Here is a 1,153,433-nt window from a genome sequence, read left to right as displayed (position 1 = left end):
GAAAAGCAAATATCCAATGTATTCAATACTAATGTGAAGCTAGTAGACAATCTAATTCTTGCCCACACTGGAGAAAAACTTATTTCAATCCCAGTTGGGGGGAGGAGGAACGAGGGAGGGAGGATTTGGGGTGCTACCCCTGAATGGGAATGATGTAGGGGTCTGTGGCACACCTTTTGAGTGCAGAACATAACTGCAAGAGGGACTCTACCTAACAAATTCAAATATTGTGATTTAGTTGTTTGTACTCTCATATTAACCTTAAAAAAATTTTTTTTAAAAAGCATATATTTGCTAAGCACTATTTAGGTGCAAAGTAGAGTAAATTTGGACATCAGAAACCTAAACAGAATATTTGAGGGAATAAAGGATGTCATGTCATATCTTTTTAAGTGTTATTTGCAGCAGCTTTAACCAGTTAGAAGAAATTAAGCTAGAAATATATAATACAATAACCTTTACAAACACAGAAGCTAATTATAGTTAAATCAAACAGAAGGTGGAATCTTGTGATGCAAAAAGGAAAAAAATGAAAGCAATGATTAGGATAGTGAGAAGATTTGGGATGGAAAACAAAGTCATCTTTAAATAAGTAGTCCCTCCCTCACAAAAAAGTTGGTAAGTTAATTATTTCTTTAGAAGAAAGCAGGGTATATGAAAAACATATTACCTATAAAGTTCATTATATTCAATGTATGTCCACCCGTTATGATAAGTGACAAATGCTTTATAGAGTTCTGCACCTTTGAGCAAAATGGCAGATTGATAAATTTGAGAGGGTGTGAAGATTAAAAAATAGGTAATGGATTTGCATTGTGTTTTTTAAAGGAGCAGATATAACTGTGATGTAGAGGGGAACTGAATATCATAACCGGTTTGAATGGATTGTCTATGAAGAATTCTGTGAATACATGTAAGAAGTACCCAGAATATGTTCCCAACGCCAAAAAGATGACTTTGAAAGGAGCTCCTGATTTTCTGTTTCCATTTCTCATAGCAAGCCAGCAATGTTTATGAACGGATTTAACCTAGCTAGCGTTAATACATAGGCAATAACTTTTTGTACTATGCCTTCATCCAGCAAAACGTAATTATCTGTTTTGGGATTATCAGGCACAAGAAAGAGTACAGTTTGGGGGTCTTGGCATTTGTTAGTGAGAAAAAAGCTGGGACCTGGGCCAGTTTCCAGCACATTCTTCCTTCCTCTCACTTTCGATATCTGCATGTTGAAAAAAATCCAGCTAAAATAATTATAAAAATGAAAGGAATTCAAAAATGGATGATGGACCCCACCACATTGGCTTGGTTATGGTAGAGGCAAGGAAATTATGGGTGGAAAGTATAGTAACAGCCCTCAGTTATTTTAAAAAATAATCTTTTGTGGGTGGAGCTGCCACCTCCCTACCAACTGCCTCTGTGACTCACTGCCCATTCCCCATCAGCCCTGGGGAGCAGGGGCGGGGGTGGCTGGGTCATAGACCTTATGTAGTATTCAGTTGTTAGCTGAAAAGTTTGGCTAGAAATCTGGCTGGTGGGCAGTGTTTCCTGCAGCAGTAAAATGCTTTATGACATTATCCTGCATTAGGCCCCAAACGAACAGTGCCCAGAGGGTGTCGCCATTATTTTGCAAGTAGTAGAAACTTAATACAAATAAATGCATCATCATCGTCGTCATCCATAACCCCCAGCACCATCACCACCAGCATTCTGGAGATCACAAATCAAGAACTGGTGGCTTTTCTCTAATAAAGACCAAATAAACCATCAGCTTTTCCATAGAGCAGTTTAAATACCTATATTTGTATCTGTTGATACTATTTGCCTCCCATCCTCTTATTGAGAGGATCTTCAATTAATTGTGTAACTAAAAATGTAAGTAAAAAGTGGAACAATATGCAAGTGCCAAACACTATTGTTATTATTTTAAAATGTACATTTGTCGTATTTTTAAAATCTGTTCTATGAATAATTATCACTATCCGTGATTGCATTTTTGAGTGCAATAAACAGCTCAGATTTTGAGGTGCAGAAAGATGAACTATGATTTTTCACGCTTCATATAAAAAGCTAATATTTATTAAAACAGAACTTAAGCATGTGTACTAAATATTGATAAATCAAAATAGGAATTTAGAAAGCTACTTTTAATAAGAGAACCCTTGTTTCTGAAAAGATGAATAAACTTTGTTTTCATTTTCAGGTGTGGCAGCGTGCCTCCCTCACACGTTGAAAATGTTCAATTCTTTTGCTATCATGAAGGATAATTATTTTACGAAGAATAAAACAATCATATTTTAACAAAAATGTTAGGTTAAATTGTTTAGATAGAAGATGATAAGAATTTTTAAAAATTTTCTTTGTAATAACTATTTCAGAATTTCAAGAAGTTGCAAAGAAATGTACACAGAAGTTCCTTGCACCTTCTTCCAGCCTCTCCAATGTTCACCTCATATAGCACAGTATCAAATCTAAGAAATTGCATTTGTACACTGCAGAGTTTGTTCAGATTTCACCACTTATATGTGCCCTTGTGAGTATGGATAGGGGCGTGTGTGTGTGTGTGTGTGTAGCTTTACGCAAATTTATCTTGTACAGCCTTGCATAACCATTGCTCCCACACTCAAGGTGATCAACCATTCTATCACCACAAGATTGTGGTGATAAGGATTTGAATTCTGGATTTTCTGTGGTTTGACACTATGCAAATTCTTTATTTTTTATTTTTTTGACAGTAAGCAAATTCTTACAGAAAAATACATAACATATATGAAAACTGATATAAATGATAGTGACAGGACAAGTGGCATCGCAGCCAGCTCATGGAGCTGGGGGGTGCGGACCAGCTGCCTCCGCCTTGGCAGTGTTCGTGTGGTGGCCGTGAGCAGTGGAACCAGCAGGCTGGAGGGTAGGCCTCATTTCCTGGGCCTGGGAATGAAAGGGATTGTAGCCATTCATTTGCCACCCAGACACGACCCAGACAAGTCCCAGACACATTGTCCCAGACATGACCCAGACACGCTAAATCTAACTACCAAGCCCACTAAATGTAACTACCAAGGGCCCCATGCGACTATCTATACCCCTAGACAAAGAGCCCGGAGAGAAACAGACAGACAGAGAGAGAGAGCTTTTCTCTCCTGACTTGGGTTTTCTCTCTCTGCCAGGAGCTCTGGTGCTTCTATATTCTTTTCTGTAAATAAATTCTGTCTTACCAACTGATCTGTGGTCCACGGATTCATTCTTCAAATCACCAAGACCAAGAACCTACTGAAGAACAAAACTCCGGTATCAGCAGGAAACACCATTTTGTCCATTTTTCCACTTGTGGGTTTCTATTTGTTGAGCTATCACATTGAAATTACCCTAGAAAAAATGAAGGGCATCTTTTTGTGTGCATGGATATAGACGGAATAGCAGTTATGCATGTATAAGCCTACAGCAAGAAAGCTGGATAAAAGTAGCAAAAATGACAAGAATAAAAGCATTATACACGAAGCCAAATTCATGGAAAGGGAAAAATGGAATTATTTATTGGAGGCAAGGGTCATGCTTTGCCTGTTCCCTCTCCCCCAATCTCTTTTGCACTTACAGGGAAACCTATGACATTAAAGAATCCCAAGATTTTCAAATCACTACTTCAGAGCAAACTTATATTATTCTCTTTCCATGGTGTCCCACATTGGAGAAGCCTTCATGTACCCCAAAATCTCAGAGAATTTAGTTAACAGCTCTTTGGGGGGGGGGGCAACAGGATATGTGTGTATGTGTGTGTGTATTAGTGTGTGTATGTGTGTATTAGAGAATAATGCTAATTTTCCACTCTAGCCTCTGTTTCAAAGAGAAGCCTGACATTTTGACTTTTATTTTCCTTGGGAATTTTGTAGAGTCTAGAGCAGGATCCATTTGCAGTCAAAGGCTGTTCTCCTTTTTGGGAGGAACCCATGCTCATTCAGGAGAAGATGTTGCTTGTCCCGAAGGAGCGGGGAGGAGTGAGCACTTCCAAAGGCAGCAGGGGGAGAGGCAGGAGTAGAGGGGATACAGTTCAAGGGTGGGTTTCCTAACAGTGAGGACTTGAACTTCAAATCATGGCAGAGGGAGGTGACAAACCTACAAGGAAGGGATTTCTTGAAGAAGCAAGAAAGATTAAATCTACAACACAGGCATCCAGGACTGGGCAAAAGTAGATGCTTGGCAAGAGAGCAGAGACAGAACTTCAAGAGACATGATATATCTTGTATTTATTACAACCTAGGGAGGTGAAGGGAGTCCCCGTAGAATTTCCTGATGGATGGCTGTTTGGATAATCAAGTTAGTTTAAGAAAAACACAAAACAAATGATCAGTCCTGTACTCTAGAATATACATAGAATGAGATTTCATGTTTGCCTTAAATTTTTACTTGTCTTGCCATCCCCATTTGACTCCATAAGACAGAAGTCTAGTATAAACTTACTTGCCTCTGAATGACCAGCACTATTATGAAAGGGTGCCTTGCATAAAGTAGGGACTCAATACCGATTTGTTGATTGAATATGGAAACGGGGGCCAGCAGCTCCAGTGGCTCACACCTGTAATCCTAGCTCTCTGGGAGGCTGACGCAGGAGGATTGCTTGAACCCACGAATTTGAGGTTGCTGTGAGCTAGACTGATGCCAAGACACTTTAGCCTGGGTGACAGAGTGTATCTCAAAAAAAAAAAAAAAAAAAAGAGAATATGGACACTGAGCCAGAAAGAAAATATCAATTATTTGGAATTTCCCCTTCCTTGAAAGACTAAATTTTTGTGGTTGGGTCAAGCTCTTCATCAAACTCTTGCTTTAGAAAGAAACTTCTGAGACCCCAGAAGTCTCTAGACAGATAAGACTTGGAATTCCATCAAAGTAATGCTCAGATTCAGAAGAAATTCTAGCTTCACATTAACATAATTCTTATATCTTTCCAAATATGGTTCAGCTTGGTTCCACTAAAAGAGTATCTACTGTATACTGTTTCCAAGTGGGGTTGATAATCCACTAAATCATAAGAATATAGTGATGATCCAAATAGGAAAAGTCCTCCTCTCATGGAGGTCACAAGCTAAAGTTCCTGGGCCATCTGTCATTTATCTCCTTGATGATCTTCATGACATACACTTTCAAAAAGAGAAACATTAAATAGCATTTTGGAACAGTGAGAAGTAGATACTTATTAAACAGGGAAAACATGCAGGCTAATAGCTTCAAGTTAGATCTCTGGAATCTGACTGCTTCAGATTTGAATTCTAGTTCTGCCCATTATTATACTTGATGCATGACCAAGAGCAAGTTATTTGACCTGGTGCCTCCATTTCCTTTGCTGCAAATGGGGGTAATAATTGTACCTACAGCATAGGGTTGTTTTGAGGCTGCTTCAGTGAGATAATAAAGGTGACACTTGGAGCAGTGCCTGGCACAGAATAACTGCTCTGTGTTAGCTCCTGTAATTTCCTATGTTTGATATTATTTATATAGTGTAGTAAGTAAAGTTCTGAGAGTAGTTCCTAATTCACAGATAAGTTCCAAATACATATGAGTATGGTTTGTTACATGTTCCATTCACAGGCAGTGTCTGAAATAAAATGAAGGGTATGTTTAAAAACATAGTTTCCATGTGGACAAAGTTAGCTTTATTGTAGGAAATCACTGAAAGGTAATTGTTTTGTATGGTCCTCTAGTTTATTTTTTCCTTTTTTTTTAATTGAAAATTATATTTATTTCAGGTTAATATGAGGGTACAAACAATATTTGATTTTGTTAGGTAGAATCCCACACTCAAAAGGTGAGCCAAACACCCCCACACCATGTCCATTCAGTGAGAGCACCTCAGCCCCCCTCCCCTTTCCTCCTTCCTTGTTGCCCCCCCTTCCAACTTGAATTGAAATGAGTTTTTCACTCTTTTGCATTAGATCATCTACTGGCTTCATATTAGTACTGAATACATTGGATAATTGCTTTTCCATTCGTGTGATACTTTACTACGAAGAATATTTTTCAGCTCCATCTAGGATATTATAAAAGATGTGAAGTCAACATCTGTTCTTATGGCTGAATAGTATTCCATAGTGTGCATATACCACAATTTGTCAATCCATTCCTGAGTTGATGGGCACATCTTGGTGATTGCACATTGAGTTGTGATAAACAATCTAGTGCAAATGTCCTTAAGATAAAATGATTTTTTTTTTCCTTCTGAGTAGATACCTAGTAATGGGATTGCATGGTCCTCTAGTTTAAGTTTAAACATTTCCTTTGTGAATTTATTGCTAAACAAAGTAAGTTCATTTTAGAAACCTTTGCTGTATGAAAGAGGGAAGTGCCACAGAATACTATCATTTAATGGAGAGTTTTGCATAATGGTTGGCGAAGATAACTTTTCCCTAAAAAGTAAGGTTTTAGTATTAAAAACAGGAAGTGAGTTGGTCCATAACTCAAGCAGACACAGACATTGGTCTTTGAAAGGTGTCAGCATGATTCAGTTCCGTTCCGCTCTTCCCTGAAGCAGAAAGCTGTAGGTCCTAGAGCGTACAGCTTGCGTCCTCCCAGAGAGGAACTGAGGCCCTCATGTTCCCATCTTCACACAGGCCTGTCCAGGGCACCCCTCAGGTCTGGCACGTTCTGACCTGCCACACAGAGAAAGAGCCTGACAAAGAAAACAGAGCAAGGGACTTTTGCTAAATCATTACTCCAGGTTTCCTGACATACAGCGTTGTGTCAACTCTCTTGCACTGAAGTTATTCTCTGACAACAATTTATTCTCCTCAAAATTAAACACATAGGAGTATTAAATTCTTTCTTCTGAAAGTACCTCAAAATACATTATTTAAAACTTCCATTTAAATCCACTGACGCTGCTGAAATTGTGTGATGAACATTTAATAATTTTTTTCTCTCTTCCAAACTTTGTTTATCTTATACTTCTGTGATATTTTGGATTTCGGGGATTACTTTTCTTTTTAGATTTTTTTTTTTTGTATGTGTGTGTGTGTGTGCGAGATAGAGTCTCACTCTGTTGCCCAGGCTAGAGTGCCGGGAAGTCAACCTAGCTCACAGCAACCTCAAACTCTTTTGTTCAAGTGATTCTCCTCCCTCAGCCTCCCAAGCAGCTGGGACTACAGTCACCTACTACAACACCCAGCTAATTTTTTTCTGTTTTAGTAGAGATGAGGTCTCCTTCTTGCTCAGGCTGGGCTTGAACTCCCTAGCTCAAGGGATTCTCCCACCTTGGCCTCCCGGAGTGTTAGGATTATAGGTGTGAACCACTGCATCTGGCCTCTTTCTAAATTTTTTAAATTGATAATTATAAGTGCACAATAGCTGTTTCTATTTGTAGGGTAAATGTGTAGTTTTGTTACAGGCATGTTATGACAGATCTTTTCTAAAGAGGTCTAACCACCACTTCATTTGCTGTTAATAATATGAGTGTGCATGTGTATGTTTGTAGGGGTGTGTGTACGTGTGCGTTTGGTGTAGCTCCAATATGTATTGTTTTCTTCACTTTATTTTTGTAACTACAATGTTTTAGTATCACAAAACCCTTTTTATAGAGCAAGGTACTAAGAGTAAGTTTGTGACATCCAGCCAATGTGGTTTCTATTGTCTTATGACTTATTTTTTTTTTGTTTTTGTAGAGACAGAGTCTCACTGTACGGCCCTCGGGTAGAGTGCCGTGGCGTCACACGGCTCACAGCAACCTCCAATTCCTGGGCTTAAGCGATTCTCCTGCCTCAGCCTCCAGAGTAGCTGGGACTACAGGCGCCCGCCACAACGCCCGGCTATTTTTTGGTTGCAGTTTGGCCGGGGCTGAGGTTTGAACCCGCCACCCTCGGCATATGGGGCCGGCGCCCTACTCACTGAGCCACAGGCGCCGCCCTGTTTTATGACTTAACACAGAAAAAGATGCTTTATGAGCAGATCTATAATTCTCATCTATAATTTTTTTCAGGTCACAGATAAAAAAGAAATAAACTTCTTCCTAAAATAAAAGAAATTGTTTGAGGGAGGAGGAGTTTGTTTATTTTTGGAGTACAGAATGAGATAGGAAAGAGGCAGTTCCAAACAAATTAAAGAAAATACTACATATAAAACTTAGGAAATAATACACCTATAGTAATTATTAGAATACCTTTGGCCTTGAGGTATGACTTTGTGGTGGATTCTTACGCCCATTGTGCTGTATGGTCAAGGATACTGTGAGTCAGATAAAGTTATTTGCCTCAAATCACAAAGCTAGAGAGGGTTAGAGATGGAACCCACATCTCTCTGACCTCTAAATTATGTTCTTCACTCTTAATCTTTTTTTTTCCACCGTAGATATAGTAATTCTTTTTCTTTTCAAAGACAAGGTGAGTCTAAACGTCAAACTGCTTTTTGTCTCTCCTGAGTGTGAGATTTAGATACAAATAAAACATGTCTTTAAAAAAATGTGGTAGTCAAGGGAAAGATCACATCAAAAACTTTCATTATTTTCAAAAAGAAAGCTTATAAAGGAAAACTTCATTAGCTGTAGTGCCCGATCACTTTGGACTTTTGTCATGGTAGGAATATTTTCCCCAGAAACTTTCTGAATTTAAGAGAAGTTTATAAATACACTATTGTTAATAGGGATTTTCAAACTATTTTATTTTTTACAGAATATATTTTTTGCAGCTAGAAGAAAAAGCTTTGTAATTCCAGGCATTTTATCTATGAGAAAAATAATGTGTACCATATGGCATGTCTATTGTGGGAAGAAGTTGTATAGGATTTTATCATCCAGAGAACAGCACTTGGTATTAAACTGGGATTCATGTCATGGGATCATGCAGCCCGGAATTCGAAGGGAAGAGCTTGCCAATCTCCTCGAACCCATCAGCATGTGTGAAGCTTGTGCTACCACCTTCTCCAAAGATGGCAAATTCTGGATCTTACCCAAGTGTGGGAGTCCAGACAGGGAGGGATTCAAATGAAGCAAAACTGAATGGTCTCATGACTTCTCAGGCGGGTTCTGGGAAAGATCTGAGAGGATGGTTCTATTCTGGTAAAAGCCTAGAATATATCTGAAGAGTCTGGAATTCCTGGGGCTTCCTTCATTCCAGCTTCCCCAGCTCTGGCTTCCCCCTAGGCTGTTTTAATCTGGTCTCATGGTTTGTCTTGAAACATAATTATCCTTTAAAAGACCAGTGGCAGACTGAAAATAGGTGGGGTGAGATGTCTGAAATAGTACCCTCCAACAGACATTGCAATGATATATGTCCTTCATTGCCTGCCTTGGAGGTCGAAACACTCTCACCTACACACACTGCTTCATGTTATAATTCTTCCCAACAGCAAAAGATCTTTCTTTTAAGATACTGTTTCTGTTTTTAGAGTTCTACATAAAAGTTCAGTTGTAAACTCCTATAGCCAAAAGACATCCTATAGTAAAGGGTATTAAATAGATCTTGGGAAAAAAAAAACAGGAAAAATGATGGAGGAAATAATTGGCTTTTCAAAAGGAGATTTTATCCTTTTTAAAAAAAGAAAGTAAAAGACTCTGGGGGCAATTTACAAATATTACAAATGCAAAGAAAAGTTTCTCCATTCCTTTCTCTCTCTCTGACACATAAATACACAATTTAATAAATTAAAATAGAAAAAAATAGACTGGGAGGCTTGAGTAATTTTCTTTTTTTTTCCCCCAAGGTAATAAGCATTGTGCCTGAGTTATATTCTCATTTAGTCACTGAAATTTGCACCACCACATTTGGTACAAGTCCTTTGTAAACAGGGAGGTCTCAAAGGTACCTCTACACTTAGAAATATCATTTACTCTGTCATATTAATAAGATATTGATGGAGGGCTAATGCAACTGAGAATGACTAAGTAAATATTTGACAGTTTGATAAATAGAATTAAATAACAGTGTGTACCTATTTTTCTTTAAAAAATAAGTAAAGCATAAAATAAGGATTAATAATATTTTGAATTTTAAAATCATTTTATTTGAAACATGGTGAATGGGACCAAACGATGCTATGCTTAAAGAGTGAAAATAGGAGTCCAAAATTAGGGTCAGATGCTGTAACTCTCCCTGAGCCAAACATTTGAATTCCTCGATCAAGTCATTTATAAATCCTATTGATATTTAGGAAGAATACAGAACACTTTAAGGTTAAAACTCAGACTTTGGCCCTTCTGCCTCAAATAAAAAAGAATAATGGAATAGATGGCTTTCTCGTGCTTTCAGAGGATGCTAATATGGAGATAAATACTTCATAGGAAATGAAGATGAATGCGATGTCTGTTGCTGTTCCACTTGGTTTAATGTAAAAATACAACATGGAGAAGTCCATGGCTCTCCTGGGCCTTCTTGTAATTTCAGTCTCAGTGACAGTGTAGGGCTCTATGGTGAATCTTTTAATTCTGGAATGTTGGATGAACTCAGCACAGCTAACTTGGTATAAGAATGAGCTCCCAGGGGCAGAAAGCCACAATTGCTATCCCTGTTTTAAATGACATTGTACAAAGTGAGGCATTATCTTCTCATCATTCACAGTTGAATCATCTCTCAAATAAATCACTTAGAGCAGGGGTCCTCAAACTTTTTAACCAGGGGGCCAGTTCACTGTCCCTCAGACTGTTGGAGGGCCAACTAGAGTTTAAAAAAAAAACAACTACGAACAAATTCCTATGCACATTGCACATATCTTATTTTGAATTAAAAAAACAAAACGGGAACAAATACAATATTTAAAATGAAGAACAACTAAAGTTAAATCAACAAACTTACCAGTATTTCAATGGGAACTATGGGCCTGCTTTTGGCTAATGAGATGGTCAATGTCTGGTTCCATATTTGTCACTGCTAGTCATAACAAGTGATGCAAGTGTGCATCAGTTAGTCCCAAGACTGAGAGGAGGAGGAGGAGAGAGAGACAGAGGAGGGGAGTCAGAGAGTGCCGCTCACATTCCACACATGCGCACTGTAGCAGGACAGGCAGCGGTGGCAAAAACACCCAGAGGGCCTGATTAATGTCCTTGGCCGTCTGCATGTGGCCCGCGGGCCGGCCGTAGTTTGAGGACCCCTGACTTAGAGCATTCTTTAGCTTGGAATCCTGGGCCTCCTAAAACTCTACAAAAACACCTGCAAATGTAAATAGCCATGCTTCTCTGTGAGGGAGAGGGCCTGTAGGCTCCCAAGGCTTGGAAACTTTTACCTATTCCTTACCACAGCTGCCGTGCTTAAGAACCTACTTAGATTTTTTATTTGGCATATTTTGAAGTCAATAACAATGATTTAGGTGGTATTTTATAGTTACGTATAAAGTTAGAACTAAATGGCTTAATATGGTAGCCACAAGCCACCTGTGGATATTAGGCACTTGAAAAATACCGAATGTGAATCAAGTTATGCTGTAAATATACAAAACACATCAATTTCAAAGACATTACAAAAAGAAAGTCAAATATCTCATCGTTAATTTTACATAAATTACATATTGAAATGATGATTTTGGATATGTGAAGTTAAATAAAATATATTTAAAAAATTTCACCTGTCAATACAAGAAATTTAATATTACATATGAGATTTGAATTATATTTCTACTGGCTAGTCTGGCTAGAATGTACAATTCTATACATTATCCAGATAATTAAAAACTACTAGGAGTCACCTCTCTTTAGGGGGAAGGGAACTAAGAATGTGCCTGGCAAATGTTTTATTCATATTGTTTCACTGGATTCCCACCCCGCTTTGTGAGGAAATTAACATTGGCTAAAAGAATTCCTAAGAAAATAGTGAAACTCACGATCATTCCCTCTGACTTTAATTCCTAAACCATGAATGATATTCTATTATTTTAAAAGCTGAAGCTATGTCTTTTAAAAGTTAATCTAAATTAGTATAAAAGTAATAATTAGTAATACATTAGTATATGAGTAATTAGTAATAAAATTAGAATATAAAATAATAGTATTAATGTAATAGTATAATGACTAAAATGATTGAATACACTAAAAATGAAGTATAATGCTTATGTTCCCTAGGCTCAATAGTCAGACACACCTATACTATAATCCAGACTCCATTAGTGACCACCTGTGTGTTCTGGGGAAGTGGCTTAGGCTCTCTAAGTGGAAGTTTCTTAATCTCTAAGGCAGATCAGAGGATAAATTGAGATAAATATGTGCTCAGCTGTGCTTATACACAGGGCCCAGTTACATAGCAAATGGTTAGTTTTAGTTGTTTATTATTGTTATTGTTACTGTCATTGCTGTGAATCAGGCAAGCTGGAGGTTGAGTCTCAATGCTGTGACTTAAAAGGTGAAAAGTTGGGGCATATTTTTACCCTGTGTGAGCCTCTGTTTTCCGTAACTACAAAATGAGGATTATATTATTCATTTTACAGAGTTCCTGAGATTAGTGATCTTAGGACACTTGGCACAGTGATTCATATGGGAAGCAGCCAATATCAGGCAGGTGTAAGTATTTTCTGCCACTACCTGCTTTCCCACACACAGTAACAGTGGGAAAATGCATGGACCCTGGAGCCAAACGTTCTGGGTTCAAGTCCAGGTCCTGCTGGTCTCTAGCCATATGTCCTTCAGCAAAAACTTTTTTTTTAAATTTCAAGTTAATGTGAGGGTACAAACCACTAGGTTATAATGTTTGCATTTGTTAGGTAGAGTCCCACTTGTAGATGTGTCCCACAAAAGAGTATCCTTCAGCAATTTGTTTAGCTTCAGCTTCCTCAGGGATTGCTGGAACTTTTTTTTTTAATCATCAGCACTTTATTGTAAATTCCTCATAGCCAATTGAGTCTTACAGAAGGCTTTTGTTGCATTTTGCTGAACTCTTGTTTCTGCAGCCAATCTAAGGTTGCAGTGGTTGGATGAGTATAGTTCTTTTTTTTTTTTTTAATTGTTAAATCACAGCTGTGTACATTAGTGTAATCAAGGGGTACAATGTGCTGGTTTCATATAAAATCTGAAATATTCTCATCAAACTGTTCAATGTAGCCTTCATGGCATTTTCTTACTTATTGTATGTAGACATTTGTATTCTGCATTTAGTAGGTTTCGCCTGTACCCATTCTAAGATGCACCATAGGTGTGGCCCCACCCAATACCCTCCCTTCTCCCTTCCCCTTCCTTAGCCCTTTCCTCATAGTCTTGTGCTATAGTTGGGTTATAGCCTTCATATGAAAGCCATAAATTAGCTTCATAGCAGGGCTGAGTACATTGTATATTTTTTCTTCCATTCTTGAGATACTTTGCTAAGAAGAATATGTTCTAGCTCCATCCATGTAAACATGAAAGAGGTAAAGTCTCCATCTTTCTTTAAGGCTGCATAGTATTCCATGGTATACATGTACCACAATTTGCTAGTCTATTCATGGGTTGATGGGCACTTGGGCTTTTTCCATGACTTAGCAATTATGAATTGGGCTGCAATAAACATTCTGGTACAGATGTCTTTGTTATATTGTGATTTTTGGTCTTCTGCATATATACCTAGTAAAGGAATTATAGGATTGAGTGCCAGCTCTATTTTTAGATCTCTAAGTATTCTCCAAACATCCTTCCAGAAGGAACATATTAGTGTGCATTCCCACCAGCAGTGTAGAAGTGTGCCCTTTTCTCCACATCCACACCAACATCTCTGGTTTTGGGATTTTGTTATGTGGGCTACTCTTACTGGGGTTGGGTGATATCTCAAAGTAGTTTTGATTTGCATTTCTCTGATGATTAAAGATGATCTTCTTTTTTTCATGTGTTTGTAGATTGTGCATCTGTCTTCTTTAGAGAATTTTCTCTTCAAGTCCTTTGCCCACCCTGAGATGGGATCACTTGTTCTTTTTTTGCTAATATGTTTGAGTTCTCTGTGGATTCTGGTTATTAGACCTTTATCGGAGGTATAAACTGCAAATATTTTCTCCTATTCTGAGGGCTGTCTACTTGCTTTACTTACTATGTTCTTGGCTGTGCAGAAGCTTTATAGTTTGATCAGGTCCCAGTAGTGTATTTTTGATACTACTTCAATTGCCTGGGGAGTCCTCATAAAATATTCACCCAGGCTGATTCCTTCAAGAGTTTTCCCTGCACTTTATTCAAGTATTTTTATAGTTTCATGTCTTAAGTTTAAATCTTTTATCGAGTGAGAGTCTATCTTAGTTAATGGTGAAAGGTGTGGGTCCAGTTTCAGTCTTCTACAGGTTGCCAGCCAGTTTATCCAGCACCATTTGTTAAATAGGGAATCTTTTCCCCACTGAATGTTTTTAATTGGCTTGTCAAAGATCAGATAATGGTAAGTAGCTGGATTCATCTCTTGATTCTCTATTCTGTTCCAGGCATCTACTTCTCTGTTTTTATGCCAGTACCATGCTGTTTTGATCACTATCGATTTATAGTACAGTCTCAGGTCTGGTAGCGTGATTCCTCCTGCTGTGTTTTTATTTTTGAGTAATGTCTTGGCTATTTGAGTTTTTTTTCTGATTCCATATAAAATGAAGTATTATTTTTTCAAGATCTTTAAAATATGACAATGGAGCTTTAATAGGAATTGCATTAAAATTATATATTGCTTTGGGTAGTATAGACATTTTAACAATGTTGATTCTTCCCAGCCATGAGCATGGTATGTTTTTCCATTTGTTAACATCTTCAGCTATTTCTTTTCTTAAAGTTTCATAGTTATCTTTGTAGAGACCTTTCACGTCCTTTGTTAGGTAAACTCCCAAATATTTCATCTTTTTTGGCACTACTGTGAAAGAAATAGAGTCCTCGACTTTTTTTTTCGGCTTGGCTATTGTTGGTATATATAAAGGCTACAGATTTATGGGTGTTGATTTTGTAGCCTGAGACATTGCTGTATTGCTTGATCACTTCTAAAAGTTTTGTAGTAGAATCCCTAGTGTTTATGATCATGTCATCTGCAAAGATTGAAAATTTGTGCTCTTCTGACGCTATGTGGATAACCATGATCGCCTTTTCTTCCCTAATTGCGATGGTTAAAACTTCCATTACAATGTTAAAGAGCAATGGAGACAATGGGCAACCTTGCCTGGTTCCTGATCTAAATGGAAATGATTTAAATTTAACTCCATCCAGTACAATATGGGCTGTGGGTTTGCTGTAGATGGCCTCTATTAGTTTAAGAAATGTCTCTTCTATACCAATTTTCTTAAGTGTTCTGATCATGAAGGGATGCTGGATATTATCAAAAGCTTTTTCTGCATCAATTGAGAGAATCATATGGTTTTTATTTTTTAGTTTGTTTATGTGCTGAATTACATTTATAGATTTACCTATATTAAACCAGCTTTGAGACCCTGGGATAAATCCCACTTGGTCATGGTTTATAATTTTTTTGATATGTTTTTGGATTCTGTTTGTTAGGATCTTATTGAGAATTGTAGCATCAATATTCATTAGTGATATTAGTGTATAATTTTCTTTTCTTGTTGGGTCTTTCCCTGGTTTAGGGATCAAGGTGATTTTTGCTTCATAGAATGTGTTGGGTAGTTTTCCTTCTTTTTCTATATTTTGGAAGAGGTTTAGTAATATAGGTACTAGTTCTTCTTTAAAGGTTTGGTAGAATTCTGACATAAAGCCATCTGGTCCTGGGCTTTTCTTTTTAGGGAGATTTTGTATAGTTGATGCTATTTCAGAACTTGATGCAGGCCTGTTCAACATTTCCACTTCATTTTGCCTAAGTCTTGGTATGTGGCATAATTCCAAGTATTGGTCAATTTCTTTCAGATTTTCATATTTCTGAGAGTAAAGTTTCTTGTAATATTCGTTAAGGAATTTTTGAATTTCTGAGGGGTCTGTTGTTATTTCATCTTTACCATTTCTGATTGATGAAATTAGAGATTTTACTCTTTTTTTCCTGTTTAGGTTGGCCAAAGGTTTATCTATTATATTGATCTTTTCAAAAAACCAACTTTTGGATTTATTGATCTGTTGTATAATTCTTTTGTTTTCAATTTCATTTAATTCTGCTCTAATTTTGGTTATTTCTTTTCTTCTGCTGGGCTTCCTTGTCCAGATGCTTGAGATGTCCCATTAAGTTATTAACTTCCTCTCTTTTCATTTTCTTGAGGAAGGCTTACAGTGCTATAAATTTCCCTCTCAGGACTGCCTTTGCAGAATCCCAGAGGTTCTGATAATTCATATCTTTATTGTTGTTTTGTTCCAAAAATTTGGTGATTTCCTTCTTAATCTTGTCTATAACCCATGTATCCTTCAGCATAAGGTTGTTTAGCTTCCATGTTTTTGTATGGGTATGCAGGTTCCTGTTGTTATTGAGTTCAACTTTTATTCCATGATGGTCTGAGAAGACGCAAATAATAATTTCTATTTTTTTAAATTTGCTGAGGTTAGATTTGTGGCCTAGGATGTGGTTGATTTTGGAGTATGTTCCATGGGCTGATGAGAAGAATCTCTATTCAGTTTTGTTGGGATGAAATGTTCTGTAGGTGTCTGTTAAGTCCAGATGTTGAATGGTTAAGTTTAAATCTAAGATTTCTTTGCTTAGCTTCTTTTTGGAGGATCTATCCAGCACTGCTAAAGGGGTGTTAAAATCTCCAACTACTATGGAATTGGAGGAAATCAAGTTGCTCATGTCTGTTAGAGTTTCTCTTATAAATTGAGGTGCATTCTGGTTGGGTGCGTAAATATTAATAATTGAAATCTCATCATATTGAGTATTACCTTTAACAAATAGGAAGTGTCCATCCTTATCCTTCCTTATTTTGGTTGTTTTAAAGCCTATTGCATGTATGAACAGGATTGCAACACCTGCTTTTTTCTGCTTTCCATTTGCCGGGAGTATGGATGACCATCCCTTCACCTTGAGTCTATATTTGTCTTTTAATGTAAGGTGAGATTCTTGTATGCAGTAGGTATCTGGCTTGAGTTTTTGTATCCAGTCAACCAACCTGTGTCTCTTTAGAGGACAATTTAAACCATTCACATTAATTGAGAAAATTGATAAGCCTTTTGAGAGTCGGGTGGACATTTTTAATCCTTTTGCAACTGTGGAAGTTGGAATTTGATCAAAATTTTCTGGATGGGTTTACTTTCGAGGTGGAGGATCATGCTGGTCTTTATGGAGGATGGGTCTGAGAATATCCTGGAGAGCTGATTTAGTTATGGCAAATTTCTTCAACATGTGAATGTCATTAAAGTATTTAATTTCCCCATCATAAATGAAACTCAGTTTAGCTGGGTACAGGATCCTGATTTGAAAGTTATTTTGTTTTAGGAGATTAAAAGTCGATGACCATCCTCTTCTAGCTTGACAGGTTTCAGCAGAGAGATCTGCAGTTATTCTAATATTGTTGCCCTTGTAGGTAATGGTTTTCTTTCGTCTGGCTGCTTTCAGAATTTTCTCCTTCATATTAACTTTAGTGAAATTGATTATGATGTGTCTGGGGGATGTCTTATTTGGGTTGAGTCACGCTGGAGTTCTGAAACTGTCTGCTATCTGAATTTTAGAATCTCTTGGTATGTCTGGAAAATTCTCTTTCATAATCTCATGGAGAAGAGGCTCTGTGCCTTGTGAAGCCACTTCATCGCTTTCTGGGATCCCTATAAGACGAATATTGATTTTCTTTGAATTATCGCAGAGCTCTCTGAGGGAGTGATCTGTTTTTGCCCTCCATTTCTCTTCCTCTTTGAGAGTTTGGGAGCATTCAAAAGCTTTGTCTTCAATGTCAGAAATCCTTTCTTCTGCTTGCTCCATTCTGTTACTGAGGGATTCTACTGTGTTCCTCAGATCTTTGAGGGCTGCAACTTCTTGTCTTAGTGTGTCAATATCTTTGCTCATTTGGTCTTTGAATTCGTTGAGTTCTTGAGACATCTTTTGGGTTACTGCTTTGAATTCTAATTTGATGTTATTTGCTATTTAGATTCTGAATTAGATTTCTGACATCTCAGCTATTTGTGCATGGGACCTTGTGCTGTGTCTGCCCCATTGATCGTTGGGGGTGTTGATCTACTCTGATTATTCATATTGCCAGAGTTTTTCTGTTGATTTTGCCTCATGATTTTTTTCACCATTTCCTCTGGCCATCCTCAGAGTTGGGGAGGTGTCTTTCCAAGATTAGACCCCAGTGGGATCTATTGTTGCTGGATCCTTCTATGGAGTGACCCTGTGTAGCTCTTCTGGGACTGCCTCTGCCAGGGAGTTCTGGTTGTGGAAGCAGCTCTGGAGTGTCACACTCCTGGATCCAGCAACAGGTTGGTGGGTGGTGCACATGGTTCTGGGGGTGCCTGGCACCCAGTGACTTTTGCACAGAGTTCCCAAGTTTCCAGCAGTCTCTGCCGGGAGAAGGGCTCCATGCAGAGGGAGGGAGGGCTTTGGAGGGCATGCGGCTACCAGAGTCCCTTGCCAGCTGAGTGGACCAGTGTGTAGGCAGGGAGGGTACAGGAGGGAGGATGCGGGGTTGCATGGCTCAAGTAGTTCATAGTCAGGGTGTGCAGAGGCCCAGTGGGTGTGGGTCGCAGGTCACAGCGCAGCTCTTCCGGAGGCACAGGCAGATGCCGATCTTGGGTCGTGGGTCGCAGAGCAGCTCTTCTGGAGGTTTGGGAGGGTGCTTATTGCGGGTCATGGGGTCGTGGTGCAGCTCTTATGGAGGTCCGGTGGGTGCTGATAAGACGAGTATAGTTCTAATGTGAATTTTGGTTGATAGGTGGGGCCTGACTCATCAATGCAGGGTCAGAGTCCATGTTCAGGATTTGGCCTCACATGTTGCTCTGAATGTCTTGAGAGGGCTTTCTTCCTTAGCAATTTTTGCACTGCATTGGAATTTCATAACCTTTATTTTCACTCTGCCTCCTCTGAAGTGTGAAGCACGGTGAACAGGTCCAGTGGGGCACCAAGGATGGCCCTGAGAGGAAACAGTCACTCTGTTTTCCTTGAGGTATTTGGATTCCCAGTGGAAATCTGATCAATCTCTGTTGTAGAGTCAAATCCTGCCCAAATAAGGTCGGATTGCTGGAACTTTTGTGAGAGTTAAATGAATCCGTGTGGAGAGATGGTGCCTGGCACATGATAAGTGCTTAATAAATGCTAATTATTTTAATAGCTCTGTTATTAATTTTTAGTTTTTCATATTTTACTCTTCCTTTCATATTGTCAGTGTTTTCCTTTTGGATTCTTTTCAACATATCCCTTGTACTCACAAATTATTATTTATTCTTATTTATTTTTTATTTTTTTGTTTTTATTAAATCATATTACTTGCAAATTATATGTGAACAAATTGATAACACTTGGAACTAAAATGAGTGTTCTGATTTTGATCAGTGTGTTTATGTGATATGATTGAAGCAATTTACAAAGAGTATGGTCATGAGAAACGTGTGGTTTTCACGTTACCCATCATCTTCAAGTTCAAGCTTCATTCTAGACATAGTCAAGAACTTGAGATTCTGACAACCTTCTTCAAAATCACAGAATTTGTAACTTTTGAATCGAAGTAGCCAAGAAATATCACTGTTGCAGAGTTGGCTAGAAACTTTCAACCAACTCGCAAAGTTGTTCACACAAGTGAACGGTTTATAGCATCCAACAGAATCTTCATCAATGGCTGTGATGGGAGTAATGAATAGGACTGGGCCATATTTGTTTGCCAAGCTTTCATGTCAGGTCTTGTTGAAAACCACTGGTTGAAAGTAAGAAGTGAAAGTGATTAACCAATCAACAAACACTGATGTGCCATTTGGTAGGAAACTTTAAAAATCATTTAATCTTTCACCTCTGGATAAAAGAATTTTTTTTCCATGAAGTTTTCTAGAAAAATTAGAGTTTAGAAGGAGTATGATCATCCCATTTGCATCCCCTTCCTCATTTTGGGTACATTTAAAAATTGTGTTTAACTCGGGTTGGTGAGGATGGGGTAGCTTTCCATATTCTTCTGCATTTAACACCCTGATGTGTTTTGCCTTCATGTCACCAACCTGGACCTACAGTGCTGCTAACCTCCTTGACTGTGGTAGCATAGATCATACATTTTAGTCATCAGATGAGTTTTGTTGTTAACTAAATAGTTGGTAGAACACTACAAAGTCTGGTACAACGTATTTACTTTAAAGCCTAATTTGATAAAATTGTCTTTTAATTCTAAGTGTCATAGTAGGCATTGGAAGCTCTACTGAGTGTCCTAAGACCCCATTCACTAGGCAAAGATAACTTCAATGTAATATATTGTGTTAATGATAATAAGCTTGTCTCATTTTTAGCATATCCTTGGCTTTGTTTCTTTTGTGGAAGTCAAAGGAGACATGTGAAGCACCAGGAAATTTGTTAGTTCATTGAGCCTCTGCCTTCAGACTCTTTTCAGGCTCCCATAATGATTTTGCATGAGTTGGAGGAAATGAATTTTGAAAGTACATCAAAGATTCAAAAGGTAACTAAGCTGCTACTTTTTGTTTAACTAATTGCTTTCACTTCATTCACCTTTGTACTTTGGAGAGGAAAATGAACAAATTTGTTCTGTTTTGAGCAGGGAAAATGCTTAATAGGCATCTAATTAATATTCTTAAATTCAATGGCACTTAAATGGATTCTTTTTCAGTGTGAAGAAAAATTGTGACTCTAAGAACTTGGAAGTTTTGCATGGTAACTTCCAGGTTCCCTTTTCACTCTATTTTGAAATGGGCTGAATAACACTATTATTTGTCCTTTGCACAAAATAATTTTGCAAGTGGATAGTTAAAAAACTTAGTTTCATAAGACTAATGCATTTACACTTAAGACATAAAGCATGCCTGTGTGCTGGACCTAATTGTTAAAGGCACTACTGAAAATTATTTTTGGTCTGTATGAGAAATTTCTCCTTTCTTAAAAAGAAAAAAAAATAAAGAGTAATAACTTCCCCTATGCCTCTAAATCTTTCAAGATGACCTTTGATGTTTTTCTGTGGCTTATGTTGTACAATAGAAATAACTGGACTTAAACATGAATGATTGCCTCGTGTTGTAGGATTGTAACTCAAGAGCAGAAAGGAAGCAACAGTTTACCTCTAGAAACCCTCAGGTGCTGAATTTGACTTCCCTCCTTGCCACATCTGCATTGTGTATCCTTTTTTACCTACCCATCTCCTAGGGATCAGCAAATTTAAATGATTATTCATTGCAGAAGGAATTGCATTTTTTAGAAGCAAAAGTGTTAGAAGTTTTTGAAAAAAAGTAGACATTCAGTTAGCTATGATGCCAGAAAAACAATTTGAAAAAAAATTTAGTCCTTTTAGAGAAGTAGCATCCAATTCTTTAAATAATTAACAAGATCACTTCTTCCTGGGGATAGCTGAGTCTTCTGATTCAAGTGATTAAAAAGTTAATTAAATGTAAGGCTGGGTACAGTGGCTCATGCCTATAATCCTAACACTGTGGGAGGCCGAGGAGGGTGGGTTGCTTGAGCTCACCAGTTTGGGAAAAGCTTGAGCAAGACTGAGACCCTGTCTCCACTAAAAAAGAAAAACTAGCTGTGCATAGTGGCAAATGCTAATAGTCCCAGCTATTCAGGAGGCTGAGGCAAGAGAATTGTTCAAGCCCAAGAGTTTGAGGTTGCTGTGAGCTAGGATGCCTCAGCACTCTACCCAGGGCAGCAGAGTTGATTAAATATAAACACCTTTTTTTAACTTAAAAAAAATTATATTTATTTAATGTTTTTGATATAAGGCTAAAAGTCTTTGCATATGTTACAAACAGTTGAACTTCTAATTTATCTTTTTTACATAAATCACATCCCATACTCATCATGTAGCATCTATAATCTCCCAGGTTTTTAGGTATGTATATTTATTTATTTGAAAAACATAGAGATATGTCTTAATGCTTACTCTAACCAGAATGAGAATAAAAAGTCAAAAGACAACAGAGGTTGGCATGGATGTGGTGAAAAGAAAAGACTAATATACTGTTAGTGGGAATGTAAATTAGTACATCTATGTAAATGAGTGTGTGGATTTCTTGAAATATTAAAAGTATGTCTACTATTTGATCCAGCAATCCCACTACTTGCTGTCTACCCAAAGAACAATAAGTCATTATATCTTAATAAAAGGTACTTGCTCTCATATGATTATTGCACACAACTCACAATAGCAAAGATGAAGAATCAACCTGTGTCCATCAACCAATGAGTGAATAAAGAAAATGTGAGTTCTGACAATTAAATTCACAAACTCACCACCGTGGGCTTATGTTGGCAGCAGAGCCCAAGCAACTTGGTAAGTCTTCATGAGCTTGGTCTGTGAGTATCTCACAGTTGTGTTCATGCTGAGGTGTGGTGGTGTCTTGCTCAGTGGTGTTGGTTATCATGATTGCATGTTTTCGAGGGCTGACATGAGATATTGGAGATTAAATTAGAGTAACAAACAAAGATTTATAAATTTCTTTTTAAACTTGGGAAAAGTGAAAGTGAAATCAGGGACATATTAGCTCACGTTTATGGAGATAATCCCATGCAAATGGCAATGTATAAATAAACATTTTTCTGAGGGGAGAGAAAGTGTCACCGGGAAAGAGAAGTCAGAGTGGCCAGTAACAAGCAGATCTGATGAAAACATTGCAAAAATGTATCAACTTGTACATTAAAATTGTCAGCTGACTGTGAGAAGTGTAGCAGACCAAATAAATATTGATAGAGAAACAGGAAAAAATTTTTTTTTTGAGACAAGAGTCTCATTTATTAACCCTCGGTAGAGCAGCGTGGCGTCACAGCTCACAGCAACCTACAACCCCTGGGCTTAGGCGATTCTCTTGCCTCAGCCTCCCGAGTAGCTGGGACTACAGGTGCCTGCCACAATGCCCAGCTATTTTTTTGTTGCAGTTTGGCTGGGGCTGGGTTTGAACCCACCATCCTCGGTATATGGGGCTGGTGCCCTACCCATTGAGCCATAGGCACCGCCCAAGAGAAACAGGAAAATCTTAATTGAAAATCTTGGCCAACAACTCCTGGCTCTTGCATCATAACAATGCGGCAGCTCACATTTCTCTGAGGGTGAAGCCAGTAAACAAATAATTGTACTGGAATATCCTCACTACTCATTTGATCTGGCCTCCAATGGCTTTTTACCTAAAGCTAAAGGAAATATTGAAAAGAAGACATTTTGATGACATTCAAGACATCAAGAGTAATAATGACAACAGCTCTGATGGCCATTCCAGCAAAACAGTTAAGTTGCTTTGAAGGATGGATTAGGCATTGGCATCAGTGCATAGCTTCCCAAAGGGAACACCTCAAAGGTAACCACAGTGATATTCAGCAATGAGGCATGTAGCATTTTTTCTAGGATGAGTTTGTGAACTTCATTGTCAGATCTCATATACTATTGAACACTACTCAGCCATAAAAAAAGAACGAAATAGTGTCTTTTGCATCAATTTGGATGGAAGTGGAAGTGGAGACTTTATTTCTATGCCTGAAATAAAATCAGTTGCATTTTGGGTGCAAAATGTCCATATTTTGATGGAAAATCTGACCATAAAACCCATTAAATATTTGAGAAAATATTTAACATTTTCTGATAGTTTGTGTGAATAAGCAAACAAAGATGCCAAAAATTACAAGTGCCCACATCTTTGACAACACTTAGTATTTTTTGTCTCCTCATGTCTTCTTATGGAAGTGCTATACCAACATTCATTTAATAAGTTGGAATTTAGCTCCCTTACGCCTTCCTTATTTGCTTTTTATTTTTAATTCTTATATTATTTGCCTTTACAATTCTAACATCATTAACTTTAGTCGTCATCTCTTAATCTTGAAATAACATTTTAGAAAACGATTTACCTATAGATTTATAAAGAAGAAAAAACTAAATGCACATAAATTCATGCAAATGTATCAATGAAAAATAAAGTTTATACTAAAATTCCTATAAATCATAATATCATGTAAAGAGTAGGACACCTGGACAATTGGAGAATTTAGATTGTGCTATGTAGCACAGACAGTCTACAGAAAAATTAGAAGGAAGGGTAGAAGGGAGAAGAAAACACTGCAGCTGTGTAGCTGGGTTCTGTGGCCTGCAGTGACTTCTATTGGGAGGTCTTCATGGGATGTGTAACCACTGAAGACAGAAATTGCAGGGAAGATAAGAGATTGTTTTTCTTTAATAGGGAGGATAATTTTTCAGGAACTATCACCCAGAGAATTTCATCCACATAGATGACCAATTTACATAAACCAGGATAACCCCCCTGTTCTTGATTAACAGTCATGGGCTTTGGGAGATTTTTTGTTTGAATTACAGGAATAATTGTTTTAACTCTCATGCTTGTTTGGCTGGTATGAAATTCAGCCCTCAGGTCTGCTGAACAGAACTTAATCATGACTAAAAACAAATTCTACATCCTGTCTCCTGCTTCCTAGGTATTGACTAATCCCACTTCATGGTGATCCTAGTCACAGTGATTAACCTTTTAGTGAATTCACAAAGCAGCTGCCCCAAATTCACGTAACACTCACCATTTTCAAATTGCCCTTAGTATGTGAGAGTACTGACGGATGTTACTTCTCTATGTGTGTAAGGATGTGACAGAAAGAATCAAACATTATTTAACTCAAGAGAAGAGAAATTTCAGGGAACTTGCACAGACCATCTCAAATATTTCATGACTCTTATGAGAAACATGTTAAAATAGTGCAACCCCAGAGTTTAAAATAAGGAAAGTGTGGGTTTCAGTTTCGTTTATAAGGATGGGCTTCCTAATGCTTAAAGCTGTTTGCTAAGGAAATGCTGTGCTCATGAGAAAGAAGATATCTATCACTGAAGACTCATTGTTTAGGCAGAGAGTAAATAATAGCCTGTTGGATTTTTAAAGTCAGACCTTTTACCATCTGTCTAACTCCAGGGCTCTATGAATCAATATACTGTATTACACTGAATCTGAGATACCATCTATTATAAAAAGGAGCCTGATTTTAGGAAGACTACACATGAAAAACTGAAGGTGTTAAAGCTGATGAAATATGGTTCATATGTTCTTATTTCACGAGGAGAGTTCTTGGGGTCAACACAACTTTGTAGTTTTCATTATTTTCTCTATGTCTCCCCCCAGTACTTCTCCTGGTTTAGTTAGTCCCTGGGTGTGTTTGAGTTTACATGTGTTAGAAATAACCAAAAGAAAAGATATTTTCTATTCATTTTTTTGCAAGAAAGTGATTGACTCTGTAACCTATGGCAAATGGGGTTTAAAAAGAATTTCTTCTGATTAATAGACTTATTAACAAGCTAGCAGAAGCATGTGAGTTTCAGGTCAGAGAGTACCTAGGGCTGGCAGAGGACTGTTGCTATATAATAGTTTACTGAGAGATTATTTAAAGTTCACTTTCCAGAACATTTCATTATAGTTGGATTGATTCATACCAAAATTTTATGTGATTCATACAAAAATTATATATTTACATTTTATATAGAATACATGTATCTATTTTTTAAAAAATAATTTTTGCCTTAATCTTGATTAATTTGAACATTTTTTAATGCCTAGAAACCATGGAAGAAAAAAGTTTGTCATACTTCACATTTGCTTTTAAAAATGTATTAGCATCCACTTTTTGTAACTACAGTGACTCTTTCCCTGTAGAGATAAGTTGCTCTGGAAATGGAATCTATCCCTGATTCCAGAATTGCAAAGCTGTAAATTTCAACATGTTTTTAGCTTTGATGCAGCCATTCTCTGCTAACTTGGTTAGAAATATGATAGATTTGCAACTTAGTTTTCCACTTCTTGGCTATTAGGAACTTTGGAAAGACAAATGAACATCACAAGTGGAAAGGGTCAATTTTCTGCTTGTCTACAATCACGTCCAATTTAGCCTCTTGTACAATGCTCAGACATTTTTGGTACTTGTCAAGTGCAAAAGAGAAATGCAGACATCATCTTCAAACAAGGCTTTAAAAACAGTGCTCTAGGATAAGGGCAATGGGAAGCTCATTTTCAGACCAAACAGCTTTTAAAAAATGACACATGCAATCACTAGTTTTCATTAAATTTTTTTAAGTACATCTAAAAACTCATCAGTTGTGCTGAGTGTTCCCTGATGTGGTGGTATGGTCTTTCATGACACACATCCTCCATGACAGAGTCATTTTTCTCCTAACAGGTTGATACCAGTGAACCAGGAGCTCATGGTTCTGTGAGATGAATGTTTTGGGATGACGTGCCTTGATACATCTGCAAAGGCCTCTCTTAGCTCCTTTTAAGGGATGTTATTATAACTACAGAGAGAGATTTCAAAGTATCCATGTTAACATATGCATCCACGTAACTCACATCTCTTAGTGACTTTTATAGTCATACCCATATGTTCATTTGTAGGCAAGTAAAGGAAAAGGTAAATATTTACTTTAAGCCACAGTATTCTTCTATTCTACTCCTCTAATTGGTATTTAGTTCCCATATCTGTGTTATTTGTGAACTATGCATAATCATTTTGATTTATTTTTGTGATGGAGCGGAATCTGGACTGAATTGTATTTCCATGAGATGTCACTAATAATTTCAAATTCATTAATTTAGACAGGAAGCGAAAAACCACCAAATGGAGCCCGTGCTTTTCTTATTAAAGAGAATTTTGTGTTGCAAACATTTGTTTACAGTCTCATTTTGTTCAATATAGGTGTGTGATTTCTGAACACAGAGTTGTTTAAAAAGGTAGGATGTATACTGAGTCCCTGTCACTTAAAATGGCAGAATTAATATTTATGTAGCACCACACACAGGGGCATGGCTGTGGGATTTTAGAGCTATGTCTTCCATTCCTGCAAACTAGCTAATTCCAAGACCTCTGTTTAATCAGACCAAACCATAGCAACTCAGAGGACGATTTTTCCAAGGAAGGCCACACCAGTTTTTCTATAGCATTTCTCACCCTCTCCCCCTTCCCTTTTAACTCCACTTTCCCTTTTCCTCCTGTGAGGACAGGACAATCTTCAAATGGGAAGGAGAATGCTTGATTTCAGAAAGAAATGAAAATGTGACTGTTGCCATTGCAACAGATCAGCAACCTGACAGCCCTTTTCAATTGGGAGAGATTTTAGGCCTCACTTCCTTTAATGGCGAGTGAGGTCCTTGTTTCAGCTTTTGTTAATTTGTGATGGCCCCAGCTGCCCTCTCTCATCTGATCAAAAACATTCCCAAACACGAGGCCAGTTCAGTCTGGTGAAATAACTGACACAAGACAGAGGGAAGCCTGCCGTTTTTCCTTCTAATGAGCAGAAAACAAGTAAATGAAACAAAATAAGGTGGAGGGGTCAAAGACTGCACAGACGCCGGAGTTCAACTCTGGATCCATCTGGTATCATCCCCGCTGCTGAACTACCCAGAAGTGAAAGACTAAACGGAATAGCCCAGTCCTACCCTGCAGAGAAAAATGAGTTGATGTTAAGAATTATCAACCTCTCTTTCCTTCCACGAACCCTCTTCTGCCCAGCTCCCTTCACAGAGGCCTTTGAAGTCATTAATTGCAGGTGGAGGGGCTAGAATCCCCTGGGGAGCTTTTAAATACCTCGATTCCCAGGCCGCAGTCAGACCAATTAAATTAGACTCCAAGGAATATCACCATTAAAAAAAATAATAACAATTCAGGTAACTCCAGTGTGCAGCCAAGTCTGAGACCCAGTGGGGTTGGTCTGAGCGAGCTGGAGGAGGAGTAAGTGTGGCGTCTGACAAGGCTCTGAAGCTCCACTCTCCCCCAGGATACTCGGGAGACGGTTGTTGGAAGAAGGAAAGGAAGAAAGAACAGGCAGGACAAAGTTGCTGGCTTCCTGTCTTTCTCCGAGTGAACCGCAGTCTCCACCCACCCGCTGTGGGGACCCCAGCTTCTACCCGCTGCTTCAGGGCTGAAGAGGGGGTGAGGTTGGTCTCCAAGCTTGGGGGACCGGGCGGGGCTACCCAGGGGCACCTCACTAGCCCCAGGCGTGGGCCGAGCGCTCCCCAGGGAGGGCGGCTGGGGCTGAGTGAAGAGCAGTTTGGGGGCGCGAAAGGAAGCCGGCTGGGGCGCAGGTGGCGCTCGCAGCCCCAGCCCACAGTTCAGCCAATCGCCGGCGCAAGCGCAGCCTGGCGGCGGCAACGGAGCCGGCGGAGGCAAAGGCGGCGCCAACCAGCAGCAGCGCGCAGGCTGGAGTGAGACCCGCGGCGAGGAGCCAGCCACTGCCGTCGGCGCTGGACTGGTTCCCGGCCGAGCAAGGCGAACTGAGCATGGGGAAGAAGTGGAGGGATGCGGCGGAGATGGAGCGGGGCTGCTCCGAACGCGAGGACAGCGCGGAGAGCCGCAGGCGCAGCCGAAGCGCCAGCCGGGGCAGGTTTGCCGAATCGTGGAAAAGGTTAAGTTCCAAGCAGGGGTCCACCAAGCGCTCGGGACTCCAGGGGCAGCAGGCGCCGGTGAGTGCCCTGGGGAGAGTGCCGGGTCTGTCTTTGGCTCCCTCCCTCGCCCGCCACTCGAGCCCTTTCCATGGTGCTGAACTTGCCTCCGCTGGGGCTGGAGCCAGGGAACTTGTGGAGCCGCGTCTAATGCGAGGAAGTGTTGGGGGCTGCGAGGAGGGGTAGGAAGGAACGTTTTCCCCTCGCTTCAGCGGGGGAGACGCTTCGACGTTTTTGGTGTCTCTGCAAAGCGAAAAGCATGTTCTGTTAGAGAGGCGAGGGGCTCGTGGTCAGATCGCTGGAGTTTCGTAATTCGCGTGTGAGAGGTGGTCGAGCGTGGGGGTTGGGTGCTCCCGAGGGTCTGTCTGTGCAGCGTGCTGGCAGCGGCTCAGCACCCGCGGAATGAGGGCGGAATGGCAAGGGCGGGCCACATTTTCACTCTCTTCACATCGCTCTTTCCATCCCACATCCCCACTGTTTTAATGGGAGCGTTTAATTATTTGCAGGATGTCATTTGCATACGGAGAATAGCAAGAATATCCCAGGTGCTTATACTCCTACTGTTTAACTTACACAGCGTTCAGAAAACAGTTTCCCCACGTGTCAGCTCTTAGATGTCTAATTAGCGCAATGAAAGCACTCCAGTGAAATTAATATAGGCTTCATATGTGTGTAGAGAAGTACAGCTGATAAAAAGAAAATCTTGAGCTGTATTTGCATTTTAGTATTTGAATATATATATATATTTTTTTCATTCTAGAGGGAGAGAAGTCTGTTCTAGAAGAGAGTGGAAAGCCCTCCTGTTGCTCTTGGGGGAGGAGGCTGCCCCACTTCTAACTTCTATCTGGTGTGTGTGTGTGTGTGTACACTTATGTATTACATCCAGAGGGCTTGACAGTAGAAATTGCACAGTGAAGAAAATTAGATGTAATTAAAAGAAAAGATAGTACCTACAAGCATTGTGTGCTGTAGCATGGTGAATGTTACCCTGCTCTGTTTTTGATAAGTCGTCATTGAAGATTAAAATTTAATTCCTAGAAGGATGTTTAAACCTTACTTTAACAGAATGAAATATAAACCCTTAAAATTTTTTGTCTTTATTTGCTTATTTACACGATCACTATCAGGAAATGTTAAATATTTTCTCAAACACTTAATGTGTTTTGTGGGCAGGTTTGCCATCAAAATATGGATATAGTACACCCCAAATGCAACTGACTTTATTTCAGGCATAGAAATATTATTTGTTTAGAAATGTGGACTTGAAAATATTTTTCAGAGGAGGCTATTAATCTGAACATAGGTTGTTCTGGAATAATTATGTGGAAAATATAAATCTGGTTATTATCAATTATGCACACTGAGAATTAGTTTTATTTCCATTTTAATAGTGATTCTAAGTATTATTCTAAGGAACTGCTGCTGCTTTTTTATTCTGTGCAACAGGTGTGTGCAGTCTATATCAGGAGCATATGAAATCTTCTAGAACTATGTGATAAGTTAGAGGAAATAGCTTGCAGGTTTGTTACCTAGAATAAAAAATATGAGAAAGAGCAAAAGAGGATAGATACCATGACAACCAGAGACATCTGGAAAAGTAGCCATGTCCTCCTGTTTACTAAGGGTGATGGTGGTGCTGTATTTATCTGTAGTGATTGTTAATCGAAACATTAGTCATTCAGTTAAAAAACAGTCATGGTAAAAGTTTGTGCTTAGGTGCTTATTCTTACCATGTATGGAAAACTTGATATGGATTTTGTTCTAAAAATCTAATACGTATTCCTACCTTCTATTTTAATTATCAGGTTTTTTGGTAAACAAAGATAATGAGGTTAAATCTTAGAGCTAGGATGGTAGTTTTTAACCACGGTTTGATTCTGTTAGTTGTTAATATACTTTTGACTTCATTTGTGAGACACCAACTTATTTATTCAAGCAGGAGGAAGGGAATAATAATTCTTACAGCAGACATGCTTATAAAAGTTTTTAATCTTCAAGGTAAGAATTTTTCTCTCCCTTAAGGTCAACTGGTGTTATTTTCAAATTTCATTGTATTACTATTTTATATACAAAAATTACAACTTAAACTATAAAGATGATAGCAGTTAATATGATTAATGCTGCTTTTTATTCATCCTTATGAACAAGATGTTCTTTAATATACCTGTGGATCCTCTTCACTGTGTGTTCTACTCAGAAATATTGTGGCAGCTACATTGATGAAATCATATGAGTATTTTGCTCTCTCCTTTGAACACAAAATAGATAAATGTGGAAAAATTGGGTTAATAATAAAACATAGGGGCTTTCTTACATCTTTCTTGTGAGAATGCAAAATAGTTGTTTTATTAATATGGTCTCTATTACTGTCTTCTCTACTTTAGTTAGAGGCTTGAAATCATTTCCAGTTAAAGTTATTCCCGGGGAAGGATACAGTTCATGTTTCTGTCCCCAAGGGGAATGATTGTATTTTTCATTTTTACCAGCACAAAGTGTGTATGCATCATAGTTGATGGAAGATATTTACTTTAGCAGAGAGAGTTCTGTCATATTCTTGGTTACCCAGAAGCACTTTATCCCTGGTTTGAGTGATGGTATTTTTGTGTGTGACATGTAGGGGAGGTCTGTTTGAATCTCTCTTGATGATTAGATTTCCTAGATATGAGGTGGTTTCCTTAGAGGTTGGGTGGCTTCATGACTTTGATGTCAATATTAGAAATTACACAGCGACATTCCTGGCAGTTTCTTTGGTGCTCAGGAAGTGACCAGTCTCCTGATGATTACAGAGCATGGCAGGCCTACAGGAGGGTAGTACAGGACATGTGCCATCCCTACCACCACACTTTGCTACTCGCTACCACTACTTTTGCTAATGCTTAAGCCCAAGAGTTTGAGATTGCTGTGAGCTATGACCCCACAGCACTCTACCAAGGGCAACAGAGTGAGACTCTGTCTCAAACTACCACCACGCTTTAGGGTCTGTTTATGTTCTGGTGCCAGGTAGAAGAGCACCGCCCTGTACAACCGCTGGAGGAGGTGGCTGCTGTTCTTAGTCCTAATAGCGGCATTTAAAAAGCATTAATTTTAAAATAATTAATTTTAGTACACCCCAAATGCAACTGACTGTTCTGCAGTTCTGGGTCACAATAGTGGGTGTGTCTAACACATCAAAGTTTCTTGACTCAAAAAAGATTTTTTTTTCATTTTTGTAATTTAAGAAACACTCTTCCTCCTCTATTGTTAGGCTTCACGGTTTACATGAAAGCTTTATGAATTCATGTTGCTTTGATAGAATCCAGTAATCTGCAATACTCAAATTCTACATGAAATCATAAAATTTAGATATGGTGAAGTAACATTTAATTATATTACCCTTTCTAAATTGTTCCTTTCTAAAATTGGGCCATAGATTGCTTTTTAAATCTAAAAAAATTTTTTTTAACTAAATGTAAAGAAATTTCATATGGATTTTATGAATTTTATTAGTATGAAAAATATTAAAGTTATGTATTGGACTTTAGAGCATCAAACTAAGTTTCTAGATACTCCTGTTTTGAATAATGTCTTGGTTGAATTGGTAAAAAATAGGCATAAAAGTACTTTGAAACTTCTTTGTCTTTATTCTATAGGATCTGGATTTCATATTTCTCCTTGAATTACTGTTCTTGTTTTTCTTATTTGTTTTGATTCTGTCTGCACGGAAAAGCGTGGCAATCTATAGACAGGTGATTCAGCAAGTGCTGTTTAGTGTTACAAATATCAAATACGCACCTCAGCATGTACGTAGTTTAAATTTTATTTTGTTTTTCTTTTTTCCAAGATTTAAATAAAAATTCAGATTGATATGAGGGTACAAATGTTTAGATTATGTTGTTTTCCTTTCTGAGATAAAGTTCACATTGTAGTCAAACTGTCACCCAGGGGGCTGAACACCTTCCCACCATTGTGCACATTAGGCGAGAGCCTGCCAATCACCCTCCCTCTTACCCCCTCCATCTCTCTCCTCTCTCCTCCCCTTCCCCTCACTAGACTATACTTGTGTTTTTCTTTCATGTTGTCATGTAGTTGTTTACATATTAGTTTCATATTAGTATTTGGGACATTGAATACTTTTTTCACCATTCTTGTGATACTTTACTAAGAATGTTATTTTTAATTTTAAAAGGCATTTTCCTTCTCTGGTCCCACAGCTATTTAAAGGTTTGTTTTCAAATAGATGTAGATTTAATTTAACCTCTGAATAAGCTCTGTCAAAGAAGAAGAAAAACAACAATTCTGAAGGAGTGAAATGATGGATTTGTAATTAGGAGTTGTTTTTCAACCTTAGATAGCACGCTGGCTTCCACTAATGCTATAATTGCCCTTATCAGCAGGTGCTAACCGCAGACTACCGCACCTTGTGCAGACAAGTGGACAACTGAGAGTGTATAGAAACGGCAGTGTTGCAAAGTAGGCAAGCCCATTGCAGCCACTTTCCAAAGTTGCTCTTCCCACAGCTGTTTGAGATGCTATGCAACCAGCAGGGATTCCATGAGCAAACCTACCATTCATTTCTGAGGCTGACTTGCCCTGTTTGGGCCTAGGAGGTGATTGCCATTTCTTCCTTCCAAAAGCTGAATTCTTCAGGGTCTTAGAATAAATGGGGAAAAGCTGAGTCAAAGGCAAAACTAAAGTAAAAAGAAACCCAAACCTCATCTGCCAACCGATCGTCCTTTTGAGGATTGCGTGGATGGTAGGTCCCGCGGTGTCTATGGTAGGAAGAGCTGCAGCTAGGTGAAAAGCACTGTCGTTTCCTTTTTCAACGTCTAATATGCTATTGCAATGTCATTAAACCTGTAATAGTTTGTTCTTGTTACACAAAGGGTTCTATTGGTGAAAGCAGAATGAATCCCCTGCAGTGCTAGTCCATTACTGAATAAACCATTTCTGGACAGGTTGAATTTTTTTTTTTTTTTTTTTTTTTTTGTCTACTGCCTTTTATTCACTGTGTTGAAAAAACAAACAACAACAACAAAAACAAACAAACGGGAAAAGTAAACCCAAAACAAAGGAACAATGTTGTATCACTCAAGAATACAGTTAAGTAAACCCAAAACAAAGGAACAATGTTGTATCACTCAAGAATACAGTTGTTACAAAACTGTAATGTTACAAAAATGTTACACCATTTTTTTGAGGAAGAAAAAGCTTTCTTTTGATAATGGTCCATTTTGTTTAAGCATGAAATAATATGTTTTTCTAGCAATCAATATGACAACTAATAAGGTTTTCCTCCATATTGTAGGGAATTACAAAATTTAGTTTCATGTTGAAGGGCCATAACTCTGTTAGGAAATGAGTAATTCAAATAGTTTAGGTTTTGGAGAGTATCTTTTCATGGTGATGGTTGGAAATTTGTTTTCATTATTCCAAAAGATACTAGAACAGTTCTTCCTGTCATTATTTACTGAGATCTTTAAAAACAATTGCATCATTAAAAATAACTTATAAATAGTAGCAACACATTATATTCATTTGGTTAGACCAGCTGCGATGGACTCTGTTTTGTTTTTACTTTTTGTTTCCTTCATTTGCAAAGCCAAAGGAGGGCTACTAGAACAGAAATAGAAGGATTGTAGAAAAGACTTAAACTTACTCATCCAACTTTTGTTGAACACTTAGGAGGTGTTAGGCGTATGGTAAGTGCTGGACAGCTTCCTTAATGGAGCTGGTATTTAACACCAGAGAGAGAGCTGGGAAGCGTCAAGCCTGAGATGCATAGAGTACAGTGGAGCAAAGGTTGAAGTAGCCAGTGCCCCTCTGAGGGTGGTGGTGGGAGGTTTGAATAAAAAACCTCTGAGACATTGTGCCTGATTCTCAAACGATGAAGCAAAGAGTTGTGTGGATTTGGTAATTTGGAAAGAGGGCAAAAATACCCTTCTGAGAGTCATTTCAAATGAGTATGAGGGCAGATGAATGCAGTGAATGGGAGGCAAGGCCAATGAGGAAGAGCAGTGACAACATCCACAAGAACAAGAATGTGTGTAGTACTGACTGTGCACCAGGAACTCTTCTAGGCTCATCACATAGGTTATTGATCTATTTCCTAACTTCCCATTAAAGCATTCCATTGTTTATTATAGCTAGAATGTAAGCTTCATGAAGATAGGGATATTTGTTTTGTTCATTGACTTATCCAAGAGCCTTAAACAATGTCTGGTGCATAGTAAGCTTTCGAATATTTCCTCAATGAATGAATGAATCAATTAGTAAATATATTAACAAAAAATACTTTTAGTATAAGGTGGACTTTAGGTACTTGGCTAAGAAGAGAAAAAGATAGAAGCAGAAGAATTTTTCTTTCTTTTTTTTTTTTTTTTCAAGATGGGAGAGATTGGCTTATTTGCTGGAGGAAGAACTTATGGAAGAAGAAAGCTTTAAATAAGTAGGAAATAGACTAGCAATAAAACTAGTCTATAGTCTTGGGGGAGGTAGAATTTGTTTTATGGGAGAGTCAAAAAACCCATTTTAACCTCATGTTAAATCCTGGCAGAAATTTGACTTCATTGTTACTTCTTTTACAGGCTTTACTCAGCACATAGTCTAAAATGTTGATGAATAAATTCACAAGTTACCATGCAAGCAAATATGTATTATTATGGAAACTCTTGTTAATAATTATGACTGAAACATTATTTTGTATTTCTCTCTAACCTTGCCAAATAAGGAATGTAGGAGATTTCCCAGACTTTGATGAGGAGGGAATAACTACGTTGGTTGTCCTAAAGATAGTTATCTAAATTTAAAGTTAACTTGACAATCTATGAATCCAAGCATTGTATGCCATGGGATTACATATTCACTGAAAACGCCTCCCCAGCATAACAGAATTTTAAGCACAAAATTGTCATACAAAAGGGAACACATTCGTGATAATAACCTTTTTGTCTTTTTTGTAAGTTGTTATTTCCAGGTCTGTCTTGGGAATGGGTTTTATAATGATGAGTTAGGGAGGAAGAGCTCTACTGAGTGCGAGTGTTCCTAAGAGATCCAATCTGAACACAAGTCATCCCTACTTTGGAATTTCTGTGGAAAACCTGATTTATGTTCGAAAATAGTATGATGCCTTTGGAACTGAGAAGATCTAGATGGGAATCCTGGTTCTGCCAATTATTAGCTGTGTAGCCATAGGTGAATAATAATTCTATAACTCTTCTCAATTCTTCTCAACTCTTTTCTTCTCTGATTCTTCTGAGTTAGGACAATTCCTTCTTCCTTTCCTACCGAGTTTAAGATTCATTAAAGTGTTCCTTTTTGTTATACAGAAAAATGTTTATTGTATTTATTTTTATTCAAAATGTACTCTCAAATATACAGATATAATAGAAAATATAAAAAATCTATATTCATAATGAATATTAAATATTAATAATTTTCTGTCTTCAAATCTTTTTAAAATAAAGAAAATGCCTTCGGTACAGTTAAAATACCCCCAACTCATTTTCTTCATTCTCCAAAGATAAGAAATATTCAAAAATTGAGGTTTATTCTTCCTATATAGTTTTAACAAAATACTTCTACCTCATATTTCTGTACTCAAAGTTATGTAAAAGAGTGTGACTCTCTGTGCTTAAAATTTTTACATTTATTGTGTAGTATATATTATTTTGCTATTTGCTTTTTCCATTCAACATTTTGTTTTTTTGAGATATATCAAGGTGTTACACATAGATGTATTATTATCCCAATGTATAATTATGACATATTATTCTAGTATGTATATGTATCTAATTCATTCATTTTATCCCTTTACTGGCAAAAATAATTAATTTTGCTGTTATAAACAATAGTCAGTGAATATCCTTATACTTGTCTCTTTGGTTTTTAACTTGGAAATACTTTTGATAGGATATAAACTTAGGAACTGATACTGGTCTTTGGAAGACATGAGGACTGGCTTTTCCATCCCTGACTGTTTTTGCACAAGGAAAAGGTTAAAATTTTCCAGATCCTAACCTCTGAGCTGAGCCAAAATTTTACAAGGGGTTGGAGGGGAGTGGGTCTGGCCTTCAGATTTAAGACTGTATGAACATTTAAATTAAAAAGACTTGATTTCCAGATTGACTCAGATCATTTGCTCATTTTGTAACTGAGTTGCTTCATCATAAAATGAGGATGGAAATACTTGTCCCCAGGATAAGTTATGCACATTGTGTTGATGTATAGCTAGTTCAGTGTCTGGCCAGAGTTAATCACTAAATGGAAACAGTTACTTAATTATTAATGTTAACTAGAGGTGTTTCAACAAATTTTCCCTTTTTTGTTAGAGAAATTGTCTTTGATCTTCAATTTTCATGAAATTATAATGTTGATTATAACCAAAATGTAAGACTAACTGTATTGGACTGAAATTGAAAGTACTTTTGAAAATAAAATCAGATTTTTATCTTCAAGATGATTATTTTTCACCGCAGATCCTGGTCCTTGAAATATCCATTATTCGATGTTTTTACTGAACATAAAATATTGACATTTTTGGAACTATAATGTGAAATCCATACTTACATTGAAAGATAAGATACTCTTTGCTTATGGTATTTTTGTTACTGCATTCTTTATCTTTTGAAATAGACTATAGTTATAAAATTCTCTTCCTGAAGCTTAAGGCCTTTGGGAAAGAAAGTTTTTAAAAATATTTTTGAATATGTTTGAAATATTCCATAATAAAATTGTAAAAAAATTAATAGAACCCATAGCCCAGCTTCAATTCTGATCAAATTATAACAAATCAATCTTGCTTAATTTCTACGCCTATTTTCCATTTTTTCTTCCCTATTAGATTATTTGCAAGCTGTTATGAAATTTGAACAAATCAATTTCTCCTTAATACCCACAGCTGTTTAGTTAGAATCACATTTCCTTGATTATTTTATAATTCTGGTTTTTTTTTTGTTCCTTGTTTGAATCAGAATCCAACTGTAATTGACACTTTACAGCTGTTCTACTTAGTCTATCATTTCTCTCTTCTGATATCTCTTTTTTCCCTCTTGAAATTTGTCAGAGAAATTTATCCTCTACAGCAGTGGTTCTCAACCTTCCTAATGCCGCAGCCCTTTAGTAAAGTTCCTGTGGGTCGTGATCCACAGGTTGAGAACTGCTGCTCTACAGTATCCCAAATTTTATATTTTGCTGAGTACATTCCTGTAGTGTCACCTTACATGTGCTTCTGCCCATTGTATTTCCTATGAGCTGACAGTTTGACCAGGGGCCTAGATTTAATTTGTTTTTTTGGCAATGATATTTCATAGGTATTTTGGTTGCCTCTCATTTTGGACATTAACTACCACTGAGGATTATTGCATAGAGCAGGGGTCAGGAATTTTTTTGCAAAGTGCTGCATAGTAAATGTTTTAGGCTTTGTGTGCCATAAGATCTTTTACAACCACTCAATTCTTCTGTTACAGCTTGAAAGCAGCCATACACATTATGTAAATAAATAGGCATGGCTATGTTCCAATAAAACATATTTATTTATAAATGCTGAAATTTGAATTTCATATAATTGTATCATGAAATATATTAATTTGATTTTTTTTTTTAGCCATTGGAGAATGTAAAATGTAAAAATTATTTTTAGTTCACAGTCTAAGAAGAGTAGGCGATAAACTGTATCTGACCTTTTCTTGGAGTTTGCTGATCCCTGGCCAAGATCTGTCATTTTTTTTCTGTACAGTGCAAAATAGTGATATTATAATTTTGTTTTTCCTTTTTCATTTATTAGCTGAAATGTTTTTATAGCACAGCACCTCCCTTCAGTAAATGTTTGGTTACCCTGAGTTGTAATTCATACAATAAAGTCAAGATAAATGCTTGAAAGAGACAATTTTTAAAAGTTGAGTGAATAATAATAGGAGCTATATGGCAGCATAGATCTGTTAGTGTACTGTCAAGTGTAGACTTTAATTGAGCCATTGTGTTCAGTTAATGAGCAGAAAATATTTGGCCCATTAATTGTGGAGACCAATTAAAGTGTCATTAAGAAATAGAGTATGTAACAATATATTGCCAAACTACTTTTGTGTTAAAGATTTTTCTTTGATAATTTAAAAAAAGTGTTGGGCATTGTATTAGGTTTCCATTGCCACCATAAGGAATTACCACAAACTTAGTGGCTTAAAGCAACACAGATGTGTTATCAGTATCTTAGTTTTGTATTAGAGAGGTCTGACATGGATTTCACTGTACTGAAAAGCAAGGTGTCAGGGCTGTGTTCCTGTCTGTAGCCTGAAGGGGATAATCTATTTATTTGCCTTTTCCAGCTTCTAGAAGCCACTCACATTCCTTGGCTTATGGTCCTCTCCATTTTCAAAGGCAGCAAAGGCACATCTTGCTAACCATACTTCTATTACATTGCTTTTTCTATTTTCCTTTTCTGTCTTTCTCTTCTACATTTAATGACTCCTCTGATTATTTTGGGCCCATCTGGATAATCTAGAACCACCTCTTTAGGATCAGATGATCAATAACCTTGATTTTATCTGCAACCTTAATTCCCCTTTGCCACGTAAAGTAAAATATTCATAGGTTCTGGGGATTAGGATATGGGTCTTTTGGAGAGGCCATTATTCTCCCTACAACAGACATCAAGAAATTAATGTTTGGTTTGTTAACCCTTTACTAGACAGGTTAGGGAAATGGGGATGAAGGATCCTCTCAACAATATCCTTAAGTCCATGATGAATACTCATGTCTTTGGAATGAGATTCTCCTTGCAGACAGGGGAAAAGAATAGATGAGGTTCATTGCATTCTTTTGTTTTCTGAGTATTGAATTTGTGGAAATGGTTACAGATGTGCAAATCACTTTGCTTCTTGGTACATACTCAATAAATTTGGGTATATGTACATTTTAATGAACAATCTATAAAACAGAGTTAAATGCTACAGGAGAAAGAATGTGAAAAAGACTTCTGAAAAACTTTCTTGCTATAGAGGGGAGGGATGAAACTATAATTTGGCATATAAGGTGATATAAGCATATTAATTAGGAATACAATACAACCTCCATAGTTGACCACTTCCTTAAGTAGGCCTAATTTTTATAGACTGGACATATACTACATCTATGTATCATTACAGTAGGCCTAGCTCCTTTTGTTGACCAGTTTGTTACAATCCCTATGATTGGGTAGTCAACGTAGAGGTTCTACTGTTTATATATTATTATAGGTTATTTATAAGTATACTAAACTTAATTATTAGTTTGCTAAAGAGTTTGATCAGACTGATGAAATGAGTGACAAAACTAATTAGTTGGAGATGAACAAATGATGTAATTTTTAGTTTTTGAGTCATTGAATTGAAGCTGTACACGTAAAATAATGGATATATTTATTTAATATTTTCTATGTAGATATTTCAAATGAATTTCCCCCCAGTGGACAAAAAAAAAGAATAAAGGTTATTTTAGTTTATTATTTTTTAAATTTCAGAATATTCAGGGGTATGCATGTTTTTCATTTACATACTTTGTTTTTGAACAGATTAAGTTATATGTGTGCCTTTTACCCAGATAGTATACACTGTACCCAATAGGCGTGAATGTAACCATCCTCTCCTTCCCCACAGGTTGACTTTTATGGAGATTTACTTCCATATGTGTACTTTAGTGTTGGTTGATTTGTTCCAATTTCATATTGAATATGTGGTTTTTTTTTCTTTCCATTCTTATTTCACGTAGAAGAATGGTTTTTTGTTTCATCCAGGTCATCAGAAAAGCTACTAGATTGGCTTATTTTTAAGGCTGACTAGTACTCCATAGCACGTATATACCAATTTTATTAATCTATTCATGTATTGGTGGGCACTTTGGTTGTTTCTACATCTTTGCAATTATGAATTGTGTTGCTATAAACATTTGAGTGCAGGTGTTCTTAAAATGACCTGTTTTCCTTTATGTATATATACAGCAACAGGATTGCTGGACTTTAAGTTCTTTGAGGTATCTCCATGCAATTTTTCATAGAGGTTGTACTACTTTGCAGTCCCATCAACAGTATATAAGAGTTCCTTTCTCTCCTCATCCACTCCAGCATCTGTTATTTTTGGACTTTTTGATACAAGCCATTATTATTGGAGTTAGGTAATATCTCTTTGTGGTTTTGATTTGCACTTACCTAATTGTTAGAGATGTTACGCATTTTTTTCTGAATTTCTTGGCCATTAGTATATTTTCTCTTAAAAGGTTTCTGTTCATGTCTTTTGCCTCCTTCTTAATGAGTTTTTTTGGTTGTTTCTTGTTGATTTGCTTGAGTTCCTTGTAGATTTTGGTTGTCAGTCCTTTATCAGATGTATAGCATGCAAATATTTTCTCCCATTCTGTGGGCTATTTGTTTTTTAGATTGTTCCTTGGTTTCACAGAAATTTTTTAATTTGATCAGGTCTCATTTATTCATTTTTGTTGTTGCTGTGATTGCTTTTGGGGTCATCTTCATAAATTCTTTTCCTAGGCCAATATTTATAAGGGTTTCTCCAACATTTTCTTCTGGAATTCTTATCATTTTCCATCTTAGGTTTAAGTCTTTTATCCATTGTGAGTTAATTTTTGAGTGGTGAAAGATGCAGATCCTTTTTTAGTCTTTTACATTCTAGTTTTCATTGGCTACTTTTTTTTTTTTTGTTAGAGACAGAATCTCATTTTGTCACCCTTGGTAGAGTGCTGTGGCATCACAGCTCACAGCAACCTCCAGCTCTTGGGCTTAGGCAATTCTCTTGCCTCAGCCTCCCAAGTAGCTGGGACTGCAAGCGTCTGCCACAACGCCCAGCTATTTTTTGTTGCAGTTTGGCTGGGGCTGGGTTTGAACCCGCCACCCTCGGTGTATGGGGCCTGTGCCCTACTCACTGAACCACAGGCACCGCTGCTATTTGGGGTCTTTTCTCATTCCATATGAAGTGCAGAACTATGTTTTCTAGATCTCAAAAAAATGACATTGGTGTTTTAATGGGTATTGCATTGACTCTGTAAATAACTTTAGGTATTATGGGCATTTTAATAATGTTGATTCTACCAATCCATGAGCATGGTATATTTTTTCCATCTGTTTACATCTCTGCTATTTCTTTCCTCAGTGTTTCATAACTCTCCTTACAGAGGTCTTTCACCTCCTTTGTTAAGTATTTTCCTAGGTATTTTATTTCAACAAAATGAAAGTTTTAGTTCTTTGTAAATGTTTTATTGATTTGTTCTTTAACTTACCATTTTTTCTTGTATTTGAGGACATCTAATTTTTCATAAAAGCACTTGATTCCTTCACTCCATAGATAATAGATAATTATAATAAATCATTGTTAATAAAAAAGGAGGATGAATAATTAGCACTCAGTGAGGACATAACAATAGTTGAGTCTTCAAAATGCTAAGGTCAAATAAGATGAGAAATTGAGTTTCTCTTAAAAAATGTGTCTATTTTAAGAAAGTATAGTTTTGAAAAGAAGTATAGGCAATTCTAATTTGAAAACCAAAATACTGGGAATACAACTGAAGAAGCAGTTATTCCAAAGGAAGTAGCATGTCTTTGAACTGATAGTGATCATGCTTTCTAGGCTGGTTTACTGTGATTGCCTAAGCACATCACATTGAGCTTTGAACAGCTAAACTATAAACCTTCAGGGAAGAGTAAGTAGCTTGTTTTCCCTAGAATGTCTGTCACAGAGGTTATCTCTTAGACCATTGAGACTGCTATAACAAAATATCATAGAATGAGTGGTTTATGAACAACTGAAATTTATTTCTTCTCATTCTGGAGGCTGTCATGTCCAAGATCAAGGTATAGGCAGATTCAGCATCTGGTGAGAACCTGCTTTTTATCATAGGCAGCAGTCTTTTTGCTGCATCCTTATGTGGTGGAAGGTGCGGGCTCTCTGGGGTCTCTAATGCACTAATCTCATTCATGAGGGCTCTATTCTTACAACCTAATCGCTTCTCAAAGACCTAACCCCTTAAAAGCATTACCTTGGGGATTAAGTTTCAACATGTGAATTTGAGGGGGACATAAACATTCAAGTGATAGCAAGGTGATGTTCTATATTGAAATTCAGAAAGTTTTCAAGGTGCTCTTTTATTTGAGAGCAGAGAGCAAGGGAAGTGAGGGGCACCCTGGCCTGGAGCTGCTCCATTCTAGTCAAAGTCAGAAAGTCCTTCTGACTATAGTATTTGTAAAAAATATTCCTGGGTTATGTGTTTACAACAGTCATTTGTACATCTGGGGAAAGTTTTGAACTTGAAATCCCAGGAAAAATTAACAATTGTATTCATAGATACACAACTGATATAGACTCTGTGCATGTAGTTGGATATGCAGGCTCAAAAATTCTCCTACTGGTCACTCAGGGCTGCATAGAAGTACCAGTGTAGCATGCCACAAGAGCTAAGGAAAGTTGACATTAGGTTCATAGCATGGCAGAAGAGGCAAGATGAAGGCAAATGACCTGGACCTTGACTCAAGATAGAGACCTTTTCCTTATCCCTGACTAAGGGTTTTACTGTGGTTATAATACTACATTATTAGTATTTCTATCACAACCCATATATACGATTCAGTTTAATGTAATTGGTGAATAAACTCTACTCATTGTATTTTTTTTTGTTGTCTTTATAAAGTTTTTCATAAAAGAAAGCCTTCAATATTTAATTGGGAGGAAGGGATGTAATTGGACCTGAGATTTGTTATCACCAATCCATTGCTCAGATAGGGAATAGATCCATTTCCATTTGTTTTGGCTTCACATAACAAAGTCACCCCTCCCTGTAAAGACACTTCTTGAGCAAACGGATAAAATTGTTTTCCTTTGTTCTGGGTTACCAGAAGCCAAATTGTGGAAAAGAAATATGAGATTTTAAGCATTCAAAAGTGTTAGATACACCAGCATATAAATAAAATTAGTTTTCTGGAAATAATGATTCCAATTACCAGGCCCTAGGACAAAGTAAGAATGATCTGACTTATAGATACAAAAAGAGCTTATTGCTTTAAAGGTTCACTAAGTTATTGAATGTAACTATAGAAGGCAGTGAGTGATAAGAGTAACTAAAACAAGAGCTTAATTCCTGTTATCATGACTGAACACTCCAAATGAACAGACTAGGAAAAGGAACGTAGAAGGAACCAAAGATAAGCAAGGTTAAGTCCTGCTTTTGCCTTTCCCTACATTTTGGGGAGGGGAAATACTTTTTCCCCAATCATATTGTATCTTGTACAACTAGGGCCTTTGGGTCCACTGATGGAGACAGCCCATTGGGCTGGTATGATTAATACAGGACTGTGATCTTATCAGAACAGCCCAGTAGTCTGTCTCCCTCGTGTACATTAGGGCAGTGAGGTAGTTCACAGGATATTATATTACTGCATACTTTGTGAATCATGTACATTGTAATACTTCTAGAAGGCTGGGCATTATTTCTTCATCCTGGGGAGACTATGTGATTGTCAAACACAACCTTATGTGTTCCTAGAGATTAATCTGGTCCCTTGGTTTAGGATCCTCTTCAGGACAAGGACTGTATATTATTCATCAGAAAGTTCCCAAATCTTACTAAGTGCACAGCATGTTATGGAAACTTCGTAGTTGCATAGAGATTAAATGAAAGAACAAAACAAAAATACTCTAGACTTAGGTATTTCATATCCTGGACAGAAAGGGGATGAAGAAAGAGAGGAAAATCGGCATCATCTTAACATTTGTAAATACCAGGAATTCTTAGTTATCTCTTACATAATCTTGTCAACGTCATTCTAATTGGATGCCCAAATTATAGAAGAAATACATATCTGAGAAGTGAAGTCAGTTCTAACCAAAATCAGCTGGGTAATGGCAGAGAGAGAAGTTTTGGTCCATACTCTGTTGACTTGCAAGTTAGATGTAAGATGATGAAAAGAGTAGAAATAAAGTTTATGAAATATTTTCTCTCACAAAAGTGATTTGCTCTCAAAGGTGGCTTGAAGGTCACTATAGATGGTGAGACTAAGTCCAGGCCATACTAAATATTGAAAGCAATGAAACTATTGTCAGCAGTCCTGTAAGAAGTAAGTTTCAGGAAAAAGCTACTGAATGGAAAAGAGAAAAACATGCTAATTTGTTACTGACTCTTCTTCATTCACTACTGTTGGGTGAGAATAGGACAAAATAATTGTGTTTACATGAACTTAAGACTTTATGTCCTTCATCACTTTTAATATGCTGAATCATTTATGTATCCTTTCAAGTTTTAGATAAATCCTGATTATTTCCTTATGTGGTATCAGTCAAAACCAGATCTAGAAAAATTCAGATCTAGATTTAAATTCATCAAATGAAACTTAATGTGGGATCATTGTTAAATAGGTTCTATTTGTGTGTTTGCTACTTTTAAGAAACGCAAAAATTAAGAGAGAAATGGGAGTTTAATTTGAAAAAGTAATTACCTTGATTTGTCTCAAAATTAGAGTGAGGCCAATATGCTATATCTGCAATATCTTTGATTATATCAAATGGGAAATACTGTCCATAAAAATGACTGTCAGCCAAGATAGCATAGTCATAAGAGAAAGATGGATTTGTGTTCTATGCTTTCCATTTACTAAGGCAGGAAATTGCACTATGATCAGGAAAAGAGATGTTCAATAGCCATGGGTGAAGAAAAGTTGATGATTAACTAGAAAATCACTTAATCAAAAGTATCCCTTTCCACATCAATTCTCATTTAATCTCTCTGTATCTTTATAAGAAGTAACATGTCTGCATATTCACAACCACTTGTATTCAGAATCTTATTAGGGCATGCTGACTTTTGCTGCTGTTCTAAGTGGTGACCATGAAATTGGAGCGTTTGCATTGATGTTTCTCAGGTCCCTCAGACTCTGTGGGGATGACAGTGGTGGGAGGGATATAAGAGAAGCAAAACATGCCTGCCCTCTTCTTTATTAAGAGAAAAGGGAGAAAATGAACATTAGCTGTGTGTTTAGCATTTCATTAAGCTTTTTAAAATATTGATAAAGGGTTCATATTTTATATATGTTATTTCATTCAATCTACACAATAACCACTGTTAGAGGCAGATGACATGGTCTGGGTGCTAGGATACTAGAAACTGTATTGCAGATTCAAACTGCAAAGAGCAGATTATACTCAAAAGAGGAGTGACACAGGAATGTTGATAACAGTTACACACAGACTCCATGGACTTCTGAGATTTACATGTACCAAATCATTTACTCCTTATAACAACCTCATTGTACCCATATTACAGGTGTGGAAAGTAAAGCACAAGAGATGTTAAGAAACTTGCCCAATGTTATGGAGTTTAGGCTTAAAAGCAGCCTGCCTACTTCATTGTTCTATAGCAGGCGTCCTCAAACTTTTTAAACAGGGGGCCAATTCACTGTCCCTCAGACCGTTGGAGGGCTGGACTATAGTTTTTTTAAAAAAAAAAAACTACGAACAAATTCCTATGCACACTGCACATATCTTATTTTGAAGTAAAAAACAAAACAAGAACAAATACAATTCACACCGCCGCATGTGGCCCGCGGGCCGTAGTTTGAGGACCCCTGTTCTATAGTCTTAAGAAATGGAGGGAAAAGAATAAAATGCAAAGCCATTCTTCTGTTATTCTTTTATTATTATTTTGCCATCAGTTTTTTGAATTCTGGAACAAAAATTAACAAATGAGCTATCAGGAAAAAATATACTCTTATCCCTCTGAAGAATATAAAAAGAAATTGGGGAGGACTGAGTTAGAGGAGGATTGTGAAGATCTACTTTTAGTCAAAGTATCTTCTCATTCCAGTTTCCTTCTGGTGGCCAATGGACAAAAATTAGCCAGTGAGGCACAGTATTGTGCAAAGATTAGGTTCTCACTCAAAAGTTCTTTAAATCTGTTTTAAAAGGTTCTTTCTTTTAAACTAAGAAGCCAATTCTTGACATCTAGAGCAACTTTTTGACTATAAGGTATCCAGTATGTACTCAAGGGTTAAAAGGAGCCATGAGAGAGTATAAATTTGTTTTTTTTGTGCTCCTGGAATTTTTAAAATTTGGGTATTTTGTGGTTTTCACTAAGCAAGGCTTTTAGGCTAATATCACTTGCAAATTGGCTGCTGAAACATGTCAGGAAAAGGAACAAGTAGTTTTAGATTGCATTGGTCAAGTTTGGTAGAGATTAATCTATGAGATACACAGAGTCTCAAAAAACAATACATATCTGGAAATTCTGAATGAACTCAGTGATAAAATAGTAAACTGTTCATTAAGATGCGTAACTGATTTTAAACAGCAACAGCTATTCCATTAGAAAAGAGTTCCTAAACCTGTCGGCCATCTGAATCACCTGGGGAACTGCCTAAAAATTCAGACTACTGGATAGACCGTATCTGTGGACTTTCAATCTCTGTAGCAGGGCTGAGAAATCTGTAGTTTGAAAAAGTAGCCAGGTGATTCAGATAATAGCCCAAATTAGGTTAACACTATTAACTGTTAATGTATTAAGGTTAATGTCTACTATATTATTGCCCTTTCGCTGTTATTTATAAGAAGCACCTGCAGGGCTTATTACCCCCCCCTTTGCAGTTCCTAAATACACACAGCTGAGGCACCGTCTGAAATTTTTCATTTTTAGTCAGTGCCCAGGTGATGCTCCTGCATCCTATGGTCTGGGCAGGAAACTTTGAAAATCATTGACTTTTAAGATTTTCAGACCTAATAGGAGAGATGACTATTATCACTTTCTTTCTTTGCCAGTTACCTAATAGATTCCATGGTACAGGATAGAATCATTGACCACTGAAGAAGAAATTACGATGAGTAAGGCAACTTGTTACTGCTCTAAGCTTTGATTAATCGATTCAGTTGCTTGTGGTTTCAGTGAGTTTGCTAACCAGAGGCAATGCTCCATTATACAAAGCCTTTTGTTAGGTGACTGCTAACTTTTAAAAATAATCTAGTTTCATGAGATTGGCAAGAGTGGAGATGGGGAGGTAATCTTTTATTGAAGGATGACATCAGATTTAATAGCAGACTTAAAAAGGAGACAAGCAGACATTTCTCAAGACAGAGAAAAAGAAATAGAAAATTACCTCTGGTATTAGGTCTGAAATTTTTTTGGCCTTAACAATTAGGTAAGTGCTTTACAAGTATAAATACAGGGGTAAATCACTCTGTTCTTAGATCCTAAACTCTTCTGAGAACTAAAATGCCAACTAGTAGGAATGAAGTTTAGCAAGCTCTTCATAATGAAATCTATGAAATAGTTACCTTGTTTGTGGGTCCAGTGCAAAATGAAAGTTCAAGGCTGAACATTCAGAAATTATTAAGAGTTTCAAGATGGCAACAGCAAAACATTAAAGCATGGAGCTCTGAGCATTTAAAAAGATCTCATGCCTATGAAGCCAGCCCTGTGTGTGATCAAAAGAGCATCAAAAGGTTTGGAGTTAGAACTAGATTTGAATTCATCCCTGAAACTCTGTATCATCACGAGTGACATACTTTACCTTCTTATTCCTCAGTTTCATGATATGTACAGTTTCGAGAATAATCTTCACCTTGAAAATTTGAGAAAAACATATTACATAATATGCAACAGTCCCAATGGAAATACATGGTATATGGCAGCCAATAAAAAAAATCTCAAACCCTAACTGAAAAGAGTTGATAGGACTGGGAGATATTAATGCTCTATCATTAATAATGGTATTAATACCATTAATACCATATGGTATTAATCCAGTAATATCTCCCCAGTCCTGGTATTACTGGATTAATACCATATTCCGAATATGGTATTACTCTTTCCTTGTATTGATTGCCTATAAGGTACCAGGGCCTTTATCAAAAGCATTTGTTCTGTAAAATTTGGATTCAGTTAAAAGGTTGCACTCAAGGATCCAGAAGGCCCCAGGTTCCCCATCCCATGCTAGGCAGGGTTGGGTGCTGGGCGCTCCACTTGCCTTGTGCAGGTCAGAGTCTAGTGAGAGACACAGCCTGTAAACAAGTAGATGGAGATCTAATTGGGAAATACAAAGTGCAATGGCATAAAATAGTACAAAGCATATGACTTGGAGGAAGGCCCAGGGAAAGCCTCACTGGTGAGGTGACATAGAAGCTGTTACACTCTAAGGTGGAGGAAAACCCCATTATAGGAAGCACGTTCCAGGTGGAGAGAATAGCACATACAAAGCCTTTTAAACAGAAGGATTGTGGTGAGTCTGAGGACCTAGGAGAAGACTAATAGGCTGGACCTGGAGATGTGGTAACCGACCTGGCAAGGACCCCTAAAGGCCCCCAACTGTCTCAGCCTGAGTCCCCACATGTCTCAACACCTCTCCACACCTTTCTTGGGTTAATTCCTCAAACAGATTTCAGAATAGAACAAGGAAGTTCCCCGAGTTCCCAAGAACTCCTAGCAACAGGTAAAACAATGGGAAAGCTTACCCTCATACAACAGGGAAGTTCTCCCAGTTACCCCAACTCCCTAGCCATAGGTAAAACAATGGTGAAAAGCTTATTCAAACTTAGTTTCCCAGGCCAAGTTTGTCCCCATGCCAGCTGAACCCCCTGACTCGCTGTAACTGGTGCCAAACACCCTGACTCACTGTAACCCCTCCCTCGTGCCAACCACCACGAGGTAGCCCCCCTAAGCCAACACTGTAACCCCGCCCCAGCTAACTGCCACGTTTTTGCTTTTGTTTCTACTTGCTTGCATGGCAACAAAAAGGTATAAAAGGCAACCTACTTTTCTCTTCGGGGCCGTTTGCCTTTGGGTGGTGGGGCCCACCTGCGCAGGTGTAATAAATCACCACCTAATTTATACCTGAAGTGGGGTCCACGTCTGTCTTACAGGTGGCAAATAATTACAACAGAGATTGAGGTGAAGAGTGCTAGGAGATGAATTTAGGGAGGAACATAGGAGCAGGTGATGTAGCCCCTTGTCGCTCAAAGGAAAAAATCTGGTTTTTATTCTAAGCATGGCGGGAAAGCATCAAAGGGTTCTGAACAAGAAAATGATGTGAGCTGATGGATATTGCTAAAATCTCTCCAGATGCTTTGTGCGGAGAGTAGGTGGAAGTGAGAGGTTATTATGAACAAAACCTGGTAAGAAATGCTGATGGCCTGGACCAGGGTGGTGGTGGTGGATATTGATAGAAATCGGCTCATTCCATATTGTATTTGGTGGGTGGAAGCAAGTGAATTTGCAGTTAGGATGCAGGTGTGTTTTAAGAGGCAGATGAATCAAGAATGGATCCCATGTTTCTGGCTTCAGCAACTGGGTGGGTGGTGGTAATTATAGAAATTGTAAAGACCTGCGGAGAAATAGACTTTGGAGGAAAATCAAAAGCTCAGTTCTGAGCATGCTGATGTTGATCTAGTGGTATCAAGTTGGTAAGTTGAATATATGTGACTAGAAACCAAAGTGATGTCAGTTAGAGATAATCTGAGTGTTAACGATTTATAGGTAGTATTAAGTCCTAGGAATATTAAATAATGTTAATTAAGATGACAGTAGATAGATAATAAAGGGGGTCCAGGAAGGAACTCTATGGATCTGTTTAGTAGAAGGGCCATCCAAAGAAATAGAAAGAACAACCAGAGACACATGTAGGTAATTAAGTCAAAGAGACCAAGAGTGGAGGAGTTTTAGAAAAGAAGACACAGTTAAGAAGATCAATGCTGCTGATGTAGGTTAAAAAAAAAAAGATGAAGATATTGAAGAGCCCATTGTAGCTGGAAATTTGAATTCTTCTTGAATTTGTCAAGAGCTTCATCGTAAGAATGTGCACAGAAGTATATTGGAGCAGACTGAGAATGAAGGACAGGTGAGGTCACTAGTCACTGATGGGTGAGGTGTCATTGGAATGAGGACTATTTGCATGCTGAAAGGGTTTATACCATCCAGAATGGTGGTAAAGGGTGAGTGGACATCTGTAAAACACAAACTCAGAAAGGCAGAGGGTCCTCCATAAAATAAAACTGTACACAAAGGCAAGGAGACTCAATGAGAATAAGAGGAAGCCAGGAGAGACCCAACATTGTCAATAAGGTTCGTAACTAACTACATCCCGTTCTGATACCATTTACAGTATTTAACCTGTTGTTTGTTCTGTCTTTGGCCTGAGGAGAACGTCTAATGTATCTGCATGGAACTCCTGACACCTGGCAGACTGCCTTGACCGTATTTGTGGTCGGTGTGAGTTTCTTGAAATGTTGAAGTTGAAAAAAGTGGGAGTTTGAACACAGATCTGTTTTAGATAGTTGGTAGAAAAAAATACCATAAAATGATTTGCCAGAAGGTACCAAAGGACAGTTCCTGACAGAAATATGAGCACAAATGCATATCAAACCCTAGGGTTGCTAAATTCTGCAATAAAGCAGTGAAGAAATGGTCTTCACAGAAAACCAGATGTGTGCTGAATTGTCTGGAAGGACTCTTATAACTTCGTAATGTTGAAAATGGGCCTCTTAAGCATTTGAATGATTTGCACTTTGGGTGGAACCAAAAGCTGGCCCTGAAGCCTTGGGAAAAAGTGCTGAGCTAGGCTTAGTAAAATTGGGAGCGGTCAAGGTCTAGAAGCTCAGCCAGCCTGATTTCTATTAGTCCCCTTCATCAACTTGTCCCTGACAAGATAACACCCTCCTGAATTTGTAAGAAAGGCAGATGGAGGAAGTAGTTTAGTTACACGGAGGCTTGATTAACACTTAATAATTTAAATCTCATTAAGAACATACTGCTTCTGTGTGTTATTACATTGGAGACTGAGGCTCAAATTTAGGGAAAAAAACTGTTCTAAATAGGACGGGGTTTATTATATGGACTACTCAAAATGGTTGCCTCTCTACAGTATTAAATCCTGAATTATCCTTTTAGATTTCTTTGAAATACATACGTAGTCTTAAATTTCATAGGTCCAAAATGGTATAATGGATATTGTTTTGTTTTTATTTCTAGAAGAACTTTCTATTCACAGAAGTTCAGTAAATGAGCATAAAATAGTGAGGGAACACAAACTGCTTTCATGATGCTGAGCTTCAGTTTGGGCAGACTTTTTACATTTTAGAGAACAGTGACAGCAAATTATTCTCAGAAAACAAAGGAATGGTTACTGAGAAAACGCCAGCTTTCTTCATCGCTTTGATGGGATGTTTGCTTCTCCTGTAGGCAGGTCACGTGATGCAATGGTCTCAAGGTAGGCGAACCTTGAAAACAAAAATGGCAAAGTTTGGTTGGTTTCTGGAGGGTACAGTTCATTGAAAAACCCACTATTTAATGATTTCCTAGCCTTTAATGAATCTTTTCTGTTTATCTGTTTCTTATGTTTTAGTTTAAAGTTATCTGTCAAAAAAATGAAAATCTGGAAGTAAATTTAATGTTAATGAAAGCAAATTTCTCACAAGAAGAAATGGAGTTTTACTCTAGAATTCTTAATAATCAGCTACATGGGGATGATTGTAGAATACATTTGCCCGTTTACTGGGCTGAGACTTAGAGCAGGTTTTGCTTTGTAGACATTGCATCTTGACATGGTAATGTGAGTGTATGGGCCTTTTAAAGGTCAGCTCTCTTACTGGGTATGTGTGTGAGGAGCTGATAAGGTCAAAGGTTTAGAAATTATTTTTAAATCTCCACTGAGAGAAAAGGTATTGGAGGTATATATAGTTGTCTTGAAGTTTCAGAGACACTGGAAAATATCAAATAATGTGTATGTTTAATCAGCTGACTAACTTTCAAAGGCTGTTTCTAAGAAACCAAGCATGGAGGTAAGACCTGAGTTCAGCCACATATGTCCCATTTGAATTTTAGTGATCCTGGAAAATGTTTTTAGTTTTCGGTAAGTCTTTGAATGTATACTAGTAGAAAGATCCATGAAATTATGTTATCTCTTAAGTATAGAGATAACATAAATTATCTCTATACTTTAAGATATTTAAAGATATCATAATAAGATATAAGATAACTTATTATGATATAGTGATTTGCATGTATATCTCTATACTTAAGAGATAACCTAATAGAGATATAGTGATTTGCAAATTATATTGGGTGAAACCTTAGGTTTTTTTTCTAATATTTTATTTAGTTCTTACAATAAGCAATCTATTACTAGTTACTAATAAGTTACCTATAAAGAATGGTGTTCTTTGTGCTGAGGTGGGAGGTCTTGAAATTTTTATTTTTATTATTTTATTTTATTTTTTGATTTTTTATTATTAAATTATGGTACGATGATAGTAATACATTATAATTAATACATAATAATAACTGGAGTCCAATATGCTGATTTGATATACAATGTGGAATGCTTACATCTAACCATGATCCTCTCAATTGATGCAGAAAAAGCTTTTGATAATATCCAGCACCCTTTCATGATCAGAATGCCCAAGAAAGTAGGCTTAGAAGGGTCATTTCTGAAACTGATAGAGGTCGTCTACAGCAAACCCACAGCCAATGTCATACTGAATGGAGTGAAATTGAAAACATTTCCACTCAGATCTGGAACTAAGAGACAGGATGCTCCCTGTCTCCACTGCTATTCAATGTAGTAATGGAAGTCTTAGCCATTGCAATCAGGCATGAGCAGGCGATCAAGGGTATCCAAATAGGGTCAGAAGAGATCAAACTCACACTCTTTGTGGATGATTTGATCCTGTACCTGGACACCTTAGGTTTTTATAAGATGTCTCTTGGGATTCCTTAGGAAATTAGGAATATGGCCAATGAAATACCCCCCCACCCCCAGTCAAAGGAGGAAACCATTGTCCTAATAACTCATGCAGCTGCTACTGTTTACTGGATCTATATATAACAGTCTAGATAATCCATTTTCCATCAGCATCTAAGATGCTCATTACTTTCTCATATTTTTCTTTAAGTATAATGTCAGAATAGTCCTGTCTTCTCTGTAAACTGGTACTCATGTTACTATATTTCTGTGATATTTGCCACATGGTGGAAGAAAACTCATTTTCCCTCTACTGTTCCAGGTTCTGATCTGAAACCCCTGTAACAAAGGACAGATTAAGAAGAGGAAACCAGAGGCTTATTAACATGTATTATTTCCTATATGCTTGGGGAAAAAACACAGGGAAAGAGCTCTCAAAGAGCTGGTGACAAACAGCATATATGATGGTGGTCCTCTGAGAGTATAATACTGTATTTTTACTGTCCCTTGTCTATGTTTAGATATGTCTAGATACACAGATACTTAGCAATGTGCTACAGTTGCCTACAGTATTCAGTTATGGTAATATACTGTACATTTGTAGCCAAAGAGCAGCAAGCTATGCCCTATAGGGTATGTGGGAAGCAGGCTCTATCATCTGTTTATATAAGTGAACTCTGATGATCAAACAATGACAAAATCACCTAACACTTTTGTCATTCAGCAACATATGACTGCACATGGGAAACGAACGGTAGAGAAAGGCTCGTCAGTACAGTTCTGTGGATTCCTCTGGTGCTGTCTCCAGGCTGAGAAAGGTCATCTCTGGGGACTTTGTCCTGCCAAGTAAAAAAGAGGAGACTCACCTTTGTAATTTTATGTCCTGCTTTTAGGAAAACAGGGGGACTGAAAAGATTTTCTCATATCTGCTTATAAGTTGCCTTCCGTGAAAATTATCCTTCTGCTGAAGTGGTGTATTTTAGGATGCCATAGTCCACCACCTTCCTTCTACGTTACTGTCTTCCGAGTATGCGCTCTATGTATTTTCCCTCAAAATCATCCTGGAAGGAGAAGGGGTTTATATCACACACATTCATTCATGGTCAAGTAGGTGGCACTTAGAGGGAGGAAGTGGTCACCAGAGAAAGTCTACATAACACCCCCAGCCTCAGTGATTTCTCCTGTCGGTCTCTAGTCCTTTCTTGTCCCTTGTAGACCAGATTTTCCATCCACACTGCTCATCTCATTATGTCTCAGATCCCCATTCTTCTTGTGAAGAGTAAGATGACACAACGAGTAGATAACATTTATGAAGTTTTACAATATGGAACCCATGACCATCATTTAAAATATGATGTAGCAGAAAAATTTAAGTGTAGACGTGTAATCAATTGGACTGTGATGGTTGGCTATTAATAACATAATTCATAATTTGATCGGAAAGAATTGTGATGTTGTATTTTATGGAATAAATCTCAGGAGCTTTGATGTTCAGAGTGTGAGAATTATGTCTCAAATACGTATCCAAACCAAGGTAAGAGCATACTTCTTATTCTAACATTTATTACGGAGCAAAAATCATTAGTCTGACATATTATGGGAAGGAGATAAGCCAAATTGAGATGATTTATATCAGACCTTTTTATTATTTTTTTTTCTTTATTGTTGGGGATTCATTGAGGGTACAATAAGCCAGGTTACACTGATTGCAATTGTTAGGTAAAGTCCCTCTTGCAATCATGTCTTGCCCCCAGAAAGTGTGACACACACCAGGGCCCCACCCCCCTCCCTCCATCACTCTTTCTGCTTTTCCTCCCCCCCATAACCTTAATTGTCATTAATTGTCCTCATATCAAAATTGAGTACATAGGATTCATGCTTCTCCATTCTTGTGATGCTTTACTAAGAATAATGTCTTCCACTTCCATCCAGGTTAATACGAAGGATGTAAAGTCTCCATTTATTTTAATGGCTGAATAGTATTCCATGGTATACATATACCACAGCTTGTTAATCCATTCCTGGGTTGGTGGGCATTTAGGCTGTTTCCACATTTTGGCGATTGTAAATTGAGCTGCAATAAACAGTCTAGTACAAGTGTCCTTATGATAAAAGGATTTTTTTCCTTCTGGGTAGATGCCCAGTAATGGGATTGCAGGATCAAATGGGAGGTCTAGCTTGAGTGCTTTGAGGTTTCTCCATACTTCCTTCCAGAAAGGTTGTACTAGTTTGCAGTCCCACCAGCAGTGTAAAAGTGTTCCCTTCTCTCCACATCCACGCCAGCATCTGCAGTTTTGAGATTTTGTAACATGGGCCATTCTTACTGGGGTTAGATGGTATCTCAGGGTGGTTTTGATTTGCATTTCTCTAATATATAGAGATGATGAACATTTTTTCATGTGTTTGTTAGCCATTTGTCTGTCATCTTTAGAGAAAGTTCTATTCATGTCTCTTGCCCATTGATATAAGGGATTGTTGGCTTTTCTCATGTGGATTAATTTGAGTTCTCTATAGATCCTAGTTATCAAGCTTTTGTCTGATTGAAAATATGCAAATATCCTTTCCCATTGTGTAGGTTGTCTCTTTGCTTTGGTTATTGTCTCCTTAGCTGTACAGAAGCTTTTCAGTTTAATGAAGTCCCATTTGTTTATTTTTGTTGCTGTTGCAATTGCCATGGCAGTCTTCTTCATGAAGTCTTTCCCCAGGCCAATATCTTCCAGTGTTTTTCCTATGCTTTCTTTGAGGATTTTTATTGTTTCATGCCTTAAATTTAAGTCCTTTATCCATCTTGAATCAATTTTTGTGAGTGGGGAAAGGTGTGGGTCCAGTTTCAGTCTTTTACATGTAGACATCCAGTTCTCCCAACACCATTTATTGAATAGGGAGTCTTTCCCCCAAGGTATGTTCTTGTTTGGTTTATCGAAGATTAGGTGGTTGTAAGATGTTAGTTTCATTTCTTGGTTTTCAATTCGATTCCAAGTGTCTATGTCTCTATTTTTGTGCCAGTACCATGCTGTCTTGATATCAGACCTTTTTAAATATTCTATTTCAACTTTTTTATTGTGGTAAAATGTGCATAGCATTACATTTACCATTTTGACTATTTTTAAGCATGCAGTTTAGTGGTATTAAATACATTCACATTGTTATATCAGAACTTCTAAAAAATGTATTATGTATCTCTGGTTATAAATTTTTCTTGCAAATGTTTTGATTTTTTTGTTTTTCATTTTGCTATTAAGAAATTTAAAGTAAGATAATGAAAGATTTATGGCTGAAAGAAATTAGCTAACTAGATACCTGAGTGATTTTTCATCTTGCTCAGGAATAAATTATCTCAGAACTCTGTTCCTCGGGCAAAGGGATGCCTATGAATTTGCAAATAAATAAACAAAAATGCCACTAGAAAATGTGTCACCATAGAATTGAATCCATTTCTCAGTCTTGAAAGATCTGAAAAGCCCTTTGATTTCTTGGCCCTTTGGGAGTGAAACATGCTTTTCTATGCCTAAAAAAGAATGTTCAAAATAAACAAATGAATACTATGATAATTATACTGCATTAAATCTTAACAATAAGACTTTTCCTGCTTACTAGTCTTGTAAATTATAGTAGAAGCTATTAAGTAGATGCTAGATTAGGATGAGCAAACCCATAAAAGCTCCAGCGTTCTTCATTTTTATGATAGCATTTTTATTATGCCATCAGGTTGGCATCTTCTGCTATGTGTTTTCATATTTTCCCTTTAAGTTTATGTGAATGTAATGAAACATTAACATTTGCTCGGTGCCTTATGGTTTGCAAAGCACTTACGTGTGTGTGTGTGTATTTATATAGTTAGAACCTTTTAGGAATCCTTTTAAGTTGAGGAGGGGGATAGTCTCAGTTGAGTTTTTTTTTTTTTAATGCTCCTAGTTTTAGTATTGCAAGGGAAATATGAAACAAAAATGGCAAAATATACTTCAGGGCAGGCAATGCTACATAAAAAAATCGTAGTAAATACTTTTTTTTTTCTTTGAGACAAAGTCCCACTCTATTGCTCAGACCTAGAGTGTGGTGGCATAAGCCTAGGTCACAGCAACCTCAAACTCTTGGGTTCAAGTTATCCTCCTGCCTCAGCCTCCCAATTAGCTGGGACTACAGGTGCCTGCCACAATGCCTGGCTAGTAAATACATATTTTTGTCAGAATAGAAAATAATCAATATGAAATAACTAGGAAGAGTTTACAAATGGGGAAAGGAGATAGATTAATCACTTTGATAGAGAATGAAACATCCTCACCTCTACTTCTCACACTAGAAACTATTTTGGCAAATTTTTTCCTCTGATTTATTTATTTTTTAAACATTATCTCAATGCAGTTTATTAAATAGTTTATCCTTTTCTCACTGATTTGCAATGAATATTCTGTCTTAAGAAAATTTTCATTTTGGGGTATGTGTTTGTTCATAGAATCTATTTTCCTTTTTTATTTTTTGGTGACATAAATTGCTTTAATACTAATAATGCTAACGCCATGGTTATGTGTGCCCATCACTCTGGTAATATTCATTGTACCCGTTAGGTAGGTTTTTGCCCCTACCCTCTTTCCTTTCCTCCCTACTTGAATTCTGTTGAATTTTACTTTCCTTTATTCATCTTTGTGCTCATATGTTAGTTTCAGTTTAATAGTGAATACAGGTAGAGTTTTTTTTTTCGATTCTTAGATATTTCACTCTGGATAACAGTCTTCATATTCATTCCAATCGTGGCAGAGGGCACTGAGTTATCCTTCATGACTGAGGAGTATTCCATAGCACGCATACCATGTTTTGTTAATATACTCATGAATTGATAGGCACTTAGGTTGAGTTCACATCTTTGCAATTGTAAATTGTGCTTCAGGTGTCTTTTTGATAGACAGAATTCTTTACTTTTGGATAAATAGCCAGTAGTGGAGTTGCTTGATTGAATGGTAGGTCTACTTTTAGATCTGAGGAATCCCCATATGGTTTTCCATAGAGGTAGTGTTCATTTGCAGTCCCACTCACAGTGTAAGAGCATTTCTTTCTCTCTGCCTCCACACCAGCATCTATTGTGTAGACTTTTTAGTAAAAGCCATTCTAACTGGTATAAGGTGACATATCATTGTGGTTTTAATTTGCATTTCCATGATGATTAGTGACATGACGCAATATTTCATATGCTTGTTGGCTAGTTGTCTATCTACTTTGAAAAGCTTCTGTTCATGTCTTTTGACCACATTTTAATGGAGTTGTTTGTCTTTATCTTGCTAATTTGCTCGAGTTCTTTGTAAATTCTGGTTATTATCCCTTTATTGGATATATAGCTTGCAAATATTTTCTCCCATTCTATAGGTTGTCTCTTTGCTGTGTTGATTATTCCTTGGCTATACAGAAGCTTTTTGACTTAATCAAGTCCATTTATTTTTGTTGTTGCTGTGATTGCCATTGGGGTCTTCTTCATAAATCCTTTGTCTAGAACAGGTTTTCCAATTCTTTTTGTAGAATTATTATGGTTTCATGCTTTACATTTAAGCCTTTTATTAGTCCTGAGTTAATTCTTGAGTGATGACAGACAGGGATCCTGTTTCATTCTTCTGCATCGCAGTTGAGTTTTATAGGTTGATTTTGAGGACATTAGTGGAGATTACTTCCCGTCTGCTCAAGCCCCTTTCTAACGATACACTAATATCCATTCCTGCTGGATGAGTCTGCTAGGGCCGTGGTGAGAGACCCACTGATTCTGGTCATAGAAGCATGAATGAGACTAATGCATAGGCAATTTGGCTCCCTTTTTTGGAATGTGAACAATGGGACTCCTAGAGGTCTAGTTTCATTTCATCTCAACAAGATTGTGTCCAGAAGAGACTGTTTATGATATGCTAGGAACTGCTGAATATTCTTCCTGAATCTAGAGTTGCCTAGGTTCCTTTCATTTGGGTTCTTGAACCTTCTGGAGAGTCTGAGTCCCTGGTATCCTTTCAATACATTCCCTGTGGTTTGAGTTTGCCGGAATCTATTTCTGTTGCTTGCCACTCCCAAATCAGGACAAAGACATTCCTGTTGTATTGTGTAACCTTGACAGTGTGGTAGAAATTGGCACCTGGACTCATGTATTTCAGGGCTCATCATATTCCATCCTGCTAACAATTATCAGTTCTCTAAAAATATATAATTAAATATATATTTAATATTTAATAGACCATTAAAGCTGAATTAATCACTCATCCTTTGAAAAAACAAATTTATAATTACTTTATCTCTTCCTATTCCTTGGCCCCTTTTGAAATGTCCTCACCAAAGAAAAGTTTCTGGTCTTTTTGACAACTTAAAGAACCAAGTTTAAAAACTTGATTTTATCATGTGTTCTGCTAGCAACAGAACATGACAAAGAGGAACGGTTCATGAAGTATAGGCAAATAATTTAAAGAGAATAAACAACTTTTGTGATAAAGTCAGTAGTATTGAAGATGGATATGAAATTTATTTGGCTTTGGGAGTAATCATGTCTCCTCTTATAAGTTATTTTCTTAGAATGCTTTTAGTTTAGAAGTCTATGTGAGATATAAAAGAGCCCAAAATGGTTTGCTCTTTAATATTTCCATTTTATTGGAACTTTACTTATTTTATTCTCAGATATGTTTCCATTAATTCTTTCTGGCTGCATCTTTGCCACTGACTTAGATTAGGGCATTAATATCATAACATTATGAGAGAACAGTTTGGACGACCAGCAGTATTCAGATACTACTGGAACAGACAAGGTGGTATGGTCTAGGTATGTGTTTTCCAACATAATGGGCAGTCAATGCTCTTCAAAAGATTTCAACAGGAATTTCATCAAAGAAAAACAAATGGATATTAAGCACATAAAAATATAATAAGCACATAAAATTAGTTTATCAGGAAAATGGCTAACGTTGCAAAGTTGGGTAGTGCTGGTGTTGGCAAGAATGTAGGACAATTGAAATTCTTATATGTTGTTAGTGAGACTATAAACAGGTTTCAACATTTCAGAATGCTTCAAAAAGCAATTTGACCGTTTTTCATAAAATTAGTCATACACTTAACATATGGCCCTGTGATCCCAGTGAAAATATGTGACCACAGAGACTATTACGTGAATGTTCATAGCAGCTTTATTTGAAACAGCCCTAAACTAGACACAACCTGAATTGTTCATTAATAGATAAATGAATAAACAAATGGTGGTGTATCTATACAACGGAGGACCCAGCAATAGAAAAGAAATGAATTATTGATGCATGCAACTACATGTTTAAATCTAAAAAAATATGCTGAGCAAGATAAACCAGACACAGAAGAGCATGTATTATATGACTGTATTTATATGAAACTCCAGTAAAGATCAGTTTAATCAAGAGTGACAGATAGCAGATTAGTGATTACCGAGGGCTTGGGGATGGGTGTTAGATTGTCTGGGGTGATAGAAATATTCTGATAATTTCACAGGTATTTAATTTTGTTGAAACTATTGAAACATGCATTTAAAATGGGCACATTTTGTTTCAGGTAAGTTATACTTCAATAAAGTTGACAAAAATGTAGGTGGATACTGGATAGTATTTTTTTTTTTTTTTTTTTTGTAGAGACAGAGTCTCACTATACTGCCCTCGGGTAGAGTGCCATGGCGTCACATGGCTCACAGCAACCTCTAACTCTTGGGCTTACGCGATTCTCTTGCCTCAGCCTCCCAAGCAGCTGGGACTACAGGCGCCCGCCACAACGCCCGGCTATTTTTTGTTGCAGTTTGGCTGGGGCTGGGTTTGAACCCGCCACCCTCGGCATATGGGGCCGGCACCCTACTCACTGAGCCACAGGTGCCACCCACTGGATAGTATCTTTAAAAAAACATTCTATAAGCCATATCTTATATATGATTGTAATTAAAATGGAAACAACAAAAGGCATTTAGTAGTTATGTTTGTAAAGAATATAGTGCTTTTGATTTCTCATTTAGTGACAGTGTAGGATAGAGAATTATCTGGGAAACCAAATATATTTTCTAGAAATTATCCAAGAAACCAAATATACTTTCTACTTATCACAAACCATATTTCATTTTAATTATGAAACAAGTAAAACAGCCCACATATCTTCATGCAGCTTGGGTTATTAACTTAGGGATAAATGTTAAAATAACAAAGTCATCTTAGGTGATGAGAAATTGTCAACTATTCCAAACTAATTTATCACATATAAAAATAATCATAATATTCCACTAAGTATTGTACCTGTGTTTTGTAAAATCCATAAGAAAAAACACTATTTTTAACTTTTTTCTGCTCTCGTAAGCACCTTCCCTGTTAAGTCTTTTCCATAGATGTATAACTTTTTTTTTTTAACTTTAAACAAATTTTTATTACACAAAGGATGTCACATAATTGGATATTTCTCTACTTTGTACACAATTATTCTTACTATCCACAGAAAGGCTGCTTCTTAACTTTTCATCTGGTGATGGCAAGCACTCAAATTCTGATTTTAACAGAATAGTAGTAAAAATGCCTCAGTGATTTAAGTTGAAAGCAGTACGCTGGTACATGGCTCTTGCACCCTGTATCAGGAATGTACAAATGTCTTTTTATTCAAAAATACAAAATAAATTATCTGTAGGCATGGACAATGGATGACAGCAGTAAACCATTATATTTGTCAACTGAAACCAGTAACTGATGGTTATAGTGATTTTCTTAAAAATCAGCCAGCCTTTTCTTCACTTTCTTCAACTGACTTCTCTGAAGTTATTGGTGAGGAACACTGCCTTGAGCTTCCTGTCACAGTTCATTAATGGCAAAGCACTATTCTAGGAATCAGAACATGCCACCTCCCATACCACCTCCCATGCCACCCATTGCACCCATTCCAGGGTCCTTCTCTTCTTTAGCAAGTTCTGTGACTACAACTTCTGCTGTAGTTAACAGAGAAGCTACCCCAGCAGCATCCAGTAAAGCAGTTCTTACAACCTTTGTTGGATCAATGATTCCTTTTTCCACCATATTCACAAAATCTCCAATCATAGCATCATAACCAACTTCTGCAGAACTTTGCATTATTTTCTCCACTATCAAAGATCCTTCAACACTTGCATTCTTAGCGATGGTCATTGCAGGAATTTTGAGTGTTCTTTTAATAATTTCTATACCAATTTTTTGATCTTCATTAGCTGGAGTTAATGAGTCCAAGGCTGGAATGCACCAAAGCAGAGCACAACCCCCTCCAAGAACAATGCCTTCTTCAACAGCAGCTCTTGTGGCATTAAGAGCATCTGTAACTCTGTCTTTCTTTTCATTTACTTCAACATCACTTGTTCCACCAACCTTCAGCACAGCTACTCCATCTGAAAGTTTTGCCAGACGTTCATTCAGTTTTTCCTTTTCATATTCACTAGATGTAATCTCCAACTGGCAACAATTTCTTGAATACGTTTTTCAATTTGAGCCTTGTCACCTTTTCCTTTCAAGAGCATGGTATCATCTTTGGTCACAATGACCGCTCCAATTTTTCCTAAGTCATGAGGCTGAACATCTTCAAGATTTAGGGTCAACCCCTCTTCTCCAAACACTGCACCACCAGTAGCAATAGCCATGTCTTTAAGCTGATTCTTTCTATTATCACCAAAACCTGGAGCTTTGACTGCTACAACTTGAAGACCAACTTTTAGCCTATTCAAAACGAGTGTGCTTAGAGCTTCTCCATCAACATCTTCAGCAATTATGACCAAGGGCTTACTGTGAGCATTGGCAATTTCAAGAGCAGGTACAATTGACTGAACACTAGAAATTTTCTTTTCACTTAATAGAACATAGGCATCCTGGAATTCACATTTCTGACCTTTTGATGTGTTAATAAAGTATGGAGAAATATAGCCTCGATCGAATTTCATGTCTTCAATAATTTCTAATTCATCATTCAGTGTTTTTCCATCCTTTACTGTGATGACACCTTTTCTTCCAACCTTTTTCATTGCATCAGAAATGATGCTGCCAATTTCTTTGTCCCCATTTGCAGAAATTGTAGCAACCTGAGCAATTTCTTCAGGAGTTGTCACTTAGACTGCTTCTTCAGTTCAGCAATGACAGCATCAACAGCTAACATCACACCTCTCCTGATTTCCACTGGATTAGCACCTTTGCTAATCTTTTCCAAGCCTTCCTTGGCAATGGACCGTGCCAACACAGTGGCAGTGGTTGTCCCATCCCCAGCCTCTTCATTTGTGTTATTGGCAACATCTTGAACAAGTTTAGCTCCAATATTTTTATATTTATCCTTTAAGTCAATTGACTTTGCAACAGTCACACCATCTTTTGTTACTTTGTGACTTCCCCAACTCTGTTCAATAATCACTGTTCTTCCCTTTGGCCCCATTGTAACAGCTATAGCATCGGCTAAAAGGTCTACACCTTGAAGCATTAAGGCTCGGGAATCTGCACCAAATTTTACATCTTTGGCATAAGCCCGAGTGAGATGGGGAGCCAGTGCCCTGGACACTGGTCTTATCTGGCGAAGAACTGTGGGTAATCGAAGCATTTCTCTGGGGCGGCGGCAGGGCGTGCGCGTGGCGTGGCAGGTTGTCGGTGGCGAGTGAGAGACAGAGTGCCCATAGATGTATAACTTTTAACAGATGCCAAATCTTAACCAGTCTTTTGATTCTGTAAGTAAAATGACTAGATCTACTTTTTTCTTTGTGAAATAAAAGGATATTAAACATTCATTCATTGAGAAGGGCAATTCTCAGCTTCACTGTAATGAAGTATAAAAAAAAATCTTGGAATATTATAACAGGATTATTAAAAATGGTGTTTTCCCAAGCCTCAGGCAATAATAGAAATCAAATGTTTTTCTACCATCATCCATTCTTGTAATGCAATTTCAGAGTCAGGTTTTTGGAAATAATCCTTTCACATTTAAAAATTTTTTCTTAATACTATTTCATTCTTAGTGTTTAAATCTTATGAACATTCTTGTACCATAAATCTAGAGAGGCTATTAGAGATGGCCACCACACTAAGCCTCTCGTAAATATCCCCATCTGGGGACTGGGTATCGATAACTCTCCCATTGAAGCAGCAACAGAAAGTAGGTGAAGCATTTTAAAAAACTGAAATTAATTTTCCACAGTAAGACTATAATGGTCATACATAGCAGTTGAGATATGCCAGTCTATTGGCCATTTTTAAACATGAATAGTTATAAAACTTAACTCGACATGTTTCTTTCTTTGAAAGTATAATTCAGTATCACCCTGAGTACTGCTTGTATTTATGATATTTTACAAAACATTCTCATGAGGTTATTTTTACCAGATCTACATAAATAGAAAAACATGTATTTGAAGAATGATAATTAGGCAATGATACTATAATTAAATCTAATCATGATTATATTTTTTCCTGTGACTAATATAACAAGTAACTGAATAGTTTAAGGTAAGGGAAATTTATTCTCTCGCTGTTCTGGAGGTCAGAAGTCTGAAGCGAGTATCACAGGCTGAAATTAAGGTGTCATAAGGACCACACTCCCGCTGGAACGCCAGGAGAGGATCTGTTTCTCATGTATTCCAGGTCCTGATGGGCTATTAGCATTCTTTAGCTTGTAGTCCCATCACTCCAATCTCTGCCTCCTGGTCTTTGCAGCTACGCTCACCCCTGTACCACCCATGGCACTTGCCTTCTCTTCTGCATGGTTCAAATTTTTTTCTTTTCTGCTTCTCTTTTACAAGAACTTCTGTGGTTATGTTTAGGGCCCACTCAGATAATTCAGGATAATTTCCTATCTCTAGGTCATTAATTGTACCTGTAAAGACCATTTTTTCCCATTAAGATAATGTTTACAGGTGCAAGGGTTTAGAGGACTTCATCTTTTTGTAGGCCATTCTTCAGGTGACTATAATGACTTAAAAAATGAGCCTTGCTATTCCATTTGCATTGCTCTTTTCTGTTGCTTCAAAGCACATATGGGCTTTCCTACGCATTTTGTATTTGAAATATATTTATTTAGACAAAAAGACTGAATATTTATGTTGTATAAGAGTGTTGTCATTCGTAATAATAAAAGTCTTTGGTTTTCTCTGCTTCATGAATTATTATCTTACCTCTTCAGTAAGCTAGTAAAGATTTTGAACACAGGATATCTGTGTTTTCTGCTGTATATTATACACCTGAGGATTTCTGACAGTCCTGTTGTTAACCAGCATATCCATTGCATGTAACATTTTCGACTCAGAAATGTGATCACCATATACGGGCAATCTGACATAATAGGCCTCTTAAAAGTATCTGTTCCACAATGGAATAATGGCATTTCATTTTTTTCCCCAAGTTCACTGCATCTCACATCTATTTTTCCTTTGTCAAAGGAAGTAAAAAAGTAATCAATGAATAAGCTGTTAAGAGAGTGGCAATATCAACTCTGTTTCACAACATCAAATTATGACAACCTATTATTATGATGAATTGATTCTTGTAACAAGGCATTGAGGTGGCAGAAATGAAATCCATCATATTAAAATTTCATTTTCATAGTCTCACTTAGAGGCTGGCTTCTACCCTCAAATGGTACAATCTTTTTTCATCTTCGTAGTATCTTTTTAGCTTTGTGGACTACACAGAGCACGCAGTTTGTAAGAAAGAAAGGTTAGAGCTGCCATATACATTATGGAGAATGGCACTACAATAAGGGCACCACAATGGTATAAATTAAATCTTATTTTAACACAGTTAAAAGATTATGCTTCCTTTTAGCTTTGTGAATATTACAAAGGATTGTGTTGGGAAGCCATTTTCAGATTAATGTCAATAGATGTGGTATGAACCAGTGCAATAAAAAACTTGTTCTGTGTCTGGTCTGTCTTGTGCTGCCATGGCAGAATACCTGAGCCTGTATAATTTAAAGGACAGAAATGAGTTTTTTTATAGTCCTGGAGACTGCTTCCAGGGTGGTATTCTGAAGGCTGAATCTTGTGGAGGGGAAGAACAGCATGTCCTTACATGGAAAAAGTAGAAGAGGGGTGAACCCTTGCCCATAAGCCCCCTTAATAGGGGAATTTATCCATTCATGAGGGTGGAGCACTTGACCTACACTCCTTCCAACATTGTGGCAATGGGGATTAAGTTTTCAACTTATGACTTTTGGGGGACACATTCAGATCATAGCACTTAGTAATCACTACTTATTCATTCATTGAGCAAATATAACGAACTGAAACATTAGGAGCTGTAGTTTCTGGAACTTAACTGTCTGTGTACAAATACATTACCACCACTTACTGAATTTATGACCTTGGGAAAGTGACTTAATTTCTACTATTATCCCAATTGTATAAATGAGAAGAAAACAGACTTTACTAGTTAAAATTATCTGATAATTTTGAAGGTTAAATTAGATGAGGTATATAAAATACTTAGGACTTGTACATACAAAATAGTTAATAAATGTGAGTTATTGATTTTCAAATTCTGAGCTTTTTATAAAACATGAAAACCACATAGAAGTGAATAGCTTGATGAATTTAAGCCACATCCCCCATCCAAATAATTAAGTAGACCCACATTCAACGTGTTGTACATGCTCAACAAAAGATTTTCCTTCAATGTGGTCAATGGAAACCCCCAAACTAGCCCTCTGATCCCCCGTTTCAAGAGTAATCTTTGCTCTACACCTACACCCCTAAACTCCAGACCATTTTTCTGTCTTTCGGTTCAATCTTTAATTCCTGAAGCGACACCATCACTTCCATTTCCTAGGAGGACTCAGTAGCCCCAAAGCAAAGTCTCCTAATCCGAGGGAAACTGCTTGTTAAGGGTCATCAAGGCAGCATCACAGAGGATGTGGAGGTGACGATGGTGGTTGAACAAAACAGACAGCTTTGGGGTGACCAGATTACTCTAAATCTCCGGAGAAGTTTTACTCACACTGCTTTTTCCATAAACAATTTCCATGTTGTCTATTTAATAAAAAGGCTCATCTGTTCTTTTTATGTGTGTACATGTGTGTGGGGTGGTTTTTCCCCCCATAAACTGACATACATGGTTGCTTTTTCTAGGAAGGCAGGTGCTACCTAAATATTGAGATTGGCCAAGTTTATGTAAGTTAACTTCTAGACTTTTTCTTTACCTGGAAGTTTCTCCTTGCCAACACTTACTACTGTCCTCTTACTCGCTGAGGAACATTCTGGTTAACTTCTCTTATGAGGCTGTTTTCTATCGCATTGTCACAGAGACAATGTTGTGTTCCTTTTCTGCATTGCTCTCCATTCATCTTTTTATTCTTTCATTCCGCAAGTAGATATTAAGCACTTCCTATAGTCCATGCATTGTGCAAATCCTCGGTTATACAACGATAAGCAAAACAGAGAGGGTTGGATCTTTTCATAAGGGAACTGTTGCCACCTTTTTCTTGTTTAAAGATAACACTATATTCAATGATGGAAGCCTTTCTCTTTATTTTTCTTGTTTTTGTTCTATTAACTCTGAGTTTCTGCACTTAGATGTGAAGCAATGAAGAATAAGGACATGGATGCTTTTGTAGCCTTTGGCATTCTTTAAACTGTATTTTTATCTTGGCATTAGTTGTCATCTGCCAAATATTAATTACTGCTCTTTGAAAGAGCCCTGGTGAAGGGAATAAAGACAAATAGAGTTGATAATTTTACACACGCTTGGAAAGAGAACCATCCGGAGGAGATGAAATTCATGGAATGACATTCTGTGATAAAGCAATTATAATTAGATCTCACCATGTAAAAAGCAAACAAAAACTGTTTAACAGGACTCTCTGAACCTACGGTGATAAAATTGGTTTAAGCTTACTTTTGTCTTCCCACATTCCTAAATGAAAAGATACACATCCACTTGTACAATATGGAATAAAAGGAAAGAAGAAATTCCTATATAGTTGAAGTTCCGGGATAAGATTTTATTAAGTTGAAGAAGACTAGCAATTATCTAGTAGTGCTAAAAGACCTTTTAGAGTTTGGGGAAAATATGATGTACTATGTAATCTAAACCCAAGGCTTAATGATCATTTGTATCCCTTTCTAACTTTCTAGAGGAAAGATCTTGTTTCTTTTTAACTTTTTTTTTTTTTTTTGTAGAGACAGAGTCTCACTTTATGGCCCTCGGTAGAGTGCCGTGGCATCACACAGCTCACAGCAACCTCCAGCTCCTGGGCTTAAGCGATTCTCTTGCCTCAGCCTCCCAAGTAGCTGGGACTACAGGTGCCCGCCACAACGCCCGGCTATTTTTTTGTTGCAGTTTGGCCGGGGCTGGGTTTGAACCCGCCACCCTCGGCATATGGGGCCGGCGCCCTACTCACTGAGCCACAGGCGCCGCCCTCTTTTTAACTTTTTATGTCCCATTGCATATAGGACAGGACAGTAAGAAAACGTAATATTCTAATAGTTCAGAATAATGTAGTTTTTATATGATGGTAAAATCTACAAAGGCAGTCAGACCCATAATCATTATCATTTTCCAGTGGGCGAATGTTTTAATTGGTGTAAGATAAGAAATATACAATGTGTTGAGAATATGGAGTCAAATGTGGCAGAGTCCGTGACTTTGAGGTACCCTCAGTTTGGGTTTGTGCAAGTAACATGCACGTTAAGTACAGGAAGATGTAGGAAGATGAACATGTAGATGTGGATAAAGTACTGCAGGAGGTGGAGGGGTCAGGGACCAGAGCTTCCTGGGTAAGGTAAAGAGGACCTTAGGAAGCACAGTGGATGTTTGGATTTGGTCTAGTGAGATTTTCTAGGTGTTGAACAAGACAGAGGTGGATCAGGCAGAGAGCATGGCTTGCGCCAAGCCACAGAGGTACAAAAGAAACTGGTTTGCGAAGAAGCAGGAGAAATTGAGACAGAGAAGTTAGAGGAAGGCCAGGTAAGGATGGATCTTTTCCACTGCATGCAGTTCAGGCTTCGTTCTCTATGCAATGGGGAGCTCCTGGAGGACGTAAGCAGGTCAGTGACATTGTCTTAAAATACGTCCAGCTGGTTTTGAGAATAGGCTGGAGGAGTGGAAAAGATGGGAGGCGGTAAAAGCAGTCAGAAGGTGATAGCATGTGTCTAGCCAAGAGATGGCCAGGGGCTGTCTGCTACAGCACAGAGAGCTGAGGAGGAGGAAGGACTGAAGATAGATTGGTAAGACCTTGGTGAGTAATTAAGTTGTAGGAAAAGGAGAGATGAAGGTGAGCAAAAGAAACCATTTGGGATAATTTCAAATCCTGAGAAGATTCCCGTATTATGTTATCCTGTTAAAGTGGAAATGCATCTGGTTAAGGGCAATATTAGCTAAACGTATTTTCTAATGAAAAATCTATTCATGTAACCAGTAATTATTGAATATCTGGTTATTTCTCTTTTGTGTTGGGCATTCATTTCTCTTTAAAACGTCAATAATGATAACTAGTATTATTCAGCTGCTGCTTTGTGTTTGGGACAGTGCCAAGGACTTAGCCACTTTATCATCTTTAATTACCTAGGGATGTGTGTTTTACAGTTGTCATTTCATAGATGAGGATGCCCAGGTTCTGAATAACTAATTCCCTGTATTACAGCTGAACTGGTAAACGTTTTCTTTGGTAGGATGTAAACTGGACATTTCTGGTTCTATAGCCCTGTTGTTTTGACTAGAATACTCTAACTCTGTATATCAGGGTAACTTCATATACCCTGTGTTTTCTGAATTTTTAAAAAAGAAATATTCATAATTGGTCATCAGAAAGCACCAACGTGTTGACATCCTATGAATAAATGACTTTAAATTTGATTACTGCTGACTTAAATTTCCTTATTAAGACACACATGTTCTTTTTCTTTATTATTGTTAAATCATAGCTGTGTACATTAGAGCAATCAAGGGGTACAATGTGCTGGTTTCATATACAGTCTGAAATATTCTCATCAAACTGTTCAACGTAGCCTTCATGGCATTTTCTTAGTTATTGTATGTAGACACTTGTATCCTGCATTTAGTGGGTTTCGCCTGTACCCATTCTAAGATGCACTGTAGGTGTGGCCCCACCCATTACCCTCCCTCCACCCTAACTGACCCCACCTTCCCCTCCCTTGGCCCTTTCCCCATATTCTTGTGCTATAGTTGGGTTATAGCCTTCATATGAAAGCCATAAATTAGCTTCATAGTAGAGCTGAGTACATTGGATACGTTTTCTTCCATTCTTGAGATACTTTGCTAAGAAGATTATGTTCCAGCTCCATCCATGTAAACATGAAAGAGGTAAAGTCTCCATCTTTCTTTAAGGCTGCATAATATTTCATGGTATACATGTACCACAATTTGCTAGTCCATTCATGGGTCAGTGGGCACTTGGGCTTCTTCCATGACTTAGCAATTATGAATTGGGCTGCAATAAACATTCTGGTACAGATGTCTTTGTTATATTGTGATTTTTGGTCTTCTGGGTATATACTTTTAGTAAAGGAATTATAGGATCAAATGGAAGGTCTATTTTTAGATCTCTAAATATTCTACAAACATCCTTCCAGAAGAAACGTATTAGTGTGCATTCCCACCAGCAGTGTAGAAGTGTGCCCTTTTCTCCACATCCACACCAACATCTCTGGTTTTGGGATTTTGTTATGTGGGCTACTCTTACTGGGGTTAGGTGGTATCTCAAAGTAGTTTTGATTTGCATTTCTCTGATGATTAAGGATGATGAGCTTTTTTGATGTGTTTGTAGATAGTGCATCTGTCTTCTTTAGAGAAGTTTCTCTTCAAGTCCTTTGCCCACCCTGAGATGGGATCACTTGTTCTTTTCTTGCTAATACGTTTGAGTTCTCTGTGGATTCTGGTTATTAAACCTTTATCGGAGATATAACCTGCAAATATTTTCTCCCATTCTGAGGGCTGTCTGCTTGCTTTACTTACTATGTTCTTGGCTGTGCAGAAGCTTTTTAGTTTTATCAAGTCCCAGTAATGTATTTTTGATACTGTTTCAATTGCCTGGGGAGTCCACCTCATAAAATATTCACCCAGGCCAATTCCTTCAAGAGTTTTCCCTCCACTTTCTTCAAGTATTTTTATAGTTTCATGTCTTAAGTTTAAATCTTTTATCCAGTGAGAGTCTATCTTAGTTAATGGTGAAAGGTATGGGTCCGGTTTCAGTCTTCTACAGGTTGCCAGCCAGTTCACCCAGCACCATTTGTTAAATGGGGAATCTTTTCCCCACTGAATGTTTTTAAATGGCTTGTCAAAGATCAGATAACGGTAAGTAGCTGGATTCATCTCTTGATTCTCTATTCTGTTCCATGCATCTACTTCTCTGTTTTTGTGCCAGTACCATGCTGTTTTGATCATTTTCGATTTATAGTACAGTCTCAGGTCTGGTAGCATGATTCCTCCTGCTTTGTTTTTATTTCTGAATAATGTTTTGGCTATTCGAGGTGTTTTCTGATTCCATACAAAACAAAGTATTATTTTTTCAAGATCTTTAAAATATGACAATGGAGCTTTAATAGGAATTGCATTAAAATTATATATTGCTTTGGGTAGTATAGACGTTGTAACAATGTTGATTCTTCCCAGACATGACCATGGTATGTTTTTCCATTGGCACACATGTTCTTTATCTTAGAATAGTCTGTGGGATTCCAAACATCCTAGCCCTTTTGATAGCATCTCCTAAAGCAGTGTTTTTCCATTTTTTTTTTACTCTCATGGCACACTGAAACCTATAGTTAAACTTCCATGGCACACTTAAATTATATTGACTCCCCCACTTCCAAAAAAAAAAGTAAAAAAAAATATATACTTACTGTGCTTTGAACATCTTTTGAAAATAGTTTAATTAATGATCTTTAAAACTTTTGGCAGCATACTAGTGTCCTGCTCACATCAGTTGAAAATCACTGTCCTAAAGACTTTGTTGATGGTAACTAAGGCATATTTGCCTTACAAATGGCACAGGGCATGGGAGTCGCACTGCTTGGGTTTGGAAAACTCTATTGTCAGTTATTAACTGTATGACCTCACTTTAATTCTCTATGCAACTGTTGGCTCACTCATTAAATGAAGGTTATAGTTGGGCTTCACAGAATTGTGATGAAGCTTAAATGAGAATGGGAGATGGTTTGCACAATAGTACCCGGTATCTAGCAAATATTCAAAGGTGGTGGTCATTATTTTTTTTAAAACCAGCTAACACTCTTGAGCCACACATTATTTCTAGAAACAACCATTTTCTTCTTTCTTAACTTCGTTCTCTTTCGACATACTTTTCTACCTAGAGAGGACAAACCCTATCTCCAAATCCTTCTTTCTTTAGAACAGAAGTTGACAAACTTTTTCTGCAAAGGGTGAAGGGGTAACCAGTTGGGGCTTTGAGATCCATATGGCATCTGCAACAATTACTCACTGCTGCTATTGTGAGAGGAGAGCAGCTATAGATAGTACTTAAAAGAATCATTATGCTGTATTCCAATGAAACTTTAATTACCAAAACAAATGCCAGGCTGGATTTGGCCTGCAGGCATAGTTTCCAAACCCCCTTTCTTGTTTTATTGATGCTCCCAGTCTGAGTTGGGTGCCCTTGGAGGTGGGCCTTTACCCCTGCATTTGCCTGTAACTGAGCACTCTACACCCAGGAAATTATTTGTGTCTCTCTCTCTGCAAGACTGAGAACTTTGAGAACAGGGATTGCATCTTGTCTTTTTCATCTCCTTATAACTTTTACAAAGGTAGAAAAGGTCCATTAATGTTTCTTGAGTGAATGGATGAATTTCATTAACAGAATGCTGTATACTGGCTCTGCGATTCAATTGCTTTTAAAAAATCTGGCCTACACTGATAAGATTAGTATAAAGTTCAAATTGAGGACAAATCAGCATGGATTGTAGTTAGAAAAGGCATGGCCTCCCTGCCTCACAGATAATGCAAAATAGGCATATACAGCTCCTTTATGTTTGCTTTGAAATAATAATTTTCCCTACCAAACAGTATCATTTCCAGAGACCAGTGAAGTAAAATAATTCAGTATAATCAGTTCTTTTATTTTTCAGAAATGGGATGACTCAGTTAAGGGCAATTTTAAACTCAGTGATGTGGGGAAAACTAATTTGGGAAAGGGATGTTGATTAATTGCAGGCTTTGGGGATACCCGCTAAAAGCCTTTTGAAATGTATAGGAAAAATGCTATAGACCTTTGATATGTCTGTGACAGGTACCTTAGAGTGTCTTCAGCATAGTGGAATAGGCAGGAGGTTGAACATAAGGGTTACCAAAACGTAAAGATTTGATCTGGAGGAGAAATCTGGCAAACCAGATGATGGAAAGTGATAAAATTTAGATACCGCTTTTCCAATTTCAGATTATGTTGCCACTATACTTTTTAACGTTGACTACTAAAGAAGTAACATTTTGTAGCATTAAATTTTCTTAACACATAAAAATGATCAGATGTCTATCATCATTCAGATTTCAAATGATTTTGGCAAAAGGAAGTCCCAAGCGCCAGGCTGTTGTAGACTTGCATGCTGATACTAATTTGTGATGACTGATGACATTTTGTTTGAATGTTCATTTCTTTCGCCATTTCAACCTCCCCGGCTGAAAGTTGGCAGAAACACTTCTGATACATAGATCAGCCGTCACTTCACTAGTTACACCCTGATAATATATGGGATGCCTTTTTAAAACTATCTTTCCCTGGTAACTCATTAGAATGATTAAGGGAGTATTACTAACTTTTGGTTCGTTTTTTGCCTCTGGCTAAAAGTTGTTTAGCTGGATGAATATTTTATAGTGAGAGAATTCCTCAATTATTCAGCTGTCCATGGTCAGATTTGAGCATAGATTTTATTTCGGCATGGATTTAGAAATCTGAGGCTGATGTCCTTTGAAATGGCAAGCAGGTGTTTGGGCCTCTCTATTCTAGTAATCACTATTCAAGCTCAACTCTTTAATACCTCAGACTCAGTGTGTATCTCTCATTCTCTAGTTACCGTCTTAACTGACTACCATATGTACTAATTTTATTAAAATGCTGCTTTCAGATTACCATCATTTGTTCCAGAACATGCAATGCATTTTTGTGGTTTATCTCATCAAGAACAAACTCTTCAACTCCTCCCTTTAGACTTTTGAACTCTATTTCCATCTTGTCTACCCAAGCTTGATTTTTCTCTTCTACCCAATTCAAAGCTCTCTTCTCAGTAGATGAGTTTATTTACTGCCCCGCAGGACTGCCAACCCCATGTTCTTCATCTACATGCCCCTTTTCCAGTCGTCTGCTCTGATGAATCCTGGCCAACGTCTGCCAATCTCCACTTCCCCAATTCCTCTACTTTGCCTTAGGTTACTGTCAGGGGTGTCCAACCTATAGCCCCGGGGGGCTGCATACAGATTATTTGAGTCCTGTTTTGTTTGTCTGTGGTGTCAGATATCATGAAAATCATGCATGGACCTTTTTTCCCCCCTCATCAGTTATCATTAGTGTTTGTGTTTTTATTGTGTGGCCCAAGACAATTCTTCCGATGTGTGGTAGAAAAAAAAAGGTTCCATGCCCCGTGACCCTGATCTGATACTTACCTCATCTTCCTTCAGCCTCACGTGGCTTGCTTCAGTTAAAAGAAGTTATAAGCTCCTTGAAAACAGAGTTTTCTGGACACAGCATTCATTCTTAATAGATATATGCTTGATTTTAATAACAAGAATGTCTTTTTTGATTGGATTTTTATGAAGTTCTTAAAAACTTCTGAAAATGATCAGAATAGGAAGTGGTAAAAGGCATTACCATATACTTAAAGATAGACCCAAACTCTGTTTTCTTTTGGCACAATATTAACCTTTTGGTGGTGAACCGTAGTGAGAGACTCTTCATTTCAGGTATTAGCAATTATTTAAAGAATTACTTTTGAAAAGTTAAAATTTAAAAATTATAAAATATTAAAGAATGATGGTACTTTCTATTAGTTTTCATCACAATAAGAAATACATTGACCAAGATTTCTTTTATCTTTGTGCCAGTTAAGGAGAAAACAGGGTTTCACCAATAAGATAATTAAATAAGAACAAAGGTAACAAAAAAACTCTCTCCAGAGCATCCTAGTAAATGTTAAAGTAAACTTTATAGATAAGGTAAAAATACCTTGATTATGTTTTTATTAGAGCTAAATGCTGAGAATTAGCACCTGAAAGTATAGAACAGTCCCATAAATCATAATGTAGCATCAGAAATGTAGCATCAGAAAATCTCCCAAGATAGAATTATTTTTATTAAGAGCATAATTCTGTAATGGTAGTTGATCTTCATGATAATCACTAATAGGTACTAAGATTCTAAGTGTTTCATTAAATTTGAACAGGACTTTAATGACTATGCAGATCAACTCCTTTATATTTCACATGAGAAAATAGAGGATCAGAGAAGTTAAGTAACTTGACCGAGAGCTCTGAGCCAGAGAACATGAACTTCTGACTTCCAGACCAGAAATTTTTTTATTCTTTATGTCACATCCAAGAAAAAGAATATGTTCAGGAAAAACCCAACAGTAACTACTTCTGGAAAATAAAAGAAAGTATAAGGAGTAAAATAAACATTTATTTTCAATTTACCCAAAGATGAGTATTATTCTCATTTCATAGGTTTCCTTGTCTTCTTTTATTTGAATATAGATGTAACACATTATGTAACTTTAATCACTGTGATTACTTAAAATCTACAGTATTCTATGCGGTTATTTCCACTTGGACTCCATGAAGCAGGGCCTTGGATGGTCACTTTCCACTTGACTCTTAGTGCTTTGAACCTTCTCTGGTGTGTGCAGGCAGCAGCAGGAACAACCAACTGTGAATGGCTCCCTTATATTTCATCTTATGGTTGTACTATCTATTTAAACATTCTTCTAAATTTTGTACCATTAGATTGCTATCAATTGTTATATTTCTCCATATAAATAATGTTGCTATGAAGAATTTTGAATCCGTATGTTTCAGTTCATATTTTATTTTATTGAATGATAGTATTGACTGAGAATGAAGCAAAGAATATGACCAAAATTATTATATTCAAAGATAAATTATAGTATTGTTCATGCTCTTGATAAAATATTTGAGATCTTCTTCTCAGTTTAATAATTTTTTTTTTTTTTTAAGACAGATTCTCATTATGTCGCCCTGGATAGAGTGCTATGGCATCACAGCTCACAGCAATCTCAAACTCTTGGGCTTAAGTGATTCTCTTGCCTCAGCCTCCCTCATAGCTGGGACTACAGGCGTCCGCCACAATGCCCAGCTATTTATTGGTTGTAGTTGCCATTGTTGTTTGGCAGGCTTGGGTTGGATTCGAACTTGCCAGCTCCGTTGTATGTGGCTGGCGCCCTAGCTGCTGAGTTACAGATGCTGAGCCAAATTAAAAAAATTTAAAGTTTGCACTTTCTTATGAAATGAATGTTTTCTACCATTTATAGTTTATATTATCATCAATTGCCAGTTTATAACCTGTGATTTACATTTTAGGAGGACTTTCCTTATATTTATCACTTCATGTTTGCATGGTGATTTATAGATTCAAAATACATGTAGCTCCCTGTTTATTTACTATAACAACTCTGTGGGAGAAATAGGGTAATGTAGCAAACCTATTTCATATCTGAAGAGAAACTTAAAAAATTGTTACTTGCTCATGATAACGGGTTGACAAAGATGTAGCTAGAACCAAAACTGGGCTTTTTACTACTATCTTCACATTATCTTGGCCTAATAAGGCAACATGATTTCTCTCAACACTACCCTGGCCTAAAAAAAAAAAAAGAAAAGAAAAGAAAAGAAAAGAAAAACTTTTCAAAGGAGAGATTCTTGAACTTGTCAGATGAAGGGGAAGCTAAAGCTACACTAGTACCAAGGGCTGCATAATTAAATTGATGTAACGTAGAGCTTTTCATGGAGAAAATTAGGTTTGTCGGCTTTTAGTGCTTCTGCCAGCCTCTGGCACAGGCTAGGGACCCAGTTCATGGTTACCGAGTAAACAGATGGACACTGTCTAACCTGGGTAAAGTTGCTAGGAGAGAGCATGTTATGATCGAAAATCCAAAATTGAGTGAGAGTTTAGCCTGGAAAAGACTCCATTGTCTTTATCAAGCAAGGTTCAGATCTGCATTTGGGAGCAATTTCTGTCAATTTAAAGAATCTCTAATGTAGATTCAATGCGGTTTGAATGTATTCAAAATTCTGGGATATATAATGTAAATTCTCCCTCTTTTTCTCAGCTTTTCTCTTTATGATGTAAAAATGAGAGTTCTGCATAAATGTATTGTAATATTAGACTCACAGGAGTTTAGGCCACTGCATTTCAAATTGTATAATCTCATGTGAAATTTCATTTCAATCTCCTCTGATTTAGGTGGTCAGAGGTTTAATGCCTGAGTTTAAATTCTTTGTCATTTCTTCTGCTTTGGAAACAGTGTATACAAAGAGAGCCTTGTAAGGGGAGAAAAGGCTCTAACTCTTCCCTAATGAACTTTGCATTATTTTATGTTTTAATTCAATAAATACTTTGTTGCTGTGATGCTTTATATCAGGTGTCCTCAAACTGCAGCCCGCAGGCCACATGAAGCGGTATGAATTGTATTTGTTCCCGTTTTGTTTTTTACTTCAAAATAAGATGTGCAGCGTGCATAGGAATTTGTTCATATATATATATTTTTTTAAACTATAGTCCAGCCCTCGAATGGTCTGAGGGACAGTGAATTTGCCCTCTGTTTAAAAAGTTTGAGGATGCCTGCAACAGACCTCAGGGTGTCAAGAATCACAGTTATTAAGATACAGTTCATAAGATTATCTGATTTCGAAAAGGCATTCTATTCTTCAGGGTAAAAATGAAAAGCAAAGATTGAGAAGTGTGATTATACTTAAAAGTCTTTTACAAAAAATTACAATAATATCAGGATTCCCTGTATTCACATTCCTTATAAACAAAATCTATTTTCCCTGGCCAATACCCTCCAGGTCAAGACTATACTGTTCTGGCTATAAAAGAATATAATGGTAGCTACAAAATAATCCTTTATCTAAATGGAGTTGCATTGTATTGTTGGAGGGCCATGGTTTTATTCTGACTAATAACTGGGCTTTTTAAATGTAGAAATATCTTCTTGTACCATATTAATGCAACTAAATTAATTCTCTGTATTAGAAACACATTTTGTTTATTTATAATAAGAGACTTTATTTTTCCTGTTTCACAGATTAGTGTAGATAGATATAAATATAAACATTGATAAAAAAAAGCTTCTGCACGCTTTCCTCAATTATATAAGGCTCAATTTTTCTTTTTAAAAGAGGAATTGTATCCCAAAGATTGGACTTTAATTTTCTAGACTTGATTCTTAGAATCTTCTTTTTCTTCAGTAGATACTTTGTGTGATTGAGCTTTCTCAAGTATAAGAGTGTAATAGGAAGGCTCACATTGAAAGTTGTGTCCTTCTGATTTTTAAATATTCCTTTCAATAGTAGTGAATAATCTATTACTTAACATAGAAGTTTATATGAGTTGTTATTTCTTTACACTTGCATCGAACCAAACTGTGTCATACTCTGGACCCCTCAATATTGTTAAATAAAAATGTACATTGATAATCATTACTGATGCATAATCCTTTACACATCAAGAATATATATATATATTTTCCAAGCCAAACTGTATCCAGCTTTATTAAAGATACTTTTCATAAACAATCATGGTATTTCAGGCAGGACATGGGCAGACGATTGTTAACAGTATACAACAACTTTCAAACTCCCTTCTTCAACATTCTACTAAAAATCAGAAAGCCACTATAAAACCCAATGAAGTCTTCATTTGATGCTCTGAACAGGGAAGTTTAGAGTGAGGGTTGACATTTCACATTTAGCATGTTGTTTAACAACTTTTCACAAGCTGACCCTAACTTTCAGGAAATGAAATGAAAATGGTAGAATTTATCTGAAGATCCAACAATCTACAAATGGAACCTCTGCTCTTTTGAGGGATGCCATCTCAGTGGTATTATTGAAAAAGTCCAGATTCCTTGATATACTGGTAACCAATTATTGGGGGTCAGGTCCCAAGAGGTGACTGGGTTTAAGGGAGTTAAGACTATGCTGAAGACTGAGGGAGAATAGGACATAAAAACAAATTAGTTTTTCCATACCACAAGGCATTTGTGCCAAGGTAGCTGTGTGTCAACATCAGGGAATCCCTCCTCTTGGGAGCCAAGAGGAAGTCTCTCAAAACTAGAGGGAAAAAACATTTTCCCTCCTATCAATCTAGCTTTGGAGACATTCTATTAGTGACATATGCCCCTTCCCCAAAAAACAATGAAGTGTTCTGTGTGCTAACAGCATAGCTTAAAAAAAAAAAAAGTAAAACAAAATTCTGCATTTTTATAAAACTTGATAAAAAATAGTATTTCAAACTGTACAGTCACCAGAAGTACACAGTTATCAAAAACGCACACCCTTCACTTGGCATCTCCAGCACCTGCAGCTTTCTGGGCCTGGTCTGTGTTGGCATCTCCGTTTTCTGCAGGGTCATTCCCCTCCTTGCCAGCGTCAGCTTTTCCCTTCTTCCCTTTGGGTACCTTCTCTCCCTTCTTCGCAGGGGCCTTTTTAGGCTTGGGCTCTGGCTTTGGAGGAGCAGGTTTAGCAGACAACCTTGCGGATCTTCTCTGTGGTTCGTCCTTTGCCTTGGCTTTATCTCCTTTAGCATCCCCTTCAGCCTTTCTCGTGGGCATGGTGGCAACGGCGGCGGGACATAGGCGCTGTACGCAGGGATGCAGCGACGCGCGAGCTTTGGTCGTTCCGGGGTCGTTCTCGCCTCCTCTTTTTCACACTGCTCCCATCAAGAATATTTTTGCACAATGGTTCTGAAAAGCAAACTTTGCCAGCCTGAATATAGAAAATGTGTATCTGCTAAATAACTTGTGATAATTTCTAAATAATCACAGAGCTAAAAATAATTTATAAAATTGTTTCTGTCACCTACCTGCTTGAATCCTTTTGCTAAGCATAGTGGCTTTTTTTGTTTGTTTGTTTGTTTTTTTGTGGGTTTTTTTTGGCCAGGGTTGGGTTTGAACCCACCACCTCTGGCATATGGGACCAGCGCCCTACCCCTTTGAGCCACAGGCGCCGCCTGGCTGTTTTTTATTAGTTGTGAAATTAAGGACAATTTTCCTAAGTTCTTCTTCAAAGTATTCTTCCATTTTTCTTAACCTTTTCTATTTTCATTTTTCTCTTTTAGCTTTTCCTGGTGATTTCTCTGAACATTTCTTTCACTTGATTTTTGTCCCTGCTCCTTACCCTGGTATGTTCCCCCCAAATTCACACCCAACAGAAATTGTCCTCCTGCTTTCAAATTATCAACTTCTTTTTTAATTGATAAAATATTTTTTACATATTTAGGAGGTACATATGAATATTTGTTACACATGCATAGGATGTGTAATAATCAGGTCAGGGTATTGGAGGTGTCTGTCACCTTGAATTTGTCATTTCTGTGTGTGGGGAGCCTTTTGGGTCCTCTATTCTAGCTACTTTGAAATGTATAATACATTGTTGCTAATTATAGTCATGCTATCTGATATCAGATATTGGGGTTTATTTGTTCTATTAACTGTATGTTTATACTCAATAAGCAACCTCTCGTTATTCCTATTCTACCCACTCACCCTTCCCAGGGTCTGGTAACCACTATTCTATTTGCCATCTCAGGGAGGTCAGCTTTTTTGTATCCACATATGAATGGTGACGTGTGGCATCTGTCTTTCCATGCCTAGATTATTTCACTAACATAATGATCTTTATTTATGTCTGTGTTGCTGAAGAAGACATGATTTCATTCTTTTTTTATGGCCAAATGGTGTGTGCATATCACATTTTCTTCATTCATTCATCTATCCATGGAAACATAGTTGATTTCATTTTTGCTCATGTGAATAGTGCTGTGATGAACATGTACAGGCAGGTATCCCTTTGATGCATAGACTTCTTTTCCTTTGAATAAATAACAAGTAGTGGGATTTCTGGATCTTATGGTAATTCTATTTTTAGTTTTTTGAGGAATCTCCATACTGTTTTTCATAGTGGTTATACCAATTCACATTCCCAACAATGTATGGGAATGTGAATTGAGTTCTCTTTTCTGTGCATCCTTGGCAGCATCTGTTATTATTTTTTTAAATAGTGGTGATTCTAACAGGGATAAGATGATATTTCATTGTTGTTTTGATTTGCGTTTCCCTGATGCTTAGTGATGTTAAGCAGTTTTTGTATACTTGGCCATTTGTATGTCTTCTTTTGAGAAATGTTTATTCATGGCCTTCATCCACTTTTAGTGGAATTATTTCTTTTTTGGTTGTCATTTATGTTCCTTTCTGGATATATTCTGGATATCAGTTGCTTTTGGGATGAAGAGTTTGCAAGTATGTTCTCCCATCAATATGTTGTCTCTTCACTCTGTGGATTGTTTCCTTTACTCTGCATTGGGTTTTTGGCTTACTATAGTCCCATTTATCTGTTTTTGTTATAGTGGTCTGTGCTTTTGAGGTATTAGCCATGAAATATTTGTCTAGACTGGTATCTTGAAATATTTTCCTTAAATTATTTTAGTAATTTTATAGTTTCATGTCTTATTTTTGTATACAGGAGGAGATGAGGCCCAATTTAATTTTTTTGCACATAGTTATCTAATTTTCCCAGCACCATTTATTGAAGATGGTGAGTTTCTAAAATTTATTTCAGTAACTCTATCTCTTTCACTTGACCTTTACCTTACCCCTCACAATTGTAGCCCCCCATAAAATTAACTTATTTCCAGACATGGTGAAAATTTACTTGTGTTTTTATTTAATGAGAAGATGCTAAAAGATAAACTTTGTAAAAAAGAAGTTTCACCTACCCCTGGATGAAGATTGCCCAGCACAACACACTTCATGAACCTAATGAGTACTGTTGATCAGGATGGTAAAGAATTAACTAAATGAGTTTTAAGAACTTTGTCAGCTTTTACTAATAGCTAAAAAAAATGAGAAAGGAAAATCGTTAATGATTTGTACTCTTTACTTTGCTGACAGTATTACCTGAATGTAATACTGCTGGTGTCAATTACACTAAATGAAAATGGACTGTTCCATAGGCAACTCAGCATGTGATTAAAAACAAAAAAAGGAAGCTCTTCTCCCTAGAATGCCTAATGTTTTTGTAATATCTGATGTTTTCCTATGTAATCTATTCTGATGCCTTCAGATGGTTCTTAGACATTCCTACATGCTAGTATTCATAATTTTCCCAGAGGATTTGGGAGTCCACAGTTCTGTAGAGGAAGGCAAAGCATTTATATATGAAACAGTTAAATCCTTATGTAAGAACCATATCATTAAGTACCCACTCGGGTACAGAGATGGAAATGCAGACAAGGATAAACTGAAGTGCTGAGGGGGAAGTTTCACTGGGGAGATCGATGTGAACTTGAGCCATGCAGGAAGGAAGGAACGGATGAGGAGTGCTCTGGTAAAGGCCCAGTGATTCGCAGGACAGGAAGTGCTGTTGGCCTTTGGCCAGTACAGGGCCTCCTCATCAGGAGGAGGTGATTGAAGGATGTTTAGCTACCCCTGCCCTGGAGTAATAAATCACAGCAATACCTTCCAGTTGCAGTGGCAATCAAAACACACCAACAGATCTAAAACACTTTCGTGAAAGTTGTACTGTCCTTATTGGGAGCTGCTGCTGGGACATGCCATCCTCCTATAGACGGTCTCAGTTGTGATCTTCCCAAGAATAGTTTATGATGACAAGTAGCAGGAGGGGAAGGTTTACTTACTGCCATAGTAACCTATTTTAGAAGAAGATGTAGGCTTGAGTGATTGTACAGGACTGGTTGGATTTTTTCTCTTGAAATTATTTCTAAATCTGACTTTTTCGGTTAAGCAGGAAAATGTTCTTGTGGGTTAGAGGAAACAAACTTCAATATAGGTAGATCATACTTCATCACGAAGGATGGAATGTATGAGGACAACAAAGGCAACAACAAAATATAACTTGCTCAGATTGATGAGTCTCCAAGAAAATCTGAGAATGGGCCATTTTTGGCTGTCTAAAGACCTTCACATTTAATTTTGGAAGCCTGTAGTCTCTAGGTATCTTTACAAATTATAAAATCATACCAATGCATGCTTATTTAAAAAATTTGGAAGGATAGGGCGGCGCCTGTGGCTCAAAGGGGTAGGGCACCGGCCCCATATGATGGAGGTGGCGGGTTCAAGCCCAGGCCCAGCCAAAAACTGCAAAAAAAAAAAAAAAAAAAATGGAAGGATAGCATACATTTTTGAAAAAGAAACTAAAAATTATCTTACCAACAAGGTATATTTTTTCAAAATATGTTTTCTATAGTTGAAATCGTACAATTTTGTTTCTTGCTTTTTCACTTAAAATTATAAAAATTTTAGTAAACATCAAACTCTATAAACATTTATGATGCATCTGTAGTAGCATATTGTTGCAAATGCCTATTTTAAATTTTGTATTTATCAGTTTTATGAAACTTCTTATGTTAAATAAACCCTGATGAGTAAGCATCATTGATTTTTTTTATTTTTTTAGCAGTGGTTCCTGATCTCTTGCATTTAATATCTTTGAAGGCTTAAGGAAATCAATGGATTTTTTTTTTTTTTAGAAAAAGGCATATATGTACACAAAAATTTCTAGACCTCTTGAAGACTATGGATCCATTAAGGGAATATACATCCTGACTTATGGATTCTTACTTTTACAGTATAAATGTTCTTTCAAATGTGGAAAAAATAAGGGGAAGAATGTATCATAGTGCTGGGATGTCTGTCACTTGGTCTCAGTGGAAGTTAATGATCTGTATGTGCTGTGTGGTGTATTATTGCCAACTGTTCCATACCCTGAGGCCATCTTTAGGGTGTGTTTATTCCAGGCCATTCTACCAGAACCTCTTTATTGGTGGAATTGGCTGTATGGGGTTGGAACGGGCATGAAGAGTCTCTAGGTTATTAAATTGGGCAGAACTTGCAGTCTACATTTCCAGAGTTTAGAGACTAGTTTGTCTGGATGGGTCCACAATTAGAAGTAGCCAAAGATTTCCTTTGGGAATTTCCTACTTTTTTTTCCAGGTGTTTTCATCCCTTTGTTTGGTATTCCATCCTCAAGTTAAACTTTACTAAACTCTCCCCTGAAAGCACCTTTAAATAGCACTTAACAGAAATTCCCTTTTAATTTCTTGCCCCCATCACCATTTCATCTATTTTTTTCCTTTCAACCTAGGCTAGGCACAGTTCTGGAACATGAGAACAGAAATAGGTGTTGTTTTCTCACTACATAATGCATTTCACCTCATAGTATGATTCAAAATCTGTAGAAATCTTTGAAAGAAGTGATTGCTCTCAAACTTCAATTCTATGCATCCCCTTGGCTGGTTTATTGCTACAGAAACCTCAGCAGCTTTAATTGTCAGTCCACTTTTCTCATTCTTTGGCCCAAATCAATCTTTCCTTGCCTTCTACCTTCTAATTCCACTCCCCCCTTCCCCTGCCCCCAACAGTGACTCTGTCATCATTGACATCTTCATCCTACTGGCCTGTGAGAACCATAGTATCCAATCTTCCTAGCAAACAACATTTTTCTTATTTATTTCTTCTTTTTAATTCTCATTGCTCCCTGTCAATAATTTATGACTTAGATTTCTTGTTTCCTTTCTATATTGTTCTATATTCCCACAAAATAACTTTCTAAAACATTACTTTGATCACATTACACATGTACTTTAAAACATTTAATGGTTTCTCCATTTCCTAAAGAAGGAAGTACTTTCAATTGAATAATTATTCAACTAACATAGCTTAAGTGCCACTCTCTATGCTGTGTAGGGTATAAATGTTATCTAGATGTAGTCTCTCAAGAAAGTCCACAGCATAGGGGGAAAACTGAGATGCACAGTTAATGATAGTGTGGTGTATAGAAGGTGCTATTAGTCTGGAGAGACATAAAGTTCTATTGAATCAAGAGAAGAAAGTGGTGGTAATTCCTTCAGGCTAGCGGTATAGAGGCTTGTTAGAAGATACTACTTTAAAGCCAGGTCTCAAAGAATAATTAGCGTATGGATGGGGAGAAATGGGGCAACAGGCTTTGAAAATGAAGGGGATGATCTGAACAAAGACCAACACTGAGCCAACTTACATTTCAGAGCTTCAAGTTGTGTAGTCCAAACTTTGTAGACCTGCCTACAGGGCCTTCCAGACCATGACAGCCATCTTTCTAGAAATATCACTTTCCTACCCACGTTGGCTGAGCTCTCTTGTCGGATGGTGCTTTGTTTCCTTTTCGCCATGCTTTTGCCTTTGCTTTTATGCTAGTGGGTGCTCTTATTTTCACACTAATCAAAGTTCAGAACCATCAGTCTGATGTCCCAATTCACTTCTAAAAACATGTTTTCTTACTATGTACAGAGTTTGCTTTTTAATTAAAATTGAATTCCTGAATGTGGGGTACACACTCTAGTCCCCACAACCTCCTAATTTCTATTGTTGTACTCTTTTAATTGACTTTTCTCTTTTTAGTTCTCATCCATTCCCTTGTTGACACTTAAAATTGAAATCTCTTTCAGCTCCTTCAAATCCTACTACAATTTTCTTTAATGAAGACTGTCCAAGCCACTCTAGAATTGATTTCTAAGTTTGAATTCTTTTCCTTCTCTGATCATTATATAATGCTTTAAAACATCTCTATATTGAGTGATTTAATAGTTGCTTAAATGTTTATTGAACTTTGTCTCTTCAGCAAACTAAAGGAGCTGGAAAGGCTTAGTAACTTTCCCTGCTCACACAAATGCCTTACATTCAGCATGAAAGCAAAAAATATTAAGTTGAACCATGAGAAATTGCTACTTTTTGGGGGAGCAAATGATTATCAGTAATTTCAAGCAGTTTGACGTAATAATCAGATTTTATTTTTAAATTTACAAATGTATGAAACTTCCTGAAATGGATTTTTAAAAATTATACAATTAAAAGTTTATTTATTTGGTGTCCTTTGTGTTAGAATAAACATCCATTAGCACTTGATAGAGCTTGATCATTGAACTTATAAATTAAAATTCAAAAATGCCATTTTAAATGCTAGGACTCTGGAAGGCTAAGGTGGGAGGATTGAGGAGCTCAGGAGTTCAAGCCCAACCTGAGGAAGAATGAGGCACCGTAGACCCCTGAGTGTGTGTGTATGTATGTATGTATGTATGTATGTATACACACACACACATATACATATAGAATGTGGTAGTGTGTGCCTGTAATCCTACTCACTTGGGAGGCTGAGGCAGGAGGATTGTTTGAACCCAGGAGTTTAAGGTTGCTGAGAGCTATGACACCACTGTATTCTAGATAGAGAAATAGAGAAAGAGTCTGTTGAAAACAAAAAAAGTCATTTCAATCTGAGTGTCTGAACAATAAACATTATTATTATTTATTTTTTAGAGACAGTCTCACTTTGTCGCCCTCGGTAGAGTGCTGTGGCATCATAGCTCACAGCAACCTACAGTTCTTGGGCTTAGGCGATTCTCTTGCCTCAGCCTCCTGAGTAGCTGGGACTACAGGCGCCTGCCACAAAGCCTGGCTAATAAACATTATTAACCTATATTTAAAATACAAAAAACTATTTTTTGAGAAAGGTAATAGGAAAATCACTTTATATATTTTACCAATTTTTTTCCAAGAAAGAGGTAGACTGGTAGTTGCTTGATTATTACTGTACAGTCGATTATCTAAACTTTAATTCTAGTTCTAGACAAGTTACTTCATCTTGTTAGCTTCTGTTTTTTGTTGTATAACATGGAAATGATGGTAATAGTGCCCTTCTCAGGTTCTCTGGGAGGATCAAATAAGGTAACACATATGGGAAGTTCAAGGACGGTGCCTTGTATAGACTAGACCCTCATGTTAGTTTCCTTCCCTTTTTTGTTCAGGCAAGGGTGCTCGAAGGAGGAAAGTCAGTGACAAATAATGGCAATTTGTAATCATCGAAACGATGGAGAATGTTTGCTTTTTTTATTCATGTTTTATTCATCTGGATTTGTGGGATAACCGCCTCCAACCTGTGCCTCGGCCCCTTTACTTCCTCAGTCTATTGCTGTTTCCTTCCTTCCAGCTGACGCCAAGTCTTTTCATCTTCGCTTGCGTTATAATTTTCCCCACACTCACTAGGGTCCATCACTCACTACCTTTTACTTCTTTCTCCTTTATCACAATTGCAATGAAAAAGTAGTTGTGTAGTCTTTAATATCTTCACCTTTGCTAGATTTTAAACCCCCAAATAGTGACCATGTTGTTTCATTCACAGTGGTTACTGTAGGACCAACTGTAGTACCTGGCCCATAGGATCACAGAGTTTAATTAGTATTTGCAAAATCAGTGACTGACCTGAAGGTTTAGCTAGTAGATTTTTAAGCAGAGAGTTAGAGTGATGCCCACACAATCAGGATGAAGTAGGAGTCTGTTTGGTGGTCCCCTCAAGGTAATTTTCCAGGTATCAACTAAAAGAGGAACTACTGATTTGAATTAATGAAGCTGGTAGATAAGAGGATCCTATTAGTCAAACCAGGGACATGAACTCTCCATTTAAAATACAGAATATAAAGATTTGAAAGTGATTGATGCTGAATTTGGAGAACTAGAAATACGAGTGTTATTTAGGGTTCTGGAGCCAAGTTCAGTTGTTGACTCAGATGGGGAAAGTCAAAGCTTTAGCTGTTATACTGAGTTATTATTGTTTCCCTTGTTTATGTGAGTAATAAATTTGACATAGCATATTCATTCCTCTGCCTGCCCCCATCCTTTTCTTTCTTCCTTTAAATAAATAGACTCTTAGTAGTTTTGCCTCTTGTTTTCTTCTAGCATGTGTATGCCAGTGAGATTTATCTATGGATGTGAACATGTAGATATCTATCAATGCATAGGTATATGTCTGTCTTATCCATCTATAAATTCCTATATATCTATTTCTCGTGTGTCACATAGGGAGAATGTAGGTGAATGTATGTCTGAAGGTATTATATATGAAGGTATGTATTTCATCAGTGTTTTATCTAAAATATTTTACTAAATTTTCTAGATGGGTTGTTTGAATATCATGTGGGGGTGAGACCCTCTCTTATTTTAATCACATAATTTGTTTTTTTCCCTCTTCTTTGCTCTAAGAAGCTGTTGCTTTGCTATAATTTTTTTTTTTTTTTTTTTTTCAGTTTCTGGCCGGGGCTGGGTTTGAACCCACCACCTCAGGCATGTGGGGCCGGCGCCCTACTCCTTTGAGCCACAGGTGCCACCTATGCTTTGCTATAATTTTTACAGCAGGATCTAGCACTTTTCAAGTGGCCAAACTTGTTCACATTAGTTTAAGTTCCCAGATATCTCATTTTGTTTTCTCTGAAAAACAGACTGTTATCTCTGGGCTCTCGACTGCAAATGTGCATTTGTACATTTTATTGTTAGGGTAACATCTCCTGGGTCACTGAAGGCACATATAGGAAAACTGAAGAAAATTCATTTTTCTTTTTCTCGAGTTCTAAATGAGATTGCTCTGAAACTAAAGCATCCCTTGGCTAGTAGACATAGAGCTATTACAGAATTGAGATGCTAGCAGAACATGTTGGCAGGCCCTAATATACTGTGTCGACTATTCTCAAGGCCCAAATACATGGAGCTGGAGGAGTGTGGATTAATTTTTACTTTAGCACTCATGGCTTGTATTTCTCTGAAGGGGTTTTACATACTGTCCCTGGCTTTACTTTGTGCATCTCCTATTAGGAAGCTGAGATCACACAGCAAAGTCCATGCATGTTCTCTAAGGCTGTATCTCAGAAGTTTGGTGGGGAGGGATTTGTGGCAAATTTTTCTTCTCACTTTTTCAATTTTTATTTTAAGTCTTTTTCATTGCTCAGGCTTAATTTGGCTCTCTCAGATAGAAGTGATTGAATAGCCAAAATGTTTATGTTTCCTTGGAGTTTTTTTTTTTAATTTTTAATTTTCCTACAATTGAGTGTGCCTCTAGGTGTTTCTACATGAAACTATAAACACAAAAACATGAAAAGCCAGCTGGCAGGCAAGGTTCCCCCTCCCCAGCTCATCATATAAGTGGTTGCTCCTCTTTTTCTTGTCTAACTGTGTAGAATGCATCCTGCCAAGATCTTCGGCATAGTGGCACAGACATTCCTGACTAACAAGCCTTTGATTACTGTGATTTCTTTGAAGACAGGAAAAGAACCCTTCGACTTCTTAGAACCAGATCTGTCCAAAGAATATTATTTGGCAACACAAAAGTTATTGGAGAATGTAGATGAATATATATTTTGATCTTGAAATATATTCACAATATATGATTGAGTGGACAAGGGTGTTATAGTTTATGTATGAATCTGGGTGTGCCTGTGTCCGTGCACATAATAGATGAAAATGTATTTTAATGCTAACATCAGTTGTCTCTGGAGATGGTTTTTTGGTTTTGGATGTTACTGTAAAAAAAAAATTGTATAGTAAAAGTAGATAATGATGAAGTAATCTTTGTAAGTGCTCATTATAATTTAGGCATTGTTAACGTCTTATCTGACTTGTTTCACTTCTTAGAATATTTAATATTAATATTAATATTTTCACAAGAAATAAGTAATAGTTAATTAAAGCAAGGAAGAACAGTTATGTGTCAAAAAAGGGCTACCTTTTTCTCCCCTCTCCCTTTCTCAACCATACTAAAAGTAAGGTGTTAGACATCAGAGTAAGTGCCATCTCTGGGAAAAGTAGCATGTAAGTTTCTCAGTATTCCCTGATGCTACTTGGCATACTCTCCATCAGCAAAGGATCCCAAGTTCTTACTATGGAAAGGTTAAATATTTGTATTTGTGTATGCGTCTGTGAGCCAATCACATGGTACATAAGAATCAAACTGATTTTTGTGAAATATTGTTCTTTCTTCAGAAATTTTGTAATACATTCCAGGGTTTTGAATATTTGTGAAAATTATTACAGTAAGGTAGTATCTGGAGCCCTTATCTCTGGCTTAAGCTAAAGACCAAGTATATAATGATTGATCTACTATTATATAATGAAAAATATCTGAGCATTAATTTTCTAGAGATTATCACTAATAACATGAAAATCAATGAAAATTAGTTCTATATGCACACCCCAATATCTAAATGACTGCCAGATGTATCTGTACCTCAGTATTGGAGTTAGGACAAAGCCAATATTTCTAGGCTTAGTCTCATTAATTCTGCTATCTCAGCCCCCCAAGTTGTGTTCCTTTCCCGTATTCTCTGCCTTAGAGACTAGCCTGTCAATTTTATCCCCTTTCCTCCAAAAAACTCAGGAATCTTGGACTCATTCTTAATTTTATTCTTTCCATTGCAACTTCCACAGCCAACCAATCACTATTTCTTGTTGATTTTTTTGCTTAAATATTCTGAATCAGTTAAAAATGCAGGTAACCTGTGAGTGTCATTGTAGTAACTGATTCTTTATTGTGGTTGTTTAATTTGAACGCATGTCATAGTTTGGTTGTAACAATTTTGAGAATATTGAAGAGGCAAATGTGATATTATTCTACCTCTTCACATCCTGGAACATTCTCTGAGATTTCAATGAACTTCTATAATTTGAATTTGTGGTTCCCTCTGTGCTACTCAAAGCTTTTAGAACTTTTCTTTGTCATGTCTTTTATCAAGTGATGAGGTTATTTTCATTCTCAAAGTGGGATGTAACATAACTATGTCTCTATTGAGTTCCCTCAGGAGATTCCACATTTTGTAACTTCTTCGTCACATTTTACTAGAAGGGATAGACTTGGAAGTCTATTACATTAAGCATTTTTTCTCTTTTGTTTGAAAAATTTTTATTAACCAAAGAATTAATGCCTGGGTGACTTGACTTTTTAAAATGAAATTAGAAGTAATCTTTTAATTTACACTTTTGAGAGTGCTTAAATAATTGTAAGGCTCACCTAGGATTCTATTAAAATAAATATTCTTCATATTGTATTCACTGCACAGAATTTGATAACTGAAATATATTGTTACATTTAGGAATAAGGTACCAAGATTTTGTGTTGTTTTTCTTTCTGGCACTGCCTGAAAGATTTAAGTTTGCTAAAGGGTAGCAAAATCATAGCTGAATTTTCAGTGGTCTCTGTGAAAGCTTAAGGGATAGAAAACTAGTGACTGGCAGTTTCCATGGCAACAACGGAATTTTTCAGGCTAGAAAGATGTGTAGGATACACCAACAAATGTGCCAGAAATTGGTCTCCATGACGACAGCAGTGTGAATGGGGAAATGTATGCTCATGAGATTTTATTTTAAAAGGCTATTGGATTATTTTAGAAGAAAAATCCTTGCCAAATCATTATCTTTTCTATTCTTTACTTTTTTTTTTAAAGACATAGTAAAAGTGAGGGATTCCGTCCCAATATTTTTGAGAAAGTAACCTTTTTTTTTAAATACTTGAATTACAAAAGAGGTGGTTGACTCACAAATAACTCCTTTGATACCATTTCTGAAATTATTTTGCGTATTTTTCAAATATATTTACTTTTAAATTTCAGCATTCATTTCTGGGAGCAATACCTCCAAATGTGAAAATAACTCCAGAATTCTTTAAACTTTCTAATGTTTCTGAACATAGGTGCCAGAATGCACAATGCATTAATACCTTGCTCCTGATGTATCAAGACAGGATTTACTACAGCAGTTATGGAATGAAAGAATACTCAAAGCTAATTACTGCTTGAGTTCTTCCTATGGTTCGATTTGTAATAGCTTTTGGTTAATTTTTCTTGTTGGTGTGTTTTGAAAAACTAATTTATCACAAGCCCTAGGGAAATGGACTGTGCCTTTAGTGTTTTGTGTGAATAGCTAAGGACGCATACGCTATATGAAGGATCGACTGATCATAGAAATAAATACTGGCCTTGTGCCCAAGGTTTAAAATACTTTGTGAACACATTTTGTTTTAGTTTTATGGGCAGATGGCTGTGTAATTATTTATTGAGACCTGCTTGGTAAGACTGTGTTAGTGAGGAAAAGAAAAAATTACAAAACCGTAAGCAAGGGTTTAGGAAGAGCAGGAAAGAGCTGGCATGCTCAGGGCTGGTATCAGCTGAGAGCAGTTAGAACTCCTAGACTATATGGGAATAGGGGAAGAAAAGAGGCAGTCACAGCCCCTGAAGGTGTAGCTGTGGAGGATGGCCACATTCTGGGGGCTACCACCTGTAGAGGGACACAGATAGCTAACCTGGAGAAGCCTAGACAAGCAGGAGCTGAGGGGAGAGATGCCCTAATCTTGTCTTTACCGTTTCTGTTTCCTATTGATGTTTCCCATTGTCTGAACCCAAAAGGACCCAGAGGGCAAAGATGCAAATAGATGTAGTCCCTAAGGATTCCGTTACAAGGGCATGGGAACAGAAGGGTGGAAAATGGATCTAGAAGGGCAAGCACAGGTATTCAGCACCACCAGCAATGATACATCTCAAGAGAGAAAGTTAGTGTGATTTAAAAACATCACATACATGTATGTGTACATATACATATATGTGTATCAGTTTAGATTAATAGTGATGTAAATACTGGTGTAAACCGTTAAAGAAATAATTCCTTTTATAGTCTATTTAAAAAAGAAAGAAAAATGGAATGTTATTAATATGGAGGTGTTAATGAAAATCTTTTTAAAATGAGTTCTACTGCTTCATTATTGAATCTCATTAATCCAGCGTCTACCCGCAACATGCAAAATTGTTTTAAGCTCATACAAAGTAACCTAAATAGTAATAGTTTAGTCTTCTTTTCTATATACTAGTATCACAGTCCTGAAAAGGATTACGAATATATTAGGTATTATATAAATGACCAGAGAAAGATGTTTGAACCATTTCTGGGAGTGATAATGCCTGTGCTTACTGAGTAAAGGTGAAGAAGGGAGTATGAAACATTGTTTTGGCCTTTGATAGCTAATCATTTATTTAAGAAAGAAGATTTACAGTCAAGAGACTATAAGATGTTAAGGGCAATACGTGATAACATGTGAAAGAATGCCATTACAGATAGAAAAGTTCTGCCAAACAAGAAGAATAAAAATACCACTCATTTGCAGTTTTATCTGATACTCTTGCTGGGTCTACATGAGGCAAAAAAAATTTTTTTTTGTTTATTGTTAAATCATAGCTGTGTACATTAGTGCACTCAAGGGGTACAATGTGCTGGTTTCATATACAATTTGAAATATTCTCATCAAACTGTTCAATGTAGCCTTACATTTGTATTCTGCATTTAGTAATTTTCACCTATACGCATTCCAAGATCTACCGTAGGTGTGGCCTCACCCATTAACCTCCCTCCACCCTAACCTCCCCCCTCACTTCCCCTTCCTTGGCCCTTTCCCCATAGTCTTCATGGCATTTTCTTAGTTATTGTATGTAGACATTTGTATTCTGCCTTTAGTAAGTTTCGCCTGTACCCATTTTAAGATGCACCATAGATGTGGCCCCACCCATAACCCTCCCTCATCCCTTCTCCTTCCTTAGCCCTTTCCTCATAGTCTTGTGCTATAGTTGGGTCATAGCCTTCATGTGAAAGCTATAATTTAGCTTCATAGTAGGGCTGAGTACATTGGATACTTTTTCTTCCATTCCTGAGATACTTTGCTAAGAAGAATATGTTCCATGTAAACATGAAAGAGGTAAAGTCTCCATCTTTATTTAAGGCTGCATAATATTCCATGGTGTACATATACCACAATTTGCTAGTCCATTTGTGGGTCGATGGGCACTTGGGCTTCTTCCATGACTTAGCAATTATGAATTGGGCTGCAATAAACATTCTGATACAGATGTTTTTGTTATACTGTGATTTTTGGTCTTCTGGGTATATACCTAGTAAAGGAATTATAGGATCGAATGGCAGGTCTATTTTTAGGTCTCTAAGTATTCTCCAAACATCCTTCCAGAAGGAACATATTAGGGTGCATTCCCAGCAGTGTAGAAGAGTACAATTTTCTCCACATCCACACCAACATCTCTGGTTTTGGGATTTTGTTATGTGGGCTACTCTTACTGGGGTTAGGTGATATCTCAAAGTAGTTTTGATTTGCAAAATCTGATGATTAAGGATGATGAGCTTTTTTTCATGTGTTTGTAGATCGTGCATCTGTCTTCTTTAGAGAAGTTTCTCTTTAAGTCCCTTGCCCACCCTGAGATGGGATCACATGTTCTTTTCTTGCTAATATGTTTGAGTTCTCTGTGGATTCTGGTTATTAGACCTTTATTGGAGGTATAACCTGCACATATTTTCTTCCATTCTGAGGCCTGTCTGCTTGTTTTACTTACTATGTTCTTGGCTGTGCAGAATCTTCTTAGTTTGATCAGGTCCCACTAGCGTATTTTTGTTTTTTTTTTAATATTTTTATTTTTTATTAAATTATACCTGTGTACATTGATATGATCATGGGATATCATACACTAGTTTCATAGACCGGTTGACACATTTTCTTTTTTTTTTTTTTGCAGTTTTGGGCTGGGTTTGAACCCACCACCTCTGTATATGGGGCTGGCGCCCTACTCCTTTGAGCCACAGGCACTACCCCGACACATTTTCATCACACTGGTTAACATAGCCTTCCCGGCAATTTTTTAGTTATTGTGCTAAGACATTTAGATTCCACATTTACTAAGTTTCATACACTTGCGGTGCATCTTACATCCCACTAGTGTATTTTTGATACTGCTTCAATTGCCTGGGGAGTCCTCCTCATAAAATATTCACCCAAGAGTGATTCCTTCAAGAGTTTTCCCTGCACTCTCTTCTAGTATTTTTATGGTTTCATGTCTTAAGTTTAAATCCTTTATCCAGTGAGAGTCTATCTTAGTTAATGGTGAAAGGTGTGGGTCCAGTTTTAGTCTTATACAGGTTGCCAGCCAGTTCACCCAGCACCATTTGTTAAATAGGGAATATTTTCCCAATTGAATGTTTTTAATTGGCTTGTCAAAGATCAGATAATGGTAAGTAGCTGGATTCATCTCTTGATTCTCTATTCTGTTCCAGACATCTACTTCTCTGTTTTTGTGCCAGTACCACGCTGTTTTGATCACTAATGATTTATAGTACAGTCTCAGGTCTGGTAGTGTGATTCCTCCTGCTTTGTTTTTATTTCTGAATAATGTTTTGGCTATTTGAGTTTTTTTCTGATACCATATAAAACAAAGTATTATTTTTTCAAGATCTTTAAAATATGACAATGGAGCTTTAATAGGAATTGCATTAAAATTATATATTGCTTTGGGTAGTATAGACATTTTAACAATGTTGATCTTCGCAGCCATGAGCATGGTATGTTTTTCCATCTGTTAACATCTTCAGCTATTTCTTTTCTTAAAGTTTCATAGTTCTCTTTGTAGAGATCTTTCACGTCCTTTGTGAGGTATACTCCCAAATATTTCATCTTCTTTGGTACTACTGTGAAAGAAATAGAGTCCTTGACTCTTTTTTCAGCTTCGTTATTGTTGGTATATATGAAGGCTATAGATTTATTGGTGTTGATTTTGTAGCCTGAGACATTGCTGTATTCCTTGATCACTTCTAAAAGTTTCGTAGTAGAATCCCTAGTGTATGATCATATGATATATCATCTGCGAAGAGTGAAAGTTTGATCTCTTCTGACCCTATGTGGATACCCATGATCGCCTTTTCTTCCCTAATTGCAATGGCTAAAACTTCCATTACAATGTTAAAGAGCAATGTAGACAATGGGCAACCTTGCCTGGTTCCTGATCTAAGTGGAAATGATTTCAATTTAACTCCATCCAGTACAATATGGGCTGTGGGTTTGCTGTAGATGGCCTCTATTAGTTTAAGAAATGTCCCTTCTATACCAATTTTCTTAAGTGTTCTGATCATGAAGGGATGCTGGATATTATCAAAAGCTTTTTCTGCATCAATTGAAAGAATCATAGGGTCTTTATTTTTTAGTTTGTTTATGTACTGAATTACATTTATAGATTTACGTATATTGAACCTGCCTTGAGATCCTGGGATAAATCCCACTTGGTCATGGTGTATAATTTTTTTGATGTGTTGTTGAATTCTGTTTGTTAGGATCTTATTGAGGATTTTAGCATCAATATTCATTAGTGCTATTGGTCTATAGTTTTCTTTTCTTGTTGGGTCTTACCCTGATTTGGGGATCAAGGTGATGTTTGCTTTGTAGAGTGTGTTGGTTGTATTCCTTCTTTTTCTATATTTTGGAAGAGGTTTAGTAATATAGGTATGAGTTCTTCTTTAAAGATTTGGTAGAATTCTGACGTAAAGCCATCTGGTCCTGGGCTGCTTCTTTTTAAGGAGATTTTGTATAGCTGATGCTATTTCAGAGCTTGATATAGACCTGTTCAACATTTCCATTTCATTCTGGCTAAGTTTTGGTAGGTGGTGTACTTCCAAGTATTGGAGGATTTCTTTCAGATTTTCATATTTCTGAGAGTAGAGTTTCTTGTAGTATCTGTTAGGATTTTTTTAATTTCTGAGGGGTCTGTTGTTATTTCTTTTTTTTTTTTTTTTTTTTTTGTGGTTTTTGGCCGGGGCTGGGTTTGAACCCGCCACCTCCGGCATATGGGACCAGCGCCCTACTCCTTGAGCCACAGGTGCTGCCCTCTGTTGTTATTTCATCGTTACCATTTCTAATTGATGAAATTAGCGATTTTACTCTTTTTTTCCTGGTTTGGTGGGCCAAAGGTTTATCTATTTTATTGATCTTTTCAAAAAGCAACTTTTGGATTTATTGATCTGTTATATAATTCTTTTGTTTTCAATTTCATTTAATTCTGCTCTGATTTTGGTTATTTCTTTTCTTCTGCTGGGTTTGGGGTTGTAGTGTTCTTCCTTCTCCAGTTGCTTAAGATGTCCCATGAAGTTATTAACTTACTGTCTTCCCGTTTTCTTGAGGAAGGCTTGCAGTGCTATAAATTTCCCTCTTAGGACTGCCTTTGCAGTATCTCAGAGGTTCTGGTTATTCGTGTCTTGATTGTTGTTTTGTTCAAAAAATTTGGTGATTTCCTTCTTGATCTCGTCTATAACTCATCTATCCTTCAGCATAAGGTTGTTTAGCTTCCATGTTTTTGTATGGGTATGCAGGTTCCTGTTGTTATTGAGTTCAACTTTCATTCCATGATGGTCTGAGAAGATGCAAGGAATAATTTCTATTTTTTTAAATTTGCTGAGGTTAGATTTATGGCCTAGGATGTTGTCAATTTTGGAGTATGTTTCATGGGCTGATGAGAAGAATGTGTATTCAGTTTTGTTGGGATGAAATGTTCTGTTGATGTCTGTTAAGTCCAGATATTGAATGGTTGAGTTTAAATCTAAAATTTCTTTGCTTAGCTTCTTTTTGGAGGATCTATCTAGCACTGCTAAAGGGGTGTTAAAATCTCCAACTACTCCATACTTCCTTCCAAAATACCCAGAAGGAAAAAAATCCTTTTATCATAAGGACACTTGTACTAGATTGTTTATTGCAGCTCAATTTACAATCGCCAAAATGTGGAAACAGCCTAAATGCCCACCAACCCAGGAATGGATTAACAAGCTGTGGTATATGTATACCATGGAATACTATTCAGTCATTAAAAAAAATGGAGACTTTACATCCTTCATATTAACTTGGATGGAAGTGGAAGACATTATTCTTAGTAAAGCATCACAAGAATGGAGAAGCATGAATCCTATGTACTCAATTTTGATATGAGGACAATTAATGACAATTAAGGTTATGGGGGGGAAAGCAGAAAGAGGGACGGAGGGAGGGGGTTGGGGCCTTTGTGTGTGTCACACTTTATGGGGGCAAGACGTGATTGCAAGAGGGACTTTACCTAACAGTTGCAATCAGTGTAACCTGGCTTATTGTACCCTCAATGAATGCCCAACAATTAAAAAAAAAAAAAAAAAACTCCAACTACTATGGAACTGGAGGAAATCAAGTTGGTGGTGTCTGTTAGAGTTTCTCTTATGAATTAAGGTCTGTTCTGGTTGCCTGCATAAATATTAATTGCAATCTCATAATATTGAGTATTACCTTTAACAAATATGAAGTGTCCATCCTTTTCCTTTCTTATTTTGGTTGGTTTAAAGCCTATTGCGTCTGCAAATAGGACTGCAACACTTGCTTTTTTCTGCTTTCCATTTGCCTGGAGTATAGATGACCATCCCTTCACCTTGAATCTATATTTGTCTTTTAATGTAAGATGTGATTTTTGTATGCAGCAGATATCTGGCTTAAATTTTGTATCCAGTCAGCCAAACTGTGCCTCTTTAGAGGACAATTTAAACCATTCACATTAATTGAGAATATTGATAAGCCTTTTGAGAGTGTGGTGAACATTTTTAATCCTTTTGTGACTGTGGAAGTTGGAATTGGATCAAAATTTTCTGGGTGGGTTTATTTTTGTAGTGGAGGATTACACTGGTCTTTGTGGAGGATAGGTCTGAGAATATCCTGGAGAGCTAGTTTACTTATAGCAAATTTCTTCAACATGTGAATGTCACTGAAGTTTTTAATTTCTCTGTCATAAATAAAACTCAGTTTAGCTGGGTACAGGATCCTTGGTTGAAAGTTATTTTGTTTTAGGAAATTGAAAGTCAATGATGACCATCCTCTTCTAGCTTGAAAGGTTTCAGCAGAGAGATCTGCAGTTATTCTAATATTCTTGCCCTTGTAGCTGATGGTTTCTTTTTCATCTGGCTGCTTTCAGAATTTTCTCCTTCATATTAACTTTAGTGAAATTGATTATGATGTGTCTGGGGGATGTCTTATTTGGGTTGAGTCATGCTGGAGTTCTGAAACTGCTATCTGAATTTCAGAATCTCTTGGCATGTCTGGAAAGTTGTCCTTCATAATCTCATGGAGAAGAAACTCTGTGCCTTGTGAAGGTACTTTGTCGCTTTCGGGGATCCCTATAAGATGAATATTAGTTTTCTTTGAATTATCCCAGAGCTCTCTGAGAGAGTGATCTGTTTTTGCCCTCCATTTCTCTTCCTCTTTGAGAGTTTGGGAGCGTTCGAAAGCTTTGTCTTCAATGTCAGAAATCCTTCCTTCTGATTGGTTCATTCTGTTACTGAGAGATTCTACTGTGTTTCTCAGATCTTTGAGGGCTGCAGCTTCTTGTCTCAATGTGTCAAAATCTTTGATGATTTGGTCTTTGAATTCATTGAATGCTTGAGATATCTTGTGGGTTACTGCTTGGAATTCTAATTCAATCTTATTTGCTATCCAGATTCTGAATTCGATTTCTGACATCTCAGGTATTTGTGCATGAGATCTTGTGCTGTATCTGCCCCATTGATCCTTGGGGAAGTTGATCTACTCTAATTATTCAGATTGCCAGAGTTTTTCTGTTGATTTCACTTCATGATTGTTTTTCACCATTGCCTCTGGCCGTCCTCAGAGTTGGGGAGGTGTCTCTCTAAGATTAGACCCCAGCGGGATGACTCTAGTGTTGCTGGATCTTTGTAGGGAGTGACCCTGTGTAGTTCCTCTGTGGCTGCCCCATCCAGGGAGTTCTGGTTGTGGGAGCAGCTCCAGTGTGTGACACAGCCGGATGCATCAACAGGACAGGTGGTGGTGCATATGGTTTTGGTAGTGCCTGGCATCCAGTGACTTTGGCACAGAGAGCCCAAGGCTTCAGCAGTCTCTGGCCAGGAGAAGGGCTCTGGGCAGAGGCAGGGAAGGTACTGGAGGGCACGCAGCTAGCAGAATCCCTGTCCAGAGGAGTGGGCCGGTGTGGAGGCAGGGAGGGTATAGGAGGGAGGATGCAGGGTTATGCAGCTCCTGCAGTTCCTGGTCAGGGCATGCAGAGGCCCTGTGGGCACAGGTCGCGGGTCAGGGGTCACGGTGCAGCTCTTATGGAGGTCCAGGCTACTCCTAGTCCAGGAGTTTGAGGTTGCTATGAGCTGTGACGTCACAGCACTCTACCCAGATCAACAGCCCGAGGCTCCAGTGTGCCAAAACTGGTCTTATTCTGCCCCTGAGGTTTAAGGCTTTAAGGCCTTTAGGCTGCTCAGTCACTAGGTTACTAACTCCTGCCCAATCCTTGTTCTGCGACCCTGAGTGCGGAGCTTCCTGGGGCAGTTCTCTCACAATGGCTCCCTGCGGCCCACAGCCAAACACTATTAGCTTTGTCTGGCTCAGCGGCTAAGTCTGGGGCCCTAGACAATACCCAAAGTTCTCCGCACTCCTGCTCAAGCTCTCCCTAAGGGAGTTCAACTAAGTGCCAAGTCCATAAACACTGAAACAGTTCACAGGTAAGGCCTTTCCGGTTTGCAGTTTCATAGTTCCTTGTACTTATGACTGCCAGTGGGATTAGGTTGATCGAACACATGCAACCACTTGCCAGTTTTCCACTGTTTTTGTCCTGCTCTTTGGGTCCAGAAGTCCCTTGCTGACTCCTTCTAAGGGATGATTATAGGTAGATCCCAACAGCCAGAGATGCCTGGAGTCTTATCTCCCCAGAATCACCATGCCCAGTTGCAGGGAAGCTGTTACTCAGACGCCATCTTGGTCCACCCTCGAGGCAAAATTTTTGTTAGTTCTGTATATAGCCTTATGTTTGTGGACTTAATTTTTTTTTTAATTTGCTTGTTCAATTTTAAACACTACTGTGCTTGGAGTAAGAAGCCTTGAATTCCAATCTTGGCTTTATTGTTTTGCTAATGGTGTGATTTTTGATTTTAATGTTTTAGTTTCTCCATTTTCTTATTTGTAAATTGTGAACTCAGAATGAAATAATGAATGGAAAAGTCTTTCACATGCAGCTGGCATGCAGTGAATCCTGTGGATGTGGTAGAGATTATTTATGTATTTATTTATTTAGCTCTTAGGTTTTGCATGGAGGGTTGGAGAAGTTACCATTTCAAAAGTTTTAAATTTTTCTTTTATGGATGTGTAAACGGAAGTCTTGAGAAACTAAATCAGCTCTATAAGGCCGTACGGCCAATAATGCCAGAAGTGGAATTCAAAACACAGTGTGATACTGAAGCCACATTCTTATCCACTCCTACAATTTCAAATACTTTACTGAATTGTGTTAAATGATGCTCTTGTTGACCCATCCTCCATTCACTCAACCTTGCATATACCATAGTTTTCTGTAGTTGTTCCTTTCTTCCCTCTCTCCCCAGGCTGTCAGCACTCTGAGGAAAGTTCTGAGCAGTGAGGAGGAACTCAAAAACTATAGAATCAGGTGGTGCCTGTGGCTCAAAGGAGTAGGGCGCTAGCCCCATATACCAGAAGTGGTGGGTTCGAACCCGGCCTTAGCCAAAAACTGCAAAAAAAAAAAAAAAAAACCCAAAACAAAAAACTATAGACTCAAGCTATAGAATCACTCACTCCACATTACCAAACCCAAGCACTTCTCTAGGCAGTGGGGGCAAATAAGAAGGACAAGGAGAGAATACTTAAAATTCCCTTGTCCAAGGTTTTGGAAGAGGAGTGAGCCGGTGGGGAGGGGGAGGGGGAGATGAGAGGGTCACAGTGTAAGGCACACCTCTTGGGGCCAGGAAACAATTGTAAGAGGGAGTTTATCTAACAAATGCAACCAACAACTAAATTTCTTGTAAAATATGATAAGGCATATATTAAAATAGAAGAGTACTGTATCATGTAAAGAAGATAGAGTTGCTAGCTTTCCTTCATGGAATTTCTGCAGAAAAAGCTATCAAATGATTAACTCTTTAAGTCCTTTATCTGCATGATTTGAATTAAAGTAGAATCAAAGTAAATATTCGTAAGTTACATCACAAATTGGTAAAATTAGAATTGGGGCACCAAATAACGTTCCAGTAAGTGCTGAATTGAATTAGAATTAGAGATTGATTGGGCTAATGCGTGAGAATGCAAAAGAGTGGACATTTTCATATACTGAGAGTAAGTGGTGTGTGAAAGAAATATACAGTGATTACAGAACAAAAAAGTCCACATTTATATTATTTTATAAATCCATTGAATTTCCAGGAAACAGTAGTGATATTACTATATTATGTATAGTTGGGAGGAAGTTGGTATTACTACATCCTGGGTAGCTTTTTGGAAGTAAGGAAAAACAGAGTAAAGATTTAAAGAATCTTTTGTATCGTGAATTTTTAAAAAGATTTATGCTAATTAAAGTAATTAAATTTCATAATTCTTACAGAGACACACATATATTGTGTATTGTTTAACATAAATAGAAGCACTAATTCAAGCCAATTTAAATATATTTACATTTATATTTTATGATCAAAGTTTTTTACTAAATATTAAAGTCCTTTTGAGCAACAATTCTATGCACCATTTTTATAATACTTGCCGTGATCTTTCTGGCCAAGCTTTGGGTACTGCTGCCCACAGTGAGTGGATGATAAACCTCAAAGACTGACCCCTGTGCTTAAATGAAACCTAGGGTTTTATTTTATAAAGTCTAATTAGAATGGTGAACATAGTTATCTGTCCTTAGCAATTAGTGAAAAATTATACTCTGTAGAACCTAGTTCATCACATGTGTTATCCAACTATGCCATTTCATACATTTTTTTTTTAATTCTTTTCTTTTTTTTTTTTTGTTTTTTGAGACAGAGCCTCAAACTGTTACCCTGGGTAGAGTGCCATGGCATCACAGCTCACCTCCAACTCCTGGGCTCAAGAGATTCTCCTGCCTCAGCCTCCCAAGTAGCTGGGCCTACAGTTGCCTGCCGCAATGCCCGGCTATTTTTAGGTTGCAGCCGTCGTTGTTTGGCGGGCCGGGCTGGATTCTAACCTGCCAGCTCAGGTGTTACGTGGCTGGTGCCTTAGCCACTTGAGCTACAGGTGCAGAGCTGCCATTTCATGCATATGAACAGGACTTAGCAATTATAGTAATTATTTCTTGTAGGAAAATAACTTAGGACAATTTCCAGAAAGAATAATAAATTTATGGAGAATGGAAGAAAAGAATACTCTGGCCAGCAGCTTTTCTTTCTCTTCTGGTTGACATCCTTTGACTTCAATTGTCTTTGCTAGTTAACCATTGTGGGCAGGTGTGATAAAGGAGGTAACTTTCCTTACTGTACAATTACTGCTGGACATCCAACAGGTTAAAACAGTGTCTGAAAGCGTAATGTAAAACAAATGTGCCCATTGCAAGTGATATTGGAGAGAGAATTCAATGTAGATAAAATGCCAATCAATTGACTATGTTGAAGGATTGTGAAGCAGTGAAAATTAATGTAACTTTCATGAACCTAGAAACCATTATTTTATTCCAGAAAAATTAAAGTATCGTTCCAAGCAATGCTCTTCTATATTTTGTATCTGCCTAAGACCTCCTTGCACAAGGCACATTCATTTTGTTATGCATCATAAAGATATAATGAAACATTTGTATTTTCCTAATATTATAAATGTGCCACTTTAGGTGTTTTACTTAACTTAAATTGATATAAGATTAAGTATTATATAATAAGAAAACAGAAATAAGACTGCTATAATGTAATTGTAAATTTCTGTGATACAAAATGGGGACAACGCTGATTTTTGCTTCTTAAAAATTTGAGCTTTTTTAGAGTTTACATCTGCAAATTCACAGTACACGGCAATTCTGATTGTACTCTCACTAGACTTCTAAGAAGGAAGATACAAATAAAAATTATGTCTGTATTTCAGAGATAGTTGAAAACACTATATAATTATTATACATAATATATCTAATATAAAGGCTGTACTTACTTGGTTTTATCCAAACAAATTTAAATTTTAAATAGCAAACGCAATTTACTAAAAAATTTTACTTAAATTTGAAGACATTAATGCAAAAGGGCATTGTTAAAAATATATTTTAATGTTTTGATAGTTTGAATAATGATAACATAGAAACATCTCCAAAGGGTAGCACGAGGAAGCGCCTCAGAGTGAAAAGTCAGGGAAGAAGGAAGTTGAAGTTCTTTGTATCCTCAGAACCTGGTATGGTGTCTGTGACTTATTAGGTATTTTGTAAGTGATTGTTGACTGAATAGCATTTCCATTTTGTCAGAATCAGGAAAATCATAGCAAAGGATTTCAGAGTTTTAGAATGTCTCTAACTATAGCATTATCAGACTACAAACGTTATAGTTGAAGGTGCAACAAACACTTTGCCAAAGAGCTTTCTCAAGTGGTTATACCAATTTACGAAGTGATTGTATCAGCAGTATGTGTAAGTTCCAGTCACTTCACATTCTTGCCAACAGTTGATATTTTCAGTTCTTTTTGATTTAGCATTTGTGTGTATAGTGATAACTTATTGTGATTTAATATGTACCACTTTGATGACTAAATGAAATTACATTTTGATTTGGTTATTAGATTATTAGTAAATCTTCTCTTTTGAAGTACTTGTTTTAAATTTTTTCATTTTTCTATAGGGTGGTTAGGTTTTTTTATCCTTTTTTTTGGCCGGGGCTGGGTTTGAACCTGTCACCTCCAGCATATGGGGCTGGCACCTTACTCCTTTGAGCCCCAGGTGCTGCCTTTTTTTTTTTTTTATTCTTGATCTATGAGTTATTTCATATATTCTGAAAATCAAAGATAATACAGATATCTTCTCCCACACTGTAGTCTGTTTTTTCACTTTTTGCATAGAGTCATTTGATAATCTAAATGTCCATCAATACTCTAATGGATAAATAAATTACACTATATTTATGCAATTGAATACTATATAGTAAACAAAATTACATATGAAACTATGAGAAAAATGGACTACATATGCATGAATAACATAGATGCTTCCCATAAACAATATTGAGCAGAAGAAGCCAGATACAAAATAGTGCATATTATGAGTCTTTGTATATACATTAGTTCACAAACAGGCAAGAAGAATCCCTGGGAAGCTAGTGACATCCTATTTTTGATCTAGGAGCTATTCACATGGCTATTGGTGTGTTCACTTAGTAAAAAGCATTGAGTTATACACTTATTATTTGCATAGTTTTCTGTATATGTGTATATTTATATATAAAAATTTCACATAAAAAGATAGAGACTAACCAAATTTAGAAGAGAATAATATATCAAAGGCAGAAACTCTTGAAGAGAGAATGAGAAGCAGTGGGCAGGGCGATTTATTATAGAACTCTCAGAGTAAGTTGGTTCTAGTCAGGGGCCATATCAGATTTTTGGCTATTGAATACAAGCAATTTAAGGGGACCAATAATGCTATTTCATATTAAGCTTAAACTTGAGATTTGATTTAAAGAAACTTAGGCAAGACCCTCCATATGATTTATTCCTTCTTATAAAATGCTTCAAAGGATGGCTCTCGGATGGCAATTAATATACTATCTGTGAGGTTAAAGAATACTTTCTAAGAGGGCTTTTAAGCCTGTATATTCTAGACTTATTATGATGATCTGTTATCAAAGTATCTTTGGTTTATAGAAATTGTTTAATGAATGGTCATTATGTATAATTATTTTATCCATACGAGGCAGTGTTGCATGATGGAGAGAACAAATGATTTGGCACCTCCAGAAAGGGCTTTGTTCAGTTTTACCATTTACCGATTTGACTTGAAAGAATGCATACATTCTTTCATTTGTAAGCCATTTCTAATTTGTAAACTAAAACAGTTAACACTTTCATGGCACATAGTAACTATGTAATAATTGGTAACTATTATTAGTATCTTAATGAAATATTTTTAGCGTTTCAAATTCCATTTTTCAAGAGAATTTAAAGTTCAGTAACAAAGATGAAAATTGTCATGATTAGCATGACAATAAAAACCATATTCAAATTAAACTTAAATATTGAGCAGAAATCTAAACATATTTTAGTCTCAGTCCATGTTTGCTGTGCCTTTGTGAATAGAAACATTGAATTTCCAATTTTTAAGTTTTCAAGTTTTCTCTGTATGTTATTAAATTACATTAGAGTTGATTGTAAATCATATTACCTATTATTGATGAATAGAACCTAGAAGTATACATTTGACTTGAAAAAAGGAATTAAGATTATAATGATCAAGCTGATGAAGATAACAAAATAACTAGATGTTATTGAACTTTTTACCATGGGCCAGAACTGTTGCATTCATTTCATACGTATTTCTTTATTTAAACCCCCAAACCTGAAGGAGATAAAACATCTAAAAAATTATTCAGTCTCAGCACCTGCAGTACAGTGGTTATGGTGCCAGCCACATACACAGAGGCTGGCAGGTTTGAACCCAGCCCGGGCCAGGCGGGTGCCTGTAGTCCCAGCTACGTGGGAGGCTGAGGCAAGAGAATCTGAGGCCAAGAGTCTCAGGTTACGGTGAGCTTTTATGCCACAGCATTCTACCCAGTGTGACATAGTAAGACTCTGTCTAAAAAAAAAAAAAAAAATTAAAAAATAAAAAATTATTTGTAAATATCATATTATTTTAAAAAAATTTTAATTTTTACAGGCACAGAATTCTTGTATATCTTTATAGTGTACATATGATGTTTTGATATGGGCATACAGTGTGAATTAATTAAATCAGGATCATTGAAGAAGTATCATCTCAGGGATCTAGCATATCTTTGTGTTAGGAACATTCCAATTTCACTCTCTTAGTTATTTTAAAGTATACCCTAACTTGCTGTTGATTCTCGTCACTTTGTTGTTCATTCTATGTAACTATATTTTTATCTCCACTTTATCCTCCCCCACCACTACCCTTTCCAGCCTCTGCTAAATGTCATTCTGTTCTCTGTCTCCATGAGATCAGTTGTTTTTGATATTTAGCTCTTACATTTGAGAACACGTGAGCTTTGTCTTTCTGTGCTTGGCTTACTTCATGTAACATAATGTTCTCCAGTTCTATCCATGTTGTTGCAAATGGCAGGATTTCATTCTTCTTTTGTGGCGCTATAATATTCCATTGTGTATATGTACCACAATTTCTTTATCCATTTATCCACTGATGGACGCGTAGGTTTGTTCTAAATCTTGACTGTTATGAATGCTGCTGCAGTAAACATGGGAGTGCACATATCTTTTTGATACACTAATTTTCCCTCCTTTGGATATATTCCCAGCAGTGGGATTGCTGGATTATATCAGTAGTTCTCTTTTTAGTTTTTGGAGGAACCTCCATATTATTTTCCATAGTGGATACACTAATTTACATTCCCACCAGCAGTGTAGGAGTGCTCCCTCTGCTCTACATACTCACTAGCATTCATTATTTCCTGTCTTCTTAATGAAAGCCATTTTAACTGGGGTGGGATTATATCTCTTTGTAGTTTTGATTTGCATTTCTCTGATCATTAATGATGAGCGTTTTTCATGTATCTGTTGGCCTTCGTATTTCTTCTTTTGAGAAATATCTATTCAGATCCTTTGCCGTTTTTTAATTGGGTTATTTGATTTTTTTTCCTGTTGAGTTGCTGGATGTTCTTATATATTCTAGTATGAATCTCTTACCAGATGGGTAGTTTGCAAATATTTTCTATGATTCTGTGGGTTGTCTCATCACTGTAATTATTTCCTTTGCTGTGCAGGAGCTTTTGAGCTTGACATGATCCTGTTTTTCCAATTTTGCTTTGGTTGCCTGTGCTTTGGGGGTATTACTTAAGAAGTCCTTGCCCAGACCAATGTCCTGAAGTATTTTCTTTTAATAGTATCATGGCTTCAGGTCTTAGGTTTAATGTTTTAATCTGCTTTGATTTTAAATGGTGAGAGAGAAGGGTCTAGGTTTTTTTTTGTTTTTTTTTGCAGCTTTTGGCTGGGATTTGAACCTGCCACCTCCCGCATATGCGGCTGACGCCCTACTCCCTTGAGCCATAGGTGCTGCCCAGAGAAGGGTCTAGTTTTCTTTTTCTGCACATGGGTATCCAATTTTTCCAGCATGGTTTATTGAAGAGACTGTCCTTTCCTCACTGTATGTTTTTGTTTATACTTTGTTGAGTATAAGTTCACTATAGATGTATGGATTTATTTCTGGATTCTCTAGTCTATGTGTCTGTTTTTATGCCAATACCATGTTGTTTTGGTTACTGCTGCTCTGTGGTATAATTTGAAGTCAGGTAATGTGATTCTTCCAGTTTTTTTTTTTCTTTTTTTTTTTTCTTCTTTTTGCTCAGGATGGCTTTGGCTATTGTGGGCCTTTTGTGGTTTCATATAAATTTTAAGGTTGTTTTTTCCATTTCTGTGAAGAACGTCATTGGTATTTTGTTTGAGATTGCATTAGATCTGTCTTAGGATAGTATAGACATTTTAACAATATTGAGTTTTTCAACCTATGAACATGGAATAGCTCTTGGTTTTTTGGGGTCCTCTTCAGTTTCTTTCATCAATATTTTATAGTTTCATTATAGAGATCTTTCACTTTGGTTAAGTTTAATTTAGGTATTTTATTGGTAGGTATTATAAATGGGATTACTTTCTTGTTTTTTTTTTTTAATGTTTTTTCTGTTGGCATATAGAAATACTTCTGACTTTTGCATGTTGATTTTGTATCCAACTTTACTGAATTTGTTTTAACAGTTCTAATAGTTTTTTGTGGCATCTTCAGTAGATGTAAGATCATATTGTCTGCAAAGATAATTTGACTTCTTCCTTTCCAATTTAGATGCCCTTTATTTCTTTTTCTTATTTTATTACTCCAGCTAGAACTACCACTACCATGTTGAATAACAGTGGTAAAAGGGGGCATCCTCTTTTTGTTCCAGATCCTAGAGGAAAGGCTTTCACTTTCCCCATTCAGTATAGTACTAACTGTGGGTCTGTCCTATATGGTGGCTTTTATCATGTTGAGGTAAGTTCCTTCTCTACTCAGTAATTTGAGAGTTTTTATCATGAAGGGAAGTTGAATTTTATCAAATGCTTTTTCAATATTAATTGAAGTGATCATATGGTTTTTTGTCCTTCAGACGTATCACAGTGATTTATTTGTGCACGTTGAACCCCCATCATGAGTCCCACTTGATCATGATGAATAGTCTTTTGAATGTGTTGTTGAATTCAGTTTGCTTGTATTTTAACGAGTATTTTTGCATCTTGTTTATCAGAGATATTGGTCTATAGATTTATTTTTGTTGTTGTTGTGGCCTTTGTGTGGTTTTGGTATCAGGATGATATAAATCTTATACAATGAATTTGGGAGTAGTCCCTCCTTCTCAGTTTTTTGGAATAGTTTAAGTAGAATTAGTATTGGCTCTTCTTTGAATGGCTGGTAGAATTTAGCAGTGAAGCCATGGGGTCTTGAACTTTTCTTCGATGGGAGACATTTTATTACTGCTCATCTTATCACTTAATATTTGTTTATTCATCTATTTAGATTTTGAATTTCTTCCTACTTCAATTTTGGTAGATTTTCTGTGATCAGAAATTTATCCATTTAATCTAGCTTTTCCAATTTATTAACATATAGTTGTTCACAGTGGTGTCTAATGATCCTTTAAAATTTCTGTAGTATCAGTTGAAATGTCCCCTTTTACATCTCTGATTTTGTTTGGGTCTTCTGTCTTAGTTTATCTGGTTAAAGATATGTCAATTTTATTTATCTTGTCAAAAACCAACTTTCATTTCATTGGTTTTTGTATTTTTTTGTTTCAATTTCATTTATTTCTGCTCTGACCTTTATTATTTCTTTTATTCTAATTTGGGTTTGCTCGTTTTTCTAGTACTTTGATATGATTGTTAGGTAGTTTATTTGATATTTTTCTACTTTTTTGATATAGGAATTTTTGCCATAAGCTTTCCTCTTATTATTACTTATGCTGTTTTCCATACATTTTGACATGCTGAGGCAAAATTGCTGTCTGTGTTGGGCTTCTGGTGTTGAGGAAAGAATGATGTGGGAATTCCCTCCTGGCCACCAGCAGCAGGTCACACCTGAAGTCAGCCCAGCCAAAGCCAGTGGTGACTGGTGACTGCTATCTCTGATATTTTTTCAAAGCCCAGAGGCTCTTTAGCTAGCATATGGTGAATCCTGCCAGGATGGGGGCCTTCACTTCAGCATGTTTTCCTCTGGTCCAGGATGAGTCCAAAATTGCTATCCAAGAGCTAAGGCCTGGACTCTGGGGCTTCAGGAATCTGTTTGGGACTTCATTTTACTATGGCTTAGCTGGTACCCAAAATGCAAAACAAAGTCCTCTGAACTCTTCCCTTCCCTTTCCCCAGGTAGAAGAGTCTCCCTTAGCTGTACTGCCTCAGGTTGGGGGAGGTGTGACGCAGGCATTGGCTTGGCCATAACTGCTGGTGTTTCCCTAGGTCACATGCACCATATGTCTACTGGCTTAGAGCCAGCATAGCTGGAGGAATTGGCCAAGAACTGCAGCCTTGGTAGCCCAACTGCCTTACAAATTTAGTTCCGGCCTCAGGCTATTTTTTTTCAGCTGGTAGTGGAACTGGCCTGAACTCAGGTTTCAGGGCAGAGGATTTCTCTCTGGCAAGGCTGGTCTAAATGGTCCCTCCAGGGGCTCTGGTAGAATTCTGCCCTGTGCTGAGCTCCCCTGTGCTAGGGTGGCCCGAAGTTTCAGTGCATAGCCCTACAGTCCCTTAACTCTCTCTCTCCAACTCTGGCAGGAGAACAAGGGAAGGGTGGTGTAGGCAAGACAAGATTCTCTTCTGCCCTCTTCAATGCCTCTTGCCTTGATACAATGTTAAAACCAGGTAGTAGTAAGGCGCCGGCCCCATATACCGAGGGTGGCGGGTTCAAACCCGGCCCCAGCCAAACTGCAACAAAAAAAAAAAAAATAGCCGGGCGTTGCGGCGGGCGCCTGTAGTCCCAGCTGCTTGGGAGGCTGAGGCAGGAGAATCGCTTAAGCCCAGGAGTTGGAGGTTGCTGTGAGCTGTGTGAGGCCACGGCACTCTACCGAGGGCCATAAAGTGAAACTCTGTCTCTACAAAAAAAAAAAAAAAAAAAACCAGGTAGTACAATTGCTCGCCTGAATTTTGGTCCTCCTGAAGGTGCTTGCTTGTGTGGATAGCTGTTCATTGTGGTGCTGGAGCCGAGGGATGATCACTGGAGGTTTCTATTTAGCCATCCATGCCCCCACCCCTTATATTTCTATTATATCCTAGGAAATAAAGGAATTTAAGACATTATTTTAAATGTGCGACAAATAAAGAACTCTTAGAAACTGAGTTATACATCCATTTACTGATAATTATGAAACAATGATAGAGATTTAATATCTTATTCTATTAAGGGGTTCATGTAAATCACTTGCAAGGGGCAAATTGGTTTTTCAACATTGCAAGAGTTGGCCTTAAAACTTTTTTTGGCAGTTTTGGCCAGGGCCGGGTTTGAATCCAATATATGGGGTTAATGCCCTACTTCTTGGAGCCACAGGTGCCACCCTAGCCTTAAAACTTTTAAAGATGTGATATAAGTTGTCTAATTTCTCTTAATCTTAAATGAAAATGATGAAATTTAAAAATCTGGTTTTTGGCCAGGTGAGGTAGCTCACATCTATAATCGTAGCACCTGGGGAGGCCATCTTGGGTGGATTGCTTGAGCTCTGGAGTTCAAGACCAGACTGAGCAAGAGAGAAACCCTGTTTCTACTAAAAATATAAAAAATAGCTGGGCCTTATGGCACATGCCTATTGTCCCATCTTCTCTGGAGTCTGAGGCAGGGGGATTGCTCTAGTTCAAGAGTTTGAGATTGCTGTGAGCTATGATGCCACTCTACCCATGGGCAACAGAGTGAAGCTCTGTCTCAAAAAAAAAAAAAAAAAATGTGTTTTTCCCGGCTTCCTACTAGATTAATTCAGCAAAATTTACAATATCACCCTACTCCTGGCACCACCCCCAATATTAGAAATAATGATCTATTTTCTTGGGGAAAGAGATTGTGGTCTTGTCAGGAAGTATATAGATAATGCAATTTAATTTTGTAACAGAAATGTTTTCTTGCAGTATAATATATAGGTGTACCTTGGTGATGTTGCAGATTCAGTTCCAGACCACTGAAATAAAGTGAGCCACGTGAATTTTTGATTTCTCAGTGCATATAAAGGCTATGTTTACACCATTCTGTAGTTTATAAGCAGTAGGATTATGTTTTAAAAACTAATGTACACCCCTTAATTTAAAAATACTTTATTGTGAGAAAATGCTCACGATCGTCTGAGTCTTTAGCAATCCTTTTGCTATAGGAAGTTCCTGCCTGCGTGTTGATGCCTGCTGACTGATCAGAGTGGTGTTTGCTGAAGTTTGTGGTGCCTGTGGCAATTTAAAAATTAAGACAATAATGTTATTTGGTTCTTCCTAGCGCACAAATTTCTCTGTAGCATGGGAAGATGTTTGATAGCATTTTAATCACAGTAGAACTTTTTTCAAATTTGCAGTCAAACCTCTTAAACTTTGCCACTGCTTTACCTACTAAGTTAATGTAATACTGTAAGTCCTTTGTTTCCGTTCTAACTACATTCATAGCATCTTCACCACTCTTACCTGTAAGAAGCCAACTCCTCATCTATGCAAATTTTATCTTGAGATTGTAGCAATTCAGTCACATTGTCAGGTTCCACTTCTAATTTTACTTCTCTTACTATTTCTAGCACATCTGCTGCTATTTCCTCCACTCTAAAGTCTTGCACCCCTCGAAGATATCCATGAGGGGTGGAATCAACTTCTTCCAAACTCATGCTAATGTTCAAAGTTTTCCCTCTTCCCATGAATCATGAATGTTCTTAATGGCATCTAGAGGGGTGAAGATTTCCAGAAAGTTTTTAATTGACTTCACCAGATCCATCAGAAGAATTACCATCTAGAACAATTATAGCCTTACAAAAATCTATTTCTTAAATAACAAGACTTGAAAATTGAAATTACTCCTCGAACCGTGGCTACAGAATGGATGCTGTGTTACAGGCACGAAAACAACATAAGTCTCCGTTAGAGCTCTTGAGTGACCAGGTGCATTGTTAAGGACCAGTAGTAATCGAAAGGAATCTTTTTTTCTGAGTGGTAGTTCTCAAAAATATGCTTAAAATATTCAGTAAACCATGCTGTGAACAGATGTGCTGTCCTCCCGGCTTTGTTGTTCCACATATAAAGCACAGGCACAGTAGATTCAGCAAAATTTTGAAGGGCCTCAGGATTCTCAGAATAGAATTGGCTTCTACTTGTCTTTGGGTACATCAGTCCTCAATGAAAGTTAGCTTGTCCTTCAAGGCCTTGAAGCATTGTTCTCTCTTCTCTAGCTATGAAAGGCTAGGTGACGTATTCTTTCAATAGAAAGCTGTTTCATCTACATCGAAATCTGTATGTTCAATGTAACCACCTTCCTCAATGATCTTAGCTGAATAACATACTGCAGCTTCTCCATCAGTATTTGCTGCTTCAACTTGCACTTTTATGTTATGTCTGCTAGCTTCAAACTTTTCTTCTGCAGCTTTCTCACCTCTCTCAGCCTTTGTAGAATTGAAGAGAGTTAGGGCCTTGATGTGGATTAGGCTTTGATTTAAGAGAATGTTGTGGCTAGTAGTTTGACCTATTCAGACCACTCAAACTTTGTCCATATCAGCGATAGGGCTGTTTTGCTTTCTTATCCTTCATGCGTTCATGGCTATGGCACTTTTAACTTCTTGTAATAACTTTTCCTTTGCATTCATAACATGGCAAACAGTGTTGTGCAAGAGACCTAGCTTTCAACTTTTCTCAGCTTTCAACATGTCTTCCTAACAAAGCTTAATCATTTCTAGCTTTTGATTTAAGGTGAAAGGTGTGCAACTCTTTCTTTTCACTTGTATGTTTAGAGGGCCTTGTAAAGTTATTAATTGTCTTGATTTTAATATTTTTGTGCCTCAGGGAAAAGGAAGGCCCAAGCAGAGAGACACAGAGGAAGGGAGAGAAATAAGCAAACAGCTAGTAGGTGCAGCAGTTAGAATACACATGACATTTTAAGTTTGCCATATTATAAGGATGTAGTGTATGGTGCACGAAAATAATTGCAATAGTAACATCAAAGATGATTGATCACAGATTACTGTGGTCACTTATAAAAAATGTTTGAAATATTGTCTGAATTACAAAAATGTGATACAGACATGAAGGGAGCATTTGCTGTTGGAAAAATGGCACCAACACTTGCAAGACACAGGGTTGCCACAAACTTCAGTTTGTAAAAATTATAATATTTCTAAAGCACAATAAAGTGAAGGGCAATAAAATGAGGTATATTTGCACATGCAAAGAAGTATACAAATTATAAGAGCAGAAACCGATGAATAGTCACAAAGTAAACACACTTTTGTAACCATAACCCTAATTAAGATATTGAACATCCCCAGGAATTCAGAAACACCTTCTAGCTTCCCTTCCAGTCACTACCACCTAGATAAGCTTTATTAGATTCTATCTCTTCTTTGTTCAATTTCTGTAAGATTTTGTTTTATAGAAATTCTTAAGATGGATAGATAGATTACTGATTTTTAGTTATTCTTTTGTAATATACTATGTATTTAAGACTCTCTTGCTTCTAAGCATGACTTTTTCTATGTCCTACATGTATGTAGACATGTATGTTCTATTTTTAGTAACATTCAATTTGCCTATTTTCTAATTTCCATTGTGATTTCTTCTTTGACCTACGTGGTGTTTATGTGGAAGATTTTTCTATTTCTCATACATTTCATTTTTCACTTAATATTTTTATTTGGTGAAATTAAGTGGATTCACTGGAGTCCATTATTTCTTACAAATTGTCTCATTTATGTATTACTGTTTGCCTACTTGTTCTGTTATAAGTCATAAATATTGTTTTGTTGTGGAATTGTTAAGAATTCAGGAAAAGAACCGTGAATTAAACCCAAAATTATAGAACAGTGGTTCTCAACCTTCCTAATGCCGCAATGTATTTTCATTGTTAAAAAGGGGTCGTAACCCACAGGTTGAGAACTGCTGTTGTAGAAGGAAAAAGATAATGAAAATCAAAATACATGCATGAAATAGAAATATTTAATGGGAGAAATTAACAATGATCTTCATTTATCTGAGAGAATGAATCAAGTTAATTCCTAGTAATGCTGATCGTAGGAAAAATGCTAATCTAATACTAGGAACCAAAAAGGAATAGTGCCCTACACATATAAAGAATAATAAGAGTTTATGAAAACGTTATGCCAATACACTTGACAATATAAACAAAATGAACACATTTTTATAAAACAAAAACAACTCTGTTGCTGTAGGTGGAGTGCCATGGCGTCACAGGTAACAGCAACCTCAGTCTCTCAGGCTCAAGCAGTCCTCTTATATCAGCCTCCCAAGTAGCTGCAAATACTGGAGCTTGCCAGAACACTTGGCTAATTTTTCCCTTTTTAGTGGAGATAGGGGTCTCACTTTTGCCCAGGCTGGTCTCAAACTCTTGAGCTTAAGGGATTCTCCTACCTTGGGCTCCCAGAGTGCTAGGATTATAGGTGTGAGCCACCGTGCTTGGCCTCTATAAGATTTTTTTTTTAGGTTACCATTTAAATAAACTCAATTTTTTATTTTTTTTAAAACGTGATTACTGTTTACTTGTACTATAGTACCAAACTAAACACACCTTTAGAATTTCTGATAAATATGCCTTTTTCCTCTTCTCTCAGCTTGAAATTATTAGTGTAACCCCTTTGGATACAGATTACTGAAGGGATTTATGAATCCAATTTAGAGGCTGTACAGTAGACTGGGTGGCATTTTTGTGAAGAAAGCAGGAAGGGAAGTTTCTGGAAAAACTTAGAAATTCACTGCCAGAATGGAAGGCTTCAGGGAAATATAACACTTGGGTCTGGATTTAACAAGTATGAAGTAGGAGGTGGTTCTGTGCTTCTCTTTCCAAAGCACTTCTTGGATGCGACCAGCAACTGTGACTTTACTCTGTTATGGTGGTTTGCTTTCCTCATGATGAAACAGCTTCAGATAGTGAGCAAGTTGAACTTGTGATATTTAAGCCTCTGTTAGGTTTAAATTTTCTCTCATTTTAAGATCCTAGGAACTAAAGAGTAAGAAAGAACTCTGCCCTAACCACCTTACTTCACTTTTTTAAAGGACTGTGGTTGTTGGTGAACACTCTTTCAGTCTATAAATATGAAATTTAAAACAAAAACTTTAGGTGAGGAATGGTTAGAAATTTGTTATACAGATTATCATTCTCTGGTTACTCCTAGATCATATTAAGTGACAGTTGTAAGTAGGCATTATCAAGATAATCAAGTAACTAGCAAGTAACAAATGATTTTTATGAATGGTACCAAGTAGGAAACTCCAGGACACATGAAAGAACTTACAACATATTGGGAGTTGTAAGTAATTTGTATCTCTAAACTTCATGGGAACCAATCATGGTATAGAGATAATGATAAATGCATTCATGTATTATTTCTGATTCCAAATATTGATCCATTTCCTTCACATTGTCAAATTTCTGGGCATAGAGTTTCTGGTAGTATTCAGAGATGATCTCTTATATCTCTGTGGCATCAGTTATTTCCCCTTTATCATTTCTGATTGAGGTTACTAGAGATTTTACTTTTCTATTTCTAGTTGGTCTGGCCAAAGGTTTATCTATTTGATTTATTTTTTTAAAAAACCAACTCCTTGTTTTATTAATTTTCTGCATGATTCTTTTATTTTCAATTTCATTGATCTCTGATTTAATTTTGGGTATTTCTTTTCTTCTGCTGGGTTTAGGCTTAGATTGTTCTTTTTCCAATTCCATAAGATGGCTTATGAGTTTTTTGATGTGTTCTCTTTCTGTTTTTCAAATGTAGGCATCTAAAGCAATAAATTTTTCTCTCAAAACTGCTTTTGCAGTATCCCACAGGTTTTGGTAGCTTGTGTCTTTATGGTTGTTCAAGGAATTTAATGATTTCCTGTTTTATTTCTTCCTGCACTCATCTGTCATTCAATGAAAGGTTGTTTAATTTCCATGCTTTTGTGTGGGATTGAACATTTTTGTTAGAGTTGAGTTCCACCTTTAGTGCCTTATGGTCTGAGAAGGTATAAGGTAAAATTTCAATTCTTTTGATTCTGTTGATATTTGTTTTGTGTCCCAGGATATGATCAATTTTGGTGAATGTTCCATGGGGTGATGAGAAGAATGTATATTCTTTATCTTTGGGATGGAGTGTTCTATATGCGTCTATTAAGCACAGTTGTTCTAGGGTCTCACTTAAATCTCTTATATCTTTGTTTAATTTCTGTTTAGGGGATCTGTCCAGCTCTGTAAGAGGAGTGTTAAAGTCCCCTGTTATGATGGTATTATCAGATATCATATTGCCCAGACTGAGTAAGGTCTGTTTCAAGAATCTGGGAGCATTTAAATCGGGTACATAAATATTTAGAATTGAGACGTCTTCTTGTTGTATTTTTCCCTTGACCAATATAAAGTGACCATCGTTGTCTTTTTTGACTTCAGTTGCTTCAAATCCACATATATCTGAAAATAAGATTGCAACTCCTCTTTTCTTCTGAATTCCATTTGCATGAAAAATTGTCTTCCAACCTTTAACTCAGAGTTTTAATTTGTCTTTTGAAGCTAGGTGTGTTTCCTGCAGATAGCAAATGGATGGCTTGTGTTTTTTAATCCAGTCAGCCAATCTATGTCTCTTCAGTGGGGAATTCAAGCCATTAACATTTATTGAGATAATTGATAAGTGTGGTAGTGTTCTATTCACCTTACTTTGTGAGAGTCCATTGTTTAGTTTCATCTTTTGTATCATTGTGGAAGTAATTAGGTTCTGTCCTTTAATTTCTGAGGTCTTACTTGGCTATTGATCCATTGTGATGTTAAATGTGTAGAACAGGTTGAAGTATTTCCTGTAGAGCTGGTCTTGTGGCGAATTTCCTCAATGTTTATATATCAGAAAATGATTTGATTTCTCTATTTTAAAGCTTAGCTTAGCAGGATATAGAATCTGGGCTGGAAATTGTTCTGTTTAAGTAGATTAAAGGTAGATGGCCATTGTCTTCCAGCTTAAAAAGTTTCATTAGAGAAGTCTGCAGTCACCCTGATGGATTTGCCCCTGTAGGTCAACTGGCACTTAATCCTGGCAGCTTACAGAATCTTTTCTTTTGTTTTGACTTTGGACAGGTTCATCACAATGTGTCTTGGAGAAGCTCGGTTAGAGTTGAGGTGACCTGGGGTCCGATATCCCTCTAAAAGGAATGTGTCAAAATCTTTGGTGATATTTGGGAAATTTTCATTTATAGTATTCTCTAGTATGGCTTCCATTCGCCTGGGGCATTCTTCTTCCCCTTCTGGGATACCCATAACTCAAATGTTTGAACACTTCATGAAGTCCCATAATTCTGTCAGTGAACATTCTGCTTTCTCTCTCTTCTTTTCTGCCTCTTTAACTATCTGAGTTATCTGAAGAGCTTTGTCCTCTACCTCTGAGATTCTTTCTTCTGCATGGTCTAATCTGTCGTTGATACTTTCTATTACATCTTTAAGTTCCCTAATTGACTGCTTCAGTTCCTTCAGCTCTGCTATATCCTTTCTATATTCTTCATATTGTTCATCTCTTATTTGATTCTGTTTTTGGATTTCCTTTTGGTTATTTTCCACTTTATCAGCAGTGTCCTTCATTTTTTCCATCATTTCCTTCATTGTTTTCATCATGTGTATTCTAAATTCCCTTTCTGTCACTTCTAACATTTCTTTTTAGGTGGAATCCTCTGCAGTAGCCAATTCACAGTCCCTTGGGGGGTTGCTGTGGACTGGTTTTTCATGTTGCCAGGAGTTTTCTGCTGATTCTTTTTCTTGAGTGTTTTCTTTTTTCTGTTTCCTTGCCCTAATTTTCCATTCACTTCCTCTTGCTCTTTAAGTTACCATGTCTCTGAACTAGGGTTTTGATGAGTCCCAGTGTGCCAAAACTGGTCTCACTCTATGCCCCTGAGGGCCAAGTCTGTAAGGCATCTCAGTCTCCGCCTTTAGGCTACTCAGTCACTAGATTACTCACCCAAGGTATCCCACCCAAACCTTGCTCTGTGACCCTAAGGGCAGAGGTTGCCTGAGCAGTCTCCCACAATGGGTCTGCATGGCCCATAACCGAACACTATTAGCTCCGTGCGGCTCAGCGGCTCACTCTGGGGCCCTGGACAATGCTTAAAGTCGTCCGCACTCTTGCCCTTGTTCTCCCAAGGTAGTTCAACTGGGTACCAAGTCCAAAAAAAAAAAAAAAAAAGAAAGAAAAGAAAACAGCTCATAGGTAAGGCCTTTCCAGTTTACAGTCTCATTGCTGCTGTACTTACAGCTGTTGGTGGGATTAGACCAAACCAACACATGCAACCACTTGACAGTTCTCCATTGCTTTTATCCTCCTCAGGGGGTCCAGAAGTCTCTTGCTGACTCCCTGTGTCACCAAAGGGATGTTCTCTTGGCAGATTCCACCAGCCAGAGATGCCTGGAATCTTCTCTTCCCAGCCTCACCATGCCCAGTTGCAAGGAAGCTGTTATTCGACCACCATCTTGCTACTCCCTCATATTATTTCTGAATTACCCTGGAGTGAACATGAGACTCTAACCATAAAGTTCCTGTGCATTTTTTTCTCCTTTTACATTTTTCCTCAGACTTACCTTATGAATTTTAAGGGTCTCTGCACAGAGTAGAACCTTTCCTTTTATTACAAGTCTGTTCATTCATTCAGGGTTTTTTCCAGAGCATCTCTGTGTGCTAACCCTCCTGGTTTTTTCTGGGCAAGTAGGATGGTACAAGGTAAAATTCCTGCTTTCAGGGGACTTTCCATTTACTGGGTGGGATGCTGCTCTGTTTTCTTGGTACCCCCCAAAAAAAATCTGTTGGTGAAACTTTTTTGCCCTTTTAGGCTTTGAGATAAAAGCTTCCCTGCTGTTACTAGGATTCACATGGAAGTTCAGGCCTGGAGGTTAGCCAGCTGCCTGAGAATTTTCCAATCACTCAGTTTGTTAGGAAAAGATTCGTGGTAGCAGTAGCTCCCCTGAAGTAATGGATAAACTCTGCAGCTGTCAAACAAGTACTCAGATGGTCCTAATCAGCTGTTACAATTGTACTCACAATCAGAGAGAATAGCACCGTCGGGAGTCTCATCATATTTTTGCAAAGAAGAATTTATTTTAAGGTCACCATGGCATAGCTAAAATCTTGTTCCCCTTTCTAAACATTCTGGTGCAACTTTGGTACTGAAACTTTTTCAGTGAATCTAATGTGTGTATGTGTGTGTGTGTGTGTGTGTGTGAGAGAGAGAGAGAGAGAGACTGTATAATGAACGTGTGTGTATGTATATTTAACTTAGAAACTTACTAAGATAGCAAGTTGAAAGACCAGCTATTTAGGATATTTGAAGTAGGAGGAGATAACTAATAGGAAGATGGCAAAAAAGCAGTATCAGACTATTCTAAGAGTAATTGAGTATTTGCCCTAGGGCTTGTGCAGACAGTAACTGTATTTCCCAAGAGAGGTGGTAGCTTCCCCCTGGAATTTTTGCCAGTAACTTAGTAACCTGGGGAGATTTCTAATTCCTTATGCTTTTGTTGTCTTTAATTTTCAGGCCACTTTCGCCTTTATCCTCTTATTTCATGATTTTGGTAATCTTGGACCTAAACTAAATATTTTTGGGGGGTGAGAAAACAGGCTTGGAGAGATTGGTTACTAAATTGTGGAACTATAACTAGAGGTCAGGTACCTTAACCCTAAACAAAAGTGAATTAAAAAGGGGGAAAAAAAGCTGTACAAAATATTACATTTACAAATTTGCCTTTTACTGGAGAATTTCAACTTGGTGAACTATGTAATAAATTTCCATTTCCCTATCTATAAAATAGAGATAATAAAATCTTCCTCATCAAGTTCTCTTCAGGATTAATGTCCTTATCCCTTGCATCTGGGACAGAGGCAGATATTGGAAGATGAAGATGGTCAGATGTTATTATGCAAAATACTTCTGTGTACATGGCCTCTTTCTGTTGTTCCTATACATCATTCTCAGAATGTGCTCTTAGCCCAGTGTAGAGCATTGCCACTATCTCTAGATTTTTCAAACCACTGTTTTAAGGAAGAAAATTTAATTCTGAGATTACATTGAATGTTTTTCTCAGAATCGTTTTGTTTTGTTTATCCTCTTAGAATGAGACAGTTCTGAGGGAAGGAAAACTGTACGAAATTCCTTATTAGTTCTATTCATCATATACAAGTTAATGCCTCCGTCTGCCTGACACTCTAAACCAGTCAATTAAGTAGGCTCATTTGCCCTATGAAAATCTTCAATTTGTTTCAATTGGTGGAATCTTGTCTATAAGAAATCCATTTGAATTTATAATGACTATTTAAATTTCTGAGGGTGCAGATTCACTGCTGCCAAATTAGTTTTATTATAAAGTAATCTGCATTGAAATTACTGAATTTATTGTAGGTTGACCTCTTACACAATAAAAAAGCCATATATATATATCTTAAACATCCGGGTAGAAACTCTTCTTCCCATGAGCCCTTGCCCCCCACAAAACAAATTATTAGTAGTGAAACTCTCTCTTGGGAAGATAATATTTTAAGATAGCAACCGAATGTTCCTTAAAATACATAGACAATAACAGCAGCTATACTAGTGCTAAGCAAACTGGTTTGTAGGTGGCTTAGGTGTGGAGACCCATATTTCCTTTTTCTCCCTCCCCCTATACCATCTTAACCATTCATCTTGCTTGGGGGGTGAGACCCTGGCTGTTTGCAGGGCTTCTGAGAACCTAGCATGGCCCCTTCTTCCTCCACCCATGTGTGTCCCAAGCCCCATGCACCTTCCTGTTCCACTTCCCATTGTCAAAGTGTCATTGCTTCATGCTTTCTAACTTCATTTCTTCTGTTTTCCAAGGAAATGGTAATAGCGTAAAGCTGTCCATGGTAAGGTGCATGTGGGTACTCTTTTACAAGTAATAACCCATTTGTGTTAATTACTTAAAAAACTTGGGCTTTAATGATAGAAAAGAAATCAATTCAGATTTTAAAGTTATCACACTTAGTAGTTTTGAGTGTTTACACCATGGTGGGTCCTTGTTATAAATTTCCTATGATGACCAATCTCTGAACAGCTTTTTTTTTTTTTTCGTTAACAACTTTCATCTCATTTCATTGGTTTCCCTTCACGTGGAACCTCAGAAAGGTCTTCCTACCTAACATACCCTCATCTCCATCCCTCCTTATTCCCCCTTTCTATTTAATTTTTGTTTCACATCACTTATCACACTGGCGTAATATCAAATAGGTATCCGTATATTTGCTTATATTGTCACATCCATTAAAATGGCTGCCCCATGAGAGCATGAATTGTCTTGTGTTTGCCACTGTATCTTCTAGTTTTTCTTAAATTTAGAACAATAGGTGCTACATACTTGTTGAATAAGGTAAAGCATTATCTCAATTTCTATAGCTGAAGAAACTGAATGTAAAAGTTAAGTGAGTATCTGAAAACTGGCAGAAATGGACTAGAATCCAGGCTTGTTTGGCTCCAAACCTTTGCTTCTCTCATTAATGCCATACTGGAACTTGACTCACCCCCAGCATAACAGGGTAGGATTCTAATTCAATAAATGGCAGATGACATAATAATTCTTCAAAGGACAGGGTTTTTTTTTTTTTTTGCTGAGTCACACCCTTCAGAAGCCCTATGTTCAGAATCTACGTTGCACTCTATGCTAGCTGTATAGCTGGTTCACTTATGTTTATATTAGGAACTTTTCAGAATCTAAGATAAAGTGATGTCTCAAATTATGTAAAAGGGGACATTATTACAAAATGAGAGAAATAATATGAAGATCACTTCCATATAAGACCTGGACATTGGAAAATAGTAAGGATAGAAAAACAAGGATAAATAATCATAATTTTTACATGGGGCCTGAAGTTTTCTTACCAGGAAGACAAAACCCAGCCCAAACATGCTACTGTGTGATTTAACATGAAAAAGCAATTTGTTATGAATCAATGGGATGTTTGTGGGTAGACTCTATTTGCTTATTTATTCCAGGGCCCCAAGGTCACAGAACGGAGGAAGTGAGGACTCTGCTTGTTGTCTACATGGAGCTGATAGGACCATGTTCTCTGCTGCTCTTAAGTTCGTTTTAGTTCTCTTATTTCCTCCTGTACCCTTTCTTTTCCTTTTTTTCTTCCTGACCCAGTGTCACTAAAACCAGGTCTTTCCTTTGTCAGTAGGTCTACCATTGTTAAAATAAGCAGATAGTAATGAAAAGCAAGATTGTATCTTCGGATTTTATTTCCTTTCTGAAAAAGAATAGATTCTTTTCCTCAGGCAAATACTTATGAACACTGAAGTGATTATTCAGTTAAAAAGAAAAAGGATGTATTCTTGTATCTGAGCAAATCTGCAGTGATTCACAGTAACTGGTCTGCTTAATTGTAGACTTCTCCGTCATTACTTCCCGAGCCCTGGGTCAGTAACTTCCCAGAATGATTAAAGACATTGTATTTAATGAGACATACTATCCTAAGCTGTAGGTATGAATATTCTTTCATTGTCTTGTCCATGAGATCTTTACTACCTCTTGCCTCTTAGGGCTGGCGAAGATTTTAAAAATCATTTTCTTGTCCCAGTTTAGCTCTGAGCCTCCACATTAAACTCTAAGAGGATTATAATCCTTTACAGTCATTTGGAATAGCCAGTTGGGTTCTGCAATAAGCAAACAAATTAGCTGACCTTTTTTTAATGACTCTTCTCCCTGACACTGCTGAAGGCAGACGTGTCAGGTAATCTGCCCACCACATGCACATTTTACCCTGACCAATTAGCGGTTGGAAATGTCCAGAAGAATATCCCATTTAATTAGGCACAGACAAACAATGACACCATGTGTCGCATGTTATCTTTGACTGTTCAAGTTCCCTTAAATGATTCAAGAATTAGTTTACAATATTGTTTGGAACTCAATAGGGATGAATAGAAATATTAAGGCTGCCTCAAGAATAACAATATACCTTTTAATTTTTTATTTTTTTTATAAAGGGGAGCCTCACTCTCTTTTTGTTATTGTCATATTCCGTTTCTATGCCTATTATTTGCTTTCCTATTTCTCTCTTTTATTTTTGCATGCATATGGATGTCTCATCACCCTATTGTGAGATGGCCTCAATTTTTTTCTAGTCTCATTATTTTTGCTGGTTGACATTAATAAATAAACAGCTTTCTAAAGCCAAAAGGAACTTAAATACTTCAAGTTCAGCATACAAATCCATCCATTTATTTTATAACTAATTTTGAACATTTGGTATGAGGTAGACTTGGGGACACATTGTTCTCAAAGCCAGGTTCAGGGTCTACCCTCACAAATTTATAGAGCAAAGGGGTGACAGGTTTCTGTAAACACATAAATTTGGTGTTAAGGTAGTACACAGAGCTATGGGAATGTGTACCAGGGGCTTCCTGGCCACGAGGTAGGAAGAAGTCCCAGAGGAAGTGTGATGTAAGCAAAGACACTCGATGTGCGAGAATGAATTAGCTTAGAAAGAGATTTTACAAAGCACATTTTTTACTTCTTTTGGGCTTATGAGCTTCTAGTCCTGGCAAATGTATTTTATGTGGGTGATTAGAGCCAGAAGAGTTGTTTGAAACCAAAAGAAACTCATTGAGTTGAAAATAAAACTTAATGCATAATTCACACCAAATGGGGCAGCTTGGTGATATAAATATAGAGTAACTTTAGAATAGTAGGGGCTTGGGTTCAAATCTCATCTCACCCTGCTGTTTATTAACTGTGAGCCCTGGACATACCACTTAACTATACCAGTCTTTCGTATCCTCTACTCAGGTAGTTTTAGATTAAATGATGTATAAAGTCTCTATACATAGTAACTCCTGCCTGGATGGTATCAGGTTGTTATTGGTTCAGGACTCTAAATACAATCTGAAAGTCATCTATTACATTACTCATTTATAGTAGGGTGAGCAAGTTAGCCTACTGAAAGTCATTGGACTTGAGTCATGGATTTTGTTCCCTTATTCATGACATGTGTTGTTCAAAAGACCATCAGGATGGCTTGAAAAGAGAGTTTTATTGGCAATACCAGTTTGCAAACCAGGGAGAGAGAGTATGGTGTGTGGGCCAAAGTGCTCTCTCCAAAGAACAAAGTGATTAGAGGTTTTATAAAAAGGAGAAATGTTACATGCTGCTCTTTGAGAAATTTCATTGACACTAGTAATGTTTTGGGGAACTGGAAATCTCCAATTGGTGAGCAATGGGAGGTTAAACAAAATTATCCCTACTTGTAGCTAGTTACCTCAGAAGCTATAAATAAAACTGGTTTCAGATTACAAGTAGTTTTCAGCAGTCAGGTGTGTGGAGAATTACGTTCTTGGAATAACGTTCTATACCCTGATTACTTACCCCCCACTTTCTGACTTCTCGGTTATGTTTGATTTGGGTATGGTGAGTATGACTCAACTATTATGATCAGCATTCACATCCAATTATGCATGCCAGCAAAGATAAGGTGATCACTGCAGTTTTCTTGCAGTTACTAGTAAACCCAAATAATGCTAATTTTACAAAGAACATGAATTACATTTTACAATATAATTTTATATTTTATACATTTATACATTATATATATTTTATACAATATAAAATTATATTTTATAAACAACACGAATTATATATATATATTTAAATCAAGAATCTATGCCAACTTTTTTTGGAGTGTTTATCACTTTGCAGATTTTTGTAGCACACCTTTGAAGTTCTATGTTTTATTTCTTTAATTTTCAAAAGATGAATTTGGTGGAACTAAGGGTATTTCTTTAAGAACCTCTCAATCCAGAATCTGTGGAAAACAGTTTCATAGCATATCAGGTCTGTTGGCAGATGGACTCTTTATTTGACTAGCAAAGGCATGACTTGAGAATAACAATTCTATTATTACACGAGGAAATGGTGGCAGACCAGGGTAATTAACGTAGGAGTAATAGCAAATGTCTCCTTATTTCACTGGGCATTTCTCTTAATATGCTCTTAACTCTTTAATAGTAGTTTGTTGGATTCCTGCAGTGCCCACATGCCAAAATTTTGCTATATGAAAAAATTGTATCAGAATGATCTTTTGGCACCATTATAAAGATAGTAAAATGGATGCAATTAACATTTCTAGTTTCTCAACCTTAGCATTAGCAGGACTTCTTATTTTCAAAGCATTGCTCTGAAGATGATTTTGCTTTTTTAGTTTGTTTGCTTTTTTAAATGAAAGATTCACTTTTTATGTTCTTAAGCAATCTCAATGAAATGTCATTAGGCTTTCCCAAACTCATGCCTATTCAGTTTAATTCTAAAGGTGGTTATTGTTATCATTTTTTATCTTCACAAGTTTGAAACAAAATTATATGCAGTCATAAGCTAGAGCCATAATCTGTGTTCCCAAATCTCTCAGCTTTAGTAGCTTTGGATACTGTTTAATTTGAAGCTTTAGATGTAATTCGTTATGTTAGAAAAAATATGTTTAATTACAAGTTATAAAAATTGTTATCTATTCAGAAGGTCAGCTTTAGTAGCTACGGGTACTGTTTAATTTGAAACTTTAGATCTAATTCATTATGTTAGAAAAAAATGTAATTATAAGTTATAAAAATTGTTATCTATTCAGAAGGTTTACCTGTAGTCATAGAGACAGGCAGTAATATTAAACAGAAAAAAATCATTCTGATGATTGTTAGTTTGAAATTTTAATTTCAATTCATATTTTTAGAGTGCATAAGTACCCTGGCTGCTCTGTGAGAATGACTGTCACCAGATAATAGTAACTGTATACTATCCTTTGGAGCCAGCCATGTGGGAACTAGTCAAGGAGGCAGAATTTTTTCTTTTAGTCACAGCTTCCAATACCACACCCACCTTGCTGTCCTGAAGAAGTCCCTGAAATCAGCATCTTTGATTATTCTTAGATCCTGCTCTTCTCTTCCTGCTATTTACAGCTACAGGTGTATCTCTCCGGGGAATCAACTTGGTAATGAACTATCCCTGAGTAAGAAACCTTTTAAAAAGCCCTCTGCTATGAGAGATGTTTAGGTCATGTAAACAGACTAGACTGGGCTTAGAGGAACCCTGTCTGAAGTCTGTATAGCTGCCCATATGTATGTGAGACGTGGCCTTCAGGGGCCTCTTCTGTGGGCATAGTTAATATGACAGAGAGAACTAGCTGGGCATGAGAAGCCCCAGGCACCATCCAATGTGGCCTTGAGCCGTGTGTGATCTTAAGACAAATCACCTCCTGACTGAGACTTGGTTCTCTAGCCTGTAGAACGAAGGGGCTTTGACTGGATTATTCTGTGATTATATAATCTCTTTCAGCTCTTTTTGCACACTATTTCTATCGGACTAGAGGTAAAAAAATGACAAAATTTTATTTTTCAAATATATTTGAAACTTATCTGGGACACGTGACTAAGTCTTCAACCTTGTAATAAATCCAGTTTAATTTGTGTCAACTTTTTTGTTGAAATCGTAGGGTAGTGTAGACTCTGAGAAGTCTAGAGCAATTTCATGCAGATGAATTCATAGGCATTAGAAACAATGAAAGCCACTTTTACATGCCAGAAACTTCTCTATTGCTATACACTACCAATTAACATGAAGTCTAATGAAAAGGAAGCTTGGATACAAACACAGATGCAAGAGGACATACCTTGCTGCCTTGCCAACCAGCTTGCCACAACTGGGCTCTTCATGTGTAAATTTCCCTAACTACTACTGTCTTTTTTTTTTTTTTTTTCTTTTTTTATTGTTGGGGATTCATTGAGGGTACAATAAGCCAGGTTACAATGATTGCAATTGTTAGGTAAAGTCCCTCTTGCAATCATGTCTTGCTCCCATAAAGTGTGACATACACCAAGGCCCCAGCTCCCTCCCTCCGTCCCTCTTTCTGCTTTCTCGTCTAATTGACAGTTTTGGTCTTGATCAGCCACACAGACAAAGCATGAACCAATCTCTGCTATTAAATACTTCTGCCATGGGAATACATTCATTCTAATACCTATTTCTTCATAGATCTTTACTTTTTCTTTAATTTCCTTGAAACTCTTTGAATGACAGTTAAACATCTTTTTTTATGTTGTGCCCTCTCAAAACAACATATGGATATTTAGTGTTCTGATATATTTACTAGTTTTTGGAATTTCAAAGTCTGTTTTAGAACTAGATGATATTGAAGATGATAGTCAATGTCTAATTAAAAATTTTGTTAAATTTATAATGTACACAAAAGGAGCGAATAATATAATGAACTGCCTATGTCTATCAGTCACTTGCACAATTTTGAAATTTTGATAATCTTTCTTGATTATTTTTTGGAAATTGTAATGCAAACTCACTTTATAATTAATTAAACTATTACATGATATGGTGCTGTGCTCTGGCTAGTAAATCTTAGACAAATTCAGTTGAATGTACAGAGAACTACAAATCGGCTATGTTATCTGATTCCAAAGAGAGCTGTTGCTGTGCAGAGACCATCTCTAAGAACTGGTATATGATCTTGTCTTATTATAAATAATCAAGTACTGGATGGTTTTTTTAGGTGAGTTCAGTTACTATTTGGACTGTGTCTTTTAATTTAGAGATCAGAATAATTAGAAGTTGGATATGTTTTTGTTACTCTTTCATTCCCAACTGTAGTACCTAATCCAATAGCTTATAATGAAATATCTGATTTATTTTAAAGGTTATCTCTGTGAAATTAATATATTCTATTGAAATTCTTAAGTTTCATCTGTTGTTTAGCTTTCACAATCTTTGCACTCAGAAATATTACTAACAAAATTATGATATTTATAATACTAGTTTACCAGTTCACTGATTACTAAAATGGTAGAGACTTGTCCCAAGTCAAATAATCGTGTGCAGTTGGGTTAAAGCTCCAGTCCTGACCCCTGAGTCTGAGGCCAGGGCATTTACCACTATCTCATAATGCTTTCTAAAATCCAATAGAAACTTAGAGACGAAATAACTACATTTAGTTCACCCAGCTGGGAAGTAAAGATTAGGATGATAAAGATGATATAAATAATAGTAGTGAAAATAATAACTAACCCAGATTATGGCTATGGGCTAGCCACTTTTCCACAAGCAATGTTCCTTCTTTCTCCTTTATGTAACACAAGGTCTGACAATTAAGTTAGTGAACTCGCCCTAGACCATGTGCTACCTACCTCAATGCTGAATATCACTATGGTTACCTTCAAAGTACGACCCTGGGAAGCTGTGCACTGATGCCAGATTGTGCATAGTCTACCCTTCAATGCAATATCGGGATTCTTTTTCTGGAATGGCCATCAAAGCTGTTGTCATATTACCCTTGATATCCTGAAAGTCATCAAAATGTCTTCCTTTCAATGTTTCCTTTGTCTTCAGATAAAAAAGTCACTGGGGGCCAGATCAGGTGAGTAGGGAGGGTGTTCCTATTATAGTTATGTGTTTCCTGGCTGAAAACTCCCACACAGACATTTTCCTGTGAGGCAGGGTCATAATGCAAGAGCCATAAGTTGTTGGCCAAGATTTTCAGTTAAGATTTTCATAACGATTTCTTCATGTGTACTTGATCTGCTATCCTTCTCATAGTCAACCAACAATTTTGATGCATAATTTGTCCTATTTTGTAATGTTTTTGTCAGTTCTGCTTGTTACTGACTGCCCTGACCTCTCTTAATTAGTGACACTTTCCCTCCCCTCCAAATGTTTAATTCATTTGTCCACTGCTATTGTCTTCATGGCATTATCCCCATAAACTTGGACAAACACATCCCTGATCTCACTTCCACTCTTGCCAAGTTTAACAAGAAATTTATAAATGTATGTTTGTTGCTATAATTCAAGCACCAACATTCTCATGATGGCATACAAAAACATGCAACAATAATGAGTGCCACTCAGCAAGACATTGCCAGACATTGACACAAACATAACTGTGAGACACTGATATGCCAAGGTATGAAACCTTACCAAGTTGTTTGTACAGTGATGCCAGTGTACAAACAAACTCATGGTGGGAAGCTGACAAGCTTAATTGTCAGACCTCATACATGTTTATTGAATTCCTCCCAAGTGCTACTCCTCTAGGTGGTGGTATATGGCAATAGGCAAAGCCCCAAATCACTTGTCTCATGCATTTTGTATAGTATAGTATTTTTAGATCATTGTAGGCTTAAAATTTATACAATAACTTTATGGCTTTGCTATGCTTCTTATCCCCATTTTATTCATGGGAAAATGGAAAAACAGAGCTTAAATATGTTAAACAGGTAAGATAAGATTCCTGGAAGATAACTTACACAGGTAAGATGTGACACCTAGAATTTGAATTAGGCTGAATCCTGAAAACAATGATGTTTTCTGCTTAATGTGAAGTTCTAAGAACATCTTAGAAGTTTGGGATGGAATCATGTTCCCAAGAAAGTCATTAAGAAAATCTAGGAAGAAAATTAAAAATATGACCTTAATAAGAACTATGGGAGGCTATCCATGATATTTGTCATGAGCAAGTAATCTTAAAAATTAATCCATTGGGTTTAAACTTGTTTGTGACTTAATAGCATGGGTCTTAAGTAAGGTATGGGTTTATATTATGTTGGTTTCAATGCAATGAACTAAGCTTGAGGCATTTGCATAGGCCTCAATTTTTCTGTCAAGGTTTTGGTGATTTTGGTCAAAATTTCCTTTCTTCATGGATGTGGCCATGCTTGAGCATCACAGATATACCATACATACACACACACACACACACACACACACACACACACACACACACACACGTAAATACCCAATTTCCCCCTTTATTAACTATCATTTGACTCTTCACCAAATGGGTTATGCAAATTCTAAGAGATTTATTACCTCCTACTCAAGCTCTAAGCCTCTTCTTTCTTTTATGTATTGAATGTATCTCCTCATTCTCACTCTTTAGGAACAATGGAACATTACTATCGTTAATCCTACCCTACCCTTAGATCTCCAGGGTTAGGAAAATGACAGCATTGGTTTCAAGATACCCGATGAGGCACCATATCATCAAAAGAAGTACAGTCAAATCTTACGAAACGTGATTTATTTGAATTTATTTTGATTTGTAAAAAGCCATATATTATTTCTAGAGAACTTCAAGAGCCTGCAATGTGATTGCAGCTGGCAAGAAGTTTGGGAATTACGGGCTATGCTTGTTCATCCCTTTGTTGATAGCATCTATACATTGCAAGCTCTGAAAACCAGCTGGATAAAACGGCATTTCTGGAGCTATCAGCTGTGTCTGTTTCCCTATGATCAGGTACTTGGTGGTAAAAGTGAGATGTCACTTCATGGGTTTGAAGTTTCTAGTTTTCTACCTTTCCAGCTACCCCACATTTTTGATTATTTATTTTCTATTTACAATATTACATTTAAAATATCTTGTTATTAGAGAGCTTGTTAATAGATTATAAGGCATTTAGACTCATGGAGTATTTAAAGACAAGAACAGAAAGTTTAAGCAAATGTGTACACGTGCAACGCTTGATTTTACAGGCTATGTCCTAACCAAGCAGTAGGGTAGATTCTTTTCATTGTTTTTTAGTATTGGTGATTGGTCCATCTTCCTAGGCTGTGCCTTACCAATAACACATTTTATAAAAGCTTGTGTAAAGCTTTCTTACAGGTCTGTGATTTGATTTTGAAACTGATGTTAACAGATCCACATGGGGACTGAGTCCATATTTTGGCCTCAGGAACCCCTACCAATGAATGAACTTTTTTTTGCAGAGAAAGCGGAAAAACAAAAAAAAGAGAAAAAGAAAGTAATGCTATTGAAAATGATAATGTCTGATAATAAAGTAAGCTGATATTCTGTTACTGAACTTCCACGGTGTTTTTCCAAAAGTGAGATTTCAACTGGAGCTATCAAATGGATTGAAGACAAAATGACTGGTATTTTCTGGTCAGTAAGTAGTTTTAGTTGAGGCTGTATTGTGTTCTCTTAAAATACAATGAATTTGTATTCCCACCATGTTATTCACTCATTTCTGAACTTTTCCCAACTCTGCAAGGCTCTTGTTGCATTAAGAACTGGGACAGAAGTGTAGAGTAAGAGAAATTTGTTTGCAACATAGAATATTATCCTTCATATTGCTTTGCAAGTGCTTTTGGAATCCATTTGCTTCATAACAGATCCACAGGAAAAGCTTTAGAGCTGAATAAGCATTTGACTCTGAATCTCTTGTATTATGACCAAGAAAAGAAATGAAGAGAAGAGAAGAGAAAAAGACACATTGCTTTTTAGGAGAGCATGTCACTTGAGTGTGATGCTCTTAGGCTTACTTAGAGCACAGTCAAGGTGAGGAGAGGATATGATTTGTGATTCAGAGAAGGCCAGTTAATTTTGGTGTGTGACATGCCCACAGACTGTGTTCTTAATTCCTTTGAAACATCTGGGAAATGCATGCTGCTGTTAACTAGAGAACGGGCCACAGAATGTTGATGGATGTAAATTCATGCCACAGTGAGGGGACAGAGTGCTATCTTTGTATGCAATAGAACTGCTCCGAACTTCAGCACAATAAAATATCTCTGCCAACCTTGGTATTCGGAACTCCGGAGCTTTGGTTCATCATTAAGTTACTCATCCCTCAGTGTTTGAGATAATGGCACTTGAAGAATACAATATAAAGCTGTTTTTTAGGAAACATTACCACTCTGGTTTGAAGATAAATGACATAAAATTGTATCTTTACGCTTAGTGCTTTTTACTTCTTTAGAAATGACAGACTGTACAGGAAATTTTGATACTGCAGCAAGAAGTAAAGCATGAAATGTTTAAAAATTGAGTCAAAGAAATAAACTTTGACTGAGTAGTTTTTCATTAAAATTATTTTCCCTCATGCCAAATAGAGTGCATGGGTGACCCTGAGTGTCGTAGCTTTCTGAAGGTTGGATTCTCTGTTCACAGATGTTCTGTTGTCCTCTTCCACTGCTGTGTTCTTCACGGGTGCCGTCCACCTCATGGCTGGCCGAGAGCTGCCCTGGGAGAGTTTTTGTGTTCCTATTTAGAATAATCATCTCACAGACCCAGCTCTCACTGACCTTCCTCTTTGGGCCTCAGTGTTGGAATAGAACGGAATATGTAAAATGAACAGAAAATGATACAAACCTCTGAGTTTTGTGCTACTAGATCAAAAAGGCATGTTGTTCATAATAATAATTGCCAGCACTGCTTGAGAACTTCACTCTGTGCCAGACACTGACCCAAGTGGTTCCCATGTCACCTCATTTAATTTCCACAGCAAACTAATAAAATTATCATCTCCATCTGGAGGGTTACCCCGTTGCAGTAATGTGCCCACAATGGTGAGAAGGAACTGAGATTTAAAATCAACCCCATCCTCCTAAACACTTCTTTATTTTTCCAACTTAAAGCATAGAGACATTAACTTTGAGTTTTCTGGGTCACAGACATAACACAAAAATAGTTCAATTAAAAGCACATGATATCCAGGGACACACTCAGAGTAGCTGTCTTCACTGGTTGAATAGTCACCTACTTGGCTTCATCTCAGGAGTGGCAGAGGGACCCACCTGCTGGTTATTGCCTGAAATTTCCTGATTACAATTTCTTTTAGGGATGAGAACACGTTGAAGTCTAATCAGCAAGAAGTTAGCAGGTTGTTTTCCCTGGTGTATACTTTGGCTAAGTGCAAGGGTTTAGATCATTTGGACTTTAAGTTTTATTTTTTATTATTTTTATTAAATTATAGCTATGTACATTAATGCAATCATGGGGTACAATGTGCTGGTTTTATATACAATTTGAAATGTTTTTATCAAACTGGCTAACATAGCCTTCACGGCATTTTCTTAGTTATTGTGTTAAGACATTTACATTCTACACCTAGTAAATTTCACATGTACCCTTGTAAGATGCACCGTAGGTGTGGTCCCACAATAGTTGTTTTTATAAAATTTTAAGAAAAAATTTCAACTTATTTCTGTCTTTTTAAATGACATAATAGTTATAGTCCTGGGGTGGGGTATCAAATAATCTGTGTTTTACCATGGCAAAAACATCTAAATATCCTCATTTTCTAACAACAAAGGTTTCGTTCTAGGTCATGCTAGGTATTCACATCCATTGAAGGTTGTTAGAGACCCAAGCCGTATGGAAAGAGATTCTGGAGGCTCTTCCTTTGGCAATTAACTATTTTTGCCTGTAAGTAACACATCTACTTTCCACTGTAGCTTATTGGAGAGAAATAGTCACATTGTTTCAAATAGCTATGAGGGGGCTGTATTCGTTTTTTCAGGTGGCGGTAACAAAGGACCACAAACTAGTGGCTTATAGCAACAGGTGTTAATTCTCTGACAGATTTGGGCTACAAATCTGAAATCTGAGTGTTAGTAGGGTTTGTCTTTCTGGAAATCTGAGGGAGAAACTGTTCCACGCCTCCTTCCTGGCTTTTGATGGTTGCTGCCAATCCGTGGAATTTCTTAGCTTACAGAAACAAACATCTCTCTGATCTACGCCTCTGTCGTTGCTTCGCATCTCTGTCCAAATTTCCCTCCTATAAAAAAACTATGCATTGGATTAGTGTCTACCCTAATCTTCATTTTAACTTGATTACACCTTTAAAGACCCTTTTTCCAAACAAGGTTATATTCGCTGGTACCCAAGCTTGATGACACTTAGACATATTCTTTCTCAGGTGCAATTCAACCTACAACAGGACCTGTGAAGTACGATGAGATTATGGGGCTGAAAGAAAGGAAAAATGACACCAATGACTACTGTGTTCCCCTTTGAAATTTGAAACTGGGACACTTCTTTTCAGAAGTTGCCAGGAGTTTAACAAAAGTTAGTAGCTCAAAGTAATAAAACAGACCTGACTATGAATGTAAGCCAAACAGTTCACCTGCCAAGAATGTTTGAATAACAGAGAGGTACTGTTTGGAAAAGAAGCTGTAAGAATATTGATGGTTTCAATGAGTTGAGGCCTCTACTTTTTTTTTGCCACTTTATGAGGAGAAGTAAAATAGAATTTTTGCGGGCAGTGGCGCAGGAATACAAACCAACTCCTTTTATCTACCTGAAGCATTTTCTATTTGTACACAAGTATCTTGGTAGTAATTGTGGCAGAGGATAACTTAGAAATAAGTAGGAAAGACATTTTGGTGCCAGGTTGTCTTAAGATTGAGGAAACTACAAAGAACACCATTTGATGACAAGTAATGATTCTGTGTAAACGGATGATGAAAAAAATCAAGGATTAATTGAAAAGTTGATAAGCTGTATCTTTGGTTAATCATTACTTAGGTGCCTTTTGAAATAAGATTTTTTTTTTTTACAAAAAATTCTGTTTAAGGATAATTATATTAGGACAGATAAGCTGTGGGAAAGACATGGTTATAAATGTGTTGATGTTGAGAAGGAGGCCCCATCAGAAGCTTGTTTAAAGTCCCCACACTGAGGCTTGGTCATCACAAGAACACTATGTACCTAATGAGTGTGTGGGTGGCTGGGATGGGGGAGTATTCTTGGGACCTGCCAAGCAGCAAAATTAGAGTCATTGATGTGGTAGCATCTGAAAACAGCCTTTATCTGGGGCCCTTTCTTGTTACAGAATGAGTCTGACCGCTGAAACTTCTGTGGCCTGCTGCAACTTGGTTGTTGTCTTAGTCCCTTTTTGTGTTGCTGTAAAAAGTGTCCAAGGCTGGGTAAATTATGAAAAAGAGGTTTCTTTGGCTCTCAGTTCTGCAGACTGTACAAGAATCATGGCAGCCTGCTTCTGGTGAGGGCTTCAGGAGGCTTCCACTCATGGCAGAGGGTGAAGGGGAGCAGGCAGCACTTGATGGGAGGAAGGAACCGAGAGAGGGGAGAGGGAGGTGCCAGCTTCTTTTAACAAGCAGTTCTTGAGGGAACTAATAGAGTGAGGACTCATTTCCATGAGAATGACACCAAGCTATTCACATTGGATCTTCCCCCATGACCCAAACAACTCCCATTAGGTTTCAGGTCCAATAATAAGACTTGGTGGGACCAAATGACCACATCTAAACCATACCAGCTGTGTCCCTCTCATGGCCTACCTCTCAGAGTTTGGGAGAGTCTGGAGTTGGTGGTGGTGAGATCTTTCTTGCATTAGAATCTCAGATGTCAGCAAAAAGTGAACAAATATTCCAGGAGTGGAGAGTAAAGTATGTGGAAATAACAGAGAAGGGCTACAGCTACGGCATATGGTGAGTGGCCTAGAAATTACAATAGTCAGCAGTTACTTGAGCTGAGAGGCCATAGGATGTAGTAGAAAGACTCGGAAACAGAAGAACTGGGTTCTGGGTCAAGCTTTGTCAAAGCCATCTATGGCCTAGGCAAGTCATGCATCTTCTTTAAAATTGGACCAGGTATTTCCTAAAGATCATTCTGGCTAGAAACTACTGTGATTAAGAGCATTTGCAACTTTCTGATCATCAATATATGTGGTCATTGATTCATGGAGTAGAAGCTGTCTTCCATGTGGGGTAAGACTGCCTAATATTTCTTTTTTTATTTTTTATTTTTTTTATTGTTGGGGATTCATTGAGGGTACAATAAGCCAGTTACACTGATTGCAATTGTTAGGTAAAGTCCCTCTTGCAATCATGTCTTGCCCCCATAAAGTGTGACACACACTAAGGCCCCACCCTCCTCCCTCCATCCCTCTAAGACTGCCTAATATTTCTAAGGGAGGGGTATCTTAGGTTTGGTGTCAGAACTGGGTACAGGGGACCATAATAAAAATAAAATAATAGATATTTACTGAGTATAATCACTATTCCTATTGTTACTATTCCAACTGTTCTCTATGCCTTCATTTTCATGCGATCTTGGAGGAGGAAACAGAACCGCAGAAGGTTGAAGTCACCTCCTCAGAAAACACAGTAGTGATGAGGTGGCCTGACTGAGCCCTTGCTCCTAACCCCTGCCTTGTCATGCTTGCATAGGGATTAGGTGCAAAGGAAAAACCAGAACACAGAAGTGGCCTTTAATCTCTCTCAAATTTACATGTTCACTCATCTACTCAACAATTATCTCCTTGGTGTCTAGGTGCACAGCAAATAATGCAAAAGAAGTCCAGTTCCTACCTTCATGGTGTTTTGGTGTAGCAGGAAAACATGCGGAGTTAAACAGGGCTTATAACGCACCGTCAGAAATGCCGATATCCACCAGGTACAGTAAGAGCATGCGTGTACAGGGGGCATCCTAGAAAAAGTAACCTTTAACTGTAACCTAAAGGATGAGTATGGCGTGAAGGGGGTGGGTAAAGAATGAAGAGTGTTTCTAGCAGACAGAACAAGTGATGGACTCTGGAGCCACCTGTCAGCTGTTACACTTTGGACTCGTATCAATATGGCTGCTTGAGCATCAGTGGAGATTCTGATTTGATAGATGCGGGTTAGAACCTGGATATTTACATAGGAAATGAAATGGCTTGGGGGCCAGGCTGGTTAGTACACTCTCATTTGAGGTTGATTTGGCTCCAGGAGACCTGCATGGAGGTAGGTGGTTCTGCCGTACGTGGACCTTCTGAATCACATTGGAAGGGGGCAGGGAAAGAACCCAGTTACATAGCAAAGGTTATGAACTTCAAGGGAACTTCTCACCCTGGCTAGGTTTGGGTGGTATCTGAGAAAGACAGGCTAGAAATTCTGGGAATAATCTGGTAGTGCTCAGGCCAACCGGAGGGTACAAGTTAGAAAAGATACTAAAGTGATATAACAAGATCTATTTCCTTTTTGTTTGAAAAAAACATTTTAGAGCGTATTAAACTCTTAAAGAGTTATGGCAGGGGTCTGCCATTGGATGCGTAGAGTCTGGGTATCTTGTGTGTGTGAAGCATGTGGCCGATGTCTGTTAGTGTCCTGACACCATTTGATGGTGGTTTACATTAATTCCCTCGGTCAAATGCTATAAACAGTTTATCCAATTTTTATCAATAAATAGCTCTGAAAGAATAAATAATCATTTTTTTTATTATCTCAGTGATATCTCTGTGCTATTTTTTCAGGAAAATAAGTTCATTGTTCAATATAATGAATAAATATATGAGTTGCCTTTGGAGTACTCATGGGAGAAATTAAGTCAGTTTTCTTTTTAAAATTTTTATCAATTTTTTCTTGTGGATTATGGAACTTTTCCAATTTAAAAGGGTAAAAAGGATAATATAATGAGCAACAGTATATACTTTATTATTCACTTTAAAATCTTCCCAATTCCATTTTCCTCTCCTACTTTTTTTTTTTTTTTTGAGACAGAGTCTGGCTATGTCACCCTTGGTAGAGTGCTGTGGCATCACAGCTCAGGGCAACTTCAAACTCTTGAGCTCAAGAGGTTCTCTTGCCTCAGCCTCCTCTGTAGCTGGGTCTATAGGCGCCCACCACAATGCCTGGCTCTTTATTTTTTTGTTTAGCGGGCTGGGTGCATGTGGCTAGTGCCCTAATGGCTGAGCTATGGGCACTGAGCCTCCTACTTTGTTTTTATACTTTCCCTCCCATAACCTTGTTGTTGAACTTGATGTTTATCACTTATGTCTGTGGTCCCCAACTCCTGGGCTGCATACCAGTAATGACCTGTGGCCTGTCAAATATAAAACTAGTGTATGGTGCCCCATGATCGCATTAATGTACACAGCTATGATTTAATTAAAAAAAGAGAGGTGAGTGACAGGCGAGGGAGCGATGGGATCTGCATTTACAGCGCCTCCCATCATTTGCATCATACTTGAGTTCCCCTCCTGTTAGATAAGTGGCTGATGAGATTCTCAGAGGAACAGGAAACCCCATTGCACACATGAGGGATATAGGTTGTGTGCTTCTTATGAGAATCTAATGCCTGATGATCCAAGGTGGAGATGTAATGTCTTTGAATCATATCATCTTGAAACCATCCTCTACCAACCTTCTGGTGGTGGAAAAATTGTCTTCCATGAAACTGGTCCCTGGTGCCAAAAATTTGGGGACCATTGATTTAGGTCATTCAAAAATAGCTTTTTATGTAAACGTATGACCCCCAAATACATAGTTATTTGGACATTTTAAAACACTATTTACACATAGCTTCCTGTGTGTATATTTCCACAACATTTCTATGCCCGATATTGTATTTTGAAGATATATCTGTGTATATGTTATTATTTCATTTTCATTACTTTATAATATTTGACTAAAGAGACTGTGATTTATTTATTGTATTGTTGATAGATGTTTAAATTGGAAACAACCTAAAAAGTCAGGTTCTTTTACTGATTATAAAGTTTAAATTATTTATTTTTTGTCATTTATAGTTGCCTCTTTCCTTCACATCCAATGATTATCTAAAAAGACAGAACCATTGTTTCAGAAAGATTATAGAAAGACAGAGACGTCATTGCAATAACCACTAAATTTGTTCATGTGAGTCCAATTACAGCTTGAAACCATGTACCCAAGCGTCTAATATGAACTAAGGCTGACTTCTAAGTGGAGAGTAGCTGGTTAGCCATGATAAGCGTGAAGCTCTTGTTGTATTCCATAACCCAATATTTTCTACTTCCGGTGAATTTATTTAAGGAGCCAAATAAATATTTTTCTATGGTAAAAGTATTAACTTTTTCAGGATAGTTCATCAGGTTCACCTTTGAAAAGATGAATTATTGTAAGAAAGGTTACCTGATTAGATTCTGTGATACTTTTTGGCCTTTTCAATCTTGAATTCTAAAGCAAGACTAGCCTTTGTTTTTAGTCATTCCTAATTTCTAGAAAGTTTTAGGAATATTTGGTTTATGAGCATGGAGGTAGATATCAACATGGCCTAATCACCTGGGTATGTATGGAACTATCACCCTCTTCACAAATATCTTTCACATTGGTCGTCATTGCTGTTTCAAAACACATCCTTTCTGCTGTATGACTAAAGATAATGTTTATTAAATTTGGGTTGATATAAAGCTTGGTAAATGATTTGAAGTTAGGTGACAGGGTGGATAACATCATCCAGTAGAAGAAGAAACCCAAATTAAATAAATTGAACTAGAACGAATGGAAAAATTTAAAAAGCAATGAAGAAGCATTGCACTGAGTCAATGATATTTGTCAACCTCTCATGTGAAAATACCTGAGGATTTTAGATGAAAATCTTAGTGTGAGTCAATAGATCAATTATTCTATGAAGCTAAAAATGCAAACTTAAGAACATATTAATAGTATAGGAGTAAAATTTCACAATCCAGGGAAATAATCATTTTGCTGTATTTAGAGACCAGTCACACAACATCTGGTGATGTGTTTGCAATGCCTGAATCTGTGCTGTCATTGGAATGTTGATAAACCAGGGATCTAGAAACTGACCAGAATATTAAACGATTGGAAATAGGGCCAGGAAAAAGGGTTTTTATGAAAACTATTTTCTTTAATTACCCACAGTTCTGGTGTTGTGATTGACTAGTACTTAACACGGAATGCTTTGACAGAATAAATTAAAACAGACTAAATTAAATTTGACATACTAAATTAAAACAATGTATAAATTGTGACTCTTCATAGATTATATAAGGCATTTGCTCATTTATTTGCAGCTATATCTTATCACAATTTCTCCAGCTAGGACAAATCATAAATAGGAAGATAAAAAAAGAATCATTTCGGTACATTCTCCAACCTGTTGAAAGTGGATAATAGTTTACATCCCTAATTCGGAGTGAATGTTAAGTTTTCAGCTTGCTCACAGGTTATTTTAGAGGGATATATATATTTTCTTGCTATTGCTTTTCTTCTCCCCTCTCAGGCAAACAGTGGAGTGAAGGAGTTGGAAATCTATTCAAGGAGGAGATGAACAGGTTCTCTAGCAGAGTGTAAGAATGGTGGAGGGAAAAGTTTTTACAACATAGGTGAATAGCTTCTGAGGCTCCTTTTTAAACACATTTTGACATTGGTCAAAAGAAAAGACATTTGAATAATTATTGGTTATAATCATATGTTTAAATGGCCCTATAAAAGTATTCATTGACTTTAAATGTAGATTTTGATTTGTTTTGTTTTTCGGCAAACTTACAAAGTCAATATATTATAATGAAATATAATATTTCCTTACTGGAATTTCTCTTTAGTAATTTTTTGAATGTGAATTAATCTGCTCAACTTTGGTGAAGTATGTTAGAAATGTACATTTCTTTTGTGTTTTAAGGTGGGAAAGGTGGAAAACATATAGTTTTATAATTTTTTTCATCAGAAATGTTGGCATGAATTTTATTTCCATTATGGGATAGTAAAGAGGTAATTTCAGAGCCACTATAGTAATATGCTCTTCTGGATTCATAGTATCCTATTTCAATCCTTCTACTCTGAAGCACTATTGGAACATGCAATCTTCAAAAAAAAATATATATATATATTAAGTACGTCTTTCACCCTAATACCAGTCGGTTGATGTTCTTGACTGTGTAAGGAACGTGAAGCCCAGGAAAGTTGGATCTAAAAGTTTTTAGGATGTTTTATTTGCTTTTGATTTTACATATTGGTTAACCTGGCTCCTCTTCAATAGCTTTACTTAGGAGATAACACACAACAGATCAGAGGCCATTCTAAGAACAACTCAGAACTATTTATATTCTTATAATTCTGTCAGAACTAAGAATTGGTTTGCAGAAAAGTCAGCTACTAAATAACTATCAAAATGATTACACTGAACTAAAGAATTTTAGAAACAATTTCTCAATCTGTGAAAGTGAGAAAGGTATGCTTTTTTTTCCCTAAGTTTTTTCTTGGATTAAATGAGCTACATCGTGTTTGTAAAAGTACGTGGCCCACAGCTACAACTGCCCAGGAGAAAGGAGGAAAGTAACAGGATTTTGTTGCTCTGAGGTATTCGGCCACTGAAAATAAAAATTAAGATGTCTCATAGACATAGCAACTGTTTATAAAATGTGGCAATGTTTACTAAATAATTCACAAAAGGATTTTTGTATAATCTATAATCATTAAAATTTATTCGAATTATTACCACCATTGCTCACTGAAGTGTGTGTGGCTTTAAAATTTTTAGCCTTACTGCAAAAATGAGGAAAAAGTCATTTTTATTTCTAAGCAATTTAAACTTTAATCTCCTTGTCAATAATCAGAAAAATGATACTTTTTTTATTTTCTATTTTTTGAAGTCACTTGACACTTTTGTAGAAGAGAAAATATTCCCTAAACTTCATGAGAGTTTCCTCAACCAAAGGAAAATATAGTATTTTTTAGTAAAAATGTATACAGTCATTCTATTTGCAGGAAATACATAATGAACGTATTTTTTAACTTTTCAAGAAATGAACAACCAATAATAATAGGGTTTTAACATGTAAACTGTAAAAACCTAATAAATAGAATTTTTAATTTAAAAAGTTGTTTTGGGTCCGGGCATGGCGGCTCCTGCCTGTAATCCTAGCATTCTGGGAGGCCAAGGTGGCAGAGCTCATGAGTTTGAGACCAGTTTGAGCAAGAGTAAGACCCCTTTTCTACTAAAAGTAGGAAACAACTAGCCAGGCATCATGGAGGGCACTTGTAGTCCCAATTACTAAGAAGGCTGGGACAAGACAATCACTTGAGCCCAAGAGTTTAAGGTTGCCGTGAGCTATGATGCCACAGCACTCTACTCAAAAAAAAAAAAGAAAAGAAAAAGTTGTTTTGGTTTCATTTCTTTTAAATTTTATCTTAAACTACAGATGATGAATTTATTGTCTAGTAGGCAACAAATTAAGCAATTTAATCCAAAATGCATATTTCTTTGCTCTTAAAACTATAGCTATAGTATCCATATAAAAGTTTTAAAAGTTTTAAAAAATTAATCACTCTTTCCTAAGCATGATGATAATGCATTTCAATAATGGTTACATAAATTAAATAAAAATTTGAACAGACCTAAGTACATTCCATGTGCAAAGACCCTCTCAGTGCCTAGGCAGAAAACAAAACAAGAAAACTTGAATTCTTGGGTGGTAGTGGGGGGAGCTGCAGGTGTTGAAAAGGTCCTAATGTTGGAAAAGAGAGATCCACGGAGATTACAGGAGCAACTGACAGTGACTGGCGCCTATTGTGTATCAGGCAGTCTAACATTTGTTATTGTGGTTGACCTCCCTACTGACATTATTCTTGAGTGACCATGTAATTTATTGTCCAAATGAGGATAACTTTCAACCGCTAAAATGCTAAGCTGGGCTTGATTTTAGAAGACAAAGAATAAATCGGAGCTATCTTGTGAAAAGCAGAACATACAGTTACCACATATTACTTTCCTTTTTCATTAAAGGGAAGCTCCTTTCCCTTTAAGGATTTGTGTACAGACTTCCCAACAGGGTAGGCAAGTCAGTTTCTCTCATCAGACTTCATTCATGGTTTGTGCCACATTTTTTGGTCACGGAACAGTGCTGGACCCTAACTATGTAGGCTCAAGAAATAAAAACAGAAAACAGATTCTTTCTCTGGATCCTCACCTCCATCCATCCATGAGGTTTTCCTGAAGCAGATAGCTCCTCCCACCTTCTACCTCCACTCTGCCACTCTGTTCCCTTCTGCTGTTGCTCTTTGCTTTCCTGTTTCAACCTAGACACCAAGATGGCGATGCCTCTGATGGGAATGTTCACATTTTCTGTCATTACTTCACCTGCCACCAATCCCTCTTTGCTGTGCTTGCCTCTCTGCTGTCTTCAGCTCTTGGCCAAAGGGTCCAGTCTTCCCTGGAAGGCAAATTAAGAATGTTTTTCTTTTGTTTCTCTAGTTTACAACAGGCAAACAGCTGTAGTGGCACAGGCTTCTTTGCAAAGAGTTTGTGCTCCCTGTAGGTCATCAGAGATTGGTTTACCACGAAACAGCATAATTAGGCCCTGTGCCTAATTTTGTACTTGTATTGTTGTATGCCTTTTTTTTTTAAATTATAACTGTGTACATTAATGCATTTATGCAGTACAATGTGATGATTTGATATACAATTTTATATACATCGAACTGGTTAACATAGCCTTCACTTCACCTCACTTACTTAATTGTTGTGTTAAGACACTTATACTCTTAAGAGATTTGACATGTACCTTGCAAAATGCCTTTTTTAAAAGTATATCTCTAAAACTGTAGAAGCAGCAGACAAACCTCTAAATCTTGAGCCTGTTCTTGGTAAAAATTTATATATGCTAAGAATGTAAGTGAAAAATGGTCCTAATAAGAAGAACCAAGATTTATTTACAATTAAATATTATTTTTTTAAATTTGCAAGCAATACAATGCACAGATTATAAGTGTATAGTATGATGAGTTTGGAGAGCCATTCCCATTTTATGTATCAGTAATTCATTTCTCTTTATTGCCAAATAGAAACGTCCAGTATACTAATACCTCATATAATTTGTGTATCTGTACACCTGTTGATAGACATTATTCCCGATTTGAGTATGTTATGAGTAAAACTGCATGGAATATACTTTTACAACTCCTTTTAAGTACATATGCTTTTATTTCTTTTGAGAAAACACTGTGTGCAATTGCTAATTCTTTTAACACATAAATGTTTTAAGAAAAATGTGCTAAAGAATTTTCCAAAATATGCTACTGGCAGAGTTAAGAGTTCCAGTTGCTTCACAGCCATGCTAACTTTTTATTTTGTCAGGCTTTTCAACGGGAGCCATTCTAGTGGATATGTGGTACAATTTGTGGTTTTAATTTCCATTTCCCTGATGACTAATAATGTTCAGAATGTTTGTATGTGGCTATTAAACATTTATCTTATTTTGCAATGTGTAGGCAAATCTTTTGCCATTTTTAAATGTGGGTGTTTGTCTTGTTATTGAAGCAAAGAGTTCCTTATATATTCTGTCAGATATACTGTGAACATTTCTCCATTTATGTCTTGCCTTTTCTGTTTCCTAATAGTGTTTTTGATAGCAGAAGTTTTTAATTTTGATGAAATCTAGTTTATGTTTTTAGTTCATTTTGAGTTCTAAGAAATTGCTATAAGCTCCATTGATGGGAGGCCATCCCCTATGTTTTCTTCTAAAAGTGTTATTGTTTTATCTTTTTGGTTTCTCTGCTGTATAACTATTATTTTTCTCCTTGCAGCTACTAAGGAACTTGTGAAAGATAATTTAAAGCCAAGCAAATATCCTGTTTTTCATGGATTTTTCCCTAGTAGATTTACTACCCATGGATGATTCTTGCCCCCAATTAATTTTTTCTATGATAGTTTTAAAATGGCAGGTTTTCCTCTCTACCACATTTGTCAGTTACTATTCTGTGTAAGGAAGAATCTCTCCAATTTTTCCCACACGCCCCCACCGTCCCCTGCATGGAACAATAGATTCCTCTTTTATTCAATAGGTTATAATCCATTTTTATCATGTTTTTTGATCTCAGGTTGTCACAGATAAGTCCAATGGGTGCCCCTTGAGGATAAGTCCTCATTCCTTTTGAAATCTGTCCATCTGTTTTTTAAAGAACTTCCTTACTTGCTAGCTTAATACGATGGCTCAAGTTTATCTTCTATTTTCCCTGTATCAGCCCTAGAATCATGCATTTCTCCAAAAACTTCTGGGTCTTTTGTGTCTTCTAAAAGGAAATACTGTTAGAAACCAATATCTGGGTGCTGAGTGTTCTGGTTGCTACTGGGATGGTATTACTTGGAGGTTCTTTCCGTGGACAGAGTTGGAATATTAACCATCTACGTTTATAAAATTACCTTCTATAATTATTCTATTTAAGAAACTGAAATTCAAGCCGATCCTTCCCGGCTCTTCCGTACCTTCTTCCATTTCATATTTATATCTCCATTCTTCCATGTGTTCTAGCTCTCAACAATAACGACACATGTATTCATTAGCTAATATAGTACACATAAAATAATTCCAGAATTGCCACCCCCACGCCATTACAGAGGAGGCCAACATGTAGAGAATAATTTGTAAATATTTTGTACAATTTTGTAATATTTTGTGAATAAGGGTACATGTAGCTCCAATTTCTCATTTTCCCCTATATGGTGATTTTTATGGTGACCTTTGTGATAGCCTATATATTTTACATTCCCACCAGTAATGAATGAGTTCCTGCTGCTGCACATCCTTGCCAGCATATGGGTAGATATTATTTTTTACTTTATATTTTTTACTTAATAATATATTTTGGAAATTACTTCACATCAGTTCATGGAGCTTATAAATTACTTTTCCTATTTGCATCATACTCAATTGTGGGGATCTAGCATAATTTATTTAACTAGCCTTTTATATGTGGGCATACTAGTAGCTTCTGATGCTTTAGTAAATAACTTTGGATACTTAGGATTTCATATTTTCAGAAGTATATATTCAGGATAAAGTTCTTGAGGTGAAATTGCTGAGTTGAAGAATAAAAGCTTTTATATATATATATATGCATATGTGTTTGTATATATGCTTGTGTATATAAAGATCTCACTAGATATTTCTCCATAAAAATCGGGCACATTTTGCACTCCACTCGGCGATATTGGTGAGTGTCTGTTTCCCCACAGCATTGCCAACATAATCTTCTGCATACCTGACGGGGAGAATTATCGTTTCTGTGTACCGTTACCTGGCATTCTTTCTGTGAGTGAAGTTTTTTATCTTTTTACTCTGTTTAAGGGCCCTTCTTAAATAATTTCAAATAAATTGTTTCTATCTTTTGCTTATCTCGCCCTTCAATTTTTATAATTTTTTTATCCTTTAAGGAAATTAGCTCTTTATCTGTGATAGGTGTTGTAAATATTTTCTCCCTGTTTGACGCTGGGGTTTTCTTCAATACAAAAGAGATGCAAAAGTTGAATGTTCTCACGTTTACTTTTCTCCCCTTCCCTTTAAGTTCATGTTCACATGTCCATAGAAATATTAACATTAGTATGATTACTGATTAAACAGATTTTTATCATTTTTTTCATTATTTTTTCTGTTCCAGGATCCAGTCTGATGCCACTTCACATTTAGTTGTCATGTCTCCTCACCCTTCTCCGTTGAGAGCTCAGTGTCTCTTTCCTTTTCTTTTACAAACTCAGTAATGTGGAAGGGTTCTGTCACTTATTTTAGTTTTTTCCCCTTCCTCCTTCTGCTTTATTGGAATTGTTTAAAATTACATTTCAATTTTCTAGGACTTCAGTTGCTTTTTCCATCTGACTTTTAAAAACTGATTACAGCAAATGAAACACAGTTGTCTAAGCGATATAGTATACAAAAATAACATCTTGATTTCTGTGGAAATGCATTTCTCTGCAATTCCTGAATAGCTCCAAATTATGCTAACTCTGAGCATTGATGTTTACTCTGGGTTTTAGATTTAGCCTTTGAAAAAATGTATTCTAAACCTTTGTCAACACCATCTATATGTACAGTTTCAACGCTGTGATGACGTGTAGGCTATTACCCCGATTTCTCTCGTATAGCCATTAACACGCATGTTTATCTTTTTGTTTTATTTACTCCCACTCAACTGTATGTTCTATGTAGGACCTGATACAGATGTTACTTGATGTTATTTAACAGCTACTGAGGTCAGACAATCCAAGGCCATCATTACGCTAAAATTAAAGTTATTTATGGAAGTTCATAGACACTTCCAGAATTGGTTTTCCCTCCTACATGGGAACATGTTCAAGAAACCCAGGACAGGGCGGCGCCTGTGGCTCAGTCTGTAGGGCGCCGGCCCCATATGCCGAGGGTGGCGGGTTCAAGCCCGGCCCTGGCCAAACTGCAACAAAAAAATAGCCGGGCGTTGTGGCGCATGCCTGTAGTCCCGGCTCGGGAGGCTGAGGCAAGAGAATCGCTTAAGCCCAAGAATTAGAGGTTGCTGTGAGCCGTGTGACGCCACGGCACTCTACCTGAGGGCGGTAAAGTGAGACTCTGTCTCTACAAAAAAAAAAAAAAAAGAAACCCAGGACAGGCTTACTGGTCTGATGCAACTCTTCCCATTTCATCCATCCCTATTCACCAGTGGTACAGAAAGGGGATTCTTTAACAAAGCATTATACATAACACCTCCACCAAACTAAACAAACTTTTTTTTGTAGTTAAATGCAGAAAGTTAGCTTTTCACACCCCTTTCCTTCATTTACACGGCAAGTAAAGCTGACTGGCCTGGGAATTGCCTCTATCTGCCAACCTTTGGCCAGTGAAGAGGATTCAGAGAAAATAATACAACCATCAATCAGAAAAAGGAGGGGCAACAAAGGAAAATAATTAGGCTGTAACCTCAATTGTGCATTCCCGTGCAAGGTGCCCTGACTCGCCACAATGGTAACAGTTGACTTCACTTGTCTTGCTGCAGTTGATGGCTATGTGACCAGTTTCACCACACCTATAGCACTTCACTTTGGTGCAGTCTTTTGAATGCGTCCAAATTCTCCACAAGAATAGCACTTCTGCTCATCTGTGTGGTCGCAGTCACGAGCCAGATGGCCTGGCTTGCCGCAGTTGTAGCAGCATTGCTCTTGCTCTCTCTTAGGCTCCTTGCAGTCCTTGACAATGTGGCCACCTCTACCACATTCTCTTGGAGTTATAGCAGTTATAGCAGGCATTCTTCTGGAGATCACAATCCTTGGCAAGATGACCAGACTCACCACAGCAGTAACAGATGACCAGAAGAGATGAGGAAACAAAGTGGAAACCACTATCCGAGGTAAAACCACCTCTACCATGGCTTCTCATTCCACAGCCATGGCCTCCACCAGTAGGACATTCCCAGGCCCAATGGCCAGATCATCCACACTTGAAGCACTCATTGCTGCTTATGGCTGCTCATGGCTACAGTTAGATCTTTGGTGTCTGAGCAGGTGCAACAGTGGAGACTCAGATGCAGGCCCAAGGAAGCGGCTCCGAAGGCAGTGGCTGTTTATTTTCCTGGTCACTTACTTTAAAAAATGTTGTTCAGTTTGGGTCTGTGTAAGGTTTCTTGTGAATAGCCTGAGGTTGGAATTGGAAACTGCTAATATGCCCATATTGAAAAGACTGGTTGAGTAAATTACGATAGATCCACACAGTTGAGTACTATGCAGATAAGCCCTTCTCAGTGTCTCATACCAAGGCATATGATAGTCTCATGGGATGTTAACCTTGATTATTTGGTGAAGGTGGTGTCTGCCAGGTTTCTCCACTATCCTGTTATTAATAGATAATAGGGGAGGGTATACTGAGATTTTATGGGAATAGCCTGTTTCTGCTTAAACTTTTGTTGGTAAATTTAGTATCCATCAGTGGATTCTGCCAGAAGCAATTCTTTTTTTTTTTTGGAATTTGTTCATAGTTTTTTTTTTTTAAGTGTTGGGGATTCATTGAGGGTTAATTGAAATATTTCTGCAAGAAAGAGTTGTTATTTTTCATCAACATGATCAGTTACTTATGTAATATGGACTTGTAGATATATACTTTATTATTGCAAATATTTAATGTGTAAGATGTTCCACCTTTGGCCTTTGGGAACTCATTGACGTTGGCTTCTGAGCCCTTTTGACATGAACTGATTTTTGCTTTGGTTGTTTCTTTTTGGCACTTTTTTACTTTTTGGCACCACAAATGCTTCAGGGTACTCTTGTGTTTTTTCTGGCTCACTCTCTGGAGTCTTGACTTCTACGAGGAACATTGGTCCCTTTCATTCAAAGATGGTAGTTAGAAACAAAACTCTGGTTGCTAGGTGTGCTCCTTGCTACTGAGAGTCACTGCTGTTAATCCCTCTCAATAGGTAGCCTAAGAAATATATATATACATATAATGTAACAACTCATGCATCCTCGCACATATTCACTTCGCAATATTTAACTATATTTACTATGTTTATATACTACATATAACAAAAGCCATAGTCCATACCTCTGACTCTAGCCCAACACCACTGGGTTTATTTTAGCCTCTTCCCTTTCCTTATTTGTAACATCTTTCTCCAACAATGGCAAACCTGGCCCTCATTATCTACAATGCATTTATACATTTGTTCAACCCTGGCGTACGTATCGCTTCAGCAATGCACAGCCGTACCCCTACGAGAAACAACTTTATCAAGTAGAGTGCAGTATTGTGCAGACTCGTTTTCGACCTTAGCCTTACAATGTCTAGTCAAAATCTGTTTTCAAAGTTATTTGGGTCTTTTTCTTTTCCTCAACCTCGTCAGTGTGATGATGTGATTCATTTACAATTTTATTATAGTCTGAATTCCCTCTTTCCTTACAACCTATTTTTCCTTTAAATTTACTTACAAAGAAGTCTTTGTGGTGTCTAGTCCTAAATTTGGTCAAATGCATTGAGTCCTGTGTCTACCAGTACAGTTTTATGCAGAGCAGCTTCATCCCTTCAGAATTCTTCCTGTTGTCCTTTCAACTATGCTCATGGATGGGAAGAATCAACATTGTTAAAATGTCTATACTTCCCAAAGCAATCTACCTATTCAATGCCATTCCTATCAAAATACCAACATCGTACTTTCAAGATTTGGAAAAAATGATTCTGCGTTTTGTATGGAACCGGAAAAAACCCCGTATAGCTAAGGCAGTTCTCTGTAACAAAAATAAAGCTGGGGGCATCAGCATACCAGATTTTAGTCTGTATTACAAAGCCATAGTGCTCAAGACAGCATGGTACTGGCACAAAAATAGAGACATAGACACTTGGAATCGAATTGAAAACCAAGAAATGAAACTAACATTTTACAACCACCTAATCTTTGATAAACCAAACAAGAACATACCTTGGGGGAAAGACTCCCTATTCAATAAATGGTGTTGGGAGAACTGGATGTCTACATGTAAAAGACTGAAACTGGACCCACACCTTTCCCCACTCACAAAAATTGATTCAAGATGGATAAAGGACTTAAACTTAAGGCATGAAACAATAAAAATCCTCAAAGAAAGCATAGGAAAAACACTGGAAGATATTGGCCTGGGGAAAGACTTCATGAAGAAGACTGCCATGGCAATTGCAACAACAACAAAAATAAACAAATGGGACTTCATTAAACTGAAAAGCTTCTGTACAGCTAAGGAGACAATAACCAAAGCAAAGAGACAACCCACACAATGGGAAAGGATATTTGCATATTTTCAATCAGACAAAAGCTTGATAACTAGGATCTATAGAGAACTCAAATTAATCCACCCCGTATACGGGGTTTTTTCCGATTGCTTTGGGAAGTATAGACATTTTAACAATGTTGATTCTTCCCATCCATGAGCATGGTATGTTCTTCCATTTGTTAATATCCTCTGCTATTTCCTTTCTGAGGATTTCATAGTTTTCTTTATAGAGGTCCTTCACCTCCTTCGTTAGGTATATTCCCAGGTATTTCATTTTCTTTGAGACTATGGTGAAGGGAGTTGTGTCCTTAATTAGCTTCTCATCTTGACTGTTATTGGTGTACACAAAGGCTACTGACTTGTGGACATTGATTTTATATCCTGAAACATTACTGTATTTTTTGATGACTTCTAGGAGTCTTGTGGTTGAGTCTTTGGGGTTCTCTAAGTATAAGATCATGTCGTCAGCAAAGAGGGAGAGTTTGACCTCCTCTACTCCCATTTGGATTCCCTTTATTTCCTTGTCTTGCCTAATTGTATTGGCTAGAACTTCCAGCACTATGTTGAATAGTAAAGGTGACAGAGGACAACCTTGTCTGGTTCCAGTTCTAAGAGGAAAAGCTTTCAGTTTTACTCCATTCAGTAAAATATTGGCTGTGGGTTTGTCATAGATAGCGTCAATCAGTTTTAGAAATGTGCCACCTATGCCTGTACTCTTCAGTGTTCTAATTAGAAAAGGATGCTGGATTTTATCAAATGCTTTTTCTGCATCTATTGAGAGGATCATGTGATCTTTATTTTTGCCTCTGTTAATATGGTGGATAACGTTTATAGACTTGCGTATGTTAAACCAGCCTTGCATCCCTTTTATGCATATTTTTTGACTCTCTACTTGTGGTTACCTTATTTTAGGAAGTTTGATATTAGTTTTTCTGGTCTCAAACTTCTAACCCCAAGGATCCTCCTGCCTCAGCCTCCTGGAATGCTAGAATTATAGGTGTGAGCCGTCACGCCCAGCCAAGTTTGTCTGACAACCCCAAACTCTGATGTCCCAGTTGTCAGTTCATTAAGATTACCATTTTCTACCTGAGTTGGTCCAGCCCTTCCTCTAGGGAGAATGCATAGTGTTCTCAGAAGAATAGCTGTACACACGTGGATCTTACTCAACATCCCTTCCTTCTGTCAAGAAAGGTTCACTCTCATTTGGTTCACTCTCCAATACTTCCAAACACATTGAAAAATATTTTCCCTGGAATTTTTTATTGTTATTGATAGGAAGTCTAGTCTGATACAAATAACTCTGCCATTATTTGAATCCAGAAATCCAGAATAAAGACTAGTCTTGGTGGAATTAACTCCAAAGTGTATGTATGTCCTTTCCATTTTACCACACTGTTCTACCTACTCTGGTACTTTCTAGGTGTGGGAAATGTGTTTTATTATGTTCTGGTTACTTCTCAAGGCTAGGTTGCCAAAAGATATCTTGTTGGAGGGTGTTAATAAACTAATAGTTTACTGAGAATGACTTGATTGGTAGGTTGGAGGAGCATCTACTCTTGAATATTTTCTCCTGGCTTGATCAGTCTCACAGATTGTGTCATGATTTTGCCCACCTTGGAAAATCCATCTACCTGCTGCTTTTATGCTATTTACATGTAGAGTTGGATGCTAAAGAGCACCACATCATCCTACTTCTAATAAAGGTTAAAGAATTTTAGTATTGAAGTCCCGATCTGTTTCTACATGTGAGAGTCCAATAGATTCTACTTGATATTAAACCTCACCTGACATTCCTTATGTTTACAAAATTAATTTGAAGATTTGAAAAAAACATAATATTTATATAAGAAAAACTAATTTTTTTAAAAAGATTATTTGCTTATTCTTTCAAATAACCCAGTTTATTGGTCCCAGGGAAAAACATCAAACTAATTTGTGCTTTCTTTATTTCAAGTGGAAAAACAATGAACTTAATTTTGGCAATTGCCTTCAGAATTGTTTTGTATCAGTGGTGAAAAGATACTTTCATATGCAGCATTCTCAAGTTATAAAGTGTTTGGTATGAGTCATATAATAGGAAGATTATAAGGTTATGTTCTATTTTAAAAGTATTCAGTACATGAGAATTCAACTACAAGTTAAGTTTAAAGATGGTTACTAACTTTATAAAGCATTCTCTTCTTAATATTAGTTTTATATAAGTAGTCTTTTGATATATTTACATAAAATGTAACCAAAAGAATTTTATTTCCCAAACTTTCACCTAGGGCTTTAAGGAGAGTCTAAGTTTAATTACATTAAACAAATAAAATTAAAGATGTCTAATCAGATTGGATGACTAAATGAAAATGGCTGTGTTGGAGGGGTTCAAGGGGAGGAAATTTGGGGAAAAAGATGGTTGTTGAATAAGAAGTAGGATAGCTAAGAGAAAACATAATTTGAGACAAATTATGGCCAGGGGCAGAGATGCCTGCTTGGGAATCATTCGTCTAGAGGTGATGGATGAAATGTTGAGGGTGGGTAGGACAGGATTAGCCGTCATCTGTCACAGAGCAAGTGTTATGGTAATTCTGTGGCACAAATTTGTAGAAACATTTTGTCTTAAGATATTTTAGTGTGACTTATATCCCTGAGTACAGTTTTGTATTAGTGTATTAGAAGTTGGCCTCTTTTGCCTAGCAGTTTGCAACTCATGTTTATTAACCACAGTATAGTCTTTCACATTTTAAAAGGAGAAAATAATCCCTTGGGTTTTCTCTACTGCTTGCTTATTACCATTTGGTAGAAATGCATAAGCAAAATGTTAAGCAGTTTTAATATTACAGCTTTGATTGATTCAAAGTTTCTTTCTGGTGAATTGCTCAGTTCTGATTTTTTTTCACGCTAATTTTATTACTTATTGTTGTAGCCACTTGCAGCAGGAACTTCTTATTTTTTAATATACCATCTCTGTTGGCGTGTTACACTCTAGGATTAGAAGGAAAAATAGTTTTGTTTTTATTTTAGAGAGCATTTTTATCATTCTTCATTTTTATAAAGGAATGCTCACTTATGCTCATCGTCTCTGGCGTTTCCCTAATTAACATACCAGTAGAAAACTGGAACTCTACAGCCCCTTTTAGCTTTCAGAGGTATTATTTTTCTGTGTCACGTATTGAGCTGTTAAATGGATTGGATTTCAAGTTAAAAAAAATAAATTGGGAGATTTCACACATAAGAGTCTAGATTTTCAGCTGTTCTTGAAAAATTGGAAATTCAGATGATACTCTGGATTAGCTACACATCTACTGTTTAAGGCAAAGATATTTATTACCTCAGTTTCAGTGGGTAAGGAATCTTAGTACAGTGTACCTGGGTCCTCTGGCTCTCTTATAAAGCTGCACTCAAATTGTTTGCTGGGGTTGAAGTCACCTTAAGATTCTACTGGGAGAGGATCATTCCAGCCATTCCTGTGGTTGTTAGAAGATCTTTGTTCTGCGGGGAATGTTGGTCAAAGTCTTCCCTCAGTTCCTTCTCGTGGGGGGTGGGGCCACTCCAAAGGGCAGCTTTATCACATGGCAATTTGCTTCATCAGAGCAAATATGAAAAGCATCAGAAAGTTTGCCAGCAGGACAGATGTCACAGTCCTTTGTAAGCTGATATTGGAAATACCATCTAATCACTTTTGCTATTATTTCCCCCCCCCCATTGGAAGCAAATCATTAGGTCCAGGCCACATCACAGGGAGAGAATTACCCAAAGGTGTGAGTGCTATTGGGATCCCTTTCAGAAGTCTTTTGCTCAATGGTGGCAGCACAGACATTTGCTAAAGCCGAGTTCTGACTGCTTCCTAAGTGTAGGAACTCCCCTGTTCAGAGCCAACCTCTTTCAATCCCTATTAATGGATTTGTGTTCCCTGCTGGGATTCTGTATAAAATCAAGGTTGTGATCTCTGTTTAATGTCATCACCAGTATCTTTTTTTTGTAGAAATATTTACTCCACAGTTACAAATTCTTCCCTTTTAGGCCCTGTGGAGACAAAAAACTCCACATGCATTCAGAATATTAAATTTGAAAGGGACCAGACTGAATATAGACCAATTATTTAATGTATACCGTTTGTTATATTTGGAAGTTCTGGAGGAGTTCTCTGAATTTTGATTCAAACTTTATTAACAGAGATACCCTAGTTATTTAGGTTTTCAGAAAACCTACCAGAATATATTAAATAAAAGTTGTCATGCTTAGAAACCAGCAAAGCCTTTGTGTTTTTCTGGGGAAAGCTTCTATGTTGCACTTGTATCTTAAATTTTTCTAAATATGTTATTAATTACAAGTTTGTGGAATTTCACTGGTCTTTTAAAAAATTCTATAAAACTATACATGAATGTTCAAAGGTGTGAAGCAAAGTCTTCATAAAATTGTACAACTGAAACAAAATATATAAATGGGTTGATAATGAAGCAGGTATAACACCATAGCTTTTTTCTGTATCTCCAGATTTTACATTTAGTCGTTCATCAAAGAAGAGTTTACTGTATTCTCATTGACTCTATAATTAAAAACGTGAGCTTATTTATGTTAATAAAATGCCACTTGTAGCTCAATTTGCCATACCGTGTAAGATTTCCCTAGAGCACAGGGTTTCACTGCTAAATAACAAACAAAAGACATGAAAACCACTGACCTAGATTAGTTTCCCTTTGGGTTAGATAAAAAATCTAGCACAAGATATATCCAGTAAAAGCCTATTCTTCCTAATCAAAATCATATGATAATCAGAATGAAAAGCTTGCCTTTATATAAGAGCTACAAATACATGTGGAGTATTTAAAATAAAAACTCTAAGGTACATCAAGATTCTGAAATATCTTTTTAAATCATCCAAGATTTGAAAGTGTATAGTAGTTGAGAGGTTATCATCAGTTATCCAGGTGTATTGATTATGTTATTTGGCCACTGTATCAAATTAATCAGAATTTTCCATTCCCTGATGTTACTATGTTACAGAGAATTTATTACATAATCACTATATCTGCATAATAACCTGTATAAATATTTAGTTTATAGACAATGAATATAATCTTTACTATTTTTAGGATATAAACCAAATGATAAGAAAGGTAAAAAGTATGCTTGGTAAATATTGAAACTCCTCTTGTTAGACTGTAGTAGAGTATAGAATATAGCAGAGAATATAGACTGTATATACACACACATATATATACATATTCTATGTAGAACATGCTATATAACACAGTCGAAAGTTATAGCAGCTATTTGCAGTAATTATATTAGGAAACTAAGTATTAGCCATTTAGTATAAGTTTATATTATTCCCAAGCAACATGAAGGATATTTATTACTTATAAGGCAAAATTAATATGCGGCTAGTTTATCTTATTTGAACATTAATGCAAGTTTTCTTACCCTTTTAAACACATATTTTAAGCATATAGTCTAAATTTTAAAACACGAGTTTCTGTTTACAACATTTATTTCCACAAAATACTTTATAAATTTATCTGAAATTTTGCCTGATATAGAATTATTTTTATTGTGGTATAATTGACACATATTTAGGATTATTTTTGACATAATCTGTCCAATAACTAATATTCTATAAGATCAACTTATACGAAATTCTACTAACCTCCTTGACATTCTAATTTGTCCTCTTAATTTTATGGGTGAAAAACTGAGATGGCAGGAGTTTAAGCAATTTACCCAAGCTCTCATAGCCATTTAAAGATAGACAACGTCTTATTCCTGAGTTCCAGACAAGTCTTTTAGAAAAATGAGACCTGTCTAGGCCAGGTCAGCACTTCCATGAGCTCCTGTTACACCTGAGCCTGTGGTAACCCTACAAGGAAAGAGTGGGGCTCCCCTCTACCTATAGGATTTTGTAGGTCCTGCCTCCTGAATCTGTATGAGTCCTCCTCTTGGTGGTCATCTGGCGTCCTCAGATCTTACCCTGAGGCTTTCTCGTGCACAGATTGCTACTGTCTCTTTGGGGCAGACACAATCTTCCCAGGCTATTATTGTATCCCCCCATGGGATGCCAGTTACAAACGATATCCTTGATGGTGGGTATGGTGGGTAATGCCAACCTGCACAGTTGCACGGTGAGTTAGCCTTTAGCCTGATAGAATGGACCAGTTGTTGGGAGGTTTCTATGACCCTCAGGTTTTCAGAAAACCTACCAGAATATATTGAGTAAAAGTTGTCATGCTTAGAAACCAGCAAAGCCTTTGTGTTTTTCTAGGGAAAGCTTCTACGTTGCACTTGTATCTTAAATTTTTCTAAATATGTTATTAATTAGAAGTTTGTGGAATTTCAAACTCAATGTCCCCAACTCCACCGTAACCTTTAGCACATGCCTTAGTGTCAGCCTTCAAGGTATCTATCTCTGTTCCACCTTCTCTGAGCTGGAGAAATCAGAAATATAGTCTGTGCTCTTTCTCCGCACCATATTGAGAATTTAATTCCTCGCTATTAGGAAAATATTGGCAATAAATTCTACCATTTCAGGGATACTGTGATCATTAGTAGCATAATAACTCATAAGTGGCTGGCATGCAATTAATAAAGCCCATTCTTTTTTCATAGAATAATTAGCTTAAGATTGGGAATTTTAACAATACTGTTTATGCGTGAGTCTACAGTGATTATAAAACATGTTTTTCTCTTATTGAAGTAGGCCCTGCACAGAACTGAAAACTTTTTGTTAGCCTAATTGAGTTACTGTGTGTTCTTGAAAGTAATTGAACTAGGTAACAGTAACAAAACTCTGCAGTTTTGTTTTTCACAAATTCAGGCTGCAATTTCTGCTCTAATTAAGCAAGTTTAGTGAGATGTTCCTGTGTGTGGTCTGACAGAGACGGAGCCGCCTGCATGAGGAGGCAGGAGGGCTGTGCCTGAGGAAGATGGCTTTGGGTGCTGTGCTGGGCCCCGCGCTGCAGCTGCTACCAGACTGCGATTTCCAGTGGGTTGGCTTTCTTCAATATATTGTCTTTCTAAATTTGAGTCCTTCTTTTCTCGCTCATTTTTCTAGCCTGCCAACTTACATCCCACAACTCCTTCATCTTAAAACACAGAATCTGATGCTTCCAAGAAATTGTCTCTATTTATTTGTATAAAGGTTCCTGAGTACTTAAGTTTGACTTATTGCATGTTCCGCACATAGCGGGGGCTCAGGCATGCTCCCTTAATACAATTTCCAGGTCCACAAAAACACGTTTTTACCTTGTGATTGTCCCTGAAATTCTGGGGCCAGGTGAATATGAAGGCTGTCCAGTAAGTATCCAGCTATGCATGTCTCTATTTTTCATATTTTGTGGCACAGTCCTCATAGCTCTTTTCCTCATTAAAAAGAATACCAGGAGAGGATAAAGGAAGGACACTCTGGAATTTAGATATAATAAATAGCTTGATGCAAGATATTGAAGAAGTGTGTTGACTTGCCTTCATGGTGAATATCATTGTGATTATCCATGAAGGTGGTTTTCAACCTCTATTAATCTGCAATGTCCTACCCCCTTTTACCTGATTTCATTCAGATGTCTAGTTTACAGAACATATAAAGTAGAGCCCCCTTAGTTGAAGGAGCATCTTTATGGTTTCTTTGAACCTTTTGCTATTTTCCTGAGGCTCAGCTCACCCCAGCTTTATGGCTTTGGGATACTCCATAACTTAACTCTTCTTGATTAGTGGAAATGGTGAAGAATCATAGAATTAAAACCATATTTAACTCTACACTGTGTGCTGAAATATCATTAGATAGTCTCTGAAACACAAAAGAATAAGACTACTCATTTATCTCCAGGTGCTAATTTGAGAGACTAACACACATGAAATAAGAGTGAGCAGGCAAGGTAGTTGGTAATCAGGAATAGCTGCTACACCAGGGTGGCGCCTGTGGCTCGAGGAGTAGGGTGCTGGCCCCATATACCAGAGGTGGCAGGTTCAAACCCCACCCTGGCCAAAAATAAAAAAAAAAAAAACTACAAAAAAGAAAAAGAATCGCTATACCACTGTTGCTGTTATGAACAGACAGCCAAGTTCTCTGTTAACGAGGACCAGGTAACATTGATATAATGGTGTCAAGCATTTTTCTGTCTTTATTCCATTTCATATTTACAGCAGCTCTATTGTCACCTCCCTTTGACAAAAATGGAAACAGGCTCAGAAAGGCCACATTTTTCACCCATAAGTGCTGGAGAATTTTGAATCCTGCTAAGCCCAAACTCTTGACTATTAAACTTCGCAGGCATTCAATGCTGTCCATGTGTGAGTGTGGAAGGTCTTGGCCTTTAGGGCATAGTTATGGGAATGCATTTGTGTGTGTATGTGTGTGACAGCATTAAAAGTGGCAGTTAAAATATACTTGATCTTAGCCAAAAGGCCGAGAAGCAATGATAGTTAAAATATATGTGTGACCTGTGCTGTAAAGCAGGGCAGGAGACTTAGTAAAAATAATAGGCCAGTTGAATTATCTTTTGTATTTTGAAAGCAGCCTCGTATACTTGACCATACATACAATTTTTTTATAAGTCATATCATTGTTACAAATATTGCCATGCCCATCAGAAAGGATGAAGAAATCTTCCAAAAGATACCAAATGGTTTGTCCTATGTTACATGGCAAGGGACAGCTTTACAAACAGAAGTCAGTATTCCAGGCCCCTTTCTACCAAGACTTTTCAGAATTGGGCAACATGGTAAAAAGTGGACATTTCATATGCTGTCTGAGTATTTTTATTAATATAAGCTTTAATAATTTATAATAATTAATGCTTGTCAAAGGAGTGTTGGTAAGAATTAACATTAATTACTTCTCCATGGGGACTTGTACATACTTATTTTTCAAACTTACTTTTCTTAAACTTCTTCGTAGTATTTTAAATGCCCCTGGAATTAAATTTGAATCCCTTAATTGCTTGATCATATTCCACTCCAAAGGTAATTGTGGAGGAATTCAAACCTGCTTGTATGACATGTGGAGGCAGTCACATAAACAGTAAGAATGATGGGCAGCCTTCAGGCTATTATGGTTCATTAGTTCTTGGGTGTTAATTAGTTAACGGCCTCCCCCCCCCCACTCAAAATTTCAGAGAGCTAACATCTCAGTCTTACATTGAGCTCTTCATCATTACACCCTGGACCTGATAGTAAAGAAGAGGGTGAGGACTTCTTCCATGACTTGGCAATTATGAATTGAGCTGCAATGAACAATTTGGTGCAAATATCTTTATTGCCAAATGATTTTTGGTCCTTTGGATATACACCTAGAAGAGGAATTGTAGGATCAAATGGCAGGTCTACTGTAAGCACTCCAATTTGTACAAATAATCACATCGAATCCCATAATGGCGTAAATGTATTTATGATCTATGTACAAATGACTTAATAAAAAGAAAAAAGGGTGGGGAAAAGATCAGGATGAAGTGGTCTAGTGGGCCCTTTAGTGACAAGCCTGGGCAGGTTGAGCTTCCAGAAATGTGGCAAAGATGAAAGAAACCACTCAGAGAACATAGAGGAAAGGGGACACGCTGATTTCTTTCATCATTTGGACATTTTTCCCCTCAAAAAAGTCTCATTTCTTTGCGAATGCCATCTGTAGCCATTCCTTCTCTTTTTGCTAAGAGAGAGCAGCCCATCTCCCCAGTCAATCCAGCACAGCTTCAGGACAGGCAAACTGGCTGCTCGGGACGGCTATTTCTATTGTGCTCCTTAAGGTTAAGCACAGCGCGTAGCTGACACTCGCATATCTTTTTTGGAAGCAGTCAAAATATAATGATTAATACATTGCAACATTTTTAAAACATTGATAGACCCTCTCAGGAAGATGTTAGTAGGTGGCAATTGCTTCAGAAGCAAAGCTGACTCCTAGGGGGAATTCAGATGATGTTGGGGGAATAAAAGAAGAGTTGATAGAACCTAAGGACAGTATGTGTTTTGCTCCAAATACAGAATTAAAAAGCAGACTACGTTATTTAAACATTTTGAAGTGCTAGTTCATTCACTGCATGATTTTCAGATTGAAAACCAGCAGGTGATGGGTAGTACACTCTTCTGTTTGTTCGTAGTTTAATCTCATTTTATATTGGTGAATTTCACCTCAAGGCTCTCAATGCGACTCATATTGCACATAAAATCTTCTTTGGCAGTGCCTGTAGTTCAGTAGTTAGGGCACCGGCCGCATACACCGAGGCTGGTGGGTTCGAATCCGACCTAGGCCTGCTAAACATGAATGACAACTGCAACAAAAAAATAGCTGGGAGTTGTGGCAGGCACCTGTAGTTCCAGCTGCTTGGGAGGCTGAGGTAAGAGAATCACTTAAGCCCAAGAGTTTGAGGTTGCTGTGAACTGTGATGCCACAGCACTCTACCAAGGGTCACATAGTGAGACTCTGTCTCAAAAAAAAAAAAAAAAAAATCCTCTTCTTTACTCCTGGAAGCTACCACTTCTCTTCTGAAGGGGACATTACCTGGGGAGACTATGAGTGTGTGGTGTGGCTGACCAGCCTCTCTCAGCATGATAGGTGTTTAGATGCCCCCAGCAACACTAGCATGTTAAGCACTAGTACAAAGGCATTGGACAGTTGTTCATTGTTCTCCAAAGCCCACCTCTTTTCAATGATCTTTTGATCCTCATATGAGGATCAAACATGATATCAAATCTTTAGCACCTCTTTAATAAAAGCTAAGACATTCTGCCTCAGACCACAAGAAAGCAGATGCCATGGTTCAAGGATGATGGAGAAGCAGCATCACACCTAACAGCAGACCCTGTTAGCTGGTCTGGATGTGTAACCGAGCAGGGCCTTCTGTAGGAGTCGAGGTTCTGCACACAGCCCTGATGCCATCAGCACAGCTGAGTTCACGACCGGTGCGTTGTGCATCTGGAATAAGTGAATGTGGGGAGTTTTTCTCCCCACTGTAGGCTTTAAGCAGGATTTAGGTATGGGAACTGCAGTGCACCTGGTGCACTGGCCCTGTGTCTTGTCTGCTGGATTACAGGAGGTCATGAGAGGGGCCCAGCATCCATTGCCAGGGCCTCATAGTTACTGAGGATGGAGAAGGTATTTTGAGGCCTAGGGAATCTCCAGGCAGACCTAACACAAAAGGGTATTCCTAGGCTTCTTTGCAAGCTGATCAGGAACAGTAAAGGATAGTATTGAGAATGAATACTTCATCACTGAAACAGCGAATATCTACTTCTGCACCTTTATTATAACTTGGGTTTGAGGAATCTGAGTGGCAATTTATGAGTTCATTACTCAATCCTCCATCACTAACTGCACACTCATATGGGACCAGGCAAGTGTATCTTTTTCCCGTCAAAGAGCTGATAGTCTGCTGGATACTTCTAATACAAAGAGCACCTGGTAAATATTGCTAACCTACCTGGGAAAGCAGTAGGTTCCTCATCTGTAAAATAGAAACATTGTATGCAATGAGCCTTTGGCTCTTGTTCAGATCTGATGTTTCTCAACTCCTTATGAACTATTGCCAATAAATGTCAAGGAATGTGGGATGTTTTGCTTGCTACAGGATAGCATCATTCTTTCAGTTCAATCCCTACACGAGGTTTTCCACATAGTTATCAAACACTTGACCGACGATCTTAGGCTAAGCAGACTCAACGGCTTTATTTTAAGGTTTCCAAGAAGTAAAGATAATTTCTGATATGGGCAAATACTATGGTACTGGAGGAAGTGTTAAGTAAGATACATTACAACCGGTATCACATCACTGTAATCACAACTTTAGAATGGACCTCTGCTATCATGGAAATAGGTTCAGATTCTGCTCAAACTTCCCACAAATGTGTAACATCTCTAGATCAGTAGTTCTCAACCTTTCTAAGGCCGCGACCCTTTAATACAATTCCTCATGTTGTGGTGACCCCTAACCATAAACTTATTTTCGTTGCTACTTCATAACTGTAATTTTGCTACTGTTATGAATTGTAATGTAAATATCTGATATGCAGGATGTATTTTCATTGTTACAAAGGGGTCGCGACCCACAGGTTGAGAACCGCTGCTCTAGAAGAATCCAGTTATGATTAGCAATTGAAAATACATTGTTATAAGCAGAGTAACAAAATAAAGCCCCAACAGAAAATCTGCGATCACATTATCATTCCATTTAATAAAATGTGGTGACAGGTCCTATGTCACTGTGTATGTGTACATGTGTATATATAGGGGAGAGAGAGAGAAGGATTGGTATCTTTGAAAGAAGGGAAATTATATCTTGGCAGACTTGTGGAAGTGTGGACTTTGTCATTACCTTCATTCTTTCCCTCTGCCTAAGCAGTTTTTTCATTCACTAACAAAGTCGTTGAACTATTTTATGAAGGACTATCCTTGAAATGTGTCCTGTCCTCTCTCACCTCTGAACAGGAGTGCATTTTATAATGTATAATATCTGTGAGTTTCAGTTTTCTCACCTGTTAAATGCAGGAGTACTTTTCCCTCAAGGTTGTTCTGAAGATTTAATAAGCATATATGTAAGAAAAGGTTACAAATATGCCAGCAGCTTTCAAAGTTGACGTATCATAATAAGCTGGTGTTTGAAGATATGTCAGCATCTTTCGTTGCTTGCAATATAGTAATTGGCTTCTGTTGTCATTAGTCCTATTTCTCTAGGTTTTAGTGGAAGCCTGTTTTAATATCCTGGACTAGAGAAGGTCTGCTTTTTTATGGGTTGCAGAAAGTGTTCATAATTTTGAAGACCTTAATTAAGAGAGCTATTTTTATCATTTTCCTAAGTATTTATACATAATAATGTTAATTATATTACATACATAAATAAAACAAATATATTAAGTCAGTGAAATCTATCCATGCTTTGATTAGAGATTTATACCAGGTAACACATTCTGACATTCTATTGAAGGTATCAATGCATGAATTCAATAAAAAGGAGAAAATTCACAATTTAGTGCACAACAAAAAGCATTGGGAATGAAACCAGAACTTGATGATTCAAGTCAAATCTCTACCACTGTTCTGTAATCAAGGCAGCTTTGGTTGTGACAGAGCCCACTCAGAAGAGCTTAAGCCAAGGGGTTTAGGGTAAGCCTACTGTAGTCAATTTCATTGGCATCCACCATCAGAAGGTAAAGTACATCCAGATCTTGTGAGGTTAAGAATATAAAGCTAGGAATATAAACCTTGTCTGTCTCATTCTGTTTTAGGCTGTACAGTTCTATTCATGTCAACTTCCTTTGATCTTACTGTATACACTGTGTTTTATTTTCCTAACCAGTTTCTTTTGCTTGCTCATTGGATATGACTTGGTAAAGTCATTTCTTGGCCCCTCAGACCACACCTGGCTTTTCATTTCCAATGGCTACAACCAATCAGCTGTTTTTTCTGTATCTTGGTTCAAATTCTCAAGACAATCTCATAAATTGTTGGTTTACTTGGGGTCAAATATCCACTTTTAATTCATTTGGCAGTTTGGGTTGAAAAGGTTACCCACAAAAAAAATCCGATCTAGTATAACCTTGATTAGTTTGGTGAATTGGGATAACATTCTGATCAGTTTTCTCACATGAAAACACTGGAGATAACACTGCTTCCTTCAAAGGATGATGTGAGAATCAAATAATATATGTAGGATTGTTGGTTTTAGTATAAAGACTTCTACAGCAAGAAAGGACTATTGTAGGGGATAGTGGCTACTGCGCAACTTGAAGCATTTGGCAGCTGGTAGTCCTGAGATTATAGCTAATTGCCTTTAGATTCATTTCAACGCATTTCAAAGACTTCAATCATGATGTAAGCTATGAAGGCTAATGAAATAGTGTCTCTGAAGAAAGAACAGAGACTACACTGTTTAAATTACGAGGGTATGAAAACAGGACAAATTAGTGTAAACCTTAGAGGGGGGGAAATGGAGCTATTTGTGTTCCCAAATGTGGAAATATTTAACATACTATCCGATCTTGACATTTCAAACATATAAACTTTTTTATTACAAAGGGAAAAAAGGACCTAGAAATACTGTAAAAAGGTGAACAAAAGTGGCTGATCTTTTGTCGGCAAACATACTTTATTAACCCTTGAATTAATTATCACGTGAACCAATCACTTCTTTTTTTTTTTAACAAGACAAAGCAACTTAATTTATAATTTGTCTTTAAAGACACTAAATTCAATTTTTATTTTGTAAATGCTAGAATCCAGAAAGAATTGCTTACATGTTCAAGTCATCATTTTAAAAATATAATTTATAGGGCTTGGAGATCCATCCAAAAAATAAAAAAATTAACTTGTTGACATGATGCTTTTTTATGAAATTCTAGACTAAATATCTAATGAATTAATAGTTTTTTTAATGATCTCTATTGACACCATAAAATATAAATTGGAAAAATCCAACTGACTCATCCTTGCTCCTAAAATGTTGTTCATGAGACAGGACTTGACATTTTCCTTGTAACCTCCTGACTCACACAGAACATGCTGGTATGGTTCTAACTCTGCTGTAACCTGAGGCAATATGACTGGCTGAGATGTCATCCCTGGGATAATATATCAGGTTGGGTTGCTAGTTGCATATAAAGATGCGCGATGAATTTTAATTTACTAGAATTTATTGCAATCTTAACAAGAAATATTTTAAATAAAAATATTTAATGGTATTATCATCTAATTGGGTGAATCATTTGAGTGGTTTGTCCATATGTGAATTATTTGTGCAAAATTCACAGGCTACCATTCACATAACATACCAGTGAGGTCTCTCTGGACCTCTGACGTGGGCTTGTGGTCAAATAAACAATTGATTTTAATAATCTACAACCTTCAAGGAGTTAAATCCACTGATAAACATATAATAGAAACTCAAATTATATTAACTATTATGACGTAACACTATCATTTCTCACTCATAACAAAAAAGTCTAAGTTGTCCAGACAACCCAAAATTTTGATAAAACCTTTCTTAAGTCAAAGCTTCTACCCCAACCCATCAGCCACTTCATCGACACTTTTCATTAAACATAGAGCTTTCTTCTGTTTATTTCCTACAAAGCTTTTATGCACTTACTAATTGCTTTTCTATCCTCTCAATTTTTTCCTTAAGTAACATCTTCTGTTTATATGCTTTTCAACTTTTTCTTATTCATGTCTCCTCAAGTAGATTGAGTACCTATCTCGAGGGTTGGGACCATTTCTCTTACACCTCTGAATATGCTAAGAAATTGTTCATCAAATTAATATGTGTATTAACTACTCAATAAACATTTACCAAATACAGATTTTTCCCTATCTGGGTGCTAGCCCCAGCTCAGATCTCTTAGCAGCTTATATACACAATTTATCTCCTGTATCTAGTCAATTATATTTACCATGAAGTTCTTTTTATAGTAACAACTGTCATTTCATCAATGAAACATCTACAGAAGACACTTTAAATCTGCTTAGCAAATGCATACAATTTTTAACCCTGTTTATTGCGTTTCTTATATCTTATAAATTTCAGGACTAGGAAATACCATATTTTGAGTGACTGATATGAGATGAAAGTGATATTTGTGTATATTTCTAGTTTTGTGCATTGATTTTTCTGTTTGGCTGATTTTAACTATAGAGTTTTTTTTTTTTTTATTAACTAAAGAGTTTAAGCAAGGGAAACACGTCACCTTTTGCTTTGTAATAATTGCTTTGGCTGGACTTGTAAAAAAGATTACAGAAGCAAAGACTGGAGGTGAAGAGACCAGTTTCAAAGGTCTTGGTATAATGTAGGCAAGAGATGATGATGACAAGGTTTGGTTTAGTGGCATGGGGGTTGGAAAAGGTCTTTCTTCTCAGAATTTATCTGGTGAAAGAAGATCTGAAACATTAAAATATTCATTCAATATTAAAATAAACTAATTACAGTACTAGACCTGTTCTGTCATTTGTTTCTCAGTCTGGGGAGCAGATGTAACTCCATCATTCAGGTACGTGAACTTCTGTAGCAAACATTTATATGAATTAGTTGGAAACTGTTGAGGAAAAGGAGAGCTAGGTCCATAGGCAGTTTTTACACCTAGAGTTTTTTATCCAGAGTATGTTTAAGATCCATAGAAGAATGACACTCGCTATAGACCCAATAAAATAGAAACCCAATTTTGTGTTCTCAGAAATGTTTTCACTTACATGAAATTATGATATGTATACATCAAAAGAAAGGCAAGATTTAGTTCTGGTTTTTAAATTAGCAAAATGAAAATATTCTAGTTGTCACAAAAATAATAAACAAAAGCAGATTACATTGTAAAAATCCATTAAAAAAATTGCTGGATAACATCCTCTTTGTTTCAGTTAATTAAATGGCTTTGATTTCTTCTAGAATCACTTTAAACTGTATTTTTCTTCCTTAAGTTGATTTTAATAAATGAGCTACATAAAAATTAATACTCATGTGAATCTAATAGATGGCTACAAACATAGCTGGATTTGATGGCATTAAAATTAATTATAGCTTAAATTAATTGAAATTTAGAACTCAAGCTATAAAACCAGCGACAAGTGAGTAAAGCAGAGATCCAGGCAGTGTAGGAAGATAATTTTGTGCGTCATGGGAAATTTCTTTGTTTCGAAGGTACAGAAAAGTTTGAAAATTGCTTCTTCCTTCTCCCACTGATCTCCATAAAAGCAGTAGCTGGTTTAACATAAAATAAATATCTGAATTATGCAATAGTATGACTTGGTCTTTTCAGCAAATTAATTCATATGTAAATGTAAGTTAATGCTGATATTACTTGTGTATTGTACCTTTCCTTCTGGGGTGGGCTGGACAGCCTCGGAGAAATCCAGAGTTCCTTTGATGTCACTCTCCCCTGAGTCTACAGGGGAAGGAGAAGGACTGAAGGAAGCAGAGGGTATTTGGAGGCAGGGGAGGGGGTTAATGCTTGTTCAGCACTACCACGTCCTGGATTCATTGCTTCACACGCATTGCCACAACTTTCAGAGTTAGTGATAATCGAGGAGACAGTTCTGTGTCTTCGGGCGCCAGGGTGGCCCAGACCCTTGTGCAAGGTCAAACATTCCCCGAACAGTATAGCCCAGTTTGAAAGCTTGTGGCTTTACTCCAAAGCGTCATTTTTCTCATCACCTCCATGCTGCCTTCCTGAATCTTGAGGCTTTTAAGGCTTTTTGTTTCTCCCCGTTGCTTCTTAAACAGAAGTTACTGACAGACTAAAACAGCGGTTCTCAACCTGTGGGTCGTGATGCACAGGAACTGTATTAAAAGGCCGCAGCATTAGGAAGGTTGAGAACCACTGGCCTAAAAGAAAATGCAAGCCAAGTCCCTCAAAACCTCTGGCACTGACTGTTTTTAGGATTCCCCCAAAGAACACGGAGCCCTCAAATCAGAAAAGCCTCCACATCAGGGACCCTTTCTTGTACTCTAACTGTGCAATGCATTTCCTTGTCTGACCTATGGCCTGACTCCTAAGTTAGGACTCTCCCCCGGGAGCAGATGGCGTGTGGCGTGTGGCATGCTCTCTGCAGTTATGCTTCAGCTGAAATTTTCCCTGTCTTGTCAACCCTCGTGAGATTTCTCTGAGGATTCTGGCTTCACTTTCCCTTCCTCCCTTCTTCCAAGTCATCAGGGGTTAGTGGGGTTGGTGTGGGGCCAAAAATAATTTTTCTGTTTAAAAAAAACTTTTTTAATATTGTTGATTATAGTTGAAACTGGAGAACCAAAGAAGCTACTAAAAGAGGAAATAATGTATTGAGGAATAAGGAAGGTAGTACTATGTGGGAAATATCTTTGATAAATATGATGTAGATTTATGTGATATTTGTATTTTCTAAAGAATAATGTAACTGTTTCATAGTATACTTACCACAGGTAAAAGTGAATTACCTTTAAGGCCAATAGAGTACCATTTAGGAAACTCCTATAAAGGGATATTTAAAATGTAAGCAGATATTATTGTAGAAAGATTTTCATTGCAACGTTATAATGTCCAGCAACAGGAAAATAAGAAAATAATTAGATCCTTGATCCTGATGTGATGTCCACAACCTTTAACAGTGGTATTTATAAAGAATTTATAATGACATGGAGAAGAAACTTACAGTAACACGTAAAAACAAGATTGAAAGTTAAAGTATGATATTTTCTTAATTACGCAAATGCATAAAAATTCTAAATATAATTGCTAAAATGTTAACAGTGTAGCCCGGGGAGTTCTCGTTTATTGGTTTGGGTTTTTTTTGCTGCTTTATTATACTGTTTCAATATTTATAACTAGAATCCCTGATGAAAAAGAAAAGCAGAAGTGTTTATGAGTGTTCCAAAGTGACCAATGAGGAAATGAAATATCCTTCTGGCCAAAAGGGATTATTTTTTACTATTGTAACTTAATTCTGTGATCTTTCTACTCTGATTAAAGCCACTGGTAATCAGGTAATGAGTAAATGTGTTAACCCAAAGGGTAAAACCAATTAGAAGTGTTATGCAACAAAAATTTCTCAACCATGATATGATAAATCAAGAAAAGAGATGGTAGGAGTCCTATAAGATACATTTTGAACATTAAAATATGATGTGGTTTACTTGTGGACACAAGTATGTAAGTTAAATAATCTTGAAGTGAAATATAAATGACATCTTAATGCATTTGCTGTGTTCTGCCTTTTCTGTGTAAAAAAAGTAAGATTATTGGCAGCGCCTGTGGCTCAAGGAGTAGGGCGCCGGTCCCATATGCCGGAGGTAGCGGGTTCAAACCCAGCCCTGGCCAAAAAATAAAAAATAAAAAAAAAAAAGTAAGATTATCTAGAAAGTTAGAAATTAGGTATCAAGTATAAGTTCATTATTTTAAAAACTTTTAAAATAGTATATTGTATTACATATCAGGGAACAATGACTTGGAGTATGTACATTTATAAAAATAGTACTTTTAAAATTTTTAGTCTTTTGGATTTTTCAATAGACTTTTTCTTCAAGGGCAGATTAAGGTTTACATCAAAATTGAGCAGAATGTACATAGTTGCTATTGTCCCACATACCTCCTGCCCCCAAACACTCACAGCCTCCCCCTACTACCAATATCCCTCACCAGAGAAGTACACTGGTTAACAATCAGTGAACCTACTTTGACACATCATTATCACCCAAGTCCATAGCATACATTAGGGTTCACTCTGAGTATACATTTTATGGTTTTGATAGATGTATTAATAGAATAACATCTATCTACAATTATAGTTTTATACAGAATAGTTTCACAGCCCCCCAAAATTATCTCTGCTCTGCCTATTCTTCTCTCTTTCCTAATCTCTACCAACCACTGATCTTTGAACTGTCTCTATAGTTTGCTTTTTTGAGAATGTTACATAGTTAGAATCATATAGTATGTAGCCTTTTTTAGATTGGCTACTCTCACTTAATAAAATGCATTTAAGTTCCCTCCATGTCTTTTCACAGCTTGATAGCTCACTTTTTACCACTGAGTAATATTCCACTGTCTGGACGTACCACAGTTTGCTTATTTACCTTCTAAAAATATATATTGTTTACTTCTAAATTTTGACAATTATGAATAAAGCTGTTATAAATGTCTATGTGCAAGTTTTTGTGTGGAAATAAGTTTTCAGTTCATTTGGGTAAACACTAAGGAGCACAACTGCTGGCTTGTATAGGAAGACTGTGTTAGTTTTGCAAGAAATTGCCAAACTGTCTTCCACTTTGCTTTCCCACCAGCAATGAGCGAGAATTCCCATTGTTCCACATTTTCTCTAGCATTTGGTGTTGTCAGTGTTCTGGATCTGACCATTTTAGTAGATCTGTAATGGTTTAATTTTGAAATTTGTAGTGTTTTAATTTGTATTTCTTCAAAGACGTTTTATGTGGAGTATCTTTTCATATGATTATTTATCACCTGCACATCCTCTTTGGTGAATTGTCCATTCAGGTCTTTTGCCAATTTTTAATTGGATTGTTAGTTTTCTCATTTTTGAGTTTTAAGAGTTCTCTGCAGGATTTGGATAGCAGTCTTTTATCAAGTCTGTGGCTTGTCTTCTCATTTTCTTTACTGTATTTTTCACAGAGAAGTTGCTTTTGATGTAAATGAATTTCAGCCTACCAATTACTTCTTGCATGGATAAGGTCTTTGGTGTCGTATCTGTAAAGTTACTGTCATACCTAAGGCCATCTAGATTTTTTTCTTATGTTATCTTCGTGAAGTTTTATAGTTTCACTCTTTACAGTTATATCTATTATTCATGTTGAGTTAACTTTTTTACAAGGTGAAAAGTTGGTATCTAGATTTATGCTTATTTCTGCATGTGGATGTCCAGTTGCTCTACTACCATTTGTTGAGAAGGCTACTTTTTTCCCATTGTATTGCTTTTGCTACTTTGTCAAGGATCAGTTGACTATATTTATGTGCGTCTGTTTATGGGCTGTTCTTCTGTTCCATTGATCTATTTGCCTGTTCTTTTGCCAACACAAGACTGTCTGCAAGAGATGTCACTTTTAGAATTCACAGGAAGTAGAGTTCCTTCTACTTTGGTGGGTACATATTTTCTGCAAACTAATGAAACTTTTATAAAACCTGTTTCTTTAATGTTCAAATTAGTTCTTATGTTCTAGAGAACATAAATAGTTCTGAACAAGAAGACAAATTTTCAGAAAACTATTTACTTTCTTAGTGACAATTTACTTTCATTCTATTTGTGTACAAGTTTTCAAAGCATTCTTGCAGGAATGAAATGAGATAAATTATCAGGGTTATACTAGATTATATTATAAAAGAAATGTTCCCAAAAAGTATATAAGGAAGAAGAGATGAAGAAAGAAAAGCTTAATGTTCATTCACCATAATTTTAGAATAATCTTTCTGATAACTTTTAAAAGGAGTTCTGCTTAAGAATAAAACTGAGTTAAGGAATAGAATAAGAAATGAGCAAGTGATATTAGAAACTATTCTGTTTCTTTTATCTCTTATTTAAATAACTGTTATCTTTTTTTCCATAATCAAGAGAAAAACATCAGACTGTTTCATCAGGTTGAGAAAAATATCAGGTTGAGCTTGCTTTGGTGCCTGGATATGGGTAAGGAGTGTTATTCAGGATATTGTCCTGTGCTTGAAAGATCAGAGCATGGCTGGTCAGCTGGAGGTGATACAGCCTGAGACATTGATTTCTATTAGTCAAAGTCACAAGAGACTGATTTATAAATCTTAATGCCTACTCATTAATTCAGTGGGAGCTAAATTTAATACAATAACTGAATCAGTTAACTATAGAAGATTCTCCCTTTGGGCGAGTAGATGTACCCTGGTGGCCAAATTATAGATACGAAACTTGCTTGGAGGCTATAAAATTAGAGCAATGGGAATTACATATTAACAGATATCCTTTCTAGCTAGGGGAGCCTGATAATTTTCCTTTTGCCCCTCCAGGGATTTTTCTATTAAAATAACTAGAGATGTTGCCTAGAATGCTTCTTAAAAATTGACCTTACCCCTCTTTATTCTCTGGGTTGTTTAGGGTTACTATAATATGTTGTTGTTAAGTCATACTTCATAAAAATGTTTCTTTCAGTTTCTAACATAATAGTATATTTCAGAATAGTTTTATGTTGGGTTCTTTCTGCTGATGTTTAGATACCATCTTCTAAAAGATAAACTATTTGAGAATAATAATATGATAGGTTTCAATGAATTCCTGGTATTTTGTGTTGTTCTTACCTCACTCTATTTCAGAGTTGGCAACAATTGATTTAAGGTTTTATCCTGTTCCTTCAGCCTGTTATTTCTTTCCCTATAACATATTGAATGATAGGCTACCTAAGATGGGCATTTTAATTTTATACTTAATTTTGGTGATTTAAAACTATTGGTAGTTTAGCATTTTTGTGATGCCCCTTAATAAATGTTACACTTCTTTCTTTTATGAAAGATAAGTTCTTTCTAAAGATTTCTTCTTTAATATTCTTTTATAAGTCAGTTAATGGACTGAATGATAATGACAGAAATGTTTCATTCAATTTGAATTTCACAAATTACTTTTAGAATGTTGAAAAAAAAATAGAATGCTGAGGGAATCTTTTTTGCTGTCACTTTTGTTAATTCTGCCGTGATATTTTCATGGTATTTTGACAAAAATGAATGTGTATGCATTTCAGTTGTAAATTAAGAGTCAGCATATTAGTCATAGGAAGTATGTCATTCTAAGAAAATGGAAACGATGAATTCAATATTCAAGTTATGTCTTTCCCTGAAGTGTTTATTAAATACAGAATATTATTCATGTGCCTATTATTTCAGAATTATACCAAAATCATAAGAGCAAGAAAATAAATGAAGATGCAGTGTGGAAAAATACAATTGTGGTGAATATTGCCAAGCATACTTTATTTTGGGGTGATATGTGGTTATAGTGATGGCTTGGGTCCTTGACATTTGCCTACTAAGTAACTAAAATGATTTTGCCTTTAATAATCTATATTGAAACATTCCCATTTTACCTGCATTAAATATCAGACTATTGAATTGATACATTTCTGGAACCAAAAGAGACATGTTCATACATCCTGTTACTTAGAGCATATTTATATTAAGGACATCCATGAAACAAATAGAAATTTTGCCATCAATATAACACAAAAATGAAGTATTTATAAAACTCGCCCTAGAAATCTGGATGTTCTAAACATTATAGCTATAAGGAAATGGACAATAGATATGATTATGTGTTGTGGGACTTTTTGAATAAAAGAATAAATAGTCTGGGGAATCTACACTAGTCAATGCACATTAAAAGATTAAAAATATGTGGTGATATGTTTATTTTTCCCACTATGTCTTGTTTCTTCAGGTGGCTCCTATGATGCTTTCAAACATGTAGCAGCACCTTCAAATAATTAGACATGAGCAAGATCCTACATAATGGAAAACCCTGATGGCCTACTAAGGTTCCCATCAATCTTACGTCATGATGTCCCTTGATGTGAGAATGATATACAATCTGGTGTCATTGGAGAGTGACATTAATGGAAGAATATGATTTAATGCCAAAGCAAGATACCAATGCATTAGAATTGGCATCATAATCTCATTTGTAAAGATTGGCAATCAGTATAACCCAGCAAAATCATTGGCCTCTATTTCTTTTCATTGACAATTTACTGTGGTTTTCTGCTTCCATCTTTGAGCTACATGAGCTGCAGTTACATGGCACAGCAGTATGACTTATGCCAAAACCTCCTATTACTTAGTTTATTGATGTGTAAAATAATTTTCCTTCTGAGTCAGAACAAGTCCTGCCTCTAACCTCTGACTGATCCCACAGAAAGAATATGATTAAGTCCTTTAATTTAAGGGCATTAAATAGTATCTTTAGAATAAGCATTTTAATGAAGTAGTAACTGATCATTAAACAGTTACAACAAGCAAATTCTGCCTGGATTGCTAATAAGACTGGATAAATGTAATTGCAAATTGATATTTAAATTGGACATAGCAACAACACTATTAATCTTCTCCTTAGCTTTTCTGGATTCCTGCTGAGAACATCTCAACCCTTTAAATGTAGGCAGTGACAATGTGTAAAAAAAAGTAATATATTTTATTAATAGTATTTCTCAGTGGAAATAAACACTTTTATAATGAGTATAAATATAAATTATTTTATTGACTATGGGTAAAGAGATGCTAAGATATATTGAAATTTACTAACACATCAACATTTATTTATTTTGAGACAGGGTTTTGTTTTGTCATCCAGGCTGGAGTGTACTGGCACAATCAGAGCTCACGGCAGCCTTGAAGTCTTAGGTTCAAGGCATACTCTTGCCTTCAGCCTTCTGAGTGGCTGAGACTAAGGGTGCATGCTACCATACTCAGCTATTTTTTTTTTTTTTTTAATTTTTTACAGACAGGGTCTTACTATGTAGCTCAGGCTGTTCTCAAACTCCTAGCCTCAAGTGATCTTCCTTCCTTGGCTGCTGGATATGCTAGGATTATAACTGTATACCACTGTGATCAACCTTACAACACTTAATTATTAACCTATGATTAGGCGTCTGAGATAAAACTGGAGGAAACTGATGGGGTTATATTAATAGATGTGTGAAAAGGCAATTAATAAACTAACACAAATTTAGGAGGCAACAACTCAAAATATAAGAATATTTTTGTGCCATAGTCAACATATTTATTCCAAAGCAAATGTAATACCTAGCTAAAATTCTATTTACATAAAATGCTTATCTTAATGTTATTTTTAATATTTTGGGTGGTTTGACAAATACAATCTAATAGTACTTCAAATATTAGTAGAGTAACCAGGAAAACCCATAATAATCAGTTAAAAATAATTTCTAATATATGTCTCTAGTAAAGTAGGTAAGTACAAGGTAAATAATTTTAAAAAGGCAAAATAAATGCCTTACTAGCAATAGTCATTTAGAAGTTAGAATAAAAATTAATTCATAATAGCAAATTGCATGAAATACCTAAAAAAAAAGTCTGCAAAGGGATTGTGCATTTCTTATGAACCTTATCATACACATAATACTCCTACCTCCCAAAAGAGGGAAAGAGGAATGTTGAAAAGTAAGTTGTTTGAATAAATGGTTAGCATTTCAGGGGAACATTTAGAGGCACATTTTACATAATTCACTATAATAATTTTTAAAAATTGTAATGAACATGTAAATAAGAAAAAAACTAAAAGAAAATTTAAAAATTTATCTACTCAGAGATACAAAAATTAAATTTAAAAGTACTACAAGAGATCAAAAAAAATCAATAAATTGAATTATATGATAAGATGGAAATAGAGAAAGAACAAAGCACATGTGGTGGGGGCGGGGAGAGAAAGAACAAAGGACAAAGAAAGTGAAAGTAAAAATAAAAAGGAAATGGCCTTTCCTGACGAAGTTGCTCTGAAGCCACTAGTCACATGTGTTGTGAGGCCACATAAAACTAGCTTCAGGGATTATCAATACTCATAGAAGTGTTCATAGCCTTTGGCCTAATAATCCCATCATGGGATTCCACGTAAAGCAATCATTCATGAAGAGAAAGCCAAAATAACTAGTCTTAAAAATGTGTAAAATGTTGAGGACAGGAGCAGTTATTGTAGTGAAAAATTGGAAGCAAATTAAATAGTGAATAATATATGATGTGTTAAATTATGTTTTGTGGTAATATATAATAAAAGGAATATTTCACAGTGACACATAAGCAATTTGGAAATATCTTTGAACACATAATTCAAGGATTTTAAAAATTATATTTCAAAAGAAATATATAGAAGGCTTTATATATTAGAATAGTGAATTTATAGATAATCTATAAATCTATTAAAAAAATCTATTTTTCAAATTTGATTTTTTAACATGAATAAACTTGAAATTAAACTAGAGGAAAACTTTCTATGTTGATTATTTCTACTAGTTATAAAATATGAAACAGAAAAGGAAATGCAAAACGAATGAACGAATGAATGAATGAATGGAAAGTCCTTATTCAATTTTGGCAGAATTTCTCTGTAGAGAAATCCCATTTACAAATTGAAACTTTGTGAGACAATCCAAGTCATTGGCTGCATGGCTAGTAGGAACTTGTGTGGGAGACATGGTTTGCTCATATTACAGAAAAGTTAACAGATCTGCAGGGATTTCCTGTTCAGTCCAGAATTTAGACTGTAGGATTATGATTTGATCTTGACAGCCAAAGTGTTTATCATCTGCTAAACTATCACCAATCAAATAAACTTGCGGTGATCATCACCAAGAGGCACAGCAAAGCCATGTCCCCTCTGCCTTTCTGCTTAAGAGTCTAGGTGTAAAACAGTGTTTATGCAGGACCACCAAACGTCCTTTTTATTAATGACAGTTGTCAAACTCTACAGGAAGATTCGGCCGTCAACTTGAAATGCAGGAAGCGATGGTTTAGTGTATCTGACAAGTCACCTTGCCCAGATAATCTCTTTGTAGTTAGAATTGCAAAGAAAAGTCTTGATCCTCCTATAAAGGGTATGAAAGGAAGGAGGGAAGGAATAATTCTGGTGAAGTAATTTGTAGTAACAAGAAAATACAGCTGTAAAGAATTGGAACTGTTCTGTAGAGAGAGGCAAAGTATTTTGAAAGTATATTATCAGGTACATATTAATTGAAAATTATATCTTTTATCATTACAGTGACCCTCACTCTATAGGACTTTTTTTTTTGTTTGTTTTAATCTCAAAGTCAAGTTTATATGATGTTAGCATAGCCATACAACTTTTCTCTTGGTTAGTATTGTCAAACATACCCCCCCCCCTTTTTGTCCTTTTTACTTCTAAGATTTCTATATGCTTTTTAAGGTGCCTTGCTTATAAGCATCATATAAACGGAATTTGTAGCTTAGCTAATCTAATAACCAGTTTCTGATAACTGGGGCACTCTGTCAACTTGCATGTACTGTAATCACTAATATTTTTATTACTGCTATCTCATTTTATGCTTCCTGTGTTTCATTTCTTCTCTTTCCTCACCTCCTTTTCCCCCTCATTATGTTTTTCTTCTCTATGAGTTTGTAAGATGCACTATTTCTAGACTTTTATTCCTTATTTCAGAAATTTTACCATGCATATGTAACCTACCAGTCTATAGTTAATCAACAGTTTTACCTTCCTTCCAAGTTTTATACATTATCTTTTAAATTTTTTTTAAAGCATTAAGGGTGTACATATGTTTTTGGTTACATGCATGACTTTTGTAATAATGCTGGAGGCGTGGCTACAGGCGTGCTCATCACCTAAATAGTGTTCATTAGACCTACGAGGTATGTTTTGGTTTATCCTCTCTGCTCTCCTACCCTCTGCTTTATTTCTACTAGGTTTTACATTCCTCTGTGCACACATGTACTCATCAGTTCCAGTTTAAGTAAAAAATAAGACTGCAGAAGAAAAAGGCAAATTCATCATTATTGGGTTAAAACAATATTTCTTAAATTCAGAGCAAGTAGAAAAAAATTAACAAAAATATAGATGATTTTAATGGGATTTATAAGCCTGCTGTAATGGGAAGATTTGAACACGGCACTCCACAACTATGGCGTTCTTTTAAAGTGCACGGGAATATTCACAAAAATTGATCACATTCTTGTCAAATACCAGTTTTAAATTGCAAGGGATTGGCATCATACTACATTCTCTGATTACAATACTGTTAACTTAGACATAAGGCAACAAAATTGTTTCTTTGTATGTTTCAAAATTAAGATGTTTTTTCCAAATAACTTGTGGGTCAAAGAAAAACTTGTAGGGAAAATGAGAAACTTCTGGATTTATAAGTATAGCAATATTAAAATACTACCTATCACAAAAAAAGGGAGAGAAAGTGTAACAGCAGATCAATGCTAGCTCTGTAAAACTTCCCACCATACTCTAGGAGCTCACATCTCACAGGCCCCGCAGGTAGAATGACTCTCAATTCTGGAAGCACGTTACCATCAACTTAATACTGCTTAGAAAGATCTTGCCATCTGGGCACTGACACAAACCAATTAAAACAATCTCTGGGGAGTGGGATCCAGGCATCAGCATATTTAAATCTTCTTAAGTGAAACTGATATGCAGCCAATGTTGAGAATCAGTGTGTAAATAAAATATCCATGGTTGAGGAGAGAATTATTTCATAAACTAGGGTTGCAGAAACAAAAACTTATGGGGTTTTACAGGTAATGCCAATGGGTGAAATGGAAACATTTTTTAGTATAATGGTGTCCTCAGTGGTATTTTTTCAAGACACATACTTTGCTTACATATTAAACATACAGCATGTTTTTTGTATTTCTATAAAAAAATATGTTTTCCTCTATCTTTCTTGAAACACATGGCTATTAGGGTCTTTTATTTATTATTTTTTTGTTGGAGACTCTGGTATAAAAGGTATTTCACTTTCTACTTTAATTATGGCATTAGTATGCCTGTGATAACAAAAGATAATTAAAATTTGTAGGATAAACTAATGGCACTTCTCTTTAACCTTGGTCTATGATTACTATGTGAGAATGCAAACTTCTTCTTGCTATATTATTTGATACTTCAGATGAAAATAGGTTCAGATTTGCGTGCAAAATCACTTTTTAAATATTGACTTTTAAAAATAAGTCTGTGGATCAGCAGTGCTAGTCAAACATCACATCTATGGGCACTTTCTCCTCACAAGCTAAATCTGGCTGGCTATATCCTCTGATGTAAGGTAAATGGATTGAGGCCCCATGCATTGCCCTTATTGTATTACTTGATAAAGAATCAATCTTTAGCTATAAAATAAACAGGATAGAGATTTAATCACAAAGGATACTTGTTCTAAAAAGTAAGGCCCAGGTACTAGAATTAAGGCTCATGGTCAGAGTTAGACTATAACTGGCCAAAGAGATTTGATGATGAGTGACCCTAAACAGTGGCATTACATCATCTCTTATTAGGTTCAAGAGAGGTTATATGGACTGACAGGAGTTAGAAGAAGAGAGCCGTGGCCTTGGAACAGATCTTTTTGACCATAAGTGCCTCCTTGATGTGGAAACCATGTCTGGGTCCTGTTAGCTTTGGGATCTGAAAAACTGACTTAATTTGCCGTGTGTCTTTTTTATCAGGTCAGTTTTGGGGGAGAATCTGAAAAGAAGAAAGTCTTGCCTTTTTGGCTGGCTAGACAAAAGGTACAATGTTGTATCTAGAAATCGGTGGTTCTCACACTCCATTATCACACTAAAGCAAAGGCTGTGGGGCCCATCCCAGAGCTGCTGATCAGCTGGTCCGATGGTGCCTGGGAATCTGCATTTCTGACAACTTCCCTGCTGCTGCATGGGGACCCATCATTTTAGACCCTCTGGTCTTAGATCTTGAAGTATAATTTCCCCATTAACCTGGTTAGTAGGAAATGATGCTCTTCAGATCTATTTGTTTGGGTACTTCTCAGAATATAATAAAATATAAGTGAGGAATAAAAATCAGAAAGTATTAATATAGCTGCTACTGATCTTTGGGTTTTACCATGTGGCAATTTGAGGAACCACTCCATTTCCTTACATGAATAAAAATGTGTTCTTGGAAGTTTTTTTATAGCAAATATTGGAAGCTGTTTCTGTATTCCAAACTTCTTTGGCATCTTGGTGAAGACTGGTGAACCCAGAGCCTGTACATGTAGTCCAAACACATGTGCTTGAATTATCTGGTGAAAAGTTTGGTGTCTTCCTTTTTCTTATGTCTTTATATAACTGAGGATATTTTCTAAGACAGTCGAATCAGCAAGGCACATCCTGGAAGCTGTTTATGATTTCCTTGTTATTATGATGTTAGTTAACGAGGCTGCCATTTGTCAGGGTGTCATGGACGCAGTAATTGAACTCTCTGGAGGTCAGAATTACTGAGAGAGAAAAAGCATTGGTAGATTCAATTCAGCCATATATATATATATTTCTGTCTTGTTTTCCAGTGGGGATACTATGTATATTAGTACCATTTGGAATAAATCCTAAAAGAAAACAGACCAGTGATTCTCAACTCTGGCTGAGACATTAGAATCTCCTAGGCAACTTTGGGGTAGGGGAGTGTCTGGGCCCTACCCCGGACTAATTACATTTGATGCTCTTTGGGATGGAGCCTGGGATTGTTGTCCAGCAGGTCCTCAAATGATGTTGTGTCATACAATGTGCTTTCCTTATAACACTGATGAGAAAAAAGAAATCAGTTCCCTCCAGGGTCGCTGTCTCTGTGGAGTCTCGTATTCTGCCGTGTCTGCGTGGGTTTTCTCTGAGCATTCTGATTTCCTCTCACCTTAGGTGCGTGTTAGGTGAATCAGTATGTGTCCACATTGTCCCAGTGTAAGTCAGTAGGGGTGTGGCGTGTGAGTGAGCAGGGCTGTGGCGTGTGAGTGCACCCTGCCAAGGGATGGCGTTCCACCCAAGGTCAGCTTCCTCCTTGGCCCTATGTTGCTGGGACAGGCTTAGCCTCCTACGTCCCTAAACTGGAATAAGTGGGTTGGAAAAATGAAGGAAGGAATGAATACAGATTATTGTCAAATAAATTTTCATTGAGTCTCTAGTCCCCGACAATAACTGGTGTGACCAGAAGCAGTGGACTCTGCTAACTGCCCTGTTTGTGATTGTGACTTTCAACTGCACCGTGGGAGGAAGAAGCTCCTGACGATTTTTGCCTTACAAACCTTTACTCCTTGATTTAACTCACTACCACCATGACCACTGTCACTCACTGAGTCACTAAAAAATGAATAAATCATTACTTTTTAAAATTAATTTTTCTGAAAAGTAGGCATAGCTCACATTTATTGCAACGTTTGATATTAAGAAGTGTTTTGAGTCCTTTTTAAATTTCAGGTTTACATGTGATTAGGTTACATAAATTGCTTTTGTGAGGTTAAAGAATACATTGTAGGTGTGTTCTTCACTCAGGAAATGTGCCATATCCCTGTGGAATGTACCTGTCCGGTGGGAAGTTACCCAACTTCTTCCTCTTCCCACCTCACTGAATTTAATTTGGTCTTTCTCTCCTGTGAGCATGGAGTTGTTAGTCTATTAGTTTGAAATTGGTCCTGAGTACACTTGATGCTTATTTTTCCATTCTTGTGATACTTTGCTTAGGAAAATATTCTCCAAATCTGTCCAAGTTATTACAAAAGATATAAAATCTCCATCTATTTTTATAATTCCATGGTATACATACACCACAATTTCTTAATCCATTCATGTGTTGAAAGGCACTTGGGTTATTTCCACATATTTGCGATTGTGATGATTGTGGTTTGAGCTGCTGTAAATATTCAAGTGCAAATGTTCTTCTGGTAATAGGTGTTTTTTCCTTTGAGGTAGATACCTAGTAATGGGATGGCAGGAACAAATGGTAGATCTACTTTTAGTTCTTATTGAGAAGTTTAATGCTTTTCTGACTCTACTCTTGTTTATATCAATTAGCCTAAGGTAAAATTGGTTTCATTATAAGTCATTTTGCTTAAAGTTACAGTTCCCAAGAACCTATTAATGACATTAATACAGCATTTAAAAAATCTCCCTATGTGAGTGGTACTGAGACTTTGCCTGGATCAGAACTACCTGGAGGGCTTTATTAGAATATAGATGGCTGGACCTCACCACTAGGGTTTGTTAAATGAATAGGTCTGAGTTGATGCCTAAAATTTTGCATTAATTTTTGTTTTTTATAGAGATAGGGTCTAGCCATGTTGCCCAGGTTGGTTTCAAACTTCTGGCCTCAAGCAACCCTTCTGCCAAGGTGCTTGGATTACAAGTGTGAGCCTCCACACCCAGCACATTTTGTATTCTCAACAAATTCCCAATAGATACTATCGCTGCTGGTGCTAGGAACATGCTTTTAGGCCCTCTGCTTGCAGTGGCTGTAGTGTGGAATGACAGAGAGCACTGTACTGTGGCAAGGTTGTCCTATCTCTAAGCGCAGCTGTTGGCAACTTCATTAGCCCTGCATTCCTCCCAGGCTGAATAATAACCCTTAAATCCATTATGAACTTTTCCTTATGGACTAAAATATTTTTATGGAAGATAAATATGGAATAATTATGGAATAATAATTATGGAATAATAACCCTTAAATCCATTATGAACTTTTCCTTATGGACTAAAATATTTTGGGAGTGACTTAAATCTTATGGGGACTTATGGGCTTTGTTACCTTGGAGCCCTTAGAACTACCTGGCAATTTAAAAAAGCATACACAAAACTATAATTTTTGTATCAGTATGCCTTACTTTAGCCACTTCTAGCTGTATCAATCACCCTCAAAGAGCTCTGTCTTTGCTAATACTTTCCCACAATTTTTTTTGGATTTTATTTACCAGACCCTTACCTTGTAGAAAAATAACAGCAACATCAGCAGGCTGACATAAATTAGGTCCATGGAAAGGTTTTCTGTGTGACCTTCCTGGTATGATGGATACAATCATTTTACCAGGCTCACCATTCCTAGAAAAGTTATTTATTTTATTTATTTATTTAGAGGCAGAGTCTCACTCTGTGCCCTGAGTAGAGTGCTGGGATGTCACACCTCACAGCAACCTCAAACTCTTGAACTCAAGTGATTCTCTTGCTTCAGCTTCCCTAGTAGCTGAGACTATAGGCACCCGCCACAATGCCCACCTAGTTTTTCTGTTTTTAGTAGATGGTCTTGCTCTTGCTCTGGCTGGTCTTGAACTCCTGAGCTCAAGCAATTCACCTGCCTCAGCCTCCCAGAGTGCTAGGATTACAAGTGTGAGCTAACCCGGCTGGCATTAGAAAGGTTATTTTGAGAGGAGGCGGACTGTGATGGAGGATGGGAAGGACGTTTAGCTCAGCTCTCCTGGAACAACAGCTGAGAGTGAGTGGGCGCAATCCTGCCTGGAGTGGAATATTGGTGTGGAGTGGCAGTTCGGGGTGTGCATTGAGGTGGCGGATTGCTGGACTTGGAGTGTAATCCAGAGCTGCGAGACTGCCTGCAAAAGTTCTGCCGTGGGCTGGAGCGGCAGCAGAGGATTGCAATTCCCAGTTTGTGGGGAAACTAGGTATTGTGAAACTAGATATTGTGTTCCACTAGGTGAAGTGTGGACTCCTCAGCGGAATTAGGCAGCCAGAGTAGGGCGCAGTCTGGTGTAGCACTACCATGGTTAGGTGGAGGGAGAGACACTTCAGATGGGAAATATCCCGGATAGGAAGAGACCATTGTTTTGGGATTTGGAAGATGGCGGTCACTGCACGCACCTTTCTGCATGGCCAGGTGCAGTGATTTGTCTCTCCCACAGACAGTCGTCCTACACTCGGAACTAGCCCAGGATATCCCGCACTTCACAGAAACTATTGCAGAGAGAATTTGTAAAACCTGTCTGTGAAGATTTTTTGAGATTGGTGGAATCAGCAGTTCGCAGGGTCTAGGCGCCAAGCCAGTATTGAGGCAACCACCAGGAACAATTTAAGCCTGGGAACCATTCATGGCGCCACCTGGTGTCTAGAAAGTATATTGTATAAATACCTTCCTACTAAAGTTGATCCCTAAGGCATATATATACTTGTATGTTTTTTAATATATAAATAATTTTGTTACCTTTTTTCTCTCTTTGCTGTTTTTTTGTTTTTTCCTTTTTCTTACTTGTAGAAGTTGTTATTGTTAAAATTTTTTTAATTATCATTATTATTTTTCTCTGCTTTGCTTTTTTTTTTTTTCCTTAGACAGAGTCTTGCTGTGTTGCCCTTGGTGGAGTGTTGTGGCGTCGCAGCTCATGGCAACCTCTAACTCTCTTAGGCTGAGCAGTTCTCTTGCCTCAGCCTTCCAGGTGGCTTGGGGCTGCAAGAGCCCACCATGGCACCCAGCTGTTTTTTGGTTGTGGTTGTCATTGTTGTTTGACGGGCCCTGGGCCGGGTTTGAGCCTGCCAGCTCTGGTGTGTGTGGCTGGTGCCCTGGCCACTGGGCTATGGACGCTGAGCCCTCCCCTTCCTCTTATGGTTACTGAGAGTGCTTATACAAGGATATTCGAGGGTTTTTTTGTATTTGTGTTTGTTTTTGATTGAATGTTTGTGTATTTGTGTGTCTGATTGTTTTTATGTTTGTTTGTTCATTTTGTTTCAATGTGCCTTGTGTTCTGCTAAAACCTTGGGTTGGCTATTTTTCCCTAACTCCAATCTTTACATTCAACAAGAGCAAAGGGAAGTGAGGGATGATAGCCAACTGAAGCCAGCTTTCAACAGAAGCTCCTGTTCAGAAGGAGAGGTAACAGCCAGAAAGAACCCAACAAAGCTGAAGGGTGGGAGCCAGGCTGAGAGAAGAGATTGATAATTGCATGTCTTCTCTGTTGAGGCAAGCTGCAACTCCAAGGAAACAAATTTCAGGTACAGAATCCACTCCAAAGAGGACGTGTGTTTGTCCCTGGCCCCAAGAGAGTTGTTTGCTTGCTGCTGTGAGATGTCCACTAGTGAGCAGTAAACTGAGGTCCTCTTCACTCACCCCATGGGAGCGAGTTGCTGGAAGCCAGGACTCCTTCTCTAGAGAGTCCCTGCCATGAGCCTGGGAATTCTTTTGTCTGGCATGAAGATTGAACAAATATTTTCCCTGCCACTCTGAAGTCCCAGTCCACCCTTCCCACTGGCCTGGAAGTCTAGAAGCCCAACCCTTGCAGAGACTAGAATGTTTGCTGCTCTTTGTTAAGACTGGGCATTGCATGGTCTGAGGTCGTGCAGCTACATTGTAACTGTGAATCTGGTAACACTGCAGAAAGGCACAGTGGGGAAGGTATCTGGCTTGGCTTTGAGAAAGAGTGACTCAGCAGCAGATGGAGGCTTGGGTCTCTGTGCAATGGGTGGAGGCTCGGGAACCGCTGAGGTGTGGGAACCTGAGTGGAGACACCTCCCATCTAGCAGCAGCATTAGTAGAACAATTTTGGAGGGACAAATTTTGGAGAGACACCTCCCCAATTCTGTGAATTGCTAGAGGGAGCTAGATCTCACATTGCAGGGATACCAGAGGAGCAGAGCAGCTCAGGCAGAGGCACAGTCTCTGAGGGCAAAAAATATTTGCTGCTTTGTTAACCTTTGGTTTCCAGTGAGCTCAGATGGTACACTCTCCAGTTTCCATTGAGCACCCGAGGTAATCAGACTTCAACTGCCCCAGCCAGCTAGTGGCAGAGTGTGGTCACTTGGCTGATAAGGCATTGACTTCACTCTGACTCTGGCAGGTCCAAATATCTGGCACATTTGCTCATTGGAGGGATCTGGACCACAGCCCCATGGGGCTACCAGTGTCTGGGTATGATGGAGGTGCAAGGTGGGGAAGGAGGCACCAGCCCCCCTGGACTATTTTGGTGGGTGGGCCTTTCCGACTCCACAGAGCACCGAAATAAGCTATACTTGAGCTTCCAGAGGATCCTCACTGCCTAGATGCTGAAGACCTTTTGAACTCTCCCACCTGATCAGTGTTTGTGTTGACCAGAACAATTGTTTTGGAACTCTTGACCTAGGCTGATTGTACACTGGTTGAGTTGTTGTGGGAGTCGGGGATTCTCCTCTTCTAGTTATTGCCTGTCTGGGGCAGGGTGTCTTAGTTGCTTTTAAATCTCCACAGCTGAGATTTCAGCCTAAAGCCACTGATTCACTAGGATTGGATAGAGACTAGCTGAATATAGGTCAGAGCCATCTAGCCCCACCACACCAAGCAGTTCCCCAGAGATTCAGGCTGTAGTACTGAATGAGACCTTTGTAAAACTCTAGGGGAAAAGCCACAATCACCAGTCCCAGTTCTTTGGTAAAGGGATGGTTAACTACAAATCCAGGAGCCCTCAATTCAGTTTCACTCTACCAGCTTCTCTAGCCAAATGGTGAAAAATAATCATGGGGCAGAATCAGTGATAAAACTCTGGCAACATGAATAATCAGAGTAGATCAACTCTGCCAAGGAATAACAAAGGAGACACAACAGAAGATCCCATTCATAAACAAATGGCTGAGATGTCAAAAATCAAATTCAGAATTTGAATTGCTAATAAGATTAATAGAATAGAGGTAAATTTGGAATTAGAAATTCAAAGAGCAAGTCAGAAGTTGTCTCAAGAATTTAATGAATTCAAAGACAAAATCATCGAACATTTGACACATTGAGGCAAGAACTTGCAGCCCTCACAGATCTAAGAAATGCAGTAGAATCTCTCAGTAACAGAATGGAACAGGCAGAAGAGAGAGTCTCTGAAGTTGAAGACAAAGCTTTTGAATGCTCAAAGAGGGAGAGAAGTGGAGAGCAAAAATGAATCATTGTCTCAGAGAGCTATGGGATAATGCCAAAAAAATTGATATTTGCCTCATAGGAATTCCTGAAGGTGATGAGGTTGCTTTGAAAGACCCAAATGCTATACTCCAAGAGATAATTGAGGGGAACTTCCCAAATGTGGCAGGATATTCTAAAATTCAGATAGACAGTTTCAGAACCCCAGCCTGACTCAATCCAAATAAAACATCACCCAAACACATTGTAATTAACTTCACCAAAGTTAATATGAAGGAGAAAATTCTGCAAGCAGCCAGATGTAAGAAAACCATAACCTACAAGGAGAAGAATATTAGAATGACTGCAGATCTCACTGCTGAAACCTTTCAAGCTAGAAGAGGATGATTATCAATCTTTAATTTCCTAAAACAAAATAACTTTCACCCCAAGATCCTGTATCCAGCTAAACTGCATTTCATTTATGATGGAGAAATTAAATACTTTAATGATATTCACATGTTGAAGAAATTTGCCATAACTAAACCAGCTCTCCAGGGTATTCTCAGACCTATCCACCACAATGACCAACACAATGCTCTACCACCAAAGTAAACACACTCAGAAACTTTTGATCAAATTCCAACTTCCACAGTGACAAAAAGATTAAAAATGTTTACTGGACTTTTGAAAAATTCAATACCCCAAATACTACCAGGCTTATCAGTACCCTCAATTAATGTGAATGGCTTAAATTGTCCGCTGAAGAGGCACAGGTTGGCAGACTGGATACAAAAATTCAGGCCAGATATTTGCTGCATACAAGAATCTCACTTGTGGTACCTGTGGCTCAGTAAGTAGGGCATCAGCCCCATGTACTGAGGGTGGTGGGTTCAAACCCAGCCTTGGCCAAACTGCAACAAAATATAGCTGGGCGTTGTGGCCGGCGCCTGTAGTCCTACCTACTTGGGAGGCTGAGGCAAGAGAATTGCCTAAGACCAAGGGCTGGAGGTTGCTGTGAGCTGTGACACCATAGCACTCTATCACGGGTGACAAAGTGAGACTCTGTCTCTAAAAAAAAAAAAAAAAATCTCATCTTACCTTAAAAGATAAATATAGACTCAGAGTGAAGGGATGGTCATCTATTTTTATTTGCAGATACAATAGGTTTTAAACCAACAAAACTAAGGAAAGATAAGGATGGTCACTTCATATTTGTTAAGGGTAAAACTCCACATGATGATATTTCAATTAACATTTATGCACCCAACCAGAATGCACTGCACTTTGTAAGAGAGACTATTAATGAACATGAGCAACTTGATTTCCTCTAGCACCTTAATAGTCAGAGATTTTAACACCCCTTTGGCAGTGTTGGATAGATCCTCCAATAAGAAACTAAGCACAGAAGTTTTAGACTTAAACTTAATCATTCAACAATTGGATTTAAAAGACATCTATAGAATATTTTATCCTAACAAAACTGAATGCACATTCTTCTCATCAGCCCATGGAACATCTTCCAAAATTGATCACATCTTAGGTCACAAATCTAACCTGAGCTAACATAAAAGTATAGAAATTGTTCCTGGAGGGCGGAGCAAGATGGCAGCCGAGTAACAGCTTCCTTGCATCTGGGCACAGTGAGTCTGGGGAGATAGGACTCCAGGCATCTCTGGCTGGTGGGAACTGCCTATCATCACTCCTATCGGGATACAGGGAGTCAGCGAGAGACTTCTGGACCCCAAGAGGAGGACTAAAAGAGTGGAAAACCGGCAAGTGGTCGCGTGTGTTCAATCCGTCTAAACCCGCCCACAACTTCCACAGGCACAGGAACTTAAAGAGCAAGAGGAAGTGAAAGGAAAATTAGGGCAAGGAAACAGATAAAAGAAATCACTCATGAGGAAGAATCAGCAGAAAACTCCAGGCAACATGAAGAACCAGTCCAGAACAACCCCGCCATGGGACCATGAGGTAGCTAATGCAGAGGATTCCACCTACACAGAAATGTTAGGAATGACAGAAAGGGAATTTAGAATACACATGTTGAAAACAATGAAAGAAATGATGGAAACAATGAAGGAAACTGCTAAAAAAGTGGAAAATAACCAAAAGGAAATCCAAAAACAGAATCAAATCAGAGATGAACGATATGAAGAATATAAAAAGGATATAGCAGAGCTGAAGGAAATGAAACAGTCAATCAGGGAACTTAAAGATGCAATGGAAAGTATCAGCAACAGGTTAGACCATGCAGAAGAAAGAATTTCAGAGGTAGAAGACAAAGTTTTTGAGATAACTCAGATAGTAAAAGAGGCAGAAAAGAAGAGAGAGAAAGCAGAACGTTCACTGTCAGAATTATGGGACTTTATGAAGCGTTCCAACATACGAGTTATAGGAATTCCAGAAGGGGAAGAAGAATGCCCCAGAGGAATGGAAGCCATACTAGAGAATATTATAAAAGAAAATTTCCCAAACATCACCAAAGATTCTGACACACTGCTTTCAGAGGGATATCGGACCCCAGGTCGCCTCAACTCTAACCGAGCTTCTCCAAGACACATTGTGATGAACCTGTCCAAAGTCAAGACAAAAGAAAAGATTCTGCAAGCTGCCAGGAGTAAGAGCCAGTTGACCTACAGGGGCAAATCCATCAGAGTTACCGCAGACTTCTCTAATGAAACTTTCCAAGCAAGAAGACAATGGTCATCTACCTTTAATCTACTTAAACAGAACAATTTTCAGCCCAGAATTCTGTACCCTGCTAAGCTAAGCTTCAAAATTGACGGAGAAATCAAATCATTTACGGATATACAAACATTGAGGAAATTCGCCACAACAAGACCGGCTCTACAGGAAATACTTCAACCTGTTCTGCACACTGACCACCACAATGGATCAGCAGCAAAGTAAGAACTCAGAAATCAAAGGACAGAACCTAACCTCCACACTGATGCAAAAGATAAAACTAAGCAATGGACTCTCACCAAATAAGACGAATAGAATACTACCACACTTATTAATTATCTCAATAAATGTTAATGGCTTGAATTCCCCACTGAAGAGACATAGATTGGCTGACTGGATTAAAAAACACAAGCCATCCATTTGTTGTCTGCAAGAAACACACCTGGCTTCAAAAGACAAATTAAAGCTCCGAGTCAAGCGTTGGAAGACAATTTTTCAGGCAAATGGAATTCAGAAGAAAAGAGGAGTTGCAATCTTATTTTCAGATACATGTGGATTTAAAGCAACTAAAGTCAAAAAAGACAAAGATGGTCACTTTATATTGGTCAAGGGAAAAATACAACAAGAAGACATTTCCATTCTAAATATTTATGCACCCAATTTAAATGTTTCCAGATTCTTGAAGCAGACCTTACTCAGTCTGAGCAATATGATATCTGATAATACCATCATAACAGGGGACTTTAACACACCTCTTACAGAGCTGGACAGATCCTCTAAACAGAAATTAAACAAAGATATAAGAGATTTAAATGAGACCCTAGAACAACTATGCTTGATAGACACATATAGAACACTCCACCCCAAAGACAAAGAATATACATTCTTCTCATCACCCCATGGAACATTCTCCAAAATTGATCATATCCTGGGACACAAAACAAATATCAACAGAATCAAAAGAATTGAAATTTTACCTTGTATCTTTTCAGACCATAAGGCACTAAAGGTGGAACTCAACTCTAACAAAAATGCTCGACCCAACCCAAAGGCATGGAAATTAAACAATCTTCTGTTGAATAACAGATGGGTGCAGGAAGAAATAAAACAGGAAATCATTAACTTCCTTGAGCATAACAACAATGAAGACACAAGCTAAAAAAACCTGTGGGATACTGCAAAAGCAGTTTTGAGAGGAAAATTCATCGCTTTAGATGCCTACATTCGAAAAACAGAAAGAGAGCACATCACCAATCTCACAAGAGATCTTATGGAATTGGAAAAAGAACAATCTAAGCCTAAACTCAGTAGAAGAAAAGAAATATCCAAAATGAAATCAGAGATCAATGAAATTGAAAACAAAAGAATCATTCAGAAAATTAATGAAACAAGGAGTTGGTTTTTTGAAAAAATAAATAAAATAGATAAACCATTGGCCAGACTAACGAGGAATAGAAAAGTAAAATCTCTAGTAACCTCAATCAGAAATGATAAAGGGGAAATAACAACTGATCACACAGAGATACAAGAGATCATCTCTGAATACTACCAGAAACTCTATGCCCAGAAATTTGATAATGTGAAGGAAATGGATCAATATTTGGAATCACACCCTCTCCCTAGACTTAGCCAGGAAGAAATAGAGCTCCTGAACAGACCAATTTCAAGCACTGAGATCAAAGAAACAATAAAAAAGCTCCCAACTAAAAAATGCCCTGGTCCAGATGGCTTCACTCCAGAATTCTATCAAACCTTCAAGGAAGAGCTTATTCCTGTACTGCAGAAATTATTCCAAAAAACTGAGGAAGAAGGAATCTTCCCCAACACATTCTATGAAGCAAACATCACCCTGATACCAAAACCAGGAAAAGACCCAAACAAAAAGGAGAATTTCAGACCAATCTCACTCATGAATATAGATGCAAAAATTCTCAACAAAATCCTAGCCAATAGATGATAATCCTAGCTTATCATCAAAAAAGTCATTCATCATGATCAAGTAGGCTTCATCCCAGGGATGCAAGGCTGGTTTAACATACGCAAGTCCATAAACGTTATCCACCATATTAACAGAGGCAAAAATAAAGATCACATGATCCTCTCAATAGATGCAGAAAAAGCATTTGATAAAATCCAGCATCCTTTTCTAATTAGAACACTGAAGAGTATAGGCATAGGTGGCACATTTCTAAAACTGATTGAAGCTATCTATGACAAACCTACAGCCAATATTTTACTGAATGGAGTTAAACTGAAAGCTTTTCCTCTTAGAACTGGAACCAGACAAGGTTGTCCTCTGTCACCTTTACTATTCAACATAGTGCTGGAAGTTCTAGCCAATACAATTAGGCAAGACAAGGAAATAAAGGGAATCCAAATGGGAGCAGAGGAGGTCAAACTCTCCCTCTTTGCTGACGACATGATCTTATACTTAGAGAACCCCAAAGACTCAACCACAAGACTCCTAGAAGTCATCAAAAAATACAGTAATGTTTCAGGATATAAAATCAATGTCCACAAGTCAGTAGCCTTTGTATACGCCAATAACAGTCAAGATGAGAAGCTAATTAAGGACACAACTCCCTTCAACATAGTTTCAAAGAAAATGAAATACCTAGGAATATACCTAACGAAGGAGGTGAAGGACCTCTATAAAGAAAACTATGAACTCCTCAGAAAGGAAATAGCAGTGCATATTAACAAATGGAAGAACATACCATGCTCATGGATGGGAAGAATCAACATTGTTAAAATGTCTATACTTCCCAAAGCAATCTACCTATTCAATGCCATTCCTATCAAAGTACCTACATCGTACTTTCAAGATTTGGAAAAAATGATTCTGCGTTTTGTATGGAACCGGAAAAAACCCCGTATAGCTAAGGCAGTTCTTAGTAACAAAAATAAAGCTGGGGGCATCAGCATACCAGATTTTAGTCTGTACTACAAAGCCATAGTGCTCAAGACAGCATGGTACTGGCACAAAAACAGAGACATAGACACTTGGAATCGAATTGAACACCAAGAAATGAAACTAACATCTTACAACCACCTAATCTTCGATAAACCAAACAAGAACTTATCTTGGGGGAAAGACTCCCTATTCAATAAATGGTGTTGGGAGAACTGGATGTCTACATGTAAAAGACTGAAACTGGACCCACACCTTTCCCCACTCACAAAAATTGACTCAAGATGGATAAAGGACTTAAATTTAAGGCATGAAACAATAAAAATCCTCAAAGAAAGCATAGGAAAAACACTGGAAGATATTGGCCTGGGGGAAGACTTCATGAAGAAGACTGCCATGGCAATTGCAACAACAACAAAAATAAACAAATGGGACTTCATTAAACTGAAAAGCTTCTGTACAGCTAAGGAGACAATAACCAAAGCAAAGAGACAACCCACACAATGGGAAAGGATATTTGCATATTTTCAATCAGACAAAAGCTTGATAACTAGGATCTATAGAGAACTCAAATTAATCCACATGAAAAAAGCCAACAATCCCTTATATCAATGGGCAAGAGACATGAATAGAACTTTCTCTAAAGACGACAGACGAATGGCTAACAAACACATGAAAAAATGTTCATCATCTCTATATATTAGAGAAATGCAAATCAAAACATCCCTGAGATATCATCTAACCCCAGTGAGAATGGCCCACATCACAAAATCTCAAAACTGCAGATGCTGGCGTGGATGTGGAGAGAAGGGAACACTTTTACACTGCTGGTGGGACTGCAAACTAGTACAACCTTTCTGGAAGGAAGTATGGAGAAACCTCAAAGCACTCCAACCTATACCTCCCATTCGATCCTGCAATCCCATTACTGGGCATCTACCCAGAAGGAAAACAATCCTTTTATCATAAGGACACTTGTACTAGACTGTTTATTGCAGCTCAATTTACAATCGCCAAAATGTGGAAAGAGCCTAATGCCCACCAACCCAGGAATGGATTAACAAGCTGTGGTATATGTATACCATGGAATACTATTCAGCCATTAGAAAAAATGGAGACTTTACATCCTTCGTATTAACCTGGATGGAAGTGGAAGACATTATTCTTAGTAAAGCATCACAAGAATGGAGAAGCATGAATCCTATGTACTCAATCTTGATATGAGGACAATTAATGACAATTAAGGTTATGGGGGGGGGAAGCAGAGGGATGGAGGGAGGGGGGTGGGGCCTTATTGTGTGTCACACTTTATGGGGGCAAGACAAGATTGCAAGAGGGACTTTACCTAACAATTGTAATCAGCGTAACTGGGTTATTGTACCCTCAATGAATCCCCAACAATAAAAAAAAAAAAAAAAAGAAAGAAATTATTCCTTGTATTTTCTTGGATCATCACGCAGTAAAAGTTGAACTTACCAATAACAGGTATCTGCATACTCATACAAAGACATGGAAACTAAACCTTATGCTGAAAAATAGCTGGATCATAGATGAAATTAAGAAGGAAATTGCCAAATTTTTGGAACAAAACAATAATGAAGACACGAATTATCAGAACCTGTGGGATACTTCAAAGGCAGTCCTCAGAGGGGAATTTATAGCATTGCAAGCCTTCCTCAAGAGAATGGAAAGAGAGGAATTCAATAACTTAATGGAACATCTTAAGCAACTGGAAAAGGAAGAACATTCCAACCCCAAACCCAGCAGAAGAAAAGAAATAACTAATATTAAAACAGAATTAAATGAAATCAAAAACAAAAGAATTACTCAAAGATCATGAATCAAAAAGTCTGTTCTTTGAAAAACTCAACAAAATTGATAAACTTTTGGCCAACCTAACCAAAAATAGAAAATTAAAGTCCCTAATATCATCAGTCAGAAATGACAAAGATGAAATAACAACAGACATCTCAGAAATTCAAAGAATCCTTAATGAATATTACAAGAAACTCTATTGTCAGAAATATGAAAATCTGAAAGAAATTGACCAATACTTGGAAGCACATCAATTTCCTAGAGTTAATCAGAAAGAATTGGAAATGCTGAACAGACCTATCTCAAGTACTGAAATAGAATCAACTATATGAAATATGCCAAAAAAGAAGAGTCCAGGACAAGATGGATTCACATCAGAATTCTACCAAACCTTTAAAGAGGAACTAGTACCTATATTACTTAACCTTTTTCAGAACATCGAAAAAGAAGGAATACTTCCCAACACATTCTTTGAAGCAAATATCACTCTGATTACCAAACCAGGAAAAGACCCAACAAGAAAAGAAAACTATAGACCAATATCTTTAATGAACTTAGATGCAAAAATATTCAATAAGATCCAGCAACACATCAAATGAATCATACACCATGACCAAATGGGTTTTATCCCAGGGTCTCAAGGTTAGTTCAATATATTTAAATCTATAAATATAATACATCACATAAACAAACTAAAAAACAAAAACCATATGATTCTCTCAATAGATGCAGGAAAAGCTTTTGACAATATCGAGCATCCTTTCATAATCAGAACACTTTTAAAAAATAGGCATAGAAGAGACTTTTCTTAAAGTGGTAGAGGCTATCTACAGCAAACCCACAGCCAATGTCATATTGAATAGAGTAAAAATGAAAACATTCTCACTCAGATCAGGAACCAGGCAAGGTTGTCCATTGTCTCTACTGCTTTTCAACATTGTGATGGAAGTCTTAGCCATTGCAATCAGGCAAGAGAAGGAGATCAAGGGTATACAAATAGGGTCAGAGGAGATCAAACTTTCACTCTTTGCAGATGATATGATTTTATACCTGGAAAACCCAGGGACTCAACCACAAAACTCTTAGAAGTGATCAAGGAATACAGTAGTGTCTCAGGATACAACATCAATACTCACAAATCAGTAGCTTTTATGTATACTGATAACAGTCAAACCAAAAAAACAGTCAAGGACTCTATTCCCTTTACAGTAGTGCCAAAGAAGATGAAATATTTGGGAATTTGCCTAACAAAGGACATGAAAGATCTCTACAAAGAGAGTTACAAAACTCTAAGAAAACAAATAGCTGAAGATGTTAACAAATGGAAAAACTTACTATGCTCATGGCTAGGAGGAGTCAACATTGTTAAAATGTCCATGTTACCCAAAGCAATTTACAAATTTAATGCAATCCCTATCAAAGCACCACCATCATACTTTGAAGATCTGGAAAAAATAGTACTTCATTTTATATAGAACCAGAAAAACCTTGAATAGCCAAGACATTACTCAGAAATAAAAACAAATCAGGAGGGAATCACACTACCAGACTTCAAACTATACTATAAATCTATAGTGATCAAAACAGCATGGTATTGGCCCAAAAATAGAAAGGTAGATGTATGGAATAGAATTGAGAATCAAGAGATGAACCCAGACAATAATCATCATTTGATCTTTGATAAGCCTATAAAAAATATTAATTGGGGGCAATATTCCCTATTTAATAAATGGTGCTGGGAGAATTGGCTGGCGACTTGTAGAAGACTGAAACTGGACCCACACCTTTCACCATGAACAAAAATTGACTCTCACTGGATAAAGTATTTAAACTCAAGACATGAAACTATAAAGTGCAGGAGAAACACTTGAAGAAATTGGCCTGGGAGAATACTTTATCAGGAGGACCCTCCAGGCAATTGAAGCAACACCAAAAATACATTACTGGGATCTGATCAAACTAAAAAGCTTCTACACAGCCAAGAACACAGTAAGTAAAGCAAGCAGACAGCCCTCAGAATAGGAGAGGATATTTATAGGTTATGCTTCTGACAAAAGTTTGATAACCAGAATCCAGAGAGAACTCAAACTTATTAATAAGAAGAGAACATGTAATCCCATTTCATTGTGGGCAAGGGACTTGAACAGAAGCTTCTCTGAAGAAGATAGGCACATGGCCTACAGACACATGAAAAAATGCTCATCATCTTTAATCAGAGAAATGCAAATCAAAACCACTTTGAGATATCATCTAGCTCCGGTAAGAGTGGCTCACATAACAAAATCCCCAAACTACAGATGTTGGTGTGGATATGGAGAAAGGGAACACTTCTGCACTGCTGGTGGGAGTGCAAGCTAATACGTCCCTTTTGGAAAGAAGTATGGAGAATACTCAGGGATTAAAAGTAGATCTGCTGTTTGTTCCTGTAATTCCTCTACTAGGTGTATACCCAAAAGACCAAAAATCACTTTATAACAAAGATACTTGCACCAAATTGTTCATTGCAACTCAATTCATAATAGCCAAGTCATGGAAGAAAACCAAGTGCCCATTGACCCATGAATGGATCAATAAATTGTGGTATATGTATTCCATGGAATATTATGTAGCCTTAAAACAGATGGAGACTTTACCTCTTGTATGTTTACATGGATGGAGCTGGAACATATCTTACTTAGTAAAGTATCTCAAGAATGGAGAAAAAATATCCAATGTACTCAGTACTATTATGAAACCAATTCACAATCACTCACACTTTCACATGAAGAATAGATCTCAACTATGGCCCAAAGTAAAGGAGGGAAGAAGGGGGAATGTGAGGGGATGGGGGAGGACAGATCGAGGGAGGGCAAATGGTGGGATCACACCTATAGGGCATAATGCAAGGGTACATGTCGAGTCTATTAAATATAGAGTATAAATGTCTTAACAATAAGTAAATGAGATGAGGTTTGTACTAACCAGTGTGATGTAAGCGTTCCTAATTCTATATGAAATCGGCACATTGTACCCCATAAATGCATTAATGTATACATGATCTATGTGTGTATGATTTTAAAAAAAAAAGGTGTAAAATGTGTAAAGATAAGCCTCCACGTCAATGAGCCTTAGAGGTTTCCAGATCTTAGACTTTGGCCTTTTTCTGGTTCTGCATCATTCCAAATGTATTTTGATTATAATTTAAACCTGTTAAAACATATACGTGCATTGGATTTCTCACCATACTAATGCTGAAGCTTCTCTTGCTAGTATAAGGAGTAGAGCATTTATCTTCACAGACACATCTTTATTCTTTTTACTAGCTGTGTATATTTGGACAAATTTTTGGTTTTTCTCAGCCTCAGTTTTCTTATCTGCAAAATGGAAGAATACTTTCTGTCCCACAGTGCTTTTATAAAAATCAAATTCAATTAGGAAAGCCAAGTCCCCTGCTTAAAAAAGTGCTGAATAAGTGGGAACTATTTTCTTGCAATGATTTTAGTGTTTAAGGTCTTGGAATCCTATACAGAGAGAGAAGATCATAATCAAAACAAAAGATTCATCCAAGCTACAGAACCATGCAAAGTGAATCACTAGTAATATGCAGCCCTGTTCTGTCCACATGTGGTTTCACGGGTTGTCTTCATGACCCCGGGACTGTATTCTGACGTATATTAAGCATCAAGAGAGAACATTGTAGGTCAGATTCCCTGCTCTAAATAATAATTTTCACAAATATATTTTCGCTGACTTAATTTTTCATGTTTACCTGGTGGCGTGATGTGTCTATTAGGTACTATTTGAAATGTGAAACCTGGGAGTAAATCATTTAGGATTAATTAAAAATGCAACTTGATTTAATTAAAGGATTACCTTTACAATAGAAGCTACATCAGATTTCTTTGAAGTTTGCAAATCTTAGTTCTAATTGCCAAGTGGTTGCTGGGTTGTAAGACTATGCTGTGTGCAGTTTGTACTAGTCTTAATAATACTGACTTCTCACCTCTGTGAACAAAAGGGTGTTGGAACTCTGCCCTCCAGCGGGTGAGATGGGCACATGCTGGAGAGTTTCAGAGCTGACAGGAGTTTGGAAGAAAAAATTCATTTGGAGAACCAAAATTAAAACCAATCCTGAGAACTCTAATTACTCTTATCTTGGTATGTGAATTTAATGTGACTGCAATATAATGGCATAACTACATAGTAGTAGAAGTAATATATGACTGTTTATGGTTACTTGGGCAATTTATTTCAAGTACATTAAGCTCAATTTGTTGTATCAATTGTGTGTGCAGTTTCTTCAAGGTAAGAATTTTCTATATTCGTCACCAAGATGTGTGAATCTCTAACACCTTATTTGTTTTAATTGACAAAAATTATATGTTACCATGTTCACATGTTTTGAAACGCATATTCATTGTAGGATGACTAAACACAGCTATGTGTTTCTATTTTGGCCTTTGTACAGAAATGAGAACAGCTTTTTGTTGTCGTTTTCGTCGTTCACAAAAATAAATACTACCTTTTCTCTTGAGGTCTTGATGATAGAATTTTATTTTCTGTGTCTCTGCATTTTCATAAACTAGTGATGCAAGTTAGGTTATTGGATTTAATTTTGCCTAACTCTGGGCAAAGCTTGGGCTCTTTCCACCAACATTTACTGTTTCTCTTCTGCCCCTCAGGGAGCCTCTCTCTTCTCACTAATGAGCTAACAACTGAAAAACAATGAAACGTCAAGCAATGCCTGGAATATGGCTGCTGTATGGGGGCAGCTGCCACATCTTTCACTTTAGTCCACGCTGACTTCTTGCCAGTTTTCTAATTCTCTGTCTTGGGATTCTTATTAAGAATTAATGCTTTTCCATTCTACCTGTTCCAAAGTCACCATCTAGAAAAATGTTGTAACTTGTTAAAATTTATACTGTAAGATGTAGATATACAGAAATTTAACTTTCTTTTCTGTAATTAAGCTGGACTTCGTCATGAACTCCCATTTCTGCTCATAGTGGAAGAAAATAAAATTTGCCTTACTTTCTCATAGTAATTTGTCCTGTTCCTTTATACAATTTAGGATTTTTAGATGTGAACAAGTCCAGTATTTTTTATCATCCTCTGTCCCTTTCTTTTTCTTGGAGAAGATAGGAAAGCTTACATGACGCTGCGGTGATGAAGTGGGGTGGGATGGGGTGTTCAGGATGTCTTCTGGGCTTCTTTGGGCCATTGTGGGTGAGGACCAAGATGTCCTCAGCCTCTGAGCCTTGGTGGACACCCACTGCTAATGGTCCTGGAGTATGAGACAGCCTCAGACATCAAAGGTCAGGGACTCTGCACAGGAGGGCTTCACACTCACTGCAGCCACAGGTGTTTCTCCTCTGGGAGCCACGGCACCAGCCCCCTCTGCCTTTGGGTTTCTCTTCAATCTATCTGAAGTTTATATGATTTCCTCCTGGGTCCTTGGCTTCACACAGGCCCCATGCTTTTTTCTTAATTCCTGACTTCTCCCTCCGTAGTCCCTTCAATTGTAGTAGTTTAAAAAAAGTCCTTCCCTTCTTTTCTCCTTCTCTCTCTTTCAACTTTCTCTTTTCTTTTACCTCTTTGGGTTAAAAAAAACCTTCATTCCATATTCTGCAGTTAACATCGATTTTGTACATGAGGTGAATGAGTCTTCCAGCTGTGACTCACTGGGCCTCCTAAGTGCAGCCTCTCAACAGAATTTCACTCCTGCAAATAAAAGCTTTGACTTCTCACAAGTGTTGTCTCTGAAATGGACATTAAGAATCTATTTGGGAATGTCAAAATAGAATATAATTTTATTTTTCTCTGCTGGATTCTGCCTTTCTCCTGAACCAATGGATTCCCTAACTTCAAGGATTGTAGACTAAAGGATGGGAAGAATTAGGGATATGAAATTACATTAAAATCAAATAACTTTTCAGAATTGTTTTATGCCATTACTTCAGTTAAATATCTGTGTTAGAGCTCTTACATACTGGTTTCTCCAGTATTGTTCCACAGAATATTTGGATGGCTTTTGGAGTTTCATATTAACTAGTCTTTCTCACTCAGATAATCTGTTTGCTTTTTAATCTGTTTATAAAATAGGTACTGAGGATATATAAAATATTTACTAATATTTATTGTCAAATTGCTATGATCCTAGACATATTAAAGAGTATCTGCAGTGACCTTTATCCTGTGTGATTAAAATAACTGCCATGGATTTTAAATTGAAGATTATTAAAACTACAGTTTTGTGGAACGTAATCTAAAAACTTACAGTGTAGGAGTTGATTTTTGACACTAAATTGTACATGATTTTTTTTTGTTTTATGTAGATATTTAGAGTTTGCTCTATTATTCCAAAAGCTTTGGCAATTATCTCTAATGGTTCAGAATGAAGGGAGGCATAAACATAAAAGCTATTTCATTTAATGGAGAATTGGTAGGGAGAATAATTGATCAGATTCTCTAACCATTGAGAAAACCCCTTGAGGATAAATCCATGTTTCCACAGAAGTACAAAAGGAATTAATATTTATGAAGAATGTACTGTATGCCAGGTACTACACTAATAGCTTAGATGTATATGATGTTTTATTTAGTCCCCATTAGGTGGGTAGTTTTTATCATGATAAAGCACTGTATAATGAAGCAACTGATTTGTAATTAAGCTGGAATGAAAAAACTAGTTCATTTCCCTACGCCCTAATACCAAACACAAAAATTACCTTCATATAATCCATTAGGTTAGCAGCAGCTGACATTTGAATAAGCGATATCTTTAAAAGAGATCAATTAAAAAGTTAACCAGAAAGCTAAGAAAATAATTCATTGAAAACATATTTTATAGGGCGGCGCCTGTGGCTCGGTCCGTAAGGCGCCGGCCCCATATACCGAGGGTGGTGGGTTCAAACCCAGCCCTGGCTGAACTGCAACCAAAAAATAGCTGGGCGTTGTGGCGGGCGCCTGTAGTCCCAGCTACTTGGGAGGCTGAGGCAAGAGAATCGCTTAAGCCCAGGAGTTGGAGGTTGCTGTGAGCTGTGTGATGCCACGGCACTCTACCGAGGGCCGTAAAGTGAGACTCTGTCTCTACAAAAACAAAAAAACAAACAAACATATTTTATATGTTTTGCCATGAAATATAAAAATTTAGTCTCATTTATATATTAATTCAATATGTGACTTTGAAACCAGGTCTGAGTTTGAGAATAGTTGAGAACAGAACTTTAGCACAAATTCAGAGATTCTTGTGAGTTGAGAATAATAGTAATTAACATATAAAGCATTAATTTCCCCTCCTGGGAGCTATTTCGGAAATAGAAAGATTTCCTTTAAATGCCTATTCTAGCTATAAGGTGAAAAATTACTCATAGTCTCATTCCAGTCCCCAAAGACTCCTTGGGTGCCTTTAAGAAGGGGGCTACATCACTCCCTCAGAAAACCAAATGAATAAGACATGATCTCTTGGATCTACTCAGCTGTCAACTCCAAATTAAAACTTTTTGACGCATGTTGTCATGAGACAGTTCCCTGAGGGCATATATTCTGTTTTCTTATACATTTTTTCTTGTATAATATTTTTAAATGGCATATACATGGCAAATTCTCTATACATTTGATGGCGATAGAATGAAAGTATGGTTAAATGAAGCTTCAGTTTAGTAGTATAGAATCTAACACATATTAACTATTGAGTAAGTATTAATCACCTTTAATTGAATTTCAAGGTGTTGCTCAAGGCTTTATTGAGGGTCTGATGTGAGTCACCAGTAGCAGTTATCCTCCTAAATGCTAAATCCCATATAGTTTATAAATCCCATCATTGGCTGTTAGTGTTTTTTTCCATTTCATAATAAAAAATGGTGCTTGAAACAAATTATCTAAGGATTAATTGCACAATTAGAAAAACTCTGGCAAGGCTGTTCTTAGTAACAGACTTATATTGTAAAGACTGACTTTGAATTAACTCAAGGTTCTAAATTGGGAAGTGTGAGCACATTCTTGACTTAGAATAATACTGTGCTTAAACATTTTTTCTAATTTCAGAGAATTATGGGAATACAAACATAGGGTGCTTTTGTACCATTTGAATGAAAGTTATAAGAGTACCCCTCACCCAGACAGTGTGTACTGTATCTGTTATGTGTGAATTCACTGATCCCTCCTCTGCCTTCCCACCTATTTGAATTTGATTTGCGCATATTTCCATATGTGCACCTGAGTGTTCATTGATGAGTCCCAATTTAATAGTACATGAAGTGTTTGTTTTTCAATTCTTGCCGATGCTTCACTTAGAAGAATGGCCTCCAGTTCCATCCAGGTTGTTACAAAAGGTATTAGTTTACCATGCTTTTTTATGGCTGTATATTATTCCCTGGTAGATATATACCACATTTTGTTAATCCTCTCATGCATTGATGGGCATTTGTGTTGTTTCTACATTCTTGCCATTGTGAATTGTTCTGCTATAAACTTTTGAGAGCAGGTGTCTTTTCTGTAAGGTGTCTTTTTTTCCTTTGAGGAAATATCTAATAGGGTAGTGGGATTGCTGGAGCAAATGGTTATGTTTAAAGTTTTAAATCAGTATCATCTTTAAAAACAAACATGTACAAAAAGCTTTGCTATATCCACCATCCAGGACACCATTTGGGGATGACAGAAGTTGAATATCAAAAGTTGTGGTTAAGTGTGTAAGTGCTGCACTTAATTCCTCACGGTACATTTGGACAAAACAGAATTCTTAGGAAGGCACTGAGAGATCTTATGTAAGCTAAGAAATACATGTATTTTATAACCAAATGGAGGCAAGAATGCAATTAAATAATTTCCTAGGCCGTTAATTGGCAAGCAGCCCAGCTGTAAGCTTTCCTGATAGAGCCATTAAAACTAGCATGATCATAGCATCATGCCCTTTGAAACTGTGATTTAACTCCCAGTGAGAATATATTTAAATTAAAAATTTAAAATTAGTGTTTACAATGTTTATAGTACTGTTTCTTTGGTTATCTTATGATTAATAACATTTCAGCATTATTGAGTTCCTTTTGTCTTTAAGGGTCATGAAATAAAGAACAATGTTAGTGTTGGCCTGATTCTTTATAACTCCTAGCTCAGAGAGATAGTTTTCAATTAGAAATTCAATTTCCTCTTTACATGTGGTTTGCATTACATGGCATGAGATGAGACATTTTCTAGCTAATTTTGCTAGACTTTCCTAGAAAGAACTCTACTACCTAATCTCTCTCGTATAAATATGCCCTTCTTATGGATTTCTCTCTCTCTCCTCTACGTTGCAATCTGACATATCTATTTAAATTAAACTAATCTTTGCCCCCTTATCTAGAGATTGTTAATAGTCATATTTTTCTACAGATTTCTTTTCAATTTCTTTATTCGTAAGTTTAAAAAAGACCAGTTGTATCCAATGTATTCAATACTAATATGAAACCAATATACAAACCACCACATGGCCACACAATAGAAAACACCCTAGTATAGTCTAGCAAGGGGGACAAGAGAGTGGGGTGGGAGGGAGAGTGATTGGTGGGATCTCACCTAATGAGCACAATGCGAGGATGTTCAGCATGCACCCTGGGTGAAGGGCTCAGCTACAACTTGAACTTTACCATAGAATTGAAAACAATGTAACCGAAACATTTGTGCCCTCATATTAATCTGAAATAAAAAACAACAACAACAGTATTAAGGAAGGTGTTCAGTGTTAGTTACCCAGTAGAAAAGAACATACAAAATGTTCTTGCCAACTCTAACAACTTTCTATGAGTGTGTCCAGCTTTTTTCCCCTCTGCTGTATATTGGAAGAATGAGTTGTCTTGGGTCATACATTAAATACACAAACACTGATGAAAGCTGATTCTCTCTCTCTCTCTCCACACACACACACACACACACACACGTATGTGCATACTTTTCGTGATATCCAGCACCACATATCAGCAAAAAAAACCCCTCAGAATCAGCATGTGGTCCACAGGCTGACGGCTGGACATACCTGTGATAGAAAGTGTTCTCTTATTTTTCTGAGAACTAAGAAGCACATTTCCTACTCCAACTAACAGCTGAACAATGATATGGTTGATAACTTAGAATAGTTTTTCACTCTAATATTTCTTTTCCATCCTTCCTTCTTTCCTCCTTTTGCATAATCTCTCTCCCTTCTTCCTTACAACTTCCTAATTCACTCCTTTCACTTCCCTTCCATTCCTTCCTCTTTCCTTTTATATCTTTTTTACTTTTATATTTTTAAAATACCATTTCATATAATTTTAGAATTATAGACGAGTTGTAAATATGGCCTAAAGTTTTTCTATATACCATTCATCTAGATTCCCCAAAGTTCACATCTTACCTGACAATGGTACATTTACCAAAATTCTTTTATAGTTTTCATTTACCCCAAACTTCTAACACCTATTAATCACTACTATATAAATGATTTGTATTGATGAAAATAATACATATGTCACAAGGATACAATGATATAACTTCGGTCCGCATCCTCCCTTTTCCCCTCTACTCCTTATTCTTATAGTATATCTTGGTAAGGGACATTCTTCTTAAAATTTTTCTCTAATGTAACAATCTCATTAAAGGGGCTGATTTTAAAGCTTTATAGTGGTTTCCTCTTACTCCAAATTTACTTCCTGGATTGCTGGAACCAGGGCTAACCTACCCCCTTTGTCTCTAGTCTCAGCACCTCTATCCTTTCTCTAGCCAGCTGCCAGGATGATCTTTTTAGAAGAAACATCTAATCACCTCATTCTCTGGTTTCAACTCTCTGTAGGAAACAAAGTGTTATTTGATATCTGTTGAACACCCTCTGTAGTAGCATAAGGTAGCTCCGTTTCAACATTAGAGGGACACCTACATTTCTTTCAACAATGTCATATTTTGCAAAGCTGGAACTTCAGTTGTTGCTGTGTAAAAAGCAAGTGTCACATGAGAAATGAAGTGAAACATGAAGGTGACAGTATCCAACTTTTCTATCCAAGTGCACATATCCATTGGAAAGTAATGTGACTACTTAAGGATGAAATAGAAGTGTTGGTTTTTCTTTCAATTACTTTTTCAAGTGGCTACTAAGCTTTTAGGCATATTTCTTGAGGTTTTTTTATTTACCTATTTAAAAATGTGAACTGACATTTTGATGTTTCATTTGCTCTAGAGTCTTAGTGATAAAAGTTACTGAAACTAAGAACACTGAAAGGTTGAGAGAGTAATTGGTATTTAGATAGTAGGAAAGTTGTTAGAATTAAGAGATCAGCTCACACCAGCACTTAGAATTGTCCTGGGCATACAGCAAGTGTTTAGACTATTTGGGACAATTAGATGCACAGTTTTGCTTAGTTAAAGCAAAACATAGACTTAGAAGCTGAGAGCCTTAAGAACAGTATCAAGTCCTAGTGTTCTTTGACTTAAGGTATTTCAGCTAATAAATGGCAAAGAAAGAGCTCAAAGACCTCTGAGGTCCTATCTCACTAGCCACCCTCTACTCTGCAAGCATAATCAGCAATTTATATCATCCAGAAGGTGTTTACTAGAAAGGTCTGGTCTTGAGTCAAAAACCTTTTGAGCTCAACTCGAAAAGAATCAAATCCAGGAGTGCCTTTTTTATTCTTTACTTTCCTTTGGACCAAGATTGATTTGGTATTACCTTTGTGGAAATAGGAGACATAAAATACCGAGTTGTTTACCTTACCTTCAAAAGTAGGACAGTGTGGGCTGCATGTTGAATTCGTTCTGTTCTCCTGTTGCTTTTGATTCTGTGTTGTCTTTTTCCTTCAAAAGGAGAGTTCCATAAAAATACTTAGATTTATTCTGCAGGGGAAAGCACATTTGCCCAGTGACGCAAGTGCTCTGAGGGAGGCCTGTTGTGAACTAGAGGGAGATTGGGAGAGATGGTAGAGGTGACATTAGAAGGTGTTCCTGCCTTGCTATCGCAGTTTGCTCCTGGGCCCTGGCCAAGCAGTAATGGGGCATCTGTTTAGACTATGACTTCCTATTATTGAGAGACAGGATTTTAAAAGAGTCTATGATGGTGTAGTAAATGGGGGTTAGTAAAGCACAATATTGATCAGATACTGCTGCTGAAGAAACTTAAAACCAAGGGGAGGGAGGGGGGAGGTTGGGCAGAGGGAGGGTGATTGGTGGGATTATAACTGCGGTGCATCTTACAAGGGGTACATGTGAAACTTAGTGAATGCAGAATATGATTGCTTTAACACAATAACTAAGAAAATGCCTGGAATGCTGTGTTAACCAGTGTGATGAAAATGTATTGAACTGTTTATAAAACCAGTGCATGGTGCCCCATGATTGCATTAATGTACACAACTATGATCTAATACTAATAAAGAAAAAGAATCCTTATATCCTCATGTACCTAAAAAAGGATTTGACCAGATTATTTTGAAAGTATTCCCTATTTTGGTGATGATTTGGGAACTCAAATTTTACTATGAACAGGACCACATATTCTAGAACTCATATTCTGTCCATTGCACTTGGACAAGTTTCTCATCTTACTGTATGAGTTTCTTGTTCTGCATGGTAAGGAGGTGCTGGGTTGATCCACCTGGGTTTATGTAATGTACTTCCTGATTGCACACCAAATAAACAAGCAATGACAATAAACTTTAGGATATGATACATCCTGTATTCCTCTTAGATAATCATAATGCACATTATTATATTAAGGACTCAATATCCTGCAATAAAGAATTATGTTGAGATTCATTTGACTCTGTTTACTAAAAGGAACTTTTTTTTTTTTTTGGTGACACAGTTTACTGATATACTGTGGGACTCAAAAGTACCTCTACATTCCAACTGTAAGCATTTTGATGCTATGTTTAAAAAAATAATTTAAGAGACCAGAAGTGTGGATAATCAGCTCTCTGCTGAAATGTACTCCTCACATTTTATTATCCACAAGGGTCAATTGTATTACAGGTGTGCTAAGTAAACTCTGACCCTGGGAAGTCAAGTTGTCAAGAGTAAAGAATATGGAACCAAACTGCCTGGATTCAAACTCTGCTTCAGCCACGTACCAGCCATGAGGTCTGGGGCAAGTTAAGACACTTGGTGCTTTGTCCGCTTCATCAATTAAACGAGCATGATGAGAGCACCTACAGCTCAGGTTCAGATCAGAAACAGACCACACACATGTAAGTTCTGCACAAACGCTATGCCGCTGCTATCATTATTATTAGAGGAGGCCACTGACTCCTCTTCTGGAGATATTGGGAAGCAATGAAGAGATTCTCATTCCACATTTGTTCATGTATTGTACAGTTTTCATCTCTTTAAATCTCTCTGCAGGGTTTCCATCTCCATAAATGGCATTAACATTCAGCCCGTAGTTCATGTCCAAAATTTACAAGCCCCACAAATTAATAAGCTATTTTTCTTGTACCTTCAAAACATATCTCAAAACCAGCTCTTTTGACTGTTTATTGCCACCATCACAGTGCAGTCTGATACCTTCCATTTCCTAGAGTCCTGTAATGACCTGTCGAATAGGCTGTGCTCTCCCATAGTCCTATTATCAGCAGCAGGGACAGTGCTAATTTAAAACACTTATCAGAAAATTTGCTTAGGACTCCAGCACATAAGAATAAAATCCAGGCATCTAATTGTGACCTTCGAAGTCCTCACCTACCTTCCTAATTTCCTCCCGACCTTATTTAGGGTGCTTTGATCAATGGGCCCAAACCATAAAAAGGATTGTCCTTGGTCTTTTGCATTTGGTGTTCCTTCTGTGTGCAGTATTTTTTTCCCTTAGGTCTTCATAAGGCTGATTCCTTCTGCTATGGATCAAATATTACCTTGTCAGAGAGACAATCTTCCTTCACTCTAGTGAAAAGTTCCCAACACACTCTCTCTGTATTTTTTATTTGTTTACATATTTTTCCTTTCTCCTACAGGATTATAATGCTATAAAGGTCTACAGATCTTGTTAGTCTTGTTCACAAGCCTTTAAAAAGAAGAAACTATTATTATTTCCATGTCAAGGTATATTCGTTTAATGGTGGAATCCAGTCTTGTTTAAGGGCTACAGAGTGCTTATCTCACCAGCTTGTTTTGAAGGTTATAAAAGAGAAACTGCCTATATCGTGGCTGCGCTCAGAGCTTGGCACGTGGAAACTGTTGAGTATCTGTGCTTAATATATTTCAGTATTTTGATACCACTTCCACAAAACATTCTCTTATTCTAACCCTGCTAAGGCCCTATGAGAGAGACTCAAGAGACTCCCCTAAAATCTGGAGAGAACAAATCAGAGCCAGGACTGGAGGCTGGATCTGAGGGCTTTCGGTCCAGGAGGATTCCTCTCCCCATACTTACTAATTTCTATGTAAAAAATTGTAACCTTTTAACTTTTAAGAAACTTTAGTTATATATTTATACTTAAAGAGTAACTTATTATACTTTTTAAAGAAAGAAACTGTGACAAATTTCAAGTTCGTGATAGTTAATTCACTCTCCGATGATCATTTAAAAAGTCTTTCATTATACATAGTAGCTAATCATATATATATATATTCACTTCTAAGATTCAGCATTTGGCATGAGATCTCATTCTATAGTATTTTTTATGATCTGTCTACTTCAGCATCTTAATATAATTTTTAATTTTTATTTCTAGCCTTTGGGTGTACTGAACACCGTCATTTCCCCTGAATGAATAACTCCTGTTTTACCCTGTTACATAATGAACCAGCAAGATTCAGATTTAGGGACATATGTTGCTGATACAATTGTACATATTGGAAAAAAGCATTATGCAATGGATCATATACAGAAGTGTGGGTAACAAAAGTATATGTATCATTTAATGAACAACAATTAAATGAATACCTCTATTGTCACTATACAGGTTGTAAAATTAGTACCCCTGACATTCTGTCTGCTTCCCTCTTCCATTACAGAGGTGACCACATTCAAATTTGGTAATTATCATTTCCTTCCTTTTCTTTATATCTCTGGATAATGTAAGTTTAGTGTTGTCTATTTTTGTTCATTTGTATAAATGGAATCACATTGTATTTATTGTTCTGTGAATTTTCACTTTGTGCATTCAAGATCCATCCAGGTTAATAAATACAACTGTGATTCAGTCATGCTCACTTTATTACAGAATTCTTTTCTGTGAGTAAATCACAATTGAATTCTGTGTTATCTTGTCGATGGATATTTAAGCTATTTAGAGATTTTTTGTGATTATGAATGATGTTGCTGTGGACATTTTCTTATGTCTCCTAATACAAGAGTGCAAGAGTTTTTCTAAGGTTTATACTTAGAATTGGCATTACTTATTCATAGAATATTGTCATATTCAACTCTTCTATGCAATACTAACTTGTTTCCTGAAGGATTACATCAAGTTATAGTCCCCTCTGGTGCTACATAAAAATTCATGGGGCTTTATATTCTTCTGAACGTTGTCAAGAAGATTGTCAGCCTTTTAAATCTTTGCCAGTCTGGCAGGTGTGAAACGGTTATCTCCTTGAGATTTTAATTTGTTTGCTAAAGAGTCTGAGCATCATTTCATGTTTATTTGGCATCCCCATTTCCTCTTCTGGGAAATGTTTGTTTGTGCTTTTCTTTTTTTCTATTGGGTTGTTTTTGTCCTATTAATTTATTGGAGTTCTTTGTATATATTCTAGATATAATTTTGTATGTCATATGTCCAGCAAGATTTTCTCCTAGTTTTTGGATTCTTATTGAATGGTTCCTCTTGGTAAATAGAAGTTTTACATTTTAATGTAGTTGAATGTATCAGTAATTTTCTACATAAAACACTCTCCATCACGGTGTCATAAAGATATTCTCCTACATTTTCTCAAAAATCCTTACTCTTCACATTAAAGTCTTAGAACAGGCCTTTGTTGTTGTTGTTGTTTTTTCAAGAAGGGATCAATTTTATATGGATTTCTATATAAATTTGTAGTTATTTTGCATAATTTATTGAAAAATCCATCTCATCCTTGCAGAGGCACAATACCAGCTCTATCATGTGTATATCAAGTCTCTATAAATACATGAGTTTGTTTCAGTCTCTCTCTTGTTTTATTGGCATGTTTATCTATTTCTAGGACAAGACCATAATTATTAGATTGCTATAGCTTTCTAATAAGTCTTTATAACTGGTAGGGAAAATGTTTTCATCTCTTCTTAACCCTTTACTCCTGCATGAAAATATGTACAATCATTATTTCAAGTTCTGTGAAACATGCTATTGGTATTTTTACTGGAATAGCATTGAAATTATTGGTAAATTTGGAGACTAATACCTTTACAATATCAGACATTTCTATTTATAGACATAGTATATCTTTTCACTTCTTTAGCATTCCTGTAGGGTCTTTCAATAAAATTTTATACTTTCTACATACAGGACTTGCACATCTTCATATTAGATTTATATGTATCATTCACCCTCTTTTTATTATTTGGAAAGGGTATATTTTAAAATTGAATTTTCTAATTTGTGCTATTTCAAAGCAATGTACTTTTATTAATTTTAGTAGTGTGGCATGCTTAAGTTGTCTATGCATGCAAGAATGTCATCCATGAATAACTAAAGTTTTGTTTCTTCATTTACAAATCATTTATGTGTTACCTTTTTTCTTGACTTGTACCGATTCAAACATCAAAGGTAATGTTTGGAAGTGAGAGTGGGCAATTTTTGGTGTGATTTCAAAGGAAATAATGTTAATATTGACTATTGAAATGATATTTACTGTAGGTTTTTTTGTAGATACACTTTATCAAGATAAAAAGGTTGTCGTTGATATCTTGATTTTTAAAAATTTTTTTTATTATGAAGTGATGCTGAATTGTAAAGAATGCTTTTACCAAATAAATGGATATGAATATGTATGATAGATTTTTCTTTCTGTGAATTGTCAATGTGATGAATTATGTTTCTGGTTTCTAATGAACAACCAATTTTATATTCTTGAGATAAACACAAGGTGGTCATAATGTACTTGCTTCTTTGGGTATTAGTCTGTTTGATTTGCTATTTTAGTTGAATATGTGTACACATGTACATATATGTATGTATGCACATATATGTGATAGCCATACATATACTACGTGTATGTGTGTGTACGTGAGATTAGGATTAAGGTTGGTCTGTTATTTTTCTTTCCTAGTATTTGGTGTTAGTGACAAAGATTAGATTAAAAAAATGATTTAGAGAGTGTTCCCTCCTTTTCTGTTCTCTAGGGGTGATAATAATTTGCAGAGGTTATTGATTCCTTGAAAGTATATTGAATTTGCTTGTAAAATGCTCCAGATATGATATTTTCTTTGAAAGAAGATTTAAAAACTATTAGAATTATTCAAATTTATTTTAACTCAGTACTAATAATTCACACATTTCTAAGACTTTCTCCTTTTCACCTTTTTTCTATATATGTTTCTTATAATATTCTCTTTTAAATTGTTACTTGTCATATCTATAATGGATTATTTCTTTCTCTCTTTTTAAACTGTCAGCCTTTTAGGGATTACTTAGTTCTCAACCATTAGAAATAGATTTTGGTTTTGTTAATGCTCTCTACCATATCTTTATTTTCTATTCTTTTTTCTCATCTATTTCTATCTTTAGTTATATGATTTTCTTCTGCCAGCTTTAAAAAAAAATCAATTCTCCTTCTCAAATATATTTCTTAGCCTATTTTAGCTGTGTGTGTATGTGGTATTTACTTTTCTTTCTAAGTGCTTTTTTTTTTTTTGCTTTTGAGTTGGTTATTTCCTTTGTTTTTAATTTTTTTTTTTTTTATTAAGTCAAACACATAGATCATGTATACATTTGTGCCTTTATGGGGTACAATGTGCTGATTTTATATACAATTAGGAATGCTTACATCAAACTAGTTAATATAGCCTTCACCTCATTTACTTAATTATTGTGTTAAGACATTTATACTCTTTACTTAATAGATTTAACATGTACCCTTGCAATGTGAACTGTAGGAATGGTCCCACTGTTTACCTGCCATCAAATCTCCCTCTAAGTGCATTTTATAAGTTTTGTTTTACTGTTTTTATCATCATTCATTGAGTCCATACCTTTCTTCTTTTTCATTATGCTTTAATTTTATCTGCACAATTTAGCAGTGTGTTTCTTTAGTTTCTGATTTTCCTAATTTCCTCTTCCTTATTCTACCTGTTCTTGTCTTTCTCCTTTTTCATGTCTTTTTCATTGTTTATTTCTGACTTAATTGTGTTGTAGTCAGATAACATGACCTATATGACATTGATTATCTGAAATATGGTGAGACTTGCTCTATGTTCTCAATTGTGATCAGTTTCCTCAATTATGATCAGTTTCCTAAATGTCACATGTATTCTTCACATATTGGTTTTAGGATTTATATTCTATGAGATCAGGCTACTAATTATGTTATTCAAACATTTGCTATTTTTACCATTTTCTTTTGGGTTGCTTCTTTTCTTTTTAGAGACAGAGTCTTTCTATGTTACTGTCAGCAGAGTGCTGTGGTGTCACAGCTCACAGCAACCTCCAACTACTGACTGGGCTTAAGTGATTCTCTTGCCTCAGCCTCCCGAATAGCTGGGACTACAGGTGCCCGCCACAACGCCCGGCTATTTTTTTGTTGCAGTTTGGCTGGGGCCGGGTTCGAATCTGTCACCTTTGGCATATGGGGCTGCTGCCCTACCCACTGAGCCACAGGCACTGCCCTTGGTTGCCTTCTTATAGCAATTATTAAGTGTCTCAGAACCTCCCACTACAATGGCAGATCTGTAAATTTTTTTGTATTTATATTAATTTTTCCTTTGTAGATTTTTGAAGTTATTAGGGAAATAAAAGTTTGGAATTCTTATGAATTCTTGGTAAATTAAACAACTTATCAATGAGTAGTGTCATTCTTTTACCTCTGCAAAGATTTTTGCCTTAGAATCTACTTTGGTAATAATATACAGCCTTAGGTTGGTCCAGTTAGTATTTGACTAGTATATATAGTCACTTTTACTATATTCAAATAACAATATTTCAGCAAATTTAGAAACTGAATTGGCTGTTAATAATTCGCGACTCAGGCACCATCCCATCTACAAAATAGAAAGTGCTCTGTGGGATATGGCAAAACATTTGTTTTTGTAACGTCATTGAGCAGAATGAAGAAATAGGACAAAACTAGAAAGCAAACTGGTTAAGAACAAGTTACTGCAGTGTACTTTTTTTGGTAAGGGTTAAAGCAGAGAGGACCTCTTATTCTGGCGCGGGTAAACTGGGCCTCTTCTGATTTGCTACTGTGAATCTCCAGTTTTTGGAAAAACTACTGTGTTTGAGAATTTTCCTATATTTCAAGGTTTTAGTTAGATCAGGTGGTACTTGAAAAACTATCTCCATTTTGGTTTGGTCTGGTAGGGCCTAATACAGGCACTCAATCTAAAACAAGGTCTTCTCATAAATTTTGTTTAACACTGGCCTTTTTCTTTTAAATATTTGTATCTTTGTAAATAGCAGATATATTCTTTGAACTTGATCTTTTTGATCAAATCTGATCATCTTTGTTCTTTTTTTTAAACTTTATTCAAATGAATATGAGGGTGTAATATTTAGGTTACATTGTTCTCACTTCCAGGGTAAAGTTCCATTTGTAGAAGAGCCCCTCATCCAGGAGGTGTGTTATACACCCTTTCAATATGTGCACATTAGGTGAAATCCTACCTCAGGCCCTCCCTCTTTCTGCCATATGTTCTCCCCCATCTCACTTTCCTCTACCCACCCCCCCAACTGGACTATAATAGTGTTTTCTTATTCTTAGGAACATGTAAATTGTTTATATATTGCTTTCATATTACTATGAAGTATATTGGATATTCATCTTTCCATTCTTAGGATACTTTACTAAGAAGATTGTATTTCAACTCCATCCAGGTAAATGTAGGAGATGTAAAGTCTCCCTCTTTTTTAATGGCTGCATAATATTCTATGGTATACATATTCTACAGTTTGTTGATCCATTGAGGGTTGATGGGTGCTTAGGTTACTTCCACGACTTGGCAATTATGAATTGAGCCTCAATAAACATTCTAGTGCAAATGTCTTTGTGGTAAAATGATTTATATTCTTCTGGGTAGATAACCTACTAATGGGATTGCAGGGTCAAATGGAAGGTCCACTTTTTGATCTTTAAGGATTCTCTATACTTCTGTCCAAAAAGGGCTATATTAGTTTGCAATCCCACCAGCAGTGTAGAAGTGTTCCCTTCTCTCCACATCACGCCAGTGTCTGGTGTTTTGGAATTTTGTGATGTGGGCTAATCTTGCTGGGGTTAGATAATAGCTTACAGTAGGTTTTGATTCACATTTCTCTGATGATTAAAGAGATGAGCATTTTTTCATGTGTTTCTTGGCCATTCATCTATCATCCTCAGAGAAGTTACTGTTCAAATCACTTGCCCACTTATAGAGATGGTTGTTTGTACTTTTCTTATTGTTAAATTTGAGTTCTCTGTAGAGTGGTACTTTTAGCTGTGCAAAAGCTTTTAAGCTTGATCAAGTCCCAGTTATTTATTTTTGGTGTGGCTGCAATTGCTAGGGGGGACCTTCCTCATAAAGTTTTTTCCTAGGCCAATTATCTTCAAGTGTTTCCCCCCACTCTCTTATAGAATTTTTATTGTTTTGTGCGTTAAATTTAAATCTTTTATCCAATGAGAATCAATTTTTGTGAATGGTGAGAGGTGCAAGTCCAGTTTCAGTCTTCTGCATGTGAATAACCAGTTCTCCCAGCACCATTTGTTAAATAAGGATTATTTTCCCCGTTGCATGTTTTTGTTAGGTTTATCAAAGATTAAATGTGGCTGGGTTCATCTCTAGATTCTCTATCCTATTCCATAAATCTGTAACTCTATTTTTGTGCCAGTACCATGCTGTTTTGAGCACTATAGCCTTGTAATATAACGTGAAGTCCAGCAACATGATGCCTCCAGATTTGTTTTTATTTCTAAGAACTGTATTTGCTATTCAGGGTTTCTTCAGGTTCCATATGAATCAAAGTACTAGTTTTTCAAGATCCTTAAAGTGTGATATTGGTGCTTTGATGGGGATTGCATTAAATCTATAGATTGCTTTGGGTAGTATCGACATTTTACCAATGTTGATTCTTCCCAGCCATGAGCATGGTATGTTCTTCCATTGTTGACATCTTCTGCTATTTCCTTTCTCAAAGTTTCATAATTCTCTTTATATGAGATCTTTCACGTCTTTTATTAGATGTATTCCCAGGTATTTCATCTTCTTTAGTGCTATTGTAAAAGGAATAGTCTTTGATTTTGTTCTCAGTTTGACAATTGTTGGCGTATACGAAGGCTACTGATATGTGGTTATTGATTTTGTAACCTGAGGTGCTCAATTCTAAGAGCTTTGTAGTTGAGTCCCCAGGGTATTCCAGATATAAGATCATGTCATCTGTGAAGAGGGAGAGTTTGACTTCCTCTGCCCCCATTTTAGATTTCTTGATCTCCTTCTCTTGCCTGATTGTGATGGCTAGGACTTCCAACAATAGCAGTGGAGACAGTGGCCATCCTTGTCTGGACCCAGGTTTGAGTGGGAATGCTTTCAATTTTATTCCATTCACTATGATAGTGGCTGTGGGTGATCATCTTTGTTCTTAAAAGCTTTAGTATTTACATTGATTATTGCTGATATGTCTGTCTTCATTTCTAACATATTGTTTGTGTTTTGTATTTTACTTTTTCTTTCATATTTTCAGATCGTTTTTCCTTCATTCCATTGTTCTTCAACATGAGTTTAGAATTTATATATCTGCATCTATTATTTGAGGTCCTATACATCTTAATAAGCGTATTTAATTTAGCAAAGCCTAAACCATATTTTACCTCTTCCAGAACAATGTAAGGATTTAGAAGGATTTCACTTGAATTACTTTTTTCCTGATTAATACAATTATCTTGAATTTAGCTATATCTTGATTTTTAACTTTACAAGTAAAAGGGGCTATATTTATTGATTTTGTTTATTTGTTTATTTTATTTATTGCTTTCTCTATAATTTTGCCATATCTTCACAAATTTCTCTTATGTATAATTTCTTAAACTTTATATATTCTTTTGAGATCTTTATTTTCCTCTAACTTATGTCTTATCAAAGTCTTTTTTAAAAAGAGTTTCCTTATTCTAAACCATGTTTCTGTTGATCTGAAAATATCTTTTTTCCACCCTCATTCTATTGAAACATGTAAATTCTTAGTTGACTTTTACTCCTTCAGTATTTTGAAAATATTACTCCAAATACTGGTGTCAACTATTGCAGGTAAAAAACTTCATTCAATATAACCTTTCTCATTTGTAGGGTTTTTTAAAAGCCATTTTAAATATATTTTCTTTCTTTTTTGGCATTGTGAATTTTTGTGATTATATATTTATGTCTGAGTTTCTCTTTATTTATTCATGGGATAAATCAGTTCTAAGATATATGTTGCATTTTCTCATTCTATTCTCCAGCCTCGGAAGTTTGCTTTGCCTCTTTTTGCTTCTGAGTGCTAAATTTAGGGAATTGCTTCAGATCTATCTTTAAGTTCACAAATTTTTCTTCAGGTATGCCTAAATACTGTTAAACACTTTTATGGAGGTTTTACTTTCTATTGAAGGTTTTATCTCTAGAAGTTTTATTGCTTTCCTTTCTAATACTTTGTGGTCAACTTTTAGTCATATTTTTCTCCTTTGACATACACTCAGTATATATTTCACTTCTGTAAATGCATTTATAGATACCAAATGTTTGTGGCTTTGCAGGACTGATAATGCAGTTTGCATTTCCTGCTGACTCTTAACAATTTTCTTACAGATTTTGTGATGTGTTTTTAAAGTTTTAAAGTGTGTTATTTCAGAAAGGATTTGAATTTGCTCCATATGTGACACTAGAGGTGCTACCTGCCCATCACCTCTTTAAAATAACATGCATATTGGGGTTTGGTGGAATCCCAGATTGTATAATTGGTGCTTTCCCAAAACATGATTCGTCTCAGGCTTAGAAAGTCTCAGGGGAAATTTTTCCCCCTTATTCCCACCTGGAGTCAAGAGCAAAAGGACACAGTGTTTCCTTCTGCAGGAGGTTTAACTTTTCTAGTTCAACCGTTTGGGAGCTTCCTGCTTCGTTATCTGCAGGTCTTCTGTCTGATCTTTCATCCGATAGGCTACATTTTTGTTTGTTTATTTGTTTTGTTGTTTGTTTTTTCCAGTTTTCTTCACAAATGTAGGGCTCTGGGTGACTGTGGATTGGCTGATGTCCCCAGAATAAATGCTGGCTTTAGCTCTGTTCACCTTTCAGCATTCATCCTTTCTTGTCATTTCTGGCCCCCAAGGAATTTTTCTTATTTCCTCACCATCTCATCCTTGCATGAAAATGATTTATAAAAAAATTCCTTCATTTTTAGTTTTTTGTGTTAGACTGTGTGTGTGTGTGTAACACTAGTCTGCTGCAATGCTGGTGAGAAATTGTCTTCTTGTGCTGAGTTAGTTCCCAGATTTCAAGACCAGTTGAGTTGGTTCCTTGCTATCTTCCTCTGGAAGGTATATCTGAAGGACCACCCTTAGGTTTCACAAGGGTGATGTTATCTATGGAGGCAATGAAAAAAGCTGAGGATCTTCATAACTATCAGCTATGTGACTCCTGAGTAGTAAGCAGTTACAGGACAGCAAGCTCAGGAACAATGGCTGGAGATATATATATATATCCTATACCTGAGATATAGCCTCTATTACAGTATGGCCTTTTATCATCTTTATAAAGAGCACTTTCATTTACCTCTATCTGTATTTGAAAGTGCTTATAAAAACCTGAGCAAAATGGTCTAAGATTTACTAGAATTGCAATTTTGCTTGTAGCGTGGTGGATTTTAAACTTCAAATCCTGCTCTTGTTGGTGACATGGCATTGGGCACATTGTATAGCTTCTCCATCATTTCCTTACAAATGGGTTAATGAAAATCACAAACTGAAATCAGAAATAATATTTTATTCAATTGCTAGCATAAAGTAATAATAAGCTGAGTCTTATTTTTCTGAGAAAATATGTTTAATGACGCCATCGTTTTAGCCTTTTTTGTATGTTGAAGTCTCACAGTTGAATTCTGAAGGCTTTCTTCTCCCCCCTCCTGAAAACCTATAGTTGTCATGTCTCCACCTTCCTGAAGTTACTCCACATTCATGCAACACCTTTTCTCTTACCATGAGCATATATAAGTTTTTGTACCCTATACCCCAAATAGGATAGAATTTGTGTGTCAGCCTCATACTGATTGTCAGTATAAAAATCATCTGATATGTAGCCATTGACAGCTCACTGGTATCTGAGGTTCTGAGTCTTGGGAAGGACCGGCAAGTCTTTGCTTCTTTCCAGAACTTTCACAATTCTTCCTCTTTTTGGCATTTGTGTAATCCATCTGGGTATTGTTTCTCTTGCACAATGTAACTCAAATTAGATGGTAAATCCCCAGAGATGGGTGTCTTGATATGGTTTTCTTATATTAATTGCTCAATATATATTATTGTTGACATTAATCATATCCCTCATTCATTCAACAAGTATTTTATTTATTGAACACCTAATAAAAGATATCTACAAAGACATTTCTAGGCTCTGGGTTATTTTTTAGTGAACAAGATGTACAAGGCTCTGCTGTCACGAAACTCACATTACCGTAGAGGGAGACAGGAAAATAAACAAGTAAATGACCAAGGATTATGAACAGTAGTCAGAGAAGCCTTCTGTGAGAAGTGACATTTGACATTCGAATTAAATGATGTGAGGCATCTGAGGACGCATGAGAGAAATCCAGGCAGGCGGAAGAGGTTGACATTTTGAAAAATAGGAAGAAGGCCAGTGTAGCTGGAACACAGTGAAAGATGGAGTGATACTAGATGAACTATGAGAAGCACACGATGGCTAGATTATTTAATATGTGATTTTTATTAACAGTACTCCAGGTGGAATTGGATAGAATTTACTATATTGACTTCTGTTTCATTTTTTCCCCTCTCGTATAAACTTATTGGTATTCCTTCCACCTAACCTATTGATTCCAGTAAATCCCTCTTGTCCTGCCCCAGTCTTCCACCCTTACTATAATTCCTTTGGGCACAAATGACTAACAGAGCTAGTTTAATGAATGATATGTTAAAGAATAAACAAGAATAAACATTAATGGGCTAGGTGTTTTCCCTCTCTATGAAAGATAGAGTCTGCAAAGTGAGCTTTGCACATGAAGGGCAGATCACAGCAAGATTCTGGCTTCTTGCAATAAACAGATTGCAAATCTGAATAAATTACATGCCCTCCCTTGGTTTAGCTTAATTTGAATTATATTGCCTAATATGAGTTTCCTGAACTGTTAATCATGATTCATCAACAAGTTGATTGGGAAGCTGTAAAGTTACTATCCTTCCTCTGATGATATCTTGCAAAACTGTAGTCATTACTATACTTCCTTACTTCTGGCCAATGGCTCATAGAAAAGAATTCTTATATCTTACTGGACATTGTCATGCCTTTTCATAAATATATGTGATACCCTTGATGTTGTGACTATAGGTCTTCCAGAAAGGAACCACTCTTACCTAAAATTCACAGGGTTTTTTGCATTGGATGAAATAAAAATCAGAGGAAGTAAGGATTTATAGAAAAGTTACAGGCAAATGTGAATGATTTTGTGCAAGTGGCATTATTAATCTTCTGCTTTTGTAAAGTGAATATGTCGCTGTTTGGAAATTATAGAGTATAATGGACTAATTTTTGCCTGCAGAGTTGATTGTCAGGGAAGTCTAAGTGACAGTACTCAGTGAGGCTCTATTTTGAAATATGGTATAAACTCCAGCTGGGAATTCAGGCTAGAGAAAACAGCAGGAGGAAGCTAAATTAGTGTGTAGAAAGGGGTGGGGTTAGTGCTTGTTCTCAGCAAAGAAAGCTGTACATGGTATCTGAGCACTTGAGCTCACTTGGACCAAACAGCTTAGGCATTATTTGATTTGGACTAAGTAGCCCTGAGATGAAATGGCCTTTTATGCAACTTTGCTGAACTAGGACATGCTGGGCCTTGTTTCACTCTGAGTTTGCCAATTTAAAGGATTGGCAGCTGCGGAACAGAGCAAGCTATTTCTGTCACATCAGTCTCTCAATGGCAGCCGTTCCAGATAATAGGCAGCTTTTCAACTCTGAGAGCTAGCCATTTCCTGGCTTGACTGTGTACACAAAATGAAAGAGGTTGAGAGCATCTCTTTACATAATGCAGCTAGCGCCCTCTAGTGGGTGATAACAAGAATGCAGGTAATTTGAACAGAATGTTCGGATTTATGTCGGACCCTAAGATATACTAAGGATTGTATATAGGCTTGGGGGAGCCTAAAGCTTATGCATTTGGGGAGAGTGGATTTAGAAAAAATAGTGTAAAATATCTTATTTAAGTTTTACCAAAACATGCAAATGTGTCAACATGTTACTATGGTTCTTCCTCTGTTTTCTAAGCCTCATGAACTTCATGGTAAATCTGCCTAGTCTGTATTTGCTGATTTTAAATAAAATAGAAAATTTGGAGAATATACTATTTTATAGTATAGTTTTATAGGTTTGAGAATTTCAGCTTTTTGCCTATAAGAAATGATTTTGGACAAGAATTGTAATATACTTTGTAAGTGCAATACAAAATTCAGACTTCATTTGCATTTCTTTCTTTCTTGGGAGTGGTTCACCTAGCTTTTATGGCATTGCTCAGAGTGAGCAGTATTTGTTTTCCAGCTGACTTTATAACTGTATGTTCTAAGTAATAGATAATACATTGATCTTTGGCCTATAAAACCTTAATTAAGTTATGGTAAAGTGCAAAGTTAGTAAAAGTTAATAAATAAAATTGCCCTCACTAACGTGAAAAGAGTATTTTAGTAATCTGCATGTTCAATTTATGGTTTATCTATGGAAATAAATGAGTCTCATAAATACAGATGTTGCATTTGCAAATAGGTATATAAATCTACAAAGGGGGAGGCATCTGCTATTTAGAAAGGAAAGTTCAGTCTTGAAGTACAAAAACATTGATTGAAAGACACTTTCTCCCTAAAACTTAGGACATTAAAAAGTCAATTCTGTTTTTAAAGAAAATTTTGATTAATGTAAGGGTACACACAATTAGGTTACATTGTTTGCATTTGTGTTACGTAAAGTTTAAGCTGTAATTGAGCCTTTCACTGGGGTGGGGTGAGGTGAGGGTGGGAGTGTGCTTTATACTGTTACATTGAGCTCATAGATGAGCATTTACCAATCCTCCCCCTCCCCGACCTTCCCCCATCACCCCTACTTGAATTTGATTGTGTTTTTCCCTTATTTGGTCCTGTAGTTATTTATCTGTTGGTTTCATATTAGTATTGAGTATGTTGGATACTTTTCCATTCTTGTGATAAAAAGTCAACTCTTTCAAACAAGAGAGGCAATCGATTTTTAACTACCTTGAATTAAATGGGTATAGTTTTGTGCTTTTAAAAGTAAAAGCTGTAAGTAGAAGTACTTAAGTCAGAGCATTTCTGTACTAAATAAGTTTCTAAATAAGGATGTGTAGATAAGTTTCATCTAAATAATGATGTATAAGCAAAATTTATTAGACTCAGATTCTGAGGGACAAACCAAAGACAGCTTGGAAGGCTATCTGGTCTAGTCTTCTCTGTCACGGGAAAAGTTGACCTGTTATTAGACAGGTTAAGAATCACATTCTTCATATTTTATTCACTAATAGGGATGGCTGATTTTAAAGAAAAACTGAAATCAAACTTCTTGATCTCTACCAGAGTTGAGGCAAACTATCTGAAGTATTAAAAACACTGAACTATTATCCTAAATTGCGGACTGTCTTTTTAGAGAAATATACATTTCTCTAAAATATAATTGTACATTTATAAGTGTAGTTTATTTCAATTTGAAGTTTAAGATATTAATAGCTAGCTTTTTGGATTACTTGTGTGAGATATCAAACACCGGTCCATGTATCATTGCAGCGCATGTATCATTTTCCTTTCTCTTTAATAAATAATAACCCATTAAGCCAGGTACTACAGATGAGAACTTTGAGGATTACAAAGGCTAAATAAGTTTTGCTTAGGGCCATTTGTCTAGCAAGTGGCAGGGCCAGGGCTCATACTCAGGCAGTCCAGCTCCCTGAGATGACATTGTCCTATCAGAAGGGCCTGAGGAAAGCCACTGGTGATTGACCATGTGGAAATAAAGAAGGAAATAAGCACAATTATAATCCACAGCTATCAGAAGACAATATCTAAACTCACATAGATAGGTGTTGGTGAATTGAGAAATGCATTTGACTTGAAATCTTAAACTCCTGAATGGTGGTGGTATTTGAAAGTATGACAGTGGACTGGGTACAGATCCAAAAGTGAAAGCAGGGTCCTGCAGTGATATTTACACACTTGTATTCATAGCAGCATTATTTACAATAGCCAAGAGAGGGCACCCAACTATCTATCAACAGACAAGTGGATGAATGTGGCACATAAATGCAATGGAATATTATTTAACTTTTGAAAGGAAGAAAATGCTGACACATGCTACAAGATGGATGAAACTTAAGGACATTATGCAAAGTGAAACAAGCCAGCCACAAAAAGACACATATGACATAATTCTACTTACATGAAGTATTTACAGTAATCAGATTCATAGCAATGGAAAATCAAAAGGCAATTTCCAGGGGCTTGGGGAAGGGGAATTATTTAATAGGCACAGAGTTTTTGTTCTGCAAAATAAAAAAGTTTGAGAGATCGGTCGCACACTAATATGAACATACTTAACACTACTATACACTTAAGCATAGTTAAGATGGTAAATTTTATGTGTATTTTACCACAACTGTTTTAAAAAGTATGAGATGAGAGTCTAAGAAAGGAATTATAGGTAATACAGGGGGGGATCAAAATACAAAACCTTGGGAACACCAGAAAAGAGGAAACTTAGCCTGAAAATGACACTGAGAATGGTTAGTAAGGTGAAACAGCTGTCTCCTGGAAGTGCCCCAAGAAGGGGACAGCCAGCCAGAATTCAAGGTAGCTGGCAGAGCTGGTACCTATAGTACACACATGTACACACTGCCTCCTTAGATAAAAACACCTTCTAGTCACCTGAAGGTATCTGGTCCCATCAGCCAGTGTACAGTCTGCCTGAGATTCTTCACATTGGAAGGGGATAGTTAACAGGGACAATCAGAGCCCTCTAATATGAACCCTGATCCAAGGGTTTTAAGTTCTCATGCTGGTGCAAACAAGAAAGAGCATGCTGTTAATTTTGACTTTGAATTCCTGTGCAGATGGTGCTAACAGATGTTTCCAAATAACTGACTTCTAAAAATCACAATTCTACTTGAAATTTCACACATAGGTATGCACAGACTTTGTGGTGCTTTGGCACACCTCTTGTTTTTAAAAATAAGACCATACTCTCAGCCACTTGGGGTAAGCGAAATTCTGTTTAGTTATGATTTTCACCTCAATGTGCACCTTGCCATTGTGAGGATGTTGGTGCACATTTGAATATAGCCTTCTAATGTCATTTTCATGCATTTAATAAGAAATTTAATACGATGGCTCAGGAATCCAGCAAATTCTAAAATAATATGGAAACCATACCCTCCCAGTTTAGGAAGAGTACGATAAAGAGATGTAGATAGCAATAAAAGGGGCAATGAAGAGAGACTTGGCTCTAAACCCATACCAGCTATATTAATTCAATCATAAAATATTTATTAAGTGGATACTATTTACCACTGTACTGTACCTATGGAAACAGCCATGGACAAAATGCTTTCTTACCTTATTCTATAAAATGAATAAAATAGATAAGTAAAAATAGTAGTAGATGGGGACAAGTGATTTGCAGGTGGCCCGAGTTCAATCCTGACCCCTTACACATCTCAGGGTGCCTATGTACTCTGTTTTAATGGTCATTAGAAAGTTCTGTCACTGCCCCTGCTGAAGTTTGCCTCTCCTTTGTCTGTGTTCTAAATAGCAGCTGCCTTCTCTGCTTCTTCTGTGATGTAGACTAACCTTGACACACCAGGAGAAGTCCCTATCACATGCCACCCACCCTCACTTTTGGGGTCCTGCTTTTGTCTGTGATAGTTACTTTTCCTCCCGTGTGTCTGCAGGTCATTGCAGTGAATATTTGTTGAGAACATCTTCTGTGTCAGGCACTATGCCTGGTGCTGGGGATGCAGTGATGAACAAGATAGACATGACCCTTGCCTGCAGGGAACTTACTATCTAGCTAGGGAAAATCAACATAGAGCCACATAAACAATCAAGAACATGTGACAAGTGCTATAAAGGAAGCAAACAGGATGCTGAAATGGAGACTCACAGAGGGGAATGGCTTAGACATTCGTAGTCAGGAAGGTCCTCCTCAAAGGTGAGCTATCCAGGGTAAGGTCTGAAGAAAAGAAGGAAATCAGACTTTGTGTGTGTGTGTGTGTGTAGGCCATGGGAGCACCATATGCAAAGACCTAAGGGGAATAAAACCCAACATCTTTAAGGAGCTGCACAACAGATTGTGTGCCATTGAGTTAGAGTGAAGTACAGGGTAGCCTGAATCTGTTTCTTAAGCCTAAGGTTAAAATATTATTTGACCCTATGACTTAATTTTTGCCCACAAATCCTCTTTCAAGGACCTAGGGATCATTTCCATCCATGCTGGATATTGGTACCTTTGAGAAAGTCTGAATAAGCACTGTTCCCGGAATCAGTTTTCTTTGTCTACAGTGGGTCCTACCACCGAGACTGTCCTTCCTCAGAGACTGTTCTCTGTGTCTGCCTGAGTTTGGAGCGGGGGCAGGAAATAATATTTCCAGTGTTCCTGCCTCTGTTGTTTCTATGATGCTATGGGGGCCCTGATAGTCTTTCTTTCCATGCCAAACCGTAAAGGCTTATAACTCTTTAAAGACTCTTGCCACAAGCACATGCACTTGGTCAAAACATACAATTTTCATTCTTTTAGTTTGGTAAACAAGTTTTCAAGTTTAGCTTTAGTTTCTCTGTATCTTCTCAGACTATAAGGCACTAAAGGTGGAACTCAACTCTAACAATAACGTTCAACCCCACACAAAGGCATGGAAATTAAACAACCTTCTGTTGAATAACAGATGGGTGCAGGAGGACATAAAACAGGAAATCATTAACTTCCTTGAGCATAACAACCATGAAGACACAAGCTACCAAAACCTGTGGGATACTGCAAAAGCAGTTTTGAGAGGAAAAATTATCGCTTTAGATGCCTACATTTGAAAAACAGAGAATGCACCAACAAACTTACAAGCCATCTTATGGAATTAAAAAAAGAAGAACAATCTAAGCCTAAACCCAGTAGAAGAAAAGAAATATCCAAAATCAAATCAGAGATCAATGAAATTGAAAATAAAAGAATCCTTCAGAAAATTAATGAAACAAGGAGTTGGTTTTTTGAAAAAATAAAATAGATAAACCATTGGCTACACTAATGAGAAATAGAAAAGTAAAATCTCTAGTAACCTCAATCAGAAATGATAAAGGGGAAATAACAACTGATCCCACAGAGATACAAGAGATCATCTCTGAATATTACCAGAAACTCTATGCCCAGAAATTTGACAATGTGAAGGAAATGGATCAATTTTTGGAATCACACTCTCTCCCTAGACTTAGCCAGGAAGAAATAGAGCTCCTGAACAGACCAATTTCAAGCACTGAGATTAAAGAAACAATAAAAAAGCTTCCAACCAAAAAATGCCCTGGTTATGGCTTCACACCAGAATTCTATCAAACCTTCAAGGAAGAGCTTATCCCTGTACTGAAGAAATTATTCCAAAACATCCAGGAAGAAGGAATGTTCCCCAACACATTCTATGAAGCAAACATCACCCTGATACCAAAACCAGGAAAAGACCCAACCAAAAAGGAGAATTTCAGACCAATCTCACTCATGAATATAGATGCAAAAATTTTCAACAAAATCCTAGCCAATAGATTACAGCTTATCATCAAAAAAGTCATACATCATGATCAAGTAGGTTTCATCCCAGGGATGCAAGGCTGGTTTAACATATGCAAGTCCATAAAGGTTATCCACCATATTAACAGAGGCAAAAATAAAGATCATATGATCCTCTCAATAGATGCAGAAAAAGCATTCAATAAAATCCAGTATCCTTTTCTAATTAGAACACTGAAGAGTATAGGCATAGGTGGCACATTTCTAAAATTGATTGACACCATCTATGACAAACCCACAGCTAATATTTTACTGAATGGAGTAAAACTGAAAGCTTTTCCTCTTAGAACTGGAACCAGACAAGGTTGTCCTCTGTCTCCTTTACTATTCAACATAGTGCTGGAATTTCTAGCCAATACAATTAGGCAAGACAAGGAAATAAAGGAATCCAAATGGGAGTAGAGGAGGTCAAACTCTTCCTCTTTGCTGATGACATGATCTTATACTTAGAGAATCCCAAAGACTCAACCACAAGACTCCTAGAAGTCATCAAAAAATACAGTAATGTTTCAGGATATAAAAATCAATGTCCACAAGTCAGTAGCCTTTGTGTATGCCAATAACAGTCAAGATGAGAAGCTAATTAAGGACACAACTCCCTTCACCATAGTTTCAAAGAAAATGAAATACCTAGGAATATACCTAACGAAGGAAGTGAAGGGCCTATATAAAGAAAATTATGAAATCCTCAGAAAGGAAATAGCAGAGGATCTTGAAAAGTACATTAACAAATGGAAGAACATACCATGCTCATGGACTGGAAGAATCAACATTGTTAAAATGTCTGTACTTCCCAAAGCAATCTACCTATTCAATGCCATTCCTATTAAAATACCAACATCGTACTTTCAAGATTTGGGAAAAACGATTCTGCATTTTGTGTGGAACCAGAAAAAACCCCACATAGCTAAGGCAGTTCTTAGTAATAAAAATAAAGCTGGGGGCATCACCATACCAGATTTTAGACTGTACTACAAAGCCATAGTGGTCAAGACAGCATGGCACTGGCACAAGAATAGACATGGACACTTGGAATCGAATAGAAAACCAGGAAATGAAACTAACATCTTACAACCACCTGATTTTTGATAAACCAAACAAGAATATACCTTGGGGGAAAGAATCCCTATTCAGTAAATAGGGAGAACTGGATATCCACATGTAAAAGACTGAAACTGGACCCACACCTTTCCCCACTCACAAAAATTGATTCAAGATGGATAAAGGACTTAAATTTAAGGCATGAAACAATAAAAATCCTCCAAGAAAGCATAGGAAAAACACTGGAAGATATTGGCCTGGGGAAAGACTTCATGAAGCAGACTGTCATGACAATTTCAACAACAACAAAAATAAACAAATGGGACTTCATTAAACTGAAAAGCTTCTGTACAGCTAAGGAGACAACAACAAAGAGACAACCTACACAATGGGAAAGGATATTTGCATATTTTTAATCAGACAAAAGCTTGATAACTAGGATCTATAGAGAATTCAAATTAATCTACATGAAAAAAGCCAACAATCCGGGCGGCGCCTGTGGCTCAAAGGAGTAGGGCACCAGCCCCATATGCCAGAGGTGGCAGGTTCAAACCCAGCCCCGGCCAAAAACTGAAAAAAAAAGAAAAAAAAAAAAAGAAAAAAATCCAACAATCCCATATATCAATGGGCAAGAGACATGAATAGAACCTTCTCTAAAGGAGACAGACGAATGTCTAATAAACATATGAAAAATGTTCATCATCCCTATCTATTAGAGAAATGCAAATCAAAACCACCCTGAGATACCATCTAACGCCAGCGAGAATGGCCAACATCACAAAATCTCAAACCTGCAGATGCTGGCATGGATGTGGAGAGAAGGGAACACTTTTACACTGCTGGTGGGACTGCAAACTAGTACAACCTTTCTGGAAGGAAGTATGGAGAAACCTCAAAGCACTCAAGCCAGACCTCCCATTTGATCCTGCAAGCCCATTACTGGGCATCTACCCAGAAGGAAAAAAATCCTTTTATCGTAAGGACACCTGTACTAGACTGTTTATTGCAGCTCAATTTACAATCGCCAAAATGTGGAAACAGCCTAAATGCCCACCAACCCAGGAATGGATTAACAAGCTGTGGTATGTGTATAGCATGGAATACTATTCAGCTACTAAAAAAAATGGAGACTTTACATCCTTTGTATTAACTTGGATGGAAGTGGAAGACATTATTCTTAGTAAAGCATCACAAGAATGGAGAAGCATGAATCCTATGTATTCAATTTTGGTATGAGGATAATTAATGACAATTAAGGTCATGGTGGGGGTGGGGAAAAGAAGAGCAGAGAGAGGGAAGGAGGGAGGGAGGTGGGTCCTTGGTGTGTGCCACACCTTCTGGGGGCAAGACACAATTGCAAGAGGGACTTTACCTAACAAATGGAATCAGTGTAACCTGGCTTATTGTACCCTGAATGAATCCTCAACAATAAAAAATAAATAAATTTAAAAAATACTTAATTTTTTAAAAGTACCAGATGGGCAAATATTTAGCTACACTCTCCATTGCCTTGGAGAAGGACAGTAAGCCAACACACCTTTGAACACCATTGTTTAACTGTACATATTTGGAGATTTTTTTTTTCTTAGTAAATTTTTCCCCCAGTGGATGTCACTTCAAGTATAGATACTTTCACAGGAAGGGATTGCCCTCCTCTGCCTGTGTGTGTACTTTGGGCTTAGTAGGTGGGCCAAAGGAAATATTTGTAGTGAAGTCCCATAGATTAAAGAAAATAAGTTATTCTTTCATTTCACGATGGGGCATTTTTCAGTAATTTGACTAGAAGAAAATAATAAGCATAAATGGTCATTGGATTTGTGTGTGTGTGTGTGTCTAAGCAGGATAATTTTGGTGAAGAGAGTGAGAAATAAACATTGTTTTTGCCAACCTAATGACCAGAAAATAGTATCTTCTTATTGCTTTAACTTGCATTTCTGTGATAAGCATTGTAATGAGCTATTTCTGTTTCTATTTGTTGGTCATTGGTATTTCCTATTCTTTTGGGGTTTGTCTTTTCTTATTGATAGGCAATATCTCTCTCCTCCCTTATCTATAGTTGTTAACCCTTTGTTATGTATGTGTCCAAGTTGTTATTTCTGATCAAGTCTGTCCATCTTATTTTAATATCAGGTGGAATCATATATAGTTGTTATTTCTGTCTATCAAACATGGCAAAAGCTGTTCAATCTACATGGTTTATGCCTTTAATGTCAAACCTAGGGAGTTTATACTCATTCTAGATCATGTAACTTCCGTACATACTTTTTTCTTGTGCCTAACAACCCATATATGTATTCACTTATTTAAGTATTGTGTTTCTTTGAAAATTAGGATTTATTCCTCCCTATAATATTAGACTGTTTTTTAATATGGTCTGTTTTTATTTCCCTTGGTATATTAGGACAGTAGTTGCATCATAGTAGATCCCCAGATATTGTTCCTTTTACTTGAACTAACTGTGTGGGAGCTTCCCATGGACCAAGGAACTTCCTGTGGACTGAGGAGTGAAGCAGTATTTGTACTGCCTCATTCTATGGGGATCCATCCAGGCAGCCTCCCCAGCTGAGAGAAATAATAGCATCACCAGAACAAAATGTGTTGGATTGCATTTCATTGTTATTCACCCTCTTTATAATTAGGTCTTTTTTCTTTCCCCTCCCTTCCCCTCAAAGATTACTATGTCCGCATAGCAATCTTTGATTGTTTACCATTTCTATTCATCCTTGCTTTGGGATCTCTAGCCAAAACAGTAAGGCAAGAACATCAGCTTTAGATTTGGATAAGAGATAGCTGCTACCCTGTTTCCCCGAAAATGAGACAGTGTCTTATTTTAAGGTATGCTCCCAAAGATGCACTAGGTCTTATTTTCAGGGGACATCTTATTGTTCCTGTAAGTAGGTCTTATTTTTGGAGGATGTCTTATTTTCGGGGAAATAGGGTGTATCTTATCCAAATCTATAGCTGATGTTCTTATTCTATGATGTCTTTTGAAGATAGAAGTTCTAATTTTTTATATAGCTGTATTTACCAATCTTTCCACTTACAATCTGCCTATTTTGTGTCTTCTTTAAGAAATAACTTTATATCCGCATGATAAAAATATGGCCCTGAATTGCTTCTAAAATTTTGCCTTTCACATTTGTGTGCTTAATTCATCAGGGATTCATTTGCACGTATGGTTGAAGAAGTTTGATGTTTGCTAGTCAAATCCCATGATATTACTCTTCTTAATTAGTATTTGTAATTATTGAAACTTTGTGATGCTCTATATATGTATTTTAAAATCAATTTCTTAGGCTTTGCATACCACACACACATAAATATACACAGACGGAGTTGGAATTTTGATTGAAATTGAATTTATATATCAGTTTCTGATCAAATAACATTTTTGCAATATTGGTAGTCCAAGTTCAATCCATTAATATAGTATTTCCTTCTACTTATTAAACTATTCTTTCAGGTCTTTTAATAAAATATTCTATTTAATAATTTCACAACAGAGACCATGCATATGATTTTTATACTGTAAATGATACAGTAAATTTTGTTGCTGATGAATAGAAATTTAAATGATTGTTATGCAGTTACTTTATTCATCAATCTTGCTAATCGTGTTAGTCATAATACCTTATTGGAAGATTCTTTTTTATTTTCTACAAAGAAAGTCATGTAATTTTAAGACTCATTGTGATTCTTCTTTTCTAATCCTTATGCTTTTATTTATTTTTTCTTGCCTATTGCATTAGCTAGAAACCCGAAAGCAAGAATGAATAGAAATGATAATAATAGGCATCTTGTCTCTCTTTAGCATTATACAATTCATCCATGTAACAAAATATTTCCACTCTCTTAATATTTTCAAAAAATATATAATACAGGGGTGGCACCTGTGGCTCAAGGAGTAGGGCGCTGGCCCCATATACCAGGGGTGGCAGGTGGTGGGTTCAAGACTGGCCCCAGCCAAAACTGCAAAAAGAAAAAAAAAAAAAAATATATATATATATATATGTGTGTATGTATATAATACAAAACAAATTATATAATGGGCATTTTTATCTTCTTCTGTTTTTTTTTTTTTTTTGTAAACTCAAGGGAAATATTTCAATTTTTCACGTGAATCAGAAGGGCTCCCATTATTTGCATTAGGCCTTAAAATTATGTTAAGCACGTCAGAAATTAGATAAATCACTGGAGGTGGGGGAGAGGATGCCAACCTAAGGGTATATTTCTGCCACAAAATATACTAGGAGCTTAAATTAAAATTGTTTATTATTATGTAAAAATAAAGTGTTATACCTTGCATGCCTAAGTTTATAGACTGAAATACATGCCTACTACACAGTGAATGGATTTAAGAAATGGTACTCCAATGAGGAAAGCATCATTAGAATTTCATGTGCACACATTCTCTGGCTTACTCAGTGGATGGTCTCTTAAGAAATTCCATTGTGGAGCGGCGCCTGTGGCTCAGTGAGTAGGGCATCGGCCCCATATGCCGAGGGTGGCGGGTTCAAACCCAGCCCCGGCCAAACTGCAACAGAAAAATAGCCGGGCGTTGTGGCGGGCGCCTGTAGTCCCAGCTGCTCGGGAGGCTGAGGCAAGAGAACCGCGTAAGCCCAAGAGTTAGAGGTTGCTGTGAGCCGTGTGACGCCACGGCTCTCTACCCGAGGGCGGTACAGTGAGACTCTGTCTCTACAAAAAAAAAAAAAAAAAAGAAGAAGAAATTCCATTGTGAAAATTAATTCCCCCTATTTGAGAGCAATGCAGTGACTAATGGATTAGTCTTTGCAGAATTTCCTGGAGGAAGAGAAGATGGTGGCATGTTTGAAGGGCCACTTTACTGTCTCTATAAGTCTATGAGGAACCTCGTGTGCTCCTTCATTAATACTTTATAGGTATATGTAAATAATGGAAAGCGTACGTGACAGTCTGTCCAGCTGTCTCATTCTAAAGGAAATTAAAGTCTTATAAATCTCATTCTTTATAATAACTAAGTTCCACAATAAACAAAAATGGAATTTTCAGTGTTGAGCCTGGCATAAGGAAGGTTTCCTGTACAGTAGACTTTCTTCCACCGGAAATCCACTTGGAGACTTTAGAAGTCAACCCCAAGACATAATAAATCAAGGACCATTTCCAGCACACACCTCCCCTACATACCTGTCACAATATAAGTAGGCTAAGCCCCTGGGGCAGCCTGGCATAGGAGTAAACTAACAAAGGAGATGGATAACTTACAAAATCTGGGTGAGGAGTGAAAAACGTTATACAGAAACCACTGGTAACAGGTGAAGACATGCAAACATGGCATTTTATTCATAGACACATCATTCATAAATAAGTGCTCAGAGATGAGACATGGAATGCTCTCTATTAATAGCCACAAACTGAGTGTTAGAGACACAGGTTTACTCAGGGAGGAGAGCTGTGGGGAGCTGTATGAGACTACAGTTGAGAGATTATGAAGTTGGAAATATGACGATCAAGATTAGCCTACGGAACACATCATAATGCCCAGCATTCATGCATCAGGGGAAGAGTAACCTGGGCTTTGTCCCAGGCACAAATGTGTAAAACATACAGAAATTTTACATCATTTTTAGAGATCCATTTTCTCTTCCAAGAATTCCAAGTCCGTTATGTGCAGACCATGCTTAATTGGAGCTTTGGGGAGTAGATTAATAGCAAACCTTGTGAAGTCCTCAGAACACATGAATCCTTCTTTTTGATGTTAGAACCTAAGTGATACGCTCATGACAGACAACCTTAACAGGGGAAAAGACAGGCCATAATTACACTTTGTCAAGTCATCACCTCCTGATTTCTACTTGGCCTACCTAAGTTGTCTCCACAGTCCTATGCTGAGAGGTAACAGAGAAGAGAAGACAGGAAAACAGAATTCATAGTGAGAGGTCCAGGGCCGGGCTAACTTTTACTTTCATCTGACATTGTCGCATTTCTTGTCAATACCCCATGCAATATTTATGGCTTGGCTATAGTAAAACACTGTTCTAGAACTTATGTTGAAGAACTTTGTTGATGAAGCTAAACATAGTATCAGCTAAAGACAGGAATATAAAACAAGTCAAATTTTGATTTCTCCTTTCAACTTCAGGAGTCTGGTCATGTAAAATTATTGTTAGAGGTTAAAAATACATTAATACGATTTCCATATTATAAAATTCACCCTCATTTTGAGGTCCTGGCTCCTGTTTGCCTTACGAGAATCCTGCATCAGAGTTCTCATTACATAAGGCATAAGTTTGAATGAACAATATAACACTTCAGTAAATGTGTGATTATATAAAAGATATAACATGAAAATATATATTTATACAGTTCCTATTTATATGGCTCCTATTAGAAATAGGTGAATTTTATATCATCATACTGTAGAAATGAACTATATACAGACATGTGAGTCTGTTTTAGTGCATTCAGCTGAGTTTAATCTTTTTATTATAGATTAGAGACTTCTGAGTCTGTTTCATCTTTGTATCTGCCCAGTTCCTTAAGTACGTATTGAATGAATAAATACATGAAAGAGTGAGTAAATTTATAAATGAGCTAGTGAATATATCAATACAGGAAAAGCAGTTAGTTAGCACATATTGGCTTCAGCTTTGTACAGTATATTGCCAAATAGACTTTTACTTTTTTATACCCTTTAGGTTAATTGATGTTTTTTTAATTTTAAATTTCTTAAAATTATTTTTGTCATTGATTAGAATTGAACTATGTGAAATTATAATCACCTTTAAAACAGTGTCAGTTTCTCTTTATATCACTTCTATTATTATCCTGATGTCTTTATCACTGAAATTTTTTTTAAAAGATAAGAAAAAGTACTACACTTTCATATTTAGGCACTGTGTGAATATGAAGCTTTCTCATTTCAATTTATTTTTACTACCTGCAGAGTTCCAAATCTTTGCCAAGGTTTCTTTTCAGCACAACTCTTACTTTCCTGAGTTTTAAATTAAAAGGTATTCCCTCTGTTACCCCAAATTGCATCTTAGACTATCCAGCTGGCACAGGGATGGGATAAGTGATACTGAACCAGCTCTTGACAAGCGGTAAGACAAGAGCCCCTAGTTTGGCCCCCCAGGGATAAAGAATGAACAGATCTTTATCCCTTTTCTCTTCTCCTCACTCCCCTGTTCACCCTTTCCTTTCTTGTGTTTGATTCAAGGGGACAGTTTCTGCTACTGTTCATCAAGTGGAAAAGCTCAGCTCCCTGTGCTGGGAACTTTGTGCCTTGGGCTGCTGAGGACGATAGATAGTGTCACCCCCTGAAAGGATTCCAGGGAGGTTTGCTTGCCAGTCCAGCCATTCCCCAAATCAAACCAGCCCCGACTGGGAGCCCTTTGTGGCTCTTTGCTGTGTTTCTTTTTTCAACTTCCCAGCCAGACACTTTTCTGTTCCATAGGAGGAACTTGTATTCCTCACCGAACCGTGGCCACTCGGAAGCACACTCATCTCTCCATTGTATTGTAAAAATGGTCTACATTTCCTTTACTCACAGACATGAAGACCTGGAGCTAAGTTTGCATCCACAGTGGAGAAATCCAGAAAATGAGTTAAGTCAAAAAAATAGGAGACCCTTTCCAACTATGGTTCTCTGGATGCAGTAAGACTCTATGGTATGTATATACCACCTTTTCTTAATCCAGGCATGAATTGATGGGCCCTTGGATTGATTCCTCATCTTTGCAATTGTGAATTGTGCTGCAATAAACATTTGAGTGTAGGTGTCTTCGATATAAAGACTTCGTTTCCTTTGGGTAGATACTCAGTAATGAGATTGCTGGATCGAATGGTAGGTCTACTTTTGGTTCTTTGGGGACTCTTTACACTATTTTCCATAGAGGGTGAACTAATTTTCAGTTCCACCAATAGTGTGTGAGCATTCCTTTCTCTCTGTGTATGCCAACATCTATTGTTTGGGGACTTTTTAATAAAAGCCATTCTAACTGGGGTAAGGTAATATCTCACTGTAGTTTTAATTTGCATTTCCTTGGTGATGAGTGATGTTGAGCATTTTTTCATGTTTGTTGGACACATGTCTATTTTCTTTCAGAAAGCTTTTGTTCATGTCTTTTGTCCACTTTTTAATAGTGTTTTTTTTGTTTGTTTGTTCTTGCTGATTTGCATGAGTTCTTTATAGATTCTGCCTGTTAGCCCCTTTGTTGGATGTATAGCTTTTGAATGTTTTCTCCCATTCTGTAGGTTGTCTGTTTGCTCTGTTGATTGTTTTCTTTAGTTGTGCAGAACTTTTTAGTTTAATAAAGTGGCGTTTATTTATTTATTTATTGCTATGATTGTCATTGGGTCTTATGTATAAATTCTTTGCCTAGGCTGATATCTAGAAGAGTTTTTCCTGCATTTTCCTCTAGAATTCTTATGGTTTCATGCCTTACCTTCAAGTCTTTATCCACCTTGGATTAACTTTTGTGAGGGGTAAGAGAAAGGGGTCCTGTTTCATTCTTCTGCATGTGGCTATCCAATTTTCCCAGCACAATTTACTGAACAGGGTTTCTTTTTCCCCAGTGTACATTATTGTCTGTTTTGTCAAAGATCAGTTGGCTGTAGAAAGGTGGTTTTGTATTTGGGTTATCTATTTTGTTCCATTGGTCTATGTCTCTATTTTTATTTTTTTATTGTTGGGGATTCATTGAAGGTAGAAACAACCAGGTTATATAATGATTGCATTTGTTAGGTGAAGTCTCTCTTATAATTGTGTCCTTCCCCAAAAAGGTGTGTCACACACTGTGACCCCCCCATCCCCTCCCTCCTTCTCTCTTTCTGCTCTTCCCTTCCCCACCCCTCCCTCCTTCCCTCTCTGTTCTCGCTTTCCCCCAGGTCCCTCCCTCCTTTCCTCTCTCTGCTCTCCCCTTCCCCCACATCCCACTGTATGTCATTAATTGTCCTCCTATTAGAATTGAGTACATGGGATTCTTGCTTTTTCATTCTTATGATACTTTACTAAGGATAATGTGTGCCACTTCCATCCAGGTTAATACAAAAAATGTAAAGTCTCCATCTTATGTCTCTATTTTTATACCACATCATGCTGTTTTGATTATTACAGCTTTGTAACATAGTTAGAAGTCTCACAGTGTGATGCCTTCAGATTTATCCTTTTTGCCATAAGATTGCTTTGGCTATACGAGCTCTTTTCTGGTTTCAAACAAAGTGTAGACTTTTTTTTTTTCTAGGCCTATGAAGTATGACATTGGTATTTTGATGGGATTTAAATCATTTTGGGTAGTAAAACTGGATATTTTAACAATGTTTATTCTGCTGATTGAAGGATTTAAATGTGAATGTCACATTTCTGGGTCATCCTCTTCTGCCATTATAAAAGAGGTTCTGCTGTTGACTCTGACTATTTATAGGAGCCATAATCCAAAGAGAATTTCAGGCACAAATATACCTATGAGATATCTTATAAATATTTCAAGGACCACATTGTTTTCCTGCTCAGGCAGCTGGGTATCCCCCCATTGTTTGTCAGCTATAATATCATTCACTCCAATCTCTTCAGTTCCTTTTCATGCTGTTTTGACTCATTTTTAAAAATTAACTTCAGACATTAAAGAATAGCTCTTTATTCTTTTGACCCTGTAGCCCATCCTCCCAGTGAGCTTACTGGCCAGCGATGAGTCTTACTCTTTATAAAGTGGTTTCAAACTCCCCCCACCACCACCACCCCTGCCCCCGCAGAGAAAATGCAGACTTTTATTTCAAATGAGATTATTCTGCTCTGTTGCTCTGTGCAGGTGCTGAGATGGTGGCACAGTTCACTGCCTTGAAGGAATGCATTCACTTTTTCTCTTAAAACCAGACATACCACTACTAGCCATGTTCCTCCTGTGTCCCACAAAACATTTCATGGTAATAGAATGTAGCGGATAACAATGTTTATAGCCTCTGATCCCAGGCATGTACACAAAATTAAACTTTTGTCCAGGTCTACTGGTTTGATTCAACATTCTTTACTACCTATTTATCTTTCTTTATTTTTACTTAAGAACAGGAATACCTGTGCTTTTTAGAGCCTTACATAGAATGAAACAGTTCTTCAAATGTGCATGGACTGAACATTGTATTTCTGTACCAACTGAAGTATTTCTAATACTAGAGTTGGAATGTAACTCCATTATGGAGTTTGAAACCCTTATCTTGGTTCACTCTCCATCTACCCTAACCCTATGCCTATTCCCCATCAAGTGTACCCAGTGCTTTCATCTTGTCACTCCTTTGTAGCTATGGTTTGCTCTGCTGAGATGTCCTCTAGCCTTACTTCTTTCATGAACTTTTGTTTTTCTTTCAAAGCTCAGTGCACATATCAGCTTCCCTAGAGGCCACCTCTGATCCTCATAAGCAGATCTAGCTGCTATTCCCACAAGCCCATGCTAGAACACTGAGGCTTCTTTTGAGCATTTAGTTCTCAGTACTATTGTTGTTTGATCCTATCATTCAGTTCATGGTCCCTGACAAGTCAGACGCTCAGTATGAGTTTTTTATCTTAACCGATAACCCCAAACCATTTTAAATAGCTAATGGAAAATATTTCAAAGTTTCCCAGACAGTTCTTTCCCATGTCATTTGTTCCTTGGAATCCTGTTATGTCTTCAAAGACTAGGAGCAACTTCAGAGTGGCTGATCTCGAGCGATTTTGCATGCACCGAAATGGAAAGTAATCCCTGGCTTTTGTCATATACCCTGGAAGCTATGGTAACCACAATTGGAAGATCTGAGTTTCATTCTCTTTATGTGATGACTGTTCCTATCATCACCCACTGGGAATATTAGCAATAGTGATATATACAAGTCTACCTTTTGTCATGTCCATTTAGATTATGTGACCTTAAGCAAATGTCTATTCATGTCTCAGGGCATTGAAAAAAGTAAATATGCTTTATAATCATGCAAAGAGTGAGTCTAGGCATTTGAAGGGAGAGGTGGGCTGTGGAGTTTTAGGTTCTCTGGGGAGAGTGGTAGAGATGATGAATAGAATCTGAGTAAGGAGTCCCCTGGTCTCTTCCACAGCTCTTTATGGCCTAGGGGAGTGAGAAGGTGGCAGTGTAATCTGCAGTACTTAAGGACATAACATCTAGCTATTTATTCCTGCACTTGTTTATTCATTTGCTGAGCTGAGCACTCCCTTTTTTTAACTACTTGCTGGGGGTCTGGGTCACAGGGATGAAACAAAAAGAGGTTGTGTCCTCATGGTGCTTCCCATCTAGAAGAAAGGGCAAAGCCCAGTGCAGCGGCTCAAGCCTGGAATCCTAGCACTCTGGGAGTCCAAGGGACGTGGATTTTTTGAGCTCAGGAGTTTGAGACCAGCCTGAAAAAGAGGAAAACTACATCTTTACTAAAAATAGAAAAATTAGCTGGACATTGTGACGGGTGCCTGTGATTCTAGCTACGTGGGAGGTGGAGGCAAAAGGAGTTTGTGGTTGCTATGGGCTAGACTGATGCCACTATACTCTAGCCTGGGTGAAGCTCTGTCAAACACACACACACACACATAAAATAGAAGAAAGGGCAAAAGTGATGACATGATTAATTTTTTACTACATTTTTGATAAGTGCAGTAAAACATATTCTGGAGTGCTATAAGGGCATATAATGGTGGAGGTAGGTATTCACTTAGAGAAGTTTTCTAAGGAGGTGACATTTTCAGGTGAGTTGAAGGATAAAGCAGGGAGATAAAGGGGACAGGACAGAGGGAAGACAGGGAGAAGCCAGGAAGGTGAGGGGCGATCAAAACCTCTGTCCAGGTGGATGGTCTCACTTCTGTGACTCTCCATGAATTTGCCATCAATGACTAACAGGATTAGCTTTTGTCCTCTCTTTTATTTTAAAGTTCAAATCATGTGGAATAAAAATTAACTCTTTGTCCATTTGGGATGACTTTTTTTTTTTTTTAATTTGGCTAGAGGAGGACATTCAAAGGATTAAAAGTGTGCTCATTAGGAGAAACACACAACATCCTCCCTAGTGAAATAAGTCAGTCATAAAAGGCAAATACTGCATAAATGTATGGATGAGAGATCAGCTCATAGACTCAGAGAGGAATGGTGATTACCGCAGGTTAGGGAAGGGGGGAGTTGGAGAATTGCTAGTCAGTGGACATGAAGTATCAGTTAAACAAGATGAATAAGCTCTAGATATCTGCTGAACAGCATTAAGCCCATAGTCAACAATAATGTATTACACACTTAAAAAAATTACTGAGGGTACATCTCATGTTACACATTCTTGCCATAATAAAAAAAGATGAATTCAAATTAGAATGAGATTAAAACACAGAACACTCCAAAATTATTTATGTTTATCCTTTGTGTGCTCATTTTGCTACTTATGGAGAAAAGAAGGGAGACAAATGTAGAGGGATAAAAAGAGAGAGTTTCTGGAAAGAATGACTGGAGAGAAAAAGGCACAAAAAAGGAAACAACTAGCATGCAGGCAGTGTGACGAGCTGTATGTAGCAAGTCTTTTAAAAAATGGATTTGTCCTTTCTTGCTGGAGCATCAAGGTTCAGACCACTATTTTTTATCATTCCCTCATGATATAAAAATTATTAGGTTAGTCTGTGTTTAGAGCCCTCAATTTTTTTTTTATTTTGTTATCTTCAAATAAATTATTCTCCAGGTTTCAGTGCCCAGAATCATGTCATTGTGAGGGCTGGGGAAAGTGCAGGCAGATTTCCAGTGCCCTGATACTGTGCCCTGGAATGCAAAGAGAAGAGCTGGAAAGTCACAGTCGCCCAGGAGTAGCAGCAGTTGGGGTTTTGGTTTTGGCTGCAACATGCCCTTTAAGTCTGACAGGTCTGACAGGCCTCGACTGTTCATGGTGTTGGAACTGGTGACAGACCCCAGTTTCCTTTCTCTAGCCAGTGAGGGGACAGGTAAAAACAAGCTTGTGGACGCTCAGTGGTCACCCGGTTTACTTGTCCTTAAAGGGATGTCAGGGTATGACAGCAGTTGATAACGGCAGTGACAGTTTTGGATTTCTGGCGAGCGGGTCAATTGAATTTAAAATATGAGATGAAAAGGTGGAGGAGATAATAGTCACTAGTTACATGAGAAGACAACAGCAGTCAAATAACACAACTAACTGTTGGACATTAGAGAGAAACGTGGACACACAACAGACATTGCTGTTAATTTCAAGAGTATTTTCCCACGATGCTCAGCACTTGTGATAGACTTAGGAATGGTCCCAAGCTATGTATCATGGAAGAGTCAAAGCCAGTGAGAGGTCTGAGCACCTTTTGAAAATAGATGTTTGAAAATCCAAGGGAGGCATTGGAAATAAAGTTCGTGAAACTAGAATCAGGAGCGTCTTGAACTTTAGTTAACTTGGAGTGTATAATCCGATGAGACAAGAAATTGCTGTTCAGTGAACGTATTCCCTGACATGCCCCAACGGGTCCCCCTTTCTAAGGAAGTGTGTCAAAAATCAGTCTTATTACTTTATTATTCCACCTCTTATCCAAATGATTTCATCTTCCAAAGGATGTGAGAGACAAGTTTACTAAACTAAACAAGACATTTCAGTTAATGTCAAAAAGAGATCTCCTATTCAGATAGTCTATCCGGATACTATAAGATGGCTAGATATTATGCTCAGAAAAATTAAAAATTATAAAATAATTTTGGCATTTAAAAACGTATGACATGTTTTGTAAGTAATATATGAGAGGGCTTTAGTAACCTTTATGGGTTTTCTTTTTTACATCATGAAAGTTCTAATTCATTTTTCTCCTTAATTCCTATTAAAATATTAAGGAGCCCAAATTTGGATTTAAGAGAACTGAGTAGGTGTCTTTTACTTATAAGAATAAAAGTATCTTTCTTTGCTAGCATCCAAATTAGATGTATTTCTTTGTTAAAACACTCTGTGCTAAGATTTAAATGTTCTTTCTCTAGTATTAATGAGAAATGACACACCCACACAAAACCAACATACTTCTAAGAATTTTTTCTTTAATTTGACACTAAATAAATTTTCAAAATATATCTCATGATATAAATACTCTGATTTGGGACTCTGATTTTCATGGAAAATGAAGTGATTTTAACAAAGCGGGAAGAAAGACAGAGTGGCGTACTAAGTCCGCCTGCAGCTTTCAAGTCCACCTGTTGAATTCTCACTCAGACTCTGTTCAAGGGTGATCTTGAGCAAGGAACGTACATTTTCTGAGCCTTGGTTTTCCTTCCTGAAAAATGGGTGATAGTGGTTCCCACTTAATAGGGTTTCATAAGGATCAATTAAGTGAATGTGTGTACAGCTTGCCGAAGGGAGATGTATATATATATATGTTTATACATACTGCTCCCTCAGATACGAAGTTGAATACATTTTTTTTCTTTTCACACATTGCTGATCAGTCACAAGTTACCCAGTAACATGGATAGCTTCTGCATAAAATTGCTGGTCAACAGTGTGTTAAGAGGAGGCAATTCCTATGCTGATTCAGGGATTTTTCTTTGAGTCAATTAATGTGATTGAAATACCATTTACTTTCCCCCAACCCTCCTTATGCCTTGTTAAGGCATAATTGACAAATAAAATTTCCATGCATGTATATGTTCTCCTCATTCACTTTTATTACCTGGTTGTGTCAGATGGAAGAGATGGTAGTTAAGGGGCAATCGGCTTTTACAAGATGAATCTCCTCTCTGGCTTCTGTGAGGGGACGCACCATTCCATGATGTGTTTTTCTTCCTCAACTCTTGGCCCTTTTGTTTCTCCTTCTCACTCTTCATCTCCTAATCAGATGCTTAACAGTTGAGTCAAAGGTAAATCACACTAAATTGCCGTGGGTTCAACATGAGATAAAGGTTACTTACATGAGAGCAGGGAGAGGGTTCGGTACCTGAGATTTGGGGCGATTATTTCCTTAGTTGATTCTGCGGTCCTGGCACAGATTTATGGACACTTTGTATCTGGACTTGTGATTATGCCAAAATGAGCCCATAGCTCTGCTTTTCTCCTCCACACAGAACAATCTAAGGACTGCAGAGGACATGCAGGCAAATTAGAGGAGGTCCCTCATGCTAAGGAATGTACCCTTGCAAGCACACAAGTTCACTGACACCTCCGTGGAGATCTGTGATGAATGCTTTGAGCACCGCGGCTCACAGAATCAGAAGATGATGTGATTGTACAATCAAAAATCCTCATGAGACTTATCTCTGGGGATTTTTCTTTCTTATGGTTGTGGAAGTAAATTTCAAATAAAATAGTCTCTGCACTGTATATTGTCTTACTTTTAAAATTTAATCTTGTGGAATGAACTCAAAGGAAGGGGGAAATATTTGTACATGCTTGGCCACCATAACATTTTAAAGCAAACTTGGAAGAAAGTTAACTAAATTATAATGTCAGCTTGGTGATATAAGATTAAGCTATTAAAATGACAACTATGGAAGCACTTTGATACAATGTTAAATAAAAATCAGGGTCAGAATAGTTTTAAATAGAAGACAAAAGATGGTAGTCAGTAGAAATTGTGGGATTATTAGTGATTTTTAGTTTTCCAATTTTCCTGAAAGCCCTTGCAGTAATATGATTTTAAATAAAATTGAAGAGGTTAGATATTTAATGACAGTTATTACTACCAAGAAATTAAGGTTACAAATTTATCACGTTCCCCCAAATAGTAAGTAGTCTGTAATTTTTAAAAGACAACTTTCAGAATACCGAGAGCAGAGAAAACTTCATTACCCCTTTGGGTCTCAGATTCCTTATCTGTAAAGTATTCTGTGGATGTTGGGAAGATTAAATATAATAATGCATGTAGATCAGGACCACAGTGCCTGGAAGTCAGCGATCACACAGAAAGATATTAATTTAATGTATTATCATATTTTAAAGTATTGATATAGTAATTAAAAATCAGAGCTTGCCAAAATGAAACTTCCGATCTTCATGTGGAAGCCTCATTTCCACCTGCCCAAACTCTCGCAAATACTTACAATAGTGAAACTTAATTTACATGCAAAATCCAGGTTCCATCTTAATGCCACCAGTTCTTAGTCATACCACAGTGAGAAGGAACTGTCCTAACAGGCCTCCAGCCAGATTGAATGAGCTCATTTTTGTTTTAGCCAAGCAGTAAGATTTGCTAATATTCTATCTTAAGTGCCTTCACTGAAGACATTCCTCTTTGCCTCGTGTGTTTAATCATCTCCCAGCGAGTATATTTCAATGAAAATATCCTCAGTTGACTTTTCTTGTAACAATAATAAAAGGCTACAGCAACTTTGCTGTGAAGTTCAGTTTCCTCAGATTCTTCTGGCTTTGACTCCTGAAAGGAAGGCCTAGATCCGGCCCTGCTAGTAGCTCTTTTCTGAGGTCTTTCAGTCCCTTGAAACCCTGTAGTTTGAGCTCAGTGGCTGCCATGTTCACAGACAAAATGTATGTTGACACCCCTATCATGCCTGCCCCAAGATCCATTGAACTTAGAATTGCTTCTGAACACAGGTGTGGCCTGGAGGTCTTAGCTTCTTTGGAGAATGCCGTGACTGCTGTCCTCCTGGCAAGCCTGTAAAGAAAGAGATTCCAGTTAGGTATTTACAACAGGGATTTGAATCCTGTTCTTTGTATTGCATTATCATGTTGAATTGTTCTCCATTTTGCTTCAATTTTGTGATAATGTCTTGACTTGACTTTGGGGACAAAGTCTTTTATCAGCATATAAGGGTTTGATTGTACAGATGTATCTGTTGCAGTAACATCTCTGCCTGTAGCTTAAGATCAGTTGTTTTTGCACTTGGGATGGAAATCCCTGATCTTGGCTAACTTTGTTATAGGACATTGATTTCATTTATATTTCCTTCCACAAGGTCAGAAAACTATTATCTTGTTATGTAAACTTATGCCAAGACAAGATATGTAATAGTCCCTAGATTGCTAAGGCTTGTCATGTCTTTTGTAAAAGGCAATTGCAGGTTGTCAGATGAGGTTACTTTACGTGGAGCGGAATCAGGCAGAAGGGCTGGATTGGTGGGTGGGTGAGTAGGGGAGCCTGAGCTGCAGATTAAAAAAAAAAATAGTGGAAACAAAAGTTCCAAAGAGCAGCTATGATTTAATAAAAAAAAAAAGTTCCAAAGAGGTCGTTTCTGAAGAAGTGAAGGGGCCCATGGCAGAGCAGTCAGTAATGGGTAAATTGGGCTACCTGGAAAGTAAGTGTGATAGTTACACTAAGTCTATTTTTAGGTTGCTGGTAGATATTAAATATGTACAATATTCCATAGCATAGGGGTATAAGAATTATCTAGCTTATGGTATTGAGTTTTCAAATAAACAAACAAAAGCCAATTTCAGAGTCTTAATAGTTTGTTGTTTTTTTTTAAATAAGACACGTCATGTCCAGCATGTGGCTCTCTGAAGCTTACAGTCATATCTCCCATTCAAATGTGGCTAAATGCAATTAGGGAAGAAAAGGTGATGAAGGGAATCCATATAGGGTCAGAAGAGATCAAACTTTCGCTCTTCGCAGATGATATGATTGTATATCTGGAAAACACCAGGGATTCTACTACAAAACTCTTAGAAGTGATCAAGGAATACAGCAGCATCTCAGGTTACAAAATCAACATTCATAAATTGATAGCCTTTATATATACCAACAATAGGCAAGCTGAAAAACAGTTAAGGACTCTATTCCATTCACAGTAGTGCAAAAGAAGATGAAATATTTGGGAGTTTAACAAAAGATGTGAAAGATCTCTATAAAGAGAACTATGAAACTCTAAGAAAAGAAATAGCTGAAAACATTAACAAATGGAAAAACATACCATGCTCATGGCTGGGAAGAATCAACATTGTTAAAATGTCCATACAAAGCAATATACAATTTTAATGCAATCCCTATTAAAGCTCTACTGTCATACTTTAAAGATATTGAAAAAATAATACTTTGTTTTATATGGAATCAGAAAAAACCTCAAATAGCCAAGACATTACTCAAAAATAAAAACAAAGTGGGAGGAACCATGCTACCAGACCTCAGACTATACTATAAATCGATAGTGATCAAAACAGCATGGTACTGGCACAAAAACAGAGAAGTAGATGTCTGGAACAGAATAGAGAACCAAGAAATGAATCCAGCTACTTACCATTATTTGATCTTTGACAAGCCAATTAAAAATGTTCAGTGGGGAAAAGATTCCCTATTTAACAAATGGTGCTGGGCGAACTGGCTGGCAACCTGTGGAAGACTGAAAGTGGACCCACACCTTTCACCATTAACTAAGATAGATTCTCACTGGATTAAAGATTTAAACTTAAGACATGAAACTATAAAAATACTGGAAGAGAGTGCAGGGAAAACCCTTGAAGAAATTGGTCTGGGTGAGTATTTTATGAGGAGGACCCCCCGGGCAATTGAAGCAGCTTCAAAAATACACTATTGGGACCTGATCAAAATAAAAAGCTTCTGCATAGCCAAGAACGTAGTAAGTAAAGCAAGCAGACAGCCTTCAGAATGGGAAAAGATATTTGTAGGTTATGTCTCCAACAAAGGTTTAATAACCAGAATCCACAGAGAACTCAAACATATAAGCAAGAAAAGAACAAGTGATCCCATCGCAGGCTGGGCAAGGGACTTGAAGAGAAACTTCTCTGAAGAAGACAGGTGCATGGGCTACAGACATATGAAAAAATGCTCATCATCTTTAATCAGAGAAATGCAAATTAAAACTACCTTGAGATATCATCTAACTCCAGTAAGATTAGCCCATATCACAAAATCCAAAGACCAGAGATGTTGGCATGGATGTGGAGAAAAGGGGACACTTCTACACTGCTGCTGGGAATGCAAATTAATACATTCCTTTTGGAAAGATGTTTGGAGAACACGTAGAGATCTAAAAATAGATGTGCCTTTCAATCCTATAATTCCTCTACTAGGTATATACCCAGAAGACCAAAAACCACATTATAACAAAGATATTTGTACCAGAATGTTTATTGCAGCCCAATTCGTAATTGCTAAGTCATGAAAAAAGCCCAAGTGCCCATCGATCTACGAATGGATTAATAAATTGTGGTATATGTACACCATGGACTATTATGCAGCCTTAAAGAAAGATGGAGACTTTACCTCTTTCATATTTACATGGATGGAGCTGGAACATATTCTCTTTAGCAAAGTATCTCAAGAATGGAAGAAAATGTATCCAATGTACTCAGCCCTACTATGAAACTAATTTATGGCTTTCATATGAAAGCTATAACCCAGTTATAACCCAAGAATATGGGGAAGGAGGAGGGGGGGAGGGGGATGAATGGGCAGAGGGACATTGTCATGAAGATTAATAAAACAACTCATGTGAGTGCCTGGAAAGAAATAATTTAAGAACATTACTTTGGGGGTAGAAATTCAAAATGAAAATTCTACAAGGTGTCTACCAAGCATTTATTACCATGTAAGTCAGTTATTCATTTTCGACTAGAAAAACGAGGTAAGAGGAATGTATTCTCAAAAATGTAAAAAATCTAGATGATAGATTTTGTTCCCCATAAGAAATAGAATTTATGGGGACAGTAGGACTCTTGCTTTAAAGGTCACTGGGGAGTAAATAAAAAGGAGATGTATGTGGTTAGGAAGTTAAGAGCTCAGACTCTGGGGCCAGGGTGGTGGGATTTAAGTCCCGGCTTTGCCACAGGCAGCAGGAACTTGGACACCTTACTTAACCTCAGCTTCCCCATCTGTAAAGTGGAGCTAATAACAGCGTTCACTTTATGGAGTTATTGTAAGAATTCAATGAGTTAATACATGCAAAGAGCTGAGAGCAGTGCCTGGCACGGAAATGTGTGCCATGTAATCTACCTAGAAAAATGTGTCTGAAGTTTTATGTCTTCAAATATTTTCATTTTTGTCATTTTAGCCTTTTATCCACTTTTGATGTGCTGAGCAACACCACTTACACTGTTAATAAAATGAAACATAGTTTCTGGAAAAGGTAGGTCCTGATTCTTTTTATGTGGTGAAAATCTTCAGACACGGGTTCTTGAGGTGCTAAATACTTATTGAATGAGTACAAGTAAATTATCTCACAGAACAATTTTAACACCTGATAACCAAATACCTGCATCCCTCCATGTAATGGATCTTATTAAGAAATATCACTTCATTCTTATGATGTGAAGCAATTAGCCTGCTGGATGAGAATTAAAAGTTACCAAGTTATCAGCTGTAAGAGGAGAGATAATGACTGTGTGACATTATCAAAAGACCTAACAGCATTCTGCTTTTCTTGACTTTAAACATCAGTATACAAGGACGTGCAGACTTAGTACAAAGATACATTCTTTTGTGATTACGGGTTTTATAAAGCCATTTTTCTTAGGAGTATTATAAAAATTCAGTTTTTCTTTATGTAAGTCAATTCACTTATATAAGTTGTATATATAAATATTTAAAGAAAATATGTCTTCAATAGCTCCATCAGGGCCAAACCTTTGCTGTTGTTATATTGAAAAATGTTTTATATATAATATTTTCATCATCACTATCACATAGTCTCCTTTTTTATTGACCATCCAGCGATCCTGTGGAATAAAGATTTTTATTACACTAGCACTACAATCACTATTTTCCTCCCAACCATTCTTCTTTTTCTTTTCTGTCTTCCAACAGGTGATCCCGCCATCTACCAAGTTACCCACTTTGACACCTTAGGGTCCATCTACTCCTCCGTCTTCCTTACACTAGGCCTACCTCCTGTCCAGTCACTTACCATATTCTCCTAAGTACTTCCTTTACTAAAGAACCTGTCTCTTTTGTTGGCCTATCAATTTGAAGCTTCATCTTTATCTGCACAATTACAGCCCTTTCCTAACTGTTTTCCCCTCTATTCAATGTGCTAGTTACTTTAGAAGGATAACCTTAAGGTGGTCTTCTCCCCAGGCGAATGCACTAAATCTACTAGGTACCTTAAAGGTGGTGCATTTGAGAAATGTAGAGCTGGCCACGGAGGCCTGCATAAGACATCTTAAGGATCTTTATGCTTTACCTTGTAGGTTAAGGTGAATTTTGAGAGTTTGGAAAAGCAAATGAAATAGTACTTTACAAAGTGTATTCCACAAAACACGAGTTATAAAACGCTTAGGAGTGTTATAAAAATTCAATTTCTCTTGATATAAATTAATTCACTTATATAAGTTGTACATATAAATATTTAAAGAAAATATGTCTTATTTTCAATCCAGCCTGCTATCTCCTTTGCCTGGTACATAGCATTTGTTCTTGGACACACCTTTTGTTTTAGCTTCATCAAACTATGTCTAGATCCCATGTCACACATACTGTTATGCCTTGTACTCACTGCTTTGTCTGCCTAAAATGCTTTCCTTTACCTTTCTGCTTGAAAAACTTTACTTCATCCTTCAAGATAGGGTGCAAATATCTTCTCCTTTGTAAACCGTCCACTGACCCACCCAACGAATCCATCTCTTTCTCCTTCACACCCCCTGATACTTATCTCTCTTGTAGTTCTCATCATGTTTTTTTTTTTTTAAATATTTATAGCCCCCCTTCTGTGCCAGACTGGGGCATCCTTGGTGGTCAGTGGTCTTCTGTCCTGTGTGTCTGGCACCTGTCACAAAGTCAGTTCTCAGTGGGGGAAAGAGCAGTGCTCTGGGGGTGGTAACCAGACACACTGCTGTCAGAGAATCAAGCTGCAATGCAAGAAAGTTAGGATATAATGAAATCAGAGGCAAGACTTTATTTACTAATTCATACTCAGTGACTTCGGCTGTGAAGCCATCAGTACAAAAACATTCGAATTCCAAGTCCATGTGTGACTTTGAAAGTCACCTCCTACTTTCTCTCTTTTTTGTATTCACAGTCACTTCTGAATAAAATAGAAAAGAGACAGAATGGCCTGGGCGGGGGGCGGGGGGGGGCTGAAATCCTCATTGAATATGTCCTATCTCAGATCTTGGAAGGAGATCAAAGGGAAAGAAATACATAGGTTTTTTGGTTTTTTTTTTCCTTTTGATTTAACCACTCACTCTTGGTTGGCTGTAGATCATTCATTTTGAAAAGCAAGATAATTGTGGCAACAGCTGTCTGTAAGAAGCAAGCAGCAGAGTTGGCTTTGTTTCAGGAGAAAGGAGATTCAGATTGTGAATCTACTCAGAATAATAACCTTACAAAGCTTTTACAACTAAAATGGGCATCTAGAAACCCATCATTTTATGCATTAAAAAAATGAATTCTGGCACAGGATAAAAGACTTGCCCAAGGTCATAAAAACCAGAATTTAAATTTTGTGGCTGGCAAAGGTCTGTTTTAACTCATGTTTAAAAACACAGTAGCCTATCTGGACTGGACTTCTAGATCCTTAGGCAAAATGATGTCAAGGTTTGCCTGTTAGTTTTACCTACATTTGTATGTAGCATATGTCTTGTACATTAACTGATTTGCACATTAATGGGTGGTCTTAGCAGAGGTAGGTGAAGGAATGATTTAGGAAGAGATGGTTGGTGTTTGCATATATGGGTGAGATGGTTGGATGCTTGCAAGCGAGGAGTTACTGTGAATTATGATCTTGTGAAAGTTTTTGCATTCTCTTATGGTTTTTCATTTACTTTCGTTTCCTATTACGGGAGGCTCCAATTCATGATGCGCCATTCAGCATTTTTAAATGGAACATTAAATGTACGCAGCTATGATTTAATAAAAAAAAATCAGTAAAAACACATTTCCATATATGGAATCCAGATAATTTAGACAGCTTAGACCTGAGGCAATGGGAATGCAAGCATGAACAGAGATGGCCACGGCAGTAGGTACTGGCCGTGTGAGCTTAAAGCAAACCCTGTAATGGATTGATGGTAGCTACAGGGACTTCAGCACAATCCCTGTGTAGCTCAACTGGGCTGGTTAAGGGAAGGAAACTGCTCCATGGCTACAGACATTAACGGAATCCAAAACCCTGTGCGGTTTGCTGGAAAGAGGACTATCTATGAAAGAGATGGGGACTTTCTTTTGCTATTTGGGAAACTTCAGCCATCCTTACCTCCGTGAAAGGTAAGAAGGAATAGGTGGTCCTCATTCCTTTCATTCCAGCTTCTTTCTTTTCCATCCTTGCCCTCACTGCCTCTGCACCTTCCTGGTTGCATGGCATTTCATCTTATCGTGTACACATAAAACTTCCACAAACCATCTGAATATGTGCAAGACCAGACTGTTAATGGGTTTTTGCATGCAAACTTTGAAAAATGCATTTTTGGAGATCACAATACTTTGCACAAGAGCAAAGCAGTTTTAAAATTAATTTATAATTGGTCAATAAAAACTATATTTATCACGCATAACATGTTTTAAAATATGCATATATTGTGGAATGGCTAGATGAAGCTAATTAACATATGCATTAACTTATCTTTTGTGCAGTGAGAACACTTATAATCTCTGTTAGCGATTTCCAAGTATATAATACATTGTTATTAACTATAATTACCATATTGTACAAGAGATTTCCTGAACTGACTCCTTCTATCTAACTGAAATTTTGTATTCTTTGACCAACGTCTCCCCAACATGCCAGCTTCCCCACCCCATGGTAACCACCATTCTGTTCTTTGCTTCTATGAGTTCAGTGTTTTTAGGATTCTCCATATAAGTGAGATCATGTGGTATTTGTCTTTCTGTGCTTGGATTATCTCACTTTCCTTTAGTTTCATCCACATTAACAGAATTTCCATTTTTGAGACTAAATAGTATTCCATTGTGTATATATGCAACATTTTCTGTATACATTCATCCACTGATGAACATTTATGCTGCTTCCATACCTTGGCTATTGTGAATATTGCTGCAGTGAACATGCGAGTGTAGATATCTCTTTGACATAAGATTTCATTTCCTTTGGATATGTACCCACTAGTGAGATTGCTGGATAAAATGGTAGTTCTATTCATGAACCTGCGTACTATTTTCCCTAATAGATATACCAAAGTAGTTTCTAGTTGAATAAATTTGGAGGCAGCTGTTCCATTTTAATACATGTAACAGCAACTGAAACTTTAAAGCTACAATCTTCCAATCTTGACACTATTGACATTTTTGGCCATATAATGCTTTGTCACATGTGGCTGTCCTGTGTGTTACAGGGCAGTTACCAGCATTTCTAGCCTCTACCAACTAGATGACACTAAAACACACATCCATACACCCACACACACACTCCTCTAATTGTGACATCCAAAAATGTCTTCAGATATTGCCAAAAGTCCCCAAGAAAGCAAAATCGCACCTTTTGAGAATCACTGACCTAAGGCAGAATGTGTGGTTTCTTTTGTCCTATAAAGTAAACATTTGTCTTCGAGTCAGCAGGACTTTTCTACTAGTGATGAAATCCCCTTTTCTTTAGCCATGGACATGTGTTGGACATCTTAAATAAATCATATGTGAGAGATGCAAAAATATATAAGAAACTGTGCTTACAGACTTTGCATTTTAATAGAGAAGACAGTCATATGAACTAAACCATTACTTTGTAGCATTTGAGTATAATTCAAGGTAAGTCCATGGTACGGAGCGCAGAAGACATAGAATCAAATCTGGAGTAAAGAACTCAGGGAAACTATAATGAGAAGGATCACTGCACCCACGTTCTAAAAGCTATGACTCCATAGATGGAAAGAGTTTTAATTTCTGTAACTTTATTTCAATAAAAATTGCACAATTTTATGAAGAAGTTGGTCCCTGAGATTGGCTTCCACAAAACTATTCTCTGTTGATATGAGGACTCAGTGAGACAGAGGTAGGCGATATTATAAATGATCGTTTTCAGCAATGTGAAGGAAAAAACCATCGCCTTCAGGTAAACAGTGTCATAGCTTCAAAGAAAATGAACAGATGGGCGGCGCCTGTGGCTCAGTGAGCAGGGCGCCAGCCCCATATACCGAGGGTGGTGGGTTCAAACCCGGCCCGGCCAAACTGCAACGAAAAAATAGCCGGGCGTTGTGGCAGGCGCCTGTAGTCCCAGCTGCTCGGGAGGCTGAGGCAGGAGAATCGCCTGGGCCCAGGAGTTGGAGGTTGCTGTGAGCTGTGTGACGCCACGGCACTCTACTGAGGGCGATAAAGTAAAACTCTGTCTCTACAAAAAAAAAAAAAAATGAACAGAACTCAGAATGTCAGGTAAAAGTCAAAGAAAAACCATTATGCTATTCTGATATATACTATATCCATCTTGTCTCAAGAGCTGAACAGCAGATTTTATGAATAATTGCATATTTTACCTCAATTTGCCATAATTATTGATAGAAAACTAAAAAATGAAATAGACTCAAAATAAATTAGCTTGGATCTAAATTTTCCTTTGGGGAAGTGAGTATTCTAATTTTAAAAATTAAAATTCTATGGCACAATTAATATTAAACTTCAATTTTTTATTCAGTTAAGTAAATGTTTATTATAAAGCTTACAAGTATTTATTATAAAAGACAGTTTTGTGGGATTAAAAAATTAGAACAATTTAAGCAGAGAAGATGAACACAAAACAACCAGTTCATTTGTTAGAGATTAGTACTGGAGGGGGGGAGTTCAGTTGAGGGAGTGAAGAATTATACCTGCTACGATGAGGCAGTGTGAGCATCAGTCTTTGCTGTTTCTGAATTCCTGAGCACAAGAATGTATATCATGAATATTTGCAGATCAAAAAGTATCATTCACTAGTATTAATGATGCTGGTAGGGAGCCAGAATATGGCTTTGGTAGGTTGTTATCAAACTCATTTTTCTCTAAGAAAAATAAAAAAAGGAAACTTTCTCTAAGTGTAAAAATACCTATCCTGTCCTCCCATCTACCCATCCATTCATCTATCCATCTTCTAACAGAAGTTGTACTGATTTTGTTAAAGCAAGGCAAATCACTTATAACTCCTGTAAGATGATATCCCTTCAATTGCTTCCCACTGATCTTCAATGGAAAGTCAGATTTCCTTTCCATCACCTTCAAATGCTGCAGTGACTCGACTGCTCCCATCTCTGACCCCACGTCCCTTCGGTCTCCCTTATTCTTCGTCTTCCACCTACCGCACCTTTACATATATCTTTGTATATGCACCTTCAGTTCTGTCACCCCTATGTCGGGCTCCTGCCCTTCAATCTGCTGGCTCTTTTTCATTTTTCACATCAAAGCTTAAATGTCATTTCCCTAGAGAAGATTCCTATCTCAACCTTTGCTCATTTCTTCCTTTACAGTTCAGAGAGCTCCTTAAAAGTAGAAATCCTTATCTGTTTTGTTCGCTAATTTATACCTGTACAAAGAATAAGAAAATGTATTCTCAGTACATAGATTTTGAAAGAATAAGCCAATACATTTCTTTGGCTATTTATCACCTACACTAGATTACAAGCTTGTTAAGGACAGGGATATGTCCATTTTTGCTCACATTTATATAACCAATGCCTAGATTAGTGCCAAGTCCAATCAAGGGGTAGTCCAAAAAATTTTTTTTGAAAATGCGATAGATGACTAATCAATAAGATGATTTTCAACGTGTATTTGAGGTAAGGAAAACAAAAGCAGAACAAGAGCAGTAGCAATACCAAAAACCTTTAATCCCACATTAGATAGCTAGTAGATATGGGAAGGAAAAGTAAAAATGTGGTGAACTAATTAAACAAATATATACCTTGTCAATATCTAATTAATTTGAATTTAGCATGGAAAAAAATTCCTAAGATCATTTTTTAAGCCAGTTATAATTCCCTCATTTGTAGAAGCGTGGCTTCTATTTTATTATTCATATTCATCGTGATTCTGTCATTATTTCAAGATTGTTAATGGAGTTTACTTTCTTAGTAGAAACAGGGAACTATCAAGCCTTAAATTAAGGACCACTGGAAAGACCAGCATTCACATTGTAGTTTTATCAGTCTCTAAAACGATTCTCACTATTGGACACCAGGTGGCGCTGTCTGGAAAACCATTTCCTGCCTTGCATTCTTTCTTCCGCCACTTGATGGCATCCCGCCATTGTTTTCAAGAACTCCTGACCCATTCATCTCAATTCCTTTTGTGTTCCTTGTCTGCATTGCTTTCTGTTCTGCAGTTCTGCCCTGTCACAAAAGACTCACACATGCAGAACCAGTCATATGTAAGGTTTACTGGAGTGAAGGTCTTTGGACATCCCTTTGAAGAATATTCATTGTGCAAAATTTTTTATTCTAATTGTCTCAACTGTACTTTGTAGCAGCAGGAGTTTTTTCCTCTATACTTAAAGGGAATGAAAAACTGTATAGGATTTCTTAAAATATATCACTAGTCTAAATACTGGTTACAGTATGGGTGTATTGTGTGATAGTTTTAAGGTTTTATAATCAGCATCGTGTTTCTGAACTTTATCATGATTGCATCCAGGGACTTACAAGCTGTCTTCTTCACAGTAAAATACAGAATATTTGCACATTTTTTTGTTTGTTGCAAACTTCTCTTTTTTCAATTTTTAGGGTAAAGATTTGTAACTACATTAAAGTTTCAATGTAAGTTAGGCTTTGCTCTTATAGTATATGCAGGCAAATGATCATTTTAGGCTATTTCTATGTATTTTTTAAGGACCAGTAACTTTTCTTCTTAATTCAGCTATAGCCTCATTAACTTATTTGGTTTGGCCTTACATGGAATTTTTGATTGGCATTGTATAAGTGATATTTGCGTGATTATAGGAGGTTATTCAGGAGTCACTTTTCAGAGCATTTTAAAGATGTTCCAGATAAGTTTTGCTGTCAACAGACTGCAAATGAAATGAAAGTTTTCCAAGTGCTACTTTTAAATATACTTTAAAATATACTTTTAGGATTATATTTTACCTAAAACATTATTTTTCATTGCCTCCTCTTCAAAAACAAATTATAAACATCTTAAATCTCATTAGAGAGGATCTGTTTTGAAATAAATGTCTTTCCTATTCTTCATAAAGATTTTTATCTGAGTATCCTTAAGTGGCTTGTCTTTGTACTTTGTAATATAAGACTCTCTTCTTTGAAATTCTTCTTTTCACAATCACAAAACTTATAATCTTGATGCTCAGGGAGTTTGGCAATTATAGGTAGCCACACACAATAACGGGCAAACATTATAACACTTATACAATGGTTTTGTTAGAAGCGTCTTGGTTGAATAGAAATTCAAGCAGACAATAAGAGAAAGTTGTGATTATCTGGAAATAGGGGTTTTATCTCCTATCACTCCCTTCAATCGGTTAAGATGGAATTTACAGCAAGTAAGACAAACCCCAAATAAATTAAAATATAAGGAAAATGCATTCTCTTATAAAGACTAAGGTATGATGGTTCAGGGTTGGATAAGACATAGTCTCAAGGATAGACTTTGTCTTTCCCTTCTACTGTTCAGTGTGTCAGCTTTGTCTCCTGGTTATCCCCCTTGTGACGACTAGATGATTGTATGTTTTCAGGAGTCATGTTCAAATACCAGAATGTCCAGAGGAAGACGAAGCCACTTACCCCTACCCAGAGGCCCCATAATCAACTCCCAGAGTTGGTTTAATGCTACTTTCCAAACCAATCCATGGCAGAGTAATTTCATTTGCATGATTGCTTAGACTAATGTTTAGTTGACCACTGAGTCACATACTGGACAGGAAGATTTTCCAAAGGAAGACACCCAAGAATGGTAAGTGGGCTTCAGGTTCAATAACTTCTGATGTCTTAAATTTCTGTCAATTATGGGAAGTTTTGTAGGGCTTGACCAAATTCAGTAATGTATAAGAGTAAGAGTGTGCTTAAAATTTCAGTTTTAATGTTCTTGAATGGGAGTCTCTGGGAAGGATGGTTCATCAGCCTTTGAGATTGTGCTGTCAGCCTAAGGTAGGCTGTTTTTTTTTTTTTCCCTGAAATATTTCACTATCACACCCACATTAAGGTGTTCATTCTAGCTAGTTATGTATATTATTCATTATAAAATAAAAAGTTAAGGTTATTAGCCTATTTTTTTTAAACCCTAGTTCATGATTGTTGGATCTTTTATTTCTACCGGGATGGTAACTCTAGGCCATCATCAATGCTTAAGCAGCAGGAAACAGTCTTCCCTACAAGAGCCCTTCTCTACTCTGACCTGATTACTAGTATCACTGAGAATATCACAGTCAACCCATAAGAATTCATCAACTGATTTTCCCTTTGTCATCTCTAAGTTTCATCCTTCCCTGCATTTTGTGAAGATGGAATTCCACTCCTCTCTTCCAATGCTGATTCCTTCCTTGGTGTTTGAATTTCTTCCTCTCCTCAGTCCTTGATCATTGCAATAAAGGTTCTTTTTCTAAGTCACCTCGCCAGACACTTGGAATTTATTTTCAACTCTTTTCTTAACACCTACATGTAATGAATTGCCAATTCCTATTAATTATCCCTCTCAGATACTATTTTACCCTTCCCTCCTGCCACTGTTGTCCTTTGCAAAAAGTAATTTTAGATTCATGGAGCTCAGTAGACAATGCTCTTTGAATCTGGTACTTCAACAGTCTGGCATTTGAAATAGAGTTTCTATTTTGCTATTTTTTAGCTTTATTAAGTATTCTGAGAGGTAACCTTTTGGTAATCTATATTTTCTTTGCAGTACACTAGAATTACATGATGCACATAAAACCTGAAGGTGCTAAAATGGTAGTAACTAACTACCAAGTACAAAGAGAGCACTAATTAAAGTGTCTCATAACTAGATCCTCCTGATATTAGGGTAGATAAATTAGAACTGAGTGAATTTACAGAGGCCAAATCAGAGATGGCAAAATAAATCCTGTTATTGTTCTTACCATGAAAGTAGGTTGATAAAATTGTAGGTGAATGTCAGTTAATTTTGTGAAACCAGTTATTTGTATAAATGGCTATTAAATAGGGCCAATTTAATTCTGGCTACTGTTCATTTAAGCCATTGTTTTCTTTTCCTTTTCTTTTCTTTTTGTTAAAAAGCTTACTTAATCCATTTTATATAATGGCAAATGAAGAGCTTGGTGAAACATCTCACTTTCTAGTACAACACACTGGAATGTGTGAAAGGGAAGCACCTTCAGTAATTTTATTTAGTTTGTATACAATGGGTGATTGACTATCTTACTCTTGTTTTCATTGATTCTGTCCATTCACAAATCCTAAACATGAACAATCTTATTTGCAGAATTGGCAAACATGACTTTTCTAATTGTTTTGTAAAGTATTAAACTTTTTAAAAATTTAAAAATCATTACAATATCTAACAAGCCGAAAAAGTTGTATTAGTTTGTCCCACCAGCAGTATAAAAGTGTTCTCTTCTCTCCATATCCACACCAGCATCTGCAGTTTTGAGACTTTGTGTTGTGGGCCATTCTTGCTGGAATTAGATATCTCAGGGTGATTTTGATTTTCATTTCTCTAATAAAAAGGGATGATGAGCATTTTTTCATATGTTAGCCATTTGTCTTTCAGAGGAGGTTCTATTCATCTCTCTTGCCCAGTGATCTAAGAGATTGTTGGCTCTTTTTACGTTTATTAATTTGAATTCTCTGTAGATCCTAGCTATCAAACTTTTGTCTGATTCAAAATATGCAAATATCCTTTCCCAATGTGTAGGTTGTCTGTTTGCTTTGGTTGTTGTCTCCTTAGCTGTACAGAAGCTTTGCAGTTTCATCAAGTCCCATTTGTTTATTTGTGGTGGTGTTGTGATTGCCATGGAAATCTTGCTCATAAAGTCCTTCCCCAGCCTGATAGCTTCTAGTGTTTTCCCCACACTTTCTTTGAGGATTTTACTTGTTTTGTGCCTTAGATTTAGGTCTTTTATCCATCTTGAATCAATTTTTGTGAGTGGAGAAAGGTGCAGGTCCAGTTTAAGTCTTTTCCATGTGGATATCCAGTTCTCCCAGCACCATTTATTGAGCAGCGTATGTTCTTGTTTGGTTTATCAAAGATTAGGTGGCTGTAAGATGTATGTTTCATCTCCTGGTTTTCTATTTGGTTCCAAATGTCTATGTCTATTTTTGGGCCAATGCCATGCTGTTTTTTATCACTATGGCTTTATAGTATAGCCCTAGCTTTGTTTTTATTACTGGTAGGGTGATGCCCCTGGTAGGGTGATGCCCCAGCTTTGTTTTTATTACTAAGAATTGCCTTGTCTATATGGTTTTTTTCTGGTTCCATACAAAACTAAGAATTGTTTTTTCTAAGTCTTGAAAATGTGATGTTGGTATTTTAATAGGGATAGCATTGAATCTGTAGATTGTTTTGAGAAGTACAGACATTTTAACAATTTTGATTCTTCCCAGCCATGAGCATGGTATAAGAACTCAAGCTAGACCTCCCATTTTATCCTGCAATCCCGTTGCTGGGCATCTACCCAGAAGAAAAAAAATCCTTTTACCACAGGGACACTTGCACTAGACTGTTTACTGCAGCTCAATTTACAATTGCCAAAATGTGGAAACAGCCTAAATGCCCACCAACCCAGGAATGGATTAACAAGCTGTGGTATATGTATACCATGGAATACTATTCAGCCACTAAAAAAGATGGAGACTTTACATCTTTTGTATTAACCTGGGTGGATGTGGAATACATTATTCTTAGTAAAGCATCACAAGAATGGAGAAGCATGAATCCTATGTACTCAATTCTAATATAAGGACAATTAAGGTCTGAGTATGTGGTGGGGGGCAGGGGATGGGGAGAGGTGAGAAAGGGAAGGAGGGAGGGGGTGGGGGGCTAAGGAATGTGGTACACCTTTTAGGGGCTGGACACAATTATAAGAGGGTCATTATCTAACAAAAGCAATCAATGTAATCTGGTTCTGTATACCCTCAATGAATCCCCAACAACAACAACAACAACAATAATAATAAAAACCTAACAAGTCCTGGGGAACAACATAAAGCATTCTTATAAAACTATGATATTCTTAGGACTAGTCTCGCATTGAATTGTTTTTCCACTCCTCATTGGATCACATAAAGGGAACATTTGACAACCAAATAGGGATCCAAATTATCCAGTGAGCTATTTCCCAACCCCCTATCCATGTCCCATGATATCCCTTCTTTCTCAACAGATGATCTTGGGTTCTGCTTCCCAGAGAAAATTAAAAAAGTGTTCTTCATTAACTTCAGTAAATATCCTTACTGCTGCTTCTGCAAATCTCTGTTCTATTACTCCCTTTCTGGGGCAGATGAGTCCAATATTGACTCCAAACCTTGTGTATTTGATATCTGTTCCCATCTCCTGAGCCTTTTAACCACCACCTTCTGGTTGTCTAGGCTAGCCACTTTCAAATCATTGTACCCTTACCACGTGATTACTGATTTCTATCCTTCCATCTTCTCTATAGTTCTTTCCAAGTCCACCACTACCGCCTTGGTTAAAGACTACTTCACTTGTATGTTGTTTTCACTAATTTATTCTTACACGTTTCCTCAGCTATGTTCTTAAAACAATTGGAAGTTTGTTACTTCTTGCCTTGTGAATATTCTCGTGTGTCTGCTTACATTGTTCTAGCAATTCAGGATGTCCTCCCACCCTCCCTAAGCAACCCAAAATATTAAAGTCCTACTAATCTTTCACGATCCATTTTGAATGATATCTGGATTACTGCAAACCTTTTTTTCATAATTTATCAGTATAAATGAACCAAACATTCCTTTTACTAATAAACTAAATTCCTCATAAGGTTGTCAGATCACTTCATTTACCCTGCTTTTCAATATAGGTAGTGTTATTACTATTTTTTTGCATTGTCCCAATTAGATATGTGCTTCTCTCTTTACTGCTCCAAGCACTTAGCAAAGTGCTTTACACATAGCAGGACTCAGTAACATTTGCTGTAATGAAATTACCTGTTATTCACGGTAGGTGTGGGTATCTTACAAGGGTACATGTGAAACTTACTAAATGCAGAATATAAATGTCTTAACACAATAACTAAGAAAATGCCAGGAAGTCTATGTTAACCAGTGTGATGAAAATGTGTCACCTTGTATATAAAACCAGTGGATAGTGCCCGATGATTGCAAAAAGAAAGAAATTACCTGTTATTCAAATAGTGTGGCTTATGTTTTGGGATCTTTATAATTTTAAGAAATTTATAATAAAAAGATAAAGTTTAGTGCACAGCTTTCTACTGTTCAGTATATTGGCTGTCTCCAAGTGGATTTTTGGTATGTCTAAATATTGATTCCTTTACCCGTCAAGGCAGCATGACAGGGATTGGGTGACTGAGAGATCCGCTCCAAGTGTGTTGCAAATATTATCATGTTCCCTGTTTCCTGTGTTGTGCACAAACTCAACAGAGTGGTGAGAATCAGAATGGCCAAATCGGAAATCTGACTCTGCCATTCCCTATTTTGAGGCTCAGAGTTTTCGGGCTTAGATGATGGAGTGTTAGTTTCATTTTAGATTTAAGTCAAAGGAACCCCTGCCTTCAGCCCCATGCTTTAGAAAGCTCTGCTCCGGCTTCCCTGTGGTGATATCCTTCCTTGCAAGATGAGGAGTCTATTCTAGTAGGGGTATGTGCTTAGTTGGTGCTCGTATCTCCTCATAGGACAAACTCTGGATTCCTGGGACCCTCTGCCCGAATGACCTTGACCTACTTTCAAGATCTACACAGGCCTTTTTCTTTAGCTTGTCTTCCTGTAGGTAGACCACACCCCAGAGTGCTGTCCTGGGCTAAGCTGCCTAAGGCAGTGTGGCCCCAGCTGCGACATGTGAGCGGGAGGTCCACAGTCTATATCCACGTGGTGTCTCTTGCAGTGCAGGACTCAGTAAAGAATTCAAGAAATCAAATTCAAACTTGATCTTACATGCTTTTATGGAGGGATATTGGCCATACAAGAGTAGAGTACACATTTCACATAACAGTGTATCAGCCTGAGTTATAACTTCTGTGTATTTAAACTTAGGTTTACGCGTCTCCATTTGTCTTCTTCCCTGGACTTGCATAAATTATAGGCTATAACCCTGAGACAATTAACATTTTCCTCCCTTACAGATTGATGGCATAGATTATTTATGCTAATTTAAGCATATCACATTGTCTGGTTTTTACTAAGTGATCAATAAATATAAGCTCTCATTAATAATGATTTATTCCTCCCTTCATTTGTTTAAACTATGTTTATCGAGTACTTACAATGCATTAAACTTGTTTTTATGTGAAAAGACAAACAAGATTCATTGTCTCTCTGTCATTTGCTACTAAGTTGAGATAATTAAATATTGTACACTTTCATACACTTAACTTTCTAACATGCTTCCTTTTTTTTTTTTGCAGTTTTTGGCCAGAGCTGGGTTTGAACCCGCCACCTCTGGCATATGGGGCTGGCACCCTACTCCTTTGAGCCACAGGCGCTGCCCCAATGCTTCCTTTTTTGAATTTCTTATTATTATTCTTATTTCAATAAATTTAGGAGGTCCAACTGTTTTTGTTATATGCATGAATTATATGAGGGTGAAGTTGGGGCTTTTAGCACACCTGTTGTGTGTGTCTTGAGGTTTATGGGAGAGGAGAGACAGATCACTCTCCACAACTGGAGAAGACCCTGAAGTCTTAGCACACACAGTCTTTTATAATGTTCACTAGTTTGTCCTGCCTCTCTCCTGGGTGGGTTTATTGCTGTTTCCTGTCTTGGGTGATTGGCAAGTTGCAGTTATATTACAGGTTAATAACAGATTGGGGATATATAACAGTTTCCTTTCTATGCATGTGTCTTCTCAAAAGCCTTCATGAAAAACCCACTGGGGGTCAAAAAAATCAATGCTAATTAGATGGTAATGAGCGCAAGGTCAGTTAAGGTCACTAGGATCTCCTCACTGCCCATGCTGTGGCCAGGGAAAAGTGTCTAGCCACAAATATCTGATATTGTGATTTCTTTTCTGAATTCTGATTGATTCCCACTCTCTACCCTCAATCATTTCAATGTCCATTATACCATGTTTTGATCATATCTACCCTTTGTTCAAATTTCACTTAAAAGTCAGAACAGGTGGCATTTGTTTTTCATTTCAGAGATAATTTATGTAGAATAATGGCCTCCAGCTTCATCCAAGTTACTGCAAAAGACATTATTTTACTCCTTTGTGTGGCTGGGTAGTACTCCATAGTATGTATGTACACCACAATTTCTTTACAACTTGTTAATTTATGGGCACTTAGGTTGCTTCCATACTTTTGCAGTTGTGAATTGTGCTGCAATAAACATTCGAGTGCAGTTGTCTTTTTTAATATAATGGCTTCCTTTCTTTGGATAGATACCCAATACTGGGGTTGATGGATTGAATACTAGGTCTACTTTTAGTTCCTGGAGGAATGTCTGTTCTGTTTTTTGTAAACCTTGTACTACTTTACATTCCCACCGTCAGTGTATAAGTGTTTTTTTTTTTTTTTTCCACAACATCTGTGCCAACATCTATTGTTTTTAGACTTACTAACTACTGTGCTTCTCAACACAAGTGCATATTCTACAAGATATCACAGATGTTTTTCCAGGGTCTCAGAAACTATGTCCTCGATTCTGAGATAGTGTGAATAATGTTAGTCTGGGAATCGAGAACCCAAGAAACCTGGATGAAATTGGGCAAATCATATTGCCCAATAAAGATCACAGAAGAACATTGGTATAAGATGTGGGGCAATAATATCAGGGGGTCATAAGATGCAGTCTATAGATGGCCTTAAAAGATCTAGAAATTTCCTGATATTGTGTACAAACAAAACTGTAAATGTGTGTTCAAAGCTACATTTTTCCGGGGTTGATCTTTATCATAATCTCAAAATGGTTTGTATTCCTCTTCCCTGCCCTGAGTCTCCTCCCCACCCCCCAAAAAGATTTAAAACTATCATGCTAAGAGTTTTCACTAGTGAGAAAGAAAGAAGTCCCCATTGTTTTAGAATTCATTATATGTATTTCTGCTTGATAAACTGTATAATAAAATGTGGGCATAATGTTCCCTGTATAAAAGATCCTCCAGTTTTGGTTTTTATGTAACTGGACACAGAGCATCAACCATAGTTTAAGAGGAATCACTAATCGCACATTTGACACCAGCTGCTTTCTATAAAGACGAAGTTTAGACTATTAGATATTAGAAAATCCTGCCTTGGGATGTTAGGACAGTAGTTAATAGAAACCATTGCTTCCTTTCCTTTGTTCTATGTACTTAATATTAACAAATAGTGCTTTATAACTGAAAAGTCTGGGGGTTTGTGGTCAGTTTACCAGTTGACTTAAATAGATGAGTTGGGTGGGAGGAGAAGCTACTGCCAGACCATGTGTTCCCACATTAGTAGGCAAGAGACTTGAACAGAAGCTTCTCTGAAGAAGACAGGTGCATGACCTACAGACACATGAAAAAATGCTCATCATCTTTAATCATCAGAAATGCAAATCAAAACCACTTTGAGATATGGTCTAACTCCAGTAAGAGTAGTCCGCATAACAAAACCCCAAAACTACAGATGTTGGTGTGGATGTGGAAAAAAGGGAACGCTTCTGCACCGCTGGTGGGAATGCAAGTATTATTTGAAATTTAATGAAATAAATATTAGTTTCTCTACTGCCTAGATTTGGGATAATTCCTAAAGTAGTTATATGCCCTTAAAAAAATTATTAGCTCTTGAAAAGCAAGAATAATGTTTAATTCATCTTTGTGTGTGATCGAGGTACCTACCACAGTGTTTGGCCCTTAGGACATGCTTAAAATATCTTAGTTAAAGCTAAACTAAGCAGTGCACTGCCAGTAAATGGATGACTTAATGAATAAAAATTTAATAATAAACCAGTTTTTCGGTGACTGATAACAGTTTTAGTCTCCTCAGGTTGCTCAGTGTTTAGTGAGGATCAGAGTCTGAAAATTAAAAGAATTAAGTTCTACTGACAAACACCAAGCACCATGCTGTCGATAGAAGAGGTGATTCTTTGAACATATAATAGTTTGTTCTGGGAGAGATGGAGTGAGGGCTCCTGACCACAAGTCAACCCTGATATTTTTTTCTGACAATTGAGACAGGCAGTTTTAAGGCAGGAAGTGAGTACAAACGTGCTTGTAGGCCAACTCTACAGCAGAACCACTTCTGCCTCAAATTCTGTGCTTGCAAAGTGGACTTGACCCAGATTGCTCATGCTTGATATTAAGTTAGGGCCCTGACCTGCATGTATCTCAAGGCAGTGCACTTCTCAATCAGACATGAACCAAAGAGCACTCCAAACCTGCAGGCAAGCCTTCAAGATGTCAGGATTGCAAATGTCTTGTGGCGGTTTCCCAACCCCGTGTCTCTAAGCACGAATTCCATTTTGGCTTCGGGTTGTCTTTCCTTCACATCTGAAAGGCAGGCTTCACATCGCTCATATCACAGGAAAGTATTTGTGGCAAGACAGAAAGAAAATACCTGTTCATTACCCTCAATGTTTACTACGTTTCAGAGCCACATGTTAACCAGTCTCACCTGACTACATTTCCCAAGAGTGACACAGGAAATAAAGTGGCGTTCTTCTATGGAATATGGTAGCCATTTGACATGTACCTGTGAGGTCCAGACTGAAGTAGGCTGAGTAACGGGCCCATCACAAGTGTGCAGATCCTGACACCTGGAGCCCATATATTACTTTACATGGCAAAAGGGATTTCACTGATGTGTATAACTTAAGGATCTTGAGATGAGTAGATTATCCTGGATTATCTGGGTATCCCAATGTAATCATGAGAGTCCTTATAAGCACTCCCTTATAAGAGGGAAGCTGGAGGGTAGAGTCAAGACATCCATCCTTCCAGCCTTCACAGGAATGCAGCTCCAGAATTGCAAGTGAATAAATTTGTGCTTTGAACCACTGCACTGATAGCTATTTGTTACATCAGAAATAGGAAACTAATACACATGTTATATATACAAATGCATTTCCACTTGAATAATAGATTTTAAAATCAGATTACTTAAATATCACATTTATATTAGTCCCTTCGAGGAATTGAACTCAAAATATGCTAAAGGCCTTATTATTTCTTTGGGGACTTGAAAAGATGCCTGTTAGCTATAAGCTATCATCTTTTACAAATTAAAAATGAAGGCTAGCTTGAGAGAGAGAGATTTCAAGCAGATGTTGATATGAAATTGGGCAGATTCTAAGAAGGAAAAGGGCATAGCAACTAGATGGAATCTGAGCTTCCTCTCTGGCAATAGGCTGGCACCTGTTTACCTTAGTCTGGTCTGTACTCAGTATTTTGCACCATCTGCACTAGCTGACTAGGTCACATAATTAGTAAATGGTAGAATGTTCTACCACCCAGCTTCTGACACATTCACTGCAAGAACGTTGTGTTTGTTTCTTTACTCTGCTCATTCTCTGATACCTATTCTAAAGCATTTATAAGTAGAACTCAGTGTCAAGGCACACCTTCTTTAACTTGTGCCTTTCTGCCTTCCTGATCCACACTTAACTTTGTACCTTATATACCATGTCCTCTTACACTCTGGTGCTACAATGAGCTATATCTCCAGTCCCTATGACACCATTACATTGGAAGAATGCAGAAATCATCTTCCTTTCATGAGCAGGTTTGCATCCCCTGTTTGGCCTTCGCCTGCATCCAGAAGTGACCTACAGCAAGCCCCAGACTCCTTCTAGAGTCACACTTGAAAACGGCACACAAAGAGGGTAATCCAGAGTCTTCATTGGACTGTTCTGCCTTTGACACATCAGTTCTGTCTTTACCTAAAAATAGCATGAGACAAATGAACTAACGAATCTAGCAAAGATAAGAAATAATGTCGATAGCCGGGCGTTGTGGCGGGCGCCTGTAGTCCCAGCTGCTCGGGAGGCTGAGGCAAGAGAATCGCGTAAGCCCAGGAGTTAGAGGTTGCTGTGAGCCGTGTGACGCCACGGCACTCTACCTGAGGGCGGTACAGTGAGACTCTGTCTCTACAAAAAAAAAAAAAAAGAAATAATGTCGTTTTCAAATCAAATGAATTGTATTTTCCTCCTTTAAAATTCAAAAGGAGAATGACAGATCCATGTGGTATTAAAGAGTTGATGCTTCATTTTTATTTTGTAGTAGCTGTAATGATCATGTATAGCCAACAGACATTCCATCTGTCTCCAAATTATAATTTGGTAATTAAGGTAAAGTTTCAGTAGCAAATATTCATATCTGGTCATTATCTACTTTAATGATATGCAAATATTTTCAATTGTTTAATTCTTGGTATAAGTAGTATGTACAAAATTAAAAGATACATTAAGACGGGAATGAAACTTCTTTTACTTTGCAAAGGCATTATCCACACATAAAAACAAAAACCATTATCTTATATATTGTTTTGTGGGGAACAGCCTTGATAATTTTTGAAAAACAACTATGCAAATTCTAGAAAACTGCCATCTTCCACATTAAATTAAATGAGGTTGTTTCTGTGACAATGTGTTTGAAATTACAGTTAAATAATTTGGAGATGTTATTATTAGCATTAGAAAGACTTCTAGTGTTTGCCAAATTTTCAAAGACCCTCTAGCCAAACATTCAGTTAGGGCTTTAAATGTCATTCCAAGCTTGGGATTTCTCTTTGCAGTGAAGCTCAAAAGTCTTTTTCTTTAATTCAGACGGAATAAAATCCTGTTGACCTACTTTCAGATTCACCAAGAGAAATGTAGCTATACTGCTGGGGTCCTTTTCTTTTAAATTATCGTATCACTTATCTATTTCTATGTATCGAATTACCCCTAGACGTAGTGATTTACAACAACAGTGCACAATTATGTAACAATCCCTACTGGTCAGAAACGTGGGAGGAGTTTGGGGCGTGGTTACGGCTCAAGGTCTCCAATGAACTTGCAGTCGAGATGTGGTGGGAGCTACGGTGTCTGCTTCCGTGGTGACCGCTCCTGACCCCACTATTGGCAGAAGGTCTTAGTTCCTTGCCATATGAACCTCTTTATAAGGCCCCTTTCCTTACAAAATAGCAGTTGGCTTTTCCCAGAGCAAGTTATCCAAGAGAAAACCAGGCACTGGCGTTTTCTGTTTGTTACATAGATCAGCTCCATTCAACAGCGGAGGGAACCACACAGGATGGGAGCGTCAGGAGGGATCGCGCAGCCACGTCAGGGCCTGACAGCTCTGCACTCCTGATGACCTCTGTGTATCCGTTTGTTCCAGCTGTCATTACAAAGTACCACAAACAAATCTGTTTACTGGCTTAAACCATAGCATTTTTGGGGCGGCCCCTGTGGTTCAAAGGAGTAGGGCGCCGGCCCCATATGCCAGAGGTGGCGGGTTCGAACCCAAACCCGGTCAAACACTGCAGAAACAAACAAACAAAAAACACCAATAGCATTTTTGACTCCCACTGCTGGGAGCTGTATTCCTTAGTGAAGGTGTTGGCAGGGACGGTTCCTCCCAGGCGCTATCCTGGCCTCTTGGTACATCCTTCTGGGGTGTCTTCCCGAGGTCTCCCTCTCTCCGCGCCCGTGTCCTTCCTCCTCTTCTTGTGATAACACCGGTCATGCCAGATGAGGGCCCCTCAGAATGTCTCTTTTTAACTAAATTTCTGCTTTGAAAATTCTGTATTTAAATACAGTCACATTCTGAGGTGCGGAGGGTTAGAACTTGAACATAGAAATTTGTGGGGGGGAAACAATTCAGCTACCTACCTTTAATGTAATTACCTACCTGCCCGCCTTCTTCACCACAGACGTCCTTTGTGTGTGGACTTATAAAAGCAACTGCTTCCTCAGAAAGTTTGAGTACACTTTCCCATTGCGCCTTCACTTAGCCCTGGTCTGTGGCCAATTAGGAACCAGGGCCACACAGCAAGATGTGAGTGCAAGTGGGTGAGGGAACTCCATCCATCCGTATTCACAGTCGCCCTCCATAGCTGGCGTCACCGCCTCAGCACCTCCTCCTGGAAGCTCAGCAGTGACATTATCTTGTCATAGCAGCTCAAACCCTGGTGTAAACATGCAAGGGATCTAGCTTGAAGAATCTAATGCTTGAGAATCTAATCTAGCTTGAGAATCCAATGCCTGGTGATTTGAGGTGGAGACATAATGGCCTTCATTCATCCCCAAACTATCCTTCCTCTGTCCATCCTCCCCCCTCTCCGCCACCCCCCCCCCCCCAGTCCATGGAAAAATTGTGTTTCGTGAAACTGGTCCCTGATGCCAAAAAGATTGGGGACTGCTACTTGCAAATAGTGTGTAACTGTTCTCTGTCTAGACGTTGGTTGTAGACATCAAAGAGAAAGCTCTGAGCAGGTGAGGACTAATGCAGATCCCTTCTCATGAACTGGGTTCTACCTATGTGATATGACCTCCTGATGACAGCTCCAACCTGTGTCCACACCAGTCTACCTGCTCACACCACTCCAGCCCCTTGCTGTGCCTCCAACACATCGGGCTTGGTGCCCTGCTTCGCCTTTTCTTTGCTCGTCTCTTTTTGGAAGGTTCTTCTGCTATGTGGCTGCTCCATGAATAACTCCTCTTTGGAGAGACCTTCCCTGACCACTCATTATGTTACCATCATCCTACACCTCCTCCCCAGTTATTCTCCAGAATTTTACCTTAATTTGTCATTAGCACTATCATTACTGGATATTAAATTTTGTTATATTGTTAACTCTTTCTTGCCTGTCCCCCATACTAAACTGCAAATTCATAGGGGCTTTATCCTGTTCACAATGAATCCTCTGGTGCCTACTATGTAGTATATAATAGGTAATAAATAGATTTTTTTTTTTTTCTGGAAAGTCAATGGGATGTGTTTTAATAAGACTTAAATTAATTGTACATTCTCTGATTAATTGTACAGTCTTTTCAGATAACTGAGGTCCTAATGGTTTGCTTTCTTTTCTTTTTTCTTTTTTCTTTTTTATTTTTTTTTAATTTTTTTATTAAATCATAACTGTATACAATGATATGATTATGGGGCATCATACACTCACTTCATAAACCATTTGACACATTTTTATCCCAGTGGTTAACATAGCCTTTCCGGCATTATCTCAGTTACTGTGCCAAAACATTTACATTCTACATTTACCAAGTTTCGCAAATACCCCTGTAAGATGCACCACAGGTGTGATCCCACCGATTCCCCTCCCTCTACCCACCCCCCCCTTTCCCACTTCCCCCTATTGTTAAGTTGTAGCTGGGTTATAGCTTTCATGTGAGAGTCCCAAATTAGTTTCATAGTAGGGCTGTGTACATTGGGTATTTTTTCTTCCATTCTTGGGATACTTTACTGAGAAGAATATGTTCCAGCTCCATCCATGTAAACATGAAAGAGGTAAAGTCTCCATCTTTCTTTAAGGCTGCATAGTATTCCATGGTATACATATACCACAATTTATTAATCCATTCGTGGATCGATGGGCACTTGGGCTTTTTCCATGACTTAGCTATTATGAATTGGGCTGCAATAAACATTCTGGTACAAATATCTTTGTTATGTTGTGATTTTTGGTCTTCTGGGTATATGCCCAGCAGAGGAATTACAGGATTGAATGGCAGAACTATTTTTAGATCTCTGAGTGTTCTCCATATATCTTTCCAAAAGGAATGTATTAATTTGCATTCCCACCAGCAGTGCAGAAGTGTTCCCTTTTCTCCGCATCCACACCACCATCTCTGGTCTTGAGATTTTGTGATATAGGCTAGTCTCATTGGAGTTAGATGATATCTCAAAGTAGTTTTGATTTGCATTTCTCTGATGATTAAAGATGATGAGCATTTTTTCATATGTCTGAAGGCCGTGCGCCTGTCTTCTTCAGAGAAGTTTCTCTTCAAATCCCTTGCCCAGCCTGTGATGGGATCCCTTGTTTTTTTCTTGCTGATGCATTTGAGTTCTCTGTGGATTCTGGTTATTAAACCTTTGTCAGAGTTATACCCTGCAAATATCTTCTCCCATTCTGAGGGCTGTCTGCTTGCTCTGCTTACTGTGTTCTTAGCTGTGCAGAAGCTTTTTAGTTTGATCAAGTCCCAGTAGTGTATTTTTGAAGCTGCTTCAATTGCCCGGGGGGTTCTCCTCATGAAATACTCACCCAGACCAATTTCTTCAAGGGTTTTCCCTGCATTCTCCTCTAGTATTTTTATAGTTTCATGTCTTAAGTTTAAATCTTTAATCCAATGAGAGTCTATCTTAGTTAATGGTGAAAGGTGTGGGTCCAATTTCAGTCTTCTGCAGGTTGCCAGCCAGTTCACCCAGCACCATTTGTTAAATAGGGAATCTTTTCCCCACTGAATGTTTTTAATTGGCTTGTCAAAAATCAAATAGCGGTAAGTAGCTGGATTCATCTCTTGGTTCTCTATTCTGTTCCAGATATCTACTTCTCTGTTTTTGTGCCAATACCATGCTGTTTTGATCACTATCGATTTGTAGTAAAGTCTGAGGTCTGGCAGTGTGATTCCTCCTGTTTTGTTTTTATTTCTGAGTAATGTCTTGGCTATTCGAGGTTTTTTCTGATTCCATATAAAACGAAGTAATGTTTTTTCAAGATCTTTAAAATATGACAGTGGAGCTTTAATAGGGAGTGCGTTGAAAGTATATATTGCTTTGGGTAGTATGGACATTTTGATAATGTTGATTCTTCCCAGCCATGAGCATGGTATGTTTTTCCATTTGTTAACATTTTCAGCTATTTCTTTTCTTAGAGTTTCATAGTTCTCTTTATAGAGATCTTTCACGTCTTTTGTTAGGTAAATTCCCAAATATTTCATCTTCTTTGGCACAACTGTGAATGGGATAGAGTCCTTAACTGCTTTTTCAATTTGACTGTTGTTGGTGTATATAAAGGCTACCGATTTATGAATGTTGATTTTGTAACCTGAGACGCTGCTGTATTCCTTGATCACTTCTAAGAGTTTTGTAGTAGAGTCCCTAGTGTTTTCCAGATACACAATCATATCATCTGCGAAGAGCGAGAGTTTGATCTCTTCTGACCCTATATGGATACCCTTGATCGCCTTTTCTTCCCTAATTGCGGTGGCTAAAACTTCCATTACAATGTTGAAAAGCAATGGAGACAATGGGCAGCCTTGTCTGGTTCCTGATCTGAGTGGAAATGATTCCAATTTAACTCCATTCAATATGATATTGGCTGTGGGTTTGCTGTAGATAGCCTCTATCAGTTTAAGAAAAGTCCCTTCTAGACCAATTTTCTTGAGTGTTCTGATCATGAAGGGATGCTGGATATTATCAAAAGCTTTTTCTGCATCAATTGAGAGAATCATATGGTCTTTGTTTTTTAATTTGTTTATGTGCTGAATTACATTTATAGATTTATGTATATTGAACCAGCCTTGACACCCTGGGATAAAACTGACTTGGTCATGATGTATAATTTGTTTGATGTGTTGTTGGATTCTGTTTGTTAGGATCTTGTTGAATATTTTTGCATCTATATTCATTAGTGATATTGGTCTATAATTTTCTTTTCTTGTTGGGTCTTTTCCTGGTTTGGGGATCAGGGTGATATTTGCTTCATAGAACGTGTTGGGTAGTCTTCCTTCTTTTTCTACATTTTGGAACAGGTTGAGTAATATAGGTACTAATTCCTCTTTAAAGGTTTGGTAGAATTCTGACGTGAAACCATCTGGTCCTGGGCTTTTCTTTTTAGGGAGGTTTTGTATAGTTGATGCTATTTCTGAACTTGATATGGGTCTGTTCAACATTTCCACTTGATTCTGGTTAAGTCTTGGAAGGTGGCGTGCTTCCAAGTATCGGTCTATTTCCTTCAGATTTTCATATTTCTGAGAATAAAGTTTCTTGTAATATTCATTAAGGATTTTTTGGATTTCTGATGAGTCTGTGGTTATTTCGTCTTTGTTGTTTCTGATTGATGATATTAGAGATTTTACTCTTTTTTTCCTGATTAGGTTGGCCAGAGGTTTATCTATTTTATTGACCTTTTCAAAAAACCAGCTTTTTGATTTATTGATCTGTTGTATTATTCTTTTGTTTTCAATTTCATTTAATTCTGCTCTAATTTTGGTTGTTTCTTTTCTTCTACTGGGTTTGGGGTTGGAATGTTCTTCCTTTTCCAGTTGCGTGAGATGTCCCATTAAGTTGTTAACTTCCTCTCTTTCCGTTCTCTTGAGGAAGCCTTGCAGTGCTATAAATTTCCCTCTTAGAACTGCCTTTGCAGTGTCCCAGACGTTCTGATAGCTTGTGTCTTCATTGTCATTTTGTTCCAAAAAATTGGTGATTTCTTTCTTAATCTCATCTCTGACCCAGCTATCATTCAGCATAAGGTTATTTAACTTCCATGTTTTTGTATGGGTATGCAGATTCCTGTTGTTACTCAATTCAAGTTTTAGTCCATGATGGTCCGAGAAGATGCATGGAATAATTTCTATTCCTTTAAATTTACTGAGGTTAGACTTGTGACCTAAAATGTGATCAATTTTGGAGTAAGTTCCGTGGGCTGATGAGAAGTATGTGTATTCAGTTTTGTTGGGATGAAATGTTCTGTAGATGTCTGCTAAATCTAAATATTGGATGGTTAGGTTTAAATCTAAGATTTCTTTGCTCAGCTTCTTTCTGGAGGATCGATCCAACACTGCCAAGGGAGTGTTGAAATCTCCGACGATTATGGAGCTGGAGGAAATCAAGTTACTCATGTCTGTTAGAGTTTCTCTTATAAATTGAGGTGCATTCTGGTTGGGTGCATAGATATTAATAATTGAGATCTCGTCATATTGAGTATTACCCTTAACAAATATGAAGTGACCATTCTTGTCCTTCCTTACTTTTGATGGTTTAAAGCCTACTGTATCTGCAAATAAAATTGCAACACCTGCTTTTTTCTGATTACCATTTGCCTGAAATATGGATGACCATCCTTTCACCCTGAGTCTGTATTTGTCTTTTAAGTTGAGATGTGACTCTTGTATGCCACAAATATCTGGCTTGAGTTTTTGTATCCAGTCAGCTAACCTATGCCTCTTTAGAGGACAGTTTAAGCCATTCACATTGATGGAGAGTATTGATAAGTCTGGTGGAATTTTGGGTATCGAGTTTTTCAAAGGTCCAGTGGACATTTTTAATCCTTTCGCCAGTGTGGAAGTTGGAGTTTGATCCGAAGTTTCTGAGTGAGTTTACTTTTGTGGTATAGGATTGGGTTGGTCATTGTGGAGGATAGGTCTGAGAACATCCTGAAGAGCTGGTTTACTTATGGCAAATTTTTTCAACATACGAATGTCATTGAAGTATTTAATTTCTCCATCATAGATGAAACTCAGTTTAGCTGGATACAAGATCCTGGGTTGAAAGTTTTTTTGCTTTAGGAGATTAAAAGTTGATGACCAGCCTCTTCTTGCTTGAAAAGTTTCAGCAGCGAGATCTGCAGTTATTCTAATATTCTTACCTTTGTACGTTATAGTTTTCTTTCGCCGGGCTGCTTTGAGAATCTTCTCTTTCATGTTAACTTTAGTGAAGCTAATTATGATATGTCTGGGAGATGGCTTATTGGGGTTGAATCGTGCTGGGGTTCTGAAGCTGTCTGCTATCTGAATTTCAGATTCTCTAGGCATGTCTGGAAAATTTTCTTTCATAATTTCATGTAGAAGGGCCTCTGTGTCCTTGGCAGCCACTTCATCATTCTCCGAAATTCCTATAACCCTTATGTTGTTTTTTTTCGAATTATCTGAGAGCTCTCTGAGTGAGTGATCCGTTTTTGCTCTCCATTTCTCTTCCTCTTTGAGAGATTGGGAGCGTTCGAAGACTTTATCTTCAATGTCAGAAATCCTTTCTTCTGCTTGCTCCATTCTGTTACTGAGGGATTCTACTGTATTTTTCATATCTTTGAGGGCTGTAAGTTCTTGTTTCGGTGTGTCTAAGTCTTTGGTGGTTTTGTCTTTAAATTCGTTAAATTCTTGAGACAATTTTTGAATTTCTCCTCGAATTCCTAATTCCATTTTATTAATCTTGTCTGCAAACCAAATTCTGAATTCGACTTCTGACATCTCAGCCAGTTGTTTATGAATGGGATCTTCAATCACATCTGCCGTATCTTTTCTTGGGGGGGTTGATCTATTCTGGGTATTCATGTTACCAGAGTTTTTCCGCTGATTCCGCCCCATGGTTTACTCCCTTTGGTTTTTCCCCTGGGGTTTTATCGAGGGCCCGTACAGTGTTGTGGCCTGAGAAACTGGGGCCCTGTCTGGTGTGGTGGAGCAAAGTGGTTCTGTCTTGTTTTCAGCTGGTTTCTGTTCGATCCTATTGCAACTTCTACTCTGGCTTGAAGTCTCAGCTGTGTGGAAAAATCAGCAATTAAGTCACCCCGCCTGCCCACCTCTGGCCCCAGTTGGAAAAGGAGAATCAAACCTTCCTACAATCGCACACCCAGGGCACCGCCTGAAGAGTCCTCAGTCTATTAGCCCAGTTCAAAAGGTCGGAATCAACTGTCTCAATCGGCACTTGTCTCGGGTGGAAGGGTTCAAGAGGTCTCTGGGAACTGGATCACAGGGGCCTGGTGACTCCTCTGACACAGCTCACCCCAGTGCAGCGTGGAGTCAGGAGGAGCCACCCAGCAAACAGAGTAGTCTGGGAAGGTTGACGTCTCCTTCCCCACTTTGCCCCTCCGTCGGACCCAGTCACTGGTATCTCTGCAGATGGCTAACCCAGTTGCCTGCAGTGAACAGACACTCCAGGGGTTTGCACCTGCCTGAATCGCAAGGAAGTCTGCCAGGCCCCCGCAGACTGCCGCTATCTAGCAGGAGGAGATGGGGCCTGACATCTTTGAGTGTTTGATGCAGGTGATGGGAAGGAGGTGTTCACTCAGGCTTAGCCCCGTCCCTGATGCATGCTGCTAACAGAACAGAACAGAACAGAACAGACAACTTTGTGAGGTTCTGTCTCTGTTCCTGTCGTCGCCTACAGGAGACGGGCTGTTTTGAGTTCAAACGTCTTTGCTGCTGGAGAATTGCGTCTGAACACCTCTCTGGGTCGGCCCCGCCCTGGAGGCTTCCGGGTTTGTGAGCCGTGTCACCGGTGGCCTCCTCTGGTTGCCCAGGGAGACAGGGGGTGTGGCCTCAGAATATCCAGAAGTGAGCGTTCTGCCGTTAAAGAAAAAACGGCTGTTGATCTACCTCCAAGGAACTGCTGCTCTGGTGTGGGCACTCAGGCGACCCTTTTCTCCTCTGTCCCACGCCCCAGAGTCAGCACTGAGCGGCCGCAGTTTGTGCTGGGTCCACACCCCTTAAGAGATCCCCCAAGAATCAGAACTCTTGGGGGATGGGCCCCCAGACCCCGATTGGTAGTGGGGCGGGGGGAAGCTAGAGTTTCATTCAGTTTTACGCAATACTACGGTCCGGGGAGGGCTCCTGCACTGCACCGCAGGGAAGTGCCGCCAAGGCTTGATTTCCCCTCAGCAGAGTGCCCTCTCCTCGCTCACGTGTCCCAGAGTCAGCGCTGACCTGACGCAGCTCAGGCACTGTGCACTCCCCTCGAGAAATCACCCAAGGAGCCGAACTCCTGGGGGATAGGCCCTCAGACCCCGAGTGAGAGTAGGGGTTCTCAGCTTTCAGCGGGGAGGCCAGAGACTTATTCAGTCTTGGGCCCCTTATGCCCGGGGAGGGTTGGTGCACTGCACCGCAGGGAAGTGCCGCGAGGCGTGACTCCCCCTCAGCCCGGTGCCCTCTCCTCACTCGGCGCGCCTCAGAGTCAATGCTGACCAGTCGCAACTCGGGGACTGTCCACTCCCCTTGAGAAATCACCCAAGGATCCGAAGTCCTAGGGGACAGGCCTCCAGACCTCAGTGGGCGGGAGGGGAGCGCCGGGGATTCAGGGTTGCCGGCAAAGGATTCCCAAAGTTTTATTCAGCCCTATGTCCGGCAGGAGAACGCCACGGAACCCCAGTAGGGGAGGTAGGTCCAGTTTTTAGAAGGTCTCTCCCGTGGAGTGTAGTGGGAGGGCCTTTAATTTCTGCCCGCTTGTTCAATTGTGGGGCTCTAGAGCCGGTCTCATGGGGGAGGGGGACTCCCGTCCGCTTGGTGGTGGATTTTGTACCTTTTGTTTGCGTCCTTGTGATCACAACTTGCCTCAGCGGTGTTGATGTGCGTTCTTCAGCCTTCTCTCTTGGTGAGGCTCAAGTCCACCAGGATACTTACTAAATTCCTGTCCCTTAACTCTCCTTCTGGACGGGAGCCTTTGTTGAAAGCTGGCTTCAGTCCGCCATCTTGTCTCCCCACAAATAGATTTTTTTTAATGGAATAAGTGAATGAATGACTATGCATTAGACTAGTCTGGACAGTCAGAGAAAGAGGAATGAAGGTGGTGTTTGGGTTTTATAATCTACATCTTCCAGGGTTTCTGGTTACTAATAAGATATACATTTTTTGCTTTGGTGATATAATTTCAGCAAATTGCTTTAATTAGATTGGAAATTGCCAGTGAGTGTTTGTTTTCCTTAGATGTGGGACTCTGAGATTCAGATATTATATCTGCAACATTGAACAGTCAAACACACAAATGGGTGCCAATCTGGACATGTCCCAGAAATTCTAAATAGTGAAGAATTCAAGTGCCTAGACTTGCAGAGTGCTGTTTGCTTATGCATCATAAGCTGCTTCTGCGCATACTCCCAAACTAATCCACAAAGGTAGAAAGTAATTCTTCATTCTAATGGTACGTTACAGAGACCTAGGATCAAGCTTACAAAATGTGTCATGACTGCCTTTTCAGTTATACATTAGTTTCTTATTTGGAAAGCAAATTTGAGGCCTGTAAAATAATATGTGCCTATGGTGGTGACAAAAGCTTAAGTAGCTCAGCAATTTCCCATGGTCTGTAGATGCCATAGAATAAGTTAACAGACATAATTTACAAAAATTCTTCCAGACATACATAAATTTTCTGTTCCCATTCTCAAATGTGTTATCTGCTGTTTGTGGTGGAAATGCTTTTTGGCTGAGATTTAGAGCTCTTCATTTCTAGTATTAGAATCACAACTTTCCCATGTATGGATCATGGTAAATCATTTGAATTCTCCAGACATTAGTTTTCTTCATAACTGAGGTATATCATTCAATCTATCCCTTTCCTTTTAATTCTGAAGTCCTATCACTTACTTTCCCCCTTCGTCTTTCCTCTTCCTTTCCCTCTGTCCCAGATTTGCAGAAGGAAATAAAAAGAAGTCATAGAAAAGTTTAGGAAGAACAGTGATAAATAAATAGGTAATATTGTTTCACTTAATGGGAATCAAAGAAAGGTACTTCACTATTACACTTCCTCAGTTGCTACTCCCCAACCTCCAGAGAATAGTCTGAGGATGAATTAAGTTTTCACACTTCAGCTCATAAGAGGTCATGAGATCCCCCTCTATTTATCACCCAACCTGCAAGAAGTCATGTCCCACTTTGTTAAATAAATAGATCTGCTAAGATAAATGCAGGCGTGTGCTCTTGTATTTATACATATACATAACTATACACAAAGATATCTGCCAAAATAAAGGTAGTTGTATGTTGAAATAGCTTGGTGTTGATATATATATAAGAAATATATGTTAGGCTATATTGTTTTGACACTTCCCAATTGAAATTCTTGAGCTCCTCAAAGTATGTTTAATAGGATCTTGAATCAAACATTCTTTGCTTTTGTCTGATATCTAAGATAGCCTTCTCTCTGGATTTTTAAAGACTAAGTACTATCAATATAAAAGTTGATATGGTGCATCTTTATCCTTCAAGGGTAATTTTATTATTAATGATGCTTTATAATTTTAATTCATTTGTAATTAATTGAACCTTAAGCATTGTGAAGGTTGTCTAGAAAATTTAGGAATACATGTAAATATAAGGGAATTCTTGGTACTACATAACTCACATCACACACAAACTACCTACATCTTCTAAATACTCTTATGGAAGAATATTTGGACTTTCTCTAATATAACTCAAGATTATTAATGTTAATTTTGGATAATACTCTTGAAAAATTTCAATTTCCAATTCTTTTTCTAAGAGGTATTAATATTATCTCTAACATGATACTATACCAACTACAGCTGTGGTGACCAAAATATAGTGTGATACAAAAAAATCTCAAGACCACACTCTGTATGTCAGAGGTGTGTGACCACATCCAATCAAATACATCTCTCTTTTTTTTTTTTTTATTAAATCATAGCTGTGTACATTAATGCGATCATGGGGCACCATACACTGGTTTTATAGACTGTTTGACACATTTTCATCTCACTGGTTAACATAGCCTTCACCTTCCCTGCCTCCTTTCCTTGAAGAAGAAAAAAATAAAAAATAACAGCATTTTAAAAACTTGGTTTTTACAAATCCAATGTGGACTATTTAACATTTCAGGCAGTGAAAATTATTGGTAGAATTTCCCATACCAGAATAGCAGAACAGATTTGCCACTAAAATTATGGGTATTTTTTGAAAAGTTCATCATAGATACACACTTCAAAAACACATTTCTTACAAATTAAACATTTTAGGGTACTTCAGAATCCTTGAAAATAACCAAGTACAGTCATTATAGTCCAGTGTTCTATAGGAAAATACACAACCACATTCACTTGTGAACTTCTCATTCAAAAATCATCAAATGACTACTTTTTTCTTTATTAAATCATGACTGTGTACATTAATGCATTTATGGGGTACAATGTGCTGAATTGATAATGTGGAATGCTTACATAGAACTGACTAAGGTAACCATCACTTCACTTGCTTATTTGTTGTGATAAGATATTATACGCTCTTCTTAATAGTTTTGAAATGTAATCAATACTACTACAAAATCAACATATCACCTACACATTCATACGAATGATAAAACATAACTATAGTCCAGAAAGAAAGAAGAGGACGGAGAAGGGGGGGGATGGTATTTGGTGGGACCTCACCTAAGGTGCATAACACAATGGTACATTTCAAATGACTACTTTGAAAACAATAAACTCCACTAAAAATACTACCGAAATTTAAAACAAAACCACCTTTCCTCTTCAAAAGTCATCAGTCAAAACAGTAAATTAGTTATAGGAAATATTTGCTAGTTTCATTTGATACAAACTCAGAATATAACTCAATAAGAAATATAATACATGTACGCTATTTGTTCCCTAGAATAATAAATATACTGTGCATTTTTTAGAATGTAATTTATTGATAACCTTTCTTTTTCATTAAATAGGGATGAGAAAAACATACTCTCATGTAATTTGTTGACTCCAAGTCCTCCAGTATACCACGTATAAAAGTTGGGCATTGAAACTAATTTATATCACCACCATAGAGCCTCATGAATTGAAAATTTCAAGGATTGTTTTGTTTATTTAGGTCTTTGTAAAAAAGCAATTTCTATTTAGAAAATAGAATTAACTAGGGCAGCCTGTGGAATTTATTCATGACACATGCTACATAAGAATTTATTTACTTGAAAGTTTTCATTCTTTTGTGAAGAATTAACCGAAGAGAACTTCTGGCATCTAAATATAGCTCAGAGGGACACTTTAGTGCATTGTGAAGTTTATTACCCAGATATAAAGTGTCTTTTCCTCTAGAACTGGGTGAGACTTATATGTACCCTTTTTGTATGTATGCCAGATTCTTAATTGAAAGTATATTTTGTAAATTTGAAAATAATTTTCTACATCCATTTTGAATAATTATTGTGATTCTGTTAAGGAGATTTTAAGTTTATTGTTATAATCTTCAAAATAACCATTAGGAGAAGAAAGGTTGGCTAGATTACAAATTCCTGGAGGACAGGAACGTATCCCTGATGCCCCATTTTCTAGAGTAAGCAATAAACAAGTGTTGTCTTCAGTAAGTAAAAGAATAAACATATTATTGCTATAACTCTAACCATGACTGTTAGGCAACAGGACGTATAATTCTTTCCACGTGCCTTTACTCATAGCCTCACAATTTTTACCTAAGTCCATACTGACTCTACCACAGACAGTTTATGAAAGTGTCGGTACAACTTTAAATATTTGCATTAAACATTCCGAATTTTTTAAACACATATATCCTCTTTTTGTTTGGATCAAAGATAGACATTTGAAAAAGCAATTTCTTTTGTTTAAGGTTCTTACAAAAATATTTTTAGTGGTAAATTAGATTCAGGGAGACAGACTGAGAGAAGAATACCAATATTTTGAGGAAGAACCAAAACACAAGAGAATAGAAGAGTTCATAGTCTACCCATCCTAGGATTAGTCTTGTAAAAACAATTCATAGAGTAGTATCTGGGTCATGCAAGGGACAAAATTTTAATTGAACTCTTTTGGCTCCCAGTAAGATGCCAAATTTTTTATGTTGAAATTGTCCTAGAATGTAGATTGTGATTTATGTTATTGTTGATCATTACAACTTCTATGAACACTGTGTCCTTTTAAAAACTTTTTTTCCTTTCCAAAGAGATAAAAAGTTGTTAAAACATTCTTAATTACTTGGCTTCTAAGAGAAATGCAAATACAGAAAAACCTAAATTATCACTTCTTTGTAGGATTTAAAGCTAATAGCACAATACGTTGGTTCATCTAAGTACAGCTTCAAATAGACCTTGAACCTCAGGTAATCACACACTCACCAGTTCTGTATCACACCTTTATATTTAAAATCTGCTCCAGTGATAAAGGTTGGCAAAGCTGCCGGTGCTTTTCTGGCTTGTGCTCTTGGTAACTCCTTTCACTATAATCCTGGTGGTGTTTTCTGAACTGTATTTAGCCAAAAATTCAGTTGGATCAAACATTTTAAGAATAATTCTGAATTGAAATCTGGATCTTTATAATTCTCACAGAATATATTGGAATTCTATTATGTAAGATATTAATAGTTCCTAAGCTTACTGATTTGACATGCTATGAAATCTAAACTCATCTTGCAAAAGAACAGAGATCACCCACTGACTGATGCATGCCAACTCTCTTTAAAATCAAAGGTTTAAGAGATAAGACTAATTTGGACTTGGTGCAAATTAATATGAATTTTAAACCTTCTTAGGCAAAAATCTAGTTCGTATGACTTTGCTCCGGACATGCATTTTATCAGCTATCCCACAGCAATGCTCACTGTGCCAGTGGGCACGGAGAATCAGAATGACTCAGAAACATTATTACTTTGAGAAGATTTTAAGACAAAAACATCACTTACATTTGCATATGTATCAACTGGGAAATCATTGCCTCTTAACAGCTTTAGTAGTTTTTATAGAAGACAGATGTGAAAAGCAATATTTTAGGCATACGTTTCCATTGTCCTTCAGTGGTGCAGGGTACCAGGCTATGCCCATGGACAACTGTGATACAGACAAGAAGCCACAATGAAATCGATGGACCTCCAGCTTCGGTCACTAACTCCCCAGGTGCAGTATCTACAGCAGCTGAGTGTATGAAGTGGTCAGTTCCCTGCAGAAATGTCTGATTCCCCTCAGCTGAACACTCGGGTACACTGCATGGCACCACTCTGGACAGCCTCAGTCACTACCAGATGAAATCGTGAAAACAATGTATTTATTTTGTTAACAGAAAAAATGTCAATGGAGGAATTTAGATTTTGATGCAACGTTCAGTTTCATTTGGCTATTTAAAAATTGGTTCCTACAGTATTCAATTCAGAACCTGGCAAGGAAAGATAAGCCTGTTTATTACTTTTACTGTTACTACTATCATTCCTGATATTCATGTTACTTTAATAGTTATTATGGAATGTTACTCTTACTGTGACTGTTGCTATTTCTGTCCCTGCCATCACTTTTTGCCTGGGCTTCCTATCAGAGCCTTTTCACTAATCTTCCTTTTCCTCTTGCCCTTTTATAATCCATTATTGCCTTCATCACTTTTTATTGTTCATTCTCCACACTACAGTCAAATCAAGCTTTTAAAAGGACGAATTAGATTATATCACTCCTTTGCTTAAAACTCTCCCGTGACTCAAAGTGAACTCCTCATTGCCTCAGAGTAAACTGCAAGCTGTTTGCCTGTTAAACATAAGCAATCTTGCCCCACTTTATTCGATTTGATGCCAAACCATTGTGGCTGGAGAGCACAGGAATGCACTGCCCGCTGTCCGTCGGCCATCGCTGCCCAGATCTCCCTGCACTGACTGCCCTGGCACCCTCACACCTGCTTTTGTAACTTGGTGGAGATCTCATGCTCTAGCCTTCATGTGCCGGTTTCTTCCAGCCATTCAATGATCTCAGCTGTTATCTCAATTGCTCAGCTGTTATTTCCTGAGAGAATGTCTTCCTTAATATATAGCATGTCATTTCATCTTTATTTATCATCATTTTTCACATTTATTTATTTCATTTTGACATTACTTGCAACTTTTCCTTTTCTTTAGGTCTTTTTGGTCTGCCTCTCTTACTGAGATATGACCTTTATGAGGTTCATTGTTCTGAATTCAGGACAATTTTATGAGTTTCTTGCATGGCAGCTACTTTTTCCTGTCATTGGTCTAAATATTTTAACAATGACTAGGCTGACCGATCCTATCACTTAAAAACTCGAGATGTTGATATAGATAGCTCAGAGTGTCACCAAACCCCCCTCAGCTGATCATTTAGGGGGTGCCCAACCTGCAGCCCAAGGACCACATGCAGATTCTTTGAAGCCTGTTTTACTCATATGTGGGGTCAGATATTGCAAAAAGTTTGTGTGGACCTTTTCTTTTGCTCATCAGCTTTTGTTAGCGTTTGCATATTTAATGTGTGGGCCAAGGCAACTCTTATTCTTACAATTTGTGGCAGGGAAGAAAAAAGGTTGGACACCTCTGCTAGAGAATCACTGTTGAGAGATTAGACTACATTGATGTGTGCTATTTTTGTGTCCAGTCTGGGATGCTGTATGCATGAACTAAAAATTTTAGAAGATGTTTACCAGCAATTGAGATCCACACAAAAAGAAAACTTCCTTTTCCTAATCTTTTTTTTTTTTTTAAGAAAGCTTAATTATTCCAAATAGACCCACAACCTTTTCTCACTGGAAAATATTGAGCATGATCATAATATAGTCATGAAACCACCAATGTGTTTCTTAACCTTTTCAACTTGGTAAATTATCAGTCACTGTGTGACAGTTTCTTTGCTTGGCAAGAATTCAGTCACACAGTCTTTTATGCTCCTGTACAACTTTGAACAGATTACATAGGATTCATTGAAATAGGGACCTGCCTTGAAGCCTTGCTCTTATCCATCTCTTTAAGCATAATGACCTGTGCGTAGGAGGTGTTCAATAAATGTGTGTTGGAGGAATGACTGTCTAGGAAGGATCATTGAGAATGGTAATATCAGGTAGCCAAGTGAAGGACAGCTATGTCTGTGATAGAAAAGTAAATTCACTCTTGCTGATATGCCTTGGAAAATGTCACAGATGATGAAGATCTTTAGCTCTATCGTTTAGTGGATATTAACAATTAGATTGCCTGGGTTCAAATCCTGGCACTATTGTTAACTACCTGTGCGACCTTGGATCAGTTATTTAATCATACTTTGATGCAATTTACTTATTCAAAAATGGTTATAAAATGTATCTACCTGACACATTATGTCAATTGTTATTATCATGATTAAATTAATATGTTTATAAAGCCCCTGACATGTAATAAACACGATATGAGAATATGTTGTTATTGTTCTTTTGAGTCTTTGTATATCTGTGATGAATAGGAATAAATAGACAAATCATAGGCCTGCTTCATTCTCTAAAATTCTATGTGCAAGATACACTGGGTTCATGTGGATGAGAAAAGTTGGGGCAAGACCCAGACTTTTGTAAGTTAAAAGTTAAATAATCATATTGTCTTTCTTTTGTTTTGCCTTTAATCAGATCTTGCTGTTTCACTACATAATGAAAATCAGTTAAGCAAAATTGTCTTCTTCTTCTTGGAAAAAAATCTATTCATAAATAATTCCAACAGTCTGTTATTCAAGTGAATTAATTTGCAGTTTGGCAAGGAGATACTTGGGTGGAAACAATTCCTTCTTTTCTAGGCCCCATCAGTCCAGAATAGTGAGTTGAGTGGTAAGAGGTCCTTGAATTATTCTAGACTCCCAGGTCACTGTTAATGATAGTCCATCAGAAGGGCCCTGGGGATGAGGGATGCCATGCGCAGGATGTTCTGTTGTTTAAAGCTTCATGTTCATGATGGCAAGTTTGTAATCTGGTGCCCCAGTAGGCTGCCTACCTTTCTCCAAAGCAGCATGAGCTGTCTGAAAGAAAATAAGTTTTAATCAGTATAGCTGGATTTCTATCCCAACTTAAAAACCATTGCTTTAAACTTTTAGATGTCAAAGTTTTTCCATTTATCCTTGGCCCAATACTTTATTAAATGGAATTAATAAATCAATACATTTTTAGTGTATATATTATGAGCATGATACTTCACTGAGTACCACCCACATAAATTCTGACTTCACAGAGAAGTGATGGAAGTGGCTGGCGGAAGACTGTTATGCGTCACCCTTCCCTTGGTCACAGAGGGTGTACATTTTATTTAGTACCTGCAAAAGTGAAACAAAGTTACTGTTGCATAATGTGTTTTGGGTTATCATGACCATAAACTGTGTTACAGTGTCTAGAGTTCATAAGAGAGAGAATTTTCTGAGACTGGGCCAATGAATGTGCTTGTGCAAAGGTGATTTCAGAAATTACTGCTATGGTATTTTCACTGAGTATGACAGAGATCTTGGGGGGGTCAGTATGCAGGTATTTGCTGTTTCCCAAGGGGTGAAACTAGTAAGCTGGTATTCAGCTCAATGCTACGTCTGTCAAGCACCTTGTATGTGCTCAGTGCTGGTGAGGTACAGAGAAGAGCAAGACGGAAATTCCTCCTCTCTCTAAAGGAATGTGCAGGGAAGAGGATTTAACTACATTTAAATAAGCAGGGAAGTATATTGGGGTTCATACAAATGTGCCCCTATTTTTGGCTCAATTCAGCCTTCTGAAACAATTAAAAAATTGCCTAAATTTCCCTCCCGGGGTGTGTGTCTACAAGTCATTGTGGACGTGTACTGATACATGAACGCAAAGAACTAAAGCCAAATTTATAACATTGCACAAAAGAAGCTATGCTTGATTATTTCATGGTGATTGAAGTATAATATTTTAGCTCTTTCGGCAACTGAAATGTGGATTCCTTTAACTCTAACCAAGAACTAAACAAGCAGGAGAGAGAAATAATTGTAAAAGATCGCTGAATCCATTTTATCTGCTTGATAGTTATCTATGAGATCAACTCATTCTAAAATATGCTGAAATTAGTAGAAGAGTGATTAGTATTCCCATTAATTAGAAACCTATTTATATCTAATTGAACTAATCCTCTTTTAATAAACTCAGATCTGTTCATAAACAACAGGATTTTTACAGGCTCCCTTAGTTGGGAGCAAAATTGTGTAGGCAATTTCATTCTTCAATTGTAATCAAGGCGTTCTCACATAACCTGTCATATGCTTAGCTTTTACAATAGACATACCCTGGATCTTTTCTCATAAAATGGTGCAGATTCCAGGCTGTTAGCTTCGGATCCACCTTCATCTGATTCACCATGTGCCTCTGCCCTCCCAGGCTGTGAGCTCACTAGGGGTAGGTATTCCCAGGGGTTAGAAGTAACTCTGAGGGTCTCCCTACTACTCAAAGTTATTTATTTCCTCCCTTTCTTCTGCACTAAAATGCCTGTTCATCCTGGCATGAAAATCAAACAAAAAAGGTCAGAGAAAACTCTTTCAAACACTAAATGAGCAAGTGCCTTTTATAATTAAAACCAGCAGCAAAGAAAATCTTCAGTTCCACCCCAAAGTGAAACTGAGTTCTCTGGAGATTTCATTCAATTTTTTTTTTTTTTTACACTTAAGTGAATCTGCCTCCTGAATTTGTCCATTTCTTACTAGTGGATTCCCAAGGATATAAAAAAAAATTTAGTGCATTCATTGGTAGCGATCCAAGAAAGTATTTATTAATAGAACAAGTTCAAAGCAAGTTTCATTACATTTTGGTTGCTTCTGGAAGGAATCTCTTAAACTACAAAATAAGGAGAATTTAGGAAGTTCTGTGGTCCTGTGGATTAATTGAATTTATGATCTTGACCAACAGTGAGTTGCAAAACAGAGCTCCAAGTGTAACTTAACTTTGCAGGTTTTGCTGATAGGGACACAGGGAATGCCTTACAATGCTCTGTGGACATGTGCTGTTTGTCTTCACCGCCCGCTTACTTGCATGCTGTAAAGTGACTGTTCCACGTTTCTTGTGTGTGCAAGCCCACTGGAGGGCCTTACTAGGATGTATTAAGAAGGAAATTCCTAAAAAAAAAAAAAGAAGAAGAAGAAGGAAATTCCTAAAAATAAACCTGGTTTCTAGTGAACACGACAGTAGTGTTGAGGACGAGTCATCCTTGAACAACTTTATGAATTGTTTTTGCCCAGCATTGGGGTTCAGCATGAGTAAGGCGTTTTCTCTGTCCTCACGATTCTTACAGTAAGGGGTCTGTGTTTTGGTGAAGGAAAGTGGACAAATATATGTGCTGCAAAATAAAAATGAAAAACTGGCAGAATTGTGACAGCAGCAAATAGGCTTCTGGGTACCAAAAGACAAGGGAATTGATCTGGGAAAGTGGAAGGACTCAGAGGAGGATGAGGAGAAACAATTTCGTGTGTCCTTGAAAGATGAGTTTCCAGGTTAACAAGATGGCGAAGAGGTTACAGGCACAAGAATCATCAGAAGCAGAGGTGTAGAGTTAATGAAAATCTGTGGAATATTCAGGGATAATGTGTTAGTCCCGGGTAGCTGTAATGCAGGGTGCATGATGGCTAAAGAAAAGTACCTAGAAGGCAAATTAATGAAATGTGGTGTACATATGCCATGGAGTACCACTCAGCCATAAAAGGAATTAATACTCTAGGCAACGATCTGGATGGAACTGGGACCCTTCTCCATGAAATATCTCAAGAATGGAGAAAGAACCACCACATGTGCTCATTATTAAATTGGAACTAACCAATAAGCACACACAGTTTAATTCCACTGAATTCAAACTCAGTGGAAACTAACCAGGGAGGAGGAAAAGGTTGGGATGGGAAAAGCCTGCTTAAAGGGCACAATGGACGTTATTAGGCTTTCAGGCACACTTATTGCTCAAGCATTACAAAACAAGCCATGTGGCCTAAAACATTTGTACCACCTTAATATTTTGAAACTTTTTTTTTTTTTTTTTGTAGAGACAGAGTCTCACTGTACCGCCCTCGGGTAGAGTGCCGTGGCGTCACACAGCTCACAGCAACCTCTAACTCTTGGGCTTACGCGATTCTCTTGCCTCAGCCTCCCGAGTAGCTGGGACTACAGGCGCCCGCCACAACGCCCGGCTATTTTTTTGTTGCAGTTTGGCCAGGGCTGGGTTTGAACCCACCACCCTCGGCATATGGGGCCGGCACCCTACTCACTTTAAAAGAGAAGGTTTAGTAGTATACCATGCCCCATAGTTTGAGCTTCATCCCACCAGGACTAGGGAGCCATCAAAGTTTTTATTATTATTATTATTATTATTAAATCATAGCTGTGTACATTAATGCAATCATGGAGCACCAAAAACTGGTTTTATAGACCGTTTGACACATTTTCATCATACTGATTAACATAGCCTTCCTGGCATTTTCTTAGTTATTGTGTTAAGACATTTACATTCTACATCTACTAAGTTTCATGTATACCCTTGTAAAATGCACCGCAGGTGTAATCCCACCAATCACCCACCCTATGCCAATTCTCCTCCCTCCCACTTCCCCCTAGTCTTAGATTATAACTGGGTTATAGCTTTCATGTGAAAGCCATAAATTAGTTTCATAGTAGGGCTGAGTACATTGGACACTTTTTATTCCATTCTTGAAATACTTTACTAAGAAGAGTATATTCCAGCTCCATCCATGTAAACATGAAAGAGGTAAAGTCTCCATCTTTCTTTAAGGCTGCATAATATTCCATGGTGTACATATACCACAATTCATTAATCCATTCGTAGTTCAATGGGCACTTGGGCTTTTCCATGACTTAGCAATTATGAATTGGGCTGCAATAAACATTCTCGTACAAATATCTTTGTTATAATGTGATTTTTGGTCTTCTGGGTATATACCTAGTAGGGGAATTATAGGATTGAATGGCAGATCTATTTTTAGATCTCTAAGTGTTCTCCAAACATCTTTCCAAAAGGAATGTATTAATTTGCATTCCCAGCAGCAGTGTAGAAGTGTTCCCTTTTCTTCACATCCACGCCAACATCTCTGGTCTTTGGATTTTGTGATATGGGCTAATGTTACTGGAGTTAGATGACATCTCAAAGTAGTTTTGATTTGCATTTCTCTGATGATTAAAGATGATGAGCATTTTTTCATGTGTCTGTAGGCCATACACCTGTCTTCTTCAGAGAAGTTTCTCTTCAAGTCCCTTGCCCAGCCTGCGATGGGATCACTTGTTCAATTTTTGCTTATAGGTTTGAGTTCTCTGTGGATTCTGGTTATTAAACCTTTGTTGGAGACATACCTGCAAATATCTTCTCCCATTCTGAGGGCTGTCTGCTTGCTTTACTTACTGTGTTCTTGGCTGTGCAGAAGCTTTTTAGTTTGATCAGGTCCCAGTAGTATATTTTTGAAGCTGCTTCATAGGTCCTCATAAAATACTCACCCAGACCAATTTTTTCAAGGGTTTTCCCTGCACTCTCTTTTAGTATTTTTATAGTTTCATGCCTTAAGTTTAAATCTTTAATCCAGTAAGAGTCTATCTTAGTTAATGGTGAAAGATGTGGGTCCAGTTTCAGTCTTCTACAGGTTTCCAGCCAGTTCACCCAGCACCATTTGTTAAATAGGGAATCTTTTCCCCACTGAATGTTTTTAATTGGCTTGTCAAAGATCAAATAATGGTAAGTAGCTGGATTCATCTCTTGGTTCTCTATTCTGTTCCAGACATCTACTTCTCTGTTTTTGTGCCAATACCATGCTTTTTTGATCACTATCGATTTGTAGTATAGTCTGAGGTCTGGTAGCGTGTTTCCTGCTGCTTTGTTTTTATTTCTGAGTAATGTCTTGGCTATTTGAGGTTTTTTTCTGATTCCATATAAAACGTAGTATTATTTTTTCAAGATCTTTAAAGTATGACAGTGGAGCTTTAATAGGGATTGCATTAAAATTGTATATTGCTTTGGGTAGTATGGACATTTTAACAATGTTGATTCTTCCCAGCCATGAGCATGGTATGTTTTCCCATTTGTTAACGTTTTCAGCTATTTCTTTCCTTAGAGTTTCATAGTTCTCTTTATAGAGATCTTTCACATCTTTTGTTAGATAAACTCCCAAATATTTCATCTTCTTTGGCACTACTGTGAATGGAATAGAGTCCTTAATTGTTTTTTTTGAGCTTGACTATTGTTGGTATATATAAAGGCTATCGATTTATGAATGTTGATTTCGTAAACTGAGACGCTGCTGTATTCCTGGATCACTTCTAAGAGTTTTGTAGTAGAATCCCTGGTGTTTTCCAGATATACAATCATATCATCTGCAAAGAACAAAAGTTTGATTTCTTCTGACACTATATGGGTACCCTTGATTGCCTTTTCTTCCCTAATTGCAATGGCTAAAACTTTCATTACAATGTTAGAGAGCAGTGGAGACAATGGGAAGCCTTGTCTGGTTTCTGATCTGAGTGGAAATGATTTCAATTTAACTCCATTCAATACGATATTGGCTGTGGGTTTGCTGGAGATGGCCTCTATCAATTTAAGAAATGTCCCTTCCATACCAATGTCCCTTCTATACCATGATCAGAACACTTTTCTTAAGTGTTCTGATCATGAAGGGATGCTGGATATTATCAAAAGCTTTTTCTGCATCAATTGAGAGAATCATATGGTCTTTGTTTTTTAATTTGTTTATGTGCTGAATTACATTTATAGATTTACGTATATTGAACCAGCCTTGAGATCCTGGGATAAAACCGACTTGGTCATGTAGTATAATTTGTTTGATGTGTTGCTGGATTCTGTTTGTTAGGATCTTGTTGAATATTTTTGCATCTATATTCATTAGTGATATTGGTCTATAATTTTCTTTTCTTGTTGGGTCTTTTCCTGGTTTGGGGATCAGGGTGATGTTTGTTTCATAGAACATGTTGGGTAGTCTTCCTTCTTTTTCTACCTTTTGGAACAGGTTGAGTAATATAGGTACTAATTCCTCTTTAAAGGTTTAGTAGAATTCTGACGTGAAGCCATCTGGTCCTGGGCTTTTCTTTTTAGGGAGGTTTTGTATGGTTGATGCTATTTTAGAACTTGATATGGGCCTGTTCAAAATTTCCACTTGATTCTGGCTAAGTCTTGGAAGGTGACGTGCTTCCAAGTATTGGTCAATTTCCTTCAGATTTTCATATTTCTGAGAATAAAGTTTCTTGTAATATTCATTAAGGATTTTTTGAGTTTTTGAGGAGTCTGTTGTTATTTCGTCCTTGTTTCTGATTGATGAGATTAGAGATTTTACTCTTTTTTTTTTTTCTGGTTAGGTTAGCCAAAGGTTTATCTATTTTATTGACCTTTTCAAAAAACCAACTTTTTGATTTATTGATCTGTTGTATAATTCTTTTGTTTTCAATTTCATTTGATTCTGCTCTGATTTTGGTTATTTCTTTTCTTCTACTGGGTTTGGGGTTGGAATGTTCTTCCTTTTCCAGTTGCTTGAGATGTCCCATTAAGTTGTTAACTTCCTCTCTTCCCGTTCTCTTGAGGCAGGCTTGCAGTGCTATAAATTTCCCTCTTAGGACTGCCTTTGCAGTATCCCAGAGGTTCTGATAATTCGTGTCTTCATTGTTGTTTTGTTCCAAAAATTTGGCAATTTCCTTCTTAATCTCATCTCTGACCCAGCTATCATTCAGCATAAGGTTATTTAACTTCCATGTTTTTGTATGAGTATGCAGATTCCTGTTGTTACTGAGCTCAACTTTTATTCCATGGTGGTCTAAGAAGATGCAAGGAATAATTTCTATTCCTTTAAATTTGCTGAGGTTAGACTTGTGACCTAAAGATATGATCGATTTTGGAGTATGTTCCGTGGGCTGATGAGAAGTATATGTATTCAGTTTTGTTGGGATGAAATGTTCTGTAGATGTCTACTAAATCCAAATGTTGGATGGGTAGGTTTAAATCTAAAATTTCGTTGCTCAGCTTCTTTTTTTTTCAGTGGATTGAATTTTCTTTATTTTTTTAAATTTTAGAATATTATAGGGTACACACATCTTGTTTACATAATTTGTTCTGCACAATTAAAATTAAAGTTGTAAGTGTGTTCTTCATCTAGAACAGTGCCCTATATCAGTTAGGTGTGAATTTCCCCAAACCTTCCTCCTCCTTTCCACCTACTTGATTTAATTGAGTTTAACTTCAAGTTCTGAGATTCTTTCTTGTGCTTTCTTTTGTGTTATCCTCCCTCTTATTGGTTGATCTTTGATTGAGCCCGTCCTGAAAGTTTTCCACTGTGCTTTATAATTCCATGAATGAATTTTTCATTTCCAACGTTCTGTTTGGTTTTTCTTTAATACTTCAATTTCTGTTTGGAATTTTTATTCATTCTCTGCATTGTCCTTGTGGCTTCTTTGTGTTGGTTCTCTATTTTCTCTTGTATTTCAGTAAGTTTCCTTACAACCTTCGTTTGAAACTTGTATCTGTCATTTTAATCTTGTCGTTTAGGTTGGCATCCATTTATAAGGAGTTATTGTTTTCTTCAGGGGATGACCTTTCCTTTTGACTTTTTATAATAATTGTCCATTTTAAATTGCACATGAACTTTGTGAACACCGTGTATTTCTGTTTTTTTTTTGTATTTTTGTTTTTTTGTTGTTGTTCCTTCTCACTTGGCCTCTCAATCAAGAGCTGAGTTTGTTAGAGCTGACATATGGTCCTGTCTCTGAGATCCCAAAGCAGTCTAAGACAGGGAGAAGAGTTCTGGTCCTTAATTGCCTTTGGATTGTTCTATCAGGTTTAATGATATTCTTAGATTACTTCTCACCTGATGTCTCCTCTTCCTGATAATCTATAGTGAATTAGGTACCTCAGCTTACTCTCTGATATGGTAGTTGATACTGAGAGTGTGAATCACCCACACCTGTTTGTTTGAATTGGAAGACATTCTGATGAGCAATTTCCTTATTCTCCGTCTCATTGGTTGATCTTTGTGTGAGTGAGCCAGATGCCAAGATGTAACGTTTTGCCCACGTAGACTCTGGTCCCCATGCTAAAGTTCACAAATGGGACATCAAGCTCAGACCTCTTCTTTCAGCCTCATTTAACTATCAAGTTCTGCTCAGCTTCTTATTGGAGGATCTATCCAACACTGTCAAAGGAGTATTGAAATCTCCAACTGTTATGGAGCTAGAGGAAATCAAGTTGCTCATGTCTGTGAGAGTTTCTCTTATAAATTGAGGTGCATTCTGGTTGAGTGCATAGATATTAATAATTGAAATCTCATCATATTGAGTATTACCCTTAACAAATATGAAGTGACCATTCTTATCCTTCCTTACTTTTTTTGGTTTAAAGCCTATTATATCTGCAAATAGAATTACAATACCTGCTTTTTTCTGATTATCATTTGCCTGAAATATGGATGACCATCCTTTTACCCTGAGTCTATATTTATCTTTTAAGGTAAGATGTGACTTTTGTATGCAGCAAATATCTGGCCTGAGTTTTTGTATCCAGTCAGCTAACCTGTGCCTCTTTAGTCTTGTAAAGATTTTGTACCTTTTGTTTGCATCCTTGAGGTCACAGCTCTCCTCAGCAGGGTTGATGTGCGTTCTTCAACCTTCTGTCTTGGTGCAGCTCAAATCCACCAGGTTACTTGCTAAATTTCTGTCCTTTAACTCTCCTTCTGGATGAGAGCCTCTGTGAAAAGCTGGCTTCAGTCAGCCATCTTGTCTCCGCCCCCGCCATCAAAGTTTTAAAAGAGAAATGACATGAGAAAAATTTGAGAATGATGAATGGAGATACCACAGAGAAAAAACCTGGATAATGATAATTTGATAGTTACAGTTAGAGTGTTTAGAACAGTTGGTGAGCAGTTGGGCTATTTCTCCTTTCATGGCTCTTAAAAGTACTTCTGCTATAAATATTTGATGTGAATCTTTGTGTCAAAGTATGTTTCCATTATTCTTGGGGTAGATACCCAGGAGTAGAGGTATTAGATTGTATGATATATATATATTTAAAATTTTGAGAAAGTTTCAAACTACTTTCCTTCTACTAACTTACTTTTTTGGAATACCCAGGCATTCTAATAACATATATGTCTGTTGTACATGTATTAAGTTATGATTTCCGTTTCATTTCTGTAAGTATGGCTCCTTTTCAATCGTCCTTTACCATCCTCTCAGTCTCTTCATTCTGGGAATGCTGGCAGCTTGCCTTAGACCTTGTTTATAAAAGTGAAATGAGTTAGCAGCATTTTTCTCAACAAAGACTGTTGCGTAATCACTGATTTCTGCATCTTTTATGAAATTGTTAGGTTTTGAGACAGTGGTTAAGGGAAAGCATCTTATACCTCAATTAAAATGACCTTGCCTTGAAACTTGGAAGCAGAGGATGAAGCATTCAGGGAGTAGATTTTTAAAAATCACGTAATGGTGTATTAGTTTTAAGTTTTCCAAGTAAATGTAAATCTACAACAAGCTCTAATGTGATGGACAGGTTCTTATATATTTCTTGTACCAGGGGGAAAAAAAGTATATTTTTGACTTTTTAAAATTCAGTGGATGGGGTCGTTTATTTATCCAAGTAGTAATTTTAGAGCGAATGGAATATAGAGGTCCTGTCTTATCCTTCTGGTCAGAATTTAAAAATTGAGGATCTTTGTAATCATCTATTAGAATCACTACAGAAGTGATGTTTTAATTTCTGTCATCTCTCTTCCTTTCGAAGATAAAGTCCAAAAGACAAATCAATGAAACTGCAATTTATAATATTATCCTAAGGCTTTCAAGTATTTTAAAAACCTATTTATTCTAAGCCTACATATGATAAACCAAGGAAGGACTAAAGCCAAATATCTACTTCAAAGATTGACAGACTGAAGCCTATGGGCAAAATTCAGCCTGCTGACTGTTGTTGGCTAACCCACAGGCAAGCATGATAGTTTACATTTTTTTAATGATTGAAAAAATGGAAAGAATAATATTTTGTGACACATGAAAATAATATGAAATTTAAATCTCAGTATCCTCAAAGGAAATGTTGCTGGGACCTGGCCCTGCTCATCCCCTTGCATATCATCTGTGGCTGTGTTCATGCCACAGTGGAACAGTGTGGCAGATTGTGTGGCCTGCACACTTAAAAATACTACTGAGCTGCCCATTTATGGAAAACTTTTGCAGATACCTAATATACATATTTAATCATAAAACTTACTCTGGTCTATTTATCTGATTAAAAATAAATGTTTATTTTTGTTTTTGGTTTCTCAGTTTGTTTTTGCCCTTATCATTGTTTTTGTTCTTTGCCTCCCAGAGTGTGTGCCTATAAACTTCAAATGATTCATCAGTCCTACCTGTGAACTATTTTATATATATACACATACACACACTAAAGCTGGCTGTGATCATTCTTAGCAAACTGTGGAAATCTCTATATCATAAGGGATAATTTTAAATGATTAAATACAAATGATTTTGGGCAGTGCCTGTGGCTCAAAGGAGTAGGGTGCCAGCCCCATATGCTGGAGGTGGTGGGTTCAAACCCAGCCCCGGCCAAAAACTGCAAAAAAAAAAAAAAAAAAATACAAATGATTTTAATATTCAAATAGGGGTTTTGCTCCTGGCCATTTTCCTTTTGGAAAAAATCTTCTCCTAATAATTATCACTAACCTCATGTACGTTCATGGTTTTCTTCAGTGGACTCCTCAAGTTTTATTTTAAAAGTGTTCTTCTAACAGGAGCATTTACTGAGGAATGCTAGTCTTAAGCCATATATCTCCTGGCTGGGTTTAGTAGTTAAATACATTTGGGGGAGCAACATAGTTTGTTCTCAATCTGTAATGCACGTTTGTGTACTAAAAACTCTGAGAATTCTTGTGGTAAAGAAATTACTCCAAGTTGTTTGACTCGGCATTCTTTTTTTTTTTTTTTTAAGTTGTATATGCCAATGTTTACTTTAAAAAATATTACAACAAATTTGGGGGGGGCTCTCTATGTCTAAATTCGTATGTTAATTTGTTTATTTATTTATTTTTTATTAAATCTCAGCATTCTTGTTGAAAACTTTTTTTTTTCCTCCATATAATGCTTATCAGTAACAAACCCAAGGAAATACTAACAGCACACTGAATCTTATTTATCAGGAAAACTAAATGAGAAACCAAACATTGCACAGAACCTCTATGTAACAAATGAAGTCAGCTCTGTTCAGGCTGCGTCGAGTTCCTCCTTCTCAGCTGTCTTCTCAGCTTAGCCCTCCTACCTCCTATCCCTTGGGGTCTCCTGGAATCCATTACAACTAAGGATCTGTGTTGTACAAAAGTGAGTTTATAAAATGGGATTTTAAGATATATTTTGTATAAAGGGTGTTATGAGTTAAATTGTGTTTACCAAAAGAATATGCTAAAGTCCTAACCTCCAGTATGTGACCTATATTTGAAATTAATTTGACATCATTGCAGATGTCATTAGTTAAGTAAAAATGAGGTCACACTAAAGTGAGAGGAGTCCTTAATCCGAGATAACTGGCATCCTTACTGACAGGGTGAATTTGGACATGGACACGTATACAGGGGGAATGCTACCTGACAGTGAAGGCAGAGATCAAGGTGATGCTTCTACAAGACGAGGCATGCCGGGGGATTGCCAGCACACCCCCAGATTCTCACAGCCTTACAAAGGAGCTAACCCTCCCAGCACCTTGATCATGGACCTCTAGCCTCCCAGACTGTGAGACAATCAAGTCTTATAATTTTAAGTCACCCAATTTGTGGTGTATTGTTAAGGTGTCCCTAGGAAATGAATACACAGGGCATGGAAGCTTTCACCTGGAGGTATGGTCCTTAGCACAAGCCCCATGCAGAACAGGACTACTATTCCTATTAAAAAGGACCACAAGCATATACTGTTCTCATAAGAAAATAGAGGCAATGAAGGAAGACGTGTTTTTGAAGGTTTCTACCTTCTGGAATAAAAGAGGAAAGTAGAGGGTCTGTGAACCTTCTAGGGACCATTTGAAAAGAATTAAGGCTTAGAGATCGGGGTTAATGACTCTGAGACTCATGGTTTTAGGAAACCATGGCTCTCTTAAGTTTACTGTTTTTTTTATTTTTCTGCCTGTTTGATTTATCATCATAAATAGAAGTAATACTCTTAAAAGGGGTCTGCTACAGAATGAATTATGTCTCCCTAAAGTTAATATGCTCAAACTCTAACCTGCACTGGGACTGTTGATGGAGACAGGGTTTGTGAGGCAGTGATAAGGTTAAATGAGGTCATATGATAGAGCACTGGCTCGGCACCCGTAGCACAATGGTTATGGAGCCAGCCACATACACCAAAGTTGGCAGGTTCAAACCCGGCCCCAAACATGGTCCTGAACCCATCCCGGGCCAGCTACCAACAATAACGACTGCAACAAAAAATAGCCAGGTGTTGTGGGGGGCGCCTGTAGTCCCAGCTACTTGGGAGGCTGAGGCAAGCGAATCACTTGAGCCCAAGAGTTTGAGGTTGCTGTGAGCTATGATGTCATAGTACTCTACTGAGGGCGACATAGTGAGACTCTGTCTCAAAAAAATAATAATAATGGTGGAGCACTGATCCAACTGGGAGGGTGCCCTCGTAAGAAAAGGAAGAGCCCCCAGAGTAAGTGTGTGCTCACTTTCTCTCTCTCCCACACATCATGTGAGGACATAGCAAGAAGATTGCCCTCTATAAGCTAGGATGAAAGCCCTCACTGGAAAATGAATTGGTTGGCACCTTGATCTGGACTTTCCTGTCTCTAGAATTATAAGAAATAGATTTCTTGTGTTCAAACTATCCTGTCTGTGGCATTTTGTGATAGCAGCCAGAGCAGACTAAGGCAAGGTGCACGTGCTTGGGCAACTGTATCTGACTCTTGAGGCATCCTGATAGGGAAGAGACCTTCTTACAAAAAACATAGATGGGTTGAAACCCTGGGGTCCCTTTTGGAAGTAGAGAAGGGATTCAGGGGGGAGTCCGTCTGGGACTGAAAAATGCCCTGTGGGATTTGTTCCTGAGATCCCCTAAAGTGAGACTTGGCAAACTCTTTCTGTAAAGGACCCGCTCTGCTAGAAAGCAGTTTGGGCTTTGTATTCTGCATGATCTCTGTCACAGCTTCTCAATTCTGCCATTATAATTTAAAAGCTATTGACAAAATATAAATGAATGAGTGTGGGCTTATTCCAGTAACCCTTCACTGATGGACATTGACATTTAAATTTCATGTAATTTTCATGTGCCATGAAATATTCTTCCTTTGATTTTTGTAAACTATTTAATAATGTAAAACCATTTTCAGCTCATGCATGGGTCAGACAGAATTGGCAGGAGGCTGGGTTTGGCCTGTGGGTGATAGTTTGCAGCTTCCGCCACAGAGAGTTCCCCTCTCTCTATAACAGGGGAATTTGCCTCACCCTCAAATTTTGCCAAGCTGTGGCTGTTCTTTGATTGCCAACAATATTCAGCAGATGTTAGAGAGCAAATCAGATGGGCTCCAATACCTGGTAGTGTTTTGTTTCAGATCGTTCTGATTTTTTCCTTTTGGTCCAGCGGATTTGATATTAATGTTAGAGAAGTAAACAAGTCTCTCTCCCTCCCTCTCCTGTTCCCCCTCTCGATTCTGTCTTGAAGATAAAGCTTCTCTCCTTGATTATATATTTTAACTCATAAAATTATTTTTTGGAATCAGTTTCCTCATCAGAGAGTTAAGATTGAAGAAACATAGTTTTGCTTTATGGAAATGCAAATACACTTTTACTTCCTAATATTTATGTAAAAAGGATAAACTTATTCCTTAACAAAACAAGCAGTGAGTTTTAGCAATAGTGAAGCATGATGGAAATGTGGCATGATTTGCTAATTACTCTTTCCCACTCTCACATCCTCCAGAATTCAATTTCTAGCTATGGCAGATGAATAATTTAAAAGATTGAAATTTAATGTTTACACTGTATCTGGATGGGCGGAGACTTCTCTGTTCATTCAAGGCCTTCATAAGTAAATAGGTTCATGGGCTGCTGTTAAAGTGTTGAGATTTGTGCAACTGGAGATACAGGTTTGCTGGGGTTTCCAAGGTATGTGATAAAATTTCAAGTAATTTTAAAATCACAGAGAGTTGCAGTTAGGTTTATATGTTACTATATCAATTTTTACCTTGGAAAAAGGGACAAGAAAAGGGAGAAATAAGGTATATACTTATTTTTTTTAAATTTTGGATTCATATGAGGGTACAGATGGTTAGCTTCCATTGTTTGTCAAGTTTTAGTTGAGCCCTTCACCTAGGGAGTGTGCTGCATACTCTTACATTGTGCCTTTTAGGTGAGAGCTTACCAATCTCCCGCCTTCTATCCCCTCCCCCATTTGATTTTAATTCTCTCATGTGGGCATGTAGTTGTTTATCTATTGGTTTCATATGAGTATTGAGCATACTGGATACTTGCTTTTCTATTCTTATCCTTGTTTACTAAGAAGGTTCCCCAACTCCATCCAGGTAAAAACAAAAGCTGTAAAGTCTCCATCTTTTTTGTGGCTGAGTGGTATTCCATGGTGTTCATATGCCACCGTTTAGTAGTCCATGCAGGATTGATGGGCACTTGGGTTGATTCTACCTGGAAATTGTGAATTGAGTCGTGAAAAACATTCTAGTGCAAATGTTCTTATGGTAAAATGATTTTTTTTTTCTTCTGGATAGATAACTAGTAATGGGATTATGGGATCAAATGGAAGGCCTACTTTTAACTTTTTGAGTATTCTCCATACTTCTTTCCATAGAGGCTGTATTAGTTTGCGATCCTACCAACAGTGTAAGAGTGTTCCTTTCTCTCCACATCCACACCAGCATCTACATTAGGAATTTTGTGATGTGGGCTGTCCTTACTGGGCTTAGGTGATATCTCAGGGTGGTTTTGTTATGCATTTCTATGATAATTAGGGACAATGAGCATTTTTTTCATGTGTTTGTTGGCTGTTCATCTGTCTTCAGAGAAGGGGTTCTGTTCATGTCTCTTGCTCCCTTGTAAATGGGATTGTTCGCTGTTTTTTGCTGATTATTTTGATCCGTAGATTCTGGTTAATTGCTAATTTGTCAGATTTGTAGCACGTAAATATCTTCCCCCATTCTGAAGGTTGTCTGTTTGCTTAAATTGTTGTACCCTTAACTGTGCAGAAGCTTTTCAGCTTGATCATGTCCCATTTTTTTATTTTTGGCATTACTGCAATTGCTAAGGGGTCTTCTACATTAAATATGTTCCCAGGCTGATATTGTCAAGAGTTTTCCACATACTTTCTTCTAGAATTCTTGTCACTACTGCTATTCATTTCAGTGATGGAAATTATAGCCAATATAAGAGAAGGAGCTCAAGGGTATTCTGATGAGGACAGAGGAGGTCAAACTCTCAGCCTTTGCTGATAATATGCTCTTATACTTAGAAGACCCCAGGGTCTCAACCCATAAGGCTCCTGGAGTGGTGAAGAAATACAGTATTGTCTCAGGATACAAAAAAATGTCCACAAATGAGTTGCCTTCATATATGCAAATAACAGTCAAGCTGAGCATCAAATCAAAACACAATACCCTTCACAGAGGCTTCAAATAAAATGAAATATCTGGGACTATACTTAACAAAGGACATGAAGGATCTCTATAGAGAGAGGTATGAAACCCTAAGAAAAGAAACAGCAGAAGATATTAACAAATGGAAGAATGTACCATGCTAATGGTTGGGAAGAATCCACATTGTTAAAATATCCATACTACCCAAGTCTATCTATAGATTTAATGCAATCCCATCAAAGCATCAATGTCATACTTTGAAGATCTTGAAAAAATCGTACTTCATTTTATATGGAACCAGTGAAATCCCGGAATAGCCAATGTAGTTCTAAGAAATAAAAACAAATCTGAAGGCATCACGTTATCAGACTTCAGGTTATACTACAAGTCTACATTGATCAAAATAGCATGGTACTGGCACAAAAATAGAGATATAGATCTATGGAATAAAATAGAGAGCCTAGAGATGAAACCAGCAATGTATCGCCATCTTATCTTCAATGGTGTATATGAGAAGATTTCATAGAAATATTTAGAGATATTATTTTTGCCATAAGAACCACTATTGTAATAATGTATCATCTTAATAAGATAATTTAGCAAAAGTTCATATTCTTTTCTTTTTCTAAGTATTGATAACGTTAATGTAAGTTTGATATTTTATCTTAACTCTAAAGACCTAAGTAAACTCTTGGTTCTTACTTGGAAGTTGTTTTCACAAGTAGTCCATGTTAATTAATGCAAGCAAAACACGGCCCTTATAGAAAAATTTGAACTGCTTACTCTTAGTAATGCCAACACCAACAACTTTTTATATATTTTCCACCATAAGAATATTTTCCACTGACTTCTATTCTTGTTTTTTGGATAAAAAATTAAGGTCAAAGTTTAGCATTTCACTCATTGTTTAAAACCTTTCAATATCTAAATTATTAATATATTTTTTTGTGAATGTTTTGCTTAACATGAAAATTTTAGAGTGCATCAAGTTGTAGTCTTTTGCACCTCTTAGCCCAGCAGCTTCATTTTGCACTATTACTCAGTGGTCACTTCCAGCTAAGGTGAGCATCAGTTATTGGTCAGGCAAGCATGCCAGATAAAAACAATTTACTTAAATGCCAATAGCATTCTGTCTACCTGGTAACTGGAAAAACATACTAGTAAAGTTAATTCTGTTTTTCAGATCCCTGCTCTCTTTCTTTCAGGGCTAGAGATGGAAAAACAAAATTGTAGCAATCTTGTCCCCTCCGTTTTGTCATCTGTCTTCCCTCCTTCTTGCTGTTGTGTGGGAGATGCCTTATTCCAGTGGTCAGGTGTGGACTGAGAGAGGAGGGTTTGGGAGACAAGGAAACAATTCCCATCAAAGAATAGATCAGCATAATTTTGGAGTAGTTAAGGAAGTAAAGTTAAGCTGTACTGGACAACTGATAAAAATAGAAAAGCTTGGAACATGTCAACTTTAATGCTCTTTTATATTGATTTTTTTAAAGGGCAATGAAGAGCTGTGAAAAAGCATTAAAAAGACCAATTGGTCTTGTATGACATTCAGAAACACCTTAAAGTTTATCCTCATGTTGAACAATATCTGATTCATAGAGTTTCTATGATTACATGATCCTTTACAAGAACATTTGTAGTATCACACTAGAAAGTGCCAAGCTTCCCACTGATGAAGAATTAACCAAAGTAGGTGCAATATCTATTACAAGATATATTGTTATAATCTCTCTTTATCTCTTGTGCCAAAAATCACTTTGGGATATAGTAACCAATTTGAGTTAATGAGACACACTATCAAAGATCTCAATATACCTTTAATTTTGGTATGTGATCTTGGCTGTCACTTTGTTATAAAGTGATAATCAATGACATTTAAATTTTCATATATTTGATACTCTTCAATAATAAATTTAAATATAACTAGGAATTACAGTGATAAATAACTTTTATGAAAACTTAACATAATTATTTTTAAATTAAACATGTTTTCTTATTTAATTAAAAAGGTAAAAGAGATAAAAGATATATTATTTATTCCAGAAATTAGGTTTGCATGTTAGATTTTTTTTTTAATGTCTTAATCCTTTTGTTTGAGAAAAAGGAATTTTTTTTTGGAAACTGGATATATGTTCTATAAAATTTAAAGGAAAAAATTTCTCATCCCTAATTGCAGTTCCCGGGTATATAGCACTGTGATAAAGAGCTAGACTTAAAAGATCAACACTTTATTCTATACTGGAAGCCACTTCTTCAGTCTCTTAGCTTCTATACCCAATTCAAGTGCTGAGAAAGGGAACAGCACAGGCGAGCTGTCTGAGACAGTAGCCTTGGGTTCACCAATTAGTCCTTGAGGTGAGTCAGAGAAACTATTTGGAATGTTATAAAACATTTTTCTTCTGCAAAATGTTTTGCAAGCCTATGTATTTTCTTCACTTGCAAAACTTTTTCTTTACCCAAACCATCTCATATTCCTCATCCTAAACTCCATTTTCCTTTTAAATTCCTGAAGAGTATTCTTGGAATGGAAGCCAAGTCTTCATTTACTGGTTTGTGTCCCATGAGGTGACTTTTCCAAACTTTCATTTCTATTGAAATCACAGTGTGCAAACACAGGGATTTATGTCATTTGTCATGGAAACTACCAGTAGACAGTTCAATTTGTTCAATCTGATTACAGTCTTAGGTGAAAGACACTTATTAATCTGCGAGAATGAGTCACTTTTACCACTACACAAAATGTAAATTTGAGCAGAGAGAATGAGTAATTTACTTCTTGAGCTGATGATATCTTTCTGCCTACATAGTATATAGTTCAAAATGTATCAGCATATGTTTTAGGAAAGTACAGCATTAGTGTAGCTTTTATTTTGTCTGTGTCCTCAAACAACCCCTAATGTGTTTTAACACTTCACATAGTATTGCATATAATTTTATTTTAAAAGTGTTTAGCCAAGGAATTTGGAACAGAACCCATTCCATTTCTTTTATCCTCCCCACCCGAGCACCATTCCTCCCCAGCCACTCTACCCCTCTAGGTGAAAGAAGCCCTCCTAGGCCTGGGCATGCTTAAAACTCAAACAAGGTCAGAGCAGAGCGTGCTAAATTCATTTGGGGCTGAATGAGAAAGAGGTTTTTGAAGCTTTCAAGGTAAAAATAGCATTGATTTTCATAGAAGTAATCTTTCTTTTTTCTCTTTTAACACTCAGTCTTTGAAATGCGATTCCTAATAGGTGTGTTGCTATGGGTGCCACTGAATTGGAAGATGGCGATGATGATGATGACGGAGGATGAGGGATGATGATAGGTAGTACTTGAGTAAAGCCCATCATGCTTTGCCTGGCACTTTTGAAAGTACCGTGCATATATTAACACGTTTAAGCCTCACAATGATCTTAATTAGATACAGCTATAATCTACATTGAGGAAACTGTGACACAGAGAGGTCAAGTAACATGTGCAAGGTCAACCAGCCAATCAGTAGCAGAGCTGGGATTTCAATACAGGCAATCTGTCTCCAGGGCCTTTCTGTCTTTCTAATATTATTGTTTAGTTTTAGCCTTAAGACATATTTTTGTCTGATGAAGTGAGCAAATGAAAGTTTAATGTTGACTGGAATGTATGTCTATTGTATTATGGTACAAAGTTGAGCACAATGAATTTGATTACAATTTACTGAGACATGTTAAGAGGAAAAGAGGGGCAATCATAAGACGAAATATGTGTTTTGAGCCAGGCTCAATGGTCCTGTGAAGGGGACCAGATTTGCAGATGAGGGAAAATGATAAACAAAAAGGCTAATAAATATGTCCAAGGTGACATTACAAGTAGTGAAGCCAGTATTCTAAACAGATATATCCTTCTCCAAAGCTTCTCTGTTTTTTTTCTGGAACTAGATCATCATCTTCAGAGAGTGTAGCCATCATTCTGAAGCAAAGAGGCAGAAACAGTCATATGTGTATGCTGGCCAAATCAAAGGCTTTGGGGGGCCAGCCCTTGGCCACCAACTTGCAATGTGACTTTAAATAATTGGCTCACACATATAATCCTACCACTGTGGGAGGTCGAGGTGGGTGGATCTCGTGAGCTCAGGTTTTCGAGATCAGTCTGAGCAAGAGTGAGATCCATCTCTACTAAAACTAGAAAATCTAGTGAGGCATTTTGGTGGGCACCTGTAGTCCCAGCCTGTCAGGAGGCTGAGACAGGAGGATCGCTTGAGCCCAGGAGTTTGAGGATGCTGTGAGCTATGATGCCACAACACTAAACCCAGGGTGACAGAGTGAGACACTGTCTTTCTCTATGTGTATTTATGTAGTTTTCATATAGTCAGTGCAGTTGTGTGTATAGCATTACTTGGCAATATAGGAACTTCTCTTTTCCTAAAGATTATGCAGTAGGTATTATTAGTAATGTTCTTGCTTAGAAGATTTTTTAACTTCTACCATGTACCAGATATTATTTAAGCTCTTTATGTAAATTTTCTCATTTAGTTCTCCCAACACCTCTGTGAGGTAAGCTATGCCATTAAGTTCATCTTACTGATGAGGACACAAAGGGACAAGGGGACAAGAGGCATTGGAAGTAGCAGAGTTGACCTAAGCTCAGAGGTTTAAACCTAAGCTCCATAGGCTGAGCTCTTAAAAATTAAGGTTTACTGGCGGCGCCTGTGGCTCAGTCGGTAAGGCGCTGGCCCCATATACCGAGAGTAACGGGTTCAAACACGGCCCCGGCCAAACTGCAACCAAAAAATAGCCGGGCATTGTGGCAGGCGCCTGTAGTCCCAGCTACTCGGGAGGCTGAGGCAAGAGAATCGCTTAAGCCCAGGGGTTGGAGGTTGCTGTGAGCTGTGCGAGGCCACGGCACTCTACCGAGGGCCATAAAGTGAGACTCTGTCTCTACAAAAAAAAAAAAAATTAAGGTTTACTAAAATGTTATAATTAAAAAGACTGAATTTTACACACAATCTTGTATTGCCCAACCAAGCATCTGGGCCAATTAATCTCTTACATGAGGTTTGTACCTCCCACCCCTCTCTCTCCACTACTATGGAATCCACGCCAGAGAACCTCATGACAAGGCCCTATTAAAGTGCTTGTAATTAAGTCCTCTTGTAAGGTGTACAGAAGGACCTGACTTATAATCCATTCTGCTTTATAGCAAATAGTGTTATTTAGTTCCACCTGTGTGTGTGTAAACAATGACTCAAAATTCTATTCATGTCTTTGTTTTCTTTGGAAATGAATAGCAGTCCTACAAGTATTGCTAAATAAAATATAAAGGAAATAAAAAGAATTTTTCTCTATAGGACTTGAATTTAGTCAAGCGTGAGTTTAACTGTCAATTAGGAAACGAAACATTGCCTGACTGAGGGTGGAGGTGGGGGGACAGCAGCGGGACAGCTAAATACACAGGGAAAAAGGAAGATGTGTGGGCCAACACACAGAACATGATGTTAATGGATAATGGAGATTATAAGACTCCATCTATGCTGTTAGGGGACAGACCCAAATAGTGAATATGCACGTATTGAGAATGCACAAGGACAAGGACCAGAGGGTGACACAAATGAACATAAATACACACTGGGGCTGTGAATAAATATGATGGGTTTTCACTTTTTATTTCAATAATATCTGAAGTCATTAATAAAGAGCAAAAACAATTGTTTGAGACAAAGAATCTGGGAACAAATAAATATACTATGTCATCTATATATACAAAATATATACCTCTATACCTATATATACATGTATAAAACAACATTCTCTAAAATGATAATGCCTCTTCTAAGTTGCTTCTTTATAATTAGTGAAATGAGAGATGTCAGTGTTTCTTAGGGGAGTACATGTGGCATGATCCTCAATGTCTTACCTACTTAGAAATTGGTTCAGGGTAATTATTCTTTGTTTACCTTATTACCTTATTCAGGTAATTATTCTTTGAGTTTTTTGTTGTATACATTTTGTTAACATCTGAGCCCTTTCTCATGCCTAGCTGAGATCTTGGATCTAATTGAAAGTTATTTTAATTTCCAAATAACTTTTACATCCTCTTAAATATAAAGCATGTTTTTAATATTATAGGGGAAGTTGTTTTCTAGTGTATGTGTATTAGTTAAGGTACAGTTTACTGCGATTGCAAATAAATCCAGTGATTAACACAATAAGAATTTATCTCTCCTTCCCATCAGATGTCAGTGAGAAGGCACCTGCTTGGGCAGCTCTCATCCAAATGGCATTTCAGGGACCCAGGCTCTTTCCACCTTGTGGTTTTACTTTATGATGCCCACACTCAACTTGGGGGCCATATTCACTCTAGCCAGACAGATCACCTGTGGGAGGTTCCATGGACCAACTTGATCCAAAGTAGAATATGTTCTTTTGCCCAATTCTGCTGGTTAGGATTCAGCAGCAAGGCTGTACCTAACTTAGAGAAGTTGAGGAACATAGAGTAGCTATACACCAAGGAAGAGGAGGAAGCAAGGTTTAGTGAACTCAGTTTCTGTCATAGTCAACTGCGTGGTCACCATGCACCTATTTCACTCTTCTTCCCATACATACACATTCTCATGTCTTCCCAAGGGAAACCCTAAACTATTTGAAAGAGCCAACAGGCACTTAATAAAAATCCCAGTGATCCATGTTATAAATTGGATTCTCTAATTTAGTAGAAACAGACACGGGAGCCTGATTCAACACAGCAAGGCAACAAATTGCAAAAATTATAAGCACTGTCATCCCTCTCAGCAATATGAAATTCCAGCATCACATATACTTGTAAAGTAATTATTTTTTAAAATTTATGTGTGTATTTCTTTTTAACATGACCTAAATTTAGTGATTTGGGTATACACTGAGTGGTCATTAATTGACATTTTAATGAGTGCTGAAAATGTGAGAAAACAGAACCTTAAAATAATGAATTGAACTCCAGTTGGAAAAATTGACTTCCCAGTATTAAACCACTTATTAGTAGCATATTCTCCATAGCCTACACTTTCTTTCTCTATTTTAGATTTCTCACGTAGATGAGCCCAAGTATAGCAGCATTATCCATGACTCAGAGAATATAAGAGAAAAAAAAAGAAGTTTAGAGTATAAAAAAGGACACTTTTGTATTTTGTTTTGGACTTGCAGAGTTTGAGGTGATCTGGTGAGATGTATTGTGAACAGATATAATAGACAATTTAAATTTCATTGTGGGAGATGAAGAGAAAGTTAAGAGTTGGAGAAACATAGGGAATAACTAGCATAATAATGTCATTTGGACTTCACAGAGGGAATAGATGTTTTAGGAAGCACAGGTAGGGGAAGTGAAGGATGAAGAACTGAGGGGGAGATTTGGGAATTTGACCCACTGAAGAGATTAAGACGGAAAGAGAGTTTGAATGAAGAGGGGAGAGTAAAGTCACGAGAATTACCAAAAGAGGATCGCAACAGCATCAAATAGTAAGTGGAGTCCAAGAAAAGCACTAATGACTTTTTCAGATATTTCCAGAGAATCAAGAAGGTGGAAGACTAAAATGGATTGAGAAGCAGAGCAGGGAGTGAGGGAAAGTGATGGTCACATGGGGAATGAGCAAGGAAAATTATTTTACATCATTAGAGAGATAATGGGATGGAGGGAGGACTTTCAAAAATAGAGTCAATTCGTGATAAAATTCAAAATAATTTTTTCTTACCTTTTGGGAGATGTCTCTGCTGCCATAAGTGGTTTTTAATTAACCATTAATATTATCTCCTTAATGATTTAAAACTGAAGTTATATACACATACTATTCATTTCTCCCAGCTTTACTGAGATACAATAAACATTTATGTGTGTGTGTATTTTTTGAGATGATTTTTTGATACATGTTGTGAAAATTGCCACAATAAATCTAATTAATATATCCATCTAAAACTATTAGAAGAAAATATGGAAGAAAAGCTCCATAATTTTGATCTTGGTAATGGTTTTTAGATATGACACCAAAAGCACAGGCAATAAAAGCAAAAATAAATAGGACGTCAGCCTAAAATGTTTCTGTATAGCAAAGGAAACAGTCAACAAAATGAAAAGGCAACTTACTGAATGAGAGAAAAATATTTGAAAACTGTGTATCTGGTAGGGGGTTAAGATCCAGAATTTAGGACTTCACTCACTAGCAAAATAAAAATCTCAATTACAAATGGGTAAAGAACATGAATAAACACTTTTCTATCTCATGGTTTCATCATCATTGTTTATGAGGCCCAGACTCACCTTGGGGGCCAATAGTCATTCTAGCCAGATAGATCATCTGTGGGAGGTTTCATGGGCCAACTGGACCCAGAATTGAATGTGTTCTTTTGCCCAATTCTGTTGATTACATTTCAGCAACAAGGCCAAATGGCCCACAGGTCCATGAAAAAGTTCTCAGTGTCCCTAATCAATGGGAAAATGCAAATCCAAACTACACTGAGATATTACGGCCCACTGTTTTTTCTCCCAGAATATTACAGGGATCTACATCTTGTGGTTAGTTTATTTTATACATTTCAAGTAAAATTTGTAAGTGTGCCCTTCATACAGAATGTGTGCATTATCCCCATTAGGTGTGAATCAACCTAACCCCACTCCCTCCCTCCCACTGAGTTTTACTTGCAAATGTGTACATAAGTGTTGATCAACTAGTTTCAACTCAAGTACACGTGGTGTTTTAATTCTTGTGACACTTTGCTTAGAAGAATGGTCTCCAGGTCCATCCAGGTTGTTACAAAGATACTGGGTCACCACTTTTTTATGGCTGAGTAGTAGTCCATGATATATATATATATATATATATATATATATATATATATATCACACACATATATATACATATATATACACACATATATACATATATATACACATATATATATATACACCATATTTTATTACTTCACTTTTTTTATTTGGGGGGCCAGGTTTGAACCCACCACCTCCGGTATATGGGGCCGGCACCCTACTCCTTGAACCACAGGTGCCGCCCACCATATTTTATTACCCAAAGGAAGAAAAAGGACAATTTATTATAAAGACAACTGCACTAGAATATTTATAGCACCATAATTCACAATTGCAGGGATGTGGAACAACTCAAATGCCTGTTGGTACCTCACACCTTTTTGATAAAAGGATAGCTATCATCAAATAGTCCAAAGATGCCATATAATTCTGTTAAAATTTTTTTTAATTTCCATTCATTGGGGTCTTGGTGTGTGACACATCTTTTGGGGGCAAAACACAATTGTAAGAGGGACTTTACCTAACAAATGCAATCAGTATAACCTGGTTTCTTGTACTCTCAATGAATCCCCAACAATAAAAAAAATAATAATTTCCATTCATTTATTAGTGTCCTTAAGCTTGTCCTTAAATTGCCAAATTGTTTCCAGAGAACAAAACTTCATGGATTTTTAAAAACTCCTTAGAAGCCTTTACTTGGAAAAAGAGAACACTAAAAATGCTATATCACGTGGTGTATCACAGTAATACCCTTCGGACTTCCTGTTCAATAGTATGTGTGCTTTTGCTATAGTTACATAAAGATTTAAGACCCTGACTTCTTAAGCTGAGAAATAAAGATTTCTGTAAATGAGAAACATTTTTCTCTTTCTGTTTGTTCCTAGACTGAAAAGGCAGAGAAAAAAAAAAAAAAGAAAATGTTTATTAGAATGTTTGATACATTTGTATGTGAAGGAGGAAAGCACATAGTCGCTTCCTCATCAGTCCCCAGGTCAGGAAAGGTGAAGGTAATTTGTCTCACAGATGGTACATTAGCCTGGGGCAGAGGCTGTAAGTCACATTTTAGTTTTCTGATCCTTGACATGGAGGGTTAAAAAAAAAAATCACTGTTGTTTCTGAAGGATGTATGTATAGATTAAAGTAAAAATAATTCACTCTACGACCAGGCAAAATGTTTATGTTTGGAAAAAAAACTGTTCCAAATTGATGAAATAGCAATACTTAAAAATAGTTTTCATCTCATAGTCTTGCAGGGGCGTAGAGTACAACCCAGCAGAGAAAATGCCTATGTCTTCTGTTACTTGGGTCTAAGTCTTTAGCTAAGTGGTATAAAGAATTCCAAGTTTAAGAACTGATGAAACCATAGGAACAAAAATAAATGAAAAAAGAGGAGAACAAACACATAAATGTCCCAGAGAAGTAGAACATTATTCCTAAGTTTCTAGCACAAACTATGAGTAAAGGAGAGAGCAAAGTGGGCTGGAGAGGTTAGTCCTAGGAAGTACTGTGGAAGAACATGACCTCCAAAGGGAGTTGAAGGAAGGGTGGGCAGACTTGGTCTACACAGACAAAAAGCAAACAAAAACACAGGGCTGTTTTCTTTAGCAAAAGTTTATGAAGTGTCAGTCTAATGTACAAGCTCAGCACTTTGGGAGGCTGAGGTAGGAGGACTGCTTGAGGCCAAAGTTCAAGACCAGGTTGGCCACCATAGTGAGACTTTGTTTCTGCAAAACAAAAATTAGCTGGGCATAGTGGTCTGCACCTGTTGTCCCAACTGCTCAGAAGACTGAGGTAAGGGCATCCCTTCAGTTAAGAAGTTTGAGGCTGCAGAGAGCTATGATTGTGCCAGGGCATTGTAGCCTGGGTGACAGACCAAGACCCTGTTTCTAAACGAAAAAGAAAAGAAAAGAGGGTTTGTGAAGTGTCTACTGTGTTCCTTGCACCATGCTGATGTGAGGATACACGTTAAGATGTAATCAGAAATTACAGACCCATTCAATACAGCTTTAAGTAAGACAGCTTAGAATCACTATTCAAATTCTTGCTACATGAAAGTTACATTATCATTTTAAGTTTACATTTCCTCATTTTTTAATTGAAAACGGTGGCTCTTTGGCAGGGCTATGGTCAGGAATACATAAGAAAATATGTCTAAACTACTAATGCAATGCCTGGTGTGTGAATAGTAAATGCTCAGAAAATGAATGCTACTTTTCCTTGGATTTGAACTTATGTCTAGTGAAGCAGGAGATTTCACCATGGTGCTTGGTTGGGAGGCAACCTGTGATTGGTCCTCAATGCTGGTCTAGGGATTTGGACATATTCTATAGGTCATAGGTCATAAAGAGTCATTGCAGGTCTGTCCAGGGGAATATCTCGATGAGAATGATTGCTTAACAGACTAGAATAAAAGACAAGACAGCCAGCTGTATCACTGTTAAAGCTTGACATCCTGGAATAGGTCGTATTGCAGTTTTTCGTATTTAGGTAGCTGTAGAGACCCTATTTCATAAATAAATGTATATCATGAACTTATGGAAATTATAACATGATTCCCAGGAGTTTATGAAGTGTCTATACAAAAGTGAACATTCCCGTCACTGTCCTGCTCATCTTTCCTATAAAGAGGTCTCAGCCTGGAAGATTGCATGTTTTCATTTTATCAATTAGCTAAAAGTATCAAATGTGGAAATAAAAGATTGTTGTCTTTGAGCTAGTTGCATCCAAGATGATGTTGGATATTTACGGGAATACTTCAATCAGTGATATACAAAGGGTTCAAAATAGTAATTCAATGTTTGTGATTCACTTAGGTATTGACACAAATTCTTTAGAGACAAAGGGACTGACCTGCTTTGTTCAGAGTAATAGATACTTGTTGACCCCAACCAGATAGGGACTGCAGCATTTATGCCACCCGTCTACAAGGGACAACGGTGTGAAACGACGTGGCTCTGAAACTGCTCACGTCTTGTATATTAAACTGTCAACGCAGCTGAACCTGGATACTTTTAATGTGAAAGTCAAGACAAAAGGCAAGTTATTTGATTTGTTCTTTCAGATCCTCAAATCTCTAATGCCAGTGGGGAAATCAATTTGTAACTTGAAATCTATAAAAGTGACACCCAAATCAATCAAGATTTTAAAAAAAAACCTACATCTACTGCTGGCCTAGCAAATTCTTTTCTAGCTATTGTGGGCTGTGGATGGATTTTTATATGAATAGTATATATGAATGGTACATGTGAAAAAAACTGTATTTTTTTTTTTTTTTTGAGACAGAGTCTCATTGTGTTGCCCTCGGTAGAGTGCTATGATGTCACAGCTCACAGCAACCTCCAACTCCTGGGCTTAAGGGATTCTCTTGCCTCAGCCTTCCAAGTAGCTGGGACTATGGGCACTCGCCACAATGTCCTGCTATTTTTTGGATGTAGTTGTCATTGTTGTTTGGCAGGCCTGGGCTGTATTGGAACCGGCAGCTCTGGTGTACGTGGCTGGTGCCCTAGCCGCTGAGCTACTGGCACCGAGCCAGGAAACCCTGTATGATTGTTGACATATAAAGTCTTGTAAAGTCTTTTTTTTTTTTTTTTTTTTGTAGAGACAGAGTCTTACTTTATCACCCTCGGTAGAGTGCGGTGGCGTCACACAGCTCACAGCAACCTCCAACTCCTGGGCTTAGGCGATTCTCTTGCCTTAACCTCCCAAGCAACTGGGACTACAGGTGCCCGCCACAATGCCCAGCTATTTTTTTGTTGCAGTTTGGCTGGGTCCAGGCCTGAACCCGCCATCCTCCGTATATGAGGCCGGTGCCCTACTTACTGAGCCACAGGCGCAGCCTTTTTTTTTTTCCTTATTGTGGCAACTTTATTACAGCTAGAAACACATGTCTGGCCAAGAAAGCCTGCTTATATAGCTTAATCATTAAATAATTTTTGTTTTAAAAAAATGGCTTAACAAAGAAACTTTTATTTATTAACACAGAGCCTAACACATTGTTATATTGCAAGGCAGAATAAAGCTACAAAAAAAAAAAAGATAACATCGAGAAAGAAGAGCAAGAACTGTGGCTCTAGATAAGAATTCAACAAGTCAGACTCCGAAACAGGCACTCAGATGGCCTAAACCTAAACCAGGGTTACCAACTCCCTCCACACCCTGCCCAGTTATCCCAAGTAGTAAAAAGGAAACATTCACAAGCTCACAATAGTTTCGTTCTCACCGATGTTAACAAAGGAAAACAAAATGAACCAAAAACAGTTAAGGAAGTACCTCAAAATATGCAATCAGTAGGGGGAGAATCTCTTTCTCACTGTAAAGGTGATAAAAGATTTAAAAAGCACATTGTAGGCTTGGTGCCTGTGGCTCAAGTGGCTAAGGCACCAGCCACATATACCTGAGCTGGCAGGTTTGAATCCAGCCCATGCCCGCCAAACAACAATGTTGGCTGCAACCAAAAAAAATAGCCAGGTGTTGTGGCGGGCACCTGTAGTCCCAGCTACTTGGGAGGCGGAGACAGGAGAATCGTTTGAGCCCCTGAGTTGGAGGTTGCTGTGAGCTGTGATACCACTGCACTCTACCTAGGGCGACAGCTTGAGGCTCTGTCTCAAAAAAATAAAAATAAAAAAATAAAAAGCACATTATAGATACATATTCTCAAGAGATATAAAATCTCAGTGAAGGGGGAAAGATGTGCTAACAAATTAGGATAGACCTAGGAAGAGCTGACTTGAGATATATATATACATATATAAAGTGTTATGGGAGAGGAGAAGGATGAAAAAGGGCAAAGGAATAGAAGAGACATTTGAGTTGGGCCTTAAGGGATGAGTAAGAGTTTGACAAGTGAGCGGTTGTGTGAGGAGGATGAAGTAATTCTAGGCAGAAGGAATAGTTGGGTCATAAGTACAAAGACATCAAAATGAGGTCGTTGTCAGGAAGCCATGAAGGGCCAGGTATGGTGGAGCTTGGAGTGGGAGTAAAGGGATTAAAACACAAAGGCTGAGATAGTTCCAGCGTGCAAATAATCTTAGTTTTAGAGCTAAGGAATTTGTACATCCAATAAATGAATGATACAGACAGTAGGTTGAACATGCTGTGTGTGTGTGGGTATTAGTGCGTATTCTCAGTGTTGTTAACATATGCATAATTTTGTTTAAAGAAGCATACGTTCCAGTAGACAAAAATCAAATTCTATTCGTGGTTGATTTATGTGTCAGGAAAAATAGGTTTTTATGTGAACTGACCTACATTGATCTTCCACTGAAAAATAAAGTTGTTTTTTTTCTCTTTTGGGGGGCAGGATAAGATTTGAAAAACCAATAAGCTTTTATTTCTTATCTCTCAAGGCAGGTTCCTTTGATTATAACTAGCTTATGCTGGAGATCGAAAATTTAATGAGTAAAGGGGAAGGAGGTGAATTTTACTATGTAGCAAATAAAGGAAGTATTTTAGCTGTATTGTGTTTATATAAATGTAGCTTGTATGCTATTCCAGGAAGAGTTCACCACCCAATATCTGAAACAAAGAGCTGAATGTATGGCCTTTTAAGCAAGGGAAAGCTGTCCTTCTAAAAGCAGAGTGAGCAAATTACACAGATGATTTTTGTATGGAATTTGGGGAAGTCTGACTTAACAGTTTAGAGGATTTTTGCAAGTGGAAGTGTTTAAGGCTGGGCTGGACTTCATTTCAGAAATCCGGACACCCGAGAGAGGCTATTGCTGACTGACTTTGAGAAGCAGCCTTATTGAGGTGGTATTGGTACATATTAATTACCACTTGTGGGGATTATATGCTCAAGGCTTGGGGATGAGAACAATCAATATCTTCTCGAAATTATAAAATAGACCCTTTTCCCTCAATGGATATTTGTACAGAACATCACATGAATATTAATGTATTGATTTTACACATTAAGTGTGTATCAGACACTGTGGTTATTACTTCATATAATTATCTTATTTAACCCAATTTTAGGTATTATTTCTTCACGTTACAGAAGAAAAAAGCAGATGTTGCTTTTTAGAGATGTTAGTAACTTGCTCATTGTCACAAAGGCAGTGAGTAGCTGTTGACTCAGATGCAAGTGAGGACCCACAGTGGTTTCTGGATCACTATACCAGATAGCAGGGTGTCTGGGAGCCAGTGCTCGGAGGTCTGCCTTAGGGTGGTCCTGTGAGTATTTGAGAGGCATGAACTCTCTCCCTCCTGGACTACTCTAGACCCTGTCTCTCAGGGCTTTTCCAACTCTACAGTATTTCTATAATGCAGCACTGTAATTACAAATATCAAATAGTAGTGTCAGAAGTAACATCCAGAAGGTTAAACAAGAAGGAAAATGTAAAATTGCTTGTACACTGTGGTTACCATGATATAAACCTACAGAGAGGCACGTGGTCAGCCTATGGATAGCACCTTTATAAATGAGCGTGCTGTCATGTTGCTATATTTTTATTTTTTAACTTAACTTTGATTAAATCATAACTGTGTACATTTATGGGGCACAATATGATATACAATGTGGAATGTGTAAATCAAACTAATTAACATAACCATCGCCTCACTAAGACATTTATAATATAGTCTTAGGTGTTTTGAAATGTACCCTTGCATTGTGTATGTTAGGCGAGATCCTGCCAAATTTTTTCTAATAAGATCACAGGCTTGGCGCCTGTAGCTCAAGTAGCTAAGGCACCGGCCACATACACCAGAGCTGGCAGCTTTGAATCCAGCCTGGGCCCACCAAACAATAATGACGACTACAACCAAAAAAATAGCCAGGCGCCTGTAGTCCCAGCTACTTGGGAGGCTGAGGCAAGAGAATTGCTTAAGCCCAGGTTGCTGTGAGCTGTGATGCTATGACACTTTACCCAGGGCAACAGCTCAAAGCTCTGCCTAAAAACAAAGAAACAAACAAACAAACAAAAATCACAAAAGATTAAGATCTAGTGATTTCAGGGTTGTAAGGTAACATGCACTCACATACAGTGCTGCCAGGAGTGTAAAGGTCTTTTAGGAGAGCAATTTGATATTTCCCACTAAAATTAAATACAAGCGCAATTTCCATTCAGCACTTCTTCTGTAAATCTATTGTATAAGTAAGTACACTTGTGCCCTAAGGAAGGTGGATGAGGATGTTTATTATGACAGTTGTTTGTAATAGGAAAAACAATGGAAGTCTTCATCAAGACAGAAATTTAAGTGAATTATGATACACCTATATAATTGATCACTAATTAACTTTTTTAAAACAATGTGAGATCAATCTATCAATCACTTCAAAGTAAAAAGAAGAGATGTTCAGAGAAAAAGATATTGAAGAATAACACAGAGAATATGTTCTTTTTTGCGTTATGAAATGTATCTGCCTATCTCTGATCATATATTCTGAGAATATGAAGAGTTAACAACAAAATTAGGAGTGGCCAGATTTGGACAATGGGAAAGCAAGAAGGGGATTTAAATTTGCTTAACAGTGTTGCGAATTGTTCGAATTTTTTTTTTAGAAGGAATATATATGGGTTTTTTAAATAAAAAGAAACCTTGGGTTTAGAAAAATCACTTGATTTTTGTGATAGTTTAATCTCTAGGATGAGTTCATGTTTCCCAGTTTCACCCCATCCTGGTTTCCCCAGAACTTTCTTTATGGGGTGAGTGATACCAGGTACATGTGCCTGGGTAAGAGGACCGTGAGCATATTCCTTCTCCACCTGCTCATCCCTTCTTCCAGCCTGGAGGCCTTTGTTTAGAGTGCTGGCCATCCAAGAGGATGCAATGGAATAAGAAGGGGGCAGACCTGGGCTGGTATGGCACCAGGAATTTACTCTGGAAGGAAGAGAAAACTTCAAACTATGGGTTGAAAGATAACTTGGTTGGAACAAACAATGTGCAAATAAGAATTGTAATACCAGCATACCTACCACCTCTTAAGTGTAGATCAGCCAATCATAAATGAGAGGATAATTTGACCTAAATTGAACTGAAGGTGAACTTGAGATGATCCATGAAGAGATTTCCTAGGCACAGTAGTTCTATCATCAGGATATGCAAAGTTTTGTTTAATCTTCTTCAATAGAACTGCTGTTCAAAATTTATTGAGTTAATTATTGGTATGTAAATATTCTAGTAGTTACAAATCTGGTTTATATTTTAATTAAAACAGACCAGAATTATGTATTCTCACATAATAAAGTATTATATGCTATTATAAATGATTTTTTAAGAAGAGTTTTTAACTAATAGAAGGAAGTATGTTTACGAGATATTACTTAAAACTCCATGGCATTCTCACATTTGTTCATAGATTTGTTGATAGTTGATTAGATTTTCTGCTGGCTGAGCTTCATATATAAAGCATCAGTCCAACTGTCAATACATGTAAGAAAAGTTTAAAGATTTTATAGACATTTAAGTCTATTCTTTTTTAAAAGGTGCTAAATAGAACAATTAATAGCTCCTAATATATTTCTAATAATCTCTATAGATTCTGCTCCGAATATATTTTTAATTAGGAGTATCACATATTCTTGTAAAATCCTAATAGATTTCATCCCTAATGTTGGTCTGGGCTAACCTCATATCGCCATGATTCATTTATGTATCTTCTTAGACATAGTTCATCTTTGGACATTAATCAGTTTCTTTTCTAAAGGCTGATTCAAAAACTAAATGCCCTTGGAGAAAGAAAGTGAAGGTAAGCATAGAATTTGCCCTTAAACAGCATATGATATAAGAACAGAAAAGAGTGGGCATGAATTTAAAAAGAAATAGACTGATTGTATAGCTTTCATACTATAATTATATAGATTTTTCAAATTTTATAGCTTGTGAATAGCTTAAATGGATTGGTCAATCTTTAAAATATTTTTAATATAGGAAATAATCCAGGAACTAAAACATTTAATTAGAATCACTTTCCTATTTATGAGTTAAGTTATATCCTCCCCCTCAAAGACATAGACACAGATACAGGAGTAAAATGTCATGTGTTAATGGAAGGAAAGATTAGACTTATGCAGCTGTAAGCTGGGAAGCATAAAACATTGCCAGCAAACTGCCAGAACTAGGAAGAGGCCAGGAAGAATTCCCTTACTTATTTTAGAGGGAGCATGGCTTTGCTGACAACACCTGAACTTTTAGCCTTTAGAATCTTGAGACAATACATTTCTGATGTCTTAAGCCATCCAGTTTGTGGCACTTTGTCACTGAAGCCCTAGCAAATGAATATTCCTTAAATATGGAATTATGATGATGCTTTGCCCAAGTTCATTTTCTACAAGGTACTTTGTTAATTCAGAATGGTCATTGAGCTTAAAGATGAGTTGCCTTACCTCTGTCAGTCCTAGTGTCTTGATTTATAAAATATTAGACTACTACCCTATAGCAATGCTATATGCAATGAGACCACACATAAAATGCAGTCTAGAACCTGACACATAATAGATGCTTAATAAATAAGCATGAGTTCTCTCACTTTACCTCTTGGTAAGTGATACAGGGTAACAGATCGCTCCAGGGGAAGCTTTTTCCAAAGTCTGTCCTAATTAATCTCTATGGGACTGAGCGTACCTCTGACCTGGCCCTAATATCCCAGCAAAGAAGGTCTATATGCCTCCAAAATTAAGCTTTTTTAGTTTTTATGATTGTTGTATCTATTTTCTTTTATTTCTTAAGCCACTCTACATGAAAATATAGATATGTTTGGAATTTCTGCATGTTAATATCTTTACTTAAGATCAAAGCATAGGCATATGCTTTTCATTGGTGGAAATCAAGAAAAAAAAGGGTGGAAATGAACAGCTGTGGATAACCAGAATTTCTCTGAATTGATTTTTTTTTTTCCTAATGTCTCCCCTTTCCTTTCATACACCAGTTGCACACTGGGTTTTTATTATTTTAGAGTTTGTGGCTTCCCTTACAGCAACTTTTCTATTAAAAAGAGTTCCCTTCAGTTCTCTAGAGAGCACAGTCTTTCAAAAGATTTCCCTGAGATCCGTTTAGCTAATCAACCTGCGTACTTTCATAAAAGACCAATCTTAGGCCATGCATACTGATTCTTGTCATCTGCTATTTGTGTGTGTATGTGTATATACATGTATATGCTGGCAGTATATTTTCCTACTCTTACCCACCCTCTTTTTTTATAAGAATGAAGCAAACCTCTTCATCAGTTACAGATATCATTTAGATGCACATTCTTCTGGACTAAGGAACACAAAGAATTAAATGCAGATGAGTGCATACAACTGTTGTCAGGCCCTTGGCTAAGACCAGGTTCTAATGGATTGGCCAAAAACTGCAAAAAAATAAAAAGAAACAAAAAAAACTTCACAGCAGGAAGATTGCTGCATGCTCTATGCAGACATGGAGTCTGTCCAAGTAGCATCATTGCAGGAAGAGTTATGGAAGGAGAATGAAGAACTAGCAGATATTGAGAGAGGCCCAGATCACTTCCATTCTCAGAGCTTTGGTAATATCAACAAAGAAAAAAAGAGAAGAGGAGGAGGAAAAATAAGTCAAAACCAGGTCACAAAAACCACAGTATGGTTTGCATGTTTGTATTCAATGATTTAACACATATTTCTAATAGAGAGAAAGCCAAGTGTTAGAGGATTTGAGGCCTTTATTAAGGATGAGCTTTGGGCTGAGGGTCACTCCTGGTGTCCCCACCCCAAGCTCTGGGACTGACTGATAACATCAGTTGTCTTTTGGTCCATGTCCTTGTGGTGTATGTGAGGCCCATTGTTCTCATGTAACAGTAATACCTCATTGCAGAAAGTATCTGTCATTTCCTGTCTGATACCCAGCTCTGGTGATGTCTGGAAGAGCATCCATCAGCATCTGCAGATCTGTGTTAGAAAGCTGGCTCTCTGTCTGGATTTTGGCTGAGCTGACGATGGGACTTGACATTTTCTGACCAGGGTGTGAAAAATGTGGTACCACTTGGTACGGCCGGTCACTGTTCATGCAGTGGGGCTTTGAATTAACTCCTGCTGAATTTCCTATACTATTTAGGGTAATGGGCAGATGAGTGAGCCCTGGAAAGTGTTAAGTACACTTTCTATTTCTACTCCTTTGACTATTTTCCATAGAAGAAACCTCCTGTTGCTTTTTATTTCAAATGCTGCCATAGGCTAAAATGTGATAGGTACTTGCTAAAGAACTGAAGACAGTGAGAGAATTATATTGTTCATGTTACTAGTGCGTTCAGAGAGCAGTGTTCTCAGCTACAAGAATATGATCGAAACTCAAGAGGAGAATATTTTTCCAGCCATGTGTATTTGGACGTGAAAATGATTTAAATAAATCATCTTTAATACAAAGTGTGGAATTAGCATGAAATTAATAAGCAAGGTTTGGAAAAGAATAGGTTGGTAGGTAATAAAAAATATTATGCAATGCAATTGCGCTTGGCTAGGACTGTTGTGAGGGTGGTTTGCAGGAGAAGGAGCCAATAATTGTAATAAGACAGGAAATTAAAAAGCAGAGGAGGAAAGACATTTTCAAACGGGCTGAATGGCTAGAGGGAGAAATGCCTCCAGCATCACCATGCTGAGGAGAACATCCAAGAAAAAGATGTGATTCAAGTGAGATGTTTTTCTTCTCTGTTCTGCGTTCATTTTCCTTAGAGAGCCTGGCAGAGGATGAACAGGTGAGGAGAACCAGACCCACAGTAATGCCATGGCCTTGACCTTGATGAGTGTCACTATGCTGATCTAATATGGTGCCCGTGGGTCCTGCGTCTTCAACATTTATTTAATTTTAGGTCTTTCCTAAGTGGTGGATGTTGGATAATTTCACCAAGTGTATTATTTTGTATATACAAAATCCCTGACTGTTGAGTACCAGTATGTTTTACTATGTACCATTAGATTATTTAATACCTTTTTTTTTTTTACCCCACTTGGGAAATTAGTTAAATCATTAGATCTCTTGATATGCTTTAAAATTTTTCCACAATGAGCATTTTTACCAGCATCAGTATGCTATGATACTATTTTATGTTTTATTATGTTGAATTTAATCAAATAAGATTCATAAATGCTAAGAACGTTCTTAGGATAAATTGACTCTTTTATGCCTTTTACAGACACATATGAAATTTGGACCATTTTTTTCTTTGATGCCAAGTTAAGGGGGGGAACTTAACAGATTTTGCTTGCCCACGTAGATTTATTCAAAGCTTTAGAGCCGAACTAGTTTTCTTCCATAAGTTTGGAATGGTTGCTCTTTCTTTTTTTTTTTTTTTTTTGGTAGAGACAGAGTCTCACTTTATGGCCCTCGGTAGAGTGCCGTGGCATCACACAGCTCACAGCAACCTCCAACTCCTGGGCTTAGCGATTCTCTTGCCTCAGCCTCCCGAGTAGCTGGGACTACAGGCGCCCGCCACAACGCCCGGCTATTTTTGGTTGCAGTTTGGCCAGGGCAGGGTTTGAACCCGCCACCCTCGGTATATGGGGCTGGCGCCTTACCGACTGAGCCACAGGCGCCGCCCGGTTGCTCTTTCTTATGAAAGTGCTGTTTGAAGAGTGTAATTTCATGGGGTGGTATCTGTGCGTATCTCTAGTGACGTGTAAATTGGTGAATTAACAATATTTTCTTTCTTCCCCCTCTTCCATCCCATCATTGTTCTCTTTCCTATTCTGTGCTATGACTCCAACGTAAGAAACGTGGCTGAAATCCAGTGCCAAATACATGCTTAAGAATAAAGAAAAAAAAATTAATGAACCATTTGTTCAACACCTACTTAAAATGCTTTTATATATGCTTGTGTGGATCTGATAAAATACAGTCCATATAAAAAATAAATCAAACTTCTGAGTATGGCATGCAAAAAGGAGTTTGGGACATGAATCAAATGTCGTAGTTTCCATCATTCAAGGTGCCTAGTAATGATCAGCAGTGGTGGTGGTGGTGCTTTTTAAACTTGCATATTCCTAGGCCCTGCTGGTGACTCGAATTCAGGATTTATGGAATAGCCCAGAAATTTGCATTTTAACAAACACGCCAGGTGATTACAATGAAGGTAGTGCAGAAAACACCAAGAAGATAACCTTATTCTGACTGTGGTGTTACTTGAGGCCAAACATTTAAGCAAAAGTTAGGTTCAAGTGTTGTTCACTAGCTAGTTCAATCCTAACATGCCATGTGAGTGAGTGTGGATGGCGGATATTAGAAAAGTGGAAAAAGAACTCTTCGTTGCTAAAAGACAATGGTAAATTTGATATCCATTTTGTAAGTTTCAAAAAGAAAAACTCCCATGTAGAAAAATAATGATTGTAGTATTTACTGCCTAGGGAGGATTAAATAAAGTAGTGATTGTAAAAGGTTTCAGATAGTACTTCACAGTGTCTGATAATAAACACCGTGTCTGTTTAGTAAACAGTGTCTGCTTAGTAAATACCGTGCAATCTTCTTCACTTTTATCATCTGTTATTACTTAAGCTATGTATTTCTTACATGCTGTTTTATCTTTAGTAGAACAAATTGACCTAAGGGCTTGGATTATCATCTTGTTTATTATTTGTTTGGTTTGAAGAACTAAGCTTTCTCTAATCAAAAGAAAATAGAAATAGTAGTTTCCCACTCTATTATTCTTTTTAAAAAGAAATATTTTGTGGTTTGAATCCAGCCCGGGCCCACCAAACAACAATGACGGCTGCAACCAAAAAATAGCTGGGCGTTGTGGCGGGCGCCTGTAGTCCCAGCTACTTGGGAGGCAGAGTCAGGAGAATTGCCTTGAGCCCAGGAGTTGCAGGTTGCTGTGAGCAGTGATGCCACTGTACTCTACCCAGGGTGACAGCTTGAGTCTCTGTCTCAAAAATAAATAAATAAATAAATAAAAATTAAAAAAAAGAAATATTTTGGCTAAAAACAGAAATAGAGTTTAAAAAGACCTATACTTTTCATTAAAGGGCTCAAAGTTATAGTGGGCTGTGATAATAGATGAGTTTCCAAACAACTTAAAAGAGAACACGGATAGTCCCGATGGTGAGTGACTGGGATAATTCCTTTGTTCTCAGGAAGAGCACAGATTTTCCTTGCTTTATAAAGTGGGAGTATTTTTCAAAGACACAGTTAAATTAATTTTAATGGAACCGAGTCTAGCTTCTGAAGTATATTGGTCCTCCAAAAAGGGGCGGTTTTGGTAATCAACTGTGACTAAATCAGCATAAAGAAAATAAATACTCTTAAGCCTTTATGAACCATGTGCTTTTATTCTAGAAACTTCTCATAGACTAAAAGGACAAACTTTTAAATAGTACTTTTACTCTAATTAGAAGATCTAATATGCTAGAATATTGAGGGGACGGGAGGAACCTCTTTTCAATAACAGGCCTTTTATTTACTTTAACCACTTAATTTTGGATTTAGAAGTTTTAACTGGGATCACAAAGTTTCAAATCTTAGAAGTGTTATACAAAGAGAAATAAATGGTAACAACTTTCTTCTTCTTTTTGGTAAAATACCAAGAATAGTTTCGGTAGCAGAGAGAGAATGTGGCCTGGGGTAATCCCTACATCCTCACAGCTACTCACTTCTAAATTCTGTAGGAACTGTGTGTCACTGTGCCTTCTTCCCTCAGATCCAATAAGATGCATTTTTCAAAAACTAATTTGACCTTGGTCTGTTTGTTATTGATTCCCATGTGAAGCATTACAGCACACATTCCTTTCAAATACAGGTCTTACAAAGTGCAGGCTTGTGACTAAAAATGGGGTCAGGCCATGACCTACATCTTAGAAAATGATGTCAAGGTTAAATTCCTTTTCAGTTGAACTGAATTTACAATACATTTGGAGGGGTATCCCTCTCCTCTTTTATTGTGTAAAGTAAAACCTATTATATTCTATTGATAGGTAGATGATTTCCAACATGGTCATTACAACCAAGCAATTTCCTCCAGGGATGACCACCAGCATCCCAGATCTATTAATGCCATATGGTGGGTCCTGCTGTCAGGTAAATGCACTAAAATTTGCTCTCTATTTTGGGAGGCAGAGTTGATTAGGGAAGTCTCATAATGATTTTAAAATTTTGTTTAGACAGGATGTTTATGGAAAAATATTTCCCCAAATGGGAATATGAGTATGTTATGTTTAATTGGTGTGACGAATAAAGTGCTTCTAGACCACCACAAATCACAGAAATTTCTTCCTAAGTCAGCATCCTGCCCCTTCAGAAAAAGCCTGGAATCTGTGATTTCCTTTTTGCCTCATTTTTGTTTGGGATGGTTTTTGTTTTATAGTTTTATACTGCAGTTTCATTTGAGAATAATCTAAACTGCCCAAATTCAGAAAATAGTGACTCTTTCCTTTGATTGTGCATAGTATAAATTTGGATATGGTCTCGAATAAAACAAAGCAAAGTCAAGGACATAAAGAAAGACAAGAAAGGGCAAGTGGAGACTTTCTGCCTGAAAACTTGGAGGCGGTGCACACTTTGCTGTTTTGCCAGACAAAGGGATAACTGCTTGATGAACTCCAACTTCCCTTCAGAATTGAGTGGTAAGGCCCCTTGCCTTGCCTGTCCCCTTTAACATCTGACTCGTTCTAACAGTTCTTTCAGGCCCACTCTGAGCAGTTCAGCCTGGTCTCTGACATGGGAACAAACGTCATGTTTAGCTGGCCCACTGCATTGCACACCAAATTCTCCTGTTCCAGGTGTGTTTCCTTTTTCTCCTAAACTGAAATGGTGATTCCTTGAATACAGAGGAAATACTGGAATCTAAGAACCAAGGAAAATCAAGGCTCGATATCTTTTGAAAATTTCCTTTTAATTGGGTTTCATCATTCTAGTGCATGAAATTTTGACTTAATAAAAGGTTAATTGTCCTCTAAAACAGTACAAATGTTTTAAAATAAAAGTTAATTTTTAGAAGCTAGGTTCTGTAGTGGCTGAAGTGTCCCTGAGGGAATAAAATAGATTAATTACCTTGACTTCATAGAAGAAACTCCTCTGAAGTGAGAAGCATTCCTGCTTGTGAGATAGACGTTTTTAATAGCATCTTAGAATGGGAAGGCTAAGGAGATTCATGACTGTGAAATAAATATAGATGCTATTAAACTTGTGCTTTGAATTTAGTTAGAAAATGCTTAGAATGGAATTAGCTTTACGAATTTGATATTAATATTTTCTCTCAGGTATATTATTCATCTTATCAGAATTTTCTTGCCCTTTGTGGATGACTTCTTTAAATAACATCTTATTTCTAGTTCCATAAAGATAATAACTTAAAGAAATATAGTTCTAGGTGTTTCCAAAGCAGAAAATACATCATGTTTCCAAACTAACTTTTCAAAAATTTCATATGTCAGTCACAGAATTGTTGAATCTTAAAAGTCTTTGATGTGGACAAGTCTAAAATCTTATTTGAAAGTGTTCTTATCAGGAAATAATAAATAATGATTAGTTTAAACAAAAAATTGTCTGAGGTCTTACAAAAGTGAAAGAAATTATTTTAGTTTTACTCTTTCATTTTATGTTTCTTGGGTGTATAACCTACTTTCTTCAGAATCTTTCATATTAAACTACTAAGAGAAATGTTTCATTAAAATTATACTACCTAGATCCAGTGAGAGTCTATCTTAGTTAATGGTGAAAGGTGTGGGTCCACTTTCAGTCTTTTATAGGTTGCCAGCCAGTTCACCCAGCACCATTTGTTAAATAGGGAATCTTTTCCCCACTGAATGTTTTTAATTGGCTTGTCAAAGTAGCTGGATTCATCTCTTGATTCTCTATTCTATTCCAGACATCTACCTCTCTGTTTTTGTGCCAATACCATGCTGTTTTGATCACTATTGATTTGTAGTATAGTCTGAGGTCTGGTAGCGTAATTCCTCAGAAGACAGGCGTGCAGCCTTCAGACATATGAAAAAATGCTCATCATCTTTAATCATCAGACAAATGCAAATCAAAACTACTTTGAGATACCATCTAAGTCCAGTGAGACTAGCCTATATCACAAAATCCCAAGACCAGAGATGTTGGCGTGGATATGGAGAAAAGGGAACACTTTTGCACTGCTGGTGGGAATGCAAATTAATACATTCCTTTTGGAAAGAGATATGGAGAACACTTAGAGATCTAAAAATAGATCTGCCATTCAATCCTGTAATCCCTCTACTGGGCATATACCCAGAAGACCAAAAATCACATCATAACAAAGATATTTGTATCAGAATGTTTATTGCAGCCCAATTCATAATTGCTAAGTCATGGAAGAAGCCCAGGTGCCCATCGATCCACGAATGGATTAATAAATTGTGGTATATGTACACCATGGAATATTATGCAGCCTTAAAGAAAGATGGAGACTTTACCTCTTTCATGTTTACATGGATGGAGCTGGAACATATTCTTCTTAGTAAAGTATCCAAGAATGGAAGAGAAAGTACCCAATGTACTCAGCCCTACTATGAGACTAATTTAGGGTTTTCACATGAAAGCTATAACCCAGTTACAACCTAAGAATAGGGGGAAGGGGGAAAGGGAGGGGAGGGTGGGGGGAGGTGAGTAGAGGGAAGGGGATTGGTGGGATTACACCTGCGGTGCAAGGGTACATATACCCTTACAAGGGTATATGTGAAACTTGGTAAACGGTCTGTGAAGCTAGTGAATGATGCCCCATGATTATATCAATGTACACAGCTATGATTTAATAAAAAAAAAAAATTATACTACCTAAAACATAACATATTGAGTTTATGTACTCCCTTTCTTTAATATGCTCCATTCTGTTGTATTTTAGTTTATGAAATACATGTGCCATATACATTAGAATTCTTCCCTGAAGTGTGAGCTTGTCAATACAATTGCAATGATACCTCGTAAATCATACATTATACACTGCTGCAATTTCCTTTAAAGGTTTATTGGTTATACTGTTTATACAGTGGAATGTATAATACATATCTTATCTAAAAGAAAAGAAGTTCTCACAACTATGAAGCTGAATAATACTTATTGTTGTACTGAGTTCAAGGTCATATGCCAGTTTAATATAAAACATGTTCTGTTAGCAAAGGAAGGTTTGTTAGAAGCTTTTTTTTTTTTTTTTGCTTTAAACTATTCTTTTTATGTGTTACAAAAATATAGTCTTCCAATAGCTTAAGGAAAGGCAGGTAAATATAAAATGAAAAGCTCATGAAAGTCAGTGGGAAAACCTATGTGGTGCTCCCAGGAGACTGAAATCACACTTTAGTGTGTCAGTCCTAAAGTTAGGGAAAACAAAAAGAACTAAGAGTTTAAAATCCCAATGAAATTTTAGGTCTGGGCTGAGGATATAATATTTAGAATATTAATGGGGTCTTTAAGCTGACTATGTTAGTATGGGGGAAAACTAAGTTTTCCTAATATGAATGAGACAAGATCCTGTCTGTGTGTGTGAAAATGTAGTTATTGCACTGTCATGGATTGCTTAATACTGGGCATATGTTGCAAGAAATGCCCTGTGAGCTGATTTCATCGATAGGAGAACATTATACAGTGTACTTACACAAACTTACATGGTCTAGCCTACCACATACCAAGGTACTATAGATTAGCCCGTTGCTTCTGGCCTACACACCTGTACGTACAGCACATTAGTGTACTGAACACTGTAGGCAACTGCAACACAATGTGTTCATGTATCTAAATGTATCTAAACACAGACAAGGTACAGTAAAAGTACTATATAAAAGATCAAAAGTGGAACACCTGTATAGGGTACTTATCATGATTGGAGTCATTGAGAGAGTGGTGAGTGAATGAACGTGAAGGCCTCAACGCTATACCCTTTGCCTACACTAAATTTATAAAATAATATTTCCTTCTTTTATAATAAATTAACCTTAGTTTACTGTAACTTTTTACTTTATAAACTTTTAAGTGTTGTTTAGCTTTTTGACTCTTTTGTGAAACACTAATATATTACGTAGCTGTGCAAAAATATTTTCTGTATAATATGTATCCTTATTCTATAAGCTTTTCTCAGTTTTTGAATTTTTTCCACTTTTTAAAGTTTTATATTAAAACCTAAGATACAAGTACAAACACTAGCCGAGGCCTGCATACAGTCGGGGTCATCAGTATCACTGTCTTCCACCTCCACATCTTGTCCAGGTAGAAGGTCTTCAGGGGCATCAACACCCACAAAGGCGTCATCTCCCGTGATAACTGAGTCTTCTTCTGGAATACCTCCTGTAGGATCTGCCTGAGGCATTTTTATAGTTTTTTTTTTAATAAGTACAAAGTATATACTTTAAAGTAATGATAAAAAGAATAGTATAGTAAATACCTAAGTCAATAACTTACTTATTATCATCAGCAAATATTATGGACTGTACACAATTGTATGTGCTATATTTTTATATGACGGGAAGCTCAATTGGTTTGTTTAGATTAGCATCACCACAGACATGTGAGTAACGCACTGTGTTATGGCATGAAGATGGCTTCAGCATCTTTAGGTGATAGGAATTTTTTAACTCCATTATAATCTTATGGAATCTCCATTGTATGTGAGTTCCGTCATTGACTAAAATGTCATTATGTGGCATATGATTGTATTGGACAAATAGTTCCCATTGCATGGCATACAATCATGAATTACATCAAACACTTTCCAACATTTCTGCTCCTGGCTTATATTTTTTAATGCCTAGATTATCCGTGTCCTTTACCATTTGATGATTTTGATCTTCATATTGAAAACCAACCTGACTCCTCCATTCACCTGGCTTTCTGCCCTCCTTGATGGCACAGCCATTCACCAATAGCCTGGACACTAGACCTGATCAGTGGGTCTTGCCTTGCTTCAGAGATCTCTCCCAGGCCCTCTTTTATCCCCTCTTATACCATCCTCACTGCCTGAACCACTGAAGTCAGTCATCACTCCTCCCTGCCTTCACCTCAACACCACTGGCTGCCTTCCAGCTTATCATACACGTCCCATCTTTGGCCTTCAGTATTTATGATAAGAGATTTATTTTTCCCACTCACAGTTTCCTTATCCCTCAACCTGCCTCACTGCCTCCCACATGCATTGATAACCCTTAGAACTGTCTCAGCTCACGTTCTCTCCTGATCCTCAACTGCTAGACTTGAAGAGAGCAAAGTGTAGAGTTAGACAGGCCTGTTATCAGGCCACACAAATGCAGCCTGCCATTAATCCAGCTCCATGAGCCATCTGCTTCTGTGCAACCTACACTCACTCTCACAGAGGCCACTTGGACATGGTTTTTCTTCTCTGACTCTCCATCCTGCCTTCCTTTGCTGCCAAATTATGTTCAATTTCACTGCAGTTTGGCAGGAACTGCTCTGTGTTTTCTGTTACATTCACCTCCACCCATCATTTTCTTCCTCCCAACCCCCTTCTCCATATACCTCATTGCTCAGCTATAGGGAGATTGCTGTCTGCCTGCTAACGCTTGATCACTAAATGAAGACCCTTCGTTTCTCGTTTATTTCCAATAGCCCACAGTCTTCCTCTTCCACTTTTAAATAGGATTAATCTTAACCATCTAAAAACAAGACAACTTCCGGTTGAGGAAACTGCCCTCCTTGTGCTCACATAATTAGCTCTGTCCCTCTGTTGAGCTACTGGAGCCTGTGGTCCTCATGGGGCTGCTGTGTCTTCATCATCAGCACCTCCTTATGTCCTTGGACTCTGGCTTCAAAGCATGCTGAACCCACACTTCCGTTCTGAGTCTCTGAGTCTCCTCCTCAGGGCTTCGTTTTTACCCTTTACCTCTAAATATAATTTTTTTAAAGCGTATTTTTGGTAGTTTTCATTCCTTCTTTTTTGCTTGGCATTCCTCAGATTCAACTATCAACTATGTTTTCATGAAGCTCCAAAATATGCTTTCACACAGATCTTCCTCTAAAATTATAACTCCATTTGCAAAGGCCGACTGGGCATTTCAACTTAATTTTCTTATGATGTCTTCCATTTTAGCTTGTCTAAAATGTAATCAGCTTTCTTTCTTCAGAACATTTCCCCTTTGACATTCCTTCCCCAATGATTTTCATTTCCAAGTTTATTTTAACTTTTGAGGGAAAAATATAAGTACTAGTGAAGACATCCTTTGACTTGATGCTAAAATAATCATATGCAGAGTCAGTTATCACTTCAGCCTTTGAAATATTTCCGTCTTAGAAAGTGCACTATATTACAGATGATTATTGTGATCTGGTTTATTTTTGAGTGCAGTGAATGTAGAATAGCTTTATTTTTAGGATTTTTTAATTCAAACCAGTGCCCAGATCATGTCAGTTATTTGATAATCAAATTCATTGTCCTTTTTAGAAGTAAACGCTCACAAATAAGAACAGTTCTTTGAAGAAATAAATTGGTCTTCCTGGGTCATAAATCTAAAAACAAATTAAATGTTAATTCAAGCTGTCCTGTGGCTATTTCAATGTCATTTTTGCCTTAGATGAATGTAGAAAAGAAATTTAGGCAGTTTCTGATATGCTTCTCTCCAAAGCTGCTTCATTGGCAATCATCAATTTGCCTTTCCTGGTAGCCCCTGTGAAATTTTCCATGAGGAACACACACACCTCCATTCACACATGGCCATGCATAGAGCATTCTTCTACCAAATGCAGAGGCAGCACTTGTAACTATATTTAAGGAAGAATAATTTTGCAAAGTACAACTTGTTTCTTGCTTCACCACCAAATATGAGACATATAAGGTAAATATACTGTCTTTCGATATATTTCACATTTGGATTCTTTGTTTCTTTCTGCTTACTAATCCTTTTCACTGTAAGTAGATTCTGGGCAGTGAAAAGAATCCTATGTATTGATGACACGTATAAAGATGGCTTACGTGGCGGTGGTATTACAATTCACTTATGAAACAGTTGGTGATATAATTGTTTTCTGTTTCCTGTTCATACTTATCATCAGCATACACTCAAGGTACAGGATAGTGGAGGTACTGCAGGAAATGAAGAATTATGAGACAAGGCACTTAGAGTCTAGTTGTGAAGAAAGAACAAAAAATTAGAACAGCAGATAAGGTGTCATTAACAAGTGGGTGGTTGAGTCAAAGCACGTTCAGAGGAAGAAGTCCTTCTAACTATTCTTTCCTTTCCGCATCTGTGGCTTTTCCAATTCTTTATCTGCTGGTGCCCATTTACTCCACCTGTCACGTGGCGCCTTTGCCCTTTCGCTGCCTGTTTACCACGTGTGGTATCCTTGCTATACTTTAAATCTTCTTCAGTTTTTGTGTTTCATTATCCCACTCTGACTCAATGCATTTCCTTGCAATGGGAAGAATCTGTTTAGATATTCTGTTGGGAGAATTCTGTTATGCACATCACTTTAGTAAATCTGGGTAGCAGTGAGAGAGCTTTGATTGTTCCTCTCTGAGACCTCACAATTACAAATCAAGACTTGCTACTTGGCTATAAATGTCCTCGAAATATAACAGTGATAAAACTATTAAGGATGTTTATTCTGTGTCTTTTTTTTTAACAAGTTCCTCTGTCAGGAAGGAGATCTTTCCTCTCTCACCCAGTCTCCATCTGGTTAAATTCCACTGACACTTTTAAGACTCAGTTCAGAAACTACTTCCTCAAAAAAGCCTTCCAGGATGCTAATCCAGTCACAGTCAGATGCCTGAAGCTGCCACATTTCGCAGCTCCCGATCTATGTGAACGACGCCTCTTGGATCTATGCACTTGCACTTCACAGCCCGAGTGCGGCATGCAGCAGGCCTCCGTAGCCTCCTGCGAGCTCACATGGGGCCCCCCCACTTTCCTCTGCTGCAGTATTCTTTCTATTTATATTTGTGTCCCCTAACACATTGTAAGTATTTTAGAGACAGGAATTGTGACTTAATTTTTGACCCATAGTAAGCACATAGTAAAGATTAAAAATAATGAAGCTGAACGAAACCTCTTTGTAAAATTCACACCTTGATGACAGCTCTAAAGACCTAGGCTTAATCTGTGTCACTACCTGTCCTGAATCACAGGATTAGCAATTCAGACTTTATCCCAATTCTGACTCCTGATCCAAAATACTGGGGCTTCCCGTTCATAGGAGTCCCGCACACTTCAATTCTAACTGCCTTTGTTCCTTGTCTCTTTATCAGAGGAAGAAGTCCTTCTACCTATTTAGACCTGGGTGTCTTTCTTTTTATCTTCTATTGTGTATTTCTCATCATCCTTTTCTGCATTTGTCACTGGAAATTCGAAATTAAGCAGTAGAGGATACATTTGGATTTTTACATTGGTGTGTATTTTTCTTGCCCACTTTTCTTCTTAATGGAATAAAAGTTCATAGATTTAGTAAAATCAATAAAGAGTCAACTCTATTCATTTAGATAAAACAAAATAATTAATTAGAATGCTTTACATCTGAATAGACTTTGGGGGTCCTATCAAGAAAATTTTCATTAGGTTTTCCTGAGCCACCCTTAATAGTACACACATATACCTTCTGCACATCATTTGTTGCATATAAATAACATTTTCCTGCACACTCTCTACTTCCAAGGCTGTGTTCCCCAATTTCCTTTTCTATAGAATGAATTTGGGGAATCCTGTTTCCAAATATTGGTGACTATAAAGAGTACACTTTGCAAACTGGAAGCCTGAGGGGCACACTTGACCCTGCAGATGTTTTATTTGGAAATACACTACTTGGAAAAAATTATTTGAGAGTCAACATATGAAAGTCGGAAGATTCTATATACCAAAAAATCAACCACAGATGACTCTGACTTGTCAAAAATCATCTGGGGCGTAGTAACAATGACTTTATTTATACAGATATCCACTCACTAATAGACACAGTTTTCACCACTCCCTGTAGTCTCTCTGATGGTGTCTGATGCAAGCTGCCATTCATCTCTGTTCTCACCCTGTGGTGTCTTATTGTAGAGAAATCCTTCTTTATATCGATGGCTTTTCTAGTTATGGGAAAAGGAATGATAGCTGGAGCTGGAGAAAGCACTTTATATCAAGAAAATCAGGAAGCTAGCTTATTGCTTTGTGTCAGTGAACTATATTCATACGTATCAAATAAAAAAAAAATGTGTCTGGAACTTTAACCAGGCATTTTCTCTAATTTACGGCACTTTCTTAACGTTGTTGGCATTTAACTTTGTGACCTTTGAAAAGTATAAAGAATCGGGTTGTTATCTTAACCCCCGACTCGATCACTATAGAAAGAGTACTGGAGAATCTTTTCAAAACTGCACCATCTCTAATTTCTCCCTGCTATTACTAACATTATAGCAACACCCTCTGAAAGTGATTGTTGCTTGTGAAAAGATAATCCAGGCTGGAAAAACGTCAGGGCTAAAGCAGGGTGTCAGTGATGCAGGTGTTGCAAAGAATGATGACGAGAGACTTTGGTTTCAACTTCCAGCAACTCTAAATCCCCATACAGTACCCACTGTGGTCTTATCCATTCCACCCTAGGGGAACTTGGGGTCTGGATTCAGAGAGAACGGATGGTGTAGGATCTTTCCTAACTTACTCTTTGAGACCAAGAAGAACAGAAGAGTGAAAACTAGATCACAAAGGAAGATAGCAGACACGTGGCACATTCAGAAAGTCATCGTAAGGTGTATGCCATTTTGAAATAGAAGTGTCTGGCAGCTTCAAAGCCATGCAAACAATACCACTAAATATATAATGATATGATGATGGGTGATAGTTTTTAATTTGATTTGCTTTGCCCATTAAAGTAACATTTTTGGCAAGCCATTTTTGTATTCTCTGTATGAAGATAATAACAGTTCTTTCTCTAAATGAGGTATGTCACAGTGCACTTATTTTTAGCTTCAGCAAAAACAATTCTTTAACAGTTTGTCATAACATTATAGAGCTATTGGTAAGATAGCCGTGTACCTAATAAAAGTTACTGTTTTATTTTTACTCTCTGACATTGTACCCTCCACTCACCCAGTGTGTATTTCAAAACTTTGCTTCTGTGGAATGCGACTAGAATGCTGTTAGATTTTTTTTTTTAATTTATACTGTCATAATTTCCTCCATAATTGGTTTATTAGGAAAGTCTGGGTAAACCTATTCTAGCTTAGTAGGGAAAACATAAAGAAAAACAAAAGAGGTCTGATCAGCTTCTAGAAGGGCTAAAGTTTTAATTGGAACCTCCACCATGAGCCTATGGTTCTCAGAATTCTGGAAGCTGCTAATTAGGTCCTAATTTTTTTTTTTTTTTTGCAGTTTTTGGCCGGAGCTGGGTTTGAACCCACCACCTCCGGTATATGGAGCCAGCGCCCTACTCCGTTGAGCCACAGGCGCTGCCCAGGTTCTAAATTAATCTAGGCATGGAGTAGGAGTGTCGAAGTTAGGAATGTTGTTAATACATGGAAGAATGATATGCACAAAGCAATCCAAAATGAAATGTTTTGTGAAGAAATTATTTATTTATTTATTTGGTGAGGAAGGGTTGATATTTAGTTGCTCAGCTGAGTTTATGGAGGAAGCAGGTATTCTTTTAGTAAGCTTACTCTTCTGTTAATAAAGTCTTCAGAATAAAATTTGGGAATACCGGAGGACAGTGGCAATAATTTTTAAAAGATAATATATCACATCTACTGATTTTGAAAATAATACACAAGGGAAATTAAAGAAATAGACGAGAAAATCATTTAGGGAGGTCTAGCTAAAAGGAATATATGTGTTTTTAGAATGACCTGGATGTTGTCCTACTGGTTTTAAAACAACCACTGACTAGCCCCGATTGTCTTTAAGTCATAATATATTGCATATTGCATATGAGTCCAATTTCTTAAATATTAGCTATCATTGTTTTTTCCCTATTTTTGTGTGTCTCAGTTTTTGCTATTTCTTTGTATGAAAATGGAACATTCAATAAAGCTTTTGAATCTCTTTTGCCACTGTCCTTATTTTTCTCAAAGTGATAAGAAGGAATTGAAATATTATTGACAGTACTATTATTTGTTATAATGCCTTTAATCAATTCCTAGTGAATGATTCCAGGTCATTTACATGAAATTTCAACCCATTCAATTCATTATTTTACTTTGTCACTCTCTTAAATAGTCAATTTCCAAATATTTTATGCTCGATGAAATGACTAAATTTGCTTTTCTATACTCAAAGATATCACAAAGTTAAGTTTCCCTTTTAGGCTGCTAGATTGATAGTCCATTAGTCTTTTTAACTCTTCCCTTAAAAACACTGTTTTAAAGAACATACAGATGTGCGAACATTATATTTTTTAATTCATCATCCACAACTTTAAAACTACTGTGTTGAATTCCTCATGGTCCATTTGGCAAGATACCATGACCTCTGGTCATTTCTACTTAAACTCCAGTGTCGTATCCGAGTTGACCTTCTCTTCCCTTCCCTCCAGGAGTAAGCTGTGATCTTGGCTGCTTGGCCTTTGGTGACAGAAGGGGGATCTGGTTTCTAGATCCTCATTCCTTCTGAGAGAGAGAGAGAAAGAAAAAGAAAGAGAGAGAAATAGTTAGTGGAGGCAGAACATGTCGTATAAGTAGGCTTCTCCAGTTCCTTCTGGGTTCATTTCATGCTCTGACAAGAGAGTGGTCTCTGAGTGAATGCTTTCCACTTGAGAAAAGAGAATGGTGGCTTTATTCATCCTCCTTTTAGTGACGTCTGTTGCTGCCAACAGAGAAGGACAGCTAGTCGCCCTGGAGTCCTTCTCGAGCTCTTGCTTCCAAGCTCTTCTCATGGTGCTGTACCCCTTACTTGGCTCTTCCCCTCCCCTGTCCTCTTTGCTCTTTCACATGGGTCCACAGAAATCACAAGAGTCCTCTTTTGTATGCCCTGGCACCCTCTAGGAACTCACTTCATTTTGTCACAAGCATATTGAACTTTAGTCTGCTTAAGACCTCTTGACATGAGCTACTCTGAAGGGCCTCTTGTTGTCAGACAGCTCTAGTCCACATGAGTACCAGGTTCTGTATGTAGTTCGTCCCATATTCTAAGGGACACATGTTAACCACACCTAATAGCTGTTTCGCCACGCTCAACTCTGGCTCAAGAATCAATCAGCCAGTTCCTCACCAATTGCTATAAAAAGGTCTCCTCCACCTCTGAAATGCTTGTCTTTAGAAACAAACTATTCTCACCTCTCTCTCTTCTAATTGGGTCAGTGATGAGCCACCTGTCACCACACAGTGTGCATACCCATGAAGTCTGAAGCTTTCCTGGTAGGCTCCTTATTCTATGGACTGAGGGAAAAGAACCACTTCACTCACCAAAAAGGTTGATGAGTGAAGTGGTTCTACCATCTCTGAAGAGATTCCTTGAGAAGAGGGTCACACCTGCTAGCATGTTGTTAGTACAATTTTGGACACTTGCTGCAATTTAAACGGTCTCACTCAATGTGCTGTTAGATGTGTGCGTGCGCACCTGTATATATGGTCAATACCCTATCTGCTGTGGATTTTAAGAGCTTTTGAGGCAGAAACAATGTCTTACAGCTTTTTTCATCTCTGTGAAATACCTATAACAAAAAAAATGATTACAAAAACAACAATAATAACAGGAAATACTTAAATGATACATATAATATATATGCCAGGCATTGTTCTAAAAGTGTGTGTGTATCTTAATGCATTTAATCCCCACAAACCCTATGAGCTGGTATTATTGCTGTGATGTACCAGCTTATGAAAATAGGTATAGAGTGATTAAGTAACTTGCCAAGGTCTCAGGGCTGAAGAGAGGTGAAGTCAGAACTTGAATGCAGGCAGCCTCGCTATGGGGCTGATCTATACTGATTGTTCTTATCATAAACATATGACATCACTGTGGCCAGGTATTATAGATAAAGACAATTAGACACAGATAGTTTTTTAATAATAATTATTTTTTATTGTTTGGGGTTCATGGAGGGTACAAAGAATTCATTTACACTGATTGCATTTGTTAGATAAAGTCCTTCTTATAATTGTGTCCCGCTCCCAAGAGGTCTGCCATGCACCGTGACCTCCCATCCCTCTCCCTTCTCCCCCTCCCTAATCCTTCTCCCTGTTCCCTTATTCCCCTACCCACCCCCTGGTATTAGCTCATCTACTGCTTTTGTATTAGAATTCAGTACATTGGATTCTTGCTTCTCCATTCTTGTGATGCTTTACTAAGAAGAATGTGCGCCACCTCCATCCAAGTAATACAAAAGATGTAAAGTCTCCATCTTTTTTAGTGGCTAAAGGGATAATTTGATCAGTCAGACTTGATCAGTGAAGGAATACATCAAACTCTAAATGAATTGTTTTATTTAATTGTAGGATTACTTTACTATCATTCATGCATGAAACTTTATAAATGATTGTTGAACTCAATGAATATAACATTTTGTTGATTAAATATAAGCAAAAAAGACTACTTATGAATGAATGGAGTACACTAAAATGATTCCTTCCAAAGCTAAGAGAGCAGTTTTTTAGTAACTGTACCGGAATATATAAAATGTATTTATAAAGTAAGTTAAAAAGCTCAAAACGTAATTGTTATATAGACTTAGATACTAACTGGCACCTCTATTTTTATTGAGAGGGAAATAAAATGTAGTCAAATTTCCAATCAGAACAATCACATTCATTGTTCTCAGTCTGCTTCGCCTTAAAATCACTGATCTCGTCCAAGCTTTAAATAGACACTTTCCGTGTCATGCCCCCTCTCCCTCACATGCCCGCTGTGTCTGCCTCTGCCCCTCATTCTCTGCCCACCCATTTCCCTCTGGTGTCTGCTCTCTGTGAGCTGCAGCACAGGCTGTGGGATGTGCCAACTCTCCTCCTTGCCTGTCTTCAAGCTGTGAAGCTCCTGTGGGCTCTAACAATGACTATCTGGGGCAAACTGAACTCTCACGACACTGCTATTGTGGAGAATGAAAACTGGTCAACTTGAACACAGTGTGAACTTTCACAAGCTTTTGTAAATTTCTGTAAACCATTTCAAATAGTTAAAACAAGCAAGTAAATTCAGAGAACTGGTTGGTGAATTAGCTTCAGCAAACTAGCTTTAAATAAAGTGGTTGTTTAGCCAGCTAGTGACATGATGAATTATCTGTTGGGATGTTGGCCTTGAGGCTGCCCCGGCTCCTGCCTTCCTATTGTTCAGCTCCTCCTTTGATGCCAGCAGCTCTCTCTGCATCCTCGATGCTTATGCCGATTAGCATCTGTCACTTGATAGAGAGAGTCCCAACTAATATTCTGAACCTGCTGTATTTTGGATTCTCCATTGAAATTTCTTGGGCTCCTGTGTAGCCAGACATTCACTGACTTCCTTATGGCCAAATCCAGTGGCTGTATTTCTCTTTTCATATTTCTTGATAATTCTACTGCTTTAGTTTTCTTATTGACAAATCTCTCCTACTTAAAATCTCTTTTTTTGGTTTTTAGAATTTCTCTTTTCAGGATCTGGTGCTTCTCTTGCTGTCAACATTTTAAAATCTCTTATAAGCCATCCATTCCTTTTAATAGGGTCTTTCTCTAGGACTCAGCCTTTGACCCTCAGGTTGTCCAACTTTACATTCTTCGATGTGCTTCTTCATACCCATGGCTTCTGCTGACGTACCTACATTGATCATCTCCAGATTTATGTCTCCTGTTTTGGCCTTTCTACTGCTCTCTCCAGACACATGTCCAAATGTTGGCTTGTTATCTCAATTTTGTTGTCTCTCAAGCACTTCAAACTCATCATCATCCCTTTCCAAACTTTCCTCTTCAACATCGTCCATCCTGGGAAGTAGCACCAGTGTTTACCCCTATACCAGCTGCCTCAAGGCCACATGTGGCCCTCCAGATCCCCAAGTAGATACAGCCCTTCTGAGAAATCTAAATGTCACAGAATAAATACCTTTATTAAAAGGATTTGTTCTGTAAATTCGGACTTAGTCAAAAGGATGTTCTTAGGATCAAGGCCACAGATTTCCCACCCCTGGACCAACATCAGACTCTCTGGATCTGCCTGTTACCTCTGCTCTCCTCTTCATCCCTTTTCCTGCCCTACGGAATATCTACATCTGTTCTCATCCAAATCACCACATCTGCTCCTACGTGATGATTTTCTTTCCATTCTCTTCTCTTTTGAATTTCCCTTTCACACTGTAGCCTTGGAGGGAGATTCTAGATGCAATTATGGTCATGTCACCTCTTTGAGCAAAAGTTGTTCTTAGCTGTCTACTCCTTTCAGCACAAGGCATCATTTTACTAGCATGAATAAAAGTCTCCTATATGCTGACTCCCGCTTAGCTCTCTAGCACTGATTCTTTCACTTTCTGAGATGTATTTGTCACTCCAGCAGTAGCATTTCCCACATTCCCTACATAGATTAATGCCCCCAAGCTTTACACCTGTTAGGTAAGGCCTGTGCAAAGCATCACCTCCCATGGGAAACCAGCTCTGTCCACCAGCTTGACACAAGGACTTCTCTTTTGTGTTTCTGTATCATCTTGTACACACACACACCCCTCTACCTTGTCATACCCTTCTGTTTACGGTTTACTTCTCTGTATCTTACAGAGATACAGAGAATAATCTGTTTACTTCTCTGTATCTTACACCAAAGCACAGATTCTATTCACCTTATCTCCCATAACCCAGCCCAGTACATAATAAGTAATCAATAAATGTTTACCAAATGAATAATTAATATATAAATGAATAAATGACATAAATAAGAAAATGAAGAGTTTTTCTCAATTAAAAATTAAAATAATTCTTGTGAATAATTCTATTGACAAAGCTTAAATTCCATCTTCAAATCTTTTTGAATGTTGTGAGGACAGCTATATTTTTCTAATTACATATTTAAATTAATACTGCACGAAGCTATACATGCATATGCCATATAAATAAACCCATGTTATTGAATAAGAATATAATACAATACATAATTCAAAAACTGTGGTCTAAATGATTGCAACTCTAGTGATAACTATATCATGAGTCTGTACTTTTGAAGGTGTTTTCCTTTTAGTTATATCACATTTGGTGGCATTTCCACTTAATAAAGTCCCTAATATATTCCCCACAAAGTTGAGGGAATATGCAAGGATATAACACAGCAGAAAACAGGAAGTCCAGTAAGTGTTTCTTAATCTCCTTGGGATTGTGGACCCCTAGAGAATCTGATGTAGGTCCTCTCTCAAGGAAAATGCACATACTCAGACACTTACTAATGTTCACAGCAGGTTAAGGGAGCCTTGGATTCCCTAAGAGTGTGTCCTTTGCCTCGTAGGGTCCGTGGAGCTCACGTGAGCTCTGGATTCAGGTTTGGTTATCACTACAGTAAAGTATATTGTGTTGGGACTTGAAGAAGATGAAGTCAAACCAGAAGTAACCAGGAAATGGAGAAGGGCTTGGAGTTCATGAAAGCAGTCAGGGATTTCCTCCTAAAGAAACATTTAAAACCTGTGATGTGGTTTGGACCTTCAGCCCCTCAAATCTCATGTTGAAATTTGATCCCTACTGTTGGAGGTGGGGCCTGGAGGGAGGTGTTTGGGTCATGGGTGGCAGATCTCTCATGAATGGCGTGGTGTTGTCCCTGGGATAATGAGTGAATTCTTGCTTTGTTAGTTCATGCAAGAGCTGATTATTTGCTTTGCCTTTCACCTTGAACAAAAGCTCCCTGGAGTCCCCACCAGAGCTGATGCTGATATGATGCTTTTTGTGCACTTGGTAGAACTGTGAGCTGAATAAACCTCTTCTTTATAAATTACCCAGCCTCAAGCATTCCTTTATAGCAGGGCAAAGTGGACTAGTACAACCTGTGATAAGTAAGTTGGAAGATATTTGCAGAATGAAGACTAATAGATCAGAAGGTAATTTTTCAATCTATTTGATGTGGAAGCCTCATAGAATGTTGCCTAAGCTTCAAGGAGAATATTTAGTTTCCTGTCACCTCTGTGCTCAGTGAAATGGAACTAAGTAGGAAACCTCACATCTAATCAAGCTGAATTGATTTACATTGAATTGGGAGGAGTTAAATACTATTCTTTACAAAGTATAGGCTTATTTATTTTTAATATTTTGTCTACTGACAATACAGAACCACAAAGTTATGGATAGTTCAATCTCATAAGTATAATTACATGCCTGCAAGTACCAGGCACTATGCTAGGCTCACAGAAGAATATAAAGATGAGTTTAAAAGACCATGGCATCTTAGATAGCTTGAGAAACAGAAATGCAAATAACTGTGATAAATGCTACAACTGACATTTAGTTATGATAAGAAAGAAGAAAAGTATTCTGCCTAACAGAATCTAGGAAGGCCTTACAGAGAAATAGAACTTGAGCAGACTTTGAGGACTGATTTGAGAGGTACAGAAATCATTTTAGATAAACATATGTTCTGAGCAAAAGTTAAGGTTAGAAGGAACAAGCCCAGGTGATCAGTAGTGTTCTTGGGTTGGGGCAGAGGTAGCATGATATGGGATAAGGAAATATCCTATATGGCATAACTTGCTCTTTATTCAACAGACAACAAATATAGAGCACTTACTATGTATAAGTGAAGGTAGACAAATGATAAACAATAATCATAATAGAAAAGTTATAAAATGACTTTAGTGGGTGATTATGTAATATAAAAATAAAAGGGAAAAGGTAAAGTACATAGGGGGATTGTGAGTGTGAACGCCCTGTAAAACTAACATTTAAATTGAGCGGGTCAAGCATAATTCACTGGGCAAGTGACATTGGAGCAAGGACTTGAAGGAGGTAAGGGGGGAAACAAATCAGATCTCTTAGGTGAGAGTGTTCTAGGAAATGAGTTACAAGGCCAGAGTGTGCCTAGTGTGTTCCAAGGATAACATGAAAGGCAGAATAATAGTTGCTATAATTGGAGAAGAGTGGAAACTACTGGCAGAGGGGGACCCTGGTCTGTGTGGAGGTTGGGGGAGGTGGGTTCTGTAGCATCTATCCTAAGGCTTAAGGATTCTCTGCTCCCTCTGCCAATACTTTCCCCACACATTGATAGTTCCCCCATTTTGGTATCTCATAGAAAACATAGAGTAAATGTTTTGCCACAGCTTCTCCCAGAAGGGATGTGGTGACTCATTTATTCATATCCCAGCAGCGAGAAGCAACATAATCTCCATATGATTTCAAATTTTTTATTCAACCTCATAAATCTCTGAAATGGAGATGATTTTAGTAGACTTCAAGTAGTAAGGAAGCAATATTTCAAGTTGTTAAATGCTCCCTGTATTGAAACATACCCAGGCTGCATTACACACAATGGAGATGAGTTGTTTTTCACTGGAAAGGGCTTCTTACCCTACAGATACCCAAAAGCAATCCTTTAGAAGGCAGGCAGGCAATTATATAATAACTTTCTTAAAAGCAAAAGATGGAGAGATAAAGTGATGTGTTTGTAGGTTTATGTTTGTCAGGATTTTTCTTTTAACATATGTGTGTCACCGTTGGCCAAACATTGAAGTATGTATGTTTGATATATTTGATTCAACATATTGGCATTTGAGTTTCCTTTTCTAATTAACACAGATGGTGTAGCCAAGTCTGATTATTCCACATGATTCTATCTACAGCAGGGATATATAGGAACAAATGTTTGTGTGTGCCTGAGTGTGTTAATCGCCCATTGTGTTCAGTACTGTTTACCCTGTACTTTGAATTTAAAAGAAGAGTCACTAAAGTTTATAGAGGTTAAATAATTTTTCCCAAGTTGCTCTGCATCTTCATTGTGGGGCTGCAATATTAGTTTATATCGTTCTGACTCAAAATCTTTTGTAATGTCCACTTAAATAAATTGTCATCTCCATTTTAACTTTGTTTGAACAATATGTACTAGAGCCAGTAGAAGGAATAAATTGTTAATAGGTTAATAGCTACTGGCATTCATTTTTCATTTTTACTAAATATGACCTTTCAGACTAGTGTTTTCCAACCTTTTTTATCTCATGCCTCTTGAACCTGTAGTTAAACTTCTGCATTACACTTAAATTATGTTGATTAAAAAAAAAGAAGAAGAAAAAGGATATACGTTGCTTTGAACTTCTTTTGAAAATAATTTAATTAATGATCATTAAAAATTTTCAGGGCACACCAGTTGAAAATCACTGTTGTGGACTAATTTACGTAGCATGGGGATTTAAAGGCCCTGGATTCAAATGTCAACTCTGCCCATCGTGAATGGTATGACTATTGTCAGTCATTTTTACAGTTATGAGGTTTCATTTTCTGATCTATAAAATGAAGATAAATGTTGAGGGCCACCAGATGCATTAGGTCCCCCCACCAGTAATAACATTTACTTTGCAGAATTGTGGGGAGAATCAAATCGGGGCATATTTTAAACTAAGCCTTCAGTTTTTGTTATTTAAATATAGTAGGATCTTTTTGTGTGTGTGCTTGGCAAAGCATGGTTCTATATCAAAGATTAATAGCCTAAGTTATGTTACAATTTTAAGATTGCATATAGTATGTCTCACTGTAGAATATTATAATTAGGTTTTCAGTAAGAAAAGTTCATTACCAGCCTTGCATGACAAGTTGTGTTAACCTCATTTAACCCAGTCAAGTGTTCTGAAGTGCCAAATGCAGACATTTTTTGACAATCTGTCCTCTCAGTCTTTGCATAATTTAATTATTTCAGTTTCAACAATCTGTCTCTGTGCTCTTCAGCTTATATCTCCTCTTAGCTACTTAATTCCTCCTACCTACAGGAGAATAACTAAAATAGCATATTTTAACCCATTTTTTAAATTTCTTAGCATCCATCTGTAGTCAAACATTAAGTGTTAGTTAAATCTTAGGGCATCAAAACTCTATGGTTTTTGTTTCCTTGCAATATTTAATAGCAATGTTGACATAGCAAAGGTGGCTAATAGGGTGGCTAATAACTACATTTTGATCAGAGTTTTGATTTTCTAAAACTTATATATTAATGGAAAATCTGAAAGACTTTGCTTTCGTTTGTAGATCAAATTGATACCCACTTAGTGTGTAATAGAATTTCTCAGCATGCCATTGGTTTAATCTCATCTTGCCCTTACTGTGAAAGAGGCAAGAGTTGGATAAATAATATCTGTATGTTGCAGTGACTGTAGGATAAAACATTTTAGAAACTAACACCTTTCGGAATTAATAGCTATAGCCCTTAGAACTTTCTGAAATCAAAAGTAATACTTCTAAAAGATGTTGAGATAATATTATAGATGCCTTTGCTTCTGATTTTTTTTCTGAGTTGTGAGACTTTGGTTATTTGTTTAGCAAAAAATATTCTTTGCCTTCAGAACTGTACCATGTGTTAGCTCAGAAAACCAAAATGTTCCCTCAGTATCGTGTAGGTGTTATGCTTTTTGTTGATAATGTACTGTTATTCATTTTCTATTAATGTTTGGAAAATAAACTTAGTCTAAAAAAGTCAGTATGAGTTCAGTGTAGATTATTACAGTCAGGGAAGCCCTTACTCATCCGTGTGTGCGGGAAGACGGCAGAAGTGGAACATTTAAATATTTGATAAAGTATACTTTATGGAAATTATACTGGGAATTTTGATGTTCTTAGAAACAATTCCCATGGAAGCACCATTGTAACAAGGGTTATGACTTAAAGGACTTTGAAGTGGCTTGGTCCTGGAGGATAGTTGTCATGAGGATGCTCATTATCACATCAAGCTATCATCATTTTCTTTTACAGACCAATTTGTATTGTATTCACGATGACATTGAGCATCATTCCATAGAGTTTGCAAGTGTTCAAGAGGGTAGAATTTTTCCTGTTATACACACATATTAAAAATAAGTCTACAGGTTTCTTAAGAGTCCTGAAAAATGTTTACAGCAAGTTTTCCTAAGTACGATGGTACATAATTTAGAAATAGAGGTACATTTTGTCTTACTCAAGAGCTGGAAAACAATAAAATAATCATATGGGATTATATTGGCTGCAACCTAATCACAATCAGTTCTTTTCAGAGCAGTGACAGTTAATCTTGAGAGCAAGAAATTAGGTTTGTTTTTAAAAAGTAAGCAAAACAACCAGAATATTCACTTAAATAATAGTAACCATAGACGGCATTTACTGATCAGTTACTGTGACCCCTGTACACTGATAAGCCTTGTGTAGGTCCATGCGTGTGTGTGTGTGTGTGTGTGTATAAAATGAACGAGATAGATGCTGGTGGCATCTTAATTTTTTATGTAAAGAAGAAAAAGCATCTGTAATCCTTGCACTTTGGGAGGCTGAGATGGGTGGAATGCTTGAGCTCAGGAGTTCAAGAGCAGCCTGAATAAAAATGAGACCCAGTCTCTAAAAATAGCCGGGCATTGTAGCAGGAGCCTGTAGTCCCAGCTACTCAGAAGGCTGAGACCAAAGAATCACTGGAGCCCAGGAGTTTGAGGTTGCTGTGAGCTATGATGTCATAGCACTCTACTGAGGACAACATAGTAAGACTCTGCCTCTGCCTCAAAAAAAAAAAAAAAATGGATAAAGAATTTAATGACTTGTCCAAGTCTATACAACTGATGGGAATTAGTATTCACACCAGGAATGATGTGACACAACTCCTATTTCATGTACCACACGCTATGACCTTTCTGAAGCCCCCATGTGCCTCAACTAACAAAAGTCTACCTGTTAGAGCAAAGGATCCCAACACACACTTTGGGTGCTAGAATATGACATTTAGAGAGCAATGTCCAGTGATGCCTTTCCTCTCTCCCTGTGTACCAGAATTTTCTGGGGGAGTTTTAAAAATAGTTACAATCAAAAATATATTCAGCTATATTAGGTACAAAATTTTAATACAAGATAGGCCAAGCTCACTTTTCTCTCAGCTTCTTTGCAGCTGACCTGTACTGTGATGCTTTGCCTGGATTTGTACAGGTTTCCTTCCGTACCCACGTTCCTTCGGAGAAACAGTCTAGGAGCGTCTCTCAAAGTAACTCCTCTGAAAAATTTTTATCACATTCCTTTTAAAATTTTTTATCCACGGTTACATTGCACACTTCCTCAGTGAAGGGCACACCTATAACTTTGACCTACGATAGACAAAAGCAAATTATGTAACCAAAATGTGTGTACTCCCATAATATCCTGAAATTAAAAATTAATTTTCTGATATTGTCTTATTTTCAATTGTGTATTGTTTGTGCCTAGAATGTAAGGATTAAACTTACAGAATGTTAGAATGTAAGCAGCGTGTGCAGAGACCTGGTCAGTCTTATAGCTTGTGTGTGTCTCTAGCACAAGATATGCCCTTTAACACATAGTAAGGACTCAATAAATGTCTGTTATTGACTGAACAAACAACACACTTAGGGAATATTTTTGCTTGATCCATCTGCTTACAAACTAAGATAGCTTTCACAACTTTAGACACAAAAAGTTGTATGTATCACTTTAGACACAAAAAGATATATGTATCATTGTTTCTTGGGTAATTGGGAGATGAATATAGCCATTTTACAGATAGAGATATGCTGAATTCAGATTAAGATTAATTTTATTTAATAAAGTCTTCATAGCTGGGATGGTGACTTATGTTTGAGGATAAAACATTGTTTCTGAAAAATATTTAGTTTTCTAGTAAAATGACCATATGTGTATTCTAATACATTTTTAATGTGGTAGCAAGCCTATCCATCAGAAAAGTCCAAAGCTGTCTATTAGATAAAAAGGTAATAACCAGAATCTACAAAGAATTTAAGTAAATCAGCAAGAAAACAAACAGCCCCATTAAAAAGTGGACAAAAGACATGAACAGAAGCTTTTCAAAAGAAGATAGACAAATGACCAATAAACATATGAAAAATGCTTGGAGCCCATGATTGGAGCCCATTCTCCTAAATGAAGTCAAATGGAAAAAGAAATGCAATGTGTACTTGCTACTAAGTTGGAAGTCACTCATGAACACCCATGTGCACCAAGGAAAGTAAAACTCTGTGGAAATCAAAGGGGGGCAGGGAGGGAGGAGAGGGTGAGCAAAAACCTAACGAACAGGTACGATGAGCGCTACCTGGCTAACGGGCACACTGACAGCCCTGGCTCAAGCGTTACAAAAGTGATCCATACAACCAAAGTATTTGTGTCCTCAGAACATTTTGAAATAAAAAGAAATACTTTCAAAAAAAAAAAAAACTGTACACAATAGTAAAAACAAAAAAGTTAAAGACAATGCTTTTTGCACAGATGTGTAACATTAGTAACGTTAGCTGTATTTCTCTAGTTTATACCATTTCGATGGGAATCTCGGCTTTGAGGATTAGATTGTATCATTCCTTTTTCTGGCATGAATGCTTTTCAATCTTGGCATTTTATTCTTTGTTATTTATTTATTTAAATTTCAGATTAATACAAGAGTACAATTAGGTTACCTTGTTTGGTTTGGTTGGCCGTAGAATTCCTCAAACTTTTTAAACAAGGGGCCAGTTCACTGTCCCTCAGACTGTTGGAGGGCCAGACTATAGTTAAAAACAAACAAACAAACAAACAAACAATGAAAAATTCCTATGTACACTGCACATATCTTACTTTGAAGTAAAAAAAATGGGAACAAATACAATCACACGGCCTCATGTGGCCCGCGGGCCGTAGTTTGAGGAGCCCTGCCCCTCCCCCCATAAGGTGCACAATATGCCCTCTCATTGTGCCTGTTAGGTGAGAGGACATCAGTCCCCCTGCCTCCTCCCCTCTCCCTCTTCCCTTTTCCCCACTATCCCTAACTTGATTTTAATTGTGTTTTTCTTTCGTGTGGGTGTGTATTTGTTTGTCCCTTGGAGTACCATTCAGCCATAAATGGTTATATGTGACTTTACATCTTTTGTATTAACTTGGAGTTGGAGAACATTCTCCTTAGTCAAGTATCAAGAATAGAAAGGCATCCCATTCTTTGAATAAAATAAAATTGGGAAAAATTCCTTTGGCAGAGATGGGAAGTTGGACAATAAGGGATGATGAAAATATCTTAATAGGAAGGCTTTTTGGTCTTTGTCTGCTTAAAACTGCCAAAGCAAGGTACAAATTCCTGAAATGATATAAAAGAGAGCTCACCTCTGGCATAAAATCAGCTTAGTGTGGATTGTGGGACGGAGAAGTTTTCTTTAGTTAGATCGTTTCAAAGGAGGGAGAGCGTGGTTGTGTTTTATCATATCCAAGTGTATTTTGACTTGTCGTCAAGTTGAGGTCACTGGTGGGCTAAAAAACATTGGAGTCAAGTCATCTTTAAGTGGTGGTAAGCCTTACAGATCACTTAGGGCAATCATCTCATTTTACGTCTGAGGAAACTGAGAAACTGAGGCCCAGAAAGGAGAATTGAACCTGAAACTCTCACTTCCCTGGGCAGTTGCAGTATAGCCACATGCTCTGCCTTCCTATCTAGGGTGAGTAGATGGCTCACTCTGTATATTTTGCTATTTATTCTGTAAGTGTTTTGCTTTGTATTTACGAAGCTTATATTTACATCTTTAAAAATAATATAAGTGCGGGCGGCGCCTGTGGCTCAGTGAGTAGGGTGCCGGCCCCATATACCGAGGGTGGCGGGTTCAAACCCAGCCCCGGCCAAACTGCAACAAAAAAATAGCCGGGCATTGTGGCGGGCGCCTGTAGTCCCAGCTACTCGGGAGGCTGAGGCAAGAGAATCGCTTAAGCCCAGGAATTGGAGGTTGCTGTGAGCCGTGTAACGCCACGGCACTCTACCCGAGGGCAGTACAGTGAGACTCTGTCTCTACAAAAAAAAAAATAAAAAAATAATATAAGTGCATAAGGATATTACACTTACAATATCCTGGGTAAGAGATCAAAAGCATAAGTGTTATCTGAAGTTGACAATTTGAAGCTAAAGTTTTTATGTGTACATACCTAAAATAAAATTACTTTTGTTTCTGGAACTCCAAGATCATAAACTTTGAAGGTTTTTGCTGCTTAAGACTTGAGCTTTGCCCCCGCAGCTCCCTAAAGGTTCATTCTCACAGTGCTAAAAGGAATTTAACTCCCCGTGTTCCTACATTGGCCTTATATAAAGATGGCTACATGCACCTTAAATTGCAAAATACTAAAGGAATTTGGAAGGAAATTCCCTAAATTAGATTATGTGTAAGTAAGTCAGTTGCTAAGATACACTGCGTTCACTGCATTTGTCAGGTTACATTTTAGGAGTACAGAATTTCATTTCCCTATTGGGAGATATAATGAAAAAGCATGAACTTTGAGTCAGGTCAATGAGGGTGCAGAATTTACTCAGCTGCTTATGTGCCAAGAACCTAGGACAAGTGACAGGATACCTCTGACTTTCCTTTGACTCAGCTGTAAAATTATCCAAGATAAAGGTGGAGTAGAGTGAACAGGAATATGTCCCAAGACACAAATATTATTGGGGTGCAGACATTTAAAAAATAAAATTTTAACAGAGCCATTTAAGATAATGTGCTATTTACATGCTGACAGCATAAGCACTGAATTTAGCACTTCATTAGCAAGAAAGAATAATTAAAATAGAAAGGTGCCATAAGCACTGAATTTAGCACTTAATTAGCAAGAAAGAATAATTAAAATAGAAAGGTGCCATACAATAAGCACTATTTGTAACACCTCCCAAATAAATGTATTACCAAGATTATCTGATGATGCTACTTTCCCTGGGCTCGATATTACCAGTGACCACTCTGATGATGCTAACACCGCAGGGGTGCTAAGAGATTTAAGTGAGATAACATACAAAGTGCTGCAATGGCTACATAAATGATAGCCAATGACCATTAGGACAGTGGCTCCTCTTAGTTCTGCAAATTTGCTTGACTTATCAACTCACTGTCTAGACTTTCAGCAAGGTAAGGCCACAGTTGATATATCCTTTCTACCTACCGAATGCAGTGCCTGATATGGAATAGGTCCTCCATAAAGAATTTAAATGAATGGTCACAGTCATTCAGAATTTACTTAATTGGGAGTTGTGTTATTATTTTGAGAGCTAAATCTCTGTCCTAATAGGAAAGATGATTTAATAAAGAAGGGATAAGTAGCTATCTTACTCTCCTGATGGCTTCAACCTTGGGTGACCTTAGCTTCAACCCAATGACCTTTTCTTGGGCAGAGATAAGGCCAGTAAGAGCCAGGGATGTTTATTTTATTTTATTTTTTGTAGAGACAGAGTCTCACTGTACCACCCTCGGTAGAGTGCCGTGGTGTCACGCGGCTCACAGCAACCTCCAGCTCTTGGGCTTACGGGATTCTCCTGCCTCAGCCTCTCGAGCAGCTGGGACTACAAGCACCCGCCACAACACCCGGCTATTTTTTTGTTGCAGTTTGGCCAGGGCTGGGCTTGAACCCACCACCCTCGGTACATAGGGCCGGCGCCCTACTCACTGAGCCACAGGCGCCGCCCAGGATGTTTATTTTAAATGAAGGCAGGATATATCTATATATTATTTCCAATTGGTTGTCCCTTCTGTATTTCAGTTCATTTGAAATATAATGGGTTGAAAATCATAAATTAAAATAAAATTCTTATTTATGTTATTTTTCATTGGATGTTAATGATCTAGTTGAATAGAAAATAGAACTTTAGAAAAATTCTATGCTGTATTTGTATGAATGGAAGAAAAAGTATCCAATGTACTCAGCCCTACTATGAAGCTAAATTATAGCTTTCACATGAAGGCTATAACCCAACTATAGCACAAGACTATGAGAAAAGGGCCAAGGAAGGGAAAGGGAGGGGGGAGGTTAGGGTGGAGGGAGGGTAATGGGTGGGGCCACACCTATGGTGCATCTTAGAATGGGTACAGGTGAAACTTACTAAAGGCAGAATACAAATGTCTACATACAATAACTAAGAAAATGCCATGAAGGCTACGTTGAACAGTTTGATGAGAATATTTCAGATTGTATATGAAACCAGCACATTGTACCCCTTGATTGCACTAATGTACACAGCTATGATTTAGCAATAAAAAAAAAGATTTGAGATTGAAGCCTTTCAATAATGGCTATTTACTTATGTGAGTATAATAGTGATAAATTGATCATGTCATTAAGTTCTTAGAAATAAGGCACAAGGAATCAACATTCAGAGCCTTTCTTGAGAATACATACCATATATCCTCTCGAGTAACTTGGTTTTTAGTTGTGGCCTTGACTTGAAAAATAAATCTCCAAGTTACAATGCACTAAATCTCAAAATCATTTATCTTACAGTTTGTAGCCGAGCCAGTTGATAGTGATAAAATTCTTATCAACGAGGAGTTCACAGTTTTATATGTGATTAAGGACATGTACTTGTGGTTATTTATAACATGTGTTCAGTTTTTTTTTTTTTTTGTAGAGACAGAGTCTCACTTTATGGCCCTCGGTAGAGTGCCATGGCATCACACAGCTCACAGCAACCTCCAACTCCTGGGCCTAAGTGATTCTCTTGCCTCAGCCTCCTGAGTAGCTGGGACTACAGGCGCCTGCCACAACGCCCGGCTCTTTTTTGGTTGCAGTTCAGCTGGGGCGGGGTTTGAACCCGCCACCCTCGGTACATGGGGCCGGCGCCCTACCAACTGAGCCACAGGCGCCGCCCGATGTGTTCAGATTTTTTTAAAACCCTGATTATCATAAAATCAGCTATGACATATAAATTGATTGAAAAACATGCGGCAGTTCTCATACCTGTTCTGAAAAGGAAAGGCTGATAAGTTGTTCCTTGGTTTTTATAACATATATTTTTCATTTGTCTATGGCAGATATTGAAGTAAAAAACTCAGAACCTTCACACAAGAGCTCAACAAATGCTTTTGCAAAGATAAAAACATGAAATAGTCATTGTTATTCATCTGGCTTTTTTCCATTAGAGCTCATTCAATATTAGTACACACAGAATCACCTCATTCATTTTTAATGGCTGCTTAATGTCCCTTTATTTGGATTTATATAATGTATAACTATTCTCCTATGGATAGAACTTTATATTTCTAAATTTTTGCTGCAATATATATATTTTTTATTTTTTGCTGCTATAAACAATGATGCAAAAACTATCCATGCTGGTGTCATTGAGCTCATGGGTGAGTACTCCGTAGAATAAACGCCTCGCAGTAAAATTGCTGGGTCTTAGAGTCTGTACATCTTTTGTTTTCGATAAACATGGACAAATTGCCCTTCATAGAAATTGTATCAATTTATATTCCCACTGGGAATGTAAGAAGATGCACAATTCTTCATGAGTTTCTATACTAATCTGACAGATAAAAAGTGGTGTCTGTATGCTTTTAGTTTACACAGCTCTTGTTATAAATAAGAGCACATGCATTTATATTTAATTTCCTATGAACTCTGTTATCTGTCCATTTTTTTCTTAGACTGTCATCTTCTGGTTTGTTGGAACTCTTTCCATATTGGAAAATCAATCCCTTTGTGATAAGATTTTAAAATACTATTTCTCCTGATTTGTAATTTATCTTTGAGCATTTTAGTGATATGAAGAAGGATATTTAGTTTTTTTTATCTATTGAACTTGTGAATATATATATATATTTTTTTTTTTGGCCAGGGCTGGGCTTGAACCCACCACCTCCGGCATATGGGACCGGCGCCGTACCAGCTGAGCCACAGGCGCCACCCGAACTTGTGAATATTTTATTTTATGGCTTCTTATAGCCAATATACTTATATACATTCTCCTATTTGTTTCTAGTGTTTTTATCTGGAATTTATTTTGACATGAGATAGACATCTAACCTTAATTTTAAAAAATGGTTTCCCAGTCGTCTCAGTATCATTTAATCTATTTTCTTCTGCTCATCAACATGCCACTTACATAATAAACTAAAGACTCTGTCTCGTTTACTGTTTTTTTTTTTTTATTGTTGGGGATTCATTGAGGGTACAATAAGCCAGTTACACTGATTGCAATTGTTAGGTAAAGTCCCTCTTGCAATCATGTCTTGCCCCCATAAAGTGTGACACACACTAAGGCCCCACCCTCCTCCCTCCATCCCTCTTTCTGCTTCCCCCCCCCATAAACTTAATTGTCATTAATTGTCCTCATATCAAGATTGAGTACATAGGATTCATGCTTCTCCATTTTTGTGATGCTTTACTAAGAATAATGTCTTCCACTTCCATCCAGGTTAATACGAAGGATGTAAAGTCTCCATTTTTTTTAATAGCTGAATAGTATTCCATGGTATACATATATCACAGCTTGTTAATCCATTCCTGGGTTGGTGGGCATTTAGGCTGTTTCCACATTTTGGCAATGGTAAATTGAGCTGCCATAAACAGTCTAGTACAAGTGTCACAACACAACCAAAGTATTTTTTAGATTTCAGATTATTATGGGGATATATATGTTTTGGTTACATAGTTTACTTTTGTAAAGTTGAAACCAGAGTTACAGATGAGGCCTTCATGCAGAAAGTATGTAATTTACCAATGCAGAGTACTCAGCCTCGAGTCCTCCATTCCCTTCTTGGATCTCAATGAGATCTTTTGCTTCCATGTGAACATATAGGTGTTGATCCACTGGTTCCAAATTAGTATTGAGCACATACGTGTTTGTTTTTCCACTCTTGCAACACTTCACTTACGAGAATGGTCTCCAATTTGATCCAGGTTGTTACAAAAGATACTAGGTCTCCATCTTTTTTTATGGCTGACTAACATTCCACAGTATACATACACCACAATTTATTCATTCATTCATGTAATGACGGGCACTTGGAATATATCCACATCTTTGTGATTCTGAATTGTGCGGCTATACACATAACATTGAAGTGCAAGGGTCTTTATGATAAAATATTTTTTTTTCCTTTAATAAATACCTAGTTGTGAGATTGCCAGATCAAATGATAGGTCTGCTTTTAGTTCTTTGAGGGCTCTCCATACTACTTTCCACAGAGATTGTACTAGTTTGCAATCCCACCAACAAGGTACCAGTGTTTCTTTCTCTCCACATTCACACCAGCATCTGTTACTTTAGGACTTTATGATCTGAGCCAGTCTCACTGGCAGAGGTGATATCTCAGGGGGGTTTTGACTTGCACTTTTCAGATGACTAGAGACATTGAGCATTTTTTCATCTGTTTGTTGGCCATTAGTCTATCTTGGTAAGAAAAGTTTCTGTTCATGTCGCTTGCCTAATTTTTAATGAGGTTGCTTGAATCTTGTTGATATGCTTGCGTTCTTTGTAGATTCTGATTCCCAGCCCGTTGTTGGATGTGTAGTGTGTAAATCTCTTCTCTCATTCTGTGGGTTGTCAGTTTGCTTTGTTGATTGTGTCCTTGACTGTACAGAAACTTTGATCAGGTTCCATTTATTTATTTTTTGTTGTTGCTGTGATTGCCATGAAGGTCATCTTCAAAGATTCTTTCCCTAGGCTGAGATCTTTAAAAATTTTTCTGATACTTTCTTACTTTCTTTTTCTTTTTTTTTAGAGACAGAGTGTTAATTTGTTGCCCTCGGTAGAGTGCCTTGGCGTCGCAGCTCACAGCAACATCCAGCTTTTGGGCTTAGGCGATTCTTTTGCCTCAGTCTCTCAAGGCGCCCACCACAATGCCCAGCTATTTTCTGTTGCAGTTTGGTGGGGTTGGGTTCGAACCTGCCACCCTCAGTATATGGGGCCAGCACCCTACTCACTGAGCCACAGGTGCTACCCTTTTCTGATACTTTCTTTTCAGGATTTTTAGAGTTTCATGTCTTAGGTTTAAATCTTTTATCCATTGTGAGTGGTAAGAGGAGCAGGTCTTGTTTCAGGCCTTTTCATGAGGTTATCCAGTTCTCTCAGCACCATTTATTGAATAGGGACTCTTCCCCAGTGTGTGCTTTTGTTTGCTTTGTCAAAGATCAGATGGCAATTTGAGGATGGTTTCATCTCTAGATTTTCTGTTCTGTTTTCTATTTTTATGTCAATACCATGCTGTTTTGATCACATAGCCTTGTAGCATAACCTGAAGTCTGGTAAAGTGATGCCTCCAGATTTGCCCTTATTTATAGGATTGCATTGGCTATTCAGGTCTTTTCTGACTCTGTACGAAGCATAAAACTATTTCTCCAAGATCTGAAGAATATGGGATTGGCATTTTGATGGGGATTGAATTGAATATAAAAATCACTTTGTGTAGTACAGATATTTTACCAATGTTTACTCTGCAAATGCATAAGCTTTAATTGTGGTAGAACTATCATAAAAGTAGTCTTCACTTTTCTTCAGCAGAATTCTTTTCTAAAAGTTTCCTGTGTGTGCACATTTATTTTTCCATGTGAATTGACTAAACATCTTGGTACAGGTCAAAAAGATATATTGCAATTGTATTTAAGGTCTCTGTGCATTAGTTTTCACAACTGTTACTCATTTGTGGTTTTAGGAGAAGCCTATTTCATTGAATTTTGACATCCATGTTATACTGGCTTCATATGAATACTGTGAAAGATTTTTCTCTTTTTCTATACTTTGGATCTGTTTTGACAATATTAGAGGTATCTGAACTTTCAAATTTTATATAGTATTAGAACTATTTACTCCTTTTAGTGATATTTCACCAGAGAATTACTTAAGACTGGTGGTCTTTCAAAGGTATAAGAGGGCCTGAGAGGAATGATTCTTCTATTTCCTGAATTTTATTTTCACCCGTTAGGATACTTATATGTGTATACTCTAGCCAGTACGCTGTACTCTGGGCCAGTTCTTGGAAGTTGTATTTTCTTACCATACATGTCATACAGATTTTCAAAAATATTTGCAAATGGATGAGAATAATAGTGCTATTATTTCTTCTCATTTCCTCTCATTGTTTTTGAGGTTATTTCCTGTTTCTCCTTTGTACGTGTGACTTTCATCCTGACTTGGCTGTGTTTGTTATTTATTTACTACATATTTTTAAAAGAGCCATCTCTGGCATCTTTAAAAGTTAATTCTATAGCATTCTTATTATTTATTTTTTCCATTTCTTCTTACCAGTTATTTAATTTATTTTTTATTTTTTATTTTTTTGCAGTTTTTATGGCTGGGGCTGGGTTTGAACCCGCCACCTTTGGCATATGGGGCCGGTGCCCTACTCCTTTGAGCCACAGGCACTGCTCCAGTTCTTTAATATTTTATTGCTTAGTTCATTTTGCTCTTTTTTCCTCACTTGATCTTAGCCAAATGGTCGAGATGCGATCTCTTCTTTCTTATGTCTGGATAGTTATCATTCAGTATTTTTCATTTTTGTTATTAATAGAAATATTTATAACTATATATTTTTTCTCTTCAACTTGGAATTAGCTGCTTTTTTTTTTTACTGTTTCTAAGAATATTTCCCTTCTTTGTATTTTCTAAGTATGCCGTAATTTTATCTTCATTTCTTCTTTAACTCACATGGATCTGTACTAATTATACTTTGGGGAGATTTATTGAGGTTTTCAATATAGTCTAATACTTGGTTAAGTATTTTTTTTTTGTAGATATTCCATTATTGCTCCAAAACAAGTTGTCTTGCTTTGCAAGTTATAGATATTTATGTCACTTACTCTATTAATTTTGTTCTTTAGGTACAAGATAGCCTCGATTGGTTTCGGCTCCACATGCACTATCATGGGCTGGGAAGGAAGACATAAAATAACCTATGACAGATGTGATTCTATCTATATCTACTCATATTTCCTGTAGTCTTTGCATTATGAATTTTTATGCTACATTATAGTCACAGATATCATAATTATTAAGTCTGCAGTAGGTTGAAATTTTGATCATCATCCTAGTGTGACACATATATTAATATTTACATTTTTCCCTCAAAAACTATCTTTCTTTCATTGGATGAAGTATTCTTTTACAATCATCTAGAAGATCAGTTTTTTGGGCCTAATTCTGTTACTATGTTTTGTGGTCTGTGTTCCCTCCTATTTGTTTATTTCTTTAACTTAATTTTTATTAAATCATAACTGTATACATTTATGGGGTACAATATAGTGATTTGATACACAACGTGGAATGCTTAAATCAAACTAATTAACATAACCATCACCTTACTTACTTATTTTTGTGTACAATATTTATAATATACCCTTAGTTGTTTTGAAATGTACCCTTGCATTGTGTACATTAGGTCAGATCCTGCCAGATACCCTTCTCCCACTCATCTTCCCCACTGCCCTTCCCTGTCCCTCCTCTCCCCTCTTTCTTTCTGGACTAACTTTGTATTTTATCATTCGTATGAATGTGTAAGCGTTTATATATTGGTTGCAGCCTAATTCACATAGCCAAGTCATGGAATCAGCCTAAATGACCATCAACCCATGAATGGATAAACAAATTGTGGTATATATATATACACCCTGGAATACTATGTTCCCTCCTGTTTATTTGTACAGAATGTATTGACTCTCCTATCTATGTGGTGTCTTTTTTTTTGCAGTTTTTGGCTGGGGCTAGGTTTGAACCCGCCACCTCCGGCATATGGGGCTGGCGCCCTACTCCTTTGAGCCACAGGCGCCGCCCCTATGTGGTGTCTTAATTAGCATTTTCACTTCCTCTCACTTGCCTTCCCTCCTATCTTTTCCTTCACAATTTTGGTTGATTGAGTTCTATTAATTCTGGCATTTTCATTTATATCTTTGAATACATCTCTGTTTCTCTTCTTTGATCAACTAGATATGATACCATTTGAATCCCTACCTCAAAAAAGAGAAGATACCAGCATACATTCACTGCTATCACTTTCTTCCTCATTTTAAATTTTGTTAATGATACTGTTTCTATAGTTTATGATTCTATTTTTATAATGGCCACAGGTCTGTTTTTATCCTTATCCTAGAATTAGAAGGCTTTAATAAGTATTGCCATTTGCTGTTGTTGCTCTATTTTTTTTCTTCCTCTGCTGAAATTCATCCTATGATTTTTGAGAAATTTCAAATTCCTTGAAGAAAACTTTCTTGGAACATTATTCTCTAAGTTCTTATATATTCACAAACGCTTTTCTGTGGCCTTTATAGTCAAATGATTGATTGGCTGGGTATAAAATTCTTAGGTTCACACTTTTCCTAAGATCTTCTGAGGCGAGCCCATTCCATATGCCAGCTGTATATTCTACACTGAAGAATTGTGTGAACAGTGGCTGAAAATAAGAGAGGAAATCTGAAATAAAATCTCAAAAAGCAAAGCATTTCAAAACAACATTTAATATATTTTAGATGTTTCTGAAAGCATTATTGCAGAATATCACATAGTAATGATATCCATTATATATCCCAGGTATTAAGAAAATGTAAATTATTTTCAATATTATTTGTAAAAATTTAGGCAAATATATAATTAGTTTTAGAAATATTTTTTCTAATAATTACATAACTGCTCACAAGTTCTAATATTTTAGCTATTATCTGATAACTTAAGCTGATTTGAATATTTTGGTCAGTGAAATTTTTTATAATCTTAAGACTCAGGAAAAAGAAGATAGTTTTGTTCGAGCAGGACAAAAACCTATTCCATAATAACTTGAGAAGATTGTTTTAAATTACAGAAAATCCTGTTACACCACTCCTTGTCATCTCCATTTGAAAAATAGTAATTAAGTATCAAACTGTATATATTATCACAAGAGGAAGGAAGGAGCCTTGCTGATTAGATTTCTCTTGGTGAGGTGGCTCTTGAACAGGATACATTTTTTTGGTCAAAGTAAATAAGCGGAGAGAATATTTGTACCTCCTGGTAAATTAAATGTTGGTTAGAAAGTGTGACATGATCAGCGTACCTTTTGAGGCCCCTGTCTGCAGTAGTGATGCTTCTTCCAGTGGGTCTCAGATATAAGCTGTGCACATCCCTTTGTCCAGAGGCAGCATTTTCTATTTGTGATATCTGAATCAGCAGAGTTGGCAGCAAATTAAGTTATTTCTTTAGTCTGTTATGTCATTAGAGCACTTTAAACAGGTGGCATTCCAAAATGCTCTTGTAACCTGATTTCCATCTGGACTGGAAATTGGTTTAAAAGAGTTGTTCACCACCCAACACAGTTCTCTTGAGGGTTTGTGTCAAGTGGTCAGCATAGGACCTTGGGAAGCTCTGGGCCAGAGGTCCCTTATGAGGAAGAACAGTTCAGTTTGATTTCTATTAACCTCTTCTCAGCCAGAATAAATTCTATTGCCCTGCCGTGTGTGTGTGTGTGTGTGTGCGCGCGCACCCATGCGTGCGTGTAGGTGGGAGAGTGGCAGATGTTTAGTGATAGGTGTGTCAGGAAATAAACTGTGAACTCCTTAAAGGCAAGAAGTAAGTTTGTTCAGTTTTTCTATTTGCAGATTAGATATAATGCTTTTCATAATATTTTCACAAACGTTTGGTGACAGAATATTAGTAAATTATGAAAGGCTACCAGCTATTGAGATCTTCAGGAGGAAGAATGTTTTTTCAAGGTGCTGAGGAGATAGGTATTGCCTCATTCCTACAACCAGCAATAGTCCCAGGTATATGGAAGTCAGGAGCTGAGCTTGAAAGCAATACAATTGAGTGTTTATTGTATTATTGTGTGGAATCAATTTTTTCTTTTTAAAAAAGAAACAAGTCCAAATGTCTATCAGTAGGGAAATAGATAAGTAAATAATGACATCTTCATCCAGTGATGCTATTTAGCATTTAAAAAGAGAGGGAACAAGGTTTGCTGATGCTTTAGGGAGTGCAAGAACATATTGATAAGGAAATGGAGCAAGATGCAAAAACATGTAAGCATATGTAAGATGATTCAATTATTTTAAAGCGTATGTAAAATAACTCTGTTTATCGATTTACCTACACAACCACCTATAAGATCCACTTATAACACCCACTCACCTATTATTTTTATACCTTGTTTTGTAGATCAGGCTATCTACTCATTATCCATACATCTGTACATTTACTCCCCCTCCCCCCCAACCAACCTTCTCCTTGCAAATATGAAGAAGTAGTTCTAAGGATACAAACTAAACTGATAAGTGGATATGGAGTGTGCTGGGGGAGCAAGTAAAAACTTTTGCTGTCTCTGTAACATTACAGTATTTTACAAGAATAATTTTTAAGAGATTTCTTGTCTTTAAATTACACTTAACACTAAATAAGAAATCCATGGGGCCATTTCTTTTGTGAAAATATTGTATCCTTTATCCTTAGTTTGCAAATGACAAAAACCCTACTCAAGCTTAAGCAAAGAAGGGAACATTTTGATGGATTCCAGATTGCGAGGTCCTGCTTGGTGTTAGTGGTTTTGGACAAGGCTAGATTCAGGGGCTCAAGCAATGTGGTCAAGACTGTCAGTTCTACTTGGCCTTACGTTCTCAGTTTTCTTTTTCAGGTAACAAGGTAACATCTAGCAGCCTCAGAAAGGCCTCTTAACAATTTGCATAGCAAATAGGCGTGGTCTTTTCCTATAGATTCAGAAGAAAAGGGTCAGGTGAATTCTGGTTGGTCCAGTTTGGGTCACATGCTCATTCCTAAGCCAATCACTATGATCAGGTCTTGGAGCACACAGGTGGGTGTTATTATCAAATTATGAAAGGCTATCATCTGCTGAGATCTTTAGGAGGCAGCGTTTTCTCCAGCTGTCAAGGACACATATATGGCTTCCTTTCCTACAAGCAGTAATGCCCTGCAGGGCACATTATATAAAGCAGGCATTGAACAGTATTAGCCCACGGATGGGAAACAGGCAGTTGATTGCCCTTAGGGTAGATGGTTGTATATCCACTGAATGGGGACAAAGGATAAAGGTCAGGGTGAAACAACCAACTCCACTACACCATTTAAGGTACTCCCTGGAGCATTAATTGAGCTGAAAGAGGAACCTGCTGTATCTCCACAGACAGAAAAGACATTTATTCTTTTAGGACAATTTGGCAGGAAAATATTAGTATTAGGAAAACAGACTCTCAAGTTAATGGCTAACAGATTGGAACAAGTTGCTTCTTGAGGTTTCAAAATTTTGTTTTTGACTTCTGGTGGATTGTTTACTATGCCGAGTACAGAGGGAGCTCCTGGAATGGATTACAGCAGCCAGGCAAACTGAGGGATTTAGCCGGAACTGGGAATGGCATCAGTTCTGAGGACCCATTGTTCTCATGACCTGCAGGCTTGTGAAAGCTGATTTATACCACAATGACACTGTGTAGGTGCATTTAAAAATGCAGGAACATCTGAGGAAGCATCTAGAAGATACTGGTCTGGTAACATTTTCTCCCAAATACACAAAGATAAGAAGTGTTTGTTCATTTTGTTAATTCATTTTATCTGTAAATGGAGAATTGATCTAAATAGCAGAAATATGCCTGACAGAAATTGAGTATAAATCTGTACCTAACTTAGAATTACAAAATACTTTATTCTCTTGTCTTCATACAACTTAATAAAGAAGGCAGATTTTTGTCTTAGTTCTTCAGAACATTTCGCCAAACTTAATGAGCTAAAAAAAACCATAATTTAGTAATGGAGGAATTATGATGTTTAATTTTATGCTTTGGGAATGCCCCCCTTGATGTCAATCACTGTATAAGAATTCCTTTTGTTAAAAGACGATTTTAGAAATTACTTGAACACTTTAATCTGGAATTTAAATTTCACGTTTTAAGACATATTGCTTTCAAATTTTTGTGTCTTTTTAATTAGAATAGTATATAGACAGTAGTATCCTTCTCACTTAGAGTGTACAGAAGAAAAATTGAGATTCTATATGAGAAAAGAGATATTAGAAATGCATGTTTTGTCCATTATTTTAGATTCTTATTTTCAAATTTTTTCTAGACGGCAACTGCATGTTTTATAACTGTTTATTGGCACTTGGAGAGCACTCTGATTAAATGTCATCCAGTGGGGGTGGTATTTGCTGCTTTCTTACAAGTATTCGAGGATCCATCCTCAAAGTCTCATATCAGAAGAAAGTGACAATTCTTAGTGGATAAAGGACAGGACAGCAGAAGCCCCTGGCTGAATGCCCACACTCACTCGTTCTCCTGTTGTTCCTTAACCTCTGGTGTGGATCAGCTCTAGGGAAGTTACCCTATTAGACTTCCAAATGGAGTTCCATCTGGTATTCAAGGTAGCACGTACATTTGCTCTTCTTTTCATATCCTTTTTGACTTTACAATAGACTGGAGGACATGTGACCCTTAACTCTTTCCTCTTCATTATAATTGTGATGATAAATAGCTTTTCTAGCTTCTCCAAGAATATTTGAAATACAAAATAATTTGTGATTTGTGATCAAGTTTTGGTTGGACTATTACCCAACAGATATTTATGGAAACAAAATAATTTTATCTTGTTATAAATTTTAAGGTAATTTACATATTTCTGGTGACACAGTTATTGGAGCTCAAAAATATACACCTGGGTTGTCATGGATACATGCGTGCAGAAGCTTTACTTCATCAATTTATTACAAAGCTTACTGTTTATTTTTAGCATGTAATATAGTTCAGTCAAAACACTGATTTCTTTTTCCACTAAAGTATATTTTATTAGGCACATGGCTGCTTAATTTCTTTCTTTTTAGTACTTTCTCTTACAGACGTTTTATCGCCCAAGGGCACAGTTTAAACTGTGTCAAAATGACTGATCAGCAGTCTGGGTTGACTTTTCCTAGTATTCCTTTCTCCTGCTGATATGTCAAGTAAGGTTTATATATAACCCTTAGAATATTGCTCATTATCATGTGTTGGACCAACCCACCAGGGAACTCATAGACATTTAATTAACCCAAGCGGGAAAGAAAGTAAAATTTTAGCTCCCCCTAAGCAAAGTCCCCAAGTCTCACTGCACTCTATTTTAAGGGTACAATAACGATTATTAAGAAAAGACTGGAAGCATGTAAAGAATTGACTAATATCCAAGAAGGAAGGGGAAAGAGAATGGAACGAGTGATGGAACCAGATATAGGTCAGTTTGTCCATGAGCAAATAGTTGGATAAAGGAATTGGAAAAGGTTTTCTGAATAGGCCAAGATTGGGTAAGACTCAATTATAGCATCTGGGAGGGCCCTTTTAACTTAACTTACTTGGATAGAACACATTGCTGATAGATATACAGGTCAAACCTGACTAGTAAGTTTAAAAATCATGTACTCCATAAAATTGAAACTCTTACTCATTTTTTCTTACCTATAGAGTTGGCCATAAAGTAAAAGTGGGAAGATCATTTTCTTAAAACAGAAGATCTATAAAACCAGTGTATGGTGCCCCATGATTGCATTAATATACACAGCTATGATTTAATAATAATAAAAAAAAAGCAGAAGAGCTTGATTTGAGAACTGACCAATAGGGAAAGAAATTATGTCGTTTGGAATATATTCATTGTAAAGGCAGCTCCATTAACTAAGATAGTTACGAATGGGACAAAATTCTACCAGTGGAAAAATACCCACGACTCTAAAGATTGTGCATTATTTATATACAGTGACAGAGCCTGATAGTGCATGAAAAATGCAGCTTCACATAAGCAGAAAAGACAACTTCAATGTAAATTGTCAGGCAAGCTTCTCTCTATAAAGTAAAATTTGAGGATGTTACCTTTGTTAATGTGCCAAGATTAGCTTTTTATCTTGTTATAAATCTTAAGGTAATTTACCTATTTCTGGTGCACAGTTACTTAGAGCTCAAATATATACACCTGGGTTGTATATTTTTGTCAATTTTTTATAATCTGATTTCAATATGAAAATTTAACCATTAGATATAATCTCTGGTTAAAATAAAAATGTATTTATTTTCATTTATGAACATATATTTATTTTTACACATATGTATGAAAATGTGAAGAATAATGAAAACTCTTAAGCAGTACATCTAATTAAAGATATTAGGCCCCCAGTATATGCTGCATGAATTTTCAAACATCATGGCTCACCAAGTTTTTGGTGTTATGAATTTGATAGCAACATTAAAATGCCAGCATAATCTCCTCCATCATTTTAAATGTCTAAATAGTTTAGGAGTCATAAATAGGGATGGTGATCTGGTGTAAACACTAGAGTAATTTCTGCATGCTTTATTTTCTCAGAAAAATGAAGAAAGAGCCAGTTCAATGAACACTGAATTTTTTCAAAAACACCATAGGCTTCCCAACAGCATTGATTAAACAGATGTAGGTAGAGGGGTAGCGCACAGCCAGAAAGAACTTAGAACAAGCACGCAACGTGACTGTTACTTACAATGGAAGGGTGTGACGTAACAGAGATTTTCCAGGGAGGCCCCACGGAGGATGTAAAGCTTGTGCCACTCTGGGGGATGATGGGAAGTTGGCCAGGTGGATGTGCTGGTGTCCCACCCACATCTCTTCAGCCCATTTCAGTGCTCCAAGCCCAACCTACAACTCCTCTACATTACAGTTTCTTTGCTTTTACACCTCATTGCTTGAGAACTTCCTCTGGCTGCTAGAGAGCTGCGTGGCAGACTGGAAATGCTGATGAATTAGTGCCCACTCCTCTTAGTAGCCCTGGACCAATGGCTGATAGAGAACAGGCATTGATGTCCAAATTCCCAGCTCCCTGAGCCGCTGGTTGGGATAACTACAGGCAGCAAGGTCCACATCGTATCCCAAAGAGTCCTGGCGTCATGGAGCCCCAGAGGCCCACTGGGATAACTTGTAGACAACACCGCCCTCCTTGTCTCTTTCCCCTTCCCAATCTCAATTCCCCACTTTCCTTCTGGGTTTCCTGAGATAACCACCAAATGAACAACTCATGTTCAAACCGTTGTTTCAGAGTTTGGGGAGATAAACCTACCCAGGCAGGTGGAAGAAAGCTGTTTCAGAAAGAGTGATCATTATCAAGAAAATGACCAATCTCTTGAGAGATTGAAATATAGTCCAGGGTTACAAATCAAAGAAGTAAGATGAAATTTCTACCCTCTTGACTACTTAGTTAGTGTTTTGACCCTATTCAACATTTCATAATTTTTAAATGGTAAAGATCAAGGTAGAAACTCTGCAGTTTTGACAGAACCCTTTCTACTTAGTTGTGAGCCCGTTTGTGTCACATACTGATGTTTGGGATGACGTCCTTCAAAGACAAGGAACTTAGATGTTTTATACGCTCAGTGAATGAAATTTCAGAAACTATCCGAACATAACAAGAACAGTAACAAAATATTAAAGATGTTCTTGTGCAAAAAGCAGTTCTCTTTTATGGGAAATGAGAAGGTCATGCCAAAGTAATTGAGATTTTACAAGGTAGAAACTAACCTAACAGACATGAGTGAAGTGCTATGAGAAAAATGTAGCCAATGTATGAAAGGTGATAATAAAATCTGTTATAAGTGGTAGTCCTATCAAGGCCTCAGAGATCTGCTCAAAGACTGTTGTATTTTGTTTTTGCAGATTCAGAAAACCCAATATTGTACCTGTAATCATATCAGCTTGAAAGATTCCAGAAGTGTGTCTGAAAAGCTCCTTTAACTTAATACATGGGAAAAATATTTTGGAACTAAGAATCATCTAAAAAATGATTAATGTACTCATATAGTACATTAAAATCATCATTAAAAAATGGAATCACAGCCAGTGATCAGATGATAGAGTGATATCTCTCTCCAAATTAAATACTAAATGATCATTGGTGTTACATTCATTTTGAACTCGAGGGGAGGTTTATAAACATTAAAATCCGGCTTATATCAGAATTTTAATATTTTTTCTATTTATCTTAAATGCTCAAAATGTTTATAAATTTCACGAGTATATTGGCACCCCACCCAATTAAATGGTATTTATGAAGATCTCTGAAGTTGGGTACATTTGATTATTGTACAAATTAGATTGTAATACCTTCACACAATTATATTGTCGGAGTAAGAATTAAAAACTTAGAAACATTCTGAGTTTGAAAAAAAATTTTTTTAACACATCGGAGTTAGATACATCCTCTTCAATATATCTGATTTGGGTTCTTATAAGCCTAAAAAGATAAAAATATCCATAATTTTTTTAATATATTTTTAACATGAATGAACACATGACAAATAAGATGGACATTGAGTGTTTTATCTGGCTACTTTTGATTATAGAAACTAATTACATTTGAATATGGCAGTGTCCAGCTCAGGAATGCTCCTGGGGAAGCCCCGATGCTCCCCGACAGAGCCAGTTGCTTTATTCCTCTCTGCTAAAAGCATAGCTTACTTATATTTATATTATTGTGCTTTTCCCTGTAAGATATTTATATGGAATATGAACATATAGTATTTTCTGTATAAGTACGTGTATGTCTCAAGTGTTACACATAGTCTTGTTCACCTTTACCCCATTCCTACTTATCTCAATGCTTGGCACATGAGGCTCAGTAAATGTTCGAATGCATGGATGAATGAAGAAATGTGTTGGTTTAGGGCAGTCACTGAAGAAAGTTATATGCCTATTAGCTTTATTTATTTATTTATTTATTTATTTATTTTTTAAGACAGAGTCTCACTTTGTCACCCTTGGTAGAGTGCTGTAACGTCATAGCTCATAGCAATTTCACACTCTTGGGCTCAAGTGATCCTCTTGCCTCAGCCTCCCAAGTAGCTGGGACTACAGGCATCCACCACAGTATCTGGCTAATTTTTGAGACGGGAGTCTCACTCTTGCTCAGGCTGGTCTTGAACTCCTGAGCTTAGGCAATCCACCTGCCTTGGCCTCCCAGAGTGCTGGGATTACAGGCATGAGCCGCTGCACCAGTGTCTATTAGCTTTAAAAGATACGGTAGTGTTAAAATATTTTCAAATTTTATTCTAAAATGGTATAAGTGTCCAAACTCAGGAAGATGTCAGAATATCATACCGGGAGGGCATTAGAAGAGGTAAAATGGGAACAGATTAATAGACTGAAGAATGGAAGAGAAGTAATACTACTTTCTAATCTCATGCCATTTCTCTTAAAAATGAATGACAATGTAGGGTAGGGATTTTAAACCCTGGAGAAATGGTGATGCCTAGATTGAAATCTTTCTGTGCCACTTCTTAGCTGTGTAACTCTGTGGAAGTTGCCTTATTTCTTGTTATTCGGTCTTTTCCTTTGGAATTTGTGTCATAGAACTGTTCATACCGAAGCATTGAGCTGCAAGCAGAAGAAAACACATTAGCTACTTAATAAAAGGAGTTGATTGTGTTGTATAACTAGAAGTCTTAGAGGCAGCTGATTGTAGATTGATTTAACATTTCCAGATGTCAGGCTGCTGGGTCATGTCTATCTTTCTCTTGGCCTCTCCTTTATGTCTTCAAGAAGATTGCTATAGCCCATACATCACCTCCTCCAATAACAGCATCCATCCCCAAGTTAGGACTGAGCTGAGTGACAATCAGTAGCACAGTAAGAGTTGAGACAGAGCTTGGGTGCCTATTCCATTTTTTCAGGAAGGGAGACTCTCTCCCCAAATACATTATTTCTTTCCCTTAATGATCATAACTAAGTATAATGAAGGAGACTTGGATACAACATCTTATTTTCTAGCTTGGTTGGCAGAAGGATAAGTAAGAAAGAGGTTGAGAATGGCAGTTGAATAGCCAGCCAAGACTATATGTCACTGTTGTTGGAAGGATTATTACTGCTTAGCACCAGGACTGGAATCTACAGAGTAAATATTCGTTAAGTATTGCTTTTTTTATTATTAACTACACTAGGCTGGAGTGAACAAAATAATTCTAGCATAAGTTAAGATTTTCTATGACAAAATGGGCTAGTTCTTACCACCTAAAATATTTTATAAGTTATTTACAAATTCAGATATGGCCATGATTACCCTTCTACTATTACCTCTGTTCAATCCTTTCTTTATCCTACTTCCACTCTGTTTTTGTGCAAATTAACAAATGTGGGTAGCATGTTGCTGTTTTTAAGACTGAATTGTAAATAGTATTCTATTTTTATTTTCACATATACATGTATTCATTAGGCTTCCACTTTTTGCCTTCACAAAATTAAAAAAGGGTCAAAATTTAACAACAATAACAGTGTTTAAGATAGTAAATAGTATTTTTTCTAAAATTTTACTTAAGATACTTGGAAATTTTTCTTTTAATTATTTTGAATATATGGCTTCAGGAATTAAGATTGAATTTTACCTCAGAGCTTCATCACTTATAACATTCTCATAGGAGAAAATCTCTTGAGAGAGTACCGTGCCACACAGCCAGCCATTTCTATGTGCACTATTTAGCTAATGGGAAAATTCAGCTAATATGCTGTTCCCATCCGTTTAATCTTTGAGAACACTGCTTATTTAAGTTATACCAAGAATTGGGGTGAGAGAGGACAGCAATTTGGAAAGATAAAATAGCATGTATTCAGGGGATCAAGTAAGAATACCAAAGAGGTAAACAAAACAAAATGTAAAGTAGCTTCTAGAGTAGGGAAGGATGAAAGTAATAAAATCTACAGCCAAGTCTGTTATGCTAGCAAATTAAGACCTTTAAATGTGCTGATCACAAGATTTCATATTATACAAGTTATGTATTAGTACTGTCATCTAAGTCAGTAGCCCTGGGCAATAGGATTTTTCATCTTTGTATGTGGAAAAACAATCACCTTAACAAAATCAATTTATATATTGAAGCAGGCAGAAATGTACATGACTATTTGAAATGTAATCATAAATATACTGAGGGGATCAAAGGAGTAATAGGAAGAGATTCTCCCCAAGGAAACCTGACACGATTTCTGCCTAATAAATAGTTGAAATATTAGGAAAATTGGATTATAATCCAGACCTTTTACTGAATGTATGTTAATCTGTTTTGTTTTTGAAACAGTTGTATTGAGGTACAATAGAACCTCCAGAGTTGACCACCTCCCTACACTGACCACCTCCTTAAGTTGACCCAATGTTCACAGACCAGACAGGTACCACCTGTGTGTTTCTGTACAGTCGGCCTAGTTCTTCATGTTGATCACCTCTGTATATTGACCTGTTTGTTACAGTCCCTTGAGTGGTCAACTTATGGAGATATCATTTACATGCCGTAAAATGTATCCATTTCAAGTGTACAATTCAGTGATTGGACCTACTATATAAGTAAACCAAACAAACCAGACGGGGAGAAATGGTAAAAAATAAAAGGAAGGAATGCTTAGAAACTACTGATTTCCTGTTAGAAAGTCATGTAATACAGAAAAATTCACTAGACAATTATTTTCATTTACAATCCAAAAATCCAATTAAAAGCAGTTTTTCTTTTTATTGTTGGGGATTCATTGAGGGTACAAGATGTATCACACACTGAGACCCCACCCCCCTCCCTCCTTCTCTCTCTCGACTCTTCCTAAAAGCAGTTTTATATACTACACCATTCTCTGTGTCCTGAGTTTAGGCACCCATAGTTTAAGTATGCACAAGGCCACCTCTACCTGGGGGTGGAAAATTCCAGCTCTTCTGAAATGCCTGGGAACAGATATAAGCACAGGCAGAGAGGAAAAGTTAAGTGGAGAAAAATGCCATGGAGACCTTTGCTATGGACCCAGGTGTGTGAGTTTGAGAAAGCTAGCCTTACTGTTAATGCTTCATTGTCATATTTTCGTGATTTCTAATATTTCCTCTCTCCAAAGTATCATTGTCTATCTTTAATCAGAAGACTTCCTTCACCATACATTTTAAAGTGTTTAAATAATGTAAGAATGTTAGTTTCTAAAAATAATTCCTGAAATGTGTCATCTGAGCCTGAAGCTTTCTGTTGAACATTCATAGAACTCTTGGATCTTTTGCATAGTTCTTCAGTGGCATATCAAAATAAGGAGCTGATGAGGATTAAAGTTCCCAGTCATGTGCTTTTCCATCTGGAAAATTAAAGAGAAATAAGAAATCAGCCATCTTTTTTTTTCCCAAGGAAAAAGATTAAGAGAATTAGAATTATTCAGCCAATTTACCAGCATTTATGTTGACACAATTGCCAAAGATGTTGTCTATAACCTCATTAAGGGAGCTTCAAAACTCTGTGTTTTCAAGACTTATTTCTTCATGTTCCTGTGTTTACGCTCAAGTATTTACCTAAGTACTTAAGTTAGCCTGTTTACTTATTATTTATTGGACTATAAGATTTTTATTAGATGTTCTTTTTACAAGGAAAGAAGCTTTATCAAAAGGAATAGATTTTTGCCTCAGTGTAAGTTCATGAAAATAGTGGCACTTAACCTTTATTTCTTTGAAGCTGTATCTTTTCCTTCATTGTCTTTTTTGTGTGTATTTTAATACTTTATAAAATTACTTTTAAGAAAAAGCCATACATGGCTCGGTGCTCATAGCACATTGGTTATGGCGCCAGCCACATACACCCAGGGTGGTGGGTTTGAACCTGTCTGGGGCCAGCTAAACAACTGGAACAAAAAAATAGCCGGGCGTTGTGGTGGGTGCCTGTAGTCCCAGCTACTTGGGAGGATGAAGAATTAATATTTGTTTTTTGCAACTGAACAGGTTTGCTTTCTCTCCTTGCTCCTCTCTGGTCCATTTTCTGCACAGACACTAGAGGTCTTTAAAGATGCAATTCTGATAACGCTTACTCCACACGCAGAAACTTCAGGGATTCCTTCCCCCACACCGTGTCTACTTTATGCAGCTCAAACATCTTGGCCACTGCCCCCACCCACCCCAGCCTATTCTGCCACAGGAAACCATTTCTCGTGTTCAGATTATACCAGGAGACCTCTTACCTCCTGGCCTTTACCAGACTTTTTCTCACTAGAGTGCCTTTGCCCACTTCTGTGGCTGAAGGTGCTGAATTTCTGTGCTTCCAGAAGCACAGATGCAGCTCAGAAACTCACGTCTTCCTGGTGCTGCTCTTCCTGTGCTCTCTGCAGCATCCGGTGCATCCCCCCATCTGGACTGGACAGCTCCCCACTTCCTGTTTGTAGTAAATGAGCTTTTCAACTTCCTTAAGCCATACCATAATACCTCTGGAAATGTCTTCAGGAGGAGGATATTAATTTTTTAGAACTCTTGTCCAAGAGACTAAAGTGAGCCACTAGGAAGAAGTAGGTTTCATAAGTGAGAACGCCTGGGAACCATGATGCTCCCTGCCCTTCTTGGGTGGGTGAGTCTGGCCTCCTATGGAGCTTTGGCTTTACCAGGTGGAGTGTCCACGTCCAATGTCAGAGATGCATGACTTGGGGCAATAGAGGAAAGGCTGGGCCTAGGAATCTTCCATCCTCTTCCATGTGTTACTCAGTCCCTCCTCCAAAGTAAGGCTTAAAGGATTAACTTTTTTTCTTTTCTTTTTCTTTTTTTTTTTTATTGAGACAAGTCTCACTCTGTTGCCTAGGCTAGAGTGCCATGAAATCAACCTAGCTTACAGCAACCCTAAATTCTAGGGCTCAAGTAATCCTCCTGCCTTAGCCTCCCGAATAACTGGTGCTCACCATACCCAGATAATTTTTCTATTTTTTACTAAAGACAAGGGTCTCACTCTTGCTCAGACTGGTCTTAAATCCTGAGCTCAAGGGATCCTCCTGCCTCAGCCTCCCAGAGTGCTAGGATTATAGATGTGACCCACCACACCTGACAGTATTAAACTTTCTTGAGCTAGTAGCTAAGAAAGTTTAGGAGGCAAGGAGCATCATGGTTCCCAGGCGTTCTCACTTATGAAACCCACTTCTCCCTAGTGGCTCTCTTTAGTCTCTTGGACAAGAGTTCTAAATAATTTGTGTTTTCTCCTTCTCTAGAAAGTTGATCTTGTTTTTAGCACTTAATATGCCATGCAAATTTCCTATCTTCTCAGGTGGTTTGCCCATGAGTCCTCCCATTCTTGGGAGGCCTGTGTATTAATTTCCTATTCTCAGCACCTGGCAGAGTGCTGGACATAGGGCAGACATTCAGGAGTTGGTTGAATTAATAAATTTGTCTGTCTAGTTCGGTCAAGGTTAATTAAATCATATTTAATGGTATTTCATAAATTTGTTAAAATCTTAAATTCATGGTCATGCTGCAGGTATGCATTAAATAAATCCCACACCTAAGGAAATACATATGTAATTCCTCAGCAACTAATAATGTTAGTATTATATAACAAAGCCACCAGAAGCATGACTCTATTTTCAATTTAATAAAGAAAATAAAATAGATCTATAATTTGCTGATGTTTTCCTTTTGCCTGAAGATAAGCATATGCCCAGGTATATCTGTCCCAGATGTTCTACCGCATAAACTCCTGTAGCATGCAACACTTTCCACTTACATCTGTAATTCCACAGTGCTCTAGATAAGTTTCGCCTCTGAGGCATTCCTGTTGCTCAGACTCTATAGTATTTAGCAATGTTTGTTTTCTATTCAAAATAGGTTATGCTGAGAATGCCTTATTTTTGGCATACTGGATTTGAATGGAAACAATCTAAGATAGAATGGAACTGGTCTTAAAATTTAAAATTTTATCTCTGGCAAGAACTCAACAGTGCATCAACATCACTCTTATTTTATATATTACCCTGAGACCCAGAGATGCAGGGTACCCTCAGAGAATTCACACTGCTCCTTACTGGTACATCTTGGACAAGAATTCAGTTGCTTTGGCTTCCGTACCATTCTCAGTCTACATAACCATTTGTCCATGGCTTCTGCTTTTCACCTTCCTTTCTGTCTCCCCATCAGAACCGAAAGTGACAGATGCCAGGATTTATATAAAGACAAAGCAAGATAAAGGAAATAGAGGGTGACTGAGAATTTTCAGTCTAGTGCATGTGCAAGAGGCTGATGGAAGATGACATTATAAGAGTCCCTGCCTTTCTTGGCTCCAGGTGAATGTTTGAGAAGTCCCAAGCACAGTTAAAGCATGCTGAAAATTACCATAATTGATAATTGCCAGGGTTTTGGATTTAGGTAGGTATGGTCCTATGAGGTGTGTTTATAATAAGAGTGCCTCTTGTTGACTTTCCTCTTTGTTTCTTACCATCTTTCCTCTTGTGGGGGGTTGGTTAGTGAGTTTTCAAATTCGATTTTCCCCCAACTGACTTGATGCCAGTTTGCTCTAAAAACAGACATTCTCTATTTTCTGGCTACCAATCCACAGAGTTTAGTTCAAATTATTGTCTCTGGGTTTAAAAGTATCTAGTGCCTTAGATTCTGGCAAACGTAGAAATCTATTTTATATGTATTTAGTAACAGTCCGGTAAGATAGCACACAATTTACTCATCACTTTTGCCAATTTGTGGCACAGATCACTATCACACTGAATAATACAAAACTGACTCTATCAGAGATTGAAATGACAAGGATTTCAAGGCATTTGGAATCTTTAATTTATGGAGACAGTGTTTGGAGGAGAAATCCTTAATATTTCAAAATATAAAGAAATAGGCCTTATTTAGAACAGATTGTGTATTACATTATGGAACAGAAGATCCCTATATTCATAATTACTATTTAAGAAATTTTATCATAATATTTTGATGGGCCTATAATAAAGAAAAATAATAATATAACATTGTGGTTTGGCCAACTATCAGCAAGGAAATTTTATTCAATATTTAAAATGAATTGAGAGCAATAGATTGAGATACATGCAAGTACACATACACAGACTTTTATAGGTAGTAGGCAAAATAATGAGGTAAGCAAGGAGGAAGAATGGAACAGAGATGGCACTAAAAGCAGCTAATTGACTATTAGAACAGCCATAAGAATATACAGATGATTATTTGTCTGAACTTGGGTTGTGGATGGCATAACATCCATGGTGGGAGCTACAAAAAAAAAAAAAAGAAAAGAAAAGAAAGTACAAAAGCCTGATTGTGTAAATTTTCTTCTAAAGAACAAAAATAACGTAAATAAAAAGTGGAAAACTATAAAAGTGCTAGCAACTCACAAGACAATGGAGTAATGTCTCTAGTGCAAAACAAGCTCTTATGAATTCATAAGAAAAATAAAACTCTCATCAAAAGAAAAAGTAATATACTAGAAGAATTACAAAGGACTACAGTAAAGGTGGAGCTTCATAAGTTATACAATAAATGTAGCATACATTTCTTTCTGTGATCAATGTAGCCAAAATTTAATGATATCCCCTGTTTTGTCAGTGATTCACTAATAAGGACATTCTTAATGGTATAACACTGCTGGATAGCAATTTAGAAATAACTATCAAGGACCTGAAAAAATATTCATAATTTATGAACTAGTCATCCTTCATCTCAAATTGTATCTTAAGGAAATAATCAGAAATATGCACAAAAAATGTATGATTGAGTACTGTGCTGTGTATCTATGATAGCTTTAACATTAAAAATAGAAGCAAGCTGACTATCTTCCATTGAGTAATGTAATACAATCCTATATAACCATTTAATATTGCATTTTTCTTTTCTTTTCTTTTCTGTTTTTTGGTGGAGATAGAGTCTTAATCTGTCACCTTGGGTAGAGTGTCATGGTGTAATAGCTCACAGCAACCTCCAACTCTTGGGTTTGAACAATCCTCATGCCTCAGCCTCCTATAGACTAGGACTATAGGACTGGCTACAGCACTTTGATAGTTTTTCCAGTTTTTAGTAGAGATGGGGTCTTGTTCTTAGGTGGTTTTGAACTTCTGAGCTTAAGCACTTCACCTGCCTCAACCTCCCAATATTGCATTTTCTAAGAATATTTTATAACACTGAGATCATTATATTTATTATATAATAATCATATTAAATTATGATTAAAATCATATTAAAGCGTTATTTTTAAAATACTTATGAAATTTCCAAAAATCACATCAATAGTTGTCAATGGGTAGGAGAATAACAGGTAGTTTATATTTTTTATACTTCCATGAATTTTCAAATTTTTCTATTTTGAAAAATTGTTCCTTTATAATTGGAGGACATAAATGTATTTTACTGGCTTGTGAAAAAATATTCATACATTTTGAGTTTATATTTTTGTGATTTCCAGAAATTACATATAGTTGAGTAACTGCTGCAACATTCAAGACATAGAACATTTCCATCACCCCCAAAACATTTCTCAAGCCCTTTTGTTGTCAATGTTGTTAATTCTATCCCTTGAACAATCCCTGACAACTGTTGCTCTGCTTTCTGTCACTTTGTCACACTTTTCTAGAATTTCATATATGAGTTTGAAATTCATTCATATTGCTATGTGTGCCAAGATTTTCTTCTGAAAATTGTATTTTGAAATAATACTCATTAGGTAGTTCAAGAATTAACCTTGAACTTTTTAACACCTAATACATTTGTTGTTCAACAATCAACCTTAATTAACAATTAACCATTGTCAGTGTCCCGCTCCAGGCACAGAGTCTGCTAAGACCTGTGGAAACTAGGGGTGACTGACTGAAGAAATATAGAGTTAGAAATGACCATAAAGAATGTGACATGAGACATAGAGTAAAATTAAAATTGGGAGCTCAGGGGTCCATTGCTTGTTTGTGGGATTCTGGCAATGGCCCCCAGTGTTTGCTTCACTTTACTTTTATTCATGTCTGTTTGCCCAGAGGGTAAGATGAGGGAGGGAACAAAGATGCCATCAGTTTCTCTAATTGAGCATATCCGCTTCTATTGTTATTATTATTAACCTTAAGGTTAATAACCCTTTCTTAAGGTTAACCTTAAGGTTAATAACCCTTTTCTTAACCCTTTCTTAAGGGTAGCCTTGAGAAATCTGAAATCTGGGCCTTATATTGGGAGAGCCTCCTGCTTGAGATCACTCACAGATTTCTAAGGAGGTGTTAAACTCTGCCAGTTTCCCTGTGGAGTAAAACCCACACCGGCATTAATCTCCTCTGAGGAATCAGTGGGAGGGAGGAATTTTCTTCCTATCACCACCACAGAGGATTGTCCTCTGTGATAAGGGATATCAGCTCTTCTGACCATATCTCAGGGCTTAAGCTATGCCCTTGATCTTGGCCCCAGGCAAATGCAACTCTGCTTTGCCTATTTACTAGGTAAGAAAGGATCCACTATTTTTCAAGGTCTTGTCATAGCCTCATCTATGACCATTTTTCCTCAGAGTGCTCACAGACCTAGCAGGGGTGTTTGTAAGCTGTATCCCCAACAGACTAGAATTTCAGAAAAGGCAGGAAGCTTGCTAGCAATGGCTAGCTTAAATGTAAACTAGCTGACTTTTCTTTGTTCCACCTCACTCAGCTTACTTTTTAATTTTCTTCTTTTTCTGGGGGTGCTTTCCTTTCCCAAGAATGAGGTCTTTGGTCCCCATTCTCCCTGAAGAGCATAATGGAAAGAGTAAGAAATATTGATTGAGATCTTGGGTAACTCACCAATATTATTCTCTGGTTCTCAATTTGCTCCTCTGTAAACAGAGGGTCATGATGACATGTCCCATTGCTCACCGTCATTTTAACTAAAAAATCAGAATATGCTTGTTAAACCACCTTGTGAAGCACCAAGATCAGTTTCCATTTTTGTTATTACTGTGAATCTGATTAATACTATAAATGTCTAGGTCAGTGTCCCTTTTCCCTACAAAGTTAGATTTGCCTTTGTATAAAATAGAGAATTGCCTTCAAAAGGCATATTCTGACATTAAGCTAAGCCCTTCATGAATCGTCTTTGTAGGTAATGTTTGAGAATAGGCCAGATTTTCATGAATGATAACTGATTGAATTCTCTAGCATGAATTATTTTTAGACTCAATTTCTTTTTTTTTTTTTTTTATTGTTTGGAATTCATTAAGGGTACAATAAGCCAGGTTACACTGATTGCAATTGTTAGGTAAAGTCCCTCTTGCAATCATGTCTTGCCCCCATAAAGTGTGACACACAACAAGGCCCAACCCCCCTCCCTCCGTCCCTCCTTCTGCTTCCCCCCCATAACCTTAATTGTCATTAATTGTCCTCATATCAAAATTGAGTACATAGGATTCATGCTTCTCCATTCTTGTGACGCTTTACTAAGAATAATGTCTTCCACTTCCATCCAGGTTAATACGAAGGATGTAAAGTCTCCATTTTTTTTGATGGCTGAATAGTATTCCATGGTATACCTATACCACAGCTTGTTAATCTATTCCTGGGTTGGTGGGCATTTAGGCTGTTTCCACATTTTGGTGATTGTAAATTGAGCTGCAATAAACAGTCTAGTACAAGTGTCCTTATGATAAAAGGATTTCTTTCCTTCTGGGTAGATGCCCAGTAATGAGATTGTAGGATCAAATGGGAGGTCTAGCTTGAGTGCTTTGAGGTTTCTCCTTCCTTCCAGAAAGGTTGTACTAGTTTGCAGTCCCACCAGCAGTGTAAAAGTGTTCCCTTCTCTCCACATCCACGCCAGCATCTGCAGTTTTGAGATTTTGTGATGTGGGCCATTCTCACTGGGGTTAAATGGTATCTCAGGGATGTTTTGATTTGCATTTCTCTAATATATAGAGATGATGAACATTTTTTTATGTGTTTGTTAGCCATTCATCTGTCATCTTTAGAGAAGGTTCTATTCATGTCTCTTGCCCATTGATATATGGGATTGTTGGCTTTTTTCATGTGGATTAATTTGAGTTCTCTATAGATCCTAGTTATCAAGCTTTTGTCTGATTGAAAATATGCAAATATCCTTTTCCATTGTTTAGGTTGTCTCTTTGCTTTGGTTATTGTCTCCTTAGCTGTACAGAAGCTTTTCAGTTTAATGAAGTCCCATTTGTTTATTTTTGTTGTTGTTGCAATTGCCGTGGCAGTCTTCTTCATGAAGTCTTTCCCCAGGCCAATATCTTCCAGTGTTTTTCCTATGCTTTCTTGGAGGATTTTTATTGTTTCATGCCTTAAATTTAAGTCCTTTATCCATCTTGAATCAATTTTTGTGAGTGGGAAAAGGTGTGGGTCCAGTTTCAGTCTTTTACATGTAGACATCCAGTTCTCCCAACACCATTTATTGAATAGGGAGTCTTTCCCCCAAGGTATGTTCTTGTTTGGTTTATCGAAGATTAGGTGGTTGTAAGATGTTAGTTTCATTTCTTGGTTTTCAATTTGATTCCAAGTGTCTATGTCTCTGTTTTTGTGCCAGTACCATGCTGTCTTGACCACTATGGCTTTGTAGTACAGACTAAAATCTGGTATGCTGATGCCCCCAGATTTATTTTTATTACTAAGAACTGCCTTAGCTATACGGGGTTTTTTCTGGTTCCATACAAAACGCAGAATCATTTTCTCCAAATCTTGAAAGTACGATGTTGGTATTTTGATAGGAATGGTATTGAATAGGTAGATTGCTTTGGGAAGTATAGACATTTTAACAATGTTGATTCTTCCTGTCCATCAGCATGGCATGTTCTTCCATTTGTTAGTATCCTCTGCTATTTCCTTTCTGAGGATTTCATAGTTTTCTTTATAGAGGTCCTTCACCTCCTTCATTAGGTATATTCCTAGGTATTTCATTTCCTTTGAAACTATGGTGAAGGGAGTTGTGTCCTTAATTAGCTTCTCATCTTGACTGTTATTGGTGTATACAAAGGCTACTGATTTATGGACATTGATTTTATATCCTAAAACATTACTTTATTTTTTGATGACTTCTAGGAGTCTTGTGGTTGAGTCTTTGGGGTTCTCTAAGTATAAGACCATGTCGTCAGCAAAGAGGGAGAGTTTGACCTCCTCTGCTCCCATTTGGATTCCCTTTATTTCCTTGTCTTGCCTAATTGTATTGGCTAGAACTTCCAGCACTACATTGAATAGTAAAGGTGACAGAGGACAACCTTGTCTTGTTCCAGTTCTAAGAGGAAAAGCTTTCAGTTTTACTCCATTCAGTAAAATATTGGCTGTGGGTTTGTCATAGATTGCTTCAATCAGTTTTAGAAATGTGCCACCTATGCCTATACTCTTCAGTGTTCTAATTAGAAAAGGATGCTGGATTTTATCAAATGCTTTTTCTGCATCTATTGAGAGGATCATGTGATCTTTATTTTTGCCTCTGTTAATATGGTGGATAACGTTTATGGACTTGCGTATGTTAAACCAGCCTTGCATCCCCGGGATGAAGCCTACTTGATCATGATGAATGACTTTTTTGATGATAATCTGTAATCTATTGGCTAGGATTTTGTTGAGAATTTTTGCATCTATATTCATGAGTGAGATTGGTCTGAAATTCTCCTTTTTGTTTGGGTCTTTTCCTGGTTTTGGTATCAGGTTGATGTTTGCTTCATAGAATGTGTTGGGGAAGATTCCTTCTTCCTCAATTTTTTGGAATAATTTCTGCAGTACAGGAATAAGCTCTTCTTTGAACGTTGGATAGAATTCTGGAGTGAAGCCATCTGGACCAGGGCATTTTTTGGTTGGAAGATTTTTTATTGTTTCTTTGATCTCAGGGCTTGAAATTGGTCTGTTCAGGAGCTCTATTTCTTCCTGGCTGAGTCTAGGGAGAGGGTGTGATTCCAAATATTGATCCATTTCCTTCACATTGTCAAATTTCTGGGCATAGAGTTTCTGGTAGTATTCAGAGATGATCTCTTGTATCTCTGTGGGATCAGTTGTTATTTCCCCTTTATCATTTCTGATTGAGGTTACTAGAAATTTTACTTTTCTATTCCTCATTAGTCTGGCCAATGGTTTATCTATTTTATTTATTTTTTCAAAAAACCAACTCCTTGTTTCATTAATTTTCTGAATGATTCTTTTGTTTTCAATTTCATTGATCTCTGATTTGATTTTGGATATTTCTTTTCTTCTACTGAGTTTAGGCTTAGATTGTTCTTCTTTTTCCAATTCCATAAGATCTCTTGTGAGATTGTTGATGCGCTCTCTCTCTGTTTTTCGAATGTAGGCATCTAAAGTGATGAATTTTCCTCTCAAAACTGCTTTTTCAGTATACCACAGGTTTTGGTAGCTTGTGTCTTCATTGTTGTTATGCTCAAGGAAGTTAATGATTTCCTGTTTTATTTCTTCCTGCACCCATCTGTTATTCAACAGAAGATTGTTTAATTTCCATGCCTTTTGGTGGGGTCGAGCATTTTCGTGAGAGTTGAGTTCCACCTTTAGTGCCTTATGGTCTGAGAAGATACAAGGTAAAATTTCAATTCTTTTGATTCTGTTGATATTTGTTTTGTGTCCCAGGATATGATCAATTTTGGAGAATGTTCCATGGGGTGATGAGAAGAATGTATATTCTTTATCTTTGGGGTGGAGTGTTCTATATGCATCTGTCAAGCACAGTTGTTCTGGGGTCTCATTTAAATCTCTTAAATCTTCATTTAATTGGTGTTCAGAGGATCTGTCCAACTCTGTAAGAGGAGTGTTGAAGTCCCCTGTTATGATGGTATTATCTGATATCATATTGCTCAGACTGAGTAAGGTCTGTTTCAAGAATCTGGGAGCATTTAAATTGGGTGCATAAATATTTAGAATTGAAATGTCTTCTTGTTGTATTTTTCCCTTGACCAATATAAAGTGACCATCTTTGTCTGTTTTGACTTTAGTTGCTTTAAATCCACATATATCTGAAAATAAGATTGCAACTCCTCTTTTCTTCTGAATTCCATTTGCCTGAAAATTTGTCTTCCAACCCTTGACTCGGAGCTTTAATTTGTCTTTTGAAGCCAGGTGTGTTTCTTGCAGACAGCAAATGGATGCCTTGTGTTTTTTAATCCAGTCAGCCAATCTATGTCTCTTCAGTGGGGAATTCAAGCCATTAACATTTATGGGGATAATTGATAAGTGTGGTAGTATTCTATTCGTCTTATTTTGTGAGAGTCCATTGCTTAGTTTTATCTTTTGCATCAGTGTGGAGGTTAGGTTCTGTCCTTTATTTTCTGAGTTCTTACTTTGCTGCTGATCCATTGCGGTGGTCAGTGTGCAGAACAGGTTGAAGTATTTCCTGTAGAGCTGGTCTTGTTGTGGCGAATTTTCTCAATGTTTGTATATCCGTAAATGATTTGATTTCTCCATCAATTTTTAAGCTTAGCTTAGCAGGGTACAGAATTCTGGGCTGGAAATTGTTCTGTTTAAGTAGATTAAAGGTAGATGACCTTTGTCTTCTTGCTTGGAAAATTTCATTAGAGAAGTCTGCGGTCACTCTGATGAATTTGCCCCTGTACGTCAACTGGTGCTTACTCCTGGCAGCTTGCAGAATCTTTTCTTTTGTCTTGACTTTGGACAGGTTCATCACAATGTGTCTTGGAGAAGCTCGGTTAGAGTTGAGGCGACGTGCGGTCCGATATCCCTCTGAAAGCAGTGTGTCAGAATCTTTGGTGATGTTTGGGAAATTTTCTTTTATAATATTCTCTAGTATGGCTTCCACTCCTCTGGGGCATTCTTCTTCCCCTTCTGTAATTCCTATAACTCGTATGTTGGAACATTTCATAAAGTCCCATAATTCTGACAGTGAACATTCTGCTTTCTCTCTCTTCTTTTCTGCCTCTTTTACTATCTGAGTTATCTCAAGAAATTTGACTTCTATCTCTGAAATTCTTTCTTCTGCATGGTCTAACCTGTTGCTGATACTTTCCATTGCATCTTTAAGTTCCCTAATTGACTGTTTCAGTTCCTTCAGCTCTGCTATATCCTTTTTATATTCTTCATATCGTTCATCTCTTATTTGATTCTGTTTTTGGATTTCCTTTTGGTTATTTTCCACTTTATTAGCAGTTTCCTTCATTGTTTCCATCATTTCTTTCATTGTTTTCAACATGTGTATTCTAAATTCCCTTTCTGTAATTCCTAACATTTCTTTATAGGTGGAATCATCTGTAGTAGCTACCTCATGGTCCCTTGGCGGGGTCGTTCTGGACTGGTTCTTTATGTTGCCTGGAGTTTTCTGCTGATTCTTCCTCATGAATGATTTCTTTTATCTGTTTGCTTGCCCTAATTTTCCTTTCACTTCCTCTTGCTCTTTAAGTTCTCGTGCCTGTGGACTAAGGGTTACAGGACCAGAAGCATGAGAAGGTTGAAGAGCAAAACAGGGATGAAAGAAAGGAGGACTGAGTGATAAGAAAAAAAAAAAGAGAAATAGAGAAAGGAGAGGGGGTGGGTAAAAGGAATATTGACAAAAAGAAGAGAGGCACAGAAAGAGGGAGACCGAGCAATATAGGTGTACAGTAGGGTACTTTGACACAACCTTAAAAAAACCCCACCTTCTGGGGGTGTCCAGTTGGGTGGTTCCCTTGAGGTCAGCAGCTCTTTGCTAACCTGATCAGGCACAGTACCCCACCTCCACCAATAGAGAGGAAAGACAAAAATGCTATAAATCAAACCAAAACAAGCAAACGGAAAACTTTACGGGATAAAATTGGGTGAAAAACCAAATAATAGTGGTAGAAACACTAGCTAAAATGAAGTTCTATGTATTGAAAAAGGCAGCAATGGGAAATTATAATTAAACTAGAAAAATTGAGAAAGAAAAAGGATCTGTATGGAAAAGGTTGAAATTAAAAAACAAAACAACATCTACAATATCAAAATAAACAAAAAAAACAACCAAACCAAAAAAAAAAAAAAACACACAACCAAAAGCAGTATGTATATGTTATTGAATATTGTCTGGGCAACACGTGGTCTTCTGGGGTATGAGATGTTAATCACAGTTCTGATAAAACTGGAGGCTGTTGATTTCTCAAACTCCAGCAGGTAGACACTCTAAATCTCTCTTCAGCCCACTTAAAAGGCACTTTGAACTTGTAAACTTGCTGAGCAGAAGCTTTCCCAGGAAAGTGCTTGTCACTGGAATCACTGCTGAAGTGACTATCCCCTTACCCAGTGTGCCAAAACCGGTCTCACTCTGCCCCTGAGGGTTAGGGCTGCAAGGTGGCTCAGACCCCACCTTTAGGCTACTTGGTCGCTGGGTTACCAGCTCCCACCCGATTCTAGCTCTGCGACCCTGAGGGTGGAGCTTGTAGGGGCAGATGGCTCACAATGGCTCCCTGTGACCCACAGCCAAACACTATTAGCTCCGTCTGGCTCAGTGGCTCAGACTGGGGCCCTAGACAACGGCCAAAGTTCTCCGCACTCCTGCTCACGTTCTCCCCAAGGCAGTTCAACTCAGTGCCAAGTCCAAGGACACCAAAACAGTTCACAGGTAAGGCCTTTCTGGTTTGTAGTCTCGCTGCTATTGAACTTACAGTTGCGGGCGGGTTTAGACGGATTGAACACACGTGACCACTTGCCATTTTTCCATTGTTTTAGTCCTCCTCTTGGGGTCCAGAAGTCTCTCGCTGACTCCCTGTATCCTCACAGGGGTGATGATAGGCAGATCCCACCAGCCAGTCCTATCTCCCCAGACTCACAGTGCCCAGATGCAAGGAATCTGTTACTCGGCCGCCATCTTGCTCCACCTCTTTAGACTCAATTTCTGATATCCATTTTCTTTCCTTGATTCTATTCCTTTGCTTTTCCAAATTTCTCTGTTTTTAGATCTTGGTTCCTACTTGCTGGTTCAATTCTGAGAACTTCCTCCTTTTAGTAATTTTTTCATAACTATGTAAGCAATTCTTAGATTTTTCAATATTTGGAGAGGCAGAAAGGCACTGAAGAATAAATAAGTTTTAAACCAGTTTACAGATAAGCATTAGGCACCATAAAATAACTCCAAATGATTGAGGGAAAAAGTGATTATAGCAAACATGCCTAGTTTATTCATTCTTCATTTATCATTCTATAATCAACACATTTTGACTGATTGAGTTTCCATCATGTTCCAGACATTCTGCAAGGATCTGGGATACAGTTGACAATTGTCTTTTAGAAATTATGTTCCAGTAGGAGATGAGGACCAGAAGGAAATAAATCAACAAATTAAATAACTATAAATTCTGAAAAGTATATGAATAATTCAAACAACGTGCTGCAATGATTGATGGACAGTTAGAAAAATTAAGAAAGGACTATCTAGGGAGATCACCTATGAGCTGAGTCCTGCAGCATGAGAAGGAGCTAGTCTTGTGAAGAGCTGGAGAAAGGAGTATTAGAAACAGGAACAGCATATGTAAATGCCCTGTGGCAGGAAACCTGGAAACTAAAAGAATAAATGTGGCTGAGGCATGATGAGGGGGTGTGGGGAGAGGTCCAGAGTTGATAATGGAGAGAGAGGTACAACACTGAAAGTCACAATGAGAAGTTTGGAGTTGGTCCTCATTCCATTGGGATAATTGGATGGTCTTACTCATGAGAGTGACTTTGTCTGGTTGATCTGTATAAATCCCAAGTGTTTTCATAAAAGTGAATTGATCATTCTCTCCTCTGATGTAAAGTCAACAGTTTACTTTAAAGAATTTAATTAAGGTATAAGGAAAAACATACATCAAAGCCTTATTTATTCTTTACTAAAGCAATAAAGTATTTTTACTTGGGATAATATCAGGTACTACAGAGCATTATAATTCTTTCTCTGTTATTATCTCTCCACTTCCCTATTGAAGAAGGCTTCCCAGAGACAGCTTAGGATTCCATGCAGTCAACCAGGTACCCTGAGCCAATGCATGCACCATTTAGGCTCCTGTGGGTGGCTCTGGCTGGATTTAGAAAAAGGGCAGTCATAATTTGATTTATTAACTAATTTGGAAGATGCTATAAATCAAGTTCTTCTTTAATACCTTACTAGCTTCAAGTTAGAGTTTTGGTAATGTTTTATTTTCCCCCCAAATGCTTTGTATATTTTGTATGAAGTTCAAGTAAACTTCAGTAATCATCATAATTTTATTTCTGTGATTACACAGATAGCTTTGATTTGTTCTTACTATCCTAGGCACAAAGTTTCTGTCCAAGTATATCTTTTGTGTGATTAAAGCTTCTTCTTGTAATAACTATTTAAAATATTGTTTTATAGATATGAATAATGATAGATCACAGTTTCATGGTACCTAACTAAAGCATCTGAAACTATTCATTTGCCTTAAAAATATTTCATATTTTATTTAGACATTATAAAACCTTTTACAATATGTCAAGCGTTTATATTTTAAACCATGTCTCTGAAACGTACTGTGTGCACTTAGGTAAGTATTTTAGCTTTTCTGTGCTTTAGTTTCCTTTGCTAGAATGTGCAGGTGAGAATAAAAGTTGGATAATAGTGAGAATCAATTGAGTTCATATATATAGAAACTTACTCCACATTTGCAAGAATCATATGATCCCTTTAGATTCATTTTTCCACTCAATAAATAGTGTGTTTCTAGCACTTTGTTATATATTGAGCATACCAAATAAATATGGACAATTCTTGTCTTCCTGAAGAGGCCAGCCAAATGGAACAAGAAAATAGAAAGGGATATGGAAATTGCTAGAGAAAATAAAACAAAAACCCCAGAGCCATTGGAAGAACCATGGGTCCTTCTGTTCTTTGTAAGATTCTGGTATAAAGTTAGGTTAGTTTAAGTTATATTCACTGAGTTGCTTTTTACTTTTTTCAAGGTTTATCAGATCAAATACTGGCTTCTTTTCCAAATGCCACAAGAACGCTGTACAGCGTTACAAATCTCTCTCTCTCTCTCTCTCTCTCTCTCTCTCTCTCCTTAATTGACAACAGCATACTGCAGTGGGTAAGAGCACAGGTTATAGAATAAGGTAGACTTGAGTTCAAGTCCATTTTCCAGTTCTGTGACCTTACGCAGGTCTCTTGCCCTCTCTAGGTCCTAACCTCTCTGACTGTTTCATCAAAGTTAGTGCTTTGATTTTCCAGATCACAGTATGTTTCTGTTTCCCAGGTGAGCAGACCTTATGGTCCACCCCACCCAACACTACCCATTAGCGTCAGAAGCCTGGGTGCACAGGCAGTGGATGTGGCCAGGCCAAGCTCTCAGCTTTTGCTGTTGTGAGTCAGAGAGCATTTGAGAAAGAACATGATTTGAGCTTGAACTTGTATCTGAGTTAGGCATCCATTGGCCAATAAATCTGACTTAAGCTGCCCTGTTAACAATGAAATGCTGAGCTTCCCTCCAATTCATTCAATTTATTCAAGCAATAATTGGAGATTCACTAAATCTCCCCTCCAAAAAGGTATTGATTCGTTCATGAGTTCTTTAGCAAATTGGTCAGATTTATGACATTCATAATAGCAATTTATCTAAAATATATGTATTTATTCTGTGTTTGTGCACATGGCATGTGCATTGCACATGTCAAAACTTAGAATTAATTTACACTAGTGAATAATATCACAAATATTAGAAGAGTGTGAATTATGAAATGATTAAAAATGCACATTTCAAATTCTTATTTTTGAACGAGCCTCTGTGGACTCGTTAAAATTTTAGAATTATAGCAAAAAACTGTCCTTTGTGTGAGTGGAAAGTATGGGGTTTCGAAACTGAATGAGGATGTAGTTTAGCTCTTGGCCTTTAAATATTTGTTATCCCCTTTGCGAAGGATGCATTTGTAGGATCTCTGGTTTGGGTGAGACAAAAGCTGCTTATATATCTTTGTGTTTTCCAAAGTGAAACATTTTATATGTTAGAGTTTTTCACTTTATTATTGAAATGTATGATCCCTTCTCCAGGCAGAGAGGAGAGCAGTGGTGGACATTCCTTTTGCATTCCCTGCAGCTATTCCTTTTACTGGAAGAATGAAGGTGTTTTGTTTTGCTTTGCTCTTCCTAGAGCAGTGGCTGCAAAAAAAGACAGCACTTGGGACATCAATATTTGGAAATAAATTACTAATATTTTGTGAGCTCTTACCATGTGTGGGGTCTTCTCTTACTGGCTCTGCACATATTGGCTTATTAATTTCACATAATTCCTTTGACATAGGTAATATTATCACCCATGGCTTACAGATGAAGAGACTAAATACCCAGTGAGACTAAGTAACTTCCCCAAACCAATGTGTGCATTGTAAGTCTAGGGTTTAAATCCAGCCATTGAGTCTACGGTCTGGAGGCTTAAATGCTATGCTGCCCTGTCAGTGAATGAGACACCAATAATAATAATTACCTTTAAATGTGTTTTTCACAGTGTTGGGCACTCTGTTAATTTCTTTTAGTCTTCACAAAAACCTCAAGATGGAAACTATTGCGGGCCTTGTGTTTACAATGTGGAAACTAAGGCTCTAAGATGTCAAGTAACTAGCCCAGGGCCATGTAGTGGATAAGAGGTGGGACTTTGCTTTGGACTGAGTCTGTCTCACCTCAGAGCTAGCAGATAAATGTAGGGAGGATGAAGCATAAGCCACCCAAACCCTATTCATGCTTTGAAACAAGCTTGAGCTTTCCATTAACCCATCCCTGCCCATCCCCACTTCCATTACAAGTCAGGGTGAATAAAAGCATATTATACACACCAGTGCAAGGGGGTGTGTGTGATCAAAAGTATTAAAGTCTGTTTTTAATAATTTATGAAAGAAATGTATAAAAGAAAAATTATTAGCAAGTTTCTCCTCAAAGCTTCCTAGAAATCCTTTATAAGAAGTAATTCTAGGGATTTAACAGGATTAAGAGACTACTGTATTTAAAATATCCCTGTAACATAATATTGAATATAACCCTGAAGAGGATTTTCTGCTGAAAACAGTACACAGTCATGGGAAGGATTAATGGTCTCAGATGTCTAGTATAAAGAAGAGTTTTGGATGGAGCTTGTTACCTATCTTTATAAATTTGGAGAACTATTCCCTGAAAGAAAAACTCAAAACTTCACCTCAGTATTAGGAAGAACTGTCAACTAGAACTGTCTAGCCATGCCGTGGGCTGCCTCAGAGACCCACTCATTTCTGTCGCTGTAGGCATTTCTGGGAAAGGTGGGTAGTATTCAGGAAAGCCGGGGAAGAGACCTCCAATAATTGAGGGAAAATGCAATAAATAACTATCCCAATTCTGAGATTTTTAAATTTTACATGGAATAAATGCTGCTTAAGCTTCTGGACAAAGGAAGCTCTTTATTTTAATAGATGTTAATGTATTATAGGATCTATTATATATAAAAAATGTCAAAGGGGAAAAATACTTTACACAAGAGAAAAAAAGTTATTTAATCTGTTTGAAGAACATATATTTGGAAATAAGGATTGTTCTGTTGCTGGATGCAGTGGCTCACACCTGTAATCCCAGCACTCTGCGAGGCCGAGGCTGATGGATTTCCCTGAACTCACAGGTTCAAGACCAGCCTGAGCAAGAGGGAGACCCCGTCTCTAAAAATAGGCATCTGTAGTTCTAGCTACTTGGGAGGATGAGACAAGAGAATCTCTTGAGCCCAAGAGTTGGAGGTTCCTGTGAGCTGTGACACCACGGCACTGTACTGAGGGCAACGAAGTGAGACTCTGTCTCAAAAAAAAAAAAGAAAAGAATTATTCTCCAAATCAATGAAATCTATCAAGGGATTTAATATTTTGAAAACATTGTAGAAGAATCAAAAATTCCTAAAAATTTTATAAGTGAATGTGAAGAATACAAAAACCAGAAAAACATGCTTTTTGGACAAAAAGAGTAAATTGGTATAATGTTTACAACACAAATGATTTTCTTGACAAAAATAATGAAACACAGCAAAGCTAATAACTGATGCCAGTCATAAAGTAAGCAGAGTGTTAAAGAACACTGAGGCAAACAAAGGAAATGTCCACAAAGGCTTCCATTGGGTGGTTCCCTTAGATATCTGGATATCATCCTTGGATAGTATTTCCCATGGATATCTGGATATCATCCTTGGATAGCATTTCCCATGGATATCTGGGTATCATCCTTGGGTAGTATTTCCCTTGGATATCTGGCTATCATCCTTGATAGTATTTCCCATGGATATCTGGGTATCATCCTGTGGTACTATGTACACTGTGTTCACATATTAGAGCCTGAAAATGTATGTTCACTTAATGTGCAGATCCAGATCAGTGTCATAAAAATAAACTCTAAAAAATTATATTAGAGTACTTTTTATTGAGTGATGTTTACAGAACATACAGGAGGCTTTTGAGTTCTCTGTACTACCTGGTCACTATGTCATTTTGTTTCTATTTTTATAGGTTTTCAGGCATCAGCCCCTTTTATATCTAAGGGGTTATCGTAAAGATGACAGTGCACATATAATATACATACAGTGCTACATTGAAGGTGCCAAATTTATTTTGAAGAGAGGAAAGAACAAGGTCTTCAAAAGGAAGAAATGAAGAATATTTATACTCAGCATTGACAATGAGGTCAAATCTTATCATAATTCTTAAATTTAGCATCATTTACACAGGAAGTCAAAAGGGGAAGATGATCAGTGGAAAGTTGTCTTCTGCAGCATGGAAGAGGGAATTAAAATCTGTTCAAAGGCAGGGTTTGGAATTCAGAAATTCGCTGTGCCCAATTTGCTATTTTTTTTTTTTGATACTGTAAACTAATGTGGTCATGTCAGTATTTTAAGCCTGCTAGACTTTGTTTCATAGTCTTATAAACATCCACATTTATAAAATTTGGATTGTGAGGTGCTAACATCTGGTATTGGGCTTTGTTCTCCCTGTTTTTTCCCCATTAGACTTCTCTCTAAAACCAAGGAAGGCATCGTTACGATTTATTGAAAGTGGGGAAGAGGGCCCTGAAAACTCAACTTTTGATCTTTTGATAGCCAACAATTCTGGCACAAACTACCCCAATGACAGAAGAAAAACTTCTCATGCCCTGTCATCATTCTTTGATCTTTCTTTCTTTGGCAGTGTCTATTTTTTTTGTTTTTTGCAGTTTTTTTTTTTTTTGGCCAGGGCTGGGTTTGAACCCACCACCTCCGGTATTTGGGGCTGGCGCCCTACTCCATTGAGCCACAGGCGCCACCCTCTTTGGCAGTGTCTTATTCAGATCAATTCCCTGGAGGTTTTGTGCTTCTCTAATTGCCATTAAAGAGGGCTACGAATCCTCTTACTTCCTCTTAATTTCTGACTATTCTCTTTGAGCAAAGTTATTCAGTAAAAATTAAAGGGGATGAGAGAATCAAAGGCTGTGGTGTGTTTTCAGAACGATGCTCTCATTTTTGTGCGGTCCTTAACGTTTTGGAATAGTGCCGGGCAGCAGGTAGGCAATTGTAATGTTTCAGCATTTAAGCAGCCTTTTCACACCCTCAACAGAACCACTTACGGGCATTTTGTAGCTTAGAAAGTCTAGAGCCTTGTAGCCTCACTAAAGGTAAGGCTCTGTGATCTGATGAATACTAGTCTGCTATGTACAGCATGAGGAAACCCATACTGCCCTTGGAGTCTCCTGCCTTCCTCATTCCCCCATTTATTAAACTCATGAGAACTCACAGGAAGCATTCAGGTGTAATTTGTCTTGCTTGATTTCATACCTAGTACTGTAAGTATGTACACTTGTGCATACTTAATGAAAATTATCAGTGGGTTTCCAGCTCAAAGTCAGCACATGCTGCTTAGAAGATAAATCACAGTGTAGGATTTGGCGTGTGCCCACCACTGTTCTAAGTGCTTTAGCAATATTAGCTCATTTAGTCCTTCCAACAGCCCTAGGTGTGCAGGTTTATTTTTATCTCCACTTTATAGATAAGGACTCCAAGGCACAGAGGAGGTGAGCAAATTGCCCAAGGCCATGGGCAGAATTGGGATTTGAACCGTGCAGTCTGATTCCAGAATTCAGGCTATTAACAACTACATCGAACTGGGCATGGTGAGTCTGGGGAGATAAGATTCCAGGCATCTCTGGCTGATGGGATCTGCCTATAATCATCCCTTTGAGGATACAGGGAGTCAGCAAGGGACTTCTGGACCCCAAGAGGAGGATAAAAACAGTGGAAAACTGGCAAGTGGTTGCGTGTGTTCGATCGACCTAATCCCACTGGCAGCTGTAAGTACAAGCAGCAGTGAGACTGCAAACTGGAAAGGCCTTACCTGTGAACTGTTTCAGTGTTTTTTGACTTGGCACTCAGTTGAACTGCCTTGGGGAGAGCTTGAGCAGGAGTGCAGAGAACTTTGGGCATTGTCTAGAGCCCCAGACTGAGCTGCTGAGCCAGATGGAGCTAATACTGTTTGGCTGTGGGCCGCATGGAGCCATTGTGAGAGAACTGCCCCAGCAAGCTCCGCCCTCAGGGTCGCAGAGCAAGGATCAGGCAGGAGTTAGTAACCTAGTGACTGAGGAGCCTAAAGGTGGGGACTGAGCTGACTTACAGCCTTAACCCTCAGGGGCAGAGTGAGACCAGTTTTGGCGCACTGGAGCCTCGGGCTATGCCGTGGATAGAGTGCCATGGTATCACACCTAATAGCAACCTCAAACTCCTGGGCTTGGCGCTGCATGGACCTCCATAAGAGCTGTGCCGTGACCCCTGACCCACACCCGCCAGGCCTACATATGCCCTGACTAGGAACTATGGGAGCCGTGCAACCCTGCATCCTCCCTCCTGTACCCTCCCTGCCTCCACACCAGCCTGCTCTTCTGGCCAGGGACTCTGGTAGCTGCGTGCCCTCTGGAGCCCTCCCTGCCTGTGCACAGAGCCCTTCTCCTGGTCAGAGACTGCTGGAGCCTTGGGCTCTCTGTGCCAAAGTCTCTGGGCACCAGGCACTCCCAGAACCATGCTCACCACCTCCTGCCACATTGCTGGATCCTGGTGTGTCACAGTCCGGAGCTGCTTCCACAACCAGAACTCCCTGGCTGGGGCAGCCCTAGAGGAACTACACAGGGTCACTCCCTACAAAGATCCAGCAACAATAGAGTGATTCCACTGGGCTCTAATCTTGGAGAGACACCTCCCCAATACTGAGGACGGCCAGAGGCAATGGTGAAAAACAATCATGAGGCAAAATCAACAAAAAACTCTGGAAATGTGAATAATCAGATTAGATCAACTCCCCCAAGGATCAATGGGGAAGACACAGCACAAGATCCCATGCGCAAACAAATAGCTGAGATGTCAGAAATCAAATTCAGAATCTGGATAGCAAATAAGATTGAATTAGAATTCCAGGCAGTAACCCAAAAGATATCTCAAGAATTCAACAAATTAAAAGACCAAATGACCAAAGATTTTGACACATTGAGACAAGAAGTTGCATCCCTCAAAGACCTCAGAAACACAGTAGAATCCCTCAGTAACAGAATGGAGCAAGCAGAAGAAAGGAGGATTTCTGACATTAAAGACAAAGTTTTCGAACGCTCCCAAACCCTCAAAGAGGAAGAGAAATGGAGGGCAAAAACAGATTACTCTCTCAGGGAGCTCTGGGATAATTAGAAGAAAATCAATATTCGTCTTATAGAGATCCCTGAAAGTGACGAAGTGGCTTCACAAGGCACAGAGTCTCTTCTCCATGAGATTATGAAGGAGAGCTTTTCAGACATGCCAAGAGATTCTGAAATTCAGATAGCAGACAGTTTCAGAACTCCAGCATGACTCAACCCAAATAAGACATCCCCCAGACACATCATAATCAATTTCACTAAAGTTAATATGAAGGAGAAAATTCTGAAAGCAGCCAGACGAAAGAAAACCATCACCTACAAGGGCAACAATATTAGAATAACTGCAGATCTCTCTGCTGAAACCTTTCAAGCTGGAAGAGGATGGTCATCGACTTTTAATCTCCTAAAACAAAATAATTTTCAACCCAGGATCCTGTACCCGGCTAAACTAAGCTTCATTTATGATGGAGAAATTAAATTAAATACTTCAATGACATTCACATGTTGAAGAAATTTGCCATAACTAAACTAGCTGTCCAGAATATTCTCAGACCTATCCTCCATAAAGACCAGCATAATCCTCCACCACAAAAGTAAACCCACACAGAAAATTTTGATCAAATTCCAACTTCTACAGTCGCAAAAGGACTAAAAATGTCCCCCCGGACTCTTGAAAGGCTTGTCAATATTCTCAATTAATGTGAATGGTTTAAATTGTCCTTGAAAGAGGCACAGGTTGGCTGACTGGATACAAAAACTCAAGCCAGATATCTGCTGCATACAAGAATTGCATCTTACATTAAAAGACAAATATAGATTCAAGTTGAAGGGATGGTCATCTACACTCCAGGCAAATGGAAAGCAGAAAAAAGCAGGCATTGCAATCCTATTCGCAGACGCAATAGGCTTTAAACCAACTGAAATAAGGAAGGATAAGGATGGACATTTCATATTTGTTAAAGGTAATACTCAATATGATGAGATTTCAATCATTAATATTTATGCACCCAACCAGAATGCACCTCCATTTATAAGAGAAACTCTAACAGACATGAGCAACTTAATCTCCTCCAGTTCCATAGTAGTTGGAGATTTTAACACCCCTTTGGCAGTGCTTGATAGATCCTCCAAAAAGGAGCTAAGCAAATAAATTTTAGATTTAAACTTAACCATTCATCATCTGGACTTAACAGACATCTACGGAACATTTCATCCCAACAAAACTGAATACACATTCTTCTCATCAGCCCAAGGAACATACTCCGAAAGAAATAAAAGAGGAGTAAAAATTTTGTCTTTACATCCTACTAAACTGATTTCAGCCCACGCTCTGGTTTTCCTAGTATGTTAGACTAATTTCTTGTGACCAATTTCTCTGGACCTCACTTGCTCAGTCTATGAAATGGGGGTATGATTGTTGTGGATATGAACTTTATAATACATTTAAAGTGTTTAGCACAATATTTGACACATACATGTTAGCAGCTATTGTTTTAAAACTGCTTCAATCCTTTGTACAAATGGAATAGTGGCAGATAAAGAATCAACTAGGTGTGAGGTCTATTAGGGCAATATTATTGAATAGAGAATCATCAGACACATGAGTTTTAGCCAAGTCAGTGGTCTGTTCTACCAACCGACCAGCTTTCCTGCAATGTTGTTCTTGGATGTTTGACACAGGACCATTGTTGTGAGGGACATAGTGTTGTAGCACAGTGTGTCCGATATTTATTAGGCTTCAGGGAGGGTCTGCATTGTTCCAAATTCTGGATTACAGCAGTGTATCACATCTGCTTTTGCAGCTCCTGGTTCTGCTTCTAGGGCATAATAGTCATGGAGCTGGGATTTACCACCTCTTTGAGTTAATTAGAAGTAGAAAATCAGTATAGTCATAAGGGAGGAACCTACAAAGGAAAAAATAAGGGAATTGACAGTTCTGTGAGGATGTGGGGATTATTCTGGGTAGGAGTTATCTGGTCAGCTGCTGCCACTGAGATCGGATTGCCTGGGGTGGAGGAGGAAGTGGAGTCCTAGTGGGGGTTGTGATGGGAACTCCCTCCTTCTCACTTCCCTTCTCCAAGTGAAATTATCCAATTTCTACCTTCAAATTGAAAAGTTCTCCTTTATTCTCTTTCACCACAGGAGCCTAAAGACTATATTCTCCAAGGCAGCAACTCTTTCTTAAAGCTTCCTTAGAAAATGATGGGGTGGGAGTCTCTGCTGGAGGAAACTCCATCTTTTACAGACAGTAGCCCACGTGGCATCTTAAGGGTTAAACTTTTGTTGCAGAGAAAGGGTATCAAGTAGCTTTCCAGGAGGGGATAGCCCCCAGTGTACAAACTGCCATTTCTAAAAAGATAAGCCAAACATACATTAGTTGACACTGCTTTCTATGAAAGGAAGAACTCAGCATGTGTGAGTTTGCCTCTTTCTGAGACTGTCATCTATTTAACGCATGTATCAGCGTGAGGATGGTCGATCACAGTTAATAAAAACCCCAGAACACGACAGAGATCCCTTTTACTGTCTGTCTATTTTATGATAGCTCTCAATTTATGATGTCACATAAATCAGAAGGGAAGGATTTATCTTATCATTCAGAGACATCCCTTCTCCCTGTGTCCCGGCCCCTCCCCCCGTGCCAGTTTCTAGTCCCTCAAAGATGCTTTGTGCAAGAAAGTGCAAGTTGCCCATTCTGGCTTTATTTTTGTTCCCTTTTGCTCTCCTCCTGGCTCCCCCCCAAACCAAGCCAGCAAAGCAAATGGCCCGGGTTCCCCCCCAACGCCTGACCTGCGATTACTGGGAGGAGAGTGGGAGAGGGAGCGCGCATTCCGGAGCAGGCTGCTCTGACTCCGACCACAGGCTGTTTTGTGCAGGCTGTCCCTCTCCTTCAAAACCGTGCATCCCCTCCCCGAAGCAGCAGGCAGAGTGCCTCCATTCAGCCACATTTGGTATGCATGAGCACGGCTGCAGGCAGAGGGGAGGTGGCTTTCTTAAGAAGGTTCAGGGGCTCAGGCAATGCCACTTGACTAGTCTCCCAAGTTCCAGGAAGCCTCTGCCCTAATGGAATTTGCAGGTGTGGAGATAACCATGGGATGCCAGAGCCGTGGGGGATCGTTTATTTTCTAGGCATTGCTCAGGTCTGCAGTTTCTTGTTTTCCCGGTGGAATTTGGAAGGGGTCATGAATCAGACTGATGCTCCTCGACCCCTAAACTGGACCATCCGGAAGCTGTGCCACGCAGCCTTTCTGCCATCTGTCAGACTTCTCAAGGTACTGTAACTTGCTGCTTTGAATGGCTCTCATTATGCTTTTCAGGGCTAAATACCCAACTTGGGCACTTGGGCTGGGACACACCTTTGGGGGAGCAAATGTGTAGTGCTGGCTCTGTGGCCAGTGGCTGGAGAGAAGTTCTCAACACTCCTCACCCCCCAGGCCCCCACCCTACCCTGTGGTGTCAGGGAGAGGCTGCTATGAGCCACACTTGAGAATGAGGTTTTGTTCTCAGAGCCTAAGTGCCACCCTCACCCCTCGTAACCATCCCTAATGCAGAATTAATTACCTTCTTTAGGAGGGTGGGAACAGGAGTGGTACTGAAATCTTTTACTCCCTTGTGTTTGTTTCCTGCTGTTTCTTTCCCCTCCCTGGGGAAGCCCTTCGACCCACTTTCCCTTTAAATGGAACCGCAGAGAACAAAGGATTCTCCTCATTATTTTAAAAGTACTGTATAGTTAGGTGGTCACTCAGGTAAAGACAAACAAAGAAGGAACCTCACCAGATAGTGACTTTTTGGGGTGTCCTTGTTTTTAAAAAAGGCATGATAATTTTAGTCTCCCAGTAGTAGGAAAGTATTGTTAAAACCCATATTGAACGTAAGCTCTCTTTCTGAGTCACACAAAAGAATAGTACTACACCTGAGTGGGGATTGCCGCCCTGTGTCTGCAGGCAGCGCTCCTCTTTGTAGATACTGAAAAAATCCACATAACTTCATCAGAATCTGCTTTCATCGCCTGCCAAGTGAGGAAGGAAATACAAATAAAATGTGAATGTTCAGAAAAATAGTATTTTTGCCTAGAAAAGAGAATGTGGTCCCCGTCAGGAACAGGGCATCTCTCTGGATATTCTATAGGGATGTTAAAAAGGCAGGCAAAGTTCTTAATTCTCTTTTCCATATGATAGAAGCCACTTAACACCACTGGGCATTGAGTCTAGTGGGCTGCAATGGAGGATGAATGGATTCTTCCTGAATAAATTGCATTTGTAGAAATTTGTCTGAGCCTGTGTCCTGGGTAAGCGTGATGGACAGTTAGTTCTATACTGCCAAGTGGGTCCTCACAACAGTATTCCCCACCCTCTGTGTTTTTCTTATCTTGTTAAATACAAAATGGTTTTGTAGCTTCATGAAGGGTATCCCCAAGGGCTGTTCAACCCCCCATCAGATGGTTGTCATGGTGACGGCTTGCTTTTTTTTGTTTGTTTTTTTTCTTTTTCCCTTAAAGAATATTGAAGAGGAAAGTCAGGTTTGGGAATAAAGAGTAGAGGCGAAGCTTTCTTGGATGTGTGTTTTTGCTGTATTAGAACAACATGTGTGATAGGGCAAGAAAAAGAATGTGGCCACAGAATTAGCAAATGAATATAAATTTTCCTCCGGAATTAACTAATGAAGAGAGTCTAGGGCAAAGAATGTTTTGGTAAATCTAAATGTGACTGAGAATGCTGACTCCAGTAATTCCATGTGCTATGAGAAAATTTTTTTTTAGTTAAAGTCATTCATTGGCTTTATCCCCAAATAACGTTTTTTAACTCTTCTTAACAGATATGTGACTATCACTTTGGATATATTATTAATTAATATTCTAATGTTTTAGTTTTTTTCGTGGATAATGTCACTCATTTACTAATCACAAAACCAGCAGAGAAGTACCTATCTGAGGCAGATTACTGATTTTTTTTTTTTTTTGTAGAGACAGAGTCTCACTGTACTGCCCTCGGGTAGAGTGCCGTGGCGTCACACGGCTCACAGCAACCTCTAACTCTTGGGCTTATGCGATTCTCTTGCCTCAGCCTCCTGAGTAGCTGGGACTACAGGCGCCCGCAACAACGCCTGGCTATTTTTTTTGTTGTTGTTGCAGTTTGGCCGGGGCTGGGTTTGAACCTGCCACCCTCGGCATATGGGGCCGGCGCCCCACTCACTGAGCCACAGGCGCCGCCCCAGATTACTGATTTTTAGAAGAGCTTTGTCATCTCTTTTTTAACTAAAAGTACTGTCTATATTACATATTGGGAGATATTGTCAATACTACACTAATACTTTCATTGGCAGGCAGCTGAATCCTGCAATTCTTTATTAACATGATGGCTTATCACAATTCATCTAATAAAGTGCATCAGTGAGTAGCCTTCCAATTTTTTCAATATCTGGCTTTAACAAGAAATATCAATATCAAGGCTTTTACAAGAAAACTTCTTTCCACATGACATCTTTCTCTTTGAATGATCATAGCTACCCTGTGAGACTTCAGATGTTGACCACATTTCAAACTGTTTTAAAAAAGTCTAAGTGATATCAAATTCTTTCAGCAATGCTTAGAAAGAAGTGAAAGCTGCTTCTGTGAGTAGTTGTATTATACACTCTCTAGATGTGAGTGCCATGCATGTTTTTTTTTAACCTCTAGATTGTGGCTTTCCTGTTTTTGCTAGTACTTATATATTCTTGCCCTGCTTAAATGAAATTTCAGGAGAAATAATTTGTCTTTTTTAGTAAATGCTCTTCCTGACTTAGCCTATAGATCCTGAGTAATGGTTATGCTCTGGTTCCTTCCTGACCTTTTGCTCCGTTCCTTCCTCCCTCCCCTTTTTCCTCTCCCTCTTGCTGTACCTCCCCCATACTACCCCCACCATGTCAATTTGGTGGATGGGTTCTCTAGCATTCAATAGTCTACTGAATTCTTGATTTAACAAATCCAGTTCTCCCATTCAACAGGTAATCTGTGGTCCTCTTCCAAGTATTGTTCCCATGAGACGTGCCTTCTCTGGGCACTCCGACTTGTCAGTAAATACTGTGTAGGCGTGATGGCTTGATTAGATTTAGCTATACTCAGCTCACTCACCATTTCTGACAGACTGAGCTCAAGTCCATTTCCCTTCCTATCCTTTTCCTTGAAATTGTGTGTTTCTTTGCTAACTTACTTTGGTACCATGTTCATCTTTAGAAATAGCTTCATAATCTTACTTCCTATTTACTAATAGAAGCAGGATACTAAAGAATTAGAAGGGGAAGGCGGACATCTGAAGCATGAATTAAGACCCTGGAGCACTGAAATATACTTATTATTCCTTCTGAAAACATTTCATTTGTTGTTTCGTCCATCTCAGAGCTGATTTTGAACATGCCAACCAACTCGCATTTTCAATTTGGGGTTGCATTTGGAAGTAACACTTGGAAATGAATTTTTGGACAGGCACATGATGATGAGAGCCAAAAGACAGGGTCTGTTTTCAAACGGATACATTTCAAATGGGCCCCTTTCCAAACCCTTTCTCTTCTGTTGTCGTTTGCTTTATTCTTGTGTATTTCAAGATTTCTACTTACTATTAATCATAAAAAAGAGTCAAGTTTATTTCAGTGACAGAATGTTCTTAGCATATTTCATATTCATTATCAGGTCTATCTTTGCCATTGTTTTATTTAGAAGATTTTATTTTGGTAACATGTTGAATTTGGAGATTATTTTTAGGACAGAGAGCCTTCTTTGCATTGAAGTCTTGGCGAACTTGCTAAAAGAAAGGCTTCTGAAAAATGGATTGCATTGGGGGAAAGGGAAGCTTTGTACTTGTAACAGATTTTGGAAAGACACCTAAGTCAGTGTGTTAATGAAGAACAAATGAATAGTACCCTTTTAAGATTTTCAAAGTATAGTATGGAGAAATGGTATAACTTTGCTCACTTTGAACAATGTCAGAAATAGAATAAAGAAATTATATTCCAGAAAGGTAGGCCTAAGTGCTGGCTCCTAATTCTACTGTTTCCCTAACCAGCTGTGTGACTGGGGTAAATTACTTAATCTCTCTGTAACTTCGTATCCTCTTTAAAATGAAGGATGTGGGTCTTGACTCAATTTAGATCCTGTGCTCTGATTTCCTGTGGTGAAGCCTGCCAGCCTCCATCTGTGTGGAAGAGAATAGTCTATTAGGGCTGAAAGGATTGAATATGAAAATGGAAGAAGGAAACAGAGAGAGTGAACAGCAGGGCTTAAATCACAGAAGGCCTTCTCTGCTAAACCGAGGTGTTTGACCATGATCCTAAAACTAGGGGGTTCAATTAAAGGAACGTTTACAGCCAGCTAAGTTGCCAGATAGAGCTATTATATATTCATTCTCTCTAGGGTGTGTGAGATGGTGCAACTGGAAGCTGAGAGATTAGATTAAAGCCCTGGAGAATTGATGAGAATCTAGTTAAGGCAGAGTAATGGAGGTAAAATAAACAGGGTCTTGTTAAGTTAATTAATTCTGGTGGAGTTAGCCGTAAGGATGGGATGGGGGTCCCAGTGTCTGAGAATAAAGGGTCTGAGAAGGAAGGACAGAGATTCTCTTGGTGGTTCCTTCATGATGGGCTGGAAAAAGTATGTCCACTATGGACTCTAGTGAGACTGAAAAAAAAGTGAAGAACATTGTTCCTTATTTCACTTGTCTCATTAATCAGTATGAGTCCCATTGAAAGCCCATTAGGAGAGTGCTTTGAGTAAATAATATTCAATGATACTCAGTATATCACTTCTAATTTTTCTTGTATTTTTGTTATATGCTCTGTTTCAGTATGAAACTATGCATTGTTTTTCACAGTAAGAAAAACAGCTCCCTTTTGGAATCCAGCCAAAAATCTCCGACTTTTCCTTTATTTTTTTCTCCTTTTTCTCTCTTATACAAAAGTATTATTGAAAGCAAATTGGGTAACACAGGGAATTAATAAAAAGAGCAATGATCAAGTTAGGCTATCAACTTAGCACAAATTCTGCCCAAGTGCTAATGTTTTCTACTTGTGTAATTCCATATAATGCTAACCAAAGTTCATTATATTGTCCCTCAAGCACAGTGAAATCCTAATGACTGAATGAACTCTGTCTATCTTCCACAGTGGATACCAGGCTTTCCAGGAATGAATTTCCCTTTGGGGTTCTCAAACTCCTCAAGAAACAATTACACTGAAATTTGTTTCCATTTGTGTTTTAAGTGTATGACCTCCAGTTTCTCCCCATCACATTTCAAATTCTGAATCTTTACAAGGGAGGTAGAACACTATCTTTAAACCAGATATTCTCTTAGCCAGGACAGGGCACTCCTGGTCCCCATAGTATGAGCAACTATGAAGTTTCCACAACAAGACGAAACATACACCTATTATAACTAGAGGAGTATTTTGGCATGCTGTGTCAGGCAAGGTCAGGGACCTGTTATGGACCAATTCCATTAAAGTGCCTTGAAGATGGGAAACTTGGAGATTAAATTGCTTTCAGGAAAACACGGTGTACCATTAGCCAGAATTTTAAAGGGTACAAATAAAGAAACTTCCGTCTTTCCATCTCCGTGTGCCAGCCTCTGATTCCCTTAAGAAAAAAAGTGAGAAAGAGGAGAATAAAAGAAAAGAAAATGTGGCCAGACTCAAACTCAGGAGAGAGGGAAAATTGTCTGGTGTGTATTAAATGGTGGCTTCAACTCGGGCTGCTGAGCAGTGAACCATGTGACTGGTCTTTTTGTGAAATGTTCCTCAGGCAGCCTGAAGGAAATTCCTGAGGCAACAAGAAACCCTCCTGTCTCTCTGGAGTGTTCTGTCTCCTAATGCCCTCTATTGTGAAGGTGAGAATGGAAATGTGTGGTCTCTGAGGAGTGAGGGAGGAAATGGCTGGGATGCCCAAGACCAGGAGCCACCTCACTCTGGGATGTCTGGAGGCACAATGACAGCCACAGCGAGGTCGTCTGGAGGGACAGGGCTTTGCTTTCCTTGCAGATGACTCCCTGCAGGGAGAGAGGACCTTGCCTGTCCAGAAGTGGTTTTATGTCTTTCCCTCTATTCATTTGGTGTAAACTCAACTGGTTCAAAGCTAATTTCCAGACAACTCAGCCATACTTTCTTTCTTCCTTTCCATTGCCTAACATGAAAAAGACTTTGGGAAGACTATGACTAAACTTGTGGTTCAGTCAGTCATAGTCTTTAAAAGACGTTTTCATGTTAGATAATGGGAAGGAAGAAAGAAAGTATGGTTGAGTTGCCTGGAAAATTTGAACATTACACCTTGTATATCAAATCATCAAATTGTACACTATAAATGTATTCAGTTATGATTTAATAAAAATAAAGTTTAAAAAAAGACTATGACTGACAAAATATATAAACAAATGAACAAACACATGAAAATATGTAAAATCCTTAGAATGCTGAGGAATTGCTTGGTAAGCTTGTGAGAAAGGCTAGAATTCCAGGCCCAGTCCTGGAGGTGTTGATTCGGTAGGTAGGCAGCGGCCCCAAGAATTTGCATTTCACTAGCCCTGCCAGTGACTCAGATGCCCAAAGCTCTTGGAAAGACCCTGCATTGAGAAAAGCTGCCACAGAGTCAACTGAACTGGAGAAAAACTAGATTCAGTGGCCTCTCTTATGCCACTGGGATCTAGCAGATCAGATTTTATGTTAGTTGACAGTGGGAGCAAAAGGTTTTAAGCAAACCGTTCATAGGTTTTCAAAATTTAATCATGAAAGATTATTTACAAAGAAGTAAATTGAATTCAGCTGCCTTGCTTTGGGTTGTAGATGATATAACAATATAATCTGAAGAAATGTTTCTCCCTATTTTTATTTTCTGTATATTTATATGAGAATTCTCTGTGTATTTATCCTCATGAAATTGTTCAATCACATTATGTAAAATTTCAGATTTGTCTGTTCTATTGAACTCACTTATAGAAATGGTTGTGAACTGGTATCCATGGTCACAATTCTGATGTATCACCTACATGCCCCCCATATTCACCTATCATGGCCCTTGGGATTGTAGTGGTCACCTTGGCGCATGTCCCTTAGAATCCGATGGTATGTGTTAGCACCAAGTGGAAGTGTCTAGTTCACTTGGGGGTAAGACCAAAGCAGTTATAATTCATGCCTACAGCCTTCACGAACTCATCAGAGATTCTGGACAGACAAGGGGGAAGAGAGAATATTTAGGGATTTTATTTGGAAATGCATATTTTTTTTTTTAATTTTTTTATTAAATCATAACTGTATACAATGATATGATTATGGGGCATCATACACTCACTTCATAAACCATTTGACACATTTTTATCACAGTGGTTAACATAGCCTTTCCGGCATTATCTCAGTTACTGTGCCAAAACATTTACATTCTACATCTACCAAGTTTCGCAAATACCCCTATAATATGCACCACAGGTGTGATCCCACCGATTCCCCTCCCTCTACCCACCCACCCCCCTTTCCCACTTCCCCCTATTGTTAAGTTGTAGCTGGGTTATAGCTTTTATGTGAGAGTCCCAAATTAGTTTCATAGTAGGGCTGTGTACATTGGGTATTTTTTCTTCCATTCTTGGGATACTTTACTAAGAAGAATATGTTCCAGCTCCATCCATGTAAACATGAAAGAGGTAAAGTCTCCATCTTTCTTTAAGGCTGCATAGTATTCCATGGTATACATATACCACAATTTATTAATCCATTCGTGGATCGATGGGCACTTGGGCTTTTTCCATGACTTAGCTATTATGAATTGGGCTGCAATAAACATTCTGGTACAAATATCTTTGTTATGTTGTGATTTTTGGTCTTCTGGGTATATGCCCAGCAGAGGAATTACAGGATTGAATGGCAGATCTATTTTTAGATCTCTGAGTGTTCTCCATATATCTTTCCAAAAGGAATGTATTAATTTGCATTCCCACCAGCAGTGCAGAAGTGTTCCCTTTTCTCCGCATCCACGCCAACATCTCTGGTCTTGAGATTTTGTGATATAGGCTAGTCTCAGTGGAGTTAGATGATATCTCAAAGTAGTTTTGATTTGCATTTCTCTGATGATTAAAGATGATGAGCATTTTTTCATATGTCTGAAGGCCGTGCGCCTGTCTTCTTCAGAGAAGTTTCTCTTCAAATCCCTTGCCCAGCCTGCAATGGGATCCCTTGTTCTTTTCTTGCTGATGCGTTTGAGTTCTCTGTGGATTCTGGTTATTAAACCTTTGTCAGAGTTATACCCTGCAAATATCTTCTCCCATTCTGAGGGCTGTCTGCTTGCTCTGCTTACTGTGTTCTTAGCTGTGCAGAAGCTTTTTAGTTTGATCAAGTCCCAGTAGTGTATTTTTGAAGCTGCTTCAATTGCCCGGGGGGTTCTCCTCATGAAATACTCACCCAGACCAATTTCTTCAAGGGTTTTCCCTGCATTCTCCTCTAGTATTTTTACAGTTTCATGTCTTAAGTTTAAATCTTTAATCCAATGAGAGTCTATCTTAGTTAATGGTGAAAGGTGTGGGTCCAATTTCAGTCTTCTGCAGGTTGCCAGCCAGTTCACCCAGCACCATTTGTTAAATAGGGAATCTTTTCCCCACTGAATGTTTTTAATTGGCTTGTCAAAAATCAAATAGCGGTAAGTAGCTGGATTCATCTCTTGGTTCTCTATTCTATTCCAGATATCTACTTCTCTGTATTTGTGCCAATACCATGCTGTTTTGATCACTATCGATTTGTAGTAAAGTCTGAGGTCTGGTAGTGTGATTCCTCCTGTTTTGTTTTTATTTCTGAGTATTGTCTTGGCTATTCGAGGTTTTTTCTGATTCCATATAAAACGAATTAATGTTTTTTCAAGATCTTTAAAATATGACAGTGGAGCTTTAATAGGGAGTGCGTTGAAATTATATATTGCTTTGGGTAGTATGGACATTTTGATAATGTTGATTCTTCCTAGCCATGAGCATGGTATGTTTTTCCATTTGTTAACATTTTCAGCTATTTCTTTTCTTAGAGTTTCATAGTTCTCTTTATAGAGATCTTTCACGTCTTTTGTTAGGTAAATTCCCAAATATTTCATCTTCTTTGGCACTACTGTGAATGGGATAGAGTCCTTAACTGCTTTTTCAATTTGACTGTTGTTGGTGTATATAAAGGCTACCGATTTATGAATGTTGATTTTGTAACCTGAGACGCTGCTGTATTCCTTGATCACTTCTAGAAGTTTTGTAGTAGAGTCCCTAGTGTTTTCCAGATACACAATCATATCATCTGCGAAGAGCGAGAGTTTGATCTCTTCTGACCCTATATGGATACCCTTGATCGCCTTTTCTTCCCTAATTGCGGTGGCTAAAACTTCCATTACAATGTTGAAAAGCAATGGAGACAATGGGCAGCCTTGTCTGGTTCCTGATCTGAGTGGAAATGATTCCAATTTCACTCCATTCAGTATGATATTGGCTGTAGGTTTGCTGTAGATAGCCTCTATCAGTTTAAGAAAAGTCCCTTCTAGACCAATTTTCTTGAGTGTTCTGATCATGAAGGGATGCTGGATATTATCAAAAGCTTTTTCTGCATCAATTGAGAGAATCATATGGTCTTTGTTTTTTAATTTGTTTATGTGCTGAATTACATTTATAGATTTACGTATATTGAACCAGCCTTGAGACCCTGGGATAAAACCAACTTGGTCATGATGTATAATTTGTTTGATGTGTTGTTGGATTCTGTTTGTTAGGATCTTGTTGAATATTTTTGCATCTATATTCATTAGTGATATTGGTCTATAATTTTCTTTTCTTGTTGGGTCTTTTCCTGGTTTGGGGATCAGGGTGATATTTGCTTCATAGAACGTGTTGGGTATTCTTCCTTCTTTTTCTACATTTTGGAACAGGTTGAGTAATATAGGTACTAATTCCTCTTTAAAGGTTTGGTAGAATTCTGACGTGAAACCATCTGGTCCCGGGCTTTTCTTTTTAGGGAGGTTTTGTATAGTTGATGCTATTTCTGAACTTGATATGGGTCTGTTCAACATTTCCACTTGATTCTGGTTAAGTCTTGGAAGGTGGCGTGCTTCCAAGTATCGGTCTATTTCCTTCAGATTTTCATATTTCTGAGAATAAAGTTTCTTGTAATATTCATTAAGGATTTTTTGGATTTCTGATGAGTCTGTGGTTATTTCGTCTTTGTTGTTTCTGATTGATGATATTAGAGATTTTACTCTTTTTTTCCTGATTAGGTTGGCCAGAGGTTTATCTATTTTATTGACCTTTTCAAAAAACCAGCTTTTTGATTTATTGATCTGTTGTATTATTCTTTTGTTTTCAATTTCATTTAATTCTGCTCTAATTTTGGTTATTTCTTTTCTTCTACTGGGTTTGGGGTTGGAATGTTCTTCCTTTTCCAGTTGCGTGAGATGTCCCATTAAGTTGTTAACTTCCTCTCTTTCCGTTCTCTTGAGGAAGGCTTGCAGTGCTATAAATTTCCCTCTTAGAACTGCCTTTGCAGTGTCCCAGAGGTTCTGATAGCTTGTGTCTTCATTGTTATTTTGTTCCAAAAAATTGGTGATTTCTTTCTTAATCTCATCTCTGACCCAGCTATCATTCAGCATAAGGTTATTTAACTTCCATGTTTTTGTATGGGTATGCAGATTCCTGTTGTTACTCAATTCAAGTTTTATTCCATGATGGTCCGAGAAGATGCATGGAATAATTTCTATTCCTTTAAATTTACTGAGGTTAGACTTGTGACCTAAAATGTGATCAATTTTGGAGTATGCTCCGTGGGCTGATGAGAAGTATGTGTATTCAGTTTTGTTGGGATGAAATGTTCTGTAGATGTCTGCTAAATCTAAATATTGGATGGTTAGGTTTAAATCTAAGATTTCTTTGCTCAGCTTCTTTCTGGAGGATCGATCCAACACTGCCAAGGGAGTGTTGAAATCTCCAACGATTATGGAGCTGGAGGAAATCAAGTTACTCATGTCTGTTAGAGTTTCTCTTATAAATTGAGGTGCATTCTGGTTGGGTGCATAGATATTAATAATTGAGATCTCGTCATATTGATTATTACCCTTAACAAATATGAAGTGACCATTCTTGTCCTTCCTTACTTTTGATGGTTTAAAGCCTACTGTATCTGCAAATAAAATTGCAACACCTGCTTTTTTCTGATTACCATTTGCCTGAAATATGGATGACCATCCTTTCACCCTGAGTCTGTATTTGTCTTTTAAGTTGAGATGTGACTCTTGTATGCAACAAATATCTGGCTTGAGTTTTTGTATCCAGTCAGCTAACCTATGCCTCTTTAGAGGACAGTTTAAGCCATTCACATTGATGGAGAGTATTGATAAGTCTGGTGGAATTTTGGGTATCGAGTTTTTCAAAGGTCCAGTGGACATTTTTAATCCTTTCGCCAGTGTGGAAGTTGGAGTATGATCCGAAGTTTCTGAGTGAGTTTACTTTTGTGGTATAGGATTGGGTTGGTCATTGTGGAGGATAGGTCTGAGAACATCCTGAAGAGCTGGTTTACTTATGGCAAATTTTTTCAACATATGAATGTCATTGAAGTATTTAATTTCTCCATCATAGATGAAACTCAGTTTAGCTGGATACAAGATCCTGGGTTGAAAGTTTTTTTGCTTTAGGAGATTAAAAGTTGATGACCAGCCTCTTCTTGCTTGAAAAGTTTCAGCAGAGAGATCTGCAGTTATTCTAATATTCTTACCTTTGTACGTTATAGTTTTCTTTCGCCGGGCTGCTTTGAGAATCTTCTCTTTCATGTTAACTTTAGTGAAGCTAATTATGATATGTCTGGGAGATGGCTTATTGGGGTTGAATCGTGCTGGGGTTCTGAAGCTGTCTGCTATCTGAATTTCAGATTCTCTAGGCATGTCTGGAAAATTTTCTTTCATAATTTCATGTAGAAGGGCCTCTGTGTCCTTGGCAGCTACCTCATCATTCTCCGAAATTCCTATAACCCTTATGTTGTTTTTTTTCGAATTATCTGAGAGCTCTCTGAGTGAGTGATCCGTTTTTGCTCTCCATTTCTCTTCCTCTTTGAGAGATTGGGAGTGTTCGAAGACTTTATCTTCAATGTCAGAAATCCTTTCTTCTGCTTGCTCCATTCTGTTACTGAGGGATTCTACTGTATTTTTCATATCTTTGAGGGCTGTAAGTTCTTGTTTCAGTGTGTCTAAGTCTTTGGTGGTTTTGTCTTTAAATTCGTTGAATTCTTGAGACAATTTTTGAATTTCTCCTCGAATTCCTAATTCCATTTTATTAATCTTGTCTGCAAACCAAATTCTGAATTCGACTTCTGACATCTCAGCCAGTTGTTTATGAATGGGATCTTCAATCACATCTGCCGTATCTTTTCTTGGGGGGGTTGATCTATTCTGGTTATTCATGTTACCAGAGTTTTTCCGCTGATTCCGCCCCATGGTTTACTCCCTTTGGTTTTTCCCCTGAGGTTTTATCGAGGGCCCATACAATGTTGTGGCCTGAGAAACTGGGGCCCTGTCTGGTGTGGTGGAGCAAAGTGGTTCTGTCTTGTTTTCAGCTGGTTTCTGTTCGATCCTATTGCAACTTCTACTCTGGCTTGAAGTCTCAGCTTTATGGAAAAATCAGCAATTAAGTCACCCCGCCTGCCCACCTCTGGCCCCAGTTGGAAAAGAAGAATCAAACCTTCCTACAATCGCACACCCAGGGCACCGCCTGAAGAGTCCTCAGTCTATTAGCCCAGTTCAAAAGGTCCGAATCAACTGTCTCAATCGGCACTTGTCTCGGGTGGAAGGGTTCAAGAGGTCTCTGGGAACTGGATCACAGGGGCCTGGTGACTCCTCTGACACAGCTCACCCCAGTGCAGCGTGGAGTCAGGAGGAGCCACCCAGCAAACAGAGCAGTCTGGGAAGGTTGACGTCTCCTTCCCCACTTTGTCCCTCCGTCGGACCCAGTCACTGGTATCTCTGCAGATGGCTAACCCAGTTGCCTGCAGTGAACAGACACTCCAGGGGTTTGCACCTGCCTGAATCGCAAGGAAGTCTGCCAGGCCCCCGCAGACTGCCGCTATCTAGCAGGAGGAGATGGGGCCTGACATCTTTGAGTGTTTGATGCAGGTGATGGGAAGGAGGTGTTCACTCAGGCTTAGCCCCGTCCCTGATGCATGCTGCTAACAGAATAGAACAGAACAGACAACTTTGTGAGGTTCTGTCTCTGTTCCTGTCATCGCCTACAGGAGACGGGCTGTTTTGAGTTCAAACGTCTTTGGTGCTGGAGAATTGCGTCTGAACACCTCTCTGGGTCGGCCCCGCCCTGGAGGCTTCCGGGTTTGTGAGCCGTGTCACCGGTGGCCTCCTCTGGTTGCCCAGGGAGACAGGGGGTGTGGCCTCAGAATATCCAGAAGTGAGCGTTCTGCCGTTAAAGAAAAAATGGCCGTTGATCTACCTCCAGGGAACTGCTGCTCTGGTGTGGGCACTCAGGCGACCCTTTTCTCCTCTGTCCCGCGCCCCAGAGTCAGCACTGAGCGGCCGCAGTTTGTGCTGGGTCCACACCCCTTAAGAGATCCCCCAAGAATCAGAACTCTTGGGGGATGGGCCCCCAGACCCCGATTGGGAGTGGGGCGGGGGGAAGCTAGAGTTTCATTCAATTTCACGCAATACTACGGTCAGGGGAGGGCTCCTGCACTGCACCGCAGGGAAGTGCCGCTAAGGCTTGATTTCCCCTCAGCAGAGTGCCCTCTCCTCGCTCACGTGTCCCAGAGTCAGCGCTGACCTGACGCAGCTCAGGCACTGTGCACTCCCCTCGAGAAATCACCCAAGGAGCCGAACTCCGGAGGGATAGGCCCTCAGACCCCGAGTGAGAGTAGGGGCTCTCAGCTCTCAGCGGGGAGGCCAGAGTCTGATTCAGTCTTGGGCCCCGTATGCCCGGGGAGGGTTGCTGTACTGCACTGCAGGGAAGTGCCGCCAAGGCTTGATTTCCCCTCAGCAGAGTGCCCTCTCCTCGCTCACGTATCCCAGAGTCAGCGCTGACCTGACGCAGCTCAGGCACTGTGCACTCCCCTCGAGAAATCACCCAAGGAGCCGAACTCCTGGGGGATAGGCCCTCAGACCCCGAGTGAGAGTAGGGGTTCTCAGCTCTCAGCGGGGAGGCCAGAGTCTTATTCAGTCTTGGGCCCCATGTGCCCGGGGAGGGTTGGTGCACTGCACCGCAGGGAAGTGCCGCGAGGCGTGACTCCCCCTCAGCCCGGTGCCCTCTCCTCACTTGCGCGCCTCAGAGTCAATGCTGACCAGTCGCAACTCGGGGACTGTCCACTCCCCTTGAGAAATCACCCAAGGATTCGAACTCCTGGGGGATAGGCCCTCAGACCCCGAGTTAGAGTAGGGGCTCTCAGCTCTCAGCGGGGAGGCCAGAGTCTGATTCAGTCTTGGGCCCCGTATGCCCGGGGAGGGTTGCTGCACTGCACCGCAGGGAAGTGCCGTGAGGCGTGACTCCCCCTCAGCCCGGTGCCCTCTCCTCACTCGGGGCGCCTCAGAGTCAATGCTGACCAGTCGCACTCAAGGGGACTGTCCACTCCCCTTGAGAAATCACCCAAGGATCCGAAGTCCTGGGGGACAGCCCTCCAGACCTCAGTGGGCGGGAGGGGAGCGCCGGGGATTCAGGGTTGCCGGCAAAGGATTCCCAAAGTTTTATTCAGCCCTATGTCCGGCAGGAGAACGCCACGGCACCCCAGTAGGGGAGGTAGGTCCAGTTTTTAGAAGGTCTCTCCCGTGGAGTGTAGTGGGAGGGCCTTTAATTTCTGCCCGCTTGTTCAATTATGGGGCTCTCAAGCCGGTCTCATGGGGGAGGGGGACTCCCGTCCGCTTGGTGGTGGATTTTGTACCTTTTGTTTGCGTCCTTGTGATCACAGCTTGCCTCAGCGGTGTTGATGTGCGTTCTTCAGCCTTCTCTCTTGGTGAGGCTCAAGTCCACCAGGATACTTACTAAATTCCTGTCCCTTAACTCTCCTTCTGGACGGGAGCCTTTGTTGAAAGCTGGCTTCAGTCCGCCATCTTGTCTCCCCTCCCCTCTGGAAATGCATATTTATACTTCTAAATTTTTTTAAAAAAATTCTTAGTGTTAAATATTAGATATGGAAGAATAGAGTGGGCATAGTTTTCTTGGCTCTGGAGTGCAGGGCAAAGGTACAGCACTAGGTCAGCTAGGGAGGCATGGATCAGGTATAACAAAATCTCTAGGAGGGAGACACTTACTTTTCATGTTTATCACACACATAAAATGTGTGTTTAACAGCCTTTAGGAATCTGTTCCAAACATTGGTTCTTATTTATTTCGTTTTCAGAAACACATGCGCAGGAATGGCAGTTGAGGGATAGCATCGATCAATTTTGTTTCCTTTCCCCTTCATAATACATAGATAGATGGATGAGTGGGAAGGAAGGAAGCAAGAAAGGAACTTACCGTATACAAACCCATTAATAGCAACATTTTATATATTGAATTGCCTTACACGAAGGGAAATTTTCCAGAACAATGAACCTTGGACAGAAGGAGTGTTTTCCAAAAAGTAGTCCAAGACTGCCTGTGATAGATTAGATAGAATTAGATTCTGGGGTTTCCCCCAGACCTACTAAGTTTAACCCCTGGGAGGGCCATGCACATCTGCATTTAATGAACAATTCAGATGAACTTTATGCCCAGTAACATTTGAGAATCTCCTCTTCTAAAAGATCTTGCATTAAAAGGATTGGTGCATTAAAATTTTGCCTCTGGCATGACCATGCCTCAATATCTGACTTATATTGTTAAAAATTAAGGACCAACATCTCTCTGTAAATGTATGTGGGATCTTAATGTTGGGTGACTTTTACACTTAACATTGAGTGACTTTTACAACTCTTCTTTCAGGAATCATGCAGGAAACCTAAATTAGATGCCAGAAATGTGCAGTTCAATAGGTAGTGTCCTGGGCTAGGAGAAAAGGTGGCATAGCAAGTTTGTTCTTGTTTATTTTAGGAGACTTAACATTTTCATGGCTAGCAGCATTTTTTCTCTACCGCAAAGTTTTTCTAAGTCTAACTCCTGCCTTAATCATATGGTCTAAGCATGCTCCCCTCAAGTCTGTTCCTTTCCCTCTAAACTTTCTCCCAATTGCTAGAATTACCCATTCACCACATTGCCCCCACTGGAAAACCTGGGTTTATGCCTTTTGCCTTCTTTTCTCTCATTCTTACATAATCAGCCAATCAGTGCCAGATTTTCTCATAAATGTATCTCTGATCCACCCCCTTCTGCCTATTCCTAGTTCCCCAAATCAGTCTCTCCTTTTCTTGGGCCCAAAATACTACAGCTGCCTCCACTCTAGTCTACTTCAAATGAGTCCTTCCCACCTCCTCAGCTTCGTCCATTTAAAATGCAAGCAAGGCCAGGATGCCGCCGTGTCCGACTTGCCTCCCTGGTTCCCGTCTCCTGCAGAATGAAATCTAAGCTGTTTGGCATGGAATAAGACTCTCAGTGTCCTGCCTCTGCCTACTTCTCTGCCTTCATAACCCATTTTTCCTTTACTCAAAATGTGGAATTCTTCACAACTGGGCTTTTTTGCACAAATTATTTCCACTTCTTGGAAAACCTCCTAACCTAACTCCTGCCCGTCTTTTCATGCTCAGGTGAGTAGGATGAGTTCAGAAAACATTTCCCTGAATCCTCAAAGCCAGGTGGGGTTCTTCTCTTCCACGTGTCGATGGAAGTCAGTGAATATTTCTAGCTTTGCTTTTTAGCACATTGTGGCATTATTAACTCTTCCAACTCATTGTAAAGACCTCCTCGAAGTTAGGGATCATATCTTATTTAATGTGGTGTGTGTAGCCTTTAACAGAGGGCCTAGCCCTAGGATATCTTAGGTGCTAAATAAATTATATTGAATAGGTAACTGTTAGAGGGAATCAGTCTGTGCCCTTGATTCAGGGCTCTGAAGTTGATACTAAGAACCAAATGATATTATAGGGTCTTGGTATATTTGTTTGATTAAAGCATACCTTATGTTTGAGATGATTTACTTCATGTGTTCCCCGAACTGGAGGATTAGTAGGAAGTTGAACCAATAATTAGTATTCAGTGAAAATGATAGAGAATAAAATAGGTACTCAAGGATGAAACTAAATAGGTAGCACTAAGTTTCTGCTTTGATAATATTCACTGAAACAGAAAGGGAAAGATTAAAATGATTTCATCTATTGATTATGTTGGAGAAAAGGCATTTCTTAATTTGTTGATCTAATAGATCTTAATATATTTCCTTTCATAATGCTGTTGGCTGAGTTATGCTGTGAAATAGAGAAAATACTATTAGAAGAAAAGCTACACTGTTAAACTTGCTGGGGCCATCCTTGCTTTGTCCTTTAAATATGCTGGGGCAAATGTCTACAGATAACTATGTAGACACTATCTGATTATTGAAATGTCTTGGTGTTTTCATTTAAAGGTAAATGTGACTTAGGATTTATTTCTGTTAACATTAGATTATTTTACTATATTAGTAATCATGGATTGAAGTCAAATAGAAATCTTAGGTTTCTACAGGGAAAAATTAGACTAACGTCAAAATAACTTTCTTGGGAAAGAGGTAAGAATCATTACAAAATTATCCTACTTCTTTTTGGCTAGGGTCAGTAATACCTATAGCTTGGAAGAAGGTAAATATTTATTTGTTGACATAATCCCCATGATAATCCTTCTCTGTGCTAAAAGAACGTTTTACAAAGAATGAGCTGTTATATTAGCTTCCATGAGAAATACTTGCTCTGTAGTACAAGTCCACAACTAAATTATGGTTGGAATATTTAGGGTCTGGCAGATTAATTTACAGAGTTGTGAAATGCTTTGGGCTAGTCTGACGATGATTCATTAAAACAGGGCTTCTCAACCTCAGCACTACTGACGTTTTGGGCTGTGTAAATCTCTGTCGTGAGGACTGTCTGCCCTGTGCACTGTAAGAAATATAGGAGTATCTTAGGTTTCCATCCCCCAGACACCAGGAATACTCCCCCACCTCCCATTGTGACCACCAAAACTGTCTCCAGACATTGTCAAATATTCTTTGGAGAGGAATCAAAATCACCCCTAGCTGACAACAACTATTTTAAAAATTTTCCCTTGAAGACAGATATTTTAAAAGGTAAATAGGTAATTGATTTTGCTGGAATTTCTAAGAAATGCCTACTAATGATATAAAGGGAATGCTTTAACTTTAGACATGTTCTTTTTCATTTTATAAAATATTGAATTTCAGCTTACATTTGGGAAATTAACTGGTTGAGCCCTATTCACTAACCATAGAAAGACTAAGCAATTATTTTCTCATTGTCAATCATCTCTTATAAGAAAATTGAATGTAGCTAATTTGTCTGAAAGTATTTGAATATTCCATATATGTTGCTTGGAGAATTAAAAGTGGAGCTTAATTTTTAGTTTCATTGATGGTATCAAGTGAAATGTTTAATTTTTATCATGATTTTGTTCTACAATAATTTCTATTTAGAACTGTTTTAAAAAATACAATATAAGATCATTTCAATAAATGAAAGAAATATTTCACTTCAGGATCTATTTTGTTTGACATTAGCTCATGTGAGCAATTAAAGATTTTGAGATGATTCCAGTAATTTGTACAAGGAGGCTACATAACTTAATTTAAGGGTGAGTGTAAGTAAAGTTATTCATTAATTTCAGCATGATCAACTTGACAAAAAACTAGATTTTATCCATTAATTAATTGATTCTGCAGTAATCATTACTCTATTTGAGTTAGCTAGAATCAATAATTTTATCTTTCAATGCTTCTGTTTTCTCATCTATAAAATGAGAGAGAATTAGGTGAGATTAGGGTAGTCAAACTTTTTCTATAAAAGACCAGTTCATAGATATTTTAGGCTTACTGTCTCCTGCAGTCTCTATTGCAATACTTTTATATTATGTAGTAGCATGAAAGTGGTCATAGACAATATACACCACATAAGCATAACAGCTGTGTTCTAAAAAAACTTATTTATGAACACTGAAATTTGAATTTCACATAATTATCTCATAAAATATTCGTATTTCCATTATTTTCAACCATTTTACATTTAAAAACTATTCATCGCTAAGCAGTTGTACACAACAGAGGGCAAGTGGTACTTGGCCTGTGGACCACATTTTGGCAACCCTGAGATGATTGCTGAGGTCGCTTCCAGCTTTAACGTTCTTGTATTTACATGGGAATGGCAGAAAAGTCATTGTGTGTGCTCCACTTTATCTGAGAGCTGCTTCAATAACTGAAGGAGACTAAAGTAAATCGGTCATTGATTTTAATAATGCCATATGTTCCTTGGAGACTAGTGTGTGCTGGGCTTGCCATCTTATGATGGATAGAATACCTGTTCTGGCTAAAAAATTGAATCCAGTCTCAGTTCTTGAAGAGATGTCATTATTTACAAGATATATTGAAATGTATAGGGATTGAAAATGAAACGATATTAAACACTTAACATAGTCCTTTTCAAATTACAAGGTGCTTTGCTTTACATCAAATGAATGAACTTCATAGAGTGCTGTGAATAAGTGTGGGAGGTACATTTACTCCTATTTTTAGCTAAAAAAGTTGTGGGCCAAATAGGGTAGGTCACATATGAGTGGATTTTTTTCAGTCCGAACTCAGAACTCCTCCTCTGCACACAGCTCTGCCTCTTCCATCGGCCTCTGTTACTCTTCATCCGACACACAACTCGAGTATAGTTATCTCATGGACTGATAATAGAAACAGGTACATTCTGTCTGGAGACTGGATTGCAAAAGGAATTAAAAGCACATTTTCAAAATGATTATTGACAAGATTCAAAACGTCTCTGGGTGTTAGTTACCTTAGTTATAATTTGAAAAAATAAAAATGCTTTGTGTTATTCAGAAATTAATATGTCTGATGTTGGCATAGTCTGTAGTCAGTATTCACTAAGTATAAATTCCTTTCAGTGTAATAAAAACAGAAATGGTGCAATGTAAATTAACAGAACTCAAGATGTTGTTTGAAATCATTTGGGCTTAGATAATGCATGTTGTGTGCAAATGCTTTCACTTTGGAGTTATGTAGGTTGTGTGAGTCTGGGTTTTTTAGGAAACAGAATCAATAGAATATGTATGCATATGAAAAGAGATTATTTTAAGGAATTGGCTTTTGCAAGTGTGGAGACTCCACAAGCCCCAAAGTAGGAGAGAAGACCTACAGGTTGGAGAGTGAGGAAAGAGTTGAAGCTCAAGTATACTCAGAACCAAAAAGAGTTGATGTTGCAAGTAAAGTTCTAAGACAGTTTGCTGGAAAATTCCTTCTTGCTTTGGGAGGTCTGCCTTTTGTTCAATTGCGGCCATTAACTTACTAGATAAGGCCCACCGACATTATAGCAAGCAATCTGCTTTATTCAGAACCCACTGATTTAAATGTAAACTTCAGCAAAGCAACACCCTCAAGGAAACATCTAGAATAATGTTGGACCAAATACTTAGGTACCATGGTCCAGATAATTTGACTTATAAAATTAACCATCAGATAGATCATTGTCAATCAACTCATGATCACTTAAATAAAAATTTTCCTCTGAAGTTAATGACTGGAATGGAAGTGTAGCCAGACAATACAAAAACCCAAATGTCTCTGCTGTGGGGTCCTAGCATCTCTCATTTCTGCTTCTCTTCGCCCATCTACTATATACTTTTCTTTGTAGACCAGCTTCCTCTGTTACTCTGCTAACACTTGGTGTAGTGCCCAGTTACTTATAATCTGGCATCTGTGTTTGTTTCATCTCTCCCTCTCCTAAGAAATCTCATTAACCCTGGTTTGTTCAGATGTCCACCCTTGTTTACTTAGTTGTGATCAGGGAAATTGAATCATCAGATATTAAAATGGTCACCTACATCCATTCATCTAGCAGGTGATGTGGGCAGAAGCAGATTCTCTTAGCAAGGACATAGGCACAGGCATGAATTCCCCATGCACACAATAGCTTAATGGTTCTGGGATCCACCCAGAAACAGATGGTACTGCAAATAATCCAAAACTAAGATTTCGTTCTCCAAGTGAAGATAAACAATTATTCTGCACCTTTTACTAATAGATAGCAAGAGGAAATGGACTCCAACTACAGAACGTGATTGCAGGTGTACTGCAGAGACACTATTTCTGATCAAGAGGTCTAGAGAGCCTGGAATACGTAGTAGACTGTCCTCCATTGAAGAAACACATTGAAATAATGAAGAAGAACTTCCAGAATCTCACCCTGAGATGGCATGATGGGTTTTAGTGTCCTCTTAAATGTCTCCTTTAGTCATTCCTGTTACCCACGGTTTCATCACTGCTGAGCTGTCCTACCAAGCTTTCAATGGGCTTTGTTAACTCTTCTGGCTGAAATTGCACCATCCTGAAAAAAGAAAGAAAAATAGCACATTGTTTAGAAATAATGTGGTAGTAAACTGAAATGATTTAAAAAAATTAATCATGCTTAAAGAAGTTCAACATAAGAGAGATTATTACTGTAATGTTTTAATCAGATTATTCCTATTTTCACTGAAGTTGTTTTGAAGGGCAAAAGTTCATACAAATTTAATACAGCTAAATGAGTACTGTTTTTTTGTTTTTAAGTGTACAGAATTCATACATCGAAATAGGAATATAAAATTATCATTTCTTCCCCAATTATTTACTTATTCTGCACAAACTTATTCATTCTGCAATCATCTATTGCTACGTGTCAGAAATTGTGCTAGGTATTAGAAATGCAAAGATGAAAAATACTGTATCAGGGATCAAAGGAAGCTAATAATGGAGCTGGAGTGGCAGACAAGGAAATTGGAAATGACAATATGGTTTGATGTATGTTTTCATAATCTCTCTTATGCTGAACTCATGGAGGTAGGCCATGAAATCCTAGATAAGTTCAATCCTGAGCTGAGTATTCAAGGAGATACTAATGAGAAAGAATAGTCTGGATAGAGTGGTGTGTTGTGCACAAGGAAGCCTTCTAGAGATTAAGATCCTGGTGGGAACTCCCTTGAGGGGAGTTGAAATATAAAGTGTAGGAGAGTGTCGTGGGAGGAGTGGCATGAAACGTAGGGGCTGCTCCTGTGGAGGGCGGGGTTTATTTATATATTTATATTGCTGCGGTGCATAGTTCGTACTTGTTTAACAGCCTGCCTCATTTAGGTTGTTCCTGTTGAAGTACAGTGTTGCCACCTCCTCACCCTCTGCCTCAAAAGAGTTCGACTGCTACCCCCCACCCCGCTGCACAAATGCCAAAGTAAACCCAAATTCATTAGTCATTAAATGTAAGAATTGTTCAGCAGCCTGAGGATGCTCTAGTAAGAGGATTACACTGTAAGAGGGATATTCATTTTTCTTTCTTTACTTCCTTTTTTCTTTCTTTCTTTTTTTTTTTTTTTTTTGGTGTACCCTGGCAAACTCCTTTTCCATATCCAAACTGTGCAGAGTGCCTCATCATGGAGAAACGTTTTATTGTGTTTTATATATTTTAAAATGTCTTCATCCTGAGTGATAACAGCCTTAAGAAAATTATAGTAAACAAGAGCTATGGCAAGAATGCCTTTCTTTTGCTCTGGGCAGCTATAAAATGTTAGACAAAGGGAATAACGAGCTCCCTTTGCAGTTGTCAATAATGACATAGTACGGAGCAGGAATATTCAGATGTGTCTCCAGTCAACAAGCTAAGGAACCGCAGACTCCAACATTCTTTAAATCTGAACTGACTTCTCTGGGAGGCTCGGACTCCACCATCCTGTGAAAGCTTCTAACAAGTGCCTTGATTTAGGGAACAGTGGAACATCAAGGAAACTTCCTTAAACTTACTCTACATATGGTAAATTTTATGGATTGTAACTATAAACGCAATATTTTTTATAAATGAAATTACCTATGTGACCACCACTTGCATCAGGACATATTAGCATAATTTGTATCACCACCACACCACCATCCAAGGTAACCACTGTCGGATTTTTACCACTCTATATTGTATGTATGTGTGTGTGTATGTATACTTACAGTGTTGTGCAGATTATGAAGTTTTGACATCTTTAAGAAAATGTTTCTGACTGGAAAGAAGCTGTTCCTCTCAGGGATAGTCAATTCCTAGAGACAGCAATGGCTGGGCCAGGATCATTGCTTTGATAGCAAACTAACATTCCAGAGCCATCTCCTCTATCTGGCGATTATGCCCCAGGAGATGAAACTTCTCTGTGTTAATTATTTCAGGGCCAGGTAGGGGGCAACTAAGGATCATCCCTATAGCATAGAGCCCAGTGAAATTATTCAAAGGAGCCCACCCTAAATATAAGGCCCCCCCTGCCTTGCCGGTCCTGAGGAAACCCCCAGTGGAGGCTCTGGTCTAAGTGCTCCCCTCACTCCTGTGTCCTGCCTCCTCACCACCTCCTATCTCCCTATGTGACCCCGATGGCATACCATGCTTCCTGTCTCTGGGGCATAGAAGCACAATAAACTGTGTTTTCCTCTGTCTCCTCCTGTGGCCACACCTGACTGACCATCACATAGCATTACACAAAAACACACTCTTCGTTACTGTGGGCTGATCTAAAATTTTGTTTAATTATAAAATAAGTTAAGTTGAATTATAAAATATGTACTCTGGTGCCTGACTTCTTCCACTCAACATAATATTTCTGAGATCATCTTTTATTGGTCTATCATTCTGTGAATATCTTATATGAATATTCAGAAAACTGGTTTATTTTGTTTTCTGCTAATGAACATTTGGGTTATTTTCCATTTAAGTCTCTTATGAATAAAGCTGCTGTGAATATTATTGTAGACAGAGCTCTCACTGTCTTGGCATATACATAGGAATGGAACTGCCCGGTTACAGAATAGGCATACACTTGACCTTGATAGATACTATCTTGGAGTTTTCAAAAATGCTCATACCATTTTATACTTCTTTTCACATAATATATGAGGATCAGCTGCTGCACGTTCTCACCAATACTGGCTTTTTTTAAATTTAGTCATTCTGTATCTCACTGTCATTATAATTTGGCATTTCCTTAGAGAGTAATGTGTTGTTAAATTTCACAAGCAAAAATAATTTTAAAAAAATTATGGGTAAAGTTGAGGCTAGAGAGAAAGAAAATGAACTTTTATTGAGTTACCATTGTGGCTAGAAACAAAAATACATGATTTCTATTTTGTCATTTAATCTTCACTAATGAGATCTTATTACCTCCAGTTTTCACATGAGGAATTTGTGACTGAGGAAGGTCAAATGAAGTAACTTTGATAGTGATAACATTAATTACTTTGCACTGTGGTTAGAAGAAATAAATGAGTTAACATACAGAAAGTTCTGAGAATAGTGCCTGAACATGAGAAATGTTCAATATGCTTTTGAGGTTTTTTTTTTTTTTGGGGGGGGAAGCCAGTTAGCGTGTGGATTTTAAAGGAAACAAGCCTGGAATTAAAAATAGGCTATAAATAATTTCCATCTGAAGTTAACATCAGGAAATTTCACAAAATATTGGCTGTGCCAGTAGGGATATGTTTGTATTAGTAGTAAGGGTCACTTTTGAAGCGCTGCTAGGTCTGTCTGATTTTTCTCAGCTGTAGTTACTTATGCCAGGGCTCTTGGTTTGGTAGAAAGTGTCCATATTTCAGAAAGGGGGGCGTAGTCCACCATTAACTGATGGATGAATTTACACCCTCCACCAAAGTTCCCAGGCGTGTGGTATGCGTGAGATGCCACACTGAGTGCTGGAAATAATTGTGGTTAGACTTCATGGAGCTAAGGGAAGAAAAGATAATCTTTGGGAGGATACTTTATCTCCCCAACCCCATTCTATTGACTTCCTTACACAATTATGTTTACACCAGTTAAGGTGCTTTTGAAGACTTTCCAGGCTTTATTCAAACATCTTTGTTATGGTCTCTGTAATCAGCAGGATATTTTTTAGATATCCTATAAATAAATTTTAAATATCACAGAGACACAAATTACTGTACCAGTATTTGATAATTTTTTTCTCAAGCTGAACTTAAGAAATCTCAGACCATACTTGGCAGGCTTCTCAAATAAATGATCGTATTTGGACCTTGGTAGGTTGAAACATGAGTGTTTGCAGGATACTCGGGGGATAAGAAGCAGACCCTTATCACTTTGCTCTAAGGTTCTTTCACTTTTTCCTTTTTATTTTGAAGAACTTTCATTTTTATCAATAAGAAAATTTAAGAGGGGTATTCACTTTGATTGTAATCAGGATTCGATGGAGAAAAATAATATCACAAAAGAGTTTAAGAAAATTTCAAACATGGCCATTCAGCACATGATTTATCAGGGATGGAGGTTTTTCAATGAACAAAGCCCTTTTCTACTTTATTTACTTACATTTATTTTATGTCAAAGAGGATTTGAGGCAATAATGTTTTTACTTAAAACTATGAAAAAGAACTTATTAAATTATTTTTATTGTACTTCCAAATTCTGTTAAGACACAAATATTGAGGGGGTAAATATGTACTGGTTTTTCAGGAGCAGGAAAAGCATAGGTATTAAATTTCTCAGAACTAGAAATCATTCTACACTATATGTTCTGACTAGTGATAAAAATCAACATCAACAATTAATCACAATGTTTTCTAACAAAAATATTATAGAGCAATGTGCCAGATTTTATAAGACTGCGGTGTGTAAAAACAACTCAAGTGTGGGGACTTTATTTGGGTTGAGCAAATCTTAAAAGAGGATCGGTACTTCGACCGGAAGAGGAGGAGGAAAACGCCTTTTCAAGTGGAGGAAGGAGCATGCGCAGAGCATGTGGCGTGAACAAGCTGAGTAGTCTGAGTAGCAGATGAGTAAGGGAGGCTTGAGAGAAAAGCAGGCAGAGTGGTGGAAGCGAGGATGGGAAACAGTGCTCAGCAGTTGTGGAGTTTACATCTTAAGAGTAGTCTGCAATGTTCTTATGGGAAAATGTGTTCAACAAATATTTATGGAAATGAGCTGTGTGGCAGAGTCTGAACTAGGCAGTAAGCACTAGAAATACAATGGTAATTTTATTTTTATGAAGTTTATGGACAGGGAGAAAGATTGATAAGCATGATAAGCAAAAGAGGCAAACAGAAGAGGGGGAATAGAACCTCCTGCAGTGAAGGGAAGAATGGAAGAATCCAAGTGGAAAGCTTCCCTCTTTTTTTTTTTTTTTTTTGAAACAGTCTTATCTCACTCTATTGCTCGGGCTAGAGTGCTATGGCCTCAGCCTAGCTCACAGCAACCTGAAACTCCTGGGTTCAAGCAATCCTCCCACTGCAACCTCCCAAACAGCGGTGATTACACACACCCACCATGGCACCTGGCTAATTTTAAGTAGATATGGGTCTTGCTCTTGCTAAGGCTGGTATGGAAATACTGACCTTGAGGAATCCTCCTGCCTCAGCCTCCCAGAGTGCTAGGATTACAGCATGAGCCACCATGCCCTGCCCACAATGATAAACAAGAAGTTTATTCCCAGCTCTCAGAAATCACAAGTGAGGTAGAAACAATAGCATTTCAGAGATGGGTGGTTCCCTTTAACTTAATATAATGGGAATTAGAAGCATAAAGGAAGGCTTTGTTAGTTTCCATTTTTCATTTCTGATTTTGCTTTTATAGGGGGAGGATGCTTGATAGAAATTTGAAAGAAAAATTCATGCTAGAACTCCTCTTTCACAGATGTGGTGTTCAAAGCACAGATACACTTCCCTAAAGGAAAGCTGGAACAGAGTTTTGATTTAATTGCTTCTTCTGACCATCCCAGAGAGAAAGCTGTTGGACTTCACAGGCCTTTACCAGTTTTGTTATCAATAATTTAAGAGATGGATGGTTAAATGTAGCTTTCTCACAGGGGAAATGCTGTCACAGGAGCCAATGACCTAAATTGTCTTCAAACATCAAATTTTCTAAAGTGAAGAGGACACATCTGCCTTTGAATATTAAACTAGTCACTAAACTGGGTCAGAAGACCTACAAAGAGCACATTTACAGCGTTCTCTTCCTCCCAGAAAGTGATGTCTTGGGTGTTCATTGCCTTGAAGAAGTTAATTGTATTTCCTGTGCAAATTGCTTTCAGTGGAATATGTGTTTTATGATCTTCACCTTCGACAGCATCGCTCGTTGCCAATTTTGAGTGTTCCTTAACTGAGTTTGAATTAATCCCTTGGGAATTACTCATTACACCCTCCCTACCTGTGTTCACTACTATTCTCACCTAGCCTGGTGCACTTATGGCACTTATGCATACGAGTCAGCCTTCCTGTCATTTGAAACAGTCCTAATAATTACCTGAGATTGCTTCAGCAGATTTTCCTGTATTAGTTTCCATGGAAGGAGGAAATCAGTGAGGACTAAGAGAAAATGTAGGTCAAGTGATTTGGTTTGATCAAGGGTAACTGATGCAGAAGGAGAATCGGTGTTCAAGGGGAAAACAAGACCCACCACTGTCTCAAGAGCAGGGATCATGTCTTACTCATGGTTCCTGTCACAGCACCTATACTGAAATCACAAATGCTCATTCGTTTCCTGAAGGGAGGAGCAAAGGCGTAAGCAGGAAGTAGAATTTCAAGACAATAATTAGTGAAGGAGAAGAGGCCCAGCAGGTATGCTTCTGGCAGCTGCATCTAGGAAAGGCTCATAAGAAACAGCAAGTAGAGAAAGGGAGGTTTAAAATTCAAGCACTATTTGGGAAGAAGAAAGAATGAGGCATTCCACATGCCAGGACAGAAAATGTAGCATAGGCTCAACTTAAGATAGTGCTACATTTATGTTATAATTCTACATTCATTCCTTATCAGTCATAGCTACTATTTACTGAATATTTACTATGTGTTAGGCAAGGGTTTCTCTTGGAAAGCAGAAGTCTAATGGTGAGCACAAAATAAGTATTTGTTGAATTATCAGTGGGCAAAGAAAGACATTTCATTTTTGAAGACAAAAAATAGCTAAAGATACAAAGATCTTGATTGGGAAGAAAGAGAAGTTGGAGACTTTTATGTTTTAATCATCTCAGATAATTGTAGTTAAGACTTAAGAAATGACATCCGGTAGTTTGTTCTATAGTTTACTTATTTCATATATACCTATGAGGTAAGTGGGGGTTAATATTCTTTTTTTTAAATTATTTATTGTTAAAGGAACTAGACTTATTCTTAGAGTTAGACTTAGGCAACTATTGTGGCAGAGCTAAGATTTAAGCTTAGAGCCTTTGCCTCCGGAGTCCATCTCTTCCTGATAGAGTAAGAATGAGGCTGGAGGTTTGAGTACCCTTTATGCAACTTGCTGGTAGTTTCTAATCTTCTCATGCATGTGTGTCCATGGCTACATGAATTATATACTCATGAAGAGTGAAGACGTTGATTTGGTATCTTTGGATCTCCCTCAGGAATAACAAAATTTGCCTAGGTGATCATAGTCAATTGAATATCTGTTAATTAGATGATTTATTAGTCAAAAGAATTAAAATTTAGGATATGAAAATTAGAAATCAAAAATCAGGAAAGATTTAATTTTTATAAAACACAATGAAATGAAATAAATGTATCCATCGAGGTGTGGCCAGCAAGATCTGAAGCCCAGCTATGTCACTTAAAACTTCTAAAATTTTTATACTTCTTCCAGTATAAAAATAATGGGAGAACTACACCATACTGTCAGACACATGAAACAGTCCATATGCATCAATCAATAGGGAGGTAAGGTATCCTAGAAACAGAGATCAGACTGCATATTCAAACCTCATCTCAATAATTGGTAACTTTGGGTTAATTTATTTAATCTCTTTAAACCTCAGTTTCCTCATCTGAAAAGGGAATAATGATAGCTCCTTTCTAGGGTTGTTATTGAGATCAAAGTAGTACACATTAAGAGCTTAACTTTGAAGGAATAAAAGGGAACTTAGAATCATAACACAAAAGTAGCATTGATCTTAGGTTGAGCCTACACTGCATTTTCTATCCTGGCATGTGGATGGCTGGGATAATGCGCCTGCCCCAGACTTCTTGAGGGAAAAAAACTCATTTAAAGGCAAAGACTCAAAAAGCCATTGTACCATTTAAAAGGTCCCCTACCACAGAGAAGGAGTGATATGGTACACCATTGTGTACTCACCCTGTACACTTCAAAGAGGCAGGGATCGTGAGTTAAATATAGTGGAGAGAGGTAGAGAAGCTCTTTTCCTATAAAATGCCTGATAGTGGGGCGGCGCCTGTGGCTCAGTGAGTAGGGCGCCGGCCCCATATGCCGAGGGTGGCGGGTTCAAACCCAGCCCCGGCCAAACTGCAACCAAAAAAAATAGCCGGGCGTTGTGGCGGGCGCCTGTAGTCCCAGCTGCTTGGGAGGCTGAGGCAGGAGAATCGCGTAAGCCCAAGAGTTAGAGGTTGCTGTGAGCCGTGAGATGCCACAGCACTCTACCGGAGGGCGGTACAGTGAGACTCTGTCTCTACAAAAAAAAAAAAAAAATGCCTGATAGTGGAAGTGCCAAATTGTATGGTCTGAATGTTCGTGTCCCCCTCAAATTTATATGTTGAAATTCTAACCTCTAAAGCAGTGGTTCTCAACCTTCCTAATGCCTCCTAATGCTGCAACCCTTTAATACAGTTCCTCATGTTGTGGTGACCCCCAACCATAAAATTATTTGCACTGTTACTTCATAACTGTGATTTTGCTACTGTTATGACCTTAATGTAAATATCTAATATGCAAGATGTATTTTCATTGTTACAAAGAGGTCATGACCCACAGGTTGAGAACCCATGCTCTAAAGTGATGGTATTAGTAGGTGGGATCTTTGGGGAGACGGTTGGGTCATGAAGACAGAGCCTTGTGATTGAGATTAATGCCCTTATAAAAGAGTCCCCAGAGAGCTGCTTTGCAAAGACAATGACCATGGGTGAATTAGAAGGTGGGCCCTCACAGGAGACTAATCTACCAGTGCCTTAACCATGAACTTCCCAGCCTCCAGAGCTGGAGATAGATATTTCTGTTGTTTTAAGCTACCTACTTTGTAGCATCCTCGATGAACTACCCATCAGCTAACACTGCTTTGGCTTCACTGTCATGGTGTGAGGCCTAAGGAATGGGGAACAAGGACCTCTCTACCTGAGCAGTTCAGCCTGGCACTGGCACCATGCTGATGGCTCTGGGAGAGAAGAAAGCGCAGATGCCCAGGATGGCACAAGTGTCAATTTCTGAAAGGTGGTGACATAGGTTTCATTGGCCACTGAAATCTCCAGATAGAATCTCCGAATCTATTATCGGAGAAATCTTTGGATAATACTTGAGGGTTGTAATATTCTGGTTGTGGTTATAGAGAATTATGCTACAATTATATCCATACATATATCACTTACCAGGACAGTGTGTGGTCAGCGGAATGGGAACTAGATAGAATTTTAGAAATGAAAGGAATGTAACTGGTCATCTGATTCCATTTTATCCCTTAACCTGAGGTCTAGAGAAGCTAAGTGATTTTGCAAGGTCACCTGTAATGAGAATCTATTTAATGCTTGGGTGATAGGGGGGCATGCCCCACTTCATCAGCTCATTACTTAGCAGCATTTTGTAGAGTGTGACTGAGCTGAACCGTGAATGGAAGTAGTTACACCAGAAAACACCAGCAGGGACATCCAGGCAACCTGGCTTAGTTTGTCTCCCCACACACATATACTCTTTTCTCTCTAAGTTAGGTCTCTAGCTAACAGGCTTCCTGACTTCCTATACACTAAATAAATTGATAGGGAGGCCACTATGTTTAATTAACACTGAGAACAGGTGATTTTTACTGCTTGTTTTCATTACTTTTGGTTGGGGGTTGTGTCAGTAGAATGTGGACATCAAAAACAATCCATGGCCAGGGGCCATAGGCAGTAAGTAAACATGTTACACATGCACCCACGTTGACTACACAGCCATTGTCACACAGTGGGATTCTATGGCATGGGCATCAGATATCCAACAGACCATGCTGATATTGGTAGATTTTTGCATCCTCTTCTTCCTGTCTTTATGGAAGAATGCCACTCAGCAGTCCTGGGTGGGTTTAGGAGTTTCCTTATCTGCATCTTTCCCTTGCTGGACAGATTTAATCATAGATTTCATCCTTTCCACATGTCTCCAGCTTTGGGCCATCTGTGATATTTGGCAGCTGCTAGTTACATCTGAGGTCCCCCTTGGCTTCCATGTTTATTGATTTAGATGAACTGGAAATATTTCATCTGTTGGCAGTGTGCTTCAAAACCATTAATTGGTTATTTTGTCACCTATGATGTTAAGAGAATCATTTCCCTTCTATATGGAACTGTTGGATACTTGGACTTCCCTTCACAGCTATTTTTAGGCCCCCAAAGGCAGAGACACATGAACTGTAATAGTGGGTCATGTTTTTTCCCCCATGGGAAATATATTTGGTGGTAGGAGAAATTCAGTGATGCCAGTGAGAGGGAAAATACAGAGTTAGAAGTGTTAGAAAGTTCTCTGTGGTAAGTCTTAAGCTCAGAGAAGTTTGGAGAACCCCTAAACTAAGAAAAAATGTTCCTATTTTACATGCAAAATATTAAGTGTAAATAAACACCATTAAAACTATCTAAATTAAGCATACCCTTAACTTATACTACATATGTATATGTATAAGTATATATATAAATATAAAAATGTTGGCCAATTTTAGAATTTCAGATATGTGCATATATATACATATGTGTGTATCTCCCACAGTATTAATAATATCACTATAGGATGAAGCTACAGATAATCTCTATTTTCTTATATATTTTCTGGGGTTTTCCTTTTTTGTTGTTCAGTGAGCGTTAAGCATTTTATAGAAAGGAAGAAACAAAACACTGTAAAGCAGCCCATCCTTGAGTCTTTCTGAGAAAAAAACATGAAAGCTGCCAGAGCCAGGACATAGGAAATTGCTTGTGTTGCCTGGGCCCTGGCCAAATAGGTCACAGGCATTGGTTTCTCCCCCCACCTTCTTCTTTGAAGCACCAGCTATTTTGCTTCAGAATGATGTGTGTGATCAATGAAGTGATGCTAGGCTCTGACCAGACAGACTCTAGCCAGTGTTGTAGAGGTAAAGTGTGGTTATGTTTGAATTGTGAATTTCTAGTTTATTTCAAATACCAGATATTCTCTGTGCATTCACTCAGAGAAATTGCAGAAATATAAATTAAGTTGACTGCCAGCTGATCTGCAAGTTAAAGTTTAATTATGAAGGACTGTTTGTTTACAGATAATGATTACAACACCCCAGGTTAATAAAATCTGCCACTGCTGTGCAGAGATCTTATCCCTCCTTCACCATTTTATTTAATTGAGTGTATGTGCACATGTGCTCTGTGTGTGTGTGTGCGCGCGCGCGTGCGCGCGTATGTGTGAGCAGACACAGACAATGGGGTTCCCACAATCCCTAAGCTTCTCACCCACTGCGTTTCATTTCCCCTCTCAACTCCTGGAAGAGTTCCATTGCACCCTGGGGCAACGCAGGATGTGGTCTTCACTTTCAGGTTTCCTGACTCCCATTATCCTAACAACTTTCAATTAAAAAAGTAACCAAGGACATAATTGCTTTGTTCCTTCAGCAGGGTAATTTCAACAATTTTTAGTAAAGAAAGAGAAAAGCAACAAGATGTAAAAATCAGTTAAAGTAAAAACCACATTCTATACAGTTTTTGATTTGGGGTAGAAACATAGCCATTTACAACATTATTCTGACTTTACGTTATTTTTCTGATCACTGATGTATTTTTAGGTAGAAGCAAATGAACTTGTATTTGAAACACTAACTTCACTTAAAATCAAATCTAATTTGGTCCTCCAGAAACAGGATGGCTAATCTTGAAAAATTATCCTGCTTGAATAAATACCTTTGTTTAACCCTTTCCTGGATAAAGCTACGTGATCTTCAGACCAGGAAACCACAAACCCACTTCAGTTTTTATAACTGATCTGTCCTAATCATGGAAGAGGAAAATCGTACTTCCATGAGAATTACTCTGAGAAAATTTAGGTAGCTACGCCATATATCTGGGTGAACAATGAAAAAGTTCCCAGAGTTATTAAAAGGTAATACAATTAAAATGGAAAATTCTAAAATTCTCCTGGGTGGGAAGAGGTAATTTGTCTTTTTCTTGGTTAATATCCCATAGGAAACTTAACCAAGAGCTTAAGTAGAGGAATCATTCTCCTTTCTCCACCTTACACCTCAATCCCATGTTCTTTCACTAGAGAAGAAAATAAAGGAAAACTGAAAATTGGTTTCATCTTTAATACATGACAACGCAGTCAGTTTGACTCTTCTTGTATTCATTTAATAATCTAAGCTTTTGTTAGCAAAAACAAGAGAGTTTCTGTTCACATAAATTTTAACAGGCAAATGTAATCAGAAACTCAGAAGTCCAAGAAGCAAAAAGTGAAACTGTTATATGTCCTTTGAGCCCTTCTCAAGATAAAAGCGGAGGCATTTCCCAGGGCTTGGATTACATTCCATTTTATAGATAGTCATCTGTGGGGATGATATGGCTCCTCTTCTGAATACAAAGTAGTTGTTTTGGAGGGAGTGTGGTAAAAGGACCTTCCTTGATCTCTGTACTTCCAAAACTAGCAAGCTTTATGGCTGTCTTTTTTTCTGTCCCTTGTTATCAATTTGGACTGTCTCCCATGAGAGAAAGGTTATACTGCCAATTCGAGAGTCTATATTTTATTCTAAGGATGATTTTTTTCCTTTCATCATAGAAGTGATTAAACTAGAGGAAAAGTTTGACTTTTAGTACCTACCTTTCTAATAATACTTAATATATCACAGAGTATTCATTGTGAACTAGGTATTTATTTAACATACCTTTCATGCACTGAATTCATTCTTCCAACAGGCCTACAAGAAAACTAAGCTTACAGAGCTAGGCGTTATCCCTTTAGTGAATGGTAGAGCTTAGGTTTGAACGTGGTCTACACCCTTGGCCACTGATTTCTTCCCCCATATCCCTCTTGCTAAGCTCTTTTATTTCTCATAGAATAATACGGACTTTCTAAAACAGAGCACAGAACATGGAAATGTGGGGAAAATGGAGAAGAAATGTAAGAACATGCGAGAATAGCAGAATATTTAATTTTCTGATCTTAAATATCTGTCAGAAATAATTTCTACAAGAGGAAGGACTTAGTCTATTCTTTTTATTTTTGTATCCCTACCAGCTAGCACAGTGGCTGACAAATGGAGGCCACCAAAGATTTCTAAGGGAAATAAATGTCTGTTTTGAACCATTTATAGGTTTATCATAATGTAGCAACTTATTAAAGTAATTGTTAACTAGCACAAAATACTAATAAAAAGATATGTAAAGACAAAAAATACATACATATAAGATCTATATTATAATAAAAACCAAAAAGTAGAGGACATTAATTTTATCAATTGAAATAAATACTGCCATATTGGCCTTAAAGATCAAGAAACTTACAAACAATAGAAATAAATTGAATACCTAATATATTTTTGTCTTGGTTATTCTCAACCATCCTAAGAAATTTGATATTGTTTTTAAATATCTTCCTAATTACGTACTGAAATTTCACATTGTGTTAAAGAAAAAGAAAAATCTATACTTTGCAAGCTGAGGAAGCTAATCTTTTTGCTATTAGAAAAACAAATTTATAAGAAATAATGTTTACATTTCAGTAGTTGCATGCCTCCTAATACTTAGCATGAAAATAGAGAATCAGGGCTGAGATTTTTTTTTTATTTGTTTATAGTTTAAAAACTTGTTCAGGTTGCTCCATTATAGAATTTTATTTTATTTATTTATTTATTTTCACCATACACTGATTTTATATACCATTTGACAAATTTTCATCACACTGGTTAACATAGCCTTCCTGGGTTTTCTTAGTTATTGTGTTAAGACATTTATATTCTACATTTAGTAGGTTTCACATGTACCCTTGTAAGATGCACCATAGACGTGTTCCCACCAATCACCCTCCCTCTCCCCATCCTCCGCCCTCCCTCCCCTCCCTTTCCTCCTTCCCCCTATTCTTAGGTTATAACTGGGTTATAGCTTTCATGTGAAAGCTATAAATTGGTTTCATAGTAGGGCTGAGTACATGGGATACTTTTTCTTCCATTATTGAGATACTTTACTAAGAAGAATTTGTTCCAGCTCCATCCATGTAAACATGAAAGAGGTAAAGTCTCCATCTTTCTTTAAGGCTGCATAATATTCCATGGTGTACATATACCACAATTCACTATAGAATTTTAGAAGTCACCCTTCATAATGTAGTGATTTTCTGTGAATAGAGCCCTGGGATTAGGGGGTGCTCTCATTTCATAGCCATGGACAGCCCTACCTTTCCTTCCCTCCATACAATATCTAGGTAAAAGCCACAGATTCCTATTTGCATAAATAAATCAATCAACAATACATCTAGGGAATTTTTTTTCATATTAATATGATGATTTGTTTCATGTTGGCATTTTATTAAGTACCTATGTCGGATTCTGGGCTCCAAGCTTACAACTTTGTAAGACAAGACCCCACAAAGTGACTCACCACTCATTAGAATGAAGAATACTAAACTTATGTGACTGTATCTTTATCTACAGACAAATGTGATTGATGATCTAGTGAAACAGATACATATGTAATATAGATAAATAATGTAGATACTGTAAATAATACTTGCTTTTACTTGAATAGCACAAAACCAAAGTATTATATTTTAAATTTGGAGCACCCAAATAAAATTCATGTATACACCCTTACCATTCACAGTAGCCCAAACTCCCTTTTTCCACGGGCCTTTGAATACTAGAAAATGCTTAGAAACTAGTCTTTTCTAGAATTTATATCCTCATTTTTCTTCAAGAATACAAATAACTGGTGATTTTATTTGTATCAGCTGTGGCTCTTTGCAAGCTGAAGACGACAGCAAATTCAATCCCACCCAATTTAAAGCACTGAAGAAATTCCTTGGGTCCTGTAATTGGAAAGCCCAGGATTTGTTTGGCTTCAGGTAGACAATGTTGCTCAGCCTCAGGTTTTTCTAGCTTTATCTTTTTACTGTACTTCTTTCATCAACAGAAATAACCCAAAGCAAGAAAAGAAGTTGTGTTGCTGATTTTGTTCTGATCAAAGCAATGCAGGTCTCAGAAGCATATTTTAGGGACAATCTTGATAAATATGAGGGCCTGGTATGGAGAATGACTGGCCAAGATGGTGACGGGTATGGAAGTTGTTGGATGAGAAGATTTATATCGAGGGAAAGGTACATGCTGATAGTGCCTACTCATGAGAACCAGCATGTGGATGTGGAATTACGTTCGTCTTGGATAGAGTGGTTGCTGGATGTTTTAGAGAGAGAGTTTGAAGCTAAGAAAAGTTTTCCTAGTCATTGTCCCTTGGCACATGCCATTCTTTCTATCCAGAATCCTTCTCTAGTCTATTTATGTGTGTAAATTAAACCTGTCCTTGAAAGATTAAATGCCTCTTAGTCTATGAGGCTTTGCTTAATTGCCTTCACCATCAAACTAGGTATCTCCTTCCAGCAACTCCCAGAGCACTAAGATACTCCCCACCCCTGCCCTGTGCTGTCCTTTGTTTTATGGAGCTCTTATCTCTGACACCAGCACATAAGTTCTTTGAGAACATCTCAGAAATACGAGCACCAGAATGCTCAGGACACTTGCCACAGTGACACGCTGGTGAGACACTGAGTTCCTTCTGTTTCTGGGCATCTTCAACAGATAACTGAAGACCATGGTTATGGGGGTTAACTCTCATGTTAAGTGGAATATTATATTAACATAATTTCCAAGATCCCCTTCCACTCTAAGATTCTATTATATTCATAGCATAGTTTTGTGATTATTTCGTGGTTGTTTTTTTTCACATCAATCTCAAGTTGTAATTTCATCCCCAGTTTGGGAGGTGGAACCTGGTGGGAGGTATTTGAGTGGGGCAGATCCCTCATGGGGCAGATCCCTCATGATGCCATCCTCACATTAATGAGTGAGTTCTTGCTGTATTAGTTCCTCCAAGATCGGATTTTTTAAAAAGAGCCTGGCATCTTCCGCCTCATTTTCTTGCTTCCTTCCTTTTATTGTGTGATGTCTCTCCCCTTCACCTTCTGCCATGAGTGGAAGCTTTCTGAGGCCTTCCTCAGAAGCAGATGCTAGAGCAATGCCTTTTGTATACCTGTAGAACTGTAAGCCAAATAAGCTTCAGGTATTCCCTGATAGCAGTGCAAACTGGACTAAGACATTGTTCCACTATCACTTTATATATCTGAACTGAAAAAAAAAAATTCTTATTTTGCCTTGGCTGGTACAAAAGCAGTGGGACAACTGGGATGAGGATTATGTCTGGGCATTTCATTTTCTTATGAAACTATTTTACGATGAGATTAAAACTTTTGTTGAATTCAGCCAAGAGTAGAATTACTTTTGGTATCACAGAAAATTACAAATTATGAATAAAACAGACATACATTAAAAAGTCTAAATGGATGTATGGCTCTGAAGTATCTAGATGTCTTCAGCTCAGAGAAATACTTTTAGATGATAAAGGAAGAGAGATACAGACACAGTCTATTACTACCTTTTATCTCTCATTAGCTGGACTAAGTTACAAGGAGCTAGATTGTTTAAAGGATAAAAATATATATTGTATATATACATATTTTATATCATGTATATCTTTGTATAGCAAGTTTAGAGCTTATCAAACATTTGCAAAAATAATTTTCTTTTATAGTGATATAGAGACTATGTACATATAAGCAAATGTGTGTATGGATGCAACATCATACATGTAACCATACGTACACATATGTACATATATACAAAATACATGTATGTGATTTACAAACTTGGTTTGGCATTTGAGTGTCTTTTTACCCTGGAGAGTGGCTAAGATTGTACTATGATTGTTTTCAGGGAGAATGAACTCAAGAAAAAGGACAACAATCTACTAGATGCTATCTCCTGTTCCTTACACCTTCCTTTTCCATTATCTATTTTCTACCCTCTTCCCACCTCACTGCTTATCTATATTATCATCTGTTCTCAATATACACATGTGAATTAAAAATTAGGATGGAGTGACTTCCATAATAAATGCAGCATGAAGAATCTGTCAAAAAAAGGAAAATTTTGTGAAGTGGTGTTACAGAATTTGGAGCTGAAAATGACCTTGCCTATATCCACATATTAATTATGTTACCTTGGGCTAGTTAAGAATGAAGAATCCAGTGCTTTTGAAATGCCGTTGCTTGTATCTAGAAATGTCATCTGGCTTCCTGGTTAGCACAGACAATTTTGGATTTTCTAAAATTAGATAATTTTAAGTCTAGAGCCAGAGTGAAGAAGTGTTGTTATATTTGGAAACATTTTGATAACTGAGTAGTTTGTATAATCAACTAGCTTTTAATCCTATCTATAGATTCCATTGGTTATCCATGGTGTTTTATATCAGTCTTTAAAAACATGACATACTAGATTGGTGGAGATATCGAACTGATTGAGAATTTTGTATAATTTTCTTTTCTTTTTTTTTTTTTTTCTGTAGAGACAGAGTCTTACTTTATGGCCCTGGGTAGAGTGCCGTGGCATCACACAGCTCACAGCAACCTCAACTCCTGGGCTTAAGTGATTCTCTTGCCTCAGTCTCCCGAGTAGCTGGGACTATAGGCGCCCGCCACAATGCCCAGCTATTTTTTTTTTTTTTTGGTTGCAATTCAGCCGGGGCCGGGTTTGAACCCGCCAGCCTCGGTATATGGGGCTGGCGCCTTACCAACTGAGCCACAGGCGCCGCCAAGAATTTTGTATAATTTTCTATGCTGTTCCCACTTCATAGAATGCAGTTCCTTCTTGCCATCTGGAAGTCTCACTCAAGCTTCAAAATCTGTTTAAAAGCAGCTTCCACACCCAAATCCATCCTTTCTTTTTTGGTATAGCCGAATGTTCTGTCCTCTGTGTAGTCTGCGTTTATAAATACTCTTTCCCGATGCTTGTCTCCTGTGTCTTTTCTCCCCATGGTTGGCTGTGCAATCGCTGTAACTTGACATGTGTTATTTACTATCACTCATTGTTGATAAGAGCTCATCAGAGAACAGAATTTTTTGCTTTGTTGTTTTATTTCTAGTACCTAGCCTAAGATCAAGCACGATGGACACATACTTTATTGGACACTTTATTAAATGAATAACAATGTAAGGGTTAAAGCAGATGGACTGCCCACGGAGGCAATTTCTCCCTGTCAACATTTGAATCCAAAGAACATCATGTCCCCATTTTTTTTGAGCTTTTCCAATATTTGAGCTTCTAATACTTATTTTCTTTGTTCTCCAACAGATTGTAATTTTCAAAATACAATTATGCTATGTACTGATGCTGAAGCCTTTTATTAGTTGTGTTTTCATACTCTTTATACCCAGTAGAATTGGCCTAAACACGTAACACCCTATGTTTAAAATCTACTTTGCTGATTGAAAGAAGGAATTGAGCTTGTACTCGTTCTCTCTCTTTCCCCCAAAGCTTATTAATCCAAATATACTTTACATTAATAAAGAGTGTACCCAGTCATGCAGTGAGGTGCAAATATATTCAGGGCCCACCAAGTGTAATTTTACTGCTGGGTAACAAAGGTACCAAGACAAATAAAATGGACTCTCCTCCAGGAGTCCAAAGGGGGGTCATAGAACAGATAGAAATGGAAATAATGTTTTCACATAAAAGACATAGTAGGATTTGTGCTGTCTCAATGTTGTATACAAAAGGCAGTGATAGAACAAAAAAATAAATAACTGGAAAAAAATAAACAACAGAAAAAAAATAACTGGTATAATCTCAACAGTCTTTTTCCATAAAGCAGGATTTGAATCAAGCTTCAAAGTGTACTGTATTAACAGTGTACAGTATAAGCAGAAAAGAAGAAAATTTATAAGAGGAAATCTCAATTAGGACACAAGGCTGGCAGCAGCAAAGTTCAAGGCTATTCCATGGATTCCATAGCACGCATGGGATATAGGGATAACATCATAGGCTGGAAAGTAAGATTAGGGTCAAAAGTTCTTGGTGAGCAGTGAGGATCTGGCTTTAATTTCTCAGGCCCAGGGAGACAGGCAAGGAAAAGAAAAGACAAACCATGGTGTTCAAAGGTTTTTAAGAATTAGAGACTTCTGGGAGGCGCCTGTGGCTCAAAGGAGTAGGGCGCTGGCCCCATATCCTGGAGGTGGTGGGTTCAAACCCAGCCCCGGCCAAAAACTGCAAAAATAAATAAATAAATAAAAATAAAAATATAAAAGTAAATTTAAAAAAAAAGAGTTAGAGACTTCAGAGGAACAGCCATCGAGGTCGTAAGTAGCAGGATATTTGGTAGTTTCATAAGGAAATGAAATGTTCAGATGTAATCCACATCTTCTTGAATCAGGACTGGGACTAGGGAAAGGTACGTGGTGTCCCGAGAGAGGCCCTCCTTCTCTGGCAGGGCAAGTGCATGGTCATCTGCACCTGCTTCTGGCCCTGCCTAGAATATTCAATTGGCAACATCTTGAAAGATACTCATCGTATTTCCATCTTTTTTCCTATGAGTACTAGAGTTGTCGATAAGATTCTTTCCTTAGGCAGAGCCACCATTCACTTTCTGTAAAGGGAGGGGAAAGGATGATTTGCATGAAGAGTTTGAATTTTGATGACATACCACAGGGAACCAGATCAATTACAAAAAGATTTTATTCTTCACCTTCTGAAGCCCTTACTTCTCAAGGTAGGATATGCATAACAACTCTCAAGTCTTCATCACTTTGACCTCTTTAAATTAGATTTTTAGTCTACATAGGGTACCAAATACCCTACCCTAATCATCAACTGGTTGGTAATAAACATGTAACTCTGAGCAATGTATTTGTGTCCTGGATCTCTTCTGATCAACCAAGATTTATTCCTCATTTTTTAAGATTGCTGAAAAGAGGAGAACAAAAATTAGAATGAATCTAATTTTTTAAAATCAAAAAGTGGATGTCACAGGACTTTTGCTCATCCATGGCCAATATCATTTCAGGCTATTGGTAAGTCATCCTAATGGACTGTGTGAAGACATGTATAATTACAGTTTCCTAGAGCAGTCTTTATTTTATAAATTTACTGTGTGATTCATTATTAAAATTAGTGTACACTATATGTGACTGTTGTACCAAGAATATCTATTCAACTACCGTTAGCCAGCCTGTGTCTCAAGGTTGCTATGAGTATCAAAAAAAACATCGGGAAGCACCTAGCACAACGTGGAGGTCCTTGGAATCAAAGACGAGTTTGTTTTCTTCCCTTCTTTCAGATATCGCCTTTCTCTATAGATTTCCTGTCTCTTCCATAAACTGGGTCCACATCAATTCACTGCACTTTAAGATTTCAGTGCTAAGGTAATTCTTCTAATGTATTATTTGGATGTCTTCTGCCAGATAATTTTTTTTTTATTTTAATATATTTCACTACTGCTTGAAAGAGAAAAATTGGTTAAAATTTTAGTAGCCCCAAACCTACTAATTCAACAAAATAATTAATGCATAAATAAATAGTCATCAAACACAAGGAATAACTGTTCACGGTGGCTCGTTTCTATATTCCCAGCTACTCTGGAGGCTGAGACAGGAGGTTTGCTTGAGCCCAGGAGTTTGAGGCTGCAGTGAGCTGTGATTATACCAGTGTACTCCAGCCTGGGCAACAGAACAAGACTCTGTCTGTAAGAATGAATGAATGAATGAAGACTATATTCACTCCTTTTCTATATACTTTTCATCCATTTTCAGTTTCAGAGTAAGTGGCTTTTAAGATTGGCTCATCCAGTAAGACACAGAAAGAGGTGGGATGAAGGATGAAAAAGAACCCTGGCTTTGAATCAGTCAGACATGGGTTTCAATTCCACATTTACCAACCCTGTAACCTTGGGCAAGAAACTTGCTTTTCTGAATATTTGTTTCAGATATTAAATTTTCCCACTGTGATGTTGTAAGCATTCCATGAATTGATATGCGTAAATCATCTGATGTGGTTTTAGATCCATGGTGGTCACTCAATAAATGGGAATTATCATTATCAGGCTGACAGTGATTACATCTTATGAAATTACTTCCATCTCACACAATGACTCTGCCACTTCAGCCCTTGCACATTCTAAGAAATTCACTTGGACTGTCGGGCTCATACATCTTTAAGTGCTCGATGGGTTCTATGAAATTCATTACCTGTTGTATTGTGTAATTTAAGTGAGGACTATTCTTTGGAACATACACATAAGGATATTCAAAAGACCATCCTATTTTAAACAAGCTAGAAATCTTCATATTAAATCTCCATGTAAAGACTTTTTCAGATTATCTTCTAAGATTTTACTTGTTCTGTTCCTACCTGTTCATTTTTTCTATCTCTTAAAATTGAAGTAAAATTTAGTTGCTATTGTGTTTTTATATGATTACTCTTGTCTCCACTACCACAGAGGCAGAGTTCTGTTCCTGGGAAAGCCACTGTCACTGGTTACTTTATTAATCGTTTCTTTTCCCTGACATAGATACATGTAACCCCAATAACAGCCTTGATTTGACAGGAGATCAGGTAGTGTGAGATCATTTAATCCACTCACGATAGAATCATAGTCTGTTAGAGCTGGAAGGTATTTTACACAGTACCTAGTTCACTTATTTTTTATACACAAGAGGTAATGGAAGTTAAGGAGCCCTGTGAACTATTATTTATGGTGTCTGTGACTTATGTCAATACAAAACGTAGATTCCCTTTATTTACCTACTATGAAATTAGAGCATAGCTCTAATTCACCTGATGGACATTCTTTCTCTACTCTTTATGTTAGTAGGAATTACGTGAGAAGACATTGCAGAAAAGTAAAAAATTAGTCATGTTAAGAAAATAACATTCCAGGAATGGCAGGAAAATTGGCATTTTTAGAGTCATTTCCCCACTTTTATTTTTGACATCAGCTGTGTGGCCAGCTATGCATATATTCTTGGGAATGACCACTTATAATAATTAAATCCAAAGCAAACAAATTATGATCAATGAGCACCATGGAAAATACTCTTAATACATTTGATATATTTCTATGATCTTTGAGATTGGCACTGGGTCAGTATTTAACCAGTAACTAAATTGGTGTTTTGCAAACTCTGTCTGCTACATATAAACATGCATAGCCACAAAGACTCACATTTTCTGTATTCGTCCCAATATGGATTTCTTTCAAAAAAATCAATTGAGTTGTTACATCTGTATAAGGACATGCAGTTATTCTAGTAAAAAAATTAAAAGATTGAAGAGTGTACACAGATGTAGCTTTTATCTTATTTGGAGTCATCCTAAATTATAATTCCAATGGGTTTGTGTGGCAGTGAAGCTAAGGAAAAGGCCAGAATGTAAGACAGATGTTTGCACACTTTCATTAGAACTGCTTAATACCAAGACAAGACCCAGATTAGGGAAACAAAAATCACAATGGTAATCATTTCAGCAGTAATAGTGCATGAAGCATGTGGTTAAACTAAGTCTCTTTATTCTAAGGGCTCCTCGTTTTATGTGTGTGTGTTTGTGTTTTCAATTGGTGACATAAAACATTTTTATCTAGATAGTCTACCAAAATTAAATTCACAAAATTCCCTACAGGATTTTTGTCTTGGCACCTTCCTAACCTTTCCTTGATTACTCTAGGTCTCTCAAAAGTTCCTCTTCTTTGAACTCTTATATCTAACACTAGTGGGGCCCTTTTATGTGCTGGGCACCACCCTAAGCATTTAATCCAATCGACAGTGAGGTATGGAGCTTACTCTTATTATCCCGTATTTTAAAGATGAACCCAGTAAGAAACAGAGGGTGGCTTGTTCAGTGGCACACAGCTAGTAAGATATGAGCCAGGAGTGGAGTCCAGCTGGCCTTCCCCGAGAGCCCACCTTTCCTAATTACTTCCATACAGCGCCTCGCTTATTCGCTATTAATAATTGCTATTCTGTGTGACTGTTTCCTGTCTTTCCAGGTAGTTTATTAATATATTGTAGCCTGTGTTCCTCTTTATGCTTTGAAAGGCAGAGTAAATTTTGGTTTGATAAAGTTCCATTTAGTGTTATGTCCAGAAAGCTAAGTGAGTGTCCTGGACTTGCCGAGGTCAGAGCTGGAGGAGGAGCCCTACTGTGGACAAGCCTGGTATTTCCATGCTCCCTCCTCACTTTCTCTTGGTTTGGGTATTGTCCTTATCAGGTGCACAGTTGACTCTGGAATGTGTTTGGAGGAGGGTTTAGTACCAGCCATCCAGGGCAAGGAGAGACTTTCATGTTTCCTGTGTATATGCAAGACCAGGTACTCAATTTGTCAGGTCTAGTGCAAAATAAAAATGTAGGAACTCCTATTCAAAAAGCAGATAAAAATTATTCCTTTCTTTCTCAAGGTCTCTTTCAACCTGTCATGGTGTTTTATATTTGATATTTAATGTTGTGCTATCACAGGCATGGGAGCATGGGGGGACCCACTAGGCGAATGCACTAAGATCCCTGAAGGTGGGAGCTGGGGAGAGGATGGGAGCTGGTGGAGCTGGAGTTGGGATGACCCAGAACTCAACCCAGAGGCAGTGGGAGCAGATCTGCCATTGAGCCTAGGCTCCACGGCCTGGCAGTTACCTCCTTGTCCTATCATATCTCACTTATGGAACACAGAATATACTCCCCAAAAGAAAGCTACTAAGAACTTCAAGATGGCAACTGCAGAGTATTAAAACCCAAGAAAATACTCTCTTTTCTGAGTGTGAGGGTCTTTGCAACTACATTGGTTGCACACCTATGAAGCTGGCCCCTTGTATGTATTTATTTGGCTTGACGGGGGTTGAGGGGGCTGATGGAAAACATAGCTAAGCCCATGGAAGTTATCTCTGGCTGCAGCCACCATGAGGATGCTGGCATTCTGTAAGGTGGTTATCTCATCTCAGGGACTAAACTGAGAGCCCTACAGAGCAGAGAGTCTTTTTAAGTCCTTTTGAACTCTTATAAGGTGTCTAGGGACCACCGGGGATAATGTGGACAGCATGGAATATCCATTGCAGGAGGTGCTAACCTTTCCAACCCAACTCCACCCCCAGATAGGAGGAAGGCTGGCATGTCATGAGCACATCCACTGGACTCACCAAGAAATACTGCTGACTACTAAGCAAGCTGGAGGGGAGCAGATGGATGTAATCTGCATAACCAAGCGCCACCTCCCAAGGGGAAGACTCACATGCATTCTGAATAGAGAACTATTTACTCTCCAGCTTGTCTCCGAAGGCTGCTGCTCTGAATGTGCAACCTGAAAGAGACTTGAGAAATTACCCCTTCCCACCCTAGCCTTTTACCAAAATGAGTCCCAGAAGGTGACTTGACTTACCTAAGGTCACACACCTCCAGAGATGCGGTTTACATTTGGCCTGGTCTCTATTACAGCATGTCTTTGCTTAAAAGATCGGAGAAGGTTTTTTGGGACACAAGCCATCCTGAGCAAATAGTAAGCAATGCTACCCCTACTATCACTCCAAATTGCAATTTGCCAGTGTCCATCGACAAAATCCCCGTCCTCTGTTTCCCCCAGATAGCACGTCTCTTCCATCTTTTGCGTTACCTTGGTTGTTTACCCAAGTTCCATCCACCAACTTGTTGGACACAGTCACATGTCCCCTCTCTGCTGAGATGTCTAGACTGTGCAAACAGAACCCGGCACCGGCAGTGTGGTGTCTCCTCCCTGCCTCCCCAGGAGTTCAAGGCAGGTGTTTAGGTCTGACATGGAAAACTTGGTTCTTATTCTCTTCAACCGGCTGTGGGTTCCTTCAAACAAATTCTGAAATTTCATGGAGGCTCAGTGGGAAAGTCGACTACAGCCATCGGAAGTGACTTCCTGGGGTGCCAGGGCAGAAAGGGTGACAGTTGTGCCATCCGTTTGCTTTGTACCAGCTTAGCTGCTTGCTCTGAATTCTTCCTGCATTAATTATGCTTTAAATTGGAACGGAACTAGAAAAGATTTTAGTTGAAATTCTGGCTTATAGGCTAGATTTCATAATGGACTTTTCTATTAGGCCCCGCCAGCAAATAAAAAAAAAAAAAAAAAGAATAAGCATTTAAATAGAATCTCAGTGGCAGTTTACAACTTTAATTAAGTTGCGCTTCTTTCTACATGGGAAACATCTTCTTACCTATATTGTGATTATAAATAAAATATATAAAAAATTAAAAAAAAATAAAGAAGCAAGATGATCAGGGGAAGATGCCTTTGTTTATCCTTTCAACATGGCAAATACGTATTTATCCAAACATATTTATATCTATACATATAAGGCCGAATAGCTTAAAACCCTTTGTTTTTAATGCTGGTGAGTACTAAATTTTTTTAATATTATGATTGAAAAACTAATTTAAGCTATGGCAAAAATTTTTAAGAGTGCGAGAAAGTATTTCATGAAAAGTATTATGGCTTCTCATTACTAACAATTCTAAATTCTCTCTTCCTGATTGGCATTACTGATAAAAATTTACTTTGTATCTTTCTAGAAATTTACTATGTATAAGCAAAAATGTGTGTGTGTGCGCATGGGTGTATACATCTTGCTTTTATTTCCTCATAAAATTATACCTAAGAGGCAGTTCCCTATCATCACAAATATATATCTGTCTCATTTGTTATCCTCCTACATATTTTCATTTCAAAGACGTTCCTTAATTTATGTAACAGATAATCAAAAGAGGATGGTTTCTAGATATTTGCAAACAATATACTATCTTGCAAATCATATTAAAAGATAACCCCCCCCAGAAATAAGAATCTCTTGAGTATGTTTTTGCCCACATGTCACATACATGTATAAGATGATTTTCTAGAGGTAGAGTTATCAGCTCAAAAGATGTCTGTATTTAAAATTTTTATCAGTGCATCCTAGCTACACTCCAAGAAGCTTAATGTTTGGCTAGCATTTAATAAACCATGCTGAATGAAATAGAAAGACAAGATAGAAACAAAAACAAATGACTATGAGTGGAATTAATACCTTACCACGTATTGACAGTAAAAAGGACACAGTAATTTAAATGGAATCTGGAAACAAGAACTAGTTAGGTTTATCACTTCTGTAGTGCCTGTCTGGTGCAGAGTTCAGTTCAGAGGGGAGGAGGCCGGTGTGCACAGGTGAGTGTGGCCGCACACCTGTACTCTCAAGGGCTCCGCGGTTCACTAGTACAGGCAGAGTGGCTAAAAACAGGTGTTAAGGGGAGCACAGGTGAGACGCTTTCAATTAGGTGTGGTGTTGATGAGAGGAAATCATGTTTATAGCACCTTTTTATACTTCAAACATCCTTCTGCTTCAGCCTGTAGTGTTTATGTACATTTCAGGACAAATCGATATACAAGCTATTCCCTGTTAAACATGGGTGGAATTCCAAAACTTGGTTAAGTATATTTGGAGCTCAGTGTATCTTTCTCCACAAAAACATTGCCATAAATTTATTTTGATTCCTAAAGCATCACATAAAAGCATATTTGCCCATAATGAAAACTGTGCATCTGTTAAAGTTAAAGAAGGCAGCGATGTTGTGGCAAAAACAGGTAATTACGCAAAAGATGAAAACAATACATTTAAGTAAGTAGCTCAGCATCAAAGTCTACACTTGAACAGTACCAGGCTTAGTTAGAAGAAGATGAAAAGATCTTCAGAGATTCTAAGGGCTGTTTCTCTGAAGAGGCTTGGGGAGTTAACTAGTGGATCATTTCCACTCTTTTTGTCCACACGCTGCCTATCTTTTGTGATTCATGGAAATAGATCAGAGGGAGAGGCTTTCCTAAGGTAAAAAGAAAAAGTTAAAAGAGTAGAAAGAAAAATGAATTCACATAGGGTGTGTATATCTATATGAGAAAGAGGTGATGCAAAATGGAATTGAGAAACGTGTGGTGAACAGTGATGAAGCTTTGCGTCTGACAGCTCTGCCAATTCAGCAACAGGTCACAGGGTCTGTCCTGAACCCTTTCACTGTCTTTGGAAGGGAGGGTGAGCTTTAGTAATGCTTGCATTAAACCAGTGATTTCCAAACCTGGCAGTACTTCAAGGGAATTGGAAACTTTGGAATTGTAGATTCCTGGGCACTAATGCAGGATATTTGATTTAGGAAGTTGGGGGCAGATCCCAGGAGTCTTTTTTCTTTTTTCCTGCCCAGGAGTATTAAGCTTTCCAGGTGATTCTGATGCACAGCCAAGGAATTGAGAATCACATAGCCTTGTGTTGAAAGGGAAGAAAGTCTATAACCTATTGTTGGTGTAAGAAACATATTTCCAGACCAACTGTTTATAATGTAGAAAATACTTATTGGAATCTCAGGGTAATTCATTCTCTTCTTTTTGAAAAAGTATGTGGCCTGGAGCCTCTGTTCTTAAGGACAAGATGGTAAACAAGGCAGGTTACTCCCCTTGAGGGAGGGATGCCTTGATGATGTCTTTGAGTTTAGATGCTAGTTTTTGCTCTGCGCAGTGATCCTAATGAGTGATTGCCAGTTGCACTGTACCCAGTGCCTGGGCTCTAACCACAGATACATGAGGTCTGACAATTAAGTTTGTGAACTCATCCTAGAAAAAGTGCTACATACGTCACTATGGTCATCATAGTACTCCCCGTGGGAAGCCGTGCATCGATGCCAATACCTAGTCCATCCTTCAAAGCACTTTTTGGAACTCTTTTTTTGGGAAATGGCCAGGAAGCTGTCAGTATTCCTTTTACCATGACCAGTGATTTTCGTCTCTGCTCTGTTTGTATTCCTTGTACAGGGACAACTTGTTGCTAGTTAACATGTGCTCTTAATGCTCTCTGTTGACATGAGCATCACAAGTGAAAATAGTGTACAATATTTATGTTCATCAAGGTCGCACTAGTAAAGACTACTAGAATCAATAAATAAATCCAGCAGTCTCAGATTACAAAGTCGGTATACACAAGTCAATAGCATTTCTATCTTCTAATTACAATCAGGCTGAGAGTCCAATCAAGGACTCAATATCATTTACAATGGCTACCAAGAAAATACCTAAAATACTTAACCAAATCTTATCTATACTAAAAATAGAAAAATTAGTTGGGTGTTGTGGTGGACACCTGTTGTCCCATCTACTCAGGAGGCTAAGGCAGGAAGATACCTTGAGCACATGAACTTGAGGTTGCTGTGACCTAGGTTGTCACCATGGCATTTTAACCTGGGTAACAGAATGAGACTCTGTCTCAAAAGCCAACCAAACAACAACCATCAATGGTAGGCAAAAGACATGAACAGAAGTTTTCAAAAGAACATAGACAAATGTACAACATATGAAAAAAAGCTTACCATCACTAATCATCGGGGAAATATAAATTAAAACCCCAATTAAGATACCACCTTGCCCTTGTCAGAATGGCCATTATTAAAAAACAAACAAATAAAAAAAATACCCAATAGATGCTGGCAGGGATGCAGAGAGAAAGGAACATTTATACACTGTTGATGGGACTGTAAACTAGTACAACCTCTATTGAAAACAATTTGGAGAATCCTCAAAGATATAAATGTAGACCACCATGTGATCAAGCAATCCCACTACTGAGTATCTACTTAAGGGAAAAGAAATCATTTTATCAAAAAGACACTTACACTTGAATGTTTATTGCAGCACAATTGACAATTGCAAAGATAAAGACTCAACCAATGTGCCTATCAATTCGTGAGTAGATAAAGAAAATGTGAAATATATACAGGCATATACCATGGAGTACTATTCAGCAATAAAAAGGAATCAAATGACGTCATTTATAGCAACTTGGATGGAACTAAAGACTACTATTCTATCTCAGGAATGGAAAAATAAGTACCACATGTTCTCACTAATAATTGGGAGCTAAACGATGAGTACCCTTGGACACAAAGAGATGTAAAGGACTTTGGAAACAAGGGGGGAGGTTGGGAGAGAGGTGTGGGATAAAAATTTATTGGGTGAAGTGAACACTATTCTGGTGATAGGCACACTGGAAGCTCTGTTATAGCCATATACAAGGTATCTGTGTAACAGGAATGTTTATAGCCACTTAATAGACTATTGGTATAAGTTATACTAATAGTTATCATTTTCCATAAATTGAAAAAAAATTTTTTTTTCACTTTGATATTGCTTTTTTCAAAATTTGGATCAATGTCCCAAATATCTATTATTAATGGTTTATTTGCGACTCACAAGCTGCTTATCTTTGTGAAATAAAGCTTGAGTCACAGTGTGCACTTTTTCTGTAGTTTTTTTGTTTGTTTGTTTCAGATTAATATGAGGGTACCAATAATTAGGTTACATTGTTTGTGTTCGTTAGGTAAAGTCCAAGTTGTGGTTGAGCCTCCACCAGCCTGAGAGGTTGGGCCGCACCGTCCTTCCATTGTGCCTATTAGGTGAGAACCTACTAAGCCCCTCCCCCCTCTTCTTTCCCTCCCCCCACATTTGAATTATATTTTTTTTCTTATGTGGGTGTGTAGTTGTTTATCTATTGGTCTCATATCAGTATTGAGTACATCAAATACTTGTTTTTCCATTTTTGTGAATGGAATGTTCTTCGACTAGGTAAATACAAAAGATGTAAAGTCTCCATCTTTTTTTATGGTTGAATAGTATTTTTACTATTTTTTGTACATATTTTTATAGATACAATAGATACATATTTTAATTCAATATACCAAATAACATAGGAGAGGAAGTGGTTGTTTCTGAGCAGTTCTTATCTAAATTCCCACGGGAACAAGGCTGAATAGAGAAAGTAGAGATACTTGCACATATTCACAAATGAACTGATCACTTCTAATATTAGTCCCGATCAAACAGCCCTCTCCACTTGATGACCTGTCTGTTTAAACACTGAGCAGAAAACAAGGCAAATGAATTTCAGAGTGAAATGGAAAATCCTTCACTATGTGGAATTTCACAAAAGGCAATGGCAGTGAAAAGACTTGATTCTTACACAAAGCCACAAATAAATGATGATGTGACTGAGTCAGCTGAGTCAAGAATGGAAGAAGAAATCTAAGGTTAGGTTCTCTGAAAGTAAATTATTTGAGTATGAAAATACCCATTGACGGAAATCTTTGTAAAAATGGATACTTTTGATAAAATGGCTATCTTAATAATGGTGCTAGAAGTATCAAATAATTGTCATCCCACCCAATGAACACAAAACCAGAAAATACAATAAATATTAGGGAGTCATTGTGCTTAAAAACAGCAGACTATTGCTAAGAATCATTACACAGATGCAATTATCATTCAATTAATTGACATATAACACAAAGTAAGTTATTTTTATAATTCAGATTTCTTTATTCCTGGATAAACTCTCATTCACCCTTCTCCCTCCCACTATTTATAACATGTGTAGTGTTTTTTTTTTTTTCTGCTCTAAATAGAATCAAGATACTCTTTTTCATGGTAACAGTTATCCTTCAATGACTATAGTGACCCAGCCATGAATTCTATTTCTAGGTCTCTACTTTTTTATTAATAATGAAAATAACAATAATTATTAAAATTAAAAAAGAAAAAGAATTTAGCTGGGCACAGTGGCTCACAAATAATCCTAGCACTCTGGGAGGTCAAGGTGGGTGGATTGCTTGAGCTCAGGAGTTCAAGACCAGCCAGAGCAAGAACAAGACCCCATCTCTAAAATTATGAAATAAATAAAAAATAGCCAGGTGTTGTGGCAGGAGCCTGTAGTTCCAGCTACTGGGAAGGCTAAGACAAGAAGATCACTTGAGCTCAAGAGTTTGAGGTTGCTGTGAGCTGTGACACCATGGCACTCTACCCAGGGAGGCAAAGTGAGACTCTGTCTCAAAACAAAACAAACAACAAAAAAAAAATTTACTGCGTACTATTCCACTATGACTATGCAATATTCTAAGTACTTTACAGGTGTCTTCCCTGTGAATCCTACAAAAATCCTGTGACGTATAAACTTCTATTAGCATGGTTTTAGATTTGCAGTAGCTGAAGCAGAATGATGTTAAGTACCTTGCTAGGGAGGGGAGCAGGACGTGGATAGGGAGTCTGAGGGGTCTGCTCTCAGTATGTCCTCTGTTGACATAGTAGGGCCAAAAATCACCAAGACTCAACTGCTCAAAATTTGGTGGTGAAGGGACTACTAGCTCTATTCTTTTCTCCTTCAGAACACAAAGTAAGTGTTATCTAAACAAGAGTAAACAAATACCTACCCTGTTTCCCTGAAAATAAGACATTCTCCGAAAATAAGACCTACTTACAGGAAAGATAAGACGTCCCCTAAAAATAAGACCTAGCGCATCTTTGGGAGCACACCTTAAAATAAGACACTGTCTTATTTTCAGGGAAACGGGGTATACCAGAAAATTCTGTCTGCAGTGACTGGCTTATTCACATGTCAGAGCAAAAGACAGTGTAAGAAACTTCTGTGAAGACTGCTTGCTTCATGCAAAGAAAAATATTGTACAATAGTTTGACAATAATTTAAATAAGAGCTAACCATATGCAGTTTACCTGTCCCATTAGTTATAAAACAGAATTAATTGCAGGCTGTTGAATTATTTCGTTATCATGGTGCTCCTGTTTCTGTTAGTCAGATGAAGAAAAAAAGCATGCTATAGCTCTTGAAGTTATTTATTATTATCTAAAAGCCCCAATTTAGTAGAATGAAAAGACATATTCTTTACACAGGAAAAAAAACAAGGGTCCAGCAATGAAAGTTTAAATTAGAACAATTTTGTATGACAGACGCATATTCTTTTCCTTGGATAAGTGCTTTTTCTAGCTTTTTTATAGCCATCTAGGGAAATAAAATCAAGATGATCATAAATGTCTTTGTACCACTGTAAAATTTAGCACTCTTTTTTCAGTGTTATTTCAGCAATATTTTTGTGGTTTTTAAAAAAATTAGATAAGATTTAATTCATACATCATGGAGTTCCTTCCATATATAAGCTGACAGTTGGAAAAGCAAAGGTCTCTGCAACATTATGCAACGTAAGAAATAATATTTTCTCACCAATTTGGTTTATTTTTCGTTGATAATCTGTGGAGTGGAATGAGGAAGGACATTACGATGGCTTTAAATAATTCAAGAAAATATCAGTGGATACTTTGGAAAATGAGCAGTGGCTGAAGCTGTATCTCTGGCCAGCAAAATTAAAGCAATTAGTGTCAGAAGCTAATCACTGATGAGACTACTGTACTTTTTCAAGTGTAGAATTGGAAAATTAAATAAAGAGCTAGAAGGAAACAATATGCTTTTCTCTGAAGACTTGTGGTCTTCCTTTTGCAACTTAGTAACAATCATGCCACACGTTCTTTTTTTTTTTTTTGCCTTAACTTCCAAGCAGTTCAGAAGTAAGATTTTAGGTCAAATTTTGAATCTTGCATGAGACAGATATTTTTTCTGTTAAGTCTCACCTGACTTCCCCTCTTTTATTGTTCTGCTGATAGTTTTTTCTTGTGTGTGTGCTTTCTTTCCATGCATTATACTTTGTATTGTTTTAGTTTTTGCAAAGTGTTTTGGGTCCTTGAAGAGACACTCCATCTGTATGCCCTCTGGAGGCAGATAGCCACGTTCAGCTCTCAGTTCTGCAATGTGACATGTGTTATCTTGGACCAACCACTGAATCCATCTTTCATTCATTTACCTCATCTGTAGAATGGAGAAATCATGGTACATGCCTCCTGGGTTATTGCAAGGATTAAATAAGTTAATTCTGTACATATTAAATGCTTTATTACTTATTTATTTTAATCTACTTATTTTTTTCTAGACAGAGTCTTATTCTGTTTCCCTGAATAGGGTGCTATGGCATCATAGCTCACAGTAACCTCCACTCTTGGGCTCAAGCAATCCTCTTGCCTCAGCCTCCCTGGTCGCTGGAACTATAGGTGTATGCCACCAGGCTGGGCTAATTTTTCTATTTTTGGTAGAGATGGGGTCTCACTCTTGCTTAGGCTGGTCTAGAACTCCTGAGCTCCGGCAATCATCCTGCCTCAGTCTCCCAGAGTGCTAGGATTACAATTGTTAATCACCATGCCCAGCCCATTAAATGCATTAGAAGCAGGTCTGGTATGTGGGAAGTGCTCAATAAATATTATTTGTTAAAGAGATAATGAACAGACATGCTCAGAGGGAAATATAAATTAAAAAACTAAGAGAAAATGCTTCATATAAATAACAATAGATATAACTATCTTAACTTTTTAAAAATTAACTCGATCACCACCCTGAAAGCAAAACGCAGTTCTGATATTGATCAATTGTAAAACTGTAATAGCAAGTACAAAAATCTCCCAAATGTAGAAGTTGCCATCAATGAAAATATAAACTTCTGGCAACCAGATCTGAAATATTTGAGTTTCTCTAGATGAAATCAGATGGTTGTGTGTTTTATTACTTTAGTCTCAATTAGCTCCTCTCTGAAATGATGTAGTACAGGTCTGGCCTGCTAATTCTTCTGCCTAAAACATAATCAAGAGATCTAGTACCAAAAAATGTAAAGTGGGAATCCTGTTTTGTACTCTTTTCTCTTACTTTCTTCTACTGTACTTCCTTGCCACTAAGACATCTGTGAAGTCTCTTAGGAGTACAGGAAAGATAGATACACCTGAAATGTGTGGATTACCTCTGTATGAACCAGGTCCACCAGCACCCCACACAGGCATATGTTAGTATCTCCACTTAATTACAGGTTAAGATGAGTTAAGTGGATCTCCCAGCACTCTGTAGTTACCAAGCAGAAGAGGTGGATTCAAACTCAGCTCTATATGGCCCTAAACCCTCTCTTCTTCTTCTGTCTTTCTAATCATTCTGCATCTATAAACAAAGATATAGCAAGAATGCATTAGTTCCCTCTTGCATTAATGCATTAATTAGAATCTATAGCAATTGATGTAGGGTCTGGGTTACAATTCCCTGTTGTAAATTTCTGCTGAGAGATTCTCCGAGTGGTCTAATATTATTAATTCATGGTCAAGATTACAGTCTCATAACTATAGCCTTCTAACAGCCTCCCATCCTTTACTCTTTGTGACCCTATCCATTCTTGATTATTTAGATCTAAGCTAATTTTTTAAAATACTCTTTTATCAAGACATCTTTATTAGTTAAGGTACAGGCTATTTTTTTAAATTTCAAAATATTAATGAGGTACAATTGTTTTGGTTACATGGATATCTCTAAAGTTGGGACTTTTGGTGTGCCTATTACCAGAATAGTGTTCATTGCACTCAATAGGTAAATTTTTACTCCACAGCCCTGCAATGCCCTTTCTTAGTTTATCATGGCCTTTATATCACTTTGTGTCCATTTGTACCCATCTATTAACTCCCACTTATTAGTGAGAACATGGCTTTCTATTCCTAAGTTACTTCACTTAGGATAATGGTCTCCAGGTTCATCTAAGTTGCTGCAAATGATATTCTTTACTTCCTTTTTATGGCTGAGTAGTACTCTGTGGTGTATATAAACCACATCTTCTTTAACCACCCATGAATTCCAAGGCATGTAGATTGATTGTACATTTTTGCGATTGTGAATTGTGCTGTAATAAACATTTGCATATAGGTGTCTTTATGATAAAATTACTTTTTTTCCCCCTTTGAATAGATACCCAGTAGTGGATTCCTGGATCAAATGGTAGGTCTACATTTATTTCTTTGAGGAATCTCCATATTGTCTCCCATAGAGGTTGTACTAATTTGCAGTCCCACCAATAGTATATAAGTGTTCCTTTCTCCGCAATACACATTTTTGCTTTTTTACTTTTTTGTAAGGGTCATTCTGACAAGGGTAAGGTTAATAACTCATTGTGGTTTTAATTTGTATTTCCCTGCTGATTAATGGTGTGAGCATTTTTTGGTATGTTTTCTGTCCATTTATCTATATTCTTTTTTTCTTTTCTTTTCCTTTTTTTTTATTGTTGGGGATTCATTGAGGGTACAATAAGCCAGGTTACACTGATTGCAGTTGTTAGGTAAAGTCCCTCTTGCAATCATGTCTTGCCCCCATAAAGTGTGACACACACCAAGGCCCTACCCCCCTCCCTCCATCCCTCTTTCTGCTTCTGTTTGATGGGTTTTGTTTTGTTTTTTCCCCTCTTGCTGATATGTTTGAGTTATTTGTAGATTCTGGATATTAGTCTTTGTCAGATGTATAGTTTGGGAGTATTTTCTCCTGTACTGCAGATTGTCTATTCACTCCGTTAATTATTTCCTTTGCTGCCCAGTAGCTTTATGTTTTTATAATCAAAAGACCCAAAATTCAATGGCGTAACGAACAGAGTGTTTCATTTCTCTCCTAACGGTCCAGGACTTGCAGGACTCTGGCGTCCCCATAACATGGTTTCTAACGTTGCCTCTTTCCCAAGGAAGGGAGAAAGAGGAGGTTCCAAGGCAAGGAGATGGTTCACACCTGGCACATGTGACTACCACTCACATTTTACTGGCCCAAACTAGTTTGTATAGAATGAAAGATAATCAGTGATCTGTGATTCATGATTTCTTCCTGAAGACAAAAGCTAAATAAAGACCCTCTAAGACTCTCTATTGTTTCGTAGATTGAAGATGACTGTGCCCACCATGATGAGATTCCATCTAACCTAGTCCATTTTTCCTTTGGAGGCTCACTACCACAGGGGTGTATCAATTTTAAAGCTGAAAAAAAATCTTTTAAAACAACAGATATGGAGTCTTGGCATATACTGTATAATAGTATATTCAACCCTGTCAGTTGAGTTAGAAAAATCTCCAGGGTGAAGAATGTTTCAGGTATGTGGAGAAAAATTGGAGATACGTTCATGCCAGCTATTGAAACAGATTTGTATTTATATTATGTAAATATAAATATAAACATTTAAATACAAAAATAAATATAAATAAAAATAAAAAGCAGTCACTCCACTAAAAAGATAATTTCATAAGTGGAATATCTCTTTTTTTTTTATTCTCTAAACCTCATCATTAAAAAAAGAGTGAAGATGATGTTACTTGCATGAGTATTAGGTGATGCCTGTGGCTCAGTGAGTAGGGTGCCGGCCCCATATACCGAGAGTGGCAGGTTCAAACCTGGCCCCGGCCAAACTGCAACAAAAAATAGCCAGGTGTTGTGGCAGGCGCCTGTAGTCCCAGCTACTCGGCAGGTTGAGGCAAGAGAATCGCCTAAGCCCAAGAGCTAGAGGTTGCTGTGAGCTGTGATGTCACAGCACTCTACCGAGGGTGACAAAGTGAGACTCTGTCTCTTAAAAAAAAAAAAGAAAAGAAAGAAAATAGTGAATATTCAGCAACTCAGAGTTTTATAAATGTTGTTTTCCTAAAATTTCTTGCTGTGATTTTGTAGTGTTTTATTTTCATTATTTTTTAAAAAAGATAATACATCTAATAAGATATCTGGCCAAGAGAATTTAGGGAAGGAAGCTCATAGAAATTACAGTGGATTTGTTCCACCAGCTGGTATAAAGCTAACAGCCAGGTGAAGACACGTGCTCTGTTCTCCCACAGTCCTTGCTGCCTCCGTCCGTGGTGGAAAGCTGTCTGGCTGCATTTCTTGCATCATTCATGACCCGGCGGAGTAGACAAAGTGGATAGCAATCGATGCAGAAATCCTGCCACCCAGAAAAGTTCATCACTGGGTGACAGACGGTTTCGATTTTGTTTTCTGCTGATCAAGGGTATTTCCCCCTCTCATTTCAGAAATAAATTACTGATACATTTCGATAAGGACTTTTCACCCAGATATTTCCCTCTTGATCCGTAATCTCACTTGGATGATGAGAGTTTGGGCAACTCTGGAGTGAGATACAGTCATTTCATGGTCAACACTCATAAAAATGAACACCGGGCAGAAGAAGATAACTTGAGCATATTTAAATTATTAGACTGGTGGATGTAAAACTATTTATCCTTGATCAGAATAGGCTGGTGTTAGGGGAAAGTGTTTTTTATAAAAAAATTTAATTTTCACACATAGCTGCTCTTATTCCTACCCATTCTGCCCCCTCACTCATGCCACTCCGGTACCACTTTTATTAGTGTCTTTTTGTACTGACATACAGACACAAATACATACTCTCATCCCCTTACCTTTCTTATATAACAGGTAACATGCAAGATATTGTGTATTCTGCTGTTGCCTACTTTGTTTTTATCACATAATATAGGGCATCCCCAAAGTCACCATACATAGAGAAAATGGGAAGTTGTAGCTAAACATACCTTAATTTACATAATGTTCATTACAAAATTTTATAAAGTATTTATGCTATATTCTCTATATGTTAGCCACCTCTTTGTAAAATGTTATAATGAATATTTTGTAAATAAAGTTGCCTTTGTATGGCACTTTTGCAGACATTTTGTATATCTTGTAGAGTTTGGTATGCTTACATAGACAGTTTCCCCATTCTTTTTTTCCTGCATATTTTTCTCTTGTGTGGATGTGACCAAGTTTATTTAATCAGTCTAAAGTTAAATCCTCAACTACTCTATAAAATAGACATTATTACCCTGAAATGTAGAGAAAAGCAAAGCTCTGGGGGTTCTACAGTGCTTCTGTGATAATCTCTAGCTACCAGGGTTGGGTAGACTTACTCATATCATACCACTCTGAGGGAAATAATAGTATAAGCTCTTAAATAGAGGGTGTTTTTAATAGCATCCCTTCCTCCATGTGCTCAAACAGAAGTTTTTTTCTATGTCAGAAGTTCTAAATTTCAGAATACATGAGACTCACTTAATGCCTTTGAAAAATGCAGATTACTAGGCTCTGCTCTCATGCATTTTCTTTCTTTCTTTCTTTCTTTCTCTTCCTTTCCTTTCCTTTCCTTTTCTTTCCTTTCCTTTCCTTTCCTTTGAGACAGAGTCTCACTTTGTCACCCTCAGTAGAGTGCTGTGGCATCACACAGCTCACAGCAACCTCCAACTCCTGGGCTTAGGCAATTCTCTCGCCTCAGCCTCCTGAGTAGCTGGGACTGCAGGCACCTGCTACAATGCCCGGGTACTTTTTGTTGCAGTTTGGCCGGGGCTGGGTTTGAACCCGCCACCCTCGGCATATGGGGCCAGCACCCTACTTACTGAGCCACAGGTGCCGCCCTTTTTTTTTTTCAGTTTTTAGCCAGGGCTGGGTTTGAACCCGTCACCTCTGGTACATGGGGCCAGCGCCCTACTCCGTTGAGCCACAGGCACTGCCCCATCTCATGCATTTTCATCAGTATGTCTGGAATGAGTCATTGGAATACTGTGTTTCCAGGTTGGCCTACTCCATGGTGGCCATTCACATAGCATATAACATTAAAAGTCCTGCTTGGCATCTTCGTTTTTAATGTATACCCAGATGATTCGGGAGCAGTAATCCCTGGGCTGCACTGTAGGACACACCTTAGTCTAGAGACTAACCCCGTGGTTGGCAGTCAGCAGCCTTCCTGATTCCATCGCCACCTGATGTAGTGTGCTCTGGAACAGGCTTTTTTCCCAGGGCATTTTGCACCCTGCTGTGTAGAGGCTGCTTTAGACACCAGTGGATGCAGCAGACCTTGAGGTCGAATACCTCTTGTTCCTTTGGGATTGAGAAAGAGTACAGTTTTCCGCAGCACATTAGCATCTAAATAAGTGCTATTGAATTCCCAAATCCTGAGTGCAACAGGAATGGAAAGTATGTTCAGGAAATTTAATGAGGAAACTTCTAATTAGAAGATTTTCCTGAGTTGCTTCCTGAACTTCCTGAATAAGTCAGGTCAGGAATCATAAGAATAAGACCATTTCCGTGAAACTGAATACCATAGAATAGTGGTTCTCAACCTTCCTAATGCTGCAGCCCTCATGACCCACAGGTTGAGAACCACTACCATAGAAAATCAGGGCCAGAAGAACTCTCAGGGAGCATGTCACATGAGATTCTTAACCTACAGGCCCCTCTGGAAGCTCTGAAGGGTCGGGGGAAGCCCTGAAATCATGAATAAAGTGCTGTGTCTGAAGAGTTTCTGATCTCAAAACCATTAAGAATCACCAACATGGCATAGCACCCCTATTTACCAATGATGAAACAATGATCCAATGACTTACTCAGGTTACCCAGTAATTAGCAGCAGAACATGGGGCTCTTAATGCTGATAATCAATATTTCCAAGGACTTTAAAAATAATACACAAAAATGGTCTAGTAAGAGACCTTAGCAATGAACATGAAGTTGACACAAACAGCAATCTTGGTAATGGTCAATGTTAACTTTGTACTAGCCACTATTTTAAGTATTTTCTATATTAACTCAGTTGATTTTCATAATCATCCCACAAAGGAAGTAGTATTATTATTGTTGTTATTGTTGTTGTTACCCACATAACAAATAAAGTACAAAGAAATTATTTGCAGGATCCAATACTCTAGAGTATTCTTCATCACTATGCTGTGCTGTTTCTTTCTATAAATTAATGACTCATGCCAACCAGAAGAATGACAAAGCTTTAACAGGTCTATGTTTTCGAAACACATGGGCAAAGGTAACTTTGGCTCTCTACCCCCTCTCCACTAACTTCTGAGCTTTTGCATGAGTCCTTAAATGAGGAAATAAGATGTTTTCAATAGTAAATGACTGGATAGTAGATACTAGTGGTTATCTCTGGGTCACACAATAGTGGAATTTAATTTTTGTTTGGTACTTTTCTTTTTTTCTGAATTTTCTACAAAGTATCTCTGCTACTCTGCTAGTCAAAACACAAATAAATGTTATTTTCACAATACTGCACACAATATAAGAGACCTAGAAGTTCATTGCCTCCTTTTCTTGTCTGAAGACATTGAACCTCTATAGAGGTTCACGGTCAGGTTTCAGGCCTCTGGGGTATATTTTTGTCTATCTTTAAAGTGCTTTTCTACTAGAGTTCCCAGAGCTGAAAGAATGTCTATTGCTTTCATGGGTTGAAATCTGGCACCAGAGCACCAACCCCTGAAATTAACAGAAAGAAACAGATTTTCTCAAAACCTTTGTCTATAGCACATGAAAATGATAAACTGATGTAGGCTAGGAATGGGCGGATTACAGACATTAAATTTTTGGTACAGAGAAGTGACAAAGAGTGGTAAGATTAGATGAAAAGGGGAAACAGAAGTCAAAAGAGACTGGCAGTAGGAAAGAATTTGGGATGGATGTAGGAAAAGGCGGTCTGAAGAATAAATTAGGTTCAGCCGTGATTTCTGCATCTTATACAGAAAGAGTCATTTAACATTCAGTAGACTTCATGGCTAGTCAAAAGTGATTTTTTCAGTGAATATCTTGATATGCCAAACCTCAGCTGGTAATTAGACAGCAGCATGGACTCTGTGGCCCTACTCTGCATTGAAGGCCATCCGATGTCCTCTCTGTTCTATGCTGTCACACAACAGATCAGCACATCTTAGAGACTGCACCCCATCTGCCAAGACCCCACTTACAAACAAGTTCAGTATCTACTATTTATGACTGGAATAGGTTTTGTTTGTTGCAATATCAGTTCTCAAGTTAATGGGTAATGTCTTAGAAAGTCTGCACAGAATCTACTTCTTTTTTTTTTCTTTTTTTTTTTTTGGCCGGGGCTGGGTTTGAACCCACCACCTCCGGCCTATGGGACTGGCGCCCTACTCCTTGAGCCACAGGCGCCGCCCACAGAATCTGCTTCTTAGGATTTTATCTCTTGGTATGAAAATCAGACCATACCTCAATTTCTCAGGAAACTCCTTAGCATTTCTTATGTGAAAATATGCCACAGGCGAGTTTGCTAATATTTTAGTATGATAGTCAAGGTCAGGAAATCAAGGCCTGCTTAGATGCTATTGTCCTCAGGATATAAAGCACTCCATTTAGAGAATGTTTTCAGAAGACTGAATTTATAACTATGAGGTGTTGAAGTTTATATTCTCTAACTTTAAACATATGAATAGGAACGTTTCTCAAATGTGTGATCCATTTCTGTCCCTTTTGAAACAAAGCACTCTAGGTGGCTATGGGTTACCATTATATGTACATTTGATTATTCACGAGACTATTGATGCATAGACACCATCAATACTACACTTACATTCCAGATGGCTGTGCTGATTCAGTTTGTACGTCTGCATTCGTTGGATTTTTGATCTCTTCTCTTTCTATCCCACTTCCATATGTCGTTGCTTGTTTTCCAGCGTACCCATCTTTAGAAATGCCCAACAGCATGCATATTCTGTGGCTTTGCTCCCACTGTGGACTTACCCTAATAAGCAGCATTCACGAATTAGGCTCTTTGTAAAGATTGGAGCATGTTCTTGTGAATAAAATACATGCGTTTCAGTGCACAGACATGATACAAATTTTGGTTATTTTCTCTAATCTCCTTCATTCCAGAATTGCTTTAATTAATTGAAATGATTACATGAATGTTGTTTAGATAAGTAACGTTTTGCTGTGAGCATCAATAGATGTTTTTAATGAGTTTACTTACCTTAATAATATGCTCTCAAAGTACTTAGAACACATGTGTCAGCCCCATTGTTTAGAAAATCAGGATGGGTGACTGAGCCACAGAATTCTGTGATGTTGACTTGACCACATTCAGCCAATCAGTAGCAGCACAGATGGCCCCTTAAGTCTCCCAGCACTTAGAACTCTAATTTATTGAGTCACTCATTAAAGTGTTAGTGAAAAAGGAATAATTTTGTTCTTTTATGCGTAATGATTTTGATGGGAAGAGGGTACAAGTCTTCATAATATAATGTTGAGAAAACTTTCACCCAGTTATAGGCATTTTCAGTCATTTAGCATGAAGAATCATCTTTACCTCATAATTTTACTTGAACATGTTTTCCTCATCCATTAGCTTTGAAATTCTCAAGTGACTAGATTCTCAAGCGACTATCATCTTCTACAGTTAGGGCTCAATTTTATGGCATAGTTCATTATATAGAGATTTGGGTGAATTTTACCCATAAAATATCGTGACCTCTCTGTTATACCAGTGGCTTCCATGGCCTGTCCCATAACTACAGTAAAGTGTGTTATACGTAACTCCCGCTAGACATTCACCTCTATTTTACCTTGTTTAAAACTAACTTGTCCTATTATGCCTCTTAATATGCCTGCATATTAATTCCACTTTTTGAATAATTGCCCTGTGCCCCGACCCACCCCAGGCTCTTGAGACATCAACCCAGATGGCAAGCTCTTCTAGGCTAAGAAGAGAATAACAATAAGCCAGTAAGAATATGAAGAATTACTTTATTCAAAGTAGGATGAGGCCTGTGAATTATAAGGTCAGCACACTGTGAAAATGGTAGCAAAACTAATTTAAAAAAAAACTTCTTTTCTGGGCGATACCTGTGGCTCAAAGGAGTAGGGCGCTGGCCCCATATGTTAGAGGTGGTGGGTTCAAACCCACCTCTGGCCAAAACTGCAAAAAAAAGAAAAAAAAAACTTCTTTTTTGAGAACTCCAGAGCATAGAAGGTTCTGGTGCTTATTGGCTGTTCTTTCATTTTGTCTTTCATTTACTTTTCTATTTTTCCCCTTCCTATATTTCCATTACTCTGTTGGTTGCAGGTCCTTTCCATATCTCTATTTCAATGACTTTTGGTCTTTTCCACACCTCCCTTCTGACACCTGGTCTCCAGAAATGTCACCTTGAAAGCAAAAGTCCTCTGCTCTGCAGACTCTGTCAGTATTGTTTCCTGACTAGCGAGAGTAAAGCCAGTCTCCTCACACTGCATCCTAGGCTGTCCTCAGTCTGCCTTTCCAGCCTGATCGTGCTTTACGTCCCTAAATCTACCCTGCCCTCAGCCATCTAGACTACTTGGTGTCTCCTGAATTTTCATTTATGTTCGTGATCAACTCTGTCAGATACATTGTCCCACCTCTGACCGGGGAACCCCACCTGTCTTCACATTTCCGTGTAGATCTCTCCTGTGAAGCCTTGCACAGTCCACGGAGGGTTCTGCTTTTCCTGGCCTTAACATTCATTTGCATTTGTTACTTCCCAACATAGTCCTAAGGTTTCATTGTGTTGCAACATGTGGCTACACACGAAGGCCTGACAGTTTCTAAACATCAAGGGCACAGCATCTACCTTGACTAGAGTAGGCGCCCAGTAAATATTTATTGATTTATTAAAAGAATTCTATTTGTATTCAGCAAAAGGAGGAGGCACTTTATTAGTCCACATCAAGGAGCACTTCCAAGGAAATAACAGGGCGGGCTCCTCAGACACAGGAGGTTTGAAGGCTTTGTGGTTTTCCCAAGAGGCAGCTCATGGGACAAGGGGAGTGCCATGACAGGAATTTAGACGACTGCTTTGATAATGTGACTGTAATGAATGGATTCCAGAGATGGAAGATTGTGGTGGTGTTTGGTTGTTCCTTCCTAAAGAAAGATTTGTCTTCCATGCCAGGTTTTGTCTTTTCAGTATTTTATTGCCGTTTATCTCTCCTGAGAGTATAAGAGTAAATATCTTAGTTCATTTTGTGTTGCTATAACAGAATGCCACAAACTTGGTAGTTTATAAAGAAAGGAAATTTATAGCTTCTAATTCTGGAGGTCAGAAGTCCAAGGTTGAGCAATACACATCTGATGAGGGCCCTTTTGCTGCTTCATCCATGGCAAAAGGTGGAGGGCAATAGAGAATGAAATGGGATGAGCTAAGCCTTTGATCAGGAGCCCACTACTGACATAATAAATCTGCTCTGACCAAGGCATTAATTTAGGAGCCTCGTACCTACTCATCTCCTAAAACTCTTACCTCTCAACCCTATTGCATTGAGGATTCAGTTTCCAACACAAACTTCGGGATGCATTAAATTCTTTTTTTTTTTTTTTTTGGTTTTTAGCCAGGGCTGGGTTTGAACTCGCCACCTCTGGCATATGGGACCTGCGCCCTACTCCTTGAGCCACAGGTGCCGCCCGCATTAAATTCTTAACAGGAAGTATATTGAATTTGTATTTACTCAAAGAAAAGTATGTAGTGAGCAAAGTCAGCAGTTTTCAGCATTGTTTCTCTGGCTATTGTGACGTTGGCATACAAAACATAAAACTAGCTTTTGTGTGGTTTTATTCTTTCTTTGTATTGATGTTCTCACAATTAGCAGAATATAAAGTGCAAAAATATGATTAATTTTTCTTGGTCTTGAATAACATATTGAAGACATATAAAAGAGGGCATTTAGACCATCACATTGGTTAGCTTACTACAAAGACAAAGAACTGAAATGCCTTTAACAACATCTTACTAGACTCATAAGCACATTTTGCATTTTAATAAAGGACAGATAGATTAAAACCATACAGCTCTAAAAAAAATTGGCTTTCTGAACTCCTGAAGGTAAGGTGGTATGTTCCTAACAAATCCAGGGCAGTGGCATTGGGGATTGCAGGTGGTTGTTTAATATTTATTGTGAATCTTCATTGAAAATTGCTGTATGTCTTTAAAGTTTTATTACCCAGTTGTGGGTCACTGCAGACATTTCTAGACCCTAGAGGGGTAGTGTAGCAACTGCAGAGACTAGTTCTCTGAGAATAACAAGGCCATTCCAACCTCCCTTTCTAAGCACTTCTGTAGTCGAAGGGGAAGATTTGATTTCATGGCCACTATGGGTTTTTAGGTCACGAGAGTCATACGCTTTGTGTGGTGGGTCCCCAAGATGCCCCTCGCTCAGTTTCGATGATTCACTAAGACAACTCACAAGACTCACACAGTCATACTCATGGCTAACATTTAGCACAGAGGAAAGATGCAAGGGTGCAGTTCAAGGAACCAAGTCCAGGCTTCTAAGAGTCCTCCCGGCGGAATCTCACCGGATGGGCTTAACTCCTCCAGCAACAAATAGTGACAACATGGGTGAAATGCTGTCTGTCAGGGAAGCTCACTACCCCAATTTCTGTTGGTGATAGGTCACATAGTCACTTTCTGCCTAGCACATACTAAAGTTGCAGACTTACAGAGGGAAAGGAGGCATTCAGCATAAACCATATTGTTTTCACTAACAGGTTAGACACAGAGAGCCACTGCTATATGTTCTGGAAGTGGTAAGAACTTTCCCAGTGTCCATATTTCCTGTGCCAGCCAAGGGTCAACCTTGCAGACAGGACTTTCTAGGTATAGCAGTCTGAGGCATGCTGGGCTGGCCCTTCCACACTGCCTCTGCCCCATGTGCAACTGCATTTGAGGGCTGTGAGATTAGGATGTCCTGAGCCATCAATGTATCTCTATTGTTTATTCATTCATATACTTACTTAAAAGACTACATGTTTTCATGGCCCTGTGGCAAGTGGCCTCTGCCCACCCTTCCAGTCATGCCATAGGCCATTTTCCCTCTTTGTTCATCTAAGTCGGGTACGTTGGCCTTCCATCAGTTCCTCCCCTGCTACAGGTGCCTTTGCACCTCGGGGCCTGCTGCACTGCACCTGGCTGAGTTCTGTGCGCCTTTCGGCTCTCACCCTGCCAACCACTTGTTAAGGGATGTCTTCTTTGACCCTCCCGAGGTCATAAGGATCCACTTGCAACTCACTCTCAAGTACTCTGTTCTTCTCTTTCACAGCCTTGATGATAACTATCAATAAATATTTATTAATACATTTTAATTTAATTTAGATCTCATGGCTAGGTGCAAGTTTCTTAATGAGGCAAAGAGTGTGCCTATCTTGCTGCATTCCTGCTAATAGGTTGCCTGTGGTCAACCAGTATCCATTTAATTAGACGATACATTCCTTGCATTTGTAATACTTGGCCAAATAAGGTCTTACCCTGTCCCTGATGAAATTGCCACTTTGGACTGAAGATAGACAAGAAAACATATGATTAAAATGTATGTGTTAAGGACCGAAGAGAAAACAAATGGGCTCATGCTTATAATATTGTACGTTACAACATCACATGGCAAGTAGAATGTTTCTGCATACAGTTGCCCCCCAATAGTTACAGGGGAGTCCTGGGAATCAGGCCTGTGTTTGAAACCTAGTGCTTCCACTTACTGAAAGATGTGGGACCAGTTACTGGACTTCCAAAGGCCTTATTTTTCCTCTGTAAAGTGAGAATACCAATGCCCACCTCAGGAGTTGGAAGGATGACATCATAAAATCAACTGTGTAAAGTGCTGATCACATGCCTAGCATGTAGGAAGTGCTCAGTTAATGGTAGTAGCCATGGTCTTGGAACTGTCAACCTCAATAGGGGCTTTGAGACTACACTGTTTTTCTTCTTAACCCGATCAAGAAGTCCCTTTACTAACTTTCCTTCACTTAGCCCAATTCTGATAGAAAAGTGATCTCTGGGAGTTCAGGGCTTTAAGAGGAAGCTGATTGAGCTGGAATAGTTAGCAAGCTGTTGTTTGCATTGATGCCAAATCTTCCCTTTAACCCAATGTTTTTCAACCTTTTTTATCTCGTGGCACACTTGAACATATAGGTAAACTTCTGTAGTACACTAAATTACATTGATAAAAAAAGAGTTAAAAAATATACTTAGTGTGCTCTGAACTTCTTTAGAAAATAATTTAATTAATGATCTTTAAAAATTTTTGCAGCATACCAGTTGAAAATCACTGCTCTAATCCTTCTAACCTTGGTCTACAATCCTCTTTTCTTGAGCAACACAGAACAAGTCTGATTTCTTTTCCACATTTCTGACCTTCAAATGTATAAAAACAGCTTTCAGGTGACACATAGACCTCCCTCCTCCAGACTAAATATCTGTAACACCTTTAACCCCTCCTCACATACCATAGTTTCCAGACCCTTCGAGTTCCCAGACCTCTCCTGGTCTTGGTTGCTCCAGCCAGGCAGTGTATTAGTTAGGATCAGGTTTCTTCAGAGATATAAAACCCATAGAGGGTGTGTGTGAGAGAAAGCAAGAAAAAGAGAGATATTTGAAAGATTGACTCACATTATTTATTTTAAGGCAGCAGTTCTCAACTTGTGGGTCATGACCCCTTTTTAACAATGAAAATACATGGTGGCGTTAGGAAGGTTGAGAACCACTGTTTTAAGGGATTGGCTTAGATGGGAGTTGGAAATCCAGACTATTTAGAGAAGCTTGATAGACTAGAAAGGCCGGCAGGAGTTGATGCTGCAGTCTTGGGCCAGAGTTTCATCTTCCCAGGAAAGCTCAATTTTTGTTTGTAAGTTCTTCACTTGATTGGATGAGGTCCACCCATATTATCAAGGGTAAACTCCTTCATTTAAAGTCAATTAATTATAGATGTTACTCATATTTACAAAATACCTTTATAGCAAAAGAAAAATGAATGTGATTAAATAACTGGGTCCTATGTCCCAGATGAATTGATATAATGTTATTAACCATCCCAAGCAATGTCCTTGAACTGTGATGCTCAGAAGTAAGCATGAAACCTTGAGTCTGACCAGGGCCCAACTCAGGGAGGCTGTTAGCTCCTTTGATCTGGAAACTACTTGAGTATGAATATGGTCTAAGGTTTCATTAGTTTTTTAAAAATAGACCACACTGAATTATTTGAATTGAACATACATGCTACCCTCACAAGCAGGGTCTTGGAGCCTGCTTGGGAAGCTCAGGTAGAAGGGTGCCCTGTAATAAGGAAAAACTCCAGATTGGAGGGAGGACTGGGGAGAGGGATAGATGCTGCCAAGAAGCCTGGAGGGAGAGGAGACAGTTGTACTGTGTGCCACACCTTCTGGGGGCAAGACATGATTGCAAGAGGGACTTTACCTAACAAATGCAATCAGTGTAACCTGGCTTATTGTACCCTCAATGAATCCCCAACAATAAAATTGAAAAAAAAAATGGAAAAAAAAGAAAATACTCAAAATACAAAAAACAAACAAAAACATAGTCTTCCCCATCCAGCCCTTCTCTTCAAAGGTCCCTAACTACCTCCTAGAGCCACTAGCACAGTACTGACTAATGGCGACTGGTAAAAGAAAAACTTTAGACAAATTTACAGAGTTTATGTGAGCAAAGAATGATTCATGAATGGGGCAATCCCTGAACTAGTGGAGGGCAGAGAGCTCCACCAGCAGTGTGAGACCCTTCTATAGTCCAGACACAGAAGCAAAGGTGAGAAATCACCTGATTGGCTACAGCTAGTTGGTTGCCTGTGATTGGCTGAAACTTGGCCATTGGTTATCCTCCTAAAGTAGGTTTCAGTTTGTTCACATACTAAGTTGCTATGTTGCAGTTTTCTATGTAAAGACTCAAGATCTGAAAGGCAGTCTCCAGCCTAATTTAAGTTAATTTAATGTGAGTTCAGTGTTATGTCTCTTATGGATCATTTGTGGTCAAATAGGTGACTTTAGAAATTTGAAAAGCATGTCACAGAAACACATTCATTACAACAGAACTTCTGACTCCACAGGCAGGCAGGCAGGCAGGCAGGAAGATATTTTTGGAAACTGGCACAAGATTCATCAGGTGGACCAGCTGTGTCCTTCTCTCCCTTTCCGAAATCTGTCCACTATCTCTGCCAAGAGGCTGACCTCCCCAAGAACTGCATCCACTCGACTGGCCTACAGGGCCAGCCCTCCCGCATCTTTGCAGCTGTGCAGCCTTTGCCTCTACTTTGGTTTTCTAATTAAGGTATTAGTATCAAGAAGGCTTGAGCAGCTGAAGAATGAGCCAGAGAAAACAAGAGAATAGAGCATGTCACTTCAAGATAGGGAGGCTGCGATACCCATCAGTCAAAGCTGTAGACTGCAAGCTACTGCCACGTGGCTGCACAACTTGCTTAAAGCATGTATCTAGTTATTATTTGGGAAAACATAAAGGTTTGTGTTGGGCTATGCCCTGGGTTTCTTTTGTTGTTGAAGTGGCAACAATTCCTAATAAAATGTTTCATAGAGTATACCCGAGTCATTATGAAAGTTTTGAGTTTTATGCTCAAGAAGCATAAAATCCACACAGAAACAAATGAAGCCTTCCCAGCAACATTGATTAGCCAAGCAAGTAAACAAAGTAATGGAAACAAAATAATGGAACAGTAGTGACCTACATATCGTTGATGACACCCAAGAGAATGTTTGCTGCTCACACTAACATATGGACTCAAATCTCTAGTCATTTTTACTCTAGACTTAAATCTTTATTTTAATGCATATTCTTGTAAAATGTGGTACAAAGTTGTATTCATTTTAATACATATTTTAAAATTATAATTATTGCATGAAACATATAATTGCATATTGCTTAAAACAAGGTAAAGGTAAAAATGACAGTCTATTTGAAGTAATGTAAATAAATAATAGTCAAGACAGTATACTCATATGGCAAAAGTTGGGGCAGTGAATGAGAATGACTAAAATTGGAAAACACATGGCCAGTGGGGAAAATGTTGTGTTTTATAATCAGAAAGGTCACATTTCAGCTTCCTTATGGCCTCTTTAAGGTCTTACATTTTTCACCTATAAAATGGAATTGGTAATACTTAACCTTGAGGATAGGCTTGAGGATTAAAGCTGGTAGTATGAAGTTCCAGGCACATTGTGGGTACTTCCTAAGGAGAAATTTTTGCTTTTAGTGCTTTAGATCTGCTGTGGTGGCCCAGTTTCTAACAGGCCATGGGCAGGTGCTGGTCCACGGCCCAAGGGCTAAGGACTGCAGCTTTTGAGAAAAGGAGTCAATGAGCCTCAGATGCCCTGGTGGAGAAGCACCAAGAAGGGCTTGGAAATCCAGCTCTGTGGCAGACTTCATGGGCGTCTGGAGACTTAACAAAATGAAAGCAGTGCTACCAATGGAATCTTTTATGCCTTTCCTCTATTTTGTTGAAATCTAAAAGAAAGCATTAGTGCTTATCACTGAACTTTAGGAGCTTCCAAAGCATTCCTTCTCAACTGTTTTGTCCATCTTAGTCAATACCTGGACTAGGTTGACATGATTTTTCTCACAAAGTAAACCAGGTCCTGGAGTGTGCATGAGTCCAAGCATGCTGTATTAGTTTTCTAGGATTGCTTTTGTATGGAAATAGCAGAGTATAACCAACAAGGTGGTCTAAACAGCAAAAATTTATTTTTTCACAGTTGTGGAGACTGAGGTTCTAAGATCAAGCTCACAATAGGGTTGATTTCTTCTGTGGTCCCTCACCTTGGCTTATAGGTGATTATCTTCTCCCTACACTTTCAAATAGTCTTCCCTCTATTTCTGTGTCCAAATTTCTTCCTTTTAGAAGGATACTCGTCATATTGGTTTAGGGCCCACCTAATGCCTTAATTGTAACTTAATTACATTTATAAGTCTCTATCTCCAAATACAGCCACATTCTATGGTCCTGGAGTTAAGACTTCAACATAGGAATTTTGGCAGGTACAACTCAGCATATTAACCACTTCTAGAAAGAAGGAAATCACAAAGGAAAAACTGACCTGCTGACTAGACCAGAAGTCTCGTCTTCATCTTTATAAAGAGTGTCTAGTTATCTGTATTTTTGCAATATAGCCAAAGGATCAGAGTCAAGTAATCATCTGTCTCAGAAGTTTTAAAATCAATAGAATTATATTTCCTTCGAACACATTAGGGAAAGATTAGAATGAGAGGCAGCACCTGTGATTAGTGTGTTAATTTCTGTTCACAGCTGATGAGTGCTTTGTAAACACTACAGTATAATAGGACCTTCTTCCTCAGTCTTTCAAGTCCCAATTCTGCTCTCAAAGATGTCATTTTAATACTCCTTAAAACTTGTTTTGAATCACGCAGCTACTGGAATGGTCTTGGACAAGTTTGTCCTAGGTCTCACTCCATTTGTAAGTGGGGATGATGATGATTTCCTGATGGAGGGCTTAGAAGAGAGTAAGAGGAGATAAATGGCTCTACAGTGCTCTGTACAGTGCCTAGCATCTAGCAGGTGCACAGTGCATGGTAGGGAAAGCTGTTATTTGTACAGAGTACATGGGAAGCTGGCTGGATTCCTAGGTGTTGGGTTGGAAAAGTGAGAAAGAAAAAGTCCCTTTCAACCCATATTCTCTTTCAAAAAACAGAAACTACTTTGTTTGACTCCCAAATCATTCATTTAGGTCAACCTTCATTTATGAACTCAGGACACACTAACGTTGGACCGAAGCAGCCCCAGCACGTATGATGTTATCTTAAGAAATTGCCATAAAGATCTGAACTTTTATGACATCTATCTGCATCATCAATTCCTTTAAGAGAGCATGCAGCAAGGCTGGAGATTATATAAGAGGTATCAGAGCAAGCAGCCAAAGGCAGAAAGTGACATTGCCCGGCAAAACATATACTTGAGAGCTGAAGCTTGTCTTTTTGGAAAATGTTCCAGTTGAATATAAGAAATGACGTGTATTAAATATTTTCCAGGCACTCACAAGCCCTGGCTATAAAAATATGTGCTGAATACTAAGAAGCGGGACACCTTATCTGTGCCCTCTTGATTATTACTCACCCTGAATTCTCTACTTTTCCGGGCACTCTTTGAAATCTTGAAGACACCTGTAATTTTCTCCATCTTATTGTCTATCTCAAGTGGTGTCCAATTGTCTTCAGACCACCTCTTCATTATTCCAGCAGCCTTTTGCACTGACTATCTTTAAGTTTCCACTAACTCCTGCCCCAATTATTATTTTCATAACCAGTTGCCCTGAGTTGATTCTCTCTCCTATCGTATTCATCCCACTTGCCTGATTAAGTTTCTTAAAATGTAACTGTTCAAATCACCATTTGAACTCACAAATATTCAGTCAGCAAGCTGCCTCCCAAATGGTTTAAATACAATCTAAGCTCTGGCCTTAACATAACTTAATGAGGCCTTTCTTTCTCACTTGTTTCAAACGAACCAGCATCTCTAATGTACTCTGAATTCACTGCTTAAACTACAAACATAGCTAAGGTCTATTGAGCCTGCCTGGCTGCCAGACATTGTGCAGAAGGCTTTACCTGCACCATCTTTTACAGTCCTCACTGTCATTCTGTAAGTTATTATGAGATACTGATCTCCAATTTATAGGAGGGAGTTCAGGGGCTTCCCACGGTTATCAAACAGGCAATGATCAAGCTGGGTTTACCAAAGTTACCCTCCTGCCCAGTTCTTCAAATCTGCTTGTCAGTTCTCCAAGATGCTGTAGTGCTTTGTAAATACTGCAATATAGACAGAGATAGAGCTACAGATATAGGGATATCTGAAGTATCTCTGTAGTGCAATTGTAAGCTTATTTGTTATTGTTAGCATGGAGATGCCACCTATACACTTTTTGTTATTTGCAAGATCTAGCATAGTGTTATCCCACAGTAGGTATTCAATAAATGTCTGAATAGATGAAACAGATGATTTCAGATAAAAGAGAAAATGAAAGTAAAAAGCAAAGTGGCATCTAGTGCTACTGGATGGATTTACATAAACAAAAGCTGAGCTGAATAATTAGATCTTGTTTTACTTCGTAACTATCTCAGGAGTCTCTTCCAAGGACAGAATAAACAAATTCCATGAACTTTGTGAGTTCATACTTGTGAAGGAACATTGCTGATGTGTGGCCTCCTATGGAGTAAAGCTTCACAGCAGGCACCCGAATGATAACGAAAGATGCAGAACCCCAAATGTGAAAAACATCTCAAGCCAGTCAACAAAATCAGGCTCCCAGGGACCATTATTTTTGCATAGCATGCATGCAACGTGCCAAGTCTTCTTGGGTGAGCCGCTTCACCACTCTCCACCAAGTTCCTCATGTCTGATGTGAAAATATTGACAAGCCATCTTTCTGATGCTGTCCTAGCTCCCATTTCCCATGTGCTGCTTACTGTGCTGAAGATGCACACGAACCAGTGTTGGGTAGCAAGGACTTGACCCTCCCTGCACATTCTAACTGAATTGAAAGCCCAATTCTACCATCTAAGGCCTCTTCTACTTCTAAGCTCCAGTGTTTCTGTCATGGGTTCTCTCTTACCTTGAGACTCTTGGTTGGCTGGAGGCTTTTATGCTTCAGTGTCTGAAAGATCATCACCCTGTTTTGTGATAATTGACTTATGTAATCATAATTTTTTGTGCTTCTAACTGATGGAGTACCTAGAGAAATCTCAGCCACTGCGTAGGCTGGTCTGGCTCACATCTGCTGAGAATTTGCCACCTGAGGAGTGTGAAGAAGCAGACCAGGGACCAGAAAGATTTATTGTCAAATCCATGTCACTGAGCGGAAATTTGGACTTTAAGTAGAAATTTAAATTTCTAGACAACTGCTCTAACCAGCAAAAGTGCTGAAAAATAACACACAATTCTCAAAATTGGGCAGTGGAATTGTAGGTGTCATCTGTACCTCTGTCATTACCCTGTGCTTCATACACAATGAGCAGGTCAGCACTAATCTTCTACCATTGTTTTTCTGGGTGACCTTGAGAATAGATCTTAACTTATCAGGGCCAAAAACCCTGTGTATTTTTAATAATCTTTTCACTTCTGGGATATTTCCCCTTCAAAATCCACAGGAAACTGGAATGGCATAAGAGGCACTTAAGAGGTGTTGGAAAACATGGCCAACATTGTACACGTGTGGGTAACGAGGCCAGGTGAGCTAGCTCGGAAAGCTGGCAGGGCGCCGGCATCCACACAAGTCCGTCTGGCTCTGGCTTCAACTCTACGCTTCTTCAGCACGGAGTTGAAGTACATAATCCTGAGGACCCTTCCAGGCCATGAATTGCAAGACCATCTTAGGAGACAAATTCTCTCTTTTCTTTTCACTTTTTTGTTTTTAACAGTATAATTCTTAAAAAAGAGGTATATCTGCATATACATGAAAGTCCATATGTACCATTAGTGCCAAAAGAGGTACTGAAATGCACTTGGGGTATTATAACGGTATTTTTTGTTATTTTCTGCGATAGTAGTATAATGCTTTATTTACCATGAAAACATAGTTTCTGATGGCCATTTCAGTTAGTAAGAAGAATAATTAATTATTTCTCGTAGACTCCCTTCTTTGACTTAATGGAAGTTGACTTTATCTGCTGAAATTGAGGTGTTCCAAAGATAGTGACTGACAGCAACTTGGCCATTTGTAGCAAACTCCTAGATACCCAGAACTGTGAAGATTTTTGAAAGGATATATGATCTTTGGTCCAGTGAAGGGAAGTGGCAACAGGCTCTTAGGATGACTCTTATTGTTAAAAATTGCTGTCAAGTATTTAAGATGAGCGTAAGTCATTTTCTAGTCTCAGTAGATAGAGCAAAGGCCAGGAAACCAGGAAACAAGTGGCACTCACACCATCACGTCCTGTCCCAGGCCCCTTGCAGACATGGCTCATTGAACATAGTTTCCTACTGACTTGGATCAAGGTCTCAGAATACTTTCTCAACATAGTAATTCAGGGAGCTACAACCAGCCCATAAAAATTGGTACCCCAAACCCAATTGCTATCCCACATTTCATCACTTGTGGGCATTCAGGATAAAGCTGTCTCCCAGACTCTTTTCATTAAGCTGTAGAATCCAGTCAGGGCCCTGGCTTTTTATAAAAGGCTTTGAAACGCTTTTACTCTCGGACATATATGGGATCTGAGTACAACAAATTCATTTTCCTTTATTTGGCTTAATGAGCTCCTTTACTGAAGCATAATTTTAACTGCATCTTTAAAAAACTTATTTTAGTGACACTAGGGTATGGATCTCTAATCAGCCATTAACCAGCTGTGTGACCTTGGCCAAGTTCCTTAACTTACCCAAACTTTAGATTCTGCTAGTATGAAAAGAAGATCATGTACTATGATCTCCTTAATATGAAGGCCCAAATTTCACTCTCCGTTTTCTGTCTTCCCCAGGATACAGAACCAACCTGCACTGACAACCTAGTGCTTACCCTGCCCAGCTCCTTTCCCCTTCTGACTGGGCTATTCTGATGGCAGGTAGAGATTTGATTAAGAGGTATAGGGCAAAAGTAGGTGAGGCATGATGGACTTGAACACTAATTAGAATAAAATTGTTTAGTTAATGTTTCCTCAGGTCCCCTTAGATGATGAGACTGCAATGAACACTGAAACTGTTCTGCAGTAATCTGTGGTGACAGAAAAGAGAAACAGCCAAATAATATAATAGTCTGAATATTCAGAGCACATTGGAAATGTGTATTAAGACTAGAGAGCCCCACCATTTTCTCGTTCTCTCCATCTTTTTCACAGAATAGCCTAGAGGCCCCCGTGTGGGTGAGGCAGTGTGGTACCAGGGGAGGCCCACTGGGCTTGAGATCAGGGCCCCTGTGCTCAGGTGTCAGCTCTGTACCTGACTACTTGTGTATCTTTGGCTTCATGACTACCTCTATGAGTTGCAGCTTTCTAATCTTTAAAATGGAAGAGAATGCTCTGGGAAGGACTCATTGACCTCACAATGTTAAAATGAGATAATGAATGTGATTTAGTGCATTTTGGTAACAAATTTGCTAAACTACAAAACACTTAAATACATTTTGGGGGGTGCTAAAAGAGATGCTCAAAAACACATGGAGCGAATGCAGACCTACTAAGTAGGAAAAGCTGAGACTACCAACTTAGTATATTGTTTAGCAGCGGTTCTCAACCTGTGGGTCGCGACCCCTTTGTCACAATGAAAATACATCCGGCATATCAGATATTTACATTATGATTCATAACAGTAGCAAAATTACAGTTATGACGTAGCAACAAAAATAATTTTAGGGTTGGGGGTCACCACAACATGAGGAACTGTATTAAAGGGTCACGGCTTTAGGAGGATTGAGAACCACTGGTTTAGAGCATGTAACTTTGGTCAAAGAAAATCTTACTGTGAAATATTTTAATTAAAATAGACCTTAAAAAGAAGATACTCAGGTTAAAGAAAGGAGACACAACTCCCAGCCCAGTCATCTCCCCCCTCCACCCCTGGAACCTTTAAGACCAAACAAGGTAGAAATGGCTAAGTGTGATTTAGTTCCAAGGACCTTCTCTTCTTCCCCTAAATCCAGGCAACACACATGCCTCGTTAATGGTGTGAGCAATTTGGGGCCACCTTTTCTTTTTTCTCTCATAGGCTTAATTTGGTTTATGCACAATTATAAAATGTTTCAAGACCCCAAACTTTTCAAATATAGATGATATCAGAGCGGTGTCAATACTATATATATATATATATATATAAAACTGTATTTACTCTATACTATATATGTTAGTATATACAGTATGTATTTTGGAGTATACATGCGTAGCATATAGGTATTTTGTAGAGGGTTTTCACACCCCGAAGGATGAGCACTTTATGAACCTGATAATTTTGGCTGGGGTGGCTGTCACTGGGTGTAAGACAGGAGCTGTGTGACTGGAGGAGGACCATATTGCTAAGGTACATCAGACAGCCTTGGAGTGATGGAGTCAGGGTGTGTCTTATGATAATAAAGTTAATGAGATGGACTTATAATGTCTATCTACTCTTGGGCAAGAATGGTGACAGTGAAGCAAAGATGTGTTGGAGAAAGTCCTCAGCCTGCTCTGGGAAGGACTCATTTGTCACATTCCAACTGGAAATGAAAGATCATAGTAAAGCTATTTTCTAAGATGGCATTTAAAAATGTGAATTTGAAAGGAATGAATAATCTCCATCACTTTCATCTCCTAATGGCTAATGCGGTCCAGAATGGAACCATACCTCAAGCTCCTGATGAAAAATTTTATCTCCCCTTTACATTAGAAGGGAGTGATTTCAGTACCTTTGGTTATCTAATACTTCACAGAAACCCATCCTGACATTCCTCTCACATCAGCATCAAACTGTGGTTTCTGCTTTCTGAGGCAGTCTCAAAGATTGGATGTCACTTGTCAGTCACTAGGAGTTTCTAGGCTTGATGTGATTGTCTGCAATTTTTCACCTCCTTTCCAGCACAAAGCTCAGATGCAAACCCACACATCAGACACAGTAGATTCAAATCACAGGATCAAATGAGGTGAGCTGAACAAGGTTTTACCCCCTGGCAGAGCAACAAACAAAGTGCCTACAGGGCAAACAGAACCAATGGGGAATTTTGATTTACATGGTAAATGAGAACTGCAGGGTTGTTGAAAGAGAATGCCACCCCAGCATGCCAGCTTGAGGAGGATGGATAGGGCAACACTTGCAGGGCCAAGGAGTGAACTATTTCCAAAGACAGAAGGATTTGAGGCCTGACAGCATGTAACTAAGTGAAGGTTTACCTAGTGGGCAGTATGGACTATTGCAGTTACTTTGTTCTTTGACATAAAATGAAGTAGGCATCAAATGCACTCTAAAAAGTTAAATGATAATGTTAGCCACCTTTTCATTTAACAGATACATTGAGCACCTGTTCTGAGCAGAACCCTAAGCTATACGGGAGGTGGGGTGATGAGAATGCATACTCCTTGCTTTTAACAAGTGTCAATAACGTACTAAATTAACTATCTAAAGTTGAATCATAATATGACAAAGTAGAAAATGTAGCCTTCATTCTTGCATTTGTTCACTCATTCAACAAATAGTTATTAAGCATCTCAAATGTGTCAAACACTCTGCAATGAATTGATAAATCATTGATGAATGAAAGAACTCTTACCATACTTTTTAAATCATGGGATGTAGCCAGTAGGCTTGCATCTTGGAAGCAGTGATTTTCTGTGGCAACGACATGTATATGAACTCCCAGTTTTTTAGCCATTGCTTGCTTTCACTAATCGTGAAGGAATGAGTTCTTGCATGTGCTGAATGAGTCGATCTGGTCATGTCTTCTCTAGGGAATAAGAAAATGAGTAACACATTTACCTTATCTAGAGGATAGTCTGAGTTGCTGGGGCTTTCAACAATATCCATCACTTCCATTGGATTTTAAGCCCTATACATGCAAAATCAACCCATTCATTGAGTTCCTTCCAACACTATTTATGACATGCCCAAATTCATTTTTTTAATTTCACATTAATATGAGGATACAGATGATTAGGTTACATTGTTTGTGTTTGTTAGGTAAAGTCCAAGTTGTAGCTGAGCTCTTCATAAGGAGGTGTGCCATATACCCCTACATTGTGCCCATTATGTGAGAGCTTGCCAATCTCCCTCCCCCTCCCATTTCTTGAATTTAATTGTGTTTTTCTTTCATGTGGAAGTGCAGTTGTTTTTATATTGGTTTCATATTAGTATTGAGTACATTGAATACTTGCCTTTTCATTCTTGTGATACTTTACTAAGGAGAATGCTCTTAGGCTCTATCCAGATTAATACAAAAGATGTAAAGTCACTATCTTTTTATGGCTGAATAATATTCCTTGCTATACATATGGCATGGTTTATTAATCTATTCATGGGTTGATGAGCTTTTGGGTTTATTCTACATCTCAGCAATTGTGAATTGAGCTTCAATAAACATTCTAGTGCAAATGTCCTTATGGTATAATAATTTTTTTCTTCTGGGTATATATCTAGTTACTGCAGGGTCAAATGGAAGGTCTATTTTTAGCTGTATAAAGATTCTCCATACTTCTTTCCAACGAGGTTGTATTTAGTTTGCAATCTCACCAACAGGGTCACATGCCCAAATTTTCAATGATGGATTCTAATTCTGGGGCATTCAAATAAAATATTTCACAACAGTTTCAGGAAAAAATTATTTATTTAAATTATTAAAATTTTCTTACCTGTTGGTCAGTTCAGGCTAGAGGATTTGAGTGGTTAGAAGAAAATCGGCAAAAATAATATGAAATAAAGATCTATGAAAGAATAAATAATATATTTATATAGCTACATACTTAGAGTATGGTAATTCCTCCTAGTATCTAGTGGTCTTGATTCTAAATTGGCCATGAAGATATTCACATATGAATCCCCTTCTGCAATTAATTTGGGACCCTCTCCATGTACTGGAGAAACATTTCATTAAATTGATTTTGTATACACACACAGAGGCACACTCCCCTCTTTTTTCCCTAATGGTTCTAAGCAATTCATCTTCATAAAATAATGCAAAAGCAGCTTGCATTTTGCCTTTGAGATATCTCAAAAAGGCAAGTTCTTAAAAAGTACAAAGGTAAGGCTATTTTGGCATATGTGTGAAACTCAAGGACTGGAATATACAGTATTTTGTCCTTATTACCTCCTGATTAGTATTTTATTCCATATTGTGGCACACCATTCCATAGTGCCACATAAATACTTATTATATATATGTGTATGTGTGTGTGTGTAGCTTTATCAACATTTTTAAGTCATGGTAAATCTACATTAAGTTATAAGGGCCTCGGGTTGTTTATGTAGTTGATTTCTTTTTTTCCCCGCATTCTTTGAATTGCTAAGAAGATTTCTGGTTTGGGGGGAAATGTCTCACTAAGTGAGAATAGGGAAGGAGGGGGATTAGTGGTAGAGGAAACAAGCAAAAAATAACCGATAATTTGGGAAATACTCTTGGGAGAGGGGATTGTGGCACAGATAACAATATTTGGACACTTCAAATAGAAGTGCCCTTTTCCTTAACAATTTGTGGGCCTGCTAATTTATTTCTTTCATTTCTAAGATATGGCATGTTAAGATTGCCTTTGGTTTCTTATTTAAAAACTCACAAAACACCAAGTTGCAAAGAGTTGCTTATGTAACATATCCCTGCATGAGTTCCTCAGAAATGCTATTTCTACGGGAAACTCTGTGATAATAGAATTTAGGGTCACTGAAGTGTAGGAAATATCACTGGCTATAGAGTCCCCTGGAAAGCTGCACATTAGCAAATGGCAAGGTCTAGAAGATATTATAATAAATAATCCTACTCATCTTCGTTAGATTTTCCCAAATTATTTAGCCTTAGAACCCCAATTTTATGGGCTAGCAGCTATTCATTTTCCTCAGAATCCATGTTGCATTATAAACTCTGTGAGAAACATCCCATGGGGTAGTCTTCCCTAACAGTCCCTTAACCAGAACTTAAAACTCTTCACAGTTGAAAGTAAATCCACATTACTTTCCTAAGTGTCCCTGTTAGGAAACTGTAGACTTTCTTTCTCCAAGTCAAAAATGTCTTGTCTGCATCCTTTACATCCCATCTATCCCTACCCCTGTTCCATCTCATAGGCTGCTTCAGTTATGAGACCCATCAATCACCTCATAAGCAACCCACATGCAGAATTTATTTAACACACTAATATTTATTAAGCATCTATGATATGACAAATTGTATTCTGGGTGCTTGGGTGAGAATTGAAAAACTTAGAGGTCAGCTCAGTGTTTATCTTGCAGGAGTGTACAACCTAGCCTGGAAGAGAAGCCGTGTTACATATTGTTATAATAACTTGCAGATGCATCACCTTCCATGAAAAGGTATAAAGGAGGTGAAAATAGGGGAAAGTTAATGTCCAGTTGAGGACAACCTAAGAAGGTGACATGGAAGAGGATTGAGATGGTATTCGGGTTGGATGAAAACATTAAAAATGAAATTATAGTAAAATCAAAAATAATAATAAATCTCATAGACTTTTCAATGGAGTGTCTCTTGAATTGACAAGAATATAGCACGGGACAGTGTCAGCTAAACCTGGAAAAGAAGTTGGGAGTTCTATGATAGATAATTGTAAATGATAAGCTAATGAATGAGGAATTTATGTGGCAGATGGAGGAAGGTATTGGAGAATCATTGAAGGTCATCATGATGATACAGTAAAAGCACTGGAATAATACATTGAGAAGATTAACTTAGTAATAATTACTAGAAAAAACTAAGGTGAAAGATAACTGGAAGCTGGGCGCACTGGAAAGTTGGTGGAAATGCAAAGGATATAAACAGACTCAATGAGACTTGGCAACTACTCGGTCATGGAGAAAATAAAAAACGAAGATGAGACTGAGTCTTTGAGTTTTCTTGTCTGAGAACCTGGGGAGAGAATCAAGAGCAGCTGCTTTGGGGGTGTGAGGACCGGGTGTTTGGGTTTTGATGTATTCTTTGAAGAGGCCACGGAACATAGAGGTGGCATTTCTAAGCAAGCAACTAGAAATGTAAATTTGGAAATTAATAGGCTCAGACAAACAAAATCTTAAAAGTCCTGTGACTAAAATTGATAATTGAGATCACAGAGATGTTTCAGATCTTCACAAGAGAAAGCCTCCCAAAGTGCTAGGACAGATCTGAACTATCACACCTGGTCTGTCTGAACTTTTGATTCTCACTTACCTGAGCTCTACAAATGGGAATAATTATGTCTATCACATAGAATATGCAGGATTAAATTAGATTCTCTCTGTGTGTGTGTGTGTGTGTGTGTATTAATATCTAGGACAACATTGATATTCAATAATTAGTAGCAGCTATTATTGTTATCTTAATTAGCTTTATTTCATACAAAAGGGACGATGTAAGACAAAGTATTGAGGCAGCAGCAAGTATGATTTGGGGACAACGAAGAGATTGACCTCTCCAGAGAAAACTGTTCTGTTTTGAATACAGAGGGAATTTTAGGTTAGCTAAATCCTGGCTGGATAGGTTGGGACTTAATGCAGTGAGGAGGGGAATATTTGGGGCAGAGGATAAACTGGAAAAATAAAGACTGCTTGGGAATACAGGTATCAAAGCCAATAGCAATTGGCTCTTACCTGACATAAGACCAACTACTAAACCCTTGTAAATGTCTAGTGCCTGAATCTGCTGTCATTTCTGAGCTGGGTTGAGTTGGATACTAACAGTCTTTTGAAATGCAATGAAACCATCAAAGAGAGTTAAGCAAAAGAACATACTTATGCATATACACATTTTAAGAAAAGAAAAAACTGTACTAAAATTATAACACTCAAGATCCACTGATAACATTAGGTATCTTGTATATTGTGTCTTTATCTCTTATAATTGCAGAAGTCAAACATGACTTAAGCATTATAATTTTAATATAGTTTTTTTCCTTTCTTAAAATTTGTATACATTGTTTTGGCACCCTCTGCATATTAGGGATAAGTTTACTCTTTTCCCATCACTGACATGCTGTACTTCTCCACAAACAAAATATTAGAAAGAAACCATGTTATCTCGGAGAGGGTTACCATATAAGAGGCAAAACACTTATTTCTTTTTCTCTCTCACTGTCTTTCCTCCTCTCTCCTCCTGTGCCCTTCCCCTTCTTCCCTCTCTTTCTCCACACTTTCATACAAACACACATTTTCTTCTGTGTGTTTCTCTAAGTTTCAGATATATCTCTGTCCTTAAGTACTTCAATGTGTCTTTCCAAAACAAGGTCATTCCCTTTCCTAGCATGGTACAATGATCAAATTCAGGAAATTGACATGGATACAATATTATCTAATCTTAATACACGACTCAGATTTTGCTAGTTGTCCCACAATATCTTTAAGGCACTGCCCTGGGTCCCATGCTGCTTCCAGGTGTCCTATCTCCTCGGTTTCTTGCAGCCTGGGAAAGGGCTTTAGTCTTCTCTTATCTGTCATACCTTGACATTTTTGAAGAGTATAGGACACTTATTTGGGTAACTCTCTCAATATGTCTCTGATACCTCCTCATGATTATACTAAGGTTTTGCATTTTTGCTTCTGAAGTTGCACTATGTGCTCTCCAGGGCCTCAGATATGGCGGAATCTCATGTCTGTTTCTCATGGCTGGTGATGTCACTTTCCATCACTAGCTTGACCATGGTGGTGCCTGCTCGGTTTCTCCTCTGTTTTTCTCTGCTTCATTTTTCAATTCTGTAAATATCATATTACTAACCAAAGTTATGCCATTTATTTTAGCATCCACTGATGTTTCTTCCTGAAACAGTTATGACCACAGTGGTTGCCAAATGATGATTTTTTTAAACTCGAAATCAAAGGCCATTTTTAAAAATGAGCATATTCAGAGGTATGCTACTCTATGTGAATTACTGTAGTTTACAAAATACCACCCTGTAAAATGTTTTTTGTACAGCATGGAAAAATATCTCCAGCACCCAGCTGTGACTGCTAATTATGTCCTGGAGAAAGCATCTACGGAAAGCAATATCAGGTTGATGAACAGCAATGTACTCCAAACCTTCTGTTATAAAGAAAGCTTTGTCCACTAATGTTTACTTTTAAAACATATTAAGAATTATTATGTGCTTAGCACTAAATTATTTTTATAAAGAATTCAAGCTCTAGCCACCAGGAGTTCTTTTCTGATTAAAGGCATAAGGAGTTTTGTTTTCTGTTTTTACTCAAGCAATAAACTTGTTTGTGTGAGATGAAAGTAGGCGTGGTGCCATAAAGATTTGTCTGAAAGAGCCACAGGCTTTCTCTTCCCTACATAGAGACTCTCTCTTTTCCCATTATTTAAAAATTATGGGAAAAGAATCAATTTTCATAACACCGATAAGATATATTACAAAAGAAAAAGTGTAGTCATTTTATCACTTATAAACCAAATTATCAAACATTATCATTTTCAAACCTATGTTATAAAATATGACCTTCATATTTCCTACATACAAAAGAATAATATCTACTTAGCACTTATTATGTACCAGATACAGGGCATAATAAAAATAATTGCAGTGTATAATAATGCCCAATAATAGTAGCAGAGGGTACAATAGTGATTATAATCCAGAATCACCCTGGGAGGTATTATTCCCATTTACAGAAGACAGCACTGAGATGGAAAAGTAAAGTGGTTTTCACTGCAGTTTCAGTATTTGAGTCCTGGTCCATCCATGAAAGGCAAGAAATAGCATTGCTCCCATTGACTCAGGAATGGATTAACAAGTGGTGGTACATGCACACCATGGAATACTCTTTGCCATAAAAAAGACGGTAACTTCACATCTTTTGTATTAACCTGGATGGAGTTGAAATGCATTCTTCTTAGTCAAGTATCATGAGAATGGAAAAGCAAGTATCTAATGTCCTCAATACTAATAGGAAGCCAGTAGATGAGCTCATTCATGCCCACATAGAAGGAAAAACTCATTTCAATTCAATACGGGAGGAGGAAGAATAAGGGATGGGGGAGCGGGAAGGGGGGTTTGGGGTGCTCCCACTGAATGGGGAACAATGTGGGAGTGTATGGAGCACCTTTTGGATGCAGGACATAGCTACAAGAGGGACTGTATCTAACAAATTCAAATATTGTGATTTGGTTGTTTGTATCTTCACATTAACCTGAAATAGGAAAAAAAAAAAAATATATATATATATATATTTCAGATAAAAAAAAAAAAGAAATGGCACCGCTTTTTGTTAATCCGCATTAGTGAGAATAATCTTTAGGCTGAGGTGACCACGTCTAAGTCCCAAGGGGCTCATTAACCTGCCCTACCGCTAGGGCCACACATGGCATTTCTATACTTAGTATGTTCTCTTAAAAATGTGCATTTTTTTCCATCCCTGTCAGATCTAAGTAGAGAGCGTATTTTAAATGTCTGTAAACCCTTTGCTGCTATTAAAGTATACCTACGTATGACTTAAAATTTTTAAAGTGTCGTGTGTCTTTCTGCTCACTGGTGGAATGTATGTGGAGTACTCACTGTGCTTGGCATGTTAATGAGCTCTTTACGTATGTTCTTTGGAACCTTCTAGATTCTAGTTTTCAATTCTGATTCTTCCCATGAGAAAGCTGAAGCTTAACAGCTGAAAGATTTGCTCAAGACTGAAGCACCAGAAAGTGCAGACTGAGAACTAAGTTCTCTGGTTTGTCTGATTTCAGAGCTCACATACGCCACCCTGACCTCCCTGGCTTTCAGGAGTTTGCAAGGAACTGGGGCTAAGGAAGAGACCAAAATGTGCAGACATGGTGTCGACGTCTTAGCACAGAGACAATATACGTTGTCCTCTATTTTTTGAAGTTGACTTCACAATGGTTCTTTATTAAAATATTTATACAAAGTTTAAATATTTTACAGGAATGAAAATATTTTGGAGGGAATTTGGGGTTGGAAATTGGGGCTATAGCAGTAAAGACAGGATCAAATAAAACTACTGTTCACCACCTAGTGTACTAGTTCTGCCAAGATCTCCCAAGGGACTCTTATAGTCTCATTGCTGACTGAGAAGCTTTTTGCCATGGGAAGTTAGCACACACCATTTCCTGTACGTGGACTCTTATTCCCCTCCCTCCATTCTGTAACAGCCTGTTTCCTACTCATCCTCAGGTCTCCGTATTCATATGACTTCTCAGAAAGCTTATCTTGACTCACTTAGCATCCATCTTCCCTATGAGCCTATAAGTTCCATGAGGCCAGGGACCCATCTGAATTTCTCATCCCTGACACCATTTCTGACACAGAATAAATGCTCAGCAAATAATTGTTATATATATGGCTAGGTGGATGAAGGAGAAAGCCAAAAATGAAAGAAGAGAGGTAAGGAGATAAGGAGAGAGAGAAGGAGATGAAGGGAAGTTGGGAGGGATACTGTTAGGGAGAAAGAAAGAAGAAAAGAGGGGAAGGTGAAAGGAAGGGAGAGAGGGAAAGAAGGAATAAATTCCCAGTCAGGTTATACAGTAAGCACATGATAGTGGAAAACATTACCAGACCTGAGTTCAGTAGAAGTGATTTTAGCCCTTGCATTCACCTGTTCTATGGCCTTGAATAATTTATTTTTCTTCTCTGGACCTCTGTTTTCTGATCAGTAGAATTAAGTCTTGAATTTGAAGATAAGCAGCATCTCAGATCTCTTCAAATTTTGTCTTTCTCTGAGTCTGTGATCATTAGTGAACAAGTATTCTCAAATGCTTAATATACTCTTCTCCACTGGTCCTCCAACGCCCCAAAGTACAAAACAACCCAGGGCCTTGAACAATGCAAAGCTGTTTGAAAACACTTTCTACTCTGTCAGTCTAGCTTTTATCTCAGTAGACGAAAACTGTTGAAAATTCAGTAGGATCATTAAAATCAATTCTTAGGCCTCTGTTCCCTTGTAATCAGCAAGCACTTCTATGTTCTGACAATACAAGCACACAAAAGCCTTAGCAGCAGGAATGATGGGCTGTGCTATTTCTCTGAGTATATAAATATCATTTTCCAGAAGGGCTGATGTTATCCAGGTTTCTCTTGATTAGGACACTCCTGTGGCGTCTGCACTTGATAGCCTAGTGAGTGGACAAATGGCAGCGTGGCTGGTGTTACACAGCTCCTGGGTTCTTGTGTGTTACTGATTGCATCTGGTGTGATACTTTTCACGGAGTGGCTTCTGCATGGGTCTGCTCCTTCATACCAATGTTGTGCAAGCTGTTGGCCACCATAGGAAGTGAACCCCACAGTCAGCTATAGTAAGACCAGAGTAAGCAATAAATGCAGCCTTAAAATTCCATTTGGAAGAGTTGTACTGAGTGTATGAACCAGGGAATGGACTGAGGCCTCTTTTCTGTGTGTGTACACACACACACACTCTCCCATACATGCACACTTATTACATATTTACAGACTAATGTTCCAGAAGCACATGTAAACCCACTGAGTTTTAGGAAGCTCTTTGTTTCTACCTAGTAAAATTAAATACAGCTAAAATATTGTATTTGTATTATATGTTCAAAGTCTAAATGTGATATTTCTCATGATACTAAGATTTAACTCTGAGGTCTATGGATAACTGCTAATTGTTTAATGTAGATTAGTCTTACACACCTAGGTATCCAAATGTTGAAACTCTCCTCAGTGGTTTAAGGTGGAAATAATCCTAGTAAGAATAGAACAAGACTGGATGATCAAGATACAGTTGATTCTCAGTTAATAACCTTGAAAGGAAATAAATGTAGAGTTTGTATATAGTATAGTATACATTATAGTTTTGTGTTTCTGTTTATGCTTTTACTGTTGCTACTGTTCATGGCCATGACTTGCTTGAATGTAGCCACTATCTCTCTCATATCCTGTCTCAATCATAGCTTCCTCTCATTTAGCATAATAAATGTTTGCAACCTAAGTGGGTTGTGTTAAACATTTGTTTCATACTTTTGAAGCAACCAATTTGTGCTTGTCTTTGACATGTGTGTTTTTACTCAGATTTGAATACATGTCTGTTGCTTTGCAACTTCCACTGAACTACCTGGTGACATCCTCAAGGCACAAAAGAGCTGTCCAGTTTTCCATGCCAACATTTTGCTCAACTCTTTCTCGCAAATTGCTTTACAATGGTAGACAGCTACTTTTCTCCAGACTAATACAAACTTATCCTTCTTTCAAAAACTTCCCTTCATCTGGGCAGGGTGCCAAAAGTTTCTGTTTCCAAGAGTTCTTCATGCAAAATAAATTGAGGGAGTTCCTTCATGAGTTCTCCTGTTTCTTTAAAAATATTATGCCAACAAGTGAGTAATGAACTATTTTCACTATTAACTTTTCAGATAATGCCAAGCAAGTGAAAACAAATTATTAAGTGAACTGGGATCTGTGGAAAAACTAGAAGGCAGTGTAGAAAATATATCCACAAGTAAGTGAAATGTGGTTGCATCATGTTTCTATGGGCTTGTTGAAAAGAGGCAGAATTTACAGACATAGGTGGCCTGGAGTTCCCTGCTTCATGCATCCTAATAAAGTAAAGCAGTCACTGAAATTGCTTTCTGTCATCTGGATAAGGAACAATTACAGTTATACTTCAGGCTGTTGGTTTCATTAGGAAATAGGGCATTTATTTGGTTGCCTTTTCTAATCAACTGGGGCTAATAAATTAATGCCTATAGTTGTACAAAGGTAATGTGACAAGGGAGAAAGCTCTTAAGTGCTTAGAAAATAGAGACTTTAAAAATTCAATATGAAATCTTCCATTTCCAGATCATAAAGTTGGGGCTGGTGATAATTTTTGTTTTGTTTTATACTAAACCTGGAAAAACAAATCCCTAAATCAAAAATAAAAGTCAATGTTTATATCACCATGTTGAGTTTTAATATGATATACAAAAAAATTAGAGTAGATTTCTTTAATTAGTATCCTCTATTTGCCTCTATTTAATAAATATTATCATATTTTATGATCCTCAGTAGACAATAAATTATTGAAGAGTAGTTACTATGAGATTTTTCTTTGAGAGATCCTAATTACAACAAATCTCCAGTAAAAGTCTGATGAATGAGTCAATTTTATGTTATTCTTTTATGCAACATATGAATGACTGAATTTGTGCCTTGCAGGGCCTCTTCTTAAGATATCTTAAGTCTTTAAAAGTAGCCTCCAGTTATTAGAAGATTTTCTGAAAAGATTGTAATGTTTGCATCCTTTGGTCTTCTTAATAGTCTCATCTTCTTCTTTAACAATCTAAACTCTATAAATTGCTGGTAATCTGATAAGTACAGTTAGCTGAATGATTGTCAATCAGGTTTTTACTTGTCGAGGAAAAAAAATCAACTTAAGGAAAAAGGTTTTGAGAATAATTCTGATGAACTACAAAAAAGGGGTTGGTCTGAAAGATTTGGGCTGGAATTAGTCTTCTCTTACCAACTGTAAATAAAGAATAACATTAAGGAGATAGAATTAAGAGATTTTGTAGCAGCTAAATTATGTATCTTGACTATTTTTTTCCAATGTCTGGTGAGATAGAGCAAGATTTGAAGTTATTTCTAGTTAATTTTTGAGAAATCAAATTTCTAGAATGTATACATGTACACACATAAACAGACCCATATTGAGTGATGTGCTGATAAATGTTGAACCACTCAACAACAGCTCTCTGAAAAAAAATTGAAAAGTAATAACCCATGATTTGTAATATTGTTGATTTCTGTGATGTAATTGCTGCACCATGACTGATTTCAGCCTGCCAAGGTGATATTACCAAGCTCAGAGTTGAAAAGAGATGTATACAATCAGCTGTTAGATTAAATTGAGCCAACTCAAGTAGACTACTGTCTAAACTGCTCACATATACTATTTATGGAAGTCTGGTGTACCTCCAGTATCTCAGATATTGAATCCTATGAATCACACATAGAGGTTACCCAAATCCAGTATAAAATTAACTAAACTTGTGTGTATGAAGTATTCACCTCTCTTTTTCTTGTGTTTCTGTCAACTCAATAGAGCAATGAGGCTGGCTTGGAGCCCATAGCATGGTGGTTACAGCGCTGGCCATATGCACCAAGGGTGGCGGGTTCAAACCCGGCCTGGGCCTGCTAAACAACAATGACAAAAACAACAACAATAACAACAGCAACAACAAATATCTAGGCATTGTGGTGGGTGCCTGTAGTACTAGCTACTTGGGAGGCTAAGGCAAGATAATCACTTGTCCCAAGAGTTGGAGGTTGCTGTGAGCTGTGATGCCATGACACTCTACCAAGGATGACATAGTGAGACTCTGTCTCCAAAAAAAGAAAGAACAATGAGGCTTAACCTCTTCTTGGGAACAAGCTCAGTTTAGTGAAGGACATTCAGTTAATAAATGATATCTATAAACATTAACCCATCCCCAATCCTTCTATTATTTTGCAAATGACCCAGACTTAACTGACCAAGTTGATTGCTGCCTAGCATTCCACTATTCCAAGCAGAGCTGGAGCATGGCCATCATGACAGCCAGAGATTGAGCTTTCAAGTACAAATAATGATTCCATGTTGTTTAAGTATGAGAAGAAAATCGATTCCCAACTGGCATCACTGTCTGTGTGGAGTCCACACTCTTATCCTCATGTATGTGTGGGTTTCTTTGCATATTTTGGTTTCCTTTCATATCCCAAAGATGTGCATGTTAGGTGAATGGTCCCAGTGTGAGTGAATGGGGATGTTGTCAAGCTAAAATAATCAGAAGGACCAATATCTAATTTTTTAAAGACTTTATTCAAGTACAAAATTGAGGATAGCCTCTCAGGTAACACAAACTCCAAAGGAATAGGGTCAGTGCTCTGAAGGGAGAGGCTAAGGCTTCACTTACATGGGCAGAAGCAAAGAAATTTATCAGAATTATTGAATTTTCTGTATAGTGCTATTTTATGACTTACAGCAATTTGATTGATTACAGCTTGTTCTTTTTTGGGAAAGGTATATTTAACATTCCATTTTGAGCAATTTGATAGTTGTAGGGTCTTCTACCATCTGGTCTGGGTCAGGCATAAGAAAAAGGGAAAAAAGTTTATCTACAACAAAAGGTCAGTAACTAAGAGGGAAGGGAATCTTATCTCTGGTGCTGTTTACTCACAGGGGTCCTCAAACTTTTTAAACGGGGCCAATTCCCTGTCCTTCAGACTGTTGAAGGGCTGGACTGTAGTTAAAAAAAAAAAACTATGAACAAATTCCTATGCACACTGCACATACCTTATTTCAAAGTAAAAAAACAAAACGAGAACAAATACAATCACACTGCCTCATGTGGCCCATGGGCCGTAGTTTGAGGACCCCTGCATCAGAGAAGCAAAAGTTGCAGTAGCTTGCTAGGTGACTCAGGTCTCACAATCACAGTCTCACAGTCAAAATCTCAAAATGGTTTAAGATTCCAATAACTTTAATTTGAATTATTTTTATAGCATGAGTGTGAGTGTGCCCTGTAATGGAATGGGTCTTGGCCAGGGTCAGTTCCCACTTTCTGGTATAGGCGCTGGCCTCTTACCACCCTGATTTGAAATAAGTGGGTTGTAAAATTTGAGTAATGGATGAATACAAATTATTATGAAATAAAAAATTGCCAAGTATATGACAATCATACAAATGCATACAATTAACAATGCCACTCAAAAACAGTCTGCAATATTGGTTTTTGTTTTTGAACTAAATGCAGGTAGGAAGTGCTCTCAACAGTTTTCACTTTGCAAATGTTTATTCTTGGATTTAACTTACCACCACTATACTGCCATCAGTCACTGACTTGCCAAAACTTGGGTAAATAAATCACTAGTTTTTCAGACGTATAAACAAGAAAAGCACAAGTGATCCCATTGCAGGCTGGGTAAGGGACTTGAAGAGAAACTTCTCTGAAGAAGACAGGCACACAGCCTACAGACATGTGAAAAAATGCTCATCATCTTTAAACATCAGAGAAATGCAAATCAAAACTACCTTGAGATACCATCTAACTCCAGTAAGATTAGCCCATATCACAAAATCCCAAGACCAGAGATGTTGGCATGGATGTGGAGAAAAGGGAACACTTCTATACTGCTGGTGGGAATGCAAATTAATACATTCCTTTTGGAAAGATGTTTGGAGAACACTTAGCGATCTAAAAATAGATCTGCCATTCAATCCTATAATTCCTCTACTAGGTATATACCCAGAAGACCAAAAATCACATTATAACAAAGATATTTGTACCAGAATGTTTATTGAGGCCCAATTCATAATTGCTAAGTCATGGAAAAAGCCCAAGTGCCCATCGATCCACGAATGGATTAATAAATTGTGGTATATGTACACCATGGAATATTATGCAGCCTTAAAGAAAGATGGAGACTTTACCTCTTTCATGTTTACGTGGATGGAGCTGGAACATATTCTTCTTAGTAAAGTATCTCAAGAATGGAAGAAAAAGTATCCAATGTACTCAGCCCTACTATGAAACTAATTTATGGCTTTCACATGAAAGCTATAACCCAGTTATAACCTAAGAATAGGGGAAGGGGGAGAGGGAGGGAAGGGAGGGAGGAGGATGGGCGGAGGGAGTGTGATTGGTGGGTTTACACCTGCAGTGCATCTTACAGGGGTATATGTGAAACTTAGTAAATATAGAATATAAATGTCTTAACACAATAACTAAGAAAATGCCAGGAAGGCTATGTTAACCAGTGTGATGAAAATGTGTTAAACGGTCAGTAAAACCAGTGTATGGTGCCCCATGATTGCATTAATGTTCACAGCTGTGATTTAATAATAAATAAAAAATAAATAAAAATCACTGGTTTTTATTCATCTTTCTTAAATGTATGTGTAGCTCATATTTATTTCAACGTTCACTATTAGAAGTGTTGCAGGTTTTTATTCAGAAGTTCGGTGATGTTTTTGTGACCAGACAATGTATGGAATAGAAACTTAACTTTTTTTTATGCCAATTAGCTCTATGATAAAATTGATTTAATTATATCATTTTGCTTAGAGTTATAGTTTTCAAGAACCTTTCTATGATATTAAGTGAAGACTTACTGTACTGCCTTGTGAATATTAAAGGCAACTACGTCCCCGGGAACCTTGTTGTTTGCACAACCCAGGCTTGTCATCTCATTCTGGCTGTTTAATTTCCGATCGTTTAGGACCCTTTCTCTTTATTTCCTATTTCCCTTTCCTTCCTAGACTAAGAGCCCTAGCCTACTTAAGATGTTGAGACTACTTGCCAATGAAGTATAAGATAGGTGCCAAAAGAGTCATATGGAAATAGGATCCGATTGTTTAACTCTCCTTATAATCAATAATTGGCACTAAATAAAGCAGGAGTTTTAATCAAGGTAAATGGAACTCTGATGAATAGGTAGCCAGCTAAATGGAGTCCAAGAAGTGATAAGAGTATAATTCAAAAACAAAGGGACATTTAATCCAAATATATAAAATGTATCTGGCAGGAATGATGGTTACTTCCTTGCAGATTCTGTAAATTCTGTTAATGAATATTTATTGAGAACCTCTGGTGATATGCATAGTAATGTACCAAACAACATACCAAACTGCAATATTCTGACATTCTAGAAATTGTCTATCTCTAATCAATAAATGTATTCTAAAATCTGCCTAATTAAGCTTTTAATTAAAAACTTACATGTACATTTATTCCTGATGGGACTTTATAATGCAAACTCAATGACTAAGAAATCTAGCATGTCTTTTCTTATAAAGAAATGAATTACCTTGTTACTTCAACATCTGGTCAAATGCTAAAAAATAATAAGTAAGTATCATCATTGGAAAACTGCTGTAAAATAGATTTAAAACAAACACACACATATATATCTTCAGTGTTGTGGGAGGGAAAAAGACACCTACATTTTGGGGGCTTGAGATTAATTGGACATAGGGAATCATTTTTTCAACCTATGCATCTAGATCTTCTCATCACCCACACTCTTATATCATCCTTGCTAACAAAATGGTATTATATTTATATAGACATAGAATGACTATCTTCTTAACCTATTCTTCAATCTGCAATATTTCCTTTTCTTTCTCTTCTGCACAGGATGCAAAATGTGTTCTTCACTTTGGCAATATTCAGGCTATGTTTTAGTAACGTATTGAGTGTAATGGTTGATTTATAACTTGGAACTTATACATATAAGCAGATATTAGTAAATATATGGAGGATAGGCCTCACTATCTTTCCTCTAGTTCAATAAGTAGGAAATGTCAAATTTCAATGATTTTCAAATTATGGTTTATGAAATATATTTTATGAATTAGTGGCCAAAAACACATTTAGGTTGGGATTAGCCCAATGGCTCCAGCCTTAACCCTGAAGTCAACATTTTTACATATGAAAAAGGAATATATAAATCTCCCATAATCTCAGCAATTGAAATTTCTCTGGCTCTAGTGGAATATAAATCAGCACAAATACAACAAACACAAAAATAATAATAGTGGCTATGCTCTCTTAAGTATCTACTTTGCACCAGGTACTTGGCTTCCTTAACTACTGCTGTGTGTGAATACTATGCTAGGTATTTCATCTGTACTTGCTCCTTCCTGATAGAAGGGTTATCACTATCCTATTTTTATAAAAGAAGCTTAGAAAAGTTCAGAGAGAAATATGAGGCAGAACCAATATTCAAACTCAAATCAGGCTAACCATAAATAATTCCACCCTCTTAATGACTATGGCAGTCTGGTTTTAAGCTCCAAAAGTGCAGAGACCATGTTGGTTTTGCTCATCTTTCTATTCCTAGCACCTAATAATTTGCTTGGCATTCAATGTATATGTGTGAGTTGAAAGAATAAATCAGCATCTGTCCTATTCTTGTTAGCTGTCTTCTTTTTTTAATCTGTAAAGTGAGAATTAGAATGTTAAAATTTTTTATTAAGATACTTAATGAGACCATATGACTTAATGTGGTTGCAGCAATGTAATTGCTCAGTATGAAGCAGTAAGGAGAAGCAGGAGTCCAAGACAGAATCTAGGAAAGGCGAAAATATACAGAGATTGTTGGAATCAACCCCACATCCCATGAGTTCAACAATTTGACATTTGACTCACATAATTTTATTGGTGAATAAAAATTTATTGGTGAAAAAAGTATTTATTGGCCAATAAATACTCTTTGCCTATATAATTTCTTTTCAAGACTTTCATATCAATATCAGCATAGTAAATGCAAGAATTAAAATGAAAAGCTCTAGGCAGTACGTTCAACAATCCCGTGGATCTGTCTCTTGCCTCAACAGTATTTGGATGGAACAGACCTGGAAACACTCTCTCTACCATCCTCAATCATCCTCCAAAGACCTCTCCATTGGCAATCTCTGTGATCATCTTCTCAGCTACTACCTGCTTCTGAAACTAGTTAACACCATTTCTGTGGTTACTCCTATTGCCAACCAACCATGAGCTCCTAGGATTATTCCTTGGAGAAGAATCAAGGAGCCAAACAAGCATCTCAAGCAGGTACAAGATGCATGAGATGAAACCCTGAATATAGTGGACAGTGCCATTTCTCTGGAGAAGAACCTAACCAGGCCCTGTTAGATCTTCATGTCCTGGGTTCTGTATGAACAGACCCTCCATCTCTCTGACTTACTAGACAGCCACTACCTAGATGAGGAAGTAAAACTCATGAAGAAGATGGGAGGCCACATGACCCAGGCTAGGCCCAGTGGGCATCTCTATTGAAGGTTCACCTGCAAGTGGATGAGACCACCAGCCCAGAGACCTCTGAGGGACCCCTCTCAATGTGTCAAGGCTCCTGCCTGACCTTCTCCCTCCAGCCACTAGGCAACTTTTTAATCACCCTAAACGCCTCTCCCAAGGCTTGGACGAAATGGAAATAAAGCTTTTTGAGAGAGAGGGAGAAGGGAGACAAAGCAAGCTTTAAATTCAGTCTGTCTTTGCAACCCAGGTAAGACCGCCAAATAGTGTTGACAACATACTAGGTGTTGAATTCATGAATTTGCAATTAAAAATTAATATGTGTATTTATGTCCAAGCCAGAATTGCTTCACCAAATTCCAAAATGAATGATCTTGCCTATACAAAATAATGTCGTATGTTTTTAAAATGACATTTAGCCTGTTTAGTCGAGGAAAACCTGGGGGTCATTTTAGCAATCTGGAAGCTTCATTAAAAGTTAGGGTTCTGTCCTAAGAGAAAAGTAGAACTCATCTTACCAAAGAAGATGTCTTGTCATCTCTAAAAACAAGACTATGACAAATTATTTTTAAATAATTTAAACATGCCCTAACTACAAAAGTAGCATATGTTCATGAACAAACTTTAGAAAATATAATCAAAAGTAAAAAATGAAATATACCCCTTGACCCTATGATAACTACAGTGTACATTTGTTGCATATGCTTAGATGTCTTCTCTTTTATTTATAGATACATGAATCAGTAGAAAGAATGTGAATTTGATATTGTCATCTTTGTAGACATTCTCCATATGTCATTTTAGGTGCTTGACTCCTGGTGTAGTTCCTTTTAGCTACAGGGTCAGTCTATACCCTGGTATATGACTCAAATAACAGCAGCTCGCCAACACAATGTCATTGCCCTAAATCAACTATAATTTTCCTGCCAGATAGTCTTTCCTGCATTCCAGTTATCTCTGTGACCATTGTTTGTATATTAGTATCTTAATATTGGCATTTCTCTATGAGGCTCTGGAATGACTTAGTGTGGTTTCTTCTGCAAGTGTTTCATCACGTGTCATATTTTTTGGTTCACAATGTTCTCAAGAACACCATGTATGGAATATCTATTGATTTTCTTTTTCCCAACATAAGCTTGCATCCCCTAAATTTTATGAATGTATTTCTCTTTAATCATATCTTTACATAGTATTTAAATTTGGAGTGGATAAACCTTGAACTATTATGGAGAAATATTTACATCTTAATTTGGTGTCATTTTTTATTTTGGTCCTCTCTCAAGCTGTATCTTTTACCCCATGCTAAATTCTGTTCATCTTTGGCATTACAAATCTGCACATACACAAAGCATATTAAATAATTCCTCTTATTCAGTTGATTTCCATACACTGTTTTATCTTTCACTCTCTCTTGAAATAAGCACTTTGGTCATATTGTAGGTTAGGAGTTCTTTATCTGAAATCCTCAGATACCTAAGAGTCCTAGGAATGAATTCAGAAAGCCTGTGAATTTGGATAGGAAAAAAGGGCATTTTATATTTACTAGCTTCTACTTGAAACTTAGCAGTTTCTTTGAGTGTATGTCTATGTAGACAATAAACCACAACAGTTTTTGAAGTATCTGTGACTTTGTCACAAATAAAATTCGCAGGTATTTTTATGTCACCCTACAGTTACAGGTCAATCTAATTTATATTGATCTCTACTTTGAATTTATGGCAGTTATTAGAGTTACTGCTGGATCTTAGTATTTATTTATTTATTTTCAGATTAATATGAGATTACAAACAGTTCGGTTACATTGCTTACCTTCATTGAGTAAAATCCCTGCTATAGTTGTGCCCCTCCCCCAGGAGGTGTGCCACGTACCCTTACACTGTGCCTGGTAGGTGAGAGCACACCAGTCCTCATTCCTCCCCAACTTCCCCAAACCTGAACTGAGTTTTGGTCTAGTGTGGGCATAGGTTTGTTCACCTACTGGCTTTGTGTTAGTATTGAGTATGTTGAATACTTGCTTTTCCATTCTTGTGATACTTTGCTAAGGAGAATGTTCTCCTACTCTTATCCAGGTTAATACAAAAGATGTGAAGCCTGCATTTTATGGCTGAATAGTATTCCATGGTATACATATCCCACAATTTGTTAATCCATTCATGGGTTGATGGACACTTGGGTTGATCCCACATCTTGGTGATTGAGCTGAGCTGAGATAAGCAATCTAGTGCGTATGTCCTTATGAGAAAATGATTTTTTTTTTCCTCCAGGATAGATAGGAGATTTGTAATGGGATTGCAGGATCAAATGGAAGGTGTAATTTGAGTTCGCTTAAAATGGGTTTGATTTAAGAAATGAAGTAAAAAGAAGTGGTAGAATCACCATTACAAAACAAACAATAACTGTATCTTGGAGTATCTCCGAAGGTGGTATTTGTCAATATAAACAAAGAGAGGGGTTCAAAGGATTTAAGTATGTGGATAGTGGTCTTCTAAAGGAATATCATTAGGGGAACTTAAAAGTAGTAAACCTATAAACCTAAACTCTAGGAGGTACTGTCAGATAGGCCAGTCACAGCCTTTGACAAAATGCCCATTAATGGCATTAACAGGAGCCACACAATGAACTGAATTCTGGTGCATATAGCTTTTTCTTTCTCTGGGCTGTATATTGTGTACACTGTACACCAACAGCAGTGGTTGCTAAGTCAGTGCTTATCCTTATAAAAGAAAATATGTGCCAAAATGATATTTTCCCTATGAGAGATATTATGGTTCATTACAAAATAAAATGAGCCTCATATATCTCATGCCCATGAGTTTGAGAAATATTTATTTCTTTTCTATGAATCATGTATTCCTCATCATTCATACAGTGGAATTCTCAAGCCTGTCATTCTACAGACTTGAGGGCTACTTCAGCAGCTACTTCCACATGACTCTGACAAACACAAGTCCATCTGTAGGGGATTTGGAGCTGACAGCAGATCATTACTGTCTATCTTCATCAGTAAAGAGGGTTGCAAAATAAGAAAAACTTAAGGGGTCTGGAAAATGGTTATTGCAGCTTCTATTTAGGGAATGAGTGTGCATTACCTAAGGGGCATTTGTGCTTTGGTAAGGAATAAAAACATTGCCAAGAAGTTAAAGAAACTGCCGAATTATCTAACTTGTGCTGGATTCACATCACAAAGATATGTTGGGAATCAAAGCCAGAAAAAGGGAGACAGATTCAGTGAGCTGTACTGCTGAACCAGTTTTCCTCTGCAAACAACACTGTGTGTACCTGGGTGGGTAGCCATCTCCTACCCAGGGCTGTGCCACTTTGACCTGTATTCAAGTGGCTTCAGAAATCAGAGGTACAGGAATATCATGTACCCTACACACTGTGGAATGAGGTCAGATAGTCCTATAACATCAAAATGCAGTAAGTAATAAGGAAAGAATGGGGAAATTGTAGTTTATGCTGTCATCTATGATAAATGCCCTGCTCTGAGATAATACAGTTAGCTAAGACTGAATGCCAGACTCGCTACTCAGCTTTTTATATATGCAGCATCTTATTTAGTCTTCATAACAACCCTATGTGATTCACATATTATGAAGAACCTGAGGCACAGAGAAGTTTCAATAACTTACCCAAGTCATTGTTATGCTAATAACAGACAGTTGATGTTGAATCTTAGGCAATCAATTTTAGAGTTCAATTACACTGCACTGCATATATTGGCTAATGATGTGGCTCAGTCGGTAGGGCGCGGGCCCCATATACCGAGGGTTGCAGGTTCAAACCCGGCCCCGGCTGAACTGCAACCAAAAAAAAAAAAAAAAAAATAGCCGGGCGTTGTGGCGGGCGCCTGTAGTCCCAGCTACTCGGGAGGCTGAGGCAAGAGAATCACTTAAGCCCAGAAGTTGGAGGTTGCTGTGAGCTGTGTGAGGCCATGGCACTCTACTGAGGGCCATAAAGTGAGACTCTGTCTCTACAAAAAAAAAAAAAAAAAGAAGGCACCATGATCTACCTTCCCTGGATTTTTGTCCCTGGTTAAACATAATAGAAGCTTTTACCTCCTGATAATGACTTTTCCAGAACCTGATAACAACTCAGTTCTTAATACTTTGCTTCTGTATCCCAATGTGTGTGAATGTGTGTAGACAGACGCATATATGTACATACACATGTATGCATTTTCTTTGAGTTTATTAAGGAGATATCTTTTGTGTTTATTTATTCAAATGTTTTATTTTGAGCTAATTGTAAGTTTACATTCAGTTTTAATTGATAATACAAAGAGATCTCATGTATCTTTTCCCTAGTTTCCCCTGATTTTGCAAAACCATAGTATACTATTACAACTGGAATACTGACATTGCATAATCCACCATCTGTATTCAGATTTCTCAACTTGTACTTGTTTGTATGTATGGGTGTGTATGTACATACATATATTTAGTTCTATACAATTTTATCCCATGAGTACGTTTATGTATTTAAACCACAGTCCAGATACAGAAGAATTCATTCTTCACCACGAGGATCCTTTGTGTAACAACACCTTCTCCCACCTGCACCTCCTCATTAATGTCCTTAACCCCTGGTAACCATTAATCTGTTCTCCATTTCTAAAATTTCTTCTTTCAAATGTTTAATATAAATGGAGTCACACAAAGTGTCACTATTGAAATAGGCTTTTTTTGCTCAGCATTATCCCTGGAGACTCTTCCAGGTTGTTGCATGTGTCACAAGTTTGTGCTTTTTTATTTCTCAGTAGTATTCCACAGTTGAATTAACAATTCACCTGTTGAAGAACATCTGAGTTGTCTCCAGTTTGGGGTTTTTCTGAATGAAGTTGCTATGAATATTCATGTATAGGCTTTTTTGTGCTTGGGTTTTCATTTCTCTAGGATAAGGCCCAGGAGTACAATTGCTAGGTTACATGGTAGTTAATCTTCAGTTCTTTAAGAAACTGCTGACCTGTTTTTCAGAGGGGCTGTGTGCTAATATAGTCCCATCAGCAATGTATCAGTGACCCAGGTTTCTCACCCTCCTTACCATCATTTAATTTACCACTAATTTGTTACAATTTTATTAAATCATAACTGTATACATTCATGCATTTATGGGTACAATGTGCTGATTTTATATACAATTTGGAGTGCTTACATCAAACTGGTTAACATAGCCTTCACCTCACTTAATTATTGTGTTAAGACATTGTGCTCCACACCTAATAGATTTGACATGTACCCTCGTATTATGCACCATAGGTGTGGTCCCACCGATTACCCTCCATCCATCCAACCTCCTCCCTTCCCTACCCCTCCTCTTCCCTCCTTCATCCTGAGCTATAGTCTTGCTATTTGGACAAGAGCATCGTGATATCTCATTGTGCTTTTAGTTTGCGTTATTCTGATGGCTAATACTGTTGAACATCTTTTTGTGTCCTTAATTGCCACCTTTATTTCCCCTTTGGTGAAATGTCTATGACCTCCAGACATTGCTAATAGAAAATCTATTAGATTTTCTAATTGTTTATTTTTTTACTGGTGAGTTTTGAGAGTTCTTTATATATTCCAGGTAATAGTTTTTAGACAGATATGTGCTTTGCAAATATTTTTATCATCTATATTTATAAACATATTTATCATGTCTTTTTAGTCTCGTAAGAGGGTCTTTTGCAGAACAAAAGGTTCAAGTGATCAGTTTTTTCTTTTACGGATCATACTTTTGGTATCAAGACTGGAAATTCTTTACCTCCCTAGCCCAAAATTACAAAGATTTTTCTCATTTTTTTCCCAAAAACTTTCATAGTTTTACACTTTATAATATGTCTCTAATCCATTTTTAATTAATATTTTGTATGAAGAACAAGGCTTAAGTCGAGGCTTACTTTTCTATTCATTTTGCTTAAGGATATCCAATTATTCTAATATCATTTTACAAAAAAGCTATTTTTTCTCCAGTGAATTGATTCTACACCTTTGTTAAAAATCAGGGGGGTCTGTTTGTGTGAATCTATTCAGGGTTCTCTATTTTGTTCATTAATCTAGGTGCATGTGGCTGTGCCAACAGCACAGTGTCTTCATCTAAGTAGTAGATACATCCTACTCGATAAAGTTAGTCCTCCCACCTTTTCTTCTTTTTCAAGTTTGTTTTGGCTGTTTGGAACATGTGCCTGTCCGTCCTATAGATTTTTTATTTAGAAGGAAAAGCAACAGCCTCTGCACCATCCATGATCTTCATTCTAACCTCTCGTAGGCAAAACCTCTCACCTATTTGCATTTTAGTTTCTTTTATTTGGTGTCTCCTTATCTCTAAACAATATACTTGCATTGCTACCTCTTGGCTTATCCACTTTGGATGTTATGCATTTACTTTCTGCTATGATACACTGTATAATTAGCTCACTAATCAATCCATTCCCATTCTTTTTCCCTCCATTCTTCCCGTGTAAAGTACTATTTTCAAGTTTTTCACTGGTCATTTGTGCAACTTCAAAAGATCTACATACTGGAGCCTTCATCACTTGACTCTCACTTTGTAAGATGACACCACTGCTCCCACCCCCCATCTCTTTCACCTCAAAAATTTTGTTTTACACTCTGTCCAACTTTTCAACATTTGCATTCTGTTTTGTAATGATAATTTTCTTGTTTGTTTTGAAAAGTTGAACAACAGTCAACATTACTAGCTTTTTAAAACTGAAAATATTTAATTACACATTCTTCTAGCGTGCTAAATAATAGCCCCTGGACCATTCCAATATAATTGTTCATTACACCAAGTTGAAATAGATTATTCCCACCAATTGCTCAAAATTGTCACATTTTAGATTACTTCACACTTGAAACGTGCACCACTTCTATGAATTGTAAGTTGTCAATCTTCTTGAAATAAACCTTTTAATTAAAGCATATGCATACATAAAAAGCAAAAATTATAGCTTGATAAATGTTCACAATAAATAGAACATTAACAACACCTCCCAAAATCTTGTATGAACTATCTTAATCTGTTATTCTTCCCCACAGATAACTATTATTTTGACTTCAAACATTATACTTTTTTTTTTTTACCTTTTAAACTTTATGTAATATAGGCCCAGCACCTGTAGCACAGTGGTTATAGTGCTGGCCACATGCACCCAGGCTGGTTCGAGCCTGGCCTGGGCCAGCCAAACAACAATGACAACTACAAGAAAACAGCTGGGCATTGTAGTCCCAGTTACTTGGGAGTTGCTATGAATATTCATGTACAGGTTTTTTTGTGCTTATGTTTTCATTTCTCTAGAGAAGTCACTTGCTCTAGAGGCAAGAGAATTGCTTAAGCCCAAGAATTTGAGGTTGCTGTGATCTGTGATGCCATGGCACTCTACCGAGGACGACATAATAAGACTCTGTCTCAAACAAAACAAAACAAAAAAACTTTATGTAATATACATCGAGAAATATTGACTAATCTTTTAGCTTCTTTTGCGTAACAGGTTTGTGAGAGACATTCATCTAGTGACATCCATCAACAATTCCTTTATTGTTATTATTGTAAATTAGTCTTTTGTATTAAAATATGATGATATATTTTTTCCAGCTCTGATGAACTTCTGGACTTTTCCCCCTGGTTTGGTGAATATTTTACTATAAACATTCTTGTTTGAATACACCCATGTAAATTTTCCGCTTGGCATATGCCAGGAGTGCAATTACTGTGTTATAGAGCTGTTGAACAGAATTCCTAAGTTTTGCTATTTTACTTGATCAACTAACCTGGCTACACTTGGTCTTGACAGCTATTTTCATTTTAGCCCGTTTGGTGAATAGATGATATTATTTCATTGTGGTTTTAATCTGCATTTTCTTGACAACTAGAAAAGTTGAGTACATTGTCATGTTTTTCAGCCAGGTTTTCATATATTCAGGATGAGCAGAATTGTATCACCCTTTTGCTTTTTAATTAGCAGTTTTGTTTCACATTTAAAACATACAGTATTTGCCTATCCCAAGGCTGTAGAAACACTATTTTCATCTGGAAGCTTAACTGTTTTACTGTTTGTATTTAGGTCAAAGGTCCACCTGAACTTAATTACGTACAATGTAAAGTAGAAGTCAAAACACATTTTTCCTATATGCGTATCCAACAAATTTCATCTCATTTCTTTAACAGACTATCCTTTCCCCAAAGCTCTGCAGTGAAATCTCAGTCACAAAGCAAGTATCCACACAGTTGTGGGTCTGTTTCCATCTCTTCTCTTTTGTTCTGTTGAACTATTTGTCCTTGCGTTGGTACACATTCTAGCATTATAGGAATACTTAAAATGTTGTTGTGTAAGCCTCCCAGTATATAATTGTTTTGGCTATTCTTGGCCCTTTGCACTTCCATTTAAATTTTAGAATCAGATAGCCAATTTATAAAAATCCTCCTGGGATTGAGATTCAGATCGTATTGAATCTGTAGATAGATTTGTAGAGATGAGACATCTTTCCAATGTCAATGTTATAATTCACGAATCTGCTATATATCCCTCCCATTATTCAATTCTTTATAAACCTTCTCTTTGTTTTTCTGGTTTTTTTGGTACTTACATGTTTTTTGCTAGAAGTATTACTAAGTAGTAATTTGGATGCAAATAGGAACTTTTCAAATTTATATTTAATACTGATAATATATAGAAATCAATTTATTTCCATATATAGACCTTTTACATAATACTTTTAATACATCTATTTATTCAGTAGTTTATGTGTAGATTCTTTTGTATTTCTTATAAGTCTTTTGTATTTTTAGTCAACTAGGAACAACTTTGTTCCTTTCTCTTATTCGTTTTATTTTATTTTCTTTATTGCCCTGACTAGGACCTCCAATGAAATATTGACCAGAAATGGTGATAACAGTCACCTCTGCCTTGTCTCAGCTTCCCAGAGGAAGGCTTTCAATATAGACTATATGTATTGTACATATAGTCAATAACATATACATAATAAACCATTATGTATTAATACATACATATGGTATTAATGTATACATACATATGATATTAATACATAATGGTTTATTTATTTATAAATAAGGTAAACTTTACAGGTAAACTTTAGCATTTAAAAGAAATTCTTTATTTCTAGTTCTTTATATGAATTTTTACTTAATCATATTAATATTATTATCCTCATCTTTTTATTTTACTTAATGTGGTAAATTAATAGAAGTTTGAACGTTAAACCATCCTTACATTTTCAAAATGAACCTGACTTTGTTATAATGTACTGTTCTTTTTATATGTCATTCAGTTTGATTTACTTAAATTTTGTGTAGGATACTTTAAGACTTGGAGATATCTATCTGCTTACAATTTATCTTGCTCTCATATAGTTCTTATCAAGACTCAGTATGAAGATTTTGTTAGACGCATAAGAACTTAGCAAATGTTCCTTCTTTTTCTGTTCTCCAGAGGTAGTTGGTTAAGACTGGTATTACATTTTCCTTAAGTATGTGCAAAAAAATTGGTCTGGTCCTGGAATTTTAAATTATGGTTTTAATTTCTAAAAAGAGAATTTTCGTATCATGCTCTTTTTTTTTTATATATTAGCTTTTTTTTTTATATATTAGCTTTCTGTCTTTTGTAAGGATTTTCCCTTTGTATCTGAATTTTTAAGTTTATTGGTATGCAAACAATTACAAAATCTTTTTTAAATGTTTGCTGACCATATAGTGATGATCATTCTCACATTTAAAACATTGGCGTTTGGGGCCTTCTCTTCTCTCTCTCTCTCTTTAATCAGTTCTGCTAAGATTTTATAAATTTTATTAGCTTTTTCTGAAAACTACCTTTTGGCTTTTTGGTTCTACTTTTTAAAATTTCATTCATCTCTAATCTTATCTTCATTGTTTCCTCTTTGCTTCATTATTTTAATTTACTTTTTATTCTTTTGTAGCTTCTTGAGTTAGATGATTGGAGTATTGATTTCCAGAATTTTTTTCTTTTTGATATATTCAACAAAGGCTGTAAATTTTCTCTTTAAGTATAACTTTATAGATATCCTTCAAATTATATCATATTTTCATTATAATTTATCTGAAAAGTTTTCTAATTTCCATTTTGATTTTATATTTGAACCATTGATTATCAGAAATATGTTCCTTAGCTTTCAAACATCAGAGGATTATCCAGTTATTCTTTATTTATTGAAATCTACTAGCCGGGCATTGTAGCGGGCGCCTGTAATCCCAGCTACTGGGAGGCTGAGGCAAGAGAATCACCTAAGTCCAGGAGCTGTGAGCTGTGTTGACACCACGGCAGGCAACAAAGTGAGACTCTGTCTCTAAAAAAAAAAAAAAAAATGAAATCTACTAATTACACTGTAATTAGAAAATTTTTACATTATTTAGGGTTTGTTTGTTTTTAACTTGCCCAGACTTATTTTATGGCCCAGAATGTGAAAATTTGGGGCAAATATTTTTTCTATAGATAGAAAGAATACATGTTCTAGCAAAGCAGTTGGGCATAGAGTTCTATATATATCAGCTATGTGGTCTGTTTTTTTCTATATTCCTGGTGATGTTTTTCCCCTCTTAGTTTATCAATTTCAAGAAATATGCATTATAATTTTCCATGATTATTATGGGATTTCTATCTTTTACATTGTCTATCTATTTTTGCCGTATAAGTTTTAAGGTTATATAATAAAGCATATGCATATTCATTTTCTTATGTGAATTGGCCTTTTGTCATTGTGAAGTAGCCTTATTTATGTCCCTTGCCGTAAAGCCTATTCTGTCTGGTATTGCCATATATTTCTTTGCTTCATGTTTAAATGGTATGCATTTCCCCCCATCCTTTTATTTTAAATGTTTTATGTTTTTATGTTTGTGATGTGTTTCTTGAAATCAGTTTAGAGTCATTTCTTAGTTTGTGGCCACATATTTAGGTTATTTTTCTTTAATTGTTTGTTTTTACTAATCTAGCATCTCAATCTTGGTCTTTTAATTTTTGCCAATTTATGTTTTGTGTAGTTATTTGTATATTTTGGTTCAAATATACCATCATATTGCTTGTTTCCTGTTTGACCCATTTCTGTTATGTTTCTTTTTCTCTCCTTTTTTGCCTTCTTTTACTTAGAATATTAATCAACTTATCCAAGTAGGTCAGAAAATCTAGCAAAGCAGTAATATGTCATGGCTTCCCTATGTATGTTTTCTTGGGCACATTTTGGAAAGTTTCTCTGATGTATTTATGTAACAATTAGACTAGCTGGGTATGCTATGCATAATTAATATGAAAATATTAGTAAGACTATGACACAGTATCTGCACATAGTGGCACAAGGCTCAATTGGTTAAATCTGAGTCCTATATTTATGTCTTAGTATTGTAATACAAATGCAAGCACAAAAAGGCATATTCCACAATAAGATACCACTTCCTATGTGTTATTAAAAAAAATTACCAAACAGCAAGTATTAGTGAATAGGTAGAGAAATTGAAACACTTTGCACTATTGATGGTAATACAAAATGATATAGTCATGTAGAAAACAGAATGGTCGTTATTCAAAAAATTAAAAAAATAGAATTACCATATGACTTACTAATTCCACTTCTGGGTATACACCAAAAAGAATCAAAAACAGGGAGAAATATTTGTACAGTCATGTTCTTGGCAACAATATTTACAATATCCAAAAGATAGATGCAATTCTTGGACAAATAACTAGATCAACAAAATGTGGAATATACATCCAATGGAATATCATTCAGACTTAGAAATGAAGGAAATCCTGGTACATGATACAATAGGAATTAACCTTGAAGACATTATCCTAAGAGAAATAAAACAGTTGCAAAAGGACACATTCTATAGAGTTTCACTTATATGAGATAGCTAGAGAAGTCAAATCATAGACAGAAAGTAGGATGCGGGCTGGTAGGGGATGGATGGTAAGGGGGCATAACTGTTTACTTTTGTATACATGGTTTTATTTTGGGAGGATGAACAAGTTCTAGAGATAGATGTAGGTGATCATTGCACAACAATGTCAGTGTATTTAATGCCGCCAAACTACTCTTCAAAATGGTTAAAATAGTAAATTTTATACATTATATATATATATATAATCACAATTTTTTAAAAAGGTGTATTAATGAGATCTGTGCTGTGCTCACATTTGGTAAAATTTGAAATTTCTTCTCTCTCGTGATTTATTATTAGGCTACAGGAAGGTCTATCTCAGGGACTACCCAATACCTGCCTCTCAGCAAGGCACAGGGATATTCCATTCAAAGCAAAAATGTGTTCCTTTTAGTGAATTCAATTAAATGCAAATGGCACATTGAGTTTCTTTCCACTTAGCCTATTTTGACAAGGAAAGCTTTGGTTTATCGGTTAGGAACAAAGAATGAGTGAGAGGCCTCAAATGATGAAATTCACAGTGTAATAATAAAGGAGACGTTCTTTGAATGTCATAAAAACTAATTCTTCTAAGAAGATTTATAGCAGAATGCAACTACATTAAAGGAAAACATTTATGCCCATTACTTATTTATACCACATTCTTAGGTTAGTGCAGACTGATCTCCACCAAATCCAAACCCTTTTTTTCCTCAGTGTTTTATGACTTTGGATAAATCTGGTTATCTGGAACACAGGAAATTATTTCAATCTCTGGTTAAAGTGATAACTATAGTTCGCTGTTTAGCATTCTAGCCTCCAGATTCACATTCCAGCATTGCACACAACTCACAGGAAGATAGGAAAATCTCTCTCAGTGGCTGGCTGCTAAGGTACAAGGCAGGTGCTCAGTGTCTGAAGCCTTATGAGAAATTGCCAAAATGACCAAACTAAGAGAATTCAACTAAAGAAGGACCAATTTGCATGAAATTTGAGTCTTAAAAGAACAGTATTTTTAAATGGAGTGAGTCGGTATTTAAAACAGTAACCCATTCATGGTTCAAGTACCAAGTGCAACAGGAGAATGAGCCTATCTGACTCTTGTTAGTCCGAGGAAAATTTTACAGCAAATAGTGATACTTACTGCATTTATTTTTTAAAGAGCTACCCAGAGGACTAAGGGCATTTAAAAAAGCATTAGTAGAAATGTAAGTACTTAAAAGAAATTAGAAACTTTCTTAAATACTGAAAGAAATATTAAAAAGAAAGAAGAGAAAAGGTAATAGATTAAAAAAATAATAAATTACAAATATAATAATAGGTATAACAAAGTAATACGACAGAGTTAAGACATGTAAGCCATATTAATAAAAGTGAATGGGTAAAACTCATAAATTACAGGAGGAAAGATTTTCAGATTAGCCCACAATGTAAAACCCACCTTAATGCTGTATATGAAGTAGATTGCAAAGGCTCAATACTTTTTGTAAGTGGATAAAGGTATACCAGGCAATTCTAAGCCATAGGAAATTGGACATTTGCATCCTGAAGTTATTCAATGCAGAATTCAGGGCCCAAATAAAACAGAGGAAGATTCTTTATAAAGGCTATAATCTATAAGAAAGTCCATTAGTAATTAATATCTATTAAAAAGTAACTCACTTGATAAAGCAGAAATTAACAGAGGTGCAAAAAACAGAAGCAACAATAATAATAGGCAATTTTTATTACACCACTCCCAGACTTAGATAGGTTGGACAAAAAATAAGTAAGGATATAAAAGTCCTATATAACATAATTAATAAAGTAGATATTTCTTTTTTTTTTTTTTTTTTTTGTAGAGACAGAGTCTCACTTTATAGCCCTCGGTAGAGTGCCGTGGCCTCACACAGCTCACAGCAACCTCCAACTCCTGGGCTTCAGCGATTCTCTTACCTCAGCCTCCCGAGTAGCTGGGACTACAGGCGCCCGCCACAACGCCCGGCTATTTTTTGGTTGCAGTTCAGCCGGGGCCGGGTTTGAACCCGCCACCCTCGGTATATGGGGCCGATGCCTTACTGACTGAGCCACAGGCGCCGCCCCATAAAGTAGATATTTCTTATCACAATTTGTTTTTTGAGAAAAAGTTTCACTATGTCACCCTCAATAGAGTGCTGTGGTATCATAGCAACCTCAAACTCTTGGACTGAAGCAATTCTGTTGCCTCAGCCTTTCAGGTAGCTGGGACTACAGGCACCCGCCTAGTTTTTGGTTGTTGTAGTTGTTGTTTATCAGGCCCCAGCTGGGTTTGAACCCACTTGCCCTGGTGTATGTGGCTGGTACCCTAACCACTGAGCGATGGGCACCAAGCCTCATATCAAAATTTGTAACATAATAATAGAGACTCTACATGGGACATTCACAAAAATAATCATATAATAGGCTTTGTATCAGGTCATGACATTCTAAGAATAAAGTAGAAAATACAAAATAACAATTAACATAATATTTTCTGATCATGATTCAGTAAGACAAATTAATATCAACAAACATACCCTCTAAATACCCTCTACTTGGAAATTTAAATATAAAACTCAGTATTAAACCACTCTAGAAATAAAATGATAATTGTAAATCAAAATTTCAGAATTGCTACAAAATTATTTTAAATACATTATATCAGAATACTTAGATATAGCTAAACTAGTAATTAAGAAAAAGTGTGCTTTTAATATTTATATCAATTAAAAAATAAAGAATAAAATAAATGAATTAAATTCTTAACCCCAAAACACCCTGAGGGGGAAAAAAATAAATCAACAGGAAGCAGAAGGGAGATGGGGTCTCACTGCATTGTTCAGAGTGATCTCAAACTCCTGGTCTCAAGAGAGCCTTCTGCTTTGGCCTCCCAAAGTGCCAGGATTATAGGCATGAAGCACTGAACCCAGCCTAGCAAAGTCTTTGTTACAGCTTCAATGCTATTGCTCATTATTGATCTGTTCAGGTGTTCCGTTTCTTCATGGTTCAATGTTGGTAGATTGTATGTATCCAAAAATCCATCCATTTCTTCTAGATTTTCCATTTTGTTGATATATAGTTACTCTCTTATGATCCTTTGTATTTTGTAGTATCATTTGTAGGGTCTCCTTTTTCATCCTCATTTTAGTTATTTGTGTACTCTCCTTCATCTAGCTAAAGATTTGTTGATCATATCTTTTCAAAAAAGTCGAGTCTTTAATTTGTTGGTGTTTTGTATTTTTTAAATCTCTATTTCATTTATTTCTGTTCCAGTCTTTGTTATTTCTCTCCTCCTACTAATTTTGGTTTTAGTTCTTGTTTTCTTTTTTTGTTTGTTTGTTTGTTAAGGTATAACATTGGGTTCTTTATTTGAGATCTTTCTGGGCTTTGTATGTAGTCATTTATTGCTATAAACTTCTTTCTACTTATTACTATAAAATCCCATAGATTTTGGTCTGTTGTGTCCATTTTAATTTGTCTCAAAGATTTTTTTAAGTTTTGTTTTTGTCTTTATTAATCCATTTCATATTCAGAGGTATGTTCTTTAATTTCCATGGATTTTTACAGTTTAAACATTCTTTTTCTTAGTGATCTTATGTCCTAAAATATTCTTGACATAATTTTGATTTTTTTTTAAGTTTGTTAAGACTTATGTTGTGACCTAACATACAGTCTACCTTAGGGAATGTTCCACGTGTTGTTCAGAAAGATATGTGTTCTCCAGCATTGGATGCAATGTTCTATAAATGTCCTTTCGGTCATTTGATCTGGAGTACAGTTGATTTTCTGTCTGGATGAGCTATCAATTGCTGAAAGTGGAATGCTGACATCTCCTACTGTTACTGTATTATAGTCAATCTTTCTCTTTAGATCTATTAATATTTGCTTTATATGAGGGCTGTCCACAAAGTATCCAGTCATGTAATATGAAAAATAGTATTAACAATAGCTGGATACTTTCCAGACAGCCCTCCTACATTTGGGTGCCCTGGTGCTGGATGTATATTTATTTACAATGTTAAAGTCTCCTACTGTATTGACCCCTTTATCACTATATAATGACTTCCTCTGTTTCTTTTCTTTCTCTCTTTCTTTCTTCTCTCTCTCTCTTTTCCTTTTTTGTTTTTGTTTGTTTGGTTGGTTTTGGACAAGGTCTCTATCACCCAGGGTAGAGTATAGTGGCATTGCTCTATCTCACTGCAACCTCAAACTCTTGGACTTAAGTGATCTTTTTTCCTTTGCCTCCTGAGTAGTTGGGACTGCAAATGTGAACCATCTCACCCGGCGAACTTTTTTTTTTTTTTTTTTTTGGAGAGATAGGGTATTGCTCCTGTTTAGGCTGGTCTGGAACTCCTGCCCTCAAGCAATCCTCCTGCCACAGCCTTCCAAATGCTAGGATTATAGACATGAGCCACCATGCCTGGCCCTTCTTTTTTTTTTTTTTTTATTGTTTTTGACTAAAAGTCTATTTTATCTGATATAAGTTTAGCTAGTTCTGCTATTTTTTGATTTCTGTTTCCATGGAATATCTTTTTCTGCCCCTTCTCTTTCAGTCCGTATGTGTCCTTATGAGTGAAATGAGTTTCTTATTGATAGCATACAGTTGTATCTTTTTCTTTTAAATCCATTCAGCCACTCTGTATCTTTCAATTGGAGAATTTAATCCATTTATGTCCAAGGTTATTATTGATAAGTAATGGTTTCTTACTGTCATTCATTTGCTTATTTCCTGGTTGTTTTGTAGATCCTTCTTCTTTTTGCCTCTCTTTTTGTTTTACTCTATAGTTAGATTATTTTCTTTAGTAGTATGATTTGATGTTGTGCTATTTAATTTTAGTATATCTATTATAGGTTTTGCTTTGTGGCAACCATGAAGCATACAAAAAAATCTTATAACAGATTATTTTAAACTGATAACAACTTCACTTTGGTCATGAGGAAAAGAAATGTATCAAAAACAAGCTCTCTATTTTTACACCATTTCTCCCTTACACACTGACTTTTTTATGTTTAAATTTACATCTTTTTATATTGCCTATCTTTTAACCAACTGTTGTAGTTATAATTGTCTTTGATAGTTTTGTATTTTAGTCTTCACACTTAAGATATAAATGGTTTATAAACCACAATTATATTACAGTAGCCTGAACTTGTCTGTATTCTTACTTATATCAGTGAGTTTGTACCTGTCAATGCTTTCTTGTTGCCCTTTTGCATCAGATTGAAGAACTCACTTTAGCATTTTTTTAAAGACACATTTGGTGTTGATGAATTCCCTCAGCTTTTGTTTGTCTGGAAGCGTCTCTGTCTTTCCTTCATGTTCAAGGAACATCTTTACTGAGTAAAGTGTTCTTGGTTGACAGAGTTTTTTTTTTTCCTTTCAGCAATTTGAATATATCATTTCACTCTCTCCTGGCCTATAGGATTTCTGCAATTTGCTGAAAGCCATGTTGGAGCTCCATTAATATGATGTGTTTCTTTTCTCTCTCTCACTGGTTTTTGAGTACTCTTTTTTTAATCTTTGATTTTTTTTTTTCAGAGACCCACTTTATTCAGTTGTGTATATTAAGGGGACATCAACCCAAGCCCTACCTACCTTTATATCATTCTGTGAGCAAATTACCCTATGTTTACAGCTAAACATGGGTCCAGCCCTTCTCAGCCCCTTGCCCCTCTAAGGTCCTAAAAGAGACAAGTGAGGGCCTGCTCAGCAGCAGCAAAACAAGGAAATAATAGGTATTGGCATGAGCTATGCTTGGGATGTTGCTTCCTGCTTCCTTCTTTGTAGCTATGAAAATAATACCACAAGAAAGAATCAGCTCCAGGGTGATCTCCTCCATGTTTGTGATCCCAGGGCTGCTGCTCACCAAAGAGGAGCCACAGTGTAAGGTGTTTTCTCATGCTCCCCTTTGGGCCATCTGGGTCCTATATGCATCACTTATTGTCCATAGCATATACTTTCTCCTTTTGACCTTGCATGTTGTCTTAGTCAGACAGTGGGTAAGAAGAAATAGCATAACCCTATCAGCCTGCACACTGCTGGATGGGGACTTATTTGTTCTGCTGGGGGATGGCTTCCCTCTAGTTACTCCAGAGGCCAATGGAGCTTGACATAATTTGGTGATAATAATCTCTTGCTGTTCCCTACATGCCCCTTTAAGGGAGAAAGAGAAAGAAAATGAAGGGAAGAGTAGAGAAGCATATATATTTCTATGTGTGTGTTTCTCAAAGCAACCCCAGGTGGCTGTGGGGACAGGAGCAGGAGGGTAGTGGGCATCCTCTGGTTGTTTGAACACTGAGCATCTGAGTGCTCATTCTGTTTGTACTAGCCATAGGGAAGCATAAACACATTTTAGGGGAAAAGAGGGACCACTCTCTGGGTGTCCCTGCTTTAAGTGCCTGTTACCCTTCCCTGGAGCAGCTAGAGAGGCACTACTTTGCCCCAAGTTAGCCTGTGGAGAACAGAGGGTGGAGGGCTGGGTAAGCGTCCAGAGCTGAGTGGGCTGTGGCCCTGTAGTAGGAAGGTGACAGTCTCAGAGAGCCTCGTGCCTGGCAGTTAAGAATTTTTCTGCCTGTTTGTGCACCTATAGTATCTCGATGGTATAAACATTCTGGGGCAGCTCCAGCTTCCTCCACAGCAGCTCTTTCTGCTTCTTGATTCCTTTAGTATCTGTACAGTCTCCACCTTCCTTTTCAGAAGCTGAATGTCCTCTGCCTTGGTGGTGGTAGTGGAGGTCTCTGTCTGCATCAGGTACACAGAGAGCAGTAATAGAAGAACTCAGAACACAAGATATTGGGGATTAAGCTAGATGAGCCCCTCAATCTTTTGCCATGTTTCTTCCCATTCCTTCATTTAGAGCCAGCCCTTCTGCTTTTCTGCCTTGTGTTATTGTATACAGTCATGAAAACAGCTTCTGATTCATTTCCATAAACAGCTTCAGGGCATTATAGATCAGTCCATGGATTGTCTTGTTCCAGTGGCTCCTGGAGTTCCTGTAGAGTGCAGGGAACATGATGGGCAGCACTCTGGTAGCATGTCTGAGTGTCACTTATCAGGCTCATGGCATAGTCATTTTTTGAGTAACAAAGAACATGTTCTGCCATCTGGAAATGTGGGCTGGAGACATACTTGGCACACTGGTGAGAGAGTAGTTCCATCACTTTGCTGAACTCTGAAGGTTCAAAAATGTCCAGAATGTCCTCTAGTTCATCCAATAACATCAACTCCTTAGGGATGTGGGTCTTAAACCCAAACCTGAGAAGTCCCACAATCACCAGCTTACTAGTGATTAGCCTACTTTCCCTTTCTAGAAACTGTATCACACAATGTGCCAGATGAGGGTTGTAGACACTAAGGGACTTGACCTTGTGAAGGAGAAGCAGGACACAGATAAGGAACAGGTTTCTTAAGGGTCAGGGCAAAGCCATTGATGACACTTCCCAGGACCCCCAGGAGCTCGGCAATCCCATTGCGATTGTCCATTTCGTGGATGAACCTGTAGATGTAGTTGATCTGCCTACGAATATAAGCCCAGAGCCCCTAATACTTGCCATAGATATGATGCAAAATGATCTTGAGGAAGTCCCACTGTCAAGGATCCTCATTGTCAAATAAGTCCAGAAGAGCAAGGACAAACTTCTAGTCAGTGTATTTCTTGGCTATGTTTGGCTGGAAATTAGAAAACTCAAGGAAACATACAAAAAAACCTCCCTACAAGTTGGAGCTGTGGCCAGGCCGTTTCCAGTGTGGGTTTATCTTACTCTCAATCAAATTCAGCCCCTGTGGGATTTGATGAAAGTGACAGTGTCAGGAAGTGGTTCACTGAAAACATGGTGGTTGTCTCAGGGTAAATGGCCCTGATAACAACATCATGGCTATGGGTGATATACTGTACCATCTCATTGAGTTCTGTCCATTTTACCTCCTTAAATTTCAGGTCACTGAGTGGGCCTCACACAAAGTCAGAGGATACACCACTGGCATAAATTGTGGATAAACAGCTCCTCCCACTCCTGAGTTGGCAAATCTTTTAGGGCAGGAAGCTTCTGCAGCTGTGGATTCTTGCTGAGGTTGAAGTGGGAGGAGCTTTCCTGATGCTCCTACTTAACAATCTGATTTTTTTCTGACCTGTGTGCAGGGTGACATGCTATTTTTGGAACACTTGTTGGATGATGGTGGCTGGGACTGGGGCTGGGCCTACGGCTGGGCCATGGACCAAGTGTGAGTGCCCAGGTATGGGGAAGAAGCAAGGCAGAGTAATACACAGCTGTCTCCCTCACCATTCACAGTGGGTAGGAGAGAGACAGACAATAACAAATGGCCACAGTGCCCAGTGATAAGAATTATTGCACAGACTTTCAGACTACCGTGTAAAGCAGAAGGAGTGATTCTCTTCTGTATTCCTCAATTTAACACATCTCCTCAGTGTTCTTGCTTCTACCACCCTTCCTCAAGCTCCTGGGCTTGACCAGGCCTTTGGCAAGCTTGCAGGGGTTACTTCTCCTTCTTCAGTTTATAGGGCATCTTGGACAGACTTGGCTTCTGCAGCCTCACACTCAGCCTTGCTTAGCATTTGTTGTCACTGCCTGCATGCTACACCCAAGCTGAGCGGTGTCTGCCTGTTGCTTTAATCTTTGATAATTTGATTATGATGTATCTTAGGAAACTCCTATTTGGGTTGAATTTGGTGGCTTCTGAGTTTCCTGTATCTGAATCCTCTTGTCTTTATCCAGATTTGGGAAATATTCTGCCATCATTTCCTTAAACATGCTTTCTAAGCATTTTTTCTCTCTTGTGTCCATTGGGAATTCCTATTGTGGAGGTTGATTTGCTTGATAGTGTCCCATAATACTTGTAGGCTTTCTTTACTCTTTTAATTTATTTTTATTTTTGCTTCTTTGGTTGGGTCATTTCGTTTGTTCAGTTTTCAAACTTATTCATTCCTCTGTTTGATCAAGTTGTTAAAGCTTTCTGTAAGTTTTTCAGTTCAGTTATTGTCACCTTTATTTCTAGGATTTCTATTTTTTTTGTTTCAGTCTCTTTGTTATATCTTTTTTTATTTTTTTCCAAATATCAATTAGTTTTCTATCCACATCTTCTTGTGATTCCCTGAACATCTTTAAGAAGACTATTCTAAGTTCTTTATGAGACATTTCATATATCTTTAAATTCTTCTGGATTTATTTTAGAACTTTGATTTGGTTTCTGGAGTTTTCATAATCCTTGCATTTTTGTGTTGATGGCTGCACATTTGAGGACACCTCTACCTCTTTAAGTTTTTGCAGGCATTCTTTGGGAGTATTAGATCTTTATCACTTAATATTAGAGGTTAATTCTTGTTCTGCTTTGCTTTCTAGTCTGGGAAGACTTATGGTGAACCCTGGAACTTAAATGCTACGCCAAAACTAAATTGCAGCCCTGTCATTGTTTCTCAGTTTGGGGAAGATGTTAAGTGAGGGCCACAGTTTAATCACCAAATCTTTAGTTGTTTCCAGATTGGGGAAGGTTCCAAGTGAGTCTCTGGCCTTTGTGGCAAATCTGGTCAAGGATTCAGACCTTTTACCAGATTATGTCATGACATGGGCTATTCTCACTGGGGTTAGGCGGGTTATATCTCAAGGTGATTTTGATTTGCATTTCTCTGATGATTAGGGATGATGAGCATTTTTTCATGTTTGTTGGCCATTCTTCTGTCTTCTTGGGAGAAAGTTCTGTTCATTTCTCTTGCCTAGTGATTAATTGGGTTGTTTGCTCTTTTCTTGTTGATTTGCTTGAGTTCTCTGTAGATTCTGGTTATGAGCCCTTTTTCAGATTCATAACATGTGAATATCTTCTCCCATCCTGAAGGTTGTCTATTTGTTTTGTTTGTTAGCTCCCTACCTATGCAAAAGGTTTTAAGTTTGATCAGTTCTTATTTATTTATTTTTGATGTTGCTGCAATTGCCAATGGGGTCTTTTCCATAAAAAATTTCCCAGGCTTATATCATTAATCATTTCCCCCCACACTTTTTCCTAGAATTTTTTATCATTTCTTATCTTAGATTTAAATCTTCTATCCAGCATGAGTCAATTTTGAGAGGTGCAGAGGTGATGAGAGGTGCAGGTCCAGATTCAGTTTATTACATATGGCTAACCAGTTCTCCTAGCACCATTTATTAAATAGTGGTTCTTTTTCCCAGTGTGTGCTTTTGTTTGGTTTATCAAAGATTAGATGGTACTATGACGCTGGTTTCATCTCTAGGTTTTCTATTCTGTTTCATAGATCTGTATCTCTATTTTTATGCCAATGCCATGCTGTTTTGATCATTATAGACTTGTAGTATAACCTGAAGTCTGACAATGTGATGTCTCCAGATTTGTTTTTATTTCTTAGGATTGCATTGGCGATTCAGGGTTTCTTCTGGTTACATATGAAACAGAGAACTATTTTTTTTTTCAAGTTCTTCAAAGTATGACATTGGTCTTTCAATGGGGACTGCATTAAATTCATAGATCACATTGGGTAGTATAGACATTTTAACAAGGTTGATTCTTCCAAGCTATAAGGATGGTATGTTCTTCTATTTGTTAACATCATTTGCTATTTCTTTTCTCAGAGTTTTATAGTCCTCCCTATAGAGATCTTTCATATCCTTTGTTAGGTATATTCCCATGTATTTAATTTCCTTTGAAGCTACTGTATAGGGAATTTGTGTCTTTGATTTTATTCTCACCTTAACTGTTGTTGTATTTATGAAGGCTACTGATTTGTAGATGTTGATTTTTATATCCCAAGATGTTACTGTATTTTTTGATCACTTCCAGGAGTCTCATGATTGAGTCCCTGGGGTTTTCTAAGTATAAGATTCTATCATCAGCCAGGTGCAATGGCTCAAGCCTATAATCCTAGCATTCTGGGAGGCTGAGGTGGGTGGATTGCTTGAGTTCACAAGTTTGAGACCAGCTTGAGCAAGAGTGAGATCCTGTCTCTTCAAACAATGAAAAACTGAGGCAAGAGGATAGCTTGAGCCCAAGAGTTTGAGGTTGCTGTTAGCTATTCTACCACAGCATTCTACCAAGGGCAACAAAGTAAGACTCTATCTCAAAAAAAAAAAAAAAAAAAGAAAAAGAAAAGAAAAAAGAAAAGCTGTCATCAACAAACAGTGAAGATTGAACCTCCTCTTATCCCCATTTGAATACCCTTGATATTCTTCTCTTGCCTGATTGCATTGGCTAGGACTTTCAGCACTATATTGAAAACTAGTGGTGATAGTAGACACCCTGATAGAAACCATCTATGATAAATCCACAGCCAAGATGATACTTAATGGAGTAAAACAAAAAAATTTCCACTTAGAACTGGAACCAGAAAAAGATTATTTTAATTACAGCTGTGCCTATTATTTATTTTATAATTCATAAGAATTTGGACTTAATGTTTTAATAATGTTACAAAGTAATAAATTGGTCATTCTAGCCAAATAAATGTTCACTGAATGCCTGCTATGCTATAGGTTTCATAGGGGAAAATGAGTCTCATGGGGTTACTAGAAAATACACATAGTGGAAGGAAGAAGAGCACAAAAAGAAAAATGATCAGTTCACTGGATGAAGTTTTTAAAACAATATCAATGTTGTGTCATGTATTAAAAAAGTTGGTCTTTCATTTATACTGAGATCTCTCATTAAAAAGAAAGTTGATCACTTGTATTAGTTGGGTTCCTACAGACTGATACTCCTTTTCAAGGTTCAAAAGCTAAAACCACTGGCTCCAATTACAATCTAGAGAAGTATTTTTAGCAACTGATGATCGCCTTTAACATATAATACTTAACAATGACCTAGTACATGAAGTCAGGAATGGTTCCATGATGAAGTGATGTCAAAGTGAACCAGGCAAACATAGTAGATGAGAGAGTATTCTCAGGATATGGGAGCACGTGCAAGAAGGAAACAAAGAAGGGAACATGGCACATTTGAGAACTGAAAGAAAGCCAATATGGCTGGAGCACAGAAAGGGAAAAGATGAATGGCAGGAAATTTCTCTTTACCTGATGGCTCATTGTTGTTCTTCCATCTGTATTGTCAAGTTAACCACAAGGGGGCACCAAGACCCAATACCTGGTCTATGACATGCCTGTCATCTCAAATGCAATTCTTTGTTTTGGGGGGGTTATACAAAACAAGTTTGGGTAGCCCCTGTCTCTTTCACATATGCATCTGCCAACTACACAACAAAGGCAGAACCAAGTGTCGAAGTTCTAAGGTGCTCTCACCACATGCTAGATGCCATATGTGTCTCATGCTCCCTTTCAGGTTAAAAATAAAAATAACTACCTGGACATAGGTGGATCAACAGTCCTGTCTTTCTCCAGTTAAAATGATTTTTTCTTTATCAACATCAGAAAGGATCATTTTCCAAGAGTAGGGATTTGCTGATTTTACAGGCGAAGAAGAAAAGGAAAGTGTTTGGTTTTATTTTTTACAATACCACTATTGTTCTTGGCTTATCCCTAAGTGGACTTTGTGCAGTACCAAGGCATTAATTCAGCATACTTGTGCAGAATGCTTTGGATCAGAAGGAACATTATAACTTCCACTACTAGAACTATGCGGTACCAGAAGTCTTAGATTTGCTGAGATACATTAAAGCAGAAACACACATGTAAAAACCTGTGGAAAATGCATATGTGTACATCTCTTTCTCCATCTGTATATTTGTTAGTTATCCCAGGGTTTATAAACTGAACAAGAAACACAATGACTACTGAATTAGTTATAGACATAATCCCACATTGGGCTCATTGCTAGGCAGGCCCAAGGGTTCTCAGATCATACTACCTACTCCAGCCCAGACTCCAGGCTCTGGCTCGGGGTTCCAAAGGCATAAATAATCAGAATTCACTCACTCTCACATTCATCAACCATTACTTAAATAAGTACTGAGGAAATTTAGTAAGCCAAACCACTCATTTTATATTCTGCATTTAATTTTATACGATCCTTCTAATTAAAAAAAAAAGCTGTCTTTGTTATTTAACTGGCATTAGGTTTATTGAAAGAAAACTTATCAGACCAAGGAAGTTTTTCCCTGGGAATGGCAGGACTAATAGATTGGAAGATGGAGTGGGTGCAATGTGTCTTGATTCTGTGAAGATTTTTATTCTATGCATACTAATGAAAAAGTTAGAAAATACCCCCATTTTGTTTTTCAGAGTGCGTCAACTCTGCAGAATAAATATCAGATGTACAGTTTATCATCCTCAACTTGTTAACTATGTCACAGGTCTTTCTTGGTTAATGAGGCAAAGGCAAAGATCACACCTCTTTTTGCATCCACAGATAACTGTTATTTAACAAGAAAATAACGTTTAATCAGCTTGAAAGATAATAAAACTAGATAAGTTTGACCATAAACTGCCAGAGAAAAGTCAAATAAATTAAAACAGAAAATCTAAATTTCTCTACGTTCTAACAAGATTAGGAAAATTTTCTTTCGATGGTTTATATATACTTTTAAAATGTATTTTCACTTAACACCATACCTCTGAGGATCATTTTTGAATAGGGAAGCCTGATCATGGATCTAAGAATCAATAACACTTTATTTTATTTCTAAAACTTAGCAGTACTTTGGACATGGCTAAAGAAAAAATAATAACTAAAGTGAGGTGGAATTCAACACTTCGAACTCAGCCTTCAGCCAAACAGAATCTTAAGGCTGTAAACTCATTCCATTTGACTTGATTTTAGGGTCACATTGAGCCAAAACCAACTTATGCGTCTTGAATTCACTGCTTTGAACTAAAAAGTAAACTGTTCACTTGTTCCCGATGGGAATACATTATGCTGAGAGATTGCTTCCTGTTTGTCCTAAAGGGGTTTCCCTTCCCTGAAAGAAATCATAATTTGGGTCAGATGTCTCTGCAGGGGCCGTCCCTGACAGCTTTCTTGGGATAAGTGAGATCTGAAAAACACTAGGCTGTCGCAATATATGAAACTTAAGGCTTGGCACTGTCCCTCCCTTTGCAGAGGGCTCTGAGTTTTAAAACAGCCTGAATGCTGAAGACTCAGAAAAAGAACCCACTTTCCCCAAATGACTCCTGCTGAACTGCACTGTGGCCTGTTTCAGATGCTCCTGCAAGCCGTAGGAATGATCCTTGTGTGGCTATTTTAGATGGTCTGTAGGAGGACTGCCCAGAAAGAGTTGCACCATTTTCTGGTGACATTGAAAGGTGCTATAGAACAAAACTAATCCTGGATCAACATGAGTCAAATGCTGCATTTATCCATTCTGCAGGTAGGGAACAAAAACTGTAAATGCTACCTTGCCAAAAGTAACCAGCAATTAAAGTATGCCAAATCCGTGATACTATGCATGGTAGCCAAGTGTTCTCAAGGAGCATCATTACGCAGAAATAATTACACTGGAGTTGCCAGTCTTTGTTTTCCTCTGATGTTACCTACTGAACTCTTTACCCTTCTGTATGTGAAAAGAAGAAGAGGTTTCTTTGTTTTCCTCCTCTGGATTCCAGCATGAGCTATTGCCTGAAGGAGTCTGAATGAGAAACGTGGACGTCTAAAGACTCCTACATTCACCAGTCGGGAAAAATCAATTCGGTTGTAAGCACACATGAAAACTGCTTCAGGTGGGATGATACTCGGTCAATGCTGTCATAATTCTTTCTCTCTAGTCATGCCCTATGGGAAACAGACCAGATATTATAACTCATCTTGGCTGGAAGCCTTCATCTCCGTGCTCCCTTTCCTGCAAAGTCCCTGGTATTGAAGAAAAAATAGAAAACTTATCTTGTGGTAAATGGAAAGGGACCAAGAATCTTAAAGGAGGTTGTGATTGTCATTTAAGGGGATTTTCATCAAAACAGAATTTTCTAGAACTATGCCTAGTAAATTTGTCTACCCTCTCCCATGGTGTCTTGTATAGAGTATGGATACGGCAAAAAATCATGCAAAGTATGGAAATGAAGAGTGCCCTGTACAGACTTGTGGGGGATAAAAGGAGAGAAAGCAAAGGTTTAAGAAAAAATACTGAGATTGTTATTGTAAAATAAATGTAAATGCAGTTCTGGGATTTTCAAACTACAATAGTGAAATTGTGCATTTCACAGGGCTGTAATCTGAGTTCTAAGAATAAATAATGTATCTTTCTCATGGGAATAATGTAAACAGCAGGAGAGAGAGGGAGAACGAGAGGGAGAGGAAGAATGGACTAGAAAACAATGAAAAAATAGTGATGGGAGAGAACATGAGAGGGTGGAACAAAGAGGAACTTCAGGGCAGCGAAACCGCTCCATGCGAGGGTTGGTCCATGTCATTCTAAGTTTGTCTAAACCCACAGAATGCACAGTATCAAGAGTGAACACTAACATCAACAGTGAACTTTGGGTGATGATGCGTCTATGTAGCTTCATCCATGGTAACGAATGTGCTGCTCTGGGGGGCGGGGGCATGTTCATGTCAGGGGAGGCTACCACATGAGTGGAAGGTGGGCATATGTGGGAAATCTCTGTACCTTCCTCTCAATTTTGCTGTGAACCTAAAATTTCTCTAATAATAAAACCTTTCCTTAAAAATTAGTGATCCTGATACAAAGACAATCCAATGAAAGAGGGTACATTAGGTAGGAAAAAACTAAACACAACTAAAGCATTATATGTGGCATATGTAAATAAAGAATAAAATTAAAACCAGAATTTTTTAGAAACAACCATAACCCAAGAACAATAGGAACAGGCTTCAAAGCATATGGACAAGGTATTTCTTGTTCCTGTGTGGGCTGTGGGCTGTGGGATGTGGGACATGCTATTGTGAGGCTTTGAGTGCTCTTGCTGGGTGCTACAAAAGTGTCAGAGGAGTATTGAAATTCTGTATATTACTATCAGTTTGGAGGAAGTAGGCACACAAGAAGATTGGGAAGGGTAGAATAGTTCACATGAGAAATGCAAAAAATGAGGATATTTCTAGTAGGAACCCACAGTGAATTATAATGAACATTGATACCCAGGTAATCTGCAACTGAGGAATAGGTCAGATTCACTAGAGTGTGCCTGTGAAAATCTTCTGGAATTAGACATCAATTAGGTGCCCTGCAAAATATGCCAATCTCCCTTGTTAGGGGAAGGAGAGAGGGTTGGGTATTCCTCCACTCAGATTTATTGTATTTTAAAAAATGGAAATGAAAGGCCCGGGGAAGAATGTGGAAAAGACTAATTTTGAAAATGTGGATGAAAATCAAAGAAAACTTTAAGGTTAGTGAGTATTAATTGCGACACAGGTTAGGAGAAAGGAGATTAATAAAAGGAATACATTGCTCAAGTTATAAATCAGTTTTAGCTGTCATTGGAAAATATGTTGTCCGTCTAGTCCTTCTCAAGATGCAAACAATGAACTGTACTCCCTGGAGCCTTACGGAGAATATACTAACACTGTCAGCCAAACAAGCCCTAATACCAACCACAGAAGACAAAGAGGTAATAAATCCCCATGAAGAAGATACTCATGTTGGGTTAGAAGTTTGCTTTCACTTATGAAAAACAATAGCAAACCTTCCCCAAACTTCTGAGATACAAAAAGTATTCCCCACATTTACCTTTTCATGGAGCCGAATGACAACTGAAATTTTAATCCACATCTCTAATTACTTTGACATTTACTAAATAGTAAATGTTAAAGCTTTAGGAGCAATTTAATCAGATCGTTAACAACCCAACCAAAAAATACTTGAAGCTAGCTAGTGTTCAAAGTGAAAAGAAAAAAAATCAAAGAAACTATCAAACTAGAAATTGTTCATTAAATAGAAATTACCTCGTGGGCTGACCTAAAGGTGAGAAATCAGTGTGATTGAACATTACGATTTACCCAATGCTTGACTGCTGACCTTGCTTATAATCTACCCTGTTTCCCCGAAAATAAGACAATGTCTTATTTTAAGGTGTGCTCCCATCCCAAAGATGCTCTAGGTCTTATTTTCAGGGGACGTCTTATCTTTCCTGTAAGTAGGTCTTATTTTCGGAAGATGTCTTATTTTGGGGGAAACAGGGTAGGTACCATGGGTGTGGGATATAAGTGTGAGGTGGAACCATATATTTATCATTCTAATTTACTTAATTTTTCATAAAACAACAACAACAAAAATGCTCTTTTATGTTTCCTTCACTGTATTTAACTCTTATTTGCTGGCAGTGGACACAGAGATACCCCTTTGGTGGTATCTTTGGTGGTGTTACAGGGCAAGTAAGTGCATTTCTTTATGCATTTCACCACCAATGCCTTCACCCTCTGGATAGGACTGACCCAGGGGGAACCCATGTCTGAAGATCAAAGTTCTTAACTCCTTAAAATAATATGCAGAATTTTGGTTCTGTCAATATGTATTCAGTTTTTCTGAGAAAAGGTATCGTTGGTCATCACATTCACATTGACATTAAAAGGTTAAGGAAGACCATCCGTTAATTTAACAATGTAGTTATTTTAATATATGAACACTAGATTTGGTGATTACAAAAGTGAATAACACAGTATTTCCCTTAAGTAGTTCTCAGTCCACTGGGGAAAATAAACCTAAAGCCAATTCAAAACTCCATTCTGTATTACAGTGTAAAGAGACACACAGAGCTATAACTCCAGGGAATTATAAAGAGGAAAGTAACAAGATTGAAGTTTCTTCCTGAAATTGTCAGAAATGGCACTTGGGGACCAAACTTAGGATGCCAAAAAAGGATAGTTAAAATAAGTCAACAGTTAAAGTAAATACAAATGTGTATGAATCTGCATGTCTGGGGCAGGCAGTAATTGGGTTTTGCAGGGCGTTATTTTGAGCAATTACTTTTTAAGAGCCTGGCATGCTGAGTTTATTTCTCATCTTGCCCACATATCTGGAAAGTTGCTAAGAACCTCTGCCATAGCTTATTTAAACAAACACTTCTTATTCTAGCATGATGAATGGTGAGACAAGTAATATCTCCCTCTTCTTTGCTAGATTCTGCCACAGCATAATGAGAGAAAATGTCAAAAAATCCTACCAGACGGATACGTTCCCTAATTGTTACAAGAATGCTAGATGGGTAGGGATGGCAAATAACAAAATATAAGGCAATTAAAAGAAAAATGGATTCAGGGTGGTGCCTGTGGCTCAAAGGAGTAGGGCGCCAGCGCCATATGTCGGAGGTAGTAGGTTCAAACCCAACCCTGGCCAAAGAAAAAAATGGATTCAGAGCATAGAGTTTGCAGATTAAGTTGGTGAGAATTTTCTTTTTTAAAACGAATCCAGCACATGTCCACTTTTAGGAAAGCTAAGAATCAAAAGAAGCAAATAACCTCTCTTCCACGTTTATCTCCCCTGATCTGGAGAAAATTTGTTGACCTGCTAATTTAAATGTATTCTTGAACAAAACACTTTAGGAAACCCTGATGAGGGCAGTTCAAAGAGAGTTAATTAGATATTCCAACCTTAGGAAATGCTGAGTTCTTAAAAAGTAGTCAGCATCCACGTGTTGTACTATAAAGATTTGTTGACTAATTTTCAGCCTAGTGTACAGCAAGAAAATGCTGGTAAGATTACATGCACACACACAGGAGTGAGCAAAAATCATGGAAACCTATATGATCTGATTTTTGCAAAAGTTGCCTGTGTGCCTAGGTGAGGGTGGTTTATAGGGGGTATCCCCCTGGACCAGTGCAGCACTTGTGCAAATACGCGTACAAAACAGATGGAGCACATGCTCTATGGGATACGGGAAAAGCATTCTAGCGATGACCACACAGAGCTGGCTCCATGTTTCCAGTTGATCAGCAGGGATAAATAAATTGTCTGCCATTTCTTTGTTTCTAACATCTGAGGTGGCTGAGGTTTATTAAACAGAACACACAGCAAAAGCAGAGTCAGCAAGAATTTAGCTGATGTGTGTATTTAACGGCAGGTTGTAGAAAGAATGGTGCTTTTTGTCTTGCGAGAGAGCCGGGGGTGCTGAGCAAGCTGGTGAGGTTCCCCTGGAGAGAAAGGTGGGCTGGGAGGAGAAAGTGGGAAAATAATGAAGGGGAGAATCCCTCTGGGCATGTATTTGAAAGGAAACAAGTAAAAGTATGCACTTGCCTGCCAAATAGCGGAAGGCAGAGCCAACTTCAGGAAGCACTGTCGATCCACTTCCAATTTTTACAGAATGAATTAAATTTAGAACTTGTCTGTCAGGAGATGTAGAGAAGTATATAAGGGAAATAAAGAATAGAGCCACGGGTAGTTTTCAAGTCCAGGAGTCATAGAGTGGTGAAAAGATCACAGGCTTTGGAGAGAGACACCTGGGTCAATTTTGTAAGTCTGTCACATAGTAAATGGAATTACGGACACTGGCCAAGGGATTTTGTATCAACAGCTAATACATTTTGGGTATTTCTTATGTCTTAGGTATTAGGATTTGATGCAGTGTTTTATTTAATTCTCCCTATGGCCTCATTATACCAATGAATTTGGAGATTAAGTATCTTGTCCAAGTGACACAGCCAATAAAGAGTGAAGTCAGGATTTTAACTCAGATCTGTCAGACTATTTATTTGCATTCCAATCATATGAAGTAGATATACTATTACTACCCTCCCAAGGGTGGGGGTTAACATAGTGGTAGTTAGTAACTAGTTTTCTCTCCCCCTTACAGTACCCATTTGCTTGGGCAATGATGAGAGTACGCCACTGTGATGTGCACGTCATTGGGCCCTGATGGTTGGGTTCTTAGAATTTGTCCATTTTGCCCCAAAGAGAGAATGGCCTTAATCTGGAGAGAATAACTACCCTTTGCTGGTGCCAGTCACCGTGCTCAGCCTCCAGGAGCCCTTTCTTTCTTCTGCCTATGCCTGTTCCACAGGGAATCTCATCCAGTCCCCTGACTTCAAAGACCACCTCTACTCTGGGAACTTTCAAGTCCACATTCCCAGTCCTGAGCTTTCTTTAGAACTCCAGGCTTGACATCTGCATTTGCATGTCTCATAGGTATTTTCACACTTGGCATATCCAAAACAGAACTCATCCTTTTCACCCCAAGCCCACTCCTCATCCAATTATTATCTCAGTCCGTGGTATGATCACCCAATGCTGAGGCCCCAAACCTACAGGTTGTTCTTAATTCCTCTGCCTTCTTACCCACACCCCAATTAGTCCATTTGTAAATTTTGTTGACTTGACTTCTATACCAATTCCATTCACTTCTATGTATTTACCATGACCTTATGCAGAACTGCCATCACCTCACACCTGGAGTCCTATATCAATTCGGATTGGACTCTGGCGTCCATTTTATAATCCAATAGTCACACAGTCAGTGGCATGAGCTTTATAAAGTATAGATAAAATCGTGCTCTCCTCTTATTTAAAACCCTCCAATGATTTCCCCTTGCACTTGGAAAAAATTCATATTGGTTCCTTTGGTTTCCTGCAGTGGGCAAAGCCAGGCCCCTAACTCTCTTGAGGGTTTGTACTTGTTTATGTTCCCTCTGCCTAGAATTTCCCCACCCTCTTTTCTTCTCATACAAGATCTTTCTTGCCTTCAGGTCTCAGTTCCATCATCACTTCCTCAAAGGAACATTCTCTGACACTTCACTGACTCTGTGTCCGTGTGCTTTTAACTCATTGCATTGGTACTTTTCAGTATCAGAGGTTTTTCTGTTTGATTGTTTTTGTTTTTTTTTATTGTTGGGGATTCATTGAGGGTACAATAAGCCAGTTACACTGATTACAATTGTTAGGTAAAGTCCCTCTTGCAATCATGTCTTGCCCCCATAAAGTGTGACACACACCAAGGCCCGACCCCCCTCCCTCCATCCCTCTTTCTGCTTCCCCCCCCATAACCTTAATTGTCATTAATTGTCCTCATATCAAGATTGAGTACATAGGATTCATGCTTCTCCATTCTTGTGACACTTTACTAAGAATAATGTCTTCCACGTCCATCCAGGTTAATACGAAGGATGTAAAGTCTCCATTTTTTTTAATGGCTGAATAGTATTCCATGGTATACATATACCACAGCTTGTTAATCCATTCCTGGGTTGGTGGGCATTTAGGCTGTTTCCACATTTTGGCGATTGTAAATTGAGCTGCAATAAACAGTCTAGAACAAGTGTCCCTATGATAAAAGGATTTTTTTCCTTCTGGGTAGATGCCCAGTAATGGGATTGCAGGATCGAATGGGAGGTCTAGCTTGAGTGCTTTGAGGATTCTCCATACTTCCTTCCAGAAAGGTTGTACTAGTTTGCAGTCCCACCAGCAGTGTAAAAGTGTTCCCTTTTCTCCACATCCACGCCAGCATTTGCAGTTTTGAGATTTTGTGATGTGGACCATTCTCACTGGGGTTAGATGATATCTCAGGGTTGTTTTGATTTGCATTTCTCTAATATATAGAGATGATGAACATTTTATCATGTGTTTGTTAGCCATTCGTCTGTCATCTTTAGAGAAAGTTCTATTCATGTCTCTTGCCCATTGATATAAGGGATTGTTGGCTTTTTTTCATGTGGATTAATTTGAGTTCTCTATAGATCCTAGTTATCAAGCTTTTGTCTGATTGAAAATATGCAAATATCCTTTCCCATTGTGTGGGTTGTCTCTTTGCTTTGGTTATTGTCTCCTTAGCTGTACAGAAGCTTTTCAGTTTAATGAAGTCCCATTTGTTTATTTTTGTTGTTGTTGCAATTGCCATGGCAGTCTTCTTCATGAAGTCATCCCCCAGGCCAATATCTTCCAGTGTTTTTCCTATGCTTTCTTTGAGGATTTTTATTGTTTCATGCCTTAAATTTAAGTCCTTTATCCATCTTGAGTCAATTTTTGTGAGTGGGGAAAGGTGTGGGTCCAGTTTCAGTCTTTTACATGTAGACATCCAGTTCTCCCAACACCATTTATTGAATAGGGAGTCTTTCCCCCAAGGTATGTTCTTGTTTGGTTTATCGAAGATTAGGTGGTTGTAAGATGTTAGTTTCATTTCTTGGTGTTCAATTCGATTCCAAGTGTCTATGTCTCTGTTTTTGTGCCAGTACCATGCTGTCTTGAGCACTATGGCTTTGTAGTACAGACTAAAATCTGGTATGCTGATGCCCCTAGCTTTATTTTTGTTACTAAGAACTGCCTTAGCTATTCGGGGTTTTTTCCGGTTCCATACAAAACGCAGAATCATTTTTTCCAAATCTTGAAAGTACGATGTAGGTACTTTGATAGGAATGGCATTGAATAGGTAGATTGCTTTGGGAAGTATAGACATTTTAACAATGTTGATTCTTCCCATCCATGAGCATGGTATGCTCTTCCATTTGTTAATATCCTCTGCTATTTCCTTTCTGAGGAGTTCATAGTTTTCTTTATAGAGGTCCTTCACCTCCTTCGTAAGGTATATTCCTAGGTATTTCATTTTCTTTGAGACTATGGTGAAGGGAGTTGTGTCCTTAATTAGCTTCTCATCTTGACTGTTATTGGTGTATACAAAGGCTACTGACTTGTGGACATTGATTTTATATCCTGAAACATTACTGTATTTTTTGATGACTTCTAGGAGTCTTGTGGTTGAGTCTTTGGGGTTCTCTAAGTATAAGATCATGTCGTCAGCAAAGAGGGAGAGTTTGACCTCCTCTGCTCCCATTTGGATTCCCTTGATTTCCTTGTCTTGCCTAATTGTATTGGCTAGAACTTCCAGCACTATGTTGAATAGTAAAGGTGACAGAGGACAACCTTGTCTGGTTCCAGTTCTAAGAGGAAAAGCTTTCAGTTTTACTCCATTCAGTAAAATATTGGCTGTGGGTTTGTCATAGATAGCTTCAATCAGTTTTAGAAATGTGCCACCTATGCCTATACTCTTCAGTGTTCTAATTAGAAAAGGAGACTGGATTTTATCAAATGCTTTTTCTGCATCTATTGAGAGGATCATGTGATCTTTATTTTTGCCTCTGTTAATATGGTGGATAACGTTTATTGACTTGCGTATGTTAAACCAGCCTTGCATCCTTGGGATGAAGCCTACTTGATCATGATGAATGACTTTTTTGATGATAAGCTATAATCTATTGCCTAGGATTTTGTTGAGAATTTTTCCATCTATATTCATGAGTGAGATTGGTCTGAAATTCTCCTTTTTGTTTGGTTCTTTTCCTGGTTTTGGTATCAGGGTGATGTTTGCTTCATAGAATGTGTTGGGGAAGATTCCTTCTTCCTCAGTTTTTTGGAATAATTTCTGCAGTACAGGAATAAGCTCTTCCTTGAAGGTTTGATAGAATTCTGGAGTGAAGCCATCTGGACCAGGGCATTTTTTAGTTGGAAGCTTTTTTATTGTTTCTTTGATCTCAGTGCTTGAAATTGGTCTATTCAGGAGCTCTGTTTCTTCCTGGCTAAGTCTAGGGAGAGGGTGTGATTCCAAATATTGATCCATTTCCTTCACATTGTCAAATTTCTGGGCATAGAGTTTCTGGTAGTATTCAGAGATGATCTCTTATATCTCTATGGGATCAGTTGTTATTTCCCCTTTATCGTTTCTAATTGAAGTTACTAGAGATTTTACTTTTCTATTTCTAGTTAGTCTGGCCAATGGTTTATCTATTTTATTTATTTTTTCAAAAAACCAACTCCTTGTTTCATTAATTTTCTGAATGATTCTTTTGTTTTCAATTTCATTGATCTCTGATTTGATTTTGGATATTTCTTTTCTTCTACTGAGTTTAGGCTTAGATTGTTCTTCTTTTTCCAATTCCATAAGATCTCTTGTGAGATTGTTGATGTGCTCTCTTTCTGTTTTTCGAATGTAGGCATCTAAAGCGATGAATTTTCCTCTCAAAACTGCTTTTGCAGTATCCCACAGGTTTTGGTAGCTTGCGTCTTCATTGTTGTTATGCTCAAGGAAGTTAATGATTTCCTGTTTTATTTCTTCCTGCACCCATCTGTTATTCAACAGAAGATTGTTTAATTTCCATGCCTTTGGGTGGGGTCGAGCATTTTTGTTAGAGTTGAGTTCCACCTTTAGTGCCTTATGATCTGAGAAGATACAAGGTAAAATTTCAATTCTTTTGATTCTGTTGATATTTGTTTTGTGTCCCAGGATATGATCAATTTTGGAGAATGTTCCATGGGGTGATGAGAAGAATGTATATTCTTTATCTTTGGGGTGGAGTGTTCTATATGCATCTATCAAGCACAGTTGTTCTAGGGTCTCATTTAAATCTCTTATATCTCTGTTTAATTTCTGTTTAGAGGATCTGTCCAGCTCTGTAAGAGGAGTGTTAAAGTCCCCTGTTATGATGGCATTATCAGATATCATATTGCTCAGACTGAGTAAGCTCTGCTTCAAGAATCTGGGAGCATTTAAATTGGGTGCATAAATATTTAGAATTGAAATGTCTTCTTGTTGTAGTTTTCCCTTGACCAATATAAAGTGACCATCTTTGTCTTTTTTGACTTTAGTTGCTTTAAATCCACATGTATCTGAAAATAAGATTGCAACTCCTCTTTTCTTCTGAATTCCATTTGCCTGAAAAATTGTCTTCCAACCCTTGACTCGGAGCTTTAATTTGTCTTTTGAAGCCAGGAGTGTTTCTTGCAGACAGCAAATGGATGGCTTGTGTTTTTTAATCCAGTCAGCCAATCTATGTCTCCTCAGTGGGGAATTCAAGCCATTAACATTTATGGAGATAATTGATAAGTGTGGTAGTATTCTATTCGTCTTATTTGGTGAGAGTCCATTGCTTAGTTTTATCTTTTGCATCAGTGTGGAGGTTAGGTTCTGTCCTTTGATTTCTGAGTTCTTACTTTGCTGCTGATCCATTGTGGTGGTCAGTGTGCAGAACAGGTTGAAGTATTTCCTGTAGAGCTGGTCTTGTTGTGGCGAATTTCCTCAATGTTTGTATATCCGTAAATGATTTGATTTCTCCGTCAATTTTGAAGCTTAGCTTAGCAGGGTACAGAATTCTGGGCTGAAAATTGTTCTGTTTAAGTAGATTAAAAGTAGATGACCATTGTCTTCTTGCTTGGAAAGTTTCATTAGAGAAGTCTGCGGTCACTCTGATGGATTTGCCCCTGTAGGTCAACTGGCGCTTACTCCTGGCAGCTTGCAGAATCTTTTCTTTTGTCTTGACTTTGGACAGGTTCATCACAATGTGTCTTGGAGAAGCTCGGTTAGAGTTGAGGCGACCTGGGGTCCGATATCCCTCTGAAAGCAGTGTGTCAGACTCTTTGGTGATGTTTGGGAAATTTTCTTTTATAATATTCTCTAGTATGGCTTCCATTCCTCTGGGGCATTCTTCTTCCCCTTCTGGAATTCCTATAACTCGTATGTTGGAACGCTTCATAAAGTCCCATAATTCTGACAGTGAACATTCTGCTTTCTCTCTCTTCTTTTCTGCCTCTTTTACTATCTGAGTTATCTCAAAAACTTTGTCTTCTACCTCTGAAATTCTTTCTTCTGCATGGTCTAACCTGTTGCTGATACTTTCCATTACATCTTTAAGTTCCCTGATTGACTGTTTCATTTCCTTCAGCTCTGCTATATCCTTTTTATATTCTTCATATCGTTCATCTCTTATTTGATTCTGTTTTTGGATTTCCTTTTGGTTATTTTCCACTTTATTAGCAGTTTCCTTCATTGATTCCATCATTTCTTTCATTGTTTTCAACATGTGTATTCTAAATTCCCTTTCCGTCATTCCTAACATTTCTGTATAGGTGGAATCCTCTGCAGTAGCTACCTCATGGTCCCTTGGCGGGGTTGTTCTGGACTGGTTCTTCATGTTGCCTGGAGTTTTCTGCTGATTCTTCCTCATGAGTGATTTCTTTTATCTGTTTCCTTGCCCTAATTTTCCTTTCACTTCCTCTTGCTCTTTAAGTTCTTGTGCCTGTGGACTAAGGGTTACAGGAACAGAAGGGTGAGAAGGTTGAGGAGCAAAAAAGGGATGAAAGAAAGGAGGACCAAGTGATAAGAAAAAAAAGAAAGATAGAGAAAGGAGAGGGGGTGGGGATAAGGAATATTGACAAAAAGAAGAGAGGTACAGAAAGAGGGAGATAGGGCAATATAGGTGTACAGTAGGGTACTTTGACACAACCTTAAAAAACCCCACCTTCTGGGGGTGCCCAGTTGGGTGGTTCCCTTGACATCAGCAGCTCTTTGCTAACCTGATCAGACACAGTACCCCACCTCCACCAATTAGAGAGGAAAGACAAAAATGCTATAAATCAAACCAAAACAAGCAAACAGAAAACTTTACGGGAATACAATTGGGTGAAAAATCAAATGATAGGTTTAGAAACACTAGCAAAAATGAAGTTGTAGTTATTAAAAAAGGCAGCAATGGGAAATTATAATTAAACTAGAAAAATTGAGAAAGAAAAAGGGATCTGTATGGAAAAGATTGAAATTAAAAAAGAAAAGAACATCAACAATGTCAAAATAAACAAACAAAAAAAAAACCCAACCGAACAAAAAAAAAGAAAAAAATACACAACCGAAAACAAAGCAGTTTGTATATGTTATTGAATATTGTCTGGGCAACACGTGGTCTTCTGGGGTATGAGATGTTACTCACAGTTCTGATACGACTGGAGGCTGCTGATTTCTCAAACCCCAGCAGGTAGACTCCCTAAATCTCTCTTCAGCCCACTTAAAAGGCACTTTGAACTTGTAAACTTGCTGAGCAGAAGCATTCCCAGCTTTCTCGCTGGAATCACTGCTGAAGTGGCTATCCACTTACCCAGTGTGCCAAAACCGGTCTCACTCTGCCCCTGAGGGTTAGGGCTGCAAGGCGGCTCAGACCCCACCCTTAGGCTACTTGGTTGCTGGGTTACAAGCTCCCACCCGTTTCTAGCTCTGCGACCCTGAGGGCGGAGCTTGCTGAGGCAGATCACTGGCAATGGTTCCGTGTGACCCACCGCCAAACACTATTAGCTCCGTCTGGCTCAGCGGCTCAGACTGGGGCCCTAGACAACGGCCAAAGTTCTCCGCACTCCCGCTCAGGCCTTCCCCAGGGCAGTTCAACTCAGTGCCAAGTCCAAGGACATCAAAACAGTTCACAGGTAAGGCCTTTCTGGTTTGCAGTCTCGCTGCTACTGAACTTACAGTTGTGGGCGGGTTTAGAGGGATTGAACACACGCGACCACTTGCCGGTTTTCCACTGTTTTAGTCCTCCTCTTGGGGTCCAGAAGTCTCTTGCTGACTCCCTGTATCCTCATAGGAGTGATGCTAGGCAGTTCCCACCAGCCAGAGATGCCTGAAGTCCTATCTTCCCAGATTCACGGTGCCCAGATGCAAGGAAGCTGTTACTCGGCTGCCATCTTGCTCCGCCTCCGCTGTTTGATTGTTTTTTTTTTTTATTGATTCACACATACATTCTCTTATTTCTACCTCTAGACCCCCCCATCAATACGGTATCACATAGCTAACACATAGCTATTTAAATTCAATTAATTAAAATTAAATGAAGTTAAAAATTCAGTTTCTGTATGGTACTAGTCACATTTCAAATACTGGATACCCACATATGGCTGGCAGCTACTGTATTGAACAGTGCAGATCTAGATAATCTCAGAAAGTTCTGTTGGACAGTGCCACTCTACATTGTAGCTTTATGAGAACAGAGCCCCCAGAGAGCACCTGGTGGATAGTATATTCTCAGAAGTATTTGCTGAATGGATGAATGACAGGTGAACAAATGGCATGTATAAAGAAGAGGATAATTTTTCAGGAGGAAACACAACTTGGAGGTATCACAAAAACCTAAGTTGTTCACTTATAATGGTTCTGCTGAGGATCACTCTGAAAATGTAAATTAATCTGCCCAGAGGGACCAGGAGAAGTCAGCACTAATATTTGTAATGTAGAAGCCCTGCTTCACAAAGAAGATATCTGCAAAGCAAATTAGCTGGCCCCGCTTCCTACACAATTGACTACAAAACAAGCATTTGGGCCAACTCAAAATTTACTTTTTATGTAATATGTGTGGACAGTAGCAGAGTCCATATGCACAAAGGTCCACAGTGTGCTGGAGACAATAGCACAGATGGTACAGGGGCTCCTAGACTTACAACCCCTAAGAGAAAGATACTTGTAAATAAACAGCCGTGATGCACTGTGTCCAGGCAGGGTGTACAGGAGTGGAGCAAAGAAATGAGTGATTGTCCTGAGCCTGAAAAAGAGTCAACATGTCAGGGTGTCCCGGCAAAGTGACTTTGAGTGGGTCTCAAACAATGAGTAAGACTTACCAGCAGCAAATCAAAGAAAGACAAGTTTGTCAGAGAGAACAGTATGCCTAGAACATAAAAAAGCTGAGATGGCTCAGTGCCTCTGGGAACTTAAAACAGATGGGATGCAGGGTACAAGGATGTGTGAGGAGGCACAGTGAAGAGGCAGCCGGGGAGACATGGAGATTACAGAAGGCTTTCTCTGGGCCACAGAGGATTGGGATGCTACTTGAAGGGTGACTTGGAGCCACTCAGGAAATTCAAGTTAAGGAAATAGGATTGTGAGAGTTTTATTTTAGAAAGATCTTTCTAGATCATGTGTTCTTAATTCTTTGTGTGTGCCAAGGAACTCTTCTGCAGTCCATGAAAACCTGTGGATCCCTTCTCAAGATTTTTTAAAAAATAGATACATACAATTTTGAAGGAGACCAATTACATTGGAATCTAGTTATTAGATTCAAAAAAAGTTATGATACAGCAATACATATGCTTCTTTATTAAGGCATTAAAAAGATCTTTTAGCAGGTCTAATAACTATTATAAATTTGAGTGGTGGTAAGTATAGATGATATTTGCTGCAACTATAATGGTGTATAAATACATCTGTGATTTTGTTTAGTGACAATGTGACAGTTCTGCTAATAATACTGAGGTTCATTGTCTGCATTCATGATAGCTAGAAACACTCAATTTCAATTAGAAAATAAAGACAAATTTTTTCATCAGTCATTATGGACCATTGAATTCTAGTGGATTTAGATTAAGAGCCCTATTCTAGGCAATGTGGAGAATAAAGGTGGTGGTGGGAAGGAATGGTGGGTGACTTTGTGAAGCTGAAGATCAGGGAAGCAGTTATAAATGCCATGCCAAGATTCAGATGACAGATAAGGAGGCCCTAGGGAAGCATTCTCTTTAAACCCAATGTAGCACATATTAACTTTAAAAATAGGTCATTAAAAAATGATTAGTCAGCTTGATTTAAGCATTCCACATTGTATATCAAATCAGGACATTGTGCCCCATAAATATACACAGTTATGATTTAATAAAACATAATATTGGTACATGGTATTAGAAAGGATTCATTGCAAGTTTCCTGTAAAAAGGTACTCCCTTTACTTTAGGAACTACATGGTAATTTAACTTCTAGAACTTTGAGATGTGCAAGCTTCAGGAACACAGTTGTGCTGTTATATTTTCAGAACCCATTTGGAACATGGCAAGAAGAAAACTGAGCAGATCTAAAATCTGGTCTTCAGTGGGGGGGAGGAATCTCTTTTGTACATTTTATGCCTTTATTGTGTTTTTCACTATGTGCATGCATGCACAGACATACAGCATGCACATGCGTTGATTAAAACCACGACATTGATGACAGAAACAAATAGGCTGGGACTGAGAGAAGTGAATTTTGCCTTCTTTCATTTCAACACAAACATTTCAAGCACAGGGTGTTTTGGACCCAAGCACATCTTATAAAGGATCAGGGGGTCAGAGAATCACCTTTTAAGACCTGTTTATCTCATAACTTGAACTGAAAGCTTCTATCTTGTTATAAACTCTTAAACTGTACTGTCTGTTTTATGGCCCCTTATTGAATTTTCAAGGCTCTAGGCAGAAGTTGTAAAGTAGAATCTCTCATTTTTCATTTTTACTGCCAATAGCAGTAGTGAGGGAGAGGAAATGTTTGGGGAGGGAAATGTGTGGATTCAATTACTGGTTTTGGGGTGTTCTGTTGTTTCCTGCCTGTGGTGTTTGCTTCTCCAAGCACAGACAACATTCTTTGACATGAAGGTCCTGTACCTGCTGAATACCCCAGTTTGCATGCAGCAGGATTTTGAACTAAGACAAAATAATGCTTCTCATCCTAGAATAGAATAAAACACAACTTGAAAGGCAGAATTTCTGGGTTCTGAACTCTTCCACTTGTTAGCTATGTGATTTGGGGCAAGTTATTTCAATACTCTGTAGTTTTCTCACTATACAAAAGGAACAGACCGAAGTTTACTTTTCTCAGAGAAGTGGTGTAACAGTTAAACATATTACTACATATATGTGTGCACAACAGGATCTAGCATATGATTAATTGATTAATAAACATTAGATGTTATTACTTCTCCTTGAAAAGGCTCTCATATACACAAAGATTCCTATAAATCTTTGCTTTAGGATATAAAAAGAGATCATCACAATTCTAGTAGCACTAACTTTGTTGAGCCTAAAGATATGATTTATTTTTTTTTTAATTTTCACTAATGCTTATTTTCTGTTTAGATATGATTTATTTTTATTTGAAATGCATTAGAAGATAAAATTTAAGGGAATATCCAAGTTCCTTAATAGTCCAAAGCATTTGGGATTTACTTCAAACATATAAAGCTCACTATTCCTTTTTCAACAAAAATTTTGATCTTGGTTCAAGTCAGAAGGGCAAAAAGTGCTAACATCCTTACTCTGCTTCACTGCCCACCCCAAACCATATAGAGAGACTAAGCAAATGAAAAGTCAACCACAGTAATACGAGAGAAAGCTCTTCACAGTTGTAAACCTTTCGGGACTACTGTTTCACCATATTAAAAGTTTAGTTGCTGTCACTTCTAAATTTTTAGCTAAGCTGGTGAGCAACATGGGAAAATGGTTTCACTGTAAAGCATTTATTACAAACTGAAGGAGATGGAGTGAAAGAGGCATGCATTTCTGTGGTCCTTGGTGATATGTCAAAATAGTGGATGTGCTATTTTTCCTTCCATTTGTCCCTTGGAAGATAAGTACTATCAATTCTTATTTATGTTATAGACACAAGCTTAGGTATGTTATGTAAAAAGCAAGAAGAGAATTCTTTTGTTTGTACCCTTTAAAAGTACAAACACACAATTTCATTCTATATATACATATATAGTTATATAAGATTAATAAATAAATATATATATATATTTATTAAGTTTGTGATAATTTATTACGTGGCAGTAGAGTGCTCTACTGCCACATAATAAATTATCACAAACTTCGAGACACATTTATTATCTCATGGTTCTGTGGTCAGAATTCTGGCACGGCATGACTGGGTTCTGTTTAGGGTATTGCAGAATTGAAATCAAGATGTCAGTCAGCTGCACTCTCATCTGGAGGCTCCACCAGGGAAAGAGCTCTCTAAGTAATTTCAGAGCATTTACTTCTGTGTATTTATAGGAAAGAGGTCCCCTTGTGTTGTTGGCTGTCAGTTAGTGACTGATATCAGCAGCTAAGAGTGGCCTCTTAGGTCCTTGCCATGTGGCCCCCAGCAGCAGTCTGACATGATGCTGGCTTTCTTCCAGGCTTGCACAAGCGTATCTCTCTGACCTCCTCTTGTGCAACCTGAAAAAGAAAACTGCTTTTACAGGGCTCACATGATTAGGTCAGTCCTTCCAGAACAATCTTCCTATTTTAAAATCAACTGGATTAGGACTTTAATTACAGAGGCAAAATTCCTTCACAGCAGTACCAAAATTTGTGTTTAATCTAATAATCTGTGTCCTGGAATCTTGGAGGACCATCTTAAAATTCTGCTTACCAGTATGAAAGGTATACAGGGTGCCCTTTACCAGAATATTCAGGGAAAGGAGAATGGTTGAGAACTGATTGTCTTGGGTTTCTATTCTGGACTAGCTGCTGTTAGAAACTTCACATTGAGTAGTGTTACTATGCTCCTAACAGGCTTTCTATTTTGCAGATGAGGCATTGAAGGCTGAGAGACTTTAAGTAAAGTATCTTAGGTCACACTGCTGAAAAATGACAAAGTGAGATTTCAACCTTAAGGCTGGATTCAAAGCCTATGTACTTTGCTCCATACCAGTGGTTCTCAAACATGGGAATGTATGTGAATCAGTAGGGGATTTGTTAAAACTGTCAATTTTAGGCTGTCCTTCAAAACATTCTGATTCAGTAAGTCGTGACCTGGGAATCTCTATTTAAGAAATCTTGATCAATTGCAATGTTTCCCAGAAATGCCAAAGAATTTCAGTGGCACACTCAAAACTGTAAAAGCTGCTTACTTTGAAAACAGGTATTTTAACCCAAAAAATTAGTAGAACATAATTACAGAATAAAATATTTTCTGTTATGTTCTTATTTCTCTCACTTCTCCCTGGAATGATAATAAATTTGCATAGAGTCCAGTAAGCCCAAGTCTGGGAATTGTGAACCACTCTTCTATGCAGTAGTTGGAATGTTTTTTAATTATTTACATAACATGCATGAAAAATTTAATATAATTTTTATATGTGAATATTGTTAAAATTTTTATATGTGAATATTGTTAAAATTTTTGCAAACTCCAAAAACATTCCAGAATTCAATATAATTAATCTTTGTTCTGCTGATACACAGAAGTACTAATTAATGGATAATTTCAGTTGAAGATTATGAGATAATATCTTGTGGTATGTGTGTTACTATATTCTCACAATGATAATGACAGAAAGAACTTTTTTGATCTTGTTTTCATACGTTCTATTCAGAGAGCTTTCATCATTCATAGAACACAGTAACTAATGTGTGCATGATTGTATTTAAATATAACTACATATTTTGTGAATATTTGGATTCATTAGTGGCAATTATCCCATATAATATTCTCTGATTTTCAAGTATCGAAAAATACCAGAATTAGTCATTTGGACATAATCACTGTGGCAATAAAGTGATCATTTCACACTAGAAATCATATTGATTCATGAAATATTGAGGAATGCAATAAATTTAAGAGCCCTTAGGGAAACAAAGGACATAAGAAATGGAAAAATGAGGCCAAACTTTCCAGATATCCAACATGTTTCAATTACTGTCTGCATCACATAGAGCACATAGAAGTTGCATCTGAAGCAGAGCCTATGTTCAAAATTCAGCAGAACATACAAAAATTACATAAAGTCAAAATTAATTTTGAAAATGAGATGAAAGTATAGAACAAACCTTACTTCAAAATATGAAGCACTAGATCAAGTAGTTAGCTTCAGTACTGGAGTCATTTTGTAGATAATGTACGTAAGTTTTTGTTTAGCTTGTGGGTGTTGCTGTTATGTCATCAGCAATGTGCTGATTTTGCTGAGTCCGTAGGATCTCAATCAACTTTAATGGACATATGATACTCTTCCACTGTAGGACTTCTTATAAAAGATTAATGACACATTAATCAGTAAGTACTCCTTACTGTTTAATATATTTAATTTAAACTTAAAGATATTAAATTATGTTTATGTTAAACAAACAAAAACTTTTAAAATTTAACAATCCAGTTTCTCAGTCACCATAGACACATGTCAAGTGCTCAAGATCCACCTGTAGAGTCTATCGTACTGAACAAACCTAGCACAGGAACACAGCTTTCCCATCATCCAGAAAGTTCTGCCAGACGGCACTGACCCACCATTGGCTAAATGATGCTTCTTGAGGGATAACTATGGTAATAAGAGAAACATATGCCCTGTCTTCCTCTGAGGTGTCAATCCTTTCTAATGACAGAGATCTGAAGAGGCTCTGCTGGATTATAATCTGTTTTTGCACACCCATATTTTATTCGCATACATTTTAGAAAAATCACAAAACTTAAAGAGGCAGAATAATAAAAGAGGCTGCAACTCTGCCAGGTATTATTTATATCTGCATCTTAAAAGTGTACTTAGTTTGAGATAACCCAGCAGCAGAAAGCTAGAAGACCGATATAAGAAAAATATTACTTTCCCAAAATGACTACTTCAGTTCCTAATTTAACTATCAAAGGCCAGTCCCTATAGGTCTCTATGTCTTTGTTTTCTCATCTGTCAATAATAATGTTGACCTCAAATGGAAATTGTCTGACTTGGCTTAGATAACTCAAGGGAAAATATCTCAAAGCATCAAATGATTCTGAATCATTTCAAATTTCCTATTGAAATGAATGTATGTAATCAAGTTCACACATCTATTAATATACCAGTAATAAAGATGGATTAATTTAAAAAGTATTATTTATATATGCATACATGTGTGTGTATGTGTATATATATATATAATTAAAGCCCAACAGCAACCACAGAATTATGTAGATTAAAACTTAGACACACAATGTATTTTTTTCTAGAAGGCATATTTTATCAATGACATTGTTTAAAACTGCCAGAGTCTAATAATAATAAAAAGCAGAATGAATTTATGTCAGCTTTATTATTTTTAAAAATTCTTTCCCTCCATCTTGCTTTGGTACACCTGGGTATTCAGTGTACCTATTCCAGTGGCTCATTCTTTCTTTAAGTGCATGGTTCTATGGGTCTTCTTCTGTTAAGATTTATCATACTCTGCCTGTGATGTTATAAATATAGTAGGTTTCTCTTCCTCTGTTAGACTACAAATTCCTTGAGTGCAGGGATTATATCTACTCCATTTTTATACCTCCCAAAGGGTCTACCAAAGTGCTTTGCAAAGTCACTTCTCAGAAAATACTTGTCTGTTGAGCTGAAATTGGCAACAAGTACTTTTGATGGATTTCTAAAACAAATTTCATTTTTTAAATGTGTGGTGTTGAATTATACTGCTTTTGGCTATATGTAAGAAAATAAATTTCTAACTAAGAATGTCTCAGTCAGTACAAAGATTTTGTTACCTTCATTGTTACATACAAAAAAAAAATGTGTAAATATACCTCCTCAGAGCGGAATTGGAGTCTCAGTAGTGCAAGAGCACTGGATCACCTTCTTTAGAATTCTCTTGGCTTTTTCCTCATTGTCTCAAAATAGCTGCAGTAGTTCCATATGCCATCCAATCACATCAAACATACCTAGTAGGAAGGGAGGAAGGAAAGGTCCCCTCCTTATTCATTTCTCTTTAAGAAGAAAATTGTTTCTTGGACACCCTACAGAAGAGGTCTCCTTAATTTCATCAGCACTGGATCCCAGGATTACCCTTTGACGTTTTTAGCCCAACGAATATTGATATCTGATATTGACTCCAACACCCTCTGCTACAGTACAGTGATGCTAACCTCTGTAGATAGTAACAGCATAATCAGGCTTTGTGATCTCATGTCCTTTTCTTTCATTTCTCCCTTCTGTTTGTCTGGTACTCCATGCTATTTGCTGGGTATTATTTATATCTGCATCTTCAAAGTGTACTTAGATTGAGATAACCCAACAGCAAAAAGCTAGAATTTAGGACAGAGATTCAGGAAACTCTGAATGACTATATTATCTGTGAGGGAAATAATTATTAGATGGTACATTACTTTTCTATTGCTGCTGTGACAAATGACCATAAACTTAGTCACTTAACACAAATTTGTTCTCTTAAAATTCTGGAAGTCAGAAATCCAAAAAAGTCTTAAGTGGCTAAAGTTAAGGTGTTTGTGGAGCTGGTTCCTCCTGGAGGTTCCAGAGGAGAAGCTATTCCTCGCTCCCCCGAGCTCTCATGGGCCAGCATTCCTTGTTACATAACCTTTTCTCCTCCAGTGTATATAGTCCTTATGAATACCCGTCTTCTAGTCACTGGCCCATTGTCCCTACTAATCCCAGTAGCTTAGATTTTAATAGGTCCAGTTAGAACTACTATAAAATTGTATTTTGAGGGTGTGGGAAGATACAACCTTTAAACTTTGTCAGGCAGAGAATGATTAAGAAAAAGTGCTTGGAGGGATGCAAGGCTGGTTTAACATACGCAAGTCTATAAACGTTATCCACCATATTAACAGAGGCAAAAATAAAGATCACATGATCCTCTCAATAGATGCAGAAAAAGCATTTGATAAAATCCAGCATCCTTTTCTAATTAGAACACTGAAGAGTATAGGCATAGGTGGCACATTTCTAAAAATGATTGAAGCTATCTATGACAAACCCACAGCCAATATTTTACTGAATGGAGTAAAACTGAAAGCTTTTCCTCTCAGAACTGGAACCAGACAAGGTTGTCCTCTGTCACCTTTACTATTCAACATAGTGCTGGAAGTTCTAGCCAATACAATTAGGCAAGACAAGGAAATCAAGGGAATCCAAATGGGAGCAGAGGAGGTCAAACTCTCCCTCTTTGCTGACGACATGATCTTATACTTAGAGAACCCCAAAGACTCAACCACAAGACTCCTAGAAGTCATCAAAAAATACAGTAATGTTTCAGGATATAAAATCAATGTCCACAACTCAGTAGCCTTTGTGTACACCAATAACAGTCAAGATGAGAAGCTAATTAAGGACACAACTCCCTTCACCATAGTCTCAAAGAAAATGAAATACCTAGGAATATACCTAACGAAGGAGGTGAAGGACCTCTATAAAGAAAACTATAAAATCCTCAGAAAGGAAATAGCAGAGGATATTAACAAATGGAAGAACATACCATGCTCATGGATGGGAAGAATCAACATTGTTAAAATGTCTATACTTCCCAAAGCAATCTACCTATTCAATGCCATTCCTATCAAAATACCAACATCGTACTTTCAAGATTTGGAAAAAATGATTCTGCGTTTTGTATGGAACCGGAAAAAACCCCGTATAGCTAAGGCAGTTCTCTGTAACAAAAATAAAGCTGGGGGCATCAGCATACCAGATTTTAGTCTGTACTACAAAGCCATAGTGCTCAAGACAGCATGGTACTGGCACAAAAACAGAGACATAGACACTTGGAATCGAATTGAAAACCAAGAAATGAAACTAACATCTTACAACCACCTAATCTTTGATAAACCAAACAAGAACATACCTTGGGGGAAAGACTCCCTATTCAATAAATGGTGTTGGGAGAACTGGATGTCTACATGTAAAAGACTGAAACTGGACCCACACCTTTCCCCACTCACAAAAATTGATTCAAGATGGATAAAGGACTTAAACTTAAGGCATGAAACAATAAAAATCCTCCAAGAAAGCATAGGAAAAACACTGGAAGATATTGGCCTGGGGAAAGACTTCATGAAGAAGACTGCCATGGCAATTGCAACAACAACAAAAATAAACAAATGGGACTTCATTAAACTGAAAAGCTTCTGTACAGCTAAGGAGACAATAACCAAAGCAAAGAGACAACCTACACAATGGGAAAGGATATTTGCATATTTTCAATCAGACAAAAGCTTGATAACTAGGATCTATAGAGAACTCAAATTAATCCACATGAAAAAAGCCAACAATCCCTTATATCAATGGGCAAGAGACATGAATAGAACTTTCTCTAAAGACGACAGATGAATGGCTAACAAACACATGAAAAAATGTTCATCATCTCTATATATTAGAGAAATGCAAATCAAAACAACCCTGAGATATCATCTAACCCCAGTGAGAATGGCCCACATCACAAAATCTCAAAACTGCAGATGCTGGCGTGGATGTGGAGAGAAGGGAACACTTTTACACTGCTGGTGGGACTGCAAACTAGTACAACCTTTCTGGAAGGAAGTATGGAGAAACCTCAAAGCACTCAAGCTAGACCTCCCATTTGATCCTGCAATCCCATTACTGGGCATCTACCCAGAAGGAAAGAAATCTTTTTATCATAAGGACACTTGTACTAGACTGTTTATTGCAGCTCAATTTACAATCGCCAAAATGTGGAAACAGCCTAAATGCCCACCAACCCAGGAATGGATTAACAAGCTGTGGTATATGTATACCATGGAATACTATTCAGCCATTAAAAAAAATGGAGACTTTACATCCTTCGTATTAACCTGGATGGACGTGGAAGACATTATTCTTAGTAAGGCATCACAAGAATGGAGAAGCATGAATCCTATGTACTCAATTTTGATATGAGGACAATTAATGACAATTATGGTTATGGGGGGAAACAGAAAGTGGGAAGGAGGGAGGGGGGTGGGACCTTGGTGTGTGTCACACTTTATGGGGGCACGACATGATTGCAAGAGGGACTTTACCTAACAATTGCAATCAGTGTAACCTGGCTTATTGTACCCTCAATGAATCCCCAACAATAAAAAAAAATAAATAAATAAAAAATAAAAAAAATGAAGGGGTGAAAGAAAAAAAAAAAGAAAAGAAAAAGTGCTTGGAAGCTGTGAAGGTCCCCATTTTTTTCTTAGGTGAATCTTCTCTCTCTCCCATGTTCTGTCTCTCTCTCTCTCTCTCTCTCTATATATATATATATATATATATACATATGCACACACACACACTCTAAAGGAAAGACTTCCATTATTCAAACATGGCAAGCCTTCAAATTATAGGACACTTTGTTAATTTAAATTTGATGCTATTGGCAAAAGACCTTTCAAACTGGTAGTGCTTTTAACACTCTCAGAAAAGAAGTATGGGTAGTGGCTGTTGTGTAGTGGGCAATGATTGCCTCTTACTCAGATAAATCTCTCCTCCTCATGTTTATGGTAAATAACCAAAGTTCAAACAAAATTAAAGTAGCTTGTTTAAAGTTACACAAACTATCTGTGAAGGACCTATAAAATAAACAATGTGCTTCCAGAGCTCACTTTCTGATTAGCATGCTGCACTGTCTCCTTATCTTCTAGTTTACACAATTGAACTGACAGAGGCTGAATACACAATGAACCATGGACAGAGTATAGGTAGAAATAGATCTCTGACCCATAATCTGTAGCACCCAGCCCAGGAAGCCAACCTACTACTGATACTAACCAGACCAGGAAGTCAAATTACTATCTCTAACATCAATTCCAGGAAGCCAAACAATAATCTTGTAACAGTAGGCTCCAAACAACCACGATTTGGTTAATAACTGGCAGTTTCTCTAAGTTTTGCCCCCATTTCCTACATAGGACTAATAGGAAAAAGCCAAATACATGTCCTAACCAATAGCATAGGACATCTGCTTTTAGTTAGCTTGTCTATAGCTTCCGGGTTCCAACAACTTCCCCTGCAGGGAATACCTGAAACCTTTCTTTATTCTTTCTTTCTTTCTTTTTTTTTTTTAATTATAAAGCTTTCTTACCTCTATCGGCCTGTGAGTCTCTGCCAAACATGAGTGATAGTGGCTGACTCCCTTGCTCTAGCAAGTGCTGAATTAATAGCCTTTACTTATTCTTAGTCGTGTGGCCTGTGTTTATTTTCATAGTGGTATCTCGTAGGACAGAGAAAGTCCTGGAACAAGAGCAAAATGGATCTTGACTGAGATGTGATTGTTACCTTTGAGGGGTTCCAGAACACATAGTAAGTAGGTGCTTAGAAATATTGGTCTGAAGGGTCAAATCTGTGAAGGGTGGATAGAGTTGCCTGGGGAGAGGACAAAGTAACCAGTTAGGAGGTGTTAGAACTGATCCTGGAGGAACTCCTACATTTAATGGCTGGATTGAGCAGGACAGCATTAGCCTACACAAGAGTCTGAAGAGAGGTCAGGGGGTAAGAGAAACAACAGAGCAGCAGGGTCATGGACACCAAGGCAGGAGAGGCTGCAGGAGGAAGAAGATCCACAGTGGTGACTAAGATCAAGGCTGTTGAGATGGCGTGGGTTCCAGAATCATGGAGGTTGAGCAGGAAGAGCGAGGAGGAAAGGAAGGTGTAAAATGTAGACAACGTTCAACAAGTTTGTCTGTGAAGAAGAGGGATGAAAACATGCTGGGAGATGGAGTAGGATGTGAAGACAAGAAAGTCTCACTAAGAGATGACTAAGCTCTGCGCATGTGTAAGTGTTCATAGGAAGGATGCATTTGAAAGGGGCTAGTTGATTACCTGGGAGAGGAACGTAGGTAATCCCATCTCAGGTTCCTGAGGAGACTGGAGGGAAGGGACCTAATGCTGAAAGATGGCTCTTTTAACCTGAGAAGGGAGAAGATGAGAACTGTTAACTAGGTCAGTGGATTTGTTGTTTTCAAGAGGGTTCCTTTGGGAAGCTTTGGTTTTCTAAGAGATATGAAGTAAGATTGGAAATGTTTCATTTTGGTCACTATTAGGAGATATCATGGACCTGGGGAATAATGAAAGATTATCAGAATTGAGGACCCATTTGGGGTTTAGAATACTGAATTTATTATTATAAGAGATCAGTAAATTAACCTAAGAATGTGGATTGTACATAATAATTGGCTTGGAGAAAAAAATTCACCTGAGACTCCGGGGGAAAAGAAAACATTCATGAGGTAAAATTATTTACGGAGAGTGGATGGGAAAGGTATAACTTAGGACCAAAGTTTGATGAGGATTAGATGGAAATAGGCCCAGTCCTTCAGAGATTGCAAAAGAGCAGGAAGTTTTGCAAGGTTTGCTTGAGTTACATTAGTATATCAAGGCATTTTAGAAGACATCTGCTCAGAAACATTTTATAAACCTCCTAAGAACAACTTTAATCCTTTATTGAATGGAGTCCAATTTGTTTGGGATACTGTAAAGATAATTATTTTCTAAGATCAGGATTCATCTATATTTTTCTACTGCTTTTTTGAAAGTTCTATTATGTGTGTCTTAGAAATATGGCCTTCAAAATGTTATGAAAGGAAGGATGTTATTATCCTTGCCTGATGATAATTATTAGCATTAATTGAGTACTTAGAATGAACCAGACTCTGTGCCATTTGCTTACATTACCTCATTTCATCCTCTCAATACCCATCCAGTTTAGATACTGTCATTATCCCCACATTACAGGCAAGGAGACAAAGATGTAGAGGCCAGGGGACGGAAGGAGCCTCTGCTGGAAAGTGAGGGAGGCCAGGACCAGAACCTAAGACCTTGTCAGGCAACATGATGATGTCAACAAAAGTGGTCTTCAAGACTAACGAATTCTGTTTGTAACTGTCTGCCTTTATGCTCAGACCTTGCTTGACACTTCCACTTCCCCCAGATGACACATCTTCTAGTTCCTTTCTAACTGACTCAATAAAACAGTCTTTGCTAATGGGTTAATCATGTCCTCCCAGACATTGCATTCATAATTTATTTGGAAAATGCTCTATGCTCTAGAGGTCGTGGCCTAAATCGAAGGGATAACTCTAATAGTGCTTTTACTCTCCCATTTTCAAGCTATTCTGCACTATAAAACTGCAGAAGAAGTAAACAATGCTGTTTTCATGTATGGCTCTAAAATCAAGACTTTTGAAGCTCTGAGCCAAATCACATGGTCATCTTGCCCAGTGGAAGTGAATAGGTCTGTTGGGATGGGAGAACAGAGAATTGACCCAGACTCTAAATTCATTAAAGCGCATGCTAGGCATGGCACAGTGGCTCATTCCTGTAATCCTAACACTCTGAGGCTGAGGCAGTAGATCTCTTGAGCTCGGGAGTTCAAGACCAGCCTGAGCAAGAGTGATACTCCATCTCTACTAACAATAGAAAAAAGTAAAAGCTAGCCAGGTGTTGTGTGGGCACCTGTAGTCCCAGCTACTTGGGAGGCTGAGGAAAGGAAAAGGAAAGGAAAGTTCAAAAGGAACTTCTGAGCCCAAGAGTTTGAGGTTGCTGTGAACTGTGATGCCATGACACTCTACCTAGGGGGACACAGTAAGACTCTGTCTCAATTAAAAAAAAAAAAAAAAAAGCTCATGCTGGTTAGGAATCAACCACTCTGGTATCACTCAAGCTTTCCAGTCACCTGGGAAAGACAGTCTGAGTGCATGAGTATAAGCGTGCTCACATGCGTGTATTGAAATTGCTTTCCATTTTTTGAAGCAAGTATATATAATGCATTTCCTGGGTACCAACACCTAGAAAATGAAAAAGGAAGAGCAGAGTCCACAGTTCAGGCAAAGGCAGCACAAAGATTGGGTTTCCAGCTTTAAGAAAATGGTTTAGTTGATTTGGAATCACCTTTGTCCCCTTTACTGAGAGAAGTCTGAGGTAAAGTAGTTGACAGAAGTACGTTTGGCAGGGCCACGACGGTACTGGACAAACATGGCGGGAGTGGAAAGAAAAGGAGATGGAAACAAAAGGAATGAGGACAGAGATGAGTGAATCAGTCAGATTGGACAGAGACTGCAGCAGAATAACAAGGAGCAGATGCCTCCAAACCCAGGAGCAGCCACTAGACGTGAGCAGGAGGAGCAGGGAAACTGAACACCTACACGCAGCCGGCATGGACCCACTCCGCGCAGCAGAAACGAGGGAAAAGCACTTCAAAAACCATCTGGGAAAAGCACAGGACAGGAGGAAAGCTCCCAGCCTGCCTCCTTCATCTCACACTCACCGTCACCGTCTGACACTGCTGCTCCCTGTGCTCTTCCCATCTCTCTGCCATCACTGAACTCTTCCTTTTTGCCCTACAAAGGTCTCTAGATTCCAGTTCCTGCAGAAAACCTTTCCTGGCTAAATGAAGAGAGGTGATGTTGACCTCTCCTCCTCCTAGCAGATAGGCAGCATGCCTCCCCGGGCACACCACACGCCTGTCTCAGGTTAGCCTCAGTGTAAATATTCCACAACCAGGGCGCTCACCACAGCATTAGCGCTAAGCTCAGCATACTCTGTGTATGTGTGAGTGTGTGAGTGTGCATGTGTGCGTGCATGCACATGCGTGTGGTATGGACTGAATTATTCCTTCCAAAATTCATGCATTGAAACCCTAACCTCCAGTGTAACTGTATCTGGAGACAAGATCTTTAAGAAGTAATTAAGGCTAATGAGTTAAGGGTGGGATCCTGATCTGATAGAGACTGTGGCCCTCCCCCACCTGCCCCACCTTGTAATGGCCTATCTATAAGCCATGGAAAAATGCTCTCACCAAAAACCAAACTCTGCCAGAACCTTGATCTTAGACTTTTCAACTTCCAGAACTGTAAGAAAATAAATTTCTGTTGTTGAAGCCACCCAGTCTACAATATTTAATTACAGCAGCCTGAGCAGACTACAACAGTTTGTCTGGGTGGTGGGCGGTGGCACTTGAAGAGTGTTGGTTGAATTTAGGTCACCCATGTTTGAGTAAAACTCCCACAAGACAAGGACTGGCAACGTACCTCACTTTACTTATACCAAGGAACACACTATTTATGTAAGCCAAGAACCTACTCAATACCAGTCAATTCTGCTGCTGCTTTTCATTTGAGGGTGACAAATGTCTTCTGCCTATTTTGCTATTATCTAGCCAATTGGCTCTCCCCTTCAGGTTCCCCTCTGCCTCCCCTAAACATCCATCACCAGAAACCAGGACCCCAGATATAGCAAAACTCTGTATTATTCAAGACAAGATTGCGGTAAAGTTATCTAACAACTTAGAAAGTTGAAAAGTTAAGCCAATTAGACAAGGATCTTCCATACACTTTAGCATTTCTGTTATAGTAAATCTATAGCCAACTGTGTGCATTTTAAGTGTAGAACTCATCAGATAAATTGTCTTTCCCTGTACCGTAATTCACATGTTGAAAATTCTAAAAGCCTGAAAGTAATTAGATGCTGCTAAAGGGGAGAATGAAGGACAATGGCTCTTGCTCTACATGGGAACAGCACACCCACACTCCTCAATTTGTATCAAGGAATCCTTCCCCCGACTCAGAGAGCATCCCCTATGGAGGGTGGGGAGTGAATGTGTCCCTACAGACTTACCTTCTTTAATTAGATATTCCAAACTACCCATATGCATCTCAGGAGTATTAGTAAGGTTGGCAAAAAGCATATGTGTGCCCTCTAGAAGGCTTTAGCTCCAGCCTCGAGAAGAAGATGGCAACAGCCCCATTGTCAAGCAGGTTAATTCTGATTCTGTCCCCACTATAAGGGGTTCCTGGATTGAGACCTTCAGTCTTCTCCCACTTGATGTTTTCCAACATTATGCATCAACACCTCAAGAGCTTTTTTTGGTACTGGATTTGTTCTTTCATCTATCAACTCAACAAAGCTTATTCCTAAATCATTCAGGGTGCTGGCCAGTTAGGGGAAGGGTTGGGGACCCCAGGTACAACACGCACTTCTCCAATTTTCATCTCTACCCCTACCTACTCCCCACACTCATGAAAACCAGGGGCCTCAAGGTCAGGAACCAGGGCTCCTGATCCTCCTCATCTGCCTCCCGGTGCCCCATCCTCACAGCTACAACCTGGGTGGGAGTAAGATTTCTGAGGCATAAAACCTTTAAGACTCTTAATGCTGAAACTATTATGTAATAACTTCCCTTACGTGAATCAAATCATAAACAAGTGTAAATGATATCATATATCATCCAAACTTGGACAACTTGTGAGAGCAAAAGAAAGAGCTATTGACATAGGCCAGGACAATAGACATGAACCAGGAATGTTCCGGGTAAATAGGATGCATGAATGTCAGGAAAGAAGTGTAACAAAGTCTCTTTCCTTAATGATTAAATTGATATCTTTTTTGAAATATCAGACTCTTAAAAAAATTGCTAACATAAATATTAATTGGTTTTTTTCCTTCTGTAAAAGGGGTGATACTTGGTTTGCTTGTTGTTAAATCCAATGGTTCTAAAACTGTGATCCTGGATCGTAGCATCAGAATCATCTCGGAACATATAGGAAACAAAAATTCCAAGGTTTATCCCACACCTACTGGGATTGGGGCCAGAACGTTGTAGTCCTCTAGGTAATTTTGATCCATACTAAAGTTTGAGCACCACTGGGTGAATCCATCCAGCTTCTTAGGGATATTTCCTCGGAATTTCCTTGGTGTGGTTTCCTCTCCTGTGAAAAAATAAAATGCCTAGATGGACCTAAGTACCCTCTTGGAATAACTGATAACCCTGCTGACAGTCACTTCCAAGTGAGGTAAGAGGAGGGTGGTCTATCAACATCTTCACCTGTTGGCTAGTTGCCTGATTCTGGAGGAGGCAGAATTTGTACAGGACACATGCAGGGTTTTATAAAATGCATTAGTTCCTTGGAAATAGACCTCCATTTAAAACATACAAATACACTGTTTGACTTTCAGACCACTGCATTTCCAAAACATTTTCAGAGGTATGTGTGACAGTAGAAGAATGCCTAAATATCCCAGCTTTGTGTCACTGGGCAAGTAATTCTTCATCTTGCATATGTCATAGGAGGTTAGGCTATGCTGTGCTTTCAGCAGCCTCCAAATCTCAGTGGCTTCAGACAACAAAGGTGTATCCTTGCTCATGCTTTGTGTCTGTTATAAGGTAGGCGATTGGGAAGGTCCTGCTCACTGAAGTTACTCTAAGAACAAACTCACTGCCTACAAACTTTGCTGATGTTCAGACAGAGGAGACGATAAATCTAGGGTGTTTTACATCAGGAATTAAATGCTCTTCTCTTAAAGGGATGCATTTTACTTCTTACAGTTCAATGGAAGAACTGGTGATGTGGCACAACCCATGGGGCATCAGGTATTAAACAAAAGGTATAAGAAATAAATTATGTAGTACGTAAGCAAGTGATAAATGCCAGGGGAAAGAAAAAATAGAGGAGAATTGGGTGTGCTGACATGGATGAGAAGGTTAGGAAGGCTGCAATTTGAGTCCAAAGGTCAGAGTAGACCTTAGGGAGAAGGTGACATCTCAAGTAATGACTTAAAGGAAAAGAAGGGATAGCCATGAAGCTAGAAGGAGGGGGAGAGCAGAGCATTCTAGATAAATGCACTGAGTCACAGCTAATGCAAGTGCAAATGTCCTAAGGTTGGAACATACCTGGCATGTTCAGGGCTAGCAAAGAAGCTGGTACCTTGACAGAGTCCAGCGAATGGGGGTGGGAACACACTTGGAGGTAAAACTGGAGAGGTAAAGGGGCTGACTCCCATCTTGGGGAGGACTTTGAGTCTGAATGCCGTGGTGGTGATCTATTACAGGCATTTGGGAAGAGGAGTGGCATGATCTAACTTTACATCTTAAAACAGATTGCTTGGATGAGGAGGGCACAGGCAGTGGGAGGAAGATATTATAGGAGTTACTGCTGTAATCTGGGCACAACATGGTCTTACGGGCTGGGGAGATAGCGCAGAGGTGGGGAGTACTGATTAGATTCCAGATATGATTAGAAGGTAGAGACAAGATTTCCTGAAAGCCCGGATGTAAGGTATAAGAGGAAGAGAAGAGTCAGGGACCACTTAAAATTTTTTAAGCCAAGAAAAAGGAAAAGTGGAGTGGCCATCGATGGGGATGAAAGAGGCTCTAAAAAGGGAAAGAGTTTAAGGGGAAGATCAAGGGTTCAAATACATTGTGTGAGGTGAGAGAAAACTTCCTATAAAAAGCAGCTGAAGCTGAAGTGTTGACATTATTTAGACATCAAAAGTAGGGGAAGTAGAGGATCCCACCTGTAGGCATAGGCTTGCTTAGGTGTAAAAGAGACCTGGGATAATTTTTTAAACAGAGGGCTGTGATTTTCCTAAATATGACATGTTTCACAGAGATGCTGCAGTATGCAATGGAACGACTAAAATTAAAATTGGAAAACTAAGAGTACATTATGTTCATCTTTGTATTCAGCATGTGCTGAAAATCTGTGGCAATTTAAGCAACTAATAAATATTTGATAAATGAATGAATTAAATTGCCCCCCAGATCTCTCCAAGTCTGTATGTATTAAAGAGCAATGGAATGGCAAATAGGAAGGTGTAACAAGAGATGAGGAGAACCAATGAGAAGGCACAGGCTGGAAAAGATGAATCATTTTGGCCCAAAGCTGACTTTGTATCCTGATCTGTATCACTAGTATCAAGAAGCAGTACACGACCTAACCTTAGAAGTAGTTATATTAGTTGGAAATCCTGTTCTGTTCTGGGGAAGTGTTTTCTTGAGATGGCTCATCTCAAGGTGGCTTCTAGGGCAAAGACAGTCTTCTGATTTTCTTCTTCCTTCCCTTTCTGTCAAATCTCTTTTTAGCATGGTAGCAGTACGACATTTTGCAACAATTACTTTCTTTTTTAGATTTTTTTTTATTAGTATTAGATCATAGCTGTTTACATTAATGCGATCATGGAGCACCATGCACTGGTTTTATAAACAGTTGGATACATTTTCATCACACTGGTTAACAAAGCATTCCTGGCATTTTCTTAGTTATTGTGTTAAGACAATCATATTCTGCATTCACTAAGTTTCACATGTACTCTTGTAAGATGCACCGCAGGTGTAATCCCACCAGTCACCCTCCCTCTGCCCAACCTCCCCCCTCCCCCCCTCTCCCCCTTCCCAATAGTCTTAGGTTATAACTGGGTTATAGCTTTCCTATGAAAGCCATAAATTAGTTTCATAGTAGGGCTGAGTACATTGGATACTTTTTCTTCCATTCTTAAGATACTTTACTAAGAAGATTATGTTCCAGCTCCATCCATGTAAACATGAAAGAGGTAAATTCTCCATCTTTCTTTAAAGCTGTGTAATATTCCATGGTGTACATATACCACAATTTATTGATCCATTCGTGGATTGATGGGCACCTGGGCTTTTTCCATGACTTAGCAATTGTGAATTGGGCTGCAATAAATATTCTGGTACAAGTATCTTTGTTATAATGTGATTTTTGGTCTTCTGGGTATATACCTAGTAGAGGAATTATAGGATTGAATGGCAGGTCTATTTTTAGATCTCTAAGTGTTCTCCAAACATCTTTCCAAAAGGAATGTATTAATTTTCATTCCCACAAGCAGTGTAGAAGTGTTCCCTTTTCTCCACATCCATGCCAACATCTCTGGTCTTGGGATTTTGTGATATGGGCTAATCTTACTGGAGTTAGATGGTATCTCAAGGTAGTTTTGATTTGCATTTCTCTGATGATTAAAGATGATGAGCAGTTTTTCATATGTCTGTAGGCACACGGTCAACAATTATTTTTATTTGCCTGTAATGTAGATGGTGTCCGACCTCAATGTTTTGTATGGGAGAGACTGGCAGGGCACCAGTGTCTACATCACTGCGGGACAAATTACATAAAACAGAGCCCTCTGCCACCAAAACAACTGCATATCCATTTCATGCCATTTGTGTTTTATGAACCAATTTGAATTATGCTAACAGCAAATTAACACTAAGCAAAATGTCCTACCCCATGACGGGAACCGCAATATGTTTGCTCATGGAGGAGTGTTTCCGGAATTTATATTGCAAGCAAAGTCACCGGAAATAACTCCAATGGCTGCTATCTCTGAAGTGCTGAAAGCATCTCTGTTGTAGATGCACTAAGTAATTAGGAATGTTGCTGGAAGAGAAAGAATGCAAGTTTTGAGAAGGAGAAAACCCTAAGGGATTTTCTGAGTAATGTTGGCTGACTGGAAAAGAGTAAAATGTACTATGTTAGGAGAGGGGAGTATTCACAGCCTGGTCTTTCTTATACTCGATTGGCTGAATTGCATTTGCTTTGCTTACTAGATGTAAACAGGTAAACAGGCAGTAGCCCTGAGAAGCATCTGAGACATTTTTCATTTCACATGCTCAAATTAGTCATAACAGCCCTAAAATGAGCACTGGCTGACTTCTCTGTCCCTGGTTCTAGACTCAAGAGCTTCTAAAACCCTTGGAATCTCCTGGGTGGCAGGAGCATTTTTTGTTCTAATGAGGCCACTGTTGCTGGACCACTGGATAGCTTCAGGATGGGGCGGGTAATCACCAGAAAGATCAAGGCCTGATTAGAGGGGTGGGGGTTTCATTCCCACTCCCTGACTTCCAGGGAAGGGAGAAGAGCTAGAGATCAAGTTAATCACTAATGGCCAAGAATTTTAGCAATCGTGTCTACATAATGGAATCTCCATAACAGGTATAGACACCAGGGTTCAGAGAGCCTCTGGGTTGGTGAATACAAGGAAGCACTGTGAGGAGGGCCTGCCCAGAGAGGGCGTGGCAACTCCCAGATCATTCCCAGATACCTCGTTCTGTTCATCTCTTCTGGCGGACTGTTTCTGAGTTGTATCCTTTATAATAAACCAGTAATGGGAAGTAAGCAGATTTCCTGAGCTCTATGAGCTATTCTAGCAAATAATGGAACTTCAGGAAGAAGTTGTGGGAAACCCCACCTTTATACTCAGTCACTGAGAAATACAGCTGAGCCAGACTTTCAATTGACACCTGAAATGGGGACAGTGCTGTGGGACTGAGCCTTGAACCTGTGTGGTCTGTGCTAAATCCAGTAGTTATGTCAGACCTGAATTAAATTATAGGATCATGCATTTGGTGTCGAGAGAGTTGGAGAATTGATGGGTGTAGGGGGAAAACCGTATCATTTGGTGTCAACAGTGATGTGAATAAGAAATAGTTCAGACTGACACACCCCTTTCCCCACACACATAGCAAAACCATGTTTCAGTGTCTTTGGATTGTGTATATTTCTTAAATTGTTTTGTCCTTCATGAAGTTCTGCTGTAACTTTTTTTCTACCCATAAATTGGTGATTAATTAATTCCAGAATTAGAGGAGTACCACATTGGGCGACTCGTGAATGAGGGAACGGAGACTCAGAGGGACCATTCCAGGACTTGTCCAATCAGCAGCAGCACCTTCATTCTCAGACAAGGAGTCAAGGGCTCTGTTATTAATAACTGTTATTTATGAAGCACTCACTAGATGTCAGTTAAGTGGTGCAACATCTCATTTAATCTGCACAGTAATCCAGTGAGGTGGAGATTCCCATTTTGCATGTTTTTAGAGATGAGGAAACTGAGGCATAGAGAACTTCAGTGGCTTCCTGAGGATGCCCAGCTGTTAAAATGAGGAGCCAAGTGGTAAAGTGAGGAGCCAGGTAGTAACCCAAGGCAGCCTGGGTTTGGGTGCCACGCTCTTAACCACTCCTCCATTCTGCAATTTTAAAGACACAAACACTTTCAAAGAAGTGAGCTTCTTTAGAAGATGTTCTTAAATGGTAGTGTACATACATGAAAATCTCTAAGAACCATTTGATTTAGCAAGTCTGGACTGGGGTGCAAAGATTCTCATGGATTCAAGTGTCTGGGCCTCACATTTCGGGAGCACCTTTGCTATCTAGCTATGTAGTATCTTAGAGGGGCTGGGATTGTGGCATCTACTCAAAAAATCAGTAGCTTCTGGTAGGAGAAATTGAGCTTCTCTGTTCTATGCTTTTATTTTTCTTTTATAGTAGACAGATCCTTCATGTCCTGAGTTTTGAGCTCATGAAATAATGCCCAATTCTAGTTCATTCTTAGCAGTGGTCTCATGCTGAGTTGTTCTGCACCAGGGATGACAGCACATCTGCACTTTTCTTCCTCTTACTGTCCAGGCAATCTCATCATGGAGAGTCTTCCTTCCACTTGGGAGGAGACTCATTCACATTAAATAATTGCACTGAAAATATGTGCTAGAAATAGTTGAATGAGATTACCCATGAATTCTGTCTCAGGCTGGGGATGGAAATCAGAGCTCAGGGAGGGGGGATTAAAGGAAGGGGAATTAAAATATATGTCCTAGGCTTTGGGTAAATTATCAAATTAAATTCTCACAGCAGCCATTTAAGGAATGTGCAGATGAAGACCCTAGGCTAAGAGAAGTTAGATGATTTGCCCAAGCTTGCATAGCTAATAGATGGCAGACTTGGGATTTAACTCTGGTCTGTCTCATTCCAAAGAGGATATTCTTTCCATAATGGCATGCTGCCTAAATAGGAAAGCTGGCCAAGATCGGGCAGGAGCTAGCTGGAGTGAGCTCCCAAGTGACCCTGACATGACAGAATGCCAGTCTTTAACCTCTGAGCACTAGCTGCCTTCCAGAAAATGGCTGAGCTAATAGAGGTTTCTCTGAAAGGGTCCCAAGATCTACGGACTTGCCTGGATTTTATACATTCCAACTACTTAGATAACTTCTTCAGAAACTACATCTATACAATGTTAGATGAGCATACATATAAATACATCTTTTTTCTATTTATATGAATAAAATATAGCTTGACTTAAGACCCTGGGCAGTATAATGTCTGTGCTCTAAGAGATACGTGAAGGTCTTCATAACAGTAGAGATGTTCAAAATGTTTTTCCATTCACTATTTCCTAAGAATGGCTGTGGCACAATAACAAGCTTTTCCTTTCAGGAATCCTAAATTAACCTCTTATTTCTTACTCTTATAGGCATATTTTGAAGATATAGGAGTAAGATATAGGAAGAACATGTTTGATAAAATGGCTCCACTCAACAATGCCTTCACTGAAGTTATCTTCAGCTTCCCTAAGAAACTGATATTCTGTCATTCTTGTGGAACTGCTATCAATTTTAAATTTTTGACTTTGTAAATTATTTAAGCTTTTGTGAATTTATTTCTCCTCTATTTATAACCAAGCCAAAAACTGTCTTCACTTATACCTGGAACCTGTTGTAGCAATCAAGAAAAAATAATGCATATGAAAATGTTCCAGTAAATGTATCATGCTATCCAAAGCAAGAATTTCACACTGTACTGACTGAATTACTTTTCAGGACTAGCCTACTAGTTTCTTTAGTTAATAGGTAGTTGATAACATTTGTAAGTGTCATTCTTTTTTATTTACTTAGTATATACATATACTGAAATTACTGTGCGCGGGCAGTTTACGAATAGCAACTCATTTAATTTACTGGTAAGATTGTCCTTTGAGGCATCAATTGTTTATAAAAGTTTCTGTCTGGGCAGTGCCTGTGGCTCAAAGAAGTAGGGCACCAGCCCCATATACCAGAGATGGCAGGTTCATACCTAGCCCTGGCCAAAAACTGCAAAAAATAAGAAAGTTTCTGTCCATTGGTGAAGAATGTTATGTATCTTGAAAACTGACTGATTCTATGCTATATGACATCATGATATGCATCAAATTAGCTATGGTGGGAGTATTTACACCATAGAAATTGGAAAATGCTACCCATAATTCTGTCATCCGGAATTTGTTTTAAATATGGTAAGTGTATTGTACGCAGTATAATTTATGTTACAATTAGTTTTTCCTTTCTAATGACTTTAGTCTGAGTTTTTTATTTCTATCCAAGGAATAGTAATTCACATCCAGTACTGTGCTGGTAAATACTTAATAACTAAATGGATAATGTTTAATAACGAGGTCAGAGGAGGGGAAGAAGACCATGATTGGTAGCATTTGCCAATTTCTCTGTTATAAATACTCCCATCATAGTTAATTTAATGCATATCATGATGTCACACTGTAGAGTTGGGAAGAGATGCTAACAATGAACTCCCATGAGTGTCATCTTTTTATTTCATATCTTCAAGTTTCTATAAGTTTGGGTTTAATGAGAATGACCTAAATTCCTAGATGAGCTTAGAAAAAATGAGTGTCTCATGAAGTGTAGGATATAAGTGGCCTTCAGGCACCAGTTTTCTGTGTAGGTATAACTGACAAGGTTTGAAATCTCATATAAATACAAACCAACAGGAAGACTACATAAGAATGAGTATACTTGCATAAGTCACTTTTACTAGAAATTAAATGCGATCATAAATGAATGAGAGTTTCTCATAATTGGGCTAACTTAGCTAAAGTAAGTAGCATAATCATGACTTTCTCAGTATGAAAATAAATGAGAAAAATACACCCCTTCTGATTTTAACTACCCACAACCTGTCATTAATGTGATAAAAAAGTCACTCGTCTAAATGGCTATACGTGATAAGAATTAAAGAGGACTAGACTGAAATTCAGCAGGCCCTTATTCTAAGACTGCTTCCTATCAGTCACTAAAAAACTTATTTGGCCCCAATTATTTCATCTTTATATTGGAAATAATAATTATTTAGAGCATAAATGTCACAAAGCTTTAAAAGTCAAATGCATTTACATAAATGTTATATATGAATAACAAAGTATTAACACTGTAGTTATGTGTTTTGGGTAGAAGTTAATTTCCAAAGTCAGGAGATGAGAAGGCGGAAGTTGTATGTACCTCAACCCATGTTCTGATCCTGTAGCTATCCCAGAAATAGTAAATATTAGTGGGTTGGACTGGGCACTCAGCTGATAGTGCATACTGAGTAAAACCGTACAAGTATTATAAGCCTGGGGTCTCTCCCTTGAGATGTCAAAAAAAAAAAATCTGATTGAAGTCCAAATCCTCATTTGAGATCTTGAAAAATCCCTGCAGTACTGATGCGCTTTTCTTTAAATAAAAGAACAGCTTGTTGAGATATAATTCACATTCCATGAAGTTTTTAAGTATACAATTTAGTGTATTTCCAGAGTTGTGCATCCATCACTATTATCTAATTCCAGAGCATTTTCATTCTCCCAAAATGATGCTCCTTACCAATCATCAGTCACTCCCATTTCTCCTCATCCCATCCCCTGGCAAACACGAATCTTTTTTCTGTCTATATAGATTTTACTATTCTGAATATTCTATATAATGTAATCATATAGTATGTGGACTTTTGCATATGGCCTCTTGGCATGTTTTCAATATTCATCTATGTTGTAGCATGAATCACAACTTTGTTCCTTTTTATGGCTAGGTGATATTCCATGGTATATTTTTCACAGCAAATGATGGACAGTTGGATTGTTTCCATTTTTTATTACGAATAATGCTGCTGTGGATATATATGTACAAGTATACATGATTAACATATGTTTTCAATTCTTTTGGGACTATACCTGGGAAAAATATTTCCAGGTCATATGATAACTCTGTTGAACATTTTGAAGAACTGTCAGACCGTCAGACTGTTCTCCAAAGTAGCAGTACCACAAGGGCTCCAATTTTTCTACATCCTTGCCATCACTTATAGTTGTTTGCCTTTGTTATTATAGCCATCCTAGTGGGTATGAAGTGATATCTCATGGTGGTTTTGATTTGCATTTCCCTAATGACTAAGGATGTTGAGCATTATTTGACATGCTTCCCAGGAGAAATATCTATCCAAATTTTTTCCCATTTTTAATTGGGTTGTCTTTTTATTACTGAATTCTAAGAGTGCTTTATATATTAGGAATACAAGTTTCTTATCAAATGTTAGATTTGAAAAATGTTTTCTCATTCTTGGTATCTTTCCAGTGTCTTAATAATATTCTTTGATGCATAAAACTTTTTCAGTTAATGAAGTACAATTTATCTTTTTTTGTCACTAGTACTTTAGTTTTAGCTAAGAAATCATTTCTTAATTCCAGGTTACAGAGATTTACCTTCAATTTTTTTTTCTAAAAGATTTTCAATACTTTTTGAGTTACTTTTTCTATATGCTATGGCATTGATAACTTCATGGTCACCTCTACCTTCAGGCTTCTACATGTGTACGTACCATTTTGTTTTCACACTTCATGGGGAAACGAGCATTTTCTTGGTTTCTACAGACAGATATGCACATTTCTATCCAACCTCCTCTTCCATAAAACAGCCATGAGATAGTATACTTTACTAAAATTTTAGTAGTCAGTCACATTATAATCAGAACAAATAGCATAAAATCAAATTCTAGACATCTGGACCTTCAATGTTCTTTTGGCCACAAATACCGCACTGTAATTGTCACCAATATAATTCATTTCTTATTAATAGGTAGTCCCTTCTCTCTGCTCAGTCCTCTCTCTCCCTCATCCTTCCCTCCAGGTCCTCTTGAGACCAAAACACAAATTTATCTCATTTTTTCTTGTAGCACAGATTAACTTCCTCATTTTCTTTCCTGGCTTCCAGCTAATATTCATACCCTCAGGGCTTCTCACTTTCTTTTCCACAACAATGTATCCCCCACACAAAAAAAGTCGGTTTCCTCCCTAATAGGAAGTCTGATGCTGTTTTTCACCCCGTTATTCTAAACAGGTCTTGATAGGGTAGAAGTGAAGAGCAGTTCTAGCGAGGAATAGAGAGCCAAGGTACCCCGTAGTGACAAAATAAAGATCACCACAGAAATAAACAAAAACCGTAAAAAGAGAGACAAAAACCACTTATGATGATGGGCTTCAAGTATTTCAACACGCTGGCCACAGTTGACAGAGCAGAAAATGTCTGATAGGTCAGCTCAATATAGGTAGGCAGGTGTAGAGAGATTACTCAATTGGAAGGGAGAAAGAAATCAACTTTTAAATATACAATTATTGTGTGTTATTTTAAATTATACAGATGAAAAATTCCTTAGAGGCAGCATTTTATAATTCAGTGTGTTTTAGATGTTAGAAAAGTGATGCTAAAGATACGCATTTATTATAAAATATTCCTTCCGATAGATTCTGAGGCAGTTCTCATAATCAAACACAGCACCAAACATACATAATACTAGGTGGAATAAAAGCTATAAATACCTATATATCATTTTAGGTCTGATTTGATTGCTAAATAAATTAGGGGGGAAAGTTCTATTTTCCATTATGTTTTTTTTAATTATTTTTAAATTTTGAATGCTATGTCATGGACCTGTCTCTTTCAAATACAGGATTTATAGATGATAACTTGTTCTTCAAATATTCTCTTTTGGGAGACTTCTCAGAAAGGTTAGTGAGGATAAGGATCAGGGCAGTATTTCCCAAGTGCCAATCTCCTCTCTAGCTGGTACATAATATTGGGTCAATGACTTGCCACACAGATAAGTTTTGCTGCGCAGAAGCATTCATTGTACCTTTATTTCCTCCCAACATTCTTTTTAACTCCAGTCTTTTACAGTTTATTTCAGGGAATATAATCAGGACATGAAATGATGAGCAAATGCTCTTCAGGACAATAACATCAAGTTTAAAAAAATTAAAAGAAATCCTGCTACTCTCCACAGAGAGGATAGTAACAAGACAGAACAGAGTAGATGGAAACAATGCTGGGAAAATAGCTAATCCCCGCAAAACGCCCGTCACTGTACCGACTCTCTCCATGGAACACCTGCAATGATAACAGATGAGTGCTGGGGTCTAGAGGGAGTAACTGGCAACTTGTATACCGACTTAATTGAGGAATTAGTCTTAATTTGCCTTTTGTTTTGAATCACTTTAAAGGGATTCTGATGCAGGTTTGGTGTAGTGGAAAATGCTCAGGATTTAGATTCAGGATACAAGGTGTCTTACCCAACCTCCTCCTCAATATGACCTTAATAGGCATCATTTATTTTCATTATAAAGGTTGCCATTTTGTTAGAGTCACTCTGGTGCGAGTATTTTACCTACACTAGCTCTAAAATTCATAAAAGCCTTGATGTGCAGGTACTGACATCTCTCTATAGTTGACAGAGAAATTGAGGTTGGAGAGCTTAGCTCATTTTGCCTAAGTTGTACAGTTAATAATCTGTTGCATTGAGCTTCAGATACAGCTCTGTTTGATGCTAAAGCTCATGTTCTTTCTATTTCTCAGTACTTGTCTTTAAATAGTGCCATGGTTTTGTCATTGTCCACATGAATATTAATTTTTCCATACAATGGAGAGGTCCAGAGACCTGGCTTCAAATCTAAGCTTTATCATACACTAATGGTATGACCCTGGAATAGTAATGGTAATAGTAGTAACTTCAGTTGCCGTTCACTATGTATCAAATGCTATTCCAAAACATACACATGTAATAGTAATTTAATCTTAGGATAAATGTAGGATTGTTAACCTATTTACAGATGAGGAAACTGAGGCAAAAAGAAGGTCAGTCACACAATTTTAATATAAGAGACAGAAGGAGATTTCACCATAATGATCTATCTGCAGAGTCTTTTATTTCAAACATTTCAGTAGAAAGCCTAAGAAGTTATTTAAACTCTTAGAGAACTCATTTGCTTATTTATAAAATTAAAGAATACTATCTACTTTACATAATTATCAAATGAGAAAATATATACAAAAGATTTCTCACACTCCCTGACAAATAGTGAGCTCTCAATCATGTTAAATTTCTACTCCTTTGCTCTGAAGCCAACAGGAAAGTTTCATAGATGGTATTTGATATTTGCTACACTGGTGATTTGGACCACTTTTAGGAGTCAGAGAGATCTGGAGCTACCCAACAGACAATATGCACTTGAGATAGAGCTGAATCTCAACACAAAAGGGCCTGTGACCTTTATATAACCTGATGGAGCTAAGACTACAAGGCCAGATATGACCTGAGAATTCACACTGACTGCATGAGGAAGGGAGGGAGGGAGGAAGGAAGGAAGCCGTTTGAGTATACAACTATCACAATTTGATACAGACTGTTTTCAGGAGAGTCTTCAATACCTATTCACTGTTGAAGTAGAATGTAAATCCAACACTTGCCTATGGTAGGGACAGATCTGAACTCACATTAATCTTTAAGTAGTTTTGTTTTCTTTAAAGAAACAAGCTCTTGATCCATCAACATAAGCATATGGAATACCTGCTATATGACACTATGGGAGATGCAAAGTATAGAACACACAGTACCAGCTCTGAAATGTCACTTCAGGGCAGAGAGAAGACAGGCTATTCAGTGGGGGAAATTATTGGTAATGCAGTGTCATATTAAAAAGATGGGAATAGTAAAGGCTACCATTATTAAAATGAAAAGGCAAGGACCCAGGACTTGGATGGCCTAGAGAAATTCCATAAGTAAATGAGATTTGAGCAGGGAACTATCTTGTCTGCTCATCTATAGGATGGTGATAATAACACCAGCTTAATTTATGTGGAGTTCATATGAGATATGAATCAGCTTTATCCACAGTACATTGTAGGGACTACTAGACCCTTGAAATATCCCAAGGAATCAGTTTTATGATAAAATAAATTTGCAAAATCCTACCTAAATCACCCTCTCAGAGATTCTCAATGCATATTCACATCATAATAATGCTGAGACACACGTAAGGTTTAATGAAGTTGTTGAATCATGTTTTACTTTGAGAGTTCCCAAATATTTCGATATAACCCCTTTTACTAAGTTTTCTATTTACATCATGCAGATTCCATGGACCACCATTGGAGAAATGCTAGTGTACATCAGTATTCCATGTATACTAGCATAAAGCAGCATAATGACTCACATTATTTTGTGCAATGATCGTGTAAATTCACAAAGTAAACATGGAATGTCTTTGGATCAGAAAAAGTATCTAACTTTATCTTTCACTCTGTCCATGGATTTTTTTCCTACTTGGACTTTTAAAAAATACGTATTTAGAGTATATGCCTTACCATCCAAATTCAACCCACTGAAACCCTAGTCAAGATTTCTCTCTTTCACAAAATTTTCCCAACCCTCCCTCCCCTTCTTTTCTCTGATCTGTCTCAGCACTGACTGTCCCCAAGGAACTAGGACTTTGGAGTTGTCTCTAAGAAACTGGACCTATGCGCATTAAAATGTCCTACATTTGACAGGATTGAATAGCATTAGAGTGAAATTTGTGAGAAAATCGGTTTTAAAGGGAAAGTTAGCACTTCCTCATTAGTGTTCGAGAAGTTTCAGAAGAATTTCACTGGTGTGTGTATGGGGCAAACTACTTCATTTCTTGCTTCATTTCATTTGGTTTTGTTTGTTTTATGATCCAATTCTCAGTTCATAATTACAAAAATTTCATTTACTTAAAACGTATTAAATTCAGATTTTCTAAACTCAGACATGGATTTACATTTAAATTTTCCATTTATTTTCTTTTTAAAATCCTGCAAAACTAACGAGTCTTTGTGTGACTTCTTGATAGTTTTAAACTTTTTGTACTTCTTGGCTATATGGAAATCTGTGCATTTGCATTTAAAAACCAGTTTTTGTATTAAAAAGTGATAAAATGAAACATTCCTATTTGAAATTTAGCACGTTATTTTATTACTGGGGCTCTATGTTTTGAAGCTGTAAAATCAAAGTACAATATTTACTCAGTTTAAAATGCCGTAAGTTCAGTGCCTCTCTTGAAAGCAAGGCTTCCTTTGGCCTTCTGACTAATGCACCATGGAAAGATAATATGTGCACATGGAAAATGCCCAAGAGCCACTTTTACTGTGAATTTCAGAAAAATAAAGGATAATTTGAGAGTGTAGCCCTGTTGCTATGCTCAGAGAAGCTAATAGTTAGATGATGGAAAATGAGAGAGTTAGAGAATGAGGCAGCGATATCAATAGCAACAGCAGGGTGTAGATACAAAACTCTGTCAGATACAAGTTTACTAAGATACAGTCAAAACAATGACAAGTCAAATGAGGTGCTCATTATACAAAGAGCATGAAAATGAGAAATACAGATTTCTGCATATTTTTATTGCTTTATATAACAGAAAAGAGTCAGAAAGGTTAGATTTTAGAAAGTCCTACGGCAGGGAAAACCCTTGAAGAAATTGGTCTGGGTGAGTATTTCATGAGGAGAACACCCCGGGCAATTGAAGCAGCTTCAAAAATACACTACTGGGACTTGATCAAACTAAAAAGCTTCTGCACAGCTAAGAACACAGTAAGCAGAGCAAGCAGACAGCCCTCAGAATGGGAGAAGATATTTGCAGGGTATAACTCTGACAAAGGTTTAATAACCAGAATCCACAGAGAACTCAAACGCATCAGCAAGAAAAAAACAAGGGATCCCATCGCAGGCTGGGCAAGGGACTTGAAGAGAAACTTCTCTGAAGAAGACAGGCGCACGGCCTTCAGACATATGAAAAAATGCTCATCATCTTTAATCATCAGAGAAATGCAAATCAAAACTACTTTGAGATATCATCTAACTCCAATGAGACTAGCCTATATCACAAAATCTCAAGACCAGAGATGTTGGCGTGGTTGCGGAGAAAAGGGAACACTTCTGCACTGCTGGTGGGAATGCAAATTAATACATTCCTTTTGGAAAGATATATGGAGAACACTCAGAGATCTAAAAATAGATCTGCCATTCAATCCTGTAATTCCTCTGCTGGGCATATACCCAGAAGACCAAAAATCACAACATAACAAAGATATTTGTACCAGAATGTTTATTGCAGCCCAATTCATAATAGCTAAGTCATGGAAAAAGCCCAAGTGCCCATCGATCCACGAATGGATTAATAAATTGTGGTATATGTATACCATGGAATACTATGCAGCCTTAAAGAAAGATGGAGACTTTACCTCTTTCATGTTTACATGGATGGAGCTGGAACATATTCTTCTTAGTAAAGTATCCCAAGAATGGAAGAAAAAATACCCAATGTACACAGCCCTACTATGAAACTAATTTGGGACTCTCACATGAAAGCTATAACCCAGCTACAACTTAACAATAGGGGGAAGTGGGAAAGGGGAGGGGGTAGAGGGAGGGGAATCAGTGGGATCACACCTGTGGTGCATATTACAGGGGTATTTGCGAAACTTGGTAAATGTAGAATGTAAATGTTTTGGCACAGTAACTGAGATAACGCCGGAAAGGCTATGTTAACCACTGTGATAAAAATGTGTCAAATGGTTTATGAAGTGAGTGTATGATGCCCCATAATCATATCATTGTATACAGTTATGATTTAATAAAAAAATTAAAAAAAAAAAAAAGAAAGTCCTACGATTGCTAAAATGGAAGTAGACACCTGAACAGAATCTTTGAAGAGCAAAATGTGATTTATTTGAGACTCTATGGTTATTTAAAATGTCCATTATGCAAACGCAAATTGTATTTTATGAAAATTAGTGAAGGGCAGGCGTCATACTTGAGGCTACGATTCATATTTGTTATTTATAATAATTCATATCAACTCATAGTACAGCTGGAAATTTTTCTGTGAGTTCTGTGTTCAAGGGAGTTGTAGATTCTTCTTGGCCCCATGCACAGGGCCTGGAATGAATTACTGCTCAGTGAATGTTTATTGTCCAGACTATTCATCTAGAAACCACAAGGAAAAAAATATCAATAATATTGAGATTGGTAACGTTAGCACACACTTCTGCCATTTAGTTAACTCAATTAACTTAAACATTTATTCATTCACTCAAAACCTCTTCTTTGAGTTCATCTTATGTGTTAGGCACTGGGTATACACTGAGTAATATAAGTGCTTGTTCCCTGTTCTCCTAAAGTTTATGATCTAATAGGAAAGATAGATAATAAACAAGTAGAAAAATATATCTAAGGGCAGCACCTGTGGCTCAGAGGGGTAGGGTGCTGGCCCCATATGCCGTAGTTGGCGGGTTCAAACCCGGCCCTAGCCAAAAACTGCAAAAAAGAAAAAAATATATATATATATATCTAATCACCATTGGGATAAATAATAAGAATAAAAATTAATGATGCTAAGTACCCATGCAGATTGAACAACTTCGGGATAGCAGTTCTTGGTAAAATTTTACCTTTCCTTTGAGAAATTACTCATTAAATTGATTTCAATATACTGATTTGTCAAGAAAGCAGAATGAAATTTACAACTGAGGTTAGAAATCTCTCTAACCCAAAAAAGATACCACCAGAGAAAACATACATGTATTTTGCAAGGAAAAAATATAAAGCCATCTTAAGTGTCATAATTGACCTTGATTAGTTTTAATTTAAAACAATTTTGCTTTCAATCATTTTTTTCTGATCACAGACAGAATTTTATAGACCAAAGCTTGGGCTACTGTTAATACAGACAATTCTTTTTCTTTTTTTTTTTTTTATTTCGCCCATTTAAAGGCAGCAGAGTTTGATGAAAACGATAGATTTTGGTGTCCAGTCTAAGAAACATGAGTACAAATAGATCCCCTGTTGGAGTCTTTCAACGTGAACATAGGTTATTTAACAGTTTCAAGCCTCATTTTTGTAAACATTTTCATCAAAATCACACATACGAAAAAATGCCCAAAGTATCAGTGTAAATCTCAGTAGATTATCCCCAAAACAAATCTGTGTAGCCACCACCCAAGCTAAAACATGGACCATTGCTGGCCCCTCAAAATCTCTCCAAGGACCCTCTGTAATCTCTTGACCTCTCTCCTTTCCAGAGTTGCCATTTTCCTGGCTTCTAACATTACAATTTAGTGTCTCCCCCACTAAAAATTTCATACATATGGAATCATATTGTACTTTTTGTCTAGAAATTATATTTTTTGGTATCTAGCTTCTTTCATGGAACCACATTTCTGTAAAATGGGGGAAATAGTATCTTCCTTACTCTGTGATTATGACGATGATCTTGGTGTCATGCAGCATGTAGGTGCTTGGCCTTCACCCACTTGCCAGAAGTGATGACCATTTTATCCTGTCTAGTTCTGTTTTAACAAGCAGTGTGTACACAAAGGGAAATGCTCGTAATGAGGATGAGATGTATTTGGCAACATCTGGTAGACCTTACTTTGCCTTGCCATTTACTGCCTAGATATTGCCTTTACTCCTACGTTTTAATTCTCTTCTTTATGCTTCTTCTTTCTATGGAGTAGTGGTTCCTTCTCTATTCATCTCTAAACAAATGCATTTGGTTTGCGATCTGGAAGATTATATAAGCAACCTAAAAAGATTTTCAGAGATGACAAAAATTGCAATTTATCCTTCATGAGGACTGATTATGTGTCAGACATTCTGTTTGATTACTTTATATACATGACAATAGTGTCCTGTTATCTGAGGTTTCTCTTTCTGCATTTTCAGTTACCCATGATAGAGTATTGGGAGAGAGAGAAAGGAAGAGAGCGCACACATTCATGTAACTTTGTTAGAGTATATTGTTATAACTGTTTTTTTTTTTATCTTTTTATAATTTTCAGATTTATAGGAGGTTATAGTGCTTGCATTTATTAGGTACAGTTCCTGTTGTAATTGTGCCCCTAACCCAGGAGGTGTACCATCTACCCTTACATTGTGTCCACTGAGCACACAATTCCCCTCCTTTCTTCCCTCCCCCCCATTCTCCTCCTCCCTCCCCCCAGTTTGAATTGAATTGAGTTTTTCTCTTGTGTGGGTATGTATTAGTTCATCTACTGTCTTCATATTAGTATTGAACACTGGATACTTGCTTTTCCATTCTTGTGACACTTTACTAAAGAGAATGTTCTCCCACTCTATACGCGTTAATACAAAAGATGTAAAGTTTCCATCTTTTTGTGGCTGAATAGTATTCCGTGGTGTACACAGAACACAGTTTATTAATCCATTCATGGTGGATGGGCACTTGGGTTGATTCCGCATCTTGGCAAGTAAATTGAACTGTGATAACCAATTTAATACAAATGTCTTTTGGGATCAAATGGAAGGTCTGTTTTGAGCTCTTTGAGGATTCTCCATTCTTCTTTCCTAAGAGTCTGTATCAGTTTGCAATCCCATTTAACAGTGTAACTATTCTGTTTATTATTATTATTGTGAATCTCTCATTGTGCTTAATTTATAAATTAAGCTATCAGACGTATGTATGCATAGAAAAATACATAGTATACACCATATGTAGTTTGGTACTATTTGTGGTTTCAGATATTATGGGGAGGGGGTTGGAACATATCCCCATGTATACGGGGGGACTATTGTATCACATTTCATTCTCATTACAGCTGAATGAGGGAGATATTTTAATATCCCCATTGTAGAGATGAGGTACTGAGTCCAAGGAGACTTGAAATTTTACCTGACCATCAACAGATGGAGTTAGGATTGCAACCTAGGCAGTTCTCTTAACTACTGATGTGCAGGGCCCTGAACAGGCAGATCTTATGATTATTTTCTATAGTCTGTTAGGAAAGCTTATCATCTATAGATGTCAATTCATCATTGGAAAGGTTCTTGGTTGAAAAAATAATGGAAAAGTCTATTACATTCTCTCCTCTAACCTTGCTGGAAAATGTCCTTTAGTATCTGGCTCTGAAAAGAAGTTTGGAGGCCACAAACCATGTAAATGCCTCATTAAAAGGTTTAAGGAGAGATTAAAGATGGTGGCCGAGTAACAGCTTCCCTGCAACTGGGAACAACGAGTCTGGGGAGACAAGACTCCAGGCATCTCTGGCCGGTGGGATCTGCCTATAATCATCCCTTTGAGGATACAGGGAGCCAGCAAGGGACTTCTGGACCCCAAGAGGAGGACAAAAACAGTGGAAAACTGGCAAGTGGTTGCATGTGTTCGATCGACCTAATCACACCGGCAACCGTAAGTACAAGCAGCAGTGAGACTGCAAACCAGAAAGGCCTTACCTGTGAACTGTTTTGGTGTTCTTGGACTTGGCACTCAGTTGAACTGCCTTGGGAAGAGCTTGAACACGAGTTTGGAGAACTTTGGGCATTGTCTGGGGCCCCAGACTGAGCCACTGAGCTGGGCACAGGAAGCCATTGTGAAAGAACTGCCCCAGCAAGTTCCGCCCTCAGGGTCTCAGAGCAAGGATTAGGCAGGTCAAAGTAACCGACTGACTGAGCAGCCTAAAGGCAGGTACTGAGCTGCCTTACAGCCTTAATCCTTGGGGGCAGAGTGAGACGGTTTGGCACACTGAAGCCTTGGGCTGTTGCCCTGGGTAGAGTGCCGTGACGTCACAGCTCATAGCAACCTCAAACTCCTGGGCTTAGCGCCGCCCAGACCTCCATAAGAGCTGTACAGCGACCCCCGACCGGTGACCCGTACCCACCGGGCCTCCACATTCCCTGACCAGGAACTGCGGGAGCCACACAACCCTGCGTCCTACCTTGTGTGTCCTCCCAGCTTCCACACTAGCCCATTCATCTGGACAGGGACTCTGGTAGCTGCGTGCCCTTTGGAGCCCTCTCTGCCTCTAAGCAGAGCTCTTCTCCTGGCCAGAGACTGCTGAACCCTGGGCTTTCTGTGCCAAACTCACTGGGTGCCTGGCACTCCCAGAACCGTGCGCACCACCCCTAGCCCTGTTGCTGGATCTGGGTGTGTTACAAACCGGAGCTGCTTCCACAACCAGAACTCCCTCGCTAGAGCAGCCCCAGAGGAACTACACAGGGTCACTCCCTACAAAGATCCAGCAACAATAGAGTGATCCCGCTGGGGTCTAATCTTAGAGAGACACCTCCCCAACTCTGAGGACGGCCAGAGGCAATGGTGAAAAGCAATCATGAGGCGAAATCAACAGAAAAATTCTGGCAATATGAATAATCAGAGTAGATCAACTCCCCCAAGGATCAATGGGGCAGAAACAGCACAAGACCCCATGCACAAACAAATAGCTGAGATGTTAGAAATTGAATTCAGGATCTGGATAGCAAATAAGATCGAATTAGAATTCCAAAAGTTATCTCAAGAATTCAACGGATTCAAAGACCAAATGACCAAAGATTTCAACACATTGAGACGAGAAGTTGCATCCCTCAAAGATCTGAGAAACACAGTAGAATCCCTCAGTAACAGAATGGACCAAGCAAAAGAAAGGATTTCTGACATTGAAGACAAAGCTTTCGAACGCTCCCAAACCCTCAAAGAAGAAGAGAAATGGAGAGCAAAAACAGACCACTCTCTCAGAGAGCTCTCGGATAATTTGAAGAAAACCAATATTTGTCTTAAAGGGATCCCCGAAAGTGACAAAGTGGCTTCACAAGGCACAGAGTCTCTTCTCCATGAGATTATGAAGGAGAACTTTCCAGACATGCCAAGAGATTCCAAAATTCAGATAGCAGACAGTTTCAGAACTCCAGCACGACTCAACCCAAATAAGACATCCCCCAGACACATCATAATCAATTTCACTAAAGTTAATATGAAGGAGAAAATTCTGAAAGCTGCCAGATGAAAGAAAACCATTACCTACAAGGGGAAGAATATCAGAATAACTGCAGATCTCTCTGCTGAAATCTTTCAAGCTAGAAGAGGATGGTCATCAACTTTTAATCTCCTAAAACAAAATAACTTTCAACCCAGGATCCTGTACCCAGCTAAACTGAGCTTCATTTATGACAGAGAAATTAAATACTTCAACAACATTCACATGTTGAAGAAATTTGCCACAGCTAAACCAGCTCTCCAGGACTTTCTCAGACCTATCCTCCATAAAGACCAGCGTAATTCTCCACCACAAAAGTAAACCCACCCAAAAAACTTTTGATCAAATTCCAACTTCCACAGTTGCAAAAGGATTAAAAATGTCCACCGGTCTCTCAAAAGGCTTATCAATATTCTCAAGTAATGTGAATGGTTTAAATTGTCCTCCAAAGAGGCACAGGTTGGCTGACTGGATACAAAAACTCAAGCCAGATATCTGCTGCATACAAGAATTGCATCTTACATTAAAAGACAAATATAGACTCAAGGTGAAGGGATGGTCATCTATACTCCAGGCAAATGGAAAGCAGAAAAAAAGCAGGTGTTGCAGTCCTGTTTGCAGACGCAATAGGCTTTAAACCAACCAAAATAATTAAGGATAAGGATGGACACTTCATATTTGTTAAAGGTAATACTCAATATGATGAGATCTCAATTATTAATATTTATGCACCCAACCACAACCCACCTCAATTTATAAGAGAAACTCTAACACACATGAGGAACTCGATTTCCTCCACTTCCATAGTAGTTGGAGATTTTAACACCCCTTTAGCAGTACTGGATAGATCCTCCAAAAAGAAGCTAAGCAAAGAAATTTTAGATTTAAACTCAACCATTCAACATCTGGACTTAACAGACATCTACAGAACATTTCATCCCCCAAAAACTGAATACACATTCTTCTCATCAGCCCACGGAACATACTCCAAAATCGACCACATCCTAGGCCACAAATCTAACCTCAGCAAATTTAAAAAAACAGAAATTATTCCTTGCATCTTCTCAGACCATCATGGAATAAAAGTTGAACTCAATAACAACAGGAACCTGCATACCCATACAAAAACATAGAAGCTAAACAACCTTATGCTGAAGGATACATGGGTTATAGACGAGATTAAGAAGGAAATCACCATATTTTTGGAACAAAACAACAATCAAGATACGAATTACCAGAACCTCTGGATACTGCAAATGCAGTCCTAAGAGGGAAATTTATAGCACTGCAAGCCTTCCTCAAGAAAACGGAAAGAGGGGAAGTCAATAACTTAATGGAATATCTCAAGCAACTGGAGAAAGAAGAACGCTTCAACCCCAAACGCAGCAGAAGAAAAGAAATAACCAAAATCAGAGCAGAATTAAATGAAATTGAAAACAAAAGAATTATACAACAGATCAATAAATGCAAAAGCTGGTTTTTGGAAAAGACCAATAAAATAGATAAATCTTTGGCCAACCTAACCAGGAAAAAAAGAGTAAAATCTCTAATTTCATCAATCAGAAATGGTAATGATGAAATAACAACAGACCCCTCAGAAATTCAAAAAATCCTTAACGACTACTACAAGAAACTCTACTCTCACAAATATGAAAATCCGAAAGAAATCGACCAATACCTGGAAGCACGCCACCTACCAAGACTTAGCCAGAATGAAGTGGAAATGTTGAACAGGCCTATATCAAGTTCTGAAATAGCATCAACTATACAAAATCTCCCTAAAAAGAAAAGCCCAGGACCAGATGGCTTTACGTCAGAATTCTACCAAACATTTAAAGAAGAACTAGTACCTATACTACTAAACCTCTTCCAAAATATAAAAAAAGAAGGAATATTACCCAGCACATTCTACGAAGCAAACATCACCTTAATCCCCAAACCAGGGAAAGACTCAACAAGAAAAGAAAATTATAGACCAATATCACTAATGAATATAGATGCTAAAATACTCAATAATATCCTAACAAACAGAATCCAACAACACATCAAAAAAATTATACACCATGACCAAGTTGGATTTATCCCAGGGTCTCAAGGCTGGTTCAATATACGTAAATCTATAAATGTAATTCAACACATAAACAAACTTAAAAATAAAGACCATATGATTCTTTCAATTGATGCAGAAAAAGCTTTTGATAATATCCAGCATCCCTTCATGATCAGAGCACTTAAGAAAATTGGTATAGAAGGGACATTTCTTAATCTAATAGAGGCCATCTACAGCAAACCCACAGCCAATATCGTATTGAGTGGAGTTCAATTGAAATCATTTCCACTTAGATCAGGAACCAGGCAATGTTGCCCATTGTCTCCATTGCTCTTTACATTGTAATGGAAGTTTTAGTAATTGCAATTAGGGAATAAAAGGCAATCAAGGGTATCCACATAGGGTCAAAAGAGATCAAACTTTCACTCTTGACAGATGATATGATCGTATATCTGGAGTACACTAGGGATTCTACTACAAAACTTTTAGAAGTGATCAAGGAATATAGCAATGTCTCAGGCTACAAAATCAACACCCATAAATCTGTAGCCTTTATATATACCAACAATAACCAAGCCGAACAAACAGTCAAGGACTCTATTCCTTTCACGGTAGTGCCAAAGAAGATGAAATATTTGGGAGTATACCTAACGAAGGATGTGAAAGATCTCTACAAAGAGAACTATGAAACTCTAAGAAAAGAAATAGCTGAAGATGTTAACAGATGGAAAAACATACCATGCTCATGGCTAGGAAGAGTCAACATTGTTAAAATGTCCATACTGCCCAAAGCAATATATAACTTTAATGCAATTCCTATTAAAGCTCCGTTGTCATACTTTAAAGATCTTGAAAAAATAATACTTCATTTTATATGGAATCAGAAAAAACCTCGAATAGCCAAAACATTACTGAGCAATAAAAACAAAGCAGGAGGAATCATGCTACCAGACCTGAGACTGTACTATAAATCCATAGTGATCAAAACAGCATGGTACTGGCACAAAAGCAGAGAAGTAGATGTCTGGAACAGAATAGAGAATCAAGAGATGGATCCAGCTACTTACCGTTATCTGATCTTTGACAAGCAAATTAAAAACATTCAGTGGGGAAAAGATTCCCTATTTAACAAATGGTGCTGGGTAAACTGGCTGGCAACCTGTAGAAGATTGAAACTGGACCCACACCTTTCACCATTAACTAAGATAGACTCTCTACTGGATAAAAGATTTAAACTTAAGACATGAAACTATAAAAATATTTGAAGAAAGTGCAGGGAAAACTCTTGAAGGAATCAGCCTGGGTGAATATTGTATGAGGTGGACTCCCAGGCAATTCAAGCAGTATCAAAAATACACTACTGGGACCTGATCAAACTAAAAAGCTTCTGCACAGCCAAGAACATAGTCAGTAAAGCAAGCAGACAGCCCTCAGAATGGGAGAAAATATTTGCAGGTTATACCTCCAATAAAGGTCTAATAACCAGAATCCACAGAGAACTCAAACGTATTAACAAGAAAAGAACACGTGACCCCCATCTCAGGGTGGGCAAGGGACTTGAAGAGAAACTTCTCTAAAGAAGACCGATACAAGATCTACAAACACATGAAAAAAAGCTCATCATCCTTAATCATCAGAGAAATGCAAATCAAAACTACTCTGAGATATCACCTAACCCCAGTAAGAGTAGCCCACATAACAAAATCCCAAAACCAGAAATGTTGGCGTGGATGTGGAGGAAAGGGCACACTTCTACACTGCTGGTGGGAATGCCCACTAATACATTCCTTCTGGGAGGATGTTTGGAGAATACTTAGAGACCTAAAAATAGACCTGCCATTCGATCCTATAATTCCTTTACTAGGTTTATACCCAGAAGACCAAAAGTCACAATATAACAAAGACGTTTGTACCAGAATGTTTATTGCAGCCCAAGTCATAATTGCTAAGTCATGGAAGAAGCCCAAGTGCCCATCGACCCACGAATGGACTAGCAAATTGTGGTACATGTATACCATGGAATACTATGCAGCCTTAAAGAAAGATGGAGACTTTACCTGTTTTATGTTTACATGGATGGAGCTGGAACATATTCTTCTTAGCAAAATATCTCAGGAATCGAAGAAAAAGTATCCAATGTACTCAGCCCTACTATGAAGCTAAATTATAGCTTTCACATGAAGACTATAACGCAACTATAGCACAAGACTATGGGGAAAGGGCCAGGGAAGGGAGGGGGGAGGTTTTGGTGGAGGGAGGGTAATGGGTGGGGCCACATCTATGGTGCATCTTAGAATGGGTACAGGCGATTGCACTAATGTACAAAGCTATGATTTAACAATAAAAAAATAAATAAATAAAACAAAATAAAATAAATAAAAGGTTTAAAACTTCAGTTCTGGGGTGGCTCCTGTGGCTCAAAGGGGTAGGGTGCCAGCCCCAATACGCCAGAGGTGGTGGGTTCAAACCCAACCCCAGCCAAAACTGCAAAAAAAAAAAAAAAAAAAAAAAAACTTCAGGCCTGAATCCATTTGTATTGTGTTACAGCTGCACTAGAGCACATCATAGTTCATCTGGGAAAGTATCTTTGGGGATTTTAGTGCTTTCTCTGGTTCTGCTACCATTTCCTTCCAATTGTCTTTATTATGTTTTTGCCTTTAAAAAATTTATTTTTCATTACTAATCAGTACCCAATCACAGCCCATAGAGGCATTCTATGATGCTACTGTAACAGGTGTCCACAAAATAATGGCTTAAGAGAAGAAAACAGTATTATATTAGCAGTTCTTTAGGTCAAAAGTCCAAAATGTGTTGGATAGGCTAAAATCAAGGTGTTGGGCAGAACTGTCTTCCTACTGGAATCTCCAGAGGAGAATCTGTTTCCTTGTCTTTCCAGCTGCTAGAGAAGTGGTTCTCAACCCTCAAATGCCTCCTTATGCTGTCACCCTTTAATACAGTTCCTCATGTTGTGGTGACCCTCAATCATGAAATTATTTTCATTGCTACTTCATAACTGCGATTTTGCTACTGTTATGAATTGTAATGTAAATATCTGATATGCAGGATGTATTTTCATTGTTACAAAGGGACCTGACACACAGGTTGAGAACCGCTGATCTAGAGACAACCTGCATTCTTCGGCTTCAGGCCCCTTCCTCCAGCTTCCAAGTGTGTCACTCCAACCCCTACTAACGTCATCACATCTCATCTCTAACACCTGCTCTTTTGCCTTCCTCTGCAAAAAACCTTTGTGATTATTGGATACATTGGGCCCAAAGGGATTATCTTATCTCCTTTTATTAACTTCATCACAACTGCAAAGTCCCTTCTGCCATGAATGATAACATATTACCAGGTTCCAGGGAGTAAGATGACATGGACATCTGTAAAGGCCATTGATGTCATATTCAGGAGGATTTTCAGTGATGGGCTTTGAAGTTTACCTTGCACAACACAAAACCATTCTGATATGAGGAGAGACCTGAGAACAGCACAGAATAAAAGATAGAGCAGTTGTCAGGGAAGCACAGAGACAAGGAGACCAATGTGGAGAGTGTGAAGCTTATCACTGGACAGTGTGCAGGTAGCATGTTTGGCTATTTGTGTGTGTGTATGTTGCATGTGGGCATGAGAAAGCACCTACATGCCCACGTATGCCTGTGCTTGTGAACACAGCCTCAGCTGCTTCATCTGGATGTTTGCCAGCCATGGGAAAGCAGACACCTGAGACCTGGGACTGTCCTGCTTCCTAATACTACTGCTAGAACAGGGGCAGTGTAGAAGTATTCTGCCTTAGAGGGAATTGACATTGTGCTTAAAAATACAGGATTTTTAGAGAGTTAAGAACTACCTCTCCAAGCAATCTTTCAGGTGCCCCTAAAGGTTTTCCAACCAAAAAAGATTATTACAAGTGGGTTGAGTAATTATGCGAGCTATAGTAAGTCCCAGAGAGACTTTTTGTCTGGGCGGCCTCTTACATGGGGACAGCAAGGAGAAGTGATTGGATCAGCAGCAGGGAGGCCTGAATGGTGTTCATAGTGGAGCTGAGATGCTATCTGTCAACTCTCTTCTTTGTTGTTTTCCCTTCTCCACCATAGTGTCTACAATTTGAAATGAGTTGTCACACACAATGAGTTTTGATTCAAACACTTTATTGTAATTAGCTGTAGCTATGGCTCTACACAGGTCTGAAACTAGAAAAAAAAATCAAATAAATTAGTAGGTCTGCAATGAACCAAGAGATGGGGGGGGGAGGATTTCACTAACCTACAGGCAAGAGCTAAAGTTGCCTCTTTGACAAAACTAATTCAAAGAGTTCAGAAAAAAATAAGTGTAAACGGTTATTAATTCGCTTGGGAGTCCTGTCCCCAGCATAGTTGCTTATCTAGGGTAAAGCCATGAAAATGGGATCAGATAGCTCTACCCCTGCTGCCTGGGAAGACATGACATTTTCAGAACACAAAAGTGTGTGTTTTCAGAGATGGAAGAGAAAATTATAATGTTGGTTTTCAGACTTTGAGAGATTACAATGCAATCTAAAAGAGATGCCTGGTTAGGAAATGAAAACGTTCCCCTCTTTTTAAGGCAACATGGTGCAATCGAGTTATTTTGGTGGTGTTTAACAGTTATGATGTTCAGTAGCAAAGAAAGAGCCTCTGAAATAAGCCCAGAAGTCTCAGAGGGAAAACATAAATATTCAGTTGTGCTCTTAACAACTTGCTATTTTCTTTCTTAATTGTGTTTACCTTTAAAACAACAACAAACAGAAGCCAAATACTTGGCAGAAGGTTGCTTTTTTAAGGAGAATGCATTCCTTGACTGCTAAATAAATGTGGCTTTATTTTTGCTTGGTTCTTTTTCCCTTAAAAAAAGGGGGGAGAGAGATAATTTTCTCTTCTTTCATTCAAGAACACCTTGCCCTTGAGCCATCATCCAGTACTCAGACTTCAGTGTGTGTGGGGGTAAGGGGCAAAGAGAACATGTTAAAGGCTGTATTTATTATTATTATCATTTTTATTGTTATTGCATTAAATTGTAATAAGCATCCATTAAGCGTCAAGGTATTAGGCACTACAGATACCCTAGATTGAGGGAAGCATACATAAAGAAATAATTACTAAAGAATAAAATAATGCATTTGTACTTAAAAATTACTAGGAGCACGTTCCTATCATCATCATCATCAGGGGTGAGGGCTGGTAGTGAAATCATGTACATACTTGTATGCAGAGCAGAACCAAAGTACAGCGAGAAGGACCTACTCTTTCTAGACCTATTCCCGATGCTTAGGGTGTAGGATAGAAAGGGGTACCATGCCCTGGGATCACTAATGTCATGATGTAGCCACATCAGTAATGAGAGAGAGTCCCTAAGGGGAAGATGACCTTGGATCACCCATCTCTTGCCACTCCGCATTCCTCTAGGTTCTTATCCAGAAGTTGCAAGTCTCCGTGTCTAATAATCGTACATGTTCTTCCTCATTTTCTGGTTGTTAAACTCTGTACCCAAGAGTACCTTGGAGAAGTAGGGTCTGAAAGCAAAGCACAGTCTTTTCCACATAACATCCTTCTCTGTAGGCCAAAGTTTCGAAAGAATGCTAAGGAACTAGGAGAGGGCTTTGAGGAAAGTCTGTTTCCTAACTTAAAGAGTTCTGCCCAACTATCTCTAGTAGACACCACAGAGGAGATGAAGTTTGGGAAAGCTGGACGAAAGGGAGCAGGGCAGCAGCTAGGTTTGAGAGGTTTGGTACAGATACTTGAATTACTGTGAGACTTTAGAGAAACTGAGAGGAGTCAGTATTTATTCATTCTGTTAAATAATTTGTACACCTATTTTATTTGATGCTGTCTTCAAAACAAAATTGAGGTATAAATGTGAAAACTAAGGATTTGTAAGAAATTGATCAAATGTGTTATTGTTTCACAACCGCTGAATGGCAAAGTTCTGGTTCCAATTAAACCCATTAGTCCCAGATCTCACACACACACACACACACACGTAATAACACCCGGAACAGTGGGTAACACACTTCATAAGTGCTTTTAGAAGACCTTTAGGTTCTTCTTGTAAGGTGACTTTGTCATTGTAATTGGACACAAGTGTAGTGAAAAAGTATTTGCTTTAAAAGAGTTTTATAAACATAAGAAGTAAACCATTAAAACTTTCATTCCTTTGGTTATGTTATGCACATAAATACATGCACATATGTCCACATATTCCTAGTTTAATCACCAGTAAGTTCTTAGAGATTTTCAACATCCTCTTTCTTTAAGGGCTCGCTATCTCTATTACATCTGCCTTGCCGACTTATTACAGATTAACACATTAATACTTCATTTTTTTCTATTTAAAATGTACTATCCTTGGGTGGAAATGTTGAGTTAAATAACAGAAGCCAGGGCTTTCTGAAGTGAAAAATGTATATTCTTCCTGGTCGATACTTAGTTATATTTATTTATGTAAATTTTGTTCGAAAGATTAATCCCAATGGATAAGTTCTCCATTAGTAAGTAGAGCCCATGGTCTGTTACTTCACTTGCAATGTTGCCTGGTCTCCTCTTTCTTATTCTGAAAATCTTATCTTTGAGTAAGCAAACATTTAGTCCCTGTGATCCTCAATTGGGTGACACTGGCAAATAATACAATTATACTACTGGCAATTCTTCTGATATGAAAACTTACAAAGTAGGTGTTAGGCCACCAGCTGATTGGTGCTGTCCACTGAAAGTCTGTCAGAGATAATGATACCTTGTCACTCTATTATTATACTTTTGCAGCATACCAAGTAAATAAAATCATAGAGCTGCCCCCAAGGGTCTTGCAGTTCTCATTGAGCTTATTATGTTAATTTGAAGGGTGAGGTTCCAAACATTAAAAAAGAGTTGATTTTAAGCAACTGGAAAAGAGAGATGATAACTGAGAGTTCAGGGGACTTACACGATAGGTAATTTTTCCCAATCAAGAATGTTATATGCAAAGAGTTACATCTTACTTTGAGAACTAGTAGGCTACTATCAGATACCTGGAACAGTGGTCATAAGTTTTGAGTTCTACTCCTAGCACCTTCCTTGATTTTCTGTGACCTTGAATAAATCACTTAAAAACGTGGATATCAAATCTCCTTCCTGCAAAATAGAAAACAATGATGTAATTCCACTCAAGTTATGAAATTGCTGTGAGGTTTTAGAGATAGATAGATAGATAAATGATAGATAGACAGACAGACATAGATATAGCTATATATAGATAGGTACATGTATAAACATGAATTTTAAAGTACTCAGAACTAAAGACATGGTAATGTCGACTGATATTATTTTGCAGTCATGTGGGGTAGAGGAGACTAAAGACACGAACATGGAGTATGAGCAAAAATAAAAATAATTGGGTGTGACAAAGGCACTACAATAAAGTCAAAGAATAGCCCTCAGTCTTCCTGTAATTTCTCCTTTGAAACAGCCTCCGAAAAGAGTTCCCATTAAAACACATTTATCAGCTGTTGGGGGGGTGGGAGGGGGTCCTCTAGGAAAAAGAAGAATGTGAGTGCAGTTGTTCTTAGTCACTCAAAGAACTCTGAGCGTGAGTGACTAATGCAGAGAGAGTCTCATATCACCTTTGGAAGAGGTGTAGAAACAAAGGTCAGGGGAAAAATGCTGCTGGTGCTCAGAACCCTGAAGTTCAGGAAACACAGCAGCTATTGCTGATGCTCTTAATTGCCTGCCACGCCCAAATTAAGTAACTCACAGGTGCTCACCTAGAAAGCCTCTGGCAAAACCGTACGTGGGCATTTACCACTGTTCATGTGGCTGCTGCTGGGAAGTGAAGGCTGCTCCCCTTCTGCATCCCAGATCTCCCGTGGATCACTCCCTTGGGCACAGTTCCTGCTGAAGCCTAGCTGGCAGAGGATCTCAGGGAGTGTAGGGCCCAGGCTTCTACCAGGGATGGGGGGTGATGTGCAGGTGACAGCAGACAAGTTGGCACAGCATTGCTCAGCCAAACAATTTCCTTAAAGACACTCACATGAAAAAACTAAAGTTATAACCACAGATTACAGATATTGAATCAGAGCTTTTTGAAAATGTGAAACTAGACTTTCTTATACACTCATACAGTTTTAAGATTCCAACAATAAGTGGCACTATTAATTTATTAAGAGTGTTTCAAGGAAAAAAATAAAGCAACATAAACGTGCACGTCAAATAAATGAAATATGACCCCAAATCTCTATTGTTAATAGTGTAAAAAATGAGTCTTATAGGCAAAGAAATAGGATGACTGCCCTTGTGCTGGGGAGTTGAGAGTTCTTATTCCATGTTGCATATCTCTACATACTTAACCTAAGCCCATCCAAAGTTGAGTAAGGATCAAGGCATTTCACCCACCAAAGAGGTATGGTGGATGTGCTGAAGGATAGTTTACCAGCCATTGGGCTGGCAGAGTAATGGAGAGACTGTTTCACTGTCCTGAGCAGGAAGGAAGAGGGAATAAGGATCATCACAGTCTCTTTACATGGATGTCCTTACAGTGCATTAGCAAGAAGTAGCTGTTTCTCTCTCTTTGGTTTCCTTCTGATCCTATCTGCCCTCTATTCCCATGCAGTGGAGCAGTCCTGTTTATCCCTGGAAAAAGCCTGGGCTGCCCTCTGCTTTTCTTCCAGGGATGTAGTTAGGGGTGTTCCTGATGGCCTATGAAGACCTACTGAAGTTTCTCTTGACCAGGTCTGCAGCACGCATTACAGAAAATGTTTCTGCCATCTTTCTCTTGAGTTCTCGGAGGCTGGCTCTGGATGAGAGACTTTGCAGGCACAGTGAGGTCTGAGATTGGGGCTCGGTTAAGAGGTCCAAAGGCACAGCACCCTCAGCATGCTTTCCAGCACACCTGGTTTGTTCTATAATTCACACAGGACCCCTCCCAGCTGACTGGCGAGTTTTTTTATTGGCATTTGGAGATTATTTGTATATAAATTTCCTTTGGTATTTTGTGAGGCAAAGGCACTAAAATAATGTTGACGAGTAGTCCTCAGTCTTCCTGTAATTTCTTCTATAACACAGAAATAGCCTCCAAAAAGAGTTTCCCTTTGCTGTTTAAAACCTATTTATTAGCTGTGGGCAGAGAAGTCACAAATGAAAAAGAAGAACGTGAGTGCCACTTGTTCTTAGTCACTCAAAGAACTAATACAGACAGTTAGAGGCTGATATCACTGTTGGAAGAGATGTAGAAACAAACATCAGAGGAAAAATGCTGCTTTTCAGGTTTTCAGGATTAGTTTATGACCCAGATTCTTGGGTTCTTAACCAAATTCTGGTAATCTCACGTCATGTTGAGTCCTATCGTTTTTATGGTCTACAAAATAATTTCAAAAAATATTAACTTATAATCAAGATTCTCAAAAGAATATATGTCTTGTTTTCTGAAAAGAGTATGTATGTTCTTGTGATGAAACATTTTTAAATACTTGACAATGTCACCTACTTTTCAGGAAATGGTGTTATGTCCTTCCGATAACTTCTTTTTTCTTGTTTGTTTGAGATTAGAAGAAAAATGTGAGTCAGAATAATATTCCTTAGGGCTGACTAGTTTGTTCTGAACTAGGTTTCATTTTGAAAGAATGTTTATGGACACAATCCCCACTCATAAATGCTAACACAAGTCTTATCATCAATGCTTCAAATGAACTTGAGAATCTAAAGCACTTTGGAATTGAAGGAACATTATATGAAACACTCTCAGGTAAAACTCCCCACTCTGGGAAAAGAAATGAGATTTGGGATATATCCTGGACTTTGTCTTTGATTTATGCCATAGAAGTTCCATTGAGTATCAATGTCACATAATTTTCAGGAAATAGTGTTATGTCCTTCTTGTAACTTATTTTTTTTTCTTACTTGTTTGAGATTGGAAGAAAAATATTAATCACAATAATCTTCCTTAAGGCTGACTAAGTATATTCTGAATGAGGTTCTGGGTCCATTGGTGCAGATCACCATCTAACTTAGTCAGCAGACTTTTATAACCAGAAAGAAAATGCGGGGGGAGGAAAAGCAGAAAGAGGGACGGAGGGAGGGGGGTGGGGCCTTGGTGTGTGTCACACTTTATGGGGGCAAGACATGATTGCAAGAGGGACTTTACCTAACAATTGCAATCAGTGTAACTGGCTTATTGTACCCTCAATGAATCCCCAACAATAAAAAAAAAAAAAAAAGAAGTTGGAAAAAGAAAAAAAAAAAAAAAAGAAAATGCTTATTTTTGAGGCTGTTTCTCTGTTATTTAAGTCAGTAGAGAAATTATTTCTTTAGCATTTGGCAGAGTCATAGACAAATGGTTTGAATGTTTTACCACTTCTTTGATGAGTCAAATTCAATTTTGTCACTTTCCTGTTTAAATATTTCTTCAGTGGCTCTTCCTTAATGTTCTGGATTAAATAAAAAATCTTTCCCATGGCTTTACCAGACTTTTGGTTCCTAATTACCTGCCCATTCTCATCTCCCAATGGTTCCCACCTGCTTTCATCACTACAGCTTCTGTGAACTCTTCCTTTCCTCCAACACTCATGCTCAGAGGCTGATCCCTCCAACTTTGCCTTTCACTCTCTCCCTTATGCGTTTATTAAATCTTACAGATGAATTTTTACTTAACTTTCAAAAGACTAGACTTTAAGCTCCTCCAAAAATCAGCCATGTCTTATCCATCTCCAAATTCTTGGTGCTAAATTGAATTTTGATGACAAAATACAAGTCAATGTGCCTGAGATGAGCTAGCTACATAATTGTGCACTTTCAATATTTATCAAATGTTAAGAGTCTTCTGCTTATAGAATATGAATAATTATTAGAAATTTCTCATTTAATTTCTGTAGTATCTCACCTAGCAATTTTTTTTTGTCATTGCCAAAGCCCCTAGTAAGAGCCATATTATAAATTCCATGGATAAAAAATACGCCTAAAACATGCTATTTAAGAATTCAATGTAATTGCAGCTATAGTAGCAAGACCATTTGCAGGCTGTAGATTCAGGCTGTAAAATGAGCAATAGAAATTTGCTCCTAAAGAAAATGTGATTTCATTAGTGCGATGGGTTCATAAAATATTAGAATCTGATTTTAAAAATAGTGAATAGATGTTTTAAGGCAGAAATGTGGGCTCATTTATGGTCAGAAGAATTACATTTTCAAACAGGGGCATTGCATTTGTTCTTAGAGGTAGAATCAAGACTTTTTGGATTCTGGATCCTGGAGAGCATCCTGACCTTGGTCTTCCCCAAGCCAATTCCGTCTGCATTTTGGCATGCCTGAGAGCAGCCATTTTCAGCCCCGAATCAGTCTTGAGTTTCAGTGTGAAGCTCTGTTCAACTGATCAGACATTCTAGACAGCAGAAATGCCATGGTATAAGTTATGGCTTCTTTGTTTGAATGTTTGGTAGTTAGGGCATTCCTTTAGCTCTGCAGGATCTGTACTTCCCAGGAAGCTACTGCAGAAACCAGAAAATAGATATTAGCAATGAGCTTTACTCCCCCTGGGCTATGTAAGCAATAATACTTATGTTCTGTCCTGTTTCTCAAACTCTAGAGGAATCCTAATTGCCTAGCATGATTGATTTACAGAGTGTTGTTAGTAAGGAAGAGCTAGCAATGTAATAGAATAAAATTGAATAGACTGTCACAAATTTTTGAAGATTTTTGTCTGTCTCTTCATGTTATACCTATATGTTTCCTTTATCTTTTACATGCATGATTTGTATTTTAAATATGAATTTATACTAAATTCCTCTAATCCATAATTTGATTACTTATAGGATAACAGAATGCTGTTACTATACTTTTTAAAAATTGTCTTAGTCACATGGTTTACAGATGTCAAGTTACTTATACCGAACTGAAAAATACTTAAGACATTTGTTTTTATTATTTCTTGACATTTCTATATATCCACTCATTTAAATATAATTATTTATTAAAGCATCTGCCAAGGATGAATCCTGAAATGCAAAATCTAGCAATTGTTTCTCACAAGCAAAGTGGTTTAAATCAGAATATTTTCCTTATAAAAGATTAGGAAAACTCAAATGGTAAATAATTAAAAACCAAATTAAATAAAACAACAAGGTAGAGGCTGTAACGCAGGCTGGATAAGTTGGATAAGATTTAACAGGCCTTTCAGATTCCTAATTTCAGGGAATTCATGATGTTCACTTTCTCCTCTTCCCTTCATTTTGGTTAATTCCGTTAGCCTCAGAATCTGTCTGCTCATTCACTATGGAGTGAATCCCATTCCTAATGCCTCAATTCAAAGAATACTACTCTCCCTCAACAGAGATGCATTTTCTGAAAATTGACAAAAAATTTCATTCAACATGTAATCACTAGGTATCTATATCTGGTTACAATAATTTTTTTTTTTTTGTAGAGACAGAGTCTCACTTTATCACCCTCTGTAGAGTGCTGTGGCATCAAAGCTCATAGCAACCTCCAACTCCTGGGCTTAGGCAATTCTCTTGCCTCAGCCTCCCGAGTAGCTGAGACTACAGGTGCCTGCCACAACACCTGGCTATTTTTTTTGTTGTTGCAGTTTGGCTGGGGCTGGGTTTGAACCCGCCACCCTCGGTATATGGGGCCGGCGCCCTACCCACTGAGCAACAGGTGCCGCCCATAAATTTTATTTCTACTCAACCACCTTATTTTTCTTTCTGTAATACAGTCAGGAGCACCAATTACTATGTTTTCCTATTCCACGAAAACATTGGGGAGCTTTGCCCATCTACTTTTAATAGATAAAACCAAAATGTGTTGTAGCCACTTGAAAAATAACACTATCATGAGTTTGCCACAGCTCTTTATTAAGAACAAATAGAGACTTCTGAAAAAGGTATTTTGAGGCCACATGTCATGTTTCATTCTGATTATAAATACATCTGTACTGTGTTGTTACTGTAAAAGAAAGTCATTTTTCTCCTTAAACATTTTCTAAGCTGTTGAAACAAGGCAGGTTGAGAACATTTTGTTAGAAATTATAATACTAGACAGACTTTGCTATCTGAATTTGAGAGAAGTATCATGACTGTGCAGGGACATTGCAAATCTTTTATTTTTCTAAATTTCCATGTCTCAGAAGGAGTTGATTTCTACCACTAGAAATCAAAGAAGGTTGAGCTTCTTCCAGAGACCTGAATCATTCTCTTTAAAAACTCATGTGACATACATCTGATTCCTGTCCTATGATGTATTTTTAAAATTCTTCATTAGGTCCCCATTCATTGCATTTAAGATTAAATGTAGGCTCAGGCCAGGCACAGTGGCTCACTCCTAGAATCCCAGCATTCTGAGAGGCTGAGGTGGGAGGCCAGGAGTTTGAGATTATCTCTACAGAAAAATTCATCTCTAGAGAAAAATTTAAAAACTAGACAAGCAGGGTAGTGCATGCCCATAGTCCTACCTACCCAGGAGGCTAAGGCAGGTGGATTGTTTGAGCCCAGAATTTCAAGACAATAGGGAGCTATGTTTATACCACTGCACTCCAGCCTGGACAACAGAGCAAGACTATCTCAAAGAAAGAGATATTATAGGGAAGTTTAGGGCAGAGCAGAGGGACCAGGTGAAATGTAAGATAATATAGAGAGAAGAAAAACAAAATAGGAAAGACAAAAAAAAGATTACATACAAACTCCCTGGGATGGGAGAGAAGTCCTTCCAGAATCTTGCCCTTACCAATCTCTTCAGTCTCACTTCTCTCTACCCAAAGATGTAGCCATATGAAAATCCTGTGCTTCTCCATACTTCCCATGTTGTCTCTTGCTTCCACGCTGTCCAGACAAGACTATGTCTGCTTAGAGTGCTGCACTACTCAACCCAAGCCATTCCACCTGTATCGCAACCAATTTTTCAAAACTTACCTGATGAGTCAGTCGCCTCATCCATGAAGCTTTTCACACTTCCCGACATCAATAGGACTTTAACTACCAATTACTCATCTGTCATCTCAGCTAGATTGAAAGCTATGGAAAAGGAGAAACCGTATTTGTCACTGTACCCCCAGCACTTTCTGATACAGAATGAAAGAATTGAGGGGATCTCTCCATAAAAGAGACGACCATACACTTCCACCACTTCATTCAGTTTCCGTAACCTAGACTTCTGAAATCACTTTACCGGAACACTGTGGAAATGAGGGAATCATATCATCCAATGTATTTCTATAAAAGTGAATGAGTTCTATTGTTTTATCTGATTATAAAAGTAATAAAGGCTAATTATAAAAGTACAATATAACCAATACATAAAAAATGAGGAAGAAAATGAAAATCATCATCTAGAGATATCTATTAATATTCTCTATCAAATTCTACCTCATTTATGCAAAGGTATTTTTTAAAGCATATGTTAGATACTGTTTGGTAATAGTGTAACTTACATTATAGAATTCACAGTGGCCAGCTTTCTCTGTCAATAACGTAGATAATGATGACAATGATAATATGCAAAAGACACTCTTCTCATATAAATTTCAAATTGGCTATCTTGGAGTATTATTATCTTCATTTTAGAGATTAAAAATCTGAAGCAAGAAGAGGTTATATGTCTTTGCCTATGGCCACATAGCTGCTTAGCAGCCCAACCTCCTCAGTTTGAACCTGGGCACTTTTGCTCCAAAATCCATGTTCAAAAGCATAGGTGACACTTATCATCCATCTTCAATCCCCTTTTTAATGGCTGCCCAGTTTTAAAGCATAAGCATGAATCTTCAATTATGTAACAATTCCTATATTGGTAGACATTTAGGCTGTTTCCCGTTTCTCAGTATGATAAAGAATGCCGTGATAAGTAGCTTTGTGCAGTCCTGTTTGCGTGATGCCCAGTTATCTTGTCATGATAAATCCCCATTTTCCACTTGTTCTTCTCTTCCCTTTGGACACTATGCTCCCTCTGCATCTGCTTCTTGTCAGTTCTACAGACTTACCAGACCCACTCGTGGAACAGTCTTCCTCCATCTAGTCCCATGGCTGACTCATCAATGACGTCTGAGTTGAAATATCACCTCCCCAGAAAGTCCTTCACAGACCACATGATTTAACTATATCCTCACTTCCATTAGCAAATGTCTTTGCATGAAATTCATTTTCTTTTTTTTACAGTGAAAATATTTTATTATTTTTTTTTACAATTTTTTTTGCTCTTTCTTTTTTTTTCCTTTTTTTAAATTTTTCATTAAATCATAGCTGTGTACATTGATATGATCATGGGGCATCTTCAAAGCACTATAGGTCCAATAAAATACTTATCTGATCATCTACCTATTTATCGCCTCACCTCCCTAATTCCCAGTGTGTGCTATGAGCTCCATGAATATACAGATTGTGTCTTTTCCGTAGAAGACCATTTGTCCGGGGAAATTTCCATGCACCTGTAATAGGTATTTAAATACTGATTGAATGAACAAATTAGATTTAAGTATAATTTCTGAATTAAGGAGATGTCATGAGAATGTAAAATGAAGGCATTGACTTTCTCTCTCTAAAGACATGCTGTCAAAAAAAATTCCCAAATGAGCAAAACAGCAGGCCTCTCTGTAGTAAGTATACAACATGATGAAATCTGTGAAGAGAAAGATTCAGCATCTTCTGCATTAATTACTGTTCTTGGCAATAGGCAAATGGTTTAAGTGTTTCAGGGAATTTCATGTCTTCAGGTCCAGTATCATGTTCTGAATTCCTAGGAAGCAGGGAACTGCCTTTTAGGCTTGCCATGAGAGAGGTCCCAGTCTAGCATAAAGACCAGGTTGAGTAAGAGCGAGATCCTCGTTCTACTAAAAATGGATAAAACTAACTGCATATGCTGGTACACAACTATAGTCCCACCTACTCAGAAGTCTGAGGCAAAGGGATGGCTTGAAGTGGACTTGAGGTTGCTATCAGCCATGATGCCACCAACACTCTACGCAGGACAACAGAATAGGATTCTGTCTCAAAAAAAAAAAAAAAAAAATAGTGGCTGGAACACCAATTGTTAGAATAGTGGAAACTTATATTTCCACTGTTTGCTGCTTCTAAATGCCTAATGAGGGTGATTATTTAATAGTTTTTAATGTCTCAGGCTATGCTTTTGAAGATGATTTCTCTAATTGTCAATAGTCCATTCATGTTTAACCAGAGTCAACTCTGCTGCTAATAGATTCAATACTTTATAGAGATACCCTAAGCCAGAGGGCATGTCACACTAGAAAAATGTATTACAGTCATCAAAGGGCTCTTTGTTTTTCAAGATTAGTGTTTCCTTAGACTGAAAGACAAGGCAAGGTCAAAATAGGGCTGAATAGATGCAGTTGGAATAATTAAAGTATACTTTGTTTTCAGCAATGTTCAGATTGACACAGGTGACTCAGAATGTTCCTCCCCACCCAACTTTCCCAAGCTAAAGTAAAAATAATGTTGCTAAATAATTTGTATTTGAGGAGTTCTTGAGAAAGAAGTTTCTTTTAAGTCCAGGAAAAGAAAAACTCTCTGTGATTTGAATATAAGCCAAGAAAATAAATTCATTAACTAGAACATCCTGAGTGATACTAAGGCTGTTGTGTATAAAATCAAGTTATGTTAGGGAATCAGTTGGCATTCCTGAGTACTCTGATGTATATAAAGAAAAGCAAGAACATCTTAGGTGTTTTACAAGTGATAAATCTTACAATAGTAACTTTTCCCTACTTAGTTTCCCTGCAGAAAGATTTGGAGAAAGTGTACGAAATGTAGATATACTTATACATGTATTAACAGTGAAAGAAAGCTTAAAAGCCAAAGCTACAATCATGCGTTCCATTATAAAATACCCACAGGCTTTCTGTATTGTCATTATTCTCACATATACACTAAACCTTTCCCCACTGCTCACACTCACCTGACTCTGAAAAGCCCTTGTAGTCACTAAAAACGGTGTCATGGAACCTCCAGAAGTAGGTCAGCTTCCCTTACTGTCTTCCTGTCCCTCTCTGTTGAGCTCTGAGCTAACCTGCAGGGCTGAGATAATTTAATTCCACTTTGAATATCAAGAAAAAGAAGAGCAGCGGCGCCTGTGGCTCAGTGGGTAGGGCGCTGGTCCATATGCCGGAGGTGGTGGGTTCAAACCCAGCCCCGGCCAAATTAAAAAAAAAAAAAAAAAAAAGAAGAGCAAAAATGTGTTTAATGGAAGAATTCCTTTCCCCCCTCTATTACCAGAGGATAATTCTCTCTAAATTCCCAAAGGAGGAAAAAATACAAAATAAAAATAGTCAGTATCCTAGGTTTCCAAATTGGGACCTACGTTTCTCTGAAAAGTTTTGGGGAAAGGCCATTATTAAGAACAAAAAGTGGAGATAGGAAGAGAGTACAAGCTTTTGACCTAGAAAACCCTAAAATCAAATCTTGATGTTACATCACAGAAGATATCCAAATACCCATTAAACAGGTGTTCACTTTCCTTGGTCACCATGGAAATGCAAAGTAAAACCACAGTGAGAGGCCACTCTGTACCCACCATGATACCTACAATGAAAAAGACCAAGTAGTAGAATTCTCACATGCTGCTGATGGGAGTATTTATTGTATAACCATTTTCTGTTTTATAGTCTATTCTAAAGCTGATTATATTCATACATCATGAGCCAGACGTTCCACCCATAGGTATATACCAAATAAGATGTGTACACATGGTAACAAAATGTATTTGTAGATGTGTTTATAGCAGTACTATTTATAATAGCTCAAATCTAGGAACTGCTCAAATGCACATCAACCATAAAAAGGATATACAAATTATGGGAAATTTACAAGCAGGATACCAGGTAGCAGTGAAAGTGAATGCTTTTCATCTGCACACAGCAACATAAGTGAATCTATAAATATGATGTTGAGTGGAAGAAGCCAGGCTCAAAAGGCTATACATTACAGGCTCCATCCCTCCTATACAAAGGACAAAACCAGGCAAGACTATTCTGTGTTAGAAGTCAGGATGTTGGTTACTTGGTGGGGGCAGGGGTTTATATAATTAGGAGGGAGCATGAGGATAGTTTTATGGTGCTAGTAATATTTCATAATCTGGGTGCTGGTTACATGAATATGTTCAGTGTATGAACATTTATCAAAATATATATAAATTTTAAAAGCTTTTAAAAATCCGGTGCCCACTGGCTGCACATATCCTATGTATGATCATGCAGTACCTACTCTGTATTGATATTCCAAGCACTTTATACATAGTAATGCATTTAATCGTCACAACCCTGAAATATAGTTACGATTATTATTATCTCCACTTTACAGAGGGGGAAACTGATACACAGAGATGTCAGAAACTTACCCAAGTTCCCGTGGCTGGTACAGGTTGGAGCTGAGTTTCTAACTGAGCCTGCCTTTCCAAAGACTCATGATCCTTAAACACTCTACTGCACGGCCTCCTTAAAGCTTAACTAACATCTTTGACTATCATTTCCCCTTTTGTATCCAGAGGATAATACATCACGAATTGCCATAGGATCAAAAGATATAATTGATGTTTTATCCCATCCATAAGGTCTGTTGTCAACCAAAAGCACGACTACACGACTACTTCACTTTCTGACCAGAGATGACTGTAGAATTCCCTTATTCAGGGTCAACAAAGTTTGGCATTCATATATTCTATTTCTTTCTCCCTTTTCAGGTCCCACATTGAGACCTAGTGTCCTCAGTATCCTGACAAATCTCTATTCCTCTTCCAGCCATTTCTTCCTACTACTAACTGGGTAATAGGAAGAAATGGTAGTATCCTGCCTGGATAGTGCAGAACTTCCCTACATTTTGAATATAATTCAAAATTAACTTGTTATATACTTTAGAGTTGCTAAGTAACAAGAATTCATATAGGGAACATTATTCTGCTACGGTAAGCAATTTCCACTTTAACAGTAGGCAGCTGAAAACCAAACAAGAGAATCTAATGTTGGAAATTTCAACCCATGAACTATAATATTTGGAGAAATGTTTTGTGTTGGATAATATCTCGTGCTAATAAAGATAATATTTCTTAGAATTTCACATTATCCACCAGTTTACATGGACATGATGTCATGAATTATCAAAGCAATCCATTATAGCAAGGTAGATAGTATTAGTATTTTGCTCATTGTACAGATGAGAAAGCTGACATTAAAAATAGCTTTAAACTCATTTATTTGACATGTACATAGACCAGCTTCCCTATATCAAATACTGTTCTGGGTTCACTAGAGCTTACATTCCCTAGAGAAGAGTTTGGCTGTACATAAATAACATACAAAGTGTATAAAGATTACAGGCAGTTAGTGTTATGAAGAAAGTACTAAAACAAGATGGTGGGATAGGAGACTGGCAAGGCAGGGGCAGAAACTCTATTTTGTCCTGAGAAATTCAAGGTGGGATTGCCTATAACTTCCCACTTCCTCACACACACACACAAAAAAACAGTATTTCTCCACATTAGCTGCACATTAGAATTGCTTATGGAGCTTTAAAAAAAATACCTATGGGCAGTGCCTGTGGCTGAAAGCGGTAGGGCGCCAGCCCCATATGCCGGAGGTGGCGGGTTCAAACCTAGCCCCAGCCAGAAACTGCAAAAAAAAAAAAAAAAACCCATGCCCAGGCTCCATCCCCAGAGAGACTTTGTAATCCTGCAAGATGACTTCAAAGGCAAAAGAGAATTGAATGTGGCCCAAAGAATAACAGCATTTGTTTTAGATGATGCCTTGTGTTTAATATAAAGCATGAACAAACTTACATTGATCTCTGATCACTCACCTGATTTTATTGAGGCCTTTATGTGGATTTTTTCTTCTGCTGGGAGCAGAATAATCTGTTTCTTTGCAATGCAAGAAGATAAAACTTTCAACCATAAATAAGCACAAACATCACCTTGCAAACCACAAGAGATCACTGTTAAAATTTAAAGACATGGTATAAATGTTGTCTTTCTGGCCATTTTAATCAAAAATCGAGGAAAAACTGAAGGGAAATTTGGGGTTGTATTACATATTTTTTCTGCTGAGTGTTCCTAAATCAAGTCTCTGCTGCTGGTATGAGCTGTCAGCATGGAGACTTTGAACTGAGGTCAAATAGTGAGTGTTATAGTCAACATATCACCCAGTAAGGTTAGAGGGTGGGGTTCCTTGAGTAGGAAATAAGAAGGTTTTTTTTTTTTTTGCAGTTTTTGGCCAGGGCTGGGTTTGAACCCGCCACCTCTGGCATATGGGGCCGGCACCCTACTCCTTGGAGGCACAGGCACTGCCTGGAAATAGGAAGTTTTTAAAGGGAGAATGTAGAAGGACTTTTCATTCATGACATCATTCATTGGAAGAAAAAAGAGATCAGAGGAAAGTGAGGGATCAGGGAGAAGAAAGAAAGGAAAGGAAAGAGAAAATTAGGGATATGGAAATGAAAGGGAAGGATGTGGGCTCTGTGGTCTGAAGCAATTGAACCCACTCAGAAGCCAGAGAACACAATAAAGGAACGAAGGGCACTCATGCCTTGCTCCAAGGCTGTTTCTCAGTTAAGCCTGTGGCTTTCTTTTTGCTTACTGGAGTCAGGATTGTTCACGCAGGGTGGTCATTAAGGAGGCTGCTGCTCATTTTCCCTTCTCTGGCTCTCATTCATCTCTCCCCAGCCCTCCAACTACTCCCTTCTTTGTACTGCCTGAGACCAGAGCCCAGAGCCCAGACTGAACTTGCTCCTCTCTTACTTGTGTAACTCTAGGGAATCTCCGTAAGAAATCATTGTAAAACCATCATTGTAATGAGCAATACATAATAAAATTGTTATCCAGGTTCAGATAGATGGAAGACTTTGAGGTCTATACAAAGACTTTTGGCAAGTGGTAAGTTTTTTTGAGTTTAAAAAAGTCAGAAAATGGCTAAACTTGGGAGCATAGTTTAGCAACTATGACCCATGTTCAAGGTTCACTACAATATTGGTCCAAAGTTAAGGGCTTTTGCGCATAGTTCATAAAAATTATGTCTAGCCCAGTAAAGCAAAATATTTCCTCAGTCCTCTAGGGAAAGTCAACTTAGGTTATTGAATGAATGTGAGAAACCGGATGGAGAGTTTAAAAGTGGGAGTCTACAGGAACTATATGTTATGTAATGGAAGCATTCTGTGTGAAAAGTTTTTACTGAGTACCATGGGTAAATGCAGTGGTAATCATGCATTGAATTCTCATGTTCAAGAAATACATAATCTATCAGAAAAGTTTCGATTTTAATGGAGTCAAATTCACAGTTCTGTGTTTGGAAGGTTCTATATACATAACACACACGCAAATGTAGCAAGAGATTCTATTTCAGCCTGTATTCATCAATCACCTTCTGTGAGTCAGCTTACCCATTAAACCCGTAACTCTGAGAGCTAGGCATCATTGTCTTTTTTTAACAAATTGGGACACCATGAGGCACGCAAATTAAGTAAATTAGCCAAACTCCCAGTTAATAGGAGGTGAAATCTACAGAGGAATTCAGGTCTTGGATGCCAAAGACAAAGCCCCTTTCCACTGTCCCACAGGGTCCCAGCTGGAAACATTTATTATGGCAGGTGCTTATTACATTAGGTTGTCTTTAATCTTCAAAACTAGTGGTTCTCAAACTTCAGTGAGTATCAGAATCACCTGGGGAACTTCGTATAATTACACAGGTCCCTCCCCTGTTCTGACTCTGTGCATTTGCCCTCTTTATGAGTTCTCCATCAAAATTTGAGAACCACTGATGAAAACCATCCACATTATGGTTGATCTGCAGAGATTAATAATTTTCCAAAAGCACCAGGATAATAAATGATGAAGCCAGGATTCAGTCTAATCTGATCCCAAAGCCTTTGCCTCTGAACTGGACTGCCATGCTCAGGGAGGTGAAAGGCATGGGGAGCATAGGCCTCCATAGGATCCCTCTCCATTACTGAGAAAGGTGGAAAAACAATGTGGCCCCTTGATAAAGAAGAAAAGAAGCCCACACAGTGAAATTTCCAAGCAATGTTTTAGTTTCCCAAGAGCCAGAGTTGATTTGTAAATAATTTGTGCAACATGCCAATATAGTTGTTGATGGCTGCAATGCTCTTCTCTTTGTTCTGAATCTCACCATCCTTCCCTCTTGTCCCTTCTCTTAGCTTCCATTCGTTTTTGGCCTAACATGTTGATCTCTTCTTTGCCTGAGATTCCTGCTGCACCTCAGTGAATAGTTCACCTGTGTGTGTGTGTTTATACATAACACTTTCTCTGAAAGTCCCAACATTAGCTCTATAAAAGAAGAAAAAAAAAAAAAGAAGCAGCAGCAGCAGAGCTTACTCCTAGAGTAAGCTTTTGAGAAGAAAGCTCTGCTTCTTTTTAATGCTCTGCTCCTGGAAATTATCTTCGTTAATGAGTGGCCAGTTGTTTCTGTTAGTTCTTGCTAACGTGAACTGTGGGATCCATTAGTCTCATGGATAAAAAGTCAAATGGAGGATGGCGCCTGTGGCTCAAAGGAGTAGGGCACCGGCCCCATATGATGGAGGTGGTGGGTTCGAACCCAGCCCAAAAAGTGCAAAAAAAAGGTCAAATGCAATCCAAAAGAAAGTTGAAAAGAGTATGTAGTAATATTTTAGGGGGAAAAACCCTATAGCTATAAAGTATATAGGTATTATAACATATCCAAAGGCCTTTATCTGATTCTTTTTGGAACAGACAGAGCTAGGTGGTTTCTTTCAAGTAGCAGATTCCGGGATGGAAGCTACTTGCTGGAGTGAGGAGGAAAGCCAAACAGCAATCACATCTATTATCCAGAGTCTAGTGAGCTCTCAGCAGTGCCTGAGATTCAAGGGAACAGAATGATCCAGATGCTCATTTGGTGTGAGCTGACCCCTGTGCAATGTCAATGGAAAGCTGAAAGTAACCTTTCATATAATGTCCCTTGCCTTTCTACATCAGCCTATGAACAAAATCTGCTGGCCATGGGAGCACCCCCAGCCTGGGGCAGTTACCACACTGATACCCTGCAAAGTCCCCTCCACATTACATAGTGATTTCCAAATTCAGTTCTTTCATTCTTTATATGCAAACTATTAGAAAGTATAAAATGTTCATCTTTTTTTTTTTTTGTTGGGGATTCATTGAGGTACAAGAAACCAGGTTACACTGATTGCATTTGTCAGGTAAAGTGCCTCTTATACTTGTGTCTTGCCCTCAAAAGGGGTGTCAGACACCGAGACCCCCACCCCTCCCTCCTTCCTTCCCACTCTCTGCTCTTCCTTCCCTCACCTCCCCCCTCCTTCTCTCTCTCTCTTCTCTCTCTGCCCTTCCCCCATCCCTACCATGTACTAGGTCATTAATTGTCCTCATATCAAAATTGAGTACACAGAATTCGTGCTTCTCCATTCTTGTGATGCTTTACTAAAATGTTCATCATTTTAAAGAGGAATCTTAAGTAAATATGAATTCTTTAATTGCAGTAATATCTATAAAGAGAGCCAGGTTTGTCCCTCATTCAGACACAACCACTCTGGCTTTGCTGCAGTTACTCAAATATGAACATGGGCTCTCTCTCCGTTAGCCTTTGCTTGGTTGCTCTTTCAGCATAAAATCTGCTCCTTTCCTCCCCTCTCCACCCAGGACCCCAGACTTCCCACTGCTGACCCCTCATTCTTCAGTGTTAGCTCCAATGGCATGACCTCAGAGAGGTCTCTCCTCACCACCTTATAAAAACAAGACTATGGTTTGGTGGTCAATCTGTTCTGTGATTATTTCTTTCACACTATTATATATGTGTATATTTGTGTGGTTACTTCTTATTTTCTATTTCCTCACCACACTGTAAGCCCCAAGAACACCCATCCCCTAGCACAGTACTTAGCACATAGTAGATACTCAAGAAATATTTGAATTGATGAACCTGCAAGAGCAAGGCATTGAAATTGAGCCACTTTTCTGTCTCCCCCATCACCCTCCATTCATGCTATCTTCACCTTCCAATGAAATCTTTACCAGCTTTCAGAGAAAATTAAAGATATGATTAGCCTGATGTTGAAGAATATAAACCAGGCATCCTCAAACTTTTTAAACAGGGGGTCAGTTCACTGTCCCTCAGACTATTGGAGGGCTGGACTATAGTTTAAAAAAAAAAAAAACTATGAACAAATTCCTATGCACACCACACATATCTTATTTTGAAGTAAAAACCCAAAACAGGAACAAATACATCACACTACTTCATGTGGCCCACGGGCCACAGTTTGAGGACCCCTGAAACTCAGGTCTCAGCTTTGCCACCTTGTTGTAGCTTAGAGAATTGATATAAAATGTTATACCTTTCTGTGTTTAAGTTTCCTCATCTATAAATTGGAGATAATAATCATATTAAATTTAACAGATTTTAATGAAACGGGAATAACCTAACATGTTATGTGCTTTCAACAGAGGCAGACACATTAGCTCCTGGCCATGATTGCTCAGGACAGTTTCAAAAGCTGCATACAGGGGCTAAAGTACCTAAAGGAATCCTAAGCTCATCAGAGGGTGGTTAAAACCACCAAACTGAGAGCCAAAGTTGTTTCTTTAAAGTAAAGAACCATCATTTGGATTCCTCACTTTAGCTTCTTGACTTCAGCCTGATGGTAGCTCACTGTAATTATGGAGAATCTATCTCATCAAGTGGAATTCCGAAGGACTTTAAGCGATTTATTTCCATGCCATCCCCAGACTTCAAAAAGCAGTATCGTTAACACGATTCATTAATTTCACCAATATATGAGTATGCTGAGCAGAAGGGACTTCCCCAGGCCAGATAGTGAGTGAATAAAGATGGTTGGAAAAGATTCGAACAACCTATTTCATAATTCAGTGCTCAATTCAAAAGATTGAGCTCTCTCTCCTTTAGATTTCCTGTTCTATCAGCATCAATTTTAATTGGATTTATCTTAGAAAATTTCTCTTCTCAATCTTTCATTTGCAAAATCAACCCTTGTGGGTACAACTGATCCCTGTAACCCAATGAGGGAATTCATTGAGTTATGTCAAGAAACTGTTTCTTGAAGCAGTAAGGTAAGTCTCTCTGCTGCCATTCAGATCCCATAATGCTCTAAGAAGGCAGGCTGACTAATACTTGCTGTACTGCTGAAATCAGAGTGGCAAGGCGTTAATCCTTCTGAATAATTAGCATATATGAGAAAAAGGACAGAAATACTGTTGACATCTGAGAGAAGTTTCAGAAATTGTCAGGTAATTAGCAGCAGTAGTGGGTAGGACCTCTTGATTACTTTGGAAAGTTCTGTCATAAGCAAAGACAGTAACGTCGGTAAGAATTGTGAAGAATAGTAACCTTAAGGAAAAGCGTAAAGGCAACAGTGCTTGTTCCTGGTGTTCCCTGATTCCTCCTCCCCAGCTGCCTGGAAACAGAGCTGTACCCTCTATGCCCCACTTTTCCAGAGGAGACTTGCTCTGAAACTCAGATGTGTTTCCGCACATTAGTAGTTTCCTAAGATATCGCTTGTCCGGGATATTGCATTATGCAAGGCGAACTGTAAAGAAACTAATGTCTAATGATACAATTTCAGCTGCTGGAATACCTTGGTAGAAGGAGGAAAGCAAATGTTACTAATGATTGGTAACATTTCACCCTGAGGGTGGGGAGCTGGAAATGGGTAGCACCATTTAAGAATGTTTATAGGACAAGAAATATGCAAAGAGAGCTGAGAAAGAATCAGTAGAGAGATAGAGTGGGGGTGGGAGTGAGGGAGGCCAAGAAGCCAGGATTAAAGAGACGTATTCACCAAATAGAGACAGCGTCGATGGGGAAGGTGTGCTCAGCATTGGCAGGTATGTATGGGGCTCTAAGAAGATAACCATAAAGAATCAGGAGAGGCCTGGGTGCCCATAGCTCAGTGCTTAGGGCACTGGTCACATGCTCCAAGGCTGGTGAGTTCAAACATGGCCGGAGCCTGCTAAATAAAAAATACAGCCAGGTGGGGGTGTGGCTGTGGCTCAAAGGAGTAGGGCGCAGGCCCCATATATCAGAGGTGGCAGGTTCAAACCTGGCCCCGGTCAAAAACTGCAAAAAAAAAAAAATATAGCCAGGCATTGTGGTGGGCACCTGTAGTCCTAGCTACTACAGAGACTGAGGCAAGAAAATCGCTTGAGCCCAAGAGTTGGAGGTTGCTGTGAGCTGTGATGCTACAGCACTCTACCAAGGGTGACAAAGTGAAACTCTGTCTCAAAAAAAATAAATAATTAAAAAAAAATCCAAGAGAAGTGGCAATAGTGAGTCACTGGTGACCTTAAAGAAAGCAGGCTCAGTACTCAGCAAACTGAGAAGAGGCTTGGAGGAGAGAATGTAACCTAAGGAAGTGGAGATGGCATTGTTTTCACATGGTTTGAATTTCTTCTTTGCAACCTATCCAGATCCAACTCAAAACTCAGGGTAAAAATTACTGAACACTCTAGCTCCCTCTGCCTCTGCCCCAAAGACACAGCACTTCTTTGCACCATAGTAATGATGCAGAACCCATATTCTATTTCACATTTGAGCAAATTTAGAAGTCCTAAAAATGGTCCTCCAGCTTCTGCTTGCTTATTGGGCAGAATGTACTGAGACACTGTAACAGGAGATAACAGTTCTCCCAGTAATGTGGAAATTAGAGAACAAATGATCAGAAACCAAATAGGAAGTCAAAATTCAGAATTTTATTAAATTGCGAGGTGTTCTTTAGAAACTGCCCCACCCCCAAAAAATGCTGGCTTTTAGTCTGAGAATCTCATCAGGGTCTCAGCTGATTTCTGCTCGATCACGGATGTAATTGATAGAGCTCTTCTGCCCTAGGAACTTTGAAAGAGAAGTTCACGGTCTACTCTTGTAATTCCCAACCCCTCCCCAACCACTCCTCCATCCCCAGCCCCCAGCCCTGGCCACAAAGCAGGTGGAGGGAGGGCGTCATCCATATGTACAGCCACTCCCCATCACTCACATCAGCACCTGAGCTCTACCTCCTGTCAGGTAAGTTGAGGCATGAGCTTCTTATAGGAGCGTGAACCCTGCTCTAAACCAGCATGTGCAGGATCGAGGTCACATCTTCCTTATGAGAGTCTAATGCCTCATGATCTGAGGTGGAGATGTAATGTGTTTGAATCAATCTAAAACCCTCCCTTCCCATGCTCCCCAGTCCATGGAAAAATATTGTCTTTCCCCAAACTAGTCCCTGGTGCCAAAAAGGCTGAAAACCACTGGTAATCCCAGTCAACATCCATTTCTCTGCTTAGTGAAGGACACAATTTCTGTTAGTCACATTTTGAAGCTGCTTTTCTGATGAGGTTTCCACATAAAAGGGTCGATTAAATATATGCTATTAATATATTTAATTTCTTTTAACTTAAGGATGGCAATTAATTTTTTTTCTTCTGTCCATAAGAAAATTGGTATCGACGCAGTCATTTTGAATGGTCTTATCTGTGGTGTCTTGTAAAGCCATTTTTAACAAGAACGGAATTATCTTAAAATAATTATTGTATTTACTGGTTGCCAGTTTAGCAACTTATTGTTTAGATAAATCATAAATAAATCTTCAGAGTCATAAATAAATCTTTCAGAGTCATAAATAAATCTTCTCGTTTCTGTATGGGTACACTGACAGAGGGGTTAATAAAATATTTTTCAAATATGCTAGTTTGAGCCCAGCTAGGAAAGGAAGCTGGAATAGAACCAAAATCTAATTCTCACACTCAGCACCTATTTCTATGCTACCCGCCCCTCTATCCACTTTTAACCTAGCTACATTTAAAAACTTATTTCATTTTAAAATGTACATTTATGAGACGAGGTTATTTCCACTCAGCAAAGTTGCATCAAAATGTATAACAAAACAAGGTTATTAATTTCTTTAAAACTATTTCAGCTCATGGTACATTTCCTCCTTGTGTTAATATTGAACAAAGGTATAGGATAATTCATGCAGTAAGCTAAGTTTGCTTCAGAAGGTTTTTGAGCTTGATTGAAAATTGGTAATAAGCCACATATTTTTTGTATGGGCTGGGGGTTGAGAGTCTGGAAGATCTTGACAGGCACAAGTTATAGCAGAGAAATGTTATTTGAATCTCCTCTTTGATGCCAAAGCTTGGAATCAGCTGAGCTGTGAGCTGTGTTCAAATGAGTTTGATCTTACTTTACTTCACCTGCAGGTACAACTTTCCTCCTGAGCAGAGAGAATCTATTCCAGTGAATCATAACAAAAATCTAGTCACTGGGCCAAGAGAATTCTAGGCAATAGGAGGCAGGTTTGAAACAAAAGCTCCTGGAGCACCTAAGGGATAAAGATTGTAGATTTAAGTTTATCTGAACTTTTATCCAACATCCAGCAAACTGGTAGTGATCAAATCGTTATCAGTTCTGGTTTCCACTCTACTAACACACTAGTGGTCTCTGAATAAATCATTTACATTCTGGCTGAAGTTTCCCATTTCCACCAATTCAGCCTGAGTTTTCATATCTGATCCAAACAGTTAATAATGAAGCCTTCTGTCACAAACCACACATTACAGAACTTCGTTGTTAGTCAAAGTTTTGCAGAGGATAGAAATAATTGTCTCCCTTTGGGCGGCGCTTGTGGCTCAGTCGGTAAGGCGCCGGCCCCATATACCGAGGGTGGCGGGTTTAAACCCAGCCCCGGCCAAACTGCAATCAAAAAATAGCCGGGCGTTGTGGCGGGTGCCTGTAGTCCCAGCTGCTCGGGAGGCTGAGGCAAGAGAATCGCTTAAGCCCAGGAGTTGGAGGTTGCTGTGAGCTGTGTGAGGCCACGGCACTCTACCGAGGGCCATAAACTGAGACTCTGTCTCTACAAAAAAAAAAATAATTGTCTCCCTTTAAGGAAAATTTTGTGGCTTCCGGGTCTCCATACAGAATTTAATTTAGACTTGAATGAAGTTTGTTTTGTTTTAGAAATTCCTAAAAACTGAATCAAGGCAAAGCATTACTATTGTTCATATTTAAAGACTGATGTACTTAGTCGTCTATTTACTAACTGCATTTATTGAACTTATAGTACGTGTATTTCATAAATCATATTTTGAAACCTTGGAAGCTGAAGGCTGCAAATTACAAATTTATCTCCATGGAAAGCTTTTGCAGGTATATTGGTATATGTTACAGCCAAAGTTAATCCAATTGCAGAGGCATTATCAGAAACCGTTTAAAGGAAGGAAAGTGTATAGATGCACCGTACTCACAGGCCTTTTTGTTCTCTTGGTAATTAGACCACTAATATTCATTTTCCTAGGCCTTGTAGCTGAACTAATTTGGGAATTGGTAACTGATTTGAGTGAACAGCATACCAAAGGATGTTATGATGTGGAACATTGATCTTGCTTGGGGAGAAATCTGTCACTTCTTTTTAAAAGGTTCACAAATATTAACTTGATTAAGTTTTAGTCTTACCCAGAAAACATATTCAAGTGCTTAACTCTTCTTGGTATCAGACTAATTCTTGGCTGTGGCTAATTTGTCATAGTTTCTGGTGTCTAGTGATCCAGACAAATATAGGACACACATCGCTGAGTGAAGGAAGCAAGGTGGCTGCCAAACATAATGGATATATCGTATATTTGGGTATGTACAGGCCAAAAATCAGGTATATTTGCAGATAACCCATGATGTGTGACCAATTTCCTGTGATAGATGGTATTATTTTCTAAGATATTAACAAGTTGGATAATTACGCAAGCCAGCTTTGTTATTTAAAATATCCCCATCACTCATTCATTCTTTTTTTTGGGGGGGGGGTTGGTTTGCTTGTTTTGTTTTTTTTATTAATAAGATGGTACATACGTGTAGGTGACATTGTTTACATTGATAAGGTAGAGCCCCAGTTAGTCGAGTCTTTCACCCAGGAAGTATACTATATGCCCCTACGTTGTACCCATAAGATAGGAAGAAACTTATTGAACCCCCTCCCCACTTCTTCTCTCCCCTTCTTGAATTTAATTATGTTTTTTTCTCATGTGGCTCTATGTTGTTAATCTACTAGTTTCAATGTAGAATTGAGTACATGGGGTTCTTGCTTTCCCATTCTTGAGACACTTTACTTAGGATAACGTCCTCCAAATCCATCCAGATAAATACAAAAGATGGGAAGTCTCCATCTTTTTCATGGCTGATTAGTATTCCGTAGTATACATATGCCACAGGTTAGTAATCCACTCATGAGTTGATGAGCACTTGAGTTGTTTCCACATCTTTGTAATTATGAATTGAGCTTACTATAAACATTCAAGTGCAAATGTCCTTATGATGAAATGATCTCCCCCACTTTGGGTGGATGCCTTGTAAGGAATTGCAGAAGCCCATTCTTTTCTTCCTCCAGCACCACTTACTAAACACCATGATGCTCTAGCACAGTGGTTCTCAACCTGTGGGTCACGACCCCTTTGGAGGTTGAACGACCCTTTCACAGGGGTCTCCTAAGACCATCCTGCATATCAGATATTTACATTACAATTCATAACAGTAGCAAAATTACAGTTACGAAGTAGCAACGAAAATAATTTTATGGTTGGGGGTCCCCACAACATGAGGAACTGTATTAAAGGGTTGCGGCATTAGGAAGGTTGAGAACCACTGCTCTAGCACCTTAGTTGGCACCGATATTGTTCCCAAAGGTCCCCAAAGGGTCCTTTGCCCCTGACTTGCTTAAGTCTGATAGGAGAGGAAAATTGATGAACAGACTAAATTAAACACAACCCAAAAGTTTCAGAGAGCTGTATGCCGGGAGAAGAAAGTAAAAACAACCAATCAGAGAAATGGGGAAATCTTCGCAGAAAGGACTTACTTCCATTGGGTGCATGTATTTCATGAGGTGGAAAGAGTAGGGGCCAGTGGGTGTGCACGGTGGGGGGAAGATGGAGGCATGGTATCATGGCAAAGTCAGACACAGGGAGATGATGAAAGATGAGGCTGAGAAGATGATTGGGGTCTGACCATGAAGGGCTTTGTAAGAATTCATACTTCATCCTCTATGAACATGTAACCGTGGAAATGGCTCTCATGTCTGCAACTTCTGTAGCAGCACAGGAATACCCAGTCATTTTATTATTTTCTGGTCATTCCATGGAAAAATTCATCAAATCACAGATCTGGAGGACAAAGTTTGAGATATTCGATTGTTAAATTTCCCAGCTGCACACCTTCATGTTGAAAACACACACAGACAACAGAAATGAAGATACTCAACTTTTATTCCAAAGTAAAATGAAATGCAATTGTAATAGGCTTATTGCATTCATGATCCTGTTTAATTTTTTCCACAAGCCTGGTAGGAATTCTTAAATTCCTATTTTTAAGATGAGGAAATTGAGTAAGCCGATATGTAGAAAGAGTTGTTAATTCACCCAAATTCACCATTGTAACAATTTTGCAAGTTATCCTTAAAGATGTATTTCAAGTACCATGCATGTATAATATATATTTCACTCCACCCCACAAACAGCAATTTGTCCAAATCTCCACATCAATGAACTCATTGCTTGTTCTCACCCCTCACCTTCTTGGATTGCTCTCTTTTCTTGGTTTCCTTTTCTTACATACTTCTGGCTTTCTTCCTACTTCTCTGGTCACCTAAACACTTTTGAAAGTTAATCTTTAAATGTTAGAGGTCCTTACATCCCAGTCCAGACTCTCTTCCCTTACCCTTTACTCTCTCCCTAGGCAATTTCACGTATATTGACCTATTTATTTCCTATCTATAAAGAACTGATTTCCAAGTTTTCTGCCTCCAAAGTGAACCCCTTTCATGGGTCTGTATCACATACTCAACTGTCTACAAGATATCTCCACCTTCCCATCTCAAAGAAACCTCAAATGAATACATGACATTCTCAACTGAATCTTGACCTCTTCTAGTCTTGCCTATCTCATTAAATGGTCTCATCATTCATTTTGATACAGAAACCAGAATCAGAGCCCTCTGAAACCATCTTCTCTTTGGTACCTAATGTATCAATTCATCACCAAATTTTACATATGACACATCTGAATCATATCTCAAACCAACCTCCTTCCTCTTATCACTTCTAAGCCAAAGTGCCTTTGGTCTAAAGTGTAACAATGACCTGTTAAATTCCCTTCTTACATTCACCATAGTTTTATATAAGATGTTCTACTCTCAGCAGCCATAATGTGACACACACACACAAAAAAAAAAAAATACAAAACTTCAGAGGCATCCTATAGTTCTATTATATGAAGATCAGAGACCTTAACATAGGTGTGCATGTTTGGCTTTCTACCCAAGTCAACTTGCAACTTCGCCTTTTTCAGAATCTTGCTTCCACCTGTTATATGACATTTGCACATGCTATTACCCTCAATCTGTCAATCCCTACTTCCTCTCTTAATATAGTTCTTCTTTGGGAGAGTCTGAGTTAGTCCAGGTCCGGAAGCATTGCTGCAATTTCTGAGGCCTCGTTCCCTTTGCTCCAAAAATTTTACCCTGGACTTTCATTACATATTCAAAAGTATGAGTATGTATATGATGTTTGTCTCCATCATGAGTCTTTAAGCCCCATCCAAGCAGGGAATGTGGCTGTTTTTGCTCATCATTGTATTTCCAGTAACTAGCACAGTACCTAGAACATAGAAAAGCTCAACAGAAAGTTGTGGAAGGCATACAGGCAGGCGGGTGGGCAGGTAGACCCTCCCTCCCCCTTCTCCATCTTACTTCCATCACAACCAGTCCAAAGAAAACACAGTAGATCCGACAAGAAGGTCGGCAATCACATAATGATAAAATAGGGATAGAGAGGCATCTAATGCAAGCCTGATATGCTCTGTTTTCCCCAGGCCTACTCTTATCATAAACAGTTATGCTTTTCCTGCCAAGTCTTGCCATTACCCTTCCGTACTGTAGACATATCATCTGTGCCCTTCTTTGTTATCCCTGAGTCTACCTGGGACTTTGCACACATTGATGCTATCCTGCACATTCCAAGAATGTTGGCACACTTATAAAAGTAATTAGAAAAATATATGTTTAGGCAAAGAAAATTCTTTAGCATTCAACATGTTGGTAAAGCAACAGAGGCTAGGGGAATGAAACTATGTGACTTCCTTAACTTCAGAGTCTGAGTTTAGAAAAAGAGTTTATCAATGGGGGAAAGGAAGAGAAGAGAGAGGGAAGGAGGGAGGGGGGTGGGTCTTTTGGGGGCAAGATACAATTATAAGAGGGACTTTACCTAACACATGCCATCAGTATAACCTGGTTTCTTGTACCCTAAATGAATCCCCAACAATAAAAGAAAGAGAGAGAGAGAGAGAAACAGTTTATCAAATTAGACCTCCCATTTGATCCTATAATCCAATTACTGGGCATCTATCCAGAAGAAAAAAAATCATTTTATCATAAAGATATTTATACTAGACTGTTTATCACAGCTCAATTTATAATCATTAGAATGTGGAAACAACCTAAATGCCCACCAATCCAGGAATGGATTAACAAGCTGTAGTATATGTATTCCATGGAATACTATGCAGCCATTAAAAAGATGGAGACTTTACATCTTTTGTATTAACCCGGATGGAAGTGGAACACATTATTCTTAGTAAAGCATCACAAGAATGGAGAAGCAAAAATACAATGGACTCAATTGTAATATGAGGGCAGTAGATAAACTAATTACATGGTGGGAGGTAGCAGAATGAGGAAGTGGGAAGACGAGAGGGGAGAGGGTATCTGGGGGAGTCACAGTATGTGGCACACCTCGTGGGGGGAGCCCAATTATAAGAGGGAATTTACCTAACAAATTCCATCAGTGTGCAAAAGAGTTTATATACCAAGTAAGATGTTCAAGTATATGCTCATTATTCTAGAAGCATCCAAACATATGTGATAGGCTAACTTTGAGACTGATTATAAACTTTTATTCTTTAAAAAGGTTTGCACTAATCCAAAAAGCATGGGTAAAATATTAAAGAGTTGGTTGTTTGGATAAAATGCCATCTTTCTCCAGAGAGCTCATTTTTCCATTTCTTTCTGATCGTTCTTCTGCATTACAAAAGAATTATAGCGCAGAAAACAAAAAGATTGAAATAGATGATCAAGCCTATCTTTTACTTCTTGAAATGAAATGTTTTCTTCAAACTTCATTTTATTGTTATTATTTGGAAGCTGGTAGGTATACATCTCTGAATACGGCTTTATTTGGGGAGTTTTGTCTTTAATCAATTTCAGCCATTTAGAGATCACATTTATGAAGTCATTCTTATTGCTAAGTTTTGGAGATATTTTCCTTAATATTCTGAATACATTTCTCTTAAAATTGTTTGACCTTTGCAATTTTTAATCTTGGTTCTTGAATGCACTCAGAAGATATAGTTTTCAATTTTATTCTTGTATTTTCTCCAAATGCAAATTATATACTTCAAATCATTCTTAAAACTTATGACTTACATATGCTGTAGGAGCATTGACTATAAGGATAATTACCATTATGTCAGAAACACTACCAAACATAAATTTGTATGGAGCCTGAACATTGTTTACCCAAAGTTGCATTACTTATTGCTGTCCTTTGTTTTGTTACAAAACAAAACAAAAAAGTCACTCCTTAGAAGAAAGTCAATATGCTCTTTTTAGCAAATCTAGAGTTTGAAGGATACGGTTATTGGAGCTTGCATGTTCTAATCTTTCTGCATTCTGTAAGTTTTTCTTTTTTATTGCATTTGATATCCCTCAGTTACTTTCTTTTACCCTGCTTTTCCTGTTCTCTCAAGCCCCACATCTCAACTAAATATATTGGAAAGGTTTTGTCTTGTTTTCAATGGACATTTACAGTAAATAATATTCTTTTTTTTTTGAGACAGAGTCTCAACATGCCGCCCTCAGTAGAATGCTGTGGCATCACAGCTCACAACAACTTCAAACTCTTAGGCTTAACGATTCTCTTGCCTTAGTCTCCCAAGTAGCTGGGACTACAGGTGCCCATCACAATGCCTGGCTATTTTTTGGTTGTAGTTGTCATTATTGTTTGGCAGGCCTGGCTGGGTTCCAACCCACCAGCTCTCGTGTATGTAGTTGGTGCCCTAACCACTGAGGTACAGGCGCCAAACCAGTAAATAATATTCTTGTCTTTGCCAAAAGTACTTAAGGACATCACTTTTGATATTGAAGATATTTGAATTTGAATCATAGTTCATTACGAGAAAACAGCTATGCAATCATATTTCAGGGCATACATTGCTCCTTGATAACCCTACATCTCATGCCCTAATACTTGCTAATGTAACATTTATAAGACAATGTAAGCCAGATATATTGGCATGCCCCTGTATTCCTAGCTACTCAGGAAGCTGAGGCAGGAAATTTCCTGGGGCCAGAGAGTTCGAGTCCAGCCTGCAAAACACAGCCAGACCCAGTCTCTTAAAAAAAAAGACTGTGTAGATGTAATGCTCCACCTTATCCTTAACTTTGTATTTATTTAAGGCTCAAATATTAAAATACTACAGCTTAAATGTTAATATTTAAATAAGTAAAATAAAGTAGATCAACAATAAATTACATATTAAATTATATATTATTATCATCAAAAGCCACTTGTAAGGAAAGATAACGAAAGATGATGAAAAGAAGTAAAAAGTTTACCAGAGAAGCAATTTTTATGGTGCTGCCTAATTTTACCAACAGTTGTTCACAAAGGATATTATATAACCTGCATTAAGCAACAAGATAGCTGACTTCTTAAAGTAAAGTTCTGGGAAAGATAATAATACAGAAAGAGCCACCATCTACTGCATGCCCTCAGCATAAGGCATCATGCTGGGCACTTTACTAATGTGACTCTGTTTCCGACTCCCCCCTCTGCTGTCTCCTGTTGAGCTCCTCACTTCCACAACCCCTACACAGCAGATGGATGTAGAAAGTGAACCCAGTTACAAGCTAAGAATAGGGGGAGGGGGGAAAGGGAGGGGAGAAAGAGGGGAGGTGGGCAGAGGGAGGGGGGTTGGTGGGATTACACCTGTGGTGCATCTTACAAGGGCATATGTGAAACTTAGTAAATGTGGAATGTAAATGTCTTAGCACAATAACTAAGAAAATGCCAGGAAGGCTATGTTAACTAGTGTGATGAAAATGTGTCAAACGGTCTATGAAACTAGTGTATGGTGCCCCATGACCACATTAATGTACACAGCTAGGATTTAATAAAAAAATAAATAAATAAATAAAAATAAAGATCAAAATATGAAAAAAAAAAAAAAAAAAGGAAGTGAACCAGTGGGGAGCCCAAGACATGGCAGCCCAGCTCACTACCTGTAAGATTTGTGCTTTCTCTATTTTTGTTCTCTGAACCTCAGTTGCTGCATAGGTAAAATGGGAATAAAAATATATTTTAAAAATTGTTGTGAAAATCCAATTATATTATGTACATCCCAGTGGTTGATACATGATACATAAGATTCTCTCTTTTCCAGCAGACAGGCTGAAGAGCTGAAACTTTGAGGCCTAATTCTGTAACAAGAAGAAAGGCAAGGGTGAAAAGGAGGACAGCTAAAGTGTCCTTTTAAAAAGGCTCTTTAAATATGTTCAAGCACCTAGTGAGCTCTTAGTTAAGATCATAATCCTGTTCCAGAGAGATGGGAGAAGCAATTTTTGATAGATTTTCTGGTTGTCAATGTCAGCGGTGAAGTGACTCAATTGGGACCCAATTGAAATGTGTGATTTTAGACAGCACCATCCTCGAGGACTGTCCACAACCTGAGGACTTTGGAAAACACAACTTAAATCACATGGCTTAGACTCCAGAGACATGAAAAAATATGCATAAAATTTATATTTAAAAGATGAAAAGACAAAAAAATAAATAAATAAAAGATGAGACAACAAAGAAGGCAATGTTTAAAGATGCTGGAAATTAGCCAGCAGCTAAATAAACTAAGAGGCTGCTTTCCACCAGTTGTGAGGATGGCTGGAAACACCATGAGCGTGTGGAGTCCTTTCTCCTTTGAGTACAGGCTGAGTCTTTCCCAGATAGTGGAGGAGCACTGGTAGGCAGGTAGAGCAGGAACCATAGTGATTCTCATTACACTTCCAACTTCATGCAGCGTGAGAATAAGAACTAAGGACCTTTCATGGTGCCAGTTCAGTTGCAAGTAGCTACAGAAACCCATTCAAAGTAGATTCTATAGGAGGTGGTTGATTGTCAGAGCAGCCTCTCAGACAGCCAGGCACAGGGTCTCTCCTGAGGCTGCAGGAGCCCAGCTGTCTTCTGCTCACACACCTGCTTTGTTCTCCCACACCTCTCTGCAGATCATGTTTCTCAGAGGATCTTACTTTCCACTTCTTCATGCCATCAGTGGCTCAAGTTCGTTATAATGTTTCCTTTGAATCAAATTGAAAATGTCCATCTGCCAGCCACAATAAAGTCAAGAGAAGAAATCCCGAGCTGCTAGTCAATGTCAAGAGCTCTGGTGCTCCAGATCATCTCAACTCTGTGTGTGTGTCTTTTATATTAAATTTCTAAGAAAGGCATCATAATTGGCTGTACTCAGTCTCCAGATGGGTTCTCTTGGGATCAGATTTCCACATTCATCTACCATTGTGGCCAGCGGCTCAAGATCACTGTGTAAAATTTGTCACAGAGAGAAGATCACCCTGCAGAGAGAAGGCAATTTTTATAAAGGTGTGAGGAGACACTGTTCAGACAAGTGCAAGGGTTTCTAATAGAATTTTATAGCCTATAATCGTATAGTATATAAACAAGGTAGCATTGTCTGTATTTCACAGATGAGGAAACTGAGGTCCCAAGATATTAAAATCTTTTGCTGAATGTCACATAGCTCTTAAGTCATAGAAATGGCATTTGATCTCATATCTATCTGTCTGACTCCAAGCCCATGCTCTTTCCATTTTGCCCTGCTATCTGAATACCCAGATGGCCTGAAAAGATCGGGACAATTAGTTGGAAGTCATAGGAACTTAGAAGTAAAGTCTCCAAACCAGCTTCTATCCTTCCAAGCAGTGTATTCATTATCTTGGAAATAAGTTATGTCTCGGGAAAGCTCAACAAAAAGTAAAGTTTGCCCAGATGGTATTATCAGTATTATTAGAAACTTAATTGGTGAGAAGTGAGTGGCAGTGGAGCTCAAAATAAACAGGAGGCAGCTTAAACCACAGAGAGAATTACCAGCATCTAAAAGGACAAAGAGAGGCCCTTGTCAATTGTGCCTGCCTCTTAGTTTTTCTTAAACCACCCGGTTGACAAATCAAATGCTGTGAATTTGCCAAATGTTCCTTTGTGTGTGTGTGTGTGTGTGTGTACATGTACAAAAGAGGGCATCCCAGAATCTAAGAGAAATACTGGAAGGAGGTCCTGCAAGTAGCAAAAAACAGACTTTAGCAAGTCCTGGCAAATAGCAAAAAACAAACAAACAAACAAACCCAACTGTTGGAAACTATGACAAACTAAGAAAACATATAGAACATGTATAAGAAAGTATACAGAACATGTTTCTTTCTCTCTGTCTCAAGTTTAATATACTTTGTAAAATTAAATTCGAATATTTGGGCTTGGCACCTGTAGCACAGTTGTTATGGCGCCAGCCACATACACCGAGGCTGGTGGGTTCGAATCTGGCCCAGATCAGCTAAAACAATGACAACTGCAACAAAAAAATAGCCAGGCATTGTGGTGGGCAGCTGTAGTCCCAGCTACTTGGGAGACTGAGGCAAGAGAATCGCTTAAGCCCAAGAGTTGGAGGTTGCTGTGAGCTGTGATGCTACAGCACTCTACCAAGAGTGACAGAGTGAGACTCTGAATAAATAAATAAAGAAAGAAATAGGAATATTTGGATCCCTTTAAGTCTTTGCTTGTGGCCTGAAATTCCTTTCCCTTTCTTTTGCTGTGAATCTGCTGACACTCCATCCATAACTGACAGATGTTTCGTGGGTGGCATTTACTATTATCATTCAAGTAACATGCAATTTTATCTTATCCCTGGTTTACTGCACTTTCACCTCACATGCAGAACGTGATAGTACAAAAGTAATTTGAATTTCCATAAAAATGTAAGGACACATAATCCCTCAGACTTCCATATAACATAATTTCTCTCTCAGCCCCTCAGCTTCCTGTGAAAAGAAAACTAGAGTACAGTGAATTTAGATGCAAAGTCATGACATACAGGAAAATATTGCAATATGTTGGTAATAAAATGTAATATAAAACCTTGATAAACAAGACTGAGCCCTTCTACTATGACAGTCATGGAGACGTCTAGAATAAATTTTCATGTCATTTGAAATGGAATCACCTTAGATATGGTGCATTTTTAGGATAATACTCAACCTTTGAGCTAGAACTTTTGCAATTAAATCCAATGCCTGCCATGGAAAGAGCTGTCAACACAGGTCTTCTCTGACTGGAAATGTAGTTGATACGTTCTGCAGTGTGAATATGTAGTTTTGAAAATGCCCTTCCTCAGCACACTCACAACTGACATTGCCCACCAGTTACAATAGGTGGGTAAGTAAAACAACCAAGTCCATCACATGGAGCATTTATGCAGAAGACTGAGGAATTATAAAAAATGCCCAAAGCTGCTCAAAAATGGATTGTAGAGAAGTGTTTCTGTTTGTAAATTCTATTATTAAAGCACAGACGGGGATAGGAGAAGAGTTTAAAAGTGACTGTATGTTTCTTTGAAGCAGTACTGTGTGAGGAAAAAGATGTGGAGTTGTGAGATGTTTTAAGATCTAAAGAAATAGTTCAACCTCTTTTTCAAATACTCAATATTTCCTTTTGGGAGAGTCTGCTTTTCATTTTTTTTTTGTTTGTTTGTTTATGAAGTCACATGTAATCGTGATTTTACAAAAGGTTCATACAGTAGTATCTCTGAGTTAATGGCCACAAAGTTTTATAAATAAATACTTTCAACTTTGCAAATAAACATATTGGTTTGGGCCAGACCTGATATATTTTTATAAATGCTACTTGGTCGCACTTTGGTCTTAGAGACACCTTACTGTGAAGATCACACAAGCCCCCAAGCCAAGATCCAAGATTTGTAATTTATTTCCATTTCTTAGCAAATTACAAATTTGGGGAGGAAACTATTATAGTTTAGTTTATTTTCCAGGATCATCAGTCTCTTTGCCAGCAGTGTATGTATCATTTGTGGTCCTCGTGAGTCATAGAGGACTTTTGTATGTGGATTAGTGACAATTGTTAGAATTATGCATTTGTGGATTGACTTTAAAGGCTGTTGTTGCTTTTTCTAAGCAGATCTTTTTTTTCCCTACTTGTGAGTGGATCACAGTGTATCTTTCCAGAACTGAGGCCACACCTGGGCTGGCACTGTTTTTGGAAAACTTGGATTGGCCTGGTTTCCTCATTATAAACATTTTCTTAACCCAAGAAAAAAGCTATTCTTGCCCAAGTCCTAATTGTGTTTGAGAGGACTTCTAACCTGTATTGACAGTGAGAAACTGATCTCCACTGGATGGGCCGAAAAGAGATATAGTGTCTTTTCTTCCATCTTAACATTAAATTATTTTGGAAAATAAGTCACTGCTGATGGCCTAGCCATCTAATCCAGGTTCCGTCAACACTTGTGATATCTACCAGAGAAGCAATATAGAAGCTATATAATGACTCATCATCTTTGATGACTACCTAAAGGCCCATCTCTGGTTCTCACCACCTCCCCCAAACATTTGCTTCTCTGTCTCGGGAAAAAAAGTCTAATACATGATTGCTGTGGGGTGGTGATTCATCATTTATTTGCCCTTGGTACTCTCAAAAGCATATTGTTTTCATCAATATTGAGCAAAGACTGGTTTTATGTTTGAGCTATACTGTCTCATTTTCAGATTTGATTTCGGGCCTGTGAGCAATTTCAATAATACATTACAATGTGCAAAGCAGACTTCATTGAACACCCTTCAGCAAGGCTGCTCAACTCGATAGAAAACTATCATTGGCTGTATAGCAAATTCAATATTGGAAAAACAGCACCATCTACTGGAAAGGGGCATGTAGGGACATGCACAACAGCCAAGTATTAAGAGAATCTGAAGGTCAAGTTGGCTGGTTCACTGAGTCCATGAATATCCACGTTCACGTGATTCATGGCACGACATGGCAATTATGTCATTTCAGTGATAATGAAGCAGCATGGTTCAGTGGAAAGAAGGTAAAGTGAAAGTGGGTGTCTTCTCCTGGGTTAGTGCTTACCATTGTTGTTTTCTCTTCCTCTTTCTTCTTAAAATCTATGTCACCTCGCAAAGAATCACTTGTTTAAAGTAAGAGTCCCTTATGCAAATATTGTGGTGGGACAGGTATAGTACCCGAACTTCCCATCTCCTATTAGTCAGCTGAGAGAGTGGTTGTTAAAGAACTTAGTAAATCATAGCAGGGCCAGAAGATATAAGTATTACTGTGAATATGTCAAATTTTAACTCAGCAAGGTCTGGTGGAAACAGCACCAGCCTGATGAATACTCTAATACACTGCCAGAGAGACCGTTAAGCAGGAAAGTAATTTGGCAACAAGAAGAAGAGCTTCAAAAACATTCATTTAGTTTGACTCAGTAATTGTGCTTCTAGGAACCCATCCAAAGAAATCATTAGAGAAATGAAAATAGATTCATGGTCAAGAATGCTCATACCAACATAATTTATGATGTTGAAATACTGGAAATGGAACTGATGATCTTAGTAAGGAGTAGTCAAATCACCTGCTAGACTATTGTGCAGCATTAAATGTCATGTTTTGAGGAATAATGATCTGGGAAAATAGTCACAATCTAATTGTTCTTTAAAAACTAGGATGTGAAAGCAGATTAGCAGGGTGATTATAATTTTGGAAGGAAAGAGGAATCAAGGAAGGAAAATGGATATTTATGGATACACAATGAAATGCTAAAAGCAGTTATCTCTGTTAACCCTATCAGTGCTACTGGCATTTGGGGCCGTGTAATTCTCCGTTGTGTTTTTCTGGACGCTTTCCTGTGCATTGGCCAATGCAGCATCTCTGCCTCTAGCCCCTGAATGCCAGAGTGGAGTTTCACCCAGACCTGACAACCAAAGGTGTCTCCTTTGCCAAAGGACCTAAAGAGGAGGGGATGAAATAGCCCTCAGTTTGGAACCAGTGGCTTAAAGTAGGAAAAATAGATGAATTTTTTGTGTGTGCTTCTGCATTCCTAAGGCAAGCTGGGTCAATAAACTGGTTACAGAAATCAAATGGAGAACTTGGAGAGTAACTCACTGGCTCTCCAGGGTCTGCCTGAAGGAAGTTTTGGGGAAGCAGACTTGACACCTAGCAGCAAGAAAATTCATAGGAGATACAAAGATTTTCTGACATATGATCCTTAGGAATCTAGGCATTTTTCCTTTGCTCTAATGACATTACTTATAGCCATTTATTGGCAAGAAAGATGAGGGACATGTTTTTCTTCTTTGTACTTTCTGTATTTCTTGTATTGTTTTACAATAAATATGAACTAATTTATTATTAAAAATTAAATGCATTTTAAAGAACCATGGCTGGCAGGCTAGGAAGCAAATTGTTGTGTTCGCCTGATGAATTTCATCTTCTCTATCCCCCCCCATCATCTTGAAATGGGACAAAAACTGCATAATTGCAATAACAAATGTGAATATGTATTAAAAGTAGAAAATGCCAAGAAAGTGAAAACACATAGTTATTTGAAGTAATTTTTACCTTCAGATTTTCTAGGCATTTTTAAATTAACTAGTTTATCCAAACTGTTTTAAAAAATTAATAAAGCAAGTAATTTATGGGTTCTACTTCACTGTCCCTGGATAGACACTATATTTTATAATAGATTCAATACTCTAGTCCATTTAGAAAAGCCAAAGTCAGAGAGATCAATCCCTTTTCCTCCTGGTGGCCATTATTTTTGATAAGTGGATCAATTGCACTGTTTCAGATGAGCTCATAACAGATGAACTTTTGTGGGACATGTTTACAGAGTCTCTTCTCTTTCCTCAGGCCCCAAATATTACATTCTATATAACATGCCGGTTACCTACAAAATCTACTTTTGAAAAATAACCTCTTTGGAGATCCAGGCTCAATATGTGGAGAGAAAACAAGCCTGAGACCACTTAGCTGCACAACAATAACTAAAATCAAATAAAAATGAGCAAGCTGTTTCCCTTTCCAATTTTTTGAAATGAAATTTTCTCATCAGTGGAGGATCAGTGTGTGAGGGTTTAGCCACAAGCTAAGTTAAAGGAACTGTAATAAATTCTGAAGGAAACAATTAAGTAGGAAAATGGTAATCAAAGGAAAGTATTATACATCTTCAAATAATAGCAGAAAGAAGCAGGGGAGGAGACCTGCAGAGGTACAAACACGTCACGGCTGCCTTTCCGCCATTTAAACTCCATTCGTAATAGCCTTATCAAGATGTAATTTACATAACATTAAATTAGTTCATTTTAATAGTGCAGTTCAAAATTTTTTAGGAAATTTACAGAATATGTAATCAGCATGACAACTTCTTTAGGAGGCCTCACTATTTGATTGTTCAAGTCAAACTTTATGTTTGTGGGGCACATGCATGTGGATTTGTGAAGGCTGTATTACTTACCATTGAATTTCTTTGGCCAAGAAATAATCAAAAAAGGAATATAGTTAATACAAAGGGGAATAGTCTCAACTTCATAAGGGTCACCAGTCAGAAAATTGTCGTTCCATGGTGCACAGATATGTATCTCTGATGAGTTGTTCTTGCCAGGTATCAAATCCATTTCCCATGAATTTCCTTCACACAAGACCCTGGAGGGCCATAGAGTGTTCTCAAAGTTCTCCATTTGATTCCTATAACCATCTTCTTGATTTACCTTGGCTTAATAAAATTTAAGAACAGAAATAACTTTATTTGTTTTATACTGTTTTTCTTTGAAACAGTAGTTCTCAACTAAGAGCAATCCTGCACTCCACCCCAGGGAAGATTTGGCAATTTCTACAGATTTTTTGGTTGTAAGAATGGGTGGAAGCCAGGGTTGCTGTTAAATATCCTCCAATGTCCAAGATACCCCCATAGATGCACACAACAAAGATGTTCTAGCCCAGAATGTGGCTTCTGCACGTCCCCCTGTGGACAAAGTGTGAGGTGGAATCCATGTCTTCTCCAGTCTTTTTAAGATAATAAAAAGGCCTGTGATCACTTTTTAAGTAACTAAAGGTCCACTTTGAGAAACTAATCAAATAATTCCTGTCTTATCTGGTCCAATGTTAACATGACAGACTCATTCAGAGGGCCCATCTCTTCCTACCCCCCACTCATCCCAGGCATGGTGAGTTATTCCTTCCTTCCCACCTTGTTTTGTCCCCTGGCCCTTAGCTGCTATGCCCAAGCTCTTTAATGTCCAGGCCAAGGGTCCAGGAATTGCATGGCTGGTACTGTTGTAATTAGGCATTAATTCTGTGGTTGTAATGCATGGACAATACAGATTTTTTCATTCATGGGGCCCTTTTGCTGTTTCCCCATAGAGTCTCCTACCCCTGCTCTACCCTAGGACTTTGCCCAAGTCCTTTGATGTGGGCAGTGTCTCTCCTCCTTTGTAACTGTGTCCTTCCACTGGCCATCTTTCTCCTGGGTGCTTTTACCTGCCACTCCACGTGCTTTTCTGTCAGGAGATCCCTTTTAAGACATCCTCAGACTAACTCCCATTCGTGGGGTCCAGAGTTGGTTCCCAGGTGTAGTATAACCTATGGATGTATAACAAGTTCCCCAAGACTTGGTTATTTAATGATCGTTAATCATCTTGCAGATTCTGTGGTTCAGGAACCTATTTATGACTTAGCTGGATCCTCTGGCTCAGTGTCTCTCAGAAGACTGCAATCAAGTGTTAGCGGGGATCCTCTTTACAAAAAAAAAAAGATACGGAACGCTTCATGAATTTGCGTGTCATCCTTGCGCAGGGGCCATGCTAATCTTCTCTGTATTGTTCCCATTTTAGTATATGTGCTGCTGAAGCGAGCACAAAAAGGATCCTCTTTTAAACTCACTCACGTGGCTAATGGCAAGATTCTGTTCTTTGAGGACTATGGAGAAGGGGCCACTCTCAGTTCCCTGCCACATGGGCTTCTCCATATGGCAACTCACTACATGGCAGCTTGCTTTATCAGAGTGGGCAAGAAAAAAGAACCAGAGAAGGCTAAGCATGGTGGCTCATGACTCCCACTCTGGGAGGCCAAGGTGGGTGGATTGCTGGAGCTCAGGAGTTTCAGACAAGCATGAGCAAGAATGAGACCCATCTCTACTAGAAAATTAAAAAAATAAAATAAAATAAAACTAGCTTGGCATTATGGCAGGTGCCTGTGATCCCAACTCCCAAGAAAGCTGAGGCAGAAGGATCACTTGAACCCAGGAGTTTGAGGTTGCTGTGACCTAGGCTGACTCCATGGCACTGTCAGAGAGAGAGAAAGAGACAGAGGATGAGAGAGAGAGAGAGACAGAATGGGTGAGAAGGCACAAGCAGGACAGAGGCAGGGATCTTTGCTCTGCTGGTGTTAGAAGTGCAGTCACTCTACAAACTTCCCTCTGAGAGACACATGGCAAACTCTCTAAATGGGCATCTTAGAAACCCACTTAGGCCTAAAACATTGTTAAGGGAGAAGCACCCTCCTCCCTCCAGTGGAGAAATGTCATAGCATCTCAATACCTCTCCAAATATCCTGTCTCCTAGATTGTTCAGGGTTGTGTGAGTGGGAGACCTGGCTAATGCTGACCTCACCAATCTGGAGCGTTCCTCTTTGTGAGGCCCGCATGGATGAGCGAGCATTTTTCTATACAACGTGGAGGGAGTCAGCAATTACTGTAGTTACAGCTCAGCTTTTAGGCGTCAGCAAAGCTGAGGCAGAAAGTTGCCTGTTTTCATATCCTGTTACCCTTTCATCTAAAGGCAGCACAGAACAAAGAAGCAGGTCATAAAATTTTATTTAGATGCAGTGTGAACAACAGAAGTAAAAATGAGAAGCGTGGTGAAACTACAAGGGAGAGAACAGAACAACCTGGGTAGAGAAGCACAGTCATTTGTTTGATGAAGAATAAAGGAGGCAAAGAATGAAGAGGACAAATGTGTAAGAGAAATGAATCTGCTTGTTTACAGGAAACCAAGAGGAGAGGCAACATTCTCAGAGGGATTAATAAAAGGCACTTTATAGCTAGGAGGATTTTTTTTTTTTTAAAGAGAGCTACAGATACCAAAAGAAAAATGACCTACAATTGCTTGGCAACACTTCCCTGGACATAGTTAGTAGAACCTTTAATTAAGAGTATGCAACTTGCATGTGAAGAGGCTAAAAATAAAAGCCTAACATTAGTCTATGACAAAATTTTTATCAATTTAGGATGCAATAAGAAATAAAGGTAATATAGTAAGCTGCTCTTATTTATTCAGTCTAAAGTATTATCTTTTTCTGGCATAGATGTTTCTTTTGTATGTGAGAATTTTACTATTTCCTTTTATTTACGAAATAATGTAGAAGGTTAATGTCTTATTATTCTTTGGGGAGTTACATGTGTTTTAATCAAAAGAATTTTTTTTATTCAAAAGAATTTTTGATGTGACATTCCATCACTCTTTGATAATACTGAATTTGTAGTTTTAAGAAAATACAGACTGGGGCAGTGCCTGTGGCTCAAGGAGTAGGGCACCAGCCCCACATACCAGAGGTGGTGGGTTCAAACCTGGCCCCGGCCAAAAAAAAAAAAGAAAATACAGACTGACCAGAATCAGTTATTCCAGCACTGTGGGAAAGAGTTATGGCTAGAAGTTTGGGAGAGGAGACTTTCAAATGTGAAAGTTGTTGATATTTTAAAATGCTCTGTTATTTTCCACAATTTCTTCTGTTTCTATTTTATTACAATGTATCATTGCTTCCACTATTTCTATTTTATTGTGACAACAGCAGAAACCTAGTAGACTTCTCAAGGCTCTGACCTACCCACTAAGTGATGAAACACAAGTTTATCAAGCACCTACTGGGTGCAAAGCACACAGTCACGGAGAGGACAGACATGAAAAGGGCACAAGTTGCTGCCTTCTAGAAGCTTCAGTCATATGCAGAAGAAAGACATTTTTTTCTAAAACCGCTGTATTGAATTCCTATTACATATCAAGTACTGGGAATAAAGTAATAAAAAAGGCATACAGTCTTTACCCTTTTGAGGTAAACACAATGCTGAAAATGTGGAATAATTATCTACAGTAATTATCTTTACCTATTAAGTTTTTAGACCTTGGCACCCCCTTGACCTAAGAGAAAGCTGATTATATTCTTGAAGGCTAGCTTAGTAAAACCCGAGGAGGGTTCTCTGCTTTTGACCCCATTGACACAAGGTCACCTGTGTTGGTTGATGAACAGACACCAAGTTAGACCTTCCCAAATAAATATCAATCATGGACTGACATAAATAAAAGATAAGATAAAATGCCATAAGGGTGTGAACAAAACATCAAGAAAGTATAGCAGATACAAGATTAATTCTGGCGAAGGTAAGCAATAAAAATACTACATTTAATTAACCTTCCAGAAGGTAACAGACACACAGCAGAGGTTGGGATTGGGAGGAAGGCCCTTTTAGACTGGGACAGAATATTCCCACTGGCACAATCTCTTGTTGAAGTAAGGCACATTTCCAGAACAGGGCTCAGTTTGATTGCAGCATCAGTGCCTGAAGATGAGAAATGAAAACTCAGGCTGGACAAGGAGATTCTAGGCAGATGACGGAGGGTTTTGATTTTCACACTAGGCAGTTTAGACTTTGTTTCTTAGCAAATGAACAACTATTAAACCAGTGGTTCTCAACCTTCCTAATGCCGCAATGTATTTTCATTGTTGGGCGGCGCCTGTGGCTCAGTGAGTAGGGCGCCGGCCCCATATGCCGAGAGTGGCGGGTTCAAACCCAGCCCCGGCCAAACTGCAACCAAAAAAATAGCCGGGCGTTGTGGCGGGCGCCTGTAGTCCCAGCTGCTCGGGAGGCTGAGGCAAGAGAATCGCGTAAGCCCAAGAGTTAGAGGTTGCTGTGAGCCGTGTGACGCCACGGCACTCTACCGAGGGCGGTACAGTGAGACTCTGTCTCTACAAAAAAAAAAAAAAAGGGGGGGTCACAATCCACAGTGAGAACCACTGTATTAAAGGATTTTTCACTGAGAGTGATTAACCTGGTGCTTTGGGAAAACTATTCTTGTAGCAGGACAGGGGATAGAATGAGCTAGAAAGGCAGGAGATGGGGAGAGAAGTTCAGACACCTCCCTTGGATTATTGTTACCAACCAAGAAATAGATACTGTGAGCTCATATTTTATCAGTACCAACAGAAATGGAAAGGAATAAAGCGAATGAATGGACTGTATATTGAATCTCTAATACACATAGAACGTGCTGTGTTTGTTTAGAAAAACCAGTACATATCTGCTTCGCGTGAACATTATCTTCCTGTAACATTGCTATCTTGGCGTTACCTATTTGTCCCCATTATTTTTATACAGGGAACTAAGAAATATATTTTTTTTAACTCAAAACTCCCAAATGAACGATCTTCCCTCCTAAAGTTGACTTCTCTGTTGAAACATTTCATTTTCTCTTCCTCCATTGGTGCTGGGAGCATCACCGCCCATGGCTGCATTTTGTGTCCATAAGATGCACAACCCAGTGCTCCCCTCTTAGCTCCAGATTAATGGCTTCACAGCACTGCCTTTGGTTTTGAAAATACTGTGTTTCTATTTTGCTCTGGGGGATGAGAGAAGGAAGGAAATCTACACAAGAAGGAAGAATCACAGGCTTATCCATATCAACCCCCACAGAACAAGTGATCCCCAGTGAGATGCATGGCCGGATGGGTGATCAATCTCAGCACAGTGCCACCAAGATTTCAAAACAAAAGCAAGCTCATGAATCTTGAAATAATGATGTTGTTGTAAATAGACCATTTCCTGCAAGACCAGAAATCATTAAAGTAATATATTCTAATGACACTTCCTTTCCTGGGAGTCCAAATGTTTCAAATGTTCCAAGGAAATATTTTAAATCATTATGCTAGACTTTTAAGAGCATTGTCATGATTTAATGGTAACTGCTCTTAACCCAAGCCCTTATGTCATCACCCTACACATGTCCGCTTCAGCATCTACCCATCACTATAGGACAGGGGTCCCTAACCTTCTTAGCACCAGGGACCAGTTTCATGAAAGATAAATTTTGCTTGAATGGGAGGTGGGGTGGGGAAAGAGAGACAGAGGGTGGACCTCAGGCAGTGATACTCTGAAGCCTCATTCCTAACAGGCCATGGACCAGTAATGGTTCCAGGCTTGGGGACAAGAGCTATAGGGAGTTTCTTTTGACATATCAATGTATTTCTCCTTATGCCTCCAATAATCAATGGATACAGATTATGTTGTCTTTGCCTGTTCCTACCGCTATATACATATAACAAAATCCCTTGGACTGGGTAATTTACAAACCACTTATTTCCCATAGTTCTGGAGGTTGAGAAGTTCATAGCCATGATACCAGAGACTAAAACGCTTACTGAGGGATCTCTGCCTGCAAGATGCCACCTCGCTGCCACTGCCTCACATGAAAGGAAGGGTGGACTAGCTTCACAGCTTCATCACCTGCAAGACCTGCCCCTTAATACTATTACTTTGGGGGTTAGGTTTCTACATATGAACTTTGAAGGTTTATATACATTCAAACCATAGCATGGTGTTTATCAGCCATCACTGAAAGCTGTGCTCGAAGTTATGTGGCCCAGAGAACGTGGCAAGAGGCTCATTTCTGTATTTTTTGACCTTATTTTCCCATAACCGATAGGACATCTTGGTGCCCTGAGGTCTCAGTGTGTTCTGTGGATATGACACAGAGGAAAATAAGAACTTATATACTTGACAGTTTTTTGGTTTTCAAGACTCTGATAGACGAGTCAATGTTCACTCCTAGGAGAATTTACAGAGAGAGACAATCAGTCATTCAGAGTGTCACAAAGACTTAAAATTTTGGTTTAAGGGCTAAAAGAACTCAATTCACCCATCAGTCCAGTACACCCTGCTCCCTGTATGTTGGCAATACTGGGCGGTGCTCCTCGAGAACAGTTAGTACTTGGTAACACTAAGCTATTTATTCATTCAAATCATTATAGATCATTTTTGTCTTTTCTAGCTATTGAAAGCCTTGAAAAGTTTAGCAATAGCTATTTTCCCTTTACTGGCTTTGAACTTGGACATTGTAAACACAAGTGTGAGAACTTAATGACCTTTATTCTGCTTAATCTCTATCTCTAAACCACTCTTGGTTGTGGTGGTAATGTGAAAAGTATGAAATGGAGGGTAATGATGACCCTGGCCAATGCAATGAAAAAGAGGTCCCTACCTGACGCATGGATTAGAGTGCTGATTTTTGATCCCTAGAGACTAAGAATGCAGTAAGTCATTTCTAGGCAAGCCAGAAAAGGCCACTGAGATACTTCTGTGCACAGGTAAAATTCAGAGTTCATATCTCTGAATGATGTCAGAGGAAAAGAGCTCTGGAAAACACAATTAAATATTACAGAAGATGATTCATCATTTGGAAAAAAAAAAAGTGCTCTTTCTACCATTTAGAGTAGAATTGAGTGCGGCAATTTCACCATTAGAGAAAATACATACGAGCCCTATTTCACATTCACAGATTGCCTACTAGATTTCATTTTGTAATAATCCATTTTATAGATGTATCCAGGTGGTTTCCTTGGAAAGGATGCATTGCAAAGGAGAAGAAAAAACTTTAGGAATAACATAAATATGCATTATCATAATTGTAGTGATGATTTCATATTTATGCATAAATGTTAAGACTCAGCAAATTATACATTTCATGTATCATGTCAAAACTGTGTAATCAGTTGTACCTCAATAGCATTGTAAATGAGAGAGTGAGAGACAAATTTAAAATACTTTGTACTGTGCCTGCCTCAGGGTTGGTTTCTAATATATTTTAGTTTGCTTCTCCCTCCCATCATTTGTGGGTTTTTTCCAGGCTTTCTCTCGAAGTCTGTTTCCTCACACACACTTGTTAGGGAGCAGCGTCCACATTTGTTGCGGCTTCCCACAGGCTGCTCCTTTCACTAGCAGTGTTTTCTAGATACATGTATTGATTTTAAGACGAGCTCTGTAAACATGTTTTTACATTTATTCATGGGGCCCTTCTACTCTCTGTCACTCTTCTGACCTATTCTACCTTATCTGAGAAGCTAGACTAAGAAACCCACTTTGTTCTAGCTGGTTAAGCTTACCTTCCTTCTTTAAGGCTATGAGGCAGCTGTTGAGAACATCTTTGGAGAGCGCTTGTTCTTTCAAGTGTTAAAATGATTTTTTTCCCCAATGTACTGTTTGATTCATGGAAAGTTTGTTTTGTTTTGCAATTTTAACTCTGGGAAATTGGCTAACCTCTAGAAAATATTCTTAACTTCATATCTTTGGGGGAAATAAGAAACACAAAGTGAGAATTACAGAGTGCCTGGAACAGTGAAAATCAATATATTGATTCTCAGAGAAGATAACATTAATCCTTTTAAATATTTATTTACCCCCTTCTTTTCTTCCTTTGACTTTTCCTGCTTATACTGGCCACAAAACTGGCCTCAACTCCAGTCACTGATGGAGATAGTCGTGAAGGAATATGACTGCAATCGTTCTCACCCCACACTTAGCCTAAGGCAGAAGCCATCCCCATTCCTGGCTACTGAGCCCCTGCCCAATAAGTGAGGTCCAGCCACTGTCACAAGGAGACAGAGAGAGAGTGGTATGAAGGGGGGGTTGCATTACTCTTAGGGAAGCAAAGGAGGGCAAGATGTGATGAGATACCATGAGGAATGTTGCTATCATGCAGCAAGAAGACCTGAAGACATCAACTAAAACAACCATGGGAGTTCAGAGGAGAAAACAGACTCAAGATACATTATACAAACTGGAAACATAGGACAAGGTGACTTCCACAGTGAGCGGAAAGTGGGGCTTAGAGAGGTGTAAACACTTGGAGGTAATGATCACTGACAGAGCATATGGATGAGGCAGGCTGTAGGAGAATCCCATGAGTTCCTGTTTGAACCTATGTAGTCAAAGATGCCTTTGAAGCATCTAATTGGAGTCAACTAATAGATATTTGAAAATATAGCTAGAGAACTTAGAAGTGAGATCTAAGTGCATTTTGGTGTCATCAAATTTTAGATAATAAGTGTGGCATGATTTTATATGAAGTTTCATAGGAAAGAAGTATACAGAATGAATAAATGATGGGAGCCTCCATTTCTAAATAGAGCCTTAGAAAACACCAGTGTTTAAAAGGTGGTCCATAAAACAGGCCTTTGCAATGGAGACCAAGAAGGAATAGCCAAGAAGGGTGGAGTTGCCAAGAATGAGTGATGTAACAAAACCCTTCCCAAAGTGTGGTCCGTAGGACATTACTGAGAGAATTGAATCATAGGAGTCAAGTTCATTGGTCTAGTAAGTTTCAGAAATGTTGCATATTATATTCCTTTCTTGAATAATCCCTATCTAAAAAGTCATCTAATAATGAAAATTGTTCAAATTATACAGGGTGTCTGTACTGTTAAATTGCACACTATTTTAAATGGCACACAAACTTTATGGAAACCCTTAATCTAGGGGTTTCCTAAAATGTTGAGGGAAAAAAACACTTTTCAGATACAATAAACTTCATTAACATCCACTAAGATTACTATTCGTGAAACACACTTTAGAAAAGATCTAGTGCAATGGAAATTGAGGTGTGATAACTTCAAGGAGGAGGATGGGTCAGAAAGCCACGCTTTGTGTTTGACAGTGCTGAGCAATGGTTAAGAGCTCAGACAAAAATAGTAATTAATCACCTGTTAAGGTTTCAAGTAGGATAAAAACAGTAACTATATGCAAATGACTTGGAGCAGTACCAGGCCCATAGTAACTGCTCTTGGTGTGTGCCACAGCTTTTGGGAGCAAGACACAATTGTAAAAGGGTCTTTACCTAACCAAGTGTAACCTGGTTTCTTGTACCCTCAATGAATCCCCAACAATAAAATAAAATAAAATAAAAACTATCATTTGGTAACAGTTATTCATAGCTTGGCAATTATAGTTAAATGGTATAATAGAACCTTGACTTTTAGAGGCTGAAAATATGAAGCAAGTGATAACGCAATAATCAAAAATACAGCTTCTATAGCAAATATTTCTATTTATCTTATGTATTTATGTTTTATTCTTTTTATTTTTAATAAAATTAAAATATACAAATAGAAAAGTCTATAAATCATAAGTGTATTGCTCAATAAATTAACACAAAGTGCACACACATGTTTACCCATCAGGTACAGACAGCATTTTAAATACCCCACTCTTGTGCTTTCCCAGTCACTATCCATATGCTGCTCCCCAGTGATAATCATCTCCTGACTTCTAACACTGTAATTAGTTTTACTTGTTTTCAAACTTTAAAAAAATGGAATCATGCACTCTATTTTTTTTTTTCCTGATACCTCTCACCTGTTACGATGTTGGTGAGAATCATCCATGTTGGTGCATGCAGCAGTAACTTCTTCCTCACTGCTATGTAGTATCCCATTATGTGAGCATGCCACGGTTTACTGATCAAGTATGGATAAAAATATGCATACACTTTGGAACTATTATGAATATTGGTGCTATTAGGATCTATGTACATTATTTTTGTGAACCTATATATGTATTTCTGTTATTTGCTTAACAGTGGAATTGCTGGACTGTAGCATGTATATAATCATCATTAGTAGGAAATTCCAAGTAGTCACATCCAATTATGCTCCAAATTATAGCAATTTACACTTCAGTCAGCATTTAGGAGATTCAGCCTCCCATCCTTACCAACACTTTATATTGTCAGTTATTTCACTTTTAGCCACTAGAATGGGGATGTACTGGTATTTCATTGTGGCTTTCATTCTCATTTTCCTGATGATAAATGAGGTTGTTTGAATTATTTAATTCAATACTTCTCATTTATTCGTAGTAATTACATTCTGTAAAATCTCTATGAAAACAATTAGCAAATTTTTATATGTTTATTGGCCATTTGAGCATCTGAAAAAAACCTCATCTAGTTATTTGCTGACTTTCCCATTAGACTGTATATTGGATCACATTTATACGTTCCCCTCACCCCCACAATTAAGTGATTCCTTCGTTCCCATCATGCCTGGAGCTATAGCAGTTCTGGTTCCCGAGCCCAATCCTGCCACATTATGGAGGGCCTGGCCCTTCCCACCAACTCCCTCAAGGTTCCTTAGAGGTTTCCCAGAAAGGCCAACTGACCAGCTGGAAATGCCCTATGTGCAGTACTTTGACAGTGAACTATAGGAGCTCGATGGAAACCGGCAGACAAACTCTTCTTCCCTGCCCTCAGTACACACTTCAAAGTTAGATGGGTCTCTACATCCCATCTGGAAACTATGTGATCAGCTAGGTAACTTGCATCTTAATTCTTATGAGGGAGATTTTTTATGAACAGAAGTTCACATTGGGTACTACACAGTGAATCTATATTTTTTGTTTATGTTCCATACTATTGTGTCTTATCTAAGAAATCTTTGCCTACTCCAGAGAAATATATTTTATTATATATTTCACATGTCTTCATTTCACATGTCCCATTTATATCTATAGTCTACTCATATTTACTGTTTGATGATGTAAGATGGGGTGGTTTTCTTTCTTCTTTTTTTTTTTTTTTCCTATATGGATAGTCAATTAACACAGCACCATTTGTTCCTGCTCTGAAGTGTCACTTCAGTTACATATCAAGTGTCAAAATACATGTGGCTGTGTTTCTGGACTCTGTATTCTACTCTGCTGGTCTATTGATCTATTCCTGTGTCAGCACCACATTGTCTTAATCGCTAAAGCTTTATAATAAGTGTTCACATGTGCTAGTGTGAATACTCAAAATTTGCTCTTATTCTTCAAGCTTGCTTCAGCCATCTGGATCCCTGGAATTTAAATTAAAATTACATTGAATCTAGATCAATTCGCAAGACCTGACATTTTCTTGAGATTCAATTGTCTAATCCGTATATGTGATGTATCCCTCCATTTAGGTCCTTTTTGTTTGTTTGTTTCTTTCAGTATTGTTTTGCTGACCTCTATGAGCTCCCCTTATTCCTGAATTTGGGGCCCATACGTCCTTGCTGCCTTTACAGTTCCCAGTACCTCAAAAATGTTATGTACATTTTGTCCAGCTCATATGGTTGCTTTTGGTGGGAAGATAGATCTGAAACCAATGAGTTAGCCATTGCCGGAAGTGAAACTCTCTACTTCTCTCTTTAAATAATTCACTATTATTTAATTCAATGCTTAATTCTCATTATTTGTAGTAATTATATTCTCTAAAATCTCTATGAAAATGGGAATTAGCAAATACAGAACCATTGCTCCTAGAGGAAATACAGAATTAAGTTCCTGGAAGCCCCTGCTCACAACATTTTCATCAACTGATCAATATATAACCTTGATTTCTTTGTATTTCTATTCAAAGACACCATGTCTAATAAGTGCTGCTGGTTCATTAACATGGAGCTCAGGGACAACAGCAGTATAATTCATGCCTGAACAAAGCTTATCTATCATGTATTTCTTCCCTAAGGCACCTATCACAGCCTCTTTGCACACGGAAACACTAGACAGCACTTCAGCACTATGGTTGGAGGCCATTTTAAAGCAAAATCACCAATGAAAACTGTGACAATAAATAGAATGTGAAAAGTTTATAGTGTGCAACTGAAATGAGAAGGTGGAATGTCACCTTGTTCCATCTCAGCTGGAAACATGTCCTGGGTTTAGGGGTGGGGAGGTCACTGTAATTGTTTGCCACTCTGCAAATATTTACAAATGATAGTGAAAGCCCTGCCAATATTGATTTTGGGATCACAAATACATTTTACCAAGTAGACAAGTTTAAACATACAGATTCTGTGAGTAACAAGGATAAACTGTATTTTTAAAGTAAAATTATACTGTTTTCAATAAACTATGCTATAAATTATGGTAATATAAATCTCAAGAGTAAATAATAAATGTATACAGTGCTCATAGCTTGAGTTCATCCTGCTCTGATTTAATTTCTTCTTTTTCTCAGTTTCCCAACCTTGTCTGATCTGTATCTGAACTTCTTTTTTAAAAGATCACTATTGTCTACTATATGTGATGAGATTTTAAATCCATACCTAAATATTACTCTCCAGGCCAGGAGGAGTCTTCCTCAAACTTCCAGAACTCCCAAAACCCTTCTGGCATTTACTTCCCCAAAATTTAACAAGAGGATGGCTCTAATTTAACCTGCAAGAGGTCACCAGCAATCTCCACCTTTGATTTCAGCCCTCACTCTCAGAGCCCAGGCAGAGTGAAGGATCTTCCAGCAGGCCCTTCTCATAGGCTTATTGCAGAAAATTAAACCTTTCTGTTATCCTAATTTTAGGATTTTATCCTGTCATACTTCTCCATTTCTTTCCTGTAATAGATATAAAATCTAAAAATCCGGGTGGCGCCTGTGGCTCAAGGAGTAGGGTGCCGGTCCCATATGCCGGAGGTGGCGGGTTCAAACCCAGCCCCGGCCAAAAACCACAAAAAAAAAAAAAAAGAAAGAAAAAAAAATCTAAAAATCCCTGGATACTAATACCTAGAAACCTTGATATTTCACAAATTTTCCCCATAAATATTATTACAGAAATAAAAATTCAGCAAAAAAAAGAAAAATATATTTAAGAAGAACCAAGTCAAAGTCAAATTTTATTTTGTCTTGTTATCAGCAGTTATTCTTGGACATCAGAGAAATGAGAGGAGTCTCAAACAAGAAATGAATTCCTTATCATTTCCATATCACTTCCTCCAGGTACTAGACATGGAATCTGATTATATCTTTCTAGTGATTTTCTCTTGAGCATACTTAACAAGCAATAGAGATGGCAAAAGGTTATTCACCACATTTCTAATTTCTAGGTATTCCTAATATGTTGTTATTTCTATTTATGATTTAAATCCTGTCAGCCTGTCTATACAATAGTATGTTACTCTTCAGAGGAATTAAACATACTTTATTCAGAAAAAAATACCAGAATAGTAGGGTGGCGCCTGTGGCTCAAAGGAGTAGGGTGCCGGCCCCATATACTGGAGGTGGTGGGTTCAAACCCTGCCCCAGCCGAAAACTGAAAAAAAGAAAAACAAGAATAGTAAAAGTACAACTAAACGGAGGCTATTACCCTCACTTGATTTGTGAAAATTCTAACAAGGGCACTTTGGTATCTTCTGCAAGATGTTAATATTTGCTGCTGGTCTGTAAACAAAGGGTAGAGAGATTCTTAATTAAATTAGTTTAGGGAATGTTTAAACAAAATTAATCAGCTTTCTTTATTGCTGCACTTATGGTCTTTAATATGTTCATGTGTATTGGGTATTTCCAGAAGATTACTATGTGTTGCAATCTCAAATATCCTTAACTCCAGAAAGCTTTTAAGCACCATCTTACAGGAATAATATTATAAAAAGCATAGATTTGGGACATACTGCTCTTGAATATGACACATGATACATTTGTGGACTTAGAAATTCAAGTGGATAATCGCTGATTGATGATTATCAATTGCTGATTGATAATAACGGGGTCACATCTAATTGTTACTGATGCATGCAGGGCTCTCTTCAGGATTACTGGCATTCCCCTAGGATAGCTTGAAACCCAGCACAATGAATAAAGCTCTCTATAAGATAAAAGGACGGAAAGCTTCCTCCGCCATAAGGAAAATTTAAGCTGGAGTATAAACAAGGTTTTAAGAAAATCTCCCTACAGATTTTGTTAATATCAAAAGAAACCATTTGGCTCTGCTCCTATGGCTCAGCAGCTAGGACGCAGCGGCCACAAATACCAGGGTTGGTGAGTTCGAACCCGACCTGTGCCTGCTAAACAACAATGACAAATACAAAAAAAAAAAAAAACACTACAGGCATTGTGATGGGCACCTGTAGTCCCAGCTACTTGGGAGGCTGAGGCAAGAGAATCTCTCAAACCCAGGAGTTTGAGTTTGTTGTGAGCCGTGACCAAAAGAGACACGGTGAGACTCTGTCTCAAACAGAAAACAAACAAACCATTCATTGTTCAATAAAAAGAGTCTCCTTTAAAATGTAGTTAAATGAGCAAGGCTTCATTTCAACACCTTTGGGGGAAAATATTCTAAAGGATTACTTTGTCTTCATAAACTGAGCATCCCAAAAACTATTCAACCCTTCCTTGAGGACTGTGTCATTTTGTGGCTGTTAAGGAGCTGAAAGTGAGGCCATTCCAGGCTCATTAATGTGCACTGATCCCAGGATTCTCTGCTTTCCGACATCACTTCTTACCTCTTATCCCCTCTAAGGTCCCTCCTTCTTATCTCTCCTCCTTCACACTCTTCCCCAAGTTGTGTCTAATCTGTTCAGCTCTTGAGAACTGCATTAATATTACTTGTTCGTGTGGATAGAGAATTAGAGAAAGTGAACCCAGAATAAGCACCTGAGTTGAGCTTCTTTGATTAGAAATAAGCAACTTTTCAGAAGACATTCTTTGTCCTTCCTTATCAGGCAAGTATTCTGTTAACAAACACTTTTATGGTTTGGGGCTGCTTTTTGGATAGTGAGGCTTGCCAGAAAAGTGTGATATCTTTTAATTTTTATTCATTAATTTCAAAAAAATAAGCAGAAAAGAAAATACCTGACAACTTCAAATCCTATACACAACTACACATTTCAGAGAAAACAACATTCTCGCCTTTGTATTCTAGAATACACACAGTGCATTGTTATCTGAACATTTAAGTGAAGTCATTCACTGCATCCCTTATATATGAGGAACCCTGCTATATGCAAGCAATACAACCCAAACTACATAAACCAAACCCCTGCCTTCTTGTCCATTAGGTCTAGCTAATAAAATTAAATAATATTCCATAGATAATGTTCAACTGGAATCACTCTCTTTAGTGTTTCATATTCAGCATTTTGCTTTTACATTTCCTTTACTATAAGTAAAGTTTAGAAAAAACTACATTTTTTATCTTTTAGTCCCTTGTTAAGAAAAAATGTATGTCAGTTCCTGATTGTAATTTCTTTCTTTTTATGAGATTCTTTTTTATTAATTATACCAAAAAAATACCTTTAAGGCAGTACTACTTTAAGGGAAATTTTCTTTGTAGGGAGGTGGATGGAAGCTCCGTTCAAACTTCAAGAGGTCTAGAATGTTAGAGCCTGGGTGCCAGCGTGGCATTTCCATACAATGGCACTAATCCCCTCAACCAAATGTGTCAGTCATTTCTCTGTGTATTAATGTCCCGACTCTCATTTAAACAGCCAGGAAAGCGCAGATCTTTGTTTTAAGTGCAAAGCCCTGCTGATGGGCCAGCTTTATCCAGGCCTCTAGCACATTGTCTGTGCTGAGTGAACTGGAAAAAAAGACCCATTCTATCTGAAAATGTTAACGTTTCAACACAGGAAAGGACAGTAAGGTACAAATCAACACGGGGTCATCTTTCCTTTGTTCTGGATGGATTTAGTTTTTAAATTCCTTCCTGGGAAAGAGTTCCAACTGTAATTTTTCCCTGCCAGCTCAGTGGATAACATCTTTACATCCCCCATCGCTTCATCTCCTCTTTTACATTTATAGAAAAACACCTGATGCCTTGTATGAGGGAGCCTTATGGACTTGTGGCAACCCCTGCACCAGACTGTGAACTGGAGGCAGGTGCAAGGTTACATCTGTTCTGCTATTTATAACCTGGTCTGTGTGAGCTCTTTCAGTAGATTCCATGACTTTCTCATGAGATTCAAGCCCAACCACTTTCTCTTTCCCCCAAAATATGACTGTGTGTACATCACAGGTTATGCATTCATACATTATTTCATTCATGCATTCACCGAGGATGTATCTGGCACCAGGAACTGTGATTTATTCATCAGAAATCCCCAGCCCCAAGTGTGCTACTTGACACAGAATATGTCCTTAAGAACTGAACCAATGAATGAATGGCCTGTGTTTTGTTCATGGGAGCTTCCCTGGAAGAAGGGGAGAAAAGCAGTTGATATGATTCTTATTCAAATAGGAGGTGAAAGATTTGAAGGAAAACTGAAGGGACACTAACTTGTTACATACAAATGCAATAAACTTTTGTCTCTGTGAAAAATCTAAAGTCTGTATTGCTCTCTTATCCTCCAGATGAAAATAAGTTGCTTTCAGAGTAAAAAAATAAATCTTAACCAGTTTCCATTCATTCATCAGCATCTAATGAATATGTTCTATGTCAGGCAAAAAGGAAATGAGTCATCTCATCTTGAGTACAACAAGGTCAAGCATAACCAAGGCTTTGCTGAGAACGAAGCATGAATAAATAAAGGCACATGCCCCAACTTGGGCTGGAGCCATGACTGACCTTGCAAGATTATACTATTCACATGTTGGACTTCTCAGAGCCTGCCTGTACTAGATGTCATTTCCATGCAGGTGGGGTACATTGGGCTCATTATCAGCCAGACATGTTGGAGAAAAGCTGATCTGCAAAAGGAGAATTACAATACGTTGAAATTGCTGTGTGTTATTGACTAGACATTTAGTGTTGACCCTCACGTTCTCTATGACCCCAACCAGCAAAGAACAAGAATGTCACTGCATGAAGCATGCCTTGTGGAGCCACAGGTGTCTGCCCGTGTCATTCTATCCTACTTGCAACAACAAGCACAATATGTGACATGTAATAGAAGCCTAATGATGACAATGAGCCTCATCAGCTGGGTGCACTTTACAAAGCACATTGGCATATGGGCTGTCATGCACTCGCATATCATTAGTCATCCTCTGGGCTCTCTCATCAATCATTAATTACTTGGAAACAAACCAGACCTGCCTTTCTATTCTTTTGTGCCATTAGGTAACATCAAAACTTCAACGCTTCAAATACTTTAAATTTTCAAGTCTAATGATCATGCCTATCAATTCACATACTGCTGCTTCTCTTTCTTTATAAACAACTCAGAATCTTGATTTTTGAATGCTTAAATTTTATTTGCAATTTATTTCTGGATATAAAACACCTGAGTGTGTTTTTCTCATGGTATATTGCAAAGTTCATATCATATTTTACCTCCAAGACAAAGTATATCATGTTGCTAACAAAAGCCTCATTATGCCCGCCCTATTAAAAGTAAACCATCATATTAGAAATGTGCCTTTAGAATGTGCTACCTTTGTGCTGGGAGTGTTTAAAGCTGCTTTTAAGGGGGTTTTCTGTCCAAAGACTGAGCCTATATTATCTAGAGATGTTTAAAGGATCATTAATCTACTGTACCTTAGGAACTCAACAATCATGGATATACCCCTTTGCTCTAATTCATAGTGATCATCACACCCAAAAACAATTATGTAGGTCATGTCATTACTATATTTATTTTTACCTAATTCCTTTCTACCTTTTACATCCCCACCTTTTTTTTTTCTTTCTTTTTTTCATTCCACTTTCATTTCAGGCTACCCTGTTCCTCCTAAAACAAGGCAGCGTATGACCGACACTGAAGCCGAGGACAGTGTTAAAGTGAATCAACCAGGGATTTGAAAACAAATAGAGAAAATGTGGCCCTCTACATCCCGCTGGGCACATCACAGAAAGGAGTTTTGAAATCTCTTTATGAACCTTAAAGACATTTTGACCTTCATGGTGTCTTTGGCCCAGAAGGAGAAAATATTGCCCTTATAAAATGTTGTGACTGCCTGCCTCGGTGAGGAGCTCTTTTTATGGGCCTGAAACCAAAGGCTGGACCTTCCCCAGGATGTAGGGCAGAATCCAAAGTCCTGCCCTGTAGTCACATCCTGTAGTAACTTTGGCCAGGACAAAAGAGAGCATATTCAGAAAGATTGATGCAAATGAATCAACTTCTTATAGCAAGAAAAGACTAGAAATTCTTATTAAAAGATATTTGTAAATATGTCCCAGTTTTATGTTATAACTTACAGTACATGCCTTTTGAGGGAAAGCATTTAGTTATTTGATTGTCCTTTACAAAAATGTTTCTATAATGTTCCAGTCTATTTCTTTTCTTCTGTTATTCCTTGCTTGGGCCTTGAATTCTAAATTTCATTACTAGTTTTCTTTGTTTTTAACTTCCTTGATTTCTGTAATAAGTGTTCATAACATGACCTTTGTTTATACCTTATTCACTTGATTTTCTAGGGATTTATTTCTTGACCTCTAGTAAGTTGGATTATATCTATGTCATCAAAGTTATGATCCTCATGCTTAGAGCTTGTTTTTCTTTTTCAATGGGTTTATTTTTATTTTTTTATTTTTTTTTTTTTTTTAATTTTTTTATTAAATCATAAGTGTATACAATGATATGATTATGGGGCATCATACACTCACTTCATAAACCATTTGACACATTTTTATCCCAGTGGTTAACATAGCCTTTCCGGCGTTATCTCAGTTACTGTGCCAAAACATTTATATTCTACATTTACCAAGTTTCGCAAATACCCCTGTAATATGCACCACAGGTGTGATCCCACCGATTCCCCTCCCTCCACCCACCCCCCCCTTTCCCACTTCCCCCTATTGTTAAGTTGTAGTTGGGTTATAGCTTTCATGTGAGAGTCCCAAATTAGTTTCATAGTAGGGCTGTGTACATTGGATATTTTTTCTTCCATTCTTGGGATACTTTACTAAGAAGAATATGTTCCAGCTCCATCCATGTAAACATGAAAGAGGTAAAGTCTCCATCTTTCTTTAAGGCTGCATAGTATTCCATGGTATACATATACCACAATTTATTAATCCATTCGTGGATCGATGGGCACTTCGGCTTTTTCCATGACTTAGCAATTATGAATTGGGCTGCAATAAACATTCTGGTACAAATATCTTTGTTATGTTGTGATTTTTGGTCTTCTGGGTATATGCCCAGCAGAGGAATTACAGGATTGAATGGCAGATCTATTTTTAGATCTCTGAGTGTTCTCCATATATCCCTCCAAAAGGAATGTATTAATTTGCATTCCCACCAGCAGTGCAGAAGTGTTCCCTTTTCTCCGCATCCACGCCAACATCTCTGGTCTTGAGATTTTGTGATATAGGCTAGTCTCATTGGAGTTAGATGATATCTCAAAGTAGTTTTGATTTGCATTTCTCTGATGATTAAAGATGATGAGCATTTTTTCATATGTCTGAAGGCCGTGCGCCTGTCTTCTTCAGAGAAGTTTCTCTTCAAATCCCTTGCCCAGCCTGCGATGGGATCCCTTGTTTTTTTCTTGCTGATGCGTTTGAGTTCTCTGTGGATTCTGGTTATTAAACCTTTGTCAGAGTTATACCCTGCAAATATTTTCTCCCATTCTGAGGGCTGTCTGCTTGCTCTGCTTACTGTGTTCTTAGCTGTGCAGAAGCTTTTTAGTTTGATCAAGTCCCAGTAGTGTATTTTTGAAGCTGCTTCAATTGCCCGGGGGGTTCTCCTCATGAAATACTCACCCAGACCAATTTCTTCAAGGGTTTTCCCTGCATTCTCCTCTAGTATTTTTATAGTTTCATGTCTTAAGTTTAAATCTTTAATCCAATGAGAGTCTATCTTAGTTAATGGTGAAAGGTGTGGGTCTAATTTCAGTCTTCTGCAGGTTGCCAGCCAGTTCACCCAGCACCATTTGTTAAATAGGGAATCTTTTCCCCACTGAATGTTTTTAATTGGCTTGTCAAAAATCAAATAGCGGTAAGTAGCTGGATTCATCTCTTGGTTCTCTATTCTATTCCAGATATCTACTTCTCTGTTTTTGTGCCAATACCATGCTGTTTTGATCACTATCGATTTGTAGTAAAGTCTGAGGTCTGGTAGTGTGATTCCTCCTGTTTTGTTTTTATTTCTGAGTAATGTCTTGGCTATTCGAGGTTTTTTCTGATTCCATATAAAACGAAGTAATGTTTTTTCAAGATCTTTAAAATATGACAGTGGAGCTTTAATAGGGAGTGCGTTGAAAGTATATATTGCTTTGGGTAGTATGGACATTTTGATAATGTTGATTCTTCCTAGCCATGAGCATGGTATGTTTTTCCATTTGTTAACATTTTCAGCTATTTCTTTTCTTAGAGTTTCATAGTTCTCTTTATAGAGATCTTTCACGTCTTTTGTTAGGTAAATTCCCAAATATTTCATCTTCTTTGGCACTACTGTGAATGGGATAGAGTCCTTAACTGCTTTTTCAATTTGACTGTTGTTGGTGTATATAAAGGCTACCGATTTATGAATGTTGATTTTGTAACCTGAGACGCTGCTGTATTCCTTGATCACTTCTAGGAGTTTTGTAGTAGAGTCCCTAGTGTTTTCCAGATACACAATCATATCATCTGCGAAGAGCGAGAGTTTGATCTCTTCTGACCCTATATGGATACCCTTGATCGCCTTTTCTTCCCTAATTGCGGTGGCTAAAACTTCCATTACAATGTTGAAAAGCAATGGAGACAATGGGCAGCCTTGTCTGGTTCCTGATCTGAGTGGAAATGATTCCAATTTAACTCCATTCAATATGATATTGGCTGTGGGTTTGCTGTAGATAGCCTCTATCAGTTTAAGAAAAGTCCCTTCTAGACCAATTTTCTTGAGTGTTCTGATCATGAAGGGATGCTGGATATTATCAAAAGCTTTTTCTGCATCAATTGAGAGAATCATATGGTCTTTGTTTTTTAATTTGTTTATGTGCTGAATTACATTTATAGATTTACGTATATTGAACCAGCCTTGAGACCCTGGGATAAAACCAACTTGGTCATGATGTATAATTTGTTTGATGTGTTGCTGGATTCTGTTTGTTAGGATCTTGTTGAATATTTTTGCATCTATATTCATTAGTGATATTGGTCTATAATTTTCTTTTCTTGTTGGGTCTTTTCCTGGTTTGGGGATCAGGGTGATATTTGCTTCATAGAACGTGTTGGGTAGTCTTCCTTCTTTTTCTACATTTTGGAACAGGTTGAGTAATATAGGTACTAATTCCTCTTTAAAGGTTTGGTAGAATTCTGACGTGAAACCATCTGGTCCCGGGCTTTTCTTTTTAGGGAGGTTTTGTATAGTTGATGCTATTTCTGAACTTGTTATGGGTCTGTTCAACATTTCCACTTGATTCTGGTTAAGTCTTGGAAGGTGGCGTGCTTCCAAGTACCGGTCTATTTCCTTCAGATTTTCATATTTCTGAGAATAAAGTTTCTTGTAATATTCATTAAGGATTTTTTGGATTTCTGATGAGTCTGTGGTTATTTTGTCTTTGTTGTTTCTGATTGATGATATTAGAGATTTTACTCTTTTTTTCCTGATTAGGTTGGCCAGAGGTTTATCTATTTTATTGACCTTTTCAAAAAACCAGCTTTTTGATTTATTGATCTGTTGTATTATTCTTTTGTTTTCAATTTCATTTAATTCTGCTCTAATTTTGGTTATTTCTTTTCTTCTACTGGGTTTGGGGTTGGAATGTTCTTCCTTTTCCAGTTGCGTGAGATGTCCCATTAAGTTGTTAACTTCCTCTCTTTCCGTTCTCTTGAGGAAGGCTTGCAGTGCTATAAATTTCCCTCTTAGAACTGCCTTTGCAGTGTCCCAGAGGTTCTGATAGCTTGTGTCTTCATTGTCATTTTGTTCCAAAAAATTGGTGATTTCTTTCTTAATCTCATCTCTGACCCAGCTATCATTCAGCATAAGGTTATTTAACTTCCATGTTTTTGTATGGGTATGCAGATTCCTGTTGTTACTCAATTCAAGTTTTATTCCATGATGGTCCGAGAAGATGCATGGAATAATTTCTATTCCTTTAAATTTACTGAGGTTAGACTTGTGACCTAAAATGTGATCAATTTTGGAGTAAGTTCCGTGGGCTGATGAGAAGTATGTGTATTCAGTTTTGTTGGGATGAAATGTTCTGTAGATGTCTGCTAAATCTAAATACTGGATGGTTAGGTTTAAATCTAAGATTTCTTTGCTCAGCTTCTTTCTGGAGGATCGATCCAACACTGCCAAGGGAGTGTTGAAATCTCCAACGATTATGGAGCTGGAGGAAATCAAGTTACTCATGTCTGTTAGAGTTTCTCTTATAAATTGAGGTGCATTCTGGTTGGGTGCATAGATATTAATAATTGAGATCTCGTCATATTGAGTATTACCCTTAACAAATATGAAGTGACCATTCTTGTCCTTCCTTACTTTTGATGGTTTAAAGCCTACTGTATCTGCAAATAAAATTGCAACACCTGCTTTTTTCTGATTACCATTTGCCTGAAATATGGATGACCATCCTTTCACCCTGAGTCTGTATTTGTCTTTTAAGTTGAGATGTGACTCTTGTATGCAACAAATATCTGGCTTAAGTTTTTGTATCCAGTCAGCTAACCTATGCCTCTTTAGAGGACAGTTTAAGCCATTCACATTGATGGAGAGTAAGGATAAGTCTGGTGGAATTTTGGGTATCGAGTTTTTCAAAGGTCCAGTGGACATTTTTAATCCTTTCGCCAGTGTGGAAGTTGGAGTTTGATCCGAAGTTTCTGAGTGAGTTTACTTTTGTGGTATAGGATTGGGTTGGTCATTGTGGAGGATAGGTCTGAGAACATCCTGAAGAGCTGGTTTACTTATGGCAAATTTTTTCAACATATGAATGTCATTGAAGTATTTAATTTCTCCATCATAGATGAAACTCAGTTTAGCTGGATACAAGATCCTGGGTTGAAAGTTTTTTTGCTTTAGGAGATTAAAAGTTGATGACCAGCCTCTTCTTGCTTGAAAAGTTTCAGCAGAGAGATCTGCAGTTATTCTAATATTCTTACCTTTGTACGTTATAGTTTTCTTTCGCCGGGCTGCTTTGAGAATCTTCTCTTTCATGTTAACTTTAGTGAAGCTAATTATGATATGTCTGGGAGATGGCTTTTTGGGGTTGAATCGTGCTGGGGTTCTGAAGCTGTCTGCTATCTGAATTTCAGATTCTCTAGGCATGTCTGGAAAATTTTCTTTCATAATTTCATGTAGAAGGGCCTCTGTGCCCTTGGCTGCCACATCATCAGCCTCCGAAATTCCTATAACCCTTATGTTATGTTTTTTCGAATTATCTGAGAGCTCTCTGAGTGAGTGATCCGTTTTTGCTCTCCATTTCTCTTCCTCTTTGAGAGATTGGGAGCGTTCGAAGACTTTATCTTCAATGTCAGAAATCCTTTCTTCTGCTTGCTCCATTCTGTTACTGAGGGATTCTACTGTATTTTTCATATCTTTGAGGGCTGTAAGTTCTTGTTTCAGTGTGTCTAAGTCTTTGGTGGTTTTGTCTTTAAATTCGTTAAATTCTTGAGACAACTTTTGAATTTCTCCTCGAATTCCTAATTCCATTTTATTAATCTTGTCTACAAACCAAATTCTGAATTCGACTTCTGACATCTCAGCCAGTTGTTTATGAATGGGATCTTCAATCACATCTGCCGTATCTTTTCTTGGGGGGGTTGATCTATTCTGGTTATTCATGTTACCAGAGTTTTTCCGCTGATTCCGCCCCATGGTTTACTCCCTTTGGTTTTTCCCCTGGGGTTTTATCGAGGGCCCGTACAGTGTTGTGGCCTGAGAAACTGGGGCCCTGTCTGGTGTGGTGGAGCAAAGTGGTTCTGTCTTGTTTTCAGCTGGTTTCTGTTCGATCCTATTGCAACTTCTACTCTGGCTTGAAGTCTCAGCTGTGTGAAAAAATCAGCAATTAAGTCACCCCGCCTGCCCACCTCTGGCCCCAGTTGGAAAAGGAGAATCAAACCTTCCTACAATCGCACACCCAGGGCACCACCTGAAAAGTCCTCAGTCTATTAGCCCAGTTCAAAAGGTCCGAATCAACTGTCTCAATCGGCACTTGTCTCAGGTGGAAGGGTTCAAGAGGTCTCTGGGAACTGGATCACAGGGGCCTGGTGACTCCTCTGAGACAGCTCACCCCAGTGCAGCGTGGAATCAGGAGGAGCCACCCCGCAAACAGAGCAGTCTGGGAAGGTTGACGTCTCCTTCCCCACTTTGCCCCTCCGTCGGACCCAGTCACTGGTATCTCTGCAGATGGCTAACCCAGTTGCCTGCAGTGAACAGACACTCCAGGGGTTTGCACCTGCCTGAATCGCGAGGAAGTCTGCCAGGCCCCCGCAGACTGCCGCTATCTAGCAGGAGGAGATGGGGCCTGACATCTTTGAGTGTTTGATGCAGGTGATGGGAAGGAGGTGTTCACTCAGGCTTAGCCCCGTCCCTGATGGATGCTGCTAACAGAACAGAACAGACAACTTTGTGAGGTTCTGTCTCTGTTCCTGTCATCGCCTACAGGAGACGGGCTGTTTTGAGTTCAAACGTCTTTGCTGCTGGAGAATTGCGTCTGAACACCTCTCTGGGTCGGCCCCGCCCTGGAGGCTTCTGGGTTTGTGAGCCACCGGTGGCCTCCTCTGGTTGCCCAGGGAGACAGGGGGTGTGGCCTCAGAATATCCAGAAGTGAGCGTTCTGCCGTTAAAGAAAAAACGGCTGTTGATCTACCTCCAGGGAACTGCTGCTCTGGTGTGGGCACTCAGGCGACCCTTTTCTCCTCTGTCCCGCGCCCCAGAGTCAGCACTGAGCGGCTGCAGTTTGTGCTGGGTCCACACCCCTTAAGAGATCCCCCAAGAATCAGAACTCTTGGGGGATGGGCCCCCAGACCCGGATTGGGAGTGGGGTGGGGGGAAGCTAGAGTTTCATTCAGTTTCACGCAATACTACGGTCCGGGGAGGGCTCCTGCACTGCACCGCAGGGAAGTGCCGCCAAGGCTTGATTTCCCCTCAGCGGAGTGCCCTCTCCTTGCTCACGTGTCCCAGAGTCAGCGCTGACCTGACGCAGCTCAGGCACTGTGCACTCCCCTCGAGAAATCACCCAAGGAGCCGAACTCCGGAGGGATAGGCCCTCAGACCCCGAGTGAGAGTAGGGGCTCTCAGCTCTCAGCGGGGAGGCCAGAGTCTTATTCAGTCTTGTGCCCGGGGAGGGCTCCTGCACTGCACCGCAGGGAAGTGCCGCCAAGGCTTGATTTCCCCTCAGCGGAGTGCCCTCTCCTCGCTCACGTATCCCAGAGTCAGCGCTGACCTGACGCAGCTCAGGCACTGTGCACTCCCCTCGAGAAATCACCCAAGGAGCCGAACTCCTGGGGGATAGGCCCTCAGACCCCGAGTGAGAGTAGGGGTTCTCAGCTCTCAGCGGGGAGGCCAGAGTCTTATTCAGTCTTGGGCCCCGTATGCCCGGGGAGAGTTGGTGCACTGCACCGCAGGGAAGTGCCGCGAGGCGTGACTCCCCCTCAGCCCGGTGCCCTCTCCTCACTCGCGGGCCTCAGAGTCAATGCTACCAGTCGCAACTCGGGGACTGTCCACTCCCCTTGAGAAATCACCCAAGGATCCGAAGTCCTGGGGGACAGGCCTCCAGACCTCAGTGGGCGGGAGGGGAGCGCCGGGGATTCAGGGTTGCCGGCAAAGGATTCCCAAAGTTTTATTCAGCCCTATGTCCGGCAGGAGAACGCCACGGCACCCCAGTAGGGGAGGTAGGTCCAGTTTTTAGAAGGTCTTTCCCGTGGAGTGTAGTGGGAGGGCCTTTAATTTCTGCCCGCTTGTTAAATTGTGGGGCTCCAGAGCCGGTCTCATGGGGGAGGGGGACTCCCGTCCGCTTGGTGGTGGATTTTGTACCTTTTGTTTGCGTCCTTGTGATCACAACTTGCCTCAGCGGTGTTGATGTGCGTTCTTCAGCCTTCTCTCTTGGTGAGGCTCAAGTCCACCAGGATACTTACTAAATTCCTGTCCCTTAACTCTCCTTCTGGACGGGAGCCTTTGTTGAAAGCTGGCTTCAGTCCGCCATCTTGTCTCCCTCCTGGGTTTATTTTTAAAGGCTTTTCCTGAGACTCTCTGAAATGTTTCCTCTGTCCAAGTAAGAAAAAGATAATGAGAGTTTTTGTGGTGCTTGTTCTTATATTTTTTACAGATACTTTAAAGCAATGGTAATGCTGTAGTAGTATAATTTAAGACCAGACTCAAATTATACATCTATTGGTTGATTGACCCATTCATTCATTTCATTCTACAAACATTAAGTGGCTTCTCTATGTAAGCACAATGCTAAGAACTGCATTCACAGTGATAAAGCAGAGAGGTCCCTCACCCAGAGTTCATAGTCTAGTAGAGACCACCACACACATACGCACAGGCCATAAGGTGGGATTGTTACTTTGATCTAAGCATCTGTGGTGGACTAGGACACAGAAGAGTGAGTGATCTGTTCTTCCCAAGGTGTAGGTTAGGAAAAACTTCATGGATGAGATGATGATTCAGTTGAGTTTTGTGAGTTAGTAAATTAATAAGAGACCAAAGGAAGGGAGAAAAGTTTAGGCAGAGAAAACAGCGTGCACACGCACACACACACACACACACAAGAAAATATAAACACAACGACATGAGCAGTTCAGAGACTGGCAAGTGTTTCTTTGGCACAAGTGTGGGGTGTGAAGGAAGAACAGAGAAGGACACAAGCAAAGAGGTGGAAAAGAAGCCTTCAGAATGCCATGAGAGGTTTGGGTGCAAACCCTTAGGCCACACAGAGTAGCTGAAGGGTCTGACCAGATTGTCCGGAAACATCCTGCTTCGATAAAATAAATCATAGCTGTAAGATTATCTCTAGCAATGACAAGTCCTCATCTAAAGCTACAACAAAATGTGGTGACAGGATTGCAAACAGGGATGGTCGTCTGTAACGGTATTACTCTTTAAAGTTCAAATCTCTCTTTCCCTTTTTAAATTTTGGTTTGCCCGATTCCATCTCCATTTCAGTTTCAAAGACACCTCCCAGCCTTTCATGCCCTGCTTCTTTCTCTCGCGAGCAACAGAATTTCAGATTCTCTGAACACTTCGTGTGGATGCTGGCCCTGGCTTTGGTCCCTTTTACTGATGATTTCCAATGAATATAACACATTATTTTTGCTGTCCGAGCTTTGTATTTGTAAACACTTGCCAGCTAGACAAAGCCTTCCCCAAAAGATTGCTTCTCAAACAATTTGCTTTTCCAGTAACAATTCAAATTCACAAACTTAGTCCAAGTTTGATGAGCGGCTTCTGCTATCTGCAGGCCGCATTCAAATTGATTGAAGTAGAGGAAAACCAAGTTCATTTTTCACAAACATTTACTTTTAACCTTATAGTAAGTTGCTTAGTAAAAAAAATAAAAAAATAGGTACTGAAATGCTAACATAAAGATCTCTCTAATGAGTCGCTCACTGTGGAGCATGTGTCTGGGATCTTATTCAAGCAAGGGGGTTTCCCACAGCTAGGCAAGCTGCAGAAATTGGAGTTAATGCTTTATATTGTCCAAAGCTGTTAATTACCTATTGTTTAAGGACAACTACCCTAGACACCTGAGTCTTTTTTTTTTTAATTTCAAATTAATATGGAGGGTACAAATTTTTATTTTTTATTTTTTTAATTATCCGATTTTACTTTTTTCTTTTAATAATTTTTTTTATTAAATCATAGCTGTGTACATTGATGCATTTATGGGGTATAGTGTGCCTATTTTATATACATTTTAGAATGCTTACATCAAACTGGTTAACATAGCCTTCATGTCACTTGTTTAATTATTGTGTTAAGACATTTGTACTCTGCTCTTAATAGATTCGACATGTACCCTTGCAAAATGCACCATAGGTGAGGTCCCACAGATTCCCCTCCCTCTACCCAGCTTCCCCCCTTCCCTCCATCATTCTGGGCTATAGTTGTATTTTATCTTTCGTATGAAAGTGTGGGCTATTATATATTGGTTTCATAATAGTACTGGGTACATTGGATAGTTTTTTTTCCATTCTTGAGATACTTTACTAAGAAGAATATCTTCTAGCTCCATCCATGTAAACATAAAAGAGGTAAAATCTCCATTGTTTTTAAAGACTGCATAATATTTCATGTTATACATATACCACAGTTTATTAATCCATTCATGGGTCGATGGTCACTTTCAGATTACATTGTTAAGGGAGGTGCCTGTGGTTCAGTGAGTAGGGTGCCGGCCCCATATACCGGCAGATTCAAACCCAGCCCCGGTCAAACCACAACAAAAAAATAGCCAGGCATTGTGGCGGGTGCCTGTAGTCCCAGCTACTTGTGAGGCTGAGGCAAGAGAAATGCCTAAGCCCAGGAGTTGGAGGTTGCAGTGAGCTGAGATACCACAGCACTCTAACCAGGGCGATAAAGTGAGACTCTGTGTCTACAAGAAAAAAAAAAGTTTCTAGATTACATTGTTCTCACTCGCAAGGTAAAATTCCAGTTGTAAAAGAACCCCTCACCCAGGGGCATGCTGTATACCCTCACATTGTGTCCATTAGGTGAGATCCCACCAAACACCCTCCCTCCTTCTGCCAATCTTCCTCCCCCTCCCTCCTTCCCCTGTTTTCTTGTTCACACGAGCATGTGATTGTTTATATATTGGTTTAATATTAGTATTGAGTACATTGGATATTTGACAACTTGAATCTTGTTATAAGTGACCAGTCTGACTCTCCTTGCACTTCACTCTAAATGCTGTTACTGGCCGATGACCTCATGCACAACAATAAAAAGACTTTTCTTCTACATTATCCACATAATAATGAGGTCATTTTTTTTAATCTTTCAGGTTGTTGGCATTCAGTGCTTCTTCCCTCCACTGGAAACATCTTTCTTCTCCCAACTGGACACATCTACTATAGATTTTATCGTTTTTCTAGGAATTTGCCCCTGATGGAGCAATTTTTTCTTCAAAACATAGCTATAATTTGTAGGGCTCTTACAAACAGAGATCTCCAAATGGAATTGTTGGGAAACCAGGCTCTAAGCACACCCCTGTCACTCACTATCCATTATACACCTTATATTTCACTGATCAAAAAGATTGATCAGGCCAGGCATGGTGACTCATGCCTATAATCCTAGCACTCTGAGAAGCTGAGGAAGGAAGATTGCTAGAGCACAGGAGTTCAAGACCAGCCTGAGCAAGAGTGAGACCTGTCTCTATTCAAAATATAAAAACTAGTCAGGTAAGGGGCCCAAGTCTGTAGTCTCAGCTACTTAGGAGGCTGATGCAAGAGAATTGCTCAAGCCCAAGAGTTTGAGGTTGCTGTGAGCTATGATGCCATATCACTCTACCCAGAGTGACAGAGACTCTGTCTCAAAAAATAAAAAAATAATATGAATGGATGATAGATTAATAATGACTAGGTAATATCTATCTTTCTATAGATAGATAGGCTTATTTAACCGGACATAATGCTCATGTTGTTATAAATGACCAGATTTCTTATTTTTTTAATAGCTAAATAATAAAAAGTTGATGTCATGAGTGAGTAAAATAGTGGTTACCAAAGGCTGGGAATGGGGGAGGGAGAGATAGATAAAGCCAAGTTGGTTTCTGGGTATAAAAATATAGTCAGAAGAAATAAGTTCTAGCATTCAGTAGCAGAGTATGGTGAATACAGTAAAAAGAGTTTATTGTATATTTCAAAATAGCTAGAAGAGATTTGAAATGTTCCCAACGTAAAGAAATGATAGATGTTTGAGGTGACAGATATCCCAATTACTTTGATTTGATGACTACACTTGTGTACGTGTATCAAAATACCACATGCACTCCATAAATGTGTACAACTGTTATGTATCAGTTTTAAAAAAAAATGGTCATAAGGTCTGCTTAGCTCCCAATCGCTCTGTGATGTTAGGCAATTCCTTACACTGTTCTAACATGTAGAAAACTGCTGTAAACTAGAGGAATTCATTTTAATAAGGCATAAATCTCCTGGTTTGAGCATTATTAGTCCCTCTCATCATTGTTATTTGTTAGTAGTAATCTTTTAATTAAAATCTGCCTAACTGAATTCAAGAGTGATATACAATGAACACATTAGGCTTTTATTAATAAATTCTAAAATATCTTAACTGCACAATGAGCATCAGTTGTGATTAAACAGCTCTGGGGGTTTTTGTTTCTTTTGTTAGTAAAATTATTCATCCTCTCTTTCTGTTCACAAACTGATTTGCACATTTCTTTGCATGATAATTCATGCACATTCACTTTTGACTCCCTTTGTCTTCCAGCATCTGGTTCTTTATTTTCTGTGGCTGTATCTCATAAAGGAAATTGATGATGTGGTGCTTATCTGCTTGATGTAATCAATATATGAAGATGAAGTAGAAAATTGAACCAGAACCTTATCTGGAATTCTAGTGTGTCTCTCTCTCTCTCTCTCTCTCTCTCTCTCTCTCTCTCACTGGGTAGAGTGCCGTGTTATCATCATAGCTCTCAGCAACCTCAGTCTCTTGGGCTCAAGGAAGCATACTGTCTCAGCCTCCCAAGTAGCTGTGACAACAGGCACCCACCACCAAGATGCCTGGCTAGTTTTGCTATTTTTAATAGAGATGGGGGTCTCAAACTCTTGAGCTCAAGCAATCCATCTGCCTCAGCCTCCCAGTATGCTAGGTTATAGGCATGAGACACCACACCCAGTGAATTTTAGCCTTTTAGTGATAACTTTAAATTTGTAAGATTAAAGTACCATTTTGCACGAGAGCTATACTATATAACCTACTCTAGAAAGGAATTACAGGCAGACAGAAGAGACCATCTCCAAAATTATTTAACCCCTATGTAGACCGAGTTGATAGCAAAAATATTAACAATAGCCTGCACCAAAAAAAAACAAAAATACATATATACACATATATATTTCTATAAAATGTTATTCTTGTGGTTTCTATTTCTTTTTCTAGGGATTGGCCTTCATTTCATATTTCTTTCTAAAAGTATTCTTAATCCCTACTGGTCTTTCTTGTGACCCATCAATTACATTCCAGAGGTGCCAAAAATGAATACATGTTTTAAGAGATGTTATTTATGTGTTACTTTTGCCCAAGCAGTAGTTTGCTGCAATCAGAAGTGTCTGGACACTGAAGGCAACTGTTCTGAGCACCTGTTGTAGTTTCAGAAGTCAGACATGTCTTGTGTTCATTTTTTGTTATTGGTATATATTGAATATTACAATTTTAATAGTTTTTCCTTTCTTAAAAAATATATACATTTTTTGGCACCCTTTGTAGTTTTAGTTCCTTTTTATGTCCTATAGGCCACCTGTTGTCTGGCCCATTTGACCAGCAATGCATTTTATAAGAGGGGACATTTCCCTGTGTCATGAGATTTCTTTAAAGTCATGTTGGTTAATTACTGTTCCTTACTCTGTATTTAGAGTTATCTAAGACTTTTGCCATCTCTTCCAGGTATGTTCCTTATAAGATTAATTCTGTAGTTTCTGGGTTGTTATAAGAGCTAATCTATGGTCTGTCTCTTTTTTGTAAGTTACAAAGATCATATAACTTCCTGAAGTCTTTCTCTACCTATAAAATATTTCCTCATGCAACTGCTCCCAAAATAGTTTGTGGTATGACAAATTCATTGAAAATGGTGTTTCTATATAAAATGAAGTAGGTAATTGTAAATGGAATTCTCTTTGCTCGTAAGTACTGGGACTTTTCTACAATCCATTTTTTTTATCATAGGACATGGGAGTTATCAAAGGTCATCTGTAATTGATTGGTTCATTATATTATCTATTTCTAATTAAAATATCAGATGTGAAAGAAAGGAAAAATTAGAGATTCCACCCAGATATTAATTATGTAGTTTTATTTCAAATTGCCTGGGCAATTATCACATCCATCTAAATTTCAGTACATAATGAAGTATAAGCGATTTTGCTGATAAATGTGCCTCTTCAGAGTGGTCCAGGGGGTCCTGTCTGATTGGAGAAAATATTAAGGATTTAAAAACAACTTTGTGGAAAGCTAATAAGCGTTAAGCAAAAGAATAAAATACAAAGTTATGTACTCTTGAGAGTTGTGTAAAAAGAACAAAAAATTTAGCATTGGGCTCTATTGGGAACAATATATAGAATTGTTGTCATCCTACTAACATTTAAATAGAAGTTGGTACATTGCAAAGTGTCTTCATGGAAAACATTTCATTTGATGCTCAGTTGAGAGATAAGTATTGTTATTTATCTTCCCTGGGCTAATAAAGAAATAGAGGCTCTAAAAAGATAAGGGACTGTCCTACATCATGGTGCTAGCACCCAAGACAGTCAGCACACAAACCAACATTGCCTGACTGCAAAACTTGTGCTTCTTTTCTCATTTTGCAAACTTACTAGCAGGGCCTATCACTAATGTGGGCCCTGTTAGAATCAGCAAAGCACTAAAATGTAAGTTTCTTGAATACAGATCCTCAAAAAGCTCTACTGTGGCCAGGTACAGTGGCTCACGCCTGTAATTGGAGCACTCTGGAAGGCAAAACAGGTGAATCAACTGAGCTAAGGAGTTTGAGACCAGCCTGAGCAAGACCCCAACTCTACTAAATATATATATTAAAAGAAAAAACAAAAAACTACTAGCCAGGTATTGTGGCAGGCACCTGTAGTCCCAGCTACTCAGGAGGTTGAGGCAAGAAAATCACTTAAGCCTGAGAGTTTGAGGTTGCTGTGAGCTATAATACCACAGCACTTTACTTAGGGTGACAGAGTAAAACTCTGTCACAAAAAAAGTTTATTGTAAGAAGTAGTATTGTTGCAATTCTATTAACATTTATACATGTATAGCAATCTGTCAAGTGCTGTATAAGTGATGGTAACATTATGGCAATTTTGTATGACCAGCCCAAACAGGTACAGAGATGAGCCCTAGAGACCGCACTGATTCATTTTCCTATTCATTACAGAAATTCAAGTGCACACAACCTTGTCTTTTATCCTTATGTTCAGTCTCTTATTCAGTACAGTACTTCCATACCTAACAAATGATAGGTGCTCACGGAATGTTTGTTAAACAGATGAATGATTGAAAAGTGATGACAGTATCCCTGGCATTTGTGTCTACCAGATGCATGGATTTAGATTTTTAAAGAGATGTTCTATGAGATATAAATGATGAATGTATCAAACCGGGGGAGTATAGTCCCAGGAAGCCCACAGGATGTTCCATTGACCCCATGGCCCAGCAAAAACCTCTGCTGGGTCCTAAGCTCAACATTGCTCCTAGCTGAAAATGTCACTGGGCAACCCTGCTGAAAATGTTCATTTCATAGTCACATAGCCACTGCATTTGTACTTAACACCATAAAGCAAACTGGTATATTTGTACCTCAACAGGAGCTCTCGTTGGGTTGCAACTTGTTGGGATGGTGTATGGGCATCTTTTCATTCTATTGTGTGTGCTTTCCTCTAGGATACTCCAGATACTTTTCTAAGTTCCTAGACATCCGTTGTCCCATTTGTCCTCCAACATAGCAACATTTCCTATATGTGAAGTAAAACCTTAAGCATATTAAAACCTTTGGTATTTTCCAGTAGAATACATTTGTGCTTACCTCGTCATATTTTTCAGCTTCCTCTAAAATAACTGAGAGGCTTAGAATGTTTTGCATAAGACTTCTTTTGTGTCCCAGGCCTTCTTGGGAGAAAAAAGAAAGAATCTTTTGATGTAAATCTTTTTTGATGTAATCCTTTTCTAATATTAATCTTACTTACTCTGTGTCAATCTTTAATTACCATTAGCACTTTAATCTGGCCACGTGTGGGATTTGGGGAGTAGGGTGCTTTGCTTCCATGGTAATGTGACTTTGGTTCCATAAATTACAGTTTTACTTTTCAGTTCTAGAGGATGTACTTTCAATCCCAAAGTTATTAGGATGCTGCTAAAAATCTACGTAGTATAGTACAAACCCTTCGTAGTCATTATGGGACATTTTGATATTTATGTTATGCTATTGTTTCTATTAGTGATAATATCATTATAACTTGTATTTCAATAGTTCTTTATCATTTATAAAAGAACTTCTTACATGCTAACAACTTATATTCTTTTTTCATTTGAACCTGATGAAAACCTTTTGTAGCATACAGGGTTTCCTTTCCAGGGATGAAAAAAAACTTGGGCTAGGAGTTTCAAATGAGTTGCCCAAGGTTCCTGTGACAAAGCCAGTTCTCTAAGCCAAGTCCCTGGCATGGTCTATGTGATTTCACCAAGCAAGCCTCCCTAGCATGGATATGCAGCCCTTCCAATGTTGGAGAACCTGTGTGGAATAGTTTTGTGAGCAAAGGCGTTATTGCCATCTTAGACAGTATCTCTGCATCTAGTTATTAGAATAGCAATCCAGTGCAGACGACTTTCCTTGGTACAAACAGATCGTTGATGTTGCCTCTTTTTCAGAATACGTTGTAGATAGATGGTGCTTTATGCTTGTTTAAAATACTATCTCATGTTGCAGCATATTAACAACCTGATAAAGTTAGAATGGAAGGTGTTTTCTCAATTTTATTTGTGGGCATATTTGGTCATGTAGAAATTAAGTGACTTTTCTGGACTCGTGAGGGTAAATAGCAACCAGAACAAGAAACCTGTAGTATTCTTATTTTGTTATTGTTCAAGTGATTTTCTATTCTATTCTATTCTATTCTATCTGGTCTCATGTGGGATTTGGGAAGGAGGATGCTTGTAATAACAATTACTGATTTTAACCAGTTACATTCCATTATTAACTGAAAATTAGAATAGGCTTTTTAATTAAAAACGAAACAACCTAAATGCCCACCAACCCAGGAATGGATTAACAGGCTGTGGTATATGTATACCATGGAATACTATTCAGCTATTAAAAAAAATGGAGACTTTACATCCTTCGTATTAACCTGGATGGTTGTGGAAGACATTATTCTTAGTAAAGCATCACAAAAATGGAGAAGCATGAATCCTATGTACTCAATCTTGATATGAGAACAATTAATGACAATTAAGGTTATGGGGGGGGGAAGCAGAAAGAGGGATGGAGGGAGGAGGGTGGGGCCTTAGTGTGTGTCACACTTTATGGGGGCAAGACATGATTGCAAGAGGGACTTTACCTAACAATTGCAATCAGTGTAACTGGCTTATTGTACCCTCAATGAATCCCCAACAATAAAAAAAAAAAGAAAAAAAACGCATAGTTCATATGCAGAAATATAGATTTCCTTAGATCTGGTTGTAACCAGCCATGAACATGATAAATTCCCATAAATCCTCCCAGACCAACTAATTTATTGATTTGGGGGGGAACATTGAGTCTAAAAGAGAAGGAATAATATATTAATTTGGGTATTTTTTTCATTCCAAAATCTTAAAAGATTGAAATAACCGAAACTGAATTGAGTTGCACCAGAGAAATTTTTTTAAGAAAATTTAAAAAAAAAAAAAAGTGGCATAGGCTTAGCAATAGTTAGCTAAAATTATTCCCCAAGAAATAATCAAATGCCAGAAATCGACTTTACATGTGATCTCAAAATATAGGGTCTGGTACCACAAGTTTAAAGATAGTGAAGTGCTGATCTAGGGCCATTACCCTATTTCTAGGAATTTCTACTGATTATAGATGCCTAGTTTCATCTTCTGACTATATAGAGAGGCCTCTTTCTCTGAATGATATTACATATTGTTAAGGTAGTCCACTTAGGTAGTGTCAAATACCTTTGTGGATAAAAAAAGCCAATTCTCTAACTTCATGAATAATTAATTTTTATATATAGTCTTCCAAAACTTTAAGATTAAAAGATGTTGAAATTGTGTGCGTAATTCATTCTGAGAATAAAAAATCTTCTCAGATCTTGCTTTCCATTTTCTTCTTCTTTTTCCTTATAAATACCCCTCCACACACAGAAAGGTTCAAAGTTATCGTCCAGGTGCCCATCTTGTTGTGGATCTATAGGAATACTAGGAGGAATACAATGGTCCGTATGTTTTGAAATCAGACATTCTTATATAATGAAATGGAACTTTGGAATATGGTAAGAGCATAAGACTTAGGGTGAGAAGGGCTAAGGTCAGGTCTGGCTTTGCTAGTCCTGTGGCCTTGAGCAAGGCTTCAGATCTCTGAGCCTGCGTTCTCTTATCTGGAATGCAGGGCCAAAACACCCCGCTTCATAATGTTGCCATTAGTATTAAGTGAAATGGTGCACAAGAAACCTCCTAATGCAGGGGCTCATGGTAGATAATACATGTTCATTTTATATAACAACCTAGGAGGAAGTGGAAAGGTAGCTAGTGGTCCTACTTCGTACTCATATTTTGTTGTTGTTGTTAATATAATTCCTCTTACATAGTTTTATTGTACAGCATAAAAGTCAAAGAGTACTACAGGCATTAATACCAAAAACATTGTGCCTCCCCCACCCCTCCTGACCTATAGTCCTGCTTCTGATGCACTTTCAATTCTTTTAGCATCTTTTCCTCGTGTTGAACTCTATAAACAACAGGCTTATCATTCTACTGTAAATTATTTTCATATTAGATATATTTACTGTGAAGCGCAGGATTTAGCTATTTTATTCTCCTTCCCCAACACACATTTCCTCTTTCCCCTTACTCTCAATATAGAGTTAGCAAATTTTTGTCAACCCATAGTCACTGTTTTCATTTTTATCACTATGCACATTTTGTTCACTGCTGAGCCCAATAACATTTTAGGTTATTGGTGTGTGTTTGTTGTTGTTGTTTTCTTATGCATGGTTCTCTTTCTATCTCTACCCAGCTTTTCCTATACCCTTGGCAGCTCTATAAAATGTGTCTGGATCCAATTTTCCCTTCACTTCTTCTGCTTCAGCCTGGAATGGCTGTCCCCAGCTCTGCTGTAGAACTGTCTTGTCATCTGACACTTGGGTTTTTCCATCCTTGTGTAAATTCCCTCTGCCTCTGCTCTGTGCGTGATTCCCTATTCCTTAGATACCATGTTTTCTTGTGTTGATGGAACAAATTTTCCCACTAGCTTTTTATGGAAAGGTACATATGAGGTTAAATGTTGCAGTACTTTGGGTCCTAAAACTTATTTATTATATTCTTCTTGCTGATTGAAAATTCCTCATAATTTCGAGATATCCTTGCTTTCTAGATTTCACTGACTCTTGAGCAGTGGTTCTCAACCTTCCTAATGCCGTGACACTTTAATATAGTTCCTGTGGGTTGCAACCCACCGGCTGAGAACCGCTGCTTTTGATCTTATGTACAACATCTATTTTACCCGACCTGGATGCCTTTAGAATCTTCCCATTGTCTCTATCGTTAGAAACTCTACAATTTTGTGCTTTGACGAAGTTCTATCTTCATCTATTGCATTGAACACTTGTGGTGCCTTCCATTTAAAAATTTATGTTCTATAATTCTGAAAACTTTTCTTACATTATTTTTGATGAGTTCTCTCTTGGTGTTCTCTATTCTTTTTTTCTGAAAACCTTTACTACTGATTCTCTAATTTTCTTATATATTTTTCTCCTATTTTTTCAAGAGATAACTTTATCATTATCTTCCAGTGTTCGGTGGTTTTTGTTTGTTTGCTTGCTTGCTTGCTTGCTTGTTTGCTTTGCCTCTCATGTCTCCTGACTTTCTATTACCCTAACACCTCCCTCTGGTTTCTGAAATGCCCTTTGTTCTGCTCTCTCTTCTTCCATGCCTGGGTCTTCTTTAGTTCTCTGAGGCTACTGAGAACTTCTTCTTCTATATTGTTTCTTTCATTGTTGATCTTGATGGTTTCTATCTTTCATAATAAAGGCTTTTCTCAAGTCCTGGTGACTCTTGACTATTGCTAAAAAAGAAAGCACTAAAATGCAAATGGAAACCTCTTTGTCCTCAGATGAGATTTATTATCATAACTGTGGTCTTCTCTGTGGACACCAGTATTTTGTCCAAGAGAGTCCCAAAAGTCAAGGTCACTGTTCTCTATTAGTTGCTCTTAAATGTTTCCATAGAAATGTTTTCCAATGTCTTGCCTGAAGGTGTGTGTGAAGAGGTGCAGGGGGTAGAGGTGGGCAGGGGATTTAAGTGGGATATTCAGCCAACCTGACCCGAGTCTAGCAGTCGAGAGAAGCAAGGAACCTGGGGGACCTCATCGTCAGTTGGGGGACTTTTCCTTAGTCTCTCTGTTTTCACCCTGGTACCCCAAGCCTTCTTTCAGCTGGGCCTCTCTACCTAGTGTCGGGTTCAGCTTCTCCAGGATTGAATTTCTGGTCTTCCCTCTGGGTGGGAGAAAGACAGTTTCCTGACTATGTATAGTAAGGAAGGAGGAAATTTGACTGCTTCTTTTAAAGACATTTAACCAATCGCCTCATACACACTTGACCCTACAACCCTACCCTCTCTCCAGTCTTAAAATACACTTGCTGCCTCTACTCCTAGGCCTGCCTGAGGTTTAGCAGCAGGAGCCAGCTTGTTTCTTGGTGGCCTGTGCCACCCCTTTCGGTCCCTGAGCACTGAACATTCTTCTCCTGGCTATACTTGTTCCCACTCATTAATTCCCTTTGAACTTTCTAAAAATTTGGTTGAAATTTTCATGTATTCCTGCCTCCTTCTCCATGCTCTTATCTTTGTGGATTGCGCTTTGTTGTTGTTGTTTTTTACTATAATTTTAGGTGAAAATTTGAGAGGAATCAGGATAAAAGCATGTGTTTGATCTTCTGTGTGCTATCTTATCATTCCCCTTCTAATTCCAAAGTGGACATGATCACATCTTACGTTGGCAGAGGTCAGGCTAAGGGGAACCGCATCTCCTTCCTCTTCTCATCCTAGGTCTGGTTTGAAGTTAGTGTCTCTGCTGAGCCCAAGTAGCCACAGGGAAACAGTGATTGGCTCAGAAAGAGCGTATGATTCAGCCATCCTTCTAATTACCACTAAAACCATAGATCATACAATAAGCAAAAGTTGAAGACAAAACACATACCTGTAGATGCCAAAATAAATTAAAGCATAAAATCCTCCCAATGAAAAAGAGATAAAAATTTTCTGAGAAAAACCTTAGAAAATATATACTATCTGATAATTTCCAATTTTATCTTAATTATCCAGAAAAGTTGACATGGAAGATTCGATAAAATACACATTTCCAGACATGTATACACACACACCCCAAATAAAAGCAAGAGCAAAACATATTCCTCTTGTTAATCCAATAAGAAATGTTAAAAATGTATATATTGCCCTCCAAAAACTTATATTTTCGTGCACCTATGTGCTAGGTGGTTCTGATGGGTCATAGTAAAGACCGAAGCTAAGCCTCCATTAGTCACATAAAACCTCATCATTATAGTGACTTAGGGATAGCCAAATCTAGTTAATACGCCTTCTTGGTTCTATGGAGCATGCTACAATCTGTGCCAGATGCAATTAAAGAATGGTTCAAATGGCAATCTGGAGAGCTTTGAAGATATCCGTGGGAAATAGGCTGCTTGGCTGTTCATTACCGTGGTAATAGATTAGAAGTGACATTGGTTTAAAATAAAAACAACAACTCATCATTCTGGTCCAATTGACCAATTAGGGCATTCACACTTGTCATACTGCAGTTGCCCAATTGTTGACATTATTTTTCATCATATGATGATTATGGGAAAGATACACAGTGGCTTTATAGATGCTTATAATATCTCTGCTTCTACCAAATTAAAGCCTTCATGCTTATGAAAATGTGTATTTATGTATATGGGTAAAAGGGAACAAATATTCCTTGGTGGTAAAGAGGAAACGGAATGATACTTAAAAAGCAGATGTTAAAACCCATAAATACCTAGATATTGAGAAAGTAGATTTGTATGGGCTGCCTTATTCCATCGACTATAACATAAATGAGAAGAATTGTAACTACCAGAATAAGAAACATATATTTTCCTGCCAGAATTCTATTCTCATCATGCCAGATATCCAGAGAAACTCTCACTTATAATAATTCATAAAAATAAAGCATAGATATCATAAAAGTTTGCTACTGTGTTTTCATCATGTGTATTTTCCAACAAGGTCTGTATAAAGGAGAAGAAAGTATTTTTATATTTATATTTTGTATATTCTCACTAATTTTATCAGCAATTTAGCTGAGTAATGCTATGGTCAGGAATCATTTTAGCAGTAAACAATTAGCTTCAAAGATATTTCCAGACTTTAAGTAAATAATCTTCCTTTTCCTTTTGTAACATCACATTGAAATTAGGAAGGATACTGATGTAGACATGACATGCTTTGGATTTAATAAAACCTGGAATAACCTAAACTGAATCACTGGAACTCAAAACCTCACCCCTCTTTCTAAGCAATAGCTCAATCAGCTAGGCACAGGGGACCTGTTTAAAGAAAGCTAAATGACGTAGGGGTTAGGCAATTAATATTGATAAACTCTAGGTAGAATGCTGTTATGGATTTCGATGTAAAAGAACACCCTCCTTCCAACTCAACCTTTGGTTTCATTTTCTCCCAATTATCAGTTATAAATGTTGACTCCTCATAGAGACACTGTCAAAGGACTTCCATCACCGCCAATATTTCCTCCTCAGCAGTCTTCACTTTACCCTCAAACCCTTGACCCAATGTCTTCCTTCTATCCCATAGAAAGGGATAGAAATAAGTGCTGTACACCTGGGATTAAAATTGGAAGGTGAAGATCAACTGTATGCATTTGCTATATAATACAACATAAAGTAGGGGCACAAGGAAATGAGGAGAAAATGGAGATAAGTTAATGGCTTAAATACTGCAATCATTAACACAATAGTAGAGTAATTCTTAAAACCTAGAACTCTTTGGGAATTCCCTGTGTAACAATTCCACCAGAGATGATCATGCTGGTACCTACTGACTCAGTGCCTTTCAAAGCTAACTTTAATTTGAGATGCTTATAAATAGTCCCTTGTTCTTTCTGATTTTAGCTTAACTCTACCTAAGGACTTAATGCATAAAACGCAAACACAATCATCTAAAGTGTTGGTGGTTAATATCCTAGCTATAAGTGTCATGCTATTAAGTCTATAGAGTAAACTTTAATTTTTTTTATTCTTGATGAGTCAGTTACAACATATGGAATTTTGAAAGTCTGTTCTCTGTGTTATGCTTTAAATGCCAGGTATCATTAAGGGCAACCTCTGCTGTTCCTATGCAAAGACTTGGGCAGAAGTAAGGGTCATGTGCGTGTCAGCAAAGGGGAAAGCGGTAGGGGAAAAGTTGGTTCCAAAACAAGTTTAAATTAATAAGCTCAAAGCAGAAGTACAAGTAAGCATGCAGCACACGAGGGAATTGAGATAATTAGAATAATTGAGAAAACTTTGGAGAAAATGGATTTTGATCTAAGCTTTGAAGACTAGCTAAGGATTTCCTTGGAAAGCAAGCAAGAGAAGCAGCATCTTCAAGGCCCAAGCAAAAGCACCAGCAAGTGGACAGAGGTAGGAATGCTGGTGGTTAGTTGGAGGAATGACCTAATTTGGTGAAAAGTAGGATCATTGAGAAGTTTAATAGCAGACATGCCAGGAAATAATAGTTTTCAGGCAGAGCACACAGATATTTGAATGCCATGGTAAGACATTAGACAACGGAGTAGCTCATTCTTCCCTAAAGTTTAAGAACAGTGGTTTTTAGCTAGGGAAAATTTTGCCCCCAGGGGACATTTGGAAATGACCAGAGACAATTTTGGTTCTTACAACTAGGGGAGGGATGTTACTGGTATCTAGTGGGTTTAGGTCAGAGATGTTGCCAAACATTCAACAAGGTGCAGAGCAGACACCTGTAACAAAGAGTCATTCAGTAGTCACCAGTGCCCAAACGTCAGCCACACGGAGGTGAGAACCCTGGTTGAAGAATGTCTTACCTGTGGCACTGTCACGAATGGAATGGGGAGCCGGTGGGGCACAGAAGCCTGTCGGAAAACTACAGTGAGAATCGGAGCAAGACGAGGAGGACGTCGTGAGGCAGCAGCAGTGGGTCTGGCGTGGTGCATATAGACATAAGCAGGCCAACTCTGAGAAACTCTGAAGAGGGAGAAATGCTAGCAGTGCTGCTCAGCGAGCAGTTCGGGAAATCCTTTCTGGTTGTTATTTAAAAGTGGAGAATCTGGAGACTCACCTTCACCTACATATTCAGAATTTCTGAGCAAAAGACCATAATACATATTATTCACAAATTTCCAGGATGATTTGTAGCATGAGTTTTGTCACAAGTCATTTATTCCTGAAGTTGTTTTCTAATATGTTGGGTTGCTTATTATCATCTCCTGGATTGTCATAATTTATTTTTAATCTCCTGTTTTAGAAGGATACATGTCCCCAGTTCTGTGATGCAGGGACAGAAACCAAACACATTTAGGATGTCGCACAAACCAAAGGCTGAGCTATGCCATCTGTATGTAGGAACTTTAGGGTCGTTCCTGTAATAAGGAGCACCTTTGCCACAGGCCACATGCATACTTTGTCCCATGCTGGGATATTCACCAGTTTTGCCCCCACTTGCCTGGTCAGCACATTCTCAGATGAATGGTTAATTCAGTTCTGCATGCTTTCACCAGGTCACTGCGTCCCCGGGGAAAAATCAGACATTTGCCTTATAGATGCCAACATATGAGGAGAGTTCTCTCTGAGTGGGAGTCAGGGTCAGCGGTAATATTTATTTTCTTCTTTGTGTGTAACTATTTCTCAAAAGGTCTTCAATGAATTAGTGCAATTTTTGTAATACAGAAAGGACATATAAAATAAGTTTAAAAAAAAAAAAAAACTCGAAGAGTTTGCCTTTGGGCCCTGTCCCCGCCAGGGATTCTTATAAACATACTCTAACAGAGGCTCCCTAGGAAGCCCCTCATTATGAATGGCAAAGGCTGGAGACCTACAGGGGATGGATTTCACTATAAATGTATGTCCCTGTATTTCTTGCAATCCTTAAGTTATGTGTTTTAAAACAGCTCAGAAATTCCTATAACAAATTCCTTTAGATGAATGACATTAGAGAAAACACGGGGGCATCCAAGACACATTGAATGTCAGAGCTAATGACTGCAGTCGTTTCCAAATGCAAAGTAACTCCTAGGCGCTTGCCCCTAACACACACATGTTCCAGCTTGCAATGTACTTGCCCTGCTAATTCAGCCCTGTCTCAAAAATGAAAATCCTCTTAGAAGCCAGCAGATCCTACATGGATAAGTAAGTGAAATGCCACAGAGGACTTCTGAGTAAGAAGAGCTTACTTTAAGTGCTGGCTTTGCTGGTTGCTAGTGATATGACCTTGGGCAAATCACATCTCCTCACTGAATGTCAGTTTCTTCTGCTAGAGAGCTCAGGTTGTTAAATGAGAGGCTGCACTTGAGAGCTCAGGTTGTTAAATGAGAGGCTGCACTTGAGAGCTGGAGCTATGAATTGGGAGGAAATAATTTTTCTGATGTCTTTGGCTCATATGAGCTTACCATTTACCTTTCCTATCTATGTTGATGAGAATGACTCGAGTCCCTTTAGGGGAAGGGAAGTTGTGATCCTAGACATTGGATAGGATTGGATGGGGAAATCTTCAGGAAGTCTTCTCTCCAACTCTTTCATTGGTTCTTTCTCTTAGATGCAACATTGCTGCTTCTCACCATTTCTCTTATACACAGCATTGCTACTTGTCACCGCATAGCTTCTATGGAGCTCTCGGACAGTGCATGTTTTCCAGTTTCTCAGATTCTGCCAATGCATAAATGTTGTTGCCTATTTGGAACTTTTTCTACTTCAGAACCTCTCTTCATTAATTCACCATGCTTCCTGGCTCATTTTTTTTTCCTGTTTATAAGTTCAAATTTCTAAGGAAAAGAACATAATTGGTCACCTTCTTTGGGGGAGCAGTCTAAAAGTCAAAGGTAGTGGCCAACATGTGGAATTTTTGCTCCAGAGTCAGGGACTAAAACTAGTCCACTAATCTATTCAGCCCTGGGGTTGGATGTGGGTGTGGTTATGGTGGTATCGTACTAAAAATGGCCACACATGGTCAGATGGGCACTGACAGATCTCTAGAAAGTACATTGGTTTGAGAACTTTTCTGCAACTCCTTTAGTACTCATACCATATATATCATTTTGAAGTTTATTCCTATCTCTTTATTATTATGTTATAGGAAACACATATGTCTGGGATGTTGTCTCAGGAAATGAGGTCTATGGTTTAAATGGTACACAGTTGAGAACAATGTCATCAATCTCTACAATGAAGGAGTCAGCCTTCATTTTCCTTTGTTCTGAGTGATATCACAAGTCATTGAGAATAGTTGTCGCAATCTGTCACCAAGCTTCCTTCGAAAGTCATGTGGTGGAATATTTAAGTGATAACTCTATTGATAATTTAATGTAGACCAATGTGATCAACAGTGAGGAGATACCAGAGATGACATTTAAAACTAACTTTCAGGAAGCAAAGTATTTTAGAATACTCAAAATGTCTCACTAAGTTTGAAGTTTGGTGTCATTCTGAAAAGATGAGGCACCAAAAAACCAGTTGAGGAAGCAGGAACCAGTGACCTTACCTGAGCCCTCAGCCTCCACACCTGCAATTTTATTTTCTCACATCCGAGAATGGAAAAGAAAGAAAATCAAGATTGGCTTTAGAAATTCATTTCCAACCATGCCAAGCAGCCTTGGTATTTGTTACTATCAGAGATATTATTTATGTCAGCTCTTCCCAGGGTAGCATTTTTCACTGTGTAATTTGTGACTCTGCTAGAAATATGGCAGACCTAGGAGTTCCAGGGAGATAAGGATGCTTTATCTTGCAATGACACCAATGACATGTAACCAAATTAGCTAAAGTGAGGACCTGGCTGTGCCAAGAGACTAAGTTAATGTGTTGAGTCAACAGGCTTGGACTGAGCACTGTGTGTGGCCAAGGACCTATGAGATAAATTATCATTTACTCATTGATGCAATCTCTTTAATATGTTCATCTTAAGTCTTTTGGCTGAGACATCTACTTTATTCTCTAAGAATTACTTCCTAGAATTTGGTAACTGGGTGGTAATGTTATTTTTCAGAGCATATTTTATGATTGTTTAAGATAATTAACTCGTCTGCTAAGCAAACATACTGAGCGTCTCTATCTTCCAGATACTGTACTAAATGTTTAGGAATCAGATGAGAGACACAATTCTTGCCCTCAGTGTAAGTACATGATCGGGATAAGGGAGTAGACAGAAAGTCTCAGGAAATAGTAGAAAAGTTGATAGGTTTTGGTATCCCTTAAGAGAGATGGGGAAAATTCTAAAGGCAGTACTCTAAAGGAAACTGCAGAATGGCCAAAAGCACCATTGCAATGTCGCCTTTTATTAGCCCACAGAAGAGATGTAATTATTCTAAGTCTTCATTTGCTATTTGAGAGCAACAAATTAAACCCCACTAATCTACCTCCCTGGATGGTACTTACCAAACCTAAGAGGTTTCAATTATCAATAGCTTAATAAACTTACTAATCTGCATTAAATGAAATCCTTTGCAAAATCACATTGAAACAATGCCTAAGTCATAATCAGCCTGCCTGGTACCTACAGCCCGCTGTGGCTAAGCCCAGAATGCACTATGTAATCAAATTCCATGTTACTTAAATCTCAGAAAATTCCTAATAGGTATCTTTGGGGTGGGGGGGGGTGCACATGCATTCATAAGTGCTTTTGTAATTTGAAGAAAAGTGACATTTAGGTATAAGTCAAGCAAGAATTTAATTTAAAACTGCTTAAATTCAACCACCTATTATGATTAAAAGAATGTTTTAGACTCTATATGTCAAACCGGTACCCCATTCTAAGCAGTCCTCACATGACATTCTTAAAGAATCCCGGGTTCGATTTTATTATACGAATGTATCAAACTATTACATGTACTCAGAAAATATGCACATCTAATATAAATCAATAAAAACTATTTAAAAACAGATAAAAAATCTTATAGTCATTAAAAGAATCCAGGGTTGGGTGGCACCTGTGCTCAAGGAGTAGGGCGCCGGCCCTATATACTGGGGATGTGGCAGGTTCAAGCCCAGCCCCAGCCAAAGCTCCACAAAAGAAAAGAAAAGAAAAGAATCCAGGATTGTCACCATGTTTATTAATCCCAACCACAGTCCCATGTGGAATAACCAGAGATGGGCAGTATTCTTTGTTTGCAAAAGAAGAAACTGAGACAATGGAACAATTTGTCCCCAGTCTTACATAGTTGTGAACACAAGCTGGCTACCACTTCCTTTCTCTGCTCTATTCAAGTCCAGGTAAGAGAGGACTGAAAGAGCAGAATCACTAATTGAGTGACTAGGGATTGATTCACGTAGATACTTTCCAAGTTACTTGTATTGATGTCTGACACAAAACCCCAAGTTGATGGTAACAGTGTCATGAGGAATTCGTCAAGAAGGTCTTAAATGTTAAATAGCTAGCAGAGCAATTCTGATGTGCATCTAGAACACAAAGGGAGGGAGCCCTAAAATTAAGCTGAACAAAGCATTTCAGTATTTTTGTCCTCAAATTTATGAACTAATTAATCATTTAACCATGCCCAACATGCATACACCTATACACTCAGGCAAATACTAACTGAACTCAACCAGTTCAGGTTTCTGTTGGCACCATTTTTATTGTTTAAACATGGAAAATGCAGAATTTTCTCTTTGGGTGAGACAAAAGCTAAAAAGGACCATCACTTAAAAGCCACTCAAGCAATAAAATCTACCCTTCCCTGTTATGTCGAATTGTGCTGTAAACTTATGTTTTAGATAGTGTGCATCAGCCTGTAACAGCGGTTCTCAACCTGTGGGTCGCGACCCCTTTTTAACAATAAAAATACATTGAGGCATTAGGAAGGTTGAGAACCACTGGTCTATAGTTTCCTTTTTTTTTTTTTTTTTTTTTTTGTGGTTTTTGGCCGGGGCTGGGTTTGAACCCACCACCTCCGGCATATGGGACCCGCGCCCTACTCCTTGAGCCACAGGCGCCACCCCTGGTCTATAGTTTCTAAGGCTTGAAAAATCTTCAGCAAAGGGAAGGTATAATATGTGATGTAAATTCAGTGAGGAAACATCATTGATGGGCAATTATATTATTTAACAAATGGCTGAATTTAAATAATGACATCCACTGATATTAAGAGTTTGTGTACCCCCAAAATAGCATTTGACAATCAACATGAGCTGTTGAGTTCCTCATGACATCAATAGCTTCCCTAAGATTTTTTCTTAAACCATGAAATAGTCATTTGAAGGCCTAGATATTCAAGAATAATGGTGTAGAGCCATTATCCTTTAAATGAGTTAATGGGCTATCATGCCAATAGAAGGAAGGGCAGAGATTTAACATATTTTTATATATTTCTCTTTTTTTCAGTGTTTTTCAGCATGTTATCTATAACATAGAATTGGTAAATGCAAAACTTAGAGTGTGTCTACCAGATTCTAATAGGAAAAGCACATATCTGTCTGTTAGTGTATGTGTGTACACACATCATCCAGCATATAGGGCATCTTGCAAGGCGTGTAAGTATTAATATTATTATACCCTTTACGGTATTGGACTGATTGCCCTCCAGAACAGGGTTTTTCCAACTTCAATGTAAGGAAATCATTTGTGCATCAGAGTCAGTTTTGGGTGGGTGGGTGGGGGGCAGGAGGGGCCTAGGTATCTACATTTCTAAAAGATTCTCAGACACCACTGATGCTGCTGGGCCATGCACTATAGCACCTCATGGCTCATGAACTGGCCCGCAAACCATTTATAATGACAAAAGTACAATAATTAAAAACTAACATGTACAAAGTTACATAGGAATCTGCCACTACCACAGAATCCAAGCACGGGATCATTTTATGTCATTCCACAAGATTACCAGTTTGTAATGAATTGAAAATTAAAAAACAAAAGATTCTTCACCACAAATCATTTGAGAATCATTGTTCTAGAACACAGTATTATCTTAAAAGCAGATACGAGGACTTTGTAAACTTTTATGTCTCCTTAGAGACTGAAAGGGTTTTGCACTGTTTGGTTTTCAACAGATACTTTTAAATGCATGAGTGAAAGAATTAAAAAATAAATGAATACAGCTCTGATTGCCCATTTTCAAATTCTCTATGTAATAACTGAACTTGGAGCTCCAGGTAGATCAGCTGTAATAAAGTACAATTAGTGACTCCACAGCGAAGCTTCTGTTTACCTTTTATTCATAATGATTGTTTAAAGAATTCTGCATTGGAACTGTTGGCAGAGTAAAGCGTTTCCTCTACCTGGTTTCCCCCTGTGAGATATGAGATTTGTGTATTGGTCAAAATACATGCTCAATTTCATAATAATTCATTTTCAAAGAATTAGGGTTGGGATCTGAAGTAAGATAAAATACACATTCATATGTGGGTGAATATGAGTCCCATATTTGATTATTGTTCTTCATCTCCTATGATCTCAAGTTGAGTCAGTATTTAATAATGGAAATAGCAGTTCTCCGCATGGTACTCAAAGAATAAAAGTAAAAGGGAAAAGAAATAATTGTTCAAACAAAAGGAACATTATTTGGGGGGTCAACCAGTACTGTATTATATGGGGCCAATTAGTAGTTTATTATGTTATTTCACTAGTGGTGACAGTTTTAATCAATACCCACAAAGAGTGTTCTAATGTAGATATATCCCAGAGTCAGGAATTTTATGGGGGGGGATGAGGAGGCATCAATGATTTTTCTTTTGCAGCTAAAAACAAAGTATCATTTTCCAGGAAGAAGTTAGTTTTCTACAAAATATTGTAGGAACCTAAGGTCTCTAACAAACTTAGGATTTGAAGTTTATGCTGACAGACAAATAAGGATACTTGCTCTCCATTATTTCTCAGCGATCAGTAATGTTATTATAATTACCTTACTTGGAAAATAGTATTTTGCACATTCCACGTGTGTGAAACAGAAATCTTTAGAATAAATCACAAATAAGAATAAATTACAAATAAAACAAATCTGTAAGGAATTTTCAGTTTTCTGGAAAGAGGTGGTTGTGTAATTGCTACTCAGAAAAATTTACATTTCAAATATCAAGTTGGCAATGATTCCCTCCTAACCCCCACCCTAGGGGTATGATATTACTTGTATTCCTTCAACAAGTAGCATTCAAATTAAAAACTAACTTGTTAACATGGCATGTTTTTACTCTTCATTTGGAGTAGTTGAGGATCTGAAAGAAGTTTGATGTGGCTGGAGGTAGTGAGTTAGGTCAACCTGGAATAGAGTGAATTTGGAGACATGGGCTGGGATATAACCACAAAAGAACTCTAAGACCCATTAAGGAATTTGGATTCTGTTCTAGAAGTAATAAGAAATCACTGGATGATTTTGTGGTGGGGGACATGGATGCTGTGTGCTAACTCATCATTTTAAAAGATAATCGGTAAAACTATTCTGTATTGTAATGATGGGTACCTGACATTAGCACTTGGCAAAACTCATAGAACTGTACTATACAAAGAGGGAACCTTAATGTAATTATAGATTTTAATTAACAAATATAATAATGATGTATCAATATTACAATAATATATCAATTGATCAATTGTAGCAAACATACCACTCCAATGCGGGCTGTTAAATAATAAGGGTAATTGTGAAAAGAAGTCGGGGAAGTATATGAGACTCCATATACTTGCTATTCAATTTTTTTTTAATGAACCTAAAACTGCTGTAAAAACTAAATGCAATAAAAAGGGGGAAAAGATAACTTATTCCTGAGTAAAGAATGGAACCAATTAAGAAGCCAAAACACAGCTTCTCCTGGAAGAATCTTGCTATCAGAAATTCATTTTGCCATTCAATGTTTTATTTTTATATTCAGCCAATTTTTGATAATTTAAAACATTTTTAACTAATATATAACAATTGTACATATTTATGAGGTATATAGTGATGTGATATACATAATGTATGGTGATCCTACTAAAATTCTTTATACTTTTCAATTATGTGCATTTCTATGTGCTTTAAATTTAAATTAATATACTGAGTATCTTCTAAGAGTTAAAGTCTTACGAAGCTATTTTATATTAACATGCTAAGGTAAGAATAAATAAGATACAGGCTTGGATAGTTGGTTGTGAGGAAAGACATTGATGATATTTTGAAGCTAAGCCTAGTAGTAACCTTGAATAACCTTAAAACAATATAACAAGAACATTAGAACAATGTAACAAGAAGCTGAATTTCTTCGGGTGCCTTTATTTTCTACCTAACAATCTAGTAAATTGACAGAGAGAGATGACTATCAGACAGAAATGCATTTATGCTGCATTAACTTAATACCTAATAATTTTTCACTTCCAGAGAGTAATAGGAATGGCATTACATTTTTATCGCTGGGCTGTCTGCTTGTAAGTTGGCTCTGATGACACAAATGGGATTGATTTGTTTTCAGTCCCTCCAGTTAAATAATTCTTGATTGTTAGTTTAAAAAAAAAAAATACGAATCATGGGTAGTCTTTGCATATTCTGACCCGAATAATCACCAAGATTTGATTTATCATTTGAAAGAAGATGAAAATAAGAGAATACCAATTCTGTTCTTGAAAACTCTCTCAACAGCAGAGCTAGAAATGCCAAGTTATTGTTAGTTGTAATAATGTCTTGGTATTTGAAGTCTTATTGAAATAGAATTTTGTACCTGTGCAGAATTGCTCAACTGGGGGCATTCTTAAAAATGACTGGAGTCTGGTGAGAATTCTTTGAGGGATTATTTATTAATTCAAATCTCCTTATGTATTTTGTGCTTAGTAGACACAAAACTTTGTACTTTGGACATTTTTATTTGTTTGGTTATCAAATGAATAATAGTTCCATGAATTTGTAAAAATTAAAATTTAAAAACATTCTTATTTTCAAAAAGCCTTTACGCCTAACTTTGTACACAATAACGAGAGACTAACAACAAAGTTGTGAGGTTTTGATTTCTAGAATTCTGTCTCAGGGAACTGGAGCTGACCTTGAAGTTTTCCAAGATTCGGCCGCTTCCCCCCAGGTCACATGCTTACTCCTCAACAAAGCATGGCCAGGATATACACCTTCAGACTCCTGATCGGTCATGCTTCCACCAGCTTCTGCTTTAATACTGCTTTGAATGGATAAAGAAAATAGGGATTTCCGAAATAAAATCCCGCAGCTAAATTTTAGTCTGTACCTTGTGAGGATGAAGAATTTGGTCTTAGACTTGAAATCACCCGTTGATTAAAATCAATCAATGTCTCTACCCAGAATACTTTAAAGTAGTTAGGAATATGATAAAGAAAATAAAAATAACAAAATTTTATAAATATATGTGTGTGTGTATACACATATATGTATAGAGAGAGAAGCTGAGAGAGACTATGAGTTCCTTGTAGTTAATCCAGACACAACAACTCTACTACAAGTACTATTACACTGATTTATCCATTCTCGCTCTCTGTTTTTCTCAGCATCTATTCATTTAAATAACATTAAAATCAGCCTGCAAATATACAACATTTCTTGTCACATAAATTCCACATTTGTCCATAACAGAAAATGTTCTAGTTTTATGACTCAGCAGAATGTTTTGGCTCTTAAGGCAATCAGAATGGTGCCAGAATGAATGGTGGAAGGAAAACAGAAACGAGGACTTAAAGAATGACATTATGTTGCTCCAGCTCTGTGTTTACTTGACAGAAAACAAAGTTCTATTTCCCTCCAGCATAGACTCTATGAATATAGAAAACCCTCCATGCACCAGGTGCGCGTTGACATTATCATGGTGATACTGTTTTCTATCAAGTGATCTATCATTTTAAAGCTCCTGGCCCATGAAGGGGACATAAGCCTCACTCTTTTTTGGTCATCATCTTGTCTTTCATTTCCTCTTTCTTTAAATAAAATTTATTCTATTTTTTAAAGATGTACACCAATTTCACAGGCCAGCACGGTTGTGGTTGTTTTTTGACTGACAAAGGCAGTAAAGTCTCTAAGTATATGTGTGGCCTTTAAGTTTTTAAGTTATTATGTGCAGAAACAGCTATTGTATTGAAACAGAGGGCTACTACTCAACCATAAATAGGATACTTTTGAAATAAAGGCCTACATTGTCATTTCAGTTTTTCTTCATAGTCTTTTAAGCTGGATGAAGTACATATATTTTTAGTAAGTCCAGAATCATTAAAATGTAAGGAAAACATCACTGAGCGTTCCTAAAATCAGTCAGAGTATATGGGATGCATGGCTGTTCATATACTGATGGAAGCAAAGGGCTTTGTGTCCACCAAGCTAAGCCTAAAGCTGATATATAGCTTTAGCATGATGCTCTACCCTATGACCCCTGCCTTACAGAATTGTGAAGATTGCATGAAATGCTACATGCAAAAGCATTCTGTGAACTGTTGAATACTTTATAAACAAGGTGTATCAATACATTTGCCAAACAGTGATTAATTATGTCATAGGGAAGAAATAAATTTCCAAAGAAACACAAAGATACATTTTAAAATTATTTCTGAAAATGCCTATATACAGTTTTCTATGTACATATAAATTCTGTAATTTATATAGCCTTACCCATTGATAAAAGATGAGTTTAATTTATAATTGTAAAGCATAATTTATTGAATCTTTTCCCAGCCAGGTGATAAAAATATAATTTCATTTAACTTTATGTTAAAGTATATATGATCAAGGTTTTGGGGCTATTGTAGTACAAATAATTTCAGTCCACAAAAATATTATTTTTTAAAGGTGAATTTTAACACATGTCAAACGTGATGTGAAAATAAAAGAAAGAAAGGAAGTATCATTGGTGAGGCTACAACATGGTAGGATAAACCCTAATAGACTTGGAGTATTGTATATCTGTCATGGAAAATGGCAGTATATGATTATACGTTTTGGAATGAAAATAAATCATCATAATATACTGCATGACTCTTCCCCGAATGGATGTGTGAACAAGGTATAGAGGTGGAACAATAATCAAGTTGATTGACTCCATCTGGCAGTGGCCAGCCAAGCCTCTCAAAGAACACAATGTTTTATGCAGAATTTTGAACAGAGAGGCATTCACCAAGTGCCTAAAGGAAGAAGCTAGAGTTCCAGATGAAAGGACAATACGTTCGAAGGTTGATGAGTGTGGAATAACATGGTATCTTAGGGGAATGATCAATAATTGGGTTTGCTGGAGCATAAGGTTTATGAAGGTTTGTAGAGAAATGGAGGGATTTGAATAAAGATACTGCCAGAGCCAGACCTGAATGCTTTAAATACTGAGCTGATCATGCTGTAACGAGGAGTCTACTGAAGGGTATCGATTAGGGGATGGCACCATCATTTTAGGAAAAGACATGCTTTCAGCATTGTGCTCTGGAGGCAGCTGGCTTTGTCAAGGTCCTCTACCATTGTGTAAGTTTATAGGTCAATGGCAACCCTACATGTTAGAGAGCACAATGCATTCATTGTTATCTGTTAGAATAAAAGCAAAGAGGCTAAGGGACATTTGAGAGAGGCCGGTCCTGTATTTCCTCGCCTTCAGTCACTTTTGTGCCACTTATTTACATTGGTACTCTTATTCATTATATATTTTTGATGGACTCATTTCTCACAGTCCCAAAAAGGAAACCGTATATTTTCAAGCAATAGTATTTGTTAAATTTCAGGTTTATCCATCCCTTGTATCTTCTATATTAATATAAATCCAACTCTTAAAAGAAAAATGCCCATCTGGATACTACTATAAAAGCCGCCCTGTAGGAGACACTGGTTGACCCAATGCCATGCAGGTGAAGAACTGATGTGCAGGGAAATCAGATGACCGCCTGAGTCCTCTGTGTACCCACCAGGTGCCACAGTTCTAGAACCCGGGGCAAGACAGATGCAGAACAAAATCACTGCCCTTGGAACTTGCATGGTAGTAGGGGACACAAAGACATGGCATAATGCCACATAACGTGAGGGGCTATGGGGAAAATTAAAGTAAGCAAAGGAATAAAGAATGACATGTGAGTTACCTTTAGACAGTAGGGCCAAGGAAGACCTTTGAGTGGTCCAGATGTGTTGAGGGAGTGAGACGTGATATAAGTGAGGATGGAGCTGTCCCAGGTGCAGGGACAACAGGACCAAAGACCCCTAAGGTAGACCTTGCCTGAAATGCTTGAGGAAAAACAAAGAAAATCAGGGGTGGTACCATGAAAGCCTGGATTTTAAGACCTCTGTTACCTCCTCCCTTGATGTCCTATTATATAGACCTGTTTTTTCTATATCAGGGTTACCAGCGTACACCAATTCTGGCCCATCCCTTGTTTACATATTGTCTGTGGCTGCTTTTGCACTATAATAGAGTCAAGTCTCAATGCAGAGACTGTATGGCCTGCAAAGAGCCTAAAATATCTGGCCCTTTGCATAAAATGCCTGCCAACCCCCACTTCATATTGTGCTCACTATTGTCATTGTCAAAGGTGGCTATCAGAGGAAGAAAATGCTTTGGGCATCTTTATAATAATAAAATATGTATTTCCCTTGTCAAAATCTAGTTTTTACCAGTAGAAAATATGATATTACTTCTTAAAAATTGAGTGGTATACCGATAGAAAGTTTTTAGTATCTTCTCTTCAGCTGTAATTATTCTCTAATGATACTTGGCAGAAAAAGGTATCTGCCATTGCATAAAGATGGGAGTGGAAAACAACCAAAGTTAGCTTACACATGTGGTTTCCTCCTATTAGTATTCAGATTGTATTCTCTCTAAACTACATCTGAAGCAGACTAGTAATATACCCTGTTGGGAGTTGCATTGTTGGGTGATGCACAAGATTTTTAAAAGATCCATCCACGTGGACAGTGTGGCCCAGAGCTACAAGTCTCCTTGGAACTAATTACTATATCAAATCAAAGGGTCCTGAAGATCATCTGCAACCCCAAATGAAAAATGGGCTGCACCGATCTCACCTGGGGCTTCCTTTTTCATTTAAAGTGCCCAGGGTTCTAGTAGCAATATTTTTGTCTCTGGTGTAATGTTCACTGAAGGTGCCCTACTGAATATGTATTCTCTTTAGAATTAAAAGATGAGCAAAAACCAAAACAAAACACAAGTAAGACTAGAAAGCACAGGGTAGAAACAATGCAGAGGCTATATTTAAAGACTCAGGATGTATGTAATTGAACTCAAGACTTAAAGCCATTCACATGAAGGGTTGGAGTAGTATCTAATGAAGAAGGAAGGTGAGAAAATGGAATTTTTAAAACATGTCTTACGTTGGGAAGATTACCGACAACCAATTTGTGTGGTCTCAGGATACACTCCAGCCGACTAGATCAGTGTGTCTTCCGTGCCTGCCCCTAGCTCTGCGCTCCCTCCTTCCTGCCCTCCCTGTCCTCCTTTTCTCTCTCATTCTCTTTCTCCAGAAAATTCACCCTGTACATTATAAAACTTTTTTTTATCCTTAATCATCAGAGAAGTGCAAGTCAAAACCTGAGATATCACCTAACCCCAGTGAGACTAGCCCACGTCACAAAGTCCCAAAGCTGCAGAAGCTTCCACAGATGTGGAGAGAAGGGAACGCTCTTACCCTGCTGGTGGGATTGTGAACTAATGCAGCCTCTTTGGAAAGAAGTATGGAGAATGCTCAAGGAACTAAAAGTAATGCTACCATTTGATCCCGCAATCCCTCCTAGGTATCTACCCAGAAGTAAAAAAATTCATTTTGCCATAAGGATATTTCAGTAGAATGTTCCTCACAGCCCAATTCACAGTTGCCAAGACATGAAGTCAAGGCAAGGGCCCATCAACTCATGAATGGATTAATAAACAGTGGTATACACCTATGGTGCATTTTACAAGGGTACATGTTAAATCTACTAAGGGTGGAATATAAATATCTTAACATAATAACTAAGAAAATGTGGTGAAGGCTATGTTAACCAGTTTGATGAAAGTATTTCAAACTGTATATAAAACTAGCACATTGTACCCCATAATTGTATTGATGTACACAGCTATTACTTAATAAAAAAATAAAAATAAAAAAAACAGTAGTATATGTATACCATGGAATATTATTCAGCTATAAAAAGATGGAGACTTTACATCTTTTATATTAACTTGGATGGAGTTGAAGAAGATTCTCCCTAGTAAAGCATCACAAGAACGGAGAAGCAAGAATCCAGTGTATTCAATTCTAATATGAATTCTAATATCCAGTGTTCTCAATACTAATACGATACCAATAGATAGACAAATGTATGCCCACATGAGAGAAAAACACAATTAAATTCAAGTAGGGGGAAGGGAGGAGAGAAGAGGAGGAAGGGAAGTTGGTAAGTTCTCACCTAATGGGGACAATGTTGGGATATATGGTGCATCTTCTGGTCAACTACCATTTGGACTTTATATAACAAATGCTAACAATGTAACCTAATCATTTGTGCCCTCATAATAATCTGAAATTAAAAAAGGGGAACTACAGATGCTGCAGATATTTAAAAGATAAGAAACATACTATGAACAACAACAACAACAAAACCTTTCTTTTCTAAATCTTCCCACTAAGCCCTTTGTTTTTTCACTGAATTCTCTGTCCTTAGTCTCTTTCTGAACTACTCATCCCCAATAACCTCCTATTATCCTAAGCTAGAGCTAGACGGTTGAAAAAAATGCCTTCTGATTACATAAAGTATAGTTTTCTGACTGCAACTACAAAATACAGGAGAAAATATGGAAAAGCAAAAAGCACAAAATAAGAATCAGCCACAGTTACCACCTTAGAATATTTTTTCCCTATCATCTCTGAACCTATTGGAAATTTTTCTACCCTTCTGTTTTATAGCTCACTGTTTGTCACATAACAACATGAAAGTGTTGATTTCTCTGTGTCACTACGTAGTCTTCTAAAACCTGATTGTGATGAGAAAATGGCAAGTGTATTTAGCCCTACTGACGGGCTTTCCATTTGCTTCCCGTTTTTCTATAGTATAAACAAGGCTCAGTGAACATCTTTGCAGGCTTACATTTTTCATGATTCCTTTAGAATAAATGGTTAGCAATGTCATAGGAGCCCAGAAGGAAGGGCATGCGTGTTATCAAGGCCCTTACCACATGTTCTGCAGCCAGTCCTGGGGATGGGGCAGACTCTCTCTAGCGTGTGTTTACTGGGGAAGCTCAGCCTGACGTTTGGGAGTTGCTTAACCTAGTGTTTCCTCAGTTGAAAGTTTATGGGGGCAAGACATGATTGCAAGAGGGACGTTACCTAACAAATGCAATCAATGTAACCTGGCTTATTGTACCCTCAATGAATCCCCAACAATAAAAAAAAAAAAAAAAAAGAAAGTAGTTGATCAGCCCTTGGCCTCTGGGGAAACCTCGGTAAGTGAGAGAAAAGAAAACGTGGGAGGTGGAAACAGAGAGGCGAAAGGTGGCTCAGTACCTAATCCTAGTTTGAAATAACTCTTATGGTCTATGGGACACGTGCTAGGCACTTTGACAGAAGGTTATAAAAAAATAAAAATCAAAGCCCCATAGCTCTCACAGATTTGCAGACTACGAGACTTGATGAGGAAGAACCTCGCCTCTCAGCTCTGCGGAAAGAGATAAGAACTTTGGAGATGAAGGGCTCATAGTCACTTTTTTAAAAGCATTTTTTCCTGGTTGAAATTTGAACTATTTTCTTCCACAAATTATTTACTTATTTAGTTAAGAACAAGTATAATAAAAAAAAAAAAAAATTCTCCCTTGGATGATATTTGAAAGAGTCCTTGGCTCTCTCCCCTCCGCCACCCCAGATAAACTCAGGACTTTTATCTGCAGCCATATGCTATTAGTGGTCACGGCTTGTCTTTTTCTAATTAAAAAAAGCAGGGAGTGTAGGTTTCTAATCATTCATTTGCAATTGTCGAGGATGAGACATGAGATCAGGCAAGTTATATTATTGACATTTCAGAAATTGTGGAAGATCCCTGGCACACTCCAACTTTATTCTTTCTTCCTGGGCTCATGTTCAGAGACCCAAATATTCTTTGGAGACACTCAGAGTTTTTAGCAGTTCCTCTTTAAAGACATGCTATCATTCCATTCTTTGGGGACAGTGGAACAATGCCGCTTGTGTGCTCAAACCACTCCGAGCTTTAATACACTGTTTCTTTAGAAGGATTTGCTTTCTGAAGTTGAACTTTCAGAACTCAGAACACCTTATCACACTTTCACAAGCTTTCTCTCTGAAAATGGAAAGAGAAAAAGGGAGGGGGGAGCCTGTTAGGACTTGTGCCAGTTAAATCCGATCTCTCCGCGGATTTGTTTTTCTTCTGGCGTCAGATTAGATGTTCAAATCAAGCAGTGTTTGAGGGCTGGGAGGGAATGTCCATGGGATTCTTAGTGAGGCTAATCCCAAAGCAGCACATTCCAAGGGGCTAATCTGCCCAAGTTCATTGCTTACTTGAAACGTCTCTTGGGGGAAGAGCCGGGCAAGTGGCTTTTTTTCCAGTGGGCGGTCATAAGAGCATTATTAACGGGATGGCCAGCCCAGCCGCAGCGAAATGAAAGCAACGGGAGCTGCTCGGGGGACTGCCTTTGCCAGCACCCAGAGTCAGTGGGCAGGTAAAATGATTTCAGCTAACTTTTCTCTTGTTTAACTTCTCGATGTTGGATCTGGGGACCTAGAGGAAGACCAAAGCCCAATACCCAGAGAAGTGTTAAGGGAAGGGGCAAAATGAACATAGGCATTCAGTACCTTTGGGTCTTTGGTGTCTTGTTCTGATGAAGGCAGGGGAGACATCTGAAACAGAAGAGTGTGGCAATGAGAAGCATGGTGAACTTGTCTTTGTAATTTGTTCCTGTAAACTTAGCGGGCTCTATTTTCCTAATGTTGTGATTCTGAGTATAGTTTGTTGTCCTTCTGTTAAGGTGGATTGCACTAGCTCTTCCCAAGGCTTTGTGGAGACAGGCTTAATACACATCTGGGTACATACTCGTAAACCACCGCTACCTAGAGAAGTTAGTTCTTGATTGCGTCGCCCGTGGGGACTGCCTAGGAGAAAGATCCAAAGTTGTTTGGAGACGAACATTGGTAGCAGAGTTGAAAAGGAGTTGAAACCTGCTTAAATGAAGTGACATGTATTTTTCTTTTTAAAGCATTATTTGCAGATTTTCCATCATTCTGATGCTTTATTGACTGTATGTTTAACTTTCAAAATTAGTAGTTGCTGTATTCTTCAGGGTAATCATTATACTTTGCTCAATGTGACTGTCCTCATTTTTGTTTTGAATGTGATGTCTTTTAATTATTAGCCTTTGAAAACACTTTCCTCTTACACATCACACATGACTGATGATGCAGAAAGAGGGAGAACAGCCCTTCCCAAACTCGGCCATGGTTGTGTGACCATTCTACCTTCAGAAAAGAATGTATAAAAGTGCTTTTCCAAGGGACTCCAGAAGCCATCCTTTCTAAAAGCACTTGAGACTTCTTAAGCATATTTTAGAAGAAAAAAATTTAAGACACAATATCCATTGAAGTTTTGTATTAGAAGGAAATTAAAGGGTCAGCTAGAAACACGGCATGTTAAAACTATTACCTGCATGTTAAAACTATTGCCTGCTTTCTAATAATGAAGGTAACCCTTCTGGGTTAATTTAGTTCCAGGTTGAAACAAAGTATAATGCTTCCTTCAGAGTAGTTCAAGGCCTTTTGAACAAAAGAAAAGGAAATTGGTTTAGGAAACATGTTAAACCATGATTATGCATCAAATATGCCCTCTCTAAGAAAATAATTTTTAAAAATCTATTATCTGTTCACATAGATGAAAGATCTCAATAAAAGCATACTAAAACAAAGGCCACAGTACGGCAGAGTAAATTATGCACGATGTTTTGTAGAATTCCCAATTCATATGTCTTGCGTGCATCCTTTCTATTATATATTACACTGTCTCCTCCCAAAAGAATCCCATTTCATTATACTGAGGGAAAGATTTCTTTTTAATGTTATGTTTCTCTTTTGTTTCCCTTCCAATTTTCTGTGCCATCACGAAGGAAGTGGTTAATCTGCTAATAATAAGAAATATGAATTGGGTCCTCATTCTTTTTTGACCATGAGGTAGCTTTTCCCCTTCGAGAAGGTAATTAAGTGGCTAAACTGTACACAAATCAAATTATTTTATATTTAAAGACTAAAAAACAAGCTGGCAATCCATATGTACTAATTCTAACCACACACCATCGGACTAAAACTTCCAGTGCCTTCCAAGTTGACTCCAGGACTCCTGAGCAAGATCAATAAGAAAGGTGCCCTTGAAAAGTTCAATCCATTTGTCATGGCTTCCCATGCCCCCTAAACTGAGGATTCTTTGGGTGATTTCATTTCTTTGCTATAGTCATTATAAAGGTTTGCTTCTTGCTCCTGTTCTAATGTCTGACTGATGTCCCACCTTCACTCTACCCCAGAGAGCAGAGGAAGAACAGGATGATGGAAAGTTCATTAAAGTATACTTGAGGCCTGAGGTGGGGGTGAGGGGGAGGATGAGGAGAAAGACACAAGTATGAACTAGATCTAAGACAAATCCACATCTGTCCAAATGCCAAGGTGTTCCTGGCATGCTCAGATGGCGTTGTCCACTTCAAGGGTATTTAACATCAATAATGTCTAATGTGGAGAGGCAGTTTAACAGAGTGGGTTAGAGGGGGTTCTCTGGATTCAGACTGCTCAACATCAAACATCAACTTTAAACCTCAACTTACTGCGTCTCTCTGCCTCTATTTCTATGTTGTTAAAATGGATAAAATAACAGTCCCTCTCTCACAGAGTTCTAATGATAATCCGTGGAGGGAACATACATGGCACAATTCCAAGCCCACTGCGAGCCCTTGCAAAGTGTTAGCCATTATTATTACCCACGGAGCTCCTGCTATGGGCCAGGCAATTTACTTGACTCATCTGGTTTGATCATCACAAAAACCCTTCCAACTATCTGTGATTATCCACAAGTTATAGAACAGATTCAGAGGAATTAAATAACTTTTCTATATTCCTTGTTAGTGGCCAGCTAGGCACCTATCCTTTCCAACCCAAAGGAAGGTCAATTTAGGTCTGCTACAGCAAATTCATAGTATACTCATTTGAATCTTCATCCGAACTTTTAGTACCAAATCCCATCTAGGAAGGGTCCCTCTTCTTGGAGTAAAAGTATGGTTCCCCCAACAATGTATTACTATTATGCCCATTTTATAGATGAGGAAAACTGAGGATTCGAGAGAGCAAGTGACTTTCTCCATGTCTCAGAGTCCCACTCACACCACTTTTCTAACTGCAAATGTCATACTCTATCCATGATATAGTTTTTCCCACTCTCTCAGGAGTATTGGTCAGCACTCCTTAAAATTCCCAAATGCTCCCTCAAAAGATTCTTCTGAATACTGGCCAAAGTGGGGCACAGAAAGAAAAGCACATTCTCCCTTTTTTGCTCCCCAAGGTGTAGGAAAAGTTGGTTTCAGATATCCAGTGAGGGACATTTTACTGTCTCTCTGCCAAGAGATATTATCAATGCAAGTGAGTATTCAATGACTAGAGAAAATCACAGCCTATGAATAGTTTAGCTTACAGGATTTTTACAAAGATAATGATTGGTTATCTATGCTGTTAAGCTTTTGCAAAGAAATAACCACTACTTTTTAACGTATATTAGTAAAGAAAAGTCTTTGAGAAGAGACATTGGGACTTTTTTCAGGTTTAGCTAACAAACAAAACTGCAAATGTTACCTTTGCCATATGAGGCTACAGAAGCCAACCTGCACCGGAGGGTCTTTGACAGAGAGTAGGTGATCCTATACTTGGGATCAATGCATGAGTAACCAGACATTAGGGAACCTAGTTGTGACCACAGGGGTCACAGTATGAAACAGGATGCCCCTCAATCACCCCTCATGTTGCTACTTGTAAATGTGCATTGTCATGAGTGTTAGACACCTACTACCTTTAGCACCACACACTTGCATAGACAGCCCTTGTAAGAGAGGAGGGAAGTACGATACTGAAAGGTTGAGGGCCAGAATTCAGCACAGCTTTTGCAGATACGTGAGTCATTGGCAACACCAAGACCAATTATGGCCAATGAATGGGTGCTAGTAACAGTTACCACCCATCTTTGAGACAGACCAAGGAAGTGGTTCAGTTGGGCTTTAGCTGTCGTATATCTACATATTTTGAGAGTAGGAGTTTAGTGTTGATGCTGGGTTAGAGAGATGATGCCACATAGAAATAACATTACAAGTTGCTCCAGCAACTTCCATCTGAAATGTTCAGAGAAGGAATCTTGAGCAGTTGATTGCATTTCATGGGAGACTCATCCACTACTTCAGGTGTGGTGAAGAAGGGGGTGAAGGATGCAGAATGGACATTGCTTTGGAACAAAGATGGTACAGTTTGGTGGAACATCCTTTGTCCATGAGAACCTAATCTCAGTGGCAGCACTTTTGGGAGTCTGGTCCCAACAATGTCCATTCTAAGAAGCTGCATTTGCAGTGCTTAAAGAAATAAGGAATAAAAAAAAAAAAACCCCACTATCCTACTACCTACAGACAATAACTATGAAATTGTGGACTATAAAAAAGACATTTATCTTCCTTAGGTTTCCATTTCCAATTTTTTGCCTCTCTACTTTAAGCACTGCTCATTTGGATTTTAGAAAAACTATGGTGACAGATTAGGGCTTTGGAGTTATGTAATTCTCTTACTGTTTTTCTTTCTTTTCTACAAGGAAAATCTAATAGAGGTGTCAGCTGAAAAAACCTTATACTTACTTAGACATATTTCTTCCCACTACTGACTATTTGTTTTCTATAAGTTTACAAATGTACTGTTCTATCTCTACAAATTTATTTTCTCTACAAATAGTATTGTCTTTCTGTCCTATAAAAATCATTATGAATTTCTGTATGATTCCATCAGTAACATTATGTTTATTATGGCCATTTCCTTTAACTCTCAATTAACAATGTTAAATAACTTAACCAGCAGATTCAGGGAGTAATTGATTTTGTTATATGCAGTGTTTATGGGTGAAATAATCACAATTTCAATTTAGTTTATGAACACTAGTGTGTAGTTCATTATGTGATGATGAAATTTTGCTTTTTAATTAAAAATATTTAAAAGTTATGTTCACCTTTCCTCTTTTATTTTTTTTTTTTTCAGGCTCAGAAATCCTGGATAGAAAGAGCGTTTTATAAAAGAGAATGTGTTCACATCATACCCAGCACCAAAGACCCCCATAGGTAATCTTGCATCTCTAATACCTTGTGAACATGAAGCAGTAATTACAGGAATAAACTGCAAGAATAATTCCCATGTTGAGGGAAACCCTGTCAAATTAAAGATCTCTTTTTTAATTGTTGCTGGACATCTTTAATACAACCTTATATATACACAGTATATAATATGCCATGCTTACAGTTAATTCTTAGTCAAAGAGCCTTTACAGAATAACATATATACCATTGCAGGAGGAATTAATTATCGTATATAACAGTGGGTTATACATTTTTTGTTATGGTTACTGATTTTCTCTTCTAAGCGTTTCATCCAAATGCTTCATTTGTACCAGCGTGCTCTGCTACACGTAAAAAGAATTTTGGTTTTTTGTTTTTTTTTTTTTGATTTTTGGCCGGGGCTGGGTTTGAACCCGCCACCTCCGGCATATGGGACTGGCACCCTACTCCTTGAGCCACAGGTGCCACCCCGGTAAAAAGAATTTTAAGTGAAAGACTTCTAGCAGATAACTAACTAGACTGCAGATCTTCAGATGCCCATTTAAGTACATTTTTAGTATTCTTTTACCTTTGTGAAGATCAAGAAGACATACGGAGGGAAGGATTGATGATGAAGTAGCATATGTGTATCTGGAAATAGCTTTATGAACAATTTAATAAACAAGTTTAAAAATATATACTATGGAGTCTTGAGACAATCTGTGTAACTTTGGGCAATTGTTAGTTTTTAATAATAGTAATTATATATTATAATTGTTATTGCTAATGGTCATAATAGTGGTAGTGGTAATGTATAAAGGACATTTTCATGATAGAAGGAACGAAGTTTGACTTTTCAAAAATCTCATCAATTTTTTTTCATTGTTTCTTCAAGAACACTTAAGCCCGCAGATTTTTATTCTCAGAATTGGATATTTGACAGCAAATGTCAATTGGGAAGAGACAAGTTCGGTTGTGACTCACATATAAGTGAGATTCCTCATTTAAATGTACATGTTCAAGTTCTTCCCTTGAAGCTCTTTAGTGTCCTTCATGCAAAATTTCACAGACAGGAGGAGTGAAAAGTAGCAAAATCTAGAGAACTTTTGTTTACAGGTGTCCATTCTTGAACAACATGGCAGGTGCAAAAAGGGTTGGATGGAGAAGGGGAAGAGGCATGTTACAGCTTAGGTAGCTAAAGGAAAACAGGGAGAGAGGAGAAAAGAAAGGATACGTATGTCACAGAAAGCCTGTTTACCATTTCTACGTGATGGAATTCTATCTAAGAATTGACTGAAATAGGTCAGTACAGATCATAGGTTTCTCCAGCAGGTTGTCTTCAATTTCACTGGGAGTTCACTCGGACCTCTTCTGTTCCAGGTGCTGCTGTGGGCGTCTGATAGGCCAGCATGTTGGTCTCACTCCCAGCATCTCTGTGCTTCAGAATGAGAAAAATGAAAGTCGCCTCTCCCGCAATGACATCCAGTCTGAGAAGTGGTCCATCAGCAAACATACTCAACTCAGCCCAACAGATGCTTTTGGGACCATTGAGTTCCAAGGAGGCGGCCATTCCAACAAAGCCATGGTAATCAGAATGCCATTCCATCGTTTCCAGATGCTCTGGCAAGTCCTGCAGAGGAGTGGTAAAGAGCCCAGGATTAGGTCTTTGGGCCTAATCTCAAATCTGCCTCTTTCTGATGTGGGGCGACCTACTCTAAGTTCTTTGCCCTTGAGTGTCTCAGCCATTCCTCTATAAAATGGGGGAAAGAAAACCTTACTCCTAGGATTTCTTAAATAATTAGTGTGAGATTAGACACAGTGACTATTATTAATTATAAAAGAAATAGCTTTCTATAGTTATCCACTGTTTATTTTGATATTTTCTTTTCTTTTTTTTTTACTTTTTTTAAATTTTATTTTGATATTTTTTGAGCCTTGATCATTACAAAATACTTCCCTAACACCCTTTCCCCACTTTGGTAAAAATTATGTTACCTTTAAGTTTCTGTGTTTGTTCTATTGGTATTGTTTCTCTCATTTCAAGGTAGAAATGACATCCCTGCCTGTCCTTCTGTGTTCTAAGAGAGATCTTGTTATCCAAATTGAGTGCTTTTCCTCCAAGCGGCTGTGTTCAATAATATTCTCAGTGGAAAGGTTCCATATGAAAAGCATTTGGGGAGAAAAGGGGGGATTTTAAGAAATACACAAGTTTTACTTCTAATCATTGTCACTTCTAAATTTCAGCTTTCATCATGGACTTTTCCCTATTTGGCTGACAGATTTTGCCAAGAGAAAAGTATAGCATGTGTTTTGGAAATTCTGGAAATGCTCATCCAACAAGTTTGCTTCTAATTATTAAAAGACAGAGAGAAATAGCTAAGGGTGGAACAGTAGGAGGTGGCTGGTCTGACCTATGCCATGGAGTTTTATGAGCCGGGAGAGGACGCTTTGCTTAGCAAAGCACAGTGTAAAATACAAGGGGAGTCATCTCATGCTAGTTACAGTCTTAAAGTGCGCAATAAAGCCACTTCACTCCTCTTTTCTTACTTCACCCCTCCCTTGCTCTCTCCTCTTCTCCCTCCACTGCAGTAATTCCTTCACCAAGAATGGCTGATGAAATTATTCTCATAGTTCTTCTCTAAGTAAATTAATTTTGAGATACACATGTATTATATTAAATTAAAACCAATTTTGAGCTATATTTAGAAAAGAAAAAGATACTATTTACACCCTCCAGCAAGGTTTATAAAAACAACAAAGGGGTTAGTTAATCATGGCCTATATAGAACCAAAGGAAATGGAGATCTGTCAACTTCCTCTCCCACTGAAGGGCTCTATTTGCCCACATAAGATCATTAAGTGTCCCCAGCTTGTACGGTCACTGTTCACAGGATGAGCCTGAAGCACGTACAGTTAGATTCTCTGGAGCTGTGCATTAAAAGTCGTACACATTCTCCCTACCAGAAAAGCGTTGCCTCTGAGGAAGGGGTTTCCCAGCAATAATCAGTGGGTAGAGGAGCACACCAGTGTCACTGCAGGATCTTAAATGGTGCCTGTAAGAACTTGTCACAAGCCCAGTAGGCATATGATAATTATCTGGTCCTCATTTCTGTCAGTATCATATATGGAGCATGAATAAGTAAGAATATCCCTCCAAAGTCATCACCTTACCGAGACTCTAATTACCATGACGCTGCCATTGTCCTAATGTGCATTGATCTGTCTTTTGGGGACTGATTTCAGCTAATTTATAGATCACAAGAGAAAAGCGATCTATATTTTCATCGAATGATAGTTTTAATAGAAAAATTAATCTCAAGTTCTTGAAATTCACAAAACCTAGAACTTAACCACAAATAACTTCTGCTAGCTTTAACAAGTCCAGACTATTCTCTAAAGATAAAGTTGTACACTATTAAAAACATCTTTTAAAATGAAATATTAGTTTAGTAGTGAAGAGTGTTGATTCTGGATTCAGATTGCCCGAGTATAACCCAGAGCCATCATTTAAATGCCGTGACATTGACAAAGTCACTTAAATTTTCTTAGGCTCAAGAATTTATCCTGTTCTATAGATTGTCGATACTACTATCATAAAACATTAAATGAGATGACATATGTAAATCATATGGCACAGTCCTGGTCACATAATAGATGTAAAATTAATGTAGCTGCTATTTATATTACTATCTTCATTACTTCTGATTGTGAAAAAAATTGCAAAAACATTTTGACTAATACTTTGGAGGACACTCACCTGGATGTGTATGTCTTGATATATTATTTTATATTAGAAAGTACAATTATCCTTTTTTCCAGTTAATACTTCTAAATAATTCCAGAAGCTCTGACCCATTAGCCCACTGGTTGACCATGGACAGTCACCACATTTTATTTATAGCCTAGCTGTGTCACATATTAGCCATGTGACTCTGTCAAGTTTACTTAGTTTCCCATTGCCTCAGTTTCTCCACTAGTAAAATGGGCATAGTACTTTCTACATCATGGAACTGTCTCAAGGACTATACGAGTCCATATATGTCACGTGCTTAGAACAGTAGTAAAGCTAATTAAGGGTTTGCTATTGTTATTATTTCTATAAAGAATTACTATAGCTAAGAGAGAGGCTTTGTGATCGATTAAATTGGAATGCATAATCTTGAAGCCAGACAGGACTGGTCCTAACCCTCACTTGCTCAATGTCTAACTAATAAGCTTTGGTTAAACCATTTAACTTAATTATGCCTCAAGTTCTTTTATGTATAAAGCAGGCATAATTGCCTTACTTGATGTTTATGAAGATTAGAGAGGAAAGAAAAAGCAACTGGTATGCAGCTAGTGATCAAGCCATTTATGAAAATAATTTAACTACTTAAAACAACAACAGAGAGTGAATAGTAGTAGGGGTTTTTTTTTTGCTTTTTTTTTTTTTACTTCCTCTTCAAAGAGATGTGAGAATATTTCCATAGGAGTACCAGGGTGCTTAAGTCAGCAAGCTACTGCTCTGGTTTTTTTTTTTGTTTTTTTTTTTGTTTTTTTTTTTTGCAGTTTTTGGCTGGGGCTGGATTTAAACCCACCACCTCCAGTATATGTGGCTGGCGCCCTACTCCTCTGAGCCCACAGATGCCGCCCTACTGCTCTGTTTAGTTGAACAATGGTTTTGATGACAGTCACTCGCAAAAGGATGGTGCCGTGAACACCAGCCCATCATTGATGGAGACATATGGTCTGTGAATAACCTCATGACCTACATTGACTTCCACATTCAGTCAACTTCTCTATTTATTCCATCAAAAAAGAAAGAGAGATACTGTTACCTGTGTATGCCTCAGAATTAAACAGCTGCTGTGGCTGTGTTATTATGATGGACAAAGCCAGGCTTCCTTCTCCTTATATAATTTTTCTCTATATGAGCATATTTCTCCCTCTTGGAAATTTCTTGTAGATTTGAGACACACTAGAATCTTGTAGACTGAAACTCCAAATGAGTTTATTAGAATGTGTGTCCTTCAATGTGTTAATCAAAATACTTTCGCAAGTGCTTTCAGAATCCGTAACAAGGACGATTATAATAATAGCAGCTCAAATTCATTCAGTGTCTGTTATGTCCCTGGCACTGTGCCAAGTACTTATCTATAGATCTCATTTTATGTTTATGACAGTAGTAGTAGTGTTCCTACATGGAAGAGGAATGCACTGAGGCCCAGAGAAGTTAAATAAGTTATACCATGTCACACAGCAAATATATACTATATGTGTATTATGCCATTTCACAATGGAAGGAAAGACTCCGAAAGGTAGATAGATTTTTCACTCTGCTCCAAAGGGGGGACACATGTGGACACTGAACTTTGACAACCATCCTCAGGTCCCACAAGGCTGCATGGAACCCAGAGCTGTTTGCTGGTGATCAGGTTAAGCAAAGTCGACTACGAACTTTGTGGAGCCCAGTGCAAAATGAGAATGTAGGGCCCCAGCAGGGACAGGGGAAACCAAGTCCCCCTTTCCATGGCTGGCAGCCTCAACTCTCAGGGAATGGGTGGCCCTCCTCCCACCAGGGTAAAATCTTCACACTAAGATGCTTGGTATCTGAGAGGGGATGAACTTCCTGCCAAGTGACCCATGAACAGGCCACGCACTGCTACCTCAAGGCACAGAAGCTGCTTCTTTCTCCTCATCTTAAAATGCTATAGACCATACCCCTGACCCTGATTGGCAAGGATACAGGGCCAGGAACCACATGTGAGTGGAGGCTCTAGACCCCTTACATGTGTTACTCTATCCCATCAGACTTCATTTACCAAGTTCAAGGATAAAAGTATCAAGAATTTTAAGACCACAAGTGCACAGCAATGAATCTCAAATGCTGCCCTTCTAAGCAGTGTGCCTACACAGATCACATGCCCACAAAGCTAGCTCGGAGTACAGGGCTGCCCCAGATGGTCTCAGAGCAGATAGTAGGAGGGAAAATCTTTATTTCTCAGTCTAAGCAGCCAAATGGAACCAATTTTTCTTTTATTAGAACCAAATATTGAACAAGTGGAAGTTCCAGCTATTTATCCACAAACAAATGAGCACTTTGTCCACTCTGAAAACTTGCCCTTGAATTATTTTGTCTCTTTTGTCTAGACAAAGGGGTGGAGCTGTCCAAAGGTCAGCTGTCTCGTTTTATCAGGCAGGATATCCTTCTGTGCCAGACTGTGCCTTCTTTACCTCTCATCCACTCAAACAAACCAGCATGCAGTTGGGATGAAAGAAAATCAGCAACTAATCTGTTAAAGAGTTCCAGCCTTTACACATGGAAGGGGTGGTTAATTATTCACCAAGATTTGTCAGATGGGCCAAACTTTTTTTTTTAATTTCAGATTAATATGAGGGTGCAAATGATTAGGTCATTTGTTTGTGTTTGTTAGATAAAGTTCAAGTTGTAGCTGAGCCCTTCACCCAGGGGAAGTGCTACATACCCCTACATTGTGCCCATTAGGTGACAGCTTACCAATGCACCTCCCTCCTCTCCTCTCCCCTTTTCCTTCTCCCCCTCAATTGAATTTAATTGTGTTTTTCTGGGGTGGTGCCTGTGGCTCAGTGGGTAGGGTACCAGCCCCATATACGAAGGGTGGTGGGTTTGAACCCACTGGCCCTGGCCAAACTACAACAAAAAAATAACCGGGTGTTGTGGTGGGTGCCTATAGTCCCAGCTACTCGGGAGGCTGAGGCAAAAGAATCGCTTAAGTCCAAGAGTTGGAGGTTGCTGTGAGCTGTGATTCCACAGCGCTCTACCGAGGATGACACAGTGAAACTCTGTCTCTAAAAAAAAAAATTAAAAAAAAGAAAGAAAAGAAAAGAAAAGAAATAACTGTGTTTTTCTCTCATGTAGGCATATAGCTGTTTATCTATTGGTTTTATATTAGTATTACATACATTGGATACTTGCCTTTCCATTCTTGTGATACTTTGCCAATAAGAATGTTCTTCTTCAACTCCATCCAGGTTCATACAAAAGATGTAAAATCTCCATCTTTTTATGGCTGAACAGTATTCTATGGTATACATATACCACAGTTTATTAATCCATTCATGAGTTGATGGACACTTGGGTTGATTCCATATCTTAGCAACTGTGAATTCGGCTGTGAGGAACATTCTAGAGCAAATGTCCTTATGGCAAAATAACTTTTTTGCTTCTGGGTAGATACCCAGTAGGAGTTGTGGGATCAAATGGAAGGTTTACTTTTAGCTCTTTGAGGATTCTCCATGCTTCTTTCCACACAGTCTGTATTAGTTTGCAATCCCACCAGCAGTATAAGAGTGTTCCCTTCTCTCCACTTCCATGGCAGCGTCTGCAGATTGGGACTTTGTGATGTGGGCTCTTCTCACTGGGGTTAGCAAATATCTCAAGGCAGTTTTGATTTGTATTTCTCTGATGTTTAGCGATGATGAGCATTTTTTTCATGTGTTTATTGGCTATTCATTTGTCTTCCTCGTGTCTTTTCATGTCTCTTTTCCAGTGATAGATGGGATTATTTGCCCTTTTTTTGTTGATTAGTTTGAGTGCTCTGTAGATTCTAGTTATCAGCCCTTAGACAGGCCTAGCTTAATATGCCTTTGGTCCCCTGCTTCTGAGAAGAATTTTTGGAAGTTTATATGATTTTTAAGAAAGTGGCCAAAAAACTCTAGAGGCAAATTGACTCCTATTAATTTTTTTAAAATAAGGTGCAACATTAATTGCTTTTCTTCAAAGCAACCTAAGTGAAAGCCCATGTGTCTTCAAAATGCCAGTGTGATTTGGACACAACACGGGGTCATCTGCAGCAGTTTGGGTAGAAAAAAGAAATCATAATCATTATTAAAATGTCATCAGCCACATGAGAGCCCTATCTTTGCTCAGGAACACTACGTATCTGTTTGACCACATGGTACAGAATGTGTCACAGAACTTTAGTCACGAAAGGCACTTGAGGGATCAGATGCGGAGGTTCTTAACTTGGAAACCTTTGAACTAAGCACACAAATATCCATGTCTAAGACTCATTTTTTGAATGTCTCATTAATTAGTCTGAGATAGAGCCTGAGAATCCAGAGTTTCTAGAAAGGTATCCAGATTATTGTTCATTATTGCACAGCCAGGTATAAAAATCTCTGATTAATCCTAGTCCCTCTACCTATTGTATACATCAATAGTGAAGTTAAATTATTTTCCCTGAGTTGCACAATTATTTATCAAAATGGTTCTTGAACCCCATCCCCTCAGGACTCCTTCTCAGCTCTCTTTCTTCTCTACCGTGTCTGCCTGGTCTGGACTATAGTAGATGTTTTATTGGGGAATATATGTGTAGGGAACTGAAAGGAACATCATTACTATTATAATTCTAGCTCTTTTATAAGGACTTTGAGAACTTTATAGTAGAATTATTAAATCACTATTGTTTGGTGAGGTTGAACTGTAAAGTAGTAAGCAGGAAGAGGCCTTTGTAAATGTCCATCTTAAGTTAATAGAATCATTTTCTGAGCCCTTCCTAGTACTTTGTGGTATTTGGTCCTCAATTCCCAGACTTGACAAGCCTAGAGAAAGAGCAATGAAGCCAGTACTTGATAAGGAAAAACTGTGACACAGGAAAAAGACGTTCAAAGCTGGCAGTAAGCAAAGCGTTCTTCTTACTTCCTTCTCAGTACCAGGCCATGTCCTATCAAATTGCAAGCCCCAAAAAGCCATTTCTGGACTCTCAGAGAACTTGGCAAGTTCATTCACATGCCCCATAATTGTCAGAACAGAGGGACAAAGGAAGACGATACTAAGATACTAAAAGCTCTGGTTTAGGCATTATTTTACTAGAATGGAATCAGGCTAACATTTTAGAACTGTCTTAAAGAGCAACAGTGAGATGGCCCATCAGCAGGGATCATGGTGTTTCTCAAAGACTCTTCTTTAGCTGAGGCTCAGGCCGTAGGTTATTTAGAAAAGGAAACAGGACCAGGCTTGATTATACACAGAATCTTACTTGCTTACTCATCATCTCTGCCAATTAATGTTGAGCTGACTTGCAGACCAGGTATGTATAACATAATTAAGGACTTGTATTAAGCCCCTCAAGTCTCTTCACATAATTCTTTTCTAGTTTTCCCTTGCTGTTTACTCTGCTTATTAGACCAGGTTGAGTGCCTGATTATAGTTTTCATATGATTGAGATAATTATTCCTAGTCCTCATTTTTGCACTCAAAGCTCTAACTATTGAATCTGCCAGGATGAAAGCTTTATTCTCTGAGCACTGTGTGTGGGGGGGAGGGTGTATGTGGAGAGGGGACACCAGGCAGGGGAGGCTGTCAGCAGCTTGGAATCTAACCTTCTACTCTTAAAATGCTCTGGGATTGAATTTGAGATTTAAAATATTGCCTATTTTTGTATTATGCAAATTTGATCTGGGAATTATCATTGATTGACACATACCAAATAGGAAATTAAAGAAATCCCAATCACAAAAACAACATAGCTGTTAGTTAAACTGAAGCTAACCAAGCAGCTTTACACAGACATAAGTTTTTGAGAGGTTTTGTAAATTGCTCCCTTGATTTCCAGCTTTCACCTTGTAATCTCAAGACCACTGAGTTGGAAGTACATTTGGAAGGCCTTTCTGAAACTTAGAATTAAAGTGAACTGTATTACTTATATTTCTAATCCTAATCATAGATCTCTAGAAAAGGAAGAACCAATTCTCTTGTAAGAAACTATCCCATTTCTTTGCCTCTAGAATAATTTATGCTAAATAATTCTGATAGAAAATTCATACACTATACCCTATGACCTGTTCACAGGCTTACTGAAGTTTTATATTATTTCTAAACCTTCAGCTTTGGCCTGTCAGCATCCCCTGTGAGTACCTGATATCTAACACTGGGAATTTCAAGAACAATGTGGAATAAATTACAATAGCATTTTTGCTCCCAAAGTTTTCTGGGTCATCAATCTAGGAATTTAATAACAGTGAATGTGATTCCAAATATTTTCTTTCTGGGGATATTGTATATCTATCAAACCATTATAAGAATTAAACTCTCACTGCAAAACAAAAGGCTTAAAAAGCTGGCATAAGCAAAATTGTCATAGCAGTCTGATGTAACACATTCTCCCTGGCCACTGCTTTAATTACAAATTCCCATTTTAAATGTGTTTACAAAGAACTAGGAAATGAAATATTTGTCACCATTTTCTCACCAGAAAGGAAAATGGGGCAAATTCTCTACCATAGACTTAGAAGAAAGGCATTAAAAATACTTTTAAAGTATTAATAGATTTAGCAATGGTAGTTCCATTATTTTAGAATACTACTTAATGATAGCAACTGGCCATTTCCAAACAATAAAGCTGTATTTGCAGTGTAAGGGAGAGGACTTGCCCTTTAGCATTTCCAAGACTGTAGGTAGATTATTACTCTGCAGTTTTTACCTTTTCTGTCTTTCTTTCTTTTTTTTTTTTTTTGACAGAGTCTCACTATGTCACCCTCTGTAGAGTGTGGTGTCACAGCTCACAGCAACCTTGAACGGTTGGGCTAAAGCAATTCTCTTGCCTCAGCCTCCCAAGTAGCTGGGACTACAGGCACCCACCACAATGCCCAGCTATTTTTTGGCTGCAGTTGTCATTGTTGTTTGGGAGGCCCAGGCTGGGTTCGAACCCACCAGCTCTGGTATATGTGGCTGGCACCCTAGCCACTGAATTACAGGCACCGAGCCAGTTCTTTTACATTTTCATTAAGACGTTTTTGTTAAAACAGCTGGGCAGAGTTACATGGGTTAAAATTTAAGGCTAAACAGATGAACTATGGGTTAACAAAGCCAAATTGCTCTAGAAAAACTCAAGTTCAGAATGTCTAAGGAAGATTATTATCCCTTTTTTCTCAATGAAACAGCCACTGTCTGTTCCAAGTGATGATGGCTGTTCCCCATCCTGCAGCCTTTGCCCACCAAGAGTGTGGTGAAGAGGAAAGGGTAATGTCTGACTTGTCACTCCTCTGTGAGCTCCAAGTTTAGTGCAGAGTGAGGCCATAATACAGTTGATTCTGCTTTGATAGGGGAGTAGTGACATTTCTAAGATGAAGCAATGAAAGTGAATTTAGTAAAAATACAGTAAATCACCTGCTAAGCAAAAAGACCTTTGACACTTAGCAGAGCAAAAATTAAAGAGTTTCAGTCACTGAAGCCCTTGACCATTGGACTAAGGGAAAAAAAAATTCTTGTTTTCTGTTATACAGAATTTCACTTCTGAGTTTGTTGTTTGGAACTCCATGTATGGAGCAACATACATGAGCATGTATGTATGTAGTGTTCTCTAGCACTAGATCAGAGTAATGCCTAAGTGACAAAATTTAGTATGCCCATTAGGAAGAGTTCTTGTTATTTGTTAGGTGATCCATAGCAAACATGGGATGTATGTATGTTCCATTTTATCATGAAAATCATGCTGATTCCTTGACCTCCAAAGCACCTAAGAATAGATCAAATAGTACAATTTCAGCTAGAGCTTGCCTCTCTCTTGTACACAGCATTCTTAAGATGCTATTCCTAATGTCATTAGCACATCCCTGGGGTTTCCTGCTGTCAGGCAGAAGCACTAATGATAAAAAGGAAAAAGGGTAGATAATTCCAGGCATGGGCAACTTATTTGAGTGCAGTTTAGCTCTTGAAATGATAAATTAGGGAACTAAAGACCTATGGGTGAAGAAAGGATGTGTAGTGGGCGGTGCCTGTAGCTCAAAGGGGTAGGGCACCAGCCCCATATACCAGAGATGGTAGGTTCAAACGTGACCCCAGCCAAAAACTGCAAAAAAAAAAAGGATTAGGTAGCTTAAGGCAGGTACTTTTATAATGATAAACACCTGCACTGGTCCCTCCCCAGCTACTGCGAACTGAGAAACAAAGGGCTGTTTTAAGAAAGGCATACTAGCTGAAAAGCTGAAGGGAATTTACTTTGACTGGTTATACACGGGAGTCATATAAAAGGTGCAGATAACCTTCATCCAATTTGCACGTATTTGTTTTGCTGCCATACCAGGGATGTTCTATAATATAATCCATGCAGGGTCCCGTGAGGTGGTCAGGACCACTCTCATTTAACAAGAGAGGACACTCAAATTGGCCAAATGACATACGATGCCACTATCTGATGCTGGAGTGCAATGCTGCGCATGTCTGGAAAATCTCTAAGAGCACTAGATCAGGGTAATGCCTAGGTGACGAAATGTAGTATGCCCATTAGGAAGAGTTCTCGTTATTTGTTAGGTGATCCCATAGCAATTAAAAGACTCATAAGGGACAATCAAAATTGCTTACCTTGACAATCGAAGTAGCTCCTAATTTCAAATCACACCAATTACTTAACAGGAATTTATTAATTGCTCTGGGCGCAACCATGTGTGAGTGTGAGGCTGCTGATTCAGCACAGAAGTTAACTGCTGTACCTGAAGAGCTTACTGAAGAACCTGATTTTTATGGGCATAAAATACAATTCAAAACTTGAAATCTTCAGATAATCTCAAAGTGCTGCTTTATCCTACGATTCTAATTATTCTCTCATCTTCAAAACCATTTATTTTGAGTTGCTGACATTAACAACCAAAAAAGAAAAAAGTAGCAAATTGATTGATTTAAGTACTTTATCTTGCCGTTTATTCTCTAATAGAAGGGAGGGCACTATAAAAAATAGCACAAATAACGAGCAGAATCCAAGGGCCAGAGCCACCCAGTGTATGTTATTCACCAACTTCTGGAAAATTATATGTGATCGACAGTTAAGCAAATGTTCCTTCTGTACTAATTAGTCCCGATCAAAAGGGGTTACTTATGGGAGATACCTTGAGTAGCTTGTCAGTTGCTCTACTTTCACATTTATTGGGCCTTTCAAATTTATTTCATTATTTCCTCAATCTTCCCTTTGATTTTCATGTAAAATATTGAACGCTGTTTCTTTCACCCAGTGGCAAACACAAGACACACCATTTGGGAAGTTTGGTCTGGGGAAGGGTAATAATTCTCTCGGCTGCTTTGGTGGTCCCTGGGGAGCTCCTTAGTAATAAATACCTGAAGCCCAACCTAAGTCCTATTCAATCAGAATCTTCATTTTTCTTTTTTCTTTTTTTTTTTTTTCCCTAGAGACAGAGTTTCACTTTGTCGCCCTTGGTAGAGCGCTGTGGCATCACAGCTCACAGCAACCTCCAACTCCTGGGCTTAGGCAATTCTCTTGCCTCAGGCTCCCGAGTAGCTGGGACTACAGGCGCCCGCCACAATGCCCGGCTATTTTTGTTGTTGTTGCAGTTTGGCCGGGGTGGGGTTTGGACCCCCCACCCTCGGTATATGGGGCTGGCGCCCTACTCACTGAGCCAGAGGCACTGCCCAGAATCTTCATTTTTGACACAGTCACAAGGGGAGTTTTAGGCATATTCAAGTTTGAGAAACACAGTCCAATCTAGTCCAATCAGGTTCAAATCAGCCTAGTTATGCTAACTGTAACTGGGAGAAGGCGGTAGGTTTCACACTGATGTGGTGGCCAATTAAATGCTTCCTAATTCATGGTTTATTGCAAGGCCTTCACACACCAGCAATCATGTAAATATATTTCATACACACAGGCAGAGACAAGGGGGAGAAAACCACACAAATAGCTCAGGGGAGCAGCCCACTGGCGTATCAACTGGCCAGGCTACTGAAGGAAAGGAGGCTCAGGGGTTCCATGGGTGGAACTTCTTCTACAGGTATCTTGGCCATGGTCAGCTTCTTGGTGTTTTTATGACCCTCTTCAAGAGTGTCCATAAACAGCACCTCAGCCACCTTTTGGCTTTACTTTCTTCTTGGGCAGCCATTCTCAACCTGTGGGTCATGACCCCTTTGGGGGTCAAATGGCCCTCTCACAGAGTTGCCTAAATACATCCTGCATACCAGATATTTACATTACAATTCATAACAGTAGAAAAATTATAGTTATGAAGTAGCAACAAAAATAATTTTATAGTTGGAGGTCACCACAACATGAGGAACTGTATTAAAGGCTCGCGGCATTAGGAAGGTTGAGAACCACTGTTCTTGGGTCTCGTGTGCCTGGCCACAGCAGATGTCATCCCCTCAGCCTGTCATCTATATGTTTATCACTTTGGGTGATGAGCAGTTTCACTGTGGGCTGAGTCACTTGTCATAAGTGAGTTTTGAACATTTAGAATCACAAAACATTATTATATGTCACTTGCCTTCCCAGGGTCTCTGCGTACTCATCTGTAAAGGGGAAGAATGGAATGAGGTGATCTCTAGAATCCTGATTGCTAAGATACAGTTAAGCTCCCTTTTATTTCCATGATTATAACTACTTCATAGCCAGTGCTGAAGGCTTACGAAAAAATGTGGGCCCCTGCCCTCAAAGATCTTCCAATGTGGGGGGATAAAACTGACCCATGGGAGAAACACCAGAGAAAAGCTATCACACTGGGCTTGATTAAGAGTTATATTGCATCGGCATGGGCATGCATTCTCAGAAGTCATGGTGGATGAAACAGAAACCTTAGAAAGACAAGAATGGTTTCTGTAGATGAAAGAGGAGAGACTGAATTATCTAGGTAGGTCATGGGGAAGCCCTGGCCAAATGCAAAGGGGGGAAAAAACCTCTGAAAGGGAGAGCCTGACAGTCACAATGGGGAGTTTACATCTGATGTAAAGGTGTGAGTTGAGAAATAACGTGATAAAAACGGATTGGAGAAACTAGTCTACCTATTAGCATCTCATAAAGAAAATAGTAGGGGGCCATGGCTGTAATCCAAACTGGTATTTTAGGAAGGAGAATGTATCCTTGAGAAATGGATCTTTGGGACTAGGAGACTAGTCAGAGTTAAAGGAAAAGACGAAGTCTACTAAGAGAGAGGGTTTTACATCCCTGAGGCTGAGAGAAAAGGCCGTGGAGTCAGGCGGACCTAGGGTGTGAATAGTGTCATCACCCTTACTAGCATAGTGAACTTGAGGACAGGAGGAAAGCTTTCTGTCCCCATCAGTAAAACATGGATGATGCCAGGCTCCTTAGTGTTGGGAGGAGTACATGAAACTGTGTGAACACACTTGTACATGCCTGGAGCACAGTGAATATGCAAGTTTCTTCTTTGATTTGTTGTTTTTGTTTGGTTGGTTGGTTCTTTGGTTTTTGTTGCTTTGGGCTTTTTCTTTTCTCAGTAGAATTAAGGCATTGTGAACAGAGTGAGAAAAGAGCCCATCCCCAGTATGACCTTACCAGGGACAGACACCAAGTGCCTCCCGTTAGTCATCTGAAAGACAGGACTGGGCTCCATGGGATCTCAGAGGTCATTCATTCCTTCACCCCTGGATCACTTATTAGCTGAATAACAATCATGACATGGTAATGAACACGGCTTTTCATAAGGTAGGCTACTTCAAAAGAAACTTCAATGTATTCAATAAGCTATTCATTATTGTCCTTTGTCCTATGAACTACTCACATGATCAATAACAGATCTCTTTTGTCCTTGCTGCTACTTTAAAACCACTAATGTTAATTATTTACCAAAGGAGCTTTATTTCTAAAAATGACTTTAGATTATTATTACCAATTAGTATGAATAATTGAACTCCATAATATATCATATAGCTAGTTAAGCCTGGCGAAATTATTACACCCTATCTATAGTAATTTAATAGGAATTGTAACCTCCCTTCATATTATGTGAATTAATAATGATTGCATGTCCACTCTCAGGTACTAACTATGGCTCTGAATCTCACTTTATTTATCCAGCTAAATAAAATGGACAGATGGGGATGCTAAGTGGAGACTTTGGGGTTTCCAGAAGCCACAATCATAACTTGTTTTTCAGAATATTATAATAATCTCACATGTGCATTTTCTTTTTTTTTTTTCACATATGCATTTTCTAATCGTTGCAGCTACCAGGAGTGACCAACCTGTGGCCCATAGCTACATGTGGATTATTTGAGAATTGTTTTGCTTATCTGTAGCGTCTGATATTGTGAAAAGTATACACGGTTGTTGTTGTTTGTTTATTTAATGGGTGGCCCAAGGCAACTCTCAGTTTTCTAATTTGCAGCAGAGAAAATAAAAGGTTGGACACCCCTGTCTATACAATCCTTCAGAAATGTGAAAAATAACTCTATAGTCTTGCAAGGGATAAATAATTCATACTTTAGATGCTTTTCTATATTTAAGAAAAGTGTAATTTTTACCTCACCTTAAAGAATATAGGTCCTTATCAAGTGGGGTTTTTTAGTGATACATTAAAGTTGGTGAATAAGAGAACAGTAACTTGAAATTTCTTAACATTCCTCATCCTAATGATTCTCGTTGGTATAGCTTGGAAGCCTTGTGAGTCCCAATTCTACTTTATTTCATTTTCTGGAATCAGATGATATAAATTCAATTCAGCAGAACAACCAAATTTTAACTACTCACGTAGCTAAACTTCACTATTCAAGAAGTAATATATACACAGAAAAAATTTTATTCTTTCATCTTTTTCTTGAATCACTTTATTGAGATTTGATTGACATACAAAAAGCTATTCATAATTAGCATATGCAACTTGATAAATTTGGAGTTAAATACACACTGGCGAAACCATTACCACAAAAAAGGTCATAAATGTATCCATCCAGCCTCCAAAAGTCTTCTATTACCCCTTTATTTAATTAATTAATTTTGTTCTTCATTCTTTTGCCTTGTATAGCTTTATTTATCAAGATACTTTTCTTACAAAGAGCCACTCGATGGAGAGTGAAAAAAGAAGCTTTTATTTACAAAACACCGTGTTTGCCTCCACTATTATCATACCCTCTCTCCAGCCCCAAGGCTCCATGCATGGCACAAAAATACACCTGTTCAGAATTTCTGTTGATAAATATCTCAAAGTTCTTGCTTTCTGCATGAGATTTTATGAACAAAATATGTCATTTCTCATATTATAAACACTAGTTAAATTTTATGGATGTTAATGTACTTAGCTAAAACTGTCAACATCTGCTCTTTCCTTCTGGACCCATTTTTTGCTAAGTCAGTCAAACCAGTATAGAACCAGTTGTGTTGGAGTCTAACACTTTGGTTACTTGGTGTATGCATATAGGAGACATAAGATTTCTGATCTCTAGATGATACAGTTATTTTATTAAGCTGCTTTCACATTTTGCATGGGTTTTTTTTTTTTTTTTGCCTCATGTTTCAGCTAAATATGTTCCAAAAAATACTTTAACAAAAGAATAGACAAATAACTTTTGATGCTTTGCAACAATGGTGTTTGCCAGTTCCAAAAATATAGCAATAAATTGTCATCTCCTAGATAATCTTATTTATTTATATATCCAAAACCATATGTTTGTATGATTACATGCGCATCTATTCTTTTTGTGCCTATGCTATTTCAACATTAATACTTAACAAATTCCAGAGTTAACCAATACCTTTCTTTTCTCTCTTTTCAGGGGTTTTCTTCTCTTAGGTATTATCTATCATGTGTTGGTGAGAGGGTATCTTTTTATTTATCTAGCTAGAGATTTACTGAATTTCCTGAATCTGAGAATTAGTATCTTTCAATAATTCTGAGAAATACTCAGCCAGTATCTCTTCAAATATTACCTTTTCTCCATTATCTATTTTATTTCTATCTAGAATTCTGATTCTCTCCTGATTCTCTCCTCTAAGGTTCTTCATTTTCTTCTATGTTTTTAACTCCTTAGTTTTTCTAGCCTACATTTTGTTTATTTTCTGGATTTATTGTCAGTATGTCTGATCTTTAATTTATCCCTTGTAATTTTTGTTTAAATTGGTACATTTTAATTTCTAGATATTCTTCTTGGTTCTTTTTCAAATGTACGTGGTCATTCCTTACAGTTTCTTGTTCCTGACTCATATATTCAATCATCTCGTTTATGTTTTTTAATGTATTAAACATATTAATAGCTATATTGTATTATGTATCTGATCATTTCAATATCTTTGAATTCTTTGTTAATATCTTTGTTTCTGTTTGTTCTCACTCATGCTGCTTTACTCCCTTACATAAATTGTGGCTTTATTTTATTTTTTTACTATGCAATGATTATTTCCCCATAGAAATTATTTTAAATCTGGATTGATAACCTATCCTTCCACAGAGGACTTTTATTTGTTTCTGCCAATTATCTTCAGTCATTACCTAACCAAGGTCTTTTATATTAAACATTCTACCTGGCATTTCCCAAACCACACAGACAGTGTAAAATGTGAACCAAAACCTGTCTGAGGTACAGCTTGTGTTTAAAAATAGATGGGATTTTTTCCCTATCCACTCGCGGATAGGTTGAGGAGTCAAGGTTGAGGTAGGCAAATTCCATACTTATTTTCTTCTTCCTTATACTTGAGGATGGCACCCTTTGAAGTATCCCAGCTTTACATGGGGTCCCCTATTAAGCCTCCCATACTGCATAAAGCCGCTAAATCAGATGTTCAATGTCTTCCAGGATTTAGGAGCAAACCTCTGATTTGGTGCTTCCTAACCTCCTGAGGTTCTAACCTACTTTATTTAGGAGTCTGAATAGTTTCATTTCTATGTCAGCTTAGCAATTTATTTCAAAGTGTTGCTACATTTGTCTAGTATTTTAGCTGTTTCTAACTTGAAATTGAAGTCTTTATATAATTAGAGACCTGAATGAGTATCTATGCATAGATGTTTATAAAGATGTTTATTATTATATATATTAATACTATTTTGTTTATGTTACATATAATCATAACTTTATTTCCAGTTGCATCTGGTTAACAGCTTGCTATCTGCCATTCATTTCAATTTTTCAGCCATTCTACAAGAGTAACTGTCTGGTTCTTTGTCACTTATCTTTTTTAAAAGAGATAAAAGAAAATAGTTGGTATGCAGTTATTAAGATAGGAATAAATATTATTCATTGTTACCTTATTTTAAAATCCTCAGTACATTATGTAGAACTGTAGACATTTTCAAATCCTCTCAAAATAATAAGGTCACAGAAACAATGATATCTGCTTCCAGTTGACATAAGGGAATATAAAAAAACAGTAGAGATATTTGAGCTATTGCACAAATGTAAGGAATGGTAAACTATAAACATAACTTCCTTTATCAAAGAACTCAATCTTGGAAGAGTTATGTTTATACTACATTTTAGAAAATCAAATAATTTTAAAGTGAATTGTCATAATGAAGAAAGCTTTTAAAAATGGTGAACCCCTTTGTCTCATAAAGACTCTTTTGGGAATACAAATGATCATCCCTTTTTAAAAAATCTGATTTTATATGAGATGCTGTTTTCAACTAACTACACATCTATCTAACTGCAATTAGTAAAGACAACCTGTCAGGCAGCCCTGACCTGTCTCCCTAATATGCCACCTTTTCTCTTCCAGTATGTGCGAGTATCTTTCGATACAAAACCTGATCTCCTCCTACACCTGATGACCAAGGAATGGCAGTTGGAACTTCCCAAGCTTCTTATCTCTGTCCATGGGGGCCTGCAGAACTTTGAACTCCAACCAAAACTCAAGCAAGTCTTTGGGAAAGGGCTCATCAAAGCAGCCATGACAACTGGAGCATGGATATTCACTGGAGGGGTTAACACAGGTAATTGGAAATGGGACATTGGATGGCAATTTAAGACCATCAGAACATTGTGCTTAAGATAATTTTCTGCTGAGGTTAAACATATTTATATTTTCTCACCTTATACCCTATCCACACTCACTGGTTATCTTTCCCTCCCTTACCTAAATGGTATTTTCACAGTTATTTCTCAACAAAGAAAAAATCACTTACACAGAGGAAATAGGTTAATATATTTAATAGGTGATGACACAGAATTTTTAAACATGACTGGTGAAATTTCACAAGATATTTCCCATAGCTCAAGTTGCCATATGAACATTCAATCATTCCCTAAGAAATGACTGCTTCTTTAAACTGGAAACCCTACCTATATTCTTTGGGCAAATTTCAAATTTGGTGCTGAATTGCTCCAATGTGTGTAAAATGCTGTTTTCTTCTGGGACATAAACTGTGATGGAACAGTCTAGGGTGGTATGTATTCATTATCTAAAATATTTGATTAAGTCATCTCTGTACCAATAGAAGACACACCTCAGTCTAAATTCTAAAGAGGTTTTCTTATCTGCTGAAAGAGTTTCTGTTTTGTGATACAGACACAATGCCAAATCAATTCTTATGAATCCACTTACAGTTAAGTGCTTATCTGCAGAACATTATTAATGTGCAACAGATAATATAATAGCTGCCTGTAAATGTTTTTGTCATATTTCTCCAGCTTGAGTACAAAATGCCAATTGGTTGTATAAAAGTAATGTTGCAGTATATTAAGGCAAACTCGTCACACAGTTCAAAGTCTGTGCACATGGACATATTAGGACTTAGTGGGATATTCTGAACATAACTCTGGGCCAACTAGTTTTAAATAACATGTTATCCCAATGTTGTTTATTTTCTTGTTTGTAGTTGGGATGATGTTTAAGTTAAAACCAGCATTGAGAATTCTTCTAAATACCAAGCATTTTTGAATACTCAGCACACAACTGAATAGGCACCTTTAAGCAGTGAAGTCTTCAGACTGGCCTTGCTCAACGTTATTATGTGAAATCCTGACTCAGTCTGTAAACTGACACAATCTTAGAATGACCTGTTAGCCCTTTACTGTTTATCCTGTAGTAATCGGACATCTACAGAACAATTTTCTTTCAATGACTCTTCAAGTATTGAGTACCATGATTTACTCTTGGCTAAGTAGGCATCACCAGTCTCTGATTATTATCTTTTTGCTTTCCTGTCATGTAGAGAACAACTCAAAGGATTCTATGAGTTCAAAAGAAATTCTTAGTAATCTTCTATTTCTAGAAACTTGAAACATTGATTACTGTTTTTCTTCTTTAATGAAATGTGTTTAACATCAAAAGAAGAATGTATATAGCCTAAATACTGTCAGCTAAGGAGTTCAATTCTGCCTCAGGCTTTAGTGTTCGTTCTAATACCAAAGTGAGGTGCTTATGATAGGGTGGTGAGAAGTGACAACAGCATTGTGCAGACAGAGGGGCAACTTTGAAGTTAGACATCCTGTCCAGGGCTGGCCCTGAAAGGAGATTTGCTTATTAAAAGGAATCATGTAATATAATTTTCACAGGGTTACTTTCTCAGGGTTTTGTTTTTATGAATATTTGGGGGATGGGTTGTTTGTCTTGCTTTTTATCAATACTCAGAAGACTTATGGATAAACTAATAAGTGAAAATTATCTTCTTCCCAGTGTCCCTGGCTTAGCTCAACGTGGATTAGTAGCTATTTACACTATTTTATTACTTGAGTTTTAAAAAGAGATTCTTTCTGTTTGATGTTATGAATATTTCAGAAGTGAGTTATTTAAATATGTACGTCTGTTCCCATGATTTAATTGCCTGGTGTGTTCTGTGTATTTAGTTAGTTGGGAGCACAGTAGCTGAGCTTTTCCCTGGGATGGCGGCTGAAGTGCAGGCAGATGAGGAAGACACTGACCCTCCAACCCTCCCCTCCAGGAGTTCTACTGTTAGAAGAAACATCTTCACAAGCAATTATGATGCACTGCAGAATATGTTAGGTGACATACTGAGCTACACAAAATATGCAAACTGTGAACACATTCAAACTCAACATTGATATGAGAGATGGTATTGGATATGAAGATTTTCTTCAGGATGGGGGGAATTTTGATATGTAGAGACATCTTTTCTTAGAGAATATATCTTTGAGTCTCCCATAAAAATGACCATTTAAGAGGGAGGTTAAAATATTAGAAACTGCATCTTTTTTAAACGGCCTATAAAAAAGGTAAGAGGTAGGTGGCCTAATACCTTGTAAACTGAATTTTCTCACTTTTAGCTATGATGAGGAAAAGCCATTTTTGACAGAAGAGGAAAACAATTAGAATAATAAAGATTAAAAGGAACATCTACACATTTTTAACATAAAATGTTAGATGAATAGACCAATATTTTCTTTTTAAGTAGGTTCTTCACATTATGTGCCAACAAGTAGGAAGATGAGAAAAAGTTTAATAAAATATGAGCTATTTGAATGACCCTAGTTGATATACAAACTGTGGTCTAAATTTAATATTATTTGTGGTGGCTTTTATGTGTTACAGTCAAGGTATTGATTCTTAGCTATACTGGTGAATCATATGCTTATTATATAAGAAAAAGATTCTCTAGGTTTAAGGAATTGTATTTGTTCTTTTTATAGATGTATTTTTGTTCATGTAAATTAGCACATGCAGTGCCGGCATTCATGTACAAGTCTGGCAAATGCATCTGGCATTATAGCCAAAGGTTTGTGTTCTCTCTTAAATATATGTAGTTGTACAGAAATGTGTCAACATTTTTCATTCATTGCATTTAAACTTGGGAGAAATAATTATCTAATTTCCTTTAGACCAACAGAAAGGTGTTTGTTTTAAAAGATAAAATTAATTCTTCTGTCCTTCCTCTTAGGTGTTATTCGTCACGTTGGAGACGCTTTGAAGGATCACGCGTCTAAGTCTAGGGGGAAGATATGCACCATAGGTATTGCCCCCTGGGGAATTGTGGAAAACCAGGAGGACCTGATTGGAAGAGACGTAAGTCCTAAGAGCTATCCCTTTCCATGACTTCTCCTAGAGGGGATATTGGAAGCATAAAATGTAATTAGCATTCAAAATGTGCATATTACGATACTCTTTGAGTTCCTGCCTCCCAAGAAGAAACTCAGGTTAGAAATGGTTTACTGGGCAACTACTTACATCCCCAAATCTATCTATGCAAACTCCATGTCAATTCTTAGATCAAGAAAGGTCTCCAAGAATGGAGAAGCAAGAATCCAATGTATTGAAGTCTAATATGAAGGCAGTAGAGATCTAATAAAAGGTGGAGGGGGTAGGGGAAGGAGCGGGTAGGGACTAGGGGAGGAGGGAAGGGGTTGGGGGGGTCACAGTGTATGACACACCTCTTGGGATTTCTGTTCTTTCCAGTGGTCTCTCTTTAAAAAAAAAAAAACAATCCAAAAACAAATTATTACCAACAACCCTTAAAAAGTTGTTTTCTTCTATTAATCATTGGACTTTTTTTCTTCTACATACTACTTCTCAGAATTTCATTGATAAGCATTGCAGTTACACTATATAAAAAGATTGCCATACTTTATTGGCTTCTTTTTTCCTAGTAAGTTTAACAATTAATTATCATTGTTCTCGACATCAGATCAACATAGTTTTTCTTTTTCCTTCCTAATCAAGGACTGTCATAGAACAGGGCAAATGTGTTAAGTAGATTTTTTTAAGTTTTATTTTTTTTTTCTTACCTGAGCTAAAAAAATTAAAGAGACTAAGAATAGGTGTTAAACTACTTCTTCCATTATGATGAAGTACGATGTAATTACATTTCATTTCAATCTATATGATGCAAAATACTTGAAATTAGAAAAAATAAAGTCATGAGACACAGCAGTAGGCAAACTCTTTAAATCCTTCAGAACCTTTATTTCAAGTGCTAAAAAGTGTCCACATCAAGGATACCAAATTGCAGGTAGAAATGCTAATGTATAACATAAAGGGTAAGAAATGAGGTATCAGTTTATCTGTGTAATGTTCTCTTAACTAAAATTTACATATAAACTGAAATTCTCAGCAGCAATTTCCAAGGGCTGACCTGCCTGGAAAAGTGATTGTTGCTAATTTTTTTCAAAGTATCTGGGACATTCACAGAATACACTTGGGATAATAATTGCTTTAGATTCCAAATTGGCTTTTAAATTGATTTTGAACAAGTGCAAATATATTTCTTAAAGAATTAAAATATGCTAAAATGCCTTTGACACCAAAATCATTTAATAGTGTATTTTATGTAATTATTTGAAACATTATGATGATTTGGAAGTCATTCTGAAATGGTCACAGCTTCAAGTCTCTACTGCAAATCTGAATTATATTACTTAACTTGGAGGAGGGAGGCTGGTCTGGAACCTTCTCATTCAGGTGAACTATGAATTAATGACAGCTGACAATTTCTTTATTCAAGATAAGAGTGACCAGATAATTAGCTCAGTTGCCTGAGCATTTGCAAAGAATGCTGGCCTCTTGCCTCTTTATGTTATTTTGCTTGTTCATCTTGTAAAGCTTACATGCTTGCAAAAAGACAGCACTTCTGTCACATGTACTAACCTTGCTGAATTAGAAGACTCACTCCTGATTCTTTTCCTCTGATTCCAACTTTTCCTCTGCTTTCACCTTCTTCTCACGCTCCTCTTTGTTCTCTCCTATTCTTTTTCCTATTTGCTTCTTCCCAGTTGTGTGCCAATGGAAACTCAGGCATGCCAAAGGGATTTAGTGACATTTTCTGACTTCCCAATAAAAGGGTCTTGATACCAGCACAAAGGGTGAAAAATGTTCAGTAATTGTGTGCATTTATCATCCCTGTTCCTGGGGTTGAAGGAAGGCGTGTCATGGCTTACAAAGAACAAGATGAGCCCTTAGAAAGACCATCATTAGAAGAAATGAATGCCTCAGGTCGTAGAAAGCACAGAAAAAGCAGTTACATTTTAGTTTTTCAACAAACCTTTGACCAACATCTATTGACTTTTGACCACTCCAGTGCCCTCTTCCCCCTTAACTGGGGAACTAGACTATACATAGAATTTCTCAGGCTCTTGTATGAAAATAGAGCTTGTTGTGTTGTGTTCTAATTTATAAATTATTTGGAGCAAAGAACTGTTTTAGGCATATAGGATTTATGACATAGTTTGAGGTAGGGTTTTACATGTATTCACTGTTCTAATGTGATGGTTAAAAAGTAACATGATGCTAGGTTGCCATAAAAAGAGGTACTTAAATAACATGTTGGTGGTTACTGGTGAAAATTCCCCTAAATCAATTATCAAATTAAGATTGTTATCTCATAAATTTGTTATGTAGTGACAATAATTTTCATAGCTAATGTAGTGCCTTCAACCTTTTCTCTTTTATTTTATATAATCAAACTCACATATAATAAACATCAAGAAAAGAAACCTTTTAGCATCAGATGTCAGTTAGAAGAGAAAAACAAATGTATCATTAAAAATCCTTACTACTTCTTGGCAGCGCTTGTGGCTCAAAGGAGTAGGGTGTTGGCTCCATATATGGGAGATGGTGGGTTCAAACCCGGCCCCGGCTAAAAACTGCAAAAAAAAAACAAACAAAAATCTTTTTCAGAATTCTATCAAAATGCAATCATTTGAAGAAATAGAACAGTTGCATTCTCAGTCAAGACTATGTTTGCATTCCAGAATAATGTTGAAGAGGTACAAAACAAATGTCAGAGGAAATCTAGGAAATTTATTTGAAATAGGTACAAATACAAGGTTAAAAGAATGACTCCATTTCTTATGCCTGCTATATTGTTACAGTAGATTTATTTCTAAACTAATAGAAAATATAAATTATTTCTGTGGGGCTGGCTTTTTTATAAGCACTTTTAAAAGCTGAACATTCAAGTACTATTAGAATTCTTTTAGGTACAGCAATTGCTATTCATCTTAATCTCTTGAGAATGCACTGGGAGAGGTGAACGCTGGTCCTAAACAAAAAGAAAAGAATTTACTTACCCTGAGATCTGCTTCTGGATATTCTGAAACATTCTCCTCCTTTGAGTCTTATCTCATAGCTAGACTTGAGGGCAGAGAACGCATCTCTGGATTCTCAGAACTCAACTTAGAGCCTCACATTTAGCAGGGCCTCAAAAACTATTAATAAAGATGGGTTTGAAATGATGAAATCCAAGATACAGAGAAAATAAACACTACAGAAAAGATGTAATGATGAATGTTACCTAGTTCACAACTTCATCACAACTTCATCTCTAATCATATTCCCAAAGCTACATTATACTATTGTTACAATAACGGGGACATTTTTTTAACAAAGCGTCTTGATGTAAAACTACTCTCTTATGTAGCAACTCACGGAGGGAGGTGGATGATGAGGTATCAGCCTGTTGGTCATGGAGGCAAAGCAGGTTGGAATGAGAACAGGCCTTTCTCTAAAGGCTTTGGCAGATGTATGATCTATCCAGCTGAGTGATAGAAACAGCCCTTAAATTTAAATATTTACCACCCTGTTTAACCAAATTCTGATTTTCTCAATTAATAGATACAAACAATAAACTTTGGTGAGGAACAATGCTATAAATACTAAGACTGTGATCTTTTTTTCTTTTTCTAGTTAGACTTGAAAACATACACGTTTTCAACTATTAAGGTTAACGCCACCTCTGGGATTTCTCCATAGTATTTCTATGGTCCTTTTCCTCCATTACTATCCATAACCCTACATTTCCACCAAATTTAGCTCAAGATTTACTTCTACTGAGATGTCTTCCCTGACTAACCTCACCCATAATCTCACATCCCTGATTGTAAATCTCCCACAACCGTCTTCTTCCTAGCCATCAGTCTGCTATAACAAAATACCACGGACTAGAGGGCTTATAAACAACAGAAAATTATTTCTCATGGTTCTGGGGTCCAGACAGAACCCTCTTGCTGTGTCCTCACATGATAGAAAGAGCAAGGGATCTTCCCGGGCTTCTTTTTATAAACTCACTAATTCCATTCACAAGGGCTTTACCCTTATGATTTAATCACCTCCTCAAAGCACCACCTCCTAACACCATCACCTTGGAGGTTAGGATTTCAATATGTGAATGGGGAAGGGGGTTAAATATTCAGTCCATGGCACCAATTTAATTAAAAACTCCCTAAAACAGGAATTGAATTGTTCTCTTTGTTTCTTGTTAACTCCTATTATAATACTTTGTATTAACAGGACACATTGATATAACCACTTAAAGTCTACAAAATGTGGGTTCTTTACCTCTAAGTGGATATAAAAACACTTGATCTGACTGTCTTTATGCAATTTCTATGAGCATAATCATAATAATAGTAATTATAACTTAGTGAGCTCTTATTTGAGTATGCTCTATGCTTGCATATAGTAGCCTTATAAGGTATTACTATACCCTTTCATAGTTGAATAAACTGGACAAGATTTAGAACCAAATCCAACTTTTTCTAAAGCCTATTATTTCAAATGTTATGTCAAGTAAGATATAAGAAAATAATATTATGTTTTTATTGTTGGTTGAGATATTGACACATCTCTTATCCCTGTAAATTGAACTCAAAAATAGACTCAGTGAATGCCAAAGCTCTTTCTTTCTTGTCTTTAGAAAATCTTGACCTGGATAGATGATTTTGAAAGTACCAACAGTGTAAAGTCAAGAAAGAATGTCCAGTGAAATATAATTTCATGTGACACATTTTAAATTTAGAAATCTTCCTTTAGAAAACAATCTAATCAGATCTGTGTCGGGTAAATGAACAGTTTCTGAAGCCTGTATCATTTGTCTTTTCCAAAATCTAGATTAACAAGACACATGGCAATTTAAACATTCAGACATAATCGCAAGAAAAAGCACTTTTCATTTTAACTTGAGGATGGAAATTGTGTTTGCGTAGATTTCCAACACATCATCTTATATGGTTATTAAGTTATATCATTCACGTTCAGTGGTATCTTTGACTTTCCCTAAACTGTAGATTTATTTCTCCATGTTTCATAGCCTTTAATAGTTCTTATGTTTAATTGGAAACATAAGATCTGATGCCGTCTTTATGTTTCAAGCCAAGGAACATCAAGTTCAATTAGCAATTGATTGCTAATTTGGATATAGTTGTCAAGTAAATACATTTGTCACTTATTTCTGAGTCAAGCCAAAGATGACTTCATTTTGAAAGCTCACAAAACTTCCCAATATTGGCCCTGGCATAGGGTTTGTTGTGTTTTTTATTATTACGTTATGTAATATGTATCTTGGAATGTGAGAGGAAAAGGCTAGAGAGAAGAGACCCACCCAGAGCTGTCATAGTTATACAGGCGAGAGCCAATGCCTATGGAGCCTGGACCTCTCTCCTGTTCTGGGCTCACTGCCGTGGCAGCAGTTACACTCCCTCACATGGGGAATGCACTTTTCGTGAAGACAATTATGAGTTTATATTTGGGCATGTTGAGTTTGAATTTCCTTTGAGATACCTGAATGAAAATGTCTGGCAGGCCAGTAAGTATATAGAATAGAAAATTTAAAAGGAAGATCTGACTACTCATGTAAATTTAGAAGGCTTCTCATATAGATGGCAATTCAGGCCTTCATGATGGATGGTCATGAAGTTATAATGCATCGATCTGTCCAGAATGAAGGAGAGAGGATAGATTTTGAAGCCTTAAAGAAGAGGGAAGGTAATAATAATACACCATTGTGTTACTTATCTATTACCTTACAAAAAGTGAGGACAGGGAGAGTCTACACCTGGATCCCGATGAGCTCCAAACTTTAGTGAATGAACAGAGGGCTAGCAGCCTGCAATGGAGACAAAAGACATGTCTGGAAGGTAGGAGCAAAGCCAGACAGAGTCATGGGAGCCAAGGGAAAGATTCCTTCCTTTGTGCTTCAGGAGGATTGAGAAGGGCAATGCCAAGGACTATTGAGAGGCTAAGGAAGGTAATGACCTAGAAACATCCATCTATTTCATCAAGATGGAGGTGAGCAGTATTGGTCAAAGCTGTTTCAGAAGAATGATGAAGAGGCACACACATTTCTATGGGTTGGGGAATGAGAAGACATGGAGAAGCAGAGACAAACCTTTTAGAAATTACGACAAGTTGGTGCCTGTGGCTCAAGGAGTAGGGCGCCGGTCCCATATGCTGCAAGTGGCGGGTTCAAACCCAGCCCCGGCCAAAAACCACAAAAAAAAAAAAAAGAAAGAAAGAAATTTACGACAAGAAGAGATATGGGTGGCCAAAGGGAGCCATTATTCGAGGTATTTCTTTCTTTTAAGATGAGGACACCCTTGAAATTGTTGACATGTTGATGGTAAAAAGGGACATAGGGACAAAGGGGAGATCACTGATGAAGGGGCATGAGGTGCCAGCGTCCAGAGCCAAGAAGGAAGAGTTAACCCCGTGGACACTTGGACCTGAAGGAGAAGAGGAAGGAACACACATTTAGGGGGTTGGTGTTAGGATGTTGAAGGAGCTTTAGCCTGGAAGTTTATCATTTATTACTAAAATAACAAATAACAACAATAATAACTATGACAACAATAATAATATCAGTGCTTTTGTAGAGTCTGCTGATGACAACACTTGCCCAGTGTTTCATGACTAGTTAAGGATGTTACTGGGATTTAAACCTAGGCTGCCTACATCCAAAGACCATACCCTCATCTGTTACCAAGACTGCTTCCCTTAATAACAGCTCCCATTTATTAGGATTCACACTTCATTGTCCTATGAGTTTTATATCTCAGTTAGTCCTTACAGTAGTTAATGAGGTGATTATAATTATTATTCTCCATCTACATATGAAAATACTGAAACACAGAGAATAAATTCCTTTTTTAGGGTCACCCAACTGGTAGGTGTGTAGAAGCAGGAGTCAGATTGTGTGCCAAGAAAAGAAGGGATAGTGTTCAGCTCAGAGGTGTGAGGAGAGTAAGTGTCCCCCCAAATGGAACAGAGACCAGAGCTGATGAGAGGCTGGAGAAGGAATGCCAGGCAGCCCAGAGGACTCAGGCAGGGCAGGAAGGGGGACTGGAGGTCATGAAGTTATAATGCATCGATCTGTCCAGAATGAAGGAGAGAGGATAGATTTTGAAGCCTTAAAGAAGAGGGAAGGTAATAATAATACACCATTGTGTTACTTATCTATTACCTTACAAAAAAATTACATCAAACTTAGTGGCTTTAACAAGAAGCATTGATTATGTCACAGTTTCTGAGGGCCAGGGATTTGTGAGTGGTTCTGGCTTGGGGTCTCCTTGGGGTCACCCTCAAGATGACAGTGTGGCAGCATCGTCTGAAGGCCCAAATGGAGTTATAGCACCCTCCTCAAAGCTGACTCGCTCACAAGTTGCTATAGGAGTTTCTCTCCATGTGGACCACCTCACAGGGATGCTTAATTGTCTTCACAACATGGCACTGGTCTCCCCGGAGCAAGTGATCTGAGAGAGAGCTAAGGGGAGCCCTTATAGGACCTCATTTTAGAAGTCATGTGTCACCACTCCTGACTTATTCTACCCCTTAGAAATGAGTCACCAAATCCAACCTTGACTAAGGGAAAAGGTTCAAAGAACTCCTAAATATAAATTAAAATCACACCACCAATGCATGGTAAGTTGTAAAGAAAGTAGCCCATTTTGGGAACTCAGGAGCCTCTTTCCATTGCCAGTAGTCCTATAGCTGAATGGTCCAGGGTTCCCCTCAGGATGGGGCAGAGGGAAGTGAGTCTGTTAGAGAAGAAAGCATGAAATGACGACTGTGCTGCTCTCTGCAGGTCTCAAAGTGCTGCAGAAAGATGGAATTGTTCCTCCTGTGGATTTTGGTGGGAGTCACACAACTAACATCCCTGGGCACTCTTTGGAAATGGAAATTCCCTGGTTTCTTGCTTGAGTGGCTGAGCTGAGAGGCTACATCTGGGTTTCACTTACCACTGAGCTGCCAGAATAGGAAATAACCAGCCAGGGTCCCTGCTGGCTCAGGCCTCTCCATGATTAAGAGACACACAGAGCCTTTCTTTTCTTCATTCCATCTCTCATTCCCCATGTTTCTTCAGCTGAGACACAGAGGTTGCTTCTCACTTCTCAGCGGTATCCCCTCTTCTTCCCAGAAACGGATGCCTGATCCTAAGAGAACCTTGCTACTCCTTTTGTTTCTCTGTCTCCAAAGCACAGCCCCAGTTTGCTGCCTGCTGGTGCCTTTCCTGAACTCTGCAGATATACAGTTCTAGAGGACTTATCTGAAAATAATCTGATCAGCTGTCAAAAGGATTTCAATGCTCAGCTGAGCCACTGGCAAAAACATCCAGCAGCAAAACCAACCGTAACATACTCTATAAATTTAAAATCAGACTGGGTTTTCTGTCTTCCCTCTGAATGTCCCCTGGCCCTATAAAGGAATTCGAGATTCTACATGTGATGTAGAGAAAACAGTGGGGTTAGTGAGGCAAATCTGGCTGAAATACCTCACCTCTCTGAGCCACTACAGTTCCTCCTATACAATTAGTGTAAAATGGATTAATCCATGGGAAATTGTCTATCACAGCACCTGGCGTGCAATAAATGGTCAATAAATGCTAAAAGCCTCAATTAAAATCATGGTGCTATTGGAGAGAAAAACATGACTCTGGGCCATTTGCCGGGGGCAGGTTGGTATACAGCTCAACAGTGGGATTGCAGAAGGCATGTGACTGAGGGTGGCACCAAAGCCTCACTTAGGAGTCTGAAGTGACCAACCTGCCCTTTCATTTTAGAAAGCACTATTAAATGGAAGAGACCCCCGTCATGAAAGAACTGCATTTTTTTTGTACATAACACCCATGGAAAGTCATTGTTCTGTGGTAATTAGAAAAGAGCAAATGTACTTTTTAACTGTCTAGGCTCAGTGGTAGAGGTAGGAAGCCATCAAAAATTACAGTCAAGTCTTCTATTTTACAAATAAGAAAACTATTGTCCAAGAAGTTCCTTTCAATGAGTATATTTGAACATTTATTGTGAGATATCTCAATGTGTGATTATGTATCTCCTCAAGCCAACATAATATTTACCACATCCCATTTCCTCAAGAAATTACTTTTTTCCTATTTATCTCTTGGTTTCATATCAGTATTGAGTACATTGGATGCTTTTTCCATTCTTGTGATACTTTACTAAGAATAATGTGCTTTAGCTCCATCCAGGTAAATACAAAAGGTGTAAACTCTCCACCTTTTTATGAATGAATACTATTTCATTGTGTATCTTCGAGAAATTCTTAATAAGTGAGTAAAGGAATGAAAATATGAATTTAGAAATTTAACCAAGGTCACAAATTAGTAACTAGAAAAACTAGAGCTCGAGACCCCCTTCTCCTGACTTCCTGCTCAGTACTCCTGGGTGATCCCAGAACACACATGCAAACAGCCAGGAAAATTCAAGCAGGTGTCTCAGACCAGCTTCCACATTCCTGATCTCAGCCCATCGTGAAGCATGAGTGCAGCACCCTGGCAGGAGCATATGAAGCTTGTTTAGTTTTCCACAGCTCAGTGTCTCTGAGTTAATTCCCTTCCTATCCATGGTGATGATCCTCTAATGCCTTGTATGAAAGGGCCTTGACCTTCACTGACCCCTTAAATAGCCCTCACTTCCCTTTGGGGGGTCCTCTTTGTTTCAAAGTCAAGGGATACAGAGGCCTTGGAACCAGAATTTCATCCATCAGCCAGTACCAAGTAGTATATGATGGATTAATGAATGAAGAATTCTCTCATTTACACTTGAGAAACAACAAAGAAAGGTACAATATTGTTACTTATAGGTGCTCCATTATAATCATAGAGCATAAATGCCTAAAATCCATTTCCAAGCAAATTTTCTTTCTAAGTATAGGTATATTACATAAGATTGGATAATTATTTTCATATGAACACATCCTAGAAAAAGGATGTCAATCAATGCTGAATAGCACTACCTTCACCTTGGGAAGCTGTGCACCAACACTAGCACCCAGTTCACTCTTCAGTACAAGTTTGGAATTTTTCTTCTGGAATGGCCATCACAACTGTCATCATATGAAGGTCCGACAATGAAATTCATGAATTCGTCCTAGAAAAAGTGCTGCATACTTCACTGCTGAATATCGCCATGATCACTTTCCAAGTACTCCCCCTGGCCACCCGGAGACCATAGTGATATTCAGCAATGAGATATGCAGCATTTTGTCCAGGGTGAGTTCACTAATTTAACTGTCACACCTCCTACAATAATAGCTCTGATGGCCATTCTAGAAAAAGAGCTCCAAATTTGCTTTGAAGGGTGGACAAGGTGCTGTATTAGCACATAGCTTCCCAAGGGGAAAGGTCACCTTCGCTCAAGGGTGACCATAGTGATATTCAGCAATGAGGCATGAGCATTTTCTAGGATGAGTTTCTTCATGAACTTAAATGTCTGAACACATATTTACAAATCATGAAAACTCACCTGAAAAATACCTTTCAGACATCATTCAGCCTTTCTCAACTCAGGTTTCTTATCTGAACTATAAAAGACAGAAAAGTGACTGTCCTATATTCTTAGGAACGAAAGTGATCTATTATAGGCAATGGATGCTGGCAGAGGTCTCCAACCTATGACCCATGGGCCAGGCTGCATGTACAGTTAGTGTTTGTATATTTAATGTGTGACCCAAGACAACTGTTTTTCTTCCAATGGGGCAGGAAAAAAAAAAAAAGGTTGAACACCCCTAGGGGGCATTAGGACTTAATTTTCCCAGGAAACCCTAGATGAGAAACATGCTACAGTAATCCAAAATACCTTTTGTTTAAGTTATATTTGCGTAGCTTCAAAAGATTTGCTGATCTTCCTGCAAATGTTTTACACATTAATTGTGTAAAAACTGTGTAATAATTATTCTTACTTAGCCCCCATGCATATGCACACACGTGCGTGCGCGCACACACACACAGACTCTTCCAAAAAAATTGTCCTCTTTTCATGATCTCTTAACAATGAAAGTGGTTGCAATACTTCCAAAATTTCTTCAGAGAAAGGGAAAAATTCATTTGTAGTCATGTTATAAATAGACACGTTTTTTCCTACTTTGGGAACATAACAGGAAGATCAGCAAATCTTTTGAAGCTACGCAAATATAACTTAAACAAAAATAGACTGCTGGCATGTTTGTTATGAAGAATACTAAATGGATTTTGTAGGCAAGTTAGACCAAATTGCATTCCTCTGAAGTCTTTGCAAAGTTATTTCTAACTTCGTAGTTAATCCACAAATAGTATCAGACCATCACCCTCTTAAGTGGTTGGGAGGGCATGGCAAAGAAGAAACACTTTGTATGTTTTGCCAACAGAGTGTTGATTTTTTTTTTCTCTACTTATATTGATTTAAATCTCTTGAGTAAAACAAAAGTCACTGATTTATCTCATATCATTTCATTTTGATCACTGGTTTACAATCAGAAAATCAGCTTGGAGTTGATAAAAATAGAACAGAGCTAGAAGTTATAAATATTTATAAAATGCCTATTGCAAGTCAGGCATGGTGCCAGGTTCTTTGCACATATAATCTCAACTGATTCCCATTAGGTAAGTAGTTTTATCATTTCCCTTTTGCTGATTAAAAAAGTGAGACTCAGATTCACACAGCCATTAGAAGAACTTGGATTCATACAATTTTCTGTGATTCAGATGTTCAGGATTGTTCCAGGATTCAGCACATCTTCCTCCAATGATAAATAGAAAGTAAAATGGGACATTTTATTTATTTTTCAGATTTATATCCCCTATAATTTAGCAGACAACCTCTTTGCCTTTAACTTGCCTTCACATAAGATGAAAAGAAATGAGGATCAATGAGATGAAGAAATTAAAATTCATGACTGATCCTATAAATTTGACCCTCTTGCCATGACTGATTCAGACGTCCAGTATTCTCAAAAAGCTGAGCTGTGTTTCACAAGGGAAGGGAGTCAAAAGTCAGAAAACTGAAGCACCAATGTCCTTAGAATCCAGTAATGGAGAAAACAGATACTGTATATGCAACACAGATAATTATCTCCTTCTATTCTTAAATTGTTGTAATTATACCAGCATGGCCCAGAATCATTTTCATTCCTTTATTTGTTTTAAAATTCACTTTCACTGATGGTCTTTATGTAGGTTCCTAGGAATTCAAAAATGTGGACTCATGTCTTAGCCAACCCAATTGTCTGGGGTTCACTTTCATACACACTTTAACCTCTAGAAAATCTGCTGTTCCCTGCCTTTCACAGACTGCTTTGGGTCTTTCCCCTTCCTTCACATGGAGTTTTGCAAGAACTGCTATTAGGAAAGAGACAACAGTACCAAAGTATTTTCTTTTGTCCAAAAGCACAGTGTAGAAGCACTTTAAGAATAGGAGAAAGTCTTTCTGCTAGGCCTCTTTCAATAAGGCATTAGTTTTTATTAACTTGCACTCTGCTGTAGAATGAATGTTTTATGATCAAAAACGAGGAGCAACAAAATGGGAAATTCAACCACAAGTGATAGAGAGCTCAGGATGGGATTAGCAAACTACTGTCTCTGTTGTATTTTAGGGGACTCTCAAGCACTCATCTAGACAAAGGAGTGATTGATTACTGCTCCTTGAGATTACAAGAAGCCATATCAGAAAGTTATGGGCTTCCTTTATTAATAAGAGCCAGCTAAAATAAAGCTATGAATTAAGATGATAATGCTACGTTAACAAATGGGGCATACATTAATAGGACTGAAGACTATTTCAAAAGCTCAGAATTATATACACATTTTGCATTTAAATGAGGTTAATTCCCAAAAAATTCAGAAAAGATTTTTTTTTTCGGTTTTGAACAAAAGCATGCCTATCTCCAGTTGCATACTCATTTGTTCACTGTTTATTGAGTACATTTTATTTGCCAGCCTCCTAGAAATGCTGGAATTTTGAATCAGCATTGAAGTCTAGAAAATGACTTACATGAGATCTTCACCAGTGAAGAATGACCTTCCTAAATCACTTTGTAATTCCTTTAACAAACTACTCAATCTTACAGCTTTTCATGGTGAGTTATTACATACTGAGAAGAACAAGAACATCTCAACTCTATAATTAATGTACACGCTGTATGCACAATCAAATAGAAACACAAACCCAGAAGCATTTGGGTTCTGTCAGTGTTGATGATTCAGTACAGTAATAGCTGTGCTGAGATCGTGTAGCAAGGCGCCTACTGACTGTTCCTTTTCATCGTCCTGCATGAAGTTTCTACCTAAATGTTTTAAAACATCACCTTATGTTTTCATTGGGTCTAAACAATGTGGGGAAGAAAAATAAGTATAGATTTCGAAATCAGGCAGACTTGTGTGTGAATTGTGGTTGTATGTGTAATACAGTCTTCTTACCTTATCTTGAACATAACACCATCTACTTTGCAGGATTGTTGCAAGGAATATAGATAATGTATAAAAGGCAACTAGCTCACCATAGGTATTGCTTTTCTTTTTATATCAAAACTCTAGAAGACCACACTGAAATTACTCTGTTTTAGGTAGTGTAATTCACCATGAAATTAAAATAATAACAACAACAAAAAAGGGGGGGTAGAATAAAACAGAGGCGAACATTTTGGGCCTGATTCATATTTGTCTCAGAAGACAATTATTTGACAATCAAGACTTCCATTTAAATAAGGTATCTAATAAGAACAGTGTTGATTCTAAAGAACGATCTTCAGATTACTGAATGGGTTTGGGAGAAAAGATTTCTTCTCCCACCCCCACCATTCTCTAGAACCATGTCTGCTGTGCTTATTCCAGTATAGGCATGATAGAGAAGGGAAAGAAAGAAAATCACTAGATTTAAAAATTATCTAGGGTTCATGAGCAAATAGAAGATTAACTTCAATATGAAACAATCGTTGACATGCCAATTTTTGACTACAATTAAACTACAAACTCTATTCTCTGAATAAATGAGTACTCCTTTAAGCATGGTCTTGCCTTGAATGAAACTTTTGTCATAAATCTTACTTCTAACCCAAAGCATACGAGGTCAAGGATATAGTGTAGACTCGACTTGCACTGTACCAAACAATGGTGTTCTTTCTCTCTTTCCTCTGTCCGATTTTCCTTCTCATATCCTGTTTTCCTTTCTCTGACTTCTGCCTCTTCCTTCTGATACCCTGCAGGTAGTCCGGCCGTACCAGACCATGTCCAATCCCATGAGCAAGCTCACTGTTCTCAACAGCATGCATTCCCATTTCATTTTGGCTGACAACGGGACCACTGGAAAATATGGAGCAGAGGTGAAACTGCGGAGGCAACTGGAAAAGCATATTTCACTCCAGAAAATAAACACAAGTAAGTAGGCTGTTGTTCCCACTGTCATGACTCAGAGGAAGTATGTTGAAAGTGAATAACGTTACGTATGCCATCCAGCAATATTATAAAAGCGTGAGCAAGTTTCACACCCAGGCTGTAATTTCTACCGGGTTCCTGGTAAGAATGAGAGGAAGGTGTCCAGAAGAGGACAATTGGAGGTATAGGAACTGATTATGCCATGAGTAGACTCAAGCTCATTTACACGTGGGAAAAATTCAGCTGTTTCTGAGGTTTATGAATACAGATAAGCTTTCTTACTAACCTTCTCCTACATCCTTTACATGGTACTCTAAGGAGGACAAGCACCTGAGAAAAATTGTTGCCATTTACTAAGCTTTTTTTTTGGTGGTACAAAGAAAAAAAGAAAAAGAATCAGGTTTTGATCTTAACATGGCTCTGGCTTTGCGAAGGCATTTCAAGGGAACTAAACATTCTCTAAACCAAAATATCATGTGACATTATCTTGATGGAATTTTAATTCTTTTAATTTTATGTATATATTCATTCATTGCCTCTAGACAATGAATGAATGGTCTATTTAGATAAATGTGTGTGTGCGTGCAAACCACATAGCACACATCAAATGGTTGTACTAACATTACCTCTTAAGTACGTCTATGCTTTGTGCTGTGTTTATTGTGTAAACATTTGTTTTATCCGTGAAAAGGTAGTATCATAAAAACAGCAGTGCTCCCCACATCACTAAGTGGCTTGCTTTTAAATGTGATTGAGTTATGAAAACAATTTACTGCCTCTGCTTACAAAATAAAATTCAGTTTTAATAAAGTAACAGGTGAGGCTTCATGGCAAACTCAAACTTTGCAGTAATTATATATCCCATCAGAGAAACTTTGTTCTGATTGAAATTCCAAAGCCCATAATTCCAAAGAACAAAAGATACTCTTTGGCTAGTTTACTTTTCAAAAGTCGGTATAATGTGACTCAACTTGTCCAAATCACTTTTCTCTTCTCTGAACTTTTCTCTCCATCTATTCCACATGGGTCTTTCTTTCTGTAACTGCTTCCTCCCACAACTGGTACGTGAGATCCGTCAGACCACAGCTTCTCCTTCTTATATCTCTGTTGTGCTTCCAACTTGTAGGGTCTACTATCATTTAAACAGTCAAGTTTCACATTTTTTTCACGACAAAGTCTGGAACAATAAATTTCGGCCTAGGTCTTAAAAAAAAAATTATATTAAGAAACCCCCTTCCCCAACTGTCTTTGGAAAGAAGAAACAGTATTATCCTAGGTGAATATCTTCTGGGGGAGGAGGGAGGAGAAAAGACTAGAAAACTAATCCAGAGACCAGCATAGTTCAAATTTAACAAAGCCTTGTTATCAATGGGTGGTGGATTTTTCTGTAAATACCAAAACTGAATTTCATTACTCTCTTAGATAGAAAGGGCAGATTTATGCAATCGGTGTTATCTACCTGGGTTTCTCAAAGGCTAGCCCATTACTTTTTTTATACCATCAGCTTGAATGTGAGAACTTAAATAGGAGTGAGCTGGAAGCTAAAGGAGAAGGGAGAAGAGAGACAAAGAATAAATTCAGGGTCAAGTACAGTACTCAGTAGTGAGACAGAAGCTATCCAGACAGGCAAAGCATGTCATTGTGCCAGGCCTGGTGGCAGCTGGGCTGGCTAGTCTCCAGTGTGGAGAGCAGAGCTGGGGGTGTGGTCATGTAAGCTGTGCACAGAGCAAAGGGGATGAGAGCTGGAGTTAAAAGCCAGCCAGGGCTCTGATACTCTAGCCTTGTAAATAGCACCTTTTTCTGAGTGGTCTTTACCAGCGGGAGTGCCCTTTTGTAATTCTCAGTGCCTGGAGGGGTGCCTTTCTCCAAAGCTCCCAGAGGTGTAAGCTCTGCAGGTGGCCTGGCAGGGAGGCTTGTGGACAGCTACTCCCCATGGGGGCACAGCCCAGCAGTGTAGAGCTGAAAATCAGGGCACACAGGTGGTCAAGAGGTCAGCCAAGCTAGATCTACCCAATGCTAGTCCTTGGATAGATCACCAGGGACACATCACATCCTTTTCATGGAGACACCGGCCCTTGCTAGCTTATCAAAGCAGGTGAGGACACAGGGGCACCTTGGTAAGTGGAGACCCAGTCAGGGGACTAGATTACAAAGTAGAGGAGAGGCACAGACCCAGCTACCAGGGAACTCACTTACTTCGAGGTCTGTTATTTGTCGCGTCATAGAAATCTACAGAATCTGGTTTGGTGAATGTAATTAAACAGGAAGGGCCCTGAGGTCAGAGAAAACTAAAAGGTACAGGGTTCGGAATTTTACTTTGTCTGTGAGTGTTAGTGGATGATGTCAGGAATAAGCTGCAGTTCTACCCCTGAACTTAAAGGACAAACAACTTATCTCAGTTTGCAGGGGACTTTCTCGGGTTTAACACTAAAAGTCCCACGTCCCTGGGTCCTTTGGATCTCCTGCAAACCTATACAGTGGTTGCCCTTCAAGTGAATGACTCATAAATCCTTAGGTCAACTTTCCTCCCTACTGTACTGGGCCCTCACAGCAGGGAGGGAGCAGCATCCCCTCAGAGGGGAAGGAGTGACCCAGACTCTTGGAAGAGCACAGAGCAGGACCCTGAGGTCTCTGTTCAGTTATCAGCAAAGCAAAGTGCTCACTGAGCACAGAGGCCTCCTTCACAGAACTGAAGACGACAGGGAAAGAGCCTCGGGCCCTCACAGGAAGCAGCAGACCTACCAGTACAAACTTCTCCTGCAGTACCAGGTCAGGATTTTAGAACAGCCAGTCTACTTATAAAGTAGGAAAACTACATGGTTCTTCCTTTTAAAAATAAAATTTTATTCTGTAAGTTCATCCTAAAAATTCCATTTGTCACTCCTTTCTTGTTTCCTACTTCACAAGTTCGGTAAATCTGAAATACAACTATGGAGCTCAATTTCCTGAAAATGAGACACTATGTCACAGTGATATCAGCCACCACCTCCTAAACTCAGGATGGTCCCAGGGGTGTCTGAACATACTCAGCATTTTCCTCATTCAAATGCCCTCCCTCCTCATCACTTACAGGTGACCTTCCGACTATAGCAACCTATCAGGGAGCCCATTTTCTTACGTAAATGACATCATCTTCTGAAAAATGTTTTCCTTACATATTACAGTAACCTTGCTCAGAAGACCCAAACCCTCATCACCATGACAGTGATCATTGATAACCTATCAGGAGCATGAGCATTTGACCACTCTTTCCACACTCCGGCCCCCATGTCTCACTGCCACCCCCCACACTCCATACTTTCCTCCTGCCAACACTTAGGACTGAGCACTGTCCCCACTTCTTGATAGGCTTTGTTGATAAGAGAGAATCCTCTCAGATATGAGCTGTTACCTGCTTCCCAGTGCTCTTCTAGCAGCAATTTGCTAAACTTCAAATTTAATATGCAAGGAACAATTTTCTCATTCTTTTACTAAATAAATATTTAGTTCAGATCTCACAAGTTATGAGATCTTCCTTGCGCTTTAAAATATCACTCTACTGTTCTGTGTAGAGATTAGACTGAGGTTGGGGACAAGATTAAAAAACAATGAAATGCTCTCAGGAAGCTATTAATGATGTAGGCGAGAGATGACAATGGTTTGAATATGGATGGTAGCAGTAGAGATAGTAAAAAGAAAGTTGTGGCAAAATATGTATAATCTAAAATTTACTATTCTAACCATTTTTAAGTGAACAATACATTGGCATTAATTTATATTTATGTTGTTGTACAAACCATCACCATTGTCCATCTTCAGAAATTTTTCATCATTTCAAACTGATACTCTGTATGCATTAAATAACTACCTTCCCATTAGCCCCTCCGTCCAGCCACTGTTCTACTTTTTGCCTTTATACATTTGCCTATTTTAGGTACCTCATCTAAGCAGCATTTTTTCTAAGATGTATTTTGAAGATACAGCGTAAGAGAGCTTAGTAATAAATTGAGCATTGAAGGTAAGGGATAGATACATCGAGGATGCTGCTTACCAAAGCATCCTTAAAACAATGAGCCCAGATGAGATCCCCTAAGGAGTGAGCATTTACAGAAAAGCAAGGGGATTGAAGACTAATCTCTAGGGAATTTGAACAAAGTTCTTGAGAAGATGGGAGGGGCAAAATTCCATGCACAAATGAAAAACAGGAGGGAAGGCAGAGTATATAGGCACAGATGTGGGTAGGGTAGAATATTTTCTAATGGGAAGATCAGGTGTTTCTTTATAAACAGCTTCTATACCTGGTATCTAAGTAAAATAACACAGGGGGTCATTTGCTGAGAGTGTGAAAAGGGAGGCAGTCCTGGACACAGAGAGAGACCCACGTTCAGTTCAGAGAGTAAGACAGTGACAGACTAGGAAGAAATAGAATTAACTTGCAGCCCACTTGATATCTGTGGTTGTAAACTTACAGTAAATCATCAGGGTTGTAGGGGTTTGGTCCAGCCATCTTCAGCTGCAGCAGTAGAATCGGCATCAATTTGGGATTTTGCCTGGCAAAAAAGAAAGAGGGAGAGAGAGGAAAGGGAGGGAAGCCAAGTTATTTTCTGTGTACCCATGTCTATGGATGAAAGAAATGTGTGTCTGGCATTTGAAAGAACATAAAATCGATAATCTAAAAGGTTACACGGAAGCATAAAAAGGTGGTTAAGCGAAATATCAAAAGTGACCCATACCTTTGGAGTATTTACATAAACAAAAGCCCACATGAAAGAATTTTTAGTATTTATTTTGTTGTTATTCACAGAAGTCGAATCCGCTTAGCATATTGCTAGGAATATGGTTTGAACAGCTGTTGGATAATCCTGTGTTAGCTGAAAGGATGACTACTTTCAGACTACTCCAGAAAGCAGCATCTCCATATCCTCACAAGGATTTTAAACCATAGATGTTTATTTTATAAACATTTTTATTATTAAAATATTTCAAACCAATGTAAAAATTAGAGAATATTATTACAACCACCCTATATAACTATCACCCATTAATCGACTCATGACCAATCTTATTTCCTCTCTCTACACTTCATCTCTTTCTTCCTCTGGACAATTCTGAAGAAAGTCCAGAGAGCATATCATTTCATTCATAATTATTTTAGTACCAAAATTTATTTTAGTACATGTTTTTAAACTTCTCCTGGCCATACCCAGGTTAGATTGTAAAAATATTTCGTTAGCTGAGTAGCAGCATCATGGCAAATAATTGATTCAAGAATTTTTTAGCAATTCTTTCAAAAAATAAAAGTGAGGAAATGCAATATTGCATGCTAAAATTTATCTTCACCATTTGATAAGTTCTACCCTCAGCTAGCCAAAATCTATTTGAAACAAATGTTACATTGGAATTCTTGGAAACAAAAGTTAGAAAAATCCCAGAAATTATGATTTCCTTTTTAAGTGTTTTAAGGGAAGAATATAACTTTGGGGAAAAGAGAAAGTCTTTCTTTGGCTTTTGCCAGTGATGTAAACTCACAGAGACAGAGAGACCTGGGAGTTCAGATCATCACCTGTGTCTGTGAACCAGGGATAATAGTTCCTCTGTGGTGGGATTAAACAAGTGAACGTATGAAAGGCTTCTGGCACGCAGCAGCCCAGAAACTTGGGTTCCCTCCTTCCTCATCCAAGGTGCAGCACTCTCCCAGTGGGAAGCCATATGTCAAGTCTACGTAGCCTCATGGCCATCGGTTCCCACCCGAGACCCAGACTCTCCCTCAAAGCCCATCAGAGACCAACGTGTTCATCCAAACATCTTTACCAAAAATCATGACCTGCCTTTGCTTGTTAAAAAGAAGCCACCTACACTTTTAGTTACAGAAAGGGTTCAGGCAAAATGAAGTTGTAAATCATATTCTACCACAGATCATCAAGCCTCTATTAATATTACTTGTTAAAGACTAATTGACTCAGTTTCTTGGTCATTGCAGCAATAACCAGGAAATGGAAATCCTTTTATTTTTTTCTATATTTTTGATAATACATTCTAAATGTATGGCAATTGTCCCTCCTGCCATAGTAAACAGTCCATAATAAAGAAATTTTCAGCTTTAAAAAGAAAAGAAAGATAGAAATTTTCAGCTTTAGAGAGTCAAGCCATATCAGTGTCTCAGAGTAATCATAAATATCAAGTAAGATAGTCAGAGGTAGAAGAACTTGAGCTGAATGTGAATTGGCCCAGCTTATATTTTAAAAAGTTAGATTTTGGCCAATATCAAATATTCCTTACGTAAATTTACTATTTTATTCAAAAGACAACGGAAAAGATAGCAATCTACTTCTCTTTGAGCTCCATTTAATTTTTGTATTGAATGTTACTTTAGATTTGGCTGCATGGAAATTATATCTGGATTGAACATCTAATTATATTGTGAACATCAAATTTAGGTGTAGGAAATTTAATTGTGAGACTAAAATTTTCTGACCTTGTTATTTCCCTACTTGAAAGTAAGATCTCCAAGGAATTATTTCCCCATGGCAGAAATCATAGATACACAAGTTTTGCAATATTAATTGTTAGGAATGTCTGGGTAGGTTTGGATTACCATAACCAGTGCTTTTGCTACTTTCAAGGTTTGCTTTTAAGAGAATTTCATGCTCTGATCTTTTCTTGCCTGAGAGTAACGGCTGACATTTGAACATGGCCTCATCTCCTGAAGCCACCTAGAACACTTGGCTTTAAAGCAGCAGATTAAAATGAGCTTGGCATTTCTAAGTAAACAAGTATGGAAATGAGTGCAGAATTCATAAAATATCATCAAATCTGGCATTTGAAGACACTGGTATGTAGAAGTTTTATTATAAAGTTCCTAAATAAACACACCTATCCATATATGACTGTGTGCCTACTCCCATAAACTAATAATAATAATAATAATAATAATAATGCCTCCCAGTAGGCTAGAACGTTATCCCCCATAAGTTGTGCTGTCTAGTGAGAATAATATCCCCCCCCTCCCCCGGAGGCGTGTAATACATGAACACCACAAACAAATGTGCAAGTGCCTGGGTGAGTCCAAGATGGCCAGATCCAATTGGTTATGGAAGATTTTATTTTAAAAGCCTCATCTCTGTGAAGTGACACAAGCCACAGGAAATCAAGCTATTTCATGTGATATTTCCATAATCTGAAATAAGTATTCATGTCTCTGTCACTCATATCCTGGTTCTGTTAGTACCATTTTTGGTGATAATTCTGAACCCTGGCTGTAGGAGTTCTCAGCTACTGTGATGCTGCCTCCCCTAGGAGACATGTAAAAGTGCGAGAGAGAATCTGAGGTTGTCACAATTTCTGGTACTTATTCATGCCATGGGAGAGAGAGCAGGCATGTTAGCATCCTGCAGTATGCAGGACAGTGTCACATGAATTGTTGACTGGCCCAAGAACCAATAGCATCCCTGAGGAAACAGTACTCTGAGAATGTACCCTTGAGTTTTCTTCCTTTCCTTTTTTCTTAACTCTTTCCAGTCATACATTCTTCATTTGTTAGGACCACACCTTTCCAAGACAGTCTGTCCAAGTTTAAAGACATATGTAGAAGAAACTTAGCAAATGGCAGTGAGATTCAAAATACATATTTGGTGTCCTCAATCCACGGCACAGGCTGGCTGTCAGCCCTAGTCCCTCCTTCAGATCATAATACATGTATCATTTGCTGTTGAGAAGCTCTTCTCCTCACATCTGCTTCATTTGTGCTGAATCTTAAACCTGTTCTTAAACCCATTCATTTGTGCTGAATCTTAAACCAGATGAGAAGCAAAATCATTGTCTATCTTAGAGTTCTCAGCATGTTTGAAATGGTGAATGAACTTGAATTGACTTCTGTACCATAAATGGCTGTAAGGAAGCTGTTCTTCATTTTAAGAGACAGCCCAAGCTGCTTAACAGGCATAACTAACTCATGAGCTAAATCAGATCAGAATTTCCAACCAGCAGCACCTGCTCTTAGCTCCACTGCTTTATACGTTTCGGGCTCTGTGACTCCAGAAATGTGCTCAATGCTGGGAGCTTTCCTGTCAGAGCCCTCAGTGCTCAGAAAAGTTGTACAGTCCATAGTTATTAGCTGACTTCGGTGGGTGAGGGGGAGAAACAAGGACCTAGCAACTCAGTTGCTTCGTTGGTAGGCACTGGAGAGCCTACTCACTAGAAGGCACAACCTAGGGGTCATTTAGCAATTCAAGGGTCTGGCAGAATAATGAGTTCAAAATCAAATGTAAAGAGAACTCTAGTGTTCAATCTATACATTTCTGAGAACTGTTTTAGAAATAAGGGGTAGGGTAATAATACAAATCTTTAGTGAATGAGTAAATTCACTCATGCTTTTCAAAAATGCACGTTCCATTTCTAGTGTACGTCTTTCACTCCTATAGACTGTTGTAGATCCCATATATACATTAGTATTGCATAATTAAATTATGAAGCCAACTTCACATGGAAATTTGACAGTGGTGCCTAAAGAGCACCACTGATATCCTTAGTAAATTTACCAATGTCTCTGACACAAGCACTGACATTTATGTTGTGCATAATATGTAGTGTTCAATAAAGACTTTAAGAGTTATGACCCGGTCTTATTATTACAAGAAATCCAAGAGTTTCAAAAAATTCCCAAATGTTTTAGCAATGGCGCCATCTTTGAAATAAACATCTAGTTGCCTGAGAAGCTCTTTTAAAGATGATACTCATTTACATAGACATAAACAATATATCACAAATACTATATATATATATATCATTTATTTTTATTCTTATTGTGATTGTTCAGTCAGCCTCATTTCTTTGCATTTATACCAAATAAAGAGGGGCCAAGCTTGGGGTGGTCCCAAGCAGTAGCACAGAGAGAGAAAGGTGGTAAAATGAGGGTATAATGTATAAGTTACTAATGAGAATTTTCTTCTGAAGAGTTTTCCACTTTGGAGTAACTTGTATATTCATATGGAAAGAGATTAGAGATGGCAAGAGATCTTGGGTCATTTGCCCATGGCCAACATTGCAAACCTAGCATGACACTTTTCCCATCATGTCACAACCATTTGGCCTTAGTTAGGACACAAGTTCTGTGTCAAAAACAATTACTCAAAATAAAGGATACTTAAATGAGTATCCTAGCCACATGTTATTCTGAAGATGAGTTCAGATCTGGTGTGGTAGAGTCACACTGATGAGGACTAGATTCCTCCATTTTTTGGCTCTGCCATCCTTGTCCAACCGGTCCATAGGAGCTTACCATTCTTTCCACATTCCAGCCAGAAGCAATCAGAAAAAAGGAACAAGGGGAGGCAAAACTTTTCCCTTTCACGACACAAGGAGAAGTAGGAAGTCTTGCATGCCATTTTGGCTTATATCTTGTGTTTCAGAATGTAGGCTTTATTTTAGCAAAAGACTAAGATATTGAAGGAAAGACTAGATATTGGGGGCCCCACCTTTTCAACCTGGCATTCCAGGTGGTCAGATAAAATATATTTTCCATTCATAAATAAGATATGCCTGCATGTTCCAACATGCTTGCTAAAGAACCTTGCCCATAAATAGCTCCTATAAGTACATTTCATATCTGGCCCTTCTGCTCTTCACTTGTGAGCATTTAGTGATGTACGGTTGATGAGCCTTGGCACTAGTTCTTGAAATCAAATTGAGACAAGTTGTCTAAAATTATAGAGATTATTTTAGATCATCTTGGTTTAGTTAACTTTTTACGTTAACTAACCCAAACAGACACCCTAAGCCTCAAAACAGTTCTATATATAGTGCAGTGCATAATGCACGGGTATTCGTTAATGCATCCTTTACCACAAATTTTATTACATGTCATTTGGTAACATTTTAAATTCAAAGTTAAAAATAAATAGGACAGCAGATTCTGTAATTCTATAACACTATACTCTTGAGGTTAAGCTTCAAAGATGAATCCTAGAAAAGAATTTCCCTAGGACCTACACATTACTGTAATCTTAGCAATAGGCAGGAGAATGGGGGTTGGTTGGTCAATCCAATCCACCCTGGAAAGACAAGGTTATGACTAGGTCTTGGCTCTCTTAGAAGAAAAAGGCAAAAGACCTGTCTTATAGAATAAAAGCAGCCCATCCTTTGACTGTTGAGGAAACATTTGCAGAGACGTCTCCCACAAAGCAGAAGAGTTTGCTCTCTTATACCGAGGACTCAGTTCACATTCTTACACTTGAATAACTCATAAATGATAAGTATGATTTGGCAAGATACAGCCAATGATGAAGAGTTCTTGAAGATTTCAGAATGCCACTAAATATATAATTGGGTGTATTTGCTGATGACAATTAAAAAAGATAAAAACCAGAGTTCCTCAATATATGCATATTGGGTCATTTTGTTTTAAAGGTCAATGATCCAACTCTAGTTTTTCCTTTGATTTTAGCTTGCATTATTTAGTCAAACCTAAATGGTAAATATACAGATAGTTGAGATTGCTCTTCTATCTTGGTAAGTGAGCAAAGCCCAGGAGTATCTATTGCTATGCAGATTTAATGAAACCAGAAGCAAGAACTTGGAAATAAACCTTGCCTTTCCTCAAGGGATACTCTATACATATAACAATTTCTTTGTTCTGTTTTTAGCTTAGTAACTTTTCCCTTCATCATTTTAAATACCAAACATATATATATATATACACACATAGACATATATATATATATATACACACACACACATATATATATATATCGAGAGAGAGAGTTTTCCATTCATACAATCTAGGTGTCAGGAGAAAATAAATTAAATGTTTTAAAACCCCATTGCAAGAGGGACTTTACCTAACAATTGCAATCAGTGTAACCTGGCTTATTGTACCCTCAATGAATCCCCAACAATAAAAAAAAAAAAAGAAAGAAAATACAATGAACTAGTTCAAAAGACAAATGGCAAAGAAAATATTTGCAACTATGACAAAGGGCAAACTTCCATAATATGTGAAGAGTATCTACCAATCAAAAAGAAAAATATAGAAAGCTATAGTGGAAAATGGGCAAAATATCTCCACAGAAAAATCCTAGGGAAAAAAATACAAAAGTTGACAATATTTGGAATTAAAGAAATGAAAAGACTTGAAATTTTTTAACTTATCGAATTGGTAAAAATTAAAGGTTAAATATTTTAATGTCAAAAATCAGATGTGGAAATACATATAGATTTTGGGGGGTATATAAATAGGGCAACCCTATTTAGAAGACAATTTGGCTTCCCCTATTAAATATTAAATGAACATATGTTTTACATCTATAATTTTACTTCTAGACATTCATTCTAGATATATTTATTACAGTGTTGTTTATGGTAATAAAGTGGAAGTAACCTAAAGATTCTCCAATAAACAGCTAGTCAAATTATATGTTAACATATAGTAGACATATAGTAGATAAAATATATATCAAATACCACAAAATTATTATAAGTAATGCAATAGCTCTGTTGGTCTTATATGGAAAGATATGCAAGGGTATTTCTTTTGCTTTCTTAATTTAACAGTTGCACAATAGTCCATCTGCATGTTTAGTATAATCACATTTATGTGTCTTAAAAATGACGTGCGTGCGTGTGTGTGTGTGTGTGTGTGTGATTATAAAATACCTGAAAGAACACAGATGAACAATCATTAGCTACAGTTTCAAAGGAATGAGACTTGAGGTGGGGGAGGGGATCTAAGAAGTGAAACTTTTTCCTTGGAACCTCCAGAAACTGCTTTCTGCTTTCCATAAGGAGGAGATACTGCTTTTACAAAAGGAAGGGAAGGAGGGAGCCCAGTAGTTGGTGCATTATGTGGTATGGGAGTTGGGTACCTTCCGACCTCAGGTGCATGCGTGTCACTCTTGACCGGTGGGTGAGGACCCAGCACGGCTGTGTTTGACATACCTTCTTTCTCTGGTTCACTCAGTCTTCTGGCAATCCTCCTCTCCTAAAACAAAGAAAGAGTCAACTCAGGAAACCAGAGGGAAGAGAGGCTGATTAAGGAAGCATTACAGGGAACAACGTTTTCAAATCGCATATAAAGGATGCACATAAAACTTATGAGACTCGCATGACAGATTTGACAGTTACATTTAATAATGACTGAAATCTGAACCAAATTTATCTTCCCTCTTTGAAGTTGGTGAATGACAAACAGCCTAAATTTATTCCCACTCCTTAGCTGGAACAAGATAATCCTATTACAATAGGTTCATCAAAAATGCCTAACATTTAGACCCCCACGATAAATACATCTGTGGGGCTGGAATTGTTCATTTCCCTTTTTTTATCCTTATGGTCACCCTCAAAGCCTAGCTGCCTTCCCCTGTGCCCCCTGCCCATTGTGGTGTGCTTATCTAACAGCCGATTCACACTGAATGTCGCCCACAGGCTCGCTTTGGGACGACAAAAAAGCGTCCTCTATACTTTTTACTCCTCTGTGCTTTCATGATGCTTCATGTGAAGGCAAAATATATGTCAAATTTCTTCAGCTTTTCAAAATATGGCAAAAACGAGAACTCAAGTAACTGTCATTTAAAATAAATTGTGACTGTTCTCTCTGTTCTATTTTTCCCTTGACAGTAATTCTAGGAGGGTCTTTTCTACCATATTTGCTTGTGCGCCTCCAATGTACAAAGCACTATAGGGGCTGCAAGCTAACTAAAGCAGAGTTGTTTACTCTAAGGATTTAGGCTTACAAATAAGTCAATAGTAACTAGTGTTTATTGAGCACTGTTCCAAATAATTTACAGGAAATAACTGATCCTTACAACACCCTGATACCATTATTCCCATTTGCCACTAAAAAAAATTAAATGAATAAAATAAAAACCAAGGCCTCAAAAGGTCAAGTAATAGGCTCAAAGTCAGACTGCTTGTGAGTGGCAGACACACAAGAAGTCTACACCCTTGCGCAGGCCTGGACTGCTGTGTTCTACAGCCTCTATGCAAAGAGCTGTTAGATGCCCCTTAGAGATACAAAGTGCAATAGGAATTCACACAGTGAGCATGGGGTTCTGCAGTCCCTACTCCCCAGGCTGCAGACCAGGGAACCTAGCAGCACAGGAGAGGTGAGTAGTGGGGGAGTGGGCAAAGCTTCGTCTGTCTTTACAGCTGTTCCCCGTCATTCTCGTCATCACCTGAGTTCTGCTTCCTGGCAGATCCGCAGCAGCATTAGATTCTCATTAGGAGTGGGAACCCTTCTGTAAACTGGGCATGTGAGGCATCTGGCTTGCATACTCCTGATGAGAATCGAATGATGATCTGAGATGGAGATGTAATACACTTGAATCATCTGAAAGCACCCCACCCCTGATCCGTGGTAAAATTGTCTTCCATGAAACTGGAAACTAGTTTCTGGTTCCAAAAAGGTTGAAGACTGCTGATGTAGTTCATTGCTTCTGTTTTATAGATAGGTAAATCACTTGGAAAAAAGTCATGTTTTGCCTAAATTCTTCATGTGAATTAATGTGAAAGAGATTTTACCTGAACATGAACTCCAAACTCCCTGCACGCTGTTCTTTGCTCAGAATCATGCCTCTACTTTAGTTTGGGAGGTACAACACGCTAGAACTCAAATAGGAAAAAGGTCTCCATGCACCAGCGTAACAAGCAGAAGCAGGGTACTTAGGCATCAACCTTCTTTCCACATGAAACCCTAAGCCCTTTTCTCATTTTTCCCTCTTAGGCCCATGTTCTCTGCTGTGTCCTGAGGGATAATTGAGGAAAGACCTAGACAATTGGGAACACAATCAACACACCTGCTCTCCAGACAGCTCCATTCTTAACCATACCACTAATCTTACCCTACGTGATCATTGCTAAAGTGACATTCAAATTTCTTGTTTATTAAGGTTGGATAACTGAGGGGAAAATAAACGGAAAATGCCTGGGTACTATTCACTCTTCAGGAGACACATTGCTAAGCCAATTTTGCGCTTGGTTTCACCAACAAATGCTTGTGTTACGTTTCTAGGAAGGTCTGTATTGTTGTTGTCATCTATTTGAAGCTTTGTTGATAGTATTAATATTTAGCAAGTGGTCTGATTGCCATACGCAGCAGTAGGGCAGCCTGGGGCGTGTACTTGAAAGTTGAGTTACCTTCCCAGAAACACACTAATTAGGAACTTTCTGAAAAATGTACAGTAGTTAACTCTTGGTTTGTCATTTTACAAACTATTGAAAATCCAGAGGAACCAACCCTCACATGCTGTGTTTCTAGGGATATTGGTTTGTGTTTTCCCCAGTGAACACATTCTCGTGAGAAGGCAGCTTTGCCAGAGTATAAGCACTGAGAAATAACCAAGCGATGCTTTGTGGAAAGTGGACCCTCCCAGCACTCTTAGCACCCAGCTTCCCCCTGCCAAGCCCCTGTCGCCCAGCAATTGCCACAAGTTTAGGCTGCTAGAAGTCTAAGTTGATCCTAGGAAGCTAGAGCCAAAAGACCTAACTTGAGGATCTGGGGTTCTCCCTAAATGTTGTTTCTGGGGAGGGAACGAACGGAGCTCAGAGAAGAGCTACTTAAGTGTGTGGGATTCTCCTCTGAGGCCTGGATTTGACATGCGATGCTGCTTGAGCCATTTGGCCTAAGGCTAGTTTATGTAGTAAGTTAACAATTCCAGAAACATGGTATTACCATGAAATTCATCTCCCAGTTTGGGGTAGGATAGCCAAATTGGTAGAAACCTGTCAATTGTCTAAAATGGCTGTGATGACCTTTTTTGTAGATGCTAAATAGATACTCACAGATACAGATGTAGATTTCTATCTGTATCTTGGCCAATGAAAGACAAGAGAGAAAAATATAGGGATGGCTCAGTCCAGTAAGTAATAATACGTATGTTGAGCGACACTTCAGTAACTGTTTCAATTCCTCTTTCAAGAGAAAAGAAATTAAGTAGATCAGCCTCCAAAAGGATAGTTCTTTTAAGTCAAAAGCAGCTAATTACTTAAGAATGGAACACTTATTTCTCCAGAAATCAGAAACAGATTTTTCAAAGGAGGAAAGAATCCAGTTCCTGTCCTGTCCCAGAAGACAAGAATTGAAGCATTCATAATTAGCATTATAATTAATAAAACAACCACTAACATTTCTTGAGAATGTAAGTACTAAGCATCATACAGGCACTTAGGAATGAACTCATTTAACATTTTACCACCATAAAACATATCTGGGCTGAAAAAGAATGATGAAGGATACTTCCTCCAGCAAAGAGGCTGTTGATTTTAATGTCTCATTTGGTTGGAAAAGTAATGAAACCAGATACAGGCAATACAGAAGGGCTGTGTGATGTCAGCACAGATCTGGGTGTGCAACTCAGGTTGCTGTCACATATGTAAATTTATTTAAATTGGGTAATCTGTCTGTTCTAATATAATGTGTATCCAACCATTGGGTTGTAGAAATTTCAAAGATTTTATTTTTTGACAGGATGCCTGCCGTTTTTCTCTCTTGACTCCCGCTTGTTTTATTCATTTTGGGGTAGTTGCCAATTAGACCCAATTGGTAAGTATATAATTAATGGACAACTTGAATTTCCTCTTCAACTCCAATCAAGAAAATTAACCACTGAAGCCTTAATTTCCTCTAAAAATTTCTAACAATATCACTCCCTGTGACTGCTGTTTACCTCTGTCTCGTCTAAGACATTCAGCCACATCAGAGATTAGTTACTCCTTATTATTTGTCATCTTAAAGACACCACATAGGACAGCATGGCACTGCTAGGACATCACTAGAAGATAAGCATTTATTTAGGTTCCAAGCACTACACTCGGCATTCTTGTGTATACTATATTTTTTAATACTCACATAAACCCTTCAAATTAGGGATTATCTTCCTCTTTTATAGCTGAGTAAATGACAGCTCAAAGAGCTTGAGCCTCTGTCTTCAGTTAGTGGGACATCTGGGTGCAAACTTTGGCTGATATGATTTCAGAACAATTTCTCCTTCTATCCCATACATGGAAGTATTGTCTCATTTAAAAAGAGGTTTCCCCACATTTTGTTACCCTGGAAATCTTGGGGATGATGATTTCGTCCAACAATTATTTGAGCACCAACTCTGTGCCAGACATTCGTGAAGGGTTGGTTCTGTTGAAATGAGTCATCAAGCAGGACTTTGGGAAGAGGATGGTGGCTCATGGCAAGATGGTGAAGGAGCAGTATCAGGAGGAGGTGGATAGGGTGATGGAGAGCAGGGCGGGGATGGAGATAAGCAGAGCAGCTTCTGACCGTGTATCCGTGGCTGCAGTCCTTCTTCATGTGACTCGTGGACTTCCCTTTGTCATCCTATGCCTGAGAATATATGAAGGAGGCTGGGAAGGCAAAGGGACGTTCAATTGTCATCACTGGCATCTTTTTTGATCATTGCACCATCATCAAATGCATTGGGATAACCATGACATGCAATTTTCCATCATTGGGCCTATAATTGTCCCCTGAGAAAGATAAAAACTCTATATGTCAAAGATCATAGTAGAACTTCATCCAGGGAGCTCTGGAAGTGGGATGGACTAACAGCCCTGGGTTCAAACCTTGAATGCCAAACTCAAGGGATTCTCCTGCCTTGAAAAGAAAATTAAGCTTCCTCTGGGCAGGTTACACGTACAGTCATGCATCACTTAACAATGGGGATACCTTGTGAGAAATTTGTTAGGTGATTTTGTCATTCTGAGAACATTTTAGAGTGCACTTATACAAACCTAGATGGCATAGCCTACTACACATAGGCTATATGGCATAGCCTATTGCTCAAGGGCTACAAACCTATAGCATATTAGTGTACTAAATGCTGTAGGCAATCGTAACACAATGGTGAGTATTTGTCTATCTAAACACCTAAACATAGTAAAATATGGTATAAAAGGTAAAAATTGGTATGCCTGTATAGGGTACTTACTGTGAATGGAGCTTGCAAGGCTAAAAGTTGCTCTGGGTGACTCAGTGAGCTAGTGGTGAGTGAATATGAAGTCCTAGGTCCTACTGTACACTAATGTAGACTTTATTAACACTGTGCACTTAAACTTTACTAAATTTCTTTCTTTGAGACAGAGTCCCACTCTGTCACCCTGGGTAGAGTCAAAGTCTAAGCTTAGCTTACAGCAACCTCAACTCTTGGGCTCAAACAATCTTCCTGCCTCAGCCTCCCAAGTAGTTGGTACTATAGGCATCCACCACAATGCCTGGATAATTTTTCTATTTTTAGTAGAGACAGGGTCTTGCTTTTGTTTAAGCTAGTCTCAAGTTCCTAAACTCAAGGGATCCTCCTATCTCAGCCTCCCAGAGTGCTAGGATTACAGGTATGAGCCACCATACCTGGCCCTGAATTATTTTTTTAATCCTTATTCAAAAATAAATTAGCCTTCACTTAACTACAAATTTTTTCTTTTGATAAACTTTGCAGAAAATTGTTTTGACTCTTTTGTAATGATACTTAAAACAGAAACACATTGATATTTTTCTTCTGTCTTTATTCTATAAGCTTTTTCTTAAAATTTATTTAATTTTTTTACTTTTGAAAACTTTTTATTAAAAACTAAGATACACACTTATTAGCCTAGGCTTAAACAGGGTCAAGATGACCAAGATTTCACAAGGCAATAAGAATTCTTCAGCTTAACGGGCCATCCTGGTATTTGTGGTCTGTCATTGACCCAAATGTCTTTGTGCCGTGCACAACTGTACATCAGGAACATCATTTTGCCTTCTGTGGGTGCTCTGATCTGTTCAGCCCAATCATACAGAATTTCTACTGCCCAACCAATCTAGGGAAAGGCCTTCTAAAATACAAATACCAAATTCGTTCACTTCACTTAAGACTGTGATAACTAGCCATTTTTCAGATGTTCTCAACCAAACACGTTCAAAGTTTTCTCTGCCTTTTAAAGAGCCTTTTCTCCAAAGAATAATTTTTGTGAAGAAAACATTACAATCTCTACCCCTGCCTTCTCTTCATTTTCTAAAGTGGCTTGACACACGTAAGCTATGTAACTGAAATTTTTGTCAAACTTGTTAATGAAAAGTCACTTTGTCAATCAAGATAGTGAAGTCAAAAGAATGATTTCAGGGAGCAGAACAAATTTTAGTGAAACTGATTTCTTGGTGTTTGCCTGTTTTGTTTATCTGATCCACTTTCCTATTCAGGCTAGAGAGATTGCTATTTTCCAAAGAGGACTTCTCCACATTGGAATTACTTGCTCGAGGACTGGGTCAGTTCTTATAAATAAGTAGGTCTGAACAGGGAAGCAGCCTACCATTCTAAGATCTCTTAGACATTTTCACATTCAGGGAAGAACAATTTGAAGTCTATTTTCAGATGAGAAAGATTTGCATTGCAAGTGTGTGACTGGCATTTTGCTCTCAACATTAGCAAAGTTAATATTTCAGATATAATATTTTCCTCTCACAATAATACAGACTTTCTTGATGGGACTCCATCTCTCTGTGTCATTGCTAACTGAAAGACCTGCCATATTTTTCCTGTTATTTTTCTAGCTTCTTCTCCTACCATGACACCAGGTGGACCTATGTCCCACCTATTCCAAGCTACTTGCAATTTCTTTCAAACAACATACCCTATCAGATCTGTTTTTGTTTCCTTTTGACGTTACCTAAATATCATCTTCTCCCCCACCCTAGTTATCTAGCCAAAATCTATACTCCCTCTGAGTCTCAGATAAAAATCCTTCTCCTCTCTGAAATCTGAGGGGAACCCCCATTCCAACTTATCCCCTCCCCATCCTCAGAGCACTCCGTGTGAACCTCTGTCAGAGCACCACTTCTTTCGGTGTGTGAATCTGCCTGAATGTCCCCTATCATCTGTAGACTGTGAGTTCCTGCAGAGCAGAGCCTGCGTCCCATTCATTTCTGTCATCCTGAAACCCTAGCGCAGTGGCCGGCACATGCAAGTAGGTGCTTAATAAACTGTTATTGTAGATATCAATATTTGGTTTCCCTGGCCTTATTTTTAGCTCCGATTTCTAGCCTAACACAAAGATGTAATAGTAGGGATTAGATATCAAAAGTTATGAAGGACAGATAAATAGTAAAATAATAATGACACAGAAAGACTTAGGAAGGATAAATGAATTAAAACAGGTAGAGGCAGAGATCATCGTGCATTCCTCCTACTCACGGGCAGGAAAGCATTTAGTCTGGGAAATCTATGTTCCTGTTGAATCATGATTGTTATTCAATCATTTCTATCTTATGAATTTAGACAGTCTGAGAATATGTATTTTGTAGCATCCAATGCCATCAGGGCTTTAGTATTTCCATTTACATGAAACAAAGAAATAACTATTGATTTTCCTTCACTTACTCAAAGTGATAGTTGCCCAGGGCTGCTTTTCTGTCTAGATTAGGATCAATCCATTCAGGAGAAATGCATTGCTAACTTTAGAAAGTTAGATACACATAAAATGAATTGGAAAACTTGCGTTGAATGAGCACTTTTGCACCATAATCAACCATTTTACAGTGAGATATATTTAGAGAAAATAAGGTAAAAAAGTAGCCTGTGGTTTTAATATGTTTAAGATAACCAAGGCTAGGGGATTAATTATAGGACTCTTCAAAGTCCCTTCCTAGGATTTATGATAATTTGTCTATCCCTTCAAAATAGTATTTGCATTATTTCAAGCCATGGAAACTAATGGAAATAAAAGTGAAGTATAGTTCATATAGGCTTAAGGAATGACGGCAAATAGCACTCCCAGGTGTCACTAATAAAGTTGTCATAGGTTTTAACATAATATTTTTTAACCTTGAACCCTCAGTTCAAGATCATTAACCCTTGAGACAAATGAGGTAAATAGCAATGTTGTGCCCTAATAATGGCCAAATAAAGAAGCAATTGTTTTCTGTGCTTTTTGCTTTTTGGGTTTTTTGTTTTGTTTTTGGCACCCATAGCTGGAATAAGCAGCCCTCCTCACTGGACAGGCTGTCCCTGTTTCTGTGTTGAAGGCTGGGCTTCAGAAGCCTGTGAGGAGTTTCACGCACTACAGCCCGGCAGGCAGACATTCAAGTCCTGAATCACAGGTGGGCAAATCACTGACTCTTGTTGGCTAAGGAGCCTGGGCACCTCTGCGTCCATGTGGGTTTCTGTGGATAATTCCCGGGATGAGGCAGGGTGGAAACACAGATGTGCCTTTGCTAAAACAGTCAGGAAAAGATCAAAGAGTCAGCTTTTCTGGTCATCAAACAAATATGAAGTAAGCTTTCCTCATTAGCAGCATTTCTAATACCCAAGGGAAGTTCATGCTAACTCTGGTGCACACTGGAATTTATTCTGAAATCCTGGGGGAGACTGGGAAATGGGCAGAAATTCAACATGACGTGCCCATGAGCAGAGTTTGGAGAGAAGCAGAAAGTTCACTTCACTCTCGTATTTCCACTTTTAGGTTCTGTTTTCTTGGCAGGCATGGAGCAGGATTTTTATTCTGCTGATTTGTTTTCATGACTCAAGTCATAAGAACGGTGGTAGTGAGTATAAATTATAGTTCATAAGCCTAGGTGTGTAGGAAATGTCACATCATAAAACGTTTTTTCCTTTATTCAAATAAATCCAACTCTAAGTCTCCTTCCATCTAGTTTTTGGCAAATTCAATCTTAATCTCTATTAGATGTCTCTCTAACTCTCTACCTTTCTCCTCCTTTCCCTTCTCTTCCTCTTCCTCTTCTCTCCCGTTGGTTTTCTTTCATGCTCATGCTAATTGCCTTCATGCTTACAGAGTACTTGAAAAATTGGAGAAAGGCCTCTTAACTTTTGTTAGTCAAGGTCACCACTGCTACAGTAACTGTCTAAGCCTGCTGGGCCTCTCCAAGGTTGGCAGTTCTCACGTGTCCCAGCAAGTAAAGCCAGTGGGGTCTTGGCAGCCACTGGCATCACTGGCCCATAAGGTTGAGCAGCCTCAGGTCCGGCATTCCCTGGTTACTTCCCAGCAGTCCCTTCACACAAGGTGCCTGGGGTAGTTATCTCCCTTGGGGGACTTCCAATGGGTGGGGCAGCTATAGAAAATGAGGTCAGTAAGTACAACGTATAGTGGATTGGATAGTGGTAAGTACCAAGGAGAGAAAAAAAGCAAAGGAAGCAGAAAAGGGGCTGTAGGGAAGTGGCTGAAATTTCAAGTAGCCTGGTGGGAAAACAAGGAGAGACGGGAAGGGAAGAAGCCTGAACCAAGGTAGGTAAGACGAACCAGTGAAGGAAACGAGGAAGGAGCAGGTAATGAGCTTAGAGGGCAACCAGGAGAGAGCACTAAGGAGAGAAGAAAACGGAATTTTCTTTGACCTTTGTAAGTTTGTGCCTGAGATGGGCCCCTGTGACAAAAGACAGAGTAATGAGAGAAAAGCAGGTGTGCACGGCAGATCACATGGAGGAAAGTGCTCAAAAGCAGTGATTGGGGAGTCTGTTTCCATAGAATATCCAACAAAGAGCAGTGCAGTTAGGGAAGGGACAGGACAAAGCTGAAAGCAGTCCCAGGATCCCAGAGGCAGGACAACATGGGAAGGTAAATCTCTGGGGAATGCAGTCTGCTCACAGAGCCCTCTGGATTCTTTCTGAGCTGATAAGGTTCTGTTCAAAGAGAATTTATATCTTGTCTTCAGGTGGGAAAGAGGCCAAGGAGCAAATAGAAAGACCTTTTGTTTTTGTGATTCTCTGTCCTGCTTTTAGGCAAACAGAGGACAGGCAGAGGCTCCTGCACCTTCCTCAGAGGAATTGTTATGGTCTGCCCTAGGTAAGAAAGGGAAGGTCACATAGTCCGCTTCCCAATTGCCTCCAGTTTAAAAATACTATGTCTAAGAGGTGTATTTTGGAGTGAAACGTTCTGATTTCCTTTGGCCACTGTCTTGGAGTTGGGTGAAAAGTGTTTATGTCCAGCAGGAAGGAACGGCCACCTGTGTCAGTGCTGCCCATGGACCTAGTAAGAGGAGACAGGAAATGACCATTAGGCAGGGGCTGCGAGTTTCTTCTTTTCCCTGTCCTGAGCTTGACTTTCCTTTCTGTCTCAGGGACCCCCACTTCTCCATCGTGGAAGACACTTGCACTTTCTCCATTCTCTTGAGGACATTAGTGAACTTAGGTTTTTACAAAAGTCATGGAGAGAGCTGAGCTCCAGACAATTTCTGTGTTCTGGCAGCTTAGACCAGCGACTTCCCCTGGGACTAGATACCCAAGTGGCCTTTTCGAAATGAAAAGAAAGAACAAATGGAAAACAATCTAAATTAATTAATAACTCCATAAATTATCCTGCTACACAAAAAAGATATTCTTTACGTTTAGGCAAAGCACCAAGTAGCGAATGTACTAAATATATAGGTAGGTGATTTTCCCTAGTGCAGTGAAACCCCTATTGAAATGGGTGGGGTGGCCGAACATTTGCTTTTAAATAGACCCAAATAGCTGGTGCAAGAGACTGAACTGCTACAAGAGGGCCTATCTCCCACCCTTCACCTCTACAAGGGTGATGTTATATCAACCACGTGCAATTAAAACAGGTATCAGTGCTTGGCTTACACAGTTCCAACTAGGTTAGTTTGTCATTGATTACAGACATACTCAGGTTTCACAATCTGACAGATGTTGTCTTATATGAATCATTTTAACCAAACCCAGAGGTCAACAAACTATAGCCCATGGACCAAATCCAGTGCATTATTTGTTTTTGTAAACAAAGCTTTCCTGCAGCAGAGCCCTGCTCAGCCTTTACACAGTGTCTCTGGCTGCTTCATGCTACAATCCCACAGCTGGGTAGTTGCGACCAAGTCCATGTGACCAACAAAGCTGAAAATGTTTACTATTTGCTCCTTTACAGAAAAAGTTGCTGATGCTCAGTTTAAAATGGACTTCTGGAAAAATTGTTTTCATGGGTCTCATTCCGTGATCTTTTGTATTCATTTGCTCCAGGGGGCCTCATCCTGGATTTCTCTACTCTCCACAAGCAAAACTCTCCTTTCCCTTCAGTTTTGTCCTCGGGCATTGGTTCTCAAAATGTGGTGCTGGGACCAGCAGCAGTAGCATCACCTAGAAACTCCTTCGAGATGCAGATTCTCAAGTCTCCTGTTGAGTTTGGGGCCCAATAGTGTGTGTGCTGTAAAAACTTCTCTGGGAGATTCTGATGCATACTAATATTCCAAACCATTCTTCTAGAGCAAACACTGACAAGAAGAGGTTATAACTTGACATGGGGATTTCTACACACCCCTTCTGTGACAGTGTACAAAAGGCAAACTAGATTTTGCACGTTAGAATTAGGATTTTAAGAGCAGTCCTTAAGATTTTGATTTTTCTTTTCTTTTTTTTTTTTTATTGTTGGGGATTCATTGAGGGTACAATAAGCCAGGTTGCATTGATTGCAATTGTTAGGCAAAGTCCCTCTTGCAATCATGTCTTGCCCCCATAAAGTGTGACACACACCAAGGCCCCACCCCCCTCCCTCCGTCCCTCTTTCTGAAATTCCTGCCCCCCCCACATAACCTTAATTGTCATTAATTTTCCTCATATCAAAATTGAGTACATAGGATTCATGCGTCTCCATTCTTGTGATGCTTTACTAAGAATAATGTCTTCCACGTCCATCCAGGTTAATACGAAGGATGTAAAGTCTCCACTTTTTTTAATAGCTGAATAGTATTCCATGGTATACATATACCAAGCTTGTTAATCCATTCCTGGGTTGGTGGGCATTTAGGCTGTTTCCACATTTTGGCGATTGTAAATTGAGCTGCAATAAACAGTCTAGTACAAGTGTCCTTATGATAAAAGGATTTTTTTCCTTCTGGGTAGATGCCCAGTAATGGGATTGCAGGATCAAATGGGAGGTCTAGCTTGAGTGCTTTGAGGTTTCTCCGTACTTCCTTCCAAAAAGGTTGTACTAGTTTGCAGTCCCACCAGCAGTGTAAAAGTGTTCCCTTCTCTCCACATCCACGCCAGCATCTGCAGTTTTGAGATTTTGTGATGTGGGCCATTCTCACTGGGGTTAGATGATATCTCAGGGTTGTTTTGATTTGCATTTCTCTAATATATAGAGATAATGAACATTTTTTCATGTGTTTGTTAGCCATTCGTCAGTCATCTTTAGAGAAGGTTCTATTCATGTCTCTTGCCCATTGATCTATGGGATTGTTGGCTTTTTTCATGTGGATTAATTTGAGTTCTCTATAGATCCTAGTTATCAAGCTTTTGTCTGATTGAAAATATGCAAATATCCTTTCCCATTGTGTAGGTTGTCTCTTTGCTTTGGTTATTGTCTCCTTAGCTGTACAGAAGCTTTTCAGTTTAATGAAGTCCCATTTGTTTATTTTTGTTGTTGTTGCAATTGCCATGGCAGTCTTCTTCATGAAGTCTTTCCCCAGGCCAATATCTTCCAGTGTTTTTCCTATGCTTTCTTGGAGGATTTTTATTGTTTCATGCCTTAAATTTAAGTCCTTTATCCATCTTGAATCAATTTTTGTGAGCGGGGAAAGGTGTGGGTCCAGTTTCAGTCTTTTACATGTAGACATCCAGTTCTCCCAACACCATTTATTGAATAGGGAGTCTTTCCCCCAAGGTATGTTCTTGTTTGGTTTATAGAAGATTAAGTGGTTGTAAGATGTTAGTTTCATTTCTTGGTTTTCAATTCTTGGTTTCATTTCTTGGTTTTCAATTTGATTCAAGTGTCTATGTCTCTGTTTTTGTGCCAGTACCATGCTGTCTTGACCACTATGGCTTTGTAGTACAGACTAAAATCTGGTATGCTGATGCCCCCAGCTTTATTTTTGTTACAGAGAACTGCCTTAGCTATACGGGGTTTCTTCCGGTTCCATACAAAACGCAGAATCATTTTTTCCAAATCTTGAAAGTACAATGTTGGTATTTTGATAGGAATGGCATTGAATAGGTAGATTGCTTTGGGAAGTATAGACTTTTTAACAATGTTGATTCTTCCCATCCATGAGCACGGTATGTTCTTCCCTTTGTTAATATCCTCTGCTATTTCCTTTCTGAGGATTTCATAGTTTTCTTTATAGAGGTCCTTCACCTCCTTCGTTAGGTATATTCCTAGGTATTTCATTTTCTTTGAGACTATGGTGAAGGGAGTTGTGTCCTTACTTAGCTTCTCATCTTGACTACTATTGGTGTACACAAAGGCTACTGACTTGTTTATAATATTAAGATAGCTCCCTTTCTAGACTAATGGTGCTAGCACTTATTCTTGCAGTTGGGTAGATTCTTGGTGTTAGCAGTGGAAAGGAGCCAAGCAGCTGTTTCACACAGACAAAAGAAGGATAACTGGGTTAAATACCCCAGTGATTAAGGACCCAAAGTGCCCGCTGCGTGCCTCTGGGCCAGGACTGTCTCCTGATACTTCATCACCAAGTTTCTGGATGTGTTTAAATGATAGAATGCAACAGAGTATTTGTTTATAAGGGATAAAAGTAGAAGGGGTTTATTTTCAGCACAGCCACAGATATGCTTGAACATGAGAAAAATTTTTAATTGATGTTCTCCCTTTATTGGATCTATACAGGTGCTGTTATGTTGTTGCTGTTTTCCTTCGTTTAATGATCTAATTCTTCCCTGGTGTTTCATTGCTCCGTGTGTCTAGAACAGGAAATAGCTCTGATAATGAGCAGCTGTGGTTTTGCAGGAGAAAGAAACCTGAACCAGGAAACTGGAGAGGGCAACAGCTAGTCCTGGCCTTTCTCAGCCAGGAAGAGAAGCAACAAAGGAACAAACAAACTCAGGATCCTTTTTAAATAACTGAGATTGGCATCTATGTTAAAAAGCTACCAGAAACCAGTTCGAAAGGCTAAAATATGAATGAGGTTAGATGACTGTACAAACTGGTTTGTTCAGGATTAAATGGTTCTAGTTTATACCTATCATTTTAGAATAATTATTAATGGTAACCCTTCACTTGTTAATGTATCCTGACTGTATAATAAATTGTGTAGTCACCTAATGACAGATGAAAGGTGGAAGTGGCGATGACCAGAGACCAGACTGCAAGTGAAGAAATTTAGGTCAGGATTATTGAAAAACCCTTTTTCAATAGAGACCCCTTTTATATGGGGCGGTAGAGTGTGGGCAAATCCCACAGCTTACCGGAGGGGTTTGGTGGGTTAGAGTCCTTTGGCAGGAATTTCCTTAGGGGGTGGAGCTAACTAGGTCCTTTGTGTTCTTTGTTTCAAAAGGAGAAGAGGAGGAGGAGAGGGGAAGGGTTCCTGTAGGGCCATATTAGGTTCCCCAGCAAAAGATAACCCACTAGAGTGCAAAGAATACAGACTCTGGACTTCCTAATGTGTCTTTCTTGAAATCCAATTCAGACAGTTAGTAGTTGCATGAATTTTACAATTTACTCTCTATGCCCCAGTTTCCTTAACTGTAAAATGGGGATAATAATACGATTGACCCTTGAACAGTGCTGGGTCAGCAGCCTACCATTGACTGGAAGCCTTACTGATAACATGAACAGTCGATTAACACATATTTTGTATGTTTTATGTACATATGCATAGAATATACTGTATTCTTACAATAAGGCAAGCTTGAGAAAAGAAAAATGTTATTAAGAAAATCATAAGAAAGAAAAATATGTGTACTATTCACTAAGTGGAAGTAAATCGTCATAAAGGTCTTTTTTAACCTCGTTTTCATGTTGAGCAAGCTGAGGAAGAAGAGGGTCACAACCCACCTGGCCAATGTTAACAACCCAACCAACGCTCACCGACTGGCATTGGTTCCTGGAAGAAAAAAAGATAGAAACTAAATTCCTGATACTAAAGGACCTTTAATAGACTAGATCTATTGTTAACGGGAGAAAAATAAAAAAAACTCTATAAAACATTTTAAAGAGGTTTATTCAGAGCCAAATATGAGTGACTTCAGCCTAAAGCTACACAATTTCAGGAATTCCTGAGAAACTGTGCCAAAGATGATTGGGTTATAGTTGGTTGTTATACATTTTAGAGAGACAGGACTTGCAAGTAAAATCATAACTCAATATGTGGAGGGTATACATTGGTTGGGCCTGAAAAGGTGTGGCATCTTAAAGTGGGGGCTTACAGAGTTCAGAGATTCTTTGATTTGCAATTGGTTAAAGAAAAAAAAATCGTCTACAGGCTTGGAATCAGTTGAAAGGAATGTTTTAAGTTTAGATAGGAAGTCTGTTGATCACAGAGCAAGACACAATATAAGACTCAGACTCCAGTGATCTCTTAAGCAAATTGATGGCTACAGACCTAACTTGACCTTTGCCTTGTATGGCCTTAGGTCCTGATTGTAATTTAGTACATTGAGTGTCTCATTGCCAAAAGAATCTATTTTGTCAGCCTTGCGACCTCTATTTTAATATTAGTGCTGGTCAGTGGTAGTGTCTAAACTCCAAAAGGAAGGGAACACAAACAGAAGTATTTGACTTCCCTTTCTGTCATGGCTGGAAACTCATTTTTAAGGCTTTTCTAGGGTCCCGTTGGCCAACAGGGAACCCATTCAGTTGGCAGAGGGCTTGGGATTTTATATTTTATACTATCCAATCATGAGACAGATCAGGTTATTTAATTCTATATGTGGAAAAGAGTAAAGGCAGGACAAAAGGCTAAATGTGTCACTCTAAAGGAGCTCCCTCCACGTGGAAATATGAAACAAGAGGAAAGAAGGTTCCCCCAACATTGTCGCCCATATATATATTTTTTTTAACCAAGGATTTAGTCATGATAAAGATGTGTTCAGATTACACTTGACAAGTTATCTTTTGGAAAGAGACACCCAGGTAATCAAATAAAAAACCACATATCACTTTTCCCATCTATGGATCAGAAAGTGGATTAAATGCCATTACTAGAGCTAAAATAATCAGTGCCTTTCCTTTGTTTCATATGTGATAATACTAGTCAGTAATTTTAATAACCTTAGGGGTAAAGGCAGGTCATCCCAGCCTCCAGCACATTAGCTGCTAAAACCTACCAGTCACCTCAGTAGGAACAGAACTGGGTTTCTATTTCAATCATATAGTTCCTATTTATTTCAAATGGAGGAAATAATAGCTTCGTGGATATCCTTCCAGCAAGGGGAAGAGTATAAACCTGTCTTCATATATTTCTTCACAGTGTCTGAAATACTTCGTTGCTCTAGCTTGTTCCAACACTGAGAAATAGCAAGGCTTCTCTTTAAAAGTGAAAGCTAGCTGGCTGAAATTGGCTATTTGAGTCCCTAAGAATTTAGGCTCTTTCCAATGTAATCCAGATGGACAGGTGAAATGGGAAAACTCACCCAGGTCACTTGCCATGTTCTTCTCTAGATCTCTGGCCCTTTGTGATGGCCCGTGGTTAAGGCCAGGAGGCCACCCAAATGGCTGTCATCTCCACTATTAGCAATGTACATCAACAGTGTTGAGGTACGACAGTTGTTCTCTTTATAATTACCCATTCATTCCCATCCTTTCAACTGCTCTAGTCCCAAGGTGTGGATCCTAAGCATTGCACCTTTTATTTTTGTTTTATTTCGTAAGCAGTTATTTGAACTACCTTCTGAGCTTGAGGCACTATGGCAACCAGAGTGTTACCTAAGAAGACTACTGAGTCTGTCAGAAGGAACAGCTTACAGCTGAGTAGATGAAACTTTTATTAAAGCAAATAGAATAAATGCCAACAGACATTCTTTTTTTTTGGCCAGGGCTGGGTTTGAACCTGCCACCTCCAGCATATGGGGCCGGCACCCTACCCCTTTGAGCCACAGGCACCGCCCTACCAACAGACATTCTTAAAAAAAAAAAAAAAAAAAAGGAGCAATGGAAACATAAAAAAACAAATAATTAACATTGCTCAAGAGAGTTAGAGCTTCAGGAACTGGTAACGTTTGAACTAGACTTTGAAGATTGAGTTGGGGGGTCTCTGAGGAGCTAAAGTAAATAGTACCCCTCTTCCTCATGCAAATTCCCACCAATTTGAGAAATAAAAGATGTACTTGGTAGAACCAAAATATCACTTTTGTTACCTATGGAAGACGTGCTTTTAGGTCTACTGGCCAAATAGGCTTAGTGATGCCCCCAAATTAGGCAGAGACCCACAGTGAGCCTTCACCTCCCTACCTCACTGTGCATCTTCAGGGGCACAGTTCCCGGAGGAGACAGAAGGTCTCTCATTCTCTGCAGGCAGGAAGATGCCCAGAGGAAGCAAAGCCAGGCTGAGCTGAGCAAACCCATTTGTATGTTTGCTTGTTTTTCCAACTTTCCTGAAGGGTCAAGTGCATGAAGAGGAACAGAAAACCTAAGGATGTGCTTGGGAAAAACTCCTCCTCTTGAAACCAAAAGGAGGGGAAATACTCCTCTCTGAAAGTTAGAATGTCTAAGAGAAAGTTTAAAAATAATTTTCCACAGCAGATGGTGAAGATAGTCTGAAGACATCAGGACCAGGGTAAAGAGGAAGCTCTGGGGGGGTGGGGGGGGTGGGGGGGAGAGGAGAATGCACTTGAAGGCTGGGTGGAGAAAAAGGGGAACCTCGTATAGCACCTGAAAGGACCAGGCTTCTTTCTAATCACAATGGAAGCTCCTGTACTTTTACAGACTGTATTTATGAGTGATAATGTAGTCAAGGGAAGATTGTTGAAGAAATCTGGACGCAATTGCAGTAGTCCACAGGAAAAGCAACGAGCACAGACACTGGGCATCGGCCATAATTCCTGATTTCACAAGAATTGAAATCACATCTCAGTAACCTGGATCTCTGGTCAGTTGATTCAGGGAAAATTACTCATGTTCATAAAACCTTAAACATTTATCTGGAAATAATTAGATTGTTATTTAGCCTATGACAAATCAAGAGACACTTGATGGTAATTCAGTATCCTGCCTTTTTCACTCATATTTTAGTAACTACTATACATAGAACTTGGTATGATAATCTGGTCATACAGAGATAAGTCTGCCCAATACAAATTTACAAATTTATACAAATTCATATAAAGTTATACAAATTTATAAGGCATATTCATTGGCATTGCTTTATTTAAAAAGTAAATAGTATGTGGGCACACAGTGAGAACAGTTCATTTTTCTTAGTGAGGTTGAAAGGTAAGGCCTGAGGAAAACGTTTTTGAATCTGACAAGTGAAGGATGCAAAGAAAACATCTAAAAGATTATTCCATAAAAAGAAAACAGAGCTCATTGGATTTGGGGTAAGAAGTAATTGCTGTTTCCCTCAACAGATGCAAAGAAAAAAATGTTTACAATCTGGGAAAGGTAAATTAATATACATACTTCCAGCAAGATCTTTCTCACTCCTTCCATTTACCTCCCTGCCCAGCTCTTCCCCTAATCACAGGTCTTTTTTATTTATTTATTTTTTTAATTAACTCATAGCTGTGTACATTAATGCAGTCAGGGGGTACAATGTGCTGGTTTTATATACAATCTGAAATATTTTCATCAAACTGGTTAACATAGCCTTCACGGCACCGTCTTAGTTATTGTATTAAGACATTTATATTATGCATTTAGTAAATTTCACATGTACCCTTGTAAGACGCACCGTAGGTGTGGTCCCACTAATTACCCTCCTTCTACCCATTCTCCCCCCTCCCCTCCCCAATTCCCCCAGCTGCTTTGCTCCTTGCTAATTTTGCCAAGAAACCAAGAAATGTACATGGGCTATGGACTTAGATGCTAGCATATTTGCGGGAGGGTGGGGTGGGGTGGACAAAGTATTACAAAGTAAAATAAGTTAGAACCACTCTGATTACCTTATATTTGAGAAGGCAAGGTCTGCCTTTTGATGTGGGTTTTGAATAGAGCAGCTAAGAAGACTATATAGCTTTGTTTGGGGCTGTACATTTAGATCAATTACATTAAAGCATTCAGTCTTCAAACAATGGCCCAAAGAAAATAATGCTGGCTTTTTCCTTTTATGAAAATAAAACTTGCCTTACAGCCCATGGGATTGGCCAGCCCTGTTCTACTGAAATTATTCACAGGAATGCTCCTTGGATGTCCTGGTAATACATTGACATTATTAGCTGAATATTTCCATCAAAGCCATCTGGTCATAAGGGAAAAACTGTTCCCATTGATTAAGTCAAAAGCTAAGTTAGTTTCTAAGCACATAATACACTTGGAGTTGATTTATGAGTTTTGTTACTTGGCATTTACATCTCCAACTCTCAAAAGACTTAACAAGCTGATTGAAATGCTAAGGAGGGACCCTGGTAGAAGGCATTTGGGGAGTGAGACAAAAGGTCACCTACCCCAAAACAGAAAGTTTTAGCCTTTTGTAGACAAGATAAAGGAATTTGGTTTTCTCAACATATTACTGGTCTGCAAGAGAGTATTCAAACTTTGGAAAAGCATGTTCCCAATTATTTGTTTGTCGGTACATTCTTTTGGTTTAAACATATGCAGTGCATTCATTTTTCTTTCATCTTCATGAAGCATTTATACACTTAAAGCGGAAAATTTTCATAGGCTTAATAAATATATAAGCATGTTTGTATTTGTGTTTGTTTAACCTTAAAGTTCATATTACTTGCTAGATTCTGCTCTAAGTGCTTTAAAAATAACAACACATTTATTACTCAAAACAGCTCTATGAATCGTAAACTTACTCTGTGTGTTAGTTATTGTGTAAAATACCAAAATAAAGTCATCCCTTGGTATCCCTGGGGACTGGTTCCAAGACCTCCCCTGAATACAAAAAATCAACAGATGCTCAGGTCCCATGTATGAAATGGCATAGTATTTGCACAAAGCCTACACACATCCCCCTATAAATCATCCCCTTAAATCATCCCTAAATTATTTATAGTGTCTAATATAATATAAATGTTATATAAATAGTTATACTGTGTTGTTTAGGGAATAATGACTGGGGGGAAAGTCTGTACATGTTCAGTACAAGTGCTTTTAAAAAGTATTTTGAATCCATGGCAAGTTGGATCTTCAGATATGGGACCCATGGATACAGAGGGCCAACTGGATATTTGTTGTGTATCAATATCTGTCAAGATGTAACCTTTTAGGATGTGCATGGTTCCAGCTAATATGTGGTTAGTTTTGTGAAGTCTAGCTCTGCTGTCAGGGTTTACAGTAGCAATGAGGTACAAGAGACTAACGTGGTACATGTGGAGAACCAACCAGGGGATGCACAGTCCACAGGAAGCCAGCTGGAAACTGTGAGCAAGGACATGACGGATCCCGCCCAGTTGTGGATAGGCAACCAGTGTCTAAGGAAAAGGCTCATCTGAGAGAATGAGCCAGGCTTCCAGGGTGTAGGGTTGAGATCAAAGCCCACTGCAGTCAAGGGAAGATGCGAGTCCTGGGGCCAATGGTGCCAGCAGGTGAGCAGTGAATGCCCCAGCTTGGTAGGGATACAGCCATCATGCTACTCTCTGGGTACCATAGCTACTCAGAAAGGAGTGATTGCTCCCTATGCCTTGGGCTTAGACCTTTGGGAAGATAGGATCTGAATCCCATCTGTTGCTAGGATGAAGTTTCCTGCTCTACTACACAGGTGACTTCCAATCTCTTTATGTGAAAGAAGCAGATGAGCTTACCAGGTTAGTCAGTGGCTGCCCACATGGTCATCAGTGATGCACCAAGGTGAAGTCCCTCCTGCCACCTATGCAGATACTAGGCCTACATGCAACATGGACCTAAATATTGAAAACAAAACAAAAACAAATCTCCTATCCCAAATGCCTCTTATACAAAAGACTCTCAAGTCCAAGTATGCACTTTCTCCCAGCTAGGTTTTCATGCTTCAAAAAGAGCCCAGGAGGACCTTCATGGTAGTGAAGAGTGGGCAAAAATTGCCTTAGAGCAAACAGAGATGAGACTGGGGAGGGAAACATTTGGGAGCAATAAATAAGCTGAAACTCACTCAAGGTACATAAAGTGATTTTTTTTTTTATAAGGAGACAGAAATGTATCTGTAGGAAGAGCTGACAAACTATGACCCATCCTATTTTCAAATGACTCATGGGCTAAGAAGTGATTTTTACATTTTTTAAATGTTTGGGGGTAAAAAGAATGATACAATTTTGTGGCATAGGAAAACTAAATGAAATTCAAAAATTCATTCATCCCAAAATTTTATTTCTCTTAGGAGACCTATTTTACAAAAAAAGGTACTCAATTGTATTTTGAAATTCATCCCTAAAAATTTTGTAGAATTTTTTTTCTTTCTTATTATGTAAGTACCTGCTCTATCCTCTATTTTGCCCTTTGATTTGCAGTGCCTGAAGTATTTATTATTTTGCCCTTTACATAAAACAGTTTGCCTACCCTTGGTATATAGGGGACTCTCTATGGGAACTATGGCCAAAGGATTGTAATTGCAATTGAAAAGTCACCAATAATCCAGGCTATATTCGTATTTCTGTCTCTCTCTCCCCTTTTTCCCCTTGCTCTTTCTGTCTTTCACTCTCTTTCTTATTTTTTCTCTCCTTCCCTCTCCCCCTCTCCTTGTCTCTCATATTCTTTCTTCCCAACACATACACCACTTTTTTTGTTTCTTTCTTTTTTTTTTTTTTTTGCAATTTCTGGCTGGACTGGATTTGAACCTGCCACCTCCAGCATATGGGGCCAGTGCCCTACTCCTTTGAGCCACAGGCACTGCCCTTTTTTCGTTTCTTTTATTCTTCTCTCTCTACTTCTCTCTCACACACACTCACCTTTCTTCCCACTTGCTCAGGCCACATGATTATCTTTCTCCCCCATGGCACCTGCTGCCTTGTATTCTTCCTACATACAGGCTTTTTTTGCTCATTGATTCACCTTCGTATGGTCCCATCACAGCTCCCACTAACAGAGGTTCACCTCCCAAAAGCACGTGCACTCAAAGCCCACCTTGCAGTTATTCACCCTGGACTCGGTCCACCCCAGTTCTAGGAGGGCAAATCTGGCCCACTGTTGGTCTGGTATTCACCCTGTAATCCAGTGGCTCTCAGAGAAGCCCAGTGAGGTTGCCCCTTCTCAGCTGTGGATGGGGTCAGTTCTCTGCCAGGGATTGTGCGTAGGGAGGACATGGTAAGTGTTTTTAGTACACACAACAGAGTGACCTCCTTGGCTAGCTTACAAGATTTCCACTCAGACCTCTGCCCCAGTTCTGTTCTTTGGCCTGTGGTTGCTGACGCAAAAGCAAAGCGAGAAGGCGACACCCAAAATGAAAGCCAGCCGGTCAGGACTAGTGTAGGATTCCTATGAAAATGCCTGGAACATGGATAATGCACAAAATAGATTAGTTCAGCAGTATGGAAAACAAAAAATGTAAGGTTTACCATCTTACTTCAATAGGTATACATTCTTAGTGCCTAAGACAAGAAATGCTATGCACTATCCATTTTCTTTTTTTTTTCTTTTTTTTTCCTTTTATTAAGTCATATACATATGGATCATGAATACATTTGTGCATTTGTGGGGTACAATGTGTTGATTTTTTTATACAATTTGGAATTGTTACATCAAACTAATTAGTATAGCTTTCACCTCATTTACTTAATGATTGTGTTAAGACATTTATGTTCTATACTTGGAAGATGTGACTTGTACCCTTACGATATGCTCCATAGGTGTGATCCCACCGTTCATACCTTCCCTCCAATTATTTCTTTTTTTTTTTTTTTATTGTTGGGGATTCATTGAGGGTACAATAAGCCAGGTTATACTGATTGCAATTGTTAGGTAAAGTCCCTCTTGCAATCATGTCTTGCCCCCATAAAGTGTGACACACACCAAGGCCCCACCCCCTCCCTCCTTCCCTCTTTCTGCTTCCCCCCCATAACCATAATTGTCATTAATTGTCCTCATATCAAAATTGAGTACATAGGATTCATGCGTCTCCATTCTTGTGATGCTTTACTAAGAATAATGTCTTTCACGTCCATCCAGGTTAATTCGAAGGATGTAAAGTCTCCATTTTTTTTAATGGCTGAATAGTATTCCATGGTGTACATATACCACAGCTTGTTAATCCATTCCTGGGTTGGTGGGCATTTAGGCTGTTTCCACATTTTGGCGATTGTAAATTGAGCTGCAATAAACAGTCTAGTACAAGTGTCCTTATGATAAGAGGATTTTTTTCCTTCTGGGTAGATGCCCAGTAATGGGATTGCAGGATCAAATGGGAGGTCTAGCTTGAGTGCTTTGAGGTTTCTCCATACTTCCTTCCAGAAAGGTTGTACTAGTTTGCAGTCCCACCAGCAGTGGAAAAGTGTTCCCTTCTCTCCACATCCACGCCAGCATCTGCAGTTTTGAGATTTTGTGATGTGGGCCATTCTCACTGGGGTTAGATGATATCTCAGGGTTGTTTTGATTTGCATTTCTCTAATATATAGAGATGATGAACATTTTTTCATGTGTTTGTTAGCCATTCGTCTGTCGTCTTTAGAGAAAGTTCTATTCATGTCTCTTGCCCATTGATATATGGGATTGTTGGCTTTTTTCATGTGGATTAATTTGAGTTCTCTATAGATCCTAGTTATCAAGCTTTTGTCTGATTGAAAATAGCACTATCCATTTTCAATTTTTTACTGCTGAGGAAGGCATTCCCATGAATCTAAATGCTATATTTTCAGGATCGCAGCATCCCCATATTTCTAGCAATACTTGATAAAATTTACATGCCAAAATAAAATACATAAACATGTTTATTTTGGAGTGTTGATATTAGCTTTAAATATGGAAAGATTGTATATAGAGAGGGAATCCATTAAGGTAAATATCAATAAGGGAGTGATGAAAAACTGGTAATCTCAATAAGGGAGTGCCATGAAAACTGATAATAACAGAAAAAGGCATTTCAGATATTCATGTTATTTTTACCTACTCTGCCTAGTCCCAAAGTAGGTTAGAAAAATACACCTTGAGAAGTTCCCCCTCAAGGGGGAAAAACAGACATGTTTCAAGGAGTTTGTTCCCCACTTGAGAACCATAAGTATCTAGAAATGAAACATCTTGTTGCATGTGGTTTTATTTTGACTGCTTAATAGTTTGTGTGGTACTTCATATTTTCAAATGCTTTCTTAGGCATCAATTTAGGTATGGAATTGTAATGGCAAAAAAAGTGTAGTAATAATGGCAGGTAGGATGGGTTTGCTTTGGGTTTGGCATTCACCAACTGGGTACATCGTAAAGATTCACTAGACAATGTTTGAGTTAATTACTAATTTCCAAGTAGGGTCAACTACATTCTATGAATAGTTATGTAGTCTTTAGTAGATAATGTATTCTCCCTTCAAAATGCGAAGGTAATATTTAAACTATCTGCTTGCATAGAAGACCTAAGAGACATCTGAGCTACAATAAGATGCATTTTTTTCATGTATGGAATCCCTAGATATTTTCTTGTGCTCACTCTGATCCTAAGTGGCTCAAAGATTTCTAATCACACTTCCTTTTGCAAAAATAATAACATATTCATATAGTTCTCCTTCCATAAATAATATTTCCACAGTTGTACTTGAATATTCATGTGTTCACAACTGGGAATCTTCCTAATTGGTAAGACACACCTTAAACTTCTTAAGAAAGAAAAATAGTTTTGAATGTTGTTGGTTAGGCACAAGTGATTACCAGCTTTGCATAGTTTTCATAAATCCATTTCACATTTTCCAGACTATAGAAGAGATGCTCAAAATAGTTAAGGGCATCGAGAATCTAATTCTAAAATTATTTGTGAAAAGCTATGATACTGTGTAAACTTCAGCCATTATTTCTCAAGTAAGCAGTAAATGGATGCCTATTAAAATTAGGTAAATAACTCAACTGTTCTCTCCTCATTACTACAGTAATTGCTGATATCCCTGAAGTCTGATTTGTAACTTTGTGGATTTTTCAATAGTTTTTTTTTTTTAATATCCTATGTCCAAAATGTGATATAAAATTAATTATTAACAGAAAAAGAAATAAAGAAAAATAAGGAAGAGAGAGAGGAATAGAAGGGAAGAAGGGGTATAGCCTATAGGTCAGTCAATGTAAGTGAGCTATAATAATGTGACACAGTTCATCTGGGTATAGAATTTTGTTTGAAAAGCCATCATAGCCCTTGTCTTAGAGGTTGTAATGAGCTTCACAAAATAATACATGCTAATACTCTTTGCAAACAGATCAATGTGCTTAATTGGGGGTGGGGGAGTTAGGGGTTGTTAAAGTTAAGGTATTTATAGGCCTGTAAATTGGTAAGGTAGGCTTCAAGGGTCTTAACCCCCTTGAAATCACACAGAAACATTTTTGCATATATCTATATGTACATTTACTTTTCTGGAGAAAAAGTCACTAGCTTTCATCAAATCCATAGAAATATTCTAAGATACTTGCCTCAAGAAAATCAGCTATGAACCACTGCTTAAGATCATTACTAATTCTTTGATATCATTTCCTTTTCCCAGAAACAAAGGGTAAAGGGTGTATGTGAGAGAGAGAGACCTGATAGAAAGGGTTAATTTACCACGTCTTGACAAGGTACTTTTACGCATACTCTGATTCTCTACTTCTTATATATAATAACTAAGAAATTAAAAAATGCTTTTTCTTTTTTTGGCTACAAAGGCCTTTATTACCCATGGAACAATTTTCCATGTATATTATTAAAGGAAATAGTAGAGAATTTAGAAGCATAGATATATTTAATATTTATTAAAAAATAATTTGTTCCATTCAGTTTTTAGCACTGAATTTGACTAAATGTTTACAGAGGTTGCCTTCAAAAATGCATGCACATTTTAAGAGAAAACTGGATTAAAATTGTAATAATATATATTAATAACTTTTTTATCTTATATATCATATATAATATCTTGTAGTTGCAGAAGTCAAATGTGACTTGAGTATTACAATTTTAATTCAGTTTTTTTCCTTTCTTAAAATGTTTATTTTTTTTGGCACTCTGTATGTGTTTTGTGTGTGTGTATGTGTATGTGTGTATACACTCAGCTCTCAAATAATCAGTCTATGAAAACTGATTCTTTCACCTATGTGTGCATTCAAAGGAAGAGGGGGGTTTTGGCTTCCTTGTCTGCTGTCCTGTAAACCAACCCTAGGTCACTGGCATTGTACAAGTTCCATTCTAGGGCTTCTCCCCGAATGAGAACAGAGTGGATCACAGTTGGTCTATGAGTTGGAGTAAAGATCCCACTGCTAGAATACATGCTCAAGAGTCAGAATTTGGTAAATTCTAGGATCTCTTAATCCTGGAATGAGTCTAAATATTTAAAGCATCATGTATAGAGCATTGTTCCTTAATATAAAGCCAATGATACAAGAGTATGTGCTAAAGAAAAGCAAAGGGGAAAATTAAGTAGGATAGCACTTCAGGAAATACTTTAAATATGGTAGAAGAGGCTGTCTCTCCAAGGCACATTAAAATAAAAATCCCTATGGGGCAGATATTTTTTATGACAACAAATTCTCCTCAAAAAGAAGTAAGCTGTATTAATATTACAAGGTAGCCCCTTATTCTGCCAAGTGCCTTTCAACAGGAATTTACTTAACCTTCCTAATCAGCAGCAATAAGGAAAATGTCTCCCTTATAGACACCCAAACAGAACTTTATAGAGACCTATTGTCTGAGTTACCAAGGACTCCTGGGTCACAGCAGAATAGCAAGGCCTTTCATTTCCCTTTCCTTGGATTTGAAGAAATAATTATCCAAACTTCCCCATCCACAAAAAACTAATGGGTCCCATGAATAATTCCCTCTGAGGAATAAATAGAAAACTTGACATCTTGTCTTAATCAACAATTATAATTTTCTCCTACATTTAAGTGTAGATTTAAAATGGCACCTATTTTTATATCACTGGCATTTTAGATTATTCCTCTGTGATGAGAAACAACAATGAGAAACACCAACTTACAAGAGATAAGGACCTGGGAGAATAAAACAGGTCATGCAAGTCAAAAATATCTCTTGCTAATAGAGCCAGAAACCAAATCCCAAACAGTTGTTTGTCATTGACAAGCAGTTTCTTGATGTAAGAGAAAAACCATATCAGAGGAGTGAAAGGGAGAATTCAGATTTATAGGAGTATTTTTTTAGGTCATATTTACAGAAATAGCATAGAAGTTTGATTATTTCTTTTTTTAAGATAACTGCTTTGTGTCCCCTGTAAGATCAGCTCATCTTTCTAATACTACTCAACTGTTTAGGCATTCTGAGGAGGTAGAGAGAGGAAAGACAGTATGATACAAAATGGAACAAAAGGAAGTTATTCAATGAACAAGGATACTTGAAATATCACTTGATTAATGAACTTAATTTCTTCTTATCATGCCCCTCAAGGATATTTGATTTTAATACTTTTCTTTAATGTATGATTGAACCATACATACAGTGCTGCTATTAGAGCAAATTTTATCTTAAAACAGCCATGTCTTATAGTTCTGCAAAGATAGCTGAGATACTTTAGGAAAGATCTACCCTTAATTCAACTGCATTCAGCAGACATTTACTGAACACTCACCATATGCCTGACACCCTGCTAAGTAGTGAAGAACTCAATAACGGCAGATGGCAGATGCCATGAGCTCCTGGGTAATTTATCATGCCTATTGTACTGGTAAGAATCAATCATCACCATCTTTATTTTTTTAAAAAGTCAGAAGGAGATATAAAAAGAGAATCAATAATCAAGATGATCATCAATAGTCAAAAATAACCCTATAGTTCAGCCGGTAATTGATTCAACAAATTAAAATATGAACCCCCACCCCAGTGATTTTGACAGTCTTTAATAAAAAGGAGCCATTGAAGCATTTTCTTACCACTGTGATAATTTCAAGGAGGTGGCATTTTTTGTAATTCTTTTTTTTTTTTTATTGTAATTTTCTTTTCTTTTTTTTTTTTGCAGTTTTTGGCCAGGGCTGGGTTTGAACCCGCCACCTCCGGTATATGGGGCTGGCGCCCTACCCCTTTGAGCCACAGGTGCCACCCCAAGGAGGTGGCATTTTTTAAATTCCCATTTTTCATACAGGAAACTGAACCATGAGGTGGATAAGAGACTTGCTTCAGGTCATGTTTGGCTTCTAGTCTTTTGGCGGCTGGCTCAGCATTTTATCTGTTGACCAATTCCTTTCTCTCCCTCCTCACCTTAGGCCCTCCCCTGTAATGTATGGAACCATGGCCTTAGCTGACCCCAGCACCCTGGGAGCCTTGGGGAGAGGGCAACGTCAAACAGATTGGTGGGAAAATTCTGCAAAAGGGTTTCTATAAACGTTTGCTTATATTTTACCCCTTCATATGTTGTTACCTCCCCTGTACTCAGTAATTTTAGTTTGTGCTTTTTGTTTCTCTTTTTGTGTCTTTGGTTTGCTGGCTTTGTGTTCTTTTCTCTTTTTTCCTTTTCTTTTCCTTTTTTAATGCAGGAATCGGTCAAGGCGTTCCAGTGGTGGCACTCATTGTGGAAGGAGGACCCAATGTGATCTCAATTGTTCTGGAGTACCTTCGAGACACCCCTCCTGTGCCGGTTGTTGTCTGTGATGGGAGTGGACGGGCATCTGACATCCTGGCATTTGGGCATAAATATTCAGAAGAAGGCGGGTAGGTAATTTCCAGGCCCTATGGTAGATCCTTGATGGAAAGCCTATGTTCCAAACTTGGGCAAGAGGGTATTGTCACCTTTATTTTCAGTAGCTCAACCAAGACCTCACATCAGCACTAGCTATGAACAAGTTGTCTCAAAGACATCTGTCTTGGCAGGGTGATGGAGAAGAGTAGAGGAAAGGTTTGTAAATGTCTTATGAAGTAGGAAATCCCATGAAAACTCTGTGAGACCAGTCTGAAATAAGGAGGATGAAGGGAAGCAAGGTAGTCATAATACATAGTTTCCTTTCTCTTCCCTTCATTTCTTCTCTCTTTTCCTCCTCCCAATAAGGAGAAGCAGGCATTGGGTTTTAACACATGAAGCACAGCTAATTTGGACCACCTAATACAGGTGTCTTTGTGACTCAAGAGAAGTTGAGATGTGCATCTTCCAGCCTTGGCCTGGAAACACCAGCATTGCTGAGCTGCCGTAGAGATACTCGGTGGGCTGTGCCATCAGGTCCCTCTCTAGAGGGGCTTGGAAAGTAAAATCTATGAAATGGTAACCACTCTAGTCCTCCAAAAACTCCCCTTGATCCCTTCATGCACTTCCCTTGTTCTATCAGCTTCCTAATGCTGTTAATACTTTACGCCATCCAAAACCCCCAACCCCAAGGAGGACTCCCCTTCACAGCCCTTCCCTCTACCTGAGTTCCCACTTGGTGAATATTGAAATCCAGGTACTCTGACAGATTATTACATCAAAGTAATTCATCCCAAGCTGTGAGTTTAAGGAACAAAACTCAAGGGAGCCATTAAAGTTTGAAAAAAGAAACTTCTTAACCTAATCAATTCTCTTAACATGTAAAATTTGTGGTGGAGAAAAAAACTCAAGGGAGAGAGGAGTCTATCCTTCATGCTTTTTATAAATATACAGTATGTGTCTACTGAGTGCCATGCACTATTCTAAACCTTGAGAAGTTAAAAAAAAAAATAACATAAAATTCATTGCACCCTCAGGAAACTCTAGTAAGTCAAGTAGTCAAGTGTTATAATAATAAAAATGTCAGGTAAGGGCAGCGCCTGTGGCTAAAAGGAGTAGGGCGCTGGCCCCATATGCCAGCGGTGGCAGGTTCAAGCCCAGCCTCAGCCAACAACTGCAAAAAAAAAAAAAAAAATATATATATATATATATATATATATATCAGGTGAGCTCGCCTGGTGCAATACCTTCCCTCTTCTACCTCTCTCTTATCCATCCTGCCTTAATAAAGACACTGCCCAAGGCCACCTTAATACTATCTCTTCTCTCCCATCCCCTTCCTTGTCTTTGCCAATGGCCCAGGTGAGCCATTAAAAACTACACCTTTAACCTGGTTAGTAGATAGACCCACGCAGATGAAATGAGCAATAATGAAAGACATTGGGCTTGTGGCCTTTGCCTTATAATGATTGGCATTGGTAATGATTTTAGATCTAGTTAAAGCTTTGATACTGCTCTCCCCCCTCCTCCAATTGCTAATTTTTATAAGTTCAAAGTTAGAGTATGCTCACTGGACAATTTGATTAAATTACTATTATTTTTCTTTAATAATAAACATAAACATATTGGATCCTTTTATAGCTAAGTACCTAAAAAGAGAACATTTGCCCAAAGTCCTCCATATTTCCTACCAACCAGAGTTCAAGATCCTTAACTATGCTTTGTTTTTACTAAAAATTTAGCCATAGTTCTCACTTTTTAAATTATAGCAATTTGTTCTTTTATCAAAAATAAACTGAGGAATTTATAAAGCTTTTAGTTTTGACTTATTTCTTGCTTCTTAGTATTTGCAAATAATTTTATTGGAACCCTACAAAGTAGATACAAATTTGCATTCAGCATGCTTGTTTCAGGGTATAGCTCAGCAGCAAAGCATTTCAAGGCAGAATGCATGGTTCTACTTCAGAAATCAATGAAAAAGAGGCTATTTACCCTATTTAGCTCAGGATTTCAAGTTTTTAGGTTTTCACGATCTTAGATTGTCTACCTTGAAAATGTTAAGATCTTTGATAAGGCTGTCCTTCCTATATATGTTTTAATATGGAAGAAAAGTTTGCTGTACATTTTATAACCTACATGGGACACTAATGGGATTATTTAAGTTAAGATTAGTAAGTTAAGTGCTTTGTCCAAGATCACACAGCCTAGGATCCCAGGCCAGGATTCTTTCTGGTATATTATCAAAATTCACTAAAATGTATTTTATGACATGTTATCTTAGTATTTCTCACATCGTACCTCAGTGATGCTATTTTTTAAATATATAAGTGCACTTAAATTGCCTTCATCTTCCTCTTTGTTTTATAATTTTTTTATTCCGTGTATCCAAAAATATAAAACCAATGTATTTTTGGTTGTAAACCAGCGTCCAAGGTGATCAACCTTACGTCGTATTGATTATTTTCTTTCCCCTACAAGGATAATTATACCCTAACCCAGAAAACTTATTTAAAAATACCATACCCTCTTAACTTTAATTGGTAGTTTTAGTTCTAATTATCTTATGATCTAAATATGCACAATCATCTTCTCTATGGGATCTATATAAACTATGAACCATGGTTGATTAACAAAGAATATGAGGTTATGCACACAACTGGTGTGGAGATAAAAGATTAAGTATAATTTTACCCCTGGGGAATTTTTGAAATTAAAACTTTTAAAATTTTAAGAAACATATAGAAATGGTTATTAAGAAAATAGCAGTCTAAAGGGAAGATTTGTCTTTTGCCCCCCTCCCCAACAAACACACACACATTCATATACATATATATGGTGTTATAATGAAACTGCTTTTTCTCCAAGAAAGCAATTATAAATTTATCATGATGAAATGAAGTCAGGAAGTTTCTGTAACTTTTACAGTTTTCTGTAAAAATTAATCATGTTTATTAAACTTGATAGGAAATTGTCTAGCCACACATGCAGCTAATTTAAAAAATCATTTCCAAAGAATGCCTCTTTGCAGTATTGTGATTTCTTTATGCTAAAAAAGGAATTGGCCTACCCAAGCTTTATTGATCAGGAAGTATTTTTTCTTTGATTTCCAACAAAATCCAACAGAGTTGGACATATTTCACTGCAAATAAATATAAATCCATAACTATATGTTCATATAAATAAAACTTACTATATTCATTATACACATAAAATTAGAAATATGGAATATGGAATTCTAATTCTCTAGCACTCTGTTCATGTAACCTTTATTTCAGGTCTGAATCAGTACCTTTTCAGTTACTTTGGTAACTTAAAGATGATTAACGAGATGTAACTTCATTTAGAGCTTCTTCAATAATACATGTCCAAGGACTATAAATGTGTATACTCAACTATATAGCTTTTCATTAAAAAAAATTTTTTCATGAAAAAATTCATGTCTTGTGGCAGTGCCTATGGCTCAGTGAGTAGAGCACTGGTTCTATATACTGAGGGTGGCAGGTTCAAACCCAGCCCGGCCAAACTGCAACAACAAAAAAAATAACCAGGCATTGTGGCGGACGCTTGTTGTCCCAGCTACTCACAAGGCTGAGGCAAGAGAATCACCTAAGCCCAAGAGCTAGAGGTTGCTGTGAGCTGTGTGATGCCATAGCACTCTACTGAGGGTGATAAAGTGAGACTCTGCCTCTACAAAAAAAAAAAAAAAAAAAAAATTATATCTTGTATTTTAACCTTGTAAACTTTCTATTTTGTCTTTGAATTCTCTACTAAGAATGTGATTTGAAAGAGAATTACTTTGGAAGCAAGTTATAATTGCCAAAACTGATTAGCTTTTGTAGATGAGATAGAGTATGGGATAGAAAAAAGACTGTATCTGTCACAATGCAAATGGATTTGGATAAACTAAGACACAATTGCAATTATATTCTTACTTTGGTCTTTTTCTCCCCATCTCTGCTCTCTGGCATATATTACCTAAAAGAAATGGCCAAACTTCTGGGTTTTTTCTCCTTGTCATAATGGATTTTCTCTGAGAATGAGTCACTACTCACTTTCCCTAATTAATTTCGTTGCTTTAGAAAATAGCAAATCTTATTTCTGAATCATGACTGACTAAACACTATCAACATAAAGAGATTAATGCTAACTGAAATAGCAATAGATCGAATTACTTACATGTTTAAACAAAAGGATTCTACTTTTTGCTATGTTTGACTAAGATGAGCAGGGAAACCCATAGTTGAGAATACCATTCAGGCTATAGGCTCCAGACGTTGAAATCAGAGATTACTTCGCCAGATAATTGTTAGTCTGAGTATCAGATGACAGAGAAATGTTTAGATCTTCGTTTATTAGGGAGCAAATGCTTCACCCCTGAAAAATGTCAGTGTGAAAAAGATATCTGAATGCCTATGTGTTATTCATCTAAACTTTTATTTTGGTATCTTTTTTCCATAAATAATCATCTAAAAATGGATTTACCATTTTTAGACCACCTTAGGACAAGAAGCAGAACTTTCTAGTAGCAGAAAGCCTTACAGATTTTTAGTAGTCTGTTCATAACTTGGGGGAAATTATCAATGGGGCAAACACCAAGAGATGACTCACAGTCTTTTGTACCAGTGAAATTTGTATTAGCTATTGTGGAAAATAAATGAACAATGGCTTTCCCTTGGGAGCAAGAAAAGAAAAAATATATTTCAAATAAAAAATTGACTTTCCTGTTCAAAGGAAGCTTAATAAGGATCTTTACATTTTTTGACTAGCTGAGGCAAAGGCATAAATGGCATATGTATGCCTTGATGAAAAAAGTAAAATATGTTTTTTGGTTTCCAATGATCTAACTATATATTACTAGCAGAGATGGGATAAAAGTTTGTTTCCTACAAATACACATCCTACCAGAGAAAGTCACCAGAAAACTAGATGTTTTTAGAAACTCAAGTGTCCTCTGTATTCAGGGCATCCCATTCTGTGCAGTGGTCACTAATGTTTTCTCCTGCTCCTCTAGAAATTTCCATCTAAAGCTGAAGGATGTCAAACAAAGCCTTATCATGTTTCTCTATGAGATCTGCTGAGGGAAAGTAATTGATCTCGAGGGTTCATGTTCCAGTGTGATTTAGGCATAATTGGAATGTCAAGTGAGAAAGAAGTAAATATATCAAGCATACTGACTTCAAGTGTCTATTACAGTTTTTGTTAATTCCATCCTATCTGTCTCTTGTCCAGAATTTTCTATAAGACATCATGCCAAAACTTTATTCTTTTTTTTTAACTTTCTCACAAGGAAAGTAAGAAACTTGGGGAATATCTCACATGGACAAAGAATACTGGTGGCTTTATTCATTAAAAATGCCATTATTGTAAACTGTTTTTCAAGTTAACATTTATTGAGTACTTACCATATACATGAAACTGTTAGAAGATGAATAAAATGTAACCCTCTCTGTCAAGGACTTTACAGTGGAGATTAAATCATAGACACTAATACAGTTACCTAGAGGGTCATGTGTGCTTTGATAAAGACACGAAGTATCACACAAGCACAGAGAACAAAACAGTTGAATGGGACATTCCTCACAAGAATCCTTTGAATGGAACAGTGTGTGTTAATTATCCACAAAATGGCAATATAATTAATCTATTTCTCCCCTTTCCTTTTCAATCAAAACCTGAATCTAAACTGAGGTTTAACCTACACAACTGAGAAAACACTAATATTTGACCCTTTGTCATGTAACTTAACTCAGAAAAAGAATCAATCTGAATAGGATAAAAGAAATTAGTAAAGGGAACAAATTCATTGAGATAGCATGATATTATTTTGTGTGAATTTGTGTGTGTGTGTATATAGAGGTTACCAAATTAAGTTTATATCTACTCTAATTCAATTTAATAAAATTAATTGATAAATTTAATCTAATGAAATTAATTTAATTACGTATAATTAAGTATATACTAGTGCCTATAATTACGTATGTGTGTATATAATATATATGTTGTAATATAGTTAACATTTAAGTGAGGATATGGCTGGGCACAGTGGCTCACACCTGTAATCATAGCACTTTGGGAGGTTAAGGTGGGAGGATCAAGAACAACCTGAGCAAGAGCAAGATCCTGTCTCCACGAAAAAAAAATTTAAGTGAAGACTTAAAGGTAGAACTGATAACATGACTTTTGAAATCAATCAATCACTAGGTATTTTTCAAACACCTGTTTTAGACACTGCAGGTGTGATGAAAAGAAATATGACATCCCTCAAGAGACATACAATGCATATGATCACACTTGCACTAGTATAAGAACACATAATTTTCAGTGAGATGTAAGTTGCTGAGTTCCGCAAAGGCAGAAAGAGGCATAGGTTGGAGCGAATGGAGGAAGTTTTATGGAGAGAAACTTGTTACAAAATTTTTGCCACTGTGGAATATATAAAGATGTAGATATATTGCTACCTGTGTCATTCTATCCAAGCTGCACAGTGCCAAGTAGCTTCATTTATTTAGAAAAGTACAAAGTGAAATACAGACTTTTATCTCACGGTTTGCTATTTGATCCTCATATTGTGTTAATATGGAAGAAGGAGGAAGAAAGTACCATGGAGGAGGGAAGTTAATTGATCTAATTTGGCTGATCAGTTCCCCCACTTTAATTAAAATTGCTTTAGAATTGCTCAACTTCAATCTTTTTGGGGAAGAGTATCCTTCAACATGAAAAGCAAACATCAGGAAAAACATAGCTGACTAATCAATTGTGACAGGGAAATCCCTTGTAAAGACCTATCATCTACAACTTTCAGACAGCCCATCAATGCCAAGTGAAGATTTCAAAGGTTTTTTTAATTAATTTATTTTATTTATTTTTTTTTTTTTGAGACAGAGTCTCACTCTGTCACCTGGGTAGAGTGCTGTGGCATCATAGCTCACAGCAACCTCAAACTCCTGGGCTCAAGTGATCTTTCAGCCTCCCAAGTAGCTGGGACTATAGGCACCCAACACAATACCTGGCTAGTTTTTTTATTTTTCGTAGAGATGGTGTCTCACTCTTTCTCAGTCTTGTCTTGAACTCCTGACCTCAGGTGATTCACCCTCCTTGGCCTCCCAGAGTGCTATTGATTATGTCCCTCTGAGATTTGATAACTCTGGCCTACTTGTTTTATGAAAAAACAACAACAACAACAACAACAAAAAATACTAAAGCCTAAATAAGCATGTGGTTATCAAACTCAGCATAGATGATAATTTCCCGGATAGCTTTGTAAGACAAAGACCTCTCAAATACCTTGATTTTGATGTACCTGGGGTAGAACCCAAGCAACAATATGTGAAACCAAAACCTCAGGTGAATCCAGTGAGAGGAGTCCATGAACTACACTTTCAGAAACTGTTTTAAAATTTACAAAAATTAGTTTTCTTTTTATATGTCCCTGAAAATAGCTTAGTTTCTGTGCTTTGCATGTATTCTCCTCACAAGTCACTGTATTGTTGCCACAAATACTTAGTACCCCAGGCCAAATTTTGACTTTGGAACCCAGTTGACTTGGAAAGTGTGTTGAGCATCAAACACCTCATGTATTTCTTTACCACGTCTGTGCTTGGTTCCAAACATCTCACAGATTTGAAAATTCCTTCCTAAAAAGCAAACTGTGCCATAAAAACACTTATTTTGACAGGACTGACAGACTTACCTGTTAGTATGTTTATTTACATGGGTTTCTTAAGGGCATTCAGTTCACTCATTCCCTTATTTCTTTTGCAAATTGTTTTCTGACTAGTTCAAAATATATGAGCAATTTAAAAAGGTAAATAAAATAGGATGAGAATGGTGGCACCTGTGGCTCAAAGGAGTAGGGCCCTGGCCCCATATACCAGAGGTGGCAGGTTCAAACTGGCCCCCCAGCCAAAAACTGCAAAAAAAAAAAAAAAGAGGATGAGAAAAGCAAAGGTATTATTTTAAAGTGAGATAGTAGATAGGCACAGTGGCTCACTCTGTAATCCTCAATTCTGGGAGGCTGACCTAGGTGGATTGCTTGAGTTCAGGAATTTGAGACCAGCCTGAGCAAAAGCAGGACCCTGACTCTACTAAAAATAGAAAAACTAGGCTGGTCACTGTGGTTTATGCCTGTAATCCTAGCGCTCTGGAAGGCTGAGGCAGGTGGATTGCATGAGCTCACAAGTTCGAGAGCAGCCTAAGCAAGAGTGAGACCCATCTCTAAAAAACAGCCAGGTATTATGGCAGGAGCCTTTTGTCTCAGCTACTTTGGAGACTGAGGCAAGAGGATCACTTGAGCCCAAGAGTTTGAGGTTGCTGTGAGCTATGATGCCACACTACTGGAGTCAACAAAGTGAGATTCTGTCTCAAAAAAATAAATCAATGAAATTAAATAAAAGTGAGATGTCGCTTGCTGGTGGTGAATGGCAATTCCCTCAGCTATTTGGGGAGGCACCATCATTACAGCCAGTACTGGGGGTTCAGTATTGGCAGAGTTTGACTTTACAATTGGAATGGATAACCATTAAATAGTCCCCACTCACTGCGTGCCTTGATTGATTTCCACTATTTGAAAGCCCCTGAACTCTTTCTCAAATGAAATCTCAGGTAGAAAATACTGACAAGATGCAAGTTTACTGTGCTGAAGCTTGGGTAGAAGCCTTGAGCAATGGTTCTCAAACTCTGTCTTGCATCAGAATCACTCAGAGCACTAACAAAAACCAACTGCTACCCAGGAGGAATAATTTTAAGAGACTTATTGTACCTCCTAGAACATACGTTATATATTATTATAGACTATCATATACTTTAAATTGCTGAGACAGTGGATTTTAAGAGTTTTCACCACCAAAAAAGATAAGTACTTGAGTTAACATACATGTTATTAGCTTGATTGAGCCATTTCACAATGTATATGCATATCAAAACATTATGCTATACAGTACATATCATGAATATATACAATTTTTATTTGTCGATTAAATATTAATTTTAAAAAATGAAAGGAAACTAATAGCAAGACACAATTGCTGGCTTCAACCTGGATTTTCTAATTCAATAAATAGAAGTCAGATACTTTTCATGTCAAAGCAGTACCCAGGAGATACAGAGTCATTGATTCAGGGAACCACTTTGAGAACTACTTTCTAGGGCCTCCTCCTCTCTGCTTGGCTCTCACACTCTAATGCAGCTCCAAGTTAGTGTTGGAGCTCCTCTGCAAAATTCCAGAAGCTCATGTACAAAATCAGTTGAAGATCCCTAATCTACAGGCCAAGTCAAAATTTCTTTGCTTAAAATTAAGACTCCCTGAATTCTGTCTGCAGCTACTCTCTAAAGCCCTCCCTAACTCAACAAACTTTCCATGCACCCTACAACCCAACTGAACTGTACTCCCCACTGTTCTTTAAGCACATCGTGTTGTCTGCCCTATCATGAGATGTACAAATGCATTTGTTTACCCACCTAATTTTTCTCTGAAGTTCTATAATCTCGCCTCCTTCCTATGAAAAGATGTGAGGGCTTTAAAATCCACAGACTTCTCTAAGTAAGGCAAAGATAATAAAACGTCCTGATATTTAATCCCTCTCCTTTAGAGGAAATGAAGTCTGAATCAACCTGGCTGATATTAAAATCCAAAGCAGCCAGAAATATAGTGGATTAACATATCACCCAGTGGTATCATTAATAACAATGTTTGGGATGTTCTAATGGATTTTCCCCATGTAATTCTCAGATGATGATCATGGAACACAGGATTTATGAAACTATGGATAGCTATGACCACTCACTATAAAAGATTCTTCAACCAGAGAAACTAAAAATGCATTAAAGTAGGATTTCAGGGTTAATTCAAGTCTATCATTATCCAGAAAAGTCTCCAGTTTCAATAAAGTCTTTCTTGGTTGTCCTAAACTGTCTTGTAGTTGATATACATGTTTATTATGTTTTCTAGGAGCATTCAATGCAAACAAGGGTCCATTCATGAACATAAACTTCTTGAGTAGGCAGTAAAGAGTCCATTTTTTCTCAATCCATGGAAGCCATAGTTCCAATCTTGGAAACAAACCTAAAATTTGGAGTTGCTTAACCTTATGATCTACTTGGTTTTCACCATTTGATAGTATATTTGAGATTGTATTATCTCTAGTGCAGTGATGACAAATACAGTTGAACCTTGAATAATATGTGGGTTAAGGTAGCCAATTCCATGTGCAGTGAAAAATCTGCATTAACTTTTGCCTCCCCCCAAACTTAACTGCTAATAAACTACTAGTGACCAAAAGCCTTACCAATAACATAAACAGTTGATTAAAACATGCTTTGTATGTTATATGTATTGTATATTTTTACAATATGCTAGAGAAAATAAAATATTATTAAGAAAACTAAAAGGAAAAGAAAATAAATTTCCTATTTAGTAGTTGGAAGTGGATCATCATAAAAGTCTTCTTCCTCATCGTCATGTTGAGTAGGCTGAGGAAGAAGAGGAAGAGAAAGGGTTGGTCTTGCTGTCTCAGTGAGGGCAGAGGCTGAAGAAAATCAAAATAGAAGTGAATCAGAGAAGTTCAAACCTGAGTAGTTCAAGGGTCAACTATAGTTTCATTTTGACCATAAACGCTAATCAGTTGGGAGGGACTTCTTGGAATGATGTTTTGAACATGATTCAGAAGCCACATCCCAGCTCAGAGAAAAGATTAACAATGTTTGCTGAGGCAAACATGTTTGTTGAATGTACAGTCAACATGCTTACGACTATATACTGAAATAAAGCTCAAGTCTTACAGATACCCTCATATCTGTAAGACTTCCAGGCACTCATAAAGTCATGCATTGAATCATGAAACCAGTGGGGAAAATAAGAAACCTGGCTACCTATAACATACTCAGGATAAACAAAGGAAATAGTTACTTTTTGTCAATACACTGAGGCACATCAGTGTTTAAATTATCTGATGATAGGAGCCTTTTCAACCAGCATAATGCATAGGGATGAACAAGGGGCTGTTTATTGTAGGATAGTGTTTGATCTGGACTGAGGGATAAGCTAACTGAGCAACTGCTTATGGATATAATTCATTCACAAAAAAATTTGAAAAACAACCTCAAAATGAATCCATCACAGAATATATAACAAAAATTGAGAATATTCTACTTGCCTTAACATCCCCTAGAGTAGAATATAGGATTAAAAATAATACTTTGATAGATGACTTGGAAAAAGAATTTAGACTTCTCTCTCTCTCCTCTCCCCAACAGCATGCTTGAAAATTTGGAATCACTATTTTTTAAAGCTTCTATATGCAATAGCCTGATCTAAAAGTTTATTTCATAAACTCCATGAGGTTGTCATGATCCCTATTTTATAAATGAGGGATTTGATGACAGAAAGATGAGGTAATTTTTGAAAAATGTCCCAGCTGGACAGTGGTCTGTGCAGGCAGGTTGGGGCTAGTACCTAGGCCCTTAGCAGTTGTACCATGTTGTTTTCTAGGAAGATGGAACTCAGTAACCACAGAGTTTTGTTGCCACAGAGCTGAGTTTTTCTGGACAACAGAGGCAGCTACACTCAGACTCCATCTTCTCCCCTTCTCTCACATGCTGGTTAATGTCGCTTCTGGATAAATATTAAACTAACTTGTGAAGCGCATCAGTTGAAGGAGTGCCCATGTTGTAGCCGGCCTGAAGAGCCCACACATCTCAGTCCAGCTCTGACTGTATCTTTTATTCAGAGCCTAAAACAATAAAAAATAGTTGACTATTCCTCTTGTCTGGTGATGGCAATATTCACTGAAGGGTTTGCACTTGGAATGGGCTCAGAGGATGTGCTGTCCCCACAGTGTTGGAGCAGAGAAGCTACCCGACCACATGGCAATCCCTGTATCTACTGTAAACACTTCACTTCCCACTCTTGTGCACATTCATGAGCAAAAGCAAAGAAAAGGAGAACCATCAAAGAGACACAGCACTGTTCAGGATTTTTCATCTAAATATCCTGCCTGTTTCTGCCTACGTGGAGAGTTTGGTAGCTCTGCCTGCCTCAAGAGCAGCACTGTCCAGCAGAACTTTCTAGGATAATGGAAATGTTCTCTGCTGCCCAGTTGGATAGTCACTGGGCACTTGAATTGTAGCTAGTGTGACTAAGGAATTGAATTTTAAATTTTATTTCAATATAATTAATTTGAATTTAGATAGTTACATATGGGCCTAGCATCTCTGCCTGAGAAGCTTGAATGTCTGACAGAATTTCAATGTCAGGTAACATTTTTCCTAAATATTTTTTATTAGACAGTAGAACCTCTGCAAGTTGAACACCCAAGAGAATCTAACAAACTTGTCAACATAACGGAGATGGTGAATATGAGGAACTAGGCCTACTTTACGTATACATACATGTTGTGTATATTCAGTTTATAAAAATTAGGTCAACTTAAGAAGGTGGTCCATATAGAGAGGTGGTCAACTATGGAGATTCTACTGTACTTTCTTCTAACCAGTATTATGCATTCAGTCATTCAAGAAATATTTTTTGGACAGCTTCTATGTTCCAGGCACAATTCTAGGCACTGATAAAAACACACTGGTGAATCAAATAGACAAAAGTTCCTACCCTTGTGTACCTTATATTTTACAAAAGTTATGTAGACAATAAATAATAAAAATAATACATAAATGCATTACAACAGATGGGGAGATGAAGGCTTAAAGACATTAAATGACCTATCTCAGATCCCTCACTAGTAAATAAAAGGCTGTACTCAAGCCAAAAGCACCATATTATAGCACCTTAATTATAATTCAATAGAAGATTTTGAAACTGACTTCATCCCTTCCATGTATTTCATAAGATTAGTTGAAAAATTTGTAGATATATATTATATATATTGTGTTGGTTTTTCTGTGATACTTCTGGTTATTAAAACCACCAAGATCTTTGTGAGAGAAATCATCATGATAGCATTAAAACTCTTCTTAAATTTTTCAAACAGTTGTTGAGCACTTTTGTGTGCAATACATTTCCCTAAGCATGATGAGCTTGGGGTGAGGGGTTGCAAATGAATAAGAATCTATTTGACAGAACTACAGAATAATTCAAAGGAAAGATAAAGCAGTGTCCAGAAATAGAACCAAAGGTATTCTTTTGTGTTGGGTAGCCAATTCATTTCTAAACACCAACACCCTGTGAGTTTAAAGAAAGATAGAAACCAACAATATTCCTTGGAGATGAATCTAATTAAAAGAAAAAGGACCAAGAAAACAAAATTATCTGCAGGTAAAACCCTATGCCACTTCTCCTGTTCTCCCAAATAGTTTTGAAGTCCATCCCACCATGATTACAAAGGGGTTTGGGGAAGACCACCTGGTTACCCACCCCAAAAGAAACAGCTAGTCATAATCAGCCAATCCATGTGTGTTCTTTTAGAGCTAACATTGAACCAAGCTCTCTTTAAGAACTTAGGGTCCAAGCAAAATAAAGAAGCAATCACCCCTTCAAAAAGCTTATAACCTACTGAAAGAAGGCAGACATGTAAACAAGTAATTTCCATGAACTATATTAATATACGATATAATTAATAATTATTATTATAGGAATAGACATCAAGGTCTTTAGAAGTACCAAGGAATGATAATCAGAGACTTTCAAATAAGTGGTGGAGTCTGAGCTGAGTTTTAAAAGATGCATTTTGAGCAATGAGTTCAGGAGTATAGAGTTTTCCAAGTCATATACACAGCAAAGTCAAGGGCGTGAGGCATATTTGGAGAGTCTGGCAGACTTGGGAGATATAGTATTTGTGGTTATGTATGGCAGAAAATGAGCCCAGCTAGGGAAAGAGACCATGGAAAAATCTTAAATGCTATATGCACATTGAGATGTTATCTTGCTAGGGATGGGAAGGTATTTTAGTGGCTTAGAATCACATTTGCTTTGTAAAAGAACCATTAGATTAATACTACGGGAAGTGGACTGGAAAAGAATAGAAAAGAAACCAATTAGCTGTCCATTGATACAATCTACGTAAGATGTGATGAGGACCTAAACCAAGGTACATGGAGAACAAGATAATCTGGAATAGTATTTTAGGAAGTCAAGAGTCTGTGTTATCTAGTTTCTAGCAAGAGTTGCCAAAGCCAACAGGTGCTGATGTTGCTTCTGCTCTTCAAACAGACCCCAAAGTGAAATTAAGCCACCAAGAAAAAACAAAATTTTTTGGTGGCAACTTACCCCAGATCTTAAAGGCTGATCCACACCTACACATGTTTTACTGATGGTGTTCCTTAGATACAGCACTTAACTGGGATGAAATGTGATCGGATCCATGGAAAAAAGGCTCTGCCGGGTCCCAAAGCCTGATACATAATAGGTGCTAAATAAATGTAAATAGGCAGTTGGATCAAAAAGGGAAAGTATTTGCAGGTTCTATGCACAAATCAGTAATAATATTTGGAAAATATTTTTGCATGGTTAGATTACTATTTTTAAGGAAAATGGTGTTTTTTATTATCATTTGTTAAAAGAGAGAATTCAAAGTAAGTCTGTTAAGATTGTTCAGCACTGCACTATGAAAAAGGTCACTGCTTTACAGTGTCTCATCTGAACAGAATCATTTGATGGAGGTGCTTGTCTCCAAAACAATCAACACCAGCATATTCTTCCTCTGTATACCCATGCCTTCCTCTCACCAAGATACAGAGTCTATTCTTGCCTTCCTCTTGTGGGCTGCTCTTAGTAACGTGCCCAATTAATCAAATGCAAGGAAATGACATTCTAGGACTTCTGAGTTGTTGTAAGAAGCCATGCATTTCTGCCGGAGCCTCTTTAAACATTCTCTCTTGGAACCCCCTCACTTTAGGAGAAGCCAGATTCCATGTAGGAAATACATCTACTCTACACCCAACTGGGAAAAAGCAACACAAGCCAACCCTCAGCTCCTTTGGCCATCTCAAGCCAAGTTCCAGACTTGGAAGTAAGAAAGCCATCTTGAACATTTTAGCCCCCAAAGATGCCACTTGGAGCATAACCGAGGCCCCAGTTGAGCCATTGTAACCTTTAGCCATTCCAGCCACTGCAAGTGAGGCCTGAGATAACCATGGGGGCCTCAAGTTGTCCCCACTGTGCCTGCCTGGGCTCCTGACCCACAAAGTCATCAAGACAACAAATAAATTATCTTTTCCACAACTATATTCTGGGGCATGTTATCTATTAATAGATTATAGAATATATATCATACAATCTTGTAAGTTTCTTGAGACTATAACTGAATGTTATTTATCTTTCTATCCCTAGCACAGTGCCTGGCACACAGTAGGCATCAATATTGTTTGTTGAACGAATGAATAAACAAGCAGATGTCTGCATAAAGTATTTGTAAGTCTATAACTATAACTAAGTCTCCTAAATCTTCTATTTCCATTCCCCAAACATAAGAAAGAACTGGTGGTTTCTAACCTCTTCGAGGTGAAAATGTTACTTCTCCAGACTTGTACCAGTAGGCTCACCAGATGTGCAGAGCACTGTTAAGCCTGGAGAGAGCTCTGTGTTGTACAGAGGCCCTGATCACTGGCCCTACTACTTAACAAGAAGGAATACACCAGTAATTCTCTCCTAAAGGCCATCATAGGGCTGTGTTTAAATACTGAGTATCTATAAAGTTCATGCGGAATTTAAAATATTAAACTATTTTAAAATTTAAAATTTGAAATTATTTTAAATTGCACACGAACATCATAGACCCTGTATAATAACAATAAATGCTTGCATAGGATTTGCCATGTGTCAGGTACTTTTCTTTCTTCCTTTTTTTTGAAACAGAGTCTGTCTTGCTGTTGCCCAGACTAGAGTGCCATGGCGGCAGCCTAGCTCACAGCAAACTCAAACTCCTGGGTTCAGGGAATCCTTCTGCCTCAGCCCCCTAGTAGCTGAGAATTACATGTCCACTACGACGCCCAGCTAATTTTTCTGTTTTTAGTAGAGACAGATTCTTTGCTCTTGCTCAGGCTGGTCTGGAACTCCTGAGCTCAAAGGATGCTCTTTCCTCAGCCTTCCAAAGTGCTAGGATTACAGTGTGAGCCACGGCACCCCACCCAGGCACTTTTCTAAGCCTATATAATGCATAACTCATTCACAAATCTATAATCTAAGTACTATTATAATTCCTATTTTACTGCTATGAAAAATACAGATCACATAGCCAACAGTGCAACACCTGGCTATGGTGGTCAGACTATTTTATTAAAAATGCTATTCTGCCTCCCTGGGAAGAATCATGCTGTTCCTTGTGGCTCCAAAATCATGATATTCTGGACAAAGTGGTAACTTGTATTTAGAAAAAAAAAAAGCTAAAAAAAATGCCATTCTTCTGACATCAGGCAAGACATGTAACTATGTGCTCTAATAGAATGTTTAGTAATTTGCTTTGGCTTCAAGCAAATAATAAAATTTTATTTTCTTTAGAGAGTTAGATAATCTGTAGGAAACAATGTCTTTCAAGTACCAAATTGTACTATTATTAACAACTTTTTTTATAAGTAAAATTTTCTAATATTGTGTCTGAATAATAGAGAGCAGCATTGGGGTCATGGAAAGGGCTCCTGTCCTCGAAAGCCATTAACCTGAGATTGGCTCTTAGAGTCCCATTGAATTCTAAACACATTTTTAAATCTAGGAGCAAAACTCTAATATTGTACGTAATTAAATTCATTCTGAGTAAAGTATTTGTATGTGTGGGTTGAATTGCCAGCATTTGAGCAGAATACTTATAGCAAACTGTGGGGTATTGTGTTGGTTACTCTGCACACTGGGTAAACATTGACCTATTTTAAATTGCTCTGTGACTCATCTACAAAGCTCCAGATCATAAGTGCAGCATTTAAATAGAGACATAAATGCCATGGTGGAGATTCTCCTCACTGCAGTGATGCTGCACCCTATCACAAAGCCCTCTAATTTGAGGTGTACCAAAAATAACATGGGTACATATGGAGCCACAAATTAACAGTTTCCATTAATAGGACCACTTTGTTGAAGACTCTCTTCTAAAACCCAAATGTCACATTAACATGTTTTGGTGTCAAGAAATTTCCAATCAATATTCCAGTGCCATAAAAAAAATCTAAGATGGGCAGATCTCTCATGTTTCTGTGGATTAAATGTCACAGTCAAAATGTTTAAATCACTCCAATGTTGTGCAGGGAAAAACAATAATTTCAAGAAAGTAGGCTTTCCAAGAACTATGGTCCAAAAGAAGAAAGGGTCCTAGGAGAAGACAGAGAAAGCCTTTGAACCAAACAGACAATATCTAGTTTAGCAAAGCAAATACTCGTGAAAAATGAGAAGCAAATACACTCTTCAACCTAATAAAGGTTCTCTGTCATTGTCTTCATTTACCAGTTTCCTTTTATCTTCTCCAAACCTGATTTCTTTCAGAAGTTCTTTATATGTACTTCTGAAAGGAAAAACTTTTTTCTGCAACAAATGAGCATGAATTTCTACCTCCACTACAGATGATCAGAGAACTGAAAGACGTACATGGAAACAGGAAAAACATCAGCATGGGCTGACAGGAAGTCAGTAGGCTCAGCTCAGACATTGAGATCGTCCAACAATGTAATTTGACCAAAATCATCTAACCTCCTTGGGCCACTGATTTCTCTTCCACAAAATAGAATTAAGACCTGCTTGTCTCACAGATTTTTATGAGATTATCTCTGTAGCACATTGTGCATAGTAACACACCAAATGTGATGTGGGATTTCATTTAAAATGTTATTAAACTCCTTCTGTCAAAGGCATGAGACTTAATATCTACTATTGTTTCTTTGTTAAAAGCAGAAATCTGCCAATGTTGGGGAAGCACCAAAAATGGGATTTTCTTCTTGATGCAATCAGAAAGATGGGAAGAGAGCTGAATCAGGAGTAGTGGTCATTTAATATTTAATGAGTGTAACCTGAATGCTTTGAATGGTCTGAACCACTTTCATGCCATCTAAAATCAACCCTGTTCCATTAGTGATAGGCACCCCACACTTTGGAAAACACCAACCTAGAGAATTCTTCTGCTTCTAGTGTTCTATGATTCTTATGGTTAATGATTTTGCCAAAGCCACACTTCAGTCAGTTGTGAAATTGGACTCAGCAGTATAGGATTCTTAGTGTCTTTCAGCTCTCCTACCTGCTGACAGCCACAATCAGCTAAGCTGCACATCAATCCTCAATTTTTACAAAGTGACAGACTGGATACGAGTGACAGACAGATCCCTCAAATAGATAATGACCTCAGGGAACTGGGATTTCATTACTGATGGTTGGCCATGGAAAACAAATTTTCAGTTGTTATCAAATTGAACTCCTGCAGATGAGTGATTGAGTCTATCAAGTGGCTAATCAGGGAGTCCCTGCTGCTGGTACACAGGCACAACATTCAACTTTTCATACTGGAGAACTCTGCAGACCCCTCCCTTTGGGTTACCTGTCAAGTAGATATGCCCAGGTATGAGTGCTCATGTCTTGACCTTTCAAAAAAATTAATTGGCACCACAAATGTGATCGTGTCACTCTCTTGCTTAAATCCTTCCATGGCTTCTCATTGCCTACAGGGTAGGTCCAAATTCTCTGACACAAACTCCATAGTCCCCCATGATCTCATCTTTGCTCATGCCCTGTGCAGTCCCATCTTGTTCCAGTCTTCAATTTGCTTTCTAAGCTCCAGCCATACTGATCTTTTATTTTCTCCAAAGTAGGCCTGCCCGTGCTGTTTTGTCTGCCAAAATGCTCTTACCTGGCTCCACCCCACACCCAACCCATTAATGCTCATTCATTCAAGTGTCAGATAAAACATCCTCAGAGGCATCATCCCTGAACCCCTAGATTAGATTAGGTTCATCTGTCACAAGCTTCTCTGATTGTTTTCTGCTGATAACCACAGTTGAATTACTGGTTTGTGTCTTTCCATTCCATTGGGGCATGGCTCATGGAAGGCTGGAAGTATATGTATCTTATCTATCCCGTAAGTCCCTGGCACAACCCAATGTCTGGCAGTCAGTAGACATTCACTATGCATTTTTTTCAGTGAATGAATAGTTTCAGGCTGGTCCACATTTAAAGCCACAAAGTAATTCAGAGTAACTTAATCTTGAGAGAAGACCTGGTATTTTGTTTTCCAACCTTATTTGGACCATCCTCTTTTTCAAAATGTATTTATTCTTGGTGTAGATCTCCCTGGTAGAGTGGAACAGAGAAAGGAGTAACTCAATCCTCTGTCCTTTAAGGAATCTTTCAGGATCCTTGGAATAGTTCTGTCATGGAGAATGCCGCATCCTCAAAGAGAATGCCACTGAAATAGCCAATCTAGGGGTTCAGGTGAACCTCAAACAACCTAGGGCATAGGAGACAATCTTGAGCTTACATCTTGTCTTTTTTTTAAGCAAGAAAATTTGTCTTGCTTTCATGTTGATGGGAGCTCCATGGCTGCTTGCTCAAGTAACTGTGGTGATAGAAGCAGTGGTGTAATGCATTTGGTATAAATAGCAGCAGCACAGTGTAGTGGAAAGAGCACTGGACAAAGAGTCAGAAGAGCTGGGCTCTGGTTCTGGCTCTGCCACTTATTTGCTGTGTGGCCTTAAGCATTTGGCTCTTTCTGGCTAAGATGTCCTTCCTGTGAAATAGGACAAATCTCTTGTCTATAGGGTTCTTGTAAGCACTAAAAGAGAAAATAATTTATTTTACTATTTTATCTAGGAGTTTCTGATACTTCAATGATTAAAGCAATTGGTAAACTTTAAAATACTAGAAAAAAATTGATAATTTAGCTACTAATTCTTGAGAATAGTTTTACACTCTTTATTTTGGGTAGTACCTGTTGTCAATGAGTTTTCCTTCCCTGCCATTTGATGGCAGGTGGAGATAGCTCTTTTCTCACCAGACTAGTGAGAGAGAAGTTAAAAATTAGTTGTGATCTTAAGACATAATTGAGCATTGATTAGATATGCTGTACCTCCCTGCTTTCATTCATTTTTCTGTGGTATAAAAATTATCTTTTAATAAGGTGACCGATATGAGACCACATTACAGATCAGACTCTCGTTTGTGTGATCAGAGCAAAAGGTTGACATAAAAATGATTAACTGAATCATAGGCCAAATAGGTTACCACCTACGTGGAATGATTTTAGAGGAAAGGTGAGAGGTCAGACAATTAAGTTCACGAACTCATCCTAGAAAAAATGCCACATACTTGATTGCTGAATATCATTCTAATCACCTTCAAGGTACTCCCCTTGGCCATCTGGTGACATAGTGATATTCAGCAATGAGGTATGTAGCACTTTATCTAGGTTGAGTTTCCAAACTCAACCAAACTTAATTGTCGGACCTTGTAACTCCTATCTGCTTACTGATGTTCAAATATCCATTAGTGAGACATAATTTTTATTTCTGCCTTTAGAGTTGATGTTGACATTTCAATCTCCTTTAGGAAAATAATTCAGTAAATTCTTAACCAAGATGCAGATTTTAATTGAAGGTATTTTTTGATAACACAACTTGAAAGAGAGAGCATTAGACATATGCTATATGAAAAAGGGAAAAGAGAAAACAAAGAATTAAATCAGCCTTCCAACTTTATTAGTTTAGACATTAAAATGGATCTATTTGGAAATGTACTGCTTTTTTAAATTATCACATTTGAAATAACTATTGTAAGAAAAATACAAGAAGCAGTAACTCCTATCTGAAGTCAACCCTCATAATGCTTTCTAGGTTCTATAATATTTCTCAGAACTCTGTACTGAACAGAGGTTGATTGACCTGTTTGTTGACACTGTCTTTCATTGCAGACTTATCAATGAATCTTTGAGGGACCAGCTATTGGTGACGATCCAGAAGACTTTCACATACACCCGAACCCAAGCTCAGCATCTGTTCATCATTCTCATGGAGTGCATGAAGAAGAAAGAATTGGTATGTAATTCCTCATGGGTGACTGGGCCCTCTTTGCATTCCCAACCATTTTCTTGAATCATGCACCATTTGCTTTCTGGCCAAGCTTCAAACCCTCCTTGGGCTCTACTGGCTCTAGAAATTTCCTCCCCTAAATAACAAAGACAAGAGCTCTTTTTCTGCCTTGACTTTCATGAAATGTATGCAGCAGATTTTTAGAATCATTTCTTTTCAGAACTCATCCAGATGCTCTGACTGCCTCAACCTCATGAGTTGAGGAGACAAAACCAGTTTCCTTCTGGAAAATGCTTCAGCTGATTCTCCTAGATTTGGGGTTTCACTTTGGTTATGAGTAATGAATCACTGATGTGCTTTGTATAGAACATTTTTAGTGACATAGGTTCCAGGCAAATCTGATAATCTGTGCAGGTGGGAAATGGAGAATTGTACCCAAGGAATGCTGGAAATGTCTGTAGTTTCTGAAGCGTTCACCAGTTGCTGCTAGTGTTTCTTACATCACAGCAAAATGTCTTATAAATGTGGTATTATCAGAGATCTTTTGTTGAGGTGAACAAAAATTTACATGAGCTGACATTTAACAAGTGATTGTGATATGCCCGGCAAGGAGATAAATCTTTATACACATTACCTTCTGTGATCTTTGCAACTGTCCTGAGGAGAGAAGTATAATTATTATCCTCACTGTACACATGAGGAAACTCAGGCTCACTGGACTAATAAATGAAGAATGAGGACTTAAAACCTGAAATGTTGAATCTCTGTGGGAAGTATTTTTTTTTTTTTTCCAGAAATTGTCTTATTGAAGCCAATGTAGTGAATCGCCCAGTTGGGGCAAATTTCCATTAGGTCTCAGCAAGACAGATTGTCCTCAAAGGTCAGTTGAGCCCAGCTGCTGACAAGGACGGCAAAACATTTAGAAAAAGAAGAATTGATAAGAGTAGACAAGACTCTGGAAATCATCCAACACAGCCTCTCTGAGAAGCCTTTCAGCAGCTTCCAGGTTTGGGATGAAGAGGGGTAGAGATGGGGTACACAGTCTGGCCATATCAAGAGACCAGCAAGCACTTGGGGCACACAATCATGACTGCTATCATCTCAGGGGAGCCTCCCCCAACCCTGACTATGCCGCCCACACAGGGCATCCTGCCATGTTGGATGTGGCTGGCTCATAGTGTTATAGCTCATGTGCTTCTCCACCCCAGGAGCTGCTGAACCTCTGAGCTTCCTCTTGCTACAGTAGGGATTTTCTGTGGAATACTGATGATTTTCCAGGGCTGAGGCCAATGCTGATGAAGAAAACTTGCCAGAGCTATACATTTCAGCAGTCCTACAAATTTCCTAGAAAGGCAACTAGGAGCAAAATTCTAGGAACCAATTGGAAGTCATAAAACCAAATGAAGCTGCATGAACTTTTCTGAGTGTTTCATGGAACTGTTCTGTGGGATTCTGCCTAATTGCCATGTTATTTAATCATGGCCCCGCTGAAAAGGTCAACTGCATTTTAATGCAAGTTATGTATTATAAGAAATTTGAGGTATTCTGAGCCCCTGGTTTAGGAAATGGGTTCTTAACAAGCAATACGTTACCTTCACATCTGGGCAGAAACAAATGAGAAATTTTTTAAATTATAATTGCAGTATAATTATAATTATTTCCATTTTTGAGGGACTAGTTATGTGCACAGACAGGACAAGACGCCTTACAAATGAAGTGGATGTGAGGTAGGCGTTGTTTTTCTCCTTTTGCAGGGCAGGGGAGGGAAGGGAGACTAGGAGAGGTGAGGAGGTTGCACACAGCCAGGAAAAGCAGAGCTGGGGCTGCCTTGCTGTACAGCCTATGTATTTTTCATTTATCAGACTACTCCGCACAGTGCGCAAAACAAGAAGGGCTTGCATACTGGAGTTCCTCTTTCCCCTGTATCCTTATAGTTGTTGCATTCCCCTTAGAAACTATGTGTTACAGAATATTATGAGACCAATGGTTCAGCAAAGGGATTTGATTCTAGGGCTGATAGACCAGCTTTCTCCTCCCAGCACCTGATTAGTTTACAGAATAAAGACCTGCACTGTTGATGCATATTTAATTTGTGAAATCTGGGCCTCTGGGTGGTGTGGCCTCATGGAACATGTGGAGTGATAGGTAGGGAGTCCCTCAGGATGTCATACAGAGACACAACTGTACTTCCTATACATTTCATTTAGTTATTGAAGAAATTCATTCACTTCTCTGCTTATGCAAAACTTGTCACCTTCTGAGAAGATATATCCCTCTAAAATCCAACCCATGAGCTAAATTCCATCAATGTTTTCACATTTAAAAATAATAACAATAATGAAAGAGATAAAAACTGTCCATAGTGTATTAAATTTGGGGATAAATGTAAGGGATCAGGACCTAGTGCCCCTCCACTTCGTCCTCCTCATAAAGAACATTGGGACCAGGAGGCCATGCTGATTATGTGCATAGAAACCATAGGGCCTTTTCCTCCAGAAGGCAGTGCCAGCCTCTTCTCTCCTGCTGCCTCTCATAGCACCTTTTGAGCCTCTGAGCTCCTGCCAAAGCCTTCCATTATCATGGCCAACCAACCAGCCTCAGAATGGGGCACTAAGTTTCCATTTTTTGTTGTTGTTGAGACAGAATCGCACTCCGTCACCCTGGAGTTGAATGCTGTGGCATCATCATAACTCACAGGAACCTCTTTTGGCTCAAGTGATCCTCTTGTCTCAGCCTCCCAAGTAGGTGGGACTACAGGTGCCTGCCACTACACCTGGCTAGTTTTTCTACTTTTAGTAGAGACAAGGTGTCACTCTGGCTCAGGCTAGTCTCAAACTCCTGAGCTCAGTCAGTCCACCCACCTTGGCCTCCCAGAATGCTAGGGTTACAGGTGTGAGCTATGGTGCCCAGCCATTAAGTTTGCTTTTTGATACCCTGTATTGAAGGAGAATGGGCAGAACTCAGTCTTGTAAGCCCCATGGTATATGTATCCCTGAACAAGTCATGGTGGATGACCACACCAGCCTTGCTCGAATTCACCTCCCACTTCCACACTGATGACTCCTCTAGTTCACTATCCACTCCTGCTGGCTGCTGGACATGCTCTGGTCCAATGCTGTTCATCTCATCACTCACCAGTCATGCTTGGGAATCATGTCTCCACTCAAAGTGATGCTGCTCAAAAATCCAAAACTAAAATCCACTCCCTGCTCCAAGAACAACTTCCCTGTCTCCCCTGCTCCCACCACCTCATTTGTACTGAACCTGAATTTGGAGCCAAGGTTCTCTGTAATTCACTAGCCTGAGATCAAATGCTTCAGGTAATCTATGTGGAAAAATGTTTGAAATTGTAGTTTTTTTTCTCTGTGCCTTATTGATAATCCACACTGTCTATTTTCACTCTCCCCTCATCTGAGTTCACTCACCTTTCCACTCCTCCCTACTGTGCGCCTAATGCTTCACTATATCACTTCCAGAATGGAGTCATTCATCCTAATGCAACTAAGCCTTCGGTGGTGCTGGGCAATCCTTGCACTTGTCTTCAGTCAATAGACACCTAACTCTTTTCAAGTTTCAAAACATACCACTCCCCCTAATTCTTTTCATATATTTTATATACACTAATCCTTTCATGGCTATATGTGTTGTAGATACCTTCTTTCAGTCTGGGGCTTGTTTCTTCACTATGTTAATGATGTCCTTTGATAAACAGGAATTCTCAAATTTAGTTGTTTAAGGACAGGAATACATTCAGAGAAATGAATAGCTATGTGATTTCACTGTTGTGCAAACATCATAGAGAGCACTTACACAAAACTAGATGGTCTAGCCTACTTCACACCTAGGCTATATGGTACAGCCTCCTGCTCCTAGGCTGCACACCTGTCTAGCATGGTATCATACTGAATACTGTTAATAACTGCAACACAACAGTATTTGTGTACAAAGCATATCTAGATACACAAATACTTTTTCCCTTGGTGTCATATTTTTAGAAAAGTAATTTTAAATTTCCCACTATAAGAAATTACATTAATTTCTCTGTGAAATTCTGTCAAATGGTTGCTTTATATATTTTGAGATTATGTTATTAGGCTCAGAAACTTATAGCTAAATTTCCTACTGAGTTTTTTATTTCTTTTTTCTTTCTTTTTTTTTTTTTTTAAACAGACAGGGTCTTGCTCTATCATGGAATTATCGATGGAATTATCATAACTCACTGCAACTTCAAATTCCTGGGCTCTGGTGATCCTCCTGCCTCAGCCTCCTGAGTAGCTGGGACTATAGGCCTACACTATCATACCTGGCTAATTTTTTCTATCTTGTATAGAAACAGTGTCTTACTATGTTTCTCAGGCTGGTCTTGAACTCCTGACCTCTAACAATCCTCCCACGGTGGCCTCCCAAAGTCTTGAGATTGTAGCATGAGCTACCACACCTGGCAAGTTAGTTTTCTATCATTATTCAGTAACCTTTTTTATTCCTGACAATGCCTTTTTCTTACATTTCAGTTCATCTGATCTTAATACACTTATATCAACTTCTTTCAGTTCATACATTCCCAGTATAGAAAATTTCCATACTTTTTCTTTGTTTTCTTTTCAATGTTTCTGTACGTATGTATTAGGTAAGTTTCTTAAAAATGGTACAAAATGTTTGTTTTCAATATAATATTAGAAGCTCTATTTTTAAAAGGGTAAGTTTAATCTATTTGCATGTATTTTATCCTGTTTACCCAGAATAATTTTTTCAACTTCATTCATTCAGTAACATTTTCTCAACTGCTGAGTCTCTTATTGTATTACCCCTTTTTCTCAGTAATGTCATATATCTATTGGCTTCACAATAACTTTGTCGGAAATTATTTATAAAACTCTATGTCTGGCCCTTTCTCTCCCAATCTGCACAACCATAAGCTGCAGTTGGATGTCTCACCAGGTTGCCCCATTGTTACTTCAAGTTCAGTGTGTTCTGGAAACAAAATCAACGTCTCCAATCTCATCCCAACCCTACACTTTGTAATGATTCCCCTTCCTACTCTTCCTTCATTCCCTCAGTTTGGAAAGCGTCAGCGTTCCTTTCTCTCACTGCACTGCAACCCACCAGCCTTTTCCAAGTCCTTTAGATTTTCCTTTGGCAGTGCCTTTCACATTTGCCCCCACTACTTTGATTTTGGTGCCACCATCCTCATTCACATCCTGTTTCTCTGCCCCAGGGTCATCGCAATGGATTCCTACTGTTGTCAAGAAGGAAACCTCATTCCCCCTGCTCCAGGCTTGGTCTCCTTGAGGCCCTATTGTGATTTTGTAACTATGCTGCTCAGATGGTTTCAAGGACTCCTTTTGGCTACTGACTAAAGTCCAAACTATTTACTGTGGCTTTGGAGGCCCTCCACAGTCTGCATCCTCACAGTCCCCATTTCTTCTTCTTAATCACCCTGTTCCCCAGCCAAGGAAGTCAGGCTTTCCAAACTCCCTTTCCTTTACCTGGAAAATCATTCTCTTCTGCTCCTGTTTGCACTTGCTCAAATCATATGCAACTGCAAACATCCAGCTGTGACATCTCACAACTGCTTGCTATGACTTCAACAGAAAAGTGTGGTAGGATCTTGCATTTGCCTGGCGGCCTATGTCTAAGCTCCTCATTAGCTGAAGCTGTGATGCATCGTTGTTCACACAGGGTCCCTGACATGGGTTATTAGGTGTGTAACCTCTGCTAGGATTAATGGTTATTATAACCATTTTAAATGAAATATCTTTAGTGGCTGGCGAAAGAAAGAGAAGGGAGAAAAAAAGGAGAATAAAAGAGGAAAAGGAAAAAAAAAAGAAAGAGGGAGAGAGAGGGAGATTCCAATAATCACCCTTTGAACTTACATCTGAGTCAAATGGACTTTATCCACTATGCTTCTTTTACACAAATGAAATAATCATATGTCAGACTTCTTTTCCCATAAGGGAGAAATGTGAGCCCATATTTACTTATGTTGGAAGATGAAAATTAAACACCAAAAATTTTGTACTAATTTTTTCACCTTCTCTACAATGACTTTGTTTAATAATGCTTGATTATAAAATACAAGGAATAAACTGAATTTTGTTCTTCTTACCTCAGAACCTAGAGTGCTTTAGTGTTTTGTGATTTTTATGTGTTACCAAAAAGGAATATGTAAAAAAAAAAAAAAAAGAAAGAAAGAAAGAAGGATGCAGTGCATATATACTATGAAAGAGAGAGAGAGAAAAGGCTTGAGGGAATTTGTTTGCCTCCTCCACCGCTGTGAAAGAGCATTTCTATTTCTTCTCAAACATTGTGGTAGAGAGAGCTGTTTTGTAAACTGGATACATTATTCTATGACTTTCAGCCATTCGGCCTAAAAGCATCTCTTCTTAGCTGTGAAAGGTTTCTTCCTCTCTGACCTTAAATAGTCCTATTGTGCTCCTTTGGTCACTGGTATTAAACATGGGAGATACTGGAGACTTCTGTATCACCATCTGGGAGGTTACCCACAGGTATATGTTTCCTCTTGACTGTACTTTCTGTCCATTAAAGTGAAGGACAAAAGATAGTATTGAAGATGAAACGACGGGTCACTGAAGCCACAGTATACTACACTGACAATATTAACTAAGAGTGGAGAAAATACAGGGAAAGAGGAGATATCTAGGCTTAGATGCTAATAGTCCCTGCAGCTACTTTCAGAAAAACCATAATTACATTTTATAATTTCCCAGTGCTTCCTAGGAGCTATACTGGGACCTCAGCCAACGGTTGAGGCTGAAAAGATTCTCACTGGATTCAGACCAACCAAAAAAGAACCAAGGAGCCGAAGGTAATACATGTGTGGATTAACTACAATGATAAAGCTCTGCCATGTCTGTTATCTCACAGATTTTATCATGAAAATAACCTCCCATGGTAGGCAGGACAGCTGTTACTGTGTATGTGTTACTCATGGTGACCTCAGACTCACTAATGCTGAGAGATGTGTCTAAATCTACACAGCTCCAGATAGCAAAGCTAGGATACAACCCTAAAACTAATAATAGTAACAATAATAATTACATTATTTTTCTAATTAAAAATATTTTAAGGGAGGCATAGGGAGAGATTAGGGAAGGGTTTCATTTATATAAATTTACAAGATGGGTATGAAATTTTGGTAAATGTATAAAATGCAGTGTGATTTCGTCAGGGTGTTTAGGTGTCCATCACCCAAGTATAATACCTTTTTAAAGTATAATCATCCTATCCTTCTATTAAACATTGAATTTATTCCTTCTATATTACTGTATGTTTGTTTTACCCAGTTCCCTTGATCTCCTCCCTACCCCCAGTCTCTGTTCTTTATCTTTCCACTCTCTACCTCCACATCTTCACTCCCACAGGTAAGTAAGAATGTGCAATATTTGTCTTTTTGCACCTGATTTTTTTACTTAATGACCTCCAATTCCAACCATGTTGCTGCAGATGGCATTATTTCATTCTTTTTTATTGTTGACTAGTATTTCATTGTGTATATATAGCACATGCATTGACATTTAGGTTAATTCCGTATCTTTGCTATTGTGAATAGTGTTGCAATAAACATGTAAGTGCAGGTATTCTTTTGATAAATTGACTTTTTTATTCCTTTCAGTAAATACCCAGTAGTGGGATTGCTAGATGGTATGTTAGTTCTATTTTTAGTTTTTTGAAAAATCTCCATACTGTTTTTCATAATGGCTGTACTAGTTAATATTCCCACCGACATTGTACATGAGTTGTCTTTTCTTCACTTCTCCAACCTCTGTGATTTTTTGTTTTTGAAAATAGCCATTCTGCCTGGGGTAGGACGATATCCCATTGTGATTTTGATTTTCATTTCTCTGGTGATTAGTGATGTTGACCCTTTCTTCATACACCTGATGGTCACTTATATATCTTCTTTTGAGAAATTTCTATTCATATCTTTTGCCCATTTTAATGGTTTTTTTCTGTTTAGTTACTTGAGTTCCTTGTATATTCTGAATATTAGTCCCCTGTGATATGAAATATATTGCAAACATTTTCTTCCATTCAACAGGTTGCCTTTTTGCTCTGTTGATTTTTTTCTTTTGCTATGCAAAAACTGCCTAGGTTAATTAAATTCTATTTGTCTATTTTTCCTTTTGTCGCCTGTTTTTGAGAACTCGTTCATAAATTCTTTGCCTACACCTTTGTCCAAAAGATTTTCCCTAGGTTTCCTTCTAGTATTTTTATACTTTCCGGTCTTATATTTAAGTCCTTAATCCATTTGGAGTTGATTTTTGTATATGGTGAGACATAGGGGTCCATTTTCATTCTTGTGCATGGGGCTATCCAATTTTCCTGGCACCGTTTACTGACAGGGTGTCCTTTCACCAGTGTAAGTTTCTGTCAGCTTTCTCAGAGATCTGTTGACTATAAATATGTGGCTTTATTGCCATGTTCTCTATTCTATTCCATTGGTCCATAAATCTGTTTGTATAACAATACTCTGCTGTTTTGGTGATTATAGAATTGTAATGTATTTTCAAATCAGGTTATGTGATACCTCCAACTTTATTCATTTGCTTAAGATTGCTTTCACAATTCAGGCTCCTTTTTAATTTAATAAGAACTTTAGGATCATTTTTCTAATTATGTGAAGAATGACATTGATATTTTAAAAAGAATTACCTTGCATTTACAGATTGCTTTAGGCAATGTGGTCATTTTAACATTATTTCTTCCATTCCATGAGCATGGAATGTTTTTTCCATTTATTTGTTTCATTTTCAATTTCTTCCATCAGAGTTTTATATTTTCCTTGTAGAGATATTTCACCTCACTGGTTAAATTTATTCCTAGGTATTTTTTTTTTTGTAGCTATTGTAAATGAGATTATCTTCTTGATTTCTTTCTTGGCTAGATCATTGTTGGTGTGCAGAAATGCTACTGACTTTTTGTATGTTTATTTTGTATTCTACAAGCTTACTAAAGTTATTTCTCGAATCTAAGAGGTTTTCGGTGGAAGCTCTAGGTTTTTCTAGATATAAGCTCATATCTTCAGCAAATAGGGACAATTTAACTTCTTTTTTTCATACTTGGGTGCCTTTTATTTATTTCTCTTGCCTGATTGCTCTGGGTTGGACGTCCAGTACTACGTTGAATAAAAGAGCTGAAAATGGGCACCCTTGTCTTCTTCTAGTTCTCAGAAGAAAGGCTTTCAGCTTTTCCTCGTTCTGTCTGATGTTAGCTGAGGCCTATATTTACTTGTCATACATGGCCTTTATTATTTTACAGGTGGATAGAGGAGTAAGTTCTAGTGTTCTACAGCACTTTAAGATGATTATAGTTAACAATGATATGTTAATAGTATATATTTTCAAACTACTAAAAGGAAGGATATTGAAGGTTCCTGACACAAGAAATGATAACTGTTTGAGATGATGGATATGCTAATTACCCTGATTTGATCACTTTCCATTATATGTATTGAAACATTATCCTTTTTTTTTTTTTACCTCCTTTATGTTTACATGGATGGAGCTGGAAAATATTCTTCTTAGTGAAGTATCTCAGGAATGGAAAAAAAAAGTATCCAATGTACTCAGTACTACTGTGAAACCAATTTATAATAACTCACACTTGCATACAAAAAATTAAATACAACTTTAGTCTATGATGAAGGAGGGAAGGGGAGGGTGAGGAATGGGGAGGGGGTGGGAGGGATAGTAGGGAATAGTAGGGGGACCACAACTATGGAGCACATTGCAAGTACAAGTTGGTTCTGTCATGTGTAGAACACAAATGTCCTAATGCTATAATTGGGGAAATGAGATGAAAGCTATGCTGATTAGTATAATGTAAGCACTCCAATTTGTACAAATAATCAACACACTGAAATGGACATAAATGTATTTATGATCTATGTACAAAAGACTTACTAAAAAAAAGCAACATTATCCTGCATCCCATAAATATGTACAATTAAGTGTCAACTAGAAAAATAAAAAAGATATTTTAATTGTAGATACATAAAAAAATAAAGGACTACATAAAAAACTTAAATAACCATGATTATAATTTTGGTACATTTTCCATTTTTCTATGCATAATTTTTACATAATTGAGGAAATTATTTACATATATTTCTATATTCAGTATGTTTTCACTTGATAATACATATAATGATTTTCCTGTCTCATTAAAAATGGGATTTATATGAAACAAGAAAAGAAAAACCCACAAGAAAGAAAAACTTGAGTATATTCTAGTGAGGGAGAGGAAGAGGAGGGAGGGTAATTGGCAAGTTCTCATATGATGTGCACAATATGAGGGTGTTCAGCACGCTCGCTGGGTGAAGGGCTCAACTCAAATATAGGCAAACTACTTCACTGTCATGAAATGGAATCATTTTGCTTCCAAAACTATAGGGGATAGACTAGGAACCAAAGAGAGAAAATGCCTTACAAGATAGAATATTCTTATGATAGCTCTCAAGAAAGACTTTTCCCAGGAATGCCTACCAATATTCTCACCCATGCCTCTCCGCTTGCTCTGACACCGGACTCTCAGCTCAGCCACTCTGTTCTTCTTTCAATACTTCTAACACACCTGAGTCTTGTGTGGCCTCAGACATTTGTTAACATCCTTCCTTCAACCTGAAACTCTTTCCCTCCTCTTTCCAGGTCTCCAAGTGGCTGGCTTCTTCTCATTCTTCACACTCAGCTTGAACGTCGCCTCCTTCAGGAAGCCTTCCCTGACCACCCTATGTAAAGCAGTCCCCCTTCCTTTCTCCTATCCCTTTCCTAATGACACGCCATACTTTGCATATATTTATGTTTGCATGTATTTTTGTCTGTCTGTACCTTGAACCTCTATAAAGGCATATCTGCCTCACCCATCACTTCACTCATTTCTAGATGCAAAGGAGATACTCAAATTAAGTATTCACTGAATAAATAAATAAAGCCCAGATCTTTTATATATGATGCCATATCTTCTCCCCTCTCCCCTTTTTATAACTACCATTTAGGGGGGACTCTATTTCAGGTACTTTGCACATATCTCATTTAAGACTTAAAACAATCAACATCATGCTCATTAGTCCTCCGATTTTATAGATGAAGAAAAGAAGATTTGAGAAATTAGGTTTCTTGCGTAAACCGCCACTATAACTGAATCACCCAGGATTCAAGCACAGATGTGCCTAATCCCAAAGATTTTGCTCTTTCACTTTGTGACATTCTCTAAGGGGGACGTATAATCTTTCTGAAGATCTGAACAGCCATGGTGTTTATGTACTTCTCTTCCTCTCCTTCTGTTTGTTTGTTGCTTCTCCCCATTCCCCATTTCACACTGGCAAAAACATGGATGTTCAGTGGAGCTCACACAGGGAAACCATCCCTGTCGGCTAACGTTTTCTGGAAACACTGAAGTCATAAAATCACTTTGCAAGCTTCTTTTCCATGACTCTCATAGAAATCTCCTCTCTGAATACCTGTTTCCAGCGCCCCGTTGAGCAGGCTTTGGCACACCATACCCAGCCCTGCCTCATCAGAGAAATGCCTCTGCACAGCTAAGAGCTGTGGGGAAAAGGTACCATGCCCAGATAACACACCCACCCACATCCCAAACTCTTGGGGCTCACAAGGACCAACTTGCAAGTTTCATTTGGATAAAAAATAATGAAGAGAAACCCAATCCTGACACAGAACTGGAGACCGCCAGGACTTGTGTTGGCTCCAAATGCCGATGTTTCAGCTTTGGCTGAGACAAAATGTTTCTGGACAACCCGATTTCTAACTAGACCTTGACCATCTGCCATCCATGAGCCATAGCCTCTTTGTCTTCCTCCATCACAGATCCTCAGAAACTCTCCATCCCTACTGCAGCTGTTTTATCTCCTTGTGTGGGTTGATTTTGTCTCTCTGACAGCTTAGCAATACTTGGTAGTTTTCTCAGTCCCGATAGGATAAGCCAGAGGGCTCAGAGAGGAGGGTTTTCCAAATTACCTTGTAACCTTCCCAGGAAGTCTCAGACGCCTTGTGGGCCCACGCACATGGAGGGGTGGGAAGCAGGGCAGATGCCCAGCACAGCACATATTGTACACCAATAAACATGGACATATGCAACCTAAGCTCACTGCAGGAAAAATCCAAGTAGGAATTATATCTCGTTTGAAAGCCAAGCTATCACACAATACAAGAAATAATAAAACACAGACAAGAAGCCCAGGATGGACTCAGCAACTGCTCGTGGCATCCATGGGGTAGGCTCCGGCTTGGAACATTCACTTCTATTCCTCTTAGGATCCCCTGTGTGTCATACAAGCAAGATAAAGTCTCTGCCTGTTGCCTGCAGCAATAGTCTTCTGGTCACCAAAGTTCTTTTGCAGGCATTCAGGAGTGTGATAGGTATGGAAATGCTCAATGGGTGCTTCACATAGGGTGAGAAAATAATTTCTCTAGGCCAGAATTAGGATATAAAAGTATAAGTTTATTTTATATTTTGAGAGGAGAGAGAGAAATGAGAGACTGGAAAATGGGAAAAGAGAGAGAGAAATGGCATAGCATCCCCTAGAAAAAAAGAAGGAATGAAAGATGAAAGGAAGGAGGGAGGGAGGAAGGGAAGGAAGAAAGGAGGAAGGGAGAAGGGAGGGAGGGAGGAAGGAGGAAGGGAGAAGGAAGGGAGGAAGGGAGGGAGGGAGGAAGGGAGGAAGGTAGGGAGGGAGGGAGGAAGGAGAAAGGGAGGAGGGAGGGAGGAAGGTAGGGAGGGAGGGAGGAAGGAGAAAGAGAGGAGGGAGGGAGGAAGGAGAAAGGGAGAAGGGAGGGAGGAAGGAGAAAGGGAGGAGGGAGGGAGGAAGGAGAAAGGGAGAAGGGAGGGAGGGAGGAAGGAAGAAGGAAGGGAGGAAGGGAGGGAGGGAGGAAGGAAGGAAGGAAGAAAGGAAGGGAGGGAGGGAGGAAGGAAGGGAGGGAGGGAGGGAGGAGAAAGGGAGGAAGGAGGGAGGAAGGAGAAAGGGAGAAGGGAGGGAGGGAGGAAGGAAGAAGGAAGGGAGGAAGGGAGGGAGGAAGGAAGGAAGGAAGAAAGGAAGGGAGGGAGGAAGGAAGGGAGGGAGGGAGGAGAAAGGGAGGAAGGAGGGAGGAAGGAGAAAGGGAGAAGGGAGGGAGAGAGGAAGGAAGAAGGAAGGGAGGAAGGGAGGGAGGGAGGAAGGAAGGGAGGGAGGGAGGAGAAAGGGAGGAAGGAGGGAGGAAGGAGAAAGGGAGAAGGGAGGGAGGGAGGAAGGAAGAAGGAAGGGAGGAAGGGAGGGAGGGAGGAAGGAAGGAAGGAAGAAAGGAAGGGAGGGAGGGAGGAAGGAAGGGAGGGAGGGAGGAAGGAAGGGAGGGAGGGAGGAAGGAAGGGAGGGAGGGAGGAGAAAGGGAGGAAGGAGGGAGGAAGGAGAAAGGGAGAAGGGAGGGAGGGAGGAAGGAAGAAGGAAGGGAGGAAGGGAGGGAGGGAGGAAGGAAGGAAGAAAGGAAGGGAGGGAGGGAGGAAGGAAGGGAGGGAGGAGAAAGGGAGAAGGGAGGGAGAAGGAAGGGAGGGAGGGAGAGAGGAAGGAAGGAGGAAGGGAGAAGGGAGGGAGGAAGGGAGAAGGGAGGGAGAGAGGAAGGAAGGAGGAAGGGAGAAGGAAGGGAGGGAGGGAGGAGAAAGGGAGAAGGAAGGGAGGGAGGGAGGAGAAAGGGAGAAGGAAGGAAGGGAGGGAGGGAGAGAGGAAGGAAGGAGGAAGGGAGAAGGGAGGGAGGAAGGGAGAAGGGAGGGAGAGAGGAAGGAAGGAGGAAGGGAGAAGGAAGGGAGGGAGGGAGCAAGGAAGGAAGGAAGAAAGGAAGGAAGGAAGGAAGGGAGGGAGGGAGAAGGAAGGGAGGGAGGGAGGGAGGAAGGAAAGCAGGAAAGACACTGGGGTCCTGTGGGTAACTGAATTTAAGGGAGACCAAAAAAGTAATTGTAGTTGAATTCATAAGGCCCATCCGCTTTTCCTCTGACAAGGTTAAAGACATTTCCATTGTTTGTCCTGGACACTCAGGAACTACTTGGGGCTGAAAGCAATAGGTGTGAAGTTTCAGTTAAACAAGATGAGTTCTAGAGATCCACTATACAGCATTGTGCCTAACCATACTTGTATTGCACACTTAAAATCTGGTAAAAGGGCAGATCTCATGTTAAGTGTGCTTACTACAATTAAAATTTTAAGACAGAGATTTCAATAGTTATCTTTCTTCTCTTCTTAAACCCCAGAGAAATGGTATCAAAATACTTTTGTCCTATGGGCTACAAAGGAATCAAAGCAGATCAAATAATAATAACAGTAATGCTAAAAAAGCTGAATTTACTAAGTACGTATTAGGTACTGAGAAATATATATATGTGTGTATACAAATGTGTTTGTATGTATATATGTATATTGTGTGTGGACATATATAAATATATATTCCCATTTCATTTAAACCAAAAATCATTTTAAGAAAAGGAATTATGCCATCATTCTTTGTAAAGCTTTGAGAGGCTAAATAATTTTCCCAAATGATACAGAGAGTTAAGAGCAGCATCAAAATCTAAATTCAGACTTGTTTGAATAGAAAGCTTGCATTTTCCCCACTTCCCTCTCCTGATGCGAGAAGGCCAGATTTTAACTCTGCAGCCCAGATATCTCACCTTCAAATAGCCTGATTAGATGGAAAGCAATCTAGATGATCTCTAGGTCCCATCTGGCACTGCCTTTTTAGAATTCAGTGATTCATTTACATAGTAAGAGTTCTCATTCATATTTCAAAGTACTTTCACATTTCTCAGTGAACAATCATCTTGAAATTGAGTATAGCTTCGATCCAGTTCATTTTGTCGATTGTGAAAGTAATATATGCTAATTACAAATATGTTTATTATAGAAAATCTTTAAACTATCAAAATATAAAAGGAGGAAAAATATCATCCGCAGGCTCATAAGCACCAAGGACTTCCACTGAAATTTCCTTCTAGAATAATTTTGAATATATATAAGTTTTCATCACTTCTTAGCCTGTTGAATAAGGTCAAGTATATATACACACACATAAGTTTTGGACATTATGTTGTTTTATTTTAAACACAAGTGTAATGTTACATATATATGGAGAGCTTTCATTTAGCAATAACATTTGCATATTTTCATTCTATATAAATATATATACACAGGGTGACCATAATGTTCGTGTGCACACTATTTTACATTGCACATAAACTTTATGGCCACCCTATATTTTTAAATTTCAAATTAGTATGAGGGTACAAATGTTTAGGTTACATTGTTTTCACTTCCAAGGTAAAGTTCAAGTTATGGAGGAGCCCTTCCTTCACCAGGGGGTGTACTGACCACCCTCACTGTGTGCACATTAGGTAAGATACCACCAATTGCCCTCCTTCTTACTGCCAATCACCCTCCCCCATTCCATCTACCTCCTCTCCACTCCCCCTTGCTAGACTCTATTTGGGTTTTATCACTTGTTGGGCGTGTAATTGTTTATATATTGGTTTCATATTAGTATTAAGTACATTGGACATTTTGTTCATATTAGTATTAAGTACATTGGACATTTTTTGCCATTCTTGAGATATTTACTAAGAAGAATGTGTTAAGATGGAGACTATATAAATATATTTTGTTAAGGTTAGAGCATTCACTATTTCATAGAGTGAGATCCCTCACCCACTAAAAACATCAGCCTGTTTTAGACTAGGAGAGAGCTATCTATAGTATCTAAGTACTTCTAGTGACAATTTTTAAAAAAGAGTAGTTGTCAAATCAGAAAGATATTCAAGTCTGTGCTATTAATACCTTTTTCTTCCATTTCTACTCAAAACTTCTTTCTTCAAGAGATCTGCATTGGCAAGTATAAATTTGGTGGTCATCCTGGCTCTAATGCCATTACCCTATTGAGAGACTATTTGAAAAAACTTTGGACTTATTAGCCTGCCAATTTCATGTCTGCATATGCATGTATTACTTTCACAATGGACCAAAGCCCTTCCTACCCGTTAAAATTGAATGGTGTTTATGGCCATCTACAAAGATTACCTAATATAGTAGCATTTGAATGGAAGTACTTGTTAAATATTATAATGCAGAGATGACCCTTACTACTTGCCCTTCCCTCTCATGAATTTCATATAATACAATTAATTTAATGTCCCACAATTTTATTGTATAATTTCCTGAGTTGGTGAGTATCATGGACTCTTGGGCATTAAGGAGTTTGTTTCTAATTCAAAGCCTACTACAGAAGCTTTGTGTCCCCTGAATACATTGAACATGTGAGGAACCATAGGATAAGAATTAATTGCATGACAAAAAGAAATTTTAAGACCTAGCCTGCACTTGATATCTGATATGAATGCAACCTTTCACTGATGAACTCCTGCCAGTCCCACCTCTGTCTGAATTTGCATTCTCCATTCATGTAAAATGTCCCATTGTAAAATCTCCCATTTCTTGTGCATAATACAACCAGCAAAGTTGCTTAAGTACCAGCTGTTGACTAACAAAACAGTGAGCTATTATTGAAGAGGTCTTGGGTCACTGTACAGTGCATTCTTTCCATGCAATGAAAGCTTTGTCAGGGACAATTAGAAAGCAATTAGAACCACCAAAGGGAATTTCCTTTCATTCACCCCCTGGTGCGTGCTCTATTTCCCTTTATGTCTTTTCCTTTTAAATTGTTTTGCAAGAAAAATTACCAATAAACCTGTCTGATGAGAAGTGGTGCATTTTGTAAAACACTTTTAAAATCAAACTATTGATAAATAGTAAGCAGCTTTTTCATGACTGAATTGTTGGTACCTAGAAAAACTGTATCTTCTTGACTGCTTTGCCTCTCGCAGGTATTAAATACTTTTTAAATGTAAAAATACTTTTTCTATCCATTTGAGAACAAGAAATATAGCCCTTGAATTTTGGTGGACCCAAAATACTGGGAAATATAAGGGAAAAAATGTTTTTCAGGAGAGGACATATTCACTAGCCCAAAGCCTAATTTGAAGTAGTTCAAAGCCCCGGTGGCTAGTAGCAATTACTCGGCATAGGAAGATATTTGAGAAAGTGAGCAACTGTTGGGGGAATGAAGGATTTGCAGTAGCACTTGTTAAAACAACTGGCCCTCAGCCTATCCAAACATACTCCCAAATTTATAACATAAAATTACCATATCAGAATGAGCCTCTAGGGAGCTAAACAACCAAATGACAAGCTGTTCCTCTTCCTGTTAAGGCTGAGCTCGGTTCTCTCCTTCTGGATCTCAAAGCAGTCAATGGTAGGCCAAGTTTCTAAGCACCCAGGAGAAATTACCTGCTTCTTACCATTTCATCCTTCTGGCATTATAAAAAAAGCAAAAACACAGAGAAGTTATTTGCATGGAGCAAGACAAAACAGTTCTTATGCATCTAGTTACTGCAATGGGCTCTTAACACCTCAGGGTAAATGTTCATTTACATTAAGTGTTAATCTAAGTCATTTATGATGTTAATCGCTCCATAGAAAATTAAAGTTCAGGTAGTTCTAAGTCACCAAAGGAAAGAAACTGTAGAAATCACACAGAAATTGAATCTACCCCTTCAGTTTATAGATGAGAAACTGGGACTTTAAATAGTAACAATACCAAAGCACTTACTGAATACTTTCCTTATCCAGGTCACATTTTTGAGACCATCTGTCAAGCTAGTTCAATTTCTCTAAGAATATTCTGGATCATCTCTGACTGTTTTATATATGTTAATTCAGTTTCATGTCTGAACTGTTGGTACCTAGAAAAACTGTATCTTCTTGACTACTTTACCTCTCACTAGTATTTAATACTTTTTAAAATTTAAAAATAACTTTTCTATACATTTGAGAACAAGAAATATAGCCCTTGTATTTTGGTTGACCCAAATTACTAGGAAATATAGGGAAAAAAAATTTGTTTCACAGTAGAAGACATACTGACTAGCCCAAAGCCTAATTTTAAGCAGTTCATAGCCCTGGTAGGACTTATGATGATTATATATTATATTATTTCTGATATTATTCATATTATAACATATAACATTATAACATTATATTATACTATATAGTAATAGTTATTATATATTGAAACTTATTTAATTTTTATGAAAATCCACGTTACTTTTTCTTTTTTTTTTATTGTATTAAATCATAGCTGTGTACATTAATAACCATCATGGGGCACCATACACTGGTTTTATAGACCATTTGACACATTTTCATCACACTGGTTAACATAGCCTTCCTGGCATTCTCTTAGTTATTGTGTTAAGACGTTTACATTCTACATTTATTAAGTTTCACATATACCCCTGTAAGATGCACCGCAGGTGTAATACCACCAATTACCCTCCCTCCGCCTACCTCCCCCCTCCCTCCCCTCCCCTCCCTTTGCCCCTATTCTTACGTTATAACTGGATTATAGCTTTCCTGTGAGAGCCATAAATTAGTTTCATAGTAGGGCTGAGAACATTGGATACTTTTTCTTCCATTCTTGAGATACTTTACTAAGAAGAATATGTTCCAGCTCCATCCATGTAAACATGAAAGAGGTAAAATCTCCATCTTTCTTTAAGGCTGCATAATATTCCATGGTGTACATATACCACAATTTATTAATCCATTTGTGGATCAATGGGCACTTGGGCATTTTCCATGACATAGCAATTATGAATTGGGGTGCAATAAACATTCTGGTACAAATATCTTTGTTATCATGTGATTTTTGGTCTTCTAGATATATGCCTAGTAGAGGAATTATAGGATTGAATGGCGGATCTATTTTAGATCACTAAGTGTACTCCAAACATCTTTCCAAAATGAGTGTAGAAGTGTTCCCTTTTCTCCACATCACGCTAACATCTCTGGTCTTCAGATGTTGTGATATGGGCTAATCTTACTGGAGTTAGATGCTATCTCAAGGTAGTTTTGATTTGCATTTCTCTGATGATTAAAGATGATGAGCATTTTTTCATATGTCTGTAGGCCGCACGCCAGTCTTCTTCAGAGAAGTTTCTCTTCAAGTCCCTTGCCCAGCCTGCGATGTGATCACTTGTTCTTTTCTTGCTTATACGTTTGAGTTCTCTGTGGATTCTGGTTATTAAACCTTTGTCAGAGACATAACCTGCAAATATCTTCTCCCATTCTGAGGGCTGTCTGCTTGCTTTACTTACTGTGTTCTTGGCTGTGCAGAAGCTTTCTAGTTTGATCAGGTCCCAGTAGTGTATTTTTAAAGCTGCTTCAATTGCCCGGGTGGTCCTCCACATAAAATACTCGCCCAGACTGATTTCTTCAACGGTTTTCCCTGCACTCTCTTCTAGTATTTTTATACTTTCATATCTTAAGTTTAAATCATTAATCCAGTGAGAGTCTATCTTAGTTAATGGTGAAAGGTATGGGTCCAGTTTCAGTCTTCTACAGGTTGCCAGCCAGTTCACCAGTTCATTTGTTAAATAGGGAATCTTTTCCCCACTGAATGTTTTTTAATTGGCTTCTCAAAGATCAAATAATGGTTAAGTAGCTGAGTTCATCTCTTGGTTCTCTATTCTGTTGCAGACATCTATTTCTCTGTTTTTGTGCCAGCACCATGCTGTTTTGATCACTATCGATTTATAGTATAGTCTGAGGTCTGGTAGCGTGATTCCTCCTCCTTTGTTTTTATTTCTGAGTAATGTCTTGGCTATTCGAGGTTTTTTCTGATTCCATACAAAATGAAGTATTGTTTTTTCAAGATCTTTAAAGTATGACAGTGGAGCTTTAATAGGGATTGCCTTGAAATTATATATTGCTTTGGGTAGTATGGACATTTTAACAATGTTGATTCTTCCCAGCCATGAGCATGGTATGTTTTTCCATTTGTTAACATTTTTAGCTATTTCTTCTCTTAGAGTTTCATAGTTCTCTTTATAGAGATCTTTCATGTCTTTCGTTAGATAAACTCCCAAATATTTCATCTTCTTTGGCACTACTGTGAATGGAATAGAGTCCTTAACTGATTTTTCAACTTGACTGTTGTTGGTATATATAAAGGCTACCGATTTATGAATGTTGATTTTTAACCTGAGATGATGCTGTATTCCTTGATCACTTCCAAGAGTTTTGTAGGAGAATCTCTGGTGTTTTCCAGATATGCAGTCATATCATCTGCAAAGAGCAACAGTTTGATCTCTTCTGACCCTATATGGATACCCTTGATCACCTTTTCTTTCCTAATTGCGGTGGCTAAAACTCCCATTACAATGTTAAAAAGCAATGGAGACAATGGGCAGCCTTGTCTGGTTCCTGATCTGAGTGGAAATGATTTCAATTAAACTCCCTTCAATATGATATTGGCTGTGGGTTTGCTGTAGATGGCCGCTATCAGTTTAAGAAATGTCCCTTCTATACCAGTTTTCTTAAGTGTTCTGATCATGAAGGGATGCTGGATATTATCAAAAGCTTTTTCTGCATCGATTGAGAGAATCATATGGTCTTTGTTTTTTAATTTGTTTATGTGCTGCATTACATTTATAGATTTACGTACATTGAACCAGCCTTGAGACCCTGGGATAAAACTGACTTGGTCATGATGTATAATTTGTTTGATGTGTTGCTGGATTCTGCTTGTTAGGATCTTGTTGAATATTTTTGCATCTATATTCATTAGTGATATTGGTCTATAATTTTCTTTCCTTGTTGGGTCTTTTCCTGGTTTGGGGATCAGGGTGATGTTTGCTTCATAGAACGTGTTGGGTAGTCTTCCTTCTTTTTCTACCTTTTGGAACAGGTTGAGTAATATAGGTAGTAATTCCTCTTTAAAGGTTTTGTAGAATTCTGACGTGAAGCCATCTGGTCCCGGGCTTTTCTTTTTAGGGAGGTTTTGTATGGTTGATGCTATTTCAGAACTTGATATGGGCCTGTTCAACATTTTCACTTGATTCTGGCTAAGTCTTGGAAGGTGACGTGCTTCCAAGTATTGGTCAATTTCCTTCAGATTTTCATATTTGTGAGAATACAGTTTCTTGTAATATTCATTAAGGATTTTTTTGAATTTCTGAGGAGTCTGTTGTTATTTCGTCTTTGTCATTTCTGATTGATGAGATTAGAGATTTTACTCTTTTTTTTCCTGATTAGGTTGGCCAAAGGTTTATCTATTTTATTGACCTTTTTGAAAAACCAGCTTTTTGATTTATTGATCTGTTGTATAATTCTTTTGTTTTTGATTTCATTTAATTCTGCTCTGGTTGTGGTTATTTCTTTTCTTCTACTGGGTTTTGGGTTGGAATGTTCTTCCTTTTCCAGTTGCTTGAGATGTCCCATTAGGCTGTTAATTTCCTCTCTTTCCGTTCTCTTGAGGAAGGCTTGCAGTGCTATAAATTTCCCTCTTAGGACTGCCTTTGCGGTATCCCAGAGGTTCTGATAATTCGTGTCTTCATTGTCGTTTTTTTCCAAAAATTTGGCAATTTCCTTCTTGATCTCATCTCTGACCCAGCTATCATTCAGTATAAGGTTATTTAACTTCCATGTTTTTGTATGAGTATGCAGATTCCTGTTGTTACTGAACTCAACTTTTATTCCATGGTGGTCTGAGAAGATGCAAGGAATAATTTCCAGTCCTTTAAATTTACTCAGGTTAGACTTGTGACCTAAGATGTGACCAATTTTGGAGTACGTTCCGTGGGCTGATGAGAAGTATGTGTATTCAGTTTTGTTGGGATGAAATGTTGTGTAGATGTCTGCTAAATCCAAATGTTGGATGGTTAGGTTTAAATCTAAAATTTCTTTGCTCAGCTTCTTATTGGAGGATCGATCCAACACTGCCAAAGGAATGTTGAAATCTCTGACTATTATGGAGCTGGAGGAAATCAAGTTGCTCATGTCTGTTAGAGTTTCTCTTATAAATTGAGGTGCATTCTGGTTGGGTGCATAGATATTAATAATTGAAATCTCATCATATTGAGTATTACTCTTAACAAATATGAAGTGACCATTCTTATCCTTCCTTACTTTTGTTGGTTTAAAGCCTATTGTATCTGCAAATAAAATTGCCACACCTGCTTTTTTTTGATTACCATTTGCCTGAAAAATGGATGACCGTCCTTTCACCCTGAGTCTAGATTTGTTTTTTAAGGTAAGATGTGACTCTTGTATGCAGCAAATATCTGGCCTGAGTTTTTGTATCCAGTCAGCTAACCTGTGCCTCTTTAGAGGACAGTTTAAGCCGTTCACAGTAGCGAAGAATGTTGATAAGTCTGGTAAAATGTGGGGTATCAAGTTTTTCAAAAGTCCAGTGGACATTTTTAATCCTTTCGCCACTGTGGAAGTTGGAGTTTGATCAAAAGTTTCTGAGTGAGTTTACTTTTGTGGTAGAGGATTGGGCTGGTCATTATGGAGGATAGGTCTGAGAATATCCTGAAGAGCTGGTTTGGTTATGGCAAACTTCTTAAACATATGAATGTCCTTAAAGTATTTAATTTCTCCATCATAAATGAAACTCAGTTTAGCTGGATTCAGGATCTGGGGTGGAAAATTGTTTTAGGAGAATAAAACTCGATGACCACCCTCTTCTGGCTTGAAAAGTTTCAGCACAGAGATCTGCAATCATTCTAAAATTCTTCCCTTTGTAGATAATGGATTTCTTATGTCTGGCTGCTTTCAGAATTTTCTCCTTCATATTAACTTTAGTGAAGTTAATTATGATATGCCTGAGGGATGTCTTACTGGGATTGAGTCGTGCTGGGGTTCTGAAACTGTCTGCTATCTGAGTTTCAGAATCTCTTGGCATGTCTGGAAAATTCTCTTTCATAATTTCATGGAGAAGGGCTTCTGTGCCTAGCGAGGCCACTTCATCACTTTCGGGGATTCCAAAGAGGCAGATATTAGCCTTCTTCAAATTATCCCAGAGCTCTCTGAGAGAATGATCCATTTTGCTCTCCATTTCTCTTCCTCTTTGACAGTTCAGGAGCGTTCAAAGGCTTTGTCTTCAATGTCAGAAATCCTTTCTTCTGCTTGCTCCCCTCTGTTACTAAGGGATTCTACTGTATTCTTCAGATATTTGAGGGCTGCAAATTCTTGCTTCTGTGCGTCAAAATGTTTGGTGGTTTTGTCTTTAAATTCGTTGAATTCTTGAGACAACTTTAGAATTTCTCCTTGAATTTCTAATTCTGACTTTTGAATTGCTGCTCGAATTTCTAATTCTGAATTTTCCTCCATTTTATTAATCTTGTTTGCAATTCAAATTCTGAATTTGATTTCTGACATCTTGGCCAGCTGTTTATGAATGGGATCTTCAGTTACATCTGCCATATCTTTCCTTAGGGAGGTTGACCAGAGTTTTTCTGCTGATTCCACCCCATGATTGTTTTATACCATTTGATTTTTTCCCCTGGAGCTTTGTCAAGGACCCGTACAGTGCTATTGCCTAAGAAACTGGGGACAAGTTTGGTGTGGTGGGGCTAAGTGGTTCTGTCTTGTTTTCAGCTGGTCTCTATTTGACCCTAGTGAAACAGTTACTCTGGGTTGAAGTCTCAGCTGTGAAGAAATACCAGCAAATAAGTCACCCAGCCCCCAACAGGCAACAATTGGAAAAGGAATATCAAACCTTCCTACAACCACACACCCTGGGCACCACCTGAATAGTCCTCGGGCGATTGGCTCAGTTCAAAAGGTCCAAATCAATTGTCTTAGTCAGCACCTGTCTCAGGTGGGAGAGTTTAAAAGTCTCTGCCATCTGGATCTCAGGGGTCTGGTGACTACTCTGATATGGCTTGCTCCAGTGCTCCATGGAATCAGGAGGACCCACCCAGCAAATAGATCAGTCTGGGAATGTTGATGCCTCCTTCCCCATCTTGCACCTCTTTCACACCCAGTCACTGATAGTCCCACAGGGCTTTGACCCAGTTGCCTGTAGTGAATAGATTTTCCAGGGGTCTGCACCTGCCTGAATCACAAGGAAATCTATTTCTGCTCAGCCATGCCACTGCGCTCTGCCTCTGTCTAGAAGGGGGAGGTGAGGTCTGACAACCTCGGGCGCTTGATGGAGGTTCACTCAGTTCCAGCCCCGCCCCTGATTGATGTTACTGACAGAACAGAACAGAACAAATTTGTGAGAATTTGTTTCTGTCCCTGCTAAATTCCCCTGCAGAAGAGAAGCTGTTTTGAGTTCCCAGAGCCTGTGCCTCAGGCCCTGTCTTTGGTCCTGCAGGTTTGTATTCGGTTACCTGTCAGTTCTAGCCTCCTGTCTTCCTTTGTCTTTAGGCTGATGATCCCCTGAGGGCTGGGTGCATCTTAGGCTCAGTGAAGCGGACCTCTGGTTCAGCATTGCCCTGGGAACTTCCCAGCTCTGCACATGTGGTTCTAGTCCCCGCTCTCCACCCAGGCCGATACCACCTCAGGCAAACCCTTTACTAACAGGGCCTGCGTTTCTGTCCCAGATCTGTTCCATGGTGGTTGCCACATGAGTAGATGCCCAGCTTCCTCTGGTTTCCCAGGGAGACAGGGGGTATGGCTTCAGAATATCTGGGAGTGAGCCCTATTGTTGCTAAAAGACGGCTGCTGCTGTGCACCTCGGGTGTGGTTCCCTCTTAGCTGACCATCCTCTCCTAGCTCCCATGCCCTAGAGTCAGCACTGACCAGCTGCAGTTTAGGCCCTGTTCACACCCCTCAAGAAATCACCCAAGAATCTGGACTCCTGAGGGACAGGCCTCCAGACCTCAGAGTGAGAGTGGAGGGGAGTGCTGGGAGCTCAGAGTTGCAGGTAGAGAATATATACAGTTTTATAGAGTTTTATGCCTGGCAGGAGAATGCCTTGCCACCCTAGTCGGGGAGGTAGGTCCAGTTTTTAGAGTGTCTCTCCCATGGAGTGTAGTGGGAGGACCTTTAAACTCTGTTCGTTTGTTTGTGGGGCACTCCGAGCCGTTCTCATGGGGGAGGGGACTCCCATCCGCTTGTAGATGGATTTTGTACCTTTTGTTTGTATACTTGGGGTCACAGCTTGCCTCAGCAGGGTTGATGTGCATTCTTCAACCTTCTCTCTTGGTGCAGCACAAATCCACAAGGTTACTTGCTAAATTTCTGTCCTTTAACTCTCCTTCTGGACAGGAGCCTCTGTGGAAAGCTGGCTTCAGTCAACCATCTTGTCTCTGCCCTCGAAAATCCATTTTTCTAAAAGGTTCTATGCATTGACTATTTCACCCAATAGTGTTGCAATAAGTCCATTTGGTATTATTAAGGAAAATCGGGGGGGGCGGAGCATGATGGCAGACAGGACAGACGTGTAGCCCACCTCTCCCAAGCCATCAGGTGAGAGAAAAGGGGGTCTGGACCTTCCCCGTGTGTGGATTATTGGTGTGGACGGACAGCTGGAGATGCTCAGTGAATTGGCGGATTGCTATATATGAGGTGTAATTCAAAACCACAGACTCTGTTGTAGAGATTCTTTCCTGCGTGGCCGTGCTGGCCAGCAGGCCCCTCCCTTACAGAGGACAGCAGCTTGCAAATGCTGACAAAACCCAATTGATGAATATTTATTCCTGAACTGAGAGAGGCATCCGAAAGCAAGCCTTCAAAACCACGGGGAGTTGGGCAGCCTGATGGAAAATTGAAGGGAAGGGATCCCACCCAGGAAACAGACATTTTGAACTACCCAAAAGGGCAGATGCCTTCCCCCAGACCTGAATATACCGGAACATTCCTGGTGAAGAATGTTGGAGGGGGTTGGCAGTTCAGGCTGCGCGGCGAACTGGCGGGTCCCGATCCAAAAGGGAATCTCTGAACCATAAAACTCAGAATAAGGTCCCCGAGCACTCCAGCCGCGGGAACCGGCTACAGCCACAGGATGCCACGGACCCACCGCACCCTCCCCCATAGCCGATTGCAGTCACCAGTTTGCAGGAGAACCTGGGAGCAGAGTGGAAAGATTTGAGAGGCGTGGACTCCTGCACTGAGTGGGAAGGTCGGTCACGAGTGCTGTCTGGAGCAGAACAGCCAAGGTTACAAAATACTTAGGTGACAAACTTTTACAGAAGCTCCAAAATGGCGATCGGCCATGGAAGGTGGTTACCATGGTAACAGTATAAACTGTGAATCAGATATAAGCCTGGAAACCACTCACAGCGACACCAGATATCCAGAAAGTATATTGCAGTATGAATATATTCCTACGAAAGTTGATCCCTACATCATAAATATAGATGCATATTTCTACATACAAGAATAATATTTTTGTGGTTGGTGCCCTTTTTTTATTTTCTCTTTGTTTCTTTTTTTTTCTTTTGTTCTGTTTTTTCTTCACCATTTTCTTGGAGGAGCTTTTTTGAATTTTTTATTATTACTTTTTACATAGATATAATTTTTATTTATATTTTTCTATTTTTAATTTCTCCTTTCTTTTCTTTTAACTTTTCTATGAACACCACTTTTTTTCTTTTTTTTCCAATTATTTTATGATTATCACTATTTTTATTGCAGTTGTTTTTATGTTGCTGTTGTCGTGGGTGTTGTCTGTATGTCTATGTGTCTCCGTCTGTTTCTGTATCTATGGGCTCATGTGTCTGGTAGCCTTTGTATCTGTTTATTTGCTCATTTGCTCTCAATGTGCTTGGTGTTAGGACCTGCAACTCTGAGCTCCCAGCACTCCCCTTCACTCTCACTCTGAGGTCTGGAGACCTGTTTCCCAGGAGTCCAGATTCTTGGGTGATTTCTCAAGAGGCATAGACAGGACCTGGACTGCAGCTGGACAGTGCTGATTCTGCAGCACAGGAGTGAGGAGAGGTCAGCTAAGTGGGAATCATGCCGGAGTGGTGGTGCCCCAAGGTGCAGAGCAGCAGCCGTCTTCAGCAATAACAAGGCCCACTCCCAGGTATCCTGTAGCCACTCCTCCTGTCTCCCTGGGCAACCAGATGAGGCCGGGCATCTGCTCAGATGGCAACCACCACGGAACAGACCTGGGACTGAAACACAGGCCCCTGAGTAAAGGGTTTGCCTGAAGCAGTACTGGCCTGGGTGGAATGTGGGGACTAGAAAACGCACGTGCAGAGCTGGGAAACTCCCAGGGTGGGGCCGATCCAGAGGACCACTTTACTGAGCCTAAGACGCACCCGGCCCTCAGGGGATCATCAGCCTATAGACAAAGGAGGCCAAGAGGCTACAGCTGACAACTAATCGTGCTGCGAATACAAACCTGCGGGAGTAAAGACAGGGCCTGAGGCACAGGTTCTGGGAATTCAAATCAGCCTCTCCTCTGCAGAGGAATTTAGAAGGGTCAGAAACAAACCCCCACAGGGTTGTTCTATTCAGGCAGTAACGTAAACTAAGGGTGGGGCTGGAACTGAGTGAACACCCCCAGCCTCCATCAAGTGCCCGATGTTGACAGGCCTCACCACGCCCTGCTGGATAGAGGCAGAGAGCAGCGGCCTGGATGAGCAGATACAGACTTCACTGTGATTTAGGCAGGTGAAAACCTCTGGAGTATCTGCTCACGGCAGACAACTGACTGGGTCACAGCCCTGTGGGGCTAGCAGTGACTGGGTGTGACAGAACTGCAAGGTGGGGAAGGAGGCATCAACCTTCCCAAACTGATCTATTTGCTGGGTGGCTCCTCCTGACTCCACGCAGCACTGGAACAAGCCATATCAGAGTAGTCACCAGACCCCTGTGATCCAGTTCCCAGAGACCTCTTAAACTCTCCCACCCAAGACAGGTGCTGACTGAGACAATTGATTTGGACCTTTTGAACTGAGTCAATCGCTTGAGGACAATTCAGGTGGTGCTCTGGGTGTGTGGTTGTAGGAAGGTTTGATATTCCTTTTCCAGTTGTTGCCTGTGGGGGGTAGGCAATTATTAATATCTATGCACCCAACCAGAATGCACCTCAATTTATAAGAGAAACTCTAACAGACATGAGCAACTTGATTTCCTCCAGCTCCATAATAGTCAGAGATTTCAACACTCCTTTGGCAGTGTTGGATCGATCCTCCAATAAGAAGCTGAGCAAAGAAATTTTAGATTTAAACCTAACCATCTAACATTTGCATTTAGCAGACATCTACACAACATTTCATCCCAACAAAACTGAATACACATACTTCTCATCAGCCCATGGAACTTACTCCAAAATCAATCACATCTTAGGTCACAAGTCTAACCTGAGTAAATTTAAAGGAATAGAAATTATTCCTTGCATCTTCTCAGACCACCATGGAATAAAAGTTGAGTTCAGTAACAACAGGAATCTGCATACTCATACAAAAACATGGAAGTTAAATAACCTTATACTGAATGATAGCTGGGTCAGAGATGAGATCAAGAAGGAAATTGCCAAATTTTTGGAAAAAAACGACAATGAAGATATGAATTATCAGAACCTCTGGGATACCGCAAAGGCAGTCCTAAGAGGGAAATTTATAGCACTGCAAGCCTTCCTCAAGAGAACGGAAAGAGAGGAAGTTAACAACCTAATGGGACATCTCAAGCAACTGGAAAAGGAAAAACATTCCAACCCAAAACCCAGTAGAAGAAAAGAAATAACCACAACCAGAGCAGAATTAAATGAAATCGAAAACAAAAGAATTATACAACAGATCAATAAATCAAAAAGTTGGTTTTTTGAAAAAGTCAATAAAATAGATAAACCTTCAGCCAACCTAATCAGGAAAAAAAGAGTAAAATCTCTAATCTCATCAATCAGAAATAACAAAGACGAAATAACAACAGACTCCTCAGAAATTCAAAAAAATCCTTAATGAATATTACAAGAAACTGTATTCTCACAAATATGAAAATCTGAAGGAAATTGACCAATACTTGGAAGCACGTCACCTTCCAAGACTTAGCCAGAATCAAGTGAAAATGTTGAACAGGCCCATATCAAGTTCTGAAATAGCATCAACCATACAAAACCTCCCTAAAAAGAAAAGCCCGGGACCAGATGGCTTCACGTCAGAATTCTACAAAACCTTTAAAGAGGAATTACTACCTATATTACTCAACCTGTTCCAAAAGGTAGAAAAAGAAGGAAGACTACCCAACACGTTCTATGAAGCAAACATCACCCTGATCCCCAAACCAGGAAAAGACCCAACAAGGAAAGAAAATTATAGACCAATATCACTAATGAATATAGATGCAAAAATATTCAACAAGATCCTAACAAGCAGAATCCAGCAACACATCAAACAAATTATACATCATGACCAAGTCAGTTTTATCCCAGGGTCTCAAGGCTGGTTCAATGTACGTAAATCTATAAATGTAATGCAGCACATAAACAAATTAAAAAACAAAGACCATATGATTCTCTCAATCGATGCAGAAAAAGCTTTTGATAATATCCAGCATCCCTTCATGATCAGAACACTTAAGAAAACTGGTATAGAAGGGACATTTCTTAAACTGATAGCGGCCATCTACAGCAAACCCACAGCCAATATCATATTGAAGGGAGTTTAATTGAAATCATTTCCACTCAGATCAGGAACCAGACAAGGCTGCCCATTGTCTCCATTGCTTTTTAACATTGTAATGGGAGTTTTAGCCACTGCAATTAGGAAAGAAAAGGTGATCAAGGGTATCCATATAGGGTCAGAAGAGATCAAACTGTTGCTCTTTGCAGATGATATGACTGCATATCTGGAAAACACCAGAGATTCTCCTACAAAACTCTTGGAAGTGATCAAGGAATACAGCAGCATCTCAGGTTAAAAATCAACATTCATAAATCGGTAGCCTTTATATATACCAACAACAGTCAAGTTGAAAAATCAGTTAAGGACTCTATTCCATTCACAGTAGTGCCAAAGAAGATGAAATATTTGGGAGTTTATCTAACAAAAGACATGAAAGATCTCTATAAAGAGAACTATGAAACTCTAAGAGAAGAAATAGCTAAAAATGTTAACAAATGGAAAAACATACCATGCTCATGGCTGGGAAGAATCAACATTGTTAAAATGTCCATACTACCCAAAGCAATATATAATTTCAAGGCAATCCCTATTAAAGCTCCACTGTCATACTTTAAAGATCTTGAAAAAACAATACTTCATTTTGTATGGAATCAGAAAAAACCTCGAATAGCCAAGACATTACTCAGAAATAAAAACAAAGGAGGAGGAATCACGCTACTAGACCTCAGACTATACTATAAATCGATAGTGATCAAAACAGCATGGTACTGGCACAAAAACAGAGAAGTAGATGTCTGAAACAGAATAGAGAACCAAGAGATGAATTCAGCTACTTACCATTATTTAATCTTTGAGAAGCCAATTAAAAACATTCAGTGGGGAAAAGATTCCCCATTTAACAAATGGTTCTGGGTGAACTGGCTGGGAACCTGCAGAAGAATGAAACTGGACCCACACCTTTCACCATTAACTAAGATAGACTCTCAGTGGATTAAAGATTTAAACTTAAGACATTAAACTATAAAAATACTAGAAAAGAGTGCAGGGAAAACCCTTGAAGAAATCTGTCTGGGCAAGTATTTTATGAGGAGGACCACCCGGGCAATTGAAGCAGCTTCAAAAATACACTACTGGGACATGATCAAACTAAAAAGCTTCTGCACAGCCAAGAACACAGTAAGTAAAACAAGCAGACAGCCCTCACAATGGGAGAAGATATTTGCAAGGTATGTCTCTGACAAAGGTTTAATAACCAGAATCCACAGAGAACTCAAACGTATAAGCAAGAAAAGAACAAGTGATCCCATCACAGGATGGGCAAGGAATTTGAAGAGAAACTTCTCTGAAGAAGACTGGCGTGCGGCCTACAGACATATGAAAAAATGCTCATCATCTTTAATCATCAGAGAAATGCAAATCAAAACTACTTTGAGATATCATGTAACTCCAGTAAGATTAGCCTATATCACAAAATCCAAAGACCAGAGATGTTGGTGTGGATGTGGAGAAAAGAGAACACTTCTACACTGCTGGTGGGAATGCAAATTAATACACTCCTTTTGGAAATATATCTGGAGAACACTTAGAGATCTAAAAATAAATCTGCCATTCAATCCTATATTTCCTCTACTGGGTATATATCCAGAAGACCAAAAATCACATCATAACAAAGATATTTGTACCAGAATGTTTATTGCAGCCCAATTCATAATTGCTAAATCATGGAAAAAGCCCAAGTGCCCATCGATCCACGAATGGATTAATAAATTGTGGTATATGTACACCGTGGAATATTATGCAGCCTTAAAGAAAGATGGAGACTTTACCTCTTTCATGTTTACGTGGATGGAGCTGGAACATATTCTTCTTAATAAAGTATCTCAAGAATGGAAGAAAAAGTATCCCTACATGAGCTAACAATTAGGAAGAATATTTGAAACAAGAACCATATTGGAAAATTCCATTTGTATATGTGTGTTTAACGTATGTATTTGATGTGTGGGTATGCATGAATGTAAAATGTAAAATGAGATTTTTAACTTATTTTGTTTCATTCCTAGGAAAATGTCTGTAACTCTTTAAACCTAATCATTTTAGAAACTGTATGTAAACCCCATTAAATAATTAGAGTTACAGTGAAAGCTGGAGCATCCAATAGTCCTCCACAAGGCAGCGTAAGTGTATTACTAGCTCTTCTCTGGATTTCATACCAGTTCCAGAAATACCTTTATTCCAAATCCATATCAGAAAGCATAGGTCAGTCCCTATAAAAATCTATGTTTAAAACTATTGTTCTAGAAAACTGCTAGAGTATGCTTTTCCTTTAAGTGACTTGTGAGTTCTTTCCCAGCCTGTACCACATCGGGCTAGGTAGTTCTGTGATTGCTGAGTGTATTCAACAAAGCAGTGCTTGAAAACAACAAAGCAGTGATTGAAACTTGGAGTTGATTGGGGCTAGAGCAGCAATCAGTCTACTTGAAATTACAAGGTAGGCTCCTTGAAATGAAACTTATCATGCCCAGTAAAGCTGTTGACTGCCTGTCACTTCTGAGAATTCTTGGGGGAACAGGACTAGCCTGACAGATTCAAATAACCAGGCACCCTGGAAAACATTCCTGAGTCTTCCCTCCTTAAAGCATCAGAAATCCTGGTGGCTGTGGCTTGTCTGCCTTCCTTGTTAGTTCCTGATAATGTAGTGGTGATGGTTTGGATGGCTTTTCTAAAAAGATGATGAGATACTTGACAAATTAATGTCTTAAATAATTACAGGACTGATCATTCACTTATTTCTGCTTTTGGAAAAAAATAATCCTTCTTTCAGTTTCCAAATTTATTTTTAGAACTGCTTTACTTCTCTCAGGCCTTGAACCCATGGAGTTATGATATCCATGTGTGACTTGAATTTGGCCTTAGCTACTCTAATTGACACCATAATTATGAAGAGCTACTAATGGTGTGATTTTCTCAAACAGACTCTACTGCCTGGTAACAACTAGGTCTTTTTCTTTTAAAGATTGAATAAAAATAAAACCTGACTCCTTTTTAAGGAGTTAGAATTGTCCACTGTACTTGGTATAAACCCACTAATTTTCTTTTCATTCAGAATTTCTGGGACTCACTGAGTAATGTGTAATTTTGTAAATTTCCCACTGCTAAATTCAGCTTCATTTTAGCTGCTAATATGGTCTGTTGTTTCTTATTTTAGACAACTATAGCCCAAAAAACTCTCTATTAGGCACATTTTACTCATATGCTAAAAATTATATTTACTCTTTTAGATGATAAAATGAATCTAATGGTGAAATGTTGAACTTCACCTACTTCTATTCCTATTGTTTAGACATGAAGGATCTCTTTAGTAAAAAAGGATTGATTAAATGTTATCTACCCAATTACTCAAAATGCGAGATAAAGGGCACAAGTTATCCTGAAAGGCAGGCCTAGTGTACATGTGAGTGCACATGCATGGTCTCCCCAGGTTTTCACACAGTGCCTCATGGTTTCAAGGCTCCCAGTTAACATTTTCGAAAGAAAGAAAAGAAATGAGGAAGTAGAGAGAAGGAGAAGGCATGGTTTGTATGAGACGGGGACTAAGCATTAGGAAGTTTTTTGAATAATCCCATGAATCTATCTGTACTGAACTTTCAAGCTAAGAGGTGTTTTGCAGTGTAATGGACTGATAAGAGGTTAAAAAGGAAAGATACGTCACTCATTGATATCTAGAAATGAAAAGCAAAGTGACAGACTCAAAGACAGGTGCTGGGCAGAAAGTAATTACGTTCTACTTTGTGCAACTGTTAACCTCAATTAAACACAGAAGGTTTGTAATTGCTAGCTAAAAATATACACCTTTTCCTACCATTTTACCATGCCATATGTTGGAATTTGACTTTCTATAGAAGTTTGCTCTATTTTACACTCTACTTGTGGGCATCTAGGGAACTCCCTATTTATTATAAGTTATTTGATCCTTCTGTAAACAGAATAAAAGAAAAATCTTAAAAATCCTAGCTATCTTCTATCATAAAGTCATAAAGTCTAGACTTTATGTATGAATATTTGATACTTTTTTGTATAAAGACAGTGTGGGCTGGGCACAGTCGCTCATACCTACAATCTTAGCACTCTGGGAGCCTAAGACAGATGGATCTCCTGAGCTCAGGAGTTCAAGACCAGCCGGGGGTGGGGGTGGGGGGTGCACAAAATAAAAAGCAAAGCTAAAGAACCTGATGATCAATGATAAAATGCATTTGGATAATCTGACCAGTCAATAGATGCTTTTGCCAAAGCAATAGGGAAGAACTTCAAGACTATAGAGTAACCTTGTCTCTTTCTTTATAATCAAGGTTGCTTTTACCCTTTTCTATAAATTGGTGGTTTCCCAGGAAGTAAGAGGAGACTGAATTTTGTATTTTGGCAAGCAAAGAGAAGAATGACCAACACTCGTGATTCTTTTCTTCCCATATCTAGTGGGCTTTTCTTTTGAGAGTTCATTGAGTAGAGGAATGGACTACACAAAACAAGGGAAGTGTGGCTTCAGTGACGGAGCAGCTGCCTGTCGTGGCTTGAGAACATGACCACCCAGATTCTGCTGCTGCTAACCCATTCACCCAGCAGGTTCTTCATTTGCTTGAAAGCAGTGACTATCGACATCAAATATGGAACACTACCTCTGATCTCATGGAAGCTCACGTTCATTCTCCTTCTTTCTGCCCCACCATAGAGTCCAAATATTACACAGAGGCCTGCAACCGTGTAATATTTGAGTGCTCGGCATGGGAATTCCAATATGTGACTTTCAATAGTTCCTCTCCCTTTTTCAGTCTCTCTGTTATCTCTACTGGAGAATCGGAATGATCACACTGAGGGTCACTGGGAAGAGTAAGTGAGATTTTTCACACATTCGGTTCTTAGAGGAGTGCTGGCACACTGCACTCCTGTTATCATTAATAAGAGCTCACTTCTATTCCTGCCTTAGGCAGATATATTTATTTTACTTAGCAAACATTCTTCTTAGGAGTTTAGATATGTTGAATCCTTAAGTCCCTGGAAGATATTACCAGAAAGAGTTCAAATAAAATTAATTAGAAATTTTTCCTACTAAGCACATGGCAACACCTAATTTATCTAATGGTCCTTTATACAGAATTCTTAACCACCCAGAATATATACAAGAACCAGGAAATAAAGTAAATATAAATCCTGACATTGATAACAATCTGTACACTAAATGCCACACAGTCACAGGCACTACATGCCACAGGAAAGCTTTGTGTCCCTGTTCAGTTTGGTCTGCTAGTCCCGCCCGTTATAATTAGAAATCATGGAAGTGCAATGAATGAGACTTGGGAGAACAAGTAGAACATAGAGATGGGAAATGATAAATAACAGGATGTGAACCGTCAATGTGAGCAGTCTCTAAATAGGCCCAAATAGCCTCCATCACTGTCAGCGAGAACGTCCCTAAGTCATGCCAAAAGAAAATAATGGGTTTTCATTCCATTTAATGTTATCTAAGAAGACAGATGCGTCTGTTCCATTCTAGAAAAGTTTCCATCCCAGAGAATTAACTTGTTTTTATTTGGCATGAAGGGATAATCCATATTTAACTAGAAAATTTCCTTTTAAATAGAACATTTTATTTTTTAATATCTTTAAATAAAATAGGCATGAGAAATGCTAGCATTTGACTGAAGTGGTAAATGTGATTTGGGCATTTTTCTGAGGGTTCTTTGTGGGAAAGGCATTGCTGGTTAGCACAAACAACCTGCCGTGTGAAAGGACCACACTAAAATTGTACCAGAGTTGCTTTCTGGGACAATGTTTAGCACCTTAGCATGTTTATCATTGCCCAGGTATGTGATTCACAAAACCACTGCACATATGTCTGTGCACCCCGATATGTGTAAAATCTCCCTCACGTCTTGCTCTCCGAAGTGGACAATTTGGAAAGAGAGTCTATTTTCTTCATCTTCTGTATACCCACATTGCTCTGTGGCACTTGTAACCTAAAAAGCTGTTGGCAGCCTCTGACTTTTGCCAAATCTATTCCTTTCCTCCAGGCTGCTTTTGGGGTCTTATTTATAAATTCTTTGCCTAGGCAAGCAGCCAGAAGGGTTTTCCCTATATATTTTCCTAAAGTTTTTAAGGTTTCAGGTCTTACATTTAAGTCTTTAAATCAGCGTGACGCAAATTTTGCATATCGTGGAGATAAGTTTCCTGTTTCATTTTATTGCATGTGCCTGACCAATTTTCCCAGCAACATTTGTTAATAGGCCATCCTTTCCCCAGTGTATGTTGTTGTCTGCTTTGTCAAAAATCTGTTGGTTATAGCTATGTGGCTTTATTTCCAGCTTCTCTATTCTGTTCCATTGCTCTACATGTCTTCCTTTGTACCAGCACCATCCTGTTTTGGTCACCACAGGCTTGTAGTATAATTTGAATTATATGTGATACCTTCATATTTGGTCCTTTTATTCAGGATTACTTTGGCTATTTAGGCTCTTTTTTGGTTTCATAAAAAGTTTACAACTTCTTTTTCTAGATAAGTGAAAACTTACACTGGTTGGTTGTTTGAGACAGAGTCTCACTCTCTTGCCCTGGATAGAGTGCATGGCATCATTGTAGTTCACAGAAACCTCAAACTCTTCGCTTGAGCAATCCTCTTGCCTCAGCCTCAGCCTCCCAGGGGATGATGAGCACCCCCCACAACTGCCCAGCTAGGATTTTTTTTTTTTTCCTATTTTTAGTAAAGATAGGGTCTCACTCTTATTCAGGTTGAACTCCTGAGCTCAAACAATCTACCCACTTCGGCCTCTCAGAGTGCTAGGATCACAGGTGTGAGCCACCACTCCTGGCCATGACACTGGTATTTTGATGTGAATTGCTTTGAAGCTGTAAATAACTTTGGGCGGTATGGACATTTTCACAATGTTGATTCTTCTAATCCATGAGCATGAGATGTTATTCCATTTGTTTGTATTATCTATGATTTCTCTCATCAGTGTTTTGTGGTATTTCTTGTAGAGATTATTTCACCTCCTTGGTTAAGTATGTTCCTAGATATTTTGTTTTCTTTTGCAGCTACTATGCATGGTATTGAGTTCCTGGTTTGACTTTCAGCTTGACTGTTAGTAGTGTATAGAAATGTTACTAGTCTGTGTACACTAATTTTGCAACCTAAGACCCCAAAAGCAGATACTGCAACAACAAAAAAATTAAGTGGGACTTAATTCATCTATTACTAAAAAGTTTCTGCACTGCAAAGGAAATAATCAACAGAGTAAATGGACAACCTGCAGAATAGAAGAAAACATTCACAAACTATACATCCAACAAAAGGCTAATATTCAGAATCTATGAAGAACTCAAAAAGAATAAAACAAATAACCCCATAAAAAAGTGGTTGAAGTACATCAAAAGATTTTTTTTCAAAAGAAAACAAATGGCTAAAAAACATATGAAACTATGCTCAACATCACTAGTTATCAAGGAAACGCAAATCAAAACCACTTTAGAGATACCATCTTAGAGCTGTCAGGATGACCATTATTAAAAAGTCAAAAAATAGTAGCCGTGGGCGTGAATGCAGAGAAAGGAACCTTATACACTGTTGGAGGGAATGTACACTATTACCATCTCTATGGGAAACAACATGGAGATTCCTCAGAGAACTAAAAGTAGACCTACCATTCAATCTAGCAATCCCACTTCTAGATATTTACCCAGGAGAAGTTATTTTACAAAAAATGGCATCCATACCTAGATGTTTATCACAGCATAATACACAATTGCAAAGACATGGACTCAACCTAAGTGCCCATCAACTGAGGAATAGATAAAGAGAATGGGGGTGTACATATGCCATGGAGTATTTCTGCCACAAAAATGAATGAAATAATGTCTTTCACAGCAACTAGGATGGAACTGGAGACCATTATCCTAAGTGAAGTATCTCAGGAATGGAAAAACAAATACCACATGTTCTCACTTGTAAGTGAAAGCTAAACAAGGGATATATATTGTCAAAAAGTGGCATAATGGACATTAAAAACTAAGAAGAGGGAAGGGTATAAAGGGGGCGAAGGATAAAAATCTACTTATTGCATACAACATACAATATTCTAATGACCAATACACTGAAAGCCCTGGCTTTGGCATGATACAATTCATCTATGTAACAATAAACACTTTTATCCCCTAAATCTATTGAAATTAAAAAAAAAAAAATCTATGCCCCCACCCCTGCCTCTATTCAAAGGCATTCTAACAAGGAGCACATTTCTTTTTTTTTTTTTTTTGTAGAGACAGAGTCTCACTGTACCGCCCTTGGGTAGAATGCCGTGGCGTCACACGGCTCACAGCAACCTCTAACTCTTGGGCTTACGCGATTCTCCTGCCTCAGCCTCCCGAGCAGCTGGGACTACAGGCGCCCGCCACAACGCCCGGCTATTTTTTTGTTGCAGTTTGGCCGGGGCTGGGTTTGAACCCGCCACCCTCAGCATATGGGGCTGGCGCCCTACTCACTGAGCCACAGGCGCCGCCCAGGAGCACATTTCTTTTGCCCGCCATTAAAGCAGCAAGGTTTCCAGGGCATGTGGACAGCAGTGACTCTGCTCCTTTTGGCTCCACTACAGGGTAGAGAACTATCTGAGTCACCCTCCTACCTTCCAGGGTCCTCCCCTGGGCTTCCATTCAACCTTGAGCCCAACAGGATGGATAAACTCATCACTTTTGCTCCCATAATCTTGACGTCTCTGTTTCTAAGAATAGCATCAAGCTCTCAGCACTGTGGCCCAAGAAGTTGGTGTCCTCTTTCATTCCTCTCTTCTCTCCATCCTTGAAAGTCAACCAACTCCCTGTGTGATTCTTCTTGTGGTCCCTCACACAAAATCCACCTCTTTATCACATGCCCCACCCCCAACAAGGCCCTTATCATCCATCTTAAGCCTAGTGCAGCAGCCCTGAAGCTGGGCCCCACTTCCAATCCCCACCCCAAGATGAAGTTGCCATTGACAGCATTTGACTTTAGTAAGAAAGCCTAGAAGTATTCTAGGAGCATTAACCCCTGCTACAGGCATGGGTTAAAGCCAGACAGATCTAAGGTCAAATCTTGACTCTGTCACTTATCAGCTCAGTGATCTCAGGTAATTCATTCAGTCTCTGAACCTTATAAGGTTGATGTGAGCCTTAGCAAGGTAGCATATAGAAAGTGCTTAGCACAGGGTGGCTTCTATGGCTCAAGGAGTAGGGGCCAGCCTCATATACCAGAGGTTCAAGCCCAGCCCTGGTCAAAACTGCAAAAAAAAGAAAGGGCTTAGCACAAGGCCTAGTATATAATAGATTGTGTCCAAATTCCTCAATGTGGAAGATCATCTGTAGCCTGTCCCAATCTTCCTTTCTTACCTTTCTTTATAAGTTGTTTTTCCTTTATTCAACCCTCCAGCAAACCGAGTATTTGCACATAATTTTTTAGTGTTCTCTTTTCTCTTATTTTCTTTTCTCTTATTTTTCTGTTATCATTTCTTCTTCTTGCTCCTCCCCACCACCAGTTCCCCTATTGAAATTCTAATACAGTCCCCAAAGTCCAGAGCAAACCTTGTTCCTCTCTGTGAAATCTTCTATGTCACTCCAGGCAGAAATGACCTTTATCTCCTTAGCCCTTAAATTATTTTTCTAGCTATAATTTGATTGTGGCTTTTATCACAGCTTCTTGATATTGACAATACTTGAGTCCATTCCTCCCCAAATAGTTTTAGGCTGCTCATGACTAGAGGTCATGTTTGGCCACTGCTGAATATACATGGGGATTTACATAGACTACTTGTGATTTTACAGGGCTTTAACTGTGAGAAACAAACAAAATAAACTATGAATACATCGCTTCCCTCTTTCCCTTCAAGTACTTAATTCCTGGTCTTTTTGTGACCACCTAGGGTCCTTGAACCAGAGAGTGTTGCTCCTGGGGATATATGTTTTCTGTTGCTCCTGGAGATGTTTGTTTTCTATGTATAAGTTTTATATTTTCTAGATATTACTGCAGACTTCGTGTCAAATCAAAACTCACCCTCTTTTACCGTGGAATTTAATAACACTAGCACCCATATGATGGGGCTATGCCAACTTAGTTAATGGGCATTATCTCACAACTTTCAACAGAAAACAATTAGAGTGAGAACCTCCATTTTCTAGTTGAAGAAATAAAGGTTTTGAGAGGGCAAGGAATCTACCCTAAGGTAAACACAGCTACAGAGAGGCAGAACAGAGGCTTTGGCATCAGCAGCTTGAGTCCATAGCTGCTTGCTTCAAAACTCTGCTGTTATGTGGAGAATCCAACTTGAAGAGGAGACCGGGATAGGAGCTAAAAAACTACCTACTGGGCCATTGCAGTAATCTGGGAGAGAGGGTGGTAGCTTAGACCTGAGGATTGTGAGAAACTCTCAAATTCTGGATTCGATGTAAGGGAGAAACCAAAAGAATTTTCTGAAGAACCATTAACAATATTAACTACTGATAGTGATAATTATCCTGGTGAATATTCTTTTTGAAACTTCCTAACAAGTGCCAGAGAGGTCCGCTTAATTTCCTACATGTAACATTGGAACACAGTAAAGCCAATGCTAGGAGAGTCAGAGAAGGTTTGCTCCTCTTGGGAACAAAGCTGTCACTCCTTGTCACTCTCAATGAAAAGTTAACAATCCCCAAATCTTAGCCTGTCATTTTTATGCAAAGAATTTTGATCATGGAGAAGTCAGCAATTGTGACTTGTGCAATGGGCAACCATGAGAATAAACTCATCGGTGTCAGAATACACAGAGTTATATGGCCCTATTGGCCTAAGGAAGAGAGAGGAACGACCTGGCTTTAGAGAGAAACAATAGAGCTGATAAACTGAATTGTTCTTTTTTTGAATCAATCCCATCTGAGCTTCAAGAATAGAAAACTTTTCAAAATAAACTTCATTGTACATTGGGAAAATAAGACAGTCTGGAGGCCCTAGAGGAATAGTCCCTTTTATCATTTAACAAATGTCATGTTTTTCCATTGTCAGGTCAGAAAATGGGGTGGCGCAGGAAGACTTTCATTCTCCCACCAGTTTTAGTTTGACTTTGTCAGGCTGGTTTCAGGGGTAAGCCCACCAGGGCAGCTTTTTGTTTCCCTTTATGTTGCCATTCTTGTCCTGTGACAAAGGACACTGCTTGTTCCTTATTCTTCTCTAGAGGCCCCAGAAAAAAGCCATGGAGAGAGCACCGATTGAAATCAAAAACTGCAAAAAGGAAGGGGGAAAGGCAGCATCTCCAGGCTCGGCATTGTGTAAATAAATAAGGGGTTTTCTGTGCCCGTGGGGCTGAGGGCCAGACATACAGGAACAAGGACAAAAGAGAGGCCCCTGGCAGGCGTGCCAGCTTCAAGGCAGGGGAGGGTCTGGTGGATTTGATTTCTAAGAAATGGTCTTTGTGTTTTGCTCCTTTATTTGTCATTGTTTAAGACAATGCTCATCATATTAAAATATCATCTTGCATCTTTGCTTGCAAATGCTTTCAAGTATTTTAAGTCAAATAAAATTTAGGATTATCTTGGGTCAGACACAAACTCTAGAATGTCCTGCCATCGATCCAGCATGTTCTTCAAATGTGGGTTTGCACACATATCCACAAAGCAGCCCAGAAGCTTTTCTTTCTTTTCCTTTCTCAGGCTAGGAATTTATTTTAATACTGGCTCTTATGACCACGCAGAGATGTTCCTAACAAAATGACGGTATCTTTTTTTTTTTTTTCATGATTAGCCTGAAAAAGTGAGTCCTAACCCTGTGTGAACTGACTTCTCCAAAGCAGCCTATCCTTTCTTTGCTGGTGAGACCAGGAGTGGATGTCAGAAGGAAGGCTGACTAGTGTCTGCATGGAAAATAACACGGAGACACATGGGCACCAGAGACAGACACAGGGCAACTGAGCCTCCTGTCCTGTCCTACCTGAATGTAATCAGCACTGTTCAGTATCACATACATCACTCATTGGAAAAGTACAGGCCAGATTTGGTCTGAGAATGGAGGATTCATTTCACAGACACTCACTGAGCACCCACAATGTGCCAACCACACTGCGGTGTAACAGGACGAGGAGATGGAAGAGGCATCCTTGCCCTCCAAGAAATCAGAGGCTATCAGAGGATGCAGACAAGCAGTATGATAACTTGCCCTGAGCCAGGGTGTATGGGCTCAAATGCACCCCAGGCTTTCCTAATCGTATGATTTTTTTCCATGTAGTATCTGACCTCTATCAAGGTCATCAGCTATGAAATGGGAATAACAAAATAACTAGGAAAAAGATTTTTGTGAGGTTGTCATGTTTGCACAATGCGTATTGTAAATACACAATAAGCAACCTTTAGTAATAGTGTTGTCTCATCGATGTTGGAACGTTTATGGTGTGATAGCGGTATATTCATTTAGCTCAGAGGAAACATAGATGCCAGGCACCTAACCCAGGCAAAGAATGATTAGAACCAGGATGATTAGAACCAGGATGAGTGTGCAGTAGATGACATTTGAACTGGGCCTCGGAGAGCAAGGAGCACAGAGTTAGCCTGAACTTTAGGAAAAACACACACCAGCAGAGACAGCAGATAGGGCAAAGCCACCACAGTGGGGGAGAGAGAACATGCCCAGAAAATTTAGTAAGGACAGCAAACAGAAATGGAATTAACAATTACTGGGACCATGCTAGATACTAGAAACTGTGCTGTATAATTGAAAAAGATCTCACACAAGGCTTTGCAATAATCCTGAGATAAAGAGTTATCCCTCTTTCACAAAGGAAGAAACCAAAGCTTAGGTAGATGGCCTAGTTACACACCTAGAAAGTGGCATGATTTACTTCTGAGTATTATGATTTCAAAGTTCAAGCACTGTACGCAGTCTTCCCTCTGCGAGCTGGAGCTTAAAATGTGTCTGGGTGTCAGGAGGGGCATGGTGGCTATGGAAAAGGAGAACTCAGGGGTAGACTACGAAAATGACAGTGTCTATAGTAAGGGGGTTGAGTGTTGTCCCGGGCCGTGGGCCCTGACAGGACAATATAAGCCTGACAGCGGCGGGTTTTCCTGAGCAGGGGAAGGGTTGTCTTGTACCACTCAACTAATTCCAAAGCACAGGAGCTGGATGTGTAAAAGGCTTAGCATGAGTCAGAGATGAGGGTGCCAAGGTCCAGCACCATAAAAAGGGAATGTTTTTTAAATAGTGATTTGTCCTAATGTAATTAACAGAATACTCAAGATAGCAAAGGGAAATAGGTTTTCAGATGGTTCCATCCATGAAAACCAAGCTCCCTCCTTATGGATACTTTTGAGGAATTAATATATCAGCTAGGAGGCCAGAACACGAGCCTTAAAGCTGATTTTTCTGCCATTCTGAGAATGAAATAAAACCACATGTGGCCCCTTAAGCTAAAAAGAGCCCCCGTGACCACCTGGTCAAACTTAGGTTTTTAAAAATAGTAAAACCAAGATTCAGAGAAGTGAGCTGGTTACGAGAAGATTCTTTCAACACCGGCCATCTGCCATGCTAACGTGACCTCGTCCTGTCAGCCCCACAAAGCAAACCCAGGAACCTGAAGGCGGTGACATAGGGCTGAAACAGGCATTTTCTTCCAAAACATTTCCCCGGAACCTCTACAGCAGAATCTCTCACGGGCTCCAAAGAGCACTGTTTAAGCAGCTCTCTTCGGCCGCTCCACCAGGCAAGGGCAGAAACCACCCGGAAGGAGGCAGATCCCCTGTCCTTGGCAACTTATGTGTCCTACCTTCTAGATATTTGTCTCTGGTGTTCTTCAAAATTAAAAAGGAAAAGAGAAGTAAGACATATTTTTTCTTAAGGTGATAAAAAAATTTTAAACTGTTATTCTTCTTCCCCTGAAAGGTCTCTTTTGGCCCAGACTCGGAGTTGCCCTGCTCAGATTGAAGAAGGGTGAGATTGGCCCTGAACCAGGTGTTGTGACCTCCTGGTGGGCAGGTTCCCAGAGAGGTAAACCAAAAGCTCCTAGTCTACCAACCGTAGAAAGTGCCAATAAGGTTGTCACTAGGGGAACTGGACCACCTTCAGTAGGAAGGAGAGAAAACTTTTCTGTAGCTCCTCATGGTCCCTTCCTGACAATCTCGCCCCTGGTGATCATTTCTCAGAGGAGTGCTTGGACTGCCAAATGATGCAACGTCCTGATAAATAGGACAGGGAAGTCAAAAAAAATTTAGTTTTATGCCTATAATGATAAAAAAAATAAGATGAAACTACCAAAAAAAAAGTCTGAAAATTTTTACAATTTAATACAAAGTTCATATGGTATTATTGGCCTAGAAGAACTATCTGTAGTTCTGGGTATTTCCTCTCAGAAGGATGTCTGCTTATTTTTTTTTAAATATAGGAAAGAATGCACATAAACCTAGTAATAGCCTCCCCAAGTTGAAAAATATCATGTTGAGTCAAATTAAATTTTCAACCATCTGGTTGGCTGACAAGATGATAAGTAATAAATATTCTTGATTCTGCTAGCCACGGCTATGAAATATATAAGGAAGCTTCTAGAAATACTGCTGCTGGACCTGTGGCATCTGTCACGTTGGCATCCAGTGAGGTACATGACATATATAATAAATGAAAGGTAACATTGGTTGTCAGGAAAAGAACTGAAACCATGAGATAGTAGATGACAGGCTGTCATCCAGTTCCAACCCCCTAGAAAGCCCCAATAAAATTTCCCCATGAAATTAGTAGTTAAGAGGTCTTAGCCTATGCCCATTTTTTTTGCCCTCATCACAAAAATCAGCAGCTTAGGATCACAAAGTGGTCTTTCAATGATGAAGGATACATCAATCACAGGCCCAGGGAGCCTTGGTGGAGTTACTGACCCACATCTAAAAATTGTTCTTACTGTAATAAGATATATGTGTTTTCCACACACAAAAAGGTCCCCAAACCTCATTATCATTGAAAGATTTCTTTTGCACCCTCAAGTTATATAAGCCAACACTAGCAGGAACTTCTGCAGCATTGAAAGAGTTAAAGGAAAAATCAAAAAAGTGAAACTGAGAGAGAGTGATGAGGTCAATCAGCTTTTTCAAAAGAAAAAAGAGCTTAAACTTATCCCAGTGCTTGGTAGTAATGCAAATAGAGGGGGACACATGGGATGGACCAGACTTTAGGCAAAGCTCCTGCACCTCCACCTGTAAAGGCTGCATCTTCAGCACACACCTGTGCCTATGTTTACCTGTAACTTTTGGTCCTGTCAACTCCCCCTGGGTCTTTCCTTAATGGAGGTGGAGTGCCACCATAGCAAATCTGATTCAAAAACAACACAAGCTTCCCTTTACTTAACTCACTTTTATGTGCTAACTTACTCATTTCTAGCCATAAGGCAAATTGTGACAAAAGATTTCTGAGAATTATCCCAAGAGCCAAGTGCTAAACATAGGACAGAATTCATACATGAAAATGTTCATCACACTGTTATTTATAAACATTTAGAAAGAATGCAAATGTCCTACAGTTGGGGTGTTGACTAAGTGAACTATAATACATCTATTGAATGAAATATTTTGAAAATATTAAAAATTGAAGAGTTCCCAAGAATATAGGAAAGGGCTTGGTTGTAAATGGGAAAGAAAATGAGGCTACAAACTAGTATTTCACAAGTATGCTCCCTTCTCCCCACACACAGATTCTGCTTTTGGAGGGAAAAAAAGAAAAGAAAAAGAGAGAGCCTTGAAGGAAATATGCCCAAATATCCTCAGTAGTATCTTGGAGTGGGACTTGGGGTTTTATAAATTATTTTTCATTTAAATGTTTCCAAATGTTCTACAGTTTTTAATGACAAACATGTACTACTTTTGTAATAAGAAAAAAAAATTTTTCTGTGTTGGAACCATGGACTCTGGCCTCTGAATTGCATTTCTTGGATGGAGAAACAAATTCTAGTATTCTTAAATACTAGAGAAAAAAAAGGGAAAAAGTAGTCAAAGGTTAGAGTCAAAAGAAAAGGCCCTACCACTCGCTGGCACTCTTCCTTGTTGTCCAGCTGTTCATTCACAATGGTCCCTTGAAAGAGTGTAAGTTTGTGGTGCTTCAGTCTATAAGACAACCTACTACTGAAAGTAACCTAGATCAAATTGTGTGCCAACAGAACACACCTTTAAAATAAACTGGGAAGTCCATCATAGAATAAAATATCCTTTTGAAAGAAAAATTTTCACGTATTTTATGTGTAAATTCACACATGAAAATCTTATAGAAGATACTGAAATTATATTAATTTCACCCCATTTCTATCTCCCCAACATCACTTTTTAGTCACTCATTTCAATATGGAACTATGAGACTTGCTCAAAAATATTCCACAGAAAGTCAGTAGATGGTTTACACGAAACTCAGTAAAAGTAATTAAACTTATTTGATATTATTTCTAATAAAAAGTTTTGTACCACTCTGCACTAATCTTTTGTTTGCTCATTTCCAGGTGTATCTGAAATTCCTTTGATTTTCTCTATTTTCTTCCCTCCTTTATATAAATCAGCACATCCATTTCTCAAAGTCTGTCCCTTTGGCAAAATATTAACTTAGAATTTTGCCAACCAAAGAAAGTTTATTTTCTCAAAGACTAGAAACCAAACATGAGTATGCTTTAGATGCACAGTACCCCATTTATCAAGTTGCATTATTGTCTTTCCTGTATCAAGGCACCTTTGATTATGCGAAAGAGAAAACTAAAGCTATTATCTGCTGAAGACCTTTTATCACCAATCGGATTCATATTTGAATCCCTCTCAATAATCTTGTATCATTGCATATCTTGATGAAGTTGAGCTTTTGCATTTTCTATTAATCACTTGATTATTTCAAATTATTTTGAATATTAATGATTCATCAGGGAAATATTATCCTAAACTGGTGTTTCTTTAAAGTCATTGAATTGCATTGATTGAATTATTTCTTGGGTCTAACTCTCTTCCTCTCTTGCTCCTATCCTCAGGAAACACATTGCCAGATTCTGTTAAGAAATTAAATAGACAAATAGGAAACATTTCAGAGATGTTTCTTTTATGATAGCCCCAGAAGTAGCATTTTTAGTGTCCTTAAACCTATTGTTATTATCACAGGTGTATTTCATAAATTATTAGATCATCATAAGAACCTTATTTGTTGATTATCTGTTGTGTAGCTATGGTACTTTTCTGAAATTCTCAGACAATGTTACACACCATTTGTCAAACCTGAATATCATCCCTTATATCTAACACAGCATGAAATGATTGTGGAGTGTTCCTTCTTATTTCTGATAGATAAAGCCAAAATGTCCTTGCAGCGTATAGATGTTTTTCAGTCTAGTATCACGGTTATTTTCATTTTCAAAACCTCTTCTCAATCACCAAATCTATTTTCAGATTCATTTCTTACTGTGACATAAATGCATATAAAACACAAATTCAACTAATTAATAGATGTCTTAGAAGTGGCTCGATTTAATTTTCTTAATATATTTTCTCATGTCCTCTCCTTGTTTAATGGTAAGACCTGCTGGGTTTTAGAAATGAAAACTCTATGATTAATTCAAGCACATTTACTCTATTTTGTTATTTATGTAGTGAAAATACTTACTTCTTTCCCCCAAAATGAGCTAAACCATCTTCATTTACTTCCCCCAAATCATTTCTGCATTTCTTTTTAAAAAGATTATCAAAGTAAAGTATGCATATAAAATTGACCATCTTTACCATTTTTAAGTATACAATTAAGTAGTAATAACATTACTAATGTTTTTCCCCTTCATCTCTCCTTCCTACCTACTCTGGCTGGCCTCTAGTGACCACTAATTTACTCTCAATCTTCATGAGACCCACTTTTTAAGCTCCCTCATATGAATGAGAACATACGATATTTGTCTTCTTGTGCTTGGCTTATTTCACTTAGTATAATTGCCTCCACCACCATCCATGTTGCTGAAAATGGCAAGAATTCCTTCTTTTATGGCTGAATAATATTCCATTCTGCATATACGCCACATTTTCTTCACCCATCCATCTGTTGATGGCCCCTTAGGTTGACTCCGTGTTTTTGCTATGGTGAATACTGCTGTGATAAATGTGGGGGTGCCCATATCTGTTCGATACATTGATTTCCTTTCCTTTGGAAAGTGGTGGAATTGCTAAGTCATTTGGCAGTTCTATTTTTAGTTTTTTGAGGGACCTCCATAATGGCTATACTAATTTACATTCACACCAACAGTGCACAAGAGTTCCCATTTCTCCACGCCCCTATGCCAACTTCTGTTATTGCCTGTCTATACAAGTCATTTTAACTAGAGTAAGATATCTCCTTGTGGTTTTGATTTGTATTTTTCTGATGATTAGTGATAGTGAGCATTTTTTGTATAACTGTTGGCCTTATGCAGGTCTTCTTTTGAGAAATGTCTGTTTACATCTTTTGCCCATTTTTAATCAAATTATTTGGGTTTTCTTCTTGAGTTGTTTAAGCTCCTTATCTATTCTAGTTAGTAAGTCCTTGTAACATGGATAGTTTGCAAATGTTTCCACGTATGGGCTGTATCTTCATTTTGTTGATTATGATTATTTCCTTTGCTGTGCAAAAGCATTTTAGCTTAGTGTAATCTCATTTATCTATTTTTGCTTTGTTTCCTGTGTTATTAGGTCTTATAAGAAATCTTTGCCCAGATTAATGTTCTAGAGCATTTCCCCAATGTTTTCTTCTGGTAGTTTCATAGTTTCAGGTCTTATACTTGACTCTTTAATAAATTTTTATTTCATTTTACGTATGATGAAAGATAGGGGTCTACTTTCATTCTTCTGCATAGAGTTCTCTAGTTTTCCCACCCCATTGATTAAAAAATTGTCCCTTTCCCATTGCATGCCACTAGCCCCTTTGTTGAAGATAAATGCATGGATTTGTATCTGGGTTCTCTAGCCTGCTTCATTGGTCTATGTATCTGTTTTTATGCTGGTTCCAAGCTGTTTGGGTTACTAGAACTCTGTAGTATAATTTGAAATCTGGTAATGTAATTCCTCAGCTTTGTTCTTTTTCTCAGTATTGCTTTGGCTATTTGGGATCTTTTGCAGTTCCAGATAAATTTTAGCGTTTTTTTTTTTTCTCTTTCTGTGAAGAATGTCATTGATATTTTGATAGAGATTGCATTGAATCTATAAATGGATTTGGATATTATTGTCATTTTAACAATATTAATTCTTCCAATCTTCCGAGTCTTCCAGTAGCATGGACTATCTTTCCTTTTGTATGTATGTTCTCTTCAATTTCTTTCATCAGAGTTTTATAGTTTTCTTTGTAAAAACTTTCACTTCTTTGGTTAGATTGGTTCCTAGGTATTTTATAGTTTTTGTAGCTATTATAAATAGCATTGCACTCTTGATTTCTTTTTCAGATTGTTTGATGTTGTCATATATAACTATTACTGATTTTTGTATGTTGATTTTGTATCCTACAACTTTACTGAATTCATTTATCAGTTCTAATCTTTTTTTGTGAAATCTTTAGATTTTGGATGGTATCAGATTGTGTCATCTATGAACAAGTCTAATTTAACATCTTCTTTTCCAATTTGGATGCTCTTTATTTCTTTCTCTTTCCTAATTACTCTGACAAAGACTTATAGTGTGACAGTGAATAAAACTGATCAAAGCGGTTGTCTTGTTTGAGACCTTAAAGGAATGGTCTTCAATTTTTCTCCATTCAGTAAAATGAATGTTAGCTATGGGATTATCATATATGGCCCTTATTATTTTGAGGTATGTTCCTTCTGTTCCTCATTTTGATGAGGGTTTTTTATCATGAAGGGTTGTTGAATTTTATCAACTACTTTTTAGGTATCTATTAAAATAATCACGTGTTTTTTGTTCTTGATTCTTTAATGTGATGTATCACATTTATTGATTTATATTATTGAACCATCCTTGCATCCCTGGGATGAATCACAGGGATTGATCATGGTGAATGATCTTTGTAATATGTTGTTGAATTTTGTTGTCAGTATTTTGTTGAGGATTTTTGAAACTATATTTGCCAGTGATATTAGCCTCTAGTTTTCTTTTTTCTTTTTTTAATTGCATCTTTTTCTGATTGTAAAATCAGGGTAATACTGGTCGTATAGAAAGAATTTGGAAATATTCTCTCCTTTTCAACTTTTTTTTTTTTTTTTTGTAGTTTTTGACTGGGGCTGGGTTTGAACCCACCACCTCTGGCGTACGGGGCTGGCGCCTACTCCTCTGAGCCACAGGCTCCACTCCTTTTCAACTTTTTTGAAGACTTTGAATAGATTGAAATTAATCCTTCTTCAAGTGTTTGATAGTGTTTAGCAATAAAGTCATCAGCTCCTAGGCTTTCCTTTGATGAGAGATGTTTCTATTACAGCTTTGATCTCATTACTCATTACTGATTTGTTGAGTCTTTCTTTTTTTTCATGGTTCAATCATGGTGGGCTATACGAGTACAGAAATTTATCCATTACTTCTAGGTTTTACAATGTGTTGGCATACACAGTAGAACCTCTGTAAGTTGACCACCCAACAGACTGTAACAAACTGACCAACATGTGGAAGTAGTCAACATAACGAACTAGGCCTAATATACTGATATGTACATGTGGTATGACTGGTCTATGAAAATTAGGTCAACGTAAGGAGGTGTAGGAAGGTGGCCAATTACAAAGGTTGTACTGTAGTTGTTCATAATAGTTCATAATAGTACCTAATGAGTATTTGTATTTCTTAGGTCTCAGTTGTTTATCTTCTTTTTTCATTTCTGATCGTACTTGTATGAGTCTTCTCTTCTTTTTCTTAGGCTAACCAAAGATTTGTCAATTTTGTTTATCTTGAAAAAAGAAAAAAAGCATTTTGCTTCACTGATATTTTCTGGGGTTTTTGTTTTCAATTTCATTTATTTTTGCTCTGATCTTTATTAATTATTTCCTTCTACTAATTACTGGTTTGTTCTTTCTTTTCTAGTTCCTTAAGATGTATCATTCTTTATTTTAAGTCATTCTACTTTTTGATATTGGTATTTATTGCCATAAACTTCCTGCTTACTGTTGGTTTTGCCATATCCCATAGATTTTGGTATGCTGTATATTCATTTTCACTCACTTCAAAAAGTTTTTAAATTTTCTTCTTAATTACTTTGTTGACCTATTGGTCATTCAGGAACATGTTGTTTACTATCCATGCATTTTTGAAGTTTCCAAGATTCTTCTTGTTATTGATTTCTAGGTTTATTCCATTGCAGTCAGAAAAGATACATGTTATTATTTATATTTTTTGAATTTGTTTCATACTTGTGTTGTGGCCTAAGATATGATCTATTCTGGAGAATGTTCCAAGTGCTGATGAAACATTCCATTTCCTTCACATTTTGACTTTTAGTTGTCTCAATTTATATATTTTTATATTACCTAACTCTTAATAGTTTTCTGTAAGTATTACTATTTTTAGTAGATTTGTAGTTTGGGCTTCATATTAGAGTTATGAATGGATTACACATCACAATTATGGTAATAGAGTATTCTGTATTTGTTCATGTACTTAACTGTACTAGTGGGTTATGTACCTGAGAAAGTTTTCTTTTTGCACATTAGTGTTTTTTTTATCTTTCAGATTAAAGAACTCCTTTTAGCATTTCTTTAAGACACGTCTAGTGGTTGTAAATTCTCTCAGCTTTTATTTACATGGGAAAGACTTTATCTCTCCTTCATATTTGAAGGACAATTTTGTTGGTTACAGTATTCTTTAATGGCAATTTTTTCCTTTGAGCACTTTGAAAATGTTATTCTGCTCTCTCCTTGACTATATAATTTCTGTTGAGAAGTCTATTACCAGATAAATTTAAGCTCCTTTATATGTTATTTGCTGCTTTCTCTGTTGCTGCTTTTAGAAGCCTCTCTTTAAGAGGCTTGATTATTATGTGCCTCTGCATAGCCTTATTGGGTTGAATCTGTTTGTTGTTCTCAGGCTTTGCTATACCTGAATATTTATACCATTCTCAAATTTTAGAAAATTTTCTGTTATTATTTCTTTAAATAAGATTTTTACCTCTTCCTCCTGCTTAGCTCCCTCTGGAACACTAGTAATTCTTAGATTTGGAGGTAATTTTATGTTTCTTTTAGGTGGTCTTTATTTCTTTTCAATTTTTTCTGCTTTGACGGTATATTTTCACATTACCAGTTTTTGAGCTTACTGATTTTTTTCTCTCTGGATTCATTCTGCTTTGAGATCTTCTGATGAGTTATTTAGTTCAGCACATATATTTCTCAGTTCTAATTTCTGTTTTGTCTTATTATTATTTTAATCTTTTTGTTAAATTTCCTTGATAAATTTCTGAATTACATTTTTGGGTTATCTAGGAGATCACTGAGTTTTTCTTAAAACTGCTATTTTTAATTCTTGGCTAGAGAACTCATAAATCACTGCCTTATTAGGGTCAGTCACTGGACTTTTGCTTTGCCCTTTTGGGGAAGTCATGGTTCTTTCTTGCTTTCGTTTCTTCTGGATATATATGCCTATGTCTTTGTATTGAAGGACTAGTTATTTATTCCAGTTTTCTCTGTCCAGCTTATTTTTGATTTTATTGAATATATTTGTTTGCCAAATCTTTACCCCTAAGTCACTGCCTGTCTTTTTTTTTTTTTCTTTTTCTTTGTTTTTTTTTTTTTTTTTTTTTTATTTCAGGTTAATGGGAGGGTACAAACAACTAGGTTACAATGTTTGCATTTTTCAGGTAGAGTCCTTCTTGTATTTGTGATACATACCCAAAAGGTGTGCCATATAACCTTATATTGTGCTCATTAAGTGAGAGCACACCAATCCCCTTCCCTCTTCCTCTCTCCTCCCTCCCTGAGTCCCCCTCCCCCCAACGTGAATTGAATTGATTTTTTTCTCTTATGTGGGCATTGTATTAGATCATCTGCTGGCTTCTTAGTAGTATTGAGTACATTATATTCTCATTTTTTCATTCTCATGATACTTTACTAAGAAAAATGTGCTTTAGCTCTATCCAGGTTAACACAAAATATGTAAAGTCTCCATCTTTTTATGGCTGAATAGTATTCCACAGTATACATACGCCACAGCCTGTTAATCCATCCCTAGATTGGTGTGTATTTAGGTTGTTTCCACATTTCAGTGATTGCAAATTGACCTGTGATAAACAATCTTGTGCAAATGTCCTCATGATAAAATGATTTTTTTTCTTCTGGGTAGATGCCTAGTAGGAGGATTGCAGAATCAAATGGAAGGTCTAATTCGAGTTCTTTGAAGATTCTCCATACTTCTTTCCATAGAGGCTACATTAGTTTGCATTCCCTCCAACAGCATAAATTGTTCCCTTCTCTCCACATCTATACCAGCATCTGCAGCTTTAAGACTTTGTATGTGGGCCCTTCTCACTGGGGTCAGGTGATAATCTCAGGGGGGTTTGATTTGCATTTCTCTGATGATTAGAGATGATGAGGATTTTTTCATATGTTTGTTAGCCATTCGTCTGTCTTCCTCAGAGAAGGTTCTGTTCACATCTCTTGTCCTGTGATAGATGGGATTGTTTGCTCTTTTTTTGTTGTTGATTGTATTCTCTGTAGATTCTAGTTATCAAACCTTTGTAAGATTTGTAACATGCATATTTCTTTTTCCATTCTGAAGGTTGTCTATTTGCTTTAATTGTTGTGTTTAACTGTCTCCCTTTCAGCTGTAGGTGGTACCTTAAGCCCAGGTTCACCTGGACTCTAATAAATGTTCAAAGCAGCTGCCTGTCCTAAATGGGAGATGTCCCAGAGGGATTATACAGCAGTATGGGAAGACTAGCTAGGGGTTCATGCCCAAGGGATCTGTGAAACATTCCTCTTACAGTGTGGTGCTGCCAAATAGCCATCTGATTTTGTGTGTCCTTTGGCTGAGTTACAGAGCAGAGTTTCCAAAGCTAGTGATGATAGTCTCATCTTCCCTCTTTGTCTCTGACTTTCCTCAGGCATTTTTCTCCCTTCAAGCATTCATGATGTTTCCTATGGGTTAAGGCAAGGACAAGTTTCCTGCCAGAGACGGTGGGAAAGATGGTTGAACTCCTCAATCTTCCTTTTTCCAGTGTAGAAACCATGAATTTGGAGAAAATTTTCCGTGCTTGTTGCTGGGTAGAATGAAGTGGAGGATATCACAAATGTGGAAGTCCAGTTCTATCATTTGCTCAGAGTTTGTACATTCTCTGTGGCTCCAGGATCTGACCTACCTTTATATTTGAGATCCATGTTCTTCTGGTAAAAATCTAGGCCTTGTATGTTTGGTTTTGGCTTTCTGGGGATGGGGAGAGAGCAAGACCAGCTTGTTCTTATGACACCATTTTAAAAGTGGAAGTATTCTATTTCCACATTTCTGTTTCATGTTTCTGTCATATATTACTGCTTTGAATTTTTTTCTATAGAATGGCTTAATCTACATGGAACCAAAGTTTAAACATTGGGTGAAAAATGCTTTTGGGTTCATTGGGGCTAACTATATCTCAAAAATATCATATCATAACAAGTCTCAATATATGTCTAAAACTCAGCCCACTTGCTATCCAATAATGTTTGTTTTCTTAAAATTGACTCTTACATTTATGTCAAATTTGTGGTCTGTGAGCTAATACACCCATTCACTTCAGCTATGTTTTCATTCTTGTGTGGAATATCCTACTTTTAATTTTTTATTTTCTTTAAATCAGTCTCCCAAACACACCCACTGGTAATAATTCACTCACTCAATAAATGCTTACTGAGCAAGGACTAGGACTCCTGCCTGCAGATAAACCTCTCTGTAATGCAAATAGGAAGAAATGAAGGGTGAAAGTGGTATTTTAGAGAGTCTTAGAGAATAATAGGTCACAAAGAAAAGTGAATTTTTGATCATAGTTATATAGAAGACTTCTTAAATGTACATGTCAAGCAAAAGCCAGAGACAGGTCAGAAATATCAGGGGCCCTGAAAGGAGCAAGATGCTCAGCAATGAGCCTCCAGTGGTGGGGTCAAGTGGTGGTTTGGTGGTGGGAGTGATGCAGGAATGCAGTCAGCAAACAATAAAACTAAGGAAAGGGCTGTGAATGTGACAATGGCAGTCTTTGAATGCCCTGCTAAGAATTTTTAGATTTATACCATAAGAAAGGCCACTAAAAATACCTAAGGAGGGTGATATGATCAGGTTTGGAAGATGGTTTGAATAGATGCATTGAGACTAGAATGAAAGAAAAGAACAGGACTAGAGTTATGAAGTCCAATAAGTTACTTCCTATAATCGTTAAGATGTTAAACAAAGGATATGGCAGCGAGGACAGAGAGAAAGAAGAAGCGGGGGAAGAAATCATGCTGTAGAGACTTTTGCACAATTTAGCACATGATAAATTTTACTTACTTTCCTCTCTCCCATTTCTAGAATGTAGCTTGTATGAAGGAAGGGATTTTTTGTCAGTCTGGTTCACTGATCTGTCTTCAGCTATTTAAAAGTGCCTAGCACAGAAAAGATACTCAGTGTTAAACTTGAATCAACTCCATGTAGGGGATGAGGGTGACAAGTGTGCTGCCCAGATTCCTGACCTTTAGGATCAGGAATGTAAGCAGAGAAGCTGGTTGGCAGGCTGGTCAGAGGAGCAGAGAATAGGGGGACAGTGTAACTTTGAAAGATTTCACTTCCCCTCCAAAGGAAAATCAAAATTCCATTTAGGCTAAGGTAATTTGACCACAAAAGAGCACAAAATATAAGATATCAAACTGAATTGAGGGGAAAGGATTTTTTAAACAAAATGTTTTGATGTTTGTTCTTCTGGGTCTTGAAGAACATTCTAATCTGCCTGTTTTCACAGTGCTTTAACAAGATCACCAACCATGTCAAACAAGTCTGAAAGTTACTTTTAGGGCGCACATTAAAAATACCAATTTTATAGTATATAAAAATTCAGACTTTACTAAATCACCTGTGAAATAACTATTTCAGTAACTTCTATCTTATTTTAAATTTTGTATATTAAACTTACATCAGTGAGATTTGATAGAATGAGTATCTCTACCTATTTCCCTTTATGCTCCTCATCTTCAAAGGACACAAAAAAGACAAAATGACAAATATATTTCCTAAACAGACATCTATGTGTTAAACTTGAAGAGAGAAGGAAAAGGATACCAAGACAAGAAATTTTGAATAATTTCCAGAGTGTTCAAGCAGGTATGGAAACTAAAGTTTCCAAATTATTATAGGAGAAAAGTATTAATGTATACTATGAAGTTAAAAGTATTTCTGTTACCATTCAGGATTAAAATAAACAAGGCAGGGAACAAAAGAGGGCCCTTGGAGCAAAATTATAGTAATAAATTAAGGAAATCCCCTTCAACCTTTTTTATCTAATGGCACACTTGAACCTATAGTTAAACTTCCATAGCATACTTAAATTATGTTGATCAAAAAAGAATTAAAATAATAATATCTATACTGTGCTTTAAACTTCTTTCACAAATAATTTAATTAATTATCTTTAAATTTTTTCATGGCACACTGGTTGAAAATCACTGCCTTAGAGTAAGTAGGCCCAGAAATTCCATATCTAAAAATTTTATTCTATGATATACTCAACCATATGCATACACATACTCAACTGTGTTTGGCAAAAGACTGAGAATGATCCAAATGTTCATTAACAGAAGACTGGTTAAATAGATCATGGTACATGCATATCATGGAACTTTGTGCAGACAAGAAATAATGATGCCCATGGTCTCCAGGATAAATTGTCAGTGGAAAAAGCAAAGCATAGAATACTGTAAAGCTTACTACCACTCATGTAAAAGGGAGACCTGTTTACAACTGTACAGAACATCTTTAAAATTGGTAATACTGGTTTGCTTCCCTGAGGGGCACCAGAGTACTGAGAACAGGAGGGATATATTCAATTTTCACCATTTGTGCATATATTATGTTACCTGTTAAAATACATTAAATTTTGAAAGGAAAGAAATAGTGTAGATGAGAAATGATAAGAAAGTCTAGAAAATAGAAAACATCAAATAAAATAGAAGAAATAAGATAAAAAAATCAGGAATTATATTAAACAATGCTAGAGTTTTTCCTGCAATTAAGAGAGATTTGGTTTTAGAGGAAAAATCTAGCCTGCTGTTTATAAGATACATACTAAAATGAAATGACACAGGAAAGTGACAAATAACTAGATAACCTAATCCCGAAAAAGTATGTATGGCTATTACAGTATTATATAAAACAAAAAATAATATAAAGCAACAACATTAAATAGGAACAGAACATACTATGTGTTGATAAAAAGTGCAATCCACAAAGAACATGGATAGTCACAAACATTTATAAATTTATAAACAGCTTCAAAGCACATAAAATGAAGTCTTCATTTTTAAGAAACAATTTAAATGTATAATCAAAATAGGAGATTTTAACATGTCCCTTGGGATCCAACAAATAATATAAAGGAGAATAAGTAAATAGAGGATTTGAATTAAGTGCAATCTGTTATATATACATTGAACTCTATATCCAAAAAATAAAGAATGCACACTATTTTCTTTTTTTAAAATATTTTTGAATACACACTTTTTTAAAAACAAAATGCCATGTTTACAAAATGTTGCCAGGCACAGTGGTTTGTACCCATAATCCCAGCTACTTGGATGACTTAGGCAGGAGGATTGCTTGACCCCAGGAATTCAAGTTCAAGTCCAGCCTAGGCAATACAGCAAGACCCTGTCTTAAAAATAAATAAATGAATCCAAAAATACATGTTATGTATTAGGATATATATGAAATAACTGCATATACATATATGTATATGATATATATGTATATGGTTAGGGTATTTATAGGACATATATACAAACGCACTGTAATATTAAGAACAAAATTTCAAGTAAAATAAATAAATTGCATATATTTAAAAATAAAAGAACACCTATAATCCTAGCACTCTGGGAGGCCAAGGCAGGTTGATTGCTGGAACTCACGAATTCTAGACCATCCTGAGCAAGAGTGAGACCCCATCTCTAAAAATAGCCATGCATTGTGGTGGGCACCTATAGTCCCAGCTACTTGGGTGGCTGAGGCAAGAAAATCACTTGAGCCCAAGAATTTGAGGTTGCTGTGAGCTATGATGTCACAGCACTCTACCACATGTGACAAAGTAAGACTCTGTCTATACATAAGTAAGTAAATAAATAAATACATACATAAAATGACAAAATGCATATTAAGACATGTAAGATGCAAAATCTTAAATGCATTTATTAAAAGTAAGGAAGAATAACAATAATTTGACTTATTTAAGATTCCAGGAAAATGACAGCTAAAGAAGCAAAAGTAGAGGAAATAAATAGAAAATTAGAAAATCAGAGAATAATAGCTCCAAATGTTAAACAATAATACTGAAAAGTAAAATGGAAAGCTGATTCTTTGAAATGACCATGATTTTTGATCTAGTGAAAAATAAAAAGAAATGGGGAAAAAATGGTTATATAATTCTAGACATAGAGGAGATTTTTAAATATAATAGTAAGAGAATTCTATGAGCAACAATATACCGATAATTTGAAAATAAGAATGAAATGTTTGATTTTCTAGGAAAACATGTGTAATTAAATCAAGATGAGGCAAAAAATCTAAACTGACCAATAACTGTTAAAGAAACAAAATAATTTCCAGCCCAAGATTCTATATCCTTCTAAACTGAGTTTCATTTGTGATGGAGACATCAAATACTTCACTGATATCCACATGCTGAGGAAATGTTCCATGACTAGACAAGCTCTACAGGAAATACTCAGACCCATTTTTCATAACAATCAACAGGATAGTACACCACCAAAGTAAACCTACCCACAAATTAAAGAACAAAGTCTAGCTTCCACAATGACGAAAGAGATAAAAATGAGCTCTGGACCTCTGAAAAACAAGATAACCAAAACTCTGCCATATCTGTGAATTCTCTCAATTAGTGTGACTAGTTTTAACTCTCCTTTAAAGAGGCATAGGCTTGCTGACTGAATACAAAAACTCAGGGCAGATATCTGTTGCCTACAAGAAACTTACCTTACCTCACAGGATAGAACAAGACTCAAGGTAAAGGTATGGGCAATGGTATTCCAGGCAAATGGAAAGCAGAAAAAAGATGAGGTTGCAATCTTGTTTGTTTGGATTCAAACCAACAAAATAATGAAAGACAAAGATGGACACTACATACTTCTCAAAGGAAACATACAACATAAAGAGATTTTAATAATTAACATCTATGTGTCCTATCTGAATGCTTCTTGATATATGAAACAAACCTTAACTGATCTGAACAATGTGATATCTTCTGCACTATAACAGTTGGAGATGTTAGCACTCCATTGGCAGTACTAGTCAGATCCTCTAAGTGGAAACTAAACAACAAAATAATGGATTTAAACAAAACCCTAGACCAAATGGAATTAACAGACATTTATAGAACATTTTATCATAACAAAACTGAATATACATTCTTCTCATCAGCCCATGGATCATCTTCCAAAATTGATCATATCTTAGGACACAAGGCTAACCTCAACAAAGAATAGAAATTATCCCCTGTAACTTCTCAGACTATCATGGAATAGAAGCTGAACTCAATAGCAACAGAAATCTTCATACTCAAATAAAATCGTAGAAATTAAATAACCATATGCTGAATGATAGTTGGGTCACAGATGAAAACAGAAAGAGGGCAAGTCAACAACCTAATGGGCCATTTCAAGCAACTGGAAAAGGAAGAATAATCTAATACCAAACCCAGAAGAAGCAAAGAAATAACCAAAATTAGAGCAAAATTAAATGAAATTGAAAGCAAAAGAATTATTCAAATGATCAGTGAAAAAGTTGTTTTTTTCAAAAGATTAGTAAAATTGATAAGCCCTTAGCTAGACTAACCAGAAACAGAAAAATAAGATCTCTAATAACTACAATCAGAAATGATAAAGGGGAAATAATAACAGATGCCACAGAAATATAAAAGAGTCTCAACAATTACTACAAAAAACTCTATTCCCAGAAATATCAGCATGTAGAGGAGATGGACCACTATCTGGAAGCACAATACTTTCCAAAACTCAGCCAGAAAGATTTAGAAATTTTGAATAGTCCAATGTCAAGCAATGAAATAGCATCAATTATACAAAATCTCCCCAAAAGGAAAAGCCCTAGCCCAGATGGTTTCACACCAGAATTCTATCAATGGTCTTTGTTTCTGATTCTATTTATGTGGTGTATTATACTTACGCATCTGTGTATGTTGAACCAACCTTGCATCTGAGATAAAACCTACTTGATCAAAGAGGAACATTATAATTCCAAATGATACTATGACACATTAAGTTATTGATAATGCATAAACTTTTCCAAAATCTGGAGAAGTAAGGAATCTTCCCCAACACATTCTATGAAGCAAATATCACCCTGATCACCAAACCAGGAAAGGACCCAACAAAAAAAGAAAACTATAGACCAATATCATTAATGAATATTGATGCAAAAATATTCAACAAGATATTAGCAAACAGAATACAATGACACATTTAAAAGGTTATACACCAGGATCAAGTAGGTTTTATCTCAGATGCAAGGTTGGTTCAACATACACAAATGCATAAGTATAATACACCACATAAATAGAATCAAAAACACAGACCATATGATTTTTTCAATTGATGCAGAAAGGCTTTTGATAATATCTAGCATCCTTTCATGATAAAAAACACTCAAGAAAATAAGCTTAGCTGGAACATTCCTTAAACTGATAGAGGCAATCTACAGCAAACCCATAGCCAATATCATATTGAATGGAGTGAAACTGAAAGCATTTCCATTTGGATTTGGAACGAGAAAAGGATGTCCAGTGTCTCCCCTGCTATTTAACATACTGTTGGAAGTCCTAGCCATTGCAATCAGGCAAGAAAAGGAGATCAAAGAAATCCAAATGGGGACAGAGGAAGTCAAACTCTCCCTCTTTACAGATGACATGATCTTATACCTGGAAAACTCCATGGACTCAGCTACAAAGCTCTTAGAAATGATCAAGGAATATAGCAGCATCTCAGGATACAAAATCAATACCCACAAATCAGTAACCTTCATATATGCCAACAACTGAAAAGAAAAATCAAAGAACCTATTTTTTTATATAATAGCACCAAAGAAGATGAAATACCTGGAAATATATCTAACAAAACATGCAAAAGAGCTCTATAAAGAGAGTCATGAAACTGAGAAAGGAAATAGAAGATGTCAACAAATGGAAGAACATACCTTGCTCATGGATGCGAAGAATCAACATTGTTAAAAAGTCCATACTACCCAAAGCAATCTATATATTTAATGCAAAAATGCTCATTGTCTTTAATCATCAGAGAAATACAAATCAAAAACACTCTAAGATAATACCTCACCCCAACAAGATTAGCCCACATCACAAAGTCGCAAAATACCAGATGCTAGCATGGATATGGAGAGAAGGGAACACTTTTACACTGCTGGCAGGATTGCAAACTAATACAGCCTTTTTGGAGAGAATTATGGAGAATCCTCAAAGATCTAAAAGTAGACCTTCCATTTGATCCTGCAATCCCATTATTAGATATCTACCCAAAAGAACAAAAATCATTTTACCACAAAGACATTTGCACCAGAATGTTTATTGCAGCTCAATTCATAATTGCCAAGTCATGGAATCAACTTAAGTTCCCATCAACCCATGAATGGATCAACAAACTGTGGTATATGTATTCCATGGAATACTATTCAGCCATTAAAAAGATGGAGAATTTATATCTGTTACATTTACCTGGATGGAGTTGAAACACATTCTTCTTAGTAAAGTATCACAAGAATGGAAAAATAAATATCCAATGTACTCCATACTAATATGAAATCAATATATAAACAATTACATTCTCATAGGAATAATAAAACACAAATATAGTCCAGTCTATGGGGTAGAACAAAGTGGGGAGGGAGAGGGGACGATGATTGGCAGAAGAAGAGAGGGCGTGAGGTGGGATCTCACCTAATGTGCACATTATGAGGGTGTATAACCCTGGGTGAGGGGCTCTTTTACAAATGGAACTTTACCCTGGAAATGAGAACAATGTAACCTAAAAATTTGTACTCTCATATAAATAAGAAACAAATTTTTAAAAATTTAAGAAAGAACTTTTAGAAATACTGCACTATATATCTATATCTCTGTTCCTACCTTTTTATAAATCAGTGACTGTAAAGGAAGAAAAATAAAAGGAAAAAAAAATTTAAGAAAGAGAAAAAAAACAAAATAGTGTAAACTACGTGGCTTATGAAAAGCAGAAATTGATTTCTCACAACTCTGGACACTGGGAAATTCAAGATTAAGGCACCACAGATTTGGCAGCAAATAAGAATTAGCTTTATGGTCCATAAAGAGCAGCTTTTAGCTATGTCCTCACATGGTAACAGGGATGACAAGTCTTTGAAGCCTTTTTAATGGCACTAATTCTATAATGATCGCTAATCATGACCTAATTATCTCCCAAAGATCCCATCTTCTAATACTATCACATTGGCCATTACATTTCAGCATATGAATTTGGGGGGAACACAATAATTCAGACCATAATGGAGGCAATATGACTGTAACCATAATCAATGCAACTAGAAGAGGTCTCTATTTGGAGGTTAATGAAGCATCTTCCTCTTAAAGAATTTGCAGAGGCTTCTCATTGGATTCTTGCCAATGAGATTGTGCTTGCCTTGAGATTGACAATCTATGTTCGATAGTAAAATAGTCTGTGTTCAGATATGGTTGCGTTGATTTAACTTTTGGGCAGGGGAAAATACATTGCTAATGGTCACCTTGTCTCAAATTGCAGATTACGGTATTTCGGATGGGATCAGAAGGACACCAGGACATTGATTTAGCTATCCTGACAGCTTTACTCAAAGGTAAAATGACTTTCTGTGTCCAGAAAACACAAGAATAATTTAAATGGGCTAATAGCAACTCACGTCTTTTGATAGTGGTTATAATCCCAAATGATACTATGACACATGAAGTTATTGATAACCTAAGGACCTCTCGTATAAAACACTGTTATTGCTATTAAATTTTCCTATAATAGATATTTTATAGGGTGGCTCAATTTTATAAGATTTAAGTATATTATAATTCAAGTCATGTACATTAAATTATAACATATAAAACAAAAGGCTGACATAGTATGTAAGACACAAAGTTATCTAAGGTTATTCAATGATAATTGTTACCCTCTCCACTATCAAAAATCACTTGATAGGGTATGTGTGTGTGTGTGTATGTGTGTGTGTCTATCACACACATTAAAACTGGAAAATCAAACACCATTGAGAAGAAGGAAGAAAGAAAGAAACCAGGGTGGGTGTGATTACACCTGTAATCCTAGCAGTCTAGGAGACTGAGGCAGGTAGGCTGCTTGAGCTCAGGAGTTTGAGACCAGCCTGAGCAAAAGCAAGACCCTGTCTCTACTAAAAATAGAAAAACTAGCTGGGCATCAAGGCAGGCACCTGTAGTACCAGCTATTTGGGAGTGCTGAGCCCAAGAATTTGAGGTTGCTGTGATGTCATAGCTCACATTCAGTTTCTACCTAGGGCAACAAAAATGAGACTGTCTCAAAAAAACAAAGAAATGAAAAGAAAGAAACCAAAAAAATTAGGCTACTGTACTTCTTACAGTGGAACATTAAATTTAACGCTAAGCTTCCTGGAAGTCAAGGCAAAAATGGAAATACTCTGGCTTGTAGTATTTTCATTTATAAGGTGAGTATTTGTCCTAGTCTCCAATCCCAGTATTACAAAGATGTCTCACTGAATGTCCTCACCTTGGAGCCACATCCAAGAGCGATTTCCTTTAGGTTCTGCAGATCAAATCCTATTCTTAATGTGCCTTTATAAGAATTTATAATCAATTAATAATAATTTACAGTGTTAAACAAGAAGAAGTTGCCCTTCAGTAGTAAAATTCAAATGGAAGTATAAAACAAAACAAAACCACACACCTTGCTGAATGTACCTCTGGGTTAGAAATGTCCCTTCCATTCTCCCTTGGCCCCACAGCTTGCCTGCTGCAGCAGTGTCACATGGTTGGTCGCTACCTGTGTCTCGTCTCCCTAGACTGCAAACTCTGTGGGGCAGAGAATGGATCTTGTGCGTTACCACATCCTCAGTGCTTTGCACAATCCTTAACACATGACAGCATTCAGTCATTGTTTTTAATAAATAAAGAAATGAATGATTTTTCAAGGGTTCAGTGACAGCTACGGCATTCCAAAATTAAAACTCATTTCATTCTCTTTTCCAGTCTATATACTCTTTTTCTACTATTAGTATTTCCTTCAGGCCCCATCATGTAGTGGCCACCAAGTCTTTACAGATGCTATAAACATTAATTATTCTAACAATGATATAATATAGCTTAATCTCCATTTTACACAGAAAGTGAAGCTACAAGAAGTGGTGACTTGCTAAAGGTTACAGTGCTAAATAGTTAGCCTGGACTTAGGTCCAAGTTTGTCTAACTCTTCCCCATACAATGTGGCTCCTTTGACAGTGTTTGCCTGTCCTCTCCACACACAGGAGCCATCAACATATGTCTCCCCAAACACGTATGTGCACATTCATTCAAAATCCTAATTGCATTTCAGGAGATTCACAATCTCATGAATTGTACCATATGTCCCAGGTTGAAGGACTCTTCTCTAAGCATTTCATTCCAGTGAACTAAAAAATACAAACACTGGGTAGTAAGGATTAAGGGACCAGGACTGTGCATAGGCTGAACCACAAAATATACTATGGGCTCTGCTCTCACCTCATCAGAGACAAAAAGTTCACGGCAAGCACCTCTATGATATTTGCCATTCTCAAATAAAGCCTTTAAAACATAATTATGTTGGTAACTAAAATTTATTAAGGACTTGTTATGTGCCAAACACTGTGTTTGATACATTCCAGGTGTAATTTTTTTACTCTCTACAATAGTTCAGTTGTTATGAACGTTTTTCAGTTTTTTATAAGCCCCATTTTACAGATGAGGAATTTAAGGGATGTGCCTTAAATTCATTGATGTGCCCCAAACACGGTGGTTAGTAAATAGCTGAACAGTCTGACCGCATAGTCCTCGCTTACATATGATGCCCAGGTGTCTCATTCCCACTGATAACAAGAAATGAAGCACCACATTCATAACCTTGGCAGAACTCATAGCAAATGAGAGAATGAACAATTGTTACTAAAAACATATTAGTTCTCATAATATCTTCTTGTCTTGAAAATAATCTCTTCCTCTTTCACCAATTTGCGAGACTAAATCATATTTGATCTTTGAATTGGTCTCAGAATTTATTTGTTGTATTATAGAATAGTTGTTTTCCAACTGTTTTGAGCATAACACACGACATGAAATATATATAAAGTACACTAAAGAATATTTACATGGACAATATGTGATGAAATTGGAGGTTTTCTATTCTAACCTCTTCTATTCTTTTTAAGGCTGATTATATCCCACTAAATTGATTTCATGATCTACTAATGGGTCATAACCTGCATTTTAAACACCACTGCCATAGAAGATTAAAGAAAATTATGATCGCTTTATGAAATTAACATTTCTAATCACTATGATGAACATTATTTATGCAGCAGTTGATGCTAATGGGAATTCATGCCATTAAAAGATTATGATGTGTCAACTCCATTTTGTGAAGACTTTAAAATGTTCTCAAATGTTGACCCAGTTGATTTGTGAAGGGTATCAAGCATAATACATTTGCTGACTTCTTTGGAGGCCAAGAGCATCCACATATCAGTTTCAAACTCTTAAGTGTGTTGAATTATTCAACCTATGTGTTGTTTTTTTTAATTATGCTTGGGCATGTAACATAGCTGAACACTTAATTTTTATAATTATATTCACTTTCGAATTATCTAATGCATGGAGAAATCTTTTTACAGTTCCGTTTTCATTCTGAGAAATCTGAGAAATGTCTGGGGAAAAAAAACAGAGGTTAGGAGGAGCGGAGAGTTATCCATTGGTTCATAAATTCAAAGTTTAACAACAGGAAATCAGGAGACTTAGGGGAAAAATATCTTTTCTGCTCCTTGCTTCTGATTCCATTGACTTTGATATTCATAAGGAGCCAGATACTATATATTAGAGGGTACTATTTGTGTGATACAGACTCATTAAGTGTCTGTTCAGAAATGAAGAAAGAATGATACAAAAAAAATATTGTTTCAGAGATGTAAGAGACCCATAGTAAGAAATGTCATATTTGTCCTTCACATGAAGGTGACTGCTCAATGAGGGTGGTGGTCTGAGGTCAGAGAGTGTGTACCTTACTCCTCCATCAGCCCTCTTCCGCCCCTGGCCCCCATACTCTGGAAGCCCACCAAATAGGATATCCAATTATCTTTGAATTTTCAGAAAAATAACAAATAATTTTTTAGCATAAGCATGTCCCCAATGTAACATACTTATACTAAAAAAAAAACAAAACTTTTTGTTACTTTCATGAAATTTAAACTTAACTGAGAGTGTTATATCTTTATTTGCTAAGTCAGGCTATTCTACTCAGAGGCGGTCTACTATTATTGTGGGGACAGAAAGAGGGTGATCCCTTTTCTCCCCACTGGGGAAAACAACACCCCTCAAACAAAGACAGGTTAACAAGAGAAAAGCATAACAAATTCATGTGATCACAGTTTTATAAGACACAGGAGCTTTCAGAATGAGGATCCAAAGATACAGAGGAATCTATTTTTTAATGTACACAGCTATGATTTAATAAAAAAAAAAAAGTAAAAAAAAAATCCGTCTATTTTTATGCTTAGGTTCAGTGAACCATGGGCAGCTGTGTAGAAATATGATTGGACGAAAAAGGTGTGAACTAATTAATGCTAATAAATTCAGCAAGGCCTGTGCATTCAGATTCTTCTTGGCCTCTCTGTGTAGCCTTCCTTCCTCCTGGGTATGGAGTAAGGCCCCTCTGGAATGAGGGTCTTAATTTTTTCATGATCAGCTGTTACAAGGGAAGTGGGGGAAGGAGAGGAGGAGGGTCAGAGTCATACTTTTAGGTTTTACCACCGGCTTTGGGGAAAAGGGTTCTGGTTTCTATGACTCATCTTGGGAAAGAGAGACTCCAGTTTCTATTCCTTCATCCAGAGGAGAATGAGGGATGAGAAGCAGGAGGGCAGAGAAAAACTTTTCTTCTCAGGCCTTCAACTTGGGGTATTGTTTTCTGAGCCCCAACACCATTGCAGACCTCAGACACTTGATAGTTTCTGTGGGAAGAGTAACTCAGGAATCTAAGGGAGTTCCCTATTCCTTCTATCCACCCCTTCCTCTCATCCGGCCCTGCCTTAATCATAGCAACCAGAGAAGACTTCCACTGGGGAGACCATTAAACATATTTTAATAAACTATCCAGTGCTCATCAACCTCTTTCCGGAGTCTCATCCTATCTGCATCCCTCACACAGTAGCATCAACCTCTTGCTCCAGCCTCAATAAAGCCAGAAAACATCTACTCACAGCAAATGAAGTTATTATAGGTAGTTGCTGGACCCTTTCTGTAGATGAAATTGCCCCTAATTGTTTTCATCTTTTCTTGTAGACCTTGGATTCAGTATAAAGTTAAATCACAGGAGTGTGTACTCTTTCGTCCTTAGACATGCACTAAAGTGTGATGTCCAATGCCTACTGTCCTCCATAACTGAGAAAGTCTTTTCCTTTGGGTTTAATCTTCACTGGAGTCTATCTGGGGCATGGGGATAAAGAAACCTTTATTTTTTTTCTGAAAAGCATTTTTAGTGAGCTAAAAGAGAGCCCCCAAATAATATGTTCCTTCTCAAAGCTGTCAAGGTCATCAAAAACAAGGGAAGTCTAAGAAATTGTCCCAGCCCAGAGGAACCTTAGGAGCTATGACAATTAAATGTAATCTGGTTTCCTAAATGGAATCCTGGGGCAGAAAAAAGGAGGGTATTAGGTTAAAAACTAAGAAAATCTGAATAAAGTACTGACTTCAGTCTTTTAAATAAAGAAAAAATAAAGATATGCTATCATATATTATGAATCTGAGCAGGAGACAAATTATAATCAAAAACCTCCGTAATTCTATCATGTCAAAAAGACATAAAAGGAGATAGAAACTTATGGAATTCATTGTAAAGGTCAAGTACATACACATTCAAAAGACTCGACAAGAATAGGCAATATCGTATAAAGTATCTATATATATATCACATAGGTATGAATAACAGCTGATCACTATTTATCTAAAGTGACTCTGAATACCACTGGGCAATCTAAGCAAGAGGTATATGAAAGCAAAACTAAAACAAAATTGTATGAAATCAAATTTCTTCATGGACTTGGACAATTATTTCATAAATAAGTATCTAGTTCCTCTATTTTAATTTATGTGTTTCTGTTCCTTAGACATAGTTAATGCTATCAATAATTAATCGCCAAGGTTCTCTGTACCCTCAACGAATCCCCAACAATAAAAAAAAAATAATTAACTAATTACTTTAGATACATGAAAGACAACTTCTAAGATATGCACTTGTAAATTTATTTAAAGTATAAATATAAAATTTAAAATAAAAATTGAAATGCAAGAAAAGAATAGCCAATATGTTCTATGTGAACTTAGGAAAGTTTTCAGAAAGCATACTGTTGATTAGATCAGATAACACAAAACAATGAAAAATCACCATGTTTGGAGTCATCTTCCTCTAAAATTGTATCTTTAGGGAGAAAAAAACTGAATGCAAAATAAAAGCAGGTAAAATCTTTTAAAAACAATGTATTTTAAAGTTTTGAAACTATTTCCAAATGCATGCCCCCCAACTCTGTCAACTAGAAAATGCAGAATTATTATCACAAACTGGCACTGACATTAACAGGCCATTGGTCCTGCTATCTAGCTCATCTTATTTTTTTTTTTAATAACTTAATCAAACCCTGCTAATGCAAAACTTCCGGCATATGTTTGACATAGTTTATGTCCAATTAATTCTATGCATCAGATAGATCTTATAAGCAATTAACTCACCTGGAGTATTTACTGAGAAGCTGCCTTGCTTAAATTCTGCTGATTCATTAGTGGGTTTTATAGGAATTTATTATGCCTTGCTTTGAAAATAAATTTTTTTCTAATAATTTGTGCAATCTTTGTTGCCTCTCTTTCCTATAAGTAGGCAGTTTAATGTATCACGTGCTTTTTAATGTTGTCATTTTTTTAACCTGGTATTTAGAAATCCTTAAAAGTATGCCAAAATAAGAGAGATTATTAATGACATTTTTATCATTTATATGAGATACAAGGTTACCACTCATCTTAAATATTATATAAATGGAAGTAGATAAAATTTTGTCCAAAAGAGGCCTACAAAATTAAAATAAGTGACATTTTCCATCTATTTTAGGCATAAAGGGACCTGGGGACTTTACTATGTGAGATAAGCTATAGGCAATTAGTGAAGTATTCCAATTAGGGACTAAACGTACCAGGTAAGGTTTAAAATGTAGAGTCCTTCTAAAAGTATTAGTAAGCCTTTCTCTGCTTCAGGCCACTTTTAGTCTTCCTTGTATCCTTTGACTGGTTGATCAAGCCTCCCCAAATGCAATTGTTTGGGGGCAGTCCATTTTATCCCTTATTCAATTTGTTAACTTAGATGTCACAGAGCAAATCAGCCATCAGAAGTTGGAGTTCAGGCCTGAGTCCCCCAAAACCAACATCGGCCACCTACCCCTTGTTTACTACCTCATCCCAAAGCCACCAAGAACTTAAAATACCTACTTCACCTTGCTACTCTCAGGCGTTTTACAGACTAGCAAATTGAGGCCAGTGAGTCTAAAAGACGTTCAAGATTATTTGGCAAATCAGTGGCAGAACCAAAGGTTAAATTCAGGTCTCTTCACTTCTATTCAGTTTTCTTTATAAGGCTTTGGGGGATCCAAGATTCTCTGGCTTTTCATTGCCATGGAGGTGTCAGGTTTCTGCACCTGTGGCTCCAAAGGGAGCCCGAGTCATTAACAGATCTGGGTGTCATCTCCCTTAGGCACTTACCAGCTGCCCTGTTGCTTCAGTTGCCCTCTGTTGCCCAATGACCTTAGTTGCACACACAATATTTTAGTAAGGAGAGTAGAGTGACATTAGCAAGACTGCAGAATCACTTTCCCTGCAGAAGTACAACTAGCAACTTTCCAGAGACAAGAATACCACCCTGAATTCACCAGAACTTAGAGGAAAAGTGTGTGTGTGCTAAGGAGGGGGGAACCCATTATTTTAGTGCGGAAACTAGGATGCCCATAATTTTACCTAATCTAGTGGCAAAAAATAAATATGATCTGACACTTTATTTTCAAATCTTAGACCATCAGTGTAATATTGCTAAAACTAGTAATTTTTTTAATCACAAGTAACAGAAACACAGTTCAAACAAACTCAATTTAAAATAAATAAAATGGATTTGTAGGTTCCCATGATCAGAAAGTCTAAGAGTAAACGGAATTCAGGCAAAGGGGATCCAGGGATCAAATGCTGTCAATGGGGTCTGTCCTCCACCTCCTGATATAAGTCTGTCTATGGGTTGGACAAGGCAACCACTGGAATATTAAGCTCATGTTCAACCAGCTGAGAAAATACCAATTAAAAAAAAACAAAACAATTTTTCCTGGTAATGACAACAGCAAAGTCCCAGGGAGAAATTGAGATCACTTGTCCTGGAGCAGTGCCCATCCCTCCTTGCAACTGTGAAATGAGAGATGGGGTCAGCTCCATCCCTGTCAGTCATGGGTTCCCAACAAAAACAGAAGTTCTATAACCAAGAGAAGAGGGGGAAAGGAAGGATGCCAGTAAGACAAAAGTGACTAAGAGAAATATGCATGTCTATGGTTGTATTGGAAGAAGTACCATACAGATTGGTAAATTCTTCACCCTGTAGACAAAAACAGGAACTAAGGCAAATGACGACAAATCAGGGGTCAGACATTCACCCAAGTTGTACTCAAAGTTTCATCAGGTAGACCCAAATATACCACTTATTACCACTATTTATTGCATAATGGTTACTTATTATTATAGTAGTTATTACCTTTTCCAGTTTCCTGTAATTATGTATGGGCCATACATAATTATTTCTTCCAAAAGTTTCAAAGGAGACTACATCTACTATTCTACTTTTTTCATAAGACCAAAGTCTATTACCTGTTAAAAAATGATTCTATAATGGTCAAATCACCCCAGGCTTTCCCCGCTTGGCTTCTCCCATGGCAACAGCCACCACCACCCTCAGTCCCTAGCGCAGTGCTCAAGACAGTGAGACCACACAGCTCCAGGGCCTTATCACAGGGGGAATAAGCGTCACCATTCCATGGCTGGACAAATTGTTTAACCTCATGGAGCCTCAGTCTGCTATCTATAAAATAGAGATAACAATAGTAATACATAGTCATAACAATTTTAACCAATAATAGGAGTAAAGCACTTAAAGCACCTGGGAAATCTATGTAATAAATGGTAACCTGATAATGATGATGGCAAACTGGATATAAGGAACCACATCTGTTTTACTGACCACAATATACACATAGACACAGTGCCCAGCACAGATTAAGATTTCAATACACCACTTTGCTAGAAGCTCCGGTGCCTTTTACTCCTCCTATATTACTTTCTGTCCAATAAAATCCTGTCTTATCACTGGGAAATAAAAAAAAAGAATTCAATACATATATTTGAACTTACGAATGAATGATCAAGAATTAGAGATCAGATTAATGATCTGATGAATGAATCATTAATGATTCTGATCAATGAATCTTGATCAATGAATGATCAAGAATGAGATCAGATTAAATATGTGCTTAAGTCACGGTTCTTTACTAGCTGTGGCCAGTTAACCAAGTTATTTAACTTCTTTGTATCTCCGACCTCTTGCCTGGGAAAAAGGGAAATCCTCTCTCATGTGGTTGATTTAAGGGACAATGAGATGGTTACACAAGAAACTCTTAAAAAGCAGATACTCTGCCTTCTTTAGTGTAAATATTTAACACATAATAGTTTTACCCTTTCTTTCTCTGCTAAACCAGGTTTTAAAAATTCCTAGGTCACTGGCACATCCCCCATGTTCAAATTCATCAGAATGCTGCAACATTAAATGTTTAAGGGTCCATAAATGTGAATAAAAAAGAAAAAGAAAAACAGAAAACCTCTAACATGTATGTGAGGTTCCAGAACAGACCACAGAAAGAAGTTTAATCTAGAAAATGGTTAAGCACATGCTAAGCTGCCTTAAAATGAAATTAATTTTTTGGCAAGTTTATTCTCATGTGAATCCAAATAAATCTCAGACCAGTAACGGAGACTAGAGCAGACGGCAATGTCGGTCATTTTTGTTTATCTCTAACAGGAGAATGCAATGAAAGAACTCAAAGCTCTTAGTCTCTTTTACTTGTATAATGTTTTACAATTCACAAAGCATTTTTCATATAGGTTTTATCATCGAATTTCACAACATCTCTGTGAAATGGTTACCAAATAATTTATCTCCAAACTGGCACTTTCTTCACATGAAAGTGGGCAGTATTAGTAATTATGCCAGAACAGCTGGAATAAACCAAGGATGGCCATCCCTTTGCCTCTAGCTATACAGAAGCCAAATGTCCTTTACTCACGTTGACTTTCTGAAGCTCAGAACTGGCAGAGGAACAGAGCTCTGAGCCCTTAGTGATCTACACATTAACTGTGAACCCAAAGCTTCCCAGCAATTCTCAGCTTGTGAAGAACTCATCACTACTAATTGCCCAGCAGGGCTATGGAGTCACACTTTTTTTCCCTTGGCTTGCTTGAGAGCCATGAATCAGCTTCATTCATTAAATCAACCATTCTCCTAGTCTGAATTACATAATCATACAGATTGGCAGCAGTGCAATTCTGAAAAGAGTAGCTCACATTAATAATAAAAGCAATGGCAATGACAGTAGTAAAACTGTATAGTGGCATAATTACAATCACAAAGACGTGGAAACAACCCAACTGTCCAATTGTGGTGTATGCATACCATGGAGCTGTAAAACAGAAATGGTAAGCTAGTACCTTTAGTGACAACCTGGATGGAACTGAAAACCATTCTTCCAAATGAAACATCACAAGATGGGAGAAACAAATCCATGCACCCAATACCAAATTGGAACTAATTAATCACACGTAAGTGCACATATAGAAGTAAATCTCAATGAAAATCAAAGTGAGGGGAGGGGAAGAGGGATGAGTAAATTCACACCTGTGAGGTGCAGTGCACACCATCTGAGTGACGGGCACACTTAGAACTTTGACTCAGTCTGTACAAAAACAGAGCATATAAACAAAACTTGTATACTCCCTAATAGTCTGGAATTTTTTTTTAAGAAAGTAAAACTAACATATAACAATCACAACTAGTGTAAAACTCAATATGTTTTGTATTAACCAATTTAATCTTCACAATGCCCTAATGAGGCATCCATTTTATGGTTGAGGAAACTGAGACACAGAAAGGCTAAATTTCCCAGGCAAGGCCACATAGCCAGGAGTCGATGGAGTTTGCACATGAACCTGGGTTGTCTGAGTCCAGAACACGTACTCTGCATCCTGAGCATCTGCGGCCATGACTGGCTGATAAGGACTGTCCCCACTGTCCATGTTATGGACAATGATGACTAAACTTAACTTGGGGCAGGAAAAAGTACAGGCAGACTATCAGATAAATATGACCCACAAGACACAAAAATCTACTATAATTCTCTTCTCAATCCCTATAAAATAAGAGTTCTTTATTAAAAGTTTTGGGGCAGAAACTGTGTTTTGTGCTCCCCGTACTGATTCCTCTTTCTGCACACTGGAAGACTAACTCTCCCAGCCTCCCCTGCAGAGAAGTTGGGACCACATGACTGTGCTTCAGCCAATGGGACGTGATCAGACATGCCATTTCCAGACATGGAAAATGAGGAGCAGATGGGAGAATAGAAAATAGCAGACCCAAAAGACTGAGCTGTTATCATGCTGACTTACACTTCAAAATGCCCAAAAGACCAAGAAATTGGGGCATCTAGAAACTCAAAAAGGGAAAGTGAAGGGAGGAAAAATATAAAAGAATTTTTTAAGTCTTTTTAAGAAAGTAGCCAGAATGTCACATTCTTTCCCCTACATCCTAAATCCTGCACCAGTCAAAAATTAAAGATTTATACTCTGAAGAAGGTAAAACAGATTTTCTCATCTAGGGGACACCAGGTGCAAAATGAGGGCTGGGCTGCAGGACTGAAAAGGGGTGGGCAGGGAAGGAGACTAACTCAGCTAACGCATATTGGATAATGAGACCCCAGCCCTCCTTGCCTGCTTGGCTCCCAGTATAGCAGCAGCTGGGCCTTCATCCAGGCAGGAGACTAGAAGAGGCTTTTCTATAAAATTTGATCCCCTCAAGAGAAAAGAACTAAAGATACTCCATGCAAGATTTCCCATCTAAGAAACCCAACCAATTTATCCTAACATGAAGTTCACAGTTAATAATCTCCAGTCATGCTCTCAGGGCATTCAATCAGCACATTAGTACCCTACTCTTAAGTATGAGTGGATAACCAGGGACTATCAGACACATGGGAAATAGCCTCAGAGAAGTCAAAGAGAAGATTTCAGCCATTAAAAAAAGAATAGGCCAGGCACAGTGGCTCACACTTATAATCCTACCTACCATTCTGAGAAGTGGGCAAGGCAGGATAATCATTTGAAGTCAGCAGCTCAAGGCCTGCCTGATCAAAAGCAAGACTCTGTCTCTACTAGAAATAGAAAAATTAGCCAAGTATGGTGGTGCATACCTGTCGTACCATACTTGGGAGGCTGAGGCAGAAAGATTGTTGGAGCCCAGGAATTTGAGGTTGCAGTGAGCTATGATGACACCACTGCACTTTAGCCTGGGTGACAAAAGCAAGACTCTGTCTCAAAAAATAATAATAATTAAAGTTTTTAAAATAATAAAAAATTTAAAGAAGAATCCTATACAACATTTAGTTAAGTAGTAAAAAAGAGCTATTGGGCATTAAAAATAGAATAGCATTAAAGAAAAAATTGATGGAGTAATTAAAAGATAACATTGAAAAGCTCCTTTAGAAAGTGTGGAAAAAGACAAAAAGAACAAGGGAAAAAGAACAGAAGGTAGGAAATCATCAATGCAATAATTCCAGTAGATGTCCCAGAACTCTAGGGCATAGGTTGCTAAAAAAAAAAAAAAAAAAACAATATAGAAGATGCAAATATTTTACTTATCCCAGGATATAAGTGAATTTCTTTTTGTCATATCACAAGTAAGTAGAATTACCTAATAAAACGTTTTTGTCTTTTACTCCCTTGGACTTCATATTAACAACATGTTCCTCAGGTTAACATATTGTTTACGAAAGAGATATGCATTTAAAAAATGATTTGTTAACATGATAATGGGTGAAGTATTGGCCTTTTTATTGTAGAAAGGGCACAATAAAGAGGAGACAGCCATTTTTGTAGGTTGGAAAAAAAGAAATAGCATGGTACTTTACAATATTATTAATCATAAACCATATAAGTTCGTTTGTTCTTTCTGCTTCCATATGTTGTGAGGGCACGAGGAAATAATGGCAATATTTACTGCAGAAACTCCTAGCAAATATCCCGGGGGAGTCAGGGCACCTACTTAAATACCTGAATTGGTGAGTTTTTTATATAACTTTGGTCCATATAAGTCTAATTCTCTATCTCTGAAAATGAAACTAAGACTATTTCTTCAAAGTGAGTGAGACCTGACGCGGAAAATGCAAACTCAATAAATAAAAGGAGGCGGGCATCACCTGTGGCTCAAAGGAGTAGGGCGCCAGTCCCATATGCTGGAGGTGGTGGGTTCAAACCCAGCCCTGGCCAAAAAAAAAAAAAAAAACTGCGAAAAAAATAAATAAAAGGAAAAGCCAAACAAAGCTTAATTACCACCTCCTGCCATCCCTCCATCCATGAGCTAGGAAGTGAAGGGACACAAGGAGAAGAGCCCAGCACTCACTCCCAGTCCTGAGGGAAGAAGGGGACCTCAGTCCCAGAGGAGGACCAGCTCCAGTCAAGACAGGTATGACAATTCTAAGCAGCAGCTCATATGAGGTGCCACCAGAGAACCGTGGGCACTATCCTATTACACCAGGCAGCCCAAGGACAATGCTAGAGTCCTTAATTGGGTGTGGTTATGGCTCCTATGGAGAATACCCAGTGTCCACAGCCACGGCTGTCCAGACAAAACTACACAACCAACCCTCTCAAATTAAGTTCCTACAAAGCAATCACATTCTTACCATCGAAACATAGCAATCGTGTCTAAATTTAGACATTTGCATTGCAACAAATTTACCTCGTCTTGTTTATATATTATCCCCTAGAAGTTTCAACTCACTTAGGGGAGTGTCTGCAGAGAAACCCCAAACTGAGGTAGTATTTAATGGACTCCCTGAGCTCTGCCAGACAACCTACCACTCTTAATACTCATCAGCAATTCTTATATGCTATATTCTGGGTAATGTAGGGACTATCTGTACTTAATTCTGAAAATTACTGCTTCACTAAACAGTAAGTATCTTTTTATGAAAATACAATGACACTGACTCATTCACATCGACCGCCATAGAAACCAAAATTAATAATCTGGCTGGTAACTGTTCTCCATGCAGAAGTGTCTACATTATTGATCTGCTAACTTTATTAAATTATGGTTATTATTCTGATCAATTTATTGTCAGGAATTTATAAGAAAATAAAAGTAAATGTATAATGTTTTAATTTTTTTATATAAAGCATTTTTCCCATCTATGATCCTATTTGATCTTCAAAGTGACTTTTTCAGGAAGATATTATTAATATTGTTTTATAGGTGAAGAAACTTAGGTCTTGGAGATATTAAGTAACTTTCCCAAGACCGGGCAGGTAATATAAATAAACTCAGTGCTCTTTATCTTTCACTCAGAGTTGTTATGGCCTATATATATATAGATACTCACCATCCTCTTGTTATCTAGTGATGGGTAACCCGACATGGATCAGATCAGAACTGAGTAAGGCAGCTGCCATTTGGCTGGAGTCTCAGTATTTCTCCAAGAAGACAGTATGTGTCAGTCCTAACATCAGGGATAAATTACGTCATACCTGGCACATCTACTGTGTACAAGTCATTATCTTAAGTGTTACAAAGTCCTTGAAGATGTGTAAAACAGTCTTAAAATATGGTAGAAGTACAGACCGTAATATAAAGTGTGAACAAAATACTACAAAGTCTCAAATGAAAGAGAGTCCTGGGTTCAGGGGAAATATTATATTGGAAGAAGCATTTGAAATGCCCTGCTACATCTTAAAATGCCTTTATCAGGCCCCATGTGAGGCCAGGCCTATTATACCTAGTAGCCTGGAGAACTACAAAATAAACAGTATGCCAATTAATTTTTTTTTTTTTTTTTTTTTTGTAGAGAAAGTCTCACTTTATGGCCCTCTGTAGAGTGCTGTGGCCTCACACAGCTCACAGCAACCTCCAATTCCTGGGCTTAAGTGATTCTCTTGCCTCAGCCTCCCGAGTAGCTGGGACTACAGGCGCCCGCCACAACGCCCGGCTATTTTTTGGTTGCAGTTTGGCCGGGGCCGGGTTTGAACCCGCCACCCTCGGTATATGGGGCCGGCGCCTTACCGACTGAGCCACAGGCACCACCCGTATGCCAATTAATTTTTAGAAGAATTTACTTTTAAAAAATCTTATTTGTACTAATGTCCAAACAGGAATCATTTTGCTGGTACAGGAAAACATCATTTTATCTAATTAATAACTTCCTTCAAATGCATTTGTAAACTGTGTCTTTAACCATCACCATCTTTATATGCTTATACAATACTTTAGAACTTTCGTGAACGAGAATCTCTTTATAAAATAAATATCACCTCAGTAACTGTTTTGTGGGTATTTCTTTTTGCAGCATGATGGTTTATCAGTGAAGGGTTTCACTCAGGGTGAAATGATTGGAATCAATGGGGCTGGCGAGTGTGGGTGGAGTCCATTTAGAATCCTTGTTTGCTGTTCTACATAAAATGAATAACTCTGAGTTCATTTTGACTCACTCCAGCAATTAGCATAGACTATTAGGTGGCCTTCAAAGAGCTTTACCCAAAATAGAAACTCACTAATAGAACCCTAAGTGAACTCAGAAGAGGGGACAATCCCCCCCCCATCTCAAACTCTCTCCATAACTCTGTCTCTATACATAGGTATGGGGTGTCCCAAAAGTCACCCATAAAGTCACTATACACAGGGAAAATGGGAAATTGTACTTAAATGTACCTTTATTTACAAAATATTCATAACAAAATTTTACAAAATATTTACAAAATATTATTGATATGTCAGCTGCTTCTTTGTAAGTTTTGTAATGAATATTTTGTAAATAAAGGTACATTGAACAACAACTTTCCATTTTCCCTATGCATGGCAACTTTATGGGTGACTTTGGGGACCCTGTATATTTGTGTGTGAGTGTGTATGTATATTAAGAATACAGAGGGTGCAAAAAAAAGTACACACCCCTTAAGAAAAAAACTTTATTAAAATTATAATACTTAAATCATGCTTAACTTCTCAATTACAAAAGGTGCTCAAATGTGACTTGTATTCATTTTTTGTTATCGTTATATACTGAGGACTACAATTTTAACACCATTTTTTCCTTTCTTAAAATGTGTATACAGTTCTTGGCACCCGCTGTGGGTTTGTCTGTGTGTGTACACGTACACACATTGTTTTTCCTCCCTGAGGGTGGAGACTTTGGTCCGGCACTGTTTCCCCAGTACCTACAACGAAGGCTGGCAAAGAACTGGAGTTCAGTGAAATTTGCTGAATAAATGAAACTCCCTGGGAACCCAGCTCTCTGACTGGACTACCTAGATCCCCCTTGCCCATCCCCAAAGGCAGTAAAATGAAGCATTGAGGATTTCAGTTCTGACGGCAGACTGCCGCCTGGGTTGGACTCTCATCTTTGGCCCTTCCTAGCTACTTGCCCTTGAACAACATTTTGTGCCTTAGTTTCCTTATATGTAAAATGATGATAATGGCACCTTCTGGGCTATTGTGAGAATTCACCTCATTAACACCTAGAAATGGTGCCTGGCCCAAGCTAAGCATTACAAAAATATTAGTTATTATGTTTCTCCTTTATTAAAGATATACCAAGAAAGAAAACTTTATCTTCCCATAACAAGCTTTATTTCACTCAGCTTCCTGTTTGTTTGTCTCCTGTAAGCCAAGTAGAAATGTCTTCAGCTGAAGTTAATTCAGTTTTTCCTAATTCCTTTTAACTTTCTCTTGGGATTTAACTAAAGTTCTTTTTACCAAGAGGAGATAGTCATCATTCGGGGCAAAAAAATAGAACAAAGAATAAGACTCATCTACTTTTGTATGTGCATGTTTCAGGCCTTTATGGTGGTTTTCCTTCAGGTAGCAGCCACATTCCTATGCGAGGCTCCCCAGGGTGGAGCATCTCCACTACGGGAGACAATCCCAGGTGTCTCCTAACAACCAAGGCCACGTGATGGGGCCTTCGATAGTTTCCTTCCACCTCAATGATCTTCACAGAGATAGACCATCTGATGTCTTTCAATAAAAAGGATGGATTTTAACTGGCGTATCTAGTTGCAGCATCTGCAAATAAATTGATGGAAATGAACCAAACCCCTAAGAAGAACATTTAATCCCCACAAGTTTTTACATACGACTAAAACAGAAGTCCAAAGACCTCAAGAAGAAGAAATGCCCCTCAACATTAACATAGTTAAAAAGATAGGTGGCATTATTCTATATGTCACAGAATTGGGGCCAGATGATGAACAATGCAAGGCCAGCAAGTCCTCTCCCCCTCCCCCATCCCAGTCCATCAAGCAGGACCAGCCTGAACCCGTCTGAGTCAGACAAGATGCCTGACCTCTCAGTTAGCTTTTCTCCTAAAGAGGGTCCATAGCCTCCATTTACAACTCACTGAAGCATTTAGCAATGCTCAAGGTGTTTAAAAATAGTTCCCCCAAACATTGATGCTCAAGTCCCCAAATAAGTATTTGCAGTGGCTTCGTGACGTATTTGTGAACTTTCCTCAAGTGGCGCCTAACTCTGATGTGCAGCCCCCTCATTCTTCTTTGAGCCTTACCTTCCGATGCATCCCCCAGGCCACTGCTCCCTCTCACTTTCAACAGATGGAATACTCTTATCGCTTAAAATATTCAGGTTCAGCTAAGCCCCCTTCCTGGGATGATTTTTCTTCATTCACCCTCTTTGCTTTGCCTGCTCCCTCTGAAGACCTCCTGGCCCCCATGCTCTAATGGCTGACCTATCGGGTACTCGCTCTTTCCTCTTACACTTTCAATGCCCCCTTTTCAGTGTTTTTCTTGTCCCCCTCTGCTGCAAACACATTCAGGCCCACATCACCTAAGACGACCCTGGCGTCTCTCCACTGAGCCCCTCACGGTGGCATCTTAACTTTTCTCCTCTTTCCCATCATACTCTGAAAGGTAGTCTGCATCCGCCTTCCTACAACCTTCCTCACCACCTCCCACTCTAAGTTCTTGACTCATTCACTCACGGCAAACTCTCGCCTTCTAGACTCTACCCCACCCAATTCACTCACAGAGCTTTCCATTACTCCCGAAGACTCTCTCAGGCATGTCCAACCTACAGCCCATGGGCCACATGCAGATTACGTGAGGACTGTTTTACTCAACTGTGGCGTCAGATATTGAGGAAAATGTGCAGAGACCTTTTTTTTTTTTGGCTCATCAGCTTTTGTTAGTGTTTGTGTGTTTTTTGTGTGGCCCAAGACAACTCTTCTTCCAATGTGCAGCAGAAAAAGTTGGACAGTCCTGTTTAGTCTTCTAACTTCATGAAACCCCTTCCTGAGCCTCTCAGGAACTTTCCACAGTGTTGACTTCATCTAGTCCTTACTGCAACTCTTCTCTAGTTTAAAGGAAGTCCCCAGTTTCAAGCCTGGTACTGTGAGTTACTCCACCTCTCTGAGCCTATTTTCCTATCAACAAGTTGGGGATAAAAACACGCCAGACAGGTTTTTTGTGACCGCTAAATAACACGATACACGTAACATGCCCAACATGTAATTGGCCCTCACCGTATGATGATAATCTTATTGATTCTTACTTTTCCTTGGTGTCAGAGATCCTGAAGAGTCTGCCCTTCTGACCACTCTGTTTCCTTCATCAGACCCTCTTACTTCTTCCTTCACCTTCTGCCAAACTTACAAAGTACGCTGACTTCAAATGTTCCATCTATATGAACGCCCCTAGATTTTCCTCTGACCCTGGCTTCCCTCTCTGCACCCCTCTTCTGATTACTTACTGGACAACTCCCTTGGGTGTCACTGGGCACCTCAAATTAACTATATATAAAAATAAAAATAAATAATACGACACCGCCTGTAGCTCAGTGGGTAGGGCTCTGGCTCCATGGGGGGGGCGCTGGCCACATCCACCCACACTGGCAGGTTTGAGCCCCAAAACATAGCCGGGTGTTGTGGCGGGCACCTGTAGTCCCAGCTGCTTGGGAGGCTGAGGCAGGATAATTGAGTGGGCCCAAGAGTTGGAGGTTGCTGTGAGCTGTGCTGTCAGAGCACTCTACCGAGGGCAACACAGTGAGACTCTCTCTCAAAATAATAATAATGATAATAATAATAATAATGGTAATCGATTTTTTTTCTCCAGAAGTTTATTTCTACCTGATTTTCCCCACTATCTTTTCACTTATCCAAGCTCAAGGTCTCCAGTAAATTCTTCCTCCCTTTGTTCGAGGAAACCCTTGCCAATTCTGAGCATTTTTTGCCACCACAGTATCTGGCATGTCTGTCCCTGCTTTTCCTTCCTCCCTCAGCACCATCAGGCCTTCAGGAGTTTTATCTGGTGTATTGCACCAGCCTCTCAAGGGATCTTCCTGCTTCTTATTGAGCACATTCCTACCCATCCCCTCTGCTTCAACCAGAGGAACCCACTAATGCCAAGCCCTGATCAGACCCTCTTCTACCTACAAGATCCTTCAGGACTTCCAATATATGCCTGGCTATATCAACTCATCATTCTTCTCTTCTCTGAGAGAGCTTTGAGAACTAATAAGGAAAAGGGAAGAAAAACACAAAGTAAGCTGCATTTCTGGGGAAACTAGGAAGTAAATTCCAAAGTATATGTACCTGTAGGCACTGTGTGGGAGGGAGGGGTGAAGGCTGAGGGGAGAGGAATCAGGCGGCAGTGGCAGTCCTCAGAAAGCACCAACAAAAATGCCAGGCCTGGGTGCAAATAACAAGGTGCAAAGTGCTGTCCTTTGTTTGAAATAGTGCGTGCAAGAAGGACAGCTGGAGGTGGTAGGAGTCCCGCCGGGCCCTGCTCAGCACACAGAAACAGAAGCGGTGGCTGGATATTGAAGTATGCAGATAAGCCATGCTTGCAGGAGGGAGCTTGACTTTGGAGTGGCTTAGAAGAAAGCCTTCCAGTTGTGATAATAGCTAGCCCAGAATGCTCATTACATGATGAATAATAAAAAAGGAATTAGCATAGACTACATACCGAGATATTGTAAGGAAAAAAATAACAAAATGACAACAGGGACTCTAACAAATGCAAACTTTGTAACCTAATTGTACAATCGCATTAATCTGCAAAAAATAATAATAATAACAAATGTATTAACAGAAGAATACTCTTTATAAAAATGTTTAGGGAGCAGATGAACATTATGAATAAACATATCATAAAATTTTTAAATGTTTAGTCTTAGTGAAGTGTTCATCTGTGAGGAACTATTTCAAAGTTGAAACATCCAAATTCAGGCCCAGATAGGTCCTAGTAAAGTTACCAAATTTGAAAGAAAATAAAGAATACTTTGGGCCACCAGAAAAAATGATGAAGTCTCTGATGAGGGGAAAAATAAAGCTGGAATTGGGACTTTTTTTTTTTTTTTTGAGACCGAGTCTCACTTTACTGCCCTCGGTAGAGTGCCATGGCATCACACGGTTCACAGCAACCTCCAGCTCTTGGGCTTACGTGATTCTCTTGCCTCAGCCTCCCGAGTAGCTGGGACTACAGGCGCCCACCACAACGCCCGGCTATTTTTTTGTTGCAGTTTGGCCAGGGCTGGGTTTGAACCCGCCACCCTCAGCATATGGGACCGGCGTCCTGCTCACTGAGCCACAGGCACCGCCCTGGAATTGGGACTTTTTACAATAACGTTTCATGCCTGGAGACAATACAGCAACAGATTTTATATTAACCCAATATCATTCAAATATAAAGACTACTGAAAAACATTCTAGAACTCTGGCGATATTATTTTCAAGTATCCTTCTTGAAAAACTTACTAGAGGACAATTCAACCTACCAACCAAGGAATCCTTGGGTCCTATACTCTGGCAAAAAAAGAAAAGAAAAGAAAAAGAGCTAATTGTGACCATTGATACTAGAATCTAATAGAACTAAGATAAAAACAAAAATGGGAATTAGAGTAACAGAAAGAAATATAAATGTTACTTGCTGTGTAATGTAGAAATTATTTTAAAAAGTTGAGAGCATGAGGAAAGATGGATAGAGACAGACTTGGTAGGCCTTTGCCTCAGTATGTTATCTGTACTTTTTATTTACTATAATCAGGAATATAATGTATGACTGGCAAATTAAGCACTAGTACATAGAAACATGATATTTAACAGCACAAAGGAAAACACTAAAAATGTAATCTTATAATCTAAAATTGAGGAAAGGGAGGAAGACAATATATACTAATTTTTATTATAATAGAAAATTAAAGAGTGCTATCCAAAGAAATAAAACTAGGAGCACCACCCCGGCCAATGGAATGAGAACCACCATTTAAACAGGATCAGGTGGGTCATATGCACATCAAATTTTGAGAGTTCTGCTCTGACCCACAGTCATATTATCAAAGAAATACTTCATTTCTCATTTCTATCTCCCTTTTTTCCTTGGTCTACCTATGGCAGTTTTTGTTTTTTTTTTTTTGAGACAGAGTCTCACTTTGTCACCTTTGGTAGAGTGCCGTAGCATCATAGCTCACAGCAACCTCAAACTCTTGGGCTCAAGACATCCTCTTGCCTCAGCCGCCCAAGTAGCTGAGACTACAGGCACCTGCCCCAATGCCTGGCTATTTTTAGACACAGGGTCTCTGGCTTAGGCTGGTCTGAAACTTCTGAGCTCAGATGATCCACCAGCCTTGTCCTCCCAGAGGCGTAGGCCACCATGCCCGGCCTACAACAGTATTTTTAACAGCTCTGTATTACTTTCCTATTACTGCTATGAAAACAAAAATTTATACTGTTAGAGTTCTGGGGATCAGAAGTCTACAGTCAAGTTGTGGACAGGGCTGTGTTCCTTCTGGGGACTTCAGAATGAATCATTCCCCTCATCAGCTTCCAGAGGCTGCCTCCATTCCTTGGCTGATGGCACCTTCCTTGAGTCAATCCAACCACTTGCTTTCACTGTCACATCTCCTGCTACTACTTTCATCACCTGTCTTCTTATTATAAGGAGTTTGGTGCTTACCTGTCACTTGGCCCACTGGATAATCCAGGATAATCTCTCCATCTCTAAATCCTTAACCCAATCACACTGCAATGGCCCTTTCCCAATATAAGGTTCCCAGAAATGTCTTCTGGGTTCCATCACTCAGCTACTACAAACTTCATTTGGGCAAGTACCCACCATCCTTTCCCACTGCAGTCAAATTCTCCTTCCTCCTTAGAGCTGCCTTGACTGCAGTGATGGGGAGCACTTAGGACTTCTTACTGGTACAGCACCCATGGCACCACTTGATTCCTTGTGACACAGTGATTATATATTTGCCCTATCTTTCCCTTTATCCCATCCCACTCCCACTTTACTTGAAGCAAGAGGTTGCAGACAGGCTCCAAATCCCATACTCTACTAAAGGTACACACACTAGTATCATCAAAGATTTATTCATTGCCAAATCCAAATCCTAGTTCTGGGTTCATTCATCTGTCCAACAAATACCTACTGAACACCTTGCTGTGGTCTAAATGCTTGTGTCCTCCCAAAATTTATGCGTTGTGATCTTAACCACTAAGGTGGTGGTATTAGGAGACAGGGCTCTAGAAGGCTGAGCCCTCATAGATGGGATCTGTACCCTGATCCAAGAGGCCCAAGATACCCTCTTGCCCCTTCTAGCACGTGAGGACACAGCGAGAAGACATTGCCTACAAATCAGAAGGAAGGCCCCTCACCAGACACTAAATCTGCCAGTACTTGATCTTGAACTCCCAGCCTCCAAAACTGTGAGAGATAATTTCTGTTGTATATAAGCCACCCGCTGTGTAGTATTATGTTACAGAAGCCCAAGCAGACACACTTAGGTACCAGGCAGTGTTTTGGACTGTATGAATAAAACAGGGGATAAAGTAAACTAAACACCTCACCTCCTGAGGTTTGTCTTCCAGTGAAGGGAAAAAAATAAGCCCTTAGATACAGACACTGGTGCCAGGAAACCTGCAGACTTGTGGAGAAGGAGGCCCGTCCTGCTCGCTTGCCTCTGTTCCAGCGTTTGCCTGTTGACCACCCTCTCTCTCATGAACGTCTCTCTTCCCACAGTTTAAGGCACCATGACCTCTGGTCTCTCTTCCTATCTCTGTGACTGTTCTAATAATTTGTTTTGCTTTCATGCCTTTTATTTCAGGTTTTTTTTTTTTATTTAATGGCACCTGTGTATGTGGAATCTACATGCACATATAAGATATAACTTTACTATCAACAGTAGGAGCTGTGCACATCTTCATGAGGGAAGTAAATTTTCCCTACCCACGACGACCTGAGAGTTTCTGAGGTGTGGCTTATAGGGGTGTCTTCTGGCACCCTCCTCAGCAGGACAGTTCCTATGCGTGTGAGTGTGCAGGGCTGTGTGGCGGGTAACTGTCCTCGGCTGTCTGTCTGTCCTCTGTTGCAGGGCCACGTCCTCGAGTTGCTTTCATACCTTTTAAGCATCCTTTGTATTCAGTTGTCCATCTTTTACCCTCTCTTTCTTGTCACTTCCATGCTGATGTTTCCCAAGTCTCTACCTCCAGCTCTCACTGCTCCCTGCTCCAGACCTTAGTATCCAATGGCCTCTGCTCATTGTCACATGCATTGACTCCTCGAGCTCAATATAGTCAGGAAAAAAATGTTCTCTGCTCAAAAGGCCTTATTTTTATCCTGCATTGCCAATCTCAGTTGGCCATTTTATCCCTGGGCTTCCAAGCTAGAGACGAGGAGATTACTTTTGACTTCTCTTTCTCCCTTGCTCCCCACTTCAAATCTATCACCCAAGGCTATCAGTTTTGCTCTCTAAACATCCCTGTGCCAGCTTCTCTTTCAGGTCCTCATTACTCTGTCCTAGAATATTGCAGAACTGCGCTAACTGCTCTTCCTCTGCTGTGCAGCGCCCACAGGTGCATCCTCCACCCTGTGCTGCCGAAGGGATTTTTCTAAGACACGATCTGACTGTGGCATTTCAAAGACAAAGTCTTTCGGTGTTTTCCCACACCCTCAGGATGAGGGGGAATCTCCTTCACATCATTTACCAGTCCTGCCACATCAGCTTCAGTGCTCTCCGCTTCTAACCAACACTGAACCCCAAGCCCATAGGTGCAAGGCCTTCCTATGAATTTCTCAAATACTCTGTACTATTTCACTCCCCCAGTCTTGCTAAAGTGCATTTCTCCCTATCATTTATCTAGTAAACTAATGCCTGAAAATCCATGTGGTTGTATTTATGCACTTAAATCTGCCCTGATGTCTTGCAGAAAGAGAAAATGATAAAACCATACTGTGTGTGTTCTCTACCGACTCACATTCGTTCCACACCAGCACCTTTGCACTTGATGTTTCCTCTCCTGAAATGCTTTTCCCCTGATTCTTCACATATTGGCTTTTCCTCTTCACTTAGGTCTCAGTTCAAAGTCACTCTCAGTCGGGCCTGACTGCTCATTCTAACAGCAGGCCTGACTCATGCTGGTGACTACCCTGGATTGGTGCTTTGAGGACCCACCTCCAAGCCCAAACTACAACCATAAGGACTCTAGATCTGTTTCCATACTTTATGGCTTTTTCCAACCTCTTCCTCCCACACGAGATCAACCAGATGTCCCAAAGAACTTTCGTACTTGTACCTACGAGGTTATCCAGGAAATCCATGCCTCACCCTCACTTTTGGAGGGCAGTCTGGCCACAGAAGATTGCTCCAGCTCCCTGGGGAAATATTCCTGTCATTGGAACATGCAAAACTGGGTAGTCAGAATGGTGCTGCGAGGTTGATTTGTTTAGATAAACACATATCCCGTATACCCTGGGGGTAGCACTGCTCCTTATCACCTACACAGCATTGTTTATTAGTTTATTTGTTTATTTTCTGAGCAATGCCCTCCCATCAGTAGAATGTAAGCTCTGCAAAGATGGTGTCCTTAGCTATCTTGTTCACCACTGGCTGTTCAATGCCAAAGTAGTTCCTGGAACAGAAGGTATTCAATGACTATCTATTGAGCAGATAAGCGTATTATTGTATAAGGTGGCATATTTAATTACAGACCTCTCTCTTCCTCCAGGCTATAAGCACTCAAGACAGAGGATTCTGTCCTTCTCATCTGTGTCTTCCTACGGGCACAGTGCTTGCCAGAGAAGAAGGCATGACATAGTTATTTTTAAAAGCATACATAAATGAACAAAGAATGAATGTACATTATCTACAGTAAAAGGTTTTACTCTTACTTCCCCATTAAAATAATCTAGGGAGCATTTAAAAACTGCAATGACCAAAACCAATGGGACCAGAATCTCTGGGGTGCTTACCAGGCATGAGTGCATCTAAAGCTCTTTAGGCAATTCTAGTGCACAACTACGGTTGAGAATAGCATGACCTGGGCTCGCCTGTGGCTCAAGGAGTAGGGCGCTGGCCTTGTATACTGGAGGTGGCAGGTTCAAACCTGGCCCCGGCCAAAAACTGCAAAAAAAAATGTGTTCACGAGAATAGCGTGACCAGCCACCCACGTTTATTCAGGACGGAGGCATCTCCAGAATTCAGGAATTCCAGTGCTAAAATTGCCGCTCTGTAGGGCGAACCAAGATGGTTGGTCACCCTGATTGAAAACCACTGATCCAAACTGTTGCCAGGGCCGTACTGAGTGATATATTTTCAATTTTTGAAACGTCAAGACTCATTTGCTTCGTACTCTCACTTGACACTTACCTAATTACACTCTGGTCTGCGGCTCACCTTGCCCTCGTGACTGCTTCCTGCCATGCGTTCCTGTTCAAGTTCGTCCTGCTCTTATTGACTTGGGTGACACACAAATGGCAAAGGGAATGATGAAAGCAAGTCAGCACCACTCAATAGAGCGGCTAAAGAAGCAGGGGAACATCTACAGCCCTTTCCAGATGCCATTTCAGTGAGCCGTCGCCTCTTTTTCTCTCCAAATTGATGACAGTACATTTTGACACATTTCTATTTATCACTTGTGTACGAGGGCTGTCTGGAAAGTATCCAACCACATAATATCAGAAATAGTGTTAAAAAAAAAAGGCTAGATACTTTCCGGACAGCCCTCCTATGCCAGTTACCTGGTAAGAGTGTGCAGACTCTATCATTATCTCAGTAGATAATAATTTTCTTAAAGGAAAATCCCTGTGAAAACGGAATTAAAATTCATCATTCCAAACACAGTCAGTTTACTCCCAGTGTGCAGTTTGCGCCAAACCCATCAATATGCAGAAACCAGAATCAGAGATGCTCTTTAACCTGTGACGGGAACATAGCAGCGCAGCTCTCCAGGGCCCGTGATTCGCAGCGTGGCCCCAGATCAGCAGCGGCAGCAGCAGCCCGGCCGCTTGTTGGAAGTGCCGAACCCCAAGCCCCGCCCCAGAGCTACGGAATCAGAATGTCTGGAGTTAGGACCCTAGAACCGGTGTTTTGAAAGTTTCCCTGTGTTGTACTTTTGCATCCTCAAATCTGAGAAAGGCTCCTCTAGCAAGCGCTTTGCCTCATCCTTAATGTCAGCATCTCAGAGCCCAGAGGGAAGAAGCAAAGGAGAGCAGGAGAGGAGGTGCATGGTGCAGTGGTCCCCAGACTCACGCTGGCAACACCTGGAGACCTTTGAAAACCATCAGCGCCAGGATCCCAAAACAAGCAATATGATTTAACTGGTGAGGGCGCACTCTGAGCAGTGCTCCCCAGTTGATTCTAACATGCATCAAAGTTTAATAGTCACTGATAGAACTTAATCACCAGGAACCCTGCCCCACCGCCTCCATGGCTTCCAGCCTCCGCTGCTGAGGAATGCATCTGCCTGCCCCGCTTCCTTCCCACACAGCAGCAGCAGCAGCAGTGACCGAATGAAGAGGGTGCTCGCTGCATCTCAACACGGCCATGGAGAATGCTATTCCCTTCACCTTCTGTTGGGAGCTATTTGACTTTTGTTCGCTCCGCCCTCTCTGAATCTCAAAATCTTCACTTGTCCAGTGGAGACAGTAAGACCCAATACCTGGATTATTTGGGACATTACATATGACAACACTGGCAGGGCCCAGTAGTTGGCCTAGAAGACACTCTGTGCCAGGGAAGAGCACTGTCCCTCTACCCTCCTCTCCTGCTGTGGGCTATCCAGCAGCATGGCCTTGGGCAAAGGGCCTCCTCCTTATTGCACAAAGGGTGTGTTGGTGTATTGTGAAAAACATGTTCCCTTGGAAATTCACATCTATCATCTCATTTCAGTCTCACAACATCTCCACCTTGTAAATGGGATCATCTTGTCCCCATTTTGCAGACAAGTGGATGATGGCTTAGAGCAGTGGTTCTGGACCTTCCTAATGCTGGGATGTATTTTCATTGTTACAAAGGGTTGAGAACCATTGGGTTAGAGGATTCCAGACTGATGCAGTCTTGAAAGGGCAGGCTCCGTCCCCCTGCCCGTACCCCATGCTCTCTCTACCTGCTGTGCCATCGCCTCCTTCAGCTTCACACCCCACTTCCTGGCAGGCTGCACTAATGGACAGAACATGTCCATCAGCCCAGCTCTGCCCCAGTAGATGATGATAGAAATGTTCCATCTCTGTGCTCTCTCTGTCCTGCAATGATAGAAATGATTTCTCTCTGTGCTGATACAGCAGCTGCCTGCCACATGTGATGACTCAGCACTTGAAATGCAGCTTGCATAACTAAGGAATTAACGTTTTAATTTCATTTACTTTTAATTCATTTTCATGTAAATGCCCCACGTGAACAGGACAGATCTAGAGACAGCAGCTGGAGAATAATGGGAAACTGGGAAATCTTTCCAATGGTTTCTACTCACACATCAAAGTAAACCTAAACCATTTCTCTGCCTTCTTCTTCAAAACCCTTGTGAACTCATTTATCTTAGTACAGTGACAGGTTGGCCCACTAGTTGATGACTGCACCATCTATGCATAATATAATTTGAATGATGTCTTGGCACCAGTGATTGACCAGCAGGAACAAAATGTGTCAGGCTTCTCAAACTTTATCACCAGGGATCTATCTTGCTAAAATATGGAGTGTGGTTTAGCAGGTCCAGACCAGGGCCTGAGGTTTAACTAGCCAGACTATGGAGCAGTGATTCTCAACAGGCCGATTTTGCTTCCCTTCATATCGGGAGCATTTGGCAATGTCTGGAGATGTTTTTGATTGTCTCGGAATTGTCTGCATCAGTCTGGAGTCCAGGTAGGCCAGCATCATTTACGATGTACTTGTTTGCATGTGTAAAATATCACATGTACCCACAAATAGTGCAGTTATGTATGAAAAGAGCATGGAGGTTCAAAGACCTTCTTTTAACAAAATTTCCAACATAATAATAATTATTATTATCTGTAATGTACTGGAAGGCCCCAAGACAAAGAATTATCTTGCCCAAAATGTCAATAGTGCCAATTTTAAGAAACCCTACTCTCTAGCCGAGTCTGCTCTTCAAGAAAAGGGGATCAGTGGCAGAGTGATGGAGTGAGTTTTTTGGGTGTCGAACTGACCATTGTTTTCTCTCTCCCATTCTGTTCTCCCACTTGTCTGCACACAGGAGCCAATGCCTCGGCCCCAGACCAACTGAGCTTAGCTTTAGCCTGGAACAGAGTCGACATCGCTCGCAGCCAGATCTTTATTTATGGGCAACAGTGGCCGGTAGAGTATATGTTGTCACCCTTGAAAAACACTGCTTGCTTGGGCAAGGGTATTTGTGAAGGAGCTTTTCTTTAGGATAGAAACCATTCCTTTGCAGCACAGTCCCGGGACTGGGCTCCCTTTCTCATATGTAGGGGAACACTGCCACCTAGTGGAAATGACGACTAACTACAACTCCAAACATTCCAAACGTTTCCATCTCTAAGAGTGGCCCAGAATACAAATATTCAGCTATAAATGATGCCATTTCTTTTAATACTCCTGGGCGAGTGGGGGAAGGAGGCAAAGTTGTATTAACTAAAATTAAATGGAATTATCAGTTTGTTTCTGACTGTCTTTTATGGGAGTGAAAGGAAGAGGTAGCAGCCCAAATGGTGACACCTCATGCTGGTTTATGGCTGGGTCACACCTCAGGTTGCAGAATTAGCAGGCTTCCCTCTGCAAGTGCCATCTGGTCCTGGTGGCTGAGCACAGGTCCTCCCTGTGTGAAAAGAACAACACAAGGGAATCAACACTTTATATAACTGTTCTTGGTTTGTTTTCCTCAACCGACTCTACCCAAAAATAAAATTTGGGGAAATTGGCCTTTGGGTGGTATGTGCATGCACCCACGGGGGGCAGCCCAGCAACCTGAGATTTGGTTTCTGTGCCTGAAATAACACCACTCACAGGCAAGTCTTTTTTTAACCCTTCCTTTCCCCAGAGAGCTTCTGCCTGGGAGTGGGCACCTGTCTTCATTTAATGCTCGTGGATTGCTAGCACGGAAACATTTGCCAGAGTCTAGACATTATGAAGTTTCTGTAAAAGGAATTAAATAAAAACCCTAGCCGGTGGCAATTCCAGAAACCAGACTATTCTTTTTTTAGTTAAGTGACACCATCTTGTCGTGGTCTTGCCCACTTCTACACAGAGACCCAGCATCTATTCAAGTCCAGTGGTCTGTCTACTTGGGGGCTCATTCTGAGCCTGAGGATGATGAAAATGAAGGCAGAAAATGACCCACTTTAGACTTCACTGGTGTTGGCAGAAGTTTGGTCAGAGAATTGTCAAGGGCCAAACCCTTGCACTTTCTCATGATCCAGTGTAAGAAAGAGATTCAAGGAAGAAATCCCTTTTTTCACTTCTATTTGCAAAGACAGACCCCAAAACATAGGACAGGCAGTGGCTGTCCCAAAAGTGAACAGTCTTGCTAGCATATCGTTGGGTGCAATGAGGGCTTACCAGATGTCAAGGCATCCATTACTAAGCTGTTCAGGTGAGCACCAAAGAACGATATCCCGGGACGCTGCTGGGGAGGACTAACTCATTGACTTGATTTGCAGGTGGGGTCTCTGGAGCAAGCCATGCTGGATGCCTTAGTTTTGGATAGAGTGGATTTTGTGAAATTACTCATAGAGAATGGAGTAAGCATGCACCGTTTTCTCACCATCTCCAGACTAGAGGAATTGTACAATACGGTAGGGCCAAACTAAGGCACCTTTTTATTTTCTCTGGTTTTTTTATTATTATTATTTTACCTTCTCTTCCCCCCCCACCCCACATGCCTGTGATTCTCTTCCCCACTTCCCTTAAAATGCATGTATCATTCTTCACAAATACTCCCTTAGACCTATGTAGACAACAAGCACCAAAATTCCACTTGTTTTAACTGCTCAGTTGTCAGCATCTAATGCAAAAAATTATGTGATAACCTAAGGGTATTGTTCTCATATTCTTACATAAAACTAAAAAGCACTGGAAATTAGAGCATAGTTTATTCTGTAAGCCCAGAGGATGTTTGAGGCAATTAGCAGGGGAAGATTGATTTAACTCCAAGCATCAAAGAAGGCCAATTAAGTATACTGCACCATTTTGTTACCCTCAGAACTATGAGGTTCTTTTTCCACAATAGTGCAATAAAATGTAAAATATTTCTTGTTTGGAATTATTCAAAAATTTATACTTTTTAGTTTTATAATGATTTTATAATTCACTTGCTAGGGATACCAACGTGTAATCATAGGTAAAACTACTGTTTATGAAGGTGCTGAGAGCATTCAACAAGTGTATTGGCTCTGGCGGGGGGGGGGGGGAAGGAGTTTATTGGCTCTGAGCTGATATTGACTAAAGTCCAGTGAAGTTAGAAGAGCAGATGTTGTTTTCCTCTGTTTAACAGATAAGGAAACTGAAGCTGTTTTATCCCATTGGTGCTACTATAACAAAACATCTGAGACTGAGTAAATTATAGACAATAGAAACTTGTTTTTCACAATTCTAGAGGCTAGAAAGTCTAAGATCAATGCTCCAGCAGGTTCAGCATCTAGCAAAGGCTGCTTTTTGCTTCCAAATGAAATGTAGGGACAGGCTCAGTGGCTCATGCCTGTAATCCTAGCACTCTGGGAGGCTGAGTCAGTAGACTGCCTGAGCTCAGGGTTCCAGACCAGCCTGAACAAAAACAAAACCCTGTCTCCACTAAAAATAGAAAAACTAGCTGGGTGTTGTGGCAGGTGCCTAGTAGTCCCAACTACTCAGGAGGCTGAGGCAGGAGGATCGATTGAGCCCAACAGTTTGAGGTTGCTGTGAGCTGTGACACCACGGCACTCTACCCAGGGTGACAAACTGAGACTCTGTCTCAAAAAAACAAAACAAAATGGAAGCTTCTTTTTGCATCTGCCAGAGGGGACAAATGCTGTGTCCTCACATAGCAGAAGTGACATAAAGGCAAAAGGGCTGAATATTGTGTGAAGCCTCTTTTATAGTGGCCTTAATCCCACTCACAAAGGAAGAGCCCCCATAACCTTCTCACCTCCTAAAGGCCTCACCTCTTAGTCCTACTGCTTTGGAGATTAAGTTTCAACATGAACTTTGAAGGGAACACAGATGTTCAAATCATAGCAGAAGCCAAGGTGAACTGGTTTGTTCAAGGTCAAAAACCTCAAAAAGAACCCAGTCAATACCTAACAAAAAACTTTGTCAGAGGTTGGTTTTCCCCTCCTTTGTCACGATGTCTTTGCCCCAACATGCTGGGCACAAATGGATGGGGCTTATTACCTGCCCCAGACAGTGGTAGTTTGTGGATGGTGCTGTCCTGGCTCCATCTCATTCCCACTGCAGCAAGTAGGAAACAGGTCCACAGAGGGGCTCCAGGTTTCTGTTTTCTCTGCAGATTTTTCTTGGCTCAGCATACTGAGACTTCGTGATAGGATTTCATTTTAAAAAATAAAATGAAAAAGAGAGAGTTGAATAGCATGTCAGTTAGAGAATCAAGGGAGTAGAATGATTTACTCCAAAACTGGACAAGAAAGGTAAGAAGTAGGAAAGTTCTAGACTGAGAAAGGCCAGTAGATTTCATTACTCCACTCAACTGGTAATGGTTATCTGGAATACTGTTGACAAGGATTACAAGATAGTGAATGGCCTTAGAAATAGTAATAATAATAGCTAACATTTATAGAGTGCTAAGCACTGTTTTAATAGATTTATAAATATTGTATCATTTAACTCTTACTATCACCCCATCAGATAAAGTGGTATTATTATTCTCATTTTAGAAAGGATGAAACTGAGTCACAGTTAAGTAACTTGCCCATATTCAGAGCCAGTCAACAGCAGAGGAAGGTTGGGAGCTGCACGTTCAATCATCACACAATACAGCAGCCCCTTGGTGGAAAAAAGACTTCTGATGAGTATGTTCTCATGAATGGGCAGGTGGATGGAGCAGTTTACAGGTTGTCTCAATACCCAAATATATTCCAACTATGCTTAAGGATTTGCTATCACTATTTCAGATCCTTAATAACATCATCAGATTTAGCAAATCAAAATACAAGTTATCTGGCTAACTTTGAATTTCATATAAACACCAACTTTTTAGTATAAGTATGTCCCAAATATTACATGGCATATGCTTATGAAATGCTTAATTAGGCATCTTGTATTTCATCTAGCCTTCCTATTCCTAAAAGACAATAGAATGGCAACTTATTTCATTTTATTCTTCCCTCAAGCAAACATATATCTATTCTCCACGTCTCTCTTTTACCCAACGGCCTGTGGCTTTTTCTTTCAATCAAGTTTTGGTGACCCGTCACCCAAATCCAGCCCATGGCTTGTTTCTGTATGGCCTATAATATTACATATTTTAATGGTTGGAATAATCCAAAGATGATACTCAGATGGCGCCCGTAGTTCAGCGGCTAGGGTGCCAGCCACATGGGGCTGGCGGGTTCAAACCCAGCCCAGGCCGGCTAAACAACAATGACCACTACAACCAAAAAATAGCCAGGCATTGTGGTGGGCACCTGTAGTCCCAGCTACCTGGGAGGCTGAGGCAAGAGAATCGCTTAATCCCAAGAGTTTGAGGTTGCTGTGAGCTGTGACACCACTCTACCGAGGGTGACATAGTAAAACTCTATCTCAAAAAAAAAAAAAAGAAGAAGTATGATACTCTATGACCTGTTAAAATTATATAGAACTTGACTTTCTGTGTCCATGAATGAAGTTTTGTTGAATCATAGCCATGCTCGTGAGTTTGCATATCACCTATGGTCACCGTCACACTGCAACAACAGTTGAGCAGTTTTGATGAAGACTGCGTGACCCACAAAGTCTAAAATATTTACCAGCTGGCCTTTTTGCAGGAGGGCTGGCCAGCCCCTTTTAGACAATTTCTCATTCATTACGGGCAATAAACAAGCTGCAATGGCAAAGTGCCAAAGTGTAACTCCAACACAGTAAATGGACCCCTTTGTTTCCTCCTGCTGCAAAATAGTCATGTTTTGGCCCAGCTGTCAACAGAATTGACAACTTCACTTACAAAGTTTAAACCTAGAACCTCAAATGCACTGTCTTGTGGAAACACAATCCAAAAATCTGCCAGCATGTGTATTTAGAAAAGACAGGCACAGCTGAGCATCTGGAACAAGGTCCGTCCTAACAAACTGCCCTCTGCCAGCCAGAACCCTCCTTCCAGATCCTTCTCACCTTGCCAGGTGGAGCCCTAACTAGGAAAACCATTTGATTCTTCTTTATTGTTTTCAGAGACACGGGCCCTCAAACACATTGTACCACTTGGTCAGGGACGTCAAAAAGGTAAGAACCCTCTCGACCGCAGGTCGGAGGCCCTGTCTTGGCGGCTTCCTGTGATTAGAAAGAGCGTCTGTTTTGCATGAGCTTCCCGAACATTCCTGTCCCTGCCAGATCCCCCCTCATTTCAGAACAGTGTGTGTGCGCGTCTTTTAACACTGACACCTCTGCTTATGATGCAGCTGTGATGCTATCTCCAGTCGCCGTGGTTTTAGATGCTTTCGCTGGACATAACGCTTTGGGGTAGTGGCACTCCAGGCTTCCCTCCACGCCCAGTGGATTTATGCCATTACCTGTATTTTTTCCATAAGCCCCTTGCTGTTTGGGGAGCTGGTTTCCATGCTGCCTGGCTGGCCATAAAAGGTATCTTCATTTGCTAACTCCTGATACAATATCACATCTAGCATTACAGAGAGCGTGGGAAGCATAGCTCCAAAAGTTTCAGGAAACGGAGACTAAAACACGTACATGTATTCCATTCTAACATTGTTTTTTCCAGAATATTTTTTCACACTCATCATCTCATTTCATGGGAGAAAAAAAAGATGGTAGGTATGGATCAGGCAGAATTATTCTCATTTTACAGATAAGGAGGCTGAAATACAGGGAGGTGAGAACTATGTTGAGTGGTTAGTGAGGAGCTAGGAATAGAGCTCAACTCCTTTGATTAATAATAATAATAATAAAATAATAGCTGTCATTCAGTGAGGACAGGTGCATAGCATTGAGCAACGCTTTCAAGGCATCTTAAGTCATTTAATCTCCACAATAGTTCTATGAAGTTCAATTATTATTTTTACATAGTATTAGTCCCCTGTAAGGATGAGAAGAATGAAGTACAGAGTTTATGTTTAATCTCAGCCAAGTGTTTATTCTTTTTCCCCATAGGATCTCCTTCAGAGGTAGTTTGGGTTCTGAACCCTTGAACCCATCCCCAAAAGTGATGTTTTAACATCAAAGGATAAAAAAAAGATGGTATTTACCCCACCCCGTAAGTATGTGCCCATGCGCACATGTGCGTATATAACCACTATTGCCACTTTGTAGCAATACCTCAACAAAATCCACAGGACATATTCAGAGAAAGCTACAAAGTGAGGTCAGAAATACAGTATAATTCCTTCATCTCATAGGACATCACTGATGTTGTATAGATACTTTTAAATTTTCCCTTCAAAAGGCCAAACGAAGGCCCTGGGGCTGCTAATAATGATCCTATCAACCTGCTGGACCTTTGCTCACAATGAATAAAGGATATAAAAACAAAACAAACAAAAGCCCCCCAAATTCCCCTCCTTTGGCCCTTGCAGTTTTCCTCTCATCTCCCTACAACCTTAACAAAGAACTTTCCTCTGTGAGTGACGTCTGTAGTTCTTTCAAAGCAAGGGAACCAGGCACTGTGCAATCTGTACTTCCAAATCCATATCCATTTCACTAAGACCATCTTCCACTGGTCTGCCCCACGCCAAGCCACGGGAGTAGCGCTGCCCTCCGCGAACTCCTTCCTCCCTGCTTCACATCCTCCGGTTTTACTGAATTCATCTTGGCTTAAAATTACCTGGAAACCAAACTTGGAAGGTGAACAGTAGACACATCCAATGTGTATTCTTTGCCAAGATTATTTGTTGCTCAGATTCAATAAAATGTTTTGAGTTTCTTTAAAATAACAAATAAGTTATTCTCCCCTCATCTTATGCCAATCTGTGGCCCTGAAAGTAACTGTGAGGCTTTTTGAAGAGTCAGCTCTGTCTTTGGCCCTCGACCCCAGCTACTGGCCAACTCAAGCATTTAAATAAAGTCCTTCACCCAATTCCACCACCTCGTCTTCTACCAAGAATGTCTTGCTATATTTTCAATTGGATTTTTGCAGCTAGATTTCACTGAGTACAAATAGAATCAAAACCCCTCTTATTACATTCTTTTTCCCATAGGACTCTGTTTTGCAACATTATTTTCTCTTTTCGGAAATCCCTAGGGCTGCCTCGTGTATTTGCTCACATTCCTTGTATTATTAGAAGGCACGTAAAGTATCCTAAGGATAAGGGTGGTTTTTTTTTAGCTTCTTAGCTAAAGAGGTATAACAAGAAAAAATAGGGAGGTAAGAATTTGGGAGGCAGGAGGATTAATGAAGAGCAGCTTTCTTTTTTTTAAGTATGATCCAAATATTGGAGAAAAAAATAGTTATATAAGCACGTACTTACTCTCAAATTTAGTAACTAGAGAAAATGATAATAAATCACCATGCATAGTACTGACCTGGTCTAGGAACAACTTATCCTTTTACCTGGGAGAAGAAACTGCCAAAAAGAAAGGGGAAAGCAGAAAACCAATGTTTAGTTTCTTCCCTGGGGAAGAAATAGGAGTGATAAATGCAGATGCCATTTTTTTCCATGACCAAGGTGAGTGTCTGATTGCTGGAGAGCAAGAAAGAATAACAATACTAGTCTAAGGAGCCCAAGTGTCTGCATTTTATGTTATATGAATAAAGAGAGCTGCAAATGAAGCTTTATGTTTTATGGGGTTTTTTACATAAGAGAGAAATTAACATTGGTGCACAACTTTCTCAGATGAGTCCAGATGACTTCCAGCAATTTAGGAAAATAAGATGCTTAAGACTATAAAAACTGGGTTATGATACTAACAAAATCTTGAGAAGTTCGAGCAGTTTTCAAAATTAAGGAATATGAGAATAATTAACACGTGCTTTCTTTTTTATAATTATAGCAGAAAAATAAGTGTATATATATATATATATTTCATCTGCGACAAAAATTAACCAGTAAATACTAAATCCTGGTATAAAACGCTGTTTGTGAGTTAGAAACACAGTCCTGGACCTTAAACATAGTGTTGGATAAGATGTCTGTAAAATTAAATGTAAATAACTCTTAAGAACCCAAAGAATGTGTTTAGGAATTCTCAGACTATCCTAAGTCAACCAGCATGACATCTCCAAGTTCACCCATTCTTTGAGACCAATAGAACTGAACATGGAAAACTGCTCCCAAGCTAGTTTCAAAATCTCAAGTTATTGGTACCAAGGGAATGATCTCAGAGCAATAAGATAAAGAGTGGCTATTCCGCATCAATCAGAAACTTAAATTGATATAAGCCAACGCAGTTCCCTGAAATATTTTCATGCATAAATCCATTGGATGTACCAGTGCCTTCATATTAAACCAAAGTGGCCCAAGTCTGTCTGCTTTTCGTTAAATATAACCTGCCATTTTAGTAGCTGTCTGCTCAATTTGTGCCTCTGTATGTACTAAAGTAGTAGCTTTTCTTTCTTACATTAAATATGCTAATACTTCAGATTATGTATACTATCCACTCCCCACCAACGAAGGATGATATTTGAGTACTATACAGAAGTAGTGGTGAAATTATAATAATTTAAAGTTCATTTACATGGGAATTAAGACTCAGAGTTTTGCAGAATGCAAAAAAAGAAAGAAAAGAATTTCAGACACACTTTGGATAAGGAAAGGACATTTTCATAATCCCATCTGCTAAATTCATGAAAATTTGCAATTCTTATTTTTTTAAAAGATGGTTGCCTCATCTATTCCCATGCTAATCAGCCAAATCTGGGATGAGATCCTCTTTTCCCCAGAGCTTTCGCCAGACTAAGCTCCCACCTACTGATTCCTCATAGCACCTGCAGTCCACTTTCCCTTATTATAAAAGCTCTTCCAGGGTAGTTTATTTCTCCCTCTCTCTTGGGAAACCTAACAACTGTGACCATTTTATACCTTACCTATGTCAGAAGGAAACAATCTTGTTTTGAAGGCTTTTTTATAAATTTCAAAGAAAAAAAGTTCCTAAACAGTTGAAATCTGATAGTGATACCATGAGCTAACATCTGAAAAACAGAGTTCATTTGGAAAAGCAGATCTAATACATGAATTTAAACTATTCTTTTAATTAAAAGATATCCTTAGGCATGGAGCGGATGAAATCTTAGCGTCAGATTAGTATGTTTCATAGCATGAAAAAAGGACCCAACATTTTCAAGTTGTCAAATTGTATCTATCCATAGAGCCAAGCTTTACTAACGAATGATTTGAATCCCATGGCCTACCTCGTGTTGTTAGAGAATGAAATGAGAAATAATACTTCGGGCTTTACTAATTATCAAAGTAATTATGCAGCAGGGTAGGAAGAGGGAACCATAACAGAAAGAGCAGTCAGAATGGGTATCCTCCAGTATCATTTTAGACTTCCCACTTGAAAAGGAAGACTCCTCCAGAAGGTTTGTGGACATTACCTGTTTAGTATGTGAGCTCTGGTTCACCTTCCCTGCTTTTCCCAGAGAGGAGGATGCCGTGAGCACAACCCCATCCTCATCTTACCATCCCTTGTCTCCAACACCCAGTCCCACTAACCACACTCCAGGAAGCCACGTGAACCTTGGAAGCTCTAGACGGGGTCTTTGTCCAGTAGTCTGGAAGCTCAGAAAAAGAGCAGCCTGTCAATTCGTGGACGTGCAATTAGACCTTTACAAATCGATAAGACCTTACAAGTTATTCTGTCCAAACTACCTATTTTCAGAGCATAAACTGAGGTACAGAGAAAGGAAATGATCTGTACAGGGACACATGGGCAGAACCGGCCCAGTGCTGTTTCCACTGTGAGATCATATCACTCACTGGCTGTTCGCTACATGAATATCTATAAAATCTTCTCTGCCCAGCCATGCCCATCCTAGGAGAAACAACAGAAATGCATTGCCTGTGACATCTGCAAGTCGCTGGCCCAGCACCTCGTTATGTGCGGAAGCTGCTATCCCCTTCAGAGCCAACCAGGACAGTTAGTCCAAGAGGTCTAAATTATACCCAATTTTATGCACTGTATGAAATCTATTTCTTCTTCCCCCAAAGGTTTCCACTCTTCCTAGTAAGAAATAAAACTAAGTTCCCTTAACTACTCTACTCCCCAAGGTCGCTATAAAGAAGCAGATGCAACCAGCCTCATAGACTAAGTTCAAGAACAGTACTGGTTGCACTGTCCTTCCTCAAGATATTACTTCAACAAGAGCATCTGACTCCTTATCCTCCAATCCTTTGATCTATTCTAGATTCGTTTAACTGGCCTTATTACCCACCTAAAGCAGAGCAGTCAGGTAAATGCTGGTGAGGAAGGAATTCTCACTGGCTTCTGTTAGGTGAACATCAGCCCCTCGTGGTCACAAAGAATTCAGGCCAGTTCTTTTCAGGCCCTCACTGAAAGTTCTGATGAACCTGAAACCTCTTCTGCTTCAGACGCCCACGTACATCAGTCATTATGAAACAATCAAGCTTTGTATGAGAAGATTCCTTCACCTTCCTTTGCAGTATACTCCTATATCCCTACGAGCCCTTTGTCAATACAGCTTTTGCAAAAAATGTTTTATTTGCCCCTTATATTTTTATTTATTTGAATTTTACTACTATTGTCACTTTCCTAACAAGATCCACTATTAAAGACATCTCAAGAGTACAAATATTGCCATTTTATATCGGTCTTCGAGCAATATTGATGCCTTATTCTTAGAATTCAAACTGATGCTCATAACTAAGTTTCTCGAAGCAAAATACATAGGAGTTCTGTTCACTGTTACACACATTTCAATTTTTTTTTTTTTTGCAGTAATGGCCGGGGCTGGGCTTGAACCCACCACCCCCCATATATGGGGCCGGCGCCCTACTCTTTAAGCCACAGGCACCGCCCCACATTTCAAATATTTTAAATTCTTACGACATTAAAAGTAGGCATAGACCCATTGACTTACTCTGATTGTCTTTTCCTAGCATCACAATCAATCCTTAGGGGATTTTTCCGAAACCTGGTATTTGAGCATTATAGATCACAAAGGCCAGGGAGTTCGACCTCCTTCCACAGGAAGGACTCAGTCATTCCCTCAGGCTGAGTCCTGTAGGATAGACACACACCCAGCGCAGCTGACTAGAAGCGAGTGCTCTCCCACCTTAAGGCTGTCCTGCCCCACTGTGCCAAGGAAAATAAAACATAGCTATGGCATTCTCTGGAGGTCGTCCTTATAGGACCCAGACGTCTATGATACGGGGCTGGCCCAGGCAGGTGCAGTCTCTTGGACTCTTCTCCTTAAATGACAGTCTTGCCTAAGAATCCAGTAAAGCTGGGGCATACAGAAACTGTGGCCTTATTAACCTGCTCCAAAATAATGGAGAAAAGTGACTGCATGGGCACGATTTTTAAACCCATTTTAATTTTTATGGAAAGGGCAATACATGAAAAGTTACTTTCTTAAAACTTGGTATGAGTTCCCTTTTTAATACTTTTTGCCATTCTTTGCATAAAGAAGTCAGACAATTGGTCTTTGTAGACTGAAGAGAGCTTAACTTGCTGATTCAGTTAGATGGAGAAAATGATCTTCAGAGGATTAATGGTCATGCTTGCAGTCCCAGTGCTTTGGAAGGCCGTGGGGAGAGGATTGCTTGAAGCTAGGAGTTCAAGACCAGCCTGGGCAATGTAGGGAGACTGCCTCCAACCTCATCTCTACAAAAGTTTTAAAAATTAGGCATGAACTCAAAAGTCTGAGATGGAAAGATGGCTTGAGGCCAGAAGTTCAAGGTTATATAGTGAGCTATGATTGATGACGCCACTGGACTCTAGCCTTAGCAACAGAGCAAGACCCCATCTCTTCAAAAAAAAGGAAAAGAAAATAAAAAAAATCTTTAAGCAAAGGAGATTTTGAAATTCTGACTGAGACCATTTCTGTAATGGGACAACTCAGCCACTCAGAGGGAAGTCAGGTTGGTGGAGAAGGACCCAGGTCAAGGAAGGGAGGGGGTTCTGTGCCTCGAAGTGCTCCAGACCCATCTGTGGTGCCCTCCATTCAGTCTCAGTTTGTCTGGCTGGTTCAGATTAGATCCCTGAGCCATGCACCCTAACCCAAGGGAGAGGTAGGACCCCACAGGCTAGGGTTGGAGCAATTTCTGGGGACAGCAAAGAAGTCTAAAGAGCAGTGATGAAATTCTGCAATTGAGGCAAGTGCTTCAATTGCTTCTCCTCCCCTTTATCCCATTGAGAATAGCCACTGAATTCCAGATACAGTGATACATGTATTGGGAGATGAATTTCCACAGTGGCCTCAGGGGTGACTAATAGACTGTGGCTAGTTAGTTGTGTTATTGAGAACATAATTCTTAAAAACCCAAACTCAGACTTGACCCCAGCCAAACCAATTAATTTCCCTGTTCTGCGGTTTACATCTTCCAAAAAAAAAAAACATTCTGAATGCCTAACATATACATGGTCCTACAAGTGGCATTGAGAATATAAAGAGAAACAAGACAATTAAAAAAATACATTAAAGTACAGGTTTAAGGATAGGATACCATGGGCTACCTTGGACCCTAAACCCCCAAACCTTCAAAAGGACATGGCTGACCATAGAAGAGCTAAGTAAGGAAAACTAAAACCTACCCTCAGGTTAGCAAAAGAACTTAAGTTAATTTTCAATTGACAGTGATTATCTTTTTATGCTATGAAATTTCCTGGTTCTGCCATGTAATTTACAGTTGCTACTAGAACCTTACTTAGCAGACAAGTAGTCTGACACACTTGTATGGCAGAATCACTTGGAGGAACTGATAAAGCTAATAAGGGACTGATACATTGTCGTAGGGAGGACAAGGTCCAGGCCTTTGTACTGTCACTGACTTCCCCAAGCGATTCTGATGCCATCAAAGTTGGGAAACTCCCAGTAGAGACTCTTCTGTGAAGTGGCAGAAATCTCACGTAGCATCCTGGGTGGGTTCCTGATTAAGAACAAAACTATATGATCTTCTGTGAAGTGGCAGAAATCTCACGTTGCATCCTGGGTGGATTCCTGATTAAGAACAAAACTATATGAACTCCCTCATGCCTCTCCAAAATATATCAAGGACAGAGTGCCCAGGCTTCCAATGCAGCCCACCCCAGCCACTCACAGTGCAGAGCACTGTCCTGCAAGAAGGGACTAAACCAGGCGGGGAGAGTGAATTAGTCCTGCCCTTCCAAATTCACTGCACACACAGAATTTCCCACAAATGGAACTGATTCTTCCTTGACCTAATAGAGTGAAATTTCAGACTCTAAAGAGCTCTCTTTTTAAGTAGAAAGCAATGATGAGTAAATAATAATAAAAACTTGACTGTTCTGCATCGACATGTGGCAAGCAGCTAAAAGATACACCATAACTAAGTCTGTAAGAAACGCTATTCTCTTTGAAAGAAAAAATGAAAACTCCATTTAATTCTGGGGAAAGTGAATATTTAACTGATAAAACGTCTTCTATCCCTTTCCCACTTCTCTATAAACGCAAGGGATGTTCATATACAACTTTGTCTTAACACCCAAATCCCCTCCCTAGGCCCTGCTCTTCTTTTATGAAAGAGGCTCCGATTTTTTTTAATTATTAACAGAGGTGCTGTGTTAAAGGAGTCCTGAGCCCTGAGCGGTCTTATCTGAGGTGGGCCTGGTAAGAACACTCATCTTCTGAAAGGAGTCTTCCTTTAGTGAGGGGGAACAATTGAGTGACTGTCAAGAGGACAGGAGCAGAAAGGCTGGGGGACATCTGGGGATCCTAGGGTCCAGGGACACTTGCCATGTCTAGCTTTGTGTTTCTTTCTGCTACACTGGTGTTTTTTTCTCCCCAGCTGAAGACTTGAATAAATATTTTGATTTTCTGTTCTTGCCGACGATTACAGCATCTTCTTATTTAATTATGTCTTCTTTCCAAGCGAGAATATCCAGGTTTCGGTTGGATCTATTTTAAGGTGAATTAATTAACCAGCATAATAATACATTCTTATATTTCTTTTTTTCATTATTTTTTCTCTAAAATAGTTACAGAGCACACGAAATAGAATCCCTAGTAAACCACGTTGTCTTTCTGGGTGTGTGCGTTTGTTTCCTTTTTCCGGACAGGGGAACCTGCCCCCGGACTACAGAATTAGCCTGATTGACATCGGCCTGGTGATTGAGTACCTGATGGGCGGGGCTTATCGCTGCAACTACACGCGCAAGCGCTTCCGGACCCTCTACCACAACCTGTTCGGCCCCAAGAGGGTGAGACTACAGCAAATTCCTGGGCCCCTCTAGGACAGCCAAGGGTGTGGCTTCTTTACCACCTAGAGAAAGAGCAGTAAAGGAGATAACTGCCCTCTTCTTCCTTCTTACATCTAGAGTGTTAAGTTTTTCTTTTCTTTTTCTTTTTTTAATTTATTTATTGTTGGGGATTCATTGAGGGTACAAGAAACCAGGTTATACTGATGGCATTTGTTAGGTAAGGTCCCTCTTACAATCGTGTCTTGCCCCCAAACGGTGTGGCAGAGTCTATGGGGTGGGGATGTTTTTAGTGTTTTGGTTTTTTTTTTCCTCTATGTCCAATTCTAATGAGAAAATATCAATGAGAGTGAACTTAAATAATCAGAGAATAGTAATGAAATTCAAATTAATCTTATTCTTAAGCTTATTAAACTTGGCAGTTTTGGGGTCTTGTGATCGATTTGCCCCTTTAAAAATTGTTGAGAACCCCAAAGAGTATTTATCTCTGAGAATTCTCTCAATATTTACTGTGTAAGAAATTCAAATTGAGACTCTAAAAATATTTCTTAATTCATTTTAACATAAGAATCCCATTAAAATAAAGGTTTATGAAAAACATTTTCAAAAACAAAAAAATTAAGAGTAGCATGGCTTTACAGTTTTTTTGCAAATTTCTGTAATGTCTGACTTAATAAAAAACAGATTCTCTAAATGCTGCATTCAACCTACTACAAGATGTTTTGAAGTTTATAAAGAAAATCTGATCACATAAAAATATGTGTTAGAGCAGCGCCTGTGGTTCAAAGGAGTAGGGCGCCAGCCCCATATGCCAGAGGTGGTGGGTTCAAACCCAGCCCTGGCCAAAAAAAAAAAAAAAAGAAAAATATGTGTTAAATATTATAAATATATCAGAAAAAAAGGAAGGAGTATGAGTGTCTTAACAATCTTTTCATATAATTGTGGATATTCTTCTTTTGCACTACACAAAAATCTAACAAGTAGCAATTTCTTAAAAACGAGTTGCAGGCTAGGCTTGGTGGCTCACGCCTGTAATCCTAGCACTTTGAGAGGCCAAGGCAGGTGGATTGCCTGTGTCATGGGTTTGAGTCCAGCTTGAGCAAGAGCTAGACCTCGTCTCTAAAAATAGCCAGACATTGTGGCCAGCGCCTTAGTCTCAGCTACTCAGGAGGCTGAGGCAAGAGAATCACTTGAGCCCAAGAGTTTGAGGTTTCTGTGAGCTAAGACACTACAGCACTCTACCAAGGGAGACAAAGTGAGACTATCTCAAAAAAAAAAAAAGAGTTGCAATGTGAAACCTAACACCGTATAAGTGAACTTTTTCATACTCTGTCCATTAGAATACTCTGGTCTATCTGGGAGTGGTTCCCAGCTACTTAGGAGTCTGAGGCAGAAGGATGGCTTGAAGCCAGAAGTGGCTGTTTGTTACTATTAAAGTGCCTGTGAATAGCCACCGTACACCATCCTGGAGACTAGAAAACCAAAATTTAAGCCTGAGAAAGAATGAGACCACATCTCTACTAAAAATAGAAAAACTAGCAGGGCATTGTGGCCGGCACCTGTAGTCCCAGCTACTTGGGAGGCTAAAGCAAGAGGATCTCTTGAGCCCAAGAGTTTGAGGATGCTGTGAGCTATGATGCCACGCACTCTACCCAAGGAGACAGAGTGAGATACTGTCTCAAAAAACCCCAAAAAACCTAAAATTTAAAAAAGTAAAATAAAACCCACTGGTCTATTTTGTATTGCGTATGGATTTTGTAACATCATAGGTCAGGCACTAGAAAATGTTGGTTTGTTGAGTTAGGCAGATCTTCCAAATGTTGACACATTTCATTATACAATTTCCAAAGATCACATTCATTAATATTATCTCTAATCTCATCAGGAAAGTCTTTACATACTAAAGAGCTATCAAGATCATGAAGAGAAATGCATGTTTCCCAAAATTCCAATTTTTTTGAAAGTTTGAATTTTTTCATTGGCAACAATTACTGTCAGTTGTTTTCCTTGAAATAATAACCTCACTTTAGTCATTCCAAAAATGTCTGCCAAATGTCCAAGTCTAAAAAACCATAGTCTGTCTGCCAGCCATTCCTTCAAGTAAAAATGATATTCTATGAAAAGAAAAAAAGTGGCTATAATTCAATGCAAACCATCGCATAAGTGCTTTTCCCCAGGATGACCCTTCGTATGTAGTTTAGTGTACAGCAGTAATACTTTGGGGACATACTTCCCATTTTATCCCACAGAACAGCAAAAGGACATGTAGGCAAGGGGAGAGATTTATTATAGTTAATAATTTTTAGGCCTCAGCAAGAACCTTATTTAATGAAACCTTTTTTTTTTTCCTGCAAGTGCCTAACAGTGGAATCTAATGACAGCTGGTTAAGTTTAGTACCCTGCCTTTGTTCTTGCTAAAGTGCCCCACAGTTATTATTCACTACTGTTTTTGCACCATCAGTGCAAATGTTAACATGGTATCAAAACCCAATACCATCTTCATATTATTACGACAATAGCTTTGATTTCATACACCCTCTGAAAGTGCTTCAGGGGCCTTCAGGATCCATGGACCACATTCTGACAACAGCCAGGCCAGCTGGTAGTAGGCATGATTTTTATTTTTGACAAAGCTTTCTTCTGTATAGGAAGATATGTTGTGGGACTGGTAGAGAACTCTGATGAAATGTGAAAAAAAAAATAACAAAAGTTTTAGCCTGGGTGGTCCTTATAGAAGTTGAAAGAAAAAGGAGAGAGACTAGGTTCTAGCTGTTCCAGCTCGAATAATCAAATAAATTTTTGAGGAACTGTAAATGCCACAACTTTATAATTTACTCAAATCACTTTCAAGATGGTACCCAACCATTCTGTAATACTTAAAAGCTTAGAATTTGTATTCCTGCCCCTTAAGATATAATTTTGATCTCTCCTTGTTAAATGTAAATCAGTCTGTGATCTGCTGAGTTGCCCTCTCTCTCTGTCTCGGTCTGTGCCTGTTTTGCACATTCCCAGCAAGGCTGATGATGACCTCTTGTGTGCTGACACTTTCCAAGCCATTGAGTACCTTTTGCCACCATCAGCACATGCCCTCTAGCCCTACTCACCCTTGCCCCACTGTGCCGTGGTATAGGAAGATGGCTAGCATGAAGCATCCAAACATACATTTCTAGATAATATCCTAAGTCTCCAGAAAATAGAGGTTTTTCAGGGCTTTCAGAAATGTCTTATTTGATCTGTTGGATTCGGTGTCTCATTGCTCATCTGTCTTAGTCTGTGCAGGGGCTATAATAAAATGCCATGAATTGGGCTGCTATAACAACAGAAATTTATATCTTACAATTCTTGGTGAGTCCAGGATCAAGGAGCTCATAGATTTGGTGTCTGGTTCATAGGTGACACCTTCTCACTGTGTCCTCACCTGGTGGAAAGGTGAACAAGCTCCCATAGGCCTCTTTTACAAAGGTACTAATCCCACTCACGAGGGCTCTTCCCTCTTGACCTAATCACCACTCAAAAGGCCCACCTCCTAATACCGTTACTTTGGGGTTTAGAACCTCAAAACATGCATTTAGAGAGGAGGCAGTGCTAGGGCGGTATCAGCCAAGCAGGATGGTTATAGGAAGCTAAAAAAGTCTTAATACACAAAAGACCTGCTCATTGTACCTCTCCAGTTTCCCAATTTTCCATGATTCACCAAAATCACATCATTCTCTTAGAATTTCTAGAAATAAGTTCTTCTTGTGGTATTCTATTTAGCAAAATAAAAGTAAGTGGTATATAGCACAATAAATTTCTTAAATTGCCTATTTTAAGATGTAGTAGGACTCTTTTCTTACCTCTATGAAAGAAAGATCTAACCTTGTTCATACATTTTTTTTTTAACAGCCCAAAGCTTTGAAACTGCTGGGAATGGAGGTAAGTGTTTGCTCAATTTATTAGTGTCAATTATTTATTCACTACATCTCCCATCTTAAAAAATATGTCTAGCAATTCATTTCAGTGGGAAGTCTTAGTACATAATTTTAAAATTAAAAAAATTAAAATTTTTCAAGTGTCACTGGGGGCATCTCACAGTATCTTTGAAAATTCTACCATGAGCTAATGTCAGCATGGCAAAGAAAAAAATATTTGAAATACTAACTTAAAGAATTAGGAAGGATATCCATTCTAGTAAGCAGGATCTCTTCATAGGTATTTATAAATGGCAGAGATCAGAACTACTTCACAAGTGCATCTAATACATATGCATGAACTTGAGATAGATGATCTATTTTCCATCTTTTTTATGTGGTTATTATCATATATGCAAATAGGATGCCCTGTGTTTTCAGGAAAAAGAGTAGTACTGTCCATCATGGGACATGTACAAACCAACCTACCTGCAGCAGATAAAAAAGGACAAAGAAAAATAAAATAGCCCATTAAAAAAATAACTTTTTAATTAGAGTACAGCATTGACATGTTTCCATAGGACTATGCTTATGTATTAACTATAAGTTGTTTTAAAGTTTGACATGCATCTGCATGTAAGTTCTTTTGGGATAGGTGCTGGCCTAGTTCATGGATCCCAGAATTGAACCAGTAGAAGACATATACCCTGTTTCCCCGAAAATGAGACATCCTCCGAAAATAAGACCTACTTACAGGAAAGATAAGACGTCCCCTGAAAATAAGACCTAGGGCATCTTTGGGAGCACACCTTAAAATAAGACACTGTCTTATTTTCGGGAAAACAGGGTAGTAGCTACTTACGTAAAGAAAGCGATTCATTTTCTAACTCAACCTGTATGTTTTCCCTAAAATTACAGGACGATATTCCCTTGAGGCGAGGAAGAAAAACAACTAAGAAGCGTGAAGAAGAGGTGGACATTGACCTGGACGACCCTGAGATCAATCACTTCCCCTTCCCTTTCCATGAGCTGATGGTCTGGGCTGTCCTCATGAAGCGGCAGAAGATGGCCCTATTCTTCTGGCAACATGGCGAGGAGGCCATGGCCAAGGCTCTGGTGGCCTGTAAGCTCTGCAAAGCCATGGCTCACGAGGCCTCTGAGAATGACATGGTCGACGACGTTTCCCAGGAGCTGAATCACAACTCCAAGTTAGCCTGCCTAGCAGATGGGGTGGTTGGGGTAGAGATGGGAAAGTGGGCTTCATAATACTACAGGGTCTGAGCTACCCAAAACTTTAAGGGGAGACAGTATCACTACAATAGTGCACGCAGAGGTGGGCGTGAGTAATTAACCTACTACATGTGGCAGTTCATAAAGTTAGCTAGAGATTTGTATTTCATCCTCTCAACTACCCCCCCAAAATGGGTCCTGTTATTATGCATTTCTGAGAAAAATGAGGATCAAAGAATTTAAGCAACTTGTCCAAGCCACACATTTATGGTTGGGAAGGCTAGAATTTGAACTGAGGTTTGCCACATTTAAGACGATATATAGCACTCTAATTATTGACTGATTAGCCTGTTCCCTGCCCTGTCTGCCCCAAATCTGAGGCCTTGAGTGAGCAGATCACGCCTGTTTGACTAATACCCAGTTGTAAACATGGTATCTCACACGCAGTGACGCTTAATGCGTGCTGGCTAGATGAATTTATGAACAGACTAGTCCCCATAGGAAACAGCTACACCACACAGCAACCACCTTTTGTGACTGGCCATCAGGTCCCCATTTTTGTCACTCGTCTCTGAGCTGACCTGAAGGACTCCTTCTCCCATTCTCCCTTTCAGGGACTTTGGCCAGCTGGCGGTGGAGCTCTTGGACCAGTCCTACAAACAGGACGAACAGCTGGCCATGAAACTGCTGACTTACGAGTTGAAGAACTGGAGCAACGCCACATGCCTGCAGCTCGCGGTGGCAGCCAAGCACCGCGACTTCATCGCACACACATGCAGCCAGATGCTGCTCACGGACATGTGGATGGGCCGGCTGCGCATGCGCAAGAACTCAGGCCTCAAGGTCAGTGCGCCCAAGGCGGCCCTCTGGGCTGTGCCGGCCTGAGGGTTGGTTGGAGTTGTCCAAGCCATATCTACTGTGGGGTTAGGCATTCTCTTGTGTTATCAGGGTAGTTCCAAACTCCGGCCATGCATTAGAATTACCCCTAGAGTTTAGTTTAGTTTAGTTTAGTTTAGTTTTGCTTTGCTTTGCTTCGTTTTGTATATAGAAGCTAGGGCCTCCCCCAAGTCCTGCCAAATCAGAATCCCTAGAGAGACTGCCTAGACATTAATATTTTTCATAAGATCCAAAAGTGGTGGTAATCCACAGGGACCACAGGAAGTGCCATTTGCGTGTGCACAGGCCAGCACACCAGGAGTCCTCACCTCGGCACCTGTCACCCTGTGGCTGCCTTAACCTCCCGCCCTGTATCATGTCACAGAGACATTGGCTCTTACCAGATGTGCTTGAGATAGTGTTTAAAACTGAAATAAAAATGAGACAGATTTACATGTAAAGACATTGCTACATAACCCTGATCTACTTTTAAACGAAGAAACACAGCTTGCAGACCACTCTGTATAACCTGAGTCCTTCTTTCCCAGTGTGCACATGTCCTGGCATGTCTGTGTATAAAGTAATTTGTACAAAAACAGGAAGGATGGTAATTGTTCACAGTCCTTACCTCTGATGTAGAAAGGATAATGCTAAGAACTTTCCTGGTTTTAAGATAAGTGGGCTGATGTGTAGCTTTTGCTTTTTTAACGGTTTTTTAAAAGTTTTTGAAAGACATCACTAAACTGAAAGAAGTAAAAGAAAGACAAAAATAGAAGGCGGAAGATTGAAAGAATGTGGGGGTTTTTGTTCCTTTTTTGTTTTTAATTTTCATGATGCTGGTTTCTTTTTTTCTTTTATGACTATATGATAGTTAAGGTGTACAACATGATGTTTCAATATACTCAGTGAAATGGCTACTATAGTCAAGCAAATTACCGTATCTGTCATCTTGCATAGTTACCCTTTGTGTGTGTGTGTGATAAGATCTACTCGCCGGGTAAATTTTTAGTATACAGTACAGTATCGTAACTGTAGTCTTCTATAGTTACAGACTGTACTGTACTTACCCTGCAGATCTCCAACTTTGTGCCCTTTGACCTACATTTCCTTCCTCCCCACCCCCAGCCACCAGCTTTCTGGCCCACCATGCCTCCTCCCACCCCACTCTTCCTATGGCTCCTGGCCCAGGGTCACAGAAGGGTTCTGTACAGTGAGTCATGGACATTCCACAGCTAGTGACCGCCAAGCCCTCTCTCAGCTCTGATACAGGGTGTAATGTCCCCCAAAGGCTGCCAGCATGCTACCTGAGCCTTCCCAGGCCTGCCAGGCACCCAGAATTCAGGGTCATCACCGTCCCGTTCCTCTGATCTGCTCTTGAGTCCCTGTGAGCAGTCAAAAACAGCCTGTCTCTGCCTCACTATTTGAAGATCATTTTTTTCCTGAAAGCTTTTATTAGCCCTTCAGAATCTCTCTCTGCCCCTCACCCTGGAGCAGTTTCTTCAAGGAGGTTTACTTTGGAAGCTTTGTACCCCAGTGTCATTTTAGGATGGAGAGATGAAATGCGAGATGACTGGGGGGCCACAAGATAGATGTCAGTATTATCATTCAGAATTGCACTTGCTCCCTGACAAGGGAGAATGAGATTGCCCTCTCCTGGGAAGGGCCTCTGTATTTAGTAACCTCACATAGAGATTTACACAAGATGTTTAGACCTGAGAGACATACAGTGCTGGCATTTGTCCAAGAGCATCCTCTTGGTGCATGCAGAGTCCACCAGGCTGCGTACAAGCTGTTTGTACAGTGCTGCCCACATAAGCGCATGGTGGCAAGTTGGAGAACTTGATTGTCAGACCTCTTATGTGTGTTTCTGTTATATTGGGGGGTTACTCTAAAATGAATAAGATGCTATACTTCATATACTCTCTCAAGGTCAACTTACAACAATATTTTTTAACAGAGATAATCAGATAATACAGAGACAACCCCACTTGACATATTAGCAACTGCCAATGGATGTATATGTGACCTGATTGCAATCAAAATCAAGCGCTGTCCAATGGCTAAGTGGAAATCTGAATTCTCTCCTGCTCTTGCCCTGAATAGAGCCTCTCTTTTTCCTTAGTTTCCTCCATGCAAAGTGAGTTTTAATTGGGTAAAATGCTTTCTTCCCCCTACAAGTCAACTGAACTACTATGCAAAATAATATCCCAGAAGAGACAAAGTGACCCTGTGAGCCGTAATGTGTTCAGGTATTCAGCTGGCAGGTCAGGCCCCCCCCCCAGAGCGTACAACACTCGCGTGCGTGTGCATACACACTCTTGAACACCATGCCCCAGGCCCTCTGATTCTAAGCAATCGCCCTAATCTTAATCCTTTAAATGTGATTATTATTATTATCATTATTATTACTTTAGGTAATTCTGGGAATTCTACTTCCTCCTTCAATTCTCAGCTTGGAGTTCAAGAACAAAGACGACATGCCCTATATGACTCAGGCCCAGGAAATCCATCTCCAAGAGAAGGAGCCAGAAGAACCAGAGAAGCCCACAAAAGAAAAAGAGGAAGAGGACATGGAGCTGACAGTAAGAGAGCGCGGCGCCGTCCTCGCCCGTGGGGACACTCGCTGATCCAGCTGTCCTGCTGATGAGAACGCTTGTGTCAGGCCTTGGCTCCCTAGCCCCTGCTGTGTTTAATCACAGGGAGCTTTCATTTAAGTATTGAGACCAGGGTATAATAAAAGTGTTCCCTTTCTGGGTAAATATAACATGATTATTATAGGGTCCACATGTATGTGAAATCTTTCAGCCAGCCAAGGGTGCAGGACAAACCCGTACAATTCAAAAGCAAGACATCCTACATTTTCCAAAAAATCAAAGTATTACCAAAGTATTACGAACATCTGGGTGATGTGTCTGTCTTAGCACATGAAGAGAGAAAATCCTGATTTGAGAGCAGCCAGCTTCCCTGAGCTGGAACTGTTCTGCTGATCAGAAGCTGAGCCTGTATCTGTCTTCGGGGTCAGGCTCACAATGGCAGCACTAATTGAATTTTGAGGTTTGTATGGAAGGCTTTTATTAGCTCTTCCTGGTATAATTATAGAGCATGGATGCTTTGTTCTGCAGAGGGAAGGGGGCAGCTGGGCCTGGGACTGCTACCCACAACTCCCGCCTGAACAGCGTGACTGCCACTGGCTCCTTTCCAAAGGCTAAAAATACCATGCACTATTAAAGGGACATACAGGGCTTGAAAGCTTGGAAGCTGTCAAACAGCAGCCCCTACGGACTTTCTTGATGTGCCTCACACACACCCCCACCACCACCCTGGTTGATGACTGTTGCTTTAGTGACCCATAAGAAGATATAAGGGGAGAAAGCAAAAATGAGTTTTGCTCAGGTGACAAAAGGCCTTTGCATTATTATCCTAGTGAGACCACCGTTTGAATTGTTTTTCCCATAGATAAACAATATTTCTTTCCAGTAGGCCCTTTCTAAACGTCTGTTTGCAGCCCAGTCCTGACTCAGTGAATTAAAAGGCAACGTTTGTTTCAGCTCAGGATCCTTGTAACAATCTGTGGAGGAGTGCACTCAGCTCTGTCTTCCCTAACAATCTGACCCTAATTTTGGCCTCTAGATAGGATAAGGCATTTTAATCATTTGTAGATCATTGGTAGTAATAATCCCAAATCTTTCTTGAATATTCCAGCAGAATGTGTGCTCTAGAGCCAGAATCCCGTCCCCTTACCAGTGAGTAGGGTTATAACCTCTAACATGGGAATAACATTGTCTACCTCACAGGTGGTATGTATCGCTTAAAAAGTATGCATGTAAACTACTTAGATTGGCAAATGGCACACTGTAAACTTTGATAAATATTCATTAAGATTGTTATGACAGTGCTATAGCCCTTTTTCATGGAAATTTCACAATGGTCCTACGAGGCACTATTATTAATATACCCATTTTACAGATGAGGAAGCTGGGATTCAGAGAGATTAAATTGTCCAAGTTTGCCTAGCTAATTAATTGCAAGGCTGAATTTAGAACCCGGACGTATAGACTCTGTTGCTCATGCTTTTAGCCAGTGGGTTAAGAAAGAGGGAGAATTTCTCCCTACTCTCAACTGTGGGTGCTCAGTTGGTTTGATTGACCATGCAGCAAAGTGAATCCAAAGTGATACCCTGGCCTCCTATGTCAAGTGTCCCGGGGCCTTGACCTTAGCCACGTCCTAGAAAGATAGCCAGAAGCTGGATCAGCATTATCCCAGGTTGGGTTTCAAAGAAGAAAGAAAAGGGAGGTAGTAGCTTTGTGGACCTGATCCTTCAAGAAGCCACAATAGAACATGCATCTCGGCTGTGCCTGGTGGCTGACACCTCTCATCCCTTGACCTCAGGAGTTTGAGACTAGCCTCAGTAAGGTGAGACCCTGTCTCTACTAAAAACAGAAAAATTAGCTGGGTGGGTACCTTTAGTCCCAGCGGCCTGGGAAGCTGAGACAGGAGGATTGCTTGAGCCCACAAGTTGGAGGTTGCTAGGCTGACACCATGGCACTCTAGCCTGAGGCAACAGAAGGAGAGTCTGTCTCAAAAAAAAAAAAAAAAAAAAATTAGATGCATCTCCAGACTATTAGCAAGGTCCTGGTGTTGTTCACTGAGAACCAGCTACCTGGCAATCACTTTACTACCAAACTACCGAAGCTGGTTCTCCACAGTCAGGGACAGCAGGGAAAAGAGGAAAGGAAAGGAAAGAAGGGAAGTGTGGGCTGGCGAGCTCCAGATTAGACAGCAGCTGCCTTTCAAGCCAGGGCAGCCTCCTTTGACTCTGATGGCGAATTCTGTCACTGCTCAGACACTGCTTAGCAAGCTCCCCGCCACTCCCCGGGACAGGACTGGAGACTGTGCCCCCCTGGCACCTTCTCTCCTTTCATGGGATTGACATTTCAGGTTCTGTGCTAAACTAATATGTCCTCTATAAGGATGGGACACTTCCTGTGGCCCTTCTAAAACTATACACAAAAATATCAACCCCCGTTCACTCCATTTTTGTGGCCTTAGGAGTTTAGTTCACCTCGAAATCCTTCTCAGCTTTGACATCTGTGTCCAGCCAGCCAAGATTCTGAAACCGAAATGTGGGGTTTCATCTGTATTTGACTCTGTTAAATTCTGCTTTAAGGAATATCAGAGGAAATATTTGACTGCAGGGAAAAGAAATCAGCAAAATCACAAGTTAAGCTGCTTAGGCTGGAATTAATGAAATGTCAAAAATTCAAACCCGTGAAAGACAAGCCTTTTACAAACGCATTCATGTTGGAATATATCTGAATAATAAAGGCAAAGCAGGTGGTGGGTTTTGTTGTTTTACTCACACAGCCAGACAAATGTCTCCACCTTGCACTTTGCCTAATGAAGTTCCAACAAGTCCATAGCCTGGGGCATGACTAGGGCTCTGCTGGGAAAGCCACGGTTCCTAGAGGTTACCCCAAGACCCTCTCACCAAGATGCCTAAAAACCTTCAAGGTGTCTTTACTCTCATCTCATTGTGTCACCAAATGGCACTGTATTTGTCAAGCATATAAATAAGTAGAACACAAGCAGGACGACTGTGTTATGTAAATTATAGAAGGCCAAGTATCAGGTAACCTCAGAGCTTCTTGAGGTCAGCAACCAATATTTATAGAATTTTATTGCTGTCTAGTGTGCTATGTCTGTCATGAAGATCAACTCAGCTGTCTGATCAAAATAAACACTTAGGTAGGCCTTGGCATGGAACCTTACCTACCCATTAACTCAAGATATTTCTCTAGCCAGGTGGTCCAGAAAGGAATGGAAGTTACCTTCTCGAGAAATCCTACTGGTTACAAGGAAATCAGCTGTGATTGTTACATATTTAAATAAAGTGGTTATTAGAAGCAATGATCCAAGTAGTTGAAGCTAATAGTTGTATATTTTAGGTAAGATGGTGTGAAAAAATAGTTATCTAGTGGTTATCTTTATTTTCAACTTCAAATCAGATTGTTTCTATAATTAGATCGCTCAACTTTAAACTCATATTCCCAGGAATCCGTCTTACCACAAAACTTGTCATTCCTGAGAAGTTAGACAATTTTACCTTGTTCTCACATTTAATAAAAATCTCCAGACTCTGTGGAACTAATTTTGTCTTAGAACAATATTGAAAAATTAAGGCAAATAATTATGCTGTTGTAGATTCTAATAAAACATTTTTTTGTAGTGAAAGATTTCAACTATATCATTTTAGTCAAGAGTATCCAAGAAGATCTCAGTTCACTGATGTTTACTGAGCACTTATTATCTCAGTTCACTGATGTTTACTGAGCACTTATTAAGTGCCAGATGCTAATTAATTTGTAGGCCAACCCGATAGCAGGTGCTTTATTACCCCATTTTATGGTTTTAAAAAGAAACTAAAACTCAAAGATGTTAAAACTGTGTCCCTGGTGCCACCATTTATAAGTGTCCAAGTTAGGACTCAGTCTCCCATCTGAGGGACACAATACCTGGACCTCTTTCCCACTAGGATCTTTAGATGTCTTTGAGGCATCCTGTCACTTGCAACCCACACAGGCAGGTGTTTGCCTTTCCTCAAGTCCTGCTTTTTTTGCAATTAGGTTTTACAGGATTTGAAATCTGGGCACCAAAGCACATGCCTAAGAGTTGGCACATCCCTAACCTAATTAAGTTTTAAGCACTTCAGATGATTTACCTCTTGACTACCCACAACCCTTAGATAAATTAGGGATTCTGATCCAAATTACTCTGACTTAGCATGGGTAGAGACAGACTTGAATCCATATCTAGCCTATTTCATGACATGTATGGGGAGAGAGGGTACGGAAGGACCCGTGGCGGAAGCCTGGCCTTGCTGGGCTAAACACGTCCTTCCTCTTGGAGCTCTGGGTATCTCCTATCACCCACATCTTCCAGAAGCCTAAGGGTGGAAGCGAACAGAATAGTCAAGAAATGCCTAACCCAACTATAGCACAAGACTATGGGGAAAGGGCCAAGGAAGGGGAAGGGAGTGGGGAGGTTTTGGTGGAGGGAGGGTAATGAGTGGGGCCACATCTATGGTGCATCTTAGAATGGGTACAGGCGATTACACTAATGTACACAGCTATGATTTAGCAATAAAAAAAAAGAAAGAAAACAAATAAATAAATAAAAAGAAATGCCTTCAAGGCCTTCCACCTAAAGCAAAGGGTAGACACCGATCATATGTGCAATACAAATGCACATTTAAGGAAGGCACAACCTCTAAATCTCTGGGACCCTGGGTTCTTAGGTTTCATGAGCACCCTTCCCTCATCTATAAAACAAGCACATTGAACTTCATGCCCCCCAGAGCCCAGCTGTGATGGTATCACGTCTCTTCCACTGTAGGCAATGTTGGGACGAAACAATGGGGAGTCCTCTAGGAAGAAAGATGAAGAGGAAGTTCAGAGCAGGCACCGGTTAATCCCCCTGGGCAGAAAAATCTACGAATTCTACAATGCACCCATCGTGAAGTTCTGGTTCTACACTGTAAGCATCTTTCCTTTCCTCCGGCCTGGTGGATGGGCACAAGGAGCCGATGTCCATTTCTCATGCACCTGTGTGGTTTTCTTTGCAAGTCGTAATGTGAGTCCTCACAGGCAGGATGGAAGGCTCTGTGACCTTGCTTTTTCAATAGCTTTGCAAGGTTTGTGGCGTTAGGAAGCTAAGTTGGGAAGCTTCCACGGGCTACATTTCTCCACCTCTCACAAAATAAAGGAAATGGTAAGAGAGAGAACTAACAGAAATAGAGGTGAGATGAATGTGAGCCTAGTTAGCAGGAAAGTAGATGTCCTTTTTCAAAACACTTCCTTGTTCTGGAAGGGGGAGTGCTAGATTAGAGCTGCCTCTGTTGTAGATGCCAATCCTGGGTTTGATGTGACATTTAAGGGCTGCGGAAAATATAAAAAGTAACCCCCCTAAAGAAGGTGGCATGTATGTGTGACCACTCCCAGTCTGATTCTCGTTCTGACACAATTTCTTTCTTTTTTTTTTTTTTTTTTTTTGAGGCAAGGTCTCAGTCTGTCACCCAGGCCAGAGTACAAGAGCCCTATCATAACTCTGCAACCTCAAACTTCTGGGTTCAAGGGATCTTCTGGCTCAGCTTCCCTAGTAGTTGGGGCTACAGGCATGCACCATCATGCCTGGCAAACACTTTAAATCTTATTGTCTGTAGGGATGAGGTCTCGCTCTGTTCAGGCTGCTCTGGCACAATTAACTTTCAAACCACAGCAGAAAAAAACTACTGAGGAAACCTATCAACGTGACAGGTAGTGTTCAGTGCGCACACCCTCCAAACATTTTCTGCCTGCGAAGCAATGAGTTGTCCCCCAAATGGCCTCCTGCTATGGTAACACTGGTTCCACAGTTTCTACTTTTCAATGATCCTTCAAGTTTAAGGTGAGCTTTTCTCCCAGGTCGACTCTGCTTCTGTCCAGCCACAGTGGAACTGGGCCAGATGAAGGATAGTGCATCTGTATTTTTAGCCTTTTCCACCACCAGCTGCAGAGCAGTCATTTGAGTCAGCAACAGGGACATCTGAGTCTGAGGCCACGATGACTCAAATGACCATCTGAGGTGCCTTTTGTATCTCTCTGTCTGCGAACATTGAACACTGGCTTTAAAGCTGAGTTTCTTGACCTCAGCATGGCTGCTATTTTGGGCAGGATAATTCCTTATTGTGGGGGCCACTCCCCACACGTAGCGTGTTCAACAGCTTCCTTGGCCTCTGTTCAGGAACATCCTCCATCCCCCAAATATGACAACCAGAATGTCTCCAGACATTGCCAAACGTCCCCTTGTGGGATAAAATTGCCACCGGTTGAAAACTATTACTTTAAAAGTGTGGTCTCAAAAGAAGATAGGATCTTATGAAAATAGAAATATTATAATGTTTTAGTAAGGCAAAATTCCAAATCTATCAATCTTAAAAAGAGAGAAAAAATTCGCCCCCCACCTAAAAAAAAGAAAAAAAAACTGAAGCATGCAAAAATCATGCCTATTTATATATTTTATACAGATCCATATTATTTTTAAATTTGCAGAAAACAGCTTAGTGGTGACAAGCATGGACTTTGAAATCCAGCAGCCTGGGTGGGAATCCCATCTGTGCCTCCCGGTAACATGTGCCCTCAAGCAAGTTACTTTCCCATTCTGTCCACAGTTTCCCTAAGATGGGGATAATAATAGTACTTACTTTGTAGGATTTAGTGAAGATTAAATGTGTTAAAATATGTAAAGCACTTAGAACAGTGCCTGGACACATAAGCACAGTGTGAATGCAACTGCCGGTTTTTCATGGGCTACTCATGTTGCCCAGCAGTGGATAATGAGTGCCATGTTCCCCCATCCAGCCATCAACAATAATAACGTCATTTATTGAGCACCTACTTTGTTCAAGGCAGTGTTCTAGGTGCTGTAGAAGTACGCTGCATAATCCTAATAACAATTTTATGAAGATAATATTTTTGCTGCCGTCCCATGGCCAGCCATCCTCTTACCCGACGCTGCCTCGGCTGCCTCCACCCGGAACAGGGTTTGGCAAACTGCAGCCCTCAGGCCGAATCCAGCCCACTGCTTTGGATTGTGGCCTGCCAGCCAAGAATGAGTTTTACATTTTTAAAGGGTTGAAATAAAGTTTTTAAAAGAATATTTCATGACATGTGAAAATTACATAAAATTTAAATTTCTGCATTTATAAATAAAGTTTTATTAGAACACAGCCAAACTTGGTTACTTACCCATTGTCTGGCTGCTTTTGCGGTTGCACAGTAGAGTTGATTTATAGTAATAGAGACTGCTGGTCCCATAAAACCTTAAAAAATTAACGATCTTGCCATTTGCAGAGAAAGTTTGCAGACTCCTGAAAGCAGGAAAGAAAGCAATAAATGTAATAATACCAATATATCTAAAACTTTGTTAGGAATGCAAATTCCTGGGCCCATCATAGACTCTTTGAGGTGTGGGGGCCTAAGTGTCCATCTTCCTTCTGAGTGGTTAACTGGGTTGGCCTCAGAAAACCCAACCAACCGGATCCCCTCGAGGTATTCAATGGTGTTAACACAACAATTCTCAGAAACCCATTTCACTTACTGACAAAGCTCAGGCCTCAAAGAAGTGAATTGGAGTTGTGGCATGCCAGTTTTTTACATTGCCAGAGATGGTTAACAATGAAATTCATTTTTAGAATGAAGGTCCCATTTGCTTTTGGTTGCGTTCTTGTCTGTAAGAGTATGCCTCACTCTGATTTCCAGAAGTGTCCCCTTCTGTTCTTCCCAGGGTTCTGAAAGATAGGCCACACCTCGTTTCCATATCAGATCACTTGTCCATCTTAACAAGTTTCTTGAGGAGCAGGTTGGGTCTTCTTCTGTTCTAAGAAAAAAAGGAGGCAGGGATCCAAATGGCTCCCAGATCCTGTTTGTGCGGAGAGCCCATTTCCAGTGCCCAGCTGGAGAGGATTCACATTGAAGATTCAAAGCGGAACTCGGGTCAGAGGATACAGCATGCACCCTGGTTTTCTCTAGCAGTGACAAACTCTGTCCTCTGTAAGTCCATATACCTCTTCTGCTCTCTAGAGACAGTAGGGAACAGCCCAGGAAGACAGCAGGGAACAGCCCAGGAAGACAGCAGGGAACAGCCCAGGAAGACAGCAGGGAACAGCCCAGGAAGACAGCAAGGAACAGCCCAGGAAGACAGTAGGGAACAGCCCAGGAAGACAGCAGGGAACAGCCCAGGAAGACAGCAGGGAACAGCCCAGGAAGACAGTAGGGAAAAGCCCAGGAAGACAGCAGGGAACAGCCCAGGAAGACAGCAGGGAACAGCCCAGCCCAGGAAGACAGTAGGGAACAGCCCAAGGATCCACAGCAAAATGTGCCAGGCGTCCGTGCTTGCATTTCATCCCTTAGGAAACACACATCTTGGCTAATGAAAAATATAGAAAAAGAATGTTCATGCAAGTAAAATACAAATTCTTATAGAACTACCACGGAAAAATAAGAATCCTAAGAATATACTTTTGTTGTAAAGCTTTGACATTGTACACGGGTTGTTAAAGCTCACAGAATATACATACACAAACACACACTTAAACCATTAAAGCGTGTCACGTTACGATGACCCATAGCAAGGTTCCATGAACGTCGCCGAGCTCTGGGATAGGGCGCTTCCAACATCGCGGCCAGTCCTCTGTTGTGCCATCTAAACGTGTTTAAAGACCTTATTTTCAGAAGTCGTTTTGGGGGGAGTTATCCCAAAATACTATATTATAGGAAAAGTTCATTATAGAGTAACTGTGATTTAAAGAACAGGTAGGAGCTAAAAGGGATGAAAGTGGAGCAAGCATAAACGATAATGAGGATGATTTAAAAAAAAAAAAGAGGAGAAGCTGAGGTAGAAGAATGGCCTAGGCCCGGGAGCTGGAGGTTGCTGCGAGCTATGATGCCGAGGGCGACAAAGTGAAACTCTGTCTCTATAAAAAACAAAATAAAAAAGAAAGAAAACAAAAAAAAAAAGAGGAAGGAATAGGTAACTGAAGATTGAAGGAAAGCAAGGACTGAGGTCAGAGGAGGTAAGAGGAGAAACAGAAGTATCTTGAAAAAGGAGGTAAATATTAGTCATTCATTGGGCCTCTACAGTGTGTTGGGAGATAGATCCCCACTCCTCCCAAAGGTCCTGTAAGGTAAGTAGCAATGATCTCCATTGTACAGAATGGAAGACCAGCTAAGTTAAGTTATTTACATAAGAAGTAAGTTCTACACAGCTAGAAAGTATGTGAGCCAGGATTAAAATCTGTGCCTTCCCTCCCTGCACCACACACTAGACCTCCATTCAGAGAACAGGTGCAAGTTAGAGAGTTACTTTAGTACTAAGATACAGAGGTTCCAGAAGAGGGGTGTGTGTGTGTGTCACTGGGCCCACCTATGAAAAGACAAGATAATGCTTTGGAATGTTTGCAATGAGTTGGGTAAAATGATAAAAAACAGGGCAGTTAACAAGATTCATTTCAGCTAGAAGCAATGGAATTTGATCCAACAAAGAACAGGGAGCAACCAGAAAGAGAGAAGGATTTCAAATCAGAAGGAGGCAGAGCATGTATTTTAGAATTTAAATCATTAAAGTCCTTTTTTTTTTTACATTCTGTATTCAAGGACTACAGACTGAAAGCCAGTGTGTTGTCATGATAAACAGAAACCATATGAACCAAGTTCCATTTTGAACTGATTTTTAAACAATGTCCTACATGAATTTAACTACACTCTTTCATGAAAGGATTTCATGATTTGCTAATGATCTTAAAGATAGGGAAGGGTGGGAACTGGGCACAGATTAAAGTCATAGTCCCAAGTAGGGTGGAGAGCAGAGCAATCGCTCTGCTGGAGAGTGTGATTGCACCCACTGCACAAAAGATCTCTTTTAATTCCCACATATTTTCACCTTTAAGAGATAAGGAAATTATATGTGCCAACTGTGTCTGCAAATGTGACCGTGTTGCGGGGTCTTAGAAATACCTGTGACTCAACTGGGCTCAGTGGCTCACACCTATAATCTCAGCTCTCTGGGAGGCTGAGGTGAGTGGCTCATTTGAACTCAGGAGTTCAAGATCAAGATTTGAACCCAGGAGTTGAGTAGAGACCCCATCTCTACTAAAAACAGAAAAACTAACCAGGGGGAGGGGAACACATATCCATATCCCAGCTACTCCAGAGGCCAAGGCAAGAGAATTGCTTGAACCCAAGAGTTTGCAGTTGCTGTGAGCTGTGATGCCACAGCACGATGCAGGTCAACGGAATGAGACTCTGTCTCCAAAAAAGAGAGAGAGAAATACATGTGACTCCTATTAGGAATCTATTTATTCATTTATCAAAAGCAAAAAGGGAAACAAAGGAAAGAAAAGGAGGGAGGGAGAGAAAGAGAGGGCCCTGTTAGTAGAGGAAGCAGCATCTTTCTCCATTTGGCTGTGTCTCCCAGCTGGCTGCAGCTTCCTCCACCTTCTACGCAGTCCTCCCTAGCTCCAAGGTCACACAGTAACCCTCAAGGCCTCAATCCTTTCGCCCACACTGTGTCCTATTCTTTACTATACCACTCTGAAGAGTACAGAAAGTTTGAATGAGCTCTCTCTTAGTTTCAACCCATGGCGCCCGAGGCCCCTCAGGCCAATAGGTGCCTTATTCCACTTGAGGCATTGCCTGGAGAGGATTTAGCTCTGCCATTTCCCCGAGGGCGAGTTTTCTCTCACTGCTCCTTGGCCTTTCATGCAAGAGCCTCACCATCCTTCCAACCCTCCACTCACCTTGACACAACAGAATCCTCCAGTGTGTCACCAAACCTGAACCCTGAGAAGTTTCTGCGGACATCCAGCAATTTGTTACTCACATCAGGATTCGACCTCAAGGCGCTAAAGCCACGTGAGGACTGAACCCCACTCCAATTCCTATAGGCCACACAGACCCATGCCTTTGTATAAATTGTGTTGTCTTCCCTTGTTTTGAAAGAAATGCTCCAACTTAGATAGGGCAGAAAAGTGGTGCAATGAGAACCAGGTAAAACCCGGTCAGGACGCTGACAAACCCAGCACTTTAAGGTCGTGGGGAAAAGATAATATTAACTCAGAAGAGAACTAAAGTGGGGCCTCAACATAAAGTATGGGCTATTTTTATGTTGGTTCAACCAATGTACAGGTTATTACATGTGTCTTCCTCTCCTCATAGACAGTAATTCTGCCTGGCATTCATGAGGCAAAAATCCACTGTGCTGTCCTAGTTTAAGAACCTAACGTCCATGCATGAGCAAGAGCCGCCAGGAAGACACACAAAAAATGGGTAATTGCAAAACAAAATAATGCATCATGACACAGGCACAAACAAATTGCCAGGATGCACTTTGACACATTTAAAGGCCAAAAGAAAGATTGCATATTAAATTATTGCAACTACAGTACAGCCTCTGTGAGTTGAACACCCGAGAGACTATAGCAAACTGGTCAACCTACAGAGGTGATCAATATTAGGAACTAGGCCTCCTGGACTGAGCCGTACCTGGGGTGCACATCCAGCCTGTGATGATTCCATCAACTTCAAGAGGTGGTCAATGTAGAGAGGTGATCAACAATGGAGGTTCCACTGTGTCACACTCTTTTCTAATTCTTTTGCTAGTTTAGAACATGTAAGTTCATTTTGCCATGAATGCTGTGTCACACGCACTGACCTTGCCCTAGGCTGCCCAGCAGTGGCCTCGCCCGAGGCCAGCACTCGGGGGCCTCCGCAGCCAGAGCCCTGTCTTGTGTTCCCTCATAGCTGGCGTACATCGGATACCTCATGCTCTTCAACTACATCGTGCTGGTGAAGATGGAGCGCTGGCCCTCCACCCAGGAATGGATCGTCATCTCCTATATTTTCACACTGGGAATAGAAAAGATGAGAGAGGTAATTGCTTTTGCAAAAGAAAACATGGGAGAAAGACAATGGTTAGTTGTATTTGTGGATGGAGGGGAGTACCAGGATCCAAAGTAAGCCAGAAACTATTTTGTTTAACGCTGCTGCTTTTCCTCCTTTGACAAACCCCGGGAGGCTTCACAGTGTGCTGGTTATAGGGTTGTCATCCCAAAAGTGCTTAGGGTTTCTATTCTATTTTCTGCTAACAGAGCTTCTGCCGACCCTGCCCCCCAAGAAACCCTTCAGTTGCCTCGGGTGCCATTTACGCCTCTCTGTACTCAGGCCTACCAACGTGACTTTCTAAATTTTGCCACTTTTAACTCCCATTTCAACCCCTTACTCTGCGTATCTTTGGACACAGCTTGCCTGTGAATCTCCAGATTGTTTCAGCAGCTCCAGAAGCAGCTCTACTTTCATTCATTTATTTAATTTATTCTACATTTATTTTTCCTTCTCAACACTCGGCATGTACCTGCTGGATGTCAGCCACTCCACCAGGGTGAACTGAATACAGTTCCTGTCATTTAGTTTGAAGGTGCACAGTCCCTCTTTTCTCCCTCATTCCCTGTGGCCAAAAAGGAGCCATCAGAAGGCCACTCCTAGATGATTTAGCAGAAATGGAAGCTGACCTCAGGGGCTCATCACATTCAGAGCCACTCAAGTGGATGTGATCAAGCCAAATTCCACAAGAGGGCGCTGCAGCCCTGCTCAGTGCTCTCTGCAAACCTATTTCAGTGGAGAAAACCTTCAGGAAGGCAGGCAGGTGAGGTGGTGCTTTCCTCTGCGTTTTCCTCAGAGCTGCAGTCAGCAGGTCAGGTCCTTTCCAGAAGAAATGATCCTGGTCAAGTCCACTGCACCTCTGAGAGCGCAGGACAGCCCTCCTTGCTGTGTGTACTACAATGGATGGGAAAATACACCGGGCACCAGAGGAAAGGATTCCTACAAATTCACCTTTGCCTTCATTACCAAGACAGGTTAGACCCTGGAAAGGGTTTCTTCGGCTCTGGAATGATTTCCTTCAGAGAAAAGATGCAGTATCTATTTGATGCAATTGTATTAGAATCATAAAAAAAAAAAAAAATCCTTATTTTTTTCTTTGAGACAGAGTCTCCCTCTATTGTAAAAAAAAAAAAAAATATATATATATATATATATATACCTTTTGCTTGTATTTTGAGCCCTCTCTTGAGTTTTTAAACTATCTGGGGAATATTTTCATTCTAACAAGCATCTCCCCATCCTGAGAACTAGCCCCACTTCATAAGGAACAGGACTTTTAAAAACATACAAACGGGAAATGTCTTGCCTTGCTCCAACTCGCTGTCTACCCACGCATGGTGCCTTTGCTTCTTGACCAGTATCGAGGATTTCCCATTTGTAAACTGAAAAACAGTCATAAATTTGTTTGGGTCTTTGTGTAGCTCTCGGAGAACTGAGGCTGCCACTGCTGGGGGCCCCGAGCTATCCGGAGCCAGCTGGCACTCTTGTGATTTAACGCCCAGATGCATATTCCTTCCCCCTGATGAGCAGAAAAGGGAAAGACTTGAGCAGGGAGATTGGAGTCTCTCCAGGGACTAGCCTGGGAGAAGAGAGGGAGCAGTCTGTACTCCCTGGACTGTTCTGGGAGACACTGCCAAACAGGCAGGCTGCCAGGAACCGCAAGGCCCAGTATCCATTTCTCCTGAGGCTGCATATAATAGCAGAGAGGGCAGGGTCAGGAAGGGGTCAGCCCATGAGTCCTTGCTCCCAAGGTAGCCGTGGGGAGTGAAGCAGTGACCACTTTAGTGTCTGACCTTTTCCTCTGGGGCCCAGTGAGTTGGCTCCCTGACCCTGTGTCCCAGGCCTGAACTCACTGAAGAGATGCTCAACGACCAGGGGACGAGGACTGCACAGGCTGCCTCAGCCCGCAGGCCCTCAGCGGTCAGATGCAAGATCCTGGAGACGTGGAAAAGTTTGCATGCTTCCGTGCCTTCCCAGGGACACACAAGGAGGGCCTTGTGGTTTCCCCGCTGTTGCCATTCCCAGCTCCACATACTTCTGCTTGTAGTCACCAGAGCAAGCAGCCGTAATCCCTTAATAGCATGCACTGTTTACAGCCTGCGTCAGCAGACGGGACCTCCTCTGGATCCTCCTCCCGCAACACTGAGGTCAATGGCGTGGCTATGATGACATCCCCACTTTACACGTCTGGGAACTAAGACTCAGAGGGATTAAGCAATTTTTCTGTATCCCACAGCTGGAAAGGACAGCTAAGTAGGAAAACTGACAGGTCCATTTCTAGATTCGCTGCTCTTTCCGTTCCCCCCACGGTGCTCCTGGCTGTCCTGGGTTCTAAGACAGGGCTGATTCAGGAGGGGAAGGACGGCTTGTCGGGGGGACTCTGGACCTTCCCCTCTGCTTTACCCCAAACTGCTCTCCTTGTGTCTCTTTTTTTATCACCGGGACTTCACAAATTTTTTTTTTCACTATTTAAAAATTATACCATGTTTAGCCGTTCTAGGAAAGTCTGAGCCAAGAGTTAGCAACAATCAGGCATTGTCCATATCCCAAGGCCCATACACACACATGCAGATTTTTTCTCAGTTAACATGGAGCTGGGGATGAGGAACCTTTAGAAAAACAGCAGCTGCGGGAGTTGCTGGTGGGCAGGATGGTGGTTCTCAAACTGTGGCCACCAGCACAACCTGGGAACCTATTAGAAATGTAAATCCTCCAGTCCCACCCGGGCTGCTGAAGCAGAAACTCCAGGGCATCTGCATTGCACCCAACCCTCCAGGTGACTCTGGGCACACTAAGATTTAAGAAACGCAGGGTTAGGGCTTAGCATGGAGACATCACAGAAGATGAAAACTAAGGCTCCAGTTGGCTCCAGGAATCTTGCTCATCCTTTCAAGCCCCAGCTCTGACTTACTAAATCTTACCTTCCTTAGTATTTAGATGAAGGTAAAACCATTATAATGAAATGAGGATTCAAACAACTGCAAACAGGCCTGTCCCCAATCTATTCTTGCCTCTCCTTAGAGAGGTCCTGAGTATGGGGAAAGGCAGTCATGTTTGAAGAGATGGAAACCCCATGTGCAAACACAAGTGATTTAGGGAGGTGGCCCTGGTGTACAGCTTCCCCAAACTGGGTTCCCTACTCTTCATATCCTGGAGCTGACTATGGGGCAGGGTGGAGGCCACTGCTGTTGTCCCATTGTGTATTTCACAGGTCCAGGCATAGCAGCCCCTCCAGGTTTAAGGCAAATTGAGAGTCTCACACAGCAGTTACAGCAGTATGTGAGGACTAGGACATGGCTGTCAGGTGCAATTCTATGTAATAGTTGATAAAAATCTATTGAGTGTCTGTGGTGTACGGAGTCTGCCCCCAGAGTTTACAATCCAGGGGCGAGAGAAAGAAGGATGAATAGATGGATAGATAGGCAGACAAGCATACTCATTAACACAACCTGCACATGCTCAGATTTTTGCTCAGTTAACATGGAGCTAGGGGTGAGGAACATTTAGGACAACAGACATTTTCATACCATGGCAAAGACTTAAACCAATTACATAGGGTAGGAATGTATTAGAGATTGTCCTGGGAACATACAGAAGACTATACACATAGCTAGGGTGGTCAAGGGAGGCCTTCCTACAAAGGGGCTAGTTGATCAGAGAACTTGAGGGCGAAGAGAAGCAAGACATAAATCTGGAAGAAGAAAGTGCCCCACAGAAGGAACAAGTGCACGTAGCCCGAGCATAGAATAAACGTGTCATGCTTAAGAGCAGGTGACTGTGGCTGCAGGGTGGAGAGTGAGGGAGATTATAGTAGGTTGTGCAATGAGGCCCTAGTAAGGAGTTTGGATTCTTTTCCATTTGTATTTTTGGTTTTTTCTTTGTTCATTCATTTTAGAGGCAGGGTTTTGCTCTGTCGCCTATACTGAAGTGCAGTGGCGCGCTCACAGCTCACTGCAGCCGCCAATGCCTGGGCTCAAGCGAGGCTCCCCCACCCTCCTGAGCAGCTGGGCCTGCAGGTTGTTCTCTATTTGTAATGGAAGTCATCAGAAAATTTAAGTATGCAATGATCATAATTTGCGTTAGTTTCTGTTATTGTTCACTTGTCTCTCAAGTCTCTCCATTTTTTTTAAATTGAGGTACCTGTAACAAAATGAACAACTCCCAAAGGCACGGCTTTATGAGTTTTCATCTGTGCATACAACGGTGTAACCACCATCTAGATCATGGCTTGAGTTTTTAAAGATTATTCTGTGGGCTGCCCAGAGAATAGGATGACCCTGAAGCAGAGGCAATAACAACAGTGCGAGGAGACCAGTTAGAATTGGATGGCGGCAGTGGGGTTGGAGAGAAGTGGCTGCTTAGGTTGCGTTTAGAAGTGGAGGTGATACGACTTGTTGATGGCAGAGGATGGGGGTATAAAAGAGAGAAAAATAGATTCTTTCTTCCCTACCCAGCATCTGAGTAACTCAACATGGTGAGTAGCGCTGTTTAGTGGGTATTGGGGGGAAGGAAGGCTTCAGAGAAGATTTGTAGCGTATTAAGATTCGGTAATTTTATAGCAAAACCCTAGCAGGAGTGTCCATTCTTTTGGTTTCTCTGCACCACATCGGAAGAAGAGTTGTCTTGGGCCACACATTAAATGCACAAATACTAACAAAAGCTGATGAGCAAAAAAAAAAAAGAGCTTTGTGCATAATTTGCACGATATCTACCACCACGGATAAGAAAAAAGTTTTCACATAATTTATATGCAGCCTGTGGGCCATGGGTTGGACACCCCTGCCTGTGTGTTTTAGAATCTTAAGACAACCCAGAGAATTAAAATGATTGCTCATCTCTGCCTCTGTAATATTTGCCTCTGGATTGCCTAAGCTTAGCTCACTTGGACATTAACAGCATGAAAGTGTTCAAGTAGACACAGGTAGACAAAGCAGGCGATTTATGCAGCTGGCAAACCAAGCCCCTTCCAAGTGGGCTGAAAATACAGACTAAAACCAGACCTAACCCCACTCTCCTTCCTGCCTCGTAGATTCTGATGTCAGAACCAGGGAAACTGCTGCAGAAGGTGAAGGTGTGGCTGCAGGAGTACTGGAACGTCACAGACCTCATAGCTATCCTGCTGTTCTCTGTGGGGATGATCCTCCGTCTCCAAGACCAGCCCTTCAGGAGCGACGGCAGGGTCATCTACTGCGTGAACATCATTTATTGGTACATCCGCCTGCTAGACATCTTCGGCGTGAACAAGTATTTGGGCCCATATGTAATGATGATTGGAAAAATGGTAAGCAGGGTCCTCTGATCCCATGTTTTAAGCTCTCAGAGGAGACGTGGCAATAATAGGAAGAGAGCAATGATCCGTATGGACCTGCCGTCAAGGTCTAAATGAGTTGGCCTTAGGGGTGTTTTATTTTGTAAGTTCCTTATGAGTGTTTGGTCATTTGACTACTTCTATATACAAAAGTGGGAAATTTAGTAATTAGTCACCCATTCATTTATTTAAAAATATATACATGTTATCTATTTTGCTTTACTCATTGGACTTGGAGATGGGTATAGGAGTACAAAGATGTTCTTTGCGTGAGGTTGAAGATGTGACAAAGAAAGAGACAGAGAGAGAAGCTGTCACCGTACCGTGTAAGAACGCTGTCTTAGAGATCTGTATAAAATACAGCAGGGGCATGGAAAAGACAGGGTGGGTCAGGAAAGGCTTCACACAGAGGTGACATCTTAGCTGGGAGACCAAAGGATCTCCACTACAAATCTGTAACTGATTTTTAAGATTTTTTTAAAGATCCTGTGTTTCTAAAGGAAAGGCTAGAAAGATGCCTTTCCCTACACAAAGTAGAGGAAAACAGTTTATCTGAGCTGAGCTGAGCTGACTCAGGTCAAGTTCAAACTGAACATTGAGTTCTATTGTACATGATGTGTTTTGTTTTGATCTGATTTTGCGCTACCAGACAATGATGCCTACTAAGAACTAGGTTCCAGAATGGCACTCTCACTTACCCAATTCTCTAAAAGAGAATCCCAAGTGGCAAGCCAATGTGCTTCCCACAAATGGCAGAGGGCTTGTTCCAATGCTCCTTGACCACACGCAGCTTCCAGACTTTTCCCATAGGACAGCACCAGTGTGGATCTGGGCCCATGTCAGTAAGTTGCTTCCTCTCCTAACTCACCAGAAGAAGAAGCAGAGCCTGAAGCCAGGACCGGGTACTTTTTATCAGATCCCCCAGTTTTCCAAATGTGCCCTCTACTTCACCTTTACAAGACATGTATGAGAAGCGAAATACATCCATCCTCCCATGGCAAACATCTCTGACTGAAAAACCTCTTCAGTGGTAACTGTCACTTTGCTTCCACGGTATGACCTATGGAAATCAATTAGTCAATTCTTTCTCATTATCACTGGTCTTATTACATGTATCATTACTAACTCAATATTTATTAAACATCTGCATGTGTATATGCAATTCTACTGAAATGGATCTTTGATAACCAAGACTCTTCCTACAAAAGCACTGAAAAATTCATGCAAAGCTGGGAAGAATTGCAATTCAAAATGAATTAGCTCTGAAACTTTCAAACTCTTTGAGACTTAGTTACTCATTCTTAAAGTAGCGATGAATAATAAATGCATATCTTGTAGGATTGTTATAAGGAGTAGAAATAGTGCTTGTTAAAGTAACCGACAGTCTCTGGCTCATGGTTTAAGTAGTTGATAAATTGTATCTGGTATCATTATATCCATATTATATTTTCTCAAAATGCAATGAACAAAAGGTAATTATTCTGCTGTATTCCTAACCCTTTTATACAAAAGGCAATGAAAAAAAGCATAATTATTCTGTTGTATTCCTAACCCTTTTGCACAAAAGGTTGATGTTTATAACCCCAGCATTGTTTAGAGAAAATATCACCAAACCCATTCTAGAGAGGAAAAATTTAAATTCACAAGTTTGGGTTACTTACTCAAAACTGAACCTCGCTTCAATTGGAGATTTTTTGACTAGGAAAAAAAAAAATGCGTGCCTTTTACTCTATAATACTGCCTGTTACATCATCTTCCTTGTACTTTAACAATGAATTTGAAATTGTGGTGAAAATTCCTCTAAAAACAGAAAATCTCAATGTAGAGTCTATGGGTGAGGCTTAGGAGATAGAATCTGTGGACCCTCCCACCAATTTACATATAAAAATGTGTGGATGTATGAATTTTCTGGACAAAGAGGACATGCTTCCATGAGATTCTCAAATGGACCCAGAGAAAGTGACGGACTATAACATTGATATTGTAGGCTGGGTAATTTCTTGTTGTAGGGGCTGTTCTGTGCATCGTAGAATATTTAGTAGTGTCCCGGCCTCTACCCACCCGCTGTCAGTATCACGAATGTCAGTGTGCGTGTACACACACAGTTGTGACAACAGAAAAGTCTCCACACCTTGCCACGTGTCCCCTGGGGGACAAAATCTCCCTTTGTTGAGAACCACTACATAGACAATCACATAATCTGATTGGTTGTTTCTTTCTGACTGTTCCCCTATTTTATTTTAATAAGTAAAATCTGAAAAGACCCAACAAACCCAACATATAACTATTTAAAGTCTGGCTGGCGTTTCTATACTTAAAATAACTAAAGTCACAGTAAAGCAGCAAGATAATTTTAAAACCCTCACCTCGCATTTCAATAATGGCATAATTATCCCCAGTTTTGACTAGAATGAAATCTTACTAAGGACCGAGCAAGAGGGAAGTATTGCATTTTCGCTAACTTTTCATTTATGAATGACTTCATTTATCAGTTAAGTAGGAAATGAGCCTATTTGGGGGCTTTGCTTCTCTTTCATGAGGATTTTAAGACAATTAGTTCAATAATTGAGTCACTGATCCAGAAGATAGATAAAATATGCCTATAGAATTTATCAGCAAGCCAGATGGACGGCCAGGCTGGAACCTTTACAAAATGTGCCCAGATGTGTTTATACTGAAAGCCTCTCAACACTGGGGAGTCCCTATTCAGAAGTAAACAGCCAAGTAACTCACTGCCCTGTAGTCTAGGGGCAGACAGCTGACAAGATTCCCTGGGCCTATGACAATTTGAAACTAGTCCTATGAGTCTTTGCATTGTGTAAGAACCAGCACACCAAATGCCTTGTGGCGTGGAAAACCTGCCTCTCCACTTTGATTTCAATTGATGCGCAGTTCTAGCATCATGTAAGGAAATCCTGACCCCTTCTCTTCAGATTCCACTTCTAAATGGAGTTCTCTAAGCCTAATACTAAACTCACTGACAGGATGCAGAACAAACCCCACAATAAGAATCCCCGTCACTGGGCGGCGCCTGTGGCACAAAGGAGTAAGGCACCGGCCCCATATGCCAGAGGTGGCGGGTTCAAACCCAGCCCTGGCCAAAAAAAAAAAAAAAAAAGAATCCCCGTCACTTGCTACATGCTAGATACCATGTCAGACATGCCGTCGTTATTTCACCTCATGAAATAATTCTTCACAATTGAATAAATGATTGAATAAGAGACAAAGCAAGGGCCAAGGACAACTGGAACGTCTATCTGACTCCATAGCCTGATCTCACCCCAACCCTAATAAAATAATATGTCACCGTTGACTGAGAACTTACCACATCAAGTGTTTCACATGTTATCTCTTATAAAAATAATGTGCATTATTATTATTACCCCCATTTTACAAATGAAGAACAAGATTAAGCAACTATCCCAAGGCCACCTACCTTTCTTTGTCCTTTTTTTATGGTCAGGAAAGTCTGTATTTTATTTTATTTTTGTAACTATGTTTACTTTTTTTGTGGATTTTTTTTCCACATAGCTATTTCTACTAGCAAAATCAAGATCAAAACCTAGGTAGTTGACTCCTGAGCACACATGCTTAGCCACTACATGTATTTTCCTTGTAGAATTCAACTGAAAGATATTTACAAAACAGGACAGACTCAGCTCTCTTAATGTTGAATCCATTGGAGAATTAAGCTTTAAAAACAGAGAAAGCCAGCCTCAGTTTTCACTAATAACGCGCTGTTTCTATACTCTGTCACGTTTTGGTATTTGTATGAAAGCGAAGACTTCTTTGAAATACATGAAGCTAAAAAAAAAGCTAAAAAAATAAAATAAAATAAATAAAAAAAAAAGAAATACGTGAAGCTGAGTATTTGGGAAGAATGTGTCTTCTCTTTGATTGCTTTGACCCTTTGCATTGATATCACAATCAATCTGAACAAAAATAATCCTGAGAAATTGAATTAGAATGGTTTCTGTATTTGCTGGCTGAGTTTTCTTAGGTCAAAGAGGCTCCTAAATCCCATGAGTACACACCTTCCTCGCCCCGCCCTCCTTTCAATCAATGTAAATAAACAATATGAAGGACCCATGGGTGCTTTCTCATTGACAGAACTTTTTATAAATAAACGATGAAAGAATTTTGCAAAATGAAAAAGAACAAGAGCAAGGATGAAAAAGAGACCCACGTGTCTCCTATAAAACTGTTTCAACACAGCTGGCTCACTCACTTTAAGGGAGTTCTGAGACCATTAAACTGTGGAAGGAATAACTAATTAAATAGCATATAATTTTAAGGACAATTTGAAAATACGAATGAATGTCAAATTTTGAGATATTCCTATTTAGTTTCAAAGTCACACAATACTTGTGTGATGCTTGTCTTTTTTTTTTTTGCAGTTTTTGGCCAGGCCCAGATTTGAACCCACCATCTCTGGTTTATGAGGCCGGCACCAGGCTCCTTTGAGCCACAGGTGCCGCCCTGGTGTGATGCATTTTGAAGTTGCCCTGAAACTTGATAAATTGGCCTGAAGTATATAGAGAGTCCAGTGTCCTAGGGCATACCGGAAGTCTGTAATCTTTGAATTCCAATAACAAGAACCATGGACTGTCTTTTCTTAAAATGATATATTAAAGCTAATTTGAATTCTCCATGGTCATTAGTAAAATTAGTATGTCTTTCCGGGTGGATGGACAGTCCTTCTGGAAGTGTGATATCCAAGTCTTTTCGTAGTGGGTGTTTTGATGCGAGATAGATAACAATCTTCAACTAGCTCAAGCCTAGGAGGGACATGTTGACCGATAGGAAGGCATGATGGAACTGGGCTTAGGGGCCGCCAAAAGCAAAGAACCAACCACCTCAGGATTTGTTCTCTGTCTTGTGTATCTGTTTCATTTATTCTAGTCAGTTTCAGTAGTGGAGAACTGAGCCTCAGACACTGCATTTACATCATTACAGAGAAGAAAAGAAAATTTCTCTCTCCTAGCTTTAATTAAATTAAAAAAAAAAAAAAAAGGCAAAACAGGATGCTAGTTGGCCTGTCTTGTGTCACCTGCCGGCTTCCTACCTCTCCCACCAAGGGGAGGACAACCATGATTAACCTAGCCTGGAAAATACACCTACCTTGTGGCCAAAATAGGTAGAAATTATTTCTGAAAAAGGGAGATTCTGGCCAGGCAAAATCAATAGCTACTGCATCCTCATCTAGTTTGAGTGATAAAAGGAAAGTAATTTGGCATGTGAGAAACAGATCCCCAATAACATATATCATGGAGACAAACAAGGAAGAAAGAGAGAGAGAGGAAGCGATAGCGTTGTATTAGAGTACAGCCTGGAGGATCTTACAAACACGTTAAGATGAAAATCCATCATTTCAACAGCACTGGCACAGGTCTGGGACATTAGTGCTGATGCCCAGGAAAACGTCCTCCACAGTCAACAGGAGACCCTATCAGTCTGAGAGCCTGGTTGATGGCAGAACATCATGCAATGGGCTCAGGCCCTGGGAATGAGGCAGAGAATGATGGATATTTGATTGTCCCAGCTTTGTTTACAAGCAGTTATTTTCTTGAGCTTTCCAACTTTTCATTAGCCTTTCAGAAAGGGAATTTGCAACATTGCATTCATTCTTGGAACAGTTCGACTATCTTAATTCCAATTTCTCTAAGAATAAAAAGACATAAAGAGGATGCTTGCCTCCCCCAGGAAGTGCTGGATCCGTAGAGACCCAAGTTTCTATTCTGGTTCCTACACATAGCATGGACTAGACCCCACAGACAGTAATGAGAAGTAAAAAGGCTCCATGGTGCATGCACTGTTTATAAAAAAATGTTTTTTTGAGTTACTGATAAGATTCTCACAAGTCTCACTGGACATTAGTTTTAGTAGACCAGTGTCCTCTTATCTGCACGTAAGTCCCTGTCTAAACATCCCTTATCAGCTGTCTGGAAAACAGACCTTCTCCAAAGGTCTCCATCAACATCGGCATTCTTAAGAACTCTCCATCATGTGTGTTTTATTTTGTTTCTCCCTGTTTCCTCTTCCAGATGATAGATATGATGTACTTTGTCATCATCATGCTGGTGGTGCTGATGAGCTTTGGGGTCGCCAGGCAAGCCATCCTTTTTCCCAACGAGGAGCCATCATGGAAACTGGCCAAGAACATCTTCTATATGCCGTATTGGATGATTTATGGGGAGGTGTTTGCAGACCAGATAGACCGTAAGCAAGTTTATGATTCTCATACACCAAAGTCAGGTATTTAAATTCAATTGGGTTGTGTCTTTTTCAAGTTCATTTGTTTGTTCTCAATAAATGGCTCAAGATAGAGGACCAATTCCTAGCTTCCTATCTTGGAAGGAAAAAAAAAAAAACCCCAAAACAACAATTACAGAAGGTGAATATACAATTTTAGCAAAGCAGTCCTCGGGTGTTTCTTTAGGTAGGTCATGTTCTGTGGTACAAATTGACATCTGGCATGCCAAATTTGATCCCCCCCCCAAAAAAAAACTGAACCGTTTAAAAAAACTAAAATTTTGTATGATTCAAAGTCCCAGAGCCAAGTGTTGAAATTTTCACTATCAGGAATATATTGTGTCATTATTACCCACCCCTATCCCAGCCCCCAGCCATTAGAAAATAAATTTCTTGAGTTTGACTTCAGAACAAATAAACAATTCTCAATTTCGCCATCAGAATTCAAGAGTAAGGGCAAACATCTGCATGGTGTTTTTCTTACCCTGGAAACTATTCTCCAACTCCCTTTCCCACTGTCTTAAATTATGTGCCTTTGAGACTGATAGGAAACCAATATTCACTGCCTGGAAGTATGGAAAGTGCCTTAGGTCACAAACTGAGTAGCTTACTATAAATGCCAGGAAAAAAAAAATAGTGTCTATATTATGCAGTGATTCCATGTGGGGAGTGAGTGCCAGCAGGCCCCCAAAGTCTCATGCTCTAATAGATGCTGATTCTCTGTAAGAAAAACTCCTCGTGCATGGAGTTTGAAGATAGTTATATGCTAAGAATCTGTTCCAGGATTTTATTTGGACCAAATGTCAGGACACACCAGGCATTGGGAAATTTGGGGGGAAAGAAAGCATCATTAAAGAAGCATCTTTCAGTGTGGAGGAGTTGAGTCCCAGGAGCAGCAACTCTTTCTCATTTTCCCCGAAGAGTTTATCTCGGGAAATAACATCCCTCCAACATTGTTGAATTAACATTTTTTTGGACATTCTTTGCTGACAGGCCAACCATCTGAGCCCTGGACTGTGGGCCCAGATTAGGGTTATATAACCAGGTATGGAGCTATGAAAAGAGGAGGAGAGACTAGTCAGCTTCCCCCACCCCCATCCATCCCTGGCAGGACTGAGACCAGAGAGAGAAGGACAAAGCCCTGGAGGGTGTGAGTCCTCCGAGCCTGGGACGAGGATGTGACACTGGCAGCAGAACACGTCAGCTCATCGTTTTGTCTTACGTGATGGATTTTGAACAAATACCCTTTCCTTCTCAAAATTCCGTATCTGAGGCAAGGAAGACTCTTTGGAACATCTAATTGGAACAATGTTTCATGAGACTTAGCCAACTCGCTCAGAAAGAATTCTAACTCCATCGCCTGGTTGTGGTGTCTTTGGTTGACAATGTGCAGCCTTCCCCAAGATAGCTTTCCAGGGACTGGGAAAATCCTTTGGAGACCCTCCTTTCAAACAGTCCCTACAGGCAGAACAACATGTGAAAAGCCTACCTGTGATCACTCTCCACAGAGATCAAATGTGCTGCTTTTCCCACAAGAAATTGCTACTTAGTTACATGATTTTGTCTTTTCTAGTTTTCCTTTCTTCCCCAAAATGAGATTAAGCCCCCATAGGTGTTTTAATAATGCAACATATTTGGGGATGGGAGAAGGAGGGAAGCGTAGGTTTGTTTTATCAATGGGATTCTGTCTGTCCCTCTACAAGTGGCCATTTATTGATGTTGTACTATGAACCCAGCCTAGTGCAACAAACACCACCATCTGGCTGAACAAGAGGATTTATTATTGTTCCTTTAAAAGAAGGGCTGATTGTAGTTTAGAACTTGAAAACCCCCTGGCAATGGAAGAGAGGTGTATTGTATGAGTGAAATGTGAAAATAGATTTCCCACATTGTTAATTAGATCTGTGGTGTTCTATGTGTGTGAAAATAAATTTCTATCCCAAATCCCTGTATATACCCAACCCAACCTCAGATAGATGCAACCTTCCTGATGCCCTTCCTCCAACCACTTACTTTCTTGTTGATCTCCGAAATTGGCTGCAACGGTAGCCAGTGTTCTAAGCTAAATCAGCCAGTTTTCCGTCTAGAGTGCTAACAAGAATTTGTCCTTTCTCAAATGGGTATAGAAGACTATCCCCCAAATCTGTCATCTATTTGGCCAGTCTCATTGAACCTCCCTGCCTGATGAATGAGTTGATATTCACGTTGTGGCACTGGCCAGGCTCAGTGTGGATTGGGTGACTGCCCTCCCTGGTCGTTCAGAATTGCCCCTAGAAACCCATGTGTCCAGCCGTTTGAGAAAGGTACAGATCATTTATGCTGCCCCATGATGCCTTGCCTCTTTACTGTGCCATGACCAAGTTGGTGTGTGACGCATGTGTTCAGGCTGATCGGGTCTCATAACCGCCCGCCCTGCGGCCCTGCGCAGGGTCTGCCAGTCCTATCCTGCGATGTGGCTCACATGGTCCTTTCCAAGCGCTGCTTATTCAAACCCTTTCTCAGAGCACCTCATTTCCAGTGTAATGCACATGCTCCATCTCTGACCCTTTTTGTTTTTTACTTCAAAATTGCTGACCTCATTTCACGTTTGGGAAGATTATCTCTCTCTTAATTGGGATGGACGGCTGTGGGTATACAGTAGGGCACTCGGAGTAACATCAGTCCTATGCCTCAGAAGCGGGGACAGCTTTCACATCCTCACTTCTGGGAGGCGATGTTACCCTCCTGCAGGATTTTATATATGTTCTGCTTTTCTTCCTATCGTTCGTCCTAAACACAGAGACCAAAGGATCAATAAGATCAATAAAGCCTAAGACACTAGACTGAGACTGGTAAGGTTACTTTCCAAATGTGCTTTCAAAACTAAAATCAAAAGAAAAAAAAAGTAGAATCGCTATGAAATCACAAAATAACTTACGTGCTTTTCTCTAAACAGTGTTGGACTAGATGATAGTTCAGCCTTAACCTAAATTATCTGTGGAAGCTGAAATATTTGCTTTAGTATGGGAAACAGAGGTTAGGAATGTGATTGGAAGCAGGAAATAATGACATGGAGATTGGAGAAAGGGCAGTGATGGTCTGCGCTACCCTGGAAACTTTGCTTACCAACCACTCTGATGTAATTCCTGGGAATTGAACTTGCTCTTGTTGTCTGGTCAGTTTCTCTTTGGTTTGGTTTTGTGTTTTCAAATAGCTCAAGCTTGTCTTTGCGTGTTTGTTATCGATAATATTAGCTCTCTAAGACCTGACCTATGGGCTGGCATGAAGTGACTCGGGCTCTGGGCTGTAAAATGCATTGTTACCAAATGATATCCTTTGGGGAGGTCTCATTAGGGTGCCCCATGTCATATGGGCTCAGAGAGGTGGCTAGAGTCCCAGGGGAGGTTGAAGGAAAGAAGCTACTGAGAGGAGAAAGCTGCAGAATGCATTTCAGCCCAGCAGCCTTCATACTAAGCCTAAGCACAGCTAAAATTAGATGGCCTCTCACCAGCTTAGAAATCTGCTTCTATGTTCTGGTGTATGGGGTGCCTAGAAGTGAACCTTTGTTAGCAGAGAAAATGGGGTGTTTCTGGCTTTCTCGAGCTATGGAATGAATGTGACTTTCATTTATTTACTGGGCATCCGTGTGTTGCTTGCTTATGTTCAGATTCTCCAGGCTATACCAAGGCAGGAAGAAAATGAATCATGCTCTTGAATGCATTAAGTAAGGGTCTAAATTTAGTCCTTCTTGCTGCCCCCCTGAGTATTTTTACAAGTTTAGATAGTAATCTGAAAGCAGAATGTCCAAAACTTAACTTTCTACTGTGACAACTTAATATTATCTCGCTCTTCCAGTCACCCCAAATTAACTATCCTATCTCCTTAGTGCATGGGGCACTTTTTTTTTCCTTATTGCCCAGGGCTTTTCCATCTGAAATGAATAAGGAGTCTGGGCTAGGAGGGGTTTTGTTTTGTTCTTACTTACTTTTTTTTTTTTTTTAATGTATGTATATATTTAGTACAAAGTTTGGTTTGGGGAAAAGGAACCTTTGCTCTTTGGGGTCCATGTTGTCTCTGTGATATTAACTGGATTTAAAGTGCTTTTGTGTCAGGAAACAAGAGTCACCCCCATGCATGTAAAGCCCAAATCATCTCCTGAATTACTCTGCTGCCTCAAATTAACTGTTCCTCACTTCAGGTATGGAAATCAGGACAGCTCAAGGAGCTAGTCTCTGAAATCTGCCTGCTTGTGGTGAAGCTTAGAACAGCATGACTGGAGAAGATGCCCATTATTATGCATTTTACTCGTTAGACTCCAGTTCCCAAAACTCGGGGCCATGCATCTGTTTAGTATTCTGGACTGACCTTCTCTAATGGATTCAGAGCACACGAATGCCTCACAGCCATAGCATGGGGAGTGTTGTCTGACCAAAGTATTTTGGAAAAGAAAAACTTGAGCTAGTGCCAACTTTGGGGAAAGAGGGAATCGTTTTGCTGGGTTTTGTTTTCACAAATTGCTAAGGAAGCAAGCCAACGTAAAGCGTAATCCCCATTTTCCATCCCTGAAAGTCAGCTCACATCATAGAGAACACCCACCTGAATTGTTTACCACTGCAAACTAAGGCTTAATGGAGTTGCAAATAACAGAGCTATCTGCCGCCAGGCCTTTGTGATGATTTAGTACACTGTAGCGATCTACATTTGTTCCACCATTGTGACATTTATTTAGCATCTCTTGTGGGCTGGACTCCATTTTGCATTCTAACTTTCTTCATTCAGTAGATATGTATGAATATGTTGTTCCTACGATGAGCTGGAAACTGAGGCACAGAGATGCACACACAGAGACCTGGTCTTCAGGGAGCTTACGGTCCAGGAGAGGCAAATGGATGTTGACAATACATGTGAAAAGATCAAGTCCAAAGAAGAAGGTAGTCAGGGTGGAGCAGGGGCACAATGGATGAGTCAAAGAAAGTGGGGGTTAAGTTAAGCCCTGAAATAGGAGCAGAGGTTTGCCGAGCAGATGGAAGCAGGAGGTGTGAAGAAAGAAGAATGGCATTCCAAACTGAGAATTACCCTGTTTCCCCAAAAATAAGACAGTGTCTTATTTTAAGGTGTGCTCCCAAAGATGCGCTAGGTCTTATTTTCAGGGGACGTCTTATCTTTCCTGTAAGTAGGTCTTATTTTCAGAGGATGTCTTATTTTGGGGAAAACGGGGTAGTATGAAAAGTTCCAGGAGCAGCAGGTAGTTGAGCATAGCTAACTGCAGAGTTAGAGGGAAGAGGACAGATGGGTCTGAAGAAAGAGACAGAAGTTCAGACAGTGGAGGTCTTCTACTCCCTGCCTCGGGTGTTACCATGATTGGACACCACATGCACATTTTAATCAGAGCTCTTGAGCAAAAATGTGGAGGGTCCATAAAAGAGGTGAGATAGGAGATGAGAGGCAGGATGGAGCAGACAGGCAGAGTCATACTGTAGAAGGATCTGGGAAGAAATCAAATGGTACAGAAGGTGGTAGTGGGGAAAGTAGATGAGGATTAAAGCAGAAGAGCTGGAGATCATGCCAAAATTTGTAGCTTTGTCTAAAGGGTGATGTCATTTACAGAGCCAGAGAATCTTGGAGGAGCAACTAAAGCAGTGGCAGTAGGTTAATTCAGTTGGGGCTGAGTTTGAGCTTTCCATGAGAATCCCAGGAAAACCACAAAGAAGACTCTTTTATGTATAGAACTCCGGAGCTCAGTATAAAGAGCTGGACTAGAGACATGGATTTAGGAATCACCTATGTAACTACCAGTTAAAGCCATAGTGGGTGAGCTTGCCGGGGAGCATAAGTAGAGAGAGAAGAGAAGGGCAGAGTAGAATACTGAGACTTGGAACAGTCACCAGTTTCAAACGCAAAGGAAAAGTCCAACTAGGTGAACATTTGGAAGAGAATATTCAATTAGTCCTTTAAGAAGTCACTAGTGGTTTTTGCCAGAGAATTTTTATTTCAGTAGTGAATGAAAGAACCAATTACAGTGATTTAGGAGTAAATAATGAGCAAGGCAAAACATTTAGTGAGGAAGAGGGACAGAGGGTTATATTGGTAGGGGAGGAGGGGCAGAGAAAGTGTGGATGAAGCAGAGCTTTGAGAAGAAGAATGATATCTTATAATGAGAGATGTCACTGACTTGGTACATATCATAGGATTGCATAGGGCCCCTTACTTGCATAATTCGTTTGTGTGTTTTCTCAGTCAAGACTCGATAGCCCAGATAAAGTATCAGGAAAGGCAAATGGTTGCATTAATCCAAGATTGGGTCTTTGTTGTACTTGTAGCACAGAGAAAGGGGACTAGGGCTTTTGGAGATGCTTTCAAAGGTTCTTAAAGTCATACACTACAAGACCTAAGATGAAGGGAGAAGAAAGTAAAGTTATAATATCGGTTAAGAGCCTAGTAGGAGAAAGAATGATCAAAGGGCTAGATTTCTAGCCTGAATAGCAATTGCATTAACTAAGGACCCTGATAGCTGTGATGATTCAAATGCTGTGATCAGAGAATGGTAAACTGGCATTAAAGGGTAAGACATAGAATAATAATAAGGTCAGATGTAGGTATGAGAATATGTTCTAGAATAGGCTAGCATTGAGGTCAGTCATCTTGAAGCTGGATTGTTCTGGGTTTGTTAATAGATATTGAAGTTTTTCATAATAATGACAGGAGAAGGTGTGAACACTAAGACTTTGATCAAGATGACCTAAAACTCAAAGGAGAGAGGACATTTTGCACAAGAGTGAAAAACTGTGGTTTGGAAAAGGCCAAGAGTATCAGGGAGAGTGTAGACATTTCTTCTGGGAACCACAATGGTGGGTGTAGGAGACTGTGTCTTCCACTTGAGAAGGTTGCAAAGAAACGGTACCTTGCCGCAAAGCAGGTTTCAATTAAGGCAAGAAAATGGGGAAGTGGGCTCATAAAAGTATGGGAAAACACAGGAGTTGGTGTTTGAAAATAAAGGTGGTTGGAAAGCTTAGGGGAAATGGAGGAAAAGGGAACAGGGATGAGAAAATTCAGGAGGCAAAAAGCCCAGCCTCGTGTGAGGACAGTAGCAGAGAGGAGGACGGACGGCTGGAGGAGCTCTCATTGCAGGAATGGAGGGTGATAAGGAGGAGAAGAGTGGCAGGAGTAACACAGCCAGAGGTTTGCGGCAGCCAAGGACCAGACCCCTAGTAGTATAAGAGGTCACATGAGGCTAATGATATCTAGCCCTAAAAGGATGGAACTGGAGACTTTGTGTAATAAGAAGAGTAACCAGATCCTGAAGAAGAACCATCCCAAATGGCTAGAGAATTCTCCTACTCAAAGGAGTCTCTCCCTTTGAAACCAGCAGTGCCCCGTGAAGCGCCGTTCACCACCTTTCACAAAAATTAGTTCTTGATGGTACCTTCAAATATTCCATTTTTTAACCTTTTCAAGACTGGCCTATAATTGATTTTAGTGCTTGGCCCATCCTGACCATTTTTAACCTCTGACTCTGCCTTTAACAGAGCCCTTTTGGTTCACTAAGTCTTTCAATGATTCCAAAGCCCGTGCTTTTTCTATTCTACTGCAAATTCCCAAAGTCAGTCCTAGGTAACCCTCTGGAAAATAAAGCATCAGCAGTTATGATATATTTAAAATTCTTTAAACTTTCTCTACCACTTCCCCCAAAATTTATACTTAGAGGAGAAAAGTTAATATCCTGTTGTTAGGACTATTTTGTCACCTGTGGGGAGCAAACTTATTACTGAGGGGAGAAAGAGAAAAAAAAGTTTACTTGTTAGAATAAAGATAGATCCATAGAGTTTTCTTAAAACTATGTTGGAACTTGTCCTCGTTAGCATGTGCAATAGTGATGGGAGTCCACAAGATTTAGAGAAGAGTCTATCTCTATATTAATGCTAAATACTAAGCCAATAGTGAGGGATTTCAGAAAAATTCATGTGTGTGTCAGTAGAAAAGTAGCCAGTAAGATTTACTAAGCATGATTAAATAAAAGGTTTAAATGAATTTTAAAATAATAATTAAAAATAAAATTTATTTAATTTATTAAATAAATGTTAATACTTTTGAAGTAAAATAGGATAAACTTATTCATCAAGAAATAGTATACTCTAGCTGAGTGCAATTAACGGTAGTAAGGAGAGATAATCACTATAGGTTGGATACTAGAAATACTGGTATGATGTGTAATTCAACTCAAAACTATTCTAAACATTCTAGAATAGTATTAAAAACAAAATGTGAGGGGCTGTTTTTACCTAATCCAAAGCTATAATGTATCTATGCCTGGGGTACCAAGTATAATTCTGATCACTCTACCCCCAAAGAAAATATAAACGCACTGAGCCAACAAAGAACAACCTAACCATTAAGGAATGAATACAAAGCTGCAAACTGAGGACAAATCGGGAAGATTAGGACTCATCACTCTGGAAAGATAAACTGAATGTGCCTGAAATATATGAGTTCCCAGAGTGGATTTCTCTGTGGATACAGTGAGCATGACATGAGTCCCAAATCTAAGTAAGTGTACTTCAGTGGATAATCCTTTGAAATATGAAAGAAGTAGACTTAACTCAAACAAAAGAAACACTACTTCGCAAGTAAGCAGAGAACTTTTTGGATATATCCCCATGAGATATTACAGGAGAAATAATACAGTCTCAAAGAGATTTTTGGGTTTTTTTGTTTGTTTGTTTGTTTGTTTTTATTTTTTTTTTTTATTGTTGGGGATTCATTGAGGGTCCAATAAGCCAGGTTACACTGATTGCAATTTCAAAGAGATTTTTGAATTGTTTACCTTTTTAATCATAAAAAGGGAGACCCTCCCACAAAAAAGTGGCTGATTTTTGTTTTCCCTTAAAGAAATAAAGTGGAATCTCTATAAGCTGACCATCCAAGGGACTGTAACAAACTGATCAATGTACGGAGGTGGTCGACATAAGGAATGAGGCCTACTGTACTGATATGTGTGTGTGATACATGTCTGGTCTATGAAATTAGGTCAACTTAAGGAGGTGGTCAACTATGAAGGTTCTATTGTAATTTACTTTTGAAAGAAAAGTAAAAGGATAATGAAAAGGAAAGGGAAGTTTCTGCCATGCTGTGGAGGATCTATTTTATGGAAATGACATGAATAATTTAAATTGTATTATAATCTCAAATCACATATAATAAACACTGGTGGAGAAGATACCAGTTCGATGTTGAGGCAGATACCCTTGGTTCTCTGTCCACATTACCCTCCCAACCCCCACTTTACTCATCTTCCAGTTTCTGCATCCTTTAATGCGGGAACTCACGCCATGAACTTCTGATAATTGCCTTTGAGCTATTGGAGCCTCTTCTCCACCCAGAAAGCTTCACGTTTGGGGGGATTTCTTTTCTGTGTATGTTCAAGGAATTTCATCCTCTGTCATTGCCTGTTGTGAAGAGAAGGACATGGAGAGTATACAAACCTAATTTCATTGGCTGTTGTTAACATGGAAAGAACTACCACCTTCAGGACTGCAAAGTACCTTCCTACATGTGACGTATGGTTCATACCCTGGAGATACCCATGGAATCAGGCAAAGGCTCAGGCTTCATCTGAAATTGCACTTTTCTTGACTTTTTTCCCTTTCCTATTTAGCTTCCTCTGCTTACTATCCAGTTTCTCTTTGGAGCAGTTTCTTGACTAATCACCTTCATTTGAAGCTTTCATTTAGGGTCACTTCTGGAAGAAATCAATCTAAATAAGCACTCAGGCTCCAAGTTTCGTCAGATGCAACTTGACATCATTTGTAATAGAGGCTCAAGACCCTTCCTCACAGAGCAGAGTGGAAAGCCATGGGGAGCCCCAATTATATATAAAGCAGATGACTGATCTAGTCATCTGTATTAACAAGATAAAGAGATAAGATTCTGTCTTATTCCAGCTGACAGAGACTACATTGCACCTTGTACTTCTTTAATACTTGAGATTAATGGATGTCACTCAGGGCATTATGTTCCCAATCATCACTTCAAAAAGTCATCCTTGAAGCTGAAACATTTATTACAATTATACCACTTTTCTCAAATCTCTGCTCTGAAGGGGCATAATCTGAAAGGAAGATTCTGTTTAGAATGTTTAGACAGTTTAGACAGTCCTCATCTATAATAGAAGCAAACTTCTTGGTTTTGATATTGTGGGGCCATATGGTCTCTGTTGTAGCTACACAATGATGCCATTTTACCACAAAAGCAGTTATAGACAGTAAGTAAACTAATGGGCATGACTCTGTTCCAATAAAACTTGTTTACAAAATCATGAGGCAGGTCAGACTTAATCCGTGGCCTAAATCATCTGGTCATGAAATTGCCCTGACTTCCTTCCCACTGAGTGCAGTTGAAGAACATGTGAAGTCAGAGTTTCCTGAATGGAATCAATTTCCAAAAATATTTGAAGTTTTCTCCAAATACAGAAGATGACACTACTTTGTGCACTACTTCCCAGGAGAAATGTTATTCGACCAATAGAATAATATAGACATAAATAAAATAGAGCAAAGGAGAAGATGAAGACTGTTGTTGAATTAGTGTCTAAAGAATGAAACCACACTGCTTGTGAGCATGGCTTGTAGACCATAGATGCAGAGGCTGCCAGAAAATCAACTTTACTTTTTTATTATAATTGCATTTATTTTCACTTTGGAACACTCATCTCCCTGAGCTGGGGGAAAAATCACCACCTCAGACCCACCCTTTCTATCTTCCTTTAGTGTAGATTAAGATTGGGGGAAGGGACAGATTGTAGCTGGTGAATCATGTGTTTACAGCTGAAGTAGCCATTATTCCAATGAATATGACCCTTTATGTCCATTGTCCCAAACTCCAGACACTTCCTCTCTCTGGAACCCTGCTACTGCCAACAGGAGTGCCAGGGACACCAGGCAGCCTCAGCCCACAAAGCATGTGCAAACTGGTATGCACCCTCATATACACCCTCATGTGTGTGTGCAGACTCTCTTTCTCTTCCAACTCTGTTTCTGCCAAGACATTTTTATTTACTCCTCAAATCCTCCTTTCTGTTGTCCCTTCTACAAATACTCTATTAGAGTCCCTAAGAGCTTGGACATTTGGACCACAAAAGCAGCCAGACAGACTCAAGGACTATTTCTGGGTTCTGCCCTACAATCTTCCTTCCCCTAGGATGATGGGTAGAGCCAGTACCTGCTTGAAATGCTGGAAGGGAAGATGAGTATTTCAAATTATGATCCCATCACACTAATTTAACCATCTCATATGTAAAAACAAGGTACTCAAAACAAAAATAAAACCATATGCTCCAGTCAGGTTAGACATAGTTTACATGTTTCAAGGGGATGATTATATGTGAAGTAATCATGACCTTATGTGAACATAATCATCTCACAGTGTGGCTACAGAGATTTCTTAGACTCCTGGAATGGTACTCCAGAACACCTTGTATAATAGGATCTACTGTAATGCAACTGGTCTAGATATACGCTGTCAAATACCATAACTGCTGGTCACATGTGGCTGCTGAGTGCTTGAGATGTGGTCAGTGTGAATGAAAAACTCAATTTTTTATTACACTTAGATTTTAACTTAAAAGCTACATGTTACTATTGACTGCTGCGTTGGATCATTCAGTTTTAGAATATAAAATTTGTTTAGAATTCCACCTCCACAAGAGCAGGGTCCACATGCATCTCCTTGTTCACTGCTGAATCTCCAGCATCTCAAACCATGCCTGGCACAGTATAGGTTCTCAGAAAATACTTGGTACATGAATTAAACTCCTTGAAGCAAAGGCTAGAGAATGATGTTACCTGCTTTAAACAATCAATCAAACAAACAAAAAGATTTCAGGGACTACATATAAAGAAACTAGAAAAATCAAAGTGTCTGAAATGTCAGTGGAGATGATGAAAAGGAGTTAAGTTTGTTATAAAAGAATTTAAAATTTGAAATTAAATTAAATGTAGTGATTATAGATTCGTGAAACACATACACCTGCACGAGGTGGGAGGAGGAGGGAGACAGAGAAGTGAAATCAAACAGGATTCTAGAGTTGATAAGCTCCTGAAATGGGCTAAATTTGTATTCAGGGAGAAAATTGCAGCCAGGTTTAAGAAATACCCATCAAACAAGTCATTATTTTAGTACATGTGTGGGGATTAGGCAGCTAGAAGGAAGAGGGGGAAGAGAAGGGGCCGAGAAGGGAGAAAGGAAGGGGGAAGGGGGAAAAGAAGGAAGGAAGCCAGGTGGGCAGGCTGGCTGGCCCTGGGCTGTTAAGGGCAGCAGAAGAGGGAGGAGAGAGCTGTGTCAGCTGGGCCGTGGGACCAGATGAGGCCGGTGCAGAGATCTCCCCCAGCTCTGAGCCGCACCACACTGGAGGTGGTTGCCATGCATCCGGTAACCACAGCTACTCCAAAGGCACAGTGTTCTGACCAAATGCAACAAGGCAGGAGGTTGATTTCCACTCAGAGCAGAGCAGAGTACACCTCCTCTGAACAATCTGGCAGGACTTTGATCTCTATCGACAGCAACCAACAAACAGGCTGATCTTCACACAGGTTAACTATTGTAGGGTAGATAATCCCAGCGAGGTTCACACATTCACTGTTTTTCCTTAGATGTGACAGACTCCAAGTAAGCCCACAACCTCCATATGCAGAAGGAAGGAAGGAGCTCAAGATCCTTTGCAAGATACTGTCCAGTGGAGCAAATAGTTCCCTGAAGCTAGATTTCAGGCCATGCCTGCCAACTGATGTTCCACTGAATTGCTTGGCTTTTGGCCAAATATTTGGCATCTAAAATATCAGCTCTAACGTTCAAGATGAGTACTGGCTTGGAAGAAGACCCCAATAACTTCAGGTCAAATGAAGAATGTTGAGTCTTCTTTTTAGTGACACACTCAATTCAAGTATATGACATCCAGTGATGAGTTAAGAATAGAAGAAGCTACTTCTTGACCCAGACTGTGGTTATGTGAGTTTTCATTTTGTACCAGACACATATGTCTTATGAAGTTTTTGGTATATATATCTTCCAACCTAATACAAAAATGAGTAAAGGAGACATCCCGCTATTACATTTTCTAGATTCCAGTTTGAATAGGTTCATTCATTCAATGACATTTGCTAAGCACTTCTGTGTGCCAGGCACACAGAAGGAGCTGGGGGTTGAACAGAGACATATTCATTACCTAGGTTTTTAAGAAAGGTACTGGAGAAGATTGACAAGTAAATAACAAACCAGTGTGATATAAGTGTATTTCCATAGAGGTGATGTATAAAGACTTAGCTCAAAGGGAAAAACACACTTAAATTTGGCAAGAAGGCAGGGGAGGCTATGGCAAAGCAGAGAAAAGCAAGGGAAGGCAACGTGTGGTCAGAGAACGTCTCCTGGGGGGTAACAGTTAAGCTGGATCCCAAAGGACATTAAAAGTTTTTCAGACAGTAATGAGGGACAGAGGGACTGTAACATTCAAAGCCAGAGGTGTGATGGGACATGCCCAGTGTAGCACGTGGGACTTCTTCCCTGGGCCGGCCAGCAGTGATCCCCCAGGTCAGTTCCACATTCAAGGTGCTCCCAACCCTACTGTACCCACCCTGGGTTAACGTGTGACACCACATTGTCATTGGCTGATTTCTTGTGTGCTCCCCGCCCCCCCCCCACTGGCCACTTGACTACATACATCTATGGGAGAGACTGGGGTCAAGGTCTGCACCCATCTTTCCCACCATTATTTGAGGGAATGAATGGAGAAGAGGTTCAAAAGGCAAATTCTTATAAAGGGCTTTGTATGTCAGGCAAAAGGATTTAGATCTTTTCTTATGGGAAATTTGCAACTCACCTCATGTACAGTGCCTTTCTCAATGAAAGCTCTAATTTATGAAATTCATAGGTATGACCAAGGAGTGCAGAGATTGTGGCTGGAAAAAATATCCAGCCATAGTGCTCACTTCAGGGAAACTATATCAGCCATAGAAAAGCCTTTTGTCCCAAAACATCTTGTACAAGAGGAATAACAAGCTCCTCTTTCAAGAGTCAAAACATCCCCTGAACAAGTTGACCTGCTGACTCTTCTCCCCTTAGTGAAGTCTTAGAAGCCGTCCTCTTAACCCCCAAAATAGCTGAAATTAGCATCCAGGGAAGGAGCTTTGGAATGGGGGCAGATAACGTAAAGTGGAAGCTGATGGCTCAGCCTAGGGGAGGTGGACTACGAGCACCCAGAGGCCACCGGAGGCCACTGACTGACTGGAGGGCAGGGAAAGTGAGACAGGGCATGAAGAGTTCTCGGAAACAGACGTGGCGGCAGAAACAACTTTGCCTACATTGCACTTTTGCCAAGGGTCCTGGCGGATGCCCAGCTTCCCTCTGAATGCCATCATCTACACGGCCTGCAGGAAGCTGATGCCGCCTGAACTTGAACATCAGGGCTCCTCTCTTCTTCCAGCCTCAGGCTCCCCTGGTTCAGTCGACAGCACACAGCTGTAGCCAAGTTCCTCCTAACTGCAGCCAGGTTCCTCCTCTCCACACCATCTCTCCCTTTCTAGAAGACCAACAGAGATGCAGAGGAGAGAAAGGAAAAGAGGGGAGAGGAGTTAATGCACCCACATCCCATCCTCTCTCACCTTTTCCTTTTTTTACCATTAGTTCATCCACATTAAAAATCTATTCTCCAAAAGATTCAAAGGTCTGGAAGGCCCCAGGACAGACAAGAGAAAGTGGAATACTCTCAGGAGACTTTTTTGTGACCATAAAATTATCTGTCCCAGTGAAGATCTGCCCCACTGGTTCTCAGCCAGGAGCAATTGTTCGCCCCACCCCCACCCTCAACTTCTACCCAGCAAGGACACATGTGGCAGTGCCAGGTTGTCACGGCTTGTAGGATGCCAGCGGCAACTTGTGGAGAAGGCCAGTATGCTGCTCAACATCCTACGGCCCACAGGGCAGCCTCTCCAGACAGACACGACCAACCCGGATGTCAGTGTCTCATAGCAAGGAAACCTGACCTGTCCAGTTGAATCCAGAATTCAACTCCTTATTGTTGCTTCTCAAAAAAAAAAAAAAAAGTCACAATATAGTTGCTTTGACATGTAAACTATCCCACAGGGCAGATCTGAAAAGGCCCCACGTCCTTACAAACGAAAGCTGGGCAGTCTCCCTGGTCCCCACCTGGCAGTCTGTTCAGAGTCCTGCAACATCTCCCTCTGCTCTGCTAACTCTCTCTTCAGACCAAAGACCAAGTTAGGACATCGTGCAGTGATGGTGTCGGCATGGCCCATGTGACAAACACCAATAGGTCCTGATGCATTCTCTTGGTACCAGTTTCGGATAGAGTAAATCCAGCTATGATTATTACTACAGAGAATGAGAAGAACCCAGGGCCCTGCACCTGTCCGTCAAAATTCATAAATATTTTCCTGACCCAAGTGAAGTCCAGCAAACTTTAAAACTTCCCTTCCAGGTTTGTATCTGAGAGATCCAGCCTTTTCTTTTTCCTTTTTCTTTTTTTTCTGATAGAAGAGCACCATCATGGGCGGCGCCTGTGGCTCAGTGAGCAGGGCGCAGGCCCCATATACTGAGGGTGGCGGGTTCAAACCCAGCCCCAGCCAAACTGCAAGAAGAGCACCATCATTCACTGACAAAGACAGTGACCCGAGTGACCTCAGACAGCCTGGTAAATCAGTTCACTCCCTCAGCTCATCAGTTGGAATGAAGCGGACTCCATCGTTACTATGTTTACTGAGCAAATGAACCCCTCGGGGCCAAATTCAAAACAGGTTTTACCAGCACTGGGCCAGATTCAAAGCAGTATTTAAACATTCACGGGAGCCAGTGTCTCTCTCCGGAGCAGACCACTGGCTAGCTTTATAAAATCACAGTCCCCGAGGCAAAGGGATGAAGTCGCTGCCTGCCCTTTTTAATATTCTGAACAAGAACTTCAAAAGTAAAATGTCACTGTGAACTGAGTGGTTACAGTACTGTTACAGGAAAGCCAGTGGCTGACAAGTACTTCAAAGCCACTAAGGCCACCTGAGGAACATAATGTTCAGCCACCGAAGGAGCTGTATACGTGGTCGTGCACCTCCATTTGGCACCAAGTCATTGAATATACAGGGCAGGGACGCCGCCATCAAACAGGTCAGGCACGAAAAGACTGGATTCTTGTTGGTGGATTTAAGATTATACACCCTATCAGAAGTCTATAGAAGATAGCCAAGTGCTGGAAATGTCACTACTTTCTGCAAGGTGTACCGCAGTTGTGTATACAAGCAGATCGTGCTGAAGACAGGAGGCCTGAGTTCTCTATTAACTATCAAGTGTGTTACAAAGGCCGTGTCTTGGGTTGCATGAGTTTCTTCTGACATTTCTAGGGAAAGAAAGTCAATTAGCATTTTGTTAAAATCCTATTACAGTGACTGGCACAGGGCCAGGCACGTGACATACGGTGACTCATTAGTCCTGATTTACTGCTGATGGTCATAGAGAACAGAGGAGAAAGAACTTGCTCATGGCACTCAGCCAGGTGGCAGCAGAGGCTGCACACGAACCCAGGCCCATCTGACTCCTGGGCCCCTGCTCCTCACCTTCTGTGTTATAACAGAAGGCCGCTTCCATCTGATTCCAGAGACTTGCTCTTTTCCCTGCACCTCACTGCAGGGCCTGGACTGTTTCATGCATTTATTTACTTAGCAACCACTTACCAAGCGCCCCATTAGACATGAGAGAGAAAACGGTAAACAACAGAGACCTTGGCATTCCATTCACAGCAGTTCCAGTCTCCTGGGAAGGAGGGAGAGGGCCAGGAAGGAGATAGACAATAAGTAAATAAATAAACAACACACCTTGGGGCAGAAAAAACTTCCAGGAAGAAAATAAATCCAACTAGCAGGATAAGGAGTTACTGGGATGAGGAGCTGAGGGTACAATCTTACTCAGGATGGTCAGCAAAGGGCCTGATGAGGTAACATTGAGTTGAAATGTGAAAAATGAAAATAAGTGGGGGGAGAGCATTCCAGAGAGAACAGCAAGGGCAAAGGCCATGTAGTAAGAATGATTTTGACGTGTTCAATTGGGATCAGAAAGAATGCCAGTGTGACTGATGTGTGAGATCAACAGCGGCTCGGGTTGGTGTGATATGCCAAGGTGGATGCCTGCCTTCAAATACGTGTCTTAATTTTAAATTAGGACTGGATTTAAGGACAGAATTAGCAGCTCTGCACCTATTTAGGAAAGAGCATACCACCATAGTAGGGTAGAGGGAGGGTAGAGAATCTCCCGGAAGCCAGTGGGAGAAAAAGGAAATCCAGAAGGGAGCCATCCTGCAGCTGCTCAGAAGGGTTTCTAAGGCACCGAGGTGACATCTTGGATAGTCTCAGAAGCACCCATCATGAATGAGTTAGACTCTGTAGCATGAAAAATACATTGTACCTCCCAAGAGGAGAGTCAGGATGGCATTCATCATGAAAACTGTGAGCATCTTAGAAATGCAAACAAGAACGAAGCATTTGCAAATGAGACACAGCCTGTAGGTGGGTCAGAAGATTACAAATTGGGAAGAGGCAGCTAAAAAGCATTAGCCCCAAGATGTCAGCAACACCACATGGGATATAACATACTCCGGGAAAGAAATGTTATGGACATGTTTGCTTTTGGAAGTCATTGTTAATCCAATACCAGTCCATAGTTGTGCAGTGTTCGGTCGGGGTGGAAAACTCAGTGAAGACTGGTTTTAGATCCATTTGTAGTTCACGAGTGTGATGATTGGGTTTTCGCACACCTGTGTAACATGTGCCTCCCGCAAGCCTTGTTACATCAGCACATTACCCTTCTAACATGGAATAAAAGGAAAAAACAAAAACAAAGAATGGCTTGAGTTAGTGTGACAGGGAAAGCCCAGGACAGAGCCAGGAGTCAGGCACTGAATCCCAATTCTGTCATCTCTGCAAACCGGGTGACCTTGTGGAAGTTACTGAAACTGTCTGTTCTTCAGTATCCTTAACAGATTGAGGACAGCAGTGAGGTTTGCCTCGGTGTGCCTCCCACGCAGCAACCCTGCTAAGAAAAAGAGCATTCCTTCCCAAATGAATAGAGAAGCCCAAGAAATACAGGAGTTCATGCATATAATTATGTATGATGAAGCTAAAATCTGCATTAATGTCAGCTTGTGATATATTCAAAGAAAAACATTAATTAATAACAGCACTGCTGATTTGCAGATGTACCAAATTAACAAAAGTGATGGCCAAAGATCAAAGTTTGGGGAAAAGTGAAACAAAAGTCACAATGTCAAGGGCTACTCAGAGGTCAGATGTTACTGGAAGTGTCAGTGGAAAGATGAAGTGGAGGCACCAGGAGGTTTGGAGCCTGATAAAGCTGAAGTTTGCAAAGCTTTCGTTTCTTCCAGAGCCTTCCAGCTGGGAAGCCAGCTCCAGACAGATAGATGCAAGAGTCCTCACTAGTCTGCACAGGGAAGTGCCTTCTAGACACCTCTACTCCATCGTGTTCATGTAAAACCAAGCCCATTGAAACAACTAAGGCAAAGCAAGCAGTCTCAAATAGCATCCCTCTCTCTCTCCACAGCAAATAGAACCAAGGTATTATGCTGCTGCTCCTCATGAAAAATCATGACTGTGTTTCCCCCTTTTTGTCAGCCTTCCAGACTGAAAGTCATTCTGGGCAGCTAACCCAATTATTCATCCATTCATGAATTCAGCAAGCACTTGGAACCGACTCTGTACCCGGCACTGTACTGTGTACTTGGGGTTTAGTGATGAGTAAAACCATGAACTCCTGGGAGCTCACAGTATAGTAAAGGCATGAGATATCAAACCCAGCATCACACAAATAAGTACTGAAACAAAGCTCTGATGAGTGTGTGGTGATCGAGAAAATACAGAAGGCTATGAGAACATCTATTGAGGAGACAAATTGGGGACTCAGAAAGGCTCTCTGAAGAAATGACTTTTAAGCAGAGCTATGCAGAATGAGCAGGAGTTTGCCAGGCAAAAGGTAGGAGAAGAGCCCGGGGCTGGGGTGGGGGTTGGGGGAATAGTCTGTGCCAAGGCCCTGGGGCAGTAGAGAGAGTAACTCCTCCTGCCAGTAACTGAGTGAAGACCAGCAGGGAGGAAATGGTACAGAAGAAAGCTTGGAAGGCAGATGAGGGCCAGGTTGTGCAAGGCCTTTTAGGCTGGTGTAAGGTTTTACATGTTCTCCTATGTTCAATGGGAAATCTATAAAGGATTTTGTGCAGGAACTGAGTTGGCGATTGTGTCATTAGTGGTGGCGGGGTGTATGTGCATGCTTGTGTCTGTGTGTGCATCTGACATGAATTGGATGGTTTAACCCACATTCCAGCATCAATCCAAGGTTTACCAGGTATTTTTGAGGACTCAGCACACTCCACGTCCTGAAGATTAGGAGCTTGCAAACCTGACTTCTAGGTTTGGTTTGCCCTAATGTGCTGGCTATGTGGATCTGACCCAGGTCCTGGCTATGAAATAAACTGATTAGACTTAAATTACACCAGTGCTGTCTTGACTGGGGCACAGCATGGCCCCCAGGGTTCGGAAATTTTATCTTGGAAATTTGAGGGGGGCTTTTGCTTTCCCTCTCTGACTGGGGGGACACTGCTGGCATTGAGTAGGTAGGGCCCCAGTCAGGTGCGTGTCCTGCAGTGCACAGGACACTCCCACAGTGAAGCCTTATTTTCTATCCACACAGCTTTCCAGTGTCCCAGCAGACATTCACGTCGGTGGCAAACCTGGTTATGATTATCTGAACCGAACTCCATTTTACTTTTAAATGCACAATATTTTCGCATGTTTTTAATAAGCCGTGTATTTTTCCAGGAATGAAACCACCGTGAAAATTGAGGGAGGTGGTATTTTGTTTGCTTTGGAAATTTCCCCTGGGTTGTTCGCCATCTTAGAAAACCTACTCCCCGTTGACAATGCTGCTCATTGTCAGCCTTACGTTCTTCTGCGTTTGTGTCTACCTTCCTCAGGGAACTCTTCATTTAGGTGGAAGCATCTGACCGCTTCCCTATGGCTTATGGAAGGGTCATGCCTGGGATCTTTGTATATTGAAATCATTATTTTATTGTAAATCAATATTATTTCCCCTTTAGATTAAAATTAGGGCCTTATATTGATTTTCCTGTGATTATGTGTACAGGGAAATTATACCATCTACAAATTTCATTTCAGATGAGAAAAGGAAGCTGTAGAAAATATTTATTATAAAAAAGGTGTGTTGGATCTGATGAGACTAAAAACAACTGAACAAGCCTGTTTACTGCTTCAAAGCGCTGTGATTTTAGGAATCTAGATGTTTACTAGCTTTGGATGGTCTCGTGGTAACTTTAACATACAAGAATTGTATATAAAAATTTCTCTTTGTTAAATAACATTAAGTTATCAAGTTTAATGTCACCAGTGAGGAGTCATCTTGGTATAATTTACGGGCTGATATGATACAATGAGAAAATAACTTCAACTTTGTGATATCCTTCCCAAGTCCATTACCCCAGTCTAATCATAAAAAGGAAAAGAAAAAATCAAACAAATTCAAATTGAATAACACTCTACAAAATACCTGGCCAGTATTTTTCAAGATGTCAAGGTCATGAAAAAGAAGGGGAGACTAAGAAACTGTCACAACCCGGAGAAGACTAAGATGATATATTAGATATATATATCTAAGATATATTAGACACAATGTGAGATCAGGAAGGATTTTAGTACAAAACTAATGAACATTTGAATCAAGTCTGGAATTTGGTTAATAGTATCGTGGAAATAGTAATGAGCAAACAAATTTCTTAGTTTTGGTAAATATACTTTAACATTAATGGAGACTGGCTAAGTAAGGGTTGTACAGAACCATAACTCTCTGTACTATCTCTGCAACTTTTCTATATAAAATTATTTAAGTTTTCTTAAAGTCTGTTTTAAAAAGAAGCATAGGAAAGCCTATGGAATCACACATTTGAATAAGGAATTTTTCTAAAAATTATAAAATAATCATCATATGAAAAGACAGTTAAGGTGGAAGAAGTGTTGCATCTATCCTGAGCCCTCAGAACTCCAAGGTCAACATACAAAGAAGACAAGATCAACATGGAACCTCTGCCAGCTGACGTAAGGCCTCAGGTGGGTGCACAAGTGCCAGGAGACAGGGTGGACGCAGAGGAACGGAGTGGGCGGGCCCATCAGATGAACTGAGACCAGGCTATAAGGAGCAGAGGGACACTGGTGGCAACACAGAAAGGCTGATTGACAGAAGCGAAAAGGGATTAATGAACAGGCTATTCTTGGGGAAAGTCTGTCAGGCAGAAATGAAATGCAAAGGTAATAAAAACAACAATAGCAAATAACACTTTCTGCATATCAAACACTGTCCTCTATGCTTGATGGCTGCTAATTCATTTAATCCCCACAATAATCCTATCAGATAGGATTGTTGCCCCTATGTTTAATGGGTAAGAAAGCTGAAGTGCAAAGAATATTACCTATTTGTTGTATGGAACCCTGTGAAATTGCCATTTCTGTAAGTCAACAGTGGTCTATTCTCACAAAGTTCATATAGTTCATATTTGACCAGATCAGTAACTTGCCTAACATACACAGCTATTTGAGAGGCAGAGCCAGATTTTGAAACTTGGCCGCTGGCTCTGAAGCCTGCACCCTGAGCCTCCAAATTATAGGGCCTCCCACAGAAATGGCCAGGACTTAACTAAGGGCCCACCGCATGGCAGGCACTGTACTAAAGCTTTACGTGTATCAACAACTCATTTATCTTTGTAACAAGATTCTTAAAGTAGCCACAATCATCACCTAATTTATAGTTAAAGAAACTGAGCCAGGGAGTTTCAGCAACTTGCCAAAGGCTACATGCAGCTAATGACAGAGCAGAGTTCATCCACTGGGTCCAGAGTCTGGGTCCTGTGTTCTCTCTCTTGTGTGTTCCTGGATCTGGCAGAATGTGGACTGAGACAAGAAATGGTGTAGATCAATAGTCTGTTGAGGAGAGAATTCTCCTATTGAACCTCCAACAGATGCCACAGGCTTCCCTTTTGGGGAACACTGTAGGACACACAGTGGAGAGACTTTCTGGCCACCTCAAAATGACTAATATTGTTATGTAGGTGAAACAGAAAATTTAGCTCACAATCTCTCCAAAAATAAGCAAGGAAATGAAAGACCAAATGCAAGATGATGAAGTAAAAGGAAAGAAAGAGAATGTGAAAGATTAAAAGATAGACTATAAAAGGCATTTCCCATCCTGGAGGTATTTGGGATCAGTACTGTATTTTATTTGCAATTGAATAGCTTTCCCCTACTCTCAAATGATTCACTGACCATTCTGTGGACATTTAGTACCCAGATCTTCTTTCTCCAGTAGATAACGGATCATGTCGTAATGGCCCAAATTCTACTTAATTTGCCCCAAGATTCTCTCAGGTAGAGAGAAACAAAAAATTATGAATATTGCCCTCCCAGCAAATCTACTTTTAAAAATATCATCTAGTAAAACCCTCAATTTTAGTCATCTTAAATACCAAATGAATCTGAATTAACAAAATAATCTGAGTTATACAATTTCAAAAATGCAATTCCATTATTTTTACATGTGTATAGTATCTTAAGTTAGGTTAGCTATGGATTGCCCAGCCAGAAGATTCTGCAGAAATAGAATCCCAGAGTCTAAAGTAACTCCAGTCTTGAGCACTAAGTATTTCACACTAACAAATGCTCACAAAGATGGAAGTAACCTGGCTCGGTGCCTGTGGCTCAAGCAGCTAAGGCGCCAGCCACATACACCTGTGCTGGCGGGTTCGAATCCAGCCCAGGCCCGCCAAACAAAAATGACGACTGCAACCAAAAAATAGCCGGGCGTTGTGGTGGGCGCCTGTAGTCCCAGCTACTTGGGAGGCAGAGACAGGAGAATTGCTTAAGCCCTAGAGTTTGAGGTTGCTGTGAGCTGTGATACCACAGCTCTCTACCCAGGGCAACAGCTTGAGGCTTTGTCTCCAAAAAAAAAAAAAAAAGATGGAAGTAACCTTAAATGTATCTCTTTAAATCTGAAACTAGAGCAAATTAATTGCCCATGCATCAATATTCTACGTCAGTTCCCTGGAAACATAGATTAGAGATAGACCCAGACAAGGAAGAAGCAAAACTACATCAATTAATTAGTTACGTGAAAAGAACACTGCAATGAAGACATTATTGGCACTGCTCTGCCCACCCACCCCTGTACACCTGCCATTATTACTATTATTCTCTGAGGGCAAATCCATTTCTTGGATTTCAAAACCCATAATTACGGTTTTGACTATCCATTTTTTTTTTTTTTTACTAAGTCTGAACTGGACATATGTGAACATCTTGACTGATCTCAGATGCTGACACACAAACTTCCACCAATTGCTAAAGCCAAATCCCTTTGCTTGATGTTCCTAAACTCAGTGTCTGGTTCCTGTTATAATCTGGGACCAGTTGGAGCAGTGCATATCCATGGCAACCGTCGATACAACTAGTTCTTTCAATCACCTAGTAACAGGAAATAATAGGCTATTCTTCATGACACACAGCAAAACAAGATTTTGTTTTCATTGCTCGTATCAGCTCTATGTTATGTTTGTCCTTAACCTCTTCTCAACAGAGATCCTACTGCAAACCCAAGCCCACGATGCTAAATGAAGCTGTCAGTCAGGGTATGAGCAAACAGCTGTGCTCAAGCAGACTGCTTAATCTTGGGCCCATCTACACTGTCTAGTGAAATGGAAAAGTCTTTGTTTCCATGGATTAAAAACAGACTCAGGACAAACAAGACTTGAAGAGGACTTATATTGAGCCTGGAGGCAATGGCATGAATCACTTTGCCCAATGCACTATAAATGATACTTCCTCGCTTGAAATTGTTTATGCCCCTTCCAAAGAGTATCAGTTTACTCATTTCCAAATAAATTATCAGACAATAGCTTTTTAAAGAAAAGCATCAGTTTACTTATTTCCAAAGGAATTATCAGACAATGGGCCATTTATTTATTTTTCTTTATATTTGTGGTGATAAGTTTTACATTGGATGTATGATTAACACACAGCTGTTTACAAAGTAAATATCTTGGCCAAACATATGATCAAACTTAAGCCTTAAAATTAAGCCTTTAAAACATGGAAAGAGGCTCAGCGCCTGTGGCTCAAGCGGCTAAGGCGCCAGCCACATACACCTGAGCTGGGGGGTTCGAATCCAGCCTGGGCCCACCAAAAAACAATGATGGCTGCAACCAAAAAGTAGCCAGGCGTTGTGGCGGGAGCCTGTAGTCCCAGCTACTTGGGAGGCGGAGGCAGAAGAATCACTTGAGCCCAGGAGTTAGAGGGTGCTGTGAGCTGTGATGCCACAGCACTCTACCCAGGACGACAGCTTGAGGCTCTGTCTCAAAAAAAAAAATGGAAAGAGTATTCTTTGTAAACATCTTTTTTTGACAACCACTGACCCAGACAAAAGCATGGAACATAAGGAAAATATAAATACAGAGATCTGGAATTTCAAACCCCTCTGCCAGCTAGGTGCAATGGCTCACACCTGTAATCTGAGCACTTTGGAAGGCAAGACCCACCTCAAATTTAAAAAATCAGCTGGGCATAGTGGTGCATGTTCACAGTCCTAACTACTGGGAAGGCTGAGATGAGAGGATCACTTCAGCCCAGGAATTTGAGATTGCAATGAGCTATGATCAAGTTACTTGCCTCGTCAGGCCTCAGTTTACTAATGTGTAAATGAACATAATAGTACCCACCTCATATTTCTTACTGTTAAAATTTACAAAGTCTGCAAAATGATGTGCCTATAGCAAGTGTTTAATATGTATTAGTGAAACAAAAATTTTGAAAAGTGAATGGGCCAGAATTTCTACAGTGTCTGTGGTAATAGTTATGCCAACTTGTCTTTTTTTTTTTTTTTTTTTTTTGGCCAGGGCTGGGTTTGAACCCGCCTCCTCCGGCATATGGGACCAGCGCCCTACTCCTTGAGCCACAGGCGCCACCCTATGCCAGCTTGTCTTAATGAGCAGCCTCCATAAACCGAATACCCTTTTTAAAATGCATTTGTTCTTAGAATGATTAAATGAGATATTCTGCATGTGAAAGCACCCGTTATAAAACCCAATGCATCCATCTCTAGGACAGTTGTAACAAAATTGTTTGCTGGATAATTATAAATGTTTGCTGTACTTGAGCTTGAAATTTTTTTCACCAGAGCTTTCTCAGCCCTGCTCTTTGAAAGATAAAAATTTGGCCAGCTGCCTAAGGTTTGTGCGTGCTGACATGTCCTATTGTGGTCCCAGTAAACAATTATCACTGTCCTTCCACTGGGCACCTGAGGAGCTTTGCATCTTACCCACAGATTTGACCATAGTCAATTCATACGTGCAATGCATGCTGGGACTACTCCTCTGTACCTTGTTAGTTAACTTAGAAATCAAACCAGACGTGGTCCCATAATTGTCTTTTAGCTCTCTGCTCATCTCTTTCTCTTGTGTGGATGTGTGTGTGCATACTTGTCTGGCATGCGTGTGCTTGCGTGTATTGGCATGACCATTGAAGCCTGAAGTTTGGCTGCCCCATCTGTACTCAGTAGTTACACAAGATGTAAAGAAAAGAAGGCGGAACATTCTTTTATAAACTCCCCAAGTTCATACCCCACAAATACTGAGCTATCAGAGCCTGGCAAACAGCTTTTTCCCCCCAGTTACGCAAGGGATCTAAGTGGGAAAAGCCCAATTTGTTTACTTTTCATGGAGGACCCGGAAACTAGCCAATTTTTATACCGCTTGTGGTTTCATTTTAGGATTTTTCCCACACGTCTATTTCCCACAGACCACCTGGACCAAAGGAAATGCCACTCACAGCATTGTTCAGAGTAGCACTACATGAAGCATTAAGCGTATTTAAAATGTGATGGCCATATTTTAAAAAAAAATGTAGGTCACTTCTCCTACATCATCAGTTTGTCCACCTGAGCGGTTGTGTGACAGCAAAGTGAAGCCATCTTATTGTCAAATACTGTAATGAATACGATCAACTGGGTTGATCTTTGAGTGGGGGGTGTAGGTGTGTTTCCAAACCAAAAAGAAAAATGCAGATTTTCTGCTAACCATCTATTTCACTTTTGTAAAAGTAGCACCCTTCCCTATATTCACAAGGAAGGAAAATGAAAATTTCATCCTCTTCAATCTACCCTTTCTCTTCATATTTATGATCAGCGTGCACATTGTTGAGTAAAACCATCTAGAAAATGTTTGGACTAACTGCTGGCTGCAGCTTCGGGTTGGGTTTCCTGCCTCACAGAAAGGTTAAGGTGCTTAAGGACTGGAGGATTTTGCCTGTGCCTAAGCTTATTGTTCTTGGGCACAGCAGGTGCGGTGAACTGTTTGTGCTAAGCAGCGGCCCCTAAGGAGGTTAGCTGCAGTGAGAAAAGCTGGGCTTGGGCTCTGATGTCAGCAGTAAGAACCTTGTTCCTTCTCCCAAGCCTCATGCTGTGAGGTTTTCATCTACCTATAAAAGTTGATTTTGGTCAAATCAGATTAGAAATCAGTTTTCCCTCAGCAGACCTCTATTCGGCTGCTAAAGGCAGGCGAGCTGTGTGTGGGTGAGACTGAAAGCAGACCCGAGCCCGGGCATCCGTTCCCATTAGCCCTCCATCTCTTCATGGCAGGGGGAATGTAAAAAGGAGTCTGCACAGGATTAAAATTCAGCTGCCTTCTGTTTTCCCACCTGGGAACAGGGACTGTATCCTATTTCATTTAAGGGCATTGCAGATCTACTGGGGAAAAATAGAAGTAATGAAGTGAGGGCTTTCTTAGTACCCGAGAATCCAGCAGGCAGGAGATGGAGAGGATGAAGAGGAATTACTCAGTTTCCTAAATAAACTCAGCAAAGGATTACAACGAAAAATAATGCCTTATCATGTGAGCTTATCTGTGCGGTCATCTGAGGTCCTTCCAAAGCTCTCCCCACCTCAGCGCCCTTTCCAACCCACCTCTCCTTACAGTGCTTCAGACCGGGGACCTTCACAGATCACAGTGTGCACCCTTCCACCTCTGGGCCGCTGCCCCCCTGCCCAGCAGGGCCTGCTGCTTAGAAGATCCTTTCCCCCAGAGAGCCTCTTGGCCAACTTCTTCATCTGGCTGGAGTTGCTCAATCTTGCTTTCTCAATCAGGCCTCCAGCCACCCCACCGCCACGCCCCATCCTTCTTACCCTGTGTTCTACCCCACAAATTTTCTCCCTGGTACTTATCACCTCCTAACAGCCCCCTGAGCTTATTTATTTATTATGCTATTGTCAATTTTCTGTCTACCCACTATGGTCACGGCCATTCCATCCCAACATACATCATCTTAGGGCAGGAAGCTTTGAGGTTCTGCCCACTGGTGTGTCCTGAGCATTGAGAACAGGACCTGGGACGTAGTAGGGGTTCCACAAATACTTGTTGACTGAATGACCAGGGAAGCAGGGCATGTGTCATCATCACTATTAACATTGTTTCTATTATCATTATTGTGTCAGGCTTAGAGATAAGGACACAGGGGCTCAGACACGAGGAGATTTACCTGATAGCACATAGATGGCAAAATGCCAGATCTCTGTCTCAAACTGAACCTACAGAAGGTTAGTGCCTGTGTGTAGTGACTTCAAGGAATGATTGAATAAGCTGGATCAGTTGCAGACAGCTACTGATCCAGCTTATCACAGGAAATGTAGGATAAAGTAATTATTTAAAATATTCTAACCATGGTGCATAGCCAAATGCCTTTCCAGTCTTTTCTGTCTTCTCCATTTGATTGGCATCTGAGTTTATTATTCTTTTTAACAGATAAATATGTCAAAGATGAAAATGTTTATTTGTTTTATTTTCTTTCTTTCTTTCTTTTTTGAGGCAGAGTCTCACTATGTTGCCCTCTGTAGAGTGCTCTAATGTCACAGCTCACAGCAACCTCAAACTCTTGGGTTAAGTGATTCTCTTGCGTCAGCCTCCCAAGTAGCTGGGAGTACAGGCGCCCGCCACAACGCCCGGCTATTTTTTTGTTGCTGTTGTCATTGTTGTTTAGCTGGCCCAGGCCGAGTTTGAACCCACCAGCCTCGGTGTATGTGGCCAGCGCTGATCTACGGGAGCCGCCCTATTTGTTTTATTGTCATTGGCGTATGTCATCATTAATCCACCCAGCTATTCCATGATAACAGTGGTGTTCGTATTCAGCATACAGGTGGACTCATATTCTCAACGTGAGAGCCAGCAGCCACCATGGTTCCAGGCGGAACATGGGCTACATGTTATCTAGAATTTTTACTGTTGGAGGGGCATCATTTGAAGTGAGAAAAGTTCAAGTTTGAACAGTAAACAGAGAAGAGTAGGCAGAAGAACAGAGCTTGGGATGTGGGGGAGGCAGTGAGGGAAGAGGGGCACAGAAAGGGAAGTGTGCCCACAGATCAGCTAGGCGTGTGAGTGGTGAGTACAAATGGGTTTCTCATGCTGTCGCTTACCAGGGGTTTTATAATAATGTCAGTGGAAACTTGTGTTTGCTTATATTTGCGTTCCTAAATATCAGGAGCCACAGTGATTGTTTCTGTGGATGCCATTTAACCCTTTGGGTGCAATCCAGGGGGATGTGATGGGAGCCATGGATTATGTCTTTGGAGGTGGGTGGTACAGCTTCATGGCGCCTGATGCAGTCTGGCTCACCAAGCTGATCCTTCCAAGCCCGAGACCACTGATGTGAGATTGGTGGTACCTTTTTATAGGACAGCCTCTCTTGAAGAGAACCCTGGCTCGTCCCTCCCCAAATGCCCTGAATACCTTTCATGGGTTTCTGAAAAAATTATAAATCCCATTTTAAACAAAAACAACAGCATATTCCTTAGCATGTGGTGTGAGGCTAAGGTGGTGTGGTCCACAGGGAAAAAAATCTTCCTCAGTCCAGAAAGGAGACTGGAACAGAGCTTGCATCACCTGTGATGGGTCCAGCACCACCACCCCCTTGCCCTCGCACCTCTGAGAGGTGTATTGTTGTGACTTTAGCTATGGTAAGAGTGTCACAGTCAAGAATTACTATGGAGGTGGGCAGCACCTGTGGTTCAGTGAGTAGGGCACCAGCCCCATGTACCGAGGGTGGAGGGTTCAAACCCGGCCCTGGCCAAACTGCAACCAAAAAATAGCCAGGCTTTGTGGTGGGTGCCTAAAGTCCCGGCTACTTGGGAGGCTGAGGCAAGAGAATCACCTAAGCCCAAGAGCTGGAAGTTGCTGTGAGCTGTAACTCCAGGGCACTCTACCAAGGGTAACAAAGTGAGACTCTGTCTCTAAAAAAAAAAAAAAAATACAATGGAGGACAGCAGCACGAAAATCTAGAAGACTAAATTATTTATTTGACTTTTTCTCTGAAATGTTTTGTGGGTTTTGGTTTGAAGAAGAAAATAGCCTATCTAATCCTATTCAGTTTAGGCAGATATCAAAAGGACTGTGTAATTAGATGAGGAAGAGGCAGGCGCTTAGTAAAACTATGAGTTAAACAGTTTCGATGCTCATCCTCTAAGCTGGGGTCCTCAAACTTTTTAAACAGGAGGCCAGTTCACTGTCCCTCAGACAGTTGGAGGGGCGGACTATAGTTTTAAAAAAAAAAACTATGAACAAATTCCTATGCACACTGCACATATCTTATTTTGAAGTAAAAAAAAAAAAAAGTGAACAAATACAATCACACCACCTCATGTGGCCCACGGGCTGTGGTTTGAGGACCTCTGCGTCCCCAAGCCACCCTCGCCCTTCTCAGCGGCCCCTGCCATCGCCAGGATTCCCAGTGCTCTGGATCTTTGCCTCTGGTGATGAAACTGCCCGGAAAATAAGCTGATTCTCTCTAAGGTGTTAAGGACAACATCCTCTACTAGAGAAAGATGTTGATTGCAAGGAAACAAAACCACTCGAATTAGGTTAAAGAAAGACGGAGGGCAAGCATCTCGGAGGAAACCACAGAGGCCTTCAAAGACAGAAAACACAGCGTGACTGACGTGAGCTGACTGGGAACGAAACTGGAAGTGGTTTTGGAAAGTCAGAATCTCAAGACATAACCACGTTCATCTGCGTTCCTCTCTACGCATGTCCAGCCTCCATCCGTCAGTCGTCTCTCCCGCTCTCTCCTGCTCTCTCTTCTCTCTCTGAGATGCTTCCTTCACTTTTACACGACCAGTGTGGTCTGGCTCTTTATGATCTTTAGATTAAGCACCTGCCATCGTCTGACAAGTCTCTGCACTTCAGTTTTATCTCTAAAGACAGAGTCTTTTTAGTCACAGCTCATTCACTAACTGGCTCCTCTGTGGGCAGTAAGGGGATCTGCTCCAGCTGTGGCCTGATTTGGGTGGAAGGGAGAGGAAGAAATGAAGAAAAGGGATTTGTCCACCCGAAGGACCTAGTTCTGGCTCTTCCAGCTGTGACAGCAAGGGACATGGAGCATGTGTGTCAGGCATCTCCCGACACAGTGAGTGGGATAAACCACTCCGGACTCAGTGGCTTCAAGCCGTGAGCACATAACTCACAAGCCTGTGGGTTGCCTGGATGGTTCTTTGGGTCTTGGTTGGGCTTGATCACATGCCAAGGGGTCAGCTGGCCATGAGCTGTTCCAGAAGAGGCTCCTTTCAGACAACACGAGCTGGGGGCTGAGGTCCCATGAGTTTCTTCCTCCTGCAGGCTAGCTCAGGCACGTGGGCTAAGGCGCCAGCCACATACACCTGAGCTGGCGGGTTCGAATCCAGCCCAGGCCTGCCAAACAACAGTGACAGCTGCAACCAAAAAATAGCCAGGCAGTCCCAGCTGCTTGGGAGCCTAAGGCAGGAGAATCGCTTGAGCCCAGGAGTTTGAGGTTGCTGTGAGCTGTTTTGCCATGGCACTCTACCCAGGGCAATAGCTTGAGGCTCTGTCTCAAAAAGAAAAAAAAAATAGGGTAAGTGCATCAGATACTCATCTAAGCTTTTTATTCCATTGCCTATGATTTTGAATTAGCTTTTGAGATGTTTCTTTAGACAGGGGAGGGACAATCTTCAACAAATATCCTTCTTTGTCATCTTTTTGAAGACGATGCTGATTATATCCAATATTGGCTAGTGTTTCATTTTAAATTTCTTTTTTTGAGAACAAAATGGTATGCATGTTAAGAAAATAAACAATTCTTTTCTCTGCATTTCATAGGATAAAATCAAAAAGGCAAATGTCTTATTCTTTGAGACAGAAGTACCTGCACTTGCTATTTGTTACATGGACCTAATTTCTTTTGGGGGTGGAATGGTGAAGGAGGAACAGAGTCTCACTCTGTTTACAGTGTCCTGGTGTCAGCCGATCTCACAGCACTTCAAACTCCTCAGTTCAAGTGATTTTTCTGCCTCAGCCTTCCATTTAGCTGGGACTACAGGCACCTGCCACAATGCCTGGCTAATTGTTCTTTTTTTTTTTTTTTAATTTCAGCTTGCTTATTCATTCTTCTTTGTTTGAAGGTGTTTTTTTATTGTCTGTTTGTTTGTTTCTTTCTTTCTTTTTTTTACTGTTCTTCTTTTGGTGATTCTCTTTCCCTTTGCCTCTCCAGTAGCTGGGATTACAGATGCCCGCTACAACGTCTGGCTGATTTTGATGTTAGTAGAGACGGAATTTCACTCTGGCTCACTCCTGTTCATACTGGTCTCGAACTGGTCTCCAACCTCCGAGCTCAGGCAATCCACCCACCTCGGCCTTCCACAGTGCTGGGACTACGGGTGTGAGCCACCAGGCCCAGCCTAATTGTTCTATTTTTAGCAAGACTGGGTCTCACTCTTACTCAGTCTGGTCTCAAGTTCCTGAGCTCAAGCGATCCTCCTGCCTTGGCCTCCCAGAGTACTAGGATTACAGCCACCACAACCCGGACACATTTCTTTCTCCACACTCTGGACTTTGAAGTGTTCCCTAGACTTATTACTTCATCTGAAGAGCTACTTATCTATGTCAATGGAAACAGGAAAAATTCAGGTGTCTAATGAATTGTTATATATATATATATTGTATTTATATATTGCCCTGGGTAGAGTGCCATGTTGCATGTTGTCATAGCTCACAGCAACCTAATACTCTTGCGCTCAAGTGATCCTCTTGCCTCAGCCTCCCAAGTAGCTGGGACTACAGGCAACTGCCAGGATGTCCAGCTAGTTTTTCTATTTTTAGTAGAGACAGGGTCTTGCTCTACCTCAAGCTGGTCTCAAACTCCTGAGGGATCTTCCTGCCTCAGCCTCCCAGAGTGAGAGGATTACAGGTGTGAGCCACCACATTCAGCTGACAATATATTTCTTACAGACCTGGTGGGAAGGTCAGATATGATGGCCAAACATAAAGTGCCCAGCACAAAGCTCAGCACCTAACATGCTTTCCACAGCTGCTTATTCCCAAATCTTCACTCTTCTGCGTTTGGAGGATCCCAGATAAAGGAAAAGCTAGGGATCAGCATTTTCTGGACAGCACCACTTTTAAAGCTATCCATTAGAATAGGCAGCAGGCAGGGTCCTGGCGCCCCAGGTGCATGTGGAAGAAGTCCAAAGCCCTCTTAGGACAGACAGTCCCTGGTCACAGGTGCCAGCATCTGAGATAGGCAGGATTTGGACCCTTTTTGGTTCCTGGGCAGCTGTGAGGTGGTACAGGCTGAGTATGGCCAGGCCACATGGCCTTTGTTCCTGAAAAGAGGACAAAGTTATCTTCCACTCCAGATATCACAGTCCTGTTTCTAAAGGGCAAAGAGAAAGGCCCCATCCCTGTGTCAATTTCAGTTGCTGGGTTGTGCTGTCAGAATTTTTATCTTGAGAAAGATTCTTGGGTCAAAGGGAAAAAAATACCAGGATTAGGTGGCAGTGTCTGCCATCAATGCAAGATGGGGTACTGCGGCTGGTTTGCTGTGGAGATTTACACAACAGCATCCAGAGGCAGATTTCCATCACTGTTGCCAATGACCAGGCATATTGCTTTAACCTTGACAAGTGCCAAAAAGCAAAAATGAATAAAGTCTATTTTTCCCCTCAGTCATTTTTTTTCTCTCACAGGAGCCATCTGTATCGCCAGGTTGTAGTGGCACTTGATGAGGTCTTGAAGTCAATAGGAAATAGACCCTGACCGAGTACAATGGGGGAGGTGTAAGTCTCACAGAAATGCTTGACACTGAAGGCCACAGGTGCAGGGCTGGGATTCTGCTGCCTGCATGCATGAAGCTAATATTTATCAAACACCCACTATGTACCAGGCATGTTCTAGAGACAGTTTTGTTTAATGGACAAAAGAGACAAAACTCTTGCACTGTGAGGTTTATATTCTAGTAAGGGATGCTGTTGACTTATTATTAGGAAGGTTTATTTGTGAAAAAAAAAAAAAAATTCCACTCCTTGGAAGGCTGCTCTCCAAAACCTCCACAACACATACAGGGAGGATTTTCTCACCGCCATCCACGTAATCTGGCCAGATTGTGCCTGCACAGCCTATCAGTTTGTTCCAGAGCCCAATTAACCATTTCTACTTATTAATTAGCAAGAACAGTACTTCCAGCTTCCTGCCATTCAGTATGTCACTGTGACCTCCATCCATACACCACAGAGAATCTGAACCTCTAAATGTCTGATCCTTTCGAATGTGGCCACAACTGCAGAGATGTAGACTTCCCACTCTGCACCTGAACTCACCTGAGGCTCCCAGGGCTTCAGCTACCTGCAACTAGCTTCTAGAGTGAGTTTTCTTCACCTAGGGTGGCTGGTTTTGTCTAGATATTTGACCAAAGTTTCCAACAGCATTTACCCTACTGATTAGATAATAGGTCAGGTCTGTATCACTGGTTTCTGAGTCAGAGATCCCCGTTAGACAAAATTGAGCAGAGTAAATCTCTCATTTTATGTTTTGGGAAGAAGGGGAGCAACAGTGGCCTCTGGCTGCTGAAACTCTGACACTGATTCTACCTTGGTATCAGGTCACATGGTACATTCCAGGTTCCTCTTTCCAATCGTTCTATACTATTCCAAGAATCCAGATGCAGCCCTTCAGGAGTGAGGTGCCCAAAACCCGAACACCTTTTATAACTAGCCTGTGGGCAAGGGCTAGAGAGGGTGGAAGCAGGGGTGTGCTTGTAACTGTATTAGTCAGGACTAATTGCAAGGAACAGAAACCCAATTCAAATTAACTTAAGGTAAAAAGGAATTTTATGGTTTGTGTAACTGGACAGGACTGATTTTAGGCATGGCTCGTTCGGGAAGCAGCTTTTCTTCTCTGTGATGGAATCAGTCTTGGGCAGGCACTCTCTAATTGGTAACCTTAAATTGCATTGTAAAAAGAGAGTCTCTATCTCTCTCTCTCTCTCTGGGGGCAGGGTCTTGCTCTGCTGCCCATGCTGTAGTGCAGGGGCATCATCATAGCTCCAGCAACCTCAAACTCCTGAGCTCAAGTGATCCTTCTGTCTTAGCTGGGAGTACAGGTGCCTGCCACAACACCCAGCAAATTTGATGTCAATTCTTATTCTGCACAAAAAACCCAGTTGAGTTGGCCCATGTGTGCCACACACGACAGAAGCCCTTTTTTTTCACCCAGCTGATTTGAAAGCTTCTCTTTTATATTGGTTCCAGCAAGAGTCCCAGGCTGATGCTCAATGACGCTGATTGGTCAGGCTTAGATCACATGTCCACTCCTAAGCCAATTACGGCAATCAGGGGATAAAACACACTGATCCGTCTTCTCCTAGATATGGAATTATTTATTTCATTCAAACTTCATGGACTGAGAATGGAAAAGAGGTAGTTTTACAAAGAAAAACCAGGATGGGGAAATGTACACTAGGCAAGTGGAACCAGCCAACATCCACTAAAGGAACTCTGCCCTGACTGTCACCAATAAAGAGATAGATGACAACATGTCATTTGGTATGAAGTGGTAGTGACTCTACATTTACTTCTTGTAAGAGGCTGGGAGGAAAATGACCCAAATGTCAGGCCCCAAAAGCAGAGAAGGAAGAAGCAAAGTGGATAGCACAAGCCCACATGCCCCTAAACATTCACCCATGTGCCACCTCAGGTGCTGAACTCTGGGGAATTTCTCTGGGTTATTTCCCTGGGAACATGAGCCCCACTGCCCCAATACTGGTATCCTACAACAATCCAGATAACTTTCTCCCCAGCCTGAAATCCACCGCTTGTCAGAGCTCTAAGGCATCAGCTCATCTTCATCAGTGGTAGTAGTCATCTGTAAGTTTGAATCACAGCACATTCTAGTATAGATAACTACCCAAAACAAGGATGTCATTAGGAGCCAATATAGAGCAAAGTTTGCACTAATTGCTGCATCTAATGTTCACTGCTTCTTTGCTGATATTACCAAATAAAGCTTGTTTCTTGGGGATTCACTTTTATCATCATTGCCACTGTCTCGAGGACCATCTGATTCATTTATACTGCAATTATTGCTCCAGAACCTAGAATATGTTCTTCAGGCTAGTCCTGACTGCCAGACTGCTGTGTTGCCAGGCTGGAGAGACTACAGCAGTTCAAACCAGAGCGCTTCCTCAGAAGCCCGTCCCAACTCACATCACGCAATAATGCAACGTTTTGTTCCTGTCATATCCCCTCCTGAACTGTGAGTTCCTTAACAATAAGAAGTGTCTCATCGACTCGCAATATGCCCTGTACTCAGCTTGTTGTAGGATGTTTGTAGGATAAGCGCTATGCTTAGTGACCGCAAAAGAAAGAGGAATAAGACATAGTCCCTAACCCTGAGAAGCTAAAAGTCTATTAATTATGAAAACAACAATACTAACAGTGACATCAGCTAATGCTAATGGAGTGCTTTGTGCTAGATACTGAACCACATGTTTTGCATGCTTTATCTTGTGTAGTGATCTTGATAGCCCCCATGGCATATACTATTAATAACCCTCCTTTACAGATGAGGAAGCTGAAGTTCACAAACAAAGCTAAAGTCAGATCATTTGAAACTGGTAGAGTCAGGGTTTGCACCCAGGCCTGCTTGATTGTAAGGCATGTTCCTAACCACTGAATTAAAACTACCTCTATAAAGGCAGGAGGAGTAAAAGGTGAGGAAGGCTGGAGTAAGTCAATACCCCCTCCCCCCCAAAAGGCATGTGGTTCCCAGTGGCAATTCTGCTGACTTCAAATCAAATCTTCAGTAAAGGTATTAGGTTGGTCTGATTCCTCAGCTAGTGGGGGCCTTGGAGGGACTGAGCAGAGACCTAGAAGTATGTGGATGACACACTCTGAAAGTTCATGCATATGAGATGGGCCCCTTGAAACCAGCAAACACCTCCTGTTCTCCCTGGTTTCCTCTGTCTGCTGGGAATGGGGGCCAGAGTAGAGAAGTGTCTGCATGGCCCTCACTCAATATGGGATCACAAAGAACAAGATGGATGAGCTCTGCCTCGCCCAAGTTTATGTTCTCTCACAATGGGGGTGAGCAATGGCGATCGGGAACCACATTTGTAAAAACTGTGAGCTTTATAACTTACCCCAAGCAGTTATTTCTGCTGCTTTTGTTGGTTTCCCTATAGAGATCTGAGCAGGAGCCACAGGAAAGGGCAGAACAGAGGAAGGGACAGCCCCCCAGTCAGGCAAAGAAGAAAGGGGTGGAGTAAGTGGGAGGAGCTTCACAGAGCAGCGGAAAGCATAGCAATGCTTCCAAGAGATTCTGAAGTCTGTTTGAACCAAGAATTTCTGGAAAGGACCTCAGGAAGGACCTAATGACCCCTCAGAGCTAGGATTATGCATCATGAGTAGCCCTTTGCAGATGTGGCAAGTGTCTGTTAGCATTCAACAGCAAGATCGCGTCCCCATAATCTCCTGTATTCGTTCCACATTAATCACGTGTGGACGCATCGCTATGTGCGGTGTGTATGCCCTGAGCCAGGTGATGGGAAATCTTGAAGAGCAATTCTCCCACGAGAGAGACTTGTGTGGGATGCAGATGAGAAGATCAGCAATGGCAATACAGTGGGAGAGACCCCACACAGGCTCAGAAAGTCAGGTGAGCATTAAAGAATGAGCAGGATTCACCTAGGTGACAGATGCAAGTGGGAGCGAGGTATCAGAGGGGTCTTTTGGAAGCAAAAGAAGAAGCATGGTTCAGAATCGGGAAGTAAGAGAGAACATGGTATTTCCAGGAACCACAAGAAACTTGCGGTTTGTCTCAGAGAAAAAGGTGGGAAGCGGCAAGGCATGGCCCTGGGCCAGCCACCCTCAGAGTCTGGACTTCGTCCTGAAGCCAGTGGGGGCCTCCGTCACTGGGTTTTCCTTTCAGGGGAGGAAATGATCAGGACCTCTTACAGTGAACGCTGTCTTGGGTGTTTAGTGCCACAGCTACCAATAATAAAAAATTCCTGCTCCTCAAAAACACCGATTCCAACATCCAGTCATCTTGCACTCAGAACCAAAGAAAGCACTTTTGCCATCTTTTCCTGGCCATTAAAACAGGGCCTTGGTGTCTTGGTGTTATTAAAATCCTCATTGGGTGAGAAGATGCATTTTGGGCTTCAGAGCATGTCAAAAATTACATAATTTTTCCAGCCTAATTCTAGCTCAGTGTGCTCCACCTTCATGGCAACTGAGAATTACCTGAGAAGTTTGAAAAGAAATACCAGTGCCTGGGGGCACCCTCAAAGATTCTGATTCCTTTGCCTGGAGCCGAGCTGGGCACTGGCATTTTTAAAGCTCCCCAGGTGATCCCCTGGGTGGCAGGGGGCTGAGAACCACTGTGGAGTTTGCAGCCTAGCAGCAAAAGTCTTGAGATGGGAATGGGCTTCCCTTGCCAGGTATTCCAGCTGAGTAGATTCTGGGTCAACTTTTCAAACCTTCTGGAAGATCATCAAAAGCAGCCCATGGCAACGGCTGACACCCCTTGGTGCTCCTCCGCACACACCCCACCCCTGAAACAGGGAGACACAAAGGCCCCTGCTCTGAAGCCAGTGGGGGTGGGTGTTGGAGAAGGGGGATACCTCAAGTTCGCTTGGCCCCTGAGGACACCATCTCGCTCCCCGAACCACATTGTGCAGTACTAAGAAGCTTTGTGGAGGATTTTTACTTCCCCTACGTTGATCCGGAAACTCCAAGCAGCCCTCATTAGCACATTACTCCCGCTCACGCAGCCCCACTCATCACCTTCCTCCTCACCCCCACCCCTACCCCCAGACATTTTTCCCCCATCCCATTTGCCCATTTTATTTACTGCAGGTGGGTTTTGTTCCTGTGTCTCAAGTAGCACATTTTGGGGATGGAAACACTGCTGGGGGGGAGAGGGTAGCTGTGGGCTCCGTGGTCCCGCTCCATCGCCCCTCCATGCCCTCCTGGTGAAATCCCATCCATCAGGCGCTCAGAGCGACAAGCCCCTATGCTTCCCAAGACGCTGCCCAGTGTTGTTACTTCTGCACTGAGACAGCAAATCGTTAAGCTTGGAGCTCCCAGGTTGTTTCTTGCAGCAATTAACGGCTGCCCTGGTGTTAATTCCCAATCAATAGCCCTGCCACGCTGTTCTTACAGCTGTCGGCCTCCACAGCACATTTTGAAAGTAACTTGTGGGGTGTGGGTGGCGTGCCTCTCTCGGATCCTTGGGCGATCCCAGGAAAGCCCTCACCAGGCTTCCGAAGGACTCCAAGTGCCTCTCACCCAGGGCAGGGAACAAGGGATAGGGTGGGCCAGCAGGCAGCCCCATCGCCTGTTCCCATCAGGCAGAGCCCAGACCCCTCTGGCCCCTTGAAGTAGCTCATGAAGCTTTCGTTTTTCAATTTTGGCTTGTTTGAACCTTTTCCTGTTTGTTTTGAGATGGCTGTATTTTTCATTCAAATCAGTCTTCTTTCCTTTTTTTCCCAAATCGAATAGCCACAGTTTCTCATTTTGTGCCTCTGTTGCCTCCCCCAGCTCCCTGTGGACAGAATGAGACCCGAGAGGACGGTAAAATAATCCAGCTGCCCCCTTGCAAGACGGGTGCGTGGATCGTGCCGGCCATCATGGCCTGCTACCTGCTGGTGGCAAACATTCTGCTCGTCAACCTGCTCATTGCCGTCTTCAAGTGAGTGGACCCTGGGGTGAAGAGGGAGGGAGGTAGACGTTCAGGAAACAGTGAATTTTCTCACTTGATTCTCTCTGGTCTCTATTTCAGCAATACGTTTTTCGAGGTAAAATCGATATCCAATCAAGTCTGGAAGTTTCAGAGGTATCAACTCATCATGACTTTCCATGAAAGGCCAGTTCTGCCCCCACCACTCATCATCTTCAGCCACATGACCATGATCTTCCAGCACCTGTGTTGCCGATGGAGGAAACATGAGAGCGACCCTGATGAAAGGGACTATGGCCTGAGTAAGCTGCAAGCGACAGCCCAGCCCCAACATAATGGGAGACCCTTACCCCTCCTTACCTCTTCCTACAGGCAGTCACACAGTGCCCACCCAGTTCCACCAGCCTCCTGCACATGGCTCTGAAGATGTGGGAGGAGACGGCAGGGTCGGCTTGCGTGAGAAACACAGGCTTCTGGTCTTTCTTAGGAAGATAAAGCCATCTTTGGCAGGGCTATTTGAGTGCCATCATAGTTTTGAAGTTTCTTACTTTCCAGAGGTCCTACCCCAAAATATATCAACCATATTCATGTGTACCCAATACTACATTTTATGTAACTCAAGCATCATCGTATGGTTGTAGTTGACCAGGTTTGATTGGCGCTTATGATTTCTGGACTTCCATTTTTTCAGATCTTACAAACATTTTCCTAAGCCTTAAGGGTTGTGCCTATATGACCTCATGAGGAAACCAGCGCTGCTTTCCATTATTCAAAGGAAACAACAGTAGATCTTCCACAGCCACCTTCCAGCCCAGTGTTTATTAAAGGAGGTCCTATTGGCATTAGGGCAGAACAATCCTGCATTGTGTAGGATTCTCCCACACGTGACAGGAGATTTAACACACCCAGATTCCACAAATTACAGACCAGTAGCTCCTGAAGATTCCTAAGTGCCCCTGGTGTGCCACTAATGGGAATCAGTGATCAAGCCGCAATCCCAGCGAACTACTACAGTTTCTCCAACTGTGCCAACTAGACCACCTATATTACATAGGTGGGCCTCTGAGGGAGGGGGGTGACTCAGGAATCTATCTCCTTCCATGGGATCACTAGTATCTCTAAGATTTGAAACCAAAATCATTTACTCAACTACTTCTCTGAGTCTGAAGCCTTTAACCTCCTTGACATAGCACTGCCCAACTCCTTTGTACACATTAAAATTGGAGAGCTGGTGAGAGCTGGGAATGCTAAGATTCCCTGTTTCCATCTGAAACACAAATTTAGGCAAATAGAAAGCCCAGGTGGGAAAAAGGATGCCCTGGGAGATTAACCCTGAGCTTCTGAACTCGGGAACCCCAGCCTCTGTGAAAGAGCCACCTACTCAGGGGCACAGGGACGCTATAATGAATGACACCAGTAGTGGATTACTGCCGGGGGTTAACTCGGGCTCCAAAGTAATTTACAATAAAGCATGACTCATTTCCGGTAGAGAGAGAACCTCACTTATCCAGAAAGCTTAGGAAACAGGTGTCTGGAAATATACAACAGGAAGTGGTGTGGTCCAGGGACCCATTTCTGCACCAGTGCCCACACCCTCATGGAAGGCACCAGAACCCCAGCAAAGCAGACACTGAGCCATGTGGGAGCCAGCTCCTTCCAACTCTATTTTGTGGTTTTCTTGTTATTATCAATAAAAGTAGCAATAAAAGCCTTGCCAGGTCACTGGCTGTGAGGAAGGAAGGAACAAAGTGTCAGCTTTCTCAGAAAAGAAATATTTCAGAGCTGGGGCTGGGTCAGAAAGAGTGAGAGGCAGAGACAAGGGCCCTGCCTTGTATCAATCAACTGGGGGAAAGTGAAATTTTCACTGTCTATCTGTAGCCTTAATTAGAAGAAGAACCCAGGAGAACCCCCTGCCAGGTTCTTCCAGAGCCTCAGATAAAAGCACTTTGAAATGCAAAATTTAGTTTTTATTGTAAAATTTGACATGTTGATGGAGTTTTTTTAAATAGCATTAAAAAAAAAAAAAAAAAGCATTGCATGTAGCCAAAGAAGTTAAACAAAGCATTAATTAAGGTGCCAGCAGCGTATTAAATACGCTCTTTTTGGCCTCAAATATAGCAATAGTGGGAAGGTGTCTGTGTTTGGGGGGGCCTCTCTTTACTCCCCTCCTTCCCAGTCAACGCTCTGTGTAATCTCATGACTGACTCTCCAGAATCCCCTGTGATACAGCTGTTCCTCACCTCAGAACCCTGCCATATTTGAGAAGAGTGGTCTGATTTCTAATATTTTCTTTTCTCTCACCTGCTTTCACATTCATATTTTCCATCCCTGGGCAAATTCGGACCAAGGCCTCAAAGCAAGCAGGAGCAATCTAAGGAAACAAAATCCCTCAAGGTCTAAAATCCACAGCTCCAAATATTTGGGACAACCTCTGTGACATCTCAGGGGTGGAGAATTCAAAAAGGGACTTGTCCCATTTTTGTTTTTTGCGAAGCAGCTCTCTCACCCTAACCCTGATTTATTAAACATTTAAAGATATAACTTTCAGCTGGGCTGTGACTTTTCTTTGTTTTTCTTCTTTTTTAAAAGGCAGAGTCTCACTCTGTTGCCCAGGCTAGAATGCAGTGGCATCAGCGTAACTTACAGCAACTTCAAATTCCTGGGTTCAGGAAACACTCCTGCCTCAGTCTCCTGAGTAGCTGGGACTCAGGTGTCCACGACAATACCAAACAAATTTTTCTATTTTTAGTAGAGCTGAGGTCTCACTCTTGTGGTCTCACTCTTGCTCAGGCTGGTCTTGAACTCACAGTCTCAAGCAATCTTCCCACCTCAGTCTCCCAGAGTACTCGGATTACAGTCATGAGCTATCATAGCATCCAGCCTCAATTGGGTGCTTTCTCCTGCTGTAACAGTTATGAATTGGTTTATCTTCAATTAAAGAAAGTGAAGCTAATAATAACACAAATAAATAGGTTTTATTTTTCTCACATAAGAAAAAATGAAGAAATGGTAGTCCAGAGCTCCACAATGGCTCACTGAAGTCAAAGTCCCAGAGTCCTATTTTTAAGAGCTCAGCTATTCCTTATTGCATTATCTTGTTTCATGATCACAAAATAGCTGCTTCACCTCCAGTCATCACATTTATGTCCAAGGCAGGAAAAAGACAAAGGTGAAAAAATGTAGAAAGCAGCAACCACATCTCTGTATTTTATTAGGAAAGAAAAATCTCTTCCCAATACACCACCCCTCCCTATAGCAGACATCTTTTGTTTCCTGGCCCCAGATTGGGTTGCTCCTTGTTCTGAGACTGGAAATGGGTGTGTTTTGCTTTCCAGGCTCAGTAGTAGGAAGGGCAAAAAGGAGAATGGGGTTGTGAAAGGGCTTTTAGTAAGGCCAATCCACAATGTCTGCCACTCCCCCAGTCCCGAAATTTCTGAGCTTTTGAGAAACCTCCTTACTCTGGGGTAGCTTCCCTTTCTTTGATTTAGCTATGTTCTTGGTCTTATCACTTGCCTAATTCTAATCAGCTCCCACAGTAAACTAGATATGCTGTATGTTCAAGTCAACTTCAGAGGCCGATGGTGAATCTCATGTTCAGAAAGAAGACAATAATACAAGTTGCCTAATTGGATTCAGATTTTGTTTGAAACTCCATAAGGAACCTAGGCCGCTTACCCAACTTGGATTCTATTTGTATTAGAGATATTGTTAGGCCCACAAATCAGATGCCATCGCTTTTAATTCTCTCCCTCATGGCTCCCTCTCTCTCCATTATTTTTTTTTTTCACAGAACTCTTCATAACTGATGATGAGCTTAAGAAAGTACACGATTTTGAAGAGCAGTGCATAGAAGAATATTTTAGAGAAAAGGATGATCGATTCAACTCATCCAATGATGAGAGGATACGGGTGACCTCAGAAAGGTAAGTCACAGTCTCGTGGCTCTGCCGATGTTGTACACCAAGGCGTGTTTTAACAATTGAATTTGTTTGTGTTTGTTTTTATCACCCAAGGAATTATGGAATTTGTGAGAGGAACAGAACATTGCCTGAAGTGTCTACAGGTTAAAACTCCAAATTTGTCGATCCTAGAGTTCTCTAGCCAGCGTAGCAATTGTCCTCTTGGACAGCAAAGATTGTTGAGTCCTGGACAGGACTGGGGGTTGCTGACCAGACCAGAAAACAGTTCTGACCCAGACACAAACCAAGAGAGACTTGGCCCAGCTCTAGGCACTCCAACAGGTTTGTTTTGTGTAGACTCTTGAGTCTCTTCCAGAGCTGCACAACAATCTGACTTATATGGGTGTTTCACTCCTGAATAAAGAACAGCCAGAAACTTATAAATTACTTAGAATAATGAGAGAGTTTTTCACCCTAGAATTGTCGGAGGTTTTCTGTTTGTTTTATAGAGTAAGAGGAAAGCAAAGAAATAAGGCTGATTTTCCTACCCAGTGGCTATATACTTTTAGATCTTACTAACCACAGAGTAATGGCTGGTAGAGCTATAAGAAAAAAATCTTTAAATAAAGAGAAAAAAAATCCTTTAAATCTAATAATTGTAGCTTTATGGACATATACATAATTTTCTTATTTTTCTTTATCTCAACTAATAAATACTTCATTCCAGGCTGTTTTCTTCCAAGCTCGACATTTGGGAACCAGTGTTCTGAAAAATACCCAGAGTATTACAAAACATTGGTATAAATTTAAATTTTAAGCATTTGCAATATAAAGATGAGAGAAGCAAATAATAAATAGTGTAGAAAGATATAACATATTGATGGCTTTAGTCACTATGACTCAGACTTCAAAGATTAAAGGCAGTCACCTCTACTTTTCATAAAATGACATTTTTGTCTGCTTATCCACTTCAGGCATTCTCTGGTGACTGTGTAGAAATCACATAAATGGAATTTTTTTTCTCCCTGCCCCTTTATTTCTTTAAAGAATGCAGTCTAGATAAGTAGGTATATACACATATGCCATTGAGTGATTATATCCATGGGTATCCAGCCAGTATTAATAAAGTTTAATGCCATGCCTAGATTTTATACACATCTGTCACTGCAGAATAGAGCATTTTATGCTGATATAATATAAAGCAATTTTCTAGCAAACAGAGAAAGGAACTGGAAATGTGAAGATTTCTCTCATTCTGAGGCGTTTTCAAGGCCTCAGAATGAGAGAAATTTATTAATGGACATATAGCGATGTGGTCCTAGAAAATTGTGCCATGTGGATACATTACCCAGTGCTCAGACATATTTCCAGAGCCTATGTCCGTGGGTCTTTGAAATGCTCTTTAAATTCAGAAACGCCATCACCCTGGGAGGAAAAAGGGTAGGAAAGAAGAAGTGTTAGGATGTAAAGATGCTTTTTACCTCCCTGGGGAACTAGAATGAGGCAGTGCAGACACCTGCCCGTGTGACCATACAGCCACAGCTTCACCAGTGCCTTCTGGAGAGAAACAGGAAAGAACCGTAGCACCTCCGCTAAGCGTCTCACCCCTGCCTGCAGGCCCTCTAAGACCACGCCTTCCCTGGCCCTGTTCCTCTCTGGGTGGTTACAGAGTCTCACCCTCAAAGAGGGTGACCCAGGTGAGCCATTACCGGAAATCCAGGACAGAGTGTAAACCCACCCTCCCTGCACCTTGGGCATTAGACTGACCTTCTCAAGTTACAGGGGCCTGGAGAACCAAGATGACTTGATGATCATGTCATCATCACATGTGCCAGGGAAGTAAACTCAATAAGCCCAAGCCTCATTCTGCTTCTGTTGCTTCTGTCTGTGTTCGTTTTGGGGTGTTGTTATTGCTGAGTTTTTATTGCTGAGTTTGGGGCAGTTGTATTTGTAAGCTAGCAAAAAGTAACATGTCTCAACCCTGGAATTGTATTCAGCACAACAGACACACCAGGGGGTGCATGAGGGAACAGAGATCAACCAAAGGATGAATGGATCCATATTACCCATCTCAGACATCAATCTAGGACATATCCTTTCTGAGTAGTGGGTGAAATCACCTATGTATATTCAACTGAGAGAGAGACGGCTATAGAGAGATAGGGTTAGACACACGTACTCGTATATGTATGTGTGTATATATACACACTGATAGGTACATATGGTTGAATATCCCTACGCTACCAGTGAATATTCCATATAATATACAGAATATTATGTTATTCTTCCTTCACATTAAACAACCACAATATAGAGATTTGAAGTCAGCAACATTAAGACCTGGCTCTTTGCTCTGCTAAAAGATTTGGGAAAGGGGTTAGCTTTACATAGTGAGCTCCATATTCCAGACTGCCTTTAATATGCAGTTTACTCATATAAGTTGTATTTGCATATAAGTTGTATTTGGAAGTACAAAGACACTTCCTGAATTTATCAATTCAAACAGTTCATTATCGAATCACACTTTTGTACTGAAATGGTATGTAAAGCACTAAATACAATATTCAAGAGATCATTAACACCCCACAGGAATTAGATTTTGAAAACTCCTTGTCTTTCCAATTTTGTATATAGCAATGACGCTGATGCATCTAAAGCAATACAATTTTAGAATATAATGAGCTGAAAGAGTAACAACCAATGCCCTCCGCTTTATTTGGGTCAATACTTAACTAATGATAATTATGTTAGAATAACCAAACTTTTCACCTAGTTATTTCTTAATAGATTTTAGTGGCTTTTTAAAAAAGATGCTGAGAAAACACTGTTTCATTTTGAAAGCGGGGGGATGGTCAACCAAAAACATTCACAACAGAAAACAAGTGAAATGCCTGTGATCCCGCTGCACACAGTAGGCACAGGTTGTATGTTTATACGCTCACTCTCTCCCTCTCTCTTTTAGAGATGTTTTTAAAATCTAGAATGACTACATGCGTTTTTTTTACTGTTAAGGTAGATAAAGAAATAGAGATTAACAAAAGCCAGTAGGAGTCAGAAAATATGCTAAGTACATCTGTTTGCAAAATTCTACAGCATGTAGCTGCCTATTTCACACGTTGTCAGTCACCTTTCTTTTCTTCAATTTTGGTGAGTAATACTCTCTTTGTAAGTGATTTGGTAAGAAGCTAATGGATTTTTAAGACAGTTACACATATACTCTGTTGCTGCATGCACAAGTTATCTGCATATCCATCCACGGACACATGGACGGCTCATCACATCATATAATGACTTCGGCAACTGGTATTTTTCCTGAGGACTTTTGGACTCTTGGCTGAAGATAACCAATTCTTGAAGTCTGAGATGAAGACTTAAAAATGAAGTTTTTTTGTTCTGTCTTTCCATCAAATTCTGTGTGCACTGTCATTTTACAAGTTCAGCTCTGTTTCAATATGTGAATACCAGGCTTTCACTTTGTGCCAGGCAATATACCACACGCTGAGGTAAAGCATCCTCAGGAAACATTCAGGCTTATTAAGTGCCCATGTACATTTCACAGGGATGAGCAGAAACATCTAATCCAGTAGGCCCCAAACAATAGCGGTTTAGCAGGTCTTAAAATCATCTAGAGGCCTTGTTACAACACAGATTGCCCAGCACCCCCGTGCTCATCCCCAGAGTTTCTGGTTCACCAGGTCTGGGGTGCAGCCTGAAAGTTTGCATTCCTAACACATTCCCAGGTGACACATGCAGATGCTGACCCTGCTGGTCTGGGGATCAGACTTTCAGAACCACTGATGAAAGCCCAGGGACCAGTTAAAAGTCCAAAGTTGGAAGGGGTGGTGCAGAATTATTCACTGGAGCATATAAAATCTTGGCATCTTAAGTTTGGGAAAGGTTCTGGGAGTCACTGAATACAGATTGCTTGTACACCAAGCAATTGTTCTCTCTGCACACCTGACCAATGGCAACAGAATGGTATGTCCTGAGCAACTGGCATGAGCAGGGCCTGGGCTGGGAGAAGTAAATATAAAGGCTCTGCTTTGAAACAATGCACCATCTGATCACTCAGGTTCAGTGTCAATACCTCCTGGAAAAGAGGGAAAGCTGCCTACGATACCAGTCTTAGGAATAAATACAGAAGAAGACTAAATTCTTTTCTCTCTGCGGAAATAGTTCACATATGTGAAGATCACTGTCATCTCTGTCTCTGGGCTATGTCTTTTCCAAACCAAACATCCCAAGATCATCTACTACCCTGCTCACTTTCTCAATGTCCACATTTCAAATGCTCAACATCACTCTTTGGGGGGTTTTCTGTTGTTGTTTGTTTTTTTGAGACAGTGTCTCACTCTGTCACTCTGGGTAAAGTTCCATGGTGTCATAGCAATCTCAAACTCTTGGGCTCAAGCAATCCTCTTGCCTCAGCCTCCTGAGTAGCTGGGACAACAGATGCCCACCACAATGCTCAGCTAGTTTTTTCTGTTTTTAGTAGAAACAGGGTCTCCCTCTTGCTCAGGTCTGGAACTTCCAAGCTCAAGCAATCAACCTGCCTTGGCACCCCAGAGGGCTAGGATTAAAGATGTGAGCCACTACACCCAGCTGGCCCAACATCACTCTTTGAATGTAGTGCCTGCATTAAACTCAATTTCCTGTATTGTAGATAGAGTTAACTTAATTCCTTTATTCATTGATTTACTTGAAGCACTACTAGGTACCAGGTTGGTATACATACAGTAGGACAAGTGGTATGATGAATAGAACACAGTATAATGGAAAACGTAATGTGTACAACACAGTATAATGAAGGGTTTTTGTTCTGTTTTTTTGAGACAGAGTCTCACTATGTCGCCCTTGGTAGAGTGCTGTGGCATCACAGCTCACAGCAACTTCAAAACTTGGGGCTTAAGCGATTTTCTTGCCTCAGCCTCCTAAGTACAGGGGACTACAGGCACCCGCCACAACACCTGGCTATTTTTTTGTTGCAGTTGTCATTGTTGTTTAGCAGGCCCAGGCCGGACTCAAACCCGCCAGCCTCAGTGCATGCAGCTGGCACCGTTAACCATTGTGCTATGGGTGCTGAGCCAGTATACTGAAATTTTAATACTAATTCTGCAGTAACTAGCTGTGTGACCTCAAGCAACTTAACTCCTCTACATATGTGTCCGCATCTGAGAAATGGGAATATGAACACCTAACTATAGAGTATTAAAAGTTATTAAGCTATGTAGATGAGATGCATTGCTTTCAATAAATCACTATTACTTGATCTACACATTTTATGTGTTGTAAAATTGCATTACAATTCTCTTTGTTTCAATGTGAGCTTGCAGTGAACAAAAACCAGGACTTTTTCACATAAGTTGATTTAAATATCCTCAAATCTCATCTTGTAAAATAATTTGTTTTCACCCAAAATCAGGACTTAACATTCATTGCTGTGAAGTTTTTCTTTAATGTTTTTACCCTTCACCTCACTCCTACACCTGTGGAATTTGGGGATCCTGATTGTTATCATCTAGTGCATTCATTTTTCATCCTATTCATTTTATGCCATTGTTTGTTTGATAACCATACTCCACTACTTAGATTTTCTTCAATAGATTTAAGGAGTACAAGTGTTTTTTGTTACTTGGAGGAATTGTATAAGGCTAAAGTCAGGGCTCTCACTCTACTCCTCACAAAAATAGTGTACATTAAACCCAATAAGAGATTTTTATCCCCCCTTCTTAATTTTTACTGTCAAAACAATACTTCGGGGCAGTGCCTGTGGCTCAAAGGTGTAGGGCGCCGGTCCCATTTGCTGGAGGTGGTGGGATCAAACCCAGCCTCAGACAAAAAAAAATTAACACAAAACAATACTTTGTGACCATATATAACCCTCATTTAGCTCTCACTTATTAGTGAGAACATGGGACATTTCTTTTTCCATTCCTGAGAAATGTCACTTAGGATAATGTTCTCCAGGTCATCCAAGTTGCTGTGAAAGACATTAAATTTTTATTCCTTTTTATGGCTGAATAACAATCTATAGTATGTATGTATATGTATCCCACATTTTCTTTATTCACCCCTCAGCTGATAGGCACTTAGATTGATTCCATATATTTGCAATTGTGAATTGCTCTGTGATAAACATTCGAGGGCAAGAGTCTTTTTTGTAAAATTACTTCTTTACATCTGTGTAGATACCCAGTACTGGGATTGCTGGATCAAATAGTAAGTCTACTTTTCGTTCTTTGAGGAATCTCCATAGTGTTTTCCGTAGACATTGTACTAATTTACATTCCCACCATCAGTGTACAAAGGTCCCCTTTTCACTACATCTGTACCACCATCTATTATTGTTTGTTGACTTTTTAGTAGTGGCAATTCTAACACGGATAAGGTGATATCTCATTGTGGTTTTGATTTGCATTTCCTTGGTGATTAGTGATATTGAGCATATTTTCATATTTTTTGGCCATTTGTCTATCTTCTTTTGAAAAAAATCTATTCATGTCTTTTACCCACTTTTGAGGGGGTTATTTGTTTTATTCTTGCTGATATGTTTGAATTGTTTATGGATTCTGGACATTGGTTCTTTGTCAGATATACAGTTTGCAAATATTTTCTCCCATTCTATAGGTGGTATATTTATTTTGTTGATTATTTCCTTTGCTATGCAGAAACTTTTTAGTGTAATGAAGTCTCATTTATTTATTTTTATTGTTGCTGTAGTTGCTTTGGGAGTCTTGGCCATAAATTCTTTGCTTAGGAAAATGTCCAGGAGAGTTTTTTCTATATTTTCCTTTAGAAATTTTATGACTTCAGGTCTTATATTTAAGTATTTAATCCATCTTGAGTTAATTTTTATGTATAGTGATAGATAAGGACCTAATTTTATTTTTTGGCATATGGCTATCTAGTTTCCCATGAACCATTTATTGAATATTAACTATGTCTTTAACATAGTTCACCAAAATGCTCATGAACAGAGGCCCATTGAGCAACTTCAAAAAATACCTTTCATGATGACATCAGCCCATTGCTCTGCCACCTCACCTTTGGTTCATCAACCAGCATTTTCACAAGTGACTTCATGTGCCAACTTCCCTGCTACTTCCACAACACACTTCATCCAAAATAATGCACAATCAATGCCAACCTATTCATCTAAATGACAAAAAAGAGGCAAGATTAATATTGATCTCATCCAGTCTCCTGCTAACCAACCCTATCTGTTCTAAGTACTCAAAAAATACCATATGTTTAATTACCTACTACTAAGCCATTTTATAATGCTACTCAGAATTTATGTTGAATTTGCACAAATTCTAGAATCCAGGAATTGTAAATATCAAGAACAGCTTTTTCTATCTCCAGTTTCCTGGCATATCTTTTTACTTTCCATTCGTTCTTAAGGGTTACCTACATTTTCTGATGATCACAGCTGGCCACTCATTTCTGGTTCCTTTAACCCACTGAAGGCAGAATTCAAAGTCTGGTGGCTCATGAGTGGCACCTGCCAACAGAGGGCTATTTTGCTGGACTTACAGTGATTGTTAAAATTCATCCAGAATGCGTTTTTGGACTGCGCATGCTCTCTACCACCACAGAGTGAGCCGAGCCCCTGCCTGGGCTGCCTGACACCCTGCCTACTTCATCTGCCTGCCCAAAGGCATTTGATTCTCAGACTCTTAATTAAAGCGTCCAGATCATCCTTACCATCACCCACCTGTCAGGCTCCACCTGTCAGCCTCCACCTGGCAGAAAAAGTTGCAGTTTGAATTTTCTCCTTGATGGCAACGATTTAAGCAAACTAGGATTTAGCATTATTTCTGGAGTCATCTTTTAATCTAACATTTTTTCCCAAGCCAGTGGGCTTTTTGCCATTTTCATTTCATCTAAATCCAAAAAGTGATAGAAACATGACTATTAATAGCATACTCAACTTATAATTATTCTTAACAATGACAGGGAGCAATAACATAGGATATAGAAAATTCATAGATAATAATTTTTAAAAGCTGTATAAGCCAAAAAAGAGGTGAACTTCCTCCTCTTCCCATCATATCTTTTCCCAAAGCTGATCTTTGGTCCATTGAGTTAAGTTTAAACTTTTTTCTTCTCAGAATTAATGAGAAGGATAATTAACCTGAAGGGAATAGTTTTGTTTTGTATGGAACCAGAAAAAAAACTCCAAGTGATCAAGGAATATAGCAATGTCTCAGGCTACAAAATCAACACCCATAAATCTGTAGCCTTTATATATACCAACAATAGCCAAGCCCAACAAACAGTCAAGGACTCTATTCCTTTCACAGTAGTGCCAAAGAAGATGAAATATTTGGGAGTATACCTAACAAAAGACGTGAAAGATCTCTACAAAGAGAACTATGAAACTCTAAGAAAAGAAATAGCCGAAGATGTTAACAGATGGAAAAACATACCATGCTCATGGCTGGGAAGAATCAACATTGTTAAAATGTCCATACTGCCCAAAGCAATATATAACTTTAATGCAATTCCTATTAAAGCTCCATTGTCATACTTTAAAGATCTTGAAAAAATAATACTTCGTTTTATATGGAATCAGAAAAAACCTCGAATAGCCAAAACATTACTGAGCAATAAAAACAAAGCAGGAGGAATCACGCTACCAGACCTGAGACTGTACTATAAATTGATAGTGATCAAAACAGCATGGTACTGGCACAAAAGCAGAGAAGTAGATGTCTGGAGCAGAACAGAGAATCAAGGGATGAATCCAGCTACTTACCGTTATTTGATCTTTGACAAGCCAATTAAAAACATTCAGTGGGGAAAAGATTCCCTATTTAACAAATGGTGCTGGGTAAACTGTCTGGCAACCTGTAGAAGATTGAAACTGGACCCACACCTTTCACCATTAACTAAGATAGACTCTCACTGGATAAAAGATTTAAACTTAAGACATGAAACTATAAAAATACTTGAAGAAAGTGCAGGGAAAACTCTTGAAGGAATCGGCCTGGGTGAATATTTTATGAGGAGGACTCCCCAGGCAATTGAAGCAGTATCAAAAATACACTACTGAGACCTGATCAAACTAAAAAGCTTCTGCACAGCCAAGAACATAGTGAGTAAAGCAAGCAGACAGCCCTCAGAATGGGAGAAAACATTTGCAGGTTATACCTCCAATAAAGGTCTAATAACCAGAATCCACAGAGAACTCAAACATATTAACAAGAAAAGAACACGTGACCCCATCTCAGGGTGGGCAAGGGACTTGAAGAGAAACTTCTCTAAAGAAGACCAACGCAAGATCTACAAACACATGAAAAAAAGCTCATCATCCTTAATCATCAGAGAAATACAAATCAAAACTACTCTGAGATATCACCTAACCCCAGTAGGAGTAGCCCACATAACAAAATCCCCAAACCAGAAATGTTGGCGTGGATGTGGAGGAAAGGGCACACTTCTACACTGCTGGTGGGAATGCCCACTAATACGTTCCTTCTGGAAGGATGTTTGGAGAATACTTAGAGACCTAAAAATAGACCTGCCATTCGATCCTATAATTCCTTTACTAGGTTTATACCCAGAAGACCAAAAGTCACAATATAACAAAGACATCTGTACCAGAATGTTTATTGCAGCCCAATTCATAATTGCTAAGTCATGGAAGAAGCCCAAGTGCCCATCAACCCACGAATGGACTAGCAAATTGTGGTACATGTATACCATGGAATACTATGCAGCCTTAAAGAAAGATAGAGACTTTACCTCTTTTATGTTTACATGGATGGAGCTGGAACATATTCTTCTTAGCGAAGTATCTCAGGAATGGAAGAAAAAGTATCCAATGTACTCAGCCCTACTATGAAGCTAAATTATAGCTTTCACATGAAGACTATAACCCAACTATAGCACAAGACTGTGGGGAAAGGGCCAAGGAAGGGGAAGGAAGAGGGGAGGTTTTGGTGGAGGGAGGGTAATGGGTAGGGCCACATCTATGGTGCATCTTAGAATGGGTACAGGCGAATGCACTAATGTACACAGCTATGACTTAACAATAAATAAATAAATAAATAAATAAATAAATAAATAAATAAATAAATAAAAACTCCATGTAGCCAGGGTAATAAAAACAAAGCCAGAGGCATCAGACTTCAGGTTATACCAGGCGTCCTCAAACTTTTTAAACAGGGGGCCAATTCACTGTCCCTCAGACCATCGGAGGGCCGGACTATAGTTAAAAAAGAAAAAACTATGAACAAATTCCTATGCACACTGCACATATCTTATTTTGAAGTAAAAAACAAAACGGGAACAAATACAATTCACACCACTTCATGTGGCCCACGGGCCGCAGTTTGAGGACACCTGCTCTAAAGCATTTAATAATTCACAAATTAGGTATCAGTTTGTGGATAAGCAAGAGGTAGCTTTAGCTGTTCTGTGTCATTGCCTTTGATTTGAAACCTGTGTGCCCTTTTCTCTCAATCAGAGCCCCACAGTTGAGGCCAGACAGCACAGGAATGCTGTTACCTCCATCCTACACGCACCCTGCTGCTAACCGGCCATGCCTGTAATTTTATATATTTTCAGGGAAAATATGAAATTACAGGCATGGCCTGCCAATCTTTGCATGCTTTGTGTGCTTTTTAATTTTTTTGGACTACATTTCCTTTAACTACATTTCTAAGGTGTCAGGAAAGAAAAAGATGATGGAGTTCTCTAAAATAACAATTCTTAATAATTTGCTTTTTTTTTTTTCTGAGATAGAGTTTTACTCAATTTCCCAGGCTAGATTGCCATGGTGTCAGTCTAGCTCACAGTAACCTCATGTAAGCTCATAGCCTCCCAAGTAGCTGGGACTACAGGTGTGTGCCACCACATCTATAATTTTTTTTTTCCTATTTTTAGTAGAGACAGGGTCTCACTCTTGCTCAGGCTTGTCTAGAACTCTTGAACTCAAGCAATCCTCCCACCTCGGCTTTTTAGAGTTCCAGAATTATAGGCATGAGTCACCTGTAGCTGGCCTAAGAAATTGCATAGTGAAGCCACAATTATCTGTGTCACTAGAACCTTCTTTGGAATGCTCTTTCCCTCCTTTGGCTGGAAGGCTGAAGAGGCTAGTTGTCTTCTTAGCTGGGGGTTTGCAGCAGTCTATTGAGATACCTTTCTTGGGCCACCTCTCAGCTTCCCAGGACCCCATCATGTCCCTGATCATCTCCTCCCAGGTTTTTCTGAAAAAGCCATTCATAGTCTAGAGATGTGGAAGAGAGAAAGTCAAACGACGAGTACCTCTTTGTCCTTCCTTAGTCGCTTTCAGTATCTATCTCCTTGGGAATTCCTTTTGATCCTTAAATACTTATCATTCACATCTCCATGGTCATCTCCTGAGTTATGGAATCAGAGTCAACTCCCAGTGACTGCTGTCCTGACCCAAAAGTCTTGATTTGTGCCCCAGGCCTTTTATATATAATGCATGCCCATTTTACACCAAACCTCCCAAGGAGGTGTTTTTCAAGAGTGAAGAAAGCACTCTAGTTAGGGGAGAAACACAAGTAAATTTGGCTCTAGGACTTTTTATTCTGGTGTAACTACTACATTAAATTCCCATCAGTTAGGCCCTGACCTAAATGATCACACAATGAAATGGTTAGATGGTTAAACATAACAATTCTGGAAGGAAATGAATAAAATAGTCCATTATTGTCTTAGGCAAGTCTTACCTTCCAATCTACCCCAGAGCCCATAGGAGAGTTAAGATTTGGTTAAAAATACTTCCTCGGTTGAGCCCAAGAATTTAAGGTTGCTGTGATGCCGCAGCACTCTACCAAAGGGCAACAAAGTGAGACTCTGTCTCAAAAAAAAAAAATAATACTTCCTGTTCCATCAACCCTGTTCCATCAGGCTCCCCTCCCCCAGTTCTGTTCCCTGGGGCTGTGCTTCTTCACTCCTGGGGCTGCTTCCAGGCACTTTCTGTCTTTCCCAGACAGCCTCTTCCTTCTCTACCCTGCATTTTTCTCATTCTTCTTGATCTTCTTAGTCTCTATGCCCTGATTACTGCCTACAACCAGGCAACCAGGTTCTGACTCTTCTTCTTCCCTTCCCACCAAGACACAGGGTCTCACAATGTCACCCAGACTAGAGTGCAGTGGCTATTCACAAGCACAGTTATGGCACACTACAACCATAAACTCCTGGGCTCAAATGGTCCTCCCACTTCATCTCTCCAAGTAGCTGGGACTACAGGCACTCTCCACAGTACCTGGCTTTATAGGTCCCAACTCTTGCCTATTGTTGGTGCCTCAGCTCTGCTCTTACCAGCTAATTTTCAATATGGTGTGGGGTTCTGGGGCTGAATGGGATGTCGGGGAGAAAGGCCCAACAGCACTAGATATGACAGGGAGATATTTCATAGCACTCAGACCAGTGATCACATGGAATTATGCCCAAAAAACCCAACTTTATCTCTGTCAAATATCAAACTCATATATGCTGGGCTCCAGAAAGAAAAGGAGATGGAAGAATAAAGCTATCCTGGCTATAGCTACTCTTCCAAAACTAAAAAGCTAGGGAAATCCAGCACCTAAAGAACGTTAGACAGAAATTCTTGTGTTATAGAAGTGCATGGTACATCCTCCTCCCAACTTTCATGAACCAGTTTTTATCCACTTAACAAAACTTATTGCATTGCAGAAATGAAATTTCAGTACCTGCAAAATCAAATTCCATAGGCTGGAGAAGCAGTCCCCAACCTTTCTGATGCTGGGGACTGGCTTCATGGAAGATAATTTTTCCATGGTGGGTGGTGTGGGCATTAGATTCTCATATGGAGTGCACAACTTTGATCCCTTACATGCATACTTTACAGTAGGGTTCATGCTCCTATGAGAATCGAATGCCACCACTGATATAGCAGGAAGCAGAATTCAGGTGGTGATTTAAGTTATGGAAAGTTCAATCACCACTCCCCACCCACCCCTCCCTATCCTAACTCCACCACTCATCTCCTGCTGTGGGCCCTAGTTCCTAACAGGCTAGGGACAGGGAGGTAGTGATCTGCAGCCTGGGGATTGGGGACCAGAGAGCTAGAAAACAAAATTACAAGTATGTAAGATACACAACCTTGTTATTGTAAATAATATTTTTCTTGGACTATGCTTACATGACAAAACAAAGTAAAAGAGGGAAAAGTTGTATTTTCCTTCTGAATTAGCTGAGTGAATGGCATTGGGTTTGCCAGATACAGAATAGCTCAATGTTCTGTGAAATATACCTGGACATGGTGGCAATGTGGGGCTGGCCCCTGAGAGGCACTGGGTTTGGACTAGCCAGAGGGTACAAAAAAAAAAAAAACATCTCAGAAGCAAGGCTCTTGAGAACAGTCTGGGGACTTAGGCTGAGCAAAGGGAAGATGAGGATAAGAGCAGAGTGGGAGGGTGCTGAGAGAAGCAGAAATATGCCCCCAAGGAAGTAGAATTATACCCCTCAACCTGGTGTGCTTTTTTTTATAAAATCCTATTGGTTCTTCAGAGAGAGAAACACAGCCTCTTACAGTATAAGGTATGACAATTAAGTTTACAAACTCATACTAGAAAAAGTACTACATACCTCATTGCTGAATATTACTATGGTCACCTTCTAGTACCCTCCTTGGGAAGCTATGCACCAATGCCAGAGCCTAGTCCACCCTTCAAAGAAATTTTGGCACTCTTTTTCTGGAATGGCCATCATAGTTATCATTGTGCAAGTCCTGACAATTAAGTTCACATACTTGCCACCACCTACTTATGTTGGCAGCACTGTACAAACAATTCAGTAAGGTTCATAACCCTTTTATATCAGTGTCTCATAGCTGTGTTCACGTCAACTTGTAGTGGTGTCTTGCTGAGTCACATTCATTATTATTATTACATGTTTTTTGTGTGCCATACAACAATAATTCTAATGGTCATTTCAGAAAAATAATTCCAAAATTGCTTTGAAGGGTAGACCAGGCACTGACATTGGTGCATAGCTTCCCAAGAGGAGTACTTCAAAGGTGACTGTACTGACATTTAGCAAGGATGTTTGTAGCACTTTTTCTAGGATGAGTTGGTGAGCTTAATTGTCAGACCTTGCATATGTCCTTCTGGCATTGAAGTGTATATATTTCTCCCTAACAGAAGTGTTCCTGTCATTAACAGCTTCCCACCATCAGCACCACAGGCTAGGCGAGGCCAGCTCCAATCTGCATACTCACCAGAGGGCATATTCTCTCTTTTTGTTTCCTTGGTCCAACTGTAGCATGTGCATTTTAATAGTCAGCAGTCAAATGACTTACTTTTCATATTAGGAGGACTAGAAAAAATATCTTTATTCCTCCCCAGAAAAGTCATGAGTGAGTCTCCTTTAGAGTCACCAAAAGAATTGCCTTTGGTCATTTAAAAGTGAAAGTTTGAGCTCCATCAGTGACTTGGCTTTGGTTTGTCCTTTCCAAGTTAATTTGAGCAGGTAAAATGTAAGGTACAGTTTTATTTTTAATATCTTGCCTCCATTTTTGTAAATAAATGACCAGGCAGACTGGGTGACAGTTGAAATCAACTCCATAACTGTCATTGACTCAGTGAGCATTCACTGACATGTGGCAGGTATTGGGCTGGCAGCTTGGGGTGGGAACAGAAATATGAGACAGACCATACCCAGTGTGGAGGATTGGGACATCTAGAAGTAACTATAATATAAAGCATCTGTGATCAACTACCCAGAGACGGTGAGACACAGAGAGAAGTAGGAAGGTTTACTTATTAACAGATACTCCTGAGTTTACCACAAATTACTTTATGTGATCTTGGTTAAATTTCTTGATTTTGGCTTTTCCTTTATTAATGAAAAGTTTGGGTTAGATTAGATCAACCTTGGACGCCTCAGTCACAGGGCCATCTTAATTCCTTTGGAGACACAAATGTTCAAAAGATTATCATGACTAGCAACAATAAAGATAATTGTATAAATGCAAAATTAAAATAATTTCCATCCATGGAATATAAAACTTACATATATGGTGCAATAAAAATAGCTACATTCTAGAATTCTACTCAAAAATTAGTAAGTAAAATTTTCAAGATGAAACAGTCTCCTTTTGTGGGTTGACCCTGAAAAACTAACACCTGAGTATTAGCTCTTATTATTAAATCCTGCCCAGAGCCATAGGCAGGTTGTAGGAGTAGGACAGGGCTGGGACTTGGCTCCCTCCACTGCAGTAAGAACTGCTCCATTTTGGTGTTCAGTAATTAGGATAGGACATTACATTTCATTGAGGGAAAAGGGGATTGCCAGCTAAAAACCACTGGATTCCATCATTTCTAAAGCCTCTTCGAGCTCAAAAGGATTTGGATTCTGTGATTCTCAGTGACAGTGTCAATGCCATTCCCTTCTCACTAGCCCTTTGCAGTACCTGTGACCCCTCATTTCCTCTAGAACAGCATTGAAGGCACCAAGGCCAGGCATGGCTTTGATCCCCCTAACCTGATTCTTGCTCTCTAAACCTAAGCAAAACAACTCTCCTTCTTCTTCCTCACACAGTGAGACATGCGAATGACTCTCCTTTTCTCTTCTCACGCAGGGTAGAGAACATGTCCATGCGGCTAGAGGAAGTCAACGAGAGAGAGCACTCCATGAAGGCTTCGCTCCAGACCGTGGACATCCGGCTGGCACAGCTCGAGGACCTCATTGGGCGCATGGCCACGGCCCTGGAGCGCCTGACAGGTCTGGAGAGGGCAGAGTCCAACAAAATCCGCTCGAGGACCTCATCAGACTGCACGGATGCAGCCTACATCGTCCGCCAGAGCAGCTTCAACAGCCAAGAGGGGAATACCTTCAAGCTCCAAGAAAGTATAGACCCTGCAGGTGAGGAGACCATGTCCCCAACTTCTCCAACCTTAATGCCCCGTATGCGAAGCCATTCTTTCTATTCTGTCAATGTGAAAGACAAAGGTGGGATAGAAAAGTTGGAAAGTATTTTTAAAGAAAGGTCCCTGAGCCTACACAGGGCTACTAGTTCCCACTCTGTAGCGAAAGAACCCAAAACTCCTGCAGCCCCTGCAAACACCTTGGCCATTGTTCCGGATTCCAGAAGACCATCGTCATGTATAGACATCTATGTCTCTGCCATGGATGAGCTCCACTGTGATATAGACCCTCTGGACAACTCCATGAACATCCTTGGGCTGGGTGAACCAAGCTTTTCAGCTACAGTACCTTCCTCAGCCCCTTCAAGTAGCGCTTATGCAACTCTTGCACCCACGGACAGACCTCCTAGCAGGAGCATTGATTTTGAGGATGTCACCACTATGGACACTAGATCTTTTTCTTCAGATTATACCCACCTCCCAGAATGCCAAAACCCTTGGGACTCAGACCCTCCAACATACCACACCATTGAGCGTTCTAAAAGCAGCCGCTACCTAGCCACTACGCCCTTTCTTCTAGAAGAAGCCCCCATTGTGAAATCGCATAGCTTTATGTTTTCTCCTTCCAAGAGCTATTATGCCAGCTTTGGGGTGCCTATGAAAACAGCAGAATACACAAGTATTACAGACTGTATTGACACAAGGTGTGTGAATGCCCCCCAAGCGATTGCAGATAGAGCCACTTTCCCTGGAGGTCTTGGAAATAAAGCTGAGGACTTATCTTGCTGCCATCCTGAGCGAGAAGCAGAGCTGAGTCACCCCAGCTCTGACAGTGAGGAGAATGAGGCCAGAGGCCGGAGAGCCACCATCACAATATCCTCCCAGGAGGGCGATAACTCAGACAGAACCCTGTCCAACAACATCACGGTTCCCAAGATAGAGCGCGCCAACAGCTACTCCGCAGAGGGGCCAAGCGCAGCATCTGCACACACCAGGAAGAGCTTCTCCATCAGTGACAAACTCGACAGGCAGCAGCGTAACACGGCAAGCCTGCGGAATCCTTTCCAGAGGAGTAAGCCCTCCAAGCCGGAGGGCCGAGGGGACAGCCTGTCCATGAGGAGACTGTCCAGAATGTCAGCTTTCCAAAGCTTTGAAAGCAAGCACAACTAAACCTTCCACATATGTGTTGCAGGAGGCTCAAGAATCCAGCCCTAAAACCCTCCCCGACCCCACGTTTTCTCCCCTTTCCTTTAATCATATCTGCTTTATTCCTAGCTGAGCAAAACAAGCAATGCTTTGGGAGGTATTAACTCAAAGGTGACTTCTGGGCCACAGATCAAGAAAACATTTGATCTGACCCAGTGACAAAAACAGGGGATTTAAGGCATGTTCACACTGCTGGGTAGGGAGGGGGAAAGAAGGGGAGAAGAAGGGTTAGAGCTGAATGAGTGTCACCAGTCTGTACAGGGAGCCATGAGAGCTGGGGAACCAAGGGGCTTCAAGGACTCTCCATGCCAGGAGGCATCTTGATTTCTGCCCGTTATCCAGAGTCTTAGGATGCAGGGCTGAATTGCAAAATAAAATAAAATGGCCAGCATACAAAATGAGATATTCTAAACTTCCATTCTGTTTTCTTTTCACATTGGCTCCATCACTGGTGACTGATGAAGAGCATCCTTTTTATTCAGTGTAAGGCGGCAGCAAGCAATTCTACCTAACGTCCCACATCCTTCTCATGCCAACACTTCTGTAATTGATCATTATAAAGAAAAACAAGGTAACAGTCATAGTTCACCTGTCTCTTATCTATTCACTTCTGGTGCCACAACTGTTTATCTTTTTTGAAGAAAATAATAAGGGAACAGAAATGCCTTTTTTTGTATTGCAATCAGAATGAAAGAAGAGTTGATGTTGAAAACGAAAGTCAAGTGATTTATTATGATACAGAGCAAATATAGTTGAGCAAGCTCAGGATGAATGTAATTAAATAATTTTATATTTTTTAATTTATTTTGTATCTCACCTGTCATCAATGGATTCCCTCCCTGTATATGTAATATTGAACTTAAGAACAGTGAACAGAATTAACCTAAAATTGCCATGTGGGATAGCGTTAAAGGCTCACCATTCATATCTATGTTCTGCTGCTGTGTGACCTTCCTCATTTGCATGAGTCCCCCATGTCCTCTGAACACCTCCAAGATGTAATGTAACTGCCAACTTTTCACACTACTCATCACAAGACCATTTTGTATATGAAGATATGGTTATATGTGGATATTTTCATACCTAGAGTTTTGCCATCTAATCTGAGCTCAGCATAAATTTAATTGGAGTTTTTCAAGGGCTGGTATCTTTTCTATGGAAATGTTCCAAAGTACTTTTTAAGGAAGTTTCAAAGCTATAAATAACCTTAGAATTGACTGGAAGTTTGGTATCCGCCCAAAGCCATCAGTTGCAGGCAAACCCTGAATATTTTTCTTATAGATAGAGCTATTTAAAAAAGATACAGTAAAACAAAATAGAAAGCAAATAAACCATATAAAGAGTTCTATACTATATACTGCCTATATACATATAGACACATTTACACAGAGGCACAGGTTTATATTAATATATAAACAGACATACAGAGCTTTCTAAAGAGGCCTGGACTTTTCTATCACCTTGAAGTTTAACCAAGATTTTGTAATATACAAGAAGTTCCATTGAAAGAATTCATTAAACTATTAGACCAAATGTTGAAATTACAATGTTTTTTTAAATTCCTAAGACCTTAGCTTTTCCTCATACCAAATTAGAGTTGTCAAAACAACTTGCCCTACCTGCCCTCTGCCCACTTTTGTCTGAAATCCCTCACCATCAGGACATCTCATTTATTCTGGATTTTCCTGCAAATACTGCATAAGGCTTTTACACCAAGTACAAATCGGAATAGACATGGAATCTTAAGCCAGTTAGTATTGGAGACTCTAGAAGATAGGTGCAGGTTTCTAGATCAGAATCTAGATTTTAAAGCAGGGTAAAGAAATCTTAACTCCAAACTAGATTCTTATTTGGATCATTGAAGATGAAAATAAAATAGAGCCTTTAAGGAAAATTACTTAATGTTCCTGACCTAAGATACTACTTGGTTCTTTTATTTATTTATAATTGAAAACACCAAGTTTTATTTCGTTTTGTGAAATCAAGTAAATATATAGATAAAACCTCTAGCCTTTAAATACAAACACAAAAGCAAACAAAAGAAACCCTACTAAACAAGTTTTGAGGTATAGAAAGAATGATGAGGTCACATATGTAAAGACTTAAAGAATTCCTTTAGGTCAATTGATAACAAATCCCTCATTCATAATTGCTCTAGAAACATTTAACATTATGTTAGACCCCATATTGGCTATTAACCTTCTCAGCAAACATGCATTTGATCTGAGAATAAACCTTTTGTTCTTAAACTTCATTGATTATGAACCCTTGTGAGGATCTGATGAAAACTCTGGGCCCTTTCCCCAAGGGAAAAAAAAAAATGTACATATATGTGAAATATGGGTTACCCTAAAAGGGTTCATGAGCCCATGGTTCCATATTGATTGATAAAGAGGAGAAGGAATCATGTTTGTTTATAATCAGTATGGTTGTAAGAGGCACTTTACATTGTGAGACCATTTCTCTGTGATTCTCAGGAAGGCCTAGGCTCAGCATCAGAGTTAGAACCAAGATTCCATCATTTTCATTCTAGACGTTGCTAGTTTGATGTACTTACATCCTAACGTTTTGATGATTTTAAGTAGCAAGCACACTCACAAAGCCGGAGGCTCTCTGAGAGAGTCTAGAGAGGAATCCAAGAAGGAGGTGAAACCATTATTCCTTGACATCATACACCTCCAGGGCCTCATTCTGGACCACAGTGGAAGTGAGGAAAGAAATTACAAGCAAGAATGTTTCTATTCGTCGTGATTTCGGAGGGAAAGGAACAGGACCTGGGAAACTAAATACTTAACAGTCCTGATCTTGTGATTACCTGGTTCTTTTGTGGTGCATGACAATTCAGTTCTGACATCTTTTGTGATGTGTGTGAAATATATAAGTTAAATTTGAATGACTTTAGACACCAAACGTGTAACTTCCATGAGCCATTTCTTTCCCGTGTACATACATGTGTGTTATTTTTCAACCCATTTCTGTCCATTTCCGGGCTCTCTGCGCATTGATGTGGCATTGATTCTGTGGCCTTGTTCAGTCAGCTTATGCCTAGCCCATTGATCCCACCACATCCCTGACGGAGGGGATGTTAATTACCTGTCTCTGTGAATTAAGCAGCTCGTGATCTGCAAGTTATTGAGGACCATAAATAAAGTCATAGAGAGCTCAAGGAACTAATAACTTTGGTTTAATCATCTGCTTCCAAGGTGCCATTTTTATATACTACTATATGTAATGATTTGTTCTAAATTGCTTTTTCCTTTTGAAAAAAAAATTAAGAATGTTTTATGAAAATAACCATGGAGCTCTCCTGATTAACTAACACACTTTATATTTATAGTTTCCCTCCTTGCTAGATTTGAATGAGGAGCTGGAAAGCTTGTGTATAATTGCCATGGCTAGTTGGTGTATCTCTGCCAGCCAAAAGGTATATTAGCAGTCAGAATGCAGCACTTTATAGAACTGGATTTTTTCTAAGCTTCCAGGTCTAGTATATTATTTAGCACTTTGAAAGTTTCCCCTTTAAAAATATATATATAAGAATAACCAGATGGGAAAAATGTACTCGTAAAAACACAAAATGTGTTTCTTCTGAATGTTTCAAGTATATTCTAAAATATTGTTTCTATAGGTAATATTTTGGTAGATAACTGGATAGTACTTTTTGTTTGTTTTTATTTTTATTTTTACTTTCTGAGGCTGTGCAGTCTAACCTTCCTCAATGTTTGGGATGTTTAATTTCTTTAAAGATAATAAATATTATCCAGTCATCCATCATGCTTTATCTATAGGCTATACCATTCCATATGTTGGGCAATGCTGTATTATAGAACACATGTAAACTTATATGTAACCTGTGTTTAACCCAGCATAGTTGTAGCATGTGGTTGTATTAATGAACGTTACAGGACAGCTTTATAATCATTTACAAATCTGTAACATTCAATAAAGAAGCACATGTTGCAAGGATTATGTTCCCAATTCCGTGTTATTTAGCATCCTTGTGAAATGGGCATTTTTGTTCCTGATTTGCGTTATGCTTTTCACATTTCTGTAGGCCACTGTAAAATATTTGCATAAGCTGATGTATATCCCCCCAGTGAGTCCTGCGAGCTGTGGTTGGCAAGTTGTAATTTTTTGAAAGATGAAACTGGCATGTTGTGCAAATGACTATATGACAAAAGAACTTAAAATAATACTCCAGTTGAATTAGCTGTTTGTTTACATCTGCAGACCCAACGTGGAAGCAGTGTACAGTGTTTTATAAATATGTTCATTTAGTAACACTCTGTCGTTTCTAGATAAAGTGTAGGTGGTTCTATACTTGGCCTAGATATTGTATTATAACTCACTATCCTTTAACAATAGCAATGTGACTTAAATGAAGTAATCCCTCTCCAAACCCAGTCTTAATTTTGTGTCAACAAAATGCATGCACTGCTTTCTGCATTTCTTTTGACTTTTCTAAGGCACTTAATATTTTACTATTGCCTGCTGTGATGCTTAAGCCAGTTAGGAACTCACTGAAATGGTTGGGCTTCTGACACTGGGGGTTATGTTTAATTTTTAAGAATTAAAAACCAAAAAAAAAAAAAAAAAACCAAGGATTTTTTAAATCTTTTTTGAAGCTCTAAACAAACAATATGAAATAAAGTATTAACTGAAGGCTGTGGGACCCAGAGAAGCAAAGCCAACACCACTTGGGTTTACCAGGATCTAGGTGTTGTGCCTCTGTGATATAAGCAAGTCATGTTTCTGATTATTTAGGGCTACTGGGTGCAAATTGCTAAACCAGGGATGAGAGTAAGAAGTCCATTCATAGAATGCACATGTCATTGTAAATGAGTGGCCCGATGGTACCACGTGAGACCTCCCTCCTTGTCTGTGGCTTTCTCTGCTTGAGGGTGAGCCTGGCCTGAGGGTGGAAGGCTTGAGACTGAGTGTCTAAGCAAGCATGGGGTGACTCTAAAGAGTTTACCTTTTAAAGAAATCACCATTTCACTACTAAAAGCCATTCAACATCTGGGAAAGAGAAGAGCCAGTTTGCACAGTCTTGTAAATAACTGCTCCTAAAATGAAGAGAGAAAACTTTTCTCTCAGCCTGCACTAACCTAAGCTTTCTCTTCTTTGTACAAGTCAAACATTCTGTCTGTCTCTCGAATTAGAGTCAACCAAAGAAAGAGTTGGTTCTGATTTGAGGAAAATAAGATTTTTCTTTTTTTTTCTCTAACCTGTTTCAGAAGGTGGTTGTGTTACCTTTTCTCTGATGATTTCCTTACCCTTAGCACTGATAATCAAAGCAAGATGTGACCATGTCTACATGTCATCTAAGAGAGAATTTCAGTGACCAGATAACCCAGGTGGCAGTAACAGTGAGGTAAATTTTCTCTTCCCCAATTTACCTAGTCTACCAGCCACCTTAAGCCTGCAGGCCATTGTACATGTGCACAATGTTGTGTGCTGGAAAGTGAAAAGACACATGTATGGCTAGACTTCCATGGGCTTCCTACAGTACCAACGCCAACCGTGACACAGGCCTTCCTCTGAGGAGGCAGGCTGCCAAGACTGGTAGGACACAGGGAAATTCAGCCTCATGCCTGGCTGTGTGGGGGTGTGGCTTTCTTCATTCCCTCTACTTTCTTCTTTTCTCTTGGTCCAATAGTAGCTGCTTTTTTGCCAGCGCAACAGACTCTTACTCCCATTAATTACCCAATACCTGGTGGACCCTCCACAATCAGCCGAAATATGAACCACTTGGAAACAGCCAAATACTCAGACTTTATCCCAGGGCTAATCTTCTTTCCTAGCCTCCTCTTGACTCCACCCCTTGCTCCTAACTTGGCTGGTATTTACATCTGTCTTATCCAACTCTTTGTCCATCTCTGTTGCATAAGAGTCCTTCCCATCTTCCCACACATGATCAGAACCAGCCACCTGCATCTAGATTGAGGAGTTGAAACTCAAATTCATCGAGGGGCTGGACCCAGAACACCAATGTGTGAATTGGACCAGGGAAGGTCAACAGAAGTAGGCTGTACAGGGCGTGAGAGAATGCACGTCCCACCACAGAGACTTTCAAATTCACATTCCCAAACACTGTGCTAGCCAAACAAATATGTCTGCCAGCAGCATTCAGTCCCAAAGGCAAGAGTTTGGGACTTCTGATTTTGAGCCAACCAGGATCAGATTCTCAATTGTGACTTAGTGTACACATGAAATACACTGAGAGCAGAGGGGGAGGAAAGAAACTCACCCTATTCGAGGTTACTCTTGTTCTCCTGAGTGATATCTGCATGTATATTTGTAGCCACATCATTCTAGCCTGAAATGCAGGATCTTTGTGAGGGAGATTCAGAAGAGTACCACAGCATGATGTGAAGACTTACCTGCTTCCTGTCACTACGATATCTGACCTGAGTTTCTGTTGCTGCTACGGCTGTGTGAAACAGTATCTGCAGTATACTGTACTTGCACCCTTTTCATAATGTAGGACTTAGACTCTCACTTGTAAACCTTCCAACCATAGTTTATAATGGGAGAAAGTATTCACATAGCATTTTTACATGAATTCCTACAATGATTTTGAAATTGGGTTTGCTAACTCTATATACATCTTTTCCTTCTTCGTGTATGGACAGACAGTGGTTTGCATATCTATTAACACTATAAATATATATATAAATCCTTAGAAGAATTGTTCTTTTTTAAAGGTCTATTATTGGATTCACAATGCACTTTGAGCTTGTTTGTTTAGATATATAATTCAAAGCAGAAGTTGGCAGATACCATGGGAAAACTTTCTGAAATTTCTGTAACAAATGTTTTGCAATAAAAAAAAAAAACTCAGTAGATTAAAACATGACTTAGACTTCCTTGTGCATTTATTTACGGCCATCTGATCTCCACCACCCTCATGCTAAGAACATTTGGGGTACAAAATAATTACCTACCTTTCCAAAATTACCTGTTTTGGTAGAGCAGAGGTTATAAACTTGTGACCTCTGGGTCGTATCTAGCCAGCAGAGAAAGGGTATTACTGGCCAGCACAACTATTTTTTAACTTGAAATACTTAAAAATTGGTAGATTTCACATCTAATTCTAGATTTCTGGATTCCTTTAAAAAGTCTAAAGTTCTGGTTATATGAGACCTATAATATCCACACGACAATAATCCACTGAATCATGGCATCTTGGATGCCTCTTTAGGAGGAACATGCATTCTCCAATACACCGCAGTCCCCACCACTCTCTATTGTCTCTTACATCTGGTTCCCTTCACTCATAAACATTACCCAACAGCCCCTATATGCATTGGAGAGGAAGAGACAAACTACAATCCATAACACTGGGTAGGAATGTAGTGGTCTTCTATCATTTTAATATCTTATAAGGTAAAGGAATCAGAATCCAAGAATTAATTGGAAATAATATATGTGTTGATCAATAGGAGAAAAAATCAATTATGACACCATGGAGTTACGAAAAATAATTAAGTTTTTCTTTATTGACATGAAAAGATGTTATTGGTATGTTATCAGGTCTTCTTAAAAGAAAATAAAAATTTGGGAGGTGGAGGCTGGAGGATCATTTGAAGCCAGGAGTTCAAGACCAGCCAAGGCAATATAGCAAGACCCTGTCACTATAAAAAAAATATAAATAAAAAATTAGCCAAGCATGGTGATGCATGCCAATAGTCTCAGATACTTGGGAGGCTGAGGCAGGAGGATTGTTAGAGCTCAGGAGTTCATGGCTATAGTAAACTATGATTGCACTACTACTACACTCCAGCCTGGGCAAGAGAACAAGTCCCTGCCTTTAAAAATAAAAATAAATTTTAAAAAAGGAATAACAGATTAGCATAGATGGCCTATTTTAGTCTGTTCAGAATGCTATACCAAAATATCTGAGATTGGGTAATTTATAAACAATATATATGTATTTCTCACAGTACTGGATGCTGGGAAGTTGAGACTTTGTGTCTGATAAAGTCTTGCTCTCTGCCCCTTGGTGCTGTGCCTTCATGTGGCAGCAGGGGTGAGGGAACATTTTTTTCCTAAACAGCTGTCTACAAGCCATGGAGTTTCTTTTATAAAGGCACTAAGGCCTCCTCCCTCCTGACTGAATCACTTCCCAAAGGCACCACTTCTCACTCAATACTATCACATTGGGCATTAGTGTTGAACACATGAATATTGGAGGGACTCCACATTCAGAACATAGCATATTCTAATTCCAATTTTTGTAAAAACTAAACCAGGCATATAGATATGGATGTATTTGTATGTTAATAGTAAAAGGCTAAGGGTTGGTGCATCTTAGAATGGGTACAGGCGATTGCACTAATGTACACAGCTATGATTTAACAATTAAAAAAAAATAAAAAGGCTAAGAGATATCCCAAAAGGGAGTAAAAGCTTTGCAACAGAACATTTTTCCCCCCAAATTCAAATGCAATAGAAGAGTAACGCAACATGACTGAAATAAAGTTGGTGCAGGTATCAATAATTAATAAACTTCTACCAGGAGGACTTTCTTTGCTTTCTTTCTGTTCAGAAACCTGTTGCAGGCATTATGACCATAATCATAAACCTTGAAATAGCATGTCATCTTTGCCAAGGTATAGTCAAACTGAAATGAAAGAAAATAAAAATGGTAGCAATGGTTTAACTATTAAGGTTGTAAAATTATAATTTCAGGAATAAATATAATCAATGCCTTTGAGCAGCTACTTTGTTCCTCTGGAAGAACTGAAATTTTTATTTAAAAAGCAAGACAGTCATGACTAAAAAGATAATTGCATGTTTTAGTTATTTAATTAGAGCTGTTGAAAAAATTGGGTTGAGCAGCCTAAGTTTAGCTCATCAACACTGAAGCTATTCAAGGAGAAGCAAAATGGCCACCAGGAAGGCAATGTATGGATGGTTTCCACATTTGGGCAGCAAACTGGACTAAATAAGCACTCTGAGACTCCGTGTAGAACAGACTAGAAATGCTCTTAGAGAAGAAGAAAGAATAAATGCTTATAGCCTGGAAGGGCCTAAAGGACTAGGCAGGATTGGAAGGCAGGAGGTAGCATCAGGCATTTCCAAAGCAAGGTCCCAGCTGCAGCCACAAGAATTATTGAAACACATGCTTAGGCAACAGTAGGAAGCCAATCTCACCAGAGTAGAGGACTCACACTGGAGATTTACAGAAAGTATGATGATCCCTTCTATTCATCTGATCCTCTCAACACATCTATGAGATTGGCATTGTTCTTCTCCTGTCCCGAATGGGAAAAGGTAGTTTATTTTATGCATCAATACTAGATTAGTATTTGGCCTTTATACTGTGCTAGGAAGATAGCAACCAAAGAATTCTTGGTGAAAACGTAGGATGTAACCATGAGGCATGGCAGAGGAGGGGGTAGGTGCCGGGGAACTGACTGTAAAATTCCAGGCACAAGGTGGTAAAACTTTATGGATGAGAAGACACTTAGAAGGAATTTCACAACTCAATCCAATTCAAGAAATATTTCTTGGATACCTACGATATGGAAAACACTTGACTAAGTGCTATACATTCTATCTGAAATATCATTCTCTTACTCAGTTTCCTGGTGAACAACACATCATCCTTTGCAGTCACCTATTTCTTTTTTTTTTTTTTCCTTTTTTTTTATTGTTGGGGATTCATTGAGGGTACAACAACCCAGGTTACACCGATTGCAATTGTTAGGTAAAGTCCCTCTTGCAATCATGTCTTGCCCCCATAAAGTGTGACACACACCAAGGCCCCACCCCCCTCCCTCCGTCCCTCTTTCTGCTTCCCCCCCCATAACCTTAATTGTCATTAATTGGCAGACACCTATTTCTTAGTGTATGCGCAGTACTTGGAATGTCCTCTTGCTGGCAGCCATTTTGGATTTTTTTTTTTTTTTGTAGAGACAGAGTTTCACTTCATGGCCCTTGGTAGAGTGCCATGGCATCATACAGCTCACAGCAACCTCCAACTCCTGGGCTTAAGCGATTCTCTTGCCTCAGCCTCCCGAGTAGCTGGGACTACAGGCGCCTGCCACAACGCCCGGCTATTTTTTTTTTGGTTGCAGTTCAGCCGGGGCCGGGTTTGAACCCGCCATCCTCGGTATATGGGGCCGGCGCCTTACTGACTGAGCCACAAGCGCCGCCCAAGCAAAGTCTTACTCGGTTGCCTGTGGTAGAGTGCTGCAACATTGTGGCTCACAGAGTTCTCAAACTCTTACCTCCTGAGTAGCTGGGACTACAGGCACCTGCCACAATACCTGGCTATTTTCAGAGACAGAGTCTCACTCTTGGCTCAGGCTGAGCTCAAGCAATCCCCACCCCCCTCAGCCTCCCAACATGCTAGGATTACAGGCATTAGCCACCACACCTAGGCCCCAGAGTGTGCTTTTAATGTGCTTTCAAATTTGCAACAAAATTGAAAAGCAGAGCTGAATGAAAATAAGGGCTTCTACGAAGAGACGATATTTGAGCTCAACTACCTTGGCCTTGAAGAATGAATGAAATTTCCAGAGGAACAAAAGGGGAAGCTAGGAAGGATCCCAGGGAAAGAAGTATAGCATGACCACAAAGAGTCACAGTGGCGTGAAGATATAACAGACTCTGCAGAACTGGTGAATGATTCATTGTGGCTGGAGCTTATGCCAGCATGTTGCAAGTGGAAAGAGATGAATCCAGAAAATATGATCTCGGTGAGAGCTGATAATGACCTGAAAGGAGAAATGATGGAGAAAACCTGTAATATTGTAAAATACGTATTTAATAACTACTAAAACCCTTAGAATGTCAAAAATTATATCTTTTTGTGTGCTAATGAGCTGACTGACCACTGGAAGCCCCTGGGTAGCCTCAAGGTTAGCCCCCCTCAGGGGGCTGATCACTGGAAAAACCAAGACAGGATTAGAGGGTTAGCGCTTTCCACACACGCCCCCACCCTGACCTCTGGAGAGAGAAGAGGGACTGAAGGTAAGTCAACCACCAGTAGCCAATGCTTCACTCAATCATGCCTATGTAATGAGACTTCCATAAAACCCCAAAATGACAGGGTTCAAAGAGCTTCCAGATAGCTGAAGTCGAGGAAGGGTGGTCCCCAGGGATGGCTGGGAAGCTCCGAGCCCCCTCCCATCCCTCGTCCTATGCACCTCTTCATCTGTAGACTTTGCCATATAATAAACCTGTGAGAGTAACGTGTCTTCCCTGAGTTCTGTGAACCACTCTAACAAATCAGTGGAAACCCAGTAGGGGGCTTGTGGGAACCCCAATTTATAGCCAGTTAGTCTGAAGCATGGGCAAAACAACCTGGGGCTTTTGATTGGCATCAGCAGTGAGGGACAGTCTTGTGGAATTGAGCCCTCGACCTATATGGCCTGAAACTATCTCCAGATATACAGTGTCAGAATTGAATGGAATCAGGGACCACTCAGCAGGCGTTTGGGCAGAATTCATTGCTTGCTTGGTATGTGTGTGGGGGGAGAACCCACGCATGTGGGCACAGAAACCTTCTGTGTTGATTGTGTGATGTGAGAGCAGAGGTAAAATGGGAAATAGAAGAGATTTTCCTGTGGGCTGAAAGGGCCATGGAGCAAGTATAAGAAGAATCAGTGAGGCAGACCCAACAGGGTGAGAGTAGATACAAACCAACAGGAAGGGAAAACTTGAAGATGACTATGAAGTCTCTACTCTCAAATGTAGGTCCAAGAGAGAGCTGGTGGGGGTGCAGTTATGTATGTGATTGTTAGCCAATAAAATATCTGCTAATGGATGAATGGACACATACAAGAATTACAAAACAAACGAGTGGTGAATTGAATGAGTGAACAAATGAATGATGGTTCTTTGCCCAAACAGTAGTAAGTAGACGTAAGATTGAGAAAGAAGTCACATGGGACTTTTTACCTGAAATTGACCCTGGGCTGAAAAGTATTTGGGGATCATGGTCACAGATGCCTATTTTTCCCTATTGTAGTGTGTTTGAATATGACCTCACTAAGTTCCCAATCTGGTAGCAACAGGTATATATAAAATCCAGCAGATGTCTCCTAAGGAAGGTTGTGAACTTGGCATGAAAGCCAGCGAGGTCACAGGAAGACACTCCCAGTGGGGGCTGCACTGTAGTCCCCAGAGTCACTCGATGTTCATGAGGAGCTAACAAGCAACACAAGGTGACAGAGGGAGATTTGAGGTAGAGGGCAAGCATCCCACATGACCCAGAGCCACAACTGGGGCCAGAGGAGGCGTCAGTACTCCCCAGACCCCTCCACTGGACAAGTAGATGCTCGAAACCTCTCAAATATTACTTAAATGGCATTATTCTTGGTTACAAATCCTCTCCAACCCTTACACACATACCCCACCATTCTTGATGATTGATTGATTTTAGAGACAGAGTCTCAATCTGTCACCTGGGCTAGGATGCAGTGGCTCAATCATAGCTCACTGCAGCCTCAAACTCCTGAACTCAAGCCATCCTCTTGCCTGAGCCACCCAAGGAGTTGGAACTATAGGTGCTTGCCACCAGACTCAGCTTTTTTTTTTTTTTTAATTTTTCTATAGAGGTCTCACTATGTTGCTCAGGGTGGTCTTCAATTCCTAGCCTCAAGCAGTCCTCCCCTCTCCTCAGCCTCCCGAAGTGTAGGAATTATAGATTATAGACAGGAGCCATCATGCTCTGGCCTCAGGGTTTAAAGACTGTTCTGTCATGCCTCATTTGGTAAGCATGACGATGCTTTACCTAATAGAGGGCTTTCTCTGTCTCAGAAAAAATAAACTAAATTATTTCACTATCTCTTTTGTATCAGTTCTCCCAAGGGACCTTTTTTTTTTTTTTTTTTATCTTTTATGAGACAGAGTCTCACTCTGTGCCATGGGTAGAATGCTGTGGTGTCACAGCTCGCAGCAACCTCAAAACCTTGGACTTGAGCAATCTTCTTGCCTCAGCCTCCCAAGTAGCTGGGACTACAGGCACCTGCCATAACACCCAGCTAGTTTTTCTATTTTTTTTAGTAGAGATGAGGTCTCACTCTTGCTCAGGCTGGTGTCAAACTCCTGAGCTCAAGCCATCCATCTACATTGACCTCCCAGAGTGCTAGGATTACAGCCTGAGCCATCCTGCCTTGTCTGGTTTTTTTTGTTTGTTTGTTTGTTTTTTGAAAGGGCCAGGTGTGGAGGAAAGTGGGTGGAGGTATAGGCTTTGTTAGCATAGGCATTTCTTAACCATTTTTTTCTCAGAGTTCAAATGTAATCCAGGCAAAAGATTACAAAAAAAAGATTGCTGGCTTCTAGAGACTGCAGGGCTGCTCCTAAATTTGCTTCCCTTCGTGGGGATTTCAACCAGACTTGTCTCTGCTATTTGGGGTTTCTATGCTGACAGCCAAAGCTCCCTAGTGGCGCAATTTCATTCAGCTGATTTTACCGGGCCATTAGCTCAGTCTGCAGGAGCAGAAAAGCAGGTCAGTTCTATAAAACACATAGACATTCCAAAATTTTTAATAACTGATTTTTTTCCTAATCTGTTCTCTCAGTTTCTCTGTCTGTTAAATGAGGCTTAGAGGTTGGACCAGATCAGAGGCTCCTAAATTTCTCTAATTGTAACCACTTTCGGAATTTACTGAAAGCTGGTTATCCTTCCCAGGGGGTAGGTGGTGGGGGGAGTTAAGATTTGGAAGACTGTTTAAAGGGGTTCGTGGAATCCATGAAACTTATCCACAACTGCAAGGGAAGACTCTATGAATTCCAGGTTAAGAATCAACTGTCTTCCAGTTCTAAAGTCCTGAGAATTTATGCAAGCTGACAAAACAGAAAGCTCACCCAGTCGTGTTGGACCATCTGTCAGTAGAGAAAATCAGGCTGTTGTAAGCAGCAGGCACTTACCTGTCCTCCTCCACAGCTGTAGAACAAATGCACTGAGTTTGTGACACTAAGATTCTAAATTAACCAAGTCAAACTATTCCCCAGGAAGACAATGTGAACAGGGTATGTACCTTCCACGGCTTGTCTCCTGCAAACCAGATCCTACATCCCTGCAACAGTAAGCTTTGCCTGCAAAAGAGGATTAACTAAGCCTCCGTGGCTCACTCCTCTAATCCTAGTACTCCGGGATACCAGAATGGGAGGATCCCTTGAGCCCAGGAGTTCAAGACTTGCCTGAGCGAGCCACCTTCTCTACTAAAAATAGAAAAAGTTAGCCAGGATTTGTGGCAGGTGCCTGTAATCTCAGCTACTTTGGAGACTGAGGCAGGAGAATCACTCAAATTCAGGAGTTTGAGGTTGCTGTGAGGTAGGCTGATGCCATGACACTGTAGCCTGAGGTAACAAAGTGAGATTCTGTTTCAAAAGATTAACTTAGGGTCTTGGAAGTTACCTCACTTCATCTCAAAACCAGACTCCCTGCCTCCATCTCATGAAGGACTGTCTTTTGATGAGAAAGCCACGTCTATTAAAGCAAATGGCCTTTCTCATCATGATGTTATAAGATTAGCATATAGCGCTCTGTCACTGTGGATAGTCTGGATAAACAGTCTTCATTTGCTATTTTTTTGAAACATGAGCTGCTGTTCCAAAAACACACTACAACTATTATCACATCTCTTAGTTTTTCCAGTGAACTCTTGGAATCCTTGCATCAACTGTCCCTTCTTGAGTGTCCTTGTCCCCTCCATCTTAATAATTAAGAAATGTTCACACCCACAGAAACACTGAAAGAATGGGAAGAGAAGCACCTCCATACCCTCTACCTGTACTCCACAATCATTGGCATTTTGTTCTATTTGCCTTTTCACTCTCTCTGTACAAATATTTCTGTTTTCCAAAACCATGTAAAACTATAAATTTCAGTAATTGAAGCAGTTCACTTCTTCTATACACTTTAAAATTTGTCTCCTAAGAACAATGATATTCTCCTCCATAATCACACCACCATTATCATGCATAAGAAAATTAACAATAATGCTTAATGTCATCTAATATCTGGTGCATACTCAAATTTTTATAATTATGTCCAAATATACTTCTGTGACTATTTTATACTTTCCACATCACCACATTTGGCTGACATAGTTCTTTAACCTCTTATTCTAGAGCAACCCCCTGGCACATGCTTTACTTTTCATGACACTGACTTTTTTTTTTTTTTTTAAATATTTGGTAGAGATGGGATCTTACCATGTTGCCCAGATGGGTCTCAAACCTTGGCTTCAAGCAATCCTTCTGCCTCAGTTTCCCAAAGTGAGGCAGATTACAGGCATGACTCACCACACCCAGTCAACACTGATTTTTTTGTTGGGTTTTTTGTTTTGTTTTGTTTTTTTGAGACAGTCTTGCTTTATTGCCCTCAGTAGAGTGCCATGGCATCACAGCTCACAGCAACCTCCAACTCCTGGGCTTAAATGATTCTCTTGCCTCAGCCTCCCAGGTAATTGGGACTACAGGTGCCCACCACAAGGTCCAGCTACTTTTTTTGTGGGGGGGGGGGTTGTTTGTTTGTTTTTTGCAGTTTGGCCGAGGCCAGGTTCGAACCCACCACCCTCGGTATATGGGGCTGGTGCCCTACCCACTGAGCCACAGGCGCCGCCAGTCAACACTGGATTTTTTAAGAGTCTGCCCAACTGTCTCATTGAATGTCCTGTATTCTGAATTTGTGTTATGGTTTCCTCATCTTGTTCATGCTCTTCTGTCCCTTGTATTCCCTATAACATGGATTTTTGGTCTCAATCCTTTATCAGACTCAGGTTAAACATATTTGGCAAAAATACTTCACAAGTATCTTACATATTTTTGTATCACACCAGGAGCTATACGCACAAACAGTTATTTTGGAACATCTGTCTGAAGAAGAAATTAGGCTGATCGTTACATGAACCAGGATGTTGTAAGCAGGAGGGAGGTGTTTCCATTAGTAGTGGTGCTAAGTTTGACTACTTTGTTAAGGCGAAGACCACAACATCTCTCCAACGTAAAATTGCATTTCACTTTTACGATTCATAAGTAATCTATGCAGTAATAGTTAGATCACATGCATATACTGTTCCCCCAAGAACTCTGTGCCTAGTGATTTTGTGTCCATTGAAAAAATTCTTGACTGAATCACTAGGGATTGCGAAATATACCCCTTTCCCTCTGAATTTACTCCTAAAGGGTCAGTTCTACCTTCACATTTAAGTGGGGTGAGCAGGAGGTTTGAGCAGTCTGCACTGCCATTGCTTCTTGTTGTCCCTCGGTGCTGGGTTGAAGGCTGTCCCCACACAGTCCTGACAGTACCGGTCCACCTTGAGATGATGCTCCCCCGATTTGGATCCCTGAACATGCTGCTATGATCCTCCAAGGAGCCACCGCAGCCCATCAGTGCCAGGTGGAGCTGAGAGTGCCCCCTCCCATGTTCCCAGTTTGATTCTGTGGTTCACTCAACACACAAGCCCATCCTAGGAGTGCTAATTCATGATGAGTTCCAACATCTTCCACCCCATGAACCTCGCTCGTGATGAAACTGACTCCATCCTTCTCCTGAAGACCCACACTAGGAGGCAGCCGGGTTTTCCCTTATAAGTAAGTAGAGTGTCTGATGATACTCCTTTTCCCCACATACCCTTCTATTTATTTATATTTCTTACCTTATTGCATTTACTTTAGGTCTTGGGGGAAAAGCTGACTATTGTGATATATAACACATATAGGAAAATCTATGTAACTAAAGCTCTGGCTGATAAGCCTAATGAGTTCCAGCATCTGAGAAGATGTGTGTCAGTCTGCAGTAACTATCCCCTGAGCTGAAGGTAACCATCACTGGGACATGTGTAGTGATATGCTGTAAGTGTTTAACAACTCTTTCTCCAGAAATGAAAAAGAAACAAACCCTCAGATTGTAGCACTTGCCGATTTCCATAATGTAAATATTATGACCATGGCTGATTACAAGCTACCAACAGATATTTGGGCTGAGATGCTACAATCAGCTGTCCTGATACAACAGACTGCTGTGTTTATGGTAATGACCTCCTTTCTTTCCCCAGGCCTTTACTGCTTGTATATACATCCCTGAAAACGAAAACATAACTGAGTCCCCTCTTCTTTATGTAATCAGAATAACATTGAGCTTTATTTCATATGGTTTAGAGTAACAATAGTTGGATAATTTTTATGGATGCATAGAGTATCCATCTATAATTATATCACAGTACACTTGGACATTTGGATTGTTTACAGTTTGGGCTATTAAAAATAATAATGAACATTCTGTTGGGCCTGTACTTCTGACTGGAATCTCTCAGTAGTACAGTAAGTGTATCTTCAACTTTAGAGGACTAGGCAAAAATTTCCAAAATAGTTTACCAAATTATATTCCCTCTCAATGTGTGTAACATTTTGTTTCACGTCATGTTGTCAGTTGTTATGGTTAGGGGGTTTTGTTTTTTTTGTTTGTTTATTTTCTGTTTTTAATTTTTTTTTCTTTGAGACAGAGTTTCACTCTGTGGCCCTGGGTAGAGTGCTGTGGTGTCATAGCTCACAGCAACCTCAAACTCTTGGGCCCAAGAGATCCTCTTGCCTCAGCCTCCTGAATAGCTGGAACTACAGTTAGCACCACAGCCAGCTAATTTTTCTATTTTTTAGTTGAGATGGGGTCTCGCTCTTGCTCAGACTGGTCTTGAACTCCTGAGCTCAGGTGATCCATCTGCCTTGGCCTCTCAGAATGCTAGGAGTACAGGTGTGAGCCACTGTGCCCCTCCTTTTCTTTTTTCTTTCTTTTTTTTTTTTTTTTTTCTTTTGAGACAGGGTCTCACTCTATTACCCGGGCTAGAGTCCAGCCTCAAACTCCTAGGCTCAAACAAGTCTCCTCCTCCCTCCTCCCGCAAGTAGCTAGGACTACAAGTGTGTATCACCATGCTTCACTGGCTAATTTTCTTTTTTTTTTTTTTTAATTATATTTTGTAGAGATGGGGCTTCCCTGTATTGCCCAGGCTTGTCTCAAACTCCTGGGATCAACCAGTCCTCCCACCTTGACCTCTCAAACTGCTAGGATTAATGTGTAAACCTCCATGCCAGGCCTGGTCAGTGCATTTAATATTAGACTTTGTAAAGAGTATATAATGATATTTCATTGTGTTTTAAAGCCCATTTTTTTGCTTGCTAATGAGCATATATTCTATTTTTTATTTTGGCCATTCAGACTCCCTCCACATTTGAACATTCCCCTTTTCTGTTTCTACTGGCTGGTTTTTTTTTTTGTTTTTTTTTTTGCAGTTTTGTCCAGGGCTGGGATTGAACCCACCACCTCCGGCATATGGGACCAGCGCCCTACTCCTTTGAGCCACAGGTGCCACCCTACTGGCTGTTTTTTTACTTACTGGTTTCTAGGAGGTATTTTACATAACCTACATAGAAGCCTGTGAGCCCTTTGCCAGTTATATGAATTAACAATTTCTTCTCCCTCTCAGTGATTTGGCTTTTTAAATGCTGTGTCTTTTTATAAATATATATTTTTATTTTCCTTTTTTTCCCTAAATGATCCGCTATCTCCAGATAAATATATATTCTTAATTTTCCTTTTATGATTGAGGCTTTTTGTTTGCATTAAAAGAAATCTATTTCCAGGCCGGGCTCAGTGACTCACGCCTGTAATCCTAGCACTCTGGGAGACCCAGGCGAGTGGATTGCCTGAGCTCACAGGTTCCAGACCAGCCTGAGCCAGAGCAAGACCTCGTCTCTAACAATAGCCAGGTGGGTGCTGTAGTCCCAGCTACTTAGGAGGCTGAGGCAAGAGAAATGCGTAAGCCTTTGGGTTAAATTCGAGGTTGCTGTGAGCTGTGATTCCATAGCACTCTACCAAGGGCGACAAAGTGAGACTCGTCTCAAAAAAAAAAAAAAAAAAATCAGGTGGCACCTGTGGCTCAAGGAGTAGGGTGCCGGCCCCATATACCAGGGTGGCAGGTTCAAACCCGGCCCTGGCCAAAACTGCAAAAAAAAAAAAATCTATTTCCAATTAAACCAGGAAAACTCAGAGTGGAAGTTAAAATTTCTGCTGGAGGTGCCAGTGACCCCATGCACCCTTCTGAAGGAAGCCACATTCAGTGACTTAAAGATAATGTGCTCTTCCAAGAACATCTCATTAAGCCATTCAAAGGTATCTATATCCCAACCCCTTCTAGAGGTGCTACCTTCAATGATCCAAAGTTATTGCTGGTACCTCTGGATAGAGTAAAATACATGCACAGATTTAACCTCTAATGGCCCTTCCTGCATCCTCCTTATCCTGCAGTTGATCTTATGCTGACACAATGTATATACGTTCAAAGTATTTTTATAGCCATTAATATACTTTCTTCATAAGGTCATTTGTGCAGCTTATGACTATGTATGTTAAATCAGTCAAACAATTTGTTAACCTCACCAAAAACCTAATAATTTTAAACTAGAGGACAGAACTCAGAAGCACGGGTACTTAGCATAGCAGTACTTAGAGGCAATGCTGTTTACAGGGTAACTAGCTCTGGTTAAACTAGACATACTGACTTTATCTGCACAGACTACAGACATCATGATCATCATCAGAGCTACCTTTTATTTTGTATCTGTAACTGCAAGACATTTTACACCTGCTTTGTCTAATCTTCAAAACAGCTCTGCAAGGTAGGTATTATTATCTCCAATTTAATGAGGAAACTAAGGCTCAGCATAGTTAAAAGGTATTTCCAAGGTCACACATCTAGTAAAGAGTGGAGCCCAAATTCATACCTAGATCTTTTGAAGTCCAAAGCCTATGCTTTTTCTACTGTGCTGGCTCTTGGAATATATGCCAAGCCTGGGTTTGGGATTCTGTAATTCTTTGAACTCTGGGCCCCTCAACTGGAGCTCGTTTAGTAGAATTAACCAGCAAATCCCAACAATGTCTTCTGACATCTCTATTTACCATATTTTTTGTACAGAGTACCACAAAGTAATGCTTAATTTTGGTCAGTTGTTTACCTGATCTTCTCCAAATACTTTTGTGCCAAGAAAACAGTAAAAAATCAACCTAAATAAGGTACTTTCCATGATAATTTTAAATTCAATAGGTAAGACAGGGGAGGGCAACTGGGAATCAATATCTGTTCCCTGAGTTTGCTGTTAAGCTAAGTTGAAATGCTTAAATAGTATTTCCCACTTCGACATCACAAAGAAATGACCACAGCATCTCATTACTTACTGTTTTGACAACATGCAATCCATCTCCTCCGACTCACCTGTTGAAAAGCAAATGGCTCCACTAAACAAAGCCAGAGATGATGAATGGGAGCAAAGTCTTTGCTGGCTGTGGCTCATCTGTCATGTCTCCCAGGAAATAGGACCCGGGGGAGCAGAGATGAGTGAGGAGATAATCCATGTGACCCCCAGGAAGGAACAGGCCACCAGGAAGGAACAGGCCACCAAATGACTTCTGCAGACGCTGCAGACTGCAGAGTTACCAAACCGCTTTCCCTTCAATGAGCATCTAAGTGTTCAAACCCCACCCCTTGGAGGCCGTCCTCCCACTCATCAAGGGGCACCCACAAAAAGACAAATCTTTTACATTTGTCTCAGTTCTCTGCTCTCTTGCACTTTGAGAAAAGAGAAGGTAACCAAGGTGTTTTATCAGCAGCCAGCTAGTTTGACCATTGTTTTCACCTTAAACAGTTACCACAGCCCTGTGAGGTGGGCATTTTTATCCCCTTTTTACAGAGAGATTATATCTCTTGCTCAAGGACACACGAAATCAGGGGGCAGAGTTGAGAAATAATCCCAGGCCTGTGCAGCTAAAACGTCTGATAACTCTTGACCTTCCTTCTACATAGGTCTCTCTGTTCTTTGAGGGCATATGTCAACAAGCTGAGAACCAAACGCTGTTACAGATCACCACAGATTTTAAGCTGGCAAAAGAAAAAAAAACCTTACAAAGTCATCTACTTCCAATGGTGCCTTACCTCTCTTATTTATCGCAATGACTTACTGTCACTAGGCCAAGTCATTTCAGGCTAGCAGTAGGCTTGTCCTAGAAAGCACATCAGACTCAAGTGAGCAGAGTGGCATTAGGATAGGAGACGATGCTAAATCAGCCTTAATATTTTATTAAGTAAATGTTCACAAACTTTGTTATCTTATCTATTATTTTGTCTTTGCTGCCATATGAATTATCTTTTATTTACCACAACATTGGGTTAAAAACCCCCTTCTAGTCCAATCTTCTCATTTCACAGCCAAAAATTCAAGTCCAGCAACAGTGAGCTCTTTGCCCTGGGCACACCACTTCTGAGTGCTTTTGCTAAAGTAGGTCTTTTTAATCAAGTCTCGGTTCCTGACACTACTCCAGATTATTCAATTATCAGTCAAGGAGAAAGTTTTGCTCCGAGCACCTTGTGGACTTCCCTGTCACTGCTCACTCCTTCTTCTGAGGGTCTTCATGCCACCTTCTCATATCCTAAGTCTGTGTTCTCCACAGGCAGAGACCATCTTTCTCCCCATCTCACTCTCAGACCCAAGACTCGTCACCAGCTCTCTCAGAAAATAAAGAATTCAGTTGACGCTCAGACAAAGATGGCCAAGCAGCAGAGCAGTGGTTCTCAAATACAGTAGAACCTCTGTAAGCTGACCACCCAAGGGACCGCAATAAACTGGTCAACATATGGAGATGGTCAACATGAGGAACTTCCAGTGAGTACATGTGGGGCATGTCCAGTCTATGAAAATTAGGTCAAGGTAGAAGCGGAGCAAGATGGCAACCGAGTAACAGCTTCCTTGCATCTGGGCACCGTGAGTCTGGGGAGATAGGACTCCAGGCATCTCTGTCTGGTGGGATCTGCCTATCATCACCCCTGTGAGGATACAGGGAGTCAGCGAGAGACTTCTGGACCCCAAGAGGAGGACTAAAACAGTGGAAAAACAACAAGTGGTCGCGTGTGTTCAATCCGTCTAAACCCGCCCGCAACTGTAAGTTCAGTAGCAGCGAGACTGCAAACCAGAAAGGCCTTACCTGTGAACTGTTTTGGTGTCTTTGGACTTGGCACTCAGTTGAACTGCCTTGGGGAGAGCCTGAGTGGGAGGGCGGGGAACTTTGGCCTTTGTCTAGGGCCCCAGTCTGAGCTGCTGAGCCAGACGGAGCTAATAGTGTTTGGCTGTGGGTCACAGGGAGCCATTGTGAGTGATCTGCCCCGTCAAGCTCCACCCTCAGGGTCGCAGAGCTAGAATTGGGTGGGAGCTGGAACCCAGCAACCAAGTAGCTTAAGGGTGGGGTCTGAGCCGCCTTGCAGCCCTAACCCTCAGGGGCAGAGTGAGACCTGTTTTGGCACACTGGGTAAGTGGATAGTCACTTCAGCAGTGATTCCAGTGACAAGCACTTTCCTGGGAAAGCTTCTGCTCAGAAAGTTTACAAGTTCAAAGTGCCTTTTAAGTGGGCTGAAGAGACATTTAGGGTGTCTACCTTCTGGGGTTTGAGAAATCAGCAGCCTCCAGTCATATCAGAACTGAGATTAACATCTCATACCCCAGAAGACCACATGTTGCCCAGACAATATTCAATAATATATACATACTGCTTTGTTTTTGGTTGTGGTTTTTTTTGTTGTTGTTGTTTGGTTGTTTTTTTTGGTTTATTTTGATGTTGTTGATGTTTTTTTTTTTTTAATTTCAACCTTTTCCACGCAGATCCTTTTTCTTTCTCAATTTTTGTAGTTTAATTATAATTTCCCATTGCTGCCTTTTTCAATAACTAGAACTTCATTTTTGCTAGTGTTTCTACCGCTATTATTTGGTTTTTCACCAAATTTTATCCCCGTAAAGTTTTCTGTTTGCTTGTTTTGGTTTGACTTATAGCATTTTTGTCTTTCCTCTCTACTTGGTGGAGGTGGGGTACTGTGCCTGATCAGGTTAACAAAGAGTTGCTGACCTCAAGGGAACCACCCAACTGGGCACCCCCAGAAGGTGGGGTTTTTTTAAGGTTGTGTCAAAGTACCCTACTGTACACCAAATTGCTCTGTCTCCCTCTTTCTGTGCCTCTCTTCTTTTTGTCAATATTCCTTTTACCCACCCCCTCTCCTTTCTCTATTTTCCTTTGTTTTTCTTATCACTCGGTCCTCCTTTCTTTCATCCCTTTTTTGCTCTTCAACCTTCTCACCTTCTGATCCTGTAACCCTTAGTCCACAGGCACGAAAACTTAAAGAGCAAGAGGAAGTGAAAGGAAAATTAGGGCAAGGAAACAGATAAAAGAAATCACTCATGAGGAAGAATCAGCAGAAAACTCCAGGCAACATGAAGAACCAGTCCAGAACAACCCCGCCAAGGGACCATGAGGTAGCTACTGCAGAGGATGCCACCTATACAGAAATGTTAGGAATGACAGAAAGGGAATTTAGAATACACATGTTGAAAACAATGAAAGAAATGATGGAAACAATGAAGGAAACTGCTAATAAAGTGGAAAATAACCAAAAGGAAATCCAAAAACAGAATCAAATAAGAGATGAACGATACGAAGAATATAAAAAGGATATAGCAGAGCTGAAGGAAATGAAACAGTCAATCAGGGAACTTAAAGATGCAATGGAAAGTATCAGCAACAGGTTAGACCATGCAGAAGAAAGAATTTCAGAGGTAGAAGACAAAGTTCTTGAGATAACTCAGATAGTAAAAGAGGCAGAAAAGAAGAGAGAGAAAGCAGAACGTTCACTGTCAGAATTATGGGACTTTATGAAGTGTTCCAACATACGAGTTATAGGAATTCCAGAAGGGGAAGAAGAATGCCCCAGAGGAATGGAAGCCATACTAGAGAATATTATAAAAGAAAATTTTCCAAATATCACCAAAGATTCTGACACACTGCTTTCAGAGGGATATCGGACCCCAGGTCGCCTCAACTCTAACCCAGCTTCTCCAAGACACATTGGGATGAACCTGTCCAAAGTCAAGACAAAAGAAAAGATTCTGCAAGCTGCCAGGAGTAAGCGCCAGTTGACCTACAGGGGCAAATCCATCAGAGTGACCGCAGACTTCCCTAATGAAACTTTCCAAGCAAGAAGACAATGGTCATCTACCTTTAATCTACTTAAAAAGAACAATTTCCAGCCCAGAATTCTGTACCCTGCTAAGCTAAGCTTCAAAATTGACAGAGAAATCAAATCATTTACGGATATACAAACATTAAGGAAATTCACCACAACAAGACCAGCTCTACAGGAAATACTTCAACCTGTTCTGCACACTGACCACCACAATGGATCAGCAGCAAAGTAAGAACTCAGAAATTAAAGGACAGAACCTAACCTCCACACTGATGCAAAAGATAAAACTAAGCAATGGACTCTCACAAAATAAGACGAATAGAATACTACCACACTTGTCAATTATCTCAATAAATGTTAATGGCTTGAATTCCCCACTGAAGAGACATAGATTGGCTGACTGGATTAAAAAACACAAGCCATCCATTTCCTGTCTGCAAGAAACACACCTGGCTTCAAAAGACAAATTAAAGCTCCGAGTAAAGGGTTGGAAGACAATTTTTCAGGCAAATGGAATTCAGAAGAAAAGAGGAGTTGCAATCTTATTTTCAGATACATGTGGATTTAAAGCAACTAAAGTCAAAAAAGACAAAGATGGTCACTTTATATTGGTCAAGGGAAAAATACAACAAGAAGACATTTCAATTCTAAACATTTATGCACCCAATTTAAATGCTCCCAGATTCTTGAAACAGACCTTACTCAGACTGAGCAATATGATATCTGATAATACCATAATAACAGGGAACTTTAACACTCCTCTTACAGAGCTGGACAGATCCTCTAAACAGAAATTAAACAAAGATATAAGAGATTTAAATGAGACTCTAGAACAACTGTGCTTGATAAACACATATAGAACACTCCATCCCAAAGATAAAGAATATACATTCTTCTCAGCACCCCATGGAACATTCTCCAAAATTGATCATATCCTGGGACACAAAACAAATATCAACAGAATCAAAAGAATTGAAATTTTACCTTGTATCTTCTCAGACCATAAGGCACTAAAGGTGGAACTCAACTCTAACAAAAATGCTCGACCCCACCCAAAGGCATGGAAACTAAACAATCTTCTGTTGAATAACAGATGGGTGAAGGAAGAAATAAAACAGGAAATCATTAACTTCCTTGAGCATAACAACAATGAAGACACAAGCTACCAAAACCTGTGGGATACTGCAAAAGCAGTTTTGAGAGGAAAATTCATCGCTTTAGATGCCTACATTCGAAAAACAGAAAGAGAGCACATCAACAATCTCACAAGAGATCTTATGGAATTGGAAAAAGAAGAACAATCTAAGCCTAAACTCAGTAGAAGAAAAGAAATATCCAAAATCAAATCAGAGATCAATGAAATTGAAAACAAAAGAATCATTCAGAAAATTAATGAAACAAGGAGTTGGTTTTTTGAAAAAATAAATAAAATAGATAAACCATTGGCCAGACTAACTAGAAATAGAAAAGTAAAATCTCTAATAACCTCAATCAGAAACGATAAAGGGGAAATAACAACTGATCCCACAGAGATACAAGAAATCATCTCTGAATACTACCAGAAACTCTATGCCCAGAAATTGACAATGTGAAGGAAATGGATCAATATTTGGAATCACACCCTCTCCCTAGACTTAGCCAGGATGAAATAGACCTCCTGAACAGACCAATTTCAAGCACTGAGATCAAAGAAACAATAAAAAAGCTTCCAACCAAAAAATGCCCTGGTCCAGATGGCTTCACTCCAGAATTCTATCAAACCTTCAAGGAAGAGCTTATTCCTGTACTGCAGAAATTATTCCAAAAAACTGAGGAAGAAGGAATCTTCCCCAACACATTCTATGAAGCAAACATCACCCTGATACCAAAACCAGGAAAAGACCCAAACAAAAAGGAGAATTTCAGACCAATCTCACTCATGAACATAGACGCAAAAATTCTCAACAAAATCCTAGCCAATAGATTACAGCTTATCATCAAAAAAGTCATTCATCATGATCAAGTAGGCTTCATCCCAGGGATGCAAGGCTGGTTTAACATACGCAAGTCCATAAACGTTATCCACCATATTAACAGAGGCAAAAATAAAGATCACATGATCCTCTCAATAGATGCAGAAAAAGCATTTGATAAAATCCAGCATCCTTTTCTAATTAGAACACTGAAGAGTATAGGCATAGGTGGCACATTTCTAAAACTGATTGAAGCTATCTATGACAAACCCACAGCCAATATTTTACTGAATGGAGTAAAACTCAAAGCTTTTCCTCTTAGAACTGGAACCAGACAAGGTTGTCCTCTGTCACCTTTACTATTCAACATAGTGCTGGAAGTTCTAGCCAATACAATTAGGCAAGACAAGGAATTAAAGGGAATCCAAATGGGAGCAGAGGAGGTCAAACTCTCCCTCTTTGCTGACGACATGATCTTATACTTAGAGAACCCCAAAGACTCAACCACAAGACTCCTAGAAGTCATCAAAAAAATACAGTAATGTTTCAGGATATAAAATTGCGCACATCATTTGCCACGACAATAGTGGTGGGATCATTTGCTGCGATCACAGCAGCAGGATAGGTTAAGTGTCTTGTCTTGTATTGTGTGTTTTTCGTTTTGTCTCATGATAATTGTCGGAAATGGGTAATGAAACGCATCGAGTGCGGCTCCAAGCCCCTCTTCAAGAATTGTTAAAACACAATGGGACCCCATTGAAGAATAGGACTGCCAAGGTTTTTGTTAAGACAGTGACAGAGGCTTCCCCTTGGTTTTTGGAACGGGGCCAACTCACCCCCGGTGACTGGGAGCGCCTAGCCTAGGCCAAGACCTGAGGCGTCAGGAACAATTTGAGCCCCTTCCCACGGGCATCATGGCCATTTGGGCCTTAGTAAAAGGTTGCCTCGCCACTACCAAGGGCAGATGCCGAGAGGCAATATTAGAAGGGATTCTAAAGGACAAACAGCAGCAGACCGTCACTGCATTGGCCGCCAGGCCAGCTCCCCAGTGCAAGTGCGCTGGAAGGATATTCTCACCGGCCAATGGCGTGGCCCAGACCCGGTTCTCATCTGGAACCGAGGTGAAGTTTGTGTCTTCCCACAGGATCAGAACACCCCGGTGTGGGTCCCGGAATGTCACACCCGCCCAGTGAACCCATCACGCGATGAAGCTCAGGTCACAGAGTCACGCCGAAAAGTGATTTTGAAATCACTGCTGCTATCGCTGTTGCTGTTGCCGCAGCTCTCACTGCCGCCGCCACCACTATCACTGCCCTGGCCACCGGAGTCCCTGCCACTACCGCAGTTAATCAACTCTCCGCCTCGGTCGCGGAGGTCCTGCGCACCCAAAGTGCCATGGATGGACACCTGCGCGCTGGACTGCTCCTACTCGACCAAAGAGTGGACATTTTGCAGCAACAAGTACTTGACATGGAGAGATACCTCTCCCTTGGTTGTTTAGTTTCCCTGCCCTCTCTGTGTGTGACACTCACTGTCTTTGAACCTAATGGTACCCTCCGCAATGCTTCTGAGCAACTGTCCCAATACCTCCTAGGGACTTGGGATGCGGACTTCGAAAACTTCACCCGCCTAATGCTAGATCACATAGTAAACATAAATAGCACTCAAGTACAAGTAGCTTCCGCACAAGACATTCTGGGAGTAGTGGAAACCATAATCTCTCATGCCCGTAACTGGGCCTGCACCGCAGCCTTAGGCATTATGCTTTTGGCTGCCATGGCCATGGGCATTGAGTTTGTCCATACCCTCTGCCAAAGACAACAACGAGATTGAGTCATCGTCCAGCAGACCCTCCTCGCCCTGTAATCGGGAGGTTCCCCCCAGATCTGGGTAAACATGCTGGACCAGTAGCCAATGACGGGTAAGATCCCCCCGACATAGATCAACCTAAGATAGAGAACAGGCCACCGTTGCCTGTACCCTGCATGACAGGTAAGACTATGCTCGAGCACGGGGACAACCTAAGACAGGCATGGTCCCAACCTACAAAATTAAATAAACAAAAAAGGGGGAGATGTGGAGAGACCTGTAAGACGACGACGGCCGCTGGCCTAAAAAGACGGAGGGATGGGAAAAACCTAACCTGTAGAGATAGCTGCTCCCCAGAAACAGATGACGCGCTAACTGCTTGTACTACATTAGGCAACCTATAACGGAGCCCCTTCCCTAAGCCCGGGGGCCCCCTCCTCAGCCGGTGAGACTCAGTACAGAGGCATCCCTCCAGGAGGGTTTTAGACTCTGTAGGGAAGATGAGACAATTAGGCTTTCTTGCCTGAGGGCCACGAGGAGCCAGATTGTTTTGAGTAAGGATGATTAGTCAGGCAGGTGTCCGCGCTTTCTTAAGTAATGATCATTAGGCATGATTCAGAGCCACCGTTGTTCTGGCCACTACTTAAGGCTTTCCTTAAGCCTTAAGGAAAGGCGGGGGGGGGGGGGCGCTTGCTCACCTGTCCTCCGCAAGCTGCCTGCAGGGCGCCCCACGGGTCTGTCCGAATCCAGTGTGAACCTTCCTGCCTCAAACCCTGGCAGTACAGATTCCATTTCAGGAGAAAGAAGAGGAAGGAAGAGGAGAGCTTGCTTTTTTCCGAGCTGTATCATTTCTACAATAAAGTGCCCTTGATCCTTTTGTTGGTGTCCTCGTCCCTGCTGGTCAGCGGCCCTGCGACACCGACAAAAATCAATGTCCACAAGTCAGTAGCCTTTGTATACACCAATAACAGTCAAGATGAGAAGCTAATTAAGGACACAACTCCCTTCACCATAGTTTCAAAGAAAATGAAATACCTAGGAATATACCTAACGAAGGAGGTGAAGGACCTCTATAAAGAAAACTATGAAATCCTCAGAAAGGAAATAGCAGAGGATATTAACAAATGGAAGAACATACCATGCTCATGGATGGGAAGAATCAACATTGTTAAAATGTCTATACTTCCCAAAGCAATCTACCTATTCAATGCCATTCCTATCAAAATACCAACATCATACTTTCAAGATTTGGAAAAAATGATTCTGCGTTTTGTATGGAACCGGAAAAAAACCCGTATAGCTAAGGCAGTTCTTAGTAACAAAAATAAAGCTGGGGGCATCAGCATACCAGATTTTAGTCTGTACTACAAAGCCATAGTGCTCAAGACAGCATGGTACTGGCACAAAAACAGAGACATAGACACTTGGAATCGAATTGAAAACCAAGAAATGAAATTAACATCTTACAACCACCTAATCTTCGATAAACCAAACAAGAACATACCTTGGGGGAAAGACTCCTTATTCAATAAATGGTGTTGGGAGAACTGGATGTCTACATGTAAAAGACTGAAACTGGACCCACACCTTTCCCCACTCACAAAAATTTATTCAAGATGGATAAAAGACTTAAATTTAAGGCATGAAACAATAAAAATCCTCAAAGAAAGCATAGGAAAAACACTGGAAGATATTGGCCTAGGGAAAGACTTCATGAAGAAGACTGCCATGGCAATTGCAACAACAACAAAAATAAACAAATGGGACTTCATTAAACTGAAAAGCTTCTGTACAGCTAAGGAGACAACAACCAAAGCAAAGAGACAACCTACACAATGGGAAAGGATATTTGCATATTTTCAATCAGACAAAAGCTTGATAACTAGGATCTATAGAAAACTCAAATTAATCCACATGAAAAAAGTCAACAATCCCATATATCAATGGGCAAGAGACATGAATAGAACTTTCTCTAAAGATGACAGACGAATGGCTAACAAACACATGAAAAAATGTTCATCATCTCTGTATGTTAGAGAAATGCAAATCAAAACAATCCTGAGATATCATGTAACCCCAGTGAGAATGGCCCACATCACAAAATCTCAAAACTGCAGATGCTGGCGTGGATGTGGAGAGAAGGGAACACTTTTACACTGCTGGTGGGACTGCAAACTAGTACAACCTTTCTGGAAGGAAGTACGGAGAAACCTCAAAGCGCTCAAGCTAGACCTCCCATTTGATCCTGCAATCCCATTACTGGGCATCTACCCAGAAGGAAAAAAATCCTTTTATCATAAGGACACTTGTACTAGACTGTTTATTGCAGCTCAATTTACAATCGCCAAAATGTGGAAACAGCCTAAATGCCCACCAACCCAGGAATGGATTAACAAGCTGTGGTATATGTATACCATGGAATACTATTCAGCCATTAAAAAAAATGGAGACTTTACATCCTTTGTATTAACCTGGATGGAAGTGGAAGACATTATTCTTAGTAAAGCATCACAAGAATGGAGACGCATGAATCCTATGTACTCAATTTTGATATGAGGACAATTAATGACAATTAAGGTTATGGGGGGGGAAGCAGAAAGAGGGACGGAGGGAGAGGGTGGGGCCTTGGTGTGTGTCACACTTTATGGGGGCAAGACATGATTGCAAGAGGGACTTTACCTAACAATTGCAATCAGTGTAACCTGGCTTATTGTACCCTCAATGAATCCCCAACAATAAAAAAAAAAAAAAAAAAGAAAGAAAGAAAAAAATGAGATTAGGTCAAGGTAAGGAGGTGGTCAATTCAGGGAGGTGGTCAACTATCGAGGTTCTACTGTATTTTGATCTTAGGATTTCTTATACTCTTCAAAATTATTGAGAGCCTCAAATAGCTCCAAACCAAACAAACAAAAAATGAGTGAGAAGAATAGGGTTATTTGAAATGTTTGCAATCTCTTCAGTATCTGGCTTAATATAAAGCACCTAGGTTCTTATATCTGCTTCTGCATTCACTCTGTTGTGATATCACATGTTATGTAGCCTCTGGAAAACATCTGTATACTTTGGGCGGTAGGATACCCGCCCCATATACCGAGGGTGGCGGATTCGAACCCTGCCCCGGCCAAACTGCAACAACAACAACAAAAACCTCTCTGTGCAGAGTTAGAGTGAAAAACGAAAATGCTATCTTAGCATTACTCTGCAAAAAGTTCTCACTTCAGGAACACCCTGAAAAAGTCTCAGGACGCCCCCCACACCACACACACACACACACACACACATCCGCCCCCACAGAGTCCCAGGATCCTATGTTGAACAGCAGTGCTATAGAGCAATGGACTTGGAGCTTCCAGTCCTGGGGACTGACCTTGGGCATGAATTCATGCATAAGAAAGCCCTGCACAGACTGTAAATGTTTTTTTAAAAAGCTTTCATAAAGCTCCTCCCCAAGATATTTATGTAAAAAGAAACAATGCTTGGGGATAGTGCCTGAATACAAAGGAATGGCTCTTTAATGATAGCTATCAGGCAGGCTGGAAGCAGAGACAGGAAGTGAATTGCAAAAACCCGTGGCAGTGGAGAGGTATCCCTTGGGTCGCCCCTCCCAGCATCCCTGGGTTCACATCTTGCATGTGCTGCTTTATGGAAAAATCCCAGCTGCAGCTTTAATGCGTTCTGCATGGTCCAGCAACATCATCTCTTGCCTCTATCTGAGCCTTCCCTTCCTCACCAATTCCTCCCAACCCTCCTCCGCCCACTGCATTAAAGAGGAAGTCCTCTGAGTGGCTGCCCTGCAGAAAAGAGTCCCTTTGATTGAGTGACCTATTTGTACCTGACAGAGATCACCTGGGCAGTCTCCACCCTCCCACACCCTCCCCATACCATAGGCATGGATAGGATCTGGGACCCTTCCCAATCTAGTTCCTCAATAGCTAATGAGCAGGAATTCTTAATTATACTTCATTCTTGGGGAATTACTGTTGTGGATGTTATAAATAATAGAGTGTGGTCTGCACTTAGAATTATAAAAATTAATTTTGGCTAAGTGGCATACTCTACTGTTCCTACTCAGCCATTTTCCGTGGCTGTGGAGAACCAAGAATAAACACTGAAGCCATATCCTACCACTGAGGCAGCAGGGTTTCAAGGAACTTCTGACCATAATTTTAACTGATTCGTACTACCCAACCCCCCAAGAAAACAAAGACCCGAGGAAGGATGGTAGGGTCCAAGCAGTTCTGACTTGCAAACTTTCTGATGTTCAATTTGAGGATAGTTGGAAACACACGAGGCAAGAAATACAAATGCCATGATCTGCCACCCTGAGCCAAACATTCTTACCTGACAGGCAGGCAAGTAGCCCAAATAAATAAATGGCACTGTCAGGTGGAAAACTCTGGTTAGCAGGAGAGCACAGACCCCAGACAAAGGGGGCAGCCCCTCCAGGTGACTGTGACCAGCTGTACAGTGGGACAGTTGTCAAAACTTCTGATTTGCCAAGAGAACCCAGAAATCTGGATTTTTTTTAATGTGAAATCTCCCAATATTTCAGTGTTTACACGTTTTTAATGATATTTTATTTTCAATAAAATTCAACCAAATACAATTTTCCCCAAAATTTCAAAGAAAATGTCTATGGGCTGCCAATTTGTGTCCTGTACCTCAAAATCTCCTTTCTCATAATCTAGAACTGTGTCTCTCATAACCCAAAACACTGTTGCTCCGGCCCTGGATTGCCCAAGGCTCAATTTTTCTTTGTTTTTTTATCTTCGAGTGTTGATGAAAATTTGCACATTACACTGTCACCAAAATGCATGCAACTAAAACTATTCCACAATTTCAAGAGTTGATTTCATGTATTTTTAACAGAGCTAACATGTTTATATAAGAACAGTCTTCTTTCTGGAAGGTTACAGAGATCCTTCTACCAGAAATAATGGTAGCCTTCCATCCACTACCTCTCTCTTATCTCAGCCCCACTGCTGCCTCCACTCTGTGCCTCCAGGGTGCACGGCTGCCCTGCGTATTCAACACTTATTTCTTGGTCCCCCTTGGCAAGGATGAGTCAGAATGGATAGAAATCGATCAATCAATCCATCCCAGGGGAAAACCAAAAGGCATGGCAAGACAGAGAGCAAAGAAACAAGAAGAAGGCTATAAAAGCACTTGAACTTACAAAGCATGGCTCTCGGGTTCCACAAGAGTGAGCTCATGGATGACCATTTGAGGATAGCCATCCTATCCATTTTTTACTTCTACGCTATGTATTTGTGTGGCCATAAACAATACACAGTATTGTGTCCATGAATAAGTTCACATGAATAATGTGTTACTATATTCATTATGAAACCTGTTTTAAATGTAATGTTCTTAAAATCTATGTTGCTGTATATTTATCTAATTCATTCATTGTAACTGCTATATTTAAATGTATCACACTTTAACTTATTCATTCTTCTTTTGATGAACATATAGGGTTTTTTTTAATTCCTACCATTATGAATAATGTCACATGCCTTCCACAGTAAGAGTTTCTCTAGAAAGCAACTATTGCTGGGTTGTTCATAAAAAAACATACTTTTCTAAATTTTGCCAAATTTCCCTACAAAGTGGTTGCAGTGATACACATCCACACCAATAGTGTGTGAGCGCTCTTTCTAAACGTGTATTATTCTTCTCTGTATGATCCTCAGCATGAGCACATGAACGTGAACATTTTACAAAGAGGTGGACAACATCTAGGGAATATTTTGTAAAATTTTATAAATGAAGGTACGTTTAGGCCGGGCTTGGGGCTCACACCTATAATCCTAGCACTCTGGGAAGCTGAGACAGGTGGACTTCCTGAGTTCAGGAGTTCAAGACCAGCCTGAACAAAAACAAGACCCTATCTCTACTTTGAAAAAAAATAAAAATAGAAAAACTAGCCAGGCATTTCGGCAGGTGCCTGTAGTCCCAGCTACTGAGCAGGCTGAGACAGGAGGATTGCTTGAGCCCAAGAGTTTGAGGTTGTTGTGAGCTATGATGCCATGGCGTTCAACCCCCAAGTGACTGAGTGAGACTCTGTCCTAAAAAACAAAAAAGGCACATTTAGCTACAATTCCCATTTTCCCTATGTATGGCAATTTCATGGGTGATCTTTGGTATATCCTGCATTATTGTTTGTGGTATTGATGCTGTTATTGAGACTTGTGTGTGTGTCGTGAAATAAAGCAATGTCCCAGTTATCTCATTGGCAATTATAATTTTCAACATATGATGAAATCAAGATATAAGACTGATAAACTTAATAACCCCCCCATAGAACTGAATTTGAATTAGAAATTTTGTTTTGAATACACAATATAGTTTATCTTTTAAAAGTAAACAATTTCCTAGAAAGAAGAGGGTGTGGGGGATCACGGGGTGTACATACCTTTTGTGGGTGGAACACAATTATAAGAGAGATGACTTTACCCAACAGATGCAATCAATGTAACCTGGTTCTTTGTACCCTCAATGAAGCCCTAACAATAAAAAGAAAAAAAGAAAACATTACCTTGACATTAAAAAAAAGTAAACAATTTCCTAGCTCTGTCTTCTAAAAAAACTCAAGAACAATGACAAATGCAGGTCAGTGAGCTCTCTGGCACCCTAATTGTGATTTCTAAATACCATTTTCCACTATAAGTAAGTGAATCAACTTGGAGAGATGGCCCATTCCAGGTCTAAAATCAGAAACCTGCACACGTAGGGACCATCCTATGACTCAAAGGTGGGAAAATGTTTCCATCAATAAAGGTAAAAGTTGCAGTAGATTACAAGCACTTGTTTCTAGCTATATGATCATAGTGATTTTTTTTAAACACCATCATTGGTTACTTTTGGTAACTAACTCAAGAGTTGAAGAAACCCACTCATTACTTTGACATGTAATAAACAAAAGAAAAGAATGCAGCATTTATTTTGGCTTTCCAAAGGGGCTGTACGTCAGGGCCACCAAATGGTTTCCATGGGAAAGTTTCTCTTTCTAGATTTATTCCAGCAAATAAAGCATGATAAAGTTAGAATGCCATCATGTTGCAACCAAATGAATTAATGTATCTAGACAATGTATTTCTATGGCTGCTCCTAAGGGAGAGACGACTGGACAGACAGCACCAGACAACACATAACTAACTTTGAAGTAGTCTTAGCAAAAGAAAAAAAAAGAAAGGAAAGGAAAAAGAGTCTGATCAAATCTCTAGGTCTAACTACCAATGTGCATGGACCACAAGGGATAGAGAAACACGTTAAATGCGACCAGCATAACATGTTTAACAGTCAGGAGTATTGCAGGCTACCGAACTGCTCTTGGATCAGTAGAACCGCTGTCAAACTACTAAATCCTGAATGAATCCTAAACCCAATTGAATGACGCATTCATTTTCAGCGCAGCTGAGCCATCTAACTGCTCAGCTTGTTCCACCCCTTCCTGCCTTTACAACCGTATTCTTAAAATGAACCCCGTTAAATAAAGTTCCTGATCATACCTATTCCTTCAGAAAAAGCATCCTGCACATTCATAAGGTAGTACTGAATTTCCTCCCTAGCTGTGGTACACAAGTACTTTCCACCAGAGTTCCCCTGACACACCACGGAGCTTGGATAATCTCTTGAACCTGTATTTGATGAGACTAAGGAGAGAATTAAGTCTAGAGGGATTTTGACTCTATTCAAGAAGAAAGCTGCTGTGACATGTCCTTTTCTATCATTTCCGTATGTTCAGACTAGAAAATATAGTTTATAATTCACAGAGCTTTTGTTTTTTACTTGAAAATGGAAGCTTAGAAAATATCTCGTGACTTTTCAACAGGAAAGAGATCTCTGTTATATTGTTAACATAGCATTAAAAGGATGAAACAATTTCTTAAAAGAAGGTCTAAAAAAGGCAGAACAGCTCTCCTGCTTCTCACAGTGTCTCCATCTTTTCCATATTTAGTGAGCAAGAGTCAAAAATATCAAGACTCCTGGGAAATTCTCAGTAAAAGTATTTTTGCTCAGCATAATTTAGTTCCATTTGTGGCTTTATCGTGCAATACTCAGGATCCCTTATACTTGGAAGAGAGAGAGATTGGAAACATGACTGCCACTCAATAGTCCAAGTATTCCTTTATCATTTGGCCATTTTCTAGCATATTAATATGATTTTAAGAAGTCAGATCAAAAAGAATGGGAGTATAGCCTAAAATAACAATGAAACATATTAAGCTGTGTTTCACTATCTTATATACCAGTGTTGATAGAGGGAGATCTTGTATAATCTATGACTAGACATCAAAGGAAGCAAATTTATGATAAACAATATTATTCAGACAGAAGGACATTGATTTTAATTGCTCTTAATTTATACTGCAAGCCAGAGAAAAGGCAAGACTCTGGATAAAGGAATAATTTTTTTTTTTAACCAAAAATCCTGAGATCATGACATCTGTGAAGAGAGAGAGTGGGGTTCTGCTTAAGCTGTTCTCTAAAGCTAAAAGGGGATGTTTTTTCCTTTTTCCCAAATAGTTATCTACATCCACTATCTTGTGATCCATACTCAAATATGGGCTCTAGAGCAAGACTTTTATTTACTAATGGTGAGCACAGGACTCATGTCAGCTAAGAAATGCATTTAGTATAGGATAGCTGAAGCAACAAGAGTTTTTTTTAAGGTGTGATGTTTGCCCTTAATGTTTTGGGTATTCTATTTGTAGAGTCTATTAGTAACAGCTGATTTAAAAGTTAGTATGGGCTGGGCACAGGGGCTCACACCTGTAATTCTAGCACTTTGGGAAGCCAAAAGTCCAAGACTGGCCTGAGCAAGAGTGAGTCTCTACAAAAAATAGAAAAATCAGCCAGGAGTGGGCACATGCCTGTAGTCCCAGTGACTTGGATAGCAAAGGCAAAAGGGTCACTCCAGCTCAGGAGTTTGAGGTTGACACCACTGTACTCTTGCCTAGGTGACAGAGCAAGATCAAAAATAAATATTTTTTCAATAAATAAGTAAAATAAAAGTACCATACAAACTGGAATTAATTTTTTTTTTTTTCGAGACAGTATCTTGCTATGTTGCCCAGGCTGGAGCACAGTGGCTATTCAGAGGCACAATACTAGAACACTACATCCTCAAACTCCTGGGCTCGAGTGATCCTCCTGCCTCAGCCTCCCAAGTAGTTAAGACTATACATGTGCACTGCACCAGGCTAGAATGAATTTTAGAATGAAGATTATCCCCAAACGACCTATCTGCTACTTTTTAAATTGCCACGCAGATGCTACAGACAAGATTCATCATGTTCAGTGATCTCAGGTTTTAATTTAAATATACAGTCATACAATTTGAGAATTTTTTAGTTTAATGGAATCCTAAAAAAAAATCTAGTCCTGGAATGTCTTTTGTCACGTCACTGGGGCTGTACGTCTGAAGCACTGTGTTGACTCTCTGCTCAGTGGGAACAGAGAGTTTTCACCAATTAGGGCTGCTACTGCCAGCTCTTGAACTCTGGAGGGGTGGGTGGGCGTGGAGGGGGGAGAGCGGGAGAGGAACACATGTACCACAGATTTGCCACCCCTGCTCAGGTCCAACATCCCATCTGGAGGCGAAAGATTCAGATCTATTTCTAAACTCTTCCATGAGCTAGTCTGGCTTAGTAACATTAGAAAGCACAAATAAGTCACCCCCAACATTTGAGCCTGGGTTTACTCATCAGCAGGCAAATAAAAATAGTAATTAGTAATACCTGCTCCGGCACTCACAGAGGGCTACTGACAACACCCATAAGACTTGTTCAACCAAGGGCTTTGTAAACCCTAAGCATTATAGGAATATCAGTTTGATTTCATTAAAAATAATAAACTATCCCATACAGACGGCTACTTACCTTTCACCTAAGTGGAACTGCTGGCTGTCACCCATACATGAACATTCCAATGCAATTAGGAAATAAATCCAGATGGAATCGTTTTAAAGCATTGCAATGGTGGTGTTCTGTTTTGTTTTTTAAGAGGCGACTGTATTGGAAAGTTTCTATTTATTAATTATGTGTGTTTATACATCCCTTTATCTACCATGAGTTTGAGGCAATGTACAAATCCTATAAAAAGTACAAACATCGTAGAAGGGCAAACAAACAAAAAAAGGTACAAAAACAATAGAAAAAAAAGGAAAGGGACGCAAACTGTCAGACAGGAAGCAAGTTTGGGATCTGAGCTTCCTGGCAACCAAGAAAAAAATAAAGCAATACAGTTATATAATTCTTTTTTTTTTTTCAGCAAAGAGACAAAAGGTTTACTTAAAAACTGGGATGAAAAGAAATTTTCTTCATCATGTTAAAAATAGTCACTATTTTACCATTGAGACTTCTATTTGCCCATGTAAATGGGGACCCAGCTGACGTCTCTCCAGAGACCTCAAAATATGAAAGAGTTCCTATCACCCAGCACGAGGATATACTTTGATTCTAGCACAACATCAATTTCAAATTCATAGAGCCATGCCCAAGGGGCAGAAAGCACAGAACCCTATTAAGAGCATGGAACTGAGAATCTAAAACCAGTCCCAATCCCCCCATTGGTGGGCTGTGTGGCCATGGGCAAATATTTTAATTCTTGGAGTCCCGGTTCTCTCATCTATAAGATGGAATAATTGTGCTTACCTTGGAGAATTGTAATAAGGGATAAACAAGTCTATTTGGCAGACACTTCATCTGTAAAGCACTAATGACATGCTCGTTATTATTAACCCTAATGTTTTACAGTCCGTGAGTGTATCTAATGTAGCAATGCCCAAAGTATTAATGTAGTCAACGCATGCTAATCCCATATGTTCTCTCTTAGGAATTTAAAGTGTACATTAGTTATTTTAGTCCCTTCAGCCTAATATAACAAAATGCCATAGACTACACAGACTTAGAAACAACAGAAATTATTTCCCACAGTTCCGGAGGCTGGGAAGTCCAAGATCAAGGCAGAGCAGATGTCTGGTGAGGGCTAGCTTTCTGGTTCATAGTCGGCTATCTTTTTGGTTCATCCTTACATGGGGGAAGGAACAAGTCAACTCTCTGTGGCCTGCTTTATTAGGGCACTAACCCCAACCTCTTCCCTTGCAACCTAATTGCCTTCAAAAGACCCTACCTCCTAATACCATCACTTTGGGGATTGGAATTTCAACACAGTAATTTGGAAGGGACACAAATATTTAGTCCACACCACTGGCATATTACAGAACTGAAAAGCCCTAAAGCTAAAATGCTCTGTTTGGCTTGTTTCAATTCCCCATTTCCAGACTTACTTGACTAATCACTTCACTTTCCATTTGCATGACCCTATTCTGTGATCCATCCTTTGGGAACATTATCTGAATTCCGTGATCCCCAACCAGGGGTGATTTTGACCTCCAGGAGACCCATGGAATAGCCAAACATGTATTTGGTTATCAGGACTGGGGTCAGGGCAAGGGCTGAGGTGCTACCGTCATCTACTGGGGAGAAGCCAGAGAGGCTGCCAACCGTCTTACCATGCATAGGACAGTGCCCCACAACAAAGAATTATTTGACCCAAAAGCCAGTTATCCCAAAGTGAAGAAACCCTAACCTAACTCCTTCTTGAAAATATTTGTATTTCCAACCTATATATTCCTAGAGGGTTAACAGTCCCAGAGTTTATTATCCTCTGTAATAATACTTTTCTTCCCTCCACTCCAGGTACCATGGGCCTAGTTCACATATCTGCAGAGTTCCAGGACTTCACCGACGATGCCCCCACTACCCCCAGATCCGGGCCCAGTCCTCCGGGGGATTTGCCAACTTGGATTAGACCTCTTCGCTGCTTTGTGCATTCTCAGTCACAGGCGTAAGCTCACAGCTGTACCGATGTGATTATGTCACTGTAGCGCCCCACGGCCAATGTCCTTGCAGCCCTCGTACTGCGTGCCTCTGTACTTCCTCCAGACACAGCAGGTCTTTCTTAAACGACAATGACCAGATCTACACTCAGAATTCCAGGAACAAGGGATGCTTGCAATGAGCTGGATGCTTCCTTTGTTTTTTTTGTTTGTTTGTTTGTTTTTTTGTAGAGACAGAGTCTCACTGTACCGCCCTCAGTAGAGTGCCGTGTCGTCACACGGCTCACGGCAACCTCCAGCTCCTGGGCTTACGCAATTCTCTTGCCTCAGCCTCCCAAGCAGCTGGGACTACAGGCGCCCGCCACAACGCCCGGCTATTTTTTGGTTGTGGTTTGGCCGGGGCTGGGTTTGAACCCCGCCACTCTCGGCATATGGGGCCGGCGCCCTACTCACTGAGCCACAGGCGCTGCCCGAGCTGGATGCTTCCTAAGAGAAACCACCAATATATCTCCCAAGTCACAATAAAGAGCTAGAAAGTGTCACCTCATAATTACCATTTGGATGATGGCTTTCAATGGGGCATGCATAGAACTGTCAGCTAAAATGGGTTGCAAATGTAACTTTATTAACTTTTTGGAATTAAACCTAAATTTTCTTTTTTTTTTTTTGAGACAGAGCCTCAAGCTGTCGCCCTGGGTAGAGTGCCATAGCATCACAGCTCACAGCAACCTCCAACTCCTGGGCTCAAGCGAGTCTCCTGTCTCTGCCTCCTAAGTAGCTGGGACTACAGGCGCCTGCCACAACGCCCAGCTATTTTTTGGTTGCAGCCGTCATTGTTGTTTGGTGGGCCCGGGCTGGATTCGAACCTGCCAGCTCAGGTGTATATGACTGGCGCCCCAGCCGCTTAAGCCACAGGCGCGGAGCCAAACCTAAATTTTCTTTGCAGCTTCCGTTCTGTTCAATGGCAGAAATTTAATCTCAGTAAATTCAGGATCCCTATATATTCCCATTTCCTTGGAGTGTCCGAGAGGTCAGGGGAAGGGGTCACCAAGTCCTCCATGTCACTGCGGGCAGGTCTTCTGCCACATGGTCCCTGTTCCTACCGTCTCCACACTCTCTCTGTACTTCATCCCTGTGGCCAGCAGGATGCCCTCCAGGAGACCCACGGCCATCTCCAAACACTAACGAGCATCCCAGACCTTGCCCTGACCCCGGTTGTGATAACCAAATACATGCTTGGATATTGCCAGGGGTCTCCCCTCTGCCCTCAGTTTCCCAAATCTATGTGGGGATCCTCCTTCCTCAGCACAGCCAGCTCAGGAAGGAGCTGAGCCCAGGAACCCACGTCTCTTCTCCCCTCAGCTCTGCTCTAGGGCAGCTTTTCTCTGTTTGCCTGTTTTTGTTCTTTGTTCCACTCATCTTATATTCTCCACACCCTCAATCCCCTTAGGAGCCATGCTTTTGAAACTCCAAAACTTAAGCTTTTGAACTTCAAAATCTTTTCTATTTTTTTCTCAAATTTTTACCATTTCGACCAGCAGTTTCAAAACTGAGTTTAGGGCGGCGCCTGTGGCTCAAGGAGTAGGGCGCCGGTCCCATATGCCAGAGGTGAAAGGTTCAAACCCAGCCACGGCCAAAAAAAAAAACCATAAAAAAAAAAAAAAAAAAACTGAGTTTAGACTCTTAGCTTTCCGTCTGCATTTTTGCTGAGTCATTCATTCATCAATAGAAGCAGAATGTCCTCAGCCAGGATTCAGACAAGGGCTAATGGGAGAAGGAAATGCGGGGGAAAACACTGGCTAAATCTCGGAATGTGATTATTTCACAGCGGTGAGCTTCCTGCCACTTGTGGGTCCACTTCAATGGCCCATCTGCATCTTGTATCCAATCTCGACAAGGCTTAACGTTTCACTCCCTGAAAGGTCAGGTGTGGGAGTAACAAATAGATCTCTCATGGACCAAATTGAATTGATTGGTAGCGGCTGCCTGGAGTAATGTTGAAAAGGTTTTTTGAGGCCTCAGCTGGGCTCAGTGGGCAAAAATGGCTTAATCACATTCACTGTGAGAGATGTGATAGTTTGCAGGCCAACAGCTTGCCATCACTGGCTTGGTGTCACCTGCAAACTTGGAGATGGTTCCGGAACTGCACTTTTCCAGATCATATAAGTAACTATTTTGTTAGAGGACTTGACAGAAAGCCTACAAAAAGTGGGACCCTGAGTATAGGAGGGTGCTAAGAGACAGAATCATTCCAGGAGCAGCACCCCAAGTGGTGCCCTCTAAAACTGGTAATGGGATGGGGCAGGTGCTGAGGTCCCCAGGATATCGTCCTTCCCTTCTCCCGAGCTCACAGGCCTGCCTTCAGCCAAGACTGGGGGGTTTCTGGGCTCTGTATCTTCTGGTGTAGGCACAGCGAATTTGATTGCACAAACCAGTTATTTACTCTCTAGGCAGCAGGAACCAAGATGGTTTTTAAGTGGAGGGATGACAAGATAAGAGAGGGCCTTTAACATTAATCCAGCAGCTGTGGATACAGCAGATGGAAGGGGAGAGTTTAGTGGTGAGGACTCTTCCTTGGAAGTGTGCTGAAGTGGTCCATGCCAGAGGCGTTCCTGAATGGAATATGTGCGGAGGTGAGGACAGCAGGCCACCCTCACCGACTGCAAAGGCCTTGCAGAAGCACAAGTGTCACACTTTTCCTGAGAATGCCTTGTGCCTGTAGCCTCTGCCTTCACTTTTAGGGGAGCAAAGAACATGCCAAAGTCAAAATGCCTTAGTACAGAATGCTGTCAGACTGGCCTGATTTAGGGAGACCTCGTTGGGGGCCTTTAAGGAGACATGCCCACCTCCAGGTGCCTGCGTGTCCCAGGGGAACTCCCGGTGCATAGGATGCCGCGGGCTCCTCACTCTGAGAGAGGTTGGTACTGGGGCACGGCAGTGACTCTGTCCCTTCTGGCATGTCTCCAGGGCTGGGGATAATTCCTCCAAGGAGTGAGTCAACTCTTCCTGCTGAGACAAACTAAACCAGAAACTCAAAAACAAAGGTGGGCACTGCACAGAAATGACATTACCAAGGAAACATACCCTCCGGCCTTGACCTGCTTTTTTGAGGCAGGCAACACGGGGTGGGGGCTGCTCACCGGGCCTGAGGGTGGAGCAGAAGCATAGACACAAGGGAGCCACTCAGCTCAGTGGGGTTTCCTCCCTTCAGAAAGGAGAGGGATGGCCTCTTCTTGTCACCTAAACTCATCTCCTCCACTTCCTGCTCCTCACATTGACCTGCCTTTTTTCTCTTCATTTCTATCTCATCTTTCCTCCCCACGCGGCCTTTCTTCTTCCCACCCTGCCTTCCTTTCCTCTCATCCTTCTGCTCAGATGTGGTGACAACAGAACGTGCTTCTTGGTCCCCCTGAACAAACCTCTAGCAGACAATTTGTGCCCATCTCTTCCAGGTCCGCAATCCCAGCATGAACCAGGCAGGCACCCCTGGATAGCTCTGGTTACCCCGAGTCTCTTCCTTCACACACGGCTAAAAAGATGAGGATCCTGAAGGCTGAGCTAAGCCCGCCTCTGCCCGGCTCTGCCAGCGCCCCTCACTGAGCACAGACAGGGTGAGGGACCGGCAGCCGACTTCACGCAAGCTGCTGTCAGTAGGTCATTCAGCAACTCACTCCGCCCTAGCACAGGACATAGACAGGTGAGGAGGTCACCACCCCCATGGGGCAGCCTAGGGGGCACAGGCCTCGCTGCACAGTTCCCAGGACGGAGGAGGCTGAGAACCCAGGGAGGCTAGGAGGAGAGAGGTAAGAAGAGAGAAGGGGCACTTCAGTGGGGGGATGAGTAGAGGGCCCCAGCTGAAATGGGGCAAGGCCATTTGGGGGGCAGTGAGTGCACCAGCCAGCCTGAAAGAAACAGAGTTTGTGCTGGGGGTGGTAAGAAGGAAAGCTGGGAAGCTCAGCAGGAGCTAGAGAACTGAGGGCCTTGAATGCCAAGGGGAGAGGAGCATTGTCAAAATGATGTGTGAGGAAATATCAAAGGATCTTTCTTGCCATGGCTAAACTGGCACTCACTAAGGCCAAAAAAAATAGCAGCTATAGAACACAGGCACAAAAAAGTGGTGGGATGCCACATGCCCCTAGGGCGTATTGACTAGAGTCCCACTGGAGTGCCACCACCTCAGGCTCTATGAGCCCTTCTGCAGGGGAGGGACCCAGGAGTCAGGAGAGACAGGCCCGGGAGTACTGTAGCTTTTCCTCCTGTGCTTTGGGGAGGGACTCCATGGAGATGGGAGAACTTGAAGAAAGGGAAGGAGGCAGTCCATTCCCTGCTTAGGCAGCAGGATGCTGGTCTCCTTTGGAGCCGGGGGAGAGGGGGGGAAGGAAAAAGGAGGCACAGCAGGTGAAGACAGAGGACACCTGGGGAGCACCTAGCTGCCACTATTTGGTACAATGTTGTGTCACTTGGCATGGGTCACAAGCACACCTCTAAAAGTAGCTAGGCTTAAAGACTCAAAGGCTACATATTGTATGATTCTGTTTATAAGAAATGTGCAGAACAGGCACATTCATAAGACAGACAGGTTAATGGCTGCACGGACTGGAGGGATGGGGAGGATGAGGAACGATTGCTTAGTGGATATGGGGTTTCCTTTTGGGGAGATGCAAATGGTCTGGAACCAGATAATGGGGATAGTCACACAACATTTATACTAAATGCCACTGAATTGTATACTTTAAAATGATTAAATTGGCAAGTTCCATGTTATGTGTATTTTACCACAGTAATTTTCTTAATAAATATAAATGGGCTTCAGCCATCTGGTCATCTGCCTGGCTGAGAGCTGCCTGTGAGGGCTGCGATCCAGCTGCAGGATGGATGGAAGGATGAACTTCCAGTACTGTAAGGCAGGCGGGCAGGCAGACCGACAGGGGTCTTCAGGCTGGTATCAGAGATCCCTTGCCAGAGAACTAGGCCATGCTGGCTTTCTGAAGAGGTCACAGGCATTCCCTGTGTTAGCCGTCAGCATTTCTCTGCATATTTCCAGAGCACCCCTCTGGGCACAGGGGAACTTAAGCCATACCACTGAGGTCATTGTGACTAGGCTAAAATTTAATCCTGGTTAAAATCATGTTGAAAAGTTTCTGTCAGAGCTATGCATCTCAGGTGACCCAGAAGATTCCAAGGACAAAGTGCAAAGGGCAGCTCAGTCACAACACAACAGTCCTGCAAATGCCCGTTGACACTAATGATCTGTCTTTCACAAGAAAGCAGGAAAATCTTTTAAGAATAGGAAGACTTTTCAGTGGTAGGAACAAAGGCTACTATATCACATCTCTGGCTCCCTGGAGGCTGGCTGGATCTAGTTCAAAAATTTCTTTCCAGAGCTACTGTTGCCAGGAGGATATAGAACAGCAGTGGTGGTCAGTCCAGGTGAAGCTGCCTGTTTTTCATCCTTCTTTCTGGGCATTTTGGAGAAATCAGTGTCTGACTTTCCAACCACAGCCAACTGTAGTCAACCAGTGCACAGCACTTATTTCAAAGGGTTAGCCCTCTGGAAAACCACTCCTCAGCAGGCTTAGAAAGGAGGATTCCTCCTCCTTGCAGTTGGAAGGGTGTGCAGGTGAGCATCTGAGAAGGCCGGGAGCATCAGGATCCCTGGAGGGGACTAAGTGAGACGGCACAGACTGCTGCAATAGCATGGAGGGAAACAGCTTGGAAAAGCTGGAAGTGGTGAGCCGGCTTAGAGGGTTAGCTGGACTTTGGCAGGAAAGTGGCTTCAGAGTTCAACCTGCTCAATGATCCATCACCAAAGTCAGGGACCAGAGCACAGCTGTGCAAGCTGTCTACTGCACAGACTCCCCTCACCCCCAAACTGTACCTGCTGAGGGGGAACAGCAGTTGAAATCCAGCATGCTCTCCACTCACCGTGGGGTGCACCCTGGCATGCAGGTGTGTCTGTGGAGAAGAAAAGGGGATTTTTTTTTCTTTGCACAAAGATGTTATCCACTTGTTAATCCAGTTCTCTAGGGACTGCACTGCCCAGAGGTAGAAGGAGGGGTCTATTTCTTATTCTAACAAATGTTATCTGTGCTTATAGCATCACCACCCGAAGTCTTTCTAGTTGCAAATGATGCATTTACTCTTCTTGTCTTGCCAGAAAGAATGAATGGAAGAAATTCAGAAAAGATGATAATAGTAATAACAATAACAGTAGCGATCCCTCATTTTCATTTAGCCCTTACCATTTTAGAAAGTACTTTCCTATCTAGACACTCATTCAAACCTCAGAGCCACACCAGGTTCAAACCGGATAAAGGTATCCTTTCACATTTAACAATTGTGGAGCTGAGACTCAAATCTCAGTTTTCTGATTTCAAATTCTCTACTCTTTGTGAAAAATAAACCAAAAGAGAATCTCCAAGTTGAGAAAAGTTTCTAGGCATCAAGTTGGACAGCCAGCACCTTCTTGCCTGTCTCCTGGGTAACAGAACAGTGATTTTCCTCTGGGACCTGCTGCCGATCTCAGTCTAAGATTCTTCCGCCCAGGGAGAGACAAGCAACTCAGGGTGGCCATGCAGAGCATCGTTGTCATAGCTGGTTCCTGCAGTCCAACCAAAGCCAAGAGAGGCCAGGAGACGTTAGCAGCAAGTGAGATGGATGTAGGCCCAACTCTACCACTTGTCCCTCGCTCTTATGCATGAAGCTTAGTCTGGAGCTCTTGGCCACTGTCTTGCCTTCATATGGGACATGAGAAAGCCAATGTGGATAAAGGCAGGCCAAGAGGTAGCATTCTGGTGACATCATTTGAACTTCTGTATTAAGTCATATACCCAAGTCCTTTTTATTTATTGGAGCCGATATATTTCTTTTATTATTTAGGCTCAAATTGCATCATCTGTCACTTGCAACTAGAAGTGTCACTAGGCAACTAACAATTGCATCATCTGTCACTTGGCTGGTTCAAGTACGTTCTTCCTTTTCTGTCTCATAAGCCATATGCAGAAGCAGGCAATGCCATTCGCAGCACTAGAACCAGCATAAGGTTGAATCACCAAAGACTGAGCCACAGAAGTTGCCTCAGTGCTTTCCATGGCTAATCACCAACTCTTCTCAGTGCCTGGAAAAGTTAAAAAATAGTTCCCTTTTGTCCAGATGCCCAAGGGGTGTCTGGTCTGCTGGACATTGTGAGGCAGTGGTGTGGTATAATAAGAATACACTTAAGTAGAAGTTGAGCTGTGCTCTAATCATGCCTGGACACCTGTATCAGATAGACCCTTGACAGGGAAAAGATGTCTCCAGTGGTAATGTGGAAGTTATATGCAAGAGAGAAAGACTCTTCTCCCTCAAACATGGGATGTAAGTACTCCCCTTACCCATCTGCCACCACTGGATCAACAGCAGTTGCCAGGAGAATGTCTGTGTTGATTGACTTAGACTAACCAGGATCTACCGTGGGGCTAGAATTTGTGTCATAATGCAGAGGGAGAGAGCTTCCAAATGGTAATCTATCGAGACGTTTCTAGAAGTAGAAACTAGATGTTGGGTAAGATCAAGAATGTTATCACAGGGCCGGGTGTGGTGGCTCACACCTGTAATCCTAGCACTGCAGGAGGCGGAGGCCTAAGATTACTTGAGCTCAGAAATTTGAGACCAGCCTGAACAAGATCAAGACACACCATCTCTAGTAAAAATAGAAAAATTAGCCAGGTGTGGAAGTGGACACCTATAGTCCTAGCTACTCAGGAGGCTGAGGCAGAAGAATCACCTGAAATCATGAGTTTGAGTTGCTATGAGCTAGGCTAAAGCCATGGCACTCTAGCTTGGGGCAACAGAGTAAGACTCTGTCTCATAAATAAATAAGTAAATAAATAAATAAATCATCATGGGCCAAGTGTGATGGTTCACCCCTGTAATCCCAGCACTTTGGGAGGCTGAGGAAGGAGGATTGCTTGAAGCTAGGAGTTCAAGATCGGCCTCAGCAAAATAGAAAGACCCCAGTGTCTACCGAAAAAAAAAAAAAAAAAGTGTGTCATCACAACCACTGCTTGACCGTGTGAACCTGGGCATATCCCTATAACTCCTCTTCTACAAATTGAAGAGGGCAGAATCAAGGACATCCATACTCCCCTTCTACTCTCATGTGCTATAACTCCGTTAACTCCTAACTCAAAGCAAGAAAGCCAAGGAGACAGCACGGCAAGAAGGGAAAATTAATGATGGCGGTAATTGCTCAGTTCATTCATTTCAAACTTGCTTCATTTGGGGCGAGCACTCTTGATAGGACAGAGGTGTGTTTCGGAAAACCCAAAAACCAGGTCTATAAAACACATAAGCTTAAATGGGACTGCACCTACTACATTGCTTTACAAAGGGATCTGCCACAGCTCTTTTCTGTTTCCTATTTATTTTTAGATGCTAAGATGCAGTGATGTCTTAAATTTGAAGAAACTGATCTTGCAATCTTTTGAGTTTTCTGGTCTTTTTTCTTTCTTTCTCTCTCTCTTTTTTTTTTTTTGGAATCCTGCTGTTTTTTACATTTGAGACAACATTATAAGGTATTTTGTGCAATGAGTGCGGGAAGGAACTAAGATGACTTTCCAAGAAAGTGTGGGAAAACAAACAACATGGTTCAGCAGCCTCCAGCATAAATCAAGTTAGCATCCCGTGTGCTTTAATAGCTTCCCTTATCACGCCTGGCCTTTATTAAGGACACTTGTGTCCAAACAACAGCTTTCTCCTTTCCCTCTGATATTTGTGCTTCTCTGGCATGTGCTGGAGTCGTAAAAGTGAGGAAGCAATGTGGCAGGTATATCTAGTAATTTCACAGCCGAAATTTCATCTCAAGGCCTAGTAGCTTCTAAGACCTTGAGGACAAAGCAATCTTACTCCAAGCTGGCATTTAGCACCTTCTTCTTCCATAACAGTTTCCAGGCTCCTCTCGATTGCCCTGACCTCTCACCTGCCCAGTACCGTTGCCTTCTTTGATAGCACTTGCTGTACCAGCAGGGCTGCGTCTACCAGCAACTCTGTCTACATCTGTATACCTCGGTGCCGCTACATACTGTGTTCTGGCTTCATACAGACCCTTTGGATGCTGAAGCGTGCCTGCCTGCTTGATTCGGAGGTTTTTCCAGACTCCAGGCCAGGCATGGTGGCTCATGCTTATAATCCCTAGCACTTTGGGAGGCTGAGGCAGGAAGATTGCTTGAGCCTGGGAGTTTGAGACCAGCATGAGCAATATAGCAAGACCCCATGTCCACTAGTCACCAGCCTATAATCCCAGCACTCTGGGAGTCTGAGGCAGAAAGATCTCTTGAGCTTAAGAGTTTGAGACCAGCCTGAGCAAGAATCTCTGTCTCTACTAAAAATAGAAAATTAGCCAGGCATTTTGATGAGTGCCTACAGTCCCAGCTATTCAGGAGGCTGAGGTGGGAGGATCACTTGAACATAGGAGATTGAGGTTGCTGTGAGCTAGGCTGACAACACAGCTTTCTAGCCTGGGTGACAGAGCAAGACTCTGTCTCAAAAGAAAAAATAAATATGGCTCAATGCCCGTAGCACATTGGTTACACTGCCAGCCACATACACCGAGGGTGGCAGGTTCTAACCCAGCCCAGGCTAGCTAAACAACTGCAACAAAATAATAGCAGGGCATTGTGGTGGGTGCCTGTAGTCCCAGCTACTTGGGAGGCTAAGGCAAGAGAATTGCTTAAGCCCAAAAGTTGGAGGTTGCTGTGAGCTGTGACACCAGAGCACTCTACCGAGGGCAACATAGTGAGACTCTGTCTTAAAAGAAAAAAAAGAAAGAAAGAAAAAAGAAATAAACAAGACCTCTCTACAAAAAATAAAAACAAAAGAATTAGCCAGGCCTGGTAACTTGTGCCTGTAGTTCTCACTACTCAGGAAGCTGAGGCAGGAGGATCACTTGAGCCCAGTAGTTCGAGACTGCAGTGAGCTATGATTCTATCACTGCACTCCAGCCTGAGCAACAGATTGAATCTGTACCTTAAATAAAATTAAATAGAATTTTAAAAGAGGTGTTGCTAACTCAAAATACACGTACTAGAGCAGGCTATGTTCTTTTAAGCCCAGAACATTTTCCCAGGACATCTTCCCCACCAGGCAAGTCCACTCCCTGGAGCTAAGGAAACTCCAGAAGAGTAAACTGGCATGTTTTTTAGTGCTTCTCAGCTCTGCTTCCTCAAGCAAGGTGGCCAAGAGCAGAGAGTCAATCCATACAATAATGAGGATAAAAGTAAGTGGTGGAAACGGACTGGTTAAAAAATCTTAATTTTAAATAGGTTCCCACCTCCACACAGCTTTGGAGTTCACAAAATGATGGCCCATTTATCTAATCCCCAATGTGCTTTTTGGCATTCAATGTTCGTAAAACTGAAAGATTCTGCATATAAATCCTAATGTGAGGAGGAGGAGGAGAAAAGAGAGAAGAAAACAGAAAAGAAAAAAGGGAAAAGAAAAGAGGAGGAGAGATAGGGAAGGAAAGGGGGGGGAGAAGAGAAGGCGAAGAGAAAAGTCTGGCAGCATTAGGTCCAGATTCATTTAGCAACACTCAGCCAGAGCTAGGTCACCCCTGGACACAGGGCTCCCTCCTCATCCTGGGCCCACCTGCTTATTGTCCTGTTGTCCTGCATCCTGCCCATCTCCTCCAGTACTTACCTACCTGACCCTCCCTCAGGCCAGGCCTGTGAGGTTGCAAATCCTAGTCTGCAAAGCTCTCCCCCTCCCCCACCCCAACCACAGCTGCAGAATCACAGCAGCCCTGCAGAGTGGGCAAGGGAAAGACTTTACCTTCTCCCCAGTTGTCATCATAACACAAGCAAAGGATTTTCTTTATTATAAAGTCCTATTCTGCAGCATGTAGAAAGCCAATTAAGGGCTGGGCACAGTGGCTCAGGCCTATAGTCCCAGCACTCTGGGAGGCCAAGGCAGGTGGATCACCTGAGCTCAGGAGTTTGAGACCAGCCTGAGCAAGAGTAAGACCCCATCTCTAAAATAGCTGGGCATTGTGGTGGGCATCTGTAGTCCCAAATACTCAGGAGGCTGAGGCAAGAGAATCAATTGAGCCCAAGAGGTCGAGGTTGCTGTGAGGTATGACACTACAGCACTCTATCAAGGGTGACAAAATGAGGCTCTGTCTCAAAAAAAAAAAAGAAAGAAAGAAAGTCAATTAAGCAATGATGACCTATTAAACAAAGGCTGGATTTAGTTGTTTTTCTTTTTTTCCCCTTGGATCTGATCAGATCAGATCATACAATTACAACATATTATAAGGAACTAAAAAGATTCTGAAATCCTGATGCCAGGTTACACCCCAGACCATATATAATTCAGAATCTCTAGAGGTGAACACCAGTCATCAATAGTCTGTTTTAATGTATTTTTTAAATTTTTTATTGATAACATTTGTACACATTTATGGGGTACGTGCAATCTTTTGTTACATGTGTAGAATGTGTGACGATCTCAAATCCCCAGGTCCCTCTAGTGAACATCCACGGCTGGGAAAGCTGCCTTTGAGTCTGCTGGACCACAGACTGCTCAACCCCAGCAATAAAACAAAGGTGAGCGTGCCATTTTCCTACTCCGGACTGTAGAAAAATAAAATTGCTGCCCAGAGCTTTAAAGTATAATGATTCCTGAGCTAGGAAGGAATCTCAAAAAGGATTCAGAGCTTTAGTAACAGGAACTACCCAGAATGGCAAGTCTCACTCCTAAGAGGTTCTAATTAAATCATGCTCTTCTGAAGGAAGGCCGTTACCCACTCCCTTCTCATGTAGACCAGGGGCAAGTCTTAACTGCTGGAAGCACCCCCAGCCAGAGCTGTTTATAGGGCTTCTTAGCAGAAGGTCACTGAAATTATTTTATTATGATTTTTACCCCAGAAAAATTTAACTAAAAGGGGCTAAAGAGGGAACCTGAAATGTTCCAAATATTCACCAAGCAGAAACACTTAAGCAAGAAGGACACCGTCAGCTGGAGAAGCTTCAACTTGGAGCTTTCCCAAAGGTGTATCCACGTGTGGCCTGGGCCCAAGACTAAGCGTAGGCCCAGGAAGTCATCTCGGGCAGCCAAGGGACATTTAAGGTGAGGCAAGGATTTAGTTCAAAGCATAATCTGTTCTTTTAACAGCATTTTAAAATGTTCCCCAACCTCTGACTTTTGGAACTGATATTCTAAGAATCCAAGTCTAAATGCTGGTGGAAAAGAAAATATTCCTACCACTGGCTTAAGAATATTTGGTCATTCCTTGACCCAGGGTGAAGATGAGTGCTATATTGGAAAGCAAGCATTTGTTCTCTCGCTGCTCAATCATACCTCTAAATAACTTGAGGGCTGCAAAGCCCTATTAGCCACCAAAAGTTAGGCTTAGGGCAATGCAGGATGACTAAAAAGGTTTGGTCTTAATTTCTAGCTGGTGCTTATTAAATATACGCCAACCTTATAATCTTATAAATGATCTTATAAATGATAGATCAATTTATAAGAATTTATCAGAGAACAACAGTGGTTCTGAACAGATGGCAGCCACCGCCCATGCATAGGCATTACTAAAATGAAGGCTAAAGTAAGTTCTCCTTTCTCTGTCATCACTGATCACCACCACTAACAGTGTGCAAGCCCACTATAGGCTTGTAAGCACATTACCATAAAGCTTAGTCAATACAAGGCTCCCATCTCCTTTTGAGCAGAGATGCAAAGCAGACTGGTTGTCCCAAAAGTCTGAGATGAGCCAGCAAAGAAGCACCAGGTGTACCTGAATACCTGGATGGTATCAGCACCGGGCCAGGCCCTATGGAAAGGATTCAATGCAAGAAAAAAGGCAGTGGTCATCTGTGTCCAGAACCATGCTAAACCAGTGGACTCATTTTAATCTTCTTTAAAATTATTTTTTATTAATCCATGAGATTATACATATTTGTGGGGTACATGTGGTACTTTGATACATGCATACAATGAGTAACGAATAAATCAGGTTATTCAGTATATTCATCCCCTCAAACATCATCCTTTATGTTGAAAATACTTCAAACCTCTCTTCTAGCTATTTTGACGTGTATATAAATTACTGTTATGTTATTAACTATAGTCACGCTACCATTCTGCTGTGCTGTTGAATATTAGAATTTATTCCTTCTATCTAATCATATGTTTGCATCCATTAACCAACTACTTTTCATCTCCCCTGCATCCCCTTGACCCTCAAACTGACCTGAGCTGGAATGGGCATCATTCTAAGCTAGTTAGGGTCAGGGAGACAGTTTCAGGCCAGATGCTAGAAGGCTGCTCTTTCAGCTGTTGTTCACTTGCAGAGAGTTATAGGGCGTGAAGGATGTGCTGTAATAGTTAGAAATCTTTTATTAATATTTGTGGGTGATAGCCGGGAGCGGTGGTTCATGCCTGTAATCCTAGCACTCTGGGAGGCTGAAAGGGGAGGATCCCTTGAGCTCAGGAGTTTGAAACCAGCCTGAGCAAGAGCAAGACCCCATCTCTAAAAATAGCTGGGCGTTGTGGCAGGTGCCTGTAGTCCCAGCTACTCAGGAAGCTGAGGCAGGAAGATCACTTGGAACCAGGAGTTTGAGGTTGCATTCTAGCTTGGGCAACAGAGTGAGACTCTGTCTCAAAGAAAAAAAAAGGTTATGGGTTACAGACATTCCACAGAAATCAACTTTAGCCAAAAGGGAATTGATGGGCTTCAAGATATAGTATTGGCTGGATCTAAGTACTCAAAAGATGTTGTCCAGAATTAGTTGCTTTTCATCCCTCAATTCTGCTTTCTTCTAGACATCAGGCTTCATTTTCAGACAGGCCCTCTCCAAGGGGTGGCCGTAATAATTGCCAGAAGCTGCAGGCTCACATGCTACCAGCTTAGTAGCCCCAGGAAGTATTAACCTAGCTAGAACCAGCCCACTGTAGTCACATTCCCTCCACTGGACCAAGATGCGTGACTAGGAAGATTCAGTCCTCTCACTGGCCAGCCTCTGTCAATGCCCACTTCTCATTTGAGAAGAGGAGATCGGCCAGCCCTGTTCAAACCATGTGAACTAAGAGTGGGGAGAGGTGCCCACAAGAAAATTGGGGTGTTTTCCTAGAAGGTGAATGGAAACAGGTGTCAAAAACAATTGGCCTTGTTTATGGTTCCTGGAGTTATGACACCCATTCCAACCCCTATTGTAATTGAATTTTCTATGTTTGAAACCTAGTAGGCAATTGAATAAATAATTTTATTTTATTTATTTATTTTTATCTTTATCTCCCTCGGTAGAGTGCTGTAACGTCACAGCTCACAGCAACCTCCAGCTCCTGGGCTTACGCGATTCTTTTGCCTCAGCCTCCCGAGCAGCTGGGACTACAGGCGCCCACCACAATGCCCAGCTATTTTTTTTGTTGCAGTTTGGCAGGGGCCGGGTTCGAACCTGCCACTCTCAGTATATGGGGTGGCGCCCTACTCACTGAGCCACAGGCGCCGCCCTAAATAAATTAAAGTGAATGAATGAGTGGTTCTGATTGAGGGGATAAAATATGAGCCAATTAAATATTCTAGTTTTTGGTGATGTTACGAAATGGCAAATATAGAAGCAAAGATGCAAAAATAAGGAAGCAATCAGGAGACACCGTAAAGAAGAGGCAAGACCTGAACTGGGTCTTGAAGGATGAGGAGGGAAGGCAGGGAGTGCGTTCCAGGCAGGGCCACAACATGGGCATAGCACTGAGATCAGACAACCCAGGTGTCCAGGGACAGAGAGCAAACTTGCCAGGCTGAGCTTTGCCTGGGGAAATAGCGGGAGAGGGCTGGAGAAGGGAGGGTGGGACCATCCAGAGACTGGAATGGCCATCTGAGGAGCTAGAACTGTGTCCTGCAGACACTGGGGTGGGGTGAGAGGCGGGATTGGCCTTGAAGAGAGAGGGGAGAGTTCAGTTTGGGACATCATGAGTCTGCAGTGTCAGCAAGAGTAAAGTAGAAGAGTGAAGTGACAGCGCTGCTTTGGAAAGATAAGCCTAGTAGAGACACGGAGAGGGCTGGACTGAAGGTGGTGAAGCTGGTGAGGCTGGCACTACCCCCTCAGACAGCCATTGCCAGCCCCCACCTCAGGACCCGTTCTTCAGCCCTCCCCATGCCTCTTTTTCTCCCCTGCTTTTCCTGCTTCTATTTTCTGAAATCATGTCAAGTATTTTTTTTTTTTGAAATCATGTCAAGTATTTGATTAATATTGTATCCAAGAAACTTTCACTTGAGCAGGCTCCACTGAGAGAAGTTCTGAGGGAGATGTAGCTCATTAGTTTGACTCTTAACAATATTTTCCAAGTGGTATTAACACCTAGATCTGCAAACCAGCTGATTGAATCTCAGCTTCACCATTTACTGGCTATGTGATCGTGGGCAAGTGTTTCTTATCTGTATAGTGTAGGTAATAAATGAACTTCCCTCAGAGGCTTATTATGGAAATTGTGTTAATAATGTATATAATGTGCCTGACTCCATAAATGTTTATTATCCTTATTATTATTATTATTCGTATCTCAGAACATCTCAAGCAACTCTGCTATAGGACTCACCTAGAGTTCCTCCCAAAGCTAAAAATTCCTATACACCAAGGAGGCCTTTAGAGATGGGGTTAAGCTCTTCTCCACTAATCCTCAAAAGACACTGACCACTAGAGGGAGAGTGGACTTCCAGAAACCACAGTCCTTTAACTTAGTGCCTTTCAAACGGCAGGTTTGAAACACATTCATAGTTGTGCTATCAACTTAGAGGGACCCAACTAGCATTTTTTTTTCATGAAATAAAATAGAATAGAAAATATGAGCATTAGGTAAAGAACACTGTGAGTTAGTTACACAGTTACATACATATGAGTGTCCTGGATCCCAGATATAGAATGTATTTCCCACTGTGGGTCATGGTCACTATCAGAAGAATTTGAGAAACAATGCTTTAAACAACATGCAGGAGGAAACAACCTATTGTGTTTAATTCTCAGACAAACAGCAGCAGATCACATCCAGGTGAGTCATTATTCTATATTAAAGAAGAGTCAAACCTAGGAGTGAAGGACTAGTTAACAAGGAAGACCCCTGGTGCTAGGAATTCAAGCTGTTCCTCAGATTTCTTTCCTCTATGTTTACTAAATATCAGAACCTATCAAGATCCAACCCCGCCCTCCTTTTCTAGGCCTGTAATAACCTGCCCAGCTCTCATGCTAGCTGATGGCATTCGCTCCCAGGGCTTTCACTGCTTCCTCTATGGGGCTCAATCTTGAACTACTTCTTTGGCTTTAAACTCCAGAGATGCATTTCTAAATGATGGCTAGAATGCTTTCCCTGGATGTCCCATACTCCTCAAATTCAGTCGGTCTAAAACTCTACTCCTTTTCTTCCCTGAACAAAAAGAAGGTTAAATAAATACATAAATAAATAAATAAATCCTGTGTTCCTTCATATGGCCCCCTTCTCCTTGCAATCATCCAGGTGAGAAAAGTCAGTATGGCCGAGTCTCTTTCTCTCTCCATCATTGCCAGCTGCTATCATTTCTACCACCCCACGCCTCATCTGCCCAGCCTACATTTTTCTCACCCTCACACTACTCCAGATGGTCTGTGTCAATTTCTTACTGGTTTCCCTGGGTCCAGTCTCTCTTTCCCAGGGACCCTTCCCATGGCCATCAGCTTCATTACCAAAACAGAGACCCACTCATGTCTTTCACTCACATCTTTCTCATCTTAAAAACATGTGATAACTCCCCAAGGACAACGAAGTAAAATAAAAATACGTAAGCATGATTTTCAGCATGCTATAGTAAATGATTCTATCTCAAATGCTAAGCCCAAGTGATCAGTAGTGGCTTCTTTGAGAACTGTGTTGAGAAGGATCCCAAGGCTTCATACCCACTCGGCCTGCTCAATCTATTTTTTTTTTTGCTTCTTTTTGCATATTCTATTTTTTTTAGAGACAGAAACTCACTTTATCACCCTTGGTAGAGTGCTGTGGCATCACAGCTCACAGCAACCTCCAACTCCTGGGCTTAGGCAATTCTCTTGCCTCAGCCTCCCGAATAGCTGGGACTACAGACACCCACCACAATGCTCGGCTATTTTTTTTGCTGCAGTTTGGCCAGGGCTGGGTTTGAACCCACTACCCTTGGTATATGGGGCTGCCACCCTACCCACTGAGCCACAGGCACCACCCCTTTCTGCATATTCTTTTTTGGATTTTTTTTGTTGTTTTTTTCTTTTTAGAGACAGAGTCTTACTTTGTCACCCTGGGTAGAGTGCTGTGGCGTCACAGCTCATAGCAACCTCCAGCTCTTGGGCTTAGGTGATTCTCTTGCCTCAGCCTCCAAAGTAGCTGAGACTACAGGCACCCACTGCAATGCCCAGCTATTTTTTTGTTGCAATTTGGCCGGGGCTGGATTTGAACCCACCACCTTCGGTATATGGGGCCAGCACCCTAATCACTGAGCCACAGGCACCGCCCCCCTTTCTGCATATTCTTAACATCAATCATTCAGGGAGAAGAACTACTTTTCATCACCCAAATATACTAGGCAATTCTCTTAACCCAAAAGACGATTTGTCTTTGTGATTTCTTTCTTTCAGTGTCTAGCCTGCTCTTGCCTCAACTTCCTACCTCATCTTGTTCCTGCAGTGCCCCACTTTCACACTCTGTACGTACCTGTCCTCAGCCTGTATCTCCCTCCTCAGTATTGTGCATATTACTTATGTGTGTTATGGATTGTGTATGTATGTGTATTTCTGCCTTCCCCACCAGGCAATAAAGTCTTTAAAGGCAGTGACTATGTCTCACCATCAACAACCCCTAGATCCCAGCCACTAACTTAAACATAGCAAGCTCTCAATGAAAGTTTATAGAATGAATGAATTATTTAACCAATATACTGGTGGCACATTGACATATAGCTTTCTTCTTTTGTTTTTGAACCTCCACTGAGCCTCCTGTCCTGCACCCTGTCCTGTGGAGAGGCAGGCCCAGAGTCCAGGTATGATGTGGAGGAAGCCTGACATGTAGCTTTAAAAAAAAGGAAGTCACAAGGAATCTCTGGAAACTGGAACCATCTCAGAAGTGAAGATACTTTTGTAGAGATCTCCCTCTTGCCAGCAGAGAGCAAAATCTCACAGCCCTAAACTATGAGGTGGGTACTAGAACCACAAATTCAAGAGACTCTCCTTGGCACAGTGGCCTAACACCTGGCACTTACAAATGACTGTAAGTACAAAAGACAAGCCTGGGCCCCTTCCACCAGCGGAGTGTCAGAAGACACGACTTGCCCCATATTATACGAGCTCTCACAAGTAGAAAGAGACTCAAACCTACGCCTCACGCTTCAAATCCACAGCTCACACACAGTTGTGCTATTCCTGCTTCACTGGTGCTTTTTTAGTAAGCTTTAACACAAAGAAAGGAATCCACTTCTATTAAAATAATAATAATAAATTAGAACACCACTGTACTGCACTGCGCTGTCTACCCTATAATAGTCTCACGCTCAGACCCTCTCTAAGCAGCCCCTAAGCCATTTATCAGTGTGCCCTCAAACTCAACCAGACACGAAGGGAGGGTCTTGTTCTACCACCCAGGCTGGATTGCAGTGGCTCGATCATAGCTCATCGGACCTCAGACTCCTAGGCTGAAGCAGTCGTCCCAAGTAGCGGGAACAGCAAGGTGAACACCACTATGCCCAGTGAATTTTTTCAGTCCAGGTTTGTTTTTTAAACAGAAATTTCAAACCACCTTACCAAGAGCTAGCAGCTTCGCCCGTCAGTTATTTATATGGAGGCCAAGGACACCTCACTACCAATTCTCTCAGGTCATAGCAGCAAATTGAAGAACACTATCATATTTGTAATATTGTGATAGCCTGAAAAACCAGGAGACAAGTCACAGACACCGGGGTCTTATCTTTCCTTTATAGGGAAATAGCTTTATTGTTGTTGTTCCTTGAATGCCTCAGAGGAAAAAAAGAAATTGAAGAGAGACAGTGACAGACTCGTTAATTTCCAAAGTTGATGCCAAGTCCTGTGTTAGAAAAAGGACCTCACAGGCATTTGTTCTTCCAAGAAGGGTAATGCTTAGGATTTTTAATTTCAAGCAGTGAAAAAGCAAAGGGTCTGGGCCAAATCGGGAGAGAACACAACGATTTCAATGATTTGGGGGTTATCTGCCCTGTCTTTTCCCTCTGTGTCTGTGTGGCTCCTCAAACAAAGTGGGCTGGAAAAGTTCAAGCTCAGTTCACAGAAGAGAACATTCTGTACTCGGCACCACAGGCTGGGCTGCTCTCTGTAAAACAAGATCAACAGCATGATCTCAGCCGCCGCCGCGGCAGCAGCAGGCACCGCGCCGCCAGCCCACGGCCTCTGCGTTTGAACACTCGGCTGTCCAAGGCCATCTCTGGACGTCGCCGCGCAGGTGGGGACGCGCGCACGCACACCCACGCGCACACACCGCCGGGCAGAAATGACTTCGTGTCCCTTGTAGTTCAATTGTTACTTCTTCTTCCCCCAGAGGGTGGAGGAAGTCCTTTGGATTTTTCTCTTTGGAGAGTAATTACAGCTGAAACATTCCCAAGGAAACAACCCCCTGCGTGCGCACTTTGGCTCTGGCATTGATTGGAGCTTTTCAATGTGTTTGGACGTTACTGTAATCGGACGACAGCAGTTAGACAAGTGCTCTGCTGCTGCCTGGACTGAGGGAGGGAGGCCGGAGGGGAGGGAGAGGAGAGAGCGTCCACTTGGCTGTTGCCTCCGCACCCACCCCAGCTTTTCCATTTTCTTCTGGACTCAAAGCCTTTTCTTTCTGTATCCAGCGTTTCGCGTGCGGTTCGACACACATTTACTGAGTGTTTATTTTGTGCAAGAGCCTGTGCGTAGAATAATCACCATAGCAAGCTTTTCGTAGTGAAGGGAGAAACTGGCCTTGATGCCAGTCAGAAGAGGAAGGAAAGAAAGAGGAAAACTGGGTGGAGACACGTGGCAGGGGGAGGAGAGAGCTGCTAGGACAGGGCCCGGAAGGGCCTGAACACGGGTGAGTGCTTTCAAGTAGGACAAGGCAGACATCTGGACGGGGCTGCTTCCCCAGTGCTCTTTCCACGTTGAATTCAAACCTATTTGCAGGAGGAAGAAAGGACAAAAAGAAAGTGGCAAGTGGCCACAGCAGGGGAGTCCAAGTGCAAGTGGCTTTCGTCTCCTCCAAAGGCTGCCCTTTCCGGCTGCTGCCGCAGGGGGCGGACACCAGCCAGGGAGGGCGGCGGGGAGAGACAGACCCTGGGAAGTCGGGGCACTGCTCAAGTGGCTTTGAATCCCGATTTGCTGTCCGTGTGGATCAGACACTACCTCAGACTTTGTGTCGGTGAATCTCGTGCTCTCACTATTAACTGTGGAGAGGCTACCTATTGTAGAACCACTGTGGGATGTAAGGAAGTAATATATGTCTTTGCTTGGCAGAGAGTAGGCATTTAATAAATAGTAATCACTGTTGTTATTAATATAAATACCATTCAGAGAAAGCTGTTGACTGGGGTGTCGATGATGAATTCCACCAATATGTCCTCTGGAATGTTTTCCTGCCGAGGATCATCACCGTTTGTTTACTTAGTGCACGTCTGTCCAGCACCTGCGTCCAGCACCTTGCTCTCTGCCAGGCACAGCACGAGGCACTAGCAACAGCAGCCTTGTCCTGGAGAAGCTTCCTTACCTTTCCAGGAAGGGCAGTTTACACAGGGCAGTAAGCTGGTGGTGACGAATGCTTCCTCACCCCCTCCCCCACTCTCTGTGGTCATGCTCTTCTAGGTCCTGGACGTCCAGGCTATGGCTGTGATAAGCCATCCCAGAGAATGTCACATCCCTGCTGGGAGTGACAGGGAGCAGGGACTGGTGGAGAACAGCCCTGATGCCAGACCCTTCTTAGGACTGCTCTTCCAGAATGTAAACACCCTTTGTCACTCAGGACCAGAGCTCCTGCCAAGACTTTGAAAAACAAGTTACACAAGCACCTTGGGGGTGGGTGGACATGTCACATCACAGCTGCTCCTACATGGAGAGGGAGGAGGGAGCTGGTCTCTGTGTCCTCAAGGACACAGAGCTCCCTGGCAAGGAGTCCAGTAAAACACAAGCCCTTGGGCCACCACACCACAACCCATCCTGTGACCCAAAGGAGTCAGTCATTGACAATTTCAGACTTCCCTGCTACCATCACCAACAGGATCCCAGAGTTCAACACAGGAGTCACCTGCCATGATAGCCAGGGCCCAGGCCAAGGTGGGGCTTTCTTGGAACTGATCACCCAGACATTTTAAATTCTTCCCTGTGGAGATCACCTCTCTTCATTTCCCAACTCTGCCCCCCTGGCTGAGGGCACTGTTTAAGATTTTGGTAGTAGAGAGCATGTCTCAGAAACATTGTAACCGCCCCACCCCCACCTCCCATTGAGTCCTTTGCCAAAGGCTAGTGCCAACCTTAGTCAGTTGCAGATGAAATTTTTCAATCAAGAATGTGCGTGGGGCAGAAAAAGCAAAACCTTAAAGATATGAGGTGGACCAAGCCAATGAATCCAGGGACTCAGCAAGTAACCAAGATCTTGGAGGGAGTAAATGAAGGGAAGGAATTCCCAGGGAATTAAGCAAGAGTTCACACCAACCCACACGCACCTGGTGGGAGGACAGACTGAAGAGAGTGACACTTGTTAACCATTCATCAGGTGCTGGCTGCTTGGTATACGTTCTCTGACTTAATCCCCACAGTAATCCTGTGTGCTAGATGGTTCTATCGCCTCTGCTGTAGATGAGGAAATAGAAGCTCAAAGAGGGATCAGGAATGGTAGTGGCTCATGCCTGGAATCCTAGCATTCCAGGAGGCTGAGGTGGGAGGGATCCCTTGAGCTCAGGAGTCAAGACCAGCCTGAACAAGAGTGAGACCCTATCTCTACTAAAAATAGAAGAGATAAAAGTAGATTTTAGTAGATTTTAGTAGATTTTTCTACTAAAAATAGAATAGCTGGGAGTGGTGGTGTGCACCTGTAGTCCCAACTACTTGGAGGCCGCTGAGGCAAGAAGATCAAACTCTTGAGCCCAAGAGTTTGAGGTTGCTATGAGCTATGATGCCATGGCACTCTACCCAGAAAAAGAAAAAAAAGAAGTTTAACAATAACCAGAAGATTTTCTTTGAATGAAATTTCTTAGTATGGTATTGGTATAAAATTCATACTTGCCAGGTTATTTAAAATTAAGGGAATAAACCCAGTCTCTACTAAAAACAGAAAAATTAGCTGCATGTTGTAGCAGGCACCTGTAGGCTCAGCTACTCAGGAGGCTGAGGCAGGAGGATCACTTAAACCCAGGAGTTTGAGGTTTCTGTGAGCTAGGCTGATACCTCAGCATTCTAGCCTGGGCAACAGAGTGAGACTCTGTCTCAAAATAAATAAATAAATAAGACACAAAGAGCTTAAATAATTCGCCCAAGGTTATAAAGCCACATACCTGACAAAGCTAACACTTGAACCCAGGTCTAGCTGGGTTGAAAACCCAGATTTCTTTTATTATTCTGCCTCCTTGTATGCAAGAATCTTATTAGAATACAATTGGAATAATCTTGTACATTTATTTTGACTTTTTTCAGAGACTGAAGTCTCAAGTCAAAGTTCTAATACCAAGTTCCACTCTCCAGTCTTACATATTTTCCCCTCCGTCTCTATAATCAATCAGCAAACATCAAGGAGGCCTTGTGCTATAGTCTACAGGGGTTAGAAAAGTGAGTGAAACATGCGTGCTGCCCAAGAAACTTACAGTCTGTCTGGATGGACATGTTGTGCCGCAGTAACAAATACCCCTGAATCTTAATGACTTCACACAGCAAAGATTTATTTCCTGCTCATACCACATGCCCATTATGAATCAGCTGGGTTCTCACTCAAGCACCCAGGCTAATATACAATCCTCCAGATACCTCAAACATTGCCAGTCACCATGTGGGGTGGGAGGCAGAAAGTGTGACTGATCACTCACCAACTCTTAGCACTTCTTCCTCTGAAAGCTTCTCATCCAAAAGGGCTCATACCAATTCTGCTCACATTTCATTGGCCAAAGCAAATCAGCCACACATGATGCCAATTTATATACAAATGGGCCACAAGTCTGGAAGTAGGAAAAGCCCTGAAAATGTTGGTGCATACCCTTAATGATGACCACAGTTTGGGAAAGGGAATGACCTCAAAGCCTTATACTCCACCTTCCACAATAGTGCAAGGCAAATGATTAAGTGCTCTCAGAGTGGATGCTTTCAAGGGTTATGTCCTAAGGATTCAACAAGGAAAGAACCATGCCTGGCCTGGAGACCTCAGTGAAGTATCCTGAGGAAGTGAAGACCTAGTCTCAGCCTTGAAGAGCGGAACGGACTCAGCCAGCCCTGTAAAACCAAACTGGTTACATCCACTTGGGCTGAAGATAGATTACTGAAATACTTTGGAAAGTATTGAGAGGTCACAAAGGGACAAGTGGGTTGCAATGAAGTGTTGGTCAAGGCCTCAAAATGGGTACAGAGTGGAACTTGGTATTAGAACTTCAATTGAGACTTCAGTCTCTGGGGGAAAAAAAAAATCAAAATAAATGTACAGATGATTCTAATTATATTCTAATGAGGTGATAGCAACCCACCATCAGTCACCTCATGAATGACATATACCAGCATTATTCCAGGTTTAGAGAGGCAACCTGAACGAATACCGGAAGACAGGAATGTGCACTGTGGGCATGAGAGGGAGAGGGTCCGTCATAGCGAGGCAGGATGCCCCAGTTAGGGAGAAATGGCAGTTGGCCGAGACATTAGTTGATAAAGCATGGAAAATCTTCAAACAGGAGAAAACCATGATTTGAGTGGAACTTTAGGGATTATAATCAGCAGCTACATTCTTTATTTCTTCTTTTATTTCACAAGCATTTTAAATACCGTAGAACCTCGAGAGTTGACCACCACCCTACATTGACCATCTCCTTAAGTTGACCTAATTTTCACAGACCAGACACGCACCACATGTACATATGTGACCACCTTTGTATGTTGCCAGTTTGTTACTGTGCCCTGGGTGGTCAACTTACAGAGGTTCTACTGTATTTTTTATCAGTGATGCAAAGGTATATGAGGGTGATTGAGGTTGATTCTGACCCTCAAGTTGCTCCAGTCTCTAGCAGAAGAATAAACGTGCAGGTTATTTGTAATACCCTTGGCTGCTGTTTTCTTGGTGTGTGAGTGTGACAGAGTCTCACCAGGTTGCCCAGGCTGATGTGGGCTTAACCCATTCTTCTGAGGATCCCAAGTAGCTGGGATCACAGGTGTATACCACACCCAGCTTCCTTAGCCTTTAAGATGGATTGATCTCAAAGAAATTCTTTGATGAATAGAACCTAAAGCTGTAAGGATATAGGATTATGAAGGAGAAAGGACTGAGCGCACTAAGTTACCAGATGGGATTGGGGTGGTGGTGAGGAATTCGGGTGGGAGGCGGCGGGAGCCAGTGCAGCTGGAGGAGAGTGGAGAGTGGAGGCTTGGAGGAGATTGGGGAGATAAGGCAGCTGGCAATGGGAGAAAAGCTTTTGGAATGAATGGAGATTTTTAATGGGGATTTTTATGAAGTTTGGCCATATGGTGTTCAGTGTAAGCCCTCCACTTTGCTCCCTTGTGAGCGTTCTGGTAAAATCTACATTACTGAAATGCTTTGGGAAGTGGTTTGAGAGTTCACAAGGGGACAAGTGGGTTGCAATGAAGTGTTGATTATGGCCTCAAAGTGGGTACAGGTTGTGAGCAGGGACTTCCCAAGAGAGCCCAGTCATGTTTTGTTAAACAGATATGTGCAGTCAAATTTGTACAGGATAGAGTGGCTCATTCCAGGAGTGGGAGAGTTAGTCAAGAAAAGCTTTATAAAGGAGATGAAAGATTATCCTGGTACCAGGTGTTCAAAGATCAGACAATGTCCCCAGCTCACGTGGATTACTTACTGGTACGCATTTTGGTCCAGCCACCAGGAGCAACACATGCAAAGGTTCTGGGACATGGAACAGTCTGTCCTGTTCAAGCAACTCCAGGCAAAGGCTGATAGACAGGAATGAGGAATAAAGTCAGGAAGGGTAAGTCCTGTAATCCAACCAATAACCAGGATCAGTGGGAAAAACAGCAAGTATACACCTTCAGAATTAATTCATTCAACACTTATTGACCCTCAAATATTTTCCGGTGTTTATATTGTCACAAAAATCTTTTGTTTTGCCAAAAACTGGGAAATTTGTGATTTCCTGTTAGCCTATGGGTGTCCTGACTGACTTTACCTCTCACATATAATATGCCAATATTTACTTTGCTGCTAAACACCGCGTCTCCCTGTGCAGTGGTGAGAATGGGCCATGATCCTTGAGGTCCTGTATCCCAGCAGGTGAAAAATTGCTTGAGACAGCAGTGAACAGGAGCAGAAATCTGGTGACTATTAAAACACAATTATTGATTTACAGCCAACTGTCAGGCGAGAAAATTTATCTCCGCCGATCAGAGCCAAGAGTATCATGAGTGTGGGATGTGAATGTATGTGTGTGCCTGGCTCTGTTTTAACTATCCACCTGGGAAATCTCTCAATCAGCATTTATTTCAATAATCCCATACCTTGCTCTGGCACCTTTCTCTGCAAATGCTTCCAAAGCAGTTTGTAAATTTTATATAGCTGGGGAATTACCATGGCAGAAATAGAAGGAAATAGATACTTATCAGCTTCCTAATGAGAACTTGGGACTAAATGTTCTTTTGTTGAGAAATACAGGGATCCAACAATGTGTATGCAATTCAGAATGTGTATTTAAACAATGTAGTATTTCATTACAGGGTTATTCAGATTTCTTCCTAATCATCTATTCAAATTCTATCCACCTTTCAAGATCCACCTCAAGAAACAGCTCTGCAGTTGATGCTAAAACTTGGTTCCCCTGGAGCAAAATACTGTCTGTCACCTTGCCTTGGTCAATGCTTCTTCCTAAACACTCAGAGGAATGGCAGTGGGTGGGTGGCCCTGTGTCACTCTAGGAGGTTACGCATTCTGCATTTCTGGCCAATTTCTCGGCAGAGGCTGAAAAGTGTCCGTCGAGGAGGCCAGTGAGCACCTGTGCAGAAACTGAAACAACTTCAAATCATTAATGTAGTAAATACTTACTGAGCAATCGCTATGTTCTAGAAACTATGCCAGGGCACTGGAGATACAGCTAAGAGCAATAGAGACATGGCCCCTGACCTCCTGCAGCTGACAGTCTCGTAGGAGAGATGGCATTGATGGAATAGTCACACAGATCTTTGTAAACCTAGCACCAAGATAAGAATGAGCAAGGATGATGTTTGAGAACATAAGCGGGGAACCTGACCTATCGACCCTCAGTTTCCTGATTTGTAAAATGACTCTACTAACAATACCTTGTCTCCTAAGTGTGGGGTCTCCAAAGCAGACCCTGACATGAGGACTCAGGATGGTGATTTATAAAGAAATGCCCCCCAGGTGCGGTGGCTCACACCTGTAATCCTAGCACTGTGGGAGGCTCAGGCAGGTGGATTGCTTGAGCTCGGGAGTTCAAGACCAGCCTGAGCAAGAGTGAGCCCCCTCTCTAAAAGCAGCTGGGTATTGTGGCTGGCACCTGTAGTCCCAGCTACTTGGGAGAGTTAAGCAGGCCTGACTCCATTCTGTTATTTTGTTACATTTTATTGCTTTAAAACAACAACAACAACAGTTCCACTTGCCTCCCCGCCCATTGCATGGTATTTTAGGTATACCTGGTTAGAACTGTTAGAATTATTAGTATTGTGTAGAAAGTCACTACCCTCTGGCTCGGTGCCTGTGACTCAAGCGGCTAAGGCACCAGCCACATACACCTGAGCTGGCAGGTTCGAATCCAGCCTGGGCCCGCGGAACAACAATGACGGCTGCAACACAAAAATAGCCAGGCTTTGTGGCAGGCGCCTATAATCCCAGCTAACTTGGGAGGCAGAGGCAGGAGAATTGCTTGAGTCTCGGAGTTGGAGGTTGCTGTGAGCTGTGATGCCACAGCACTCTACCCAGGGTGACAGCTTGAGGCTTTGTCTCAAAAAAAAAAGAAAAATGAAAGTCACTACCCTCGGATGGCGCCTGTGGCTCAGTGAGTAGGCACTGGCCCCATATACCAAGGGTGGCCGGTTCAAACCCAGCCGCGGCCAAACTGCAACAAAAAAATAGCCAGGCATTGTGGCAGGCACCTGTGGTCCCAGCTATTCGGGAGGCTGAGGCAAGAGAATTGCCTAAACCCAAGAGCTGGTTGCTGTGAGCTGTGATGCCATGGCACTCTACCAAGGGTGACAAAGTGAGACTCTGCCTCTAAAAAAAAAAGAAAAAGTCACTACCCTCATGACAACAGCCCTTGTGATTATGTTAAGGCGGTCTTCATACCATCCATATATGATGTTGAAATGTTAAAAGAATAAGCTTGACTCCATTTTACTATTTACTCCCTTTTAAATTCAAAACTAATTCCTCTTGTTTGCCCTCACATTGTGTAACTGTAAATGCCTTTACTTGTGATTATTGCCCTAGTGATTATAGCTTTTTATGATCATGCCCTTTACAACCCTTACCTGTAAGTTCCCCTCCCTGCATTTCCCTCTATGACATTGTGGTTTGTACCTATTTTGTAAGGAAGAAAAATCACTAATTGCTTTCGTCATCGTAGCATTGTGTAAAATGACTAACCACCCTACCCTCGTGATTCCCTCTACCCCTTTAACTGCTATTTTCACTTATGTAATAACACTTACTTGCCCCCCCCCGAAAAGTTTTGCCCTATAAAAACTAGAGCCACAGACAACTCAGAGCTGCTCCCCAAAACCCCACGGTGGGAGACTGAGGCAGTCGCTGGCTGGCTCTTCCATAACAGGATTCCTCTTTTTTTTTTTTTTTTTTCATTGTTGGGGATTCATTGAGGATACAATAAGCCAGTTACACTGATTGCAATTGTTAGGTAAAGTCCCTCTTGCAATCATGTCTTGCCCCCATAAAGTGTGACACACACCAAGGCCCCACCCCCCTCCCTCCGGATGGAGGACTCCTCTTTAAATACGACTTGTCTGGCGGTGTGGTCTTTGAGAGATTCCTGGGCATCCCAGGAAGGTTAAAGCAAGCAGATCACTTAAGCCCAAGAGTTTGAGGTTGCTGTGAGCTATGGCACCACGACACTTTACTCAGGGCAACAGAGTAAGACTCTATCTCAAAAAGAAAAAAAATTGCCAAAAAAACTTAAAAAAAAAAGAAAAGAAGAAAGAAAACTGGTACTGAGGTAAGGAATGGAGCTGGGATGGGAAGCCCCAACCTCAAGCAAGGTTGAGGATCAAGCAAAGTCCCACAGAGAAGCATGTGGGAAACAGGGCACACAAGAAGCTGGGAGCATCTGTCCCCTGCACCTGTTAGACACAGGTAAAGTTCCAGGTACTTCTGCTTTCTGGGTTGAGAAACGAAGTGGTGCCAGTAGTTCGAGAACTGTCCTTCAACACAGAGCCACAGTGCTGGCTGCTGGGAGCGTAGAATAATGTCATGAGAGTGTGGGGTAATATGCAAGGGGATGTGGGCAGAGCACTAGATGTGGTGACAGGGGGCACAGGGACAGGTTAACTGAAACAAGCCATGTAAGAAACAGAGCACAGCACCTCACATCTAGTAAGTGCTCAAGAATATTAACTCTCATTGTAATTTGTACCTATTGACTAGGCATCGACATGGCCTGGGTCATACTGTGCTCTGCCCAGGTATCTCCGCCAACCCAGATCCTTCGGGAAACCCACTCTTCCACCCGCCACTCCCCACCAGGCCTCCCGAGACAAACACACATATAAATATAGCAATATATATTTATACTTCCCAGGATTGTCACATTTTGCTGAGCTCATAACAGAACTGAACAAATAGCCCTGTCATCCTGTGTAATATATTCCATCACTCACCAGCCCTTCATCCCTGTCTGTCCTCCTGGGCTCCTGGAGCTCAGAAATTCATGTGCTCGGCTGCTTCTTCAATGTGATCTGTACCAACCTGATGAAATTCTCAGGTCTTCATTTCCTGGGCAAGTTGATAGAATTTTTAGACCAGAGGGACTTCCTGGATCTGCTTATCTTGCTGAGCAATTGAACAATTGTTTACTACTTCAAAAATCAACATTTTAAATAAAAAGGAATGAACTATGATACTAGCAATAAGGATTATCTCAAAAACGTTATCCTGAGCAAAAAAAGCCAGACAGAAAAGACACATGGTATGATTCCATTTATTAGAAATTCTAGAACAGGCAAAATTAGTTTACAGTGACAGAAAGCATGTCTGTAGTTGGGTGGGCCCAGAGTGGGAAGAACTGCAAAGGCCTAAGGGAACTTTTGGAAGTTGAAAGTGTTTTGTGTCTTCATTATGGAGGTGTTTACACTGGTGTACACGGTTGTCAAAACTCTTAGGACTATATACTTTAAATAGGTGAGCTTATTATATGTAAATTATACCTCAATAAACTAGATTTTTAAATTAAATAAGCATTTTATTGCCAGAGCAAGAGATTGAAAGTAGATCCAAGTGTAATAACAGGGAACACGAATTGTCCAGACACACAGAAGCCCTGGTATCATTCTTCATCCCCACGCCTCATTTTCTTCTGGCAAGAAGTCAGTGTTTATCATTCGCACTAACGGATGGGAACAATAGCAAGGAGAATCTAGAAAGAGAATAATCCACAAATCATTTACATCTGGTGGCTCTGGAATGTGTTTTGTTGCCTCGTGGAATTTGAACAGAGATGGGCCTGCTTGACGTCCTGAAAATATACTTCCATTGAAATAATGCCGTTCCCTAAAAAGATCTGAACTGCTGCAAGCTGGGAGTCACATCACTTTTCTTGTCTGCTTCTCCCTTCTCCCTCTCCCAAGCAGGAAATGCAATGATTTTCCCAGTCCCAAACCGTCCTGCAAACGGGCTCTCTGGTCTGGTGTCTCTGCCTTCCAGAGATTTAGTGCCACCACACAACGTGCAGTATAAATGGAGACCATTGAGATGTTCCAGCCACTGGAAAAACATTTGAAAAAAAGTTTTCTTGCAAATTACTGGAATAATCTACTTGCAGATAATAGAGAACAGATTCTACAAAAATTCTTCATTCTTATATCTATCTAGCATGAAGTTTGACTGTCTGTGGCTCTGGGAAATCTCTCCTGGCACACTATACCCACCCCACCCCACTTCAAGCCCTGCCACTCCCGAGCTTGGGTTCACTGCCTGCTATTTGCACCCCACCTCCTGTCCCCAACACCCTGTACTTTGTCCTTCATGGCACTTACCACGTGGAAGGCAAATGCCTGTTTACTAATCTGTGTCCTGGACCCAGCTGAGAGCTCTTTGTGAGCAGGGGTCTGCTGAGGTCACTGTTGTATCCCCAGCTGCTATGAACAGTGCCAGGATCATAGTAGGTGCTTAATAAATAGCTGAGTTGTTATTATTCTGAACACATAACAGAGTTTATTTAAGGTTTTGAAAATCAACTGCACAAACAGGAAAACTCTGGTGCTTCCAAAGGGAACTCCACCCAAGCAGAGCTCCAGCAGGAAATACCAAAAATTAAGTATCTAGCACAGAAATCACTGGGTTTCAATGCAAACTCTCGTGAGCTGATTTCCATGAGGCTGCGGAAACTCCAAGGCTTTAGGAACATTCCTCCAAGTCAGGTAACAGTCTCCAAGTGAGGGTAGAGCAGCTCTTTTACCTTAACACCCTGGGGCTCTACGGAAACACTGAGTTTGGAGTCAAGGCCAGGCTTGCAGGACTAGTCTCTCACAGCCTTTGTAAATGACAACACCAATGCCTTCTTCACACACCTTACAGCACCATGTGTAAGTCCTTAATGGTGATATAAATTTTAGCTGTGTAGTTACCAGCCATAAAAATAACAAAATACACCTGGGACTGTAAAGCAGCCAGAATAAGAGGAAGAAAAATGAGAGAATTTTAAATAATAACCATACATTACTCCTCATCATTCAAACACTGGCTTCCGAGGTATGGATCACCTCCATCCCTCTTGTCTTTCCAGGGCCTCCTGGTGCTCACCTTTCAGCCCACATACCCCATGGTCAGTGAAATGAGATTGCAGGGAGCTTAACTATGCTCTGTGTTACTACAAATTGTCAACCCTTGAATTAAAAAACAATTAGCTGAAATGAGCAATTGAGAACATCTGAATTCCAGCTTGCCATAAATTCATGTTTGAATTCATTGATACCTATGTATCAATATTCAAAGACCAGTAGATCTTTTAAGTTCAGGAGTTCGAGACCAGCCTGAGAAAGACCCTGTCTCTAAAAAATAATTGGGTATTAAGGCCACCATTTATGGTTCCAGCTACTTGGGAAGCTGAGGCAAGAGGATCACTTGAGCCAAAGAGTTTGAGGTTGCTGTGAGCTACGATGCCACAGCACTCTACCCAGGGCAACAGAGTGAGACTCTGTCTTAAAAAAAAAAAAAAAAATTCAAAGACCAAATATTTGTTAATTCATTGATGATACTTCCTTCTTCATTAAAATACTTAGTTAAGAAGTAATCTCATGAATTCTTTTGCTTTTTTTGAGTTAGGGCCTTGCTCTATCACCCAAGCTAGAGTGGTTATAGGCTGGTGTTATCATAGGTCACTGCAGCCTTGAACTCCTAGGCTCAATTGATCCTCCTGCCTCAGCCTCCAGAGTAACTGAGACTATAGGCATGTGCCACCACACTCAGCTAATTTTTTTCTTTTTTTCTTGCGGTTTTTGGCCGGGGCTGGGTTTGAACCCACCACCTCCGGCATATGGGGCCGGTGCCCTACTCCTTGAGCCACAGGCGCCGCCTTTTTTATTTATTTATTTATTTATTTATTTATTTATTTTGACAGGGTCTTTCTATGCTGCCTAGGCTGGTCTTGAATTCCTGGCCTTAAGTTATCTACCCAGCTCAACCTCCCAAAGTGCTGGAACTATAGGAATGAGGTATCATCTAGGTTACCTCATGAATTTAATAGATTCTTGTGGTCTATAACTGTCAAATAAATTACCTTGAATTTAGATAATAATTCATGCCAATACTTGAGTGGAAAGCATAAACATTTCAGAACATCAACAATCAGGCCAACTCCTGGTGGAAATTCAGCTCATGCCCACTGCGGTGATTTCACCAATCATTCATTCATTAAATCATCCATTCCACTAAAGGGAAAGAACTTTGGAGTCTGGCTTGAATCCTGGCTCTGCATTTTACTAGGAATATAACCTTGGTCAAATTGCATATTCCTTCCTTGACAAATTGCAGATCACAATAATTCCTATCTTAGCAATTTGGCATGAACACTACATAAATTATTTTAATTATTAATAATAGTAGTAATAACTATTACACAGAGGCTAATATACATGTATACACCAGAGACCTAGAGCCACCTTGCCTTTTCCTTTGGAGTGCCCATCCCCAGGTGTGCACTTGGCACTTTCTTCTTGAAGAACATTCTTTTCAGCTTTAAGGCCTTCTGTGGAAGTCACTTACCTTCTGTTCAGGTGCCATGTGTAGACATTGAAGGGAATCTTACACAACACACTCTTGGCAAAAGTGCTGTGTTTCTAGTAAGAGGATGAAAGGCCTGTTAGATTAACCATTTGACTGGCTTTGGAGGAAGAAAAGGAGCTCACATGAGTAGGTTTGATGGTGGTGGTGGACCCACAAAGGTCTAAGGTAAATGCTTAAGTAACACAATTTAAGAATCTCAAGACAGATCTTTCTAGCACACAATTATAGTGAGCACAAAAGCTTCTCTAAATGTGTTCCCGATTGATCAAAATTCAAGTACACTGTTTTGTAACTAATGGTACCAGTACAGTCAGTAAATAGTGTTTATTGTGTCTTCTGTGAGATGGGCAAGGGGCAAGAACCAAACAGGAGTCACATGGGGAGCCTCCAGGAAGAAACTTGTCTGTAAACACTTGGTGGCTTAAATAGAAAGCTTCAGAGACCCGTGCTAGTTTGTCAAACTTCCACAGCACTTTACCTGTCCCACCCTTAGGGCGCAGTTGCTCCTGAGTCTGCAACTGCTGGCTCTTGTTGGAGATGTCCAGCAGTTGAGAAGGGCCCAGGGCTGGTCCACTACTGTGTCCCTCACAGCCCCCATCAGAGTGCCAAGTGCGGAGTGAATACTTTCTCCATATGAACTATACACAGTGCACTGGGATCAGACTGCACCTCTACAGGAACTAAGATGAACCCCCACGGCACATCCTCCTCCCTCACTGTGCCCTCAAACTCAGGCAGAGGCGGGAGGAGGGTGCTGCTCCTGGTCACACAGCCAGTGATGGGAGTCAGAAAAGGGGCCTTGGTCCTTAACGTCTTGCTTTCCATACACTCTCTTTCCAAGGAAATTAAATCCCTAGCTGGAAGAGAGACTTAATTCAAAGAACTAACCTTGAGGACAGAAAGAAATTCTGAAATTCAGAAAAAACATTCCTTCCTTGTCTCTTTTGAAATTGAATTTTTTTCTGGTTTCTTTGGGTGGTGATACTGACTTTGAATTTTAAAGGCTCTTGGGGGAGAGTGGTTGGATTGTATGTGGTGAACACAAGCATATACACACCCTTCTTTGTGCATATAGGTATCCAACAGTGTTAAAGCTTGTGTGCGTGTGTGGAGCGTTGTAAATCTTATGTAGTATATAATATATGGCATGTATGTTATACAGGTATGTGTGGATATCTAAATAATATCTACATAAAAACATATGTGTTTATACATTCCTATATGTGTATTTATTTATATGTGTAAAATTCAGATGAGGCCTGGTCAGTTATTGGGTTTGGCTGGTGAAAAGTTTTATTCGCATGGACAGCCAGGGTGCTCGTGGAAACAACTTCATCGTAATAAGAGGTAAGTCTCCGGAGCACCGGCATGGCTAAAGAAATGTCAGGCTATAAGGACAGCACTGGGTGCTGCCTGGAGAGCTGCTGCTCAGGGCTTCTGCCCCCACATCCTGCCCTTTGCTCCCGAAGTTCCCTCCCTGACCCATGGTCGTCGCAGGTGGAGGAGGCTGGAAAAGGCAGGCAGCGACTGAGCAACAGCAGAAGACAACCCCTCAGGGAGGGGAAGAGGCCACAACTGCAGGGGGCGCTGTGGTGCCCTGGGCGCAGGTGTTCAAAGACAGGAAATGGGAGTTGTTCCATGGAACTGGGTAAGAGCTAATCCAAAGAAAGCCATCTGCTTGTTGCTGGCCCTTTCAGCGGGACCAATTCACATCCAGCACTAGACTCCAGCTGCTGGAATCTGAGGGAGTCCCTTTCACCTACGTTTGGAATCAATTGAGAGAGCCACTGGAGTCAGCCACATGCAGATGACAACCCTGTCCTCATTACTCACAGAAGCTGGGTGGGAAGATATATCTTAGGTGTGCAAGAACGAGCCTTCAATCCGCAATCCCAGAATTAGGCAGACTCACCTGTCCAGTCACAGGCAGCCTGCAGCCTGCAGCCCCCAGCAGAGGCCGAGGCCGCCCCACTGACAGGTGCAGGCATGGAAGCCGAATAGGGGTCAAACAACACCCTTCCCTCTCCCGACTGGGCCTTGCCTTCTCATTTTCTTTAGGGATCCCTCATTAGGGATGGGTGAGTCAAAGAGTACGAAATGCTAGCAGCCTTACTGTAATAAAAGCCCCCGCCACTTGGAAGGGATTCATGAGTGGCAAACAAACATTCCCAGTGTGGCCAAGACACAAACCATGCTGCCTGTGACAGCAGAGGCTCTCCCAGTAGCTCAGAAAAAGGATGCTCTTTTTCCCTAGTCTTCCTCCTCCCCCCACAGACGGTGCTCCTCCCTTCCCAGTGATCACTCTGCCGACAGCTGCCCCTGTATATTTTGGGTCTTCCCATTACTATCAAATAAGGGAAACCCAGGGGTTTTACTCCCATGACTTGGGGGAGTGGCACTTTCCCCAAGCAAGCCAGCCTGGTGTGTGGGTGGAGGATGACGGCCTCCCTCCTCTTGCCCACCTCCCCCAGAGGGTGCAGAATGGAAGACAAGTATTCTAAAGGCATGGCCACGTTTCCTATTGACGTTCAGAGCTAGAAGGGAATTGAGGCATAATGTGAACTATATTTGATCTTTGTCCCTAGTTCCTATCACGAATCTCCTAAAACCCTTCAAATTTCCTGACAGATGGGAGTGTCTTTAGCTATTTGAACCACCTGAGTTTATGGTAACACAGTGACTTAGGGTGGGGCTCCTAGACAGCTTCAGGATGGGGCTGTCCCTAGAAAGACCAGGAGATCAGAGGGTTGTAACCTTTAGCTCCACTTACTGACCTCTGGAAGGGGAAGAGGGGGAACTGGAGATTAAGTTCTGTAAAATTCAGCCAGGTGGGGCAGCGCCTGTGGCTCAACAGAGTAGGGCGCCAGCCCCATATGCCGGAGGTGGCAGGTTCAAACCCAGCCCCTGTCAAAAACTGCAAAAAAAACAAAAAAAAAACCTCAGCCAGGTGCAGTAGCTCTTGCCTATAACCCAGCATAGCGGCACATGCCTGTAGTCTCAACTATTCAGGAGGCTAAGGCAAGAGCATCACCCGAACCCTAGAGTTTTAGGTTGCTATGAGCTATAATGACCCTATGGCTCTCTACCCAGAGTGACAGAGTGAGACTTCTTGAGTTTGTGAGGCAACCTAGCAGATTAATCAAACCTGAGAAGGGGTAGCGAGAATCACAATTTGTAGGTGACAACTTGGGCTTGACATCTGAAGTGGGGGCAGAGTGGGGCTGAGCCCTTCAGGGTGGGACATGATGTTATCTCCAGGTAGCAGTGTCAGGATTGAATTGAATCAGAGGACAACCCCGGCTCTGCTGGAGAACTGCTTGGTGCCTGGGGAAACTACCATCTCCCATCTCATCACAGAAGTGTGCTCTGTAGAGTGCAAGTAGATGGGGGGGGGGGACTGTTTTTCCCTCAGAGAATCTAATGAGCCAACCCCAGAGCACACTTTTGATTTTTTTTTTGAAACAGAGTCTCACTATGTCCCCTTTTGTAGAGTGCTGTAGTGTCATAGCTCACAGCAACCTCAAACACTTGGGCTTAAGCGATTCTCTTGCCTCGGCCTCTCAAGAAGCTGGGCCTACAGGCGCCCACCACAATGCCCAGCTATTTTGTTGTTGTTGTTGTCATTGTTGTTTAGCAGGCCCGGGCTGGGTTCGAACCCGCCAGCCCCAGTATATGTGGCCGGCACCCTAACCACTGAGCTACGGTGCTAAGCTCCAGAGTTCACGTTCGGATTTACAAAGATTCACCTTTCCTAGTGGTCATCCCTGTGTGTTCATTGATTGAGCACTTACAAAGTAAAAGGCCCTAATAATAAAAGTAAATTAATTAAAAAAGAAAAGAAAAATCCATTCTCTTCAAAAAAAAAACAAAGTAAAAGGCCCTGAACTAGGTGCCAGGGACCCGATGCACAGTTCTAGCTCCAGCAAGATTTACATCAAACTGGGAGTCCAACAGGAATCTGCTGAGCATTTATTACGCACTCCATTGTGCCAGGGGCTCAGGAAACACCTCAGAGACTTGCCCCCTCCAGCCTGCTGAATGCAGCCATGAAAAAGGATTGATGATACTGAAGCACCTCCAAGCCCGTGTTGCTTTACTCTGAGGAGAGATTTCTTCTTCACAGATTGCCTGGGGATGGAGGACAGGTTTAGGAAAACAAAATGAATGGCTAATTCAATAACTAAAATGACATGTCTCTCATGGAAGACTGCACCAACTGAAGAAGGGTTGGTGAGTGCATCCTTGGGTGGGCAAAACCATTCTAAAACATAACAGGCAGTGGCTTTAAAAACGTGAAAGGGGTGAGCATCTGCATCCTGCCCTTTGTGGGGGCATGACTGTTGACCCTACCACGGCTCTCAGAGAGATGGATCTGTACATTTTTAGACACCATAGAAAGATTCCTTCTGCCTGGGCTTCTTTGGAGCATTGTACATTTTTGACAAAATTTTAAAACAACACAGCAGGCAAAAGAATAAAGGCTTTGTACCCCTTCTTTAGTCTCAATATAACTGTGTATGAAGGGCGGAGAGCCAAAAAGTTCATGTTCAGAAACTCAGGTGCTATTTGTAGCTCCCTAATAAGCAAAACTCTTTTAGCCATCTACTCATCCATTCATTTTGTTATCTCAAAACCTCAAAAATCTAAGCCTAGACACACAGCAGATGCTCAGTGAGGGCTTGTTGGTTGGATGGATGGATGGGTGGGTGGATGGATGGATGGGTGGATGGATGAAATATCCAGAGATCAGTCCACAGTCCATCCAACATCCCACAACCACAGAGTGACTTCAATAGACATTATCTTGTTCACACCCCATCAGGGACCCAAAGTAGAGAAGTTTTTGTGTGCTGACCCCTAAGGGGAAGAAAATGAATAAAGAAATAGAATGAACTCATTCCAAAAGACTGCTGCACCCAAGAAATAGAGAAGTGAAGGGATGTGCCTCTAACACCCGCCCTCTGGTCAATAATCACATGCAGTGATGCATTTCTAGTCCCAGCTACTTGGGAGGCTAAGGCAGGAGGATCACTTGAGCCCTGGAGTTTAAGGCTAACCTGGGCAACATAGAGAGATCCTGTCTCTTAAACAATAATAATAATAATAATAATAACAGGCTAGGCACGGTGGCTCACGCCTGTAATCCTAACACTCTAGGAGGCTGAGACAGGCAGATCTCCTGAGCTCAGGAGTTCAAGAACAGCCTGAGCAAGAGCGAGACCCCATCTCTAAAAAATACCTGGTGTTGTGCTGGGCACCTGTAGTTCCAGCTACTGGGGAAGCTAAGGCAAGAGGATCACTTTAGCCCAGGAGTTTGAGGTTGCTGTGAGCTGTGACACCACTCTACCAAGGGCGACAAAGTGAGACTCTGTCTCAAAAATAAGAATAATAATAATAACAATAACAGTTACCTCAGTTTAATCACAAAAATTAATTGCGCTTTTAGTATGGGCCAGTAGCTGTGGCTACCAAAGTGAATAAGACTGCACAGTTTTCTTCTATTCTTCTTACTACATCCCACTACCTTGTCTTGACCCACTGCTCAGTCTCACCTTGCCCTGTCTCCCCTATTGCACACTCCAGCAAACCCTCACTTATGAATGAAACCTAACACCCCCCTTCTCTGTGCCAGCTCAGCATTGCCGGAGAAAGTCACCCAACTGTGCCAACCAATGTCATTTATAATGCATGGCCCAAACCATCCCTCCCAGTAATCCGATTTCAGTGATGGCACCACAGCCCACCTGGATACTCAAGCCAGCAATCTCTCTTAAAATTCCCTTTTACCTCCTGCCCCACATTCAAACGTCACTAAAGTATCGATACCGTGTCCAACATGAACGTGAAGTCCACCTCTTCTGTTCATCTTCATCTGCCACCACCTTGTCCAGATCTCTGTCACTTCCCACCTGCACCACTGAAATTGCCTCCAAATTGGTCTCCTGTTTACGTTCTGGTCTGCTGGCTTAGTCACCGAAAGAACGAAGTGTACTATTAACTCCGAAACTGGACTGTGTTGGCAGCGTTCTCTCTGCCACGCACACCCTCACCCTTACCACCGCAGTGTTCACTAACCTGACTTCCAAATGCCAAAACCCATATTGCTTTGCCAGAAGGTGTTCTCTGGTCATGAAGCTGCTTTGCCCACCCTTGCAGCAGGTGCTCCCAAAGACACTCCCTTGTCCCCAGCAGACCTCAAGCAATGGCAGAGGGGATGGGCATATAAATAACCCAGTTCTCTCCCCCCTCACATGGGACAACTTGAATGGCACTTTTCTTTTCTTTTTTTTTTTGAGGCAGAGTCTCACTTTGTCGCCTTCAGTAGAGCACCATGGCGTCACAACTCACACCAACCTCAAACTCTTGGGCTTAAATGATTCTCTTGCCTCAGCTTCCCAAGTAGCTGAGACTACATGTGCCCACCACAACACCCGGCTGATTTTTAGAGACAGGGTCTGGCTCTGGCTCAAACTGGTCTCAAACTCCTGAGCATAAGCAATCCACCTGCTTTGGACTCCCAGAGTGCTGGGATTACAGCATGAACCACCATGCCCGGCCCTGAATGGCACATTCCATGTGGCTCCCAGAGCTCCCCAGAGGGACCAAGCTTTGATTGTCCACAGTGATAACTTGATTTATAAGGCATCCTTCACTGGATTTTTTTACTTCCCTGCCTCAATCCCCAACTCCTCTATTGACGCTTTCTTATGTCACCTGCCAAATAAACTACCTTGCCTTAGTTTCCTTCTAGGGAAAACCAGACTATGGCAATGTCTCTTCCTTGCCTACCATTCTTCCTGTGGCATACTACTGCCCTTAGGAGAAAATTCAAACTCCTTAAGTTTTCCTAGAAAGTTCTACATGGCGCTCCTACGTACCAATCAGGCTTTACCTTCCACTGTGCTCCCCTCCCCCACAACACTGGCATCACTTTGCCTCCTTTAAGTTCCTGGAATATTCCAAGCCTTTGGCATCACAGGGCCTCTGCACACTGTCAGCTCCAAGGCCAGGCATCGCCTCCTCACATGTACACCTTGCCCTCTTCCTCCCTGTCTCAGCTCACATGTCCTTCCTAGGACAGGCCTTCCTTCATTCTCACTCATGAACACCCTTCATGGCACTGACCATAAATTGTACCCCTGTTTGTGTGTTTGCTTGTCTAAGGTCTGTCTCCCCACCAGACTGGAAGCTCCAAGAAAGCAGAGATTGTCTCCACTCTGTCATCCAGGACAGGGCAGAGGGCCTAGCGTATTGGAAGCCATCAATGCTGATTTCCATCTTTTTAAGACTGAACAAAGACGCAGTCCTTGTCCTTAAGGAGCTCATAGCACAGTGGGAGAAACTTGTATACAAATGGATAATTTCCATGCGGTGTCAGAGGTCAAATAGCTGTAGGCCGAAGGCGCTAATGGGCCATAAAGCCCATGGTGGTGGATAAAAGGAATGACTCTCCATTTTACTGACCCAATAGCCTCCAATTATATAAAGTTCAAAAAGTAAATGGGTCCTGTTCACTTCTATGTCCTCAGGGCTGGATATAGTGAGCAGCGCAGGGACTGGTTAAGAGACATCCTTTGCTTGAATGAATGAATAAGTGAGTGAACGAATATTTTTACTCCTTTCTGAATCAAAATTGAAATGATCAACTTCAAATCGGAGGAGATTTTTGTTGTTTGTTTTTCTTTTTTGAGAGAGAGTCTCATTTTGTCACTCTGGGTAGAGTGCTAGTGTCATAGCTCACAGTAACCTCAAACTCTTGGGCCTCTTGCTTCGGCCTCCTAGTAGCTGGGACCACAGGCCTTCACCACAACACCCAGCTATTTTTAGAGATGGGGTCTTACTCTAGATCAGGCTTGTCTCAAACTCCTGAAGTTCAAGCAATCCACCCGCCTTGGCCTCCCAAGTGCTAGGATTACAGGCATGAGCCACTCACACCTGGCTCAAATCTGGGTTTAAATTTTTAAAACATATACTGAAGTTCACAATATTAAAACACCCAGCCATAGGAGAAATGTACAGGAAATCATGTTATATTCTTTTAATTGAAAAAAAAGTACCAATAAAAAAGCACATCAATGAAGAATTTATATTACAATAAAACATGTTCATATTATTAATGAGGAAAATTAGGATTCAATATTACATGTACAGCAGAAATAGTGTAATGTTAAACAAAAAGCACCAATATACATTGTATATTGTATTGAAAGTATCCAGCCACATAATGAAAAAAATTGGGGTATTAACAATACTTTCCAGACAGACCTTGTATGTCTGGCAATAAGCAAAACTCTTGAGGTGTTTTTCATGTTACTTCATTTTAACCTTCTGTAGCTTCCAAGTCATCTATAATAAAATTTTTTGTTTAAATGATATAGATCATAAATCTGGCCAGGAATTCTAGAAATCAAAATGAAAGACAGAACTGATATACATAGTATCAACATAAATATTTGCTTTAAAATAATGACCAGATAGGAAAAAGTCCTATGTGTATATAATAAATCTCATTAATCCCTCCCTCCCATAAAGTTCTATTTCTAAAGTTGAAATATATGTTTATTCAATTTACTTTAACATGATTTTATCATACCATTGAAAAAACTGGTATAAATATATATATATATATATATATATATATATATATATATATATACACACACCACAAAATGACTTCTCAGCCTTCTTATTCAAGAATGAAGGGAACTGGCCAGGCCCAGTGGCTCATGCCTGTAATCCTAGCACTCTGGGAGGCCATGCTGGGAGACTCCCTAGAGCTCAGGAGTTTGAGACCAGCCTGAGCAAGACTGAGACCCTGTCTCTACTAAAAATAGAAAACCTAGGCAAGCATTGTGATAAGTGCCTATAGTCCCAGCTACTGGGGATGTTGAGGTAGAAAGATTGAAGGATCACTTCAGCCCAGGAATTTGAGGTTGTGATGAGCTAGGCTGACACCACAGCACTCTAGCCTGGGGCAAGAGTGAGACCCTGTCTCAAAAAAAGAAAAAAGAATGAAGAGAACTAAATCTTAGAAAGATGGTGTGGTAGGCAGCCTCCAAGGTGGCCCCTAACAATTCCCTGCCTCTTGGTATTCAGACCCTTGGGAAATTCCTTTCATTTGAGTATAGACCAACCATCCTGGTTTGTGCAGGGAGGACTAAGGGAGTTCCCAAGATGTGAAAATTTCAGTGCTAGAAGCCGGAAAGTGTTGCAAAAACAAGGATGGGATGAGTTGATCATCCTGGCTAGATTTAGTGACTCACTTCTAAACAATGTATAATACAAGAGAGAGCAGAAGAGATGAGTTGTCACTTCCAAGATTATGTTATAAAGAGAGTGCGGCTTCCACATGGTGTTCTCTCTCAGTCCACTTGCTCTGGAGAGACCAGCTGCCATCTCACGATGCAGCCCTGTGGAGAGACCCACATGTGTAAACTTGGAAGCAGATTTGCCCATAGCCACAAGAATGAACTTGGTTTTTTGTTGTTGTGCTGTTGTTGTGCTTAGAAAAAGTCTTGCTCTGTTGCCCCTACATAGAGTGCTGTGGCATCATAGCTCACAGCAACCTCAAACTCCTGGGCTCAAGCAATCATCTTGCCTTGGAAGTGGATCATCCCTCAGTCCAGCCTTCTGATGACTGCGGCTCCAGAAAACACCATTATTACAGCCTTGTAAGCTTCTGAGCCAGAACCATCCTGCAAAACCACACCCAGATTCTTGATCCTCAGAGACTATGAGTAATAAATGTTTGTTTGGGAGATAATTACTTAACACAGTGTAGGTTGTAAAAACACACACACACACACGCAGCATGTGTAACTAATACAGTTACAATAGATCAGAAGTTCAGCCCAAGGTATGACCTATTTTTGAGCCTAAGACATAGAATTTCTTTAAAATGAGCTTCACTATCCAAACTCTTACTACTCTCCCCGCCCGCGTTTTTGTAAGTAGCCCAGAAGTATAACATTCTACTGTCTCACATCTCCCTGCCTTATTACAAATATTGAGACCACATCCCTGCTCCTGTATAAGTAAAAAAATCAGGAAATCACCCCTTCCTTTCTGCCTCACTCCAGCCCCAGTGTGGAGCTAGTGCTGCAGATCATTATGACCAGTGTTATCAATTGATCGCAATTTCACAGAATCATATAATCAAAGAATCATAGGGTTAGAAAGAGCCCAGTGAGTTTTCTCTGATGATAAATTTAATAAAGGTAAAAATTGCATACCCGGCTTGAGAGGAAATCTTTAGTACCTCTTCCCTCCCCTGCCAAAGAAAGCTGTCAGAGGTAAGAATCCATTGAGGTCTTTCCTGTGTAACTTTGCAAAATGGAAATTTTCCATGTAGAGAAGTAGAGAGAATCACAGAATGAACCCATGACTCTTGGATCTATCACCCATCTTCAAAAATTGTCAAGCTCAAGGCCAATTTTATTTGATATCTTAACTCCCTCCCCCACCGCCCTGTCTCCCAGTACTCCCCATACACTTAACCCTCACCCTCACTCTTTGGGTTATTTTGAAACAAATATCAGACATCAGATCATTTCATCTGTAAATACTCCACCTGAAATATCTCTGAAAGATAACTTTTTAACATAACCTCAACACCATTCTACACTTAATTTTTTAAAATCCCTTAATGTCATCAAATATCCAGTCAGTATTCTTATTTTCCTAACAGTTTCATGGGTTTTTTGTTTGTTTGTTTGTTTGTTTTCTTTTAGAGACACAGTTTCACTTTATCACCCTCAGTAGAGTGCCATGGAGTCACAGCTCACAGCAACCTCAAACTCTTGGGCTTAAAAGATTCTCTTGCCTCAGCCTCTCAGGTAGCTGGGACTACAAGCACCCACTACAATGCGTGGCTATTTTTTTGTTGCAGTTGTCATTGTTGTTTAGCTGGCCCAGGCCTGGTTCGAACCCACCACTCTCGGTGTATGTGGCCAGTGCAGTAACCACTGTGCTACACAGGTGCTGAGCCATGTTTTGTTTTCTTTACAGTAGTTTGTTCCAATCAGGATCCAAACCAGGTCTACAGTTGGATTTAGTCAGTATGTCTCTTAAATCTGTTTTAATTTATAGCTTTTGCCTCCATCTGTCATTGCTCCCCACCCACTAAGCCCCACATCAGAGTTTTATTTTGAGACAATCTTTCCAAGCCTTGTGAGGACACTGTTTTCTGATTTCCACTACTGATTCATCTCTCCTGCTAAACAAATAAAAACATAGTGGACCTCCTTAAGATACAACTTTAAGCAGTATGCTTGGACTTAGATTCATTTTTAAATATTAAAATTTATCAACCAAAGACAGTCTAATTATACCTTGTACTGGAGGAGACAGGAGTCAATTTCACACAACAGTTGCTGTAACACTTTTTAAAAACCCTACTATCAGGAGACATTTCACAAAACTCAATAAATATTTTGTTCCATTGATGATGCCTGTGCCATAGCTTTTAAATAATAAATGGGAAAAAAGAATGTGCTTCAGGAGCAACACCCATCAGTTATGTCCTGATGTCTATGGCCTTTCTCCCCAGACCTCCATAAGATTACTTTTATATTCTTCCCTCTATGAAGTGGGGTAAAAGTAATAGCTTCACAGGAAAAAATCTCACTGAGACCTCTTGGCAAGTTTCTACCAGGCTGAGTCGCATCTGTGGACAGTTGGTGTGAAGTGAAAACATGGGGAGTAACAGATATCTATGAATTTATTTGGGTCATCGTGATGCTATTAACAGCAGGGCTTTGACGAGAATGCTGTGAACCTCCCTCTGAAGCCTGGATTCCTCACTTAGGACCCAGGAGGAAGCACATTCTCAGGATCTATTTACTCTTCAAACCTGGCTCCCCTGGGGTTGCACCTCATCCCTGCACTTAACATCTGAACAGGCAAAGTTCTGCACTGTAAACTCAGAGGTGTGAGTCTCATTACTGCTTTTCCTATGGTGCCTGCCTGGAATTTGCCCAGCATTGAAACAGGCAAGAGTTCAAAGCAGCCTCGATGGCACCTTTTCATGATTTGAGTCAATTAACATGGGATTCCAGGCTGGCCTGGAAGTCCCAGCTGCCAGAAAGTCCTGGGGCAACAGCTGGAATTAAAACTAATAAAAAGCAATTGCAGAGCTACTTGTGAAAATGCCAAACACAGCACAAATACACTGACCCTCATAAACTTTGACATGAACTTGGAGAGGTAGGGCCCAGCCAGACTCGAGGATGGCAGATGCGGGAGGCTGCAGCCTTCTTCCAATTCTCCAATCTTTCCAGATCTTCGTAACACTTGCTCTGTTGTCCAACCAAACTCTCCTAGGCAGCTGGCTCTACTGGCTCATCTGGGTCATCCACTCTTGGGTCTAAGCAGACTCCCTTGCTATACAATTCCCTTCTTCCTTGAATGAATGTATCAGAGGTGGCTGGAGCTGGCAGTTTTAACCGCCAGCTTAAAAAAAAAAAAACATCTTTAGGAAGAAGACTAATGAATAGCTCTTTAAGCCTCTAAAGATGCCAAAAACCTAAATAAGTCAATGTTAAGACCCCAGGCTCAACATTCATCCTTTTCTTTTCTCTTCCCTCCCATTAAATTGTTCAGGGTGTACTCACTCGCCTCTGTTTACACAAAACCAAATACTTCTCTTAAGGTAAATGGACTTTTTTGTAAGCTCCCAGCTATGTAAGCTGTAAAAAGTTACAGAGGTGATTAATTGATAAACCACTACAGCTTAGCTTACATAGTCATAATTAAAGCTAAAGATAGCCCAGATCACAATTTTGTTACTATTGTGCATATTGAACTAAAGACTATTTCAGGATTCCTAAAAACTTGACCAGACTAGGAAGGTGAGAAAAAAATAAACTAAAGGGGAAAATAGAGGAAGATTTGCTTTAATTTCTTTCTTTCTTTTTTTTTTTTCAGACAGAATCTCACTCTGTTGCCCTGGGTAGAGTGCCATAGTATCATAGCTCACAGCAACCTCAAACTCCTGGGCTCAAGTGACCTTCTTGCCTCAGCTTCCTGAGAAGCTGGGACTACAGGTGCCCTCCACAATGCCTGGCTATTGCACTCTGGCCCAGGCTGGTCTTGAACTCCTGAGCTCAATCACTCTACCTGCCTCAGCCTCCCAGAATGCTGGGATTACAGGCATGAGCCATTATGTCCTGGCAATTTGCTTTTATGTCTTATTCATTTGCAATGAATGAGGCTGGTGGTTCAGGGGGTGGGCAGGGGACTGCACAAGAGGGCAATGGCCAACAGGGGCCATGAAAGGGGCTTCCTGGGGTACAGCAATGCTCCCTATTTCTGAACTGGCATATTTCCAAATTTTATATACTGTGTATCTCTCTTTCATTATTTTTAGTGTTGCTCTAGTGATGATACTATCCTCCTGAACTTATCACGGTCAACTTAGAGGTGATGTGGTAGCAGTGTACATAAAATGCAAGAACTTTGCAAAAGTATAGTTTCGTTTATCACGTGTTGTCCATTATAACATTCTTATGTAGTATACACACATATATATGTTAAAAAATCAGTCCCTAAATAATATACAGTTCTTCAAAAAGTTTTGCAAAAGTTTATTTTTTTCAAATTTATATTAACTTTTAATGGTTAAAAAGGTTATCCGACAGGTATGCACATAAAAATGGAAGAAGTGCATCATTCCTTTGCTAAATCATAATATGCATTTCCCCTCTCATCTATGCCTCAACACAGCAGTTATCAAAAGTCCACGTAATATATTTAGGAAGACCGTCTTCTTTTTTGTTTCAATGAAACAGTTTGTAATATTTATTTATTTTTATTTTTTATTTTTATTTTTTTTGTAGAGACAGAGTCTCACTTTATGACCCTCGGTAGAGTGCCGTGGCATCACACCGCTCACAGCAACCTCCAACTCCTGGGCTTAAGCGATTCTCTTGTCTCAGCCTCCCCAGTAGCTGGGACTACAGGCGCCTGCCACAACGCCCGGCTATTTTTTGGTTGCAGTTCAGCTGGGGCCGGGTTTGAACCCGCCACCCTCGGTATATGGGGCTGGCGCCTTACCAACTGAGTCACAGGCACCGCCCTTTATTTTTATTTTCTAAATGTTATTCAAATTAATGTGAGGGTACAATATTTAGGTTACATTGTTCTCAATTCTAGGGCAAAGTTCCATTTGTAGAAGAGCCCCTCACCCAGGAGGCGTGTTACACACCCTCACAGTGTGCACATTCGGTGAGATCCCACCTCATGCCCCCCCTCCTTCTGCCATACATCCTCCGCCTTCCCTCTCCCACTTCCCGCTGCCCATGAACTGGACGATATTAGTGTCTTATTGTTCTTATAAACATGTAATTGTTTATATATTGATTTCATATTAGTATGGAGTGCATTGGATATTTATCTTTCAATTCTTGTGATACTTTACTAAGAAGAATGTATTTCAACTCCATCCAGGTAAATGTAAAAGATGTAAAATCATCGTCTTTTTTAATGGCTGCATAACATTCCATGGTATACATATACCACAGTTTGTTGATCCATTCATGGGTTGATGGGCGCTTAGGTTGCTTCCATGACTTGGTCATTATGAATTGAGCTGCAACAAACATTCAAATGCAAATGCCTTTGTAGTAACACGATTTAAGTTCTTCTGGGTAGATACCTAGTAATGGGATTGCAGGGTCAAATGGAAGGTCTACATTTTGATCTTTGAGGATTCTCCATACTTCTCTCTAAAAGAGCTGTATTAGTTTGCAATCCCACCAGCAGTGTAGAAGTGTTCCCTTCTTTCCACATCCAAGTTTGTAATTTTTGAAATTTACTTTTTCCTTATAGTAAAGTATACATATGTAATTTACCACCATTACCATTTTTTTTTTGAGACAGAGTCTCACTCTATTGCCCCTGCTAGAGTGCTATGGCTTCAGCCTAGCTAATATCCACCTCAAACTCCTGGGCTCAAGCAATCCTTTCACCTCAGCTTCCTGAGTAGCTGAAATTACAGGGGCCCATCACAATGTTCAGCTAATTTTTTCTATTTTTAGTAGCGACAAGGTCTTACTCTTGCTCAGGCTGGTCTTGAACTCCTAAAGTCAGGTGGTCTTCCGACCTTGGCTTCCCAGAGTGGTAGGATTACAGGCGTGAGCCACTGTGCCCTGGCCCATCTTTACCATTTTTAAGTGTACAGTTTAGTCCTAATAAATGTGTTTATATTGCACAGGCTTATTAAGTATTTCTTATGGGAGCTTCTAAAAAACTCACTATTTCTTAAAATGTGTGGCTAGACCATCTGCTTCAGAGTTATCTCATGTGACTGTTACAAAAGCAGATAGCTGGACCTCACCTCAGCCCAGCAGAAGCACACTTGACAGGGGAAAGGGGAAAATGCCATCTCTGGAGCTCATCTGAGCCACACCACTGAGAATGAGCCTTTTCGTTCCTCTCTTGCACTGCCCACAGCCACAGGGTCCATCAGAGCCTTTCTGTGACCCAGTATCAAGTGTGGTTCAGCCTGTGGCCACAGCCTGTCTTCCTCAATCTCCTAACATGTGTCCCAGATACATTCTTTCTGTCTGCCCACTTATCCTCCATCCTGCTTCCAGGGTGGTATTTCTAAACACAAATGTGCCTGTTTAGTAAGAGCCCCTCTCTTACTAAATTGCCTAATATTCCATGGTACGCAGATGTAAGCGCCCCTCTCCATCTCCACCCCCCAGCAGCGCACACAGCTAAGCTCCTTCCCCTGCCCCCTCTGTTCCCTGGGCGCTCCTCTCCTCCTGGCACAGCTCCACCCTGCTTTCCAGTTCCCAGACACACCATGCTCTTCAGCGCCTTCTTGCCTTTGCTGATTTTCTGTCCTCTGCCTAGAAGGCCCATCCACTCCCTTCTTCCCCTGACAACCACTACTCGGACGTCAGACCAAGCCCACGTCAGACATCACTTCATCTGCTTCACTCGTGGGAAGCCCCTTTCCCTGCTGTCCGCCACCACTAGAAGGAATATATTGTGTCCGATTTTGGGAGAATTTCCCCACTAGGTTATCAACTCTAAAGAAAAGGACAATGCTTTTTTCTCTATGAATTAATAAAGACTTACATATTCTCTTTTCTTTCCTTTTTTTTTTTTTTTCCAGACAGTCTTACTCTGTTGCCCAGGCTCGAGCGGTGTGGCATCAACGTAGCTCACAGCAACCTCAGATTTCTAGGTTCAAGTGATCTTCCTGCTTCAGCCTTCAGAGAAGTTGGGACTACAGGTGCCCACCATAATGTCCAGCTAAAATTTCTGTTTTTAGCAAAGAGGGGGTGTCTCACTCTTGCTCAGGGTAGTCTCAAATTCCTGAGCTGTAGGCATTCTCCCACCTTGGCCTCCCAGAGTGCCAAGATTACACGTGTGAGACACCATGCCCAACCACCTTACATATTTTCTGATACATGTTAGGTGTTAAAAAATGTTCCCTCCATTGAATTTAATCAACTCTAATAAAAAACACTAATAAAATCTATCACTTTGTTCCTCAGCCTTTGGCTCTTTTACCTAAACTGTTCCCTTTTGGTTCCTTTCCAATTGTGGTGAACACTTGGCCATTTCTGGCCTGCAGGAAGGATGTTCAGATGCGGCCTTTCTCTGCTCAGCCTCCTGTCACTGGCAGGGGCCTGAGCAGCCCACACCGGTGCCAGTAACTATAACGTTACATGCTTCTGCCAACAGTGGCCACCCTCAGGGGCAAGGTGAGACTGGTAACTGGAAAGTGTTCTGTGTTTGCCAGTTGTTGGAGCCATCTTTTGTCACTTTCTTCAGGCAGCAGATACAATTACCCTCACCCAGAGCAGTTAGTTGTCTTATAGGATACTTTAATCCCCCCAAACCAAAACACCCTTTCTTCCAAACCTTGCCTTCCTAGAGGTTGCTTTTCCAGCCTGAAAGGCAGAATCAGCCAGGAATGGTTTGAGATCTATGGGCCATCACACCGTCTCAGTGGCTGGGCACAGCAATTACAATGCTCAAGGAGGCCCGGGACTCAGAACACCTCTGGTAGGACAAGAAGTGGGTCCATAGAAAGCATTATACATGAGTAGCCTGTTGGCTTACAGTCTGCTCACACAGAAAAAGATTTTGGGTGAATATCAAGTGTCACAGAACAACTTCGAGATAACAAATACACACCTTCATTTTATAGATGAGGAAACTGAGGCCGGGACAGAGGGAGTGGTTTCCCCAAGATGACAAGCTGGTGGACAATGAGTGCTTCACCAGGCGAGGTCTTTCCAGTTTCCAAACTTAAGCTCAAGGGACTACTGGCAAAAATAAGCCAAGGGTTTCTCAATACTTCTACCCAGCCCATGTCCCATCTGCTCCACTGTCTGTAGTAGGGTTGCATTTCTGACTCTGCAGCCTATTTATTTAAACTGCACACCCAGCCCCTCAGCAAATGGAGAGGATGTTCCCTCTCCCATGCACTTGGACTCATTCCACTTAAGCCATGGTTTCTAAACCTGCACTAGACCATCTGGAATGATTTTTTTAACACAGAATCCTGGTCCTCAGTTTGGTGTTTTCCATTTCAGTAATCCAGGATGGGCTCGAGATTCTGTAATTGTTTTTTTAATTCCTTCACTAATTCCCCTGTGAGGTGACATTTAAGGAACACTAGGCCAGCTGCCCTTTGCAGTTCCTGCTCTGACCTACAGATTTTATGCTTCTACACAGCAAGGAATCTCTAAATCACTGGTATCCCATTGTTCCTGATTTTTAAAATATAAGGATAAAATTAGAAGGATGGGTTTGGGTGTAGCTCAGTGAGTAGGGCATCGGCCACATACACCAAGGCTAGCAGGTTCCAAACCAGCCTGGGCCAGCTAAAACAATGGCAACTATAGGGGGGTGGGGCCTTGGTGTGTGTCACACTTTATGGGGGCAAGACATGATTGCAACAGGGACTTTACCTAACAATTGCAATCAGTGTAACCTGGCTTATTGTACCCTCAATGAATCCCCAACAATAAAAAAAAAAAAAAAAAAAAAAACAATGGCAACTATAACAAAAAGTAGCCGGGCATTGTGGCAGGAGCCTGTAAGTCCCAGCTACTTGGGAGGCTGAGGCAAGAGAATCACTTAAGCCCAAGAGTTAGAGGTTGCTGTGAGTTGTGACACCACGGCACTTTACCAAGGACATAGTGAGACTCTGTCTCAAAATAAATAAATAAATAAATAAAAATAAAAAGAATTATGGGTTTACCACCCAGACTTAAAGCTAGAAAACAGGCATCCAGAGAGAATGTGAAAGTCACTCCAGGTCACCAACAGACGCCCTCCATCAGCAGTAGAGCCCAGGATTTTTAACTCAAAGACCATGAGGTGATGCTGTCCCACAGAATAAGCAGCAAAAGAACTGTGACCCTGAATGACTCAGCCACTGCCCTGCAAGGTGAAAGTCAATTAATGTGTGTGCACCATCTCTCCATCCTTGACATGACAGTGATAATGCTTGCCTCCACTGCAGGCGACAGAGATGCTTATAAAACGCCGAAAGGACAAAAGTTTTATGGGAAGACAGAACTGCCTTTTTAAAATAACTCAGACATGACATTCTCTCTTAAGTGGCCACACTGAATAAAATTTCCATTTAGATCCAGCATGGTCATATGAAATATGAGAGCCCTGGTATCTTAAACCCCCTATTCATATAACTTGGGCTAGATGGGTAACTTCACTCAGTGTGGCTACTTTAATTTATAATTTATTAGAATCCTCCTCACACCAAGATACAAATTTCTCAGGTCACAAGTCTCCAGCAAACCCAAAATCCAATTATAGACTTTGGAATAAGGAAGGTGCCTCCATGGGAAAAGTCATATACTTTTTTAAATACAAACATTGGATTCTAGAGCCTGGAAGCTGAATAGCTGGCTGAAGAACCTTGCTTAGTGACCCAAAGAATGTTCCTGGAATCATCACAGACCCCTGAGAAAACCTCTATGTTAACGTCTTACACCATCTTGTCCCAACTCCCACTAGTCTGTGAGCTAATGAGAAACAGTTCTCTTCAGCAGAATGCCTTAGATAGAACTGAAAATTCAAGAAAGCCTTGAATGAAATTCCAGTGGGCTGTGTGGGGTTTCAATGGCTGCCATCTCCTGGGATTGCATCCTACAATGCTAAGGTTGTTGTGCAATTGATCACATTCTTCCACCTCCATCCATGTAATGCTCATACTCAGAGTTCCCTATGGTTTCCCGTCAATCTTCAAGATGGGAGGGTCCCACTGATTTTCACACGCATGCAGTGAGAGAGAGAGAGAGCATAATAGAGGAAAAAGACAGAAACATCAGAGAAAAGTGAACACTGGGATAGACCAGAGAAAGAAGTGGACATACAAGAACAAACTTATGTGCAGATACCAAAGGACCAAATACAAAAACAGAGAGGGGAGGCTGGGCATGGTGGCTCACACCTATAATCCTAACATTATGGGAGGCTAAGGTGGGAGGATCACTTGAGGCCAGGAGTTTAGACGAGCTTGGGCAATGTAGCAAGACCCTATCACTATAAAAAAAAAAAAAAAAAAGAAAGGAAAGAAAGAAAGAAAAGTTTTAATAAAATTAGTACAATGGTTACGGCACCAGCCACATGCACCAAGGCTGGCGGATTCGAACCTGGCCTGGACCAGCTGAGCAACAATGACAACTGCAACCAAAAAAATAGCTGGGTGTTGTGGCGGGCGCCTATAGTCCCAGCTACTTGGAAGGCTGAGGCAAGAGAATAGCTTAAGCCCAAGAGTTTGAGGTTGCTGTTAGTTGTGATGCCATAGCATTCTACCCAGGGCAACATAGTGAGACTCTGCCTCTAAAGGAGGTGGAACACATTCTTCTTAGTAAAGCAGCACAAGAATGGAAAAGCAAGAACCCAATGTGCTCTATTCTAATATGAAGGCAGTAGAGCTAATACAAGGGGGTGGTAGTGGAATGAGCAAGAGGGGAGAGGGGAGGAGGAAGGGGGATGGGGGTCATGGGGTATGACTCACCTCTCAGGGGCAGGACACAATTATAAGAGGGACTTTATCTAACAAATGTAATCGATGTAACCTAATTTTTTGTACCCTTAATAAATCCCAAACAATAAAAAATTAAAAATAATAGGGCGGTGCCTGTGGCTCAAAGAGTAGGGTGCCGGCCCCATATACCAGAAGTGGTGGGTTCAAATCTGGCCCCGGACAAAAAACTGCAAAAAGAAAAAAATTAAATAAAAATGATAAAAAATTAGCTGGGTGTGGTATCCTGTGTCTATAGTCCCAGCTACTCTGGAGGCTGAGGCAAGAGGATCGCTTGAGCCCAGAAGTTTGAGGCTGTAGGGAGCTATGATGACACCACTGGGCTCCAGCCTGAGCAACAGCGTGAGTTTCCTTTGATTGGCTTGGTGGAGGTGGGAGGATGGGGCTTACAGAAGGTGTGGGATGTTACCAGATAACTGATGGGTGCTCTGTGCTTTCCCGCCCCTGGCCCTCCTGGCCTGTATCTGCCACCTGCAGATTTAGTCCTTGTCTAACAAGGAAGAGGAAGAAAAGGGAGACTAAGAGCCACCTTCAAGGTAGATGGTAAATACAAGAAAGAGTTCTCAATTCCAGATTGGAGTTGAGGTGATAGGAATAGTGCTAAAGGGTGACAAGTTTTTTGGCTGCAAAAAAGAGCAAAGTTGTGGTGTTCCATGTGCTGATGGCACAAGGACAGCACTGGGACAAGGCAGCTGCAGCAGTCGAGGCCCAGCCGAGGTCAGTGGCAGTGTGGCTGCATGGGAGGCACCTGACATTCTGGTTTCCAAGTTCACAGGGAGTGTCAGGCCAAAGCCTATCCCACATCAGTCTTAAGGGAGGACAGAAAATTCCCAGTGGACCAAACAAGTGAGTTCTCTCCCACCCAGTGGACTAGAAACATGAAGGCACCCCAATTCTGTCCAACCTGCTATAAGCACTCCAAATGAAGTTCTTCTGGAACTGGGGTGCAGAGCAAGTTGCTCAGACTGGTAAACCAGATCACATGCCCATGCTCTCTAGAGAGACTCAGAGTCTCTGGGAGGAAGTTGAGGCTGGGGGTAAGCCACATGTTCCCAGTTGTCTTAGTCTGGGGTGCTATAACAAATGGTACAGACTGTGTAGTTAAACAGTAGAAGATTATTGCTCACGGTTCTGGAGGCTGGAGGTCCAAGATCAAGGCACCAGCTGATTCTGTTCCCAGTGAGGACCCTCTTCCTGGATTGTAGACAGCTATACCTTCCCACATCGTCTCTCTTCTCATTTATGAGAGCTCCATCCTCATGACCTAATCTCCTCCCAAAGGTCTCACCTCCAAATATCATCACGCTGGGAATTAGGGTTTCAACACATAGGACAAAAACAGTCTGTTCATAGCACCACTAGTATGCATGCATTTGTTTTTCTCTCTTTTTTTAATTATAAAAAACTGTCAATCTACAGAAAAGCATAACATGAACCAGAATTTCCATCATGCAGATTTAACAAATGACCTATTTACTTTTTAGCTTTGTATCTTTATTCTAAATGTATTTATACTTGAACCTTATCTGACCCTTCCCTGATCCTGTTTCCTGTGAAGTAACAACAATCATCAAATTTGTTTATCCTTTAAACCTATCTTTTTTTTTTTTTTTTTGTACAGACAGAGTCTCACTTATGGCCCTGGGTAGAGTGCCGTGGCATCACACAGCTCACAGCAACCTCCAACTCCTGGGCTTAAGTGATTCTCTTGCCTCAATCTCCCGAGTAGCTGGGACTACAGGCGCCCACCACAACGCCCGGCTATTTTTTTGGTTGCAATTCAGCCGGGGCTGGGTTTGAATCCGCCACCCTCGGTATATGGGACCGGGGCCTTACCGACTGAGCCACAGGCGCCGCCATCCCTTTTGCCGTTGATTGGATATTTTTTTCTTTCTTTCTTTTTCTTTTTCTTTTTTTTTTTAAGACCAGTGGAGTGCAGTAGTGGGAAGCGGGGAAAGCAAAACAAGGAGTTCTACCTGTACCTGCTAGGGAACAACTGACTGAGATAACTCAGTATCTTCAGACCAGCCTGTTTGGAGGTGTTTTTAAATTTGCATGAAAGATACTAAATATGTCCTGAAACTTGCTTGCTTAAATTCAAACATTCTTGTTTGAGATTTCATCCATATTGCTAGATGTAGGTCTAATTGTTATATATCTCTCTTTATAAGACTAGCCCTCAATTTATTTATTCATTCTTTTGACAGACTTTTGGTTTCATTTTTTTGCTGTTACAACACTATAATGAAATCCTTGTGAGAATTTCTCTAGGATATATTCTTGGTGATAGGGTACATACATTTTCAACTTCCATGGATATTACCAAATTTCCCCTATAATGGCTCTCCCAATTTATGCTCCCCAATGATGTGTGAAGTTTATTTTTTTCCCACATTTTCACTAGTATTGTTGATTTGGGGTTTTCATTAACCTGATGTATGTGAGATTATATCTTTTTCCTTTTTTTTTTTTTTTGTGTGTGTGTGTGTGGTGGTGGGGAACAGGGTCTTTCTCTGTCACCACAACTGGAGTGCAGTGGCACAAGCATAACTAATTGTAACCTAAAACTCCTGCAATCCCATGATCTTCTAGCCTCAGCCTGGAGTAGCTGGGACCACAGGTGAGTATGCCACACTCACCTAATTGTTTTTTTCCAGATTTTTAGCAACCAAGTCTTGCCATGTTGCCCAGGTAGGTCTCAAACTCCTAGCTTCAAGCCATTCTTCCACCTCAGCTTCTAAAACTGCTGCAATTATAGGCATGAGCTAATATATTTTAGGCTAACATTTTTTTTTTTTCTTTTGAGACAGAGTCTCTCTCTCTTTCTCCCTTCACCCCCACCTCCCACCGACCCCCCGGCTAGAGTACCAGGGCTATCAGCCTATCCCCTCAAACTCATGGGTTCAAGTGATCCTCCTGCTTCAGCCTCCCGAGTAGCTGGGACTAGGCCCCCACCACACCCAGCTAATTTTTCTATTTTTAGTGGAGATGGGGTCTCGCTCTTGCTCGAGCTGGTCTTGAACTCCTGAGCTCAAGTGATCCTCCCACCTCGGCCTCCCAGAGTGCTAGGAGTACAGGTGTGAGTCACCACTCCAGGCCACATCTCATTTTTATTTTAATTTGCATTTATATGATTACTGGTAAGACTGAACATGTTTGCACATTTTTTCCTCTTCAGATCAGTCAGTCTCTTATGGGAATTTCCTATTTGTAATCTTTTCCCATTTTTCCTTTTTTTTGGTCAACAGGTTGTTTCTCAATTATTTGCAGGAGTTTTTTGTATTCTTTGTATATTCTGGATGCCAACCCTTCATTGGTTGTGTATAAATAGACAGTAGTCTCTCAAAATGTAATTTGTGCTTCAACACTATTTTGAGTGTCTTTTATCATTCAAAAATTTGGTTCTTGTTATTGTTCTTTTAGTGTAGTCACAAGTATCAACTTTTCCTTTATGGTTATAGTTTTCTTGTGTTTTGTTTAGAAATTTTCTTCCCTATTCTGACAATCTCCTATAATTTATTTTAGAGTTTTGCTTTTCATATTTAAAGCTTTAATTATTCTAGAATGTATTTTGTATATGATAGATTGTCAGGGGCACATAATTTAATTTTTTCTCATATAGATATCCTGTTGCCACAGCAACATCTATTGAATAGTCCATCTTTTCCTGGCTGATGTGTAACGCCTCCTCTATCATATATCATGCTTTCATGTAAGTGTGGGTGTCTCATGGGTTCTCTATTCCTTTTTCTTTTGGAACAGAGTCTCAAGCTGTCACCCTTGGTAGAGTGCCATGGCATCACAGCTAACAGCAACTTCCAGCTCTTGGGCTTAGACGAATCTCCTGCCTCAGCCTCCCGACTAGCTGGGACTACAGGCGCCGGCCACAATGTCCAGCTATTTTTTTGTTGCAGTTTGGCTGGGGCTGGGTTTAAACCTGCCACCCTCGGTATATGGGGCCGGCAACCTACTCACTGAGCCACAGGCGCCGCCCTCTCTGTTCCTTTTTATTCGTCTTTTTACTTTATCCCTTCTCCAATGTCATATTGCTTTTGATTAAATAGCTATATCTGCCAGGGCAAATCTCCTCCCATATTCTCCTCTTTTCTTCTAGTTTTTTTCCCAAATTCTCTTAGTTTATTTTTGGCATCTTCCTATTCCAAATTAAGTTTTGAATTAGCCTGTAGATTTCTATGAAATGCTCATTTGGAATGGGACTGTATTCATTAGGGTTTGATCAGAAACACAGAACCATTGTCAGTGATACAGAATCAGGGATTTATTACAGAGCTAAGACCTCACACAATTGTGGGACATGGGTGAGCATTTCATGTAAGGCTGTTGATTGTGGTGTCAGACATGAAGTCAGCAAAGCCAGCAGCAGGGAAAGGAGGAGAATGGTTAAGAGCAGAAATGATTACGAGCCCACAAGGCAAGACTCTGTGTGTGTGTGTGTGTGTGTGTGTGTGTGTGTGTGTGTCTCACTGCCCCCAACCTCAGTGATACAGGTGACTGACAGGATCCACCAACACTGTCCCATCACAGAGCTGCCACGAGGCTGGTCCAGCTGCAATTGCATGAGCTGCAACAAAGCCTGGCTGCAACAGATCCTGACTTCAGAGCATAAAAAACAGCTACTGTCTCACCTCCCCTTTCCATTCTTCCCACTTTTTTTTTCTTATGGTTCACTTTAACCCGTGATCATTCAATGAAAGGACATCTGAGTAACAAAGTTCCTGCTTCACTAAGTTGACATTGTTCAAAACTATCTCAGAGATTTTATTTAGCTTGGGTTAAATGTATGGATTATTTAATGTAAACTAATTTGTATCTTTAAAATATTGAGTCATTCCATCTATAAAGCTCATTTATATCTTCTTTTTACAGATCTTTCTTTATGATACTTGAAATGTGTTATACATTCTTCTAAAATAGTCTTGTACATATGGTAGAATCTCCATAGTTGATCACCTCCCTACATTGACCACCTTCTTAAGTTGACCAAGTTCTTTGTTTTTTTTGAGACAAAGTCTCAAGCTGTCACCCTGGGTAGAGTGCTGTGGTGTCACAGCTCACAGAAACCTCAAACTCTTGGGCTTAAGAGATTCTCTTGCCTCAGCCTCCCAAGTAGCTGGGACTACAGGCACCGGCCACAATGCCTGGCTATTTTTTGGTGGCAGTTGTCATTGTTGTTTAGCAGGCCCCGGCTGGATTCAAACCTGCCAACCTTGGCGTATATGGCTGGCACCCTAGTCACTTGAGCTATCGGCCCCAAGCCAAGTTGACCTAATTTCATAGACCAGACATGCACCACATATGCTCAATGGAAGTTCCGCCTCTGTATGTTGACCAATTTGTTAAAGTCCTTGGGTTGTCAACGTACAAAGGTTCTACTATATTTTGTTATGGCGATACAAAATGAACCAAGACAGTAATTTGAAATGATCCTATTCAAAATATCAAGCAAATATAGCTATGCACTTAATTATAAAAATACAAGAGACTGGGCAGTGCCTATGGCTCAGTGTGTAGGGCGCCAGCCCCATATACCAAGGGCGGAGGGTTTGAGCCCAGCCTCAGCCAAACTGCAACAAAAAAATAGCAAGGTGTTGTGGCAGGCACCTATAGTCCCACCTACTCGGGAGGCTGAGGCAAGAGAATCGCCTAAGCCCAGGAGTTGGAGGTTGCTGTGATGCCACAGCACTCTACGGAGGGTGACAAAGTGAGACTCTGACTCTTATAAAGAGAGAGAGAGAGACCAAAATGAGAAGAAACCACCTACTCTCACTCTGGCTGTCTGGTAACTAATCCAGTCAGAGATGCGTTAATCTATCCATGAGAGATCCATACCCACGACCCAAATACCTCCCACTGGGCCCAATCTCCCAACACTGCCATATTGGGAAGCAAATTCTTTCATGAGTTTAGAGAGACAAACTACCCTGAAAGAAAAGTGATCATGTATTCTTGGGTTTTGTGGGTGTGTGGTTATGTGTTCCACTGGATTGTTAATGATTTATAGCAAACATCTTGATTTCAGTAAGTCTGTTGAAAGTGTACCTACTACTGTTCCCAACTATTACTAGTCCTTAATTGTTTGTGTGCTTGGAGTTTTCTATTTAGACGATCCTACCATCGGTGGTATTGAAGATTTTGACTCTTCCCTCCCAATCCTATAACTTTTATTTCTTTTTCTTGTCTTACTGCATTAACTAGAATGTCTTCTACAATCTCAATTAGTGGTGGTGAAGGGGTCATTCTTGTCTTTTTTCTGACTTTAATGATAAAGCTTCCAGAATTTCTCCATTAAGTATCATGCTTTGCATAGGCTTTTGGAAACTGTATATTAGTGTAAAAACGTTTTCTTCTATTCCTAATTTAAGTCTTTTCTTATGAACACATTTTAAATCCTAATTAATGTTTTCTCTTCCTTTATTAGGACCCTTAAGAACTTTTTCTCCGGGTGGCGCCTGTGGCTCAGTCGGTAAGGCGCCGGCCCCATATACCGAGGGTGGTGGGTTCAAACCCCGCCCTGGCCCCGGCCAAACTGCAACCAAAAAATAGCCGGGCATTGTGGCGGGCGCCTGTAGTCCCAGCTGCTCGGGAGGCTGAGGCAAAAGAATGGCTTAAGCCCAGGAGTTGGAGGTTGCTGTGAGCTATGTGAGGCCACGGCACTCTACCGAGGGCCATAAAGTGAGACTCTGTCTCTACAAAAAAAAAAAAAAGAACTTTTTCTCCTCTATTCTGTTGTTGGTAGCTAGCCTCTGATAGGACCCCAAATCGTCCCTGCTTCCTAGTATTCCTACTTTTCTATAATCCCCCCACCCACCCAACCCCACTAGCGTGGGCTGGACCCAGTGACTCACTTCCAATGATAATGTGGCAGAAGTGATGGTATGTCATTTCTGAGACTAGGTTTAAAAAGATTTTGCTTGAATATAAAATCTGTATTTTGCTGTTCTATGAACAATTTATACAAAATCAATTGTCTATTTCTTAAGATTTAGAAAAATTTGCCTATAACATTGTCTAGTGTTATCAAAGTGTGATGACTTTTTTTTTTTTTGAGACAGAGTCTCACTATGTCACCCTCAGTAGAGCGCTGTGGCATCACAGCTCACAGAAACCTCAAACTCTTGGGCTTAAACGATTCTCTTGCCTCAGCCTTCCAAGTAGCTGGGACTACAGGCGCCTGCCATAACTATTTTTTTTGGTCGTAGTTGTCATTGTTGTTTAGCTGGCCTGGGCCAGGTTCGAACCCGCCAGCTGGGGTATATGTGGCTGGCACCCTAACCACTGAGCTATGGACACTGAGGAGCCTGTGATGACTTTTTAAACTACCAAGTCACTGTCTTAAGTAGTTAGTGATAATTATTCTGATTCACTTTCAGTATGTTTTTTTTTTTTAGAATATTGCCCATTCTGTCAAAGTTTTTAAATTTAGCATCATAAACTGCTTCAGATTCATCGCTTGTGCATTTTTAAAATCTGTATCTGTGGTAATGATCTCAATATTGTTTATTTATGCTTTTCTCTTTGATCTCTTGATTAATATTGCCAGAAATTTGACAACTTTATTAAACTATTCAAAAATTCAGCTTTTGCTCTGCTGAGACTCTACTATTTCTTAGTTTTCTATTTTATTTCACTTTAATTTTATCATTACTATTTTCTTCATCCTACTGGGTTTTTTTGTTTGTCTGTTTATTATTTCTTTTTTCTTTCAGACTATTCGATCTCGGTAGCATTCATTCTACTTCTTTTAGATTTACCCTGTTATTCTCTCTTTACCTTCCCAAGTACAATACTTAACTATTTTATTTTCACTCTTGATCTCTAATAAATGTGTTGAATGCTGTAAATTTCATCTTAAGTCTTATATTAGCTATATTCCACTAATTTTAGTGTGCCACTACTTTTAATGATATTCAATCCTAAAAATAATCCACAATTTCTATTGTGATTTCCTCTTTAACAGAAGAATTATTGATGGCCAGGTGTTGTGGCTCATGCTTGTAATCCTGGCACTCTGGGAGGCCAAGGCAGGTGGATTGCCTGAGCTCAGGAGTTTGAGACCAGCCTGAGCAAGAGCAAGACCCTGTCTCTACTAAAAATAGGGGGAAAAAACTAGCCAGAGGTGGTGGCCCACACCTATAGTCATAGCTACTCAGGGAGGCTGAGGCAAGAGGACTGATTGAGCCCAGGAGTTTGAGGTTGCTGTAAGCTATGTTGCCACGGCACTCTACCCAGACTGACAGAGTGAGACTCTGTCTAAAAATAAAAAAATTAAAAAAAAAAAACAAAAAACAGAATTATTGAGGGTGACTTTTCTGTCTTTTTAGTTTTCAAACATTTGTAGTTTAAAATCTTTTTCTTGGCCCATTGTGGGTCACACCTGTAATCCTAACACTCTGGGAGGCCCAGACAAGAGGATCCCTTGAGCTCAGGAGTTCAAAACCAGACTGAGCAAGAGTGAGACCCTATCTCTAATAACAATTAATAAAATAAAAATTAATAATTTAATAGAAATTAGCCAGGCGTTGTGGCAGGTACTTGTAGTCCCAGCTTCTCAGAGCCTGAGACAGGAGGATCACTTGAGCCCAGGAGTTTGAAGTTGCTATGAGCTGGGTTGACTCCACAGCACTCTAGCCTGGGCAACAGAATGAGACAGTGCCTCAAAAAAAAAAAAAAAAGAAAGAAATATATATATGTATGTATACATATACATATTGTTAATGTTAAGATTGTTAATGTTTTTTTTTGTTGTTTGTTTGTTTTTTGAGATAGAGCCTCAAGCTGTCACCCTGGGTAGAGTGCCATGGCATCTTAGCTCAAGATTGTTAATGTTTAATATAAATGTATCACAATTAGAAAATATGTTCTATATAATATTATTTAAAATTTGAGAGTTCTTTCGTGACTTGTAACAATCTTGTTTGTTTAATTTCAACATACGCTTGAAAAGAATATAATTCTCATTTGTTTAGTGCAGGGTACACTTTTATTTTATCTGAACAATCTGATTCTCAGACATGTGTGTTAAAATCTTCTACTGTTACTACAAATATGTTAGTGCTCAGTATATGCACGTTTCTCTTTGGACTCTGCTTGGAACTTTTTTCCTGAAAGTCATCTTTAACTAGGGTCTATGGGTGGTAAGCTTTCTTAATCTTTTTTCATCCTTGCTTGATTTTCACACAATATATATTTTCCAATTAAAGATTCATGTCTTTCTGCGAATCTGTAATATTACCAGTCATTACCTTTTCCACTATTGCTTATCTGACTTTCCCTCTATTATCTTCTAGAAATCCTAGTCTATGTATGTTACATCCTCTCAATCTGTATTGTATGGCTCATAACTTTAATTTCACATGTTTTATTTCTTTTATCTCACTGTGCTGCATTCTGAAAGAATTATGCAAAACTATCTCCTAGTTCACTAACTTTTTTTATTTTTATTTTTTTTGAGACAGAGTCTCACTATATCACCCTGGGTAGAGTGCTGTGGTGTCACAACTCACAGCAACCTCCAACTCTTGGGCTTAAGCAATTCTCTTGCCTCATCCTCCCAAGTAGCTGGGACTACAGGCACCTACCACAGCACCTGGCTATTTTTTCTTTCAGTTGTCATTGTTTTGCTGGGTTCAAACCTGCCAGCCTTTGTGTATGCGGCTGACACCCAATCCATTGAGCTATGGGTGCTGCTCCCAGAGCCTGGTATTAAGCAGTGAACCTGGTTTTGATCCTCTGCCTTAGCTGGGCACTAAGGCCTCATTTCAGGCCACAGTTGATTTCTTAGCTACTTCTGCCTGATTTTAGACCCAAGGCCCTGCTGCATCAGCTCCACTCACTATTTATATTTCTGCTCCATTTTTTTTTTTGAAACAGAATCTCATACTATTTCCCTGGCTAGAGTGCCATGGCATTGGCCTAGCTCAGAGCAACTTCAAAATCCTGGGCTCAAGTGATCCTCCTGCCTCAGCTTCTTGAGTAGTATCTAGGACTACAGGTGTCCACCACAATGCTGGCTAATTTTTGTATTTTTAGTAGAGACAGGGGTCTCACTCTCACCCAGGCTGATCTCAAACTCCTGAGCTCAAGGGATCCTCCAGCCTTGCCTCCCAGAGTGCTAGGATTATAGGTGTAAGCCATTGTGCCCAGGCTGTTATCTTATTTTGAGTATGGCTGTATCTGTTTTGTTTTCTCCTTTTATATTTTGTCTATCATTAGTATCATTGAAGCAAAGATAATGATTGGATCATAAGCCTATAATATGATCTTAACAGTAGTCTCCTGCTAATTATAATACCAGGCCTCAAGATGCAGAAGTCTTAGAAAAATTTAACATTCAAGGATGGGGCATGGATGTACCAGATGTTGTTCAAAACCTGTGTTTTCTAGGGCTGCAACAGTCAGTGTTGGCCCACATGTCCTCGCTAAGTGGGAGGCATTTGCTCAATGTTGCTGCTAATTACGTACCTGACCATTGGCAGTGGTAGTAGCCAGTTGCTAACACAGTGTTGACCCCATGCTTGATGATCCTTTTGTCTGATGGACTCACCCTTCCCTGAGGTTTCCAGTTAAAGAAAGAGAAACAGAACTGTTGGAAAGAAAATACATGTTTAAAATGCTAAAACCAAGCTTCAGAGATTGATTCACTTTTTTGTTTGTTTGTTTGTTTTTCTTTTGCAGTTTTTGGCTGGGGCTGAGTTTGAACCCGTCACCTCTGGCATATGGGGCCAGTGCCCTACTCCTTTGAGCCACAGCCACCACCCTGATTTGCTTTTGAATTCATAAGGATATACATCCCAAATTAGGAGTGTGTGGTAATGGGGTGGTGATGGGGGTGGGAGCTACATGAAAAGCCATCAAATAGACTTGGCACCTGTAGCTCAGTGGTCAGGGTGACGGCCACATACACCAGGGCTGGTGGATTCAAACCTGGCCCAGGCCAGCTAAACAACAATGACAAGTATAACAAAAAAAATAGCTAGGCATTGTGGCAGGAGCCTATAGTCCCAGCTACTTAGGAGGCTGAGGCAAGAGAATTGCTTAAGCCCAAGAGTTGGAGGTTGCTGTGAGCTGTAATGCCATGGCACTCTACCCAGGGCCACATAGTGAAACTCTGTCTCAAAAAAGAAAAAAAAAAAAAAGGCCGTCAAATAAATACCATACACTGAGTCTTCCTGGGGTGATGATTTTACCAACAAATTTGGCTGAAAAAAATCATATTTATATTAAAACAAATACAGATAGCCGGCATTATGGTGGTACATGTAGCCCCAGCTGCTCAGGAGGCTGAGGCAAGAGAATCACTTAAACCCAAGAGTTTGAAAGTTGCTGTGAGCTGTGATGCCCCGGCACTCTGCCCAGGGCAACTGAACGAGACTCTGTCTCAATCAATCAATCAGTCAATCAATGAAATAAAACAAATACAGATATGGAGCATTAAAACTAAATTCATGTGAGCTTATATAAAACATCAGTCTTCAAAGAAATTAGAAGAATCTGCTATTCTTCCTTTTTGTCCAGCCTTTATAACCTCAGAAATTCACTCTTCTAAACGAGTAGGATAGAGAGGAATTATCATAAGTCAATGAGGTAAGAACCATGATTAAAAGAGGGAATGAAAATGTCTATTTCCTACTCATTCACTCAGTTCAGTTTCTGCTTTCCTCCTTCAGAATCAAGGGGGCCAGGACTCAAGTTAAAAGTCAGTGGTTATGAGACTCTGATTAAGACTGAGTTTAGTTTTTTTTACCTAAAACAGTTTTACATTCTCTAGAAATACTGAGGACAGCAGGGAGGACACCCTCATAGTTGAATATTCCGCACAAAAGTATACCAACAGAAAATCGTTCCCTTCTTCTTATTCCATTCACACTAGAAAAGTATTCGCCCTCTCCCAAGTCTTTGTAGTCCTCTCACCACGATCGCCATGTCCTCCAAATTGAAAGTAGAAAATGCATGACCTTATAGTCTTTGAAATTCAGAGTTTCCTAGAAAATACTTTGATATCTGAGGTCAGACAATTAAGTTCTCGAATTCATCCTAGAAAAAGTGCTACATACCTCACTGCTGAATATCACTACAGTCACCTTTGAAGTACTCCCCTGGGTAAGCTATGCACCGATACCAGAGCCTAGTCCACCCTTGAAAGTTTTTTTTCTTTTTTGGTTGAATTCTCAAACTTAATTTTCAGACCACGTATGAGGACAGCTCTGATGGCCTTTCCAGAAAAAGAGTTCCAAAATTGCTTTAGAGGGTGGACTAAGCACTGGTGTCGATGCACAGCTTCCCAAGGGGAGTGCTTTGAAGGTGACAGTAGTGATATTCATCAATGAGGTATGTAGCGCTTTTTTCTAAGATGAGTTCAAGAACTTAATTGTCTGACCTCATATCTTCTTTACAATTGCACCACTGAAAAAGGATGAGGATTGAGGAGTAGAAACAACATATAGCCTTCTGCAAAATGACAACTCAGGAGAATGAGATGTCAAATGAGCTAATCTTATCCCTATACCTGACATACACTGAATGATCAACAAAAGGTAGCTGGAATGTTCTCATATTCTGTTCTCTGTACTAGGCTGCTCTTTTTGTGTCCCATCACTTCTTCCACTCGTTTATGCTTCCCAGAGTTCTCCATCTTCTCTCCTAGAACAAGGACTCCTACTGACAGAGGGCCCTACTGATCATTCATTCATTCACCAGATCAGCCATTCATCTTTTATATTTTCTCTTACATATTAGCAACTTCTTACCATAACAACTCCAGAAAATGTATTCCACTTCATCTGTGGCTTCTTTCTCTCTTTTCTTTTCCTCCTTCCCTTCCCTTCCCTTCCCTCCTTCCTCCTCTTCCTGCCTCCCTCCTTCCTTCCTTCCTTTCTGTCTCTCTCTTTCCAATTTGTTACAATCTTTTCAAAAACTCACTAAATAGGCCAGGTGCAGTGGCTCATGCCTGTAATCCCAGCACTCTGGGAGGTGGAGGTGGGTTGATCACTTGAGTTCAAGAGTTCGAGACCACCCTGAACCAGACTAAGACCCCTGTCTCTAAAAATAGCCGGGCATTATGGTGGGCTCCTGTAGTCCCAGCTACTTGGGAAGCTGAGGCAAGAGGATCACTTAAGCCCAAGAGTTTGAGGTTGCTGTGAGTGATGATGCCACAGCACTCTACTGGGGACAAGAAAATGAAACTCTGTCTCAAAAAAAAAAAAAAACCTCACTAAATAAGTAATAAACAACAGGTAATATTTCTTCATTGGGATTTCAAGCCAAGACCACTCACCATTTTCCATGACATTACAGTTTATTATAGGGAATAATTGGAAGAAGTTTAAACTGTGAGCCATGTTTGAGTAAACCCAAGACATCTGGTTTTGTGTCCATATGCGAAATGAGAGGATGGAGGGGCAGCAGCACCCACGGCTCTTTGATCTGCGGGGCACGTGCACTGTTTCCGTATTTTTCAAAGCACTCACATGTTTGGCTTTTATGTTGCCCTAGAGGTATTTTTCTGTGCTATAATTTTATTTTTAGTTCAGTGTAAGTGCAAAAGTCACCAAAAGGTTGAGAAATTGAAAGAGAAAGAAGAAAAAAGACTGAGTACAACAAAGCCTATAACGTTGCCTTTCCTGTATAATCTACATTTAACTTTCAGACTGTTGTTTATTACTTAAGCTTTTTTCATTGTTTCCATTGACATATTTTTCAATCTGTGGAAATTGTGGGTGTCTTGGGGTAGGATATAGCACAATCTTTCCCATTAAATTAAACAGAATTATTTACATTTTCATGTAATATCTTTTGACTTTGTAGCAGAATTTTTTTTTTTTCTGGTTTCATCAGCTTTGAAGTTTTGTTTTATTATTGTCAACTCATAGCTGTGTACATTAGTGCAATCAAGGGGTACAGTGTGCTGGTTTCATATACAATCTGAAATATTCTCATCAAACTGTTCAACGTAGCCTTCATGGCATTTTCTTAGTCACTGTATGTAGGCATTTGTATTCTGCCTCTAGTAAGTTTCGCCTGTACCCATTCTAAGATGCACCCTAGGTGTGGCCCCACTCATTACGTTCCCTCCATACTAACTTCCCCCCTCCCTTCCCCTTCCTTGGCCCTTTCCCCATAGTCTTGTGCTATAGTTGGGTTATAGTCTTCATGTGAAAGCTATAATTTAGCTTCATAGTAGGGCTGAGTACATTGGATACTTTTTCTTCCATTCCTGAGATACTTTGCTAAGAAGAATATGTTCCAGCTCCATCCATGTAAACATGAAAGAGGTAAAGTCTCCATCTTTCTTTAAGGCTGCATAGTATTCCATGGTGTACATATACCACAATTTGCTAGTCCATTCGTGGGTTGATGGGCACTTGGGCTTCTTCCATGATATAGCAATTATGAATTGGGCTGCAATAAACATTCTGGTACAGATGTCTTTGTTATATTGTGATTTTTGGTCTTCTGGGTATAAACCTAATAAAGGAATTATAAGATCGAATGCAGGTCTATTTTTAGGTCTCTAAGTATTCTCCAAACATCCTTCCAGAAGGAACATATTAGTGTGCATTCCCACGAGCAGTGTAGAAGTGTGCCCTTTTCTCCACATCCATGCCAACATCTCTGGTTTGGGGATTTTGTTATGGGGGCTACTCTTACTGGGGTTAGGTGATATCTCAAAGTAGTTTTGATTTGCATTTCTCTGATGATTAAGGATGATGAGCTTTTTTTCATGTGTTTGTAGATCGTGCATCTGTCTTCTTTAGAGAAGTTTCTCTTCAAGTCCCTTGCCCACCCTGAGATGGGATCTCGTGTTCTTTTCTTGCTAATACGTTTGAGTTCGCTGTGGATTCTGGTTATTAGACCATTATCGGAGGTATAACCTGCAAATATTTTCTCCCATTCTGAGGGCTGTCTGCTTGCTTTACTTACTATGTTCTTAGCTGTGCAGAAGCTTTTTAGTTTGATCAAGTCCCAGTAATGCATTTTTGATACTGCTTCAATTGCCTGGGGAGTCCTCCTCATAAAATATTAACCCAGGCCAATTCCTTCAAAAGTTTTTGCTGCATTTTCTTCGAGTATTTTTATAGTTTCATGTCTTAAGTTTAAATTTTTATCCAGTGGTAGTCTATCTTAGTTAATGGTGAAAGGTGTGGGTCCAGTTTCAATCTTCTATAGATTGCCAGCCAGTTCACCCAGCACCATTTGTTAAATAGAGAATCTTTTCCCCACTGAATGTTTTTAATTGGCTTATTAAAGAGCAAATAACGGTAAGTAGCTGGATTCATCTCTTGGTTCTCTATTCTATTCCAGACATCTACTTCTCTGTTTTTGTGCCAATACCATGCTGTTTTGATCACTATCGATTTATAATACAGTCTCAGGTCTGGTAGCGTGATTCCTCCTGCTGTGTTTTTATTGCTGAGTATGTTTTGGCTATTCGAGGCTTTTTTCTGATTCCATATAAAATGAAGTATTATTTCTTCAAGATCTTTAAAATATGACAATGGAGCTTTAATAGGAATTGCATTAAAATTCTATATTGCTTTGGGTAGTATAAACATTTTAACGATGTTGATTCTTCCCAGCCATGAGCATGGTATCTCCTTCCATTTGATAACATCTTCAGCTATTTCTTTTCTTAAAGTTTCATAGTTCTCCTTGTAGAGATCTTTCACGTCCTTTGTAAGGTATACTCCCAAATATTTCATCTTCTTTGGCACTACTGTGAAAGGAATAGAGTCCTTGACTGTTTGTTCGACTTGGCTATTGTTGGTATATATAAAGGCTACAGATATATGGGTGTTGATTTTGTAGCCTGAGACATTGCTGTATTCCTTGATCACTTCTAAAAGTTTTGTAGTAGAATCCCTAGTGTTTTCCAGATATACGATCATATCGTCTGCGAAGAGTGAAAGTTTGATCTCTTCTGACCCTATGTGGATACCCTTGATCGCCTTTTCTTCCCTAATTGCAATGGCTAAAACTTCCATTACAATGTTAAAGAGCAATGGAGACAATGGGCAACCTTGCCTGGTTCCTGATCTAAGTGGAAATGATTTCAATTTAACTCCATTCAATACGATATTGGCTGTGGGTTTGCTGTAGATGGCCTCTATTAGTTTAAGAAATGTCCCTTCTATACCAATTTTCTTAAGTGTTCTGATCCTGAAGGGATGCTGGATATTATCAAAAGCTTTTTCTGCATCAATTTAAAGAATCATATGGTCCTTATTTTTGAGTTTGTTTATGTGCTGAATTACATTTATAGATTTACGTATATTGAACCAGCCTTGAAACCCTGGGATAAATCCCACTTGGTCATGGTGTATAATTTTTTTGATGTTTGTTGCATTCTATTTGTTAGGATCTTATTGAGTATTTTTGCATCAATATTCATTAGTGATATTGGTCTATAATTTTCTTTTCTTATTGGGTCTTTCCCTGATTTAGAGATCAAGGTGATGTTTGCTTTGTAGAATGTGTTGGGTAATATTCCTTCTTTTTCTATATTTTGGAAGAGGTCTAGTAATATAGGTACTAGTTCTTCTTTAAAGGTTTGGTAGAATTCTGACATAAAGCCATCTGGTCCTGGGCTTTTCTTTTTAGGGAGATTTTGTATAGTTGATGCTATTTCAGAACTTGATATAGGCCTGTTCAACATTTCCACTTCGTTCTGGCTAAGTCTTGGTAGGTGGTGTACTTCCAGGTATTGGTCGATTTCTTTCAGATTTTCATATTTGTGAGAGTAGAGTTTCTTGTAGTATTCGTTAAGGATTTTTTGAATTTCTGAGGGGTCTGTTGTTATTTCATCGTTACCATTTCTGATTGATGAAATTAGAGATTTTACTCTTTTTTTCCTGGTTAGGTTGGCCAAAGGTTTATCTCTTTTATTGATCTTTTCAAAAAATGAACTTTGGGATTTATTGATCTGTTGTATAATTCTTTTCTTTTCAATTTCATTTAATTCTGCTCTGATTTTGGTTATTTCTTTTCTTCTGCTGGGTTTGGGGTTGGAGTGTTCTTCCTTCTCCAGTTGCTTGAGATGTCCCATTAAGTTATTAACTTCCTCTCTTTCCGTTTTCTTGAGGAAGGCTTGCAGTGCTATAAATTTCCCTCTGAGGACTGCCTTTGCAGTATCCCAAAGGTTCTGCTAATTCGTGTCTTGATTGTTGTTTTTCCAAAAATTTGGTGATTTCCTTCTTAATCTCGTCTATAACCCATCTATCCTTCAGCATAAGGTTGTTTAGCGGAGCTTGCTGGGGCAGTTCTCTCACAATGGCTCCCTGCAGCCAATAGCCGAACAGTATTAGCTCTGTCCGGCTCAGCGGCTCAGTCTGGGGCCCTAGAAAATGCCCAAAGTTCTCCGCACTCTTGCTCAAGCTCTCCCCAAGGCAGTTCAATTGAGTGCCAAGTCCAAAAACACCGAAACAGTTCACAGGCAAGGCCTTTCCGGTTTGCAGTCTCACTGCTGCTTGTACTTATGGCTGCCAGCAGCATTAGGTCAATCAAACACACACAACCACTTGCCAGTTTTCCACTGTTTTTGTCCTCCTCTTGGGGTCCAGAAGGCCCTGACTCCCTGTATCCTCAAAGGGATGATTATAGGCAGATCCCACCAGGCAGAGATGCCTGGAGTCTTATTTCCCCAGACTCACCATGCCCAGTTGCAGGGAAGCTGTTACTCGGCCGCCATCTTGCTCCACCCACCTCAGTTTTTTTTTTTTTTGAGACAGAGTCTCACTTTGTCACCCTCCATAGAGTGCTGTGGTGTCACAGCTCACAGTAACTTCCAACTCCTGGGCTCAAGTGATTCTCTTGCCTCAGCATCCCAAGTAGCTGGGATTACAGGCACCCACCATGATGCCCACCTATTTTTAGAGAGGGGGGTCTCACTCTTGCTCAGGCTGGTCTCGAACCCATGAGCTTGGGGCAATCCACCCACTTTGGCCTCCTGGAGTGCCAGGATTACAGGCATGAGCCACCACTCCCGGATGTAGCAGAATTTTAAGAAACAAATTAAAGTCAGTTTGTTGGAAATGGGTATACAATGTTCAGGGCACCGTCTGAGGCACTGGGAATCTAAAGACGACTTGAACACAGATCCTGCCTGGAGCTCTAATAGGAGCAACTGATGGGTAAATAGACAACTTAGAAAGCAAGGCTGTACTGAAGATACACAGAGAAAAGTCTGTGTAACCAGAGGAAGATGAACTTTAATGGGCAAGTGAATTTGGAGTAGGAGGAGATAATCTCCTCTCCTTCAGCAAAACAAAAGTACTTGTATCTTCCCTCTAAAGTTTAGGACTTTGCAAGTTGACTGGACTGCTAATGTGTAACGAAGTAATGTAAGGTGAGGTGTTAGTGGCCAATAATTACCCAACTGTGTCCTAGGCAACTTCACTTGATTGTCCCACAATCAAATCAAAGTTTGATACCGCAAACTCAACCCATCCAAAGCTCAACTCTTCATTCTCACCTACATGTATGATTTCCACAGTTGTCCAAGTCAGAAAACGAGGAGACAACCTCATCCTCTCCCTTGCCTTTATCCACCAAATCTGATTCCCAAGATTTGTCAGTTTTTCTTCCTAAATGTACCTGAGATCTGACTGTTTCTCACCATTCTTTTGCCATGCTCCTGCTCCAAGCTACTTCTGTCTCTGCCCTAGACTCTTATCTGCCTTCCTCTATTCCCATTTCAGAGTGGTATTTCTAAAATATAAATTTTAAGCTTCTCTTTTGACAAAAGACATGCACAGCCTGCCATTGCCCTTGGATCAAGGTCATGAATGTGGGTATTCAAGGCCCTTTAAAATCTGCCCTGTCCCTGCCTTCCAGCCTTCCCAGACTCCACTGCTGCCCTCATCAGCCTCCCTTCTTTCAGTCCTTCCATGCAGCATAACCTCTCACATCAAGAACTTTGTACTTGCTATTCTGTCTTCCTGAAACATTCACGCCCTAACCATTTCCCCTCCTTGTTGACTAACTCATACTCAGTTTAGCCCCCAGACCCTCCTTGATGTTGACACTGTGTTTTTTCTTCCTAGCACCCTTTAATTCTCCTGTCACGGCACCAATCACACAGTATGCAATTAGTTATTTTCCTTTCCTTTTAGACTGCAGGACCTGAGAAGTCAGGGCTTGTGTTTTGTGCTCTCCATCAAATCCTGAGCACCAAGCCCCATGTTGGCATGAAGAGGGGGCCAAGTCTGTTGAAGAATGAATGAATGACTTCCTTCCTTTATGAGTAATTATAGAAAATTGTAGAAAATTATCCTTAACTCAAAAAATGGATTTTTAAGAAGTACATTTTAGACAACTGTGGCAGGTATGAAGGAAGAGTTATATCTGAAAGTGCCAGGCCCCATTGTTAGTTGTTCTTGGTTCTTTTCTTTTTTTAAGACAGTCTAAATCTGTCACTCTGGCTAGGGTGCCATGGCATCACCATAGCTCACAGTAACCTCAAACTCTTGGGCTGAAGTGATCCTCTTGCCTCAGCCTCCCTGAGTACCTGGGACTACAGGCACCTGCCACGATGCCTTGCTAGTTTTTTTTTTTTTTTTCTAGTTTTTGTAGAGACAGCTAGTTTTTCTATTTTTAGTAGAGATGGGGGTCTCACTCTTGTTCAGGCTGGTCTCAAACTCCTGAACTCAAGCAATCCACCCACCTTGGCCTCCCAGAGATTATAGGTGTGAGCCACCATGACTGGCCTCCTTGGTTCTCAAAGGGCTGGAGCACTGGTTCTCAATTTCCCGTGGGTTTCCTCTGCCTCCTCTCCACATCATCTCCCCACCCCCTTCAATAACAAGCCCACACCCTGGTCCTTGCTATAACTTTACTACTGCCCCCCAATAGCAAAATCCTCCTCTGGTGGCTGCAGGGGGAGCCAATGCGGGGACTGGTGTCTACCTGGAGGAGTATGTCCAGGAGCCAGAACCTGGAAACCGATCTTCTGAGCCTCATAAAAACTCTGAATGACCCAACCGATCTGCTGAGCCTCGGAAAACCCCAAGTGCTGCTGAATGACCCAACCGATCTCCGTGCCAACAAGTTAGAGAAGGAGGAGCAATGAAAGATAAATTCAATGATGGGCATTTCAATGCCACCAAATACAAGACAAAGCAGGCATACATGGGTTTTATGACAATCAATATACTCCCAGGCAAATCTGCTTCTTCCTTGAAGGAGTGAGACAATAGAATTACAGAGTTTATAACCTTCCTCTCTGACCTGGGAAAGCACAGAACCACTTCATTGGCATCCTCATTCTTGTTTTTGCAGTTGTTAGGGGAAATCTTGGAAGCTTGTCATCCATCAGCACCATAACTCACTTATGGTTTCCCTGGCAACTTCTTACATTGTTAAGTAGTTCAAATTGGTATAGACTTTATGAAGAGCAATATGGCAATTCAGAATAATCCTGGGATTGTCCTATTTGCTCTCAGCTCTATTCCTGCCTTTCCACACTCTGCTCTACAGAACTAGCTACATAATTTGCAGGGCAAAATAAAAGTACAAGACTCGGGCGGCACCTGTGGCTCAGTGAGTAGGACGCCAGCCCCATATACAGAGGGTGGAGGTTTAGAACTTGGCCCGGCCAAACTGCAACAAAAAAATAGTCAGGCACTGTGGTGGGTGCCTGTAGTCCCAGCTACTTGGGAGGCTGAGGCAAGAGGATAGCCTAAGCCCAAGAGCTGAACGTTACTGTGAGCTGTAATGCTATGGCACTCTACTGAGCGCGACAAAATGAAACTCTGTCTCTAAAAAAAAAAAAAGTACCAGACTCTAGCTAGGAATGGTGGAAGGCACCTGTAGTCCCAGTTACTTGGGAGGCTGAGGCAAGAGGATCACTTGAGCCCAAGAGTTGGAGGTGCAGTGAGCTACAATGCCACAGCACTCTACCCAGTGCACAGAATGAGGTTCTATCTCAAAAAGCACAAGACCTTTTGTTCAAAAAGTATTCAAAAAAAAAAAAAAGTATTCAAAATCTCATGACAGTGACAGCAGAACATTAAACCAGGAATAGGGTTCTTCTAAGGAGGGGGCCCTATCTGACTGCACAAATCAAATGCCCAAGAATCCAGCTGGCTGCTCTGTATCATAGAAAGCTGGGCCCTGAAAAATCCTTTCCCAGATTCTCTGCCATTTTGCTTCTGATTAGCTTCAGCCAGGGGAGGCAGTGGTGGGAGATGCCAAATAGAAGGCAGGAAGGAAGAGGCATTTTACCCCTCTTAGTTTCCGGGTAAAGTCTCCTGCAAGAGCAGGTAATCTTCAGTGGTTCTGGCAGTTGCCATGGTGGGTGACTTTGGTCTCAGCGTCCTTTGGTCCTTCCAATAGGTGATGTCAGTAGTTTCAACAGCAGGCAGAGTTGTCAGCATTATCAGCCGGGTGTGTGTCCTGGGCTCCGGTAACACTATCTCCTCCTGCTTACTCTTACAAACCTTGGTTGGGAGCTGTTACCTGCAGTTACCTAGGGGTTATCTCACTTTGTTCTTTTTGCTCCTTCAGCTCTTCCAACAATGGAAATCATTACTCAAGTCCCCTAACTGGAATAATTAGTATGGTTTCTATTTTCCTGATGGGACACTGGTAGCTAAATCCTTAAGACAATGTTTACCCATTGACCTAGCTATTTGACTTTGAAGGATATACTGATGAAGTGGGAAAAGACACAGCCAAAATGCTGTTTATTACAGCATTGTCTGGAATAGCAGGATACAGGAAACAGCCTAATTCCTAAATATTCAACAATGCATCTATTAATAATAATGAGGCAGGAAAGACACATATAAATGGAAAAGAATGTAATACAAAATCCAAAAATGGACTGAAATATATATGGGAATTTAGTATATGACTAAAGTGGTATCTCACATCAATGTCTGGCAAGGATGTTACAAGAAAAGAAAGCACGGACCAATATCTCTCATGAAAAAATATAAAATCCTTTACAAAGTATTAGCAAACAAAATCAAGCAATGTATAAAAAGGAAAATAAATCATGAACAAGGGGGCTTTATCCCAGGAATGCAAGGTTGATTCAATGTTCAAAAATAAATTAATATAATTTACCACATTAACAAAATAAAGCCCCCCCAAAAGAAAAAAGATATGATCATCTCCATAGATATGGAAAAAGCACTTGTCAAAATTCATGACAAAAACTCTCAACAAATTAGAAATGGAACAGTTCTTTCTCAGTCTGATAAAGGGCATCTACAAAAAACCTACAGCTAACATCCTGCTTAATGGTTATGGTTTCCTAGGCAACTCTGTATACTACAAAGTAGGTGAAATTGGCATAAACTTTGTAGAGAGCAATGTGAGAATACACAGCCAGTCAGTCACTTACCTGTTTCCTCTCAGGGGAGACCAAGAACAAGGTAAAAAGCCCACTCCTAACTAGACTACATTTGACTAGAGGTCTTAGCAAATACAAAGATGTAAGAGAAAGAAATAAAAGACAGAAAGCTCAAAAAAGAAGAGAAACTGTGTTTATTTGGAGATGCATGATTGCATGTGTGCACAATCAAATCAACACATAGTATTGGAACAAGTGGGTATCATTTGCCAAAAATTAACTTGCGTACCCTTCACTAGTAACATGAAGAAAAAAATTTTAATAGGTCAATGAAATGAAAAGCACTAGAGGAAACCATGGGACAGCCATAATTTGAATGTAGAAGACCTTTGTGATTATTACTATCATCTAAAAGTATAATAAATGAATAAATACAACAAAACATGGGCGTCACATGTGGCTCAGTGAGTAGGGCGCTGGCCCCATATACCGAGGGTAGCCGGTTCGAACTCGGCTCCGGCCAAACTGCCACAAAAAATAACTGGTCATTGTGGTGGGTGCCTGTAGTCCCAGCTACTCAGGAGGCTGAGGCAAGACAATCACCAAAGCCCATGTGCTGGAGGTTGCTGTGAGCTGTGATGCCACAGCATACTACGGAGGGCGATAAAGTAAGATTCTGTCTCAAACAAACAAACAAAAAAAAAAAAAAATAGCAAAAAACTTCCACATGACTAAAGTACAACAAAAAAAGGCAAATAACAAATTGAGGAAAATATCTGTGACTCATATCATAGGCAAAGAAAGGGCCATTATCTTAATATAGAGAGACTCTATAGAGAAAAAGCCTATAATCCAAAAGGAAACAGGCAAAGAAACTACAGTATATAAAAAACAAAATATCAAAAATTCTCAAGCACAGCTAGGCTCCTTGGCTCATGCCTGTAAACCTAGCACTCTGGAAAACCAAGCAGGATTTCGAGACCAGTCTGAACAAGAGCAAGACCCTGTTTCTAAAAAATAAAAACAAGATGGAAAAATTGGCTGGATGTGGTGGCACAAGCCACCAAATCTCAGTTACTTGGGAGACTGAGGCAGGAGGATTGCTTGACCCTAGAAGTTTGAGGTTGCTGTGAAATCCTGGACGACAGAGAGACCATTTTTCAAAAAAAAAAAAGAGTTCTCAAACATGGAAGGATTTTTAATCTCACCCATAATGAGAAAATGAAAATTATTTATATATATATTTTTTCTAGATAGAGCCTCACTTTGTTGCCCTGGAGTTGCATGTTACAACATCATAGCTCACAGCAACCTCAAACTTTTGGGCTCAAGTGATCCTTTTTTTGCCTCAGCCTCCCAAGTAACTGGGACTATCAGCACCCACCAGAACATTTTTGTGTTTTGTTTTGTTTTGTTTTCAGAGATGGGGGTCTCGCTCTTGCTCAGGCTGCTCTGGAACGCAATCAGGCAATCCACCCACCTCGGCCTCTGAGAGTGCTAGTATTACAGATGTGAGCCACTGCACCCGGCTGAAAATGAAAATTATTAATAAAATCACTCTGAAATATAATTTTTATCAATCAGATTGGTAAAGATCAAACTTTTTTTTGAGACAGAGTCTTGTGTTGCCCAGGCTATAATGCAGTGATCACAGGTACAATTGTAGTACACGTTAGCCTCCAACTCCTGGCCTCAAGTGTTCTTCCTGCCTCAATCTTCCGGGTAGCTAAGACTATACAGCTGCATGCCACCGTGCTTGTCTTCAAACACATCTTTATTTTTGTGTTTTTTTGTTTTTCTTTTTAATGAAGTATTAAGTCTCTTTTTTTGGTTTTTTGGCCGGGGCTAGGTTTGAACCCACCACCTCCGGCATATGGGACCGGCACCCTACTCATTGAGCCACAGGCACCGCTCAAACACATCTTTACCCTACTCACTGATGAGGATGTGAAGAAACAGGCACTTTTATCCATTGCCAGTAGAACTATAAACTGGTACAAATTCTAGGGAAGACGATTTGACAACACCTATCAAAATTATAGCTGTGTACACCTTTAACGCAGCAATTAGATTTCAAAGACTTGATTTTACAGCCGTATTGCCCAAGTAACCTAAATGCTGAGCAGTAGGGGACTTTTAAATAAATTCAGGCATGTTTACATCAAAGTTCACAAGAAAACTATACAGTGAAGGTCAATATATAGTTGATCTTCACGTAGTAACCCTCAAGATGTAGTATTAAGTTAATAAAGGAAGATGCAGAACACTGTTGCAGTAACTATTTGTGTATAAATATGTAGAAAATACATGAATTTGCGTGGATATACACAGAATATCTTGGGAAGTATTTATAAAACAACGAAGTGTCATTGCTTCTGGGAAAAGTATCTAGATAGCTGAATGGAGGGCTGGAAAGAAAAATTTTTCATTATCTATCCTTTCACATATTTACAATTTGAACCATGTGAATATTTACTTATCTAAAAGATAAATTAATGTTTAAATAATAAAGTAGAAGTAAAATAATATAGAAAATATTTATAGAAAGTTGATAATTAAAAGAGAAATTTGGGCAGTGCCTCTGGCCCAGTGGGTAGGGTGCTGGCACCAGGGTGGCGGGTTCAAATCCAGCCCAGGCCAAACTGCAACAACCAAAAAAATAGCTGGGCATTTTGATGGGCACCTGTAGTCTCAGCTACTCAGGAGGCTAAAACAAGGATCACTTGAGCCCAAGAGTTTGAGGTTGCTGTAAGCTATGATGATTCAATGGCGCTCAGGCCCAGGGTGTAATCCCTATCAAAATACCAGCAAAATCATTCACAGAAATAGAAAAAAAATCTTAAAATTCATATGGAACTACAAAAGACTCCAAATAACAAAAGCAATCCTAAGCAAACATAACAAAGCTAAAGGTATCCCACTACCTGACTTCAAAATATACCACAAGGCTGTAGTAATTAAAACAGCATAAGAACAAGCACAGAGACCAATGGAACAGAATAGAGAACCCAGAAATAAATCCACATACTGTATGTACAGCCAACAGACAAAGGCGCCAAGAACATGCAGTGGGGAACGGAAAGTCTCTTCAATCACTAGTGCTGGGAAAACTGGATATCCATATGCAGAAAAATAAAACCAGACCTTTATCTCCTGCTGTATACAAAAATAAAATTAAAATAGATTAAAGACTTAAATGTGAAACCTGAAACCATGAAACTACTAAAAGAAAACATTAGGAAAACAATTCAGAACACTGGTATGGGCAAAGATTTTTTGGAGTAAGTTCTCAAAAACATAGGAACAAAAGTAAAAATAGACAAATGGGCTTATATTGAGTTAAATAGCTTTTATATGGCAAAGGAAACAGCAGAGTAAAGAGACAACCTATAGAATAGGAGAAAATATTTGAAAACTACCTAAGTGAAAAGAGATTAATAACAGAATATACATGGTATAAGGAACTCAAAGAACTCAATAGCAAAAAAAGAGTCTGATTTAAAAAATGGGCAAATGATCTGAATAGACATTTCTCAAAAGAAAACATACAAATGGCCAGCAGGCATATGAAAAACTGCTCAGCATCAGTAATCATCAGGGAAATGCAAATCAATCAAAGCCACAATGAGACATCATCTCACTCCAGTTAAAATGGCTATTATATAAAAGCTAAAAATAACAGATGCCGGTGAGGATGCAGAGAAAGTGGAACACTAGTATCCTTCTGGTGGGTCTGTAAATGAATTAGTACAGTATGGATGTTCCTCAAAAAACCAGTAATAGATCCAGCATATGATCAAACAATACCACTGCTGGGTATATGCCTAAAAGAAAGGCAATCAATTTATCAAAGAGGTATCTGCACAGTCTTGTTCACTGCAGCGCTGTTCACAATAGCCAAGATACGGAACCAACCTAAGTGTCCATCAATGAATGAATGAATAAAGAAACTGTGGTATGTATGGAACACTATTCAATCTTTAAAGAAGGAAATTCTGTCATCTGCAGCAACATGAATAAAACTGGAGGTCCTTATGTTAAGTGAAATAAGCCAGGAACAGAAAGACAAATATGATATGTTCTCATTCATATACGGGCACTTAAAAAGTTGATCTCGTCTTGGTGCCTGTAGCTCAGCGGCTAGGGCACCAGCCACATAGACCAAAACTGGCAGGTTTGAACCCAGCCCAGGCCTGCCAAACAACCATGATGACAACTATAAGCAAAAAATAGCCAGGTGTTGTGGTGGTCGCCTATAGTCCCAGCTACTTGGGAGGCTGAGGCAAGAGAATCTCTTAAGCCCAAGAGTTGGAGGTTCCTATAAGCTGTGACGCTACGGCACTCTACTGAGGGCGACCTTGTGAAACTCTGTCTTAAAAAAAACAAAAAAGTTGATCTCACAGAGCTTATGAATGATGGTTACCAGAGGCTAGGAAGGGTAGAGGTGGGGGAGAGGTAAATGCTTCATTAATGGTTACAAAAACAATTAGATAGAAGGAATAAATTCTAGTGTTCAGTAGCACAACAGGGTGACTATAGTTAATGATAATTGGTTGTATATTTCAAAATAGCTAGAAAAAAGGGTTTGAAATGTTTTTAATACAAAGAAATGATAAATGTTTGAAATGATGGATATTTTAATTACCCTGATTTGATCATTTCACATTTTATACATGTATCAAAATATTACATGTACCTAATAAGTATGTACAATTATGTTTTAATTAAAATAGCAAAAATGTACATAGGTATATAAAAATGACAAAATTAATATATACTAAAATATTAATTGTGGTTATGTCTAGGGTTGAGGAAATAGGATTAATTTCTCTCTCTTTTTTTTTTTTTTTTTTTTTGTAGAGACAGAGTCTCGCTGTACCGCCCTCGGTAGAGTGCCGTGGCGTCACACGGCTCACAGCAACCTCTAACTCTTGGGCTTACACGATTCTCTTGCCTCAGCCTCCCAAGCAGCTGGGACTACAGACGCCTGCCACAACGCCCGGCTATTTTTTGTTGCAGTTTGGCCGGGGCTGGGTTTGAACCCGCCACCCTCAGCATATGGGGCCGGCGCCCTACTCACTGAGCCACAGGCGGATTAATTTCTATTTGTTTCCTTTTTCTTATCATTACTTTAAAATTCTTCCACAATAAATGTACTCATTTTGCAATAAGAAATAAAGTAAAGTCAGCTGGGTGTGGTGTCTCACACTTGTAATTCCAGCACTTTGGGAGGCTGAAGTGGAAGGATTGCTTGAGGCCAGGAGTTCAAGACCAGATTGGACAACATAGTGAGATTCTATCTCTACAACAAAATAAGAAAAATTAGCCAGGTGTGGTGGCATGCAGCTGTAGTCCCAGCTACTTGGGAGGCTCCTTCCTGTGGTGAGGCCTTTGCTATCCTCCCCAGATCTCAGCATACAGACTGGGCTCGGGTTCCACATGCCCGCCACACCTGGCTGGTGCTTGGGGCTTGCAACTAAGCAGCCACCAATGATTTTCCTTGTCAAGGAAACTCCCTGGGGCCACACATCATCACCTCCTCCTGCACTTGGTCTGCTGCTGATTTCCACGGAAATCGTATCTTGGAGGGTCTGTCTACATACTCTGACTACACACTCACACATTCCCTGGACCCCTAAGCTGGCTTCCAACCTGGGCAGCAGTCTCCAGGCTGGCCGGGGTGTCCTTGGAGCCTACTGGCCACCATATGGAGCAGAGTTGCATGTCTCTCATTCCTTTGTTTGCTCATGGTATACTTTAAAATAACTAAAAGAGTAGAACTGGAATGTTCCTAACACAAAGACATAATAAATGCTTGACATGATGGGTGTCCCACATACCCTGGTTTAATTCATATTGTATGCCTGTATCAAAACATCACTTGTACCCCAGAAAGATACATATAGGTATTACATACCCATAATAATTACAAATAAAAAAATTAAAATACATCACATGAATTATCACCTAACAGTACTGGAAGCCAGAATTCTAAAATGTGTCTGCAGGGCTGTGTTCCTTCTGGAGGCTCTTGCAGAGAATGCTCCTTGCCTTTTAAGCTTTCGAGGCTGCCTGCATTCCTTGTCTCATGGCCCCTCCTCCATTTCAAAGCTACCACTGTGGCATCTTCTCTCTCCAGCCTCCTGCCTCCTTCTTACAAGATTCTTGTGATTACATCAATCCTACTCTGATAAGCTAAAATAATCTTTCCATCTCAAGATCCTTAGCTTCGCAATATCTGAAATATTCCTTTTATTATGTAAGGAGTCACAGATTGGGGACTGAGGTGTGGATATCTTTAGGAAGCTATTATTCAGCCTACCACAACACTTATCAATAGAATTCAACACAGTAACCACAATAAAAAAGGCGGCCTTTGATGAATTTGCATTAATTAAATAAATCTTTGCTAAAATTGTGGTCTGATGACCTATTAGTATTAGCATCACATGGGAGCTTGTTAAAATGTAGAACTCTGGTCTACCCCAAACCTTCTGAATCAAAACCTGCATTTTAACAAGATCCCCGGGTGATTCTTACCCACAGTGCAGTATGAGAAGTAAGGAATTAAATGATCTAATAGTCAAAATAACAGTAACTAAAATATATTGAACACTTACAACACATGTTTTGCATGCCTTCACTTCACATGCCGTGGCCCATGTATAATTTCAGCCACAGTGGTACTAAACATTTTGCAGATTCATGGCGGACTCCATGTACGGTGTACTTTTTGCCCCAGAGACTTCTCAAAAGGTGAGGGAGCCCTGCAGTACAGGGGTTAACACTCCTGGAGCAACCCTTTACTAAAGAGGACCTAGCACTGCTGGATAAATCCTTCTGCCTCCCATTCTTGGGATGGAGGATCCTAAGAGGCTTTTCTACAGCAGGGACCTCAACAGTGGTCACAAATATTGTCTTTTCTTCCTTTCCTATGTCACTCTTCCTTCTCCCTCAGTCCTGTTTCCTGGGATCATCTCCCAAATAACTCACTTGCCCTTAAGTCTTTCCCTTCCAGCTTGGTTTCCAGGACGATCAAACCGAGGTAGTGCTTATTAAATACCAGGCACCCTACCATGAATTTTATATGACTTATCTAATTTTATACTCACAACACAGTGAATATTTTTACCCTATTTTTATCCCCTTTCAGTAAAGAAACTTTAAAAGAAGTTAAGTAATTTGCCCAATTTCCTAGAGTTAATGAACAGCGCGGCTGGAGTGCTGGAGTCCAGGCAGCTTAGTTCCAGGGCTTATGTACTTCCTCAGCATACTACCTTGCCTCTCCAGTGAGAATACAGCATGGCTTATGTGTGTATAGTACTTTCCATATTAAATTTGAAAAGAATAAATCCCCTATTGTCTAGACTGCTGCCAGGGTAAAAGGAGAAATGGACCAAAAGATCCCAGGAACACTGAAGACTAGACTTAAGCATAAAGCAAGTTCATCTCTCATAGCCATTGGAAAAGAGAAGGTAAATAAAGTAGGATGGAGCAGCCTGCAGAGGACGGGTGGGAAGAAGGGTGACTTCCTAACAAAATCCCAGCTGCTATACCTTCCCCGTCCGATGTAGGAGGAGGAGGAGACTACCTCCAGATCCAGATGAACAAGCCAACCACTCCCAGTGCTTCTCACTGGGGGCACTAACAGCATATTCAGCAGATACTTCCTCAGTTTGTGGCACTGAGGTTAAGCATCTCTATATGCCACACAACCCCCATCCCACCAAGGCCTGTCACGTTGCTAATCACTGCGATGACAAAAATTTCCTCATACATTTTTCCAAATCCCCCTAAGGAGCGATGTTCTCTGTTCTTCAATCACTAGAGCTCCAAGCCAGTCTTCACAAAGTATCCCTTTCTTTTTGTTGTTGATCCAGAGATGTGACTTATGATAGTCCAACTGGGCTGAAAGGAAAGACTTACATAAGCCATGGCCATCTTTCTCTTTGTCTTGATGAATATGAACAAAGCAGCATAAAAAGCGTATAGCACCAGTCGCCTGAGGCAGGCATTTTCAACCCGGAGAGAAACCTGGCCCTAGGATGAAATTGATGCTGAGAATTACAAAGTGGAAAGACAGAAAGGATGAGGATAAAGTTGGTGCCAAGAATAGCAGAGTGGAAACACTAAGAGAACGCCATCCTATCTGCAGCCCTTTTCATCAGGAGTTTCTCCCACTGAACTATGCTGCCTCTACCACACAAAGACGCTCAAGTCGTATAAGCAGCCAAAACACTCCAGTGTCAGCCAGATACACTCCATGCCCTTCACTATCACTCTCATTCTTTCTTCAGCACCAGGGTCCGGAGCTGGAGAAGTAAACTGTGTGACCTAAGCAGCTGCCACACACATGCTCGCAGGACATCTGAAAATGCCACACTGTGCTTCTCCACAGCTGACTGCAGGCACAGCAGAAAGAACTCACTTTCGGCCTCTCGGCTTGCTCAAATGCAGGGGCAGTGTGAGGGCAAGCTTACAAGCACGAGCTCTGGACGGACAGTGCTGAGCTCAAATTCTAAGTTTGCCACTGCGTGAGCTTGGATTTATCACTTACCCTCTCTATACCTTAATTTCCTCATATATAAACAAAGAATGTCAAGGCCACATAGCGTGCATTTTGGGGTGCCTAGCAAATGATAAGGGCTCAAAAAAAAAATACAGCTGTTTATTCCTGTGTACAACATTCAGCAAAATTTACTGAGAGCTTAACATCTGCCCAGCACTGTTCTACATCAGTGAACAAACCAGCTTGTATTCCAGAAGGAGGAGACAGGCAGTAAACAACAAATACAACAAATAAGTGAACTATGTAGTGTGCTGGAATATAACGGTATGGAAAAAGAAAACAGGGCAAGAGGGGTTGGGGAACCTTCGGGGGTTGCAAATACAAATAGGACGGTGAGGGCAGATCTCTTTTAAAAGAGGACATTTGAGTAAAGGTTTAGAGAAGGCAGGGAGTGAGCCAGTCTGAGATCTTGGAGAAAGGGATTCCAGGCGAAAGAGAGAATCACTGTGAAGACTTATAAAGCAGAGCAGGTACTTAGCTTCTAGATGAGCATGGTGGGGCGTGTGGACACAGGTGCAACAAGAGAGATCAAAGTCTCCTTTTGGGCTTGTCTCCATTATGAGGACTTCAGCAGTTCCTCTGAGTAAGATAGGAATCACTGCTGTGTTTTCAGCAGAGAAGTGCAGTGACCTGACATGTATTTTAAGAAGAGCACTTAGCTCTTAGCAGTTATGTTGAGAAGAGAAGCAAGGTCAAGGGTGGACCCAGAGACAGCAGCTAGATGGCTCCTGCAGTTATCAAGGCAAGAGATGAAGGGGGCACAGCACTGCAATGAAGGTGATGAGAAGGGCCAGGCTGTGGGGAAATTTGGAAACTACATCTAACAGAAATTCCTCATGGATTAATTAGCTGTGGATTATAAATTAGAGAGAAGGATCAAGGATAACTCATGGCTTTTGGCCTGAGCAACCAAAAGCACAGAAATGTCTTTAACATGAGGAAGACTGTGAATAAAACCATTTTGGGAGGAAATGATTGGCAGATTGATTTTAATATGTTAAGTTTGAGATGCCTGTTATACATTCCAGTGGAGATAACTATCAAGTGTGGAGTTCAAGAGAGGAGTCTGGACTGAAGATAAAAGTTGGGTATTCACTGGCATATAGAAGGTATTAAAGCCTTGGGTCTGTGTGAAATCACCAAAGAAGTGAGTGTAGTGTGAAAGAGAGCCTAGGACAGGCCTCCAGGGCAGCTCAACCTTCAGAGAGCCAGGAAAAGAGCCAAAACAGCAAGGGAGATGAAGAAGGAATTCACCCCTCTTCCTTTTCTTCACTCAGCTTTTAGGAAGTCATATTCTATTTTCTTCTTACTTCACTCTCTACTTCTTAGTCTTCCTTGCCATGAGAAGGATGAAGTGAAATAACTGCCCAATAGATTAGGCAGCAAACAAGAGCAGTTTGGAAGGAGTGATGGAAGTGAAAGTCTGATTGCCACATGCTCAAGAGGGAACAGGAAGTGTGGGCATAAAGAAAGAGACAAGGAAAAATTTTCAGACAAGGAAAAATGGCAACTAGAGTTACCATATTGTAAGAGAATCTGGGGGCAAAGGGATACACGCACGCACAAGTGTACATACAGAAACAGGAGAGAGGACACCCCATTTGATGTTTGTGATCAAGTGAAGGCAACAATCTAGAAAAGAGGGACCATTGTTGAGTAGCAGATGGAGGGAGGGTAATTTTAGGAGCAGTCAGTTAACAGTATAAAGGGAAAGGGACTCTGGTGCCAAATGGAAGGGTTTACCTTAAGTAGGAGAAGGGACAATATGTCCAGGAGACACGACGGGAGGGAAGGCAGAATCTGGGTGGAGAAGCAAGTAGGATGGAAGATATGGTGTTGTGTGTGTGTGGGGGGGTGATGAGGTAGTTCTTGTCAAATTGCTTTCATTCTCTCAGTGTGATAAGCAGCAAGGCTCTCAACTCAGCGTGAGGAAGGGGAGGGGTGTTAGAAGCCTAAGGAGAGAAGGTGTAATATAGTCATTTCAGAGTGTGGGAAAGTAAACTAACTAGGGAAAAAGGCAGGAGGACAGTGTTGTGAGCTCACTTGAGATTTATGGTCATAAATTTAGAATGATGACAGCCCTGTCGTTTTGGGCCAGTAGATTAAGCTGGACAGAATCAGGGTTTTGCCAGGTGGTCCCAGGAATAGAGAATGAGGGATGTCTTTGAAGAAATGATGTAGGGACAGACATATGAAATCTCAGAGATGTAAGAACAAAAGGACAATGACGAACAGTGAAAAGGCAGTTTGGAGGTCAAAACAGGGTCAAAGAAGTGTTCAAACATGGTGAGGAGAGCATGTAAGTTGGAAGAGAAGGTATTGTTCAGGAAGTAGGATGCTTGAAACGAAGAGTTCAGAGGTGGCGCATGTATTTGGTGATGAAATGGTCTAGGGTACCCACATCAAAGTAGGATAGAGAAAAATGGTTGCAATTCAGGTACTAGGGTTTCAGATGGATCATTAATCTACTCAGATGCTAAATTCACCAAAAAGGTTAATTGGAATGGGGTGGGAGTGGGGGACTGTGAGTCAGGTGCTAGAATCTTCTGGGAATGAGGGGGAGTGCATGGAAGCCTGGGATGACAATGACAGCCGTAAGGAGGGGGCGGTATAGTCTGATGGCAGGTACTTCAAGGCAGCTGGGGGAGGGGTTAGAGATCTCCTGCCAAGCAATTTGTCCTGAATTCTGCTCTCTAGTATCTCAATAAGCTTCTTTCCCTCTTTTGGCAGCTGAGAGGCCATCCAGGATGAGGGATTTTTTCAGAGGCCGGGGGGTCAGAAGGAAAACAGGGAACAGTTGGGACTTCTATTCCCTCTTCTGTGCTACCAAAATACCAAGGCAGTGTTTTGGATATTTAAAAGAACATTTGAAATGCCTTTGTTTGTTTCTGCCTCTGTGCAACATTGTGCTGCTGAAGTACAGGGAGCTGGTAACCATGGCAGTAGAGCAGAGGGTGGTGGTGAAGGGGTGAGTTTTAAATGGGGTGAACTTCAGTAAGGCAGCATCCAGCTCTGGAATGCTCTTGGCCTCCTTGGAGTGCTTTGTTCATTCAGCCTACTTAGAAAGAGAAAGCCTGCCTTCCTCCCTGCTGAGAAGCAGTCTTTGAAACGAAAGGTTTTGCCAGACTCCATAAGGAGAGGATGTGTCCCTGGGAGCAGGTTTGGAGGGTTTGCCTGACAACCTGTGTCAGCAGGGAACTTGGGGCACCCTGTCATGAACTGGACAGTCTGTGACGGCACAAAAGCCAGCTCAGCAGCATCCAGGATGCCGAGATCTCACACACTGTCAGCTGTCTCACCAACCCTCCCTGGACAGGTGCCACTCCCGAGGGCGGCCCAAAATCCTGGCCAATGAGGCAGCCAGGCAGGGCCCCCACAGGAAGGTATGTGGCAGCGGGGAGCAAGGAGAAGAGGAAAAGTAGGAAGGGAGGCTGTCCCTCTTCCACATTCCTAGATGGGGAGACCCAGGAGCTTTTCCAGGACAAAGAAGTGTCCTAAGTGGACACTGCGCAAGGCAGGCAGGACAGGGCAGGGCAAAGCCCAGGCACAACTCTGGTCCAGGGAAGTCCCATGACTGCAGGTTCCCCAGCTGCTCCGGGCGGGAGCCGGCGCGGGGTGAGGGGGCGGGGAGGAGGAGGGAAGTAAACAAGAGACCACAGAGAGAGCCAGTTCCCCGCGCAGAGAGAACACTAGCCGCCTCCGGTCCCCGGTGGGTGGCTGTATGTGTGGAAATGAAACTGGGAGGAGGGAGAGAGGGGAGAGCGAGCACGCACTTCGCTGCTGTCATCCACCTCGCGCCTCCCTACCCTCCAGCCCACTCCCCACCTGGGTAGGGGGGAGGAGGAAGGTTCACTGGGCGCCCTCCCCCAAGAACGAGTAGTTGGTTCAGCTGTCGGTGAATCAGGCACTGTCTCAGCAGCTTGTCACCTGCGCTCGGGAGGGGAACAGAGGGCCACCTTGGAACTTGGGAGGGGGTAGGCTGGGGAGGTGGAAGAGCCAGTACTGGTCCAGAACCTGGGCGTGGGGGGAAAGGATGTCCATCTCCCATAATTACACACATCTCGACCCGATCCCCAGACACCGGGTAGGGGGGTGGGACAAGGGCACGGAGGCACAAGTGAAGGGGGACTTGGGAGTGGCGGCGGGGAAACGAATTGGGTGGGAGTATACTGCGGCGCGGGGGTGCACGGCTGGCGCGGGCCGCGGGGTAGCTGCTGCCCGGCGCCTGCCCGCGCGGGGTTATGCGAGGTAACCGCGAGCGGGAGGAGGAGGAAGGCGGCGGGGGCCGCGGGCCGGGGTGTCTGGCACTCGCTGGACAAAGAGATGATGAAACGTGAGCGCTATATTTACCAAGGGGGTGGAGACCGGGCGGGCGGGGGGGAGTAAAAAGGACAAACTGTTCCACAACAACCACAGGAAACAGCCCATCTGACTCACCGGGAGGGCCGCACCGACCCCCTCGAGGGCTTAGCCCGGAGGCCGGCGCAGGGCTGGAGAGCGTGGGGGCTCCAAGGACAGGACCGAACCTGGGCGCTAAGCTGGGAATGGGTTGGTCTATAAATAAAGGCACATTCAATCCAAGCGTGCGTGTGCGCGGCTCTTCTGGGGTAGGGGAGAGAGTGGAAGGGCAGGAATGTTTCCTAACCCCGTGACCGGGGCATCGCAGGAGAGATTTGCCTGCAAACTCGGAGAACACAATTCCTGCAAAGTCATCTCCTCCAGCACAGTTCGGCCGGCCCGCCCCGCCCCAACCGGAGACAGCAGCACCCGCCTCCCCCACTCCCTCCCAACCCCGGTGCCCTGCTCTCAGCTCAGAGTTGGGGTGCGGTGCGGTGCGGACTATGTTTAGAAGCTGATGTCATCTCTACACCCTACTCCGCAGTGTTCCCAGGGGGACCGCAGGGCAGGTTTTCCTCTTACTCGCGGGAGTGGGGGGATGGAAGGTGGCCTGTCCTCTCCCCCAACACACACCCTACACCCATTTACCCGGGAGATTAAAAAAAAAAAATGCAACACCGCTAGAGTTATGAAACAGGGTGGAGGGGACCGAACGCGCACGCTGAGGGCGCAAACTCAGGGCTGGGGCAGCGTGGGGCTAACCGGCCCCCGCCCACTGCCACCCATTCCCGCCCTCTCCGCCTCCCGCCTGGAGCAGGGGCTAATTTCAAGGTTAGCTCACGTGGGCGCGGGCGCCCGGAGCTCCTTGCACGAGTTTGGGGCGGGTCCCTCATCCCCCAATCTAGGGCAGTTTGTTCAACTGCAGTAAAGGGAGCTGGATGTTCCAGCAGGGAAAGGATTTCTGAGAACTGGGACTGTCCTCAGATGAACTCGCCTCCTCAGGCTGCTGCTGCGGCGGCGGCCGCCTGCGGAAGACTTTTTAAAAGGGCGATGCCAGGCCCGAGCGCGCGGCCCGCAAGTGGCTGACTCGCCCGCCACTCGGCGGCCGCAGCCGAGCGCCCGCCCCCGAGCGCTGGTGATTCACCCAGCGCCGCGCCGGGCTGCTCCAAGCGCGGGGGGCTACGAGCTAAACTTATCCTCCTGCATATGCATGAACGGGTGGCCTTTCTGCTCTGCTAAGGAGAGGGCTGGAGTTTTGCGAAAGGCTGCTAAGTGGGGCGGGAGCAAAGTAGGGCGTCGGGCAAGTTTTCGCTCTTTTCTGGGCTCCCCTCTCCTCCAGCCCTATGGGTGTTAACTGCCATTATGGCCACGGGCGTCCCACCAGCTCAGTCTTTAAACCTGATTGGATTTCAAATCCAAGAACAACGCCATTGTTGAAAGCCAGATCCCTTTAGCCCTGCTTCTCCCTCAAGCTTTCCACCTTCCCTAATTCCCGTGCTTTCATTAAAATCAACACGGATCTCCCCCACTCCACCCCACCCCGCATATGTCCCTGTGCCTACATGGGGTAGCTGAACCGAAGGGCCTGGGCCCTGAAAGGGAGAGGGCTGGATCCAGCCCAGAGCGAGGTCTGACACGTGATCTCCTACCCCCAGCGGGCCATCTGTTCTCCTCCTTCCTTCCCGCTAGGAGGCTGGCAGTTCTGCCCGGCATGGTCCACGCCTCCCAGCAGGAAAGAGTGAGAAAAGCTAGAATTGGCAGAACCCAATAGCTACAGTGTGTGATTTTAGCCTGAACTTCCCTAGGGCTTGGGTAGTGACGACGCACAGCAATCTGTATGTTAACTTGAGCGCCAGGTGATCAGCTACACCCGGCAAGGTGGGGCCTTGGGCTCAGGTCAGAGAAGTATCTTCAGGGGAGGAGCCTAGAAATCTGCATTCTCCAAGAAGTACCGTATTTCGGGCTAGGGTGGAAAATTTACCTGGGAAAAAGAATAGATTCTTTTAACCTCCAGGCCACTTGAAGGAAGAAAAAGCAAGACCGTGAAATGAAAGAAGAAGAGATTTGGAACAAATTTTTATTTGTGCCTGCTATCTCATTAAACGTTTGGTTTAAGGTATTCTGACCTTCAGTGCCATAAACAGCAGTGTTCGTGGATGCACAGCAGATGAGGTGGTATTTTAAAAACCTAAGTCTTGCCCCAGTTTTTTATGTAGGGTTTTTTGGTTTTGGTTTTTTTGAAATCCCTTTAGAGTTTGGAGGAGACTATAGACATATGTTCATCTAATCCCACCGATTTACAGATAAGGAAATGCTCTCAGAGGTTGCCTGAGGTCGCACAGCTCCTCGCAGATCCAGAGGTCTGGTCCCCACCCTGGCCTACAACTCCCTGAGAAACAGCTCACTGTAGGCACTCCCTCTCATTAGAGGTGACCCCCCCATAACACAGTAAGTAGTTAGAACACACAGAAAACAAGGTTTGTACGTTCTGACTACAGGCCCATAAGCCACTGTTTTGAGAACTTGCATTATAAAGTGAAGGCTTAGGCAGAATTTAAAAAGGAGAACATATAAACTGGAAGTTGGAGTCTAAATTTTCATTGCTCCTTACATATTCAAAATGTGTATTTACAAAGACTAACTTGGGGAAACTAGACATCTTATATTTATGTGGCATACACACTTTGGTGGTAAATTATTTATTTTAATTAGGAATGATTCATATTAATTTTGGCTAATTTATTTTGCCATATTTTAATTGAGACAACCACATGCTGGCAAACAGCAAGAGCTGGTGTTAATCATAAAACTATTCTAACACACATCCCAACACAGCAAGAAAATTTCATTGTTGAAAATACAAGAAAAAAATCCTGATGCAGAAATTATTATTTGTTGCAATATATCTTATATATATATACACACACATTTATTTGTATTTTAACACATAGGCCTCATGGAGGACAGACTTTTTTCATTTCTGTGTTTCTCCATACCTTGCTCATTGCCAGGAACATAAAATACCTGGAGAATGAATGCATAGAAAAGGAGGAAAAGGAAAAGCATCGTACCACTTTTGACTGCCTGGGTTTTAAAGATATTCTAAATCAACTCAGCAGGAGTCATGTTTGTAAAATGTGTAAGAGAAATTTATGTGGATGTAATCTCAGTTTTCTCTTGTTACTTTCTTTTGTAACTCTGAAATGAGTGAATTGGAAGAGTTCAGAGTTTATGTCTAGTCTAAACAAAATTAAATTAAAGGTTAGCCGGAGGCAATGGCTCACACCTGTAATCCTAGCACTCTGGGAGGCCAAGGAGGATGGATTGCTTGGGCTCATGACTTCAAGACCAGCCTGAGCAAGAACGAGACCCCATCTCTACTAAAAAAAAAAATAGCCAGGCATTGTGTCAAGTGCCTGTAGTCCCAGCTACTCAGGAGGCTGAGGCAGGAGGATCACTTGAGTCCAGGAGTTTGAGGTAGCTATAAGATATGATGTGATGGGACTCTACCCAGGGTGACAGAGTGAGACTCTGTCTCAAAAAATAAAGAAAAAAAAAAAAGAAAGTAAAGAAATTAAAGGGAGAAAAATGGCAAGTAGTAAAGGAGGAAAAATTTGTATTTTTAAAGAAAAACCTAAGGTGATTGATATTTTCAAATTCAAGGATTATGTAATGTTAAAGGGAAAATATGAACTTTTCTTCTTTTCTGGAATAATCTGATGTTAACCCCAAGGCTATCTATAGATGCCCGGGCCTAAGTAGTCCGTTTTGTCTTGCAATATGTAAGTCTGAGAGGTTGTATAGGCCATGATCATAGGGATCCTGGAGAAATCCCACTAGTATTTGTTCTGGGCCTTAAAGAGGTAAGCAAAGGTATAATTTCTAAGTGATCATATATCCTAGGGGACAGAATTTGTCCCAGAAAAATCAGGAAGTAGGCAAACTCCCCTGGGCTTCAGTGAATTCTTTTCTAAAATTAAGGGGATTAAAATGCAAGAACTCCAGGACTGGCTTCACTTTTACATGCTATGATATGTTTACCTTACAAGGTTGGGGTAAGGATGCTTGCAGGGTGCTAAGTACAGGACCTGGCACAGAGTAAGCCCTTCACAAAAGAGGGCAGAGATAATGATGCTGATGGCGATGATACTCTTTGTTGACCAGCATCACCTTTCTATACCTCTTCCCTATGCAGTCACCTACTGCAGTATCTTCCCTATACTACTTTAAAGATAAAGCCAACATAAACTATCCTAGACTTAAAATCAGGAGAGTTAATTTGGGTCCCTTCCCTTGGAAAATAGGAACCTGGGGTAACCTTCCCTTAAAGGTTAACAGCCAGTGGGAGTCAGGGTTCGCTATCACTGAATCACACAGAAGGAGGTATCTCTCACACTCAGGAAAGTGAATGTATTTTTAATTAATCGTGCTGACAGTATGCTTCCTGCAAGAGACACTAGCCCTACATTCTTTTCTCAGCTATCAAGATGGAAAACAACCCCATCAGTTCATTCAGGAGAGGCAAAGTGAGTTAATTAGACTCCAAGATCCATACTAATTGTTGATCAAGTAATGCCATAATATTCAATGGTTAAGAATCTCTGGCTGGTTCCAGTTCTTAAGAATCTGTTTAGCACAGTTCATATTTCACAAAACCAAAGGTCTCCATTGTTGTAAAGCACAAAGAGCTAGAAATCAAGAGACTTATGGTTTCTATTGGGTTGTCACTACCTACCTAATAATAAAGTAGGGGCTCTGGAAAGAAAATGAGCTAAGGAAGGGTTTTTTCGAAAGTTATACAAATGAATGGTTTTTGTTCCCCATGTATGCAAAGGTGGTTAAAATAGCTTCAAAAAAAATTAAAGTAATTTACCAGGGAAGTAGAAGAATTAAGAGGTATGACAAACGCAAAGATGGAATGTTTCCATGTAAGAATGGGGACAGTAAAAAGACTGTGCTTTAAAACCAGAACTTTTGTTAGCTCTGCATTTGTACGATTAATTGGTCATAGTTAATATCGTAGATGGGAGAGTTTTTAAACACCTACCCCCAAAGTATGCTGCATGCTAAAACAACAACAGCAACAAAACTAATTGACACTTTCTCATTTGTGGTGTTTTTTTGACAACTTTTCCTGACATATTAAGAGTTTTTAAAAGATTATAAATTCACACTGCATTTATTCATCATCCCTGTCCTTCCATCCATCCATATCTCAAGTTTACCTCCATCAACACAAAATACAAAGATGTATGTGTCCAGTTTCACTACGGCTCCCTGCGTTTACAAGTGCCGAGAGCTTGCTTTCGGAACGCGCTTCTGATTGGCCGAGCTGATGCCAGTGACATCAACCAACTTACTTTTGATTGGAAGGCTGGTTGCTGGGACTGTAGCGTTTGCAGGAAGTCACTTAACTGTTTGCAAGCTGGAAAACCCAAGCTGAAGTTCCTTTTTGCCATAGGAAGGAGCGCAACTGACTAGAAAAGACGTGTCCTAACGCTCCTGGAGCTGGGGCGTGAGCCGGGAGGCCTGGGCCGGCTGCCGGACCGAGAGGCACTCCCGGGAAAGAGAGCTGTCCCTTCCCTGCCTCCCGGCTGTTACCCTTTTAACTGTCAGCGTTCTAGGCTGTAGGGGTAGCACGAGGCAGCGAAACGGAACAGTCGGATTGGCCGCGCGCCTCAGTTCTAGACGCACCTCTCCACGGAAGGGCCGTTCTGACTGGCAGGGGGAGAAAGTAAACAGAGTTGAATCACCCTCCCCACTGGCCAATTGGAGGGGGTTTGGTTTGTGACGTGATGGGATTCTGCGAAATTGTTACTGAGCAAGAGAATGCCGGAACGGTGCGGACCGGCAGGAGCTGGGGCTCTGGAGCCGTCCGTGGACTCCGGAAAAAGTGTCTCTTAGACCCGGCGCCCCGCGCGGTCCTTGCCACCCACGTCGGAGTGGTGGGGTGAACGTCCTAGGGCTTCGGCTCGACGGAGAGAGACGACAGAGGGCGTGTACCTCTCTTGCAGTTTCCTCTCCCAGCGCCTCGGGGGCGTTTTCAGTCGAATAAACTTGCGACCGCCACGTGTGGCATCTTTCCAAGGAAGACGGCTCGGAGGGGCCCGGCCCGTCCGTCGAGGAATCGCGGCCCGTGCCGGGCAGGGGCTGCGGCGAGAGGCGGCGGTGCGGCGGAGCCCGGGGCGGTGGATGCTGCGTGCGGAGGCGCTGCCGGTTACGTAAAGATGAGGGGCTGAGGTTGCCTCGGCGCTCCCGCGAGTAGGAAGCGCCCCGCGCCCCCGCCCCCTTGGCCGCCGCGCCGTGCCGCGCCGCGCCGCGCTTGTCGTCCGAGGCCGGGGCAGGGCTAGCCGAACCTCCGCAGCCACCGCCAAGTTTGGCCGCGCCGCCGGGGCTGCTGTCGCCCGCACCATGTCCGCGGCCGCCTACATGGACTTCGTGGCTGCCCAGTGTCTGGTTTCCATTTCTAACCGCGCTGCAGTGCCGGAGCATGGGGGCGCTCCGGACGCCGAACGGCTGCGACTACCTGAGCGCGAGGTGACCAAGGAGCACGGTGACCCAGGGGACACCTGGAAGGATTACTGCACGCTGGTCACCATCGCCAAGAGCTTGTTGGACCTGAACAAGTACCGACCCATCCAGACCCCCTCGGTGTGCAGCGACAGTCTGGAGAGTCCAGATGAGGATATGGGATCCGACAGCGACGTGACCACCGAATCTGGGTCGAGTCCTTCCCACAGCCCGGAGGAGAGACAGGATCCTGGCAGCGCGCCCAGCCCGCTCTCCCTCCTCCACCCTGGAGTGGCTGCGAAGGGGAAACACGCCTCCGAAAAGAGGCACAAGTGCCCCTACAGTGGCTGTGGGAAAGTCTATGGAAAATCCTCCCATCTTAAAGCCCATTACAGAGTGCATACAGGTTAGCGGCGTCGCCCTCTCCCCGGAGCTCTGGGTTTAGTTAACCTTTGGCCGGTCAGTGTTCCTGGGCGTTAGGACACCGAGCTGGGCCGAAAGGGTGCAAACATCTTGGATGAGATGCTTTTTAACTCTTTAAATAATTTAACTCTGCGGAGGCGGAAAGCTCACTCTCCTTAATCGTACCCAGCCTCTGGGAGCCGTGGGGAGCTTGAAAGTGGCGAGCAGAGCGAGAGCGGTGCGCTGTTTCGCGGGCAGCGGTGCCCGCCCCTCCCCTGTCCCGCCCCGCCCCCGGGACTCCGGCACCCGGCGGCGGTGGGGCCTCCCCACCTGGGAAGACGCTGGCAGGGGGAGTCAGATGGCGTATCTTTTATTCAATCCCCTTGTCAGGTTGCAGAGAGGTGGCCGAAACCTAGGGAGGAAGCGGCGCACTTTACTTCGAGCCTTTTAGGGATGACTAAGGACTCATTTAGCTGGATGCCTGCTAGTTTTCAAAAGGGCTTGCCAAGGTGGTTTTAAATTTGGCCAAGAGTCCCCTGAGAGGTTTAAAATAACACTGCTTCAAGCAACAGAGCAGTTTGACCAAGTAATGGTGGGCAACCTCACGACTAGTTAGCCTTCCCAAAGAGGGAGATTTCGGAGCTGATTTTTTTTTTCTTTTCTTTTCTTTCTTTTTTTTTTTGTCCAAGTGACTCTAGTCGCACTCTCCACCCCTGTATCAGGCGGGTAGCAGGGAGGTGTGGTCCTTGCTGGAGGTCAAGGCTCGGTAATGAGGGTTGGGCGGTTCTGGAGGCCTAGGGGAAGAGTCCCAATGTATGTGGCCAGAAAGATAACTGCGGTATAAAATGGGCTTTGGAGGCTCCCAGGGACCTTGGTCAGTCAATTCTGTTTTGTTTAACATGCACAAGTAAAAGTTGGAGAGCATTCACATAGGAACATGCTGTCTAACCATCTTTGGAATGGTTCTTTTAGAAATGCTATCCAGATAAGGTAGGTGGGGGCTTGGTCCTCACAGATAACCTTTTTCTCTCTGTCTTTTGCCACTATGTTCAAGAGGGTGTTGCTGGAATTAATTGGAAAAGTATTATAGTTTTTTTGGTATAATACTTTTGATACTTTTAAGATGAAGCCCCGGGCCTGTGGTTTTAAAATGATAACTTGATTGGGAGTTTTTTCTTTTACTTTGCTTTTTAAGGGAAAGGCCACGTAACTGCCTCTCCTATTTATTTCCTTTGGAAACTGGTGCTTGTGGAGATGGCTGCTGGCACTGGAATAAAACCATTTCCTCTGAATTAATGCAAAATCAGATTCTGTTTGGAGTCCTCATCTAGGTTACCACAAAACAGCACATTTTAAAGTTTATATCCATGAGGTTGTTGAAAGGCGTGTGCCTACATTGGAGGATGTGACCTTTACCAGGGCTCTGGGGGTGAAGTAGGGGTGTATTAACCAGAGGGTGTTACTCACCAACAGCTGTTGGGCGGGCCGGCTGTGTCAGCCATGTTCCCGGAGTTCAGTTGTTCCCATCGACACCCACTGCCACCTTGAGCAAAGGCATTTTCTCCTTCAGGGAGCTGCCGTGTTGTGCAGCTGGGGAGGCCCACAGTGCCTGTATGAGCCACCTGAGTCTGTGGGACTCAGGAATGGGATTTCCAGCATTCTGGGCCATTCAGCTTAGTGATTTCTGAGGCATTTATAGAAATGGCTGCTTACGTGTGCGTGCATGCGTGCAGCTCTTCAGTTCTCCATAAGGCAAGTCATTCGGCTCAGCTGTTTCAGGAGAACCTTTTACACAGTCAGGAGTGGAAAATGAAGTGAGATGTTCATCCAGTTTTAAATATTACAGTCTTTTAAACAAGTGATACGGTGATTGCAGGTGTGTCTGTGTGGTGAGAGGAGTTCTCTCTGTACTTCTAGTGCACGGTTGAACAAAAACCTCAGCTTCTGTTAATATCCTCAGAAGCACAGTCCTGCTAGAGGAGGTATGTGTTAAGGAGGCTCTAAGGGAGTTTATCAGAGATCTCATGTGTTTAGAAGTTTCAGATATAACTTCAAGTTAGATTCGCTTTGGGGTGGGGTAAGGAGCTTCTTGATTTTCTTTCTTTCTGCCAATGTTAAATCCAGAAAGTGGACTGAGATCGAATGTGGAATGTTTGCATTCTGTGAAGATTTTAAGAGCTAAAATCGCTGCCACACCCCCTTGCTCAGCTCTACTCAACATTCCCTCAAATCCCTGCTGCGTGCTTAACTTCCTAATAGAGCCTCATGGCAGCTGCCACTTGGATAAACTACTTCTAAACCAGCTTTAGAAGTTGAATCATTGACAGAAATTTTCATTAAATTCAGTACAGCTACTTTTGTAGTGTCCCAAAAGAAGAAACACAGTGGAGGCCCATTGAGCTAGGTTCTGATTTGTCCCCTTGCCACCTAGTTTGAGACTCAAAAGCGAGTTACTTTAATTCAGAGTTTGCAAACTAGAGGCCTGGGGCTGAATTTGCTTTGCAAATTTGTTTGGCTTGGCCAACACAGGGTTTATAAAAATTTAATTAGTTAACCAACATCTAAAAATCAGTCAATTATGGCATGAATCCAGATTTCTGGCTTCTCTGGAAAAATCAAAAGATCTGGCAATACTGTGCCTGAATCCCCGCCTAGCAACAATTGGCTTGAACAGATCATTCGTTAGATGGAGAAGTGACCCTTATTTTACTCACTTAAGTGGTCTCTGTTGGCATTTAAGTTTTCAACCTCTACTTTGCTTGAGCCTCTTTTTCTTAATTCATAAGAGAGGGATACAGATCTTCAACTCAGCTTCTGGTGCAAAGATAACATATATCAATCGGATTCCACATACAGTATGCCTCTGAGAAATGATAGATTCTAAGTTTGCGTGTAATATATGAGGTGTCTTTAAAATAAAAAAATCTAGGATAAACTTATTTTTAAGCAGTATGTTAGTTTACATTTTCTAATAATATGTTCAATTTGTTTCTCTTAAGCTCTAGATCAGATCTTTTAGGTGATGCAACTCTAAAGTTTAAGTTGTAGATCGATCATTAATCTGCAGGGAAAAAAGGTACAACAAATATATTTTTTCTGGTTTCCAAACTTTTTGGACATTTGATGGTGTATATATTATACTACTTCAGGTTAACAATTAAACCTATTAGTGTGCTTCACGTGAAAATATATTGGGCATATTATTTGAAAATGTAATTAAAATTTAAGATATTTATCCTGGCACAGCATGGTGGCCCATGCCTGTAATCCCAGCACTTTGGGAGGCCAGGAGTTTGAGATCAGTCTGGCAACATAACGAGACCTCTTCTCACAAAAAAAATTTGTTTTGATTAGGCAGGCATAGTGGTACATACCTGTAGGAGGCCAAGGCAAGTGCGTTCCTACTGGAGCCCAGGAGTTTGAGGCTGCAGTGAGCTATGGTAATACCAACAACTGCACTCTAACCTAGGCAACAAAGCAAGACCCTGACTCAAAAAAAAAAAAGAAAGTATCCTACATCTCCTGACTTTGTGGACGCCGTGCATGTGTAGTACAGGCAGATTTGGTGCGGTGGGGTGGTCAGAACAGACTGAATCTGTATCACCCAGATGATGGAAACCTTCAGCCTTGTTTTCTGCCAGGTGCCATCTTTCTCTCTTTTTGGAGGGGCTTAAGTCAGTTGTCCTCAAGTGGTGACAATGGGATTGAGCTTGACAGAAACTGGCTATAGGATTCTGAAAATCAGAAAGCCCTAAATCCCAACCATCACATCCCAGTCCTGTAGAAAAATTTAAACACTAATAGTTTTTGTGTTTTTTTTTAATTTACAGAACAAAAGGAAGCTCCTGGAAAATCCGGAGCTACAGAAACCCCAAGTGGTTGCTTCTGCTTTCCTTATCCTCTTTGAATATTTCCTTGGGGTACTTATATATCTGGTGGCAGGAATCTGTACAGCTGCTGCAATGGAAGGCGGCCTCAACATGGGCAGTGATGTTTTTGACCTCTTTAGGAATGTCTGTCACTGGCCAGGTCTAACTCAAGGCAGAATATTTTGCTTAAACAGGTGTCAGGTTGCCCTATGCCTCTTGCACTCTTCTCTCTTAATTACCATAAAAGGTTTTAGAGTCAACTATCTGATTTGAAAACAGTCTTGTGTCATCAGAGGTGTGAGAGGGACACGTTATCTGGGAGGCAAGGCTTCAGGGACGGAGCAAGGCTTCGGCTGCAGGCCCTGGCCTAGACTAAGGGGCTTTAGCTCTTTGGGCAGCCCATTAAGGACACCTCTCTTCTTGAGTGGAACAGAAGCCCTGTGCCTTGGTCCTGAAGGACACATTCTCTCTGCCCAATCTTTGCAGAGGGCTCTCGAAAGTGATATGGAATGATAGTTCATAACCTGGCGGGCTTCATGCAAGATATGTCTACAACTTGCACAGGTAACTTTTCCACCATGTTCTCATTATTTCTCCCTTAAGGAGTCTTGAGACATTTTTAAAATCATTGTCTTCCCAGGGCATTTTAATAACACAGATGTACCATAGAGCTGTTTATGGAGTATACCCCTTTAGAAGGCCACAAACCATTGTAAGAGCTAAGACTGTTTCCCCCCACTAACGAATTTTTGCCCCTTTGGGGGTGATATTACCCACCCCACCCCAACACCTGTGAGAATGTTTGGAAATGCCCTCAAATATCCTGTTAAGGAAAAATAACAATCTATATCCTAGAAGAGAGCCAATGGGGCTGTATCCGTGTGGTTTCTGGCTGGAGAGGATGGGTTTCTAAGGGCTGTAAGGATTTCTGGGTTTCAGATAAGAGGCTAAAACATTGCTTGAATCCATGAAAGGATGGCCCAGACAGCTCCCGACCCCGGCTTACGGCTGAAATCTCACTCTGGGGCTGGCAGCTGTAAGGACCCTATGGTTTGTGTTCCTAGTCCTGGGGTAGGAAAGACCAGGTGCTGTTCTCCCTCATTCCCCCTTGCTCTTCATCCTCCTCAATCTATCTGCCCCAGCAAAGACAAAATGTGTATGGTGGCCTCAGAGAAGCTGCTGCTGCTGGCAGGGTTATTGTTTCACACAGAAAATACAAGTGGGGTCACATTACATAGTGCACACATTGTTTCTCAAATCTTCCCCCAGTGGTGAGAAGAGTGAGGGGAGGGGTGTATGTGGGGCCCTGGGTGGAGAAGGAAGTACCAAAGGACATCTAGTGCTGTTTGGACGGTGTGACTCCCTGCTACCTCCAGACACAAAGATGTAACCTGGGGGAAATGAATTCTTAGATTCTAAACACAGGGGTCAGGTTTACATTCCTGTCTCAGTTGTTGACGCTTATCCCAAAGACTAGTCATTCCACAACATCTGTGGGAAATTCCCAGCCTGAACTTCCCAGAGAGAAACATCTTATGACACATTGGGAAAGTGGCTGACAATGGTTTTCCTTAATACGTTCATTGAGAAGAAAAGTGGGCGGATGATTTCCCAGTCTTCACTCTTTCAGAAGCCCCTAAAAGAATCTGACATGCTCTGGTTGGGACCCGCTTTCTAGTCCATGGATTTAATTTCTGAATGTTTTATGATCATTAGCATTCTTGATTCTAAGGGGAAAAAAATCAAGCTTTGTCATGTTTGCTAGCCTTGACTTCCAAATCTTCTGGGTTGTTTTTCTTTTCCCTCTCTCTTCTCTTGGCTGTTCTCAGGCTTGGAGAAAAAGCCTGCAGCACTCCAGGCCTCCCTCCTGCTAGAATCCTCCCCCACATCCGACCCTCCCACCTTTTCCTAATGTTTCTCCAGCAAGCCCAGCCCCCACTGAAGAGCGTAAATTAGTGCCTAGTAATTGGTACAAAGGCACTTTCTGTTTCTATGCAACACACGCAAAAAGGAGGGGCAAAAGGAAGAAGAAAAAACACCCCACAGATGGCTAAAAAGGGAAAGAAGTGAGATCCTCTTTCAGTGGTCTTTGAGCAATTTTGGCTCTCTTCGCCCCACTTTTTGTTGGAAGTTAGTCACAGGCCTTAGGTCTAACTCAGAGCTCTTGGTGGCCGCAGTTGTCAGTATCAAAAGAATAGAACTTGGAGGTTGGAAGTGACCTTGAGGGGTTATCACATCCATCATTTTGTCTGTAAAAAAGCATATGTCACTCCCAAAGAAATGGAGATTATTCCATTTAAACATTTTGGGGGACTTAGAGGGTTTGGAAGCCATCACCAGGGTTCAAAAACTGCCTCTTGCCTTTGACCAGCGTGTGACTCTGGGCATATTATTTCATCTCCCAGAACCTCAGTGTTCTCAGCAACACAGGTCGTCTGGTTTTTCAGCAGAAAATGTTGAAGCCCCTACCTTCAAGCTTGGTTCTGTGGGTGCTTGGGAGTTTTTCCCCTTCATTTTGAATTCTTTGTAGTTCTTTCACTTGGATTCCTTTTTCCCATGCTTTCCTGGGGATACCAAAATATGGTTAACACTTTTTTTTTTTAACCTGATTTAAAGAGATGTTTCTTGGAATTAACCACAGGAAAGGGGAGAGGTGGAGTTGGCCAGGGTAGCTTCTGCCCTTTTTCTGGGAGCTGCTCACTGATGAAAACAGCCCAAGGCAGAGCTGCTGGGAGGTTTCCTTTTCCTCCCTTCCTGGAATCCTCCTGAAATTTTAATACCTTTTTGGTGCATTAAGGCCAAGAGTAAACATTTGTCTTATCCCAGCTTCAAGCAGTCTCCTCAGCAAATTATAGAAGTAACATTATTATTCATAAGAGTAAGATCCCATTGAGGGAGTGAGATGCATCTTTTTTTCTACATGGGACATTCTGAGGCATTCATTTCCATCTGTGTCTAAAGTCTGATTATGATCCTGTGCTTGCACACGTCCCTCTTAATCTCAGTTAAACATGATATTTGGAATCCTGAGATGAAAATTGAAAGTATGAATCTAAGATCTAAAGGTTCTAGAGCTGCAAGAACCAATTAGCTCACACCTAAGCCAAGACCCCCAGGTTTATGTATTTTTTTTTTAATGAATTTGAGAATGATCACAAATTTGAGCAGGAGAAAAGAAGCCATCCCTACCTGGCCAGATTGAGCTTTTTTTAAAAAATGATGACATTTATGTAAATAGATTGAAATAGAGACTAGAGCTTAAGCCATACAAAATTAATGACAAAGATTTGCAATGCAGGCAGCACTGTTTTGTATTCAGTGAAATTTGAACATTTTTCTAAGCTAAGCCTTCATTATTGCCAAAGGGAGTGTCTCCCAAAAGATCTGACTGGAACCAAAGTGGGAACCAGTGGAGTAGACAATGGACAAATACACACACATCCTATTTCTTGGAAGTTATGGACATTTTATAACTGGAAAGAATCTTAGAGACCATCTTGGCTCCAAGAGATAGAGAAGGAAAAAAGCTTTAATTACCTTTCCTTCTAGGGAGCCAGCCAGATAGGCAACCAGAAAAGCAGAGTAAGGCCTGGCCCACTTATTATTAACTCCGTGATGAGACCACTGTAAGGAACTTGAGTTGAAGGGCCTGCAAGAGAGACCATTACCTTTAATACAGAGGCAGAAGACAGAGTGATCAGAGACAAGCTTTCCCGTCCCTCAGACATTGGTTTGAATCCTCCCTGCGCAACACTCTCTAGCTATGAAAACTCAGGCAGTGCATAACCTCTCTGAGCCTCAGTTTTTTCATCTGTAAAATGGACCTCAGTCATTATACAGGATATTCATAAAGTTATAAAGTTTAATTCAGATGAGGTATTTAAAACAGTGAGCACACTATCCCCATGTACTATCTAATATTATAATTAAAAATAATATTTTATGTGTGGCCAGAAGTCCTTGAGAGTCCCAAAATTTTTGTTTAGAATTCTGGAGTAATCCAGCTGTGTCTTGTTCATTTAAATTACTAATTGAGTGACAGTTACATGAAAAAATCCGTGCTAAATGCTGACAGTGGGCAAGTGGATTTTGTGAATAACAGTAATAATAATGATAACATCAAACATTTATCATAGGCCAGGTACCATGCTAAATGGTTTGCATGCATTTTGCATTTAAACTCTCAGCAGTCCTATGAGCTAGAAATGTACTATTGACCTCATTTAATAGGAGTGATCAAGCTCGGCGCCTATAGCTCAGTGCTGGCCACATACACGGGGGCTGGCAGGTTCGAACCCAGTCCCGGGCCTGCTAAACAAAAATGACAACTACAGCAACAACCAAAAATAGCCAGGCATTGTGGTAGACGCTTATAATCCCAGCTACTTGGGGGGCTGAGGCAAGAGTCGCTTAAGCCCAAGAGTTGGAGGTTGCTGTGAGATGTGACACAAAGGCACTTTACTAAGGATGACACAGTGAGACTCTTGTCTCAAAAAAAAAAAAAAAAAATAGGAGTGATTGGAATTGGAGTCAGTTAACCAGTCCAAGGTTACACTGGAATTTCTCTAGAATGTTTACAGGTTCCTTGAGTTCTACGTGGATGATTGTTGACCTGGACCCCTTGGGTTTCTGTCAGTGAGAAGAGACCTTCTGTTTTATACTATAACTCTCTTGGATTTGGCCTCAAAGCCACTGGTGTTTAGCTGTCTACTATTGTGTCCTAACTCCAGCTTGTGGTTGGTTTTTGTGAATCTGGGTGAGAAGTGTCAGCAGAATTCTCGAACTTGGACCACACTTACCCTGTATTTTCCAGTGTTGTCTCAAAGCTGTTTCCTTCCAACTGAAAAAGAACCCAGTTGAGGAACTATAGCTTGTCTTAGGACTCTGGGTTGCAAGCAACAGAATGCAAACTTGGACAGGCTTAATAAAAACTAGAACTTTATTGGTTCAAGTTGCAAACACACCTAGAGATGGCTCTAGTTCTGGTTGTCCCCGATGCTGGTCCTCGGGGTCTGCCTCTCTGTGGCTCAGCTTTGCTGCCTTTCCCTTTGACCTCCTTTGTGGATGGGCTTTCTGAATAGTGGTAAGAGGGCTGCGTGCGATTCCAGACTCACATCCTGCTGCTTCACAAGCCCCAGGGAAAGACAGTTTCCCGTTCTTAAGGATTCCAGCAAAAGTCTCAGACTAAGCTCCATGACTGAGTTCAAATCGTGTGCCCATCCTTGAAATGAATCACTGCGGCATGACTGGAGCTGTTGGTGTGGGGTCGCTCCTCTTGAATTACATAGACGTAGAATAGGGAAGGGGTGGTTACCAAGAGGAAATTCCGGGCGTGCTATTTATTATCCGAAAGGGAATAAATTACAAAGAGGCAAAACCAGTGCCTATTCACTCTTTCAGCCCCTTTAAAACTGCTGATGGGATATCCCAAAGAACAGAATTTGACAAAATGGGAGACAAAACAGTATGACAATGTTTTTTTCTCCATATTTTCCTTCACTTCGATGGAAAAGGGCTGTGAACTATTTCTGGAGTTCAACCTAAGAGATAGGCCATATGTGAATATATGGAAGGATCTTTGCAGAAAATAGGTTATTTCAACGTGTATTATGTGGGCTCAGGCACATACCCACAGACCCTTCTGAATGGATGTAGAAGCTTTACATAGAGCAATAACAGCAGCAGTGTGATATTCAAAGCCATTCACTTGGTTTTAATTCCGTTCTGTTTTAATGCCCAGAGAAATGAATCATGTTTACAGGAACATTTATTACCCTGTGTGCTAATAGATAAAGGCCTAGTCTGTACAGAGATGAGCTTTTATATAGCGGTTCTCATTGAGATTCAGAAGTCTATTCAGTGTGCACAATACTCAACAAAACACTACAATAAATTATAAGAGACAAAAAGTAGAGCTTAAAAGTAACTTACAAAAACACATAAAAGTGACTTAAATCCCTGTGCCACAATAATTCTGTAGAAGTTTAGTATCACTCCTGTTTTAATGCTCGTCCAGTGCTCATCCTCACACTGACCCAGGGGTTTCCCAGCATGAGAGAGCATGAGCTGTTCCCCTAACCTGAGGCATTTCTTCTCAAAGTCCTGCTTGTCCCCAGATTTCCAAACACAGCCCAGGAATGCCTGTCCGAGGAGGAGGCTGCAGTCCCCCTCTGAGATCTCAGCGGTAGTCAGGTGTACAGAGTGGGGGCTGTTTTGTGAAGGTTGGACAGGCTGACCTGCAGTTCTTTGTGGTCTTAGGTGAAAAATAACAACCCAGGTGAGCTGGTGGCTTGTTCCATTCCAGGAGTAGAGGTGACAAGCTTGGGAAACTGTTTGATGGTTGCACAGGTGATATATGTGAGCAGGATTTATGGGCGTCACAGCCTAACTCTGGTACCAGCAGTATGCAGAGGTGGATCTCGGATGGAAAACTCTAGAAACGCTTGCTGAAGTAGCATCACTAGTTGCTACAAGTCCTTACCAGTGCCGCACCTTAGCCAGCAGGTAGAGTAGGTGGAGGGATTTACTAATCAGGCATTAGTCTCTTCATTTCTGGTGTTCGGGGAAAACTTCATCTTGGCAATTTAGGGTCTCAGTCACTCAGTTAAATTGTATCCTCTTTAGGGTGAATGCTCGCAAAAATCAGGGTTCTCTCTCTGATTTGGGGTCATTTGCCTTAGGATCCTCGCAAAAGTCAGGGTTCTCTCTCTGATTTGGGGTCCTTTGCCTTAGGAGTGATCCATTATTTGGTGGCCAAGGCGCCCACCCACTGTTCTGCTGTCACGGGAGGACCATCCGTGTTGCGTGCATCCTTTGACCTTGGTCGTGTCACCATCCTCACATGCTGATCCCTCTGCTGAAGAGGGCTTCTGTTCAGTGGCTCATGGTGTTAGATCCTCACGCTGTGACTCGGTCTTCCAGTGGCGTAATAGTATGTTTTGGGACTCAGGAACACATGGTTCCCCCCACACCCATTTGAAAGGATGCAGGCCCTGAGACCCCACCTCGAGGTGCCATAGAGGGCCGTGCTGTGGGGAGCCAGGGGCCTTCCTCAGCCTGTCTCCCCAAGAAGAGTAGAGAGCTCTGGGCACTTCTTAGAGAACTCTGTCTCTATCCTGTAAACACAGCTCCCCCAAATCTCTTTTTCTACCCCTCAGTTCTTAGGGGGAAACTCTGGCACGTCGAAAGAATTTAATTAGGACTTGAATTTCTGAAATACTATTGTGAGAGTTAAAGCTCAGTGGCAGGTGGCGCCTGTGGCTCAGTGAGTAGGGTGCCGGCCCCATATGCCGAGGGTGGCAGGTTCAAACCCAGCCCCAGCCAAACTGCAACAACAACAACAAAAAAATAGCCGGGCGTTGTGGCAGGCGCCTGTAGTCCCAGCTGCTCGGGAGGCTGAGGCAAGAGAATCGCGTAAGCCCAAGAGTTAGAGGTTGCTGTGAGCCCGGTACAGTGACACTCTGTCTCTACAAAAAAAAAAAAGCTCAGTGGCAATGTGTTTGTCCTAGAAAACTATGTCTGACTTCCCCAAGGCAGCGCATATTGAAGGAATGGCCCAGTCAGAGAATTAGAAACACACACCAGAACAGGGTCTCCCTGCTTTAATTTGGGCTCAGGCTTTACTTGCGTGTCTAATCTCATTTTGTGCACACAACTGAAGAGGAGCAATGTGAAAACCAGTTTTAATATGGGCACACAGTACTGTGCGCAGTGTCCTTGGGCAAGTCATCAGCTCTCTGAGTCAGCATCTTCTGAAACATGGCGATTTGAATTCATTGGTCATAGTAATCATCCAAAATGGAAAAATTGAAAGAATCTTTGTTCTCAGGATAGCTTTGCCATCAAACATTTTTTGTTCATATTTATTTATTATCTTAACCCACAAATCACTGGGCAGAAGCAGCACAGTCTGGGCCAGCAAGAGTCACGCTGACCTGGTCTTACATGGACTGGCTGTGTGGTTGTGGGGAGGTAACTTCACCCCTCTGGACCAGACCTTTGGAGGATTGCTAAGATCTCATCCAAATCTAAATTCTGTGACTCTGACTTAAATGTGGTATTTTTATACCAAGAGGCAGACTTCCGTTGTGTTAAAAATGTGTGGTTAGGGCCAGGTGTGGCTCACGCCTGTAATGCCAGCATTCTGGGAGGCCGAGGCGGGTGGATTGCTTGAGCTCAAGATTGAGACCACCCTTTAGCAAGAGGGAGATCTGGCTCTATTAAAAATAGAAAAACTGGCTTAGCGCCCGTAGCTCACTGAGTAGGGCGCCAGCCACATACACTGAGGCTGGTGAGTTCTAGCCTTGCCTGAGCCTGCTAACCAACAGTGACAACTGAAACAAAAAAATAGCCAGGCATTGTGGCGGGTGCCTGTAGTCACAGTCACAAGTGCAAGAATTTGAGGTTGCTGTGAGCTGTGACGCAATGGCACTCTACCGAGGGTGACATACTAAGACTCTACTCTGTCTCAAAAAAATAAAAATAATTAAAATAAAAATAGAAAAACCAGCCGGGCATTGTGGCGAGTACTTATAGTACCAGCTAGTCGGGAGGCTGAGGCAAGAGGATTGCTGGAGCCCAAGACTTTGAGGTTGCTGTGAGCTATGACACCAGGACATTCTACCCAGGGCAGCAGTAAGACTGTGTCCCAAAAAAAAAAAAGAAACTTGCAGTTAGAGTCCACATTTTGCCTCTGCACTATTTTCGGGGTTTCTGAGATGGAGGCCGTATAACTGAGACATGAAGACATAGCTCATGCTGGGTTGAGAGGCTAACGCGGCAAGAATCTGTTGTCTGCCACCTTTCATTTGAGGTCTGTGGGGATCGCATGTGCTCTCTCACAGATGGGCCGAGACTGGGGACGTGCAAGCAAAATTCAGATACAGTCTTTGCTTGTTGGACACCAACAGGCTTAAATGAGGAAGTGCAGTGTTCATACCCACTTCCCATTTTAGAACCTAAAGTATGGGACAAGCTGCTTTCCCCAGATAAACACAGGGCCCGGGAAGTACAGTCTCACGCCTACGCTCCACAGTGTCTCTGTTGTATCAACAAACAAAATATAAAAGGAACCTAAATCAAAGAAGGAGCCAGGGAGAGGTCAGGAGCAAAAGGTAATATGATGGGATGGCGTTCGTTCAAAGCCTGTCAAGCATTTTTATTCATTCAAAACTTCTACCCATGAAGCAGTATTTCTGACAAACAGGCAGGTTTTGATTTCTTGATTTTTGAGTTCCGTGTTAATTGAAATTAACAGGAAAGTTTGTGCAGCAAAATGTGGAATTCTGTCTACCTAGAAATGGCCTGTACACCTATTCTGTCATGTGTATTGGTGGTTCTGCATATGAGGAGAATGGAAAATGGAAAAAAACAAAAAACAAAACAACTGCTCATATTTTGTACCTGCAAATAAATCAACATTGCTTTCCGGTGGGGAGGGAGGCCAGATGGTCATGGACAATGGGGCGCATAAAGCCTGGGGTAGGGCAGGTCTGTGTGGATGCGTGCCCCACCGACCTGAACCCTGACGAATGCTTTGTCAGTCTCTGATCTGCACACCTTTTCACGATCTGACTGCTAACCTGTTTCCTAACAAGGACGCTCTCTTGGGGCAACTCTGCTGTTTGTGTATGTGTAATTCCTCCTCCAGGAACCTTCCAGACAGGAAGGTTCCTGCCTGTCCTTTTAAGAGCCACTTCCCTTTCACCTATGGAAAAAGTAGGAGAGAAGCAGGTGGGGGGATGTGAGCTGACACAGGTAGCAGGGTCAGAAGCTTTCTGACTTTCTAACATTTTGTTTAAGAAGGAAACAGAATGACTCTTCTTTCTTTGGTCTTGGACAGTTGGAACATCCCAGTAATTTCCCAACAGAAAGTACATCGCAGCCCACCCACCAACCCTGCACCCTTGGAATACGGCCTTGATGAACCCATTTGTGGAACAATTTCAATTCACATTTATCATTGATTTCAGTAAAACATACTGAAACAACTTTATCTGAATTTGTCTCATCATAAAAGAAAGTTATACTCACTGTTTAAAAAAAATCAGGAGATAACAGGAAAATTACAGGAAGAAATAGAAGTTACTCTTTTCCCCCTCACCAGTACATAAGCACTGTTGAGATTTTGTGTATATTCTTCCACCTGCGCAGCAGATTGTACACTGCTCTTCCCACTTAGCCATGTACAGCTGACGTCTTTCCATTTCATTGCAATAACAACCTGGTACCTTTTTAACAGATGCATATTATCCCACTATGTGGAAACACTATAATGTACTAAATCAGCTCTTTATTGTTGGGCTTTTACGCTGTTGCCAACTTTTCGCCCTCATAAACAATGCTAGTATTCTTGTATATTTTCACGTCCCTATCTAATTATTTTCAAATTAATTATTACCCAAAATAATTTCCAGAACAATATTGCCAGATGGTCCTGGATCAATTATAAGTCCCACCAGTGTAGTAGAGGGCCTGGTTCTTCCTGCCTTTAGACTTTTTAACATTTTCACCAGCCTCACAGATAACTTTTTAGTGTCCTAATTGGCATGTTTTGATTACTTGTGAGATTGGATATATTTTCATATTTATTTCTTGGTCATTAGTATTTCTTATTTCACAGATTGCTTATTTGCATCCTAATTTGCTTTTATTAAATTGGGCTTTTTTTTTTTACTTGCCAGTCCTAATAGTACAGATTTTAACCTTTCGTCTTACACTGCAATTTCTTTTATTAGTTTTATTGTTTGGGCTCTTATATTTTTTATATATGTGTATTTTTGCCATGCCAAAGTTTAACACTTCAGAGTATTCAAAACTGTCTTTCAAATAGGGTTTTGATTTTAGTTTTTCTTTTTGTTTGTTTTTGAGACAGAGTCTCACTTTGTCGCCCTTGGTAAAGTGCTGTGGCATCACAGCTCACAGCAACCTCCAGCTCTTAGGCTTAGGCGTTTCTTTTGCCTCAGCCTCCTGAGCAGCTGGGACTACAGGCGCCCGCCACAATGCCCAGCTATTTTTTTATTGCAGTTTGGCCGGGGCCGGGTTCAAACCCACCACCCTCAGTATATGGGGCCGGTGCCCTCCTCACTGAGCTATAGGCGCCACCCCCATTTCAGGATTCTAAAGATATTCACATAAATTTTCTTTTATCTTTATGCTTGCTTTTTTTACATTCACATTTATAGCCCATTTGGAATTTATTTCAGTGAAAAGTACAAGGTAGGGATCCAGATTTAACTTTTTTACCTGATGTCTGTGTCATTTATTGAATTAAACATTTTTTTGCTTCACTGATTTGAAATATTTCATTTACCATATGCCAAATCCCTGTAGATTCTTAGGTTTATTTTCAGACTCTGTTCCACTGATTTATCTTTTCCTTTACTGTATCTCACTATCTTAATTATTACAGCTTTAATAATGTATTTTAATAACTGGTGTTATAAGTGCTCACTTGTTTTTTGCTTTTTCACAAAATTTTCTTGGCAAGTGGAGCATATTTTTTTCTTCCAGATGCGCTTTAGAAATAATTTCATCAAGTTCAAGGAAAAAAAAATCCTATGGTCTGTGTTATTTCATAAATGAATTTGTATAGAGTTGCCACATTCACACCATTCAGTCTTACAACCCAAGAGCATGAGAAGTGTTCCATTTATTTTCTTTTACATCAAGTTTTATGGTTTTATTCATAATGGTCCTGAACTTTCATTGTCAGGTTTGTCCTGACAGGTTATGTTTAGCATATAAGAAAACCACTGCTCCTTTGTATATTTATATTTATGAATGGATTTTTAATTTATGTTAGATTTTTTAGTTATTTATCTTGGATTTTTCAAATAGAAAATTATATCAGGTGCAAATAATTTTTATTTCATACACCTCTTGTCTCTCACCATTTCTTATTTTGTTGTCTTATTGCACTCACTGACATTTCCTGAACAATGTTGAATTGTAATGATGGCAGTGGATGTCCATTTACACAGTCACTTCAATCCTCTTAAAGAATTGTTCTCCTGTTTTTCTAAAAGTTTTTATTAGGGATGGATATTTAATTTTACCAAATCCTGTTTTGTATCCATCAAGCCAAAACATGTGTCTCTCTGTGTGTAGCAGCCTCTTAAAATGGGTAATAATATCTATGTGATTTTGTGATATCAAATTATTCTATCTGTGGAATCCTAGTTGCTTTTTTGCATTAAAAAATGCAAATGATTTTTCTTCCAGAAGGCTTGATTTTGTACACATGCAAGAAGCTATGATACTTTTTCTTTTTGGTTGCAGTTCAGCGGGGGCTGGGTTTGAACCCGCCACCCTCAGTATATGGGGCCGGTGCCTTACCAACTGAGCCACAGGCGCCGCCCAAAGCTATGATTCTTAATTGACGCTTTAAGAGCTCTAGTCTGAAAAGGCCGTCTAAATCTCTTAGGTTGTTTTTTTGCCAGTTTGTTTTACATTTGCTGGAAGCAGTGGGAGCTTTTGAGTTCATATTTTTTACCTTCCTGCTTTGATAAACATTAGATCTTTTTAGGCCTTTCCCTGGACTTGGGCAAAAAGATGAGAACAACCAGGGAGGAGGAGTTGGCTATATCCAGACAGCAAGCTCTGCACTCACAACTCCACCCCCCTCTTCTCTAAGGAGAATTCACCTCCATTCAGTTCTGGACTTTACCAAGAAGAGTAAGCTTCACCTGGCATCGTGGGCTAACTGACTGGGAGAGAGGAGGCTCCCTCTGAAAAGCCTGTGCAGCCAGCAGGCCCCACTCCACTGCTCTTGTATCCACTGTTGACCTTGGAGAATTCTGGAGGCCTCATCTGTCTCTGCTAGGACAGTCCTTTGCACATTTTGTGGAGTGTTCATTAGCTCTTTTGATCAAATTTATTTTATACTCCGAATTGAGTCAGTCAGTGGGAGGTGCTTAGCTGGTTGCTGAAAGGGGCGGGGAGTGGCCTATAAATAATGACAGCTCAGAGAAGCTTGTGCTGTTATCAGCTCTGCTCCAGTAAAGCAGAGTTTATTGTGTCACTGCCTCTGGGTGTGCTTTCCTGGGAAGACCAGAAATAACGCACTGCTACAAGTGTGTTGTTCCCCCCACCCCACGATGGGTAACTCATTAATTGCTAAAGACAGCTTTAAAGATTGTCTAATTGATAGTTGCACTGTGGTGTGATTTGTTTGGTATAAAGAAGGCTGACCATTCTCCTTTGGAACTCAGCACTGAGCTGAGAGCACCTGACTCGCTTCCCCCCTAGTTGTGGGATGAAGGACAAGTCACAGCCTCTCTAGGCTTGAAAGTTCCTCCTCTGCAAATCGTGTCTAGTCCCATTAAATTCTGTTCCTCTCTACATGGGTTGTCCCCATTCCATACTTTCTTAGGTGAAAAACGTATCATTTTCTGAGTGTTACCTTATTAGGAGTGTATTATTAACTAACGTGCAACAATGTGTCCCATAGTAGTTGGTATGTAGATCCCCAAGCAAATCCCACCTGCACGCATGCTGTTGGCCAGCCCGTGTTTTATGGTGTTGTATTTGAAGGAAGCATAACTCCTATCCTGACACCTGGGTTTCTGGCTTCTTACCTTTTTTTTTTTTTAATGAGTCTGGTCCCAGAAGATGTACAGTCTCTGATGTACACCAAGCAGAAGTTCAGATTGTCCAATTGAGATCAGGGTCAGCCCACCTTCTGTAAAGGACCAGAGAGTAGATATTTTCACCTATGCAGTCTCTGGCTGCAGCTGGTCAACGCTGCTATTATAGAAAAGCAATCACAGATGATACAGAAACCAAAGAGCAGAGCTGTTTCCAATAAAATTTCATATGTGGATATGGAAATTTAAGTTTAATTTTACCTTCTCCTGCATGAAATATTCTCTCTTTTTTTGTATTACAAACATTTTATTTCTCAGTTTATCATTTTTCTTTTAGATGAACTATTCTTTATTTTTTAATTTTTTTCCAGCTATTTGGTAAAAATGAAATACAGTAGAACCTCCGTTGCTGACCACCTCCCTACATTGACCACCTCCTTAAGTTTTGTTTTTCTTTTTTTTTTTGTCGCCCTGGGTAGAATGCCATGGTGTTACAGCTCACAGCAACCTCAAACTCTTGGGCTTAAGTGATTCTCTTGCCTCAGCCTCCCAAATAGCTGGGACTACAGGCGCCCGCCACAACGCCTGGCTATTTTTTTGTTGCAGTTGTTTAGCTGGCCCGGGCCAGGTTCCAACCCGCCACCCTTGGTGTATGGTATGAAGAAGGCTGGCACCGTAACCACTTTTCTACGGGTTCCGAGCCCTCCTTAAGTTTGTTTGTTTTTTTTTTTTTTTTGTAGAGACAGAGTCCCACTATACCGCCCTTGGGTAGAGTGCCGGGCGGCGTCACACGGCTCACAGCAACCTCTAACTCTTGGGCTTATGTGATTCTCCTGCCTCAGCCTCCCGAGTAGCTGGGACTACAGGCGCCCGCCACAACGCCCGGCTATTTTTTTGTTGCAGTGTGGCTGGGGCTGGGTTTGAACCCACCACCCTCCACATATGGGGCCGGCACCCTACTCACTGAGCCACAGGCGCCGCCCCCCCTCCTTAAGTTTTTATAACTGGACAAGCATCACATGTATGTATCATAACGGTAGGCCTATTTCCTTATGTTGGCCATCTCTGTATGTTGACCAGTTTGTTCTAGTACCTTGGGTGGTCAATTTACAGATGTTGTACTATAGAAGAACGGTATAAACAATTCTCAGTTCATAGCAGGCCAGATTTGGCCAGTGGGAAATAATTCCTAATCTCCAGTTTAGATCTTTGACCAAAAAGTTCCTAATGTTTTTTCAAAAATCTCTGGGCTAGTGTACATAGCAACTTGCTTCCAAGCAGATCCTTTTAAATGCTTAGAAAGTGTAAGCTTGAGGCCGGGCGAGGTGGCTCATGCCTGTAACCCTAGCACTCTGGGAGGCCGAAGCAGGTGAATTGCCTGCACTCACAGGTTAGAGACCAGCCTAAGCAACAGCAAGCCCCCGTCTCTAAAAATAGCTTGGAATTATGGCATGGTGGGCACCTGTAGTCCTAGCTACTCGGGAGGCTGAGTCAAGAGAATCACTTGAGCCCAAGAATTTGAGGTTGCTGTGAGCTATGATGACATGGCACCCTACCAAAGGCAAAAAAGTGAGACTCGGTCTCAAAAAAAAAAAGTATAAGCTTTATCTATACAAGTTGTATGAGTCCTGGAAAGGCTACCGTAGGCTCTCAACTGACTTGGGCTCTGTGGGAGTCCCTCCTGTCCCTCTGCAAAACACTTCAGCGAGGAGGACCCTCAGTCAATGACAGCATCTGGATTGGAGGTGGTGAGGACCATCATAACATGATCACAAAGGAGCAGTCGAGGGTGGAGCAATGAGCTGGATTGAAAGTGAATTCAGCGGGAATGAACCCTGGTTATGTTTGGAACACATGGCAGTGGCAAGCATAAACACTTCACAGCTCTCCCATACCTCCAGCTGATTCAGACTTCAGAATGGTTTTCCGTTGATGATCAGTTCTGTAAAACTATCTTCTTAACACAGGGGGTGTTTTTTCCAGTCCTAGCCCACAGCTGAACCGTCTTTTATGCCATTTTTCCTGTGGTGGACACAGATCCCTCCAACTCGGTGAACACCCTCTTTGTGTGACTCACTTGAAGGAATTGAGCACACGGGCTAGTGAGTAAGCTAAACCAAGAAAACCACTTCCGATGAGTCTTTTGTCCTGATAGGCACTGAGAAGATGCCCAGCCCGTGTCTTTCACTGTCTTCCTTACCTTTCAGAGCAGTGGAGAGAGGGCTCCAAAAAGAAGACAGCAGAGAGTTGATTTGGGTTGGTTTGGTTTTTGCAACTTATCGGTTGAGTTCTGACCCCTTCATTGTATTTTCAGGATATTATGTTTAGAAGAACATTCCCCTCATAGCCACTTTATTGGAGTTAGAGCGGACTTGACTGCAGTCTGATTCTGAAATAGCCCAAATGTCTTCTCCAGTAACCCAGTAACTTCTGAGGAGGTTTTGGTCGATATGAGTGACTTGGGGGATGAATAGACTCAGTGTGTGTGTGTTTAGGGAGCTGTGTATTTAAAGTTTGGACATTTACCAAATGCTTAGCAGTATGATTTGGACAAAGGTCATGCATGACATTATTCTTGCTCAAAGAAGCTCAGCCTTGTTGAGTTGTAATGATCTGCATTTTACCTTTTGCTCAAGGTTTGCCAAAGTGGGTAAAAATGCTCTTTATCCAATAAAAGTGGCAAAAGTGGGCAGTGCCTATGGCTCAGTGGGTAGGGCGCTGACCCACATAACGATGGTGGTGGGTTCAAACCCGGCCCCAGCCAAATTGCAACAAAAAAATAGCTGTGTGTTATGGCGGGCACCTGTAGTCCCAGTTACTCGGGAGGCTGAGGCAAGAGAATCACCTAAGCCCAGGAGTTGGAAGTTGCTGTGAGCTGTGTGACGCCACGGCACTCTACCGAGGGCAATAAAATGAGACTCTGTCTCTACAAAAAAAAAAGGGGGGGGAGGGCAAAAGTATAGTTTTTACCTCCATGTCTTTGTTGAGTGTTGGAGGGAAAGCTTTCTTCTTATTTTTTTGGCCCCCTATAGAAGTATCTAAATGCATCAGTAACCCCTAGCTATCATCCACCTTGGGTAAGGCCCAGCATTTATTGGTTTGCTATTGCCTTTTTTTTTTTTTAAGGACAGAATCTTGCTCTGTCACTCAGGCTGGAGCTCAGTGGTGCAATCATAGCTCATGGTAGGCTCGAACTCCCAGGCTCCAGCCATCCTCCCACCTTATCCTCCCAAAGTGCTAGGGTTACAGGCATGACCCCCAGCTTGCTATTCCCTTTTGCTGACATAGCTTTTCAACCCAGAGCTCAGTAAGAATTTTTACCTAGACCTGCGCATAATCAGCTGCCACATCTCTGCTCTGCTCACATTGGGTTTCCCTCAAGCACAAGTAGGTTGTACAGGTCGTTATGACTATTGCCCTGCTTAGAGAACAGCAAATAAAACCTTCGTCACCTACTGATTATCAAGAAAGTGATAGAGTTGGTTGGCTTTGCTTTGTTTTACCAGCATTTCTACATCTCCTCAGCACAGGTTAAAAGAAGCACAGGGAAATAGAATGACTCAGATGTACCATGCTGGACAGCTCCCAACCTTTGCAGTTTCTCTCTGGGTTCCCGGGGGACAATAGTGACAAAATGTTCACTTCTAACACCTACCAAAGACGTGTCTGGAAAGTTCTGTGGAGACCAGGAGTCTGTGTCCTGTGTCTGTGAAGCAGCTGCTTTCAGCTATGGTTGGAAAGGTGTGAAGAGTAGGCAGGCAGGCAGCTCTTGGGAGCCCATGGTAGCTGCCACTTATAAAAGGAACAAGCAGAGTTGTCATCCCAAACAGCTTGTCCACTTTTCTGTTTGTGTGTCCTCCCAACATGGACATGGGCCCTCCCCTCGCATCAGCTTAGGGTGGGCAGGGGAGCAGCAGGAGGTTCTTTTTTTTTTTTTTTTTTTTTGCCGGGGCTGGGTTTGAACCCGCCACCTCTGGCATATGGGACCGGTGCCCTACTCCTTGAGCCACAGGCGCCGCCCAGCAGGAGGTTCTTGATGGTGGGTTAATCACATCTGGCAGGCAGGGCTTAGTTGCATGTTAAGTGGGATGCAGAGACAATAGTGTGAGTCCAAGGAAAGCAGCCAGAACGGGGCAGCCATGGAAACAGTCAAGTCCTTGTGGCCCACGGAGGCAGAACAGCCGAGTGGCCAAGAGCTTGGGCCTAGGAGTTGGGTAGACAAGGTCCGTTCGTGGCTCTGCTTTCCCTTTGCAGTTGTGTGATCCTGAGTGAATCTTCCAGGCCTCTGTCTTCTCATCTGTAAACTGGGAACTACCTTTGGGGTATTCTGTGAGAATTCAGTGAGAAAGGCATGGAAAGCTCCTGGCTCTATGCCTGCACTTACATCATTATTTCATAACACGAGTTCCTTTATGAAGAATATGGAAGACATCAGAATTGTTTAGTCTGGAGAATAGAAGATTAAAGAAAGACATGATAGCTGTCTGCAGATATTTAAAGGATTATTATGTGGCTGAAGGAACAAACTTATTTTTAGTGTTAAGACAATATGACTTAAAATATGGCTTTTGCAGAAAGGCAGATTTCACATCAATAAAAGTATTTGTGGCAGAGATGCTTAAGAACAATCAGGCTGTCTTGCGAGGTTGTGGGACTGCCTGTCTCTGGACATTTTTCCGACAGATGCTGGGTGGTCCCAGTGCTCTGGAGCACAGGGGCAAAACACCTGCTTGAGCAGAAGGTTGGGTGGACCAGATGCTGGTTGTTCTTCATCTCTATAATGCCAAGAATTTTAGCAAAGGCCTTAGCCTTTGACTCCTGAGAGAATTCATGAAACCAGCATCCATGTAGAATAAAACCAGAAAAAGTGATTTCCAAGGGCTCTAGTTGGTACAAAACAGCAAGCTCAATTGCTTAGAGAAGATGACTTGTAGTGATTTCCTCATTGTGTAAATTTGCCCAGGCTGCCATGACAAAGAACCACACACTGGGCAGCTTACACAATAGAAATCAGTGTCCTCACAGCTCTGGAGGCTGGAAGGTGTGGAAAGGGTTGCTTTCATCCTCAGGCCTCTCTCCCGGGCTTGCTGATGGCCCCTATCACCATGTCTCTCACAGTCTGTCCTAATCTTCACGTCTGTGTCCTATTTTTCTCTTATAAGGACAACGGTCACTGGATTAAGGCCCACCCTAATAACCTCATTTAGCTTTAATTACCTTTTTAAAGGCCTCATCTCCAAATGCAGTCATATTCTCAGGTGCTGGGAGTTAGGGCTTCAACACATGAATTTGGGGGAGAAGGACACAAGTCTGCCCATAACACTAATCTTGCAATATTCAAGGGATTTATCCCTGGAGTCACAGGGATCCTTGACCCTGACCAGCCTTCAGAATTTTCTTTTGTGTTCTTTAAACGGTCTCTGTCTGTCTCTTAGGTGAGCGGCCCTTTCCCTGCACATGGCCAGACTGCCTTAAAAAGTTCTCCCGCTCAGATGAGCTGACGCGCCACTACCGGACCCACACGGGGGAGAAGCAGTTCCGCTGCCCACTCTGCGAGAAGCGCTTCATGAGGAGCGACCACCTCACAAAGCACGCCCGGCGTCACACCGAGTTCCACCCCAGTATGATCAAGCGGTCGAAAAAGGCGCTGGCCAACCCTTTGTGAGGTGCTACCCACAGAAGCCAGGGAGGGATGGACCCGGAAAGGACAAAACTACTCCCAGGAAACAGACAGGCAGGTGGAAACGACACCCAGAAGAGGCACGCTGACAGCACAGGAGGTCACTGCTCTTTGGTCAATATTCTGATTTTCTTCTCTCCGCATTATTTTTAAAAAGCACATTGTAGCCTACGATCAAAGTCAACACTTGGTCCCCTGGCAGAGGCAACTCTCTGAACCCGTCTCTGACTATTGGAAGGAAGGCAAAATGCTTTGGGGTTTTTCTTCCCCCTTTTTTTTTTTTTCAGGGGTGGGTCGGGGGGTGGGGGGAGAGGGGAAAAGGCCACGACTGGGTAGAATTTCAAAGCTCCAACACTGGTGTACATATGTCCGACTGGGTGAGTCAACCTGTGGCCTCACGTGGTGATTCCGGGCCCTTTCTGCTTGCCGTCTTCTCAGAATTGTTTTCTTACCTTTTAATGTAATGACGAGTGTGCTTCAGTTTGTTTAGCAAAACCACTCTCTTGAATCACGTTAACTTTTGAGATTAAAAAAGAAAAAACCGCCATAGCACAGCTGTCTTTATGCAAGAGCACATCTACTCCAGCATGATCTGTCATCTAAAGACTTCAAGTTACTTATAGTCAATGGGTAAGCAGAGTCTGAATTTATACTAATCAAGACAAACCTTTGAAAGGTTACACTAATAAGTACAGAACTTTTAAACCTTGCTTTGTATGAACTGTCCTTGTTGAACATAAACTGCACTTTTATTTCCTAACGCAGAGGATGAATAAGTTAAAACATGCTTTGAGGATAGAAGCAGACACTCTGTCTGGCTCCAGATTATAATCTGCTTATTTTACAATATCCATGTTTCCCTAAGACATCACGGCAGAGATGTGAGGGCAGAATCTACGCAAGATGCTGAAGGAGAAGGAGTATTTAAATAATAATAATAATAATAAAAAGAACCAATGGAATTTTAACTCTATTAACTTTTCCAAATTTTCCTATCCATTTAGTTAACATCATCTTATTGTACCATAATGTCACTGAGGGAAAGGGCTTTTGACACTGTTAGGTTTCATTCGAATGGGTACCTAATGGTAACTAAATCTGGAAACACCTATGTTTCGGGGAAAAAGGTGGGTCTCCTTCTCATGTTCCTACAAAACTCCCACTATCAGGTGCAAGAGTTATGTAGAAGGGAGCTGAAATATGCAAAGAAAAATAGACCCCTGTCAGTAGCAAGTATCAAGGGAAAATACCACGGTGACTGCAAAGGGGACTCCTCAGAATAGTCCCTTTTGGAGAACGTATGGAACACGAGGAATGAAATCACATCCCTGTACCTTTTACGTCAGTATCCTCACCACTATCTATCGTGTATCTAGGTGTCTGTAATGGCTGAAACCACTACATCCATAATAGGCCATTTATCCGAAAACTTAATTTTGGCCTTTAAGTGGCCAGACAACTGAACTGAGTTTTCATAGTTAAAAACCTCAAATGAGGGGAGTCAGCAGTGATGATGGGGAAAATGTTTACATTTTTTTTTTCAGACGATTTCTGACGATTTTATCTGATATTTAAAACATGGAGCTATGGTGCACTCTAGTTTATATATGTGCTGTAAAATGTGTTGTGTAAACATAGGGTGCCTACCTATTTCACCTGACACTCATTTCCAATTCAGAATGAGTGTGGGCTCCTGCAGTGGGCACGGGTCACAGCTGACTCCGACTTCCAATACAACAGCCATCACTAGCACGGTGTGGGTTTTTTTGTTTGTTTAACCAACATAGTTGTATTAGCAGTTCTATAAAGAGAACTGCTTTTAACATTAGGGACTGGGAGCAGTCCATGGGATAAAAAGGAAAGTGTTTTCTCACGAGAAAACATGTCAGGAAAAATAAAGAACACTTTCTACCTCTGTTTCAGATTTTTGAAACGCTTATTTTAAACCAAATTTTAATTTCCGTGTCCAAAATAAGTTTTAAGGACATCTGTTCTTCCATACGAAATAGGTTAGGCTGCCTGTTTCTTCCTGAGCTCATGGAACAGTTCTGTTTGTGATACTCTGCACGCTGCCTTTTAGTGAGTGAGGAGTTTGGGTTGCCTAGCAACTTTCTAACTTGGAAAAACTCATCCTTCCCTCACAGAAAGAAACGAAGGAAAACAAGGCAAAGTTAGTGAAAGACAATCTTTATAGTTTCAGGAGTAAATCTATATGTGGCTTTTGTCGAGCACTTAGATGGATGTAAACGCAGCAACTTGTTTAAAAAATGATGCACAATTTACTTCCCAAAAAAGTTGCTACTTGCCTTTTCAAGTTGTTGACAAATACACATTTGATATTCTCTCTTATATGTTATAGTAATGTAACGTATAAACTCAAGGCTTTTTATTCTTTGTGATAAATCCTGTTTTAAAACGTCACAAAACAGGAACCAGCATTCTAATTAGATTTACTCTATCAAGATACGGTTCAACTAGGACTACTAGAGTTCATTGAACACTAAAACTATGAAGCAATTACTTTTTATATTAAAAAGACCATGGATTTAACTTATGAAAATCCAAATGCAGGATAGTAATTTTTGTTTACTTTTTTAACCAAACTGAATTTTTGAAAGACTATTGCAGGTGTTTAAAAAGAAAGAGAAGTTGTTTTATCTAATATTGTAAGTAGTTGTCATATTCTGGAAAATTTAATAGTTTTAGAGTTAAGATCTCTCCTCTCCTTGGTTAGGGAAGAAGAAAGCCCTTCACCATTGTGGAATGATGCCCTGGCTTTAAGGTCTAGCTGTCCATCATGCTTCTTTTGAGAATTCTATTTGGTAGTTATAATTACAGAAACTGATTAGTTTGTCAGTTTGCAGATAGATTTAGCACAGTACTCATCACTCTGGATAGACTGAGATGTTCTTTCACTAAAGATGAATGATCTGTAACACTGTAAGATACTCTTTACAACTGTTTAATCAGTTTTATTTTTGTACAGTATTAGTGACCTAAGTTATTTTGCTGTCCTGTTTTTGTAAATCAAATGAAATTATAAAAGAGGATTCAGACAGTAAGTATTTTGTACATATGTATATATGTTGTCCAAATAAAAATAATAAATGATAAAAATTGAATTGTTCCAGCCATTATGTGTTATAAAAGGGGCATAGTTCACCATAATGAGAGTTCTTTAAAAGATGTTCATGGGATTTTAGGATGAGTGCAAAGATGATTTTGCCCTGTATCTTTCCACAAGTGCAATATCTGTACAAACTTGTATTTACTATTAAAATAACAGATGACCTCTGAGGAAGCAGATGGAGCAGAGGTCACTTGAAACCGCTATATTATGCTGGAGGGAATATTTGTATTTTGAGATAAATCATTTAAAGAGGTGTTTAGAGCTTTATACACCTGTAGGGGGAAGAACTTTAGAGCTTTATGCACCTCTAGTTCAGAGGAACTAGAGTAGAAGCGAAGACTGGGTCAGGTGGCTCACGCCTATAATCCTAGCACTTTGGGAGGCTGACATGGGAGGATTGCTTGAGCCCATAAGTTCAAGACCAGCCTGAGCAAGACCCTGTCTCTACAAAACAAAACAGAAAAATTAGCTGGAACTGGTTAGAGAGTGTTAAAGGTTCCCATTGTGCTCTTGTGATACGATATTGATAACAGCACAGGAGTTGGGGTTTCAAAGGCACAACAACAGAAACATTATGCCAAACAACAATGAGCACCAAAGTGTGTGTGTGTGTGTGTGTGTGTGTGTGTGTGTGTGTGTGTGTGTGTATAATTTATGTACATATTGCTAGCTGGTACTTATTAAGCTCTTACCGAATACTAGTCACGGTGCCAAGTATTTATTAGGTTTTGCGCATTTAACCCATAAAGCAGCTCCCTACAGTAGAATTGCTTATTTCAGGTGAGAAAATGAAGAGCAGGTAACTTGCCGAGACATGTATCTAAAGAGTGGCATAGACAGTATGTAAATCTGGACCTGCCAAATCCAACCTTCTGTTGTTCTCTGCCGATGTCAGAGCAGCCCGGGGGTTTACTGGCCTGCGGTGTTCTTTTGACCCATTGTATTGCACACAACTACCTATTAGAGCCAGGCACTGCTGTCACTGTGGAAACAAAAGTGAAAAACCGACCAAGTTCCCTGTGTTCAGAAGAGTGTACATGTTAGTGGAGGGAAACACGTATAAATGAGTTGACAGATTATCCACATAATCCCAAAGAGTGACAAACAGGATAACAATAACACAGCGATATGCCAATGGCCTGGTGGGGCTGGGGAGAGGTTACTAGAGATTGAGTGGTCAGGGTTGGTCTCTGGAGGGGACTAAACATTTGAGCCAACCTCATGAAGACATGGTGGCATGGAAAGAGTTAGGTAGGAATTCTACCAGAATATTGAAGGAAGTGAAGGAAGGCCAGTATTGCTGGAATAGAAACAGAGAGGTTGGACCAGGCACTATAATCCTAACTCCTGAGCTCAGGAGTTCAAGACCAGCCTAAGCAAGAATGAGACCCTGTTGCTAAAAATAGCCAGGCATTGTGACAGGTACCTGTAGTCCCAGCTACTTGGAAGGCTGAGATCAAGGAGATCACTTGAGCCCAAGAGTTTGAGGTTGCTGTGAGCTATGATGCCATGACATTCTACCCAGGACAACAGAGTGAGACTCTGTCTCAAAAAAAAAAAAAGAAAGAAAGAAAGAAACAGAGAGGATGGGAAGGGAAGTGGAGGGAAGTTGGAGCACTTGGCAAGGCCCAGATCACCAGGGCCCTGGGTTGCTGGTGGTACCACAGTGCTTGATTTTGATTCTAAGGGCAGGGTGAATCTTGGAAGGTATAAAGTGGAATAATCTGCTATGACCCATGTATAGTTCAGCAAGGGCTGGCGGAAAACAGTTTCAGAGGAACTAGAGTGGAAGCTGAGACTGGGTCAGGTGGCTCACACCTGTAATTCTAGCACTTTGGGAGGCTGACATGGGAGGATTGCTTGAGTACATCGTAAGTTCAAGACCAGCCTGAGCAAGATCCTATCTCTACAAAAAAAAAGAGAAAAATTAGCCAGATATGGTTAATATACACTGTAGTCTCAGCTACTCAGGAGGCTGAGGTAGGAGGCTCTCTCAAGCCCAAGAGTTTGGCGTGGCAGTGAGTTAATATGACACCACTAGACTCTAGCCTGGGCAACAGAATGAGACCCTGTCTCGGGAAAAAAAAAAAAGTAGAAATTGGGAGAATAGTGAGGGGACTGTTGTATTTGTTGAGGCAAAAGATGATGTCAAATGGCCCAGGTGGTCAGCAGTGGAAGTGTAAAGAAATGGATAGTTCCAAGAAATACGTGGACGTGAGAATCATTTGCACTTGGCGATATTAGGATGTGATGGGTAAAGGATTAAAAAGCCCAGTGCTGACTGTCAGACTTAGGGCCTGAACAACAGTGGATGGCCCTGCAGTGCAGTAAGCCGGAGGAAAGGGGAGGAGGAGAGGACTGGCGTGAAGGGGACGGCATGGGTTCATCCCAGGAAGTGCCTATCAGATAACTCGTGGAATTGTCAAGAGAATGATCGTGTGTATTAGTTTAGAGCTCAAAGAAGTGGTCTGGATTGGAGATTTGGAAATCCTAGTCCTAAGAGATTAGACAATTAAGTTTACAAGCTCATCCGAGAAAGGTGCTACATACCTCATTGCTGACTATCACTGTGGTCATTTTAAAAGCTCTCCCCTTGGTGATGCAGTGATATTCAGCAATGAGATTTGTAGCACTTTTCTAGGATGAGTTTGTAAACACACTTTTCTGACCTCATATGACAACAGCTCTGATGACCGACCATTCCAGAAAAAGTTACAAAATTGCTTTGAAGGGTGGACTCGGTGCTGGCATCAGTGCACAGCTTCCCCGGCAGGGCACTTCAAAGGTGATGTAGTGATACTCAGCAAGGAGGTTTGTAGCGCTTTTTCTAGGATGAGTTTGCAAACTTGATTAACCTTGAATATGGTAGTAATTGAAGCCTAAGAAATGGATGAGATCACCTAGGGTAAGAATGCAAAGAAGCAGTTAGAGCCTAGGACCAAAGAGGGGGAGGAGGAGAGGATGCAGAAAGGTAGCTCAGGAAATAGCAAGACAGACAAACAGAACTCGGAAAATCGTAGGGCTGGGGCGGGCGGGGGGGCACTAAGGAGTATAGTAAGACAAGTGCTGAGAAGTGTCCACTCTATTTAGGTATCTGAGGTCACTGGTGACTCACGAGAGCCATTTCATTACAATGGTGGAACGTGACATCTGGTTGGGAGGGGGAGAAGTAATTAGGAGGTAAAAATTTTTATTTTTTTTTGAGATAAGAGTCTCACTTTGTCACCCTCAGTAGAGTGCTGTGGCGTCACAGCTCACAGCAACCTCCAACTCCTGAGCTTAGGCAATTATCTTGCCTCAGCCTCCTAAGTAGCTGGGACTACAGGTGCCCTCCACAATGCCCAGCTATTTTTTTGTTGTAGTTTGGCCAGGCCCAGGTTTGAACCCGCAACCCTTGGTATATGGGGCCGGCGCCCTACTCACTGAGCCACAGGCACCGCCCATAAAACATTTTAAATAGGAAGTATAGTCACATGGTGCTTAGTTTGCAGAAAATGAAAAAAACCAGACTTGACCAACACACAATAAAAGACAAGAAAAGGGTGGCACAAGAAAAACAAAGACAAAATAAGAAGGAAAATAGAATCCACATTGACTTAAACTTCCTTATCCAAAGTTAGATTTTTAATTTGGATCAAAAGCAATCACATATATGTGTGTGTGAGGGGAGTGCATTCGTGCGTTTCACTGCAGCCTCACCTAAGATAAAAGGTCAGCAGAGTTGCTAGGCCAACAGAAATAATTCAGGAGTAGTCATTGATATCAGGAAAGAATACAATGTATGGAAAAACTGACTGGATCAAAGAAGAGTTTACTTTTTATTTTATATGAAGATGTAATAGTGCCTAGTAATCATCCATCAAAATATATAAAGCAAAATGCAAAAAATAGCAGGAGAATTTGATGAAACTCAGAGCCTTAGTCCAAAAAAGAAAGGGGATTTTAACACATATCCTTTTAAAATATTCCTGGAACCTGTACAGATAGAATATAACACAACTGTGAATGACACATTATAGACCATAATCTTTGATCACTAGACAATAAAGTGAGCAATTAATAACAAAAGGATTTTAAAAGTTGAAAATACGCTCGGTGCTTGTAGCAGTGGTTAGGGTGCCATACACATACACCGGGACTGGCGGGTTCAAACCTGGCCTGGGCCTGCTGAACAATGACAACTACAACAAAAAAATAGCCGGGCATTATGGCAGGCACCTGTAGTCTCAGATACTTGGGAGGCTGAGGCAAGAGAATGGTTTAAGCCCAAGAGTGTGAGGTTGCTGTGAGCTGTGATTTCACAGCACTCTACCGAGGGCGACCTAATAAGACAGAATAAAAAAATAAATAAATAAAAGCTGAAAATACTAGAAATTGAAATACTGCCTTCAAATAATTTTTAGGTCAAAGATAAAATACAAATTATAATCAGAGTTTAAGACAATAAAATAGAGAAAACTATATATCCAAAATAAATCTAAAGTCGTACCTAGAAAAACTCAGAGCTTTATATGCTGTATTATCATTTAAAAACAAAAAAAGTTAGGCCAGGTACAATGGCTCAAACCTGTAATCCTAGCACTCTGGGAGGTCAAGGCAGGTGGATTGCTTGAGCTCACAAGTTTGAGACCAGCCCGATCAAAAGCAAGACCCTGTCTCTACTAAAAATAGAAAAACTGAGGCAAGAGGATCTCTTTAGCCCAAGACACTGTCTCAAAAAAAAAAAAAAAAAAGTTAACCAACCAATCAATCCAAGAAGCCCCCAAATGAATAATATTTAAGGAACACATGGGAGAGTAATAAAATGGGATTGGCATACAAATCCAGTAAGTGGATCATCCAAAAGACCAATGAAGCAGATGCACTTTTGGAAAAGCCCAATTAAAAAAAGAGAAAATCTAAATACATATTATGACTGACAGGAGAGATATAACTATAGTCAGCTGCTGATTTTGGACATCTTGACAAAAAGGGTTCTTCTAAAATAATTTTGATGATTGGTACAGCTGTGTAGACTAAAAACCATTTTTAAATTGATAAATGTCAGAAAACTTCAGCACCCAGGTAATTTTATAGGCAGAATATTTCAAAACTTTAAGGAATCAATATGCTTTTTTTTATAAGACAAAGTCTCACTTTATTGTCCTCACAGAGTGCCATGGCGTCATAGCTCATGGCAACCTTAAAGTCATGGCCTCTAGTGATCCTCCTGCCTCAGCCTCCCCACCACATTGCCTAGCTATTGTTTTTTAGAGATGGGGTCTCTTCCTCAGGATGGGCTCAAACTCCTGATCTCAAGCAATCCACCCATTACAGAATTACAGTTGTGAGCAACCACACCTGGCCAACATGGTCTTTAATTCGGACAGTTAGAATGTAGAACACAGAAAATGACAGGAAGGGCTGGGCACAATGACTTGTGCCTATAATCCCAGCACGGGAGGCTGAGGCAGGAGGATCTGTTGAGGCCAGGAGTTTGAGACCAGCTTGAAAGAGAGTGAGATTCCCATCTCTACCAAAAAATTAAAAAATTAGCCAGGTGTGGTGGCATGCACCTATAGTCCCAGTATTCAGAAGGATTGAGTCCAGAAGTTTGAGGTTGCAGTGAGTTATGACAGTGCCACAGCACTCTAGCCTGGGGGCCAACAGACCTGTCCCCTCACCCTCCAAGAAAAAAAGAGAAAATTATGGAAAACATCTTGATTCATGGTAGGAAGCTAGTTTAATGCTCACAAGAATAGCCAGGAAAAGGAAAGGAAAGGCAAAGGAAAAATAATAGAGGGAAATTTGCCTTACCTGGAATTATAGTCATTTTGAAGGCATGAGAGTGTATAATAATATATTGTATAAGAGTGGCATTACAGGGCCGCGCCCGTAGCTCAGTGGGTAGGGTGCCAGCCACATACACCGAGGCTGGTGGGTTCAAACCCAGCCCAGGCCAGCTAAAACAATAATGGCAAAAAATAAAAAAAAAAAATAGCTGGGGGTCGTGGCAGTGCCTATTGTCCCAGCTACTTGGGAGGCTGAGGCAAGAGACTTGCTTAAGCCCAAGAGTTGGAGGTTGCTGTGAGCTATGATACCACAGCACTCTACCCAGGGCAACAGCTTGAGATGCTGTCTCAAAAAAAAAGAAAAGTGGCATTACAAACCAGTGGGGAATGCATTCGTTATCCAATAAATTTTATTTAGCTAAAAGTTTATCTAGGAAATTTTATCTAGGAAAAATTAAATTCAATTCATATACTACATACCAAATATATAAATAAAATTATAAAATCACTTAAAAAAATTTAGGTGAAGATTCATAAATCATGATTTGGGAAAGAATTCAAATGTACCAAACTAAAGGTAGAAACTATTAAAAATGTGTAACCCTTATAAGTGAAATATTAAAGTTATAAAGTATGGATATGGAAAAATGCATATCAAGAGGATTAATATCTTCAATATATAACTTGATGTGAAAAAATGAACACATGTTTAGAAAAATCTGGCCAATGATATAAATTGATAATTTATAAAATAAGTAAAAATAGCCAATAAACATCTTTTTAAATGTTTGCTATGCTTTCAAAGAAATACAATATAAAACAATGCATAGAGTTATTTGCCTATGCAACTAGCAAATATTTAAAAATGCAAAGCACCCATTTGGTCAAGAATTGGGGGAGACCAGGTGTGATGGCTCAGGCCTGTAATCCCAGCATTTTGGGAGGCCAAGGTGATAAGAACTCTTGAGTCCTGGAGTTGAAGACCAGCCAGGGCAACACAGCAAGATCCTGTCTCTATAAATAAAAATAAAACTAGCTGGGGTAGGTTGCATGTGCCTGTAGTCTCAGCGACTCAGGAGGCTGAGGCAAGAAAATTGCTTGAGCCCAGGAAGTTGAAGTTACAGCGAGCTATGATTGAGCCACTGCACTCTAGCCTGGGCAACAGAGTGAGATGCTGTCTCTTGACAAAAGGAGGAGGAGGAGGAAGAGGAGGAGAAGGATGCGGATAGAAGGGCATATTGCTAGTGAAAATCCAAACTGGCACAACTTTTCTAGGATACAATTGAGCCATTAGGCTTAAAAACCATGTTCATATACATGATAAAACAATTGCATGCCCCAGGAATGGTAATGAATGTTTGCAAAGATTTAGCTACAAGAATATACAGAATAGGTCTGGGTGTGGTGGCTCACGCCTGTAATCCTTGCACTCTAGGAGGCTAAAGTGGGGAGGCCAGGAGTTGGAGACCAGCGTTAGCAAGAGCGAGGCCTGGTCTCTATTAAAAATAGAAAAATTAGCCAGATATAATGGTGGTGCCTGAAGTCCCAGCTACTTCAGAGGTTTAGACAGGAGGATCACTTAAACTTAGGAATTTTCTTTTTTTTTTTTTGGTTGCAGTTTGGCTGGGGCTGGGTTTAAACCCGCCACCCTCGGTATATGGGGCTGGTGCCCTACTCACTGAGCCACAGGTGCTGCCCTAAACTTAGGAATTTGAAGTTTCTCTGAGCTAAGCTGATACCATGGCACTCTAGCCTAGGGCAACAAAGTGAGACTCTGTCTCAAAAAGTAATAAAACAAAAGGAATATTCGTGATAGTATTTTTTTGTGTGTGTGTGGTTTTTGGCCAGGCCTGGGTTTGAACCCACCACCTCCAGCATATGGGACCGGCAACCTACTCCTTGAGCCACAGGCACCACCCCATGATAGTATTTTTTATAACAGAATTTGAAAACAATGTAACAATGTTCAAATCTGATTGTTTAATTAACAATGGTATATAGTATTCATCCATTACAGATGATGTAGAATGGCTTTTCACCAAGGATATTCCATAGCATATTAATTTTCCCAATGCTATATCATAGAGGATCCCATCATTAAATAGATGTGAGATACGCTGCAAGGTGAACCCAGTTTCTCTACTGAATTTTTGTAGAGTCTTTATGATCTAACATGCATCAAGAATATTTGAAGAGGGGCGGCGCCTGTGGCTCAGTGAGTAGGGCGCCGGCCCCATGTGCCGAGGGTGGCGGGTTCAAACCCAGCCCCGGCCAAACTGCAACAAAAAAATAGCTGGGCGTTGTGGCGGGCGCCTGTAGTCCCAGCTGCTCGGGAGGCTGAGGCAAGAGAATCGCGTAAGCCCAAGAGTTAGAGGTTGCTGTGAGCCGTGTGACGCCACGGCACTCTACCCGAGGGCGGTACAGTGAGACTCTGTCTCTACAAAAAAAAAAAAAAAAAAAAAAGAATATTTGAAGAGCTGATACAGTGTGCAGAATTGCACGAAATTATTTGATAATTTTGCATTTTTCGGTTTGTTTCTAGGGACATTTTGCAGGCTTTAGGAAATGACATGGAAACACGTTCATAACACATTTGTGTAAAAATAGGATATGTACAGCATAGTCCTGCTTTAAAATATGTATATATGTGCTTAGAAAAAAAGACTAGAAGGATTTAAAGGATATTACATGAGAATGATAATTGTGATTACCTTGATGCATAGAAATAGAGATATCTTTTCATTTATATTCCTTACCTACAGTGTGTTAAAGTTTCTACAAAGTAAATATACATTATATTTGTAAAAAAATCAGGGAAAAAAGTAACTGTCTAGACGTCAATCTATTAATATATGCCATCTCTTACAATAGCAACATGAAAGCCCTCTTGGATGAGGGGTAACTTACTACATAGCTTGGTATTAATTGGGTCTGTTGATGCTTCACTTTTGGACTGCCTGTCCTACTATGGACAAGCCAACTGGGGAAGAGCACATCCTCAAGTCACTTTGGGTAGATCTGGGGGGGGCCTCAGTGGCTGCTGACCTACCAAAGCAGTGAATTCTTAAGATCATTCACGTGGCCTCTATTCACCTTGAGGTTAAAGTACTCGATTCTTGAATCTCACCTCAAAGTTGAGTGCAACTTTTTATCTTCTAGGCTTTCTATGAACTCAGTACCTTTCTTTTTTTCTTTGAGACAGAGTCTCACTATGTCACCCTCAGTAGAATGCTGTGGTGTCACAGCTCATAGCAACCTCCAACTCCTGGGCTCAAGCAATTCTCTTGCCTCAGCCTCCCAAGTAGCTGGGACTATAGGCATCTGCCACAATGCCCAACTATTTTTTGATGCAGTTGTCATTGTTGTTTTAGCTGGCCCAGGCTAGGTTCGAACCCGCCAGCCTCGGTGTATGTGGCTGGCGGCATAACTGCTGTGCTACAGGCGCCAAGCCTGAACTCAGTTCTTCTAAGGTCAAGGTATTTATGGTTTTCTGAAAAGACTGACTCATGTTCAAATCCTAGCTGAGTACTAGCTCTAGGCAAGTTACTTAATTTCTCTGAGCCTCAGTTTCCCCATCTTTGAAAAGAAAAGTATGTGTGTGTGCAGACATACACATATATTATACATATATATAATAAAACCTATGCCAACTATGCCATAGCATGGTTGTGAAGAGTAAATCAGAAAGATTTGTTAACCCCTAGCAGAGCTCCTGGTGCAGCACTAAGTTTTCAATAATATTTGTTCTTGTCATCTCTCACTCCTAGAGCAAATATGGCCCTCAATTAATAATAAGAGTCACAACTTTTTTTCTCCCTCTTGGGTGAGTCCCGTTTTCTTACATCAGCCTTTGTTTATGGGAGTTGGTTTTTATATTTGTATTTGTATTTATTTATATATTTATTTATTTAGAGGGACTCACTCTGTCGCCCAGACTGGAGTATGGTGGCCCCATCATAGCTCACCTGGAGCCTCAAACTCCTGGACTCAGGTGATCCTCACACATCAGCCTGCCAAAGTGTTGGGGTTACAGGTGTGAGCCACCATGCCTACCTGGTTCTTATATTTGAAATGGTTAAAGATATAAAAAGAGTAATAAACCAATTACACATGAAGATTATGTGAAATTCAAACTTCAGTGCTTACAAATAAAGTTTTATTGGAATGCAGCTACTCTTACACATTTACACGTTCCTACAGTTGCAATCACACTACAAAGGCAGTTGAGTAGCTGCAAAAGAGAATATAGGGCCCTCAACGCCTAAAATATTTACTGTCTTTTCCTTTATAGAAAAAAAAGTATCAACTCAGCTCTAGACTATTTATTAGATAAGTTTTTTTTTTTTTTTTAAGATAAGTATTTCTTGAAGGTCAGTTTTAAAAATAAGGAAGGTGTGGGCCCAGAGCGGTGGCTCACACCTGTAATCCTAGCACTCCGGGAGGCCGAGGAGGGAGGATTGCTTGAGCTCAGAAGTTCCAGACTAGTCTAAGCAAGAGTGAGACTCCATCTCTACCAAAAAACCCCCCAAAAACTAGCTGGGGAGGGGGGTTGTGGTGGGCACCTATAGTCCCCACCTACTCAAGAGGCTGAGACAAGGGAATCACCTAAGCCCAAGAGTTTGAGGTTGCTGTGAGCTAGGATGCCATGGCACTTTACCCAGGGACACAGAGTGAGACTGTCTCAAACAACTAAAAAATAAAAAAAAAAAAGATGTTGCTCATTGAATTGTATTTTTCAATTAAATGAAGTAAGTTTTGAAGCCTTGATTTTTGAAGTCTCCATTTCCATCACTTTTCTTCAAGTCTGAGAGGCTGGCGTTCACACTTCTTGGCATCTCTAAGTTCCAATGTTTCCTTCTAGGTTCTCTGCCTGCCTACTGGTGAGGACCTGCCAGGGTACTGGGCAAGCGTTTAGATTGTGTCTCTCCATTGTAAAATATTTATCATTTTGGATTTGTTTTTATTATAAATTCCAATTGATATTTCAATTAGTGCTACACTTTTTTTGGTCATTAGCCTCACTTGTTATTTAGTCATTTATAAACAAAATGTGAGGAGACGCTACTTTAAAGACCCTGTGATCCCTTTGTGATGTGAGGATGCCTGTAACCATTTTCACCTTCTCATTTATCCATAAGCAGGTAAGATGTCCAGACACTAATGGCTAGTATTCTGTTTAATACTGCAAAAGGCAACCCCAGGAACAGGGACAGGACGTCCCTTGGGTAGAGCCTCTGTACAAAGATTCCCTTTTTCTCTTTCCCCCTACGGTAATGAATATTTTGGTGGGGACTCTGAGCAGCCCAGCCAGTGCTGATGCATAGATAAGGTTTAAACTGAGTTTAAGAAATTAGAGGGCACATCCAGGACTCCATTCATGCTGTTAACGCTTTCTCTATAAAAGTAAAAGCGCCTGTGGCTCAAAGGAGTAGGGAGCCGTCCCCAGATGCCAGAGGTGGTGGGTTCAAGCCCAGCCCCGGCCAAAAACTGCAAAAAAAAAAAAAAAAAAAAAGTAAAAATCTTTATCAAATGCAACTAACACTAAACCAAGCGGTACAGACAAGGACAGAATATAAAGGGCCAAAGCCACTGAAGTACACGTGGCAGCACCTCCCTGCTGTGTTTGAATGATGATAATCACTGCTAAACCAAACTTGATTTTGCTTATTCTGAGAGAGACCTTAAAGTTGTTCTCACACTGTCTAAGGCAGAAAACCCACTCCCCCTGACGGCTCAGAGCCGGCAGGTTTTCCTCTGGTGCCAGCTCTAAACAACCTTATTTACCCAGGGTTAGAGCAAGCTTGCTTTCTGTGAATCCTGGGGAAAGCCAAAGGGTCTCCTGTCTCCACATTTTCACTAGCTGGGAACTAGCACCCAGGGTTGCAGAAATTCCCCTTAGAGCAGCAGGACTCTCGTCCTTAATCACACACCCTCAGGCCCTCCCATTTCAGAGTCTCCCCTCAGTTGGGGTCTTCTCTCTAACTGCTCCCAGAGATTTTTAAACCCCAACCTTGGCCAGACTCTTCACTCTTTTGCATATTTAGGTACACATCTGATCGACCAGCACCATTCTGTAACAGACAGGAATCCCTCCATAGAGGAAGTGCTAAACTGGTTATAGCTTCTTTAAGCCTTTTTTTTTTCATTTTCTAGGATACATTTAGTAATTTCATTATATCATGTTTATGCTGTCTGAGATTCTAGCTACTCTCCCTATTTTTAAGAGAATCATGGATAAGTGCATTTTTTCTTTCTTTTTTTTTAAAAGAGACAGAGTCGCACTATGTCACCCTCAGTAGAGTGCTGTGGCATCACAGCTCACAGCAACCTCCAACTCCTGGGCTTAGGTGATTTTCTTGCCTCAGCCTCCTGAGTAGCTGGGACCCACCACAACGCCCAGCTATTTTTTTGTTGCAGTTTGGCCAGGGTCAGGTTTGAACCCACCACCTTTGGTATATGTGGCTGGAGTCCTACCCACTGAGCCACAGGTGCCGCCTGGATAAGTCATTTTAAATGAACCATTTTTTCATCTTCCTCAGCATCGAGATCAGCATTGATATGCAATCTATTGTTCTTAAGTGCCTCGGATAATGGCTATGAAAACATGTTTTCTTTTTCCATAGAAATCAAAGTAACTTTTTAAAAGCCTACAATTGCCATCAGTGTATCTGCGTCACTAATCAGCTTAGGGCATCCTAAAATACCATTTTCTGTTATCGCTGGCCATTGAAATACCAATTGACCTCCAAGGAATTTATCTAAATGAATCAACTTTTATGTGTATTTAAGTGGTATGTATTTGTATTATTGAAATTTGTCATTTGTGTTTGTATCTCTTTGGAATCCTACGATGGGATGTCTCAACATTTAAATATTTACTTTTAAAGTATCTTCCAACATAAACACCTGAGATTTTATAGGTACTCCAAAAGGCTTTGTAGAATGAGTATGCCTGAATTTTTACTTTTGAAACTGTGGTGCTCTGCCTCCCTCACCCCCATTCCACTCTGCCCCAGTACAATTGTAATCTTACTGATGATAGTGTACACAGGAACACAACTGAAGAAGTGGGAGAACCGTACTAACTAGACAACATTGCTCATGGTAAAAAGGTGGAATAAATAAATAAATAGTGGGAGCCGGGCACGGTGGCTCCCACTTGTAATCCTAGCACTCTGGGAGGCCAGGGAGAGTGGATTGCCTGAGCTCCCAGGTTCGAGACCATCCTGAGCAAGTGCAAGACCCAGTCTTTAAAAAAATAGCCAGGTGTTGTGGCAGGTGCCTGTAATTCCCCCTACTCAGGAGACTGGAACAAGAGAATCGCTTAAGCCCAAGAGTTTGAGGTTACTGCGAGCTATGACACCCTAGTACTCTACTGAGGGCGACAAAGTAAGAGTCTTACTTTGTTTAAAATTTTAATCTCTGTTTTCAAAATAAAGAAATAAATACAATACATCACTCAGAAATAAAAACAAATCAAGACATATCATGTTACCAGACTTCAGGCTATACTATAAATCTATAGTGATCAAAACAGCTCATAACAACCCGCTTGGAAAGACTAATTTATAATTATATGTCAATAATACTTACATATATAGGTACATTTCTTAGATACTTCAAGAGAATCCTAATTTCAACTTACCTATACCATAAAACTTATTTGACTTCTGCAATTACAAAATGTTTTCAACATGGAAAAAAAAAACAGCATGGTACTGGCACAAAAATAGAGAGGTAGATTTCTGGAACAGAATAGAGAACCAAGAGACGGACACAGCTACTTATCAGCATTTGATCTAGATAAGTCTATCAAAAATATTCAGTGGGGGAAAGACTCCCTATTTAACAAATGGTGCTGGGTGAACTGGCTGGCAACATGTAGAAGACTGAAACTAGACCCCCACCTGTCACCACTAACAAAAATTGATTGTCACTGGATAAAAGATTTAAACTTAAGACACAAAACTATAAAAATACTAGAAGAGAATGCAAGGAAAACACTTAAGGAAGTTGGCCTGGGAGAAAATGTTTTTGGGGGAGGATCCCCCGAGCAATTGAAGCAACACCAAAAATACATTACTGGGATCTGATCAAACTAAAAAGCTTCTGCACAGCCAAGAACACAGTAAGTAAAGCAAACCAACAACCCTCACAATGGGAGAAGATTTTTGCAGAGAATGCTTTGGACAAAGGTCTGATAACTAGAATCCACAGAGATTCAAAACCAATCAATAAGAAGAGAACAAATAACCCCGTTTCTATGTAGGCAAGAGACTCGAATAGAAACTTCTCTGAAGAAGACAGGCACATGGCCTATAAACACATGAAAAAATGCTCATCATCTTTAATCATCAGAGAAATTCAAACCAAAACCACTTTGAGATACTAACTCCAGTAAGATTAGCCCACATAACAAAATCCCAAAACTACAGATGTTGGTGTGGATGCGTAGAGAAGGGAACACTTCTACACTGATGATGGAAATGCAAGCTAATACGACATTTTGGGAAAGAAGTTTGGAGAATACTCAAGGAACTAAAAGTGGACTTACTGTTCAATCTTGCAATTCCTCTACTAGGTATATACCCAGATGATCAAAAATCATTTTACAACAAAGACATTTGCACCAGAATGTTTATTGCAGCCCAATTCATAACAGCCAAGACATGGAAACAGCCCAAGTGCCCATGGACCCATGAATGGATTAACAAATTGTGGTATATCTATACAGTGGAATACTTGCAGCTATAAAAAAGATGGAGACTTCACATCTTTTATGTTTACCTGGATGGAGCTGGAACATATTCTTCTTAGTAAAGAATCTCAAGAATGGGGGTAAAAAGTATCCAGTGTACTCAGTACTACTATGATATCAATATATAATCACCTACACATTCAAACGAATGGTAAAACATAACTATTGTCCAGAAAGAAAGAGGAGAGCGGGGAGTGGGGAGAAGGGGAGGCCGGAAGGAGGAAGGGTATTTGAAGGGACCTCACCTAATGTGCATAATACAATGGTACATTTCAAAATTATTAAGAAAAGAGTATAATTGTCTTACAACAACAAATAAGTAAGCGAGGTGATGCATATGTTAATCAGTTTGATATATGCATTTCACATTGCATATCAAATCAGTACGCTGAACTCCATAAATGCATCAATGTATACAGTTATGATTTAATAAAAAATAAATAAATAGTGGCTGGGCAAAGTGGCTCATGCCTGTAATTCCAGCACTCTGAGAAGCCAAAGCCAGTGGATTGCTTGAGCTCAAGAGTTTGAGCCCCCAGCCTCTACTACAAAACAAACAGAAACACCCCCCCCAAACTAGCCAGCCACTGTAGCAGGTGCCTGTAGTCTCAACTACTTCCCTATAGTCCCAGCTACTCAGGAGACTGAGACAAGATGATCCCTTGAGCCCAGGAGTTTGAGGTTGCTATGAGCTCTGACACCATGGCACTGTAGCCTGGAACAACAAAGTGAGACTCTAGGTCTCAAAAAAAAATTTTTTTTAATTATTTATAACTACTCTGCGAACTAAACATTTTGCTGTTTAAAATTTTAATCTCACCAATTACTCGCCCTCCACCCATCCTACCCAATCCCTTCCCTCTCCCCCCTTTCCCCTTCTTGGGCTATAATTGGGTTATAGCTTTCATAAGAAAGCTATAAGTTAGTTTCATAGTAAGACTGAGTACATTGGATAATTTTTCTTTCATTCTTGAGATACTTTGCTAAGAAGAATATGTTCCAGCTCCATCCATGTAAACATGAAAGAGGTAAAATCTCCATCTTTCTTTAAGGCTGCATAATATTCCATGGTGTACATATGCCACAATTTATTGATCCATTCCTGGGTCTATGGGCACTTCGGTTTCTTCCACAACTTAGCAATATAAATTGGGCTGCAATAAACATTCTGGTACATATATCTTTGCTATAATGTGATTTTTGGTCTTCTGGATATACACCTAGTAGAGGAATTGTAGTATCAAATTGCAGGAAACATCTTTCCAAAAGGAACGTATTAGTTTACATTCCCACCAGCAGTGTAGAAGTGTGTGCCCTTTTCTCCACATCCACGCCAACATCTCTGGTTTTGGGATTTTGTGATGTGGGCTAATCTTACTAGAGTTAGATGTTATCTCAAAGTAGTTTTGATTTGCATTTCTCTGATGATTAAGGATGATGAGCATTTTTTCATGTGTCTGTAGGCCATGCACCTGTCTTCTTCAGAGAAGTTTCTCTTCAAGTCCCTTGCCCACTCTGGGATGGGATCACTAGTTCTTTCCTTGCTAATACGTTTGAGTTCTCTGTGGATTCTGGTATCTTACAAGGGTAGATGTGACATTTACTAGGTGTAGAATATAAATGTCTTAACACAATAACTAAGAAAATGCCATGAAGGCTATGTTAAGCAGTTTGATGAAAACATTTCCAATTGTATATAAAACCAGCACATTGTACCCCATGATTGCATTAATGTACACAGCTATGATTTAATAAAAAAAAGTAAAAAAAGAAATAAACAATAAAATTTTAATCTCCGTTTTCAAGTGAATTGCCTAAGAGCAAATTGGTCAGGGAAAAAAATCAATGTTTCCTACAGTTAATTCCCATATTGATAATATCCGTTCACTCCCAGAAATTTATAAATCATTTAAATTCTTCTTAAAAACAGGCACGTTGTTCTCTAAGTTACTAAAAATTTTTTTCCAGAGATGTTACATTGTCTATCAACATTTCTTACCTTTTCTACTGAATATGTCTCTTACTATTTATTTTTTTAAAAAACATTTTTGAGACATAGTCTCAGTCTGTTGCCTCAGGCTAGAGTTCGGTGGCATCACCCTATCTCACAACAACCTCAGACTCCTGAGTCCAAACGATCCTCTTGCCTCAGCCTCTCGAGTAGCTGGCAAGGCGCCTGTCACAATGCCTGACTAATTTTTCTATTTTTAGTAGAAACGTTGGCTGTTTGTACCCTCAATGATTCCCCAATAACAACAACAACAACAACAATAATAAAAGAAACAGAGTCTCACTCTTGCTCCTGCTGGTCTCGAACTCCTGAACTCAAGTGATCCTCCCACCTTGACCTCCCAGAGTGCTAGGAATTCAGGCGTGAGCCATCATGACCAGCCACTATTTATTTATTTATTTAAAGAGACAGGGTGTCATTATGTTGCCCCAGCTGGTCTCCAACTTGCCTAAGCCCCGAGTAGCTGAGATAACAAACACTTCTCTTATTTTTAGACAGCTTTCATAGGTTTTCTTCCAAGAGAAAACCCTCAAATCTTTAGTAGGATGATCAATTTTTATGACATATTCTTGAAAAGACCAAGAAAATTTTTAGAAAACATCAGAGTATGAAAGCATTGTCTAGATTATGTCTCATTAATTTTTTACAGAGAAAAGGCTGAAAATTCCTTGATGTCCATTATAGGGGCTCAATTAAATTATGACAAGTCTCAAAGAGGAAATAAAATTTGCTGTTCACAAGAATGCAGCAGAATATACGTATGATATGGTATCCTGTGAACAGTGTTATTTACTCATTCAGCAACTATTTATTGAGCACTTTCCTAATGTCAGGTACTGTTATAAGCACTGGGGATATAGAATTAAGGCAGACAAGGTCTCTGATTCTCATACCTATATTAATACAGCATATTTCTATTTGTGAGGCTTTTTAAAAACTGTACATGCAAGTACAAGTGGTTCCTGGATTACGTATGAGATACATTCCTGAGTATATCTTTCAGTTGGATATAGATATACAATTCTCTGATGAACAGCACAGATACGGCAATAATAATAATAATAATGCTGTAATGGCTCTTAGGTGGTAATAACACTGTAATAGTAATAATACCCCTGTACTGTAATAAGTTACAGAAACTATCATGCACTTTCTTTTAATTCAAATGAACAGAGCATATAAACAAACTCAAACAAAAAGTTTAGATAGGAAACAGGAGAAATTTCAGAAAGTACGTTAAAGGTTTATACTCACCTAACATTGCATCAGTGTCTTACTTAGTGCAAGGGGCCTTTCTGAGGCAAGAATGAAGGCGAACATTAGTGGGAAGATGATGATGGAGATGGTGCTGGAGAGAATGGAGTGGCTGCTGGAGAACAAGGATTTAATTTTGTTGTTGGAGGAGGGGAGCTTACCACTGAGGTCAGTTTCTTGAAAAAGGGCTGTTTGCACAGCCTTTTGATTTTTTTCATCATTAATGGCCTTGTAGCCACTGATGCTCTCACTAATTGCACAATAAACCTTTGTAAACTACTCAATGTTAGGTCCTTCTTGGTAAGCTTACCAAATCCTCCTTCAACCAGGCATAAGACTGCAACTAATTCTTTTGTAAACTTTCTTGGCTTTTGATTCTCTGATTCTTTGTGTTCCTGTGTTTCTATTAGCTGCTTCTCTATCAATGAAACTAGCCATTAGTGTAAAGATTCTGCACCCCTTATGCCATGCGGCTTTGTCTACATGTGCGTAAGAGACTAATGTAATTATAAGTTGTCCTTATGGGAGCCTGTTAGTAAGGATGGGACACTGTAAGGCGGGTCACCTGCAGCCAGGACTGCCTGTATACATAAAAGTATAATTTAAAATATGTTTATGTGTTTTAAATTATACTATATACTTTATATTACATATATGTGTATAAAATGTTTGCTTTGCAAAATTTGAGAAGTATACCCAATAACAGCATCTGGAAGTATACCCAATAAGGTGTTAAAGTGATTGCCTTTGGGAAGGGCTGAGGCGGTCTGAGACAAGAGAGAAAATTCCTTGTCTAGTTTGTGTATTGTGTTTGAATTTTTTTTTTTTTTTTGAGAAAGAGTCTCACTTTCTTGCCCTCAGTAGAGTGCTGTGGCATCACAGCTCACAGCAACCTTGAACTCCTGGACTCAAGTGATTCTCTTGCCTCAGCCTCCCAAGTAGCTGGGACTACAGGTGCCTGCCACAACGCCCCCCTATTTTTAGAGATGAGGTCTTGCTCTTGCTCAGGCTGCTCTCGAACCTGTCAGCTGAGGCAATCCACGCACCTCGGCCTCCCAGAGTGCTGGGATTATAGGCATGAGGCACCGCGCCTGGCCTGTGTTTGCATATTTTAATCACATGCATGTATTGCTCTTAAGTTGTAAAATTCTAATAATTATAGGCAGTACTTGTAACCTTCACTTTAAGTAGATGAACATTGTTTGTTAAAGCAGAAGAGTCATTGCTGGCTAGAAAGTTGCAATACCATGACTGGAAATATTTATTTCCCATCAAGTCTGTTTGCTTCTACATGGAATGTGTGCGGTGTTTGGGAATGTTTGTCGAATTGAATGAAGAGTATGCTATAGAAACTGGACCAGGAGTCAACCCAGAATGGAAAAGCATCAACATAGGAGAAAGGAGCACCTACAGTAATACATATAGAGTATTAATGATACTAAACAAGTACAAACAGGCCGAATGTGGTGGCTCATGCCTGTAGTCCTAGTACCTTGGGAGGCTGAGGCAGGAAGATCACTTAAGCCTGGGAGTTCAAGTCTGCAACAGGCTATGATGATGCCACTGCACTCTGGCCTGGGTGACAGAGTGAGATCTTATCTCCATAACAACCCCAAACCCCCAAAACACCAAAAAAGAAGTGCAAATAACAAATGGGCTGGTCAGAATTTTTAGTCTATACTAAGAAAAGAAGGAAAATTAAAAATTGGGAAGTGTGCTGAGCTAAAGAGAAATGTAGCAGTTACCATTAGAAAGCAGTGAGGCAGGCTGCACAACTTCTGGGTATCACACCCGAGAAGGCAGCAAACCCAGAGGATACCTCGCTGGAAGGGGAATGAGACTTCCAGCAATGCTGGCTATTGTGGACACTCTGCAGGAGTAGGATGGACTCTGTCTTGAAATAAATAAACAAATAAATGAATAAAGTCAAAAGTAGAAAATATATTTTAAAAAGGACAAGAGAACATTTGGTCTACCTAATAGAGATATGGAGGTCAAAGAAACTTAACAAGAAGGTAGTCAGTACCCCAGGCTCAGGCTCTGAGACAAGGTGACTAGGGTTCAGATTTCACCTACCATTTACTCACCGTGTGCCCTTGAGTAAATAAGCAACTCAGCTTCTGTAAGCCTTAGATATCTCCTTGCCAAATGGAGATAATGCCAGGACTTATACAGTTGTCGTAATGATTAAATGAAATAGCATATATAACCCACTAGACATCACGCCTGGCACTTCATCCAACACTGGATTAATATATTTATATAAAAATATTTTGAGACTACTTGCCAAAAAAGGAAGGGGTTGGGTGTTGCTCTTTTTGGAGCATACATTATCTCATTTAATCCCACACAATAGCCTGCAAGGCAAATAGCATTACTATTTCTACTTTATAGATACTGAAATAGAAACACAGCTTGTTGTGGTCCAAGGTAAGTACTGGAGTCAATATCTAAGCAAATGTCTGTGTGGCACCAAAGCCTCCCCAACTTCTTTTTCTTTTCTTTTCTTTCTTTTTTTTGTTGTTGTTGCAGTTTGGCTGGGGCTAGGCTTGAACCTGCCACCCTCAGCATATGGGGCCAGGACCCTACTCCCTGAGCTACAGGCACCACCCAACCCAACTTCTTTTCTACTCATTTTTTTTTTTTTTTTTGAGACAGAGCCTCAAGCTGTCGCCCTGGGTAGAGTGCTGTGGTATCAGAGCTCACAGCAACCTCCAACTCCTGGGCTCAAGTGAGTCTCCTGCCTCTGCCTCCCAAGCAGCTGGGACTACAGG

General features: G+C 39.2%; 4 protein-coding genes, 2 long non-coding RNA genes, 2 other non-coding genes and 3 pseudogenes across 15 annotated transcripts; 3 read left to right on the top strand and 8 right to left on the bottom strand.

Moving 5' to 3' along the window:
• Positions 1 to 61,607: 61,607 nt before the first annotated feature.
• LOC128574214 (60 kDa heat shock protein, mitochondrial-like) lies at positions 61,608 to 63,628 on the bottom strand (annotated as a pseudogene). Its single transcript, XR_008376643.1, has one exon. The product of XR_008376643.1 is annotated as a 60 kDa heat shock protein, mitochondrial-like (transcript).
• Positions 63,629 to 79,365: 15,737 nt separating this feature from the next.
• LOC128574233 (non-histone chromosomal protein HMG-17-like) lies at positions 79,366 to 79,819 on the bottom strand. Its single transcript, XM_053574873.1, has one exon. The coding sequence runs from the start codon at positions 79,771 to 79,773 to the stop codon at positions 79,501 to 79,503; it is 273 nt and encodes a 90-aa protein (XP_053430848.1). The 5' UTR covers positions 79,774 to 79,819; the 3' UTR covers positions 79,366 to 79,500.
• A 68,290-nt stretch (positions 79,820 to 148,109) lies between these two features.
• LOC128597420 (CCHC-type zinc finger nucleic acid binding protein-like) lies at positions 148,110 to 149,627 on the bottom strand (annotated as a pseudogene).
• A 244,809-nt stretch (positions 149,628 to 394,436) lies between these two features.
• On the top strand, positions 394,437 to 979,030 carry TRPM3 (transient receptor potential cation channel subfamily M member 3). 7 transcript variants are annotated; one of them, XM_053574841.1, is made up of 28 exons: positions 394,437 to 394,880; positions 676,707 to 676,786; positions 678,140 to 678,344; positions 696,166 to 696,379; positions 699,284 to 699,408; positions 713,584 to 713,755; positions 729,189 to 729,263; positions 754,091 to 754,265; positions 775,053 to 775,176; positions 837,525 to 837,597; positions 865,846 to 865,946; positions 867,269 to 867,403; positions 870,966 to 871,016; positions 879,755 to 879,790; positions 879,942 to 880,082; positions 883,965 to 883,994; positions 884,888 to 885,177; positions 885,814 to 886,042; positions 888,490 to 888,657; positions 893,468 to 893,608; positions 900,409 to 900,537; positions 905,576 to 905,827; positions 911,899 to 912,073; positions 951,062 to 951,212; positions 951,303 to 951,502; positions 954,991 to 955,123; positions 970,683 to 970,966; positions 972,639 to 979,030. In XM_053574841.1, the coding sequence occupies exons 1-28, from the start codon at positions 394,704 to 394,706 to the stop codon at positions 972,659 to 972,661; spliced, it is 4,089 nt and encodes a 1,362-aa protein (XP_053430816.1). In that variant the 5' UTR covers positions 394,437 to 394,703; the 3' UTR covers positions 972,662 to 979,030. The 7 variants fall into 7 exon arrangements, with proteins under 7 accessions (XP_053430816.1, XP_053430819.1, XP_053430801.1 ...); XM_053574844.1 differs by lacking the exon at positions 729,189 to 729,263; XM_053574826.1 differs by having other exon boundaries at positions 970,683 to 979,030.
• LOC128574206 (serine/threonine-protein phosphatase 2A 56 kDa regulatory subunit delta isoform-like) lies at positions 508,675 to 510,665 on the bottom strand (annotated as a pseudogene).
• Positions 614,511 to 614,617, bottom strand: LOC128579999 (U6 spliceosomal RNA). Its single transcript, XR_008378364.1, has one exon. It is a non-coding gene; the product is annotated as a U6 spliceosomal RNA (small nuclear RNA).
• Positions 866,031 to 896,751, bottom strand: LOC128574237 (uncharacterized). Its single transcript, XR_008376650.1, has 4 exons — positions 896,210 to 896,751; positions 895,858 to 895,979; positions 868,977 to 869,117; positions 866,031 to 866,427 (listed from the first exon to the last, which is right to left on the bottom strand). It is a non-coding gene; the product is annotated as an uncharacterized LOC128574237 (long non-coding RNA).
• Positions 896,937 to 901,137, bottom strand: LOC128574241 (uncharacterized). The gene is made up of 3 exons (XR_008376651.1): positions 901,019 to 901,137; positions 900,320 to 900,513; positions 896,937 to 897,037 (listed from the first exon to the last, which is right to left on the bottom strand). It is a non-coding gene; the product is annotated as an uncharacterized LOC128574241 (long non-coding RNA).
• On the top strand, positions 929,842 to 929,942 carry LOC128580360 (small nucleolar RNA U13). The gene has a single exon (XR_008378655.1). It is a non-coding gene; the product is annotated as a small nucleolar RNA U13 (small nucleolar RNA).
• Positions 979,031 to 1,041,616: 62,586 nt separating the features above from the next.
• LOC128597355 (uncharacterized) lies at positions 1,041,617 to 1,105,159 on the bottom strand. The gene is made up of 6 exons (XM_053607685.1): positions 1,105,049 to 1,105,159; positions 1,074,952 to 1,075,072; positions 1,053,566 to 1,053,841; positions 1,050,507 to 1,050,625; positions 1,044,411 to 1,044,484; positions 1,041,617 to 1,041,911 (listed from the first exon to the last, which is right to left on the bottom strand). The coding sequence occupies exons 1-6, from the start codon at positions 1,105,145 to 1,105,147 to the stop codon at positions 1,041,731 to 1,041,733; spliced, it is 870 nt and encodes a 289-aa protein (XP_053463660.1). The 5' UTR covers positions 1,105,148 to 1,105,159; the 3' UTR covers positions 1,041,617 to 1,041,730.
• On the top strand, positions 1,101,646 to 1,132,850 carry KLF9 (KLF transcription factor 9). The gene is made up of 2 exons (XM_053574862.1): positions 1,101,646 to 1,106,604; positions 1,129,491 to 1,132,850. Exons 1-2 carry the CDS (start codon positions 1,106,100 to 1,106,102, stop codon positions 1,129,718 to 1,129,720), a joined length of 735 nt encoding a protein of 244 aa, XP_053430837.1. The 5' UTR covers positions 1,101,646 to 1,106,099; the 3' UTR covers positions 1,129,721 to 1,132,850.
• Positions 1,132,851 to 1,153,433: the final 20,583 nt, after the last annotated feature.

This window comes from Nycticebus coucang, chromosome 2 (assembly GCF_027406575.1).
Source record: "Nycticebus coucang isolate mNycCou1 chromosome 2, mNycCou1.pri, whole genome shotgun sequence".
NCBI classification, from domain to species: domain Eukaryota; kingdom Metazoa; phylum Chordata; class Mammalia; order Primates; family Lorisidae; genus Nycticebus; species Nycticebus coucang.
The sequence above is the reverse complement of the archived record's forward strand: the minus strand, read 5'-3'. Positions and strand labels throughout refer to the sequence as shown.

Excerpts from the sequence above, each read along its gene's own strand:
- LOC128574233 (XM_053574873.1), bottom strand. The coding sequence starts at position 79,773 with ATGCCCACGAGAAAGGCTGAAGGGGATGCTAAAGGAGATAAAGCCAAG.
- TRPM3 (XM_053574826.1), top strand. The coding sequence starts at position 394,704 with ATGCCAGAGCCGTGGGGGATCGTTTATTTTCTAGGCATTGCTCAGGTC. Across the intron at positions 699,409-713,583 it reads AGGACCTGATTGGAAGAGAC|GTAGTCCGGCCGTACCAGAC; the intron begins GTAAGTCCTAAG and ends GATACCCTGCAG. Across the intron at positions 754,266-775,052 it reads AAATATTCAGAAGAAGGCGG|ACTTATCAATGAATCTTTGA; the intron begins GTAGGTAATTTC and ends CTTTCATTGCAG.
- LOC128597355 (XM_053607685.1), bottom strand. The coding sequence starts at position 1,105,147 with ATGGCAAAAAGGAACTTCAGCTTGGGTTTTCCAGCTTGCAAACAGTTA. Across the intron at positions 1,075,073-1,105,048 it reads AACCAGCCTTCCAATCAAAA|TTCTGTTTCTCTTTCTTTAA; the intron begins GTAAGTTGGTTG and ends TCTTTCCAACAG. Across the intron at positions 1,044,485-1,050,506 it reads TTTTGGCATTTGGAAGTCAG|AAACACAGCACTTTTGCCAA; the intron begins GTTAGTGAACAC and ends TCCTCTTACTAG.
- KLF9 (XM_053574862.1), top strand. The coding sequence starts at position 1,106,100 with ATGTCCGCGGCCGCCTACATGGACTTCGTGGCTGCCCAGTGTCTGGTT. Across the intron at positions 1,106,605-1,129,490 it reads CCATTACAGAGTGCATACAG|GTGAGCGGCCCTTTCCCTGC; the intron begins GTTAGCGGCGTC and ends TCTGTCTCTTAG.